The sequence below is a fragment of the Podarcis melisellensis genome (assembly GCF_964234715.1).
Source record: "Podarcis melisellensis genome assembly, chromosome: 1".
Taxonomy (NCBI): Eukaryota; Metazoa; Chordata; class Lepidosauria; order Squamata; family Lacertidae; genus Podarcis; species Podarcis melisellensis.
In genome coordinates, this window is record NC_138528.1 from 75947266 (window position 1) to 77100698 (window position 1153433).

Genomic DNA, 1153433 nt, shown 5'->3' on the forward strand with positions numbered 1-1153433 from the left:
GCCATCTTGAATAAAATATGGGGGAGGGGCACAGGTAAGCCCCGCCCTGCATAATCACATGACATGAGGCACGCAAACCATTTGAATGGCAATGCCCATCAACCGGGGGGGGGGGCAACCTCCTCAAATATTTTATTTGAGTTCCTTGGCCCCTAGCAGTTGGCTCCCATGGGTACAATATACTAAAAAACCCTCTGTCCTTCCTTGGACACTCTAGTGAGGCCTGCCGTGTGAAGAAATTGCACATGTATTGGGCTTTAAGCTATTTCTACGCTGCCTTGATTTTTATTTAAAAGAAGGGCAGGATAAACTTGATGCCATACATAAAATTAGGCATATTAAAAAAGGGTAGGGTGCACAGCCCACTGGATTAATCAATTAATTTTGCCCTAAATGCAGTCACATTGTAAAGTGTGTGGAGCAGCCTTCGCTAACCTGCTGTCCTGCAGCATTTTTGAACTACAACTCCCGTCAGCCTCTGCCAGCGCTGCTGGAGGGCCCCAGATTGGCAAAGGAATAGGCACCTGAATTTCCCTTTAAGGCCTTCACACATTCCAAATATATTATCACGCCTTTGCTGACATCTTGGATAGCTGTTGTTGTTATGACACAGCACCACCGTGTGTTCACTTGAATGAACAGCAAGTAAGGGCCTCCAATCTGTAATGTGTGTACAGTATATACAGCAGCATGTCAAGAACAGAAACTACCTCAAGGGCATTTCATTCGGCTTAGGCGGGGGGGGGGGGGAACCTCTTCACTCCACCCACGGGCCCTAGAAAAAGTAAAACAATAGGAATACTTAACTAACCAATCACATCAGTTCAGCCCCCCCAACAGAGTCCTGCCCCTTCTAACAAAAATCCTGACTATACCCATGACCCCACCCACCCTCCAGAGAACAGTGCTGCAGCAAACAATGCATAGAAGAGCTTCCCCGTTTACACACAGCTATCTTTAAATCCAATTGGATTATTGCATGTTTATCACAATACAGCATTAATTGAAATGTTTCCAAATAACAGACAGAACTAAGGGCTGATTTTGCTAACTCTAGAGGCCCATTTTGCTTAGATCTATAGCTTCGGTCAAGCCTTCATAGCAACTGAATTAAGTAAAATGGTATTATTCCTGGTCCACCTCTTATGTATACATTTCCATTCCTCCACTGCTCTTTATCAGTAATATTGGGGAGCCTACTTTTATTAGCAACCTGAGTCTTTGACCAGCTTAAACAGACGTAACACATTTACAATACTATACAGTATGTCAGGATGGGGAGCCAGTGGCAACACAAGCCACATGGGTGGGGTATCAATAATAAATTTTTTAAAATTATTTTTACTATGTTGCAGGAGTTCCAGTTCCCATCACCCGTGACCTTTGGCCAGGCCGGCTGGGCTGGTGTTAGTTGGGGTGCAATGATGTCTGGAGGGTACTAGGATCCCTATCACATGTCTATGCTTTGGTGGACTCAAGCACCCTTTGTTGGGTGCATGAAGTGAAATCTTAGATACTGTATTTTTCGCTCTATAAGACGCACCGGACTACAAGACGCACCTAGTTTTTGGAGGAGGAAAACAAGAAAAAAAAATTCTGAATCTCAGAAGCCAGAATAGCAAGAGGGATCGCTGCGCAGTGAAAGCAGCAATTCCTCTTGCTGTTCTGGCTTCTGGGATAGCTGTGCAGCCTGCATTCGCTCCATAAGACGCACACACATTTCCCCTTACTTTTTAGAAGGGGAAAAGTGAGTCTTACAGAGCAAAAAATACGGTAAATAAATGAGAAAAATGTAGGGTGGAAGTTGAACAGCAGTGAGATGCAAACCACAGTGATAATTACAGCTTAAATACAACAGGCACACACAGCGGAATGGTGATAATTACTGAGGTGATTGTATTAGCACATGTAGCAGGGCAGGAAACCATTCACAATAAGCAGGTATCTTATTAGTAAGCACCCACAGGAGGTAGTGATGGCTACCAATTTGGATGGCTTTAAAAAAGAATTTGGCAAATTCATAGAGAACAAGGCTATCAATGGCAACTAGCCATGATGGCTAGGTTCTACCTCCACGGTCAGAGGCATTATGCCACTGCATACCAGTTGCTGGAATCCCATGTGGGCAGAATGCTGTTGTGCTCATGCCCCGCCTGGATGCTTTCCACGGGGGTTTGTCTAGTTGGTCACTGTGAGAACAGCATGCCTCACCAGACCTGATCCAGAAGGCTCTTCTCATGTTCCTGAGCTCATGACTTACCATCATCTCCAGAGGTAGTCCTGCAATGCAGGAGGGAACTGCTTCAGGCAGAACCAGGAAGAGAAGGGAAGATGAAGGCAAGGAATTGATGCTTTTGGTGCAGTGAGACTATAGCAGAAAGCTGGTACCACTCCACTCCAGTTAACTCATTATCACTTTATTGTTGCACGACTCCATTGCAATAACTTACACTTGCATAAATCACATTGTTTCTGAGTGTAGTCTTGAGACCCTGTGAAGTAGCTTGGATGGTTTTATAGGTAAGCCAATAATGCTGGATCTATGAGCTGTGATTTGAAGCACTTCCCTGAAGCATTGCGGAAAAAGCAGGAGCGATTTGCAGTTGCAAAAGATGTCATGTCACTTTGATACAGCACTCTTTTCTTTCTTTCTTTTTAAAAAAGATCTTGACTCTTCCTTCAGTTCAATCACATTTATCCCTATCTTCTTGCAGGGAGGCAGCCAACTCTGTGCTTTAGGCTGTTCTTTATTTTCTAACATATCCCTGAACGATTCTGTTACAAACAGCATCCCTTCCTCTTGTTGTACTCCTCCAGGTGCAATGCCTGCTCTCTCTGCTTGTCCTCCTGTGCTGTCAGGATTCTGCAACACACACAAAATAGGAGGTCAGCACAGAAGGGAAGGAGTAAAGTAAGAGACAGGCAAATCTTGGCACTAATCTCAAATTGAGGGGGGAAGGAGCATACATTATCTCAGCATGAAAGGATGAGTACTCTAGCATCACACTGATAATCCAAAAAGCCAGACTAAGCTCACTGCTCTTTCAGAGACTTCCAGTGTACCTTAAAGCATCCAAGCCAATCCAAGCCAATCCAAATTCAAATCAAAGTGCATCTTTTGCAACTTATTTGGGAGCAATTCCTCCTGAACTTAATGGGCAATTCCTCCTGAACACTTCAGAGTGTGCATGTATTTGTTTGGACTGACAATCATCTTGAATTCAAGTATTCTCAAACTGGCTTATGAGTTAATATGTGATATCTGCTGAGAGAAACGGACCTTTCTGGGGAATCTGCAAGTTAACCCAACAGGCAGAGCTGGCTCAGCCAGTAGACAGGGTGAGGGTGCTACCTCAGGCAGCAGAAGCCCCCTGAGGCAACACCCCCCCCCATGTACCCTGTCTGCCCTGCCGCCTCTGCCAGCAGTGGAGAAGTGCTTCCGCCATCAGTGTCGATTTCAGACAAGTTTGAGTCCATTTCTGGCAAGATCTTGCCTGAAAACACGCAAGATCTTGTAGAGTATATAAGATCTCACACGATTTTCGGTGAGATCTCACTGAATCAGCACCAGTGGTGCTGCTGCTTCTCCACTAGTGCCAGATGTGGTAATGTATGCAGTGGCAGCAGAGTGGGCTGTGCAGGCAATGGCAGCAGCAGCTGGTATCATAGTGGCAGTGGGAGTAGGAGTGGCAGCAGCGGCAGGGGAAGGCAGCACTTCCAACAGGACAGATTTCCAGCATAGATCTGCTCCTGTCAGGAACTCCCAAGACAAAAACAAGAGACAGAACCTTAGCAAAGAATTAAGAACTTATGTAATCATTACATTGGCCATAGATCTCCCCCACAAACCTTCCATTCCCCAAACACTAAAATGAAGTGCTAACATTCTGCCTGGTGAGATTGTGGTGGTGAAGCTCTATGGCAGGAGTTGTTAACCTGAAGGCCTCTAGATGTTACTGGACCCCCAGCTCCCATTGTTCCTGACCATTGGCCATGCTGGCTGGGGCTGATGGGATCCAACAGCATCTTGAGAGCCACATGTTCCCCAGCCCTGCTGTATGGTATCTGAGCATCTTGCAGTCTTTAGTATATAATCCTATGGAGTATCCACCCTGTGATAAATGGAGTTTAACTAACATTTGCAGTGTGGCAGTGCTCAAAGAACACCAGGCAACTGCAAAACACAGAGGAAGAAATTATCTCCACCCACTGGACTCTTACTGTTTAACTGGAACCAACACACTGCTATGTTTTGTCATCTGTTGCTGTTTAACCAGGACCAAGCCTAGCAACTTTGCTGCAACTGGATGAGGAACTGAAGTGGCTTCTGCTCCTTTTCCAGTTTTATGGGAACTGTTTGCACAGACCTTGCCATGTGCAGCATGGGCTCCTGAATGTTATAGCCAGTCCTTGCACTGCACTCATAGAAAACAGCTTTATATTCCTGCAAAAAGAGGGAAAGAAGGCAGAAAGTAACTTCAATCAACAATTGTCAGAGTCTGCCACTGGAATAATAATAATAATAAATAATAATAATAATAATAATAATAATAATAATAATAATAATAATAATAATAATAATAATAATTTATTATTTATACCCCGCCCATCTGGCTGGGCCTCCCCAGCCACTCTGGGCGGCTTCCATAAAAACCAAAAATACAGTAAAATCACACGTTAAAAACTTCCCTGAACATTCCCTGAATAACATTTTCCCCCTTTCTTGCTATACCCATTAATATATTTAAGGTGAACCTTCCTGAACACTGAAGATACTCTGTCTTCCTAAAGGTTTCTTGCTTTCTAATTCTCAATGAGGTACCTAATTTATGTGAGTCAAAGCTCACTCACATTGAGTTCTTTTCGGTGGGAGCCATTCACAAAACCTTCAAAAGTCCAAGGTAACATTCTAAGGTTTGAATAAGTTTACTGGAAGAATGTTTGTGCAGGAATGTTTGAGGCACAGAGGTAATTCACACATATCCCTGAGCAGCATGAATTTTCCTCCAGGTCCCTACTTCTCACATACCTGATTCTCATACTGTCCTGTTATGTCTGTAAAACACATTAATTTACCTCCCGGTGTCACCAATGCTTAACCCTAACAGGTTTACTCTGAGATTGCAAGGAGACTGGCTTCCAAAGTGATGCCTTATGATCGACTTTTCCCAAGGCAGATCCTCTACCTTGAAATATTCATTCACTTCTTTCTGTATAGAACCATCCTAGAAAATATTTTCATGCGCAGAACAACTCCCTTAAGTATTTCCAAATATTATCATCAGTTATAGAAGATGCCATAAAGTTTGTTAGCAGTGAAGGAGATTGGTGTAAGGAGGAAAGGGAGATACAGAGAACCAGACCTTTGCCAGCCTTTCCCCCTCAGCCCTGGGGACTTTGGGTTCCTCTTTGTCTGCTGTATCCATTTTGTTTCCAACAAGAAATATCACTGCACCATCTTCAATTCCATCCTGAAGAAAAGAAGCCATAAGACATTGCTCAATGAAGCGTGTGCTCATAATTAAGGAGAGAGAGGCTAATTCCTACACTCGAGTATAAGGGTACTTAGAGAACACCTGACCATTTTCAGTTTAGACAATAGCTAAGCAAGGTTCTAGAACCTAGTTAAATGGTGATCCATAAAGATTATGATTATTAGAATAACTTACATAGTGCCTTTCATTTTGAGAAGAAATATTAAGGTGGTTCAATCCGATTTGTGCTCTTAGGGATCGGAATAATTTGCATGTTCTGAATAAGGGACATTGGCGATAAACCTATCATATTTTTTATTTAAAGAAGAGTCAAGTTAATGCTTTGCCTCAATATTTTTTTGCATGCTTCAACTATAATTAAAGTCAATACTTGAGTATTGTTAAGGTTAGGCTACCTGCCAAGCAGAAAAGGCTCAATTTAAGGAAAGATTATTTTGCTAGCACCCTTCTCTTTCTCTATTAGCTCTCTCCTTTACTCAGGTTAGACCCAACAGGGATTCCTCCTCAACCTTTCTCCAGATAGACGAATAGGCTAACTGCACAGCCACACATGCTCCCTCTGCCCTAAAGCTCCACAAGATTTCCAGCTCTCATCACAAGTTTGTTGCCCTGTTATCAAGACTCCTTGGGCCAGAATGTTGCTGTAAGGAGGACCATATTTGAATGGCTTGAATGGGGTGTGTCTACACACAGACACCATTTGCTAGTACTGCAGTATCAAAAAAAAAAAAAAGAGGTATGGACAGTAAAGACCAAGTTATCTGTGCTCCCTTCCAAGTTTATTCTGACCTGGATACAACTCATCCAGTTTCGGACCGCCATGAAGGAACACTCTGCTGTGACGTCATACATGACCAGGATGCCATCCACTCTCCGGAAATACTGCTTGGTAATACTCTGGAATCTAATGCCAAACAAAATCTGAGAACCTTAAATGCATTCGTATCTTGGCAGACATTCCACTACTCCTAACTGAACCCAGATTTGGACTCCCTCTGTGTGGCCTTCTTATTGCTAACAGCTCAAAATGGAGGCCTGCCTCCACTTACAAAATGGAGTATGGAGCACATTCCAGACGTTTCCTTTGGAAGGCTGAGACCTCCATAGAAGCAGCCTGGAAGAATTGAGGATTTCCAACTGGGTAAAGGTATTGGGTTACATGCTGACAACAGCTTCCCAAGCAGTGCTTGTGCCAAAACAGGAGGGATCACAAAGGAAAAGTTTTGAGAGGGCCCATAACCCAATAGCGGAGTGTGCTCTTTGCAGGGAGAAGTTCCTAGGTTCAATTTCTGGCATGTTTCATTTCATTTCCTTTTAAAAATCAGACATCTACTTGAAACTCTGAGGAGCTACTGCCAGTCAAGAGTAGACCAGGGGCCCCCAATGTGATGACTGAGTGCATCTACAATAACCCTTTCCCCGGTTGAAATTAGACTTGAAGACAGCATTTGATTGCAGCCAATATAATAGGTTGTAGTGTGTGCCCACAACAGTTTCTCCAGTTTGAAATGTTCCCAGAGATTGAAAAAAGGTTGGCAACTCCTGCCATAGGCAATACTCAGCTAGCTATGCAAATAGTGTGTCCTGGCAAAAGGCAGCTTCCTGTGTACCTCCTAGCATTGAGGTTTGGCACCACTGTAGTTGGTCTTGTGCAACGGTTGCTGTGTCATCTGGACTGATCCTGCTGTTTCTCTCCCCCCTCCCACCAGCAGCAAAGAGCACAAGGAACGGCACAATCCTAAGGCGCTTGGATATAATCCAGGAGCACAATTTTTGCAAGCCTCTCATCAGTGGAAGTACTACAGCCACTGGCATGACTGTCATAAAACACCCGTAACTTGGAAGAGGTGCACCCATAAGAAGAAGGACCCCTGTGTTCACTTTGGAGGAGATAGAGAAGATTCTGCTTTAAAACAAGGGTGGAGAAAACAGGTTTTAAAAAGGAAAGACTGTCTCAATGGCATGAGCCTGCATTTGACACTCATTGTCACCTGTCGAACATCAAGGTTGTTTTTCTTCCTGGCTTATTCCTATCCTGCAAATGAGTCTCCACAGAGTTTACACTGCAGCGGACAGCTGCAAAACTAATGTAAATATTTCTCTACACACATTTTTGAGCAGGGTCGCTGCTTTCCCTTTATATAATTATTTAGGTGAAAGGTAGGATATAGCCACTTAGGCAAAGAAGGGTCTGGATGTTGACCCGGGCTGTCCCCATTGCATTTCCTGTAGAGTTGTGTGTCTCTACTCCCCCCCTTCTCTCAGCTGCTTAGAGGGTGCCATTTCAGAAAAGTAGGTGGAAGGATACATGTTGAATTCTAACCCCCTCCCCCCCCAAAAAAACTCACTGCAAGTAGAAAGTTAGCATGCCAGTGAGAAAGGAGGCTAGAGTATGGTTACCAGGTTTTTTCCCCAATGAATCTGGGGACACTTTGTTTTTTTTGTTTTTTAAAGCTGAGTAGCAACAGTGAGTCAGTAGTGGGGATGGGGAGGCAAAGACCCTGGGGCCCAAGCACACATGCATATTGTATAAAGGCGCAAAGCCCTTCTTTCGCACCCTGTGAAACATAAATGCACAGAGTTTTTTAAAAAACTGGGCAACAGCCAGCCACCCGCAACTCCTGAGCCTCTCCCATCAGTCAAAACAAAGGGGGAAGGGGGCATGAGATCTGTGCCGTTGGACATCCCTGGTTTCCCTTCGGCAGTGACACAAGACACATCATATGGGGACTACCGGCGAGGGAAAATGGCAGGTGCCACGGCAGCGAGCAGCTCCTGAAGCCAGCCAGAGCCAACTGCGCTACCAGGCTGACTCCAGGCTGCTGAATGCCACTGCCATGTTTCCCGGGGACAGATTTGCAAATCTGGGGACATTCTGGGGACAGAATTTGTCCAGGGACAGATTTGCAAATCCGGCAACTGTCTCCAGGAACGTCTGGTAACCCTACGCTAGAGGGCTTGTCTAAACATGACAAACAAATGTGTATAAGAGAACAGCAGTTTCATAAGGGGGAACTTTGGAGGAAATAAGTGCTGGGAGAGGGGAAGAAGCACACAACCTTTTGCCTTGCTCACTTCTTGGGTCCAAAACATTTCCTCAAGCTGCTTCTCCCCTGACCCCCACTCCACCCCCACCCCTCTGCTTCAAATTGCTCTCTCCCCAAGAGAAGTTTTGTTTTAAATTCCCACTCATACCTTGGTCATCAGGACTTGCTACACATGTTTGTGTGCAGCATACAGTACTTCCATTTATATAAAGAAAACTGTAAGTGGCCAGATTCCAAGAGTCTTGCATGCAAAAGAAAAGTACTGGATATGTGAAGTTTTACACTAGTCAGTTATTGCTGTTAGTGTTCAAGAACATCTGGAAATTTTGGAAGAAGGTTCAAGTCTCCTCATATTATCACTGTGTGCTTTTAAAGCTCTTTCCCAATCTAAATCGCACAGAATCCTTTACCTTTCCTGCCCAGCTGTATCCCATAGCTGCAAAACCACCTGTGTGTTGTCAACCATCAAGCTCTTCACCTGGTAATCAATACCTGCAGGAGAAACAAGAGGAGTCTAAGGCCAGGATAGCACAGTGGGCAGAGCTGGACTTTGAATCTGGGAGTCCAGGTTAAGCATGTCTGCTTGACTCCTTTTGTGACTTTGGGCTTGGAACGGGGCACCCTTAGCTGGAGTTTCCAGCAGTTAAAGGGGGGGAATGAACTCCTTCGCAGTACTGTAGCATAGAAGGCACCACAGAAAAGTCTGTAAAGCATAATCACAAATTAAAAGTGCTATAGAAAACAGTAGACGGCCAGGGCTGGGGAAAAATGGGTGGGCTTGCAAATAGGTTCATTATTTTTACAGAGTGGGCTGCGGGTTATTTTCTTGTCTGCTTGGAAAGCGCGTGCAGCATCTGGTATGCTACCACAATTTGAAGTTAAAAGTCTTCCCAATGGCTATCAGTTAGTAGGGATTTGGGAGTTAATGCCTTTAAAGGTTCTTAAGGCACTAAGACAGAAAGTAGCCACCATTTGCTCTTATCACCATCCCTCCACCAGTCCTCTCATCCATCCCCTACCCCTCCACTACCTGCCACAGAGCAAAGTTAAGAGTCCCATGATTACAGTAGCAAAGGAGTAGACTTGACAAGAGGCCTGGTGAAAGAACAGACTACATGCATCCTGCCATTGTTCCTTTTAGAACATCAATATATATATATAAACCTTGCCTCTGACTGATTGGTTGTGATTTGAATTAGTCAGATCTTAGCACTTAGCTTGCCCTTATCCATTTGTAACTATTCAAAAAAACCCATTAAAAAAATCCTCAACATTAGTTGACTTTAAACATTATACTGCTAAAGGAATACATAGTGTGGAATGTCCATGGGGAATATTGCCATGTTTACAGTAGTACTGAGAAGGGGGGGGTGTAGTTCACAAATATTTCTGCTGCAGACGTTGTTGAGCACATGGCACAAGCCTCATTTAAGCACTTCTTAAATTTCCTTATGCCTCTCTTTTCTGCAGTTTGGGAGCCTCAGTTACCAATAGTTGAGCTGATCCCAGCCAGGAATCTATTGTAGCAGAAGTGATGGATGAAGGTGCTCTTGCCAACTCCGGAATTACCAAGAAACACTACTTTGAAGACACGGTCAGGAGAAGAACTAGCTGGCTCCAATATCTGGATGCAAAAGCCATTATCAAGGTAAGAATGAAAAGGAAGAAGAAATGTTTATAGAGATACGGTACAATTTGTATTTAAAACATGTTAAGGAACATACAGTGGGAACACTAATATGAGCAAATGTAAACCCATGTTCATATCTGCACATCCAGTTGCATACACTGAGGCTATGTTCAGATATTATCCCCGCTTCTCACTGCCTAAAAAGTATCTGCATAAAGATCAGGAGTAATACTCAAGCTCACATGGTCCAGCAATTTTAACCTCACACTATCAGGGAGATAATGTGTTTAAATAAATGTGGGATCTCCTAATCCAGTCATTCATGTCTCCCCTATAGTGAAGTGATGGCCTCTTCCCCACCTCACCTGGAGTACAAAATATCTGTACAGAGCCTGTACTGTGTCACTGTACTGTGACTATTCACCTAGCTGAAACAGTTTTCAGACTATACCATATGGGAAGAAGCAAAGACTGAAGAGCAATTTTAAAAATATCTGCCTGCTTTGCAACATTTGGCCCTGAATAGATACAGGAGGTAAACAAAAATTTCCAAAGGTTTTGCTGATGGATTTTCTTGTTTTTCTCCTTAGCATTTCAGTTCAGTGTCACTTCAAAATTAGAAAATATAATTGCTACCAGGAATATAATATGCATATTAGTGCAGGAAGCTAATTGTCGTGTCCATGGCCCTAAACGATTCTTGGAAGATTGAATTAATTTAGGCTGTGGCTGCTATACTGCTTGCTGAAGGACAGAACGAGGCTACCAATTCTGAACCCAGGGGTGATGGTTGTCAACCTGTGGACCCTAAACACAGGGAACTTCATGGCCACTCCCATGAGCCTGATTCATGCAAGGAACCAAGTACATCCCATTCCACAATGCCTGCCACTGTCAGATGCAGAAGGACTCATCTCCAGGCTAGGGGGTCCTCATTTTAAAAAGTCACAGGCAGGGAAGTAGACAGGAGAGGTAGGTAACCTGGGCTTTGGGGGTTATAAGGTTGCAGTCAAGCTTCAGCTTTTTCCTGAGCAAGTTGCTCACTTGGAGCTCTCCAAGGTACTGAAATGCCACTCTTCCTTCCTATACCCCAGCATGACCTGTGGACTTCAACTTGAAGTCAGGACAGGTCATTAAGTATACACAAAAAAGCCCACAAATGATTCAAGATTCAATGACAATAAAAAGACAATACATAAGGTTAGTATTCCCCACCCCCCGCCAGCTAGACTCACCACAGTTTCATTACCAATGGGCAGCCTTCTTGGCGATAAATGAAGATAATTAGATCTGTTGGTCTTTTCTCTCTGGATTGTGCTGGTCTTCATCAGAGACTTTGGCTTCCCAACATTTCCTGCTGTTTCCTGCCTCTCTGTTTTCCTAAGAACCGCATATTCCTCCACAGATGAATTGATTCCTCTTCCCTGCTTCAAACTGGCAGTGCTGGTCAGGAAGAGTTTACAGTTTTTCTCTTCCAAATAAAAATCTTTTGGCAGGACAAGAGGAGTACTTCCTGGAGCAAGCTGCCTGTGCCAAGGCACACAAACGATGGGAACAAATGTCCAAAAGCATCAGCACAATCAACATCAGCATTTACAGAAAACTTACCCACACTTTCATGTAACGTCAGGACTGATGAGGACAGGAAACCAACAGTCTTAAAATGTGAGGAGGGAGGAGAGGAGCAGCAGGTATATCAACGGGTTCCAGAATCCTTAAGGCATATTATCCACACTAAAAAGGTATGCTGGTTTTTAAAGTTTTAGTTTTGCCTCTTGGGGCTCCACAAGATGGGACACTGAGCATTGTACTTTTGGAGGGGCTCCAAGAAGTGTCAACACCCACAGAAATGAATGCATGAACAAAACAAACGAACAATTAACATGTGGAGGTGTGGACAGGGCCAGAGGCAATGCTCATAATTTTTGGCAAACTACCTTGATTATCCAATATGCCTATCTAGTTATGCTCTATATTTACATATTGCCATCCCAAAGGAGGCCAAAGCTGCTCACATAGTTCAGAAATGTGTGAAATAACTTTGCTTATGGTGTTCTGCCCCTCCTCTCTAAATGCATGCAATGTAGGAAACTTGAGGGTGTGTATATGTTGAATCTCCTTGTTATCAAAATTAGACTCACCCCCTCCTACCCACCTACACAGTCTCATTCAGTCACCAGTGCCCCACAGTCCCAAGTTCATCAAAGGGCAATTCCCCAAGGACACCCATTGCCTCAACCTTAGTTCAGATGAAGAGGAGAAAGGGAGAGAACAGTGTGACCCAACAGACCGACTGTGGTGACTACAGACCGACAGCATGAAGTGGGACACAACACAACATATTCAGCTCTGACCGTTTGACTGGCTTCTCCTCCACTAGGTATTTGCCTATCGCTGACCCCTTCTTCAAGAGAGGTCTTTTGCTTTCAAGTGCCTGAAAATTAGAGAGAGCAATTTGGAATCTGTCATCTAAGTAAATTAAGAAAAAACAACCACCATGTCACTTTGGGAGAGGCTCTCCAACAGTTAGTCAAGATTACCCCAGGAGCTGCCATTTTGCGGCTGATGAGAGATTAAAAGGTTTTTCAGTTTTGGGTTTGGCATACAGAAAGTACTCAACTTACTTCAGTACCCCACTTGTTATTTAAAATTTAAATTCCAATAACAAAGAATGCATTCTCAGGATGAAAGCACAATTTCCCAGCTTTAAAATGCATCCCAGAGATGTAACAGTTCTGCACCCTGCTTCCAAAGTTGTGTGGATCGCTCACAACAGATTAATCATAATGGGACATTTATTGTGCTGAATGCGGTTTAGAATGATGAATCGAAAGATTATTCATAAATATATCAGTTTTTTCATTCAAGTGGGTTTTATTGTGTGCTTTGGGCAGACTCAGAACCTAGTCTTAACCATCTGATTGGACCTCTAAATGCTCTGTCATAATACAGTCATACAAAAGAAACACTTTACGCAATGGAATATGAGCACGAAAGAGGCAACTGTTTCCGGCTGTTTCTCTAGCTCTTGCCAGCTTTTATTGGCTCAGTGTAACATTGGCATTTAAAAACAGACGATAAAGGAATATTGCATTGCAATGACAGAACACACAAGCATGAAATATTTGATGAGAACGATAACAGGGTGCATGGCATTTTATTATGGAAGTCTGGATCACAGGCTCACATTCCAACAACAGCATGAATTTTGCAGTATTTTGCCATCACAATATTTGTCGTAAACACATACCAAAGACACATATACTGTAACTAGACCCGTGATGAATGGGTTGTACCTGGAGACCGGTTCCTAGATTTCTGGAAGGTGCATGCAAGTTTCTCATTAAAGGACACACAAAGGACCAGATTGTACATGGCATGCAACTCCCTCCAAAACCTGTGGATGTATGGACTTGGGGAAACTCAGTTTCCATTCATAACACACAGCGGTACAACAAAGCGCAGTACAAAATGCAGCTCAAGGCACGATGTTTCCAAATATCAATTTCAAAATTAACTTCAGAATGTTTAGGGTGGTAATCCGGATTAATGAACAACTGGGGACCTGAAGGGATTGGCAGAGGAAAAAAAGATGCAAGGACCCAAGTAGTCCTCTGCAGCCTTGGAACTTGTAAAGGTATCAGCAGAGTTTCCACACTGTGCTTCAAGTGTCCTAGTTTTGCACAGTATCTCAGGGCCTTACTAGAGTAAACGTTGGAAAACTCTTTTGAAATGCTTTTAGAAGCATCTGTGAGCAAATTAGACTAGGACTGGAGTGCCTGATTGCTTGGTCCAATCTGAGAACTCAGATGTGCCCATTGCGATCTCTTCAAAAGGATGAGGCAGGGGGCAAATCACCTGCTGGATCAATATCTTAGCTGCACTTCGCCATGCAAGGCACCTGCTGTGCCTTTTAACTCTTGTCTTGCCTATGTACTGCACTGACTGAAGCAGTAAAGATTTTGGCAGAAACCGAAATCAAAGTTCAAGCTCTTCATCCAGCAGGACATTTCCTCCCATTTAAGTGTGCATGGATCCACTCAGATCTCTTCCATGTTTCGTCTAGTTTGGCCTTCTCCCTCACAGTGCCAAATGATTTCCAGTGCTGCCATTTATTGCATAAACAGTCTTGGCGTATTTAGAAGATTTTAATACTTCACTATTGCAAGGTCTCCCTGTTATATGTTGAAGCAGACTTGGAAATATGTCTTGCAGCGCTGGCAAACTGTCATAAACGTGCAGGCAAGAACAAGCCAGATATCTCTCCTACAGAACGATGCACTGTTAAACTCTGGCAACCTGATTGGTCCATCATTATGTCACAGTGAATGAAGACTGGTACTGACTGCCAACCAGGAATCTCTAGCTAAAAAACAGTACAGTTGCAAATCTAACGACAACAGAAACATCAGGCTAGGAAGGCCCTTCAGGCTTTAAAACCAAAAACCTCACCAGATCTACATTATGCCAGTATACCCCAAGTGTGCATCGGAGTTTGTGCTCTTCTCTATCTTAGAAAAGCAACAGCCTGCAGATGCTCCAACAGACAGACACAAGCATTGCAGTCTTGGACAAAAGAGAAATATACAAAGGGCCCATCATCAAGAGACTTCAAGACAGGAAGCTGCTGCTGCATCAGCAGACTTCTTTTCTCCTTGATAATGCTCTTTGATGGTAGAAAAAGCCTTCTAGAAACACCATACTTTTTTAAACTAAGGCAAACAGACATATTTTGTTTTTTCCTTTTCTACTACACACTCTTGCAATGGAAAGATTGCTGCAAATTGCAGTTAGCATGAGCAGATATCAAGTGTGTGTGTTTGTGTGTGTGGCTGTGTGTGCATATATAGTTGACAGGAACATAATGCAACATATTTTTTCCACTAGAAAAATTAGAACTCAACTTCCTTCATTCCAGTCCCTCCAGCATAGTTGTAGTTGGTACACCTTGATACAAGACTGAGGTTCAGAAAAAAGGAGGGAATGTTTAAAAAAACAGAAACAAATAAGGACCCTTTTTTCCATTAACTGAAGGTTTACATTTTACTTCAAGAGTCTGATGTGCTAACTCTAACCCATGCAACCTGCCTTTATGCAAGCGCAGTCCACAGTATTATATTATTTGTTTCTGCACTAAACCAGTTCTTTAAATCTGCAGCATGACTGTATGCAGATCAAAACCTTGCTCTTTTTGAATTCCCACATCAGATGCAATCTGCATGAAGAGTGGTGGGTGCCTTTCTTCCCTGCATCCAACAGAACCTCCATCTCATTAATATTTACTTTTCAAAGAGGATCAGACAACAAAAGCCATTGTAGCTTGCCTGGAGCCCATATTCCACTAGAGAACAGAGATAGCAGACTGTCAAAGGGGCAATCCAGCGGCTACTTTGACATGTGAAGAAAAACCAATTTATGTCCATATGAAGTCTCTCCACGTCCCTCCATGCCATACTGTAAATTGCTTTCAATGCGACCCCACTCAAGAGCTCTAAAATGTATCCCATGGTGCAGCATGAAAGGGATGCTCTTCAAAAAAGACATTAAAGTGCCAAATGGGATCTGAGAACTCACTGCATTGCTCTCTGTGAACTGCAACTGCAGAAGACAGTTTCTCCCTGTTGCTTCTGCTGCATTTAATGATCTCATTGAGACTATGGAGATCACATGCCCCCAGATTTATCTGGAGATGCAGCCACAGGCCTAGTAATCAGAAAGATGAGTCGTGGGACAGCCGGAGAGGCAGCCCACTCATAAGGCAAGGTAAAGAAGCCTCCTCTGGTGGTGGAAACACAAAAGACGGCGCCCCACCGGCTCTCCGCCTGCCCCACCACTTCCACTGCAGCTGGAACGCTCCCTTCAAGGCGAGTGGGAGGGAAGAGGCCTGCAGCAAAGCTTTGTAGAACAGCTCACACTTGCTCAGCTTTGCAGTTGCTCTCTCTCCACTCCTAGGTAAGCAAGGCTTCAGTGGGGAGGCAGCAGCAGTGTGTGTTGGGGAGGGACACCTCGTTTCACCCTCAGATGGCAAAACAGGACAGACAGGTGCACAGATGTTTGCACAATCATACCCAAAGACTAGAACATTGCACTGGAAACTTCCCTCTCCTTTTTACACAAAAACATACATAGCAGCTTCAATAAAAACATTCCTACACCCTATGCTTGTACAACACTAAAGACTAGATAGCTGATCAGCACACTCCCCTCCCCCCCCCTTTATACTTCATTCCTGCCCTGCATTTGTGGAGCAGGGAAACCAGCAGCAAGAGGTCACATGTCACAGTGGAAACAAAAATGTCTTCTTTTGGCTCATCTTCACATTTTGGTTGCCTGCCTCGCTGGTCTACGATCAAATCTACTAAGTGGTATGTTTCGTGGACATTACATCTCTCCTACCAAAACCAAACTGCCCAGGGATGGAAAAGGGCCATTCCAGGAGCAGGCCAAACTAAGAGGCAGAAACAGACAAAAAGACATCTTGTTTTCAGTCTCTTAATTGTGGGCTGCATGACAATGGAAGCCTAGAAGGATATAGGAACAAGGTGATATAGCAGAAGAACTATAGGCTGGAATGAGGCAAGGCGGGTCCAGAGATGGATTCCAGACTACTCTGCAGAATGGTGGTGGTGGGAAGAGAAAGAACGTAACTGGGCCTTCTCCAAGCTAGGTGGCAATGGCTCAGCCTTGAAACATGGAGGTTCAGCTACGGTTCCTCTGAATGGAAGCCTTAGTGTACAAAGTTCAAGATGTGCAAAAGATTCTCTCCCCCTCCAGGTTGGAGGGACACCCAACTGTAAACGCTTTCTTGTAGAGTCAGGAGCCAACAGTCCTTATTGCCCCCTTTGTAATTGCCTGGTTTAAAAATGTGCAGCTCTCTCTTAAAAATAATAATAATAAGTCCACATGCAGGCACTACAGGGTTTCTCAGTCAATGCCCACCCTGTAAATGAAATGACCCCAAGTGATGGCAACAACAGCAAGCTGCAAAGGGGAGGCGACGGGGGATTAGAATTTTCTTTCTCAGACTAACCAGCTTCTTGGCTTCAAAGGCATCTCTCTCGTCTCGCAGCTTCTTGTTCATCTCTCTGCTCCAAAGGAAAGAAAGACACACAGAGGTAAGCGGTAGCTGTTGCTCTACACAAACTACGGTAGGGAACTAACAATCCTCAAAGAGAAGTGAGAAAGGGGAAGACACCACTCCTTTTCGCAACCACAAATCCCCATTCAGGTTTCACAGAAGCTTCATGTGGCCTAAATCTTCACTGCAGAAATTGCTTTGGTGCTGCTCTCAGACATTACAGTGGTACCTCGGGATGTGAACGGGATCCATTCCGGAGCCCTGTTTGCATCCTGAACACAACATAAGATGCGACGGCGCATATTGCCGCTTCCACGCATGACGCCTGCGCATGTGCGAGCAGCGAAACCTGGAAGTAACGCGCTCCATTATTTCTGGGTTGCCGTGGAGCACAACTCGAATGCGCTCAACCCGAAGCACATTCAACCCGAGGTATGACTGTACTTTAGCACCATCTATTGCCACTGGGGACCTGAATCACCCAAAGCACTGGCCCCTGTACAGCTTGCTGCTTAGGTCAAGTGGCAGCCCTGTGGGTCTGGCCAATTCTGCTGGTTTTGTTTGAATAGCTGACATAACACCAAGGAGCTTTTTTATTCTATACCTCCCTATACATGTGAACAAGCCCTCAAGGCAGATGGTGAAGAGCAGATGTCAAGATGCCCCCACCTTTACCTGAGCAGTTCCAGTTGTCGCAGGAGGCTTTTCTTTTCTTTCTGCATATTCTTAGAGACTCTGAATACATCCCTACATTTAAAGGGGGAAGGGAGGGTTAATGTTTTAAGGGCTACAAGTTTTGTCCTGTGCAAACGTTGATAATATGACCCAAATGCCAAAGCTTCTGGCAGCAATCAAGGGCAGAGGGTGGACTAATTAAATAACACTGGGTTAGGAGCTGATTGCCATTCTTGCTCTCCATGACTTGCTGGTGCAAAATATCATTCTCTTGGTTTCCAAGAGAAATTCCAGCTGAGGACCAAATTTACACGCACCCTTTTTGCACCCACCATACTGCTCTGCTCCCCAATCACTCCACCTCCCAAAGCAGCCTTTCCTGTTAAAAATGATCCATTAGTCTATGTTTGCATACAGTTCAAAATAAGAAAAAGAATGTCAACTGTGCATACTGCATACTTAAGTTAAAATACCTACACCAGCTCTAGATTTTTTTAAATTATTACTAAAAACAACACCACTGTACCATTTGGGACTTTGTAGCTGAGAAGAAAAGGTGGCAGTACCTACTGGGATCTAATTGTTCTGCAGACGTTACGTCCAAATTCTTATCCCGGTTTATAACTGAAGTCATGTTTTGGCCAATTCAGTATTAGAAAGTAGATTTACTCTTCAATAAAGCAAAAGGTTGCCCAATTTGCAGTGACATCATACATTCTGAACAGTAATCTGACTGATTGCTGTGGAGATCAGTGTTATTGTTTGCCACATTGTTTGTTCTCAGACTGGTAGGAGCCGTGGTTTTGACAATACAAGATTTGGATTGACCTTTTATGGTGAATTGCTGTGGGGCTTGCTTTCCGAGCCATTTCTATCATGGTCTTCTAGGAAATGTAACCAGGAAAATGATTTTTATCCCTAGTTTATACAGAGCAGGGATAGCCAATGTGCTACCTTCCAGATATCGTTGGACTCCATCTCCCATCATCCCTAATCATTGTCCATGCTGACTGGGACTGATGGGAACTGGAGTCCAAGAACATCTAAATGGCACAACGCTACCTACTCCTGACAGAGAGAAATCATGTTACTATCTCAAGGCCACACAGGAAGTAGATTTGTGGAAGAGAATAAAAACATCATGCATGTTCTAATCCTTTAACTCAGTCCTGGAAGCTAGAAAGTGTTCGTACTTACAGACCCCCTTTAATTTTATTTCATAAAAATAATGTAACACTTGATTGTAAAACAACAAGAACAACCTCAAGGTGGTTGTCTACATATCTGGGTAAGGCTTGCCTAAACGAAAACACTTTTAGCAGGCACTGAAAAGAGTACAATGAAGGGACCTGTCTGATGTCAATAGTCAGAGAATTCAAAAATGTAGGTGCGAGACACCAAAAGACAGTGGCGTAGCGTGGGTTGTCAGCACCCGGGGCAAGGCAAGTAATTTGTGCCCCCTAACCTGTGGATTTGCTCCCTCTAACCCGTGGATCTGTGCCCCCTAACCCTAACCCCCAGATGCTGCGCCCGGTGTGGCCGGCCCCCCCCTGCACCCCCCACGCTACGCCACTGCCAAAAGATCAATTTTTTTACAAATACAGCCCAGGTATTATGTGGCGCCTGAAAATAGTGCCAGTACTGCAGTTTGCAGTAGCCACATATTATTGTTATTCATTTCTACATTCTGTAGTCCCACTGATTAACTAATTAGCGTAAACCAGCATTACACAGCAAAAGCAACTGGCACTTTTCATTGCATGTTCTACAGCCCCACCCCAACACACCTGTTTTTCTGTTCCTGCTCTAGCTGGGCTTCTTTCTGCAGCTGTTGCAGATGACCTCGGGCTACCTCCAGCTCCCATTTGCTTCTCTCCAGTTGGTCCAGGAGATTGTCGTTCAAGATTTTCAGCCTCTCATTTTGCACCCGCATTTCCAGCTGCTCTGAGCTCTGGGACTGTAACTGATGTTCCAGCTAAAAATATGTAAGAAATCAAGATGAACAGATCTGAAAAACCAAAAGTACAAAGGCATCAGTAGCCAGTGTCTGCAAGCAGCTTTGAGCTGTAGGGGAGGCAGAAGAAGAATATCTTAAATTTAAAAAATCTTAAATTTAAAAAAAGTTGTACAAAGGAAAACAGAAAGCAGACCAATACATCTGTGGGGGTTTTTTTAGCTGCAATGCATTCAAGTACATTAATAAAGATAACATGTTAAGGACCAGAACCAATGGATTTAAGTTACTAGAAAGGAAATTCCAACTAAACATCAGGAAGAACTTTCTCACAGTAAGGACTGTTCAACAGTGGAAGCGATTCCCTTGGAAGGTGGTGAATTGGAGGTTTATAAGCAGAGGTTGGGGGGCCATCTGTCATGGATGCTTTAGCTGATATTCCTGCACTGCAGGGGTACAGTAATTACCATGGTATCAATACCCCAAAGACCTTCTAGCTGCATTTTCATTCCCTATTGTGAAGTGGTCTTTTGTGGTCCTAATCTATATGCCTGTTGGTCACATGAGTGGATAACCTCAGAGTCATAGAATTGAAGAGTTGGAAGGGACCCTGAACTGAGAAAACCCATATGGGGGAATTCTTAATCTCCTCTCTGTTGTTTTGCCCCAACGTAACTGCTCTTTAGTTTTTAAACAACCCAGAACAAATACTGACACTGGACTTACCCAAACTGCACCAATAACGCAAATTACACAGTGTTATCTCTCAGCCGCATTCCTATAAGAGGATATTATGGCACGATGATAACGTCATGTGCAAACAGAGCAGATGGCCTTCCTTGGGTTGGTGGAGGTGGAGTCACCTCTTTGGAGCTAAAACATGAATGGTGCTGGCATCACATACTAAGGTTGTGGGCCTTGGAGGTTAAAGGAGGACACTGTGTGCTTTGCAAGTGGGGCAGCAAGCTAAAAGGGCCCTCACAGCTGAAGGTTTAAAATCCTGGAAGGAACTTGGGACAGCACCATGAACTCCAGTGACAGAAACCATTATCTTCCGTGTAGATAAGCCTCAAGCGGGACTGTACAGATGTATCCAAAGGTGCAGAAAAGGACAAGCTAAATTATTGGTGAACTGGAGCAACTCCTCTATGAGAAGAGTTTATAATGCTCAGGGTTTTTTAGCTTGTCAGGGAAAGAACAATGGTTGTGTGGGGCCATGACGCAAGATGCTTCATATAATGCACACTACGGAGAAAGAGAATATTACCAGAATCCAACATCATTCAGGGAAGCTGAAGGGTGGGAGAGTCAAGGCAGCCAGAAAAGAAGTTCTTCTTCACAAAGTGCAAGGTTAAATTATGGAATTTACATCTACGAGAAGTGGTGGTGGTGGTGGTGACCATTAAAAGAGAATTAGAAAATTTCCAGGAGGATAAAGCTATAAATGGCTAATGGCTACTAGACATAATGACCGTGTGTGTGTGTGTGCGTGCGCACGGGCAGAGCAGTGTTTCCCAAACTTGGGTCTCCAGCTGTTTTGGGACTACAATTCCCATCATCCCTGACCACTAGTCCTGCTAGCTAGGGATGAATAAGGTTGGAGAGATAAAATAATCACAGGCAGCTCCTATACTGGGCCAAGGAGCCACTCCAAAAAGTTACTTGCTCCCCACCTTACAGGGCACAGCCTCCCTGACAGCTGGTGCATACAGGATTTGAGTTTTTCGTACTTGAGCGCACCTAGTCTGTCTGGTGCTGATGGGCGGTGGGGAGGAGAACAGTGAGAAGAATTTCCCTTCCCTAAAGTAGCTTATATACTGGGGGTGGGGGGCACTCGCATATGTCTAGTCATCACTTCAGGGCTTCCCATGATTTGCAGAAGTGAAACAGCTGGTCACAGCGGAGTATGCAATGCTGTCTCTTTCCCTACAATGAAGGCTTTTGGCACTGGTTTTTCTTGTAACACCAACAGGAACCAGCAAGAGCTGGGGCTAAGGTGGCATCTCAGGCACAAGAGCCCAAATCCAGCTCTAGCCCTGCACATGTGTAAGAAGTAATGACTTTGGTGTCAAAAAAACCCGCCAGCCAGTTCAACGGGACCTGTGTAGACAATGCAGAGGGTAAAATCGAAATTCAAGCAAAAGAAACAAGGGGCACCCCCTCCAAGTCACCTTTTTCTGGTGGTATAGCATCTTCTCAAATTCTTGTTCTTTGCTCTGCAGCTCTTTCTGAAGTAAGCTGCTCTTCTCATGCTTCATTGATCCCTGCAAAAAGCAGATAAATTGGTGCTTTTTTTTTTCTTCACTCCAACGTTCAGCATAAAAATAAATCTCCAGCACTTTGCAAGGATGTGGCTCATTGATTTAGCAACTGAGCTCAGTGTCCAGCTCAAGCATCCTGAGAGTGAAGGAATGAGATGTTTACCTGGCTCAGCAGCCGTTCCCTTTCTGCTTTGATTTGTTGCTCCATTTCTTCATAAAGGCACCTGATTTCGCGGTCATGGTCTACCTCCCTCCTAAAAGCACAGAGCAAGAGGGATGAAATGCAAGGAACAGATACAGTGTAAAGACAAAGTGGGAGGAGGGGAGAGATTGGGGGAGGGGGAGAGAGAGAGAATTACCTCTCCACTGAGAGAAAATAAATACGTCTCAGCTAACATAAGATGTCCTGTCTCACTTTTCAGGAACTTGAGTATTGATATGGAAATCCTCTGGCACTAGGGGGCACCAGAAAGGCTTAAAAAGCTGCACATTGAGAACATTTTCTCAGGAAACTTTTGCAACCCAACTGCTCATGCTGCTTAAGGTTAGACTAAGGCTGTGTACACATTACTAGCTTAAAAAGCAGCTAGTCTGTTCTTTTCCCCAATCTGGGTTGAAGCTGGGGAAGGTTTTGGGGTTTTTTTGGAGAGGGGGCGTTGTGGGAAAACATATCAAAACAGTATTTCAAAAGCAATGACAGGATAAGTACCAGATGGAAGTGGATCGTGGCTAACACTGTGTGTACACCACTTCCTAAACTAGTGGTGGAAGCACACTGGATACAGACAAAATTTTAGTGTGTGCACAGCCTGTTTGCTGCAGGTGTGATTGGGTTATAGAGGAAGAAAATATTCATAGAGTAATAGGTCCCGCTGAAGGCATTTGGACACTTCCACCTCCTTCTTTGGCATTCACGAATCCTCTTGTGGATGCTGAGTGAAACTTTCCCTCCCACTTACAGCATCCTAAGACTGCATTGCACTTTCTATGGCATAGTCACATGATGTCCAGAAACTGCTTACCGTTTCAATGCCTGCTCAATCGATTCCTTCTCGTGATGTATATCCCTGACATATGAGGAAATGTGGAAGAGAAATTCTTCAAAACTGGTTAGGAGTTCTGGCTTTTCTTTCCGGAGTTGAGCCCAGAGCTCCTGAACCTCGTTCTGACTGGAGCAAAGACAAACAGTAAAGTTTATCAGCTTGGGAGTAATAGATAAGCATAGTCCTTGCACCAAACAGGCTATAAAGAACTTATTTTAAAGTACTTTATAGTTAAGCCTCCTAGTCATCCCTCCCTGAGATGAGAAAACCCAGGAAATAAGAGGTCAAAAGTCCTCATCTTAAAAAAGTAAAGATGCATCTGAACATGTATACACTGTTGGAGAATCTCTTCCCCCATGTGATTTTGTCTGAGCCTTATTATGCTCCTAATACACCCATCCCTTTCTACTAGTCCACTGCTACCCATGCTAGTCCCAACATCATCTGGAAGACCACAGGTTCCCCATTCCTGTTGTAGCAGTGCAACCCAGGTAAACATAGCACATGCATATTAATGAAGAGGACATGATAGATAGAAAGGGTCGAAGCAATGCTTCTGCGAAACAAGTTTCCTAAAGATAGCAACAGCAATCGTAATACAGTGGTACCTTGGTTTACGAACTTAATCCGTTCTTAAACCAAGGTGTGCTTTCCCATAGCAGCGTGGGACTCAATTTACAAATGGAACACACTCAACAGGAAGCGGAACATGTTCTACTTCCAAGGCAAAATTCACAAACCAAAACACCTACTTCTGGGTTTGCAGTGTTCTTAATCCAAGTTGTTCATAAACTAAGCTGTTCTTAAACCAAAGTACCACTGTAATAAAGATGCACAGGTTGGAAAGTTCCAACTTACTCTTCAAAGACCTGGGATGCTTCGAGCTGCTCCAACATGGAGCAAAACCTCTTCTCTTCCTCTTCCTGGTCCAAGTCATCTGACCAGCCTGACTCAAAAGTCTCCTCGTGCCTGGTGCTTCCAGAGCTCTCATACTGCTCAATCCCTATGAACTTGCCTAGTCAGTGGAATGAGAAAAACAAAGGACTATAAGATCTCTCTAATCCCAGGTATGGCTTGCATCAGTGTTTGAATTATGAGGGGAGAGAGCTTGTGAAATCCACAAGCTCCATATCAGACCCCTTCTACCTTTAGCCAAATCAGGGCAACAGTAAAAATTAAAAGAACTGGAACTGGTCCACTTCAAACACAGAACCATGGTTAACTTCTGTAATGAAGGAAGGAAGCTCTTCACATGCTCAAAGGCACTCTCTGCATTACTCCATGTCACTTTCGTTATTCCAAATGTTCCAAGGGTAAGCCGTTCCACTCAAAACAGGTTCAAGGACTGGACTTTAAACAACGCATTTACCATGGAGTTCTACACATGTCTACTCAGAAATGAGCCCCACATGAATTCAATGGGTCTTACTTCTAGGTAAGGGATCAGGGCCAGATTAATACATGCTGAGGCTCTAAACAATGGCAAGTTTAAGAGACTTCCATAGTGTTACCCCCCCCAAAATGTGTAACTTCTAACAGAAAGGACAATAAAAACAGGAATAAATATTAAACTTTTATATTTGCATGCGGACTGGTACATAGGTGAGGATAAAACTAAAAAATAACCATCTGACTAAAACATATATTGCAATAAGCTTCTCTTTATAGAAAACACCTTTAAATTAAAATGCCTTATGGTTTCTTACTTTGCCCATATGAAGACTTTTAATGCACAACAGCACGATATTTGTCACACTTTAGCACTTACTAAATGAAAAAGGCAATACAGCGTCAACTGTGTGTGTTCTACACAGCCCTCCCCACCCCATCATTGGTTTGATCCATTAAAGTACGGTTGTTTTTAGAGTTAACCACTCTGGCCTTAGAGACTGGGAACTGGCACAATTGCACAATGTCAATACCGGTTGGTCCAATTCCAGATGTTACCCACTGAGCTTTAGGACACCACGACATTTACGGCTTCTGTAAAACACACTACGAACATGACTGTATTCCAGTTCAAATAAGAGCCTGCCATTACCTTCTTGCCTAACTCCCCACTCCTGATAGCTTTGATCAGCACTCTTCCTGGAATCTTCGTCAGATTCCTGGAACTGTTGACTTAAAGCTGTTTTCTTAAGGAGAAAAAGGGAACTTGGTTTCTTCTAATCAGCACAGGGCCATAGAAAAGCCAGAAAAACCTCTGCTCTCCCTAATGCAGCTCATACTTGGCAAAACAGCTTTGGCTGCACTTTGCTGCAGGTGGATCTCTCTGCGGTGGCTGCTGCACAATGTCTCCACAGGAGCTGCGTGCTTGAGCGCTGAACTGGAAGCATTGGAAAGAGCCTTCTCAGCAGAGACAGTGAGTGTATGGCATGATATAGCCCCACCTCAGCATTGCTCACCACAAGCAAGCATGAAATCTGGTGCAATATACAGGAATTCACTACTCCAAGAACTGCACTTTTGGAGATAAGTTTGAAAGCATGTATGGCAAAGACAGCCCCAGAAGCTGCACATCATTCTCATATATATATATGTGTGTGTGTGTGTGTGTGTGTGTGCGCGCGCGCGCATGCCTGCTTTATATCTAGCAAAAATAACATTTGCCATGTAGGAGTATTGCACTGGCTTGAATCTGGTCCCTGGGTTTCTATCTCAATACCCCAGTTCTTTAATTCTCTGCAGTTGCCTTGGCGGCCTAATATACGGTAAACTGCCAGTATTCCAAGGAAGGAAAATATTTCTGTTAAGAACACAGGAAGCTGCCTTATACTGTATCAGACTCACTGGTCCATCTAGGTCAGTACTGTCTACACTGACTGGCAGCAGCTCTCCAGGGTTTTCAGCAAGAAACCTCTCCCAGTCCTACCTGGAGATGCTGGGCATTGAATTTGTGGCCCTCTGCATGCAAGGCAGAAACTCTACCGCTGAGCTAAGGCCATTTCTTGCCATTCTGCCCACTGCCCACATACATGCTAAGCAACAGTAGTTGTCATTTTCTCCATATAGCCACTGAGCTTCACACTCCCTCGTTCTCTTACCTAGTCCCATACTGAATTCGACTGGCGTGAGATACCCATTATTGTCTTGCTCTAGACTGTCAAAAACAGATTCTAGTTGTTCAGGAGTGAGAGGAAGTTCACTTTGTAGCCGCTGTGAAGGAGGAGGAAAAAGAAAGGACAGGCCATTATAACCACAAGAAAAAACTTCCATTCGTCCTATTTTCCCAGCTCCCTTCACTGTTACTGCCACAAGTGGCCAGATTCAAAGTGTGCAAGTTGCAAATTCTTAATCTGAGCCCAAACCCAGAAAAAGGTGACCTGAGGAAAGGAGGAATTCCTGACAGGCAAAGAGAAGAGACATTTCTGCTGACCGGACTGCGGGGATGTGAATGCCTTGCATTCAAGGTTGCTGACAAAATGCACTTTCATGACAGAACACCAGTCTTCCCATTCAGAATAGCCACATAATTCAGCTTCTGAACGGACTGTGCCACTTCAAAATTCAAGTGTTGGTTGCAAGATCAATTGTTCAACCATATTAAAAAACAAATCTGCTTGTGGAGGGCGGCCCTACTGTTAGGAAGGATGAGGCAGCTGCCTCAAGGAGCAAATGCTGGGGGACAGCAGTGCCATTCCCGACTGTTCCTCCTGTATCCCCCTGCCATTCTCCTCCTGCGGCGTGGCTGCTCCTGCTCCACCTCCACAAACAAGCAAAAACATCCTAGCTCATGGCTTGCATGCATGGTAGGAGGGAAAGCTTCTACTGAACATACAGATTGGGCCAGAGGTTGCTGCACCCCCCTCACTACATTGATTTTTCATCCTTGCCAAACTCAAGTCAATGAGCACTGGAGCTTGTTGAGAGCTCATGCCATTCTCCAAAAGAAGACAACAGAAGTCTATGAAGTCCAATCTCATAATAAGGAAAGGAGTGGTGCAAAGATGATGTTTTGGTACAAGACAATATATCTGTGTTCATCAGGACAGATACTGCAAGTGCTTCTGTTAACAGGTGTGTGTACAAAATCTGGCATTACATAATTTATTGCACAACTCACTGGGGAAACCAGCTCTTGCTTAATAAGCGTGAAACAGGATAAATTCCCCGAGTGACCTAAGGGGCTCTGGGAGCTTTAACAGTTGTACAAAAGAAGGGAATTCAGCAGGTGGAAGTTTGCAGGTCAAACTCCACTTGCTGACATTCTTTCTTCTACAGAACTCTTGCTGCAAAGGTGCGAGAAACCTGCCCTCCTTTTTCACCTTGCTACCCTAAACCAAAGATGGGCACAGAGTGAGAACACCAACAGGCGGATAGTGTCCTCCGTGTCACCTGAGGGAAGCAGACCAATTTGGGAGGAGCAGGACAAGCTCTGCCCTCCAATAGAGGGCGAATGGTGCACTCACTAGCTCCTTCACTCAGCCTAATGATATGATTTATTTATAATACATATTGCCTGCCCTTCAATCAGAAGGTTGCAGGGTGAGTCGCAGCATGTAACAACAGAAAACACGCACAATACAGTCAAAACAGCAACAAACATAACAAGCAATCACCCATAACAATAATTCAAGGACAGGATTGAACTCCCTCATCCAGCTTCCAACAGAAGTCATCAGCCAAGGGGACCAACGCAGTTTCGGTACCATGTCCAGCACATTTGCCACTTGAGGTGAAACAGGAAGTACCGCCCTGCCGCCTTCACCATTGGCACAGATTTCAGGTGAGATTCTGGCAATTTCTAGAAAAATCTCGCTGAAATTGCACGAGAGCTCATGTGCTCAGCAAGATCTTACATGATTTCGGTGAGATCTTGCCAGAAATTGGTGCAATCTTACCCAAAATCGTTGCCGGTGCTGCTTCTCTGCTGGCAGCCTCACCTAACGGCTGTGCCGGCCCTGATGTCCAGGCCTGAAGCCAAACTGAAATGGCAGCAGGTCTGAGGCTGGGTCACTATCATCCTGTTGAGCATAGGGTAGGGAATTTTGTGTCTGGGTGATAGGTGCTTATAGCTTTGCTCAAGCAACGGTCATTCAGCATAGCCTTTGAAAGAAAAAACAGTAGATCAGGGGCATGAGAGCAAAGGGGCCTCTACATTTCTAATAGCTGTGTGGAAGAAGGAACTTTTGGGCAGGAGCTTTCATGACAGGTTGCACCTGCCAGAAATTCCACACTGCTGTGAAAGATACAGGATCCCTTGTCCTCCCTGGCATTTCATCACGCTAAGATAGAGAAGGAATGGAAGTACAGACAGAGCAAATTTCACAGCAGCAGCAACAGCAGCCCCTGATGTGTCAACAGGAGTTTTCAAGTCTGACACACACACCCCTTAACACACACACATTATAGACTTCTGATATCAGTGGGATGTTGATGAAATCTCTCTCCAGCACAATGGTAAATGAAATCTACACATGGCAGTACATCGCTCATAGGTGGCAGTTCAGGAAAGCAAGAGCTTTTCCTCTGCAAAGGAGGTGGCCACAGTCCATTTTCCTGCTTACCTGCATGTCCAGCTTGGTGATAAAGCCCTTCTCCTCCTTGTCACAGAGCCTGAAGAGCTCCCTGGCCTTCTCCAGCATCTCCACCTGCATGTTTCCCACATCATTCAAGCAGAGAGTGGAAGAGATGCCTGAGGCTGCTCCATCCTCTTCCTTGTCCTCCGCATGGGAACTTTCAGAGAGTTCTTCCCCAGGTCTTTCCATTGCTTCAAATGACCATTTACTCGCAGGGACTGGAGTGCATCTAACTGCAAATATAAGGCGTTCTTCTTCAAAAAGCAATGTTGGATTGAATTGTTTAGACTCCTCAAAATACTGGCCTGATTCACAAGTACCATTAAGCCATAGTTTAAAATCAACTATGGCTTAACACAAATGAGGATTCTGCTGGTAGCTGCAGCCAATGCAATGCTTCCTTCAACCCTCCACTGTTTCCAATAAATAAGCCGGAGTCCAGCTTGTGGTGATGTCTCCATAGAAGCCTAAATTTATTCTTGACTTAACACTCACAGTTTATATCAAGAGAAACAAGTGATGAGCCTGGGTTCAGAGGTCACAATAAGCTAGACTCTGGCATGTTCTGTCTGTAGCATGGCAGTAGCAGCAAGAGGAGCAGGGGAGGAATGAAATAAGCACTGTATTAGCTGCACCCACCAGCTCACCTTGCTCACTTGTGTTTATTAAGTGGGAACCAGCTGATTGAGTGAAAGGCCATCATCATGCTCCCAAGTAATATGCCTTGCTGAATATGAAACAAAGGACTGGGATTACCCCATTGGTATTACTGAAAGACAATAAAGAGAAGGGAAATTGATGTCTAGTAACAATGGGATTAACATGCGATTTTCTCACAGAAACCTGCATTTCAAAAGCAAAGGGCAGCTGACAGCTTTCTTGAAAGAACAGGACTGAGTGCCCCTGAGCATTATGGGTAGAGGCCTACCCAAACCCCCTCTTTTTATACTTGCTTTATATTTCTGTAAAATGGAAATTCTCCGTCAGCAGCTGTGGGCTGCCAAGAGAAGAAAAGCATTAAGCAAAATGAGATCACCACAGAATCTAATTAGGAGAAGATGGGACAGGGAAGAGCCAAGACCCTCCCAATTGGCAATGGTGATACAAAGGAATATAAAGTAGGCAGCCATGTAGGGATGAGCACAAAGGTTGAATCCTCCCTGTCCAGCCCAGAACCCTGACAGGGATGCAGACTGGTCCCCTCCTGAGTCATCAGATTTGTCACTTGGTGAGAAAGGAGGGGCTGATTGGCTCCCGCTGCATGTGCTCAATAATGTGCTGGTGGCTGCACCCATTGCTGTCATGCAACTCCCAGGCCAAAAATGATTAGTCACCCCCTGAAATAAGCACACATTTTTGGACTTTTAGATTAGCCAGTCTTTTGTTTAGGGAAGTTGTTAATGTTTGATGTTTTATAATGTTTTTAAGATTCTGTTGGGAGCCTCCCAGAGTGGCTGCGGAGGCCTGGCCAGATGGGCTGGGTATAAGCAATAAATTATTTATTATTATTATTATTATTATTATTATTATTATTATTATTATTATTAAAGGCACCACTGGTTCAGATTCAGAGAAACACAAGTGAAATTCCTGAAGTTGCTACCAAGGGTTGCATTCAATTACGGCAACTTCTACTGAGAGCAGAGCCATTGAAATGAATGACAAAGACTAACTTTGGTACATGAATTTCAATGGTTCTACTCTAAGTAAAACTTAGCGGAATGCAACCCTTGGGGTCCTGATATGGCCAGTTGAAAGCCGCTTATTATTTATTTCCATGAAGCACTTAGGCCGCAAGAGTTTCACATCCTAACAATGCCACATCCTTAAAACAATTTTAACAACTGTTTCCTTTCCTTAGGTAATTGTAATCCTACAAGGGTAGTTTAGCATGTTCAAAAAAATTCTCAGCACCCTCACCAAACCAAAATCCATATAACTGTTTGAAAGGAAATGAAGACAACTTAAGCGGCACTTTTGTATGCATGCATAGGTATGCACTTTGGACCACTTCTTAGGATGCCCCAACATAGCAACACACTCTAAGGCTGCAATCGTACACATATTTAGCTGGAATGTACTTCTGAGCAGACATGCAAAGGATTGCACTGTGTGCAGGTCAATTAGGGGAGGGAAGACGGTAAGTTCAGTCAAAGGCGACTATGGGGTGCGGTGCTCATCTCATTTCAGGCTGAGGGAGCTGGCGTTTGTCCACAGACAGCTTTTTGGGTCATGTGGCCAGCATGTACTGTACATCAATTTCTACTCATACTAGAATAGTTATCCCATTGTTTATTCACTATAGATAATGCCCCCTCCACAGGATATTTTGTATGCTTGTTCCAAACTGTAGGAACGCACTGCTTTCTGATCACTCTAGGGAATGAGCTACTTACACACACATTCTGTGGCAGATCTGTTTTGCAGGCTCCTCTGATTAAATGTAGATTAACAGCATGTCCACAAATCCTGCGTGAAGACAAAAAAGGGTAAGGCGTTAAGCATTGCTGCCAACAGTTCTAACTTTTAGTTATACAACCGCTTAACCTAAAAATAACTAAATCTCCAAACAGTTAACAAGAAAGAATATAATTGTCAGATCACCAATAAAATCTAGGTGATATAAACTAAATCATAATGCTAAGCAGTGCAACCAGGGAAAACAAATACATTTTTTAAAAGCACCTGAAAATGCCATTGTTGATGCCTCCCAAATGACACAAGGGAAGGCCACAGCATAGTCAGCAAGGCCTCCTATAATGATTCTCAGGGTCCACTGAGTCTGAACTGAGGAAAGTGATCTGCTAGTGGTCCCAAGTTGTTTAAGGTTTTAAATGGCAATATTAAAAACCTTGGACATGGCTTGGTTGCCAATGAACAGCCACTGCAATTTTTAAAATGGAGGAGTAATGTGTGTACAGCCAGGGACTCTGCTCAGCACCCTACCTGCTGCATTCTGCATGAGCTGCAACTTCCAAACAGAGCCCAGAGGCAGCCCCAGTTTATTGGTTACCCAAATAATTGTGCAGTCTGGAAACTTTCCTGATCCATATAGCCAAAAGTAATTCCTATTAGAACAGGAATGTCAATTACATTGGGAAGACTGGGAGCAATTAAGTAATCTTCTAGGAAAGCAGCTTTTTCTTGATTAGGCTTCCATGGGCACAAAGACACACAGGGTTGGGGTTTCCATCTTGTGTAGAAATAAAATGCATCATTCATTCATTCAGTCATTCATTCCATGCCTTTTTTCTTAGATGGGACTCAAGGTGGCTTACAGATAAAAACAAGAACTGCTAAAAACATAGAAAAATCCATCATTAAAATACAATTAAATATTGAATGAATTAAAACTATATGCATATTTTTTAAAAAAAAACCTGTTTAAAACACTGCAATAATCGCAATAAAAACAGCATGGCAGCAGCCTTTTCATTAAAATCAGTCAATTCCCAAAAGCCTGTTGGAACAAGAAAGTCTTTACCTGCTGGCAGAAAGACAATAAGAAGGGAGCCAGTCTGACTTCTCTAGGGAGGGAGTTCCAAAGTCTGGGAGCCGCTGTGCATGAAGTGTGTGTGAAGACAACCCTCAAAACTATCAAAGCCTCTCTCTATGTATTTTTTTATGTTCATGTGGCTTAGAATATCAGATCATAAATCATATGCAGTCAAAGTTCAAGGAGGCCAACTAGAAGGAAGTTTTTGCCAAGACTTTATACACAACTGCCACCAGTATTTTTATTAATATTTTTTTATTTTAAAAAAGGTTGGGAGGGAATAGGAAAGTCGAAGTCTATACAAAATTGCCCAGAGGTGCTACAGGCAGGTGTAATACTCAAGCCTGTTGTTTCTGCTTCTAGCCCATTAAGTTTATTTTTAAGATCCCTTTTAAAGAAAACAGGAAAGACCTGTGTGAAGTTTTAGTGGTGTATGCTCAGCAGAAGAGGATTAGTACAGAAGGTAACAGACTGTGCTCATACTACCCACAACAATGTTTACTGATGATCAATCAGTGGAACAAACCAGAAATATAACCTGCCGTGTCCAGACAGAATTAAAATAGTCCTTATTTATCAATGTGACCAAAATAATAATAATCACCCCACTGCATTTGGAGTTTTTGGCTCCCCCCTTTTGTTTTTAATAACCTGAATCATTTGGTACAATCATCAGCAAACCAGGCAAACTTTTTAAGGGCCTTTGAAGTAGGGGGAAAGTTGTTCCAGGGAGAAGTTTGAGGAATAAGGGAAAGCAAGAAAGAATGCCAGATTTATAGACATACGTCCGGACCAAATTCATGCAGTGTTGAATTGTGGGTGAACATATCAGATGACACAGCGATTCTTCCAAAGCAGCTCTTTATTTGTAAGCTGGAACAGAACTGAACAGCAAACAGCTCAGCCAGCCTGCTTTTATAGGCAGCCGGCTGTCAACATTGTAGCAACAACAACCCAGGGTTTCCCGCCTAAAATAACTGACGTGGACCTGAGTGAAAACTACATGCACAATACTCCTGTTTGCCAGGGTGAGAACTTCAATACATAACATGCAGTGGTGTTCTGTCAGAATTTTAAAGAAAGTAACACTTTTCTTTTGGCAGTAGCAACCAGAATTCTGGAGCCCGCAGGAAAAACAAGACTTCCGCCAAGTTATGACAATAAAACTTTGGATGCTCTGATTCTGAACAAATGGATATAATTAAAGCTGGTGGCCAATTCACACAGACACCTGCACCGGATTTAACCCAGAGGACCTTTGGATGTTTGCTGAACTACAACTCCCATCAGGCCAAGCAAGCATGGACAATGGGCAGGGATTATGGGAGTTGCAGTTCAGCAACCTCTGGAAGGCCAAACTAAACTATCTGACCTAACCCAAAGCCAGGAAAGTCAGCATATACTTGGGGAGTTTTTAATAGATATCAAGGAGATTGTTTGCTCAGTTTATTGTGCAACCGTTGGAATAATATCTTATCAAGAGTGGAGTGACTGTAGAGATCATTATTAACTGAGAAAGATAGAGTCACTTCATTCCTATTACTTGGCAGCTTGAACAGACCCAGACATTGTAGAAACAAATGTAGAAACATACCAGGGTGAGCCAAAACGAGACCTTCCACGCACTGGTATTATGTCAAAGAACTGACACAACCTGCTCCCTCACCAGAAAATTGCAGTTTTAAATAACTTTTAAAAGAGTGGGGAAAACCAGGGCTCAAGATGATCTGGTTACAGCATTCTCTGACCTAATCCCTAGTGTGCAGAGACTTTGTAGTTCCTCAGTAGTGAGTGAAAAGAAACTGCTTTCTTACCTTCATCTATGTTTACTTGGTATGTCTCAAGGTTGAGCCCTGGCACACATTAAAGTACCAAGCACAAGCACATTTGCCGAAGTCCAGCAGAACGTTCATGCAATGCCCCTTGAAAGCCAGGCCAATATTCTTGGCTTCATGTAACAGAGATAAGGACTGACGCTGGAGGAATAGTGACTTGCGCAAGGCCATCCAGTGAGTTCATGTGGTGAGGTTTGAACTGAGGATCAAACATCCAAGCTCACAGCTCATTCTTTTAATGAGTACAAGCCGTTCCCGTCCCTTGTGGTTGCTTCATGACGATGAATCTGCTCAGCACCTTTAATCAACAGCTGAGGTCCTCTTTTAGGACCCCTCTGCCATCTAAAATAAAGTAGATGTGAACCTGAGAGAAGGCCTTTTCAGTTCTAGCACCCAGTGTTTAGAACAGCCTCTTGAAGAGATGCTAAATCAACATACCTATATGTTGATAAGCTATCTTGTGTACTGCAGCCCAACAAAATGGTGGGGTAAACATTTTTTAACATTTCTAGATCTATTTCTAAGGATAATCATAGGCAAGCAATCTAAACTGAGAGTTTAGTAGCTACAGAAATTAAGAAACATCCAAGGATTGGTGCCCAGTAACAAAGAATTGCAACATGCATGGTGTGTTTACTGCCTCTACAGAGACTCCTAATCCGACACTGGAAAAAGGGGGAGATGTTCTGTACTAGGCACTCTATATGCTTATCAGCACCATAATTAATTACATCTGCTTTGCAGAGAGTTTCCCTGTCAAAAGACCCCATGAAAAATCCACAACAACCACCATAAGTCACATGAGGCTGGAGGAGCTGTGAGGGAAGATTAAAACTAAGGCCCATGGAGGCGGATGTTCCCTGATCACGTCAAATTTGTATTTCAAAGCCATTTTCGGAATGGACAGTTTTCTGGCCTTTGTTTCTGTGTGTAGGTGAAAAGGAGTAAGGGGGGGGGGAGAGCGGACCACTGCTTAGGGAACCTTTTGTTTGCTATTCATAACCTCCTGTTAAGATGGATTTCAAAAGGTCATGAATGGTTTGTGGAAATTAAAAGCAGGAGGGAGGGTTTCCAAACAACACACCCTCTCTCTCAAGCTGTGCTTATTGCTGTATTAGCCTCACCCTTTCAGGGGATTATAAGGCTTCTGAAAAGATTAACCTTTTAACATAATTCAATAACAAAACACAAGCAGGGGTGCCCAGGTGAGGCCTGCTTTTCCAATGCCCCTTCCCCACCTCAGAGGATTAACGTTTTAACATTAGAAACTAGAGCACTCTGTTTCTGGAAGGAGTCTACCCTTCTTGAGAACTGTTTTCTTCGTTCTCAAGCACATATGTTATAGATTACCACTGACCTCACTCCCAAGTCTGTACGCTTAGCACATCATAACCCAATGTACTTGCTTTCCCACTGGTGGGAAGAGGGAAGTGAGACTGTGGCCCAGTGCCCTCCGTGTGCTGTTGGAATCTCCCTCAGGATCTCTGGAATATCTTCATACTTTCCTGGCTCTCCAACTCATCAAAACAAATGCAGAGCCTGTAAGCATTTCTGCCTGACACTTTTTAACACGCCATGCAGACAAAACAGCTTGGAATATATACATATGCCAAGTACAGCATGTGGTCTAAGGCGAAATGTGTTCAGATTGGGCAAGAGCAGCCCGTATCTGCTAGTCAACCATCTCCGCACACCATTCCTCACTGCTACTTAAAAATATGGACAAATATGGGAATTCCAAAATCCCTGCAGCACTATGGGCTCATCCAGATTTCCTTTCATGCTATGCTTTCAAGGTACAGGTCCTGTGCTTTAAAGCTCCATGTCTGAATAAGGGTGGCTGTTTTCTTTTGTCCCAGAGCTTTGTCTGGGAAACCCATCCTTTACCGCTGAATCGGAGCAAACAGCAGTCTGCAGTGCAACTGGCAGTGAGAACAAGCTCGAGGGTTTTTGGTGTAGGGTTTTTGAACCTGTGGCATGCCTATTGCTGTGGGCAACATGCAGCCACCAACTAATCATGACTAGAAGACCTGCATGTCACATTGGTGACAGCTATACTAATAGCAGCAGCAGGTACAAGGATTTAAGCATGAATAATATCAGGGATAAAAGGAAAGGAGTGAATTGTTTCACATAGGCAGCTGTTCTTTGTAGATACCGGTAAATGACAGCATCCTGGATAACTATCACTTGTTGTTCCTTGTTGCTTTATTCTAGTCAGGTCAGATAGCCTAGGAATGGAGAGATGTAAACAATAGTTAAATCTCAACTTTCACTTGGGCTGAACAAATTGCTGCACCCCTCAGACTGGCATTGGTGATGGCCATTTTTAATGTGATAAGTAGGCAAGACCAGAGGGACAAGGAAGCAGGGGGAGGGGTACCAATTATGCTGGCTTAGGAACTTATTCATTTTGCATTTGATAATGATAAAGTTGCACATATTCTTGCAGCTGTGTGGATCAACGATTACAAGCACCCCCTCCCCTTTTTAGTGTTCTGTAATTGCCTGTTGCCATATGCTTGTTTTCAACTGCACAGAAACAGAGGAAACAAAAAGCCACCCCAGCCTGTTGGAAATGTCACGGTAGGATGCTGTTTGTTTTGAAAAGCAGCCGTTCAGGGCTGCAAGCCAAGGCAAAGCTGGCCTTCGCCACAGCAGCAACTATCAAGGAGCACAAGGCTTTATCACAGGGCCATGAGAAAGGACACAGCACTGGAGCTACTTGACAGGATCACTGAGAGTTCTAAGCAGCATTGTTTAATGCCCTTTACCTCCTCCTCAACTGCTCACCCGATGGGCCTGCAAAGCAGCCCTCAAAGATAATATTTACCCAGCAAAAACAAACTTTGACATACCAATACCAGGAGAAATATATGAGTTCAGGTAGGAGTGCCTTGGCTGCCTGTGGATTTTATTTCCTCTTTCCTTATTAGCTGCTTCAAGATTTTAACTGGAGCCTGAATGGATTTTTAAAAACACTTTCAGGGTCATGGAGGTGACTGAAACAAGGCCATTTACGGAACACAAATCATTGCAGAAATCCCTTCTAAGAATCAAAGATCACACAGGAAGAGCAAAGGTAAAACCGTACATTGCTAAGTCAAATGGGAGCTGGTGATCTTGAAAAAGCTGAGAAGAACAAGCTTTTCTCAACCCCCTATGGATTGCATGCAGATATACAGAACTATAAAATGCATCCACATCTCTATCTCTGTGTGTGCTGTGCTTTTTTTCTTTAAAAAAAATATAGTTTAAGGGGACTCTCATTTTTCTGCTCATATTAAAATACTGCCCTTCAATGAGGCCAAATTTAGATTCATAAAATGTTTAGGGGTATGCTGTGTCCCCCCAGAAAAAAGCACTGTATGTATTTACACACACACACACAAACACACACAAACACTTGTTTCCAAGGATCATAGAATTAATGCTTTATCTTGGTTTTGCATGAATCCAAACTATCCATTGGGAGGTATACAATATGCAAAACACACCACTTGACATCATGTTCTGGCCAGATTTGCATCCTTCAGTAGCACCTGCTGTAAAGCTAGACTATTAGCTGCTGCAAGAAGATTTCTCTTACAGTTAAGTGTCTGAGGAGGTGGACTAACGTGTAAATGCCAAAGATTGCATGAGAGCCCCAGGAGTCTAGGATGCAGTCTAGGAATCATTTTACCACCACTGTTTGTGTGAGCTAGGCCTAGGTTTCGAACATCACACATACCCTCGTTGTCTCCAAGAGCATGGAATTGGTAGGATACCTAGTGGTCCTTTAATTGAACTTCCTGCCCCAAGGCAGTATTTCCTGAAACAACTCTGATATCTCAAGTCCTATAATTTCTGCCTCATATACTTCTTGCGGCAGCCTGCTCAGAATGTTCCTCTGTAGGGAGAATCAAGTCCTGGTGGGCAACTGTGTTGTAAGCATACTTGGGAATGGGGCTTGTACTCAAGATTCTTAGGTCACTATTCAAAGTTAATCCAAGCTGCAATGTCATTACTCTCCCTCATGTACAGCTGAAAAGAAATGGTTTTATTGAGAGCATGGGGAGCGGGGGGGGGGGTGTAGAACAGAAAAAGAAAACCAAGCAGGAAATATGAGTTCAATGAGATGCATGCAAATATATGAATCTCAGGAACTCAAAACAGGCCACACATGCAAATATAATCTCTTCGGCAAATGGCTTTTGGTCGGTTTTCCTTGAAAAATAACAAGTGCTTGTTTCTCTCTTCTCTACATCAAGGAGCTCATTTGCTTCCATTTAATGTTGAAAAGAATATGCTCTCACACTTTGTCCATTTTATTAATGTAACATGGGGGCAGAGAATCATCCAGTGACATGAAAAGGGTCTCTGGAAGGAAATTAAATTATCTGCACTTTGAAGCTCCCTTTCAACTTCAAATAATAGATATACAGGATTAATCCCTTCAATTTCCTGGCTGGTCAGCTGATGGGTCTGCAAAACAGTCCTCAAAGACAATATTTACCCCCTATATCCATGTTCCGTTTGGAAGCATATGAATGTAGGGCTCTGATCCCCAATCGCGTTCTCAGCACTCTCACAAATCTAAAAATTCTCAGTTTTCTGTAAGAAGAAGTCTTTAATATGGTCATGGAGAAGTGGCTTTTATCCTTTAAAAAGGAACAAGCACTAACAAAAGCTGCAATATGTGGACACATATACAAAGCTGGATTATAGCAAGTTAAACCATGAATCTATCTAGCAGAGAACCAACAAAACCATTGCACTTCTTCTAGCTCAACATAGCCACACCCTTCCCCCAGAGCATCCATTAAAGTGTTCTGTTGCACAGTTCTCCACCGCCCATGAGTCATGTCAGGCACTTTGGAATGAGCCGCTATAATGGGTTACGAAGGGAGAGCTGCTGTCAAACACTCCACACTTGGCTAGAGTGAAAACTCATCACGCTAGGCAGACTGGGCAGCGGGAGAACCCAGATCTAACAGTAGAAAAGTCAAGCTTTATTATACCAATAACCCAAGAGAAAACTCATGACAACTGCTATCAAAATCACATGAGCACCATTCCAGGAGCCATTTGGGCTCCAATGAACACAACTCCCAGTGTCAGCACATCTTCCCATTTACTTCACTGGAATGGGCAACATCATGAAAGAGGGTAGAGGAGTGCCACGTGCACAATGGAAGCAGGCGCACCTGCAAAGAATTGATGCAACAGAGTGGCAGCCACTGAGAATTGTTATTACACAAGTTCAAGTGATGTCATTTGGGGGTTGTGTGACCTCAGTGATTGGCCGACTTTGTATTTGGTGCAGAGGATCAGGCAGTCAAAACGTGTAGCACACAGAATGAAAATGTCACCAAGAACTCACAGGACTGATGCCATGACAAGATATGGAGTGCTTAATGGGGCAGAAAAAAACAGCGTCAAACACTCACTACAGGTCTTTGACGTTGGTCTTCCAGTTGGGTGTGCCAAGCTCATACCTGAATGCTCTGACAGCTCAGCCATTTTTCCTCTCTCCCCCTTAACAATATATAAAGCCCAACCAGGCTGTAGTGATTTAAATCATCAAGAAAAAGGCTGATAAAAGTTAGTTTTTATTTAACTGATACTTTGGCATATATTTTCTTAACAATGGAGCACATCTGATCACTATGTTAATTTACAACTAATTGAGTAATAATAGGCTTTGTTTCCCTTTGCTACACTATATACACTATTCATTCTTTCCTATTTTTTAACCTATGGAAGAGATATAGTATTTGTACATAACACTCAGTCTTGGCTTATTTGATCCAATGAACATCACAGCAGAAATACTATTGCATACAGGTGAGGATGCTGACATTCTTCTCAGCATATCCAGCTAGTTATCCAGAGCAAGGACATAGAAGAGGAATAATAATAAGAAAAAATATTGCAAGTGCAAGGCCTCATCCACTCCATTGTGAGCATTACACTCATATGCTTCCCAAGTTTCCTTCTGGAAGTGCTTATCAGTTCAAATAAATTTACTTTAAAGGAGCTGGGATTCACAGGTAAACTAACAATCCACACCTGTGACAATGGTCTTGAAGAGCTTTCACCAAACCATGGAATGTCAGCAAAACAAACTCCACATCAACACCACCATAATTCAAGATAAAGTTAATCATGCTCTATCACATTGAAGTCAATGCTTTTAAGTATGATTGAGTTGGATTGGTTCCTACATGTTATTTACAGTTCAGTTAAAGCTGCAAGCAGGGCACACTTTCCAGGAAGCAAATGCTACTGAATAAATGAAACAATAATTTATTATCTCTATCCCATTCTTCAACTTCCACACCCAAGTACTCAACCTGATGGGACACTTCCTACAAGTATGCTTAAAATTGCAATGGGGGGGGGGAGAGGGAAATACTGTGCCAACAAAACAATGTCTCCTGCTATACAAGACAATTTAAACAGCACAAAGTTTCTGTTCTTGATAATAGGTCTTACGCAAATAGGAACCTGTCTTAATTGATACACTGATTTTTCCATCCTTTGGTCTCAAAATTACATTGTCCTCTTTTCATTTGTTAAGAATCCCCATCCCATGTGGTAACAGAGAGAAGAAAGATGGCTCATGGAAATTTGGAGCATCTTTCTATACCCCAAGTAGCTGTTCATTCTGCTACTCCTTTGGTCCATCTATCTGCAATCCCAATTCCTAATTACCCTCATTCCTTAAGGGCCTAAAACTGCCCTTGTTCCAGACACCAAGCATGCAGCAGTTGAGGTTCTACAGCTGCAGCAACAACACACCTACAAGAAAGTTGAACCTACCCACAGGCAACTATATAATACTATGAGCAGATCTGTGTAAAAGTTACGTAGGACTTACCACCTTGAGCCCTGGGTTCAAATCTCAACTCGGAGCAGAATTTGTGAAAGGCTCCACTTTTCTACCTGTACAGGAGAGCAACAGAGACGCCCGTGAGCACCTTGTGTCAGATATCCAATCACAATCAATCACTGCAGCTGTTACGACAACTGATAATTACTCCTACGGTGCTTAAGATGCCAAGACAAGAATTTCTAATTCCTCATTGAAATGAGTCATAAATTATTACTGATAAGAGTGGTTGCATCAGAGGTCATTAATTGGGTCATTGTTAAGGTTCTGTGCCCATAACAGTGACATAAGCAGCAGAAATTAAACACTACAGTGATGGGGGAAACTGTACCTGTTACATTTCTGTCTGCAATGCACTAAGGGTTGAAGAATCTCTTATAGGAAGATGATGTAGCAACACAATGGGGACGCATGCTAGCACACATGACAATACTCTTAGGACTATACAGGGCTACCTCTGGTTACGAACTTAATTTGTTCCGGAGGTCCGTACTTAACCTGAAACTGTTCTTAACCTGAGGTACCACTTTAGCTAATGGGGCCTCCCGCCACTGCTGCCACACGATTTCTGTTTTCATCCTGGGGCAAAGTTCTTAACCCGAGGTACTACTTCCAGGTTAGCAGAGTCTGTAATCTGAAGTGTTTGTAACCCGAGGTGTATGTAACCTGAGGTACCGCTGTAATCTTAAACACCTTTGTGGTCTTGCTCATATGCCTTTACGCTTAACTTTAGCAGGCGACACATTTCCTATCATGCTTCTTTCCACACCAGGAAAAGCACCACCTGCCAAACTTCAGTGTCTCAGGCAACTCTTGAGAGGCAACAACTGCAGTGAAGAACAAAGTAAGAGTTTGACACCTGCAGTTTTCTCAGCACTGAACCGCATCCATTGCAGCTTCACCTGAAGAAATTATTCCTGTCACTGCACAAGAACTATGCCAGCGGATTTTTTTTTTTTTTAAAGATAGGTTCAGGAGGGCTTTGCTAAAGAGCCACATTACGCATTTTAGTTTTTAAAATGTGGTTATAAACAAAATAACTAAATAAAGTCACCATCTTATCGTCTAAGATTGCACCGAAGAAGTGGCTCTGTGTTCACAAAACGTCATTATCAGTTTGTTAGTGTTTATTAACACACCTAAGATGCCACAAGAATCTTTAACGTGTTTGCTAAAAGAGAATGAAAACAGCTGACTCTCTAGAAATCTCATCGGAAGAGAGGAGCCACGTAAGTAAGTGAGATGGGTGGAATTTTCTGTCAGCCGATTAGGAAGCATTCGAGGCACTGAAGGCTCCGGATACCTCAAAAGGAAGCCTTCTACAGCTCAATAATCACATCCTTTCGCAAGTAATACCGACGCGTTCCTTCCAATGGCCATTATCGGCAAGCCTTTCGGGGGCGTCGCCTCCCAGCTACCTGTCCGCAGGTCAAGGCAGACCACAGATGGGGCTGCAGGTGGGAAGAGTGGTTCCTTTCTGAAGGGAAGCCGCGTTAGCCAGGTGAGGTGCAGCACAAACTCACCTGGATATGCGTGTGAGACGTAGGTCGAGAGAAACGGCCCCCAAGACCCTAATAGCTATCTTCTCAGAAAGGGGGAGGGACCCAAAGTTTCCGATCGCTCCCGGCGTTACCTTCTACCTCTGATCCTGAAGGCACCTGAGAAGAGACGCAGAAGGGAGGGGGGAATTTCTTTTCCTTCGCTGATGTTAAACAAAAGCCCAGCAGTCCAAAGAGTTGGGATCGATGTGCAAACAGAAAAGAAACCGAGACAGGCTTTTCTCTTTTTTTTCCCCCCAACCCGGAAATGCCTGCAGAAGCCGGACTCGCCAGATGAGGGGGGAGGAAAAGAAAGAAGGGAAACCCTTCGGTCGTTGCTTGAACTTTTTCTCTCTCCCCGGCGCGCAACGTGTTCGCAGCAGGTGCGGCGGGGCAGGGCCAGCTACCCTGGGGCTGCTTGAGGGGAAAGGAAGCTCGCCTCGTGGCCAGTTAGAGCCGCGTCCAAACCTCTTCCTGCTGCTGCTACTGCAGCTGCCCCGGGCCCTGCCTCGAGGCGTCGAAGCCGGGCTTGCCGCCCTATAAGCGGCTACCCGCGAGGAAGCCCCGCTGAACTTGGACGGCGCTTCCTTCTGAGTAGCGCGTGGCTGGGATGAGGCGCTATCGCGCAAGGCGGGCTGCAGCCCGGCGCGGGCCCCACTTTGGGGGCGCGCGCACACGTGCAGGGCCGCGCGAAAAGTTTGCAGGCGGGTCCCCGCTCTCCTCCTTCGCCTCGGGACCAGCTAGTTGTGAAGCGGGGAGGCTCCAAGGGCCGCGGGCGGGGAATCCTCGCAGCGAAGCCGTTGGCAGAGCGCGCGAATTAACCTTGACATACCAGCAGCCCCGCCCGCGTCAATGTATTGCTTTTTCCAAGGCCGAGGTGGAAGCGGGGGGGAGGTTGGGAGGCGGGCACAGATATAGCCGCGCCGGTGGCGAAATGTCTGGCTCGATCGAACAGAACAGATCCAGAGGGATTCCAGGCGGAGGAAAGGCAGCGCTTGGAAACCGCTCGCCGCGCCAGGAGCTGCTGCCCTCCCTGTCCGGCGCACGTCTGAAAGTGACGCGGACGGTATGCGGAAGCAGTGAAGGGGCAGATAAGTTAAAAGGGTCTTCCTATGGCTTGCTTCTTCCTAGATTCGTGGCAGCTCCCAGAGCAGCAGCAGCGATCCTGCGGCACCTGAAGACTAACGCATGGTGCAGCGGCATAACCTGTCGTGGATTGGCCGCCATCCATGAGGACTTTTTGTTCTTTCTTTGAACATACGGCGATCTAGTCCAGCATCCTGTTCGCACAGTGGCCAACCAGGCGCCTGATACAAACTGGCATGCGGGACCTGAACACAAGCGCGCTCTCCGCTCCTGCTGCTAACCATCAAGGTTAATAGCCATTGATATCCCCCATGAATTTGTCTAAATTCCATCCATGTTGGTGGCTGTCACTGCCTCCTTTGAGAATCATTTCCTTAGCTTAAGGGAATCTGGGGAATCCATGGGAATCTGGCTTACATTTCTTTGACTGTTGTTAGTATCTAGGTCAGGATATCATAGAAGCATGTTACTTTTTAATGCTACCATCCATGGTAATTATTATTATTATTATTATTATTATTATTATTATTATTATTAATACTGCACTCTTCTGGCTGGGTTTCCTCAGCCACTCTGGATCACTCTCAACAGAATATTAAAAGCATGATAAAACATTAAAGACTTCCTTAAACAGGGCTGCCTTCAGATGTCTTCTAAAAGTCCGATAGTTGTTTATTTCCTTGACATCTGGTGGGAGGGTGTTCCACAGGGCGGGCACCACTACCAAAAAGGCCCTCTGCCTAGTACCCTGTAACCTCACTTCTTGTAGTGAGGGAACCGCCAGAAGGCTCTCGGAGCTGGACCTCAGTGTCTGGGCTGAATGATGGGGGTGGAGACGCTCCTTCAGATACTTTTACGGTGCTTTTATTAAGTCCCCCCCCCCCGTTTCCCCTTTACATAATCTTGTGTGTTGTGGCTTTGGTTAACAGCACAGGAAAGTCTTTTATGTTGAGTCAGACCATCTAAGCTGACTGTTGTCTGTACTGCAAGGTAGTGGCTGTCCAAGGTTTCAGATGGGGGTCTACCTATCTCCAGCCCTACCTGGAGATGTCAGGGATTGAATCTGGGACCTTCTATATAAGTGAAATGTGTGTCCGTACCACTGAGCTACAATAAGCATATCTGGTCGATATATGCATAAAATGGTGAGGCTGGAAAGAGTGTCTTAAATAAGGGGTGCATAGATTTTGCATCTGTCCCAGATGATGCACTAACAAACCCATGAGTATCAACTTGGCCAACACAAACACAGGAGAGTCAGATGGGACCAACAAGTCCCTGCACTTTCAGAATTCACAACTGGTGATAGCTGCTCTAAACGAGAGGCCAGAATGAAAGGTTTTCTGGATGTCTGTTAAATCAGCAAAGGATCTCATGGTGGTTCTCCTGGATCACCTGGTTTCATGACAGACAGGGGGTAGAAAACTGAGGCAAAGGGTTTGTGAGGAGTCTAGCTGGGCTGGGTGGGTAACAAGCTATGGCTCCAATTCCTAATGGGCTCCTGAGAATAATTGGTGGCTTCCAAAGGAGTAGTTGTGAGAATGGGATGTCAGGGTAGAGTCACACGAGGCACCTTGGTGTCACCAAGCTTAGGATACCTCGGGGTCTGCCTTCCATCTTTGGATGTCCAGGCATCTCTCTCCACCTCTCCCCCCAAGCTGACTGCATCAAACAAGTTCAGCTTTCAATAGAAAGCACCATGTGATTACAGCTGCCAAGCCCAGGGGGTACAAATTAAAACACACACACCCCAGTTCACATTTTTAGGAATTATTTTATTAGGGAGGTATATTGTTTCAAAATAAATACTTAACACATTTCCAATAAAACATGGGGAAAGGGGGGGGAAGCAAAGCATAACAATATCAAACATGGAACTATTCAAGCAATGACTACTAAAATGCTCCCTTAATGATAATCGCCATGTAAAATAAAATTGTTTCCTCACTAATCTTGTTGCTGCTCTGACTTCAGACAAAACATTATACTCGTGAGCAAGTGCTAACATTGATCTACGACAGGCTGTCCCACAAGTGCACAATCGCATCGGGGTACCCCCCCAAAAAAAATCAGCCCAGAGATTTCTGGTCTCAAGTAAGACTAATACAAAATAAAATTAGTTCTAAAGGTTGGGTCTTATTCTCTATTTGGCACTTTGGATTTTCTGCAGATTGCAAGTCAGGCTGGTGTGCATCAGTGGAACAAGAGGACACCAGTCCCTTGTCACAGCAACCACAGCGTCTGTGGCAACATTACCAATCCACAAGCTGCTACTGGTTGCAAGGAAGCTGGATATAGAGAGAACAGGAGAGGAATGGGTGCTGTAAGGACAGCAGCAGCAAGTGGCATTAAAAAAGGAAGAAAAGGCACTGTGAAAACTTGAGAACAATGCTACGCTAGCAAGATACAGGCAAGCCATTAAGGCAAGCTATTGTTCCATTGGCTTCTGGTGTAATCAGATGCCATTCTTTAGTCTGAGGAAACCATATTAAGTGCCAAGTCACGCAAAAGCTTGCACCTGCGTCACCCTATTTCAGCCTTTATCCAAAAGACTCCAAATTTGGCATTACAAAGCCTTTTCCAAGACAAAAAGTGGGAGAGGTTGGCTTTCCCCAGCTGGCACACAGCTATGGTGCATAGCTTCTTACTACTTGTGCTTAATTTACAGGTTGGTAGTTATTAGAGCCGAGACTAACCTAGACCATAGCATTTTAACATGTTTTTGTTTTTTTAAAGAAGTTAGGATTAAAGAACATCATGGATCTCTTTTCCTTTCAAACACCCAATGCATGTCAAAATACTAGGTTTTGGCAATAAAATCTGGATTTCATCCAACTAAAGCAATTAAAAATTAAAGCAGAAAAAAATACTGAATTTTACTTGATGAAACAAGCATTTTTAACCCTGGTTATTTTCCCATCTGACCAGATGGGTTGCTACAGAATAGGCCATATAAATTATAACATATTAGCAGCAAAACAAACACAGCAGTATAATCATTCTGCCTTAAGCAGCAACTTACTAGAAAAACCTAAATCAGTGGTTCCCACACTTTATTTCCCACTCAAAAATTGCTCAGTGACTAAAATGATCCCCCCCCCCGCCTGTTCTAGCAACTGCAATGTGCTGCGCTAGATGCTGTATGATTTTTAATTTCATTTCTATTGCTTCTTTTATTTTTTATATTTTAATGTATTACAATTTGAATCCCCTAGAATTCAAATTGTAAGTGTTCTTTGCATACATGTCACAGACCACCTAGATGAAGCTAGCAGACTACTGGTGGTCCACAAATCACAGTCTGGGAACCCGATTTAAATTGTGCAAGACATTAAAAAAACAACAACATAAGATACAGTGTTGAATAAGTTAGTGGTTGACTATATATGTACACATACAAACATGTTTACTGTTTTCTTACAGGAAAGAAGTTCACATTTACATTATGATAAAACAAAAGGGGGAAATTAGCACATCGCAGAACTTGGGATGACGAAGGCAATGTCTTTTTTCTGAATATTTCAAAATACAAGAACCCCCCCCCAAAAAAAATATTACTTGGAGCAGACCAAATGGTAGTTCACATGAATTACAAGAAATCTCTAGCTATTATCATCTTTCTATAGGAGAGAAGAGACTTTTTGATATACTGTACAAGCACTCCTTAAGAGAAAAAAGATTCTGGGTGCTATTTCATGCTAATCACACTCAGAGCAGACCCACCGAAATCCATGGACTAGCAGTATTTCAATAGGTTGACTCCAAAAGCCCTGCTTAGAGATGCTTGCTATTATTTAATGGAAGAAGGGTGAGATAGATGTTTACTATGATGCGCTCTTCATGAGCATTTCCCCCCTCCCAACGAGAATACAGGGGATCATAAAAATCTTTGCATGAAACAGGTAGCAACAATTTAACAGCATGTCTTCCTCCAAATAAGGAGTTCCATTTTTAGGTAAGGCCCCTCCACAGAAATGGCACCACAGACTATATTTCAGTTAAAATGCAGAGGACCTCTAATTTTTCCTCTGCACAAATAGCTGCTGGCTGCATTGTTTTCTTAACCAACATAAAACTAAACACACATGCAACATCTCCAAAGTTAAGTCTGTAGCTAGAGCTCCAAGGCAAATGTTTGTAGAGAGAACAGTAAATTCCTTGCCACCCTGTGTGTTTACATAAAGTTATAGAAGAGGGACTATTGCATTGGCTAGTGCCAAACGCTCACCACTCCCATCCTGCCTGGCCACAAAGGCTTCATACTTGAATAATTCCACATTTCTAAACTACTTACAAAATTGTTAAGGCAGGCACTTATGCTACATGAGCAGTCAATTATGAATTGGAACATTTTTCTTTTAGCGTCAAGATGGTTTTCATAACGCTACTCATTCTCAAAATCTGTTTAGCAGCTGTGTCACTCCAGAAGCTCTGCAGATGAAAGCATTTCTAGAAATCCTAGTATTGGCCACCATAAAAAAAATGCACTACAAAGTCATAATGTCCTGACTTGAGCCCATTTCAAATCAATATACTCTGAATTTCCTTTTTTTTAAAAAAAGTGCCCCAAGGATGTACCTCATGGGCCTCAAAGAGTCTCATAAAGCTCAGCAGTGCAACACACCACTACTCAGATGCTTTGGAATGAACAAAAACACAAGTCTATTCAATGTACACTGAGTAGTGAGGTATGCCTACCAAAGAATACCCACCCCTTTGTTCTGCAGTGGCACTCTGAACTGTATCTCTATTAACACTGCTTAACTGATATGTACTGTGCCAGCTCCCCCTGCCCCTGAATACCCCTTGGATTCTCTTTGGCATTCAACTGATTGACTGCGTTGTGAGAGGATCGAAGATGGTAGGTTAGTGTGCAAAGGAAGTCAACCTCCGCACAGTACAGATACAAAGACTTGTTTCTCCCTGTAGCACAAACCTATCTGTGCTTTCATGGTACAAATCACAACAGGGAAGAAATATATATTTATATTATATATACAGATATATAGATATGCCCCAAGGCCAATGGGAAAGCAAGCCACAGAAAATAGTATTGCTATATGATAAGGGATGCTGCTGCTTTGCTGCCACAGCAAATCTCTGCTAGGCTACGCAGTAGCATGAACAAGGCAACAGCAGTGAAATGTGAGATAACAGTTTAGTGCTGAGACAATTAGTAGACTGTACATCACATCTGAAAGGCATCTGTAGGGAGAGGGATTCTATATAGCAGACAGGACATGTGCTGCTACATGGAGTGCTTAACCTTTAACACACACTGCAGTGAACAATTCCAGCAAGTGGGGAACTTTGCCAAAGCATTGGGAACACATACCAGATCTTTGGCTCAGAAAACTTGAGAACCTGGCAAGTAACTAAATGTCCTTCTGGCTCTATGAACTATAGGGGGGAAGCCCTCCAGGTTAACCTAAGACATGAATCCCTGTTTCATTTGCAGAACAGGAACCAAGGTCCACTGAACTAGCCTGTGGTACAGTGGAGGGGAACCTGTGGTCCACCAGATGTTGGACAACGCCTCCCACCTTCCCTGACCATTGGTCATGCTTTCTGCAGCTGATGGAGTCCAAAAACATCTGGAGAGTGCAAGGTTCCCCACCTCTGACACAGGTGGATAGAAAGAAGGATGTGCATTCACTTCTGACACCTTCTGGCACTCTTTTCATCCTTTTCACACTGTACTGCCATCCCTTTTAGGACCTCCAGCTCCTGACCCTCCTGACTAACCACCACACCAGTCACAATTCTGTTGGGGTTGCCAGGTCCTTTCAAAAGTGATCAAATATACCACTGGCACAAAGTGCATATGGATTCCTCGAGGTTAAATCCAGTTTGGCCAGCATCAGTTTTGGCCTCCGCCTTCACTTTCATTTTGTGAGTGGCAAAACACCCCTTCACTCCTCACATGCTCAGCTCCAGCTCATCAGATGAGCCACAAACCATTTGAAAAACATACACTAAGCTCTCTTAGCTCCTGCATTCTTCCTCTATCCTTCTTTACATCCTTTCTGCACATTTGAAGAATAACGTAGTAGTGTTGTTTTGGGTGGGTGGGTGGAAATAGCATCATCCAAACAACATGGAGCATCGAAAAGAAAAGAACAGCATAGCTCAAGCATACATTTAGGATTGTATTCAATTCAATTTTACTCAGATGAGACCCACTGAAATTAATGGATCTAAATTAGTTACGGCCATTAATTTCAATGGGCCTACTTTTAATACAACCCTTACGAAGCACGTTTCAGAGCTTCTAATATTTTCTCTCTCCATAGTTTAAAAAAAAGTCCCTTAGAAGAGGGTGATCCTGAGAGAAACAAAGAACTCTAGTGTCCTAAGAGTTCATTTTTACAAGTCTACATTCCTAACATCTATATTAAGAGCAGTGGCACCCAGATAGATTTGAAAGAGAATGTGGGGCACAGGCATTTAAAAAGGTGCATCAGCTGAGAGTTGAAAACCAAGGGCTGCCTTAGATAACAAGAGCCAATCTGGCAGCCAGTTGTTGTAGCCTGCCTGCTTTTCACTATTCTGTGTAGCGCAGGCAAAGATGATCTATGAGGGAATCAGCCTTCTTCAAAACAAAGACCCTTTTACAACACTGATGTAAAACAAAGGAGGTTAAAAGCAAAGAAATGCCAGAGTACTGATTTGTGTCCCAATCCTCTTATCACAAACGGCAAGTTCAATATGATATGAGGCCTCTGAAAAGGTGTCCCAAGCAAAACTCTTTTCGGTGAGACCAAGCACTTTTGTCACATGTGCTGGGCATTCATACACCATCATCTCTAAGTGTACGCAACGCCCGACACATTGCTATGGGTTTGAACACTGTGCAGCCACCAGCTTAGCAGTTGCACAATGGCTATATTGATGTAAATTCTCACTCTGCAAATGAGAAAATAAGAAGTCTCTTAGCAGGTGTTACAGCTCCATTAGGGCGCTGTTGAGAGGCAGCTGCTGTCTACCCTCCCCTGCCCAAAGTGTGGCAACGAGATCAGAAAAGCTGGAGGCTTTCTTGTGTGCAGCTTGCTGGCGGGTGCCTCATCTGCAGCCCTTCTGATGGGAAGATGGACGCCTGCAGGTCCACGTTAATGCAGAACAACCCCAGCATCAGCTGGCGCTGGTACTCCTCCCATTTTGTCATAACGTCCGTCAGGGAGAGGTTACTCCGCAGCCACTTGGGCAGCGCCTCCCCATAGCCGACGCTCAAGGGGAGGGGCAAGCTTTGGCTTTTTCTGAGTTCCAGGTGGTAGTACAGCCTGAGAGAGAGAGAGAAAGAGAGAGAGGAAGATGTTTAGTTTCTTTGTCATGCTGTACTCACAAGCGCTGCTTGCTGCACTGGAGCTTCCAGGCTAGGCATGGAGATACAGAGAGAGGAGTGGGGGATAAAAGACCACACAATCCCCATTGCAATTTCCCCTTAACGGTACAAGATGCCAGTGTGATGCTACCGTCACATACAAAAAGTCAGCAGCACAGGCTAGGATCATGGAAGGTGCAGGTGAGCAGTGCTCAGATTGTCCTTGCATGCCTCAATACTGACCTTTGACACCCTGGCTATCCTAGTCCTGCCCCTTCCTAGTCCCGTCATTGGCCCATAAGCAGAAAGTGCCACGTGAGCTGACTGAGGTCCAGGGGAAACTTGGAGCCTCCAGAGTCCCCAGGCTGACGGTCGTCACACTGCTGAGTTTCATTCGGTCTGAGAAAGTGAGTCAGGTGTACAAGTGAGAACACAAGATGCGTAGAGTGGGCTGCTCTGCAAAATGAGATTCTCCACTGGCAGAATGGGCTCCGTTATCTCTCGATAAAACCTGCACCTCGCTGAGTGCAAGTGGACTGTGCGACACCCAGATGTAATGCGCGAGCCACCCGTTGATGTGGTAAGTGTTTATTGTCACACGATAAATGCAAACAAATCACTTGGAAAAGCCATCTACTTGTTATATTGTAAAACATTAAATGACAGCTTTGTTACTGAAAGCTGTTTCAAACAACACATTTGTCTGCACAAACCATCCTGATATCTTTTGCATGTTGACAGTTGACATACAGAACTGTCCTGAGAAATTAATGTGCGAATTGGAAGATCGTAGAAAAATCATCTGCTATTGCAGGAACGAACATTTTTATAAGTCATTCCATGGAACGTAAAGGGAAATAGGGTCCCTGTTGTTAGGTTGGAAAAATATATACGTAGTGGCTTTCTCTCCTCCTTACTTTTTAAAAAAGTTGTTGTTGTTATTTAATTAAGCATATAAACAATTGCTAAAGTAGGAAATAACAAACAACTTGTCCCAATAAAATCATATACATTTGTCTTGCTATACAACATCTCATTTGGTTGCTCTAAAAGATCGCACCACGTTTCCCTGTGAGTGTTAGGTGGATTCTTAACACTATCCAAACAATTTATATATTCAATGATTATTATTTTTTTGCCATGTATTATAAAAAGAATAGGGATGGTGTTTGCCCTTTGCTGTTCTGACCTGACATGTTAGTTTCTCTGCTAATGCTATTGACCACCGACTATTATACCAAGAATCAATGTTCAGCCCAAAGCCAGTTTTCCAGCATCCATGGCTATCTCCATATGGGCAACCTCTGGCTATCTCCCCCCCCCCCCCACCTTTGAGATATAATCCAATCACTTTTTGGCAGTTCACACACAATACATTTTTGCCCACTGTCCTGAACTGCCCTGGGAACATGATCACATACAGGGGGGGGGGGGACTGAACCGAGAGTGAGCAAATAGATGCATTTGAAGAGGGTTGTTTGGGTTTTAAACTTAATCCAAGATAGTTCTTCAGAACACTCTGTATATGGGGTGCTACTACAGTGGTGCCTCGCAAGACGAAATTAATTCGTTCCGCAAGTCTCTTCGTCTTGCGGTTTTTTCGTCTTGCGATGCACGGTTTCCCATAGGAATGCATTGAAAATCAATTAATGCGTTCCTAGGGAAACCGCCTTCAGACCAGGTCCGGGGACAGTCTGTCCCCGGACCTCTTCTGAAGGCTGGGGGGCGCGGGCTTCGCAGCAGCGCTACGAAGCCCGGCGGCTGGGGCAGGTGTTCCCGCCCCCCCACCCCGCTTCGGAGCAGCGTTCCGAAGCGGGGTGGCTGGGGCAGGTGTTCCCGCCCCCCCGCCCGGCTTCGCAGCAGCGCTACGAAGCCCGGCGGCTGGGGCAGGTGTTCCCGCCCCCCCACCCCGCTTCGGAGCAGCGTTCCGAAGCGGGGTGGCTGGGGCAGGTGTTCCTGCCCCCCCGCCCGGCTTCGCAGCAGCGCTACGAAGCCCGGCGGCTGGGGCAGGTGTTCCCGCCCCCCCGCCCGGCTTCGCCGCAGCGCTACGAAGCCCGGCGGCTGGGGCAGGTGTTCCCGCCCCCCCGCCCGGCTTCGCAGCAGCGCTACGAAGCCCGGCGGCTGGGGCAGGTGTTCCCGCCCCCCCACCCCGCTTCGGAGCAGCGTTCCGAAGCGGGGTGGCTGGGGCAGGTGTTCCTGCCCCCCGCCCGGCTTCGCAGCAGCGCTACGAAGCCCAGCGGCTGGGGCAGGTGTCCGGGATCTCTTTTGAAGCAAGCGGCTGCGGAGAGAAGCGATCTCCCCGCAGCCGCTTGCTTCAAAAGAGGTCCGGGATCTCTTTTGAAGCAAGCGGCTGCGGAGAGAAGCGATCTCCCCGCAGCCGCTTGCTTCAAAAGAGGTCCGGGATCTCTTTTGAAGCAAGCGGCTGCGGAGAGAAGCGATCTCCCCGCAGCCGCTTGCTTCAAAAGAGGTCCGGGATCTCTTTTGAAGCAAGCGGCTGCGAAGAGACGCGATCTCCCCGCAGCCGCTTGCTTCAAAAGAGGTCCGGGATCTCTTTTGAAGCAAGCGGCTGCGAAGAGACGCGATCTCCCCGCAGCCGCTTGCTTCAAAAGAGGTCCGGGGGCAGCGGGAAGAGCTGCCCCCGGACCTCTTTTGAAGCAAGGGGCGGTGGGGAGAAGCGATCTCCCCACCGCCCCTTGCTTCAAAAGAGAAGACCCGCTGTCCCCGGGGCAAGCTTCGTTTTGCGAAGCAAGCCCATAGGGAAATTCGTCTTGCGAGACAACTCGAAAACGAAAAAACCTTTCGTTTTGCGAGTTTTTCGTCTCGCGAGGCGTTCGTCTTGCGGGGTACCACTGTATATCTAAGTTTTACTCAGAGTAGATCTAATGAAATCAAAGACTCTAACAGGTTCATTAATTTCAATGGGTTTAACTCTGGAGTAAAACTTAGTTGAACACCACCCTTGGAAATTAGGCCTTTTTCTTTTGGAAAGAAAATTAGGCCCTTTCAAATATGTTACATACAACATCTAAGGACTTCAGGTACTTAGTTATGTTATTCACCATCAAAAACAAAACTGGGGACTGTCAAGCCTGGGTTTTCAGTTATTTGGTTTCTTGAAAAAGAAGCACACAGTGCTGGAATTGCCTGTAGTTTCATAACCATGTATTCGGTTACCCAGGCACAGTAACACTAAACCTTCCTGAAGAGTAAGGCACCTTTATTTTATAGAGGGCTGTGCAAAGTAAGATGACACATCTAGAACTGCCATCTTAAGCACACAAACTTGGAGGAGAGTACAAAGGGGCTGATTTCTGAATAAGCACTGTCAGATTGGAGGCCAAAGTCCCCCTGATTACCATTTATATGGCGCCAGTCCTATGGCAACTCCCAGTGTCGCAATACTTAGAAAAGCAAACAAGATAATCCTACCTGGCTGAGAGATGGCTTCCCAGCTTCTTCTTGGCTTTCCTCATCAGATAGTGGCAGACTTTTCTCGTCTGCTCCTTCATCCACCTGATATCCTCAGGGACATCTGGCAGCCATTCAAGCAACCTGAAGGAGACAGGTGACCAACAGGGACGCTGTTACGTAACGCAGGCCATTGCTACACTGCAAGCAGGAAGGAGCACCAGCCACGTTGCAGCTTTGCAAAGGTGTTCTTAAAAAACAGCCTGCACAAGGGCGCCTCTTGTGACAATGGCAAGTATTCACATAAAGAGCATGCCTCCCCTTGCTAGAGTAGACCAGTGACCTTTCTCGTCCAGAATCCCATTTCCCATGGTGGCTAACTAGGTGTCTATGGGAAGCCCAGATGCAGCACATGAGAGCAAGAGTTTGTTCCTGCTACTGTTTCCCAGTGGCTGATAGCCACCTCTGACCCTGCACATAGACCTCATGGCTAGTAGCCATTGACAACCACATGGGAGAGGGTTCTTGGCTTTCAATAAATTCCCTTGGAGTGGATTTTACCCTTGTTTTATTTAGAACCAAGTCCCACAGAATAGCAAGTTCTTAACGATGCAGATAATACAGCAATCTAGGTCCCAATCACAAGCATTTCCCAAAAGCATATCAGAAACAGGATTTAGAGCATACCTGACAGTGAAGGAGAGAGCCGACTCCAGAGGAAGAGTGTATGGAAGCATCAAGGTAGAGGCCAGGCGCACAGGCAACAGGTTGGCAATGCCGGTGAACAATCCCCTCCTCTCAGCACAGGCTTCCAAGAGGGCTGGAGATGGAGACAGTGAGTTATTCCAGTCACCAATTCAATGGGGAAAGCAGAAACTGCCTCTCTCAATTTTTAGAGGACAATCACCTGTCCAAAATTTAGCCCTCTTGTGGCTCCAAACATGAGCCCAAAAGGCAAGGAATAAAAATACAGTATAAGACTTTGCCCAGCTCATGAGAAGCAACCAGAGGGATTTCTATTACTCTTCTTCCCCAGAGAAAGAGACCAAGCCTGCTTTGTTTGCCCCATGCCTCACTTAAAAGGTAGTATTCACTATAGAACTTGAATGCCTCTGAAACCTTCAATTCTGTTGGGCAGTATGAGTTAGCAACATGTTATTGCCAGGGCCCTGAAGGCCCTGCAGTTCAAAAAAACAGCATTAATTTCTCAATGCAGGTGTAGGTTTGAAATGAAGTGAGGGACTTCACATGCTACAACAGGAGTGGGAATTGGAAACACAAGTCACCAACATTTTAAAAGCAATTACTGAATGTTCAGACTACTTTGAAGATCCACAAAATCTCTCTAGCCATAAACATGCATCTACTACTAAGCAGGGGGACCAAGAGGTTTGTTATAGGCGGGAAGATTGTGTCAATTCTAGAGCTGGCAGCAAATCACTTTATTCATCTCTCCTCAACACTGATCCCCATCTTATCTGTCTACAGGCATTTCCCGACAATTTTGCTGGTTTTTATGCTTCAGTGTCCACTATCCGTTATCTCATGAGTCACCTAAGAGAAGTTCCAATAGGAAAATAAAAAAACTATAGCCAGACCCTAAATCAAGGCAGGCAGCCTGTTCTTCTCAGATACCAACTTTACTGGGCAGTGGACGTTGGAACCAGAGTTTCAAGTCAGTGCTGTGCACCAACTTCAGAATTTCCACATGCATATGTGAACACATGCACACTTTCAAAACATTGCTCAGTACACTTGTGTTATTAATGGGAAATAGAGATTTTCTGAAGTCCTGCGATATGTCTGCAGGGGGCCATGGAGCAAATTGTATCCCCTTACATTAGCCATAGGGACGCAGGTGGCGCTGTGGATTAAACCACAGAGCCTAGGACTTGCCGATCAGAAGGTCGGCAGTTCAAATCACCACGACGGGGTGAGCTCCCGTTGCTTGGTCCCAGCTCCTGCCAACCTAGCAGTTCGAAAGCACGGCAAAGTGCAAGTAGATAAATAGGTACCGCTCCGGCGGGAAGGTAAACGGCGTTTCCGTGCGCTGCTCTGGTTCGCCAGAAGCGGCTTAGTCATGCTGGCCACATGACCCGGAAGCTGTATGCCGGTTCCCTCGGCCAAAAAAAGCAAGATGAGCGCCGCAACCCCAGAGTCGGTCACGACTGGACCTAATGATCAGGGGTCCCTTTACCTTTACCTACATTAGCCATACTGCCCACCCTGTGTATTTCATGTATTCACAGTTTCCTAATTTACAGGGAAACCAAATCATCTGCACAGAAGAAAATAAAACGTATGCATATGTGCAGAATCGGAATGTCTATCTTTTAGCCTCTCAACATTCTTTTTTCCCCCGCTTCTCCCGTTTTCTCCCATAAAGGAAAAAAGTAGGACATAAGACAGGGTTGGGGAACTCGTGGCGGAGGCCCAACATCAGATGCTGCTGAACTACATGTTCCTCACCCCTAGAGCATTATAAAAGCCTCAGCCTAGTCTGTGTAACGAGGAGAGCCTTGGGTTAGACACAGACACACAGCAGCCTCTCCAACCCATGATCATACCTTGGTTCAGTTTAGGAGGCAAGTGTTCAAGAATGTGATCTTCAGCCTCTGCCAGTGCAGCATTCTCTCTCAGCTGGTCCTCTTCCCCTGCCTCCTCCTCCTCCTCCTCTTCTTCAGCATTCCTCACCCCAGCACCATTTTCAATAGCCAGCAAAGGGTTGGTGGGTCTTGGATGATGGAGAAGACCTGAGGAAGAAAGGAGAAGGAACTGTTGTGCTTCAACCAAAAACTTAATATGCCTTGCAGATTATCTTTCCTGACAGTGGAGAAAGTGGCAGTCACAGCCAAAAGCCACCTGCTGTCACGGAGGATATCATGTACAATAAGCACTGGACATGAAATTGCCACCAAGGCATGTGAGACAGCTGTGCAAGGCAAGAGGGTTTACAAAGCAGAGAGAAATAGCTCCTCGGAAAAGACTCAGTGGGCATCAATGCTACACTCTTTTTGGAACCAGGTTAAAACTTATTTGTTTACTCAGACTTTTTTTTTAAGTACTAAATTTGTTTTTGGAACTTTTAAAAAAACCACACAGGTATCTTAAAACAATAGATCTATGGTGGATTATATTTTCCTTTCTTTGTTGTTATAACTGTACACTGCCAGCGGATCTGTTTGAATAAAGTTTATTTACAAATATTTAAAAGAATATTGTATGTTGTACATACTGTGTGCTGTCTAATACCTAGAAGTATCGTGCAGCAGAAGTATGTCGTTTCTTGTAAAACATACGCATGGAGGGACATTCAAATGTTAAATCCTGCCCACCAATATACCCCACCTCTGCAGACTGAAGCAACGTAGTTCTAAGAACCACATGGTTTATCTATCCAGGGACCTCCAACTCCCAATAGTCTGTGATCTACTCACAGTATAAAAAAACTGGCAGTGATCTACTCATTGTCGTAAAAAGACTGGCAGTGATCTACCCAAAGGTTGTGGAGCTTTTTTTAGGAAGCCAAATTTGGTGGGAGTTTTTTGGTTTTTTGTTGTTGTTTGTTTTTTTGTTTTTTTGTAAGGAGATCACTGAGGGGCCAGAGATCTACCAGGATCTACCAGGAACACCCCGTTACCTACCAGTAGATTGCAATGTACCTCTTGGGCATGCCTGAAGTGGTACCTCGGGTTACAAACACTTTGGATTACAGACTCTGCTAACCCGGAAGTAGTACCTCAGGTTAAGAACTTTACCTCAGGATGAGAACAGAAATCGCGTGGCGGCGGTGCAGCAGCAGCAGCAGGAAACCCCATTAGCTAAAGTGGTACCTCAGGTTAAGAATGGTTCTAGGTTAAGAACGGGCCTCCGGAATGAATTAAGTTTGTAACCAGAGGTACCACTGTATATGCCTACACATTCTGTAAAGTACCATTTGAATTCTAGAACTACTATACATAGCTTCAATAATTAGTCCCAAGTAGACCCTTTCACACCTGCAACCATAAGAAATCTTTGCCTGTCACCAAGTCAATTTCCTCTCTAATTGCCTTCTCTGGGGTAGCACAGTGGGGTTGCTGAATCATGTAATATAAGAACATAAAAAGAGCCCTTCTGGATCAGAGCAAAGCCTCAGTTGGTTGAGTATCCTGTTCTCATAGTGACCAACTGTTGCCTGTAGGAAGCACACAGGCAAGACCTGAACTGCATCAATGTACGTAGTTGTAAGGACAAAAAATACAGTGCACAAGATTGCTGCACTACAGACAGCCACCACAAGGTGGCACTATAGACACAAACAGTGTGCTCTGGCCACAGCACCGGCTCATGCCAGAATAATAGGCAGAGTGCTAGAGAAGCATTGTTCTGCTCTTGCACAGCTTCCATTAAATTAATTTTGTACAGAAGAAGACCCCAGTGGATCATACCCAGTGCCATTTTGCATCTATGTGATCAAATACAAAATAGACTCTCTTGTCATATCCAACATTTTGCTTTCATTCAGCGATTTGTGTAGGAGTATGTAAAACCTCTTGATTTACCCAGAACTTTTCTAATTATGTAGAATGGAAAGGGTGCTCACCCTCAGCTAAGTGGAAATACAATTGGTAATAATGAAGCTGGCTGCTGCTTACCATTCTTTTTCAAGAAGTGCAGTGCATCCCTGTATCCTTGCTTGCACATGTCCCGCAGAACCTGCACACAGAGATAAAGGAGAGCCAGTTATGATGATGAAAGCCTGTCTCCAAACATCCCAGTTGGAAGGGCAAGAGGTGCTTGTTTTCTGGTTACAACCACTGCTACCCCAACAGTGTTTTCTGCTGCAGCAACAAAAGAGGGAGAAAGGGCAGAAAGCAAGAACGGACCAACAGCATTTGTTATGTTGCTAACTAAAGGAAGAGGCAGGAACACGGAGGAGACATGTTATGGTCTGGGCAATGGCTGTGAATGAACACCCATGAGGGAAGAAAGAAGGCCAACAAAGGAATGTCAATCGACACCAACTGAATACAGTCCATAAGCATTTTCAAACAATGCCTAATTGAAGGTATTTTCAGGTGTCTTCATGTTATTCCAATGGGATTAAAAAAGGCATTCAGTGCATTCCAAAGGTTTTGAAGGCTTCTTGTCCCATCACTTTAAAAAAACAAGTCAGATTAAATCATAGAATGGGAATTTGCCACTCCAAATTAGGCTACCTGTCAACACCCTCTAAAGAATGGGAGTGGGAGTCCCAAGTTACATGAAATGCATTGGCTGATCACCCATGTGCCTTTCAGTGACTTTGTTGCTTGTTTCTAAAAGGAATCGTGCAGCTGTTCATGAAACACCATATGCCCGTCTCTCAGAAATGGGTGGCACAAACACCACTGAAGCTTTATGGAGGGCAGGTTGGTTTCTATAGGTGTGTAAGCTCCATCCAACATCAGTGGGACTCACTTCCAAGTAAACATGCACAGTCTTGTGTTAGAAGCATAAGGGCTAAGGCAGATGAAATGCTCTGATGAAGAATGACTACAATGATTTGTATTTAGAAAGTATATAAATTCAGGTTGCCTGAAGTTCCTTCAAATGAAGAGCCATAAACAATGTTTACCATCTATGGAAGCTCAAGCGTCACTACAAAAATATAGACAATCATGCTGGGCTCTCACCTGAGGCTCTGGTGGAAACAGGGCCTTTGAAAGGCGGTAGAGGTTGCGCATGTTGAACTGAATGCTGGTATTCGTGACCCTGAGCTCATGGATGTTTGTGGAGCTGTCCCGTGGACAGATATCACTCTCCCCAGAGAAAGGGGACACCGTGATGGTGTTCTTCAGCTCATACTGTGGCAGGTTGTCAGAAATCCCTCCATCAACATACCTCTGGGAGGAGAGAAAGAATGACAAGGAATCATTGAAGGTTTTATTATACGGATACAATTTACAGTCTGTCCCACCCCCAAATTTCCAAGCACTTATAGGCAATTGCAAATGTACCAGTTCACAGTTGCTTGGCGAGTCTGGCAGGTTATAGCAGCCATATTCAGGGGATGTGAATTGCCACCAATATACTGATGACACACAGCTGCATCTGTTTCATTGGTGCCTGGGGAACCAGGAATGGGCTGGATGTGGGCCAAGAAACAGAAGCTGAATCTAGATAAGCAGAGGTGCTGTGGTTGCACAGAGTCCGAGAATCAGCAGAACACCCTTATTCTGGAAGGGGTTGCCCTTGTTTGCATCCTTTCCTGAATGGAGATAGCCTGGCCACTATTATCCATGCTCTGCTGTCCTTCAGATTAGACTACTGCCACGTACTCTTTGTAGGACTGCTCTTTCAAAATGGTTCAGAAGTTGCAACAAGTGTAAAATGCAGGGGTCCAGAGTACTAAAACAGCTGCACAGCTTGCCAATTCTCTTTAGAGCCCAAGTCAAAGTGCTTATGTTGACATTAAAATAAGAGAACTTCTCTTTTACCAACCTACCACCTGGGCCTGAAGATCAGCTAAGGAGAACCTCCTGATGGCCACTGCAACAGAGGTGTTCAGTAGTGTGAGGACCCACAGTACAGCCTGTCCTGTTGCAGCTCCAAAACAATGGAACTATCTCCCTACTGAGTACTGTAGTGTCTTCCCTCAATGCTACACTCTTTCAAGAGGGAAATGAAGACACACACCCCCCCAGGTTTCTGGAGGTTAGGAGGCATAATACACTGAGGTCAGTGAATGGCACCCATTGTCACCTTACATTATCCTCTGTTATTTTAGTTTGGCTGAGTTTATTTCATATAGATGTTTTAATTGGCCTCGGAATATGCATTTGTGCATTTTAATATGTTGCGCATCCCCCTGTGACTTTATGATAAAGAGTAGTATCAAAATATCTAAACTAAATGAGTGAGATCCATGGGGTGACAGCAACCAGTGAAGATCCCTAGGCCTTCTACTGACATACCCACTGCCTACCTACGTTAGCTGGAAGGCAAGCACTTCTGAATTATTGCTTTACTTATTAATTGTTCGATGCATCTGGCCCAACAGGGCTTCCTGCTTCAGACAGCCGGCTTTTTGCTGTGAGGTATTTGGGAGACTCTTGGGTTGCAATGAGACTGGCTAGAGACAGAGGTGAAGGCTCTGCTGGCTCTAGCCTTATCTGCATGCATAGACAGGGCTAAATATGTTTAATCTAGAGGAGAGGGATACTTTGAGTTTGGAGCCAAACTAAAATACGACCAGGGAGAGGTGATGAAGCAGGCACATCTCCAAAACAAGACATACACCCCCCCAGCTGTTATTGTTAACAACATTATGTAACAATAGCAATAAATAAATAAAGCTAGCCGTCTATCGGGGACCTTCCGCCTACATTCCAGTTAGGAACAAACTGTTCATGCCAACCTTCTCCACAAACTCCACCACTCTGCTTCTACCAGACACTCCTTGAGTTCACAACCTCAATTTGATTTAGTGCCGTTGCAAATGGGCTTTTCTTAATACCACTCAGCCAGACCAGAATGGAACAGATATCAGGAGAAAAGGAAAAACAAAACCCTTTGGTGTAGCTACCTTTAAACAGTTCACTGTGGCTTGTTCTGAAATGACAATAAACCATGGCTTACTGCAGGAATAAGCTGATGTGTTTCAGGCTTGCACCATCTTCCTTCCCTTCTTATTCTCCAACATAGCTGCAAGGAAACTGGAAGCCTTAACTTCCGATTTCAATTAACAACAGCTTAGCATAGTATTAAAACCCTGAACTGTGGTCAACTGAAACAAGCCACCGTAATAAAACTGTGGTTTGAAGTTGGCTCCTTTTGACAAAGGGTAGCTACAGCATGTCAGGGTTCAGACATTATGGTTTGTTTATTTTACTATTTATTTTCAATAGTAAAATGGCCAAAAAAATAACATAGAAATGATAAGTAACATTAAAAAGTATGTAAACAAGCCTAACCAGGGTTCAGACATTATGTTTAACTGCAGTTAGTTTAAGGCAAGGGTAGGCAACCTAAGGCCTGGGGGCTGGATGCGGCCCAATCGCCTTCTAAATCCGGCCAGTGGACTGTCTGGGAATCAGCGTGTTCTTACATGAGTAGAATGTGTCCTTTTATTTAAAATGCGTTTCTGGGTTATTTGTGGGGCCGGCCAGGTGTTTTCACACGAGTAGAATGTGTCCTTTTATTTAAAATGCACCTCTGGGTTATTTGTGGGGCTTAGGAATTCGTTCACCCCCCCAAAAAAAATATATAGTCCGGCCCCCCCACATGGTCTGAGGGATGGTGGACCGGCCCCCTGCTGAAAAAGGTTGCTGGCCCCTGGTTTAAGACAACACCTCCTCACAGCCACACTGTCAGAGAAGAAAGGGTTTTTTTCAGGAGCTTCTGCCTCACTTCCCTGAGCCATAAGTTGTGGTTTACTGTTATATATGAAATAGTCACATGGGGCTTCTCAGAGAAAGCTGGGCCAGAGGGTTTTTCCTGCCTTCCCCGGATTTATTGCCCTTTGGCCTGGGTGGTGCTGAGCAATCTCCAATTCCAATGGCACTAAAGTCTAAGAGTTCAAGGAAAGGGTGCTGCTGCACTGATAGGCTGTGTGTGCTGTGCCCTCAACAAGAGTGCAATTAGCTGACATGCTGGCTTATTTGCTGCTAGACACACACACACACCACCCTTGATGCCTGAAACAGGACTGCATGAAAACAAATAATCTCAAGTTTGGAAAAAAACAAGAGGAAAAACTCCTGACATCTACTACTGTGCTACACAGATCTATTTTCTTAAGGCAATATTGTTGGCACTCTTGTCAGGCGCTGGATATAACACAGCTGCATATAGCAGGGCGTTTCACCACTTTACGCAAGTCATGACAGACACATATTAAATACCCATTTTATAATCTGAAGATTATGACTAATACAGACTTTGTGACTTCAGCATCAAGCAAGATACTTCCCCTCATCCCTGCTCCCTTTGACTTAATAGCCTGCCTGATGTGCCCCTGGGATGATGACATGATGACTAAAGCTTGTGGCTTATGGCCGTCAGTTCCAACAGGAATGAAAACGAGACAATCAGTAGCAAGCCACTTCTTCAGCTTTAGCCCTCTATGTATAATACGGAGACAGTAACAGCCAACCTTGCAAGGATCACAGCATGACCTCGTACCAATGCAAACAATTTTGGAAGCCCAAGTCCACGATGGCTTACTTACCACTCCTTGAAGACTGGGAGGGATGAGGCCACAGTACACTGGGATGAAAGTGCTGCAAACACATGCCTGAGAGAGACAGGAAAAGACCACATGAAACCTAAATAACATGCGGGGGAGGATTTATGTATCCAGAGCACCAAGTAAATATCATCTGATGGAAGAGGTGATAGCTACAAGACAGCCTTTCACCATGAAAGCATAGTCAAGTCAGGTGTCCCAGTCCCTGGTGGCTGGGAACCTACAGATTCACATCTAAAGCAACGAGGCAGTCATCATGTTATTACTTGCCTGGATAAGCTCCTCTTTGGAGCTGAACTCCGATAAGATGACATTCTCTCCATCTGAGACCCGCGTGAGCGAGATGCCCAAGCGTCCACTGGCCACCTCATGCCCGTTGTCTGGCAGGGTCTTGTATAGGCAGGTACGGATGATTTTCACTAAGTTGAAGGAGGGGTGCAAGGGGCCAAGAAACCTCTTCCGAGCCTCCTTAGAGACATGGATGATGTTTGCACCAGCCTCACCTAAGGCACAAGAGAACAATGGACGTTAGGAGGGCGCTGCTGCATGATACTAAGCTAGCAGGCTTTACACGTTAAGGCACTCTAAACAGCAGTTATCTCTGAAATGCAGGCATCACAATGACTGGCGGTTTCAGAATCACAAAACTATGGTACTGCCGAGAAAGAGAAATGGACAAAACAGCTCATGGAAGGCTTGTCAGTGACTGAAAGGACAGTTAGAATTTGAGTTTCAGCCTTGTTATATTCTGTCAGCAAACACTGTTGTTTTAATGGTGGTTTTAAAATTACAGAATGGCAATGCCCTTTGTGCCATTTGTAATAGAAATCATGCAATTAAATAGTCCTGAGGAGGAAGTACATGGTTCCCCAAACAGGTTGCACACTGCAAGAAGCCGCAGCCACTAAGCAGTTTGTTGCAGCATGCGCCCATGTTTCAAATGTTGTAATTTTAGTATAGTGAGTAACTTCTGTTTGCCAATCTAGAGCTTCATTGGGAAATGACCTCACTGCCATAAGGCCTTCCCTTATTTCCCACCCCCCATATCCATAGTTGTTTACCTTCTCATGCAGTTCCCCCTGCTAACCACAAAAATATACTCAAATATACTCAAGGTTAAGTATAAAACAAATCTACCATGTTATAATAGGCTATTCTATTTTTTCTTCTATTACGTGATTACTGGTTTTCAAACTTGGATACTGCACATCTACAGGATACCATCTAATAAAGCAGCCAGCAGGAATTATGTAGCTTAACTATGTCTTAGTTCTTGAAACATGGTCTCATCATGAAATCAGCAGCAATCTGGCATATTTGTTCTTGCACCACAAAACCCTACTGCACCATATTCACTATCTCAAAATATTAGTCAAGGAACATTTAAATTGATGCAAATTACGACCAGAAAATCATAAACATTAACTGGAGAATAATTTGTTACTTCTGCTATGCAGTGGCATGCTCACATGGAATATTTCAGAGCATCTGGGCTGGCCCAGTGCATCTCGGGGAGCTCAGCATTCCAGGTGTAAAAATAATAAAACTTCTATGGTCCCTTACTGGCAGATGAAAGTTAAGTGTCGAAATAAGCCTCCACTGTGGATTTTTAAAAGAGCACTATTGGATTAAACCAGACTATTCCAGTCTAGCATCCCACTCTCACAGTGGCCAACCAGATGCTTATGGGAACCCCACATGCAAGACATGTGTGCACACTCTACACTTGTGTTCCCCCAGTGACTGGTATCCAGGGCATACTGCTTCTGATACTGACTTATCCCATAACTCAGTTATCATGACCAGTAGCTATAACGATCAGTCAGGGATGCTGAAGTTGTATACTGCATTGCAGAATCTTTGCTCAGTGCAGGATCTATGAATGTTAAGTGGGTGTCGGTACACAATAATTCTTCATACTACCAGGCCTAAAAGACACTCCCCCAGTACACACACACACACAAACACAATAAATTGAATTTCAAGTGCTTTGACTTCCACATTCCTCTACTGCTCTGATGTCAATCAAAGGATACTGCAGCGTCACTCAGCTACAGCAAATGCAACGCTTTGGGATATTCAGTCCTCCACATTCTATAACTGACAACCTGGCTACAGCCCACTTTGACTCACATTGGAGCGGCTAAGGAAATGGAAGCCAAAATGTTTTGCTATAATAATTTGATCAGTTTGTGAGTCACTGTAATAAATACATGGTATTAGTGATTAAATGCATCCTTCCACGATTGAGAGCGAACTTGTCTGAAGTACTGTATGAGATACTGCCACCAACTTTGATACACAAACCCCCACAAAGGAAGACTGATTTCCCCAAAGAGAACTTCTTAAGCTTGGCAGCAACACAGGCTTTGATTCAGTCTTCAGAGTTCTGTTGGACAGGAGTGAACTGGGCAAAACAACAACAACCCAGCAATTCTTTCCCTATTGAGACGGTTCCACTGCTCTATCACGTCGCTCCAAAACAGTCCACAGTTGTGGGAACAAAAGCTCAGCTGCTTCATTCTTAACTGTCCCAGCGATCTGCAGTGGGTCAGAGGCTGACTTAGTAGAAAAACAAAGACTCCCATTTTCCCACTTCCTCTCTAGGGCATGCCGGCCAGAAAAACTTGCAAAAGGCAAAGGGGGTAGGGGAGAGACAGTGGGCAGAGAGACTAAAAGCTGTCAGGTTCAAACTGCCAGAACTCACAATGAACCTAGACTGATTTGTTAGGACTTGTGTCCACCTATCAGCCACCCTCATATCTTGTGGTAGCAAATTCCTTAGTTTATCTGCACTGTATGAAGTACGGTAGTTCTTTCTTTTGTCAGTTCTGTATCTCCCACCATTTGGCTTTGATGGATTGCCAAGGCTTCCAGTATTATTGGAAAGGAATACAAACTTCTGTCTATCTTCTACACACCATGCATCATTTTATATATCTCTATCATATCCTGTCTGACCCATTATTTTTCTAAGCTAAAAAGCCCCAAATTGCCCCTGACCCTGGAGGTACATCAGCCACCATGACTAGCAGCCATAGCCTGCTCCTCCTTTGATTCCTGCAATAGAGAGGTGCTCTTGGCATCCCTCCTGGAGGAGACCGATTTTAGGGAACAACCAAGCCCTTGCAATATACACTAAAAAAAAATACTGGTTTTAATATATATACCGTATTTATTTTAATGTTTAGATTAGTTGTACTTCTAGCCTGTTTTTCACCAAATAGCCCCAGGGCAGCTTAACGAATATATAATTAAGGTAAGTACAGCTGCACAATTACAAACAAAATGAGAACCACAAAGACAACCGACAACAAAACAATAGCAAGGAACTGTAGTGTAGGAGTGCTGATATTGCAAATTAGAGATGTAGTCAGAAAATGTCAACTGTTTTCACAATCACAGTTTTTGGTGCTGACAATCCCAATATCCTTTCTTAGGTTTCTAGTGAGAGCACATAAAAACCAGCAGATTGTGCTCTGCTTTTCATAATGCTGCCAGCAAATATGCAAAGCGAGTAGCACCTGCAACAAAATGTTAACAGTGTGCAGTGCTTCTGTTTATGGGTGCAGGTTCCAGAATATTCCATTCTACTACCCCTTCCAAAAAAGTCAGCATTTCATGGCCACTAGGGTCATGGGCAACATTTGGAACTGACATGGCAAGGCATCACTGAGGCTGGGACTGTAATTAACTCCCCAGGCACATGTACACTTTGCACTCTTAAGCACTGGGTTGCAGGGGGAGAGAGGCAAGCCTTCCCTAAAATTAGGGAAAGCCAGAAGCGAAAGGAATAGCTCCTCTTCAGCTGACCTTTATATCCTCTGGAAGGGGGTCCTTACCAAACATATCAGTACAGTTCTTATGCATAAAATGTGTCCTTTACTTGTTTAAAAGCAAGAATATAGCTGTGTACCTTGAAATAACCTTTAAGGGGGACATGGATAGAGTGAACTTCAGACTTCCTAGAAGAGAGATTCAGCTTGGATGCACTGCCAAAGGAGAGTGGATTTATTTGGATAGACTCCAAAGTAGATGACAGCAGTGATGATAGTTGAGCATGTGCTATAACCTTTTGAAATGCTATGTATACACACTCACACACTTTAACAGAAGAAGGCCACCAGCAAGCTGAGCTTTGGCAATGCTAGATAGGATTATTAATGGGAATTAGAGAACTCACACTAGAGTGCTGAAGGAGAGGGAAGGTGACTCTATTGAGGAATCACAGTAATAAACATCCTTAAGCTATTATCTCCAGTTCCTAGCATAAGGCTGGTAGAGGATATAAAAGATGGGTGGTCTCAATTTGTGTGTATGCCCAATCTCTCTTCACCCCTCACCCAGGGAGCTATTCAGCTAGGCTTTACTGGAGCAGATCTACTTAACTTAATGGACCCAACTTAATCATGTTTATTAATTTCAGTGGATCTTCTTTAAATAAAACCTAGCTGAATACAACCTCCAATATTTTGGTCAACCATCTCAATATTGTTTATAATATGCTCTTCATTGCAATGCAGCTCCAGAGAGGGTTACAAATAAAATACAAACTTACATTATACTACAGTGCCTTAGAAAACAAGGCAATTAATTACAAGCATAAAAAGAAAAAAAAACCCACATCAAGCCTGACACTAATATCCACCAAAGTCCTGAGTGAATAGAAAGGCTTTCACCTGGCACTGGAAACTAACGAAGTGGGGCTTTATTTTTCTATGGAAACTTTCCATTTCATAAATTCTTAAGTTCACAATGAACAGATGCCAATTGCAAATACAGTACTGTATTAAGCAAGCTTGTTACCTTTCTTTACTAAGTACAATAAAAACAAATATGCTAAATTAGACCACTCTCTAGGGCAGGCACCCCCAAACTCGGCCCTCCAGATATTTTGGGACTACAACTCCCATCATCCCTAGCTAACAGGACCAGTGGTCAGGGATGATGGGAATTGTAGCCCCAAAACATCTGGAGGGCCGAGTTTGGGGGTGTCTGCTTTAGGGCATCAGAAAATTTCCCAATTGAAATTACCCTAATTGTATTTTGATTCTTGAAAAAGAAATCCAGAAAACCCAACATCACTGCAGGAAACTCAAGTGGTGTAAGCTCCAGTCACATCTCAGAGGGATTCCAAAGCTGGGGCACCAACCCAGAGATGGCTTGCCCCTTGTGTCACTGCATAATAAGCTTCCCACAGAGGAATTAAGCAAGGCTGTACAGATGGAGGCCCTATTCCAGGCAACCTAACCTCAAATTGTGTGGGGCTTATAGCCATGTTTGTTTGGGGTGCTGCTACATGACCACCACATACAAGCTGCCCTGGTTCCCACCAGACTCTTCTCCCCTCTTCCTCCTCCATCTCCATAAGCCCTGCTGGTGCCCAGAAGCTCTAATTTGGGGAAACCCTGTACCTTCTCATAATCTCCCAATACTTAAACCAACAGAACCAAGGCAGGGAACCTTTGATCCTCCAGATGTTGCTGAACTAGAGTTCCCAGCAAGCATAGCTAGTGGCCAGGGTTGATAGGACTTGTAATTCAGCCACATCTAGAAGGCCAGAGGTCCCACACCACAGCAACAGAGAGACACAAAATAATTAGAAGCACAACCAGCTCTCTTCCCAGGAAGGGTCCCACACCACAGCAACAGAGAGACACAAAATAATTAGAAGCACAACCAGCTCTCTTCCCAGGAAGGGTCAATTTGACCTGCAAAAATATTCAACTCACAAAAGCAAAGCAATTCAAATTAGTGGCAAATAAGATTTATCTGCAAGCAAGAGATGGCATAGCTACTGTCATTCTGGAAGCCCCGGTTCTTCTTGGGGAGGATCCATCTCAGAGCAAAGGGCACTAGCTAAAGCCAGGAACATTCCAGCTTCATTAGGTATTCCATTACAGACCAACACAAAGGGCATTTTAACATGTGAGGCTTAAAAAGCATTCCAAGAGGAAAGTAAAGCTATACTGGCCAAAATACACACCCACTTGTACGGGGGGGGGGGGGGGGAGGGAGCACAGCCACGATTACAGATGAAGGGATAACTAAATAAATTCCAAGGCATCAAAATGGTCTCACAAGGGCATCAGAAACGGCCCAAGGATATGATTTGCGTGACCTGCAAGGAGACACTTTGAATTTAAGACTGAAGAATGCAAATCTTGATTGAGAAAGTAGGTGCTGTCTCTGTTGCATGAGGAAAGGGGAACAGGCAGAGGGATTCTGGAGGTGGGGAGCTGCAAAGAACAAATGTTTGTCCTTTCAAAACATGTGGTTTCAGATACTGATACTGATATTGCACAATTGCAAGCAGAGGCGGATTTAGGGAAGCACAACTGGTCTTGTCACACTGGGTGCAGAGCCTCAAGGGCACCACGACGATGAGGCTGAATGGAAAGGGAGAGGCTCGATGGGGTGGGGTGCCAAATTTTGGTGTTGCATAGGGAGCTGATGAAATGGGAGACCTCAAGGTCTGCCACTGTTGCAAGGGCTATCATTTAGTCAGCTTTCCACCTCCAAGGTATGCCAGCTACATTTTAAAAACAGACCATCTCATAGAGACCCAACATGATATAGGAGATGGGATGGGAGATGGACCATTTCAGACAGAAACAGCCACTCTGCAATCAGGCTAGACTGTTTCTAACTATGAGGCACATGCAATCCCCACCCCCATTGTAACATTGTGATGGGAGTAGCCAGAGCTGTGGAACTTGTTTTCTTCAAGAGCTCTTTGGAACAGATACTATAGGCCTTATCTATCAAGGTCACCCTACTCTATACATCTGGGCATCAACCTCATTAAAAGAGCTGCTTCCCAACAGTGTAGGATCTGCACAGATTTATCAAACACTGATTCCAAAGCATCCTTCTGCCTCTTCCCAGTTGCAAATCATCTTATTCCAGCCAGGATCATGACAGCTGCCTGGATTTTCCTACAAGGCTACCATGACACACTAGTTGCTCTTTCTCTCTCTGCCACTTGGCAATCTGCTTTACATCACACCCTGTTTTCACACATTCCATATCTGTTCCAGCAGGCTTTGCTTTTTGCCAATTTGTTTTTCATCCCTGAAGAAAAGGCAGCAACACCAGTCAGTACTTCACGCACACACACACACACACGTATTGCAAATGACAGGAAGCCAGCTAAGTTACCTGCAGCTAAGGCTGGGGGTACTTACTAAAGGTAGAGGTATTCAGTGGGCAGACCCAAGATAGCAACTCTCCAGTAAGCAACCATATCATAGATTCCTCATAGCAGAAATTGGGGAAGGGGCTTCTTTCCTGTCAAAGTTTCAATTTTCCCAATTCAGCAGTCCCATGCCTGCCTCATTTTATTTGCTAACTTTGGGGAAGTTTAACAAAGGCACCAGAAGAGGCTGCCTTAGACCAGCAATGAAGGAGTTTTCAACTATATTCTACTCAACAAGAAGCAACCATGTATACCTCCACTCAGTGGAGGGTGGGGCTGAGATGAACAGCCGAGGAAAACACACTTTGTGGTTTCCCGATAGACAACTAAGCTCCTCTCCTTCTGCTCGCTTTGTTCCTTCTCCATCTGCATACGGCAGTCATGAAACTATCTCTCACAATGTAAGTTTAGAATCCAAAGGGAGGCAAATTTTTGCACATCTGTCAAAAACCCTCAGGCGACCACAGCAACAACTGGTGCAGGTTTATAGTGACTCTTCTTTTTTTTAAGGATGACCCATGGAATAAGCGCAGAGGTTCCTCTGTAACTAAAAAAAATCTGTGGAAAGGGCGACTGTCATAATGATGCCCACCAATTACAATCTACTAAGTGAGTCACAGTATCTTTTTAAGATGCTTGTTTCGGGAAAAGAACTCAATGAGTTGGTTTAGCCTTCTAGACCATTATGAAATGCTTTCTGCACACATAGGAACATAGGGTTTCAGGCAAAAGGTCTTGCCCAGCTTCACCTGGAGATGTCAGGGATTGAACCTGGGACCTTCTGCAAAGCAGATGCTCTACCTCTGAGCGACAGCCCTTCCCCGGCTGTTGAGTTGTTGCCTTCTCTGTTAACTAAGGCTGCCTACCAGCCCTCTAAAAGCCTGGAAGCCTCGGAAGATGCTGCAGGAGGTGCCCTTCCTGTCTTGCTCCTCCACTGCTCTTCTGCTCACCCTTCTTGCTGTGGAGCCAGAGAGCCCCACTTTCTGTGGCAAAGTGGGAAGAAAGGTGGGCAAAGGCACTAGTGGAGGAGCACAGTAGGAGAGGGTACATCTTCCTTTGCTGCTCCAGTCTGTTTTTTAAAAAAAAAAAACAACAACCCACAAACAAAGCAGGGACAGATATTATCTCTTAAGTTGGCAGCTGGCAATGTTGTTGTCAATAGACTGCACCACCCTAGAACGCCTTGCCTCAATCCGAAAAACAGCAGCAAAAAACAAAACCCCAATAAAGTGATAAATCATTGGAAAAGAACAGAAGTTTATAACCTTGAATGGGAGACAAAGCTTCTTTGCAGGCATTAAGACACTCACGTGACTACTGCCTCTTTATGGGGCTTGTTTCCTCAGAAGTGTTGAGAAATGGTGTACACTAGAACAATTTGTTCTGATGTCTGAGTGGCCTTCTGCACTCCCAGGCCTCTGAGTTTCTGAGGTGGGGTGAGGGGTGGTGGGGAAGATGGGGCCAGCTATGCAACTTCTTCATACTCCTCTTTGTTTGGAATGCAGTGCAAAAAAGACAAGGAGCCTTTCTTGAACAACAGCAGCCCTATGCTAAAGGCCATTCTCTATGAGGAGAGCACACGAGCCATCCTTCCTACACTACAAGCTGCCACATTAAATTTTTTTTTTAAAGGTCATCTTGCACAAATATTTGAGAAACGGCGCTACACAAACAAATAATTCTGCAAAAGAGAGTTCTTAGAAAGCCTGGCCAAGAGCCATGGCTATGCTTCCAGTTCCAAGGACAGTAACAACAGCTCCCCACAAAAGTGGGGAACAGATCGTTTCGAATTAATTCAAATTTTATCAAGCTGCATCATGAAAACATAGCTCCCTAGATGGGCCTATTTCCATCCTGGGTAAGCTTAACACAGACTGGCATCAGAATCCGTTTGTTCTGTGGCTTATTGGGTTTGGAGCAATTAAAGCTAGCCTTATTCATCAGTCTCCTTAATTATAAACTATAATTATAAGCTCAGCCTTCATTGTCAGTAGCATTACTTTACTACAATATATAAATGATTCTGGAGAATGAGTAGATAAACCCTCTTTTTTATACAGGAATCTCAACAAGCTCACATACATACATGCTGCACAAGAAGTACAGTATTTTGGCTTTACGCAGTAATGCAAGATGAAAAACATCATGATGGCAAGATATCCCCACTCTGAACCCTACCTTTAGCAGAACTTTCATTTAAGAAAATGAAATGGTTTCAATAACTGGGCAGCAGTAAATTCATTTGGGCATGAATATTGGTTATAGAACCTAACAGATTCCAGAGCATTTTGTAAGCCTTGTTTCAAATTCTGACTAGGACTGAGATGAGCATTTTCCAGAAAATGTACTGTTAATGGGGAGAGAGACAAGAAGCTTCATTTACTCAATTCAATCACTACCACTAATGCTGTACAGTGGTACCTTGAGTTATAGACGCTTCAGGTTACAGGAACTTCAGGTTTCAGACTCTGTTAACCCAGAAATAGTACCTCGGTTTAAGAACTTTGCTTCAGGATGAGAACAGAAATCACGTGGCAGCGCAGCAGCAGTGGGAGGCCCCATTAGCTAAAGTGATACCTCAGGTTAAGAACAGTTTCAAGTTAAGAACAGACCTCCAGAACAAATTAAGTTCTTAACCCAAGTACCACTGTATTTATAAAGCACAATAAATTCCCAAATTGCAATTATAACCCGTAGCGATCAATTACTACAATTTACAACAACACTAAATAATTCAGCTTTACGTCAAAATCAAAATCCCCTCTTCCAAGAAAAATCCTCATCCACTGATGCATAAGATCCTAATTTCATATGGTATATACTTATAATTATGTACACATTCGTGTTTAGACACAGACTTTCAAAAATAACAGAGATCTTCCTTGTAAGGGTGTGTATGTTGTGTACTTAACATGTTGCATTGCATGAATGAAAGTAAAGTATAAAGTACCACTAACAAGGTGTGAGAAGATAAGCATCTGAACACTTTCTTTTGCAAAAGGGCAGTGGGTAGCTGTAAACAGTGTTTAAAGCGACCAGAATTTTCAGGATGTACATAGTTTTACAATTTACAGTTAACAAGTAAGGCCAGCCAGAGTTGAGTCATCCAGAATAGAAATGGTACTGTCCTGAGTGATATTGTGCAAACTATGAGTTCTGCTGGTTTGACACCTCCTAGCAGCCACAATTATTTAACTCATTTCCCACCAGAGGTTCCCCTACAGTAGGAGACTAATGGGGCAGGTTGGATCTCTTTAACAAAAGAATGCACCGTCCAGTGTAGATGGAGCTAACAAATGCAGTTCCTGCCACTATATAGGGCTCAGTCTGTTTGTTGCTGAAGGAACTGTGTATCTGTGTATCTACAGCACAGCCTGAGCCTTGCCTTACCTTGTCTTGCATGCAGCTGGAGCCTCACCTCATCTCGCCTCACCTCATTCCACTGCTGCCTACTCCCTAGTTCAGCAGACTAGAGGAAAAACAAGACAGAGGGGCTGGGGAAAGGCTGCATGTGTACAGTAGTGCTCACGAGAGACAATGTGGTCTAGTCTAGTGGTTAAGAGTGGCTGACTAGAACTTGGAAGACCCATGTTCAAATTCCCATTGAGCGGTCTTGGTCCAATCACATGCGCGTGTTCTCTCTCTCTCTCTCTCTCTCTCTCTCTCTCTCTCTCTCTCTCTGTGTGTGTGTGTGTGTCTAAGGCATCTGATAAGGAGAACCACAGTGTGGGTGGGTGTCTGTGTATGGTGCTTTGAGCTCCTTGGGAAAAAGGCAGGATATAAGTAAAGTGGTGATTCAGGGGCAGACTCAGTAAACTTTTGTAGTACGGTGCCCTGTGTGAGGTCAAAATTTGGTGCTCCCAAATGGATCTTCTCAATTATGGATCGTCTCAATTTTGCGCCTCCTCGGCTCGGTACCCTGTGAGGGGAGACAGCCCACAGTGCCCCAATTCTGGCACTGGGTGATATCAATACTTTGCAAAGAAGTGTTTGCCACTAACAGTTTACCTTTAACAATGCGCAAACTGCAGTTTGTTTCCATAACGGTTTACCAAGGCAGGGTGGCTTTTAGATACAAAGCCATTTTATCAGATGTGTGGGCTGTGAAGCTATACTGAAAAAAACACCATGCTGTTACTTGCACTCCTCCACCCCACTTCTTGAGTGCTTATTGCTGCAAGAACAGAGGTCATCCCCCTCCATCCCACCTCCAGTGAAGTTAACAGACAAGACTCCACTCTTGTTATCAAAGCTTTCCTAATCACTTAGACCAGAGAAAACTAGACTGCTTCTGCTGAAATGCAGAATTAACCATCTTCACCATATTTGTTCTGTACGGCCAGTGAGACCATAGGAGAGAGCAGAGAGTATTTGTGCTACCTTACATTTGCTTTCCTATAACACTCTCTCCATTTCCTCTTCAACAGAGGCCTTTAAGAAGTGCAAGTGCCCAACTAGATGTGATGGGGCTGGGGTCATTGGTTTCTCATGAGCCTCCAGTTTTCACTTGTGAAGCAGGAAAGAGTCTAATTATCATAAGATGTGAATAGAAGGGCCAGTGGAGCTTAAGCATCTCTTCTCTTATGTGGTGAATCACCCTGCCCAATAGCTTCAGGCTGCTTTTCATGTCCTGGCAAGTCCAGCTTAGCAGGGTTTGAATGAATCCTAACTCAAAGTGTGTTGTGCATTGCTTATTTGCTTACTTGCTTATTTATTTACTTAATCTCCCCATTCATTTCTATTCCATCTTCCATCCAAGGAGCTCAAAGTGGTCTACGTAGTTCTTCTCCTCCCCATTATATTCTCACAGCAACCCTGTGAGGTAGGTTAGACTGAGAGTGAATGACTGCCCACGGCTGAGGGGGGATTTGAACCCTGGTCTTCCAGGTCCTGGTCCAACACTCTAACCACTAATAATAATAATAATAATAATAATAATAATAATAATAATAATAATAATAATTTTATTTATACCCTGCCCTCCCCAGCCAAGACCAGGCTCAGGGCGGCTAACACCCAATATAAAACAAATTGACTGAAATACAACTTAAAAACAAGATTAAAATACAACATTAAAACATCAAAACTCAAATCAAAAGCTTTTTTGGGGATGAAAACGTCAAGTCTTCACCAAGACTAACTACAATATATTGCAAGTGTTAATGTAAAGTGCAAATGCCAGAGTTCAGATCCTTGATGAACTGCAAAGTTCACTCACTGAATGGGAGACTCACTCCCTTTCTGAGCTAACCCTGCCTCACAGCACTGTTGTGAGGATACGCAAGTTTTGCTATTTTATCACCCACAACTCCTTAGCATGTTTGCAATGTTCCTTTTTATGGTGTTGAAGGGTTGTTTTATTTTTGTTTTATTTTTAAAACCTGGCTGGCCTAGAACTTCCAGAGAACATAGTAATATAGGGTCAGGCAGGAATATTCTAGTCATTAGGACAGTGATGGCCAAACTTGGCCCTCCAGCAGTTTTGGGACTACAACTCCCATCATTCCTAGCAAATAGCACCAGTGGTTGGGGATGTTGGGAATTGTAGTCCCAAAACAGCTGGAGGGCCAAGTTTGGCCATCACTGCATTAGGAGATAACCAGATAAGAGAGGAGAAAAGTCTGCATTGCAAATTCAGGCCTTAGAGGCTAGATCCAGCACTAGGGAGGCCCTCTGCACCCTTTCAAAATCCCCTCTCATGAAAGCACCAAGGATTCACTCTACTAGGTTGCTTCATATACTGGCTTTCTCCCCCCCCCCCCCGAAACTCTGTCCTCTTTGCCCTTCCATCTAGTGCTTACGTACTAAGGCTTATGGTTTACAATTTAACTTTGCCCCATTGGTGTTGGGTTACTCACGGCAAGCTGCCAACAGTTAAGTCATAATGAATTTATTCCAATGGATTGCCTCCCAAGGGCACTATAATTCACAAGCAAGGCACAGTGATGTGTGGTTCAAAGACTAAAGTTTTCCACATACACTTGGTTAAGCCATTGGCATACTCCATCCTCAAGGGAGTCTTGGTGCTGCAATATCTGGTGGTAGAAGTGGAGTTTTCTCATCAGGAGACTACCCATGGATTCCTTCAGCTTCCCACAAGTCTGTTTCTGGGGGAGCAGTTGCACAATTCAGGTTTGCATGGTACACAAACAAGAATTTGCAAGGGAGTCTCATTAATGTAGGCTCCTCTAACTAAACAATGGCCAGAGATTATGGCTGCTTGCATACTGCAATCATGTGGAAGCACAAAATACAGCCGTGGACAAAAAATTCAATTACATTTTTTAAAAGGAGGTTTTCTATTCCAATGGTGGCAACAAGAACAGTTTGAATTGAGCCCAGAAACAAAACTGGTAGCCAGTGTAGACATAACAAAACTAGAGCAACAATTAACCCCAGTGAACCACAGTTCTGGCTGTTGTGTTCTATACAAGCTGATGCTTCCACCCAACTGGCCCTTATAAAGGGTTCAGAGCATCTGGTCCTTAACAGCTCACAGCGTGGTAAGAGATTGAAGGAGGTATTAAAACTCAATTAAGAAAACTCATTTAGCAAAGTTCTAGTACTGATGCCTTATCACAGAATCCAAATCTCGGAAGCAAGAAAGCCTATACAGTGGTACCTCAGTTTACATAAGCTTCAGGTTACAGACTCCGCTAACCCAGAAATAGTGCTTCAGGTTAAGAACTTTGCTTCAGGATGAGAACAGAAATCATTCTCTGTGGCGTGGCGGCAGCAGGAGGCGCTATTAGCTAAAGTGGTGCTTCAGGTTAAGAACAGTTTCAGGTTAAGAACGGACCTCCGGAACGAATTAAGTACTTAACCCGAGGTACCACTGTACTGTACAATGCCTCCCATTTCCTGAAGCAAGTTATGTCCATACTGAGTAACACAAGTAAGAAAGGCAGTCTGGATAGGTGCACAACTGGGGCTGAATTTCATTCTTCTCTCTTTCTCTTTATACTCTAGTGACAAATTGACAGGACTAAAGGTGGCTCTTTAGAAAGTGACAAATGATGTGCCCCACCATCACAAAACTCCTAAGAGGCTTCAAACATCTAGAACCTTCTGAAGCATTGGAAGAGTTACAGGGAGATAACGAGAAGGCTCATCATCAAGCAATCATGTTCCTCGCTTCACGTTACAAGAAAAGAGTTTCCAACATCAGGAAAAACTATCTGACAGTAAGAGCTGTTCAACAGTGAAACAGTCTTCCACGGGAGGTTGTGATTTCTCCTTCCCTTGAGGTTTTTAAGCCGAGATTGGATGGCCATCTGTTTTGGATGTTTTAGTTAAGATTCCTGTATTGTAGGGGGACTAGATGACTCTTGGGGGTCCCTTCTAACTCTATGATCCTATAAAATGTTCCAACTCTATGATCCTATAAAATGTTGTAAGATCAACCAATGAAGTAGGTTAGAATTCAATAGGAGGACTCTTTAATGCCCCCAAGTTATGCTGTTGTCACCTGATCACCCACTCATAAAAAAGGAGTTACCATCACATTCTTAAAGAGAGAGGTCTGAGATTTAGTCCGACTCAAGGTAGTTACATAATGTTTAAATGATTGAACAACAAATTTAGTAGTAGCCAGCTTGCACCTGATATACGCATAACCCCCTAACGGCTCTGAAAGGAGATTAGCAGCTGACCTGTGCCAATTGCTGATTTCTGAAATCACGTGACCATCCCCTTTATCTGACTACCAGAACATGAAGCACAGCCGTTCCTAACATTATGTACTGTAAACAGCACTTCTCTCAGGCATGAGTATGAGGGAAAACTTGTGACAAGAACAGACAACACCTACAACCCAGGAATGCATGCTATCTGCACAGAATAGCAAATGCTTACAAAAGGCAATCCACATAAAGTTATTAAGAGGAATACTTTTCAGACAGGATTTATAGGGTGCTAATGATTTTTTGGTTCATTATGTTTTACCTTTGAATGCTGCTATTAGTTGGTACTATTATGTTGGTTTTACCTTGCTAGAAAAACAGCTTGGGGACCATTTTTGTTGGAAAGACAATATATATGCTGTATTCATTTATATCTAAATTAATATTCACCATGTCAATGCTTCCTGCAGAGTAATGAACAGGTCTAGGGACAAACACATGAAGATGCCCCAAGGAACAAATTATTATATGCTACAGGAGATAACAAAAAATTAAATTAGACATTTAATAACCATCAGAATATAACCTAGGGAAGATTCCTTCCTAGCCACAAATACACAGGAACAGTGCTCACAGTGCAAAAGCATAGGACTCCTTGATATCTTAGTGCACAGATGAGCAATATCAAGACACTGTTGGAGTCGTATCAGCCTAGCCAATGGTAAGAGGTGATGGGAATTGGTAGTAGAGCAACATCTGGAGGGCGACAGGTTGCCCATCCTTGTCTTAGTACTTTACTACAAGTTTATTGCTCTGTCATCTCCATTTGTCACTATTTCTAAAACTCAAGCAGAGTTAACACACATTGCTTGCAAATGAAACACTGATCTTATACAAGATTGAACTATATGGTCTGCTCATATACAACAGGGCACATTAGAGGTTACATTCTACACAAACATAGACCTTTAATTAAGGATTGAGTCCCTTGCACTCATGCTAGGGAACAGACCTTAGTGAACCCAACTAGAATTACTTCTAAATAAACACACTTAGGACTGCACCGCATGTCTTTGAGGGCTCAAAGGTGCCAAAAATATCCTCTTACGAAGGGAACAGTTACTGAGTAGCCTCAGAAGACCAGATCAAAAGGCATGTCTAACACTACCCTTACAGGAGGGTCTCCTGTCAAGCCATATTCTTCTCCCTGTAGTCACATGGAAACTTGCTTCTTTATCACCCGATGACATAGACCTGATCACAGAGTAGCCAACACTGAGTCCTGGATCAAGGCTGGAACCAAAGGTCTTAAGGAAGACACTAATAAAACCCTTCTTATATCATCCTAAGCAAACCTCTCTGGAATGTCAAACATCTTTATCACACAAAATATGCAATTCTTGACTGCAGAGTGTAGAGGATGTGTGTGCATGAATCCTCACTACTGAGAATGTCCTCGCATGCTTTAATGGTTTTGCTGATTGTGCCAAAGATTAGTGATGCTTCAGAAGGCTAGTAAGATTCCCTCAAATAACTTCTTGTTGATGACCATTTTCTGGCAGTAGCTAACACAGTTACTTGCATTTTCTTTGGAGATACTTGAGCTATACTGGTACATATGATCCATCACAACAGGGATTCTTCTGACTCATCAGTGTATCACTGGTACTGCTGCAAATGTGTTGCCAGCTTCCCAGCAAGAGCACAGAGGACTTTGGCAGCTGTCAACACGGGTGTGTACAAGTCTTCTAGTTCCAAGCCAACAATAAGGTGATAGACAAAAAGCCACGACAGATTTAAAGCTCCAGTTTTGATTGGCAGAGGCGCAAGGGGTGTTTAACCCTCTTCCCATGCTATTTCTGCATTGACCATGACACTCCCCTCCTGCAACCAAGATCAACTTTGTTGGATGGGGAAAAGAGATTCCCAAATGATGCCTATATTATTTCCCAGTTGGTTCTAAGAACAACTCCATTGTGTTAATGTGCCTGCATGTTAAAATTCTAATAATAACGTGGAAGGAAAGGGTTAGACACTAAACTACTTGACTCAGAGGCTTTATCTCCCATCGACTTTGTATTCAGGGATATAGTACACCTTACTGAATAAATAACATAGCAATACAAAGTGAACAGCAGAGGCTTTAAATTTGTTTGTGTCTGTTTTAACAGAAATTTGTGCAATCTTAATTATGGATTTCCTTTCCTGAGCCACAATTAAAACAGATACTGTATGCATACACAATATGCATACATATTAAGTTTTCTCATTGGGAGTGACTCCAGTTCAACTGGAGCTCAGGGGCATGTAACGTCACTTTAAATGCATTTCAAGACTATATATCCCATAACCAGTAAGTCTGGTTACTCCATGGGGTGCATCTTAATAAGTTTACACCTGGAAGTTTCTAGATGCTCATTAGTATCACTCACTTTGTAAAGGAATTTTTAATTAACAAAACAAGCCTGGGTTCCTGTCGCTTCTACCTCTACAAAGTTCATATCTACATTTTATATCTCACTGGGCTGTTTCAGCTGCCATTTGCTTTTTAAAGAAGTCTTTGATCCAGAATCCATGGGACGAATGTACATATATGGCTCCTAGTGTAGGTGGGCAATGAGTAAATGAAGATTAGATTACCAGTGTGCACTTGTGTGTAAAACAGCCTGCACCATCCAGGTGCTCTCCAGGCATTTTGGACAACTCTGTGCTCTGCAGTGATGGAAGTTCTAGTTCAGAACATGTGGAGGGCCCCAGAATGGCAAAAGCTGTAAGACTACAATTTACATCCTGCCCTTCTTCCCGAAGGAGCCCATGGCAGCAAACACATCTTTTTTTTAAGCATTCTAAAAAATGGTTGAAAACTTTCTCTACACTGTTCTTGTTCACCAAAGCTGATTAAATTACCAATGGAATTGAAAGGGAATGTTTCAAATGACTAATCAGAAAACAAAGTACAAAAGTATGTTCATTATCACCAGCAATTACAGCACAAGGTGCAATCTCCATGACAGAATGGTTTGCCTAATTTTGCTTACCAGTAAGATTACGAGCAAGATTAAAATAAGTGGCCACTTGAACACTGTTCTTACTGATGATAAAGTGACACAATTAATGTGGCCATAAGCCACCCACGTTTTAAAGCTTATAGGTATTTATATTGGTGAATGGACAGCAAAAGGAATAGATGGCTATGAGCAGCAAATTTGCATGTACAGTACTGCTTGTGTAAAACATGTAGGAAAGACTCATTCAAGAGCTGGGATTGGCTGCTGCTCATTGGCAAGTGCGCACTCATGGTAAACATTTACATTATGTATGAAAGGTTATGTCATTTCATTGCCACTTGCACTGAACACGTATTATGCTTTCCTACTTCTTCCCAAATAGACCCCTACCCACTAGCAGGAGTGGCCTAAAAGAAAGTACCGTATTTTTCGCTCTATTGGACGCACCGGACCACAGGACGCACCTAGTTTTTAGAGGGGGAAATCAAGGAAAAAAATATTATCCCCCCCCCAGCCCCAAAGAGCAACGGACAGGCTGCACGCAGCCTGTCCACTTCTCCCAGAGCTCCTCGGGGCTGCGGGGGAAGCCCGGGTCCCCCCCCCAGCCCCAAAGAGCAAAGAAGCCAAGACAGCGCGCGGGATCCATAGCCGCGCAACTTCTCCAGCCAGGAGCTAAACCTCTCCAGTGCAGCTAAAGAAGAAGACAAGGCAGCAAGCACGATCCATCCCTGCCTTGGCTTCTTCTTTAGCCTTGCGCAGCATCTTTAGTCTTGCACAATGGGATGGATTGCGCCCGCTGTCCACCGGGGCTGGACTAGATGACTCCTGGGGTTCCCTTCCAACCCTGCAATGACCTCGGAAGGTGTTTGGGGTCTCCACCACTGGAGGCTTTTAAGCAGCAGTTGGGGGACCATCTGCCTGGCGTTCTTTAGCTGTGATTCCTACATTGTGAGGGGGCTGGGCTAGATGACCCTTGGGTGGCCCTCCCAACTCTATACAGTCCTACAGTTCTGCGGCAGGAGATCCACAGCCACTTCACACAATGCTCACTCCCAATTTTCATCTAAGAGACATGTGGCTTCAGTGTCTAGGTAGGTACCCCCCTACCTGCCACACTTCCCCCACCCCACTTAAGCTGAGGGAATTCCTGCCCAGAGAAGCTCCCAGCAATCACGGAGGAGGAATCCGCTGCAGCCTTGAGCAGCGGAGGATCCATGGTCCCCTTCCTTCTCTCCTCCGTAGTTGCTTTGAAGGAGGAAAGTGGGAGAGGAGCTGCTTACACGAGTGTAAGCTGCTCCCCTCCCACTTTGCTGCTTCAAAGGGAGCCCAGGACGAGGGAATCTGCTGCAGCCTGGAGCAGCGAAGAGGATCCATGGGTCCCCTCCTTCCCTCCTCCGTGGTTGCTTTGAAGCAGGAAAGTGGGAGAGGAGCTGCTTACACGAGTGTAAACTGCCCCCCTCCCACTTTCCTTCAAAGCAATTACGGAGGAGGAATCCGCTGCAGCCTCGAGCAGCGGAGGATCCATGGTCCTCTTCCTTCCCTCCTCCGTAGTTGCTTTGAAGGAGGAAAGTGGGAGAGGAGCTGCTTACACGAGTGTAAGCTGCTCCCCTCCCACATTGCCGCTTCAAAGGGAGCCCGGGAGGAGGGAATCTGCTGCAGCTTCCCCCACCTCCCGCAGAAGCCGAACGCTCTTTAAAGGGGCTGTGCGGCTTCTCCTGGCTTTTCTGGGAGGTGGGGGGATTCCCCCACCTCGTAGAAAAGCCCGCAGGAGCCGCGCAGCCTTTAAAAAGGGTGCCGCTCTTGGGGGCTTTTCCCCAAGGAGGGAGAAGGGACTGCTGCAGCCAGTCAGTCCCTTCTCCCTCCTGGAGAAAAGCCCGCAAGAGCGCACGAAGCTTGTGTGCGGCTCTTGAGGGCTTTTCCCGCCTGCCTCCCCCCTGCATTCGCTCCATAGGACGCACACACATTTTCCCTTGCTTTTTAGGAGGGAAAAAGTGCGTCCTATGGTGCGAAAAATACGGTAATCAGAAGTAACTATGCAATGGGGAAAGCTGAAACCAGGGAACTTCCTAGCTATTCTATAGTTAGGAATTAGTCTTGGCGAAAGCCAGGGGCAAACGAAGGCTAACCTGTGGCGGGGCAAACCGCCGGCTGTGCACGCGTTGCGCCACTACATATGATGCATGCGTGGTGTTGCTACATAGGGCGCATGTGCGGTGTCGCTATGTAGAGTGCATGCGCGTGACAACGGACATGCGTTGTACATAGCGGTTTGCGACCAGCACCGCTCGAACGACATATGGACGGTAGCGGGATCCTCCGCTTGCAGCTGCAGCTGTGAACGGAGGATCCTCCACATGCGGCTGCGGCGGTGCGAGCACCCCATGGGGTGCCTTCTTGTCACCAATCCAAACATGGCACCTGGGGCACACACACACACCCCGCGATGCCACTGGCGAAAGCTCAGCCCTGTGCTTGCTTAGCACCAGGTCTCAGTTTGGGAATACAGAAAGCTACCTTATATAACAAGCAAGACCACTAGTCTAACTAGTTCAGCACTGGCTACTATGATAAGCAGTACAGTAGTTCTTTGAAGTCTAAGGCAAGAAAGGGTATTTCCTTATCACCAGCTAGTCAAGTCCCCTGTTTAACAGGCAGTGCCAGAGCAGAGACTGAATCAGGAAATTTCTATTTGCAAAGCAAGTGCTGTGTGTTGCCCCTACATGCAGAATAATGAGAATATCCTGTCATACCAGAGGAATAAGCCCCAAGAAAAGTACAGTACTGGTGCATTCACTACTCAGGGCTGCATGCAGAGCCAGCAAATGAACAGACCCACCCCCTGCCTTCTTTCGCTGGCATAGCCTTTGGGCCTTCAGTTGCTGCAGGTCAAATAAAAAATTAGCAATGAAAGGTTTTCCCAACAAACAAAGGCTCTGTTTTATCTGCTGGATTTCTATCTGTTGGGGTCTTAAGGACACAAAATCCCTGCAACCGAGAAGGAAATAATCACATAATTTTAGGGTTGGAATGGACCTTGGAGTCACCTAGTCCAGATCTGGCAGGTGGCAACTCACATCTTGTTTCCTTCAGTCCAGCACAGACTAAGCTCATGTTTCAAGGAGTATTCTTGCTGCCCAATTCTAAGTATATTTACTCAGAATTAAGTCACAGTACAGTATTGCAGCCTTATAAACCTTTTTTAAAAAACCACTTTTTAAGAAACCTTTATGAGAATTCCACGAGAGACAATTTTGAAGGTAAAAACAAATACTAACTATCCTTTTAAAGGACAGTTAGTGCCCCCTAATGCACACCACACTCCCTTTCAGATAGTGTGCATACAGAGGGCTTGAAAACAAACAGATGATCTAATTTAGAGGACATGCAGCTTTATTGTGTTCCAGGTTCCCGGAGAGATAAGCAAATAATAAATCAAGATTAACAAAACAACACCACTTATAAGTTATGGTAGAAAGCATAGGTCTGAATCCATGAAGCCCAAAGACTATGAATGAATATTTAGGGAAGGGCAAAATGATTTTGAGATGCTACTATGAGAATATGCTTTTGCTGATATTCGGCATCTGCGTCTGTGCAGATGCGATTTTCGGCGCCGTGGAAGCAAGTCCCTGAGCCGGTTTAGCACAGTCCACATGAGGCAGCTCGGTTCGAGGGCAGCTTGCAGGCTGGTCAAACGACCTCCGTGGGCTGCTTCCGGCCCGTGGGCCTTAGCTTGCTGACCCCTGCTGTAGAGGGAATTGTGGGGCAGGTGGGACTCATCTGCCTGAGAAGGTAGCCCGTCTGACTTCACCCCCAAATGCACACTCCATTGTCTTTCAAGACAGACAGATGCCAACAACAATTGGTTCCAAGAAGGTAGGGTGTCTTGCACCCACAGATTCATAACAATATATATACACACAGGGTGAGTCTTTTAAAAGAGGCTCCGTGGAACATGTGTACTCCGTATCCATGGGGCCTCTTTTAAAGGACTCACCCTGTATACACACACACACACACACACACACACACACTGGGGTTGAGTACTGTGTTGCATTGTACATGCTGCTTTGAAGACAATTCAGAACCTTTGGTTAGTTCAAAAACAGGTACTCAGCTATTGCCTCAGTCTGCTTGGTAGAAACTTAACTTCCCAGCATTGAAATAACTTCCATGGCTTCCAGTCCATTTTGAAGCACTACATAAATTAGGGCTCAGGTACCTGAAGAAACACCTGCTCCTATATCAACTTCTCTGTGCCTTGAGATCATCTTTCCAGGGCCCCACACCATCCAAGTAAAGTAAGGCAGGTGAAAACCAGGGAGCAATACCCTTCTCAGAGGTAGTGTCTCCTTCGTGGAATTCCCTCCCCAGAGGCCTTGCCGGTGCCAACATTGTTGTCTTTTAGGTACGAGGTAAAGACAATTAATTTTTTCCGCAGTGCTTTATTTTATTACATTTTAAAATAAAAAGTCAACACCTAAAACGAATTATTTTAGTTTTATATTGTTTTTGTAAACAACCCTGAGATCTTCACAGAAGGGCAGAAGTAAACAGAATCCAAGCCTCTACCTACCCACACCCAAGTGACATATTAATAACAAGGAAGAGAAAAGGGCATGGTTCAGCAAAAGAGCTATGTTTTGCATGCAGTACTAAGGTCTGACTCAGCATGAGGCAGGTTCACGTCAACCAGAAAAGGTGAGAGTCATCCGTTCTGCGGGTCAAATAAGCGGTATGTGTGTGTCCCCCCGCCCCGTCTCTGCGTGTGTCACCGCTGAAAAAAGCACACCCACCCATTACTGTAGTGTGTTGTCATCTGGATTCTTCCTTCAGAAGGAAAGGGAAAGCGGCAGGACTGACAGGAAGGCGCCCCTCTCCCAGTAGTCTGTTTTTGCTTTCCACCCACCGCGCAGAAGGGGAACGCAAAGGCACCGGATGACACAGGCAGGCTCCTTACCTAGGCAGGCTCCAGTGACCAGGGCTGTGGCCGTCAGGGCTCCGGCCGAGGCGCCATAAATGTTCTTGGCATTCGCCACCAAGAAAGGCGCGTGCTCTTGGAGGCAGCTGGCGACCCCGATGTGGTACACCCCCAAGAACCCGCAGCCCGCGAAGGAGATATTCCAGGTGGAGCCCAGCGGGTACATCGCCTCACAACCACCTCCTCTTCCTCGCACGCCCTCACGGATGCGGGGCGAGGCAGGGGGGCAACCACGGAGGAAGAGGGACACGGAGCGAGTTCTCCCGGCGCGGGGCTGGGCACTGCCGGGCAGCGTCTGTGGCTCGCCCTGCCTGGCTCCTTCTCAGCGCCTGGCGTGCAGGAAGGGGTTTCTCCCGGTAGTCTCCGCGCTGCCACTCGCTTCTTCCGCCTTCTCTCTAGTCGCAGCAAACTCCACCTGAGCGCCGACAGCCGGGAGGGAAGCGTTATATCGGGTGCGCGCCAGCAGCGGGGAGGAGCCCCGCTTGGTCACAATCCCACGACGCCAGCGAGCGGCTAATGGCTGCTGCGCAGAGGCGGTGGCGACACGCTCCACGCCCCCTCGGAAGGTGGAGTCGGAGGGCGACGAAAGCCTTCGGGGGACGGGCGCGCACCAACCTGGGACGGGAGGTGGGCGGGCTTCGCCAACCGGCTCCAGCAACCCGCCGCTGGGGAGTATTTCCCAGAAAGCTCGAGGGCGTTCCGAGGCGGCATCCAATCGCGGGGGCGCCCGGAGCGCGCATCTGGGGGGCGCCCTCTCCGCAAGCTCCGCTGCTGTAGCTTTCGACCCAGATATGCTTGTTTTGGGAGAGCTCCTGGCTTTCCCAGGAAGCCAAGTTTGAAGGTCTCGCGCATTGCGGTTGCCTCAGGCGTGTTATGGTGACGCGCGGGCGCGTGTACACACTGGAGGTTAAAGGGTACGTATGTGGTGCGCAGAGGGAAGGCTGCTGTGTTTGCCAGGCTGGGGGTCGGGGATTTGAAGGGCGAGGCTCAGAAGAGGGTGGTCTCCTTGCGTTTGTTTTCTTGAGAAAGAGCCCCACGGAGCTGAGTCCCAAATAAACGTACCTGAGATTGGGGTTACAGATAGGTAGCCGTGTTGGTCTGCCATAGTCAAAACAAAAAAAAATTCCTTCCAGTAGCACCTTAAAGACCAACTAAGTTAGTTCTTGGTATGAGCTTTCGTGTGCAATCACACTTCTTCAGATACCAAGATTGGGATTGGGGTGTTAAGCATAGCTGTCAACTTTTCCCTTCTCTTGCGAGGAATCCTATTCGGAATAAGGGAATTTCCCTTAAAAAAAGGGCAACGTTGACAGAAGGGGTTTTGGGGAGAAGTAATGTCTTCCATCTTCCGGTGGTGCTCTCAGGACAAGGTCAGGGGCCCCTCCTCAGCAGGATAAGTAGGAGGGTCTCCCAAATGCTGTAGCATTAGCAAAGAGGTGAAGTAATAAATGGGAGAGCTATCAAACCAGTAAGTCCAGAGTCTAAAATTGCCCGACTGCACCACTACCTTCCTCCAGCTTGTGAGACTTACTAAGAAGTGTAATAAAATACAGTGGGCCTAAGACTAGTAAACATGTACAAGATTCATAGCTGTCAACTTTCAGGTTTGAAAATAAGGGATCAGCAGCCTCAAAAATAAGGGATTAGCAGCCTCACCTGTCCCGGGGACAGTGTACGGGATATCAAACAATCCGGGATAGCAGCGGGAAGCAGGGGGAAATGGAGCTGGAATAAGGGAATTTCCAGCAAAAAAGGGAAGGTTGACAGCTATGAGAATTTTGCTCTGCTTGTCTGTTGCAGCAAAAAAAAAAAAAAGCTGGCAAGAAAAATGCCTTGTAATTAGCACCTTGGTAACGAACAGATTTATTTTAGCATATCCTTTGGGGGGTTAGAGTCCACTGAATCAGATGCATGAAGTGGCAAAGCAGGCTTGGTTTCATAAGAATGTATGCCACAACAAATCTGTTGGTCTTTAAACCAGGGATGGGGAACATGTGACCCTCCAAATGTTCTTGGATTACAACTCTCACCAGCCATTATAGCCAGTGGTCAAGTGTAATGAGACTTGTTGTCATATCCATTTGCAGCATTGCTAGAATGAAGGGTGACTGTGACCCACTCACTCACTCATTCATGCTTGGCCATGGTTTGGCTTAGTATTATATGCGAACCAGCTCAGGGTATCTGTTGGAACAGAGAGACTAGACAGAAATGGTCTGGGTTAGCGGTTCTGTCCAAATAGTAGCAAGCTACCTAGAGAAATCCCATTGTTTTTCTTTACTGTTTGCTTGTCATGCTGCCTGTGTTTCAAAAGTAGGCATTCAGATGTTAACCATTTCTTTTTAAAATTGGGGCCTCAGGGACTAATGTAAGTGAGAACAGCCAGTTCCCATGTTCTCCAGGCTGCTCTGTTTTGAGACACTGGTCTGGGGGCTGGGATATTATTTTTCCACACAGGAAATTTGCATCACTTAGCAGCAAGGGGTGGGAAGAATGTTTTTGAAAGTAAAAAATAACCACCCCCACCTCACACCGTGATATCCTGATCCATTTTGCATCTTCCCCCCTACAGTGGATCCAGTCATGGCACATCAGTTTGGCCTGTGATATTAAAATGAAAATGAAATCAATGCCTACTTAATCTACATCAACTAAAATGAGAAGGAAACTGGTGCGTAGGCTTCATCTTTGGCAAGTCTACAACCAAAATGAGAATACTGAAAGCCAGTGTGATCTCACACACCAGATTAGTACTGTTAATTATCAGCATGAACACTGCAATTCATTTGGTAAGTTATCAAAGGATAATTTAACTGGGCAATCTATACTAATTGGGATCTTTTAAAGAGACATTTGCTATTAAGCAACATCAGTACATGATGTATTAATTACAAGTTGTTACCTTTCCTTGTATGCTAGCATGAAATGGAATGGAGGAAATAATTAAAATAATTCCTCAGCAATCCTGTTTGTCCCACCAATGAGTGTTAGGGAGGCAATGCAGACATGCCTTTTAAGTTGCATTCCAAGTTGAAATTTAGCAGATGAGACCATCACAGATGATAATAATAATAATTTTTATTTATACCCCGCCCTCCCCAGCCAAGGCCGGGCTCAGGGCGACTTACAAGCAATAATAAAAACAAGTTGAATGATTACAACTTAAAAACAAAATTAAAATACAATGATGGGAGTTGTAGTCCAGTATACTGGAGGCCACGTACTAATTCTCCAGTGATTATGAAAGGTATCAATTATTTGTCAAAAATCCTGAAGGTCCTATAGATGCCTACTACCCAAGATCACTTCATAGGGTTTTAGCATCTTTCCATTTACTTTCACCACCCCTTTGTTTTCAGTCAAACTATAAGTTAGAAAGTGGAAGCAGAAAATTTATGAAACCGATACCTAGGCCAGCTGGAATACTTTCAACAAAGGCTTGGACTCATGAAGGTAACTAGATATGGCAGGTGGGTTGTGTTGTGTGTGGTTGCAGTGGTCTATCTACGTAAGTGTATATGAGAAATGGTACCTTGTAGAACTGAAATGTAATCAATAGCAAGCCAAAGATTACAGGTGTACTTTACCTGGAGCCTCTGGTGAATCTCTGGAATTCAACTCTGATCCTCTGAAATACACTTTTGTTTTAATAACACTGCTGAAGTTATTATTTTACATATTGTTCTGTCTACATATTTTTCTGTCTATTTATAAATGGCATTGGACTCTAGAGGAGGGGTAGGGAATGTGATTAGAAATCCTTTATTATAATAGTCTACAGAAACAGAGGTGGACAAACAATAATGATGTGTGTGCATTTACAGTATATTATTCCTTAAGTCACATGCCTGTTCATAGGCTGAATATTTGGCACTGTGAGTGGAGCTCATATTAGATCTCTCCTATTCAGTAAGATCCTGCTGCTGTCTCAAACTCGTTGAAAGCAATGTAAACAACTATGCCTTGCTTGCTGCCTGCATTATGAAAACATTATAGTTCGGTCACAGAATTTCCCCATCCTTTTAAAATCATGATACAAAAATATCCCAACTTCACTGGAATTAGGAACCAGCCAGCTTTTACTCAAGACTAGCTAAGAAGTCCATAGTCCATTATAGGGTTGCCTTTGCACTTTGCCCAAGGCACTTATTATAGCTGTTTTTGTTTCTGTGCCAATATTTAGAACTCTATGGCAGCAGTTTCCTTTTATGCAGTGCATTGCATTTTTACAAGCATATGCACTCTGAGGAAAAAGTATCTAGTTGTTTACATAATTGCTGCATTTTATATAATCTCTTGTAACATGGTGCAATACCTATGTATTAAAGAAGTGAAGTTATGTATGTTGTGTTACTGGAAGCTACTTTCAAAAGTTTCCTAACAGTCTTCAAGAAAAAAATATATTAAAAAAATACCCTATCTTAGGTGAGTGGACCAAGTCAGCTACATCTGTATTCCAAGGTATTGGACACAAGTGTGGTGCTGAGAACACCAAGGTTGCATGTTAATTCCCATAAGGGACAGGTGCATATTCCTGCATTGTAGGGGCTGGACCAGATGATCCCCAGGGTCCCTTCCAACTCTTAGCTCACTTTACACTCCCTGTCACTTGGAAGAACTGTAGTGAAATAATTTTGCTTCATGAAGGCCACAAAACAGACAAGAGCACCAATCTGGGTTCAAATTAGAATTTTCCATCAATTTATGAGGTTATGCCACTTTGGTTCGGCCATCACTTTTCTACTTCATATTCGGGAGGCAAGGGCCAGTATAATATTGAGTGTATGCAATGCATGTGCTACATGGACTGATTTTTCTGCCATGGCCATCACTCTTTAAAGCTGGGGTTGAAAACCTGCTGGAGGATTCCAGCTGCCCTGTATTCTAAATCATATATCCGGAAATCCCTGTACATAGCTGGGATTAGTCTGTTGAAAATGGTGTCTAGGCGGAATTTTCCGTAAGCTGTTAAAATGTATGGGAAAACCTGGACATATGGCATCCCATATTGGAAGTGTTGGTTTTTTGCAAAACCCCCCACTTTTTTGAGTTCTTGCAAAAATAATAATAATTCAACTATTGTGTCCAGATTTTCACTTTTTGAAATGTGGCAACCCTAATTTAAATGTATTTTAAATATACGGTATTTCATGGCACGTGGGGCTCTGTATTTCATACTAACACAGAAGAGCAAAGTTTATGGCAATAAAAGCAAAACTCTAATTTTTAAAAACTTCTCAGAACAGGTAAGACATAGTGAAGTGGGGGTAACCAGGAGGTAGTTCTGCATGGTTGCATACTGCTCCTTGATTTGACCATAATTCAGTATTAGTTTTGTAGAAGAACATTTAACCCTTTAGAAGTCTTTTGAATTCAAAATGTGGCTTAAAGGTAAAGGTACCCCTGCCCGTACGGGCCAGTCTTGCCAGACTCTGGGGTTGTGCGCCCATCTCACTCAAGAGGCCAAGGGCCAGCGCTGTCCAAAGACACTTCCGGGTCACGTGGCCAGCGTGACATCGCTGCTCTGGCGAGCCAGAGCTGCACACGGAAACGCCGTTTACCTTCCCGCTAGAAAGCGGTCCCTATTTATCTACTTGCACCCGGAGGTGCTTTCGAACTGCTAGGTTGGCAGGCGCTGGGACCGAGCAGCGGGAGCGCACCCCGCCGCGGGGATTCGAACCGCCGACCTTTCGATCGGCAAGCCCTAGGCGCTGAGGCTTTAACCCACAGCGCCACCCGCGTCCCATAAAATGTGGCTTAGTCTGATGCATATTTTGAAACACTCTTACTCAATTTCTATAAAGTGAACCAAAATTTGTGTAAAAGGCATCAGCTTGTCTTCCTCTACACCTGACATATATCAGATCAAGGCATCACATTTAAGGTGTAAAAGCATGAACAAGCTGCCTCCTGGTTTTTATAAAAGGCTCTGCCTACATCCTTATCAGCCTATTTCTATTCCAAATATTTTAGTTACTGCAAAAACTTTTTTGTTGCGGAAAAACCTATTTTTAATCTCTTAGCAGAGTTAAATAGCATTGAATTGCTCACTTTATGTTAATACCAAACAGCTCTTAACCACTCTAGAAAATCTGTAATTCACAAAACAATAACAAGAGTTGTAACTTTATCACAAGATGCTACTTCTAAAGAATTACCAAATGATTCAGAACACTGTACATGCAGAAAGCAAGGAAGCTTATCAAGTACGCCACAACAAAACAATATTTTAACCAAATTTTATTATAGATTAGCCCTCAACAAAAGTTTAATCGAACAGCCCAAATCCCATATCATCATCAGATTCTTCAGACTCTTCTTTCTTTTCTTCTTTCTTCTCCTCCGCTGAAAAGACAAGTAGATATAGACAGTTTAGCAGACCACTCTCAAAACAGCATTTTTATAGGCTAATTCTATATACTAGTGGTGGGGAATCTATGGCCCTCAGACATTGTTCAACTCCCTCCAGCATGGTCAATGGCAAGGGGTGATGCAAGCTGTAGCTCAGGAAACACCCAGAACATCACATGTCCCCATCACCACTACAACTGCAGCTGCCTTAAAGATGAGGTGTGAGGGTCAACCAATCTGGAGTTAGAAGAAAATCCAAAGAAAGTCATGATGCAAACAGCTGAAGGCAGACACTGCTCATCAACAAGTTGTATTAGGTTCAGCACTCATGTAGGTCATATGATGTCTCACTGCACTTAGTAACTCCATATTACAATATGCCAACATTACCTACTGCAAATAAGCAAAAAGGAAGGTAAAAAAGAAAGCAGAGATGATTGGCTGGGTCTCAGCATCCATACCAAATCAGAGTATCATAGCTAAAGAGAATGTATCTGAAGTCTGAGCTAGAACATTACCTTGCAATAATGTTTTCCTTACAACTGGAAGAACTATTGCCAAGACATTTTTTTAATGTTGAATTGGGCAATGTTTCCAAATGCAACCAAGTCATATCATATGAGTTGTTCAGTTAATCTCATGTACTGTGGCTACTCAACGTGAAATTACCAAGTTTTTGGATTTCTCTCTAGTAGTCTTCTCCCACTTCATGCCTGCCTGCCCACCCAACCTTCCTTTTCATGATCCATTATACTTACCAGCTGCTGGTGCAGCACCTGCAGCAGGAGCAGCAGAACCTCCAGCAGAAACTGCTACAGCCCCACCAACTGGCATGCTGGCAAGCTTGCTGTTACCTGGGGGACATTAACAAAGAAAATGAAGAACTGTATATGAAGTCAACGAAAGAGAAACCTGAGGACAAGCCCCCAATTCTGCAGTGTTCCCTACTGCCCAACCCTTTCCCCTCTTCCTGCCCTAGTCAATTTCTGATAAAGGGAGTAACAGAAGGATGAACTTTTGCCTAGCACTTTAGAAGACCAGTTTTGTCACAGGTTGTTGGCCCTCAATACATCAGACATCAGAGGCTATTGACACAATACCGGTGATCAACTTCAGTTGACCACCAAATTCACATCAGGTGCCAAAAAAGGAAGTCTTAATATTCTATCAGCCTAGTTTCTGCATATAAACCAGGCCAACTGGTCCTTCAATGCCCTTCTCCCATGCAACCAGTGGGAACCTTTTGTTCCCATTAGCAGCATGAAGCCAAACTTAGAACTGTGGTAAGGAGTACACTGTGCAACTACAGAAGTTACATGATGAAGGACCCTAGAGATTTAAAGACTAGCTACCAATTAATGCCAACAGTTCCAGGGAAGTTGGCAATATACTATTTCCCTTGTGAGAACAAGCACGTCAGTGGGGGAAATGCCTGTTCTTTGTTTCTAGGAATATAAATCTAAACAATTGCATGGTATTCCTGGAGCCAGAACAGTAAACACATTTTATAACCATTCAGCATATTCTCAGAAAAGAGTATGTGTAACAGCAGAGCGAAGAAGTAATTTAAGTGTACAAAAAAACCCCTTTATTTAGAACAAATACAAAGGGCCTCATATAAGCATTAACAAGTCCTGTAGTTTGCTGTACCAGTTTTCCTGCAGGCATCTAGACACATCAACATTATCAGATAATCAAGGATATAACTGTTATAGTAACAGGAGCAGCCATATCATTGTAGTTACTACGACTATGTATTCAGCACCAACAATTTACATGGCACCTAACAGCCTAAGATGCAAGTCCCTCCTAAAAGGAGGTTCCAACATTTTGCCAGTGGAAACAAAAAGGAGGTGTGTGTGACCACACAAGGATGGGGGGTTCAGAAGGACTTCACAGGAAGAGAGGCAATGCCACTGTGCTGGCATTCAAGGAGTTCAATGGGTGGCATAGAGTTCTACATGGAGTGGAGGGCAGAATGACAAGGGGAAACAACATAGAAGCCTACTATAATTAGGTTGGGAGATGACCAAACCAGATCGTTTTACAATGTTGATTGACATGACTTAACAATGGGGGGGTGTTAGGGAACAATCCGAAATAAAGCCAAGGCTTCACCGCTGGTCTACAAGGTGGATGCTACAAAGAGCACAAGAAGACCTTTGACATGCTCCCCAGGAACCATCAGGGTGGGGTACTGTTGTTGCTGGGGCAAAATTTAGTTTTGGATATGCATTATTTTTTGTTGGTGATCCAAGGGGGTGTGTGTATGATGTATATACACACACACACACAACTTGATTACCAGCAAAAATATACATATATTACTGTTGGATTTATTATCATTGTATATTTGTCCACCATGAGATATTTTCATTAGTTCACTAAGCATACGGCTGCTTAAATTTTGCCATAGCTTGTAACTGTTAGTGAGTCATGTAAAATGTTTTGGTGTTGTGAGCTGCCTTGAGCATGGATTACTATGGAAAGACAACGCAAAAGTGATACTGCTACTGCTGAATTTACAAAAAACAGTTGTCCAAGTGTGCAAATGATGAGTAGCACGGGACCAATGAACAAGCCATGAAGATTCTCAGTATGTCCAGAAGGCCCTGCCCACAATGGAAACAGTGAGCAAACAACGAAAACAGGATGGAAAAGAACCAGCCTATAACAAGAGTTCTACCTAAGGTGTGGGAAAGGGCACAATCAGCAATATCACAGAGATTGTACAGGGAAAGAGAAATTGGAATAGAGAAACATGAGACACTAGGAAATACACAGCATGTTCCAAAAGTCCAGAGGCAGAGGGCAGAAAAAAGTTGGCCAGTAAAGAAGGAGGATGTTGATATATACCTGAAATGCAACCCATATATTCCAAGTATTGGTGCTAAGGTGTAAGAAGACCAGGAGGTGAGGGGCAGGCAGGATTAAGGAAATGCGGGGAGATGCTAGTAGGGTGGTCATCTCACCAAGCAAGATAGCTTGAGGGAGATGGAAGAGGGGTATGAAGTTGGGACTAAGACAAATAGCTTCATTATTTTATCACAGAAGGAGGCATGGAGGGAGCAAGATGGCAGCAGAAGACTTTTAATAGAGCAAACTGGCAAGACAGAAATTGTTATTCTTTTTAGAGACCCATTCAACCAGCAAGATTCCCCCCCCCACAGAAGGCAATGCTGCTTTTTAAACAGCGATTTGTTGAGAACATCCTCTATACAAACAGGCAACAAGTGCCTGTTTTTATGAGGGTTTCCCCAAATTAATGTGGTCCACCAGCGAAACCCAGCAGGCACCAGCATGAGCCTGTAGGAATTAGGATGGACCCATTACATTTCCAAGCATATTCCATTAATGCCACACATATTTATTGATTACACTCTGGATTGCCATTTGCTATGCTGAGTAATTACAGTTTTAAAGTTTGGCCACTTGACTATTTCAAGATTGAATTATGTTGCTGTGGTAATTTCACTCCCAACAACCCTCTCTGCTGTAAGCAAAATAGTTAAATACCTCTGAACTAGTGACCTCTCAGTGCCAAAGAGGGACTCATGGTCCCTTTCAAACCTGTCTCCATTTTAAACTCACCTTGGGAGATGACATCTTCAATGTTTTTCCCATTCAGCTCACTAATGACCTGTGGGAAGCAAGTTGAAAAGTGTTACCTAAAAAGATTCTAAGTGCAGGGAACTAAAGAATTAACAACTGTGTCCAAAATACTACGAAACTGAAGCAACTCAAATCACTTTTTAAAAAATACAATTGGTCTTGCCTAGAGCTGCCCTGGGGAAACTGCACTGTGCCACACTGAACTCAGAAAGAGATTACCATCTTCTCAGATGCGTTATTGCAGCTTTGCACAAAAAATATAGTATCCCCAGGGCACTTTTGGTTAGCTACAGTCAAGCAGATTAGCTATCCAAGTGGGAATAAAATAACCTCTTACCAAGCACAGCATGATGTTCATCTGGAATCTCATTTGAGTCAAGAACTCAAATAACTGAATTGTTTTTATACAAGCCCCATATTTCCTTGGGTGAGGGAAATCATCCATTTCCCATTATGCTTGCTGGGCTTTTGAGAAGGCAGAAGCATCTTTACTTCTTCAAAGTCTATAATGGAGTGATTGAAACCAGGGAAGGTTGGTAGAAACTACTAATAATGGCTGAAAAACTACCAAGCCAAAACGTTGGGACTTTTAAAAATTAACCTTCTGTCTAAAAAAGTGATAGCCTTTCATTAAGCAAAGGTGTTTTTTCATTGCTGCTTAGCTCATTTAGGTTGTTTACCATAGTAAAGTTCAAGATAGAAAACTTTAATTTGCACTTCTTTTATGCTGTACAAATTCTGCATGACTGCCAGCTGTCCCAATCTTAATACTAGAAAAGACAGATATAGCACACACAGAACTGAGCTATGGCAGCTTGCAATCTGCTCTTCCTTGCTGTTGGCATTAAGTCCAGAAGCCAAAGAAAGATGCAACACTGAACTGTAGATCTAGCTCAGAAGAAGCCTTCTATAACCAAGCCTTTGGCTGCTTACACAATCTATGGTGTTTGAAATATGTTTGTGGGAGAGGGGGGTTATTGGTTTCTTTTCTATGTATTTTGTGATCTCATTTATTTTAATACTATAAACCACCCTGTGATCTTCAGTATACAAATGGAAGTCTCATTAGTACAGGATATGCAGTATAATATTAGAGCTACTCCAATTCATTCTGGACACTGAAAGTTAGCCCCAAAGCAGCTGAGAGGTGCACAGGGAATATCCAGAGAATACTTGTGAAATAGGAACCAATAACAACATTCTTCAAGCCTTCATTTTGCATAGTCTCTCTTTGGGTGATAAGAGGCTTGTGGTCCAGTGTAGTCTTTTCAATGAATGGCATTTATGCCACACTGCACACCTATCTGTCACTCACCTTATTCACACGTTCATCGTCCGTCTCAATGCCTACACTGTCAAGAATTTTCTTTAAGTCTTTTGAGCTTGGGGTCTCATTGCCCCCAAGGACAGCAAGAAGGTAAGCTGCAACGTAGCGCATTCTGGGAAAGAAAAAATAAGGCAGGATTAATTTTTTTTTTAAATGGCCAATACTTATTTGAACAGCAGATGATTTTTCCTGTGTTTAATACATATGATAGTCTAGTGAGTTTTAAAATGGATGATACCACATAAAGTTCCAGGGGAGTATGCACAGCTGCCCTCTTAATTTTTGAAAAATCTATGCTTAAGAACTACCCTTATGTATTCCATATTAGGGGCATATAGTAAGTAACTCCTATTTAGAGCACCTGCTTCGCCTGCAGAAAACACCAGGTTCAATTCCTGACATTATTACTTTTATTTTAAAAAGGATCTAGTAGTGAATGCTACTATTCTTTACCAAACTCTGCAGTGCCACCACTATTCACGACTGGACAATATTGTGGCAGATGAACAAACAGCCTGACTTGGTATAAGGCACCCTCTTCTTACATTACAACACACAAATATGTTCTCTCAGCTGCAAATTAAATATTTAACTTGGGCGGAAAGGGGGGCTATAAAAAAATTAACGATTTCACTTCAGGGCCTTCTAAAAATAAGCCCCCTCACGGGAGACACGTGCTACCATCACAACTCCCACATTCACGTCGGACAAAGCCGCCATGCCGCTGAGATTTCAAGTTTCAACTTTCCAAGCCAGAACAAGCCGGAAATGGGAAAACCTAATGCACTACGGTCGCTTACCAGGGCAAAAAAGCATCTTCACCGACTTGTTGCAATCTCTAAATTTTTATTTTAAATCGGAATGGGGGGGGCTGCTCCCCACCACCTCCACTCGCCCTTTTTGCCCGGGAGGCTTCTAAAGCACTCCCTTGGCCTTCGCCGTTTCTGGGATGATATGCCCTCCGCATCCTTTCGTCACAGACCACCACGATCACAGGCTCCTCTCCTTCCCAGCCGGGCCTTCCCTAACCTGGATCAGGAAGCACATGGCCGCCATGTCACCCCCTCCACCCTGGCCCACATGGTATCGCCTATAAGCTGCCCGGCTTATAAACCCGCGCAACGGCAGGCGGTGGAGATGGAATCTAAGCGCGTCCTGGAGGCATCCATTACAAAAAAGGGGGCGCGGAGTAAAAGAAGCCCCCCAAGCCTACTCACTTCGGGCCTCTGGACGTGCGCTCTCTACGACGGCGATAGCAAAAAGGAAAGGGAGGAGCCTACGGCGCGGGGTTCTTCCCAGTACTCTCCAACAACCGGGTTTCTCATTGGACGCAAGGCATAGCCAACCAGAAACCGCATAGTTAGCGGCGCCCTTACGGTCGTAGCACTAAACGGAACTGAGACGCTTCCTGCCGGCCTTTGCAGCCGCCATGTCACTAGAGGCACCAGCGACGCCCATAGGGAGGAATCGGTCTCTGCGACTGCTGTTTCGGGATTAGAGGCGTCAGCAAGCGCCCTATGAAGGGGAAGTGGCGGTGGCGGCTCTGAATTACGCCTTAGCCGGTGGAGCTGTGTGAATACAGCCTGCGTTTTCATTTCTGTTACTAATCCCTTTAAGGCGGCCAGCCTTGGGCGATGTTTCTGAACAGAATAGACTTGCCTATGAGAAAACATGCGTAGGATTGCGCTCAGTAACAAACTCAGTTACACTGTGAACCTTGGATAGGTTTCCTTCTAAGTAAACTCAATTGAGCTCAGTGGGGCTTATTCCCTGGGAACTGTGAGGACTATTACATAAGTGAACACTGAGGATCAGTTTCTCATACAATTTACCTGTCCCCCTTTTCGTCTGCTTACTATTTATATATATATATACTGCTGTAACCTTTTGAGCCCTAGGGGTGTTTCAGTCCTGAGTACACTGACTTGCCAGTAAGCCCCATGAAAGGCTGTGCCTGGATGAAGGAGCATGTGATTTGCATACAGAAGGTCCTAGGATCAGTACGCAACATCTCCACCTAGGGCTGGGATTTGCCCAACCAGATGCCTGTGGGAAGCCAGCATGCAGGACCTGAGTGCGAGAGCACTCTCGCCTCCTGCAGTTTCCAGTGACTGGTATTCAGAAGAATACTGCCTCCGATATTGGAAGTAGAACATAACCATCAGGGTTAATAACCCTGCCCTCCATGAATTTCTCTTAACACTCTTTTAAAGTCATCCAAGTTGTTGGCCATCACTTGCCTCTTGTGGGAGTGAGTTTAATTAACTATGTGCTGTGCAAAGAGAGGTACTTTATTTGTCTGTCCTGAATCTTTCAACATTCAGCTTCACTGGATGTCTCTGAGTTCTAACGTTAGGCAAGACAAAGAAAATCTTTTTTCTACCATCTTTCTCCATAGCATCCTGAATTTTATAGGTCTGTCATGTTGCCTCTTGAGTCGCCTTTTCTCTAAACTAAAAAAGCTTCTAATGTTGTAATTGTTGCATACAGGGGAACTGCTCCATTCTCTCAATCATTTAAAACAGCAAGAAAGAGCAATGAATTTGGCCAGTCTACACCCATGCCTTCATCCTGTGTCTTGGTCTCATGACCCTTCAATCCAGAACTACTGTGGTTCTCAAGAAACAGCTATTAAAATGATGATGATGATGATGATGATGCAAAGACCAGTTTGGCAGAGGAGAACATCAGTTTCTCAAAGCAGCCAATGAATAGCAATGCACAAAGGAAGTACAGCAGAAGAGAAAGGATGAGAGGCTGCAGCCACACTAGTCAGGAGTGAGATACACTAAACCAGCTTCCAATTAAGCTAAACTGTGTTTTAATATTAATCTATAACTGTGCAGGCTCCAGGAGAATAGAATGAAATTGTTTTGTTCCTTGTGTACCTCCTGTGCTACTTATGAGTTAAGCCGTGGTTTGGCTTAGCATGCCATTGGAAGCCAGGCTCATAGCAAATAATGCACTGTTAGCAATATTTGTTCTCTCAGTCTGGAGAAGACAAACCAGGAGCTTGAAAATGACATGCCAAGCCAAGCCAAATCTTAGCTCCCAGCAGTGCAGCCACAGTAGGACCAGAGGAGAAGCAAAGTGGCAATGATCTCTCCAGGAGCTTGCACATTTGCACTAAGCCATGGTTTGGCTTAGCATTATTTGACTGGGTCTGACTAAAGGAATGTTCATAGGCGCCGACTCCATGGGGCTTGAGGGGGCCCGAGCCCCCTCAAAAATTCGTTTGGGGGGGCTCCGCCCCCCCAATAATCTCCGGCGCCCCTCCAGCAGAGCGCCATCGCCGCCCCTCCCCCAGCCCAAAATGCACAGGGAGGGGCGGGCTGCATGCCTCCTGCCCTCCCTCCCGAGCAAAAGCTCCACCCAATTTCCTTTGGAGCTGATTAATAGGCGCAGCACGCTCTCCCCTATTCGCTCACGAGGAGGCGGCGCCACTTTATTTGCATATTCATGAGCTTATTTATTATTCATGAGCTTTCCCGGGCCCCCCCAATATTTTTTATAAGTCCGCGTCCCTGGGAATGTTATCGTGTTTTATTAATGTTCCTTCCTAGAACCAGCACTATGATCCAATAAAATAAAAGTATTATCACTCATTTTAAAATTATTCACGGGACAAAAGGACAACAAGTTTTAGAATGTGTAAATCTTTGTCTGGATAGTGATCTTATTTCATTGAAAGCAGTAAGCCATATCTGAAAAAGAAAATTTGATCTGTACATACGATCTGTAGCTAAACAGCCAAAGGATAAATAGCTACATAAACAATTGTTATGGGCTTAGCCCTATACCCTCCGGGGAGATCTTATTAAGCACTGAACAGAAGGAGGAAACCATTGGCCCTGCCTCTATCCCAGGTGACCAATCATTTTTCAGTGTGCAACAGAATTAAGACTGCCATGCATAACTTGGGGGAGGGGAATCACTTATCAATAGCTAATAGCATGAATACTGGAACAGTTAAAAAAGCAAGAACACTGAAAACCCAGGTTATCAGTAAAGGGCCATTCATCCTTTGATAATCTGAAAAAAGGCAGTTTAACAACATACTGCAAACATAGTCTGGGGCTGGGGGTAGTTTTTCAACCTAAGTTTACATAGGAGAAAAAAGGGTATTATGAGTTTGTGGGTGCCTTGACGCACCCATAAATTCTTGGGTGCCACACCCTCCCCATAATTCCTAAGTCTAGTGGCTGCTGGAGTTTAATCAATGCTCGGAGTATTAAGAAGGGCTGACAGACACTGCATTTAGCAGTGTAAAAATACAGGCCAATGAAGTTTTTCTGTGCTTAGAAATCACCTGGGAAAAGAGCCATTATGGAGAACCAAAGGAAGGTAATGGGCGATGATGATGAAGACAACAATTATTTAGTAAATTTGTATACCGATTAACAAAGCAGATACCTTGTGCTAGACAGCAGATGGGTGTGAGCCCTTCTTTCCACTAAGCAGTGTGTTAAATGCAGCAAGTTGAGCAGAGGGACCGTGAGTCATGTTTTGATTTCTTATGGATCCAGGGCTGCAGCAATGGGAGAAACAAGACCCGATTGGAGTTAAATGCTTTGAACCCCTCCATCATAGGCCCAGGTTGCATATATGTGTAAATAAACTATATATCATAAAGACATCACAGACTCCACTGTGCCTCATTCCAAAAGGAAACACAAACTCTGAGTAAAGCACTTGGATTCCCTGGAATATCATACCGCTCAGAGATTGGGGTGGCATGTAACAGTATTATGTGTAAGGGGAGGAAATACTACTTGGGTATTTTCGTATTATGTATACAATCCTGAAGTAGTCAGAAGTAGAGTAAGAACAAATAAATATTGATGAGGACTGAGCATGCTCCATGACCTCCATAAAATGTTGGGTGTGTGTGTGGAAAACTAGGGGAGACAAGAAATGGTCTGCTTGAGCCCCTTACAATCATAGTACAGTACATACTGGAGTATTACACGGTTGGCTGTCTAGCTAGCTAAACCCTAAATAGGAATACTCATGTTTAAAGGGGTAGAATACGCGGCAACATTTTGTCGAAGGTCCCGCTTGTTTCAGAGGGGGCGGGGGGGGGGACCGGCCTAACGAGTTGCAAGAATCCGCAATGACCTACAAATCGCAATAGCAAAACTAGCCCTTAAGGATCGCGGCAGCGCGCATTTGTTAGGAAGGAACAGATCACAATGGACGCAGTTTCGCCGGGACGTCCCCAGCAAGCCCAAGCCGTCGCTTTGCTCGCCGCCTCCGCCCTGGCCGAGGCGGGGAAGCCTGGGGAAGCGGGAACTTGTGCAGGAGGGCGGGAGGGATCGGCCTCCTTTAGGGGAAGGAGGGCCTGGGAGAATTGGGCGGCAATGTGCAAACAGCGGGGGACTTGCGCCGCAAGCCGTTAGGAGGTCGACCAGCAGACCCGAAGGCTGCGATCCGGAGCGCGCTTACTTGGATTAGCAGCCTTTACAAACTTTCCAGTAAGCACGGCGAGGATCGGAGTAGCCAGAAGCACCGGCAAAAGGCAAAATATGCTTGTCTGGCCCATGTCGGAACATTTTCCTGTCTGGAAAGCGGAGGAAAGGGCGGGTGTAAACAGGCCGGGTCGGGTGGCGCGTTTCGATTGAAACTTTTGTTTGGAAGCTCTTTTGCTTCTGCTGGGCTAGAGACCTCGGGCGAGATACGTCACTGCTTAATCCGGGCAATTTCTCTGCTGGTTATCTGAAAACTTCATGCAAAGCTTTTCTCTTCCTGCTCCGGGCACTAAGAAGCTGATCCTAAGTGCTGATACTCAGAAGCAAGCAGCGCTGCGTTCAATGGGGTTCACTTCCTGGTGAGTTATATGTAGCGTCGCAGCACAAGGCTGCAACCGTAAGTTCCTTTCTTTGGCACGACTTTGCTCTCGAGTCTGTATTTTCAGTGCCGAGCTGCTTCTTGGGAAGCGTGTACTAATGACTAAAACCACCTTAGAGCCTTATTTCTCTTCACTGAAAAATCACAGTTAACCGTCCACCCTGCGCCCTACCCCGGAATTAGGGGGAAAGACTTGACCTGAACTTGGCTTCATCCTTTGGCCTGACACTCGCCACGCTTAATTTTGCACCCTCTTGGGTAATAACGGCATTGCTGCAGATTAACGCAATGTTGATGAATTATTTCCACGACTTCCTCCATCCTATTTAATTCTATAATGAAATAAACATTATCTCTGTCCCTGTCATGTGCTTTAGAGATGGGGGGCATGTGGCTCTCCTGTTGTTGCTGCACTACAACTCCCATAATCCCTGACTGCTAGCTGATGGAAGTTGGAGTCCTGCAACAACTGGAGGGCCACAGGTTCTGGAGAACAGCGTTTAAAGCAGCGAGAGCCTACATAGTGCTCCCTAGATGGTTTGGACTGCAACTCTCATTATCCCCATAATTGACTCTCTCTGCTAGCTGGGGCTGATGGGAATTGTAGTCTGCAATATTTGGTGGGCACCACTTTGGCTACCACTGCTTTAAAGCATGTTGGGAAACAGAATAGCCTGGAATAGTTGCATTAACACAGCTGCAAGAAATTGATTTCTAGAGGTGCCAGCATCTGTCCTTGAAAGATGCCATGCATATTTTAAGGGAAAGTTTCAACAGGTTCCACTTCTGTCATTGCAGTGCAGCTATCTGTTAATTTATCACTTCCACACTGCTAAATCAGGGAAATGATAGGAAATATCTATCTATCTATCTATCTATCTATCTATCTATCTATCTATCTATCTGGTGGTGCAGTCACTCTGAGAGAGGACAGGTTGGGTTTTTGTTAAAATGGCCCTTTTGCCAAAGATCGGCTTTTTGAAGGTTGTAACAGTGCCTAATGAAAGAATAAGGATAAGTTACATTTGAAAAAGAAAATAAGGGGTCACATGAAAAAAGCATTAGAGCTGTGCTGCTGTGCTGACTTGGGAGCAAATCCTATGGAACTCTGTGGGACTTGCTTCCGAGTAAATGTGCATAGGATTGTACTGTGTCAATCATGTATTCATCCTGGCATTTTTGAGTTGACTCCTCATCCACAGTTCCTAGGGAAACTGTGCCCAGATGTCAAGGATGAAAGTGCTCTAGCTTCCTATAGAAAGGTGGCATGTCATGCTGTTGTGAATGAAGCTGCACCTGTTTTTAAAAAATCACATTTGCACAGCTGGTTATCTTTATCAGTTCCCCATGTGTAAAATGCCATGGAGATACCTGGCATTGCTGTGTGTTAGGGATGGGGATTTGGTACTCAAAGATCTTTAATTTTTCTATTACACTTTTATTGCTATATTGCTTGCAAATATCTAATATTCTTTTATTAAGATGCATTTTTGTGGTTCTAAAGAAGAGGCAAAGAACTCTAATAGTAAATGAAAGATGTATTAACTTCAAAATGCAATCAGTTTCCCCACATTATCTTTCAAACGTCCATTCTTCCTAGTTTTATCAGCTTTGGGGCCCGTTATATGCCTTAATATGGGACTTAAACAGCCCAGGTGGGAAGATGCTGTTTTGCCCTCTTCTATGCTCAGTGCCTCAAGTACAGCTTCTGCTATTTCCTTCATCTGGGTGGATTTTGCGTGTTCTTCAGCGTTTTGCTCCTCTCCCTCCATTTCTTCACAGGGGCTGCCTCTTTCCTCCATCTTCCATTTCAATCCCTTTCAGTGGCACCAGTGCTCGTTTGGCTGGCAAGTCAAAACATGCGCAGCCCCTGGCAATGTGACACCAGAAGATGGCTGGGCCGCAGGAGCTTGGGGACCCTCTGGGGGAGGGTGCTTTGGAGGCCGAGGCACCTGCTAGTTCCTGCTTGGCTGGCAACAGGCTCAACTTAGACGTCTACCCAGAGGGCTGTCGCCTGTTCCTCAAGCTGTATGAGAAGAGAAGGGAAGAAGTGGAGCAGGTGGAATTCTTGAGGCTGAGCTGCAATGAGGAACTTATCACTTCCACACTAAGCACCATTCCGGTCCTGAAGGGCTTAAAATCCCTTGTACTCAAAGGTAAACTGCATGCTTCTTTTCTCTTTCTGTCTTTTGACCGACTGTTTCACTTTTTAATTTATATTTCTCCCATCTGTTTAGATTAGCTTTTAGGTTTCCTTCCCCGACCAAGCCCATCAAAATGACCTTAGGCCACTGTTTCTCACAAAGGCGCAAAATGGTCTGACTCTGCTGCAATCCTATGCATTTCCCCACCTCAGAAGTAAGTCCCACTGTGTTCAGTGGGGCTTACTTTCTGCCAGGAAAGTGCATGGTACAGTCCAAAACTTCAAACCTATGCACGCTTACCCAGGAATTGAGCATGGTGAGATTTACTTCTTAGGAAACCTGCAACGGGTGGATCTGCACCCTCTCTTGGGAATGGGCCTGTTGTGTTTAATCAAATGTAAACCCACTCTTTTCAGTAGGGCTTTCTCTTGTTGGAATGGACATGGGGCTTTCGTTATCTTCTGCTGAACAAAAGTCAGGTTTTACTACTGTATTCCTTCTGACATTTGGCTTGGAACAGACCTTGTTTCAATAGTGAATGAAACGAGACTGCTTTCTGATCTTTAGTTGTGGAATGGGGCTTGCAGAAGTGAAAAATGATGATGACAGTTCCATATCTGTCAAAATGCAGAAAGTGCCAAATTGGGACAGTAGCTTCCCTTCTTACTATGATTATATTACAGTAGAGATGATTTACTCTGTGTCTATGTAGCAACATGAAAAAGCTTTTGGCGAGATATTTACTCTGATTTTTATATGTCTCATTTAAGCTGAGGGGGTGCTTTTCTTCTTCCTGTGATTCTCTCTTCATCACCCACTTTTTATTCTCATGCCACCTTCCCATAAACGGAAAGCTCTGTCCTCTTGCTCGTCTTGGGAATGAAATGGGCAGGCGACAGAATTCTTCTATGTTGTGGGATTTTTAAAATACCCGTCAAAAGCACAGAAGGCAGGGGATTCGATGTTGTGCTGTTTGCCTTTGCCTTCCTCTGCCTAAGCCTAAGGGTCCCTACCCCCTAGCCATCTGTAACATGCGCACTACATTTGGCCTGAGGTCTTAACCATATTTACTCCAAAGTAAGTTCCATTGGAATCTGTGGGGCTTACTTCAGGGTATGCATACATAGGCTTGCATGGTTTTTTCAGAACAATAGGGAAAAGATCAGGCTGCAAATTGATAACCATGTTGAAATCGACAAGGCGCGTTATATTGGCTAACACGTTTATGACAACACAAGCTTTTGTGGACTGGAGTCCACTCCATCAGATAACCTGTAAGGCATCACAAAATACGCCCCCCCACTTGTGGCAAACTATCTTGACTACTCTTTGCCTTTTGAAATTGGTGTGGCACTCCCTTTAGGAATAAGCATGTGTGCCTAACTCTTGAACTGTTTTGATCTTTTTTTTGTTTCAAGTATCTACAGCAAAAACAGCAACTGTAGCTTTCATTGATGCAGCTAAATTAATACAGTTTCGGCTGGCCAACCTATTAAAAACCTAGGTTTCATTAGCACAGGTATTTATAATAACCAGTTTATACTGAATATAAGCAACAGTAGCTGTGTGTGTCTCATGCGCAGCTGCAAGCTACTAATCTTGTTGCTTTATTATCGTTGTTATATATTGGACTGAAAGCTAAGGGGCCAAAAAAGACACCTCTTTGTCAGTGTAGCATGTTCATCACTCCTGCTGTAGCCCTGAAAGCAAAAAATCCAGACCCACTTCCACTGACAGTTATCGGGTACCTGTAGTCCCTTCATGCCCCAAATCCTTCAAGCTTCTTGTATTTTCCAATTATCTCTGTTCAGTCTTCCATATTGTTCCATTGGATATCTATATGCTTATATGAGGCTAGTTAACGAAGATCCTTGCAATGAGACTTTCTCTTCCTGCATTCTCCTGGCCCGCAGGTGGACACACCAGAGATGAAATTGGCACTCCCCAGAGAGGGTTGGTGGCATCATTGCCGCAAGAGCTGGGGGAGCTAAGCCACCTTGCTCATCTGGATCTGGGCTTCAACAGCTTCAGTGCTCTGCCTCCCTGCATCACCAAGCTGGGCAGCCTCAGGAGCCTCCTGGTGAGTCACAACAGCTTGCAGGGGCTGCCTGAGGACTTTGGCCAGCTCAGCAACCTCACTTTCTTCTCCGCCATGAAGAACCAGCTCCAAAGTCTGCCACAGAGCATAGGGGAGCTGGCAGCACTAGAAACACTGGACCTCTCTGAAAACGCACTGGAATCACTTCCCGAAGAGATTGGAAACCTGCATAGTTGCACAGAGCTGGATCTCTCAGGGAACCTATTAACAGGAATCCCTAGCTCTCTTGGTAAGTTGTTCCCAAATGCAAGAGAAAGGGAGTAAATATTTTAAGATGCAATTTGAGACTAAACAAATTGCGATATTAAAGCTACGACACGTTCAGGGTCACATGGCATAGCTGCAGTTTTTCTGTGCAAATGTTAGGAAGTAAGTCTCATTTAACTCAGCGGGGCTTGCTTTCACAGAATGAGCTTAAATTAGGTCATTTTTGATGAAAGGGAATACAAAAAATGCAAATATTTAATGAAACATATATAGACCTCTTTTTAGTAGGTGTTCTCAAAGTGGTTTACGATACAACTTTTTAGGAAACCCAATAGTTAGAATCTAAAATATTTAAAGTTGTTAAGATTTGCAATGGGAAACCCAGTCAGATGGGCAAGGTATAAATAATACAATAATAATAATAATAATAATAATAATAATAATTATTATTATTATTATCATTATTATTATTATTTTATTATATTCAGCCTGAAGAAAGGCACAGTCTTTGCAGCAGCACTGTCACTTTACTGATAACCAGAGTCCTGACTAAACAAAAAAACTTTTCTTGGCCCTGTTTCAGATTTGGTGAGTCTGCAGCTGGAGGGTGTTATATAGCTGCAGAGGGATCCACTACTACTAATGGTGGTACCCACATAATCAGGATGTAAGTGTATTATAGCACAAAGGGAAGGAACCTTTTTCAGCTTGAGGGCCATATTCCTCAATGGGCCACATTCTGGGGACCGCATGACAGTGGTGAGCAAGGCTAGAGGCAATGTAGGTAGAGCAAGTGATTTGACTCTTTGTACAGAAGGCTATGTTTTAGCCTTGCAAAAATCATAGGGATTTTACATGCGCCTCCATACACACACCTCTTCATTATTGAGGTGAGCTACAATGCCAAGGGAATACTAGGTTTAAGCCTGACTCCCTCTGACCTTTGTTAATTAGATTATTTATTACATTGTGTTCCTCAAATACCAGGCACGTTCCTTTTGGCTAGTACAAGAACCTTTCTATGGTAAATGTTTATGGTATAGATAGATAGATAGATAGATAGATAGATAGATTCTTTATTGTCATTACACAAGTGCAACATTGCACAAGTGCAACGAAATTGGATGCCATCCCTTAAAAACAACAAAAGCAAAACAACAACAACAACCAAACAAACCACATTCCAGCCACACCCACACCCACACCCATCAAACTCCCAGGTCATGCTATCGAGTTACAGCATTCAAAAAGGCCACAGCTCTTGGATAGAAACTATTTTTCAGTCTATTTGTCCTTGACTTGATGTTTCTATATCTCCTGCCAGAAGGCAGTAGTGCAAACAGACTGTATCCCGGGTGAGATGAATCCTGCAGGATGTTGTTTGCTTTCCTAAGACAACGGGAACCGTACAGTTCTTCCAAAGATGGGAGAGGATGACCAATAATCCTTTGGGCTGTGGTTATGACCTTCTGGAGCACCTTCCTCTCCCTAGCTGTACAACTGGAGAACCAAGCACAAATACAGTATGTGAGAATGCTCTCTATGGAGCCTCGGTAGAAGGACACCAGCAGTCTCTCACTCAGATTGTTCTTCTTTAAAAGTCTGAGGAAATAAATTCTCTGCTGGGCCTTCTTCACCAGAGCAGTGGTATTTGCGCTCCAAGTCATGCCCTGATCGATAGTCACTCCCAAAAACCTGAATTCCGCCACCCTCTCCACCCGTTCCCCGTTGATATACAAGGGCTGAATGTCCGCCTTTTTTCCCCTGTAATCCACCACCAATTCCTTGGTCTTAGCCGTATTAAGAGCCAGATTGTTCTCTCCACACCAAACACAGAGCCGCTCCACCTCGTCCCGATAGGCGGACTCATCCCCTCCTGAAATGAGCCCCATATATGAGTATGCTGTATAAATTTTATATCTATCTATTTATCATCTATCTATTTATCTGTGCATGTATGTATGCTTGAGGGCTGGTTTTTATTGTGGTGGAAGTAAGCAAGACCCCAAGTTCTTTTCTTTTTTGTTATAAGGGATTTGCAAATTGTGAATGGAGGAGAGTTGCTTGCATATAAGGATTTACAAAGTGTAGGCTGATCTCTCTCTTTCCCACTCCTGCTCTGACTTGCAGGCAATTTGCAGTCTCTGCGGCAGCTACATCTTCACAGCAATCTTCTGGTGACAGTTCCTGCATCCCTGGCCGGCCTTCCCAACTTGTCCAGGCTTGATCTGCAAAACAATAGGCTGCGCAGCATCCCCCCAGAGATCCAGAGCCTCCCCTTTGTGCATCTCCGTGGTAATCCTCTAGGAGAGCCAGAGGTGCCGCTGCAACCAGGTTAATTGCTTTTCTTCTGCCTGATTTGTTCAACAGCTGCTCTGGAGACAGTCAGAAGCTGCTGTATGATCTGCGTGGCTGGTGCAGAAGGCAGCTCTGTGGTTGTTGTTTTTTGTGAGATGTGTGTAGACACATCTGAAATTGCAGTCCTTACAATATGAAGGACTGGTTGAAAGACCGCCTGGTTGGTTTTCACAGGCAGCTGAGCCCCCTTCAGTCATTCCTCTCCATCCCATCAAAATTGCCTGGATAGAAAAAGCTGGGCTTTGCCCTTAAGCTCCGCTGCTGCTGCTGTGTCCTCTCCTGGCCCTTTCCCCACCATCCAGGGAGCCTGCCCTATGAGTATAGGCTCCTCATGTGACCCAGATCCAGGGCTTTTTTTCAGCCGGAACTCACTGGAGCTCAGTTCTGGCACCTCTCAGCTGGGAGCCATTGCCATTCTAAGAGAACAAGGGAGGCACTCATGGTGAGTTCTGGCACCTCTTTTTCTAGAAAAACAGCACTGCCCAGAAGTACATGTGAACAGGGAGTAAATCATGTGGGGAGCGCATTTGCCTACAGCATGCTTCCTTCTTCAGACCTTCCCATCCAATGCATGGGGAGCGAGGGTTGAGGGGGGCAGCAAGCTTGGCCCTGCTTTTCCCCTCACATTACTGCGACTGCAAGAGGGCACATCATCTGAAGTGGACTCAGATTTGGCTCAAAATGAGGCACAGCTGAAAGCAAGAGAAGGCTGCTAAGAAGGGTGGGCAGCCCTTAAAGCCAAAAGAGAGACCAATTTGAATGCAAATTGCCTTCAAGCTTCCTGGGTGTTTCTCCCAGGCACTCTAAAGCCAGGTTTGTGGTGGGTGACTTTGAAGCAAACAGGTTGATTCGCTTGGTGACTTTACTTACAGTCGCTGATAAATGAAAATCGCCATTACCCTTAGACAGGCGTTGCTTGTGAATGTCACTTTCTCATAGGACGGGATCACCAATCTGGTGCCCACAAAGACTTTCATGGGTACTTCAGGGCAGATGTCCCAGTCTCTGAGCTTTCATGTTGAAAAAGGGAAGTCAGTCTGTAGCCCTCTTAGAAACAAAGTTGTGAGGTAAAATGTGCAGGTGCCTTCCAAGCAACATCTGTGGCGTGCGAGTGAATCTGGTGTGGCCACTTTGTATATGTTCCTGGTTCTGAGGGGTGCTCCCTATTGCTATAGACAGCAGCCACATCTCTCTCTGTGTGTAAGTAAAATCTATATAGCATGACAACGTCTGTAATCATGACCAGCAGAACATAGCTGTCTTCCCGTGGTTAGCATAAAGGTGTCGGGGTGGCTGCCTCTCTAATTTTGTGTTGTGCATTGCAGCCATTTTGTGTTATGCCCTGCTCTGCCAACAGCTATTTTGTGACTCTCTCAACATTTGAAATGTGCCCACCGATCCATAAATGTTAGTGACCCTGTCATAGGTTTTATTTTGAAATTCTGGTGGGAGTTCATGTCATAGAAATCATGGTTAATATTCAAGTGGTGAAATATCTGGGGCTGGCCCTGTGGGAACAAGGCATCAACAACAACAATTTTATTATTTATACCCCGCCTATCTGGCTGGATTTCCCCAGCCACTCTGGGCAGCTTCTATCACATATAAAAACATAATAAAACATTTGACTAAACCATTTGTCTTCAATGGGTGGAGCAGGACCCACCACTGGTTTGTGAGCTGATCAAAGGGGAGTCACAACAGTAGCCCTCCCACCATACAAATATATGATAAAGAAAGAATTGAGGGCCAAGTGCATGTTTTTGGTTTGAAAATTTGAAGACTACTGTACTCATTCTTGCAGAAGCACTTAACACGTTCTGTTTATATTCATGTAAACTTTGTTTTCTGACTTGTTGCAGACTCAAACTCAAGGCCAGAAAAATTACAAAGACTATTCCTTGAAGCTGGTGAGGATAGGTATTTCACATACTTTTTTTGGCCGGTGTCTTTCTGTACTATCATCATGTTAGAGTATCTTCCTAATTCACTTTTGGCATAATATTCTCCTTGCTTCCCATGGCTCCTGGGAGGGAGGGATATACATCTAATACTAATAATAATTGTACTGTGATGCCTTGTTCAGTTGTTGATGAAGGGGTAGTTTCTGTGGGTTAATCATCCCCGTTTTTTACAAATGAGCCAAGTAGGATTTCTAAAAAGAAACTGGTTGCAAGTTAACTATCAGTGGCAAACTCATTGAAGGGAGCAGGGCCGTTACCACCAAGTAACGTCTACAAGCAGCGCTCAGGGACATGGGTTCTGGGTTCCTGTTTCCTCTGGGACTCTTGAGTGTGGAACAGCGGCCACTGTCTTTGCTGTTGTTGGTCATTCTGCAGTTGGAGTGCCATCACTGTTTGAATCTTTGGGATGTTAAGATTGCTACTAGTCCAGTAATAATAATAATAATAATAATAATAATAATAATAATAATAATAAATTTTATTTATACCCCGCCCTCCCCGGCCAGAGCCAGGCTCAGGACAGTTAACACCAATAAAATTTCAGTAAAAACATAATAAGAAAAAAGAAAAAGAATTTTTTAATAAAAAAAATTCAGGTTAAAATGCAGGCTCATTTTAAAAGGCAAAACCATAAGGGGAGGGAAACATAAAGGTCAGACTGAGTAGTAGCAATCATCACCAGATAAGCCTAGAAGGGGCTCATACACCCAGGGGCCAATGGCCCCCTCATTCCTGGAGCCTGCAAGTGGGACCTCTGCATACCAGCCCTGAAAGAGGAAAAAAGCAAGGAAAATATCTGAGAATAGCAGGGATAGGCTTAGTTTTAGTTTCTTATTTTACTTTGGCACTCTTATATCCCACCCATCAACTTTGCGGAAACACAGAGTGGCTAACAATATGCCATATCAAGAAAAAATTACATCAAGTAGCAGTGTTGGGAAAATGTTTTCACCTTGTGCCCAACTAAGGCCAATGTGGGGAGACAATCAAATGCCATTTGGGAGGGGGTGTCATAATTAGCTGCGAGGGGGCACCACCAAAAATGCCCTGTCTTCTATCGTTGCACACCCAGCAGAAGCTAAAGTTGGAATAACAAACAGGTGGTCCCTAGCAAATCTTCATAGATGGGTAAGGCTTAGGCAGTACTGGAGGAAGTGCTCTCCTGGGTACTTGGATCCCAGGTTGTTTAGGGCTTGTATTGGGTCTGGAATGTCACAAGTCACAAGTGTAAGGGATTTGAGGACCAGAGTAAAGTGATTTCACCCTCCCCCCCCCCAATAACAGCCAGGTAGTTGCCAGTTCCAAACTCTGCACTCAGACATGGCTAGGAACAGCCATATCTGATAGTCATTCAGTTATCCTCCAAATATTCTAGAAATGGAACCCAGGTGCTGTTGAAGGTGATGAGACTATCTGTTCCTTTGGAGCAAGTATCCAAAACTCAGTTACCACCATCAGGGTCGCAGGGAGAGCAGGGAAGCCCATGGGATTGGAGTGGTCTGGAGTCTGGATGCAGCTAAGCGAAACACAGTGTAGTCAAGCCTTAGAACTGTATCTAGAATTCTGACAGTCTATAGATATTTATAACCCAGAACTTTGGAGTAAAGAGGACTGTAACGTTGTAGAAACATCCGTGCTTCTCTTTGTATCTTCTAAGCTTTACTGTGACCCCTGAAGGCTGCAGAGTTTTCCTAGCTTGTGGTGTCCAGTTTTGCTTCCCCTTGGGTGCCACCACTACTTCAGTAAATATCCACTTCCAAAAGCACTCCCCTGACCCCCAGTGGGTCAAGCTGAAGGACCATGACATCCTGCTGAGTGAAGTCCTGGAGCTGCAGCCTCATGGGATTCATTTCCAGAAGGTAAGAAGAGCTCATGAAGCCATAAAGGAGTTTAGGCTAGAACTGCGCTAATTCCCCCAAATCTTTCAGCTTGGGTGTTGGAGAAAAGAAGAAGAAGAAAAATATTGGCCTGCCAAAAAAGTGGCCACTGAGAACCCTGTGTGCTAAATGTGATAATGGCTGGGTTGCTTACAAACCACCCTTTGTGGCATTTAGGCTGTTGCCAATGAGGTTTGGCTTAATAAAATGCGAGTTCCATCAGGAAAAATGCCCCAGGACAACCATTCTGCTTGTGAGATATGTAGAATGTGGAAATAAGATAAACAGAGTTCTAGTTTGGATAGGACCTCTCCTTTTTTAGAAAACAGTGGCCGAAAAGGTATTTAATAATATAATCCCTCCTTTTTGCAATATGTTTTAAGAATAGTAAAACAATTAAGCGCATTATAAAACCCACACAGATTTGCATGCAAATATTATGAAACAACCAGGAATTCAAATAAATAAATAAATAAATAAATAAATAAATAAATAAAATGTTATTCATTTACTCAGATTGAAGGCTGAGGGTGACAGATTATAGGCACTAAAAATGAATTGCACTAAATGTCATAAAAGTTCCCATCTCTCTGGCTGTTTAGCCCTGGCCTCCGAAACCCAGCAATGGTGTTCTTGCATGTTGTATGCATTGCACCTTCTGTGCTTTGCAATCACTGTTGCATGCAGCATCCCCAGTTAAAGAACCAGTGCAGGTCTGAAGGTTGGCTGGAAGTGTATAGAAGTTCTTTTTCGGTTCACAATGCAATAAAACCAATTTCTTACTACTAGCATGTCTGTGAGCTATGTGGGAACTGCTGCGTTTCCCCCAATCTTGACGCTGTAATATGCAACCGTCTATGCTGTTGCCTTCTCTGCTTCCTCTTTATGAGGTACAGCAGAAATGAGACACACTAACAACCTTTGCTTGCTCTCCACGTCCTCCCCAATGGCTGTCTGCTCCTGAGGTCCTTCTCTTGCTCCCTGGAGTTATGGAGAAGTTTCCTTCTCGGTGGTTAACTCATGGAAACTGTCTTGTTCCGTCTTGTGTTCTTCAAGGAGGTGCTGATCTGGCTGCCATATGCCTCCACGCAGTACCTGCACGACCGTGAGATTGTAATTCGAACCTTCAGTGGGCAAAATTGGAGTGACTTGAGAACCAGAGTGGAATGGAAAGAAAAGCCAAAGGTAGGCCGCGAAGCGCAACGGGTTGTAAAACATGCCAGTTACCTCACTTCTCAGCGAGTTCTTCCTTGCATCAGTTGGGTGCCATATTGAATTCCTGCTGGAAGCTTGGAGGGAGGGCTGAGCTGTAATCTGCAGCTGCTTTCTCTTCAGTTTTGCCATGTGTTTCCCCTAGAGATTGTAATACACAACACCCAGTTCGTTAACTCATTAAGGTCCTGCACCTAGGCAGGACCATTAAGGTCCTGCACCTAAGTCTTATACTTGGTTTTATTTGCAACCGAGATGGGTGGCCTTTCACAAAGAGCCAGCATAGTGTTGTGGTTAGGCAGGGGAGACCCAGGTTCAAATCCCCACTTGTTGGTGAAGCTCAGGAGGGGCCAGTCACTGTCTTCTCAACCTGACCTACATGACAAGATTGTTGGGAGGATCAATTGGATAGGGCAACAATCCTGTGTGCCACTTTGAGCTCTTTGGCAGAAAGGTTGGTTATATGTGTAGTACCGTTAGGAATTGCATTCTCATTTGTTGGCCTCTCTGTTCTGTGTACTGCCAAATGAGAGAGCTTTTAAGGGAAAGTTCCGTAAGTTAGTAGGTCTGTCAAACACAAATTGGACAAATTCAGATGTGATGATTATGAATGATCAACATGCTTGAGCTAGTTATTTCTGTGAGTCAGCTAGCTGTTTCATCATCTGAACGCCCAGATTGCAGAGGAGATGTCCTAGTTTTCTTAAAACCAGAGTTTCCCGGTTTGAATGCCACAGGGAACTCTGGTATAAGAAAGCAGGAAGTCTCTTCTGAAGCTGGGTGTGTGAGATGAGGATGAAGGGGCACACTCAAGCTTGTTGCTCATTATGTACAACCCAACAGGCTATGGCCTGTTGTTGGAAGTGGCCCTGTTACATTTGAGCCAGGCCAGCTTGTGGATATTTGTAAGGAGTATAAGACCTGCGCTCATTTTCAGTGCCTGATTCCCTCTGTTTAAAGTATTGTTGCATGTTACAATGGCGCCTGTCATTCCTTCCACACCCTCTGACAGAAGCATGTGGCCTGCTGCAGCGTCCCTCACTTCTCCTGGTTCTTGGTTGTCTCTCGACTTGTGGAGAATGAATGCAGAGTTCCTCGGGAGGGAGCCTTGCTATTTTCAACTGTCGATCCCAACATCAAAGTGACCTTTCCCCCTGGCGTGACTGAGGAGACGAGGACAGTGAAGCTCCAGGTAAGCCTCTGCCCAGGAAGCCTAAAGAGTCCAGAAATGTATTCAAAGATTGGAGATTTAATTTTTTTTAAGTCCTATTCCAGTCAAGTTGCACAGTTTAGGTCATGAGTGCCTTAATGTTGCCCTGGTGTTATAAAATCAAAAAGACATGCCCTGAAAGAATTTTGGAAGCTCCTATTTGACTTATACAGTCACTGCTCAAATAATTACTTTTAGGAATAAAACTATTGACACCTGTGTCTGGAATCTTTCCCAATATTGCTTCTGAGTGCAGCCTTTTCCACAGTGTAAGATCCCTCTTTGGTGAGACCCTTCACTTTCAGGACCATTTTTTCAAGACATTGATAGCTGCTGTGGGAAGGGGAGTCTACAAAGTCCATTGCTTGTGTAGGAAACCCCCACACTACCTGATGGAGCCAATTCCCCCCCTTTTTTTAAATGTTCAGGTGCTGCCCGTGTCTTCAGAGGACCTACAGGAGATCACAAATGATCCTGAGACGGTTGCTAGCCCCCTCCTCTGCCTCTCCCAGAATTCCAGCATCGACTTCCTTCAGCCTGTAAAAATTCAGCTCCCTCTGCCCCCAGGAGTCACAGGTAGGTTTGATCTAGAAATTCCCTCAGCAGAAGGGTTTTGACAGAACTGTTAATGCTTCCTTAGAATTACCACACCTGAATTTCACAGGCTAGTTAAATTTGCAGAACGTTGGTACAATTAAATGCGCTTTCAAGCTGGATAGTTAATCTTCTGTTGAGGAAATTGGGTTGTGCAAGTATAGTGCACTATAGCACACTGAACTGCAAGGTGCTCTTATTTATTCTGGGCCACGCCAGTCATTTCACAATTTCACAAGTTCCATTGATAATCCAGTGCCGAAGGCCTTCTGGCGGTTCCCTCATTGCGAGAAGTGAGGTTACCGGGAACCAGACAGAGGGCCTTCTCGGTAGTGGCACCCGCCCTGTGGAACGCCCTCCCTTCAGATGTGAAGGAAATAAGTAGCTATCTTATCTTTAAAAGACATCTGAAGGCAGCCCTGTTTAGGGAAGTTTTTAATATTTAATGCTGTATTGTTTTTAACACTCAATTGGAAGCCGCCCAGAGTGGCTGGGGAAACTCAGCCAGATGGGCGGGGTATAAATAATAAATAATAAATTATTATTATTATTATTATTATTATTGGAACAAAACCTCATCCATCCTGATTATGCACTGAATATTGTTTGTCCTCGAGGTCTGTAGATAACAGCATATTTTCTTGGGTCCACAGGTCTGACCCTGGATCGCTCCAGGGTGCATCTGCTGCACAGTGACTGGAATGCTCAGAACTGGAATGACATCACCAGTCAGGTGGTGCTGGAGTTCACCCACCTCTATGCTTTGTTTGAAGTCACACACTTCTCCTGGTGAGTTGACCCAGGAGGCACACTTCATACATCTTCTTGGGCCAGCAAGAAGAGAAGGCTCTATCCCTTCCTGCCCTCTATACACATTATATACAGTGGTGCCCCGCAAGATGAAAGGGTTTTTCGGTTTTTGCGACGCTTCGCTAGATGATTTTCCCTATGGGCTTGCTTTGCAAGACGAAAGCCCATAGGGAAATCTCCGGGGACCTCTTTTAAATGCTGGCGGTGGGGAGCAAAGCCTTCCCCCCCCCGGACTTCAGAAGAGGTCCCGGAAGGCCGGCGGGGGCAAAAGGCTTTGCTCCCCACCGCCAGCATTTTAAAAGCGGTCCGGGATAGCAGGGAAGCGCTTCCCGCTATCCCGGACGGCTTTTGAAGGCAGGCGGGGGGGGAGCAAAGACTTTTGCCCCCCGCCAGCCTTCAGAAGAGGTCCAGGACCTCTTCTGAAGGCGGGCGGGGGGCAAAAGTCTTTGTCCCCCCTGCCTGCCTAACCGGGGGCTTTTAAATCGCCCCGGGACTGTCCGGGGCGATTTAAAAGCGCCCGGACGGCTTTTGAAGGCAGGCGGGGGGAGCAAAGAGTTTTGCCCTCCACCAGCCTTCAGAAGAGGTCCAGGACCTCTTCTGAAGGCTGGCGGGGGGCAAAACTCTTTGCTCCCCCCTGCCTGCCTTCCCGGGAGAGCGGAAAAGGCAGCGCTGCCTTCCCGCTCTCCCGGAAAGGCAGGCAGGGGGGACAACCCCGCCCGCCTTCGGAAGAGGTCCAGGACCTCTTCTGAAGGCGGGCGGGGGGCAAAAGTCTTTGTCCCCCCTGCCTGCCTAACCGGGGGCTTTTAAATCGCCCCGGGACTGTCTTTGCTCCCCCCCCCCCCGCCTGCCTTCAAAAGCCGTCCGGGGGCTTTTAAATCGCCCCGGACAGTCCGCTCTCCCGGGAAGGCAGGCAGGGGGGAGCAAAGACTTTTGCCCCCTGCCAGCCTTCAGAAGAGGTCGGGGGACAGACTGTCCCCGGACCTGGTCTGAAGGCGGTTTCCATAGGAACGCATTAATTGATTTTTAATGCATTCCTATGGGAAACCGTGCTTCACAAGACGAAAAACTCGCAAGACGAAAAGACTTGCGGAACGAATTAATTTCGTCTTGCGAGGCACCACTGTATAACGTAAGAACTGGGAGCTCCACAAAGAAGAGACCATATTCATCCAGTTGTTTCCTCTTTCCTCTGAACAAGGGGTGGGAGTGGGCAGTCCACAGTAAGATAACTGTTTAGTATTCTTTGTTAAATGGTCCTCGGTTCCTGCTTCTCCACCAGGCAAGAAGGATCATACGGGGCTTATATGAGCCAGGCTGCAGATCTGATTCTGGTTCTTACCGATTTCCTGCAGTGTATACTTGAACATAGTCCAACTCAGGCTATTTGTGTCTGTCTAGGACATTTAGCAAAGAATACAGACACAGAGGAATGCAATCTTATAGGCACCAGGTGTGCTGGACAAAATTTATAGTATCATAATGGCTTGTTCATGTTGCTGATTCACTCAGACATGGAGAATGTGAGTTGATCACATGAAGGCTGGCTTTGTATCTGCAGGGAAGCAGTTGTTCTGATGCCTCATGCTTCACAGTAAATGCAAATGCACCATGGCACTTGATCCATCTGCTTTTAGATGCTTTGCTGCGGAATAGTAGATACTGGGATTGAGTTAAGAGTTTTGCTCAGGGTGAAGAAATTGAAATGAACACCAATCAGCACAGGCACATTCAACTCATCACGCTAAGTATTGTCTCTGAGTTGTACCTTGTGGAATGATCATGTTTTGTTTTGTATGTGTATTCAATAATGAGATTCACAGCTTCTTCCTTTTCCTCAATCACACATCATTTCCTTGCTTTTGGCAGGTATTTAAATAGCTGAATCAGATTGCCCCTACTTGGGGGGGGTCTGTTTTCTGTATCATCTGTGCAGTTTTCCTTTGACAAAGAAGTGCAATTGCACACCTCCATATGTTTCTTCTCACATAGAGAAATAGAACTTTGCACTCATGCCACCCCCATTTGCAATATATGTGCTCACAAGCGAAAAAAGCAAACAAATCAAAATGATTTTGCAAATCCCCACTCTTTCCCCCAGGTACTGGTTGTGGTGCACCACCAAGACCTATATCGGTGGCTTTGCCAAATATGTCTATAAAAGGTTGCGCATGTACCAGGTGAACTTCATAGCTCTGCAGAGGAAGAAAGATCCTGAACAAGTCTTGCTGCAGTGTGTCCCAAAGCACAAGGTAAATTGTTCACTGTCCTGGTTTCGTGTGTGTACATGCACATGCAGTAGTGCCCATCCGCTTGTGAACTGCAAGCATGAAATGCAGCCAAGAACATATCTATGTTTACAGCAACTTGTAACCCACCAAAGTAAACACGGCCCTCTGGTCACCAGAGGATCAGTAAGCCGCCTGCTGTTGCTCTCTTCCTGAATTGCAAAAAAAAGAGGAGGGCACAAGTTGTGCAGGGCTGGAGCAGGAGCTGTGCTCACTAGCATGAGCTATATAATGCATGAAATCCAGAGAGACCTTTCTGGGTTTGAAGCGGGGTGGGTGGGAACCAGCTGGTTGTGAGTAGAGCCTTCTCCTATGAATACTTGAGATTGGCTTTGTGCGTTATTTTATAATAGGCATCAGTAGAAGTAAGAGCAGCAAGCATGGTGGGAGCAGGAAACATTGGCTAGTGCAATCTGTGGTTTGCTGCACAGGGTGAACGAGCCCAGCTTAGGTGTTCAGCTTGGCATGAGTCCTCATAATGGGGGTAACAGAAGCAAATAAAGCAGGAAGAATGGCTGGGGCAGTGCAGCAGAAGCTACCCTTTCAACACTGGGTGTCACTGCCGTTTGCAAAGGATGGGTGTGGCAGGGTGGCAGTGACTTCAGGGTTTTATGGGTGCACTAGTGCGCCCAGTCTGATACCCTGCTGGTGTGCCCACGCAGCCCAGACCTTGCTACTGGCCTGGCAAGTGGCAGCAGCCCTAGGGTCAGGAGGGTGGTTCTGAAGCACTGCACCAGCTGCTCTTGAGTTTATGAAGCTTCTCCCTCAGAAACCTTCATCCTCCCATTGAAACCGCACAACGAGTAATGAATTGGCCCTGTGAACCCCCAAGATCTATTTTTTTAAAAAATCTCTTCCTGGATGTCTTGTAGGTTGATCCTGTTTTGAAAAGGCTCCACGACAGATACCGAGGCCCTGAGCCATCGGACATGGTAGAGATGGTTGAAGGGGAGCAGTTCTTTGCAGCCTTTGAACGAGGCATCAGCATTGATGCAGGTAAAGTGCAGCAGAGCCTGCTTGTGTAAATACCCCGGAAGAACAAAGGGACTTGGCCCTTGCCTGCCAACCTGAAATCTGTTGACCCAAAGGGGTCTTCTGAAAGGAGGAGGCTTTTTCAGGGCTCAGAAGTGATTGTGCAGCCACAAGCTTAAGTCAGACTGGCTTATAAATAATAATAGCAGTACCTCTTGATTTTTGTGCTGGCCACTGAATAGGAGAAGCCCCTTCCTTGGCTACCATTGAGATGCTAATGTAAGATAAGACACCATGTTTTCCTGGCCCTTTGCCTGTCAAAAGGGGTCTGCTCAGCAGGTGATATTCTCCTGCATTGGGCCATAGTGGATGGTGGGAAATCCCCCATACCAGTTAGTGAAGACAGATCATCTATCAGTGAGTATGTCCATGCAAAACCATTGATTTTCTCATTTTTGCCGGCCAATTAATGATGCAGAATCAGTGGGGGGGGGGACTGGATTATCCCAGATCCTCATCTTGCCCCCACACCCCAACGGGCCAACTTTGACAGGTGGGCAGGACCCTATTTGTCTTGCTGTCCCTTGATTTTTAGCCTTTTATAGCACTGTGGCTTAATGCAAACTGATTATTTGCCTACATTGCCTCCAACTTAACTCAGACCGCCCAGACTGCACTGACGGAAGGATTTCATTCAACTTTTTCTCTCACTTGAAAAACATGAAGGAAGTCTACATCACCTCTGAAGTGGACAGGAAAAGCAAATCTGTGAAAGGGCAGGTACATCGGTTTCTCTTTCTTGGCCCCAGCCAAGTTTCCCATGATATATTCATTTATAATTTGCATCTTAATAAATGGGCACATGTCTCATTAACAAATGTATTCCTTTTCCTCGTTGTCCTCATTCCCAATCATGTGCCAGTTCATAAACAGGTTTACTTATCTTCTCAGAGTCCATGGCCATGATCCAAAACATGAGTGTACTTAAATCCTGCTGAAACAAATCAGAGTTAATTGCTCCAGTCCCACGTATTTCTCTGGATTGCACTCATATGTTTGTGAAAGGTGCAGAATCCAGTCCCTAGCCCAGAATCTTAATTTTTTTTTAAAATGCAAAATGTTATAGAGAGAAATTTCAAAACATGCAAGCCCTATTTGCAAAAGGCTTCAATGACTGATGGGGTCCAGGTAGGGTCTCCTGCCTAGGCTTCCCAAAACGCCTTCACTTTTCCAAGCATCAAAACTGTTATAAAACCTCAAATATTGGTGCCAAAATAAACCATGCAAATTTAGCTAGCTATATTTTCCAAGAAAGCTCTCTTAAGCAAGCTGAGAGATCATAAATTTTAGTACGTGTTGTGTAACTTGTTCCAAATAAGACCATAGGCATAAATTATATTTAGTTTCATCATTTTGTGCCTGGGTAAGAACATAATCTTCTCTGGCATACAAATTCAATGGTTTTGGTGGGGCAGAGGAGGGCAAGTGGGGAAGATGCCAACTCTGGCTTACTGACTTCGAAGAACATAGCATGAATCCTCTGTAATCAGTGGAGGATGCACTTTATTGCCCTTAATATCTGTGCTAGCAGGAACAAGGGGAAATGGTGGAAGGACCCCGAGGGACAGGCAGGGAAGTAAAGATCACCCAAGGCGAGAGACTGGGAAAAGAGAGGAGAGTTCCAGGCATCATTTTCTGTGGCTGGCTGGGATTAAGAGTTACTTCGGATAGAGGGAAGATTCTGTATTTGTGCACCATTTTTGTATTTTAGATATCCTGCTGCTGATTTTCTCCTCCCTTGTTTTTGTTATGCTGCAGCGGTTAAGAGAATCTGTATTGTATGTGGGTCTGTAGTCTACAATGTGTTTCCTATTATTATAATAGCATTTTTGTAACTTTTTTGATCTTTTAAGGTTTCCTTTTACCGAGGTGCTGTTCCAGATGACATTCCTGAAGAGGTTACCAAGAGGAGGAAAGGCCCTGATTCCCATTGGCTAGCCACCTTGCCAATCAAGCTACCCGTAAGTTGCCTAAGATCCCTGGTTCAGTCCCCAACATCTCCACATAGGGCTGAAAATGTCTCTTGTCTGAAGCCCTAGAGAGCCACTGCCAGTCAATGGAGACAGCACTGAAGTAGATGAATCAATGGTCTGACTCAATATATAGTAGCTTTCTATGTTCCTAAGTGGAGAGATAATTGTGGCAGGTTTGATTGCTGTGTTGTTGGTTTCTCTTGGCCCATGAATAATAGACATATGTGGGTTTTTTATTCTGTTTTGGCAGAAATTGAAATCCCAGGGGAAGGAGCAGCCTACAACCCCAAATGGCTTTTCTCTCCCTCCTCTGAATTTGGGGAATGCTGAAACTGGCTACTTGACCCAGGCCAACCTACTTGCCATTGCCGGGCGTGTTGGAGCTGATTGGCCAACGATTGGCTTAAACCTGGGTTTGTCTTACCAGGAGGTAGAGCAGATACGATACAATTACAGGTGAGTGAGGCTGAATCTAGCCCTAACGTGGCAAAAACACTGCCAAAACAGCCAAATAATGATGGAGCAGGCTCGGTAGTTGCAGAATATTGAGCATCAGTTGAGAAAGAAAAATGAAACACTGATTATTTTGACCGGAAGCCAGGGAGTCCTTGAGCTCCTTACAGCATAATATAACAGGAATGGGAAACTCCAGATGTTGGTGGTATTCAGCTCCAGCCAGTACAGCCAGTGGTCAGAGATTCAGGAAGTTATTGTGTAGCAACATCTGAAGAACTTTGCTAGCATATAGCAACAACCTAGAGGGGAGGGTGTGACTGGCTGGCACCCTGAACAAGAGCACTCCAACACTTGGTAGCAGGTCCTAGATCTTCTCATTTTTTTCTTGCAGAAGTTGTTTTGTCTCCCTCTCTCCAAACCTCAGAAAATGACTGGAAAACGAAAACTGGGATTTGAAAAATATTGGGGCGGCTGGCAATAGATGGGTGGAGGCCAGGACTGAAAGAAGTGAAGGGCTGGAACTTTTGATGAGTGCAAAATCCAAAACCAGAATCCTTCTGGTCTTTAGACAATTATAGAAAATGTCTGTGAGCTTCCATATCCCCTCCTCTCTCCCTGCCCCATAAGGACTGAAGCTTGTTTTTAAAACACGTGTGATTTCTCAGGTGGTGCTAAATTAGGCAGAAGAACCTGCAGCTTTGATAATGCTGACCTTTCTGTTTCCGTGTCCCCTGCTCTACGAAGCCAGTTGGTAGGCTTCTGGAGAAGTGGTTGGGTTGCTGCCTAATCTGAAATTTATTTTTCCACTGGTTGCTAATGAAACATGTCTTAGGATTTTATTGTTTTATGCTTTGTGTGTTTCAAACTATTGTAAGCTGCCTGGAGCAAATGAAAAGGCATATTGTAAATATTTCAATGAAACTCACCATTGTGTGCTGCGCCATCTGCATTTTCCAGAGACGACCTCGGTGCTCAGGTTCTGCATATGCTCTTCTCCTGGGCTCAGCAAAATGAAAAACACCCCGACTGTGTCAACAAGCTGATCAGTGCCATGAAGGAGAGCGGCCGCCAAGACATAGCAGATGAAATCACAGCCATCATTGCGCTGGGAAGGCAAAAGTACAGGGAGTCCATCAGGAGAGTGGGTCTAGACCAGGAGAGCAGCACCGAAGACTCTGCCATTGCCATGGTGTAGCTGCCGGCAAGAGGCCTCCATTGCCTTGCTGTGGCTTGCATTGGGCAGGCAGGAACCAGGCAAAGGACTGGCAGTGGATCCGTGAAAGAGCTGAGGCTGAGGACTGTTGACAACATGCATCTAGCCCCACGTACTAATGATTGGTCTCTTGTCAAGCCCCCATATGTTCTCACCCAGGGCTGCTAGAATGAGAATGACCTGCCGAACATTAATGACGCAGAGACATGCTGAGCCCTAAATGTTGCCAGTTTGGTGACTTACTTATTTCATGTCCACCACTACTATGGGGGGGGGACCCATCTGTGATCTGTTGTTAAATTCAAGATGATTTCTGTGGGTGTCACCATACCCTCAGACACCCTCCTTGGTTCTTGGCAAGGCCTCCTGCCCCTCCTAAATTGCATTCCGATTCTTCCATGGGGCTCAGCTATCTGGAAAACAGACGCTACCTCCCTCTTAGCACTCCCCCACCCTGTGTGCTTGTGGGCCCCACAATGGAGTGCTTGGCCTACTTTTTTGCTTGGCCAATAGTTTGGTGTGTGCTTTTTTGGGTTGGGTGTTGCCTACTTTGTCTCCATTTTTATTTTGTTGTTTGGGGGTGGCAATTGGTATTTTGCCTCATGTTTTGAGGGGGAGGTTTCCTGAGCATTGGCAGTTTTTCTTCTGTGGAATGGGTATTTTGTGGAACCAGTAGAAGAAATTCCACATTGTTCTAAGAAGCTTGTTCTCTCAGCACAAGCGCTTCCTCTTGCCTGATGGGATCTCCTTTCTCCTCCCCTATCTGCTGTTCTGGGGATTTTCCTTACCCATTTGGGAGGGGGCATGGGGAAGGGGAGGAAAGCCTCATTGTGCTAACAGAAGTCCTTGTGTGGGCTTCTGGTAGCCGGACCAGTTAGTTAAATCTGGCATCATGACATTTTCTTAGACTTCCAAATGCACCCCTTGGCTCCAGAAAGGTTGGAAGGCCATGCTCAGAGAAGATTCTCTCGTATTCCCCCCAACATGCATGGCTTTAGATTTTATTTTAATAACTGAAGGATCATGGGATTTGGGAGTGTGAACCAGGAAGTGACATGTGCCTGCTATCTGCTGTCAGACTTTACATCTGGTTCACTTGGGGAAGGACTCTGGGCCTACTACTCCCAGTTGGGGGAACTGTTGCTATGCCTTGTTATTAACTGCCAGTTTCTTCTGGTCTCGGCTGCTATCTCTCAACCTAGCCTACCTCACAGGATTGTTGTGAGGATGAAATGCAAAAGCATTGAGATGCTTGGAGGAAAAAGGCAGGACACAAATGAAATAAAAACAAAATTCAAACCTTCACATTGTCACTGGTCGTAAGTGTGGGATGCATGGCTGTTTGAGGAGGATAGGTTTCAGCAACACTCACCTCTCAGTACCTATGCCCTCTGGACCTTCAGGGACATGCTGCTGCTATGCTCAGTGTCAGGCTGGTGGTAATAATAATAATAATAATAATAATAATAATAATAATAATAATAATAATAATAATAATTTTTATTTATACCCTGCCCTCCCCGGCCAAGACCGGGCTCAGGGTGGCTAACATCAGTTATAAAAACAATGGATTAAAATACAACTTAAAAACAGGATTAAAATACAACTTAAAATGCAGCCTCATTTCAGCCCAAATCAAAAACTGTTTGTGCTCCGTTTTGAGTGATGCTTCTGATCTGAGTGCCACACTTCTGTTTTGAGTGTTATGCTGAGGTCTGTCAATTTTTGCTATTTATTTTGCATTTTTGTTTTTGCGGTTCTTTTTGTTTTGTTTTTGTAACTGTGGAACCCAGTTCAGCTCCTGATTGATTGATTGTGTGACTGCAGTACATTGTTTATTGCTTTCATTTTATGGATCAGTGCTCTCGTTAGATAGGAAAATTCATGTTAAATTGCTGTTTTAGGTAGTTTTTAGAAGTCTGGAAGGGATTAATCCATTTTGCATTACTTTCTATGGGAAAGTGCACCATGGTTTTGGAACACTTTGGTTTTGGAACAGACTTCCGGAACAGATTAAGTTTGAGAACCAAGGTACCACTGTACCCTCAGAAGCAGTATTATGTGGTTCTGAATGTGGCAGACAGGGTCACTTGTTTATAATCCTACCAGCCGCATCCTGCAGCTTCCAGAACACTTTCCTAGGTAGTCTGGTACTGAGCACACTGCACCAATCTAGATCTGAGGTCACTGGAGCATGGGGTAACTGATCCTAACCTGTCCAGTCCATAAATTACCATAAGTAGTGCATGAGAACTTAAGTCACTTATATTAGCCATGTAAATTTTTAAAGTCCATAAACTGGGCTTGTAATGCAGCCTCATGTACACTAGGTGGAAGCAACACAGCTCCAGATTTTATACATGCGAAGAAAATGGAACCTTGCCTGAGCCAGGCTGGTTTCTTGGCCAAGACAACCCCATCAATCAGTCTGCAATAAAGAACGTAAAGTATTTTAGCCCCAAGATAAGACCTGAGCAGATTAGACTCTTTCTCTCCTTCCTTTAACTCACAGGCTGAACTGTGCTTGGCAACTGCTTCTTGAAAAGCTATACCAAATTAAAGGGGGAGAGGAGAGAAGGATTAACCCATTTGCTGCTGTAACTGATTAAGCTGCGGGAACAACATGCAAAAAAAAGTGTTGCACCTTATTTTAAAGAGAGATCAGCAATATTCTATAGACCACAGTAAAATGTTTAAAAAATTAGGTGTTTGTGGTGCTTGAAACTGTAATGTTGCTCTGGTATGCATGCGTAAGGTGAGTCGTCTTCAGTGTTTTTAGACATAAATTCACCTTTAACCCAAGCATGCACTTTGGGATCCATTTCTTTATCGCCCCCTGCATATTTGACCTGCCAGCTGAAAACCAGTGCTCTACCTAGATCAACTAGTGCAACTCCTCGCTCTGTGCAGGAAACTCGGCACTAGAGACACCCCCAAAGGTGAGTGGGGAGGTTTTATCCACCCCCCCTCCCCATGGTACTTAGACCTCCTACGCAATGAGCCATAGGTGGCTGCTCTCAGCTTTTCTCAATGTGCAAAATGGGGAAGAAGAAAAGACGGAGAGAGGAATTGAAAGAAAATGCCTTTGAACACATGGCTTTTGAGAAAAGCATTCCTCAGTATAAAAGCCAATACAAAATGGGTCCACTGCATGTTTTTCTTGTTCTGCATTGATACTGACAGCGTGCTGTAGATTCCAGGGAATCCACTGGCCTGATACGGGTTTGTGTGGAAGTCTGGTATTCTCCTGCATTGATGATCTTAAGCACAGTTGCTGGTCACATTATTTAAATCATGAAATTTGTTTCATCTTTTTGTATGGAATTGTATATTAGCATGCAGTCTGTTTCTCTTACTCTTGTCTAAAGAAGGGGAGAAAAAAATTCATTTTTGTTTTGAACAGGAAACCTTGGTAGCAACCTGATGTTGGCTGAACATGAACTATTCCGTTACATAATTTTTTTTAACCCAGATAAAAAGAGAAGTGAAACTTCTTTTCTACAGGCAGCTATCTGAGTTAGCTGCTTTTAGCAGCATGGGCTGCAGTCCTAATCCCACTAACCTGGGAGTAAACTCAATTGAATTCTATAGGATTTCCTTTTTTAAAAAAAAAAATCCAAAAAATTTGATAACATTTTTACATTCCATTGTTCATCAAATTCATCTTGTTTGACTTCCTCCCCCCTCCCCCCCCTGCCCTGGCTCCCAAATTCAATCAACCATAATCTTACATATCATTATTTTTCGACTATAAGTTTCAAACCTTATTAATAAATAAATTGTTCAAATTTATCCCGTCATAAATGTTACAACAACCCTGCTAATGTTTTAACATATTTACAGTGTTCTTTAACATATTCTATAAATTTTATTCTTGTGTAAATTTCTTCTCGTCTTGTTGCCTGATCTTCACAGTAAGTTTTGCCATTTTGGCATAGTATCATCTTCGTTATCCATTCTTGCTTCATTTCCATTTTTGGCAAACAACATTCTAGCGGCCGTGGTAGCATACATAAACAGTCTCTTTAGATTCCTTGGTATCTCTTCCCCCACTATTCCAAGTAAAAAGGCTTCTGGTTTTTTATGAAAGGTTATCTTAAACATTTTTAACTCATTATAAATCATTTCCCATAAGTCTTTTGCCCTTCTACAAGTCCACCCATAGGCGCCGACTCCATGGGGCTTGAGGGGGCCCGAGCCCCCTCAAAAATTCGTTTGGGGGGGCTCCGTCCCCCCAATAATCTCCGGCGCCCCTCCAGCAGAGCGCCATCGCCGCCCCTCCCCCAGCCCAAAATGCACAGGGAGGGGCGGGCTGCATGCCTCCTGCCCTCCCTCCCGAGCAAAAGCTCCACCCAATTTCCTTTGGAGCTGATTAATAGGCGCAGCACGCTCTCTCCTATTCGCTCACGAGGAGGCGGCGCCACTTTATTTGCATATTAATGAGCTTATTTATTATTCATGAGCTTTCCCGGGCCCCCCCCAATATTTTTTATAAGTCCGCGTCCCTGAGTCCACCACATATGCATAAAGGTACCATCATTATCTTTACATTTCTAACATGTTTTGGTGCAATTTTTATACATCTTTGCAATCTTAACTGGGGTTAGGTACCAATGGTACATCATTTTCTTATAGTTTTCCTTTAATGAACTACATGCAGTAAATTTTAGATCCTTCTTCCACAGCTTTCCCATGACCCGAGTGGGACATTATGTCCTTGAGTGGGATATTATTGCCCATTTTACCATTACATCTTTAATTTGTTGATCTTTTGTTTCCCATTCCTACAGTAGTTTATACATTTTTGTTAATAATTTTTCATTATTTTCCAACAAATCTTTTTCAAACCTTGAGAATTCCTTCCGAAAGTTGAATTCAATAGGATTTCCTTCTGAGTAGTGTTGGGGAAGAAATTCAGTTCAGTTCCTATTTTAAGGTGAACCCACTTAATCCATACTTTCCAAAGCAAGACAGGAACCAAAACGCAGCCATCCTTCTAAAAGCACTCTATTCTGAATTTTGCAATGTAGTTCCCCAATCAATGTGCTCAAAAAATGCACATGCAGCAGTAAAGAATTGGGATGCAACCCATATAACAATATTGTGGATTCCTAGGAAGCAAAACATTGCCCCATTCCCTGTTTAAAAGGCTATCCCTTACAGCCACACTGCTTCTGCTTCCTGCTTCACACATCAGAATGGTTCTCAAGCTACTGAACTAGAATACAAAACTAGTGTCACTGTTGTGGTAAGGGAGGAGGGAGGGCCCCCCCCATTCTCTGCAAAAATAATTGCCAAGCACAGTTGAAAAGCGCTTTCCTACATGACTTGAAATGTGATTTATCACCTGCAAACAGCAATGTTCTTACTGTACCAGTGAGAGCTGTAGGTGTAAGAGCAGAGTCAGCAGTGTGGTGGTGCTAGGAAAGAGGTTTGATTCTTCTAACTCTAAACAATGTTCTCTTATGGTCAAAGATCATGAATTTTTGCCTGCACATATATCTGTCAAGGATGTGATACATGCAAGTTATTTGGCTAATAGCCCGTTGCTTCATTATGGGGGGAAATTGGTGAAGTGTAACAGTGTGCCCTGATTTCAAAGAAATTGCCTCACACTTTGATGTAGTATGGCCTATCTGCTCCTATTGCTGTGCAATCATTAATGTACCCACATTGCTTTCTGCTGAGTGGTTTTTCTCTGCATTTTCAAAATGTGCATTCCTGTTGTGAGCCTCATCCTACTTTTCCTACTCAAGCTCTTCTTGTCCCTTGCACTGTGCAAAATAATTCATTCTTGTCTTCCCTGTTTGTTGTTGTTGTTTAGTCGTTTAGTCGTGTCCGACTCTTCGTGACCCCATGGACCAGAGCACGCCAGGCACTCCTGTCTTCCATTGCCTCCCACAGTTTGGTCAAACTCATGTTGGTAGCTTTGAGAACACTGTCCAACCATCTTGTTCTCTGTCATCCCCTTCTCCTTGTGCCCTCAGTCTTTCCCAACATCAGGGTCTTTTCCAGGGAGTTTTCCCTGTTTATTCACCTTAAATATCCCCCCCCAAAAAAAATATATCTGCAAAACAATTTTGCGTCTCAAAATCTCTCTGCTGAATTATCTAATGTAAATCCTAGGCAGTGAGCAAGGCTAAAGTTTTGTCTTCACTAAAAAGAAAATACCCACATTCTTAAAAACAAACAGAATAATTCTTTATACATTGTTTTCAGAGGGAGGGAGGAAAAGCCCCATAGGCAGTATTATTTAATAGTTGGAGCTGCTAAGAACGATGTTTCATGGCAGGATGATAACTCATTAGGAGAGAATGCTGACACAGAATACTATTGCAGGAATATCTCTTATTTTTATAGCCCTGCCTCCTGATCCTTACTCTTTCACCCTTTTTGAATATCAAAGCAGCTAAAACATTTTCTCCTCTCCCTCATTTAAGTGTGCAGGCATACATGACACCCCACAGCTGTTCAAGTAACTGCCATACATGCTGCCCTGACCAGTCTAGCTTCTGTGTGAAAGAGGAAGTGGGTCTCTCTGAATGGCTTCCTTTCAAGCAAAAAGGCAGTTTCCAAGCTGGAGTCTGTATGCCTTTGATATTCGCTTAAAAGTTATTCCCCTCCCCTTCTTCTTGCTTGCCCTCAGATTTTGCAGACTAATGATGGAGGCTATGGAGCAAAATGAGATTATGGCAGTGTGCACACTATAGACCTTTAAAGCACATTCAAAACTCATTTTTCCACTGAAAGAATTCTGGGCACTGTGGTTTGCTAAGGGTTCTGGGAATTGTAACCCTGTGAGGAGTAAACTACAGTGCCCAGAATTCTTTCAGTGGAAAAATGTGCTTCAGACATGCTTTAAAGGTATAGTGCATGCACAGCCTAAGTGAATATTAATATATATCTGTGCCTTCCCATCAATCTAAAACAGCAAGACGAATGAAAAGCAAACTAGTATCTCTTTTTGGAAATTGTCCATATGCAAAATAGCACCTTTGTCCTGCCCCACATTCGTCACAAGCTCAGGAGCTTTTTGGATGCTGCAATTTGTCCAGGAAACATTGTACATGACTGAACAATCCAGACATCCGTGTTCTCCATCTGCTCTCAAACTGCTAACACAAGTTCCTAGAAAACCACAACTGCCGTCTCAGGAAGTGGGACTGTGGAAGTTGGCCGTGCTTTGATGACACAGGTGCTTGGTGGATGGCACGTCACATGGTGAAGCAGTGATGCCTCCCTTGCCTGATCCATGCTGCTGAAAACTGAGTTACACAGTGTGTTTGTTTCCGCTAGAAATGTTATGCCCAAGAGGCCATTTTGAGATGCTATGTATATGTTAGGGGTAATGGAAGTTGAGTTGTTATAAAGTGCCTAACAATTGACCATTGCACATGTTAACTAAGTTGCATGAAGAATGTGTGCATCACCTGTCCATGAAGAGTGAATTGTGCACATTTCCCAGTCAATATGCACAATATCCAATAGGTACTGGGGAATGTGCATATTTCTAATAGCCAATATGCATAAGCCCCAACAAGTGCTGGGGTATGTGAGTATCTCGAGTGAATTTTGTACATTCTTTTGCCAATATGCATTATTGCCAATGTGCGTATCTCCAATGCATTTTATGCACTTTCTGAGCAACATGCACATTCTCTGGGCAATATGCATAGTTGCCAAGAAACACACCCTTGTTTTCTCTCTTTAGTTCAGAAGTGTGCAATCTGTGCATGCACACACACAACCTCAGCTGTGGGCATAAGATGGTTATCTAGGGAGGGAAAGGCAGTATTGAGAGTGGGGTATTTAGGCTGAATCCTGACTTCACTTACCTGGGAGTAAGCCCCATTTAATTAATTAGGAGGATTTACTTCTGAGTATACATAGATTGCCTTTTAACTGACCTTTAGATTCACCAGGATCCCAGGTAACTGATTGATGCACGCGGACTAATCTTATGCATAAAGTTATTTCCACTGATTTCAAGGGGACTTGCTCCCAAATGAGTGCCCATATGATTGTAGGCTTATTCCCTACCTTTTTGCAAACAACGTCCTATTTTCTTAATACGTTGGTTGCAAGGGGGAGACCAAAAGAATTCCGAAAAATAAGGGCGATCTTTATGCAAAGCTTCGATTAGGAAGCCCAAAGTTTCTCCCTAACTTTGCTTTCCCCCGCCCCCTCGGCGAGATTTTTTATTTCTCTCGTGTGTGATTTTCGCAGGCTGCGAAATCTGACCTCATCCGCGAACGGGCGTGTCGTGACGTCAGCGGGCGGCCCCCTCCCGCTTCTGACAGCAGCAAGCAGCAGCAAGCAGCGCTGGACCGGTGATGGGAGGAGTGAGTCCTGTACTAAGTCGGGGAGAGTTTTGACGCGGGCGCTTTCACGTGAGCCCTCCTGGGGCTGGAAACTATTGTGCGGAGCCCAGAGCGAGAGTGGCAGCAAGCGGGGAAAGTGGCTGCCATTGCGCGCAGCGGCCAGAGGCGGCGGTGCCGAGCTGCTGCTGGGAAAGAAACTGCACGGACATCCTGGTTTGTACCACTTAAAGGAACAGCCAGAGAGTCGAGGGAGGGAAAAGAGCGAGGGAGCAGCCAGCCAGCCATAGACTCAGCCAGATCGGTGCTTTCCCGGCTGTTTCCCGACAGAGGCGGAGCGCCCGTACGGCTCGGTGAGTGCCCTTGGTTCCTTTTCGCCCCCTTCCCTTGCCGCTCTGGGATGCCAGATGGGCTGTGGGGAGCGTCATCTGCCCCACGCTTCCTCGCAAGCTTCCTCGCTCCAGCCCCAAGGGCGGGCGGATGAGCGCCTGGAATTGTTCCGCTGAGCGTTATTGGGAATGGTTTGCCAATGCAGCCGCGGTTGCAACCCTTCTCCGCCCTCCGTCCCTCCCTCCGTTGCATGGTGAGCTGGCGCGGCGCGGCCGGTTGCAACCCGGCAGGGATTAGCCTCCCACCTAGTGCGCGCGTGTCCTTTCCTCCTGCTCAAATGCAGAGCGAAACGGCAGGATTAAAGCCGCGGCGCCCGCAGGGAACTCCGCCGCGGACACCGAGCGGCGCGAGGAGGGCGTCTTCTCGGCCAACTCCACCCGGGAGATCCTGCTCTTCCTCCCTCCCTCCCTCCATCTCCAACCCCCCACCCCCGAGGGAGTAGGGATCTGTTGCATCATGCCCCCTTTATCTTTACTACATCTCCACCCTTTCCCGTGGAGCAACCGGAAAGTTTGACTGGAGCCCAGCGTCCTCCTCAGCCATATGGGGAGCCCCGCTGCACCCCTCGGGAGCGTGGCCACGAACCCCTTCCTGTATCCTCCCCGTATCTGGCTGCGTTGCCTAGCCTGACTTTAGAGCACTGGGGCGGCTGGGAAGTGCCCGGAGCTCAATACTGAAGCGTTGGGGGCGTGTGAGGTCAATAGGGGGGAAGAAGAGGGCAGTTGCTCTGCGCGTGTCTGGGATGCTCCACGCTCTGGTCCTGCGTGGGCTTAACTTTTCCCTCAGCCCCGCCGCGGGGCTCCCTCTCGAGGCCACGCGCCAAAGCGGCCGCGTGACCTTTTCACCTGCTCGCCCCTCAGCCTCAGCTTGGCTTCCGATAGCGCGACCTTTGACTTAGCGTTTGAGGGGTGCTCCTTTATGAATGCTGCCAGTGACCCTGGAAACTTCGTGGCGGAAACATAAAGTAATGCCACCTTGCTGCTGCTGCTGCTGTTTCAACCCAGTGAAAATGCAGGGACTCTTGTGGCCCTCCCCTCTCCTTGGGCGGCTTAAAGTGTTTTTAAGCATCTTGGTGCCCAGCGGTTTGATGTGGATACTGGATTGGGCAAATGCCTCCTAGATTCCCACTCCCCTTGCAGAAGCAGTGCCTGCCCTCCAACCTTGTTCTCCAGCAGGGCAGCCTCTTGTTGTGCCGCCTCCTACATGCTGGAAGCAGCGTGGCAGATTCTCAGGCCAAAGTCTCCACCTCCTCTGAGGGAGAGGCAGCCTCAGCCTGCCAGGACCAATCAAGCTGCATGAAGCTTCTCTCTCTCTCTCTCTCTTTGTGTGTGTGTGTGTGTATGTGTGTACAGTATCTGTCTATCCATGTGTGTATCTATCTATGTATACACACACACACATATATACACAATTTTTTTTTTTTGAAACTACAGGGCAGGATACACATTCCAGCTGATATACAGAATCAGTGGTGACCACAGTATGTTGACAAAGGACAAATTTGTCATCGTTGACAAATCCCCACATATCCTGAAGGACTGAATCTGCTCACTTAGCTTGATTTCAGCGCTATAGGCTTGAGTGGTTTGTAACTGATCCCCCTGTCAATATATAAAAATGGTGTGAGCCTTGTGGTAGGTTAACTCCGAATATTAAGGCAGGATTGTGCACAGGGTCTCAGACTCATCATCCAAAGCTTTTGTTGGGATTCACTGATAAAGGCTCCTTTTCCTAGTCTGCTGCTTGTGAAAAGAGTATTGCCATCCTGGGAGTATTGCCGCCCTAAGCAGCACTTGGGTTCAGCCACAGGGTTCAGCTGCCTTCCATCCTATCCAAATGGGCATTTACAGGGTGATTTTCCAAAAACGTGTCCATGAAAAACAGGCCTCTGAAAGCTATGCAATATGTTTGCTTTGGGGGGGTGTGTGTGTTTGTTTGTGTTTGTTTTAAATTTGCTTACATTTTCTAGCATAGGCTTGGCACTGGATTACCATGCCAGAGATTAGAATTTGATCTTCGCTCTGCAGCTCCTCTGCCATGTATGACCTTGGGTCTCCCATCTGATTGGTTGTTGCCATTCTCTTGGCTTGCTTTGATTTGAGCTCCTACAGCACCTAGCACAAAAAGAGGTTGGTCAATTATCTGGCTTCTGCTCAGCCATGGGGTAGCTGCAGCGAACGTGATGCTCAGAGACTTTGTAGGCAGATGGCTGGGTTTTTAGTTATAATTTTTAAACAAGGCAGTATCCTTGCCATAGGCCATTCATTAAAATGAAGCGATGAATAATACATAAGTCGCCACATCTTTCTTAGAGAGGGGCCTGATGTGATGAACTCATTTCTCTAGCTTTATGCTTTCCTTATCAACTTATCTTGGCAGCATAGAAAAGAAAACACACATATAAGCTTCCTAATATAGTTGTTCAAAAGAAAATTAATTTATGCATTTATTCCATTTATTTAACATTGTTGGCCTGCACACAGCTTTGAGTGGCATATTTGGGAGTCATTCCACACACCCCTTCCATATTTTATCCATGCAGCAGCCCTTTGAGATAGGTTACGGTGAAATGGTAACTTATCCAAGGTCACTAATTGACTATTATGGTTGAGTGGGGATTTGAATCCAGGTCTTTCTAATCTGTATCTGGCATTGTGGCCCAGGTTTCTTCCTCTGAGCTGTTGAGCCACTTCCATGTTTCTAGCCATGTATTTCTTCCTCCTTTAGGATTATTACCCCATAAACACCAAGAAATACAGCTTCCTCCATTGGTTTCTCTCTGGGCTGAAAAAAGTGTAGCCCACTGAATTTAGTTCTATGCTGTATCTGTTAATATATGAAACTTTGAAAGTTCAATGTACAGTAAGACTAGGGAGATTTGCATGTGTTTTTACAAAAACAAACCACTGCTACTTGAAGATCCCATGAATCTGTGTAATCCAGTGAAGGAAATGGTTTGTGTACATCTGGGTTTCCAGTGTATGCCCAAGCATAGGCTTCCTAGGTGTGATTGTTGGTAGGCTACTATCCCTTGGTCCCAATTTCTCATCTGCGAAATGTAAATAACAGCAACCTTCGCCTCTCAGGACTGCAGAAGAACTAAATATTCAAGACCATAAAGCAGGGTCACCTGCTGCTGCTGGACTACAACTCCCGTCAGCCTTAGCTAGCAGGAGCAGTGGTCAGGGATGATGGGAATTGTAGTCCAAAAACAGCTGGGGACCAAAGTTTGGGAAACAATGCTGTACAGTATTTCCCATGCTGCCACCACAATCCTAAATATGCTGTTCTTTGCATTAATGGAGAAAGTGTGCTAAGGAACAAGGTGCTGTATGAATACTGTAGTTACTAATAGATCTGAACCAGCATAATCAAACAGAGAGTAGGGATCAATCTAGACATTGTTTTACTTATTTGAAAAATGCTTTCCTAAGGCAACCCCCACAAGGCAACCACACACAAAGCAAAGATAGTAAAGTTAATTACAAATGTGATTGCTCCAATGGGAAAGTTCATTTGCTTGCAAATCCTGGGATTTTGTGCAATACTGGCCTTCTATACATAATCACTAAAGGAGAACTCTGGCTTCAAACTCTCTTAAAAGTTGGGTACATGCAGTTAGAGTGTGCAGAGGCACTGATTTTGAGATATGTGTGGTGGGTTTTCCAAAGTACATTAGTTTATATAATCCCTTTCCCTGGAGAGCATTGCACAATATTGCACTTTAAAGGAGGCCAAGCAAAGGGGGGGTGTTTGAGCTGAAAAATGAAAAAGCTAAGTAAGAACTATGGTACAGAACTACAAATAAAATAAAGTAAAATAAAATAAAAAATAAAACAAACCATTGAAACCAAGAATGCACAGCATGGCTGAAATTGCAGATGCTACCAAATGTCAAATAAAATGCAGGCTGTAGTGGTATTGGATAAATAGCACTTTGATGAGGGAATTGTCCTAAGTAAATGGCATTTAATTTAAGCACTAGTCATAGATGACAAGATGCTGTGTGCATTAAAAGAGGATTAGTAAATCAACGTAGAACCAAAAGATCTACCAGAAGGGGGAAGCCCCCCTCCTCTGCACCCAGTTTCGAAATGAAGCAGGTTGCTGTTGCAAGAGGGACAGAGCTCTCCACCTCTTCTCTGCCAAATCGCCAATGGGCTGGCAACATAGGCAGGCCTATTTACCAGGCTTTATTAATAGAGCTCCATTTTGACCTTGATATCAGGCTACATCTTCACATGCAGCAGAATGAGGTAGGAATGAGATGGTAGAATGGACTGTGCTATGTCAGGTTGTATGTGGTGAAATCATGCTTTGAATGAACCCCTATGTCAATTTTCCCTGCAAATAGAAGGCTAGCATGGCAGGGAGAGAGGGTTGGGCTTGAATCTTCCTCCCTAAGCTGCTATTTTTTAATATTTGCAAGGAGATTTCTATGGTTTTTAAGATTCAGTATTTTATTTATTTACTGCACTCATATCCCATCCCCTCCTCTAAGGAGCTCAAGGTGACATGCATGGTTCGTTGCCTTCCTTCCCATTTTATCCATGTCAGGGAGGTTAGGCTGAATGACTGTGACTGGCCCAGGGTCACCTAGTGAGTTTCATGGTTGAGTGAAGATTTGAACCCGGGTCCTAGTCCAACACACTAAGCACTACAGCACCACTGGCTTTTTACCACTATATTCCACTACTGCAAGTACAGAAGTACCTTGGTTTACAAACTTAATCCGTTCCAGAAGTCCGTTCTTATACCAAAGCATTATTTCCCATAGCAGCGTGGGATTCAATTTACAAATGGCACACACTCAACAGGAAGCGGAACATGTTCTGCTTCCAAGGCAAAATTCACAAACCAAAACACCTACTTCCGGGTTTGCAGCGTTCTTAATCCAAGTTGTTCATAAATTAAGCTGTTCTTAAACCAAGGTACCACTGTAGTCTGAAGTGGTCCTGTCTATTCTGCCTCTAGACTCCACCACCTCATTTGTCCATATATCTAGACCCAACCTTAACATATTTCAGGCAAGATGAATGATAGACCATTCATACAATAATTTTGCCTCCCAGTTTCGCTCTGTCCTTCTATCCAGAGAATTGATTGCCAAAGTATTAAGTAAAAGCAGGTGCCTCTCCATAATGCAAGCAAGCAGACATGCTGGAATGCTGTTTAATCATGCAAATTAATACCATTGGATTAGATCAGGCAAGGCCAGACTTGGCCCTTCAGATGTTTTGGAACTACAACTCCCATAATCCCTAGCTAACAGGACCAGTGGTCAGGGATGATGGGAATTGTAGTCCCAAAACATCTGGAGGGCCAAGTATGTCCATGCCTGGATTAGATGTTGATGAGGTGTACATAGGTTTCAGGGGAAGCTACACAGTTGCTGTAAAGGCATTACAGTTTTTTCAAAGCCCCACCCCGAACATGCAGATTCCTTGTAACGTGCTCCTTTATGTTGCAGTGTTGATGTGCTATTGATTTGGCAGAGTACGTTTGGTAACTCTTTCTTTTTTAATACTAGCGTTTTACTGCAGCGTTAGGCTGCCACAGGAAGTGCACACTGAGGGCAGCATATACAGTTCACTTCACACAGTCATGTGAGATGTGGGTGTATAAGAAAGAGGAGAAAACTGTTTTAAGGGCACCCAGGGAACTTTGTGACTGAATGAGCATTTGAACTCCGGTCTCCCCCACCTAACACCCTAACCACCATATCCCTTTACGCTAAGAACAAAGCCCTATGGAAGCGATAGACAACCTGTGGCCCTCTGGCTCCAGCCAGCATGGTCAGTGGTCAGGGATGATTGGAATTGTGGTTCATTAGAACTTGGAAGACCACAGGTTTCATAGCCCTTCCTTGTGGTCTGCTATCCTAGTCTAAGAGTCAGAAGGAGGGGAGGATGACACAGTACTAGTACAAAATTATCAGCATGGCTTTGCATCAGAGTTACACTGGTGCAGCACTTGGGACCAATGGACCTGTGTTAAATGATGCCGCTGCGCCATCATGAGTGGCTCTAGATGAGTCAGATGTGGGTATAAACAGCAGGAGGGGATTGAAGGGGGTGGGCTATACTTGTGCTTTTCCATGTGGATCATACAACAAACTAAAACAGGGCAGATTACAACCACAGGAACAGGGTGGGCTTTGAAAACACACATCTCAAGTGTCAAAGGCCAGGGTAAAGAGGTGCGTCTTCAGCACACATGCAGGCCCCCCACTCACAATTTGCAAGGAGAGAGAGATCAATATTTCAGATAGGTTTCTTGACCTGCCAAACAATACTGATGGGCTTTGTAAGGTTAATCAGAAACCTAAAAACAAAATAAAACAAATCAAAACAAAAGAACAAACAAACAAAAACACCCACCACTTATAAAAAACAAATAATGGTGGGGAGAGAAGTTGGGAGGATATGGGGTTGTATCCAACTAGATTCTTTTCCAAGTACACTCATAAAAATTAATGGACCTTAAATTTGCCATGCCCATTAATTTCAGTGGATCTACCAAAATAGGCTACAACTGATACCCTGCTTCTGATAATATTGCATGAACTTCCATCTCTTTTCAAGTTGGTACACCATAGATTCTGTTCCCTTTTGCAGACATGGAAGAGGGAGATGATCTTTTGCCCCCTTTCAATTACTTATATAACATTTCAGCATTACTACAGAAGAAACGTGCTAGACGGTAATGAGTAAAGGTATCTGTACTTTTTATAACCAAGCTCACAAATTTATGTACATCACTTCAATTTTCAGCTTGCTGGAAAGATCTGTTGGAGTAGTTAAGAGTTGGGGAATCTGTGGCTTGTAGATCAGGGCTTCTCAAACTTTCCATCCCCATGGCCCACTTGAGACAGCTGAGGCCAACCAGTCATAAAAGGCTGGGGCAGAGCGAGACACAAAATGGTGACAGTTTTTGGCATAATTGATTGACAATTACTGACATCACTTTCTACTGATGTCTTATCCATTCTTTGCCATCATTTGCCATCCATCATTTTCCTTGTGGCAATGAGTTCCATGGTTCTACTTTCACCAAGCAGAGTGCAGACATTGACTCAGATGTAGTTACCCGATTTTAGGCAGAATTTGCTGATCCAGAGGCTGCTACCACATATGCCACCCTTCACCAAACAGATGCCCCCCAGCTGTTTTGGACTAAAACTCCCATCAGACCAGCTAGCACAGCTGTGTTGGATGAGACTGATGGGAGTTGTAGCCCAAAACAGCTGGAGGGCACCAGCTTGGTGAAGGTTGGTATATGCACAAGCATCTTGGATTGAGTTAAAGGCCTGAGGGCTTTTACATTTTGCATTTTGATTCATTTTAATATCTCAGATTAGAGCAAATGACATTTCTTACTGAGTCATGACATCCTCTTTAATCATTCTGTTTTTGGTGGGTGCTTCTGCCTCTCCAGAAACAGCTCCATATGGCTGTGTGATGATGATTCATCCCAAGCTTTTGTCTAGCAGGATTCTGTGCATCCTGCATCTGTGAATCTAGCTGTGGTGTGTTTATCACGAATGCTTTGCTCCAATTCTCCATATATCATTTGGCTTTAAAGGAAAAGAAGAAAAAGGGAGAAGCACCCACTATCTCCTTCGGATATTACTTTATAGGCAGAGCAGTCTTATATCCCATTTATGTTTGTCCAAACTTCCTAGTGTTTTTCATTCTCTCTCTCTCTTTGCCTGTCATTTCCTTGATTCTCGATGTCATGGTATGCAACTGAAAAGTAGCTCTCTGTTCTCACAAGTTTCTGCTGCAGTAAACAAACAGTTCTTTAATATGTCTGTGCACCGATTCTTCTCTGGTAGAGATCCTGAAGGATCTCTGTGTATACTTTCTGGAACTGTTATAATTCTCACTTCTGTTGTCATCTCTAAAGTTGAGAAGACAAAACACATTCCCATTAAATAGTATGCGAATTTAGTAGCAGAGAATTGAGGCCAGAGCCAGATTTACCTATGAAACCATTATTTCTTGTCACAGGTTATATAACTACCTACATTTCCCCACCTCTCAGTCTCTAATGCCTTGGCTCAGACATTATGCCTAGCCATAGTTCACAACCCAAGCCATGGTTAGAAATTCCAAATGTACAAGAGGCAAACCATGGCTTATAGGTCATTTTCTTCTCATTTTCTGTACACTCAGAATTCTGCTTTAATAAGTTCACTCTTGTCTCCATGGTGTAGCTTCTCTTAAGAAGGAGCTATGGCCATAACTATGGTATGTCAATTTAAACACTTGACACAAACCATTATTTGCAAGCAAACTTCATAACCTTGTTTTAGATTCTAGTTAGTTTTTGCTGGCTGTTTATAAACAATGGTCCATTAGTTCAGGCACTGCACCAAACTTCCTTAATCCTGGTTTGGCACGATGTCTGAATTTATCCATGCAAATGAGTTGTCGTTCGGAGAAGAACCATATAAATTAACAACATGTTTGAATTGGTTCAGATGCAATATTTCCAGCTTAATAAATAATAATGTATTAAACCAGGAATTAGCATGGGTCATTTACACTGTACACTGCCTTTAGTGCTTTGGCCCTGGCTTCTTTAAACCACAGCTCCTATTGAAAGCACAGTTTCCATTATGTCCAAAACAGGATTTCTTTTTCATTTTTAAATGTCAGTTGGCTAAATAGGACAGGAAGACATTGTCTGTACCTGGTTCCAGGTCACAGAAGGATGTGAAGAAGGCCCATTCTTCATTCCCGGCTTAATAAACCATGGTTTATTAAGTCAGTAATGTTATGTCCTAACCGGCAGTCCATGTGTTTCAGGGCCCACTAGAGAGATGCTCTTGTTGCCAGTATATCAGATAATGATTCAGAAATGCTTGCCTTGGGGCAAATTCTATGTCTCACTGATTGTTGTTTACATTTCTGCATGTATCCAAAATTGTGCCACCGATTGATTCACAACACTGTCGTTGTCAGTTTGCACTTTATTTCAAAATGATGTTTTACCACTACATCTTCTGTTTTTAGTGGCCTCCCTCTTACTGCCAATGCAATCCACTGGGAAGAAGACCAGCCTCCCAGTTCAGGAGTCCTTTTAACAGGGTTCCTTGTTAAGCCTGTCTGATTCACCAACTGTGGCAATTAGTTTTTATGGGAGCACTCCAAATCAGTTTGAAAAGTGGTGCTTGTATAAATCTGTGTCTCCATTGACTGAAACCCTTTATTCATGTAGATTGTGCTTGCAAACAGTTTTATGGCCTGTTGGTTTGCAATTGGCTCTGCTTTACTCCACCTGCACACCAACATAGTTTCTATCAAGTTCTCGGGAGCTGGGGGCACTGAGCATCAGTACTGTTTTGCAAACGTAATTGAGACTTTGATATTTTAGTGGTGAGCAGAGAATGCTTTTTAAATGTCTTGCAGTCAAAGAAACGAAGGGATCCCTCCCAGCTTTCTCCCAGGAGAGGGAACGGTATTCACAAATTGATCAACAGATGGCCTGGATTTTGCTTTGGAAGGAAAGGACAGCCACTGTTGTCAATGTGCTTGCATGTGACTCATGTGCATATATATATTTGTGTATGCCTGGTATTCCAGAGCCTGGTAGAGGGTGTTCTGCAACGTGAAGTACGTGATGAGGTTTCTCTGCAGTTGGATAATGGCTGAGGAGATCTGTGTGATTATTGTACATGCAGCCTTGAGCTGCTCTTTGCAGGCTGATCATGATAATCCATGGTCTGGAGCAGATGGGGTGGCACAGCATGCAGGCACGCACGCACGCACTTGCAAGCATAGCTGTTTACCTGAAATAGGCATACAGCTGAACCATTGGGCGCAGTGCTATTTTTCTAGAAAAAGAAGTGCTGGAACTCATCACAAAGGCCTCCCTTGTTCTCTTAAAAAAGCAATGGCACCCACCTGAGAGGTGCTGGAACTGGGTTCTGGTGGGTTCCAGCTGAAAAAAAGCCTTAGTTGGGTGAAGTCCCTTATATTACAAAAGGGGAGGGAGGGGTAAAGTCTCTGATTGAGATGACGTTTGGGTTCAGAAGAAGTGGGGAGGGAAGCGTTGGTGGGGGGAGGGGATATGTCCTTCCCACCACTACCACTACCTTCCTTCCATGGGATGCCCAGTGTGGCAACTCACTGGGAATGTAGAGGTGGTCTGCTCTGTCAGCTGAAAGGGCTGTAGAATGAAGCTGTTTCTCCTGAGCTCTGTGTGCTTGACAAGAGAGATGGCCTTGGAGAAACTATAAATTAGGCCCACTCACTAGAGAGCTCTAGGAATAAGAATAAAGACCTGGGAGCGAGAATCCTTTAGTCATATCCTTTCTTTCCTGTCTCACTTTGATCTGTCATTGGACCTTTACTGCTTCATTTTGCAGCACAGAGTTAAACTGCCATGCTGCCCCCAAAGTGTATGAACAGTTCCACTTTTCATTTCCATGTTCTTTTGGCATTTAATTTGCCCAATCCCCCTACTGCAGGGATTGCCAATGTCATGTCCAGATACTGTGGACTACAATTCCCAACATCCCTGGCCATTGGCCATTCTAGCTGGGGCTGCTGGGAGTTGCAGTCGAAGCCTGCAGCATGATAATCATCATGTTGGTTGCCCTGTCTTATTGGTTCAATTCTACACTTACTGGAGGGCTTCTGACATGCACACTGTGCTTACTTGGAGACCAAAGTGTCTTGGGGGCGGCAGGCGGAGAACCACTGTCTTCTGATGAAATCAGTAGATCTGTCTGGGCACATTGGTTTCCTATCATCACCCAATGGTTTCCTTGCAGTATCAGTTCTGGCCACTTTCTGATGGCCTGCTTAATGAGCATTTAGCCTGATATGTTTGTGAGGAGATTAGATGATGTTGCAGAGCATTTCTCCACAACTTTTCTTACCACAAAAAGTCCAATCTTTTGGGGAATTGGGCTTGTTTTGCAAGAGTGTTAATTGCACAGCCCAAATTTGCCAGGGTGTGACTAAGCCCCACCTGAAAATAGTGCGAACCTGGAGGTACCCTTTGACCATTACACTCCACTTTACAACTGTGTAAACTAGGGTTTGTTTCCCTACCATTTTTTAACTGGTCTGGAAGCCTATGCTATCAGATGAAATCTTACTTGTGTAATCAATAGTTGCCTTTGGGTAGAAGCATTTTATTTCGGCACTAATTCATTCTTCAGTACCATGTCAGCTGCTTTCCTCAAAACTGTTTATATTTAGAACAACGCTCCCTCCATATTATGCTTCTTCTGATTCTAACAGCGCATAATGCGTCAGTATGTGGCTTGGTTTTCTGGAGATACCACTTTAAATGATCTGCACTCAAGAGTCTCATGTGTCTTTCATTATTCCATATCCATGCCAATTATGTTGGCAATGCCTTTCCTGGATATGCTGGGACCTTCTTAGAACTATCTGCATGCAAAGCAGCTGCTCTGCCGCTAAGCTATAGCTTCTCTCCCCTCCCCCCCAAGATCTGTGGCCACATTGAGATCAATAGCAGATAATGCACTTGCCTGACCTTGAGAATGGTTTGTATGAAATTTGTATATCCTGACTACGTGAAAGATAACATAATCAAGTCATAATCCCAATACTGTTGGGATCAAGGGTTATAGTGATCTCTGGAGAACTTAGCTTCCATGCCAATATTTTGAAAAGGGGATTTATTTCCTAATTCATAGTTGTTAACAGTGAGTTCGACTGAACCAGAATTTGGACACCTCTGAAATCAGGTTGTTGGTGGTATGAAGGTAGAATGGCTGAAGGCATGAAATCAAGAGGAATGCAAGATTTGGAGTAGAGCTGAGGAATAACCCCCCAACTTAAACCTCCCAACTTAATGTTTGGTCGGACTTTAAGTTGGGAAGCAAACCAGTCCACTTCCGAAGCCCCTAACCACTTCCATGGATCCTGTTTGGACTGTAAGAGTGTTCACATGTTATATTCAACAAGCGTACAATACGTGTACACAATAGTTGAGCTGTATACTCATATAGTTATTGTACTGTTCAATGAATGTAGAATGTGTGTACTCAACAATTGAGCTGAACAAATCAACCAGTGTACACTCTTTCTGAGAAAAATGTCTACAGGTGTGAATATAACCTCTCCCTGGGTTCAGTGTAATGTGTGAATGTGTTCTGTTTGAATGTGTTCAGTGTCATGTTGGGGGGGGATGGGGCTCACAGGTGCCAGCTATGTTTGCCAGGTCACAATGTCTGCTGTATTTGCATTAGACTTGGAACTCTGATGGCTAAAAAGCAGTTTCTACCCATCCTGTTCGGATCATCTTTTAAAACCAGCAGAAAGGCTATTAAGAAAGACAAGGTCTTCTTTGTAGCATTCATTTAAACCAAATTAGCCATGGTGTGAACACTCTGCTTTTCCTGGCTCACTATTTGAGACTATACGTGGCTGTTTCCATTTTGAAATGGGGTCATCCAAAGACTTTTGGGAAAGCAAGATTTTAAAATATTTGTATGCTGCCCTTCACCTCACTCTATTTTAGGAGAGTTGGCTACAAAAATAGAAATATAATGACAAGACCAGAACAAAAATAGCAGATAAGACGCTAAAAGTGGCAACACGATTTTAAATTATTGGAATGTGTTCTTCATGAGATGTCTGAGGGATAGATGTATTGGCACCATCAGCCCTCATTAGGGAGGCTATTCTATAACAGGGGCATTCCTGCCAAACAACAACAACAACAACAGCCCTCTCTCTCCCACTTTGACCCCCATCTCACCTCTGTTGTGGGATCCTGCTAGCAATAAGATCTGGGCTAATTAGTGCAAAAGAACTTATATTAAATAATAATTAAATTGTATATTATTTTGCTTAAATATTTGTTTGCTGTTTTCATAAGTTCATTTTTAGTGCTTTTAAATGCCATGTACATTCTGTTTTTAAATACAGGTTGCTTCTTCATGTATGTTTAGCTTACTTGGCATGCTGATTTTCACTCCTTGTCCATCCATTCCATTCTGGGTCCCATTAACAGATAATACCAAGGGTGGGATTATTTTTTTAATAATAGGATTTTAACCCTACACCTCTAAATATCCATTGCCTGCAGTCTGTTGTTGCTTAATGCAGGTTTGAGCCTGTTGGTGGCAGGGATCATGGAAGCAGTAAGTTTTAAAGAGGCAGAGAATAAAAAAATAATAATTTTGTGGACTTCCTCCCTGCTTTACTTCCACAAGTTGGTAGAAGTGGCAGCACAGCACAAGGAAGCCTCATCCTAGAAAAAGTAAAGAGAGTATGAAGGGGAAAGGGAGGTTTGAAGATAGTATATGTTGTGCAAAACAATGCATCCAATATGTCAAAAAGTGTTTGTCAGACACACTTCAGCTGCCCCTATATATGCTCTGGTGCTGCAAACTACTGCTTATGCTCATTTCTAGTAAAAGTAAATATTAACTATAATATGAGTCCATGGTCACTTTTCTGAAGGGGAAGGCTCAAAAGCTTTGCTTCCATTTTTACCTATCGGGGATGGAATCAATATTCTCAAACCCCACTCCCTATATACCGGTACAATAGACCTCTTTTCCCAGCTGCATGAGATAAAGAAAGCCTGTAGGTACCTTTCTGCTAGCACACAAGAGGTTAATGATACAGCTGGAACTGCAAGAGTAATCCCAGCAGCCCCTCATCCATCATGGTTACTCTTTCCCCACAGTGAGAGTTAAATTCCAACATATTCAGCAGTTGCAGAATACACTGCCATCAGTGTCACATGCGATAAGATTCTGTAAGAATATTTCTCCCATTGTAGCTCATTTCCTCATTTCCTTTTGTCCTTCTTTATGTCATTTCCTCTGTCTGAACTGGCCCTGCGCCTTCACTTCACAGCACGTTTGAATTAATGTAATTAGTAGGTGCATTATTAGATCACTTAAGCACAAAGAACTTGTGTGCATGTCTAGTCTAAGTAACCCCATTAACAAATGACGGGGCAACTGGCCCACGCACTGAAGTAGATCAATCCCTATTACTTGAGTTGCTGACTCAAGGTTGCACAGGCAGAAAGAAACCTTGGAAGCTGTTTCAAGAATGTTCTGAGTACCAGTGGAGAGGAGAAAAAGTGGGTGCGTCGGTTTATTTTGTTTAAAGGATAACTTTGAGGGGATGATGGAGAGAGGCACAAACCTTTTTGCATCACTTAAAAAATACATTTTTGTTTTGTTTTTTAAGTAGAAGAAATTGTAGAGCCCAAACAACCTTTTGGTATGATATCCCAGAGGGAGAACCCAGAGGAATAGTCAAATGTCAAGGCTTTTTTTTTAAAAAAAGAAAAAATGGCTGGGATATTTTTTTAAAAAACAAAAATGGCTGGAACAGATAAAATCTATTGGGGAGCCAGATGTGGCCTTCAGGTTAGGAACCCTTGCTCTAGGTTGTGAGAAAGTAAATCTAAAGCCCCCCCCCAGTTGGGTTGAAGGAGCCCTTACCAGGCTTGGAAACTGCTCCCAGCCACCCACAGCCCACAGCCTGATGGACGCCTATCAGGATTCTCTTCTGGGGAGCCCTTTTCAAAAATGGGCTGTGCCAGTTGGGAAAAACTTCCTCTCACGATTCGTCACAGTTACTGTTGGGTTGATTAATGTGGCTCTTTACCACAAGGCCTTACTGACAGTTATTTTCTCTACTATAATACCATCAGTATGTTCCCACTATAAAAGCTGCTCTCATGCAACTGACATTGAGGCTTGCTGCAGTAAAATGAAGTAAAGCACAAATGTATATCTGCATCCCTTGTTCATTTCCCTTTCCCCACCCCTCTGTTGTCTTTCACATGATCTAAATGTGAAGTTCTTTGGGCCAGGAACCTGCCTCACTGCTTGTGTCACTACGTAAAGTGCCTTATCTGTCAGTGGTTACAATAGGTTGCTGTGCTGCAGCTGGGATTATTTTTTTAATATGCCAGTGGGGTATCTTTCCACAATGTTTCAGATAGAGTTGCAGATACACATCCGTGCCCACAAAGAGTAAAAGTACTTGGTCAAGTACCGGTATGTAAATAATCCCAGTTTCTCTGGGTTGTTGCTTTCAAGGAAAAAGGGTAGGGGAGCTCTCCAAAGTGGTTTATCGTTTCAAGATATTACCTTGGAAAATATTATCTTATTACCCAAGGGAAAGGATGAACACAGATCTCATGACATCCTGCAAGTTTTTGGCAAAGGGTCAAGTTCACAAACAATCAAAAGCATCATTCTTCTTATGTAGAAAGATTTCTGGCCTAGAAATTGTAAAACAACACTTCCCCTTCCTTGAGGGTTTTTTGGGGGGTGGGGGTAGAGGGGTAATTTGAGTTACATTTATGAGACTACATGCCTAATGGTGCGTGTGTGTGTGCGTTTTCTGTGGGATTCTAAATAAGTAAAGCTAGTCTGCACTGCATGCTCTGATGTAAGCCTTCAGTGAGAATAGATCAGGGACCTAACTGGTGGAAATGCAATAACAAAGCTGAGCTTCTGCCCTTAACATTTGTTTAGTTTTGCTCATGTGACAGGAAAAAGAAGACTTCAACAAGCAGAGACTGTGATAGGTGGCCTAACCTTGTTTGTTCTTTTTTTGTGATGTGCTTGTTGATATGCCTGTGGGTTAAGTATGCTTGTACGTGTCTTGCATCAGTTCTCACTCTTAAGAGCATAAAATGCTAAAAGACTGAAGTGTGTACCGATTCTTTTTTAAAAAGCCCATTGATACACTCCACAGTTGCCAAGCTGCTCTGAGGGGAAAAAAAGAGGTACTGAATGGGGGAGATGGTGGTGTAGGAATGTGCAAGCATTTGTGTTTCATAGAGCACTTCACCACTGGGCAGAATGGAAAGGTTGCTTATTTTCAGGCCTGTATATCCCCTAAGTGGTGGCTGCTAAACCTGAGTTCTCTTGACGCTGACATTCCATCTATGAAGAGGACTAACAGTGATGCTCTGTCTTCTTCCTTTTGCTTGCATAAACACAGGAGCAGCTTGCTCTGTTCACAGAGGGAAGGAAATCTTCTTGCGCTTTCACTATTAGCAATTAAACTCTAGTCCTATAAAAACATATTCCCTAGCGTTCACCTACCACCTATGGAACATTGATCCTGGGAGCAATCTTGCTTGTATCATAGTAGTTATTACCTCTGCTGCTAATTATTGTGGTTTCTTAGTTTCTTGATAGTCCAAAACATCTCTGGCAGGAGCTGCTGGCATTTGGTATGCCCGTGGTATTCTCAGAACAGAGAGATAGAGATAAAGCCCCAGGTGCATCATGTGCAGTGTTTGCAAATTTGCTGCCTAATTTGGAGTTAGGCTGTGTAACAAGGTTGCACTCTTTCTTCCTATAGCCTTTATTTGCTGCATTAGAGGTGTGTTTCTAGTGACTAGCTGCCGAGCGTGGATCAAGACGGGGAAAACAAAAAGGCTTAACTCTTCCCCCAAAGAAAGAAATCTTCAGCTCTGTGTATCTGTCAAAAAATGGCAGCTACTGATTAAATAGTATTTGCCCCTATCAGATAAATTGCAAATTACTTGTTCCCATAATTCTACCTTCTATAAGGGAAGAAGAGGTAGCTGTGCAGATATGAATAGGGCATTTCTAGGTTTCTACCCGCCATGCCAAAAAGCAATGAAAGATCCTTTCTTGGCTCTGGCAAGCGGCTCTTGGCGCACTGTGCCATTCTTATTGCCAGGAGGGCGTGTTAGGAAGCAGCAGTAGTTCAAGAGCATGAGAGAAAGAGGCTCCCATTTGGACTGTGTCACTTAAGGTTTGCTTGATTTCAAGAATTTATGTCCTGCCTTGAATGGCAGCACCCAAAAATGTGCATTGGAAAAACGGTGAGCATTGGGTGCCTACTGCAAAAAATGCTGGCTACAGCTTGCTTTGTGTAACATTGGAGGCCATCAAGTTATTCTCTCACTCTAAATGAAGAGCTCATGGGTTGGTGGAGAATAATTATATATATATATATATATATATATATATATATATATATATATATATAGTTAGTTTGCTTCCAAAGGTGGTGTTAGGAGTGGGGAACCCACGACCCTCCAGGTGTTATTGAGACTCTCAACTGCCTATCAGCCGCAGACCCCACAGCCAACAGTCATGAGAGTTGTAGTCAAGCAACGTGTCCCCCAAAGGACATAAGTGCGTAGTACCTGGCATTTGGCCCATCGTTATTGCTTTTCCTTGCATCTTCTTGAAATTAACTGACTCACGGTAGAGAGAGAGAGAGAGAGAGAGAGAGAGAGAGAGAGAGATGGTGAGGATGATGATGATGATGATGCTTTTGGTGGTTTCTTGCCTGCCTGCTGCCTGATTAAAAGGGATATGAGTCATTGAAAACTGTTTAGGTAAGTGCTGGCCTTAGTAATAGCTGATACTGGCCTTTTCTCCCCTCTGGGCTTTTAGTGGAATTGCTGCATACCTGTCCAAATAACAATACAAGAGGCAACAAAACACCTCAAGAGACAGGGGAGGGAGGGCGGTGAGGAAGAAAATGAAACAAAAGTCCTGAAAATGAGAGAAGCCCTGTGCTACCGGACCAGCTTTACTGTCCACCAGGCATGTCCAAAGTCCATTTCGGGGGTCTAATCTGGTCCTCTGGTCAGTTTAATCTGGCCCCTGTGGCAGTTTATTTCCTGGGGTAAAATCCCCAAAAAAACCCTCAAGAACTTCAATCCTAAAAAAAAAAGCACAACAACTTGGGGGTAGAATCAAATCATAAAAAAGCTCCACAACCACAATAAAGGTCATCAACTTTGGTTGGCCCTCACGGCCCTTCACTTCAACAAATCTGGCCCTCTTTGGAAAAAATTTGGACACCCCTGACAGTATAGTTGGGCCCAATAACAGACACATGAACCAGTTAGCCTTCCAGATGCTAAACCTACGATTTCCATACTGGCAAAAAGCCAAAGCTTAGCAGGAGCTGATACGGGGACTTTTGAGGATATCCTTCGATCCCTTTTGTTTTCAGCAAGCATCTCCTACTGTCTTGGTGACAGCTTTCTCCTGGCAGCTGGGATTTCACCTTAGAGGTGGTGCAACTTCTCTCCTCCTCTCTCCCTTGCATCCCCAAACACACATTTACGCGATGCAAACTAAGACTAGAGGCAACATTCTGCTTTGTTTAAACTTGTGCTTCTTTTCCGAAGCACCTCCCACCCCAGGGGAGACTCAGATGAGCACATGCAGTCCCCAAGAAACAGTTATCTCCTAAGGCTGCTGGAAACGGTTTGCTGATGAGGCAATCCAGGGCTCCCTGCCAGAAAGAAGGATTTTTCTCCTAGGCAGTGCTCCTGAAGCACTCTCTCTTTCTTTCAGATGAAGCAGCCAGTTTTGGGCAGGAACTGTATTTTGTTACTAATGGGGAATGAATGGGACCTTTCATGCCTATGGGATGCTGCCATAGCTGCACCATATTCCCACAAAGTGATGAACTGGAACATGTTGATCCTCTTCCTTCCCCCCTTCCCAAACTCTTCAAGGCTTCTTGAGCTTTCTTTTAATGATCTTTCAATGCTGTTTGAATGTATTAAACACTGGCTATGCTGTCTCTGCTCACAAGGCCCCCAGTGCTCAGAAAAGGCTGCACTTTGTCTATTAACAAAAAACCCAATATGCACGTTTCTGTCCAAGTGCTTTGCCTTGGTCCTTGATGATGAACACAACGCCTTTAAAAGCAGCGCTGGCCTAAGACATTTTGCTGCCTGAAGTGGAGTCCAAATGTGACCCCTCCTGTTAGGAGCAATACAGTACTTAAAAAAGAGAGAGAGTTATTGTTGCACCATTCAGGTGCCCCCTCCCTCTATCCTCCCTCTCTCATGGTACTACCTAAAGTAGGCCGCTTTCCTTTGCTGAATGGTGGTGGTGGGGTTTGCAGGAAATGAGAGGATGTGGCTCCTACATTTTTTAATAACTGTGTACCGGAGGTGCAGCTTGTAATCCATGCAACACAGCACTTCCCCATAGGTGCCGCTTCTCAGCTGGCCATGCAGGCAAGACCGGCACTGTTTAAAAGGAAAAGGCTAGTAGAATATCTGTGTTGCCTGCAGAAGCTCTCATGTTCAGTGCCCAGCAACTCCATTTAGGGACTGAACCAAGTAGAAAGCTACAGTATAGTCAAACGGCCAATGCAGCTGATGGAGTTCTTGAGTCATCCCATTGATCCGTCCATACAGTGTCCTTTATTGCGTATTGAAAGTGAAAAACATAGTGTGATTAGCTCTCCCTCCCTCCCCTCCTCTTTCAAACAGCAAAAAATTATTTATATTTGTAACCAGCTTTATGCTTTCCCTCTTGCTGAGAAAATTGACTATTTTCCAATGCTGCTCAGTTGGAAGAGTGCTGTGCGAGTCAGAAATGTGCAGACTGACATAGCTTTTAAACTCAGCCTCTTTCATCCAGCTAGAGTTACAGTTACTTGGAACATTTTTTTAACAATGTAGCTTTTGCTGGGCTCTGCTGTTTGAGACTGCATGTTTGAATGTTCCTTGCTCCTACAAAAAAAATATTCCTGCCCATACTAAACCAGTTTGTTAGAAAGATGGCTGGTCTGGCAAACTTTGTCCTGTCATGCTAGTTTTGTGCAGGCAGGAATATATATATATATATATATATATATATATATATATATATATATATATATATATATATATATATATGCAGGTTTTGGTGTCCTCGGGTGTCTTCCCGTGTAAAAGTTGGGGTGTCTAGGCGACGTTTCGACGAGGTCTCACTCGTCATCTTCAGGCTGGTGCTTTCGGCTTCTTGTTACTGGAACAGAGTAACAAGAAGCCGAAAGCACCAGCCTGAAGATGACGAGTGAGACCTCGTCGAAACGTCGCCTAGACACCCCAACTTTTACACGGGAAGACACCCGAGGACACCAAAACCTGCATTCCTGTACCCGTGAAAATCTACGAAAGCATATATATATATATATATACACACACACACACACACACACACACACACACACACATATACAAGAAAGCATTTGATCGTGGGCTCCCCCATCTGCTGTCAGAAATGGTTGCAATCCAGCAAAAGCTGCACTATGTTCATGTTTGTGTGTGTGCTTCAGTTTGCAGTCTCTGCAGCTCGGAGGATATGCCAAGCTGAATGTCTGCTTTTCCCTAGTAGGCACAAAGAATGGTTCAGGAAGTAGTATACATGATATATTTCCTTTCACCCATGAGAGTGAATATTATTTGCCAAGTTGTTCCTCTGCCTACAGTATGAACCTCTGGCCTGATTTCATCTACTCTCTGTGTGCATTCTGATGTACTTGGAGAGCTCCTGTTACCCACAAGGAAGCTCTGTGCGCACATGGCAACACCCGTGGGTCTCTGAGCAGAGAGGCTATTGCTGCACAGCTGCTACCTGTTGCTTGGAGACTGCCTGCCTTCAAAATGGGCTCTTGTGTGTGTTTCCCATTCGTTGCCTGAATTCTGACAGCTCTTTCATTTGCTCCCTTGAACACGGAGGGATTCGTGGAAGGGGAAGCAAAATTCTACCTATTATTAGTAATTTAAGTCTTCTGGCCACTTCACTCCATGGTGCCCTCCCTGTCTCATTTGCTCTGGAGAAGACCAGCGACACACTCCCTGATGTAACTGGGAGCAGCTTCAGTGGATGCCCCCCCCCCCGTCCCTTCCAGGTATTGGCAACAATGAATTAAATAGGTTGCTGGCATTTATATCTTGTTAAAGCTGTACCTTTGCCCCAATACCATGACAGGGTTTTGCAGTGCAAACTACATGTTTTGTGCTGAGTTTTTCACCTGTCTGAGCACTCTGCCCTCATGGTTACAGATTCCTCTTACAAACATTAACCAAGAGCGAGCCGCAGAAGTCATCTTTGTATATTAGTGGGTTGTTGTTGTTTTTAAATAAAAGCAACCTCCCATTGTCCTTGTGTTGTGTTCTTAGAGGACCAAAACAGAAGGTGTCCATTTTCCTTTAGTTGTGTCAAACCTATGCAAATTGAACTAAAAAGAAAGTGTCATCCCAGATGGACAACATGGAGCAAACAGAGGCCATGTTACAGCTTTAACAGGTAATAAGAGCTAGAGATATGTTGAATTAGTTGTTGCTAGTCTGTCGGGGAGAAGGAAGCAAAATCAGCCACTGTTTTCACAGAAGTTGCAACATTCTGTATGTGGGACTATCCATGACTTGTCTGCGGTCAACAGCAGTATGATCTTTAGTTCCTAATGTGTTTTACCTGTTTATACTTCATTACTACTACTACTACTACTACTGTTGTTGTTGCTGCTGCTGCTACTACTACTACTACTACTGCTACTACTACTAATCATAATTTCATATGGATATATGGTTCCCAAGGTGAAGGAGGTTGAAACATGCTAAGAGGTGGCAAAATTTAGAAGGTTATTTGCAAGAAAAAATGGTAGGGCTGTGTTTTTTGTGTGTGTTGGCAACATGCAAACCATTACATTTCAATCCTACTTAAGAAATATTGTCTAAGTTTAAGGTTAATAATCAAATTATATAAGCAAACGTCAAGATTAAAAAAGACCTTGCATACTGAGACTAAAAATAAAAGGGGGAAAACCAGGGTGCCGGAGAGCGCTTTCATTGTTATAGATCCGGTGTGCCTATTTTTAGACGTTCAAATGTTTGTGGCTGCAGGAAGATATCAAAATATTTTGATATTTCTTTTTAAAAAATGGGATTAGGATGTGTTCATTCGTTTTCTATGTCAGCCTTCACATCTTGACGTGTGCTTCAAGGGAGTAGGCAGCTGTGCCTGTCAACAGGGGGCTACACACTGGGGTGCCATTTCAGGTTCCAGGGAAAGAGGAGATTTGATTCTCATCAAGGTTCAAAGGCATTCTTTTGGATGCTTTCTAACCCTTCATGGCCACCTGAAGCCTTTCCCCCACCTGAGATCCTGCATTACTCAGCCATTTAAAGCCTGTAGGCCCTTAATTTGCCAGCCTGCCTTCTCCTTAGAATGTAGGCGGCCAAAAAAAGGGGTGGGGGGCTGTGTCATTACTGAAGGCCCAAATTACAAGACTTTCAACTAATACTAGATACATGCCATCTAGAGGGGCAAACTGCCTATCCCTCTGCATTTCAGACTACAAGTAATTATTCCTAAAAGCACATGAAATACAGTGCTTTAAATATGTTTCTGTTGTTACTTCTTATTTTGTGAGTCGCCCTCCACACATATGTCCCATTGCAATTTGCTGACATGTCCTTAAAAACAGCTAAATTAATTTTTAAACAGCACAAGAGCTGCAGAAGTATAGGTTTAAAAACAACATGGAATGAACCTCCAAGCAGAGACCTGGGAAAAGCTTGTTGAAAACATCCAAAAGTGGGCCTTTGAACCTTGCTGTGCATTGAATTGTGCCTTCCTAAATCCACCTCCCCAAATCTGAAACGTCACAACCCCCTATCTACCTTGGAGTGTAGTTTAGTCTCTTAATCTGCCACGCCAGGTAATAGGCTCCTGTGCAGCACTGGAGAGGAAGACAGGAATGTAGGCCAGACTCACCTGTTGCTAGGCTCCCATATCTTCCTCCTCCTGACTAGGGCTGCCGCAAACGTCTGCATTTGCCGGTGTTGGCTAATTAAAGCCACATTCACTATTCTGGTGCCCTAGATGTTTTTGGACTACAACTCTCTCCGCATGCTGGCTGGGGCTGATGGGAACTGTGGTCCAAAATGTTTGGAAAGGTTCAGGTTTGTGAAAGCTCTTCTAGGCACTAACCTGCCTCCCTCCTCTAAATTATTTCTAAAAATGAATTGGGTAAATGCAAACTGATTGTTCCTGATTACGGAACGTAGCCTGGTCTTGTAATGGTCATGCTGGTGGATATCCAGAACAATCCTGTTGTTTAGAATCTCTGTCTCTTAGCTTTGTCCCCTTGCTCTATTTAATAACAACAATCCACCCTTCATTCTGAGGTCCCAGGGTGGATTACAGTGGTACCTTGGGTTACAGACGCTTCAGGTTACAGACTCCGCTATCCCAGAAATAGTACCTCTGGTTAAGATCTTTGCTTCAGGATGAGAACAGAAATTGCAGTGTAGCAGCAGCAGGACGCCCCATTAGCTAAAGTGAAACCTCAGGTTAATAACAGTTTCAGGTTAAGAACAGGCCTCCAGAAAGAATTAAGTTCTTAACCCGAGGTACCACTGTACAATAATTTAAACTGCAGCATTAAAAAAAATAGCTTAAAAGAGTTTAATTATTGCAAAAATAGGAAGGGTCCTCAAAATATACACCTCAAGTCTACAGTAAATATTAGGTACACCAGTTTGCTTTCTGCAGTCCTTTATTTCCCCAAATTGCCAGGGTTTTCAGTATTTTCTGAATGTGGTTAATTGTTTTTCTCGTCTCTTGAAACACCAGCAGTGCCCTGATTTCTTTAAAAGACAAGATTGAAGGAAAGTAGTCATCTTAAATACCGTATGTTATTCGTTCTAGTGCCCAAAAGGAAACCTTTTGATGATAGTTGGGTAGACTGACTGGTGATTTGGAACTGAAAAATGTCTGAGCAGAGAGCCATTCGTTTTATGAGACTTGTTCTGCTCTGTTGTTTAACAGGACTGCAAACAAAATATTTTTGAAACCCCCACGTGTGCAAGAGAAGGCATGCAGCCAATGAAGATACTGGTTGCTAAGCAGTCTGAGAAACAGATCCGTATGGTTAGTTGTTTTGAGGAGATTTTGTAAGGCTTATACAAAGAACAAACAGCAGCAGGACTAGGATTTTTGAGAGTATTGTTTAATTTCCCATTCATGGGTTCCAATGAGGGTAAAAAGTCCCATGGATAGAGTTCAACTTAATTGCATGTGTGGGATGGGGTCTCCTCACACAGTGGTACTTCCCCCCCTCTCCCCCCCACCCTAAATCTGCTCTGAAGGGTTGGGAGAGGGAAACCTAGAACAGGATTAGGGGGCACACGGTGGGAGGTGAGAGGGGGAAAGTTTCATGGCATGAGTAGACCTAGTTCCCCATGCACATTCCCCACTTGACAATTGGCTGAATTCCATGCTCTATAGCCCAGGATGAGGGGAACCCTGAACACGCTATAGTTCATAGATTGTGGGTGGGGAAGCTGTGGCCCTCTAGATGTTTTTGGACTAACAACTTCTGCACATCCCAATCAGCATGGCCAGTGGTCTGGGATGATGGAAGTTATAGTCTCAACACCACTGAGAAGACCACAGGCTCACCACCTCTGCATTAGGAAGAACTTCCTGAACGTATGAGCTGTTTGAAAGTGGGCAGACAATCTTGGATGGTGGTGGTTTCTTCTAGCCTCCGCTTAAGAACCTGTGTCAGGGATGCAATAGCAGTGGATTTCCTGCATCCACAGGGCGTTGGATTAGATGAACTCTGAGACTGTTGGGTGAAGCTTCCAAGTAATGGCATTTTATATCTCTTCCATTGAGAAGTGCAGTCTTTGTGGAATTCTAATGAATAATTTGAATCACATGTACATGCAATTCTTTTGATACCTCACTCTTGGTTACTTAAAACTTGAAGACTCATTTCTGAGTAGATGAACAGACTCCTTTGACAAGTATCATGTTTGATGTGATTTTACAGAAATATGGAAGTTCTGCCCTTGGTGTTTGATATCTGTGGTGGCCCATTTACACATTATGTTACACTGCACAAATGTTTATGTGATTGTGTGTGCATTTGCCTGCAAAACTCCCAAATTGTTTCTTTTTATTGCAATCCTAACAAAAATTATGGAAAATATGGAAGTATTGTCTGTTGAGAAGAGAAGTTTGACAGCTTTAATACGCTGCGTAGAACCCTGGATCAGACTTTCTGTGCCCTTTCTAACTTCTGTCATTGCCAAACTATGCACAATTATGAGCGCATAGTTAGCCTGTTCACTTGATTTATAAAGGTGTATGGCAGGGGTGCAAGATTCAGATGAGTTGGTGGGTCACCCATCTAGCAGGTGCCCAGGGAGAACTTTTAAAATGACATCTTACATCTAATCATGCTGTGCTGTCCTCCTGCATCTTGCCTTCACCTGCATCACAGTTCTCCTTCCCCAACCCAAAATTCTTTCTTTAGCTGCAAGTACAAGCAGACTGCAAACTTTACACCTCTGTGCTCCAGTGCATTCATCTTCACACTCATTGACATCTGTGCTGCTATTTAAAGGGAATTGTGGAAGAGGCTAATGCTGAGTCAGTCACTTTGGCCCTTCTAAGGTCATTTGCTCCACTGCTTCCTTGCCCTGAAGGTGATTCAGTAATTTGTGTGGTCAGTGAAGGCTTGCGATGGACCATACTGGAGATAAGACTCCCAGGCCATTTGGTTGATTGGCAGCTCTGAACTAGGAAGACACTGCTGGATCTTTAGGTAAGGTGTTCTTTACTTTTGTCAGAATGTTTCAACACCATACAGGGTTGGAGGGCTGTAACTCAGCATCCCTAGTGATCTTTTGGACTGGTGTCTGTTTGCAGGCACTGTGCACCTTTTGAAGCAGCTACTTGAAAGATGCACTCCTAGCATCAACCAGCTGATTGGTTCTGACAGCACAAGTACAAAGAGGCTCACTCTCCGCACCAGTCAGCTGATGTCACGTGATCTCAAAATGATGCCTCACCTGCCGGGGGAAGTGGGAAGACAACATGCAGGCCAGAGTGTCTGCTGTTCAACATTGCAGAAAAAGCATTTATACAATGCTCTAGAGAGAGAGAGATGTGCCCCAGAGTCTCAATGTATCTGCTTGACCATAGTGGAAGTGGGGCAAACTCGGCATCTACTGAGACCTGGATAGACCTTTTGTAGGTTTTGGCAAAACACTCCCATCTCACCATTGTAAATCCTGGGCACAGCACTGAAGCTGCCTTGACCTGGCAAATTTATCACAGAAGAATTAGGCTTTCAATTAATAATGTTCCATACAAGTCATTGTATATTGCATCTTTTTGCAGTGTATGTTGCTTCTTGGGCTTCTCCTTTCCCCTTTTTATTTCCAGATTGTGTTTCTGTACTTGAAGGGGGCAGTGGGGGCGGAGGCTGTGTACTTTTTCTTTCCCTGATTTATATATCATAGACTGGTCTGGCACAGGCAGTGGATTAGTAACTAGCTTTTCATATTGATAGCTGTTCTGCAGACTCTGCCTCTTGGTGCTTGAGGTGCAGCACTGTTTCATCTGAACATTTGGTTCTATTTGGTTCCTTTCCCCTTCAGTAAGTGTCTGCATGAGGGGTGGCGGTAGAGAGGCTTGACTTGGATTTAGATCTGTTTCCTATTGGTGTCTGCCTCTCTGTGTATATTTGTTGCTGCATTTCATGATCCGTGGTAGTGGTAGGTAAGTAAATCTAAATTCCCTAGGTGGCAGTTGCGTTCTAGATGTGGGGAGACTACTTTCCTCCATTTGGCATGATTTTGTATGAAATGTCTGCCCAAGAACGGCACAGCAAGGGGTCGCATTCAGCCTCTGATGCCAAGAGAAGCTAATTCCTCTGCTGGCGGAGAGAGTGAATTTTACTTCAAAGTAAGCTGTCCATCAGAACATGCTGGACATCCTGTTCTGGAGTCTCTTGATAGAACAGCCAAGAGTGGTGTGTATTGGGATAGTAGAACACTCCAGCAGAGAGATGGGATCTGTGTCTGGGGTTCTGCAGCTTCATTGTAGATCTGTAAGTTACCAACATGGCAGTTAGGGGCCAGAATGCAGAGGGGAGACCTTGGACGATGAGTTGTTATGTTGCTTTTGTTGGTTTCTTTTTCTTTTGAGCCTCGCTATTAGGACACAGAGCATTTCCAAATGCATTGTGTAACAAAGTGGACTGTGCTTCTTTTGATAAAGTACTTCCTTTCTGTAATAAAGTGGGGGCAAAAGTTAATTGCTGCCTTTTCAGCAGCAATAAGGTCCCTGGTGCATTCACTCTGATATGTGGACTCTGGAGTGTTTGTAGAAAGAGAATTTCAATTTTGGTACACGTAAAACTGAGAGGTAGGAAAAAGGTGAGAAAGAGAGTGCAGGCAAGAATGTGAGAATGTGTGATTGAAGCTGTGGATTCTTGAGCCACTGAACTGTATTTTCTTTTGGACAGCCATTAGGGAACAGCCAAGGGCGTGAAGGGATCCTGCTAGGATATTGTTAGCTATATGCAGGTATGGTGGTGTCTCCCTGGCTCAAGAGAAGGCACTGAAACGAGGCCAAATCTGTACTGTGCCCCAGAAGGTATCTGCAGTTGCATTTACAGAACAGAATGACCACCTTTGTGTTCTTTAGTGGTTAAAGCAGAATTTACCTGAACGGCTGTTAGAATTAATGGAAAGAACGAGTTTCAACTTGCTGTTGTTGTTGTTTAGTCATTTAGTCGTGTCCCACTCTTCGTGACCCCATGGACCAGAGCATGCCAGGCACTCCTGTCTTCCACTGCCTCCTACAGTTTGGTCAGACTCATGTTTGTAGCTTCGAGAACATTGCCCAACCATCTCCTCCTCTGTCGTCCCCAGGGTCTTTTCCAGGGAGTCTTCTCTTCTCTTCTCATGAGGTGGCCAAAGTATTGGAGCCTCAGCTTCAGGATCTGTCCATCCAGTGAGCATTCAGGGCTGATTTCCTTCAGAATAGAGAGGTCTGATCTTCTTGCAGTCCGTGGGACTCTCAAGAGTCTCCTCAAGCACCATAATTCAAAAGTATCAATTATTTGGTGATCAGCCTTCTTTATGGTCCAGCTCTCACTTCCATACATCACTACTGGGAAAACTATAGCTTAAACTATATGGACTTTAGTCGGCAAGGTGATGTCTCTGCTTTTTAAGATGCTGTCTAGGTTTGTCATTACTTTTCCTCAAGAAGCAGGCGTCTTTTAATTTTGTGACTGCTGTCACCATCTGCAGTGATAATGGAACTTGTAGGCTTTATATTTACAAGAGATTTTAACCACTACAATGTTGCAGTGGCACAAAATGCAAATGCATCCATTTGTTGCGATGCAAGAATGTATTTGCTGTGGGGGGATTTTGTACTGCTGGAGCTTCAGCAATGATTGGAAAATTTAGTGGGGTCATGGCCCATAAATAGAACGCTTCTAGGTAAATATAGCTCTGATCATGGATGGAGAGTCCTTTGCTGGGATATTACCAGCCTCTCAGAAATGAAGGGTTTGTGCTTAAAACTCAGGTAGGGAGCTTACTGGCTCAGAGAGGACTATTGTGTCTCAGCTGTGTGCTTATCCACACTTAACCTTTCCTCCACGCTTTCCAGGCATGGTCTGTGCTTTAAAACTCTGTCTGAGTGCTCTTTCTTTCTTTCTTTTGCTCCAGAGGTTTCCCCGTGGAACCCTACTCCTTACTGCTGATTCAGAGCAAACAGCAATCCATGGAAAATTCAAATTGCAGTTTGTTGTGTTTCAGCTTTAAAGAGTGAGTTTTCATGGGAAAAGCTCTGGAACGGAAATGAGAGAGAGAGAGCGCGCTCAGATACGGAGCTTTAAAGCATGGAGCTGTGCCTGGAAAGTGTGGGGCTAAAGCAGGGGTCAGCAACCTAAGGCCCATGGACCGGAAGCAGCCTGCGGAGGTTGTTTGACCCGCCCCCAAGCCACCCGATTGCCAACTGCACTAAATTGGCACTGAGCAGTACGGGGACTCGTTTCTGCGGTGCCAAAAATCATGTGTGCGCAGACTCTGAAAATTGCAGGTGCGCACGATCCAGCCCACAGAGGGATCTCTGCGGGACTGATCCGGCCCAGGCAAGATAAACCTTGCTGACCCCTGGACTAAAGGTAAGTGTGGACAAGCCCTGTGTCCACAGGGAGCAGTTCAGCAGGTGGGACTTGTTCTGTCACAGAGCTGCAGTGATAGGCTAAGCAACTGAATGTTTACTGAATGTATACACACTGGTGCATTTTTAAGAACACAATCCTAAAATCAGTTAATAGGATTTGAAAATCGGTAGGGTTGGAAACTGACTTTTTTGGGGGGTGGGGAGGGGACAATTCTGTTGAAGTTAATCTGCATCAGTTTTTACATGCTTGAGTCTTACCTATCCCTAGAAATAGGGAAGTAAATCTTGGAATAATCTACAAGTCCTCTGATACAATTTCCCATGTGTTTAGTATCAGCCAGAACCCTGCTGGGGGTGGGAGTGGAGGGAGATAGGTAACTGGAAATAATGTAGAAAACATGGCTGTTTGGCTTTCTCTGATCCTACAGTAAGAGAATAGCACATGAAAGATAAGAAATCCAGTGATCTATTCAACAGATGTTGCCCACACATTTAAATCACAAGATCTTTCTTATACCCCCCCCCCTCCAAAAAGCTGGTATAATTAATTTGTGTACATTGTGTTTTACAAAGAACAGGTTTGACAGGCCTCTTACCCCATGGGGCTTGCAAGCAATAGACAAAAAGGAAACCATAGAGGAAGGAGCGGTAAATTGAGTGAGGTATAATAATAATAATAATAATAATAATAATAATAATAATAATAATTTGAAAACCTAAAACAACATCCACATGTTGGAAACTATTTCAAACAACTTGCTACTCTTTTTAAACTAACGAAAAATGGGTTAAACATAAAATTGATCATTAGTTAAATGAACAATATAGCAGTTTGTTCATCACTTGCACTGAATTGTTCACCACTTGCAGGTGAAAATTAATGTCCTATTGTATAATTAATATTTCTTAATTGGGCAACTTTTTCTTTTACTATGGAAAGTGTTAACATTAAGCTGCTGTCAGCTGGACTCTCCTATGCCATCTCCCTTTCAATGAAACAGTTTACCTTGTAGAGTGGATGAAAGACAGTGTGTGTGTGTAATATCAGACATGTTTGTAAGTGTAAGGTTAAGCAGAACAGATTAAAAGAATTTGGTTTCGAAACCTTGGAGTGCCTTCAGACAACTAGCAGTTTAATAAAAGATAGCAAACCTTAAGCAGTGTCCTTTGTTGTGATAGGTCGGGCGTTTCTGTCCTGAACAGTATTTGTTTTGTTGGCTTGCCAAGGAAATCTTACTGATAACATCAGAAAAGTCTTAGAGCAGCACGGTCCACACTCATAATATTTATTGCATATAGGATAGTTCAAGAAGTGGATTTGCCTGCCTCCTATAGTAAGTTTTTGATTCCTAAAATTGTTGCTGTGTTAGTCCCCAAGGAACAAGTACAAAATAGATAATGATTTCTGTCCTTGGCTCAGTTTCTACTGATGCAACCATGTGTGAACTTTGGAGCTGTGCACAGTTCTTTACTTAGCAGAGTGGCATCTGTTCAACAGCAGAGAGAAGAAAGCACACAGACACCCATCAATTAGCATTGTTGTTGTGCTATTGCACTCATGTCCTGCTGGTGGGCTTCCACAAGCTGCTGTGGGAACAGAATGCTGGAGTAGGTTATCTTTTGGTCCTTTCCTTCAAAGACGTAGATTTTCAGCCAAGATCTCCATGACATAATTTTAGAGGCTCCTCTTTGCTTGAAGTACCGCCTTTGATTCTTTTCTCAGCACCTGGTTAAGATAAGTCTTTTAATTATTTTTAACAACCAGTGTAACAAAGAAAGAAAAGCAGAGGGGGGGAGGTGAAAGAAAAAAACGCATGCCATCAGTTCATATTAAGATAAGCCTTCCTAAATAATGCGTCATTCCACATTCCCTCTGAATTTCCACCTTGCAGCTAACCTTGAAGATTGCTTCCAGATAGTGGGCTCTTTTTTGTGTATGGGTGGGGGAAGTAGGTGCTTTAAAATTAGTGCTTTCTCGCTACTGAGAAATGATGAAAGATAGAATAAACTTGGTCATCTTAATATTTCCTCTTTTCAGAACTTCTGGCATCTCTTAATAATATAATTACAATAATTTCCTCACCCGTAGGGCTGCCAGTGGTGGTACAGAGAGTATAAATACCCTATTATCCTAGGATCCTCCAGCAATACCCCAGAAATGGTGAACAACAATCTGCCTCTCTGGCCCAACACCAGCTGCAGACCCTCTAAACCTGTCTCAAGGTCAAAAGATTTCCTGGTCAGGGAGATGGCACTCTTATGGACTATAGCAACACCACTGCCTTGACCACCCCAGTCTAGCCTGGTGCAGTACTGAAAACCCAGGTGGGCATAGCTGGGTAAGATATGGGCCACCCAGCTTTTTCGCCCAAGTCTCTGTAATGCCTGCTGGATCTGCCCATTCATCCACAATCAAGTCATTGTTTTCTTATGGGCAGATCTGGCGTTCTGCAACAGCACCACTAGACTGGAGGGCTCAGTCAATATGCTACCAGTGGTTTGCAGAGATATGAGAGAGTTGAAACAAATAATGCAGACCAAACACCTAAGCCTGTTTATTTTTCATTATTTAAATGAAAGCTGATCTTCTTGGTCTGTCAAAATAACATCTTTTTTTTGGAATATATTTGGTTCTCTGCAGTTACTTGACACACTTATAAATGTAAACAAGAATCAAACCCTCTTCTGGAACTGATGTGTATAATTCCCTTACAGAATGCAAATGTATCTGTACAACTCATTCCAAAGTTGCTGATAATGAAAAGCCTCTGGTGGGGAGGATGGTAGCTGACCTGTTTGCCATGCCAACAACTGACAACTTCTCTACCTTCGGGGCATGTCAGTCATTTGAAGTGGAATGTCTCTGAGAGCGAATGAGATATGGTGCATTGCTAGACGGAAGCTGGTTCCCAGCTGATGTCAGGCAAGCAAAACACTTAAGAAAGGGTGAATGCAGTTCAACTTCTGACTTGGAAACGGCTAGTTTTTAATTCATGCTTTCCCACTTCTCCAGTGGGCTGGAATGTTTACAGCATCAACTGTTATTTCTCCTGGGCCATAAAAGAACACGTTTTACCTAGAGGCAATACATAAATCAGGGCTCATCCAGACTTGTCGTATGTCTAGAAAGCACAGGTTCAAGCATTTTCCCCCTTGCTCTGCCACTTTCCCCAGAAAAGCCAGCTCTTCAGTGATAAATCAGGCAAATGTCAGTTCAGAGAAAATCCGATTGACATTTGGTCCGATTCAGTGGTAAATTATGAGTTTCCCTAGGGGAAAAGCAGCAGGGCAGGGACAGGTCTGTATTAGCCCCCACTATCAAAGGAGCCTAGTCCATTAGGGCAAATGAGACACTGCCCCACCAATCTCAATCTGTCCTCAGCCAGCCTCTACTTGCCTGTTGTCTTAGTCAAAACCAGCTTGGGGTGGGTGGGTAGCATTAACTGTCCTCTTCCTCCTCCTCCTCCTCCATCTCAGTGTTGCCCTTATACTCCTTTGTAGGGAGGAAGAGGATAGGGACAAACTAGAATGAGTTGGCTCTGGCTCCTGTTGTTTTCTTCCATGCCTTCCACCCTAGCAGTCCCAAAAGGGAAGTAGCCACCACTGGTTACTATTGCTGTTCTGTATCTGGGTGAAACACAGTAAAGCTGTGAATGGGATGTTTTGAAATGGGTGCATTTATGCTACTGTTTCTTCTGACGCATGGACAAGTTTGTGGGTTAAGAGCTCAATTGCATTGCAGTTAGTTGGCTACCCAGCTAACAGCGCCCCCCTTCCCCTAGCGCCCAATCACTTGCATTAGGAACCCAGTCAGGGTTCTGCTTAGAAGGACCTAGCACATGTTAGCCCACTGCCAAACATATCTTCCAGAGTCTTTTTGGTAATAAAAACTACCTGATGGAGACAATTGTCTTTTTTATTTGCTTTAGTAACTCTCCAGCTATTCAGCAGAATGTTTTCAAACCTGTATTCTTCCATCTTAACCTGTTCTGTACTGCTGTCCTTATGCTACCAGATTGAAGTTTCAGGAGCTAATTTATCACAGATTACATCACTTCTTTCATCACTTGATGACATTGTTTTAGGACACTGATGAATGTGTGAACTGTCTGTACTGAAAAGCAGGGGTTTTTCCCCCAGCTGGGGAAACTGGGTTGTCCTTAAAGTGGGAGAAGTGGGAGTTCCTGCACCTGTTTTTCTAGAAAAGAAGCACTGCTGAAAAGTGTGGTGGTAGAGGTGGGGAAAACAAAAGCTCTGAGTTTTCTTGATATGTAATAACTGTTTCACACATACAGTACATGCCATATCTGAATAGTGAAGAAATAGAGTAGAATTATGTGTGCGTGAATTTGCACTAGCGCTTACCTAATCCCGTTGGAACAATATCACTGTTGCATATTATGTGTAAATTAAAAATTTCAAACTCTACAGAGAGCAAATATATCTTCCTTTTTCCTAAATGTGTTAGGTAATTTTTGACGAGAAAATATGTGTGTAGAGATTGTTGCAAAAAACATGCATTGAGCGGTGCTCAGCATCTAAAACTGCAGGGTTATTTTTAATTTTACCTTGCCCTATGAGTAAAGCAATGATATATCATATTGGCAAACAGTATAAAACAACAGTAACATTTATGAAACCAAATACAAAATGCACCACAAGTTTGTGGATCAAATTACCGTATTTTTTGCACCATAACACTCACTTTTTTCCTCCTAGAAAGTAAGGGAAAATGTCTGTGCGTGTTATGGAGGGAATGCCTACGGGTGGCATGCCTACGGATTTTCCTCCTCTAAAAACTACATGCGTGTTATGGTCGGGTGCGTGTTATAGAGCGAAAAATACGGTAATACACCAGTGTGCCTGAAAATCCTGAGTGAGTTTTAAGCAGGTTATAATAACAACAACAATTATTATTATTATTATTATTTATTATTTATACCCCACCCATTCGGCTGGATTTCCCCAGCCACTCTGGGGACACTCCCCAGCCAACAGAATAAAACATCAAACATTAAAAACTTCCCTAAACAGGGCTGCCTTCATATGTCTTCTAAAAGTCAGATAGTTGTTTATTTCCTTGACATATTATGGGAGGGCATTCCACAGGGCGGACGTCACCACCAAGAAGGCCCTCTGTCTGATTCCCTGTAACTTCACATCGCACAGTGCAGGAACCGCCAGAAGGCCCTCAGAGCTGGACCTCAGTGTCCAGGTAGAACAATGGGGGTGGAGACGCTCCTTCAGGTATACTGGGCAGAGGCCGTTTAGGGCTTTAAAGGTCAGCACCAACACCTCAAATTGTGCTTGGAAATGTACTGGGAGCCAATGTACATCTTTCAGGACCGGTGTTATAGGGTCTCAACAGTTCCTAAATCCAAGGCTGTCACTTCAGGCTATGCCCAGTCACTTTAGGATACAGCATTTACTTTTTTCAATTTTTCTGTTTTGCATGTGGGGCTTATTGGTGCTTTTTTTTGTGACTCTGCACAGTTGCTTTTAGTATGAGGTTCATTAGGAAAAAAAACTCCACCCTGCAAGGTTCCCCCCCCCTTTTCTTCATACCTACTGATTCATTCTACTCCACCCTTCTCTTCATTAAGCGTTTTATGCAGAAGGCACTTCTTCTTTTTAAAAAGAAGTCCCCCCCCCTTTAGCAAGTCCCCCCCCTTTAGCTCTTCCGATGCCCTCCTGGCAGCACAGCAGCTTGGCACCTTTGGGCAGGCGCCTTGCCTGGGTACCACGGGGTGAGTGGGTGTGATTTCACAGTCTTGCTTCAGTTAGCAGCAGAAAATAGCTTGGAAATATACTGCTCTTAAAAAAAAAAGATTAAACGTGAATATGAATAACTTACAAATGAAATGATGTTCTCTGTGTAGGTTTGGTAAACATTTTGAGAATCAAGATAAGGCTGTTTCTGCATGACTTGAGCCAACAACCAGTACAAATGGAAGGAACTTCCATATGGATCTGGTATAGATTGCAAAGTAATATAAGGTTCAAGAGGCATGATTTACAGTGTGTCTGCAGTGTTAAAACAATGCTGTGTAATGGTTTACTCAAATTATTATTGGGGTTAGTTCAACAAGTTGGCATGCCTACTTGACCAGTTTTTCAACAATCTGACGACTTAATAAAGTTAGCCTGATTTAAAGGAAATCTAATCCAGGGGCGGACTTTGGTAATTTTTGGTAATAAGATGCCCTTAGCAAGGCCAAAATTTGGCACCCCCAAACAGATCTTCTCAATTTTGCACTGCCTCGGCTCAGCACCCTTGGGGGGGGGGAACTGCCCACAGCACCCTAAATCTGGTGCTGTCCCATCAGATCAATCTTGTGTGAATGTGAGAGGTATGGTCCATTCATGAGAGCATGTAGAGGGGGAACAGACATCACTGCAAGTTTCCACTTGCCAAAGTGTCAAGAAGTAATAATGGCGTAGAGCAGGGGTAAGCAACCTAAGGCCCAATCACCTTCTAAATCGGGCCTGTGGACGGTCTGGGAATCAGTGTGTTTTTACATGAGTAGAATGTGTCCTTTTATTTAAACAGCACATCTGGGTTATTTATGGGGCATAGGAATTCGTTCATTTATTTATTTTTTAAAAATATAGTCTGGCCCACCACATGGTCTGAGGATGGTGGACCGGCCCATGGCTGAAAAAGGTTGCTGACCCCTGGCATAGAGCATGTGAAAGAGTACCTCTACCTTGTTTGAAATAAGAGCAGAAGCTCCATGTCTCCAGAGAAGGAATCCAGGGATGCCCTTTCTTAGGCAGATAATGTGGTTTTCCTGGGATGTTTGAACCTTGGCATCTTCCTTTGTATGTCATAGACCCTGGAAGACTGCTCTTTACTGTTTTAAAATTTGGATGTGGAAGAGAAAATATTTTATACTCTTCTTTGGATGTTTTTAGATTATGCCTCTTTGCTTTTTGGTTCTTTTCTGAAAATGAGGATGCCTAATCTACTTTGCATGATTCTCCTGATGATGACAGAGATTGTAAGTGCTCTTATTGAATATAAAAAGCTTATAGCGATGATGAGAAACTATAATCCTGGTATTTCTGTCTCTTTCTAGATAACCATTTGCTCAGAAATACGTGACTGAACGCCAAAGAATTTGAACGACTTCTGGAAGAACAAATCTAGTTTCCACAAGATCAAATCTGTATTAAATGGCTGATAAACAGATCAGGTAAAAGCATTTCTTCTCTCAACTGTTGTCTCTGCTTCTGGTTCCTTTTGTCCTTCCACATTTGCTTTTCTTCATTCGTAAGGTCCACAACACATCCCAAAGTACTCTCGTCTTTCTCTACCCCTTTGCCTTTCTTCATTATTGCCCCTGATGGTCTTGTGGTTGGAACAGAATAGGAGGAACAGCACATGGAGCAGATTCAAGCATTCAGGCTGCAATGCTGTGCCCACTTAGCTGAGAGCATGCCCTGTATTCCATGGGACAGGAATACTTTTGATACAAGGACCCACATGCTTGAAATCATATCTGCATAGGTGATTCATAAGCTTTACACATCCTGCATGTTTGGGAGACAGGCCCAGTTGTTAGTTTTTGAGGTGGATAGATACACTTTTGCACTGGGATGCAAAGAGTTGGGTTGTTGTTTCTGTCTGCACCAGGTCTTTTCTGTTCCCCTTCTTTTGGCAGCCACTTGCACTCTACAAAAAGCTAGTTATCAGGACACTCCATGCAGCAGCATACAATGCAATGTGAGTGGATTCAGCCGGGGAAAATTATTAAACAATCAAACTCACACTCATAATGCACTGTGGAATTACTTTCCATGAGTATATGGGCCTGTTTGTCCTTAGAACTAGATCCATGTTAATTTAATCATAACTTGATTTAACTCCCATTGAAATCAGTGGGAGCGAATTTCAACTTAAGTCACTCTGGAACTAACCCTATAATTCTGACGTTTAAAATAGAAGTAAGATAAATAAGTTTTGTATGATACTGGCAATATTATTAATTTATTTTAGAGGCACAGGAATGCACCTTTGAAATACCAATAATAAAAAATTGGGGCATGCAAACATCTTTTAATTAATGTACATATTTATCTGGGAAATAGAAAGTCTAGAGGAGTTAAAACAGGCCATATGCAGCCTCCAGCCAGATTTTATCCAACACTTCAGGTCCCCTCCCAACTATCAGCAGGGAAGGAAAAGGACTTTGATGTTGTGCAAGGTTGTGCAATTTCAACTCTTTCCTCTGTGAGAAGATCAAATCAGGGAGCAAAATGTCTCATCGGAATTCTGCTTCTTACAAATATAGTATGCATGCAATTTAAGGCTGCAAAGTTTGAGGCTATAAAGTAAGACTGTGCAGTGATCTTACTTTAATTCTTCTGCTGGGTTTACTGAGCTCTTTTTGCCTTTTGCACAGTCAGGACAGGCAAATGATATTGCAGAGGTTTTTTTTGCTGCAAACGTTGCGGGGTGGGGGGAAGTATGAGGAAAATGGAAGGTGAAAAGTTGAGTGGGGTTACTAAGAAATATATTGCCTGTTTTCATGGGAAATAGCTTTGTGAGCTTGCCTATATATTACTGGAAGGCGATCCATGACAGCTTTCCACTGGGTGAATATTTACCAATCCTGGGTTAAAGCAATGGGTGATGTTGCAGAAATTATATTAAACTGAGGCATAATATCTTATAGTAATGGCATGTTTTTCTAGGGGTTAAAGTTAGTGCTATAGAAAAGCTTAATAGGTGTTATGTGCTAGGGAGAGTCTTATCCCACCAATAGTCTGACTGAAGCATTTTGCACCAGCTGGAGTCCCCAGACCAGGCCCAAGGGTAGCCCCATGTACTGCACATTGCAGTAATCAAGTCTAGAGGTTACCAATCTTCTGTGGCCAGATCATCCCTGTCCAATAATGGTTATAGAGAATGTAACAGCCATAGCTGGTAAAAGGTTTTCCTTTCAAATGAGGCTGCCTGACCCTCCAGCAACCAATTTGGATCCAGGAAGAAGTTAACAATTCCTAATATGCTATACAAGCAATAAGTTATCTCCTCTTTGGTAGCCAACACACAAAATTCTGGGTACTACTACTACTAATAATAATTGAATTTATATACAACCCTATACCAGGGGGTATAAGAGCAGTTCACAGAATAAAATCAAGATATAAAACCACAAAATACATAATAAAAACACAATAGCCCCCCCCCAAAACACATTTTAAAAGGGCATAGGATGTAAATCAGATCAACCAAAGGCCTAGTTAAAAAGGAATGTCTTTGGCAGATGCCTAAAGATGTATAATGAAGGCACCATGCAAACTTCCTTGGGGAGGGCATTCCACAGACAGGGAGCCACTACAGAGAAGGCCTGTTCTCATGTTGCTACCCTCTGGACCTCTCAAGGAGAAGGCACACGAAGGAGGGCCTCAGAAGATGATCTGAAGGTCTGGGTAGGTTCATGTGGAAAGAGGCGGTCCTTGAGGTATTGTGGTCCTGAGTCATTTAAGGTACCATATATCAAACTAAAAACTTGGTCCTCAGCATATCTCTATTATTTATGTCACCATTGTTGTCTTAATAAACCAGAGTATTTTATATTTTGTGGGTTTACAGTTGACCAGCAGGCAATGAACTACAAGATGTTAGGGCATAAACCAGAGGTGGGGAACGTCTGGCTCACTGCCAACCTTGGCCCGACAGGCGCTCCAAGTTGGCATGTGAGGTCATTCCCCGCAAACCACAGCTGCCTGTCACTCACTGGGTGATGGTTACAGATAGGTAGCCGTGTTGGTCTGCCATAGTCAAAACAAAAAAAATCCTTCCAGTAGCACCTTAAAGACCAACTAAGTTAGTTCTTGGTATGAGCTTTCGTGTGCATGCACACTTCTTCAGATATTCTTCAGATAGTATCTGAAGAAGTGTGCATGCACACGAAAGCTCATACCAAGAACTAACTTAGTTGGTCTTTAAGGTGCTACTGGAAGGAATTTTTTTGTTTTCACTGGGTGATGTTAGCTGATGGGTTTAGTCCTGCTGGATGCTTGTTCCCTTTGGGGAAGCATGCTGGGGAAGCAGACTACTCCCCCCCAACCCCATGGTTCAACTTTGTCAGGTGGGTTACTCTACCCACTGGGGGATGGGAGATGATGATGATCTGGCCCACTAGGACGAAAAGGTTGCCAACCCCTGGCATACGCTATAATTATGTAGCTAATTTGTTGTTTTGTACCGGCGCTGTGGGTTAAACCACAGAGCCTAGGACTTGCCGATCAGAAGGTCGGCAGTTCAAATCCCCGTGACGGGGTGAGCTCCCGTTGCTCAGTCCCTGCTCCTGCCAACCTAGCAGTTCGAAAGCACATCAAAGTGCAAGTAGATAAATAGGTACCGCTCCAGCGGGAAGGTAAACAGTGTTTCCGTGCGCTGCTCTGTTTTGCCAGAAGCGGCTCAGTCATGCTGGCCACATGACTCAGAAGCTGTACGCCGGCTCCCTCGGCCAGTAAAGCGAAATGAGCGCCGCAACACCAGAGTCGGTCACGACTGGACCTAATGGCAGGGGTCCCTTTACCTTTACCCTACCGTCACAGCAATCGGTGACTTTAGAATGGAATCAAGCAAGTGTTCTTGCAGTGTCTGTTTAACAGACAACAGAGCTGTTTAACAGACACAGAACATATCACAGCAAATGGCACGTAATGCTCAGGTGAGTTGTCAAGGCCCGACTTTGATACTTCTGCTTAATGGCTGGCTCTTCCGAATCAACCATTTTGGGTGTGCTGCCAAACCTTTCCTGAAAAGTGAGTCTCCCTCTGAGAATCTGAGCAGCTTTTCTAATTGCTGTTGCCCTTTGAGAAAATGCCTTCTGATCCTTTGGCTCTGCTTACGTCCAGCCATTGTCTATTTCACGAGTGATTTTCCAATTTCATTGTTACCTAAGAGCAGCTTTTGTAGAGAGAGCCTTAGCTAGACAATGAGTGTTGTCTTCTGACAAAGAGTTGGGGATTTTGTTATTTTAATGGTTTCAGGGAAAAGAGATCCTCTTACTGGCACATCTTATAATTGAGACAACAGGTTTTAATGTGTGTGGTTTTTTAAAAATGCAGGATAGGACAACACAGAGAACTACTAGCTGTGTGACAACAAAGTTCCTTGGTTGCCCCCTGGGATTACTTTTTTTGAGTGAAAGACAAGGGAAGCGCAACCCTTTTGATTCTCTGACCTGGACTCCTTAAAGGCTTTTGGTGCCATCACAAATGGTGTCCTTCTTGATATTGATTGTCTAGGGTAGGTTTGAGAGGCACTGCCCAGCAGTGGTTCTACTCATTTTTGGATAGCCAAAGTAGGGCTGGGATAATACTCTTCTCACCCCTTAGTGCTTTGTGAGTCCACAGGGTTTCCATGCTGTTTAACATCTACATGAAGTTGCTGGGAGAGGTTATCCTGAGATTTGATCTGATTTGTCACCCATAAAGAGATGGCACCCAGCTTTCTCTCTCACTTTTGTTGGACTTAGCTGAGGTTGTCACAACCCTGAACCATTATTTGGGAGTGATTATGGGCTGGGTGAGGGTGAATAAACCAAGACTCAGTTCAAACAAGAATGCTGATAGTGGTTCATTCACCCAGGTGATTATTTTCAGCCTATTTTACATGGGATTCCATCCCCCATAAAGGACCACAGTTTGCAATCTGGGGTGCTTATTGATCCAGCGCTTTCATCTGAAGCTAAGAGACCTATGTTCCTCAAAGCGCTGTTATCAGCTTCAGCTAATTCACCAGCTGCAACCTTGTTTGGGTGGAGATAGTGTGGCTACAATTACCCATGTTCTGGTAACCTTCCATTTTATACTATTTCAATGCATTGTATATAGACCACCCAATAAAAAAAGTCTGCAAATACAGTTGTTCCAGAATACGGCACAATACTAATAGCTGGTGCTGGGCAGTTTGACTATATTAGATGTGTCCGCCCAGTTCTAGGCCCAATTTAAAGGTCTGATTTTAATCCATAGAGCCTAAATCATTTGGGACCAGATTGAAAGAAATGCCCTCTGCCATATGCATGTGGTGGAACTTTAAGAGCCTCTTCAAAGACTTTGATTCAGGTGGCCCTGCCCAATGAAGGATTGCAGATAACCAACTGGGGGGGGGGCTTTCAATAGTGGCACTCACTTATGCAATAGCCTTCCCATGAAAGCTAGCCTTGCACCCTCTTGGTCAGGCATCCCCAAACTCGGCCCTCCAGATGTTTTGGGAGTACAATTCCCAGCATCCCTGACCACTGGTCCTGTTAGCTAGGGATGATGGGAGTTGTAGTCCCAAAACATCTGGGGGGGCTGAGTTTGGGGATGCCTGCTCTTTGTGGTCTTTTTGGTGCCAGACAAATACTTTTCTATTCATCCATGTGTTCTGTGCAACTTCTGTAGTCTGGCCCTTTCAGATTTTCTAGTGTTTCTGATTTTGAGATTTTTCATGGTTTATTTTGTATGTAGGTAAATGTCTGGATTTATATTAGTCCAGCTGCCTGGCTGTACATAACTGATAATATTTAGACTGCATAACACGCACCAGGGAGTGTGGGTTGGAGAGTGAGAATATTGGTTTAGACCTGTTTGCTGTAAGAGATTCTTTGTCAACTGCGGGACTTGACATCTTTCTGCAGGGCCTGCAAAACAGAGCTTTTTCTGCCTGGCCTTTGGTTTGGACTCAGTCTGACCCTTATGTTTCCCTCCCCTTATGGTTTTGATCTATGGGCTACTTTTAAAATGAGGCTGCATTTTAAATTGTATTTTAAATTGCCCCCCCATTATGTTTTTATTGTAATTTTACTGGTGTTAGCTGCCCTGAGCCCTGCTCTGGCCAGGGAGGGCGGGGTATAATTTTTTTTTATTTCTTCTTCTTATTATTGCTCATGTATCTTGATTGAACATATGGCTGCTATAGTTATTTCACCTTTTGATGTCTTCTTGTGCCTCTCTAACACTTTTCCTCACAGTTTACCTGCCAAGCTGATCAATGGAGGGATAGCTGGACTAATTGGGGTCACCTGTGTATTTCCTATTGACCTGGCAAAAACTCGCCTACAGAATCAGCAGAATGGCCACAGAATGTACACAAGCATGTAAGTACCTGAGTTACAAAGTGAAAGAAATTGTGTAGTAGTTATTCATCAATCATTTCTTTTTTGAACAATCAATTTGCACAGTAAAGCTGCTTTGCAGTACTGTGCTTATTTTTTTCTTATTTGAACAAGAGTTTTACATTTGGGTCTTGCACTAGTTGTTTAGTAGTTGTTTAGAACAGAGAATTTCTTTCTCCTATACTACTATCAAATGTGCAACAGTCCTTCTCCTGTCACCCACCCTGTCATCTCTTATTATAGAACATGATATATATTTTTTTAAGTTTCAGTTTTAAAAATTGAAACGATTCATGATTAACTTCTTGGTTATCATTTGTACAGGGTATTAACTTTAATAATTGAGCCATCAAAAATCCAATATAAGCCCCTACTTACTCAACATTCCTAATGGATTACAGCTGCAATCCTATGTGCACTTACCTTTGAGTAAGTACCATTGAACTCAGCGGATGCTTTTGAGTGGACAAGAATAGCATTGCACTCCATGCCCCCCGTTCATCTGTAGGCTTTAGCATGGGGACAAGCAAAAAGCATTAGGTACATGATTCCAAAGAAATCTGTAGATCAGGAAAGCAGTTTTGCTTCTGGCATTGCCTTTTAATTAGCTAAGGATAACTCCTGGGGGTTATTCTGATATGTCTTATGAGAGGCAGTTCATCCTTCAGAGAGAGGTGCTGTTGCTTTTTGCTGCACCTGGTCTTGTATCAGTTTTTACAAAGACTTCCATTTTTCCACCAGCATAAAACTGGGGGGGGGGGGGAATGTTCCATCTCTTTTCTGCCTTTCTAGTGAAGCCTGCTGAGGTGTATGAATTGCCTGCTCTTCTCACCTGCAGCCAGATGACTAACACAGGACAAAGAGCAGCTAGCTGAGCAATGTGGCCAGACTTCAAACACTATTTGTAATGACTTATGTTGTGTCAAGGGACTGAAACTATGTTTAAAACCCCAATCAGTGACTTTCCCTGCCCTCCATCTTTTCAATAGGTCTGACTGCCTTATCAAGACAATCCGTTCCGAAGGGTATTTTGGCATGTACAGAGGTCAGTGTTAAGCTGCATTATTATGAATGATTTATTACAGTAGTAAGCCTGGTTGGAGAAGGAGGAAAAGATGCTATTCCTGGATTTGGGTTGCCAACATTTACTCCTGGCATTCTGTGCCTTTAGGATCTGCATGGTAATTTGAAATTCAACAGGCAAAGCTTTTCTCAGACCTAGAGCGCTAATTTTTGTGTAGGTTTGCCTATGGGGTGAGATATGGTGAATAAGAAGAGCAGAGTTCCTGCACACCAAGGTGGCATTGGCTATGAGATTTGCCCGCATCATTTAGTGAAGTGCTTTCTTGTTTCTTTTTGTTTCTATCCTTCTTACTTTATGCAGATTTATTTGACATCAGCACACTGATTCAGTTAATTAATCAGTTAAAACAACTGAATCAACTAATGTAATTGGAGCAATGCAGTAAGGGACTATTCCATTGGAAAGAAATATGAAGCAGAAATGGACAGAAAAATGCAGACGAACTGGAGGGTGCCACTTGATACCATCTTTTCCAGGATTCTTTTTCTGGAGATTTTTATCTTTAGCAAAATCTAGCTTAGTTTATCTTCACTGCAAAGAGGGTAGAATTCTAGACACTGACTTGTGCTTACAGATGGTATTTTTTTACTTGAGTTGAAGAATTTTTGCGCACACTAATTTCGCATGCAATGTTTTGTGGCGTTTCCCAGTTTGCAATGAATATGACTTCTTCCCTCACTCTTTTTTACTGCTGAAGTGTGTTGTTCTTCCAGACCACACCGTTAAGAGTTTGGGTTATGCCCTGAATAAAAAACACTTTTGTATCCAGTGCCAAATTCAACCAAATACTGGATGGAAAAAAGGCAGTATCATCAGATGCAAATACTTCCCCAACAGGAGACTGCTTGAAAATAAACTTTATAGTGGGAAAGTATTTTGGTTTGTGTTTACTTTGGTGCGTTCAAATTATTGACTTCAGAATGGCTTTATAGGACAATCTGGCTTGGAATTTCTTTCTGTGGAAAAAGTTACTGCTACTTTTGCTTCTTATTTTGATTCTGACTAAGTGTGTGGAAGGGATTCTTTTTATCAAGATGGAAACCCCACACTGCAGTTTTTTAAGCGCCCAGGCTCCTATACAAGGGGATCAGCAATTGTAGCAGTGGGTTCCAGAGGCTAATTCTTGGTTGCTACAGTTGCTGGTTCTTTCCTAGGTGGTCTCCTATGACTTTAGTGGCTGCGTGAGAAGCTGAAACCCAGCAGGTAGAGCTCTTCCCACCACTGTATCTACACACTGAGGAAAAACTTCATCTGTGCTGAATTTTTGCTAATCATGCAGCTGTTTAAAAGCAGAAAGGCTCTCTTGGATAATAAAAAGTAGTTGGTGCTTGCAGAGGGGAGGAAGCATGTAACAAATTAGCCAATTTACCTTTCAGTTAATCTTACATGTCTTATCTATCTTGGCTTGCATATTTCTGTGTGTGGTCAGAGATCAAAGACACATAGCTGGAGTTCAAACAGCTGTAAACCTTGGAAGTTTTTCATGTGATTAGGAGGGTGCAGTCACAACTGGAATCTCATTCATTTTCTTGTAGTATAGAATTGCAAGAGCGTGCAGATATTTATCTGTTTATAAGAAGCATTCATGCAGTAAACCATGGTTGTATCACCTTGGCAGTACAGTTCACTATTGACGTTTACCTTTAATTAGTTGATTACGCAAGTCCAAGTTGAATGACCTTTGAAGTTTGTTTCTCCCAGTTGAATAGGATCTTACCAGATTTTGGTCAGGTTTCCCAGGAAAGGGGACTAGTTTTGGGCAATGGGGATGCCATGACTGACTGTTGAGGGCAAAGTGTTCTTGCTGCCAAGTTACAGGTGGGTGGTGGGCAGATAGACAGAGGTGCGTGGAGTGGGAGCTGCATTAGGATTGGCTGGTTGAGCAGTTGAGTGGAGAACAGTTCCTAGAAAGGGAAGCAAATGGCTGTGTTTTGTGTCAGCTCTGACAAATTCATTGTAACCAGCAAGGAGTTGAGATTTTACTTAGTGCCAAGCTCATTGTTCATCATGTGCCCTCTCTGGACATGTGGGGAAATATAAATGTAGAAAACAGATAACTTTACTCTGAGTCAGGAAAGGGTGGGATTCCTTTGCAGCTCCTTAAATATCTCAGTACAGTTTCTGGATGGCAGCTCCTATTCTAGTTAGCCCTTGGACACTAAGGGCATGAAGCTTCCCTCCAGTTTGCTCTGCATTGGTTTCCTTTTGCGTTGTGAGTGTGCCAGGGCCAAACCTTTGCCAAATTGTCTCTGTAGCGCAGAACTGGAGCAGCGAAGACCACCCAAGGCAGGCAGCCTTCTTACTAAGAATACCCTCAACGTCATCCCCGGGCTCCCACTGTAACAGGCAGACTATTCCTAGCTGCTGGATGGAACATAATGAGGCTTTATTTAACTTCAATACATAGTATATTTATATACTTTGTGGCTGTTCTATAACCTCTCCGATTGTGTCCTCCAGCAGGACGCAGTAGTACATTGATGCAGATCCCACTTGCGTCAAACATCAGCTCTGCTGAAGTTTATTTTCTCTTTACCCTGATAAATGCAGATAGGTGCAAAAATATGCATAACCCTCAGATTCGTGGACCACAATTGTGTGGATTAGGACATTGCCTATACACAACTGCATATATTTTTGGTAATATATTCTGATAACAAAAGTAGAAGCTTTGTTGCATTTGCAAATGTATGGCAGGGAATTAGATGACTGATGCAGAAGGGAAGAAAAACCACACATTCTATCTGGTTTCTTTCTAATATTTAATGCTTCCATATGGCTGACTTTTTTTTTAAAATAAACTGGTTGACTTGTAAAGTGCATTGATGATGAGCAAAAATTTCCCAGTGTTGATTCATTACCAATTAAAGCAACAAATTAAACAGTACTACTTTGCATGAGAAGGGTGTATATAGAACAAGATTTTATAATAAAATATATTTTATGAGAAATGCTGAGGATTTTGTTAAATGGAAAGGAATACATGAAGCATTTTAGTAGAGCAACAAATCAACCAGGTAGTTGTTCTTGATGTGTAGTCAATCTATCAAAGGTTTATGGGGCCCTTAGTAAAACCTTATAAAATGCTGGCTTTATGGTGACTGTCTGCTCTGCCTCCCAGTCATTTGCTGGCATCCGAAGCCTGGCAGCCTTATTTATGAGCAATTCTACATTTCAGATCTAGTAAATTAGGCAACGTCTAGCATCAACACCCCTGGCCTGTATGCCGAGGACTGCATTTTGGAGACTAAAAAATACTGGGAGTCAGTGGAGGTGTGCTTGTCTTTCTCCAGTGATTTGCAGCCACATTGGGTTACTGAGGACAAGGATTATTATAGCTCCCCCTTCCCCCATCAAGCAGCTTTGCTGAAAACATTAAAGATTTAGAAGAAAATCACAGATTGACCTTTTATCTGGAAATACATTTTTCCTGACTTTAATTCATTTGAGATACAAACCCAGAAGCTGTTTCATTAGTATTAGTATACAGTGCACCAGGTTTTTGTGTGCTGAAAGGAGTTCAAGTGGGAGAGTGCCTAGAGCGAGATAAGCGCGCAACCCCAGAGTTGGTCATGACTGGACCTAATGGTCAGGGGTCCCTTTACCTTTAGCAAGAAAGAATATGCCAGTCTTTGATAGCCATTACCTAGATGATAGGAATCAGTGCCAGCTCTACGCTCAACCACTTTCCTTGAATGAGCTCCCACGTCTGCTAATACCCATTCCCATTACCTTTCCCTTTGGGGCCCAGCCTGCCCAGCTGGCTAGAGGGGAGAGGTAAAGCAAGATGAGGCGGATGTTTCTCCTCCTTGCTCCCGCTAGCTTAGAGGGCCAGGTGAACAAGTGAAAACAGCAAAGAAGAGAAGAAACAGGACTCCAGTGGGTGGCAGTGGTTCCCTGTTGGGTGAGGGCTTCAGCAGCTGTTCTGACTCCTGACCCCAGGGATGCCTTTAGCACCATGTCTAGTTTGGCCCTGAATCACAAGTGTAAGCAACCTTTAGAGGAAGAGATTGTTCAGGAGATGGCTCTTGCCCTAATCTACTGCAGATGGCCCTTCATCATGCAAAGTACTCTGTGAATTCTGCATAGTTGGGGAACAAGCAAACGAGAGGTCATAGCGGCCGAAACTGGATTCCCTTTCCTAAGTGACCTCAGTGGTGTGGGTCACTCTTGTGTCACTAATGCTGCTTTCCTTTGTTATACAGAGCAGCATACAGTTTGTAATGCCTTCAGAGGGATTTGCTGTTTGTTGCTCCCGATAATAGAGTACACACATTCACCATGTGAACGTCACGTGCTGTTTACATACCAGAGGACAGAGTTGGGTGTGTGCCTACTCTGTTGAAACTGGAGAAAGGTGCTTTGGTATGGTCTGCCACAAACTAGCTGCCAACCCCTGATGCTGACCCTGATAGGGATGCATAGATTGAACACACTTTTTGAACTGAGGCAAGTTTTAGTTTGGAACAAAGGAGCTTGATGCCACAGTTAGGTCAGTGTATGCTGTTAATTAAGTAGAGATGCTTATGCAGAGTTCCCACAGGAAATACTTCTCTCTCTTTTTTGTGGTGCAAAATAAATACTTAACAAAGTGCTTCGCATTCATGAACTCAGCAATTTTTACAACAATTCTATAAAGTAGATGAGTACCTTAATAAATCCTATGCCACAGTGTGGCGGGGAGGCAATTGGTTTGGATGGAAATGGGTACCACCACTGCCTTCCAACATAGCATACATTTTGTTTCTGGTGTGGCTCCTAGAATTGGTCTGCATTTCTAGCTTCTGTTGATTCTACAGTGCCTTATCTCCCCCAGCTCAGTTTTCTGGTCACCAAGAAAACACTTTTTTTTTAGCTTTTCAGTCTTCCCTAATGCTCTTAATGTTCTGTTCTCCATATTTCGTGCCCAGGGGCTGCAGTGAATCTGACACTAGTGACTCCAGAAAAAGCCATCAAACTAGCTGCCAATGATTTCTTCCGGCATCATCTGGCCAAAGATGGGTGAGTGTGATAGAGGGCACTGTGTATAATGTTTTCTAGGAGGGGTGGCATGACTGGGATATTTTGATGGCACCCCATTGCTTCCAGTGTGGATGCACTGAGGCAGCTGTCCATAGTACTTGGTATTGTTGCCATTGAGTCAAGTGCAGTCTTCAGCTGCTTGACTGCGCCTGCTTTGAAAACAATGGGATACCACTGACACATTTAATTTATACCACAGACAAGTGTTTCTCTTTGTTTTGGTGGATGCACTAGTTTTTGGCTGGAGGTGACTTGTCCCTATTTTGTGGAGACCAGTGCTCAAGACAATATTATTCCCTTTCACTTACTAATTTATTAAAGTAATATATTGACATTCATCTGAAGATCTCAGGGCAGTTCACAACATAAAAATACAAAATAAAAACACAAAATGCATAATAAAAACAAAGCAAAGCAATAACCCCTCCTTCCTACAAACACATTTAAAAGGACAAAGAATGTTAATCAGCCCAAGGCCTGGTTGAAGAGGAACATTTTTGCCAGGGGCCTAAAGATGTATGATGAAGATACCAGGTGAGCCTCCCTGGGGAGAGCATTCCGCAAATGAGGAGCCATTGCAGAGAACGACTGCTGGTCACATTGGGGGTCTCCTTTGAGAACAAGGTTGGCATCTGAGTAGACTGGTTTGTTCAGTAATGATTAATATATTGTAGCTCATTACAGAGAGATCATTTTGGGGTTCAAATGTTAAGCTTATTAGAAATAATTGCAAAAGAGAGTATGCAATATTCAATATCTAGTTTGCCCAAGGCCAATTGTGGAGCTATTCATGGACTAGGAAAGACGCAATTGCATTTCTAGGTTGATTGTCACACACTCTCCTGGCAATTTCCTTGGACTGTTTGCAGGTCACTATGCATACCATGAAGTCCTCCTACCAGAGATGACAACCCCAGTAACTGCTGCCTTTTATATGTCCAAAGGGACAGTGACCATACTTTTCTGTCTGCAGCATTTGGTGGGACCTGAGATATTTTTTTGCAGAGGCAAAAAGTTACCTACCCTCTCCCTGCATGCCATGATGCTGATCGGAAACACCACAGCTATAAATTTTCAAGCACATTTAATTTACACATTTAAAGCATCATCGTCACATTTGGCCCTTAGCTGAAACTAATAAAGGTATTACCTCACTATTACTTTTGGATGATCAAAAAGAAGCATTGAGTAGTAGAGGTGTATCTGAATTTCACAGAACCTTTATACAACAGAGTAGATGTGTCATTCTGCACACTTGATCAAGATGATGCACGGGAATTGAAAGTGAGAGGCTGCTGACTGAAAGGACTCCTTTGCATCTCAGCCAAGGTTACTTTGCCACCAAATGTGGGAAAATATCCAAAAACAAAGGCAGTATCTGTGATTTTTCATGTGTTAATGCTTAGAGGCCCTTTGTTTCTGCTGCAAATTCTAGCTGCTGAAGAATTGCAAGTTTGGCACTAACAAACAGAGGTGAAACGGATTTATTTATTTACTTATTTATTCATTCATTCATTCATTCTTTACCAATATATTATTTGAGGAATGGCCTTGTGCAAAATGATACAAGAGGTGTATCCTCTGGAGACTGCCTTTGGGAATCTCATTTAAATTGTTTCAATGACCTTCAGAATTCCTAAGGACGTTTCACTAAGGCAAGGCACTTAAAATTCACTTTAAACTTGGATTTATGCAAAATTCAGGGCCTGGGAAATAGATTACAAACGCCATTTCTTAAAAGCTGGATTGTGGCCATGGGTGGAATGCAAATCTCATTTCAGCGGGAGGAGTATTAACCCATCTCTTTAGGCTGTTCCCCCTTCACTCGAAATAGGCTCCACTTCGCCTGCTTGCCTACCAGCAGGAGAAAGGATTTGAATGCCTTGTTTCTTGGATGGGGAAGCAGTTAGTGAGAAAATGGTCAAAGGCGGAAAGGGGTTAAGAATACAGAGAAGAAAACCTTTCCCTTGTAGACAGCAATGTGGGGCAGAAGATTACCCAGTGCCTTATTTTTCTGTGGAAAATGCTCTGTTCCATAAGTTCATTAGTAATGATGAATGAATGCCAGTTGCAAGTACAATACAGTGGTACCTCGGGTTACAGATGCTTCAGGTTACAGACGCTTCAGGTTACAGACTCTGCTAACCCAGAAATAGTACTTCGGGTTAAGAACTTTGCTTCAGGATGAGAACAGAAATTGTGCTCTGGTGGCGCGGCAGCAGCAGGAGGCCCCATTAGCTAAAGTAGTACCTCAGGTTAAGAACAGTTTCAGGTTAAGAACGGACCTCTGGAACGAATTAAGTTTGTAACCAGAGGTACCACTGTATTAGGTAAGCATGGGAGTTTAGCTTCATTAACTAAATACAAGTAAAGCAAACAAGCTAAATTAGGTCACTCTCTAGGGCACCAGAACAATTTCCAAAGCAAACTGAACATTTGTCAAAGCCAATTAATATAGGAAAAAATTCTATTATTATTTTTTAAATAATTTTTATTAAGTTTCATATTACCAAATTAAACACATCAAACCAATTAATCCAAATTATAACAATACATATCATGTAATCCAATTGTATTCCAAATTATAAATTTTTGTGGGGGGTACCCATGCTTCTTGATCGGCAGGAGTCCAATCCTTGAATATTTGTACTGCTTTCATCTTAAGAATGATATTTCCAGTCCCCTCTTCTCAATCCTTGTCATTACTCATTTTCCTTTTCATTCACCTCCGAGTTGCTCCGCAAGTGGGTTGAAAAAAACAGTCTTATTTGTGTTTCTGTGTGGGCTTTCTGCTGCTCTCTCGTAAATCACTCTCATCCAATAGTCCAGGCATTTCCGCTCGAGCAAGCAATCGCCATTTTGTCGTTCCGATGAAATACAGTCTAAAAGCTCGCTCTTTAACTTTCCCGACCTGTTGCATCGTAAATTACTCTTTTTCCAGGAGGGCTGCCCCTTCCAGATCACAATCTCCTCGAAAATAATAAATCTTTGGCTCGCCCTCCACAAGACCAAACCTCCTGCAACACAGGTCTCGTATCAAATCTCCATTCTTACTGCGTCACAGCCCTTCTTCTTTCCAAATCCTTCACAGAGTAAAACCTTTAAGTTCATATTATTCCCACACAATTCATTTTTAGTCCCATTTGCAATTAGTTGCTGTGACGGATCTTCTAAGAGGGAGGGTTATTAGTTAATCACATAGAGCAAAAAAATAAAAAGTCATTCCCCCCCCCCCCTTTCAGTTCTGTTGCATTCCATTCCACATACCATGTCTGTAGTACTTTGATGTAATCTTCCGTGTCAGTCTTCTTCATTTCAGTGGTAAAATTGTTAGCAGTTAAGAACCTCCTGCCTCTCTTGAAGCATGTGTGTTATCTTTCACCAATTTTTTTCCTTTTAAGTAACGCAACTAGTTTCGCACCTGGAAGCAGCTTCGGAGGAGTTCCAAGGCCTGCCGAGGGTTGTGCACCCAGTGCCTCACCCCCTCCTTCTTCCGAACTCAGGGGTGATTTACGGCAACAGCGTGTGAAAACTGCATCTCTCCCCCCTGGAGAGATGAAGGGAGACTGATTTACTCCCCATAATCAGCCTCTAATTACCTCGTGGGGGCTGGATAGATGTTAATATCAGCCATCTTCCAAGGCGCCCCTAGCGGCCCCCCCCAATATAGGAAAAAATTCTAGTTCAAAATTTTCTAGAAGACCATCTGCAGCTGCATTACAGTTTTTTGTTTTTTAAAAAATCAGTTTCACATTTCCCAACATATTTTAGCCTTTTGGTATACTAAGGTACAGTATGCTAAACACTCTGACCATTACTATGTGCAATCCTTGAGAGCTTGCATCAAAAGGTAGTTAATCCTAAAAACACAGGTGGTTATCTTTTTTTTGTTTGTTTATAAAAATAGTAGCCTCTTGGGTAGTGCAATATAATAAAGGTAGAAATGCTTTCTGTTTATTGAACCTGTCAAACACAGATACCCTCAAGCTATTTCAAGGCACTCTCTGAAACAATGAAGGCTAAATATATATTACTTTTTCAAGCCTAGAAATACCACTACGCTTTGGAATGAGAAGCTGCTTGGATGCAGTCCACAGGCAGCATCACCTCTATGACTGCTGTGTTTGGTCTTGTTTTCATTTCTCAGTTCAGCCCAAAAGTTATAAAAAATTCAGTTTGTAACAATGCCAGCCCAAATTTCAAGCGGTGGGAGTAGAAAGTTGCAGTTTTTCCCTGATCCACTCCAGAAAGAACAATTTACTCTGTGTTAGAGAACGTGGCTAAGCCCTAAGAAGGTCCACACAGAGTTTCAGTTCTCATTCTAATGTGTGTATATAACCCACATTTGTTCTGTAGCTGTGTTGATTATGAAGACCACTATTTGATAGTTTTCAGATGGCACCATTAACACGCTGCATAGTTATTAGCCTAATAGTTTTATAACTCCTTCTCAAACATTGTTTCTGTATGTAGTCTAAATTATTAATTTCCTGGCCCACAAGCACTTGTGTACCACAGCCTATGTATTTACAGTAAAAATGACCACTGAAGACAGTCTCCAAGGTCAAATTGCTTGTAGGATGAACGTAACATATTTTTCCGTGTATAACACGCCCTCGTGTATAAGACGCTCCCTATTTTGGGGGACTCAAAATTCAGAAAATGGGGGGGGTGGAGATTGATCAGAGTTGTTGAGCATTTGGGGTGGCGGAGATTGCTGGAAATCACTCACCCGCCTGACATATGCTGCCACTTGCATGCACCGCTAAAGCTGCCTATCGTCTATCCCCTCGCTGGCAGAAGCCGCCAGTTGCCCGCCCATTTACCACAGCGACACCCAATCAACACCAGCCCTTGCTGCAGCCACCAGTGACACGCCAAATAGCCGCTGACAATCTCCAGCTCCCGGCAGCAACCAATCTCACGTCCCCCCCATGCACTATCTGTGTATAAGACAACCACCAAAATTTAACATAGTTTTTAAATAGAAAAACCTCAGCTTATACATGGAAAAGTACAGTAAGTTCCTTTCTTGGCAGACATTATTAGCGTATTGTGGACGTCCAGTTCTGTGGAACCGGTTTTACTTGGTAAAAACATCTGGCTACAGGGACTGCTTTGCAGCATCTTAGATATGCTTGCAGAAGGATAAAAATGGTAGCACTGCATATTCACCATGTGCTATATATGTACACAGAGATAGGAAATGCATTAGCACTCAGCCTGTTAATGCTGTTGCAGCTTTTGTAAAGAGACTGCAGAGGCAGCAAAAGTCCACCGCTGTTGTGGCTTGAAATTTAATGTTTTCATTAAGCATTGCAGCTCACAAGTCCAAAAGTAGAAGCAGTTGAATTTCACGGACAGTAGAGCGGTGATGTTAAGCAAGTGTCTCCAAGACTTTGAAAATGACCATCATGAATGAAGCAAGCAAGTTATATTATTCCCAGGCTGTATTGCATTACATAGCTATGACCTCTACACGCTGTCAGTAAAGAACATCATCACACTAAGGAATCCTGACTTGTCTCATGAATTTCATGTTGGCTACTGTGTCTCAACGTTTCTAATTAAAAAGCATTGCTTTCCAAAATCACTTTCAAGCATTTGAAAATATTGCTGCATTTCGGTACCATATCATCACTCAGGTTTACTCCTTCCTGTGGTATCACATAACTTTGCTTTTTTATCTTGACCTTCACTTTGTTTGTTGTTCTAGAGTGGGGCTGGAAAGCTGCTGATTTTAGCTCTTTCTCTGCCTAGCTGCTAAGCATTATTGCATTAGTTGTTTCTTTGTGGACGTAATCAAAATCGGCAGGGAAACCGATATCTTTAAACCACCCCACTTCCTGCTTTGTGTTCTATTTTGCTTGGAGAACAGAAATACGCAACAGAAATTGCCTAAATTTTAAAACCATCCAATTTGGAGGCCATCACTGTCTCTTGTGGAAATGACTTCCATAATTTAATTATGCATTGTGTGAATAAGTATTTTCCTTTATCTGTCTTGAAAAAATTAATATTCTGCTTCATTGGATGTCCATGAGTTCTAGTGTTATGTGTGTGAGAGAAACTTTTCTTCATCCACTTTCTTCATACCATAAATAAATTATTTAAGTGTCTATCATGTTGCCTCTTACTCAGCTTTCCCCTAAACTAAAGAGTTCCAAATACTATTACCTTTCCTCATAGGGGAGCCCCTTGATAATTTGGGCTGCCCTTTTCTGCATGTCCAGAAGTGTACACAGCATTCCAAATGCGATAGTACCATAGATTTGAATAACAGCATTATGATACCAGCTGTTTTATTTTCACTTCCTTTCCTAATGATCCCTAGCATGGCATTTGCCTTTCTCGTGGCTGTGGCATTCTAAGTCAACATCTTCATGAAACCTATTAATTAGGACACCAAGGTCTCATTCCTGGTCTGTCACCACCAGTTCAGACCCCATAAACATTTATGTGAAATTAAGATATTTTTTTAACCCAACATGCATCACTTTACACTTGTATACATTGAAATGCTTTGCCATATTACTGCCCATTAGCTCAGTCTGTTTGGAGTTCTTCGCAATCTTGCTTTGTTTTAATGACCCTGAATAATTTAGTATTGGCCACCTTACTTCACTGTATTTACTGATCTTGATTATATACTCTTGCTTGAAATGGAAACTGTCGCCTTGCTGAATCAGACTAAGATCCACCTAGTCTTAGTATTCTCTTGCAAATATCCCAGCAACCAGCAGGTGCTTTGCGTTCTGCTAGAAATAAGCCAGTTGTCCCCTAGTAGACTATGCACTATCTTCTACTCACTGTGACAGAAATTAAGTTTGTGTCTCGTTTTAGTGACTTTCAAAAAAGTGACTGCAGCATATGTTTCTCAAAGGGTTGCCACCAACTTTCCCCCCTACACTTCAAGTTCTAAAGCAGTAACTCCCTGAAGATATCCACATTTTCTCCTAAATTTGTGAGGTGGCTTAAGAGCTTTGAGGGGCGGAGAAAGAATGCAGTGGATTCTCGGGTTGTGAACGTGATCCGTGCGGGAAGCACGTTTGCAACCTGCAGCGCCGCGTCTGCACACGCGCGAGTTGTCATTCAGCGCTTCTACACAGGCGCAAAGTGCGATTTAGTGCTTCTGCACATGCGCCAGTGCCGAAACCCAGAATTAACCCGTTCCGGTACTTCCGGGTTCAGCATGGTGCACAACCTGAAAACGCGCAACTTGAAGTGTCTGTAACCCAAGGTATGACTTTATAGAAAATGGAGGCCCTCCCTACCAGATTCCACTTCCACATGCATGTAGCTAGTCAACTGCAATAATGAATTGTTTGGGGAAAATGTCAACAGCTCTTTAATTTCCCTCCACACCAATGTGATTTGATATGGAAAAATTCCTTCCTATGTTCTCAAAGGAGAAATCTATATTTAGTGGTTTAATAATCTTCACTGCGGCCTTACACCGATAATCCCCTCAGATGAGAGGAGGATGAATCCAAAAAGCAGCCATGCAGTCTGAGAAATTAACTGCCTGTAGTTCCCTGAAGCAATTCTGTTATATCTTTAGGGAAGTCAACAAAGTACTTGAGGAAGCTTTCAGCAGTGGCAGTTCCCTTAGGCAAGGGGGGTGAACTTTATGCTACCTGACTTCTTCCACAGGGTTGAAGTTGTTGACGGTTCACAGATGCTAAGCTTCAAAGCTGTTGTGCTTGGATTGGAAGGAGTAAACTTGACAGGCCGCCGTTTGCACCTTTAGCTGTTAGGGCAAGTTGCCATCCATTGGCCAGGATCCTTGGCTGTTCTAAATCTCCTGAGGAAGTACAGCAACTGAGCAGTTTTGTGTCTGGAGAATTTTCCGTATTCGTAAAGAGATTTTTCTCCTTCTTTTGGATCTCTTTGGGCTTTAAACCAAATTCACATAGCCTGCTGCTTCCTGATGTTTTTCTCCTTACTGTGGGCAACTAAAGTGATGATATAAGTTTATCCTTATCCCTCCCATTGCAAAGTGCTGGGATTCAATGTGCCAGATAATATTCTACTAATTCAAAGCACTGCAGTACATTTGGTTATTGCAATAGCAGCAGTTTCTTCTTAGACAGGAGCTTCCCAGTGTTGTTGTAGCAGCAACGCAGGATGTTAAATGGGAAGTATCTTAACAGGATCCCCCAGATGTTGGGAGGGTTTTCACTTTTGATTGCCTAGTTTGGTACAACGGTTGCTGTCCCATCTATGCCAATCCTGCTTCTCCATTTGAGAAGCGACTATCATAGCAATTGACATACATTGTGGGATGCTAGTGATAATGTGCTGAATCAATGTGTCTGTTCATAGAAGCAGCATAATTGCTGGAGGAAGCAGCCATTGGGAAATGCCTTCATGGGTGGATCTGCAAGCCGGCATCTGAACCTTGCTAATACAAGTAAGCAAGGTGGACGGCTACCTGAAAGGCCATATAAAGATAAGCCTGATAACCAGTTTAAACCATTCTTAAACCTGAGTACTGGTCTAAATGGAGCAGTTGTAAGGTGACCTCCCCTCCCCCACACCTCCAGTAGGATTACCAACTTCTTGATTAATTGGGGTTAGATGAAATAGTTTTCAGTTGAGTAAATGGAGCTGAACACATGGACAGATTCTGCACAGCTCCATCAGACAATCACATCATTCCAGAGTGGAAAGTGCCAGGGAATTTGGATGGGACACAGTGAGAAACTGTTCTCTCTCTCACTTAATGTGTGACCTTCTAGTAAATGGAAATCTTACTGCCTGCCTTAATGCTGCAAATTAATAGGAAGCAGCGCAGGAGAGCGTGGTCCAGTGATACAGCTCCACATGCAAATGCAGGACTCTGCCTTGGTTTTCTACTGCAGGCAAAGTGTAATGCGGTTTTTTTGTTTTGTCTTGTTTTGTTTTAAATGGACTCCCATTATAAATGAGATGTTTAATATCCTGCAGGTTTAAGGGACTAAAAGTGGACAGGTCATTTCAGATCTCCAATTCTTTCTGATTTGTTTTGCCTTTGATCTATCTTAGCCACTTGGTTATTTAGGCTGTCCAGTTTGTGATCCCTTTTAAAGAGTGGTGGGGAAGGTGTGGCCCTGCAGACATCAAGGATGCTGTTGGACTTCCAACACCTATCAGTCCCAGAAAACACGGCCAATGGTTGGGGTGATGAGAGTTGGGGTCTAGTAATACCATTATCTTCTGGACGACCATATGTTCCCCACCTCTGCCTTTTAAAGAACCTAATGAACATCTTATTTATTTACTTTGTTACAACACCAGCAACAACTTTATGTTATTGCTTTATTCCACATAGTCTCAAAGTGGTTTACACCATAAAACAATATAGATAGATAGATAGATAGATGATAGATAGATAGATAGATAGATAGATAGATAGATAGATAGATACAATTAAATAAAACCACAGTGGTGGCAAGATTGGGGGAGCTCTGGGGTGGCTGCAGTTGCTCTAGAGCTCAGCTCAACTTGTCCTATGCTTGTTCTGGTGGGTGCATTGCCTCTCTGCACCCCCACATTCCCTCACAAGCCACTGCTGCACAGTAGCTTTCCTCCTTCATAGTTCCTGCTTTCTCCCCTTGGCCAATGGATTTTGGTATGACAGTGACGGTTCTGCCTGTGGATTATATGTCTTCTATTTGGACAGAGGATGAATCATTATGAGAAGAACTGATGAAAGCAGTTGAATGTGTTCTGTGTTTACTGCTGGGGATCTGAGATCAGGGATAGATGAATTGCTTGCCATCAGAGAGGATTTATTTGCAAGATGAGCCCCTGAATAGCCCCATGTTGACCACCAACCTTTACATTTTTTCCTGGTCCATACTAACACAAGTAGTCTTCTGGAAATTCTTTCTGCTGCACCCCCTCCCCTGCAGTGTTTACAATTTCATTTTCTTTGGATGTGCACTTGCTTGCCTAAGTGCCTGGGGGATTATACTTGTTTAGCTTGCCTGTACCTTTCGTAGGAGCACAATGGCAACAGATGCTCACTGGATCAGAAGCAAAGCTTCTGCATTTCCCTGAGCTTCTGGGGAGACTTTCTCACCAAAGAATGGCTTTGGTTGTGGTGAAAGCTGGTCTTTGGTGGTGTATTATTCAGCACTGTGCATCTGGATATCCAACACCATTTTTTTGTTTCTCTTGAGTGTCTCTTCACTGCCTTGGATAGTTTAAGTCACTTGGTTACCTCCAGCCTTTTTTACTGCATTGCATTCATTACCAATCAAGTCAAAATTGGGCATGTCTGATGACTAACATTCCCCAGGGTTTGTTCCTTCTGTGATCCATAAGTGACAGAGACAAGGCTTATCACAGAGAGAAACAAGCCTGGCTGTTGCTTTGCCTGGAGGCAGGTTAACCCAGTTGGGGTCAATCAGCTGATTTTTCTTTGTCTCTCTCTCCTTCTCTTTCCTATCTTTTTGTCAGGAAGAAGCTGACCCTGATTAAGGAAATGCTGGCTGGCTGTGGGGCAGGGACCTGCCAGGTGATTGTCACCACTCCCATGGAGATGCTCAAAATCCAGCTGCAGGATGCAGGCCGAATTGGTACCTCACCTGTCTCTCTTCTCTCCTCACCATGCCCATGCAGCAGCAGAAAATGTCTCTGATGGCTTTGCAGATGATGGGAGGGCAGTGGTGGGAGGGAAATAGGACTGAACTGTGCTGGGATTAGGTTTTATTAAGGGGTGATATACAAATATCCAAAACTGAGTTTTTATTGCTTAGCCCAAAGGCCATCAACAGTGAATCAGTAAAATGTGGGGCACACCACTGAGTATAATTAGAACACAACATAATGACATAATTGGTTACAATATATACCTTAATAAATTTTAGGGATTCGGAGCCCTTTCAGCAGATCTGTTAACTGAAGTTGTTCTTTCCCTGAGTAGCTCCAGGATATATTACATCACTGGGAAGGACCTCAGCCTTGTGAGCCAAATGATGAGTTGTTCTCTTTCCATTCTCCTGATGTGAGAGAGCCTGAAATTGTATCTTTAGATATCTGTATAGGGAAGAGGAGGCTGGTAAAACAATAGCTTGTGTTCAGCTTGTGAATTATTAAACTGGATAACTAATGCAAAAAAGGGAGGAGGATCAGTTGCCCCCTATGGTGTTTCTTTTCTATGACACTTTCTTTCTGTTTCCACCCCAGTTAGAAGGTCTGGCAGTGTGCCAAAGCCCTTAAGCATTAAGAACTTGTGTTCTTGCCCCAAACAACCTTACCTACCATTGTTGTGTTGTCTCATTTCCTCCCCAAGTAAATTTCAGGACAAAATCTAGAATACTGGATCTTTTCTGTTGACAGGTGTGGAACATAGGGGGAAAGGGGTGTGTGTGTGTGTGTGTGTGTGTGTGTGTGTGTGTGTGTAAGTTGGGAGAGGGGATAGCTTAATGATACTCACTATTGCATTAACAATGAATTCTAATAATGCAGGAACTGCTTAGCACAGAGGAGTTCAGTGGGAAATTTTTGCAACCACAGAATTGAACCACCAACGCTGTTTGTTTTCAAAAGCTCCAATATAAATACCCTGTTAGACAGGACTATTGTGAATAACAACCATTCATCGCTGGGACTTAGTATCTCCCTCTGCTTCTGATTGCCCATTTGCCTCTGAATCTTTTTCTATCTTACCAGTTTCCAGTTGTACTTCAAATCCTCTGTTACTAATGTGTTAAATTAGAAGGCTGCAGAAAGATTCTCACTGCAGCACAATACTGGGATTTGGTGCCTCAGTTGCAACAGAGGCTATGTGAGCAAATATATTAGCTCAGGGGATTTACATGGGCTCCATCTTCTGATAAAATAGGAGAAGTGCAGTGGAAGAAGTTTGGGGGAGAAGAAGTGAACAGACTGCATAGATCTCTGGGTAAATGCTTTGTCATATCTCTCATATATATATATATATATATATATATATATATATATATATATATACGAAAGCAAATATATATATATATATATATATATATATATATATATATATATATATATATGCTTTCGTAGATTTTCACGGGTACAGGAATGCAGGTTTTGGTGTCCTCGGGTGTCTTCCCGTGTAAAAGTTGGGGTGTCTATGCGACGTTTCGACGAGGTCTCACTCGTCATCTTCAGGCTGGTGCTTTCGGCTTCTTGTTACTGGAACAGAGCAGGATCTCAGTGTTTGAGTTCCTATAAATACTGTTGAGGGGGTGTGGTGTATAGCCTCCAATGTTCTGGGCAGAGAGGAAGTTCCCAGGCTAGTGTGCCTTTTCTTCTTTTGTTCCTTAATTACTTGAGGGATATCTTGAGTGATTTCTTGAGTGATATCCTGAGTACCACTTAGGTGGGTCATTAGGTGTGGATTAGTTGCTAAAGTCTTTGTGTCTTGACCTCTTGAACTTTGTGAAGAGTTTTTCTGAGAAGATGGCTGTACTGCACTTAGTTGTGCTCTGGCTTGGCTTCGTGTATAGGGGCGAGCTGTGGTTTTGTGGCCTGTGTCAGCCAGATCTGTGTAGGGATTGCAGGGGGGTGCAGCATCCGGAGGTGCCACCATGGTTTGGCTACTGGATGGTGTCTGTAATTTATCTGTGGAGAGGGTCTGGGTTTGGGTCTGGTGTGGTTGATTGGTGATGGCGTTCTGTGTGCCTCTGGATCTGGTGTCAGTTTTTGTGGGGAGGGCTAATTTCCAGATGTCTGGCAAGCGGGATGTGTCGTCACGCTTGTTCATGTTGTGAGGGTGTTTCTCTATCTCGATGGCTTCCATGATTATTCTCTTGTGGTGATGTTCCATGTTAAAGAGCAATTTGGAATCTGCAAAATTAATTTCGTGTCCTGTTTCTTTCATGTGTTGGAAAAGAGAGGAAGTTTTTTCTTCTTTTTTGACGGCATTCTTGTGTTCTGCGATACGTGCATTTATTCGTCTGTTTGTTTGTCCAATGTACGTGGCTGGGCAGACTTTGCAGGGTATTTCATAGACCCCTTGGTTTTCCAACTGGATTTTATCCTTGGGGTTTCTGAGGATATTGGCTATTTTTTGGTTGGTGCAAAAGGCTGTTTTGATATTGTGTTTATGGAGGATTTTGCTAATTTTATCTGTAGTGCCCTTGATATAAGGAAGGAGGGCCATGCCATTGTTTTCTTCTGTGTCTTGGTTTTTGGGGGGTGTTTCTTTTTGGATTAGCTTCGTAACCCTGTTTTGCTGGTATCCATTGGCAATTAACACATTTGAGAGATTCTGTAACTCAGTTGTCAAGTGGTCTTTGTCAGCCAGGCGTTTGGTTCTGGAGATGAGAGTCTTGGCTACGGAGTTTATTTGTGCAGGGTGGTGGTGTGATTGTGCATGTAAGTAGCGGTTGGTGTGTGTTTTTTTCCGGTAGATAGTGTGAAGAAAACAATGGCATGGCCCTCCTTCCTTATATCAAGGGCACTACAGATAAAATTAGCAAAATCCTCCATAAACACAATATCAAAACAGCCTTTTGCACCAACCAAAAAATAGCCAATATCCTCAGAAACCCCAAGGATAAAATCCAGTTGGAAAACCAAGGGGTCTATGAAATACCCTGCAAAGTCTGCCCAGCCACGTACATTGGACAAACAAACAGACGAATAAATGCACGTATCGCAGAACACAAGAATGCCGTCAAAAAAGAAGAAAAAACTTCCTCTCTTTTCCAACACATGAAAGAAACAGGACACGAAATTAATTTTGCAGATTCCAAATTGCTCTTTAACATGGAACATCACCACAAGAGAATAATCATGGAAGCCATCGAGATAGAGAAACACCCTCACAACATGAACAAGCGTGACGACACATCCCGCTTGCCAGACATCTGGAAATTAGCCCTCCCCACAAAAACTGACACCAGATCCAGAGGCACACAGAACGCCATCACCAATCAACCACACCAGACCCAAACCCAGACCCTCTCCACAGATAAATTACAGACACCATCCAGTAGCCAAACCATGGTGGCACCTCCGGATGCTGCACCCCCCTGCAATCCCTACACAGATCTGGCTGACACAGGCCACAAAACCACAGCTCGCCCCTATACACGAAGCCAAGCCAGAGCACAACTAAGTGCAGTACAGCCATCTTCTCAGAAAAACTCTTCACAAAGTTCAAGAGGTCAAGACACAAAGACTTTAGCAACTAATCCACACCTAATGACCCACCTAAGTGGTACTCAGGATATCACTCAAGAAATCACTCAAGATATCCCTCAAGTAATTAAGGAACAAAAGAAGAAAAGGCACACTAGCCTGGGAACTTCCTCTCTGCCCAGAACATTGGAGGCTATACACCACACCCCCTCAACAGTATTTATAGGAACTCAAACACTGAGATCCTGCTCTGTTCCAGTAACAAGAAGCCGAAAGCACCAGCCTGAAGATGACGAGTGAGACCTCGTCGAAACGTCGCATAGACACCCCAACTTTTACACGGGAAGACACCCGAGGACACCAAAACCTGCATATATATATATATATATATATGAGACATGACAGTGGAGTGCACTGTATGTTAAAGCCTGTGATATGCTCAGAGAATATGGTGTTGTGACAGTCACATAAATATTTTACTTAGAGCTAAAATTCAACAGCACAACTTAACTGGATACTGGATAAAGGCGGTTTCTAGTGACTTATCAGAGGGCAGTACAACTGACCTTAAGAAATGTTCAGTTCATTACATTTGTGGCTGGCCTATTCGTCCTCCTGTCAGAAGCAAGACATTTATGTTATGCCATTGTCTGTAACTTGCATGCTGCATTCATGTTTATTGCGGTAAATGACAACTCTGTCTTGATTCCTCTTCAGCTGCTCAGAAGAAGCTAATGGCCGCACAAGCTCAGTTAAACCCTTCCACTGGTGCTGGGGCAGCAGAGTCTGTTGTGGAGACACGGACAACAGCAATGCAAATCACAAGGGACTTGCTTCGGAGCAAAGGCATCGCAGGACTTTATAAGGGACTTGGCGCTACGTTGCTAAGGTAGGGCACCCCTTTAGGCCCTCTTGAGGACCTAAAAACCAAATGGTGCCCAGTAGTCTGGGGTAACAACAAGGAATGAATAGGAACACATGTTGTTCCCTGGGTATTGACTCAGTTAGGGATGGGGACAGAGTGGGTAAGGGAGGGAGATGGTGATACACTGCACTGGAGTTTCATAGTACTAAATGAGAACAGTGTAGAAAGAGAAATATCTGATGCATTTGAAAACTATGGAAAGGGGAATCATCTTTCTGTGCACAACTACCCACCCCTTACAATTGGCATGGGGCAGCTTGGTATTAAAGGACTAAAGGAAAGAGCTCTTCCCTCATGGTCTTGCTTCTCCTTCTGCAGGGATGTACCGTTTTCCATTGTTTATTTTCCATTGTTTGCAAACCTGAACAAACTAGGGCAGACAACCCCGGATGTCAAGGCTCCATTCTATGTGTCCTTCCTTGCTGGGTGCCTGGCTGGCAGCACGGCAGCTGTAGCAGTGAATCCTTGTGATGGTAGGTACTGCAGCAAAGTTCAGTCAAGGTGCTGTGGGTGTGAAATGTGGGGAGGTTCACCAGAACAGTTGGCGACAGGGGGAAACTGAGGAAAGAGTGTGAGCCCTGGTGTTTTTGTGTTCTCACGAGGCACAGTGTCAGAGGAGGCAAGCTGGCATATAATGCAGTGGACTACAGCAGTGTTAAGAAAGAGGGGCAAAAGATCTAAGTTGCAAAGCACCCAGTACCACAGTAAGAGAAGCTGCTATCCTGATTGTTCCAGCTAGTGGAGGTTTGTATACTTTCCACTTGAGAAAGAGAACTGAAGAGATGCAGCCAGCCACAGGCCCTTCTTGTAGGAAGGGGAAATTCTGTACTACAGATTATCTTTGAAGGGACGCTAAATGCATGTCAGATATAGAAGTGATCTCTGCCTGATCTCTTGCCATTTGATTGAGGGGCGGGGAGAACATCCTCCAGGCAATGAGGGGGCTTACAGCTCTCCTGAGCTAATCAGCGCTGTGGCCTGTTAAAGCATGTTTCTTCCTTGAAGAAGGGAGCCCTTGGGAGCCCTTAACAAAGGAACATCTGAACCCTCTAGGGAGCAAATAGCTCCCATCAGCCACAGACTCAGGTAGCACTCATACACGAGAAATGCATTGCAAGATTTTGTGGCAGAGTCCCACTTCTTTGTGATAGTCAGAGGCTAACAGCCTTGCAGTTGATGCAGAATGTGGCAGAGGTGCAGCATAATGTGTTAAAGGAGGGAGGCGACTTCATCATAATGACAGAAGCAAATGAAGAGCTTAGTAAAAAGCATGTCCGGATGATAAAGACTAATCTGTTCATGGAGAGAGAGTTGTAAAAGGGGAGGTCATAAAAATCTCTTCCAGTTTAGCAGTGCTGGGATACTTGTATATACCTAAACAGCTAAAGGAAGCCTGGAGAAATTAATTAGATACAGACCAGAGCACTGATTGTATCTAACGCTGCTGTCTTCTTTCCCCAGTAATCAAGACAAGATTGCAGTCCTTGCAGAGGGGGGTCAACGAGGACACATACTCAGGGATCATAGACTGTGCCAGGTAAATGATCTTTTGAGGGTGATCAGCAATCAGCGAAACCTGGGTGTTTGTCCCAAGGATACCAGTGAACATAGAGGCTTACCACCAAAAGGCTTGTGTTGCAGGCATAAAAACAGAATTTTACTCATATATGAATTTGATACATGTTTCTTGTGGGGGCTGCTGCTGCTGGATGTATCCAAATCCACTTTGATAAAACTGTGAGATTCTTATTAAAATATAGTGAATGAAATACAGTATAGTAACTATGGCAGCTTGCCTTGATGGCTATATACTTCCTCCAAGATTGGAGACGCCATAGTAGGCACAAGTTGCCAGCGGATGTGGGGAACAACAGTAGAAGAGAGGCAGCTGTGGACTTACTTCCCATAGGCATCCAGTTGACTATTGCAGGGAACAGGGTGCTGGACTAGATAGGCCCTTGGTCTGATCCAGCAGGGCCTTGCTTTTTTAACTGGGCCCGTTGATAGGTTCCAACCTTGAAGTGTGTCTCATCCTGCATCCATTAGCAACTGGGGGGGAAGGGACAGCACTGCTCACCTGAGCTCCCAGAGTTACTGCCACTTAGCAGCATGGGGAAGGGTGAAGCAGCAGGGGGCTTGGCATTGGCATTGGCGCTGTGCAGGTACGCTGGCGGGAGTGCAAGATTGGCTCCACAGGGGCAGCCATACACTGCTGGCATCCCCACTGCCTGGTCCCTCCCACTCCTCTCACCCATTAAGTGGCAGCAACCCCATCGCCAGGAAGTCAGACACCTCCCCATCAGCTGCTGCCGCCTGCACCTCTCCCATCATCTATTTTGCATTGCTCTTAAAATCCTCTACAAGCAAGCCTGGAAACCCACCCAGTGTGATTTTCACAAGGATGTGAAAATCACCTAGTCTGAGCTTTGTTTGGGCAAAGGCTGACACATATGTGAACGAAATTTGCAGCAGATAACCATTTTTATGCTATTCCTGGCCAAATAGCCATTGAGATGAGCAGGAAATTGGTTTTTCATTGTACACGAAATGCCTTTGTAAAGTCTGCTGCTCATGTGGGAAAGCCTGTTTGTTATAGATAACTGTGTGCTCTAAAGCAAAACGGGCGGGGCGGGCATGACTGAAGTAACAGATATTCTGATTGGCAACACTTAAATGGGAGTTGTGGTGAACACACGTAGTCTCATCTGATTTCTTTGTGTGCCTTTTTAGGAAAATCTGGCGAAATGAAGGTCCCACAGCCTTTTTGAAGGGGGCATATTGCAGAGCCCTGGTCATCGCCCCACTCTTTGGTATTGCACAAGTTGTGTATTTCATCGGCATTGCTGAATATTTCCTAGACATGCTTCCGATGCGCCGGGATTAACCCCTCACACCTCTCCCCATCCAATTGGAATTCATCATAGTATTCTTTGTCACCGTGCTATCAGAGCAACAGCACAAGGAGTTAAAACAGTAATGGGGGGGGGAATGAATGTTGTCTCCAAACCAAGTCCCCCCCCCTCCAGTCAACATGGCCTCACCATTATGCCAGGGAAGATACCTGATTATGCATATCTCCTTTCTAATTATCAATCTCAAAAGACACTGGTTAGCACAGACTGTCTTACAGACCTGCTTTTTCTCCTCTTGGCTAGGGGAGAATGACCAACAAATCAAGAAAGAGCAAAGGACTTTCCTCCCCCACCCCCACCCATTCTTGGTTTCAGGCCTCTGGGGAAGCCAAGGGGCTGCTATCCATTAAAGGGAGGCCAGTTTGTCATTCGAAAAGGCGGGTAATTTCTGAAATAAAAAAGTTTTGTTTTCATGTAGGTCTCCTAAACATCCCTCTCCTAAATTAGCTGGACTGAAGTGAACTCTTTGGATATCAAAGGAGGAGGGGAAAGGGAAAGGTGCATTTTGTATTTAGAATTTGTGAAAGGGACTGCCTTCCTGAATGAGTGTGCGCAGGTGAAATGTCCTCCCTGCAGATGTGCACTCAACTGCTAAAGAGCTGCATCTGTGGAAACACAGTGCTGTCCAGTGTCGCAAACTAGCTGAGCCATTGTGATAGGGAAGAACTGAATAATTTTGGGATCAATTTTTTTTTTAAATCATGCTGGATTAAAAACAAAAAAACCCCAACCCAGTAATACATTCCTTTCAATCAGCCTAGTTGATGCTGGTAATGCTGCTGTTCCACCCAGTGTTTCAGTTGTCTGTGTTTTGACCTGTACCTGTATTCCTTTCCTGTTTCCCTCTGGGAGCACAAATAATGCCAAAGGGTTACTTAGGGAAAGCTGATCTCTGATGTGGCTGTAAACACTGCAAAATGCCAGATGGCATAGAAAGACTTAGCTTACCTGAAATCAGTGGAAATAATCTTGCACATTTCTTGAGGTTCAGTTGCACCGAAGTCAAAGAATTATGCTATATTCACACCAGTTCAGATACCAGTTCTTTACTGGCCTGCAATGATAATTTTTTTAAGGGTGCCAGCTAGTTTTCCTATTCAGACCAAAACTGACAGCAGAAGGTGGCTTGTTAACCTCCACAGGGCTCTCCATATCTCTTATGTTCTCTCTCAGAGATAGAAGCCTGGTTTTCTTCTGTTTGTTTCAACAGTTACTCTTCCATCAGAGCAAAGTAACCCAAGTATCAAAATCAATGCTAACACATTGCTGACACAGTGCTGCCTGCAACATTGCAGGGAAATATTTTATATTTTTTTAAAAATCTGTTAAAGTTTTGCAAATTCCTTTTTTTTTTTTGAGGGGGTGGGGCAGTCTGATTTTGGAGGATAGCGTGTTTAAGAGACATTCCCCCCTCCTGCAACTTGGACTTTGTCTTGTTGCTGCGCCTCAATACTTCTTATACCCCATTCCAAAGAAATGAAATGAATTAGGTATGCAGATGGTGTGGCTATTTACATTTGCCCTTGGAGATGTCTTAAATGTTCCTAATGCCCATGTCACTGTTGGCTAGGGTAGCCAGACGCAGAAGAGGAAAGGAACTCTGCACCTTGAATAGCTGCATAGAAGAGGGAAGCATCAGCGGCTGTTTCTTGTTATGAAAGCTGCACCTGTTGTGACATTCCCTCTTCTACACAAATATTAAAGGTACAGGAGCCCCTCTCTTCTCTTACATCTGGTCCTCCTATTGTTGGACCCTTTGAGTTAGCAGGGGGAGATGTTTTATTTATTTTAAAAATGTGGCACTTTTTTTTTTTTACTTTTCCATCGTATGAAAACAAGGCCTGAAGAATGTGGGGTTTTAAAGCATGGCTTCCTTGGTTATCTTGAAAATTAAATGTTAGAATCATTACGTTTTAGAAGACTGATTGTCGGACTGATGGTGCTGACTCACAAAATAACAGAAAGAAATTGCTGGAACTGGTTTATAATAGGAGCTGCATCTAATAATTTAATTTGCTTCATTTCATGCTGCTTTTTCATCACTGTAAGCCCGTGTTTACTTTCACATCTAATCATAATTTAAAACTCTATTGCAATGTCTGTCTTGTTTAAATGACCAAATGCCGCTTTGAAAGAGGAGGCCTTAAAGGACTCGCTGCTGCTTCCGCCGCTGCCACCACATGTCTGAGCCCACCATAAGACTACAGATTCTCTGTCAAGTCCTGGAACATCTGCACTGATGTGCTTTGGTATTTCTGAAGTAGAAATCAAACAATGATTTAGTGTTTTAAGAAGCACAATCTTCAGGATTAGTTTTTTGCACTTTAAAAAGAAAGAGCAGCGGGGACCTCATTTTAAAGCAACCCCTTGCAAGAAAACTTTTTTTAACAATACTTTTGTCACATGAAGAAAAACTGAAGTGGTACCCAAAATGTAATCTAATGGTGTGTGAGAGATTTATGGTTTGAAGCTTTACAGTATTTTAATGACAGGTGAACCTTTGTCCAGGTGAAAACAAGGGGTTATGTAAAAATACTGATAAAAAGAAAATATCTGTGCCTAAATAAAACAGGCTCCAGTTAGCAATGCTACCACTAAGGCAGCTGCTGCTTGCTTGCCAGGAGATTTTCCTGCTGAGATGTGGCTCAGCACTGTTGCTAGTAAAGGGAAAAGGCACTACTTGTTTTTTGCATGAATACTCCTAAGCCCCAATTTTAGTATAGCATGACCAAGCTAATAAAGCAGAGTGGTGTTGTTTTCCAGTCCTTCATACTAGCTGTCTATTGAAATGTTTAATGCTGGCATTCTTATTGCTGCAAACTTAGAATATGTCCACATTTCAGACACACGTCGTTCAAACATGCTGAATTAAACGTTTAAAATGTTTGTGGTGCTTCAGCAGTGTAGATAAAGCTTTATTACGTTTCATATTGAATTTTATTGTGAGTTTTCAACATAAGATAACAATAAAAAACCAAACTAATCTAAAGAAAGATAATAATAAACAAGACAGGAAGCAGAAATAAAGAAAAGAGGGGGGACACTATATATATATATAAAACCAAGCCCTCTGTCACGATTATGTCTTGATCCTTATTCCACATACAGAAGAGTTAACCCTCCCAGCTCTCACCTTAGAGCTTTCCCTTCTTTCATCAGCTTCATATCCTGAGGAAACCTCTCTGGCCTGCCTCTCATGCACATCCCTTCTAGAGAAAGCTCTATGAGGCCCTTGTGTTTTCATGGAACCACACGTTACTGGGTTCCTACAGAAGCTGTGAATCATTTGAATTTACAATGTGGAGATAGCCAAAAATCATTGCTTCCTAAGCTTTCTGGCTCCTAAGGGCTTATTGGCCAACGTGTCCACAGTCCACATTAAGAAAGGAAGAAAGAAAAATCTAATGAGGTCATTTCAGGCATATCTGTGAGTGGTGGAAGTCTGCAATTCAGTTCTTGCTCCTATAGATTAGGGCTTTCAAGCAGAAGGTCCAGAGGCCTTATGGGTCCTCTGAGGTCCAAGGAATCCTATTTTAGTCCAGAGCTAATTTGAGTTCGATAGTGTAGATAGTGATCCTTCAGGTGTAGGGAGGTCTGTATTACAATCTCCAACACTTATGCCATAAACACAGACCTATCAAGCTCTGTGCATGCCCTTCTATTCTGAGTAAATTTGGAGTAATGCTTAGATGTGTACTTGCAATCACCAGTGTGAATTATAGTTCCCATTCTAAACATAATCGTGCACTGAAATAATAAAACCCACATTTTAGTCTCTCTTAACTACACTTTTGTACTAGTAATAAGGCTGGTTAAAGTCTGCTAAGGGGTAACAAGTATCTTAGCCATTCCATGCTAACTGGGAAGCAAGCGGCTTTTGAGGACAATAGCCCATGCTTTAAGTAGGGAATAGTGGCACCAATCTGTGTCGGCGGTAAAAAGTTACAAGTTTTCAGTTCAGCAGAGTTCAAGGAAGCTCTAGAGACCAAATGGTACAAATATCCTTCAAGAAAAAAAATGAAATGCTGAGCTCTTCAGTTTTAAAAATGCCAGCCTTTCTCAATCAAAATGGGTACCTGGAATGCAGTTGAGGATCCTGAGGTCCACATCCCATGATTCTCAAATATGCCAGTGAGGGAGAATGTGCATGACTTTATTATTATAGAAAAAAACTGTTATGTGGTTACTTTTCTGAGTCATTCCGTTGTGAAACTCTCCCCAAACCGTCCTATGAATATTGCCCCCTGAGTGTTTAGCTATGACTTAAAATAAATTTTGTTTTGGATTGTTTCTTAGCATATGGTTAAATAGAAATTTTGCTGTATGAGAATGACTGGGAATGTTGCAGTGCTGACATTCTCTTTTCACGTGATTGTATAACCTCATGTGAACATGCAGTCTTCACTCAGGCATGTTTCAGCCAAAAATAATGTCTGAGGCAAGAGTGCTGTGCAAAGTCCGGTGTGAGGTAAAAACAAGCAAACCAGAGTTTAATTCTACTGTGGTTGTGTGTGTGTGTGTGTGTGTGTGTGTGTGTGTGTAAAACAGATTTTTATTTTCTTGAACTTAATTTATCATTAAAAACAATTTTTAAACACCATACTAAATTAAGCAGGTAACCTAATAAAATGAATTAAAAAAACCCAACTGTCTCTGGCTTGCCTGTTATATGTATCTTACTCTTTGAGATTCTCAATAGAGCAACCAGATACTGTAAAAATGTGTTGGTTTTTTATTTACGCAATTGATTATAATGAACTAATCATTGCAACATGACTAGTATCGGGTCTTAGGGAAGGAGTAAACAATCAACACAAGCTTCCTCATGTTAGAAACTGTGATCTCAGAAGTTTTTGCCAATCACTGGACTTTTAATAGGTAACAATTTGACAGAAATGCCGTCCTCTCGTGAAGTTTGTTTACTTTGGGCTATTCCTAGGCATATGTTGCTTCTAAAAGGCTCCCTATTTTCCACTCCCATTTATAGGTCTCATTTTAAAAGTTAACTTCACAAGGTTGCATCTTAAATGCTAACTAATAACCCTTCAGGCTACCAAGTGTATGTCTAGGATGTTGAATATGTGTTCACACACTTCCACTAGAATTGGCTGTCCTTTCTACTTTAAATATGTTTTACTCTATTAAAAATAACATAATCATCAGGAAGAACTGTTTGACACTGCAGCAGATGCCAACAAGAGGAGGTGGACTCTCCTTCCTTGGAGCTTTTTAAAAAGAGGTTGGATGGCCATCTGTCATGGATGCTTTACTTGAGACCCCTGCATTCCAGGCGGTTGGACTAGATGACCCTCAGGGTCATTTCCAACTATAGTTCTATAATTCTATGTTAATTGGCTTTCTTTCTAAGTAACCCAAGTCCCTTTTTTGTGTGTGTTGATGCTTGGATTTATGGAAGCAGGTAAACTCCAGCTGGCTTCTATTCCTGCCACTGAGATGATCCATGAATAGTACAAGCACTGCTTGTATCTTGCTGTCTAAATCCTAGACACAGAACGATAGAGTTTATCACTGTCTTGAACATTGTCCTCTTTTAAAATTAGCTGATGTAACCATGAAGTAGAATTCTGGCCATTCTTGTGTTTCATTATTCCGTCTAGTTTATATTTAAGGATGATATATAGTGGACTTCTGGAAGCACTTTCACACAGAAAGATGGGAGAACTTTCAGAAGACAACATATGAAATGGGAAAATGCCACATTGCCCATTTTCCAATGGAGATAGCTGTGTGAACTGGTGCTTTGAAGCTTAGCATTCTTCCATTACGTTTAGAACAAAGTCTAAGGATCCTTCCCTCATTAGGGTTCCATCTGTCACACTAGAACCATCAAAGTTGCTTGATGCCCAGTCAATGTTCCCTGCATATTAAAATATTGTGCTTTCACATCCAGTCTGTGAATCCAAATTCTGTTGTGTAAATAAAAATTAACTGGAACATGTTGTGTAGTAGTAAGAACAATACAGTTAAGGCACTAACTTCCCTTCATGTGAAATTGCCTCACAGGAGCTCTGTACTTTTGTGTTTTACTTATGCCCTTCTTTTAGATATTATATAGGTGCAGGATATTTGCTAGTATTAAAGTTTTGAGGTTTTCCCCAGTATCTGTGTTAGGCTATCAGCTTTCAGGCCACAAATAGTCCCCCCCATGGAAATGGACCAGGAAAGGTGTGACACAAGGCTCACACATGTCTGACTTTAAGCTTGGTTCTTTACTACAGCTAGTCAACACTGAAGATAACAGAACACTGCCGTTGGCCGGGGGATCTGACAGTGACTGCTTTGTACTGTGTCAGAGCAATAGTCCATCTAATTCAGTGTTGTCTACACTGACAGGCAGCTGCTTTCCAGGGTTTCAGATGGTACATTTCCACCCCTACCTGAATATGCCGAGGATTGAACCAGGGACTTTCTAGATGTAAAGCAGATGTTCCAGCACACTGAGTTATGGCCTTTCTCCACATAACTAATAAGGGTAGCTTCTCATGCGAATTTAGCCATGAGTGTTCAGATATTTTTTCCTCTGCCATGGCTGCTTCTCACTGACACTACTGTGAATTTATGTAAATGCTTCGGGATCATGGCTTACTTTTCTTCTGCATTTTGTGAAACTAAGCTGTTTGACCTTTGGACCCAAGCCACTTCTATCACATGAGTGGAAGGCATGTGTGTGCATGTTTGTGTTTGTGTGTGTGCTGTGTCTGTCTGTCCATAGACAGCCTCCTTATGCTCCTTGACATGCCATCCTGGAGCGTCCCTGACTCTGGAACCAGTATGCATAGGGACATGGGGGCTGCAGATGAGGGAGCATTAGCCTTTGTGGGAACCATGACTAAGCTGTGTAACTTGCTGGTACTTGTGGCAATGGAGTCTGCAACACATTATAGGCAATCGAGCATCACTTGACTCCCATCTTTCAGTGACTGCAGAAGCTATTGGATGTTGGGGAGGGTGGAACGCATGAAGAGAGAACACAACAAAGTGTTGACTGGACTGTGAAATAGTGCTGATGCATCCCCAAACCTCATTTTCTATTGACAAAGTGAATTAATTGCCTTTGTGAACCACACATGTGACACAATAAGCTCCTAGTTTGTTGATGTTCAGCCACCAAAACCTGAACTGTTGGCAATTAGCATGATAGGGTTTTTCAAGCTATCACGTGAAGGAAGCTGAGAAACAACCTGAGTTTGTGTACTACCAGTGTCATTTATTGATTTGTTTAATTTATATCCCTTTTCTCCAAGGAACCCAAGGTGGTTAACATGACTGTCCCTTCCCTGTTTTTCCTCACAACAGCCCTGTGAGGTAAGTTAAGCTGAGAGATGACCCAGTGAATTTCATGGCTGAGCAGGGTTTTGAACCCTGGTCTCCTAGGTCTTAGTCCAACACTCCTGTGGCTATGATGTGCATAGTTGCTGGGGGAAGAGAAATTAGAGAAAATTCTGAGTTATTATGTGCAGGTTTTCAACAGTGTTTTCAGTGTGAGGACTGAGGGATGTGATGAAGAGTCCTGAGGTCCAAGAAGGATATGATATGACTGGAAACCACGTGAAGAAATGTACAGGGAAAACAAGTGAAGGGTGAAGGTGAAGTGTATGAAAATAGTCTATTCTAGAGAACGAGATGAATCACATCTCCTCTCTAGAATGGCATTAGCATTGTCCCCTGCCCAATGCTAAACTGGACTGCACAGGACCAAAAGCTGGAAGGGGAGCTGAAGTCTTCACTTTAAATGTGTTGCTGCGTTACAGCTTCACTGAAAGACTGAAACGCCATGTATTTTTAATGTCTCTAACATCACGTTTCTTCCTGATTAGCCTACTTCCGTCTGTTCCTTTCTTACTCCGCGCAATGTCTGAGCTTGCTTCTCTACCCAGTCATGAAATCAAATGTCAGAAACTACTTGGCCACAAAGCAATCCCATAGGGACGCCTGACCCACTTCTGTAAATATGCATCTGGTTTAGGTTGTTGGCTTTTCTTATTCCAAGGGTACATACAGATGGATCTTTACATGGGGGTTGCCTGGGCTTTTTCTCCCACAGGTCAAGCCCTTGCTCCCTGCTCCTATTCCTCTCATGTTTGACAAAGAGTACTTATCACTTAGTCAAACACTGAGCTCAATTATCTCTCTTGCTGCTCCCACCAATCTTCAGGTAGACTAGGTACCTGTTTAAAAAAAAGAAGCCAGAGCATGACTTCATTTTAAATAAGGGTATTATTATTATTATTTCCTTTTTTAAAGTATGCCACACTGCTCTAGGGGTGGGAAGGAGACAGATTTGTCACACCACAAGCACCAACCAATATCTGTTGTGTGCAGTCGATTTTGGTTGGCAGAACTTATTTTTCCAGAGCTCAAAAGGGAATTGTATAGTGTATAGAATATGGTGAAGGTGCTTCTCCAGCCGGTGAGCTGTTTAAACAACATGTCTGTATGCAACTCAAAAAGGACCAAGTCTTAGTTTCCTGCCATCATTTTTAATAGTGGCAACAGAAGCACAGATCAAGGAGCCAGAAAACCTTTCTTTGTCAATTCGCTTCACCACTCTCCTGCTTTCTATCATCTAAACTGGAAGGGTAGTTAGTTCTGGTTCTTGTTTATTTATTTATTAAAATGTCACATTTTAAACCTGAGCTTTCAGGAATCTTAAATAATGTATGTGGAAATGAAGAATTTATCAACTTGTGATATAAATTAGAGATAAAAATATAGATTCGCAGTCACAGAGTTGGCTAAACTTTTTTATTTATTTCATCAGCTGGCTGTGATCCAGAAAGCACCATCTTGGCATTGCACAAGGGTGCAAAAAATGCTCTGTGGAATGGAACAATGTTTCTCTCTTATCTGAAGCAAGGCCATTCCAATCAGTTGAACAAATACTATGAGTGAATAGGAGGGGCTGTTACCTCCACTTCAGGAAAGGGGAACTTGCAGCTGTTGGACTCCCAACATCAGCCACTACCAGCATGGCCTATAATTACAGGTGATGGAAGCTGTAGTCCAGCAACATCTGGAGGCCCACAGGTTCCCCATCCTTTTCCTTATTAGATCTTTAACCTGAAAACTCTGGGAAATCCTAATGCTTATGGGTGGTATTCAACTAAATTTTACTCAGAGGAGACCTACTGAAATTAATAGACCTAACTTAGCCATGTTCGTTAATTTCAGTGGGTTGGCTCTGAGTAAAACTTAGTTGAATACCCTCTGGTAATTTTCACGTGGAAACCGATAGGATTTGAATCAAATCCACGCAAAAAGCGTGTCTAGTGAATACACATTTGTGCAGGGGTTTTTTTAGTGTGCTGAATCTAGCTTCCTTTGTGTGGCTACACTTATGTAAGGCTGTGCATTGCTGAATGTTCTTGTGGATGGAAATGCTTTGAGGTTGTTCTAAGACTGATTTTTTTCCAAAAAACAAAAACAAAAAAACATTAAATTGAAAACTGTAATCTTTCAGCTGCTGAATTAACTGCTCCAGTGACTTCAGTGAGCTCCTTTGGACCATGCGTGACATCAGTCAGAAGGCCAGCAGTGGTCTTTTTCTTTGAATCTGCTACCTCCTTTCCCAAGAGTATTTTTCAGCCCCGCCTACGCAGCTATTTCCTCAGTGATGTGAATTGATTAGTGCTTGTCGTTTGATGTTCAAAATGGTGCTGGAGAGTTGGGTGTTAAGGTGGTGAAAAGCTCCCTCATTATTACTCTTATTTATCTGTGCTGACTGTGCTCTTGGCCTTGTTTTTTCTGGTTTTGTCATGTGGCACTGGCATGCTTTGAGGGCTTTTAAGGGCGTTCCATTTCAGAAGAATCCCTCTTCTTAGTTCTGCTTTCTTGGTGTAGTTCCTCGATCAATTGCAGCTAAGAAAGTGGGGGGGGGGGGAGTCCAATAAATCCCTTTATGAGTTATGTGCCCTGATTATATATTCATTTCAGTAATTCAAATCTCTGTTGACAACATGTTCAACCAGATAATCTTCATTTTAGGTTAACTATTTATTTGCTGGTGTTAAAACGGATTCTGTTGCCAGTCATCTTGGCCACCCATTTGTTAAGTGGTGCTTCTAGTACAGTAATGTTTCAATTTCCAACAATGGCCATTGTGTGTGCGTGCAATTTTTGTTTGTGAGGCTTACAATCCCTGAATGGTGTGTATCAGTTAACACCTTTATGATGCTGTGTATCCTGTTGCTGTAGGAAACCTGGACAATTATTGTACTGTTTTCTGAAACTGCTGCTTAAAAGTAAAATTAAAATAGAGCAAACTTTTTCTCTTGGAGAGTTTTAAAAATAACTTTTTTTGTGAACTGTCATGTTAAATAAATATTCTAAATAGAACTTAATCCATTTCTCCAGTGCCGTGAGGGTTTTGTTTATGTGTTTAACTTCTATTTCTGCACTTCACAACATTGGCTGGATGTAGAGAGGTACTTGTCTCCATTTTTCAATTTGAGAATCAAGAGTACACCTATTCTGGTCTACATACTAATTACTCATTGACCTTCAATTGGCTGTTTTAAATGGGCTTGTGAATTCTCCTGCACAAATCCAGATTGTGACACATCAATATCCTGGGGGAAAAATATTCTACAAGTTTCCTGGTTTGTTTGTTTTTTGGTAAAGATATTTATTAGAGTTTCCAATTTAGTACAAAAGGAAAAACAACCAAAAAGAAAAACAAAAACAAATAATACTCAAAAAATAACAAAAGTACAAAGATACACAATTAAGACAAAACAAAACAAATATAGTTCCCGTTACTTATTTCCATTACCTCATCTCCCGGACCTCCTCTCGCCTCCCCCTTTTGTATTCCAATTAAAATTCTTAATTCAGCAAATCCTTATTATAACTTATTTTAACTTACTACTCCATTTTTACATTACAGCTGGTAACCACTTAATTTCTGTCCAACAACTTTCTAACATTCATTAATTTTACAATATTTCTGCAAATAATCTTTGAATTTCCTCCAGTCCTCTTCCGCCGACTCTTTCCCCTGGTCTCGGATTCTGCCAGTCCCATAAAGTCAATCATCTTCATCTGCCATTCTTCCAGAGTGGGTAGATCTTGTGTCTTCCAATATTTTGCAATCAATATTCTTGCTGCTGTTGTTGCATACATAAAAAAGGTTCTATCCTTCTTTGGCACCAATTGGCCGGTCATGCCCAGGAGAAAGGCCTCTGGTTTCTTCAAGAAAGTGTACTTAAGTACCTTTTTCAATTCATTATATATCATTTCCCAGAAGGCCTTAATCCTTGGGCACGTCCACCAAAGGTGAAAGAATGTACCTTCAGTCTCTTTACACTTCCAACATTTATTATCAGACAAATGATATATTTTTGCAAGCTTGACTGGAGTTATGTACCACCTATAAATCATTTTCATAATATTCTCTCTTAAGGCATTGCATGCCGTGAATTTCAAACCGGTGGTCCATAACTGTTCCCAGTCAGCAAACATGTTGTGTCCAACGTCTTGTGCCCATTTAATCATAGCAGACTTCACAGTTTCATCCTGAGTGTTCCATTTCAACAGCAAGTTATACATCTTAGACAAATTCTTAGTTTTAGGTTCTAACAATTCTGTTTCTAATTTCGATTTTTCCACCTGGAATCCGATTTTTTTATCCATTTTATAAACCTCCTACAGGTTTCCTGGTTAACACTCATGACAGCATGGTAAAAATCTACCTGAAATTTCACCTCAAAGAAACACCGAAAAATCCAGCCCTCAAGAGCTAGCATAACATGTGTAGGTTTAATGTAATAACATATGCACTAACCTCCCAGATAGAGAGCCCACATAGGTCCTAGAAACCTTTCAGCACCCTAGATCCAAGCTGTTTTTGAACTCTGCTCAAAGCCAAGCTGGAGGGTACTTGAATATAATTTGATAAAGCTCCAGCTTGCTTACCAAGTTTAAAGTCAGGACGCCCCCCCCCCCCACAAACAAACAAATTAGAAGACCAGGCAGATATTGTAGATGTTTTCCATCTGGGATAACTTCCCTTTAATGTATTGAGTTGGACTAGAAGATCAAGGTTCCTTTTGTGAAATTTAACTGGCTCCTTAGTTTCTCCACAGATGGTCTTAATGTTGAAATGTTGAATCTTGCTATATCAAGAAGGCTGGTGCCATGCATCACTAATGCAGTACCATTTAAAGGCCATTCTGCTTCCATGGAAACACAACTACGCAAGACGAATGTGCGTGTGCACATCCCTACAGACTCCGGGCTCATTGTGTGATGCCAAGATAGTGACACAGACACAAGTTAGCCATTTATCACTTTCAGAGCCTCACACCTTCCCTGTGGGATTTATGCTGGAAAACAGAGCAGCCAATCTACTGCTTAGCACTATGTCTTAAATTCTCCTGAATTGTCTGAACTGGGAATTTTATGTGTTTCATTTGAGTGACAGCTGAATAAAACAACTGGGTAACCTGGACATGTCCTGCAATTTCCCCTTTTCCTAAATTCTTTCTTAAACACTGGGTGGTCTTTTTCCGAAAGCAAGTCACATGGTTCATTTGGGAGCTTGCTTCTCTCCATCTCTCCACCCTCAACAGAACAGGCGACTGCCATCTGCTGGCCACTTGTAATTTTTTCCCTGGTTGGCATAGTTAGCTCTGCCCACCTTATGACATTAAAAAAAAGTGGGTGTGGATTGTGATTTCACTGTGATAGTTGCTGTATCCAAATACTAGAACCAGCTATGTTTCCCCACCATAAAGTGCAGAAGGAAGAGGAGGCATATCCCAGACCCAAGGATCCTCTATGAACCTTTGCTGTGATGATGGTGCAATAGATGTAATACGTTGAGGGCCTTCACTTGGAGAGATTCCAAATCACTTAGTTCAGTTACTCATCACTTTCATTCAGTTTACATTGTGCCTTCAGTGCAGAGTCCTAATGCAATTTATTGCATAAATAAGGGGGGACACATACATTAAGATTAAAACAAGAGCAACTGAAAAGCAATTCCATCAGAGATTTAAAATATGGAAAGCCAAAAAGGCTTTTACTTGGTCTCAAAAAGACTGCAGTGCAAGAAACAGGCAAGCCTCCCTACAGAGAATACTTTACAAATAGGTGCCACGACTATGATGCCTGTCTGCATGTGTCCCAGCTGCCTTGATGCAGTTAGCAGGAACACCTGTAGGAAAGCTTTGTGGACTATTTAAGTGTATGGGGAGGCTCATACTGAAGTACACCTGGATAGGTACCCATGCCATTTAGGGCTTTTGAAGGTAAGCACTCACAGGTCAAACCGTGCAAGGAAATGGAGCAGAAGCCAGTGGAAAGTTTTGAGCACTGGCAAAATACACTCCCACCAATGGAGCCCAGCTAGTATCCTAGAGACCATGTTTAGGGCCAATTAATTTACTGTAGTCCATTCTGGAAGTTACCGAAGCATGGAAAACACTTTCTAAATAACTTGTGTTGAACCCCTGGCGCAAGATTTTATGAAAGCTACAGTGAAAATGAACCATGAATTTAAAATGCTGGACTACAAAAGGTAAAAAGAAGGAAACAATGCAACAGAATGGATGCTGGCATTTATTTATTTTGCAGTGGGGAGTTTTGTTGGCAAACTCAAGAAATAACAGTAAGTTTGAAAGCATTCCAATACATTTTTCCACTATCCCATACTCCCTTTGGGAACACCAGAATGGCTTACATGGGAGCTTGCTGTAGACTCCCTTTCAGTACTGATGAGTCGAAATACCTTTTTTAAAAATCCCACCAAACTTAAGATATTATTGTGAATGTCTTAGGTGTTTTAATTTTGAATTGCAACCTGCCCTGGGACTGGTTGGGGAAAGGCAGATAATAAAATTTAATAATATAAAATAATGGTTGGCTACACAGCAGTCTGGCTGCAATACACAGGAACAATTATACTTGAAGAACCTCCATTGGAGGTCAATTGATTGAGCATTAAGATGCAGCATTTCTTTCAAAAACACTCTTCTTGTTTATTTAAATGAGGTAAAATTAGAGACTCAAGAACCTTTTGCAACAGATTTGTATCTGACTTTTTTAATGCATTTTCAAAATGTAGTTTCAGCTAGGTACGGGAAATCAGAATATGGAAATCAGAGGCCAGATGATGCTCTGCAGTCTGATTATTCTCTTATGAAGAAGCTCTATGAGTGGCTATCTCAAGACTGAGGAAGGCACAATACCTCTCCTCCAGGATTATTTTTCTGTCTAAATGGCTACTAGTCATGATGTCTATGCTCTGCCTCCACAGTTGGAGGTCACAATGCTTCTGAATACCAGCTGCTGGAAAATCACAGGAGAAGAGGGTGTTCTTGTACATGAATTCTGCTTGCAGGTTTCCCAGAGGTACCTGTGAGAGCTGAATGCTGGAATAGAAAGGTGACTGCCCTGATCCGGCAGACTTTTCTTATGTTCTTAAGAATATTTTTTCTAGGAAGCAGGAGTAGATCCATCTCCTGCAATAGCAACAGAGCTAAGGACCGAAGCTTTACTGACTCAGCCAGGTCCAGTCGTCCTGTGTCTATACCGTAGATATGGTGGAGGTGGGTGGGAGAATGTTTTCAAAGCAAAAGCATCTGGTTTCACAGACAACAGCAAAGACAGAAAGATCAATTAGCTTAAATCCCAATTTATCTCAGTGGGAGCTTTGTTTGGTAGGGAGAGGGGAGCCTCATGTTGATTCCGCCACCCTCAAAATGAGAGGCCTAACCCTAACAAACCTTTGACCAGGCAAACTTCTAGCACCATTCGGAACGGCCAAGTAGACAGTTGCAAAGGACGACTGGGAGGGAAAGCGGAATTCCAACAGGTGCCGCTTTTGTCAGCCCTGGGGCGTGAAAAACTGCACCCCTCAAGTCTCTACTACGCGTCTGCGCAGTCAGGCTTACAGTAGAGAAGCGCCGGGGAAGCATAGGCGATAGACGGGAACCGGCTTTCAGCGAACTTCGCCCCGCGCCAACCCTGCTTTCTCCTTTTCTCCTTCCCCTTGTAAACAAACTCACGTGCAAGCGCAAGCCGGGGTCCCAGTGCGCACGTGCCTTCTCGGGGCAACGATGGAGCGTGTTTTGGCGGCGCCTTGCTCTCTTTTTACGGGATAAGACACTCATTTTGCCCCCACAAGGGCGGGATCGGAAGCCTTCCAGCCCGCGCGAAGTTCCTGTCTAGCCCATCTCAGAATCCATGCGCCTTCTATCACTGCCTTCCTTTCCCTACTAGGCCGGTGCTGGGGAGGGTCATCCGAGAGCCCCTAGGTGCGGAGAAACAAATCGCTCGGGGCCGCGATCTTAATCATCGCTCCAACCTCCAAGCTATTTTGTGCCCGTCGAAGAGGAGTCCACCGTGGCACGAAAGTTCGCAAAACAGTGCGCACGGTCATTTTCCGCATCCTCTCGAATACACACATTAACAGATCTCGTGGCTGCGTTTCATAGGATAACACAGTGCCTGCTGGCGCTACTTCATACTGGGCGACGCTCCCCTCCCGCGCAAAGAGGAGCCCAGTCGCCGGGGGCTCCTGAGCAGCAGCCTCCCACCCACACGGCGCCAGGCCTCCCTCCTACCACGTTCCCAGCTGCAAACTCGACTCCCTGCAGCCATTCAGCCTGAAAAGAGCGTCAGGACCTATCGCGGCTCACCTCTTCCTCCCACGCCGCCATCGGCCCCTCCCTTGGTCCCGCCCACCCGGGGTGTCCCCGCCCACTTTCCCCGCCTCTCTCCTCCTCAGCTTCATGCGGGTCTGCAGTGAGGCATTGTGGGAAACTCCCAGGGTATTTTCCTCCCCCTCCTTTCCCCCTGCTCTTCATCCGTTCCTCCTCTCTGCGGAACAGCCAGCTTCCAAGGTGTGACATCAGCAAACAGAAGCCCTAAGGTGGAAGTAAAGGTATGGGTCGTTTGTTTTACCCTCGGCCTTCTGGAACATTATAGAAGACCCCCCCCCCCTCCCAGTAAGGGAACTAGGTAGGCAGGCAAAGAGGGATGTGCACGGAGGAGGGAGGGGGGATGGTGGAGGAGAATGTTTTTGCATGCAGGTGAATGGAGGTAGAGCTGCTTGTTTAAAGCTGCCTGGGCATCTCTGAGAGCGGGAGAGGTCACTGGGTTGCTAAGATAAAAGCATTTCAGTTGGCAACCCTGGCTTTCCTTGGTGCATTTGTCCTGATTCTGGCAACTGATGCCACCTGAGCAAAGTAGGGACGGGGCGGGGGCAGGGGGGGGAAACACCTGTGAAATGTATTTTGAGTGCTACACCCAGGGCTCCTGTGCCACGTTTTCTTCCTTGAAGGTCAGATGGTGGGTGTGAGCAGAAGCGGAATACCGATGTCCTACCTAACCTGGGAGTTATATAGCACGGCAGAATGTCATCTGCGTTTTGATTTGGTCATTGTGCAGCCAGTGCTGCCCAAGCATAACGATTGCAGTGGCTGCCCAGGAGAATTTCTGGCAAGACTTTTTCCAGAGAAGATTTAACACCCGTCTCTTAGAAATAGATGAGAATTAGAGCATGCTGGCACAATCTAGCAATGCAGCTATTTTTTTATAATTTAAATTTAGAAAGTCAGGCTGATGCTATTGTGAAATCAGGTGTGTTTATTTAAGGCATATTTAATAAACTAAAAATAAGATAGAATTGGGAGAGAAATAGGCACCCCTCTTTGTTTTAATCTTGTAACATTAATGGCACTTTTCCAGCTTGAATAACCTTTTATGCTGTATGTTGCATTGGGTGTTTCATTCTCTTTCCTTATTTAGCCATCAGTCCTGCATGTAAGATGCCAAACCAAACATTGGCTTGCTTGATCAAACCTTTTGAAATTTTAAACTTAGGGTTGTATGCCCCCCCTCCACTTTATGCTAGAAAAGTGTGTATCTGCGCCTGTAAAATTCTATTAAAACAAAAGGGGTAGTTCAATGATGCATACTGCATCCTAGCTTTCTTCTGATATTTTACATCTATCTAAAACTAGTTGGGAAATGGGAGGAACCTAGTGGTAAAGTGGTAGTTGCTCTTAGCTCTAAAATAGGCCCTTGTGCATTATTCCTGGGGGAAGGGGGGGGAGGAAACACTCAACCTAGTAGGTATTGGAATTCATGCTGAGCTATGGGACATCTGTATGATGCTGGAAGCTCTAATATTTTAGTGTATTTCTGCCTTTGTACTGCCATGTATTTTTCACCTTGTGCCTGGAAAATACCTGTTGGTTTGGCCTTTTCCTTTAAAAAAGAGTGCCAGGTTTTTCCAGGCATTCAGAAGTTGAGGCTTTAAAGCTCTCAAACGAGGGCTGCCCCTCTCCCCAATGCTGAGCAGCCTGCAATTGCTAGAAGGTATTAGCGTACTTCACTAACTGAAAACTGGAGATTTCTGGAAATCTTCACCCTTCAGCTATAGCAGGTCCCAGTGAAATCAGAGTGGACATGTGTACAACTGCACTGCTGGGGCAGGATTGCTTGAGGTTGTTTATTTTGAAGGCCTGACCCTTATTCCATAACTCTGAATTATAGTTTCAGCAGAATACAGTTGATACCTTTATTATGTCTAGAACACCCCTGTTCCATAGCACTCTATGGAATACCTTCACCAGAGATCCAAAATACAATTGCTCTTATTTTTTTATTGAACAGCCTTTGGGGGCGTGTTTTGGTATATCATAGCTGTTCAGTATTTCCCAAGCTTGGGTTACATGATCATCTCCTTTACATAGGTGCCATAAGAAGGGGAACATTCACTCTCTCTTTGCCATTGTGGGTGATGCTGGTGGAGCAATTAAGGGAAACTAGGATGGCCAGAAATCAACCGGCTTCTTTGCAGGCTTTCCTTATTATTAGACATGCAGAACATCTGATCTCTTGGGCCTGCATTTTCATGCTTTGAAAGCTACTTCTACCGCTATCTTCTAAAGGTGTGGCAACAATAAAACTCAAGACACTCATAGAGTCCTGGCATTCTTGGTCTCCTTTACCATCACTTGCTCCTCTGGCATTTTTCCACTGCTGCCTCTTGGCAAGCTTCAGGCCTCCATTTCCTTGTGGTCAGGCCTTTGCTCGCTGCAGCAGAAGGGAGGAAGAATTTACTGGCTTCCTTTCCCTCCTCAATAACATTGCAATAAATAATCCCTCATGGAGAGTGTGTGTGGATGATGAGTCAATGATGCTTATATATTTTCCACTAGATAATGTCCTTCTCAGCATTACTGGGGAATAAGTAAGAGGGGAAGCACTGTTTTTGTTGGTTAGTGAGGTAGAGTCTGAGTAGGCCTGAGCTCTCCATGGCCACCCCAGGGAGCTTGTGCTGTTCTTTGCTAAAGGTCGTTGCCTCAAGCTGGGTCAGGATCTCTGTCTGCAATGGCTTCTTGAATTTCAAGTGCGACACGGCAGCTTTGAGCCAGCGCCTGTAACGTTTGGGGCCTTGCGAGATTTCCAACCCAGTCATTTGTCTGCCATAGCAGAGCAAACAGGGGAAATGTTGGGTGACACATCTGGGGCATAGCTTTGAATTGAGTTACAGGGAAACAGAAGTTACTAGTTATCAGGAACGCTGATAAGATAAACAAGAGCCATCATTCTCAATGGAGCCATTGTTCATCATTGTTTTGTGGCACTGGAGTTTTTTGTTCTTCTTATGGTTTTATCTATCTCTGTATTCAACAAGCAGAGAGAAGGAAAAGTCCATGGGCCCGCTATGGCTTGTATACAGAAAGAAAGAAAAGCAGGTGACAGCGTGACGGTGTTATGACTCAGACTGAACTCATGTTTGGTGAACCAACTTCTATGCCAACTTTATACCTCTGCAAGCTTAACAGCCTGTCCAGGGCAACAACTCTGCATGGCAATTAAGTATCCCTAACTCCACCCAGAGATGGAAAAGATGGCATGCCTATATTGGAGGACTGAGGGTTGGTTTACATGTTTGTTTATCCTGAGTTAGGATAATGCACACACTTCAGGCCACTCATCAAGCCCTGCAGGGTTGACTTCAGGCCTGAGGACACCCTCAGCCAAATGCCCCTGAGCAGGCTCCATGCTATGCTGATGGCCTCTTCAGGTGGGAGCAACAGCACACTTGTGGGCTTTGGGTGAATTTGAAACCATTATGATTTTGCACAGTGCCCCCACATAGCATTGCTCTAGGAAACAAAAATGAGGGTTTTCAGACCCCCAATGGGAGCCACTGTGGATTTCATTGAAAGGAGCCTGCGCAGTGGGTCTTGCCAGGGTCCTGTGGCTTTGGCAGTTGCCCAGTGATGCTATGTGCTGATGATGGGGCTTCCTCCCAGATGCCAGTTACTCCAGTAACAAGGTGCTCCATTTTGTTCTTCACAGCTCTGCTGTCTTAATTTGTTAACTCTCAGTGACGATTCTGGGATGTCCCACCTGCTTTAAAGGAGCAACTCCTCTCCCAATAGAGTGTGTGTGTTATATCTCTATGTGTGGTGGGTGTGCACATAAGGGAGTGTGCAGTGGACACACCACTACTCTTGGAGAGTTGCCCAAATCTCTTGTGTGGTCCTTAGGCTGAAAAAGGTTAGCCACATGTGCTATAGGCTCTAGTGCAGGGTTTCCCAAAATTGGGTCTCCAGCTGCTTTTGGTCTACTGTTCCCCTCATTCCTGACGACTAGTCCTGCTAGCTATGAATGATGGGATTTGTAGTCCAACAACAAAAGTTTGGGAAACCCTCCTGTAGTGGGACGGCTGCAACCAAAGTTTTGGAAACTCACTAAATAATGTATGATCCACCCCAACCCCATCCAGTGGGGGGAAAACGCCTGTTTAGACAATTGGTGAAATCAAGTGACAAGATACGAGCTTGAGGGAGGGGAGGTGCATGCTTGAATCCGACACATACAGTCCTTGGCACTTAGTGAACCAGTATGCCAGGCCGAGTTCTAGGGTAGAGCCCATCTCCCTGACATCTCCCTGACCTATTTCACAGGTGTCTATTCAAAGATGGAACCACCTACTTGTAGCCTGAAGTTAAGCTTTTTCTCTTTGGGAACAGACTCAATCACTTGATGCTGCTGACTGTACAAACTTGCCCTGATTAACCGACTGTTTGCTCTGCTAAGGAGTAGAAGTACTGTGGCGGCCATTTTGTCATGACCATGGAACTGGGCTGTACGGGATTCTGGGGTTTTCCTTCTACACCTTGAGAAAGTCTGGCCAATGTTCCAGCGCAGTGTCATGATCAGCATGAAAAGGGAAAGTGAACTCTGAGGGGACAGGCCTGTCTCTTTCCTGCTCTCTGATATCACAGTTTGTTAAAGCAATTGCCAGCATTAGACTCTGTGGGCTGTGTCAGAATTCAAAAGGAAAAGACTGGTGGGCTTAGAGTGTGTGTCATAAATATATATTTTAAAAAATGGGTCAGCATTGCTTCCTGGGCCTCCGGAGTGCCAGTCAGCTGACTAAGCGATGATGGTTTTGCAAAAACATTTCACGGTGTGCTGCAAAACCGCCACGTGGCCCCAAAGGCTGCTTTGTGTGTCACAAAATCCCTATACAGGAAGTATCTCCGGCCTGGTGACAGATGTGCAGCCTCTGCAGAGATCACATATGACAACTTGCATACGCAGGCTTCCTTGATGCTGATGGGAATCTGTGGGAAACAAAGAGTACACAAGGCATTATTCTGCTGGTGGATCCAGTCAGAAGACTCACTTGCCCATATCAGCTGGTGTCTCGACAGAGCCCTGAGATATGGTAACTTGGCTAAAGTGATAATTAAGACAGGTTTTGAAAATGACTTTTCCAGGTTCAACTTCAGCTGCTGTAAAGTGTACAAAAGGCCATCGCTTCCAGGGTCAGAACATGGATACCCCTAGTTTTATAAACCAAGGTCTTGTTCATAAATACAATTGCTTAGTTCTTCAAACGTCTCTGAGCGTAGAATTGCTTGTCAAAATGGGCAGTGCTTGGTAGGTGGGAAGAAAGTTGGTGGCTGTTCATTTTTGCTTTGCTCCTTGGTGGTGTTTTCCTTTCTGACACAGGAAGTGATCTGAGGCATCACTCTGTTGAGACACTGAAGAAGAACAGCTGCTTAAGAAGGCACAGGTCAGAGAGTTTTGATGGGAGAAGAATTAGAATGGAGGAAAGGAAGAATTAGAATGGAGGAATAACAGTAACAAAAAACAAACAAAACCAGAAGTCATGAGCATAGTGGATTGAAACTTCAGTGCCCGGAGCCCCATAGGAGGTGAATAGCCTGGCTGTCCCTGTTTACTTCAGAGTGATATGTCCACAGTTCAAAGGGTGAGGGGCGGGGAAGCTTCACTAGGCCGCTGTTGGTTTGGTGGTGGGTTCCCTAACCCGGTGCTTTCTAGACATTGTTGGACTACAACTCCCATCATGACTGCACATGCAGCATGGTGGCAAGGAGTTGGAAGTCTAATATGTGGAGTTGACCAGGCTGGTGAAGGCAGTTGTCTGTTTTGCAGTTGATAAATTTGTAGATGCTGTCTGGATATGAGGGGCCATCACTGACCAAGTGCTTGACCATACATTGCTTGTTGAATCTTTCTGTGCTGTCATCATTTGGGGCTGGTTTTGGAGATTGCTCTTAATTTGTTTAGTGGTGGGGAGGGAAGGAAGAGTCCTACTCCTTCTACTGCGGTTGATGACTGCGCTTAACTTTCTGTCAAAGCCAACATGACATTCACCTTGTCTTTAACTATGTCAGATTTTTTAAAAAATAACACCAGGTAACAGGAACACAATCTTCACCAGGACCACAGTGCTTGGGGTGCGAGGAGTTCAACCCTTTCCTTCCCCTGCTAAGGCTACAGCTGTTTTGGTTTTAATTCATGACTTGGTTGCTGAAGACACAGATCTAGTGGGTTGGAAAATGTGTTTGTAAAGCAACCCCTGGCCCTCTTTTACACCCGGAGATAGATGCTGTGTGGTTTCTCTTTAGCAGCTCCATGAACAGCTTAGTAGCTGACAAAGGGAAACAGGGTGCCTGTACCCTTTGAATAGTTGTGTTAGAACTGGGAGTTTTTGCAGTTGCAGTTCAGCTTTGCTCAGCTGGACGTGACAAAGTCATCTACTCAAATCTCCCCCTGCTCTTTCTTCTTCCACTACTATTTATGTATGCAGGAGCCCCACCCTCCATTTCAACTAGTTAGCTAGCAATATTATTAAGGCAGGAATTTTCCCTAAACATTTCAGCAAACTGCCCATTGTCTTCTCTTAGCGTGTATTGGAGCTACCCTAATTAGTGTGCACGCAATTTTCTACTCTTGAGGTGGCACTTTTGTACATTGATTCCAAAGTACTTCAGGTGCTTCTACCTGTTGCTACAGTGAGGAACAGTTGTGCTTCCTGGCAACCAGGAAGCACAACAGGAAATGCTAATTTAGAGACACTGTATTGCAGGGTTATAGATCTTTAGGAGCAGTTTTTTGGTTGGACAATACTTCTGTTATCTGGGCCAATCTTGCTAACCCATGTAATGCTAGTACTAATCTGAGTGGGCCTCTATAAGGACATAATAGCCCTGCTTGATCAGACCAAAGGCCTTTTTAATCCAGCATTCTGTGATGCTGAGACGAAAATTTTTCGTTGCGAAATGGTTGTTGCAATGGGCTGCAATATTCTAACTTGAACCCCTTCCAGAATATTGATTTTCCCCTCTGACCAAGAGTCCTGAGGTTCTTGTGCTGTGCCTGCCTCTGTTTCTAGTCTGACATCTTTCAAGAAGGGGATAATGGGCCCTGGAAAATGACTGTTGAAGGGGAAGAGAACAGGCTTTGTGTAATTATGGCTCTTTACAGAAAAACTAGTGTGACTCATCTATTTGGTGTAGGGTGGATATCTTTCAGCAGCACAGACAGGAAAATAAAAGGGACAGATTAAATTTCTAGGCTTCTGGAGAGAGGAAGAGATGACAAATACTGGAAGGGGAGCAGAAATCCAGCAATTGCAGTGGTCAAGTTTATTAGAACCAGTAGGACCCCCAACAAAATATGGAAGTACACCCCCCAAAAAATCCCTTTTCTCCACGACTACAGCCTTTAGCTAGAAGGCATTTAAGCTAGCCAATTGTTTATTTCCCTCATTGGCGATCAATATTCCGTGGTTCCTGGAAGCCATTAAGCATGCTCAATACTCATTGGTCTGGGTTGTGGGAGTTTTGAGAGAATGGAGTCCCCTTTGAAACAGCCCCAGGACTCAGCTACATTAGTAAACAACAACAACAACAGCAACAGCTTTGTAAATGCGTTATAAACATGTGACACCAGATGGCACTATAGAGCACAAAACTTTTCTTAATATTCCCCCACATTCTAGCCTTTTGAGGCCTTTTGAAATTGAGTGATTTGAGCTCACTGTTAAAGGAACAAGTGTGGCCTGCAACAAAATGTTGCAGTGTGTTCTGATACCCTAAGAGATGTGTGCTTGTTGGTGGCTCCAGAGCCTTGCTGGTGCTGCTCAGTGTGAAGGTGGAGTTTCAGGAGTGGGATGAAAGAAAGGGGGGGATTCTGTCCCCACTCATAACTGCGTAAATTGTATTTAATTTGCCTGGGTTTACTCCCAGCTAAAGGAGGTTAAGATTACATCCTAACTTTCCCTTTCCCTGCTGGAAAAGCCGAGTGCTTACACACACACACACACACACACACACACAGAGAGAGAGAGAGAGAGAGAGAGAGATATGAAGATTTATGCATTCATTCCAATGAATTCATTCCCCCACTCCTCTCTGCCCTGAATTTATCAGTGTTCTGTTTGTTTGTTGTAATTTTTACAGTAAAGTTGCTTGTTTCTGTTGTACTGCTCCAGAAGAAACAGCCCTCTCAAAGAAGCCCTCCCCCCCAAGACAATGTGGCTATGGATCTGTTCTCCCCCCCTCCCCCTTTAAAAATTATTGGCTTTGTTATTCTGCTTCCTCCTTTTCTTTGCTTGCACATACCAAACAGCTTAGTGCAAGCTAGTAATTTGGAAGGGGAGAATGCCACTGCAGCTTGCTAAACCAGTGTTTCCCAACCGGTGTTCCGCGGCACACTACTGTGCCGCGAGACTTTGCCTGGTGTGCCGCGGGAAAAATTGGCGGGGGGGGGAATAAAGGGGAAAAAATTTATTCCCCCACCGCCAGGCGTGGGGCTGGGGCGGGGGAAGCCCGAGCTTCCCCCTCCCCCAGAACGGGACCCAGAGCCATGCCGAAGCTGCGCGCAGCTTTGGCATCGCTCTGGGAGCTTGCGGGGCTGGGGGAGGAGGAAGCCCTCCGCCAGCCTCCAAACCATGTCGGGAGACAGCGGGATGGCGCGCTGCGCCTCTCCCGCTGTCCCCCGAGTTTGCGGGGCTGGCGATGGGGAGGAGCAGGCTTCTCCCCCCGCCAGCCTTCCAGCCAAGTCGGGGGACAGCGGGATGGCGCGCTGCGCCTCTCCCGCTGTCCCCCGAGTTTGCAGGGCTGGCGACGGGAAGGAGCAGGCTTCTCCCCCCGCCAGCCTTCCAGCCAAGTCGGGGGACAGCGGGATGGCGCGCTGCGCCTCTCCCGCTGTCCCCCGAGTTTGCGGGGCTGGCGATGGGGAGGAGCAGGCTTCTCCCCCCGCCAGCCTTCCAGCCAAGTCGGGGGACAGCGGGATGGCGCGCTGCGCCTCTCCCGCTGTCCCCCGAGTTTGCAGGGCTGGCGACGGGAAGGAGCAGGCTTCTCCCCCCGCCAGCCTTCCAGCCAAGTCGGGGGACAGCGGGATGGCGCGCTGCGCCTCTCCCGCTGTCCCCCGAGTTTGCGGGGCTGGCGACGGGAAGGAGCAGGCTTCTCCCCCCGCCAGCCTTCCAGCCAAGTCGGGGGGCAGCGGCAAGGACGCGCTGCGTTTCTCCGCTGTCCCGGACGGCTTTCAAAAGCCTGCCTTCAAAAGCCGTCCGGGACAGCGGAGAAACGCGCTGCCTTTCTCCGCTCTCCCGGGAAGGCAGGCAGGGGGGAGCAAAGGCTTTCGCCCCCGCCCGCCTTCAGAAGAGGTCCAGGACCTCTTCTGAAGGCGGGCGGGGGGCGAAAATCTTTGTCCCCCCTGCCTGCCTTCCCAGGGGCTTTTAAATCGCCCCGGACAGCGGAGAAGTCCTCCGCTGTCCCGGGCGATTTTAAAATGCCGCCCGCCAGCATTTTAAGATTGCCCCGGACAGCGGAGAAGTCCTCCGCTGTCCCGGGGTTTTTTAAAATGCTGGGGGTCGGAAGAAAAGCCCTTGTCCCCCCCCCCCAGCCTTCAGAAGAGGTCGGGGGACAGACTGCGGGGAGAAATCAGGGTGGGAGTCACGACCGTGAGGCAGGGCTGCCAAGTGTGGCAGAAGAGGACACGGCCGTCGCACCTGTCCTTAGGTAGGAGCTTCTTCCGTGTCGACCTGCTGCCCTAAAGTCTTGGCTTTTTTCTTGGCTTTTTGGCGGTTGGCACAGAAGGAAGGCAAGGGGGAGGGGAAAAAATTGAAACTTACACTTTCGTGCGTCCCTCCCGGCGTGACGCTGCGCGCTGACGTCACGGGGCTGTAATGGTGGTGTGCCTCGATATTTTTTTCATGAAACAAGTGTGCCTTTGCCCAAAAAAGGTTGGGAAACACTGTGCTAAACAAAGTGAAAAGAGGGGGTGGAGGAGTGTGGGGGCTGGCTTTCTCAGCCGTGTTTGCAAGTTCTCTCCTCGGTACAGGGTGCTGCGCTGGGAGAACTATGAATAAAAAGGCCACAGATAAATGGCATAGGAAGGGGGAATGGCGAAAACTGCCATTCCGAGTTCACTTAGGAACATAGGTAGCTGCCTTATGTGGACTCTGACCAACTGCTCCACCTTGCTCTGCGTTGTCTCCTCCGACCGGCAGAAGAGGCTCACCAGGGTTCTTTCTGGAGATTGCAAAGATTGAACTGGGTCTGTCTGCATGCAAAGCAGATGCTTCTACCGCTGAGCTTTGGCTCTTTCCAATCACTTTAAAATTTGGGGAACATGGCTAAAGTGCTTGCCCTGCATTCATCCTATGCTGCCTAATACGTTCTATCCTAAATTTTTCAATGATGGTATATGTTATGTAATAAGGGGTTTCACTCCCTTGTCCAGGTGCACAACTCCAGGAGAAGAATACAAACCATGTAGCTGGGTGCAGATTAATCAAAATCTCCATTCTATCAACCATCCACCCCCACTCAAGCTGCCAGATCACTGACCCACCTACCCCCTTGGAGGCTCTTACTTCCTAGAAACCTATCATTGGAAAAGGAAGCTTTATCCAAGATACAACATTTTAGGATCTGTAATATCAAGCCCCCCCCCCAATCCTGGTATTTGGAGGCAGAATACTTGCTCTGTGGTGGTTCATTCGTTGGTGCTTCAGTGATAACCAAGCTGAGCTTTCTTTTTCCAAGTCCTGGTTGGCTGAGTCATAAGTAATTAAAAGGCCTCCTCTAGTCTATTTATGGCTTTGCTTTTAATTTCTAGCTATTTCAAACTAAGTGCTAGGGAAAGCAGCTCATAGGGGAATAGTTAGCAGTCCCCCTCTCACTCTTTGTCTGCTGAAAATTGCAGCCTCCCAGAGGTGCTTTGGTGCACCAGGGGACACTGGTGAGCTGCAAATACAATTTAAGACATGCTGCACTGTTAGAATCTGATGTTTTTCTATGGACTGTGGGTTATGGAGCTTTGATATGTGCCAGTTGTGGCAGGTCTGTTGCTAGAGTGGTGTGGTGGGTGCAGATCTCTGGAGGTGGGATGGGGAGCAGGGATTGTTAAAGAAAAGCTGTTCATGCTTTTTGAGTGTGCGCGTGTGAATGGGCCATGTCCTGTTTGATGGGGACCCAGCACTGCCTGCCTTTTCACCTCCCTTTGGGGAAATAATAGAAGTGTGTGTGTGTGTGTGTGTGTGTGTGTGAGAGAGAGAGAGAGAGAGAGAGAGAGAAACAGAATCAAAATGCAGAGTTATAAAACTCCCTTGCTCAAAAAAGGTAATCTAGTTTAAATATTGCGTAGAAATGTACTGTCATAACCCTGTTTTGAAAGATAAAAAAACATAAACTCTTTCTACTTGTTTCCATCTTAGAAGAGGATGATGGGAGAGGATTGCCAGGAGATTTTCATTTTCTTTTTTTGCTGGATATATTATAGGTCTATATTTAACTTTGTTGGTGGAAAAACTGTATGCAGCTGTTCCTGAAACCTCCAGCAGTTTTGCTGTGGTGGCAATGATGGCCTGCCTGTCTCTCCTGGTACTTTCACCCAACATGTAGTAGACGGCACCATTAGAAGAGACCCTGACTTAGGCCAATGACCCATCAAGACCAGCATCCTCCTCTCACAGTGGCCAAGCAAATGTCTGTGAGAAGCCAGCAAACTGGTTCTGAGTGCAATAGTATTCAGCCCACCTGCAGTTCTCATGAAGTGGTAGTCAGAGGCATAGTGCCTCTGACAATGGAGGGTGCCCCCTGACCTGTCCCCTCTAAGCTAGCTTTCTGCCCTGGGTGTGGTGGAAGATGCTGCCCTGTCTTGAAGCATGATTGAGCTATTAGCATCATTATATAAAATGGACAAGGGAGGGAATGCACCTGCCTTGGGCAGCAAAATGTATTGAGCTGGCCGTGCTAGTTGAAAACCTTTCCTAAACGTTATTTGACCTGGGATGGAGACTGGGGAAAAGCTTACCTTGCAACATTCTTGAAAGGGCCATGAGCCATCTAAGACCTTGCCAACAAGTTTTGATCAATTCCATCATTCCAATGACCTTTGGATGCTGCATTGCGCTTTTTCAAGGGCAACGGAAATAATCCAATATTTTCCCATCACACATTGTTTGTGGGGGACACACACACCAAGATTTCATTGTGGATTTGTGAAAGCTTATTATCTTTTTTTTTAATAAAATTTTTTATTGATTTTTCCAACACATAATAAAAGACAAACACATTACAAAACAAAAACATACACCACATTAAACATATACCGACTTCCCCGTACCTCCCTTTCGCTGCATCCTTATTCCAAAGTTCTTTAGCAACCCTTTAATCAGTTTATCTATTGGTTCCCTTTCATTAAATTTCTTTAAACTTAATATTTACAGCTGTATTTCTCTACTTCTTACCCCTTGACATCTCAACACTCCTCAATTTTACAACAGTTTTTAAGATATAATTTAAACTTCTTCCAGTCCTCTTCCACTGTCTCTTTCCCCTGATCTCGGATTCTGCCGGTCATCTCTGCTAGTCCCATGAAGTCTGTCACCTTCGTCTGCCATTCTTCTAGAGTAGGTAATTCTTGCATCTTCCAATACTTTGCCAGAAGAATTCTTGCTGCTGTGGTAGCATACATAAAAAAGGTTCTGTCCTTCTTTGGCACCAATTGGCCAACCATGCCCAGGAGAAAAGCCTCAGGTTTCTTAGGAAAAGTCCATTTAAGGACCTTCTTAATTTCATTATAGATCATTTCCCAGAAGGCTTTAATCTTTGGGCAGGTCCACCAAAGGTGGTAAAAGGTACCTTCAGTCTCATTACATTTCCAACATTTGTTGTTGGGCAAATGGTATATTTTTGCTAGTTTGACTGGGGTCATGTACCACCTGTAAATCATTTTCATTATGTTCTCTTTTAAGGCATTACATGCCGTGAATTTAACACCGGTGGTCCATAACTGTTCCCAGTCAGCAAGCATAATGTCATGACCTATATCCTGTGCCCATTTAATCATAGCTGATTTCACTGTTTCATCCTGTGTATTCCATTTCAACAGCAAATTGTACATTCTAGACAAGTTCTTAGTATTGGGTTCTAACAGTTCTGTTTCTAACTTTGACCTCTCCTTCTGAAATCCTATTTTCCTGTCCTGCTTAAATGTCTCATTTATCTGACGGTAATGTAACCAGTCTCGAACTTTGAACTTTAGTCTCTCATAACTCTGAAGTTTAAACTTCTCACCATCTTGTTCTTTCACAGTATTTTGGCCATTTAGAATCTATATTAAGTTTTTTCACCGCCTTAGCTTCCATTGGTGACAACCACCTGGGAGTTTTACTTTCCAACAAGTCTTTATATCGAATCCAAACGTTGTATAGTGCTTTCCTAACAATATGGTTTTTAAAACTTTTATACACCTTTGCCTTTGTGAAAGCTTATTATCAAGGACCTCTAAAATGGAGGTTGCAAATTTAAGAACACCTATCAATCAATGCATAAGTAGCCATTGATCCATCTAGCTTCATATCAGCTACCACATTACGTAGCAGTGGGTCTCCTGGGTTTCTGACAGGGGCCTTTCAGCCTTTCAGCCTTACCTGAAGATGCCACAAATTGAACCTGGGACCTTCTGCATGCAAAGCACTACTTTCCTTCCTCCTGCTTTCCTTCCTCCTAATAGGAAGTAAATCCCACTGAGCTCAGTGAAATTTGCATCCCTTGTGTCAATGTGCTTAGGATTGTGTTGCATGTCTCCTACAACCTTCCAATAATTCCCAGGGTGTTTGTTCCTTGCCTCTGGGATTTTGATTCTTCCAATATTTACTGCTGGTCTAACACGGTGTGATGTTGGGAGCCTCTGAGTCTTGGTCTCTGGAGTGTGGTGCAGGAGACTAAAGGAGTGGCGGTGTCCCCTTCTGGGTCCAGGCTTGAAACTGATGAGCAAAAACGCTCAAAAAAGGTACCATGCTATTGGAGCTACTGACATATTAAACCACTGCCATCAGGTGCCCATGTTTTGTCCCACCTTGTCTGTTTATTTCTCTTTCTCAGCGGAGTCTGTTGGAGTAAATGAGGCACTGCTTTTGCCATCTCCAGTCTGCACACAGCTAGCCCCCACCTACTTACCACCCACCCACAGGGTGCTGCTGGCTCTTAGCTTCCCCCTCCTTATACTCAATGCTGCCCTGTAGAAGTCAGCGGGGAGGAGGGTGGGGACAATACTAGAATTTGTGTGCTTCTTCTGTCATTGGCTGTGGCTCCCTGCCTTCCGCCCTAGCAGCCCCAGTGGCCAGCAGCTGCCACGGCCCCTTCTTACGTCTTTTGCTGCAGGCTCTTCGGAACAGGAGACTGTTTGCCAGCCATACTTGGCAGCACACTTCAAAGTAAGTAGCCGCCATAAATGAACACCGCCTTTTCTTAGAAAGTAAAATACAGAGGCCTCCCCCAAACATTTTTGTTTAGATCAGCCTACCCAGATATTTAGAAAGTTGGTGCGAGTTTTTAATCTATTTTATCGTCTATTGTTATTTTAGCTTGATTTTTTTTTTAATTACAGGTAATGTTTTTCTTTCATTCCTATTTTTTGTAAACTGCTTTGAGGGTTTTTTTTAAACAATCAGGCAGTGTTTAAATTTTATGAAATGAAATGAAATGAAAAATAGGCACCCTAGATCATGGGCTGGTGCCTGGTAGGACAGGGCTGATTATTTGGCCTCAATAGGTCTACTGCAACATCAGCACTATATTACCATGCAAATACATAGCAAAATGTTAAGAAGTGAGTCCTGAAATACAAGTCTGGGCAAAATGTGTGTCTCCAGGTCTGAAAAGATGAGATACTGCTCTTGATGTCTTTTGTGACCTGACCTTCGTATTTCTAATTTATCTTGCAGGTTCTGTAACATGATCCAGAGGCATATTGTTTGAGCAGGGCGCCCTCCGGGAACACGGAATTATAGCTGCACAGGCCAAGCGGTTTTGAGGCGGATCCTTTTTTATTGGGATTTTGGCTCGAGGGCCAAGTGAAGGGAGCCGGGTCTGTCCAACCTGTTTTGTGCCTCCCCACCACGCCTTTTGGTTTGGTCTGAGAGCAGGAGTGGGCGGCCTCCACTGTGCAGCTGAGCAAGATGGAGTCCAAAGGGAGCACCCGCGGTGGAAATAAGCCCGATGCCAAGACCGCCAGCTCAGGGAAGCCAGAGAAGCCCAACCCTGGCCCTGCCACAGCTGCCGATAAGAAAGAAGCCCCTTCAAAGGAGCAGCCGGCTCCTCCTGCCACCACCCCAGCAAAAAAGGCGGCAACAGCGGCAGCCAGTGAGGCAACCATGCTGAACAACCACGGCAACATGAAGCCTAGCTCTGCTGGGGGAGCGGCGGAGGGCGCAGAGGCCGCAGGTCATTCCGCTGACTCTGAGCACAAAGGGAACAATGCGGAGGAGTCTCCGGGCAGCAGCATTTTTGAGAACATGAAGCCTCTGATCATCGTCGGAGGGGCAGCGGTGGCTGCCATTGCTCTGATTGTGGGAGTGGCTCTCCTTGCCCGGAAAAAATAAATTGGCACCCAAGAAGCACAGGGGAGAGGAATAACCCTGGGCTGAATGTACAGTTCCTTTTGAAACAAAATGCATGTGGTAAACTCTATACATACCTATAAATATGCCGTATATATAGAGAAAGAGCTAAGTAGGTACAAACGGCAATGCTGGCCACTGCCTTGCTCCCAGCAGATGTGCCAGCATTGGCCTATCGCGGGCACTTGGTGGGCTTCTGCTCTTTTGTGTAATATAACTCAGCTAGCAGCAATGTGTATAGATGGCTTTTCTTCTCTGGTCCGTATGAGCTCTTGCGGTGTTTTCCTTTCCTTCCCCACCTTTTGTCCCGAGGTTGGCTCCAGGGTCACTTAGAGTTCTCAGCTTGGTTACGCTGGATTGCAGTAGAGCAGGTGGAAAGGGAGAGTTTCCCATCGGCAAGGTCACCTGTTGCCATCTCTGTTCCAGCACACACTGTAAAGTGGTATGAGAATGCTCACAAGCTAGAGCTTCTTTCCTGATCCAAGGAAGATAGGGTGTCCCTAGTACTTGTTTCGTCATAGCATTAATGTGCTCACTCTGTCCCCCCTTGCCTAAGTTTCAAAGTAGCAGCTGGAGCACGGGGGGCTTTCAAAGGTCAAGAAGCAAGCATGGCCTGCTGAGAGCCATAAGGTAGCCTTGCCACCCCACTGTGCAATATATGGGCATGGTGACATATAGCAGCCTGGCTGCGGATTTCAGTGGGCATTGCAACTTAGTAGAGCATTTTCTGTTGAACCTGGTCCTGTGCTGGTAAACTTCTTATGCAGGACTTGATGCCATTGATACTTAAACAACATGATTCAAAATATGTGGAAGTCAAGGAGGCCTTCTGTGCATATGGATTTGGGATGAATGCTAGTGCTTCGCTGTGGAAGGTTGACCTGTCATTGTATGCCATGTATGAAAGGGGAAAGTAAGGAGCAATTATGGGCTGGTTGGTTGGTTTGTTCTTTCTTTTGCTTTCCTCTTTTTTTTAGCTTGTGACCAATCAACAACTGGATTATGGTTTAGGAAGTATTTATGTATGGAGCACCCTGCCCAGGTGCACAGATTTGAAATGGATGGATTGCCTTTTGCTGTCTGACACTTTATAACTCTAATGCTGGAGGAGCCAGACAAATGGGCTAATCCCATTTATTTCACTGGACATTTCAGTGCAGAGAAAAAATGGCGACCGATTCATTGAGGCAACTGCCCCCCCCCCCATAAATTAGAACCAATGGGCATTTAAGAGGGGAGGAAATTCCCTGTGTCCTGAGTTAGCCTTGCTACATTGGTGGCCTTCCTGAAGAATTAAAATCAGACTTTGAGAGGAGAAAGGATCAGTGGAATGTATGTTGACGTATCCTTGTTAATATATCTACCAGAGATAATCCACTAACCGTAAGAACATTGGGACATAAATTGTAATGTAGGGATGACCGTTTGAAACAAGAAGCTTACATGTATATTTTTGCTTAGATTGAATCTGATGCGAAAGTGGTGATTGACATCAGATTAGTGTTGTTGTTTTTTTAAAAAAAGGAACGGCTAATTAGATTGAACTAGGAGTTGTAAAGCTTTTTTCTGTTGTTAGGTTGGGATAGATATGGGCAGCCAAGTTTTCGTTGCAGTACAGACTTGCTCATAAATTAATGTGGGTACTAGATTTCTTTTGCATTTTAGTCTCTGGACCCACAACTTGATCATGAAATAGGATGAGATGGTGACAGTGGCAGGACTACAGTTCATCGTCTTGAAGACCAACTTTCTCTCCCTTTCTTTCGTATTTATGGTTGTGATGTGATAGGTTAGGTCTATAGGGGAATCATTCAGCAACAGTCATTGCTTAGTACTGTGGTGTCCCACTGTCTAGAATAATTCTCCAGAACCCACCTCCAGTCTGAAAGCACCTGTATTTTTGTGTGTATGTATGTGTACAAGCTTTCCTATACAAGCTTTCCTACCCTTACCTTATTTGAGAATATCTGTGTATATAGTACAGTTTACTGAAGTCTTTGTAAAGCTACAAACCTGTATTCTTTGTACAAAAAGCAAAAGGCAACCATTATTTGCGCACCTGCATTCACACAAAGTGTCCATGTTTTGTGCCACTTGCATTCCACCATGCAGCATCCGAAACCATGGTTTCCTTCCAATAAATGAATGTATGGTTAGCCAACTGGTGAATGTACGATAATCCCTCTTGTGCTGGGAGCTGAAAACTACTGCTTCTAAGCAGACCCTTTTAAAATGATAAATCTAGTCAGTATAATCTTCTGATGCAGTCAGCAAAAAATAGCCGTGTACCAGCACTGCACATTCTTTATATGTGTGTATGGCACATTCCTCCCTAAAGTTTCCATGTAAACCAGGAGGTGTTATCATTGTGACTCCTGCCCATCATTGACCCTTTTGGGGAAAAGAAGGGCCCTCGCCTTCCTTACACCTTGCCTGGCTCCTGCTCCTGCTTCTCAGCTGCTCCTGCGTTGGCATATTGAGGCAGGGCATAGGCATAGCTGTCACGTTTCCCTTTTTAAAAGGGAAATTCCCTTATTCTGAATAGGATTCCTCGCAATAAAAGGGGAAAGTTGACAGCTATGGGCATAGGCTGATGGGTTCCCTGAGTTTCTTCATGCATCTCCAGTCAGTTGTACTGCAACAAGGCACCTTGTTGTGTCTGTGACTGTAAGATCATTCATTTGGCCAGGTGGTGGAGAGGGGAGGGAAAGAGGAATATGTGTGTGTGTGTTCTCTGAACTTACTAAATCTGTGCTTTATGGAAGTGTGAACATAACACTGCTATATTGGTAAGCCTTACGAGTTTCTAAATGCATGTCCCTGACTATGTGCTTAAAGAAGCTGAGCAAATCAGAATGTGCTGCAGATTGTGTCTATTCTTTCATAAGCTTTTTCAACTTTACTAAGTTGGTGTCTTTGCCCAAAATAGCTAGTCTCACTCACTCACTCACTCACTCACTCACTCACTCTTACACTCACTAATATTGCCTGTTGCTTAAGAGCTGAACTATTAATCTATACCAACTCATTTTTCTTACCTTTGCTCTTAACGTTTTATATTCTCCCCTTCCTCCAAGCTGTCATGGTACTGCCTCCTTTTATCCTCACAACAACCCTTCAAGATTGGCTAGGTTGAGAGATAGTGGCTAGGCCAAAGTCACCCAGTGGGCTTTATGAGTTTAGAACAGGACTAGGGAACCTTTGGTCCTCCAGATATTGCTGGACTACAATTCGCATCATCCATGACCACTTGCCATGCTGGCTGCCAGTGGTGGAAATTGGAGTCCAACAACACCTGGAAGACTACAAATTGCTTAGCCCTAGCTGAGAACTTGGGTCTTCCAACTATGAACCTCTATGACACACTGGTTCTGTTAAAGTGCAATCCTATACATGCCTGTTGAGAAGTAGGCTCTGTTGAGTCCTTTGTACTGGACTTGCTGCCAGGGAAGTAAGTACTGTATAGGATTGCAGCTTTATTTGGTTTGTGGCAGCAGGTCTGCCAGTACAAAGGTTTGATCCACTCAGAGGCTGATGTGTGCTTTTAGATAAATGCAGTGCAAGCCCTGCTCTCTGAGGAGGGCTGGAGAGAGAGAGAGAGAGAGAGAAGGATGAGGAGCTGGTGGCAGAAACTGCCTCAGGCAGATCAGCACACATAGAAGGGGTAGTACAGGAAGTGAGTGATGTCTGGATTGTGTGCACCATATTTCTGTCATAATTGCAGGAACCTACTTCTCTGAAATTGTTTTCGTATATGCCAGAGATTTGTAATCCTTTCCTCGCATTGAATAGCATTTTAATCTGGTGGAATTCGTAGGGGATTATCCTGGGCATAGTATTTAATTAATATTGAACAGGGCATGCTAATTCACTTATAACCTGCTTTTGGTTGCTGTAGGTCTATATAACTATTTGACACATTATCAGAAGATGCCAAAAGCTGAAGTATGAGCATGTCACACTTCCTGTGTGGATATTGTTTGCTGCCGGGGCATGTCACCTGTTCCCATGGTTTGAGCCCAGGCATCTACCAATGGCGGCAATGTGAAAGTTTTATGCATTAACTTGGAAGTGCAATTCACTCACGATTCACTGTTTTTGGTGGATGATGCAGGCCCTAGGTACAAAAAGTGTTGTTGGACTCAACTAAAGTTCAAAGTGACTGTGAATCTTGAGTCCCTTGTAGTAATGGGGGTCTTGGTTTATATACCAAGGTTCACCCTGTTCCCCATGTTTACTGGGAATGGGTATTTACTAATAGATCAGTGCAAAATACCGTGAATTGAAGAATATGGATCCAACTGCAGGTCAGAATTAAAGTGTCTAGGCAAACCTATGTGACGGAAGCTAGTTCAGTTCTTTAATGTGCTCTCCTAATGTAATAAAATACTCTGTACATACTTAGCCAATCAATATTGTGAGCATGAAACCAGAAAAAAAATGAAATATTCATGTTTTGGGGAAAGGATTAGCAGTCTTACTTCTGATTTAATAATCTTTGAAAACTACCACCCTCTGATTTCATATTCAGAAACAGAAATGCACATTTGAATCATTGCTTCACGCCTAAGCATGCATTAGAAGGGTGGTGAAAATCCGCCTTGAATACAGCAAGGATAATTGATAAGGGTAATTGGGGACCTGCTATTCGGAACATAGAGAGAGGACTTGAACATGCACATAAAATCAGTATTTCAAGCTGGCACAGACATAACATTGCTGTTATGTATGCTAAGGATGAAATGCTCTAATTGTATTTGTTAATTGTGTATGGCTCACCCAGGATTTGGAAGCAGAAGAGTGACGGTGGGGGCGGGGCATGAATTTGGAAGCAGGAAACTGGCAGGAACGGGATAAGATTCCTCTCATCTTGGAGACTGTGACCTGCGTGGCTGTATTTAGGAGCAAATGAAATGAAAAGGGAAACACTAAGGTAAAAGCTACATCTGATGTCATGTTAAGTCTGAAAAACAACAGCTTTCACAGAATTGATATGTGTTTAAAGCAGGCAGGTGGGCTGACAAGAGTTACTTCTACCACTTATCCAATATCTTGGCTCCATCTTTCACTGCTTCTGTCTGCCCTGCCACATACCCATCTCTTCCATAAGACCTCAGCCACGACCTTGGTGGAATTTGATTGGGAAGGGATTCTGCTTTCACACTTTGCTTCTTCCTGAACCCTTGGCTAAGACACACAAATGGCCCCCGCTTCAGCTTCTCCACACAATGGAACTTCCCACACTCTGCTAGACAGTTGTCATGTTTAATTTGTCTCCTTAGGTCATTTTAAATGTGAGCTTGAGTTCTGCTTCTAATGTGAATGTAAAACCTGCATTGGCTGCAATATACATTTTTTATTTTTCTTCTGAATTCTCTCTCATATTGATAGCATTCATATGTACCCCAAGAAGTGTGAGAGAGACCCAAATTGTCTTGAATAAAATAAAATAAAATCCTGCTATAGGGACTAGCATAGTCCCCAAAACTGAAGGGCATGCCTTGATTTGAAGTCAGACGTTGACACTAGATATTAAAGTTCAGTCATTATGGATAGTCATGCAGGGTTTATCGGTAACAGTTGTAGCAATGCCTAGTTGTGAGAAATACATTTAATTCCCACCCACCCCCATGTAATTCTGTCTTATCATTTGCCAGTTTTTCTACCACTGTAGCTTCAACTAGCCTCCTGAACTATCAAAAGAGCAAGGGGGATACTATTGCCTCAGTAACCCTTTTGTAATTTGTCTGTGTTTTCATAAATGTACTTGTGGTGACCTTCTTTGCCCTCTTTTAATTCTTATGCCTTTTCCTAAACCAAAAGTTAGGAAAAGGCATAGAGTAATACTTGCAAATGGGAAATGCTAATTTATTCAATCTGAACGTTCGCTATCTGCTTAAGGGGATCACTTGACTAAAACAAATATATACCAGATCAACATAGCAAAGGTCATTACAAAAAACAAGTATTTCTAAAGGGTCTCCCCATTATCTCTAATGGGCCCCAGATATAATTTCTTTTTCGAACTGAATTTGTCAAGCAACATCTTGGTTTCCGCCCCTCCCCTGCAAATGAACAGATCCACTTACCACTTAACACATCAATTGGCCTGTGTGTATAACATGCAGATTTGGGTTTCTTTTTGAGTCCATTGTTGGTGACTCCGTTTCCGCAAAGGAAATGAAAGCCTACTGACACACACCAAGCTAGAAAACTAATTTGTACCTTTTTGAATTTATAATCTTGCCTATGCTTCTATGGACACTTTGTATGGGCTGCAGCTCAACTCCTTAAAATCAGCAAAGAATTTTTCCTTTCCCATATAGTATTCTCTTTTATTTGACTTTTAAAATGCGTATAAATGCAATAATGCAGGTAGACTAGAAATACTAGATTGAAAATTAAAGTAGTTTAGCTTGTCCCATTGTGACCTACAGTGTTGTATGTCACCCAACGCTGTATCCTAGCATTCTCGAGGCTTTCCTACGTAGCTGAATCTAGTATTAGCTTTGAAAATCCATTGTGTGAATGGCGGGTGGGTTGATTGGGAAAGTGTACGCTTTTACACAACGTATGTTACTTGCATCAGAAGCTATATGGCCACTCCATATACTATGGAACTGTAAATGATTCCCAATATACCTGTAACTCTTATCAAGATTGTGTGAAATAAACTATATATATATATGTATATTGTACACTTCTTATAGTGACCATCATTTTGTGTGTTATGCTTGAGTGTTGAGTCCTACTGTGTTTTAATTCTGGCTACATATTTTAAGATGACATGGAGTTCTGCACACAGAACTGGAATGATTTCCCATCCTACCAAGGAGGGACCCTGCTACTTAGTGAACTGAAGTGACAAGAGAACATAGAAACTGGTACTTTCTAGCGACACATTTGTCTAAAATATGGAGCCTTAACATGAGGAATTTGGTGAATAATACAAAATTTATTGCAGCCTGTTCAGACTAGAACCGTAGGAACGTATTTGTCTATTCTTCGTTAGTTTCTGGAAATCAGAGCAATAAGAAGGGTGGGTTGCGAACTACCTAGAGCAATATTCTGAACATCTCTGCTGGTAATACATTTCCAGAGTTTATTTAGAGCACAACTATGCTATTCTAACTCCAAGGCTGCAGGGATTTAAATGAAAGCTTTATAATGAGTCTCTTCTGCATGTGCTTTCTCTATTTTCTCATGTTGCCTGCAAGAGGGATTCAAAATGTTTGCTTCAGGATCACACTTGTTTTCCATTATACCTGACACTGCCCACATTGGCTAGGGCTTATGGGAGCTGTGAATTCATAAACATCTGAAGGGCGCCAGGTTGTCTACCCTTGGCATACATTATTCTTTTTCTTTCATTGTGTATCACTTTGCTCTAACACTGAGGTTCCCAACTTGGCAGACATGGGCCCTTTCCCCTCCAAGGCCTCTTGCCCCTGCTAATAAAAATGTTGCTCTTCATTTGGTTGGAGGGGTTGCCAGGTTTCTTTTGGGGGGAGTGATATGGTCTGCTTTTTTCAATCTGTGTTTTTTTTGTTTTGTTTCGGGTTACATGTAGGTGTTTTCTCTAGTTGCAGGAGGGTTCTGAGCACTACCAATATGTATTCTGTGCCTTGGAGCAAACTCAAAGGGACCTTGGGCCCACCAATAAAATATTTGAGGGGATTGCCCTCTCCCAAGTTGATGGGCATTGTCATTCAAATGGTGTGTGTGCTCTGCATCTTGTGATCAATTATTTGGGGAGGGCTTACCTCCCCCTCCATTTTATTCAAGGTGGCATCCCTGCTTCTGTGAAATGAGCCAAACTCTTTGCCTAATGTTCAGATGGTTTCAGCTTCTTCAAATAATTCAACCCCCTACAGTCAGTGGAGTGTCGGGAGATTATTGACATACATAATATACTTTGTGAGCTAAAATGAATATTCTCTGCAAATGAAAACACACAAACTGGTGTTATGTCATTACCTCACATGAAGTTAGTCAATCTCTAGTTTCTCCCCTTTGTACTTTTTAGGATCAACAGGCAAAATCCTTCCTGAAAGAATGATTACTTCCTGGTTCTCTAAAGAAAAAGTGACAGCATTTATAGAGACTATTTTTTTCCTTGCTAGTCCTATTTTCTCTTACTAGGCAACCCATGCAAGCTAAGCTATAACTTGTTCACTGCAGTAATCTGATGGCTAACTTCATATTATGTAGAATAGTAATTAATATATAAACAAATAAATATAAAAGCCATGCTAATCTTTTGTGATAAAGAGAAATATGTCTGATAGCACCAAAAGGAGCTCAGGGTAATGTATGATAAGAGATAAAACAAGATTTATCAACAAATGATAACTAATTAAAACACAGATCGGTTTCAGCTGTGAGTTATTAAAAGCAACAAAATATTATTCTGTAAAGGGAGGGTAAACAAAAATGTCTTCAACTGGTGTCTGAATATAAAAAAAGAGGAAGCCAAATGTAAGTCCAGGGAGAGGGCATTCCAAAGGCAGAGTAGCACCACAAAGGAGACTGTTACACATTCCTGGGCAACAAAGCCTTGTAAAGATCACCAGCAGAACCTTGTCTTTGCCTCCCAGTCTCAGGTACTGAATCAACTGGTATTGGAGGAGGCGCTCCTGCAGATACTTGGCTCCTGTCTGCAACTGGTACTTTACTGCACTAATCTTGAATGCATTTGGCACCCCAAACCTATCATTGTGGCTGGGGCAACCCAGTCAGATGGGTGGGGTACAAATAATACAAATCTTGTTGAGACTATTCTCCATGTAGTTTGGACCAGTTTGATGATGACACAGAATCCCAGTATTCTACCAACGGAGTCTTTGGATGCTAAGAAGACAGTGCACATGTTTTTGAAAGCTTCTATGAGCAGGCAAGCAGATGATCATTTTTTCCATGCCTTTGAATTTGAGAACAAATCAATAAAAGGAATCAATAGAACGTGTTTCCTGCTCCAGAGAAGTTGCCCCATGCGAGTCAGAAAAAGCCTTGGTATGAAATTAACCTCATACATAAATTCTGCTTTTAAATGATTAGTTAAGCAGACAGTAATAGTCAATGTGCTGCTTCTCAATTCTGTTCCTGATTTCTCATTAAAAAGGTAAATAAAGGTCCTGCTGGATCAAGTCAAAGGTCCATATAGCTGAACTTTCTGTTTCCAGGTAAGTCTCCCTGGGGGAGCCAATGCAGAAAAGGCCTCTGCAGCTGGTGCTTGTGGCTATTTAGAGGCTGCCTAACCCTTCCTCCTCCCAGCCCTGCGTCTGCTCCGACTCCGCCTGCTTTGTTTCGGGCGCTGGAGGGATCCACCCTTGCTGCTGCTGCCGCCTTCAAGGCCTCGCACCCGCTTCCCCGCTCTGGCGGAGGGAGGAACCGCCCTGCCCCGCAGTGACGCCCCACCTGACTGTGGCCCATCTCCCTCAGCTGCGGCCGCCTCACAGGGGCCGCGCGCGTCATGGCGCCTGCGCAAGCGCAGCCTGGCGTAGCGGAGCGGGGATAGGCCTCTCTGCTTGCATTCCAGGCGCTGCTGGGCTTCCCCACCTCCGCCGGCCCGGGAGCGCATGAGAAGGCGGCCGCCGCCTGCTTCCTCTTTCCCGCGGGGAGGCTCCGCGGACGCCGACGCTGCCACCATGTCGGAGAGGCTCAGCAAGCCGACGTGCCTCATCGTGGCCAGCGCGGCCGCAGCAGGTGAGAGCGAGCTCGGGCAGGCGGGCGCCCCTCTGAGCTTTTGATCTCCTCGGCTCGCCCTGAGGCGGAGACGGAGCGGGGCTTCTGCTGGGAGGACCCGGGGGTGGCGGGATGGAGGCGCCCGAGGGAGGCTGCGGGGAGCCAACCCACGCCAGCGGCATTCCCATTTCTGCAGGGCGGGGCGAGGTCACCTTGTCACTTCTCTATTGTTATCATCATTGTTGTTGTCCGTCGCGTAAGAGTTGTAGGAGCCCTGGCAAAATAAACAATTTAAAATAAAATAAAATTGCAACCCTAAACAGGAGAAGGGAGGCCGGGCCTGCCTTCCTGCACAAGCAAACATGACAATCCTTTTTTTTTTTTGTATTGTAACAATCCGGAACACCTGCCATACTCTCATTCTGGTACTTTTAGTCTCCGATACGAGCCTGAAATCCTTACTCATATTGTACGAATTGTGCCTGAAGCTGTCTTGTTGAGATTGCCCCTTACACACCACACCATACTGTACATTGAAAATGCTCTTATGCCACCTTAAACACTCGGGGAGGATCCTGGGAACTGCAGTTTGTTAAAAGATTCTGGGGATTGAAGTTCCTTTGTAAAGTCAGCCACCATAAGAGACTGGAGTTCTCTGTGTCTGTTAAAGTGGTTTCGGGATACTTTGAATGTATGGTGTGGATGCAGCCTACTTAATAATGCTCCCTGCCTGGAGCTCTGCTTCCCCTTTTTTTACTTTTATGATGTGGCTTTTTCTTATTGCATAGCTCTCCTGCTGCATGAAATAGTTTGTCACAATTCTTCTCTCCTGGAGTTGTAAAACTGATTAGATGTTGATGTAATTGCTTGTCTGTTTGGGGCAGCTACCAGCATCCTAAGCTGGTTGTCTTTTTCAATACTATTATGAATGTTGTGTATTATTAAAATGCTCCTTATAGGAGAAAAATGACCACCAGAAATAGTAGATTAGTACTGTGAAAAATGTGCACTTGAAAACAAACGAAATATGCATTTTTTTTAATTCCTGTTCTCCAGGGGTATCTGCTGATTCCTTCCTTCACTCTTTTACCCTGGCAAGCTCTGCTTTCAATCTACAGGTTGCTACTCCAGGGGTAGGTAAAAAATGTTAATACTTAACTGTGGATATTGTTGCAGTAAATTTCAGATAGTAGTGTTAGGCTCATTTAAAACAAACGGAACTTTCAAAAATCCATGAGGTTTATTCCTCGACCAGTGAAGATCATTTTTTTGTCTCTGAAACAATTGTTGAGGGAGCTGCATCGCAGAGCAAGCAGCTCATACCTCAAAATCACATGTGTCGGTGGGAGGATTGGGTGAAGGGATTGGGCTCCAAAGATACATTCCACACAAAAACTTTCAGAATAAAGAGGTGGCCCTGGGTGCTGGTTGGAAGTGCATTAGGTTCCATAAATGCATGGTGTTCTGCTGCCGGGTATATTGCCTTGTGACATGAGGGAAGAATGCACAAACAGTCCTTGGCTGCTGATTCTTTTTTCTTTGTAGCAGGAAGTAATTTTCATCCCCTGCTACAGAAATTGGAGCCTTACTTTCAAGAGCCAAATGTGGCTCCCCAGGAGGCCATTGGGACTCTCCCCAGGTCATACTCCTTCATAGACTTGCTTTGCGCCCTCTTTGAGTGTCTTGCCTAACTGGAATATGTCCTTCAAATCTGAAAATGTTTCTTGCTTATCTGGACAGAGGCATGGGCATCCATGGTGTGTGTGTGTGTGTGTGTGTGTTGTGTGTGATGAGACAAAAAGTACAGGTACTTTTATCCTCACTTTTTGTACAAAATTAGCCTACTGTACTTCCTGCTTTGAGTGTTTTACTCACATTCTCCCTGATAAATACCTGCAGATGCCCATGAATACAAGAGTGTGTGTAGAAACTAGCATACTGCACAAACCTATATTCTTAATATTTGATCTCCCCACTTTTGCCTCTGGCCCTGCACTCCACTGGCATGCAGCCTCCAGAAGGTAGCTCAGGTGGAAATGTGGCTTTTGCATTGAAGTTCTCCATCCCTGTACTGTTATCTTACCCGAGAGCCCTAGCCTGCTCTCTCCTCTCCCTACCTGAGGGGTGAGGGTGTCTTTCCACCATCAGATTCTACATCAGATTCTGACTTTGGAAAGAGACAGGGCAGTAAATATAGGTCTTTTAAGCGGAAACTATTAGTTTTAGGCTGTGTTATTTGGGAAAGGGAGAGGCATAGGTTTGAGCTGCAGTGCTGTTCATATGTGTAGCTTTGTGCATGTTTTACAAAATCAGAACCACTTGTTTGCATATGAATTGTCTATCTTATTTCAGTCAATCACCAATAAATGGTATGTCTTTAAAAAATGGGTGCGCTTATCAAGTCTTGCCATGTATAAACTCTTGCATTTAACTAGTCTTTCCTCACATATTTTCATTAATTGAGCTTTGAACAATGATTCTGCTAGGGAAAGTCAATTGATTTCACTGGTGTTAATGAAGCAAACATGCGTTGGATCCAGGACTTCCGAATGAAATCTTACGCAAATCCTGCCAAGCTGGAATCAACTGATGGTGAGGTATCTTTTAACTTGCAACTCAGGCAGGGTCTGTTCTCTGTGCAGAAACTGTTCTTATCTACACAGTATAGCGTTCCTTGCTGCCAACTCTGTCAAACTTAAGCACTCGTTGATTTTAAATGTGATTGTTGAGCATGTGCTGAGAATGATGCTATTACTGTTTCTTTTGCATTTTTAGCAATGATTTAGATAGAAAGTTTTTTTTTCTGTTTGCCACAATCTCAAGACCTCTCTTGTATTTGTGACAGAGAGCATTCAGATATGATAGGGAACTATGGTTTCCTTCTAGGGACGCGGGTGGCGCTGTGGGTAAAACCTCAGCACCTAGGACTTGCCGATCGTCAGGTCGGCGGTTCGAATCCCCGTGGTGGGGTGCGCTCCCGTTGCTCGGTCCCAGTGCCTGCCAACCTAGCAGTTCGAAAGCACCCCCAGGTGCAAGTAGATAAATAGGGACTGCTTACTAGCGGGAAGGTAAACGGGGTTTCCGTGTGCTGCGCTGGCTCGCCAGATGCAGCTTGTCACGCTGGCCACGTGACCCGGAAGTGTCTTCGGACAGCGCTGACCCCCGGCCTCTTAAGCGAGATGGGCGCACAACCCTAGAGTTGGACACGACTGGCCTGTACAGGCAGGGGTACCTTTACCTTTACCTTTATGGTTTCCTTCTACGACAGTAAACCACGGCAGATCTTTGGCTCACACATTCCTTCCTCCACTCCTTTGCATCCAAGAAGAAATGGAAAGGTAGCACTTTCACTTTTAAACTGACAGCAGTTTCCTGTGATATCTAAGCTTGGCGAACTATGGTTTATTTCAACTGTAACTTGTGATAACAAACCAGGATCAAGGATTGGTTTGGGATCCTGGCTTGTTTTCAAACATTGTTCAGCTCCCTGAGGGAACTGTGGTTAGTTTAAAATATTTTTGCACCATGGTTGCAAAGGAAATGGTGATGGGAGGGTGCCTTAAACCCAAGGCTCACCATGGTTTCCCATTGCATCTGAATTGACATTTTCCTGCCAGTGATCTACCAGATCACTTTGGGGAGGAACAAGACCTGAAATAGGAGCATAAATCCTCGTAAGGCAGCCCCCTCCATAATGTTGCCTCTCATTTTTATTTGATGGGCAATTGGTTTGTCTGTAGTTTTCAGACGCAAACATGACCATGAGCAGTTTTCAGACATTCTGTCCTGTTTCAGTGTGACCTTAAAACAGAAAACATTGGGGCGAAAGGGAATCTAGCCTGCTCTTAATAGTTTCGGAGTGTGGTCAATAGAGCCCATTCCAATATTTTCTTGAACAGGCCCCTTCCAATTACCCCATAATGAAGAATCATTCCTGCGTGCACTTAGAGATAGTGTTGCTGTGGGAACAAAGCTGCCCATGAAAGGGACACAGTGGGGAAGGAGAGCAGCAACTATTCTTTTGAAGTCAGCTGCAGGGTTGTTTCCAAAGCTGTCCTCTTGCACCTTGTTGCACCCTGGAGGCTGTGGTTGGTTTGGAGTAATGGCTCTACCCCTCATTCCAGGTATGGTAATCCCCTTGATGGGCAGAACAGGGAAAAGGTGGAACAACTCTTCACACCTTCAAAATCACACCTGCCGTTGGAGCAGGCAAAGTAAGAGCCAGGTCACTGGGGGCAATGAATATGGGAGAGGGGTCATACATGTATTTGTAGAAAGGCACTGTGCCTGTAGTGCCAACTCCAGGAATACTGGTTTGGGGGAATGAAGGGGAAGGCAAAGGCCATTATTAGGAGAGCAAGGATTTAATTTGCACATTATAGGACTTCAGTGACTAAAAGCTGGGGGAGTGAATGGGGTTGCATGAAATATTTTGGTGTGTACCCGCTAACACATGGAGTCATCTCTGCCAGCCTGTCAACCTTGATAAACCTTTAGCTGGTTTTGAAATAAACAGAACTTGCAAGTGTCGTAAGCTTCTTTGCTGCTTCTTCCTCCCTAGGTGCCAGATACCATGCTTTGTTGATTCCAGACTGTCCTGGTGCCATGGTGGATCTGGCAAACAGTGGTTACTTAGCTAGAATATTGCAGCATTTCAGCTCTGAAAACAGTAAGTAAACCTCCTTGGGGATTTATGCTTTATTCTGTACACTTTGTGCATCTTAGACTGGGAAGCATATAAACTGCTAAGACTAATTAAGATCTCTCTTCCTGGTAGGGGTGAACATCCAGGAGGCCTTAAGGAAAATTTTGATAATGTGGATACAGTAGCAAACTAGTGCAAACTCAGTTCAGTAACATAAGAACAATTGTAGCCAGTTTAGAACCTAACATTGTGGATGTGCATCGCTTAACCTACAAATACCAACACTGAACTTCTTTCCACTTCTTTTTTACACAGCCCCTCCCTCCAGCAATGTTTGCTATCAGTCAAATCTCAGTCATTCTGAGTGGTTCAGATTTGGAGAACCTGTGGCCCTCGAAATATTGTTGTGATTATAGTTCCAACATCTCTGTTCATTGGTCATGCTGGCTGGGGCTAATAGGAGTTGGACTGCATCACAGAAATACCTGAAGTCAGTTAGATGGGAAGAATATTTTGTAGCATAACTGAACTTCTTGGGGGGGGAAAGCAGTTGTAATTTTTCTGAATAGGGATTTTTAGATGACGCTGTTTTTCTTTGTAGAACCCATATGTGCTGTTGGACATGGAGCTGCCGCCTTATGCTGTGCCACAAATGAGGACAAATCCTGGGTATTTCAGGAATACAGCTTAACAGGAGTAGGTGCAGTATGTTTAAGCAAATCACGACTTTTCATATATCACTCTTCTAAAACTCAAGTTTCTGTTCCGATGAGTCCCGTAAGAAGTAGCCTTTGTCTTCATTTTATATGTGGATTTCCCCTTGGGCTTCCCAGATTGCAACCACAGATCTGCTCCAAGCCTTTTATAGTAGTCTGTTTTCAGTGAAGCCAAGCACATATTTACTGGCGTTTAATTCAGGGTCACTGCAAGGTGAAATGACTGATAAAGTTGTATTTATTTACTTTAAAAAAGAAATAGCCAAAAGACTCCTCAAAGCAATTTAGAAAAATAATCTCAATAAGATCACAGTATAATCAATACAAACATAGCCATATGCATTTTGTAGTTTTAACTACTAATTGTGAGGGAAACCATGTACTTAAATTTTCTGTTGACGTGCCAGCAGTGGGATAGAAAGGTGCATGTTTACTGAAATAACTATTTTATGCTCAAGTATAAAAGGAGTGTTATGAATTATTGCAGGGATAGGCTCACTTCAGCCTTGTTTTTTCTCCCCTCCCTTTAAAATTAAGTCCTGTGACCCACTAATGTGTTTTGTGTGGTTTGATCCTGAGTCTTGGTTAGGAACTGCTTGTCTAGATCAGACCAAGGTCAACCTAGTCCTGTATTTTTGCAAGAATCTAGTCAAGGTGTTGGGTAGCCCACTGAAAACAGCATCTTCCTCTACGTGTTTTGTGACATATTTATTTTCTTGTATCTTCCAGCCCTGTGTGTATGAACTAATAAGACTGCCTAGTTTTGCCAGTTTGCCTATTATCTTTGAGGACTTTGCAAAAGATTCTGGAGCTATCTATAGCGGTATGTCATTTAAGGCTCTGTTCCCACAGGTTTTTAATCAGTAGTTGATTAAGTAAATGTGATCAAGAAATGCTTGGGCTGTACTGTATTAATGCAAAATCTAATGCAGATGTAAGAACTTAAAAATGGAAGTTAGAAAGTGCTTGTCAAAATTTCTCATTAAAACATTCAGCAACACGGAAGCTATAACAGCCCAGCATTCCATAGTAAATCTCCCAACCTTGGAGATTTCAGTCTTTGCCACTGACCATCTCAGAAATGAAGTCAAGCTTGTTCATGAGTGGAATCTGAATGCCCTGCTGGAGAGCCCTCTAGTGGTCCTTAATGTTGTTGCAGGCAGAAGTTAAGATCCACTGTGTTCTTATATACCCTCAGCATGCTCTTGCACACAATTGTACACTATTTTAAAATATTAATAGGAAAATTTCATTCTATTTGTTTCAAACACTAAGGAGAGGGGAAGACAAGCACAAGAGTCACTGTGGCTCACATGCAATAATCTAAATCATAATCTGAGCCTGGCCAATGTTATAGATATCCCTATAATTGCTTGGGTTTTACAAGTCACAAAGGACAATAAAAATGGTTTGCAAGAGATTGAAAAAACAACAACAAATCAACTTATTAGGAAGATGAAATTAAACCGATAAACAGCAGTAAAGACTTGTGTATAGTTTTTCTTAAGTGTCAGAGAAATGGAGGTTGTAGTATGTAAATTAAGACATGAATATTTTCTCCCAATACAGCCAGCAAAGCAGATGCAGTGCATGTTGTATTGGACAGACACCTTGTCACTGGACAGAATGAAAATTCTACAGTTGCAGCTGTCCAGAACCTTATTTTTCTTTGCAATGGCAGGTAAGAAAAGGTGGGGTAAGTTTCAGTAAAATTTTGTGCCACTGCCGACATAGCCCTTCAGTTCTGGAGTATTCTAGCTAATGTCTGTATGTCTGAGAGGGGGAGACTAGTTTTATATTAAGAATTAAAATTTTATTTGGTTACAGCTAGCCAAACTCAATCTTCAAAGAAAAAATGAATCTATATTAAAGGCTAATGGGGTAGCAGTATGTAGTTTCATTTTTTAAAATAACCTGGTCAATGATGGATAAATAGATGAAGCAGATATCTGATACTTAGCTGCATGGTTTATTTCTAGCAAATTATTACTGTAGTTTAGATGTGAGCTGTTTACAGTAATCTAACTATTATGTTCTACTTTCATTCAGCAGAAAATGATGGTGCTCTTTGTAAATGGGATGAATACAGAAGAAGTCTTCGACTTTGAGAAATGGAAAGGAGAATGCTGCACATTTGTAAGGATGGGGACTGTAAATCATGTGGTAAAAACCTTAATTGAACTATGTTTTCCTGCTTTTTTGAAAAACATTGTTCCATCTTGTGTTAATACAGACTCTTAAAAGCCTGGTTGAAAATTAACATGAAAAATCATGGTTTGCAGCTCTGTCAACAGCTGAACACCTGAATTAGATATTTTTGAAGCTATTACTTTGTTAGTTATCCATGTGTCCAAATCCTCATTCTTGTGCAGGACTATATGGTATTATGTTATCGTTAATTGCCGCAACTGTAAACTAACAATACAAAGTAAAGTATTTGTTACACTTTCACCTAGGAGTTTTGAGTTTGACAGCAGGTGCTAAAAAGACTGCTGTATTGAGATTACCTGAAAGTTAAAATAAGCTTCAGTTCAGTAAGCTACAAAAATTATTCTAGATAATGTCAACTCAACTTTTTTTTTTAAGGCAAAGACCATGAAGATTCTTATAAAGTGGAAATACAACAATTGAATGGAAAGGCATTTGGTCTTGTGGCTGTGGTATGTGTGCTGGTTGGTTCGCTTAATGCTTTTAAAGATAATTTTATTTAGTTTTTTTGTACCACCCATGATTGTACAAGTCCATTTTTTTATAACCACAGAAGTTAGAGAAGCTGTTGAAGTTGGACTCAATAAATATAATTTCACCCTCTTAAAAGTTTGTAGTGTAAGGACTTTTGCCTGTAGCTGATCAGAATTGTAATAGGCAACATCTAGAAGGCTTCAAATTGGCAAAGGCTGGTTTGAAGTAACATGTAATATAGCTGTTTCACAAAATGATTAGACAAATGCTCTTCTTAGCCGCTAGTAGCAGCTTGGCCATGTTTTTTGTGAAATTAATTTTAATTTACCTGTTAAGGCTGGCTTAGGTATTGTAAACCATGTATAGGACTACAGGGCAGAATTCTAATCATACAATATTCTGGCACTATACCAAGCCACCATTTGAATTTCCAAACATGAAGTTTACACTACAGCTACGTACCTAAGTGCTGCATTCCTAAGAGATCAAATTCTGATCAATTCAGACATCAAATCATGATTACAATTACAGTTTGCAAGTCTCACTTCAAACCATAATTGGAGATCCTTAATCATTGCTTATTCAAGTTCATTTGGTACAGCTAGGTTAGTAATCATAATTGTATGTAAGGAAACAAACATCTTGCTTAGTGCTATGACTCCATCCATAGGAATAAAGTCTTCAGCTATTTTGATGAGAATTCTTCAACACACTTCCTGCATTATGGTAAGTGTAGGCAAGATCAACTTATCCTTTCTACGAAGTAGGAATGAAACATCATACCTATTACTTAGTACAAATACGTGAAAGCATTGTTGTACCACAATAATTTTATTATTACCACTACCACCATCATTTTGAAGGGAAACCCTTCCAGTCAATTGGTCCTTTAGTCATCTGCAACTCCCCCCACAGCAGTATCAATTTTGATATACAAAAGTGCCAAACACACTGAGAATATGTTAAGTTTGCAAAATCATATAAAAAGCCTGGAATACAGAAAATCCATTCATATGCAGCTTGTACAGCCATACATCTTCCAAGAAGTTTGGCATGCCTACTTTCCATTTGCAGCATTGAACATTCGTTCCTAAGAGAAGAAGAAAAAATTCAAGCATTTAACAGAAGGCAAATCATATGAAACGTCCAGAAAATAGTTTCACATGTGTCAGTTTTGAACTTGTATAATTGAAAAACAATATGGATTAGGCTTTAATAGATCTCATCAATTTAATACTGATTTTATCAACATTTTACACTGCTTTATATAATAAAGCACTGTTTAAATTCAGTATTCTATATGGATATTGACAGTTCTAAACAATAATGCTAATCTCTAATATCAGTTAGTCTTATGGAATTATCATGTTTTAATCTTCTCCATTGGTGAACAGTTAGAAATGAAACTGAAACAGAAGCTGCAAATAAGCCACATTCTTATATGACCTAATGTATAGCAGACTGTAAGAAGATAAAACCCTTTTAAATAATGTTACCTTTATCATCTGCTCCAATTTAACTGCATCAGCAGCAAACTTTCTGATTCCATCAGACAACTTCTCCACAGCCATTTGGTCCTCATTATGGAGCCAACGGAATGTCTTCTCATCCAGATGGATCTTCTTCAGGTCAGATGCTTGAGCTGAAATGAAGAATGCACAAAGCTACTGAATCTTAGAAATCTAGCAGGCTATTTGGATAGAACAGCTCTTAATGGGTGCGGAGTCCTTTTCACAAAATCACTAAATACTAAGACAGCAATTGCTGCTGCTCAACTTTGCACAGCACCCACAGCAATGTTTATTCTGAACTCTTACAGAAATCAACCAGCTGTACAGAGTTCATAGTATGTATTTTTGTGTTTTTATATTGCAAACTACCCTGTGATCCTCAGATGAAGTACAATATAGAAAAAATTAATAAAAAAATAATAATAGTGTTGTACTTTAAGCTCCACAGTAGGTTCAGCAACCTAGGTACAAGAGCAAACATGCTGATCTAAAAACTATTTTGGATATTTGATTATCAAAAAGATGAGTTGACAACAGTACTTCTCTAATAGTTACACACAAGGCCAGAGCCTTTAGATATATTTACTCCAACTCCCATCTGCTCTTATCCAGAGAATACACTTGTTCAACAGGAGAAAGTTTAGAATAAAAGATTACAAAAAACCCCACATTCTCCATGTCAGCTCTGGGGTCTATTAGATTAAAGGTAAAGGTAAAGGTACCCCTGCCCGTACGGGCCAGTCGTGTCCGACTCTGGGGTTGTGCGCCCATCTTGCTTAAGAGGCCGGGGGCCAGTGCTGTCCGAAGACACTTCCAGGTCACGTGGCCAGCGTGAAAAGCTGCATCTGGCGAGCCAGCGCAGCACACGGAACACCATTTACCTTCCCGCTAGTAAGCGGTCCCTATTTATCTACTTGCACCCGGGGGTGCTTTCGAACTGCTAGGTTGGCAGGCGCTGGGACCGAGCAACGGGAGCGCACCCCGCCGCGGGGATTCAAACCGCCGACCTGACGATCGGCAAGTCCTAGGCGCTGAGGTTTTACCCACAGCGCCACCCATGTCCCTAAATCTATTAGATTACAATCCCTCTGATGCTGGAGTCTACATGGAGCCACAGCCCCTTAAATGCTTCAAAGAAATATATGGTGATAAGGAATACCTTAACTGATTTACCCTGTTAGGTAGAAGTCAACCCTTAAACACATGAAGGACATTGTAATGAAAAACTGTTGGATTGTCACCCTAGTTAATCATCCTTAGTAAAATAATTTGCAAGACTATCACACACAATATATAAAAGAAGACAACCTACCATCTTTGACACTGAGCATCGGGGTTAGCTTGCTGGTATCTTTACTGAGCTCTCCCAGCAGCTTTGGTGAAATGGTGAGAAAGTCACAACCAGTCAGTGCTTTGATTTCTCCAGTGTTTCGAAATGAAGCTCCCATCACAATAGTTTTATAGCCAAACTTTTTGTAGTAATGGTAGATTTTAGTGACACTTTTCACACCTATAAAAGAATATGGAGTAGGGTTTTTTTTAAAAAAAAGAATACTAATTAAAATTACTTAGCCTTGAAGAAACTCTCAAGACCTCAACTCTTTAAAAAAACCAACTTCCCCTTAAAAAACTAAGCATTTAGGCTTGAGTGTGTTAAAATCTTAATATGTTTGGGCTTGAGTGTGTTAAAATCTTAATATGTTTGTCACAGTCAATCAATTACCTGGGTCTTCTGATGGCTCGTATGTCTTCTTGTCTGTATTTGCTACATGCCAATCCAGAATACGCCCCACAAAAGGAGAAATGAGGGTGACTCCTGCTTCTGCACAGGCAACAGCCTGAGCAAAGGAAAACAGCAAGGTCAAGTTGCAGTGGATCCCATGCTGCTCTTCCAGAACCCTGTTAAAAGACACAGCCTTAGAAGAGAATTGCTCCCCCCACCAACTATAATTATACTGCTGGAAAAAAGGAATAACAAAATTTACTACATACATACATTTTCAAATTACTAACTTTTAGAAATTTTTGGTTTGTCAGTATTTACCCCACAAAAAACAATCTCCCGCTCTGACAATCTAGTTTCATATCAGAAACTGAATTACAGGTGATTTAGTCTGCATAGGAGCAGGCACCTGAAAATAAGAGGTGACTGCTTAGTATTAGATGATATTGCATCTATACTGCATTAACGCATAACGTAGAAACTTACTTGGCAGCCTGAATGCCCTCCCATGTTGATGACAGCTTGATAAGGATGCGATCTTTACTAATTCCTGCTTCTTTATAAAGATCTATGAAGTGTCTGGCCTTCTTCACCATGCCTTCCTTGTCAAAAGACAACCTTTAAACCAAAGATTTTTTTTTTAAATGTGCAAGCATTCATCTTTGTTTTTTTATGTTTACTGTATAGTATTTCTCCATTAATCATGGGTAGTAGCTCATGGTAGTAGGTAGAAAATCATTTGGCATTAATGTGTTTAAGCTTGAAGTGTTACAAATCTATTGGTTTGTATTTATGTGGAGAGGTGACCTTAGCGCATAACTGGACTTGTGACCAGGTTCTTGTTAAAAGATTTGTTATTTTGGAAAAAGAAACAAATGGTGCCTCTTTGAATTTTCTGGGATTTCCTCTGTCCAGCTAAACAGAACTTTTAACACAAAAATACTGAGAAGAATAATTTGTCAAGTCAGCACTTACTCTTATGTGGCAATGTCTATTTCGCTGTTTATACCCATATTAGGAGAACATCTTTACAATGTGTGTACTCATGGCAATATGGTGTGCAGGCACCTTTCTACTAATTCTAGTATGTATGTATGTATGTATGTATGTATGTATGTATGTATGTATTAAATTACACCCCCGCTTTCCTAAAAATAAAAGTGGCTAGCATAATAAAAGCAAAACAAAAAAGTTAAGCACATATTCTATAAAAGCAATAGCATAAATAAGATCACCAACATAAATAACAAACAGCTTAGGACAGGGCTGGCAAGCATCTTATTCACAAAGGCCTTTCTTTAAAAAACACCTCCAAGAGCTTCACCACACGGCAGAAGATCATGGTGGTGGTGAAGACATGAGCAAGAACTCCAGAGCTTAGGCATGATTACCGAGAAGGCCCTCCTCCCATTAGTCCCAACAAGGAATTATGCCAAGATTGATTACACGAGAGGGCCTCAGCTGAGGAACTGATGAGCAGCCGGGTTCCTTTATTTTAAGGCAGAGACCTAGAAGGCAATTCAGGAGACACACACCTTGCATCTACTTCTGTGGACACACGGCCAGGTATCCTCTTCAGTATTTCTGCCCCAAACAATATAAAAAGCTTGTCACAAGCATTTTTAACTTGGTCATCTTCTGACCTGGAAATAAACGATCACAAGAGAGAATAATGAATATCCAGGAAAAAGAATGATTATGTGATGATAATGTCCCCCCAAAATTGGCCACAGCTCAATTGGGAATGGCTAATTGTTTGAACTATGGTTTAGTCTTGGTTTCTGATAGCCATAACCTTTTCTTGGAGGGAGATGACATGCCGTTAAATTACAATACAGGAGGGCCAGAAGAAAATACACAATGGTACCATCATGAGGGGTCATAGCTGCCAAGTCTGAATATGAATACATTCACCCACCATGTTCCCTTTGACAAAATACTAATGGACTTACCCACCAAGTTTCCTCCCATATGCAATAGCATCTTCCACCAGTTGCTGGTAGGATGGCATCTGAGCTGCAGCAAGTATCAAGGAAGGGTTGGTGGTAGCATCCAGAGGCTTATACTCCTCAATAGCTATGGGAGACAAAAGCAATCAGAAAAAAAACCTTTGTTGGCTAGCATGACAATTTATTTTAAAGATGGGATAGGGTGGAGTAAACCTAGCTAATTTGCTATTCCAGAAGCATAATTTTGTTAATAACAATTAAGCAGATGCCAAGTTTGGGAATCAATTAGTCAGATTGCTGTTCAAAGCGTGACTGAACCCCACAGTGACTAAGAATTGGAAGCTCAAATGGCAAACATGAGCTGTACCACTTTTAGACTGCAGGTAGGGCATCATATGCCAGAATGCTTCTCCATATAAAAAACATAGCAAACAATTCTATGCCTTGTTCAGGACCATTTGGTATACCAGTCTAAAGGCACAACCCTGACTCCCAAATACACCAACTAGGATAAGTTAGGATGTGGTGTATCTCCCTAGGCCCCAGCTGAGCTAGTGTAAATAATTCACTTTGGTGTAAATACTTGCACCAGGCAGAGGGAAATCCCTGTTAGCATAGGTCTTGAAAATATCAAAGACAATAGTGAGGTGTGTGTCAAGGGCACAGAATGGACAAAGAGGGAAGAGGAATGAACAAAGTTCTGTTGCTCCATCCCTTCAGTGGTCCTGCCCACAGGAAACAGGTGGCGCTGTGGTCTAAACCACTGAGCCTCTTGGGCTTGCTGATTGGAAGGTTGGCAGTTTGAATACCTGTGACTGTATGAGCTCCTGTTGATCTGTCCCAGCTCCTGCCAGCCTAGCAGTTCAAAAGCACACCAGTGCAAGGAGATAAACAGGTACCACTGCAACGTGAAGGTAAATGGCATTTCCGTGCGCTCTGGCTTCTGTCAAAGTCCTCCGTGCACCAGTAGCTGTTTAGTCATGCTGGCCACATGACCCAGAAAGCTGTCTGTGGACAAACACCAGCTCTCTTGGCTTGAAAGTGAGATGAGCCCTGCACCCCATAGTTGCCTTTGACTGGACTTAACCATCCTTTTTACCTTACCTGCCCACAGAACTCATGCAATTTACACACAGGTATAACAAACTTCATATTCGCCACATAGGAACCAACGTAAGGACAGAAAATGAAGGTTTATACTGTTTCCCTACCATCTTGTCTCCCCCTAGCAAGGACCAGTTAACTTACGTAAGAGATACAGCCAGTATATCTGATGTGTGTCATTCATTACCTAGAGTACTTGGTTAGGTCTATTCTTCCCAACTGGCATCTATGGAATTATTAGTTTTAGCACAATTTTGTTAATGATCACCATTTGTTCAGAACATAGAGAAAGCAGTTGGGCTAGTGCTTATTTTTCTCTCAAGCATTTGGATATGAACATCCTTGAGAATCAAAATTAAGACCAACAATGAAGAAGTCAAAGTTATGCAAACTGCTCAGTTTATGAACTTCCTTATTTTTGAAGAATGAGGAAGTATTACTTCCTTCATCTCCTCTTCCCCTACCTTAATACTGCATGCCATTTCCCATTTTCTGTAATATTTTATCACTCACAGATCCAGAATTCTGGCTTATACTGCATATTAGTATGCACTTTATAGTATGTAATCCTTCAGACATGTGAATGTAGAATCTAAATGCTTGATCCAACTCCTTAAATCAAGGAACAAAAATGCTTACTCATTGCAAGCTAAAGTAAACAATGTTCCACCCACTATTCATACCGCTTTGTAGCATTTCAGTTTTATTTCAGACAATAGTTATGCAGCACAACACCCAAGATTAACAAAGCAAAGTTGAACTTTGATTTTTGAAGAGCTAATCCATTTTAAAGCAGAAGGGTCTTATAGTTTAGATATGGAACAACTTTAGTCTTGTGCAGTTAATGATCTGATTTCCATCACACTAAGTCAGAGGTCACCCACATTTTTTGGACTTAGTGGGCACACTGTGAATTTGGAGAATGTGCTGGGAGCACCAGTCACAAAACGAGCCACTGCACTAAGCCAACCTTTGGACAGCTTGACCCAGCAGCAAAAAGGACCAGAGGAGTGAAGTGGCTGTAAGTTCCTCTCCAGGATCCAACACACTCATGTACTTGGCCTGAGCCATGATGTGACACAGCACATGTAAACCAAGCCAGTGAAGCCACTACATAGTAATTGAATCCCTGTGGTCTACCACAATATTTTGAATGTATAAAGCAGGAGTGTATTCTTACAACCTGTTTACAAAAGAAAGATATATACAGTACAAGAAACCCAGCTAAAACTTTGCTACTGGTCCATTACTGGATCAGTTTACCTTCTACCCAACCCTCTTATTGTTGTTCATCTATGTGAAAGGAACGGTATACAGAAAAATGGTCTATAGATTTCCTAAATACTAGCTCAAGTGTTTACTTTTAATGAATAAAGTAGGGAACTATGTGAAGTCTGATGGGTCTCCTAGAGTATGTAAAGCACATCTTCGAAGACACCCCCTTCCCTTCCCAAGTCGGGTAAGAATGTACAAGTCCAGAACTGATACCTGGCTAGATGGGGGCAAATAACTAGAAGCTGAATCTTTACAAGACAAAGATTCCATGGCTGGGTGGCTTCCAGGTGCAGGAAACAGGCAGACTGGATGGGGTTGCACTCCCCTAAAAAAAGTAGATGCATAGTCTCGCGGTGCTTGTAGAACCATCATTGATGGAGACACCCAAGTGCCCCCCAAAGCCAGCAACCTTTTACTAACTTTTGACTGATGCACCAGCTATGGCCACATGCTGGTAAGCTCAAGGATGGATAACTGTAACATGCTCTGTATGCAGCTGCTCCTTAAACTGGTGAAACCATTTTGAAAATCTGAAGGCAACAACACACTTACTAGAAGGATGTGTTTCACATGTGAAACTACAGCTGGGTGTAACTGAAGGATAGTCATTGTAATCCGAAATGCCTTTGTACTGATAATCATCTCCAAATTACCCTAAGGACATGCCAGTTTTCTCGCCAAAGTTGCACAAGAGGCATCACAATAATGCAATATGTCCATCAACCTTTGTGACATTCTTAGCTATGTTATGCAACATTTACTGGATGAACACAGCAGCCCTCAAGCACAAAATTAGTTTTCTGTGATTGACAAATAAGTTACGGTACCCTCACCAGAAAAAGGCTACACACAATTCTGCCCATTTTGGAAGTGAGTTATTTGACAAGGCTAATTTCAATATCCCTGACACTATACATATTCAGTAGCAATGCAGGTCTAGTTTTGTTTCTGCACCTTAAGCCACTTCCTTCATTTTCCATAATGCTTCAAATTTGAAAATACATTGTGAAACGTTTCTTATTCGTTATAATGAAACGTTAACAAATTACAGCAACACAACACAGGGAATCTCCTGTCCCAGAATTTCTTATTCATAATTTTCAGGATTTTCTCCATTCTGCATTTGCCAATTCAGTAATCATTAGCAGGATGCAGTAACCTGTTCAGTAACAGAAGATTTCAATGTCTTTCATTAGACTATTTACAAAATACACCTTGTCTGTTTAGCTCAGCTTTTATTTTGGGCTGTGCATACTTGCTATAAAAAGGGCAAGGCTGCATTTAAGCAATTTAAATTCTGAATCAAGAAATGTTGCATTTGGCAAACAGTTCTAATTTCTATACAGCAAAGTAGTGGAATGCATACAACTCTGCCTTCAGTTATAGAATAATAATAATAATAATAATAATAATAATAATAATAATAATTTATTTATACCCCGCCCATCTGGCCGGGCTTCCCCAGCCACTCTGGGTGGCTTCCCAAAAAATATTAAAATACTGTAATACATCAAGCATGGATGCATTCAGATTAACTTCATTTAAAAACTTATTTCATTACTGAAGCAATTTTTATCAGAAACTATATTTTCTGTTAATGAACAGCATACTTCATTACAACAGGCAAGAACTGAGTTGGGATTTGCAGAAAGTCATAGTGAGCGCTGGGACAAGAACCTGCATCACAGCATCCCAGTACAACCTGCAGTTCATTGACTTGATTTAGTCAATTCAAGCAACAGGCTTTAACTTTTAGACTTGGAGCTGGTGCCCAGTGTACCTCGGCTACGAGTGATCGCCGAAAAAGGGAAGTACTGTAATTATTAAACTCTGGCCCAGCGTGTCGCCACTAGAGGAGAAAGGATTACCGTATATCCAAGCAAGTCGTTCTTAACAGTAGTCCTACTGAAATCACTGGCTCTTTTATTATGTTGCTAGCTTTGGCTACTTTTAAAAATATTTAATTTATACTGCATTGCTCTTCGACATAATTCAGTTTAGCAGAATTTAATGAAGATCTTGGCTCAGCAACTGCTTCCTCCACTCTCAGAGCTAAACTGAGTCTACGGACTGCCTGCTTCCAACAATCTGAAGGCTGCAACAGCACCTACTAAAACGCAAGTGCAAGCCTTCCGTGAGCGAGTCCATTTCAGATGTGCATGAAGTTTGCAAGAACCGAAATAAATCCAGACACGCGCATCGCCCGCCCTAACTTTGACTCTGCCGTCTCGGGTTAGGCAGCTATGGTAGCAACCACCGAACAACTAATATGCTCCTAAACAAATGATCGAAGGCAAGCGGCAGACTATGGGAGGGAGGGAGCCACTTTGCCGGATTTCACTCAGGGACGCAAACCCAAAAGGGATGCAGCAGCTGAACCTATGCCCTTTCCACGACCCTTTGAGCAGCAGCGGCGGCCCGGCGTTGTTGCCTCCTCCCCGCGGAAGCAGCGCCGCCGGCTTGGCCAAGAAAGCCTCGTTAATCCAATTTGCTTCAGCTGCGTCTCCCCTTCCCGCCCGACGCCATTAGCCGGTTTCCCAGCACCCGAGGCGGAACTCTTGCACCCAAAGAAGCAGAGCGAGAGCCGGCGCGTCTGCGCGGGACCGACGGCTACCGCCGCGCACCCGGCTCCTCCGAGGCATGGAAGCTGCTGAAGCAGCCTCGGAGACCCCGCTGGCTCAGCCACCGCCCCCTCCTCCCTCTCGCCGCCCTCACCGTGGAAGTCCCCTGTGTCGGCCACCACCGTGGTGTGCTGCTTGAGCTGCTCCAAGGCCGACTCCATCTTCTGCCTCTTCACTGGGGAAACCGACATGGTCCACCTGCGCCTCGCGAGACCCTTTATATATTGTGCGCCCTTCGACGGAAGCGTTGGCAAGGGGCGCGCGCACTTCTTCCGCCCTTCCTCTCTCGCGGCACTCAAGGGCTGCGCGTGACCGGCGGCGCCCGAGGCGGCTTCTGCGCGCGGGGGCTACAGGCAGGGGCGGGGTCAAGAAGAGGCGCCTGCGCCGCGGCCGAACGGGTTTCTCCCATTCTCTTCAGCCCGCCTCCTCGAGAAAAGAGAACCAACTAAGTCGGAAGGAGGTTGCGCAAAGGGCTCGAGTGGAAAGCGCGGGCGAGAGGCCGGGCAGCATTGCTTCAAGGTCTGCAGCCAATCGCGGGCAGCGGCTGACCGTAGGACGAGCGAATGGAGGCCGCGTGAGGAGAGGGAAGCAGCCAATCGCAGGAGGGGGAGGAGGCGGCGGCGGAGAATGGAAAAAGCGGCTGCTCTCTCTGTGTGTGCTGTTTCGTCTGGGACACGTGAAGGCTCACAGCGTTCAAAAGTAGTTAAAGGAGGTGGAAGGTGGTGGATGATCTGTCAGCGTAGCTCCTGGAGTGCTCGCCTTGTTTTTCTCCTGCGACAGCCTGATCGCGGCTCACTTGTAGCATGCGCCACACCCACCCACACCTAGAATATCATGAATTATTTAGGGTAATTTCGGAATTAAAATAAATAATACGAAGCCTGAGAGTCTTATGAAGCTTGCTAATAGTCCTAGGCATTTTTTTTAAAAAACATACATTAAAACTTAATTTTCTAGCCCTTTTCACTGCAAAATCATGAATTATCTTCTAAAGCTAATTTATCTTTCAGAAACACTCAGTAGACCAACTACCTAGGCGTCTGAGCTGCGCGCGCGTGTGTGAACTAGACGTTAAACACGTATGAACACAGACGTTTACTCTGTACTCAAGGGCCTGCAAGGGAGAAGTTATGTGCTTTAAATGAATGGCTTGGATCGGCCTAACATCACTGGAATCAATGTCCCTGATTATTATGCCGCCTTCTCCCTCCCACTGACTTCACCCCTCCTGCCTAAGTACAAGGAACTGGTAGTTCTTGAAAGGACATGTGTAAAGAATTACAAATCTCTGTAGGCTCGTTCTGGCAGTTGCCTGAACATGCAGGCACTGAAAGTGAAAAATAAGTGGCAAGCTTTGCCACTAACATCCTTGTGTACACCACCCACCCACCCACCCACAGTGCCTACTCAAATTGCATTGCATGCAAATAGACTTCTCTGCACAATCTTCCCTGCAGACTTCCTTGTGCAACACAAGGTGAAGGCTGAGAACTGAGAAGGGGTAGAATGAGCATGCTGGAGATAGGGCTTGCTTGTGCGCCCTGTTAGGGAAATTACAGGGGGGGGGCACATCTTCAAAGTTAAATATTACAAATATTATGCCTGAATATATCCTTCCAACTTGACAGCTCAGGGAAGTCACCTAGCTTTAAAAATAATATAAAATCATCTCCTTTCCCAGTTCCCCCATTCCAAAGCTATTTTCCCCTTGCAAAAGGACTCCAGGAAGTTCTCAGAGGTGACAATTGCTGGGCTCATTGTTAGCCAAAGGAAGCCAAATCTCATCACCTGACTGGCCTCAGGCTCCAGACATGCAAAGGAACTTCTATTGTACTTTTGGGTGGTGGGTACTTAAGACATATTTGTCTATGCTAATCTTATACCTGAGTCTTGCCCCGCCATGTCTGCTTATGCTAATCTTGTACCAAGGACTTGTCTGGACATATTTGCCAAGGTTAATCCCTCCCCTTCAAACTGTATTCTGGGATGTGGTGGGAAAGTTTTAAAAGTCTTTGTCACCCCATCCTCGGGGTTCAAAATTTGCTCTTTGAACCTATTGCGCAATAAACTTTGGTCTACAGCTATTTGCTCCAGTTGGCTGGACTCCTTCCTTTATTCCGCAGGGACCCGCGGGCTCTGCCCGACGAGCTGGGTGACTGAGCAGCCTCACACCTAGATTTTTTCCCTAACAGCCCCACCCATCTACACTTTTTGAGTGTTCACCTGAACACACCATTGACCTGTGAGACTGCATGTCTTAGTTTTACTGCACAAGCATCCAACCCCTTCAATTCTGCGATTCACTGTACATAATATTGCTTGAGGTCTTTCCTGCTTGCATTAGAACTTCTCTACCCCCAAGAAGCCACTAGATCAGAAGCAAGTGTGATAGGAATTTTGAGGTCTTAGATATATGGTAATGTTCATAATTACACGTACATAGATCAGCACAGGAAGACAGACCTGAAGCCATTTTGATTCCTAAACTGAGCAAATGTTTCTCTGCATGGTCAAAGTGGAAAAGCCTCCCCATTGTCTTTTCCTTCACAAATCCTGTCTTAAGGGTATGTCTGTGTTTGAATGGGGTGTGAACCTGTGACCTGGCCCAGGAACTAAGTATTTATCACTACAAAAGAATGGCCAGGCTCCCCAGGCAATCCAATCAAGTAACCTGCCAGACAGGAGATAAACAAGGACAAGAGATAAACAACATTTAAATTTCTGTTTAGAACGCCTTTTCTGTGATGTAGGTATCATGTATCTGAGGGGTGGTCTTAGGTTACACCCCTTCTGAGATGTATGTATTATGTTTCTGGGGGTGGTCTTGATCTACAGGGTGGCAATTTCAAAAGTCTTTATAAGGCCTTGCACAACATTTTTCTGGGTCCTCCTCCTTTCCTGCGTGTGAGGGAAGCATCCTGTTGCAACAGATCAATAAAGATCAAGCTTACTAGCTGCTTTGCTTCTCAATATTCTCTGGTTGGCCTCTGTTATTTTCTCCTACCAATAGGGAACCTATGTAAGGACTCTATATGGGCTCTTGGATACCCCATAAGGAAAAAGGGCAATTTTTGTTTACAACACAAGCAAACCACAGTAGCACTGAAACTGCTGCACTGCATTAAGTTCTTATAGGCAATAGTGTACATCACCAGATTATCACCTGATAAAGTCAGCTGTTGTGTACAGATGATCTGATGAAATAAGTGGTAGCTTACAAGAGCCCATGGAATAAGAAATTAGCTTGCTTGAACTATCCTGTAACTACATGTGTAAAATCTACACCAGCTACAGTGTACATTCCCTTTCAACTTTCTTGTTTACATTAACCTGGCACAAATGTGCAGGGAAAGCTCAAAGAAGCATTTTGTACAGTGTTCTGGATTAATTACCCAATCTTGTGCTTCTGGTTTGTGCAATACATGAATAGCAAATGGCCATTTAGTCAGATTTTCCCTTTCAGGAAAATCCAGTAAGTTAAACAAAAACACAAAAACCATTGCCAATGTCCCATTGGCAATATCTCAACGACATGTTTACAGTATTTAGTCCCAGCCCAGAAGCACCTTCTTAGTAAGCTGTTGCCCCCATTTATAAGCAGCACTCTCAGAAACACTCAGTAATGCAGGTGCCTCCTAGACAACTAAGACAATTAGACACTAAGACTAATGGCTAATTCCACCCAAGTGGGAAACATGCACATGGATTAGCTTATAAGTACAACTAAACATTTTTGTAGGTTCAAATATTGTGCAGCATTAATCTAGCAACTGGAATAAAGGGTGCAATTTTAAACTACAAATTTGACACATGTTTAGAAATAAACACAAACCATGGGTAAATTGTCTTTTAATTTTTCAGCCATCTTGCCACCCCCGTTTACAGTACATACATACAGTTCAGCATCATTAATCAAGTCATGTTTGGTTGAACAAATACGTCTAAGCCCGCAAAGATAAAGGTATTTTCCATTAGATATGCAGCAAATAGTCCCAGTTAAGTCAACATGGTTTATCAAAAGCAGTCACCAAGTCAATGGTTGGTCCACTGACTTGTCTGAGATAGGACTATTCTATGGCTGTATCTGTGGCCACAGTAGTGTTACCAAATGGGTCTACCAGCAGTATACCCAATAATATGTTCACCACAGATTTAACAGAATTAGAATGTCCACTTCTATTAATGTTAGCCATTGTTAACACACGTTAAAATATTAGAACAGAGCAATTTATTAATTTCTTATATTTGTATCTCACCCTTCAGGGAGCTCAGACGTGGTTTTGTTTTACTTTGCTAGACTTTCATTACTGCCACTCTCTATAACAAGCAGTTTGCTTGCTTGATCATCTCTGTAAGTCTGTTAAACAAAAATAAGTGCATATTCTGCTAAGGATATACTTGCCAGCTTCCATACATAATATAAACTTTATACTAGCTCTGATTTTTAACATGTTAAATTATCTATGCGCAGCTACCATTAAAATATATAATGTGAACATCATTTTCATCTAGTTATACCTTCATGAGTTTTTGTTCTTAAGAACCTTGACTACATTTTATGTACAGATAATCTAAATCCACTGTGGCTAATGTACAAATAATAGTAATCGATGAAGGAACATAAAGCAGTTATGTGTGTATTTCCTAAAGGCTTGGTCCTGCAAAATTCTCCAGGCATGCAAAGGAATCGAGCTTCTTTAATGACAGTATAATGGGGCTGTTCATACCATGTACAGGCTACATGTTGCAAGTCTTTGTAGGAATCAGCTATAGGTTAAATACATTTGCAGTTTCAGACTTCAAAAGTCTAATTAAAAGAGTATGTAGCAGTCATTTTTGTACATACAAGTTTGTCAGGCTTCTATTTCCAGATGTACTCCTAGACATTAAAGCTTAAATAAAGTTTTATTGACCACCACCATCACCAGCTATTGTTACAGATTGTGGTCGCATGTTAACTGCACACTTTACAATGCTGGGGTAAGTAGTTTCCCAGCAAGTGTGGGAGAAAAGTATAGTCGACCATCCCCTATAATATGTACAGAACAAGGACAAAGCATCTGAGAGCCACTGCTGCTGTGGGGTTTGGCTTATATCTAATTGTCCAAAGGTGATAATTGGCTATAAAAGGGAGCAGTGTGGCATCTGCATCTTAGCATGATGAACTGACTGCAAACTCTGTTACTATCAAACTGCAGCATGAAACTGACTAAGAATTATAAAAATATAATTTGGGGTGCCTTTATATTGTCTTAGGGGTTCCAGGCAGGTACAGCATGTACTGCATGAACTTTCTCACCTTTGTCTTCTTCATCATATGGACTGAAAACTTTTTATTTAATGGAAATTTCAATTCATTACAATATTCCCTAGACATGAATGGGTGGTATTCAGGTAAATGCACAAGTGGAATGATTATTAGTTGCATGGCGGGACTTCCCATCTCCCTTGCAGCCCTAACCCTTTGTGCCATCCCCCAATATGTTCCGGAAGGTTGGGGAAAACCCAGAGCAGATTTAGGGGGTGCATGGGAAGGGAGAGGAAGGAAAGTACCACTGTGCAAGTGGAAGTTGTTCTGCTCATGGAAAGCGCTGCTAAGTGCTACATTGACTACAACCCAATTTGTCTAATAGGCCATATAATCTGCAAATTGGATAGTTGGATGCTTTGAGGATGGTGAATGCACATCAGGTTGAAATTAAATCTCATATTTTCCATCGTCTTTTGATTGGTTATAATCAACTGGGTAATGCTGTAGCTCATAAGGATGAGTGCAAAGACTTTTAACCTATTAACTATTACACAGTTAATAGGTTACCATAAAGGAAATTTGAATATGCATCCATTTGCCATTCTTTTCAGCTCCACTTCTTTCTTGAAAACAATAGTCTTATATAGTACAGGGGGAGAGAGAAAGTTGTCCCAACTCTTGCATTTAGTAACTAGCTATTACAATTCATCTACAAGTTGCAAAAGGTCATTCTTCACTGTAAGGCCTGTTCTAGGTCCTGCTTAGTAATGGGTGAAATAATGGGAAGCACAAAATGTAAAGACTCTAGGTTTCTAATATCAATCAGTGAGAAAAGGCATCTGATGAATATATATGTATACAGTGCTAAAGACCAATTCCAATGTGATCCACACTGCTGACATTCCTTTTTTCATGATAGTTTGAATATTTAATTACCTAAACATCATGGATACTCCATCCCTTAAGGGTCACAATAGCACTGTGTGGGGTCTTTGCAATAATGGAGGCATTCAGAGTTAGTCCCAAATATGATGATGGAGAGTTAATGGTATGATGGGGTGGTGGGTGGGGAGGCAGGGACACCAATGCAACTGCTAGGCCAAAAGTTTATCAAAGGACTTCAGAATATGCATTTAGCTCATATTACAACTTTCCCTGGAGATACAGCAGTTAATGGTTAGGACATTAAAACTGCCCTCAGATAAACCGTGGCTATGTTTGGTACATGATGGCTTCCTGGTACCCTTTTGATGCCATATAAAAGCAGTGAATGCAGTTTAGAGCTAGGGAGGGAAAAAAGACAAGTTGGTTGCCAACTTCATTCTAGAAAAATCCAAAACCAACTTTAAATCACTTGCCTGCTAGTTGGTCATCATATTGTCTTGTGTTGGTTGTTGTTGCTGTTTTAAAATGTCACAACAGTGGCCCCGGAAGTAATCTCTCCCCTCCCCTCCCCTTCCCACGTTAGGCTAATCCAGGCTTTCTTGTGTTGTGTACAAAAACACAACTGAATGGTCAGCCGGCCTGTAGTTTTCAAAATACAGGGTCTCAGAACATCCTTATAGGCTTGTATCATTTCTGCCCCCAGCCCATTCTATGAGGCTTTTTGAAAGTAGTGAAGGGCCACACAGGAAGCTGACTGCCATAGATCATTTTGAGGCCATTTTGCTTCAATCCAGCCTTTGCTCAGAATGTCAGTTCCTATCCTTACCATGCTCTGAACTTCACGCACATAACATTTATGTATAAAATATAGAGATATAAAAATAATACTTCATACAATACTAGAACCTCTTTCCCAATGCATGCCACGTTAGTGAGGGAGCATGGCCTCACTAACAGTGCTTGAAGGAACAGTCAATCTAGATGGCAATTTACATTGCTTAGGTGCTGATTCCAGCAGTCTTTTTTCCATTTTTCTTTATTTTGCTCTCTTTCCCTTTTTGTTTTTTGTTGTTGTTTTTTTGCAAGTGTGTGTGGGGACAGTGTTGGGGTGGGGGGGATAAGAAGATAAAACTTAAATAGCAGAATCAATCCTTTCTTGGCGTCGTTTCATGATTTCTTGAAGCTCCGACTCCCCTCTGCTTTTCTGGAATAAAAGCAAAAGATAAAGAATGCAAACTTTTCAGTGACCTTTGAGTTACTATACATTTCTAATTTCTAATTTGAGTGACTTTGGTGAAAGATGAAAGGAAGGAACAGAGGTGAAAGCTCAGAGCTGTGACCTACAGAAGCTATTGTGCCTTAAACACTGAAGTTGTGGGTTTCGTATCTGTTTCTCAATAAAAACACTTGATAGATGTCACTGCAACATTTTGCACTAAAGCTAAGTCTTCTACACTTTGCTTAACTATAAAACTCCTGCACAACCAGCCAATTCTCCACTACTTCCCCACTTATTTCATCACTATTTTAGGGTCCATATTATGGTTGCCATTCCTCCAGCTTTGGTTGCTGATTGTCAAAGGAATAACTGCACAGATAAATTCATCAGTACATTTTGAATAAAATCTCAGGAATACTGCACACAAGTATATTCATCACTCATTGACAGTAGCATCAATAACTTTTATACTATATCATGTTAGCTCAACACACAATTCCTTTCAGAGATGGGATATACATCAATACATAGAGACTGCAATATATCACGAATCAGGATAGCTTATGGAACTAATGAAGATCACAACAGCTAAAGAAGACTAAGGCAAGTGTGGGCCTCCAGATGTTATGGGACTCCAACTCACATTATCCCAGATCACTGGCCATAGTGGCTGGGAGTGATGGGAGGTGGAGTCCAATAATATCCAAAGGACCACAGGTTCTCCAACCCGATACAATGGGCAATTTTTAGGCCCTAAAATGTACCATGGTCATGAGAGCATGTTTACCCATGATAGTCACTTATCTGTCAAGCAGCCAAACATGTATATTTAAGTGGTGTCTAAAGTTTCAAATGCTGGCAACTAGTTTTTGAGTTACTGTTTTTTGAAACTACCATTGCATTTCAGTCACTTCTTTTCCCGAAATGTTTTTGGGTTGCTTGAAACTTGGCAACCCTGCACAGTCCAATGAAACATCACAGTAAAGCGCAGGCCATGTCAAATAGCCTAGTATTGTCAATGAAGTTTAAAAATGTTGTGAACAAACTTCATCAGCTCCTTGAAAAATGTATCTTGCTTTGAAAATTCACATTCTGCTTTGAATGTGGAAAATTAATGAATGCCTGCTTCTGCCCTGAGCTTATTTACAATAGCAAATTGGTTTGAATTCTTGTACCAGAGAAACAGAGTCTGTTAGTCTAAGCACTACAATTTCTCCTTCTGTAGGAGGAACTAGCTTCAATAACAATGTTCTTATTACCCACTTTTTACAATCTTGATGCAGCCTTCAAATGTTTACCATCTTGAAACCATCTAATATTTTTGTCCTAATAAATAATGTGCCATCTTACCTCTAGGAGAGACTTTTGCACTGTGATTTTACTATACACTCTGGCACCTTCTTCTCCACATACTTTTTTCAACTCTTCTTTGTTCAGAGAGAAAAGTTGTGCCCCTGTTAGTATGCCAAGATGGTCCACAGTTCTGGGAAAACATAAGCAAGTAGCTTTATTTAAATTCTTATTAGGTTTGAGAGGTTAAATAAAAAGACAGGAGACCATCAATGACATCTTGTCCCTCAAAGTCCAATAGCTGCCAAGTAGGTTTCTGAATGTACAGGTAATTTGGTTATGTTTCATAACTTTGGCCTCCATTCTTAAATTTCATTAAACAGGACCTCAAAGCTCAATTGAGAAGGTCCCTTAGCCAACTTCTCAGTGCTTGAGGTGTAAGAAATTTGAGAAGAGGCTTAGCTCCATGGCTATGGAACCTTCAGAGCACATGATGGTAAATACTTTTAGACCCCTTTCTTCAGCCCCTTTAGCAGTGTGGTTGCTGCCACCTCTGTATGCTATTCTAGGTAAATATAATGCTCCCATCTGTATGGTTCAACCTGACACTGTATTGACACCCTTATACAGTGGTACTTCGGGTTACATATGCTTCGGGTTACATGCTCTTTAGGTTACAGACTCCGCTAAGCCAGAAATAGTACCTCGGGTTAAGAACTTTGCTTCAGGATGAGAACAGAAATCGTGCTCTGGCGGTGCGGCAGCAGCAGGAGGCCCCATTAGCTAAAGTGGTGTTTCAGGTTAAGAACAGTTTCAGGTTAAGAACAGACCTCCGGAACGAATTAAGTACTTAACCCGGGGTACCACTGCATAATGAACAGACTGCCCAAGGGCCCATTCATCACTTTCATGGCATATTAACTTCTGACTATTGCAACATTAACTGTGGAGGTAACACAACCCATTCCCTTGCTACTAGAGTAAAACTGAGCACACACACCCCAGTGATCTGCAAACAAGTTTTACATTGTGTTCCTCTGAAATAGTCCAGCTGGTTCCTCCAACCAGCTGGACTATTCCAGAAGAAAGAAGATAGAAGAAGCTCTCAAAACAACAGAGACCTGAGAAAACATATGGTTTGGAGTGCAGGACTCCCTTCTGAATTTCTTCTCTCCCTGCACCCCTGCTGTGCAAGTAACTTAGTTATTAAGAAAACTTTTTATTCTGCTGTTCCAAGTTCACCTCGCATGATACAAGAGGAGAATGAAAGAAGAGTAGAAAAAGGAACACACCCATGGACTACACAGAATTAGATAAATTAACAGGAAGGGTCCGGAACCGACGAGATCACAAGTTTACCAAGGACTGGAGTAAATTTGTGGACTATATGAAAAGCATATGTGATACGCAAATAATGATTGTTTGTTTACAGGAAGCTTTGTGAAGAAATAATATTAGAAACACTGTAAAAAAGGGAACAAGGGAATAGGATTATTTAAAACAAAAGGCAATGTTAAATTTAGAATTGAGGGTAGAAGATTAGAAAACGGAAGATTCGCAGGTGAGCTGAAGGAAGTCAAAATTATGTATCTGTGATAATATTGAAAATGTGTGTTTAAATCTTGTATTGGAAATTGAATAAAAATAATTAAAAAAGAAAAAGGAACACACCCTTTGCTGAAAGAATTTGCTTCCAGCCATGCTTTGACCTCCTCAGCATTGGATTCAAAGGTCAGGGGCACATGAACCTGTTGAGTCTTCTCTACTTTAAAGTTTCTCTGGGGTGGTTGTACTTTGATATTGGTGATCTTTTTCAGCAGTTCATCATTGACCTCATCCATATGATGAATCAGTTCTAAAAACAGCACATAAATTTGGAGAGAAGGGGAGGGAGAGTACAAGGGTTGTCAAACTGATTAATGAACAATTCTTCAATGAATAATTATTTAATCATCTATCTCTGTCAATTAATTGGTTAAAATTTAAATGTATTTGCGAGTTACCAAATCTTCATAGGCTTCTACATACTGAAGAATGAACAAGAACTTGGAATTTAACAAACAAAAGCAACCATTTGTTATTAGAAAGAAAGCTAACTTTATTAGTTTCCTTACCATCTATTTTAACAAACACACCAGAACCAATATTGCTTCCAAAAATAACAAGTTCTCTCTCATCTGCATTGCTTAATTTTTTTTACCTCACTAATTAAAATCATCCCCCAACCATTACTTCAGCTAAAGCTTTAGGTGGTTGGTCTGAAATTTGCAGCCCCACAAAGCACAAATGAAAACCAATTTGTTCAAATTGAAGAGTTACCCTTTTATATCAGTTTAACCAATTTAGCTAAATAGAGGTGAGTATTCAGGTTAGGATAAGCAAGCAGTATTACTTCTGCAGCTATCCTGTGCAGTTAAGTACACATGAAAAACAAACGCCTAATCCTTTCCCCACCCACATTTTTTCTGCTCCAAGTTCACCTCCAGGTGTTTGTATGGCTAAATGCACATGTTAATCCCCACGTGGAGAAAAGTAGCTAGGAGTGATGGTATGGAATAGGGAGAGCAATATGCACCCCTCCTCCCACACCTTTACCACTCCAAATTCCTTCCCCTGAAGGTTCTTCTCTTTAAAAAATGAATAGGGCTAAGGTTATTCTGTGAGTATTTGCATGTCATTTGCAGTTAGTCTACAGTTGTGATGACTGATTTTAACGACTCCCACCAGAACTTATGTTTAAAGTGATGGCACACACTGAACTGAGAGGAAGAGAACATCAAATATCCAGGGGCCATTTCTTATGTAACATTTTGATCTAAGGTTTTGACACTTACATGTGCACAATATGTGTTCTCAGATTAGTTAAAAATACCATGATATACAAATCACATGTGTTTCACTCCAGCAACTGGGCAAGGATCGAGCCTGCATTAAATAATGTAAATTTTCAAGTTGCCCTTTATACATATGTGTGATGCTATACATGGTATTCCCCCCGCCCCTTGTATTTTGGAAGTTGAAACCAAAGTACAAATTTTTGCACATGATGTGGTTTTTAGCTGAAGTGTTCAGACTAAAGATCAGGGGTTTTGGCCTTTATAATATCAGTTGCATACCATGTCAGAAAATATAAAACGCTGCTTGTTCAGAGTGCTAGGCATTCCGACAATTGTATACTTACGTTCTTTGGCATCAGGAGAATTTCGGGCGAGCATTTCCCCAGCATAGCTGGCAGGTAACTTATGTGAGGGGCTAGATGGTCCAGTTCCCCTTGGACTCAAGTCTCCTTTGTATTTCTAAAAATTTAAAAAGGTGTCTCATTGTGCAATGCTTTCCTTTTAAACACATTCCCACTGTCTTCCATTCCCAACTGCTGGGATGAAGATCTATAAGAGCTGAACTATCATAGCACTGCCACTTCTCCTCCTCCTCCTCCTCCTCCTCCTCCTCCTCCTCCTCCTCCTCCTCCTCTTTCTAGCTGCTGCTGCTGCTGCATGATCTATGGAGTCTCCACTTTCATTCTGTGTTGACCCCAGATATTCCTAATTGCCAGCTGATGAGCATCCTGGTAACTCCAACATACTAGACTGCTGTTGGGCACTTGGTACAGCTGACAGTGGAGATGGGCCTTTGGCTATTTATGCGAAGGCATTAGGTCACATATCATTCTTTACAGAGGACAGTCCTGTGAGAGGACAGTGGTCTATCTGAAAGGCTGCCAGCCCCAACTCAAAAGAACCATAAGAAGGTTGTACACAGGATTGCCATGAGGATAAAATTGGGGAAGAGAACTATATATGCCCCTCTGATCTCCCTATAATAAAAATAATCAAATGTATGGCTACATTGCAGGTTCATGTGGCATTCAAGACTGAATATATGCACAAATTTATTTATTCACATTCATTTATATTTAAGACGAATTTATATCTAGGACAAACACTATCAGAGTGAGTTGGTGATTATTTAAAGTAACTGCTTTAGAGTCTGATTGCAATGAATCGATGGCTAAATCTCACCTGTTCAATTAGCCCATAATCCTCCAGTTTCACCAGATCCAAGATGTTAAATGGGACGTAACCAGCCTGCCCACTTCTATTTCGCAGCTTCCACCACTGTTTATTATCTTCCAACACCTGCAAATGTTAAAAAAAAATCATCAGCTGGGAAAAAGTAATTCATGGTTCAAGCACCACATTGGGCAGAAGATTCCTGCACTGCGGGGGGTTGGACTACTGGATGACCCTTGTGGTGCCTTCCAACTCCACACTTCTGTGTTTCTACGATGACTGTTATGTAACTCCTTTGCCATTTTTATTTCTTTCCTTTCACTAATATACTAGAAAGCATCAAGCTTACTCTTCCTGTTTCTATCCTAAACAACCTGTAAATACTTTTGCTCCAAAATACCTGCGTAGCCTATAGGAAGGTCTTGCTAATAAGGAACAGGTAAATTTACATCCACTTCTTCCCTCCGCTTTTTGGTCTCCCTCTCCCAAAACACATTGCCTTCAGTTCTCTGCTGATTCATCCCTTTAAAAATAGGGAATGTGAGCCATATGTGCAGTCTCTCCAACACTTTAGTTTAACATAGTGTATTGTTGTGAATTCTGCACACACAGTGTATGCTCTCTCCTTCTGTAGAGTTGGAAGGGACCCTGAAGGGTCATCTAGTCCAACCCCCTGCAATGCAGGAATCTCAACTAGATCATACATGACAAATGGCCACCCAACCTCTGCTTAAAAACCTCCAAGGAAGGAGAGCCCACCTCCTCTTGCTGGCGTCTGCTGAAGTGTCAAACAGCTCTTACTGCCAGAAAGTTCCCGCTGATGTTTAGTTGGAATCTTCTTTCTTGTAACAATATATTCTATATAGCATTATTGTCATGGAGGGCAGAAGGATAGGTGCATGGCAAGGGTGATCAACTGACCCTTTCCAATAATAATGTCTTGGGGCAGATCCACATTTTAGATTTAAAGTATATTTAATGCACATGACTTCCCTCAAAGAATCATGGGAACTGTAGTTTAAGGGTGCTGGAAATTGTGGCGCCGTGAGGGGAATACTATGGTTCCCAGGATTCTTTGGGGAAGTCACGTGCTTTAAACTTGTGTCGGGTGGGCTTTAAATCTATGGTGTGTTTCTGCACTTGTTCCATTCTTTTACCTCCAGAATTTCCTCCTTCAGCACTGAAAGTTCATTGGCATTTCGAGCAGTGAAATCATAGCGGATTTTGGCATATCTCTTTGACGGGGCCATACCCTGTGCCTCAAAATTCCTGCAATAAAGACATAATGGGATTATGATTGGCCTCCTCTACCTGTTGAAATAAAAACCATCTAATCTAAAACAACTTATTGAAATCAAAAGATATATCAGTGAACTTTCCCATTTTAGTCTAGTATATAGACCACTTTACCTAACAACAACAACAACAACAACACATGGTTCTATGCAACCATAGCAAACCGTAATACTAAAACAAACAGTAAACAAAGTTGAATAAAAATATAACCCATTAGAATAAAATTCTAATTCAAATCACAATAGCTCTCTTAACTTATTTCATGCTAACCCAGGAATTTGGAAGGATATTGGCGCTGGAAAGTGTGTCACGCTTTTTTAAGACAACTTTGTACTAGCTAAAAGAGAAAGTGTACGATGGCAGAAGGGACTGCATCTTTTGTGATGGATGTGGATGTACTTTCTCAGTCAGGACCATCTGTTCCTCTAGCATATACCTTCTTTTAGCACCTTAAAGATTCATTGTGCCATAAGCTTTAAATGCAAGTCTTTCAGATGCCACTTTTGTGGCTGTGCTTCCTGGCAGAGACTAATACGGTGACTCTAGCATTTGTATGCCATATATTGGAGCTGGATCAGAGTCACTGAGACTTGAAAGTTCTTACCTGGCTGATATTTAAAAAACAACAACGCAATACAGTATTATTTGAGGACAGGCTTACAGGCTGAGATAAAACACAAGTATTTTTTTATCACTTGCCACATGCATAGTTCCAGAACACTTAATAATAATACTTTTCTCAAGCACCCATTATTCCCTTCTATTAATCAAAAGCTTTCTTAGGCTTATATCAACATCTTTCATGGGAAACATACCTCATTACTCTACTACTTTTTATTCGTATTTTTAGTATTATTAGTATTAGTATTTACTAGTATTTGAATGTAAGAATTTTCCTGCATAGCCACTAAAGATCCCTCTAATACATTCACTTTTAAAAACCCTCCTCAAAGCCTTTATCAGATGGTAATGTGGTTCATTGGTAATGTGATAAACAGTCGTACCTTGGTTTTTGAACAGCTTAGTTCTTGAACGTTTTGGCTCCTGAACGCCACAAACCCAGAAGTGACTGTTCTGGTTTGTGAACTATTTTTGGAAGCTGAATGTCCGCCGGGACTTCTACAGCTTCTGATTGGCTGCAGGAGCTTCCCGAAGCCAATCAGAAGCCACACTTTGGTTTTCGAACAATTTGGAAGTCGAACGGACTTCCAGAACGGATTCCGTTTGACTTCCAAGGTACGACTGTATACACTTTGCATTAATATCTGAGCTTGCTATGAGAATTCTTCTTGTGTTCTTTGTTCAGTCTTGCTGACTTGGGATAACGTTTGGCATTCCCACCAATAAACCTTCACAAAACCTCATAACTGGTTAAAGGATGAAGTCATCTTTGTGCACCAGAACTTGGAATCAAGACACAGGGAGGCCTAACATACTAGACAGGAAGGGAGGTAGTAATCTTTTCCAGCAGTTCTCAGAAAAGCTAGGAATAAGCAGGAGAATGTGAGCTATGTTTACGTTGTGTGAAACATGCCAGTAGCATAGTGAGTCATTGGAAGGAATAGTTGGGACCAGTAGAATGGAAACCTTAAGGATAATTTCTGCCCTCCACAACCAGGTAGTTAGGCCTACACTACAGGTTGATACATGGGTGTCACTGACTCGCATTTCCACAGTGACATATAGCTGAAGAAAAGTGTGAGCTGGCATCATTGTGTTAGCATTTACTCATTCTCTAGATGCAGTTGTCAGTAAAGAGGACAGACCACCTAAATGAAGTTCATTGACCACTGGTGGTTGGTGGACATACATTGGAAACGCCTGGTCTATTCTATTCTATATGCTAGAAATTACCTGTTCACATGTTGAGTAACATGTTGAGCAAAAGCATCCACTGCTGGACTTTGATCAGATGTCTGGACAGGCTTTATGTTCCGGCTGGAATATCCATTAGGTGATGACAGCTTAGATAAAATGGAAGAAATATTATTGCCAAACTGGGATAAGCATGTCAACATTCTCAGCATTCAAAGTCATGAAACTGAAATGTGGCTGTATAACTCATGCCTCTTTCCTGAAGAAGGAGCCAGATCTGGGTAGCTTTCCACTGACTAGAAAGCAGCTGTTTGAGCCTCTCAAAGTGCAGATAAGACAAAACTAATAATTTACCTGCCAGGCAGTGCTCACTCTATTTCTTGCATTAGAAGACAGAAGATCAAATGACAGCAAGGTGGGTGTGGTGGTTGGCAGCAGCCACATGTGTTTGAAGGAGACTTTACTTGGGAGTCAATGCAACAGTACAAAGGGTAACAAGTGTTTCACTTCTGGGGCAGGTACAGATAGATAGCCGTGTTGGTCTGCCATAGTCAAAACAAAAAAAATTCTTTCCAGTAGCACCTTAAAGACCAACTAAGTTAGTTCTTAGTATGAGCTTTCGTGTGCATGCACACTTCTTCAGATACACAGTGTATCTGAAGAAGTGTGCATGCACACGAAAGCTCATACCAAGAACTAACTTAGTTGGTCTTTAAGGTGCTACTGGAAAGAATTTTTTTTGTTCTGGGGCAGGGTTTGGTATCAGCAATGAATGCCTCCTGTTCTTCCAATGAACATCTACTTGACCTTTGAAACCTGTGTTTCTGTGTCTCTCCAGTTATCTGTGTAATATTACTTTTTTTAACCCACTGTGTTTGCTTCTCACATGAATATAGGGCAGTATTTCATAAACACCACTGGGCAAAATGTTGCTAGTGACACAATCCAGAACACAAATCTGTATAACATTTTGGATATGCAAATTTAAATGTATAATGACTCAGAGAAATTAAAGCAGAGGATACCTGGCATCTCGCCAGCATTGCACTTTGTAGTGTCCCCAGCTGTACTATAAGCAAAGTTGTGTTTGGTTTTTTTAAAGGGGTTTAAATGCAAAATTGTGGAAAGTGGCAGGTAATAGGAGGCCTGCAGTAAAATTTCCCAACAGCACCCCTGACATTAGGTGCCACTTCCCTGAAGCTGATGAACTCAAATGTGAAGTTTAAAAGCAATTTAGGAATCTTTCTTATACTAGATCAGCTAATTTGTCTCCTGAGGCTCATTATTGTCTACTCCGACCTGCAGCAACTATCCAGGATCTGAGAAAGAAATCTTTCCAGTTACCTGTTTGCTGATACCATGAGATACCAGGGATTGAACATGGGGTACATTCAGCATGCAAAACTACCACTAAGCAATGGCATCATGATCATCACCATTTCCCACCCAATAAATTTCCTAAGCTAAAATACTGTACACAGCTGGTGGACTTCTGATTCAAATTAATTGCAAGAGGTGATAATCTGGGGGTTCCTCAGTTCCTGGCATATTAATTTGTAGCCTCCACAGGTCTGATTCTCTGCTCAAATATTTGATTTTTATACAGGTGCAATTTGACCAATATTGCTACAGTACATTCTATCATTGAAAAGGAGGAAACAAAACTGAAACGATGGCCTCAGTTGAGCCATATGCATGCTTGCTTCTGATAGTGGGCTGCTGCAAAATGCCATCCAGCAATCAGGGCTGCAGACATGCAGTACAAGGCAGATGATTAGTGACAGGGCCTTTCATGAGGTTACAGGAAGAGCACTGGAGGTACAATTAATCCAGCTCTACTCCTTCCCTCCCATTAAGGCTAATAATCTCACTGGTCTGGAGGATTTCTTTCAGCATAACACAGAACATCCATTTGTGCATTTCCCTTTTGCAGGTAGAGATATGCATATGGAAGGCTGCTTCTGCATATGTGTGTTGCCAGCTAGATTGTGTTGGGTTACTCTGGTATAAACAGCTCTCAGTGTGTCTTTGATCATCTATTCACGGGGGGAACAATAGGAATACCAAAAAGAAGTAGGCATTTCATTGGAATAATTTTTTCCTTTATTAGCCATACACCTGCCCACTTGTATGCTTGCAGAGTATTCTGCCCACTAAATGAGTAAGATGAAAGAAGAGAAATTAGGAGGGGGTGGAGTTAAGCCTGAGTCTCACCTCATCTTGCAGGTGGCCAATATCTATTTCCCAAGGGGCTCCACGGAGTATTTCTAGAGGTGGCTCCCATCCGTTGCGGAACTTTGGAATATAGCTTGGGATGTTGGCTTCTCTTGGCCACTCAGCTCTTGGAAACACATTGAGAAGAAGTTTATATGCTGCAAGAACCTTATGGCCCACTGTACTAGTCTAGGCTACAGTTGTCATTATAAAAGTCCAACACGTATTTTAGAAGTCAGCAGACTGATGCTTTTAGGTCACTAATTGACTTAAGTGACCAAATAATGCTGGAGACAGAGTGTCCCCCCCCCTATAGAGTTGAATATAGATTGAAAGGCAAATTGCTGCCCATGGTGTAGACACCCATCCCACCCTGGGTTTTGGTAAACAGGTTTTACAGGTTTTTCAATGGTTAAAAACTCTTGGGGTGGAAAGAGAATTGTGTAGTGTACACACAAGAGAAGCAAATCAAGCATTGCTACTCACAAAACCAGTTTTCAGTCTCTTAACACCTACTGTTGGACTCCAATCATTGATAGGTTTCTAAAGAGGTGTGTATGTGTGTTGTTTGTGTCAGAGAAAAATCTAGTTTCAGAACCCCTTCATAAAGTTTTAAGCCGATATTGCAAGTTAAGATATTCTGCCCCATTTTCTAAAGAAATGCACATTATTGACCCAGTTAATGCTTCTGTTCATGTGATCTCTCAAGGGGCTCTCTCCTTCACCAGCTTCAGCCAACTTTATATTCTCTTCTGGTTCTCTCCTTGAAACTAACCTTGACCTTGTCCAAGTCTCCCCCAAGGACTCCCACAGCGTCATCTCCTTTGGTGTCAGGTGCCCTTTCAGGAAATCTGTGGCGTCTCTGGAAAGAAGTGGACTGACAACAGACCTTGCAACTTCAGGACCTCCACAGCTATTGACTATCTGGATAACATATGAGAAATCACATAAGAGGATTTTCAAAGGTGCTTCAAGATGTTTGAAAGAAAACCAGACCCCAACTCTCTACTGAAAGTATTATACTGGGTGGCTAATGGAAAGCCTAAAAAGCAAAATGGATAGCCAAATTCAAGCAGTTCAGTGGGCTCTTTCCAAAATAATATTATTGTGTATTCTCAGGATAGCTCCTGAATTGAATCTTCACTGTACTCCCACATTTTAGCTGCAAGCACACTTGGCAAAGTTAACATGGAGCAGGTTTTCACTTTAATCTTCATTATATAAACAAGGTGTTGCACATTAGCACTTATAGCACAACATGGGTTATGCCAGACACATCACAGAGCCATTGCAATAGGTTTTATGCAGCTGTTGGGTGATGAATAGGAGGCAATGTACTGTCTACATTCTTTAATGCCAATTCTGCTTGTTGAGTTCTCACAACATGATTACCCCTTTTAGTAGCATTTGTAGCAGAAACTAGACCTCCATCACCCACCAATTTAGCTACCCTGAGCAGGCTGGCATAGGGTTGTGACATTCAGAGCCTGTAAAGATTACTACAAGAGTTCCTGCTCAGCAAAGGATTTCACCAAGTGAAGATTTTTCCCATCCCAGTGCTGTAGCATGGGAGAAACTGAACTAAGAGCCTCAGTCTTTTGTCATGAGTTTCTGGCCATCTTTTGACTCACTTCAATCCTCCAGTGTAATCCTTTGGAACAAATCAGAGGTCGTTGTCCAATGAAAGTTTATAGTTATAAAAATGTTACATATACCTAAAAACATGTTTAACATTTGTTAATTTATAGGCGATTTCTGAATGGAACCTCAGTAATAAGATGTACCCTTAAATGGGTTATTACTCTCTATGCCAGGCGATTATTATGGTAGCAATGAATAAGGAAGAATGTTGAGATTATATAGTAAAGACAATTATACCAATTCCAATGGTCCAAACAGGAAATGCACTAATTCTGAAGCACTTGGATTCTGGATATGTTTTCTCAGTTTGGCCTAAAAAAGGGGAAAAATGAAATCAGGTTTAAACTAAATTTGATTTGCTGATTCTAAGGGTGCCTCCACACTACTGCTATTTTCAAGTAGGATTCAACCACACATTGGAAAATTCAGTTTGAGCAATTACAGTTTATTGGGAGGTCTTGTGCGACAAGCTCACTGCTCCAAAATATCAGACTTTTTGCAATAAGGAAAGTGACAGGAAAATGCACTGGAGAGTGTGAGAGAACACATCATTTGGTGCAATGTCATCAAAACTACCCACAAATGAAAATGGATGCTCATTAAATAGCCAATGTTGTCTAATCTTCCTGCAAACAAATCAGGATGTATGCTTAATAAACAAGTTTCTGAAAGGCCCTAAGGTACAGAGATATCACCGTTTTCTTAAATTTTTATAGTCAGAAATGAAATCAGAAAAGCAGAAATATTTAGCTGTAATTCCAAACCTTGAAGTAAGGTTTAGCTGGCATGGGAGTCAAGCTTTATCATAACTGGAGAGTTTATATGTTAGCCCTCTGCTATTTATTTAGGTGTTAAGCTATATTTTATGGCAGAAAAACTCTCAGGGTAAATTCACAGAAATAACATAAAAATAATTCTCTCTCTCTCTCTCTCTCTCTCTCTCTCACACACACACACACACACACACACACACACTAATAAAACTAAAACAGCTGCATCAATCCATTCCTACCTAGACAATGAATCCACAGAAAACAAAAGGGTAGTCATTTATTAACTCTTGCCTAACAACCTCCCAACTTCTCCAGGCTGTGTTGGTCACTGGCTTAGATGGCTTTAAAAAAAAATTTCTACACAAATTCATGAAGGAGGAAGATAGATTTATCAACAGCTCTTAGACATGATCAGGCATAGGTAAACTCAGGCCTCCAGAAGTTTTGGGACTACAACTCCCATCATCCCTGACCACTGGTCGTTAGCTAGGGATGGTGGGATTTGTAGTCCCTAAACATCTGGAGGGCTGAGTTTGCCTATGCCTGGCCATGATAGTTAAATGGAACATTCATTTCGAGAGGAAAGATATCTTTGAGTGACAGATGCTGCAAATGATCAACAGAGGTAACTATCACCTCATGGCCCCAATCTGTGAGCTTCCAGAGCCATCTGTATAGTTGCTGTTGGAAACAGCATTGGAATAATAGCCCCTGATCCAATCTGGCAGGGCATGTTCTTATGTTCTATCATCTGGAAAAAAGGGACACCTCCTGAGCATTCCAAGCCCAGTAAGTTATCCGGCATATTGAACAGGCAGTGCTACATTGAGGTTTAAAAGCAGAAATGGGAAACCTCTGCTTTCCAAATGCTGCTGGACCACAATGCTCATTACCCCGACCATTGGCCATGCTGAATGGCGCTGATGGAAGTTGCAGTCCAATAACACCTGGAAGGTCACAGGTTTGCCCCTGTCACTGCAACCCTGGCCTAAGGCATTCCTGATATTATTCATATTACACTAGCAACCAACACACATGGTACTGTATAGAGTAACACCAGAGAAAATCCAGGTCCTTGAACCAAGAGTCTTCCAATCTAAATATTAGTTTGGATTTCAAAGTTTAACTTGTACAGAGCTTGTTTCAGTGACGGAGTGTGGTCTTAATGTTACCACACAAATTGCAGGTCACTGGTGCACCCAAAACCTCAAATATTTGTATTTAAAATGGGCTGCATTGGAAAGGGAAACAATGAAAGGGATTTAGGAGGATGTCAAATGCAGCCAGCAGCAGTTCAGATGAATGCCCCTTTTATTTACATTGCTGGGAATTTGCTGTAGTGGCAAACAACGCCTCTCTTTGTTGAAGTGGAAACAGTGGCTCCTCAATACATGACAGTATTCTGCTTTACTGATATCTTGCCCGTTAACTATTTCTACTGTGACTGATATAGGGGCAACTGAGCATGTGAAAATATATGGGCGGTTCGGAAACTGTTGATGGTTAGGGTTGCCACATTTCAAAAAAGTCAAATTGAGCTTTTCTAAGGAAAACTCCAAAATTGTTGAGCTGCTCTCCCCCCCCCCACCCCCTGGAAGCCATTTTTACACCCGAAAACCAGGGCATGTCAGGAATTTTCCTGATGTATGGCAAGCCTATTGATGGCACTGGTACTTCTTCCACCCAGCTATATGGGGATTAGCAGAAGATATTTATTACGTATATGACACACAGATTATGGCTTGTTAAGGGCTTGCACAGACAATCAAGCAATGCGTGCCCCAACAGCATTCTCCTCCATAGTGTGATACTTGCAGAAGTTAATAGTGGGCCAGGCCACGTGTTGTTCAGATTTGTTATGGCCTTTGGCTAAAGAGTAACAGAAGAGTGGCTTTGGTGCAGGAGGAAAGTTGTATTGCCTTCTGCTTTCTCATCTTTCTTTTTCTCAAGCAGAACTAAGTACACAGCCTGATATGGATATTGTCCTGATATGGAGCAACCGTGTTCTTTGTATATAAAAGCATAACCCTTCCTTGGTATAAGATGATGACATGAAGTATAACCATTGCCTGCCTAGTGTAGAGACAAATTATATTGTGCCTTTTGGTTCTTACCAGGAGATTTAGTGCCAACTTTGTTTTCTGGAAGCAGTCAACGAACTCAGCCTCATTTGGGGGCTTTGCCCTCAGGGTCAGAACTCCCTCTTTAAAGCAAAACAACAACAACAGTGAATACAAAGAAACAAAGGAGAGGAAGTTAAAACCATGTGGGTTTTAGAAAAGATAACATTAGCAAGGAGTTGCTGGGAGACTCCTATGCCTTTCACAGAACTGCAGTTCCCAGAGCAATTTAACAGTTAACCCCTCTTCTCAGGAAATTCTGGGAATTGTAGTTCTGTGAAGGGAATGGGAGTCTACCAGCAGCTCTCAGCACTCTTAATAGTGGGGTAGGAGAGCTGAAAATAATGCCAATATATTTCACATTTGGCAACCAATGCACCACTTAATTTCAGATAGAACATGGGTGGATTAGGCTAAAAAAGCCCGGGACACAAATTTTCACAGCCCACTAAATGGCTATGGTGGCTCATTTACCAAAAGTAATGCATTTAGCATTAACTCTGGAAGTGTATACTTGATTCTTTTTTAATATATATTTGTGTGTGCGTGTATTCTTGATTCTGACCAAACTAAGCCTCCTAGACCAAGGTTTCCCACCCCTGCCCTGAAGCTGGCAGTCTGGCCCTTTATACCTGCTGGACCTTTCTTCTTGTTCTTCTTTCCCTTCTTCCTTTGGTTCAGCTGTTTGAATGCTTCTGCAGCTTTCTGAAGCTTGGCAACAAACAGCTCAATATCATCTAGAGTGCAGTTTAGGATTTGCTGCAAAGAGAGAAATGAAAAACAATAAAAATGGAAAGAGAGCCAGAGCCTTGTGCATGCCTCTCTCCTCACCACTGAAGATCAAACCAGACGAGATGCTATTTCTGTGAATGCAGATAATGTGCACAGAGAGTGTGTGTGCGTGTGTATAAAGAGCACCTGTGGGGGTGGCCTGAGCAGCCTCAGGACTAATGTGGTTGGGAGAGTTTAATTCTCTCATTTCATACCATTGGCACACTGGAATATTCCCTTGAAATGAAAATCTCAGGTTCAAATAAGCAATTTTTTGTTTGGACCCTGACAACAAGAGAGAACATCAAGCTTTTCCTTCCCACCCTCATGGTCCTTAGCAGCTGTGGAGCCAGAGCAGCCTATTTACAAAACTGAACTTGACTTGTGTTCACAGAATTAACAGTGTATTTGGTTTCGTCCTTAGAAAATGCATCTCCACCCTGTTCATCCCCTTTTCTCATCCTCCCACATAAGTTTTTTTTTAAGTCACAGCTAACCGTTTCTTTTTCAATCTTCTGTGCTAAAATTGCCCGGGACTCTTCATAGTCCTGAGAACTGGAGCTACGTCGATCATATTCTGTCAAACACAAAAAAAAATAGTTATCAAAAAGGAGAGGTCAAAAGTGGAGAGAAATTCAAAACACCTGCTTTCTAAAATTGACTTCTACCAAGATAATCTGCAAAACATCATTTGATATGAATAATCATTAATATTATTGGTAACATATGGTAGGTTATGACAGTTTATAAAGGGAAGCAGAGGGAATTATTGTGGAGAGAAAATTGCTTATTAAATATCTCAGGAGGATAAGGCACAATATGCCAGTATTGTAAACCTTGCTGATTTATTTTGTTGACTTGGACACAAAAGAGCAACCATACGTTAATAGTCAAACAATTCATTTAGTGGGATCTGGCAAAGCTCCATCTAGTCTATTGATACAGGACTCAGTTTTGCAAAATGAGGTGCAAAGGCCTCACTGCCAAGAACCTGTCTGTTAAAAGCTGCAGTGAGATTGTTCTTGTGCACAGTTCCCGCAAGCAGCTCATGTATATCTTTTTTCAGCCACATGAGAACATAAAAATAAGAGCCCTCTTGGATCAGACCAAAGTCTCATCTAGTCTAATATTCTGTTGCCACTGTGGCCAACCAAATGCCCATGGGAAGCTTATGAGCCTAAACTGAGTGCAACAGGACTCTCCCAACCCATGATTCCAGAGGCATGCTATCTCCAACACTGGAAGCTGTACAGAGACACCATGGCTAGCAGCCTTTGATAGCCACATTCTCCATTAAACCTTTATCCTTAGGGGGATTGCTGCAATCTTGTAATCGTTTTGGTTATCCCTTTTCTGAAACTTTTCTAGGTCTGGTCTACAATATCTTGCTTACACCCCAGAATTCTGGGGAATGATGCACACACCATTCTAAGTAGGATTTTGTAAAAAGACATTATGATACATTATTGGCAATTCTTTTCTCCCCTATTGATCCCCAAAAGGGAGCATGCCTTTTCACAGCAGCCACACACTGGGCTGACTTTTTCATTGGAATACCCACCAAAACCTCAATATCCCTTCTCTGGCCAGCCCCAGTGAGCTCAGACCCTAGGAGTGTATATTTGCCCCAATGTGAATCACTTTATGCCTCCTTACCACATTGAAACACATTTTCCATTTTAATGCCCATTCACATATTTTGGAAAGACCCTTTCAGATCTTTTTTGCTATCTCTTCCTTTTTCGTTTAAACATCCTACAGTAAATAACTTGGTGCCAACAGCAAACCTCACCACTTCAATTCACACCTCTAACTGCAGATAATTTATGAACAAGTTAAGACGCACAGATCTTGGTACAGATTCTTAGAGACATCCCTCCTTTCTGAGAACTATGTATTTGTTCCTACTCTCAATTCTTTAACCAGTTACAAGTCCATGAGAGGATCTCTCCTCTTATCCCATCAATGTGAAGTCACTCAGAAGGAGTCTTTCTGAAAGCTCAACTAAACAATGTCTATCAGAGCACTCCTGTTCACATACTTGCTGACGTCTTTGCCACAAAGTGGAATCTGGTTGCTTTGAAAACAGCATTCCTGAACAAGAAGAGTCAGTGTGCCAGGGACAGATGGTGCATATAGTGCACCTGATCCAGTCCAGAATCCTGGTGCTCACACTCGCAGAGTTCATCCTGCCCACCCCATATGTCCTTCAAATTAATAACTTAAAAAATGGGGTGGAAACTCAGCTATTTTCCATAGGCAAGGTTAGGGATTAACTTGGGAGGAAATGCTCTTCTCATGCTGAAGTGAATTTGTGTCAGCATGCAAAATTCACATTCTGCCATAAGTAAGGAGCTCTGGCAGGAAAGAAATAAAAAGCAGAGGCCATGAGCAGCATGGGATTGTAAGCAATGGTTCAATTACATCGCCAGTATATTTGAGGCCAAGACTGCCAACTTTTGTTATGGCACCTGCTCTTGTGAATTAAGTGGGAGTCTAATGTACAGATATTAAGCAAAATTTTAAAAAGAAACAACCCATTAGCTGCCAAATCCGAAATTAAAAATGGAAAGCGTAATGCTGGAGGTCAACAAAAGAGGTTCAAAGACTCTCTCAGGGCAAATATAAAAAATAGTACAGTAGTATAAACACCAACAATTGGGAAACACTTGCCTGCGAGCGCTCCAGTTGGAGAACAGCCTTTACCAAAGGTGTTATGGGCTTTGAAGACACTCAAACTCAGGACGCAAGGGAGAAATGTGCTAAGAGGAAGGCACACTTGGCAAATCCACACCGTGATCAACTCCCACCTGGAAACCAATGTCCCCACTGTGGAAGGACATGTGGATCCAGAATTGGCCTCCACACTCACTTACGGACTCATTGTTAAAACCGTGTTTATGGAAGACTATCTTACTTGGCTATGAGTGATTGCCAAAGAGAAGAAAGAGAGCGTGCCAGGCTGCTCTTATGGGCACAAAAGCAGGGCCAGGTTTTAAAAAGTGACATGTCCCAACCCTTTCCAAGTCCCCTTGACCTCCCATGACTTCCTAGACTTAACTGCAAAGCATTTAGGCCCCTTCTGCACTATGTATTTAAATCAATATTATACCATTTTAAAGAGTCATAGCTTCCCCCCAAAGAATCCTGGGAACTGTACTTTGTTAGTGGTACTGAGAGTTGCTAGGAGACCCAAATTCCCTGCCCTGAGCTATAATTCTCAGAGTGCCATGGGAAAAGGAATTGATTATCAAAACACTCCAGGAATTATAGCTCTATCAAGGTTTCCTAACAACCTGAAGCACCCTTAATAAACTACAGTAGCTGAGATTCTTTGGAGGAAGCCATGGCTGCTAAAATGGTCTCCTAGTGCTTTAAATGCAATAGGGAACAATAGCCACGGGCACATGGGAGGCTACACGTACCGCCCATCACTCACATCCTTCTAGTAGCACAGAAAGGATCAAAATGATGAGGGATGGGCAGGTTTAAGACAAATTAGGACAAAAATAAATACAGAACTGTCTAATGGCCTCAGGCTGCAAGGATTTCTAGCTGACTGCTGTCTTATACAGACGTAAATAGAACTCAAGAGGAACTCTGTAGGAACTTGTACAATCCTCTGCAGAATCCAATTTGTTTTTCAAAGTGGTTGGTGGAATGTGCGTAAGCACCCCATACTATAAACAAAGAGACAAATGTAAAAGTAACCTGCAGAAATTCAACAGGCAGTGTATGCAATGTTTCTGGTAGACACTCCTCCACCCACCCACTTTGCATTTGTAAGATTGAGAAGGAAACGAATTCTTTAAGGGTTTAGATAATTTTTCAGTGGCAAGAAGCAAGGATTCGGGCAAAAGAGCCAGAATACAGAAAATGGGAGTGACTGACATTGAGCCACTGCCCATCTGCCTACATGTCATGTCATCTCCAAGTCAGGGAATTAAGTGACTCGTTCAGGCAGGTATTAAGTATGCCTTAGCGAGGAAGCTGCTGCATCAAGCCCTCACTTTTCATTCAGAGGATTGCTGTACTCCACTGTACATGTCCAACTCCATCTTTTCAGAGTGCAGAAAGCAAAAATCGCTTTAGTATCAGTAAGTATGATATGAAAACATCGACAAAATGTGCTGTGAAAACTGATATTCGGGGGGTGAGGACTAACTAGGAAACATCATCAATCTTACAATGTATTTTTAGTTTTCTCAAAAAGACAACGAGCATCAATTCTCATTTTGGGGGTGCTAGTATGAGGAGCGGGTTTTTTTAAAAAAAAACAACAACTCTCTGCAAGTTCTGCTGCTCTCTTTTTCTCTTCTGAGTGGACAGCCAATAAGCTACACTCATAGCTCAAGTCATTCTGGAACACACAGGTACACATCACCTGGGAAACTAGCTGATTCCACAGGCTGATAGGTTTCTGTACCCATCTGATTGATGGCACGGCAAAGATATTTGTTACTTATATGAACATCATCAAAACACCCATCTCCCATTACAGTTCTACATTATTTCCATTATGCAAAACTAGATTTTAAAATAGCACAATATTTCTCTGGATCAGAGACCAGCAGATTTAACCATTTAAATTATCTCTAGGGGAAAGATGTTTTTGGTCCAATATACAGTACGTTCAAGGCAGCTTGAGACTTTCAGTCTGAACAAGTTTTCAAAGGTGAATTAATGCAGTACACAATAAAAACAGCACACATGCCTTCACTTCAGTGAATGGCTTAATTCTTTTAACTTCAGTCTGACTAGCTACACGTCAACAGGTAATGCTTTCCCTCTGGCTATAGCTCTTCATGATGGGTTAAAGCATGGGTAGGCAAACTAAGGCCTGGGGGCCGGATCCAGCCCAATCGCCTTCTAAATCCAGCCCGTGGATGGTCCGGGAATCAGCGTGTTTTACCCGAGTAGAATGTGCCCTTTTGTTTAAAATGCATCTCAGGGTTATTTGTGGGGCACGGAAATTAGTTCATTTATTCTTTCTTTTCAAAATACAGTCCAGCCCCCCACAAGGTCTGAGGGACAGTGGACCGGCCCCCTGCTGAAAAAGTTTGTTGACCCCTGGGTTAAAGTGTGTTTTGCTTTGCTGCCTGTCATGCAGCTATTAAAACACATAGTGTCTTTGTTCACAAAAGAATGGTGCCACCTCTGCTCTGGTCCTTCTGCTATTCTGTAGTAGAAATTCTCCAGACTTTCCTAACAATCTCATGTTGAGAAAAGCTGTATGCCATCAAATTGTGCTTAAGTCTGTATGAAAACAGCAGGCTGGTAGAAACATATTGTTTCCTCTTGCAGTGTCCTTGATGGAGCATACCTGAAGGAGCACCTCGACCCCCATCGTTCAGCCCGGACACTGAAGTCTAGCTCCGAGGGCCTTCTGGCAGTTCCCTCACTGTGAGAAGTGAAGTTACAGGGAACCAGGCAGAGGGCCTTTTCGGTAGTGGCACCCACGCTGTGGAATGCCCTCCCATCAGATGTCAAGGAAATAAAAAACTATCTGACTTTTAGAAGACACCTGAAGGCAACCCTGTATTGGGAAATTTTTAATGTCTAATGTTTCCCCTTTTTTATGTGCTGTAAGCAGCCCAGAATCATCTGCTCTCCCTTCCTACCCACTGGAGCAAGCAGGACCCTCATGTTGCAGTACAGGAGTGGGGCAGGCGGGGAGAGGAGGCTGGGCTGTGGGAATAAGATGAGAGAAGTCATGGCTGCATCCTTTATCATTGCTGTGGGGTGATAGGCAGAAATGATGGTTCTCTAGGTTGAGACCTGACAATGCTATCACATAGTGTTGCCTTCCCCACTTGTAGCCTTCAGATGTTTTGGACTACAACTCCCATCAGCCCCAGCACTGGCTGGGGATAGAAGTTGTAGTAAAAAAACATCTGGGGGCCAACAGAAAAAGGCTGGCATTGAAAAATCAGTACAATTAACTTTTGTCGGAAATGCGTGCATCCTTGGTGGAATGGATTCAGTCTCATTTATAATATACTCTGGATGCATACAGCACCTAGTACAATGAATAAGCATTATTCAAGCTATTAAAAATGCTTTTCAGTTTAAGGATCCTTTGCTTTAATTACTACAGCCAAATAAATACTTGGCATTGGGCTATTTTACCTGAGTGGTTAAAATGGAGAAATCAATGAAGATGAATAGAGATTTTCCTGTTCTACTGGGAAACAGCACATGCCTAATCATGTTAGGGCAACATAAGACTTTCTGGGTGAGTCACAACTCAAAGCAGATGCTTGCATTAGTCATCAATCTGAACTAGTCACCAACTGCCTTCTATACCTGGCTCATGATGCTGTGAAGGAGGAGCCACTCGATTCTGGTTGTTCTTTGGTGAGCCTCTTGCTTCATACTGGAAAGGAATTGGAGCTGGCCCTTGAGGTGGTGGGAGGATGGATTGTCTCTGTTTAATCTTCTCTTGGTTTACCCTGCAAAGGAAGCAATGGATCACTCCTTTTACCAGAACACCCTGTCTATGACTACAGTTACAAGGTTCTGGGTAGTCATTTATGATATCCCTGCTGCTGCCCATACTGGTGTGGGCTAAACAGTTGGCAACAACCAATAATACTTTTATGCACTCCCCCCTAACCTGTGAAAAGTTGCAAGGTAGGAGCTACCAGGTTTAATTTTCTTAGCTAAATGTAACACAGGGTCTTTGCTTTATTTACAACTACACCAGCAGAGGATAAGTGGAAGCAAACTAACTAGGCAGATCCCTGAATATCAACTCTGGCTGCATCGAAGGGACAGGGGACCCTTCCTCAACAATGTGAGAGGGGGCAGAAAGGGATTCTGGGTGGAAGAGAGGATGGGGACATTTCCCTCTGTGAACTTCCTAACTTAAAATCCCAGGATGATTTTGGGTGACTCTCCCCTTCCTGCATAAGTTTCCCACTTCCCACATCGCTAAGGAATCCCCCACCCATGATATTCAGCAAGGCTTTTCGGGCAAAGGGATGCAGATGGCTGAAGTGGGAAGGGTGGATGGGGAACTTTCCTTCTGTCAACCTCCTTAAAGTAACATCTTAGGAACCAAACTGGGAGACTCCCAACTATCAAGAAATTGTTTCCTAATCCACCTTAAAAGGGAATGGCAGGCCAGCAGCCATGACAATATTGTACAGTACATGGTCTAGTTTTTATATTGGTTTAATGTTGTGGATTGCCACTTCTGTGGGGGTTGTATCCCACACTGCCTGGGTAATGTTTAAACAGGGAGACCACACAGAAGGGATGGGTACATTATGTACTTCCCTGGGCAACTGCCATTGGCTCACAGCAAGATGTAGTGCTAGCATGGGGATTAAGCATGATACCTGTGCTACCCACATCATCTCCCTGCTTAAACATGAGTAAAGCAGAGAGTGAACTTAACCATGCCAAGATGAGATTTATGCAATTCATTCACTAAAGTCCCAACAATTCCCATTTCCATGTAGTAAAAGAAAGAGAGAAATAAACAATGAAGTCTAGTTCAAAGACAACAGGGGAATTGCTTCAGTATATGATAGGATTGAATGTGGGCACATCCTAGTATCGTCAGGATATTGTATCTCTAAATGGAACCCATCAAGATGACTCATGTTCCTTAGAAGTTGGGGTATAAAAAATAATCCCTTGGACAAACAAGAGTTTGTGCTGCCAGATGAAGTTTGCAGCGCACCAGACATATGCTGTAAGCCACCCAGAATGGCTGGAGAATAAATAATAAAATTATTATTATTATTATTACTTGTTTCTCTGCCCTTGTTACTCAAAATTTCACAAGGCTGTGCCTAATTTTACTGTCCTTTAATCCTAATGTGTTCACCTCCAAGGGACACACCTAGTACTTCAATAACTTAAAAGGAGCAGGAAATTAAATTAAGGGTAGATCATGAGCTTTGTGACTTCTGCAGAGTAGGGCAAGCGAAGCTTCTTCCCAGTTTACTTGCTGGAGCTTGCCTGTCCACAGAACCCACTTACTTGAGAGTTTGCGGCCGTATCTTCTTTCCAAACTTATGGTCAGCAAGTGCACTTTCTATGTCCTCATGTACCATCTCTGCCTAAAATACAAGATCAGGTTGGTCTCAAGAGAAGAAATGGCTCATGGCAGAAATTTAAGAATGCATGTAAGAATGCAAATGGAACAAGGTCTTATAAACAAATGCTGCATTAAAAAATGTTTCATTGTATTATGCTGTGTGTGTGTGTTAGCTTTGCAGCTACAAATACACTAGAAATCACAGTTCCATATGTGATTGCAAAGATTTTGTGAGATTCGCTCCCACAAAAGCTTTGCCCTGCAGTCCTTGCCTGCCATCAAGAGTTTTCTGTATGCACATCCCTTCCCTTGCACATTAAGCACTGAGGATAGAAGAAATGCTTTTCTCTGCTAATATTGACAACAGGAGATCCTTGCTTGCGTGTGGCTGCAGAGCTGGAACACGGTCACAGTGGAGTCATGCTTGCACACCAACATTTTCTCATCTAGCACCAAGCTGCTAAAATATACCATGTTGTTTTTTCCTCCCCTCCTCTCCCCACCCTTGTTTACCTCCACCTCATCGCAATTAAAGAAATGAATGTCAGGCTTGTGCTGCTCTGAGTCTTGACACACTAGCAGGAGTATGGATGAGTACCGCATCTGATTCAGCACAGTTTGGCAGAGCTGGACTGTTGGCAGAAGGAAGTCCTCTAGTTCTTCCTGAAAGGCAAATCAGAGAGAGAGAGTGAGTGAGTGAGTGAGTGAGTGTGAGAGAGAGAGAGAGAGAGACAGACAGACAGACAGACAGACAGACAGACAGACAGACACATTTAGTTACAAGCTGCATTTATTCATTGTAATAACCATTCCTGGAAAAAAGGCAATGAAGACGATGGCATCTGATTCACTCAGTGTACTTTAAATCCATTAGTAGCTACAGCTGCATGAAGGCAGTTGGACAAAATTGTTGCTGGCACATGTGAAGTTTCTGGGCGTTTCTTAGCTGGTAGGAAAGAGAGGCAAAGTTTTTGTAAGGAGGCCAACAAAACTTCATTGTATTGCCTCCTCCCTTTGCTATCAATCTTGAGCATCATGTCAAAATACAATGTCTTAAAGACTTGTCACTTCTATGTTTGCAGAGACAACTTGTGTGCATGAGTAACATACTCTACCAAATCCCAGCCAGAAATAGGATCTGGAACACTACAGAAGCTGTTCCCACAGGTGTAGCCATGTTCATTTGCGGCAGCAAAATTAGCCGACGGTGTACACGCATTTAAAGTACATGACTTCCCCCAAATAATCCTAAGAACTGCAGTTTCTGAAGGGTGCTGCGACTTGCAGCTGTGTAAAGGGCAAACTACAGATCCCTAGATTTTTTTGGGGGGGGGGTGCTTTAAATGTACGGTGTGTATGCAGCCAGAGAGTCTTGTGGGAGATCCCCCAGTTTACATGCTTGGCAAAATCCAAGCCATGGACCCCCTTCTTTTCAAAATTTTGATATCTCTATGGGAGCTTTTGTTATATGAATGGTGAATTACTGCTTACCTGAGTTTCGCAGTCCAGCAATCGGATGGATTTGTCATTCACTTGCAACAGCATCTCTTGGGCCCAGATCTTCTCTTTGGAAGCCAGCTGTTTGAGTTTTCTGATGGCATCGTCCACTGTTACAATGGCCTCACTCTTATCCATGATGAAGGTGGCTAAATGCTGTAAAGGGGAAAAACAATGGTGGGCGAGGTGAAAGGAAAGTATCCCAATTAAGCAGGAGGTCACAAGCCATTTTAATCCATGTGAGCTGAAAATTCATGCAGTCACTATGTTGGATAACAAAAGCAGCTAATAGCAACATGGATTTTTACTCTTCCCACATACAACTGCACAGCGGTGCCTGGTCAACCCCCCGGTTCTGTGGTGTGGTTACAAACAGAAATGTTTCCTACAGGTCTACCTTCCTTTGATTGCTTTGATTGACAGCAGTGAACAAAACAATTTCTAATGATGATGATGATCATTCCAGTACATATATAAACATCACATTACAAGGCATCAAAACTGGACTTGCCACAGAGTACACTTGGCCTGCAGACCAATGCTGGCTCCCTCCTCGTGTACCTGCTTGTAAGCACATACTTGTAAACATGTGCTGATTGCATTGGCATGTCCCATTTTTAGGTGAACACTTAAAACAGCATTAGGCACACAACTAAACAATGTAATGTTGTGCGTTGACCTATTCTTAGTTCCATCTCTCCACACTGCATAGTTGTGTGTTTGTGCCAGTGCTAGGAATGTAGCTTTCTCCAGGCAGTAGAAAGTCAGCCAGGCATGATTGTACTTGCAGTCATTTCCAGCTCAGCTCTAAACCTGTTGTCCTGGTTAAGAAAGCATTCAGCTTTTATAGCATGACATGATCTCTAAACCTCAGGATCTGCATGCACAGGCTGCTCTTGTATGGTTTGTATTGATAACAATGCCATGAGCAAGCAACACTGCAATGCCACTGGGCAGTGCAAGGAACTGCCATTGTTGCCAGTTAGAACAGTTGTTCTTCCTGGTCTTAGTAAAAATCGCATAATACTTCCCTCTGTGGTTTTATCAGCCAGCAGAGGGAAGCATGAAGCAAGTGCAAGAGAGCACATTGGCCTTTCTCACATTATACTTAATCCATGCCATCGCTATCCACCGCAAAGGAAACAGCTTGCCAGATTAGCAGTGTTCAAATTTTGGCAAACTCTTCTCCAAGAACTCAGTTTCACACCTTCCTCCCCTCCACCCCATTCTGACAACAGAAGCTGACACCCTGACCTGCTTTATTCCCTCAGTCCTGAAACACATGCCATTTTGAAAACCCAAAAGACTAGGCCCCCTTCCCAAGAAGGCATTGCAATAGAATAGGGCACATAAGGATGTCTTTACTTCAGGTTGGTGCATTAAAACGATGTAACATATAGTTGACCTTGAACTGTTAGAGTAAGATTGGCACTCTTAGGGTTGCTGCGGTTGGCGGTGGTCTGTGCACAACTGCTATGCTCATATGGAGCTGTCATTTCCACCTACCTTCATGAGGCTTCATGAGGGCCAATAGAGCAAGATAATGATTGCTGTTATTTTAGAGTTGTATCCAACATGTGCAGAAAGCAAGCTTGCACAACAGATCTTTCTCCAAAACCTCTCCAAAAGGTAAGAGGAATGTACCAAGCATTGTGGGCTGTGTCATATAGGGTGGTGGTACAGAATCATCCTGAACTGAGTGGAGAGATTTTGTGTTCCACTGCAACCAGATTCCTCCATCCAGTTTTTGGTGATGCCACATAAGACATAGCCCACAATGTTTGGCATGTCCCCCTGACTCCCTAGAGAGGTTTTCTGCAGGGTGCATAAGGCTACAGGGGGAGGAAAACATATGTTGTGCAGGCTTTCTCCTGGTCATGCAAGGATGTAACCCTTTATGCTTACTGACAAAGTCAAAAATCTAACAACAAACCTGCACAGAATGGAAGATTAAAAAACATGCTGTTTGGTAAATATCTGTCTCTATAGATAGATACAGGTGCATATCTATGTGTGTGAACAAACTGCCAATTTGACAGCTATCACACTTGCTTTGACTAAAGTTCAAGGGGAAAGAACAGCTTACAGCTGAGCAACCATAATTAACAGAGATCAAAATGCATTCTAGTTGCAGGAGAGAGTAAAGTCTACTTTCCAGTGGAAGTGACTGCAATGATTTTATTGCTTATTTGCAAAAAATATGTCCAGTGCTTGATTTCTTTAAAAGGAAGGAAATACAGCTCCAGTCTTCCTAGGTGCTACACCATCTGCTCCTTTTTCTTAAATGTGTGGGAACAGATTATTATTTGCCGGTTTTAGACAGAGTAGTATTTAAACATGCAATCTAAACAAGTGGAGCGTTTGTGCTTTCATCCATGTAGAATGAATGTGTAAAGAGGAAAGGGACAGCAGCTGGCAGTCCCATCACCTCTCATTCACATGTTCACACAAACCTGTGAACACAGTCTACACATGCCTTTCCCAACCTGATGCCCTGATGGTGGTCAGGACTGATGGGGCTTGTAGTGTAGTCCAAAGCATATGGAGGGAATATGGTTGGGGAAGGCTAGTCTATGCCACATTTGTTAAATTAACCCACAGCATTTTCAGTTACAAGGGTCTCAGGGTCAAACTAGTGATGTTAAATGCATCTTTAAAATAGCATCAACTGGCTGCCTGGGTCTAATTGTTATCCACCAATGGCTCCAGTGGGGAATTTCCTGCAAAGCAAATAGGAGCGTCAATAGAGGAATTTTCTTTAGAATCGCAGCAGAAGAAGAAAGGACAGAAAAGTTGTTGCGTTTTTGGGGAAAACTTGTTGAACTTTGTTGTTGTTGATTTTTTGAGCTATTCAAAGGAAAATCACCAAAAATGAAACTGCCGACATGGGTTGCCATACATCCAGATTTTCCCGACTGCAGTATTCCGGATATGTCCAGGAAGTTCTGGATGTATGGCAACCCTAGTTTTGATCCATAAATACATACAACTAATGCAATTTGCATTTAAAAAAACCTGCAAATTACACGTAAAGATGCACATAAGGGCATACCTAGATTGGCCCTCAAAGGGCAGCCCTGGAAAGGATCTTTGGGGGAGCTACTGCTGTCAGTCAGAGTAGCTAAAACTGGCTTTGATAAAACTATTATTTTATTCAATACAGCTCAGCTTCTTACATTCACAGGATATTTTACAGAGCTTTCCCAAGTCCTGCTTAAATTCTAATCCAGACAAATACAGCAGCATAACTATTACCACTAACATTACTACCACAGTGTCTTGGCTCCAGAAGGTTTGTGGCAGTGTGTATACATGTGTAGCAATATTATTTTAAAACACTGCTTAAACATCATTTCACTCATTTTGAAAAAGACCGTCTTTTATCAGTTTTCTTTCCAATTCCCTTCCTCCAAGAGAATTTCAAGTTTTTGCATGTCAGGCCTTGATTGGAGGGGGAGAGAAACCTGTTTTCCCTCTGCCTCCCCAAAGGCAACACACCCCAGATATTCACATCTCCAGGGACTAAATGACCTACATTGAGACTAAGCCACATGTGGAAGAAAATTACATATATAAGAACCCATTGTCATGCAGCACTCCTTGACTTTGACATTGATGATGATTTGTCAATATAGGTCATAACAGAGTCAGTGGGGTGGGGTGGAACTGGCCTGGGGAGACCGCAGTGGCTCAATTCAATTCACCCATTAAGTTTGCTCAGTGACTTGGGTCAGTCACCCTTTCTCAGCATAACCTGCCCCAGACTGTTATGAGGATAACATGTCATGAGATGAACCCTTGGTAAAGTTCCCCTGAGGGAAGCTGGATACAAATGACATAAATATCCTTGTCCAAGGTGTTAGCTTTCTGGAGGGTGCAGTATCCTTTGCTAAAAAAAGTGTTCTGGAGGAAAGAGAAATGAATCCTTAAATCAAAAGGGAACAGTTGCATTATGCATTGCACTAAAATCAATAATGATCCTAAGCTGGAGAGGCCTTTGCACCTTTCCTTAGCCACATGGAAGCCATTTTCCCAGGATTTGTGCAGCTTGGGCTGAAGCAGATGTAACAGCAAAGACTGGTAAAGCACATGCCCATGTATAGGAGCCAACTTCTAGGGGCCCAGGTCCCTTTGCCCCCCAATAAAATATTTGAGGGGGTAGCGTCCCCCCAAGTTGATGGTCATTGCCATTCAAATGATGTGCCCCATCCTGTGATCAATTACTTGCCCCCCAATAGTTTATTCAAGTTGGCACCCCTGCCCAGGTATGTGTTGTTTGTGTGGCCCCCATCACATTTTGTAAGTGAAGTCATGCACATCACCATTTAAAGAAGGGCCTCCCTGTAAGGCTATTAGGTACAGAGCCTAAAATTACCCAACACTGATCTAGATAATCTCTGCAAGGCCACTGGGAACAGGAAACCAGTGAACATTTCCCCCAGCACCTGAGCGAAGGGAAAGCAGGGCAAAGATCAAGAGTTATTACCAACTTCCAGTAACTCCAGCATATGATGCGTTGGGCTTCTACTAATTGTTTGTAATAAATCTTCTAGCATATGACCCAGGAAGCATGATTATAAAAATGTAACTAGAAGGATCAATGTCCTCCTATAAATGGTGCAATATCAGTATCATTTCTAATTGTATGCAATTTATTGCTCATTCATATGAGTTTCCTTGACTCACCTGTACATGGTACTGTGACGTCTCATGCATAATGACGTTAGAATTGGAATACTTCTTCCTCTGCTCTGCAGAAAGGAAAGGAAAGGAGATGAGGCTTAGTTTTTACGGCAATTGATTAGCAGCCTAAGGGCCAAGGTAGACATCATCTTGGGATATATGTGGTCCCAACCCTACAAAGAGAGGGGCATCATTGCTCACTTGTAAGGCATCCCTTTCACTACAGGCATTTTTCATGTCAAAGGATCTGAGGCAACAGGGCTGTGAAAGATACCTGTGTAAGACCTTAGAGACTCACTGCTGGTCAGAGCGTCAACCCAGGCTAAGAGGACCAGTGACTGTACAAAGCAGGCTGCTGAGATTATGGAGACTGTGGACAGGAGAGCTCTAATGGAGGAGGTATGGTGGGCAGGAATTTGGGACATTTAAGGCAAACACCACCTCTAACACTGGGCTCACTTCTGGTTTCAAGGTATAAACTGCCTCTTCAAGGCCCTGTTACTACAGAAAGTGTGATAACCACATAAATAGGTGAAAGTGACTTCTATTATGTCAGTCCATCTACCTGAGTATTATCTCAAGCTTGCTGTTTTCCCACTCTGTAATCCTCCCCCCACTTAAACACATTGTTCTCACAATAATGTTATAAGGGATAAACAAAGTTAGGAATCCCACGTTTCCCCCCATTTTAATGTTTGCTTGATCCTTAAGCCCAGTTATAACTTACTCGGATGGGCTCTTTGGTTTCTTCCCTTCCCCTTTACATTTATTGCATTAATAAAACACTGCTAGCAATACGTTATTAACAGCATTCTCATTTTTATTGCACAGGCAGTCAAGCACGTTGCCATGATTTCAAAGGCCACCAGTAAAATGATTTCTACTGGTTCCTTGACTATAAGCAGCCTAAAGAATAGGAAAGTGAGAAAAATATAAATAATATAATGGGAAAGAAAAAATAGTATGTGTACAGTGGGAAATAAATAACTTTTAGCATGTCACTTGCACTTCTCAGAAAAACTGTAGTCCATGTAGAACCTTAGATACACACAGTGCCAGTCACACTGCCCCAAACAAAAGCCATGAAACAGTTGATGCTTAAGATTGGTCCAGAAGAGGGGAGGTCTGCATGGTGGGGCCCTCACCCTGGAATGATCTCCCCCAGAGGCATGTCTGTAACCCTCATCATTGGTCTTCAACCATCAATTAAAAGCATTTTTATTTATCTATTATTTTGTAGGCTGATAATGGGATGCTTAACCATCAACAGAAATATTTGAGTAAGTGCTTTACTGAGTTGTTAATATTTATTTTTTGTGTTATATTTGTACTGTTGTTTGTGTTATGTTTTTTGTACATAGCCCTGTGCTGCACATAACCATAAAAATAAATGATAAAACCCCCAATGCTCAGTACCAATATAAGTAGGAGAGGTATTTGAATCATAACTTGACAGCAGGAGGGTTGAGGGAGGGAAAGAGTAGGACATTAGGACAACAGAACGGGAGAAGGAACACACAAGAATGTTTTTGCTCAGCAATTCCTACTGGGAGGAATTGATGTTACAGGAATGGTTTGCTAAGCAAAACAGTTAAGCAAGAGTGGCTGGATTCAACCAGTTAAATCCTGATCAACCTGGTTAAATTCAAGTACTTAGATCAAGATCCAAAGAACTGCACAAGTACACACACACACACACCATTTGCCAAGGGGACTTTGGGCTTGCTTTTCTTGAACAGCTCTCCCTGTGGCATGACAAATCTTTTTTACACAACAATGCAGGTTGGCTAGAGTGGAAATCTCACAAGACCCCTCTGATGAAGATTGGGTTCTTCTGTTCATCTGGGTTGTACTATAAGGCTAAAAATAACCACATGCAAAGTAGGGGAGGAATATACGCGCTCTAATGCAGAATACCACAGAATGTAGGGCTGCAGCATTTAAAAAAGAAAAACCTGAGAAACACTGCTTGTACTCTAAAAGATCCCATTTCTGGCTCACAAGGGGCTCCTCCAGATGACTTGTTTATTGAGCATTTGTCCTGATTTGCTTACACAAAGCTTATGTGGAGGTTAGACGATGCCTGGTCTTTATTCAGCATTTGTTTTGATTTGTTTGTGGGGACAATGAACATTCATCCTAATTTGCTTGCACAATAGTTATATATCTTCCTGTTATTCATTTGTTTATTCCACACGATGGAGTGCATTTTCCCATCACTTTTGTAACTGCAAAAAGTCTATTAAAAAACCCCTACTTTAACTGCACACATCAAAATTTCTGTATGTGTATGAATCTTTCCTGGACAATACTGACAGTATCAAGGTGACTGAGGCTGCAGGAGACTCTCCTAGCAGTGCAACCTTATACATATTTACTCAGAAGTAAACCCCATCATGTTCAGTAGGACTCACTACCAAGCAAGAAAAGAACTGTTGAATATGGTTCTAGAGTTCCACCCTCCAAAACAATTTTTGGCTAGGCATTCCATTAATCAGGGAATGAGACTTGATCAGTCAGTCCCCCATGACAACTGTCCATAGTTTTCTGCTCTTGTGGAGTTTTTTATTTTCCTATCTTCTTTATTTCATTCATGCACAACTTTTACAGAGTAAAAGCTAGTGAAGATTACCTGGCTTTAGAGTCGGTGCCTGTCACTAAGAGGCTGGTAGACGATTCACCATGCCTAGTTCCTCAAAATCTGTATCACAGTTATAGGAAGACCTGCTAATAGTAACACGCCCACTTTGAATGCAAGACACTTAATGGTTAAGGCTGCTCTCACTCCAGCTTGGAAAGCAGATCCTCATCCATGTGGCCATGAAGGTAAGAACTCCCAAGAGCTGGGCTTGAAAAGCATGTTGCAAGTCTGCTAAGCTCCTATGTGAGCTAAGTGAACCCCAAGCTGCTAGGTAGCTCAGATCTTTTAAGAACAGTTGCCGAAGCTTACAGTGTAATCTTGTACATTGTCCACTGAATTCAAGGGGGCTTACTGTCAGACAAGTTAGTATAGGATTGCAGCTTTAGTTACTATGAGTGGGATTCCACTTTGGGCTTTTACAAATGTTCTATCTATGCAAGCTTTCCAGATGGAATGACCCCCCTTGTCCTCCTCCAGGGAGATGTTCTAAAGGTTCTCTGGACCCCACTAGAGCCAATTTCAGGGGTACGAGGAGAGGAGAGGAGAGGAGGAAAGCCCTGTTGTGCAAGTGAAAGCTCTTATGTACGGCTTCAGCTAATGGGGTTCCTTAGTGAATCCTGCCCTTTATTTTTTTTTTATTAAAATATTTCTACAGGTCTTTTTCATCAGTTCAAATCAGTTTGCATCATGTTAAAAAAACTTAACACAAAAACAAAACCACACCAACACATTACTGCAGATTTAAGAGTCACAGAAAACCAATTTCTATATTGCCAGCAGCCCAAGCAAGGGATTAGAATAATAAAGGATTTAGACTGCAGTATGGTAAACATGTATCTTAGCTTACATTCAGGGGGTATAATTTGAACGAGGGCAAATACGTACCCCAGGTTTCTTAGCTTTACTTTAATTATAGACTAGTGAAAATGATGGAATTAGGTGAGGAGAAAGATTAAATTTTAATAATAAAATAATCTCATAAATAGGCAGTCATTTATTTAATTGACAAAAGGGACTGGAACCTGGTGAGATACACAAGGAAATTTCTTTGCCTATCACAGGGAGTACAAGTTTAGAATGTGTTCATGCTTTGCTCTTGATGCTGGAACACCGTGAACACAGGAAGAGGATAGGAGGCCACCAAAATAGAATAAGATGAAAGATTCTGCCCACAGGCTTTGAAGTGAACTGATGAAGTATGATTTTAATTCTAAATGAACAGCTCAGTCCTATGCAGTATCATACTTTTCAGATACAAGTCCCATTGAAATAAGTTGGAGTTACTCCCAAGTATGCGTGCATGGGATACTACCATTAATAATTTATACCTGTATTCCCAGATTTCACATCACCATCAGGCAGCACACCTGTGAAGACTGGCACATTTGCTATCAATTGAGAAGGAGTAGGGATAACATAATGCACATATTAAGAATGCATATACTAAAGTATGCATAAGAATAACATATAAAAATACATTATATTAGGGGAAATTGCTTTCTGGGAGACAAAGGAGGAGGGGAGCTTGTTGCAGCAAGAGGGGGAGATACCAGTGACTCTTCAACAGTCTGGTTCATATCTGCCTCTTGGCCTTCATCTGCCCACTCTCCTGCTTCAGCTTCTGCCTCTGATTTTTGACTGCTCTCTGCCACAGACTCTCCCAGCTCACTAAGCCCTGTTACCTCTTCAGCTTCTGCCACCTCCACCTTCCTCTTCTCCTTATTTCCTCCTTCTTTTCCCTCTGACCACTCCCTGAGCTCCAAGCCTTCTTCTCTTGGTGGTTCCCCAGTTGGTTCCTCCCACCATTCCTCTGCATCCAACTAGTAAATGTGGTTTATTTTAAAAAGAAAAGGGGGTAGGGGGAATGTGGAAATAGCTCCAAAGCAGTAGGTTTTCTGCCTGCATTTCATCATGCAACTGAAAGAGCCTTTGAGATTTGGAATGAAATAACTCAAACAAATAACAATGGAGAAGAACAACTATCACCTGTGAATGAACATTACACCCATGAGAATATAAACATTCCCTCTCTGACCCCCTTGGTCCTTGTCCTAGATTAGCCATCAAAAAAATGTACAAGTTATGCCTGTGAATTAGATTTCATAACCTTATAGTCAATAAAGGTTATCTTGAAGACCAGAGTCTTATTTCAATGGGACTGCAATACCCTAACTTCATGCTATGCTCTATTTACATGCTATGTTCTGTTTACATTGTTAAAAGTTCCTGAAAGTCTAGTTCCCAGGACCTCTCAGAGGTCAAGAGAGACCTACGCCACTTTCATCTTTTGAGGCCCTCAGCCATAACAATTAAAATTAAAAATTAAAGCATGCCAAAATAAAAGAAGGGACCCCCGCCCCCAAGAGTGAGTGGTTTGTTCATATAATCAGCTAATCTGAGATGGCATGTTCACTATAATTTTGTGCTATCAAAACTGACATTTAAAAATCTTTAAATCCATATCAGTTAATAACAATAAAAATATATTTCATAAAATCACATCTCTTATTAGCTTAAAATTGCTGTTCTGAAAATGTGTTTCACATTTTGGTCTAATGTGCATGAAAACAAGTTGTGAAACTTATCAAATGTGGGGGAAATCAACAAATTTAGTAAGCTGAGGCCCCCCTTTGAGTTTGAGGCGCTGGGTCAAATGGCCCTCTTTCCCCGCTCCCCGACTAGCCCTGCTAGTCACACAACCCTTTTTAATGTATCAATCAATTGAGTGTCGGGAGAGGGCTTTCTGCACTTTTAGTTTACTGCCTATTAAAAAGTGCTTTCCCATTTGTACAGTGCTCATTACCTTTCTTCCAAATAGCATTTTGGTACAGGGATATTGCATGTCCCAAGCAATAAACTGTGCTTTCTCTCATACCTAGGAAAATGTGATGTTATTTCCCTGTAGGCAGACTATTCATTGCTATTCTAACTGTTGCATTTGGGATGTGCTTGCACAAAATCTGGAAGGTGTCTATTGGAAATGGCTTCTGATATTATAGATAAAAGACCATTTTTTAATTGTGATAATTAACAAGATTTCTTCCCCCTCCTCAATGAAACGTAACGTATTGCCTGATACTCAGATGTATCAGGAGGGTTTGATAAATGTATGAGCTGGGCTATTACTGGTACATTTTCGTTGTTTCTTGCAACCTTTATACAGTATTCATAACCAACACTGTTGTCCATATGTGCATGTATAAAGTGGAGCAGCTTGCCCAGTGAGATGGAGATGCAGTAATAGCTTCCTGGCGGTAGAGCTGCTGATGTTTACTGTTTGCCAATCAGGACTTTTCATGTGGTTTGTTTCAGTGGATCACGGCACTAGTACAACTGGCATTAGTTGAATATGAAATGTCCATAATGAACTATGTTTGACCCTGGCACTAGTTCTTACCTTAAACGTAATCTGGAAGGTATGAGTAAGAATCCTTTTTTTGTGTGTGTGTGAAAATGCTTTTTTATTTTTTTTTAAACAGCCAAAACACCTTTAATAGGAAAATGCTGGCCAGAGGATCAGAATGCTGCAGTTCAGGCTCATGCCTTCACAGCGTATTTCCGAGGTGGGTACAGGCGTTCTTTTCGCTGCTGCTTTTTGGTCTTCATACCCTCTTCATGCTTGTTTAGCCTGCGCCGCATGGCACGTGTCTTCTTAGGCCGCAAGTCGAGAGGCTTGTATTTCTTGCCTTTGTAGAACTTCCTGAGGTTTTCCTTCTGGGTCTGGTTAATGACGGTCAGCACTCTGGCAATGGATTTGCGAACCACCCAGATCTTTGAGAGTTTGGAGGCTGCTCCACCGGTCACCTTGGCCACCCGCAGCTGAGAGAGTTCCACCTTGAGGTCATCGAGCTGCTTCAACAGCTCTTCCTTCTTCTTCCCTCGTAAATCGCGGGCTTTGATTTTGGCCATGGCGTCCACAACGGTCTCAGGCTGACTCGAGAATTGAGGCGCGCATGGTGCACGAGTGTGAACGAGAGGCCTTCCGGAACTCGGTCCTGACGCAACTCGGTATGAGTAAGAATCCTGACCTAATACTTAATGTAAAGATCAGCACACTAATCCCGGGTTACCAGCAAAGTTTAATGATCCCCTCCTGCAAGAAAAGAACTGGGTTCCGCATTGACAACAGAAGCTTCCTCCAAAGGTAAAGCATTAATTCAGGAAACGTACAAATAACAAGTTAGTCATCTCTCACTAAGGTTATGTCCTTTCAACTTCAAATGCAGAGAAGTAAACAGACTAATAAACAGACAGGAATGTGTAGAAAATAAGCAATGCTACAAAGGAGTTTAGGTGTTACTGCACTCAATCACTGAAGAAGCGCATCCCCTTTCCATAGGGAATTGCTGGCCCCAAATAGTACTTAAACCCCAGATTTTCATTAGTCAGGTAGCTCACATGCTCTAATGAGGCACCCTCTTTGCTCCTCAACGATCTCAAGGATCATCTCCATGGGCACAAACCAACAATATGAATGAGAGATTTCTGTTATCTGTCTGGCACAGGAGGGGAATAGTTTAACTCTTCCAGAAGGCACAGATCCCTGAGACTTTGAGTTCCATTAGGCTTCAAGATCACATATATCCACCTTCCTGTTCTCCCCCCGCCCCCTTAGTGTGGGTCTGTGGTACATTGTTGCATATACCTCCTGGCTTTTGGGTAGATAGGGACTCCTTAGATCAAGGTGTGTTTGTGCTGTATGATTTGTTGCCCACCTATCTTTAACCTGGGTGTCTGAAACATACACTGTCTCTTTCATTCCATGCAGTGGCGTAGCGTGGGTTGTCAGCGCCCGGGGCAAGGCAAGTAATTTGCGCCCCCTAACCCGTGGATTTGCGCCCCCTAACCCCCAGATGTTGCGCCCGGTGCGGCTGGCCCCCCCTGCACCCCCCACGCTACGCCACTGATTTAAATATACCTTTGTTAAGAAACCGGAGGCCTTCCTCTTGGGCATTGTCGGCCAGAAAGTGTTAAAAAAGGACAGAAGTTTCTTTATGTATGCGACAACAGCAGCAAGAATACTTATTGCAAAGTATTGGAAGACACAAGACTTGCCCACACTGGAAGAGTGGCAGACGCAATTGATGGACTATATGGAATTGGCTGAAATGACTGGCAGAATCCGAGACTTGGGAGAAGAAACAATGGAAGAGGACTGGAAGAAGTTTAAGGACTATTTACAAAAACATTATAAGTTGTATGAATGTTAAGTATTTGCACGATTTAGAAAATATCAGTTCCAGCAAATAGACTTTGTAAAATAGAAAATTAAGTTATAAGTAAGAAAAGGTCGAAATTTAAGGCAACACTACGTTTAATTTTAAGGTATGAGCAATTGATAAAAATTGTTTTAAATTTAGAAGTATAATATTTGGAAAGTACAAAATAAGGTATGAAACAAGGTAATAATTTGCTGACATTCTTATTATAAATAATGCAGGGTAAGGAGATGTGAGGAAGTCCAATCAGTTATATAAGAAAAGTTGTACTGAATGGTTGGTTATATTTTTCTCTTTTTTCTTTTTTATTTCTTTCTTTCTATATGGCTCTTTGGTATTTTGGTTCTGGCTTTTTGGTGTAGGGATCTTGTATTATGTATTTGAAAATTTAATAAAATATTTATAAATAAATGAATATTTTTATGGGTGTGGACAATGAGGAGCGTTTCTTATGCTTAATATCTGCAACACATTGAGTGCTCGTCCAGAAAAGTTGAGACTCACCCTCCAGTGCTATGCTCATGAGGCGCTTTCCTTCTCGTTGCTTAGGACTCCGTAGCAGCGGGGGAACCGCCAAAAAAGCCCCTTCGGGCGCACGGGAGGAGCGAGCCGCCCGCTTTCCCGCCCTCGCCGGCCTCCTGGGGCGCACGCAGCGCTCGCGCCCTCCGCAGCCCGCCCAAACGCGCGCCAATGCCGGGCGACGCGCCCCCTCCGGGAAGCGCGACGTAGGCGCCGCTCCTGCACCCGACGGCCTTTTCTGCAGGGCTTCTAGCTGCAAGCGAGTGTGCGCGCAGAAGGCGGCGCCTGGGCTGGGGAGCGCGCAGCCTCGTCCTTTCCTTCGCAGCCAGCACTGTGAGAGAGAGAGTGAGCCACCAGGACCAGGTAGGGGCAGAGAGCTCCGAGTGCGCCCCCAAAAATGTTGCGCCCGGTGCGGCTGGCACCCCTTGCACCCCCCACGCTACGCCACTGATTCCATGTAATAAACCAAGCTTTCTCTACTTCTTGGCGTGTACAGCTTCTTTATGGGGCATAAAGTTAAGGGTTTACATGCATTCGTAATGGACACATGTACTGACTCCAGAGAAAGATCCCAATCCTCTCAGCATGGTGTGCTGAAAACATGTGAGTGCTGGACATGCATGTGGGTGCAGCCACACAGACCATAACAGAGCTGTGCAGATGCATCAGCAGAACCCCTACTTCTGAGTCTTTTTCATTGCTTCTATGCCAAAGAGGAGCAGGGAAGCTGATAGATCTGGTTCACCTCTTAGGGATTTTCCCCAGTATTATTACGCTTATATTCATGTGATATTAGTTGCCTCAATGTTATTCAGGTTGGAAGAAACTCTCTAAGGCTCTAAGCTGTGGTTAATAAGTATCATATATCCAAAGAACACAGTTGTAAGGTGGACAAGGCAGGAGGAAAATAAAATGTTTCCATTTTCCTTTGTGGGGAGCCATTGACTTCTGTTTAAATACAACAGAACTAGAACAATGTTACTTTGTTGCTGTGAGATGCTATCTTCAGATGATAATCAGGCTCTTCTAAAAACACACCTGGCAAGCATCTTACTCTCCCTCTCTCATATTCTTTGGTTTGTTGGTTTATTATCTAATCTGTGGTTTTCCCCTGCCCTATTTCCATTATGCTACAAGCTTCACCCAATAGGAACACAACGAGTGCGCCCTTTTGTTTCATCATCAAATTTATTTATGCTGTTTACTAATCCAGCCAGGCAATTCAAACTGTGTCCCTACTACATTGTACCTTTGTGGGACAAATCCTGCAGCTCCTGATTCAAAGACAATAGTGTGATATCCAGTTAGAGCTGCTAAATTTTCACTTAGGTTCTGCCTTAGCCTCTGAATGCTCCATGAGATTAAGCAAAGATGTTGCATTTGCAGCTCTCATTCTTCCTCATCCTCTTTACCCACCTGCTGTAGCAAGCGGGACTCTAGTTTTACATCCATAGTAGGTGATGATTAGTGTCTGGCTTGCTTCTGTGCTTTAACAACAACTTAATATGCAAAAATCAACAAGTGACACTTATCAAATCATACAGGTTAAGTATGAGCTGAGCTGAATTGTGGAAGATTCAAGACAGATTTTTAAAAAGTGATTCTTCACATAGCACATAGTTAAACAAGGGAATTTGCGTCCACAAAATGTAGTGATAGACAACTTTAAAAGGGGATTATACAGGTCCATGGAGGATAAGACTACTACATAACAGAAGGCAACTCTAGTTATAAACTAGATCTGTTCCCCCCCCCAAAAAAAAACACAACCTAGAAAAATAAAAAGGCTGTTGCATATCAGCCCAGTTTATAACAGCCATATACAATCCAGGTTCTAGGAGATCTCTTTCGGCTAATTTTGGCTTTATTTTTTTTCACCTGGCAGCAAAGCAGAAATAAATGCAAACCCACCAAATGTGAGAAACAAATATTGACTAAGGGGAAGAAACACCACCTTTTGCCAGTGCTTTCTATTCATTCCGCAGCATCGTTTCTCTATCTTCCAGGACACACCCAAAGAACAGGAAGAAATGCAGATTATATTTGAAATACTGGGGTGTGTGTCTCTCTCTTTCACCATTACTGATACTGGGAGCAAAACAAGACTTTGAAAGAAAACACACATACACCACTAAACGCTTAATAATAGAATGAAGAGAGATCTCTTACGTGTTGGCTCAGGTGTTTTTAAATCATAATTGTGCGCGTGTGAACATAACCAGCATCCCATTTAAAGGGCTGGTATTAACCCTTAAACAGCTGGAGACCAAGTTACTTGAAGGATTAATTTGGCCCATATTAGCCTGCCTGCACTGAGATCATTCATCTGAAGCTCTACTCACAAGCCTGCCTGTAGGAACAACTCAGATGGTGGGCACAAAGAAGAGGGTTTTTGGTTTTTGGCAATGGGTCCATGCTTGTGGATTGCTTTGCCAGTAAGGCTTCATCAAGCCTCATAACTTGCAGGCCTGCTGCCTGTCCCTAAAGCAAGGCTAGGGAACCTGCTGGACTACAGTTTCCATAGTCTCTGCTGGCTGGAACTGATGGGAATCAGAGTCCAATGGCACCTGAAGGGCCACAGGTTCATGCCAGCTGCCCTAAAGACTTGTTTCTGTTCTGTTGTATTAAACAGGATTTTATTGGGTTGTTGCATTTAGAAAATGATCCTGGTGAAAAATGTATGGAACATAAGTGTTTTTGCTAGGCTGGATGTGCTTTTAGAATTATTTCTAGTTCTTACCTGTTCTTTCTCACCTGGCATACCAGGTTTTACACACAGGTGTGTAAAAATAAACGATAACATGAAACATTGTCATTTTATTGTATTTGAAGCTAAATATTTATATTGTGTATTGATTGTGGCAAGGGGTTTATTTTTAACCATAGAAGTGCCACACACACAAATATTATTATTATTAATAATAATAATAATAATAATAATAATAATAATAATAATAGTTTTATTGCAGAGAGGACCAACTACATTTGTTAGCTCTTAGAATCCAAGGTACACAATTTAATGTATTTACCACAAAGCTCTCAAAATGCTACCTGCATATATGCAGTGACACTTCAATGTAACAAGAGTGAGCAGATCCACACTGTTAAGTATGTTTCAAAGATGGAAAATATTGCGTAAGAGTTCCTTTATTATCACAGTCATTATTGCACTATACGCCAAAGCCTGGAGCACTCTCAGTTTCAGAGCAGGATTGTTTCCAACCAAGCACATGCCCCATGAAACTGCCAAGCTCCACCCATGGGTTACACTAAAAGGTAGCTATTTAGGAAGGTAGCAGCCAGCAGTACTGAATTATATATTGCAGTAATGAGCACAAGTGATGGGTTCCTGCATTTCTTTTTTTGGCAGCAGAAACAGAAATGGAGTAGATGAAGCTTTATACCAGAAAAAAACATAGAAGCTTGATTTAAATTAAATCTGGCAACATTTTACTCAATTTTTATCTTGAAATTTGAATGCATTATTGGTTTGTTTAAAATTTTTTTTTTTATTTTGGCAGTATTAAATATGATATTGCATAAGGTGTCTCAAATATCATTGCATACCAAGTACCAAATACCATCAGCAGCCAGATACCAAAGGCTGGACTCCAATATAATCTAATGCCAATTATAGATACTAGATTCTGAGAATATCCAATGAATATTCCATGTCGAAAGTTCACAATGAATAATTCAAAGACGATTTTTGAGGAGCAAATTCATTTCTGCTTTAGTGGCAACTCTAGCTGCTCTTTGGTTGTTCATGGTGGTTGACAAACCCCTGAAAGATCAAAACAGCTTAGATGTATTATAGTGCCCAGGAGTCCAGGCTGCGGACACCTATCGAATTAGTAAATAAAGAATACATGCATTGTTTGTGTTTCCCATCTATGCCAAACTGGAGCAGCCCCTCTTGTGAATGTCAGGTGCTGCTGTGCATGTTAGCTGCCACATTCATGTACTTGTGACTGTAAAAAAGCACGTTGTGCTGTACATGACAATGTACCTACTTTTTTCTACATAAGGATTATCTCCAGGTAGGAAAAAATGTACTATATTAAATTACCCTTAGGAAATATAAGCTTCTTATGCACTTTCAGCTGTCCCAGAGGCTTCTGCATAGCCTGCTGCTGTTAGGAAGAAGGACATGGCAATACCATCACAGTGGGCTCCTGATTAAAAGGTCAGTCTCTCAATTGACATGGATGGAATACATGCTGTGATTTTCAGTGAGGTTTGGCTCAGGCTTGTTTTTATGTCTGTTCCGATAGCAATGCACTGCTTTATTGACAGTATGCTGGCAGGCTTTAGGAGGAGTTGCACTGCTAAATTCCTTTCCATCATGCTTAATATTTACCCCAGCATCAGCGAGGAGTGCTTGCATTCCTTTGTTTATTAGATAAAGATATAAAGCAAGCAAGGAGAGCAAACACAAATACAGCCAACATTTCCTTCTTCTGCAAAGTACCCATGCGGTGAAAAGCTCTGAGCAATTCTAACACGCCAAGGCATGCAATAATATCCCTTTACATTTTCATCGCATTCAAGTCGCTTCATGTGCATTATCAAGTTGTAACCATTACAACAACTTTGTAGTACACACACACACACACACACACACACACTGTACATGGGGAAATTAAGGCAAAGAGAGAGACTTACTTGCCAGCTAGCTAAAACAGGGACTTCCTGATTCACAGCGCAGTTTCAGCCTTTTTCGCATGTCCTCTAGATTAAATGCCAAGTGTTGCAAATTTGGTTGACACCAAAAGCATGTTTTGCTTTTCTATCATACATAATGCAAATATAAAGCTAGTGCAGAGTCACAACCTGCATTCAGGTGGAGTGCACTGGTAGTACACAAAGTAGAGCAGAGTAGTATTGCTCAAAGTTGCTATCTAGCCCAGAATTTGTGACTTGGCAGAGTTTGGTGTGGACATGTCTTTGGACAACCCTATCCTGAAGGCATTTCAGCTTCATCAGAGGCAGCTACACTGGTGGCAAATTTTTAGGGTTGCAGCTGGTAGGTAGCAGAGTAACCTTGCCAAGAACAGGATGATGTTGTTGGAAGTTTTGTTGGTGCATTATGTGCTCTTATAGCTACAGCCTTTAGCGCCAAGGTGCTTATCATCCTGGGTTGAAGTTTCTCACTCACGAACGATTTACAACTTCCACAGAAAAGTCACTAAATATGCTAACAGCATAGTGTTCATACCACAGATACTATAAAATGGGGAAATAGAGTTTTGAAGAGGGGGAAATGTGTTGGTGATATCCACTAATTTGCAACAGTGGAAGTCAGAGGTAGAGAGAGTATAAAAGCAAGAATGCAAATGATCTGGAAGAAGCCCTTTCTTTCTAAAATTGTCCTGCCTGTAATCTATAATGGTGGAGTTGTGGTTCTTCACCCAAGACCACTGGTCTATTAGCTCAGTACTGTGTACAGCGACAGGTAGCAGCTCACCAGGGTTTCAGATAGTGGTCACCACTTCACAGCTAAGTGGCACACCAGGCATCATAACAAAGAAACAAAGTGATCTCTATTGATTTTTATGTGTTTAGATCAACACTGTGCCTCCTTGTATTTATTTTCAATCATATTTTCAACCAGTGCATGTAAGGGACAGATGGACGGTTTCTGCTTCTTTTCTCAAAGGAGATAGTAGGAATGGAAACATTAAGAAACGTTGCTAGTGAGTGGAGAACTGTACCAGAGAATAATCTGAAACTGTGATCAATGGCGGGGCGGGGGGAAGAGTTTGAAAGGAGAAACTGAAATGGTAACTGCTGAGATGTTGAGACAAACAATGGAGTTATTCAAGGCAGGGGAGTGGGGAGATCTGGAATTAATGTCCCTAGGCATTCCAATGGCACCATTCCATTAACCTAGATCTACTCTGCTAATAGCTTTCTCAGGGAGATTGTAGGAATAAGCGCGCACACGCACACACACACACACACACACACACACACGGAGTTGTGTAGCATCTCAAAGACAAACAAATTAATTATGGCATTAGCTTCAGATGACTTGAGTTCACATTGTGACGAAGGAGGGACACTCGAGAGAAGCCCCTCGCACCCGCGTCACTGTCCAACTGTAAAACAACAGCCCTGCAGTGCTGCCGCAGTGGATCTTACTCTCTGGTAGTTTCTGCCACCACCCTCTCACTTTCTTCCTGCAGCCCAGATGGGAGGCAACCTGGATGCATCAAAGTGATGACTTAAAAAAAAAAATTCTCAGTCCATGCACCCAGCACTCCTCTATACAACCCACACAAACTTCTGGGGAAATCAGGGCTAGCTTCCAGCTGCCTTATCTTAGTCCAAGATCAAAGCATTTTGCTCGTTTTTTCCCTGCAGACCCCTCACTAGGCTTCTTAAAACCCAGGAAATGCACCCTGCATTTCTCAGATACTTCCTTTGCTGGTTACTCAAGAGTTGTAAAGGCAGGCCCCACTCCCTGAGTCCCTCCCAGATCTCAGAAGAGACTGCTGGTGTCTTACAATTCTGATCCTAAACTTTTAGTAGTAGCATGAATTCCAAGCATCTAGGCGCATGGGGAGTCTAAAACCCTGAGGTTGGCAGTCACACACGCTTCAGCAAGGAGAAAACAGACAGAAGCTCAAAACAAAATACAAAATAAACCAGGGCACAATGGTTCTCAAATTGGACCAATCCTAGACTAGCCACGACAAAATAATGATTCCAATTTACTTACAAGTTCTGCTTCAAAGAAAAATCTAACGTGGGTCCCTGATGGTGAGTGGGAACACCTGGATCCCTGGTGATGGGAGGGAACACACTGCAGAGCAGTTCAGCTTTTTAAAGTCTCTCTCCCTTCTTTGGAGGGAATGACTTTTGACCCTTGCTGGCCAATGCAAAGCTAGAGCCAGGTGCTCAGGTTCTGCAGTCTCTCTCAAGCACCTTTTTTTGCTTGACAAGACAGGCAGGATACAAGCTGGCTTAGAGAAATGGAGGGGCCAATGAGTGCCTTTCTTCACACAGTCATCAGCTCCCCTCCCATGCCAAATAGCACCAGGGGGAAATTCTCACTGGGAAGACAGCATAAGAAAGAAGAATCAGCAACCACCCCCATCAACACACACAGACACCAGTGGCTAGTACTTACAGCTTAAAAAGATATAACCAATGCCAAACTGCAGCGAATACTGTGACCCTGACCAGCCGTACACCAGCAACAGTATAATATTCAGCAAGTCACAGGGAATCAGTTACTTACTGAAGACACCTAATCCCCAAAGTATTTGCTATCTGAATAATTGTTTCTTGATGCTGAAATAATATATTTGTCTCCATGGCTACCAAAGCATAGAATCTTTGGTATCTGTCTGTGGTCACATGGGCTGCAATTTAATCTTTGGCCAACAGTACATTGCACTCAGTGGTCAATTATCATTCTTACTTACCAGGGGTGGCAGAGCTACAATATTCACATAACAACACACACACACACACACACACACACACACACACACACCCGCCACCGCCACCAGCATATGGTGTGAAGAGGGGAGCTTGGCATTGACAGAAGCCTTGCAACTCCCCTTCCCACCCATGTTTACTCAGAAGCAAACTCTACAGTTCACAGTGGGAACGAATTCCAAATCAGGATGCTTAGGACCAGTGCCAGAATCTACAATCCTAAACATATTAACCTGGAAAACAATCCCACAGAAATCAATAAACAGTATTAGGAATCAGGTGCTAAGGTACTGAAGCTGTCACTCTGCAAGCAGCTCACGACAGTGTATCTGGTATCTACTGCAGCACAGAGGTCTGGACTGCATAGGTCACTCTGTGTGTGTAAGTGGTAGATGGATGTCTCTATCACGTGCCTGAGGAGTCACTAAATAGTCCTTTTCATTATTCGATCTCACATATGAGCTCATGACTGAAAAGCACCAGAAGGTGTGAAGCATTCAGAAAGCATCCATTCTGACCCCGGGCAGTCATGTGGGAATGACTGTGCCCCTCATGCTGGCCTACCGAGTTCTGTTACACTAAGCACTAAAACCTTTCTTGGGTTACCTGTAGTTTCTTGTGTCAAGTGATCTTGCCTTGCAGGCAGCCGCTTTTCAGGTGAGTGTTCCATCATCTAGCTTGGCTATTGCAAGTAAAGTGCTTTAACACTCTTCAAGGCTGGCATCCACTTCAGATTGGACACATTCAGCTATGAGCAACCCTTATAGCATCTCATTTCTATAACCTTCAAATCACAGTAACTGAGACACACACTTGTCACTTTGTGGCCATTAGAAAAATCTACATTAAAAACAACACATTTTAGAAGGTTCAACCAGATGTTATAACACTTATTGCTAAACCCTCATTTGAGTGAACAAACAGACAAAAACGTATTTTGAACAAATAAAGTAGAAAACAGGTTGCAAAGGTAGGAGGGGCAAGGGGGCTTGTAGGTTACTTTCCGGTGGCAGATGCTGCAATTATTTCCTTCTGCCATCCAAAGGTAGTTAAAGTATACTAAAGGGAGGTGGATGCTGACTGCCATTTTGAGGCAGAGTTCATGTCTTAAGTTTTGTCTGAGAGAGGTTAAAATATCCAATTTAATTTTTTTGTAGTAATCAAGGCATGCTGGACTTTGGGTACCAAATTTCCGCTTCACTGGAAACACTGTCACAAATTTGATGCATCCATCAGGGCACCAGCATATTTACGTTGATAGACACATACAGTATACCAAGAACCACACACACTGCAATCTTCTCCACACTTTCCTTGCTTCCTACCATACATTTTCAGTCTCTTCCCTCTCTCCTTCCCATCTGTAACGTGGTTCTCACCACCCCACTTTTCCATTCAATACAGCAGCAGTTGATACTACAGAAATGTTAATAGCAGTAGAGGCTTCCTTTGCATCCTCCTCAGGCTCTCTGTTCATCCTTCTGGGTATTTCCTGCTTGGGTTTATAATACAGTATGGATCTTATAAAGATTGAGATCCCACTCGACTATGTAGAATTGCTACATCCCCAGCCTGAGAGAAAATGGGATGGATTTATAGCAAACAGGTTTGTGGAACTGAACCACATTTGCACATAACACTAAGCCATAGTTTAGCACTATACGGACAAACATCAACAAGCCCAGTAGCTGATGGCAGGGTCGGGATGCACTGCTCATGACCTCCTTCTGGTGGAGTCCCTGCTGCATTCCAGGATGGAGAGAGTGAAGGGACAAGTGGTGGTGATGAGGTCAGTGCAGTGCAAATGTGCCCATGGAGCCAAGCTTGCTGGCATATTTGCACCATGCCAACCTCACTATCACCTACTCCCTCCCGCTCTGCACCCCAACTCAGCTGGAGGGAGGTCAGGTGAATTGCGCAGCCACATCACACTGTCTGCTACTAAATAAGCCTGAGTGAAACGTGAGATGGATGCACTCCACCCTCCACTCTCCTCCTCTGGCACAGCCAGGAGGAGAACTTCTACCAAGTTTAATATCATTTTTAAAGAATCTCAGCTTAGTGTTGCATTTGAGCCAGGAATCCTGGTTCAATTCAACCTGTGGTAAGGTTAATAACAAATCAACGTCAAGCCATAGATTGTGAAGCTGACTTATTAAACTAGCCAGAGTTTGTTTTAAACCAAGTTCTGTAACACTAAGCTAAGATTATTTCAAAGTGAAACTAAAGCTGGCAGAAATCCTCCTCTTGGACATGCTAGAGGAGATGACGAGCAGCAGCGGGGATGGGGGAAGTGTGTGAGTTGAAAACTTTGCTCAGGCTAGATAATGAAGTGCTAAACCATGGTTCAGTGCAGGGGCAGCCCACCTATGATGCAATGTGAGGCAAACACCTTGGGTGGCAGGATCTGCAGGGGCAGCAGATCTGGCCTCCAAGGAATGCACTGCCACCTGCTGCTGCTGCTGCCGCCACCGCCACTGCTGCAGTGGCAGTGATAGCTGTGGCATGCTCATTGGAAGCCAGATCTCATTGGTGAATAGGAGGCACTGCTGATCTCCTGCCACCCTTGTTACCAATGCAGATCTTTATTCCTCTCTTGTTCCTGATGTAGATTTTCACACATGCTTTTTTCCCTGTTGGGGATGGTGGTGGGTATTTTGTACTTTGCCTCAAGTGCCAAAATATCTAGGGCCAGCTCTGGTTCAATGTTATATGCAAACCAGCCAGAATGATTAAGAAGCTAGAGCCACCTGTGGGTTCCTTATTATTTTTGCAAAGTGTTTACCATTAGCTGACGGCGTGGGGGTGGGTGGGGAGATTGCAGCAGGGGGCAGAGGAGATTGCTAATGTGACAGAAAATGCAGCAACACGCCAGTTGTGTAAACCACTAATTATTCCAAAGTACTTCCTCCCCAGACATTCTCTTGAGCTTGCCAGGAAAATAATGGATTTCCCTCCAATGTCCTTTCATCTTGGTTCAGAATAGAAGCCAGTAAGCAGAGAAGTGACTTTATTTATTCATGGTTCACATTAACATTTATTCAGCTGGCAGCTGCGAATTGAATGAGGTAGTAACCTGAGAGCTACTTGCTGTACCTGTAAGCGGAGGGATCTTTCAGCAAGTGCTTCTGGCGACTCTTCTAGAGTATGGAGCTAAGCACATGAGATGCCCGTGTTTTAGTTGCCAAAGGCAGTGAGCATCCAGTACCCTTCGTGACCCCAAGGGACACATGTGGCAGAGGAAGGGCAATTCATTCATTCATGCAAGTAGGAGGAAGGGTCATTCACCAGCTCTTGTTACTACTATCAGAGCAGGGACTGAAGACACAATATTATATTTCCTCATTCTACAGGGCTGCCATGTCCCCAAAATATAAGAAACAACACAAGTACCTTGGAGTGTTCAATGCACACAGTCATCTTTACAACAACCCTGTAAGGTTTTGTTAACTCCATTCTGCAACATAGCAGGCTTGAAGCTAAATAAATAGACACATTGTTGAGGCCCCTTGCGAATCCATGGCAGAGATGTGATTCAAGCCAGGGACTTTCTGGCTCATACCTCTAAGCCACTATGCTACATCAGACGTCACATCTATAGCCCCCAAACAAAGAGTGTAGGACAGGCCATGTAATCTATTCTTGTGGCTAGAAGACAGAATAAATATATAGCAACAGCTTCTTGATTGCACTGCCAGAGTGTTAAAGTGCTCCATGTGCCCCCCCCTTTTTAAGGACTTCTGTATCAACCCTATTATCACCATAACAGCCTGAATATTTCACAGCTGCTAGTGGATATGGACTCACAACACCCATGTGATGAAATGGAATACTAGCACCCCTTCATTTAACTCATTAGGCAGGCACTGAATAAACTTTCCAACATCACACCTTCTATTTACGCAAGCATAAACACAAATAAGTGACTTTTAGGAATGCAAAAAATGTATTTCCATATATTTAGCTAGTATTTTAACATCTACTTGCTCAAGACCTCAGATAATTGGGTATGTTTATCCACAGTGCAGAGAGAAGTTATTAAATCAACTGAGAAAGATGCAACAGAAAAGCATCCTTAATGTTCAGCATGAAAGTCCAACATCCTTCCAGGGCACATCAGCAAATGGAAGCACAGTTTTGTATAGCGAATTATAGGCTAATAAATATATTGTCATTTCTGGAATTGCCTAAGGGTCTATTTTTTGTAACTTTGGCATTACATTAGCTACCTTTCGGTCCAGATAACATAGCCCAATAATTTGTTTTGTGTCCCTTCAGAATCCTTGGTGTGGATACCATCTGGTCATGGCAACTTGCTGTTACTTAGCACACCAATAGCTGCCTGCTATTTTCACGCACCAGTCTCTGCTTTCAGGCTTCCCATAGGCATTTGATTGGCCACCATGAGAACAGGCTGCTGGACTAGATGGGTCTTTGGTCTGATCCAACAGGGCTCTACTTATGCAAGAATTAGACAAGAAAATATCAGGTGTGTTTTCAAAAATGAGGTGTAAAGCAAAGATATAAGAGTCTTGTCCCAAGTAGCAGAATGTGAACATTCTGTCAATATTCTTGTATTGATTTACAAAGCCCTGAACAACTTGGATCCAGGATATCTCAGGGATCACCTGAACCCTTACAGCCCAGCTCAGACACTGAGATCATCTGCAGGAGCATCTCTGGTCAATCATTCTCCAAGCTGATGGGGCTCATTTGAAAATAACAAGAAACTGAGCCTTTTGTGTTACCACCCCAGTCCTGTGGAACACTCTGCTAATAGAGGTTCAGCAGGCACCTTCCGTGCCATCTTTTAAACACCTGCTCAAAACTTTTCTATTCCACCAAGCCTATGCCAGCAGTTTAGAGTACACCCCCGACAACAGTCTATTGATTATTGTTTTTATTATTATTACTTTAAATTTCTTTTTAGTATTTATTATTTTATTGTCTGTTTTTATGCTTTTATATTGTTGCAAACCACTGTGATGTATTTTTTTTATGATACAGCAGTTTAAAAACATTTTTTTTAAAAATAAATAAAATAAATAAACACAATGATTTCTGCTTGCACAATATTCCCCTCTTCTCCTCACATGCACAGGGGGAGAAGTCCTGTTGCACAAGTAGAAATCTTTATGATTCATTGACAAGATGAATTACCTGAATACCACCCATTAACTTTCCTGCAGTGATCTTAACTGATTTTTTTCAATACTCTCTTAAACCATTATTTGGCGGGTTTCCTGCAAATGTCGTAGTTACAGTCTCTCAGCCTAATCTACTCCAAAGGGTTGTTTGTGAGGATAAAATGGAGAAGGGGGAAACCTCCTTGAAGGAAAGGTGGAGTATAAATGTAATAATAAGATAAACGCATAAAATGGACTGCAGTCCATAGAAACGAATTTCTTAGTCATTAAGGTACCACAAGATTCTTTGTTGCTTTAGTTTCAGGAGTGAGAATTATGAACCCCAAAATCTGTCATCAGAAAACATAATGAACAAAGGGAAGAAAGGTGAACACTGAAAGCTGCCATTTAGACACCTAGAAGCTGTCATGGGGCGGGGGGGCAGTCCAGTAAGGGATGCCTTTTTGTTGTCCAGAATGAGACTGAGCAAGCCATCTAGGAATGGTGCATGGGAGAGGAGGCATAGTCCATTTTCAGTGCTCTGCTCCCTGCCTGTTTCATCATCATCACTAGTGCCACTCTATGAATAGCCACAGGACAATACAAGCAGCAAGTCCCTCCTGTATTTATTTTCTGTATCAACCTCCTGCAATTGATTTTGAATTATTAATAAGCACTTTGTTCAACGCTTCATCTAGTAAACTAAGCACTGAGTCCTGCAGCTAAGGAGGCCTTTAATGCAATGACAACTGAGACAGAGGTCACTTGGTAGTGACAAAATATCTAGGTAAAACTGTGGGCAAATTAAGGTTTCTGTGCAGTGGCAAATAATTTGCAGGCTCTGCAGCCTATAACCCCATAAAACCACTGCTGCAGCCCCACATGATGCAAGTGGGCAGGGCCGGCCCAATACATTTTGGCACCTGAGACAGATGCCAAAATAGCATCCCCCTCTCCACCAGGGAGGAAGGGGTGAGGGAAAATCTACATCAGGAGCAAGGTGGAAAGAAAGATCTACATTTGGATCTGCTGTCCTGGTGGATCCTGCAGCCTGAGGTGGGCGCCTCACCTTGCCTCATGGGTGGGCCGGCCCTGCAAGCGGGACTATTCTGCTGTTGGTAATAATTGCAAGGGAAAGAAGGGGAATTTACCAGCCATCTCGTCTATTACTTCACACAGAATCTTTGCTAAGCTCCCATGGAACTCTAGAGCTCTGCAGAGTACAGTTTAGAACCACTGTCTGATATCTGTACTCATGTTAACGTTCAATTGCAATTTTCTTAAACTAAGAGTCACACTTCTCATAAATACCTGTCACATTCTCAAAAGACTACACACAATTTTGCAGGACTGCTGCTGGCATTTCCTAATGAGGTATTTTATGAAGATCTTGGAGTTGAGGGGATTTTATTAAACTCAGTGTTCTTTAATTTTAATTATGTGTTTATTGTCTGTTCTATACTCCTGTTGTAAGTCACTATAAAACCATTTTGGGTATATGGTGATGAATCAATATGGATAATAATAATATGTGCATACAAGTCAGTGTGTCACTCCCAACTCTTTTGGTGTACACCAGAATGCCCTGTATGGCCAAGTGATCAAAGCTTGACCAGGCTCACAATGCTTTGTCGAATGCATTGCTTGATCACCTTGGGTGATGTGAGAATCCTGAGGGAAGAGTAACAAGAGGGTAACATCTCCAGATCTCAGGTGCCTTTAGAAAGCATTGCTTCCTTAACCTTCAGAGCTCCTATAATCCTGGTGCCGTCCTCCCACAGCCTAGAATGAATAAATCTTGTCACGCACAATCTATTTGTATTTTAATTCAATAAAGATAATAATAATAATCTACCAAGTAAATGAAAACGGGACCGGGGAGAGGAGGGAGGACCATAGCTCAGTGGTAGAACATCTGCTTTGCATGCGGAAGATTCCAGTTTCAAACCCCAGAACATCAGGGCAGGAGTGGGAATGTCCCTTGTTTGAAACCATGGAGAGTCCTGGACAATACTGAGCTAGAAAGACAAAAGGTCTGGCTCAGTAAATGGCAGCTTCCTAAGTTCATCTGATGGCCTATCAAAAGGGCATTTATATATATATAATAATATGCCTCCAACTAGCTAGCTAACAAAACATTGGAGCTCATAAATTCCAAGGTCATAACAACCAACTGCATACACAACAGCTGACTGCGCAACTAAAATTCAGCTGAAATCCCTCATACTTGCAGAACCTGACCCCTAGACAATAGATTTTTTCTTCTGACGATCTGGTTAGACAAGATACATTTTTCTTAATACCCTGTTTGTCCTGCTTTCTACTAAGCAAAGAAAGACAGTCCTTAGCAGACTTCGGTTAATCCGGCAGCATCAGAAAGTAAGTTGCTCAATCTATGGTAGCTAGCTGAGTGGCTCATACAAAATAAATTATATCAGGAATCACAGAAGACACAGGGGGATGAAACCAATGTGCTACTCACGTGACTTGACTGCCTATTTGTCTTTCTGTCCCTACTTCAGATGAATCACTACTAGCTACTGTAAAATGCTAGCATCCTCCCCAACTCCAGAAAAGAATAAACTATAAACAATGATGCCTTAGGGCTATGAATAGCAATCTCTTTGAAAAAATATTAGGAGTGTCCCACCAACAGAAAGCAAGCAAGTTGGCAATTATGGCTCCCATTCTCACTCTCTTGTACCTCTCTATCATCATAGGATAGAAAAAACGTGTGGGAGGACACTGCTTGAGCTTACCTGGCCATCCAGGTAAACAGGGGGAAAGGCTGTCTGCCTACCCAATGACAGGGCTGATATCAACAGAGATGCAGGAGCAAGGAGGCAACAAGATGAAGTAGGCAGCAAAGTTTGGCTTGGTTGCCCTGGCAACCACAACATGCTGCTACAGCAAGAATAGGGAGTCTTGTGAGGGAGGAGGAGTTGGAAAGACTTGCTCATGACAAGTAAAGCCGCCTATAAAATGGGCTGCCAAGTCAGTAGCTAGGAAGAATTTCACCTAAGGCAGGTAGTAACAGCAAGAGGTGGCATCCCAGAAAGGGCCTGACTATGCCAACCATTAACACCAAGCCAGCTTATAAAACAAATTCTGACAACGAAGAATCTGTTCGTCTAAGGGACCTCCTGCCATCTAGAACGCTATCGCTTGCAAGCCCATTCTCTTTTACACATTTGAAAGGATGTGAGTTATTTTGAAGTTACACAATATCTAATTAAGGACCATAATCCATTAAACTGCTAATAACAGCAAACATTTCTGTCTTAAGCTGGTCTGGGAACTCATACAGTTTAAAGAGTTCATTTTAACTCCATAATAAGTACACTTCCAGAGAGTCTGAAGCTCAGCTAATACTGTGGTGGCAACCGTCAACACTCCAGCCATACCACAGGCAAAATGGTGGCAATATTAATGTAAAACAAATGGTTTTTATTTTTAAAAATGCTCTCAAGGAAGGTGTACAGGAAAGTGTTATGGTCCTGCTTGGCAAATCCACATGGAATGGAAGAATGGAGGAAAACACTGGCTTGAACAGAAGAAGAGACTGCAGAATCAGGCCAGCGGCCCATCCTTCTTAGAGTGGCCCACAAGCAGCCTGTGGGAAGCAGCAGCACTCTCTCCTTCTGCAGTTTCCAGCAACTAGTGTTCAGAAACGCATTGCTTGCAATAGTGGGGTTAAAGCATAGTCACAATCACTGATCATATCCTGACTGTTATTTATGCCATGTCACTTCCCAAATACCAGTGAGTTCCAGAAGTAGCTGGTTCAGGAATGCACAGGGTTACTTTTAGAACAGAGGGCCTCGGAAACCTGCTGCAATCACAAACCTCTGACCCCTATAACCCTCCAGTGTTGCTCCAACACCTTTCAGAGCAAACAGAAACACTCCGCGCAATGGCAGTTTCGTGACTCACTGTAAAAAACCAACAAAGAATATTACTTCCCCACATCGTAAAGTTAATTCTCACTTTCCAACACACAAAGCTGGATCTGGCATGCTATACTGTCGCAAAATTTATTAATGTAAGAGTCTGAATTATAAGAACTTACCATATAAATCCTTTGCACTCATTTTGGCAGCTCCATCTGCTTTCCCCATGCTACCACTGCAAAAGGAGAAAGCAACTGTTAAGAACAAGTCAGGGTTTACGATGAGAGCAGCTTAAGAGCAAGTGTAGTAAATGGACTAACAGAGTCCTGAACAATGTTCAGTCCAGTTCCCCAACCCATTTCTACATAAGAACAGGAACAGACCTTATATACTTAACTGATTCTCCCTCCCCGTGTTCACTAATTCACTAATCTGAGAGTTCCAATGATTATCTGAATGTGGGATCTCTCCTAACTCTGGATATTGAAACACTTTCATCTTGTAGGTTCAGTATTCAGGGTAAGGCGTAAAGGAGATGCTATGTTACAATAATACTCCTGTTGTAAGTCCACTTCATCGGATGCATAAATGAACATGCATGTCATAGGAAATGACAGCTCCACAGTACCACCACCCACCCTCTGAAAAGGTGTCATCTGCATATAGCCTTAGAGCACTTTTCTTGGAAAATGGGAGCCTTGTATACTGTAAAACAGAAAGCAAATGAGGGTGGGGGGAGGGGGACAGGCCTATAAGGCTCTGTCACATCTCATTTTCTCTCTCTTTTACTAAAATTTGGGTGGGGGGTGAAGGTTGCTTAATCTTTAGGTTTCTTACTTTGCAGAGCCTGGGTGGCTGCTTGTTGATCCTTTGTGGCTCATCTTGCTTTCAGGGCATTCACCTGTAACAGATAGGAATGGTTTAGTTGAGACTGAGGAACTACAGGCATTTACATTTCATTTACTTATTTGCTTGATGAGAGAGAGAGAGAGAGAGAGAGAGAGAGAGAGAGAGAGAGAGAGGAGCGCTGAAGGGAAAATGTATCTTTATCAGTGCATTCTGTCTTGAGAATCTGATGAGGAGCAACAGATTTGCTATAGGGGAGTAATATATTCAGGGCTTTTCCCCCAGCTGGAGCTCCCCAGAGCTCAGCTCCGGCACCTCTCAGGCGGGCTCCATTGCCATTCTAAGAGAACAATGGAGAAGTTAATAGTGTTCCGATACCTCTTTTTCTAGGAAAAATAGCACTGAATATATTGTCTACTTGTATGTGTGTACAGAAATCAAATTTTAGAAAGTTGTCATGAGTTTCCAGTTATCTGTCCTTCCAAACGGAAGCTACACTCACTAATTTCTGCTTCCGGAACGTCTCCCTCTCCCACACTGTATTCCAGCCTCAGTTATAGAAATATTCTTAAAAAGTGACAGCAACTTTGTTAGAGGTAAATAAGGTGGCTAAGAAAAAGAGTTCATGTTCAAATGTATTATGTTTTTCATTTATCATTATTGGAACTGCAGCTCAGTGACAGAGCAGACACTTTACATGCAAAAGGTCTCAGGTTCAATCCCCAGCCTCTTGTTGTAGGGCTAGGACAGACCTCTGTCTGGAATCCTGGAGAGCTGCTGCCAGTCAGTGACGACAGTATTGAGCTAGATGGAGCAATGATCTCACTCAGTATAAAGCAGCTTCCTTTGTTCCTACTTTACAGCCATATATCACAGTGATCCAATGACATGACTAGCCCAGGTATTTCAGCTCTGAGGGCAAGAATTCCATAATCGTAATTTTACGGAGTGCAGGCAGCACAGTTTGGCACACCGCAAATTGTTGATTGAAATGGCACATGGATTTTAATTATAGACAGTGTATGCATATTAGCTATGACTGCCCACTTAATGGTGCAATTTTGATGAAGCTTTCCCTCAGTGTAAACAAGTTGGGCACAATGGAAGTCAAGTTTTCAAAGGCTTGCTACAACAGTGTCCAAAATCAATCGTGCATGGGAATGGCAGGATATTGGTACACATCTTCTTCCAATTTCTAGTACAGCTGTTCCAGTTGTTTTGTAAAATGATATTTTATTATTCAAAAGCATGTGATCTTTGAACTCATTGTTATGGCCTATTTATTTTCCATTCACACTGGTTTGTTTGCTGGGTGTTTATACATCTTCCTGTTAATCATTCCTCCCTTCCACACTTCTGAATGCATTTCCATGTCACCTTTCTAACCACAAAAATTTGAGATTGGATTTGTTGCGCTGGTGCTTAGTCCCCACATATCTTTCCTGGTATGTGTTTGAATCCCTCCTGTTTAGGGAAGTTTTGAATGTGTGACATTTTAATGTATTTTTAATCTTTGCTGGAAGCTGTCCAGAGTGGCTGGGGAAACCCAGCCAGATGGGCAGGGTATAAATAAATTATTATTATTATTATTATTATTATTATTATTATTATTATTATTATTCTACTACAGTCATACCTTGGGTTACAGATGCTTCAGGTTGCAATGTTTTCAGGTTGTGCATCGCATCGAACAAGTACCAGAATGGGTTACTTCCGGGTTTCGGCGCATGCGCATGCGCAGAAGCACTAAATTGCCCTTTGCGCATGCGCAGAAGCCCTGAATTGTGATTCACGTGTGTGCAGACGCGGCGCTGCACATTGCGAACGTGCCTCCCGTACGGATCGCGTTCGCAACCCAAGCATCCACTGTACTACAAAATACTGTCGGTCTGGAGTTGATATTGCTTTGTTTACAATAATTTGAAACTGGCCTCTATGGAATTAAAGTGGACTTTCTCAAAAATATTATTTTTAGTATAAATGGTGATAGTGAAACTAAAGCTGAATGGTGTCTTTGAAGAAAAAACACAAAGGAGTTTAGCAACACCAAATTACAGGCTACTATTTTTAAAGTTACATTTTAAGCAAATATTTTTAGTGGCAGACATTTAAACTAACAATGCCATCTATAAATACATAGTAACAAATTTATTTAAAGGCAATACATTCATTCTGATACACCTCACATCAGTCCCAAGACTTGAATTGACTTCAGAGAAACCAACAATGAATGAGTAGGAGGCTAAATTACAGACGAAACAATGGTTATTTCTGAGGTGTCATAAACATAGTAGGCAGGATTCACCTAATGAGTCCCATAAGTGCAATTCTGTGCAATGAATTCTACTTGTGTAAGGGGTCTTCTTCCCTCCTCTCCCTGCACATGTCCTGCAATATTGGGATTGGGAAAGTGCCGATTATTCTGTCTGGCAAGTTGAAATCCCAAGTGTGACGTCGAATTTCTCCCAATATGATAAATGCAGCACTGCCCATAGTCCTCCTGCTATCTTCTCTGCCTATGGGTTTATTCCCATTTCATATTGCTGCAAAATCTGTTTGACCAGAGATGACAGTGGTAAAAAAGAAATTAATGTATGCAGCAGGGTGAAAAGGATTTGAGTGACTGTCATACCCACCTTCAAGCTTCTCCAACCTAAATAGACCAAAAAAGGACACAGGGGCCCACTCTATAATTTATGCTAGAACCAGATGTTAAACTACCTGACACCTGTGAGACAATGCCATGCTATTCTTAGAAGCTTGTTAATGAATTCAGATTGGAGAAAATAGACTGGGGGGGGGACACTAGGAAAATACATTTTTAAAGCTAGAAAGATCAAATAAGATTTCTAACCTGAGCAGATGCATGTTTTCTAAAGGTAACCAGGTTACAAAACAAAGCAATACCACAGATATATTACACAAAGGAAATGATACTGACTCCAGTAAAGAGGTACAGCCTCCTTTCTTGCTATTTGCAAAATGTTTATCCCATCATATAGTCTGCAAAACCATCATAGGAACAATAGCTTGTAAAAAAATGAATGTTTGTCTTGCTATTACTATGACATTATTTGGAAATAATAAATAAAGTACCTCTCACTAATTTCAATAAAGCTTTAAGGGTTAAGATAGCAAGCATGACAGTCTATAGAACAGCTAAACATATATACCCAAGAGGCAAGTGGGGATACACAGACACAGACACAGACACAGACACACACACACACACACACACACACCTGTTCCAGGTTAGTGCTGAGAAAATGGTAGTGTCAGTTGATTTGAATCAACTGATCAAATGATCTGAATTTTCTCCCAATTTCTCTCTCCCTCCCCATCTTTTGTTAAATCAGGTGTTTGTTGTGCCTCACAGCAACTCTGTGGGAGGAAAACAGGCTGAGAGCTAGCCAAAACCATGGAAATTTTTGAGTAGCAATTTCCAAATACATAACAAGGAAATAATATGAATTTATTAGGATTCAACAACCAGTGTTTCAGCTTACCTAATTGCTGTGCCATGCTGGCTCTTCAAAATGAGATTATTATTATTATTATTATTAGACATTCAGTGCCCTCATCTGCATGCAAAATATGGCTTAGCACAAGTGAGTAAACATGTGGGCTTTCAAAACGGAGGTTGTGGCTGATCCCCACAGACTTTATGCTGCTGCACTGCATGGAAATCATGTTACTTGAACCAGGCTCACGTGTAAGCTCTCACAGAGAAACAACAAGCCATGACACACTATTTTCAGATGATGTGCTAAACCAAACCATAGCTTAGTACAGAGCAGCAACATGATGACCAGGGAAAAGCAAAGCAGCTGCAATTTCTCCAGGAGTCCACACGTTGGCTTATTTGTGCTAAGTCATAATTTAGTCTAGCATTACTTGTGAACTGGGCCAGTGTTGGACCAAACTTAATGCATTTTCAGAATACAGAATTGGCATGTTGATATATTTGGAGGCTATGCTTTTTTCAACCAGTATAAAGCAACATCTATCCATGTTAATACTGTATTATACTATTAATACTGCTAAAAATACCCCGAAATATATGTGTGTTTATGTAACTAATGCTTACCACCACTATAATTACCCAAATTTATGACATATAGGCAAGGTGTAGGCAGAGGGACAAGGTGTAATCTAGGATCTGTCACTGTTGCTGGCACTGAGTTCATCTCCCACACCAAGCTCATTGTATTTGTTTAGGTGGTTTAAGCCTTCCAGTTTGCTGCATCATAAAGTGCCAGCACTGAGTTCCCTTTCGTTTCCTTTTGCTCAAGGCACCTCCGTCTCCTGGAATCTCTCATTGTCTGCTTTATGGGTGTGATCAGTTTCTTCATGTTTCAGAAGGTGAGCGTGAATGCTTCAAATCTAAAGTACACTGAGTAACCTGATGAGTATATGATAATTCGGATCCCTCTCTTACCATCTTCACCTGTAGTTATACTTCCAACATTTGGCACTTTATACTTTAGAGAAAAGGAGTAAGAGGAGACATGATAGAGCTGTACAAAATTATGCATGTGGTGAAGAAAATCTATAGAGTTAAATATTCCTCCCTCTCAAAATCAGCTTGGGGACATTCAATGAAGCTGAACATAGGGAGATTCAAGACAGACAAAAGACATCTTCATGCTATGCATATCACTTCTTTGCTTTCCCTGTGCCTTCAACCACTCCCAACCCCCCAAACTCCTATTCAATAAGCTGTCATCTATGCATGAGCAGTGGTCATCTCCCATGTACACACCTTAACTGATGTAAAGTTCTGGAGAACTCGGAAACTTGCACATTATTTTGTACCATTTTATCAGGACAAGTATAAGTTACTTGTTGTTTACTGTTGTAACGATTGTTTTCTCAAAATTTATCTTATGTACCATGACAATAAATAAAAACAGCATTAAAAACAAACAAACTGGAACTATAGTTAAAGTCCATAGAAAAGAACAGCTGCTCTCCTATTCAGTTTCTTCCATGACCACTCATTAAAAGAAAACCACCCCATGGAAGGCAACTTCCACAGAAACATACAAAATCTACCTCACATGGCAATCCAATGCTTCTCTTTGACTGGGAAAAGAGAAAAGAAGAACTTGAGCAACATGCATACAGGTGCTGCTCCGAAATCAACAACTGATTCAATGATGCAGCAGAAGAAGAGTGTGTTACTTCTGGTTTCATCCTTTGCTGTTCGAGAAGGCTTTTGCAGAGAAACTCTCAGCTCCTCTGAGGCTTTCCTACATGTTTGATGCTTTAGATAAGAATGTGAGAGTAGCAAAAGCCTAATAATACAAGGCTGTCACTGGACACTTTAGCCATTAGATAACACATGACACTGTCTTTTCAATTTAAGAGGATAACAAAGCTCCCTCTGTTTGGTTTCCAGTTCCTAACATTTCTCAGAGTTAATTCAGAGCAGGAGGGAAGTACTTGGATAGCCATTTAAAGTGGGAAGCAGCATATTAATTTACCAGCTTAACTGGTACCACATGGATCTAACCTGTATTCCAGGGGTGGGGACCCCATGGCCACCCAAATGTTGTTGGACTACAACTCCCAACATCCCTGAATACTGTCCATGCTGGCTGGGCCTAATAGGCATTGAAATCCAACAACATTTGGAGGGCCACAGGTTCCCCACCCCTCTGTAATACCTCACTCCAGCTACAATGGCAATTAAGGGAATAGCCCAGCTTTCCCAATCCTGACACCTGAGGCTAGACTCCTGCTTTCTGCCCCACCTAAAAAAATAGGTGCACTGCAACATAGACATGGTAATGCTGCAACTCCAGGAATGAAATCCATCAGCTAAAAACCACAGACTTTTTTTTCTCCTTCGTGAGGAACAGAGGAACGCAAAAGTTCACTAATCTGTAAGAAGAGTGGTATTCATAATTCAGCAGCATGCCAAGAGCATTTATGGAGCCTGGGCCAACAAACAGGAACCTGGACGTCAGACAGGAAAAGAAGGGTGGACCCCGCTGCAAAACTTGAAGCCAGCACACCTTGTTCTTGAACATGAATTTTTCACATTGCAGACATTCAGAAGAAGACAAACATGACGCTAAAAATAATGCAGCCTGATCAGTTGAGAGACACCGGATACCTGCAGCCAACACCCCCATGTTCAACTAAATCTAATATGCAGGTCAGAATATGGCTGATAATGCTAGACAAAACGCTTAGCAAAAAGGAAGGCATTATATCGGTATCCATATGAAGAGAAAAATAAGATAAACAACTATTTCAGATTCAGGACCTCGTCATGCTATCGGTGAGCTTTCTCTCTAGAGCCACTAACTGCAGTATTTGGAAACCAGAAATAAATCATTATCAGTTGCACTTTTGGATCAGACCAAGCACCTTATTTGCAAGCACCCTATTTGCAACACTAGTCAGTCAAGTGCAAGGACATGAAGGCAACAAGCCCTTTTCTCTATAAAGGTCATCCAGCTGATTGAGTACCAAATCCGGGCCTAAACCCAAAGTGGGATGGATCCAGATAATCAGTCTCATCCAGGAATGTCTGTAGTTGTTCCACTATGATCCACTCCACCACCTTCCTCAAAAAGGGAGCATTTACGACTGAGCAATAGTTATTATAAGTTGGAGTAGGAGTAGCATTGTTTTAATTTATTCCTTGCATTTCACCCCAAGGTATCAGGGTGAGTTACAACAATTTAAAATGCAAGCTTAAAAACCTACAATTGCCTCCAAAAATAGTTTAAACATGCAATCACAAAAAATAGGGTGGTTCCTAAAATATTGCTATTACACTCCGTTGGGCCCAGGGCTGGTTTTCTCAGGAGTAGACACACTACCACCTCCTTAAGGTGGCAGGCAGCATCCCCTCCTGTAAGGAAGCATTCACCACTCCCTGGACCCCCTGCCAATCCCCCCTAACCCTGCTTGATTTCACTAGTTATGATGGGCAGGGATTGAGAGGTCACATATTTAGGACATATCCTGCAAGCACCCTGTCCCCAATATCAGGCATTGTAAAGTGCATCTGACCCCACAAAGCTGGAGGAGATGTTGCATTTAGGTACCTCAGCTGGAACCGGAACCATAACAGTGGCATCTGAATCACTGTGGAGTTAAGCAACTTTGGTCTCAAAATGATGACCCAGGTGACTGATGACTGATGAAGCAAATGCAATCCTGTACATGTCTACTAAAATGTGAGACCCAAGCGGGTATAGGATTTCAACCTTAATGAGTTCAAAATCCAAAACTAAAACACTGACAACCACAAGAGTGAGGGAAGCTCTAGACATGCCAATAGCTGCAGCCATAGTTTATATGGAATTTTTAGAGTAGTTGGAAGAAATTGGGAAGTTCATTACATATTGTATTTGTTACAGGCTAATCCCAAACCAAGAGCACAGCCACAATTTTTGGGTCAAAATGTGAGTTTAAAACAAACAAACAAATAAAACATTTACCTGAGCATGCCTGGGTAAATTTACCTCCCCAAACAAATAATATGCACAAAACATAGCTACTGCTTGTGGTTTGTTTGGAAACAATTCATGAGCTGAGGAGAACCAGGTAACATGACAAGCCAGGCTGTGCCTGGTTTCCTCTGCCACTGGCGGAGAAAGGGGTGTGTGGTGAATGCAGCCCCCCTCGGGTGTCATCAGTGAGGGAGGGGTGACATTCCGCGCTTCCCCCCATGGATGCTCACCGTGGGCAGCTACCCCCCCCCCGTGTACACACTCTGGGTGCCAGAGCAGCTAGCTCCGCCTCTGTCATCTGCACTGCATCAGGAGTGGAGGAAAAGTACCACAAAAGCTTTTGAGCAGCATACACATAAAACCATAGATTGTTTTAAACCAGGGGTCAGCAAACTTTTTCAGCAGGGGGGCGGTCCACTGTCCCTCAGTCCTTGGGGGGGGGGCGCGGACTATATTTTGAAAAAGAAAAAAAAGAACGAATTCCTATGTCCCACAAATAATCCAGAGATGCATTTTAAATAAAAGGACACATTCTACTCATGTAAAAACACGCTGATTCTTGGATTGTTTGCAGGCCGGATTTAGAAGGCGATTGGGCCGGATCCAGCCCCTGGCCTTGGTTTGCCTACCCATGTTTTAAACTATGGTTAATGTGACATGTGAACTAAGCCTATGTCAATAAAACCCAACAGAAATAAACAGGGTTTTCAGAAACTGGACAGTTTTCAGCATCAAAAACATTCATACTAGTAGCCAAAGGGGGAAAAATGTGAACGATTGATGGAACAAAAATACCCGCCAGTCACTCAGCATGAATGAGTGTATAAATAAACCAGAAGAAAATATAAAAATAGGCAGTATCTAGAAATCTGCTGGAGGAAAATTGTTCCAAAAGAAGAGGGATTAGGGTTTCTCACACTCTGTTTCTCAGTTCAGCAGACCAAAGAAGGAGGTTGTCCATACTTGCAGATATTTTTGGAAGTCTGAGCAAAAAGTAAACAAATGGGCTTCATATAAAAGCTGGCTGTCATTTTCTGGGATGAAAAAGACTCTGTAGAAGAAGAAATGCCATACTGAAATGGTGTGCAGCATGAGTCATTTACTTTTGGTTTGAAAAAGAAAAGAAGAGAAACAACTTCACTTTCCTCAGCATGCCTGGGAATAACGCAGCAGCAGTTTGGAAAAGATTTCATAATGTTTTCCTCTTGCCCAAAGCTGTTCAAGGTTTGGCTGTGGAGCTTTTCGTTACCTCCCTCTAAAACTGTGACTAGTGAAATCTTTCGCTTTTTTTGACATACACAAACCTATTGCAAGGAACACAGCAAAGAACTTTAGGAAATGATATGCATTTTGGATGCAGGCAGAGCTCAAAGGTTGCAAGGTGGGAGAAAGGAATAGGATGAAAAGCTGCAAGTCTTCTTGGTGCAATTTCTTTGGCCATATGTCCTGCTTTTTTCCTCTTCACCACTATTGCCACATGCACCTCAAATCCCCTATTACAGAAGCAATTTTAAGAATATACTGCATTTATGTCATTGCATCTATGTGCCCACTCACCAGTCATACTCATTTGTCTAATTCACAATGAAATTCCTACACAGATAACATATGTGATAATCCTGCAGATCTGAAATGTGCTGCTGCATGTAAATGCGTCTTAATACCAGTAAATCAAACATGACGACAGCAGCCGTGTAGCACAGTCCGAAGTATTTCATCAGAAATAAGTCCTGCTGAGCCTTGATTATTGATTAAAGCTCTATACTGTATAAGGCATTAATAATATAATTGCTTTATTAACAGCTCTGCAACAGATAACAAAGCTCTGAGGCAGTGTTTCTGCTAGGGCAGGGGAAGAGAGAGAAAATCTGGAGGCAGAGTTGAACTTTAGGGGACAATGCAGAGTTAATTTATTCTGCCTGAATGCAATGTAAGTGCAATTAAATGCAGGCATGGGAAAACTTCGCCCTTCTCAGTTTTGCTGAACTATTAATCCCAGCCCCAACTAGCATGGCGAACGGACAGGAATGATGGCAGTTGTCGTTCAGCAACATGTGAAGAGCCAAATGTCCCCTGGATTTGGCCTAATCCCATAATAAGTGTACTCGGAATTGAAGCCTCAGTTTTCTTAATGCCATTCAGTATTGCAGCAATGGAATCATAATATGATTTAGAAGACATATGAAGGTAGCCCCGTTTAGAGAAGTTTTTAATGTTTGATGTTTCATTGTGTTCTTAATATCCTGTGTGGAAGCAGCCCAGAGTGGCTGGGGAGGCCTGGCCAGATGGGCGGGGTATAAGTAATAAAATTATTATCATCATTATTATTATTTGCTTGTTTCCCACATATAAAGTATCCTTCTAATGTTCCATGTTCATAAGTCTGTTTATTTGAGCTCCTGTCCATTTTTCCTCTTGAACCGCTTCAGGATCCAACAATGAAGGGGACAAGCAATGAAGTTGTGACAGATGAAAGGGTTAGTGGTACAGTCGTAACTTGGAAGTTGAACGGAATCTATTCCGGAAGTCTGTTCCACTTCCAAAACGCAGCTTCTGATTGGCTGCAGGAAGCTCCTGCAGCCAATCAAAAGCACAGAAGCCCTGTCGGATGCTCGGCTTCCAACAAAACGTTAGAATACTGGAACAGTCATTTCTGGGTTTCAATTGTTTAGGAGCCAAAACGTCCGAGTTCCAGGGCGTTCAACAACCAAGGTACGATTGTAATGGCAATGGTGAGGGGGGATTATGATCTTTCATTTAAAAGAAAGGGGATCAAATACCACTTTCTTGCAGGAAGTGTTTTGCCTGGGAACATAAACAGCAGCAGACCAATCCCATCTCTCTTCCCAAACCTATTTGTATCATTAGAAACTTCTGGATTAGCTGTTGTGTATTGCACATTGCCAACTAAAAGGTTTGGGATCTTTAAAACACATCTGAAGCACATTCTTTCACTTAAAGAATTCTGGGCACTGTGGTTCACCCCTCATTGAGTTACAATTCCCAGCATCTCTTAACTAACTACAGCGCCCAGAATTCTTTAAGGGGAAAAATGTGCTTTGAATATACTGTACTTTAGCTGTATATTGTGTATGCAGATTAACAGCACCTCAGGTCTAAGTTACACATATCTGCTGGAGCCCAGGTCTTGCTCAGTAGAGTCAGGAAGCTATCTGGGCTGCAATACTCACATTAGGAAAGGAAAGGACAAACAGAACATTTATAAGGCAAAATATACGCCAAGCGAGTAACCGCTGTAAAGATGAGTGAAAGAAAGAGACCTAAAGAAGGCTCAGTGTGGATGCTGTGTTGTTGTTGTTGTTTTTTAAAGCAAATGAAAATTTGAAGCAAATAGAGGCTTGCTGTGAGATGTGGAAATGCAATAAAACGAGCGTGAGCAGTACAGAAGATTCCTATACCATACATGTTCCCTCTGTTTCGGGGGCATATTGCTAGTTATTTAACAAATGTAGACAGGTCAGTAAATTCCTCTGCCTAATGCTTTTCAAGCAATACTAAGCTTCCCAAGCTTTATGTAATATTTAATATACAACATTTAAGTAGTCACACCTCTCACTGCATTATAGTATCTGATATACTATAGTTATTTTTGTGGATTAAAAATAATGGCTCCGATGAATGGAAGGGAGGTAAGTGTTCTCTTTTAGTGGTAGTCACTTCACCGTGCTAATTAACTCTATATGCATTAATTAAAACATATATACATGCATACACACAATCTGGCTTTCAAGTTTCGCTCCACCTATTATTAACTATGATGCAACTGCTAAGAGTTTGCCATTGGCAGAGATGCCTTGTGGACATGAATGAACTCAGCTTTTGGTTGTCATCCCTAATTTGTTATCTGATTCCTGAAATTACATGTAAAGCTTCTAATAGAGACTGTAGCTACAAGGTAATTGAATTTAAGTTTGCATCTCTTAGTACAGTCCAGACACCAGGACTAAATAAAATAGACCACACTGAATTTTCAGATCAAAAACATTATAAGAAAGACGGGATGGAGTGGCACTCCAATGACTCTAAGAACAAGCAACAAACACTAAAAAAACCCCAACAAGATTAAATTATAGGAAATAAATGGGGGGGGGAGCCGTATGATCTTAAAGAGAGCATCAAAGGGAAGGGCTGGATGGATTTATGCTCCAACTGCTCTATCAGAACTCTTTAAATAATCTTCCTGCTCCTTAGAAACAGAACTTGCATAAGAGTAAGAAGCACATGACCAAGGCTGTCTATTTGTTTCAACATTCCTTCCCCAAAGCACTGGAACAAGAGATTTGGCTAAAACATCTCATCCAGTTACAAGCTTGATCTGTCAGTCACACAAACCCACTGCACACCTGTAGAATCTCTGCAGAAGAGGGAGGCAAGATTGTGAGTGTCTATGGCATGCTCTTGGTTCCCCAACCACAATCTTCTTGAGGGTTCAGAATGCAATGTCTGACTCCAGCTACAGTGATAGAGGAAACCTTTTTCCCCACTGCTGTGCACACAGAGCAAGAGAGGAGTACCAAAAACCGAAGGCAATGTGAGTAGCAAGCCAACTCCTCACCTCCCTCTTATCATTGTGAATGCAGCAATTACTTTTTGCAGAAACACACCCATACATCATTGTTCATGGGGTTTGAGACTTCCAGCTCAACACAGGGGTGGCTACTTTCCTATCCTGCCAGTCTTTCATTTTTAGCTCTTGCTCACATCCTCTGTGTATATATACATGTTTGGATATTTGCTAACAATCCATACTCAGTTGTAACTTGGCACATGCTATGTCCACTGGGGAGTGGCACTTTAACAAAACAAACAGGCGCTGCTTTGGCTAGGCTGGTGGCAGGACTGGCACACAGGCGTTCTGTGTTTGAAGTTCTAGACCGCAGACCGGGTAGCGGCTTTGACAGTTCCAGACACAGTTTTGCACCCAGTAGCATCAAGTTTCTCAAGGAAATCCTCTCGAGAGCACCAAAGGAGCAGGCAGCAGGGACCAAGACCTTGTGATGAAGATGAAAGAACTGTAGGAAGTTTTTTTAAGGGAAAACTGACAGGAAGTGATATAACCATATCCTGTCCAAGTATGTACTCAATGGTTAACTCTCTGGTGCTGTGATATGGAGCCTGTTGTATTACCAGAACAGGCCGATATTTTTTGTATTGCATTGCTAGATGGTGCTAAAAACATTTCATTAGGTTTGTGGGTGTGGCAAGCTTCCCAAACAGAGCCTGAGCCCCAAAAGGAGAGAACTGCCTTTCTAGAGGGGTCAGCCATGTTAGCCTTTTGCAGAAAAACAAACAAAACATTGTGGCACCTTAAAGGACTAGCACATTTATTATAGCATGAGCTTTCACGAACTACTGTCCCCTTTGTCAGATATATGAATCACTTTCCTGAGCTTTAGGTATATACACATTTCATGGGGAGTGGGAAATTTTGGACAGAGAAACCAGAAGGAAATGAAACACTGAAAGGAATATATTGTATGGTACTCATATGACCTTGAACACAGCCCTTGATCTCCACCCACCCTGCCACACACATTTCATGAAAGTCAATGGGATTTCAGTGCCTTAATTGTCCCTGCTTGTCGCAGATTGTGGGAAGAGAGGGGGTGAAAGCAGATACGTATTGCTATAGTTCTAGGGCAGGAGACTCGGTTCCTGCATGATGGCAAATATTCAATGTGCTGTTGATGAATCAAGTCCTGTGTGTAAAGCAGGAGGCAGAAACCTTCCATGACAGCACACAGCGAAGGAGGCACACCCTTCTCATAACCCCAAGTCACGACTGGCTCCACCATTCCCTAAAGCAGCATGAACTTCTTTCCTGAACACCAGGAAATGTAGCTGCTTCAAACTCTAAGCAAACCAAGTTCAGGCTTTTATCTTTGCATTTATTCCCTGGAGAACCATGGCAGTTCACAAAACCCAGCCTAGTAGGTGTGGTGGAGGAATAAGAAGGGGGGGAAAGATGGGTAATTCCATCTCCTTAGGAGCAAAAGTTTACCTTGGTGTACCAAGTAGCAACCATGCAACACTTTATATTCAGTTCAAGAAACCAAAAATGAATTTATTACGGATCAAGCATCCTAGAGAGATTGATGGAACACCTTTACAGCACAAAATTTAAGTCCATACTTGATTCTCAGTTGTTCACTTCCAACATGCCAGTCTGTGCCCACCAAAGTACCTGTATCCTAAGAGTAGACCTTAAGATTAGAAGCAAAGGCTTGAAGCTATCCCCATCCTTCTTTTACCCTCTCTTTCTGGGGTGGGCAAGAGAATCTGTTTATTCCTTAGAACCTTCCATTGCCAGACTTTCTTGTACCCCAACACACAAACAAACACCTCTTTTTCCAATTGCTAGATTGAAAAAATAGATTGAAACCAAAACCTTTCAGCTCATAGTCAAAAGGCTACCTTAAAGCATGGCCCACTTTTTAAAAAATGGCCTTGTTACATTAATTGAGTCAAGTAACACCTCACTGCAGTAAAGCTGGAACAAAAAAATGCCTTCTGAGGGAGGTCTTTTATTCCAGGGTGTCAGGGGTCAGCAAACTTTTTCAGAAGGGGGCCAGTCCACTGTCCCTCAGACCTTGTGGGGGGCCGGACTATATTTTGAAAAAAATATATGAACGAATTCCTATGTCCCACAAATAACCCAGAGATGCATTTTAAATAAAAGGACACATTCCACTCATGTAAAAACACACTGATTTCTGGACTGTCCACAGGTCAGATGTAGAAGGCGATTGGGCCGCATCTGGCCCCCAGGCCTTAAGTTTGCCTACTCATGTACTACAGTGTGCAACACACTGTCACACTGATCATGGTGGGGCAATGCAAATGTGAAACAAGAACATTCTTCCTCCAGGGAGCTCAAACTGCAGGAATCCTCCAAATTCTGGAATATGTTCAGAGCATTGTCCATCACAGCAGAAAATGCTGGTGCAGGTATACCCTTTACATCATGCTATTTCAGCCTTCTCCAACCTGATATCCTCCAGATGTTTTTGACTACAACTCCCATCAGTCTCAGCCAGTACATGACAGCTCAGACTAAAAGCAACTAGAATTCAAAACATCTAGAGGATGTCAGGTTTAAGGCGGCTACACTACTCACAGTAAGTTAAAACCCACACCAAATGACACACTTGTTCTAATGTATTGTTATAACATTGAAATTGATGTCTGAGACACTGGCTGTGCCCAGATACCACATTTTTATCATGTTAGTAATGAGCCTAGCCTTCACTGGACTTGTAAATGTGGAGAGGAGGAATTCAGAAGTGTTTGCTTCCAACTTCCAATTTCAGTTTCTGCCATTTCTGTTATGCTCAACCCCCCAAACAGTTAATTTTAATTATGGGCTATTTAGACAACACTGCTTCATAAGCCAGTTTGAAGTTGGCTTGTTTCAAACAAACCATAGCTAAGTTTAAATATCATTTGTCATGTTAAGATGACATAACAAGCTGAAAATGAAAAAAAGGAAGTGAAAATACTCGACTACCTTCTTGTGGCAGCGCTGGAGGGCGGGCGGGGGGCGGGGGAGAGAAGAGTGTCTGAGTCTGGGGGAGCAGGAGGCTATGCTTGTTTCCATCACAAACCATGGTTTGTGGTTTCCATCACAAACCATGGTTTACTGTGATGTTTGAGCCGAAGCACTCTGTACTGCATAAATTCATGAGCTAATTTGACTTTGTCAGAAGGCAGTAATCCTACCCAGACATTCAAAATCCTTCACCATTTTCCAGGGTTCTGCATGGGGGGGGGGCCTACATAAAAAGAGAGAAGCCTCCCTGCTTTCAGAAGTCATCCCCATAGCTACTGGAGAGAGGTGGGCATAGTGACCGGGTAGCAAGGGGAGGTGCGTGCAGAGTTAGCTTGCTTGTCCACTTTCCCTCCTGATTTGAGGGACTTAGAAAACCAGAAGATATGTAGTGTATTCATCCTTTGTGGGCATCCCAGAGGAAAACGGGTGCCAAAAGTATACGCATTTGTCAAAAAGGCAGGAAGTATGATGATGGGAGTTTTGAGGGAGTAGTAGACAAAGATCCAGGAAGTCAGGCCAAGAGTGAAGTTTGAGAAAGAATTATTTTTACACCAAGCACGCAGTCAGGCTGGAATAACCCACCCAGGGCAGCCACAAAAGCTTTTAATCACTGCAGAAAATGTAGAAAAGGGTGTAGTTGTATAGCTAGTTTGACCTCCCTTCCTGGCTTCCCCACCCACAATATTTGGTGGTACTGTGCAGCTCAATAAAATGAGAAAAATGGACTAGGGTGTACATTTCCTGCCTTTCTGTCCAAAGTGATAGAGGTAGCCAGGGATGGGGGTTCAGGGATGGTTCAGATTTTAGTGCAAACCTACTTAATTTGCACTTTCGTACACAATATGCAAACCAAAACTGAACTATATTGCTCTGAATTTTGGGACCAGGTCTCCAACTAAATAATGTATATATTTTAGAAAGAAGAGTGCATAAAATGCATATATTGCAGGAAATAACATACAAAATGCATTAGGGAAAACTGTTAGCAGTGCCTACTACAGTGTATAATATTGGCATGTCTAAATTATTTTATTCCCAACCGCCACATCTTTATCTCCCCCTCCGCTCCTTATCATTTTAAAAAAGTTTTTATTAAGGTATACACAACTAGTAACAAAGGGATGGAAAATGAAATGTTTGTAAATCCAAAATATTGATGGTTTAAACTATTATTTACCTGTATTCCCCAGTTTAAACATTCTAAGTCATTATATATCATGTTGTAATTGTTACTGCTCTGGTTTTCTTCAACAACTCTGTCTACAAATTCAAAATTTGTTTTCAAATTTATTTTACATTTTATTTAATTATTGTTCTTTTACTCAGTTGTTGCATGTGACCAAATTTGTATTTCTAGGCAACAATATTTGCTTTTTTGATAATGAAAACCAATAAAAAATAAATAAGTAAACTATCTATGGCATTTCAAACTGTGGAGGGTATTATGTTTTTTTGTTTTGTTACTATGTTATGTATTTTTGTGTTTTTATATTGTAATCCACCCTGTGATGTTCAGATGAATGGCTGTATAAAAATTTAATAAATAAACTATTAATTTGATTTATAAATAGGAGAAACTGTTTGCAAACTGTGTATCAGGCAAAATTGCATACAAACGTGTGTATATTTGCACAAAGTACACAGTTTGCACAAAAAAGCTGATGAATTTTCCTAGTTGCAAAACTACAAACTAATGCAGAAATGTAGAGATATTAATTTAAGACAAGAAAGATAAGGAACTAGAGAAATGGAAACTGACAGAATAGTTTTTCCCTAGAGACAGAAATAAGGGACGCGGGTGGCGCTGTGGGTAAAACCTCAGTGCCTAGGACTTGCTGATCGCAAGGTCAGCGGTTCGAATCCCCGTGGCGGGGTGAGCTCCCGTCGTTCAGTCCCAGCTCCTGCCCACCTAGCAGTTCGAAGGCACCCTTAAGTGCAAGTAGATAAATAGGGACCGCTTACTGGCGGGAAGGTAAACAGCGTTTCCGTGTGCGGCACTGGTGCTGGCTCACCAGATGCCGCTTAGTCATGCTGGCCACGTGACCCGGAAGTGTCTCCGGACAACGCTGTCCATTTATTCTTTGGCGTAAGGTCTGGCCTGTTTGTCCAATATAGAGAGCTGAAGGACACTGTTGGTATTTGATGGCATACACAATGTTAGACGATGAGCAATTAAATAGTCCCGAGATGGTCTGTGTGTTGTTGTTGTGTATGCCATCAAATGCCAACAGTGTCCTTCAGCTCTCTATATTGGACAAACAGGCCAGACCTTACGCCAAAGAATAAACGGACATAAATCTGACATCAGGAATCACAAGACAGAGAAACCAGTAGGAGAACACTTCAATCTCCCAGGACATTCTATACAAGATCTCAAAGTAGCTGTTTTACTACAAAGGAATTTCAGAAATAGACTGGAAAGAGAAGCTGCTGAATTGCAACTTATCACCAAACTTAAAACCATGGAGAGACCTGGTCTGAACAAAGACATTGGATTCTTATCTCATTATACATGACAAAGCCTCTTTTCACCTTCTCACCCCTTGCTTTTTCCTGTAAGACCTATTGCAGTCGTTAAGAGTCGTCAACAGGCTCATCACAGCTATCTGCCAATCACCCATTCCCACCACCCTTCTGAGTAATACCCCCCCCCACCGTCTCACTATATAGAAGGGTCTGGAAACTTCTGTTTCAGTGTATCTGAAGAAGTGTGCATGCACACGAAAGCTCATACCAAGAACTAACTTAGTTGGTCTTTAAGGTGCTACTGGAAGGAATTTTTTTTGTTTTGACTATGGCAGACCAACACGGCTACCTATCTGTAACTGAAATTAGATTGTTGGTAGATACAAGGACTGTTTTATTTTCTGAATACAGCAACCAAGTGTGGAATTTTGTACCCCCAGAACAAAACCCACTGAAATTGATGCAACAGATTCTGTGAAATCAACAGCCTTCCAGGGATGAAATCAATCCCTGACATTAGCATGTCAGATTCTAAACTACCTAGCACAGATGTGAGGTTCTTGTAGATGTGGACAATTTAGCAGCACTCAATCGTCATTAGTATTCTCCTTTAAGCAGGAAGTGGAATAGTAATGCTGCTTTCAGATGTCTGGCATCCAGATAACTTTCTGTAGCCAGGAAACCAGTTCCACCCCTCCTCCCTATTTATTCCTCAGTCCCAAATCTTGGTAAGAGGGTAATTTTCATTGGACCACTGTCCATGGAAATGGTTAAAATGCTTCTTCTCCCCACCTGCCACATAGCTCATTACTATCTCCCCCCCCCACTGCACTCTAAATCATGACACTGTTGCAATTGGGGGGGTGTGGGAAGAGACGCGAAAAACAGATATAAAATAGATACAAGATAATTCTGTTTGGAAAAAGAAAGGCTAAACAGCATAGATCCCAAGTGCAATTGGCCATCTACACTCAGAGAAACTGTGCACTCTATATCATGGGTTAAATTGATGGGTTTTCTGAGCTCTGGATAAATGTAACCTGAGCAGGGAAAACGTGAGATGAGGATGCTTTGTTTATGATGTCATGCAAATACTCCATAAAAAGTGAGTAAACGAAGCATAGGTATTTCACAGTAAATGTCCAGTGGTCTTCAGGAGACCATAAACAGGAACCAATAAAAATTTGAATGATAAGTAACTTAAAACACAATAATATTCTAAAACCATGCACAACATACAAACCCTTTCCCCTGCATCAGTTTAAAAGTTCTCTCTTTAATAAATGGGACTTTTAAGATACAGTAACAGATTTGAATCACAAAGCTGGTATCCTCCTGTCGCTTGCATTAAGGGGCAGCTGGAAGAACTGTTGCGTTTCAAGATACCAAACCAAAGACATACCCGCTTCTTCACCATACACCTACTACAGTTGCAAAACAAAATATGATTTTGTAACACACTTTCAACTAAAATTGAAAGCATATTTTGCTTGCAAAAGCAGAGGGTTCTAATACCAAAAGCTTCTGGGTGAACCATTTCCATAAGGCAAAAAGTCTCCCTAGGTAATTTCTGCTGCAATACTGAGTCACTATTAATACAGAAACCTATTGCAGACAACCAGCTTTTCCTGTTCCCTCAACACAAACAGCTTGCATAGTGATCATTCAAGTGCTATGAAGAGTAAGAATCTTCCACCCTAAGTCTAGCCCATATATCAAGAATTCTCCAGCCATGCCATTCAGTTTGCCCTGTTCGGCACTATCTTTTCTAGCCCTGCTTCTCCCCTTGCAGAGGATTTAGATGGCCATGAAAACCAACCGAGCAAGCAGCAATGCCTAGCAACACAATGAAATGGGTTGTCTCCAGCTTTGTCAAGCTCAAAGAAGACACACTGAAATCAATGCACATGACTAACTTAGGCACTTTGGCCAGATGGTTAACAAGTCCTGCTAGCACAACAGGGTTTCTCTCCTGCTCCCTTCCTACAGCCTGCAAATTGGCTCAGGGTTCGATAGCAGCGCACACACCAAAACAGAGTGCAGGGGGAGGAGAAGGGAGATTGTTTTGCCTGGCAAGCTGAAACGCTTGCACTGACGGAATTCCTGCTACTCTGAATTCCTGCCCTTAATTTCAATAGGCCTACTCTGAACTTGACCAACTTTGGAAACAACCGAACAGTTCCCATGCCTTTTAAGAATTATGTAGAAGAGGAAACTGAGCTGGTTTTCTCATACTTGTGCCACTGCAACATAAGCTGGGCTTCCTAAAACCCCTCTGCTATAGAACTAAAGGGACCAGAACGTTGTCCTTCATTTCATCGTATCCAAAGAGTCTGGCCAGGATGCCGCTTATTTTCACTAACAAGTGATGAAATTAAGGCTAGATGGCTACACCCTTGCATTTATCTGAAAAGGGCTCAGTTCCAACCAGCACCTGCTTGTATAGTATCTGTTGCTCCACTGCTCCTAATTATACTGTTGGCTACCAAATCCACAATAACTTCCCCATACATCTTGCTGCCTGGATGTTTGACCCCCTTAGGCATAAGCTACAGACCTCTTTAACAGGTCTCATCATTTCTCTCCCGATATACTATCACAGAAAAATTAGACTACACAAAATTGATCACAAAATTCCCCAACCTAGTGCCCTCCAGATGTTTTGGACTACAAGTTCCATTAGCCCCTACCAATACAGCCAATGATCAGGGAGGATGGGAGTTATAGTCCTAAGCACTGGGAGAGCACCAGGTTGAGAAAGGCTGCTGTATAGTAACAACTCTTACCTATCCCAGCCAAGGGACTTTTCCATCCCAACAGCCTTGAAAGCTGTACATCTCAGCCAGCCTGTACCAAATCACTCTTGGCACATTGTATATGTTTTTATTTATTTTATTTTGAATTGTGTTGCAACCTAGGCTCCTATGGGAGGAAGAGCAGGATAGAAATGGAATGAAATGAATGAATATATGAAGAATTCACCCTCTCTCTTCATGAGACCTACTAGAAGCTAGGGATTTGTTTAGACTGGCTTTGAATCACCACCATCTCATTTCCCAAAACCTCTAGCTTGCCTTCCTATTGGATTAGGGCAGCCAGATGCAAAGGACAACAGAACCCTTGCACCTCAATTGTTGTGCAGAAGCTACCCAGCTCCAGCAGGTGTTGCTTCTACATGACCCTATCCTCTTTTTTAATCTGGCCACGCTGAGGTTGACCCCTTCATATTTAGCTCCCTATCTCCTGCATAGCTCTAGCCCATGAGATATTTCCCTCAATGATTCCTCCATGTCAGCCAGTCATTATCGTTCCAACAAGGAGTCATACAACAAGAGAAGAAAGTAGTAAAGCAGTAATAATTATGACAAAACAGATATTCACAATAGCAGTTAAATTTAACCAATTTATTGCACTACTGAGAAGGTGGAAAATTGGCTTGGACTTTAGAAGCTACCAAGGCAAATCCCACCACTGCTAATAGGGCCACTCTATAATGAGAAGTCAGCAGAAAATCAATGTTCTGCAATTAGATTTCCCCTCAAGGGCTGGATCTAAAATTGTTATGCAAACTGCAGGGGAAAATAGGACAAGAAAAGGAGGTGTGTCCCATACAAAACCACTGCCACAAGGGCAGCCTGTGTCAACCTGCTGGTAAAGACAGAGGGGCTGGACGGGCAGAATCCTAGAGTCTGGCCATATTGCTTGACCTGCCATTAAGCAGAGAAGCTGAACCTGAAAAGACATATGTTTATGATGCTTTCCTCCCATGTCTCTCTCCCCCTGCTCCCCCCCCCCGACATGTTACACCCTGGCTCTCTTGCTTTTCTGAGTCGTTAATATAAATAGGACGTAATGCCTCTGTAAGCTCTACTGAAATTAGTTTTCTTGAACCATAAACAGGGCTTGGGTAGGTGAATTTCTTGATGGTTTGGACCCAGCAAAATGGGCTTCCTCTATTGTTGAGCCCTGGTAGTCTTTCTAGTTTAACTAAATGTGCTTCTGAAGAGGAACAGCTGGACACACTGCAAATATTACACATATTATAGCTTGCATTAATAGGACAGTTGTTAACCACCTGACTGCTACTGTCATTCACAAAACTAATAAAACCTATGTGTCATTTGTTGTGAGAAGAGCTTTCATCCAAGCCTTCAAGGGTGACAACTTGGATTAACTCTGAAATTCGTATACCTTCTAAACAAAAACTACAAGCCAAGTGACAAAATGGCAAGAGCTGGCAATGTCTCTGGAGCTTGGCACAAACTTGCTTCTTGTTTCTGTATCTGTACAGAAAAAGAACACAAACACAGTGGAAGGCATTGCTGATGACACACAACCACGTTTTTCAAACACAAGTATCAACTACATACACTGAAAAGGGGCTAGTGGTGAGGTAGCTAATTGTGGCAGTCATAGAATTATAGAATCTTAGAGCTGAAAGGGGTCCAAGGATCATCTAGTCCAACCCCCTGAATGCAGAAATCTCAGCTGAAGCATTCATGACAGATGGCCATCCAACCTCTGCTTAAAAACCACAAAGGAAGGAGAGTCCATCACCTCTCGTGGGAGTCTGTCCCACTGCCGAACACCTCTTACTGTCAGAAAGTTTTTCCGAATGTTTACTCGGAATCTCAATTCTTGTAACTTGAAGCCATTGTCTCAAGTCTACCCTCAAGAGCAGGAGAAAACAAGCATGTTTCTTCTTCCTTATGACAGTCCTTAAGTTATTTGACGATGGCTATCATCCCCTCCTCTCAGTCTCCTCTTTTCCAGGCTAAACATACCCAGCTCCTTCAAGCAGTTCTGGTAAGGCTTAGTTTCCAGACCCTTGACCCTTGATCATCGTGGTTGCCCTCTCTGCACATGTTCCAGTTTGTCAACATACTTTGGACACAGTATTCCAGGTGTGTTCTGACCAAGGCAGAATAGAGTGGTACTATTGCTTCCCTTGATCTGGACACTATACTTCTGTTGATGCAGCCTAGAAAAGCATTAGCTTTTTTTTCTGCTGCATTACACTGTTGACTCATGTTAAGCTTGTGGTCCACCAAGACACCTAGATCCTTTTCACATGTACTGCTAGTAAACCAGGTGTTCCCCATCCTATATTTGTGCATCTGGTTCTTCCTGCCTAGGTGCAGAATCTTACATTTGTCCCTATTGAAATTAATATTGTTAGCTTGTGGCCAGTTCTCCAATCTGTTAAGGTCATTTTGAATTCGGATTCTGTCTTCTGCAGGATTAGCTATCCCTCCCAGTTTGGTGTCATCTGCAAATTTGATAAGCATCCCTTCAATTCCTTCATCCAACTCATTTATAAAGATGTTGAACATCACCTTCACATGACTGTCATTTGGGGTTAATTGGATACTTTATTTCAAACCTGCAAACATCACAATACCCACTCTATTTGAATGATGACTTGCACTCCACTCTTAGAACAAGGCTGATGTGAACTGAAATGAGCAGATAGAATGAGAAAAGTGTGCAGGCATATGAGAGATCTGCACATTCTGTGTAAATCCATTTAAATTCTGTTATCTGGGATTTGCAAATGCTCATCATAAACAGACTGATCATCTGTGGTTTTCTTAAAGCCCCATGCTGAGAGACACATTTCTCAAATGAAAGTATCATTTTTTAAAAAGGTTCCAGATATCAAAGGTACAAAGCAAACTGGCATAAAAGCCTGCTTTAAAAACCAAGGAAGCAAACATGACCCCTAATAATTATTTAAAATGTAATCATTACGTTGGAACAATTATGATGTCATATGACAAGACAGCTGCCTGGTCCCACCTACCTGTCAAAGTTAGCTGTGAGGTGGGGAGAAAAAGACCTGACCCACCTTCCTGTTATGGCTCACCACTGATTAAAAGCTATAAAAGATTCATTACTGTGTTATCCATGTGTACCCCAACTAATTATTAGCCATTGTTCATATTTCCATAAGTATTTCTCAAATGTAGCCAGCTTGGTAGTCATCATCTCATTCAGTCTTCTTTTGCAGACTATGCACTAAGCTTAAGAAATTTATTTGTCAAGGCCATCTGGGAACTTCAAGGCTGAGCAGGGATTTGAAGACAGGTTCAACACTCACTTTCATAATTTTATTACCATGTTGTTATCTGTCCAAAGTCTAGACTACTCTGGCTTTCATAATTCCATGTTAATTTTTTCATTTGTCCAAAGTCCACAGCATGGATCCTTTGAGTGGGATAGCTTTTGGGACTTGGGGGTTGCATCCCCAGTGGCGGCACCAGGATGGAGGCTCCCTCTGAGGTTGATCTAATGACTTATTATGTTTAGTATTAACTGAAATTCTGTTGCTGTTTTTTTAGATGAATTTATATTCAGCTCTTCAATATAAAAACATTTCCAACAGTTTTGCCCAACAATTTAACGTGGAAGGTACTGATTCATTAAAGCTCAAAAGGAAGGTTTGGACAACAGCCTGGATTGGAAGGATTAATGACTGGGAGTTGCTGCATCATTAAACTTCAGATAACAGACTTGGATAACATCCCAGATTGGAATGGAGTCAGAGGAAGCTGCGCTGGTAAAAAGGCAGTTGGAAAAATATATATTTACAAATAAAGCTGTATTCGATGGATGAAAGGATATATGACATCTGACATGATTGAGAATTGTGGAACCAGGGACGGAGAATTTTAAAGCATCAAAATCGAGATGTGGAAAATATGGAAACAATGAGGAGAGGCAGGACTGAGATGTGGTGATATGCTTCAGAGGTCCAGACCATGGGGAACTCCGAAAAATTAATAATTATAATTTGGATTATAATTTGGTCTTTTTTTCGTTTTTTATTTTAATTGGATTATGATTGATATATAGGGTGTTTTTTTATTGGAAAATTAATAAAAATTATTAAAAAAATAAAATAAAAACATTTCCCGCTTAAGTTCCTGTCACAAATTATGAACAAGTTTTATTGCTTGAATGAGTGATACAAGATCCAGGGTGAAAAGTCAGATGGTCAAATGCCAGGTAGTCCCTTTCCACACTGTACGTCTAATCAACCGATAAAACCACCTGTTTGTCTTATCTTGCCATGTGGTAAGGAACATTTAATGACACATTAGGGGTGACCAAGTGGTGACATGGTCATCTGTATTCACCCTAAGAGTGACCCTTCACATTAAAGCAGTGGCACAATAAGTGCTGCCCACTAACTTCTTCCCAGGCTGCTGAAGTAATAATTAGTGCCAAAAGTAATCATATGGATATTCCCAACAAATTCCATCTCTTCCTCCCAGTTGGGATATAATGGATGAGTAAGAGCTGCGCACCAACCTTACATCATGTAGTTGTGGCTTCCAGACAGTAGCAAGGCAGTGGGTGATGAAGCCATGGGGAAGCAACTCCCACACTGTTGCAGTAGCATACGAAGGGGGTGGCCCTGAGCTTTGTTTGTAGTCAGTATGCAGGTCGCTCTGATATATCCTCCCCTCCACGCACACTATTGCATTTCACAATCCCAGCAGATTCCAACCTCTTGTTTTATAACAGGTCCTTTTAACCTAAATTAGCAATCGACTGGGACTTCTATGTGGACCATCCTTTCCCCTAGACAATGGAAGAACTAGACCACACTAATATTGTGAAACAGCATTTGCCAACTTGATGCCCTCCAGATGTTTTGGTTTACGCTTCCCATCAGCCCCACGTGATTTATGTAAATGTTCATAACATTTTGGTAAACTGGAAGCTGGAGCAATTCTAACTCTTGTTAATATGACATTCTATTCACATGACTATAGTGTGTCATGTGGTGAGCACAAAAAATCCAGATATTCAGAATGGATCAAATTTCTTAGGACATCTTTACACATTGTACATGGGCACAAATCCCCAAATACATGTCATCAGTGTAATTTTTGAATGACATCCAAATGCATAACTTGTGACTTCTTACAAAATGCGTATGAGCAATTAGCATGAACTGAAAGAACGTGTGACATTCGTGTATGAAATACAAGTGTGCTGTTAATAAACAATACTCTCTTGGATCTCTTTTGTACTTGGGAACTGGATCCAGAGTACAAAATGTAAAAATTAAGCAATGACCCTCGGCAGAGTAACTTGAAATTTGTGAGTTAGGAAAGAAAGATCTGGTATGTCTCTGTTTACACTTCCAGGCAGTTACTCAGCATGGAAGAGCAGTCCTGCTGCTGCACATTATACAAAATTGCCCTAATTAAAGCCAAGGAACAATTATATCCAAGTGCCCCACTTGTCTGACAACGCAGTGATTAGTTCCCAGGGTTTAATATCAGGCAGCATTTCAGAAAGCTCTAAATTAAGATGACTTGCATTTATTGAGAAGAATTTGTACCAGTATTTTCCATACTTCAGCAAACACACCCACCCCAGGCCACTGCCAATATGATTTCACTAAACTAAAAACAAAACTCAACCAACATTTTCCCATGGTTGTAAGTTTGAGGCCCACTTCACAAAAGTGCAGCCAAGCAGACATAAAAACAGAAAGAAAAAACCCAACCAACTTTGGAATAAACTTGTCGATGAAGCTGAGCAACTGATAGCATAGCTAGACTTTGTTTTCTAACCTAGGAGTCTTCCTTTGCCAAAACAGCACTCCCTGCTGGACCTTTCCCATTTGGGCAGAGATGGTGTAGTACGCCACAAAACAACATGGAGAAAACCCTGCTCCTTCTCCCCCTAACTTCTTCCAGGGTTTTTACCAGCCCTCCCTTTCCCAAACACACTCCCTTCCTTACGCATGGGAAATATTATTTGGAGGTTCCTCGTCAAACGCTGAGGAGCGGGGAGGGAGAAATGAAAAACAACAACAATTCACTTACTTTTCCCTCAGAAGCCACTTGGACTCTCCCAGTTTCCTGGGTCCTCGTAATTCCTTTCCCACTGAGCGACTCCCTTCCTCTCAGTCCAGCTTCCCTGCCATTCTGAAATTGGGGCTTCCTGCTCTGCTGGGCTCAGCAAAGGGCTTCCCTGAGGTGACCGCCGACCTCCCGCCCAGGGGAAACGGTGCCCGGGGCTGAGATGGGGAAGAGGAATCGACCCTCTCCGTTCGTGACGGCTCCCTCTTCTTCTCGCTCCTCCTCGCCCTCCTTTCTCCCCGTGCAGACCTCGCAGCTCCACTGAGAGCAGGTGGAAGCGCTCCCTCAGCCCAGGCAGAGGAGGAGGGAGAGGTGGAGCCACCGGCCAAAAGCAACAGGTTACTATATAACCAGGAGGCTCCGAGTCGGGGCGCCTCCGAGTTGGGTATCTCTGCTGACACCTGGTGCAACGTTGGAGAAGCAGGACTGAGCCGCTGCCTGTGGAAACAGGCGGCAGAGGGGGCTTTATTTTTCTTTCTCTCCGAGACTTCGGCGAGAAAGGAGGTGATTTTGCTTCAGGTTTTCCTCCTTCGCCGTCTTCTCCCCGCCCCCTTTCAGTTTGGGGAAGGGAAATGAGCAACCTGGCGACGCTGTGGGGGAAAACAAACCCACGTTTGTGAAAGGCACAAGCCGCCTCTCCCCGAGCTGGCGGCTGCCTGGCAGGCTCGCTCTGTCTGGCGAGATGTTTATCCAGCCAGAATCAGCCGGGCTCGGCCTGTCCTGGCAGCGCAAGGGTGGAAAATCTGTCGCGAGTTGGAGGGTGTGGCCACACGCATCTCTCCAACTCGGAGAAACAAAATGCAGAGGGAGAGAGTTTCACGGATTACCCAACTTTAGCAAGATGGATGGACTTGGGACTCGGAATATATCCCCCCCCCCCCCATGCAGCCACTGACTCAAATGCCAACGAGCACAGCATAGAGCTCAGCAGTTTTGTTGCATCGATAAACGTGGAAGTGATCGGTTGTCTCTCTGGCTTGCAAGGGAGGGAGAGGGAAACCAGGAAAAGGGAGGTGCTGGGGTAGATAAAGTACATTTCTGTTCTTCAGTTTGAAACGGGTGGAAACATTTCCTTTGGCTTCCGGGGGTCTTGAAATGGACCCAGGGTTTGAAGCAATATACTGTGTGCCCAAACAGAAGTCCCAGCTCAAGCTAGCGCGTGCTTCCTCGGAAGTAAGTCCCATCAAGTTCTAGGAAATTAACTTCAACGTGCATAAGATTAAGAGCATTTTCCCTGCTCAGCAATTTAACACTCACAACAATAGTTGTGTGGTGAGATTTTTGTCCCGACTTCTGAACAATAAAATATGCTGCCTTTATGCAGAATTGGACTAATTAGTAGCCTAATTATCAGCTTCTTCCGTTTGGGGCACCTCTGTGCACTTTTGTACATCATGATTTGGGCTACTTTCAAAGTGTATAGTGGCTAGACTAAAAACAAAAAAGGAAATCTTTATTTATTTTGGGCTCTATAAAAATGTGGGACTCAAAGCACAAAGCTAGCACTGAACATAGTCATTTGACAGAATTAGACAAAAATATGGCAATTAATAGCCAGCAGAAGCCAAGACAAAACTACCAATGAACAAGAAATCTAGAAAGCACAGAAATCATTCTGCTGTAGGCACATGCCATTTTGCCTTAGAAGCAGATTACAGGGTAATACACATTTCTTTACAATTAAACAAATTGTTGCTAAAAAGTGTAACATAATGAATCAGACTGTGTAGTATCCCAGCTATGGTTAGCACACATGGCAAAAGTGCTACGTTTTCCACGTTTCATTGTGAATGTGATGTACATACAGCTTGTGAATGTAGAAGTGAAATCCAAGTAGGAAAGTGTGATGTGCTTATTTTCTGCAAGTAAAGACTTTGCAGTGCTAACACACAGCTTGTTAACAAGAAGCAAACACAAAGTCGTTCCTTAAGGACACTAATCGTGTTTTGTGTTAAAGCCAAAAAAAATGCTGACATCTTGAGGAATGCACTTTATTTGTGTTTCATTTCCTTTTATTTTTGTTGGGCTTACAAGCAAAGAAACAGTCTGAAACAATGTAGCCTTATCTCTTCAAAATATCTGAGGGCATTAAATCCCAGGAGATGCATGTGCTATCAGAATTTTAGATCAAGCTGACAGCCACCTCAAGTTGTGTACAGAACAAGTACTTTTTATTTGAGGCATAACCACCACCCAAATAATGATCTCAACTTCTGGGGGGAAATGTGCTCATTTCATTTTTATTGTATTTTTCATTAAAACTTGCTCATCCTGTTTCCAGAAGGGTTTGGCCTTTTAATTATACACTCCCAAGAGCCCAGCATGTTTAGCAATTGTTGTTTGTGACTTTACCATGACAATTTATGCTCATGCTCACAAAAATGGTCTCATGAACACTAACAAATACCTGCAGCAGGTTAGGAGTGGCAGAGAAAAAGATTCAGGCAGTGAACTAGTTACCTCCGCAGCTCAGTTAAAATGATTATGGGCAATCTCACATCAACATATAGGGGCTTCCTCTATGTGTGTTCATGACATGTGGCTGTGTAGACACATGGGAGAAACAGATCATATAAAGGCAGTCTAAACCCACTGAAATATATATGATTAACATTAAACATGAATCCTAACTATGGGTGTAAACCCTTTGACTTCAAAATAATGGGTTGTATCCAACTGCCTTCCCTCAGATCTGTTTCAGAGGACTGGGAGACCATTTGGAACAGCATGGGAGGTGACATGCGAGCAGGCTGCAAGAAAACATATGAACAGAAGAGCCTGCTGGATCAGGCCAATGAGCCACCAAGTCCAGCATCATGGTCTCACATTGGCCAACCAGATGCCTGTGAGAAGCCTGCAAAAACTCCTGTGGATTTCATAAACATTACTGCCTCCAACAGTGGAGGCAGAGCACAGCCATCATGGCTATTGGCCATCAATACCCATCTCCTTCATGAATTTGTCTAATCTTTTAAAGTCAGCTAAATTGGTATCCATCACTTCATCCTGTGAGAGCTTCATGGTTTAACTAGGTCCTGAATTTTCCAACATTCAGCTTAATTGGATGTCCACAAGTCTTAGTATTATGTGAAGGAGAAAAACTTTCCCCTATCCACTTTATCCATTCCATTAATAATTTTATAAACTTCTATCATGTCACCGCTTACTCTCCTTTTCACCAAACTAAAAAGTCACAGATGCTGCAACCTTTCATCAGAGGGAAAAAATCGTAAGAAGGAGGAATTCACAAAAATGGCCCACCTCTTCTACTCATAGAAGCCTCCACTGGATCAAAAAGCCTTCTATCAGTGCCACAGAGGGACACAAATGGATACAACCCAATGTGTGTGGGGTTTTTTTTATTCCATTTAGAATATGGTGACCAGTGAGCTATTGCCAGTGTTATTTCACCACTGAGAAGGAAAATGCAAAACTGAAACATTATTTTGTGTCCTGGGTGGTCATGGGATCTTGTAATATTGCAATCCTATGACATTCATGTGATACCAATTTAACTTAATAGTAAATATTTTCAAGTAAACATGCTATGCTGTAGGATAAGGTTTTGAATAACTGATGCTAGGGATCTCCCTTTTGCATGAGATAGTATATACAACTAACTAACTAACTAACTAACTAACTAACTAATTAACACAGTGGGTGGCACTGTGGTCTAAACCACTGAGCCTTGGGCTTGCTGATCAAAAGGTCAGCGGTTTGAATCCCCGTGACGGGGTGAGCTCCCGTTGCTCGGTCCCAGCTCCTGCCAACCTAGCAGTTTGAAAGCACGCCAAAAAAAGTGCAAGTAGATTAATAGGTACCACTCTGGAGGGAAGGTAAAGGGAGTTTCCGTGTGCTGCTCTGATTCCAGTGTTCTGTTGCGCCAGAAGCGGCTTAGTCATGCTGGCCACATGACCTGGAAAAAATGTCTGCAGAGCGGACAAAGGCCAGCTCCCTCAGCCTGTAAAGCAAGGTGAGCGCCGCAACCCCAGAGTCGTTTGTGACTGGACTTAACTGTCAGGGGTCCCTTTACCTTTAGTATGTACATAGTAGGTGTGAAGGGGATCATCAAAGATATGCAAATAAATGTGCATCACTATGCATCAGTTTATTAACCACAAACAATGAGTGGTGACTCAAGGGTGGGGGAGCACCATGTCAACTTTGACTTCCCACACATTCCCACCCACCCAATTCTCAGTACATAGAGAGTTGGAAGGAGTCAACCATCACTACCATTTACAGGCTTTTGGCTGAGAAACTGAATTCATTCTGATAAACTAGATAATCCTGTTCTGCTGCATTGGAATATAAAAGGTAATTCAAAAGAACTCTTTGTATGTGGTGCTGTATGCAAGATGTGCTCAATAATAATGCTTACAAAATCCTGACATCAACATGTTTCTTATCTCAAATCTCACTACTTTCTGGACAGACAGCCTTGTCAAAGCGCCAATTCTCTTATGCAGCAATCTGCAAACATATTTGCAAGAACTCTAGGGACTAGAAGGTTTTTGTAAACTGCTCTAAGGTCCTAGGTTTTTATTTTTTTTTTAACCATCAAACAGTATATGGATTTTATTAAAGAAATAAAATTAAAGCTTCAAAAGTGAACCTGAAACATGATATATGATGTTATTTTAGATTCAGCATATCTGCCCACCAGTTACCCTCTTTTCTTCAAAACTTTTATACTTTGTATTATTATTATTAATTGTATACCACCCAGGGTGGTTCACAACAGAAAAATACAAAATGAGAATACAAAACTGGTTCACATCATACTTCACACTGTGTGTAAGGAGTGTTTCTACACTTCCCACTATGAGGAACTTAACTGAACCACAATAGGCATACCCATCAGCTCAATTCGTATCTGTTCAATGTGAACGACTTGAAGTCTGTTTATTCTTAGTGATAGAAAAATAGAAATATACACTGTCCGTAAATACAAATTTTAAAATATGATAATCTTTAACACACTTCTTAAGGCTTTCTTGTAGAAAAACACAGTTGTAAGATACACCACAGAACAGAAATCTAGGTGAAATCTACATTGGACATTATATATAAAAGTTCTATACTAAAGAAAAATATATTGGCTTAGATTGTAAATGAGGTTCTGATGGCAAGTTCCCACATGCTGAGTTCTGCTAACAGAATGTTCCTGCTAGTAGAAGGAAGGGCAGCACTTTCATCAGTCTCCCCTCCCCAACTGCAGCCCCTTGAATGTCCACTCAGGAGGGTCTGGGGAAATTTTAGTGTATCAAGTGAGGCAGTGCAGGGGGAAGGGAAAATTGGTTAAAAAAAATGGAAATGCTGTCTTCCACAAATGGAAGGAGCCCTTCCATTTGCAGAGGGGACTAATTAGAACCCAAGGCATAAAATACTGTAGTTCCCAGAAGATCAACGTGGAATTCACCTTTCCAAAGTACAAATGAATTGAATTTGTCTTGAAGTCACTGGATTTGATCTTAAAATTATTTTTCTCGTATCACACACCTTTTAGATACCTGAAAGCGAAAATAAGACCACAGCAATGTCACATGGATATACTTCTCAAAATCATCCAACATATTCAAGAGTAAAATTAAGTACCCTACAGTATACATAGCAAGGCATGACTTGTACTCAACTAAATCTGTTTTGCAGAATACATTAGGCAATATCCAACACTGTTTGTCCACCAGTGGAAGAGGCACCATTTGTGAAATAAGGATGTCTCCTCCTGCACATACCCAAACCTGCCCTGAAAGGTTACGGTGACCCTCCAGAGCAGCTGGGGAGGGATGAGGGCTGCATGGGAAAGGAGAAGCGGGGATCTGCTCATGCAACACTGGATATTGCTCTTTCATTAAAAAAATATATCTTTCAAATATTTTGAAAACTATTCTTAGATACCCGTAATTCTGACTTTAACTGGGAATTAGGCTTATGATAATGTACAGCCAAGATACCAGCTTCCAAGTAACTTTTAAAAGATTGCTACATTCTTTTGAAATTTCCACTATAAATGCTTATGCATGGTCTGATACAGTACAATAACATGTGATTTAGTTCCACTTATTCCACTCCTAAGACCACTGAAATGAGTAATCACCTCAAAGAGCTGCAAAAATTAATCACAAGGGTCTGGCTAATATTTATTTTGAAAGATGATTCAAGCTTTATGAAGCACTTTATTGCTACCTATTTACCGTGTATCTTCCAAGGAACGAGAGGTCAATGCCTCTAATCATATGGTATACACACACTGTGGGTAATCCCTGGGATCTGTCCACAACATGAATTTCTACATTTGTAGAAGCATGTTTTCCTTGAAACAATGTGGTGCTCACCAAAGTCAGGCAAAGGACAAACAGCAAGCTTGTCTGCCACCAAAAATGTGGATCAGCCTTGATTTGAGTATCAACATTTAACTCCAGACTTCAATGCAAATAGAGACCACCACTAAATAAGCTATGCTAAGTAAGAATAACCCTGCATAATGTGTTACATGTTAGTTCACGATGGCCTCATGGAACTTTGCAGTGTAGTAAGAACAGTTATGATAGTGTTTATACTCGAGAACATCAAGCCCATGTACTTTTACAAGGATCAATTAAAAATCTGTACTGCTTTTTAAAAAAGAAAATACAGAATATAGGTTTACCACAGATAGCAGCATGAGTTAACTGACAAATGCAGCAATGGCTATGACTTGCAGGATTGCTTCAAGTCCACATGTGACAAGCAGTACAACATTAATGATGACATCTGCTCGCAGGACATATGTTTGCCACACCAGAAAGTAGATGGATAGGATTATGCTGCCAGCAGTGATCACAAGACTGATACCCAATGGATACTCTTCTTCTGTTAGATTCCCTTTGGTACCTAGTGAAGTTAAAAAAAAATACACAAGCATAATTGACAAATGATGAATGTGATAGCTCACAAAAATCCAAATTCAAAGCGACTATAATGGCCTTTTACTAGCTGCACCCACCTAGTGTGATAGCTATGATCATTCTTCGGCCAGGAGATCCTCCAGAGGCTAACACAGCGTATACTGGAGTTTGTAACAGAAATACCAGTGCTATTCCCTTTTACAGTGCTTTTGTGCTGATATAGCCATGATGTAGCTGAGAAGCAGAGCCTTCCTTTTCATTGTATCTTCCCCTTTTCAACCACCATGATCCACAGAACCCAGTAATACTCTCATTTTACCCTGGGCACCTAGTGCAGTGGGGCTGTTGCTGCATCCCCCCTCCTATTAGCAGCATTCCATCTACTTACCAAGAAGGGCAGGGCAGGGCAGGGACATGGGCAGGGCTGTGTGGGCACACTGGTGAAAGCCAATTTGGTGCTTCTGCCACTAAACTGATACAGACCCAATCTCTCTGCCCTGTCTTAGTAAGTAGCAGTGGTGCCACTGCTAGGACAGTGAGGGCACAGCACAACCAGCGGCGGAGCATATGCCTGCGCTGCCCAGGGCAGGCGCACTCCCAAGGGGGGCGTGGCGCGGAGGATGCCCTCCCAGGCGCGGGATAGCCACTCCCAGGCGCGGGATAGCCACGCAAGCCCTGCAGCTGGGGGTGGAGCGAGCTTCCCATGGGGGCGGAGCAAGTAGCTCGGGGGGGGGTGGAGCGAGCAGCCCGTGGCGAACATTTAGTGTGCTGTCCACCCACGACTCCCAAACCTCCCCCAAGCTGTCAAAATGAAGGGGGAAGGGGGGAACGCCGCTGGCAGTGAGGGCACCTGGGGTGATCTGCCCCCACCACCCTCCTTCCTATGCCCCTGAGCACAGCCTCTGCTCCTGATTTTTATGGTTTAGTAAAATTGCCCTTTTTTAGGATGCAAGTGATAGACTCTTACTTTAGAACATACATCCAGGCAAACATGCATTTGACTGGAGTGTGACCTTGACAAATATATCCCTTATTTAACTAGCATTTAGCAAAGTCTCATTTGCACTTTTACCCATGTAGGTCAGTCAGCCATTTTAATGTTTAACATTAAAAGTATTTAAATGTGTTGTAAAATAATTGGTTAGCTGTCATGAATCAGCATGTTTCGACATGTATCCTTACCAAAGGATTAATATTTAACAATGATTCTAATGTGCATGCTGCTATCCAACTTACCAAAGTATAGCCTGATTACTTCAAGAACTGCCATAATGAACAGCAATATGAGATCAAGAGCTAAGAAATCATCTGGATACGTGAAAACCTGACCTGCCAATGAGCAAAGTATAAATGATGAAAAAAGACAAGTAACAAGAGGTCCACAATACAGCTATTTTAGCTGCGTATTTGAATTAACTTACTTTTATAAATAATCATCATCAGGGTTGCTAAAAAATAAAATATATAATAAACTACATTTAAATAGAAAAGAATCTGTAAGGGAACAGATGACAGCTGGCAGTTTCTGTCAAGGAAATTGGTTTTAAAACAATCAAATCATGTCCCGTCCCCCGTCCCCCACTTCAGACAGCAACACTCCAAGGTATTAGATAGAGAGGGGTTTCTCAGCCCTGCTAGTTGAGAACCTGTTATCTAGAGGTTGACCAAAGACCTCCTGCATACAAAGCATGTGGACTGCTATAGAGCTATGGGCTCTCTCAAGGTATGGCAATGTATGCCTTAGATGAAACATTTATTGTGAAAACTGTTGATACAGAAGGTCTTGTTAAAGTTAAAAAAAGTTCTTGAAAGGGTATCTGTATAAAACTATTTGTTCAAGCCACGGGATTTGTTTTACAGGGATTTTATGAAGGCGGAGAATAAGATCAAAGGCAATTTAACTTTCACAGTCCATTAAGAGGAAGACTATTCCTGCAGTGGCTTTATGAAAATCTTGTATGATTTGGAGTATGAATTTTCAAGTGACAGAAGCCTTTGCTGGGTTATTTGCACTTTCAAAATAACGTACACTGGTATTTCAGTCCTCAAAAGTCTTAGAAAATAAAATTACTGGCCATGGACTGGGAATACCCAGGACTTTTCAATCCTGGCTTAGTCAAATTCCTATTCTAATTCCATCCTACATCCTAAGATTCCAACACACTAAATATTATAAGCACCATTCTAGTTGTAAGAAGAACCACCTACTTGAATTTTATTGACTAGTATTCAGCTAAGGTTTAATCAGAGTGGACTCACTGAAATGAACATGACTAAAAGTTAGGTTTGTTAATTTCAGTGGATCTACACCCAAAAAAACTGAGTTTAAATACCACCCATTAAACTTGCAATGTCTACTGATCGAGATCAGAAAAACTTGAGATAGCAGTGCTCATGACAGCTGGCTCACCAGATCTGTAACCCTGAAGCACATTAGGACTGGATTTGGAAGCTCCCTACTGAATCACTAAGCTCACCAGGTGGCCTTCAACACAATTGTTCTGCCACATCCTAACCTTCCTCAAGGAGTTGGTGTGAGGAAAAATAAATTGCTTTGCATTTTATAGACTGAAATGTACCACAGAACTTAATAGCAATCTAGGTTAGCATAAACTAAGGTTTCTGCAATACCTCCTATGAAGAAATGATAATGGTTTAATGATTTTTCTGCTTCTTCTAGCAATTGTAAATCCATAGAATTCAAATTGTAATACAATGAAATACAATATAAGAAATATAATAAGCAATAAAATTGCAATTAAAAATCAACAGGCATACTCAAATCTGATGGATGCACCATCTCCAACTGCAAAATCCACCGACATGCCATGGAGCACCTGAATGAATCTTGTAGTGGTTCACAAACTGATTTAGGAACTCCTGACGTAAGAGTTTGTGTTGTACCTTCCAAAGATTTCTGTGGTATTTTGCTTAACCCAAACTGTGAGCTGAGCTGCATTCTAGCAGAGGGGACTGATAATGGAGAGTAAATGATTCACATGTGGAGGGTTTTGCCATTCCATTCATGGCAATGAGAACCACGTGTGCACTTTGGGTTCCATTTCTCCATCCAAATGTATAAACCATGCTGAGCCCAGGTTCAGGGGCAATCTATAAGCAAGGTTTTAAGTGGGAAATGCAACTCACGCTATCATGCTAAGAAAATCTCAGCTAATTGCACACTAAGAGGTAGGGAATAACCCAGTATAAAGTGGAATAAGTTGATAACATCATGGTTATCTTATAAATTCCCTTTTTAAAAAATTCAATCTTTATTGGTTTAAAATCAACACATACACACAAAAAAGCTTAGAAAAAGAAAATAGAACAAAAGAAAGACAATACATCTCTTACAAACAAAAAGAAATAGAACAATACATCGCGAATGCACAAAAACATTCTAGCTTTCAACTTCCGACTTCCTTGATATGGGTTCTTTGTTTCCTTAATTACTTGTCTCAATAAGCTTAAGCTTTATTAAAACTTGTTTGTTCTTTATACCTTATTCAATTCTGACAGTTATTCAAAGCATTCTAAAGTTTTTATATGGGGACACTGTTCTTTTAAATATTGTCTGAAATCTCCCATTCTCTTTCAAACTTTTGGGTTGATCGATCTCTGATCTTTTCTGTCATATATGCTAGTTCCATATATTCAAACAGTTTTACTTGCCACTCCTCTTTTAATGGAATTTTATCTCCTTTCCACCCCTTGGCAATCAGCATCCTCGCTGCTGTTGTTACATGCAAAAAGATCCTTCCTTTCTCTCTTGGGATGTCTGATGCCATTATGCCTAAGAGAAAGGCTTCCAGTTTTTTATTAAACGTTATTTTGAACAGTTTTTTTTTTAAAAAAATCATTATATATAAGTTCCCAAAAGCTCTTTATTTTTTTGCAACCTCACCCTAAGTGGTACATCGTTCCCTCTAACTCTCTACACCTCCAGCATAAAACTGAGTTGGTTCTGTACATTTTTGACAGTTTGCTAGGGGTATGACCTGTATAGCATCTTCATAAAGTTTTCTTTTATAGTGAAGCAAGCTGTGAATTTCAAATCCCTACTCCATAAATTTTCCCATTCCACCATTTGTATACCGAAATCCTTCGCCCACTTAACCATGACTGATTTTACCTCTTCTTCCTTTACTTATCTTATAAATTCCTGAAGGACATCTGAAGTGCACAAACACAAACAACTGTTGATTTCTGTCAGTTTTCTTCAGTTCTATAAATCCAACAGCAGCACAGAAGGAGTCAACCTTTCAAAACAGAGCAATGCTTAAATAGCTGAAGTGTGCTTTCTCTACATTGTTTTGACGGTCCCTTTCTATTTTTACAGAAAAAAGCAAATACACCAGTCTTGCTGGAACACATGAATTCCTGAAAGCGCTCTACTTGCTCTTGGAAACAATGCCTGTAGGCATCCTGCACACTCATACACAGTCAAATATTTATATGAAAGAATGAATCTGAAGGAGCCATGCCCATTTAGTTAAGTCCCACCGACCTGAATGAGACTTATTTCTGAGTAGGCATGCATAGGACTGCACTATAAAAGACCTACAGGTAATAGCTACATTCCAGCTTGTGGAGTGGATGTCAGTTCTACTGAAACAGAACTGAGTATTCACATTCTCCAGACTGAAGTAATGAGAAGGAATTGTAGCAGCAGAAATACTTGAAGACTGTCTGGAATGCTTTTTGGGGAACTTGTAATACAAACTGTATTACCCATGTGTCTGGAGTGTTGGGGGACCCTCCAGAGCAGATTTGGGGGGACATGGTGGGAGGGATGACTGCAGTGAAAGGAGAAATCAAAGAAAATTGCTTCCTGATCCATTCTGCTGATATAACCCTTATCATCAGCTGAGTAAGACCAATGGATACAACTCTATTTTATGGAGACCACTCTGATCATTTCATTTCATTTCTTAGTTTCCCAGACTATAGATTAATCAAGTTCTAGTACAGTACTTATAATCAGTGACAACATATACTGCTTTTCCATATCTCAAATTTCACTATGAATTTACAAACTAAAACTTATTGGAGTATAATGAAACATAAAAGTAGTTTTAAAACTTCAGCAATCAATCAATCAATCAATCAATCAATCCCCACCCATCTGGCTGGGTTTCTCCAGCCACTCTGTGCAGCTCACAACAGATTATTAAAACTACAATAAAACATCAAACATTAAAAACTTCCCTAAACATGGCTGTTTTCAGATGTCTTCAAGTAGTATTCCCCATGTCAATTTGTTTGCTACTGAATACCTGCATTGCATTATATTCTGCAACATGCTTGACAGTCCATAGTCCTCATTGAGGAACCCCAATAACACATTTGAAAATCACAGATAGAAAGAAGCAAAATTATTTCATCATCTGAATGAATGAGAAAGGATACAACAGATGTCGCTCTTCCTGTACATAAGACAAAAATAATAATTAGCAGAGTCTATAATTTTTGGACCAAAGATTAAAAACCTAAAAATGTCTGAATACATGTTGTACAGTAGAAATGATTTTTTTTCAGAGTCACTGGGAAAACAATTTAAGCTATGACAGTAGCCAGTTAAAACATGAACAGCTCACTTCAAAGCTGTAACACACAATGCTGAAAGATCTATTTCATACCACCCCTACTCCCTGCAAGAATAATGCTGCAATTTACAAACCACTTAAGTCATCTTGGGCATATTTTTCAGTTTAGCGCTACAGTCTTAAACACACTATTGAAGTAAGCCATAAAGAACACAATGGAACTTATTTCTGCACAAACATGCACAGAGGTTATAGAACCAAAGCCTAAAACTGATCAGAATGTTACATTTTAAAGCAAGAAGTAACAAAGCTAGGAAGGACATAAAGAATTCAGTCATTCATCACTGTCATACATTATTAGGCTTACATAAAATGCTTGATGTATAACCTAGTTACACAAAGCAGTTCTCTATCCCCCTCTAGTGAATTAAGCATGCTATGGTTTCTAAGTCGGTGAATTATTTCAACAGGGGCCTAAGTCCTTCTTTAAATCAGGTTGAAACAAAATAAACCTTTAGATGTAGTTGAAGTTACACTTTACAGTATGGTGCAAACAATTCATAAGATGTGGGCATGACTGTAAGATGGAGGTGTAGCTGAAATTATATTTAATGTAAGATAGCCTCTGATACACTATGTTTAAGCAACTGATTGGTATGGATACCCTCTCCATCTAATCCAACATCTAGAGTCTGATGAATGCCACTTTAAAAAATAATACATATCTCTGTGAACTGTCCCACATGAGAGTTTATATTATTCATTACATTACTAATGCCATCTGCACCCCTCCAACCCATAACTATTACATACACACACATACAGCCCATGTATTTAAAGTACATGGTCACAGAAACACTCCCAGTAAGAATCACAATGCCTGTGTTATTGGCCGAATTATTTTTATGAACCCCCAAGCACCTAATATAGTGAAGCAGCCATATTAAACTGCAAAAATAAAGGGCTAAGAGTAATAAGGCTTGTAACCAACAAAGTAATGTAAGAGAAACTTTCACACATGCAGCAGAGCACCCCCTCCATCCACACCATTCCCAGTTTTACTCAGGGTTCCCTCCCACCAGCCCTCCAGAGCAAATATGGGGGAGTGTTCAGTTGTAGGAGAGGGAGAAGTTCTGTTGCACAAATCAAAGTTGTTCTGCTCATGCAATGGCTTTGCTGGATTCGACCCACAGCCATTAATGTGTGATCACTCTTGACTGCTCTGAAGTGACAAATGTGGCATCCCATCCAGTAAGTAGAGGGGCATTTCCCACAAATACAACTCATTTTGTGGGGGGGGGTACATATCCATCCCACTTTTTCTCCCCTGTGCTCCCTGAGGGTACATATCCTCTAGCCCACCCCTTTTGTCCTTACAATATCCTGAGAATTAGGTTATTATGACATGCAGCAGTGGGCTCAAATTCACCCATATTTGGACCAAGGTCCCAGGTATGTCCAGTAATCTATACATCAGCCTTCCCCAAATCCAAGCAGCTCCAACCAACATGGCCAACAGCTAAGGATGGTGAGTGCTTGAGTGCTTAAATAGTGCAGAGGTGGGGAACCTGGAGCACCATAGGTTCCCCACCCCCACACTACTATACAATTTTGCTCTCCAATAATTCTGTGTACTTTGAAAGTCAAAACTGCTTAGAATAATTGGATTAAGCATTGGTTGCTGTAGGCAACAGTCTACTTCATCACTTAGAAAAGCTCACAGTAAGTCATTCAAAAAGCTGCAGGCCTGATCACAATTACTAGGGAGAAATGAATCCATTTAATGTAATGAGATTTTGGCTCTGTTGTTACTTGAGGTGGCAAACCTGTGTCTAAGCTAGGGGTGCGGAACCTTTTTCAGCTTGAGGGCTGCATTCTCTCATAGAGAAGCATCCAGGGGCAGGACACCAGTGATGGGCAGGGCAGGAGGCGAAAACGGGCGGAGCAACAGCTAGGACTCTCACTTTTGTACAGGCTGCATTCCAGACACACAAAAGCCAGGGGTGTGCATGTGTACACACAAACACACACACCTTTCGGTCCAGGCAGCCACAGTTCAAGGCCACATTCCAGGGAGGCAAAAACAAAAACAAAAAACCAAAACACCAGAGGAGAGAGCAGAGCAGTGCCTCTGTAAGGGGTGTGGGCTGGGGAGGGTGCCCAAGGCTAGCTGCAGGACAGGAGGGCTGCATTTGACCCCAAGGCTCACTACTCCTGGACTATACGGATTTAATTCTGGCTGTAGGAGGAGGCTTTTGCAATTAAATGAATTTCTTCTCGATACCGAAAATCCCCTCCATGTAGAAAAGAAATGTCAGGGGGAAAGGCTAAGCTGAAACACAACCTTTCACCCTGATATCTAGTTTCCTATGTAAAATAATTTTATGTTGGAGGGTGCCCATGGAGAAGCATTCAATCAGGCTGACACTCCGCCCCCGTCAGAGGCGATAGCGCTCTGCTTAAGAGACTTGCCGCCTCAATGAGAACTAGACACCTAAGCCCTAATCACAAACACTTACAAAACGCAGAAAAAATCCTGCGTGGACGTACTTAAGAACAGACTGCGGGGTTGCAATCTGAGCCTCGTTTACTAAGGAATAAAATGCCACTCCGAGCAAGAACGCGCATTTTTGCTTCTCTGTTGCCATGGAAACCTAATACCAGGCAAGGCCAACGCAGCCCAGTGAACAACCAGCGGCCTCGTCACCAGGCTCTGGAGCCGCGCGCATGATTAGGGGAACCGGGTCTGCCTCCCCTCACTGGTCCTGGCGTTAACAGCGGCGCCTTAGCGGCACTGAGCTCACCTCGCCTGACGGCCGCCATTTTTTCGCTCCCCCCCGCCTCCCGCTAGCTCTCCGCCCCGCCTCAGTTCCTCCAATATCCCGATAGTCCTTGCGCAGCCTCACTCGGGGCCTCGTGAACCTCCGCATACTGCCGTTCGTTGCTTTTCGCGCGGGCGGGATTGCACAACAGATTTCGAAGCTCAGGCGTTCGGGCTGAATCGGACAGCTCCGGTCGCTTGGGATTGTGAGGGGCGGGATTCAGAAATCCCTGTTCGGCCTTTCCCGCTTACGCCCTTCAATTCGGTTATAGCCGGAAAGACTCGGGTCTCTTCGGCAATCGCCGTCGGTCGCCGCTTTCAGTTCGGGCGCCTTCGCAAGCTTTCGGCCTCGTTCTAGATCTCTTCGATTGGGAATTAGGCTGATCGGAAGAGGTCGGCTTAGATCGGGAACTGTTCGGGATTTTTCGGGTGAGACCGAAGCGGCGCTCCGGAGGCCTCGGCCAGAGTTGCCATCGGCAGCACTCGGGAGAGTACTCGGGCAAGATCGGAGAGGGCCTTGGGCAGTTCGTTTCGTCACTCGGGAGCCGTCAAAGAGGCGCTCGGGTGAGATCGGAGACGAAATCTCAATCGGACGGCCTCGGCTCACCTCGCTTCGGTCACCCCCCGCGCCCCCCTCCCCAACACCCCCGGCTGAAGGCCTCTTTGGATGGAGGACGCGGACTCGGCCGCGAAGCAACTGGGCTTGGCTGAGGCTGCGGCGGTAGCTGCCGCCGCTGCAGTTGCTGCGGCGTCAGCAGCTGTGGCGTCCACAGACGGGTCGGAGCACCAGCAGTGTGTGGAGGCGAGTGGCTCGGGGGCGGAGCCACCAGAGGAAGAGGAGGTGACGGCCGTGACCGTAATGGCGGCGGATGCCGAACACATCGAGATGGGAGCCGAGTCCCTGCCGAGCAGCGACGAGGCCACCGCGGCTACCTTCGCAGGTCAGCGCACCCGGCGCATGCGCAGAGGCGCCCAGCCAGCCAGTTCCTTCAGCTTCGTCCCTGACGCTTGGCTGGTTCGTGCTCGTGCGCTTGAAGGAGTGTTAATGGAGCCCCGCTTGTTTTTTGTAACATCACGTTTTGAATGCTTGTATTGCATCAGACACCATTCTGCTCTGTGGAAGTACTTCGCACGTTCCTCAGCCGCTATTAGTCAAGTGTATAGAAATCACGTGTACACATGCATATGTGAATCAGCTCCGAGACATAGTATAGCGGAGGAGTCGTCGCTGTCATGGCTGCAATGTTTCATTTCTACTGCTCCCTGAGTCATAGGGCTACTGGACCTTTAATACCGTGGTAGGGAGTCTTTTTGGCCCTCCAGGTGTTGTGTTGGCCCTGCTGTTTGGCGATAATGGGAGTTGGAATCTCAACGTCCAAAGGGCCACAGGTTTCCCAGGCCTGCTTTGACAGCAGCTTAACAAGCAGAAATCTAGCAGATGTAGGGTTCCTCTATAGTTCCCAAGGGAGAGCTGTGCCTGTTTAATTTCCGCCTGTCAGCCAACTGAAGAAAGACACGGAGCCCTGCTTTGTAGTGATTAGATGTGACAACCCTAAACACAGCAATATAACTTGTCTGTGTGCATTTATACATTTCATTTTTTAGTTTGCCTCAGGAGATATGGCTGGATGTCTGAAATGCATAAAATATCAAAGTAGCATACAGTAAAGCTTTACTCATTTAAAAATTAATCACTTGAAAAAGCAAGTGAAGTAGAAAGTTCTGTAAATACATGCATACATTGGCCTCAGTCATACACTGGGACTAAATCTTGGCACTCAATGAACTTTTTTTCTGAGTAGACACACACACAAGACTGCACTGTAAAAGGGAAAAGTTTCCCACTGCATTTCACCACTTTACATTTAAGTGCAGTCACTATATTGGTGGCTTATTACTAATTAGCTGTGCTCACTGAGCCAAAAATGTTTGCTTTATGCATTGAAATGCACACCTCAGGGGGAGAGAGATAATGGGGTACCTTACACCTAGATAGTTGGATAAGAAAAACATTTGCAATTGCATGTTTTACTGCATGAAATTTATCTGGTCCACGGGAGGCTGTAGCAGAAAATTAAACATTATTTTGGCCATATTTTACAGAAGTGACTACAGTAACTGTAGCCAACGTGGGTGCCTCTGCAGACAACGTATTCACTACTTCAGTAGCAAATGCAGCATCTATTTCAGGACATGTTCTGGTAAGGTCAGGGTTGATTCATTCTCCAATATTTATTCCTTCATATTTAATATTTTGTGTGTGATAAGTAACATCAAAGCTGTGTGCGTATGTCGCTATGATAATTCATCAATTCAACTGCACAGATGTAGCTTTTACCCAGGGCTTGTGGGATAAATACATTATTGTGTACTCTTCCTTTTAATTCCATTATGGGCAATCTTACACATTACACAGAGGAAAACCCAGGTTTGCCAACAAGTTTAGATTCAACATAAATCAGTGAGTAGCCAATCACTTGAAAATGTATAAAGCTGCCTTGATGTAGCCATTGACTCTACAATGCTCCCTTTTATATCACTTGTACAAAACTCAATAATGTAATATTGTTTAAGTGGTTCATGATTTGCACAGGCAGTATCTAGAGTCTAGACTGTAAGATCCTTGGGAGGGAGACCTCTCTCAATGTTGCATGCCTTATGTTCTGCTTGTAGTTATGGCCCAGGAAAACTCTGGGAACTGTGTCTATGCAACTGCACAATAAATGCTGAGGAAGGGAGGTATGGATTTCTCCTCTCCCCTGTAAATATGCAAATCCACCTTAGATATTTCCATACTAACTTAGAAATCTATAGACAAAATAATATAAAAGAATAACAATCATTTCAGGTTGTATCAGCTAAAGCTCTTTCTTCTGCAGTCTGGAAGGACAGCTCTTCAAATTGGAGACAGCTTAAACACTGAGAAAGCCACTCTGATTGTGGTCCACACAGACGGCAGCATCGTAGAGACTGCAGGCTTAAAGGGTTCATCAGCATCTCTAACATCAGGTATTATGCGGCCTTGCAAAGTTTTTTAAAGTGTCACTCCTCAAGTTTAGTTTCATGCCTTGCAATGATAAGGTTATCATGACAGTTAACTCATAATGTTTGGCTTTTCACCTCTTGGATGTTTTGTTGGTGTATTTTCTGACTGTTCACTTTTATATTGGAAATGACAGATGAAAGTACTTTGAGTTAGTTCAAGTAGCTAAGGGAAGTTTCTAAACTGAGAGATGGAAGGCAAAGAGGATTTTGCAACAGGATGACAAATGTTTATTGAATTTTGGCGAAATAAGTATAATGACTTGGACCTACACTTCCTATGAGTGGATTTCCACTCATCCGATTCTCCCTTTGGGTAAAAGGGCAAGATGGGTGATTTCTACAGATTCCTCCTTGCTCCTGCAACCATCTCTACACTTGGAAATCTTCTTTGTAGGTTGGGAAAATTTCTGGAATGTTGGGGCTGGAGGGGGTATTGGTTAAAATCACCTGCCCCTTCTACCTCTGTTGAACTGGAATCCTTTCCAGGAACAGAAGGTTCCTTCATGATCTATTGGAAGACATAGAATAATAGAATTGTAGAGTTGGGAGGGGGCCACAAGGATCATCTAGTCCAACCCCTACAATGCAGGAATCTTCTGCCCAAAGTGGGGGGTCGAACCCATGGCCTTGAGATTAAGAGTCTCATGCTCTGCCGACTGAGCTACCCCACATGTCTTGTTCAACTTAATATTAATATAAATGTGCATCAGTGTGTGTGTTTACTTTTTTATTACAATGATTACAACTATAGCAATGTGAATAAATTTCGTATCATGCATAGAATATCCATCACAACTGTTTCCTTTGTCTAGTGTTGATTCCAATAAAGTGCAAAAGGATTCTTCCATCCTTTAATTGTTTGTATTGTATTATTTTATTCACTACTATTAAATCCAAAATTATCTTCTTCAAAAACTTGCCCATTTCTTAGCCAGATATCTTCCAAATCTTAACCAGCCATCTTTTCCATTTTCCATGCTTCTGCAATCATTATACAAACTAAATCTACATGAATCACCAAGATTTGTCTGTGCATGTGTTCTTCAATCTCTGTGTGCTTTTATCTATAAACATTTATGCTTACAACTGTTAATTTACACACTGTATTTTGTTGTTCTTTTCTGCTGTATATGTATTAATACAAAACAATGAATAACAATAAGTAAAATGAAAGGTTACTCAGAAGTTATCGTTGCGAGTACTATGTTTACGGAAACCACAGCTCAGTTGGAGTTCTGTATAATGTGTTACAATCAGGCTTTTAGTCCAAGTAAATGGGATTATATTGGCTTTGATCCAATTATTCAGGTCTAGCATGTTTTTGGTAAATGACGGTTTCAATAAATATTGGAAGCAGTAGGCTTTTGCAGGCTTGGAGAAGGACTTGTGCTTGCATACTGTGAGTAAAAGTATAATTTTGAACATTGAAGAAAAAGTATTGACATAACTGATAAGTTCTGTCTCTTTGTTTCTGTATTTAAATCCTTTTTTCTTTTGAAAACCCAGCAGGGCTATCTAAACAACTGCAGGTTGCCTTGAGTAATGACATGAAAGGAAACAATTTAGCTTCAATATCCCATTTGTAGTTCAAAGCTGTTCTTGGCCTGCTGTCTTATTGTTCTCCAGGTGGTGGTGCAATAGCTACTTGGAACACCCAAATGATTTTACTGTGCCCTGCCTTTTTTAAAACAAAAACTTATGTTTCATCTGATGCAGTGTTACGAAATCAGTAAATCAGGGCCAGTTCATATGCTATGACAACAATGCGATTGGCACTGCTGCATGGTTGCATACCATGTTGCGCTAGTAATGGCTGAACTGGGAGAACCATGTGGAAGAAACATATTGTGTGTCTCCTCTCCATGCTGCTGTGGTTGAATGGAAAGCAACAATGACCTTTGCCCCTTTCCACATTATTTCTGTATTTCAAAAAGATATGCTGTTTGATATACAGAAATATTTGATTTAATATTTGTTTCCTCTTCTTTTGTTAAAGGAACTAGTTCCCAACTAGAGTGGGGGCGGCAGGAGCTGCTCCAGTTGGACTGTCTCCTCTACACCACAGAGTCCTCTTTACATTTTATATCATTTATTTGTTCTGGTACTGGAAAAATTGTAAACTGCTCTGGGTGCCTTTGCAGAAAAGCAGTATATTTTGTTCTATTGGTCAGAAGTCACTTTGAGAATCCAGGATATTCTAGTGGCATTTGCCTTCCTCTGGGAAAGGCAGAAGTTAGAACCTGAGTGTGCTGTGTGTGACTTCGTTTTCTTTCCATTAATCCAAAGGGCCTCAGTCTCCTACTCCTTTAACATCTGGGCAAGAAAAAGCAGGAACAAAATACAACTGGGATCCTTCAGTGTATGACAATGAGTTGCCTGTGCGGTGCAGAAATATCAGTGGGATCCTGTACAAAAACCGACTTGGCTCGGGTAAGGTGTCTCTTCCTCTCTTTCTGATCTGAGGGTGATTATAAATCTTCTGTGCTCCTTCTTGAAGCATGAGAGTCAACAGTGAGCAATGTGGCTCAGCCTCAAGTTCCTGTGGTTGTGGCAGGCCAGAATCTTGTTTTGTGATGAACGGGGACTCAGCCCTTCCCTCTTTGATAAAATCTGTTTTCAATGTCCTCTATCAGTACAAAGTACAGTCGTACCTTGGTTCTCGAACGTAAGCCATTTTGACTTCCGAAAACGTTTGAACACCAAGGCGTAGCTTCCGATTGGCTGCAGGAGCTTCCTGCACTCAGTCGGAAGCCATGGAAGCCGTGTCCGATGTTTGGCTTCCAAAAAACGTTTGCAAACCAGAACACTCACTTCCATGTTTGCGGTGTTCGGGAGCCAAAATGTACAAGTACCAAAGCATTCAAAAACCAAGGTACGGCTGTACAGGGACACTGCATGAGGAGAATTTCCAGACTCCCCTCTTCTCCCCTGCTCATGAAGTTAGGCCAAGTGCCCTCTCTAGGCCCTTGCAAGATCTACAAATAGCAGAGAAAGGCTGTTTCCAAGCTCAGCTGGGCCATCTCTGCACAAAGCAATTCTTAAGCAGGAGCTAAGTTTGTTGTTTTGCCCTCTTCAAGGTGGTCGAGGACGTTGCATTAAACAAGGGGACACTTGGTACAGCCCCACTGAATTTGAAGCTATGGCTGGAAGAGCCAGCAGCAAGGACTGGAAGAGAAGCATCCGCTATGCAGGAAGGCCGCTTCAGTGTCTTATTCATGTACGGTGGACTCTCTTTCATTCTTTGTTTTATTTATTTCCTACAAAAGTCAGAAGGTCATTCCTCCCTCCCCCTCATCCAGGCGCAGAGAAACTGGGCACAGTGGAAATCCCAATTCTAGTCTCAGAAGAGTTACAACTTGACTCCTGAAAGACCACCTGCACATTTACAGACCTGTAAGATCACTTAGATCAATGGTTCCCAATTAGGGGTCCGGGGACCCCTGGGGGTCCACGGAATGCACCCAGGGGTTCTGCGACACCAGCCCTTGCCTCTCCCCCATTTTTTTTGGTCATTTTTGCATGGTAATATCACACATTTTATGGTATGTTATAGTGCTATGATTTTTCAATATATTGGCCAAAATCAGTTTTGTAATCACACTGCGATAATGATTTTGACCTAGCAATATGCAGCAATATATTGTTCCTTGCACAAGGGAGAGCAGGGAAGCCAGTTTAAAGGCACCACCAATATCACACGGTGATCACCTGAAACATGTTTACATTTCTACTCTGTTAACTATACATTGGAATCTGCTCTGGATCAATATTGAGTAGTATTCCATGACACCCCCTAGCTACGCTAGTGCATCGACTTATCAGAATTTTCAAAAGTAGGGGGTCCATGGTTTGGCTTTTAAAAAATAGGGGGTCCTCAGTAATTAACTAATTGAGAACCACTGACTTAGATCATCTGGGGAAATTCTGCTCATGCCACCACACCCTGCAGAATATCATAGGGTGGTGATCTTTTGTTTTAATGATATGCACTGCTTAGAGATTTTTGAAATATTAAGCCGCTTTTAAAAATAGAAAAAGAAAATGTTAATTCACAAGTAAGCCCCACTAAATGCAGTGGGACTTGCTGCTTGTTGTGTGGCATTAGTACTGTAGTAGTAGTAATACAGTAGTAGTAGTAGTAGTAATAATAATAATTTATACCCTGGCCAGCTGGCTGGGTTTCCCCAGCCACTCTGCGCGGCTTCCCACAAAAGATTAAAAATACACTAAAACATCATTCATTAAAATTAGTTAATTTCCTGGGCGGGTGGCTGGGAGGAACTCCAGACTAGGTCTTCTAGGAGTAACTTCAAGAAGGTGCTGGGAACCCTGAACTTGATCTTTTGCTTTGTACAGTAGAGCATAGGATGGGTCTCCAGGCATATTTTCCCCTGATACTGTTCTTTACTTTCCCCAATTTAGGATGGGATATTAAATCCTCATGCTGCCTCATGCACTTGTGCTGCCTGTTGTGATGACATGAGTCTGGTGAGTGTGCAGCTGCTGTTGTAGAAACTGGCGGGACTCTCTAATGGTACACTGTAGTGCCATAAGTTTAGGTTATGAGCATCTCAAGAAAGGAATAACTGTAAACTTGATGGATCGAGGTGTGCTTCGCTTAGGGAAAGGCAGAAAGGAAAGGTGGTCTTTTCACATGATAGCTCTTCACTGAGACTTTGTTACAGTTGCAGTATCTGACTTTCTGATGGAAGAAATATTATTGAGGATAATTTATCTTTCAACTTACTTATTTAAAAATACACATTCTATTTATACATATATAAGCGCTAGTGTTTTCTAATAAATTAATCTGTCAAGTGGCCTTCATTAAGAGTAAATTAAACTACTGCAATTATAATCTGTAAGAAACCTGTTCAAATGCACACTTTAGTAAGAACATTTTTACTATGTTTTCTAAAGATCACTTGAGATGAGATGAGTGTAGAGGCAGCAACAGAAAAAGGCCTGCTCTCTGAGTCTTGTGTGATTGCACACCGTGATAACTGTAGAGTCCTCTCCCTAGGACTGTCCAGAGCAGGGGTGGTGAGCCTATGGGCCAGATCAGGCCTGCCAGGCTATTTCTCATGGCCTACTAGCCTCCAGATCAAATTTTACAATGTCACGGTGGAAATCCATTGTGGCGGTGAAATCAGTCATCTTGTTTCCCTTTGTGCTACTGTCGCTAATAGCTTGGAGTGCTCTGGAAATGGGAAGGAAAGCTCTCATGTGCTCCAAGGTTTCCTAGGAATGGCTCAGGAATTTTTTTGAAAAGATTGGGATCTCTTTTCTGCTTCAGGAGCACTCTGACCTGCTAATGATGATGGTGCAAAAGGAATAGAGATGCCTTGCTCAGCAGTGATTTCACCATTGGTAGGAGGGAGGGAGGGAGGTGGCAGTGGTCTCGGACAGGACTGGGGTCTGCTCCTTAAAACATGTCTTCTTTCCTCAAGAAAATCACCCCGTCTTAGATCCAGCGGAAAGGTGGACTTTCTGGCTAAGGACAGTGGCGTAGCATGGAGGGTGCAGGGGGGGCCGGCCGCACCGGGCGCAACATCTGGGGGTTAGGGTTAGGGGGCGCAAATCCACGGGTTAGGGGGCACAAATTACTTGCCTTGCCCCGGGTGCTGACAAGCCACGCTACGCCACTGGCTAAGGAAATGTTCCTTTTTTCAAACAAACAAACAAACAAACCCTACTTTCCACATTGTAAAGTAAATTTGGCACGGAGGTCAAACACCACCACCCACAAGCATCTCTTTCCTCACTCTGGTAGCGCAAATACAATACTGTAATGCTAAATTAAATAATTAGAGGTGGGATGCAACATCTCACTATGACAAGCGTTACATCTGTGCAAACATTTCAGCTTGTCAAACAGAATGACCCCCATCTCCTCCCACCATGTGCTGTTCTGGGGATTCTCCCAACCCTTCCAGGACCAATTTCAGAGGTGCAAGGGGGAAACCTCATTGCACAAGCAGAAGTCCTTGTTTGGGACTTCCACTGACATTGGGTGAATCCCACCCTGAATAAAAACCATATGCTGCCCTTGCATGATACCCCAAATCAGTTGCTTGAGACACAGAGCAAGACAATTTGACAGAAACAGCCATGGCCGTGGCAAAGAAGCTCTGAGCACTGGTGTTTTCTGCTTGTTACCAGAGTGGTCCTGTGAGACTCTTTGTGCCCTATAAAAGACGGAAAAAAGAAAACGAATTGCCCACAACTCCAGTGAAGAAGGATTCCCCAAAAAACATCACTCTGCTTCCTGGAACTGCTGCTACTACTTGTAAGTCATTCTTGGAATACACAGCTTTATCAAATGAATCACAGTCATTCATATACGTATGTATATACATCCTTTGCATGTTGTAATGTTAAAACAACTTTATAAATGTTATCCATATGAAATGTCCATCCTCCTTTCTGCTTTCTCACTTTTATTCAGAAAAGCTAGCAATGCTGAGGGTTTTTCCTTCAGCAACCAGCAGATGGTCATGGTATTCGTTGCAATGGCAAACACATCAAGGAAGTACTAGCATAATATATTATCTAAAATTTGACTATTTAGATTAAGTTTTTATATTAGTTTCTCCAGCTGGTAGGCCAAATCTGAGGTTTCCCTTTCAGTGACTCTGTCTCTTTGATCAGTGCAATTGGGAGGCCTTTATCCTACTTCTTCTGGATTGCCTCTTCTGTCAGTGGTGTCAGAGGAGGGCTGTGTCTGTTTTTTTCTGAAATGTAATGGAAATTTGACTATGAGTTAGTGCAAGAGTGGCTGAGCTGTGCTCTCCAAATGTTGCTGTATTCCCAGCTCCCATCAGCTCCATCCAGCGTAGCCAGTAATCGAGGATGTTTAGAGTTGTCTACAGATATCTGGAGGGCCACAGTCACCCCTGAGTTAGTGGGCTGGTTTCTGCAACTTGGAAGCAGAAATGAAGAGACCTCTAGCTGATTGGTACTAGCATTTCACTAATATCTGGAAACGTTTTTACACTTTTTTTAGTCACTGTGACTCCTTCAGGACAGATCACTACCTCCGGCACTCTGACCTTTGACCGTACATCAAGCGTTGAGGCCACAGCTATTATATCAGAAAGCCCATCCCAAGGTGATGTTTTTACTGGTACGTCTGGTAAGTAAAATAAGTAATTCACACATGTATGCACATGTGATTGGGATACTTGTGTGGAATTATAGATGCCTAAGGCTAACATTTCAGATTTAGGGATCCAGCAAGCTGCTTCAGCCATTGTGATAAGCCACAGTTTATCCTGCGCAACTCAAACAATCCAAAGTATAGTTTGTTGTGTCATTTGAACCTGCACCATGGTTTCTTTCAAACAAACTGCAAGCGATAAGCTCAGAAATAAACTAAGGGTTGCTCTTGGTTAATTTGTGCTATACTGTTTGCTATTTGTGGCTTGTTTGTTTCAAAGAAACCATGGCATGGGTTTGAATGACATGAAACTCTATGCTGTGGCTTTTTTGAGCCACATGGGGGGACCCACACAGCAGGAGTAGAGGTATGTTCATGAGTAAACCATAGTTTAAGACGAACTGGTTTAGACAAGTCTGGCCAATGTCTAAGAAAATTGGAAGACAGCAACTCAAATGACTTTACACTGCAATCCTATGGATGTCTACTTAAAATAAATCCTAAACTGAATTTAGTGAGACTTAATCTCATGTAAATGTGTATAGGATTACAGTTGAACAGTGGAATCCTAGGGGAGTATATTCAGAAGTAAGCCCTATTGATTTCAATGGGATTTACTTCCAGGAAATTGTGATTATGATTGCAGCCTTTAGCAATATCGTAATAAACCAATTGCCCAATTCACACAGGACTCTTTTTTCCTACATGCAAGCAGTCCTGGCCTGTACGTAGCCACATACAAGCCTGAGACTGCATGTTGTTGTGAAATTGGGTATACAAATACAGAGAGCAGATAACAGCAATTTTAATGAGTTGAAATATTTCTCCATATGAATGGGTATTGGCTTGAGACCACTGACCTTTATTGAAAAGGTTCTATGCTGTAAGGGTAAGTAAACTTAATAAAAAATACTCCACATGAAATGTCAATATCTCAGAAGTGGTTGAAAAATGGATTTAGATTTTATAATTTTTAAAAAACATTTGGGAATGTGTAAGCATTTCTTATCAAATTTTAGACTGACAGGTCAGTTAAAGGGATAAAATTCTGGCCGTTTGCACAAGGATGCCTGCAAATCCTTAATAAGTCATTTTGGATAAGCATTACTACTATTTTTTTAAAGGAAAAACAGCAGATGCTAGAATTTTGGTATTTATTTAGAATAAGGAACTTACGTAACTGAATTTTTGATTTTCCACATTCTGAATTCCAGTTTTAATCCTCCGTACTGAAGCTGAAACTTTATGCTAAACTATTAAATACATATTTTCAGTCTTGTTTGTCTTACAAGAGAAACAATTCAGTTTGTTACTGGTTGATTGGTGTTATGAGGGACCCAGCTATTTAAATAACACACTTTGCAAAGAAAAATCTGTGGATTCTAATCTAAGTCTTCGCAATGCTCTTTAACAAAGAGTGATATGAGCTCTTCAGTTCACATTGTTTCCAGAATAATTCCAGCTGCTGCTCATTCCTTTTCGTACTGTAATCTTGCATCTTGGGTACTAATTTCAAAAGTGTAAAATCAAAACCAAATGATGAATTCTTTTCATGAGTCCTGATTTTCCTTCTCCCTCCCCCCGCCCCCAGTAGTACAAGACACAAACGTTCAGCAGCCTTGCCGCGTCAGACATCCAGAGCCTCACTACCCAAGTTATCAGGACAATTGTCAAATCTCCGCATTCCCAGAAGCAGCACTGCCAACCTCTCATCCCAAAATTGGTAAGTTTCATCCCAAAGAGCTAAGTGAGAGATCAGGCATTGCAATGGAATTCCCCTTCCCCCTGTGGTTCCCCAGTCTGCGTTAGGGCTGGGCGATAACTGCTTTCCAACATCGTAATATACTGCCAGCTAAACATCACGGTATGGCAAGTATATCACGATTTTGGAAAGGAATTGGGAAGGAACAAGGGAGTTGCCAGCCACCATGCACAGCTTCTGCCTCATCTAGAGTGCTGTCTCCTCCATCGCGCAGCGCCGTCCGTGTCAAGGCAGCAGTGGATGAGGCAGGTGTGTAAATGCTCCACCACATGCCTGCCACACCCGATGCCTTGGCATGGGCTGGGTGGGGTGGGCCAACAGGCTGCCTTTCCCAAATGAGACAAGCAGTCCGCTTGCACCTCCCCCCTGCCAAGGCAGTGGCAGCAGCTAAGGCAACACCCGCCGCTGCCTTGAAATGGGCGGGGGGCGCAGGAGGAGGGATGTGGGGCTTGTTTGTGCTCCTTAGCCTGGGGTGGGGCAAGAAGCTCCCTGCTCCCCAGCTGAGCAGCCTCAATCCTTCTTCTTACACGTGAGCAGGAGAAGGATCGGGGCTCCCTCAAATGGGGAGCGGGAGCACTTTAATGGAGCCTGACCCTGCTGTTGGATCGTGCGAGCCGGTGGCTAGTTGGGGGCTCCATAAAACTGCTTGGCTGAGGCAAGGGCAGTGGTGCGCTCCTCAGCCAAGCAATTTAAAAAAGCGAGGGAGGAACAAGCTATATCAGCGCCTCACCGATGCAGCTTGTTTCCCCCTCTGTGCTGATATGGGGACAGACCGTGATGGCGGTTTCACTCAACAGTATATCGCTGGTGAAACCGCCGCTGTTCCTGAGTCCCTCTGCCTCCAGCACCTGGCTGCAGCGTGTTTCTCCTTTGGGCACTGGTAGCAGAGGGACTCAGGAGGCAGCTGTTTCACCCATTATATACCACTGAGGGAAGCCATCATTGCGGTCTCCCCCTTAGATGGGTCCTGATATATTGCCCAAGCCTAGTCTGCTTCAGGGAGCCCCCCCAAGTACCAGGTTTTGTGGGGACTGCATTGGGAAGGGAGGAAAATTCTTGTCTGCGCAACTGGAAACTAATTGTGTAAGTGAGACATCTTAACAGCATTTTACCTTAGATGCATATGTCAATATCAGCTTTCTTCCATAAGGGACTAGTTTGATTTTGATGCGTTTTCATCAAGTTCGCTTTTGGAAGTCATAAATAACACAGCTTTCGGAGTGCTCAGTATGTTTCATAGTGCTTGCTAGCTAACCTCTCCACAGATTGGAGGGGTGGATAGGGAATCAGGAGAAGGGTGGGGGTGCGCGAATGCAGTTTCAGATACAAATGCAGCAGCACTGTGGCCCAATACTTATAGCAGGGCATGTGCTGAGTGTTTTGTTGTATACTAGCCAGGAGATAGATGTTTTGGAGGCTAGAGGCCCTGTGACCAGGCTTTTATTGGGTTCAGATTGCTAACCAGCTCAAATATGGGTAAGCTCCTAGCATTTCCAGCCACACTGGCTAATGGCCAAGGAGTTGTAGTCCAACAACATCTAGAGGGCTATAGGTTTCTCCCACTGCTTTGATTTCTGTCTGAATAGGGGATCTCTTAATTTGGCCATCCCAGGGGATTTATGAAACCTATCAGTTTCTGGAATACATTGGGGGCTGTTCCAGTGGTACCATTCTGTTGATTCTCTGGAGGAAACCTCATTATTGATTTAACTGCATGTGGACTCTCTCCCACAAGTCTGGTGCCATGGTTTGTAGATGAACTGCAGGCTGAGTAGCAATTTTGGTGTCAGCTGAAGCACATGGCAAAAACACTGAGTCTGACTGAACATGTCATAGAGCCCATGTATAGGCCTATAAGGTGGTGGTGGTGATAGCAAAGGGGTTATACTTTCTCAGCACCATGGTATTAGCAGAATCACATCCAGTCAAGTTCTTTAGGGTTATTCACTGAGTAAAGAGAGAACAAAAACCTCTGGTGGTGGCTATGATATTGCATGGTATGGATCTTAATAAGATTTTATTTCCCTCGTGACCTCTTAAACCTTCCTTTTTCATTCACTTCTGAGCACACTGTTGCGCATTGGCTATTGTAAAGAGCAAGTGCATTAGAAAAAAAGCCCATTAACTGGGCATGACTACAGAAGTATAAACACTTATGGAAAGATCAGGCAATCAAATGTCAAGCTTTGTTCCTCACTGTAGAAAGCACAGTAGCTGAAAGCCGTTGCTTCTGCAAATATATGGAAGACAGGGATGTTTTACTGTATCAAATTAACTACAATCCTATTGATACAGTTGAGCAAACATCTGTTTCATTTACTAACTTAATAAAAGCTTTGGGGTTTACATTTTGATTCTCTAATGCATGGCTTTAACTTTGAAACTTGCACTCATTGCAGTATGGTTAAAGTCTAATACATGCTAAATAATTACTACGCAAGTTTGTATTTAAAACGTAGTTAGCATTTTTAAATGATTTGGGGGAACTGGAAGCATACTTGGTGTATAGACATTACTTCTTGCAGAGTTTTCTAGATGAAAACTGGAATTTTAAAATTGTTTTGATCCAATCTGTACACTTGTGTAATTATGGCTTTAAGGCTATACTCCTAACAACAGTTGCCTAGGAGTAGGATTGAACTCAGAGAGACTTGCTTTTGAGTAGACATAGATAGGATTACATGCAAATATTTGTGTCTATATTGTGACACACCTAAACACACCTAACAGTGGGGCTTACTTCTGAGCAAACAAGCAAGAGTCTGACATTTTCAGGGGGACCCTTTGCCAACTGCTCCTTTTGCGGCATAAGTATTGTGGGCAGCTGGCATCACAAAGCAGGCAGCTTTGTTTCTTCTGTGGGGGCTTGTGTAGGGGCCCCATGCAAATACTGTTGAAAACAGTTGTGACTTGTGTAACCACAGTGAGCTGATTAGTTTCAGCTTACACACACACACACACACACACACACACACGTGTCTTTCCTTGCAGACCAAGTGCTTCATTGCTTATGTTTCTGTACCCATCACCACCCAACCTTTTTCAATGATGCAGCAGTGGAGAACAGCTTGACTTAACCTCCCTACTCCTGGTCCCTCAACAAAGCTGTTCTAAAGCTTATTTGGTATTCAGCCTGTGTCCTTGCACTTGCCAGAGGCTCAGAGCTGGTAACATGATTAGTGCATGATCAATGTCCCATTAAAAGATGCCATTAAGGCTACAGTCCTGTGAACACTTTTCTGGTTAAGGCCCATTGAACATGGTGGAACTTTTGCCTGAGTGAACATGGGCAGGACTGTATTGTAAAAGAAGTCCCTGCTGTCCTTCTGGGTTGCAAGATGAAGTAGCTGTGTGTTGCTTCTGGGAAGACGCACAAAGCTCTGACTTTTGCTGGATCTCTGCAGAAAGTGACTTCCAAAGCTTGGAAGGAACTACTGAGTATGCAGTAACACTTATAGTTTTGAAATCTGTGCTTCTGGAACTCCCTCCAGGAACTGAGGTTTGCTAGCGGTATGAAATTTTGATTAGCCCAGGTTGTAGGTAATTCTGAACCTCTTAAGGGGCAGAGAATGGGGCGCAGGTGGCGCTGTGGGTAAAACCTCAGTGCCTAGGACTTGCCGATCGTATGGTCGGCGGTTCAAATCCCCGCGGCGGGGTGAGCTCCCATCTTTCGGTCCCAGCTCCTGCCCACCTAGCAGTTCGAAAGCACCCCTAAGTGCAAGTAGATAAATAGGTACCGCTTTATAGCGGGAAGGTAAACAGTGTTTCCGTGTGCTGCGCTGGTGCTGGCTCGCCAGACCAGCTTCGTCACGCTGGCCACGTGACCCGGAAGTGTCTTCGGACAGCTCTGGCTCCCGGCCTCTTAAGTGAGATGAGCGCACAACCCTAGAGTTGGACACGACTGGCCCGTACGGGCAGGGGTACCTTTACCTAAAGGGGCAGAGAGGTGAACCAAAGCAGTTACAGACTAAATTTGCTACTATACAGTAAGCTTCCAATTGAACTCAAACCCAAGTATCTTAATGGATTTCTTTTGATTTTCAGTATTGACCTCACTTCCTGCCCTGGCTGTGCCACCTGCCACCCCCACCAAAACCATATCGGCTTCCGTGGTGAATGGTCTTGAAGTGACAGAGCAGCGGAGTTGGCTGTACCTTGAGGAGACGGTCAACTCCCTTCTCAGCACAGCTCAGCAGTTGAAGACTCTGATCGAGCAAGCTAAGCAGGCCAGCTCTTCCTACAGAGAAGCTGCTGTCACACAAGCAAAAATTCAAGCTGATGTGGAGAGGAAAGAGGTAACTATGCTTGTGGAATGACAACACAATACTAGCTCTAAATCAGTCTGCAGCCGACTTGCTCAGGTGGCAAGTTGATAGCCTTCACAGTTTCTTTTATGCAATAGTGGAAGGCTGCCTATCATGGAACTTCTTAAGTTTAGATTGTACTCTTCAATTTTATGCAGAAAGTATCTGTACTTTGAATGACTGGAGTTTGATTTTAATGAAAATTGTAACACTGTCTTTAGCAATAATAAAACAACAACCACACCGTTTTTACATCAAGATCCACGGGTGTTTGCTATTTGCCAGAACAAATCTAAGCTGTGGTCCACTTTCACAGATTCCAGCTGTAGGCAGAATAAATAATCATTGCAATTATTTTGCACGACTATACCGTTTACTGCATATAGACATTCACAGAAAATGACATTTTTATTTTTTTACAAGGTTGGGGTGAGTGGAGCAGGGGGAGGATGAGATGAAAATGGCCAGCACAGGGGAAAGAAGTGATGTAATAGGAATAGGTTTAGGAACTATAAGGACACTAAAGCCCCAGCCACTACCTAGTCCTAACCTTGGTCTTTTGTCCAGACGATTTGCGTGCTCTTCTATGCAACCATGGTGGCTAAAACTTCATAGAGCCAGTGAGATGCAGTGGACAGAGTGTTTGAATTGCAGTCCTGGCTTTGGAGCAGATAGCAGCCATAAAAGCCTCCTATGGGGGTGGGATATAAGACTCATGTCACCCTCTTTTTGTTCCAACTGCATTGGCACCTATTCATTTCCAAGCACAATTCCAAGTGATGGTTTTTGACCTATAAAGTCCTAAACAAGTTGGGACTAGGTTTCCTGAAGAATCACTTTCCTCCATATAATCCTGAGCTGAGACCTTGCTGTTTCTTCAGCTATCTGTAAGGTAACAGCATGCACAAGGCCATTTCTATGGTCTATCTGTCCCTTTCCACCCCACCTCTGGAACTCCCACCTCCCGGATATCTGAATGGCTCCTTCGCTGATTGTGTTAGAAGGACATTTTAACACTTTAAACATGTATTAAAACGCTTTTGAGCCCTCTAGGATTTTACTGTTTCTTGTTTTTTTATTTCACGGCATGCCACTCTGAACTCCTATGGAATGGCATAAAAAAAATTATTAATACATTAATAAACAAAGGTCACTCAATGGCCTTGGGCGGGGATGTCAAAGGATTGCTGACCAAAAATCCCCCAGGAACCTCAGAGGTCAGACATGATGGTAGTTATTAGACCAGGAGTGCATTACCTTTTAGGGGCCAGTGGTCTCATTGTCTTGTGGTCAACTACCAGGGGCAAAGGGCTGTATGTCAAAGTGGGTGTGGCCATTAAAAAAACCAACCCAAATCTAATGTAATTAAATTGATTGATTGAATAAAATGATAAAATTTGGGGAAGTCTTGGGTAATCACAAAAACATTTTGGCATCACAGAATCGCAGTAGGGGACCATAGGAGTGATCAGTAATTTAAAAAAATAAATAAATTGGTGGGCATTTGGTTGTGTGCACAAAACAATTGTTGGTATCACTGGGATGGGAGCATTCAGTCAGTAAAAAGATTTTTTTCAAAATTATTACAGTGGTACCTCGGGTTACAGATGCTTCAGGTTACAGACTCCACTAACCCAGAAATAGTACCTCAGGTTAAGAACTTTGCTTCAGGATGAGAACAGAAATCCCGTGGTGGTGGTGGGGCGCGGCAGCAGCGGGAGGCCCCATTCGCTAAAGTGGTACTTCAGGTTAAGAACAGTTTCCGGTTAAGAACAGACCTCCAGAATGAATTAAGTTCTTAACCCAAGGTACCACTGTAGTATTATTATTATTATTATTATTATTATTATTATTATTATTTATTGGACAAATTTGGGGGTGGGCTTTGAAGGTCTACAAAAACCCCTCCTGGTATCACAGCAGGGGACATATAGGAGTAGTCAGAAAAATGCGAGGGGGGGGGGAGAGTGGAATCTACCCTACCAACCCGACACAGAGGGCATTTGGGTTGTAGTTCAAAGACTGGTCAGCCCATGCCTTTTTTCTCCCTTGATAGTTGCATTGTCAGCTGATGCCTTGCACGTATCTCTGGTCACCGTGCCTCACATTCCACCAAACACAGGGCTTTACATTTGCTTCACAGTGGCTGCTTCAGCTAGCCCTACACATGCAGCAGAATAAAAGGACAGGCTCCTGGTAACGTGGGTTGCACCACTTGAGGCTGCAGGCACAGGGCCTGCTGTTTTGGAATGCTCCTTTACATTAAAAACTTCCTGAAAATGGATAACTAGCATGACAGGCAATGGGACTGGACTTGAACATTTCTCCTGCGCATTGGTGGGGAACAGAGGGAAGTAATCAGCAGTGGCAGGCACACACATATTCCTATTATACTTATAGATCCAGCTGAAGTGTGCAGAAGGCAAGTGATGTGTGAACCATACAATGGCTTCTTTCCAGGATAGTCATTGGCTTAAACATCTTGGTTAGAAGAAGACAGCAACTCATGACCCGGAATTTACGAGTCATATATGAAGGAGATAATATGGCCATGTAGATTAAGTTGTTAATGAGTGGAAATGAAACAAGTTGGTTTCATAAATGCAGGCATTTAATTGGTGGCAGAGAGAAAAGCTGCTCTTTCCTGTGCCACGGAAGTCATTTTCTCCTGTTTCGATACTTGGAGAATTCATACCGTCAAATGAACTTTTCTGTTTCATTTTATCTGAGACTCAAAAAAGAATCCCACCCTTTCCTGTACACATAAAAATATACGGCTGTCATTGCACAGCCCCCATTAGAGGATTTGCAGTGCCACATCACAACCCTGGACTTGCAGCAAGTCATGGTGGGATAGGGGAACAAAGGAGAAGGCAAGTTGCACAACACCAGTGTCTGTGGCATGGGAGTGAGGAGGTAGAGACACCAAGAGGAAAATTGTGGCTTTAAACAACAGAACAGAGTTTACATTCATAAGGCCAGGAGTTCCTGCCACCCCCTCCCCATCGCTCTGGATCCTCCTGTACCCCCTGGAAATCTGCTCCTGAGAGTTGGGTGGTCCTTCGGAATGTGTGTGTTGGGTTGCAGGTGAGGGGAAAGGCCGCAGATATAGAGGAGAGCTGGGGGAAATCATCCACCCATCCCAACTGCATGAAATATATATCAAGAAATATAAGGCAATGTGCTTTATTACGGTGGTGTGATGCAGGTGGCACTGTGGTCTAAACCACTGAGCCTCTTGGGCTTGCCTATCAGAAGGTCGGCGGTTTGAATCCCTGTGACGGGGTGAGCTCCCATTGCTCTGTCCTGGCTCCTACCAACCTAGCAGTTTGAAAGCATGCTAATGCAAGTAGATAAATAGGTACCACTGTGGCAGGAAGGTAAATGGTGTTTCCATGCACTCTGGTTTCTGTTAGGGTATTCTGCTGCACCAGAAGTGGTTTAGTCATGCTGGCCACATGACCCGGAAAGCTGTCTGTGGACCAATGCCGGCTCCCTCGGCCTGAAAGCGAGATGAGTGCCACAGCCCATAGTCGCCATTGATAGACTTAACCGTCCAGGGGTCCTTTACTTACTTTTTTTTTTACTATTACTGTGGTGTTGCATTACATGAGGACTGTTAGAGCAATAGTTTCCTCACCAGTCATTCATGAAAAATATTGCTGCTACCCAGGCTGCTATCTGTTAAGTTATATACCAGCTTGAGCCTGAGGACATGGTGCGTGACTGTTGTAATTACCTTCCAGAGTTATGTGTTTTAATAAAACGCAGTCAGAAACCGCTGTCCCGAAATATGAGAAAAAAGGTAGTTAGGCGACTATTCAATCTGACATTTCTTTTAAACATTCCTCTATAGTATTTGAATTTTTCTAAAATAATTGAACATTTCATACATCTAGGTTTTCTGAAGGGGTAAATAATGTTTATAATGTTGAGTGGAAATATCTTGATCATATTTTATTTCTGCCTCAGAGGTAAAAGCATTTCAGGGAGGAGGTGGCACACATTTCTCATCCTGCTCCAGCTTGATGTCGGCTTCTGCTGCAGGATGAGAAACGGTCTTCTCTTGTCCCTCTTATCATAATCGGAGCTTTGCCTTGGTGGCAGCAAGAGATAGATGTGCTGGCTTGCATAGCTGGGCGACAACCATATTTGGCCCAACACACTGTGGGTTTGGGGGTACACTGGAAGAAACAGCCACATCTTGCAGGGGGTGGAAGGTTGACCCTCCAGCCCAGCATCCAACATTCCTTGGATAAAATGGCATTTCTGTACAACAAATAGAAGCCTAATGTTAACTGGTTTCACCATTATGGATAAAGGATGCCTGGGAACTGTGCATCTAGAAACTTCTGTGTCCTCCTGCATCCTAACAGTGACCTAAAGATTGGGTTAAAAATGTGTCAAGGGATCCTCTATCTTCAAGAGCCCCATAGCCCAGGAAAGCTTTTTCCGTCAGGGCTGCAAAAATGCTTCTGGCAAAAATTTCCCTTCAGTTCAAGCATACAGGAAGCTTTACAGAGTCTGGACTCAGGAAAAAAAAATGGCACAATTAAGGCTATATATCTGTACCCCCTTAAATTGGTTAGGTCTCATTTAACTCTGAGTATTTATGCACAGGGTTGCACTGTTAGTCTGGAAGGGAGGTCTCATGAGAGAGACATGCCAGCTCTAGCACAGATTAGTCTGCACAGCACAGTTTGTGCGGATTAAAATGCCAAGCATGATTACCGGTATATGTGGCTGTAGAGAGGTAATTATAAGGCGGCAACACGATGACCACAGCTTTTACTGTATATATATTGGTATTTTATTTTATTTCTACCCCCACATTTTAAGGCAAGCATGTGCAAACCAGCTGAAGATGAAAACGTTAAGAGCCATGCAACAATAGAATGGATAGCATATAATAACACAGCAGAGATAACGTTATATATAGCCACTAATAAAATCCAATAAAGAAACTCGGGATACACAAAACGTTTTAGGGTCTGTTTAAAACCCAGTTCAGCTCTTTGGCAGATATGCATTAAAATGCATACATGTCACATATTTCATTAGAGTTAACAGAAAGAAGTTCTAATTGAGATTCGGTTTTGTTTCACGGACACCCCTCCCCACAATCCTGAGAACAAGATACTAAGGTTAAAAGATATACACAGTTTGCTATGTAAGTGTTCAGGCATCCAAAGTTGAGGTCCCCTTGACCTAATGCCTCTCATGGGCTTCTCTTGCACCAAACCTTCCCCCCATTTCTTCACTGCAACTCAAGGATCAAAGCATTTCCTTCATATGTACTGTGTTACCATTCTTAGAAAATAGCCTTACAAAAACTGGTGGGAAAACCCATTCCTTGCTAAGCAAAGCACAACTTTTACAGATTTATTTGTTCTGACTAGCAAGCTTTTTCTGAAGCATAGAGACCTATATCAGGCCTTTAACCATTTTATTTATTTATTTTAAATGTATATAACGCTGTATCATAAAAATCTATCGCAGTGGTTTATAAAAACATAAAACTGGACAGTAAAAATTATTAAAAAGTTGGAAATGAATAAAAAGCAAAATAATAATAAATTAAAAACAAACATCAGTAGACCATTGTTAGGGTTGTGCATATCATTGCCTGCATAGGCCTGATGGAATAGGGAAGTTTTTAGCAGGCTTTTAAAAGTCTGCACAGAAGACACTATGAACATATAAGGCAATGATATGTATATATAAGCCAAATTATTAATACCAAATTTGGTGTTGCTTGGGAATTCTTGGGAATTCTAAGTTTCAGTCTGCCATCTTGATTCAAAATGGCATCCAATTGTCTCCCAATATGGACAAAGCTGCTCCTTGATCTCAGGAACCATCATGCAAAATGGGGTTGCGGTATCTTAAGAGGTGCCCAAATGGAAAGTGAGCAAAATATATAGTAGAGGCAGACACTACAATTTAGGAACAGTTATAACAATCAAATGAGTCATGACTGTCAAACCTGTGCTGGTAATTGGCTTTACTTCCTAGGCAAAAAACCAAAACCAAATCAATTTTTTTTCTTGACAGCGCTTACTACACTTTAATGGCATTGGAATACTTGGGAGTGTTAATACTGGTATCTATGTTACACAGTATTTGAAGGCTGAAAGCTGCTTCTCTTGGCTTACAGAGCAAGTATATCATAAAAAGTGTGAGATTTCCATCTTTTCCTCTCTGCCTAATGTGATTCTATGCCATGGTCATTTTATGTTCCTGTAAATTCACAACACTCCAGACCTTTAAATGCCGTGATGTCAGGTCATAAAGATGATCTGAAATTAAGCCGTTAATCTGCTTAAGTATTAGGTCCTACTCTTGGATAAATCTACTTTGCTTTAGATTGTTTTTGAACTGTTCCTCAGGAGATTTAACACCCTAGGCTGGTGTTGAATCTAATTTTGGCTAGTATCTCGAGTCTTGATACATTTAACTTAATTTATTTATCACTGCCTAACAGAGTTCTTGTGCTTAGGTTAAGGCTCTCTGGAGCTTGCCTGCATTGTGAATTTATTGTGTGTTTCCATGCTGAATGAAGGGTATATAAATAAAGGGTTTGGTGTGAAGGAATATTGAGTTAAGACCACGGAGGAAAGTGTTATAGTTCAAAAAATGTCCATGTGAAATTTTGCAATGCATTTTTGCCCTACCTTACGGCAAACCCAAACTTGTTCACCATAGCAAGTCCCTCTAATGAGCCAACCCCCTCCCAAAGTTTAAGCCTTCCTGTGGGATAACTAAGCCAAAATAAAGATGGATCGCCCCAATGGCAGTAGCACTCCTTCTCATTATAAGCCTGTAGCAACATGAAGCTTGTCAAAGGGAAGCAGGTAGAGCAAAGAAAGAGTTCAGGAGACCTCAAAGCCTACTGCCGCCAATCAATCAAATGTCTGGGGCGGGCAGGGGAGGAAGAGGACACCATATATACAGATTGCCTGGATATAAAGACATTCCTCCAAGATTAGCAAAGCTACAGACATATCCATTTCCTTTTGTCTAACTGAAGGTGGGTTGGTGGGGAAGGAGATTTTGTGGAGTAATGAAGAACTGGAATTTATGCAATACTTGGATTTTCACACCTAAACTTCCTTTACCAGTTTAACTGCACAGTTTTAAAGCAGGGGAAGGGAACATGGAGGCAGTTTGTCCCCCTTATCCAATGCTCTGCCGGGCTGTCGTTGGCAGATGGGAAGTGAGAGCAGTGGAACACTCTCACGCTCCTCCATTCTTTTCTTCTTGATTTTTTTAAATTAATACATTGTGTCCCAACTACTGGAAACAACGGGAGAGAAGTAAAAATGCTTTCCCCCAATGCTAGACTACTATTGGGATCCTTGTGGTTGCCTTCCTGCATCTTAAGGTTTTGAAGAGGTTCCAGACAAGGCAAGCTCAGGGGGAGGGTTTTATCCCTGGCCCTTTCAACCAAGGGGTCACATGTAGGAAGGTGAAAGATCCTGGAGAGATAGATTCCAGAATTGCTGCTGGCCACCGTTGTTGGTAGTGATCTACATAGAGCCTGGTACCAAGGCAATGCCTTGTAGCATCTTAACAACTTTCAGCCAATGAATCAAAGCTGGACCAACAAGTAGAAAGCTAACAGTCAATTTCTGTCTTCTGTGTCATGAAGTTGCTTCCCATGCTTGGCTCTTTAATGCTCTTTTCTTGTTCTTTTTATTTTATTTTGTTTATGCCTTTGTGCAACTTATATATACACATCATACAGTATTCACCATTATCTCTTATCCTCAGACTTCCCAGTCCATGGGATTCTAGGTAGTCCTCTGTCAGCTGCATAATCTATTATTCCACCCCTTTTCATCTCAAATCTTCCTTTATTTAATGTTATCTGCTGTTCGTATGTTTATTCCTACTTTTAAGTTAAATTACACCCTCCAAGATACTCTTCAAAGCAACAAAAAAAGGCAGGGATATAGCAACCAATATAAAAGAAAATAAACCACAAGCTAAAGATAGATTACAGGGCCCTGATACTGGAAGAAGAGCACCAACAAAATTAATATAGTAAAAACTGAGCTTCAAACCTAAAGGTGGAGCTTTTAAACTACTGTCTTGGGTGTCTCCTACCCCTTCAAAGAGCAATATAGACCAGAGAACGGTGAATCTAAGTACTTAAACCAAACTAAATATATTAGAATGGCAGAAAGAAAAGTGGGAGCACCTGGACTCCCTAGAAAGCTCTCACTGACGGGAGAAGAAGATAAAGATAAATCTTGAAATTCAAATTAATATTAATACTCTTTTTCTTGTTCTGAAGTTTATCAAATTGTGAGTGCTTTTGTGAGTGCAGCATTCTGTCAGCAGCTTGTTTGGTCACCCTTGTGATTCCTTTCTCGCACACACACAAACCTAGGTACCTGCATCTTTCCCCCTGTGGGGCAAAAAGCAGCTTTTAATCAGGTGATATTAAACAGCAGGTTCTCTCCTGCTGCTGACCAATGCCTTGGCTCCAACCAGTGTCAGGTCCCTGCAGCTTCTATTCACTTTGCAAAGATTGCGCAGGAGATCTTCATCACAGCCCTTCTGCATCATATCGAGTTCCCTTCTCACAGGAGTGTTGTTGTTGAACAGAAAATTATATAGCAGCAGAACACTTTAATGGAATCATTTAACTATGCTTTAAAGAGCAGCCTGAGATGTCTGTAAAGCTGAAGTTTGCAATGTCTTTTTCCTTTTAGCAGTATCAGGGCCAGTTATTTCAACAAGCTGAAGATGTAGATGGAAAAACAGAAATCATCATTAAGGTAAGCACAAGGCACTGCTATCAAACAGCAGTTCAGGAACATTCTGTTCTGGTACAATGTTGTCATTGTCTGTCAATGTTATGCGTTTCCAGTTTTGGTTTGCTCCCCGCCCCCCAATCCCCTGGTGGTACAGTGACAAAGTCTACCCCATGACTGTTAGGGTGCTGTCATCTACTTACTTGTGGTGGCCTTGGGGACATTCTGTTATTCTGGCTCCAGTATCATGATGCTCTGCTGCCAAGACCACTGGCATGGTCAGATAACACAAGCACAACTGGGAATTCCCTGGGACGAGCTGTGAAATGGCTGGTGCTCTTTGCCTCCTGTGACAGGCTTTGGGTCCCCCTGCACACATGTGTGCTCAAAGTGTGCAGCCTCTTTCAAATAGTGCCCTCTGAAATTTGGGTGCAGTGTAGATAGCAGCACCTCCTGGCGTGATGTAGCACTTGATGAGTATTGCGTTTTTGCTTCTGCAGTTGCATGGAGGCTAAAAGAGTGCATATGTGTCCTGTTTCCGACTCATAAGGAGGGTGAGGAGATTTCACCCCTCCCATATCCAAGAATCTGCTGATGTTCTCTGCTGATTCTCAAGAGAGGAGGGGGCGGTTTCTGCTCTCTACTTATTCCACTCCAGCCTCACATCAAAGAGCGAGAGAGAGACTGAGTGTTAGAGAGAGATCATGTGTATAGATAAGGTTGCTGCTAAGAGCAGCTGCAGACACTCAGTGCAGTTCAGCATTTTCGTTTAGACCTCATTTAGCTCTGTACATAGTTGTGTATTATAGTTGTAGATAGAATAAAAGAAGATATTCTACAGAGCTGCTCTCTGAGTCGTTTATGCTCTGCTATACTCTGCTGTGCGACGACTGTCTTCTTGTTGGAGTGAATCCGGTGCTCACAACTCTAAGCTGTGAGTCCACAGCACTTTGACCTGTTCCTGTGCAGAAGGTGGTCTCTGGAAGTGCTACCCTAGCTCGCCTAGCCCAGTCGGGGCAGAAGTGTGTGAGTCCAGTTGGTGGCACTGGCTCAAGGGCGATGTTGACAGAGGGAGCTCTACCCAACCACTCCTTTGTGCATCCCACAGGCACTCAAGGTGGCAGAGCGGGAGATGTCTGTGCAATACTTTCCATTCCCTGATCAGAGAACATCCCAGTTGCTTCCTTCAGTGTAGATCCCACCCAAACTCATAGCTCAGCGAGGATGAGGCAGCAGGCTGTTCTGCGGCTCTTGCAAGAGACAAATGCACTGGGGGGGGGGTTATTTGGATTATAGCTAGGGGGGAATGTGTGTGTGTGTGTCATCCTTTCCATACAAGGACATTTTTCCCTGAGAGGCAAAGAGCAGAATTAAGGCTGTGATGCCTATCAGGAAAATGGTACAAGGGAGGGTGAGTTTGAAGCAGCCCACCCAACGTTATAGCTTTGATCCAGATTGGCAGGCCTCTATGGCTACGTTTGCCTTTTTAGAAAACATAGGCAATCCAGTCTCGGGTCTCCTGCTGGCACATCTACTTTGGCCCTAGTCCCATATGTTGCTCCCACGTATATCAAACCTTGTACAAGCCACAGTGTCAGGTTGTCAATGGCTTGCGTACACAAGCAGTTAGTGCCGTACCCCCCCCCCTAAAATCAAGGTATATAATTCTCTGGCACCTGTTATATTTCAAGATTTGCAGATAATTTGCAGGCAGATGGTGCAAACAAATTAGGTGATAATGAGAGTGTGAATCAGTTGGGCCCGAAAGCTAGCGGATCCATCTGCACTAAATATGGCCTGTGTTAATGCTTTCACAGCATGTCAATTTATTCACTGCCAAGAATCCCTTCCTGCGCTGGCCTCGTTCAATTATACCAGGTTGCTAATCACGCCTAGGTATGAGCTATAAGCAGATTGAGCTGGGAAACATTCCTTGCGTCCTTATTTTTGTTCAGGTTTTGAACGAGCCACCCCAACACGTAGAGCTTGCTCACTTTAATGGGATCTTATGAACCAAAGGACATAATGATAGCTCTCCAAAGCAGTGTCCCGTTCCCCACCGCCAGTTGTATTAAAAGTGTCGCCTGAGGATTTAATGCCTGTTTTTAGGTGAATGAAAAAAATGCAGTTATGCTCAATCAATTCTTTATTCTAATGCTTCCTCACAGCTCTCCCCCACCCCCACCCTCATCACCTGTTCTTATTCTGAATAAAAATCCTGCTTCTTCCAAGTGACTGGCAAAAGGCAGATGGGGGGGAGGTCTAATGCAGAGCCTTCAACTTAAAAAGTTATGCCTCTCAGTATTCTTATTCTTGAAGGATTTTCTCCCAGTTTTTCAGTATTACAGACCAGGGAAAGGTATATGGTACGCTCCAGGTGTTGTTGGACTACAACTCCCATCAGCCCCAGCTGGCTTGGCCAATGGTCAGGATTGATGGCAGTTGTAGTCCACCAACATCTGGAGGGCACCACCTTGTCTCCCTCTGTTGTAGGCTCCTGTTACCTCACTTTGGTGACCAAGAACTGTTGTTCTGTCTCCTTGATCCTTGCCCATCCTGGCTTATAAAAGCTAGCCGGGAAGGGCTGGGCGATGGGCTTCGTGGGGTGGTGAATGCTTCCCTCCATGGGGAAGCCTTCCCAGACCCGCTGAAAGAGGCGGTTATTAAACCGCTTCTTTAAAAACCATCTTTAGATGCGGCCACGATGGCCAACTATCGCCCAGTCTCAAATCTTCCATTCTTGGGCAAGGTGATTGAGCGAGTGGTTGCTGAACAACTCCAGACACGCCTGGAAGAAACGGACCATTTGGATCCCTTCCAGTCAGGATTCAGGCCTCATCACAGGACTGAAACTGCCTTGGTCGCACTGGTTGATGATATCCGGCGGGCTAGGGACAAAGGTGAGAGCTGTTTTCTAGTTCTGCTGGATCTCCCAGCGGCGTTTGATACGATCGACCATAACACCCTTCTGGACCGTCTTGAGGGGCTGGGAGCTGGGGGCACTGTCATACAGTGGTTCCGCTCCTTCCTCCTGGGCCGTGTTCAGAAAGTGGTGGGGGGGGATGAGTGTTCAGACCCCTGGGCTCTCACTTGTGGGGTGCCTCAGGGTTCTGTCCTCTCCCCCATGCTTTTCAACATCTACATGCAGCCGCTGGGAGAGATCATCAGGGGGTTTGGGCTGGGTGTTCATCAGTATGCAGATGATACCCAGCTCTACCTCTCTTTCAAATCAGAACCAGTGAAGGCGGTGACGGTCCTGTGTGAGTGTCTGGAGGCGGTTGGAGGATGGATGGCGGCTAACAGATTGAGATTGAATCCTGACAAGACAGAAGTACTGTTTCTGGGGGACAGGAGGCGGGCAGGTGTGGAGGATTCCCTGGTCCTGAATGGGGTAACTGTGCCCCTGAAGGACCAGGTGCGCAGCCTGGGAGTCATTTTGGACTCACAGCTGTCCATGGAGGCACAGGTTAAATCCGTGTCCAGGGCAGCTGTGTACCAGCTCCATCTGGTACGCAGACTGAAACCCTATCTGCCTGCGGACTGTCTCGCCAGAGTGGTGCATGCTCTGGTTATCTCCCGCTTGGACTACTGCAATGCACTCTACGTGGGGCTACCTTTGAAGGTGATTCAGAAACTACAACTAATCCAGAATGCGGCAGCTAGACTGGTGACTGGGAGCGGCCGGCAAGACCATATAACACCGGTCTTGAAAGACCTACATTGGCTTCCAGTACATTTCTGAGCACAATTCAAAGTGTTGCTGCTGACCTTTAAAGCCCTAAACGGCCTCGGTCCAGTATGCCTGAAGGAGCGTCTCCACCCCCATCGTTCTACCCGGACACTGAGGTCCAGCACCGAGGGCCTTCTGGCGGTTCCCTCACTGCGAGAGGCCAAGTTACAGGGAACCAGGCAGAGGGCCTTCTCGGTAGTGGCACCCTCCCTGTGGAACGCCCTCCCACCAGATGTCAAAGAGAACAACAACTACCAGACTTTTAGAAGACATCTGAAGGCAGCCCTGTTTAGGGAAGCTTTTAATGTTTGATGTGTCACAGTATTTTAATATTCTTTTGGAAGCCGCCCAGAGTGGCTGGGGAAACCCAGCCAGATGGGCTGGGTATAAATAATAAATTATTATTATTATTATTATTATTATTATTATTATTATTATTATTATAGCCAGAACTAGCAGTGCTCAAGAGTCCCCGAGAGCAAGTTACACTGGGGAAAAGAAGCCTGAAGAGGTCATTTTTTTTAAGATTTGCATTTTTGAAGAAAAATGAAGGATGGGTGATGACAAGGTCAATTCCCCCTGCTCTTTGGAAACCTAAACAACCCTTTGGAACCTGCAACCCATCTGCACACATTTCCCTTGCAGGACGTTGGCTTGTTTTTCTCTCAACCCCCCCCCCCAACTTTCATTTTCATCAGGAAGCATATATATAAATCTTTTCCTGGAACTGGTATTTTGAGTTGTGAAGTAAAGTAATTCATGAAATGAGCTTAGAAATAATGAGAGCTAAAATAATAATCAGTTGGGACTTTGTGCTTGCCACTGTTTGCTGCCTTCCCCACAAATGGCCATGCGGCAGACTTTTCTGCATCCATCATCATTAGAGAGATGATGAAAGCAGGAGCCTAACGAGCTCTCTTATGGGCCGTCCTGTTTTATATATCAGGTTCAGGCAGCAGACCTTAACACGTGTACTACAAAGTGGGACTTTTTTCTTTTCTTTTCTTTTGAGTCATAGACACAGTCCATTTATTTATATACAGCACTTCCCACAAATCCACCTGTGCTCAAAGCTGCGGATATAAAAAGCAATCTGAAACTCAGTCACACAATAACAGTGCATCAATTGATTGATTTAAGAAAATACATACAGCTAATTCATTTAAAAAAAAAATCAAAGTGGTTCACAACAACTACATAAAGCTGTACAATTCTTACTCATTTTATATATTTATGATATTTATATATCCCACTTTTCCCTCCAAGGCTCACCCATAAGCATTCATAAGGTTGAAGAATTTGCATGAAATGCATCAGCTCTTGAAACCTATAATCAAGTTATCTTTTTAATACACTAAAACTGCTTGAACAATTCTTGTTTATGCAAACCTATCCAGTCAAACAGAAGTTACATGTGTTCGATTTCTGTTTAGCTAGAGGTGATTTTAACCTTTTCAATATTTCTAATACCATTTTAAACTGTTTTCATATAGACAATTTCAATGTTTTGTTTTATATTGTAAATATAATAATAAGGCTATCAATGGCTACTAGCCACAATGGCTGTTCCACCTCCACTGCCAGAGGAACTATGCCCCTGAATGCCGATCGCTGAGTGTTGCAGGAGGGGATAGTAGTCTCATGCTCAGATCCTGCTTGCAGGTTTCTCCACAGGGACCTGGTTGGCCACTGTGAGAACAGGATGCTGGATCAGATGGGCCATTGGCCTGATCCAGCTAGCTCTCCTTATGTTCTTAAATTAATAAACATGTTCATTCATATCTAACCTTGTTTTGAACCGTATGTGCATTTGAAGAAGTATTGAGAAATGCTGCTTCCTGCGTACATGGAATATTAAAGAAGATATGGTAAAAATCCACAGTTGGTCTGTTGTATAAACACTTGAATATCTTTGGCTACATAAGGTCTCCACAACTGTAAAGTCAGAGGTATCCCTCCAAGGTGGAATCTACACACTTATTAAAAAAACGTTCTGAAAATGATTTTTTTTAAAAGCATTTTTTAAAAATACATTGAATTTTCCATTAGGCTCACCATCGCCATCTTGTGACACGTATGTTGCACTTAAAACGTTTTATTTGCAGCTGTATAGCTGAGTCCCAAGCTGACTAGTATAGCCTTGGCTTCCTTGTTGATCCTTCAGAAAGACTGAAGAAGTCTAGGGAACTGAAGTGCCTGTTTAATCCTTCCAAGTGCTCAGTTGCTGTAGGCAAGAGTTGTTTTAAAAAAAATAAAAACTAAAGTATTCCCTACACAGGACCTCTGTAATTGTGCATCACTTCTGCCCTTTATCATGTATCTCGTACTATTAAGGCTTTGCAAGAGAGAGTGCTTCTTTCCTCCCCATTGACTTAGCTTCTGTGTCTGCATTGTGACAGCAATCCTGTGTAAACTGTGGTCGGGAAGCAATGAACGAGTGCACTGGCTGCCATAAAGTCAATTACTGCTCAACGTTTTGTCAGCGGAAGGTAATAAATTCCTTATACTCCGCAAAGCCAGAGAAACAAACACCCATGGCCTCTCACTTTTCAGCTGTCACCACTCATTTATTTCACTGAGACTTGGTGAGAAGGGCTGCTTGGTAGATTCCTTCACGAAAAACCCACCCATCTGAAGGGCCTCCTGTTCCCATGTGAACCCACCCAAACATGAAGATTATCTAGTGAAACCCAACTGGCAGGTTTCATTGTCTGCTGAAAAGCCCATAGCTTTTGATGGAAGCCCTTTTAGGGAACAGTCCCCTCCCTAGTTTTATTCCCTGGTTCTTATCCTTTTGGAGCCATGTTAAAACATATTTTAGTTACTCATTTGGTAGTTTAGGGCTGCTTTCAATGTTTGATTTTTTTTTAAGATGTGGGTTTTAATTGAATTGTTGCAAAATTATTGTTTTTAGTTGGTGCTCTTAAGTTTCCAATGAGAAAATGTTTTTTGGAGAGACAGGGTATAAATGGGATTTTAGTTCCCTTTTGCTAAGTGATATTAGGATTCTGGTGTATGTACTGAGGGAATCTCAAAGCAGAATAAAACTAGAATTCCACAGCCCTCGCCCAGTGTTGCTACATTTTTCTTTTACTCGGTAACTGCTTTCATTACACACTCTTTTCTTTTTGCCCCTCCTGTTCAGGATTGGAAAGACCACCAGCATATATGTGGCCAGGCAGCCACAGTTACTGTTCAGGCAGAAGAAGTGGATGTTGCAGACAATGTGATAGAGAAAGTTATTGTCTGAAGAGCCCCACCTCTATATGGACATGTGTAGGGAACAGACTGGCTGGACCAGTAACCCCACTGTGAAGTCCTACTGAACTGAACTCATCAGAAGATCAAACCGTGATGTTGTTTACATGTTGCTGTTCTCTAACTGTGCCAAAACTGACAAGACACGGACAGGAGAACATTTCGGGGCTCTGCGTGCTTTTAAGAAAACTCTGGAACTTACATTATGTTTACAGTCCTCTGTGTGAAACCTCTGCAAAGCTGATGGGTAGTTTGAATTGTTGTATCCTGCAGCTCTGGTGGGTGCTTTGAAGTGACTTAAAAGGTTCTTTAAAGTGGTTTATGAGACCTGTTTTCTTCTGATGTTCCTCCAGAGTGGTCCACATGAAACTTGAATTGTTGCCATTGTTGTTCTCTCCCTACCTCTCATGTAACAAAACGAATATGGAACAGCCCAGCCCTTCAGTGGGTTTTGTGTGCTGACATTAGGGTATATAACTGGACTTTGACTCTATCACAGATTTTAGTTTTGGTTGTTGCATTCTTCCATCCCACCCCCTTCAAGACAAAGTTCTCCGACATATTCAGAATTCTGTATTGTGCAGATATTGAGCAAACTGCAAACAGTCAGAAAACTTCCTGTAGCATTCACTCTGAGTGCAAATGCAAATCTGTGGTGTCTGAACAGCTATAAACAATTGATTTGAATGGCTATATAACAGTTGATTTGTCCAGTATCACCAAAACTTTGAGATTATAGCACAAGCTAGACCTAGCCAATTCACACACCTCACATATAAAAGGCCATCTCGTCTTGCACAAAACACCTGAGGAGAAACTGAGAAGACTGCACTGTGTCTACGGAGGTCACTATCATTTTAATTTTCACACATCTCAGTTTGTTTTCCACCTCCACCCACTTCACTCCATAAAATAAATGATAAAACATTCTCTCATATCTCCCTGCAAGAAAGAGCTCAGCACTGATCAGTAATCAAATCAGTAAAACTAATACTTTATAAAGAGTTTACAGCTCTGATTTCGTGCTGCCAGAAATAAGCGAGAAGGTGCAATTGTGCGTTTCACTTTATTCCTGCAAGGGAATTGATTTGAAAGCAGCACCTTCCTGAGTGTTAAAATTGCAGGATATAAAATGAGCATTGGTTTTAGGCCATATTCGTTCGTATAAAAGGAAGAACGTTTTGGGGAGTCGGAGGAATGAGAGAAGCACAATAAAATGTTGCTGATATTGATAGCACTTGCCATTTTCTTTCCAGTGTCTGTCCTGGTCCTCGTATTTATTTATAAATTTGCATTATACTTAAAAATAAACTTAATAAAATAAAGAAAGAATGGCTGCGCACAATCAGATGCTCCCCAAATAGGGTTGTGCTGACTTTTGCTTCAGTGCAGCATTGAAAAGCACAATGTTACTCTGGCATTGCAAAGACATTCACGAGTCCTTTGCAAATGCATTCTATATATAGACTTTCAATTGCACTTTGGTGTAATTTTAGGGAGGAAGGTTGTTCTTGATCATGCCAAATAACTCTTGCCAAATTTCCAGTCCTGGCTGCAAAGCTTTTAAAACTTCTAAGCAATGAAACAGCCCATCAGAAAGACTTAAATAACAGCCAATTGGTGCATTTTTCTTTCATCCAGGGAACCAGAGCTTTAAAAATCATGTCTCTGCGGTAAAGGAATTTTTCTTGCACCTTTTGCAGGTTAAATGTAATGAGCAGTATTCTCCTCAGTAGAAAGTGTAAAGTAAGGGGAACTTGTGTCATCACCATTTTGGTCCTTATGCTGAGGGTAATACAGTTTATAATCAGAATGTGGGGAAGTTATACATCTGTCTGTCCTTGACGCACATCCCACACAAGAGGAATGCTTCAATGTCACCTTGTCCATTTTGTGTTGACCACTCTTAGGGATATACATGGCAATAACGTTACCTCGGTCTCCATTTCAGTGGGGTCTTTTGCAAGAAACGTTTGGCTTGTGTCCAGTGCAGTTTCATGATTAGCAATCAATGTGAGCAAGCAGTATGTCTCAGGTGTAAGAGGAAGAGGCAGAAACCAGGAAATGCCCTTCATTTGGATAAGGTAGGGGCTTTGCCTTGCTCTTCGAACTAGAATGTGAGCTCATGGGTGAATGGGAAAGATATCTGCAAATGCTTTCAACAGGTGTCATCACTTTGTGGTGAATCTTGAGGCTAAACTGGGCTTGTGATCCCAAATCATGAGGCAAAGGGCAAGATGGCATCTGCCCATTTATAAAATCAAACAGGACTAGCAGCTGAAACTTACTTGAACACAGACAGTGGGGCAGCATCCTCTATCACACCTGGGACAACAGGCTGTCAAGTGTTTGATGGTGAGGAGAAAGAGGGAATGGAAGAGAAGAGAGTAGCAAGGGAGGAACGTGTGCCAACACATTTCCTTGGATGCAGATGAGGAGACATGGGAGAGTTAAGCAAGTGCTTCATGGCAAAACCAGGGTTTGGAGGTTGAAAGAAGGGAGAGTCCTGATATTTCCTACCTCTTTGGGGTTGTCTTGGTTATCATCTCCCTTCTGAATGGAAAGGCCACCAGTGCTATCTGCCTGTTTTTGCCACCCTGACCTTTATCTGATGAAGATAAGAGCTGACTCGACTCTTAATGAGCTGCAAAAGGAGATGGTCTTGGAAAAAGGAGCTGCTTCTTTTTCAGTCCCTTTCACATTCCTCATGTCTTCTGCTAGACTTTGGCCTTTTGTCAGAGGAGCAGTGCAATTCAACAGGGAAGCAAGACCTTTGCAAGGAGTAACTGGGTTCAATAGCATCAGGGTGACTGGGGAAACTGAGCTCAGCAGGGTTGCTTTGCATGGTGCAAATCCAAGGGTCAAATTTAGAGCACAGATAAAACAAAAATATGTCCCAATACCAGGTGTATGCCTACATCTCCCAACCTCTTCCATGGGGGGCAGGTGCCTCTCTTCTCCCTCACAACCACTCCTAGCTGGGTATGGCAAAGGATCTAGATTGGCAGTTCAAATTAATGCTGTACTGTTTTTAACACTTGATTGGGAGCTGCCCAGAGTGGCTGGGGAAACTCAGCCAGATGGGCAGGGTAAACATAATAAATTATTATTATTATATTATATTATTATTAGACACATGGAAACCTTTTTTTAAAAAAGAGAGTGAGTTGAGTTGTTCTCTGCAAGAATCTTATTGTGCTATCAGTTCTGCTAGAAGATCTGATGTGGGAGCAATGAGCTTTGGGGCATTTCAGTGCTCTACCTCCAACTATGCGCAACCGATATATTGGTAAATAAATGCAAATATTTCAAAATGGCAGTTAGCCTTCAGTAACCTCATTCCAATGGAAACCAAGCCCAGGGAAGTGCTAGAACCTCTTAAACATTTTGCCGCCAAGAGAAGTGTAGCATGCAGAACAATATACTCCATGGCAGTTCAATCTTCCTTCCTTTCATGGTCATGCATTTTCATGCACCTCTGGCCACTGACTTCCTTCTTACTTTCCTCTCCCCTCCTCTTTTTCCCAAGGCCCAACTTTTTCTTATCTGACCAGTTTAGCGGACAAAATGTCAGGAAGCGCCATGTAGCTTTGCCTAATCACAGCTCAGTGGTGCACAGCCTGTGCAAGAGGCTAAGCCTCCTTGGGAACACATTTTGTGACTCTTCAAGGCTTCTTCCCTGCTGGTGGTGCCCTGCTGTGTAGTTCCTTGCTTACACTATCATGCTAGTTGCCATTAGTTGTACAAAAAGGCAAGGCATGGGAGGGGGCCGCAGAATTATGTGAGGCGTGAGTTGGCCATTAACAGAGGCAAATATTACCCAGCTTGTGTGCTGCTAGTTCTGCAGACTCCCCTCGACAGGACTCAGTAGAAGCAAATAAACTTCAGATTGCTATTACCACCACCCAGTCTTGAGCTATGTAGACATTAATGTATTAAAATGCAGCAAGACTCTATTTCTCAATTTGCAAGTTGATGTGCACACCAGAGAGGAGGCAGGCATGTCTTTACCTGAAGTCCCCTGAAACTCCTATTCATGAAGCTGTCATCTGCACCTGTGCAACGGCTGTCTCAAAGGGCTTAGCCGTCAAGTGAATGTGTCTTACATTTTCAAATTGGATGGAAGCTGGTTTAACGGAAAACACACTGAACTGTTGGCAATTTGGATGCCACTCAGCTTGCAGAAGAGAAGTTTGCATGGAGTTAAGATAGAGTGAGGGACCTCCACATTCCCAGACCATCCCTGATCTTTTAACCTATCACCTTATTTATCTCCTTGCAGAGTGATACATCTTATGTTCCATTCTGTTTACAGCTTCCTCCTCCTCACACTTCCTCTCTTGGACCTCAATATTAGAAGTAATCTTTAACTAACCATGGCTACCTTGTTCAGCTCTACACTAGTTTGACCAGAACTGGAAACTTTTCTATCCAAGATATGTATCTCCTACAACAAACCACTTTATTATTTTCTTACCAATGAGCATCTCTCTGTGTGTGATTGCAGCAGGTAAAGTGTACACTCTAATCAAGATTCCCCAGATGAACATTGCTCACTCTGCACACTAAAGGGTAACTGGACCCTGTCACCCCAATACAAACAGCAGTAGTTCTCAAGAAACTGCAGGATAGATGTGGATTGTGGCTAATGTGTACACCAGGGGTGGGAGCATGCTAGAGCCATAGCAGACCGTCTTAATTTCTCAGTTTGAAGCTATTTGGGATAAATGTTGAGAAACTGAAACAGATATAACCGAAATAATATACATTTATTTGCCTGTAGTTTTTCCTTACATTTCTCCTCCTCCCCTTTAAATGCAGTTGTGGAAGCTGCAACAGGAGACCAACAGCTAGAGAAGGAAGGAAATTTTACGGCCTCTTCCTGTATTTTTCTGCTAATGATTTATCCCTCTGCAGTGCTGCTTTTCACCCTATATATTTTTCCATGCAGAGGGAAAATCGGAAGAACAGTTTTAAGCTCCCGCCTCCCAACACACACACACACACACACACACACACACACACACACACACACAAACAAACAAACAAACACACACACAAGCCTGGGTTAAGAAGCTCCATACCCACTTACCAGTCTTCCACCCCAGTCTCCACAGCTGACTTCAATGTTAATTATGTTAATAAAAATTGTCTTTTGATTCTATCCCATTGGTACCATTGTGACACCTAAGCAATCCAGGAATCATCTCCAAAAGAATTTCCAAGGGAGAAGCTAGAAGTCATCATGGCTACAGGATTCTGTGCACATCTTTACATGATTCGTGAACTGCCTTGGGACAACAGTCCTTGGTTAAATCTCACTTGGTTGGCACATTCGAAGGTTAAAATTAGAACAGCAAATGTATTACAAAATAGCGAGTTGATTTAATCATCTGCCTCTTAATTAATATCATTAGATGAAAATAACTGAATATATTACCTGGAGCTCAATTGTGTGTGTGTGTGTGTGTAAGAGAGCGCACTGGTGCTATTTAGGGAGGAGAGAGACATTCAGTTCAGTTGCCTTTGAAGGTTAATCTGCTGAATTCAGACTTTTTAAAACAATAGAACATAGCCATCTTTTGAAGTTTACATTCTTCCTATTTTGCAATGCTGGTCACCAGCCAAGTAATATGTACAAAAACGCAAGTAGTGGAGTAGCATGTGCATAAAAAAAACTAGGGGGGGGGGAATTTACAAACTGCATTATTATAGGGGGAAATGCTCTCCAAAATATGTATTTAGGCAAAATGGCATACAAATGTGTAATTAGGAGAAATTCGCACTAAAATTATGATGACTTTTCATGAAGACTTAAAAACCCCCGCAAACTGATGTGAACTTGAGAACTGAATTTGAGATTGGAAAAATGGGAAGCGAAGAGAAACCAGAATTGACAGATTCAGCCATCCCAAGCATAATTCCAGCCAAACTGCAACTCCGATGTATGTATAATATCTGGAGATATTAGTTCCTGGGTGTACAAGAAAACCCTGCCAGGCTCTGTTTAAATAATCCCTGCTGTGCATGCAAGGAAGGTAATGAAGCGTGAGATTGGCCCAGCCTGAAAATTGGCTTGCTTCCCTTCTTTATTACCCTTTTGGACAGTCATGAATCAGCAGGAGGTCTCTTACAAGTGGATTGCAAGAGCTTATTGGGAAATAGAAACAATAATTTTGAAATATTCAGCAGGAAGCAGTACATGCCCGGGTTTATATGGAGTTAGTTCAGCAAAGCATGTCTTATAAACTGTGTGTGTGTGTGCATGAGATTTTATCTTTAATCAGGCAGACATCCTGTTTGTGTTTTCATTTTGTCTGGAGCATCATTATATAAACTGGATGGGTTGACTTAAATTGTAGGGATAGTGATTCCAGGGATGGATGGAGTTTGATGTGTGGATTTGGGCCTTAGGAGAGCAGGGCAAACTCTACAAGGGCTTTTTCCTATATACTTTCAGTTTCTTGGCTCAGGTCAAAATTCTCTGCTCTTGGCATTTGGAGACCTTTATTTCTATATGGGGATTTTTATTTTTTTACTATTTTTAAAAATACTATTTATTGATTCATCTGTTGAGTTCCTTTTTTTTTTGCACAGATTTTTCACATAATTTGTCTGTCATCATCAGGAAAAGGTTTAAAGATGCTAAGAAAAGTTTCCCTGTAGGATTTCATGATGAACTGGAATTCCTTGGACTGGGTGGCTGAGAATAGGGCTGGCTCCTTGTTGTGATTCTTTGGTCCCAGCCTATTAACTTCCCAAATGGGATGATAGACTATCCATGGAAGGATGTCAAGAGGCAGAAATTAGAAGGAACTTTAAATTCTCCTAAAAGTCAAGCTAACGGAATATTACGGGGGGGGGGCGGCTTTATTAAGTATGCTCTGCAGGTGGCTTTCACAATGCTGGGTTTTCAGTATAGTGGAAATACTGTGCATTTTAAAAAGAAAAACCAACTTTGTAGAGCTACCTGCACAGTGTACTTAATACTAGACGTCATCAGAGAGGTGCATCTGTCCAAGAAGGTGCTCCTCTGACAACCTCTGTGTTGCAATGGGTCAGTGCATCTGGCTGTTAACCAGAAGACTAGTGATTCAAGCCCACCTAGGGATAGCTGTGGAGAGGATTCCTGCATTGCAGGGGGTTGACTAGATGATCCTCAGGGTCCCTTTCAACTCTATAATTCTATGGTTCTTTAAGAGAAAGCATTCAGTCATTTCCCTGGTCCATCTCAGGTTCTGTTCACCCACCAATTTTTTTTTTTGTCTTGCCTAGAATCATTCTGATGAGATACCCAAGCAAATGAAGGGAAGTGGATGGGCCATAGCTCAGTGGCAGAGAACATCCTTAGAGAACATCCACCTACCCTGCTCCAAGGATCATTAGCTATTAAGTGTCATCTCTGCTCCATCCCCACAACATGTTCCACAGACTTGCCTTGTGGAGATCAATATGGACAAAATAAGCAAAGCATATTGAACTGCAATCTCTGCTTTTACTGCTGACTGCTGGCCTTCAGTGGCCACAATTCATGCAGAAGTGTACATAAACCCATATCATGCTTATCTGGACTCCACTGAACTAGGTCTTTTAATCACTGCACGCAGGTCAAACATATAGTACAGTGCTACCTTGGTTCTCAAACTTAATCCGTTCCGGAAGTCCGTTCCAAAACCAAAGTGTTCCAAAACCAAGGCATGCTTTCCCATAGAAAGCAATGCAAAAAGAATTAATCTGTTCCAGACTTTTAAAAAACAACCCCTAAAACAGCAATTTAACATGAATTTTACTATCTAATGAATCCATTGATCCATAAAATGAAAGCAATAATCAATGTACTGTACTATAAAATAAATAAGACAGTATTGTAGATGATAAAAATGAAAATTTATTTATTTTTCCTTCCCTGCACTGATGATAGTCATTGTGTGGATGGGGGGGGGGCTTTTATCCATCTTCACAGTCATACAATCAATCAATCAATCAATCAATCAATCAGTCAGTAGCTGAACTGGGTTCCACACAGTCACAAAAAGAAATTAACCGAAAAAGCCTCAAAAACAAAAACACAAAATAAATAGCAAAAACAAAAGCGCCAAACTTAATCCATTCTGGAAGTCCATTTGACTTCTGAAATGTTCCAAAAGCAAGGCACAGCTTCTGATAGGTGCAGGCGCCCCGGAAACAATAGCCGACAGCCACATGGGACGTTCAGCTTCCAAAAATTGTTTGAAAACCGGAACACTTACTTCTGGGTTTTCGGAGTTTGAGAACCAAGGTACCACTGTACATACATGACACACATTTTCCTGCCATGTGTCTTTCCCATGCTGCAGGGATGTTCAGAGCCTGGTGAAAATTGTGATATGCTTCTGATCAAAGGGTGTGGAACTGGCCAGTATTGTAGGCTACAGTAGTGGAGGAGATAGATTGCTATAGATATGGTGGCCATGTTTGTTTTCTTCCCCCTTTGCTCAATTCCATAGCCCTTGTGAAAGGCCCCAGGCAGAGATAAACATCTATTGGTGACTGTCAGTTATATGGTAGTTATGTTTTAAAATCCCTTTATTTTAATGATATAAAATAATAAGTGTTAGAAACTAGGAAAGGTTTTACAGCACCACCAGAAGGTGCTTGAATTCTTTTCTAGGGGAAAATGGTACCATAAATTGGGGTGAGGGGCAACCACTGCAAATGCTTCTTAGCGCATGCTGGACCTTGGCATGTAGATAGATGCACACTTGAAGGTGGTACACAGGGGTGATGACACATTTGTTTTAGGCCACATCAGCAGCCTCACCAAAAGTAGTAGCCTACCCCAACCTGGTGCCCTCCAGATGTTTGCATTACAGCTGCCAGCAGCTTTAGCCAGCATGATGGGAGTTGCATGATGGGAGTTTCTCTTCAAAACATCTGGAGAGCACAAAACTGGAGGAAGGCGGCTCCATCTGACAATAAGAGAGTTATTTGAAAAGATCATTTGTGCCGTGGATAAATGGCTATGTCCATGTAATTGTTGTGCATTCAAAAGAGGAACTGCATTGTTGTAGCATCTGTCTTCACCCAACCGGAGGAAAAAAGACTGAAGCACACAGTAATGTAGCAAGAAATAAAACTTTAATAAACTATACAAAGAAGTTAAATTTGTCTGGCTCTTTGCCTTGTGTAGTACACTCTGTTCTATATTCAGAATCCAGTTCTATGTTTAGAATCCAGCAGTGTTAGCAGAAGATGTGCAAAACTTTGCGGAAGTAGTTCCTAAATTCAGTGTTGAAGACGGTGTAGATGATGGGGTTGAGGGCACTGTTGACGTAGCCCAGCCATGTCACAATGCTGGTTACCTCGCTGGGGATGGTGCAGGAGTGACACAAGGCTCTGGTTATGTGGACCACAAAGAAAGGAGTCCAACAGAAAAGGAACACACCTGTGGCAGACAGAGAGACAAGGACAAACAAACTTAAGTTCTGATTGCTGCAGGCTCACCACAAAGCCAGAGGTCAGGTAACTTAAATCTTCAAATCTCTGTGCCTCCGTTTCTCTGATGCAGAAGAGTTTCATTCAAGAATAACGTCAATTAGCAACTTGGAAAAGTGGAATGGATTCTACAATGCGAGGCGAAGTGTCATTAGTAAGCTCATGACCCCCAGTGCTATTTCTTTATAACTCCTGAATCAGGAGAGGCAGTGAAGCCCTGGCTCAGTGTCTGGACCAAACACTGGGCTGGATGAGAGTGAAAAAGCTGAGCCTTAACCCTGACAAGAAAGAGGTGTCTGTGGGTGAGTACAAGGCTGCCAACAGATGGATAGAAAGGGCTGGATTTGGTGGAGAGGGGAGCAGACCAGCAGAGGCCTCAGACTCTTAGTTTTATTAATTTTTTTAAAGCAAGTCAATCAGGCAAAAATGAAGACAGCTCTAATGCTTCAGCACGCAGCAGGCAGCACCATTGCTAAGGACACTTAATCATTGTTGCTAAGCAAACAAAGAAAACAATGTTGACCCTTTCCAACTGGGAAGCTGATTGGAGGGAGATACTGGGGTATTTTGTTTTTGTTTTGTTTTTACAATATTGAAAGAATACAATTTATTTTGTTTAAATTGGTACCATTATCATCAGTGCCACCTCAGCACTCAAATCCATACCTAAATAGGCGCCGAAGAAGCCCCCACACAAGCAGAGCCATTTCTAACTCCCTGCCTAAGGGAACGCTTCTCACCCCATGTGTGAGATTATTAGAGAATCCTCTGGTGTCTGGTTCAATTATTGCCCTGGGTGTGTAAAACAAATCTTTCAGTGCATGTGTCTTTCCCATGTGCTCAGTGTCATATTCAAACCGAGTCATTGTGCCTGTGCAAACCATAGTTAATTACTTAACTGAGGCAGGAATGTGAAACCTGAGCCATTCCATGTCTCACATTAATCCCAGCCAGCATGGCAAATGGTGGGAATGGTGGGACTTATAGACCAACAACAACTGGAGGGCCACAGGTATCCCATACATCCCATACATAGGTTAGGGCATTTGTATACTGCCCTTCTTAATATTTAGCCCAGTAAGAGTACATTGACTTGTACATTTTGGGAGGTAATTCCCTGAACACCAGCATAGGAATCTTATAAGCAAACAAAGGATCTGTGGCCAGGAGGATGCAGTGCTGGTAAGCACCAGCATTACAACCAAATTGGGCTTTGGACATTATACACACACACACACACACCCCTGCATAACAATAAATCTTCATTTAATACAAGCCAAGATCTTTATGCTGAAGCCAGTACACGATGGGGGAGGGAAGAGTTGGGGGAGATGTGCTTGGACCCAATAGTTGTCCCCGGCTTCATAAACCATTCTTTATAAAACACTGAACAACCAATTGAACCAGGTCTCTATTTTACACACGGGGGGGCTGAGTCTTATTTTCATCCATGTGTGGACAATGAAGGTGCACAGGGGAATGGTGACCAGATTACCATTTTCAACATGGAGCAGAGCTCCTATGCTTTCACAGGAGGGAGATGTAGTTTCTTTTGCTGCAGAAGAAGCTGCAACCTGCCCAAATCACTCTTGGGAGACTTGCTGATGCTGTACACTGCAGGGCTTCGTGGGAGAGGCATCATGACAGGTCGTAAAGGCTTCACCCAACCCCTGTGTTTAGCCTGAGAGCTCTTCAGCAGACAGGTACTCTTTACTACACAACAGGAGGGAAGCTGGTTATAATTTTTACAAATGCCTCAGAAAGCCTGAGAGTTTAGTCTACAATTAGCAGAAAAGCCTCCAAAGAGGCAAATTGCTGGCGGAGGAGAGGAAGCCCTTAAGCACTGAAGAGAAAGAAAAAGATTTCACAGCTACAAGGGTCCATTATGTGACCATTTAGTTTGACCTGAATAAAGCTGGTCACAGAAAAAAACCCATAGCCAGTTCTGGTACTGAAGGCAGGCTTCTGGCACAGCTTCTCACATAATTTCAAAAGGTTTTTTTTTACAATAATGGGTTTTATCACCACTCCCCCACTCCAACCTCTTGGCCCACCATTCTGCTGAATTTTCTCCTGAGATTGCTGAAACATGCTATTGGATATCTCATTAGACACCTTCATTAAAATGAAATTTCCATTAAAACTTTCCTAATATAGCATGGCTGCTTGCCACCCCAATCTCTGAGCAGTGCAAGATTCCAGGGGTTCCAGGTGCTTACCCAGGGTTCGTGTTTTCTTTGGAATGAGGCACAGCAGAGACTGTGGTATCTTTAGAATAGATGGTTTATTTACACATATATACAACCTGAGCCTACGATGGAGGGAGGTCACAGCATTAACACCCCAAAGGGGCCTTGCTTCTCCCAGAACCACAGCCTTTGATTCCAGCAGAAGTCAGCCATGGCTCTCTGACTCTTTCACTGAGATACAGAGGCTGTTTAGGAGAAGCGCCAGAGCTCAGGGGTAGAGCACATGCATTGCATGCAAAAGGTTTCGGGTTCAATTCCTTGGATCTCTAGGTACGGCTTGGGAAGACTCATGCCTGAAATCTGGAAGAGCCCCTGCCAGTCAGATGGACCTGTGGTCTGACGTGGTGCAAGGAAGATTCCAATATCAAAAGAGCAATTCCAGTTCCAATTCAAATGGCCCAGTCATGGCCACCTTTGATGCTACAGAAATAATGCAGACGGCACTGTTAGCATTAAGCAGTTCCTAGTCACAGGGGCACCAATGCCTCCCACAAAGGAGGGCCCATTTAGAGTACTCAGGGTGGAATATATAGGAGAAGTAACATTTCCTGCTAGTGTCTGACAGTGCTCTTTACATCTCATGCATTACAGGGGGGGAAATCTAAACTTTGTATGCCCTCCTCAATTTGCCCCCACTAATCATGCTTCATGGAAGTTAAGTGCATTGATTCCAATTTGCAATAGCTAGTGCACCCTCTAATAACAGGATGTAGATGCTCTAGTGCCTCAGTCAAAAGTCTCATGTATGCAGCAAAGCAAACGATGTACACCACTTTCTCTGCACTGCACAGCCCTTTCCATGTACAGAACTATTCCCTTCACCACAGTGAATGTGGCAGCCCTTGTAGAAGAAGGAGCACCATGTGGGTGCCCCATATATACCCTCACCAGATGAGGTTGCTTCTCGGTAGGTGGTCTGACATTCTGCTAAGTAGGGTTTCTCAGCAGTTCTGAAATTCAGGCAATCAGCCATGTCAAAGGAACTGTTGTGACAGGCACTTTTCACAGATTTGAAAGTTTTTGTTTTTTAAAGCACACACACCAATTCTCAGGCTGAGTATGGTGTGTGTTCAATACAAGGATGTACTTTTGACACAGTACCTATTCTGTACCCACTTGGGATATTTCTAACGTCAGATATTATAGCACACAATCATTGACCACGGGTGCAAGCCAACCTACTATTCATTATACTATCCCTTTACGATAAAAATAAAAGAGATCCTCAGCTCATCCATACACTTATCTCTTTTGTCAAATAGCAGGTAGAGCTGTTCCCTTGCTCCTCAACACAGCTGGGAATCTCTGCAAGTCTTGAATGAAGCAAGAGATCCTATCAGCCATCAATGGAAGAGCCAGGCTAGCACATATGTTCAGAAGCAGAATGCCATTCATGGGTGGGAGCCCTGATTCTTCTCTTTTGTCAGTGACTTAGACTTGAAGGCGGAGTCTGGATGGAGCCCAGGGGGGTGAATGAATCATGCAAGAAATTAAGCACAACTGGCACATGTTGCTTGCGGAAAGATTCCTGCTACTTAAAAATTCAAATTGTAGCAACAAAGTTATGCTGTGCACTGCTCTGCCACGTAGGCCAGTTCTATCAGGACAATGCTGGGGAACCATTGGCCCTGCAGATGCTGTTGGACTTCAACTCCCACCAGCATGGTCAATGGTCAGAGATAATGGGAGTTGTAGTCCAACAACATCTGGAAGGCCAAAGGTTCCTCATCCCTGTAACAAGACATCCAGCAGCAAAAGGTGTTTCATATATATTTTTCAAAATCTTCAAACAGGAGGAAGAGTTAGATTAAGATTCAACTGGATTTTTGTGGGTAAACACTACTATGTGAAAAAAGGTGTTTTAGGGAAACTGAAATGTTCTCTGAAAGGTGCCCACAAACGCTTCCCCTTTTTTGTCTAATTTGCACATTATGCTAAACCATGGCTTATTTAACTATATTTTATTAAACCATGACTTAGTGTTATGTACAAACCTTGCTGTGTGTGTTATTGTTGGTTTATGAACCGTGTTTTAATTATGGCTTGGTGCTACATGTGAACCTAGCACCTTACCTTAACAGCATTTTGGGGTTTGTTTTTTTGGCTACCCTGCCCCCAAACGCACCCCAAGCTACAAAGGAATATAGCAAGAGCTGCTGGGAAACAAAACAAAACTCTGAAGAAACAAGCCTTGGTTTGATCTCCTGTTGCACAATTCACGGTCAACCCATTTAAATCAGTATAACACCACTTTAAATAGTCATAGTTTCCTCCTAAGAATCATGGGAATCACAGTTTCTTAAGGGTGCTGAGAGTTGTTAGAAGTCCTTGCTATTCTGTTCACAATTTCCAGGATGGCTTAACAATCAATTCCTCATCCCTGGGAACTCTAGAAAGGTAGGGGCTAGCTGAAGTCAGACTGAGATAGGTGGGACAATGCCCCATGTGCCCTAATGAACCTGACTCTGCTGCATGTGGTCTTGTAGGGAGACATACAAAGGACCCAGTCTGACACAGCGGCTTAGATAAGCAACACCCAATGCCATCAATTTGGTGCTTTTGTTTAACCAGCTATCAGCACTGTGAGGTGAAGAGAGACAACAAGAGTAAAGAAAATTAGGGTAGATGTGCCCTATGGTCTGCATATTAGAATCCCAAATCCCACAACTGGTTACTGCCTGCTTCCCATTTCTGTTAGTACAAGCCTTCTACAGTGGTGCCCCGCAAGACGAATGCCTCGCAAGACGAAAAACCCGCAAGACGAAAGGGTTTTTCGGTTTTTGCGTCGCTTCGCTAGACGATTTTCCCTATGGGCTTGCTTCGCAAGACGAAAGCCCATAGGGAAATCTCCGGGGACCTCTTTTAAATGCTGGCGGTGGGGAGCAAAGCCTTTCCCCCCCCCCTCCGGACTTCAGAAGAGGTCCAGGAAGGCCGGTGGGGGCGAAAGGCTTTGCTCCCCACCGCCAGCATTTTAAAAGCGGTCCGGGATAGCAGGGAAGCGCTTCCCGCTATCCCGGACGGCTTTTGAAGGCAGGCGGGGGCGAAAGTCTTTGCTCCCCCCTGCCTGACCTTCCCGGGAGAGCGGAAAAACGCGCTACGATTCTCCGCTCTCCCCGATGGCTTTTGAAGGCAGGCGGGGGGGAGCAAAGACTTTCGCCCCCCGCTGGCCTTCAGAAGAGGTCGGGGGACAGACTGTCCCCGGACCTGGTCTGAGGGCAGTTTCCATAGGAACGCATTAATTGATTTTTAATGCATTCCTATGGGAAACCGTGCTTCGCAAGACGAAAAACTCGCAAGACGAAAAGACTTGCGGAACGAATTAATTTCGTCTTGCGAGGCACCACTGTAAATTGTTTCTGATCCCTGTTGATTCTCAGTCCTATTAAATAACCACTGAGCATTGAACACTCACCAACCACAACCGGCAGCACCTTCATAGCTTTCCTCTCTCTGCCATTGATCTTTGCCTGCTTCCTTTTGAGTCCTTTATGTGGTGGGTATCTGAGGTGTGGGTAGGACACAGTCTGAATCCCATTGGTCATGTAGTCCCTGGGAAAAGAGCACTCGGAGCAGGTATATCGGTTGCGCTCCTCCAACTTGACCTCAGCCTGGTTCCTCTCAATGACAGGTGGCGGACAATACAGTGGCCTGTTGCCCAAGTAGATGCTGCTCTTCAGCTTGGCCTTCCGGGCTTCCTCCCAACGCCTAAGTCCCTGGAACATGGCACAATACAGGACCAGCATGACAGGGCAAGGAATGAAGAAGGAGCAAATAGAAGAGTACACAATGTAGTTGTTATCCTCCAGCTGACACAATGTAGGGTCCCGGTCTGGAACATTGTTGAGGCCAAAGATGACCGGGCAGGCCACAGCAAAAGCAAAGATCCATGTGGTGGAGATGAGGACCAGCTGCCTCAGGTCAATTTGCCGCCGGTTATAGTTCAGTGGGATGGAGACAGCAATGAACCTGGAATGACAAACAAGAAGGTGAAGCTGGGAGTAGTTTTGTGGAAGTGGATGGCCTAGAGCATCTCAATCTCTACCATCAGGTGGCCAACATAGTTGTTGCTGTTGACTCCAACTCCCATCACTTCTGACTGCTGGGAATGTTGGTGGGAGATTAGGGGAGTCCAACAGCATATGGGGGCACCAAGTTGGCTACCCAAGCTCTAGGAATCCAGCCAGGATGTATGAATGCACACACTGTCAGAGGTAAACAGCTTTTGCTTCATTAATCTGTTCTTATATCAAACATATCCCTGAATGTTTCTCCTGCTCCCATCAATCTATTCCCTGAAATTTGTTTTTTCCCTTGCTGCCCTTATGCTAGGAAGTGTTTCCTAGAACATCTTACTTCCTTCAAAACCCACCTTTTCTTTGAAGTCTTTGTCTGTACCCACTAGTCCCCATTGCCTGTTGTAGCTTGCCCCAACCTGTTCTCTTCCTGATGTTGTTGAACATCAACCCCAGTCAGCACAGTCCAAGCTTATGATCACCTAGAGAAGCCCCTTTCAGATGTTATCCCTCCACACACTGAAAGAACAGATGGAAAGGAAAGAAGGTTCCTGGGCACTAGGCCTATGCCACAACATCCTTGCCAGCACCACACCAGCCTGTCACTTATTGAGTGGGAGATCTGATGGGGGATTCTATGTGTGTTTGGCTGATTGTTTTTCAGGTTTCCCTATGTGATCAGGAACTAGCTGCCTTGAATGGATCAAAGCTGCATGTTGGACTGTTGAAACTGATTAAAAAACAAACAAACCAGCATGTGCTGGAGCAATTTATAATATATATCAAGGAATATATATTATAAATAATTTGCTAAAACTATTTTCAAGTGGATCGCCAAACAAAACAGTAAATTAACACTGGGAAATCTGTATCCATCAATGACCTCAAATGACTTCTGAACAGGGCATATTTGCTAATGGAATAGTTGTATACTAGTTCAACAAAATTATAGCTTTTCAGTCTTTAGACAGGAGTTCTGTGGTCCAGAGGTAATACGGACAGATGCAGGCTCAGCACAAGCTTGGTTGACAGCCAGCAGTCTAGGGAACAGTTCTACTGAACAAAGGCTTTTGCTTTCACAGGACTCAAATTCCTTCTTTCCATTTGTGAAATCTGTGGAAGAGACATAAAGTGGTGCAATTGTATCAGACCAGCCAGCTCAACAGCCAGCACAACTGACACCAGCGCCAACCGTATGGGATCAAGCTTCAGCACCAAGATCTCAACCAGCTCAGAGAGGGGACCCTATTCCCTAGTGGATAGATCACCTGTTTAACTAGCGGACTGGGGCCCATTGCCGGGACATGGCATAATCTAAGATGGGCTGCAACAGTAGCAACACCATCATACAAATACATGGGTAAAAAGAAAAAGAAATGCGTCCCCAAATACATGTTTGGGTTAAATGTGAGTCCTGGATCTGAAAAGGCTGAAGACTACTGGGGTAGACAGACCAGGATATATCAAGTTCAGAATATCAAGTGCCAGAACTCTGGATTGTCTTGATCAATCTAAGGATTTGAAAATGCTCCAAAATATATCAGACCTCCACTCTTGAAGCTACCTCATCAGTTGTACCCTGGGGACAAGAAGGTTTTTAATCTTAAAGTGATGGTATGTATCCAAACTGTATTATTATAGGATGACAAGTTATTCCAAATGCCTTCTGAGGCCCCTATTGCAGTTCATGTGTTGTTGTTTATGAATGAAACTCAAATCCAGCTGGAAGCTGTTCAAGTGTTGGGATGTGAACACATGAATGTGTGGATAGTGGTGGATAGGAATATAACGAAGCTGGGAAAATCCCAAAAGCTGAAATCCAAGGCAGGCAAAGGAGCTTACCGATCAACGCTGATTGCACAGAGGTTGAAAATGGAAGCTGTGCACAGCATCACATCCATGGTCATCAAGGCATCGCACAGGACTGTGCTCAAGGACCACACACCTCCCTGAAACTGAAGACAGAGAGAGAGCATCAGCTGAGAGGGAGTTCTCACAGCACCAGCCATGGCTAAGATGCCTCCCCATATCCTCAAGAGACTCTAAGCTTGCCTCTGCTACTTTTCTCCAAGAAGGTCCTCCTCAATGGTTGACTAGAGGTCACCAGAGTACAACCAGGAGATCTGAGCTGCAGCTTTAACACTACCAATAAAGTGAGAGGTGAGAGTAGCTTCTCCTGCACATTCCTTGCTCAATCCTTTCATTCAGCATCCCATGCGCACTGTCCATCATACCCGCAAGTCCTACTTAATGCAAGGGAAGGGGTGGGTGAAAGGAATGGGAGGGAAACAAAGGGGAAGGGACTCTTCCAGAGAGTAGCCATGGCTGTAGTACTGCTTCCCATTTGACCATTAGCTTTAAAGATGTAAAGCAAATCTCTAGGTAGCAACCTTCTTAGATCCGGACAGGTGCCATTCCAGCAAAATGCAACCTTTCCTTGGGGTATATAAACCACTGCATATCTCACTTGCTTTGCATCAGAATGGGGGAGATTTGTCCCGACAGGGGTACAGGAGGCCATTGATACACTCAGGTGCAGAGAGAGTCTAATGCAATGGCTCTTTAGCTCCCTGCCCCCAACCCAAGATCAGCTGCAGTGGCACAATACTTCCTTTGTAACCAAGCAACCAACGGTGAGCCCCAAAGCATCACCTCTTCATAAGATAACAGCATTGCAGAACCTTCCTTTTTCACCTTAATGCGTATTAATAGATCTCAAACACGTCTGCAAAATCTGGGATTGTCCTAGAAAGAAAATAAGTCACAAAACCCTGCACTAATGTCAGCTAATCCTTGCTCTGTCGTTACTGTATATCTCCCTCCGCAATGACGTTAGCGCAGGTGGATTATTCGCACCTTTTGGGCTACAGCTTCCTTATCCCTTAACTTTCAAACTGACTTCAGGGTCAGGCTAGGAGAAGGTTAATGTTCTGCACAGCCTCCTCAGCTTCCCACACATTTGCAGGTAATGTAAGAGACCCCCAGGTTTGCTACATGCACATAGCACAACTGCTTGTCTGGAACACACAGGTCTCTGTCAAATTAAAAGAATTAATGGAGCCAAGACAAAAGTGTGGTTTGGTTGATATAGTTTTTACTAGTTCTGTAATGTAATAATTTGTTTTTAAAATCATATTGTTAGATAAAAGTTTCGGTCTGTGTAGAAGAGCTTTAGGGAATGGAGAACTTCCCCTTTACTTCACCAGTAAACCAATTTTCTATGGCAGCCTTCCTCAACCTGGTTTGGACTGCATTTTCTTGGCCTGGGGCTGATGGGAACTGCAGTCCCAAACATCTGGAAAGTGCCAGGTTGGGGAAGGCCCTTCTGTGGGAGGCAGTTGCTGTGCACATGTTAGGCTTGGCATTGCGCTGCTCCCTTGCTTTCTGTCAGGGCAAAAGAGGGAGGCAGTACATCAAGGAGACAATGGGCAAATATGTCAGTCTGGGAGGCGTTTCTCATTTTCTAATTTTTTATTATTGTTATAAATTATTATTATTAATGTATGTATTACTTGCACTTCACCCCAAGTCTGGTTCTCCACATTTCTACATCAGTTTGCAAAAAAGGAAAGAAAAAGTACTCATTCGATAGACTCCTCACACTTCCAGAATATGTTCTTGCTAGGAGAACCTAAGTGGAAGAGGCTGCTTTGATGCTCATTCTTATTAGAAGTTCAGAATTTCCAAAGCCAGCTTTGAAAGCGATTTCAAAAGTATTTTGAGCTTTTAAATTAATGCACTGGTAAATGTAAGGCGATGTGCAGTTTGTACTAAAAGAAATGACCAAAAAAAATGTCCCAAGGTAACCCAGCATGAAGTAGGTTAGACTTTGCATGTGTCATATGCCCAGAACCACCCCATGAACTTTCCTTTGCTGAACTGAGGTTTCGGCTTAGTGCTTCCCATGTCCAAACTCATCACTTTCTGGTGCTCATTATCAGTTGTAAACCATCAAAGCAATAAAATGCTGCTTATAGGAAACTTTCTGCACCCAAAAGGAGAAGCGAAATCTTGACAGCTCAGTCCCAGAGATCTTTATATCCTTACCATTGCAGCCCTAGGCTTGGAAATCCTTGCAATAAAAACTGCTGGAACCTGGGCTGTGCTTAAAGGCAAAGTGTAGTGTGGGTCTAGAAGTGAAGCTGCAGACTGAGCCCCAAAATTTAGGGCATGTATAATTATGGAGCTTCAGTAGCAAAGCCCAATGTGGTTTGTTCATCTGTAGCATGAGTAGAGAACCTGTGGCCTTCCAGGCCATGTTGAACTCCCATCGCACCTGGCCATGGTCCATGGCCCCCACTCCAGCTGGGGTTGGAGGGACCATGAGCATCTGGAAAGTCACAGGTTCCCCACCACTGACGTATAGTGTACAGCCAACAAACAAGCAGCTGAAGAGAAAACTGCCTAAAGGAGGAAATCTGGTCTCGCTCCTTGCTTTTCTGGAAACCAGTCCAAGAGAATTAAGCAAGAAAATGGGCAGGGGTGTGAAAAAATTAATGTGCTTGAAGTATAAATCTTCATTCTCTCTTTTTAATCATTGCATTGCTTCTTTCTTCTCAGCAAATAACAGACTTGCCCACATTCCAGCTTGCCTATCATGAAATAGCCACAGCTGCCAAATTCATTTATAGTCAACATTTTTAGAAAAGTACTTGGCAAAGACTGGACTCTTTTCTTGGGATTAGTAAAAGAGAAATGGGATCTAATTTGACCCGCATTTGATAAAATAAACAACACAATAGGGCTACATTAAGTTCTATAATTGGTTCGCTTGATAGAGCTATTGTAGTTTTAATCTCACCTTCACACTCCCTTCCTTATTAAATTACATATTCTTTCCTACACTCTTAAAACTGTTAACAGGCCATTTGGTCAAGTCATTATCTGCCTTTCTCATTCTACTTTAAAATCCTTATGCTATCCTCTTAAATGGGAAAGTAAAAATGGTATAGGCCTAGTTTTTCTCTGAGGTAATAAACCTGTGCCTAGCACTATTTCATTCAGACTGCAGTTGTGGGTTTCAGAAGACCAATTGCTCCTTCACAGCAAACTATTTCTTCCAGATAGGAAACTAGATATTAGAGAGATGCGTTTTAGGCTTCTTCCTGGCATGTTCGTTTCCTGTGTTTTAAAAAAATATTTCAAAACATTTTTTATACATCAAAGTCATGTACAACCTTATTAAGACTAACTTATTGTTCAACCATATCACAATAATTCTAGTAATAAATCCAAATCTTCAGTAGGCAGCACATGTTCAGTAAATATCAATCATCAGGAAATGCCAGGGTAAACAAATGAGTGTTTAACATGCACTTAAAGCATACTATGGATGGTGGGTGCTATATTTCCAAAACGAGGTTTTTCCATATGCTGGGCGCTACCACCAAAAAGACCCTTCTCCCGGTGGTCTGGAAACCAGGGGGTGGGATACACCCAGAAGGGCTTTGTTTGCTGATCTCAATATATGAACAGGTTTGTGAGGGAGAAGATCTCAGATATATGAATGTGTTATGTGGGTTTACAAAGCATGGTTACTAAGTAACTTATTTTGTGCTAACCAGCATTTGTGTTAGTGCCTATGAAATACAAAGCTCTGGCTATCACCAAGAATAAATAGTTTGAAATTGCTTTGGAGAGAAGAGAACATAGGTTCACAAAGCTGTTTCCTGCTTTTTGAACCATGGCTTACCACCAAGCATTATTTCTGTCTTTGTGCACCTGCACAGAATTCTGACTCTGGCAGCTTCCCCACCACGGGGGCAAAGCAAAAGGACAAGACCATACATACTGTTGTGTTGATCTGATTAACTAAATCTGGCCTGAAAGGGTTTGGATGCAGCTTGAATTAGCAGAGACTAGAAAACGGGTGAAGGAAGAGGCAAGCAAAGGTGACTTTGGAAACGCATGCTACTGTTCATCCAAAAACAACCAGACGATAAAGCCAGATGTTCAGCGGCCAGGTGCCATAAACGGCAACTGCCAAAACAGGGAATTGCACACGCTGAGATAATCGGCTCTCATCTCCACAGGCTCAGCATCTGCTCCTCCCTCTAACCCTTCTCTATTAGAGGGGCAACAGTGGCTGAACTGGACAGGTGATCAGTTCTGCTGCAGCTTTATTACCTCTGCCCCATTTTATTCTTAACCCAAAAACATTGCTGGGGGAAGCAGCTGGTTCCTCACTTGCAGCAAGCAATTCGTTTCCCCTCATCTCTCTTTCTCCAGGTCTCCTACAAAGACGGCCAGGTGCAGACAAGTCTAAGGCTCCTTTTATAAATCAGTGATGATGGTCCCTACTCTCCTTTGCATTCAAGCAGTATAACCAGTGGTGTCAGTGGAGCAGGGCAGGGCTGAAGTGCCACCCCTTATTTCACTCTGACAATCCAAGAGCAACACAGTAGGCTAATAATATACATACAATACTTTTATATCACTACTGAATTATGTCTTAATTTACAATCAGATAACGTAAAATATATACATGGTGACACCAACTAATATAAGTTAAGAATGTGTCCCAAAGTGAGGGATTTTTAGGCTAGTATAACACCAAGAAAAATCACTCAAGCTTGAGGCAACATGCCTTCCAAAGTAAGTGTTTTGCAGGGAGTCAGCTGAAGAATGTTGGTGCTCCAAACACAGCAAAAGAACAGTCCTTCCAGGATAACTGACTGTTTCAATGTTCTTCCTCAGCAAGTAAAATGTCCAAAAGCATACAGAGGATACATATGGTACAGGTAACTGATCTCTAATATTAGAGACTTCATTTTGTACAGTGTGAATTTCTGCCTTCAATTTGTGTACCCTTTAGGACATTTTACTTGCTGAGGAAGAACACTGAAACAGTCAGTTATCCTGGAAGGGCTGTCCTGTTGCTGTGTTTCCAACACAGCGGATCATTTTTTTGTTATCCCTTATTTCACAGCAGGGAGGAGGGTGTCATCTCCAGGGGTGCTATTTGCCAGTTCCCTGCATGCCAAATAAATAAACTTTTCTCAGAAGCAAATCTGCCAAATAAAGTTAAGCAGAGGAAGAGGTGGGTTGGTTGCATCAGCGTTCATGGGTAATGGTGAAACTACCACTTCAGTTTTGAAAAATTCCCAAGTCACTTTATTATGACCAACCTAAATGTCACTGTAATGTCCCTCTAGTGGTCAATCTTGGTGTGACAATGAGAGATGCATAACTGGACCGCTTGCATTTCTCTCCTAAAAGTAAAAGCAATGGGGGGTGGAATCAGAATAGGACAACAGTATGCAGAGTTCATGGGTGGGGGAGGTTGAATCTTTCCTGCCCATGGCGTTCTTCTGCTTTTATTTTTATTTCCCATAAAATACCTTTATGCGATTGAACACTAAAAACATCAGCAATAAAAGCAATTACCCCATTTCATATGTAAACAATATCATAGCAATTAAAAAAGCAATTAGAGCACTTTTAAATATAAACACGGTTTCGACTCTAGTACTGATATAGGCTGGGATAAAGCTCTCCACTTCAAAGACATGTTGGGAAAGGCAAAAGGTACTGCTGTGCCCAAATGCCTGACGGACCTCCTGGTGAGATGGTACCTGCTGGAGACCCTCTTCTGCAGAGCATGCTGATTGGTTGTAGGTGTGCAGGTATCTGAATTGCCCCATTAAAGCTGTTTGCTGTATTGGGGAGGGGGCAGAGAAAAAGAGGTGCAGTTATCTGTGTCTACCCGTCCCCATACTGCAAATAGCATCTCTGGGGAAGAAATTGAGATACCAAAAAGAGAAAGTCCTAGGGGAAAGCCCTGGCCCAGTACTGCAGCCCCATCAGACCCCAGCAGCTTTTGTGGGGGGAGGGGGGATACTGGAGATGCAACCATGGACCTCCTGACTTCAGTTGGGCCCTGAGACTCAAGCAGAACTAAAAGCAAAAAACACTCAAGGTGAGAATACTGCATTCATTTCTAGTTGCCAGGCTATTGGGTTTCTACAGACAGGATGCAACTGCTGGAATGTTCAAAAAGACAGGCCAGTTTACACCCTGGGTAAACCATCATCACAGTTTACACCCCCATCATCATTATCAACAGCAGCATTTTAACGAAGGCCACTAAATACATAATGCAGGAAAGGCACAGGGGAAGAAACTATGCAGTGACATTACCAAGTTCTGATTCAATAGATCATGCCTTTGCTCCCGGGTGGCAAGAGAACGTATGGCATCTCCTCTCCTGCCTCTGTTCTCAAACAGTCTGGCCACAGTATCAAAGTTCAATTGACTTTCCCTCCCACATGCAACATGGTGCAACTACAGCCCAAGAACCTTGTAGGTAAAAGGAACTGCTATCAGGGAGATGCTGCAGTTGCATAGTCCCTCTCTGTCCCAAAGTTCTTTAAAGCTGCAGGCAGGGTCTGTAGGTCTGGACCTGATAATCCTACAAGACAGCAAAAGAGCGCCTTGGAGATGCTGAGTCAGTGATCCATTCAGAAGGTGGCAGAGAGCTAGTAGGAACTTTTCGAGCACGATCAGCTTAGGAGTACTCATGGCACTTTACCACCCTGCTTCAAGACGCCACAGCAGTGCACCGATAACTGGCAGCATGTACTCAGCTCTGCATTACAGTCACACCAGGAGTGTGCCTTAGATATATGCCCTGGAAGATATAGATAGAGGAAGCTTCCAGGTATTTAAAAGGGGTACAACGTATAATTTTAGCTTCAGATGCTTCATTCTAGGACACCTGCCAGTGGCATGGTGTCACGAGGCTTGTTCATTTTTAAGCAAACAAACAAACAAACCCCTTTGTTGCAAAATATGAGTCAGCAATAATCAGTAATCACATGAGCACTGTTCCAGAGTATTTTTCATTATATCTACTCGAAAAAAGATTGGTTAATGAAGAAATTACCTATCTTTCTACTTACGAGTGTGGAGCTAATTGGCTGATGAAGAATTCAAGGAAACGGTAGTTGTTATCCGGAAACACTGTTCAGCAGAGTTCAGAGTTGGACATCAGAATTGGACATTTGCTGATTATACAAAGCTTCACAGCTTGCTCTCCGCTGGGTAAAGTCTGGCACCGTGATTTATTTAAGGACTTTCAGAGACTTTCAGAGACTTCAGTTTGTTAGTTTTGATGTTTTGAATTATTCCATAAAGTTTTTCACATTGTTATTGTTTCTGGCCATCGTGTTGCTTTTGATATTGCTTGTTCATTTTTAAAGCAATGTTAGTGGCAAAGAGGCTTGTCACAGGCACTTGGAATGCTTCACATCCCTCATGCTCTAATATCTGGCACAGTTATTTGACTCAGGGCTCGTCCACTCCACACTTCCAGCTGTCCCACTACTTCCTTCTGGGAAACTCACTCCTTACCACTGAATCAGAGCAAATGTCAACCAGGTTTTCCATGGATTGGCATTTGCTCCAATTCTATGCTAAAGAGTGGGTTTTCCTGGGCAAAGTGATGGAGAAAAGAGAAAGCCTCTCAGACTTATGTGCCTAGAAGGCACACGACAAGTGGAAAATTTCTAGGACCTAAGCTTTCTAGGCATGGGACAATCAGAGTGTGGATGAGCCCTTATTAATAGGAAGGGGATCAATAGTCTATTTCAAATCTAATAAACTGCAAACTTGCTTAGATACTGAGAAATCATGGAGGGGGGTTGTGAGGGAAAGGAAATGAAGGTTGCTCTTTTCCTTTTAGGCAACCTTTAGCCTCCAGCCAGCCAGATATGGTTCATTACACACACTTCTGCTTCTAATATATGGAAGGAAAATGCTGGGTTAAGACAAGAGACCAACTAATGGCGAAGTTACATAGAAAGGAATAACAACAAATTCTGTTGTAATGGGGTTTGCTAATCTATCTGAAGCTATTTGTATAATGAAAATTCCAACAGACAGTTAATAAAAAAGAGCAGAGGGTTTGTATTATGTTTGGGCATTTTCAAATTTACACAACTGTGATAAGGATGGTACAGATGCCTCAACAGTGTTTTGTCCCTACCTAATGCTGGCAATTAGAGAGTCATCAGAGTCCTGCTGCTCATTAATGTTTAGCAGTCAATTCTACAGACATTTATTATCATCTTCACTTATTATACACTACTTTCATTTGTTTCAAGTGCATTTTTAATAAATAAATGTTGAGCTGTGGACTGGAGTACTGAAGCCACTGCACATCCATCCTAATCCACAATAATCCCAAATAGCCCCCTATCCAGCCAAGAAAGGATGGAAAGATGGATCTGACGAGGAAGAACCGGGTTCCCAACCACAGTCACTGCAAGTGCTGCTCTTGCTCCTGGATTCCATACCACATTACAGGACTCTATGAAAAGTGCTTATCTTGTCTTAGTACTATGAAGAACACGAGAGCATGCAGCTCATGGACTGGTAACAGCTCTCCAGGGTTTTAAACAGGGAACATTCCCAGTCTTACCTGGAGATGCAAGAGATTGTACCTGGGACCTTTTGGATACAAAGCATAGAATCGTAGAGTTGGAAGGGACCCTGAAGATCATCTAGTGCAACCCCCTGCAATGCAGGAATATGCAGCTGTCCCATAGGGGGATTGAACCTGCAACCTTAGTGTTATCAGCACGAAGCTCTAACCAATTGAACTATCTAGGTTGACACTGAGCCACAGCCTTTCCCTGCACTAACACCTCCTCCGCCCACAGAGATGGATATTAGTATTTCATGCATCTGATGCTGCAGATGTGATTGGTGTAATTCACATGCTTGTCTGGGAAGACCATGGGAACGGAAGATGGACTTATCTCTCTTCCGTTGTGGGTACTGTTGGAATGTACTTTTGCTTTTACTTCTGTTCTCTCCTGGAGCTGATGAGAGAGGACGCCATAATTCTTTGTCTGTACATAGTGTGTAAATAAATACATAGATGAGCTCTACGATGTCTCACACTTCTTGCTGCTAGAAGACTAGTGTGCATATACCATCTGGTATATGTCACTGAGCACGCTGGAGAAGAAGGGAAATGCCTTTTCCAGAGCTGCGCAGGACAGCAGGGGCTGCAGGAGCACCTCAGGGTGTTTTCCAATCAGCAGAGGAGAGGGTCTGGAAAGACCTGCAACCAAACCCTAAATTCCTACTTGTGGTAAGTCAAAAGCAGGGTTTGAAATTAGCAGGGCACCAGGCACATTTTGCACCTAAAGGTTCTCGATTTGTGAGTACCTCAAAAAGTCTGGGTGCCATTTTTTGCACTTGGCTGACACTCAAGAATTACTGAAATGTATGTGTTTTGAAGCCTCAAAGTATGTGTTAAGGATAGACAATATATTAATGAGTTTAACAATAAAGAGTAGAGTGTTTTGAAAACTGAAGTACAGTACCAATTTGCAAGCACCAAATTAAACATTAACAATTTCCGCTAAAAATGTGATATTAACAATGTGTCACTTACGTGAATTGTGTATTAGTTCATGCTTATCGAAATAATAAATAGAAAGTTTTGCCACACACAGACATCTTCAATGGCAACTAGGCATTCTGTTTGGGTGCCCACAACCCAGGTCCCAGAAGCCATTTGGCTCTTAGCTTTACTATCCCAGTTTCTAACCTACTGGTCAAACGTTCCTTGCTGCTTCCAATAAGAGAGGATGGCTGTGTGCTCCTGAGTGTGTGCTTTCTTTTCCTTGCACCACTGTGACTGGCACATTTCCTGGATTCTCAAAGTAAAGTATGCACTCACTGAACTAACAGGTGGGTGGGGGCAAGTTTTCATAAATTTTATCTGGAAAGGTGAAGGAAATAATGAAACAATAATTGAGGACCTGACAAGCATTTTGTGTGAGCTGCTGAACCGATTTTAATGGCACATTTTGGCATATTACTAATCCATTCCTGCAAGAAGTACTAAAAAGTAGCCCCAAATGAATGGTCTGGTAGCAATTCATTTATGATACATTAACTCAAGCTGTTCTTCTGCACATTTCCTTGATGCTGCACTATTCCAGGGTGACTTTAGACCTTAATTGTATTCATATTTAGGATTGCATACACAGATCTCACTGCCTCATTCTCAGAGTACTGGATGGAATTCTCTCCCAATAATTGATTTTAAGTTACAATTAACTTACACACTCACAGCGCTCCGGTAGTTCTCTTTAGCGGAACTGTTCATTGTGTAATGTCATCACTCAGGAAGATAATTAACAGCATTTGCCCCTTACCTAAGACAGAAAACAGGAATTGGTTTGGCGCTGAATTGGTTCGTTGCCTTTTTTAGTCTTCCCTGTTCAGAATATGAGTCCATGGCAACTGTATGATTAATATCTATGGGTTGATAAAACTAACTATTCAAGTCAGAATCCATAGTTATGGTGATAATAGGATAATAGTGAGTGCAAGCTTGGAGATTTTTAATCAGAGCTTAAGGATAAGAGTTCAGAGTTAGTTTCCTATCAAAATATTGTGTCTGCAATGATCATCTAAAAATCTGACAAACATTAATTTCTATACACTACAGTCAGTATAAATCCCAAAATACTTCTTAATAAGCAAATAAGGAGATAGGATCTCCTAATTTTATTAGTTTTCATGATCAATAGAGAACAGCTTAGTTTTCAGGTATAAATTCCAGTTCCAAATCTATGCTTTGGTACGTATACAGGGTTGTTGTTTTTTGCACACAGTGCAAAATGTGGTAAAATGTGAACTGGACGAGGTAACTGTGAGGTGGATTCGTAGCTGGTTGACTGACCAAACCCAGAGAATGCTCACTGATGATTCCTCATCAACCTGGGAAAACGTGACAAGTGGGGTGCCACAGGGTTCTGTCCTGGGCCTGTTGTTGTTCAACATCTATATAAATTACTTGAATGAAGGAATTGATGGGGTGCTAATCAAATTTGCAGATGACGCCAACCTGGGAGGGGTAGCCAATGCTGCAGAAGACAGAATCAGGAATCAATATGACCTTAACAGATTGCAGAACTGGGCCCAAGCTAACAAAATGACTTTCAGTAGGGACAAATATTAAGGTTCTACAATTGGCAGGAAGAACCAGCTGCACAAATATAAGACAGGGACACCTGGTTTGCCAGGAGTACCAGGGGTCTTGGTGGACCACAAGCTTAACATGAATCAACAGTGTGATACAGCAGCAAAAAAAGCTAATGCTATTTGAGGCTGCATCAACAGAAGTATAGTGTCCTGATCAAGGGAAGTCAAAGTACCATTCTATTCTGCCTTGGTCAGACCACACCTGGAGTACTGTGTCCAGTTCTGGGCACTACAATTGAAGAAGGATATTGACAAGGCTGGAATGTGTGCAGAGGAGGGTGAACAAGATGATCAAGGGTCTGGAAACCAAGCCTTATGAGGAATGGTTGAGGGAGTTAGGCCTGCATAAGAGGAGACTGAGAGGAAATATGACAGCCATCTTCAAATGTCTAAAGGACTGTCACGTGGAAGATGGAGCAAGATTGTTTATTCCTGCTCCGGAGGCTAGGCCGCAAGCCAATGGCTTAAAGTTACAAGAAAAGAAATTCTGACTAAACATCAGGAAGAACTTTCTTGAAAGGTGTTGGACTCTTCTTCCTTGGAGGTTTTTAAGCAGAGGTTGGATAGCCATATGTCGTGGATGCTTTAGTTAAGATTCCTGCATTGCAGGGGATTGGATGAAATGCCCTTGGGGTCCCTTCCAATTCTACAATTCTATGATCAAACTGAAAAATTAACAGCAGCCTTCAGAAACCTCTGTTGTAATTATGCAGAAAGCACAAGAAAGGTGGTGGTTTGTATATTTCTAATTTCGGCACTGTTTGTATCCAGGAACCAGAAACAGCCACACTGCAAACCAAATGTACACATTTCTCAATCTGTGGTGTTTGAACAAAGATCCAACAAAGGCAGAAGTTTATTCCCAGTGTCAGCACACTAAATTCCTCTTTCAGTCGCAAGATATACATCCCTATAATGGGTTCAATTATTACAAGTCACAGATACTGACCCAAGTTCACATTGATATCAACAGGTCCTAAATGCAAATTAAACTGGACAACATTGCTCCAGATTGCATTCATTCAGAAAATGGTGCTAAGTATATTCTGAAAAGAAAAAGGCTGAACATTTAAAAGGCCTGAGACAGATATACAGAACACAGCAGTTAGTTTTGAAAATCTTGGTCTGAGATTTTGGACACTAATTCTTTCCAACTGGCTTTTCATCATCATCAACACACCCCCCCCCAAAAAACAACAACACCTAAAGCAAAGTTAGATCCCTTCTACCAAATATCACATACCCCCATTTTCCATGTTGTCTTTGTGGCTTTCAGGCAAGAAACTGTTTTATGCTTATTGCACTAAATGTATTACATGTTAACCAAAGCCACAGCCGTCTCTTCGATGCTTGACTAACTGGATTAACAGAGGCCAAACCCGCTTCAGCCTGGTCACAAGGTTAATTGTTACCTGATTATACTGAGTTGCTGGAGATTAGCTTGCCAAGGTACACAGTGTAAAAGCTTTAGAGATCTTAAATGTGCCAGGCCTCCTTTAAATAGTGCTCCATAGCAAGAGATCCACCAGAAGCTCTTCTTTATCTTCTATTTTGTACAGCCAGAGTTTTCAGTGTTTCCATGACAAGCACCAATGGTACAGAGGCTAAGATTAGAAGGCTATAGCAAATATTTCTCTGGGGAAAGACACTCAATGAGACTCTTATACAACAAACCTTCAGGGAAGGGCCATAGCTCAACAGTACAGCAAACGTTCTTCATGCAGAAAGGTCGCAGGTTCAGTTGTCAGCATCTCCAGGTAGGACTGGGGGGAAATCTTCTTTCTGAATCCATGGAGAGCCATTGCTGAGTTAAATGTGTTTGCTTCCTCTTGGTAAGAAGATCTACCACACTGGTGTTTTCCTTCATTCAAGATCAAATCCTAGAATATGATATCTCTGATACCACATCATGCAAATCCAAATCATAGTTCTCCTGATACAGTTTGTGGATGTCACTATTGCTGGCTGGAAGATTTCATCTTTGCCACCTTGCCCAAAAGTAGCCAGTCCTCTCTGGTTCTACTGCAACTTCCAGACTCACCCAAACCAGCCATAGGCAAGGCTGGCCCATCCATGAGGTGAGGGGAGCTGACTGCCTTGGGTGACAGGATCCACAGGGGCAGCAGATCCCAATGAATACCTTTATTCCCCACTTGTTCCTGATATAGATCTTCACTCACCCCTTCTTCCCTGATGGGGAGGGGGGCACCATTTTGCAGTTTGCCACAAGTACCAAAATGTCTTTGGTCAGCCCTGGTCACGGGAAGTGTCAGGGTTTTGTGTTTTCCCTCTAGCAGAGAGGTAAGGGAGCTCCAATTAGTTTCTCAGGACCCCAAACACCTATCTACCTCCCAACATCCAAAGCATATGCTCCTCTGGGCAATGCCTAAAGCTGACCCTCTTGCTGTCATGTGCCCACCTTGGGATTACACAGTGAACTATATATCCAAGAGATACGTGCCCCATATTGTATCTCCCAATTCCCCACATGCTGCAGCGATCCTAAAGCAGCAAGGTTTTCTCCTCAGACAACAAACACTTAAAGAAACCTTATTTTCCTAAACCTTGCTTCCCACCCTAGGGGAAAAAAGGAGCAGGTTAATCTGCACAGACAGCGAGAACATGAAGAATCTGTGAAAGAATTCATTAAGACTGATATTTCAGGTCGTAATAAAAATTAGGCCATGCCACTAAAGAGAGCAGAGGGACATGGGTGGTGCTGTGGGTTAAACCACAGAGCCTAGGACTTGCCGATCAGAAGGTAGGCAGTTCGAATCCCCGTGACAGGGTGAGCTCCTGTTGCTCGGTCCCTGCTCCTTCCAACCTAGCAGTTCGAAAACACATAGTGCAAGTAGATAAATAGGTACCGCTCCGGCGGGAAGGTAAACAGCGTTTCCGTGCGCTGCTCTGGTTCGCCAGAAGCGGCTTAGTCATGCTGGCCACATAACCCAGAAGCTGTACGCCGGCTCCCTCAGCCAATAAAGCAAGATGAGCGCCGCAACCCCAGAGTCGGTCACGACTGGACCTAAAGGTCAGGGGTCACTTTACCTTTACTAAAGAGAGCAACTAACTTATAGCTGTTGTCTTGCAAATAAAACACTAGCCTGCAACAACTGCATGCACCTATAAATGTTGATGTCTAGTGACCGGATCTTGTTAATTTCAGATGCTTGATTAGTATATACCACCTCTTTTTGATCTCAACTGGCACAAGTCCTTCTCCCTTCTGTCACCAGACCAAGTGTGTATATAGTATCTTAAACCTGAAAAGGCTGCCCTGCGCATCCCCCCCACTCAGGGAAGTTTGAGGAAAGCAGATGAATAAAGATGGCACTGATGGATTCTCAGATGTGTGCTGAGAGGGAGAGACACAAGGAAAGCAAGCAGAAGCTTTGAAAAATGTGGCTCTTTGAAATTTCAGAAAGTGCATCACATATCTTCAGAAAAATGGTTGCACCAAAAAGTAAGAAAACATGACTATTCTCAAAGCCATGACAACTATTTACCAAAGACGTTCTGCAAACAATACAGATGATAAACCGATGAGAACACTAGGATGGTTAACTCATTTCATACTTCTTCAGAAGCAGAATGGGGAATCATTTGTAGACGGTGGCCATAAATCCCTTTCAATGCCTCTTTCTTTCAGGAATGTGTTATTCCTATTAATCTTCTTTGAATCTTCTATGAACTTTTAATCATTTGAGTTCAATCTGAAAGCTGTGGCTCAAAAGACTGTAATCCAAAAGTGAAGAAATTTAGAGTCCCAGGCAAGGAGTAAGTTATACCAATATGCTGTTGTTGCTGAAGGAAATACTAAAGGAAGTGGTAGAAAATTTGTATTTGCAATTTTGTAGTCCATATACAAATATCTACACATGTCCACATGTATAGCTGTTCATATTGTTACAATTATTATTGATATCATTCATTTTCACTTGGGTTCCTGTAACTTTGTCTTTATATATATAACTTTGTTATTTATATGAACAGTAATGGAACAAATCACCAAAAGTACCTAATCTCCAGGAAATAAGTTCATTTTTTAAAATTCTGTACATAGAAAAACCCATACATGCTACTAGGTGAGAAAGTGAATGGGCTGGCTAAAGGAGAACCATGCCAATTCTTTATTTAGGTTTTCCAGAGATAAATCTTGTCCAACATGATGAATGAGCACTATGTGCCCTTAAAAGGTTCCCTCTTATAAAAAGTAACAAGAATAGTTGATGAGAGCTTTGTTTAGAGCCTGCAATGAGATAGAGGAATATGCAGCTATTGGTTTAGAAACACATTGTCTCAAGTATCTGTTTTTAGTAGATAGCAGTCATGACAGATATTCAAAAGTAACTTGGAAAAAGGTCATTTTTGAAGGCCTATCTTCAACCATGCTGAATGAAGCAATCTGTTAGAAACATTTCCTTTTCTCTTCATTCAGTGACTTTTTAAACAGATGTTTATGCAATAAAATTTGATGTGAATGCAGTTAGCAGATCTACTTCAAAGCATGGTCACTTATGGGTTAGGAAATGGGCTGATCAAGTGAGTTTTCCTGCAGATAAAGACGTGCAGAATGCTATAACATGGCTGCATTTGTACATCATACTTAACTAAAAGTGAAAAACAACAACTGTGGAGCCAGACATACACTTAGAATTAAGGAACAAGACACCTTAGAGCACATGTTCAGCCCAAGGATTTGTGTTCAGTATCGGAACTGAGCTCACAGTTTTTGTCACTCACAAAACTCCTCATTTCCTCCCCAAGTTTTCTTCAATTCAATGGCCTAATTTGTGCTGGAAGAACTTTTCTCATTCACTGTCATTGATAAACAATTGGGACTCAGAAACTTTTACCTAGGTAAGCGCAGGTGAGCCTTGGACTCACACCCTCCTCCTTCTCTGCACTGGTGCAGCTTTTGCATATCAGATTGTCATGTTATCTGAATTGACAAACTATGGCCAATGTTCATTATGATTTGTTTGAAACAAGCCGTACTGAAGTCACTGAATCAGCAGCTGGCAAGGCTTACTGTCACCTCTCAGTTAAGAACCCTCAGTTGACCCTTTATAAAGGTTTGGAGGAAGATTTGCACATGGGGGGAGTATTAGTGAGAACTTCTCAAGGCAGATCAACAGATTGCCTGTAGACATTTCAAGCATTCAACAGACTTTTGAAGCCAGTCCAGAAGAACAGGACAGCAGATAAATAGATTCACTGGAAGGTACAAGTTGAACCTTTTTGTTTAAACCAGCTCTCAGCTCTGAGGGTCCCATACATTTTTGTAGAAGAGGTGTGGCTTATGATGTCTTGGAGATGCTGATTCTGCCCTCCATTCAGAAGCTGGCAGAGAGATACTAAAAACCTTTTGAGCATAATCAATTTATGAGTCCCCAGGGCATTTTGCCATCCTTCTTTTAAGATGCCATGGAGACACGTACTCAGATATGCATTACATTCACACCTGGAATGTGTTTTAGACATACATTCTAGAAGGGTACAGTTGTACTTCTCTTTGGGAATGAAGTTTGCAGGTATTTTAAAATGTCACATTGGGTATAATGTATAATTTTGGCTTCCGGTGCTTCATACTAGGACACCTACCAGTGGTATGATGTCACAAAGCTTGTTCAGTTTTAGAGCAATGTCAGTGGCAAAAAAGGCTTGTTGTAGGCACTTGGAAAGCTTCACATCCCTCAAGGCACTCAAGTCTGGCACAGTTGACTGATGGAAAGAGGAGGATTAGTCTATAGCAAATCTGATAAGCTGCAAACCTGTTGAGATACTGGGAAATAATTGAAGGCATGCATGGGGAACCTGTGGCCTCCAGAGCTTGCTAGGCTACAGCTCCCATAATTCATGACATCTGTCTATGCTGGCTGTGGCTGGTGGCAGTTGTAGTTCAACAGCATCTGAAGGGCCAGAGCTTCCTCACCCCTGACTATGAAGGGCACCAGAACATAAGAGACTGATAAATTCCTCATTTATCAACTTTGATGCAACCGTGCTCCCTTTGTAAGAGAAAGTTTGCATACAGAGGGTTGCAAACTGCACTCCTCAAAACTATTTTTTTCCTGTACAGTATAAGCATTGGGGGAGGGCCACAACCCAAAACCTGGAAGTTAATTTTAAAAAGGACAATACCCTGTATCAAATTTTGATTGCCCTTATGCAAACACACCTGATATTATTTTGTGTACATCCTATTGTCCTAACACGATAAAGCAGATAGGTAAAACAGATAAAGGACCCCTGGATGGTTAAGTCCCGTCAAAGGTGACTATGAGGTGCGGCACTCATCTTGCTTCAGGCCGAGGGAGCCGGTGTTTGTCCACAGACAGCTTATCTTCCCACCACAGTGATACCTATTTATCTACTTGCATTGGTATGCTTTTGAACTGCTAAGTTGGCAGAAGTTGGGATAGACCAACGGAAGCTTACCCTGTCGCGCGGATTCAAACTGCTGACCTTCTGATTGGCAAGCCCAAGAGGCGCCATGGTCTAAACCACAGAGCCATCCTCTCCCCAAATCTACAGGTGAGCCAGGAGGGTGCACTTCAGCAAGGGAAGCAAGTGAGAACTGTTTCAGGACCCTGGACAGAGGACAAGGAGCAGATTACGTGTTCCACAGAGAACATCAAAAACAGAAATGATTATTGAGCACTAAGACAACATGGAAAAAGTCAGGACCATTCAAACACAAAGACACACACACTGCAAATTGTACTCATTATGTAAACATGCACAGAAATAAAATAAAATAAAATAGCCATAAAACAGCTTCTGAACACAATATTAAAGCACAATGAAAAAGATCTAACTTGACAACCTAACACAAATAAGCAAAACAATTGTTGAGCCAGACTATACTTCTCCAACTCTGACCTCTTGCTGTGGAGTACACAAAACCTTAGTGGGGCATCTACTCCAAAGTCCAACATTCTGTCATCTCTATCACGGATGTTGCCTATGTTAACACACTAGCTCTTGGACACAAGTTTATCAGTTCCTTGATGAAGCTAAGCTAGGATGGGGGCAGCTATGAACTGGGGGGGGGGGGTCTAGACTCAGAAACGTGAGAGAAATGGTGGTGTTCAGGCCCAGTGTTTCCTCAGTTGGCATGAATGACCTCTTGGTCTCTGTGTGTGTCATTGCTGGATTCCGTAAGATAAAGACACCTATGAAGTCAAAGGAGATGCACTTCACAATTGGTAAGGATTTCTATTCAACAGAATGTGACTGCCTTATTATATACAGCCCAATATAACAAATATAGTGCATGCTGAGTAAATTAAAAAGAAGAAAAGAAATAACGCTAAACATGATACTGTTTTCTGTAGAATTGGGAACAGGAAAGCCCACCGTTAGGCTGATGAAGCTTTCCTTGTTGAATGACAAATCAACCTTCACTTGTTAAAGAGTGTTATTGTGTCCCCTACCAGCAAGCAAAATGCACCAAAAACAATCAAACCCAAAACAAGAGGGGAATCGCTTAGCCAACCACTGGTGAGTCACTCTTCTTTCCTAATGAACTGTATTAAAATAAGTAGCTAAGTGGTTAACCCTGGCTTGACTGAATAGGCAGCAACAACCCAGCAAAAGCTATAATATTGAATTGACTGCCTGCTGGCATCACCTTTCATCCAAAACTAATAGAATTCACACTGGAGATGATAGAAAGGGCTACTAGGATCTTAATGGAGAGAGAAAATCACCCCACAGTGCTCTAACTACTCCAAATGGTTTACAGCAGAATTTGTGTGCTCTTGACAGGAGGAAATAAAAGAAACTACAGGGATATCGGCAGAGCTGACAACCCTTCTGGTCTGATTGCAGCCCCAGAGGCACTGTGTAATTCTTATAGAGTCGCTGCTCCTGGCATGATATATGAAGAAACACATACATCAAAACAAAGGTGATGTTGCTGTGTGAGGTCTATAATTTTAGATCTCACAGGTGAGAGGAAGGAAAAATCCCTTAAATAGTTCAGAAGCTGGGGTCTGGTGTAGACTAACACCAGTAACCATGGAGTTGACTATGGGATCACTACCCCTTGTTGTAGGGATGGTTAGACAGTCTTGCACAAATTTCTACTCCCCATGGACTTTAAAGCACCAGAACTAACTGTGGTTAGCACTAACCAGAGTAACCTTTTACCAGGAAGCTAAAAAGCATGTTACTCTGAAGACCTTTCCCAGACTTGAATGCGGTAAAGCGACTGCACAGTGTTACATCAGCACTAGCTCCAGAAGGAACATAAAAATAATTCAGGACATTATACCCAGATGTTCAAATCAATCTAATGATTTATGCATCTTACAACTAGAGATCTCCATCTCCTGTTTGTTCACTCCTTCGCTGAATGATAAGCCTCTGGTGAAATGCTCTCATTATGCTCAAATTATAGGCATTCAACAACTGCTTCTACTTCCAAATATGGGATGCTTCCATTTTTATGTTACCATTGCTAGATTTTTAAAAAAACCAAACTACTGGGTTAAAGCTTATTCTTCTGATATGCTATCAGTGCAGCATGATCCAATTGCTGAGGACTGTGGGAATTACTCTAGCTTTTTTGCAGTCGCCAAAGCAGAATCTGGTACACTTTGGGAGCAACTGAGAAAGGGAGGGTTAAAAAAGGCTAATATCACCCTGAAGTGGTCAAAATATGTATCATTATATCTAACTGTCCAACTTCAAATATTGTACAAGTGAGGAAGCTGTTGCACCCAATAGTTGTGCAAGGGGAAGGCAGCTAGCACAACCAATGTTTGCCGTCCCCTCTTCCCCCTACAAAGGAGGTGTCTAACCTTTGGCCTTCCAGATGTTGTTGGGCTCCAGCTCCCATCAGCCCCAGCCAACATGACCTACAGTCAGGGATGATGGAGAGTGATTTGTAATCCAACAACATCTGGAGGCCACAGCCTCTAACCCCCAGCTATGGTTGGTTGGCATCCGTCAAGAGACAATGGAGTGTGCCTCTGGGGGGTCAAGTTAAAGCACTGCATTAGCAGCACCGAAGTGACTTCCCCTCCCCATCTACACATGATCTTTTATTGAAATTATTGTACTTTTTCTTCTAACCCTGTGCTCTACCTGTTTTCATAGATTTTGAGCACCACTGACTGCTGCATATCTATTTGCCCTGGGATGTTTGGGAAATTCTATTGAGATCCTCTCTTTTATGTAACCCATACCCTCCTGGTAACTTTTGAATATCAATGTTTCAGGATTCACATGCTAGAAGATACCGCTCGTCAAAATCTTTCTCAGCAATTCGCCGAGTCCTATAACGGCTAGTTGACACAGGTTTTGCATTCTGTATATAATCAGTCAAAATAACTCCCTACCCTCCTTGCACATCACAGGTTTCATGAATGTTACTACTTCAAACTTTGCTGAAACCGTATTGTCATCAACATTTTGCAAATGGAAAAAGGATAAAGTATCTCAAAGGGTCAGAGATACAACAGAACCAAGGACTCAGTAATGTGTTCCTCTAATGTGTTCCTTCATTATTTGAAACTGAACAATATTAGACAATTTGCAGAGAAAATCAGTATGAGTCTTTAAGAACTGCACATGCAACAGAATAGAGAGCTAAATACAGATTTGTGCGCTTTAAAGCGGAGATATATGAGGATCAAAAGCTGGTGGATATTATTTTCCAGTTTATTTCAATGGACTATGAGATCAGGAGCCAAGCAAGCATTACCCAAAAGCTGCATTCACTTGCATGTAAATGGGAAGAATGTTTTAGCTCAAAAGGCTTCTTTTCTTCTTTAAATTAGAGGTACCCTTGGAAACATAAGTGCTTTTTTCATCTAATAACAGCCTGCTAAGATAATGGATAATAATAGGGTGTGGTATGTGTCGCATCACTGTTTCTAATTCATATTCTAATACATATTTCTGACATTCAATCTACTCCACATTTAGCTCCTCTCACACCTCTGCCTCACAAGACTTCCATTAACTCCAAATGACTTTGAATCAGATCTAAGAGGGAATGGCACACCTACTTTGAACATTACTTCTTGGTTATGCTGTAAAACAGAGACCTGTGACAGGCATGCATGCACACATATCAATGCCCCACAAAATAACCCCTAGCCCCTACAAGTAAGTGAACAGCAAGGCAAATCATCCTAATTCAAGCTGCCCATGGGTTTTATCTTCTAGTCTTCCTCAGATGCCACACAAATTTTAAATGACAAAGAAACCAAAGCTAAACAAATGTTCAGCTCTGGAACAATATGCTTTCCAAATCTGCAAGAAGCACTTGAATTTCTGCTTCATCTGCCAAAAATCTGCCATTTGGGCTTATCTGAGATCCACCTGGACACTGTAAATCTCCCATGTACCAGTTGGCTCACTTAACTAGCACTAACAGTGCTCTCATTTATCTCAACCTCTGATTTTGCATGAGATCAGCACAGAGTGGCAAAGCTAGATAAGTTTAGATCCTTGACTTAATGGTCTTATAGGCACCCTCCCCCCCCCCAAGTATATTACTTCCTCTGCCATTCCATGCTGTACAACTGATTGTACATTCCTGACACGTTAGGACAAAAAGCAAACAAAAAACAGTTTGCCAACCCTGATTAGTTTCACATTTTGAACTCATTTAAATCATAACCCCGCTGTGACTGCAGGAACAAAATAGAGCTCATTTATGCTGCCCTGACGGTAAAGATGTTTGCATGAAAATAAGCACCATATTTTTGTAGAAAGAAATAATATATTTATTGAAGTAGAAATAATAAAATGACCACGTATGTGTCTGCCTGTCTGGTCCCAACTACATAATTTGTTTAATAAAAGAGGAAGGAAATAGGAAAGATGTTGCAACAATGACCATCACCCCCCGGTTGGCTCTAGCACACCCGCAGAAATCCTAGTGCCATTGCCACCCCCACCTGTCACTCCACAGTGAGTAGCCTTGGCTGAGGAGCCCTGAGCTTCAGCCCTAAGATCCGGCCCTAGCTGCAACCACTGTCCACACACTGCTTCCAAACTACCCAAAACCACAAAAGTTTAGGCTGCATTCCTTAGCAGATGTCCTAGAACCTTGGTTGAACTTCTTCAGAAGTAACCATATGTTTAGTTTCAAGCTATGACTCTATGTAACAGTGTTTATGCTACATAAATCCATAATGCCCCATGGTGCTGAAACTTGGATAGGAAACACATTTCGTTTCATTTCCTAGCTAATTTCCCCAGGTTATGAAGACACTTGCAACTTTAGCATCAGATTCTATGGTAAAATTAGGCAAATTAGCTATTTAAGATTAGTCAGTATTGAGGAAATGTCGGACTTGGGCCAAAGAGATCTAAACACAAATACCACTTTCTATAACAGACATACTGAATAGTTTGGACAAATCCCCTACTTACATACCTCCACTCCTCATATGTTAAAAAACCCAAACACTACTGTCAGAAAGAAGAACTACCGTATTTTCCTGTCTATAAGACGCCCCCATGTATATCTCAACTTCTGTATATCTCAACTTCCTTTTTCAGGACTCTGATTTAAGAAAATGGCCCCCGTGTATAAGATGCCCCCAAATTTTGGACATTATTTTTTAGGGGGGAAACCTAGTCTTATATACGGAAAAACACGGTATATACCCACAGATGACATAGTAAAACAACCCATCATCATCAATAGGCCATTGCTCCTGTATCATAGTCCTGACAATTGCTCCTCTGTCATAGTCCTGACAATATTCAACCAACGCCCAGACCTGTGGCTGTGTAATATGCCTTTATCCACCTAGCATTACATATTGAAGTGCCAACAATCATACTGTTAGCAGAAAACGTCAAAGAAATGAGGACACCACAGAACTGCAGCATCTGTTCTGGTCTGAACACATTTGCACGGGTCTTTCTCAACCACTAGACAGAAAGTACAGAAGGTACAGGCTCAGTCTGTGCTGATGCTCTGCCTGCCTCACTGCCTCTTGCAGGCTCATGCAAGAGACACTGTCCGCACAGCAGCTACAAAGATTGCAATGTAGATATGTGCTCTCCGCTCCCAGTTAGCCCCGCAGGCTCACCTAGACAGCACAACACCCCCAAACTCCATGAAGTCCCACAGCAAGTCCCTGACAACTATGTGCAAGGTCTAAGCACTGAAGCAACATTTCACAGGCTTTCCATTACAGGATCCCAAATATGCCCACAAGGCACGACAAGCTTTCCTGCAAAGGCTGCCCTGTGGCATTCAAATCTGCAATAGTCGACAAGGATTTGGGGACCTTTGGAGAGTTGTGGGAAAGAGAAATTCCGACAGGTCCTGCTTTTCTCCTCCTTGGGCAACACCAGGACTCAGCAAACTGCACCTACCTTGAAATCCCCTCCTGCTGCACAACTCTCTTTAAAGTCCTGGCCACTCGTTGCACCTTACCTTCTGAAGTATACAGTCGTGCTTCAAAATAAGGGATATTTATTAACATAGGTGGTGCCTACTCCCACCCCTTCAAATAAAGGTTGCATGGAAAATTACCTTCGCGGGGGGAAAAGAGGAAAGCGAGGCGAGAGGAAAAGGCTTTACCTCCGAGAAGACGTAGAGAGGTAAGACGAGGATGGCCAGGAGCAGGTCTGCCACGGCCAAGCTGACGATGAAGTAGTTGGTGGTGGTCTTCAGCGCTTTCTCGGTGCACACGCTGAGGCACACCAGCAAATTCCCGCTGATGATGAAGAGGATGAGGAAGACGCCGAAGACCAGCGCGGCGAAGTTGTAGTCCGGCTCCTCTTCGGGAGTGGGGCAGGCGTCGGTGGCATTGAAGGCGGGGGTGCTGTTGGCCCCCATGGCTCCCGCTCGCCGCCCTTTCACTTAGCACCCGCGTCCCGCCGACGGTCGCTTCTGCGCCTGACGAGCTACAAGGCCGAAGAGCTTCACGGGCTCATGGTCCCTAAACGGTAGGGCTCGGCTGGCGAAAGAGAGTCACCTCGCCCCGGAGCTGCCTGGGCGGGAGCCACCGCCCAGGCTGCCCCACTCCATCGCCGAGCCAGGGGGGCGATCCCGGCGAGCAAAAGGCGGCAAGAGAGACGCCTAGGCTCGGCGCCGCCCGCTCCCTGCTCGCGAGGGACTTCTCAGCAGCCGGCGCGCTCTGCTTCTCGCCTCAGCGACGCGGCGCGGCCCCTTTCCCGAAGTTTTCTTTCCCGCTCAACCCTCGCCAGCAGCCGGGCGGGAAGAAGGAAGAAGCCCTCGAGGCTTCCTTCCGCGCGCCTAGAAGAGGAAACGCGTCCGCGCGCAACGCACGCGCCGGACCCTCGCAAGTCCCGCTCACTTTTTTCTCCCGCTCGAGCCCAGCTCTGCTGCCCCGGCGCGAGCTACAAGTGGGTCACTTCGAGGCGAGGAAAGCGAGCTGACTGGACGGAGGGAGAGAGGGAGGGAGGGCGCTCTGACGGGGAGGCCGGGCTGGGCCGCGCGCGAGGAGCCGACGGCCAATCAGCAGCGCCTGCGCGGCGCAATCCGGGCACATGTGGGCAGCGGGAGACCCGTGGTTCCTGCGCCTCACAGTGCCTGGCAAGAGTCCCAGGCGACGTCGCGCCAAAATCTGCCACCGACCGCCCAGAGACCTGGCTTGGGCGCTCGCACGTGCAGCTCCTTAGGAGGTTTCTCGGGGCACGAAATCGCCACAGGGAACCTGAGGCGTTGCCAGACAATCGGAAGGTCCCGAGAATGTCTGTTTTTGCGGGATTCCCACCCAGGGCAGTTACCGCGGTAGATGTCGCCACGTGGCAGGCTTCCTACAAATCTGATAAAAGGGAAAGGGCAAATAGCTACTGGCAAACAGGGTCAGGGAGAAATCTGCAAAGAAAGGTATTTTCTCCCCTCCCGGAGTAAAGTTGCGTAGAATGGCTGGATGGCTCGTGATGGGCACAGCCTTTCTGCCTTTGATCTTATCTTTCAAAACTACTGGTGAATAGATGCAGCCCCGCTGCACGAAATGCATTGCCTTCCATACACTTTTATTTCCCCCCCTTTTAAAGATGGGTGAAAAAGTTCACGTTCGCAACCTTGCAGCTATGGGAGACAGCAGTTGTGTTGCGTCATTCTTGACATCACAGATAATATCCAGCAGGTGCCTGTGTGACACTGGTGCAAACTATACTCCAAAGAACAATTGCAACAGGCGCCTCTGTGGCAAGATAAATAGCTTTCTCGGGGAAGATAAGCACACAAACTCTATACAAAATATAACATGTTCCCTAGCACATTCAGTCTTCAAACAAACTATCCTAAGGCACAGCCAGGAGCAAAGATGTGTGGACTTTGCAGAACAAATGGATAACACTATGATTAAAAACTGATAATCATTTTTACTATGTTAAAGGAAGTTCCTAGACCCGATAGAGACAATATTTTCTGAGAATGGGGCATTAGTGCTCTAAGTTCTATAGGGCTGGATTGTCATGTTTAGAGCCTCAGTGTAATTGGTTAATTTAAAATATTTAAATGGAGTCGAAATATGCCCTTGAATGATCAGGTAGCAAATTTTGAAGAAACGCTGTTAATTATTTTTTAATGCAAGTGCTTACAAAAACTGTGGGTGGCAGACATGGGCGTAGTAGTCGGGATTTTTGTTGGGGTGGGGCAGCCAAAGTGGTGGCAGATGTTGCTGTGGCTTTAAGAAGGTGCGTTTCTCTTCCTGTCCTGCAGGCGGGAATGTCTCATCTAAGACGGTGCCTGCTGTGAAACATGAATGCATCATCTAAAAGCAAAGGAATAATGCTTTTATTATTTTATTCATGAATGCAGATTTAATCAAATAATTATAACTTGTACGGTTAATGAATAAACTAATAAGCTTATCAGTTGAAGGACCAGAAGCACAATAAGTGATTGAAAATGAAAGTTCAGCACACATGAACTGAGTTGTGCAAAATCACAAGAAGAATGTAAATCCAGCTAACGTTAATTTAAAAATTAAGTTAATGTAGGAGTCAAAATTGCAAAACATTTTTGGGGGTCTTTACTTTGCTGGCATACAGCCTGAGTCCACTTTTTGCAAGGGCAAAGGGTCTTAACCCTCAGTCCCCCTTGGAAATTCTGGCACTCCCTCCATTTGTTTCTTCCCTTCTAGAACAAAATGTGAAATGATCATTGCAAAAAAAGCACTTTGTGGAAATGACCTTTTTATCGCCACTCTTGTAGGACTTGTTTCTTTACAAGTAGCATCATGGGAATTAATGGATTCCTCCAACCCCACCACTTAAAAAAAGAGAAGAAGCTGGAACAAATGATTCCCTTAACTATTCTGTCCAAATAACTTTTGGGGAAGATTCTTGTTTGTTTGTTTGTTTGTTTGTTTGTCTGTCTGTCTGTCTGTCTGTCTGTCTGTCTGTCTGATTAGTTTTTGCAGTTACAGATAGGTAGCCGTGTTGGTCTGCCATAGTCAAAACAAAACAAAATTTCCTTCCAGTAGCACCTTAAAGACCAACTAAGTTAGTTCTTGGTACAGTATGAGCTTTCGTGTGCATGCACACTTCTTCAGATACACAGTATATCTGAAGTATCTGTGTATCTAAAGAAGTGTGCATGCACACGAAAGCTCATACCAAGAACTAACTTAGTTGGTCTTTAAGGTGCTACTGGAAGGAAATTTTGTTTAGTTTTTGCAGGTTTTTGTAGGCTACCTGTCATCCAAATATATCCTGGGAGATAGGGGTTCATGTTAGGGAATTATGGTAACATATAATTATGTAATGGGTAAAATGTTATCCCCCAAAATCTTTTCAGCATATGGATATGAAGCAGATGATTTTCCTAATTACCCCTGTGCCATGGTATTTGGAAAGATATCAGGTATTATTTTGAATAATGTGTTTACCCACCTTTCATGATCACATACAAATATGACTTTCCATTTGGGGGCTCTGTGGAGCCATGTGGCAGGATTTTATTTGTATTTCTATCAGTCACATAGGAAGCTGGTATAGTGTGGTAGTGGGAATGCACTAGAGTTAAGAGGTAGAAAATCCACTCCCATGGCTTGCACAGAGCTACCCAAAGCCCGGGCACGACTGCTCAGCGCACCCAGGCTTCAGGTGTAGGGGCAGCTCTCCGCAAGCCATGGGAGCCCTGCAGGAACTCCCGTGGGCTCCCAAGGCTTGCAGATAGCTTCCTGAAGCCTGGAGAGCGAGAGGGGTCAGTGCGCACCGACCCCTCTCACTCTCCAGGCTTCAGCGAAAGCCTGCATTCGCCCCATAGGACGCACGCACATTTCCACTTCATTTTTGGAGGGGGGAAAGTGCGTCCTATAGGGCAAAAAATATGGTAATTATAAAAGCAGCATAAAATACAGTATAAAAACATGAATAAGAATAAAATTCAAAAATCAATTAGATAATCCCCAGGGCTAGCTGGCTGAATTGGTTCTACTTGGGCCAGCGAGGAGGCCAGGGGAGAATTAGCTGTGGGTTCTCAGAGTGGATAATCTTCATATAAGGGGAGGGGGAGGGAAGAGAAGGGAAATAAATTCAGATTAAAGGCCAGGGAGAACGACTTAGGAATGTTCTGGTGGCAGATCACTCAGTGGTAAATAGGTATGGGATTTGGAGTGACTGTAATAGCATATATTGCCTAAATATACTGCCTAAATTCCCATTCCTTCCATACACACACACACACACACACACACAGTGGTACCTCGGGTTAAGAACTTAATTCGTTCTGGAGGTCCGTTCTTAACCTGAAACTGTTCTTAACCTGAGGTACGTGTGTGTGTGTGTGTGTGTGTGTATCTCCTCGTGTAGAACTATTCTGTTTTGAAATAGAAAAGCAAAATGCCAGAGTTCTTTTTTGACGATGTTATATTTTTCTTTTATTAGCTCTGCCCTTCTGTGTATAACAGGGATTGATTAGACTATGTGTCTCTACCATTCATCATGTCCTGAGCACTTCATGTCAGAACATAACGTCGTTCCTTTTTGCTGCAGTTTAAACTCTTTTAATATTTTTTTGAAAGCCCCAAATATATGAAAAGATAATTGTAAAGAAGAAGAAGAAGAAGAAGAAGAAGAGGAAGAGGAGTAGTAGTTTGGATTTGATATCCCACCTTTCACTCCCTTTAAGGAGTCTCAAAGCGGCTAAAATTCTCCTTTCCCTTCCTCCCCCACAACAAACACTCTGTGAGGTGAGTGGGGCTGAGAGACTTCAAAGAAGTGTGACTGGCCCAAGGTCACCCAGCAGCTGCATGTGGAGGAGCGGAGACGCGAACCCGGTTCCCCAGATTAGGAGACTACCGCTCTTAACCACTACACCACACTGGCTCTCTAAAGAAATTTCTTTAAAACGACAACAGCAATGGAAGCAAAAATATTTATGCTTCTGCCTCTGATCCTGGGAGATTCTGCATAGGCATTCGTCTGCCTGTTTGTGAAGTTCAGAGATGAGCATCAATCCTTGCACAGCCAAATTAATGACAGCAACACATAAGGGGAATTAGGAGGCCCAAGGAAATTCCAAGTCTTGTAAAAATATTAAAAACTAGAAAAAAAGACATAAACATAAGGGGCCAAATTCATCTAAGTCCTTGTGCTAGCAGAAGCTGGTGCAATGAGTTTCACTAGCACAATGGGACTTTCCCCCCACTCTACAAATTTGCCCTGGAGGGTTGGGAGGACCTATAGAGCAGGGCATGGGAGAAGGGAAGTTGTTTCCTCTGGGAAGCAGAAATGCTTTCACTGATGGAGAAGTCACCTGAGTGTGACAGCGAATTCCACCCAAGGTATCAAAACCAAACACTGAGGGAGGACAGAGCATGCTCAGTGGCTGCGGAATGACAAGTGTCTGTTACAGGGCAGGTGTGGGTGTGTGGAAAACCAGGGAGGGGGGATGGAATATGGAATAGCATATCTTACAGCAGGGTGCATTTGGCTAGGACTGTGAGCAGGAGCCTCCATGCTGCAATGTTTTGTTGCAGGTCACATTTGCCTCCCAAGAATTTGTCTCATCAAATCCTCTTATAAAGACATCTGAACCAGTGGCTTCCCCACTAGCTTAGTAGCAAATTCCACACTTTAATTATATGTCACCCGGTGGGTGGGTGTATACTTGTTTTATTTATCCTGAATCTCCTGCCAATCAATTTCATCCTATTATCCCCAAATTTGCGAATTGTGAGAGAAGGGTTTTATAATGCTCAGTGCCGAGTGTCTTTATTCTCATATGGGAAGGCCGAACCTTTGACATTTAAAGTTCCTGAGCTAAAACAATCACAAACAAAGCCCTTTTGGGAGAATGACCTTCTTCTGCCAGTCAGCGCTGGAACTGTCAGTACAAAGGGTAGAAGATGGTGCCCCTTTGAGCCAGTAAATCTGGGCTGGTGACATAAATCACTCTTTTTTTCTGGACTAGTACACCATGACATCATTTGGGATTGTAAGCCAGAGACAATACATGTTGCTGAAAGAGTCCATGCAAAAGGTTTTGTAAGGCATACTGAGTTTGGGGAGGGGGCACTGTCATTTTTATAAATCTCTGGTAAAGGGCTTCCTAGCAAAACATTTATACATTGTGCTCTGCAAGCAGACTCAGTAGAGGATCCACCTAGCACAGCCTCTGCAACCAGGTGCCCTCCTCTTGTTGTCAAACTCATCCCTGCCCTTCCAGAAACAGCTAACTTAGAATGGATGCAACCCTGGGTATTTTGTTTGCATTATAGTTTGCCAACAAAATGTAAGACAAATGAGAAAGCAATTGTTTAATTACTGCTCCAGACAATTTACCTGATCAGGAGCAGATGGCTGCTGCCTTATTACCAAATACTTACAGACAGGTAATGGAAGGAAGGCATCATTCTTAACAGCAAGTTAGAGTAGGAAAGGCAGAATCTCGCTAAGGAACAAAGTAAGAGTATGGATTCGCAACATAGTGTTTGGCCATTAACTGACTGCTGTTCTTCTGATCGCCTTGAAACATTTTTGTGCCGCTCGTCTAAACTCTTGTTAGAATTTGAGCTTTGATTTATTTCATTTAATTTATTTCTAGCTTTCTTGTTGAGATAAGCTTGAAAACATGGCAGTACAGTGGTACCTTGGGTTACATATGCTTCAGGTTACATGCGCTTCAGGTTACAGACTCCACTAACCCAGAAATAGTGCTTCAGGTTAAGAACTTTGCTTCAGGATGAGAACAGAAATTGCGCTCCAGCAGCGCGGCAACAACAGGAGGCCCCATTCGTTAAAGTGGTGCTTCAGGCTAAGAACAGTTTCAGGTTAAGTACAGACCTCCGGAACGAATTAAGTACTTAGCCCGAGGTACCACTGTAGTGCAATTTTCAAATAGATGTTTATTTTAAAATTTTATCTCCCACCCTTTACTATAAATCAATCTCTGAGTGGGTCACAACATACAAAAGTTCATCAACACACCCTGATACAGAAGCCAAAACTGTTTACACAAAATGCCTGATGAAAAATGAGTCTTTTCACCTGGGGCTGTAAACTAGCCAATCTTGGTGTTTCTTAAGCTCAGGGAAAGACTGTTCCACACCCAAGACGCCACCACTGAGAAGGTCTTGTTATGAGTGCTGAAAGTCCAGACCTTGCTTGGTGATGACATAACCAAAAGGGCCTCCCTGATAGATCTCAGGTCGTGGGAATGACAGGACAGAGGGAGGCACTTCTTTAGGCAGCCTTGAATTGGGCTCAGCAATAAACAGGCGACAAGTGCAAATCTTTCAGGAGTGGTGTAATATGGTCTTGCATAGCCATATTAACCAACACCATTTAAACAGCATTTTACACCAGCTGCAATCTCCAATTTGTCTTCAAGGGCAGCCCTATGTAGTGTCCATGGCCTGCACAGGAGCAGCTGTAGTTGGAGAACCAGCTGGAGCAGGAAATAGGTGCTCCATGTCAGTACACCCCCTGGGCCTCCATGGAATGGAAGAGTATCCCAGACTATGCACCTGCTCCTTCATAATAGGTTGCTCCCCTAATTCCCAAACCTGGGAACTACTGTTCCACAGCACCTCCCTCTTGTTAGGATTCAGTTTCAGTTTATTGATCTACATCCAGCCCATTCCTGCCACCAGCCACCGATTACTATTCAGTTACAGAACTATGCCAGTGTGCTGATTATCTGGTAGCCAAACTGCTACATAATGAAATTGCCCTAATTCCTGCTTTGATCACATATTCCTCTTTCTCTATTCCAAGTCTCAAACGCTACTTTTTTTGCATTGCAGCCACATCCCATCTGGTGACAGTGGGTCTGAACAGTCTGTTAGTTTATGAGACCAGTACAGGTTGTGTAAGAGCCATAACTCAGTAACACAACACTGGCTTTGCATGCAAAAGGTTCCAGGTGCAATCCCTGGCATCTCCAGGTAGGAGTGGGAAAAGCCCATTTTGAACTCTGGAGAGTTGCTACCAGTCAGTGCAGACAATACTGAGCTTGTGCTGCTTGCTATAAGGCAGCTTTCTGTGGTCTTCAGCCCTGCTTTGCCTACGATCCACACACACAATCGCCTTTTTAGCAAACCAGCCCCTTTGGAGAGGGGTTTCCTGCTGTAAACAAATTCTCAGACCACTTTAAAAAGAGTAGCTTCCTTGAGAGGGTAGGGCAGGTCTTTCTCAATTTCAGAAGGGACTGTGTATGCTGTTTGCCCACTTCCTTTTGTCTTATTTGAAATTGTAATGGAGCTTAACCCAAGACACACTGTCATGTTGCTGGCGATTACACGGAGACAAAGTGCAGGCAGATTGCAAATTGAAACACATTCTCTAAATGATGTTTACCAGATTGTTGTGTCACTCCAGCTAAAAGCATCCCTTTCCGAAATCGTCTCAAGCACTAGAAATGTTTTATCCCTTAAAAAATTGTTCATGTTCCATTTTTTTAAATCTCTCCCCTCCTGACCTGTTCTTTTCATAACATTTACCATTAATGTAGCAATATGAATGTGTAAGAACGAGAGCATAGGGCAGGTAAACAAATAAACAGAAGTGTGGCATTTTACTTTTTTTAAAAAAAGAGTCACAAGGACTGGGAAACAAGAATGAAATGAAATAAAACACAGGTGCATGATAACATTTCAGAAGCGCCAAGAGCTTTTTCCTTGCTAATGAATAACTACAGGCAGGATCCAGATTTCTTGACCTTGAGTCTCCTGGCTGTTGAGCCTAATACCACTGAGAAAGGCTAATGGAAGTAGTTGACTCCTGTGCCCATCCTTTCATTTGTTCACCTGTCCAGCAGCTGGAATACCAGTCAGATGCTGCCCCCTCCTGCAGGTATCTAACCTACACACACAATGTGTGTGTCCTTGTTTGAGAACCTGTATAGGTTAGGAAGAAAGATGTGAAAGTCAGAGGATGACTTTAAGAGTCCTGAGTCCTAGCATTTCCAGGTGTTCAGAATAACGTGTGTGAAAAAATGGATCTTTCAGTTAGTAGCTTTCAGTCTGTATGTAGTAACAAATATATTGATCTCTTACTGAAAAATACCACGCACGCTTGAAATTTGTTTGAACTACTTGTGCATTCATGCCATTTTTATGACTTTTTTATACATAATCGACACCAAGCTTCTCAGAACCTACAGCTGTGTAGTAAATAAATAAATGAGGACAAGATTGAGAGGACAAATTCACCATGCACACTTTTAGTTCCAAAATTGCAAAAAAAATAAAATAAAGAAAAATAAGAGACATAGACTGGAGCCCCCAGTGTGGTCATCTAGCTTAGTGATAAAGAGGGGTTGTGGTTTTTTTAAGACTAAAGAAAGCATTTGTGTGATTATGTGAAGAAGAGCTGTATTATTATTCTAGGTTGGGTGAATAATAATTTCATGGTGTGCATGAGTCAAATATCACTTAGTCTTGCTGTCATTTTGAGTATGTCCCTCGCACCTTCAGGGTGGTCAGTAAAGTATTCAAGGCAAAAGCTTAGGCATACAAGGAAAGAAAGCTGCAGTGTGTCCTGACCTCTGCTTATGCTAATCGATATGAAGGTCTCTTACCTGCATGCATAATAGTTTGAGACCTCCAGAATATGCAGATGCCTTTCTCATTAGCTACTCGGTAAAGTTATGAAACTACCCAAGGCACAAAGTGATTTGGCTTACTCAGAGCCCTCTCAAAGAGGTGCCATGCCTCAGGCAGTGCAAACCAGTGAACTCACTCATTGGGATCCATCTGGTTCAGAAGTTTCCACCCAAAATATGCACATGGAACTCATTTTTCCACACCACACACCTGTGTATTTATCCTCACATTATTTATAGATTTTGTCTGTTCTGTATCTTTTCAGTGATGGCCCTCCCAAATTATTTCAGTACATTGTGGATGTTTTCATAATTAAGTTGTTGTTTTTCAGTGGAAGCTGCTCAGTTCTGATGGTCAACATGGCTAATAATTTCACTAGGTACAAAGGTGAAGGTACCCCTGACCATTAGGTCCAGTTGCGGACAACTCTGGGGTTGCATGCTCATCTTGCTCTATAGGCCGAGGGAGCCAGTTTTTGTCCACTTCCACAGACAGTCTTTCCGGGTCATGTGGCCAGCATGGTGAACCAGAGCAGCACACGGAAACGCCGTTTACCTTCCCGCTGAAGCAGTACCTATTTATCTACTTGTACTTGGAGGTGCTTTCGAACTGCTAGGTGGGCAGGAGCTGGGACTGAACAACAGAAGCTCACCCCATTGCGGGGATTCGAACCGCCGACCTTCTGATCAGCAAGCCCTAGGCTCTGTGGTTTAGACCACAGCACCACCTGTGTCAAAGGCTAGATATACTAAAAAGATAACCTCATCTATCAGTACTTAGTGGATTGTTCCCCATGTACCATTGTCTACATTTAGCAATGCAAATATGAATTAGCGATTACCCAAATTTATTATATATTGGTTGTATCCCTATTTACCTCATAGTCAATTAGCTTTTTCCAAACCGTTCAAAGCATTTTGATCACCTTTCTAGTTAGAACAGAACAAGCTGGAGGAGGGCAGAAGGGTGCCAGGCAGAAGGTGATTTTCATTCATCAGGAATTAACTTACCTAGGTTTTTCTCTCTCACTGCTGTTAATCACTGCAGATCAAACCACCATGAAAGGCACAAGAGCAGGTCAGGGTTTCCCCCTCTAATGAGTTGGCCGCCCTATTGGAGCTCAATTGGCCATTTCCTCTTAAAGAAATATAGCACACAAGCTATATACCTTTGCCACGTATTGCTTCTTTAAAAACTGGTCCTTTGGAAGCAGATGTGCATGTAATTAAAAACTGAAATGGTTTTCCAATAAGCCAGCAATATATTAATCAAGCTGCATTTACCCAGCATGATTAATTTCCACCTGCAGTTTAGAAGGAGTAATCTGCATGCAAGAATAAATCCAATGCCTTTTTATTATTCAGTTTATGCCCATCTTTCTCTCTCCCCTCCCATTTTTCATGTTCAATTTCTGCAATGTGTTCTCATGCAAAAATGAAGTTCTATGAGCATTTCCTCAACCACCATCAAGTTCTGATGAACCATTTATTTTAATTATCTCTTGCCCTTATCCCTGGATGGAACTGAAGTCAGTATAATATACACATGTTCTTTCCAAGCAGTCTTCTATCCAGGCCTTCAGAACATCCTGTGGTCTGCTTGTCAGTATTATTCACACTATACTATTTATACTAGTCAGAGAAAGGATGGTCTTTGCTTGAATATCATAGAACCATAGAGTTGGAAGGAACCCCCGAGGGTCATCAGCCCCCTGCAATGCAGGAATCTCAACTAAAGCATCCATGGCAGATGGCTTTCCAACCTCTGCTTAAAAACCTCCAGTGGAGGAGAGCCCACCAGCTCCCAAGGGAGTCTATGCCACTGTTGAACAGCTGTTCCTGTCAGAAAGTTCTTCCTGAGGTACGTAGCTAGCCTGTGGCCCTCCAAATGTTGACTATAATTCCCACCATCTCTGCTGGGGCTGACTGAGTCCAAAAATAACTGGAAGGACACAGATCATGCAGTTTAAAACAAGGAAACAGAAAAATTGAAACACCACCATATAAGCGCAGTTTATAGAATTACAGTGGTACCTCGGGTTACATATGCTTCAGGCTACATACGCTTCAGGTTACAGACTCCGCTAACCCAGAAATAGTGCTTCAGGTTAAGAACTTTGCTTCAGGTTACAGACTCCACTAACCCAGAAATATTACCTCGGGTTAAGAACTTTGCTTCAGGATGAGAACAGAAATCGTGCTCCGGTAGCACGGCGGCAGCAGGAGGCCCCATTAGCTAAAGTGGTGCTTCGGGTTAAGAACAGTCTCAGGTTAAGAACGAACCTCTGGAATGAATTAACTACCGTACTTAACCCAAGGTACCACTGTAGAAACAAACACAAAGTAGAATAAAAACACTGTACAGAGCATTTAAAGGGAGCACCCAAAGGAGGACATTTACTAGAGATCATTAGGGGAAGCAGGGAAATGGTTGAGAAGAACCTCTGCACTACAAACAGAAGTGAAGCTCTTTATTTGAGCTACCTCAGTTTGTAGCTTGTGTGCATTTTTCCATTTGAGGAGAAATTGCTGAATTTCTTTCACACATTATTTGGGGGGAAGTGGTGGTCTCTGGGCAGACCTTTGCTTCTGTAAACACGGAGAAGCATAGCAACTGACAAGCTAAAAATGAACATCTTTTTCCAGAGCAAATATAACCTATACCTTCACAGCTCCCAATTGCATTTCTCAGTGCTTACAGCATTTATAAGTCACACAGCTGGTCCCAGACTTGTTGGTCTATTCTGAAACTAATTTCAGGGAGTGCCAAATTCAATACAGTAATAAATAAAGAAATAAAACAAAAAAGCAGTCGGTGATCGGTTCAGCCGCCACCCAAGATGAATTATTCTTTAAACTACTTTGCTGCCTCCATTTGTTTCAATAAGCGATAGTTCAGCTTCTGTTGCTCTTGTTGCTGACCAGTGCTCGTTGCCAGACACATTACGCTTATTCAAGTATTTTTTTGGAAATAACAAATGCAATAAACAAACGCGGTCAGTTTGAGAAAAATGTAACACAAAACACATTAAGTAACCATCGCCAGTAAGCGAAAGCAAGCAGGCAGCTCACCATTGTCAATATAAGGAACATGTCTGGTTGCAAACTTTCTTCTGTGAAAGAGGAGGGAAATGGGAACCACTTAGTGAGGAAGTGATCTTGGTGATCGTTTCCCCCAGGTAATTTGGGGCATGATCACCCATTTTTTATTAATCCAATCTCATGGGGGATAGAATTGCTGTGTTTTCTCACTTACTTGCCTACACAGTTTTAGCAGCAAGGAAAAGATGATGGAGCAAATTATAATGATGAGAGATAGGGGTTGTGTGTCTCCATCCTGTACCTCATATTTCTTTAATACCCAAAATCCCTGTGTGTCCAGGCATGCCCACCAAAGGTGACAGAGAAAACTGATCCGCCCATCGCCTTTCCCGCATTATAGGGAATATGTTGCATTAGCTCTGTGTATTTTGGCTGCCATAATGTACCATCTGGACATTAATTTAATTTGAGTCTCCAGAAAATTAGTATTAACTGTTTACTTGAAAATAATTCACCATGCCCTTTTGCAGGATTTGGTTTCTGTATGCACATTTGGATTACAAGCTAGGAAGGATTTTTGCTTTATGGAAGACTGGGATTTATGCCTCTGTGAGGTCCCTTAGTACATGTTTGGTATTTGGCTGCCTTGGCAAGTGTTTCAACTACATGCTGTAAAAGTGGAGTATTCATTTCACCTGTTTTAGCTAGATTTCCTCTTTTGACAACACTGACTTTATATCGCATAATATGTAATATTCACTTTGGGGATCCTCCAGTTTGTAGACTATCTTGGAGTATTGTGAACCATAAATTCAGGGATATATGAACTGAAGTGAAAATAGAAAGAACAGAAGGTGCTATTGCCCTCCATTTGTCCCATTTTTGTGAAGTACTGAGGACCACAGGATGCTGTGTAGCCAAGTTTCATCTGCCTTTGGCAGCATAATCTACAGGAGCAGTGGGGATAATTCAGTCTGCTCAATTTTCTTCCAGAGAGAGAGAGAGAGAGAGAGAGAGAGAGAGAGAGAGAGAGAGAGAGAGTCTGCTCCATGTCATAAAAATCATATAATCAAATAGTCAGATAGTTGCTTTTCAAATCATGTGTGACCCACCCTACATTAAATCATGACCTCTGCAATGTAGTTTTCCTGGTTCAAAGATATGTATGCACCCACACACAAAAGGACTGTATTCTCTGGAGAGTTGTGCCATAGCACCTTGATGAATACAAAGCATCCATTTTGATTAATTGTTTAGTCCCTGAATGTATTAATTTGCATGTATTGGCAACTTCCCTGCTACCTTCCACAAAAGCTGATCACAGAACAAGAGATGTTCCAGCCCATTTCTTACCCTCCTTAGGCTTCTGACTCTCCTGGAGAAGTACTGTCTCCATCCTGCCTTTATATATCAGGGATAGGGCACATGTCACCCTCCAGATGTTGTTGGACTCTACCTGGCATCAGCCTCAGCTGCCATGGCCAGTGATCAGGAACAATGGGAAACGAAGCCCAGCAGCCTATGAAGAGCCACAACTTCCCTTCCCTGCTTTTGATAATGATTGCATTATGGTTGGGCTCTTTCACATTATATGATAGAATCTTTGGAGGGTCAGCCAATAGTTTTATAAAATTGAAAACTGTATTTGGGGAAGATCTTGTCCTTGTGGTTCAAATAAAGGCTTGAACGTCTTGGCTCACTGATGCAAATATGCAAAATTTAAAAGTACACTTTAAAAAATTTTATTTTAAAGGGAAAGTATAAAATCAAAGTGTTCAAAACTGCTTTCGACTATTTTAATATTTCAGAGTAGTTTAATTAATAATCAGAAATAATTTTAAACTAAATGAAACAAAGCATGTTGTACACAAAATATAGTCCTTCCCTTTTAAAATGTATTCTAAAACACTTGCACAAAAGCATTCCTTTGAAGCAAGGGGTAGGAACCTTAGGCCTAGGAGTCAAATGTGGCCCTCCAGGCATCACTCTCTGGCCCTTGGAACACTCTATAGACCACACAGCTCAGGGGCCCTGCGTCACACGCTGAGTGTTTTCTCCTGGCTGGCCTGCGTCTTTGGAAGCTGATCATGCCTCTTCTTTAAGAGGACGAGAGGATAAGGAAGTTGTGTGTAACTGTATAAAGAAAGCAGCCAACTGTACAAAGGTAAAAGTTGCAATTTTTGTGCTGGCCACTTTTGTCTCTGGCCCCACAAACTGTTGGCATGTGGCCCTCAGGAGTTTGCCCTGAAGGAAATGTGGCCCTTGGGGTGGAAAAAATGTTTCCGCCCCTGCTTTAAAGGCTGCATACACCTACCAGGACGTCCAGCTAAAGACAGCAGAACTTTGCATTGCAAATGACAGGGATTTTGATAGTGAAATGCATTTCATCATCTAACTGAGAGAACTATCTATGCCAACATTTAAACTTGGGGCAGCGGTGATAATGATGGTCTTCTGATTTGCTGAAATAAAAACCCTTGGGAGCGAAGAAGAGGTCCAGAAGCTCTGACCTAGCACTTACAAAGCAAAAAAGCTGCTCAGATGGAGAGTGGATGGTGACAGAACTCACACCTTCAGTGCTAATTTCCGGCCTGTTCTCTCTTACTTCATTTCTAATGCACCATTTCCAATGCACTATTCTTCTTCCTCGAGGTTCTGTCTCTGTTAGCTAGGCAGGAGAGACTGAACGTTTTCTCCTATGTATACTCTGCCTCCTCAGGCAGATATCAAGCGTTAAAAAACACAGTGCCCTAAAGGAACATTTAAAAAGCTAAACTCCCTAATCCCCTTGTTCCAATTAGGGTCCTTTCTCAGACAGCTGCTGAACATTTTCACTGCCATAACCCCTTCCAAAACGAGAGCCATCTGCTGCTAGCAAAAATCAGAACCATCTAGGCTTCTTGCAGAGCTGCTGCTTTTTATTTTTATTTTAAATGAAACCAAACACAAGCTTTCCTTCTTCCTTGTGCTCTGTAAGCTGATTAAAGGATATTTTACTTCTATGGGGAATGGATTTAGCCAGGCATCTGACCTCAATTTGCTTTGCTTCGCATGTGGTGGCCACATCCTTAGGGTAGGTGGAGAACCTTACGATAGATTATTTGGAATTCCCCATGGTCATATGCCCCAATGAATCATTGTGCCAGTTCCTATAGCAGTGCTTTCTCGACAAGGAAACAGCCTTTACCAAAGGTGTCATGGGCTTTGAAGACACTCAAACTCAGGATGCAAGGGAGAAACATGCTAAGAGGAGGGCACACTTGGCAAATCCACACCGTGATCAACTCCTGCCCAGAAACCAATGTCCCCACTGTGGAAGGACGTGTGGATCCAGAATTGGCCTCCACAGTCACTTACAGACTCACTGTTAAAACCGTGTTTATGGAAGACAATCTTACTTGGCTACGAGTGATCGCCAAAGAAGAAGAAGAAGGGGGGGCTAGTTCCTCCTCTGCTGCAAGGGTGAGGAATCAGTTGTCCTTCAGATGTTGCTGGACTACAGCTTCCTTCACCCTAGACTGTTGTTCAGAGAGATGCTTCTGGGCCCCTAACAACTGTCTGATAGAAGCTGTGTCTGGATCTCCTGGTCTTCTTGTTTTTCACTTCAGGGAGATGGTATGTGAGATCGTTTCTCCCCAAGCTCTTTCCCTGAAAACCACCCCACAAAGCTGCTACTTGATCTATCACACACAGAAAGACAGCCTGCCTCATGCACTGCTCTGACTTGTCAAAAGCTCTGTCTTCTCTCTGTCTCTGTCTGTCTTTCTCTCTCTCTCTCTCTTGTTATTACTCTCTGCTGCCATCATGGGGCTGTTTAACCAATCCATCAATCATCATCATTAGGAACCTTCACCAACTTCCTTGCACCTTTCACACAAAAGGTGTTTTAGAAAGATGAAGAACTTTCTGCAAAATGTTTTTTTTTTTTTTAATGTAAAGTTACTACAAATGCCTCGGCCTTCATTATGAGCTCTTCCCCAGGAAAGCTGGGGTATCTTCAGGCATTAAAATGGTAAAATGTGCCAACTATAGTTCTCAGAGAAGAAAGTCTACCATATGTGGATCTCTTTAAAGTTGGTTCTGCAGATTAGATACCCATAGGGCTTGCTTATGATCTTGGAGCCCAGCTAGGAAATTTGGGGTGGAGAATGGCCTCCGAAGCATTTGCAGGAGAGACTTGGTGGGTGGGAGAAGGTTTAAGCACCTTCTCCTGCTCAATGGTTCTGCCATGCACACCCCCCCCCCTCATAACCACATAATTATAGAGGAAAAGCATGATAAGTAGTTCTTTTAATAAGTAGTTCTACCACTAGGGCTCTTTTTTTTTTTTTTTGCATTTGAGGCCTAGATCCCATTTGGTTCCAATTAGTTTGCAATGCTAATATGAAACCTACATTAGCTAGAACATACTTTTAGCCAGCATGGCACAGTGGTAGAGTGTTTGACTAGGATCTGGGAGACTTGGGTTCAAATCCTCACTTGGCCATGAAGCTCACTGGGTGATTTTGGACCTAGTCACTGTCTCACCTACCTCACAGGTTTGTTGTGAGGATGAAATGAGGATGGGAGAACTATGCACACTGCTTTGAGCTCTTTGGAGGTGAAGGTTGTATATAAAACCAAGAAATGGATAAATCCAACATGAATGGCATTCAAACCTAGCACAAATACTGATAGAGGCTCAAAACCACCCACAAGTGCATGTAACTGAACCCCAACCATGATTTATAAATGAAAAACCGCTTTAGGAAAAGGAAATTTCTTTAAAGAATACTTAATCTTTCCCCTAACTTCCATTTCTCCACAGGTTCCCTGCTCTGGTGCAGTTCTGAAAAGCAAACACCTTGGAGGATACACTTCAGAAAAACTGCTTGAACATTTCAATAGCTGTGTTGTTTAACAGATCAGAAAGAAAGAAGTTTCAACTGATATCATTACTGCCAGAAATTTAGAAGACAGAATGATGTTCAGCTTTTGTTACATGCACAAAGTGCCTTTTCAGAGGGAAGAGGCAAACACTGGCGCATATTTCAATATTTCTAAGAACTGCAATCCAGATAACACCAGAGGACAGCTTTCCCCATTAAGAAATTGCTTGAGCATAGGTAGTGTGGGATGGAACATTCATGTTCCCTGCTTTCAGCATAGAGTCAGTTTGCCATAATTATCAGTAGTTAAGCTCTTGTCTAGTCTAGAATGGATCTAAAACAGTAATGGGAAACCTCCAGCCCCACAGACCTCATAGGGCCCAATTTAGCCTGCAAGGCCATTTCCCCCCAAGCCATGTGCCGTATGTGATGACAGGTGAGGGGCAGGTAGAGACACAGCTGCCAGTGCCCAGTTGGAAGCCTTGGTTGAGCACTGGCATGGGAGGCTTGAAATCATGAGAAGCTGGAATCAGCTGTGCTCCTGAGTTCTGCATGGTGAACTGGAAAGCGGAGCTTGAAGTCAGCACCTAGCACCTGATAGGTGCTTTCAAACTTGCTAGGATCAGCTGATCTCCTGCTTTCTCCATGGGGCACTCCCTAGTGCAGCCACCCCATGTAGAAAGCAGAGCTTGGTCAGCACTAATCAGCTGATCACCAGTAACTTCAAGCCCCACTTGGCTGGAAAACCTGTTGCTGGGATACAACTCCTGTCTTCCCTGACCACTGGCTATCCTTTGCTGGCATCGTTCAGGCCACCCAGTTCTTGGTGGTGGTTGGAGAGGTGGATTACTCAATCTGCTTCTGTGACCTTCTCCCGCTACCAATTTGTCTTCCTCCATACACAACCCTGGAAGCAGGGAACATCCAACAGTTTGATAACTTGGTTATTAGGAGGCAACAGGAGGTTCCTGGAGAAATTCCAGGGAGTTTCCTCTCTCTCAAAAACATGGTTGATCAAGCCAAGCTTGTCAGGTAGCTGTAAGCCATCTGGAAGAGGAAGGAAGGTGGATATTTGATTACCACCAGTGCTTCCATTGTAACCTCTATGATACACCCATCATTCTAAGTGAGCTCTTGAATGTCAAGAACATTCCTAAAAAACGCACACATTCATCCTGGCAGATAAAACCTAAGCAAACAAATATATGTTTTTAATTCCCATCAAATAGGGTAATTTAAAGGGGAAATAAGAGATAACAGTGCCATTCACAGAAAATCAATCACTCTCAATATGCTTGCTATCACTCCAAGGATGTTTGCCAGACAAATTAGGAAATTAAAAAGGCATTCTGGCTTATTTGCCATTATTAAACAGTACCCTTATTCCAGTCTTTACCTAACGATTACTGATAAGAGCAGAATATTTATAGGAGAGAGGCATAGGTAAGAGTTGGGCAGCAGCACTGCAGGCAACAGCTGAGAGAACTTTCACTTGTCCCAGAGCAGCGTCTTTTGAAACGGTAAGTATTTTGTCCTCCTGGCTGGCATATTTGTTGGCAGAGTACTTGTGGGGTTCACATTTTTTTTCTATGGCTGTGGCTCTGGGAATAGTTCCACAGGGTGCAAATAAGTAAATTTGTCCAACATCACAAGAGAATTAAGCATCCGCCATAGCACAGCAGGTAAGACTGGGTTATCACTAGATTCCCTTTTAGCAATCTGTAACCAGGATAGAAACAGTAGACAATATATCTTCACACACAGAGAAAGGGGTTGCCAACTTTCTCTTCACAGCAGCTGACGCTGACCTAGAGTGTCCTTGAAGTTTAGAGTGGCTTCTCAGGAAGCTTAAGGATGCAGCAGTGGGAAATGGAGGGCCATAAAACCTATGTACGTGCATACCCCTTTGGGTTGCTGGCTGATGGGTTTTAAGCCTTAGTCATGTCTGTCAGCCACAAAGCCCAACATCTAATTATTTTTATGACTCATCTGAAAGAAACTAAAGACTAATTATGTGTGAATTCGCAACAGAAAGGAGGTAAACCTGCTTCTAGGACGCTGTTTTAGGAACTTATTTTGTATTCCTCCTGTCGCAATAAAAAGCGCTTGAGTGGCTTTTTGTCTTTTTTTAATAATAATAAAATCCATTAAGGTTTGTGATTGGTGTTGTTATTTTTTTAAAAAAGAAATTGCTACATGTTTAATTTTATTCACAGTATTACTAAGTGAAGGAACATATATTATAGCTGGATGCTTGAAAGAACAGCGTAACAATCCACACTATTCTTTTTCTTTCTGTTGGCGTCAAAAATGATGCCAAAGCCATGGGGAGGCTGTTCTATATGCAGACCTTTATTGCAATGATAAATTATCTTTCTAGACGATGTCACATGCGATGGCTACCTCTCTCCGTTCATTTGTTTGATGTAAAGCTCTTCTGTTCTCTTTTCTGTTATTTTAACATCCCTTAACACATGTAGTAGGCAGAAGAAGCACAAGGCTTGTAGTTTAACATAATGTTTAGCAAATTAGATGTAAATCAGTACAAGGATCCAATGCCTTTTAATAGCTGTGGAGAAGAGAGAATTTCAGTAGTGAAATGCAGTGATGAGAAAACTCCACTCATCAAGTTTCCCTCTTAAGTAAACAGTCATTAAAGGACATGAGACCTGTCAGAGATAACCGTAACTGTGTGCTGAAAAGGATTTTGAACAGCAGAGTTATAGTGATCATTTTCCAGGTTTCACCTGAGGCCGGTTATTGACATACATCAGAATTAGGTGGCACAGTGGCATTTTGTTTTGTTTTTCTCTTCTGAAATGAAATCACACGATGAGGGAAGCACCCAGAGCTTGAGAAGAAAGGAAGGGTGGAGAAGTGGACGGTCTCTTTTGTTTTGATGGACAGGTTCAGCTTTTAACCACACTGAATTATTTCTCCAGGGCACTCCAATCAGAGTGATCTGGGGGAAGGATTAAAACTTAACTTGTTTTACATGTGAATCTGTGTCTTTCCTGTGCAAATCTATGAAGAGCTCTGCATCGCACCCCCCAAAATCTGAAAGCCACCCTCCACCAATGACCCTGGGGTAACAGGATTGTTGCTGAGGGCATTATACCTCCCCCTAATCCAGTTTTCTGTGGGGATTCATGCTATTACCCCCCTTCCCCCTTCCCTTGTGAACATCAGTGGAGAGATCACGCCCAGGGAGAAGTAACTGTAGCTCCCCTGAAATCTGTGGGGAGAGAGCAGAAGATTGCTCTTCACCAATGACCCTTGGGTTAGCAGGGTCCTTGCTGGGGATCCCCACCACCACTTCCATGACTATTATTGTACATCTGTAACATCTGCCCTTTCTGGAGGCCCACTGCAGCCATTGCTCTGAAATGTAGGGGGCTTCATCCTCTCAGAAGTGATGACCATGCTTGCAAATCATATCCAATTCTGATTAAAAAATGAAAAGGTTATAGACTTCTTCTTTTTTGTTTTTTTAAATCAAAATTCAAAGGTGTCCTGCACAAACCCTCTAAATGTATCTACCTGTAGTTTGGCAGGCTTAATCCATGCAAATTTCATTGTATGAAAAGGAACAAATTTGTAGCTGTTTTTAGATCCCCCGCTATGGTGAATGGCCAGGGAGGAGGGAAGCAAAGCTTCATTTTTAACAGAGGTAATTTTCTCCCAAGTAATTGAGTGGAGTTAAAAAGACACTGCTGCTCGGAAACAAACTGGGCTGCTTCCAAAAGATACACGTTAATTTTTTCTGGCCACTGCGCATTCCTACCTAATGAATGCAGCATAAAATTAATAGGCAGAATCAGTTAAAAGCCTGGTAGACAGCTTTTGCCCGGCACCAGAAACAGGGCATAAAAATGGGCTCCAGACATCCCTCTCAGGGGAAAACGTTGCAGCTCCAGGACGTCACCAACATTAGTCATTATTTAGAGCCCTGGAATGTGCGTGTGTGACACAATCTGTACCAATAAAGAACTGCAGCCTTTCTGTTACTCATTAAAACTTGTTTCAGTTTTAAGGGGAGCATCATGGCTTCACTGATGGCTGGACTGTGGCAGCTAGCTACTGTGGTGATGATCTTGTCTCACATCTCAGCATCACTTCCTTCTCTTGGGAGGTAAACATCTTTTCTGTGACTCAGCCCTTCCTTTTTTTCTTTCTTCCTTTCAAATTGTATGATCTCAGCAATTCAAAGATTTCCCACTTTCAGCCCTCCCACCCAGTCACTTTGGTGACTCTTCCCTTCCCCTTCTTCATCACACACAGAGTACTCTAGAGAAAAAGTGTGATGCCGATCACTTTTTGGAGAAATGGACAGTTGCAATGACAACTGCAAGCTTCCTTAGACACGTCTGAGATTGGATTGACTGCTAGTGCTTGTTTTTCTACAATCAGTCCTTTTAAAAAGATGGAAGGAGCGTAGGAAAGAACACTGTGCAGTTCTGCTACTTTAGCAGGCATGTAGGGAATGTGACCACTGTTAGGACTTTTATTAAGATTCAAGTTTCAAAGTTTAATTACAATTAACTATCTTTGAGATGACATTGCACAGCTAATGTGTTATAAATACTGTATATCACATCAAAAACTATAGTGCTTTCCAACAAGTCTCAGTTCCCCAATTTCCCCCAGGAAAGCCTCCAATAATTACCGTAGTATCTTTCTTAGAGAATGCTCACTTGTCTCATTCCATGCTGCAGCTACAACAACATCAACATGCTCTCTGCCCCAGCCCCAACATCCGCACTCTCAGTGGAGCAACAGGCTGGCCTACCCTTGGGCAAATGATAGGTGACTTACAGTGGAATTTAATCCATTTTATGTTAGCTTGACTCATTAATTCAGTTCAACTCTAAAGGTAAAGGTAAAGGTACCCCTGCCCGTACGGGCCAGTCTTGACAGACTCTGGGGTTGTGCGCCCATCTCACTTAAGAGGCCAGGGGCCAGCGCTGTCCGGAGACACTTCCGGGTCACGTGGCCAGCGTGACAAAGCTGCTCTGGTGAGCCAGAGCTGCACACGGAAACACCGTTTACCTTCCCGCTGGTAAGCGGTCCCTATTTATCTACTTGCACCCGGAGGTGCTTTCGAACTGCTAGGTTGGCAGGCGCTGGGACCGAGTAGCGGGAGCGCACCCCGCAGCAGGGATTCGAACCACCGACCTTTCGATCAGCAAGTCCTAGGCGCTGAGGCTTTAACCCACAGCGCCACCTGTGTCCCAACTCTACATTTCTATGATTCTCAACCCTAGGCACCAGAGGCAAATCGAGCTCAAATTGATGCATGATGCGGGAATGAGAAGAGAATATGAGAAAGCTGCTAAATTACTACAAAACCTGATGAATTACAAGCGCAGGTAAATACAGAGATAATGCTTTAAAATGCTAAGACTGAAAAGTCATCAGGGAAAGAGTATTTATTCACCTCACTGTTTCAAAAGATCTCATATGTGAAGTTCCCAAACTATAGGTCAGGAGCCTATGAAGGGTTGCCATATATAGTATGTGTAGGCTGATTTTAAATGCTGGAACTCTCTTGGAAGATCAGAAGCAGGAAATCAGTAGAAAATTAGTAGATAGTGTTAGGAGTGCGGTGCAAAAGTGTATATAAGGTGCATGGAAATGGGAGGCAGATTTGAGAACTTTCAGAGTTATTACTTAAGCAACGAACAAACATTAAAAACAGATATAAAACAAGATGAAAAAACAAACTAAAACACAAGAATAATAATAAAAGAGCCAGCCCAACCCCACCCCAGTATGCTGAGAGTTAAGCTCCAAAGGATTCGGGAAATAAACATGTTTTCACCTGGTGCTTAAAAACAGATGGCACCAGTCATGCCTCCTTGGGGAGAGCACTCCACAAATGGGGAGCCACCACTGAGAAGGTTTGTTCCCAGGGCTGGCGCAGCCATTAGGTGGGGTGAAGCCACCGCCTCAGGCAGCAGAAGCCCCCTTGCCCTATCACCTCTGAAGCGGTGCCAGCAGCTGCAGAGTGTTACTTCTCGTTTTGCCTCAAGCAGTGAAACAGGATGCAATGCCTCTACCTGTTCCCATGTTGCCAGCCTCTGAAAGTTCCTTGGAGGTGGGAACGCAGGATGAATGCAGATTCCAGGTTGGTTCATGTAAGGAAAGGCACACACAAGGTAGGGATAACTGGGTGTTACATTTTCTATTTCTGCAGTGTTGGCTCAAACTGATGTCTCAGTTAGATGCCACATGTGAACACCCATAAGGAAATTCTGACGGGTCACTTTATTGTTGCAAAGCACCAGCAGGAGGGAAGTAGGGAAGTGGAAGGGTGGGAAGGGCTTAGCTCGTCCCTGGACACCTTGCCCATTTCCTTCTCCCTATGTTTTGTTCTGCCATAGAGTTTCAGATGTACGTTTCACCATTCACACATGCACATAGACTCCTGGGAGGGAGAGCAGAATGGGGTGAAGTATCAGCCAGGGAAGCATAAAACACTATCTGCTTTTCTGCTCCATCTTCCCTTCCCTTGCATTTTAGCATGAACACTTTTCATTCACATATTTTTTTATTATTTTTATTGAATGGGCATTCAGAAGGAAGAGTATATACACAAGAATGGCAAAATATAGTGGCCAGAACTGATTGAGATATTTTCATCCCAATACACTTTAGGCTTTTGTGGACATTAATCAGTCTTCAGAGAGAGGAGAAATTGCAAGGTTAATAAAGCTACTTTGTAAGAAAGAAGCTTTTTCCAAAAATGTATTTAATTTATGTGAATTAACATTCTAAAATAACAATGCATGTTCCTTTTGAGTGGATGGTATGAGTGTCTTTAGAGAAGAGAGAAAACCCCCAAAGTGGCCTCTTAGCAGAATGTGCCCTCTCATCTCTGACCTTGCTTTCTTGTGCATTAGTGTCCCATCTGGAGTAAAGGATGCCTCTGGCTTCACTGATAAAAACACAGATGACTTGTGGAGTTCAGAAGAGAAACTCATTAAACTGAAGACTTGTTTGCAATTTGTAGAGAACCTTGATGCAAGGTGAGACTTGGAAGTAGTCAACGGAACACCATTTTTTACACAGGGATCCAGGTGCCCAAGTTTGCTAAATTGTTCAAGGTCTTGAAAAAAGAAATAAAAAAGAAATTGTGAAGAGTTGCAAAAAGACCTCTCCAAACTGAGTGAATGGGCGGTAAAGTGGCAAATGCAATTCAAGGTGAACAAGTGTGAAGTGATGCATAGATGCTCTTGGGGCCTGAAGTGACTAAGCAAGAATGAGAACTTGGCATCATAATGGATAGCTTGGTGAAGATGTCCATGTAGTGTGTGACAGCTACGAGAAAGATAAATTCCATGCTAGGGATCTTTAGGAAAGAAAGTGAAAATTCAACTGCCATTACACAAATCTATGCCGCAACTGAATTTGGAATACTGTGTACAGCTCTGGTCATCTCACCTGGCTATTACACTATTTCCTTGGCCGATTTTACTGTTACTCTAGGGCTACCTCTCCCCAACCTTCTCCCCACAGCAGCTGTGGGAAGCAGTGCCTTGCTACATGTGCTTCAAGTCAGGAACAGTAGGGGGCGAAGGAAGAATAGATGATAAAGTGGAGGGAGGAAATACTAAGAAATAGACAAGGCAATTGGGGGGGATGGGGAAGATGACAAGTAATTTTCTGATTATGAGCATGAAGGATGGGTAGATTAGGTCAGTCAGTTAGAACTCATTCACAAGACTTTCCAGATTCAGTGAGCAGATTGAGGAGACAATGTTCCAGGGATGCTGGCCAGTGAACTATTGCATGATATTTGACCTGCATTTCTCTCATGGCAGTTTTTCAGGCAATGATGCAGAGGAAGCCACTCAGATAATGAGCCGCTCGGTTTGCCAACTGATTGCAGAAATAAATGAAGCAGTATCTGGAGCAACAGTAGATGAAAATCAGGAATGAAGCATCCAGCTCTGTGAGGATCTTCAAAAAAACAAATTGCAACTTCTGTTTTTCATGTGTGGATTAAGTGATTGGGGAAAACAAACTGTGGAAATAAGTTAGTAAGGATTGCATAAATCAAAAGGAATGGGACTTAGAATGAAAGACTCAGGCATTTATACGCTTCATGGTAGAGTCTAAAATTATTTATCTTCCTCTTGTCTTCATCTTCTCCAAAATCAAATAAAGAAACTATAGCACAGCTCTTTTGTTATTACTATTTATTTCTTCTTCTTCTTTTTTGCATGTGACAATTATCTTATAAACCTAGCTGCATTTTCCTGGGTAAATTAGACTTTTGGAACATTCCCTCATGTGGAAGAACCCTGGCATTGAAAGGTAATAAAATGTATAGTGTGAACAGATGTTCTCACCTACCTGGGAAATCATATCAATGCCATCTGTAATTCATACTTATACATGTGCCAGGTAAAGAATCTCAGTCTGAGGTTCAACAAGGTTCCAGGGGGTTCCAGATGCTCACCCAAGTTTTGTGCTCCTTAGGAGAATTGAAAACACAGCAGAAACTGTTGTAGCTTTAAGAAATATGACTTATCCACCTATTTACACTTTCAGTTTGCATGGAGGGAGTCCAGATCTCACAACATGGTCATCTCAAGCGGGGCTTGTCCCCCACAGCAGTGCAGCCCTGGAGTCAAAGGCATCTCTCCCAGGCTTCAGCCAGCCTGCCCAAGATGGCTCTCCCTTTGTTCTGCCCCTTCTTCCCAGCACACCTTGCTAAAAACTCTATTTTCCGGCCACTTCACACTCAGTTACCCTGGCAACCTTCCATTCCCCCTCCCCCCGTTCACACCTCAGGGGAAGGGAGAAGGACAGTTTTCTTTTTTGTTGAATTGTTTTTATTAATTTTCCAATAAAAAACATCCAATTAACATATCAAATCATAATCCAATTAAAATTAAAAACTAAAATAAAAAAGACCAAATTATTATCCAAATTATAATTATTAATTTTTTGGGACTTCCTATGGTCAGGACCTTGAAGCATATCTCCAATCTCAATCCTGCCTCTCCTCGTTGTTTCCATATTTTCCACATCTCGATTATAACGCTTTAAAATTATCTGTCTCTGGCTGTACAATTCTCAATCATGTCAGACATCATATATCCTTTCATCCGTCAAATACGGTTTTATTTGTATATACTGTACGGTATATCTTTTTTCAACTGTCTTTTTGCCAGCGCAGCTTCCTCTGGCTCCATTCTAATCCGGGCTGTTATCCAGCTCTGTTATCTGAAGTTTCTGAAGTTTAATGATGCAGCAACTCCCAAATTGTTAATTCTTCCAGTACGGGCTGTTATTTAAACCTTCCTTTTGGGATTTAATAACACAGTACCTTCCACATTATTGAGTTATTCTTAATAATTGTTAAGCAGACTGTTTGCTATATTGCAGGGTAGATAAACTGTATTCCACAGATATCAGTCATTTGGCGATCGATCAGCCTTCCTGGGAGCCACAGAGTCCCCCCCTATGGGCCCTAGAGGGGGGCTGCTAGACATCCATCTAGCCTTCTCTCTTGCTCTTAATGAAAAAACCTTTTGCAAACAGCTGCACTGTATGTTATCCAAAATATTGTCTCAAATCATTGTGATCAGCCAGCAAATAGTTCCTGTTTCCCTTAAGGAAGGGAGGAGTTCACATTTTCCCGTGCTGTGTCATACTGACAAGTGCCATCTTATTTCTTTCTTTAGCAAGCATTTCAAGTCTTAAGTAGAGCTGTGTGGTTGAATCCCCAATTGTAAATAGAAGTCCATCTGTACTCTTTCTTTTTTTAAAAGTTCTTAATGAGGCTTGGCATGGAAAACCAGTTGTAGATGTTAAGAAGAATGAGAGAAAACACACCAAACACCTCTGCAATCCACAAATTATGATGAGAATCTCTTTGAAGTCCAAGCTTGTACACCAGAGACTGTACAGTTCTGCAGGTTTTTTCTTAGGCTTCTTCGGTCCAGACCATGTCTGTTTATTGTCCAAATCTAATCATTTCTTCAAACAGATATTTCCGGCTATGAGAATGACATTGGAGAGTGCCAGCCGTCCCGTGCTCTGTGACCCAGTGTCCTGCCGCTTGCACCTTGATGCAAGTCTGCAATCTTGGACAATCTGTGGGTCTACGAGACAGTCCTCCCCCATCCTGGGGAGTCTGCCAGGGCTAATTACTCCCATATCAGCCCTGAATTACTGGGGCGGCTGGGGTCCGATTGTTTGAGAGTCAGCCATTTCCCACCACCAGAAACAGGAAGTCGGGGAAGGACAGTTTTCTTATGGAGTATTGCCAATAACCTAGCTCAGGAATTCCTCTGCAGCTTTTATTTCTCCCTTCACATCCAAAATAACCAAAATTCTGGCATTTATTAATTTCTAGGGTTTAGTGGCCACCCCAAATCTGCAACAATATATAAAGAAACGGCAAAAAGCACTTTAAAACATGAAAATATTGGCACAGCATAGGACAAGCAAATGTAAGCCTTACCCCACAGCACATATTAAGGCCTAACTACACAGTAATGTAGTTAGCATTCCCTTAGGAAAATATTTACTATGAAAAAATAGTAAGAAAGTCTCCTAACAGAGAGGAATCTTTGCTATGCTGGATGATCACAGGCACTGTAATGACCTTTGCATCCTATTCTGATAGTCTTGCGGAAAGAGAGGGAGGAGAAATGATCTGCTTCCCTGGCACAGAATTTCAAAGCACTTCGCACTTGCTATGATCTAAAGTTGGAAGATCAGAGTGAGATTCACAATCCCTCTCTTTGGAAATCTCCTAAATGAGAAATGCTGAAGTTTCCCCTGAAGTTTTGCTGTCGCACTTTCTTTTTCTTCTCAAATATGTTACTAAAGGTCAGCAAAGACACTCTGCACATGCCCAGAGCAATACTCATCTTTGTTATTACTTTATGAGTTCTTGGGGCTTAGCTTGGGTATTAAAAACCTGTGAATAGGTCCCTGACTCTCTCTAAATGGCACCACGCTGCCTGGTTTCAAGCATTGTTTGAATATTTTTGACACCCTGTGTAGCCCATTCAGATATTTTTTGGAGGGCATGCGTGAAATGACTTGCCGTCTTCCATTCTGTAAAATGGCCCACCCTCTTCCGTTCTGCATCACCCATTACCCTTGGTCTTAGCCACATGCAAGTGTTACGTAATGTGTAACAGCAAAGCGGGACCATCCACTTATCGCATTCAGGAACTGGTAACAGTAAGCAAGTCATAAATAAGTGAATCAATAAGCTAGGATGCAAAGGTTAAACGACTGTGTCAGCTCAGTGTCATTTGCCACATTATTTCCTCATGGAACAGTGAAAGGAAGATACATTGCAACAATTAATGAAGAAAAGTGGATGGTCCGTGTTCCTTAATTTTTGGATTTCTTTTCCATCTGCCCAATGGCTTTCTTCAGGCAGTCCTGTACCTGGGTGCTTTTCCTCTTGCTGCCAGCAATTCATGTTCAGGCACAGAATTCAGGTCAGTATGTTTTCTGGGTAAGGGGAAAAACTTTGATTTGGGTTGGTTTGATTTTTTTAATATAAAAGGATATACCAGTAGAAAAACAGGTGCTTTCAATGTCCAGCACAAGTTGGTACCTGTTTCACTGGAAGTACTGTATGTCCTACCACATACGACTTTTGGAGAAGTGTGCCTTGGATCGCAGCCTGAATGTCGTGCATATTCCAAGCATAGGTTGTAGCATGGTTTAGTTCCTGTCAGCCAGAATCTATATAACCGTTCTAATATTCTAATGAAAGATGTATTTTGTAACAGACCTTTGAATGGCCAAATTATCACACAGGCGAGAAGGTGGCCATTTCAAAAGAAAGGGCTTTTTTCTTGTTAATTATCATTTGAATAATTGATTTATAATTAATTACACAGACAAAAAAAATAGGGGTGCGCATGGATTAGGTGAATGATGGCACTTTTTGACTATGATGTCTGGAGTTTACTTAAGAACTGGAAATCAGATAAAGGAATTAATGATATGAAGAGGAATGTTGGGTTTGTCCCAAGTTATATGGTTATAATATGTTGGCAAAGTTAACTATTTGCTAACATTTGAAAGACTATACCTTCACATGCCTTGATATCATCTAGATATCAAGTGGATAAGAAGGCTTATTAGGCAGATTGTCTTACACCTGCCTGTTACTGAGTTCAGGGGCGAATCTGCTATGAAACTAATGAAGCTTAAGGCTTCAGGGCCCCCAATCCTGGAGGGGCCCCAGAAGCAACTTAAGTCCACATTGCTTAAAATGTTTGGGTCTAGTAGACCCAATTTGAGTCACATGACTCAAACTTCTTCTCCTATATTTCAACAATCCCAATGTTTGAGAGTCAGTAGCACAGATGTTGTAAAGGTGTGCGATCTGTTGTGGAACAACCCCATTGAATAAGATAAATGGGATTACCCAGACCTTGCTGCTGGTTGCAAAGGGGCCCCCATGACAGTTCAAGTTCCAGGGCCCCCAAAATGTAGGTCCACCACTGTCTGAGTTTATATGATATTTCCTATATATTTGTCCCAGACAAATTCTTGGACTAGAATACACAAAGCACTAGTTGATCTTATGCCTTCTTTTGACTAAGCTCGTGCTTTGGGAGATTTAAAATATTGTCTTTTGTTTCACTAGATTGTGGTGTGCAAGATAACGTTGTTAATATCCAAGAGAATAATCCTCCTGGGGCTTTCATTACCAACATTAACGCAGCTGACGGTATCACAGTAAGAATTAACCCATTGGTATTGAACGGTGACCAGTTTGAGATTCAGAACTCACAACTGCTCCTGAAAAATTCAGTGGATTATGAGGTAATGAACTGGTATGAAAAAGGTGCAGAAATATGGCTGGGGGGTTAATAGCATAGAATCAGAGAATCTCAGAGTTCAAAGGTTCCCCAAGGGTCATCTAGTCCAACACCCTGAAATGCAGGAATCTCAGCTAAAGCATCTATGACAGTAATGGTAGCCAGTCAGACTCCTATCTAGAAACGTGGTAAGGTGAGGTGGAAGTGAATCAGGGCAGTACAGTCATAACCTGAATATAGCCATCCAAATATTTCAAAGCTATTTAATAGCCTTAATTAAAACATTGAAAACAAGTGCCTTGCAAATGTCCATTCTCTCTGAGCTTTTATATTCTTTTGGCCAGAGCAGTGTAAGGCAAAGGACTTACTTTGTTGCCTGAGGCAACAGACAAGATGGCTTCCCCTCCCTGTTCCATAAAGTGTTCCTCAAAGTGGTAGATATGCAAACAGGCTTTCTACCAGGCAGCATACGTCATGTGATATATTAAAGCCAATTTGCATGCCATCATTACATGCAGGTAATGCTTCTTCATTTGAAGGCTATGGGGTATTTTCAAGTGTGATGATTAAACTGCCTCTGAGCACCTCTTTCACTCTTTATGTATGTATGAGATAGTTACTAAATAGAGAACTGAGAGTGGAAGAGAGGCTTTTGTAATTCAAACAGGAATTCTGGTCAATGTTGGGGTTTTTTAGTCACATTATAAACCTATTTGGGCAAAAAACCTTTGTGTGAAAACTACCAGTAGTGATTCTTAGTACAGCGGTACCTTGGTTCTCGAACTCAATCTGTTCTGGGACTCGGTTCGACTCCCGAAACCATTCGAAAAACATAGTGCGGCTTCCAATTGGCTGCAGGAGCTTCCTACACTCAAGCAGAAGCCGCTGAAGTTGCATCAGACATTCAGCTTCCAAAAAACATTCACAAACCAGAACACACACTTCCGGGCTTGTGGCATTCGGGAGCCGATTTGTTCGGGAGCCAAGCCATTCGAGAACCAAGGTACCGCTGTATAAACATTTGTTTAGTTTATTCTGATGTACACTGTTGTAACAGATCAGGATAGGCAAAAATGTTTAAAATGTCTAATTTTTGATTATTATTTCACATATCCTCATAGCTAATAATACTTCAGCCATCAAATGCTTGGGTGAACAGGAATGTTTTCATATTCCTCCTGAATGTTAATAATAATGAAGGCAGATGTACTTCAGGAGGAGGGCATTCCATAAACAGGGAGCCACTACCAGGAAGGCCCTATCAGGCAGCACCAAGAGCTAAAATACATACATACATACATACATACATACATACATATAAATAAATAAATATTTTTAAAAATTGTGCCAGAAAAGCATGATTTACTTGAAATCATTTGTTTTTAATACAGGTTTCAACAGCGCTAGTTGTAGAACTACAGTGCTTCAGAGCGGATATAGTCGTGAGTAATATCTGAAATGCTACTTTGTGTTGTTAGATGTTGCACAAACATAGTGGGACACACTTCTCTGCAAGGTCATCTAGGTCCAGAGTTTTTCCCCAAGAGAACCACATTCCCTCAGCAACTAATCTGCCAGGGGCTGCATGCCAAGTGTGGGTGGGGCTGAAGCTAATGGTAGACATGGTCACACACACCCTCTATCTCTGATACACCCTTTGCCTCCTTCACTCACTTATCTTTCTCTCCATCCCTTGTCAATGACATGCCAGGGGTGGGGCCAGTGCTCCCCCCTCCTCAATTTTGTTTGATAATTTCAATTTCAAAAAACAGGTGTATTGTATAAAAAAAAAGTCAAACACAAAACACTTGGAACTGCTAAATTTATTTTATTTTAAATTGCAAGAATAAGTAATGCAACATATTTTAATTCAGTGGCACTTGCTTCTGCAGACATGTATTGGGTTGAACTTTTTGGATTATTGTCATTTTCAAGCTTAGTTCATGTTTGAAGCCAAGAGGGCCACCCAACATTCTTTTTTTTAAAAGACCATAGTTCTAACATCACCAGCATCACCCCTGATTTTCAGCATTTCAACAATCAGTTACTAACATTATTCTGCTTTGCTCACCACCAGGTAAATAGTATTACTGTTGTAGTGAACATTATCGATGTGAATGACAACCCTCCTGTGTTTCCAGAAACCAACATCACCGTCAATGTTCGAGAGGTATGATAATGATGATAATGATGATGATGATAATGTCTCTGCAACAAGTGACAATGGACTGTAGCTATAATTCTGACAGAACCATAATCTTGGGAAGAATAAAACCTTGTATAAACATTAAAATACAAATATTAAGCATAACACAATGAAATAGAAATGATACTTAACCGTAACATATTATTGCTGTTTCCAATTTAATTCCCAAATAACAAACAAATATCCAAGAGAGTTAAGAGAGAAATATAGATTACAACTCTATTACACTATTGAGCTCACTAAAATATTTTCTTTGAAGCAAGTTCATAAAAACTGCTCAAACAGTAATGTCCACTTTGTTAGCCATAGATACAATTGTATGCAAATTAACACAACCATTGGGGGGGATATAGAAGATGCCAAATACATTTCCTCCCTCAGGTCCCCTTCAGTGACTAGTTACAGTGCACAATGGATTTCCAACCTCAAATCGAGAAGTTCGTTCAGAAAATAGGAGTAGCTGTTCATTTTAAATATTGGGTGCAATGTTTAATCAAACTGTTTAAATAACTCTATCATATCCCGGTTTATTTTTATTTAGCAATATTTCCAAAGGGATAGCATCATAATCTGATACTAGTATTGTAAAGAACTCATATGTTGTAATTTATAATGCTGCCTACTTCCTTTGCCAGCAAAATCATGTATCTGCAATACATGAGGTTTTACTCCTTTATTTAATATAAAATACAGAAAACTCTTCTTATAGCAATTTAAACATGAAAAGACTAAATGTAAAATTAGATAAAGGTATCCCCTCTACAATAAAGTTATTAATAGTCAAATGCAAGCTTCTCCTATTCTGACTGAAGGGAACAATAACTCTCATTTACATTAGATAAGATCCTCATCATTATCCCACACAGAATCTCATCACACTGAAACTTTAAAATGATGAAGCCAAACACATTCAGTTTTAAAATACAATGCAGACTCCCCTCTGCATGTGATAACTTGTTGTATGGTTCTATTCCATTGTGCCTTATGTTATAAACCATTAATTCTCTCTCACTTACTGCAAGGTAGAAAGAGGCCAATAGGGGGATTGGTGAAAGACTAGGACTGGACTGGGGAGACCTGACTACAAATCCCCACTGAGCTCATGGGGTGCACTTAAACCAGTCACTCTCTTTCCATCTAACCTGCATCACAAGGTTATTGTGAGGGGGAAATGTAGATTGGGAGGAGAGAACTATATGCTGCTGTGAGGTTTTTGTAGAAGCAACAGGATGCAAATACAGTATTAAAAACGGAAACGCATATGTCTATGTGTCTATGCATTTAGTATAGTGCCAGGCTAGATGTGAGGCTATAACTATATGAACAAAGTCAACACACACATTTTGGGGGGTTATGTAAATCCAAATAACAGCTGAGGAGGATCCTGTACAGCTTCCATAGGCAGGAACAGAAGTATTTTTTAAAAATGCCAACAGCAGCTTAGGAGAGGAAAACAGAGACTCTGAGGTGGGTGGATGTTAAAATCCACGCCTCACGACACCATGGTCCCCAAGACTCCTCAGGCTTCCTCATCATTGCTTCGCATTATAAGAAAAGCATACATGTCAATTGTGGTCCTTTTCATTTTGGCCCAGGATTCTGCAAGGAACTAGTTGTTCCTTTATCCTAGATTGCATTTGAATGTTGTGACCTACTTTGGTTCTTCTGAGAAAATTGTGTGCATGTTACTTATCTGCCTAGTAAAGTATCTATCTGCTGTAAATTACACGTGACAAAAAATAGCTCAAAATGATGATCCTTTTTTTGTTTTGTTTTTCAGGATATAGCAGTGAACACGACTGTCGTGCCCCAGGCTAATGTAACAGCTAAGGACGCTGACAAAGACACAATATATTACAACCTTACAGCAGATCCACCAGTTAGTATATAGTTGGGTGGGGAGTTAGTATAGCCCAGGCACAGGCAAACTTCGGCCCTCCAGATGTTTTGGCCTACAACTTTCATGATCCCTAGCTAACAGAACCAGTGGTCAGGGATGATGGGAATTGTAGTCCAAAACATCTGAAGGGCTGAAGTTTGCCTATGCCTGGTATAGCCAGTGGTGCAGACAGGTAGTTTTACTGGAGCTCTTTCAGTGGAAATGTGTATTTGTTCACTTAATTCAAAACATGCTGAGTATGAGGGCCCTCCCATTCAGGACTCATCCGGACTTCTGCTTGTCCCACCGCTTTCCCCCAGGAAAACCCAATGTCTACCGTCAAATCCGAGCAAACATCAGTTGGGGTTTTCTCCAGATTGATGTTTGCTCCGATTTAGAACTAAAGAGCAGGTTTTCTGAGGGAAAGCAGCAGCGCAAAGGCAAAACCACTCAGACCCACCCAGGCCTGCAAAGCATGGGAGAAGCAAAAAACCACTCAGAGCCATGGTTTCTAGGTATGGGACAAGCAAAAGTGTGAACATGACTTCAGTCTATGGAATGGGGCCCCGAGATTCTGCTCCAAAGCCCGGCACTTGCTTCTCCCATAGCTGCAGCCCTGAATCCAAATAAACATAAAACATTATGCTCTCTCTCTCTCTCTCTCTCTCCACTGTTTTACTATCTGTGTTACCTCACTCCTAAGCTTCCAGCCTACATTGCTCCAATTGCTTCCACCCTCTCCTTTTCTGTGGAGGATGGGGACCCTACTCAATTGGTGTCTCATCCCCAGTTCTTTTGATCCTTTGATGTCCTAATAGTCCATTAGCCCAGGCTATCACCTCACACCGGAGGCTAGTCCTGGCTTAATTAGCTATTGACACATCACAGTAAACATGACCTTGGCATCATTAGCTTTTGATGCATGCTGATTCCAGAGAATTAGAAGTGTCTAACACACAGTTAAAATACAGATGGGTCAAGCATAGTTTTCACACTCTAAGCCTTAATTAAAAGGATTTAAATGAAAACTCCATTGTACCAATAAGAAACCAGAGATCATGTACTTTCCATAACCCAGTCACCTCAGGTGTCGAAACATGCAACAATAAGCAATATCTTTGACATTAAACAGTGTTTTTGAAATGGCATTAGGTTCCATTTCTGTGATGAAGAGTGTGTCACCATCTCTTCTTGTCTTCTAGGTAGGACTGGAGTATTTTAACATTGAAGGAGTTAATAACCCGCAAATTTACTTGCTCAAAACCTTGGATTATGAAAAAATTAACTACATGCAGTTTGTCTTATATGCCATGGTAAGTTTTATCATGAGCAAAATATGTGTTTATTTGCAACTGCCCTGCTTCACGTGCGTTTCCACATTCACCAGATAAATGCCCTTGTGCTTTCAGGGTTGCCACTGGCAATCTTGACAATTGCCAGGCCCCCACATCCCAGAAGTCTGGCCTAGGTATAAGAGCTCTGATGCGCGAACACAGTTCCTTGCTCTGCAAATGCTTTCTCAGTCATTTCAGTGCAGAGATCCAAATATTTAAATAAAAGTGTTTGCAGAGCTTCCCCCTTCAGTGAAATGCATAAGAAAGATCATGCTGAAAGCATACTTGTTTACCCAGGAGTTTCCTGGACATGAATATTGGCTACTGCATGTGGCCAGCCACTGTGGTTATTGTATTATTGCAAATGTTATATCATAACAAATTGTGTCCTTTTTTTTTTTGCACTGGGTGGTATTCAACTAAGGGCTTCCAGAACAGTACAAGTGGGGAGGCAGGGAGGGATCGTTCCATCTAGCAACCCCAAATGCTTGCCCTGGTTGAACGACTGCCTTATCTCAATGTTGAATTCCTCCCACTCTTTTTATTTCTGTACATTGCATTCTGTTTTCAACTATAAAGCAGTATGCCAATGTTTTAAATAAATCAAATCGCACATTGGTGCTGGACAATCAGTTTCCAGCAGGGTGCACTCATGACCTTTGATCAGAGGTATTGCCTTTAAATGAATTTATTTAATTTGGCTGGTATGAATCAATGCAGCTACTTGAACTCAGAACTTCTGAGAAGGTAACCTGCCCTGGTGGGTTTTGCACATATAGTGCTAGGGATTGTTTTGGTGCTGCTGTTATAATGGACATGTTCCCATTTCTTGTTTTTGTCCTTCATTTTTCTTTCATATAGGATGGGAAGGCCGGTGAAGCTCCACACACAGCCACTGCAACAATAACCATACATATCCTACAGGCTGACCTGAGACCTCCCTGGTTCCAGCCATGCACTCCTTTTGGAAGGAATATAATGTGCATCAACACGGGCTACACTGGCAAGGTCAACATTTCGGAGAATATGGTATGCACAAGGAACCCTTAGGCTGTGTCCACCCCGGGATGCCTCACTTAATTTTGCTTTGCTCCTCTTGGTCCCTATAGGACTCTTTTTGTCTTTGCTGTCTATGGACTCAAAGATCAGTTCAGGAGTGGCCTGGAACCAAGCAGCACCTCTGCCTGCTGCATGAAACCTGGAACAGAATTGGTGCCAATACCAAGAGGGCACTGGCTATTCCCAAGAAAAATAGCTGGGGCAGAAAAACTTCTACACAACATTACAACTTCTACAACCCAACTAAACACACTTTGCATGAGGCTCAAACTACATCTTTGGTTCTTGGCCTCCACTTTCCTTTAACCCATTGCAGTCTATGGCGAAGGATGTCTAAGCAAAAAAAAACAGCAGACAGAAGCTGCTTTGCCCATTCCCTCCTGTCTTAAAAAAAAAGAAGCTCAAAAACATGCCCTTGTTGCTTTTTTGCCCGCAAGGGAGAAAGAAATGGGGTTCTCATATCTTTTCCCCCGTGTCTTTCCTTCCACACATGAAAAGGCAGTTTGGGGAGGGCAATATTGAGTCGGGAAAGTAGCAGAAGGGGGAAGGGTTAAGCAGCCAGCCAAACTTCCTGTTACCTGCAGAGAAGCCTATTAGCCATGCTAGGGCTGTTGCTCCCAAGTCTTCTGCTTCACTCCAGGTCAATGCCAGCAAGTCGGGGTTTGACTCCAAACAGCAACACAATGAGGAGTGTGCTTTCATACAACAAGCAGATTTTGCCTGTGTGGTGGGTATGCTATGAGCAGCCTACCCCTTCCAATAAGCATCTTCTTATGCATAAGAAACGGCAGTGACAAAACAATACTTCTACGTGTCATGAAATGAGCTTCTACTACCAGGAAATGGGACTCTTTTTGTTGTGGCTGCCACTCCTTTAGGCTATAGTGGCTGCTTCGGGCTCATGGACTTGTTCGCTAGAAAAGTAATAACCTACAATTTGGTATGTAAGCACACAGCTTGCATTGAGGCTGGTGGCCACATGCAAAATGGCAGGTTTCATGTCAAACTTATTAGAGAACCTCTTTAGCATGAGAGATAGAGAGCAGCAATGATTGCAGGCTGGTGTGGGGAGCAAGCATGGGAACAATGGGGGTACACAGCATCTTCAACAGGCCAGGACCTCCAAAAGAGCCAGAGTGAATGTAGCCACATCATTATCGTCATCATTAAATTTATATCACTCATATGTGAAAAAGGCTCCATTCAGTTCATCATCAGCCAGCTGCAGCATCAGCTATATAATTTATAATTTGTTTCAGATATGTTGTAACATCTTGTTAACTAAAAGCCAGACTCGTAACGGCTGAAAGTACCTGAAGTGAGCAAATGCTTTGATTTCTGGAAACATCTGGAAATGATTTACCTTGTTTATTGCAGAATGAGTCTTTGGTCTTGGAGCCAGGACCCCTCTATGCTATTGATGGGGACAGAGATTTGAATGAAAAAGTAGAGTATGCAATTGCTGATGGTGAGTAGATTACTCCTACCCACAGAAAAAAAAATGTTTTGGCTGTCAACATTTCCAGGGAAATCAAGGCTTAGTTAATAAATCCCTGTGTAGCCTTTTGAGTGTCTATGTGTTCTAAATAAGCTACTCCATGTGGCAGGCACAGGTGCATACACACTGAGCCTTGTATCCCAGCTGGTAACATAGGTCATCAGCTACATCCAGCCTTGGATGTGATGGTATCAGAGCCATGGGCGTAGCCAGGATTTATTTTGGGAGGACAAAACTGAGCTATCCGCAACACAATTACTTAGTTAAGTATTTTTATTTATTTACTTGATGTGGGGCAGCTGCCCACCCCACCTCCACCCCCCGGCTACACCCATCCCATTCTTTCTTCCGGTGACCAGAAGTTCCAATTACTAATTTTCTCAAATTTCATTAGGAAATGATGACACTTTCTCAATAGACACGGATTCTGGGGAAATAACAATGAACAAGACTGTTAACACTCTGAAGACTTTCATGTTGTATGTTGTGGTAAGTCTCTTGGTGATCTGTGTTGATCAACTCCTAGCTGGAATACGTGTTTACCAAGGAGAAAAGAGCTAGCTCAGCTTCCCACAAACTGGTGGCCTCCAAGTGTTTTGGACTGGCATGGGCTGATGGGAATTGTCATTCAAAGGATCTGAGCGCACCAGGCTGGGGAAGGCAGAGCTAGGCTGTGAGAAATGTCTCTTAGCCATTCATTAGATCAGGGATGGGGAGTCTGTTGCTGTCCAGATGTTGTTCATAGCAAGCATGGTCAATGGTCTGGGATGGTGTGAGTTGTAGTCCAGCAACATCTAGAGGGCCACTAGTTCCCCACTCCCACATTTACCGGTAATCCATGATAAACTGGATCTAATCCTATAGGCCTTCAAGGATGAGCAGTCTCAGGCCCACAGGCCAAATTTGGCCTGCCAGGTCTCCCTATTTGTCCCACAAGACCATTTCCCCCAGACCATGCTCACCTGCCCCACACCTGATATCATCTGCTGGTGTGTGGGGAGTTCAGGCCTGCTGGGTTCAGGTGTACAAGGCAGCTTCCTGCAGAAAGTGAGGCTGAACTGCCCACACATCAGCTGAATGTGTGCAGTTTTGAAACCAGTGGTTTTGGAAAGTTCAGTTCGCTATCTTGATTCAAAATGGTGTCCAAACATAGACAAAACCCTGCTTTTTGACCTCAGGAGCCATTATGCAAAATTTGCATATGACCATGTTATGAGTCTGGGGCAGGGTAGGCTTGTATGCTGAGAGACCCTTCTAAAGCCTGGATCCAGCAAGTGTGAAAATCTAAGCAAGGATTCAAATTCTTGGAACAGCCAGGCTATTTTCCCGATGAGGTAATGGTCTAAGTTTGGATTGTTATGGTAACAAAGGAAGTGGCTCTGTGCCAGACAGCAAATGGGTGGGGCTCCCTTCCTCAACTCTCTGGTAGTTAGAAATACAAATGCCAAGCTGGAGAGTCGAGTTATGTGTGCTAGAAGCTAGAACCTGCAAGGTTGCAGGCTGGGTGTGTGTGGGGGGGGGAGACAGAACTATGCTTGATTTCTATTGGAACCCAAGGTTATGGCTACAGTAGAAACAAGACCCTTTCTGGAGGTCTTAATGGTGTTGACCCGTCCATCATAGGCTCAGATTGTACATATATGTGTGTAAACAAACCATATATCATAAAGATACAACAGTCTCCACTGTCCCTCAGTCAAAAGGAAACAGGAACCCTGGAACTCCTGAAATCTTGCAGTCCTTGGAGATTGGGATGGCATGCAGCAATATCTTAAGAAGTCTCCAAGTACATAGAGTGGTATTCAAGGACAGGGTGCCAACTGTGCAAGGATATCCTCTCGTGAAATGAGGTCTCCCCCTCTCCCTCCCCCATACCCTTCCAACTCTACAGCTAGAACTCTAGGATGCTATGAAACATGCCCTTGCCTTGGAACAGATTCAGGAATCCCTAGAACAGAATTAGGGTGTGCACAGATTTCTCCTTGCGTAACAGATCATTCTCTCCCGTGCTATGTTGGATTCTACCCACAGTGAACAGACAAAGAAACAGCTTCCCAAAATATGTAGTAGGAGTTCAAGTGCTTGGTTAAAATGTTGCTCACCTCAGTTCCTTAGAAATGTAGGCTACAAAACTGAATTTCTGCATTTTTGGCAGAATGCCAAAAGGGACAATCCCGTCCCCTCAAGAGTCTGCTAAAAGGTGAAGCACTCCACACTCGGTGACATTGTAAAAGCCAGTGGCAGAGAGTGGAAGAAAAGCTTATCATCCCAGATCTCAAGCACATACTCCACCCCTACCCTGTGCTTACTTTCTATTAAGTCATTTTGCATTTTATCCCTTAAGAATGACCGTTTTTGTGTTTCTTGTTCTGTCTTTTTCCAGGCTTTCCAGACCAACAATCCATACAGATATTCCCAAACAACAGTGGAAATCAAGGTTGTGCGTAGAAATGACCACAAGCCGTACTTTGAGAAAACCCTTTACGCAGGAACTGTGTCTGTGGGCCTGCCTGTTCCCAGCCTGGTCATGGAGGCTGGGAGACCTTCAGTGCCCCTACGCATCTTTGCTGCGGATGATGACTTCACTGATGTATGGAACTTTAGATGCCTTTGAAGGTCATTGGGGTGCCGGGCAGGGGGAGGGGGGCAGAGATGTTAAGATACTAATAATGATATCAGATATGGTTCCTATGTGAGGTTCATGCGAGTTAATGCATGAAGGGTTAGAACGACCCTCATATCTCTTTTAGCATTATGATCTCATGTCCGTACTTGTGCAAATCTTCAAACCCCTGATCTGCATATGACCTGTCCACTTTGCCTCTCATTTACCTGTCTACAATGAAATAAAAACCACCTGGATCAAGCAATCTTTTGCAGGCACCAAAAATAATTAAAAAAAATCTGTTGTGACCCCCCTCCCCCCGCATTAAAAATTATTTGGTCAAATATTTATTTATATTTTATGCCCTCTCCTTTCTTCCATAATGGAATGCAAGGCAACAGAACACAACACACACGGGGCTCCCAGGCCATTTCCCAGCCAAGCACTGGCCAGCTGAGCTTTTACAGCATAACTGTATCACATGCACCCAGGTTATGCCCTGGGACCGTTTTCAATTTGGACCTTTTGTCAAATAAATAATGCTCTGAAATTATGTAATTCAGAACTTCCTGATAAATTTGGAAGTAAGAAGTAGTACAGTTATTTATTTATTTATTTTATCTTATTCTGTGTTGAAGGGGTTGCAGAAATGAGGATTGGAGGGGGGGCAGGTACATACCCTACAACCTGGAGGAAATAATCGGGGCAGGCTGAAAGGAAACATGCTGAAAGTGTTGACAATAACAGGGAAGCCAATACAAATAAGGCCACAACCAGGACATTGGCACTAGTGACTAGGTCCATATTGCATAGCCAGGGTGGGAATGGGGTGGAGAGCATAGGGGAAAATTGTTGTCTAGCTTCCATGTGCTTAATTAAAATCTATTTTTATATTCTCCATTCACAGAAATTCAATCCTGATATCAAATACCAAATCCAAAACAGCACGAATTTCACAGTTACCGTAGATGGATTTCTCCTGACTGCTGTAGCTTTGGATGTGGCCTCCACCGTCACCCTTTTGGTAGGTCATCTTTCCCCCAAAATTTGTGTGCTATATTAATTTGATTGTAATGTCTGATGTTAGAAAAAGGCACCAGAGGCCCCTTTAAACATGAGCTGCTGTCATCATAATTTCTCTCATTGTTATTTCTCACTCCAAGAGAGTCTGGTTGGTCATGGATCATTTAAAGTGGACAAAAAAACCAAACAGACAGATGGGAGCCAGGACACGATAGTTATTTACATTCTGATCAGGATCACATTTGTTTAAAAAATGTAACAATATTGGCAATATTTGTTCCAAACACTCTGGAAGCACAAATTAGGAAAGATTATGTATCTTTTATTAGACCAAGTTCTGCATGCTTTTGAAGTACACAGTCATAGGTATATATGTTAAGATTTCTGTGTAACTCAAAAGCTTGCATTCCACGGCACCAATAGAAGATTGTCTAATCTTCTATCCTACCTATTTTATGTTGCTTTTCATGATAAATAGTGGCCTTGCTCTATTTGAGTGCTGTTGTGAGGATATTTTAATGAAAGCAATCAACCCTTTCATCCTAATTTTATAAGTTTGTGTGTAGGAGTCATAATTGTGCTGCCTAGCTTCACACTCTTGCCAGACCTATCTGTGAATTGCATATGTAGACATCAGCTGTATGTTCTGCAGAACTGGAGTGTATAGATTACACACTCCAATGCACAGAAGCTTGAACTGTTCAGAGCCCTTAACTAATTTAGTGCCTTCATAAATGAATTGATGGAATAAATGTGTTTATGCGAAGGGTTAACATCCACTTTCATGTCTGCACAGGCTATTGCTAATGACACAGCTACTCTGCAAGAGGACAGCACCCTCATAACTGTAGATGTCAAGACTTTAGAAAGTAAGTTAGCACATACAGCGTAGATGAAATATAAGGATCACAGATACTGCTCAAAAAGACTAAGGCAAAAGTCTGCTACCAGATTATCTCTGTTTGGGGTGGGAGGCTCAACCACATACCAACAAATTCAGTTTACATATTTAAAGTGTTTTGTGTGTGTGTGTGTGTGTTCTTGCTCAGCAAACATACTTTCAAAACAATGGGACATACTGTACTGCCATAAGGAAAGTGATAGGAAAATGCAATGGAAAGTACAGGATAATAATTGCTTTGCTCAGCCAATGTAAGAATAACTACTACAATTTTATTTTATTTTATTTTATTATGTGCCGCCCATCTGGCTGGGGTGCCCCAGCCACTCTGGGTGGCTCCCAACAGAATATTAAAAGCATGATAAAGTTTGATACATTTAAACTGTACCAGGTTTACCACTGCCTTGCCCCTACCCTTCTACCTCCTGGTAAGCAGCAGTAACGCAACCAGCCAGAGGTCAGGGGAGTGCTGCCACCCCCCATGCCATCCTCTTCTGTTTGATGTGATGTTGTATAACCTCCCCGCAAACAAAACAGAATGAAGGTTCAATAAATATATGACATTATATAGCCACCCCAGAAACTTTGTACAAACCAACCAAGATTAATGCTCAATTAACAGGCCATCAGGAAGTTACCTCAGGGAAGGTGTGTTGTGCTATATGGCTTAAGGGACCTTAGCTTTATTCTTGGCCCAGCAAAAAATCAATAGCAAGCCTGAAAGCCTAATTTAGACAATCCAAATGTGCCCTTACAAAACATTTGGTCTGTGATTTTGGATCTGAACTAGTCACTAACCCCTTTTCATAGCATGAAACTAAGGGTATAGGTTTTCTTTGCCAACAGCCACAGGGGTCTGATAAGATTACCACAGGGTTCTGATAAAATACCTGTTGTTATGATTTTGTCTACATGGGATCTATACAGGTTCACCATCTAGGGGCTGTTACAATATTGTCTCCATTTTATAATGGTTTTGAGCCTTAATCTGTGTACATTTCATATGAATAAGGTGTTCAGTTTCTTGGTGTAAAAATACAACACTGAAAAATAACTAATACCATGGCCTAATGCATTTTCAGCTCCAACCATACTTCCTACAGCCATCACTACCACAGGGGCAGGGACCACTATTTCAGATATTTCAGATTTACCACCTGGGACAATCACTACTCTTCCTATAACACCTTCTGCAAGTACAACCAGGAATACTGCCATTACTAAGAAGCCTGCAACAGGCCCAACATCTGACTCAGTCATCCCTCCTTTTGTAACTACAACAAAGTCTCCCATAATCACAGGTAGCACTTTAGAACCCCAGACCGCCAGTTCTCCCATCACTGGGATAAGCCAAGCAACAGATAGGACTGATGAATCTACTGCTGAAACAACTTTTCAGTCTGGAGTAACTGAGCCTTCCATATCCACGGCAACAGGGGGAACGGTCCAAACTGTTACTTCAGCTTCTTATCAGACTGGAACCACCACCACACATCCCATAACAGATATAAGCCCAGCAACAGATAAATGGTCGACTGCAAATACACCTTCTCAGGCTGGAACTACCACAAAGCATCCCATAACAGGTGAGAGTCCAGCAACAGATGATATAGGGCAATCTACTACTAAGGCACCTCAGACAGAAACCACCAAAGTAACTGATACGACTGTTTCTTCCACTGTTCCAACACCTCTCTATAATGGAACAACCACCTATACCACAGGAGATGCAACTAGAACAACCACCCTATCGATAACAACTTCATCTTCTGACAACCAAACGACGTCCATTGCACCAGGTAATTCATCTCATAGACTATCAGAACCTGTGTCTCCTCAAACACCCACCACCACAAGTTGCCCAAGACATAGAGTAAACGTGTTATTCAGAGGCAAACTATACTTGACATTTGTCACGTGGTTTGGTCCTGCATATGTTGTTTTCTTTCACAAATAGCCAGCGTAGAGGGTGGGGACCCATGATACACAAGAATGGTGGCTTTAACAGTCCCTTAGAATCCGTCCCACCCAGTGGCTGTTATCCATCAATAGAAGAAAGCTTCTTGAGATTGGTTCAGGGAATTGTTGTTGGAGAAGTGTCTAGGTCTGGGGCCTAGGCCATGACATTAGGTATTACATGCAGGGATCCCAATACAGCTAAAACTGATTGTGAAAAACTTGAAACAAATGCTTAGTCATGGCTTACTAAAATTCTGCTCCTTTGAATGGGGCTTAAAAAAAGGTAAAGGGCCCCTGACAGTTAAGTCCAGTCGCAAACGACTCTGGGGTTGTGGCTCTGATCTCGCTTTACTAGCCGAGGGAGCCGACGTTTGTCCGCAGACAGTTTTTCTGGGTCATGTGGCCAACATGTCTAAGCCGCTTCTGGCGAAACCAGAGCAGCACACAGAAACGCCGTTTACCTTCGTGCCGGAGCGGTACCTATTTATCTACTTGCACTAGGACGTGCTTTCGAACTGCTAGGTTGGCAGGAACTGGGACCGAACAACGGGAGCTCACCCCATTTTGGGGATTCGAACCACCAACCTTTGGGCTTAGTCATGGCTAATTTTAGCTGGATCAGGGCCAGGGTGGCATCAAAGTGACTAGAGATAGTGTTGCTCACATTATTTCTCTGTGTCAGGTAAGACCACTATACCTCCTGATGCATTTGAGAATTGGTTCACACTGAAGTAGTAAACCTGTGTCTGGCCTGTACCATTTCAGGTGGGGAAGGGGTGGGAGGAGACCCATGTGACTGAATGTTCTGTGAGACAGAAGAGGCTCAGGCAATGAATCCTACTGGAACCTGGCAAAACTAGCCTAGCAGGAAAAATAGCAGGGAGTGTGTATGGGTTGGTCAGGTAGGTTACCAGGGGGAGGGAGTGGACCAAAGAGTCCAACTGGTCAAAGCAGAGTCTATTAGCTCATGTGGCATGTTAGGTCAGGTGTGCCCGGGTGTGAGGGCTCACCCCCTCCCATTCGTATTGGGCTTTGCCCTAGAATTCAAGCCTGGGATCCCCTGCATGTGAAACATGAGCTATCCATCCCAAATAGGCCTCTTCCTAAAGCCCCTGAACCCCTGGTATGTGTGATGGGGTGTTGGGGAAGTAGGTGGAAGGAAGATAAATATCCCATATGTGTCTAATGCTTGGGTGTTGTGTGGAACTGCATGCAGTGCAGGTTTGAGTATGTATGTATGTATGTATGTATGTATGTATGTATGTATGTATGTATTTAGCATGCAAAAGATGAGTGGTTCAGTAGGGTCTCTCTCCTCCGGGTGGGGCTAAAACTTCCTTCTACTGCTTCTTTGGCGTGAACTCCACTGGAAGCTGTTACTGTTACTGTTGGGGCTTCATGAGATGTATTTTTTGCAGATAGAGCAGGGTAGAATTCAGTTAAGAATGGGTAAGAAAAGAGGCAGCAGAAAGCAGCAGACTGAAAATATTATTGACAGGTAGGACAGAATGTGCCAGAGACTTTTAAAGTGAAATAACAGGGGCAAATGAAGTCATAGAATGGTAGGCGTGGAAGGGACCCCAAGGGTCATCTAGTCTAACCCCCTGCAATGCAGGGGTCATGGTAGCTTTCAGAGAAAGAAGGAAAGCAATGTCAGGAATGGGCATTATACCTTTCTGGAATCCAAGGCACAATACATTACCCATGGGAAAATGTAATTCTTCCGCCATCAAGGTGGCCCATTGCTATCTGAATGCAGAGTAGAAGAATGTAGTTGATTATTACTGCATATACACCATACATTTAAAACACATGGCTCCCTCCCCCCCCCAAAAAAAAAAAATTATGGAGATTGTAGTTTGCCCTTCACAGAGCTACAGTTTCCAGGATTTGGTGTGCACGTGTGTGATTTTAAATGTATGGTGTTTATTTAGCCTGAGTCAAGGGCTGACATCAGGAACACAACCCAACTCTTCGAAGGCCTGTGTCATTTGCTGACCTTTGAAATGTTTTGTTTTCCATAACCCCCCCCCCCACTCCAACTTCCCTTCTATAGGAGAGAGGAAGGAGGGAAGGTAGGAGGGCAATAAAGTTTGCAGGCTATTGAGAGACTGGTTTCATTTTTAAAAATTAATAAATAGAGGCTAAGCTCTCCATTGTTGTATCACTCAAACACAGGAGCGCTCCTTTTTCTCTCTTTAAAAAGAGGGACAGTGCCAATCCCCCATGCCCCACCATTTTGTGGACCTGTTGGCTGAGGCTGATGGGAACTGCAGCTCAGCAACAACTGGAGGGCCAAAGGCTCCTCATACCTGCTCTAACCCACCATGGTTTCCGCCTTTGGCTGACTGGCAGTGGCTCTCCAGGGTCTCAAGTTGGGAAGTCATTTTGGACCCTGCTGCTGGAGAGCCTTAAACTGCATTTCAATTGGGCCCTTCTGCCTGCAGAGTATGTCATTTACCACTGAACTGGGCATCCCACTTCTCCATTTTAAAAACTGAGCCACCCTTCTGGCTTTTGCTCTCTCCAAAAGATTGTTTTATTTTTAAAGAGGAAAAAAGCCCTAATTTAATAAGTAGCAAGAAATAAACCACATCAGCAAAATGCATTTAAAGTGGCAAAACAATTGTAACATCATCATCATCAACAACAACAACATTTTATTATTTATATCCCACCCATCTGGCTGGGTTTCCCTAGCCACAAGTGCGGGGGGGGGGGGAGTTGGATATTGTCTTGGAACTTAAGTTTCCAGAACAATAAAAAGTGTCAATTTTTAAATGGATTGATTGGGTTGTTTCCAAAAATGGCTTCTCGTGAAGTCAGCTTAAGCATTCATGGAATATATCATTTTTTCCTAAATCAGTTAGCAAGCAGTATCTTGATTCCAGTACTACTGAAGTTGTGTGATATTGGCTGTTTTGAGAGGTGAAGTGCTAATCCTTTCACTTCATATTAATGATAAACTCTTAGAAGTAATAGAAACCTGCAGGCAATAGTCAAAGTCCACGCTGCTGGAGATTACAGACATGAAACTGATAGCTGGTCGTGGTTTTACTAATCGCCACAAAGCTTTAAAACGATAGCTTGGTAGTTAATAGGGATGTGAAGTGTGACATGAGAAAGGGCAAATTCCTACGGCAGGCAAATCCAAGTCAACCTAAGAAAACCCTGGCATGTGTTTCCGATTGGATAGAAACTTGGAGCATAGCTATCTGCTGGTGACTAGTTCAGTGTTAGATACATTAACTGAAATGCTAGGGATTCTTTTAGATATATTGCGTCATGGAATCTAGAAGAGACCATCAAGGAAAGAGGAGGAAGTAATGACATTGCAGCCTCTAAAACCTGTTATCCACACCCACCTGTCTTACACCTTAAGTCTTACATTGACATTCAGGAGGACGTCCCCTTGCCCAATGATTTTTTAAAATTGTTTTTCATTTAAATACAAGAACAGCACCTACGGTAACTACAGTAACTTGTTCAGTGGTACATTCTTATTAAGTTCCATATGCAGTACATAGTACGCAAGCAGTACATTTGTTTACTGTATGTATTATCCATTAAAGTAGCCTCTCCACAGAGATTGTTGTTCTGAGGATGGAATAAAAGTATCTATTTATAAAAGAAAAGGGAGGAAGGAAGCCAAGTCTTCCCGAAAGTGCCTACCCTTGAAGTGCCTTTAATTACCCTTCTGTGGCAAGCAAGGCATGGCAATAAAGCCACATTCCCTATATTATTTAACCAGATTTCAATGGGAATTTCTAGAGATTGTTTCCAATATCAGGCTATTGTTTTATGTTTTTGTTTTCAGAACAGAGTTGTCAGTATAGAACAGAGGACATGGCTGCTGTGGGCACCACTTTGGGATGTTTACTGCTAGTCACATTAGTGCTGCTTGGACTGGTCTCCTACAAGTATCACAAACTAAAACAAAGATATGGAGAAGACACTGAAGTAAGTGGACCTTTTGCTATACATTGATTTTGGAGTGAGAGTACAAGCCTTAGTTGTGAAAAACTGCAGTGTAGGAATTTGTGAGCTTTTATGCTTTTATCATGTTCTAACGATGGCCAAGGACAACAAAAATACCCAAAGAAAGATGAGAGCCGTATGCAATGAGTTGTTGGAAAGTCACACCTGTACATCAGTTACAACATCACACAAGCTAGTATGTTGAGCTGGGATTGCAATTTGTCAAGCAGAAACAGAAGGAAAAGTTGGTGCTGCCACGTGAGCATCAGTCACTACACAACATTTGTGAGTTCTCAGCATATTGCATGAAGCATTTGTATGTAATATGTAAATATGTAAATGTGGCAGACATACTAAGCAGAAATGAATAGTGTGATTTGGCTAATCATTAGATTGAATTATACCACAGGGGGATTAGGCCCAATCATTTCCAATGTGGGTGATCCTTCTCTATACACCTCAGTTCCCTTTCCATCAGTATGAACAATAAATGTCCCTCTTTTGCAGTCTGTTGCAGGCTTGATCAACAGCTGCATTGAAAGCGATGAGAAACCTAACTCAGGTGCAAAGGAGGAGAAGTTGCCAGCAAGTGTGAAGTCTGAAGACAACAAACTGGTTGCAGAGAAGCGGTCAGGCACCCTGCCTCCTTTGGAGGAGACAGTGGAAAGCAGCCAGGAAGCAGCAGCTTCTGAAACGAACAAGGAAGGTGAAGAAGGCAACGGGGAGACAGACAGTGAAAAGGAAGTAAGATCCATCCTCACTAAAGACAGAAGGATGTCAGACGATGGCTACAAAGCAGTGTGGTTTAAAGAAGACATTGACCCAGAAGCTAAGGATGATGTTTTGATGATTGAAAATGACAGCGATACAGAACAGAAAGGGAATGAGAGTGACAGTGACAATGCTGATGACCAGGCTGGTGACAATGAAGTTGGTGATGGTGGCAGAGGTGGCAGGTCCTTCACTCTAGGAAGAGCTCAACTCCCAGAAATTGATTCTACCGATGATCTTCAGGATATAGAAGGAGATGGTGCTTTTTTGTAGGTGAAATATTGTCCAGGATTCTGTGATAGAGCTGACTGTTTTAAACTATGTTCTGACCAAGCTTCTGCAGCTTCTTCCTATGACCTCGGCCAATTAATGAGCAGCATTCACCGGGAAGGGCAGTGTACAACCTTGTCCCCTTGGTAATATATCATACCTTCCCCAAGCATAAAGCTGATAACAACATCTTATGGAATTGTTAGGATCATTCAACCCAAGCATGATAATTAACATACAACAGCAAGGACCAACCCAAAACAGTTTGATCCCTGAGGCAGCCAGTTCAAATGGAGTCACCACCTTCCAACGCGAAATAGGAAGTAGCTTGTAGAAGATGTACCTGTTATCACCAGCATAGTGAGCTCAGCTAGGGTTGCTGCTAGTTTACTTCTAAGCAATGGCTGCTGTTCCACTGGTGCTAATCCTGCTAGTATATTTGGACTCATAGTGTTCAACATAGAGATGTCCAGCTTGGTAGGATCAATGTGGCCAGTCATCAGCAAAAGCCAACATCTGGAATAAAATAATAATAATAATAATAATAATAATAATAATAATAATAATAATAATAATAATAATAATAATAGTTTTATTATCCCCCCCTCGCCCATCTGGAATAAGCTCTTTAATGAGCAAAGCTGGGATAGTATTTACAGAAGTGTTATTTCAAACCAGGAGAAACATATTGCTAGTAGTTTATGGGATTGCCATCTCCTTCACAAATGTCTAATTGTGCTGGACATTGCCAATATGGTCCACTGGGTGGGCCTGAATTCATCCCACTTCCACCGTGGATTGCCTGGGATAAGCTACTTCAAGTCTTCACATGACATGTGGGCTGCTGCAAAGTTGGTAACAAACTAACAGTGCCCTTTGACTACTCAGAAATAAGGCACACTGAATTCAATGGGGATTACTTCCAGATGAGTATAGGATTGCAGCCTATGGTTGTGATAATGATCTCATTTTTTCTCTTTTTTCTTTTCATATTTTTTAACATTACAAACATCCATTCAAACCAAATAACACTGATACAAACTTGGGGTTCTCTGAACCCCCAGACTTCCCCACCACAACCACCCACCCCGGTTTTCAAAATGTACATTTTAAAAAAATATTTACCGCATTTGATTACATTTATCTAACTTTGGTTTAATCCTTCTTCTTTTTTAGTCTTTTGGTTTTTGCAGATTACGAGTGTTATGAAAATCCTACTAACGTCTTTAAGTGTTTACAATATTCTTTAATAGAATCTATGTACTTTTTCCATTCTGTATTAAATTTCTTTTCCTCTTGGTGTCTGATTCTTCCAGTCATCTTTGCCATTTCAGCGTATTCCATTGTCTTCATAATCCACTCTTCTTTAGCTGGTGTTTTCTCTTCCTTCCATCCCTGGGCGTAAAGCATTCTTATTATGACCTCATTAAATTTTGTTGTTGTTTAGTCGTTTAGTTGTGTCCAACTCTTCGTGACCCCATGGACCAGAGCACGCCAGGCACTTCTGTCTTCCACTGTCTCCCACAGTTTAGTCAAACTCATGCTGGTAGCTTCGAGAACACTGTCCAACCATCTCATCCTCTGTCGTCCCCTTCTCCTGGTGCCCTCCATCTTTCCCAACATCAGGGTCTTTTCCAGGGAGTCTTCTTTTCTCTTGAGGTGGCCAAAGTGTTGGAGCCTCAGCTTCACGATCTGTCCTTCCAGTGAGCACTCAGGGCTGATTTTCTTAAGAATGGATAGGTTTGATCTTCTTGCAGTCCATGGAAAGGGTTTAAAGGGAACTTGTGGTCCTTCACATATTGTTCCCATCATCCTTTATGTTTCGCCATGCTGGTTGAGGCTGGTGTGATTGGAGTCCAACAACATCTGGAGAGTCACAGGCTCCCAACACCTGCCCTAGAAATGATGAGGAATGGGGCTTACTTCTAAGTAAGCAAGCATAGAATTGTGCTGCAGAACTGCTGTTATTTTCCATGTTGTTTATTCAAGGTATTGCAGTCTTTATTCTATAAGGCGAAGTCAAACATTTGATTCTATGGCCACCAACAGTTTCACAAAGCTCTTCTCTTAAAGCATTAAACAAACAGGAGGAGACAGAGAAACATCATATTGCTATTCTTTACGTGCATAATTTGCAAGGGATCAATTTCGAAATGATGACCTGGTGCTATACTAGGATGGTAGCATGGTGTATTTACACCAACAAAATTAAATTTAATAAAAAAAATGTAGCAATAATTGATGGAAGTGTTGAAATGGGAGGGGGAAATTCCCCAGTTGTGACAGAATTGCCCTTCAGCTAAGAATTATTGATATATGAGAAGAGAAGAAATGAGGGGGGAAAGCATGAATAATGGATTTGCAATTTTTCTTATTGGCTTATAGAAGCAACTTTTTAAAATAAAAAAATAGATCAAGAATTGGCCGTTAATATGATTGTGACAGCAAGAAATAAAATATGAAGAATATGGGAGACAGAGAGACTCCAGTGATCAAAGAATGGATAAATGATGTGATCGGGCAGAAAAGTCAATGTTAATATATGTTCTGTTTGAGTTGAAGAAAATTAAACTATTCTCTGTGAGATGGGTTGCAGGTGTCAGAGTAAAGGAAATATATTAACATCTAATCATGTCATATGCTTAGACGTGGCTGTGATAATTATGTAGAGGAGAAAATATAGTTTAATGATTGTTAGGTTGGTGCTTTTTTGTTTTAAAGAAATGCTATGTCTGTTTGAGACCTTAAATAATATAATTTTATTAAAGTCCTTTATAATAAATATAATGTGCATAGAATCTTAAGCGATATACATCACTTTGGTGCTACTAATGCAGCAAAAGCAACACAGGAGGCAGCAATTATGAGTTACCAGTCTCTGCAGCCACAGCAGGTGCTGTGATTCGCCAGTGGTTTGACTTGACCCCTGGAGGTACACGCCATTGTCTCTCCAGACTGGGGCATGCCAACCAAAAACACATTTATAGGATTTATATTTTCTATTACTCTCTGATGCACTGTAATTGCACTACCAGCCCCCTCTATCTAATTCATTCTCAGGTGTTTTTTTGTTTTGTTTTACATTTTCTCTGAAAAAAATTCTGGAAAACCAGTATATGCCAGGCAAGTCTAACAGGTTGATCGTGATCAACAGGCAGATCACCGGACATCTGTGGTAGATCACTGGCTCCCCCCAAAGAAGCTCAGCAAGTTTGGCTCCCCTAAAAAAAGCTCAACAAGTTTGATCACTGTCAGTCTTTGTGAGTAGATCGCAGTCTCTTGGGAGTTGGCCACCCCTGGTATATGCCATGAGGCTTTAAAAAAATTGGCCACCATGTGATTCCTACACACACAGATGGCTGTAGGGAGAATGAAAGACAAGGAGAGGTGATAGGTGGGATGAGGCAGAGAGGAAAGGATTGGGCCAGCTGGGCTTATTCTCCTGCTTTCATCCCTCTTCCTCTTGGGTCAGGCACCCCCAAACTCGGCCCTCCAGATGTTTTGAGACTACGACTCCCATCATCCCTAGCTAACAGGACCAGTGGTCAGGGATGATGGGAATTGTAGTCCCAAAACATCTGAAGGGTCGAGTTTGGGGATGCCTGCTCTTGGTGTAAGAAGCTTACGTAGACTAAGCTCCTCCCTAGCCAAGGAGGAGTCTTATAATCAAAAGAAAAAAATTGAAGACAGACTGACAAATCTAATACACAGAGGGAGCTCAATGGCCTCCATGGATCTAAGGTTGGGGGTATGGGATAATCAGTCTCCTAACCAACATGCTTAAGTCTAATTAACACAGAGGTTAAGGCCATAGAATAAACTGTTCTGCCAGTTTAGTTTAGGTCCCTCCCTCGCTACTTGGGAGGAAGGTAATTGAACTTATTGCTGAACCTCAGTACACCTGAGAAGCTCAATATATTATCTCTCCCTTTCTTTGGCAGTATTGTTGGGTTGAACTTTGGAATCTGTGTTTGTTGTCTCATCTGGGTTTCCATGGAGCATCTAACTAAGAGGGGGAGGGAACGAGAGAAGGAAGTATCTATAACACAAACAGTAGGGAATTGTTGCCTTAATTCGAATTGACTACAGCCACATGAAGAAAATTTTTATCGGAATAATAAAAAAAAAATCCAGGAGCAAATTGCTGAACTTCTCATCTTTATCAAACTTTATCAAACTTTATCAAAATCTGGGGGGAATGAACAATCTGCCCTTTCCTCTGTCTGTGGGTGCTGTTTATTGGGATACTGCTACAGAAGGTTTCAGTCATTTGGCTCTCATGGTGCTCCCTTCCTTTCCTTGTCTGTTTATTCCCAGATCTCTCTTCAGTTTATTTACTTATTCAATTTTTACCTCACCCTTCAACCCAGTGCAGCAAATGCTTCCCATATTGGAATTTTAAGAACATAAACAGAACCCTGCTGAGTCAGGTCAATGGCACCCCTAGCTCAGCATCCTTTTCTCACAATAGCCAAAGACATGCCTTTGGGGAGCCCAAAATGGAGTCCCTGTGAAGTTGTTTTGCAGATGCAAAATGGTTTTAAATTACAGACTATAAATGACTGATTTGTGTAGTCATTAATCATCTTATTACTAACCTCCTGTCATTTACTCCAAAAATGCTTTGTGCCCTTTGAATACATCCTTTTCTCAAGGAAGGGGGAATTAATGTTCCACTCTCTTAGCTCTAAACAACATCAGAGAATATCCTGGTTTGCAATTCCCAGCATTTTTAACAAACCACAGTTCCCAGATTTCTTTGGGAGAAGCCATGACCATGTTGCAACTACCATTTGTTGGATTGTGGCTTTTGCTTTGCCCACAGTTTATGCCCTTGACATAACGTTCAATATTTTCTCATGACTATAATATTAGTATAATAATTAACAACAGGAAGAGAATCCAGCTGCACATCTCCCTGCTCACATATGCACACTTTTATTAACCCAGAAAGAGCAGGTCAGAAACAACATAGTTAAGAATGAAATATGAAAGAAGACAGGTATGTGTTTAGCTAACCCAGAACAGATTACACAGATTACATGCAGGGAAAGCATTCTCAACGAGAACATGTCACACTGTAGAAAAAGAGAACATGATCCCATTACCAACAGTACAAAGAAACCTCTAAAAATGTGATTAAAATAGTTACGTGTGCCAGTTGTACATCTGAAATTCCATCCATCTGTGTATCCCACAGGTTCTCCTTGGGATGGCAAACGTCAAGCCGGGGGGGGGGGGATGCTGCACTCTCTCTGGATCACAGCCCTCACTAGCTCTCTTTGAGTGTTTTTGCCTGGCTGAAATCAGTCTCAACAATGTTTCTTCCTTGCCTGCAGGGAGGATAGAGAGGTAGGCCTTAGGAAAGAGGTGCGCAAAAACTAGGCTACCAGACAATGGTAAAATTTACATTCCTTGCTCTGCTTACTTTTACCTGTGGCCCCACCCACCATTGGCATGTGGCTCCTGGAAGATTGATCAGAAAGGAACGTGGCCCTTTGGGTCGAAAATGGTTCCCCATCCCTGGTCTATTCAATGATAGCTTAGCTATCTGCCTCTTTCCCCAGCAGATGGGCCATAAGAAACTTAATCTTTGTGCACACAACAAGGACCAGCGCCCACACCATTTGCCTTAGGAATTTCTTGTTTTTTCCCCCATGCACTTTTTGCACATTATTGAATCTTTTTTTATGCATTTTGCTGGCAAAGGGATGCATTGCAGTTCTGATATCGTTTGCAGTTTTCCATTGTGGCACAGTTCCAAAAAGGTTTTGCGCAACAGCCCATTCGCTGCAGTGTGAACACCTGATCATGCTTTCTCCTGTTTGGGCTTTCCATTCCCCACAGTTCTCTCAGTTCAGACAATGAAGATTTATGAAGTCCAGAGTCTAAAATGGCCCAACTGCACCATGGAATCACATGAGATATTCACACTCACTGCTCTGCATTGTTGCTTTTGCTGGGCTCCACATAGAAATGTCACAGACTGGTTGCTATCCCTTACATTTAATGTTCTTTTTGCTCCACTGTTTACATATTATGGGTATCTTCCAAATGCGGATCACACACATGTCTGTTGAGTAAGGTTCTAGTCCAGTGGTTTTCAACCAGTGTGTCGTGGCACCCTGGGGTGCCTTGAATGGTGGTCAGGGATGCCGCGGGCAACACTGGCCTCTGTCCCTCTTTCTTTCCCCCTCTCCTCTGATGCTCTCTCATGTCTGCCTCCCAAAGGCTTGCACAGCTGTTTGTGCAGCAGCCCTGGCTACAAGCTCCCAAGGCGAATGGTGCCTCTGGGGCTGGCCAGGGGTTGTTTCCCAGGCCCCTGTGGGGCAATGTGAGGAAGCACCTCTCTTTGGAGTGGGGGGGGGCAGCACAGAGACCAGGAGCGGCAGCTACAGCTGCCCAGAGGACTCCCAAGGAGAGGGGAGAGGAGAGAAGGCTGAATGAGCACTCCCCAAGAGAGGGTGTTCGAAAAAGGGCAAGAGGCTACCAAGTCTGCAGGCAAGGGGTGACACAACTGGGGTCCTAAGCCCCTCAGGGGTGCCGCAGAAAGAAGATAGTTGGTCAAGGGAGCCCTGGACCCAAAACCTCTGCTCTCGTCCACAAAAGCCTTTGCTTCAATAAATCTGTTGCAGCACAATCCTATATGTATCTACTCAAAAGTAAGTGCCATTAAGTTCAACGAAGGTTTCTTTCAGATAAGCAGCCTTAATCTTTAAGGTGCCTCAAAGCACTTTCTCCTTTTAAAATATGGAATAGCATTTAAAGAAGCAATCTGAATGCCCTCTGGGTATTGCAAAAAAAAAAAAAACACAATGTTTTGTTCCCGAGTTATATACATTGTACCTTAGGTTTTGGGTTTCTAAGTTACACAGAGTTACAGCAAAGGTTCGCTATGTTCAGTATCGTATATGCAATTTCAAAAAAAATGGGTATGGGCGCTACCTTGTGGTTGAAGCAGGAATTTCCTCAAGTCTTAAAATAGTTTTGTCTTAAGAAGGTGACAAGTTTAACAACATGGACACATTTTACAACAAAAGAATATTTTTCTGTGATTCATTTTTTCCTGAATCAGACTATTTCCTTGGGAGTACCAGTCAAAGATGTGAAAGCAGAACTCAACAACTTTCAAACACTGTATTTCTTTCAATAGGAGTTTTCACACTTTTTAGAGGTAAGGAAATATATGCTATTATGTGATGTTTTAGAGAACATGGCTCAACTGTTTTTAGTTGCTGTTTTTTTAAAGTAAATATGCTGAACCTGAAAATTGTACTATCTTGAGAACTAATGAGATTTAAGTATACAACTAAACAATTGAAAAATCAGTTGTGAATAATGAATGCTTTACTTTCTCTCGATTGAACCTACAGGTGGTGCTAGTACTTTTCAAAGCATATGGATAATGTTAGATTGAAGTGGAGAATGCTGAACATTTATTTTTATAATTATTTGTATTTATTGCATAATGTATCTGAATTTTTTCTCTCAATGAGTTCATAGTTACCCCCCCCCCCATTTAATCCTCACCCTTTGAGGTAAGTTTGGCTGAGAAGCAATGACTGGCACAAGGTCAGTCAGTGAGCTTCATGGCTGAGTGGGGATTTGAACTCCGGTCTCCCAGGTCCTAATCCAACACACTAACCAGTACACCACACTGGCTCCTTTCTACAGGTAGGAGATAAAAAGTGACAAATGTGATAGGATTGCAATCAAGGTTAGGAAGAGAACGCTGTTCACCACACAGGCAATTTGACTTATCCCTAGAGACTGGCGATTCACATCCTACTATGGCACATGTTAATTTTCCACATGCATGTTCTGTCAATGCCTGCATAGATCAATGAACAAATCGTTGTGTGCATGCAGTCAGATAGGTGCATGAACATGCAGAATTTGTTATTTTAACATCAAAAGCTTGTTCAGCATTCCACCTTTTCGTTCTTTCTTTCATAAAATTTATATACCACTTGATTAAAAAAAGAGCCCTCAGTAGTTTACAAAAGATTAAGCAGTCAAATCAAGAAAAAATCAGTTCCTTTTCCTTCTCACATGGCCAACAAAACAACAAACCATTCATTAATTTCCCAGTGAAAGTGGGATTTCCAGTTATGTTTCATTCCATTAAAGCTACCTAAGAAGGCTGGCAAAGCCATTGCTGATATTGTTAAGATCTAAATACACTTACACTGTAACCACAACGGAGCTGAGGTGAACTGAAAGCAATCATGACTGATTGCAGTCTTAATCAAACTGTCATTGATACATGTTTATGATAGTATTTCCCATGAGAAACTGCTTCTTTCCTGTATAGGACAGAAACTCCAGTCTCCTTCAAGGCCATGTCAAAAGAACTAAGAGCATTACTTTTCCAACTGCTGTCAAACGATACAGGCAGGGTTATTCTGACCTTCAACGGGAAACCCTCTTTCCTTTTTCAGTTTTAATTCCGCATGCCTTGGCACTCTCGTTCATTGCATTTGAAGTTGCTTCCTTAACTGGGTGCAAAACAATTCTGGACTCAGGAGCGCTTCTGAAAGGTAGTTTTTAAGGAGCAGAAATGGAGCTAGGGAAATCATTTGCAACCAATACTTCCTGGGCCCTTTCCCCACTTCACATTGGGCCAGCAAATGGTAGCCTAGCAAGGCAGAGTTTGCTGCAGGGCAACCTTGCTCACTCCATGCTGGCTGAAGCTGATGGGAATTGTGGTCTAAAACATCTCAGTGTTTTGTATTGGCTCCCAATGATTGTGTGCCGAGTCACAGAAATGCTAATAAAAGTTTAGGCTACATCGACAGAGGTATAGGTGTCAGATTATGAGAAGTTATGTTCCTATTCTGTTCCGCTTAGTTTAGGCCACGTGTGGAATAAGTAACTGTGTCCAGTTTGGGGCACAGTAGTTTTAAATGGTTTGTAACGAACTTGAGCATGTCCAAAGAAGGGCAACAAAGATGGTGAGGGGCTGAGAAGCTGGTGAGTTGGGTATGTTTAGCTTGGAGAAGAGATCATAAAGAATGTAATAAAAATACTGCTCTTTCAGGCCAATGGCCCATTTGGTTCAGTATCCTGTTCTCACAGTGGCCAACCACTGAGTTTACTGGGGGAAAGGATTATGATAATTGTTAACCACCCTAGGAACTGCAGCTCTTTGAGCAAACTAGGGGGTCTCCTAACAACTCTTAGCACCCTGAACAAACCAGGATTGTTTGGGGGAAGCTATGACTGTTTAGTCAGGGGACGTGGGTGGCGCTGTGGGTTAAACCACAGAGCCTAGGCCTTGCCGATCCGAAGGTCGGCGGTTCGAATCCCCATGACGGGATGAGCTCCGGTTGCTTGGTCCCTGCTCCTGCCAACCTAGCAGTTCGAAAGCACCTCAAAGTGCAAGTAGATAAATAGGTACCACTCTGCAGGAAGGTAAACGGTGTTTCCGTGCGCTGCTCTGATTTCGCCAGAAGTGGCTTAGTCATGCTGGCTACATGACCCGGAAGCTGTATGCCGGATCCCTCGGCCAATAAAGCAAGATGAGCGCCGCAACCCCAGAGTCAGTCACGACTGGACCTAATAGTCAGGGGTCCCTTTACCTTTACCTTTATGACTGTTTAAAGAGGTATGACAGTGCTTTAAATGTATAGTGCAGATGTGGTCATAGTTCTTCATAACCATCAAACTGAAACCACAATAGCCCTTTCAAAATGAACAATTGATCCCCAGTGCAACAATTTAAAAACACACATTGATTATTATTTTTAAGGCCTTTAGAGTTCTCCTTAAAACTGCTAATGACGAGGTCACACATATTTCCCAGCGAAGATAATCCAACAAGTACATAGCCCCTGACAAAAGCAAAAACCCTGGATTTCAGAAGGATCTCAGAATATGATCTTAAAGCCTGGGCTTATAAAGTTTATTGTAAGAGTTATTACACAGAATCCATTGCCAGATTGCATAGCTAATGATGCAACTAGACTGAAACAGAAACCGAAAGGGAGAAAACTCAGGCAGGTGTTGAGGGAGCAGTACTGTGAAGTCATCATTAAGCAGAGAAGCAGCAATGTTTGTGCAACCCAGACAGACCCACCCACCATGATGTCATACATGAGCCTGCTGCCTTGGATGAATTCTATATTTAGGATCATCCTGATTTGCTGCCCTGTGCCAGGTAAACACAGGTGCCACCCTTCCAATTAACTTGGTGTTCTGGTTTACCCAAAGGGAGTGGAAGATCAGCATTCCTTCCTGTGTAACTGCAGAAGGAAAGGTTTAAAACTGTAGAGCGTGTGTATGACAGGGATATTCTTTTAGGCTTAATTTGTGGCAGGGCTGTACCTTGAATTGGTGTTGTGTGTGCGTGTGTGTGTGTGCGTGTGTGTCTGGGGAAACCCAGATGTTTGGCAGCCCTAGCTAACATGCAACCCAATGCAGTCAATGGGACTTACTCCCACGTGTTTACTGTAACTGAGCTTTATTCCTTCAGCTAGCAAGGTTCTCAGAGGCTGCCAGTTTTACTACTGCCTGTCATCATCACCAAGATCAGTAACCAAAGGGACTTTTCCCGCAATTGACATCAATCTAAGTCAAAGAGAATTAGAGAAAGAATGCAGAGCTGCAAACAGGAGTGGCTGCTCTATGTGGGGGAAAACCCATTGCATGGAAGTAGGGAAGAGAATTTTGTCTGCCCTGTACTTAAGTAATTTCATCATTCCTTAAGGTCTGGGTATTTCCTGCTCTCCCAAGGGCTGCTATTGCATAATCCCAGCATGGGTAAGAATTCTTATAACACAAGAGAGAGAGAGAGAGTAAGAGTAGAGCAGGGGTATTTCAGAGACTTTTAGGAGGGAGGGTGGGGTGGTATTCTTGGACCTATCATTGTCATTGGAGGTACCAATGGCCACCATGGCAGGAGTGCTTTCTATCAGTTTCAGCTGGTGGCTCAGCCGTGGCTCCATCTGGGTGGGGAATGGCAACCTGGCAAATAGAAAAGGGTGCTGCTATTGGTTTCTGTGGGTGTGATTTTGCTGGAAAGGCCCTGCTCTGCTACTATCATGTGCTAGATTAAATTTATCACAAGCCAACCTTCTGGCTGACTCAGGATTTGAGATCCAATGAATGCCTATTCTAGATTAGAGTTTCTCTTTTGCCTCACATTGTAAAATGCAGAACCAAGCAGCTTTATTTATTTATTTTATTTTTTAAATCATTTTTTCGATACAAACATCAACCACAAAAGACACATACAACAAAAATCATAATAACAATAATAACACAATTTGACAATTCAGATTTGAATACACTGATATACCTATCACTACACCTTTTTAAACAATATTTTCCCACCTCTCTCTCCTCCCCCTACTTCCCACCACTATCTGCCTCATCGCTTAAATATTCGCTCCAGATTTCTTCATATTTATCCATTCTTATTTTGCACCGACATGCAATTTGTTCATATGTAGCTAATCTGTCCATATTATCAATCCATGTGCTCAATGGAATCTTTTTGCAGCTCTTCCAATTCATCAGAACAAGTTTTTTTGCTTCTAATACAGCACAGCGCATCCATATTTTTTTTGACCCATGGAAATCTCCCATGTTTCTGGAATATAATTTAGAATTAAATTCAATTCCGCTAAATAACAATTTATTTTTATTACTCTTGCTATAAATATCCTTTCTCCCTGTTCCCAATATATTTGTCTTAGACTTAGTAGGCTGAACTCAATTTTTTTGAACTAGTATGTTATTCAATTCTAATGTGTGTTGTTGTATTCTTTCGTATGTAACCTTAGATGGGTTATTTGCCATATTGCCCCATAGTGTTTTAAAAGAAATTTTTAGATTATTTTCTTTTAATCTTTGCGGCTTGGCTTTGTTGGCAGAGAAGGATATTATCTTCCCTCTGAAGTAAGTTTTATATCCTTGCCATTCCATCAGTCTTGACGTTGAAGATTTGGAATTATTTTTAAAATATATTTGTGTTTCTTGGGTTATATATTGAATGAAGTTTTTTTCATTTAATAATGATATATTAAGATACCATCTCCTCATACCTTTCTGAGTTTTAGATAAATTATATTCCAGTATACCTGCTGAGTGATCAGCTATAATGGGAATATCAATGTCACATTGGCTAGTAAAGGGATGTAATGATGCTGATGTTAGAAAGAAATCAATTCTATGCTGGGTTTTATGAATTCCTGAAAAATATGTATATGATTTTTCCTTAGTATGATGCAATCTCCATGAACCCACTAAATTCCAGTGTATCATATAGTTATTAATAGTCTAACCTTCGTCCTTTTCCCCCTAGCTACTGAGGTGGTATCCATCTGTGGTTTTAAAATTTCATTGAAGTCTCCACCCATTAGCAAGTGCTGATACGACAGAAAGCAGCTTTATTTGCTCAGCCAGTTTCAATTGTGCTAATAAACTTTGCCTCAGGGAGGAAAAATAACAAGGAAGAGAAACAAAGAAGGAAGCAAAACAGTTTGTCCGCAGCAGAACAAGGTATCTCTGCAAAGCGTAACAGGAAGCAGGCTTTCTGTGCGTGAGGCTGCCTTTTGCTGCTGTTAGATGCAGAAACAATACCTAGTTCTTTCATTTCCCACACCTGTTGTCATGCTCTGTAGCACACTACTTTGTGTGTCTTACATGAACGCAAGTCCCAAATGTTCAGTGACCCTTATTCCCAACTACAGTGTGTGCAGGATTACAGTCATAACCTGGTAAACCAGAGGAAGGACGCATTCTGGTCTGGAGCTTTTCCAGTGTATACAATGACTGGTATATCAACTTTTCCCAACCTGGGGTTCTGGCTAGGGTTGGTGAGAGTTCTGGCCTCAAATGTCTGGAGGGCACCAGGTTAGCAAAGGTTGCTTACAGTAAAATAAAGAAGTGGCATTTAAATTCCAGGGTGGGTAAATTTTCACTTCTTCTTTCACCATCAGAATAAGCTAGCAAACAAATTATAACCGGGGGGGGGGGGCTAAAGGAAGGGTTATACCTGGTTTTTTTTAAAAAAAAACAAATATTGTTGTAGGGGGCTTGGGGGGGATCAGTCTAGATGATAGCCATGGGTACCTTCCAAACCTGTGAACCTGTGTAGGTGAGGATAGAATCTCAACATGGGGATAGCTCAATTGGGAGAGCATGGAAGAGCATGAGACTCTTAAGCTCAGGGCCATGAGTTTGACCCCACATTGGGTGGACAATTACTGCATTTGCAGGGAGATGGACAAGATGATCCTTGTGGTCCTTTCCAACTCTACAATTCTATGATTCTAAGAGGAAGCCAGTAAAACCAATTCCATTGTAAAGGCTATGGCTTAGCCAAGCAGTTAAGTACCACCATTTACATTGGGAAAAGATTGCCCTATTGCCATAGAGACAAAGGGGAGGTAACCCCTCTCACCTAATGGGAAGGAGCATCTCCTTGCAAAGTAGAAGGACAATAGCAAGAGTTTTGTGTAGGAGCTTTGGCTGGTGGTGGAAGTTGGAGAGACAGACATGTCTTGCTCCGTGCTGGACCCACGAGCAAGGAAAATTGGGGTGCATGCAACAATATTTCTGTAAAAGGAACAAGTGCTGGGATGAAAGACATTGCAACAAGCGGTCTGGCTCCTGACTAAACAGAGGAAGGATTAGCACCTCCTTCAAAAATATTTAGCTTTCAGCAATTGAGTGCCGGGCCAGGACTGTCAGTCTCCAGGGCTGTCAGGTTGGTGACAGATTATTCCCAACACACATTGTTGGGCTGCTTGAGAGAGGATTGATTACTTGTGTGTGAGGGTGCTGTCAGTGGCTCCTGGCTGGTTGTCCTGGAAAGTATAAAGATAGGGGAAAGTTTCTTACAGTCCTTTTTTATTTCAAACCTTACAGAGAGAGGCTATAGATCCCAGACTCTTGGATAGTGGCAGTGCCCCAAGGGAATCTCCACCCCCTTTCTCTCCCACTTCCTCATTCGTCGTCGTCATCATCTCCTCTATGGGTGCTGCTAAGTGCCCCATGTCTTTGAGCTCTTTGCTCTCCTACTTTTAAGGCTCACCGGTTCCTGGGAGATGGTGGGTCTGGAATGCTTTCTATGTGTCAGCCAGCTGCTGCTCCGGCTCTGCCTGCTCCTCCTCTCCCATGATTCCCCGACTTTCCCCCTCATCTGCCTCTGAGCTGTGACCTCCCTCAAACCACTGTTGTAAATCTATACTGTCTTCCTCTTCCTCCTCCCTGGAAGGGTCAGGATGGGGAGGCGGTCTCCACCATTCCCCCTCCTCTGCCCAGACCCTGACATTATGGTGTGTACATTACTAGGGAGGAAAGTAGGGTGAGTGCACAGCCGCTACCAAAAAAAAAAAAAAGGAATCCTCTTTTGAACAGTTTTTATAAATACGAAACATTACACATGTCACCAGCCTGTGTGTCCCCAAGCAACTGTTACTGTATTTCAAAGACCTGTTTTACCAGATGCTCAGCTGAACAAAAGAAATGCATGTTTCCTATAAGTGAAATCCTTCTTATGCTATTTCCACACTTAGCATCTTCAAGAGAAGATGGAACCATTTGGAAGTGGTAGGTCAAGTGTATATAGCATCCATTTTTAAAAAACATCACTGCTTGCCAATTGTTTTTCCAAATCACAGCTCTTACTTCTCTGAATCCAGAGAGAAAAGGGCGAACTGCAAGCAGGCCCTAATCAAAGCCCTTTTTGGTTGTTGCTGCCAAATACTAGGCAAATACATGGTGAAGGAGCAATTCTGCCCATGGTTCCTTATGCGTAAAATGGTGAAGTAACAGGCAAGAAGGGAGTTAGGAATGCAGCTGCTTAGGATAATTTCAGATATTTTAGACTACATTGAAACTAGGAGTAACTCTTTGTGGTAGCACCTCTCGTTTCTACTGGAAATCCCCAACCAGAAAAGTAAGTGTGGTTGATAATCAAAAACCCCTAAGCTTGGGATTTTAGAGTTCTGAGTGGAAGTTAGAAGCAGCTGTGGTCCTGCGAAAGAGTTATTGTCAACTTTTGAACCAGTTCCTTTAACTGTATTGGGCAAAGGGGGCTTGATCTGCAGCAATTAGCAAGGGAACTGTGTTAATCTCTATGTCTGGAAGAGTCACTGGAATAACAGGCTGCTGTGAAGGTGACAAAAGCAGACCAGGCTTACCCCTCCTCTCTATTCATTTATTTTGATCATCTCAACACCTGCCCCAGACAGGTGGCCAACTACAAAAGATGAGAAGGACTTCTTTTAGCAGTTATATGGAAAAGGGACTATCAGCAGATGCTGTTTGTCATGTGAGGTACACCTGCTTACATTTCCCTCTTCTACACAAGGCTTTAAAATGCAGGGGCCTTTTCCCTCTTTTGTATCTCTGACCTGAGACCAGTGCTTTTCAAAGGTTTCTTCCCCATAGACTACTTGAAAGTTGCTGTCGGTCTTGGCAGACCACTTAATGATTTTTCTGTTTGTAATGTTGCTGTATGAGTTTTAACTCTATTCTGTTGCTTCTTTTCTTTCTTAATATATATTGCATTTTAGTATTGCGTTCCATAGAACTCATTTTACTATGCAGTACCAAACAACATAAGGAATAGAAGAAAATGTTAACCAACAAAGGAGAGTGGAATAAAAATGCTAGCCCTTCTGCCAAAAGAAGGCAAACTCAGCGCATGAAAAGAGTTCATATTTATTGCTACAGCATAAATCTAGAGGCCCCAGTGGATATCTACGAAAAGCTGGGACTCCAAACAAAGGGTGCACAAAACTTTTATACTATTACAGAAAGAAACACAATTACTACAGAAGCTTAAACTATCTCAGTTGGCTATATCTATGCACGCTCAAGGCATGCTACTATGTACCATGCAATACCATAGTACCAGATAACAGAAAAGCAACATTTTGAATAAACTTTGCTTAAAACTATCTGTTTCATGAAGCCTAATCTGGGTCGGGAGAATTTACTGCTTCTCTTCTTTGAAGATCTCCTAGAGTTAGCTCATTCTTCTCTGTTTTGGAAGCTGATAAGAGAGGCCCACGATAGCAGCTATGCCAGCAAAAGACAGAAGTGCATTTTCTTTTCATAGATGTGGAGGGTGGGGTGCAGGGAGAATTAGCAAGCTGCCAGAGCTTCAAGGCCAAGACAGCAGTGAATTTCTTGTAAAATAATAGAGAGCTAACAGCAAGAGAGAGAGAGAGGTGCCTATATTTCCAATACAGGACAATGGCAACTACATTGCAGTTGTGACTGTGTGTGGTTGTGACTGTGAGAAACGTGTTTATGCAGACTCAGCAGGCTGAGGCCAGTTGTGCATCAGAAACGTGTTCTGTGACAGAGGGCAAGAGCAACAGGGGTGTGTGCTGTGGGTTCTGGCATATTTCCCGGGCCAGGTCATGGCACCCAGTTATCAAACGCAATAAAAAGACAACTTAAAAAATCAATATGAATATTTCATGTGATGGCTGTGCTTCATTCACAAGCACACTGCACACCTCCTGAACAAAGCGCTGAGGACAACTGGCAGTCTGCAGACTGCAGTCCAGGAACCCCTGCCCTAGACCACACATATTGCTAAAGTTTTTGTTTTTCTCAAAAAATAAATAAATACTTGTACAAGTTTTTAACTTCAACATACTTTGGCTAAATATTTTACAAGCACAACCATGCAGCCAAAGGACTGCTCATCTATAACAGGAAATGGCAGCCTGCCTCTTGCCCAGCATCTCCTTGTTCTTAATCATGGAGTCACTTAGAGTTGCCAAAAGACCAGAGCTTTCCCACTGGCCACTGTACGTGTGTCTTGTAAAGCAGCTTGATGTGCAGATGATGTTTATCCCCATAGCAATAAAAAGTTTCACCTTCTGACTGTAGCACAACAAGCTGCTGTCATAAGAGAAGATCGTGCCACTCCTCCCCTTATTAATTGGCTAGCCAATTTTTGTTTGTAAAAATGCCCAAAGACTCTGGGAAGTATAGGAGCCAACTCATAGGGGCCAAGATACCTTTGGCCACCTCTAATAAATATTTGAGGGATGTGCCCCTGCAAGGTTGATGGGCATTGCCATTCAAATGGGTGGGTGTGTGCTGCATCTTGCAATTGATTATATGGGGCACAAGCGCCGTCTTGCCCTTGCAATTGAGGGGGCCATGCAACATCAGCGTACTGTGCACGCATGCCCCACAGCATGCGTGCATGACACCAGCACATCCCACAGCATGCATGCATGGATGCCAAAGAACTTGGGGGGGCTGTCTCTTTGGTTTGAAATTTGGGGAGCTGCCCTCAGCCCCCCTACTTAATGTCCCTGGGGGTGTGGTTTACCTGGGCCCCTGCAATATTTTATTCAAGTTGGTACCCCTGGATAGGCTCTTAAATGTGCCAGGTCAAGGTACTTTGTCTCTTTTTTCATGTTTCTTTTCTAAGTTCTTGTGAGATTCCTCAGATTCTTTCACCACAAATTCTTTCACTTGTCCAGGTTAGTGTTTTTTGTTTCTATCCTAGAATGAGTTTTTCTTCTTGGACACATATACAGCAACTTTCACAAGAGGTTGGGAAGTTAACAAATATTGCATACTAGATTATATGGAAGCAAAATTAATGGTCCTGGTCCTTTTGTCTCTTGCTGACCTGGTATGCAATATGAATCAAGGAGGTTGGTTACCTCATCTACTGGGCAAATGCCAGGTATCTGCATTACCATCCACTGCCTCAGGAAGTGTGTCCGGATGTGACTCAGGTATGTTACACCTGGGCATGGTTTCTTTCTTTTATTTTTTTACTGCCCTTGCTCCCATGCTTCTAACATTCAGAAATTAAGTAGGGAAAAGTTTTCCTGGCATGAGGATGAGTTTCATCTGCCTGATTTGTGTGTCTTAGGCAGCTGTAAAAGGCAGAGGAGCAGAGATGGTTAAAAAAATTGGCAATCCTAGCTCATGGATTGTAGTGCAAAACTCAGTTAAGGTTTCAGTACAAAGTAAACAAGCCAGGTAATAAGAACCAAATGAAATGCCATGTTAAATGCATGATCATATTATTGACAGCAAGGAAAAATAGGTAAGAAAGGAAAATTATTTGGGTGCTAAGATCCAAGTTTGGAACAAGTACCCTTTGGTGAGAGAACGCCAGCAGAGTAAAATGTGTAAATATAGGCTTTTAGACCTCTAAAATATGCCCTTGTGAGCTCCCAAACTTCCTGCTTCCCTTAACATTGAAGAAGACAGTGTGTTTGGTAAGTTAAAAGTGGTTTACTTACAAAAGAACCTCTTCACGTGTTGAGCTTCCCAGGTAGACTGAGGCGCAACAATAGACTTGATTAACCTTCCTCCTAAGGTTAGGGGGAATGACTTAGCTAACCTTGGCAGGACAGCTTACTCTATGGCATTAACCCCTTCACACATTAATTAGACTTAAGCATGTTGGTTATATGAGGCTGGTTATCCACACATACATATTCACAGCTGGTTATAAGCACATACATAAAGTCCATAAAGTGATTAGATGCCAGAGAGGAGAGAGACTCTTGCACCTTTAACAGTTGGGTAGGAGAGGGCATGCCAACAACTGTGCTGCATCTTTCTATTCCTCTGCCCATTCCCAGCTGTGCCATGATGTACCCAGACCTATCTGGGCACGTTGGTACCTGAACGTGCTTTTCCACCTCCACATAGCTTGTCTGGTATATGACAGTTAACTTTTTGTGCGTGTCAGGAGGTGGATGTTAAGACCTTCCCACTCTTTCCTGGAAGATGCTTTTCTCGAACGTGGAGAGTTCAAGCAAGTTTCGCTTCCTTTCAGAAGCCTCAGAGCAGCATAGCATACTGAGGCGATGCCAGGAATGGCTTCATCCATTGTGTGCGTGTCAATGTAAAGGTGCGTTTCTTACCCACCCACATTGCGCTTGAAACCTCCCCCAACCTGTGGGGATTTTAGCAATTAACTGATTGACACTGCAGTGCTTCTGCTGCTGCTGCTCCAGCTTAATTTGGTATTCTGTGACATACATCTGAGACTCCAATATGACCATGTGAGTGAGGTCACTGAAAGAGAAGCTTGTGGGCTCTCTCTCTCTCTCTCTCTCTCTCTCTCTCTCTCTCTCTCTGTGTGTGTGTGTGATGTTTTAGCATATGACAGATTTTTCTGGACATTGCAAAAATGATTTGTCGGGGGGAACACCTCCATAAACCAGCTGCATATTTGAGTGCTAGAAATACTTTCTCTTTCTAGTTTGGCTGGTTGTGACAGCCAAAATTCCCCTCTTTTATATTATATATAGACTGTGAGTGGTAGGAGGAGGTTGCTGGGTTCTCCTTTGCAATATCTAGGCTATGATGATTCAAAACCTGTCTCATTCTGCTCAAATAGTATACCCCAAACCAATTCCTATGTGTTACTACCATAAAGTTTTGCTCATCCTCACAACTGCCTTTCCATCCTAGACTGGTGAGACACCTGCTTGTTCCATTCCATCTCTGCCAAAACTAGCATGACCTCTTAGGGGCCCAGGCCTCAGTTTCTTACTGAAAAGATTCCACCCTCTTCATCTACTCAGAATTTCCAGCTCTCCTCCAGAAGCTCTGCATTCTTTCCCACCTGTCTCCCCTACTTAGCCACTTAGATGGCCAACTAGCACCTTGTATGTAGGCCTAGCCCTCCATAGCTCAAATTGTTTCAGAGACCAAAGGCATTTTGGTTCCCTGGTCAAGCATAGGAAAATATCACATTTCAGCTTTCAAAGCCAGATGGGGGAAAACAGAGCGACTTGTGACATCTTAAAGACTGGGATCCCCTCCAGAAGACTGATGGGGGTTTTGTATGTGTGTGTTTTGACACAGTATCAGTGTCTTAGCAATAGATCTATACTGGGCCAGCCACACATCATTCTGCTTCATTGGTTGTTCTGTGATGCTTCCCCCAACATTACTGCATTGTTGGCATCTAGCATGGTGTTCTTGAACTGTTTCATAGATTATTAGGATATAAACAATTTCAGGATTCTATTGATGGTGTTGGAGCCCATAGGGTGGTTTCTGAAGCATAATTGTGGTAGGGAAGGTTACGTGGAGCATATGTATGCATGGGTGAGACAGAATGAATGTGTTGCATGTTCATGATGTGCATATGTAAATGTGTAGCAGACGGGTGTGTTGTGTGTAAAAGAGAATGGGAGGCTTTTTTGCTTTGGCTTCACCAACTTTTGGCATGCCACCCAACAAGTTTGCCAGGAAGCATTGCATTCCAGAGGCCAAAAAAGCACCTATGGCATGCAGAGCTGAGACAAAGAGAACCACCACTTCTGTGAGGGCCATTTCACACACTGGGAGGCATCAACTCTTGGTTTGCTGCAAGTGTATCCTTGACAGGGAGCTGTAGCCAATTCTGGCTCTTTCACAAGGGTAACGTGCAAACCTGTTGGTTAAACTCACACTGTACATTTTTACAGGTACACAGTGTGTGAAATAGCAATACAGTTGTGCTGGACATGTCAATTGTGAAGGCAGTCAACACTTACCAAAATACTGATATCTGTTTTCTAGTCAAGGGAGCTGAGACATTTGGAGGTTTGTCTTTGCAAAGTCAGAGAAGAGAAGGCAGAACTGCTTGGGGGAAATGAGGTGCCTGAGAAGTAAGCAAGCAAAGACAAGCCTGCTGGATCAGGCCAATGGCCCAACTACTTCAGGATCCTGTTCTCACCAACCAGATGCCTGTGGAAAACCTGCAAGCAGGATCCTAACACTCTCCCAGCAATTGGTTTTCAGAGGCATATTGCTTCTGGCCATGTAGATGGAATATGGCCATCATGACTAGTAGCCATTGATAGCCTTTGGGCAAATCTCCTGGAGTTTTGTGCATGTCTAGGGTGATGGCATATTGCACAAAAACGGTGCTTCTGGTTCTTAGAAGTCGCAGTCAACTATTTCTGCTAGCAACGAACTAACAAGCCACTTCTTTCTTTCACTCTTATGTCAGCCAGTCGTCTGATGTAAGGGCACAAACCACAGAAGGAGCAAGTAAGGCTGAGGGATGGGTAATCCCATCTATGCAAAAATTCGAAGTCACAGGATAAAAGCTTGTAGTCAGGTTTGCCAGTTTCAGTTCATGCTCATTCATGTGTGAAGCTATGAATGGGTAGGAGCAAGCCGCAGACTTAGTGAATGGAACTTAATTGCTTTGAATGAGGATTGCTGCCTTTTTAAATGACTCTGCTCCTGTGCCTTGAACAGAGGCTTGCCATGCAGAAATAGCGTAGGTGGAGATTTCTGTGGCATGTAACAAATGACGGGGAAAGCCTCGCCACCCTGGTCCCCCTCTAGATGTCCTTTTTATTGTGCATCCATGAGGGTATCAGGGCTGTTATATGTGATCCTGCTTTTAAGACTTCGTTTCCAATCAGTGCTGAAATCCTATACCGGTAACTTTTCAAACCACATATGTTCCAGGGCTGTTAGGGGTTTTTCTCTCTTCTATTTGTTGTGTGCTACAACGCAGGTGTGCCCTTCTAGGTGGCAATAATGCAATAGCGTTGGGGAGGCATTGCAGAACAACTCATAAGGCAAAATAATTGTGTGGGCATCCCAGTATAAATCTACCACTAATGCACTATTATTGAGTCAATAACATGTTGCAGAATATGCCTGTGAAAAAAACACCCATCTGGAGGGACCCTTAATTCCTGCATGTCAGGCCGCTGTCAAAGAACAGGAACAGAGCCAGTAAAAACAGTTAGTAGGTGCTTCTGGTGGTAGCAGAGATCATTGCTGCTGTCCGGGGCACAGATAACGAGTTGTTTGCTGATAAGAGCAAAGGTAAAGGTACCATTAGGTCCAGTAAAGGTAAAGGACCATTAGGTCCAGTCATGGCCGACTCTGGGGTTGCGGCGCTCATCTCGCTTTATTGGCCGAGGGAGACGGCGTTTGTCCGCAGACAGCTTCCGGGTCATGTGGCCAGCATGACTAAGCCGCTTCTGGCGAACCAGAGCAGCGCACAGAAATGCTGTTTACCTTCCCGCCGGAGCGGTACCTATTCATCTACTTGCACTTTGACGTGCTTTCGAACTGCTAGGTTGGCAGGAGCAGGACCGAGCAATAGGAGCTCACCCCATTGCGGGGATTCAAACCACCAACCTTCCAATCAGCAAGTCCTAGGCTCTGTGGTTTAACCCACAGTGCCACCCGCGTCCCTTGTGATAAGATAAGAGCAAAGAGAATATACAAATGCTGCCAACTATGTCACATAACAAATGTGTGGATGATCCAAATATTTTAGTTCTGAATTTTTATCCACAGGTTGTTCTGAATGTCAACAAGAACTCCCAATAAGAACCTGAAATATTAGCTTGTATTATTTTCCATCCATAGCAATCATTTTCCAAAAGCAATTTGATCATCCCTGCAGCAGTTTGGTAGGTTCAGTAATTGCTTTCTTCCACTCTGCTCCTGGAGAACCATTGCAGAAGGAAGAACTGAATCACCAGACAGGCTAAGGAATGCATCTGTTAACAGAATCTCTGCATCCTCTCCAAAGTCCACAGAGGAAGATACACTTCCTCTTGCAACTTATAGGGTTTTTTATTCACCAAATACATTCTACTAAATCCCTCAGAGAGGGGAATCCCGCCAGACCACTAGTATCAGCATAAGGGATAGAAAGCAAAAGTCTGGCTGGAAAAAAGCAGTGCTTTAATTAGCTAGCGTGCAGTTTAGAAGCTGAGGGCATACACAGATGTTAACAAAAAAAGAATAAATGCTTTTCTAGTCTCATCCCTCTGTGCCAACTGGGGATAATTCTAGATGATTTTAAGAAGTTGGAAAACAGCCTGAAGTTATGCACACAACTGTGTACACACCTTAACATTTAATGCACGCACGCACACACACACAAACACACTGGAGAATCCTGAGGACTGTAGTTTGTTAAGGGTGCTGGGAATTGTAGCTTTGTGAGGGGTAAGCTACAGTTCCCAGATGCTATTGGAGGATGGATATGCTTTAAATATGCTTTAAATGTACAGAGTGTACACAGATACCTGAAGTGAGCCATGCCGTGATCGGTGGGGCTTACTCACAAGCAGAAGTGCACAAGTTTGCAGCCACTGTGTGACAAGCCATGGCAAGCTAATCATTAAACTGGCTGGGTGTGGGAGGGGGCTCCCAAGAGGGTTGGGTGTTATCTGAGGATCAACTTAGTGGCAAAGCTGGGACAAATTTTATCTTGCATCCTCAGATTCTAACCGCACAAGCTCTAGCTTTCTATGGAAACAACAGTAAAAAAATAAAAGCTCCTCCAAAGTGGTGCCAAGCATGAGAACTAAGGGTAGGTTCTTAGCACATGTCCCAGCACCACTGCAAACAAAGCTGTTCCCACAGTGGCTTCTGATGCCATGAGAGGTCAACTTAGGTGTAGAGTGTGCAAGAAGAAGACACTGGCTAAGATTTGTTCTGGTGAGGCATGCAAGCTTTTCTGTTCTTAGTCTCCCTGAAAGGTAAGCTCCATATGTCACTTAGGGTGGCCAAATGCAAAAGAGGGAGGTGTGCTCATGCACTTTAGTTGTTGTGCAGTAGAGGGAATTTCATCAGGCTGCAACTTGCCACGTAAGGTGTGCCTGCGGAAATGCTCCTCTTCTACACAACTCATAAAGGTGTAGGTGCCCCTCTCCCCTTTTGCATTGGGCCAAGTTTCCCAATTACTACTCCCTCTATCTGTGCCTTTTGAGAGCAGCAGGATTCATAGACATTAGCAGGCATAAGGTGCACCTTCATGCTGTGTAAAGCTTCTGTAGAGCAAGCTACCCTGGTAAATTATCAGCCAATCTCCCCCTGGAAACTTTATTATGGGGTACTGTTGGGTAGATTCCAGGAAAAAGCTGTTCTTGTTATTAATACAAAATACAGCATCGGGTTTTTAATAGGAGAAATAGCAAGTTCCCAGAAACCCAAAGCTAGCTGATTTGCAAATATGCTGGAAAAAAGATTTCAACTTATTTTAAAGACTGTGAAGACAAGTTGCGTTCAAAACGGCTAGAATGCTACAGGAGCAGCTACATGTCATTAAATACATACAGGCCATTCTGCAAATAGTAGTAGTGGTAGTTCAGCCCGGACACTGAGGTACACTGAAATCCAAGGGCCTTTTGAGTGTTTCCTCACTGCGAGAAGGGAACTTACTGCAAATCAGGCAGAGGGACTTCTTGGCAGTGGCACCCTCCCTGTCAGATGTCCCATTAGATGTCAAGGAGATAAAGAACTACACAGCTTTTAGAAGACTTCTGAAGGCAGCCCTGTGTTGGGAAGTTTTTAATGTTTGACGTTTTATTATGTTTCTATATGTGCTGGAATCTGTTCAGAGTGGCTGGAGAAACCCAGCCAGATGGGTGAGGAATAACAACAACAACAACAACAACAACAACAACAACAATAATACCCACCTTGTTGGCTTAGGTGACTAGTGTATGTTAGAGTATGGTTACAAGATGTCCCCATTACCTGGGGACAGTCCCTGGATTTACAAATCTGTAATTTATTATTATTCTGCAATTTATTTATAATTGCTTAATCATATGGGACTAAATTGCATTATGTTGTAAGGACCTTTTATTAAATCTTAGAACTGTAAAGTTGGAAAGGACCCAAGGGTCATCTAGTCCAACCCACTGCAATGCCTGGAACCTGGCACTGGGCTGCAAGAATGTACTGTAAACTATCACATTTTCAAAATGTCTGATAGCCACGTTCCACTACTTTTCACAGGCTGGGAGTAGTGGCTCCCTCATATTGTACCCATTATGGAATTAAGACTTGAAAAGGAAGTTCTATCACAGTTTGTGTTGTGGATATGCTACTTCCACAGCTTACTTGACATGGTTCAGACTGCATTGTTTTCAGGGACAGTGTGTGACAGCTGAAGCTGTGAAATGTGCTAGAGGCAAGCAGTTTTGTTGTTGTGAATTCCACTGATGTTAACCTTACCTGACCAATAGTATGCAAAATCTCTTAACTGCTATTTGAAGCACACAGCATGTGTTATTTTCCTGAGAGCTGACTTGATGTAATGGATTTCAAATTTTAATTATTTTAAGATACGTTTGCACGTTGTTTTAAGGTCTCCCTTATTAAAGCAAAGGATTAAGGTGTTAGGAGAACCTTAGAATTCGAGGAAAAACTATGCCATACAATGTACTGTATCGAACTATTTTACATGAATAACGCAGCTACTGTATTCTGAATTTAAGAAGAAATCAACATTGTTAAAAACAAGGTGTTACATAATAAGACAATCTGTCTTATATCTGCCAAAATCAATGTGGTGGTGTCATATATATAAGTGCATTGTTAATAAACAAGCAACTAAAAAAGATTGTTTGTTTCCTGCTTTTTTTTCCCCCAGGCAGAGATTATGTGTAAGCGTGGTGTCAGCTCCCTAAAAAAGGTGGACAACTCTGGGAAAGGGGGCGCCGGAGGGATTTTTGCACCACGGCGCCGGATATGCTTAAGACGGCCCTAGCCGGCATGCAGCGGCGCAGGTCGTTGGCAAAGTTTTCTTGTGCAGCGAGGTGGCTGCTTGCCAGCAGAAGTGAAATCATTCCTGCCCTTCTTTGAGGGCGCCTTTGTGGTCCTCCTGTACAGCAGCTAGACTCTCTCCTTCCAAAAAAAGAACCTATGTGCTTTCTAAAGGGCGACCAGCAGGCAAGCCACGTGGCCCGCCAAGGAGCTCCTCAGAAATGAAACTTAAGTTTTCGTTGATATCATGTGATTTACAGGGACGGAAACCGCCGTATATGGTCAGGGGAGACGAGAAACGCCGGTTTCGTAATAGGGAGCGGTGTAATGCGCTCCGGCGAGGATTTTGTTTGGGAGGAAAGAAAACACTCCGTGGGGCGGGGCGCGTCCGTGCGCCCGTTCGAAAGGCGGCTGCCTCTGATTGGCCGACGCTGACGGCCTCGGAACCATTCCGAGCCAATGAAATGCGTCCCGGCTTCTCTTATAAGCCGTCGCCGGAGGGGGCGTGAGCGTATTGATGTCGCCAGAATTCCATTACCTGCCGCGCAATAGAAAACACCTGGTAGCAGTACAGGTAACGCACCTTTATATTGGGCGTCTGGAACCGGGGGTGAGGGTCGCTGAGGTAGAGCAGCTTCAGTGCAGAGCGAGGGAGGAATGACTTGCATCATTTTCTGTCTTCCTCGTTTTAATCATAACATGCACACTTACCTGAGAGTAAGTCCCGGGGAGGTCAGTGGGATTTGCTGCTGAGTGTAGGATTGCAGCAGCGAACCTGTCGAAGGGCAGCTCATAGTTTTGCGCAGGCTTTCTAGTGTTGCTCGCGCGAGCACTGCCTCGCTCTTGAGAACCATTTTTAAGGCTGTTTGGTAAACCGTATTATTTACCCCGTGGAAGCCCCCGTAGCTGAGTTTTATGCTGACATTATCTGTTGTTTGCGCGCCTGACCCGAGGAGCAGCTCCCTGCGTGCCTGCGTTGGTCGAACATATTCAAAGTTAGCATGCTCGTGCAATCCCCACCTGCCCGATGTGCACACTGTCAAATGGCTTGTAAGGACTTTATGTCTGGACGCTACATGTGTAGGCAACTTTGGGGCAGCACGTGTTGGTCAGACAAGCACACAGTGGACAGCAGTTGCCGCTGCGATCACTGTCTTCCCCCCATCCCCAGGGGGGTAAGAAAAATTACATCTGCACAGACATAGATGTACAGGAGTGGTAAAATAGCTCCTGGGGGTGTAGGGAAAGACATACCTTCTATAGAGGAAATTCACTAAGGGTAGCCAATGCTACCCTTGGGATGTTGTTGTTGAGCTACACTACAGCTACCAGTGCCAGCCAGCACGGCCAGTGATTAGGGATAAGAGTTGTCCTGCAGTAGCACCTGGAGGGTAATGTTCTGGCTAGGCCAGAGATATTCTATGCCTCGTCCCTGGTACAGAACAGGTGGTAGGAATGAGAATCCCTGGCACAAATTAAGCCTTGCATCATGTGTACCAGCACTGATGCAGTAGTTCCCTGGTCAGACTTAGGTTGCCTTTTAAAATGCCTAGCAGTATAGGTTGCTTCAGTATTTTTGCAAGAGGGATGATAATTCCTCAGAAGAGGACATTGACACTGAACTGCAGAACTGCTGTGTCAATAGGAAAAAAATATTGCAACAGAAGTCAACCAGGACAGTGGCATGAGAATCCCTGGCACAAATTAAGCCTTGCATCATGTGTACCAGCACTGATGCAGCAAGATATCTTCATCCTAAACTGCTGCAAATGTTGTTAGGAGGTGCACTTTTGTGCAATAAGTGAGGCTGAAATGTGTGGCTGTGGCTGTTTGGAAAATTACTATAAGTTTTAGGGTTGGGAGTAGTTTAGATTTTTGCAGTTCTCAAGCAGGCTGAATTAGGCAGCACATTAGTAAATGAAATGATTGCAAAGACACTGACTGTCTAGTCATAATAATATACTATGGTGTAATGTTTTTAAGCAGATGTGAACTTTGGGGTGCATCTGTGGTGGGGGATTTTTTAATTTTATTTTTTGCCTCAAGTGGCAAATATCCCCAGCTTGCCCTGACAGGACTCCTTTTTTGCTCTTGGACCACATTGCAGCTTTTTTTTGCCATTATATGCTTCTGCATCTAGTATGTGGGTGGGGAAGCACTTTTGTAGTGGTTCTGCTCTTATATTGCCAGATTAGTTCCATAGACATTTGCTCTAAGTCCCACAGGGATCTTATTTGCTCTCTCACACATGCTTCTTCGCAGCTGCAGGGAATTAGGTCATCATTGGAATATGAAGGGACAGTTAATTTTATTTCTCCTTTCCATCTGAAGCAGCTGTGGAGGCTTTTCTGCCCTGGAAAGTGGCTGGGTGAGGTCAGATAAGTTGAAACTCATCGCAGACAAGAAAACGGCTGATGGTTTGATAAAGGAGAAGTAGTGCAAGTCGTTATTCTCGGTGGTGTTGGCGCACTTCCTGAAGTGCAGCGCTCCTATTTTTCTCCTGAATTCTCAAGTAGATGCTGTTCGAGGATGTGTTTATCAGCCCTGATTAATATGCCAGTTGCACCTTGTATTGTAAAAGAGCAACTTTATTGTGGGGGGGGAGTGGAAGTTCTGGTAATATTTCTGAGAGATTGTGATAGTTGCTGGTGGTTCATGTTGCTGTTATTATGGTAATTACCCTCATAGAGGACCCTCAGATTTTGCACAACCTAATGCAGAGCTTTCCAGACTTTTCATGTTGGTGACACACTTTTTAGACATGCATCATTTCACGACACAGTAATTCAGTTTTACTAGCAAACCAGTTTTACTAGCAAACCAGAGTTTTACTAGCAAACCAGAGGTTAAACTAACCCCTTTCCAGCCCTGGGAGGAGTGTGGGGAGCGTTTGCACGACATACCTACACACTGCAGCTGGCACAGTGATGTGTCGCAACACACAGTTTGGAAAGCTCTGACCTAATGAATACATCCTGTGCTCACTTGGTAGCAACTCAATCATACAGTAACTCTGTTTTCTAACATGTAATAAAACCTATCAAAACGACCAAGTCTGCTGACATGGCTTCCGCCTTTTTATTTTCTCTGGTCTGTACAGATTCTGCCTCATGATCTTCCATTAGTCCACAAGACATTAAGCAGTACAAGATTCAGTGTGTGTAGCTGTCATATTTCAACTTGCCACGAGGCATATTTAAAGACTTATTTGACTCCAGAATGGCTGCACCAGCAAATGAGAGGTGAGTGTTCTTGTGGCAATCAGAGGCATGCAGGCATGGGCGGGGAGGGAGAACTGGGTACGTGCAAACACACACTTCTACACAATAACTCCTGAAGCTGTGTTGGTTGAGTTTGTCAGGCAAAACTGACAATTCTGTCTGCTTGATATAGGATGGCATTTCACACACACATTGCATTTATTTATTTATTTAGTAGCAGCCCATATTAACTAGAACATGCTCAATCGAGTCCTACACGTTTACTTGGAAGTAAGCCAATGTGTTCATTAGGGCTTACTAGTAGTAATTGAGTTTTGGGAATGCAGACCTTACTGCATGAGATGCCAATGACCAAACAGTAGCGCCATTGAGGGTAGCTAAAATTGAGGTAAAACTTGATATAATAATAGGTCCAGTGTTTGTTCTGCTACACTTTTTTTGAGGTTGCTCCTTTGGTTTCTTGCTCCAGTTAGTTTTAGTTTCTCTTGAGTGTCGAAATCCACTTTATGGTGAGCCTGCGCTTGGGAGTTTGGGCTTAGCCAACTACAGCCCTCACCTGTGGTGAGTAGATATGTACATGTTTCATGATTATTGCGCAAGAATCCAAGCGCACCTTCTTTACCCCAGCCTTGTGACAATAATAATTAATCCAAGCAGTTTTCTCATCAATGCGAATCGCCCTTATTTTCATGGTTCAAATGGTAGACAAGCTCAGGTTCAGACTGAAATCCACATCCAACTCAACTGTTGCCCTCCAGCTGTTGATTTGTTGACCCTCTTCACTCTCACGTCTCTTAATGAATTATATTGCTGGGCTGTCCTGTCCTGGGGGTATCCAGGAAGCTGCTGCTTTAAAAGTATTTTTGACATTTGTATGAGGAAAGGTGTTGACTTCCAAGACCAGAGCAAGCTGTTGTTTATTAAGAAGTTGGTATGGTAATCGGCATCTGTTTTTGTGTAGGATCCATGTCTTTTCTTTTTCCTAGAGGTCTGACACGAGTGATTTCTGGGGCCATTGTGCCACCTGTGCATCCATCATAATTGACGCTGCTGCTGCATGTTGTGGTGATATCTAGGCTACATTCCTCCAGTATTTTGGAACCTCCAGTTCAGTATTTCTCTTTGCTGTTTCAGGGGTCGTCAAAAGGTCCGTTTCTTTGACTGGTTGATCAATGAGATCAACAGTGGAAGATATAAAGAAAGCGTGGCCTGGACTGATGACACCCACACAACCTTTCGTATCCTTTGGAAGCACAATTCAAGGAAGAACCTTGTGGCAAGTGATTACAAGATTTTCCAGGTAATACTCTCGTTCTACTAAGGCTGACTTCTTGCATGTATTTGCCATGGCCAGATTCAGCTAATGGGTTGTGCCGTTTAAGAACTTTGGTAGTGCAATTGGAAAGTCAACTCTCTCCTGCACCCCCACCAAATTGACTCTGAGAGGGGGTTCAGGAGACACAAACCCCAGAACAGCACCAGGAGTGGGGAAGGAGAAGAGAGATCATTCCATCAGGCAAGCAGAATGATCTCTTTAATGCTACGTTGACTTCCTCCAACTCTCTAGTATAAAAGCCATTTCTGGCACCTTAAAAAGACTAACAAATGTATTGTGGCATAAGCTTTCACAGACTGGAGTACAATTTACTAGAGGCTGTAGCTGAATAATAAGGCAGATTCTCTTTTAGGCATGCAGGGTGCCCATTTCTGCAAACATGCAATGTACCCTGCCTCTGAATGCACCCTGCAACTGCTATAATTTCCATAGTGGTTGCACAGTCATTCCCTCTTCCTAGGGAACTTGGAATTGTAGCTCTCCGAGGGTCACCTAACAACTACAGCTCCCAGAATTCTTTGGGGGAAGCCATAACTGTTTAAAGAGGTATGATAGTGCTTTAAAAACATGGTGTGAATGCGGTCTTCATCAGAATAGTTCTTTCACACTTTTCCATCTCTTCTTCTCCCATGTTTCTGTGTGGAAAGGCGTGGGCTATGGTCAGCGGAAAGTACAATGAAGGTGTACCAAACCCAGCCAAATGGAAAACCAACTTCCGCTGTGCCTTAAACAGTACAAAAAGATTTGAAGAAGTTGAATCGGAATACCCTGACTACCACGTGTACCGAATCATCCCCCGCAGCCGCAACTCTACATCGCCTGTTAATCCTCCTGCCGACACAAGTAAAGACAGAAAAGGGATGCAGGGTTAGGGCTGCAAAACTTTCTTTAACATAAAGTGCTTGATAAATGGAAGGAAGTGTGGGCATCCACCACAGGCTTTCTTTATTCATGCTTCAAGGGAATTCCAGTGCCTGAAAAAATTGTAATCTCTTTTAAAAGGGATCAATTGTTAAATCACTCCAGGAATTGTAGGACTGAGGGGGAAATAAGGGTCTCCTAAAAACTCAGTGCGCTGCGCTGGTGCTGGCTCGCCAGAGCAGCTTCGTCACGCTGGCCACGTGACCCGGAAGTGTCTTCGGACAGCGCTGGCTCCTGGCCTCTTAAGCGAGATGAGCACGCAACCCCAGAGTCAGTCACGACTGGCCCATACGGGCAGGGGTACCTTTACCTTTTAACAACTCTTAGCACCCTTAACAAAAGTTTCCAGGCTTCTCTGGGGAAAGCCGTGACTGCTCAAAGTGGTATGATACTGCTTTAAATGTATTGTGCAGATGGGGCCATAGTTCTCTGCAACCAGGTCATGAAGTTATGTATCTTCTCATATTTGCATTTCATCCTGTAGCTGTTGTTCATTGTGTCTTTTTTCCTGTGTGTCTCCTCCTCTCCAAGTCAATGGAAGTAACCATGAAGTTGATCAGTTGCATATGAGCCCCTGCAGTGAGGGATCCCCAGCTCTACACCAGTCTCCACCCCAGGTACAATACAGTTGGGCACAATAGGTTTGAGAGGGCTGTGGAACAATATGAAAGCTATTCATCTTGGAGCTGGTCAATGCATTGGTGTAGGACTCTAGACCCAGGGACTTGTTTCTAATGAATAAACATCCAATAAGTAAGTCAATGTGAATGCAAAAATTATTGGTGGGTGAGGTGTGTTCCTGTTCCTGTTTCAACAACTCCTTGAGCAAGGGAGAACATTGCTGGAGAACTAATGGAAGGACAGGCATCTCAAGTGGTGGCAGACACATGAAGAATCCCTGTCTGTAGGAATTCAGTCTGTTAGAGGCAGCTTCTCAGTCAACTTAAAGGTTTTTAAATTGATTAATTCGGAAGCACTGTTTGTTTCTTAATTTTTTTCCAAATTTTACGTATATAAAAATAACAAAGATTACCCAGCAGCTTCAATATATGAACACATGTTCACGATGTTTTCATGGGAAGTTGGGAAGTGTATTGCAGCAAAACAGTTTATGGATCTGCTGGTGATAATGATGTCATTGCCATGTGGCAGGAAAGAAGGAGATGTGCCTGTCTTTGTGCTCCGGTGCACTAGCAAATAGCATTTGTGCAAAGAGTATCGGTCCCATTGCTGGCCAGCTTTGTGCAGCTGATTACAGGAGTAAATCCAACAGACTTAATACATTTTCACAGGGGATGGTTATGTTGCAATTAAGCACAAGCCACTTTAGCAGTGCATTCCTATGCGGGCTGACTCCATAATAGACATGCTTAGGAATGGATCCCAAATTTTGTATTTGAAAACGTACATTACTTTAAATATGTGTGAGAGACTCAAAACGATTGAAACCTTGCATATGAGAAATGCTCTTGAGGTTGTAGCTCTGAGGGAAGCTTCCCTCAGTACTAGGCATGCACAGCTGGTGTGAGGGAGCCTTTGCCCCCAGATGTTGCTGAACCACAACATCTAGCTGAACCATTGGCCATGCTGTTGGGAGTTGTAGTTCAGCAACATCTGGAGGGCCAAAATGCTTCCCAATCCTGAATGTAAGATAATTTGGAAGGTCCAGAATAGTTCTTTTTCTTTCTTTGGCCTAACTTCAATTTTTGCATATTAAAAGGCAAGGCTGTTGCTCTGAATCACAAGAGTTGAAAGACGGCTGATTGCTAAAAATGTTGAAAGTTCCTGGGATAAGCTGCAATAGTATCATTTCAAGATGCTGAAAACAGCATCTTTTGTATGTATGGTCATCTTGGAGAAAACTTTATTTTTCTGGTTTACAGCAGGAGATCGATGATATTTTTAAATCCCTGTCACTGGAAAATCCATGCCCAGGTAAGCTGTCAAAACTTGAATGCTTTTTTTCTGGTTTACGAACATAAATTTGGGGTAGATGCTTAGAACATATTTTTGCTATATTTATTCATTTATCACATTTGCATTCCAACTTTCCTCCAGGGATCTCAAGAGAGCATACATGGTTCTCTTCGTCCCCATTTTGTCCCCGCAACAACCTTGTGAGGTAGCTTAGGCTGAGAGTGTGACTGGCACAATGTTGTCACCCAGTGAGTTTCATAGCTGGGCAAGACTTTGAACTGTGTTCTCCCAGTCCTAGTCCGGGACTCTAACCACTGCACCACATCGGAATGAAACATGCCTGACAGAGCTACCATTGGGAAGCATGCCTTTCCCTGTAGGATCACAACACACCCAGCACAGCAATTGAAAAATATCAGTTGATATTGGAAGATCCACTGGAAGTTCTAAAAAAATGAAAACCCGCACAGGAATCCCTAATCCAACCATTTGGAATTAGGGGCTGCTCATGCAATTTTCCAAGCCTGGCATATGGCTTGCATCAAGCCATTTTGCCCACCTCATTAAAAGAAATAATGACCAGAGAAACTAGAGAGAGAGAAAGAAGCTTCACAAATGAGTGATTACTTTTGGAACTGTTTCAATAAAAGGATTTTGAATATGTATACACTTTAAGCTTTAACATGGAAACGAAAACAAACAGCATCACCACTGTGCAGTTTCCTGCTGGGCACTGGCCTTTACATATCACTTTTTAAAAAGCTTTGGCAGATGCACAGACAGTTCCCTAGCCCCTGTGGCAACTGAAAAAATCAAGGCATCCCCTTGTTCTTCTGACAAATGGGAAACCGCTACCCTATCTTGTCCAGAGAGGCGCTTTCCAGGGGCGTTTTGCTGGCAGTTGTTGGAGGTGATGCTGAACTAGATGTGCCTCTGATTGGATTCAGAACGGTGCTGTTTTGGTTGCTTGCTGAAAACACATGGCAGTCATTCATGCCTTGATAATCTCACAGCTTGATTCTTGTAACGTGCTCTGTGTGGGGCTGCCTTGGGTTTAGTCCAGAAGCTGCACCTGGTGCAGAATTAGTTACTAAGCTCCTAATGGAATTTAATTGTCTGCAGTACATAACACTTGTTTTTTAGGATTGTGCACTACTATGCTACTAGTCCAGGTTTAAGTATTGGTCTATAAAACCTTGCCCCCTATATACAGGTGTGGTTGGGGTGGAGTGTATGCCCGCACTGCCCAGGGCGGGCACGAAGACTGCACCCCCAAGGGGGGAGGGGCGTGGAGTGCACCCTTCAGTGCGCCACAGTTCAGGGTTGGAGATGGGCGGGGAAGCTGCTGCCCACTCTCCTCCTGCTCTCTGCCACCAGGTCAGGCCTTGCAGCAAAGGAGGGTGAGCATTGATGCCGACTCTTCTGCTATCTGCTGCCGGGTCAGATTTGACCCAGCCACAGAGCCACTACAGCTGGGTGACCAGAAGAGCTGCCGCCGCCAGGTTTGAGGTGTGCCACGGCCAAGGAGGGGTGGGCGGCAGCGCTGCCATCCACTCGCCTGCTCTCCTCCCCCGGGTCAGGCCCAGGGAGCGGAGCTGCACCAGGCACAGGCGACACAGTCAAGGCGCAGCTCCTCTAGAGCGGATTTGATAGTTGGTTTGCTTTTTATGAGCTCATATTCTGGAGGGCAAGGGACACACACTGAACCTGGGGGTGGGCATGAGAGATACAAAAGGATGGGAGGTTATTTATCACATACTTGGCACTGGCTTCCGTTTTGTGGGCTCTGTCAGCATATCCTCCTCCTCTAAACTTGTATGAAAAGAAGAGAGAATTTCAAAGGCATTAAATGCCTTAAAATTAGGACTGGTGCAGCATCCACATCAACATCGTTCTGAACCAGTATAGACTTCATCTGCCCAGATGCATCACTGCTCATGCCTGTTTTACCATCTAGATGTGCTCCAGTGGGTTTTGCAGCAAGCTGACATGGATGAAGTTTCACAAGTCTCCTGGGCCCCTGTTCCAGAACATCCTCTAGGTAGGTCTGGCTGTGGGCTTGGCAAAATCACCTTGCATCTCTTCCTCAGCCTCTGAGTTCTAAGGATGGCTACACATTTCTGTTTCTGGCTGCTGCTCAGATACTTTTAATAACAAATGTGATCTCATGCTCAGGGGCTTTAATGGACAATATTTCGTGTGTGTATGTGATGGGGAGTGAGCCGGTGCAGATAGAACCTATATATCCTTACATCTTTCAAAATTTGTTCAAGAGGCATGGCATACAAATTTCACATTGTCTTGTGCTTAATTTGTTATAAAGGCTAGTGTGTTCTCTTGAGTTGCATTACTACTACTACTAGGTAAAGGTAAAGGTAAAGGTACCCCTGCCCGTACGGGCCAGTCTTGACAGACTCTGGGGTTGTGCGCCCATCTCACTTAAGAGGCCAGGGGCCAGCGCTGTCCGGAGACACTTCCGGGTCACGTGGCCAGCGTGACAAAGCTGCATCTGGCGAGCCAGAGCCGCACACGGAAACGCTGTTTACCTTCCCGCTGGTAAGCGGTCCCTATTTATCTACTTGCACCCGAGGGTGCTTTCGAACTGCTAGGTTGGCAGGCGCTGGGACCGAGCAGCGGGAGCGCACCCTGCTGCGGGGATTCGAACCGCCGACCTTTCGATCGGCAAGTCCTAGGCGCTGAGGCTTTTACCCACAGCGCCACCCGCGTCCCCTACTACTACTACTACTATTTTATTTATACCCCATCCATCTGGCTAGTTACTCTGGGCAGCTTCCATCATCTCCCTTCCATTGATTTGTTTCTTTTCTACCCCCAATACAGCAGGGGAAGTTGCACATACAATCCCTTGTATCGACCAAAACAGCTGCTTGCCTCTGGTGCCTGGAGTAGTGAGTGAACCACTGGCAAATAACTGTTGTAAAGTAGCAGACGGCTGGCTGGCTGCACATCCACCAAATGTGAATTCCCAGCCAATTGCCGTTCATCCACTGCAGCATCCTCAACAAAATAGACCTCCTGGGATAAATCAAGCTAACCATGTGGGTGAGTAGAGTTACTCTGCAGTCTGCATGTTTGAAATTGTTCCAAAATGAATAATTGTGCTAAAAAGGAATTTTACTGAGCTGCGCAGTGGTTTTTGGAGCACTGGAGAGATTGATTCATTGGATCGCCATTTGATTCCTGGAACTTGCATATGATAAACTATTTTAAGATTTTCAGCCTGCTTGAATTAGTATCAGATGTCCAAAGCAAATATGGTAGTTCCTAATGAACAAAAAATCCAGGACGGACAAGGTGTAGCAAAGCCCCTGATTTGCTTTAGCAACAAGCAGAAGACTGTGCTTACCTCCAGACTGCCAGTAGTTTGCCCCAGGGATTCAATTGCGTACCAGAAATTTAAGTTTGTGCCATTAAAGTGAATTAAAGCACTCTAGTGCAAATAATAATAATAATAGTAATCCACTTTAAAAAGAAACCTTGACTTTTTGCAAGTAGGAAACTGAGGGGGAAATGCACTAAAAGTGTTGGGCTAAGAGGGCACCAAGTCAGCAAAGGCTGAGCTAGGGCATGCATAACATTTGTTAGAATTCCCAAGTTGTTCCTCTTCTGTGCTAGGAGAAGCCCTGTATAATAACAACTTCATTGAACACGTTTTCCTGAATGAAGAACCTCAGGGAAATGGAGTGATGAACAACCTGTCAAGAAATGACTGCCATCTGTTTCCAAACCAGCACGCCATGGTGGAACAGAACACATTTGCACCTCCAATGGCCCCCTCTCCACTAGAGCAACCCCCCCTTCATGCTGCTCCACTGCAGAACAATGCAGGTTAGTGAATGCATCCCATTTTTGAGCAAGTCCAAAACAAATGTGGAATCATGAGGGGAGCGGGTGTAGGTCTCTGGGCAGCAAGGTCTTAAAGAAGAGGGCCAAACCTCTACAGCACTGTAGGGAATATATGCTGTTTGCTTAGCTATAGCTTATGTGCAGCAGAGCTGTACTGCTAACTGCCTTAATTTAGCCACACAGATGATAAGATAGCTTCCTCTCTGTTGGATATGATGGTTCTATCAATGTACCTGACGCTACCACCAAATAGCAGCCTGCACCCCTTAGCAGGCATGGAGCTAGTAAGCTTCCCCCACTGGATTAAGCATGGCCTTGTCTCTTTCAGGATGTGCCCCTCTCAATCTGGATGTCTCTATCTACTACCGCGGGAAGCTGCTGCACGAAGCAGGAGTAGAATTTAATAGCTGTATGTTCACATACAACCCATCCTATGAAATTGGAGGAAACCCGCAGATACAACATGTTCTATTTCCAAACCCGGAGATCCTTCCTGATCAAAAGCAAGTTAATCATACCTTGACACTACTGAAGAATGCGGGTCTGCTGCTGTACCAGAAGAACAATAAGATCTGTGCCTGGCGAATTGGTCGATGTAAGGTCTTCTGGGCTTTCTCCAAAGAGTTGGAACACACAGCACTGTGTCCTCCACCCAGGCTGTTGGGACGGGAGGAAGAAACTGACATCTTCAACTATGAAAGATTCTGTCAAGGTGATTCTCTAGGAACATGGTATTTCCTCTGTGGGCACGAAATTAAACTGTGTGTTAATGCATGACTCATTTAAAAACAGGCACATGATGATACAGTTGTGAAACTGCTTTTGTTGAGTCATGGAGAAAACACCTGAGACAAGGGTCAGGCCCAGAGGCTTTGATTTGGAACCCTAATGTGCATTAAAACCTCCCCAATGTCATAAAAGGCCTCCCTTAGGGGGCAGTAAGACTTTTTGCTTAGCTGTGATTTGGCCATAATACGGTATTTCAAAAGTGCTTTGTGCAATGAACGGTGTTGGGTGTTATCAGTAGCCTGTGACTTTTATCCTACCCAGGCCTTACCATTTCAGCTTTTATGGATATGAGTGAGATGAGGCTGTTATTGGGTGCAGAATGTATCATTCTCAGAATCTCTGCTCCCCACCCCCTTTTTTAAAGGAACGTTCTAGTCCACAAAGCTTCAGAACTTGGAGCAATAAGCAACAGGTATGGTGGGTTGAGGAGCATGTCTTGACACACAGTTTTGACTGCTTACTGCAGGGTACACATGGCACTAATTGTGGCCCATTTTCATTACGCCTGTCAAGCTTCTGGCAATGCCGAAGTGAAGGAGAACAGTAATGCTGCTTAATATTTTTGGAGTGCTTTAGAGAATATAAGGCAGTTCACATACCCTATTTTAGTAATCCTTACAGTGATCCAATAAGGTAGGTCAGTGTTGTAGGGGCTAAGAACTGAGCATCTGACCCTAAGGTCAGGAGTGAAGAACCTCTTAGCCTGCCAGGAGGTCCCCTTTCACCCACAAGACCTTACCCTAAGCTACACCTGCCCACCCATCAGCTGACACCACTTGCGACATCGTCTGATGGGTGCAAAGGCAGGGTTAAATCCTGCATTGACTACAAATACCTGTTCACAGCAGAGAGCAATTCAGTGAGGGGTTTGAATCACAGTCCCCTGCTCAAAACAGAGATGGCTTCCCCTATTGTATTAGCAGAGGTTACAAAGTTAACCTGCTATTCCCTCTGCTTGAGCAGGAGATCTCCACTGTTCAGTCTCCACTGTTTTTGTTATTAAACTATGTTAACAGAACTCATCCACACTTCTGCTTGTCCCTTGCTAGGAAGCACGTGTCAGAGCAGTTTTATGCTTGACCCATACTTTCTAGGCATGGATCAGAGCAGTTTTGCCTTTGCCCCACTCCTTTCCCAGGGAATACCCACTCTTTAGTGCTAAATCAGAGCAAATGTCAATCCAGAGAAAATCTGGATTGCCATCTGCTCCGATTGAGTGCTAAACAGTGGGCTTCCTGTGGAAAGAGGAAGTGTGGATAAACCCACAGTTCAGACTCAGTTGTCACCTGTGTATAGAAGTCCATTCCTACACGTTAAATCTCTATATGCTGTTGCAGTTGCAAATTGGCACTTGCAAAGTTGGGTGAAGAGCTTATTGATTAACTGAAACTGGCCTATAATGCAATGCAAACATGTCTAAATCTATATTGCCTAGAGCAGGGATAGCAATATGATGCCCTCCAGATGTTACTGAACTACAGCTTCCTTCATCCCTGACCATTGGGCTGGGCTGATGAGATTTGGGAGTCCAGTATTATTCATTAACCTTCACACATGACACAAGTAGCTGTTTACCAAGACAAGTGAAAACACCTTTGGTTTTTTTATTGCCCTTTCTGGTCATGGATCCCCAAAGTGACTTAGAAGAGCCTTGGATCTTTCTCTTTTGTAACAGAACTGAGGGCTTTCCGCGATGGTCAGAGATGCTCCTCTCCTGACTACACCATCTACCTGTGCTTTGGCCAGTCCTTTGCATCTGACAAACCCAAGGAATCCAAGCTCATCTTGGTGAAGGTGAGCAGAAAGCAGTCCTCTGAAGTTAACAGTGCACAGCACTGCCTTTAGGAATAAAATGACTTTCTAGTCCACTTGTCCAGACAAAATCTGAAGGCCATTTCCACCACTGGTATGGTAGCAAAGCTGGCTTGCTTTCAGAAAAGGAACCACGGTTACTCTGGACTCCCTGGCAAGCATACCTATGTGATGCATGTGTTTGCAAGGACCTTTGGAGGTAGTGCAAAGTAATGTATCCTCCAAGTAGATTAAGGTGCTGTGCATAATTGTTGCACCTTCCCATCCCCCAAAAAAGTATTTTATTCTTGTAACAACTGTGTGAAGTGGCTTAAGCAGAATGACAAGGTTGCCCAGTGGATTTTAAAATACCATATTCCAACATTTGCCAACTTGGTGCCCTCTAGATATTTTGGACTTCTACTCACATCAGCTCCCAGCTAGAAAGCATGTGGCCAGCAGAAAACCCCTTGGACCTGTGCTTTCTTGCCATCGAACAAGTGGAAGTGTGAATGAGCACTCCATGTACTTCTAAAGAAGCAGTAGCTTGGGTCTGACCAGTCCCCTGTCTTTTAGTCCTATACCTGTTCCCCTCATGACCCTTCATATTAGTGGCTTTTGACTTAATTCAAGCTCATTAACCTACATTTTCCCTGCAACAGGGCAGTTGCATGCACACACACTAACACATGCTTCTTACTACGTCTCACTGGCTTGTTGACGGCTGGCAGACATCTCTTGTTGCACTGTCTTGTCCCCCCTCCTGGAGGGAAACCAGCTCTATTTTTAGTACCTTGATATCTGTTGGAACATAATGCTGGATCCTTGGCTCATTCTTGTTGTTTAGTCGTTTAGTCGTGTCTGACTCTTCATGACTCCATGGACCACAGCACGGCAGGCACTCCTGTGCCAGGCTCACATTCTTATAAGTACCTAAAATGTAAAGGTAAAGGAACCCCTGACCATTAGGTCCAGTCGCGAACGACTCTGGGGTTGCGACGCTCATCTCGCTTTACTGGCCGAGGGAGCCGACGTACAGCTTCCGGGTCATGTGGCCAGCATGACTAAGCTGCATCTGGCGAATCAGAGCAGTGCACAGAAATGCCATTTACCTTCCTGCTGGAGCGGTACCTATTTGACTACTTGCACTTTGACGTGCTTTCAAACTGCTAGATTGGCAGGAGCAGGGACCGAGCAATGGGAGCTCACCCTGTCACGGGGATTCGAACCGCCGACCTTCTGATCCGCAAGCCCAAGGGGCTCAGTGGTTTAGACCACAGTGCCACCTGCATCCTTGTTAGGTACTTATAAGTACCTAGTAGGTACCAAAGGCAGATTCTTATTGCTCTGCTGTTTTTGGCTTACCTGGTTGTAAGATGGTGGCAGGTAGTGGCTTTTTAGAGGGTTGGAGATGGTCTGGGAGGGGCATCCTTCTTTTCAATCCTGCTATCTCCTTTGATCAAGCAGGTTTTGAAGGCCCCCAATCCTCTCTGCCAGAAGTGCCATTTGGAGAGGAGTGTAGACATTTGGCTCTTGAAAGAATTGCAGGCAGTCTGTCTTTTGTTTTGTTTGGTGTTGGGTGTGCATATATTTTGGGGGGTTTTAAGGACAGCTGCATAGCAAGAAGGTATCTTGGAGTAAGTAGACAAGCCTTAACAAGCTTTTTTATGTCTTGCAGTTGGTGCCGATGGTTTGTAAGCAGTGGCATGAAGACCTGCAGAGGCAAGGCTTCTCATCCTTGAACAGTGAAAACTTGAGCCTGCAACTCTCCAACAGCCTGTTTGATATGATAGAGCAGCTAACTACCATGATGGAGATGGATTAGCTCATGTTTCTTGTCAAGATCTCAAATAGTAAGACTGGAGTGTGTGGGTTTGTATGTGTGTTCACATTTGCAAGGGGTCACTTCCACATTTGGCTTGCATGAGGAGCTACAGTAAAACCCACTTTTTTGGTCTCTGTATTCTGTCACCCTGCATAACTTCTGCTTTTTATCTGAGGTTGGAACTAACAGGTGCACATCACCATAGTAGTGCACTTCATAAAGCTTTTGGGAACAGGGTTACAATCAGGGTTGAATTTGCATCCTGCCCTTCAGCCCAAAAGATTCTAGGAAGGTATGTTGCAATTATAAAATTAAAATAAAAATAAACCAACAACATAAAAGTAAATATTGGGAAACAGATCATAAAAATAACAAAGCCAAAATGGCAATCTAGCAGTGTTCCAGTTCTCAGCCAGTTATATATACACCTGACAAAACAAATGCACTGTCTGTACACCATGCTAAAAACAGGGCTGTGTGTACTCCATGTAGAAATTGTGCAGGTTAATCTGATTAGCACAACTTGTTCACATTTTGCATGTCTTCATGGGTAAAGCAAGATTGCTAAAGCCCTGCTCCAAACTGCTAAAAATATTTACCCTGCCACGTCTCTGGCTTCTAAGGGTTCATCAGGCACACTTTAAATCATCTTAATGGCAAGAAAGGGAAGGTGAAAGCTGATATTCTCAGGAAGCAGAGTTCTGAGCTCAAACCACAACCTGCAGATTTCCCCCTCTTGGATGCCTTCGACGTGCGCACAGCCCTGTTTACCATGCATCTTCAAGTGAAGGAAGATGAGTTTCTCTTCCCCCGTCTCAAAGTTGTAGCTCAGTGGTAGAGCATCTGCTTTGCATGCAGAAGGTCCCAGGTTCGATCCCTGGCATCTCAAAGTAGGACTGGGAGAGAACCATGCCTGGAACCCTGGAGAGCTGCTGCCAGTCAGTGTAGACAGTACTGAACTTGATATACAGTGCCAGACCACTGGTCTAAGGCAGCTTCTTATGTTCCTATTGCCTTTTTTTTTTACCCTTAAAAAACAACCCAATTACTCCTTGCCCTCCACCCAGCCCTATAGGTAATGTATTGGTAAATTGTCTGAAACCGGTATGGTGTTCAGATCATGATACCGGTTTCAGACATTTTTAGCTGGTAATCCATTGCACCAGCTGAAATTGCCTGCAGACGGCAAAGTCACAGGCAAACAGTGCCTGAGAAAGGTCTGGGTGAGCACCTCATGATCTACCTGCCTGCGCCTTTGAGGAAGTCCCCCACCCCTCCAGCTTGCATGAGCCAGACTGGTATGGGGGCTCACTCAGCTAGGAGGTGGGAGGCTTCCCATCCCCCAAGCTGAGCAGTTTAACGAAGCCCCGGTGCCCCTCCCGCTCGCCTGAGTGGTATGGGGGCTTCGGCTGGGCAATGTATCTCAGCTGCTTCGATACATTCCAGACACCATGATAGATCAGCATATTGTGGTATTTAGCTGCTGATATATCACAGGGATACGGGTGGCGCTGTGGGTAAAACCTCAGCGCCTAGGACTTGCCGATCACATGTTCAGCGGTTCGAATGCCTGCGGCGGGGTGTGCTCCTGTCGTTCGGTCCCAGCACCTGCCAACCTAGCAATTTGAAAGCACCTCCGGGTGCAAGTAGATAAATAGGGACCGCTTACTAGCGGGAAGGTAAACTGCGTTCCGTGTGCTGTGCTGGCTCGCCAGATGCAGCTTCGTCACGCTGGCCACGTGACCCGGAAGTGTCTGCGGACAGCGCTGGCTCCCGGCCTATAGAGTGAGATGAGCGCACAACCCTAGAGTCTGGCAAGACTGGCCCGAACGGGCAGGGGTACCTTTACCTTTACCTTTACCTTTATATCACAGTGTTGAAAACCAGGTGTTGCCCAGCCCTAGCCCTAAGGCACAGAGTGCAAAAAGAATTCGCAATAATGGTATAGTAGTTGGGGTGGGCTGTTCCCTTCATAAGTGAACTATTCCAGTCAGTTTGGCTTGCTGGGACTGAGAAGAGCTCACAATGTGCATTATATAAAGGGTCAACGGGGCTTTTTCTGAGTTTTTTTACTTTTCTTACCTACCCACCCACCCTCCTTACCCGGGGTGCTTCTGGGTTTGCTGCAAAAAAATAAATGCAGGCATCCAGGCACCCCACTCTTGTGTTCCTTTCCCCAGAATGCTTTTCAGTGTGATCAGAAGGTGACAGACTGCCTGAAGGCCAAGCTTTGATTTTTAGCTTTACACTCCTCCTCTCCTCCCTGAGAGGTTTCAGATGGATACTTTAAGCTGCCTGGTAGTTTGAAGGAGGGGGAGCAAACCAGTCTTCCCAGCCCCCTTTTTTTAGGTGCAAGGAGAAGTGTTTTTAGGTATTTATGATGTATGTTTTGCCTGCTCTTGGTTTTAATTATTTGTTTAGGAGAAACTCTTTGGTGCTTTGCCTGTTTTTGAAGTGGGAAGAAGGTTCTGAGCATCTCCAATTTTCCTTTTGCAGTATAGAAATTTTGTGGTGCCCATGACAGGTTCTTAGCTTTCCATATGTGCCCCAGGGGCCCCAAAAGATATGGAACCCCTGGCTCTATGGGGTAGCAATGTAATTTGAGAAGTGAATCTCCTGCAATCTTGGTGAGATATAGGCTCAGAGAGGTGCATGCCAGCACTGTGTGTGACACTACGAGGCATCCTGAAGTGCCCACTGATATTTATACAGAGCAGTTCTTTGATGTGGAATGATGACCTCTGTCTGTCTAGCCAATTGCACATCTCGAGGGGCAAAGCAGCTCCTCCATCCACTTACGTTTCTGTCCACAAAGGAAGTGGGTGTGTCTTCAGCTGGGCAGTTTTATCTCAAATAGTTAAGATGGTTAAGATTGTGGGGGTTGCAAGCCTAGTCATGGGCAGCTGTGTAAGACATAGCTGTGCAACGAATGTGCATTGGTTTGAACTGGTTTTCTCAGCAGTGTAACTCTTCTATGAGGGGCTTGGGAGCCAGGGCAGGTCTTGGTGATGACAGAAAACTTACCTTGCTATATTAGTTTAAACTGCCTTCATTTGAATAGCTCCCAGGGGGCTTCCGCACAGTTGTTTTTATCTGGAGAAGGATGTCCCACACTCTTCGCTCACTTCCAGTTTAGAGGAAGTGTGTAGCAGCAGTTCTTGATGGGTAAAATCAAGACCTGCTCTTCCCTTTTGATATGATTTGGCAGTCATGTAATAACTTTACCCTAATGTTCTTATGAAGGGAATCTTATTTAAATATCTCTGCAGTTTTGTGCCTCCTGCTTTTAGGAGTTAGAGAGCTCTTGCATGGATGTGTCCTAAGATGCTCAAGGAGTGGAAAACATAAATTTAGCCTTTTGCTCTGGCCAAAATTTTGTAGTCAGGCCGCCTTGTTGGTAGATGGTCTCAAGAGGTCATGCGTTAACATTCTGCCCGGCCATAGTGCGTGCACAAAAAGGCCCTTTTGTTAATAGGCCATCAGCGGTGCTTTTTCCCCAGAAAAAAGTGTCGGAACACACTTCCCTCAGAAGACCCATCCCAGAGCCCGGAGAGGATCTCTTCAGGCTGAGGGGGGGTGGTCTCATCACCAGCCAGAGGCTTGTTGAGGCTGCTCCACTGAGGTGAGGGGAGCCTTCTGCATCTCAACCGAGCAGCTTAATGAGCCCCCTCATAGATGCATTCCAGCTGAAAAAAAAGCCCTGGCCATCAGCGTCATAAAATACAATGGGATATGACATTGCCCCAGTATAAGCAACATGGCGTATGAGATGGGGTCATGAAGTGTTTGTAAGTACTATGGTGTGTGGTGGAGCAGTGAGACATTGCAGAAAAGATAGATTTTTTTCTTTCGCTCTTAAGACAAATTGCTGGCATACTATTTCATATTACGTAAGTTTTATGGGAAAGGGAAGATACTGGTCTCTGCTTCCATAGTCAGTTTGATGTCACCTGCTTTTAGTTCAGATCTGTGACAAGAGCCAGATTGCTATTCCTGCTTAATATTCAACATAGGTTTTGAATTCTGTGGAAAGATGTGAGCATGTCACACTTACACAGGGCTGTCTTAAGCATATGTGGTGCCAGGGTGCAAAGATCTGCCCAGCGCCCCCCCCCCAGTCCCAGGTACGCAGGAGGGTGGAGCTGGCTGGCCGGCCGCCTCAGCGTCTCACTGGCTGAGTCACCCCCGAACTTGCGACACAGAGCCCATCATGGCGCTCCAACCGCCGAGCAGGCTCTGCCTCGGACTCAACTCTCAGGTCCCGGACTCTCGCCTTGGCGCCCCTGAGAGCCCAGAACCTGGGTGCCCTGCCCCCTAGCGCCTCTGGGTAAGACGCCCCTGCACTTACAGAATCCATGTTAAAGATTAAAAAGTGTAAGCAGGATCCTATCACTGGCCACTTATGTGGACAAGTGAAATTAAAGGGACTGTAGAGGGCTCCTCAGTTTTGGAAGTGGGCTGAAGGCAGAAGTTGAATATGAAAACTCTATCCAAATCATAGCACAAAAAGCGCTCTCGTAAAATTCACAGCCCTTGAAGTGACAAAACCAAGAGCGGAGCCAGCTATAAGCAGAGCACTTGGTTGCCTACAGTGAATGAAGGGAGGGAGGATACTACTGTAATAAGATCTGGAATGAAGCCTCTGCCACCTCCCAGTTATAACACTATTTCCCCCACAACACAAAAATCTAAAAGCTTGAAAATTCAACATGTGTTTATGGTTGTTGTTTTTTTATAGGGGAGGTGTAGGAGAGTTTGTTTCTGGCCCTCTTTATATGACATTGTTATTTATTTATTATTTTTATTATTTATATACTGCCCTTTATCAAAAGATCCCAGGAAAGTGTACATCATTAAGAAGACATTTTGCAGGGCATAGTAAGAGACAGCATAATAAAGTAATCAGAATAACATTTCAAATGTACTGTACGCAGTGCTGAATCAGAGGACTTGTTTCTTGAGCAAAGAGGCACCAGCATTACTCCATTAACTCTTGTGAAACTACACTTGTCATTGATGCAGGTATTGAATAGAGTGTACTTTTTGTCTTGCTACTTGTCCCGATCCCTTGAGAATGGGCAGCTCAAACACTCCAGCTAATAATGTGCTTCTGACACACCTTAACTTTCCTCTTACAGTAATAGTGTATCTGAAAGTTCTATTGTTACTATAATTGCATTCCCTAGTGTTAACATTTTTTTGTGGGAGGGGGGGTCTCTGTGAGCACTTTGGGTTCTCCCTGCCTGTTGATACCAAGCACTGTATTCCTTGTGGCACTTGCTAAAAACATTATTGTGTAGACAAACTTACCTAGATGCTTAGAAAGCTGCAGGGGATTTTTAACTTTTTTAACTCGGAGGTGTTTTTTACAAAAACGTGGTATATAAATGTTATGAAACAAATAAATGATTTTTTTTTAAATTGCATATAATCAACTTAAAGTGAATGATGAATCATGGTGAAGAATCCCTGCAAATTGTTCTGTAACTTGTGGTAGAAGTTTATTAGATTGCATACTTGTACTTCTGTTCACATATATCTGTAAATAAATTGGCATTCTACCATGGAATTTGCATTGCATTTTCAACCTATGGTGGTCAACAGTCAGTTAGAATGAAGCATTTCTAAGGTCCCACATGAACCAAACGTGTCTCTGAAAATCTCTGAAAATGTTGCTGGCAATTTTTCTTGCATGGTTCTTGTCATTTGTCCAGGATATTCTGCAACAAAACAGGTAATGGGATAAAGTTACAGAAGTGGCCATTTTGTTAGAAGAAGACAATTTAAAATGTGTCAGAATTATTTAATAACATTTTATGCAAGGATACTCTGGGTCCCTTCACACCATGCATTTAAAGCACCGTGGTACCTCTTTGAGGGACACAGGTGGCGCTGTGGGTTAAAGCCTCAGCGCCTAGGGCTTGCCGATCGAAAGGTCGGCGGTTCGAATCCCTGCTGCGGGGTGCGCTCCCGCTGCTCGGTCCCAGCGCCTGCCAACCTAGCAGTTCGAAAGCACATCAAAGTGCAAGTAGATAAATAGGGACCGCTTACCAACGGGAAGGTAAACGGCGTCTCCGTGTGCAGCTCTGGCTCGCCAGAGCAGCGATGTCACGCTGGCCATGTGACCCGGAAGTGTCTCCGAACAGCGCTGGCCCCTGGCCTCTTAAGTGAGATGGGCGCACAACCCCAGAGTCTGTCAAGACTGGTCCCTACGGGAAGGGGTACCTTTACCTTTACCTTACCTCTTTAAACCAGTCATGGGTGCTGAGGGGTTGTTAGGCGACCCCTATTCCCCTCCAAGAGCTTGCAGTTTCCCATTCAATCCATTTTACTAGGGAATTGTACTTCTGTGAGTAGAATAGGGATCTGCCTTTGAGTGTAGAGCAAGCAGAGGGGTAATCTCCAACCATAGCACTAGGGTCCTTAGAGGGATTTACTCTCCATATTAGTACTGTCAAGATTTCTCTTTCATTATTGCAAATAAATATTGGGGGTGTTTTAAGCTGTGCTAATAGTCAAATAAACATGCTATATTCAGTCACTCTCTAGGAGGAGTAACCAACATGGTGCCCTCCAGCTGTGTTGGACTACAACTCCCATAATTTCTGGTAAGTGGCCTTGCTGCCTGGTGCTGGTGGGAGTTGGCATCCAGACCTCTCTGGAGGGCACTGTATTGGTTACCCTGCTCTAAGGAATTGCAGTCTGAATTTCCCTAATTGGCATAGGGAATTTTGGGGAAACACTCCAGCACTTTTGGGGAGAAAGTGATGAAGATAATATAATAATACACCTTTTAAAGCTGTATGGTACACTCCAACAGGACTCATCAAGACCGCCTAGACAAAAGTATAAATCCCCAAGAACAAAGCACAGTAAACAGCAGCCCACACATACATGCATACCTGACTTTCCACATGGACAGTGCTGGATCCAAAGGTGGCGTTGCCATAGCTGGTGACATAATACTGTGCAGGGGCCTGGGCAATGCTCCGTTCACTTGGGACTAAAACAATAACATGGTTAGTTATCCAGCTAGTAAATGCGACTACTGACTGGGTGCATATTTCCCCCTTCATACTCTTAGTTTCTGCATTACTATTTCATATTCCCAGTGGGGGTTTTTGTGATACTCACTGATAATCGCACACCAGTACTTCTTTCTTTTTTATGCTGCCCATGGCAGCCAATTTTTGCCGATACCCCACACTATTTTTATCAATGTAAGAGTGCCAGAACCTTTTCCTTGCTTTCATTCTTTTTAACTTAAAAAGCACTGTGTTTTATGATGCTTTGAGCAAGTAGAGGAGGCAGCCAAAGCACGAACTCTGGGCAGTATGCTAAAATGATAGCCGTAATAGAAATTATGAAGGCCTGAGGGGAGGGGAGCAAGGACACACTAGGCCACCGGTGCCAACTTGAATAAAATATTGGGGAGGGGGACCAGGTAAACCCTTACCCAAATAATCGCTCACATGACACTGTGCACACACGCACACCATGCCCATCAACTTGGGAGGGGGGCAGTCCCCTCAAATATTTTATGGGGGGGTCCCGAAGGGACTGCAGTGCCTAGGAGTTGGCTATGGACATGAGTCAAGAGATGGAAAGCTCCCACCAATCACCTCCTTGCTGTACTTTGGCAAGATCCTCTGATTCAAAACACCTTTACTAGCATGATACTATAATACCAGCAATTACAGTAGCTCCTGTTTTGGCCACAATCCAGTGAAGACGTAAATGTGCTTAAACCCACTGAAATCAATCACTTAACTATTAGTTGTTGTCTATATCACCCTCCAACACACTCACAAAACAAAACAGAAGAAGCCACGGGTGCACTTTAGAGGGCAATACAGTCATACCTTGGTTCTTGAACAGAATCCGTTCCGAAAGTCCGTTTGACTTTTAAAACCCAAGGTGCGGCTTCCAATTGGCTGCACTCAATCAGAAGCAGCAGAAGCTGCATCAGATGTTCAGCTTCCAAAAAAAGTTTGCAAACCGGAACACTTACTTCCAGGTTTGAGGCATTCAGGAGCCAAAACGTTTGAGTCGCAAGGTGGTCGACAACCGAGGTACGACTGTACTTGACAGTCTCCCCTCAGCTCCTGCCCCACACCAGCCAGGTTTAAATGTGTCTACAGTTGAATGAAACCTGAAATCTCTGGTCTCACCTTTTGGTAACAGCAGCTCAGTTTCAAATCGAAAGGCACAAGTTCCACATGTTTTGATTTCTTCTTTGGTGCTTTGAAGAAGGGAAGGAATACCAAGGCAAGAGTAAACAGATTTTGCAATCAAAATATTTATTTTTTTGTAACTCTTCAACTTGAAGGATGGCGACACAAAGGCTGTGTACACACTACAGCACATTTGAAGTACATTTCCCCCCCTGAAAATAATTCTGGTTTGTTAAGGGCTGCTGGGAATTGTACCTCTGTGAACAATAAATTGTCAGTGCCCAGAATTCTTTGGGTGAAAGCATGGGCTTTAGGGGTACAGTATGTACACAGCCTAAGGCAGGGAGGTGGCATCTATGACCCTCCAGATCAGATAATTGCTGGACTACAGTTTCCATCATTCCTGACAACTCACGATGCTGGCTGGCACTGATGGGAGTTGAGTTCAACTACATGTGAAGGGCTCACCAGTGCACTAGGGGTTGTATTCCCACCTTGGTCATACTCAAGAGTACACCCCCTGAAATTTATGCACATAACTTAGGTACATTAATTCAAATGTGCTGATTCTGAGTAAAACAATCCTAGAATGCTGGACATACAAAAGCCTATTCAAATCTCACCAAACCACTGATAAGCTCTTGGGGGGGGGGGGGAGTACACAATGACTGGTCTGACTGGCAAAAATCTACCCATTTGTGTTGAACTAAAGCAGAAATGTTCCAAAAGGCTTGCAAATACCATCTTGGTAGTCAAGGTAACCCCAGACTAATTGGTGGTTGTTGCAAAAATGAGCTCGTATATATTTATATTCCCTTCCTTTGATGTACAGTGGTACCTCGGAAGTCGAACGGAATCCATTCCGTTTGACTTCCAAAACGTTCCGACTTCCAAAGCGTGGCTTCTAATTGGCTGCAGGAAGCTCCTGCAGCCAATTGGAAGCCATGGAAGCCCCGTCGGACGTTCGGCTTCCAGAAGAACATTCGGAAACCGGGAACATTCACTTCTGGTTTTCGATCGGGAGCCAAAACATACGAGTTCCAGGGCGTTTGAGAACCAAGGTACGACTGTGTGCTAATTGGTTTGCTTGGCTGTTGTGTTTATCTGCGGATCTTGGGATGCTGGGCTCTAGGCCCAGAGGCAGGAGAAGCTCTGGAGAGCTGCCTCACCATCCAGGTGTGATGGGGTGTTCTGGGCAAACCAGCCTATGCTGCTTTGTGCATGAAGGCTGCATGAACGTTTGCTTGGGTGTGGACACCCAGAGCAGAAAGAAGGAGGAACATCAATGCTGCACTTCCCCCATCTCTGTTAGACATCAGAATAGGGGAACATCAGAATAGGGGAAGGAGAGAGTGGCCTATGTGAGAACATTTGTGGCTGGCTCAAAGGAGGCCGGCTGCTATTTCTGGAGCTTGACAGCTTTGAAAAACTTGCTGCTGGTTACACTATTCATAAAAACCTGACAGCACCTGAGAGTTTTAGCCTATCTGCTTTAAATGCTTTCAAACATAAATGTTTATATTTTACGTATGCCTTAGATCATGGGTAGGCAAACCTAAGGCCCAGGTGCTGGATCTGGCCCAATTGCCTTCTAAATCTGGCCCACGGATGGTCCGGGAATCAGCGTGTTTTAGAATGTGTCCTTTTATTTAAAATGCATCTCTGTTATTTGCGGGGCATAGGAATTTGTTCATTTCCCCCCCCCAAAATATAGTCCGTCCCCCCACGAGGTTGGAAGGACAGTGGACCGGCCCCCTGCTGAAAAAGTTTGCTGACCCCTGCCTTAGATATTTTAAACATCATCTACTGATAACTTTTTTTAATGGTCAATATTGCCTATTTTATCATGAATTTAAAATATTATAGCAATATTTTTATGTTTATTTGCTTTGACATGTTTTGAAATGAATTGGTATTAAGACTGTTGTAATTATGTGTTCTTCCTTCGCCCCCCCCCCTCTTTGCTCTTCTGTGGTATGAGTGGATTTAGACATACTTATGTGGGAAAGAGGCATGCAAACTGAAAGAACAACAGTAAAAAAGAACTTGCCTGGCCTATCTCACAGGGTTGTTGTGAACATAAAGAAGTATTTGAAATGAGATAACTTAACATGTTATGTGTTGCCTATGGTCTCTTTGTGGGAGAAAGAAAAGCTTGATAGATAACTTGTCTGATTTATATATTGTGCAAATTACCCCCCTGAGGTCTAGCTAGAAGAATGTGAAGCCTAAAGGAAAAGAAAAAAATCAAAACACAACACATCACACATCAAATAAGAGGTGATAAGAAAGACGGACAGTTAATTTGTTTCTTGATATTACTAGTGGAATACGGTGGAGCAAAACAAAATGGCCCATTGGAAATATATGAAAGTTTTTAAATTGACTTTGATGGGTACAGAGCCATCCTCCTAGTTGCTTTGAATTCAGAGCACTTTGCCTGTGGGCCAACATCAGGGCTTTGTTTGAAATACACTATGTGTGCTCAGGGTATGGCCAAAGCTACTGTAGTTGTAACTTAAACATTATGCAAATAACAAAAGATACCTGTGTTGGCCTAAAAAAAAAAATCAAAATCCATATTAAGGCAATACCTTTATTAGGCTAACCAAAATGTGCTAAACAGTGTGCAAGATTTCAATTTCTCCAGAAGCCTTCATCATTGAAGATGGAATTTGCTGTTTTTACTGCTGAAAAGTTAGGAAACTTCATGCTCTCAGGGCAGGGGAGCAGAGGGGTGAGATACTTACACTGTGCTTTTGTCATCCACATCTGGCCAGACAAATTCTGCAGGGCAGCCAGCTGTCCGACAAGGTGTCTTCACACAAAGATGGAGACCAGGCCACTCCTCCAAGAGTTTATTGCTGATGGAGATTATTGTCATAACGAAGTCCCACACCAACTGGAATCCTTGAAAAGACATCAGAGAAACAGAACTATGTGGGATTTTCTGTCTAGATAGTTGGCTGAAGGGAAATGTTGACAGATGCATCTTTTTAGCCAACAGAAGTTGTCGGCAAAACAATTTATCAACAATAAATAAATAAATTACTGAAAACAACAAAGCCTCCTGCAGTACCCTAAAGGCAGCAAATCTAGCTTTCATAGACTACAGTCCACTTCATCAGATGCACTAAATGTTACCCCAACTTGCAGGCGTATTTGTACATCATTGGGGAGGAAATTGTAAACAGTGAGATCAGAAGGGAAGAAATGCAGAAAACTGCAGGCATAATTCCTTATTAAGAGAGACTGTTCACAAAACATGTGGTTAACGCAAGCATCCTGGCATCAGCAAGGGCACACATACAAAGTGCATTCAACCCACATTTAAACCATGTGGCTTCCCCCAAAGAATCCTGGGGACTGTAGTTTCTCCCCACAGATCTACAGTTCCCAGTATCCTTTGCAAACTACCGTTCCCAGGATTCTCTGGAGAAAGTTATGTGCTTTAAAAGGCGTGTTGGGTGTACTTTAAATGTATGGTGTGGGTCTTCCCTCAGCTAATCAACACATCATCAAATAACCCATTATGCTTATTTAATCCACAAGTGAATAGAACTGAAACCAAACAAGTCCCAAAGTTTTGCACTCATTTTGCACTAAAAATACCCCACGTTTTGTACCACTCTCCAAACTGAGGAATTGATACAGCAAACCATGGTTCCCAGTTAACACCCCAAAATCCAACATTGTCTGATTCACTCCACACTGGTGCAAAATGCAGGGTTTGTGGTGCAAAAAGCTTGGCACTGGTTTGGAGGGGACCCCAAATTTCAGGGCACGTGGTTCATGAAGCTTTCCATTGAATTACATTTAAAAGTTGATTATTATCACTTGTGGGGTTGAATTGGCACAATTTTTAATCACACTACATGTTGGCTCACCAATGCTAGGATGTTTATGTTATCAACTACTGCCACAGTTAGTAAGGTATTTATCTTCATCTGTGCTTTTCCACATTTCCTTTCCCCCTGACCTCATTGTTTACAAATCCCTCCCCCAATCATGTATAAATCTACCTGCAACTCAGGATAACACTACATGCATCTGAAACTGCCAAATTTAACCTACGCAAAAGTTTTCTGCTGTTTGTGCCTGAGTTTGGTGCTGCCACCATCGGGTCTGTGTTGGCACATCAAAGCAAGCTTCAGATTAACACCCTAAAGCAAGCATGATCCTATCTGCTCCAATTTCTCATAAAAGCTTTGTGCTTGATAAATGATAATGCTGGCTTTTCAGGTGAAAGACAAAGGAAGGAGATCATTTCTAACATCCAACAAAGTGAGTCAAAGTTTGTCCTTCTGTGGTACCTGCCCTCTCAGCTGGTTTTCTGCACCTGAGTTCAATGTAGCTATATCCTTTCTGGTTGTTCGCTTTGATCAGTAAAGGTTTGCCACTGCAGATGAGCAGGCATATCGCTTTTGCAACCCAGTGGGTTGAGAAGAAAGAGCAAGCTTTAACCATGAGCCTGGAAAGAGAGAAACAACAGCCAATGCCTTCAGATCCCATCATGCATGTGCACAACGTATTTCCTTGGGTGTGCAGCCAGGGAATATATGAATAGATAGATAGATAGATAGATAGATAGATAGATAGATAGATGATAGATAGATAGATAGATAGATAGATAGATAGATAGATAGATAGATATAGATAGATAGATAGATAGATAGAGATAGATAGATAGATAGATAGATAGATAGATAGATAGATAGATAGATGATAGATAGATAGATAGATAGATAGATAGATAGATAGATAGATAGATAGATATACTCATTCTTGGTTGTAAATGATATTGGTTTAATTTATCAAACAAACAAAAGAAACTAAAACTTAACTAAATGTAACTTTTTAAATTAAACTTTACTTAAAAAATACAAACTGATCAAAAGACACACAAAATACCAAATTTTTGCTGTAGTGCAATTTTTGCTTGAAAATTTCTGTGGGAAATGTATGTATCTTTGTGGCTGCCCCAGGTTATGCAAATCATTCTAAGAGGAGGGAGGTGTTCTTGGTAAGTTCTGGCACCTTTTTTCCTAAAAAAAATAGCACTTTGTTTAACTACCTTTTGAAGAAGCCCTCTGGGATCTCCGGGGAAAAGTAGACACGGATATGAAGGTCTTCTTTGTGGTCTCCTCCCCACATTTTGGAAACCTCCTCACTCTGGTTGAGATAAGTGGGAAATAAGTAGTGAGTTTCCTCATGGCCTTGTGCGGCTTCCCACGGCAATCCAGGCACAAACACTCGGGCTCTTGGATTGAGCCCCTCTGTATTTCTGACCTCCAGACAGATCTCAAAGTGCTCCAACAGGCTAAAGAGTTTCCCCTTCTGAGATCTGCTGCCCACCATTTCCTCAAAGACGTCTCTCATGCCGTCCAGGTAGAGCTGGTGTTTGAGCAAAGATCTCATGGCCTTCTGGCACAACATGGCCTTTGACTTGAATGCCCACACCCAGTTGGCCCGGTCTCGAATGGTGGCATGTTCTGCTATCAAGATGTCAACAGCAATGCTCTCCAGCTGCTGCGTCAGGCCATACCGGACAAGAGTCTGGAAGAACAGAAGCATTATAAAAAATACAGGCATAGAAAAATTAAGCCTTAAATACACGACAGGTAAGGCTCACACTTTCCCTAGATCAGGTGTAGCAAATACATTCTTCAGATGTTTTGGACCACAACTCCCATCAGCCCAAGCCAGCATGATCAGTAGACAGTGATGATGGGAGTTGTAGTTAAAAATATTTGAAAGCACCAAGTTGGGGAAGCCTGCCTACCCCTCTTAGCATATGCTGCAGCTATTAGGAGTCATTGAAACAAAATGGCTTCCAGCAAAGATGTGGTTGGCAGGCGGGAATTCAGAACTGGTCTCTCTCAGTAGCTGATATGCACAGGTGAATCAACACACATGCCTGGCTAGTCCATCCCGCTGTATTATCTGCATTCCTATTGTGAGATGCAATGCCGACACTGATGCAGTGTTTCAAAGATGGCAAGGGGGGCGGGGGGGCAGACTGTTCCTATAGTCCATTCTTTGCTTTCTTTCCATAGCCTATTGATAAACCCTTTTGGAGCAAGTGGCCTCATTTAGACAGTAATTACCTGAAATCTCCATTTTGTGCTAGAACACAACCCAGAAGGTCATAAAAGTCTTGCATTCACCTCTACAGCTTGCAGTGTGAACATGCTGATCTGAAGGACCTGCCTGCCTTTGGAATGCAAGGGATCAGGCATGGTGAAGATGGATTACTACTTTCCTCGATCAGGTTCAAACTAGATGCGGTTAGTGGGGACAACAAGATGGTGGGCATAACTCCCTCCTGTAATGAGGCATTAACCACTCCCTGGACCCATCTAGCCAATTCCCACCTACTAGATTTTATAGTAGTGTATAAATGAAAGGCACAGAACATCTGTCTGTAAAGCAGTTGGCCACCTCAGGCTGAGCCTTGGCACTCTAAAGGAGTCTGTTGATCTCCTAGAAAACTTTCTGTGTGACGTGGTAAATAAATAAATGCTACACGCTTGTGTGGCACCTCCATTTTCATTCCCCTTCTAGCTAACTTCAGAGAATCAATGTCTCTACAGCATAAAGAGATCTGGTGTGGAAGCAGCCAAGGACACCTGGCACTCACTTTGAAGATGGTTATGAGAATGTCCGGGCATAGAAACACCGTGCTCTCCAGCTGCTTGACCTCTTCGTACCACACGATTAGCCCAATGCGGTGAAGGTATCTCAGGATATCCCGCAGAAGTTCTACATCAAGGTGGGTCAGGTGATACTGATGGGAAAGCTCTCTATGTAACAGACTGAGATCCATCATACCTAAAGGACCATTAGAAGAAGACTTGTTTCTAGTGACTGCAAGGGAGCCACAGAACGAAATACTCTGAGTAAGCACGTTTGGGATCAGTCTATCTGTAGACAGGGATGGATGGATTTGTCAAATTTGGATTCTCTCCGTTTCTCATATTTCCACCCCTAAACTCATTTATCCATGTTTCCACATGACTTGGCTATTTATTTATAAATTTTGAAGAATGGCTGTCTGTCTTTCAGTTTGCGTATTGTTTCAGAAAGTGTGAATTAGGTAAGGTTTGTCTCCAGATGTGATCTGAATTTCTTTCCCATCCCTGTCTATAAGTGATTGAAATGCTGTAGTTCTGCTGTTGGAGCAGAACTAGAGGAGGACAGTAAATATTAAAGAGGTCAGTGCTAATGAACATCCTTACTTAAGCTGGCTCCTTCTGCAGGTTAACAACTATTTTGGAATTCATTGTAGATCTGGGAATGTGAAAATGCTCCCATAGTTTTAAATTTGAATGTGTGGGGAGTTTAAATTTGAATGTGTGGGATGACCAGGGCCATCAACCAGTGATCATTTTATTTTATTTAATATACTTTATACTTGTTCAAATGTTGTTATTATGCTTTAATTGGAGTTTTATGCTTTTACTGGATTTTTATTATTTTTAAAACGGGGGCCTGCTCAACTTTTCAGGCTGAGTGGACTATAAAAATAAGCAAATTGACCACAGAAGAGAAGCCAGTATCAGCCTCCTGCTACTGTCCTGAGGGACAGCTGTCTGAGAGACTGCCTCAGAGACTTCGGTTCTCCCCCAAGCAATCTAGAGGCCATCACCCTTATTGCAAGTGTTTATGAGGAGGCTGTGATGGTGGCTGTGTATTTCAGGGAAATACACTCTGTACATAGAAAACTGCCATCTACTGAGTCTGACTATTGGTGCATCTTGCTCAGTTTTCATCTATGCTGATGATCTCCAGGGTTTCAAGGCAAGGGAGTCTTTCCCAAGAGATGCTGGGGAATGAACTGGGAACCTTCCACATGCAACGAAAGCAGATATACTACCCCAAGCAATGTCTCTTCCCAAATGTTCAGAAGGACCCTGTTCTGCATCATGACTTCACCTATTCAAGGGCTAGGACCTCGCATTTAAAAGGGGGAAGAGAGGGGAGGCGCAAAATGCCCATTCATAACAGTTACTTGCCATGCTCTGCCAACTCTTCGTTTTTTTGCACAATATTCACAATTGCAGCTTCTACTTGCTTGTAGATAGGGGGCAGCACTTGGATGACATTCGGGAAGACAGCTTCATTCTTGACGTGCTTCAGAATTGTGCCTTCAAGTGTTTTGATGTCCTCGTAATCCATGCAATTGACGGGAACAAGGTCCAAAACCTGGGGCAAAAAAATATACAGATGCCACAAACAAACAAACCAAAACTCCAAACAGTTTACAAGCAAGCAATAGATGCAAACGACCAAAGACTGGCATTTTGTTATTCTGGTAGGCAGTCTATGGTTTATGCATGTTGGTGGCCATAGAACTTGAGATTCCTACAATCAAACTAAATCTCTAGATGGACATGAGATTCAGAACAGATGAAAGGAAGTATCTTATTCATAAGTGAACGGAGTCATTTGTCAGTGGTGGTTGAATGCATCCTCCCAGATCTGAAGATTTAGGCCTCAAAGAATCAACTGCTGGGGAACAATAACTTCAGGTTCCACTTGTGGGTGCCCACAGGCACAAGGCTAGCCACTACTGGAAGCAGGTCGCTGGGCATGGCCAGAGGAAAAACAGGGTGGATCAACTCATAAATTTTACCTTTGTACAGCAGGATAGCTTGTAATTCACTCACACACTGCTCTCGGTCCTGCATTCAGGCAAGTGAGAGACATTATCAAAGATCAAGGACACATTCCAGCCAGGCCGAAGCACTCGTGGAAGGTGTAAAAGTAGGGCCAGTGAGTGGTGTGGGCTGGCAAAAGGGGGATGTGCTTAGGGCAGGTCTCAATGGCCTGCAGCATTAGCTTCAAGGGCCATTGAGAGTGACTTGGTGGGACATATTTGGCCCCTAGATCAGACGTTTCCACCCCTGGAATGAATGGACTTTTGGTCTGCTCTAGGCACCTTCTTTTGTTATTAAGGTTCAATGTCCCAGCCTCCAAAATTTCTATATACCCCCCCCCAACAAAGATGCTGCTTGTTCACATCCTACTTTTGACTAAGGAGTTGACAAATTGGGGGCCAGATGGCACCACTCACAAGAGAGCCATGTTACTGCCTGTGCTTTCTGATTGCTGTATGGAAAAGCACATGCATCTGACCTTTGAATAGTTTGTAAGTAAACTATTTTTAACTACCCAAACATGTCCCCCCCCCCCCCCGTGATGGGGAAATGGGAAGTTTTGGAACTCACAAGGACATGTTTTAAAAGTCCAACAGTCTATTTTTACACATTTCACTTTGCTGCATATTTTGTGATTTTAAATCTCTGCTCACCCAAGGGTACTTGCCCCAAACCTGAATCTTGGCATCCAGGGAATTCTCTTTTTATCTACTTAATTTTTCTTTCCCAACCAACACAGACTTGGGAGTTTACATCACATCATATTCTGTAATGCAGGGACTGGAAACTTGTGGCCCTCCAGATGTTGTTGGACTCCTAACTCAGGTCAAGCCACAGCCATTGTAACTGATGGTCAGGGAGTTCTGTCCAACATCTGACGGGCCACAGGTCCCCCCCCCCCTGATGTAGGGCATCCTAAATATTCAAAATATATCACATTTTCCTCACCGTAAGGGTGCATTGCTCCATTTCTTTCAGCCTATTCCACTGGTCCACAAAGAACTCTGATTCCTCATTGTCCTCCAGGTTGGCAATGAGATGGGCTAAGGTGTTCTTTCTCTCATCCAGCATGTCCTGGATCTTGCTCATTATATCCTCTTTCTTTTCTCTAACCTCCTGCTCACAACAAACATCTATGTGAGTTCCAACGGGAAGGACCACAGAGTTGGGCACTCGCATAAAGAGGTTGTTGATCCAAAATCCAACAAGCTCCTTGAAGGAGTCATCGCTCCGCTGATACCTGAAAAAGGGAAGTTCCAGATCACTCACAGACTCAGCCCGCTGCCCTGGCATTGTGTGGGTAAACAAATTTGTTTCTCTAATATTGGTAGCTCACAAAGAGAATGAGGTCACATTCACAATATGTACTTCAGGCACATGATTTCCCCCAAAGAGTCCCGGGAACTGTGGTTTGTTGGGGTGCTGGGAATTGTAGTTCTCTGTGGTTAAAGTACAGCTCCCAATATTCTTTCAGGGAAAGATAAATGCTTTAAATATATGGCGTGGATGCGACCGGAGCTTAATACAGATATTAAGAAGTGGCCTCTGCTATGAGAAAAGTATATTCTTCTCAGCTTGCAATTGTGGCACTTGTGAAAATATCCATAAAAATAGAGTAATGATGATTATCCATAAAGGTAATATTAATTGACTGGTGGTGGCCAAGCAAAAAAGATTTCACTCAGTGAATAATGGAAAGCATGCTTTGTTGTTGTCTTTTTTTTAATTTAGATTGGATGCAATGATAAGTAGTGCACCTCAATGTCTAGCTAAGGCCTCTGCAATAGGCTTTAGCCACCTCCGATTTAGAAGAATAGCTTGCAGTGCAAGAGCCTATGCAAGTTTGCTTGAAAGTGTTCAGTGGAGCTTACTTCCAAGCGTGCATAAGATTTAAGACTTCATTAGTTCACTGCTCTCTTTGATGGGCATACAGTACTAGCAGGGATAAAACTCCTGCAATTATAATGTTTCTGGCTGACAAAAAAAAGCTAACTTCATACACAGGAGTACAAATTTAGCCAAAGATAACACATTTAAATTCCATTCACTTATAAATGAGAATATGAAGCACACATGCAAATCGACCCCGCTGGTGCCAACAGGACTTAAAAGCCACGCTCCCCTTTCCCCTCCCTTCACAAAGTAAGCAAGATGACACTTACTGCTGAAAGTTAATGACCAAGATGACCAGAGCCTGTGGGGTGATGAACATGTGGTGGGTCATATAGTATTCCAGTTGGCCAGCAAAGTCCCAGAAGAGAAAAGTGAAGCCTTGGATCTGGAACTCGCTGATCTCAATCCCAACGGTCCGCTCTTCCTCTGACATTCGAACTATTTGCCTTTGCTTCAGGCTTTTGCAAATGGTGGACTTCCCTGCTAAGGACATCCCCAGGAACATGGTCTTGACTCGCCTGTCCTCTTCCGCTCGGCTGTTTTGCAGCTGGTCGAAGTAGCTGATGATCTGCCTGAGGCCTCCTGCGCAGACCTCGTAGGGAGGCTCCCGAAGAGGATTCCCGCTGACCTTGAACATCTTCAGAGGCAGCTCCTTGAACATCTTCATGGGAAGCTGGCGCAGCTTGTTGTTATACAGGTAGAGCTCTTGCAAACATTTCAGCTCCAAGACCGCCAAAGGGATAGCTAGGAACAAGTTGTTGGACAGGTTGAGGTACTGGAGGCTGCTGCAACAGACTGCCAGGTCCTTGGGAAGCCTATCTAAGCGGTTGTTGTTCAGTCGAAGATGTCTCAACTTTGGAAGGCAGGAAAAGACTCCCTCTGGGATAACACGGATTTGGTTCTGATTGAGTTCCAGCTTCTCCAGATGGACCAAGCTCCTGATTTCCTCTGGGAAGTCTATGATATCATTTTTAGACAAAACCAGCTTTTTCAGGTTGCAAAGTTTTGCAATCCCAGGGAGCTGTTTCAGCTTGTTCCGGTCTAAATTCAGGCTTTCTATGCCATTATTTTGCAGGACCTCAGGTGGAACCACTCGGAGCCTAAGTCTGGAAAGTGTCACTTCATTGGGGTAGTCTTCTTGCCCTTGATCTGATGAACAGAGGGCACAAGATACTGTGATTTATCATCAAGAAAAAGGACCATTGTTTCCAAGCGAGTAGCTTGCCAGACACTCTGCCTCAAATTATTTCATGCCACACACACACATAAGTTAACGCTCCAGCTCTTAACCATGTAATGCTAAACACTTTTACTAGGGACAAAACCTAATTGTTTAGAGAGGGAATTATTTCTGACAAACATACAGAGAATTTTTCCATACATCACTTCATCTGGAATTAACCTTTTTCTACTGTTTAGCTGCCTGGTTCTGAGTATAGGAGGGTAGTTAATTATAACCAGGTTGCTGTAACTGTATGTGCACATAAATGCAAGAGAAATTGGAGACAGGATGGGGTAGGATTTATGGTATGCTTAAGGTCCTACATAGCCCACTCTTTTATTTTATGTTTGCATGTGTGTATGTATTTTATTTATATCCTGCCTTACCACTAAGGAGCTCAAGGTGGCAGACATGGTTTTCTTCCTCCCTACTGTATCCTCACAACCACCCTGTGAGGTAGGTTAAGACTAAGAAGCTGTGACTGGTCCAAGACCACCCAGTGAATTTTTGTATTTTCAGTCAGAAGTCATTCACAAAGAGCTTGACGAATGAGGCAGGATTTAAAATATAAGTATGCCCCCCTACAACCAGCTCTCATTTCAATACAGTTCCTCCAATACTCATTTCAATACAGTTCCTCTAACCAGGCCTACTTCTGAACACATTATTTGAAAAAAGATCCACTGCGTTGAACACAAAGGGCATAATAAAAGGGACTCATAAGAGACAGGAACAGCCTGTGCTGTTGGGGGCTTCCTCTGGCCTTTTCATTGCTGCAGCTCCCGTAGCTGAGGAGTTAAGCAGCGGAGTGGAACAGGTCAGCTTTAAAACATCTTGCGTCTTCTGTCTGTCAGTGTTGCAATGAGAAGGACTGAGAAGGTTCTGATTCTATGCACAGCCTGTGCCCAAACCTGAACATATGTCTCTTGGCACAAGATTACTATTTTAAAGATGGCAAGTTCTCTCTCTCATCCTAACAAATGGCAGGTAGGCCCAGCATCAGCACCCAGCACCTGACCAAGCCCTCCTCCAGCACTGCCCCTTCCATTGTTTTTCTACTCCACTCCAAGCAGCAGCAATCAGTAGGAATCAAAGGCAGGTACTCACTAGATCCATGCTGGGCCATATTGTTGTCCTGCTGCTCCCTGCTTCACAAGCCACGGCTATATCCTTCTGACGTAACCATCTGCTTTCATTTCCTCAATTCTCTCTTTCAAAAGCCTTTACCTCCTTCTTCTTCCCACAATTAATTGTGCAAGATGTGAAACTTTGTGTGGGGCAAAATTGAAGGCTCAACACAATTAAAATCACCACAGCCATTTCCCCAGTATATGATTGCCAGTGAAATGGGGGATACACACACACACACACACACACACACACACACACACACTCCTTCACACTCGGAGGTGTGACCATGGCCCTTTCTTGCAGGGCTGGCCCAAGACATGTTGCTGCCTGAAGCAAAGGACAAAATGGTTCTGAAGCCAAGTGGGGAGGTGATCAAATCTTACTTCAACACCATTGAAAGGATAGCCTCCTCTGTTGCCCCTGAGGGCAGCAGGCTAGCACAGGGCAGACCATGTGGGGCATAGCAGAGGAGAATAGTTAGGAGGGGGCTCAAGAGGAACAGTTGGGGGCCTGCAACCTTTGGCCCCCACCCCAGCCCACCATCTACCACCTGAGGCAGTTGCTTCCCTCTGCTTAAGGCCAGCCCTGCTTTCTTAGGATTGTGATGTTGCTCTCTAGAGCAGTCAAACTCCACTTTCAGTTAATAACATCCTCTTATCTGGGGTGAAAGTAGACAAAGACCCACACATGTAGCTATCTTTGTGGCCTTCAGAAGGGAGGGAGAGGATCTTGTCCCCAGCGAAAGCTTTTTGGCAGGCCTAACAGACAAAACCTTGACAATGTGTTATCTTCTTGCTGATAAAGACAGACACGCAATTCATAAAGTAGTCCTTTTTGCAAAAGGTTAGAATCAAAACTGTCGCTGGGTATTATGGTGGCCATCTTATCTAATGGCTTATAGGCAGAGCCCATCATCTGTCAGTTTTCATTCAAAGTTGCTTTTGTGTTTTAATTTGTACGTTGGATATTCTTCATAGTATTGCAAATCTATAACTTGTTTCACTGTTTTAATAAAGGGCAAGTGCTGAACCTACTGGTCACCCCAGTTTAGGGAGGGGTGGGGAGAAGATTACTCCAAACAGGTAAATCTCAAGGCTGACTTGTGCATGTAAAGCCAAACCCAGATGGAAAGGTGGGGAGACGGGTGCAAGCTCACAACCTGTTTCTGATCCCCAAGTCTTGGAAACTGTATCTTTGACTACCCCCACCCCAGTCTCTGTACTTAACTAATAAATACTAATAATGATACCACAACCAAAGAACCACAAACAATTCAAAATAACTTTATAAACTGTCACATTTCTCCTTTGTACATCCTTTTTGCTGCATACCTCAGGTTTGTTATTGAAAGTCTGCAAATGGTGCTTCTCTGCCTCCACTCCCCCCACCCTCCCTGTTCAGTGAAAGGCAGCTCGTTGAATGCAAAACTACTCAAAACCAGCCTTCAGCACATTATTCACAAGAGCTTCAACATAGTTCAAATCCCCTTCCACCAATTTCCACCCCCGCCCTTTCAAAATGAAGTTCCTCATTTTCAACAAAATGGGAAATGAATGCCATCTCTGGAGCAGTGTTTTCAGGAGTGGATTTAGAAAGGGTAGCAAACGCCTGCAACTCCCGTAAGACAGAGCGAGTCAAAGTTTATCACAGAATAGGCTAGAAACACTGTGGTTCAAGTATTAAACCAAATTTCTGAGAAATCGCTAAAGAATCCACATTTCTGATAAATAAGAAGACAGTGGGAGCAAGTATACATTGCTGTACACTGCATATAAAAGTGTCTGTTTTAAACTGGAAAGACAGGTGCAGAGACCAAAAGGGGGGGGGGCGATCAAAGCCATGAAAATTGATAGTGTGTCCTCTCCCCAACACACACATACTTTTCTTTGTCCAGCTACTCCACAAGCTGAGTGGGATCTGCTGACATTTGGCTCTTGAACTGCAGTCCAATCCACGCCCATCCCTGTGTGAGAATGGGTCACCCTGCAGGAAGGCCCGACCACGTTCAGTTGCGGAGTGGGGAGGGGTGTCTTGCAACATGCAATTGCATTATCCCTGCTTTCCTCTGCAGAAGAAGAAAATCCTTGGCTAGAAAAGCCTCCACTTGTTTCATCTTTGGGGCCTGGCCTTTTTCAGTTCCCTGTTTCAAGGGGCTCTTCTTCAGCGTCAGCCTTCTTGTGTTTCCTTATATGTTTGTACTTCTCAACATAAGCCTTCACAAGATTAGCCACCTTCACCGGGTTAATTTCACCACTTTTGCTGTGGCAGATCTAGGAAAGGTAAAAGGGGATTGAGTTAGTTTCTGTGAACCTAGCCTTAAGTCACCCTGCCTTTTTCGACTTCAAATTCACTACCTGAAAGAGAAGGAAAGTCTTGTGCCAGCAGCTAATATTCAGTTTACAGAGCATGACTTAAATGGGGCTTTTCACAGCCATTTGCCTAAGTTTAAAGTAAGATATTCCCTCTCGTTACCTTTTGCACCGCCTTCCGAAGAATATCTTTGTATTCCTCCTTAGTGATTTCCCTCTTTTGGTAAAAGGGCTTAATTGCGAGTTTCACTTCTTCCACAGCCCTCTCTTGCATGTGAAGTTTCTTCATGTACTATAAAGGGCAAAAAAATCAGTTAACCAAAAAGCTGCCTGCAAGTAGGGTTTTCAAACTAAGTTATCAGAGCAGTGGTTTTTAAATTACAGGAGGAAGATATGCTGCTTCCCCTGTGGCAGTCCTAGTTGTGATGAAATGGGGGTTGGGGATCAAGTGGGATATTCAGACATCGTATTATTTCAGGTCTCCTCAGGAAGTACAATAGGTTCAGGGAAAGCCTATTAATGAACTGCACTGTTAATTTACTGAATGCCTTGCTACAAATTACAGTGACTGTGAATAGCTTAGACCAGGTATCTTCAACCTTTTCAAATCCAGAACCCGTTTTTAACCGAAACATACATTTAGGGACCAATTTCTTGATCTTCTACCATATATTTGCATGTTTATAGTGCTCCTGTTGCAACCCACCTAGGATCCGGCTAGGACCCACTAGCTGAACCAGTGTCTTAGGTGCATCTAAAAAGCATCAGACACATTCATAAAGGACAGATCTATCAACAAAATAGTTTCATGTTTCACCCAAATAGTTAAATGCTCAGTGGTGATTTACTTCTAGCAACCAAGGGTTGGGGATAGCTCTCTCCGTGAAGCATCTGTTGACTGTTCTGAAAGACTAGACGGTCTGATGCAGCAGGTGAATTCTTAGATTTTATGGGAGAGATCCTATGCAGTTTGAGAGTTGATGTTGTGCAAGCAGTAGCACAAGAGGTAGTAAACAAAGCTTAAATGTCACCAAGTAGAATAGTAGTTGCACTAAAACAGGCACTGGACTTGGCTGTTGTGCTGTGCTAAGAATGGGGCTCCCACGAGCGCAATGGCTGTTGTGCGAGTGTGCTGCTCCATTTGGGTTTTGCCCATGAGTCCAACTTCATCATCTTAGTGAGCCATCTACCTCCACTCACCTCCTCATTTTTCGATTTATCCACAGGGGACTTAGGTGCTTTGACTTTCTCCTCTGTATCTCCTGTGGAAGCTGCCTGAATTCCTGGTTCTGAAGCTGTTGCCAGATTGCCAGGCTCCGGAGTCAATCCTTGTCCCGCCACACAGCTAAGCAGAGGGAGACTCCCCTGCATGATGAACTGGACGGTGGGCTGACTAACAGGCGCATAGGGGGGCAGACTCGAGGGCAGTGGTGCTGTCAGAGGCAGGTTTTGGTTGTAAACCTGAAAAGAAAAGAAAAGGATCACAGACCACTTCTCATATCACAACATGTTCTCTACTTCTGAATGCCACTGAATACCAGTTGCCAGGAATCACAGGCGAGGACGATACTGGTGGGGCTGGTCCTGTTTTTAGGCTTCCCTGGCTGGCTACCGGGAGAAAAGGATGCTGTACTCACTGGAACACTGGCCTGATCCATCAGACTATTCTTATGTTCTGAACAAATGAGGGTGGGGATGTGATCCATAGGGATTACAAGAACAGCTTTCATTTAAAGGGACACGTATATTACTTTCTGCTTATTCTAAAAGGGAAAAGTTTGTTTTAAATTGTTGTAACCTATCCTGGGATCTTAGGGGGAAAGGAAAATAATATATTAAGATAATACTGGGCTCACATCAGCCCCACTGGTGAGCAGTGGGTGGTCTTCAATAAGCATGTTTGTATGCAGTCTAATAGCTGATTTTAAGATGTCTAAAAAAAACACCCCACATATTTAATAAGCTATTGGAAATTAGAAGTCACAAGCCCATTGCAAAGCAGCAGGACAGAGTTTCAATTTTTAGGTAGGGGAATGCCAAAGTCAGAAAAATTATTGCAGTACATGGGCTGAATGAAATGTACTACATGTGGGTGGGGGGGGGGGGAGGAAGAAGACTGTTCCACAATGAAGTCAAGTTGGGGGCACAAGTTTAGAGATGGAGTGGAATGGCCTCCCATGACACTTGTCTTAAGGTGTGGGAACCAACCTGAGAGGAATCTAGATCAGGAAACATAGGCTCAGGAATCATATAATTGGTTGGAGGAGGCTCAGTTAACTGCACCTGATTTAATGTCTGGGTCAAATCCTCTGCTTTCCAGACCCCTTCTTTCGTTCTCTGCTGTTTGCAGAATGGCACCCCTAAAAGATCCCCAGGAAGAAAAGCATATCAGAACAAAACATCTAGACGATCACAGCAGATAAAAACACTTCAAGTTATCAAACTTCATGACAACCTCAGAAGAATTCAGTACAGATGGTTTAACAAGCTTCCCCAACTTCTTAAAATGAGATTTTAGTCTGCAAGCACAAACATGTCTCTAAGTTCCTAGAAATACCTAGCAAAGCTGAATTCATAGCTTAAAGCTCCTTAAAATTGGCACAATCAGTTTATGAAGTGTGATCCAGGATGAGGGTGGAAGAGTTATGCTTGTTTATAAGTTAGTTATGTTTTTAGGATGCACATACCCATGTTATATTCTTCAAACCACACATGTAACAAGTGTAACAAGAGGAATCAAGTCTCTCTTTAAATAACTCTAGCTGCTTTGGAAAGTTTTAAAGAATTCCCTGCAGTACTAAACACTGCTTAAGTACACATGCATATATGCTAGAGAGAACTCCATGGCTTACTTAACAAAAACAAGCAGTGTCTGCTATTACATAAGAAATGGTAAACCATAGTTTGAGCTTCCTCTCCAACCCCCCCCCCCAAAAAAAATCTTGCTTTGGAATTCTGCTTTCTGGGAAAGAGAAAACCAGTTTGCCAGGTTAGAGGTAATGGCAAAATGGATTGCCACTAAAAAAAGGCAATGTCAGAGGGCATGAAGCAAGGAGAGAGCATGCAAGGTGAACGTAAGTGCCAAACTACAGCGAAACTGCACCCCTTATTTTTAACATAACCTGAGGCTCTCATTTAGTGGGACCAATCCAACCTTGAACCATGACAAACAACTACATTCCGTCTCACTTCTAATGAGAAAAGCAGCTCCTATCCCCATGACATCGACTTTTGCCATTTTAAAGATTTACCATGTACTTACTTGCTGCTTTGTCTGCAGTCCCTGCATCACTTTCTTCCTCTTGAAGATTCCACGTAACTCTTTTCACTGGTGCTTTAGATTTCAACACAGGACCTTGAGCTACTGCTTCCGGTTCATGTTTACTTACATCAGTGGCATTCTCACCCAATGTAAGGCCCCCGCCTTTAGCCTCTGTTGGCGTTTTGATTTCAGGCAAAACTTTAATTGGCATTGGCTCATCATGCTCCTGTACAAGTTCCTCCTTCACTGGAAGACAGTCTGATAAAAACGGGCACACATCATCAATATATTCGTTTCTAGCTTCAGTTTCTTCCAGTTGCTCACTACTTTGGCTAGCAAGTCCTGGTGACTCATAGCCTCCTGCCAATTCCTTCCCAGTGGAAGAATCTATAGTGTCAGGTAGCACTCCAGAACTTGCAGACTCTGCCTGAGAAGTTATTACAGTTACAAGTTTCTTGCAGATTTGCTCCTTTACAATGGCCTCTTCTAAATCAACTTTCATTGCTATCTCTTTTGGAGGGCTCTCCTGTACAGGCATCAGGTCTAGATGAACATTCAGTGATTCTTGTGTTGAATCTTCCAAGTCTTGGGTCCAAGGAGGAGCATGATCAAGAGAACTGCCCAGGTTATCATCTGAGGATTTCTGGCCTTTCTGGTCCTTCTCTTGAAGAGGTAGCATTGGCATCTCTTTCGGCTTATGTTTCCTTTCTTTGGAGTGTGACCTAGACTGCAGTTGTTTCTCCCTAGACTTGGGCCCTTTGGACTCCCGGGGTCTTGATGGCGAGGATGACCTTGATCTCCTCTTTCGCTTCTCCCGGGATCTAGATCTAGATCTCTTTCTCTCTCGGGACCTTGAGGTTCTCTCCTTCTTGTACCTGTCATGGCTTCGCTCTCTTCTGTGCTTCTTTTTCTTCATTCTCTCAGCACTGTTTGATGGGGAACATTCCCTCCCCCTTCCTCTAGTGGCAGAGTGCTTTTTCTTTTTCCGACTTTCATACAGCTCAAAAGAAGAGTTGCCTGGACTACCAGATCGTGATCTAGATCTCTTGTGTTCTTTTGCCCAGGAGCTTTTTGCCCTTTTGTCTTTCGTCTTATCCTTTGCTTTCTTTTTCTTCAATCGCTCATAACTACTGGAGCGGTCACTTGAGGAATGCCGAGTCTTTGATTTAGTCCTGTGGCTTTTGCTGTATTTTTCTTCAATGGAGCGAGAAGTAGATCTGGAGCTTCTATCTCTTGAACACGTTCTTGATCTAGATCTTGATTGTGTGCTTTTGTAGTCTTTTGTAGCTGCCTTTTTTCTTTTTAATGTGTTCTGGCTTCGAGAACTGGAATTTGATGGGGATCTTGAAAAAGATCGCTTTTCTGTTTGCTCATTTTTGGGTAATATCTGTAGACTGTTTTCTCTTACGGAACTGTCCACCTCAATTTTCGCTCTAGCCTTACCTAGATCATCTTCAAAAACTACCCTAGGACCATTCTCATCCTCCTCATTTAAGTGCTCTACATCTGTGACTTGCTTGATGCCAGAGGATGTACAGGGTAGACTTGACAATTCCTCCTCCTCAGCTTTCTCTTGTTCTGCGTCAGATACCTGCTCCACAAGCCTCTCCTTTATCATATCGTCATGAGACTCTGTGTTACTTGATGGCACATCTGATGATTCGGCCCCTGATCCAAATACATTTTCCAGTGTGTAAGGGGTAATGCGGCGCACTGTTTGGAATGTCTGGACTTTTGGACTCGCTATGGATATTGTTCTGGTGATATTAGCAAGGGGCAATCTTTCCGGACTGCTATTTGTTGAGCTTGAATCAGAGCCTGTTGGGTCAAAAGGATCATATATTTCACTTTTGACTGGTTTAGTCTTTTTCAGCGAAAAGAGGGGCGACGGATTCTCCTTTTGCTGTACTTTATTGTCCACAGGCCGGAAAGTATTGCAAAACCCAGGATTAGACAGTCTGCTGGAATGTCCCACATTTCCAGGGATGTTGATTTTAAAGCTCTCAAATGATGAGCTTCCAACGTTCCCCCTTGAAGGAGGAAAGGTGCAACTGGCATGGGCAGCAGCAGAGCCTCCACTTGTGTGCGCTTGTCTCTGAGGAGCACGCGACTTGCTGCTCTCCATTTTACTATCACCAGCTGGTTGGTTTGTACTCCCTTTGCCAGTCAACTGTGTTACACAGGAGCTGGGAATATCACTGTTTCTGTCACTTGCCGGCTGCAATCCCAAATGTCCACTAGTCGATTCCTTTTTAATCTTTGGTATCCTGGGGAGTTCAGAGATATCAAGCCTTTTAGGGGACAATTTCAGAGGCTGCTGCACAGGTACGGGTTTTGAGAGTGAACTCGAGTTATTGGACAATAATTTAGAAGATACAGAAAGAGGAGCCCCAGGCAGTTTAGAGCCTCCATTAAATCTGAATACTTCACCCAGTTTGGGGCCACATCTATTCAGATTTGCTAAACTCTGAGCCTGAACAGACCTTGGAGTCATTGAGTATTCAAATCTAATGGGAGCCCTTCCAGATGTAATCTGCAATGGATTCACTGCTTTGTTTGCTAGGCTTAGTGAAGAAGAGGACAAGGCGCAAGTATTTGAGACAGCAGATTTGGAGTTCGAATTCAGTTGTGAAGAAACCAAAGATTCAGCAGCAGAGCCGCCACTAACTGGAGTCCCCAGTTGGGAAGCCCCCTGCTGGGCACTGTCCTCCAAGCCTTCCTCCACTCTTGAATTGCTTGCAGAATTGTCATGCAGCAATGAGACTGAAAGAGACACGAGAAAAACCCATGAAAGTTTTCCCACTCATTTGCTTGTACTATTCTATACCAACAATAACATCCCATAATTTTAATATGAAGTTAACACGGGACAACAGAATTGGGGTTTTAGCAACTAATTAACACTATGCAAGTGAACTGTCAGCTGTGCCAGCTAGCACAACTTCCAGTATGACAGTAAGTTACACCTCCAAGTGTCAACACTTAAAAAATAAAAGGGTTGGTCATTGCACCCTAAGCTCTCTCATACTAATTCCGTATAACCTCTGATCACTTACATATATTGCTTACCAAATCAAATGTGGGCAATCAATTGGTCTATTTCATGAAATTCAGATTAATGTGATACATTCTAGAAAGCAGTACAATGTCAATAGTCCTATACTGTTCTCTTCTATTGCTATGCTTTGACAAATAAACAAAATACTGATATGTACTGATTTTGTAGCTCAGTTGGTTAGAGCGTGCTGCTGATAATGCGAAGGTTGCAGGTTCGATCACCGTAAGGGACAGTTGCATATTCCTGTAGTGCAGGAGGTTGGACTAGATAATCCTCAGGGTCCCTTCCAACTCTATGATTCTATGATACTCTATGAATAACTCTGGCTACCAATTCAAGACATACTATTGCAGGCTGCAACATGGCATTAGCTTGCCTGCTGCCTGCAAGGATTAGAAAGTGCTTGTGCGCATAACATGCTAACAAACTTCAGATCAGTCTAACTAAGCATTACCTGCTTTCTTTGCTGTCAACGATCCATCTCTATTAATGACGACGTCAGAACCACTCATCATAAGGAGGCTCTGTCCAGTCAGGATGCTCCCCAGCAAGTCGGGCACAGGGGCTGGACCAGCTTCTGGCTCAGGTGTCAAGGCAGGAACACTCCTCCTATAAATTACACAAGGCATGGCTTCTGATTTCACACTATACAGAACTATACTGGTTACATCATAAGGAACAAAGGATCTTTGACATCCTATGAATATAGGTTTGAGACTGTAGCACATCTCCACAAACCTGAGGCAGCTACATAGGTTAAAGATGAGCCATCACCAACCAGTCCTATGGCTATCAGTGTTTTCAGAAGGAGCAGCCTACCTTGAGTTGATGGCATACAAAATAACTATAGCTAGTGGGATAAGAAAATAAATGGTCAAGTATTATTTTCTTTATAGAGGGCTGAAAATACTATGAAAAGCCTTGCTATTGGGGGTGTGGGTGGGGCGGAAACCCGGTAATATGCAGAGTTGTCTGTACTCCACAATCCAATGCAAGTGTAGAAAACCTGCAGAATCTCATTCTCATTTCGTTTAATGTTTGCACCCACTTTTCCTTCCAAAAATGAAGCCTGAAGCAGCTAATATAATGAAACACATATAATATGGAAACCAAAGCAATATAAAAAATGCTGCAATAATTGTTTTCAATCCAATACTTGTCCACAGCTGGATAAGCTATGTGAACATTTACCAAGACCAGGGAGGGGGTGGGTGTTCCAACTGGTATTTCTGAAACCCAGAACCTTCAGATAACACAACATTTGTAGTACCATCTTGGCTTTCTGCCTACTACACACTTAGAACATTCTCTAAGTCTGAGACAGCAAGAAAGAACATGGAGCACAATCCAGTCATAAGTTGAGCACTTGTTGATTTCAACTGGAGAACGGAACGTGTGCTTAAGAGTGCAATCCTCTGCAAATCTACTCAGAAGTAAGGGCAACTGAGTTCAATGGCATTTGCTCTCAGGTTAAGAGCATATAGAAATGGAGCCTAAATCTGCTCCACCAAAACCCAATGGCCTTAAAATGTTTTAGTCTGGCCCATCCATACCAGTGGGCAGCTGCAGTTTTGTTTTGTTTTGAATCATTTTGGTCCTGTGCACTGTGTATAAGCAGCCTGCTCAGCCTGTGTAAGTCTTTTGAAACAGCAGCAGCGTTTCTTTGCTTTGCTGCAGCCTAACAGATTCTTCCTGCTGCTCTTGAAGCAGTTGCTTTCTTTTTTAAAAAAGCAAATTATAACAGCTTTCAATTATCCAAATGAACACAATAAAAACACCCCATCTCACCCACATTTTTATTTAAAGAGATACGAGTAGCAAAGAAATAAAGGAAAAAACTCAGTGTATAGAACAAACTTCATTAGTGAAACAACTCAGCCCACCTCTGCCAAATAAAAGGTGAGTTTTATTCACATCTCTGCTTTGATACTTGAGCTTGAGCTTTCCGCCTGCCTACTGCAAAACACGGGAGTTACAAAAGAGCCCCCAGTATTTTAGGTATCAGTGACTTTGTTTTTGTTTTTAAAATGGTATTTATTCAAATTTTCAAAAATACAAAAAACATTTAAAACCACAACAAAATAGAAAAACAGAAACGAAAAGAAAAATGAACAAAAAAAAGAAAAAGAGAAAAAAGAATATAAATTCAAAATAACTTCATTTCATTATCTTATGTCTTAGACCTCCTCATACCTCCCTTTTTGTATTCCAATTTAATCATTATTTCAGCAAATTCTTCCCATATTTATCAAAAATAGTTTATCTTAACAATCTAACTTGGGTGTCTTTGCACCCAAGAAGCTCACTAAACTCAACCATCTCATTAGAAGGTGCCCCAAAATTACAAAATGGGACTCCAAACCAGAAGACTGGAGGAAAACAATGCAGACATTCCATAAAAAAGGAGACAAATAAGATGCTCCACTGATGTTTTGAAATGGCTCCAAAACATGTACCTCTTGTGGATTCCTAGATCCATAACTCCTTCTGCTTAGCCAAGGCCACATCTGAGAGAAAAGCTAGCTGCCTCTACACTCAACCTGCTTTGCAGCTGAGCTAACAGGCTTCACACCTATTGCAGAACCATTAAATCTGCCTGCAGCTCCACACATACTAATCCTACAAACACTTACTCTCAAATAACACCAATGTTACAGAATAAGCAGAAGGACTTCTAGTCACTCTTGCTTTTCACAGTAAGCATTCTATACATCACACTTCCCTCCCATTGTTACTTTTAAAATCAAGGGCATTGTGCAATTGTCAAGAATGTGGAGAGCTAAGAAATACTGATCTAAAATATATGGAGTCACTATATATCATGCATTTAAAATGTGGCAAAGCAGTGTAACTATACCAAGTGTTGCCTGCATAACATGGAAATACGCCCACTGCTATAAGCCAAGCAGGTATAACCAGATCTGGCTGCAATTGTTCATGCTTTAGAATGCACACTGACCTGGGAGGAAGGCCTACTGAACTCAGTGAGGCTTACTTATGCGTAAGTTGCATAGGAATTCACAACTGGTCACCTCCAGGTTGGCTTACTGTAATGTGCTTTTTAATGAGGCTGCTTTTGAAGACAGTTCAGACACTTCAGTTTGTCCAGAATACTGTTGCTAGGATGCTGGATGATGCAAGCCAACTGGAGCATACCACTTGCACCTTACACTTTCTGCACTGGTTATCAATTCATTAGGATATTTATAAACCACGAAAGATCCCCGCACCACAATAACGATATAAAATAAAAACTAAATAGGTAAGAACAAATAAAGCAGTTCTAAACAACAACAAAAGACTGCCTTCTGGAAAAGCCTGTGATTTTTTAAAAAAAGGTTTTTTAAAAGGTTTTAAAAAGGAGTTGTATGCATTTCAACTGCAACGGGCAGCATGCTGCACAGGGCAGCTGCTACTGCATTGAAAGATTAAGTCTAAGCTGACATGAAACCAAGTTCTGATGCATGAGGTTCTACTATGTGGGCACCCATAGACAGTGCTTTTTCTTTTTTTAAGGAAAAAAATGGTGCTGGGACTAAGTTGTTACAGTAAGTGCTGCACTTTAACATTTTTTTATGGGGGGCGGTTAAGGTGCCAGTACTGTGTATCCTTGAGTCTCCCCAGAAATAAAGCACTGCCCATAGATCACCTTAGTCAACAGATAGGTATATAGGGAAGTAAGGCAATCCCTCACTTATCAGTTATTGGCTTTTGACCTTGAAAACTCTAAACAAGCTCAAATCATAGTACATGAAGAATCACTGCTGCCCATATGAATTTTCTACTAGATAATCTACTGAAGCCCTGCCCTGAACTCTTCTGTTAGGGAGGGGTTTTCTGGGATAGTGCCAAGAATATATAATGCCCTGCCAAAGGAAATATGCCCAGCCTATTACTGCTTTTCAATGAGTAGTGGAGGCATATTGTCCAGCAAGATCTTTTAGGCCCACTTAAAAAAAAAAAACTGCTTTCAATGGAGTTTTTTTATTGTTTACTTTTAAAATCGATGAAAGCTATACTGTTTAATATATTGCTTTAAATTCTGTTGTGGTGTTGCCACCATGATCACTTCTTAGAAAGGCAAGATAGATACACAGTACTGAAATAAATAAAAAATATTAATATATTAAGTGTCCAAACTGGAATGGCCATAGCATCAGACATACATCTAAAATACGTTTTTGCTGTTCCCCAGGAGCCTTATCCTGAATACACACACACAAACACCCCTTAAGCTAAGTGCTCTGAAAAGTCCAAACTGCTGCAACAAGCTACTTCCCATTTTGGAACTCCAATGTGCTTTTGCCTTACCTGTAATAACTCACCTGGAACTTGCCTTCTTTGGAAGCAAACATTTGGCTGCATTCCTGCTCCTTTGTAGATTCTCCCCTAATTCTCAATGAGCTTTGGCCCTCTTTGGCTCTAGAAAGAACATCTCAGTGATTTCGGCTTACGCTTTGGCTCCTAATAAAAAGGAAGCAGAAAGCTCCCTAAACCTTAAAGCATTTTTTAAAAATTTGACAGGCATGGATCCACAAGACAGAAGCTTCAGTTTTGGTAGTCTCTCGGGGAGAGGAGCAGGAATCCAGTCAAATGACTCTGTTCAATCTGAAGTAAGGAAAATGATTCTTTTTCCTCTGAGAAAACTTAGTATGCAAACCTTGAGCTATCTCTCGGCCTAACCTTCCTCACAGGGTCATTGAGATAATAAAATGGGGCCAGGGAGAGAACCACTAAGCAACTTAGTGGTAATGAATTAATAACAAAACTAACAAAAGCGAAAAGAAATGAAACTGCTTTACATAACTGTCTCAAAAGAGCCCATAGAATTTGTGAATCATAAAATATGTCATCCATACACCCCTTCTGATGCAGTGAACAGACTCCTACGAACCATCATTTATATCGTGAACCAAAACAGACTTGTGAACACAAGACAAAACAGCTGCTTCTTATCATGTTTAGTTGTAGTCTGAGTCTTCAGCCTCAGGGACAGAGCCAGGCACCAAGTTCCCATGATGCCGCCTCCCTCACTTCCTCAAAATCCACCTTTTCAAAATCCCATTCCTCAAGTCTCCATTCCCTATTGTAACTGAGCCCAATTGCATATTCTTCCTCTCTGTACCCCCTGCCTCCATCAACCCCCTTGTACCATTTTCTAGCACAACAAACTGTAAGCCCTTTGGGGCAGGGATTGGTTCCCTCATTCTTTCTAACACACCATGTAAATTTAATATTCTTAAAGCAACAACCACAACTTCAAACATCTTTTTCAATGTGATAAAGCAGAGCTGTGATAACCTCCGCCCAATGCCAAAGAAAACCCTCCAGATTACCCATGTTGAAAATCCCCTAATATTTGTCCTATTCCGTTTGTTGCCTTCAACCTTTTTCCGCTTACTCACACATTTACTCCTCCTTGCTTGGCAAATTTCCCAGTCGCCCACCCTTTCCCTCCAGTTTGTTTAGGGCTCTCCGCTCCCAACTGCAAGAGAACCTCCCAGCTCCAACATTCCACCTCATGCCCCAGTTAAAGGGAAACTGCCTCAAAACGCTCTACCAGCCGGCGGACGCCTGATCTGAACTGGACATTGGGCATCCTTGAACAAAACAGACACAAACAGGGTTCCCAGGTACTCAGCACTGTAGGCAGCAGCAATGTTAGCATGCCAAGGATCAGTAGCCCAGGACTGCATGAACCTGGCAGCCTAAGGGCTCCTTTAGAAACACATCGCTGAACATGTGGAACACTGCATGGGTAAGCTTGCCGGGCATTTTTATTATTATTATTATTATTATTATTATTATTATTATTATTATTATTATTATTATAGCATGTTTCCAAAATGAGGCCTGAATAAGCAGGGAATGGGGATAAGCATGCAGTAAGGCATTCTTCACACAGGAGGCAAGCTCAATGGAGAGCCTCTCTTGTTAGCCCTCTCCCGTGACGGAAGCAGCAGGGATGTCCCACTGGAATAAAGGACAGCAAGAGACTCCACCCACAAGCAAATATTTCCTTCTCCACCACTACAAAAAAGGGTGAGCTAACAGTCTAAAGAAGGAATATGGATGTGCTATGTGTGAAGAAACAATTGGGTAGACGGTGCTTTTCCCTTTCCCACTCTCAGCTTCCTCCCTCAAATTTGGTGACAATTTGATCTCAGGAATAAGCTTGCTTAGGATTTCATGGTGGCCAGCAGAGATCTCCCGCTCCCCCCTAATTTGAGAATTTCTGACTAATTTTAGGGGTGTTTCATAAGCTTTCCTAAGAATTCCAGAGTCTTGAGTGACATTTGTTATCAAATGCTTCCCTTCCAGCTGTCTGGTGGAATGAGAGAATCAAACTAGTGGGAATGAGTGTATATGTGTGTGTGTGTGTGTGTGTGTGTGTGAGAGAGAGAGAGAGAGAGAGAGAGAGAGAGAGAGAGAGAGAGAGATGGAATATTTAGAGGTATATGGTTGCTATTTCTAATTGCTCACTGAGAGTCATCACCTTAGTAATTTTAGGAATAGTGACCTATTCAGCAAACTGAGAACTGAAAGGAAAAGATTGTAGCTTCTTCAAGCCACCTACAGCTAAGACAGGATTTGAACTGTCTTTCTATCTGTCGTGGATGCTTTAGCAAAGATTCCTGCATTGCAGGGGTTTGGCCTAGATGACCCTTAGGGTCCCTTCCAACTCTACAATCTTATGATTCTCCACATATACACATATGACACACACTATGCTATAGTCTGTAGCACTGAGCATGAATCCATGAAGACTGAAGAAAGGGCTTGAGGTTTCAACGCAGTGTGCAAAACAGGAGAGACCACAAACTAGAAGAGAACTTTGTGCACCTCACTTCTCTTGCTGCTGTGTTGTATAATAAAGCGTCATGTGGCTGGCCTTACCCAGGAAGCCCCATAGCGACTGGTCGAGCGACAGGACGATGTGATCTTAGTGCTGATTGAGAAAGGCCTCTTCTTTTGTTGCTCACAGGTGAGGCTGAATTTACAGGAAGCTCTTCATTACTAGGAGAGAGAAAATTTTGAAGATCACAACCAACTTCCATCTTATCTGAGCTTTGCGTATTTTCTTAAATGAAAAATTCAAACTGAGAAGATCCAATTCTGTCTTCTGATATACTATAAAAGTTTCTGAAATACCAGGGAAGCAAATGGGTTAAGGAACATATAGAGTAGGCACACTTAAAAGATTAGTTTCAACCTGAATAAGCTTTATAATCTAATTTGGATTTAGCCCCATTTTTCTTCTTTCCTGCCTATCACAGAAAAAGTCTCCATGTATTTCTGAACTGCAGTTCTTTGTTTCCTTCCCATTTGTCATATTTCATACCTGTTATAAGGATCCAGTTCAAAAGGATCTCCAAACACAGAGAGAGAGGCTGCTCCAATATCTGCTCTCATAAGGCCAAGAGAGGGTTCCATTGGTTTGTACATGGAAGGGATTGAAATGCCATGTACAGGCTTGCCAAGACGAAGGGTTTTTGCAATTCGGGAACGAGAAGTCGGCTCAGTTTTCACCTGGGTAGAAGGAGAGCAGGTTAACTTTATGCTCAGAACAGGATTCCCACCAAACTCTATGAAAATAGAAAACATGACTCTGTATCACAGAAATATGAAGGGTTGCATTCTCTACTCTGCAACCCTCTTAAAGGGGATAATAGAAAGTAGGTGAAAACCTTGGCCAGTAGGCCTGGAGACTGTCTGAGTATATGAAATAAAGTAATAATTACTCCTAAATAAATAATGCTGTATTACAAGAAAATTGTAACAATGCTCTATTACAAGAAAAGCATAAACAATAGAAAAATTTCTGCACTGGTGAAAAATCCAGGAGCATACTTTTATTTTTTTTCCCTTCCTCCGCCTTGCTCGGCGTTTGCGTCTCTTAATCCAAGTTCCAGCGCTCTTTTTTCCAGCAGATGACTTGGTATGAGGTTTTTTACCTGCTGATTTCTTTCTCCGCCCTGTATTAGGTAAAATATAGAAAGATTTTGGAGTTGGAGATCAGCAAATACAGGCTATAACCTGAATCACTTCTGCAATCTGCATGCTAAATACAATACATTCGCAAAAGGAAAAGAAACACGTGTCAGAAACACCACAGCCTAAAATTAAAGAGACATGCCCTTCAGGAGAGAATAAATGGAGATTATTCCAGAGGTGTTCACTCTCTGTTGACCTCTCATTTTCTGTGGCTTCAACAAACTGGGATTAAGTCAGATGGCCCTGGTCAGGTTCATGTCATGGAAAGCCATAGTCTAAAACAAACTAGTGTTTATCACGAATAAGCAAAATGATTGTGCTCTGCTTGGCTTTGGTTACACAAGAACCAGTGCTTGTGGTTGCTCTCTGACCAAACCATGAGCAAGTCAAGGTTTGTTCTTGGCCTACAGCTTATTTAGAGGGTCACCAACCACAAGCACTGGTTTCACATATAAAACTAGGTCAGCCGCTCTGTGGTCTGTTTCCTATCTCCAGGTGGGGTGAAGGGAAGCAGGCACAACCGAGCAGCACACCGCTCGCTCACAGTAAACCATAGCTTATTTCAGACTATGGTTTGCCACCAGAGGTTACAGACCATATGAAACTAACAGCTGGTCACTTGAATGCCTGGAGCATGTATGGTGCAAGACCCTCCAACCCTGGCACATCCGAGGGTCCATAAAGTGGTTAGTTACCTCACCAGAAGAAAATCTGTAAGGCGTTATTATGTCAAAACAAACATTTGAATCAATCCACCAGGTTCAAGTGCAGCTGCCAACTGAATATTCATTAATATGCCACACACTTGGTAGCGGCTCTGTTTTTCCCTAGAGTTATTGACAGCTACACAGGGCCTGCTGCACCCACATGAACCAGGCCATACACTTCAATCTTCAGAGAAGGCTCTGCTGCGTGTTCTGCCTTTCTTAGCTGCCTGCTGGTTTTATTGGTGCTGCTCATATTCTGGGCCTTTTGATTGTTGTTTTACGCTTGTCTATTTTGTTTAGCTGCCATGGAGGCTTCACTGTGGAGGCTAAAAGGAGGCACAGAAACAGTTTACCAATAAATAAATGAAATCCACCGACAGCTTGAGTATTGAAACAGTTAGTGATGTCACATTGGGGGAGGGCAGGGAGACAAAGGTTCAAATCCACTGTGAGCCATGAAGCACACATGGCGATTCCTGTGCCTATCATACAGCTTCACCCTAACCTACCTCACAGAATTATTTTAAGATGAAAGGGTGGAAAGAGAGCTGTGTAAGCCTCATAAAAAATTAACTAAGAACTATCACCACCATTCTTAGCAAATTACCTCCTCTTCGTTTTTTCTTGGTTGTAGTTCGAGGAGCCAGTGGTCTCTGATACACGGCTGTGCTCAGCCCTGCTGCGACTGCATCAATGGTTTCATCAAGAAGGGAAGACATAAGGTATCTTGGTACATGCTAAAAATCAAGATGGGAAATCACAATTGTTGATTTACTACAAAATTAAGGAAGTAGAAAAGCCGCCCCCGTCCCCCCCAGCCCAGATTTCTTCCTAAATCAAACTGTCTCTTTGCTACAATTAGGAGCTTTCTCCACTCAAAATCCTCCCCTCAGAATGTGCAGTACCTGAATTCGCTGTGCAGTTGTTATGCGATTCCTGTTCACTGTTGCCCGCACACGCTCACTCTGACGTGTTCTGGCTATAGCTCGAGTTCGGACACTGGGACGTAGTCGACTGGTGGTAGGGACGACATCAGCTATGAGGGAAGCAACTTCCTCTTCACTCACATGATCTGTTTCTTAAAACAAGATCAGTTGTCAGCTGTGTTTCAACCAGCACCTGAACACCTTTCTAGAGACCTAAATCCAGGCATTCTGCTAAGCCTCCAGAACAAAACTGGCAAGGGTTCTGGAAAAAAAGAAAGCTCCTTAAATCCCTTTGCTTTAGAATTCCCCATGGACAGTGCAATGTTTTCCCTTCCAAGGCAACTACCAGATCCAAACACCAGTTTAGATAAAGAGATGGTTATGGAGCAATTTACTGTTCACCGATGCCAAAGCAATGGTGTGGCTGACTCTAGGTGTAACAGGCTTGTACAATGGACATCAACATTAGCTGAAGAAGTAGTGAGATAAAAACGTTGTTTTGTTACCAGTTTTTAACACTGAATGAGTTTTCCTTCAATTATAGCAATATTGATTGGTTTATATGGGAAAATCCTATCTCAATAAAAGTCATGTTGCATAAGCTGTGGGAAAGTCCTGTTTTCTTGAAGAACAGCTCTCTACAATGCAAAGCTAAGCTACTAAAGAAAATACTTGCCAGCATCAACAGATACAGCATTTGCTGGTGCACATGGTGGGCAGAACCATTCATCGACAGGTATCTCACTCAACGGAGGATTAAGGCATTCCATGTGGTATCTTTTAAAAAGAAAGAAAGTGTAACATGTTCTTACAGAGCAAGAGGGTGCAAAGCATGTAATATGTAAGTGGCCAGACAAACATCTTTTTTTCACTAAGATGATACATGCAGGAGCTTCCTAACAACAGTAGCGCAGGCACTTGTAGAGACATACATAATTCTTTTGGGTGCAAAGGAAGTTCTGCAACTCTTTGAAACCTCCTCATCTCACAAGCCTGGCTGCTTATACAAATCTTCAATCATAGCATGGCTCCAAGTACCTCATTGTTCTAGAATAGCACAGCATAGGGCATACATTATTATTGCTCCTATGGAGGTATCTCCCAAACAAGGCCAACTTGTGCCTTATGTTGTATTCATTGACCTTCTTCTATCCTCTTCTTATAGGCTTTGAGTGGTTCCTTCATCTAGGCACATTAAGGACCACCTCCCACTTAGCTTTAAGTAATGGGCACCTAAATAAAAAAAAATCCCTAGAGAAAACAAAGCAGGTTTTCTTTTGAGCCTACAATAACAAAATTTCATTTTTCTTTTATAGCACGTAAATATCTGGTGGCTGTTTTATAATTTATTATTGCACACTCTGTTTTTATGCTATAAGCTACCTTATCTCAGTGCTGAAGGGGGGAAAACCCTACATTTTCAAGTTCTGCCTAAGAAAAATGAAGATCTTCTAGCAACAATGATTTGCTAGCATTCCCCCCTGCAAGAAGAAAAAAGGCAGCATACTCATCAAACATGTCAACCCAGCGTGGTAGAGGGGGTTGTGAGAAGAAGAAATTATGCTATATATTTTTGTGTTTTTATATTGTGAACTGCCCTGTGATCTTCAGATGAAGGGTGGTATAGAAAATTAATAACATAAAATACAGGCAGCACACAAGAGAAATAAGCATCTACAGGCCTAATATAGTGTGAAAGCATCAGGCAAAAGTAGCACACCCAAGGAGGGTTTTTAAAGGCAGAACTCCTTACCCATGATCACAGCCATCGCACAGCAACAGGCGATCTTCTCGGTCGCTTCGGCCACACACTTCACAAAAGGTAGGGTCCTCCTCCAGATTATCCTCCTCAGATTTTGCATTCTCAACAGGAATCTAAGCAAAGTTGCACATTTTTAGGAAGTTTTACACTATCATGTTAATAGCTACACTAAGCATAGCCACTATTGCAAACTCAATTATTTGAGTTTGCACCTGGCAAAGTGTTTGCACCTGGCATAGTGTTTGCACCTGGCCAAGCACCAGTCAACTTCATTATCCGCTTTTGTGCAATGGGGCACAACATTCCTGTTCCCCTATGCTCTCTACATAAAAGCATGCTTCACTGGTATTTCACCTGCAATACAAGCCACAATGTTCTTAGGCAAGGACTAGAAGACCCATCCCACAGAAAGCCACCATAAAGAGAGCACACACGGATTGGGCTGTGTATAGAAAGGCCCTTCTACGCATACACATATAAGCCAGATCTCTAAGTGACAACTGTAGCCTACCCAAAAAACATTACTTCTGAAAATCAGTGTTGGAAAAATTGCATATTCCAAAACCACAACCATTCATTCAAGTGAGCAATTCCCATCAACAGTGCCATTATGGAAAGGTTTCAAAGCTTTAGGATGGTATCCAGGAAGGGAAAAATTGCTATGAATTACGAGTTGAAGGAGAAAGCGGACACAAAAAGTTTTACAAAAACTGCATGAAACATGGATTCTGACTTTTAACTTTTCTTAAGTCAATGGAAAACCTACTTTCTTCAAGATTTCTCCACCCAGGCGCACTCGAACACAGATAGACTTAAAAAGCATGCGATCTACTGGACAAGAGTTGGCATTCTGCAAAGAGAAGGAGGGGATGTGTTATTTATTTGATTTACCATAAAGTACCAGAAAGGGTACAACAATAAAATATGCAATTATAAAACAATGAAAACAGCTAAAAATGAAAAATAAAATTAAAACAGTCCATACATAAAACCATTAAAAACAATACTAAGGTAAGGGGACCACAGCAAGCACAATTTTTAGCTAAGGTAAGCCAAAATCTGCCAGATTATGACAGAGTAGCAATTTTGGTTTTTATATCACCCAAATAACAAGACTGAGAGCAACTAATATTATTGGTATTATAGAAAAAGAGAACAAGGTAATGAATGCATGCACTTTTTAAGGTCTACTGGGTTCACATTATTACTGCAAAAACTAAATGAAGGTTGGGCTCTAGTCGTTCAGGATAATAACTAAAATGCATAATGGTAGATTCTACTGGTCTAGTTCTTCTTAGCCAGTGACTGTAAATCTGCATTATAACTTGATCCCATACAATGAATCTCTACAAAAATCACAAAGCATTTTGCACAGGATGATCTGAAAATTGCCTCAGGTATGGTATTATTTTTATCAGGTCACATCAAATTATACTGCTTATTGCCTTTGCAAAAAAAAAAATGTCAACAAACTGAGTAAGATAAATTATGCAACAAATTTATCTAAAGAGTTCTTACTTTAGACCACTCGACTATACAATCCAAGCAGAAGTAATGGGCACAGTTTTCAGGCGTTCCAACAGCCTGGTCCCTGAATGTGTTGAGGCATATTGGGCAGTTTTCAGCATCTTCATCAGAGGAAGAAAGAAAGCCTCCATTAAGTTGTGGCTTTGCTTTAACCAAATGTGTTGATTGCGTAGCAGCCATTTCCATTTCCTCCTCCTCCTCCTCTTCTTCCTCCTCCTCCTCAGAGTCTTACAAAACAATGAAAGAATTCCTTAGTATTTATTTCCACATAATGCATTTTGGATTGAAGTGCCCTATGATCCTGAAGAGAAACAACAGTCAAATAGATTCCTGGGAGACCATGAATACCCACTTTCAGTGCTAAAGCTTCATAAGGCTGCATTATTCAGAACCAGCACTCTACAGCTATCCCATCTATTTCCATGATTCAACACCAGTGGGCGCACAGTAGCCCAATGCTATATTAAAAATTCAGTTAACTAGCAGTCATCATATGTATGGCTTGCTTGATAGAAAAAAGAAAAACCCAAATAAAGTCACAGTGTTTATCAGGGTATTGCACAGCAAGAGGGAGTGCAATACAGTGGTTAAAGCAGGTATAGGGAACCACAGGTCCTCTAGGTTTCTCTATCACACTTTTGGGACTCTGCCCAGCCCAGCCAATATGCATTCTGCAGGCACATCTCTCACTGGTCCAGCTCTGCGCTCTCCTCTAGTGATTTTACCTGTCCTTGAATTGTGACAATACTGCTTGCTTGGATAAAAGAATGGCACACAACCACTTATGGAACACACACCACTGGTATGCAAACCCCGGGAGAAAGAGGCCCACTAGGTAATGTGGCCTTCTGGCTGAAAAGGGTTCCCTGCACCTGGATCAAAACGTTGAGATTGAAGACCAGGGTATTCAAATTCCTGCTCACCCACAAAGCGGATGATTTCAGTCTAGGTTGTTATAACCATTCCACTCACATAGAGCATTAATGCTGCTTGAGATCTTTGGAAGAATGGAGAGATAAATATGCTAATGACAGTTTACATTCTATCTCATCTCATCTCATGTGTGAACCATGGCCCAACACGCTATGTCCAGTTAAATAGCTGCTGGAGACAACTTGATTCCATAAAATAGTAATGATCATAACATTGAGCTGTTTTTTTATCATCACCTTCTAGATCTTCATCTTCACCTTCTTCATCCTCTTCACCTCCATCTTCATCAGTATCACCTTCCTCCTCACTGCCCGTGTCATCAGAGTCCCCACTATTTCCATCGCTGCTTTCTTTTGAACAAGAGGAACGTAAGAGGGGCAGAAAAGGGAAGAACATGAGTGCTCAGGGCCAACTACCATGTAAGGCAAAGAAAAAGCAAAGTCTTTACCAAAAAAAATCCAACCACCCATTAACATGTAGTACTGGTGGTATTGTGCGTACCATTCCATATATCGTACCATTGTGGTTGTGCGTACCATTCCATACATTGGAAGTGTTTATCTCTTGCCAACATCAAGTAACTACATCTCCACCACCAGGGAGGGACTCATGAAGAAAATAATAGGCAGTAGTAGTGGCCAGTCTCCCTTATAGGAGTTTGTATTAGGAGCTATCCAAGACCATTGGTATTTAGTTTCTGTTTGCATATTACATATGCACATACAAAACTGTATAATCAGTAAATCTATACAAAAACATGGCACTGGTATCAGAAACAAAATTATTCTGAGAGTCTACCTCTATTTTTATTTTCCAACCAGAAAAGAATAGATTTCTAGTTCTCATGGCTGAAAATGTGTGTTCAGTGAGCTGCGAAATCTCAAAAACAAAAAGGAAGGGTGCGAGCAGGACTTCAAGCAAACAGGGACTGAAGCATCATTGGCTGCATATTGTTTATCATCCCTCCACCATGAATAGCTGAAACAAAATAAAAGGCCAAACAAAGTGTCTAACATTAACAAATTCACATAGTTATTCTTATCAGGGTATTTGGTTTTCTAAGGAAAAAAAGATAGTTGTTGTTCCCTTACTTCCTCTGCTAAAAAAACCCCAATAGTTGTATTGCACCACACACTAACGTGCATGAGAGTTTTAATGGCTAATGCTTGCAATAGCATTTGGCTGTGTAGGGAATTCTAGCCATCAGTGTTAGCTAAATAAGGAGCCATGTATATGAAGCTTCAGATTGCTAAACATAAGAAAATCTGGAATGATGTAAACAGCCTTCCCCAGGTTGGCACCTTGTTGCTGGAGTACAACTCCCACTCTCTTTGGCCAATGGCCATGCTGACTGAGGCTGATGGGAGCTGTGGTCCAAAACATTTGGAGGGCCTCAGGTTAGGGAAGGCAGATGGTTTCTAAAAAAGACCACAAAGTTGCTTTCTGTAGAAATGTCTTAACATTTATAGAGTAAAACTGCAAACCTCACTCACATCCAAGTTTGAAGTGACTAGGAAATAAATTATGCCTACGCCTAGAGATGTACAGTTGTGAACCCATGAAGAATATCTCCAAACACAAAACCACAGACCAGTTTTCTCTTGTAAATGCCTTAAGGTTCAGAAGCTCCAGCAGTTTTAAGAATAAGGCTCTGACTAGTTTCAGTTACCTGCGTCGCTGAAGAGCAGTGCAGTCGTTCTTTTGACTTTGCCTACTGCAGCATTCTTGTTAATGAGCTCGTCCTGACTGTCCTCATCCATTGCAGGGCATCTGGAATTGGCTCCCTAACAAGAAACAAGATTCAAATTGAAGGCAAACTTTTGCAAATGACACAAAATGCTGAATACATTGTTTTTGACTTTGTACGTGCAACCTGGACCATGTCATTCTCTGGGTGACATACAGAAAAAAATTATTATTAGGGAACATTTAAGTTACACACACAGAGAGAGAGAGAGAGAGAGAGAGAGAGAGAGAGAGAGAGAGAGAGTGTTAAACAGGGTATATCTTTTGCAGGAGATGTGGGCAACAGTAATAATCTGTATATATTTTTGTGCAACATCATTTCCATGGTGATAGAATGACAGTTGTCAAGATAAAGGTAAAGGGACCCCTGACCATTACTGGTAGGTCCAATCGTGGCCAACTCTGGGGTTGCGGCGCTCATCTCACTTTATTGGCCGAGGGAGCCAGCATACAGCTTCCGGGTCATGAGGCCAGCATGACTAAGCCGCTTCTGGAGAACCAGAGCAGCGCACGGAAACGCAGTTTACCTTCCCTCCGGAGCATTACCTATTTATCTACTTGCACTTTGACGTGCTTTTGAACTGCTAGGTTGGCAGGAGTTGTCAAGATAGTGGGTGTCTAAAAGACAGTGAGCAGGGCCGGTCCAGTTTCACCTTGTATGTGACCAGGTCAGTCTTCTTCCACGAATTATTAAAACACTTTACAGACAACTGCACACCCGTAATGTTTTCACCACATATCAACAAGTAGAAGGCATGTCATATTTCCTAACAGGATTGGAGAACCAGTTAAGCAATAAAAATATTCTTCCAAGAAAGTCTCCTGTCCCACAATTGACCACCCCTGCCCCACAATTAAATTGGATTTGAAAACAAATTGATTCTGCCATGCTATCTGAGAGCAAGCCTGGACCTCCAAGTCATGTTTTATCTGCATCTAGGAAAATACCAATTGCATAGAAATGTTATGCTAATACGTAGAAATATAGGATATTTATTAAGCTATAATTAATTAATTTATTAGGTGCTAATAAATATGAAATAATTTTCCCCACATCAGGCTGCAGTTACTGGCATAAAGCAAGCAATGCTGAATTTTTTAAGGGCTTCACACATGACAAACTCAGTCTAGGACAGCTATGAGGATCGGTTCTGTTGGTACAGGAGTCAGTTTTGTACAGTTTGGAAACATTGTTTGTTCCTTTATTGATACTGAGCTTCAACTGGGTTGGACCTCAGCCTAACCCTACATCCAAGACTCCATTAACAGGTTGGAACACCTTAACAGTCTATATGAACTGGGGCATGGGTATCTGATGGACCACCTACTTCCACATGAACCGACCCACTTACTCAAGCCCAATAGCACCTGCCTCCAGAGGTCAGAAGGGGTGGCAGACAGAGGCAGCATTTTCTGTTAAGGCACCCCATTCATGTCACTGATGCTATGCTCTGGTCTGGCACTTACACTTTTATCTTTTCCAGTGCCGGGCCGATGTTTTTCTTCACCTTTCTTTAAAATAATAATAAAAAAGATTGCCTGGATTGGATTTCGCCCTACTGTGCTGAGTTGTGGTGGTTTTTTAACCACTATTTTGCTATTTTATTGTTTCAACGTATCTGGGGGTAGCAGCACTGAAGGATGAGATTTGTAAAAGTCCTCCAAGCAAACAAAATACATACTTTATGCCCGACTAGTCAGCAAACAGTGGTATCAGTCCTTCCCATGTTACCTTTTCCCTCATAGTGTGGTAGTGGCCTAAGGAGCGGCAAATCAAGTACAGTGGTACCTTGGGTTAAGTACTTAATTCGTTCCGGAGGTCCGTTCTTAACCTGAAACTGTTCTTAACCTGAAGCACCACTTTAGCTAATAGTGCCTCCTGCTGCCGCAGCACCACCAAAGCCTGATTTCTGTTCTTATCCTGAAGCAAAGTTCTTAACCCAAGGTACTATTTCTGGGTTAGCAGAGTGTGTAACCTGAAGTGTATGTAACCTGAAGCGTATGTAACCCGAGGTACCACTGTACACACCAATAAAGCAAAATAAATACAGAAAATAAGTCTTTGGCGAGAATGTCATCAGGTGCAATGCAAGACTGTTGCACCAGGCAGAAACGGGCCACTCATTTTTGAATTCTAGGACCGGTACTTATGCCTGGGATGGGGGGGAGGGGCGCTCCAAATATTTTTGGACTTCAGCTCCCAGCTTTCCCACACCACGGGGCCACTGGGAGCCCAGTAACAACTGGAAGGCCGCCGGCTCCCCATCCTTGACATAGGCCACCCACCGGACTGGGAAAACAGAAAAGCGGAACGCATCTTAAAATAGAGAAGGAAGCGCGGAATTCTCCAGCGAGCAGCCCAGCGCAGCCGCCTTCCTCGCCCGTCACCGGGTCGTCGGTTCCGGGCAGCGGATGCCTCTCAAAGACCACCATCCCGGAAATGGGCGCCACCTCCGCTCGCCCAGCCAGGCTCCCTGGTCTGACCTGGAGGCCCCAAAGGATCCTTCCCTCCTCCCCCCCTCCGCTCACCTGCCAGGAGGGGACCCCACAAGGCTATGTAGACCGGAACAGGAGAGGAATGCGCACGCGCACCGGCTGCTTTTTTACACCCCCCTTTCCCCGCAAAGGAACGCAAAGCGGAGCAGGGGGAGACAGACGCCGCGTCGCAAAGCAGGACCGCTGTGAAGGCCGAGAACGCCTCCGGAGCCGACCCGGAAGGGAACGCGCAGATGTTCCGGGTTACCTGACGCGGCAGGCGGCGAGAAGGGCTGTTCCATTTCGAGGCAAAACGCGGGGGGAGCGAGGGCGGAAGAAGAGGCGAAGTAGAGCGGAAGCCCCACGGAGCCACGGCGCAGTGTGAGCGTCCGGATTCTGCTCCAGTGCAGTGGCTGCGATTGGGCGGCGCTGTTTCGCCGGGGCGAGTTCCCGACCCAGCGAAACGGCGGGCGCAACGCGGGCTCGCTGCCTGCGAAACTCATCGCAGAACCGGGTCATTTTCAATCTCGGGTCTCGGGAAAGACCCTTGTTGACTTGGGACCTCCTCAACCCGGGCATTTTTGCATTGATTCGTTGATCGAATCTATGCACCGCCTTTCACTCGAAGATCACAGGGCGGCTCACAACATAATACACAGTGAAAATGTGTTCAAAGCATTTTTTCTCTCGCTGAGGTGTCGCCTCCTAAACTATTACTTACTGAACAGTGGAGGAACTAGAGAAGCCCCCCATCTTAGAAAATGAAACCATGCAAAGCAACTCCTCCGCTAGTGGGGATGGCCCTTTGCTCTTTCGCCGCGCCTCTGTGGCAAAGCTGTCAACTTTCCCCTTTTCTTGCGAGGAATCCTATTCGGAATAAGGGAATTTCCCTTTAAAAAAAGGAAAACTTTGACAGCTATGCTCTGTGGCGACCTAGCGCCTGCACCTTGGGCAGCCCGATTTTGTGCCTGTTGGCTCAGAGGCCGAGGTCAGTGGGATTTACAGATGCCGGCTTTCTCTGGTCCAAACACTTGAAGGGGGGTTCCCTTTTGGCGACTGCAACTTGTCATGCAGGGCTGAGAAAAGGTTTGCCTGCCAAAATTCCCTCTTGAAGCCGGCAGAGTGATGGCAAATGCCGAGGTGCGGGAGCTCTTCATGCCACCCCCCCCCTCCAACGACGCCCTTCTAGTACAATGCGCAAACAAAAACTAACTTTTTAACTAGTGCAGACGTTATGACTTAAATACCAATCCAGCTCTTTTTATCCGATCTCTTTGTTTAACATCCAATCGGACGAAGAGTTCTGGTGGACTCAGAAGGTTGCTCACCGCTTTGGCTGGCCAGAAAGGAATTTTGATTTATATAGAGATGGGGTTGTTTTTTTAAATATATATATATATATTATATATATATAACGCCCTGCCGTGAAATAAGTTGTCTTCCCCGCTCGCCACCTCGTCATAGCTGTCAACTTTTCCCTTTTCTTGCGAGGAATCCTATTCGGAATAAGGGAATTTCCCTTAAAAAAGGAAAACGTTGACAGCTATGCACCTCGTAAATCACGGGAACTGTTAACCTTACACACAGTTTAGAAGGCGGCGCGTCTTCACGGGCTAAATAAACGGATATCAAGCTCGATGGAAGGCAGGGACATGTCTGAATTTTCAACACCGTATGGGATCAGGAATTGCAAGTCTGAGCTTTCCTTTCTTTAAAACGATTGTGTGCGCCTAGGTCACGAAAGAAGCGCCCGGCTTCTCCAGACAGAGATTCCCACGCACGTACGCATTCCTGGCTTTCTGCAAGGCCCCTTCGGAATCGGAAGCGTTGCTCTACTAACTTGATGGGTTCCTTAAAGCAGGCTTGAAGCAAAAACGTCTGTTTGATTTGCTGAAAGTTAAAGCAGTATCCGCGTAATTCGGCTTAGTGTTGCCAATTGTGACAGCGGTCCCAAGCACGCTCACTACACAGAGTGAGACCTATTGAACTAAGCAGAGGCTTCGTGCCTCAGCACGTTCAGGATTGTGCTCTTTCAGTGGAACGTGCTTTGAATGAATCCCAACAACGTCTGTGCAGAGCGTTTCCCTCTTTTCTCTGGCAGTTTTAAGAGATGGGGACCTCCGCGCTTCTGCACCAAGTGGCAGTTCCGCAGTTCTGCCGCAAGAGGTCTCTGGAGCACCCATCCCCGCCGCCACACCCTGCAGTCGAATGCGAGCGAGCCGTGCGTGTTAAACCCCGCGGAACGGATGGGCAGGACTGCATGCCAGTATTCTCTTGCTAAAGAGTTCGGGATTATAAGGATTATACAGCTAGCGCAAGCGGGAAGCCCGGTGTTATTAATGCTCCAGCTAGCCCAGCGAGACAAAACAAAACGCGCTCGTGGAAGCGAAGAGCAAGAGCCAGACTGAGAAAGGTTAATCGCTTATTTTCGCTGCATTAAATGTGTCGTTATCCGAACGGGGAATGTAAATTCACATACAGACACACACACACACACACACACACACATGCTTCCTGGAAATGCATGGAGTGCGCTTTATGGCTGCTATGGCTGACAGGGCAATCCTAACCCCGACTATTCGGAAGAAAGTCCTGATGAATGCTCTCAGGAAAAGAGAGTAGAATTGCAACCTTTGCTAGTGGCCCTCGTCGTCTCTGATTTCTTTATTTAGATCAGAGCTTTCCAAACTGCGTGTCGCGACACATTAGCGTGTTGGCTGCAGTGTGTAGGTGTGTCACGCAAACACCCTTATAAGGGGTTAGTTTAACCTCTGGTTTGCTAGTAAAACTAAATTACTGTATCACGAAATGATGTAAAACTGAATTACTGTGTCACGAAATACCGTAATACATGTCTAAAAAGTGTGTCACCAACACGAAAAATTTTGAAAGCTCTGATTTAGATTATTTGTACCTCTTCAGCCAAAAGAGCTCCCGGAGTAGCTTTGAAACAATCAATTAAAACAAGACGGTCCTTACCTGGAGACTAAAAAAAAAAAAAAAGGGACACACAAGGAAAAAGGGACATGGAATGAAGAAGAAAATCACTCTGGTACAACAAATTCTTACAATGACCAGGCGGCACAGTTCAGGAGCAGGAGGTGCTGATGGAGCTGGTCTTTTGGCAAAGCTGATGGAATAAGCCCCGCTTTCCATCTCTCCCACTGTGGAATGGCTGCCCCAGGTGACAGCTGAGGGAGAGGAGGCCTGATGGCAGCGAACTCCACACATTTATCATGCACTGTTTGTGAAGGTCTGCCTGAAATCTCCTGCCAGTCAGTTTCATTGGGTAGTTCTAGTATAACATCCCATTCTTCTCCCCCAAAACCACTCATAATTGTATAGCCTTCCTCAAGTCCCCCACTAGTTATCTTATTTACGATTTTCCTCCGTTATGAGAACTGCCTGTTTAATCTAGGCTCTTGTTCCTGAATACAGTGGTACCTCTGGATGCGAATGGGATCCATTCCGGAGCCCTGTCCGCATCCCGAAGCGAACGCAACCCGTGTCCGCGCGGGTCGCGATTCGCCACTTCCGCGCATGTGTGTGACGTCATTTTGACTGTCTGCGCATGTGCAAGCGGCGAAACCTGGAAGTAACGCGCTTTGTTACTTGCAGGTCACCACAGCGTGCAACCCATTAAAAAAACTCACCCCTAAGCTACTTCAACGTATGACTATACATTGATCCCCCTGCCCCATCTTACTAAGTTTACTCAGGGCCTCTGGTGAGGGACTTAAGCAAAAACTTTTGGAAGTCCAAGCATACAACCTGGGGCTTGTTGGAAGTTTTGCTTGATGCGCTGCAAGAATGCCCAGAGCAATGCATACACATCAATTCTGCATGCAATTAAAGCTACCGTTCTCAGATCATTTGCAGTGTAGTCCTTTTAAAGCCAATGTGACTACTTAAGAAAAAAACAAATAGGCCGTGCGCTTAGTACGAATTTGCACTACCACAGTAAGAATTGCACCTCCCAGTGGTACCTCTGTTACTATGTTCAGTTTAGTGACGGCTGGAAAAATGAGCAATTGTTTCAAAAACCCCTGGGGAAATGGCATTAAAGGGAAAGGACAGGTGAGTCCAGGATACCGAGCAACTAACTTGATGCCTAGTAGGGTTGCCAAGCTTCCACACCCTTTCAGTACCATAGCTGTGATGTAAGTGGAAACGAAGCCAGTGAAACTTGCCATGATGGGGGAAGCTACTGCTGCTCAATTCCTGTTTGCTATGTGACAGTTTAAGCAGTTTTGTAAATAAGCCCACAAAAGTTACTAGCCTGCAGGGGTCTCACTAAAGACAGGCAGAGCGCTCCACCAGCCTCCTCACTCACCTGCACGCAATTCCTTGTCACCTATGGCTACCAGGCTAGTGCTTAAATGCAAGGCTGAGTAAAAGGCATAGTAGTTCTCCCAAGAAAATTAGAGTGGCAACTCAAGCTACCTGTGGGGACGAATCGAGACATGACCCAGGAGATAAGCAATTAGGATCTCCTGTATCAGCCCCCCCCCCCCAATTAACAGCTTCATCTTTCCCCATCCAGATTATTTATTTATTTTTCTATCCCAACTATTCTCCAAGGAGCTCCTTCCCATTTTATCCTCACAACAACCCAATGAGGGAGGTTAGGCACTGCAGGTGGAGACAGTGACTGGCCTAATGCCACTCAGTGACAGCTTCATGACAGAGTGGGGATTTGAACCCTGGTCTCCCAGGTCCTAGTCCAACAATCTGATCACTATAGCAGAGTTTGGGACTGCGATGCTGGCGGGGGATGGAGAGGTTTATTCCCACCCATCAGCTCCTGGGCAAATGTTTTCAAAATAAAATTGCTTCCCCAAGCTATTTTTGGCCTTGTAGGGGAAATGTACGGGTATTTGCCCTTCCTCTACAGAATAGCAACTTGGAGGGTGGGATTTTAATTGGGAAAACAAGGGGGCGGTTATCTCCCCCTCCCACCACATTATGGTCCGAGTACCATCTGCCCACAGTAGCTGCTGTTAATCAATGCTTAAAAAACAAACGGTCTGGGAGATTCTAACACCAAACCTCCATGCTGCATCTGGCTGGGCCTCTAACTCCCACCCCATCCAGCAGCTGACCAGCCCTGTGAGAGTGCCTGGACTGGGAAGCTACTGGGGTGAAGCAGTGGGACCAGGGAGGAGTGGGAGAGGAAGCTTCGTCTGGCGGTCTCTGTCTCCCCAATGCCTGGCCCACTGCGACCAGATCAGGTACTCCCTCTCTCCACTCCTAGTCTGCAAAGGATTGGGCCTCAGCTTCCCTGGGAGTTATTCTTTCCACGTGCTTCTGGGCCTATTCTGGGGAGGGCAGGATGGACAGCAGGCAGCATGCAATAGCACCAAGGTGGAGAATAGCATGTTCTCTGATGTGCCCTTAGGGCTGCAATTTGGTGACATGCATAGGTGACATGCAAGCTCCATTGAATTCAGTGGGGCTTATTTCTGAGTAGGCACGCAGAGAATCAGACTGACCTTTGAGTTTATCTGCAACGAGAGGCAGTTTGTTGAAAGCATAAGACTCCCAAGGAAACTGGGAAACGTACGGAGCAATCTCTCTCCCTTATACATAACATGTACTCATGAATCATGTAGGTTTCTTGCTCAGCCTTGGGATGGGATCTTGTCAGAAAGCAGGGGAGAGTAGAGAGTGCCTTTCCCTGGTAAGACTAAAAAAAGCAAAGCGAAGCAAGCACGACACCAGCCTCAGCTGTCCCTTTCTAGCAACGCTGAGAATGAAACGAAGCAAAAGTAGGAAACGGCCTTTCCAGCTATAATTCATGAGACACTGAATGTTGAGGAGGAAAACAAGGCCTCCGCTATGAATGGAAGCCCGCCCAGATGCAATCTGAAGCACTCTTTTGGAACAAAGCAGGATTTGTTGATGTTTGGGGCTGTTCTTAGCAGAGAATACAGTTCCAGGGGGCGGATCAGAGGAAGAGGGAAGGGGGGGGCTGGAATTAGAGAAGTTAGTTTAGTGCTCCTAAACCCCAAATGCTAGTCTTTCATCTACAGCAGAGTCCCCGTGTAATCACCTGATGTTTCCTACTTGTCCTTGTGCCTGTGCCGGCACCCTGAAATGCAGAAATGTAGCAGACAAAGCTTTTCCTGGCTTGGAGAGAAGAAATCTCTACCTGTGGAATTTCAGCCTGTTGGGCTGGTTTAAAAAAAAGTAGGAATACATTCAACTTCAGCTGGTACTCTCTAAATACTTCAAAGATATCTCAACCATTTTAATTCTTAAGATGCTGGAGCTGTAAAACAAGGGGAACACAATGCCATACCCTTTAACATTTCTCCAATGAAAATAGGGACGTCCTGTTCCATAATAATAATTTTACTATTTATACCCCACACATCTTATTGGGTTGCCCCAGCACTCTGGGTAGCTTCCAACATACATAAAAACATCATAAAACATTGAACTTTTTTTTAAAAAAAACCCTCCCTATACAAGATTGCCTTCAGACAGCTCTATACCTTCCAACATTTCTTCAATGAAAATAGGGACATCCTATGGGACGCAGGTGGCGCTGTGGGTTAAAGCCTCAGCGCCTAGGACTTGCCGATCGAAAGGTCGGCGGTTCGAATCCCTGCGGTGGGGTGCGCTCCCGCTGCTCGGTCCCAGCGCCTGCCAACCTAGCAGTTCGAAAGCACCTCCGGGTGCAAGTAGATAAATAGGGACTGCTTACCAGCGGGAAGGTAAACGGCGTTTCCGTGTGCGGCTCTGGCTCGCCAGAGCAGCGATGTCACGCTGGCCACGTGACCCGGAAGTGTCTCCGGACAACGCTGGCCCCTGGCCTCTTAAGTGAGATGGGCGCACAACCCCAGAGTCTGTCAAGACTGGCCCGTACGGGCAGGGGTACCTTTACCTTTAAGGAAAAGCAGGACATGCCGGGATCAAATCAGAAACAGGGATGGCCTCTCTAAATCAGGGGCGTCCCTGAAAAATAGGGACACTTGGAGGGTTTGCAGTGCTGACAAGTCAAGTCATAAAAAGCTCCTGGCAAAGTAAAACAAGGAAGATCTGTCTCTGAAGTTGGTTCAGAAACTGCGGAATACTGCTGCTGCGCTTCTAAACGGGATCAGACATTACAAGCATTTCTCATTCCAGTTTAAGGTCTTGATGTTGAAAGGGCTTCGAGACTTGGAGCAAAGGACCTGACCCCAAACCTGCCTTCCCATAGTCTGGAATTACTGTCAGAGCCGCCGCCCCCCCCATATGAAGTGCAGAGAAAAGGGCCTTTTCTGTGGTGCTGCCTCAGCCTTGGAATGAGCATCTCATAAAACTTTTCCAGACACCCACTTTTCAGTGGCAAATACCACCAGGCTTCTTACTTTTCCTTGCTTGGTTTTATCTGGGTTATTTTGATGCTCCTTTTGTATGCTTCCTTTTTTTTTTAGCTTCTTTTTATGTATTCGTTATTTTATAGTGCTTTCATCATTTTATCGTAAGCTGATTACGTATCCAAAGAGTGTTGCATACAAAGTCATGATACAGTGGTACCTCGGGTTAAGTACTTAATTCGTTCCGGAGGTCTGTTCTTAACCTGAAACTGTTCTTAACCTTTAGCTAATGGCGCCTCCTGCTGCCGCCACAGCCCAATTTCTGTTCTTATCCTGAAGCAAAGTTCTTAACCTGAAGCACTATTTCTGGGTTAGCAGAGTGTGTAACCTGAAGCGAATGTAACCTGAAGCGTATGTAACCCAAGGCACCACTGTATATAAATAACTAAAACTATTAATATTGGCTTCGGTACAGCTCTAATCACATACACTGTTCTGTGACTAGTGGCCCCAGTTTAGGGGTGCATTTCCCCATCACTAAACTCATCCATCAAATTCATGCTTGGATGAGCATCCTAAGGGGGGGCACTCATCAGCTGATCTTGAGAGAGGGAAGTCAGTGGTAGAGGTCACATTTTGCATCCAAAGGTCCCGGGTTTAAACCTTGGCATCTCCGGATAGGGCTGGGAAATACTCCGGCCTGCAACACCGAGAAGCTCCTGGAAGCCAGTGAAGAGTAAACAATGCTGAGCTAAATAAACCAAAGGTCTGACTCAGTATAAGGCAGCTTCCTAGAATAAATGGATTAGTTGCCACTAACACTTGGGCTGTTTGACTTCTCAGGAAACACAGGAAGCTGTGAGCTTTCAGAGCCACATGATGACAAAGCATATTGCTGTGCTGAGCTGCAAGAAATGCCCGAGATCAGTGATGGCGAACTGAGTGCCCAAACTGCAACCCAAAACCCACTTATTTATTGCAAAGTGCCAACACGGCAATTTAACCTGAATACTGAGGCTTTAGTTTAGAAAAAACAACCCATACATTAACATATTTTGCCTTAAAAGAAAAACACAATAACAGAGCTTTCAATGACACAACTTGTAAACAAGTTTGCATTAAGATGATCCAAACTAAGTAAGGAAAGCAATCCCAAGTGCTTTCATTGACTTAAAATTATTTGGCAGAGAATTCCACTTTAAGGATTCCCTGCTTTTAAGCTCCAGCCCGAGCAAGCAAGCATTTTTGGCCTGGCCCTCTGAGCGTGTGCAGAGTGGTGACCCCCATCGCACTACTGTTTTCTGAATGGGCCCCACGTGCTAGCCCCGCTCCCTCGCCCAGCCCCAACTGGCCCCTACGCAGGGTGTCCGGCGTGGCCAGAGGGGGTGTAAAGCCTCAACCTCACAGCAAGAGGAGGCAGCATGCCTCTGAGCATGCGCAGAGCGCTGTGCCCCCACCCACAGCAGAAGCTCCCCAAGGGAAAACACGCGCCTTGGGGGTTGTGGCTCTGTTTTGCACCACCCTGATGTCCCATCCAAGGTGCTTCTACTCAGACACAAGGCCTAGGATCCACGCCCAGCCTCTGAAAACAACATGAGCGCCTGCTTGGGGATAGTGTCACGTATCCGAATGGGACCGATGCCCCATCCAGCCCTTCCCTTTGCGCATCCCTAGCCACAAGGGCGCCTTCTCAGTCTGGGCATCCCGCATGGAGCAGCTGAGCAAAAGGAGCCCTAGAGGCACTGCAGCAGCCGGGCCAGTTTGGGGATTTTGGCTCTTTACTGTCCTGCTTGAGCAGCATCCGAAACTGAGGGCCCACCATAATAATTGCCAGTGCTATTTTGCAACCCACTTGAACAAAATACTAATTGCCACAATATGCTCCAGAAGCCTCTCCGCAATGGGGCGCAATGAACTCAGGCCAAAGAATAGCTGCAACCCCCATTTTGGAGAGAGTCAACACCCTGACGGGCATCACATCCCACTCCTGCAGCGCAGTTTCCTGCGCCAACCCTCCACGCACATGGTGCTCTGGCCACCCAAGTTGAGCTAAGGGCTCGACGCGCCACCCTTGCCTTCTGCCGGCTCTGTGCTGCGGCGACGGCCTGCGTGCCCCCTCTGGCATGCGTGGCATAGGTTCAACCACCACTGCCCTAGATTGACACTGGTTTATCAGCAGTGATTGACTTAACTAAAAATATATTATGGGAAACATTTAGCAAGGTGCCCACATACATGTTAAAAATCATTTATACATTATTGCTTTCTAAACAAAAAATATATGTTACAATGCTGGAAAGCTGATCAAAATCTGGAGATATCTTGCTAAATAAATTGTGTTTTTAATCTGACTTAAAAGAATGAAATATAATCCAGCAATTATTTCATTTCCTCTTTGTAGTGAGAAATAAAATAATAGTAATAATGATATCGTCATCTACTCTTCCTCAAAAAGCCCAAGGAGGCTACCACCACAAGTCAGAAGAGTAAGTTATCCATTTTAAATACAGTTTGAAGACAACAACAATAAATACAATAAAGCAACCATAAAACACTAAAACATCAGAGACAGAAAAGATAAAAGACAGACCACCATCTCAATTATTTCTTGGACATTACAGCCACTGATGTCTGTGGTCCCTGACTGTAAGATATACTTTGGCTCTGACTGAAAAACACCCCATTGTCTTCACATAGAGGATTTGAATCCACTCCAGCCTCCGATGTGCTCTCCAGTGTATGGTCACGCACAGCTAAACACTGGGATAATTAGAACTACAGACACATTTCCCACGTAAAGCCAGCCATGGACTGTTCATTTTTATTGCTGAGCTGTAAAAGTGTTTCTGTGAGTCACAGAAAGGCAAATAAAGGCTCAACCAGTTTAGATTGTTAAGGGAGATCTCCACAGTAGATCGGACTGAAATTCAAAGAACACTAACTTGGAAAGCTATCCTTGTTCTCCCAGGCTTCCATCATATGATCCCAGGCCAGCCACCAAGCTCTCTGTGTGGTCTCATGCAAGTCACTCTCCCTCTCTCAGCCTTCAACCTACCTCACAAGGTCATTGTTTGGGTCAATGAGGAAAGAGCTGTCAACAATTAAAAAAACTGGGGAAAGCTAAGCATGACAAATCATAAGCCTTATGTCAGGAGTGGGGGGTGGACTGGATATTAAAAAAAACCACTTTGAAGCAAACTGGGATCTCGGGACTTTCAATATTTTACACAAACTATCCAAAGCCGTGATTTCCAATGCCCCCACAGGGGGGCAATTTGATTTTTAAGGAGCGCAATTTGGAAGCTTGTTTAGACCAAGTTAATGGCCTTTTAGGCTTCCTTCACGTGAATAGTTCACTTTTTGAATAATAAGAATTATATGTCATGGCGGGGGGGGGGGATCAGGATTTTAGAGATGCTTAGGTGGGGCATGGCTAAAAAAAGGTTGGGAACCACTGGTCTAGAATCTCTGTGAAAAACGGGTGTATGAAATTCTCATCACTTCTCCATTCCACTTGACACTCATCAATTTTGTTATTGGATTTCAACTAATTCAGTCTGAGGAAAAGGCTGTCGCTAAGAGGCCAGTCTCATGCTTTGTATGTGGAAGGTTTCACACCCCTCAACTCCAAATGATCGAAGAGCTGGGAAAGGCTTTCCTTTGAGCTGTTGAAGAGCATCTGTCCGTCTCACTGTCTGTCTCACTTTGAGACAGTTCTGGGCTACATGAACCAAGAAGTCTACCTAATATAAGGCAGCTTTGTATGGTCCGTTTATCCTCCTTGACTTCAGCTGTGGGGCAGGCTGAATATAAACTGTGCAAACGTCTAGGTGTGTCTGTGAGCTATAAACAGACGTGGTTTTATTGAAGGGCATTACCAGCAATGTGCATATGTGTGTGTGTGTGTGTGTAGTATAACCAGTATCTTCAGGCTCACACTGCTGTCATGTATAGGGTCAGGTTCAAGGTGCTGGCTTTGACCTTTAAAGCCCTTTGTGGCTTAGGGCCATTGTATTTACGGGACCGCCTCTCCTGGTATGCCCCGCAGAGGACCACTCTGAGACCCCACAGCTAATTCTCCCCTGGCTTCCTCGCTGGCCCAAGTAGGATTACGGTAATTCAGCCAGCTAGCCCTGGCTGATGCTTATTAGATGGATTTCCCCCAAATTGATTTTTGAACTTTGAATTTTATTGTTATTCATGTTTTTATACTGTATTTTATGCTGCTTCTACAATTAAGCGTTTTAAATTTGTTGTTAGCTGCCCTGAGCCTGGTTTTCTGAACTGGGGAGGGCGGGGTATAAATAAATTATTATTATTATTATTATTATTATTATTATTATTATTATTAAATGGCCAAGGAATCACCCATTAGAACAAAGTAAATCTGCAGAAAATGTTTTACAAACTTTGATTTTTAAAAGATGGTATTTCTCCTTTCTCCAGGGAAAAACTGTACAAGAACTTCTAGAGGTATAGCAGAAAATGCAGGAACAGACAGGGATAATGACCACAATTAGTAACATAATTATCAGCCTACATGTTTCTGCATTCTATTCTATTTTATTTATTTATTTTATTTATACTGCCCTTCATCACAAGATCTCAGGGTGGTTCACAAGATAAAAATAAGGGATAAAAGCACAAATAAACAGTTAGAACAAACACAACAAAACAATGACCCCCACCTCCCACAAACACATTCAAAAGCTTTACAATTTAAAATATTTACACACAAAAAAACCCATATGTATACCTGCAATTCAAGATAACACTTCATGTATCTGATGACATGAGTGTAATATGGGAAAGCTTACATCATAATAAAATGGTTGGTCTTTAAGTTGTCTGTCACAAGTTTCTTTTGTCCACTAGAATGTAATGGGTGCTATTCCTCCCATTCCACAGGGCAAGGGAACTTCAGTTGCCCTCAAATAGTCCTTTCTCACCCTCAGACCTCTCTCCTAGGCCATTCCTCTAACTGGCCCTGCTTCACACCTGATATTTTTGCCTGGCTGGAATGTGTCCTTCAACTCCTACAATGCCTCATGCTTTGCGAATAGAGGAGGTGTGGCCAGTGGCCTACAGCATGAGAGCAACATTTGCATTTGTTGCTCCGCCCACTTTTGACTCTGGCCCTACCCACCCCTGGCGTTTAGTCCTCAGTCTGAAAATGGTTCCCCACCCCTGCTTTTTGGGATGCTTCTCTTCTGATACCTAACTATTTGGGAGGGGCAAGTCCTTATTGGTTTCTATGGAGTTTACTCTAAGCCTCCATGTATTGCCCCATTGCTCTCAAGCATGTGGTGCAGCATGGGGCAGTAGGGAGCTACAGTTCACAGATCACCTAATTGTCGCAATCCAGTGGTAGCAGACATGGGTAAAGCGACCAACTGCTCATGAAAGAAACCGCACGACAACCTGTTCTTGTGCCTTCAGCAGCAGCTGAAAAACAGCAGCTGGGTCTGCAAAAACCAGGAAATACTTTTCACAACACAGCTAAAAACCTGTATCATGTGCTAATCTTTGCCACAATGACCACCTGAAAAAATGATTAGCCATCACCCTTGGACAAAACCAGTTCCTTTTCTTTACTGGTATGTATTGGAAGACCTTGTGTACAAATATTAAAACTGTGTAAACTCATGCAAAGGGATCTAAGTCTTTAGGGCTTAGTTACTGCAAATCCCTGCAAGAGACAATTAGCCTGAGTCTAATCTCATTTACAGTGGTTCTAAACCACTGTAATTCCATGACTTCATTGGTATTGCTCTGCATGTATGCCAGCAGCACTAGATTAACCAATGAGCTTACTACACTCCAGTAAAGGAGGTTAGTCCGTGCTGTTTTGTACACGTGCTGGGCTGCTCTGTATGTAGACTAGAAATATTTTCAGCCTATCAAGTTGCCAACACCAGAGACAGCTTGCTCCAGTGAAATTGGCATATGAAGTAAGCAAAAAGCCACCCAAAGAAATGGAAAGCAGCAGTTTTCTAGGGCTGTTGTGGGAAAGCTAGAAACACAGATTCAAGTATTACCAAGCAAAGTTAGATGGAATACCAGGAAACATGTCTTAACTGTATGAATAGGCAGGCAACATGGAACACGAGAGGCAGGGAAGTTGTAGAGCATCGCAGGTTGACGGTTTTCTTTTTCTGGTTCATGTAACACCAGTGTTTGCTAAAAATCCCAAACTCTTTGAAACACTTCCTCTTGGGAGCAGAATGAATGCTCTGAAATGTACTTAATTTGGCTAATTCATTCTGGTTGCAGAACTCCACTTTCCTTGGCACTGAATCTACATTAGATTGGCAGCTAGTATGTATGCCAGTCACATCTGACATATGAAAGCAATGCTGTTTCTAAAGGCAGAAAAGGATATGTGTTAAAAGCAGCCGATTAACTGGCTCAGAGGGGCAAACATACAGCTTAAAAAGCAGTGAGCAAGTGTGGAATTAACTAAGTAATCCAGAGAGAGGGGGGTGAATGCAAAGCAGAATATGATTAGCCCTCCCTTTGTTTTTGCACAGATGCTTGTCAGAGAGTAAGGGGGGGTTGCCTAGTCCAGATGCTCCTATACCTTTCAGTTGCCTAAAAATATTTCACCACAGTTCCTACTGATAGGAGCGGCAACTGGTGGAATTTCCCCTTCTACACAATTCCTAAATTGATCTCTTTGGGGTCCTCTGAAAGCTCGCCAGCTGAGCACCCCTAGGGCTCCTTCTGCCTTAGTGGTGGCTAGGAAAAACCACTCACTACTATCTACCAGGGAAAGGAGCTATGGAAAGACCCAGGGTGACTGACTGAGGATGTTTGCTGAGGGTTTATTCGGGGCTGCTCATCATTAGGGGAGCGCAGGGTCCCACCAAGCACAAATGCTGAGCTCTGGCAAGATGCTCCAGGTCCAACACAAACTCTAGATGCGGAGTGGGGAAAAATAGCAACATAGGAAAGAACTAAATGGAGGGAGGGAGCGGCAAGTTGGGGCACTGGTGAGAGGAGAGGGAGGGAAGAAAAAGGGGAAATGCGGGGGAGGGGTGTGGAAGGTGGAGAAATGGCAAAGGAGTAAATCTGGGCAGAAGTGAGTGGGGGGTAGGAGGGCGATGATTGACAGGGAAACGGTAGCAGCAAGATCAATGCCTTTTTAATTGGCATCATCCCAGTGTCCCTATTCAGCATGGCCACCCGTGCCCCATTCCTATGCAGTGAGGTAAGGGGACAGTAGTCCGTAGCCATTCCCCTCCATGCCTGCATAAGTTGTGCACAAATCCCTTATGCATCGTTGCTCTTTTGGCCTGAAAGCTTCCTGCCCTGCATTCCCGTCCTCTGGACTGCAGCCTCCGCCGCCGCTATAGGCTGAGTCTCTCCTCTTATGTAACACTTTTGCCACACTGTTATTTGAGGCTGAGCCGGGAGTGCAAGCGCTGAAGGCGTTCGACACGCTCCTCCTCCCAAGGATTCTTGTTCTTAGTTGACACCAATTCTGTAAATCTCATCGTAAAATTGGGGTGAGGAGTCAGAAGGAAGTTTTACAAATTACTTGGAAGGATTGCTGTAGTAGTGCATTGTCATTGCCATTTCTGCACTTTATCCTTTGCCCATACTTGATCGAGTCATAGAATTGTAAAGTTGGAAGGGACGGCCGGGGGGCGGGCGGGATACTGCTAGCCTACGTTTAACAAAAACAATTGTGTAATTAAGAAAAATATGCCAAACATAATCTATGTGCAAACATGTGCACGTGTTGTGTGTGCGTTCTAGGGCCATGCCACTAGATACCCTTTCTGGAATGCAAGAGGGAGCTTGCTATAACGTTTAGGCGTTATGTGATCGGCTGAGAGACCTCCATTGTCATGCAAGTCTTTTGCCCCAACTCCTGCACAAAGTGCCATGCAGTTCATAAAAGGTCACATTGTACTAAAAGTCCACCCTGAGAATTCCTGCAAACCTAGAATTCCTGCAGTGGAAGATGATGAAACAGCATCTCAAAATCGCATCAATGTAGACATAACGGGGCTTGAAAGCAATACATTCAGATGCCCCTTCATGTGTTCTGTGCATCACTTAAGAAAAATTCAAATGCACCTCTCCGACTATGGTTCTATACACTTTTTTAAAAAGAAAAAAACTACGAAAGTGTCCGAAAGGAGCCATGCAATCCATGGACGCCAAGGAGCCCAACGAGGCTCAGGTGCACAAATGCCTTCGATTTGCACCACCATCACCCCAGGCAGCGTGCAAGATTTGTAGCGTTTGCCGCACAGACTTGAATGTACTGTTCCCGTGCTAAAGATAAACCAGATCCCTTGGGCTTTTTGCACGCACACAAACACGCACACGCGCGCGCATCCTTTAAAGAAGCAAATGAGGTAAAAGAACAGGGCGGGGTTTCTTTCGCTCCGTCTACCTTTTTGGAGAGGTGGAAGGGGGGATAGAGCAGGAGCGGCCGGGCTGCGCTCGAAAGAGCCTTTGAGGACAGCGCGCGCCAGCTGCAAACAGCAGCTGCCTCGGCGGCCGCGCGGGGAAACATCTCGCGGCGCGCGCCCGCCCCTGCCGGCACCGCGCGCCGCTTGGGACCCGGCCTTCTGCCGCTCCTGCGCTTGCTACGTGCGCACTGACACTGTCCTCATGGCAAAGCCCAGGCTGGGCTGTACCACTCGGCACCCCCGAGGAGGGGAGGGGCGGCCGAGGGGAGCCGAACCGCGCCAACTGAGAAAGGCGGCGGACGCGACGCCGCGGGCTCGACCCCGCCCGGCCCTTTCGCCAGCCGCGTTCCTGGAAAGGAGCCTGGCCGGCGGCAACCATTGCGGGAAAGGGAGCGGGGGGGGGAGGGAGGCGGGCGGGCGGGAGGAGAGCGGCATCGACGCTCGGGCAAGTACAGTTGGTTCCTCCCTAAAGTAAGGACGTGCAGAACCGAACGCGCCGCACCCCGCGCTGTAACTCCCGGGGCAGGGCGAAGGAGGGAGCTGCCTAGCCCCGCGCGAGGAGGGGGTCACCGCCGATTGGCGGGCGCGGCGGGAGGCGTGGCTGGCCGGCAGCCGGGCGCAGCCTCCATTGGCGGACCCGCCGCGCGACGTCACCAGCCTCGATTTGCATGTAGCCAGGGCGGGGTAGGGGAGCGAAAGAGAAGGCAGGTTGCGCGGCAGCGGCGTGGGCTGGGTAGCGCAGCGCAACGCCGGGAAGGAGAAGTTTCCGCTGCCGCTGCCTCTGCTTCGCTCGCGCTCTCCCTCCTGTCCGTGGAAAGTGGGCAGCGCAGGCTGCCGAAAGGAGCCCGAAGGAAAGTGCCCGAGGAGAGGCGGCGCCTGCGAAGTTCAGGTAAGTGGGGTAACTAGGGAGGGAGGTGGGTGCTGGGGCTTCGGGGCAGGGCTTGGTTTCCGGCTGGGTGTTTTAAGGTTGGGCGCAGTTAAGGGAAAGCATTAAAAAAAAAAGAGGGGGGGACAGCATTTCTTGGTTTCACTTTCAGCGTGCGGCATAGATCATCCCCCCCCCCTTTCCCGGCCAAGTCAATTAAAAGGCGCATCCGTGCTCAGGGAAGAAATTAAGTCGTCAAAGCCAAATGTAGATGTTCGCCGAGGAACGAACGGAAGCAAGTTCGTACCAGGTCATTGACAGTCCTCGATTCCCCCCCCCCCCCAAGCTCTGGGAAAGAGCTCTGAACTTCCATTTAACTTTTTTCTTCCCCTTCTTAATATTATTTCGAAACGCTTCGTTGCCTAATGAAATTGCAGCTGATCCATTGAGGAGGAAAGAAGCAGTTTCACTTTTGTCGCAAATTAGCCGGTCGATTAATTGGTCGGCCAGGTTTCCACACTCGCTCCGCTTCAGGGTGTGCAAGGAAAGGAATGGGGCTTCTTGCTTCGTTTTGGTTTGCGATCAGTATAACTTGATTCTGAGCAGACTTGCAAAAAGGGGTTTCGCTGTTCGGTTGCCTGTGCTTGTAGAAACACCAAGTGGGGCGGCGGAGGATGTAAGTCAGTGGGTAAAAGTGGCGGCGGGGAATTGTCCTCCAGGTGGAAACGGAACTTCCTTATTGCTCCAACTTCTACAGCAAGATCTCTTCCTTTCTTTTCTGTGAATTAGCTGGGGGGTCTGACTGCACTGACCTGTTTCTTCCAAGTTGACATGTTGTTTTGTGTTGGGTAAGTGCAGTACAGAATTAAGCAAAAAGTGGCCAAAGGGAGAGACTTCAAAATGCTTGCAGATGACGCCTTGCCCTGTGTGGTAGAAAGTCCCTCTGGTGTGCTCTGCATCTGTCTTGCACATGTTGGAATGGCCCAGGGGTGTTGAAACAGAAGCTTTCTGGGCTTATTTTTGTATGTGTTGAAATAGGGGAAGTAGTGTGGCCGAATATATTGGGGCTTAGGGAGTGCTGGTGGTGACTCTGCTGCTGATCTATTTCTTGTGTATTTCAGATCCATGTTGGTAGGGACAGGGGTGGTGGTAGTGGGGTGTCTGTTGCTGACAGAAGAGCCAGCCTGCCTGTGGTTGGTCTAACTCTCCAGAAGCAGGTGAGCCACTGACTAACGCACATTGTGCTGCTAGTGCCCCCACTGTGCGTGTGACAGCGGCTAACCTGCTTTTCGGGCATCACTATGTCTCCTCCTCCTACCTCCTGCCCCTTCCCCAAGAAGAAACAACGCATTGGAGCCTGGTGACTTCTTCCAGTCTGAGTGCAGTTGGAGAAAAGAATTCTTCAAGAGCTGGACATCAACCACTATCAAGCTTGCACGTCCATGGCTGTTGCAGAAGAGCAGAGTTGACGTTTGCACACTCATGGGCATGTATGCTCCTTCCTTTGAGGATGTATGGAAGACTCAAAATAAAATGTGTTGGATCCGCTATTAAATAGGTTGTGTTTTCCCTCGGGAAGGCGTGCAATTGGCAAAAACTACTTGGCTTGGACTCTCTTGGGTTTTCCCATAAAATCAATGAAGTGGAATGCATACAGAATGAAGCAGAGCGCCATGTGGGAAGATAGTAAATGTATGATGGTCAGTCTAAGGGATAGAACACCCTTGCCAAAATAAAATAAAATTATACACTTCTAAAAAGTTGCTTGGTGGAGATTGTACTGAACCAAAGAATCTGCCTCCTGTCACGGTATAGTAATGAGTGAGTGAGTGAGTCATGCAGTTGAGAAATTACAAGTGTGAGGGGCGCTCTCTGATCTTCTGAGCATCAATTGCAACCATTCTCTCTCTCCCCCCTTCCTCAGAGATCTTTGTGGTTTTTTGCTCCTTTCTCCACTTACTTGTCCTGTAGGTGCAGATCAGGACAGGACAAGGGGTTAAGCAATGGCCTGTAATCTCAGACACATGGACCACTTAAAAGTCCTTGGCATATGAGACCACCGCATTGCTGAAGCTGGTCTTATCTAGGTCAGATGGATGAGTGACCCTCTCCCACAGAGCTATCTGTGTGCCACCTTGAATTCCATAATGGACGAAAGGCAGGATATAAATGTAGGAAAACAAACACTTACAAGCCTCTCTCCTGCATGAAAGGCAGAAATGCAGTTTTATGTGCACTGTCAGGGTTTTAAACTGATTGGCCATGCAGGAAAGTATATTTACAACTGCATTTCAGGCTTCTTTCATTTTCATGAAACCTGCGAAGAGGTGTTCTACCTGAAGTGCTTTTTTTGTTTTTCAGCCTGCCATTTTACATTTTTTACATTTTCCCTGCAGAAAAGTGATGGGAGGAAAAGCTTTTTCAATTTCACCAATATTGGGAACAGCTTCACCCACTCTTCCTTTCCCTGCTACTCCATAGCTGCTGCTGCTGCTGCTTCAAGAAAGAGAAGAGGGGAGTTTCCTCTTCAAAAGGGCATGTGGGTGATGCACACTGATTCCCCCCCCCCCCGAACTGTCAAGGCCCTGTTTCCCTAGAGAGCAGAGAAAAGGACAGTAAAGAAAATAGTTGAGCAAGCTCGGAGGATATCTGTAGGGTTGCATCATAGTCTAAACCAGAGCAAGGTGGAATAGGCAAATGCCCTTGGGGGGTGTCTTCTCCCACGGCACCTGGGATGGTTATGGTATAACATTTAAAGAGGTGAAAACACAACCTGTGAATAGTGAAAATGTGGCATTAACAGGTGAATATCATTTTACTATTTGTGTCCAGTGGAAGGAATCTAGGATGGCCAAATTATTACTTTTTTATGTCTGGCTATGAAATAATTTTGCTTGAAGGAAGCGTTAAAATTTTCTTGTAGGTCATTCTGTTCATGATGTAAAAACTGCCAGATTACCGTGGTTTTGTATCACTTCTGTTGGTTCTGTCTAACACTAGTTTTATGTGCAATGTTGTACAATCATTATTCTATTCCTCCTAATCACAATCTTATTAAGCAGGTCATTGCACTTCTTCCCAACTAAAATTGTGAGGGAGATGCTCTTGGCAGTGATACCTAAGGAATCCATGGTGACAACTGGAATTTGGACCCAAATTTCCCTAGGTAGTCAAGCAATCCCCTTTTTGCATTGGCTCATTGTTCAGATGTGTTTATTTTCACAGTGAGGTTCCAGGAAAATGAAGGTGTAGTTACTGACAAAGCAGTATGCAAACACTAAAGGAGATGCTATATATGCCTCCCCAGCTATACAAATGTGGAACCATAAAACTGCTTCAAATATTAATTGTGTACTAGCCCAAAGAGCTATGGTAGTGCTCAACGTCCTGCTAGCATGATTTGTGGAATGTGTATTGCCAAAATAGATATGATTTCCTTACATATACTTTGCAGCTTCTGATTGTAACACAGATCTATCTACCTGGCCTCTGTAGGTTAGGTTAACAACATAGTTGCCTTAGTTTAATTCAGATGCCCAGACAGAAAGAAAAGCGATACTGACAGCTGTTGGTTGATGAATGTTCTTAGGTTGTCTTTGGTTTGTGTGCTGTGCTCCTCCAGACTCTGGAAGTGCCCCAGTACACCTTACAATGTACACCTCATTGCAATTCACTGGGTGTCTTTTTCATCAGAGAGATTTTGAACTAAGTAAGCTAGAGGGAATTTCCTAGAGAGATGTGTCTTCTGCAGTACCAACAACATAGATGAAATGGCCAGCTTTGCTTGTTACCAATTCCCTCGACAACACACATATACTTCTGTCTTATAGGCAGGCAGGCACACTCATCCAGGCATGCTCCTCAGTTGATATACACATCATCAAATAGCATGTGTGAATGAGCAATCAAAGACATGAAATAATCTTATCACCTCATTTTAAAAGAAGTCAGTGGAACTGGTTTACATATTCAGCTGTAATCAAGTGATGTATGTGAATGTGAGAACCAGCTTTAGTGATGAAACCTAGAGAAATATTCATTATGTATTAACGTGATCCTCTAAATGAAAGTGGATGACTTCTTCGAACAAAACGGATCCATTAGCCACCAACAATCAACTTACCTATAGTTTGTTGTTCGCTCTCAACTTTACAACTGTGTGTAAATTACCTATACGATACTGCTCAAAATAAGCAAGATTTTATATAGCATCACATTCACTATAAGGAAGATTTACCTTTTTCAGTGTACCCCACCAGTAAATTTCCCATTGCAATGGCTCATGAACTCGTATGCTTATCTGTAAAATGGGAATAATTATGACCTAATGCAGGTTTGTGGCAAGGCTGAATAAGAGTTTGTAAAGCATTATATAACATAAGAAATTCATCATATAATCTACTGGAAGGTTGTTGGCATTGGCAAATATCATTTGTCACTTCATCTTTGTCATATTGTTAAATCAGTAAACATTTGCAACCAAAATGTGTGTGTGTGTTACTTTTGGGGTGGAAATATGCTTTACTATGAGCCACATTTGATAATCCTCAGTTACTCAAAATGAGCTGACCTGTAGATATGTACAGGAACAATAAGAAATAGTCCTCATCAAGACTATGGACCCTAGAGATCTCAAGAGGACCTTTAATGCTAAACAATGCAAACTGTGCACATTTCTGATGAGAAAAATCAATTTATTTGTTGTGAATCTCCCCCCCCCCCCCCAACATAGGGCATGAATCTTAAATGGTAACTTTCAGGTATTTCCATTTTGATGAAGAATGTTATGGGTTAAAAGTCAAATTATCTTAATTTTGCTTTGCTACCAGTACATACATACTGAGAATTGAGATCCATGGTCGTGCATGATTAAAACATGTAACTATGAAAGCAAAGATACCAGAATTCAAATGCAAGCTACTTAAGCAAAGTATGAAGGCTTTGCATTAAAAAAAAATACAAGATCAGATGCTCAAGTGCTGTAAAGTTTTGCTAAATATAAAATAACCAAGCACATAGGAGAACAAGTCTTGCTTACACAGCCAGCATAACTTCTGCAAGGGCGAGTCCTGTCTCACAACCGATTGTAAGTTATTTGGTAGTTTTAAGTATACTGATAGTTGTTTCAGCTTGCAGAGTATACTTGGACTTTCAAAAAGACTCCTGAGGTAAGCTTAGTTGAGTAAAAAGATGCGAGGTCCTGTGATTCAAGGGGACGGAGCAATTCCCTATGAGGAAAGCATTCAGGACCTTTTAGAGAAAAGGCAAGGAAGTGGTGACTTGCATGCATGCAAGCAAGGAATTGTTCATGGCTTGGAGAAAGTGCATGAAGAAAAGTCTGCCTCCTCAACACTAGAACTCGGGGACATCTCATGAATCGGAATTTTGGAAGGTTCAGGACAGGTGATAATACCTCTCCAAGCATTGGTGGCCATCTACTTAGATGACTTTAAAAGAAGATTAGACAAATTCATGGAGATAAGGCTGCTAGCTACAATGGCTGGGCTGTGCCTCTAGTTTCTGAGGCAGTAAAGTTCTGAATACCAGGAGTCAGAGACCATAGGAGGGAAGAGTGGTCTTGTGCCTGGCTCCTGCTTACTGGTTTCCCACAGGCATCTGGTTGGCCACCGTGAGAACAGGATACTGGATGCATTGGCTTGATCCATCAGGCTGTTATGTTCTGATGCATAACACTATTCGATTGGAGAAATAGCCACGATGGTACTGTAGTGCTGTAAGAATTGCCAATGAAGGCCGTTTAACTTCATAAGAATGCTTTTGACTAAGATACAGTGGTACCTCGGGTTAAGAACTTAATTCATTCTGGAGGTCCGTTCTTAACCTGAAACTGTTTCAAACCTGAGGTACCACTTTAGCTAACGGGGCCTCCTGCTGCCAGTGCTGCGCAATTTCTGTTCTCACCCTGAAGCAAAGTTCTTAACCCGAGGTAATACTTCTGGGCCAGTGGAGTCTGTAACCTGAAGCGTCTGTAACCCGAGCTACCACTGTACTCTGATTTATTATTATTCTTCCTTTTGTCATTTTGGAGAAGGCAGGTTGAGACACCCTGCCCTGCTCCTAATGTGCGCCAGAGTCTCTTGACTATGCCAGTGGGATCCTAGAAGAATGTAAATAGCATTTGGGGCTGAAAGCAGTATGTTTCTGAAGCACCGGAAGAGCACATGTTACTTTCACATCAATGTAAGCAGAGGCTTACATAATGCTTCTTAAAATCAGTTGGCAGGAAATTCCACTGGGATACAGAACTTGCTCATCCAGAAACAGCCAGAATCTTTTGATACAGAACAAGAGCCACTGAAAAAATAATAAGGCGAATCCTAAACTCTTGTCTCCCTGCTATTAAGTGTCTGTTGCATAGGACATGCGCCCTTATGGATTTCTTGGGTTTTGAAGTTACACTGCTTGACTCATTTGCAGTACCCTAAGCATGAGACTGTTTGAGAGCAGCTTTGCTTATCTGGATGGCCTGGTGTGTGTGGGTGTGTTGACACAAGGCAGCGGCAGAGATAACAGGCTTGTATTGTGTGTTACTGAGTCTTACTTCCCTGATTGAAATGCTCTTGTTTAACTTGTTTGCAAGCCATCTGCCCAAAGATGATGAGCCCTCTTGGCTAAGCAGCCCCTTCTAGTATATAAAAAACTCCTGTTTGCACATCACCTGGAAAGGTGCTGGAGTCAGCCAGGTCTCTTCCTCCTGTACTTTAGACCTTGGATTTATGTAACAGGCAATTCCTGAAAGAAGACTTGGGAAAGCTGGCTGCAAGAAACCCAACATACAGAAATTTGCACTGCTGCTACATAGTCTACCTTTTGGTTTGTCCTACATTACACAGGAAGGCCAAGACACACATTCTTGGCCGTGGTGGGCGCTCTCTGGTCTTCCAGATGTTGCGGGACTACAACACCCATCATCCCTGCTGGCTGGCTGAGGCTGATAGAAGGCCAACAGCATCTGGAGGGCCACAGTTTCTCCTTTGATTGTGGCCTCAATTTCAACTCAGTATTTTGAGTTCTGGACCTTGCAGAAATGGCAGGTATGTAATACATGGAGGTGCCCAGCTGGCGAGGGAGGAGGATTAAGCTGGGTGAGTTGGAAAAGAACTTGTTTCTGCTCTTGAACTTCCATTTTCAAATTTTTCTAGCTGCTGCAGGAAGAGCAAACTGGCCACCTCCACATAAAGAGCAAGCAGCATCAGGCAACCACCACACTTTATAGCATGCTTGTTCTCTGTAGGGTTCTTCTCTCCCGTTGGCTAGATTTCCCTCTGTGATGTGTAGGGAGATCTGTTGGCCCTCTCTTCCCCGCCCCGCCATATCTCCGCATTGTGTTTAGTAATGCTGGCATAATGCGTTGCTCACTGCTTCCATGAAATGCGCAGCTTACTGCATTGTTTACTAGGAAAGCATCGAGCGCAATAGAAAGTGACTCTGAAGTCTGATCGAATCTGAAATAAGCTTACTAATGCTGCTAGGAACTGATGTTTGCCATCTTAAAAAACAAAACTAAAAAACAACCAAACTGGTGACTTTACCCCTCTGGTATGACTTCATCAGCTATTGGAAATTACAACATATCCACCCATGTGATGTTGCTGCTCAGCTGTTCTTTGTCTAGCTGGCGGGGGGGGGGGGAATGCCTGATGATGCCCACAAAGAGATGATTTGAAATCCCAGCTTGCACTATGAAAATTCTACTCTGTGTAAAGAGAGCAGCCCTTTGATTGTTCATTAAAAAAATTTTTTTTTCTTTGAATAAGGAATGGCTTTTGAAGAGGAGACACCCCCTCCATTCCCCATACTCCCTCCTTCACATACATAAAAATCTCCTCAGGCTCCATCTGTGTTCTTCCTGGTATCTTTGGGGCAGCGCAGAAGCTAAAATCATATGCTGACTCTGTACAAATTATTAAGCTTCTTGTAGCAGGAGGGGATCCAGTTATGAAAGCAGAAGTAAACTCACCTCCTGCTTTGGCCATGATTCCTTCCGAAGTATGGCTCCCATTAATCTTGACCAATGGTTATGGTGCTGAGGCTGATGGGGATTGGAGTCCAAAAACCACTGGAGGGGACCACTTTGCTGGGCATGGAGTTCAGTGACCACTGTGAAGCAAGGATGGTGACAGGGAGAGGACCCACGAGAGGTGTCCTTCCTGCACCACTTGCAGTTGCCAACCCAGTTTCCTTTACACAAGGGTTCATCTTCTAGAATGCTGCAGCAGCCTTTGTACTTCCTGCTCACAAGATTTGGGAAGTTAAAGCTTGTTAGAATGGGCTATGTAGCTCACAGTTCTTTGTCAAGATATATCCGTCCACCATCCAAGGATGTCATCTTTTTGTCCAGACGTCATGTATCCCAGAGGATGTATTTAGATGCCAGCTAGCTGTATGCATGATTATTTCCAGGTATGGCTGGTCAAGTGGGATCAAAATGTCTCACAGGGAAGACTCGCACATGGAATTTGCACAAGATATATATGCAGCAATGACTGCATATATAAATAGTTATTCGTTAAATAACTATGAGGTTGAATTCTCAAATATGAAGCAGAACTATCTCAAACTGGAAATTGTGGATGTTAAAACTTGTGAGGAAAATAATGTGTTAAAAAATGGGAATGATTTTCCAGAGCATAGTCCATTTGAGTCCTAACAGTAAAAGAACGATACAAGGCTTTGTCATAGTTATGTATGTGGTTGTAAATGCCTATTTTACCATTGAGTTTCCAGGATGAAGAAAAGTATTAATCTGATGTTGCTTATTAGGGCCTTCACAAATCTAGGGCAGGATTTTGGAGGAACTGTGTTGCTTCAGTGCTGAGTTCCAAACAGGCGGACTGTTGCTTTGCCTGAACAAATTTCCATGCTAGGAGGCAAGTGGCAAGCCCCATCCCTCTTAGGAACTGTGTGACAGAAGTAGAAAGCTTGGAGCATAACCGTTCTGCAGCACTAGGCCTTTCTCGTTTTTGGCTGAGCATTCATCCCAATACTTGGCCCAGTGTAGAAAGATGGCGGGGGCGAGGCACGTTTATCAGCTACCAGCCTTCCCACCAATAACATTTGCTAATAACAATGCCTTGTAGAGGCTCTTGTGGAGTCTTGTCTCCTTTCCCTTGTGATTACTAGCAGTGAACAGCCAAGGGCATTCTGCTCATGTCTAACCCAAAGCACCCTAGCTCTTAGCCTCAGTCAATTAAATCCTCTGCCTTACCAGGCTTTGAAATTTTAATCTGTGATTTGCGAGTTGCTTAAACAAGAATGGCTTGGAGCTGCTGGTCCTCTGACCCATTAATTAGACTACGGCTTCTACTGAAGTCACAAATTTTGACCAAGAGGCAAAGTGGAGAGGAGAGGCCTATACTGTATTATGGGAAGTTCTGAACACCCGTAGAACTTTTTCAAATGGCTTGTTGTAAATGGCTTGTTCCATTGGGGTTTCTAGAATCAACAATGGATGGAAACTAAGGATGAGCACATCATGGACTGCAAGTAAAGTGTTGCGCTGGAGCACCTCGACTTTGGCTGCTGTGGCCGATGCCCACATGGAGAAGCACAGTTGGGCTTGCTGCCGCAGAATACCTCAAGAAGGAGCCAGCTGAGGCACTCAGGGCTCAGAATCCTGCTCAAGCCCTTCCTCCTCACGATCTCCTCTTCATTTTCCACACCATGCTTAAGTAATAGTTTGTTGTACGGTGGCCAACAATTCCTTCCCGCTGCTCTGTAGTGGTTGGGGGGGGGACACCAGAAGCATCTCCCGTGTAGTGAGGAGGCTTCTCCTGTCAGGCATAAAACTTTAATCAGAAACAATCAGCAGCCTTGAAATGGGAACAGCAAGCTGCAGAAGTCAAGTCATCAATAAAATATTAAATGGCAGAAATGTATTATTGACGCCACCTCTGCGCAAAGCTCCCCCCCTTTAAAAACCACACCCAAAGGAGGAATGTAGAACATGGAGATGGCCTGCCTTTTTTGTCATAGATGCGCAGATGCTTTTAAATGAGAGCATATGCCCAGCGTTCATTGGCTTTCAGGAATAATAACCATCCATCTAGCCTGCTACTGGTGTGATGAAGTGAGAGCAAGAGATTTGCGAGGCCCACCAGCTAAGGAAAGCTCTTTAACTTGACTGGTGGCATGTCACAAGAAGTACAGCTTCCTCTTTACATAAATAGCAGAGCAGAATGGCTTCAAGATGCTTGGGGCTGAAGTGTTTCTCTCTCTCCCTCTGCCTCTCTGCTAAGTGAAGGTATCTTGTTTAAAGGTGATACTGGGCAGAAGCAAAGTGATATTCTACATTCTGTAGAGCAGTCTTCCCTAACCAAACTGAAAGAACGAGAGGAGAGGGCTGCTGTAGAGAATTTTGGGAGTAGGGTATTTGTGGAGGTCTTTCGTGTTCTTCACTGAGATTCTCTCCTACCACTAACATTCACAAGGTAAGACTGCAGTAATGGTATCCTGGGCAAAAAAGGCCCATCTCCCTGTTGAGTGGGGTAGTCTGGCAGCAGCGAGAGCTCCCATGTGCCATTTTGGAGCCCTTGGAGTAGGTTTTTTTCTGGACTTTTGGCTCACTGATGTCCTCTTTGGGCTCTGAGGAGGGTCTCCTCATGAGGCACAAAGACTTTCAATCTCCCTCCCGCCATTCCAGGTTAGAATTTATTTATTTATTTCCCAGCACAACTGGCAGAGACGCCTGTGCCTGTGCTGTTTCTCATGCCAGAACAGAGGTATTCAAAGGTATTTTATCCTTCTTACCATTGTTTATGTGAACATATGCGTCTCTAACTTCCCCCAAACATCATGTGCAGGTGTTTCCCTGAGAAACTAAATTCCAAGTCCACCCAGAAAACTAAATATAAGTCATCTACACGCATATTCAACACTCATTTTAAGTTGCAGCAAGCCTTTAAGTCATCCCAGGATGAAGGTTGCCTACATTTCTAAAGAAATCTGTGTCCCGTCTGACCCAACACGGCAAATAAAAATGGTTTGTAGCAGAGTTAGCTGTTTGCAAACCAAATCCAATTAGCTGGCCATTGGCACCATTAAAAATGTTGGTTTGAGGATGTGTTGCAGAATGTTCTTGTTTGTACAATGCCTCTAAAAGATAAAACAGTTTAAAAATAAATGTCAGTTTTAGACTTAGTAAAGCTTTTGCATGCATAAATTAAATGTCATAAAATATTCACTGTCAACGTACTATTGATTAGTTGTGATGAGGGGGTGGAAATAGGTGATTACCTTCAACTAATTTGTGTTAGGTATAGGAATGCAGGTTTTTGAGCGGCACAGAATTCATGAGCAGAGAACTAAGGTCTGTCAGTTTCGGGAGGGAGATTCTCTTTAGTCTTATGTGGGCTTACAGGAAAAAAATTAATACCATTTGCAGGAGACCTGAATCAGATCCGGACTATGTTACTGGGGGCACAGAATCCTTTGCAGTGCAGACCCCTACAACTGGACTCCTCAGATGCTGTGTTAGTGTTAGTAGCCCATTGACTTCACAAAGCGTACAGGGAAAGGGAGAAAATAATCTCTTTCATGGAGCCAAAACGGACACATCTTGCATTCTGCTTGGCCCTGGTTCTATTTTTTTTTTTTTTTTTTTTGGACCAAATGTCATCATAAGGCACCAGCAGCCATTATTCTATGGATTTTATTAGCATATTAAACTCAACTGGCTTTGCAGCTATTCAGCTTTGTTTTATAGCTAACCCACAAAATCTCCTAGACAGCAGCAAGAGTAAAATACTAAGTAGATGGCAGTAGTGTAAACACCACTTTCAGACTTCCCTGACTGAGGGAATTTCAGAAAGGCAAAATAGTAGCTATAATATCCTGAAGGGTTCGTTAACAAATCCTGTCCCATAGGACAGATTTGAAGTTGATTTTACTTTCTCTAATTTAGAGGATCCCACCCACCCCCCAGGCAGGTAATGTCTATTGTGCTGCTGCCACAACAGGTTAGCAGAATCCATTTTGTCAGAAATCATTAACACTGCAGCCAGTGCTTTTTCTGGGGGTACTCAAGGATATGCACTACTAGCACCTCCCCTCCCTCATGTTGAAAGTGTGGCACTTATTATAACAACTTCATGGTGCATACAGGGACATAGTTTTTTCTAAACAAAAAAATCACTGACTGCAGCCATCTCAAAATGCACACAATGAAGGAAAATTAGACATTGATGTGATGTTTTCTTGGAATTTCCATATTACTGGGGATAAAGCTTTCAAAAGTTAAAATAAAATAAAATAAATGTCATGGGGGACAAAACACATGGCACATAATGTGGACTCTATCCTTGGCAGCTTACGAATACATATGAGCAGAAGCCCGTGATGTGTGCTGTTAACCATCAATACTTTCTGTGACATTCTTTACAAAGAGTTATTGAGCTTTGTTTCCCACTGCAACAGCAATGGAGCTGTAGGAGGGTACGTGTAAAACAAGACGGTTTTATTTCTAGAACAGTTTGATGGGCTGGATCGATAGTCAGGAATTGCAAGCATCTTAACTGTCTTGCGTGCAAAAGCCAAACAATGTCATCAGAAGCTGACTTGATATCATTGGTGGAGTGGCTCAGTGGCACTGTTCTTAAAGCAATTTATCCATTTGATGTGCTTACAAAGGAGATTATTTTGTGGGCCCTATTTTGAACTGGAAAAGCAGTGTAAAGCACAAAGGGATGATCCAACACATTGCAGGACACTGTGGAATTTGAATGGCTTATATTTGCCTCAAAACAATCCAGGATGGAAGGGCTATGCAGACAGGAGCATGCCCAATTTGCAGTAGTTTGTACTGAGTTGTATGGTTTCAGCTGGGAGACTTTGAAGTTTTTCTCTTGCTCCTGGCACTACTACCAGGGATGCTTACATACTTCCTCTGACCCCATTTGGTATGATACTTGCGGTGATCATTAGAGACCATACTGTTTTCAAGTGGACATGCTAGGATTTGAGTATGGGACAAAGCTTTTTCTCTGCTACTGAGCCATGGCCCCTTCTATTTCAAGATCTTTGTTTTTTCCACTGCATCTTGGTAAAAGTTGGATCTAGTAGAATTAAAATGGATCCTGCTTAATTTACATTTTGGTCTTCAAAAAATTACAATCTAGAACCATTTCACTCGGGGTTTAGGCCCAGTTTTGACACAGAAACTGCTTTGGTTGCCTGGTATGGTAACTTCTGTTGGGAGAGAGAGGGGTAATGTGTCCCTGTTAATTCTCTTTGACCTCTCAGCAGCTTTCCATACCATCAGCCATGGTATCCTTCTGGAGGAGCTGTCCAAATTAGGGTTCAGTGGCACTGCTTTGTGGTGGTTCCAGTCCTACTTGAATGGTTGTTTCCAGAGGGTGGTGCTTGGTGAATGCTCTTTGGCCCCATTGAACCATCAATGTGGGGTTCCTCAGAGTTCATTTTTATCCTCAGTCTACATGGAATTGCTGAGTGGGGTTATCCAGAGTTTTGGAGTATGCTGCCAGCAATATGTGATGACACACAGCTCCTTTACATCTGCAGGAGTGGCAGGGACCATTGTGGTGCCTCTGGGTTTTGACCTATAAAGTAATAAATGGCTCAAGACCGCTATACCTGAAGGACCGCCTCCCCCCATATAAACTGTCCCAGACTCTGCATTCATCATCTGAGGCCCTTCTTTGTATGCCTCCTCCACATGAGATCTGGAGGGTGGCAACACAATAATGGCCTTTTCTGTGATGGCTCCCCATTTGTGGAATGCTCTGGCCAGAGAGGCTCACCTGATGCCATGTGAAGAGTGGGCTCCACTGGTGGCACTGGCATGTAGAAACAAATATTTGTGAAAATAAAAGAATTATTTGAGAAGCTGTTTAACACAGCACCATGAAATCCACCCAGACTCTCCTCCCACTGGGTTTCTGGACCTGCTATTTAGTGCACTTTTTTTTTGCTTTTTAAAAATTCATTTCATATTATTTTACTCCCTCCCAAGTAACCAAGTGAGTGCCTCCAGCTTGACAATACAATGGTACCCTCAGGTTAAGTACTTAATTCATTCCGGAGGTCCGTACTTAACCTGAAACTGTTCTTAACCTGAAGCACCACTTCAGCTAATGGGGCCTCTCGCTGCTGCCGTAGCATGATTTTTGTTCTCATCCTGAAGCAAAGCTTTTAATCTGAAGCACTATTTCTGGGTTAGCAGAGTCTGTAACCTGAAGCGTATGTAACCTGAAGCATATGTAACCTGAGGTACCACTGTAATGGAGTCCAAATAGGGCCCTCGAAAACAAAAGAGCAAGGTCCAGTAACCCAAAGTGTGCCGAAGTACAAAAGGTGGCTCTATGAGGCAAAACCTCCCAAATGCAGCCCAAGCATGCTCAGGAGCCACAAAGTGTTTCTGAAAAATTAAAACTGAGTGCAGAGTGTTAATTTGTTTGCTTGTGCCCCTAACAGCAGAAAGGGTGGAGCAGTCCTCCCCACCAGAGAAGAATGGCAAATTAAACTGTTGGACTATGCCGAAATGGCAAGACTGATTGGGAAGCTCACGAACCAAAAAGACCAAAACTTTAACAAAGAATGGAAAAAAATATATAATTTATCTTGGAGACCACTGTAAGCAGATAGAAACGTTAGCAGGATTACAATAACACTTTCAATGTAGCAAGTACTATGAAGTTAATGGAGTTATATAAAATACAGACTATTGAAAAATATGCAGTTGAAAAGGTTAATATTAGGACCCATGGAGAGGAAAGTGGGAAGTCCAGAGATTCGGAGGAATTTCCAAATGTGTATGTGTATGGTTGTATTGTTATAATTTTATATTTGTAAAATCAAATAAAAATTATTTCAAAAAAGAAAGGGTGGAGCAGTCCTATTGAAGGGCAAGGATCTAATGCACCATTTTGTTGCACTTCCCACTTGTGTGTCTTCTTGCCAACATACCACTCCAACAGTGAGGCTACTTCATACATTTCTTTTGATGGGATTTAGCACCATTGTCACTAGATGATGTCTACCATTTCTTCACTGCTTGGAATGCAAGCCTCATTTATTGGTTGGCTGGAAAGGGCCCGCAAGAGACCACCTTTCTATTGTCATCTGCCCATCAGTCCTGGATTGTTGGAGCCATAGTAGCAGATGGAGTTCCAGTGTTGATTGACAGAGTTGGGGGAGAGGATAGAATTAGGAAAGAAAAAGATGCTTACATTTAACCATTAACAATGGCAAAGTCCTTTTGCAGAAACAGACCAACTTGATTAGATTACTTTTGAAAAAGGAGCCTGCAGAGATTATTAGCTTTGCTTGGGGGGGGGGGAGAGGCACGTAATGTGCTCTGCAGGAGGAGCCCACAGGACAACAAGGAGGTTGTTTAGTGGGAATGCAGTTAAACACAGCATCTGTATTTGAGCAGGGTGAACCAATGTTGATTTAAATGGCCTGCTGTCTCTTAGAACACAGAATGGTATCAGATAAGATCACATTGCCTTCTCTGCACTGCAATACAGCTGATAGGACCTAATCTGAACCAGGGTTCTTGACAGTATAAGCCCTGAGGTGGAACTCTGAGACAGAAACGTCTAAAGCAAGCAAGAGTACCTTTGAGAACGTACAGCCTGCATTTTCATCACTCTAGAATAGATCATGGGTAGGCAAATAAAGGCCCGGCGGTCAGATCTGGCCCAATTGCCTTCTAAATCTGGCCTTTGGATGGTCCAGGAATCAGCGTGTTTTTACATGAGTAGAATGTGTCCTTTTATTTAAAATGCATCTCTGGGTTATTTGTGGGACATAGGAATCCGTTCATCCCCCCCCAAAAATAGTCCAGCCCCCCACAAGATCTGAGGGACAGTGGACCAGCCCCCTGCTGAAAATGTTTGCTGACCCCTGCTCTAGATAGCTACAACTATTCTACATATTCTAGAGCAGTAAGATATTTTGGGGTAAAGGGGGCAACCTATATGGACTAGTAAACAAGCCAACAGCTGTACCTACATTTCTGGCCAACACCCTTGTTTCTGCATACTGTAGAGGCATCTATGTGTTAGAGACACATCACCATCCTTGTGCTAAAAGGAGATGAGGCTCTGGGAGTGACTGACCTGAAAAGTGCTACAGCTATGAGGTTTGTAAAAGTAACCACAATGTGTTTTGTTTTTGCAATTCATCTAGATCTAAAATCTTGCTTCTCACCCCAAGATCTTAACCGGCACCCCAATTTTATCATATATATTTTTAGACTGGGGAAGGTAAGCCACCCCAACAAGAGGAGTGTTCTACTTCCATTCTTTTCTAACCCACCTGCAATTGTGTTAATAGATGCCACATGGCAGTGTGATCACCACTCATGCCAATAGGGATTGTTGGACGCAGGCCATTCTGCAAGTGGCAGTGCTGCAATGATATCTTACTCCTCCACTGCATTTCCAGCTCAGAGCTATAATGAAATGTGTGGATGGGCTGGTTGTGACATTCAGGTGGAGTCATCGCCCAGGAACAAGGGTGGCGAACTCTCTTTGGTACGCAAAGACACACCTTAGAGCAAAATATTTTCAGGAATTTTATTACAATTTGAAACCAGACAATGCCAGTGCATGGGATATACATTCATACAAGGATTTTTTTTCCTAATCAGAAAACAAGTCATATTTCTTATATAATACACAAAAGACATTTTAAAACAAGATCAGGGCTCCCAGAGCCATTCACAGCCTCCCACTCAAACATCCATTCAACCCTCCCATGCCAATTTGCCTCTCTTGGTTTCACAGTGAGAATGCACATCAGCTTTGGACATTATAAATACACAAAAGATGCACCTTAACTGGCCAAATAAAGACTTCAGCAAGTAATGCTACCAATAACTGTTATTTCATTCCCTCCATCATACCCCAGCAGCTTCCATCACACATTTTGAAAATTGGAGTTAAAAGTTTATCCGTTTTTTATTTGAAGACCAAATTAATGTATGTTAAATAGACTCAAACCTATACAAATGAAAGGGGTTCTATCTGGTTTCATCAATGCAACAGTCTAGGGTGTTCGGTGCTACTGTCCTAGAAAATGTGGAATGTGTTTGGAAGCAAGTTGGGTTTGCAACATAAAAGTGTTAGTAAAAATTCATTACTGGTTCCACTCAGACCTGGTAAAAAAATGAGCAAGAGCTCTCTTTTTAAAATGTAAGCACCAAAACAACAAGGGTTTTAAAAATGTTGAAATTATTTTCCAACTAGTTTGTAAGAAGATAGGGTTATTTTTATTGGCTGCACCTTTCACCACTGAATCTAAGGAATGTCTCTGCATTTTTTGTTCTTAATTTTGAACTTATGCAGGACAGAAGCTTTATGGGTGCAGCTTAAGTTGCAAATGGAGAAATGATAACATTCCATCCATGTCCAAGTAATTAAGAAGATAGTAAAACAGAAGACTACATTATATTGGGAATTGTCCTATCAGACCTCTGAGGTCCCACCTAGTAGGCTGAATATTTAACAAGGTGGGTTTCTTCCACATAACTTTACATGCTTCGGCTGATTATTTGCAGTAGTATATGATCAGCCTCATAAAGGGAAGGTGTTCAACACAGCAGTTCTGAAGCTATCCTTTCTTTTCTTAGGCTTCTGAATAACCAGCATCAACATGATGTGAAAATGCCACTTCATGTATGAAGCTTCTCCAGGCATGTATTGGGGGCAGGGGGAGCAGCATTCTAACTTGTATAAAGTCTCCCATTTTTATTTTTAAAGAAGTCTTAGATAAAGAGAGTGTTTAAAAAAAGCAGTTAAATTACAGCAACCTACTGCATGCCCATATTGAAGTTAATGCTTCACAGTCTACTCTGATCACCCAACCAAGTCATATTAACTAACAATGCAAGAAGCTACTAACTAAGAGTGTGGGAGATGCGGGTGGGAAGAATCTTTCCCCTTTCAGCAACCAGAATGCCAATTTTTACATTGGCAATCTGACACACACACACATGCAAGCATGCATATATATATATATATATACATGCTCTCCTGCACTCTCACCCTCTCTCTCTCTCTCTCTCTCACACACACACACACAGTTTTCTACTTTCCCCAGATTAAGCTCAACAGCATGTCCTGTGTAATGTAACTTGAAAGGAAATTCCTGTTGTGAATTGTAAGGGAAAGATAAACTCATTACTGCCACTACTGCTTTGCATTTCCCTCCTCCCTGCCCCCACCCTCAAAATCCTTGAACAGGGACTCCACACCCATCTGATAACAACAAGCAGAGGCCAATGTACAGGAGATGTGGGGCACTGGCATAAATGTGAAAAGGGGTATAGACCTAGGGTTCTCATTTTTTAATTTATAGCAGATGCTATAAATTTTTTAATTTATAGCAGATGCCTTGAGCATCTTAAGCCACACTTAATAGAACCTTGAGTTTACAATGTGTGTTCTCTCTGAACGACATAGAGGCTTTTGCCAAAGCAGAGGCCACTACAGGTAAGTCATTTGAAGAGCAGCATTGGGCTGATCTCATATGCAACACACACAAAAAAGCAGCCTTGCAGAAGCTACTTTGCAAAGGAGAAATATCAAGATACACAAACCCAGGAATTGGCCACTCAACAACAGAGGAGAACTCTCTTAGTTTGCAGTCCCCGCTGGAGTAATTTCACAGTTATCAACAATTGGAAAAAGTCTGGGAAAACCCGCTGGGAAAAGTTTAGTTTTGCCATATGGGCCTTGGAACAGTTTAGAACAGAGGACTACTATACATTCCTTCACCAAAGTAGGCAGAGAAATATACCTGGACAGGGTGAAGAGAGCCGATTCTCTTTGTGTAATAGTGGATGGTGCAATACTTGGCACGAGGCACAAATGGCAAGATACTGCTAGCACCTGAATCCCATTTTACCAGATCTGAAAGGTCCTTAGTATGAAAGGGACCTGTTGATGGCCACAAATTCTGTCTCAGGGCAACATTTCTTCATCTTTATATGTTCACCAAGAATAGAACAGTTTGTTTATCCCATTCCAACTTAAAAAAGAAAGCAAGATGTGCATCTTCACAAAATACCAAACATACAAGGTAAAAACTGCTATCATGCACATGTGGCAGCACTATAGTGCGTTGGTTCAGTCCAGTAAAGACGTCTGGCTGATAAAATACCCTTTCACTGTATGGTAGTAGCTTGCGGTATAACCTTCTGAATGGACACGGAGGACTCGTGAGTATACACTCTGGATAGTTTTGTCTCCAGCAGGTTTCACACCCTTCCAGGGCAGCTGCCATTTAGTCCTCTTGTGTGATGAAGTTTTGAAATAGAAAGGTTATATAAATTTTCAGAGAAGCCACAAACAGCATCTTCATTTTAAATGATAACAAACAGGGTAGTAGTGATAAAAAATACAACCGGTCTGTTTCTTCCAATGCGTTAAGTTCTTTTTTAAAAAAGTCTGTAAAAATATTTTGCACAACCTTCTATATCCATCCATTCATGATAAAAAGTCAAATACATACATGAAATAGGGTTTTATTTCTATACAGTTATACTCGCAAGGCAATCAGTCCTCCTTGGCTGGCCTTTTTACCTCCAGATGCTCTGCTTTGCTGACATGACTGCAAGACATATAAAAATAAATGAAGTGACCCCATTATGATGGCTTAGTGTTTGATAAACCAGAAGACGAAGACAGAGAGGAAGGCAGGGGTGGGGAGGGAGGATATGCTATTCCATGCAATTGCAGATTCAAACATAAATAGCGACAGATTCTTCATGAAAGCATGATCAAATTGAAATGATCACACGAGAAAATTTCAGAGGTGTACCTTACTGTAATATCACAAAATGGGAAAGCCCACCTAATCTGTACCATAAGCATAGAAAATTAGTTTAAGTCAACAGAGAATTTCATGATCATTTGCTCCGATATTCAAAGCAAAGTATCAGCATTCTCAGAAGCCATTCTCACCATTAAAATATGCATAACTCTCCAAGAACAGAATACCAGCTTGAGAAAACCAACTCTGATTTAATATAGCACAGCCAAGAAAATAGATAGAAAGGCTGTTGTGATGCTATAACTGTAAAGGATTCCTAGCTCTTTATTGTGATAAGACTAAGATTCCATAGCCATCAAAAATGGTTATGGGGGTGGGAGGGAACTGCAAGCTATAGTCAAGATAATTTAAAGCCCCCAAAACTGCACCTAGATCGCTTCTGAAATAACTTCTGATCCGGCTTTTAATTTTAACCCTCTCTATAGACTCAGTCAAGAAGGTTGCCCACAAAGTGAAGGTTGCTGGGATGAGGACCACCACCACACTCTAGTGGAACATTCCACAGGAATCCTTTTTAAAAAGAGAACCCACTCAAACAAATGGGACCTGCCCAGGACAAGTTAACAAGATATAAATCTATTTGCATAGATAAAAACGTTCAAACTGGATATTGGGCCCATCATCATTGGCCAATTAGATCACCAAACTATTATTCCATGGATTGGGTCCTAATTCCCACAAAGTGATATCTTCACCAGCATCACCATTCAAGGGTTTAAAAACTGGTCTGGAAAGACAACGTGGACATACTGCATTACTTGCCTTGCTGTGACTCAAAGTTGCTTTGACTAAGGTCCATAGGGACAACACTGTGGAATACACTGATTGCATTACAAAACACTAAATGTTCTGTCTGTCTGTCTCTGTCTCTCTCCCTCTCTCTCATATGACACCACTTCACAGGATGTGAGTGGCAACCTTATACTTTGTGCTGGTTTTCAGCCAGGCTGTCTAAAATTACCATTTGTTTCCTTCAGAGCTAAAATAGTTATTGGCATCCACCTGTCTTGAGAGACAATGGAGTGCACCTCTGGGGGTGAAGTCAAACCACTGCAATAGCAGCACCAAAGTGACCTCCCTAGGGCACAAGTCTGGGCAGTGTGCATGAAGATCCTGGGCTGGGGTCTGTGGGGCATTAGGGGAGGGGTAGCTCCAGTGGGGGACACATCGTGCTCCTTCCAGGGTAATTTGTTCACCTTTGGTTCCCAACATGTACTCATGTGCTCACCTGTGGCTCTTAGAAGCTGTCAGCATGCAACAACAGCCATAACCCAGGAAATGGCTTCAACTGACCAGCTAAACCAGGAAGCTAAAACTGTGTCTTATTAAAACAAGGAATGGGAACTTCTGGTCCTGACGTCATATGCAGGGAACTCGATCACACAGCCGATCCATGCAGAATGCAGGGTAGAACTCACTGCTGAACAGCAAGTACAGACTAGCATTTTAAAATTGTACAGACCAGTTCTGGTGCACTTTGAAGCAAGATATTTAATATCCTCAGCATACGGGATTAAAATTTACATTTGTCAAATGAAACTAACAATGGTGGATGAAGAAAGGGCTGCAATTAATCCATCAGGGATAGCCAGCCACACATTCTGTAAGAGTTTATAAAAGAGAAAAGATCCCCTTGCAATCAACTCTTTAGGAATCTAAGCTGCTAACTAAAATATGAGACATTAAAGGAATTTGGCAGAATGACCTTGGGTGAAGGACAAGCGAATTGCATATGCAGGGCTTTTGTCTTTGCTAGTGAAGTTTTAAATAGGCTTGAACTAGCAAACATCCTCAGCTGAGTAAGCAATACTGCACTGTGTAGCTAAAGCAACTGCTCCGAGACAAAATGCCATCCTGCAAGCGATCAGACTGTTACTGGTGAGTGTCTATTGATCTCTCAGCCACTGCACAGTGGAGCAGTCTTGGCCCAAGCCTATCATGTCATACGGCAGGCATAACTTCCTGTTATTCTCTGCTTACTCCCACCCTCAGCTTCTCTTCCCTTCTCTTTGGTTACTGCTGGCCCCAACATGCTACAGTTTATGGGTACTCCCTGCAAAACAACCAAGCCACTAGCTGCTGATTCAGGGAGCAGGGAGAGAGGAGGAGGAGGAGCACAGAAGACAGGAGAGAAAAACTGAGGAGTAGAAGAAGAGTTTGTAGTAACAGCCACCTCCTTGCAGATGAAAGCTGCCCCCCACTATAGCAAGATTAGGATGTCTGGAGGACTGCTTGACAAGACCAGGTTTTCAGCACACAAGAGGCTTAGGGCAGTTCAAACATACACACCCTCAGGGTTCAAGCTGGACACCAGGGGGTTCTGAAGGTTTCGTGGATTGCCGAGGAACTGCTTGGCTGTGGCTCGGGGAGGTGAATCTGTGCTGGGCTCAAGTAGATCTAGGGAAAATAATCACAGTGAAAGTTCAGTTAACCAAAAGTACAACAAAATAGCCTGAATTTTCAGGAGCAGCACTTCAATACGTATTTCCTTAAGCTCAGCCTTTCTGAAGTCATACATCCTTACATTCCTCAGGTTTCTGAACTTTGGGTATATATATGTAACTGGATTTCATGCAACGCACTGGAGTTACACCTTTGGTTTTGTTCTCCATTCCCCCGCCCCTGCCCCATTTGTAGCATAATCAGTACACTGTAAGTACACACAATGCTCCCAATTCCTTAACCAGAGTTAAGAGGTCAAGAGATGGCCATGTGATTCAAATTCCCACTCCTGTCCAGTACAAATAGGATGTTGAGCCTGGTTTTGTATGGTAATGAATCTGAACATATGCAACTGAGTATTGCTTCCCTCTTTATCCCTCCCTCCCTTTCCTCTGTGATGAATTTCAGATTGCAAGCTGCTCAGGGCAGATACCTTCTCTCTTATACTCTGTACAAACAAACAACAACAACAACCAATGTTTGCATAAACTCACGCTACAGCATTACCATGGTCTGCTTCTGCTGATTTGGCTGGCTGTGCAGCCATGGAATCACTGCTTACCACATAACTAAACAACAGACTGTTGTCTCCCCCCCCCCAAAAAAAAACCCCCACCATTATGGTAAACTTTAAAACTGCTTAATTGGTATGTGGCAATATGCTTTCTTCTGGCAAAGGATCTCAGACTTTTTAAGACACCCTTCCCCCTCATCAGTGGTGCCCAACATGTGTCCTGTGCTGCCACTTCTAACCCACAGTTGCAGTTGGTATCTCTGCTATTTCATCCCAATTCAGCTTTCTCTGGCTGGATAAATCACTATCGATCGTGGAGTACTAGTGGACCCAATTTCTGTGACCAGGCAGACAGGCAGGCACCAGCATTTGCCATTGATTGATTTTGTGGAAGGCCACACCTTATTCTGACACCACATCAGGGTGAAAAATCAGTAATAATTGTGTATTGGTGCAAAAAGAAAAACAACAACATCCAAGCCTGTTCCATACATGCACGCTGTCAACTTCAAGATTTTTCTTGGAAACTAGAAAAATTTATACCTGAGGTGGTGCTGCATTGTGCAGGTCATGCCAAGACAGACCCAGGGAACTACACTGCTGCAATTGCTGTCCACATTCCACAGAAAGAGCTTCCGCACAGGTGGCCCCCCCCCCAAATGAGCTGTATTCAGCTAAGTCTTACTCAGAATAGACCCACTGAAATTAATGAACCTAAGTTGGTAATGTCCATTAGAGTCAATGAGGCTGCCTCGAGGAGGGCAAGTGTTGAATATCACCCAGTTAGTTTCTCATTTAGGCTGGCCTATATGCAGCGGCTACAAAGTTAAGGGAAGGCTAACGTATCTTCAAAGACTGGGCTAGCTAGCTAAAATACCATAGGATGCTGGGCTTTGAGAATGCCAGATCTCAGTAGAACCCCTCTCTCTGCCCATGAAAGCGTAAATCTGTAGTATTTAAGATGTCACAATACTCTGTGTTGTTTTCCCCCTGAAGCTGAGATAGGCAACTAGCAGAACAGACCTCTAGTCCAGACCATTTCCCGGAGGCTGCCCACCCAGATACTATGTTAAAGGAAATATTCTTGAATAAGTGGGAAGGGGACCATATTTCAGTTGTCACCATCACTGCTGTAGTTGTGGACCTTTGTAGTGCTTAACGGCTTGATGCTACCTTGCCAACACAAGGCAAATTCAAAACCTATATAAATGCTTTTAGACATCTACCCTGTTTAAGCTGTGTTGCACTTCTTGTAATATGTGGGAATCCAGAGTTTAACATGGAGCAAGTTCAACAATCAGAAATTGACTTTTTCCTTTCTTAAATAGTTGTGCTAAATGTCCCACTTTGAACTTCCAGTTTTTCTTCACATTCATTTTTAGGTCTATTTTTAAAGGAAGCTGTACCTAGGCACAGTGTTTGGATGCAAGATCCATACAGCAGAGTTCAAGCAGATGCCCAGAAACCTATCCACATTCTCCCCCCACCCCAACTGCTATTCCCTGCTACTGCAGTATAGATTTATGGATAAGTTGTATCTGCTGTCCATTTGTTTCTCCAGCCAGATAATTTTAAAGGGAGGCTTCAAAGAAAGCCACACCAATGCATTTCCATGGGTTGCTGATTGTTTGCTGATGTCACAACTAGAGGCCAGAAAACTGGGGATATTGACATTCCCTACCAGCTTACATGAGAGGAAGCACAGTAGGAGGCCTTAACTAAAGTGAGGTCTCCTGCCTCCCCTCTCCCCCCAACTTTGCCCACCCTTTGAGTTGTGTTCCAACCTCCGGTTCTCTGGTGAGCCAGCAGCTCAGAGCTGGTTTCATCCAGCTGGGGTTCCGCTTCTGATCTGGGCTGTGGGGAAGTCACCATGGCTCCTGTCTGCTGGATGAACTGCTGCAAGTTACACTGCCTCAGCTCCTTATTTAGCTCCTCCAGCTCTTGGTTCTGGGCCTGCAAGATATAGGAGGAACAGGCAGAGTGAACTTATCTTCATCTGAGATATGAAGCTGCAGAAGAAGGTCTTCTGATCCCACCTCAGCCTCCTCCAACTCGCTTCTCTCTGCTTTTTGACCATTAACAGAAATCTACCAGAAACTACATGAGCTGACAGGAATAATATGGTAGGTGGCCAGATGTTCATTCCTGGATGCTTACACATTCCAAAAGCTTCTTTATCATGAAGTCAGTATCTGCTGGCAATCTGGTGTGGGTCTGTGTGGTGGGTGTTGGGGGTGCAGCTGAAGACCTATCCACCAGTTCTAGACAACTTGCTAGCAAAGCATCTAACCCCATACAATCTCAAGCACACCCCCACCCCACTTTTGCATCGCTCAGGTGGCCCATTTTCCTCTTTGCTAACAGAATGACAATATTTTCTCTTCCTTCTAAATGTGGCTGAAGATGGAGACTGAAACATAAGAGCAAGATAACCCATGTATTCTGACCGTGCTATAAAGACTGAGGATAGACCGTGAAAAGCACAGACCTGCAAACAAACAATCTATCTGATTCTCATAATGGCTCTTGTATGTTACGCTAGTCTATTTATTTAGCCCTCAGACAGTGAGTGTGCTGCTTAATTGCTCCCACTTCATTGTGCCCTGCCTGCAGCCAGGAGAAACAAACCCACAGATGTGCATGGGCCTATTATTATTCTCACAGTTTGGAATTATTTTAATGGGTCCCCCACAAACCCATACACAATCATGTCCTTATAATCAGAGTCTGACAGAGCCAAAAGGAAAAAAGTACAGTACAGTACACAGCATTTCCTCTCCTTGGCCATAAGATGGCACCAACGTCTAGGCAACAATTAAACAAGAACCAGGAGAAGACTTGGGACTATTACTGCTGCTTAAAGCAAAGAACAGAAAAGAAGCAACAGCTGCCTGTGTTTTGAAGATGCACATAATTAACATGTTGCTATAACACCTTCAAACACAGATTTCTAATAGCTAAATTAAACTGGAAGCAAACACGAGGATACAGTACTTTGCTTTCCCCGGCAATGTTCCTGAGCAAAATCACAGTTCTGAGCTTCCCTCCTCCAAAGGCAAATAATTCTGCTTGTGTTGCTGCTGCTGCAACGGAAGTGACTAAGCTGGGTGAAACACACCTGATGTATTGAATGACATGCCTGCAGTGCAAGCAGGAAAAATCAGAGAAGTGATTCATGCAGGGATACAGCAGGCTGGTTCTGCTTTGGGCTCACAGACGACTAATTTTTATTTCAAATATTATTATTTTTACCACACAGTAGTGTGCTTGGTGCACAGTTTGCATACCCTCCATCATTTCTCTAATGAAAATAGGGATGTCCCACTCCATAATGATAAATTATACTATTTATACCCCATACATCTCAATGGGTTGCCCCCAGCTGCTCTGGGTGGCTTCAAACATATATAAAAACAAAATAAAACATTAAACATTTAAAAAACCCTTCCCAATACTGGATTGCCTTCAGACAGCTCGGGGTTGGATAACTTCATAACCTCCAACCTTTCTCCAATGAAAATAGGGACGTCCTAAGGAAAAGCAGGACATTTCGGGATCAAATCAGAAACTGGGATGGCTTCTCTAAATCAGCGACGTCCCTAGAAAATAGGGACACTTGGAGGGTATGGAGTTTGGGGATTACTCTACAAATACAGTGGTAGCTGGTTTGATGTTGGCAAACAAGTAGCCGTTACCATTATTTAATGGTTTTATTTCTACATTTGTTCCAAAGCAATGTTCCTTTTACTGTAGGATGCTTTCAGGGTTAGATTACACGCAAATGACCATTTCGCACACTCAAAGTGTGTGCACAGACATGCCCACAAATATAATTCCTATGTAAACCAACACATCACAGTACTATGCCTGAAGGACTGCACACCTCATAACCAGGTTCAATTCATGTCTGCAAGAGTTGCAGTATAACTTTATTAGGCCCATTCTATCAATTCGGGCACAGAACAGCTTTAATTCCTTTGGGTTTGATGATCTTGCAAGATGCTAATCTCCCTCGTTCCATCCCAGCTAAACCACATGATAATCCTCATGGGAAGAGTCCTCAACTAAGTTCAACAGAAACAACCAAGAGCTTAGTGCCCCATCTCAGAACATACAACATTGTGCAAGATCATTTCCATTTGGTTGATGTAACAGCTACACATTCTATTAAGATTCCAGAACTCACCTAATCTACTGCTAAACGCCTGGAAGGGTAGAATTCTAAGGAAGTCCAAGGCTGCAAAGGAGATCCCAACACAGATTTCCTGTAGCATTTTGTCTTATGGGGATGTACTTTTTTTTGCAACTAGACCTAGTATCCTAGTCTAACAGATATACTATTAACTGATCCTTATTCTGTGCCCAAGTAATTTAAATTGCAAAACAAGTAAAAACAATGCTCAACTGCATTCTGAAAAACATTTAGAGGCCTAAAAACATGGGTATGCAATCATGCATCATGGAATGCAACCACCCATCTAGGGATCCCCTCAGAAAAAGAACATTATTGTGAAGTGCATGCATACCTGAAGGCTTTGCTCTGCTTCCTCCAAGGCCTTCGCCACAGTTTCCAGGCTGCTCTCCAGGTGGGCACTCTGCTTGGCCTTAGCTTCCAGATCCCTTTTCATTTTAGCTGCCATTTCTTCTAGTTCACTCGGGCTCTGCCTCGGGGCTTCCTTTGCCCTCTTGGCCCTCTCGGAAATCTCCCACTGAATTTCTCTCTCCAAGGCCTCCGTTTTCACCATAAGCTCGTGTATTTTTTGCGTGTATTCCTCCATGGTGGCCCGCAGGGTGTGGACTTTCTCCTGGCGCTCCCTTTCGCACTCCTTCTCTGAGCGCAGTTCACTCTGCCAAAAGCCTTCCTCACCCAGCTCACTCTCGTTTTGCCGAATCAGCTGCTCCAGGTGCAGGATCTCGTCCTCCTGGCAGGAGCCTCTGTTGTGTTCCCAGTGCCGGAGGTCCATTTCCAAGGCATCCCCCTGCATCTCCAGGGAGTAGAGATGTTCCTGTTGGTGCAGTATGGTCTTGAACAGTTCCTCCTTGGAAAGCAGGCCCCCACTAGCACCTTCCCTCCAGCCCACGCTGTCCTTCTTGTGTTGCTTCAGCTTGTTCTTGGCAAGCAGGTCACTGGAGGCCATAGGGCCCAGGTTGAAGGTTAAGGATTTTTTGGGCTGCCTGGGCCTGGGCACGTCTGTGCCGACCAGCCTGGGTTTGATGGGCAGGCTAGCCCTGACAAACGTCCTCTCGGGTACCTGGGGAGCACTGTCTGAAGAAGGTCTCTCGGTGAGGCTGGGGCCCGTGCGCTGCAATATGAATTGCACATCATTGGCATACTGTCCGCACTTGGCCATGGACTCCACAGGGCATTCATGTGGGAGAAGCTGCCTCTCTTTCTCACGTAGTCTTTGGATGAGAACATAGCGACCTGTTTGACCTGAGAAGAGGGACAGGCGTAAGTGGGGAGCATTTCTTCACTACAAGAACACCAATAACCCTTCCTGCCCCGTTCTAGCTGCATCACTCACACTCACATTCCACCCTAATATCCCTCTCACAAGGACAAGTCCATTACACCAGAAGGCTAGATGTTTTTGGGGTGGGTGGATGCTGATCATTTATGAAAACTGATAGATCTGTCAACAACTTAAACAATAGGCAGTCTTGCCAGTGACCCTCAGCCCACGCAGCTCCCATTCCAAGTTGGGCCACATGTTTTTAGCTCAACATTTAACATGGAAATTCTATCCTTGAGAACTAGTTTTATCCTACTGCTCCATCAGAAAGCAGTTCTGGTTTAGAAGGTGGCTTGGACATTCACACCAATTTATCTTCTTATAACTCAAGGTTAGGCATGAACTTTATCATTTACACCTCAGTGTTTACACCCACTAGGGGAGGAAGTAGGAAGCATTCCAAATGCAGCAGTTCCACCTCCATTTGTACCCTAAGCTAGGCTTTGAGGATCATTTCCACACATGACAAGCTAGCAACATGCTTAAACCTCTTGCTAAAATAGACTCCTTTGGGAGTGATGGGGAAGATGTGCCTTTTGGGGAGTGTGGGCAGGATTCGGCTAAGTGGCCGAGCCTCACTTCTTCGCTCTGGAGGGTTGGAGAAAACCCCAGAACAGTGGGGTGCTATGTGAATGGACCTCATTCCCCATTTCAAAGCCCTTTTACCGCAACACTGAATCCCATACCCTGTGTTTGATCACCTTTCAAAAATCATGAAACAACCAGTTCCACAAGTCCTCCTTTTTGACCCTGTCAATAGGTCCCCAGGCAAGGAAGCAATTAGCTTTCTCCTGGCAGCTGACAGGCTGATGACACCAGGTGGCTGGAAAACTTCTACAGACTTTTCCTTGGACAATTGGTGCAGCCCAATTTAGTGCTTAGCGCTATCTGAGAAGTTAACCCATGCCGTCAGGTAGGCAAAGGGGCAGTCTCAACCAGAGGTGTTCTGACACTGTTTGGTTCCTACTCATACCATTTATTAATCCATTGAGGGAATGTAACCACCAAATTCTCAGAAGGGTTTTTGGAGAGATGCTTTATGTTGAGGATAATAATAATAATAATAATAATAATAATAATAATAATAACAATAATAATAATTTATTATTTATACCCCGCCCATCTGGCTGAGTTCCCCCAGCCACTCTGGGCGGCTCCCAATCAGTGTTAAAAACAGTACAGCATTACATATTAAAAACTTCCCTGAACAGGGCTGCCTTAAGATGTCTTCTGAATGTCAGGTAATTCTTTATCTCTTTGACATCTGATGGGAGGGCGTTCCACAGGGCGGGCGCCACTACCGAGAAGGCCCTCTGTCTGGTTCCCTGTAGCCTCACTTCTCGCAATGAGGGAACCACCAGAAGGCCCTCGGCGCTGGATCTCAGTGTCCGGGCTGAACGATGGGGGTGGAGACGCTCCTTCAGGTATACAGGACAGAGGCCGTTTAGGGCTTTAAAGGTCAGCACCAACACTTTGAATCGTGCTCGGAAACGTACTGGGAGCCAGTGCAGATCTCTCAGAACCGGTGTTATGTGGTCCCGGCGGCCACTCCCAGTCACCAGTCTAGCTGCCGCATTCTGGATTAATTGCAGTTTCCGGGTCACCTTCAAAGGTAGCCCCACGTAGAGCGCGTTGCAGTAGTCCAAGCATGAGATAACTAGAGCATGCACCACTCTGGCGAGACAGTCCGCGGGGAGGTAGGGTCTTAGCCTGCGTACCAGGTGGAGCTGGTAGACAGCTGCCCTGGACACAGAGTTAACCTGCGCCTCCATGGACAGCTGTGAGTCCAAAATGACTCCCGGGCTGCGCACCTGGTCCTTCAGGGGCACAGTTACCCCATTCAGGACCAGGGAATCCTCCACACCTGCCCGCCTCCTGTCCCCCCAAAACAGTACTTCTGTCTTGTCAGGATTCAACCTCAATCTGTTAGCCGCCATCCAACCTCCAACCGCCTCCAGGCACTCACACAGGACCTTCACCGCCTTCACTGGTTCTGATTTAAAGGAGAGGTAGAGCTGGGTGTCATCTGCATACTGATGAACACCCAGTCCAAACCCCCTGATGATCTCTCCCAGCGGCTTCATATAGATATTAAAAAGCATGGGGGAGAGGACAGAACCCTGAGGCACCCCACAAGTGAGAGCCCAGGGGTCTGAACACTCACCCCCCACCACCACTTTCTGGACACGGCCCAGGAGGAAGGAGCGGAACCACTGTATGACAGTGCCCCCAGCTCCCAGCCCCTCTAGACGGTCCAGAAGGATGTTATGGTCGATGGTGTCAAAGGCCGCTGAGAGATCCAGCAGAACTAGGAAACAGCTCTCACCTTTGTCCCTAGCCCGCTGGAGATCATCAACCAGCGCGACCAAGGCAGTTTCAGTCCCATGGTGAGGCCTGAATCCCGATTGGAAGGGATCCAAATGGTCCGTTTCCTCCAGGCGTGCTTGGGAGTTGTTCAGCAACCACCTGCTCAATCACCTTGCCCAAGAATGGCAGATTTGAGACTGGGCGATAGTTGGCCAAATTGGCCGGGTCTAAAGATGTTTTTTTAAGAAGCGGTTTAATGACCGCCTCTTTCAGCGGGTCTGGGAAGGCTCCCTCACAGAGGGAAGCATTCACCACCCCGCAAAGCCCATCGCCCAGCCCTTCCCGGCTCGCTTTTATCAGCCAGGATGGGCAAGGATCAAGGAGACAGGTGGTCGGTTTCACTCGTCCAAGCAGCCTGTCCACATCCTTGGAGGTAACAGAGGAGCATCATATCTGTGGATTCTATCTAGTTGAAACTCCCTGACCATCCTTGCTCAGGGTATTTGCAAATAATTCAATTTGAGACCTTTAACTGTTTATTTCACTGTTAGTTTTGTCATTTGTTATACATTTTTGGGGGGGGGAACCAGAAAGGGTTCTTTATCTTCTCCCACACTTGCTATATTGCCTCCCAAGGCCTCCTCTCCTCTCCCCAATCTGACATTTTAATGCACACACTTAGTATCTGGAATGACTTTGGAAGATTTATTTCAAATTCCATTAACATTTTTTCTGGCTGCAGTTCTTGGGAGCATTTTAATGCAGGAACCTAAACCCTTTTAGGCAAAGTTATCATTAGCAAGATTTTGTGAGCTCCAACAGCTTCCAGTAGTGAGTCAATAAGCTGCTAGCCCACAAGGTTTTTGCCTTAAAAGCCCTGATGATTCCTTACCAGCTCATGGAGTACTTACATAAGCTGAAACTGAAACCCTATCTTGCAGAGTCAGGACACAAGTACCCCTAAATCTAGTTAAAGGGCAAAAGTGGAGGCTAATACAAGCTTCACTTGCTGTTCCTAGCACATTTCCGCATCAGAAAACACAGCCTAAGCCTGAGTACTGATCTGCCCAGAAAACAGTTAAGGGGAAAACAAACAGGCTCTGAGTCATCCTTGTATGTTGCAAATGTAAATTAAGGTTGTGCTCTGACCATGTGAAATGCAGTATGACTCTTGAACGTGGGAGGTGACAAACAATACCCAAGCCTCTTGTATATGGCAGAAGGCTTCATGAACAAACACCAGAGCTGCCCAATCACTACTTTTAGTGCCTCACGCATTATCTACTCGGGAAAATGTGTTATGGGAATTGAAAGCCAATTGTCTCACAAAGGACTTAAAAAGATGTAGGAGGATAAATGAAATGCAGAACATCCTACTATGCAGAAATAGCAACCCAACTATAATTTGAGGGAAAGGGGCATCAGATAGCATTTGTCCTCACTAGCAACTTGCACATGCACACACACTCACTCACTCACATTTCATAAATTCCTCAGGCACATGCAGAACATTTCAGGAAAAGGCAGAGATTTCTCTTCTTTGCACTGAGTTATAGGGAAAGTTAAGAAAGAGCAGGAATTTGCAAGGGAGTACCCATATGAGAGACTGGCTCTTCAAATCTCCCCCCAACTCATTTCCCCCTTCCATGTATTCTCTGACAGTTTTTATTTGTTGTATGCTCCTGCAGTGCAACTTCCCGCTCCCCAGAATTAGAAGTAAGTGCCAGGGGTCAGCAACCTTTTTCAGCCGTGGACCGGTCCACTATCCTTCAGACCTTGTTGTGGGCCAGACTATATTTTTTTTGGGGGGGGGGGAATGAACGAATTCCTATGTCCTACAAATAACTCAGAGATGCATTTTAAATAAAAGGACACATTCTACTCATGTAAAAACACGCTGATTCCCGGACACTCCGTTGGCCCGATTGAGAAGGCGATTGGGCCGCATCAGACCCCTGGGCCTTAGGTTGCCTACCACTGAGTAAGCCCATTTCAGGTGGAGGCTGCTTAGGAGGAATTGGCAGTGGAGAAGTGGCCAGAAGGGGTAAGCTACTCTTAATCAACCCACTCACCATCCAAAAGCCTCTTCTACACCTGCATTAGTTCAGCAAATGTGGTTTTTGGAAGTGCGAGTTTGCTGAACAATGTATAAGCAGTGACAATATGAAGCGCTTTATTAGCTTCATTAGTGATTGTAGTGGAGCCAGCTGTCTGTCCCTATTTTCCCCTTACCTCAGTGTAAACTTGTGTCCTATCCCCCTTTACCTGTATTTCTTCCTCCCCCATCCACCAAGCCCACTAGCTTCCCCAAATGAACCCAAGAGTACTTAGAAGTCAAAAAAAAAATGCAAAAATACAAGAGGGAAGGAGTGAGTGGGGAAAATAGAGGGAGGGTTTATTTTTTCAGCATAAATCTGGGAAACAAGCCTACCTGTATGCCCAGACACACAAATGATTTTCACACAAAGCTTTGTGATATCCCTTCTATATATATATTAAAAAAATGAATGTAGTGACAAAAAAGGTAGCTGGAAGCTATGCATATCAAACATGACAACATTCATGTATCTCCCATGTATTACAAAACAATGGCCATCCTTATTAGCATAAGCTCCATTAACTTCATTTGATCTTGCTTCCAATGAAATTTGTAAAGGATTAAACTGCAAGCTTACTTTTAGACCAAGCAAGTGTAACGATTACTTACCAATGGCACGTGCCAATGCTATGACAACCTCCTGGCATGTGGTCTGTTCGGAGACACCGCATACAACCCGCTGGACACCATCCACCCAGACCTTTAGCTCCATCACCAAAACAGTAGATTAAACTTTCTGGATCATTGCAGTAGGTCTTCCCTGCAAAGATGTTTAAAGAAAGAGCAGTTTAAGCTTGCTGTCTGATTTCATTTTCTTGCTCCAGATTGCTCCAAGAGCAAAAATGCTAATTGGCTGACATTCAAGGAAGTTCTGAGGTGTCTATACCTCTTCTTCCCACCTCTCCAATTTCTAGCCCATCTGCTCCAACAGACGGTTCTAGGTTTTCTTAGAAAAAGCTTCTGGCTCAAAAAGAAATGGCAAACAATTCCCCCCCTTTTTTTCAGTTTCACAGCTTCCTAGATCATCTATCCCATCTATCCAAAATGAAATACGACAGTTAGGACAGGACAATTCAGAATGCAGATGTGACATTTCACCACTCCAGATAGGTCAGCAATAGCCCCCTGCTAATCACAAACTTCAGAAACCAATAAATTTATGTAGCTAACTACAGTTTATCCTGTTCATGTTTCTGCTTGAGTTTCCAAAGACGGACTGTATGGGGTAGCTTGCATGAATGAAGAATAACAGGAGTCTAAAGCATAGTTCTGTTTTATAACAGGGTTGCCATATTTCAAAAAGTGAAAATCTGGACACAAATGTTGTTGAGCTTGGCATTGCAACAGCAATCCTAACACATTGCCTAGATTTAGCCAACCAGCACGAGAAAACCTAGATGAGATCAGAGATGGTGCTCAGTTTAAGACTGTGCGGGACACAAGAGGGTAGAACTGCTACCAGAGCATCCATAAGAAATCGTACAAACATATGTGTATAGTAAATTCACCTTCTATCTGCTTTAGCTAATACAGTATTCAGATAAGCAAAGTCTGCAATCATATGATAAGCCGCAGCATATAAAGCAGTGAGGTCATACAGTTTGAATCATATGAATAGAAATACAGATCTGCATTAGGCCATGTGTCATTAATGGACTAAAACAGGTTCCTGGAGATAATAGGTTAGGCTAACCGGCTAAGAGATTAGTGAAAATTGCTTTGCCCTTTTCAAAAATTGCCTGACTGAAGTGGTATGCTGCACACACATTAATCAGCTCCTGTTCCTTCTACTTCTCACTTCATCAACATGATGAAGTCCTTTTCAGAGTTATTCAAGATACATCACTTAAGTCTTTAGAGAAGCATAGTTCTGTTTATCAGGATTCCGGATAAATCAGTTGTATTTCTGACATGAAACTTAAATGGAGATGAATATTAACATTTGGGTAAGTCAGAGAACAAGCTATTTTATTTTAAAAGCATTTTGGAAATTGTATGTTTGTATGTTTAACCCAAAGTCTCTGCAAGTCACATTTCCTCATTTTTTAGTGGTGTGCAACAAGCCTGAAGAACGCAGCTGGCAATGCTTCAGCAGCCCAGATACCAGAGTACAAGAATGCTGCAAGTTAAATATTAAACAGCGCTAATCTGGTGTTAATCAGCTGCCTACCAGAACTATGAAAAGAATGAAGGGTTGTGGCTTACTGGCTGGATATCAGCCTCTTGGATTCCAGCCCTTCTTACAAAGTCACCTTTGGCCGACAGTGCCACACCTGAAAAATGTTCTTTTCTCCCAGCCAGAGTGAAGTGCAAAAGTACATCACCCAGAAAAAGGAAAAGAAAAGAACACCCACCCCATAATATTGCTACAACATGCCAAAGAGCAGGTTAGTTTTGACATTGTTAGTGGTGCATTTCAGATTTCTCAACTCACACCTAAGATTTACATGGAGTTCTCCTTATAGTGCTAAGAGAAAAACATTAACCATTTCAGGTGTTGTTGCACAGAATAGTAGAACAAAAGAATATGAGAAAAGGAGGATCAACCATAACTTTTTTTCAGCCCCGCACAACCCCATTTCATACATACATTCTCATGAGTCATGAAAATAAAACGTATTTTAATTTTAAAATTACACCACAACCCACGCTGGGGCTCTTCTCTTACCTTGACACAAGAATCTCTGGGGCTGCTAATTGTTGGGAGCTTGTCACCTTTTGCTGCATGGGGCAGATGGGGGGGGCGTGACAACTCCCTGATAGTTCACATTAAGAACTCAATGAGTCTGGCAATTGAATATGACTTCACCACTAGTAATATACAGTGCCCTCTACCATACTTGAAGGCAGAGACCTAACTTTGGTAGGGCAAAGGGGAAGTTGCATGGCACACAGTGCCACACAGTGCCATGCAACCTCATTGCTGTTCCCCAGCATGTTGTCTGAGGTGGTTGCCTCACTCTACCTAATAAGAGGGCTGGCCCCAAGCAAAGATTCAGTGCAGTGGGACACACAGCAACTAACCTCAACCCACCAGGGTCTTGACTTGGCTATCTGCTTCTAGAGCAATGGGTATGGGTAGGTAGGATCAGGTAGGGTCGCTCAATCCAAGCCATGATACATCTCTGTGTCCCAGTGCTCCACCACTGGCGCTCCACCACTGGACCAAAGAACATGTGCTCAGCACCTGCTACTATCATCAGACTGAAAACCCTAAAAGTATAGCCCATCCACATTGGCAACAAATTGCTAGAGAGTTTCAAGCAAAACATGAAGCAGGCATATGTTCTCACATCTCGGTTTTCCACAAATATGTAAACTAAACATTTCAGGAATGTTCTGTTTTTAAAAGTGTAATGCTTATATGCAGTAATTATTGAACTAATTTTTTTTGGTAGAGATTTCCAGTATAAACATATCCCTGCCAACATTTCACAGATGAAAACTCCTGCATATTAAAGGGTGGGGCTAGGGGCTAAATCCAGCAGTGTGGCTGGGAGACAAATGGTACATGCAAACTCCAGATGACAAAAGCAGCAAGGCAAGCCAGATACAACAAGGCAAGAAAAAAGGCATGTATACTGTACTGCATTTATACTATTTAGATAGGACATACAAATAGGCTCCATTTCCCCTGTCTTCCCCGTTCCACACCCCTGCAAACTTCAGCTGCCATTCTGACTGGCTCATCTTTCCTAACAGTTGCTATTTCATTCTCTGTCCCTCCACCTCTTCCAGGTGCAGGTATTTTCCAATCTCAGCAGGCCAGGAGAACAAAACAGACACATCTAATCTGCATTTAGTGCTGCACCTTTGAGTAGAAAGTATCAGATGAAAAGGGTGGAAATCATTTTAATATAAAAGAATACATTTTATGTCAGTTTCTCTGCCTGCATCCGTAAAAAAAAGTGAAAATAAATTATGATTTCTCAACAAGGATGTTTTAGTCACTAATGGGGATTTCCATTCAATCCAACTGCCTTTGATGAAGGGCAAGTTATATATATATATGTGGAAGGCGGCCGTTATTTCTTCATCAGATTAAAAAACAATCCAGGAAGCAAATGCAACACAGATGCTGAAGTGATTGATCCTGTTCCAGAAACAGATGTAACTTAGAAATATTTCCATCAGTAATATTGAACTGATATTGTTTGATCTTAGTACATGCTCTGTTATAAATATTGAAAGTAGCTTCAGTTCATATTAAGTGCTCGTATCGCAGAATTAAATACCAAATTACTAGAAGGACTTGAAAGGGATTGATTATTCATAATTTATTGTTCATGATGGCATGTCAAAACCCAATCCTGGTCTAAAATTCAGCACATAGCAGCAGCTGGCACAAACACAACTGGCTCAGCATGGCTCAACATGACTGAAGTCATCATGGGATGACTTGCAGACATCTGCCAAGGTCTAAGAGAGTTGTGTAAAGGGCCCCTAATCAATAAACTTTATTTGATTACTGTATCTCTAGTTGTTGTGTTATGTATAAAAACATGCTACAAAAAGAAGGAACCAGTTCACATTTCTCTAAACCTTCATCAATTCATCACAGCTCTTTCTTTTTGAAACTCAAGTCCTAGTCCTGGAAACTTCTTATGTTGGAATTTAAAGATTTTAGGTCTTTGATAATTTTGTTTTCTACCAGGTTACTGTTTTAAGAGCACTGTGCTTGAAGGCAGCTCACTTATCTGGACTTTTCCAACAAAACACATAGAATCATAGAATCACAGAACCATAGAACTGTATATTTGGAAGGGACCCCATGGGTCATCTAGTCCCATGTTGTTTTTGCTGTGTTTGCAGCACTGAAGTGACCCCTCTGGGTTGCAAGCATCAACAGTGTATATGGAGGTCCTGGGCTGCCTCACTAATGTGATCCAAAGGAAAGCAGAGCAATATGTTTGGCACCAACTTGGCTGCAGGAGTTGCCAGAAGGAGGCATACAAGACATCGTCTAACCACCTTAGGGACTCCACTCCAGATTTGTGTAAGGTTTGCTTCTTAGCCTTTTCTTCTCCCGAAGATGTTCCACAAGGCAGTGGGTACAGATTGTTCCCCAGGATTTGCTCCCAAAGCCTTTCTCATGAATGAGTATAGCCACAAGGCAGTGGAGGTTTAGGATCAGAGTTTTCCTTCTCTTAGGCAGGCTACCTTCCCAGGTTGATGAGCCCCATCTGCCCCTCACTTCCCTGTGCAGCGCTTGCAGAAACCACCTTCTTGACCACTGGACCCACTATTGGGTCTCATCCGTTTAATCTGCTGGAGTCTGTCTTCACATGCAGGGGATAGAAAAGTCCCTAACATACCAAGGGATCAAGACCCATTGGCTACCCTCACCTGGTTAAAACCGTTACCTGGGGTGTGGCCACTGTTGCAGACTGACAGCTTCTAGGAGCCACAGATAACAGCTGATCACAGGGACCAATGGTGGACGAACTACCCAGAAGAAGCACGACCAGAGATACCGCCCCTCCCCTAACAGCCCATAATGCAATCCAGGAATCTCAGCTAAAGCATCCATGACAGATGGCCATTCAACATTTTGCTTCAAAACTTCCAATGAAGGAGAGTCCATAACCTCCTGAGGGAAAGTTCTTTCTGATATTTAGTCGTAAGGCAATTTAGATGGTTCTGCATGTAAAACTGCTTATTGTTGAAAAATACTTCTTTGTGTATCTGTCTTATTCATAGCAGCAAGCATGCAACATCAGTGAAGAACCGCACCACCTTATTCACTTGCAGACTCTCCAGGCAAGAGAAATACTACTTGCCACTCTTAGGGGAAATATAGCATTCTTTGCAAAATGGGCCAGGTTAAACTCTATCACAGAAATGAGACAAAAAGTTTAAAATTTCCTGGGATTGGTAGACTTAAATACTGCCTCGGGCTGCATTACGGATTGGCATCAGTGGCGCCATAAGCACGCCAGCTGTTAAAGAGGTTGACATTATATGAAGTGGTGGCTTTCAGGTGCTATAATTTAGGTTTGGCTGTAAATCCTGACATGTCTGACTTAGTACCTGTGCTTATTTTTGTCTACAGATGAGGTCTAAATGTCTGGATGAAATAAGGCACTTCCTGAGAAATATAAAAAGGCAACTGTAGGGAGGAGGAGGGATGTGTGGGGCACTTATGAATCTCCCCATTCTCCCCCAGGTCAATATTTCATGAAACTTTCAGTAAGGTGGATATTAAGCAATAAACAGGAAGCACCAATAATGAACTGCACTATGGGCTGCAGAGCACCACATAAAGTTATTTATGGTGGTTTTGCTCTTTTAAAGATGTACTTCCGTTTTTTTATTTTTTAACACACTAGTTTTTCAATAACTCACTGTATGGATTCTATGGTAATACAGCTATTCTTCACAAGAGTGACTTCAGACAGTTTTGACAAGTGAAGTGAGGAGGAAGTAGTTCTATAAATCATCAGTGGCAGGGGGAAAGCTGGTGGATTTCAACGAGTAAGTAAGAATAATCCCTTTTTTGCAGTCAGATTTGACTTTTATGATGCATTTTTTTTAACGTTCTTTCAATCCTAGTACATAGCTAATATATAGTATGCAAAAAGCTTTTTAAAGCTGCACATAGTGAAGAAAGAAGTAACAGGAGGCAAGACAACTGCGACTATAAAAAGAAACATTTATTTCCTGAAGGAGTGGGGGAAGGGACAGCATCTACTAAGCAGCAACAATCAAGTAATGCACGGACCATAAAGTTGCTGCATGCTTGCTAATTCAAAATTGGGACATACATTGAAAATATCTGGTAAGTTAGTAAGGCCTAGGATATCATCTTCAGAAGTCAAAACAAAAAAAATTCCTTCCAGTAGCACCTTAAAGACCAACTAAGTCAGTTCTTGGTATGAGCTTTCGTGTGCATGCACACTTCTTCAGAAGTGTTATTAACTTTAACTCTACCTTTAATACCTGAAGGAGAGTCTCGGGAACCAGGAAGACGGCCTTCTCGGTAGTGGTGCCCTCCCTGTGGAACACTCTCCCTTCAAATATCAAGGAAATAAACAACTATCTGACTTTTAGAACACATCTGAAGGCAGCCCTGTATTGGGAAGTTTTTAATCTTTGATGTTTTAGTATGTTCTGATATGTGCTGTGAGCTGCCCAGAATGGCTGGGGAAACCCAGCCAGATGGGCAGGGTATTATTATTATTATTATTATTATTATTATTATTACTACTACTACTACTACTAAGACGACTACTACAAGGGCAGCATTGCTGTAATATGAAAGTGCTAAGTGGCAATCTTCTGAGTGAGACTATTCACTCTTCCTTAGCAGGAACAAAGGCAACTAGATTCCCCGCTATTCCCCTCCTGAATAAACTCAATAGTACTAATCCCTTCTTTGTACTGGTAATCAAGATTTCCCAAGGGTATGATGTCTTCAAATAAGCCAATATGAATAGCCTGATATATTCAGATAACCATCTGAAGACAATTCCCATGCTCTCCTTCATATTGTTGCAAGGCACAGTATCTTGTAAATCAAGGATGCATCTTGCACACTTCAGTCTCCCTTGTTAAGTGCCCAGCTTTTAAAAGGCACCTGCATAAGTAGGTTGGGGGAGGGGGATTCCCTTAAAGGCTCCTTATCAAAGACCTGTATGTTCAGCACCACAACCTGGCAGTAAGCACCCTTTTACCACAGCAGGAGGATAGCATTCTCAATATCAGCAGTATAATAAATAATCCATAAACTCTGTAAATCATCTGCTTTCCAATAAAGTTGAAACAGCCACATTTCACAACAGTCTTCAGGCAGAGTGAACAGACTGTGCGTGGACCGCAGTTGTCAGACACAGCAGCTGAGGCCTCTTTACACAAGCAATTTTGACATTAATAATCCAATTCTTCTCCAAGACCACAAATTTAAAAGGTCTGATGCATGGGCAGACAGGCTTAATTGCAACCATGTGTGTAAAAACGGCATAGTTATTCTTTTGGTGAGTTGCACAGAGAAACAGAACCTGCAGTCAATATCTAAGGCTTTGTACTCCTAGTTAACAGGAGTCAAAGTAATCCCATGCCAGCACTCTGACTGGCCTAGGTCAGCTATAAGACTGCAGGATTCAATCATGTAAGAGCAAGTTCAGGGCGCACAATTAAAGTTTATTTGGAATTCTTGCATAGCAAACCTGCTTCCCCTGCACGTGCACATACACAAACCAGACTTTTTTCCAATAAGGGTAAAACACTGAAAATGTGGGGTAAAACTTTCATGACACAACATCATCTAACCTCCCTGCAAAGAAATTAGAATGACCACTTAATCAATTGCTGGCATCATCTAACCTCTCCACAAACTTTGAGCAAACAATTTTGGATGAATGCTCAATTAACAGGTCATTCAGAAACAACCTAAGATAAATACGTTTGCACTGCATTTGTACACAGGCAGTTCTTCATCTTTATAAGGCGTTTAAGTAATATTATTAAATCAATGAAGCTGAATGTTGGAAAGTCCAGGATAGACCAAAGATCACTCACAAGTTCTGCTCCAGTGGTGCCTACCTAGAATTCACGGGTTGAATCCAAGGAAGACGTTGCGTGAGTAAAACAGCTTCCGAAGCACAACAGAATCTCCTACACACATGAACCCCAAATGTGTTTTGGAGGGTTTTTTGGCGGCGGGCAGAACCCAGAACAGATTTAAGAGGGTGCATCAGGAGGAGTTCTGTGGTGCTTGTGAAGCTGCTCCACTTGTGCAGTGATTTAGTTTGATACCACTCGTGGTCTCTAGCATGTCTGCAGTTCTAACCATTAATGGGCAGTTTTAGAAAGCTGCATACGTTTAAGTCAACTAACTTGCGAGATAGAGGGCAGAGACTGAGAATCAGCAACTTGCCCAAAGCTCCAAAAACCACTTTGAGGGTTGTTGTTGTTTTAAAAATCAAACGGCATATAAATTTTATTAAATAAATTATGACTGCTGCTCTCACCTTCTAAGTAGTAATTTTTCCTATTAAATTCTTTCATAAAATCAGATCACATCCTTATCTCACTATGGGTTTGTGAGCACAGTGGGGAAAATCATCATGCAGAAGTAGGGTTGCCATATGTCTGGAATTTCCCGGACATATCTGAAATACTGCAATCAGCAGCAGTGTCTGGCCAGAAGTCAGAAAAAAAATGTCCAGGAAAATCTGGACATATGGCAGCCCATAGCAGCAGTGTCGTTTCTGCCAATTTCCCATTAATAAAGCTCCAAAATGAATTCCTGCCTCCATGTTTTTGCCAAAAACTGTTCCGGATTTTCACTGTTTGAAATATGACAACCCTACATAAGGAATCTATGAATCCAAAAAAGGGTAACTTGACAAGTTCAAGATAGAAAGGAGAAAAATTATAACATTTAATATCTGGAACATAGAGGAGTAGAAACCCCCATAGCTTTTGCCTGAGCTCTCATATGGAACAGTATGTCATCCAAGATAGGAAAAATATGGACATTTTCTTTCAGTTCCTAGCCCACACACTGCAGCCTTTCATAGCCAAGGATTAACAGAAATTGCACCACAATAGCTTAGACAGCACACAATAACACCACCACATGCTCTCACAGGAAATATTAATTAATACCCCCCCAACATCTTTGTGTAAAGGCGTGGGTGGCACTGTGGTCTAAACCACTGAGCCTAGGGCTTGCCGATTGGAAGGTCGGCGGTTCGAATCCCTGAGATGGGATGAACTCCCATTGTTCGGTCCCTGCTCCTGCCCACCTAGCAGTTCAAAAGCACATCAAAGTGCAAGTAGATAAATAGGTAGCACTCCAGCAGGAAGGTAAACGGTGTTTCCATGCACTGCTCTGGTTCACCAGAAGCAGCTTAGTCATGCTGGCCACAAGACCCGGAATAACTGTCTGCGGACAAATGCCGGCTCCCTCAGCCAGTAAAGCGAGATGAGCACCGCAACCCCAGAGTTGTCCGCGACTGGACCTAATGGTCAGGGGTCCCTTTATCTAACATCTTTGTAATTTGTGGATCTTACGAAATCTATCTTAGCAAAGCTTAACAAGCTTGCCATTAAAACAACATAGTAACCAGCCCTGTCATTAAGTTGCTGTCCTAAATTTGTTTTGCCAGCAGTGAAATAAAATTTAGCTGAAATATTATAATGAACTATTGCTGCTGTTTTTTCAATTAAAAAAAACAGACTAAGCATAAAATATAGTTGAAAGTTGCTTGTGCAATCTTATGAGGCAAACAAGAGGCATTTTTGTTGGTGTTAAGAAGTATTCATTATCTGAGGAGGATCTAATTTCTCAAATTAATCTAACTTGCACAAAACAATTCAGATAGACAGCTTCTTACTTGCTCCGGCCTACTTGTCACCAGCTAATCCAGCATTTAAATCAAGCTCCTCTGAGGTGCAAGTAATGTTCTTAAACAATTTTTGCACACTCAAATCAAGAACACCTACATGTCCAGAAAGGAAGAGGTCATTTAGAACTTACAAACCACTGCCTCTTGCTATTTTTATTGGAGAAGTAACATAAATGGCTTGGAGAAAACCTCCACTAAACAGCACAAACACTGCAGCAAAGTGCAGCTAAGCCTTTTGTATGTTCAGGCATGAAAAAATAATACAGTCATCCCTCAGGTTAAATGTGCTTCAGGTTGAGTGTTTTCAGGTTACGTTCCGCGGCAACCCAAAGTAGCGAAGCACCTTACTTCCGGGTTTCACCACTCATGCATGTGCAGACGCTCAAAATGACATCACACACATACGTGGAAGCGGCGAATCACGCAGTCGGTTGTGTTCACTTCAGGATGCGAACAGGGCTCCGGAACGGATCCCGTTCGCATCCAGCAGTACCACTGTACATTTTTGAATGCTTGCCAAGTTTGTTCCAGGTATAGTGGTACCTCAGGTTAAGAACTTGATTTGTTCCGGAGGTCCGTTCTAAACCTGAAACTGTTCTTAACCTGAGGTACCATTTTAGCTAATGGGGCCTCCCGCTGCTGCCGCACGATTTCTGTTCTCATCCTGAAGCAAAGTTCTTAACCCAAGGTTTCTGGGTTAGCGGAGTCTGTAACCTGAAGCGTCTGTAACCTGAGGTACCACTGTATATTTTTGTTGGGGGGGGAGAAACCCACTTGACTGCTGCTTGCTGCTGCCCTGCCCTGCTTATTTACCCTTGGCAATCATTAACCAGCAGCTCCTCTATAGTACTTTCTGCAAGTACAATGTAGGAAAAACAATTTAACCAACAGCTATGTTTCACATAGTTGTTCTTGCTCCTTAATTGTGGGTGGGGGGACACTCTATATACACTAGGGAAAGGGTGCAGGGAAAGTGGTAGCTCTAATTAACTTTATGATTTAAAAGAACCACACGCCATTATATATTTTTCGTTATTTGCCCTTGTAGATTCTTAAATGGGTAGCAGCAAACAGCTACCATTAAGTACCACTAGCAAAGCTGTGCTTGCCCCCCTCTCCTCCTGCTGCACCCCCTCCCCATTTGGCTTGGGCAGCGTAGTAGGAGACCCCCCAGAACAACACGCAGGGGGAGGAAAGGGGAGATTGTTCTATCTGGCAAGCATAAATGTTTGCACTGAGGGAATAATCGTAATAGCACAATGCTGAACTTCTCCCATACCTTAAATCCTGTAAAGTAAAGCTGCAACTTAAGAGAGAATTATGAAAAATGATTACGATATGTGGCTTCCATTCTGCCTTATCCTTCTACTACCCAGAAAACTGATTAAGTTGCACAAAACTTATAGTGAATATCCAAAATTATTACAGACATGAGAGGCATTACAACAGAGTTTAGTCTGCTACCACACTTTTCTTTTTGCTTTATCTAGATAGGGATTTTCAGAGAACTTCTACCAGGCTATTGCTGTCCCGCCCCCCCCCCCCCGCCCCCATTTCTCCCTCTCCTTTGTAACCAAAAGCAGCAGAACAATTAGAATACAAGGCCCATTAATCCCTTTGCAAGCGTGTGCAGAGTTTATCTTCAAATTTCTATCACTGGGGTTTAATTAAAAGACTCCCAAAAGGCAGGAAAAGCCATACCAACATTCCCCACATGTACATTATGTTGTGATTTTTAGCAGCAGGTCACATTGACAGCTGGATAAGGGGAAGTATTACTCAAACCAGATGAGCTAGTGTGTTTACATTTAAACAGGTTCTTACATAGATAAAAGCCTACAACCCTGCTTCAAAGAACAGGTATTTCAGGTTGCTAGGAAACATCAAGTCATCTCAGATAGGCTCTGGTGTGTGTGTTTGTGTGTTTTATAAACCACCAGATCACAGACAACACAAACCCAGCTGTGTTGCTTTCTGTTTACTTAATCCCTAATCCCTAGAGAGGTTCACCATTATACTAATGTACTTTCCCACCTTTAAAAGGTGCACTTAAAAAGTAAATTAAAGATTATTGTCTTTTCAGATTGGTAAATACATCACACACTCCTGTTTCCGTCTTCATGGTGTGCTCAGAGATTATTATTAGACAGCACTTCTTTAAAAATACATACTGAAGAAGGATATTGCCTATACAGATTCAGGAGAGAACAATGGGTAACCTACTGTTTGAGTCTCAAAGGCAAGCATGGCCCCCATCAGGAGGCTTAAGATGTAGGAAATGGGCCTTTAGTGTTGCAGGACCTACCCTTTGAAACTCCCTTCAATTACTTGTCAGAAGAAGAAGAAGGTTCTCTATTGTCTTTTTGGGCACCTATCAAAGACCTTCTTTTTTCAATTAGCCTTTTAAGTTAATGTTTTTATATCAGTCTGATTTGTATTGGATTTGAAAAAAGTTTCCATATATGAAATTGTTTTATATATGTTTTTATTTTTTAGACTGCTTCAAGATGTTTCATAGGCAGTGATTCCTAAGTGGAATGGGGGGGGGGGGGAGCCTGCCTGATTCTGCCTGTAAATAAAGAAAAATCTCATCGTACCATTCTAACAACCCCATTATAACAAGAGTCCTTGTTCTGTCATGGCAAATTGACCTGCATAATTGCTAGATCCCTGGATGAGCTAGTGCCCCCCCAACTGAAAAAGGTGGGCCCACCTGACAAGAACCATTGATGCCCGAGATTTGGTATGGTATACTAAATACAGTGGTACCTCGGGTTAAGTATTTAATTCGTTCTGGAGGTCCGTTCTTAACCTGAAACTGTTCTTAACCTGAAGCACCACTTTAGCTAATGCCGCGCCGCTGGAGCACGATTTCTGTTCTCATCCTGAAGCAAAGTTCTTAACCCGAGGTACTATTTCTGGGTTAGCAGAGTCTTTAACCTGAAGTGTACATAACCTGAGGTACCACTGTATAGTATCTGGAAAGAAACTAGATCAAGAGGAAGCCTCCTGTTTCAATATTTCTATTGTTTCCTTGCCCCGTCCCCCCTTTTTTTGAAGCCTGGGCATCTGGAAGACACTCCCATTCCATTAACAAGTTGATTTGGCTTTGAGTGGGAAGTCTCCATTATTAAGGAGACAGTTTATCATTTGGGGGAATAGCTGAGTTTGGAGAAACAATACATTTTTACAGAGTCTTCGGTTCAGGTACAGAAACCTTTTCAAAACATGATTAGAGAATACACACTAAAGCACATTCAAATCATAGTCTTCCTCACAAATAATTCCAGATGCTGTGGTTTACAAATCCCAGCAACCCATAACAAACTACAGTTCCCAGAATTCAGGACACAGTCTCAATCATTCTCTCTAATGCAAATCATCAACATATTAACACAAGAAGAGTACAAAAAATAAGGCGGCTGTGTTGATTCATTCTTGCACACATACCAGCAGCTGATAGCATAAACCCCCATTCCTTAGGATCAGTATAACTGCAACCCTAGCACAGCTTCCTAGGATTAAGCTCCACTGAATTCAGTGCTGCTGAATTCTACTGCAAAGGTTCAATTTGTAAAGCCTGTTGAGCTTCAACCAAATATTTTCACCCTTTGGTTTTTAAATTAGAAATGCAAACCAACTTTCAAAGAAATATTACCATTTAAACTAGGAACTCCATAAAAGAAAAATAAGAAAGGATCTAACCTCTGCTTATTTCGCATATTCTCTTACTTTCTTTAAGCTAATATGTCACAAAAAGTGCCTCATCGTCAGCTTATTCACTTGCAAAAGTGAGGAAGGTCCAGTCAATTATAGCTGGGAGCTGAGACAATAGTATAATCACACCTGCTCTGAAAAAACACACCCCAGGCCTGCATCCCTTCCAAGATAACATTGCATAGGGAGGCCTGAATCTTAGCCAAGCAATATGACTGCAGGCAATCAGAATGGTCTGATTTTGAGTACTCCCAAAAAGTCTCTTTAAAACTATTCCAGTTTGAATTCTAGCCGATAATCTACAACTACCAATAAATTCAAGATAATTTTATTAGGCCAGGCAAAAACATCAATATGCATCCCTAATGCTGACCTTAAGAAGCCAGTGAAACAAAGGAGGCTAAATATCCCTGAACTCCATTTTTATTTGGTCTAACCTTGAGCATAGCCTTAGAGCTGGTTTTACTTTGGAAGAATTCTGGTGACAATGACATTAAGGAGAATTCCAGTCCGTCTTTTACTCTGCTGAACTGGAATGCAACATAAGCCCAACACTACAGTTCATTAGAAAAGCAAACTTCAGACGTAAACAATCCCAAAACTTGTAAAATCATATTCACGTTCACAGTGACTACACTTCTGCTGCCAGACAGCCCACTCTCGTAAAATCTATGTGCATCACGTAGCTAGTTCAGTTTAAGATAGCTGCTCAGTCATCATTTTAGCTTAATAAAAAGGCTATGGGCATGTGGCCATGACCATTTGGTGCTAAGCGTAACTATTTTGAAGAGATTGTGTATAATAAAGTTAGACAGAACTGTCAAATTTTGGCTCAGCCTCCCATACAAGCAGCATTCCAGATTGCTGACGTGTAAGATAAAATGGGAGAAAGGCTTTAGCTGCTTGATTTCATTCTGCTAGAATGCAGTGTCTGGAAGTGGAATGGTTGTCAACACCAACAGCAATAGGAAGAAGCAAGTTTCATTTTGTCTGTTAACTGCAGCTTCCTTTTTTCATGAAGTGGTGTTTGGAGCCCACATCAAAGTCTTCCACAGATGGGGAAAATGTTTACACCTGAAGGCATTAATAATACCTGTGCATTCAGTTTCCAAGCAAAGCCAAAGCTAACCCCAAAATAACAGTATTCTTTTCTGAATCCAGAAATCATGTGGGGGGGGGGCATACTGGTTTTTTTTTTTTTTTTTTGCTATGTAAGCCAATTATATCAAGAAGCACATTTTTGTTTTTCAAAATCCCAAAATATGGATACTTAGGACAGGGAGAGCTGAGACAGATGGCAAGATGGCACAATCTTCTGGATGATGTTTTCACATGGCCTCCTAATAAAATGGAAAAACAAATGGGTGTGTGCATGTGCAGTGTTCACACAAACTATGGGTAAGAAAACATGTAAAAAGCATCCTAATACTGCTATTGGGAAAATAACTAATAATGTAGAGCGATTGTGAGCTTGACCAAGGTCTGAATTAAATTAGTTATAAAATTGGAAATTTCTTTCAGAAACAGAAATAGTGTGTGTGTGTGTGTGTGTGTGTGTGTGTGTGTGTGTTTGTAAAAAAGAAATCTGCCTCTGAGCACAATTCAAAGTGTTGGCGCGGACCTTTAAAGTCCTAAATGGCCTCGGTACTGTATACCTGAAGGAGCGTCTCCTCCCCCATCGTCCAGCCCGGACACTGAGGTCCAGTGCCAAGGGCCTTCTGGTGGTTCCCTCACTGCGAGAAGTAAGGTTACAGGGAACCAGGCAAAGGACCTTCTTGGTAGTGGCGCCTGTCCTGTGGAACACCCTCCCAGCAGACGTCAAGGCAATAAGCAACTATTTTACTTTTAAAAGACAACTGAAGGTGGCCCTGTTTAGGGAAGTTTTTAATGTTTGATGCTGTATTGTTTTTAATATTCAGTTGGAAGCCGCCCAGAATGGCTGGGCAAACCCAGCCATATGGGTGGGGTATAAATAATACATTATGATTATGATTATGATTATGACGACTGAAAAGAATTACGTAAAATCTAGTACAGTAATACTTTACACAGTGGAAGTATATTCACAGGGGTTTTTTTCTGCTATTGGAGATCAGGAGTTACAGTGTCCAAACCAAGATAATATGATTACCTTGGTCAGGATCCAACTCACTGGTCTGATTCACACACCACTTTAACCATAGTAAAAATCAACTATAGTTTAAAGTGAATGAGCAGTGTGTTGGCACATGTTGCTGAAATCTCAGGTACTTCTCTACAATACCTGAGCTGCTGGAAAAAACCAAGCCACATAGTCAGATTCAACTAAACTTAACTGCTAGCACAAACATAACCCAGAAGAACCCCCAGAAGAGTGCGGGTGGGGGGGATAGTTCCATCTGGCAAAAACAAATGCTTGTGATGGTGGAAGTATCATATCAGTATGGTGCTGAATTCCTCCCATAGTCTGGTTTGTTGTGTCCTTCCAAGCCCAGGATCATGGGTTGTTTCTCTCCAGACAAACCACAAGCAGAAACAAAGGTGTGTTCTTGGTTTGCCACCTGCAGTTTGTTTGGGGAAGCAAGTCAAGGCTTTATTTTAACTATGGCTTAATGCAGAGGTAAGAATCTGTCTATGCTGTCCATGCCCTCCTTGCAATGGGTCCTGTGATGCTGTATTCTGCTTGCCAGCATAAAGGATGGAAAGGTATGTGTGGTGCCAACGTGTGTGGAAATCCTTGACATTGACCTGGCTAAAATGCACCCTACTGTACTATTGCTCTGCCACCATTTTACTATCTTCTTGCCTTTCCTAGCAAGCACAATTTTCATCTTACATTATTTTCTCTAATCCATTTAAGGCAACCGTTTTGGCTAACTACTATTTGGACTATTTTAAAATGCTTGGGAAATTCAAAGCTTTATTGGATCCACAATGTACACATTTCCCACAAAGTTGTGTATGTTTCTTTATCCTCCATTTAAACAACTGGGAATTATTGCATTAACTTATCCTATTTAATTATGGAAATTTCAAAATTTGGAGAAAAGAGCTGCAATGACTAGTCTCTCTGTGTGTGGCTGATCACAAACATTTAAATCACCTTCCCTCTACTTCTCTTTTGTAAAACATGTCCTCATGAATGTCAACAAAATGTATGCCCTCCTGAACAGCCAGCTACAGAAAGACTGTTTACTTAAAGGCTCTATATGGAATGGACATATCTGTCCTACAAAAATTTAAATCCTGCACCAAAAGCTGATACCTACATTCGGCATAAAGTATGCAAACAAACCAATTTGCATAATTTCTCAATTTTACTTTGCAATTTTTACTGTTTAATTTCTCTTAAATCTTAATTTTGCTGTATCACCCCATGAAGGATCAAAATCTGCTAGAAAACTACTGCCTCAAATTGTGGTCAGCAGAAGCAGAGCACCTTTTAAAATCTTTATGTTGTTTCTTACAATATAAATAGCAATTATATAGCCACACTGAAAGGGTATTGGCTTGATTATTTCAAATGTTCATCTTGGAAAAGATTGGGAGAAACCTGTAATTTTCATGCGGCAGAAGATTAGCTGCTAAATTGACTTTCAGGGTCAACAGCCTCACAAACTCAGAAATCCACTATCTTGGCCCAGAATTGTTATGATTACATTTACTGGGTTTTTTAAAAAAATGCATTTGCTAGGATCATTATTATAAATGAAACTGGCATTCTCCGTCATTTCTGTCATCAAGATTGAGCAACAGTCACACCAAAATTGCAAACCCTTCTAAATCTCAGTGCAAAACCCTCCTATACTGTATTTGCAAGCACACCGGGTAAAAAACCAGCTACAGTATGCTGCTCCAAAAGGATAAGCACAGAAGTGAGAATCTAGTTTCAACTTCAGTGTTTACTTCAATTTCCATTATTTGTTGTGGAGAGTTGGAATGTTCTGCACTGTTAATATACACATGGATAACTTTGTGGCATAAATACTTGAATTATTATCACCCCTTATGCATTTGTCGGTTTTACTGCATTCTCTGAATGAATAATATAATATAAGCAAAAGAATTCTTCCTATATGCGCTCACACAGAGCAAACAGAATACAAGCTTGGCTGCTGTGGGGAAAGAGAAAGGGTGCTCCAAGAAGCATGTTAGCAGTCAGGGTTCCTCCAATCTGTCACTCCAAGAGCAACTGATTCTGTGTTGTTCAATGTATGTTGTGAACTGCCCTGAGATGTATGGATGAAGGGCATTATATACATTTAATAAATCAATAAAAATAAAATAAATAGAAATGCAGCAGTCCTGTTTCACATACAGTAGAAACAAAGGTCTACAGTTGTGAAACGGCTACTGTTGTGATTATTTTTACACTTCAAAAGTGTAGGTCCCTGTCTCAAGGATCTCACCATCTAATATGACCACAGAAGACACAGGAAAGGCAGGAGCAAATAGAATAAGAATGCAGGACAATTTGAGTTGCATTTGCTGAGTTACAGAGGTGCTTGAAAACTATCACAGCAGAATTTACTCAGAGAGTGGCTCGTGCACAAAACTTTATTTTCCACGACACCAGTTCATTCCAAACTTCCTTCTTACTGTACTTTCAAAGCAGGAGAAGCTACAGCTTGTAATGAACAAAATAAAGCTGAAACTGCTACAGTGAGTGGTTACACTATACAGAACGTTTCTTTCTGTGTAGGAGATCCAAATAAACACTGCCTTTTAAACCCCTACTGCAACTTTACCCAGCAACATAATCCAAGGAACTGATTAAATGTGCATGTACTTGTATATGCAATCTCTCATATATACACACAAACTTCCGGTTTTAAAGCTGTACTTGTCTTTTAAAGCTCAGACAGCACATGCAGATTCTGTAATGTTGCATTTGATTCAATTAGAAACAGCAGTGGCTGGGTGGACAGGTTCCATAGTCCAAATTTGTTGAGACTATATTAAATGACAGACGATTAATAGACAAAAGGTAAGATAGTTGATTAACAAGTCTGTGTTAATTATTTGAGAAACCATCTACATTTTTTGTTGCAGTGATGTTGCATACATATATATAAGGCCAGAAACAGGCTGCAAAAATGTTTCCGTACACGCTATATGTGTATATTATCATCTTGCTCATATGCTGGAAAGCCAGCATGACTCCTTTTCAGGCACAAAGTATCCATTCATTCAGCTCATGTTCACTCCAGTTTATCTGGTTACTCAAGCGGAAGGTTAATTCTACCTGGCCATTCTCTCATGTAACAATGGCTGTTTCTGTGAACACAAATAGGGCTTCAGCAGCAGATTCTGGGAAAGTTCAAAGCCAATGAAGTTGTTGTACTGCATTGGTTCCCTATACTGTATGGGTTTTTACTTTAAAAGCAGGGGTAACTTTCTTTCAATTCAGGTAATATAACAAGTAGCCATTCCACATCCTCTTAATAGGGTGGCCAACTGAAGAAGAAAAATATAGGGCTCCTGCACCTTTAATAGTTGTGCAAAAGAGCAAATTTAAGCAGGAATATCTTACATGACAAGTTCTACCTGCTGAAATCTGCTCTTCTACATCAAAGGTGTAGGAGCCCTGTCCTCTTGAACTAGTGGGATATGTTGTGGCTGAACCACAGCTCCTATTACAAGAATGTATAGGCATACTGAAGCATAATGTCGCACAACTTCAATTATAAAAGGAACCGAGGTAGCCACATTTTAGAAAATGACATAATGTCTCTCTGTAATGATTCTGACAGTTGCTTAGGCCTAACTATTAAATACTTATTTTCACATTAGGAAAAGGAGTGGTATATATAATTAACAAACCAATTTTCTCAGTGCAAAACAGGCAGACTTCCATCAGCTTAGCTAAAATTCTACTATACACTTTAAGTAACTTTAGCTCCCATTTTAAACGGTGTTTCCGTGAGCTGCTCTGGTTCGCCAGAAGCGGCTTAGTCATGCTGGCCACATGACCCGGAAGCTGTACGCCGGTTCCCTCGGCCAATAAAGTGAGATGAGCGCCGCAACCCCAGTCGTCCGCAACTGGGCCTAATGATCAGGGGTCCCTTTACCTTTACCTAGGATTCTGCCTAGTTTACTGTTATAAGATGGTGCAAAGTTTTCCTAAAATTAGGCATGTTTTAAATTCCTTAACACAAAGAACACACATTTAGCTTAAGCCCAATTTGTGAAAATACCTCAGAAAGAACCCATGAAATCAGGGTAAATTAAGCTACCAGACATAATACACATCAAATGAAAATGACAAGTGAGCTGTCATAATAATTATCTACTGACTTTCACTAACATTTTTGGCCTGATCCTGGAAGCTAGTTACATCCACAGATAGGTATTCTTCCCACGACAACCCACCAACTCTTCAACACCTCTGCTTGGGCTCCTCACATAGTGGGAAATGATGGCAGGAAGAAGAGAAAGGGCATTTATGAAAACATAGCTAATATTTGTGCCATATTTATTACTCCTGGGGATCTTATGATAAATGTATTTGGAAGAATCATACTGAGACAGAGTAGTGTTGTTTTGGTAAAATAAATCAGCAGAGACAATGAGAAAACAAGGATTCAAAGGTAAAAGTATGATCCAGTGATAAAATGCACTTCGGCTATTCCAGGTGATATTGACAGGATAAACAACTACCAGAATGAGAACAGAATGAGTTGGTAATGAAAGGCTGTATGCCAAAATCCTGAATGTGCACTACCAGGAATAGTGACTCACGGGTCTGTTCTCTTCTGTGATCAGTGACATGCTAGAAACTATTTAAAGACTTTCACAAACCTTTATATAGAAGCCACTAAGCAGTGGCTGCTATGGACCACATTTGGTTCATGTGTACAATGTTCTCTGCAGGATCAAGCTCAGGAGACCAATTTGCAGCAGAAGCCAATTGCAAAATGAGGATGAGCTAGTTAGTGCCTGTGACTTCAAACCTCCCCTCCTTTCTTTGCAAATTTTTCCGTTTCAAAAAATTCATAGTTAGGATCACCCTGCAAACATGGAGGCTTCCAAATGTTGTTGGGACTCCCACCTCCTTTCAGCCCAAGCTAGAATGGCCAAAGCCCAGGGATGATGGGAGTTGCAGTCCAGTTTCAATTACCTTCTGCTTTTTGAGCCTTTCAAGAATTCATTATATGGCCCAGACAGTTACTACAACAAATCCTATGGACAAAAAAAAATGCCCCTGAGCTGTGTCTGACTAAACATCTGTATTTCTAAATGTATTAAATCTGCAAGTCACAGGTTAGATCAGAGTATCCTGCCTGCAGAGAAGGAAAGATAGAGAAGCAGCAACTCTACATTTGACTTGACCACACATACTTAATGCCCAGAAACCATAGATGGTATAAAGAAAGCTCATGACTAGTGCTCACCCATAAAAGAGGTCTACTTCTGATTCCGATCAGAAATTATCTTCAAAAAGGGTTGAGAGAAGCAGCAGCTCTCAGTTTTCATGTCATCCTCTTCCTGCGGTTTGACACTGCAACATTGTGTGCCCTTGCAACAATGGGAGAGCACCATTTTATACTTGGTGGTAGGAAACTGTCTTAGCTGGAGCTCTCCATAGCTATTTTAGCAATCCCACCATGGTGCAAGTGTGTTTGAAGCCAGATCACAGTTAACTGTATGAGGACAAATGCTTTCAGTTGGAGAATTGCTCCCCTCTCAATAGATAAAGATGACAAACCATCACAACCACTCCATCAGTGTCATAGCTCCTCCACTTGGGAAAGCGGTTCCACAATATCTTGCATATCATCACCCCTCTTTTATTTCCGAAACCTTGGAAAAAGTTGTCTGACTAAGACAGAGGGATGCTAGTAATAGATAACAAATATCCAGGGACTACAAGATCTCAGGTATAGTAAATGAGAATTTGTGGAGAATTGCTAAACCTCTTGAGTTTATTTCTTTCAGTTTATTCGGGTTTATTTCCTCCCTATTTATTTCAACTGAATCTACAAGACAAGGTTGTGGGTTCTGAATCTGCTGAGCCCCTGGTAGATGGGAACTGACATCCCAGTTCTTCTTTCATCTCCTTTTCCTAGTCTGTAATAAACATTCTGAATCACCCCAAGACACTCAGTGAACCAGAAGAAGACCCTGCCCAGCCTGGATGGCTCCTGACTGGTAGAATTCCATTGATCTGCCAATCATTCCCCTATCTAGTCACCCTGATGGGGAGGGCTATTTACTGTGTTATGTCATCTCTTATGGATCACTAGGGAGAGGCCCTTGCATCTGGCAAGCCTGATGCTGATCTTATGTAAGTCAACGTAAGTATACAATTTAGAATTCTGTATGTTCTTTCATTAGTCTCTTTTATTGCTATCTTTTATTGCTTTTAAATAAACTTTGTTAATTTAAACTCTGGGGTTGGGTGGATTTGCTTACCCACCAGATTGGCTAGGCAAGCAGGTGGAGCAGTCTTGGGATTACATGCAAGGCTTAAAAGGACAGGTAAATGGGAGGAACAGGATTGTGCCCTGATTTGCAGTGACCAGTTGTTTTCTTCCTCTCAGGTGACTACCCTCGAGTCCAGAGGTTATCCTTGACTTACTGCTATGGTGCACAGAGGAATGGCTGTAACAAAAAGGTCCTGATCTCTGTCCTCCATGTCTTAGCAAGAAAGGCTTGTCTTTTTCCAAATCCATGGGTTACAGATTAGAATGCCTAGCAGAGAGGCAGGGAAAACCCAGTGGTAATTAGCTGGAAGCCACCAGTGGTCACTCAAGGCTAACTGAGATACAGAACATTTTAAAATGTGCTGTGCTCATACAGTCTTTGTCCCTCACCATCAGAAAACCTGCAACTAACCACCTGTGTTGTTTTACTTATGAAGAGACCAGAAGTCTGTTTTAATTAGAGAAGGAAAGAATAGCTAGATGGTTCTTTTTGTTTTTTTCACCTTGAAACAACACTCTGCTTTGTGCCTATTGTCATCTTCTTCCTTGTTTATTTTTTAAATAAATTTTATATAAATTGGCTGTGGGGTTCTTGGCTGTGTTAATGCAATAATCCATAGAACTGGCAATCTCCCACATGCCTACACACTGGACGCATACTAGTGGTGTGAATGAGTGTGGCCTGACCAGGGGTTGTGGGGAGCAGGCTGCTCTGATCTCTGGGATGGGAGCTAGCCCTGCTTTCCCAATAAGTTGAGAAGAATTTGCCCAGGAAGCACAGCTGTCATTTTAAACATACATGCTTTGGACTGCAAGGAATCACTTCCATCTGGGTGCAGAGGGTACTAAAGGGGAGTGTGGTGGCAGCAAACCAGGTAGCTTAAGAGACAGTTGTGCAAAGAAGGCCATAAGCAGACACTCTTTGCCTCCACTTTCATTACAGTAGAAAACTTACTTGTGAATAAATTCACAAAGCACTTCCAGCCTGGCTTGCATCACAGGGTGGGTGGAATGGTGTTCATGACAATATTGCTCAAATACCACATGAAAGTTGTTGTTACTCCTGCTATTGTCCGTTTAGCCTGTCTCAGCTGGAACTGTTTATTATTATCATCACCACCACCATCTTAAATAGTAAGAGACGCATATTGTACAAACATAGAATATGTTTTTTAAAAAACTACTGCTAGTCCAGAGTGTGAGTTACAATTCAGAACATTAAAAGGAGATACGATCTTGCCTTTTGAAGTACACTACCTGGAACCTAAGAGATATGCCACCATTTTCAACTCAGAGAGCGGATTGTGTGATCCTGAGCAGATTTATTGTTCTGCAATTGTGTAAAGTTAGTTAAATAGGTAACAGCACTCTGGAAAAAGGGATTTCAAAACTCTATAAACAAGACAAATCCTTTAAAATAAGGAGGTATCCATCGATTCCAAAATGAGAAAAAGAAAGGTTAGAAATATCCTCCAGTTGAAACAGACCCTACATGGCAAACCAGTGAATACAATTACAACCATTTTGGGTTTGAATCTGCACTTTGTTCTCTCCCCACTGCACCCCATGATAAAAGTTTTCATCAAATACTGTACTGGAAGCTTACAAGCTGCAGAAACTCATCTCTCAAACTATGTTGTGCTCTACTCTAAACATGGTGCAGTCTTTAAATGTTATCTTTACTGAATTCAAGCCAAATACAGTACCCAAAAAACAGAAGCTGCTGTACACTTCTTCTGTCTTTTTTTGGAACTGATCAAAAACACAGGCATGGTTCTGATTCCCAAACATGTAAAAATTTGGCAAGCATTTGAACAGTGAGTAGCACTAGCAATGTATCTTTTTATTTATTTACTTTTTCCACTTTCAACAAACAAGCATAAGGACAGGGGAGGGAAAATAATGTAATCTAGTGGAAATTGCACATCTTTATCGTGAATCATTCTGATAAAGTAATGAGTCAAGAAAGTAGTTTTGTGTTGCTCCATATAACTAATCTTTGCAGCAATTCTAGGAATCACAATGTTCTTGCCATTTAAGAATCAGGCAAATAAATGACTGGCTATTTCCTGCCAGGTTAAAGATAGCAGCTGTTTGGGGACCCTGAAAGCCACAGCTGACCAGGGAATAATGCTGCAACTACAATAAATTGCTTCTGAAATCTAACAGGTACTCAAGTTGTTAAATAGTAATTTACAACCAGAAAAAGCAAGATACATAAATAAAATACCCCATTCAGCATTCTCCCCACCATTTGCCAAAAAACGGTTCTGAATATTTGACTCATTGTTACTATTAAACCAGATTTGAAGGCCCTGGAGGGACTGGCTGCACTACAGAATTCCTTGCTGGAAAAAGGTGTACATACAGTTATTGTTTTCAAAAGTGAAATTGGGTAACTTATTAGAGGGAAATTTAAACATTATCAAACAGAATTTTAAAACACTGCCAATATATATATTGTCTGAATTGACCTCTAACAATGCTGTGACCCACACACTGTTTTGCGCTCCCCAGGAAAACAAAGAAACTTTGTTCTAACAACCCACATTTTAGCCAGCAATGCACACATGCGCCCCTGCTACAGCAAACAAGATACAAAATCACTTGGACATAAATTTAAATATGACAATTCCACCCTAAGGAAGAACTAGTTATAATCAATTAGTAATTAATAGCAAAGGATGAAAAGGCCACATGTCAAATCAGACTTCTCACACAGGTCAATAAAGAAATAGGACGAGGGAGAGACCCAGGCTTTTTATGCCAGACTAGCAGGGTGATGGCATGGCTAGGTAAAGGGTAAAGGGTAAAGGGACCCCTGACCATTAGGTCCAGTCGTGACTGACTCTGGGGTTGCGGGGCTCATCTCGCTTTATTGGCCGAGGGAGCCGGCATACAGCTTCCGGGTCATGTGGCCAGTATGACTAAGCCACTTCTGGCGAACCAGAGCAGCGCACGGAAATGCCGTTTACCTTCCTGCCGGAGCGGTACCTATTTATCTACTTGAACTTTCATGTGCTTTCAAACTGCTAGGTTGGCAGGAGCTGGGACAGAGCAACGGGAGCTCACCCTGTCGCGGGGATTTGAACCGCCGACCTTCTGATCAGCAAGCCCAAGGCTTGGTGGTTTACACCACAGCGCCACCCGCGTCCCTTGGCATGCCTACAAGGTACCAATAAGGCACCATCTCCATGTTAGAAGGATAAGCATAACAGCTTCAGCCACTCACTAAGGCTTGATGTTTATGCAAGACTACTTGAGATGTAGTAAGCATCCAGGGCAGAAGTGAGGGAAGCAGATGACAGTGTGTCTTTCACCCTCCTCTTATGCATCTGCCTCCAGCAGTGGTTGTAGCTCTTGCGGACCCCTGCTTAAGAGCATGTGCCACTGAGCTCTGTGGTACCTCTGAGGTAAATGTGCACAGAGTCAAGCTTTCAAGGTGACAGTGTAGTTGGACATTAGTTTTGGTGTGTGGGGTTTTTGTTTAATCTATCACTTTTAATAGTTACCATATTCCCACATGAGAAAATAAATGTAGGGTTTTGTTTTGTAGGAACACAAATTTCACATATGTGTATTCAACAAGCCTTCAGGAACTCTTTAAGAATCAGAGAGAGAGAATGTTTCTTAACAAATCCAAGTTTCATGTATGCTTGAAGGTTTTTGCTACATTTTTTCCAGTAATGGTGTGCAAACACTTTCATTAATACTCATTTACAACAAGAAGTTTTAAAATCCGTAAAAACCAACCTTTTCAGAGGACTGAACAAGTAGCCAATCATTCATTCAAGGCTGAAATATTTGGTCAGGATACTGGTGTGTTTTGCAAGTGCCCACTTTTGGGAGCAGTGTATGTTATTAATTAGTCGGGGGGGGGGTCATAAATCCTAATCAGAAAACATTGATAATGGGTCTCCCCCACCCCCGCTCAAACTGAGCCATGCCTGCAGTTAAGCAATTCAGTCTGTTATCTTTCAGAAAAACTCACAGAGTTATCTCACCCTTCACAAGCTAAGCAGCTTGTGTTCAGCTGCCAAAGTACAAATCATTGCTTCTCAGCAGGTGGTCTTTTTAAATTGAACAGAGAGGAAAGGTATCACAGAATAGCTCCGAGTAATCATGTCAATGCTGCCGTTATCAGATACATTTTTTTTACCTGTGCTCTTCATACTTATGCAACAGCAACAGGGAAAGATGTTTCAAGCATAATGCATAGCACGTCTCCCATCTCCTAGGACTTGGCTTGCATTTCCCCCAGAAATAAACAAACTGGTTCTGGTCAGTGTCTACCTGTCACATTAGGGCTTAATGCTCAACTGACATTATGTTGCAATTCAACTGAGTGGAGGTAGAAGCCTATGTGCAGATCAAATGCTACACAGCTTGTTTTAATGGTGTCCAGCTATACAGCCATAAGCATAGTTCTATCTATATTGGCTGATGTGTTGAATTGGCTTTTAACACCCAATCACAATCTGTTGGAGTGGGGGGGTCAGCAACTGACACCAGGTGTCAAAAACCAATCTGGACTTCATCAGCATACAAATATCAGCTCAGCTTGCAATACAACATGGTGAGAAAAAAATAATCATATGATGGCCAGAGACTCGAAGGACTGTGCAGATAAAATTGACATGGTAGTGCCCATCTTCACAAATATTAAAATCCTAAAGAGATTTAGTGACCACTTCAGCAGTCTAGTAATCAGACAATGAACCAACCCCTCGCATTCCCAGTTCTAAGATACCTACATAACGTCATCTATGCACAAACCTATAACAACTATCTTTACATTAAAAAGTCACTGCATTGATTCACAGCATCCCAAATACCTGATAGTGCAGCAAAACCACTTTGGATCCTAAAATAGCACTTTATCATATTATTCAGAAAGTGTTCAACAACTTTCCCACTAAGATCTCAATCTCATTACTCACCTGATGACTGCTATGTGGCTTATTGTTGCAAGGTATTGGAAGACTCTAAATACATACTTGTTTGAGATATGAATCACACAACTCTGCGACTTAATATTAATTGACAAACTGACAACCCATATCCAAGAGTCAAACAGACAAGAAAAGTCCCAGAAAAGGGTCGTAATCAACATAGTGGAATGCAATCATTTACAAGTATTCTGAGTTAAGACAATGCTCCTTTCTCTACCTCAGCTTCCCCTTCTACACTTTGCACATCTGCCTCATCTAGCTACAAACACAGCTGTTGTCAGTATTATATCCAGATGGTGGAGTGCTACCTTGATATTTTCAAACATTATGTTATAAGCTCAGAGAAAATGGCAACATGGAACTGAAGGAAGCAATTTCTTTTCCCTTAGAGGGGAGAAATATTTATCCATTATAGGGGAAGGGTGGGAAGCCAGGGATTTCGGTTCTCAATAGCCTCTTGAAACAAAAATATATTCCTCAGACAGGCGTTTAGCATAGATATACCCTCATACAATAACGGCTCTCCAGTACTGATCTTTTAACCAAATCACAACATTGCAACAAACTATTCACGGAGAGTTACAGATAGGTAGCCGTGTTGGTTTGCCATAGTCAAAAAAAAAAAATTCCTTCCAGTAGCACCTTAAAGACCAACTAAGTTAGTTCTTGGTATGAGCTTTCGTGTGCATGCACACTTCTTCAGATACACAGTGTGTATCTGAAGAAGTGTGCATGCACACGAAAGCTCATACCAAGAACTAACTTAGTTGGTCTTTAAGGTGCTACTGGAAGGAATTTTTTTTGTATTCACGGAGAGACGAAGATACTACAGTACTTCGCACACCAGGTTCCCTTCAGATATTTTGGACAACAAGTTCCATCAGCTCCAGCCATCACAGTGCTGGCTGGCATAGTCAACAGCCAGAGTCCAACAGCATGTAGGGGGCCACTTGGTCCCCATCCCTGCTGTACAGAGTGTCACCTGGTTGCCATTACTTCATACTGAAAGAAAAGCTCTTCTGCATAAATCCACAACCATTCTTATTTTCTAGTACTTCATAACTTTGAGGACTGAACACTAGCAATGAAAGAGGTTCATTGCTCTCTAGCAACATAGGCTCCAGTCCCCAGACCCAATATTTTGAGGGTGGTAGTCAACAAAATCTTACCCACTGAAATTATGATAGTTAGCTCTGTCATGTTTATTAATTTCAATGGGTCCACTCTTGAGTAAAACGAAGTTGAATTACCACCCTTAATCACCAGTGGCAATTTGTGCTCTTGATTAGATCACTTCCATATCAGGAGCAAAGGCATGCTGGTTTTGTTCCATGGGGAAAGGAAACAAACCTCTACTTTTTGGTATATCAGGAATTAAACAGTCAGCTACAACCTGAAGATCATAATTAATGTATTGTGATTTGGCAACATACCCAAGCTACTCCCACATATTTCACTGAAGTGAAATCCTTATCTCCCTTCTCCCATTTCTCACTGAAGCATAAGAGAAAACTCACAAGAGCCAAACACGTATAACATCCAGATAAGCAACGAAATCAATTGTTCTAATCCGATATATTTAACAGCAATCTTTTGAGATGCAAGGACTACCTTCAACATGACACCCACATTTATTTCATTTTTTTTTTAAAGTTTCTGTCTCCCATTTTGACTTTCATTTGAAGCAGCCTAGTCAATGACTTCTGCATCAATACTCACTTTAGCTTTCCTTTTCTTTTCCCCTAGCATGTATAAGCTCCTTTTCCTTTGGGCCTGTGTGTCATTCATAACAAATCAGCAGCTAACAAAAGTGGTGGCAGATTGACACTTCCTGAGAAAAGCAACTTTCATGGTGTCTAACATGTTTTGGAAAGGATTTCCTCTTTCACCAGGGGCTGCTCTATAAAGAGTCAGTTTTTCTCTCCTGTTTTTGTGAGAACCACATGCAGACCACACAGGGCCACTCATGAGTGACCCAGTGACTGATCACAACCCACCAGTTGACATATTTTAATAGCATCCGACCCAATTTAAAATTTAGTGTAATAGAGATTAGTGCTTCTTTTTAACGATTTAGCCCAATTCTAATCTGCATTCATGGAATGAAATGAACAACACTGTCTGTCAAATGATAATAATAATTATAATAATAATAATTTTTTATTTATACCCCGCCCTCCCCAGCCAAGGCCGGGCTCAGAGCGGCTTACAAGCAATAATAAAAACAAGATGAATGATTACAACTTAAAAACAAAAATAAAATACAACATTAAAATAATGGAACATTAAAATATTAAAATGTAGCCTCATTGCAGGAGGAGAAGGAAAAGAAAGAAAGAGGGGGGGGGAGAGAGAGAGAGGGAGGGAGGGAATCAAATTGGCTCCAAGCCAAAGGCCAGGCGGAACAACTCTGTCTTACAGGCCCTGCGGAAAGAAATCAGATCCTGCAGGGCCCTGGTCTCATGAGGCAGAGCGTTCCACCAGGCCGGAGCCAGAGTTGAAAAGGCCCTGGCTCTGGTTGAAGCCAATCTAACTTCTTTAGGGCCTGGGACCACTAGGGTGTTATTATTTATGGACCTTGAGGCTCTCCGTGGGGCATACCAGGAGAGGCGGCCCCGTAGGTACGAGGGTCCTAGGCCATGAAGGGCTTTAAAGGTCAAAAGCAGCACCTTAAATCTGACCCTGTACTCCATCTAATGATGACCTTAGCATGTACATTCTGCAGCAAAACATTGACAGCCATGTTTCCCAACCAAGACTCCACCTACAACTTGCTAGTTAGTTCAAGTATCTTTAATCTTTTCACACACAAGTTTTACATAACTTATATTCCTCAGTGCACAAACCAAGTAGACACACATGCTTCTCTCCCACACCTCTACATATCCCAAATGTTGTAATTAGTAACTGCTAGTCAAAACTACAGTTTTTGGACTACAGATGTAGTGGGCACACAAATCTTGATGATGACAAAGTGTACTCAAAGCATATGCAATCAAAGAGAGCTTGCCTATTTACACCATATTCATTAATCATCAAAGGATATCTTCATATTTTTAGCAAAATAAATGAGAATTCTAACAGTTACAGATTCTAGGGCAACATCCTGGAGCTTCATCTTTCACTTTGCTATATTCTGCAATCAGACAGTAGCCAATTTAAAATGGTATTGTTAAGTCAATACAATTCTGAGCAAATGGTTCAATATGAACAGCATGTGCATGCTAACTGAGGATGCATTCTCAACTCTGCCTTGTATGCAGATGGTAAATAAATAAGCTTTCTCACCTCTGTCCTGTAATAGCTTTGTTATGGACTTTCATTATGAGACATACTTTGCATGTTAAGCATGCCTAGTCCCACAGAGCACCACTCATCTTAAATACTCAACTGCACTTACCGTATTTTTCGCTCTATAAGATGCACCAGACCGTAAGACGAACCTAGTTTTTGGAGGAGGAAAACAAGAAAAAAAATATTCTGAATCTTAGAAGCCAGAACAACAAGAGGGATCGCTGCTCAGAGAAAGCAGCGATCCCTCTTGCTGGTCTGACTTCTGGGATAGCTGCGCAGCCTGCATTCGCTCCATAAGACGCACACACATTTCCCCTTACTTTTTAGGAGGGAAAAAGTGAGTCTTATAGAGCAAAAAATACGGTAAATCCTACAAATGTCAAGAAGGCACATATACATAATGAAACCTATGTAACATTGCCAAATAGTTTTAACAGCATTCTAAAGGAACTTAATTTTTCTAGCAACACATGTCAAGTGGTAGTTTCAAGGGTAATTAAGACTGAATCCTACAATTACTTTCCTCAATTACTTCTGAGTAAACTACATTTAACATGAATATCTAACAGATACTTTGAACATCGGGGGGGGGGGGAAGCATCAGAAGGCAAGGCTCAGTAATCGTAACCCTATTTACCAGAGATTAAATCCCCTGCATTCAATAGGCCTTGCTTCTGAGTAGACATGGTTAGGAATGTGCTGTGATGGCACTTAAATCCCACAACACGTCGGAGATACATATCATCAGCATTAAGCAAATCTATGTGAACTTGGAGTAGCTTTTTGCCATTAGTAAATAGACTTGGACCTACTGGCAGTCTATCAGATACAACAGATTACTGTCTTATTCCATAAGGACTTCCATTAAACATGCCAAGGTAAATACATCCATCCCACAGTGGTCACTGAAAAGACTTCACCAATGCATGCTGCTCCCTTTTGTGAATCCCCATCAGAATTCTTCTCACGCACTAATCCAATCTCATGTAGAAGGGTAGTAACGCTAAGGACTCAGCTAGGTAAAGGTAAAGGTACCCCTGCCCGTACGGGCCAGTCTTGACAGACTCTGGGGTTGTGCGCCCATCTCACTCAAGAGGCCAGGGGCCAGCGCTGTCCGGAGACACTTCCGGGTCACATGGCCAGTGTGACATCGCTGCTCTGGCGAGCCAGAGCTGCACACGGAAACGCCGTTTACCTTCCCGCTGGTAAGCGGTCCCTATTTATCTACTTGCACCCGGAGGTGCTTTCGAACTGCTAGGTTGGCAGGCACTGGGACCGAGCAGCGGGAGCGCACCCCGCAGCAGGGATTCGAACCGCCGACCTTTCAATCAGCAAGTCCTAGGCGCTGAGGCTTTAACCCACAGCGCCACCTGTGTCCCTCAAGGACTCAGCTACACAGCTGCAAATAAAACATTTTAAATCTGTTGTAAAGTGCAATATACAAATGTGACACTAGATGGTGACAGTGAGTTATGCAAAATTCAATGTATTTTTCAAAACTTTTTTTTATAAAAGCATTTTGATACATGCTGTGGTTTGGTCTAGACATAAAATTTCCTGTTCCTTGAGCATGACTGAAGCATATGAAAAAGGCCACATAGATACACTGTAGCATTTTCTATAACCTGTTAAAGATAAACTCCATATCTATTATAGCTATCATACTGTTGTAATAAAAAATAGAATTACAGTGGTACCTTGGTTTACAACCATAATCCGTTCCGGAGGCCCGGTTGTAAACTAAAATAGGCTGTAACCCAAGGCGTGCTTTTGGCAATGGGGCCTCCAAAAAATGGGTTGTAATTAGAAAAAAGATTGTAATCCAAAAAAAGGGACACACACTTCTGAGTTTGACATGGTTGTAATCCAAAAGAGTTGCAAACCAAGGTACCACTGTACTGTTCCTTTAGACAAGGAGGACAAAAAATGTAAGGCATTCCCTGTTTAAGTGTTTGTACTATCAAATCAGAATATATTTGAATACCTTTTCATTCGGCAATTTCCTACAGCTTTGAGTAATCTACATACAATGTATACAACAAATTATTTAAAGATAGTATTCCTTTTCATTAGATTCTGCTTATACATTAGAAAATATTAAAGTTGGAGCCATGGTTTATCCTTTCAATATTGCATATGCCCCATATTGCCTTCTAGGCTTTTTACTTCAACCGTCTATCCTTGAACAGTGTTGTTGGATAGCTGGAGTTGGAGAGAACGTTTTGCTATAGCCTTTGTAGTACATTAGACAGTGATGCAGCCCAGAGCCATAGCTGGGAGGGGTAGCTGGGTTTTTTTTTGCCCCAGGTGAAGCCTCCAGGGAGGCACCATTGAGGCTTCCAGCATGTGTGTGCATGGGGGTGCCAAACTGGGTCTTTGACCTGGGTGAAATAAAGCCTAGTTTTGCCCCTGATGCAGCCAGTGCCACCACTCTATACTTATGATTTCCTTATCTCAAGGAATCCTGTACTCATTTGAGTTTGGACAGTGCACATAAAACTCAACATATGGTGAGCTCCGGAATACATTCCAGTGCATTACCCACCTGGAACTCACTCATTTCCATAAGGTCAGGATAGTATTTGCATCATTTTAATTCCTTCCTTCATGCTTTTTTTTTTAATTAAAATGTCTACTGCATGTTGCACTGAGGCTTTCACTGACCAGACCTTCCATAACAACCGCCAAGCCTCTTTCTTCTGGGTGATTATAATTAGAACCCAATAAGGTGCATGAGTAAATCAAATGAATCCTTTTGATGTATGCTACCTTGCTTTTGTCAACAGAAGAGTAATTTGTCTAAGGTCACAACCCAAGTCAGTAACAAAACTCCGCACAAACCCCCAGAGGGTTCCAACCCAGGGTCACATGATCTAACAATGCCACCTAATACAGGAAGTCACTTGGGGAAAGGGGTTGAGCATAGGACAAGCCCAAGGGGAGCAGCCAGATTTACATAACAGGCATAGCTGTTTATGGCAGATTCACACATGTTTACCTTATCCAGAGAATCTGCTTATAGGTATCACTTCTAAAGGGGCTTATTCTACTCCATGGACTGACTAGTGAAGCTGCTGCATGTCTGCATCAGGAAAAGGGAAGCACATGCAAATTGGTCTCTGCTGAAAAGTCGCAAATATTACATAGTTAGTCAAGCTCTACAAGATGCATTCCTTCTACTCTCAGTTTATTATGTCTGAAAGTCAAAGCAAATGCAAAGCAACTGGCAGTTCAGCATTGGTTGCAAAGGGATTTATTAATGCAGGGAAGTGTATAAAGTTACATAATGGAAAAGGCTGTTTGTTTCATCTCCTTAACTTTAGATGGAGCCTCGCGGAAAAGCAGAAAACCTGTTGCCAGGCTGAGTGTAAACACAACAAGTGCAATTAAAACGAAGTCTGCTGCACTGTTGGTGCCACCTGTGCCTACTCATCCTCGCCTCCTACCAATCACTTTGATAGTTGCTTGGTACAGTAAAATGTTTCTAATACAAGATGTTCTTGAGCAGATAGAGAACTGTGTTGGGGGGAAACAATTACATTTTCAGAAGAAAGGAGGAGGAGAAAACATTGCACCAAAGTCTTAAACACTGTACTTCCAAATAAGTACAGAGGATTGCAGTCTTCTAGCCTACTGTTATGCACGTTTACTGATAAGAGGTTTCTGGTACAGCTCACACGCATTCACAGACTGGTTTCTTTTTTTATAGCTGTTGATACATGCTCTGAGCCTTAGGGGTAGGGTGGGTCAAATAGCAGAGTTCAAGGAAGAGGCCACATGCTTATAAATCTAGCGCAACAAGGAACATGTATGCATAGCTGAGCCTCAGCTGACTGTAAATCACAATACATTGCGGTGCATTTGGTGGGTGTTTGCGGTTCAAGCTTCAATGGCCAATGCGTGCTTCAATTTCAACATCGCAATGAGATCTTCTCACGGTTTGGGGGGGGGGGTAGGAAAAAAATCAACTAACTTTACATAGGGAGAGGGAAGCCCAGCCCTCCGCGCCGCCAGAAGAATTAAGCCCGCAAGGCCATATAATCTGATTTTACGGCAGGCTGAGCATCTTCTGAAAAGCCCAGGAGCCAATAGGCAAACGGCGGAGCCAGAGACTCGGTCCTCAAATATGTGCGACTCTCGGGGGCCGAAGCAAAGAGACGCGAGCAGGTTGAACAGGCTAAGCCGCTCCGCCGAAGGCTGCGAGCGAGTGGATTTTAAAACCCCAAGTAATGGAAACGGCAGGCAGGTCGCGAGGTGGCCCCACCCTCCCCCAGTAGGGGACCAGCAGGGGGAAATAAAAGTGCCGGGTGATTCGCCCAGCGGGTGAGTCCCAACTTGTGGAAGGCGCTGCCCATGGCAGGAGGCAGGGGGCCCACAATACAAAGGTCCAAGGAAACCAAGGGAGAGCGAGAGACGTTCCCGGCGACCCCGCGGGAGAAAAGAAGAGGCATCTGTTGCGGCTCCCGCGAGGGAAGCGGGCGGAAGGGGGTATAATTGTGTGAAGAGGCGGGACTGGAGAGAAGGGGGGTTCTGGGGCTCCAAAAGTAAGGGCAGAAGGCGGGTAAATCGCACGGGACAACACGGAAACGGTGTCCGTGTGGGTGGGAGGCAGGGAGAAAGAGCGACCCGAGAGTCCGTGGCGCGCACACTCCCTTACCTGGCCGAGTCTCCGCTCGCTTAAGCCGGGACAGAAACAGCCGAGCAAATCCTCTTTCCCGAGTCCGGCGGCGGCGGCGGCTGTGCGGCTTCTTTCCGCCTTCTCTCGGCGCTGGCAGAACTGCTCCTGCCTCCCGCGGCGCAAGGTCACCCGCTCCCCTCCAGTGGGCGAGCTGGCCCCTCGGTGTCGTCGTGCAGCATTCCGCTTCGCTCTTCTGGCTCCGGGTTTCGTAAAGCGCCCCCCGCGAGGGTTGCAGCAAGTTGCTGGCTGGCTCGCTCGCTCGCTCGCGCACTAGGAGCCTCGGCTGGCACGGCGCGCGCGCGCGCACTTCTCCCAGCTGAGCTCCTGGCAGAAGAAATGCGACGCTTCGCTTGGTCTCCGCAACCTGCAGCCTCGCCTCAGCGCACCGGCCCGGAGCGCCCGGCTCGCGCTCCTCCCATTGGCCAGCCCCGCCTCCCCAGCCCCGCGCTCCGCCCCGCCCCCCGCTATGCCAGGTATGGGCAGAAGTACAACAGAGCAGCGGGGGAGAGCAGGAAGCGCCCTTTGCTCCCCTTCCGCTGCCAGCCAGCAGATTCCCAAAGTTTGGAGGAAGACGAGCTTGCGTTTCTTTTTGAAATCGATATCCGTGGCAGAAGGCGGGTTTTGGAATCGTTCCCTAGCTCTAGGAGAGCTTTCCCCTGAGGCCAATCACGTTGCATCCAGAGCATTGCCAAGTTTTCCTGGGCCTTTCCCCATAGCTTTTAGGTAAACAAACACCTGACCAAAGCCAACGCTTACCTCTTCCAAGGCCACTTCGTTGGGAGTTTGGGACTCTTAAATACCTGGTGACAAATGAGGCTACCGCTCGCACCAGGAATCCTGGCTCTACAGCACCGGCAGATCCACTTGGTAGGTTGAATCAGGAATCTGCACTTCCTTGTTCGAAGGTTTTGAAGTTATTTTCATAAGTGACTCAGCAGAAAGAATATAACAGAGGTCGGGAGCTTTCCATGGGCCTAATTGGCAGGAGTCCTATTTTGGTCGGGAGGGGCTGTGCCCCCCAAGCCACAACCACCCATCCCACACCTGGTGTCGTACATGGTCAGGCATGGGGCAGGTAAAGACACCACTGCAAAAGTGTTGTTATTCGGTGACATTTCAACTTTGCATGTGCAAGCCCCACTGAGATTCATTCCAAAAAAATTTTGTTTGGATGTTCCACTGAAATTAGTGGGACTTTAGACTTACCATAATGTATGTTTACAGTTGGGATATTAATGTTATAGTCTTAGCTTTGTCTCTATCTCAAACTGAATTACCTAATCCAGTTCCACCCCATACTCCTGCAATAAGTCATGGCAAATATTTGCCCTTGCATTAATCAGAGCTGGATCAAATCCATTCTTCCTCCTCTTATTGCTAGAAATTGCAATGCATTCCAGGAACTCTAGAGTAGTAGATTTAACCTAGTTTAACAAAACAAGGGCAAATTTACATTTGTTTAGTAAAAAGAGACAATGACCTGTTGAATGGCATAGGTCTGCATAGCCACAGTACTCTATATTAATAGCTACATAATTAGCTGCTAACACTTACGTATGAAGTCACCATCTTATGTGATGATAATAACCAGAGGCAGGGCTGGAAGCTGAGTTGCATATATGTTGCAGTTGTTTAATGCAGCCTTCCCTTCAGATGTTTTTGGACTCCCAACTCTCTTCACCCTGACTGTTGGCCCTGTCAGCTGGGGCCCAGTTACATGGGCTTTCCAGAAAAAAAATGGTGCAAATTAGGCTATTATGTAAAGGGAACTTTTGCACTGAAAAATTCTCAGTTTGCATCAGAAAAAATCTGATATCAGAAACCACAGGAAGTGAGCTAATCTAGCATGTTTAAGTTACTTTTATTTAGCGGACAAGGTTAAAAACGTGGAAACTGCCAAACTTGCCTAATATTGTATTTGCAATTTGTGTCTGTCCATTGTTACTAATGAATGTATGAAATGGGAAAAATTCCACAGGAAAATTCAGCACTCTAAAAATTTCCACCCCAAATCACTACGGAGGCTTCTGTAAGTTGTTACCAAAACATCTGTAGAGCACCAGATTGTGAAATCTAGTGTAATCCAATCTAGTACTTGCTTACTTGGAAGTAAATCTGAGGTCAATATGATATTTTGCATACTAAGTGTACTTAGGTGTGCAGTCTCACAGTACAGGATTTTTTATATACATGTGACAAATTGCAGTTAAAATACAATTAAAAAATCATCCATGAAAGCATTTATTGAAAAATATGCACAAGTTGAGCATAGTACTGTAGCCTTAGTTTTCTTCCCATTATGTTAAACATGCGCCACCTTCACATTAGCAGCCCCAAGCACTGGACAGTGAATATAGATCCACTCCACTAGATGATGATGATGATTATTATTATATTTCCCAAAGTAACAAAAGTACATTCAGTGTCTGTTTTCAAATTGAAGAATCCTTCATACAAGTAAATTACAGTCAATTTGAAACACTTTTTGTGAAAGGGGAAAGAGAGGTGGAGGGGGGAAGGGGAAAGAGCGAGGTAGGTGAGGGAGACATTAAGCTTTCATTCTTTACATAGTATATGAGTGGCACATTTTTTTGTTAGCATCACGTGGACAGGTGTCTTATTTTTGCTGGCAGAGTAAGAGATCACAGGAGCCCAGGGTGTGGTGGGTTGTAGTTGATTGGTTGCTGTGTGTTTTGTTGATGTGTGTGAGGTGGAGGCGTTGCTGGGTTAATTTAGCCATATTGATTCATATGATGTTGGGGAGGATCAGTCACTGTCTTGTTGGCCTGTGTATGTAATAAAAACGAGCCACGCCAAGGTGAAGGCACCTTCCTTTGTTTGCCCTTGTGATTGTTTGTTTGTTAGTTAGCTTTTCTAGTAGGGTGGTTTTCCATACAGTTTGGTACCAGTGGTCCATGGACACTCCTAGCTGGTCCATGGACACTCCTAGTTCCCTCCAGTGTCTGGTTATGACACTCCAAGCTGCTGAGAGCATGTGACTTATGAGTTCTCTGTCATGTAAGTGTGCATTATTGCCTTGGGAAATGTTTAGTATGGCCTATACTAGAGTTGCTTCTATTACCTGTTTTGTTGTTTTGCAGATTTCTTGTAAGACTGATACCCAAAAGGATTGAATTTTAGGGCATTCCCACCACATGTGGAGGTGTGTTCTCATGGTGGTGCAGCCTCTCCAGAACCTAGGTGAAGTTCCTGGGTGCATCACTGCCAGCTTATGTGGTGTTAAGCAGTGGCGAAGTGGCATGCTACAGCACGAGGGGCGGAGACCAGGTGAGGGCATGGCATGGCACTCCTGGGGGTGTGATATGCTGCCCATGGGGGTGTGGCATGCGTCCTGGGGGCATTGCGTGCTGCTTGCAGGAGCGTGGTACCCAGCACAGTGGGGGGTGCGCGGTGCGTGTCCGGGGAGCAGCTGTGATGGTACCCCCTTCCCTGATGGTGCCGGGGGCAGTGTGCTCCCCCCAGCCCCCCCCCCCCCGTTCCTCTGCCAGTGGTGCTAGGTACTATATGTAGATAAGTTTCAAAGTGAGTTCCCTCCTCTTGCCTGAGAAGGGTTTAACGGGTGGGTTAGTGCACAGTTTCGACCATTGGGTTGGGTTTATTTCATACCGTATGTCGTGTTCCCACTGGTCTTTCACTCCACTAGCATTTTAAAGTAAAATATCATAAATTTCCCCCCCTTTGGAGCGAGCCCCTGCTTGTTCTATTTATGGCACAAATATTGCTGGCTTTCAGTTTTGTTTAATATCACTAACAGCTTTTTAAAAGCCTCACAAGGAAAAAACAAACCAATAGTACAGATCCTTCAGTACCATGAGAGATTAAAGCTGCAATCCAAACGCCCTTACACTGACTGTGGGGTTCTTGGATTGAGCAGAGGCATCCTTCTGCTCACTTCTGCCAGCTCAGCTGCATTTCCACTGGTGCAGATCTCCCATTCCTTTCAGTCTTCAAACAGGAAGGCAGGTGGAAATTGCACTAGCAGTATTCCTGCAAAGAAGAAGCCCCAAAATAGCATGGTCCAAGGGTGAGCCTGGGTTGCCCTGAGATCTGCTAGAACTAAGTTGCTGCCATAACTGGTGCTGGCTAATGTAGGAACCGATCCTGGCCTGGAGCTGACCTAGGGATTGGGTCCAATCTGTCTTCCCTCCCACCCTTTTCACCACTGAGTGGCCAGGCTGTGCATGGGACACTAGCTCTGTTGCTCTGCAGAGCTAGAAGCAGCAGAAAATTCAAATTTCTCTGTAAGTTACAGAGTGATTGCTCTGAGAAGTCCTCAGGGCAAAGTATATAGGTCTGAAATTGTTCAGATGACACACAGTTGTTCCAGTTAAGAACATTAAGAACATTTTGGCCCATATTTGAATACTGACATGGTTTGGCATCTCGTTTCCTGCTCTGGGGACTTTTTATTTCTGAGAAAAGTCGAATAAGACGTTACATGATAGACGTTCATAAAATGATGCATGGCACGGGAAAATTAAATAGAGAAAAGTTTTTCTCGCTCTCTCATCACACTGGAACTCATGCACATCCAATGAGGCTGAATGTTGGAAGATTCAGAAAAATTCAGGACAGATAAGAGAAAGTACTTTTTCATGCAGCACATAGTTAAACTATGGAACTCACCACCCCAGGAGGCACTGATGGCCACCAATTAAGATGGCTTTAAAAGAGGTTTAGGCAAATTCATGGAGGATAAGCCTATTAAGAGCTACTAGCCAAGATGCCTATGCTCTGTTTCCACAATCAGAGGCAGTAATGCTTCTGAACACCAGTTGCAGACCTCGGGAGAAAGTGCTTGGGTCCTTCTTGGGAGTTTCCCATAGGTGTTTGGTGGACCACATTGAGAACAGGATGCTGGACTCGATCGGCCATTGGCCTGATCCAGTAGGCTCTTCTTATGCTATTATACTCTGTACCAGTTACAGATAGGTAGCCGTGTTGGTCTGCCATAGTCAAAACAAAACAAAAATCCTTCCAGTAGCACCTTAAAGACCAACTAAGTTAGTTCTTGGTATGAGCTTTCGTGTGCATGCACACTTCTTCAGATACCACTGAAGAAGTGTGCATGCACACGAAAGCTCATACCAAGAACTAACTTAGTTGGTCTTTAAGGTGCTACTGGAAGGATTTTTTTTTTTTTGTTTATACTCTGTACCTTTAGCTGCATGCAGGAAGAAATAAGCAGGTAAAGGCAGATTTTCCCAGCATGGAAATAGTTGCAAAGAAGGGGAAACTATCCCTTGTTGACTTTTGCCACAGTTTAAGGCATAGAGTCTCCTGTGTCCATAAAAATAGATTACAACCCTCAGTTCCCTTTAAACAAAGCACCGCTAAAACAATGATAAATGTTAAGTTGCACACACAACTAGGGCTAAGTATTCCATTGGCAACAGAATGACACTGTAATTGGAGTTGATGTGAGCTGACACATGGAGAGTGCTTTGCTGTAATCCTACCAGCATCTGCAAGAAAACAACCTGATATACCACCTGAGCTGCTGGCAGTCAGCAGCTGACACCTTTATTTTTACCTGAGTCAAAAGTACACTTCCTGAGTTTGATCCAGTTTCTATCTAAGCTAGTAGCAAAACAAGGAAGTGACTCAGTGGCTCCAAAGAATCAATCAGTTACTTATGTGAGTATTATTTGGATGTCATAGCAATTAGGTGTCATAAGCAATTATAGGATTCCCTACCACTAGAGAAAAGTCCGTTTTCAGAGCAGAAGACTTTGAACCAAACCAGGTGTGGTGAAGAATATCAGAATTCCCTGTTTTATTTTTTAAACTAAAGGGAATGAGGAGAATTGGATTAGGTGATAATGTTTAACCCCATGCTGTTTTCCTAAACCAAATTCCCCTTCCAAAGCTGTTATTTGTCCTATATGGGGAGAAAAACATACAGGTACTTGAATGGTGTTTGCATGTTTTCCCCCATGGGAGACAGAGCAGCTTTGGGGAGGGTTGATTAAAAATTGTGGTTTTGCTATTGGTTTTAAGCATCTTGTACAAGTGTTATTTCCCTGATGTGGAGAAAATCTTTATCTCAATCAACACTTCCCCCACCCTATAGAAATGCTTTGATCAGTTAAAAAAAAAGCTGTGGGATATCTTGATCATGGATCTCCTGTATCAAAGTGTAACTTGTAAATGTCTGCTTAATGCAATCCACTTCCTTTTCTTCATTATCCCTAAATTTGGGCTTTGCGAACAGAACTGGTATTTGCATGGAGAATTCCTAGACTTACCATCTTGCTCTAATATAGTTCAGAAATACTGTTCTTCATTTGCACTACTGATACTTGTTTGCCAGCTTCTACAACTACAATAGGGACGAGGGTGGCACTGTGGGTTAAACCACAGAGCCTAGGGCTTGCTGATCAGAAGGTTGGCAGTTCGAATCTCTGCGACGGAGTGAGGTCCCATTGCTTGGTCCCTGTTCCTGCCATCCTAGCAGTTTGAAAGCACGTCAAAGTGCAAATAGATAAATAGGTACCGCTCCAGCAGGAAGGTAAACGGTGTTTCCGTGCGCTGCTCTGGTTCGCCAGAAGCGGCTTAGTCATGCTGGCCACATGACACAGAAGCTGTACGCCGGCTTCCTTGGCCAGTAAAGCGAGATGAGTGCCGCAACCCCAGAGTCGTCCGCAACTGGACCTAACGGTCAGGGGTCCCTTTACATTTACCTTTACAACTACAATGCTTACACTACAAAAAATAGGTGCATGTGTATGAGGCAGTGACCAGCTCAGGAGCAGGGTCTCTTTTGGTTCTTTAGACCACATTGTTTATTTCCATGGATGGAAATAGCAAGCCTGTTTTACCAAAATTGTTTGGAATAGCCACTTGAACAAGAGAATGTCAAAATGTCAGAATGATTAAATCATTCTGGTTTATATGATTCTAGGTTGTAGATTTTTTTTCCCCAAGGGGAAATCCTTGCTGCACATTGATTTGGATTATAATCAAAAGGAAAAGCCAACAGGGAGTTTTTGTTGAATGCAGCAAGATAAACCTGCTTCATAAAAATAATTAAAAGCCTGTGTTTCGCTGACGATAAGGCGGTGCCATAAAACTGTCGCCTTTCTTGGCAGCAATCAACATGGGGGCTTGAAAAAATAATCTCTGTTTAGAGAACTGCCAGGAATGAAATGTGTCTACTTGATGTTTTCTAAACTCCAGTCATTTGCTAAAGCCTTTAAAGATTAGGGTTTTAAAGAAGCTGAGCCCCTGTCTCAAAAGATTTTGGGCTGGTCCTTAAATTCAGGTACGTGTATTCCGAAATCTAAATCATACAAGCTAAAGAAAGAAGCAGGTAGGGAGGCAGTAAGAACAACCTTCAAGAAAAAGCAGGATCCTTCCCACTCTGGCAAAGGACTAAAATTGCTTCCCTGTCATTGCAAGTGGACGACTGTCCTCTGCTTGATCCTTTGGAAGACTGAGTGTGGTCTGCCAGTTACAACACATAAGGCTATAAGGCAAAAAAAGGACAGATGTTTTTTCTAGCCATTCTTTGTTGTGTGTTCCTACTATTTGTTTGTTTTGTTTATATTTCACCCTTCATCATAAGATCTCAGGCCGGTTCAGATACACATACTACTACTACTACTACTACTACTGCTACACACACAGGTTCAGATCTACATGTTTCAAGGCTTAGAGTATCTGGGAGGAACAGCCATTAAATAGGTAAACGGCTATGAAAGGTTGAGAACTGCTCCATTTATCCTCTAGACAGATCATATATTTGATGGAGCCCTATTGGTACATTGGGTGAAAGTAGGCTGGCAGTACACTCATTTCTGCACTGATCAATATACAGTGCACAAAGGGAAGTTCCAGGAGAATTCATGACGTTCTAGGAAACAGTCCCAAGTGAAGCCCACCATCTAGTCTGAGAATCACTTCCTCAAGTCAAAGTACTGTATTAGGATAGGTCACATCCACACCATACAGCGCATTTAAAATGCATGGCTTTCCCCAATGAATTATGGGAACCATGCTGGGAATTGTAGTTTTGTACAATTGTAGTTTTGGCTAATCTACAATTCCCCAGATTCTTTGAGGGAAGCCATGTGATTTAGTGCAGATGTTTGGGTCTGGCTAATAGCTAAATGTGATCTCTTGGAGCCATTGGTCTTGATGGCAACTTTATGAAAGGGCAGGATACAAATATATCAGATAAATAAATAGATAACAAGCTGTGATGGAGATTTTTCACATACATTCAGTGAAGGAGGTGGTAGAAACTATAGGTGGTTTTTGAAAAACAATTCTGTGCTTTGTTTCTCAGATGACTGGTTAGGCCACTTTTTCTGGGATTGCATGTCACACAAATGCAATATGCCATTTGCACTAATTAAAATAAATATATTTGCTGTGTAGGCACTGTCAGGCTTATATTATGCTTTAGGGAGCGTCTTTCCTTGTTTTAAATGCTTACGTTGCAAAATGTGTATACAATGTCACTCAACTACCTTAATTGTTCTTTTAATTAATTTTTTCTTTGCTAGTTATTTTTTAAGTAACGTATGTAGCACCCTAGAAGACATCATTCTTCTTGAAAGAGAATACAGTCTAGAAATGCATTCGGATTGATCTGCGGAGAACACTGAGCCCTTTTTCATTCTCCTTACAGAACTGAACTTGAATGGGTTTAAACCTCTCTGCCCAGCCCAGCATCATGAGGAGGAGGAAAATTTCACTTTGTCTGCCCTTCAGATGTTTGATCAGAAAGACAGAGGTGGAATTTTCCTTCCCATTGCAGTACTCGGCTAGGACTGGCTTAAAGGCCAGTGCCACAATGTTACCTGCTGCAGATTCTACTGTTGCTAGCAAAGCTGGAGTGTTGGCAGGCCTTTAAAAAAGGCTTCGGAAGGCAGTTTTGGCCTACTGTATTTGTTTGTACATTTTGCATACCGCTTAATCATTCACCACCAAGTGGTGTACAGAAGACCTAATGGAGTAAGACTAAAGATGAGTTAAATCAGAATTAAATTAAGAAGCCTGCTGGAATAAAAACAAAAGTATTTGGTTAGCACCAGATGTTCAACCTCTACCGGACATTCCACAAATTTGAATGCCCACAATACTGAATGCAAAGCTCCTTGTGAATATGAGTCGTGCATCCAAGTCACGGGGAACCAAAACAAGTGACTCCAAAGACCTCAGTGACTGAGCAGGGATATAAGGGATCAGGCAGTTCCTCACATATCCCGGTCCCAAGATGCTAATACAAGAACCTGCAATCTAGCCTTGTAGTATATGGGCAGCCAGTGCAAGATTTCAAGCACTGGAGTTCTGTGGTCGTGATACCCTGTTCCTGTTAACAGTCTAGCTGCAGCATTTTACAACAACTAAAACCTGCAGACCAGGCCCAAAGATAGCCCCACATACAGCATATTTCAACAATTGAGGTTACCAATGAATGAATCATTATGGTCATTCTATCCTTGTCATTATGGTCATTCTATCCTTGACCATAGTTGGTGTACCAGCCATAGCTGATAAAAAGAACTCCTAGCTACTGAGGGTAGTTGAGCCACTAGAGGTGACGACAGATCCAGCAACATCCCCAAAATCCAAACCTGTTCTTTCAGAGGAAGTGCAACCCAATCCAGAACAGGCAACTGGCCAAACTCCCAGACATAAGAACCATCAACCTACAGTTCTTCCATCTCCCCAGGGTTCAAGCTCAGTTTATTGGCCCACATCCACACCACCAGTCCAACCAAACAATGGTCCAGAACACTAGAAGTAGAGCTGCTTGGCTTGCTTAGCATTATGTCTGAACCTGAACTAACCAGACTCATTTCAAACTATCCACAAACTTTACAAACCATAAGCAGTAGACCAAGAACAAATCCAGGTTAAAGATCGTGGATCTCTGAAGTGCAGCTGTTTAGTACAGGTTCATACATAATGCTAAGGCAGAGGAGTCCAGAACAGACCCAATCCATAGCAGCTTCCTCCACTTACCCAACTAGCTGGGCAGGTCTCATTTCTGATTTGTTGAAGTACTGAAGGCCACACTGAAAGTTGCCACAGAACTCTGTCTGCTTCTGTCTTCCAAGGATCAGCCTAACCCAAAGATTCTCTGGAGTTAATTTCATGCAGATTAAATGCAAAGGAGAAACATATATTAAGTATGTGAATGGCTGATGGCCAGGTGGTGAAATTGGTGGTTGATTCTGTCGTACAATGAACTTCACTTCCCAGTTGTTAAGAATTATATTTGTTTATAATGCTTATTGAGTACACAAAATATGCATTGGTGGCTCTGTTATTCAGCTGATCTACAGCTAATTTAATTATCTTGCACACAAAGTGCCTGTCCTCCAAAGTATTACCTAAACATTTAAATGCTGGTACCTGGGATTCAATACATAATTGAGTCCTGGTTTAAATTAAGTTTTGCTGCCTTGTGAAAGTAAGTTTGCCTAAACAACCCTCCAAGTGGTTACTTGATCTGACATCTACAGCCACAAAGCTTCTTCTGAATTTTTAACTTTGTTGCTCCCTAGCTATGCCTTCTGGTTTATTCCATGACCCTGGTGACCTGGTGATGGACCACCTCAGCCCCACACCCTTCTTTCTCATCCCTTTGGCCTGATAATTGAGTAAACAAATCTTCTAAGGAAAGGTAGGCTCCTTCTTACTGCTACTTAAGTGTAACTGGAGCACCACAGATACTTTTCAGAGACAGGAAGAAACTGCAGCTCTCATTGATCTTAGCAGAGAAGTGTTTGATCAGCACTTGTAAACACACACACAGACAAGCCCCAGGTGCTCATCACCTGCAGTTGCACAATGTTATCAGTAAATGGGTCCTTTTGTTCATATTTACCCACTCATTGAAGGACTAAGGGGTAAAGAATAGGATTTTAAGTATGGATTTCAAATTATTTTGCATACATCGGAACATTTTCTATTTTAAAATTGCTTTTAGTATTCCTGCCAATTCATATCTTAACTGGAATTTATCCTATTTCACTCCCCTTTCTGGGTTTTTTAAGGGTTTTTCTCTTCTTGAAAAGTAATGCACTATGTATAAGTTTATTCATCTGGACAATTAAATGCCAACATTATCTTACTGCAAAGTTATAAATGGAAAGTTTTGTGTATGTATTTATTTAAAATGTCCCTAAACATATGTCTTGAACTTGGGAATTTACTGCATGATTTGTTTAAGCTTTGAGAAACTGTGGGCAACTGACTGCAGTTTTTCCCTCACCCAGACCCCAGCAGCAGCAGAAAAAAGAAAGAAGGGGGGGAAAGCAGATAAGTTACATTGTATGGTGGACTCCTGGCTGACCACACACAGAAGATATTCTCACAAGGAAGTTTCTCTTTCTGGACAAGGCTCGTATCAATGGGTGATTGTCGAAAGCTGTGCAGCATGTTGACACTGACATTCTTCTACTGGCAAAAGTCCCATGGCTGCTGCAGCCTGTTGTCAGAAGTGATAATGTTGACCCTGTGTGTTACAATGCACATTGCAACTTGCACTCACCGTGCAGCAAACTAGATGACCCCCGGGGTCCCTTCCAATGCTATGATTCCATTTTATGAAATATGGGAAGCAAAAGGCAGCCAGGTAAGAAAAATCTCACAGGTATTTTCTTTAACACCATCCCAACTGCAGAGATGCTTTCATTGCTAAAGCTCTGTAGAGCACCATGAAAATGGATGGCGTTGCATGGATAACTTTTTTTTGTTTTACATGCTCACGTTGAAAACACAAGGACTATTTCATGGTAGTCTCTACTGTAAGAAAACCCTGAGGTTTGATCCAAGAGCCGATGAAGTTACATAGAATACCATTTTCAGGTCACACATTTCTTTTGTGGAGCGATCCCATGCATGCCTAAACAAATATGTATTGCAAGGGAATCATAATGACCCCTAGACTTCTGTTGGTTTGTCCTACTTATATACTGGGATTTCTTAAAAAAAGTTATGCTTTAACAAATTGAGTGAATGGGAACCTTTTCAAAGGTTACTCTTTGGAGGCAAACTGCCATGTTGAAAGAGGGCCTAGGGCTGCAATCCTATATCCACAAACCTGTGAATAAGCACTATTGAAATCAACAGGCCTTGCTTCTAAGTATAGATGTATAGGATGGTCATGTGAGACTTTAAGTGGAAGCATACATAGAATTGCAGTGTAAAAGGAATGCTTTACAGCGCATTTCTAACCATGTCTACACAAAAGTCAGTCCTAGTTAATTCAGTGAGGCCTACTCCCTGGCAAGTGGGGTTAGGATTGCATCCTTAGATGTTAAATGCAATAAGGTCACCACTTTCAGTGAAGCTTGTTTTCACTTAGATGTGTTTAGGATTGTAGCCTGTGCTATAAAACCAGTTTGTGAAGAAAAACAAAGCTGAAGCAACAGAGCTGGTAACAATCCACCCCCCCCCCACAGGGCCCACCAGTGTTGGTTTTTCACAGGTACCAACCAGCATGCATTCCCGCCACCCCCCTTCCTGGGCCATAGCAGGATTCATTATGTTACTGAGTATGGGAATGCAAACAGCTTCAGTGTGTCTGCCTGCAAGGAAGCTGATGACCTTAGCCATCTGGATCTTTTAAGCAGTTAGCAATGCAGTCACACTAATTTAGTTAACGTTTTTAAAAGACTCTCCAGGAGAAGTTTCCTCCTTCCCAGGGGCACTGACAACAGTGACCCACTGACCCTCTCTTGTACAGCTAGGTTCAAAAGCATAAAGCTGCAGCTGTTCAGAGTTTTTCTTCCCTCCCTAGTGGCAGTGTTATGGGAGGACTAGGGCTACTGGAACAGCGTTACTGTTTATCTAGCACTGACCTCTCTTCTCCAAACATGAAGAAGCCACTTCAGCACAGCACAAGCCTGTCTTGGCACTTGCTTAGATACCTTCCCTGATTCTCAAAATGCTTCTCTGCTCTCAAGTTCTAGTACCAAGTCTTGCATAAGGATAGAGTTGATAATTCAGATCCTGGGTGTGTATCCCAGAAGTGAGCCATGAGAAATGCTGCCTGTTTTGAAGCTGTACTGCGCCACAAAACATTTTACAAAAGCATGCTGTGTTGTGGTAAAGGTAAAAAGGTAAAGGGATCCCTGACCATTAGGTCCAGTCATGACCGACTCTGGGGTTTCAGCGCTCATCTCGCTTTATTGGCCGAGGGAGCCGGCGTACAGCTTCTGGGTCATGTGGCCAGCATGACTAAGCCGCTTCTGGCGAACCAGAGCAGCGCATGGAAATGGTGTTTACCTTCCCGCCGGAGCGGTACCTATTTATCTACTTGCACTTTGGCATGCTTTCGAACTGCTAGGTTGGCAGGAGCAGGGACCGAGCAAGTCCTAGGCAAGTCCTAGGCTCTGTGGTTTAGACCACAGTGCCACCCGTCTGTTGTGGTACAGTATACTGAATCCTTCTTAAGGGGCTTTTAATAGAACAGGCCTCTCATACTTGCCTAGTGTGGTTTAGTCCCATGGGCTGGGCCTAAATAACAACAACAACAACAACAACAACAACAACTGCTTATAAATCTTTCTGTCTCTACTGAGTGCTGACCTGAGATAGGAAAAACCAAAGTACTCTATCCCTGGAACCCATAGGTAAAGAGAGAGTATTATACCATCCAACCATGGGCGTAGCCAGGATTTTTGTTAGGGGGGACCAGGACTTTTGTTAGGGGGGCCAGAACTGATGTGATTGGTCAGTTAAGTATTTCTGTTGTTTTACTTGATCTAGGGGGGCAGCTGCCCCCCTGGCTACGTCCATGCATCCAACGTTATTTGCTGCCCATGTCTTGTGCTAGTTAGTAGTATTCCAGTCCTTAAAGCTTCTGTAGCATTAATGGGCAAGTACACAGCAGTGAACCAGGAAATCTTGAAGGCCTATCTCACCTTTGCTATGAGCTCATTAAGTAGATTTAGTCAAGCCTCTTTCTCATATTCAGTCCAACTCCACCTGCAATTAAGAATAATAATACTGACTTAGCTTTCTGGGTTGTTGTAACTCTTGGAAAACTACTGGAGGATACTTGTCTTAGCTCTTCTAGTGTGGATGTCTGTTTTATCCTTCTCAGCCATGAGCCTATGAGTCGGTTGCAACAGCTGGAAAGCCACCTGCCATGCTGTATTGGGAACAGTGGTTCCCAACTGGTGGTACGTGTAGCCCACCCAGGGGGTCCATGGCACCACTGGCATAACAAAAAGGTATTCTTTGTTACCAAATACCAAAGTTAGTTTCAAACATGCAGTATGTGCTTAATCTTGGCAACAGAATTCCCAGACTCCACCTTTTTAAGCAGGTTGTAATTATTTACAACAGGATTCATCTAATGAGGCCCATCAGTGAAAGCAGTGCACAGAGACTTCCGCTTATGCAACAGTGCTTTTCTATCCTCACCTTCCTATGTGCCCTTGTGCTTCAAAAATTGGATGAGGGTGGAATCCTCCATAACAAAACAGGGGGGGTGGAAGGGGTGGTTCCATTGGGCACAATGATATGGAAAATTCAACACCACACAATTTTGAATTTGTTCCTGAGTTTCTAAATACCGTCTATCATCAAAAGTGTTTTCAAAATGGTTTGCATATAACGTTTTAATATAATAAAGCACATTATTGAAAGAGTTGTAGAAACTAAAACGGAATCTTAAAAAGTCAGCAATCTAAGATCTTAGCTCCCTTAAAGCATGAAAGAACACACAAAGTTTTTTTTACCTGTCTCTGAAAACAGAAGGAGGATGTAAAATGACCTACCTACCCAGGGAAGGCATTATCTAAATCCAGGGCCACCACAAAATAGCTCTGATCTTAGTTGATGGCAATCTAATACTGAAATAAAGAAATCATACCTGACTGATTGTAAAGTTTGGGGGGGGGGGGTGAAATTCAGATCTAGTAGCCAATAAAGTAGTTTCAAAACTGGCACAATATTTTATGCTGCCTCTGCCTAACAACAATTGGGCACCTGCATTTAGAAGTACATAGAGCATTGTTGAACACTGACCCCAGAGAGGTTTGCTGGTGCCCTACTTTATTTTGGTGTCAGGCACAGATCTTTTTTATTTTCCAGGATGTTTTAGATGAAGTTTTAATCCTACTAGTTGTTTTATGCTGCTTCTCTAATGTTGCAGCTTTTAGCTTATTTTTGTTTGTTTACATTTTTTAAAAAGTCTTTATGTAAACTGCCCTGGGAGTGTGATTGAAGTACAGTATAAAAATATTTTAAATATTAGAGAGAACCAATCTGGAAGATGACTAAGGAATGGCATTTACCATTTAATGACATCCCTCACATGCCCTGCTCCAGGTTCCTCCTCTGTCAGGAAGTTTACCTGGGACATACCCACCTAAGGAAGGTTTACCTTCTCTCTCCTGATTTTTAGATGCCATGCAATGGCTAGACTTTTACAAACTGCTTTTGGGATTCTCTCTTCAGTATTTCTTGATTTGCTGGTCCTATTTGTTTTTCTTGACACTGAATGTAATAGTTATGAAACTGTGTATTGTGAATGTTTATGTAAACAACCAAATGGTTCCAGTAATTTAAAAATACACTTATGAGAAGCATCAATACTTTTTGCAACATTAAAACAACAGCAAACAACCAAGTTCCAAAGAAATAAAATTAATTCCAGGAACAGTAGTACTAATAATAAGAAGAATAAGAATAAGAATTTATTATTTATACCCCGCCCATCTGGCTGGGCCTCCCCAGCCACTCTGGGCAGCTTCCATAGAAACCAAAAATACACTAAAATATCACACGTTAAAAACTTCCCTGAACAGGGCTGCCTTAAGATGTCTTCTGAATGTCAGGTAGTTGTTTATCACTTTGACATCTCGTGGGAGGACGTTCCACAGGGCGGACGCCACTACCGAGAAGGCCCTCTGCCTGGTTCCCTGTAGCTTTGTTTCTCGCAATGAGGGAACTGCTAGAAGGCCCTCAGCGCTGGACCTCAGCGTCCGGGCAGAACGATGGGGGTGGAGACGCTCCTTCAGGTATACTGGACCGAGGCCGTTTAGGGCTTTAAAGGTCAGCACCAACACTTTGAATTGTGCTCGGAAACGTACTGGGAGCCAATGTAGGTCTTTCAAGACCGGTGTTATATGGTCTCGGCGGCCGCCCCCAATCACCAGTCTAGCTGCCGCATTCTGGATTAGTTGTAGTTTCCGGGTCACCTTCAAAGGTAGCCCCACTTAGAGCACATTGCAGTAGTCCAAGTGGGAGATAACCAGAGCATGCACCACTCTGGTGAGACAGTCCGCAGGCAGATAGGGTCTCAGCCTACGTACCAGATGGAGCTGGTAAACAGCTGCCCTGGACACAGATTTGACCTGTGCCTCCATGGACAGCTGTGAGTCCAAAATGACTCCCAGGCTGCGCATCTGGTCCTTCAGGGGCACAGTTACCCCATTCAGGACCAAGGAATCCTCCACACCTGCCCGCCTCCTGTCCCCCAAAAACAGTACTTCTGTCTTGTCAGGATCCAACCTCAATCTGTTAGCCGCCATCCATCCTCCAACCGCCTCCAGACATTCACACAGGACCTTCAACGCCTTCACTGGTTCTGATTTAAAAGAGAGGTAGAGCTGGGTATCATCTGCATACTGATGAACACCCAGCCCAAACCTCCTGATGATCTCTCCCAGTGGCTGCATGTAAATGTTGAAAAGCATGGGGGAGAGGACAGAACCCTGAGGCACCGCACAAGTGAGAGCCCAGGGGTCTGAACACTCATCCCCCACCACCACTTTCTGAACACGGCCCAGGAGGAAGGAGCGGAACCACTGTATGACAGTGCCCCCAGCTCCCAGCCCCTCAAGACGGTCCAGAAGGATGTTATGGTCGATGGTATCAAACGCCGCTGAGAGATCCAGCAGAACTAGGAAACAGCTCTCACCTTTGTCCCTAGCCTGCTGGAGATCATCAACCAGTGCGACCAAGGCAGTTTCAGTCCCATGATGAGGCCTGAATCCCGACTGGAAGGGATCCAAATGGTCCGCTTCTTCCAGGCGTGCCTGGAGTTGTTCAGCAACCACTCGCTCAATCACCTTGCCCAAGAATGGAAGATTTGAGACTGGGCGATAGTTGGCCATCGTGGCCGCATCTAAAGATGGTTTTTTAAGAAGCGGTTTAATAACCGCCTCTTTCAGCGGGTCTGGGAAGGCTCCCTCACAGAGGGAAGCATTCACCACCCCACGAAGCCCATCGCCCAGTCCTTCCCGGCTAGCTTTTATAAGCCAGGATGGGCAAGGATCCAGGAGACAGGTGGTTGGCTTCATTCGTCCAAGCAGCCTGTCCACATAGGATAAAAAACACCAATATCTGATGAACTGAGGAAAATAATAAAATAAGAAAAGATGGCTTCAGAACACCCTGCTCTAAATGTAACTGTACTGTTCCTCTCCTCCTGCCCCTTTTAGCTTTAGTCTGTGCTTTGGGTGCTACAGTGATGTCATGTTTTACAGACCTAGTTAATAGTCTCTGAAATGATGGCCTACACCCTGTGTTTATGTTTGATTCATTCTTTCAAATTGCTGCATGAAAGGACAAGGTTATTATTATTTCTGTGGGAGGGGAGGTGGGGGAATTAGTTGCCTAAAGTCAACCAGACATTTGGGACAGGGGAAAGAATAGAATCTAGACCTTTTTACTTTTAAATCTACGATGATTGACCTATAGTTAGCAGCCTTAGCATACCTTCTAGTCATTCAGTTCATACTTGTTTCAAGCACAAGATGGGAAGAAGCAACCTGCTCATAAGCAATTGTATTCTTGCCAACTTATTTTTAAAATGAACTACATTTTCCTATTGATGGCAGCAGCCAGGACAGGCCTGTGGCCAAGGAGTGGCCTCCCTCCTTGCCATTACATCGCTGGCCCTCTCAGCAATATATTTATTGGCTCCTTCATGTACAACCCCAACACTAATTACCACCAAAGCTAAAATGCCAATTCACATTTACTTTAAAACAGAGGCACAAGTTTCCTCTGTTCTGGTAAATGGCAGCATGGGCTGCAGTTTAGTCCATTGGATCATTTAGTTATATACACAGATCAACTCCCTTACCTGCATGTGAGCTAGCACTGAGTTTTGTTGTTGTTTAGGCATTTAGTCATGTCCAACTCTCCGTGACCCCATGGACCAGAGCACGCCAGGCACTCCTGTCTTCCACTGCCTCCTGCAGTTTTGTCAAATTCATGCTGGTAGCTTCGAGAACACTATCCAACCATTTCGTCCTCTGTTGTCCCCTTCTCCTTGTGCCCTCCATCTTTCCCAACATCAGGGTTTTTCCAGGGAGAGAATTGGAGCAATTCACTTGCCATCTTTGCTCTCCAGATGAGCCCCTAAAACCCATCTTCCCCATCCCTGCCTTCCTGCCATACTCCCTGACTCCAAACTCTGGCATAACTCCTTCCTATGCCTTTCAAAGACACCTAACCTAGATTACATCATCCCTTAGGGGTAGGGGATGGGCAGAGAGGTATGCTACTGCCCTCTTCACCTCCCCCCCCCCCATTCAGAATATCCCAGAGTGGCCCTGTACCAAGCAGTCATGTTCTACCACTAGCTCCTATTGAGATACTCTCTTATATACCGTCCAAGACCTGAGCCAGGTATTACCAAGGTTGCCATATGTCCTCTTTTTCCAGGACATGTCCTCTTTTTCAGGGATAACATTTCTGTTCCAGTGAACTTTTTGAATTTGCCAAAATGTCTGGAGGTACGGGAGCGGGCTACCTTATATGTTGGATACACAGTACTAGACAACCAAGTGCAAAACATATACATACTGTGTGAGTTTTGCATGGTGCAGGAAAGGACCAAGTCCTTGTTTTTGTATATTTTGAAGGGACACTGCAGAATGTACCTGCTCCTGCACCCCCTCCCCTCCCCCCTGCCCCAGGCACCGGCAAATGTGTCCTCTTTTTTGCTCTTCAAAATATGGCAACCCTGCGAGGCAACCCTATAATGATAGTTTTATTGTCAGAAAACTGACACCAAAATCCTAAACAGCAGAGTTGACCTAATGTCTTAGATGATATTTGAGCCTCTTACATTATAAGAGAAGAACTAAGGTCTCAGTTATTAACTATGTATGGTTTTGAATTTTAAATATAACAATGAATTCTAATTTCCAGCAACTTCTTTTAAAATTGCACCAATTTTATTTTCAGATGGAGTGCAAGCATTCCGAGATGAAGCAGGTATGCTGGAAGGAGATCTCCCATTAAAAATGCAGGAGACTGTACTAAGTGAGATCATTATTTGACTGAGGTCAGTCTACTTATCTATAAAATGAGTATGATACTGATCTCACTTGTTGGGGTGCGGACAGAGAACAATGTGAAGATATTTTGAGGAGAAGCCAAAGGGTTGTTATTCTTACATTGCAAAGCTGGCTACTGATTGTTAATAATAAGCAAGCAGATGATACATAGTAGTTATTTCAGTCATATCTGATTTCTAACCCTCTGTTAATGACATTTTCTTGTCGTTTGAGAGATATGCCTTCTACCCCAACAGCTTCTTACATCCACTTTCTGGCCTGTAGTAATTTAGGGTGGAACCCTACATGCTTACCTGGGAGTAAGGCCTATTACTTTGTTCTTCTGAGTATACAAGCCCTTTGGAAGGGAACTCTGGAAGGAGACTTTCCAGCTGTTGTTAAAGCATAGCCAAGAGTCACGGATTATGGTAGTAAGAGTCCCGGCAACTTCTGGCAGGACACATATTAGCCATTTGTGCACATTAAATTGCATGACTGACTGGTTCACAAAAAAATCATGCGCAGCACTACCCAGCAAGGAGAAGAGATCCACATTAAGGGTGTAAAATAACTTTTCCATAATCAGATTGATCACAGATGGGATGTGAAAAAGGGATGTCCATCAGCGTCATTGGGAAATGTGTCTGACTGACAGTTGATTTAGTCTGGTTTAAACACAAGACTGCACATCTTCAGTTTGAGCTGTATTGATATACCTAGCCGAGCAATGTCTCTCTGAAGTGCCTACTGACAGAATCCAGATGTTTCTGCATGCAGAGCCAAGGAGGACAGCAGGGTCACCAACAGAGCAGGCAAGAGCTGGGTTAGAAACAAACCTGTTCAGTTTCATAATTGGGGGAGTAAGCTGGGACACATAAATCTTCTCTGCAACTCTGTCTATGAAGCTTTTGAGTTCTGCAATAAGCAACAGTCAGCGCACTATAATATTGTTTAATAAGAGGCACTCTTATGTTGCTTTATTTATTGTCGTTGAATTGAGGACACGAAACACTGGGAAATTTTAATTTATGACTTACCCACCTGGCCACCTGGCATTGGGGGGGGGGGCGGGTGCATATGCAGAAATTATCCAAGGGTGAATATGCTAGGCCTACTTTGTTTTTTTCTTTAAAATAAAACAATTCCTGATGACTGGTGGCTATGAATTCTTGGAAGAAAAACGGCTAATTTATGTGCAACTACAGGAGATAATATACCTACTATGTTATAATGTTTTAACTAACTAAATATTTAGAATTTAGAATTCATCAAAACTTCTTAAGTTTTAGAATTCACTCTAGTGGCTAATTCTGTAAACTGTAGATCCATATTAAGGATGAAACCTCAGCTACAAGCAATAAATAAAACCTTCTAAAATCTAGAAGGACAATATTTCTGCTAAGACAGAAGCAATGTCAGGGACAGGACCAAGGGGCACCAGTATATGTTCTGGGAGCTGTGAAACAGGATTAAAGAGAAGATCTTCAATAGAGAGTGATAAAAATTATTTTTTCAGTCTTCTGTTCCTCAACTCCTCCTCCTTACTTTTAAAGCCCTAAATGGCTTGGGACCCAAATATCTGAAGTGCCTGATCACATACCAATCTTGCACATGTTGTACTTTGTTTTGAAGTTGTGAAGAATTATTTGCTGTTTTCTTGTCTTTTGTCTTTTATGTTGTATGTTGTACAACGCCCTGTAATCTGATATTATTATGAAGAATTATAAAAAATGTTCAAAACAAACAAGCTCTAGAGATGAGAGAAAGTGATGACAAACATGCCAGTCGAGTTGCTGTCAAATTCTGTTCCAGATAGAATCTGGCAGTGAAACAACAGTTCTATTCATGATGTAGTGGCAAAACAAACAAACTGGCACTTACTAGAATCCAGTACTGTTCTATCAAAAGACATCCATGTCATGCTAAGTGCTGCATATGTACAAGGAAGCTTCTTTACTGATGTGGCAATGTTGTGTTGGCAAAGAGGCCTGAAGTACAGGACTGAGGTGAGATTGCAGAGCTGTGCACCACACACATTCAGGAAGGCTTTGCATGGCCTAGGCTGATCTTCACTCTCACTGCATGTGTGCAGAGCCCACCAGAGCACTGCATGTCAATGTTGGTAATGTCATCATTGACCAGTTGCCAGAAGTCTCTGTGCATCTTCACTGATGCTTAGCAGTCCTTTACAGGTCCTGGAACAGTAATTCCAGAATCTTGCTGAGCTTTGGATCAAATACGGGAGTTGGTGTAGAATTAATTAGAATAAAAATCTGGTTTTGACAAAAACTTTGTCCAGTGCAGAATCTGCCTACTTGTAAGTAACATTCATAAGGTCAGATAAAGTGAAGGAGAAGGCACCAGGTGATGCCTTGATACAGAGACAAGGTATTGCTTCCAAGTACTTCAGTAAGAGGACTCAGTAAGTTGCAAAAAGACTGATTTGCTGCTCCTTTCAACAATTCTTCTTCTTCTTCTTCTTCTTCTTCTTCTTCTTCTTCTTCTTCTTCTTCTTCTTCTTCTTCCTCCTCTTCCTCTTCCTCCTCCTCCTCCTCCTCCTCCTCCACTACTACTGCTACTACTGCTACTTCCAAATACCTTGGTACCATTGGCATAGCCAAATCAAGTAAATAAATTAAAATACTCGACTAACTGACTAATTGCATTGCAAATAACTTGGTTCTGCCCCCATAAAACAAAGCTTGCCCCCCTAAAATAAATCCTAGCTATGCCCATGAAAGTGTAAAAAGATAAAGGTAAAGGACTCCTGACAGTTAAGTCCAATTGTGAACGACTCTGGGGTAGTGGCTCTGATCTCGCTTTACTGGCCGAGGGAGCCGACGTTTGTCCGCAGACAGTTTTTCCGGGTCATGTGGCCAGCATGACTAAGCCGCTTCTGGCGAACCAGTGCAGTGCACGGAAATGCTGTTTACCTTCCTGCTGGAGCAGTACCTATTTATCTACTTGCACTTTGATGTGCTTTCGAACTGCTAGGATGGCAGGAGCTGCGACAGAGCAATGGGACCTCACTCCGTCGTGGGGATTCAAACCGCCGACCTTCTGATCAGCAAGCCCAAGGCTCGGTGATTTACACCACAGCGCCACCCTCATCCTTAATGAAAGTGTAGGCACCCTGAAAATGTTTCTGGCACAGAAGATGTACTTCCTCATTAATGGAAGAGAAGAAGGGCTCTAGAGGGATCATCAGACCTGAACTCTTGTGATGAAACTGCAATGGTTGAATTATTCTCACACACTTCCAAAAGGAGCAATGTGCTGTTGCTACTCTGAGAGATGCTACATGCATTGTATTTTTTTCAGTACTGTCAGGGTTTCAGGGAGAGAAGAGCAGATGGGGGAGGAGACAGAGAGCGAGGGGGAAGAATCCCAGAGAGATGAGGAGGAGGATGACGATGACCAAAGGTCGTCCATGAGTCTGTCCAGTGAGTCAGAGGACTCCCAGAAGGGAGCCCCCCTGGTCAGACCAAAGGGAGGCCAAGGGGGAAACAGTGAGGAGCAGGGGAGCGAAGGGAGAAGCCCCAGTAGGAGTTGGACACAGGAGCCGGCTTCTCAGCCGGAACGGAGTGAAGGGGATGGAGTTACCAGGGTGTCAGAGGGAGCAGAGCGAGAAGGAGACAGGGGGAGGAGATCGGAGCAGGACGCTCAGCCGGAAGGGGTGGAGAGTAGCACCGGGAGCAGTGTAGTGGTCGAGAGAAAGGTCAGAAGCAACGTACGCGCGCCAAGTTCAAATGTAGAGGCGCGCGGAAGTGAGGAGAGCCCTGGGGAGGAGCCAGGCCCCAAAGCGAGAAGGAGGGGGGCGGAAGCGTCAGAGGATTCAGCCTCGGGCGAGTCCCGGCGAGGGGGAACCCAGGGGGGCAGAAAGACCCTGCGGAAAAGGAAAGAGAGGAAGAGGTGGTCCAGCACAAGCCTCTTAAATTGGTGCCGAGGCGGTACAGATTCAGAGGGTACTTCAGCGGTCTAACGTTACAGACGTAGAGTCACAAAGATGGAATGTAAAAGCAACCATGATCTTCAATAAAGACTTTCTGTAAATAAACCGGATTGGAGTTGGGTCTCTTGTGAGCTGGGACCAGACGGGTGGCTCTGACAAGTACATACATGAAACATTCATTATCTACATACACCTAGGTGTGAACCTAATAAATATGTGCTTGCACAATTATGTAACACTCAGACAGAAGCAAGGTCAAGGAGCTAGGACTGGCAGTGGCTTCCTGCCAGCTCCAATCTAAACTACACATGACCATGGAAGATTCATGTCTTTAAACATGGATCTACCTTTTTTAAAATGTAAAGCAGGGATAAGGAAATGGAGCTGCTTAGAATCCATTTTAACAGCATTTTCCATCCAAAAGCAGCTTAATCCATCATTAACTTAAGCATCTGTCTGACAGGTAGAGTGGCTTGGGACAATTATTTTCCAGCCTTGCTGAATGCATAATATGAAAAAAAGGATGTAATAAATACACAGCATTCATGATAGATACCCCAGGGCATAGGACAATGTTATTCTCACAAAGAGCTGGTGTTTGTCTCCCTGTTGCATTTGGATGAGCAATCAAAAGGGAAGGAACAAGCACAAGATGCTATTGCTTCCTTTTAGTCACATCTTCAAAAGCTTTTGTGCATGTATAATCAGCAAAACAAAGTAAAAGAAGAAGAAGAAATAGGTTGGCTACGACCACGATCAGAAGGCTGATCGCCGAAGAATTGATGCTTTTGAATTATGGTGCTGGAGGAGACTCTTGCTGGAGTCCCATGGACTGCAAGAAGATCAAACGTATCCATTCTTAAGGAAATCAGTCCTGAGTGCTCACTGGAAGGACAGATCCTGAAGCTGAGGCTCCAATACTTTGGCCACCTCATGAGAAGAGAAGACTCCCTGGAAAAGACCCCGATGTTGGGAAAGATGGAGGGCACAAGGAGAAGGGGATGACAGAGGACGAGATGGTTGGACAGTGTTCTCGAAGCTACCAGCATGAGTTTGACCAAACTGCGGGAGGCAGTGGAAGACAGGAGTGCCTGGCATGCTCTGGTCCATTGGGTCACGAAGAGTCGGACAAACGACTAAACAACAACACGACCACAATCCAGGGGGCTGTTTTAGGTGGGGAACCATTATACTCAACAGAGGAGGGCTTAGTTGTTGGCCTGTTATGAAGATTTCACTGCCTCACAGAAATCTCATTCCAGCAAAGGAAATAGGCAAATAAGAAACATTGATTAAAATCTATAAATGCTTGAGGGGTTGCTATCTTTGTCATCTAACTCCTCCTGATCACAAGATGAAGCAGAAGACTAGTTCTTATTATAATTTCCCTTCTACAAAAGGACAGCACAGGGGTGTGGAACCTTTTTGTGTCCAAGGGCCATATTCATCTCTGGGTAATCTTCCAGGGGCCATATGCCATTGGGTGGGGCCAAAAGCATATGTGAGTATATTTACATAAAATGTAAATTTTAACTTTACACAGCAGGCTAGTTCCTACACATCCACCCACCCCTCTGTGCCCTCCAGCCATGCAAGTGACAGACATTAACAGAGTTTAAGACATATTCCAGCCAGACAGAACTATTCAAGGATGGTGCAAAGCCAAGTCAGTGAGGGGTGTGGTCTGAGGAAGAGTCCTGCGAGCCATCAAGAGAGACCGGGAAAGCTACATTTGGCTCCCCGCTCCTAGGATAGCAGATTTAGATTCAGAATAAGAATTTGGGAATTAATTTATCACGAACTTTCATTTCTTCTGGAAGCCACTGGGAACGGTAATCTAAGTTTTTCCAGAAAAACTTCTCAAGCATGCTTGAGCACAATGCAGAAGGCAAGGGAACCTGCTGGGACTTGAAGCACAATAGAAATGGAGGTTTCAGATGCAAAAGGTGGAGTTTCCACATGGTTTTGAAGACGACTTGTTCTGCTGTTGGCACTGCATGTTTACCATGAAAGCATGAAGAAAAGATGCATTTCCTATTACAGCTGGAGCAAAATGCCATGCAGTTGTGAAGCAGCTGATCCCCACTCAGTTTGAATTTACTTCTGAGTAAACATGCATAGTGTCAAACCTTCAGGCCAACAATCCTATATTATCAAAACTTTAGTTTGGTTTGGTGGGGGGTTGCCTTCTGTTGTACAGGTAGTTTCGCAGGTGCTCAGTTAAAATAGAAAGGCACATTTAGGCATTTTTTGCATCTGTTGAGAAAAGTGTATAGAACTATCAGAGTGAATAAAGAATGCACCCATCACATTGAAATACCCAAATAGGCATTCTGTTAAAAATAATGTATTTCAATGCATATTAAAATGCTGAAGTTCCCTTGAATCACTTTACTCCCACTGGGATGCATATTTGGGTAAATCTGTTAGTGCAAAGGAGAATTGGCTTGGTTGTCACAGCAATGGAGACATCCTTTCTCCCTCACCCAATGTGCCAGAAGTTTATTGGAACAATGGCTGCAAACAGAATTAGGGGGAAAGCACAAAAAAGGGGAAGGTAAGGAATTTTTCAATAACACTTTTACATTTCCGACAAAACATCAGGAAGAACTTTCTGACAGTAAGAGCTGTTCCCCAATGGAATGGACTTGCTTGGAAGGCTGTAGATTCCCCTTCATTGGAGGTTTTTAAGCAGAGGTTGGATGGCCATCTGTCATTAATGCTTTGGTTGAGATGCCAGCATTGCAGGGGGTTGGACTAGATGACCCTTGGTACTCCTTCCAACTGCCCTTGAAAAATTAAAACAATTGGTAGCTACATTTTGTGCGCTCATTTGCTACTACTATTACAGGATTACAGTCCTGAAGTTCCAGGCTTCTCATATCTATTTCCGAGCTTGAAAAATCTATTTGCTGAAGGCAAACAGGATTGCACTGGAAGAAACATCTATGGAATTGAGAAATAATTCCCCAGTGAAATTAAGTCCATAGCTCTTGTAGTTTGAGGCAAAGCATTGGCCAATCATCGCTTAAAGGTTTAACAATGCTTGCTTTGCTCTAAATGTGGACATAATTGCATATACTTTCATCAGATCTTCAGTGTTGCTTTCAAATATGTTATAATGTCAGTACAGTACATCTTTTTTGCTAATGTTCAATTAACCAGGTCGTCTTCAATCCACTAGTTCATCATTAGCAACTATACCCTTATCTTTCAAATCACTGCACCCTAATCAACCTTGCTACAGATTTACGCTGCCATAAATAATAAATAGCATATATCACTATTAAACCCTGTGAGAGGAAATTTACTACTACCTCTGCCCTTATTGCAGTAATTACTTGTAGGAGTAATTTATATCAACCAAACAATCTAGTGCAGTGCAGGATTGCAGATAATGATCTTCATTCCACCGGAATTAAATCAAGTTCAATTACTGATCAATAGTATTTTACTACATACATCACAAGGAAAGAAAAGTATGCAAAGGTTGTTGTACCACCTTATTTTGTTTCACATGATTCTCCACTGGTAATAGCTCACTTCACCCACTAGCACAGCATGGGGGGCAGGGGGGCTGTGAACCAAGCACCCCCCAACATGCGCCCAGCATGCAAGCGCCTGCCCATTAACGGTGGGGACTGGGTGAGTGTGGAGGGCTGTAACCAAGTCCAAGCGCATGTAACTTCCAGCAGATCCACACCACACATTTATGCACATTCAATGTACATGATTTCTGTCGGGGAATCCTGGTAACTGCAGCTTGTTAAGAGTTCTGGGAACTGTAGCTTTGTGTGTGGCAAACTACAGTTCCGACATTTCTTGTGCCTGGAGTCACATGCTTTAAATATGTGTTGTGCTTTAAACCTATGGTGTGAATCTGCCCTTAATTAGGTATGTATTCTTTCCTTGTTTACCTCTGCCTCCATGTACCTCAATTTCCATTGTTGTTTTGCTTATTGAATTTTAGATAGTAAGTTCCTCAAGGCAGGGACCTATACACTTTTATCCTGTAAAAAAACCTATGCACACTGAGTAGCCTTCAGCTGTTGGGTCATAAGTCAGGACCCAGAAGTGGGCTGCAATCTGACCAAAGTTTTATGCATCTATGTTTTTCACACCAATTTCTATTTTTTTCTAGGCTTTGATACTGATTTCTGGCAAGGGAGGAAAGTCATGCATTATATTTGTGTGTGCAATGTCATCTAAGATGGTGGCCTTTGGACACATGTACATCAGCAGCTGGTGCAAAAGGGCTGGCTGGGCTGCGTGAAGGGTGAAACAGAAAAGGGCTGAGAGAGAAAATAAGAGGAGTAAACTTAATAGTGGGTCCCATGTCAAAGCCTGGATTAAAGTTAGTAGGTATACAAAAGATTAAAGTCACTGATATATAAAACACACCCAACCCCGCTATCAGCAATGGACTTCTTCCAGAATGGTTGTACTCAACACCCAGAATTGTCCTCAGCATCTGGAAATGTACATTATAGTATTTTTCTGCAGCAAAGAGAATAAATAAATAAAATACAGCCTGATCTATATGACATTGTAAATTAATTATCCCTGACCATCAAAGCCAGAAAATGCTCTCATCAGCCCGTGAACCAACCACCTAGAGAAGGAGCTCTGGAACCAATCTAGGCTATTATGCTGATTACACTTATTGGAAGGGTTGCAGTTAGGCAACATTTCTGAGTGTGATGAGCAACAAGCTAAGACAGGAGAGCTGAGCAATAACTCTCCATAGGGTGCTTGTCTATTCTTCTGCTATGCTTGGCTGAAAATGAAGGTTTGGTACTACAGATACTGACTGCACTCCATTACTCTCATCTTTGGAAATAATCTCAAATGTCAACTTCTACAGATGCAGGCTAACAAATTATTTGTGTACAACTTAACCTCACCCAAAACTGAGGTAACAATGAGTAACACAGGGTTGCACCCTGAGGTGCAAATTCAAGCAACCAGTTGCTCAGAGCAAGGAGTGTGGAGCCAACTACAATAATTGATCTTTACATTCCAGAATAACCTCTGCACTTTTAATTTGGATTTTCCCTGTTTGCAAAGGCATTGTTTTGGCTTGTCAACAACTTGCCTGAAATTCAGTAACATCACATCCTTGAAGATCTTTCTCCAAATTAACTCTCGGATTCCTACACAGCAGCAGCAGCTCCCTGCCTTTCTTTAAAGTGAGCTCCCCTCAACCAGTGGTTCCTGTTCTTGGATTAACCAAGCACCCCCACCCCCAGAACTCGCTCCTCCGCTGGCCTGAAGGGGAACAGAGGACAGCTTTGTGCTGACAGGTTTCTCTTTAGCATTAAAGGCGGGATATTTTAGAAGCAGCGTACTTCCTTATGCTGCTGTAATTTGTTTAGCAGCCCTGGATCAGCCGTGTGATAATTTCAGTTGTTCTTTTCATTACCGAGAGTAGTCTAACATAAAACAAACAAATAAAAATAAGGAGCATTTCAAAGCACCTTTAAAGGAACCCTGCCTGGGCTGTTACAAAGCCTTGTGAAAATCGTTTTAACACAGCCACATAGAAGGTCTGCTCCTCCCAATTGGGAATTACCGTAATTTTGGACATGGTCATTCATTACCTTACAACTGTATGTTAGGCTGAAATACTATAAAGGCCACTTGATGTGGAAATAAAGGCCACAGTCCTGTACACATAGCCCCTCACAGAGAATACTTCTTACAGTTGGACTTGCTTCAGACTAAATATACATAGGGTTGTGCTGTTGCAACTCCTATTAAAAAGCAAAAGAACTTGTTTCCAAGGAGATGCTTAGATCAGGTTATTACAGCAAGATCCCAAGCATGCTTACTCAGAAGTAAATGGGATGGTAGCCTTAGGGCTAAATGAGAAAAGACAGGGCAGCCACGTTCATTTATTCATGTGCCCTCTTTGTTCAGATATATAAAAAAAATGGAATACAGGGGGTGTATTTGTAATGTTATGCCGAGAGCTGGTGTGGGACAGCAAAACCATTCTCCCTCCCCTTCCTTACCTCACTCAGTTCCATTGCTCAAATGACTTTTCTTCCAGCCCAGCTTTGCTACCAGATGTGAGCAAGGTGGGGGAGAAAAGTGTTTCAAGCAACAAAGTGCAGTCAGGTGACACATGGAATGGCCCCCTTACTTGCACATAGAATCATAAAATTGTAGAGTTGGAAGGGACTCCGAGGGTCATCTTGTTCAACCTCTTGCAATGCAGGATTCTCAACTTGAGAATCACTGCACATACCTTGTGTGTAAAAGAGGGGGGGAAAGGGGGGGACCTTCACCCTCTACTTATATGAAAATATGACAAATGCATGCATACATACATGAGGCCAACAGAAAAAAAAGTTTATTTTTCCATACAGTTGAGCATCCAATCCTAATACTTGGAAGAAAATTCAGCTGAACTCCATGTTGTAGTAGGTCAGGTGTTACTTCCAAATTCTGTACTGTATATGTGCTTCAGATTAAACTGTAACTCAAATGCCTTTAGGGAATTTCTAATGCTATATTTGAAAGACGCTAGGACCCCACTGAGAGTTAAACTGGTGTCTAAACATCTATGAAAAGCGCTAATGCACACATTTAATTTTTGACAAACAGCGAGAAAAATTCTGGAAGCAGAAACAGGGTTGTGGCACGTGTAATACAACTCCAACATAATACTTATTTTCACAGATTTTTTATAACAGGTGCAACTCCCAAGAGTCTTGTAAAACAGCTCTTATAAAAAGCAGGGATGCATTCAGCGAGGCTTTGGGAAGAATGATAACACCTCACTTGGAAATACTGCTAAGTTCACCCACACAATTATTTGCCATACAAAAAGTTTGACTAGAAATAAATAAATAGATAAATAACCCATTCACCCCTCACCCAAAACAGCCAATAGGTACCTGAAGAAAGTCCTGCTGGCTGCTGTGGTCCTGTGTGCTGCTGATCTTTCTTCTGTCCGTGCTGCACTCCTCTCAGAGCCCAGGAAAGTATGGCTGATCTGCTTCTCGTTGCCACGGACACCTAGGCTTTCAAAAAAGGAGCCACTGACCAATCAGGCCTCAGGGCTAGAATGGCTCTCAGCCCTAGGTCATGTGACACGTCCGTGTCTGTCTGAGTGAAAAGCATGACAATATCCATAAGGACCAAAGGGAGCTTGTCTTTGTATGACTCCAACGCTTTCCACCACCCCCCAGCCGCTCCTGCAGAGCCCCTCTTGACGGGAATCCTATTTAAGCCCTGTCCCACAAAGCTGCAAGTGGGAGGGGAGGGGGGAGAAAGGGCCCACAAGAGGAGAATGGATGAGGCTGAGTCAATGCAAAGAACCTGCCTTGCACTTCCCGCAAATCTGATTTTAAAACTTTTTATCTTTTATCTGACCGTCATTTCACATCTGACTCCAACTGCTGGTTTCATGTTGAAAGTTACTGACTCAGCTAACCTGACCAGTACCGTAATTGAAGGGCACTCAGTCGGGGCCCGAGGAGGCAAATGCCAGGGGCTTTCCACACAGCCATTCCAAGTGTGCTCCAACTGCATTTCTTCCTTTGCACGATATTCCCTCGAGTCCCACTCACGAGGACAACAGCGCAATTTCACAGCTACAACTAGATAAGAAGATATCTGTGTGGCTGTCCACATACATCTACCCTTTATTTTAAAAAGCCAAAAAAGATGTGTGCTCCACAATGAAGCAGCGAATTATGTCAATTCCAAAAAATACAAATATATTCACAAAATGGAGAGATATTGTTTAGGAGAGGAGAAAAGGTGTGGCTTTGCTAATGCTCAGCCTCCTCCCTTTCAATAATATAATTACATGAGAAGGACTACCCACAGGATTTTCTGGGCCCTGTACAAAATTTCTATCTGGCACCCCTGACCCAAATTGTTTAATTTGGAGCTCTTGGGAGAAGAAATTGGAATAACAAGTTTAGCGAGCTGCAAAAGGGATGGTGCAGGAAAGAAACCACAGTTATGTACACTAGATGGTCAGAGCCTGAGCATTTCAAGCCCCCTCACTCTCTGCTGCTAATGCATCACCATGACTACACCACAACATTGTTGTAAGAAGTTCACATACTGGCTCAGAGTTGTCATGTGGGGGGTAGCTTTCCTACAAGTTGCAGAGCTCCATAGAGTTCCATCTCCATACATCTGTTAATTAGTACTCCTACTGGGAGGTAGGGCCAGCCCAAGACATTTTGCAGCCTGAGGCAAATTATTATTATTATTAATTTGCTGGGTTGCCCCAGCCATTCTGGGTAGCTCCCAACACAATAAAAACACAGCAAAAGAGCAAACATTAAAGGTAGCATCTCGCACCCCTTGCACAGAAGCTGACTGAAAGTTGACTCTTCTTTCAAAAATGAAGATGGTATAGTTAGCTCACTGCAGTTGAAGGCAGCAGACTAGCCTAGGAAACATTTAACAGGCCTTGTGGGACACGCAATTGTTTTCCAACAGCTTTCCAATGCTCCCCTGACCTCCATGCAGCAGTTGCCTGATGGTCCTGCTTGAAGCACATAACCTCTAAATAATTCCCGCATACAAAATAAGAACCAATAAAAGTAGCTGAATTTGGCTGTGGGCAAGAAGGGATGGGGCATCATGCAAACACACCAATGGCACTTGGATAACCACTTTCTATTCATCAATAATTTCAACTGCAAAAAATGCAGTGAATAGCAGAAGGGTGGAGAGGGAGAGAAACAAACTTTCCCCATATATTGCTATGTGAAGTACGCAGCACAACTATATTCCCACAGCAGAAGCACAGCCTTGAGGGAAGGTTTATGGTGTGTATACAATAAACTGTGTGGGAAAGGGCCCTGGTCTCACTCAGCACAATTGAATAATGAGCAGGGGCCACCTACTGTGCATGTAGCTCCTGTATATCCACCTACAAATATTTCTGCCCCATCAGCTCCACTGCGTATAAATTATATGTTTTCTCTCTGTATCTGTCTTACCCTTGGGACATAGAGAGCATATTGCATAACCAAACAGGTTACCTGTTGCTATGTCATATCACTCCTTCAAATAGCAAACTCAGGCTGCCAAAACAGAGTGGGGGAGGGGGAGAGAGGTACCAGCATGCTTGAGGGCATGAACATCTGCAGTAATATTTCCAGATGACAATATCCTTTTGGAAGTGAGGCAACCCACACTGTACCTACTGCTCCAACTGTGGTCTCCCCATAGGTTATGATATAGTATAATCATAGTATAACTGTGTTTTGATATTGGCAGTTTTGTTTTATCCATTCCTTACTTATCCCTAACATGGAATTCACCATTTTTCACAGCTGGTGCACGCTGTGTTGACGTCTTCATCATGCTATCCACTATGGCCCTGAGGTCTTGTTCCTTGTGAGTCAATACCATTTCAGATGCCAGTAATTTATATGAGAGATTTGGATTCTTTTGCCACAGTGTCCATCACTTGACATTATTGTGAAAAGATGGAGGAGGGGTTTAGAAGCAGCTGTTTTATAACCCAGACTTGGGGTTGTATTTCACTGTGATAATCACATCTCCACATTTGGGGGGGGGGGGTGTTTCTAATTATCTGAATGCATATTAAATGAGAAATGTAATTCAAGCTCTTCTAATTGATGCAATGGAAAGGTGCTGACATGTCAACCGAATTTGTGCCTTTGGCATAAGCCGAAGCTTTTACAGCTTTAACTAAAGGCTACGTGTGTGGCTTTTGGTTTTCGTTTTTCTAACTCTGCAAAACAAGCTACAGTGGTACCTCGGGTTACAGACGCTTCAGGTTACAGACTCCACTAACCCAGAAATAATAACTTGGATTAAGAACTTTACCTCAGGATGAGAACAGAAATCGTGCCGTGGCGGTACGGCAGCAGCGGGTGGCCCGATTAGCTAAAGTGGTACCTCAGGTTAAGAACAGTTTCAGGTTAAGAACAGACTTCCAGAACGAATTAAGTTCTTAACCTGAGGTACCACTGTATAAGAGTCCATTGCATGCTGCACTGTTAGTGCAGCTGATTTGCTTTGGGTTTGTGTCTGAAAGCATAAGCCAGCTCATAAAGCTCTTATGTGGACCAGCTACTATATAATTAAACAGAGGCACACACGACTCTCGGGATGAATTACATTACCACTACTTGCTACTGAATTTAGTATCCTGAAAAAAACAACCATGCCTCAAATTTGTATTTAGAGCACAGTAAATCCCAGGGCATTGTAGCTTCAAATCTCCTGCTCACAGTTTTGGATTATTGCGTGTGGTTTCTGTGTATTGTGACTGTGCCGAGATCCAGCATCACATATTACGTATTCATTTACCCTGCCACTACCACAGAGGAGAGCAAAATGGCCTTAATTATTCATTCCGAATGTGGATTTTCTTCTTGACTACGTAAATTCATTTGCAAAATGAAGTGAACCAAGAAATAATTGTGATTTACTGTGAATGCGGAGTTTCCAGCTCATCATCTTGAGCTTGCTTCTCAGGTAACTTTTTAAATATTGGAGAAGTCAGAAGAGAGGTTTCAGGCTTCTACTGCTCTTCAGAAGCCTCCTGTGCCTGACCCAGGATATACTTAGCGTAATTCATGCAGATAAAGGCTATGAAGAAGTGTTGGAAGTGGAAGATAAACACAAGCAGGGTCAGGTTTGAGTCAGAAAACTGCATTGCAGTGGACTCCATCCACAGAGCCAGAGCTATGGGGGTAGGAGTGGACTAACTGGTTTTTTTGCCCCAGGTAAAGCCTCCAGAGGGGGCGCCATTGAGACTCCCAGCCTGTGTGTTGGTGTATGAAATGTATGTGGGGGGGGGGTGTTTCAAATTGAGTCTTTGACCCAGGTTAAATAAAGCCTAGTTTCGCCCCTGTCCCTCCCACCCTGGGTCCTGTGAAATGGTCCTGGAAGTGGCAATAAACAGCACACTGAGTTTGTGGCCATTTTACTTTTCTACAGTGTCCCAGAGCACTATGGGAAATAGTTGCTCCAAACTGCCTGGCGTTGAGGGTCCCAGACAGGCTTCACTTTCCCAAAGTTGGCACATGCTGACATCGGGCTTAGATTTAGGCACATACAGAGAAAGCCTTGGTTCTTTGTATAAAAGATCTCCTGTGTAAAGAGCTGAAAGCATACTCATGAGCTATGTAAATATTTCACCCAGATAAACTCAGCCTGCTTATTTTGAGTTACCATGAAAGTTCATGCAAAATCAAGAGTAATACCAGTGCCACCAATATGCATCTTCAACTCTTCCCCAAGGTTCAATATTTGTTGCTACTTCCCACATAGAACTGATTACACACTGGCCCTAGCATAAGCAATATACAGTAGCAGAGAACATAGCAAGGATGTACTCTCACAGTTTAATTCACACACAATGTGAATGTTTAATGTGAATGTTTAATAAACCATAAGTTGCCTCACAGACCAGCAAACGTGATATGCCTTGATTCTCCAAAGCTTGGTTTTCCAGCTGCTTGTCTCATTTATTTGTAGCCTTATGAGCAGGGAGGTGGCTCCACACAAATTGATTAGGCAAAGTTGTTGGAATCAAGCATAACACCAAACTACAGTTAAAAACAAGCCATGCTTTGTCAGCCAAAAACAAACCATGGCCGCATATCATGGTTTGGCATTAGGGAAAAAAACCATGATTAATCTGCTAGGCTAGGTTCAAACATTTAACCAAAGCATAGTTAAGCTAAACAAGCCATGGTTTGGTGTTATGTGCAAATGAGACCACTGAAATAGCATGAGGCAAACTTTGCAATATTTTAGTTCAGTATTATAGACTTTGTTTGAAAGATATTATTCCAAAAAAGAATACCAAGCAAAATTATGTAAGAACAAGGCAACTAGAGAAGTGGGACTGCGTAAATGAAGTGCATTGTACACCTCAGGTCTTGGACGTGGGCCCAGAAGTATTGATTTACTTTTTAATGTAATGCATGTTTATGTGAAGTAATTCAAAATTGTTCTATCAATGCAAGCTTGTATAATATTATTAAGCTCCAAAATTCAAGAACTCTGTCAGCTTTCTGTAGAAGATATATTATTCTGATCCAATTTATAAGTAACAAGGTTAGAATAATTGGGGTCCAAGAAAACCATTCTTGGACGTACTTTCCCTAAATTAAAACAACTCAACAGAAAAAGGTCTCCGTTCACTGTTTGCCTTGAGTTGTGGTACTGGCTTTCACCAGTGCAAAGATGTTGCACTGGTTACATTAAAACAAGTGTATAAGGGCTGCCCCTGGATGTCTTATCCTTAGAGGCAAAACAGAAAATGCTGCACCTGCCATGTACCCACACATCCACTGCCTGCAGCAGTGGCAATGGGCATGAGGGCAATGGACATGCAGCAGAGCAGGCGGCCAACAATTGCCAGAGGCAGTGAGCAGCACATTGTTCAAAAACTGGATTTGCCACCGCTCTCAGCTGTCTGGAACCAGCAGCCCTGAGACAACTGCGTCACCTCATGGGCAGGCTGGCCCTGCAGTGTATGCATTGCAAACACTAACCGTTTATGTAAATAGCTCTCACATGTGCCCAAAGAGTTATTTCTGAACGAACCAGCAGTAAATCACACGAAGTAAGTGAAGTGAACTCTTTATTAGAAAACAAACCAGGATCTCCATAGGAGTATCAGGCCTAATGAGCACAGCAACTCTTCTTCAGTAGGACTTGCCCCCATTAAGCAGTTGCTAAGACTGAAGGTCCCCTCCTCCCCAAAGCGGCCTAAGTCCCCACCTTTCCAATTTAAGACTGTGCCTGTGTGCCTGTCTTTGCTCCTCCCACTTTATGACTCTCCTGGTTCTGGGAGACTGGGGAGAAGAGCTTGTCGCGGAAGAAGGGGGAGAAACCCATGCTTCTTCACCAGCCTGACTCATCTCTCTGCCTCTTGACCTCCCTCATCACACTCTCCTACGGCTTTAACCTCTGATTCTGGACTGTTCACTTCACTAAGCCCTGTTAGCTCTTCAGCTTCTGACATGTCTTCCCAATCTTCTCCTTCTTCTCCCTCAGACCGCTCATTGTTGTCTCACCACCAATCCCTGGGCTCTTAGCCTGCTTCCTTTGAGGGTTCCCCAGGTGCTTCCTCCCATCATTCCTCTGTGTCCAGCCAGTCCATGACAATTCTTCAGAAGGGTTTGCTGTCAAGCTTCTGTTGTTTGAGACAGCCACAGCAGTTGCAGATATACTGTGGTTTCTGGTAATGGTGGACATCTGGTTGGCAATGTATGGGCTTCCCAAATTTTCATGCTCCTGAGTCCTCATTGTGATGATGGGGAGAAGGAGCACACCCAGAGATGGGTCCAGGATCCCCTTCCCCAACAAATTATCATAGCACTATTCCTTCAGGTTCTGCTATCACTATGCTGATCCATTATTAACTTACGAGTATCTAGAATTAGCCTGCATGCTTCCTTGTTTCACCTAACAGATTTGCAATGCTGCTCTCACAGTCCTGCCCACTAGAGAAGTGTTCCCAAAAGGCGAGTGTATTCAGAGTGGAATGTCATTATTTCTTTTTCTCACATTTTCAAATACTAACACCCCCATAAAAGTCAAACCTCTCAATTTGTTGGTTGTGTGATAATGCCCTTTATCTCATTCCTAAATTCCTTCCTACCATCCAGTTTATCAAAGCACACAATGCTGATCAAATAAAACATGTGCTGTTAGGAAAGCCAGTAGTCACAAACATGTTGTAAATGCTAACTTCAGCATCTAAAATCCATACCACCCCACTTTCTCCATGTTAACTTCAAACCCCTTGAATTCTAATGGATCCTATCCTATCCTATCCATCCTATCCTATCCTATCCTATCCTATCCTATCCTATCCTATCCTATCCATAGCAGTGGGTCTCTTTCCCTGAAACAGTTGTCAACATTATAGCTAGTGAGCAGAAAGGTACCCAATGCAGATAGCTATATATAGCTGCAGATAAAAATGCTGTTGTGAATCGCATCCATAGCAACACACTACCATGCTGCAAAGTACAAAATCAGTAAGGTCACAAAGACCTTTAAAAATGGAGGCTACAAGAGCTTAGGTTGGACAGTTACATGAGAAATTGATAGAAAAAAATAAAACCACTGGATTGGATTGAGACTTATTCATGTTTAAAGTAGAGCCATTAAAATCAATGATTGGTTTACTCCAAGCATGAATGCCAGAATCCCACCCATTGGCCGCATTCAAGTGTCAAAATAAACCATGGTTTATTGTGAGGGGAATGGACCATGCTCAGGCTTACACAACTCCCATTCATCCCTTCTTCTGGAACAGCTACAAGAAGGTATTCAGAAGCTTTTGGGTGCATTTTTTATTAACCACAGGTTGCCATTTCATCCAGCTACAACAAACTGTAGTGTAAAAATAACAGCCTACACAACTACTCATACTGCTGGGGAAAACAATGCAGAGAAATAAGAAAAACAATCAACTACAGTGGTACCTCGGGTTACAGACGCTTCAGGTTACAGACTCCGCTAACCCAGAAATAGTAACGGGTTAAGAACTTTGCTTCAGGATGAGAACAGAAATCACGTGACGGAAGCGGGAGGCCCCATTAGCTAAAGTGATACCTCAGGTTAAGAACAGTTTCAGGTTAAGAATGGATCTCCAGAACGAATTAAGTTCTTAACTCGAGGTACCACTGTATTTTGTACATTACAAAAGCTTGATTAGCTGCTGGTCTGGAGTTTATTCCTCCTTGTCACAGGCTACTGTGCAAGTACAAATTTACAAGTTTGTAAAGTGGTAGTGATAGTGACTTGATATTATGTTCAGCTAGGGCCAACCTGAGATACATTAAAACATGAAAAGAGAGGAGTTTTTGATTATTTTGTGTTTTAAAACACACTGATCGCTATACCACCGCACAGGCTGTAAATAGCAAAGAAGATTAGAACACACTGGAACACAGAGTAGAATGAGATTAGAAATGACATTACAGGTTTAAAGGCCCTTACCTTGCCACCTGTCAAAGAGACACACACAATACCAATTCTCCCAAAAGAGTTGCAACAGACTAGAGAAACCAGTACAAGGCTCTTTTATGAGGCCAGAGACTGCAGTGCTCAGGTGGATGTGTTATTAGAACAAGAACCAGAGTTGGGAGGGTGCTGAGTTGGGTTAAAGGTTCATACTGTATATTCACAGGAGACTAAATAGATTGTAAAGTAAAAATCCAATTAGCAAGTCTAACTGTAAGAAGTTGGGCTTTGAAACAGCATCAACAAATTGTATTAGCAACCAAGGAAGGGATCAGAGCAAAAATTTGAAAAAAGCCTATTTATGCAATTGATGGGTGAACAAAATGCAAACATTTTAGCTGCAAAACATTTAAGATTTTGCCTATACTTTATCTCAACTTAGTTTGTCCCCAATCATTGCCTATTTTTTGAAAATATTACAACAGGATATAAAATGTTACCCACAACCACATTTTACACACAGGCAATTAAAACAGCCCTTAAACGTTGAAAACAGTCCCCATTTCACCTTACCTTAAACAAATAAAGCAAAATATGTCATGATGTTTGGCTTTCCCTTCTCTTTGTCCAAAGTATCATCAATTCACAGTACAAAAAGTAAGTAACAGAAATGAAGGGAGCAATTATGCCCCCCACTGGATTCTCCCTCAACCCCCTACCAAGACAATATTAGTCTTATAATCAATTCCTTGGAGGGGGTGCAAAAGCAACAAAATTCTAATTACAGGAAAGACACTTGATTTTCTTTGCTCTGCAGTCATAAGATGTCAAAATGTCTAGACAGCTTGAAAAAGAAACTTTGACACAGCACCCTTTCTTGACAGAGTGGGGGGAGGAAGAAAGATAACAAGCTTATTACACATAAGTCATCCCTCATTACTTAAATTGAGCAGAAACATGCAAACTGGTCTGCAGCTGGAGTGAATTGGGAAGCTTGGGACATATTGAAGAATTGTCAACAGCCCATGTTATACTGATCGTGACTTATTTTATTGCTTCTAGACAGCTGTATTTCCTAATTTAAATCAATAGTGGCCTGAAGTTAGACTGCATTTGCACATGTGAACCAAATTATGCAGCAAGTAAATGCACATTCTGTGCTTAGAATAAATTTTGCAATATTTTACAAAATTTGTCCAAAGTAACTGAGTTTGATCAGAACCATTAGCACGGGGAGCCTTGAAGGCTTGAATCCTGACCACAAAATATCCCATTCAAAGCCCACTTTGGTTTCCATGCATTTATGCGATTTTCTACACATTCCTTGGCAGAGAGGGGATAAAAGCACTTGGGCACTTTTTGCTTCCAGCATTTATCTCTAGCAATGATTACTATATTTAAAAAAGAAAAAGAAAGTCATCCTGCTTAAGAAGCCAAATCAAATGTCAGATTCTTTGGCAGGTCACAAGGCAGAGATGAAGAGCATGCTGAACATTTTTTTTTGACTGCAATTCCTAAAAGCATAGAATTCTAACAGCCAGATTTTCTTCCTTCAATAAGTAGTAGCAATAGTCAACATTTGTGAAACACTCAGATGCACTGTAAAGACTGCACTGCACAACAAGCTAAAATTATGATGCGGAAATCTGTGGTCAACAAGAGGGATTTAAACTTCTATTGTTGTACACACAAAAGTAGGTAAAGCCCCATTCAAGCTGAATGTAAATTGGATGACAAATCTCTACAAATATGCTTTGTTGTATCTTCTTCCCTAAGTCTAAAAGAAAAGGATATAAAGATAAGGAGGCTAAAAGTTAACTTTAGGTCAACAAACCCATTGAGTTTTGAGGCCAAAACAAAGTCAAGAAACACCAAAGGAAAAAGACTATAATAGATAAGTTGGAACTAACTTCCAGGGGTCATCCATTCTAACCTACCCTGTAAGGGTGGGATTCTAACTCAGGAAGCTTTAACCAGCCAGGAGGCAAGACAAATAAACCAAAAATAAAATAAAATGAGACATTAGGGAGCCAGCTGTCGTCTATTTAATGGTATGTATGTTTTTGTGTATATGTGTGTGCATGTATTTATATTTGTGTGTGCATACAAGAAAAACCCTTTTTATTAATTTGTTTAATTTTTATTTTAAACAATAAAGCCAATTTTCTAAATATCTTTATTTCTTTCTGTTTAGCTAACACAGGTAAAAGGTTAAATACTGAGCCCCCAAGATAATCATATCTAGGTAGGCTGGGCCCATTCCTTGGTTCCATCCCTGTGTTAAACAGACTCATAATATTTCAGCCAGATAGTTCTGCCATGTAGGAGTTTCCAACTTCTGTAGAAAATTATCCTCATCTAACACTATGACTGTGTGCAAACTCTAAACCATGGTTTAGCACTATATGCAGAAGCGGAAACAAAATGCAAGTTACAACATAGGAACAATGAGAGAAAGGCAGTATCAGAGTAGTATGACCCTAAATGTCCCTTGCTAGGGATCACCAACAGGAGGGTGCTATTGCATGTGTGTCCAGGAGCAGATGGCTCCTACTGCACTCCTAGTATAACTGGGAGCACCACGATCCCCGACATAGCATCATGTCCACACCAGGGACTGAGGTTCACTCCAAATAAATTATGGTGCTAAGCCAAAGCTTGTTCTTGACTTACCATTTGTGGTTTGGAACAAAACTACCCTCAACCCCCAGTTCTGATATAATACTAAGCCAGGAAGCATGGTTTGTCAGTCCCATTCCCACTAGTGGAAGAGTGAAGCAGCAACCATCTCTGTATTCATAGTAAACTATGGCTTACTGTGACATGTGAACTGGACCTGGAAAGACTGAAAGAGATGAAGGAGTAACAAATACAAAAAAAGGGAGATTTTCTATATATATACTTTCTGCTCCGTTTGAGAAGTTGGCATGTTTTATGCCTCTGCCTTTACAGACAAACTCTTAATAATTTATTGCCTTTGCTGCTTTGTCAATATGACACACTCCATTTGCAAACTCAACAAAACGATCTGTCTTGGGAACTCAGCCAACAAGTGTTTTATGAAGGCTTCAAGCAGAGAAGCCAACTCTGTTAAAACAGCATCCTGTTGATAAATCCTATCCATATAGGTAGAGAGTGTAATGTGAGCAGGAACTAAAGTGATCAGATCCAGCTATAATAGTGTTAGAAAACCTTTGTTGTTCTTTCAAAGGTTGTGGGTTCACTTGCCATATTTTGTGGTCTAGTAGGCTTACACAATTATTTCTTTTCCATGTTACCTTCTTTGTCCCATGAATTATCAATCCATTCTGTTTGAGTTTGGGTGCCCATAGAGTCTTAACATACCCTGCCTGACTTCCATCTTCACTTTGCCCTTGCCTAAACTTCTTGTGGATTTCTCCTATGTAGAATAAGTGAATGGTTACATGGTTGGTTGGTATTTAAGAACTATGTGAAAGCATTGGTGTCCCTTTCTTGGGGTGCCAAGCTTCATGTTGTCAATCCACATAAGCTTGCTCACGGCATGAAGTGCTGCATATGAGAATGAACCATCAAGATTGAACCACATATGCACACTATTTCTCAATGGAATCAGTTCACATATTTTTCTGCAATGAGAAACCACAGGTGTACATATATACACAAACCAAAATCTCGCTTTTGTACTCCCTTCTCCCTCTTTTCCCATTCATTCTTTTTCTGTCACAGTTTTCTCAATTATAATGGCATGTGTTTGTGTGGGGTATGTTGTGTTGTGCGTGGAGGAGTTAAGTGTGGAAACACAGTATGAGCAATATGTCAATACAAAGCTGATGATTTCAAGAATCCATAATCTAAACTAACATTGCTTCGTATGAAAAAGAAGTTACATACAGGGGAAATGTTCTCCTCCTTCTAAATCACTTCTGTGACTTACAGATTTTTCAGGAAGGCCCCAAGATAACACCCTCCTCAATGGGTCTTTTTCCTTCTGGTCTCCCTCCCTGCATCATACTTCATTGTCTTCCACTCCTTTACTATGTTACTATGGTGACCTCAACAAAGACTTTGCTAGGCCTCTGGGGCAGAGACATAACCAACAGTACTAGGATCACATTCACCCCTAAGTGCAACAGCAGAGGAAAGATAGCCATGTGAGTTATGGGGGTTATGGGGCAGGGAGGGGATAAGCAACTATTTGATTGGGAAAACATAAGCAAGCAAACCTAGTTATTGGATCCCATTATTTTGGTGGTGGCGGTAGTGAGGAAGAATAACTGAAGAGACCATTTTGAAGTGGTGGTATTGCTTCCTATGTGTTACTGTGCTTGCCTTTACAACAATCCTGTAACACAGCCAGCAGTGGTTGTTGCTCATTGGGGCTGGTGGGGCAGAAGGGCGGGACACCAGTAGGAGTAGCAGGAGCTCGAGCCAATTACAGGCAGAGAGAAATCATTCTGTTTTCATTCCTATTCTCATCCATGCTGAGTTCTAGGAGGGAAACAATGGGCCTAAGGAGGAGGAAGCTGACAAGCAGTGCCACCCCCTGGGCTGGTTGTCAGTAAGAAGGCAGGCAGGCAAGGTCTTAATAATCATAGAAAAATAATCATAGAATCGTTGAGTTGAAAGGGACCACAAAGGTCCTCTAGTCCAACCCCACTGCAACGCAGGCTTGCAGAGAGCAGGCTGGGGGCCCAGTACCCCATTTTCCTAAACAGAAGCCTCCCCTGGGTCACTTTCCGCCTCCATTTTATCCACTTAGAATAAAGGTGAGGGAAAGTGGCTTATCTAGGGCTATGCAAAAAAAGAATTTCATCCCATCTCCCAGACCAAGTGCATCAAATATCACCTGAATGTCTGAATAGGCCATCTTAAATGCAACCCCGCAAAGAGAACTTTGATTTGTTTTCAAGCACAATATTTGTAATTGAGTCAATTTGCTTCACACATTTAGCTGCCAGGCATAGTGTGGGGGAAAATGTACATGCATGTGTAGACCAGCCTGTGAATGGATTTAGAGCCCACCTGGACCTGGGAAGACAATGCTGGATCTGGGAGACTTTGTACCTGCTCCATTAAGGGGAGTTCAACCCCTTCAGAACAGGCTACACAGTTAATTCCAGGACATGAGAACCACTTACTCCCAGTGTCTCTGTCTTGTCAGGATTCAGCTTTTGTTTATTATCCCTCATCCAGAACACTGGCATATTAAATCCCTGCCCAGCCTCACATGGCTCAGAAGAGAGAAATAGCAAAGAGTGTTGTCCATGTTCTGAGGGCACCTCGCTCCAAACCCTTCTCATTATTCTCATCTTCTCACAACATTCTTTGCTTCTTTGTGATACCTGAATTGTTCTCAGTGTTTTGATAAAAGTAAATATTTACATGCATGAATAATAAACCAAATACCACATGCTTGCTCAAAGTGTTTTGAACAAAATCTATTTCTTTTTAGTAGTTAGCTTTCCCCCCCATTAACAACATATTAAATATTTTTCTGGAATGCATTGTTACAGTGTTTATTCAAGGTGTTGTAAACTTTCACTGGTCTACTGTTGCATTTCCATTTATTCACAAAATTTGCCTGGTTGCTGTTGTTTGCATTCCCGTGCAGTTGTCAATAAGTTCATGACTGAACATTGACACAACATAACTGGGACTGTCAGTGCTCCCACATGACTGGCAATAACAACAATTTCTGATATTTGCTGCAATATATGCATACGGTAATGAGTTTTATAGATGCACTCATTGTGCGTGTAATGAAAAGCGTATCAGTTCCCAAATATATTGGATAACAAACGTTAATTGTTGTATCTCTCCTCCCATTTCTTCTCAGATACACGATCTCAGATTTTTTTTACCCACACAGGGAAATTTTAGAAAAGAAATATATGTGAAACAATATCAGAAAAGGGGAGAGAGGAATGTGGATTTTGCAATAAGTGATGCATACGAAGGAGGATGGACTGCTGCCCACACATGTTCAGAGATATTTCTTGCAGAATTCACATAGATTTTGCACTCTGATACCTTGTTTGTAAGTGTAAGGTCAAAACTGTAATGTTTTATGCCATCTCTCTAAGTAGGAAGCTCTAGAGCAATCCTTTTTTTCTGTCAAGGACCTCATTCTCTCAGGGGTAAATTGCTGGGGCCTACATGCTACCAATGGTTGGTGGTCCACAGCCAATTATTGACTGTGCCAGAGCCAAAGTAGGTAGGGCATCCCCTTTTCTTTCTCACCCCTCTCTGCCATCCCACAATTCCATCCTTGCCAACTGCATGTAATTGACCATAGGCTGCCCACAACAGCTCTAGATGAAGACTATAACTGGGAGAGTGACAGGACAACACAACACACAAAGAAGAATCACACAGGGAGGGGCTTCACATGCTGCACTTTAAGGTATATACCTAGCATTTTAATCAACTATCATTAAAAGGTATCATATTAAAGTGGCTAAAAGTAGGATGGCAAAAGCATGCACGCATCATATAGGTACACTGATCAAGAAGCTAACTTTGGCCGAGGCTCTCTGACAAGTCAAGGGCACATTAAGCAGTAAATTCAGCTTTGTTCGTATGCTATGTGTAAAATGGCTGGTGGTTGCAATTCATAGGAAGAGTAAAAGAGTAAAGAATGTTTTGATTTGCAGAGAATCTATGCTGCACAGTTATTTCTGTTTTTTCACAGGGAAAAGAAATCCAGCATAAAAGAAGTCATTGTGGAAGAAGATGAAAATGAAATAGATAGGGATGCCGCTAACAGCCAGCTCGTAGGGGTAAAGGAGAAGGATTCTCCTGTCCTCAAACTCAGTGTGATGTTCAGCCCCAATCTGGACAGTGAAAGAGTTGACAGCTCCAGTCCTTCCCCTTCTCCTGATGAATTCCCGAAGAAACAGAGTGTGTAAGCATTGTTCACAAATGGATTCCTTCATAACCTTTAGAGCAGCCTTCGCCAAATTGGTGCCCTCTGGATGTTTTGGGCTACAACTCCCCTCAGCTCCATCATGCAGGGCCAACGCTCAGAGACGATAAGAGTAGAGTCCAACACCATCTCAAGGGCATCTAGCTAGGGAAGGCTGCTTCACCGTTTCTTATACGTAGCTGGCACAGCACAATTTTGCTCCCATGTTATTTTTTTAGAGCCTTTTATAGACCCAAGTTAACATAAGTATCTTAACACCTGCTGGTGAAACATGAGCTTTATTCTACTGTACCAACACACGTGCAAAGGTTTATACAGTGTTAACTTAAAATTGTGCAGTTTGCCATCTGAGTGGCTGACACCTCAGTCATGTTTGCGCTTACTTTTGGGGACTGTTCCTCCACTGAAATAATGAAATCCACCCCTTCCTGGGCATATAATTGAAGTTGATGAATTGCCTCTTTCCCTTTGTCTTGTAAGGATGGGACTGTGAGGCAGCCGTATGCCCTTTGTCTCATAATGGGGCAGAATAAAAAAATAAAAAATGGGGCAGAATAAACAAAAGTAAACTGGGAATGATGCTTGTAGGAGGGATGCTAACCCGAAAAGAAGATGTAAAGGAAGACGCAGCTCGTGCACCTGTGCAGCGCAGGAGCATATATCTCTATTTGGTAGGTCCCGTTTTATCTAAAGAGCTTTCTTTCCAGGCAAGCACTGACGGAATTGCAGCCTCAGTAATCAAGCAGGAGAAGGAATATCAGCTGGTGCAGTTTGTCATTTTATGATGCTAGAGGAAGGCTTGGGAAATGAGAAAAACTTCCAAATTCCTTCTGCAATGCAACTACTAAACTTAGCCTTACCTTTCAGAAATTACTTGTAAAGAAGTTAGGAGTGATTGGCTTTAGCAGGGGTTTGCCTGCAAAAGCTCAGCTTCCAGCCATGCTTGTAACCTTTGGGTTGAAATGCAAAAGATGCTTTCTATTTCTGAAGGTTTTTAGCAAGAGTTCAAAATTATTGGTTCTACCACCCCTTTATTTGCCTTTATCTAACAGATAACATGGCATATTTTTGCTGTTTACACCCCCCCCCCACCTAGCAACCAAAGGCTATTGAGCACAAACAAAACCACTCAACTTGCTGTTTGTGAGATCAAGTGGAATAAATGAGAGACAGATGGAGGCAGGTAGAAAAACCTCTTAATCTTAGAAGAGCCAAGATATCATAGGAATCCCTGAATGCTGGAGCCAAAATAAGCTGACCCCTGAGTTGTGAGGAGGAGGAGTAAGAAGGAGGAAAAGAGACTGGAGGTTATCGAACAGAGGCCAGAATAGCAGGCCATCTGTAATTATTCCAACTTAGGAAGAGTCAAGATGGGATCTGGGGAAACTGGCTTGATGCAAGAACAAGCAGCCATGTGGGTGCATTAGACTGCAGGTGAACATCTCGAAGAATAAGGGGTGAATGCATTCATGTCAAAGCTGAATTATGGAGACTGGTTTAGAGCCAAACATCTTCCTAAGGGATAAGGAAAGAGGGGGCATTTTCGGTCATTGTGTCCCATCTGTAGAATACCCTCACCAGGAAAGCCTGTCTGATGCCAACTTTGATGTAATTCCTTCCTGTCCCCTGCAAAATCATTTTTATTTGCCTGCGGCATGCAGTCTAAACTGGGTTTGACTTTGGCTTTATCTGTCTGCTGAATTCATATGGTTCCGTTTCATTGCTGCTTCTGATATTTTAACTTGCTTTAATTATATACTTTTAACGTGATAGCATAAGCGCCAGTTGGGCCCTCCAATTAAAATGTTCCTCCTCAGTACCAAAAATAATCATAGACATATAAATTGGATTCCAGGGATAAAACTGAACTAGAATCCCTTCCCCTTTGACGTCTACTTTTTTGTGCAGAGGGGAGTGTATGTGTTTGAAGGAAAAGGAGGAGCATTCAACCATGCTAAAGATTCCCCACTTGCAGCCATCCAGCCCACACACAGGTTTAATATTTGGGTGAGAACCAGACCCATCTGATGGCCAGTCCTAGATACTAAGGCCCCAAAGTGGAGCAGCAGCCACATGTAAACTGTTTCCTCTAGTAGCTGGTGAACGGAATGTGTGGGCCGGGAGTGGCTAACCTGTGGTCTTCCAGATGTGGTTGGATTCCAACTCCCATCAGCTCAAGGCAGCATAGCCAAAGATCAGGGATGATGATAGTTGTAGTTCAGCAGCATCTGGAGGATCATAGGCTCCTACACTTGATACAGACTGAACTTTAAAGACAGTGGTTGTCAGGGACTGGGCAGAGGAGGAATGGTAGAGACTGCCTCCCCAGCCTGACCCTTCCAGAGAAGAAGACAGTTCAGAATTACAACAGGGGTGTGAGGGAGAGGCAGATGAGGGGGAAAGCTGGGAAATAATGGGAGAGGAGGAAGAAGAAGCACCAGAGGGGGACAGCTGAGGGACACAGTGTCTTTAGAAAGAATTCCAGACACCCCCTCTCCCACAACCCGACAGGCATTAAAAGTAGGAGAGCAGAGAGCTCAGAAGCAGAGGGCACATCTCAGCACCTGTAGTGATGACACATGATGGGAGAGAGGGAGGGGGTGGAGATTCACTCGGAGCAATGCCATTTTCCAAGAGGCTGCATTTCTAAGCCTCTCTCTGTGAATATTTAATAAAAGGCAATTTGGTAAGAAAATTTCCTTGTCATATCCATTCCTGGCAACCCACTGTGGGGGTTGGATCCTCTGACGCATGACAGTGGTATAGAAAAGAGAAGAGTGCAAATAAAGGCTCGTCCTGGCATCCTTTTTATTGGGTATTCATGATTTATGCCCATGGTGGGATTAGGATTCGACAGATACCCGACCCCACTTTTAATGCTGTTTGTGCATGCAAACATTTTGGGGTAGACATGCTGTTCTTTAGCCACTTCCAACTTACAGTTCTATGATTTTGTTGCACTCTAGCACAAGAGTGCCTCTCCAGGTAGCAATAATGTGTTAGCACTGGGGAAGCATAACAGAATAATGAGGAAGGGTGTGTGGATGGGCCAGTATAAATCCACCACTACTGTTCTACTGCTACATCAGAGACTTGTTTCAGAATACCAGGGAAAAACTGCACCACTCTGGCTCTAAGAGAGACGGGCAGGTAAGTAAGAATTCTGACCCATAGTTATAGATGTATTTTACTCCTCAAATGGCATGTTTGAACTGGAAACCTCCAGATAAACAGCAAAGATTTATTACGGTACAGTTCCAGCAGGAGGGATAACAAAGCACTGCTTGTGGCTCACAACAAAAACTCTTATCTCACATGTCTTTAAATCACCTATGTATAACCAACCTGGAAAAATGACAGTTTCTTCGCTGGAGACAGCCAACAATTTTGCGATAGGTTTTTGCATATAAACAGTACTTTTGCCCCACTCTCTGTTCAAGCAGGTTTCTGAAAGAATTCAAACCTGCTTAGAAAAGACAAGAAGTGGCCTTCCTTGCGGGATACATCATACAAACCATAGCATTCTGTTTCCATTGCAGGGCAACCCATTCTCCGCAGCTGAGCCCAGACCTGATGGAAAATCCACGAACGCTGCTCATGCTGCTGCGTCAGAGGGATCTGGAAATCATGGCACTGAAAAATGCTAACCGGAGAGATCAATCGGACCGGCTTGGCTGTATTTTGCAGCAACTTGTGAAGTCAAGGCAAAAACTGCCACTTAGGAGGTGAGCAACATAAAGCTTTACAAAACTGGAGTATGTGCCTACTGAAAAGCACTTGCAAAATTACAGGTGAAAAAGAAGGGTCGTGGCTGTCAGGTAACACCTAGGGCAAGAGCTGCTTTGCTGGAAGGGGCAGGATTTATTCTGTGATGGGCAAAGGGTATTGCGCAGGTGCGCCCATAGGAAGCAAGGTTCAACACCTTTCGCAAAGGTAGGATTAAAAACTTGATTTACAGATTAAAGTCATTTATTGAAGGTTAACATGTTGGGTGGATTCAACTAAATTGTTGCATGTGCAGAACATGGTCCGCTCATGCAGCGGGACTTTCTCCCTTCTCCCCATCACATCCTCTAAAGTTGCTCTGGAGGGTTGGGGAAACCACTACAACGGGTTGGAGGATACGAAGAGGAGATGGTGTGGAAGTTCACTTGTGCAAGCAGACGTCATTCCCCATGCACATACCCACCTTCCTGCTAGTGCTACGCTCTTCCAAACTTTTAAGGATACATCTAACAGATTATTGTAATGTGTAGGATCATTAAGCTGTTTCTGTATTGGGATTTTTTGAATAATTTGTCACTGGCTCCATTCTGGTGTGTTGACAGACCTGTGCGATTCCCCACTACACCAGAGATGAGTTGCACATTGGTGTGCAACTGAGCCACAAAAGTCACACAGTAATCTGGATGCAAGCCATTTGCAACATGAGGTGCATGGGAGGGAGAGGGGGAAGACTTCCCACCTTTGATCTGAAATGGTACAATCCACAATTACTAATGAATTAATTCATAAAATGTATATACCTACACACACACACACACACACACCAATCCTCTAAGCGGTTTGCAAAAGGATAAAACAAGACATTAAAATTATCGGTGAAAATGGTTAAAAACAAGCATATGAAAGCATGGAAAAGATATAGTAAAATCAACACTTGCTAAAAGGAGAGAAAATGCATGTAACTTCTACATGTTGGATGGCCATTTGTCATGGATGCTTTAGCTGAGATTCCTACATTGCATGGGGATGACCAGATGACCCCTGGGGTCCCTTCTAACTCTACAATTCTATGATTCTATATCTAGATAGACTTGAACAAAGCTATTTTAAGCAGGTGGAATAAAGAGTACAGTGAAGGTGCCTGATGTCCTTAGGCAGGGAGTTCCAAAGTGTAAGTGCTCCCACATTAGCATAGAATATCAATTTCTTAAGTGTGGAATGGATATTACATGGCACCTGTAACAGTGCCAGTTCCGAATTCTACTATCCCAGTCTACTGCTTTCTTCTATGTGTGGTGTCTCAGACTCAGAGAATGGCTCTGAGTCAGAATTATGACTCATCAGACTTAGTTCCCCAGGTGAAATCCCTATTTGTCCTGTATCTTGCTACGCAGAGAACTGTCTGTGTATGAAATTTGCAAGTCTCCTCTCCAGCAGAAAGAGTTACTCCTGTACTGAGTTTTCTCCTTGTTTTCAGGAGAGAGAGAGTGGAAGGGAGTGTTATACTTTGCAATCCATCCCATGATTCACTGGACAAACAATGCCATTCTCCCTCCGCAAAGGAAGCAAGGGAAACAAAGCACCCATTCAAACCTAGTGATCCAGAACATGAATAATCTGCATGTGGCAAAGGGCAGCCACAATGCCTGTTATAAGAATAGCCTTTTTTAATGGTAGGATTCCAGGACATCTATTGTGCTATGAAACTCTGACTAAGGTCCCTTTTGATCTGGCCCATAAGAAGTAAGTCCAGCGTGGTGGTAGTATAGAATCACTAGTATCTCAAATGCTTAGCTAGTAAAGCACTCTTACCTCCAGCTTTAAAAATGACTTGATCTGTAAAACATGAACAGGAGATCATACTTCTCTCTGTGCCACGATAAGCTTTGGTTACTGATTTCTGCAGATCTGGTGCAGTTGATAGCACAGGTAATTTATATTTTGTTTGGGTGCCAATCATAAGTCAAATGAAATAAAGTTATTTTAAAAATAAATAATGCAACCATTAGGAAACGTGCATACAGATATGCCACTCAGTGAAATCAGTTAAAAACTTTATGCTTTGCTGGGCAGAAACAAGCAAGTTCTGTTTACCATCGGGACAGCTCAGTTGGTTAGAGTGTAGTGCTGAGAATGCCAAGGTTGCAGGTTCGATCCCCATAAGGGACAGCTGCTCTGCATTGCAGAGCATTGGACTAGATGATCCTCAGGGTCCCTTCCAAATCTATAATTCTAACACAAATGGAGTAGTCAATTGAAGAAAACCCGCCACACCAGAATGTTGTAGGCATTTTAATGTCTCCGACGAGTGACGAGGAGATTGTCATCTAAATGACGGAAGGATGGAGCTCAGGCAAGGGATCTCTTCTGGGAGGTAGTTCCCAGGATATAGCACTACCATTAAGGTCCTGCTCTGTGCTCTGACAGAGGACAGCTTCACTTTGTAAGCAGGAAGAACCAGGTATGCATATCTACTCCCATTCATCTTAATGATTCAAGGAGGTTGTACAAGAGAAGACGGTCCCCAAAGTATTTTGATAGCTAGACTGCTCTTTCTAGCCATGAAATGTTTAGAATTCATGATATATATATTTTTTAAAAATCTGGTTTAGGCTATAAACGAACAAACAACCAGCAAGGGTTGTAGTTCAGTAGCAGAGCACCTGCTCTGCACACAGAAGATTCTGGGTTCAATCCCTAGCAACCTCAGGTAGGATTAAGATTGCCCCCAGTCTGAAACCCTGGAAAGCTTCTGCCAGTCAGTGCAGAGAGTACTCGGGTAGATGCACCAACGGTCTGACTCAATATAAGGCAACTTCCTTTGTTCCGTAGTTTTTTTTTAAAAAAATAAACCAAAAGAACACCACACCTAAAAAGTAAAAGCTCACAAAATGGGTTGGGTGTGAGGGAGTTGTGCTGCTCATCACCAGTCACGACGAAGGTACTATTCAACAGCCATCCATGACCCTTCCACAAACACATTCTATATGGTTGTTGGTAAGGGACGCGGGTGGCGCTGTGGGTTAAACCACAGAGCCTAGGACTTGCCGATCAGAAGAATCCCCACAACGGGGTGAGCTCCCGTTGCTCGGTCCCTGCTCCTGCCAACCTAGCAGTTCGAAAGCACGTCAAAGTGCAAGTAGATCAATAGGTACCACTCCAGCAGGAAGGTAAACGGCATTTCCGTGCGCTGCTCTGGTTCACCAGAAGCGGCTTAGTCATGCTGGCCACATGACCTGGAAGCTGTGCGCCGGCTCCCTCGGCCAATAAAGCGAGATGAGCGCCGCAACCCCAGAGTCGGTCACGACTGGACCTAATGGTCAGGGGTCCCTTTACCTTAAGAGCACTGAATGCACCAGCTAAGGCAAGAATCACATTTCCCAGCAACATAACTTACATTTGAGTGCTGGCTGGGGAATTGTGATAATCCATAAAACAGAAGTTCTACTGTGAAGGAAGCCCATCAGATTTCCACACAGCAAATGTGTAACAGCCCTACATCTACTTACTGCTCAAGATAGTTTTCTGACCTCGCTTATCAATACCGTTAATCCTGCTGGTTTCCTTCTTTGCTTTTCTGAATTTAAGCTGACGCTTGAGTTTAAGCTGTGCAGTTAAGAACTGACAGCCAAGGAAGAGTTCATCTTGCCTTGAAGCAATGTTCCTATATAAATTGTAGGCTGCTATCCCACAAGGCATGACATCAGTCCTGGAGAGGGGATGTCAAGAGGAGGCAAGCCACAACCGGTGCAGGGAGCAACCAGAGCAAGGTTCTCAGAGGAGAAAATGTGCTCAGACTTCAATTTTTACCAACTTGGCAGGCTCATCAGTATCAGATCAGAGAAAGGACAGGCAGGTTATATCAAACCTCACCTTGTTTATGGATCACAAGCAGCCACTCACAGCTTTTTCAATTTCAAGCAATTTCATGCAAGTGCACAATGACCTGGAACACAACCCCCGCACAAATGGGGAGTTGCCTGTATTTCAGTAGTACAAATCAAAGGTTTCCCTTTATCCTATTATATAATTCTGATTGCCATGGATTATGCTGTTGCCTTTGTCATCACTCTTCCACACGCACACACCCATTTAAATGTATTTATAATGCTCCATTTTGTGAATGCAAACTGCTGTTTTTATTTAGTTTTTAATTATAATTATATTAATTATAATTATTAATTATATCCTGCCATATTTAGTAGGATCTTGAGGATCCAGGGAAAACTCAGTTTCACAGGGACTTCAGTTTCAGGGCAGAATATCATTAGGGAGGGTTTCTAAGAAGAGTCTCTTCATTAAGAAGTATAGATCACAGAGCATAGGAAACTATTAGTTTCTGAAATAAGCTAATGTGTATGTTAGTGGATTTCTTTTTTTCCAAACACAGCTGAAAAATTGAAGCAAAGTTTTAATTCCGCTTGTTTGCAGGAGCCCAAAGGAAGAAGGTCTTCAAGCAGAAGTTGACCAGCTGAATGATGAGATGAAGACTATCAAGAAGAACCATGAGAAGGTGAATGAGTAACAGACACAGTAACAGTGGGTGGCCTTTTTGACAGGCCAGATGTCACAAACACCTCCAAGTGGCAATTTAAAGAACAAAGTAAACAAACAGCAATATTGAAAAATGGACCACAAGATAGGCAAATCTTGCTGGGTCAGGGATCATCCTGTTGATTCCCAGGATTCCTCCTGGATTCTTTTTTTTAAAAAATTCCAGCTTTCAGGTGGATGCTGACTGCACCTAGTAATTTGCTAATTTTTAATTTGTTAGTAAGGTCTATGTCTTTTCATGTCTATTTGAATCAGTTCTTAAGGACTTTGCCCTGAAAACGTCAGTTCAGGATTAGGTATCTGTCTTATATTTTCTCTAGAGACGATGGATGTAAATTTTAGATTCTAGGCAATCTCCTTACTTACCTTCAGTACACCTTTCACTCTCTTGTCAATTTAGGGTTCAATCTCCTCCCTGGCATATTTTCATAATTTCTCATGGTTGATTTTAATATCTCTAGCAATGTGCTTCCCAAATTCCTTTTTCACTTGCTTTATTGGCAACATACATTTGTTTTGCCAGAGTGTGTGCTCATTTGGGCATAACACTTACGATGGTTTTTTGTATTTCACATATTCATAAAAATAATGAGAAACAGATGTTGACGATTGTACACTTGATCCAAAACTGCCTTTCTTTGACCTTCTAGCTCTCATTAACAGCCATGTGAGACCTATTCCAGAGTCACTTATGAAAAGGCCTTATATCTCCAATGTAAACAAATATCAAGTGATGTATGTTGGGAGCAAAAAAAATATAAATTTCAAGTAGATTCTCATGGGGTCTGAACTGGAGGAGACAGACCTGTTCTGTGAACCGCCCTGATACCTCCGGGTATAGGGCAGTATATAAATTCAATAAATAAAAATAATTAAATAATTTTAAAAACTGGATGTATTAACACTCTGCTTTGTACACACGGTGTGGAAATTGGGCTGCATTCCTATGTTCACTTGCCTAGGTGTAAACCCTATAGAACTTGGTGAAACTTACTTCAGAATAAATATGCATAGCACCAGGCTGTTAATTGCAGGCTCCTGGCCTAGTATTTCAGCATATATGCTTTGCAGCGTGAGTTCATGAGTTTAACATCTGCTGAAATCCCAAGAATCTTTAAGCAGAAATACGACCATTTTATCTGTGATCATGCAGACTCATCTCCGTAGCTGGGAATATTAGTGAAATCAGTGGAACAAGAAAAGAAGCATTATCCTGGAATAAACTTTAAATGAGGCCTGTCTTTTGCTGGTTTTTCTATTGCTGGCAGATAATTTGGGCCTTTGCTTTTTGATAAGCCTCTAATTTCCATTATTTCTCTTGTCCATCATTCCCTTTATTTTTTTTATTTTTTTTCAAAAGGAGATAAAAGTGATGGAAGATAAACTTGCAAAGACAAAAATGCAGGTTATGTATTTGCAAAAGGCAGCAAAACCCCCCTCAAGAAAGACGGATGACGAATCAGACACCGAGTCTAGCACTTCATTGGATGAAGGGGCCAAATTAGCATGCGAGTGCTTCGAGGTAGGAGCTACAATGCATACTCTCTGATGCACTGTACTGAAAATCGGTAGAATGCAGTGTTTTTATTTTACATTTAATAATAATTAAGTCACAGCAGTATAATCATTTGGTGATATCCAGCTAAGGCATACTTGAAGTAGGCTCACTGATTTCATGGCTTCTACTGAGTGTGACTAACATTGGATATAACCCACTGCATATATTCTTGCTGCTTCTTCTGGTTTTACAAGTTGCTGATGTAAGGCAACAGTTTTTGAAAGAGACGAAGGTGGTACGCAGAGCTGTACCTACGGGGTGCCCATAGACATTTCTTGTGTCCCACACAATTATTTATGTTCAAACAGATTTTTGAAGCAAGAAATACGTATGTAGCTCATCATCACTTCCTCCATTCCACTTCAAATTATTTTCTGTTTCCAGCCACGGGCTGAATTTTTATCCAATCCTGAACCTTATCCTACCACATGTATATTTTTCTTCAGCAAGAATGCTGCCTGTTGCCTCACTACTTTGCTGGTGTGTTGTCAGCATAGTAATTCTGAAAAATGCCAGTACATGGGGGGCGGGGGCGGGAACGTGATGCTAGGACAGGGGTAGGCAACCTAAGTCCCGGGGGCCAGATGTGGCCCAATCGCCTTCTAAATCTGGCCCGTGGATGGTCTGGGAATCAGCATGTTTTTACATGAATAGAATGTGTCCTTTTATTTAAAATATATCTCTGGGCTATTTGTGGGGCCTGCCTGGTGTTTTTACATGAGTAGAATGTGTGCTTTTATTTCAAATGCATCTCTGGGTTATTTATGAGGCATAGAAATTCGTTCATTTTTTCCCCCAGAATATAGTCTGGCCCACTACATGGTCTGAGGGATGGTAGACCGGCCCATGGCTGAAAAAGTTTGCTGACCCCTGCGCTATGAGGCATTTATAGCATGCAACTGGCATTTATGATGCCTAACCCTGGGGAAGAAAGGCTTTTGGAGACTGCTACAAAAAGTAATATTTTGAAGGCTTTTCGGTGTGTGTGTTTTTTAAACTGGCTCACACTGCACCGTAAATCCCTTGTTTAATGCAAGTGTGTGCCTCCTGTCAATCACCAGAAGGGAGGGAGACAATGAGAAGCAGAGGATTGGTGCAGTGTTGGTATGCTAGCTAGGGGGTTGGCTAGATGCTGGGAAAACATTTGAGGCCAGAAACAGAATACTAGACATTCTTCATGCATCAGGATTCAAATGAGATTAAACTGCATGAGCTGCAAATGGACTCACTAGCTGGTGATTTATTAGTGCAGTTAGCAGGGGAAAGTCCTGGCTGTGCTAGATGCAGAATGATATCCCAAGGAACTGGAACAGAGCTGGAAGCCACTTGCGCTCTCGCGCTCTCTCTCTCTCTCTCTCTCTCTCTCTCTCTCTCTCTCACACACACACACACACACACACAGTATTTCCTAATGTTCCTTTCACAACAGACCTGCCTTCCTCTATCAGCAAATGACTGTACAGTTTATATATAAACAACTGAAGAAAATGTAGAAGAGCTAAACCACTTTTAAAAAGCAAGCAAGCACAGGACGGCAGCATCAAGACCCAAAACTAGTCAAAACCACCATGTGACATCAGTGGTAGCAGCGTATTGTCAGTTTGCACTTACTGCAAATGGCCCCCCTGGCAGGAACTCCCATGCACCCAATGGTTAGGGTGTTGGACTAGGACTTGCGAAAACAGGCTTCAAATCCCCACTCAGCCCTGAAGCTCTTGGGCCAGTCCCCATCTCTTTGCCGAACCAACCTCACTGGGTTGTTGTGAGGATGAAATGGGAAGGAGGAGAACCACGTACAGTGGTACCTCGGGTTACATACGCTTCAGGTTATATACGCTTCAGGTTACAGACTCCGCTAACCCAGAACTAGTGCTTCAGGTTAAGAACTTTGCTTCAGGATGAGAACAGAAATCGTGCTCCGGTGGTGCGGCAGCAGCAGGAGGCCCCATTAGCTAAGGTGGTGCTTCAGGTTAAGAACAGTTTCAGGTTAAGTACGGACCTCCGGAACGAATTAAGTACTTAACCCGAGGTACCACTGTACATCACCTTGAGATCCTTGTATATAAAGGTTGTATATAAATGTAATAAAATAATAAATGGTTGTAGCTGGGATGCCACTGAAGCTTTTCATATCAAGTGCACCACAAACCCACAAAGGAGAGTGCATGCAGTGGTGGAGCTTCATGCTCCAGCACCGGGGGGGGGGGGGCAGAGACCAGGCGGGGGCAGGGCTGGGCACACCACCTGTGGGGGTGGGGCACCCAGCACGGGTGGGGGGACAGCTGCGATGGAACCCCACCAGGATCACATTGCCGGGGGCGGTGCGCTCCCACCACGCTCCTCTTCCTCCACCAGTGAGTGCATGCAGTCCCATGAGAAGGACTGAAACCAAGAAAAATATAGCTCCATCTCAGCACTCTCCTTTGTGTGTCTATTGTGAGCATCAATTAGAGATCAGGGGGCAGAACTCTTTGCCCTTCTCCCAGCCTATGACTCGCTCTTGTTGCCCATGGCTGCCTGGGCAATGCTGAGCTCATGTGAGAAACAGGAAAAGCTCCTGAGCCAAAGTGAAGCTTTGTCCCTCAGAGATGTCAGTAACTCAAAGCTCAGAGGAAAGCCTAAGCAGCTCCGCAATGGCAGCTTAACAGGAAAGGTTAGGAGAGGTGTGAGATTGGGTCAAAGCAATTACTTCATTATCTTGACATCATTTCAGAGAGACAGAGGTGTGCACAGAGCAGCCAAGTGGCTAATGGGAGGAGAGGGAGAGGAGAGGGAGCAGAGCGGGCGAGAGCAAACCCATATTTTGCAAATCATGTGCCCAGGGACACCGCAGGCTCTTGTGCAGAGAGCCTCCAAGCTTCTTCAGAGTGCGCTGTAAAGAAAAAGACCAGCACCCCAGCACCATACTTCTTAATGAGGATGATTCCTGGATGGAGACTTTGTAAGCCAACTTAGTAAGAGAAATGAGTTTTAAAAGATTCAGAAAAAGTCCAGAACTTACATAACTGCTTACATAAGCCGCAGCATCAAAGCAAGGCAAGAGAAGGAGGACACCTTGAGGCTGCAGCTGAGCCGAAGGGGCACTGAATAAGAGCATAAGAAGAGCCCTGCTCAAGGTTCATCAAATTCAGCATCAAATTTCATAGGCTGGCCCGTGAGAAGCTTCTAAGCAGTCAAGAGAGCTGGATTCTGCATGTTCACCCTGTGCAAACCCCTCTGCCTTGCATAATCCCTTCCCTGATTTGGGGTAGCTCAGTCGGTAGAGCATGAGTCTCTCAAACTCAGGTTTGTGGGTTTGATCCCCATGTTGGGCAAACGATTCCTGCATTGCAGAGGGTTGGACTAGTTGACCCTCGTGGTACCTTCTGAATCTACAGTTCTATGATTCTGTTGCTATTCATGCATTTGGGACCAGGTGTGCAGAGAGGCAGACTGCTGAATGTGTGTTGGCAATCTCCATGACCCACAACCCTCACCCTGCTGAAGGCACGCTCCTAATGCATCAATAGCATTGGAGATGGGCCTGTGTGGGGCATGAGCATGCATATCTCCACAAGACTATAATTTTTGGGTTTCTGGAGGAGGACACATTTGATAGGCTGTCTGGAATCTTGAAAAGAAGCACCTCTATCACAGCAGTCTTCTCCACCTAGTACCCTTCAAATGTTTCAGACTACAACTCCCACTATCCCCAGCTGTTGGCCCTGCTTGTTAGGGCTGATGGGAATTCCAAAGCACACAAGCTTTGTGAATGCCTTTCATAAGGTCAGTGCCATGAAGACAAGAGAACCCAGAAGAGTGTGAGGGCTAGATACTTGACTCCTCAAAACCCACATACAGAAACACCGCCATCTAGCACAATACTATATAGTCCATCTCAGTTGAATGAAGCAGCCTCAGAAGCATAGCATCTTAGTATAATAAGTTAATAAGGGTTCATACGTATAACTGCCTTCTGAGGCAAATCCTTGTTTAATTAGTTTTCCTGAAAAATAAAGGCTGAGGGATTATGACTTGTTAAAGGGCACTTGGGTTCAACTGCTGAACTGAGCTGTGATAGGAACTCAGATCCAAGTTCAACACTTTTAACACAGTGACTGTAAGCCACATTCATTTTCACAGTTATAGTGTCTATATATCAAATCAGGGACCTCCCTTGGTTAATATGTTGTAAAAGGGCTAAGTAGACCAATAGACTGACTTTATGCGCTCTCTCTCTCTCTGTGTGTGTGTGTGTGTGTGTGTGTGTGTTGTGCTTGAACAGTGTTTGAACTACTCAGGTTTTGTTATGGCAGTGTGGCATCCTTCATTTTAAAAACAAAAACAGCTGCCCAACCCTGCCTGGGTTAAAACTTCTGTTATTTCCTATGTGTATGCACATTAAAGTAACTTGTCCTAGAACTAACACTCTCTCACACACACTTATATCCCACTTTTCTCAATTTGTGTCTGTATCAGTACTAATACCCCTCTCTCTTTCTCAGGTGATGGCAACCCATCTTTAAAAGTACAGTACTGTTACTGTAGACCCAAGATTAATTGCAATAACTGGCCAGTAGGGGGCACTCACTGCTTGCAAAAAGTCTGATGCCCGTTTTTCTTCTCTAAAGCGAACCCATCAAAGCCCCAGATTATGCAGAGTGCTGACATATGCTATTTCACTTGTATTTTGTTTCAATATATAGCCTGCTTCATCGCAAATGATCAGAATAAAATATTTTTTAAAAAGGCAAAATATAAAGTAACTCCAGTCACAAAACATCACCACTAATAAGATCCTGAGCATTTGCCAAAAATTTTTGATTCTGCTCTATGATGGCTGTTGAGTCCCAGGCCTTACAGATTGGTTGCATTTACAACTGAATCAGTCTTTTCCCTCTGGCCAAGCTCTGCTAAGGCATTGCCCTTGCCTTTTCTGTCATTTATTGTCTCCTACTACCTCCTTTGTCCCATCCTTGCTTCCCATGTGCCCCTCCCCGCCCCCATCACTGCAGAGACGTATGGCTTATCCCATTGTTCTTTTCACTCTTTTCAGTCTTAAAAGGACTGGTCTACCAGGTGGATTGAGGATTAGTCCTAGCACCTTTATACAAATATAAGGTGGAACTGGGAATACAGTATACAGGTCTGATCACACCATCTAAAAAAAGAAAGAAAGAAAGAAAAAGAAAAATATATACCGTATTTTTCGCTCTATAGGAAGCACCCAACCATAGGATGCACCTTGTTTTAGAGGGGGAGAACAAGGGAAAAAAATCTCCCCCTCTCTGCTCAGCGCCCCTTCAGTGAAGCGGCAGGAGAAACGGAGCCCCTTTCGTTTCTCCTCCCGCTTCGCAGCTCTCCCTCTCTGCTGAAGCCAGGAGAGTCTTGCTCTCCCGGCTTCAGCAAAAGGAACCCGAAGCCTCGGAAGAAACCGTCTCGCTCTCCAGGCTTCAGCAAAAGCAACGTGAAGCCTCCAGAGCGCGAAGGGAGCGCTCCCTCTGCGCTTTGGAGGCTTCGCATTGCTATCACTGAAGCCAAGGAGCCTGCATTCACTCCATAGGACGCACACACATTTCCCCTTAATTTTTGGAGGGGGAAAAGTGCGTCCTATAGAGCAAAAAATACGGTACATTGCAGAGCTGGAAACACTACAGAATAGGGCAGTCAGAATGATCAGGGAACTAGACCACCTCCTCCGAAAGGAAAGTCTAAAATGCTTGGAGCTTTTAAGATTAGAATACAAGGTGACTAAGATGGGACTTAGGAAAGATGGGACTTAGGCACACTGTGGAGAAAGTAGATGCTTTTTCTCTCCCTCCCACATCATGGTAGAGGTTTGGTCATACAGTAAAAGATGAAAGGAAGTACTTCATTGCACAATGCATAATGGATTTCTGGAGGTTGCTGCTCTAATGTGTTGTGATGGTCACTGGCTTAGATGCCTTTTAAAAGGGACTAGACAAATTCATGAAAGGCTGATCTATCAATAGCTGGAAAATGCAACAAATAAATTCTAACTTGAGGGATTGGCAGGCCCTAATAATATCTGACTTTCCCCCCCCCCCTCTCCTGTGTAGCTCTGGTCAGAGACAGGAACAAAGGTAACATCAGAAACAAGTGATCTACGGCTTCGGAGAATTCCAAAGCACACAAGCTTTGTGGATGCCTTTCATAAGGTCAGTGCCATGAAGACAAGAGAACCCAGAAGAGTGTGAGGGCTAGATACTTGACTCTTCAAAACCCACATATAGAAACACTGCCATCTAGCACAATACTATATAGCCCATCTCAGTTGAATGGAGCAGCCTTAGAAGCAACCAGTACGATCTTATTAAGTGTACCATCTTAGTATAATAAGTTTGCCTGCTTACAGTTTGCCTTTGTATCACACTTTGCACCTTGTTATTGTTCAAGTTCCCTTATTCCAGTGAAATTCAGAGGAAGATAGACTTTTGATTAGGTGCTAATGGCTCTGAAATGAGAACAGACTGAACTATGAACCCCTAAATTTGGGATCTGCTCCAAACTAGTGCCAAACCCCCAAGGAGCAGACAATGCCTTCAAGAGGTAATCTGGCAGTCCTACATAAGGAATATACTTCTGGGTGGTCCCTTGTTTGGGCATGGGTTTGCTTAGTGTGCTTCATGGAGGGAATATAGCTTTCACTTCACAGAATTACTGTATTTTCCCATGTATAAAACGCCCCCATGTAGAAGACAATCCCTATTTTTTGAGCCCAAAATTAAGAAATAAATAATTACAACATTCTGTGTGTAAGACGACCCCCAATTTTAAACTTAATTTTTTTTGGGGGGGGGAATGTAGTCTTAAACATGGGGAAATACAGTATTGTTACCTTTCCTTAATCAGGTGTTTATCGGTGTCATCACTCTTCCTGCTTTTTAGTTTGGAAGTATTTCGCTGAGTGAAGAGGAAAAAGATGAAATAATCCTGAAATTAGAGAAGGCACACAATGGTGCGCTGGAGGGAAGCTCACAGGAAAGGTAATTTCAAACCACAGGCTTTCTGACAGAAAGGACCAAAAGGGGCTTGGTAGAAAAACAGCAGCCTGTCTGAGGTAAGTTGGTATCTGAATACACCTGAGAATGTAGTAGAAGCATCCAAGGCAGTCCGTCGTCCTCTGTTTATTGCTTTACATCCTCTCAGCAGTGCTATAGGGCAGGGTCAAAGGAACCTTTTTCAAGCAGAAGGCTGCATACTTTTCAAACAGGGGTAGCTCAGTCAGTAGAGCATGAGACTCTTAATCTCTGGGTCATGGGTTGGAGCCCCACATTGGGGGTTGGACTAGATGACCCTTGAGGTACCTTCCAGCCCTACAACTCTATGATTCTATGAAAAGTGAGCGGATCAACGATTCTAGCAATGAGAAGGCTAGATTCTATACACACTCGCATACCCCTCTCTGTCCTCCATCCAAGAAAGCGACAGTTCACAACATGCTGCAGCCAAAGAAAAATACGCAAGCAGTGTGAGAAGCAGGGTCAGTAGGGAGTAAGGCTGGGGAGGGGATGAGGTCTGAGGAGAGTCCTGGGGGCCAGTTAGAGGCTTGAGGGGCACATTTACCCACTGGGTCTGAAGTTCCCCGCCTCTGTTATGGGGAAATCAGTACTTCCCTACATATTTCCTCTTGTGAGGAGGTGGAGGGGGGACACAAGCAAGGAGTTGTATAGCATGGCAGCCACCATGGATCCCCCCCCAACCTAGTGTCCCTGCTATGCCCCCTTTTTGAAGCTGTCAGTTTCTGTCCTCTTTAAAGTGAATGTGGGAAGTAGAGAGAGAAGATGCCTCTGCTCCAGCAGGCAGGGAGTGTGAAATATCGGTGAAGTACCACCATTGCCACCCTGCAGAAATAGTAAATCCAGATTAAATTAGGGTGGCAGTGGGGTGGGGTGGGGTGGGATATAGGGTGACATTTTTATGAGGACAATGTCAAGTGACTGCTACAAAAAAACTTGCACGCACAAACTGTACCAAGTCCACAGTAAACTTCCATGCGGAAGTGCCGTGTAAAGCAGAAAAGGCTACCCAAATCCCTTTCCTCATGCAGCAGTCCCGCTATCTTTTTGATGAAGATGTACTCCCCACTCCAGTGCTAGAACACAAATTTTCCATTAGTTCTTTTGCAAGAACAAGCAAATAGGTTATGCACTTTGTGCCACAGCACCCCATTATGTGAGGATAGGACATCACACTGCTCCTAATGTATTGGGTATTCACCTGAATACAGCACTAAGAAGAATATGTGGGTTTGTTTGTTGAAAATTCTGGATTAGCCCAAAGGATGCATGTCAAACTCCCCACCCCCACTTTACAGTTCGCCTTCTGAACCATCTTCGTTGGCTGTCCTCACCTCTCAGAAATCAGACATCTTTTCAGTGCCTGACGCCAAAATGGTAGAATCGTCTTCCTTCAATACGGCACCATCTTCAGAGAAAATGCCCGTGGGGAAAAGTAAGTTCAAATTCTTCCTCTTTAAAAATAGTCCGGCATTGGCTAGTTGATCAAAAAGTCGTACATGCAATGCATACTCAGCCACACACATGTGCAATGCACATAGGCCCAATGTAATCTAGGTTAATCTCTTGGATTGTTCCATGTATGCTAAAGCATTGACTTTACTGACAGAGCCCCTCCAGACTTGTGGGTTGGGTTTTTTCCTAATGTATTCTGTAACAGTGTCATTGCCACAATTATGACAGAATGCGAGCATCTTACACCCCTTCCTCACACAACTGATGCTCCCCTGGGGTTGGCCAGTTGTGCCTCGCTTAGCCATTAGTCTCCTCCACCACTTCCCTATGAGCTCACAACCCTTTTCCCAGACAAGAAGAAATCTGGGGATGCTCAATTAAATATAAGATCCCCAGAACCTAGAATAAGCCACCCTGCATCACTTACAGTTCACTCAGAGAGTAAAGCAAACCCACAGCTCCCTACATCTGCCAGTGAACAGATTATCTTTTTGGTCTTTAACAACCCCGATCCTAGACTCCTGAAGCAGGAACCCAAACATTCTAGGTGCATGTAGAATTACAAGAATCATTGATACTGGCAAACACATGCACCTCTGACCCCACTAACCAAATCACAAAGCTTTATAAAGAACAGGAGGGGAGATGACAAATAGACAAAGCAGTTTTAAAGAAAAGAGCACTGTGGCTCAGAGCTATGTAGGTTGACCTAAGCAACAACAGGCTTCTCAGTCTACTCACAAGGTAAAAAGAAAATCTACACGTTTGGGGGAATAATAGAATGCAAGGGGCAGAGGAAACTAGTTACAGTATATAGTTTAACAAACTAGTGTTAGTAAAACTAACTAGTGTTAGTTAATACCAGTATTTCCCACCACCTCATTGAGCTTCCCCCTTTTGAGGCTATGACTACAATCCTACACATACTTACTTGGGAGTAGGTCTCACTGAACTCCATTGGGCATACTTCTGAGTGGACATTCATAGCACTGCATTGTTTATTTCCCATATCCGTGGATGACTTTCCTGCAGTAAAATAAAACTTATGGATGAATCATCATCATGCAATAGGAGCACAATCCTGCAAACAAGTAATTATGGAAGAATTAACAGAATTTCTATGTGGTGAGATTTCTCTGTAAAACAAAACACGTATTTACTCTTTAGCTATGCTATTCACCAGTGTTCTTGCAGGAACACAAACCAAAAGCCCTAAAGCTGCCACCCTATGCTCATAACCCACCCAAACAAGGCTGGCAGAGGCAAGCTTCCCTTTTGCCATGACAAGAGAAAACTGTTGTAAAGCCGGCTACCAGTGGTTACTCCTTCTCTGTCCCCATGGTCTTCTAAAGCATAATAAGCACGGCTTTACCTCCAAAGTTCCCTCGCCTGTCCCTGCTGACACATAAAATCTTTTCTCAAGCCCTCCATGGAATTGATAACATGGACACCATACTGAGCTGCTTGAAAGCTTGCCTTCTTTTTCCCTCCCTTTCTCCTGGCCCAGCGCCACCTAGTGGTCCTTGTGTTTATACAGCTACTTCACACCATATGTTGTTTCCTCGTCTTGTCCCTCCTTCTCTCAAGACAGTTTCCTCTTCAGGCTATGGCTCCCTAGCCTGACTTCTCCAGCCCCTTCCTTAAACTACTTTTCTCTGGGCTTTGTGTCCTTCCCTACACTTCCTGAGGGAATCTCTTCCTACATGAGCATTATCATCTGCCCTGCCTGCGGCCTTCCCTCTGTCCCTCCTTACAGCGACTCAACTCATGAACATTTGGCCTTTCACTTGTGTCAAAGAAGGTGTACAACAAATAATCTTGTAGCATTTTCAAGACTAACACGTCCATAATGGCGTAAGCTTTGGGGACCACAGTCCACAATTGTATGTCATTATCTGTCTGTTAGGTTTTTAAAAATCAATTATTCCCCTCTCCTCCCCGATAACATGGCAAGCAAAACAAACTAGGGCCTAGTGCTGGCACATTCTTTCTGAGCAACTAAACTATTTTAACTTTTCATAGCACAGTGACTCAGCCAGTGGCTGAGCAGGCGTATTGATTGATTAAGTGAGGTAATTCTACTTTTCAGTTAGATAAATTATCCAATACATATGACATGGAGGTAACAGTTGCTGTTTTTTAAAGCAACTCTACAATGTTCATAAGTTATTAAAAATTAGCATTCATGATCTTGCTTGGTACAGACGCAGGAGACTTTGGAATTCCCTCCCTAGTGAAGCTAGACTGCTTCCCACCCTGTTGTCTTTCCCCAGCAGGGACTTTTTTGTTTCAACAGGCTTTTGGGTACGGACTGCTTTTTATGAAAGGGCTAGTGCTGTGTTGTTTTTACTGTAATTATTTGTATGGTTTTTTTTATATACATGTTATACATGTATATAGTTTTACTTCCATCAATGTTTAATTGCTTTTTAATGCTTGTTCTTTTCCATGTTTTTAGCGGTTCTCATTTTTATATGTAAGCAGCCTTGTGTTCCGTCAGGGGGGAAAGGCGTGTCTAAATAAATAAACAAATATTCATAAATACAGATAACTTATTTGTATAATGTATTTATTTATTATTGGATTTACATCCCACCTTTCAGCCAAAGCACCCAAAGCAGTTGATAAGTTGAAAACATAAAGTGATATGTAAGAGAGAACAGAGAGACTTCTCTCAGACCCACTAAGGGTCATTTCCAGAGCTAATGGCCAGTGCTCTGTGGCCTGGGCTTCTCATCTGCCTTCCCCCAGGGCACACAGGCCTTTTCTAATGCAGCTAATATCACCACAATGTAATGTCTGACTTTCAGCTACAGTGTTTTTCCCTGGAAGTTTTCATTAGTTTTCATTCATATGCCATATGAGTATATTATGTTTCAACTTTCGAAAGCTCCTTCCCTGGATCATTGGAGCCTTGCACAGTCTCGTCTCACTCTTGGACAGCTGTCAGAGGAAGAAATGCACACTCACATTTTGGCCTGCCCCTTCGTAGAAGAATGCAGGAGGTAAGTACCTTCAGAGCTCAACTCTGGTGGGAGCATTTGCTGCCATTTCTCTGTGACTCAGGAGAAGAGTGATAAGCCTCTGCCTTGCAGTTTCACTGGACCTAAGGAGAGACTCCTGCATGCTTTCTACTACTTTCCATTTTGAAGCAAGCATTATTCCTTCCTCCTGGATGGTCTGTACGCTACTCCACTGTGTGTGAAATTCTCAGTAAAAGCCCAGCCAGTAAAAGACAGGGTGCACCCACTCAGTAGCAACCCAGTTCACTGCTGGTAAAGAAGATGGGGTAGGGTGAGGTGGCAGGGATGTTGGCACAGTGTGGGCACAGTGGAGGGAGTGTTTGATGGAGTCCCGTTCGCATCCTGAACAGAACGTAAGACGTGACTGCACGTCTGTGCATGTGCGGGTCGCATTTAGCCGCATCTGTGCATGCGCGTGATGTCATTTTGACCGTCTGCGCATGTGTGAGCAGCGAAACCCAGATGTAAGCGTTCTGTTACTTCCAGGTCGCTGTGGAGTACACCCTGAAAATACTTATCCTGAAGTGTATTTATCCCGAGGTATGACTGTACTAGCACCTCCACCCTCACCTTCAGCTCACAAAGCAGCAAATCTGTAACCACTTCGTGTAGTGTGCAAACATTTGCTCAACTCATGACTACATGCCCCTGCGTGTGTGTGTGCACATGCACACACACACACACACAGCCAACATCCTGCCAACGATCTCTTCATGTTTACCCCACAAACCTCATTGTTTAAGGAATGGCTGTTAGAATCACTTCACCTCAGATGAAGTGACTTTACCAGCACCACTTCTCTCTCACATCCGCTCTAAATCCATGTGCTTTAATTACCTTCGTATGTGCCTCCCCCCCCCCCACATCTTTTTGGCTTTTAACCTCCCCAGTTGGCTTCTTATTTTTTATTGCTTTTGCCATCCTCCTGGAATATGTAATGGAAGTGGAGTGAATATGATCTCTGACAGGATGTGCTATTTTGCCTGTTCATCTGTGACACAGCTTCTTGTCAGGCTTTTCTGCTCCTCCTCCACAGACCTGGTATTCACTAGGAAACTGCAAATGGCCAATCTGCATATGGCAAATGTTTAATAATATTGGAAGTATAATAAAAATATTTCTGTTGAAGATAAACATGTATATCTGTAGTTAACCCAAGAAACTATAGCTGTTTATACTCTATACCTTAAAAGCACATTCAAAGCACAGTCTTTTCCTCAAAGAATTCTGGGCACTGTAGTTTACCCCTCACAGAGTTACAATTCACATCCACATGTTAACAAACAGCAGTGCGCAGAATTCTTTGAGGAGAAAAATCTTATTCGAATGTGCTTTGAAGGCATAGAGTGTACGTAATCTAGACTTTGTGTAGATGTGGTCTCTCCCACCCCCCCCCCCCAAATATAGTTTACCCCAGGATTGTCAGGGTGGTGCTCATGGGTGCAGTTGCACATGCAGAGGCATTCACTGGTTCTCAGAGGCTTGCTTCCCCTGCTGAAATTAGGCTTGTGAAAAGTATTTTGTTGCAGCCAATAGAAAGATTACAGAGTGTGCTTGGCCATTGTGTGCATGTAGTGCTCATGAGAGTTTGTCCAATTTGCAAATGCACCCATGAGCAAAAAAAGGTTGGTGATCCGTGCTTTGCCCTAAATAATCATTTTCTAATTCTACTATGTTTCCAGACAAATTCACAACTGTCTCAGCTGCTACTACTCTTGTAGCTTCAGACCGCCATTTTCCTTATACTGCAAACTAAGTGCAGTGGAACCTTGGTTTTTGAACGTAATCCATTCTGGAAGACCATTCGACTTCTGAAACGTTCGAAAACTGAAGCATGCATTTCTGGAAGCATTTGCTTATGGAAAATTCAATACGGAAGCCGTGTGGCATGTTTGACTTCTGAAAAGCGTTCGAAAACTGAAGCAGTTACTTTCAGGTTTTTGGCATTCGGAAACTGAAACAATCGACTTCCAAGATGTTCAGAAACCAAACTTCCACTGTACTTGAGTTAGAGATGACTAAGTTGGTCTGTGAGAAGACTTCTTCTCTTCACAACTGCCTGTGCTTCTCTCAGTTGACTTTTAACCCACTACCTGTCTGGATTTTCACTTTTTGAAACATGGCAGCCCTAGATACCTCCCCTCTCCCATATCTCTTACCTTACTTCTTTTGTCTGCCTTACACTTTAAGAACCCAGAAGTATTCCGTCACAGGCCCATAAGTAGCATAGCTCATACCAATTGTTTCTAAATCAGTCATACCTAACCCATCTTTTTTCTCCTCTTCCCACTTTCCTCCCCTAGATGCCATATTGGTTCAGGACCGTTAAGGATTGTGAGTGTACATAACACAGGCAAATTTGTCCGAATCTTCAATACATTATTGAACAAGGAAATAGATTTAAGTGGCTATATCATCCAGCAGTGGGTTAAAGACTTCCCAGTGTCTATCTATCGTTTCCCGAATGGCACCATTCTGCCTGCACAGCATCACATCACAGTAAGCAGCAGGGACCTCTCCTGCTTCCCAATCCTAAGTGTGATATAGATATAGATACCGTATTTTTCCATATATAAGATGCCCCCATGTATAAGCCACCTCCTATTTTTGAGGACTAAATTTAAAGAAAATGAGGGGAGATGGCCCAAAGTTGTTGAGCTTTTTTAAGGGTGAATTGCACTTGTGCCATCACCCCAGCAGGGCCGTTGCTGGGTTGGCAAAGAAGTGGGCAGCCACTCGCCCCACGCCACTGAGGGCGGAAAGCTCCCTAGAGCATGACTGCCAACCAACTGGCTGGCAGTGCGCAGCTCCCCACCACCACCACTATCCGTGTATAGGACAACCCGTTTTTTTACATGATTTTTGAGTCAAAAAACCTCGTCTAATACATGGAAAAATACGGTATATAAGATATTATCTTGCTGAAGAATAATTTCATGCCACAGGTAGTCCAAAACATTTTGCTTCAAACAGATGACATCAATATGAACTGAAAGTTAGCCCACTGGATTTAAGAACTCTAAAAAGTTATTTTTGCTTCAAAAAAAACCTATATCCTAAAAAAAGTTGAGTTTGAGCAAAGAAAGAAAGAGGGAATCAATTGTCTCTATCTTAAATATTTCTAAATTGTACTATGCACTTATGAGTACAAAAATATTTTTAAAAAACAAAATGGTTGTATGGGAAGTGTTGCTGCTTTCCCAGAAACGTGTAATTCTGACCAACAAAACAGAATGTATTTCTACCAGCATGGGTGGAATTTAACATTGTGCTAACACAATTGCTCCATCAGCACAAGCATTTATGTTTGCGAGACCAGTGTTTTTTAAAAGCAGATTTCCTGACTGCACAGGAATTTAATGAGCAAAGCCAAAAGGGATTAACAAATTAATAGTAGTTTTCTGGACTGGCTCACTTACTGGATCCCCTCTTCATTCCAAATTGTCTTTCCAAGTAGCTTTTCTCCCCATGAGGTCTGCAAAAACAGGGCACCAGGCTACAGTTACAGATGAAAATGGGAGGTACTGTAGATCATACATTAATGTTGTGTCTCATCCATTTGCACTATATTTTATAGGTGTGGGCTGCAGGGGCCAACCTAGCTCATGAGCAAGCTTCAAACATGCCACTAAGCAGGCAACATTTTTTCAGAACGGGTCCAGAATGCACGACCTGCCTCTGTGACTACCATGGCCAGGTGAATTGCTTTGTTTAATAGTCTGGAGGGGAAGGGATGTAGTGTGTGTTATAATTTTCTTAGTTTTAAAAATTAAAAAGGGAAAGCCCAAAGGGTTGACCATCCTAAGGTAATGATAGCCAACGTGGGACCCCCCCCCCCAGATGTTGTTGGGTTACAACACTAGACATGATGGTTAGGGTTGATGGAAAATCGTAGTCCAACAACACCTGCAGGGCACCACATTGGCTATCCATGGCGTAGGGTGGCATTGTATCAGAGTAAACTTAAGCATAGATTTGTAATATGAAACAGTATTTGAGTGTGGTGGAGCTCATGAATATACATGAAATGGCTGTTATGCACACTGTAAACAGTGAGATGTTTATGTGAACCCAAAGTGTGCCTTGGGGTTGGTTTCTGTTGAATGAGGTCACCAAAGACCTATGGCATTTCTGTGACTTAAGGTGTTGTTTACATGGCGAGTGAAGCTGCAATTGGTTTCCCACATCCAGGGAAGAGCGTATCTCTGCGTGTTTATTTTGTGTGTCAGTTGTAGTACCCCTGCCCCGAAGAGAACATCATGTGCAGCCACCAAATGGCATCACAGCTTGTTTGGAGCAGAGCATTAGTAGTTATTGTTGGAATTCTGCTACCCGGTCATCGGTATGTGCCTATCTGATCAGGCACCGGCTGAATTCCTTAGACCTCCCTCCGGCGTCTCCCGGCAGGATAAACAACACGAGGTCCGTTCCGGCGATTTTCCTCAGGCTGTGAGGAAAACACACCAACTGCTTCTCCTTCTCTCCTCCTCCCTGCATATCCCCAGGGAGGGGAATCAGACACAGACAGTAAACGTATCTACATGTCTTTATTTGTGTCTTTTAGCAGTCATCCAGAAAACATGTCTGCTCTCTTCAACATACAGAGAGAAACTTCACCTCCATGTACATCCTGTACAGGTCATATGACAAACCCACTGAGCTAACATCCGGTGCTCAGTACAGAATGGACTGCCCCTTTGTTCCCATGACAACAGTCACAAACATCCTGTTTGGCTTTCCAGCCACAAGCAGCAGACGGTGCTGCCTTTGCTTGCTGCAGCTTTGGTGCTTTAGAATAACATCCTCCCCCTAAAGTATCAATGCGTGCTGCGAGCAAAGCGTCATCCAGAGAAGAAAACAAACAGTTGTTATACTTATAACATTCCCCTGTTGTTTCAGTTCCACCCTTGGAACTACCCGCCACTGGTTTTACCAATGTACCTCTCTGGTTGTGTGACTTCCAAGGAATGAGTGCTTCTGCATTACCTTGGTTAACAATTCTCTGTTGTGCCTTTGTCTCTGACTCAGACACAGCTTCAATCTGACCTTGGTCATTTACAACAGCAACAGTTAGGTAAGCAAACTCTTGTGAATACCTCTTGGGTGGTACACCCTTCGTTGCTCTCTCAGACCTACGTAAGAGGTGCTGCTCTTCTTTGCTTTCCGGTTCAGCCTCTGAACTCTCTGGAGAACCAGTACTAAGCTTAATCAGTGGTTCATCCTCCTCTTCTGAGGGTCTAGTCATTGTGTGAGACTTCCTCTCAATGACTGTGACAACTGAGCTGTCTGAGCTATCGCTGTCATCATCAGTACTACTGAACTCAATAAAATCAACATCATCATCATCATCATCATCAGAATCATCATCACCTGTGGGAAATGTGTGAACAACCACTCTCTCCTGTTCAGGAGCGCTTTCTAGAAATTTTGTGAGAATCACCTTACCAGATTCAGACAAAATTACTCTGTAGAGACCCTTTTCATAACCCACAAAAATGCCTCTGGCATTCTTTACTCCACCTGGAGCTTCTGTTCTCACATGAGACCCAAAAACCTTGAAATGGGCAACAGAAGGTTTTCTGTGGAACAGTTTCTCAAAAGGAGAACTTCCCAACTCTCTTGAAAACTTTCTCAACCACGTGTAACAATATGACATTAGCGATTCAGCCCAGTACTCATGTGGCAGATGTGAACTTAGCAATTGCGCATGCATTCCCTTTTGCAATTCTTTGTTCACCCTAACACAAACACATCTATTCCAAGCTTCTTCGGAAGCTGCAAGTTTGTGTCTTATCCCTTTCTTCTTCAGGAACCTCTGGAACTCCTGTAAAAGAAAAATTGGCTTCTCATCTGTGCAAAGACAATCTATGTCAGCATCATGCATACTTTTAACCTTGTCACAAAACTCTTTAAACCTTTCTAAGGCTTCTTTCGGTCTCTCCAAAAGAGAAATCCAGACAAAACCTGTAAAAGAATCAACACATATTAGGTAATATTTTGCATTGCCTCTAGATGGTTCTAAAGGACCAATCACATCAGCATACACTCGCTGAAATGCTCTTTTGCCCCTCGAGGTGACCTGCTTGACGTTTTTCTCAGCTACACCTGCAAAAGAGATCATGTTAGAATCACAAGAATTACATTCCATGTAATCACTTCGATCAAAAGTCAACAAATACAGTCCATCTTTCTCTTTGGCAGAAAGATACAACTCTCCATCTTTGTAGATCTCGCAGTGTTGATCATCATAGGACAGTTTCAGTCCCTTCTTGGCAATCTGCGAAACGCTGAGCAGATTAAACTTCAACTCTGGAACCAAGTAAACATTGCTTATAGTCAAGTTCAGACTTTTAAGATACACAGTTCCAATTCCGGTCGCTTCCAGCTTTTGACCGTTGGCTAGTTGCACAGCGAAGCTTTGCTTCTCAAACGTAGAAAATAGTCCTATGTGTCCCGTCATGTGAACTGTGGCTCCAGTATCCAAAACAAAGAAATTCCCCGCTTCTGGTGTGGCTTTTAGCGACATCAAAGCCTTTGCAGTCTTTGCCTTTGGCTTGGTGTGACCTTTGTCTGACGCCTCAGACTTTGTGGAGCTTGCCTTAGCTCCTTTCTTCCGACGTGGCTTTGTACAGTTCCGCTGTAGATGCCCCGTCTGGTCACAATTGTAACATCGGACAACGTTCATAGCTACAGCATCTCCTCCAGTAGCTTGAGCAGTGGGGGCGTTAGAACTCCGTTCTTCCCTCCCCTTGTCCTTGACTTCCAGGGCGGCAAGTCTGTCGTGTTCATTCAACACGACGGCAAAGACCCTCTCCGAAGTCAGTTCATTCGCTGGGAGGGACCCCAGCTGACTGGCAACTGTTTTGTAAGTCCGATTCAGGCTGTTGATCACCATGAAGCAAAACACTTCCTCCTGCAAACGGAAATTGCGTTCCACCATCTGTTGACGCAGAAATTTCATTTCCGTCAGGTGCGCTTGAACATCTCCATCAGGCGCAAGCCTCAGGTTGGTCAGCTTCTCAAAATACAGCAACGCTGAAGAACCTGCATCTCTCTGATGTGTCCTTCTCAGCGTGTTCCAAACATCTCTCGCGTGCAGTAAATCTTGTATGTGGATCAACTGCGAATCTGACACGCACAGAATTATAGCAGTTCTGGCCTTCACATCCTGTGACTCCCAAGCACGCGTTGGTGCTGCTGGAATGGGATTTTCAATCACCCCAAACAGTCTCTGATTCTGCAGCAGGGCCTTCATCTTAATAGACCAAGATGCATAATTGTCACTGGTCAAAAGGGGCGGAGAAGGCAGGGCTCCCCCCTTCTTGGCATCCATTTTGAGTCCTTGCATTGACTCTTTAAAACACAAGCCTCTAAAATCCAATAGCTGGCTTATTTACACTCTGTGCACCTGGCAGCTCTCAACGCTGGCTGCGTTGGAAATTTCCAGGAGCTCCTCAGACTTCGTAGTCATAACAATTCACTGTTGCTTTCACTTCTCCTCTCTGAGGATTAGCCTTCACTGAAAGGCGTCGCTTAGCAACAGTACATTCCAATCCCTTGGAGAAGAAACCACAGGAATGTTTGGTATGCGGTTTCACTTTTAACCGGAGCCGTTTCCCATACGCTGCTCCCTCAAAGCAGAGAAATAACTCAATCTGCTTTCACTCTTCTAAGCCCGAAAATCACATACCTGGGCTCCGTGGCTTTTGCTTCCAGCTTGCTCTGGTCAGCTTCTGGCTGCAGAGAATCAGCTTTCTCAGGTCAGGCATCCATGGAAGCCACCTCTTGATGCAGAGGGCGATGAAAACTGGAACCGGCGTCTGCTACCAATGTTGGAATTCTGCTACCCGGTCATCGGTATGTGCCTATCTGATCAGGCACCGGCTGAATTCCTTAGACCTCCCTCCGGCGTCTCCCGGCAGGATAAACAACACGAGGTCCGTTCCGGCGATTTTCCTCAGGCTGTGAGGAAAACACACCAACTGCTTCTCCTTCTCTCCTCCTCCCTGCATATCCCCAGGGAGGGGAATCAGACACAGACAGTAAACGTATCTACATGTCTTTATTTGTGTCTTTTAGCAGTCATCCAGAAAACATGTCTGCTCTCTTCAACATACAGAGAGAAACTTCACCTCCATGTACATCCTGTACAGGTCATATGACAAACCCACTGAGCTAACATCCGGTGCTCAGTACAGAATGGACTGCCCCTTTGTTCCCATGACAACAGTCACAAACATCCTGTTTGGCTTTCCAGCCACAAGCAGCAGACGGTGCTGCCTTTGCTTGCTGCAGCTTTGGTGCTTTAGAATAACAGTTATAAGCCAGCAGCTAAATATTAATGGCCACTTCTAAAATTTTGAATAAATGAATATAAACCTAAGTATGTGATCCTAGATTGTAATTTCTGGATCAACAGCTGATACACATTTATGGCTGTTGGGAATGAAGGACATGCTAAAGGACTTGCATGTCCTGAGGGGAAAGCAGAAGAGGGAATGTCTACCATCCACTTCTGAATAGATCCTGAGAGAATCCGTCCTTTTCTCATGCATTGATATAACAAATTGTCAACTACCATGGGAGCATTGAAAAGCAGTACTGTATTATATAAATGTTGAAGTCTGGTGAATAACTTTATTTTCCTTTCACTTTCATCTTCTAAGATTATCTCACAATATAGAGGTCCTCAGCACTTCATGGCAGCTGCAGATGCCTATAGTGATAATGTGGACCTTTCAGTGGACAAATTTCCCCTCAGTGAAGATGATGAAACTTTTGAGTCCTTGCCTTCGAGGCCAGACGTAGCTTCGTCCCAACGAATTCGTAGAACTTCAGGCATCTTGGTAAACAAAAGGTAGAGATTCAATCTAGGAGTGTGCTGGTGAAAAACAGGTAGAAGGAATGGAGTACAGTCAGTATCATGCAATGGTTTGCACATAACACTAAGTCATGGTTTATTAAACCATGGCTTAGTGTTATGCATGACCTCTTTTGAGCCACTTAACTATAGTTTGCTTACTGCATGCAAACCACAAGCTGAATGCATTATTTGTTATTGGCTCACAAATCCTGGTTTATTTTACATGTTTGGTGTTATATGTGAACCTAGCACCTTTCCTTAACCATGGCTTGTTTGACACTCCCTGTCTTCTATAAATTCACAAAACTTGAAAGGCATGAGGCAAGATTAGCTCAAAAACCAAACAAATGTTGGAGAAACAAGTCATGTTTTGTTTGATTGTCTGTAAGGCAACTTGTGGTTAACTCACGTTTTGTTAAACAAAGCATGGTTTAAAACAAACTATGGTTTATTGTTAAGTGCAAATCATAACATTACTATCACACTGCTAATATAAAACTCATGCTCTCTGAAGACTGTGGCTCTGAATCTTTAGATGCCAGCACTGATTTTTAGAACAGTGCAGTCTTGAAAGGTTTGATCTGCCATTTTAATTCAAAATGACATCCAGTTGTATCCAAAGAGACGAAAACCTGCTCCATGATCTCAGGAAGCATTATGCAAAATTATGACAGAGGTGTCCAAATATGCTGTGTACAAACAAGTTTCCAAAATATAAAGTAGATCAGGTTGATCACTTTCAGTGCCCAGATGCACCAGTGTGAAGTGTTTGCAGCTGCCCTGCAGTTGTTTGAAATGGATAGTGTTGGTTGCAAGGAGCTGGTGCTTATTCCGACTCTTTTAACAGGGTGAGCTTCCTCTTGGGTCAATCTTCTTTTTTTCCTGTTCAGGTTCCATGGACACTTTTCTTTTGATTCTGCACAAAGTAGCAAAATGCTGCTTAGTCGTGCCACAGGTATCAGGACGAAAATCAGTGATGCAAGCAGCGAAACTTCCAGCTTATATTCAGTTTCCTCAAAAAGTTTGCTTCCACTCATGGGTATGCAAGTCAACATAAGGATCTCTGTTTTAACTATATCTGTTGTTAAATATAATCTGTGTACTGCTGTGTGCATTAAGGAAGAATTTTATGCTGTATTTGTCAAAATAAATAAAAAATAATTTCAGAAGCATAACTTAATTCAATGTATTCATAACTGGAACTAACTACACGTCACATGCAAATGGATGGTATGGAGCCCTGATGCCTTCTTAAAAAAAGAAAAAGGAAAAATAACTCTAGGAGGGAGTTTTGAGCAGAGCATCAGCAAAGATAGGTTGGTTGGTTGGTTGCTTAGCTCTTTCCTGTCCATCATTTCCCAGCTATGTACCACCTTCGAAGCAGTTCACCACTCCCATTCCCTGCTGCTTTGGCAGACAAATGTGAAGCACAAAAAGGGTAGCTACTGAAAGAGAGAAGCATTCCCTCTTTTTGTCCTCCCTACTCTGTTCAAAATACTTCCTCCCCCCTCCAAAGTTTTATTCCTTTCAGAATGGTGTTGGGCCTCCATTCGGTGTGTGTACACATACCATATAGTTAGCCCATTAGGACAATTCTACACTAGGGACCTAAATACAGTGGTACCTCGGGTTAAGAACTTAATTCGTTCCGGAGGTCCGTTCTTAAGCTGAAACTGTTCTTAACCTGAAGACCACTTTAGCTAATGGGGCCTCCCGCTGCCGCCACTGTGCGATTTTTGTTCTCATCCTGAAGCAAAGTTCTTAACCCGAGGTACTCTTTCTGGGTTAGTGGAGTTTGTAACCTGAAGTATATATAACCTGAAGCGTCTGTAACCCGAGGTACCAATGTATGGGTAATAAAAATGTTTCCCCTCCCACTTAATATCCTGGAAGCTGAATGGAGGGAGGACAGAAATCTCTCAACATCTCACAAAACACAGCCTCAGGTTCATTTAGTGTAGATGCACACTAAGAAACAATACCAATGTGCAGTGAGCAATCTAATTACAGTACTTAAATCTGTGGTCATGGGCACAGTGGCACCCTTGAGGATTTCCCCTGGTGCCCACAAAACCATTGAGCACCCTATTCACCGCCTTCCCGACATGACATGGCAAAGGTGGGTATTCCCCCCCCCCCCAAAGTACATAGAGCTGGAGGAGGAAGTTTCAAAGAGTGACACTCTTTCCTACTTTCTCGTTCAGTGCAATGTGTTTTTCACATTGTGCTCTGCCATTGCTCTGTGGGTCTAGATAAAGGTGCTCAATTGTTTATGATTCTTCTAAAGTGGGGAAGGGGTGTTTTAGACACCATCTTCAGTTTAGATTAAATTGCAAAGTGCATGTGGTGGCGAATTTTAGTGCTAATAAGGCACTCTGCTTTTATTGTTCTTTGGTAGAAAAGAATAGCAGTTCTTCAACCAGCGAGGGAGATTTTGCTTTTCAGACATGGCAGCCTCAAATTATGGAACCAGAAGCTAGAGTAAGTATGTTCATTAGTAACAAATACATGGAGAGGTTAGTGGCCTCCCCAGAGTCGTACTGTAAATGCTGTGTAGGCACCTCTGAGCCCAAGGTTGCTGGATAATCAGACATTGGAATAAAGAGACAGGAAACAGAGGTTTCCTTCTCCAAAGCATAGTACAAGTACAACTAGCAGAAAGTGCCCAGCGCTGTCTGGGAATTCTAAGAAACCCCAACATATTGTGATTTTTAAATGGATAGTATGATTTGTGAATTTTGCTGCTGTGCATGCCCCCCCACCCCCGATGCAGGGCTCAATGCATCCAATGGTATCCAAACTTAGACAAAATATACCTCTTCCACCTTATTGGATGAAGGCATGTCAAAGTCATTTTCGGTCTGCCCTCTTGATTCAAAATTGTGTCTAGCCTCCAAACATAGAGCAGAATGACCATCTCCATCTTGGAACCAAATTGGGCGTCAATAACTTCAAATCATCCAAATTGGCATAGTTTGGACTCATGATACTAAATTGGGCAAAGTGACATCAAAGTGGACCCATAACCAAAGTGGACCCATAACCAAAACTGAGTGAAGTCACATCAAAGTCACATTTTGGTCCACTGTCTTGATTCAAAATAGCACCCAGCATCAAAACATAGATGAAGTTCGCTGCTTCCTCCCTCAGGAAATCTCAAGCTGAGTTGACCAATGTCTTCAGAGGCATCCACATTGGCACAAGTTGGCCTGCCATGCCAAATTTGCTAAATAGTGAAATGATATATTCCGAGTTGTCCAAATTGGTGCAGGTTGGACACATCACACCAAAAACTGGACAACGACACGCCCAAGTTACATTTCAGTCTGCCATCTTGATTCAAAATGGCAGTCGGTGGCCCAACATCAATGAAAATTGCTGCCCCCACTTCAGCAGCCCTCATGTAGAGTTTGAAATAAGCATAGTTTGGACCTGTCCCACCAAAAATTGGGCAGTCATGCCAAAGACATGTTTCAGTCTGCCAACGTCCAATCAATGGCAGCTGATGTCAAACATTGATGAAGACTGCCACCCCCACTTTAGGAACCCTCATGACAAATTTGTAAACAATATCTTGAGATGCATCGTATAGGAAACTTTCCAAAATATACAGTAGATAAATTAGTACTAAAACAGTTTTTTAAAATAAAGAATAAAAAAGAGCACTATAGCATGTCACACCACAATAATGCTATAATGCTTTAAAAAAAAATTTAAAGCATTCTGGCCACTGGCATTTATGCAGCAGGGTTAATGGCAATGGCCAGAAAGCTTCTTATTTCTTATTTTTAGACAGCATTATGGTGTTAAGCACACTAACATTATTTTTTGTTTTTGGTTTTTTTAAATAGCTGGAAAAACTTTAGCTCTGGTTAAGAGATCAATTAAATAAATAAACAGGGTGATAAAAGGCACTTAACACAAAGGTTATGGTGAATGTATGCAGAGTTTTGACAAGTTCACATGCACAATAGATCTCTGCCCATCTAATCCCTGCCTCTTTAAACAGTTGGAAGTGGCACCAAGGGCATGTACACCTAGTGAGATTATGCTCTTATTTTGGGAAAAAAAACCAAAACAGACTTTCTACAGTCTGAGAAATGATGGAAGAACCAAAAAGGGATGGTGTTGGATAGATTCCTCATAAAAAGGGAATGAATGAAACATAGCTTAGTATAGACTGTAGAATCATCCAGGGGTTCCTTTAAATAACAGAGTTGGAGGAGCAGGGGTTAGTTTAGCTATCTGTATAAAAGCTCCTTTGATGATTTGAAGCTTTTAGTGTATTTTTGGTATCTGTGGAAGCCGCCCAGAGTGGCTGGGAAAACCCAGCCAGATGGGCGGGGTACAAATAATAAATTGTTGTTATTGTTGTTGTTGTTGTAGGTGGTAGACAGAGGGAGAATTTAACTCAAGGAGAATAAGTACTTCCGTTCTGCTAACCTGCAAGGGTTGGATGTTTTAGAAGGAACATCTGGACCTTTTCCAATCCCCATCCTTTGTTTAGCTCTAATCCAGGATAAACTGATAATATAGGCGAGTCTCAAGAGAAAGAATAGGAGAAACAGAAAGAAGAGTACATGGTGGCAGGGTGAATACCTAAGTCTCAACATTGACTCACTGGGCACTTCAGCTGGAAAGCCCTCTTTTGTGCTAAATTGGAAATCTATTTTCTTTACCTCTTGCTTGCTTAGATACATATCAGTGTGTCTACTTAAATAACAATTTCACAGTGCGCAGCAAATCCCATTAACTCCAAAAAAGATTGAAAGAAGCAGTGGTTATTGCATAGCATGAGGATAGCAGCGCTATAAGATGACAGCATTTTAACTAGACCCAGGGACTGTGCTAAGGTTAATATGAGTAGAATGGGCAACGGCAGAAGGACAAAGATGCTGGCCCTTATAAACAGCCCCTGCCCCCTAAATGCCAGTGCCAGTGCCAGACTATGATTATGGAAAAGCACACAGAAAGAGCCACAGTGAATGCTGCTCATGCAAATGCAGTCCTGGAACTGTTTTACATTAAAGGGCAGGAAATATTATAAAATAAGTACATGCATGCGTGCATTCTGGGTTGTAGCCACCTAAGTTTTACTCAGAGTAGACACATTGAAATCAATGGACACAAGAGAGTCATGCCTCTTACTTTCAGTTGGTCAACTCTAAGTAGGACTAGCATTGGATACCTTGGGTTCACATCACGTGAGGGATCAGTTATTATTTTGTGATTACACAAGTAAAAAGTATCCTAACTGAACCCGCTATAATTTCAAGTCTTCCTACACACCTGCCACTTCCAAGTTATTAATTCATTAGGTCAGTGTTGATGACTGAAATTATGACTTGCTGTAGCATCCATCTGCAGCAGAGGAAGAGGCGCCTCCCAAAGTCTTGCACATTTTCAGGCCTTGAGTAATTTCCTTTATTTAAAGATGAGGCTTCCTGCTATTACATTCTGTCATTTATGTAGCCCCACAAGTCACATTAAAACCAATGTAAAAAAAAAGCTTTGCTTGTAATGTGCCTTTTCCAGGAACCTTGAAAATTAGATGAACAGAGAGGCTGTTTGGCAGACCTTATATTAGGAAAAAAATGTTACTGCTAATCCTTAGTGGAGGAATTAAATTGCTCTGCTTCCCTGTCTCCCCATGCACAACCAGTTAGTATTTTAGTAGAATTAAGGTGGCAATTTTTTCAAAGGCAAATAAATAAATGGCATTTAGATTCCTAACTTCTAGTGAGTTAAGTGGATGTTTTTGCCTCTAGCCTGTGTCACAGGTCTGTTGTGCGACTTTGACAAATATGTTCCTCTTTTCTCTGCCAAATTTGAAAAAGGAGAAATCTTTATCCTCCTTTGGGCAGAGGTCTTGGATATATTTAAGAGTGGGAAAGGCTTTGATACTTTCAACACTTCCACAAAAGGGCAGATGTTAATAGATTTCACTGCCGCTAACACACCATACATATGGAGCATTCATCCTATAATAACAGGTTATGGACTGTGCTTGCTGATTTGAGTATTATGCTATACTAAGGTAAAGGTAAAGGACCCCTGGACAGTTAAGTCCAGTCAAAGGTGACTATGGGGTAAAGCACTCATCTCACTTCAGGCCAAAAGAGCCGGCATTTGTCCACAGACAGCTTTCCAGGTCATGTGGCCAGCATGACTAAACTGCTACTGGTGCAACGGAACACCGTGACGGAAGCACAGAAACAGCATTGCGGCGGACGTGGGTGGTGCTGTGGTCTAAACTACTGAGCCTCTGGGACTTGCCAATCAGAAGGTTGACGGTTTGAATCCCTGGGACGGGGTGAGCTCGCATTGCTCTGCCCCAGCTTCTGCCAACCTAGCAGTTTGAAGCACACCAGTGCAAGTAGATAAATGGTACCGCTGCGGCGGGAAGGGTATGCTGTACTAAAATCACATCCAGGTAACATATGTGCGCTCTCTCACTCACTCTCTCTCTCTGTGACAGATAAGAGAGACAGACAGACAGGGATAATGAGGTGCAACACAAGGTTGCTTGATCTGATTCCCCCTCTCTGTTGTGCTTGTGAAGCTCACCTTTTTCTGTTTAGATGACACACCAAAAGTCACAAAACAGCCAACAATGAAACAATCACAACACCAAACAGTGCTATGCCCAAGATTTCTCTTTACAGTTTCTATAACTGTTACGTGTAATTTAGTTTTAGTAGCAGAGTATTGGGCTTGGATAAAGTGTATAATTATATTTAACAAAGTACTGAAGGCAAACGCCAGCCACACACACCTGCTTTTAAATGCTGCTATCTTTTGGTAACAGCAGTTTCCTTTTTTCAGGAATTCAAGACTACGCTGGATACTACACTTCCCATGGTGTCCCTGATAGGACAGAGGAGTGCTCGCTCAAGATATGGCTTCAAGCATATGACTTACATGCCCACTATCACTGATCTGCACTTAAGGAGGTACTGTCCTGCTAGATGACATGCTGATGAATGTCAGCAGCAAAGGTGGTTTGCATGGCTTTAAATACACAGCACAACTCTGCAGTTTGCCTGGCATGTATCGTTGTGACTTTCCCTTCCAATTCCGAGGCAGTTCTTTGTGCCAGCTTAACTATCTTGGAAGGCGTAAGACAAGAAGCACCACATTAATGGTGATGGGAAAGGAGGCAGAGAAAAGAAGTAAAGCTACATATTGCTAGGAATTTGGCAGACTCCCCATTATCTTAAATTTAGCAAAGGGGTAGAATTTACCCCTAATTTTTTGAAGTATGAAGGAAAGATGCCAGGCGAGTGAAAAAACTCATGCTGAACCAGTTCAGGAGACTGCTGATATCATTGATGCCATTAAGAACAGGAGAACTGTTTTTATGTTGTGAATCACTCTCAGGTCTATGGATAGAGGGCAGTATACAAATTTAATAAATAAAATAACTAAGTACCAGTCCATTAAGAACAATTGATCATCCAGATGGTGTCCTTTCCCCCAGCCATGTATTAAGTTAGCAGAAGACAATAGCAAAGTTGAGAGGGGGAGGTCCCCAGGGTAACAGTGGGGCGTGATGTCAGCACAGGAAGAGAGGGCATCCTTTTGCCACAGACATTTTGGGGTTTCTGGGAAGAAGGGGCAGGAAGTGGGCAGAACAGCAGGCTGATAGAAAGAGACATGGGGAAGGCGCTTGGGATGCCTCTGAATCCAAGGCTGCACTGCTGGGAAGGACAAGTCCCTCTTGTGATGTAAATGCCATGAACTCTCTCTCTTCATCAAAACCCAGGTGTAGAATAAACCACATTTCATAAAGACACTAGTCTCCGCTGCGCCTTGATTTCCCAACAGAAACACAACCTTGGTTAAATGCCAAATCCCCTGAAATCTCTTACTATTGCTTAGCAGAGATTGGGGTGGCCCAAACAATATTGTTAGTTGGCTATGGAGCAACATAAAACTCACACATTAACTGGGGACTGGGAAAATAATTTGGCATTTGGGGCAATCTAGGTGTCAGGGAACTGACATCTAAAGCGCCGCAGGTGCAAAGGCTCCCTGAGGTTGAGAGAGCAGTAGCAGCGGAAGAGGGAACCAGTAGAGGGCGAGCAAGAACTCCAAGGGAAAGTGAGTCGGAGGGATGGCTCAGAGACGCTTCAAGCGAAACCAGTGGGGAGGTCTCAGGACCTCCTATAGGGACACCCACACCTCGACGGAAACTGTCACGCCGAGAGGCCAGACGACGTGTTTCCGTTAAGGAGCTTTTATGTTGGAAACGTTTCCGAAAGCAGCCACTTTCGGATTCTACTAGTGATTGACGCAGCCATGCTGGAGGGGCTCCGTCACAGGCAGAGGTTTGAAAACCTGATCAAACTCTGAGGGACTTGCATTTTACGCACAAGCAGCTCATCGTCCCATCACAGCAATCCGAAAGTCACCGAAAGCCAGCTTGTGCAGAGAGAAGCATCATGAGCAACCCAGCCGGAACCGGGGGTGCAGGAGCAGCTGGAGGGGGTCCAAGCCTGGAAGAAAGGTACAGAGCGTTGGAGATCCAGTTGGCGCTGCAAACGGCGAGGCTTGAGGAGAGGAGGGCTCAGGATGCAGAAAAGGGAAAGGAGAAAACCACCCCGCTCGCCAGAAAGGTACCAGGATTGGTGCAGAAATTCGGGGGGGATCCCAGGAACTATCATGCCTTTAGAACAGAGATGCAATACGCTCTAAACTTGCAGTTTGATGACTTCCCCGACGAGGAATCGCGAGTGGCGTATGTGATTGGCCATCTCGAATCCGGGGCGAAAGATTGGGTTAGACCCCTGATGGCAGCGAATAATGAGATCTTAAAGGACACGAGGAAGTTTTTTCGTGCCATGGACCTGATGTTTTCCAGCGATATTGAGCAGGGGGTGGTGCGAAGGCAGTTAATGGCTTGCCAGCAAGGAAGCAGATCTGTCCGTGAGTACTGGACTGAATTTACTATGCTGATTCATAAATTGGGGTGGGACCTATCGGCGGAGCCCATCCAAATGCTTTTCGAAGAGGGGCTTTCTTCAACCGTCAAAGATGAGCTTTCCCGGGGGCCCAGGGCGGAGTCTATGGACCAATTAACCAAATCTGCGCTGGCCATAGGAGCGCGCCAGGAGGCGAGGGCTTTGGAAAGGCGGGAAGGGAAAGGAGACCGTTGGAGGGAGTTCCGCATTCCAGACATTCCAGAGCCATCTTTCCCGCCGGCAGAGCCGATGGAAGTTGGAACAGCGCGGGCGCGCGCAGTTTCAAATCCCAGTGAAGGGCGGAAGAAGGAGGGAAAGAGCGCCAAGAGATGTTATCTCTGCCAACAGCCAGGGCACTTTGCCAGAGTCTGCCCACAAAGAAAGGAATGGCAAGGGATGGCAGGAGCTGTTGGGGGAAAGGAAGAGGAAAGCAAGGAGCAAGTAAAAGCCAACGCCTGGCTGCCACCGTCGGGGCACAGCAGCCAGGCCAAAGAGCAATGAAAGTGCCCATGCCAGAACCTCCCAGACCTGCTTTAGTGATAGAGGTGTTACTAGAACTGCCAAACGGACACCCACTAAAGGTCAAGGCGCTTTTGGATTCAGGCAGCTCCTGTAATTTCATGAGTAAGGAGTTTGCAGCTGAGCACCAGATACAGACCATCCCTTTAAGTAACCCCTTGCAGGTGACTACGATTGACGGCAGAGAGCTGTTGGGGGGAGAAGTTAGCCAACAGACTGTCCCGATGATAATGAGAGTGGCAAGGCACACCGAACAGATAGCGTTTAATGTGGCCATCCTGGGAGGAGCGCCCATCATTTTGGGGATGAGCTGGCTGGCGCTACACGATCCGCTAGTGGGCTGGCATCAGAGGGTGGTCTCCTTTGGGTCAGCGCATTGCCTAGAACACTGCAAGGAGGGGAAGGTCTCGGGAGGAGACAGAGTCACCCTAGCGGGGATGGAAGTGATGGGCAAAGGGAAGGTGCCCCCGCAATACGCAGATCTGAGCAACGTATTCAGCGAAAGGGAAGCAGACAAACTGCCACCGCATAGACCCTTTGACTGTCAAATCAACCTACTCCCAGGGGCCCAACTCCCAGTAGGCAAGCTGTACGCCATGTCAGACAGGGAGATGCAGGAGCTGAGGGAGTTCATTGACAAAAACTTGAAGCGAGGTTTCATCAGAGAGTCCCGAGCGGTGGGGGGCAGCCCAGTGTTTTTTGTGGACAAAAAGAACACAGACAAACCGAGACTGGTGTGTGACTTCAGGGGCCTCAATGCAGTGTCGGAGCCCCTGGCTTTCCCTATGCCCCGAATTGACGACATTTTGACCAGAGTAAGGAAGGGAAAGATTTTTACAAAACTGGACCTGCGGGGGGCGTACAATCTGATACGCATAAGGAAGGGAGATGAATGGAAGACCACCATGTTTACCCCTTTGGGAGCCTTTGAATACCTCGTTATGCCCTTCGGTCTACAAGGGGGCTCCGCCTGTTTTCAAGCTTTTATAAACCACGTTCTGGGACCTTTGCTCTACAAGAACTGTGTGGCCTTTTTAGACGACGTGTTGGTGTATTCGGAAGATGAGGAACAGCATGTGAGGGACGTTCGAGAAGTGTTGGGCAGGCTGCAAGCCAACCAGCTGTGGGTGAAACTGGAGAAGTGCCAGTTTCATACCAAGGAGGTGGAATTCCTGGGGTACCGCTTGTCAGACAAGGGATTGGCCATGGATCCAGGCAAGGTTCAAGCGGTACTGGAATGGAAGACACCGAAGACCAAGAAGGACGTGCAAAGATTCTTGGGGTTTGGGAACTTTTATCGGAAGTTCATCAAGAACTTTGCCCACTTGACGGCGCCCATCACCGACTGCCTCAGCAGCAAGAAGAAATTTGTTTGGACGGTGGAGGCGGATCGAGCCTTTGAAGAACTGAAAAGGGCTTTCGCCTCGGAAGAACAACTTCTGCATGTGGATTTACAAAAACCCATGAGAGTGGAAACAGATGCATCCGACCGGGCTATAGGGGCGGTCCTTCTTCAACCGGGGAGGAGTGCGTCGGAGTGGAGACCGTGTGCATTCTTCTCGCGGAAACTGAATAAGTCCGAGAGGAATTACACGGTGTATGACAGGGAACTACTTGCCATTCACGAAGCATTCCGGAGGTGGAGACATTTATTAATTGGGGCACAACACAAGGTGCAAGTGTGCACCGACCACAAAAATTTAGAGTATTGGAGAACAGCTCGAGTGCTCAACCAACGACAAGTGAGATGGGCACAGGAATTCTCCAAATTTAACTTTGAGATTTGTTATGTGCCAGGCCCAGAAAACGTCAGGGCGGATGCGCTCTCACGCAACCAGAATATTGGGAAGGGGAGGAGGTGATCGAAGAGAGACATGTCATCCCGGAGGACCGCTGGGTGTGTGGGGCGGCGCTGGTGGGGCAACGGGAACTGGTGGAGGAAACGGAAAATGATGAATATGCCCAGGATAAGCTCAGAGGTCTCAGGGGGGAGGGCGAGAGCCCCGGAGGTTTTGAGGAAAGAAATGGGGCATTGTATTACAAAGGGGCACTGTATATACCCGAAGGTGAATTGAGGGGGAGAGTACTCAAGCAGTTGCATGATAGCCCCACGGCGGGACATTTTGGGCAACACAAAACCATGTGGTTGGTTACCAGGGAATTTTGGTGGCCTAAGGTGAGGGAAGATGTAAGGGAGTATGTAAGAGGGTGTGACCAATGTCAGCGAGCCAAAGGGGAAAGAAGGGCGCCGGCAGGGTTATTAGAACCTTTACCCACACCAGAACGGCCTTGGGAAGCGATATCAATAGATTTTATGACGGATCTGCCAAGGTCCAAGGGGAAAACAGCCATCATGGTAGTAGTAGACCTGTTAACTAAGATGTGCCATTTTGTAGCATGCTCACATGCAGTCACAGCGGAAGAAACGGCGAAGTTGTTTGTGGAACATATCTTTAGGTTGCACGGGGCTCCCTCGAGGGTGATCTCAGATCGAGGCAAACAATTTACTTCCAGGTTCTGGAGGAAGCTCATGAGCTTGCTACACGTGGAAGTTAATTTTTCAACTGCCCGGCACCCTGAAACCAACGGGCAGGCGGAAAGGGCAAATGGCATTCTTCAACAATATCTTAGGTGTTATGTCAATGACAGAGAGAACGATTGGGTCGAAAAGTTGGCGTTGGCAGAATTTGCCTACAATAATGCGGAGAATGTGTCCACAGGGATGAGTCCCTTTTTGGCTAATTACGGGTGTCACCCCAGGGCATTTCCAGGGGAAGGAGGGGAGAGATGGAGCGTTCCAGCGGCTGAACATTTTGTAGAAGAGATGGAAGCCATCCATCAGCAGCTCCAGCTCAACTTAGAAAGGGCCAAGGCACAATATAAGAAGCAGGCAGACAAGAACAGAAGGGAAGGTGAAACCATAAGGGTGGGGGATCAAGTGTGGTTGTCAACCCAAGGGTTGCCGTTCAAAGGGGGTTGTAAGAAACTGAGGCCCAGAAGATTGGGACCCTTTGAGGTGATTCAGCAGGTCAACCCGGTAGCTTTCAAACTCCGATTACCCAACCACATGAAATTGCACCCAGTGTTCCACAGGTCGTTACTGTCACCATACAGGGGGGGACGTGAAGGGGAGCACGTCAGGGGACCAGCCTTGGAAGAGAGGGAACGCCGCAACCATGTAGCGGAAATCCTCGATTCCAGGTGGAAGGGTAATCAGGTGGAGTATTTGGTGGCGTGGGAAGGGGAACCGGAGTCAGAAAACACCTGGGTAAGTGCAGAGGAAGTCAATGACGAGGTTTTAACAGAAACGTTCCACCAAAGGTTCCCGAGGAAACCTCAGCCTATAGCAAGGTTTAGGAGGGAGTATTTCGGCACCACCGATGAGGAAGAGGAAATGGAAGGGTTCGCGGAGTCGGAGTTGGAAGATGGAGTGGACTCTGATGACGAAGAGTACCTAGAGAGTAGGAACAGCAACAAGTGGAAGGAAGTGTTCGCGACGTCGGAAGATGAGGGAGGTTCTTTCAGGGGTTTTACCTCCTCACCGCCAGTAGGAGAGGAGACGGGAGGGGGTGAAGGGGGCCCTGGAGGGGAGGTGGATGTCAGGGAACTGACATCTAAAGCGCCGCAGGTGCAAAGGCTCCCTGAGGTTGAGAGAGCAGTAGCAGCGGAAGAGGGAACCAGTAGAGGGCGAGCAAGAACTCCAAGGGAAAGTGAGTCGGAGGGATGGCTCAGAGACGCTTCAAGCGAAACCAGTGGGGAGGTCTCAGGACCTCCTATAGGGACACCCACACCTCGACGGAAACTGTCACGCCGAGAGGCCAGACGACGTGTTTCCGTTAAGGAGCTTTTATGTTGGAAACGTTTCCGAAAGCAGCCACTTTCGGATTCTACTAGTGATTGACGCAGCCATGCTGGAGGGGCTCCGTCACAGGCAGAGGTTTGAAAACCTGATCAAACTCTGAGGGACTTGCATTTTACGCACAAGCAGCTCATCGTCCCATCACACTAGGCATGTCTTTCAACATAGATTACCACATAAAAAGAGACAGATTGGAAGTAAGCCCAGCTGGAAGGAAACATTTGGGAGGATGGCTGCAGTACATCATGGTTTAGGGACGATGCAGCACCTCTCTCCCATATGCTTTTTTCCTATTAAAATTGGATGTGATTGGGTAATTTTGCCCAGAATTCTTGGGCTACTTCGGGGTAGTGTGTGTCAGACTTGCTGGTCTCCCCCATACCAAGGGTAGCGAAAGTGGTGCCCTCTAGATGTTGCTGAATTTTAATGCCCACCATTGGCCATGATGAGGGTTGATGAGGGTTGGAGTCTAACATCTGGAGTGCACCATATTGGTTACCCCTGCTCTCTCACCATTTATATACAGAGGATAATTTTAATTATGATTGCAAAGTGAGAGACTGGTGTAATGAAGGAATCTGGCTTAAATGGTGCATGTTTTGCCAAAGCCAATTTTACACATTTTCTGGGAATGACCATTCTATGAATTTTGATTTTACTCCTACAATCCCCTGCTCCATTTACTGCAGAAATGCATGCCTTCTAAGGGTGTGAATGTCCCAAATCCTCTTATATTCTTTAAATGTTTTGGCTTCAAAGGACAAGCTGACGATATGGTGTGAACGTTCTTGGTTTCAGCTCCATTATGCATTTCAAACATTCAACTAGAAAGAAATGACCTACAGATTGGGATGCTGCATAATTCATGTATTATAAATAGTCTTCCAGAAAATAATTTAAACAATTACAGTACTTAGTTTCAAAATATTCATAATAATTGTTGAAATATATCTGTCTTGAGTGCCAGTTCACACATAGCTTTTGTTCTACTTGCAAGCAGTCCCAACTGTCCTTGGGATTCGTGTTGACAAATATACAGTGTGAACTTGACTATCACATATGCAGACAGCAGCAATTCCCATGATTGTGGCAGCATGCTTTCTCCTGCTGACATGCTCACAACCACTGCTGCTCGCAACATCTGTGAATGCCTGCTCACGTGTTGACTTTATCCATAAAATGTCATACCTGGGGCCTGGTGGAATTGTTTACATTGTTATGCAAACCAGATCAGATTATACCAGTTCATAGCACTTCATATTGTATTCTAAAGCAGAATAAATGTTATTAAAAGTAGAGTAAGCTCCCTGCAGTGGTTGAATATGTGTGTGTCTCTGTGTGTGTGTGCGCAGACGAGCACATGCACGCACATACATATTCTTGTATTCCTTTAAAACTGATCTAGTAAAAAAAAGTTACAGAACATTTGATTGCAAATACATTTTGTGGTAAAAACACATGAAAAAGATGAGGTAAAGGAGAGATTGTTGGGAATCAACCTTGTCCACTGCAAATATATTTACAACGGACATCTGGCTTGGAGAAAACACAGCCCACCCAATTCAGGTATATCTGTATGACAGCATTCTGGATGAGCATCAGGAGTTCCTTCCAAGTACAAAAAAAAGTGATGTGCTCAATCCCCCTCTTCCAAACTCCTTCTGAACTACTGAGTTTTTCCCTGCTAAAAAGAATAGAGAAGAATGATTTCAAGCAAGATGGAGTGTTTCTACATCAACGTGGAATCCAAGTTCGTGCCTGAATCAGGGATGTGCTTTGAAAGTGGGAGTCCTGCTCAAAGCACACTCAATTCCATTCTACACAGCTTTCCCAGTCTGTTGTATGATTTCACAAGAGGGAATACATCCCTTTGACAGCAGTTGGAGACATGGAAGTAGCTGCAGCTGGATACCTGAGGGAATGCTGAAGGATGCTCTGTACCTTCCTCCCACTGGATGAGTCAAAGGGGCCACCCTGGCCATGAGGCCAGGCACGCAGCTGCTGTAAACATCAGGCATACAGTCACTTGAAAGGGCTATGGCGGCACAAGCTTTCATTCCTCCTTTTGCAGAAGCTGCCAAAATGGTTGATAGGGGAGTTGCAGATTCTCCATTTGCAGCAGCAGTTTTGTTTGAGGTCAATCAAATTGTTTATTTAAACTGCTTTGCTTACCTAGGGCACTGCTGTGTTCAGAGATCGCGATGAGTCAGAGAAGCCAGCCTGTGTTGCTCATAGGAAGATGGGAAACACAGAAAGCAGCTGAAAGCGTCTGTGACTTGGCAACAGCATACGCACAGCTGCTGAGGGCATTTCCTACAATTTGGGAGTCTTGCTTTGAGCCGTCATTGAGATATTTGGCTTGCTCGGCAAGCTCTGCAGGGCAGCCTTGGCAGTCAGAGGGCGGACCACGTTCAGAACTGCAAGTCCCTCTGGCATTTTTGTGCATGAGCGAACAGCAGGTTGATGAGAGTTGATCATCTTGAGGAGCTTTCTATCTACAGAGGCTCTAAAAACAAGAAACACCAGAGTACAGTGAGTTGGCACAAATATGTTTCAGAGACTAAGCTAGAATTGCATAGTCACTTAAACCTCCTGCGCTGGATGCAACAAAGAGGGATAAAACCTCTTCTGTACCCCCTATGTCCCACCTCATTAGCATGGAGAACAACACACCACTCAGTTACAGAGATACAGTATATAGCATGCAGCTTGGGAGTACCTGTGGACCCATTACTGTCACTGGAAGCACAAGTGGCCTTGGTGGCACAGAGTACCTTCCATCAGCTTTGACTGGTGGCCCAGCTGCAGCCCTCTCTGGACTGGGATAGCCTTGCTTCTGTAGTCTATGATATGATAACCTTTAGGCTAGATTACTGCAATGTGTTTTATCATACATGCAGCTACCTTTGAAGATAATTTGTAAACTGCAGCTAGTGCAGAATTCAGAAGCCAGGTTGTCAACTGGGAGTAGAAGGCATACAACACTGATCCTGCCCAAAATGCATTGGCTGCCCTGCCCATTAGTTTTTAGCCTCAGTCTGAAGGGCTGGTTTTCATCTACAAAGACTGATGTAACTCAGACCTCAGTACCTTAGAGACTGTCTCTCCTCATATGAGCCTATCCAGAGTCTGTGAATGTGTGGAATGTGACAACGTGAGAACAGGTCTTTTCAGTGATGGTTATGCAATCTTCTCCCTAGGGAGATATGACAGATGCCATCATTGTTAACTTTTAGGTGCCAGCCAAAGGCATTGTTTACCCTAGCATTTGGTTCTTAACTGGGCTCATATGGCACCTAGCTGTTTTTGGTGTTTGTCATTTAGCTGGGTGGTGTAGGATTCATATCTTTATATAATACTGCAGGATGAGCACTTCGGGTAAATAATGTTGTTTTATTCTTTTGATGTTGTTTTAAATACTTGCCTTTGTATGTTTTTTTCCAACTGTGAGTTGCTTTGAGACATTTTACGTAGTAAATTATGGATAAATGTAATAATAATAATAATAAGAAGAAAAAGAAGTAATAATAAGGGAGAATATGTTGCAAGTGTCAGGTGCAACTTAGCTTGAACTATAGGCTGATGCGCCTGCAAGAGGAAGAGTATATAGAGGAACCTCCAAACCTCCCAGATGGTCCTCCTTGTGCTGACCTGTTGAGACAATTTTTTCTGAAAAGCAGGGTAGATAGATAGATCCATTGTTAATCTATGAAAGGGAGATGTGCAGTGGACAGGGGCTGAGCAGCTGAAGCTAATCTTAGATGCTAGTTGTCAATGAAGCTTCTTGGAACTCATTTTGAGAAGGATAACACCACCCAAAACAGAAAACCAAGCAGTAAGTATAAGATCAAAAGCCTGCAATCACACTCTTGAGAGAGAGAGTTAGGTATGCTTAAAACCAAAGCCAATGGGTTAAACTTTAAAGCACAGTTCACTCCATCCTGGATGTTATGAAGCACCCTTTATCCCATGTGGATTTGTTCCATTTGGTTTAGCAATCCTAGTGAAAGAGCTACCTAGGTATCCCAACCTGATGTTTGTTGGTCCAATTGTTGCTGGTCCTGAAACAGGTCTCTTGGTCTGCTTGCTGTCGGGGCCAAAAGTCCTATGCCTCTGACTTAAGATAGATGTATCAGATAAGGAGAAATCAGGTTTTCTGCTGAGACTCTGAACAGTAGTCTTCTCAAACACATTCTGCACTGTATCACTGTTCTGAGTTGATGAAGGCTGTGGCTTCGGTAGAACTGCCTTTTCCGAACTGTGCACTTTCAGGCGTCTAGCTCCAACAAACTCAGTTCTCACTCGCTGTATGAATGCAGGCGAGGGACTTTTTGGAGGAGAGGGTACAATAGAGCGCTTTATAATGGTGGGCAATGAATTTTCTTGGACGTGCAATGAATCTGAAATGCAAAGGGAAAGCACAGCAATTTAGAAGCAGAGCATGTAACTTCACTCCCATCCACTTGAAAGCGTAAATCAGCAAACACAGGTGCTGTAACCTTCCAACAGTTTGAGTTTGACTTCACCCCAAAGGCGAACTCCTCCATTGTCTCCTGAGACAGACAGATGTCGACAACAACAAGAACAACAACTGTAGTTAAGAGGCTTTCATGAACTGAGGTGGGTTTAGACCAGGAACTCTTGTTCTTATTAGAATGGCCTGAATTTCCATCTATTTAGCTATGAGAGGTTTCAAAATATTAAAGGACTGATAGTATAATTCAGTGCATGTCTACACAGAAATAAGTCCCACTAAACTGAATGGCACTCACTCCCTATGCAGTGTACACAGAACGTCACTATGAGTTGAACTCTCCTATCATTCAAGTTACAAAGATTGAATGGGAAAAGCTCTCTGTTCCACACTATACGTTCTACTTACTACTGCTTCTAAAGAATCTTGGTGTTTGTTACAAAACCCAATAGTTACTGTGGAAAGTTGGAAAGTAGGCAGGCATTCAATCATGGGAAATCAAAGGAAATCTTGATTTCCTGTGGCTTCCAGTAGTTTAAATGATCAGAATTGCTTCTTCCCATGCACCTCCCTGTCATGCTCTATAACTTCTGGTCTCTGGAACCTTGCCATCACAACCTGCTTTCTCTCTCTTTCTTCCTTGCCTTCATATTCTGAAATCGGAAGGCAGGGACAAAAATATTGTAATCTGAATGCAAATAAAATGTTGATACAAGTTAGCATTATTTCTCTTCTGAGCACATACTTCGGGTCTTGTGATTCTTTTAAGCATAGGTATCTCAAATTGAAAGTTTGCTAAAATAATCACTCAAGCCAATCTGTGCTTATTTTGTTAGCCAGAAAAATCCCCATGTGTGTATCTCAGAAGAAAATGATAGGATAGATAACTCCATGCACATATTTTTGACAGAGAAAATGGAAATTTGCCAAAGATACATACATATCACAGGAACTTTAGAACTACAAAACCTAAGGCAGGCATATAATTGTTGTTACTTGTCAGTAACAAGGGGTGCATTAATCATTTGGATAATGTACCTGATGATGACTGAGAAAGACGGGACTGGCAAGAAGAATCTGATGATGTGATTTCCATGATCTCCTCCTGAGTGGCTTCTTTCAGATCTTCATCACAGCTGTCACTCAAGCTGTAGTGTTCCTCCTCCTCACTTAAAGTTGGTGTTGTTTTTAGCTCCTGGGGAGAATTTGCCCTTTGGAGAGCTTGTAGGTGCCTGCCAGAAATTTGATGCTATTAAGTTTGACTTTCTTCCTGCCCTATCCAAACCACATGTTCCAACACATTAAAAAACATAATGCACTATACACCAGAATCTATAGATTTAAGATAATATAATGACCCTATCTAAGTAAGAGTAAAATACTCCGTGTTACAATACTCCTTCAGAGACAAGCTTTAACCCTGGCACTGTATTCTCACAACACTTTTAGATGTTCAGGTTTGAGCTTTGGCAAGTCTCTTTTGGGAAGAAATGCCACAAAGAGAAAGCTTCCACCAAAAACTCTTCTGAAAGCTTTGGAACTCGCTTCTGGGAGCTGTTCATTTGGCTCCCTCTCATGGCATTATAGAAATGGGTGGAGACTATTCTGTGCTTTTGAAAATTAGCCCCATTTTATGTGTTTTTATTTTTAGCTTTGATATGAATTTTCATAGGATGGATTCAAGAGGCTTTATTTTGTTGCTTGGTTAACTGCTTTTGGAACAGCAGTTGTAAAGCAATTTAAAATTTTTGTGAATAAATTAACACAATTTTTTAAAAATGGGTGTGGGTGTAGGTGTGTGGTCCCATCACACAGATAGACACAGGAACTCCCCATTGCACTTCAATGCTAAATTTGAAACATAGGACAAAAACCCTGAAAGATTGATGAGATGGAGGAAAAGCCTTGCCTACACCATTCCTTCCAGACATACAGCAATCATGCTGGGACGACAATTTTCCAAGGTGAGCAGCAAGGTTGACTGACGGCAACGATGTGAGCCAAAGATGTACAGCAGGGAATGGTTACTTGGTGCCCTCTAGATGTTTGCTGTACTATAATGCTCATCATGCCAACTACTGGCCATTCTGGCTGGGGCTGATGGGAGTTGTACCCCAACAGTTGGAGGGCTATAGGTTCCCTATTCCCGATGTACAACATAGTCTGCAGGGAATCTCTGTTAGTACAACCTTTGTTTTCCAATCTGTAAAAAGAGACTACCTCATCCGTGGGAAGAACATCTTGACTTAACAGGTGACAAATCAGTTCTGGGAACAGATTACATCAGAATTTAAGTGTGAAGGGCAATTCCTCAGAACTGCCACAAGGTGGCTTAAGTGCTTATCTTATCACAGTGAGAAGAAACAGGCAGAGAACTAACTTTCATATGCTAATTTTGAGAACAGGATAATCTAGTGAGCAAAGGTCCTTTAAAATGGGATAAATGTGCTGGGTCACAAAAGTTTCCATAGTTCACATGCCTTAAGATTTGTGTGTGTTTAGAATGGTCAAAGAGATGCAGCACGGAGCATCTTGGAGAAAGACAGGTTTTCTGAAAAGAAGCTAAGGGTTGATATTACCAGCTTCTTTATTCCATTTGGTATTTTGCAATGTTTATTTAATAATTTTAATCCAATATATATATTTAAATATTTATATTCTGCCCTTCTAGTGCTTATACATCACTGAGGGTAGATAGCAACAATTAATACTGCTATAAAATCCAATACTATTAAAAAAAAACCCCACACAATTAAAAACAGACAGGTGCAACAGATAGAACAGAAAAAGCTGGTAATAAAAAAAACCCGATAAAAATTAAATACAGTAAAGTTTTGGCCAAGGCAAAATACCACAAGAAGGGGCCAACTGAGCCTCATGGGACAAAGTATTCCACTATTTAGGTACGACCACTTAGAATTCCCTCTCTCTTATCCCCAACAACAGTACCTCCGCTACAACAGAGACATAGAGAAGGGGCTCTCCATCAGATCTTAGGCAGCACTCAGGCTTGTATAGGAGGAGGTGATCCTTAAGGTATCCTGCGCCTAGGTCATGGCTTGGACAGAAGCAAGTCAGCTTATAGTTGAGTGTTCATTCCGTACAGTGCTCACTGGTTGCTTTATCTGGAGAGTAGCTCACTTGACAAACTGTCTTAATAAGACTAAATTTGAACTCTTACTGGAGGTGATGCTCTTTCAGGAGTTTCAGCTCAGTGTAGATGTCATCCGTATTTACATAATCAGTTTCTTCAATGCCAAAGGGAGGTACTGCCGGCTGACTTGGTGGCTGAAACAGGTTCATTACTGTAGGCTACAACATAGGTGAAATAATGTCACAACACATCTGCTGTTCACTATATATTTGACTGAAAACTTCTCATTTCTCCAGCACCACAGATTGTTTGTTTTGTACAAGTTAATTTTCCTCTCGCAACCATTTTCTGAGGTAAAGAATTCCTCTTATTGCAGCCAGTGCATGCGACATCACCGGGCTACTGCTGTGCAGCCACAAAAGATGGGGTGGGGTGCATGGACTGGCAGACTACTGCAGGATGAAGGAGCAGCAGGGCCAGGCAGGCTGCTTCCATGACAATTCCACCTGTTGCTTGTTTAATGGTGGTGTCCTAGCAGTGTCCTTTCCTTCATCAGAACCCATCATTATTCAAGGAACTGAGGAGAGGCAGGGCACCCTGCTGCGATCCTCCCCTCAGCAATGCCCCTATCATCTTTCACAGTGGGCTTCCATCCTGCGCAAGGCCACTCTGAAGCCCAGCCTGACCAAGACACAAGGTAGCTTTTATATAATAACTTGTCAAATGCCCATAATTATGAGGCAAGGTTTGTATGAAGAATGATGTCTATACTGAAGAACCAGAATATGTTATGTGTGGCATACAAAAAAACAAAAACCCACTCCATGTGTATACACACACAGTGAACTTCTAGGTGTTCTTTAAGAAAAATAAATCAAGACTTTATGAAGTTAAAATAACTACCCAATAGAAAATATAAAATAAAGGACTCAGAACACACTTCTATGTGTTCTGAGCACAGATACACATACCTGTTATAAACCCCTTCACTGCAACAATGGACTTATCCACATTTTCCAGGCACAGGTCCAGACTTAAAAGTTCTGTGTCCAAGTGTTGTTGTGTTTGCCCTGGAGCTTTCCCCGTTGGAGCAAACATCAATTCGGTTTTTAAGTGGATTGCCATTTGCTCCAATTGAGCTTCAGAGAGTGGGTTTTCACAGGGAAATCTCTGAAGTAAAAAAAGGACACTCAGACATGCAGCTTTAAAGTGTGGACTGCGCCTGGAAGGAGAGGAGGAAACGTAACTGCGGAGAAGCCCAGCGTCTTGAAGCACAATGTTTTATTTTCTCCATTAAAGTAGACAGCAGTTTAGTGGGATGCAGTGATAGTTTAGATAGATGTCTGTCACTTTTCTATGTTCTCATGTGCTGGCATCCCACCCCACAATGGAAGGCCCTACACCGCCTTGCAGCTTGAGCTGTACAGACCTGCAATTAACTTTTTTCAAAGTTTGTTTCTTCTCATAATGGTCTTCTACACAGTAGAAATCTATGGAATTCTATAGAACTCTTCAGCTTTTATCTCCCTAGAATTAATGACATGCTGGCTTGCCAAGAAAAAAAGAAAAGAAAAATAAAAAAGAAATTACATATGAAAGAAAACCTACACCTAGTTTCTGTCTCCGTGCATGAAGAGCTTTGATGGGGTTCCCACAAATAACTCTGCTGACACCTGGAAAAAGAAAAGTAACAGGGTTTGTTCCAGTTTACCATCTCATAGCCACAGAAATCTTCCTATACCGTCATCCCATTTGCTTATATACCGGTATGTTAAGGGGAATGCAAGTTGTATGGTTAATGTGCATAACAACCAGCCATTGAGCACATTCAATGAATCTTTCCATGAATAGGGACTTGTGCACAGTTCCTGGTCTTCTTCTTCTTCTTTGGCAATCACTCGTAGCCGAGTAAGATTGTCTTCCACGAACACGGTATTAACGGTGAGTCTGTAAGTGACTGTGGAGGCCAATTCTGGATCCACACATCCTTCCACAGTGGGGACATAGGTTTCCGGGCGGGAGTTCATCATGGTGAGGGTTTGCCAAGTGTGCCTTCCTCTTAGCATGTTTCTCCCTTTCGTCCTCAGTTCAAGCATCTTCAAAGTCCATGACACCTTTGGTAAAGACTGTTTTCCAACTAGAGCGCTCGCAGGCCAGTGTTTCCCAATTGTTGGTGTTTATACTACATTTTTAAAGATATGCCTTGAGAGAGTCTTTAAACCTCTTTTGTTGACCACCACAGCTTTCCATTTTTAAGTTTGGCATAGAGTAGTTGCTCAAACAACATGGCCAGTCCAATGAAGCTGATGTTGAAGAATCATTTCTTCAACACTGGTAAATATATACATATTCTCCCAACAGGCCTTGAGAAATGTGACTGATTTTTTTTTATATTCTTGACCACATTCTTTGGTCTTGTCCAGAAGTGAGCAATTTGCATTCCCTGGATTGCTTCTGACCCACTGCATAATCTTACATGGTCTGCAATGTACTCTCCTACTGATCAGCAGAGCAGCAGGAAGGGGGAGAGCTACAGATAAAGATCAACTTTTTTCTTCAGTTTAACCCCCTTTTCACCATTCTCACTGGTTTCCCAGGCAGCTGAGCAGGATAAGCGCAGTGGGGGGGGGGTTCAGGGAGAGAAAATTCTCCCACAATTCAGGTGAAAATTGGTCCCCCAAGGGAATAGCTTAATAGCAGCATAGGATCAAGCATAATGGGAATCACAAGGGAGTGAATATTTAGCCAGCTGAAGAAGGGTTGTGAGCAGGCAAAAGAGGACTGCAAGAGAAAGAACAATGGCTGGCTGTTACACATGCTATCTGCCCATGCCCTTTAACATATTCAACAATACAGCTGGCTCATTCACTGCTTTTCATATTTAGGGAAAGGAAGTAGTAGGCTTTCCCATTTTGGTTTAACTATTGGTGCACAGCTACTGCTTCGACACCACTGAATAGCATGCAAAGGTGAGCTGAGGTGGAGATAGTAATAATGGGCAAATCTCATCTTGCTCAGCTGAAGACAATATAATAGTCAAGTGGTCTCTTTACATCTAGTAAGGCAGAAGTTTGTCTATCTGTATGGCAAGACAGCTGGGGACAAACTCACTATGACATAGTGGATCATCCTACTGAAGAGCAGCAATAATATAAAGAATGGCACCAGGTATTCCATTACCATGTGTCAAGTCACTGGCATCATCTTCCGGCAACATCTCATCACAGATGGTAGCCTCCAGGAGTGTGCTACTACCAGAGAGCAAATGGGCGCTAAGTGGTCTTTGTGGAACCTGAGGTCGAGAAGCTGACAAGAGCTGAGTTATGGCAGGTCTCACAGCAGAGCCGGGCCTTCTTGCTAGAGGTCCTAAATAAGAATCTAAACAGGGTGATATGGGGGGGGGGGATTCAGTGAGATATTGCAACACATAATAAGATGGTATAAAAGTTCAGTTTAGCAAAGCAGTGATAATGAGCAGAGCAAAGGAAATTCTTTTCCGTATTCTAAGGTAATGTTGGCGCTTGTGCGCTCTCCTGTTGGAGCCTCGAGAGTGCTAGCTTTCTTCATTGTCAGTGTCATCTTCCAGCCACCCTGGTTCTGTAGAGATGTAAATAGCTGACAGCAAGGTATAGAAAGAAGCTTAGAATGCAATTATGGAAGCAGGTATTCAGAACCAACTTTGAAATGGTAATGACTTAAATAACAGTTGAAGTTTTTTTGGATCCAGCTATGGGGTTTCCACATTTAGGTAAAAATTATGGAATGGGAGTCTAGCAAAACATATACCACCAGTTCTGGTTTGGCATCAACTGGTCTCTGATTTTTTTATATATATTTCAGGATGGCCCCAAACAAAGTTGTCATCTATGTCATAATTTCAGTAGTGGTGTGTGTTGGTACACCATTATTGTATTTTCAAAGCTAACATTTCTCATCATCTCCCGAAGGTCTCGTGAAAAGAGCAGGAACTGTTTAATCAAAGAACACAGCACAATACTAGGTCATTAACTTCTGAATGGAACAAAAGACAAAGTACTTTCGAGCCTTAATGAGTTATTTTGGAAATGCATTTGCATTTAAAATAAATACAGTAATAATCCATAATTTTCAGGATGTCTGACTCCTGGGAAACGAATTTCACTGCAAGCAGTATAATGAATAAGCTTCAAAACTTCATCAAGAAGTCAGTATAGGTTCATTGTTCCTGTTCTGGACCAAATGGACCAAGTGGAACGCCCTCCCACCCAATGTCAAAGAGAACAACAACTACCAGACTTTTAGAAGACATCTGAAGGCAGCCCTGTTTAGGGAAGCTTTTAAGGTTTGATGGATTACTGTATTTTAGTATTTTGTTGGAAGTCGCCCAGAGTGGCTGGGGAAGCCCAGCCAGGTGGGTGGGAAATAAATAAATAAAATAAAATAAAATAATAATATCATCTCCCTCAGGGTAGTATTCAGCTGAACCTTGATGTTAACAGTGACAGACCAAAGTTTTCAAATGCTGTCTGCTGCTGGTGAGGTGAGGTGGACAATTTCAAACATGGCAAAGCAGCAGGTGGGAGGCCTTTGAACTCTTTCACTGCCTGCAGCTTGTTTCACTATCTCTAGCCACCTTTCCCCTAGCAAATCTTGAGAAGAAAAACAGTATGAGAGCAGAGGGGGTGGGGAGCAGGACGTGGAGGGCTTTGAAGCTCCTTTCCCACCTACCACACAAGAGGACCCACACCTATCTCTCTCTGTCTTACAGCTGTTTAGAGTGTTCTGTGTGAAGACACACATCTAACTCTACCCGTACACTCTTGCAAAAGCTACTGCCCATTCTTATCCCTGATAACCAGGCCTGGCTTTGGTGCATACAAGAGAGTGTGCATGGATCTATGTATGTACACATTATTTCCCCCTGAAACCTTGTCCCCAGCAAAAATCGATCCTTAGGAAATAATTTGGCCTGCCTGAACAAGTTGCCTCTTCAACTAAACTTCCATCTTTGATGGATTCCTTGACAAGTAGCCACTCCTTGTTCATCTTGCATGGGAAAGGAAGATCAGTTTGGTCTGCTGGTATTTCATCCAAATACTTTAAATGAGGGATGAGTTTTTTCACCTCAGCTCTGTAGTTGTAGTCTGGGACCTGAGAGGGAAAAACCCAAAGCAGAAATTTCTCAGTGTAGTCATTTCAAACACATTTTGACAAGGGAGAGGGGAGGGAAATCTGAGAAGTGGGCAGGAACCACATAAAGACACTATGAAACCAAGTCCACTAGCTCATCTAGTCCAGGGATGGGTAGAATGTAGACCGTAACCTATTGGTAGAGTCCTGGATGATTTACAGTAGATTTGCAAGAGTTTTTAACCCCCCCTTTTTTTACCATCCCTAGTTTATCTAGGAAGGCAGGAGTGCCTGGCGTGCTCTGGTCCATGGGGTCATGAAGAGTCAGACATGACTAAACAACAAAGTTTATCTAGGCCAAACTAGCAGGCGCAGAGAGCTTGATTCTGACTAGAACTGTGGTGTGGAGACTAGAGTGTAAAATCCGTTTTCTCCATCACTTTACATCTAGATGGGCCTTACAACTAGTCTGCTGAAAAGAAGAAACCTTACAGAAAAACTAGGAGTGGGATGCTGTGTGACAGGACTAATTTGGTTAGTTCTGGTGCTGAAGAAAATCCAGGGCTGAACACATGTTCAGAAGTACCTTTGTTCCTTAATTTTAAGTGTATGGCTGTCTGTGGTTCTCGGGGTTCTAGTAAAAAAGCAAAGTAGATGCTGCAGACCTGAACTGCACACACTCTAGATCTAGACTACAGAAGCTTCCTCTCACTCCACTTTCTATATGACCTTTTTCTTTTGCACTTTAAGATATAGGAATCTAGAACCTGGTCAGCAACTACTGGGCTACATCTACTTTCTTCCTACTAACTGATTCCTACACAAACTTAAGGCAAGGCAAAGTGTGATCAGCCAGAGAGGCTTTTCTAGTGTCCTCCCCTTTATGCACCTCACCTACTGCCTCCTGTGACTCAGCCATGGCCAAGCAAAGAGGGAGCAGCTGGGGTCCATAAAGGGAGGACTCCCCCAAGCCTCCTCTGCTGCACATGCTGGAGAGGAGGAGGTCAGAGTTCTTTGCTTATGACTCATCTTGTGTAGGAGAAATGACAAGCTGCATTATGAGGCATCCTTGAGATCAGGCACTCTGCTAGGACCAGATGGGAAGCCTCTAGGGACTGGACTAAGCCCCCAGGCCACAGTTGCTGGTTACTAACAGATGGCTTTAGACACATGAATTAAAACTGTATCTTCTGGAGCAGCCTTTAGATTGCATGATTCTGGGAGGGTGCATCACCCCTAGATTTTGTATAGTGCTACAAGAGAACTGCAGCAAAGTAGCAGTAGTGGTAAATATATGCACCTGGAATATTTCCCCCACTTTCAATGAACTACAAACTGCTACTCCATCTGTATAATGTCAAGACTGGCAGATGAACTTTTGGCCTATATTCTTTCCCACAATAGGGTAATGACCTAGTACAGAAGACAAAATAATCTTTTTACATAGTGCATTTGCTTTCTGTTATATGGAAGCTATAGGTTTTCCAGTCTGCAAGTCTGTAATGCTATCCTGGTTGAGGGGTGCATCACATTACATGTACACACACACATATATGGACACAGAGTGCTATTGAAACAGCTGTAATAGAGACCACCACATTCATCATTAGATTGTTGCTTTGGGTTTTAATGTCTGGAAGAGATGAGCTCATCTGGAAATCAAATTACACTGAGCAAACAGACAGCCTGTAGAGAGAGCTGTAAATTTAGCCGAATCAGTATACAGTATGTAATTTTATTTTTATTTTACATAGAAAGGGCCAGGCAGAATTATTAGCTATCCTTGTTTGAATGAAGTCTAGAAGATATATTTGTATTATTTCTACATTTGAAGGTGGTATGCAAATATGAAGCATGGCCTTAGATGCAACAGTGCAAGGAGGGGAATCTCCAGCTTGCAGGTCTAATTCGGACTGCAGGGCTGTTCCTTGTAAACAACACCCAACTGCCACTCACCAGGCATCATATGGGGTATAAGGTGGGAGAGGTACCCATGTGGCTATAAAGGAACAACCATGAGCATAAAGAGAGCTCCTGGTTGCTTTTTGATGGGGAAGACATGCTCCCAATCCATTTATGAGTGGTGGGAGCGTGCCTTGCTTCAACAGCACAAGGAGGTTTTCAGAGAAAGCTCTGCTAAAACGGAGGGGAAAAGTTTTGTTTTAGCAGTGGTTTCAATTATTATTATTTTTAAAAAACCACCAACAACTTTCCAGTACAATACTGAACGCCAATAAATAATTACAGCTGAAACCAATTCAACTCAGCAGGCCAATAAATCTTATTTAAGCAAATGTGGCTGAGAATAAATAAGTCTTTGGGGCTCCTCTAAAGGCCTTTGTTGATGGGGCATGTGCAGTACTCCAGGTGTTAGCATGTTCCCTACTGCTGAAAAAGCCCTCTCTGTTGTGGTAGACATGTGTCTAGGATTTTGGCTGCTGATCTTAAACTGCCACAAGCACAATCAATACAAGACTGCCCATGCGCCAGGGGAACACATTTTTGCCGTGTACGCCGCAAGGATCTTACTTACACAGTAGACCTCCATTACACAACAAATTGGCTTTGAATCTCTTGAGAATTCCAAAAGTGGCCTGCAAGAGGGATTCCTGTACTAGAAATGAACAAAACTGACATGGAGGATAGGTTCTGAACTGCAGCCACCAAAATGAAAGCTGTGGCCATTCTTAATATACAAACCAGGCAGTCATTATTATTTCTTTCTTTTCTGAAACATCTTCATATAAACACATCCCACTGATTTCAACAGAACTCCCTTCAAATACGCTTTGGGTTGCACAGTGCTCAACCAGTGCTTGGGAGTGCTTAAGTCAGTTGTCATTTATTTATTTATTTCATAAAATTTATAGACTGCTTGATTGTAAAAACCCGCTCTGGCCGAGCACGAGGTGATGTTCCTAGAGACAACAGCTACTTAGCTATTCACTTGGAGTGGGTAGCATTTGCCTCCCTCGGTAAGCATTCACATGGTAAACTATGCTGTGCTAAGCAGTATCTTCTCGTAATCAGATTAAAACACAGATGCACGTTTTTAAACGAAATCTAAAAGCAAGCAAAGTTACCTCTGGAGATTGTGGGCTTGGCTTCAAGCAAATAAGATTTCCTTCCACTGTAAGGGCAGACAGAGTAACACAGAGCCCCAGATACTGAATCTGACTGAGGTCCTCCACGTTGTTTCCTTCTAGGTCTAGAATCTCAAGGTGCTCCAACAGGCTAAGTTGACTTAAGTCAGCAATATTGTTATATGCTATGTAGAGTTCCTAAAGGAAACCAAAGGGACCTTATCAACATGAAGTTTTAACCACTGCACATTAAGTAATGACAATGAACCCATGGCTTGCAGTTTGATATATGGCACAATACTGAACTTTAGACCCCTTCAAGACCCAGAATTGCCAAGCACAATACATGATAAATTATGATGGAGGTACCTTTTAGGTACAAGGAATGGCACTGATTTTTATCAGACCTAAAATTAATTTTTAAAAGGCTCCAGCATCAGTTTAAGAAAGAAAGAAAATGAACAGGAACTTAAGGTTCTCTGCCTCATAAATGCCTCATAAAAAGAAGCTGAACATTAAGTAAACAGGGCAACTGAAGAAATATTTCAAATGTGTCCTACCTTCAAAGAGCAGCAGGAAGAGATACCATCTAAATCTGGAAGCCCACAGCGAGCCATCCAGAGGACTTGAAGATTAGACAATGCTGTTCCAAGGTCCCTTAAGGAAAGTTGACACTGTAAGTTCCAAGGGTTATGTATTCAGTTCATTTTAATATTTTTCATCTTCGGCAAAGCAATAGAGATTTGGATTGAGGGTCAAATTCACCCATTATGTTTCACAGTAGCACTCTTATATTCCGGAGCTCATACTCATGAGTAATGTAACATGCAATTTTATTACGTATATTTATTTTTAAATTGCTAAATTTATCTATATTTTGATCACTTTTTTGTCCAGTTGTTTTTGAAGACAGATTTTATCCTTATCTTTTATGCATATTTTATATGGTTTTATGTAAACTATTTAGGGTTTTTTTGTTAAATAAGTGGTATATAAATCTAGTTGGATAAATAAATAACAGGAGGTTTACAGAAAGCACATTTCAGCTTCTGTCGCAGGGATTTCTGATGTTGCGGTTTATCCTGCTCAGGTTCAAAAGCTGATGACAGCATACACTTACATTGTTTCTTCCTTGGCAGCTGGAGAGAGAAGGTAACCCGGCTGGAAAGAAGCTCTGCTTGGATTGGAACATGTATTGGTGTCACTGGGCCCCAGGCAATGAAGCTGGAGTAGGCAGCCCCATCACACCCACTGATTTTTTCAGAGATACAAATTCATACATATACCCATCACACACATGCAAAACCACATATGTGCACCCAAAGACAGATACAGGATATAAGCCTGGGACAGCCAATGTGGTGCTCTCCAGATGACAACAGCGCCATTCCTTCCTAATCATTGACCATGCTGACTGGGACTGGTGGTAGCTGGAGTGGAACATCTGGATGCACAGATTTGGCTTCGCCTGGTGTATCCTTTTTCAGTTCTGCTCTGATTCGCCATGTGTCAAAACAATATTCTGCCCTATTAATTTTCAAACTAAGTGCCAGAGATAAATGCTATAATAAGGTCACATATACATTAATTGATTAAAAGGAAAGTGTCAGCGATCCCAAAGTAACTGCCCACTGAGTTGGGTGTTCAACAATCCAAAACTAACTTGAATTAATTCATACCTGAGAGCTTGGCTTGGATAATTTTGCACTGCAGTATTTGAAAGTAAACCCAAAAGCTTTAAACTGAGTGTTTTCTCCAAGCAATGAAGGAATCTTTGGAGATGAAGTCATAGAAGCATAAAAGTGACTAACAACAGAATTCTATGCATATTTACTTAGAAATCATTTCCACTGTGTTCACTTGAGCTTTCTCCCTGGTAAGTGTAGCTAGGATTGTTGTCTAAAAGGATTAGTAAAGTAAAATTGATCACTAATGATTTTCCAGAACTCAACATATCATTATGCATTGCAAAAATCCTTTTTTTTACACACATACTTCCATAGTACACATTCATAACATCCAATTCTTTGAGTTGAGGACACTTCTTGAAAACAAGGGAGAAAGCCAGTGTGGTTTGGCACAAAGTGGCATTTTGAGAGAACCACAATTTACTCAATAAATTCTTTATTCAAAACTATTGGGAATAGGTTCATTTGAGCCAAAAACTTATTGGATAGATACCAGAAGAAGGCTCCCTTTGGCTTCACCAGTTTAAACCTAAAGTAATTCCAGATGTCATGTCAAAGATCCTGAAAGTAAATAAATAGTGGTAGCCCAGCCTCAAAGCACTTCACATCAGCAACCCCCTGAAACTAATAGGAATTGCTGCCAATCACATACAATCATAGAGTTGTAAGCGACCCTGAGGATCATCTAGTCCAGTGTTTCCCAACCTTGGGCCTCTAGCTGTCTTTGGACTACAATTCCCATCATCCCTTGCCACTGGTCTTGCTAGTCAGGGATGATGGGAGTTGTAGTTCAAAAACAGCTGGAGGCCCAAGGTTGGGAAACACTGATCTAGTCCAATCCCAGCAATGCAGGAATACGCAGCTGTCCCATATGGGAATCAAACCTGCAACCTTGGTGTTATCAGCTCCATGCTCTAACCAACTGAGCTAACTTGAAGGTCTAAAAAATGTGTCTTTTTCAAATACAGATTAAACTTTGTGGTTGCAATTCTGCTTTTGCCATGTAGTGGAGAAGGGTGTAAAGGGGCTCCTTGTAGGATTCCAGTATAACCCTCCCTCCCTTGGCATGTTGCCCCAAGCACCTTTGGCATGCTGCCCCAGCACTTTTAAGCTGATGTCTTCTACCCCTCCAAGAGCCCAGGGCCTGGCCCTCCTAATTGGAGCAGTGAGCAGGATGAGATCAGAGAATAGGTGCAAGAGGTTTCCATTTGATGTGAATGTTCTGGTGCTTTCTCAGGATCTCTATGGGAGCACTTCTGCAAATTCAGGGCTTGGCCACATTTGGCTTTAGTATGGATTGGAATCTGCCTGTCTTCTCTCATTAAATCAAAAGTCATCCACATGACATTACCTTCAATCAGCTGCAACTATGCTTATTTCCCCATCTGAATCTGAACTACCTCAATCTAGAGATACTTCAATAAGTGGTGAAACATCCAAAACAAAACCACTCCACTCCAGGGAGCAGGCAGATTGCATTGGTTTTATATAGCTGGGTCAGTTCTTGGTTCTACTAACCACCTTTCCACACCCTCTACTTCCCCTTTTAACTTTTCATTTCTTGCAGGTCTGGCACTAATCTTCTATGGCTCCTCAAATGTCTACTAATTTTCTAAATAAAATAAAAAAATCCTTCCAGTAGCACCTTAGAGACCATACCAATAGCTAACTTAGTTGGTCTCTACTACTGGAAGGAATTTTTTATTTACTTCTCTGGGAATTTTTTATTTTATTTATTTTGTTTTGCTTCGACTACAGCAGACCAACACGGCTACCTACCTGTAACTAGTACTAATTTTCTGGGTTTTTTAACACTGTTGAGCGCAAAAGCATAAATCTGCACAAGCACTACCACAGCAGAAAACTCCATTTAATTTGTACAGATCCATGCTTCAGATTTGCCTATTTTTCTAATACACTTCTTTTCCACTAGCAATATGTGTTTGTGTTCTTCTGTTTATCAACTTTGACTACATATACATAGAAATATACTTCTTATATTTGGAATTGAAGGTTTGTAATAATAAATGGAGAAGAAATAGCTGGTATCACTCCATTTTTATGGCTAACTTGTTTGATTTCCTTTTAGAAGAAGAAGAAGAAGAAGAAGAAGAAGAAGAAGAAGAAGAAGAAGTAGTTCACTTAGTACAGCTTCCAAACTATACTAAGGGCTGTAAACAATGGCCTCCATGACCCTCTGCTGGGCAGTTTCTGCACATGCCCAGTTTCTGCTCGAATGGAGGGTGTGGAATAAAGAAATTAGAAGGCAGGGAGAAACAACTGGCTGAGCCGTGCTAGAGAATGAGAAAGTCTGTGGTGCCAGGGGGTGGAAAAGTCACTTTTTGCCAACCCCTTTCTGCCAGCACTTCTCTTGAGTCCATGCCAGTATAGTTTACAATGCAAGATAATTACAAGAGCTATGTTTACATTTATTACCCTTTAAAAGCATGAATAAAGAGAAGGGAAGATAAACTTGAACAGCACTAAAATAAAATCTAAAAAACACAGGGTGGTACATACTAGCAGGTACAGTACTTCCAATGTGAAAAGATAGCCCATATCTAAACATGTTCCATGGGAACTCCTTCAGTACAACTTAGTATTTCTAGTTTGCAGCCTCTGTACAAGTAGGCACTTTTGATCATATTGTTTAATAGTTATTAATATTCCTATGCCTAATAAGTTGTTTAGACCTCCCTCCTAACTCACATATTAATGACCATTACCTCGATTCCTGTTGTAGTGTGTTCTTGAGACGCATGAAAGATTTTTTTTGTAAGCTTGCTGCATACATGGGCCTTTTAGCAGTAACATTTAGCAGTAACATTTTATAATGTTAATCTATACCTGTGTCTCAAAAGTATCTTTGCCCTAAATTGCAACTTATCCTTTTGGCAATATTTCTAACAAAAAAATAATATATCATTTTTCTAGAAAATAAAATAAAATAATAATTTGTAGACTGTGACCAGCTTATGAAAATACATTGTATAAACTGCAAGTTTCAAGTTTCAAGCTCTGAATTCATTGTATATTTGCCAATGAGATAATAAGCAATGCAGATTAATTTACTGTCCTTAAGCCACTTTTCTCTTAGTCTGATATTGGAGGGTAATTGTCTTAGAAAACAGATAAGTGACAGACAAGAGTGAAAAACTAACTCTTTATAGATCTCATCTTTCTTGCTGAAGATTATGTTCTACTCCTCGCTGTAACTGATGACTCTTTGGACCACTGTTGCTATGGAGACTGATAAGGATGGGCAACTCTCCTGCCAGCTGCCTAATTACACTATTATCTCCCAACATTCAATTCTTTGCGTTTTCTCAACGGTTGATGATAATTGTTCCTCTCTCATTTCTGACTAAATCACTTAGAACCTACATAACCGCTGGGAGCAACGTGTTGCAGGTGCATTTCAAATTGATGAGATATGTACGTATCTGTTTTCAGACAGACAGCATCATTTGTGGTATTGGGTTCCTGAATAGAAATCTGGAGGCTTGCAAACTGAGATTAGATCTCTGGTTTGCTGCAAACAGCCATATTTCTAAATATCGCAACCAAAAATGAGGGCAAGAAGGAGGAAAATATAATATCGAGTATCCACCACATTAAATCAGGTGTGGAGAACCTTTGGACCTCCAGATGCTGTTGAACTACAGCTTCCATCTTCCCTGACCATTGGCAATGCTTGCAGGGACTGATGGGAGTTGTAGTTCAGCAATGTCTGGAAGGCCAAAGGTTCCCCACACCTGCATTGAATGGAAAGGAAAATGATGAAGATCTGGGAGTTTTCATAAAGAAGAGAACAATCCTTACTACCAGGTTTGATGAAAACCAACCATCTGCCTGCTAAAAGTCCCAGCAGCACAATTCTTTACATTACTCAAAAGTAAAATCCACTGGATTCAATGGGAATTACTCCCATGTTTGTGGATATAGGACTGCAGCCTGATTCTGGGACCAAGATGTTGCAGCAAGGGTGGGCTCCTCACATAGTTTTCAACCTCTGGGCTCTACATAAAGAGACAGGTCACATAATTTTGAAATCTGATACATAATAAGGCCATCCGAGGTGGTGGCCATCACTATGTCTTTGAGAGCAGAATTCACAGTTGAATTATGTGCCTTGTGACAAATTACATTCCAACATTCAGCTTTACTGGATGGTCCCGGATTCTAGTATTATGAGAAAAACTTATCTCTATCCAGTTTCTCCATACAATTCATAATCATACACACCTCTACCATGTTCCCTGGTAGAGTCCTGGTAGGACAACAAGACTCCCTTCACTCCCCAAATTTGCTTAGGAAGGTCAGGCGAACCCTCAGAACAGTGTGTGGGGAGAGGAGAGATCATTCTCTCTGGCAAGGAGAATGGTTCTCTCTGGTTTGCATTGTCAGAACGATCCATCTACTACAATGTTGGATTCCACCTCTGTACTGTATGTTTACTGGCATTCCTACCTTAGCCCTCCAGGCAAATGGCAGCCACTGTACATTAACTGATAAAGCAGTGCAAAGGTGACTCAAAACAAATAGATGGTTTTGTGATATAGTACTCTGAAAATGACAGGTCACTTAATAGTTGAGGATTACTGCATATGCCGAAAGCACAGCTACGGATGCTGCATCTAATAGAACAGCCTACGTTTTAAGAAAGTATTTATCTAGGATTTTACATATATCCTTTTACTCATCCCTGAAATTAGAAAGCAGAAGCAATTAGATTAAAAACGGTGGCTGTTAGCCAGACTAGAACGAATACCCCATTAGCTGTGAAATATAGTCCTTTTTGCCAGAATCATTAGGGAGATAAGTAACATATGTCATCATGCAAGAGTAAAAGATAGTTTTTTAACTTGCTCTCTTCAGAGAGTGTTCCATGTTTCTCCCTCAATTATTACTTCATAAATCTGATATTACTTGGCTGGAGAGAGATGGATGGAAGCAATAGAGTAAAAGCCTCATAAAATAAGTGTAAAGTAGGAAATTAACAAGGACCTAAAGCAATACCTTTTTATCACATTCTGTGTACAAAGTCTCCCTACTGACCACGCAAAAATAAGTAGGCCAACCTCTAGATATTTAAGAAATAAACACACAAATATTGAGAGACTTTGCTGCAATTGAAATGGGAAAAGCGTGGGCTCTCACCCTTGAGATAGGAGAAATAAGGTCACTTTGGTCTTGGCATTAAAAAGAGAGGGCAAAGAGTGTAACAGGTTCAAAAAGGTTTTGTAGTGAGTTCCAAATATGGTTTCACACAAACACTGCCTCCTGCAGGCTGAAGAAGAAAATTTGGTGTTTCTCACAATTACTCTCTGACAGGAAGGTTTTCAGGCCTTCTCCCTTGGTATAATTGTGCCTACTATCTTGTTGCCAAACTCAGCCATAAGCTCTGCTTGCTGTGTTATATGGTCACAGTAGTGCTTTTGCAATTCACCACCACATACTGTATAACAATATTGCGTGGAACGACTTACTGTCACTTGGAAAACCACGTGTGGTTCTGTTATTTACAGATCGTCAGTAGTGCTTATGTCTTTCTAAAAGGTATCAAGATATATTTGCTCTTTCCATGTGATTTTTTGAGATACAGAAATTTCTTAAGATTGCAAAAGCATTCCACTTCATCCAGTAAAAAAAATAATAAAAGTAGAAACCTCACATTTTTCATTTCCAAAGCAGTGCAAAACACACTTAAACACTATGAAAATACCTTGGCCAGTGGAGTTGTAGTCAAATAACATATGGAGGGCCACAAGTTCCCTATTACTGCAATAGAACAACAGTAAGATTTTCCCTGTATATAGCAGATTCAGAACTAGCTCACTCTGGATTATTGAAAGGTGCTGCTATGGGGTAGGGACAGAGAGTAAAAGCGTACTCTGGACTTTACTTTGTGTACTATAGCTCCTTACCTCACTGACATAAGCATGCTGCTATTCAGTTTCAGTTGTTTTAGATTAGGCAGATAAGCACCTATAAGAACAGGGAAGAAAAGGAACAATTTGCAGTTTGGTAAAAGCAGTCTGTGTGCGATCCTCTTAGACATATAATGTCATAACCGAAGTGTTTTAATGGTACAGCTTATATATTTGTTCACCATAATTTCTGATTGATTCCTGTGGTGCAACGTATCTTCTCTGACTAATGCCATATGAAGAATCCATACTAAAAGAAGGCTTGCCTGGAAGTGATCACATACTGTCAGATTATATTTTACATCACTAGTAACTTGACATTTTAAAAGTTACCTTTGAGAACCTCTCCCTGTGTCCTACATCTGCTTCTGCTGGGAACTATTCCCCTCACCTCTCAGATTTAAAGAAGATTTGAAAGAAGGATTGTTGTTGTGGTGTGCACACTCTTCCCATTTTCACTGCTGGTCAAACAGGTTCTGCAGAATGTTGTATTTTGTATGTGTATATATTACAGGAAGCAAAGCCTTTTCAACACTCTCCCAAGGACTGCTGCTTGTATCCAGCCAATGTTTCCTGACTTATCCATGTCCCCCTCTCTTCAGATTTATCCACAGAACCTTAGTTTGTTTGTTTTAAAAGAACTGGGTATTCAGCTAAGTTTTACTCAGAGCAGACTCACTGACTTAATGAACATGACTAAGCTGCATTAATTTCAGTGGGCCTACTCTGAGTAAAACTTAATTAAATACCACCCACTGTATTATCTAGAAATAATTCATAGTTGTGACCATTCACACTTTCAAACAAGATTTTTCTTATTCTGTATGTTACGAATTATTAGGGCCACAACATCTAGTCAAACCATTAATTAAAAACTATTAAAATTAATTAAAAACTATTAAAAATCTTTCAATTAATTAACACCCTCTAGCACTTGCAAAAACAAAGATAAGCAATAAGAGTGAAATGTTATTGGGTGTACATGTGTGTCAGGGAACTGCCATCGGAAGAGATGGTGCAGAGGCTCCAGCAGACTCGGAGAGATTCTGCAGCGGAGGAGGGAACCAGCAGGGGGAGAGCAGAAGCTCCGGCAGAAGGGGAGTCGGAGGAGGGAGGGCTCTGGGATACTTCTAGTGAGAATAGTGCAGAGGTAACAAGACCCCCGTTGGCAACTCCCACCCTTCGCCGGAAGCTGTCACGCAGAGAGTCACGAAGGCGCATGTCCGTGAAACAACTTTTATGTTGGCGTAAATTTCGTAGACGCCCACTGTCAGATTCTACCAGCGACTAACGGAATCACGCCTTGGGAGGCTCCGTTAGTGCCTCGGTTTGGTTGACCAGCCAAACACCAGAGGGATCAAGCTTTTACGCACAAGCAGCTCATTATCCCATCACAGCAATCTGACAGTCTTTGTAAGCTGCTTGTGCAAGCAGAGGGCATCATGAGCGAACCAGCCGGAACCGCAGGAGCTGGAGCTGGAGCAGGTCCAAGCCTGGAGGAAAGGTACAGGGCGAGGGAGGTCCAGCTCGCGCTGCAAACGGCGAGGCTTGAGGAGAGGAGGGCTCAAGATGCGGATAAGGGGAAAACCGCCCCACTTGCCAGAAAGGTGCCTGGATTGGTGCAGAGATTTGGGGGGGATCCCAGGAACTATCAAGCCTTTAGAACGGAGATGCAATATGCTCTCAATCTACTGTTTGATGACTTCACCGATGAGAACTCTAGAGTGGCGTACGTAATTAGCCATCTAGAGGGAGGGGCGAGGGACTGGGTTCGACCCCTGATGGCAGCCAATAATGATATCTTAAAGGACACGAGGAAGTTTTTTCGCGCCATGGACTTGATGTTTTCCAGCGAGATTGAGCAGGGGGTGGTGCGGAGGCAGTTGATGGGGTGCAAACAGGGGAGCCGATCTGTACGTGAGTACTGGACTGAGTTCACTATGCTTATTCATAGACTGGGGTGGGATCTAGCAAGTGAACCTATTCAAATGTTATTTGAAGAAGGGCTCTCTCCGACCGTGAAAGATGAACTTTCCCGGGCGCCCAGGGCGGAGTCTATGGATCAGCTGACTAAATCTGCACTGTCCATAGGAGCGCGCCAAGAAGCAAGAGCTTTGGAAAAGCGGGAAGGAAAGGGGGAACGTTGGAAGGACTTCCGCATTCCAGAGATTCCGGAGCAGTCTTTCCCGCCCGCAGAGCCGATGGAACTGGGAACAGCGCGCGCGCGCGCAGTTTCAAACACCAGTGAAGGGCGGAAGAAGGAGGGAAAGAGTGCCAAGAGATGTTATCTCTGCCAACAGCCAGGGCACTTTGCCAGAGTTTGTCCGCAAAGGAAGGAATGGCAGGGCATGGCGGGAACTGCTGGGGGAAAGGAGGAAGGAGAAATAGAGGAGCAAGTAAAAGCCAACGCCTGGTTGCCAACATCAGGGCACAGCAGCCAGGCCAGGGAGTAGTGAATGTGCCCACGCCGGAACCTCCAAGACCAGCGCTTGTGATAGAGGTGTTGCTGGAACTGTCAAACGGACACCCACTAAAGATAAAAGCGCTATTGGATTCAGGCAGCTCCTGTAATTTCATGAGTAAGGAGTTTGCTGCTGAACACCAGATACAAACTCTCCCATTAAGTAAGCCTTTGCAAGTAACCACGATTGATGGGAGGGAACTGTTGGGGGGAGAAGTGAGCCAACAGACTGTACCAATGATTATGAGGGTGGCAAGACACACAGAACTGATAGCGTTTAATGTAGCCACCTTGGGAGGAGCTCCCATCATTCTGGGAATGAGCTGGCTGGCACTACACGATCCGCTAGTAGGCTGGCATCAGAGGGTGGTTTCCTTTGGTTCAGCACATTGCCTAGAACACTGCAAGGAGGGAGAGGGTCAGGCAGGGGCCAGAGCCACTCTAGCAGGGATGGAAGTGACTGACAAGGGGAAGGTGCCACCACAATACGCTGATTTGATTGACGTCTTCAGTGAAAAGGAAGCAGATAAACTGCCCCCGCACAGACCCTTTGACTGTCAAATCACCTTACTCCCAGGAGCACAATTGCCAGTGGGCAAGCTGTATGCCATGTCAGACCGTGAGATGCAGGAGTTAAGGGAGTTCATTGACAAGAACCTCAAGCGAGGTTTCATCAGAGAGTCACGAGCGGTGGGGGGCAGCCCAGTGTTCTTTGTGGACAAAAAAAACACGGGCAAACCCAGGCTTGTGTGTGATTTCAGGGCCCTAAATGCTGTGTCAGAACCAGTGACTTTCCCTATGCCCAGAATTGATGACATTCTGACACGGGTGAGAAAAGGGAAGATTTTTACCAAGCTGGACCTTAGGGGGGCATATAACTTGATACGTGTGAGGAAGGGGGATGAGTGGAAAACCACTATGTTCACCCCCTTGGGGGCGTTTGAGTACCTAGTTATGCCTTTTGGATTACAAGGGGGCTCCGCCTGCTTTCAATCATTCATGAATCACGTCCTGGGGCCATTGCTTTACAAGAACTGCGTGGCGTTCTTAGATGACGTCCTGGTGTACTCAGAGAATGAGGAGCAGCATGTGCGAGATGTTAGAGAAGTACTGAGCAAACTGCGAGAAAATCGGCTGTGGGTGAAACTGGAGAAATGCCAGTTTCATAGCAGGGAGGTGGAATTCCTGGGGTACCGGTTGTCTGACAAGGGGTTGGCTATGGATCCCAGCAAGGTTCAAGCGGTACTGGAATGGAAAACACCAAAGACCAAGAAGGACGTGCAAAGGTTCCTGGGCTTCGGAAACTTCTATAGGAAGTTCATCAAGAACTTTGCCCATTTAACAGCGCCCATCACGGATTGTCTTAGCAGCAAGAAAAAATTTGCTTGGACGGAAGAAGCGCAAGGGGCATTCGAACGATTAAAGGCAGCGTTTGCGTCGGAGGAGCAACTTTTGCACGTGGATCTACGGCAACCAATGCGAGTGGAGACTGACGCGTCAGACCGAGCGGTAGGGGCCGTGCTTCTCCAGCCGGGGAAAGATGCGTCTGAATGGAGACCGTGTGCATTCTTCTCGCGGAAGTTGAACAAATCCGAGAGGAACTACACAGTATACGACCGAGAACTGCTCGCCATTCATGAAGCATTCCGGAGATGGCGGCACTTGCTGATTGGGGCGCAGCACAAGGTTCAAGTCCGGACTGACCACAAAAATCTGGAGTACTGGAGAACAGCCTGAGTGCTGAACCAGAGACAAGTGAGATGGGCCCAGGAGTTCTCCAAATTCAATTTTGAGATTCGTTACGTGCCAGGGTCCGAGAACGTAAGGGCGGACGCTCTTTCCAGAAAGCCTGAGTACTTAGAGGGGGAGGGTGCGCCGGAAGCAAGGCACGTAATCCCTGAAGACCGCTGGGTGTGTGGGGCGGCTTTGGTGGGGCAGAAAGAACTGTTAGAGGGTACGGAGAACGACGAATACGCCCAAGAGAAACTCAGAGAACTCAGGAGGACAGAGGAGAACACAGGGGGGTTTGAAGAAAAGAGTGGGGCGTTGTATTACAAAGGGGCACTGTACATACCCGATGGGGAACTGAGGGGCAGAGTACTCAAGCAGTTGCATGATAGCCCCACAGCGGGGCATTTTGGACAGCACAAAACCATGTGGTTGGTTACCAGGGAGTTTTGGTGGCCCAAGGTGAGGGAGGATGTACGGGAATATGTCAGGGGTTGCGACAGGTGCCAGCGAGCGAAAGGGGAGAGGGTGGCGCCAGCGGGGCTCTTACAACCCTTACCCACACCAGAAAGGCCATGGGAGGCAGTCTCCATAGATTTTATGACGGACCTGCCAAAATCCAAGGGCAAAACGGCGGTCATGGTAGTGGTAGATCTATTAACTAAGATGTGTCATTTTATAGCCTGTTCACATGCAGTCACAGCGGAGGAAACCGCCAAGTTGTTCGTAGAGCATATTTTCCGGTTGCATGGCGCCCCCTTGAGGGTGGTCAGCGACAGAGGGAAACAGTTTACTTCCAGGTTCTGGAGGAAACTTATGAGCTTACTGCACGTGGAAATCAATTTCTCCACTGCCCGGCACCCGGAAACAAATGGGCAAGCGGAAAGGGCAAACGGGATTTTACAACAATACCTGAGGTGTTATGTAAAGGACCGAGAAAATGATTGGGTAGATAAGTTACCTCTGGCAGAATTTGCCTACAACAACGCTGAGAACGTGTCCACAGGGCTGAGTCCCTTTCTGGCAAATTATGGGTGTCATCCCAGGGCATTTCCAGGAGAAGGAGGGGAGAGGTGGAGTGTGCCGGCGGCGGAACATTTTGTTGAAGAGATGGAAGCCATCCACCGTCAGCTACAACTTAACTTAGAGAGAGCCAAGGAAGAATATAAAAAGCAAGCAGACAAAAATAGGAGGGAAGGTGAAACTATAAGGGTGGGAGACCGGGTGTGGCTATCCACCCAGGGACTACCTTTCAAGGGGGGTTGTAAGAAACTGAAACCCAAAAGATTGGGACCCTTTGAGGTCATACAGCAGGTGAACCCAGTAGCATTCAAACTCAGACTGCCCAGTCACATGAAATTGCACCCAGTATTCCACAGGTCATTACTGTCGCCGTACCGAGAGGGACGTGAATGGGGGGGGGAGCGTGAGAGAGAGGTCTCCCGAACGCCCGTGATAGAAGAGAGAGAACGCGACATGAACGTGGCAGGAATCATTGATTCCAGGTGGAAGGGGGATCAGGTGGAATATCTGGTAGAATGGGAGGGGGAAGTAGAGTCGGAAAACACTTGGGTACCCGCTGAGGTAGTCAATGACGAGGTTTTAATAGAAACATTTCATCGGCGTTTCCCAAAAAAACCGCAACCCGTGGCACGATTTAGAAGGGAACACTTTGGGACCACCGATGAGGAAGGAGAGTTTGGAGGGTTCCCAGAGTCAGGGGTGGGTGAGGAAGCCGACTCCGACGAAGAAGAGGAAGACGGGGAGAGAGACGGTACGCCATGGTTAGAAGTGTTTGAATCCTCGGACGACGAGGAGAGTTCCTTTAGGGGCTTTCCGCCCTCACCGCCAGTGGGAGAGGACGCGGGGGGTGAAGGGGGCCCTGAGGGGGAGGTGGATGTCAGGGAACTGCCATCGGAAAGAGAGATGGTGCAGAGGCTCCAGCAGACTCGGAGAGATTCTGCAGCGGAGGAGGGAACCAGCAGGGGGAGAGCAGAAGCTCCGGCAGAAGGGGAGTCGGAGGAGGGAGGGCTCTGGGATACTTCTAGTGAGAATAGTGCAGAGGTAACAAGACCCCCGTTGGCAACTCCCACCCTTCGCCGGAAGCTGTCACGCAGAGAGTCACGAAGGCGCATGTCCGTGAAACAACTTTTATGTTGGCGTAAATTTCGTAGACGCCCACTGTCAGATTCTACCAGCGACTAACGGAGTCACGCCTTGGGAGGCTCCGTTAGTGCCTCGGTTTGGTTGACCAGCCAAACACCAGAGGGATCAAGCTTTTACGCACAAGCAGCTCATTATCCCATCACAATGTGTTCTGTATTCTTTTCTGTTCCACCCATATGCAAGTGGGGGGGGGTCTCCATTTTGATCTTACAATGCGGTTAAGGTAGAAAATAAGATTCAAATTAATTGTCCAGTTTCTGAATCATTCAATAAGTCTTAAAAGTTTTTGTAGCACAAGCATTTTCTTACTGCTGCTAATGTAGATTATTGTTATGCATAGTTTATATGAGCCCATTTCTAGGTCATAATCAGTATTACAAAGCAAATTATTACAGGATAAAGTTCTGTAAGTAATAGGCTTCAGATGCACTCAAAATGCTTTCCCCTACGTATGCATATTTAACGAAGGCTATTTTCTTTTTGTCAGAAATCTTCAAGTTCATTTTCTTTCATTAAACTGTTTCTTCACCCAGAGAAGAAGGCAGCCTCAGACAGACAATCAACTTAGTGTGCCTGCCAGGAGGCAAAAATCAAATAAATAAGGGTGTGCCACGGGTAACCTGATTTGTGGCTCTTCCATAAAGAAACCTGGTAGCATAAGGGATGAGTTTACCAACCAGTATTTTCAAATAAGAGCTCATTCAGCTTGCTTTGAATGTAAATCCTGTCAGTATTTAGAAATGAAACCTTTATAAATGCCACCTCCCTCAAGAAAAACCCCAGAAAGAAAGCTGCTCCATTTGGAACTTTTCTACCTCTTGAATATTAAAGAGATTTTCTTTAGCTCCAATGGACATAAGAACAACCTGCTGGATCAGGCCAATGGCTCATCTAGTCCAGCATCACATTCTCACAGTGACCAACCAGATGGCTGTGGGAAACCCACAAGCGGAACCTAGGTGCAACCGTACGCTCCTCACTAGTGATTACCAGCAATGGACATTCAGCAGCAGACTGTCATTGACAGCCTTTCCTTCCATGAATTTGTCTAATCGTCTTTTAAAGCTAACCACTTGGTGGCCATCACTCTTTCTCGTGGGAAAGAATGCCAACATTTACCGTATTTTTTGCTCTACAAGACTCACCTTTTCCCTCCTAAAAAGTAAGGGAAAATGTGTGTGCGTCTTATGGAGCGAATGCAGGCTGCACAGCTATCCCAGAAGACAGAACAGCAAGAGGGATTGCTGCTTTCACTGCACAGCGATTCCTCTTGCTGTTCTAGCCTCTGAGATTCAGAATCTTTTTTTTCTTGTTTTCCTCCTCCAAAAACTATGTGCGTCTTGTGGTCTGGTGCGTCTTATAGAACGAAAAATACGGTAATTATCTGGTGTGTGAAGAAGTACTTGCTTTTGTTTGCTCTGAATCTTACAACATTCATCTTCATGGGATGTCCATCAGTTCTAGCATTATATGAGAGAGAGAGAGAGAGAGAGAGAGAGAGAGAGAGAGAGAGAGAGAGAGAGAAGATTTTCTCTCCACACCATGAATGATTTTATGACTCCCTTTAACTCTAAACTGAAAAGCTCCATGTGTCATACCCTCTTCTCATAGGCAGTTGCTCCATCCCCTTGATCATGTGGGTTGACTTTTCTGAACTTTTCCCAGCTCTACAATACCCTTTTTGAGATGACGCAGCCAGAACTTTGCACAGCATTCCAAATGTGGTTACACCATAGATTTGTATAATGGCATTGTGATACGGCAGTTATATTTTTAGTTCCTTTCTAATAACCCTGAGCATGGAATTTACCTTTTTCACAGCTGCAGCACAATGGGCTCTAATAAAAGGCTAAGAGGGTCTGAGCCAGAATAAAATGTTTTCTCACCAAAGTTTCCAAGGCTGTTCTCTCTTGTGTCTACATGCATCTCTAGAGCTTTCACTTGACGCAGATCATCTAGCCCAGTCAGTGTTTTCTACAACAATAAGCAAAGAGTATGAAACTTATATCCTTTATCATAATATTCTACAAAGAAATTAGTATTCTGCTAGTAATGCAGTCCTACACAAAGGCCCCAAACTTGATGTTTAGCTTCTGTGCTAAACATCCATACAGCTTTGGTTTTCTACAGAAGGGTGGGGAATATGTAGCAATAAGACAGAGAATTAGAAAGAGAAAGAAAAACAGCTGAGATGCTTGGGTAAAGTCTAAGTTTCCCAGAACTGATGGGAAGTTGGTAGTGCTCAACTTGAAACCTCTTTCGAGAGACAAACAGCACAATCTTAACAGTGTTAAAATCTACTAAGAAGAAAGTTATATTGAATTCAATGAGGTTTACTCCCAGATAAGTGTGGTTAGCATTGCAGTTTAAAATAGGAAAATATAGTCACTAGAGACAAGAAGTAGACAAAAGTTGTTTCCTTTATATGACACCTTAGACCTGCAGTCAACGTTTAAGGCTTTGCAGGAACTACTGTATGTAGGATACCACCTATTTAGCATACCATTCTGAAGGGGACCTAAAGGCCTCGCAGTCAACATATATATATTAATGTAAGACTTCTGCTCTATAACTAAAGAGGCAGAACTCTATTAAAATATTAATATTAGTATAAATGTTTTTAAATGTATAAATGTTCAATTAAAAAAGAATTAACAAAGTGGAAAAAGGAAAGGGAAAGCACATAGATGGGATAGCATCTCTTCTTAGATTTAATATGTCATGCAATACAATAGTTTCAACAGGGAACAAAATTCTCCCCCTCACATCACCTTTCTATAAAACTTCAACAACTGTCTGAAATGTTTTTTCAACTGGTTCATTCTGTCTGTGGCCTCCCTGTCAAATGCATTTATCTCAACTTTGAAAAGTAATCATCTGCCAAGAAAAAAGGAAGCAATTCTGTCTTAAAAATATTAGATAGAACCCACTAACTTCTGTGAAAAACAGTACAGTTAAGTGCATATCCCCAGATGCCATCAAATCTATTATTCAGAGAAAAGCATTTCTTCTATCATCTGTTTGCATATGCATATATGTGCACATTCCAGTCCTAAAAACCAAATGACCACAATTTATGAAAATTAGCAATCCGGGTACTAAAAGTTAGTCACTGAACAAAATATAATTTACAATTATATAAATTGAAACACCACATTCTCAATTGTGCGTACTAATAAATCAAATTTAATAATGGAAAGTAAATGAGGGTAGGCACACTGTCATGGCTCCATGGAAAAGGGCAGGAAGCTATGCAGAGCAAAAAAAATCCTAAGCACTAGAAGACTTAATAGACTCAGAATAACCAACACTTTTTCAAGCTTATTTCATAGAATCGTAGAATCATTCTACAACCATGAGGACTAGAAACTTGCTTTTTACTACAAACTTATACACTGTCCAGCACTAGCTGTTGTAGTATGATACTGACTGTATGCTCAATGCATGATTCATACTGGACTCATCTTCTGTTTTCAGAGAGGACAGAAAAAGATATAAATGCATAAGGATACGCACAAGGAAATACGCTCACTGCAGTAATAAATATGATGAGCAAACTGGTTTGAAACTGTCTATACACTACCACACCCAAGAGTAAGTAGGATATGGACCTAAAGTTTTGAAAGAGGAAAGGAAAAGTCAGGCACGCACAGCTTCAATTTTAAAATAGTGTCTTCTTTCTGAAAGGCTAACAGAGTCTTCTCCCAGCTATAAAAAATGCTAAGCCTGTGTAAGTGTGTTGGTGAGAAAATGATTTCCTGCTACTGTTCCATTAAAGAGTTCTAAACACTAAAAAGGACATAATGGAAATTTGTTTCTAATCAATTAGTTGAACAGCAGTGCTATTTTTAAACTTGAAAAAGCAAAAGGAAGTTAACAGTATGGAAGCAGCTGCTTCAACCTGAGCAACAAGAGGTCAAATAATAGTTACATTAGACTTGTTATTAAAGCGTGCTGCAAATATAGTTAGCGTTTCCTTGGCAATATTGTATATCTATATTTTAAAAAACAGGAAGCGACTGCTCCAGCAATGCCCACTCAAAACTTTCAGGCCAAAGGAAAGTCCCTATTAGGCAAAAAAGAATGCAACTGTCAAAGGTAAGTACTGCATTACAAAAATCTTGACACATGAAAACTCGAAGAGTTTGAGTTGGTGCTGAAACCAAATTAGTTCTTTTCAGTGCTTTTTTTCTATTAAAAAAAATGTTCAAAGGTACTCTCATTTTCCTACTCATATTGAAATACTGCCCCTCAATGAGGCCAAACTTAGATTCACAAAATGTTTAGGGGTATGCGTACCCCTATATAGCCGTAGAAAAAAGCACTGGTTTTTTATTTATTTATAATATTTCTTATCCACGCTTTATCATAACATCCCATAACAGGCCACAACAATATATTATACAACTATAAACACAGATAAAACTGTTGCTGCTATAAACAAGCAAGACCATTCTAAATGGAACAGAACAATCTACATTCAACAAAATGAAATGCCTTAACTGTCAAAGACCAGGGTAAAGAAGTGTTTCTTCAGCATAGGGCAAAAGCTGTGCAATGAAGGGGCTGTTCACACTCCTGTGGGAAAGAGTTCCACAGTTTAGGGACTGCCACAGAGAAAACTCCCTCCTGAACTGCAATTCCCTACACTTCTGAGGAAGGTGGAACTACCACGAGACCAAGAAGGTCAGCAGGGATGGAAACAGGCCCCAAATATTTGAAGGGCTAAATTGTTTAGGACTGAAGCCTCACCAGGCATGGGTCTTGCTGGGTTGTTTCATTTCAGACTGCAGATAGGGGATCAAACTAATTTTACTAGCTCTGTGTGTAAAATGAGATGCTTTTGGTTTTTTTAATGTAGGAGAGCATTAAACATTTCATCTCCCATCCCTGCAACAGTGAGATCAGATTGGACATTTGCTAATCTGTTACAGTATGTTGATCAGGGCAAGGACATCCTGATGGTTTTACACCCTACACTTTCCAAATAAAATGCTTTAACTCTAAAAGCAATTGCTGTTTTGATAAAGATGTCAACCCTCCTACGCCTTTGCTTCTATTACATCTCTTAGTGAAATTTCACTTGATAGTCTGCTTCTCACTGACAGAGGCATGGCGTCTGAAGGGAAAAGTCTATGCGCTGAAATCCCCAAATTTCATTTAAAATCAAAGTTTCCCTTCCTTCAACTGCCACACAGAAAGAAAAGGAAATGGCCCACAAGCAGCCTTGCTGAAGCTCCTTTCCCACAGAAAGCCCTGTCTACCATTGCATGTCGCTGCCTGTTTTCCATCATCTTCATCCCATCAAAATGCAGCCTGTTGTCTAGCTATCCCCCTGCCAGCAGATATGAGCCATTTCCAGTGCACCCCAGGCCTTTCCCAGCCCTTAATTAGTAACCGAGTAAATAATGCATGCTACAACATAAAAACTCCATAGTCACAAGGGAATCCAGACTCATACCCTTTCTTACAGCACAATTATTTTACCAACACAAAACGTTATTCAAATATTAACAAAATTTGAAAGTTTATCTCCTTTGCACAACACACAGGAAGCAGTGTTTTACATTGGCTCTTCTGTGGACAATGAAAGGTGGATGAAGGGATGCTTCAGGTCAGCGGTAGGTCTCAGGACCAGTCCATGCAGTTATTGCTTTTAAAGCTATCAGGTAGCAACAAGGAAGCCTCAAAGAATGTGAGTGAGATGCTGGGCAAACTGCACTTACATTCAAGGTTGACAATACCATGCTAGAGGAAGCCCACTAGCATAACAAATTGAGTGATTTATATGTGCCAAATGTATGACCCATATACTGAGGCAGCTCTCTGCTTCTCTTATTCAGCGATGTTAACCATACAGTATCTGCAATGTTAGAATATAGACTGTTTTAATCCTTTTGCTATTAAACAGAAATAAGGTTACTGTAAAATAGAACCTTTTAACCCTTCTCTGTAGGATCTGATTAATACTCATGTTGGTCATATTTGTTTATGGAAGTGCCTGAGAGATAGCCAGGAGTACCAAAAGCATCTTTCAGTAGTTCAATTTAACTGGAAGTCCATCAGATATGCCACATTAATGCAATGTATATCAGCAAGCCTAATGTGATTGTTTCCATTCCAGAAATCTCATTCCAGATGCATTAAATTGGTAGCTACATACCAGTTTGTTGGGGGAAAGATATTCATTCACAAGTAGTTCTTCATCATCATCTTTAATTGATGGACTGGGATTCAGGAGACCTTGCCGACCCAAATCTGTGACCCGAACTGTAGCAGAACCTGGTCTTGAGACTCGGCCTAATTTCCAGTTTAGCTCCATCCCAGAATGTCCTAAACATTAACCACAGGAAGAGAAACTTGTTTGGTTTCAGCACTTACTTCTTACATTCTTAAGCCAAAGTCTGTCTGATGCATCTAGATAGTGTGGTGTTAAAATTGCAATGACATTGAAACAGGTATAAAATATTCCGCCTATACACCCTGAATTTCACATTTCATTTCACATATATGTAACTGTGATACATTACTGTTTCTGGGCAAAAAAATAAATAAAAAACCATTCAACCCCCACTGTTCCTTTTAGATTATATTCACCCACAAATGCTTAGTCATTACAAGAACCAATAACAAAGTTGTCAATTAATAACCATAAAAGACTATAAAACTACTATGAAAGAGTGGTATTCAACCCAGAAATAAAAGTAGCACTAAAAACTTTACTTATTTAGAGAAAAATGAAAGAAATTCAACTAGTTCATTTATTTAAAAAGTAAAGGGTTTATACAGCCTCATCATGGGAACCCTGAAATTACCGTATTTTTTGCACCATAACACTCACTTTTTTCCTCCTAAAAAGTAAGGGGAAATGTCTGTGCGTGTTATGGAGGGAATGCCTACGGGTGGCATGCCTACGGATTTTCCTCCTCTAAAAGCTACGTGCGTGTTATGGTCGGGTGCGTGTTATAGAGCGAAAAATACGGTACATAACAATGTGAAAGCATAAGAAGAGCTCTGCTGGATCAGATCCATCTCGTCCAGCATAATATTTTTACAGTGTTCAAACAGATACTTATAGGAAGGCGACAAGCTGCAGCTGAGTACAATAGCAACTCTTTCCACTTGTGATTCCCAGCAACAGAGAAATAGTAGAACACAGTCCTCATGGTTAGTATTAGTTGAGAGCCCCATCCTTCATGAATTTGTCTAATTCTCTTCAAAGTCATCCAAGTTCACTCTGTCTTGTAAGAACACATTCCAAAGTTTAACTATGCACTGTATAAACTGCATGCTCTGAATCTCCCAACATCAGTTTTGTTGGAAGACCCTGCATTCTAGTCTAATGATACCCACTTCTTGCAAACCATGTATAAATCGGACACACCTTTAATATGCAGTGTTCGAAATTCCCATGGTTCTAGGCACATTTTGCGACAGGGAATTTCATTAGCGCAAGCAGTTTCTGAGCTCGGTGCAGTACTGCGCCTAAGATTTCAGATTAAAACTGCAGAGTGGAAGGAAAGGAGGACCTTATTCTGCCTCCCCACTTCCATCTACTCTCTGAAGCCTGGAGAATAGACCCTCTTAAGAATATTAGGGGGTGGGCGGGGGAAGGACTAGACCATGTGGAAAATGAACATAATATTTTAGCTGCAGTTCATTCATTTTCAGCTTTGTATTCATTATAAAAAATGCACCTAGACATTCTGTTGTTGCGCCCATAACCTAGGTTTAAGGTGCCATTTAGCTCCTAGCTTTCATATTTCAGTTTCTAACACTGCCGCATACCAGGCTGACATTTTCATGAGAAACTCAAGTGCTCTTTCCTGGTCAATCACCAGTTACCACAAATTCAAACCTATAGGGTCATAAAGTGAAGTGCCCCGAGACCTCCTGGTATAGGCTGGTATATAAATTTAATAAATAATAAATATATAAATTATGAATGGGAGCAAGATCTTACCATTCTATCTCCTGATGGGTGAAAAAGCATTGAATTTATTTAAATTGGGAGAAGTTGTAAAACAATCCTATATAACCAAATGCAATGGTGAGAATGCATAAATCACTAGATGATGCGCCTAAAGAGTTAATCAACACATGAGAAATAAAATGATTTATTTCACTGCTTCCAAATACTACAGTTGCCGTGCAATATGCCCTCTTATCTCTGAAACATGTATTAGAGCAACACTTACTTATGGTTTGACAAGAAAATCAATTTGTGGTTTAATATCTGAAGTTACGCTCCTGATTTTATACTTCCCAATATTGATCTGGTACTTGTAATTGCTTTACAACTGAATTAGCAAGCAGAACAACATTTTCATGCCCAGCTCCATATGTGTAAAACACAATAAAATTAACAGTAGAGCAATTAAAAGATAGCCCAAATTAGAATCTTTTTGTGTAGCAAAACCGCTGCACAAAAGGACCACGCCCATGGTAGCTTTATAGAGAGACCACTTCCCCCTTTTCAGTGCAACTAGATTGCAGGCAAGAAGAGAAACATTTCAAGTGCCTAATGACCTGAGCTTCTCGGTGGCCAAAAAAGATCTTTCTGTCATAGGCTGTAATACAACAGTAGAACTCTTGAAACGAGTAACAGGGTTCAATGAGAGCAATTAGTAGAGTTACTGAACTGTAAAGTGGCAAAGAAGAGATTTAAGTACTGTTATTGAAAACTGCTAAACTGGTATAGCGCCACAGATTCATTGTTAAATCTGTATCAGTTTATGGAAGTGGCTTGGGCAGGGGCAGGCCGGAGATAGTGGTGTCCTCCATCTGGTGGCAGCAGTATTGTGCTCATTGAAATGTGGCTGGGGTGAAGTGGTGACAGCAAAGATGGAGGACTTCCAGGTTGGCAGCTGCAGTTTTGAATGAGTGTGTGCAGCTGCTGGCCTGCAACCACCTTGGAGCACTCCTAATTTTGCCATCTTACCACCTTCCTGTCCCAATGAGTGCTGTGCGACTGGAAGCATACCGCCACCCACTGTGAATATGCAATTCAATATTTTATTATATATTGGGTTTTTCAATTTCAACTATACAACAGTACTTCTAAACTGCTCTTAGTTCTGACATAGGATAGACAGAATAGTAGCATCTTTTGTTGGAACGTCAAGTTGAGAAGTTGCCAACCTTTTTGGGTCACTGGGAGCATTTGGGATTCTGATATAGTATGCCAAATGCCAGTCACATAATAGTCGCTATGAGGGTACGGCATAACACAAAATGGCTGCCAGATCTAAAAGAGCAGAAAAGAGACAGGACCACAATATTGTGAGGACATGCCCCACCCCTTGCCCCCCAACAACTGGAAAAAAGACCCCTACATCCATCACCACACTCACACATAAGTTCTTTACACCTCTCCTTTGTTCAAATGGAGAAAGAGGGTGAGCACTGAGTTCTGGCATCCAATTAAATGTGTTCATTTTTAAGGGGCGAGGCTGAGCCAGTGCAAACACAAGCTGAGCATCAAAAGCAAACAATTGCCCATGCAATGTAGATTTTTAGGGGATATTTATGGAGACCTTTTGCAGGTGCCATAGGAAATACTGGTGGGCACACAAGTGTCTGTAACCTCAGAAGTGTTGCTATAGAATCACAGAATCATAGAACTGTTGGAAGAGACCACAAGGGTCATCTAGTCACTTTGTACATAGTCTATGGTACAACTTGCTTTTTATGTTTCTTCTTTGTTTTTGTATTAGAAAAATACGATTTAGTTGTTATAGAAATCTTAGCTTAAAGTATTCAAAAATAAATAAATAAATTATACCAGCAGTTAAAATAGCATCATAAAATTATACCAGCAACAGCAAGCCAAAAACATCAGCAGAGGCTCTAACCACAACAAAGCCAAATGGAATAAGGTAAAAGCCTACTTAAAAGCTGGCAAAGAGCAGGTCTCCCTAATGAGCCTATTCCATAGTTTAGGCACAGTGGAAAAGGCCACTCTCTTGTTCTCCGCCAGCTCTACTTCCATAGGCCAAGGAAAGACAAGGAGAGTCTGAGAACCTGAGTGCTTGGCTTGAGCTGGTTCATAAAGGCAGAAGTGGTTGCTGAGATATGCTGTTCTCAGGTCACTTAGAGGCTTTGCAGGACAAAGCCAATACAGTGGTGCCTCGCAAGACGAAATTAATCCGTTCCGCGAGTTTGCGGTTTTTTCGTCTTGCGAAGCACGGCTATTAGCGGCTTAGCAGCTATTAGCGGCTTAGCGGCTATTAACGGCTTAGCGGCTTTAAGAAAAAGGAAACAAACTCACAAGAACTCGCAAGACGTTTCGTCTTGCGAAGCAAGCCCATTGGGAAATTTGTCTTGCGGAACGACTCAAAAAACGGAAAACTCTTTCGTCTTGCGCGTTTTTCGTCTTGCGAGGCATTCGTCTTGCGAGGTACCACTGTACCATGAATTGAGCCCAGAAGCAAACTGAAAGTGGAACAGACTTGGCCTAATATGATCCATCCTGCTGACTCCAGGCACAAATCTGGCCACAATGTTCTCAGCCAATTGAAGTTTCCAATATTATCTTCAAGAGCAGCCCACACATAAGTGTGTTTTAGTGACTAACCTGGAAGTAACTGGAGTGTTGCACTTGTCATCCACTACAAGATTCTACAAATGAAGCATGTGAAGAACTAAAGGAGTGTAACAGATATAGCACTGTCCAGCAAGCAGGTCAGTTTGCAAGCACTCTTTCCATTTTCAGTACAAAGATGTTTCTCTCTCTCTGGTGTTAATCTGTGGAAAAAAGCAATTTATAATTGTATCAGTTTAACTATCAATCCAATTACCACCACCACCACCTCTGCACCTTAGAGTATCATGGCAACTGCCAAATTTGGACATTCAAGAAATTATTGCTCTAAATGCTCTTAGACCTGAAGCTTTTTGTAAAAAAAAAAAGCATTGATTTCCAATGTAATAGAACAATATATTTCAATAATTTTTCCCCTTCCTCTTTCCTTCCTGAAGCTTGAAGCACATTTAAATACATAATTTGTCCACTTGACAATATAACACCCATTCTGACACATATTTCTATTAACAATCAAACTTATCCAAAATATAACTTTGATGAAAATCTTGGTACAGCGTCTAAATTAATCAATAGACTTTTGCTACAGTCCACACTCCCAGGCAATAGCAGTTGTTTAAGCACTACTAAATAAAAAGTAAGAAAATCTATGCAAGCTATAGACTGTATATAGGGTTTGGCTCCTCAGGAAGCTGTGAATGCCATTTTAAGTGTAATTTAGCAAAAAGTGCCCTGTAGCCTCTTCTGGAAAAAAAATCTTTTCACAGCTAAGATTTACTATGATGTCACCAGGAAACTGCTATTACACCAATCAGTCCCTAATGTTAAAAACTATTTTTGCCCACATTTATGTATCAGGCTGCATTCTATACAATCTAATCCTGCAATGTCAGAACTGTTATTTGAATACAATTCTAAAAGGTAAGGGAAAACAAAGGTAGGGAGGGCTTTTACGTTATGAATATCATAATGAACTGTTTCACAAGCTGGCCCACTACTGAATATATATTTGCTGATGGCAGATGTCCTTCCTGGCTTACTCCCATCTTTAAGATCAAGGTGGGCAACCTGCAGGCCACATTTTATGCAGCCCCAATGCTTCCTTAAACTACCTCATTCTTCCATCACATCAGAGGTCTTTCCTCTCCATTCCTTTCCTCCTAATTTTTCCTGACTTTTAAGTGCCCCACCTTCTATTATGTCATTTCAGAACACAGGATAGGTTTATAGATAATTGATGAGTTTTTTATTTTTTTAAAAAAACTTTTCATAGTTGTTTGGTGTCCAGAAAAGAAGTTTTCCCCACCTCACTATCAAATTACTATGCTTCTGAATACACTCGCGCACACACACCAGAATCACAAAGGAATTTTTTCACTTGCTTTCCAGAACATTAGCTATATTGGTCTGTTGTACTAAATAAATAAAAAAAACCCTCTGCATTTAAGAATAATCCCATCAAACACAGTGGGGCTTACTTCTGAGTAGACCTGTAATGGATTAGGAATTTTTATTTTGAGGTAGCCAGTGAAAATTGAAACAGAGTAGTCTTTATTCTGAATTAATGTCCATCATAAGCACCAGTAATTCTGGCTCTGCCCACTCCCAGGAGATTAGCAGTCCAAGGGAACGTGGCCCTTGACAGAAAAAAGGTTGCCCATCTGTTTTAGGAGCAGTGAGGAGGAGTGCCAGGGTGAGAGAGAACAGAAGGTGGGAGAAGGTGGAGGGAGAGAAAGACTAATTGAAACTCTCTCCTGAGGGTTCCCCTCCCTAGTTTAGGCTGTAATCCTATGTACATCCTATGTACTTGGGAATAAGCCCCTTAATAGACACTTTTAATAAACATTCACAAAAGCAGGATGTTAGGGTTTGTTTTTGGCAGCGTAGCTCAGTCAACTAGATCAGAAAATCCAAACCCAACTTTAAAATTTGCAGAGGAAGCAGCAAAGTATTTTACATATTGCTTTAGTACATGAAAAGTACTTCACATACATTATTATCATGCTTGGCACCTAAATTGTATGGCTTTTGTTGCATGCTGAAGAGGCATCTCTTTACCCTGGCCTTTGACATCTGATATGTTTGTTTTAGGACCCACCCCATCCCTCTGGAGGCTGCCACATCCCATCCTATGTTGCTTGAAGATGTCTCCTAGCCCATCAGTGAGGCTTTTCAAGGGGCACAGTTGGTTGCAGAGGGGCAGTGCCACAGTAGGGACAGGAAATTTCCTTTTGCAAACTTCAGGTAACGTACATTAGAATCTAAGGCCAAGTCAGTCTGCAAAACATGTATGTTTAAATACCATTATGCATTTTGCAACTTTTTCTGTTGCATTTTAGAAACAAGAAATAAAATGGTATGAGGAATAGTTTGTATAAATAATATGAAGGCAGTTGCCTCATCAGTAATGCATTTGTCCAGAATTTCCTGAATTGCATTTACCTCCAGTTATTTCTTCTTGCTGTTCATAATGGCAATGTGACCAATATGATGGCAAGTATTTATGTCAAATATGCTTTGGGCTTCAAACACAAAGCTGTTTTTTCTATCACAAGTGCTATGGTTTCTGTCTGTCTTTATCCGTTGTCTAACATTTTTGATGCTTTTGAATTATTATTCTATTTCCATTTATTTGTCATCCATTCAATCTTCTCTAAGCAAATCCACTGGTTTATTATTTATTACTGTTTATCTTCCTGATAAGTTTTTCCTGCAATAAATAAAAAGAGGCAAATGCTAAAAGACAGATAATTCTGTGTACAAAGGGACAGACAGCTCTGAAGGTACCGTACATCAGAAACACACACCAAACATTATTAAGTTATTCAAAACATATTTAGCCGCTGTCATCTAATACAATTTCCCAAAAGTAAACCTATGGGTTTTTGATCACTCAGGCTAACTGATGCCAAATCTGAAGTCAAAAAGGACTGTCTTAGTGACCCCAAGGAAGGATGTTTGTGCCTACCTTACTTTTACAGCATGGCTTGCTTGCTTGAGCCATAGAATCATGGAAATGTAGAGTTGGAAGTGACCCCGAGGGTCATCAAGTCCAACCTCCTGCAATGCAGGAATCTCAACTAGGTCATACATGACAAATGGTATCCAGCCTCTGCTTTAAAAGGAAGGTGAGAGTCCACCACCTCTTGTGGGAGTCTATTCCACTGTCAAACAGATCTTGCTGTCAGAAAGTTCTTCTTGATGTAGCTATATGAACTGCAAGCATATATCAACTCCATCACTAACAAGAAGTAAACAATAACTTGCTTATTTGGAAGCAAGCCTTACCATTTGCAACATCCTTACTAAAAAGTATGCACACTTAAGATTCCACCTGAATCCACTTGGAATTAAACCAGTGAACTAAGCCATTTTCTCCCAAAGCAATGGATTCAAGTTACAAGAAATGACATTCCCACCTGGATAGCTCGGTCAGTAGAGCATGAGACTCTTAATCTCAGGGTTAGGGGTTTGAGCCCCACGTTGGGCAAAGAGATTCCTGTATTGCAGGGGGCTGGACCAGACGACCCTCATGGGCCCTTCCAACTCTATGATTCGATCTAAACATCCTAGGCAAGCGATCAAAGGATTCTAGCCATGCAGTGTTATCCCTTGCATGTTTACTCAGAAGGAAGCCCCGCTGTGTTCAATGCGGTTGCTCCCCAACAAGCATGCTAGCAGAGGACCCCCCACAAAATAAGCATGACTACTCGGCCCCAGTAAGGATGCTCGCCGCGAATATGCAAAGTACACGTCCCTTATCAAGTCTTAGGGGCAAAGCTTCCAGGTAATATTGAAACCAAGAGTTGTTAAAACAGTGCAGGGGGCGGCGACACCTTCTTCCTGTCCCTTCCCGCCTCTCACCCACCTGGGTGGAGTCTCTCGCCTACCGGCTTCTTTTGTCCTCGGGCTGCAAAAAAGGTGGCGCCCCTCCCCTTTCCCTTACCCCCAGAGTAAGAGGAGCAAAGAGAGAGAAGGGGCTGCTCCCGCCAAAAAAAGCCCCAACGAAGCAGAGAGCCCTGGGTTCCCTCCGTTCCCGGGCCCGCGCTGCCTCCTCAGGTACTTCCAGGGATTCGCGTGAGTAACAGGGCCTCGGGTTGCCCCGGCAACGGCTCGATTTGAATACGCGCATTACATAGTCATGGGCACGGCGGGCCCCGGAGCCAGTCACCGCCTCGGGGCCGGATTGGTGGCGAGGGCGCCGCTTTGCGCGTGAGGGGGAGGAGGAGCTGCGGAGAAGGTTTGGGGGCTTCCGCCCGCCCCGAAGGTGTTGCGTGGAGGAGGTTGGCTATGGGTAGGTCACGTCTGAAGCGTGTTCCCTCGAAAGAAAGTTGCGCTGGTGCAACCGGGATAGTCCTTGTCCGGATAAGTGTGCAGGCGAGTTGCAAGCTTTAAATCAGAGGGGTTGTGTATTTGTCCTTTTTCTCCAGGAAGATCTTTCCTGCGGGCTACGAAAAGCTGATCAAGAATCTTCTGTATGGAGACCGCGTGATTGAGACGATTAGGTGGGCAGTTTGGGTGCTGGGAAGAGGGAGCTGTACGTTGCTTGAAGGAAATGAATGTGAGAGTCTGTAAAACGCGGCAAGGGAAAATCCCCACAGGCTTGTAGGAGTGCCTTTTTCCTCAAGAGCAGTTGCTATCCTGGTACACGTGCTCCAAATGTGTGGTCGTGCGTGTAAGGTTGCACTGACACTTTAGATCTAATGCACAAGCCTAAATTTACAGCCTGGAAGGTTGTACTATTATTTTCTCTCCACATATACCTACTGGGAAGCCATTCTCTATGCAACATCAATTCCCTAGCATGCATTGAAGCAAGCTAGGGTATGTGTGGTTGTTCACACATACATAAATGGGTGCCTGCATGTACAAAAATATAATACAGAAATTGACCATGAAACCCCTATCCACAGCCTTAAAGGAGAAGAAATCTCTGAGTAAAATCACACTTTGTGTTGGAACAACTCTTTCAGAGTGCTCACAAACACAAGCATTAAGATATGCTTTTTTTTTTCCTGCTCTTTTTCTCTGTGCGTGTTCATGCAGCCTATTAAAGAAACAGCTGTAACTTGCTAGCACAGCATCCCAGAAGAGTCATTTAGACTCTGAATTATTGCCACTGTGTAATACCACAGGGAGGTGTTTTCCAAGGGAATGCAGAAGCCTGTAAGATCTGTAGACAGTAAAGCTGTACGATGATAAAGCAAATTCCCTCTGGAGCTGCAATAGAGGACAAATTATGTCACGCTCAGATGACTGAATAAGATAGGCATGGCCTGAGAAAGCTAAAGAGCCGATTCTGAATTTCTGAAAACAATAAGATAGTGAAAGAAGATAGTGACTTGAAAATAAGAGTGTGTTTGTGTGTATATATAGCATGATTAACCAACCCAGACCCTGCAACCATCATCTGAGGCCCTTTGTGTGCCTCCTCTGTGAGAGGTCCAGAGGGCAGCAACACAAGAATGGGCCTTTTCTGTAGTGGCTCCCCACTGTCCCCATGTATGCTTGCCTGGCACCTTTATTAGATATCTCTAGATAGCCTGAAACACACAACATTGCTGAGGGTGAATGGTTAAATGCTTTGTCATGTGTTCTGTGGAATGAGTACAATGTTAGGGTAATAGATGCAGAGTGGGACTCGCATAACACCATTGTAAAATCCTTCCTAATATTACATGGATACCAAGTCTGAAATTCATATATATATATGTCTTACTTTATGGGAATCCAGCAGCCTCAGTCTCCTTCTATAATATATCATTTAGCAGGATACAGAGCAAGTGTGATGCATTTAATTCTCTTTGTGATCATATAAGCTACTCCACAAATCCCTCTGCCAGTAAGCTGTGATGATTAAAGAGCTTACTGCGGGGAAACTATAGCTAATACTTTCTTTTCTTAAATAAAAAAGTGTTACTAATGAGTGCTGGGAAATTACTCAGTGTTAGTGCCTCAGCATCAGATGAACATCTTAGTCATACGTTTTATATGGGGCAGCAATCCAATCATTACCTGAATTGACAAAGTTCCTTTTCGTGTCAAGGAGTTTTGCTGATCAGGAGAAATTCAAAAAACATGGTTTAGAGCAGTGTTTCCCAACCTTGTGCCTCCAGCTGTTTTTGAACTACAACTCCCATCATCCCTGACTAGCAAGACCAGTGGCAAGGGATGATGGGAATTGTAGTCCAAAAACAGCTGGAGGCACAAGGTTGGGAAACACTGGTTTAGAGTGTCATGACTGCTGTGATGCATTACCTATTGCTGATCTCTTCCTTACTCACAGGAAAGAGCCTCTGTCATCATGGTCTGGATGGGAGATAGGGCAGGGTTGGGGAACCTCAAGCCTGATGGCTGAATGTGGCCCTTTGGGCCTCTCTCTGGCCCTCAAACCTTTTTCCTCAGGTCACATACTCCACTGCCCTGCTTTACATTCAGACATGAAGCTCATTGTGTGACCTTAGGCCAGTTGCTGTCTCTCAGCTTAACCAACATCAAAGTGTTGTTGTGGGGCTTGCATGAGAAGAGTGTATGCTACTTTGGGCTCCTTGGAGAAAAAGGTGGGATATAAATGCAATAAATAAATAAATAAATAAATAAATAGGGCATTTTTGTGCTACAGTGCAACAAAAGTGGGAGATCTCCCCCAGACAAAGGGAAGGGGGTTTGTTGTGGGGAAGGGGGATTTGGCAAAAAAAGTGAACATAGACAGGGATGGGGAGCATAGGCAGCGGAGTTGAAGGCCATTAAATGCAAGAGATGCAGAGGATCTGTTACTTTTCTATGCAGAAGTCATATATATATATATATATACAGGATAAGCATTATAACAACATTTGTGATTGGTGGGAAACATTTTAGAGGGTTCAGATGTGTTGCATAATGTGAAGTAGGCTTACGTTAACTTGTTCCTGCCTACAAACAGTGTTTGCCCAGGACTGTGTATAGCTTTCAACACAAATCCAAGTTACACAGTTCTGCATTGCACCCTGCACCCAGCCTGCACTGTAATGAGTTGCTGTTGTTTCATCACAGTGAGTAGATTCTACGTTCACAAACAGAACATCACACAGGATTTTCCCGTGCCACATCACACCTGCTCATGAATAATTTTTTTCCTAACTTCTGATTAAGCCTAAATTCTTTCCAGAAGTTGGGGAAATTATTAATTGATGGCTGCAGAGATGTGTGCTAAAAGCTCTGCACTTTACCCATCCTTGTCTCTTGTTGGTAACTAGCCTTTTAGCTTGACCCCTATCTCTGGTGCATCCTGGCAAGGGCTGTTATTGACACAAACCTGGCTTGCTAGATGATGCAAAGCTCCAGTCTCAGCTTTACTCACCATAGCAACCTATACCTTATGATCAACATTATTCTGTTTCATGAGCTGGGTTGCCATGGCAAAGTCCTTGTATCATATTGCAAGGTGATTATAAAAGGAAGCACTTTGCTTTTCCTATAATATATATATGACAAAATGATCAATTTTGATATCTGCAGCAGATCAGCTTTTGAGCTGCTTTGAAGCAATCTGTAAAGAGTTGCTAAAAGTTTTCTTGGTAAAGTAGCCACAGGTAACATATCACACACCAAGTGGATATGTGAAAAGAAAAGGCTGGAGAGGCTGAGAGCATTTTCACACATTACAAGGAGCATTAATTCAGCTTCTTCACTCTGTACATTTTGACACTTGTAGACGTAGCTCAGTGGGGAGATGACACGTGCACACACATCTAAATTAATGGGGGATATGCTTTTAACTTCACTGGTGAAAATAGTGTTAAGTGTTAGGGATCTGTCCCACGGAAAACCCACAGAGGGGCTGCTGGGGAATCTGATAAGAGTCATGGTGATGCTAGGACCCAATCAGAAAATCAAATTATAATTTGTCATAGACCCTGCACATGCTCAGAGCAGGGCCACTTGAACAAGTCAGATGAGGACAAGAAACCTGAGCAAATCAACAAACATTCTCACAATGGTAGTGGTTGTTACTCCTGTTGTGTGGCATTCACAGTTCTGTAGAGAAGCATGTTGATCTGTGGTTGAAATACTCTGGAAGGAGTTTGTGTTCATCATGAAGTTGTTTTTATACCAGGGTAATGGCCTTGAAATAACAATCTATTGAGCTTTGATTATTTATTTATTATTACATTTATATTTATATTCCATTTACCTTTGCTCCAAGGAGTTCAAGATGACATTCATGGTTCTCTTCCTCCCCATTTTGTCCCCACAGCAGCCCTGTGAGGTAGGTTAGACTGAGAGATAGGTGACTGGCCCAACATCACTCAGTGAGCTTCACGGCTGGATTTTGAAAATGATCCTTCATTACGTTTATCAATCTGAAAGTCTTAAATTTGGTTTTAGAAAAACAGGTGGAATTCTGACGGGAATGGTTTATATAAAGTATAGAAATGGCTGGTAATTAGAACTAAAAGTAACTCTTGCTCCAATGATTTGTCTTCTAATGAAAGTTCAGACCTGCTGGTCTGTCCTAGCAACCATGTTTGTGGTGTGTGTGCTTATAGCCCTTTAAATGAGTTGACTCACACTATCAGTGTGTGTTACCATAACCAGACAATGTGAGATGTACTTATTTATTTGAATCCTTTTTGCAGTCAACGCCAATAGATCAACCAAGAGCCAAACTTGGGACATTTCTCCTTCCTCTAGAATACGTTGATATTCCTCTATCCTATTCATCATCTTCCTCTTTGTCAAACATGACTAGCTAAAATAGCTATGTGTTGATGTCATTTTCCAATTGTCCTGGAGAAGTTGTGTATGGCAACCTAAATGCTCACAATAAATGGCTAGGACAAGGCTGGACTGGAATAAGAGCAAAGTGGTATGACATACATGCATATGCTTGTGAAGAAACACCACCCTTGGCATTGCTCAGCAGAAATTTACAGCAGCATCTCTCTAAGAAAGCTCTTTGGGAAGCTGTTGTACCATTGTGACTGATTTCTTAGATAGTAAGTCCTTAATTCAGCTCTTGCCTTGGCCATGAACTCATAAGGTAGCCTGCGTTTAATCCTGTTCTCTCAGGATTCTCCAAGTGAGTTCAAAACTACTCTCTTAAAATGTTTCTTTCAAAAAAAAAATCCCTCTTTTGCCAGCATAGGAAAAGACCAAACTTTTGGTAAGTTAAAAACTTACAAACTCTCTAAATTCATATGCTTCAGAAAAGTTGTATATGCAGTAAAACCTACCTTAATTACAAAGTGATGAAAGTTCCTAAACCATTGGTATAGGAACTGAAGAGTGGCTTGTGAGAGCCATGTGACTGAGCTGGAGCAACCAGCTCAAACCTCGTTCCATGCTAAGCTTCTCAGACTCTGGGAAAATAAAGCCTTGATTACCTAACTCCTCCCAAGGTGAGGGGAAGTGGACATAGCTAAGCCTGGCAGCACAGCTTACTCTATGGTATTAACCCCTTCATGCATTAATAAGACTTAAGCATGTTGGTTATATGAGGCTGGTTATCTCACAGGCATGACCCACGCTTTCTTAGCCATACTCCTGCCCTCTATAATATGGGTATAATAGTGGTAGATTTTATCTGCATTGATATTAGTATAGTAAGTTTTAAAATGTTTACAGTAAAGAATAAACATTTGGGTATGGAAAGACCTTGAATGGGAAAAATCATGGACTATTGTCTTTGCTGCTTCCTCTTTTGGGGAGGCGGCGGAGGTTACATACTATTCCCCAATCACAGCGACACTAAAATCCTGGATTCCAGGACTGCTTTTTTATGGGGCAGCAATTACTTCTGCACCTAGAAAGATCATCATAAAAAGCTTAAAAACAAATAAAGACAATGTCGTCTACAGGTGTTTCACTCTAGCATCCATCTTGTTTAATTGTCTAGATCTGCTTTCTTAAATGTCGATCACTGCTCTGACTTAATTAATTGGTTAAAAGACTGAAAGCGTTAAGCAGACTGGTGTATCCCAAGACTAATGAGAGTAGTGCATGCACATTTTGTCTCGTATATTGGGTTCCTCAAGTGCTAGAGACCTCCTTTTCTTTTTCTTTTTTTAGTGAAAGCTGGGAATCTAGGGATTATGGTTTATCTAAGCATGTGTGCAGACACTGACCTCTACCCACAGATGCCCATGTGAAATGATTTAAACATTTATCATGTGCTATAAAAATTAAATGCATGAAAGTCAAAAAGAATTTGATTTATTTGTTAAGGGCCAATTCACTTTGACCTTATTATTTTTGTTAGATTCCTAAGGGACAGTTCTGAAAACACTCTGCTTGGTTTCAGAGCGAAAAGCATGTGTCCCATCTGTGAAACATTATGGATAAATGCTGCAGGACTGTAAAAGTATATCCTTCAGCAGAGGCGTGTGTTTGTATTTTGTGGGTGGGTGTGGGTGTTTAAATCAAAACAGAATAAGGATTCCTATGGACTATTACTATTTTCCAAGAGGGATTCAAGCACATACCAGAACTTTAGGTTTATGTAGTTAAAGTGGACTAAAGAATTCTGTCACCCTAATGCATCAAATTTTCTTTAAAAAATAATCTGGCTTCTTGCAGTTTGTAAAGTGATGGGGAAATGCATTGAAAAGTGTGGGATGAACAAATGTCTGATGAGAAGACGTTTAAGCACTCTGCAGGCATATCAGAGTGAATGCAGGATGAATCCTCATTGTAGTATAATGCCTTTGCAAGCAAATCTGAACAAATGCTCAGTAAAGACCGGATACTGTATAATATAACCTCCATGTAAGCTTTGTGCAAGCAAGTCAGGATGAATGCCCAACAAGCAGGGCATCCAGAGTGGCCTTAAAATAATTCTGTGCAAACTTGATTCAAATTTTGTATTCAGACACCTAAATTCTGTAACCTGTACAAATTATGCAAACTATCAATATTTGCATGGGCTTCCTATATTTAGATAACTAACAGTGCTCTCCTGTGTGGGCCTGTTCAGAAAATGCAAATCCCATTGATTTCAATGGGGCTTATTCCCAGATAAGTGTTTAATAGTATTACAGCCCAAGCTGCAGTCATATGCAAACTTATCTGAACATAAGCCTTATTGAACTCAATAGGATTTACTTCTGAGAAGTTATACACAGGATTGCACAGTAATTTTGTTAGCCTTTTGGCAGAACAAGGAAGTAAAATCAGTTCCCCAGTCCTGCCCCAGCTGCTGAGATTTTGTCGGGCATCACTCACAAACTTTCATGCCAATCTTCCCAGCCCAGAGGGTTGGAAACACACTTTGAATGAATGATGAAAGACAAGGAAAGAAAACCTGAGTTTCTCTGTGACTGAGTTCTACAACCAATGCCATATCTCATGCTCCTACGGCAATTATGCAGGATTGTGAGATATCTTTTAGTGAAGTGATTGGATTGCAAGCTCCTAGGTTGCAGTCCTATGTATATTACCTGGGAGTGAGCCCCATTAAACACAGTGGGACTTGCTTCTGAATAGCCTTTACACTATATGAGAGCAGGGACTATCTCCTTTAAAGATACATGGTTGGTGTTGAACCAATACAGCCTGATCTGTACCAAGGACTTCAAACAGCACTGTAGTATAGTGACTGACAATGTCAGCGGTGAAGGGGTCCAGTTCAAAACCTGTTTCGGGCCACAAATTCCTTAGGTGACTTTAACCAAGCCATTACATTTTAATTTCAGTTCCTTCCTCCATCTGTAATAGAAGATAACAAGTGGAACCTCGTGAAAAAATATTCATGGATGAAGGGTTGGAATTGACTTGGTGGAAGCACATCCTCTGCAAATAACCAGCCATCCTTTACATTGCAGTCCCCCCTCAGAACGTGAAAGAGCCCTTTCTTGAGAAGGAATTGGGCTCAGAAGATGCAGTTCACTCCACAGTTTGAAATTAGGAAGATGTGTTATTCTGTGGCAGCCCATCGCTCCCTTAAGCTCAATATGGTCTTCCCCAAAGGTAAGGAATCCTTTTCCAGACGAAGAACCACGTTCTCTTCAAGGCAATCCAGCAGCAGCTGGAAGCAAAAGAAAATGGGGCAAGAAGCAAACATGGACAAGAGGAGCAGATTTGCCACTTAGGTTTGTACTGTCGGCTACTTTTCAGACATGCAAAAGCCAGTGATCTCTGCACACACAGCCTCTCTATCTAAGACGTCTTATCAGCTCAAGAACAGATTCCAGCCAGGCTGAAGCACTTGAGGAGGGTGTGGAGCAGGACCAGTGAGGATGTGACTGGATGAAGGGGCATGGCCCTGAGGGGCCAGGCAGAGATGGACCCTTAGTCTGAAATTCCCCCATTCTTGGTCAACACTAAATGGCAATCAATTTCAGTCTTTTCCAGGTTCTAGCCTTATGTGAAGATACAAGGAACGGAACCTGGAATTGTTTACATGTGAATCATGTGATGTACTACTGAGCCACTGCCCTGCTCTACACAGGTTTAAGTCTAAGCTCCACTCCTAGCCTGCTGAGAGCCTGAAAAACACTCTCTGTTGCCAGCGTTTAGAAGGAGCATGTGGGGACACCCACTTTACCAGTATGGGAAGTAATGCTTGTCTGTGTCAAGAATTTCTGAGCTAATCTCAATTGGTACTGACATGCTAAATATTGTTGTTTTTATTATAGTAGACATGGCAAGTATGAGGTCTTTGGTTGATTTGATTGACATCCTATGCCCTTTTAAAATGTGGGTTTTTGGGGGGTGGGGTTATTGGGTTGTTTTTATTTTGATTATGTATTTTTTGGTTTTATATTTTGATTTTATTCTGTGAACCCCCTGAGATCTCCGAGTATAGGGCAATATATAAATTCAGTCAATCAATCAATTTGACTGACATATTAAGGTTAAGTTGGCAGTTAACCAGCTGCACTGCACAGTAGTCATGCATAACTGGTACACTTCAAATTAGTTCTGTTCTGCAATAGCTTCAGAAGGAAAAATGAACAGAGAATCATTTCTAGAGGGTATTTTCACAATAAACGGGGAAACAGGTGTGTGCCCTTAAAAAGAAACAAACCCAAACCCCCAAACACAACTTTCATTAAAAGCTAGTGTGGGATGTATTATTACTAGAGCCATCAAGTACACCATTTTCCTGTTGGCAAGAATGGACACACAGGGGAATGTGGCTCCAGACAGGGAGGGCTTCCTGTCAAACCTGCTCTGGAGCTTCTTCTCCCTGTGTGTGACCAGGTAGATGGGCATGACCCTCGCTGTCCAGATAAAAGGGCTGGCCATGCAACCATCTCTCTCTTGGACTCTTACTCTCTTGCTCTTGGACTCTCCTGACTCTTAGCCAGTGCATTGCTCAACCTTCACAAAGGATGGAGCCCACAAGCAGAAAGTCTGAGATATGTAGCTCAGACTTCTTTTCACTGTAACCACAAGATAAAGCCTGCCTTCAGATTACTGCTGTGAACTGAATGTAAAATTTTATTCTTACTTTTAATGAAGATGGTGTTGTGTTGTTATTATTTTAAGAGGGAAATAAAGGGGACGTGGGTGGTGCTGTGGTCTAAACCACAGAGCCTAGGGCTTGCTGATCAGAAGGTCGGCGGTTCGAATCCCCGCAATGGGGTGAGCTCCCGTTGCTCAGTCCCTGCTCCTGCCAACCTAGCAGTTCGAAAGCACGTCAAAATGCAAGTAGATAAATAGGTACTAACCCTAACCCTTTACCTTTACCTAACAAATCATCAACTTGCTTCCAATAAGTTGCAATGGGAATGTGCTTTGCTGTTTACTCACTAGCATGAGTGAGGAGAGATAATATCAAAACCATATATCCTCTCCTACCTTCCTTACAATCCCACAACTAGATGAAGTAAAGTACTAATTACCCTGATATATCTGTTCCACACAAAAAATAACACTAGTTTTAGAATCACAGAGCTTCACAAATTCCTGGTTCAGGTTCCCTTTTTAAGGGAAATTTTTGTTTGCGTGATTGAGCCTTGAATAGTCACTAGGAAATCGTGCTCCGGTGGCGCGGCAGCAGCGGGAGGCCCTATTAGCTAAAGTGGTACCTCAGGTTAAGAACAGTTTCAGGTTAAGAGCAGACCTCCAGAACAAATTAAGTTCTTAACCCGAAGTACTATTGTATTATCTTTCTGGCAAATATACTTCTGTATATTCATGCCACCTCTCAAGTCTCCCCAAAGTGACTGAACCAAACAGTCCCTACTACACTAGCTAATAAAAGAGTTTGTAAAATTATATAGAGATGAGTCTAGTGTATATTGTGAAGCTTCAGGAGTTCATTTCATAAACTGTTCCTAAATCTTTCTTATGTAGCCCTAGGAGTGTTTGCCACAGATTAAACAGCTGTTACCTCACTTGTGGTTGTATTTTCACTAGGCTGAACTCTTGCTGATTATGAGCCCCATAAGATTTGGTTAAAGTCATTAGTTCTCTTTTGTGATTCTGTTTCACCCAATCTGGTATCTAGCAATCTGTGCCTTTGTAAATATGACTGTTGCCTTAAGACCCAGCTTTCAGAAAACAAAGCAAGTTTCTAGCTCTCATGGTTGCAAACCTATATAGGAGATCATGATGTGTCTGACAAAAGTGCCATTGTTCATTGAAGTCTTGCATGGCTATCATTTTCTATAGCCTCTAGCAATGTTCCTCTACCCAAGCATCCTTGCTGTTCATCAGATCTTTCCTTTGTAAACTACAGTAGTGTTTAAAAAACCCCAACAAAAACAAAGATAAAAAATGTTTAAGCATAAGTTCTACAAATCAAGCAAGTTTAGGCAAATCCAAATAATTTGCACAAAGTGGATTAATTTGCATAGGTTATTACATGTTCCCTTGGCATAGAAGGAACAAAAGCTCAAGTATGAAACCCTTACTTTCAGCCTGTAATAATTGGAATAGCCTGCAGTGTAATACTGAGGCATGATTAACAGATTATTGTACATCATATAATAATTACATGAAATGTGTCATATAAAAGTATAACCTACTTTAACGTAAGAGGTTCATGGAACTCAATAAACCTTATCATGCAATAAAGTGAAGCAGGCTGGTTTGACTTTATTTCATTTGCATATATACAAAGGAATGTGGCTACCAACCATGAGCAACAGTGGCAGACTATGGACAGACACCTTCATTTAATTATTTTATTGGGTACTCTCGATGTGACATTTATATTTTGTGTGAGGATCTGTTCCATCAGTGGGTGGGAGGAAGGGTGAATTTACAGGGTGTTCCTGTTTGTACAAGACTTGAAAAAGAAACTTTTTTTTGAAGGCTGCAGTTTACAGAAAGGCTGCTGTTTCCCTTTCTCCAGTACTGTACATGGGTGTAGCCAGGGGTGCAGCTGCCCCTCTAAATAAAGTAATTAAATAAAAATACTTAACTGACCAATTGTGTCGCAGATAACTTGGTTCTCCCCCCACTAACATAAAGCCTGCCCCCCATAAATCCTGGCTATGTCTATGCTCCAGTCTCCATCTTTCTATAGCACTGTGCAGATATTTTATTTGTACACAGATTGTTGGTGGTGGTGGGTATGACTCTGCTAACCTTACCCCATTGGAGAGCCCAATGGCCATATGTTAGAAATCACATGTGCACAGGTCCGCCCCACTGCATAGCTCTCAACATGAGTGAAGCCTATACACATTGGTTTGAGTTGGCCCCTGTTGTAATGGAATGTCCAATGTATAAATTTAAACATTTGTGTTTAAGGCTCTACATGTCTTAGGCACAAAATAACTGAAAGAATGCTCTGTCACAAGAGACTAGGGCCCTGCAGGACTTGACATCTTTCCGCAGGGCCTGCAAGACAGAGCTGTTCCACCAGACCTTTGGCCAAGGCACAGCCTGACCCACCCTTTTGGTAATCCTCGCAGAACTCTAGCCCAATGGTTGCCATTAATTTGATTTTGAATTGATTTTAGAATGAATTGATTTTAGAATGCTGTATTACTTTTACTGTTGTTAGCCGCTCTGAGCCCGGCTTTGGCTGGGGAGGGCGGGATATAAATAAAATTTTATTATTTTATTATTTATTATTCCCTTTTAAGTGCTGAGATCAGCAAAGGGGGCAGTCTCTGTGGCAGCTCTTTGGTTATGGAATTCCTTCCACAGAGGTGTGTCTGGAACCTTGCATTATATAGCTTCCATCACATGCTGAAGATACACATTTTTACCCTGGGCTTTGACATCTTAAATATGTGTTTCCAGGACCCAACTCCATTCCTGTGACTGTAATTCATTTTAATTTGTTTTTAACATTGAATTTTAACCCACCCTGGTATCTGATGTTAAAGGGTGGGTAATAAGACAACAACAGCCTCTAATATGCTGAGGGGCCGGGGGCCAGCTAGCATGTATATAATTAGAATGTCTGCATAGGGCTTGTATGCAATTAAGAACATCTGGGAAAAGTATCGTTTTGACTTTTTGCTTCATGTGTGAAAACAAATGCAGCTGGCACTAAAATTTAAGAGCGGTGGATTCGTTATCTGGTGAACCGGGTTCACGTCTCCACTCCTCCACATGCAGCTGCTGGGTGACCTTGGGCTAGTCACACTTCTCTGAAGTCTCTCAGCCTCACTCACCTCACAGAGTGTTTGTTGTGGGGGAGGAAGGGAAAGGAGATTGTTAGCCGCTTTGAGACTCCTTAGGGTAGTGATAAAGCGGGATATCAAATCCAAACTCTTCTTCTTCTTAATCACTTACACCTAACAATGGTTCTCTGGCTCTCTCCAATGGCCATACTGCCCTTCTGGAACCCTGTAGCCCCCTACAAGCAGCTACAAACTGCTATCTAGGTTGCTGTCTTGCAGTGCATGCCACAATGGTTCAAGGGCACATGATACAACCGCATTGCTGAAACTAAGCATGCCTGAATCTGATCAGTTTGTCACATGTACACTGCAATGAATTCCATGATGGAAGAGAATTGGGTATAATTTTACTGAAATAAATAATATGCTGTATAATTTTTAAAAAGTACACTGCAATTCATTATCTCTGTCCCTCAGCTGTTATAATAGTGGTCATTACTCTGCCACTCAATGTATAAAAACTGAAGTCAGTTCTTGAGTTATGACACTTTAGCGTGGCCAAAAAACAGAACAGAGGGTAGACCTTATGCAGAACAAGAGTACAGTACAATTAGTTTTCCATGGCTCCCCCTAACTGCTATGGGACAGTGTAAAGTGTTGGCAATCTGGGCCCTGGTTGAAAAGCAGAAAAACTTGACCCACACCCTGGGCACTGGGAGTAGAGGACAACTTAAGCCTCCATCCCAATGCTAGACCATCAAGTGTTAGGCTATCAACCACTTCTATGGGAAGAGAAAAAATCCGTACCTGCTACGCACATTAAGTGAAGCAGAGTAAGAGCAATCATGTTGCTGAGTTCTCATGATTCTGCAGGCTTAACTATCTATCTTATCTATCTATCTATCTATCTATCTATCTATCTATTTATCTATCTATCTATCATCTATCTATCTATCTATCCATATGTACCCAACTTTAAGCTGTAGCCTGAATGTGAAGTCCATGGATGTGTAATAATGACCTTCCTCTGCTCACACTATCGCCAACTTGATGGGCATTCTGCATGTTTGGTGAGCATATTTACATAAACATGCTTTGAAAGAATACACCTCCCTCCGCCCTAGTTTATCGTGCTTTAATTTAACCACGCTTGAATGCTCACACTCAAGGTTATGGGAATTAATTCAGAATCTTATGTTTTCAGGAGTAGGGTGGAGGTTACGGCAAAACGAAAGCTTCTGGGGGGAAAACAAACTTAAATATTGATTACTTTTGAGAATGTCCTCTAAAGAATCACTGGAACCTGCGCTTTCGTGCAGGGGAACGTTTTAATTAATTGACCTGGGCCAATATTGGGCGAACACGACGAGTTTGCGACAGACCCCTCGTTTCCTTCCTTTGTGCGACCCCCACTACGACTTTCCCCCAGGGCGGAGGCGGTCTTCCCGCGCCCTGTTTATTTCACAGCCTGGCAGCTCACGCCGTCCACCCCTGAGCAGGGAAAACAGACAACAGCGCAGGGACAGGCGCCCAATGGAAGCAGCAACGGCGGCGGCGGCGGCAGGATAAGAGAAAAGGCGGGGAGAGCGGAGAGACAGAGCACAGCCAGGCCACGTACAGAAAGCGGGCCTTTTGGGGTGGGGGAAGCAAACGCGGAGCCTGCTGAGTGGAGACTAAGGCGGGGGGAGCCAGGGATGGAAGGAAGCGCTTTGCTGAGCGGGAAAGGGAGAGAGCTGCACCCGGAAGAAAGGAGAGGAGGCTTCATTTGACTGGAGGAAGCGGAGAGCTCTAAAAATAAGCGTGGCAAAAGAAGAGGCAATTCCCCGCTCGCCGCTCGCGACGCCCGTTTCCTCTCCAAGCCCCTTCAGAACTCGCCGCGCGCCCAGGCCAAAGCAGTAGCAGCGCGGCCGGCAGGCGGGGCCCGGGGAGAAGGGAGCGCGGGGCGTGATTGACAGGCCCCGCAGCCCACCACGAGGTCGGAGGAGCGGAGAGGCCGCGGCGGGGGGCGCCGAGGTTCAGCCCAAGCGCCTATCGGCTGCTCCGGGAGGAGGTTGTGAGTGACGAGGGGGCGGGGAGCGAGCGGAGTTTGGGCGTGTGCTGCTCGCTGCCTGGGGCTCGCCTCGCGCGCGCACACACACATTGTCCAGGCTGACGACGCCGACGCCGTAGCAGCCGCCGCTCCCCGCCCTCCCGCAGCACAGAGAGCGCCTGGATGCTGGGTGCCAATGCGGGGAGGGCGCTGCGAGAAGGGGGCTCCGCCGCCGCCACCGCCTAGGTGGAAAGTTCACCACTGCATCGGGCCAGCGGGGAACTGACTTGGAGCAGCCAGCCCGCCTGCAGGCAAAGGGACACAAGGATCTGTGGATCTATCCCGGGGGGCTGATCCTCCCCCCATGCAAACTTTGCATTGCTCCCCACGCTGCCTTTAAAAGAAAAAAGCCCCACTGACTCCCCTGAGAAAAGCGCAGCTATACTCTACTGCCTTTGCAAGAAAAGTAGCCTCGTGGTGGGGGGAACAGCAGACGGTGAGTAAAACCCCTTCCCGCCCCGATTTATTCTGCTGTTTTGCGGGTGGGCGGGAGTAGTGCATTCCCCGAGCCGCCTTCCTCGGAAAAGTAATTTGTTGGCAGCAGCAAAAGAACAGGAAAGGCAACCGAGTGGTCTGTGGGGCGAGCGTCGCCCGTCTCTCCTCGCAGCCTGCTCAGGAGACGTTCCAAGCGCTGGGTGTAGTTCGCAGCAGCAAGCACTGCAGTGGCTCCGGCGGCGTGTCCCAGGGAGCATGTGTGGGGACAGCGGGGAGAGCTGCAGCCTGGCGTCGCAGAGCTGGGCTTTGCCGGCCAACAAAAAGGCGCGCTCGCCTGCCATGGACGCGCTCTCTTCCTGGAACGCAGCTGAAGCTGCTGCAGCTGTAATCCGAGTTTCCAAAGTGAGCGGGGAAGTCCAGCTCTGCCCCCCCGCTCCCCACGGCAACATTTTAAACGCCCAAGTATAAGAGTCGGTCAGGGACATAAGTGTGTGTGTGTGTGTGTCGGGGTGGGTTGTTGTCGGTAAGTTTGGGAGGCGTCCCTGGGAAAGAAGAGCCTTGAGGGAAGCGTGAGGTCATACATTCTGACAAGGAAGCAACAGTGGATGTGTATTGGGAAAATGGCCTCGTGTGCGTTTCTCTCTCTCTCTCTCTCTCTCTCTCTCTCTCTCTCTCTCTCACACACACACACACACACACACACACACAATATCAGCCTGCAGTGGGGTGCGCCTGTCTCCATGTAGACGGGGAGGGCAGGGGTGACAGCACTACGTTCGAGGGTGAGGGGTGTAGCCTCTTGTATTCTTCAGGCATGTGGTTGTATTCTTCATTCTGAGGTTTCTGACTCCTCCCCTTTGTTGTTAGTCCTTCACTTGTTACTAGCTGAACCTTTCGTAAAGATGCTTGCGTATCCATGCTTTAGGGATCCCCACATAGAGATTTGCAGGTGCGTGGTGTGATGCTTGTGTGCAGCTGAAGGGGTAACGGGGCAATACTGTCCTCCCCTGTCCTAGTCTAGTAGCCACCTCGTACCACAAGCTCTAAAAGCTGTGGACCTGCACATCTTGTTTGCACACAAGGAAGTAGGCGATGTGATCTCTTTCTCTCTTCGCTCCCCCTCCGCCCCAGCACAGTGTGCTTGTTGTCCTCCAGTCTGACGTGTTTGGGGCTAATGGAGGGTTAAGAATCACCTGCTTGCCTGCCTGCCCGCCTGCCTCCCTGCCTAGGTTTGCGTGGTCTCTGCTTTCTGTAAACACTTCCTGCCAGCCAAGCAAAGGGGGATATGGGAGGGGCGTTGCATCTTCCAGAAAAAAAAACAAAACCAGAAGCCTGCTCTGACTCTTCCTTTGCCTGCTTGTTTCCTCCTTCCAGAGTCTTTTGCTCTATGGCTTGCTTATTTATTTATTTTGCTAGGACTCTGAGTACCTCTGTGTTTGTTCTCGCATACTCTTCTGGCATCCATCTGCAATTTAGGGAGTGGTCGGAGATGATATGAAGTAAGTTTGTTCACAGCCGCAAATCTAGGTGGCTGCTGTTCTTTTGGCAAGTGCATAGAATAGCAGTGCCCCTGATTCCCTTGTTATAGTTTTGAAAGGCTTTCAAAACCCCTGAAGGGTCATGGAGGCGGCAGCAGTGAGGGGTTTTTTTTGTATAGAACGATGAGTGCTTTATATTCTTACTCCTTTGGGACCCCTAATCCTTCCCTTTGATCCTGTGTTGCTTTCTAGCCTGTAGCAGCCTCCTAGTATGACTGTGCACTGATTGAGGAGGGGTTAACATGGCTTCCTTCCTTGCTAGTTTATGCCACTCCCAGTGCTGCAAGCTGTCACTTGAGAATAGTTGCTGGGGGACTCTGGCTCTCGGAGTTAATGGTGGGCAAAATCCCAGGAGCCTGATGGCCCAAGATCTTAGAAATTCCATGCTGTGTGCCTAGGAATGTGAGCCCCCCCCCAATCCTCACCACCAAAAAAAAGAAGGGGGGAGCCCTGTGCTAAACACTGGCAGCCAGATTTTGAAATTGGCCACTGCCAAATCATTTTAAGCATGTTTCTGTCCTTGCTTGGGCTAAACAGTAATGTCAGCCTGTACTGAGCTATAGTCGGAATGAGCTTATTCCCTCTAGAAGCAGGGTGGGAGAGGTTCACATCCTGTTGTTAAAGACAAAAGTCATTCCAGACAGTGAGATCTGGCCACTGACTAAGTGTGTAGTAGCTCCCTGTGGGAGCTACTCAGAACCCACCTGTGAACTCCACCCATGGAAGCGGAAGGCACTGCTCCCTTGTGCCTTGTTGTTCTCTCTGAACACTTGACTTAATATCATTCTCATCATTCGGGTGACCCTGTTGGTGGGGGCCTACTAATATTGGGGAATCAAGAATGATTTATCATACTAAATAACAACAGTTGTAGCAGGGGGTGGAGAGTATGTAAGCTACACTAATGGCTCAAAAGCATGTGTGTCCTATTGCAGCTTCTTGTTGGAGATGGACTGATGTTTCACCCCTGTGCACTCTTCTTGGACCAAGTCGTGCATCGGATTGTGTTTGAATCTAGTCTAGCATTTGTGTTAATTTGGAAAAAAATGTCCTCTCTGCTTAGGACAGTCTTTTCTCTGGAAAATAACTGATTCATGGGGAAATGGTTGAAAATAAACAGTTCAAATCACGGCTTTCAGCTTGGTGACTGAAATAATTTAAATCACCAGCAAATCAGTAATTCCTCCTGATGCTGTCAAGTGGTGCTGGTGACAAATTGCTCAGCATCACAAAGTTAGAACTTTGCCTGGGCATAGTGGCTTATTTTAAGAGAGAGAAGCTGGCTCTCAAATCTATCTGAAAACCAAGTCATCTGCCCTCAAAAATTTACCTCTTATTTCTAGATGGTGAATACTAGCTGTAGTTTCTCAGATGTGAACCAACACTTTTCTATTCATGACTCTTTATCTGGATGTTGTTGTATGATGGTCCTGGTATGACCAAGCTGGTTCTCTCTCTGAGCCCTGGCTCAGATTAAGTCATGCACAGGCAGTGGAAGTTCTCCCTTGGTAAACAGGACTGAAAAATACAAATGGAACAAGACTTTTTAATGCGGGTGGTGGTGGTGGTAGGTGGGGTTGGAGTTGAGTTGAGTTGGGGAAAGCATTTTATTCTAATAACTTTGTGCATTGACACTACTTTGAGGACTGCTTCCCAGATATATAAATGTGGAAAATATGGGGGTGTGCACTTGTGGTGTAATAGGGAAGGAAATGAATTTGTCACTCTTTGCTGGCTCAAGGCTTGGAAAATGTAAGTTTCTTCACCAAGGTGGACATGATACACCATGCATGCACAAACATAAACAGTGGTTACGTGTGAGTGTGTGAATATATAGAGAGTTCATGACAAAACTTTAATAAAGATGAACTTTTATGGAAGGCTCAATCCAGGTAACTTTCAAACAACTCATTACTTAATGATCATTTCATGTTGAAATATAATACAATATTTTATTATTGTTATACAGGTTTGTCATATAGGATTGTTATTAATGAACAAAGAGATTGGGGTTATTTACCATACTCAGTTATTTACCATACTTTCTTGGAATCAGTCCAGGAGTCTCCTGAAATTTAATGATGTCTTGGTATTTGCCTAGATACGTAGGGTTTCACTTCTTTTAGTCTGCACTACTGAGTGCAGAAGTGCCTGGCGTGCTCTGGTCCATGGGATCACAAAGAGTCGGACATGACTAAACGACTAAACAAGAACAACTGAGTGCATTTACTAGGTAACAACTCCCAGTTGGACTTCCTTCTGAGTAGATATGTTTAAGGATTGCACCATCATTCTTTCACTTGCTCATATTCTTTTCATCAGAGTTGTGGAGCTGCAATTATGAATCTGGGCAGGAATTGAAAGTGATAGAAATATTCTCCTTGACTCTTGGTTTATCTAATAAACTTGTTGGTAGCATTACTGTTAAAAACAATTTCCCAAAGTGACATAAAAATTCTTACATTCAGGTTCTTGTTTCCTGTACCTAAGACTGCACCTATTGTTAAATATGTTATTAAGAATGTAACTGACCTATAGAAAAGATTCTATGAACTGAAAATATAGGCACTATCTGTACGTTTGTTATCCATGAAAATCTTTCAATAAAAAACAATTAAAAACATGTTATTGAAAATATGTTAGTAAAACCTGTTTGCATATGAGTAATGAATAAGCATATGTTCTATATTCATACTCCATTGCAAGTTTTCAGTGAGGAAGTAAAGTGAAAGGAAAAAAGAGGGGAAATAAAAAATACTTAAAATTGTGATTACAATATGGCCCATCATCAAACCCCTTATAGTTGATATATAGTTTCAAGTAATATTATCATCAGTCAATTTTAAATATTTTCCTAATGTAGTATTTATGCATTCTAGTACTTTCCTCCACAAATTTGTAAGTGTCAGACATTTCATAAACATGTGCTTCAAAGAAGCATTTCCCTTATTACATCTCCAGCAGCATGTTGTCGATGTAGGTAGTCCTGTTCTGTACAAATGTTGTATAAAATGTAATTTATAATCTAATGACACATTTGTTACAGAAGCTAAAACATTGTCCCACTGCTTAGGTAAAACAGGGTTTGTTACATTTTGAGCAATGTTAATATAAATAGGGTTTTATGGATAGTTTCTTTGTTAAAAATATAGCTGCATGGAACTGTGTACAGTACTGGGAAAGAACAAAGAACTTTAATTTCCTAAAAAAGAAAAGATGGAGGTATTTATAGTAAGCGTTGTTGACAAGTGGTCATGTTTGCAACCCTTCCTTGCTGCTTTCTTGTGCATTTTAAAACATAGGGGTGTGCATATTTTTTTTAGAACAGTTGCCTGAAGTGAACTTTCTAGTTGGTAATTAAACATCAGACATGGCTCTGAGCACTAGTTGTTGGGGTGCAAGCAACAGAGGAGGGCTGTTGGCTAGCTATGTTTAGTCAGTTGTTGCTGCAGTAATATTATCAGTAGCATTTGACAGTTTTACATGCTGGCAAATTGTGAAAGCAGTGTCCTAGACTGGCACGATAAAGGTCTGGAAAAGATCACCATCTCTAACTGCCGAGTAATCTAGACATTTGATTTAGAAAGTCATCCTCCCCCCCTTTCATTCTTTGTTTCTGTTTGGTTCCTTTACTTTTCCCTCTTTTTCAGTATAAATTTGAATTGTCCATGAATGGAATTTCAAAGTATTTTCTGTCTCCGATTCCATACCTTTGAGGGCCTTGTCAAAATGTGGAGGGGTGTGTCTATGTGTGGACTAAATAAACACTTGGAAGAGCTTTGTAGAACACTACTTTCAGGAACACCATTTGAATGTTTTACTGTAATTTTATATTGTTTGCCTTTATGCATCTGTAAACCAGCAATAGGCAACCCTATCACATAAGTTAAGGACAGTTTAGATTTTGAAAGCGCCTCCAATTTTCAAACTGCTTCATAGAAATCCAAACAAAAGCCCCCCTTCTGCCTTCCTTTACAGCACTTAGTTTCTCCTCAGACATAATATTTTCTCAAATGCTTCTTAACTTATTTAACCCTAATGCCACTGAATTACATACTTATTTAATGATAAATGGAGTACCACTATTATACATAGGGTAAATTCCAGAGGTGTCCATCAAATTGTAATCCTCATGTGATTCTCTTAAGAAATGAATTTATGCAGTAAGGAAGTGTGGGAAATTGCAGTCAAAAATAACTAGTGCGTGGTTAAGATCATAGTTCAAGTCCTCTCAGGCTTGCCTACATCACACCCCCTGTCCTTGGGAGGAAGGGATTGGCAAAGCCTTTGTCATGCCCCCTCACTCTGGAAGGAAGTAGGGCTGGGTGATATATTGATATATCTTCCAAAACCGGTTTGAAGTTCACATCATAATTGTTTCATAATATTTGAGCTGGCAATATATCACGAATCACAATGTGTGTAAGGGCTAGGCAATATCTTGTTTTCAACCGTGATAACTCACCAGCTAAACACTGCAATTTTATCACCAGATAAACATTGCAATCTACCATGATGTCTGAAATAAGTATGGAACTGTACAGAGGCGAACAGGACAATATTCTGGCAATGGCTACTACTTAGAGGTCTAAAACAGATAAATGACAATGTTATCAATCATCACACACTCAGTTTCATCAGCAGGCAAGCCAAAATGCATCCCATCAGGACTTTTGGTGTAGGGCTTGGCTACCAAAGGGCGGTATTCAGGACAATCCAAAGTACATGATGAGTCTCTCCAAAGGCAGAGACAGTCCTGGGAGCAAATAGAAGGACTGATGGATGATAAATCTCTGCCTTTGGAAAGCTTTGATTCCTGGCCTCCTGCATAGCCTGTTGTTACAAGAGATGGAAAGGGAATCCTGGCTTCAAGAACAATGGTTGTAGGGTGTGTTTCTGGGGGTGGGAGAAAACAGTCAGGTGGAAATGACTGACTTGATTAGCATAATGCATAGGAAATAAAAGTCATTTGCAGCCTGGTGGGCAATGGCCTGCCCCACCCCTTCTCTCATCTTTTGTTCCTTCAGATGAGGCCCTGACTATTTGGTTTTTAAACATGATTTTATCACCCTGAACAACGCTGTCGGGAAGAACACTGCTATATTTGTTTTTGTTATTGCTCATGGTTACGTGTACTGCATATATACTTGTCTAAGTACTTTTTTTTAAAAAAGATTTGTGGTTTCTAATACATTTAGCATTTGCATTAAAATGCAAGTTGATGCAGCCATGGAATGGTATCTTTGGAATCTCTACTATTGTGTATTCAGAGAGATGACATCATATGCTAGTTTTTACACAATAGAACTTTATATTTGAAAACTGAAGGAGTGTTGGGAAGCTACATGTATCTCGAATGTCTATTCCTTGTCATAGCCACGTGTTCTCCCCTCCTCCCACCCCCAGTCTTAGGTGCATGTATGATGTTGCCTTTTTGCAAATACAGGCTATTTCTAGGCATGTCTGTTTGGAAGTAAGCCACACAGTGTTTTTAGTGGGACTTACTTCCTGATAAGTGTGCATAGGATTGCAGGCAGTGCAGTTAATAGCTTTGTAGGTGATAAAATATTCCATAGTTTCACATGTTCCCAACAAGAATTCTAGTGAACGAGATGGATGTTTGAGTGGTAAACAATGAATGCTTTGGATGGCAGGGACACTGTTAACATAAAATGTATATTGTATAGCCAATACTTATGTGCATGTTGGTTTTAAAACTGTGGTTAGATAAAAATTGGAGAAAAGTCAAGCATTTTTAAATTTCACTTGCTTTAATACACTGATCCTTGTAAAATGACATTTTGATAAACTTTCAGAGAATATTGAAAGTTGCAAACCCATTTTGTCTCCTTTATATGATCCAATAATATAGAGAATACTATCCTGTTTTGTTACAGTATAGTCAACAGTGGTGGATAATTGTGTGCGTTTTTCAGTGAGAATGTGCCATATTAAATTACAGGTTTGGGAGACTATTCTCTCATATTCTGGTAACCTCCATCCTCCTCACATTGTAATTTTTATTGCTCTTGTGTGCTTTCTCTCTTCTTTCCTTTAGTGTTTCTTGAAAACCTCTTCCCTTTATTTATTTCCTTTGCTCCTATATATTTAATAATTACATGGCATTTCCTCCAGGTACAACAGAGTCAGAGAAAGTTTACCTTGGTATGGGTATAAAATGGTGATGGACTGGGGTGGATTCATTTCATGCATGCTATTCAGTTTGTTAGAGTTTTCCAAGTTAGTTGTGTGGAATCCATCAGACCTTTGTTAACATGATTGTTTCCCAATTATTATTGGAGAATGTATTGTATTGGATTTGATAAGAATCTTGTTGAATTTGCACTCCTGGAATGGGGAATGGGCCTCCTGAATGGGGAAGCTATGACCCAATAGATGTTTAACTCCCAACTCCCTTCAACCTGAGCTAGCAGGGCCAAAGTCCAGGAACAAAGGTAGTTGGAGTCCCACAATACATTGGGAGTGGAGTGAAGGGAGAGATTCCTCATACCATCAACTTCATAACCCATTGTGTAAAGCTGGACTTGTTTTGAAACTGATGGATTACCTAAGGGCTGGCCAGGATTAGTAAAAATGGAAGCTAGATACTAGTGAAGTCCTTCTAGCCATATACAAAGAGAGGAGGGGGAGTGTATAAGCCTGAGACTTTGCTTAGCCTCTTACTAGTTCATGCACATGTGTGTGAACCAGTCCATTGAGTGTCTACTGGGTGGCAACCATGGGTTTGCCAAGACATTACTTGAGAAGCAGTCTTCAGTGTATAAAATCAGATTAAAGAGAAGGCCTAACAACTGGGACCAGGGGACAGAAATCTAAGTATCACTGTAGTGAAGTATCAGCCCTTAAGTATTTGTTTTGCTTTTGCTAAACTCCAAGCATTTCGATTATCTTCAATCTGTGAGCATCATTGGAACACATAAAAATTATTTTGTCTTGCGACATTTTCTCTCGGGCTGCATAAGTAAATACAGTATAGTTAACTAGGAACCAAGTCCTATTTAACTTGTTAGAACTTGATTCTATGTAAACACGTAGAGTGATATTTTACAACTCTAAAAAAGCACATTTTAACCCCTCTTGGTCTGTTTTCTGTTGCGTCTGAATGTTGTTACTGCAGAATAGAGTTCTGAAGAGCAAGTAAATGTACATTCTACCCAATGTAGGTTTGACACTTGCAGACTTGAGCATAAACTCTTTTAAGCCTTGTGTGAAAATGGCCAAAGTGTCTATCACTTTGTCTATTCTCATGTACTGTAAGCTGAACAATTTCTGCTCATGGAAATTATGTCTTTCTCTGGGTTGAATTTGCTCCCATAAAGGCATGGAGGATGATAGATGCTTTTCTTAAGTCCTTCCTGCTGCTTAGTTGCAAAGCTTTTGAACTTTGCATGTTGGGGATGGCAGTGGTAATTTATGCTGTTTGTTGGTGGGCTCTCAGCGTTTTAATAATATAGGCAAAAAAGTGTTGACCCTCTTTTTCCTCTTGGCAAAGATCAGTAGTGATGAAGAAACAATAAACCCTTTCAAAATGGAGATCTACGTGTGAAGTCGCTCTACTCCTAGAACCTTTATTTCTGCTTTCTGTAAGGATGCCAAGGTGTTGTAGGGGGTGAAAATGTTAGAGGCAAGTAGCACAAATCTTAAACCTGGTTACGTAGACTTTAAACAATATCTCCTCTTCTCCTTTCACCTGGGAGAAATGGTATGATTGATTCTACCATGCTGTCAGTCTTGGCTTCAATCTACTTCAAGCATAAAGTAAGTGTTTGATCTGTATGAGCATTATAGCCATGTTGCGGCTTCACTGTAAACAATACACTGGTGTAGTCACATTTTGTCTGTTTGGATATTTGCTGCTAGCAGTGTACTATATCAACCTGTGCTATATTCATTATTGACCTTAAAGGTTGGTGATGGGAAGGGGTTTTTTGGGAACATTTTGCATTGAATCCAGGTTGTTGGTACTGCTAGGATGTGTCATGTTCTGGTTCTCATTGTCTCTAAATTGCTCTATTTACTCAGAGTTGTGCATTTACCCGCACTACTACTCCAAGTTAGAACTTCGGTCACCTAACCAGGGCCTGGCACAGGAACTATCAGAATATGTGTGATGTAATCCATTGCGTGAACTCAGTCATTGCTTAAAAGCAGCTGGTCTGCCATCAAACCTGAGCAGAAACAGCTGTCTGGCCTCTGCAAGTTGACCCAAATACATAACATCTCTGAGGGCCTTTGATTACTTTGTGGACTTGGTGCTGTTGGAGGATTGCACAATGGATATTGGAGTTGGGGAATGTGAAGAAATTCTCTCTGTGTATAAATGTCTGTATATGTGTGTCCTCAATGTTCTGTGACAGTTCGAGGTTTTGTACCGTTATGTACAAACCTGTGTAGCAATAGACCTTGGTAACAAGTTCTGACAGAGAAGACTGAGACTACCACTTTGAGATTTTATTAGGTGGAGCTTAGAACAGGTAAATTCACTCTGATTGGCCTGGATGAGAGCAAGACAGGCAGTCAGGTTTAGTTAGATGGGATTTTGACAGCTGAGTTGGATGGAAAAAGGGAGTTGATTAGCACAGTGTGAGGGTTAAAACCACAGAATAGCTGAGGGGGGAAACTGGCGTGTATATTCATAAACAGGGTGTTATTAACAGTTGTCCGGAGTAGAGAGCCAGTGGCTGAGAGGCTGCCCTGGGCAAAGACCTTAAGAGTAGAAGTTTCTTTTTTTAAAAACTGGTGGTTTGGAAGCTCTTTAGCATCAGCAAAGGAGGCCTTATTTACTCCAGAGCACAAACTTTTTAATCAATGTGACTCTTCTTTCAAGTGAACTATCACTTTCGACAGAGTGACATGCAAGGGAAAGATATGGAAGAGCGCATTTGCTAATGATTTGTCAGTTCTCTGCTCTTTGGACAAAAGGATTTTTTACAATCTCTTCAAAGATTTATCATTTAAACGAATGATTAATAGGCTTGGATACAACTAGTTAGGGTACTTCAGTGTTGCTCCTGTGAGAATACAGGCATTCTGCATTGCAGGTATGCCAATCAGCTATTCCCATATTCATGAGGTCCAGTGCCGAGGGTCTTCTGGCGGTTCCCTCACCACGAGAAGTGAGGTTGCAGGGAACCAGGCAGAGGGCCTTCTCGGTAGTGGCCCCTGCCCTCTGGAATGCCCTCCCATCAGATGTCAAGGAAATAAACAACTAGCTGACTTTTAGAAAGCATCTGAAGGCAGCCCTGTTTAGGGAAGTTTTTAATGTTTGCTGTATTTATCGTGTTTTTAATATTCTATTGGGAGCTGCCCAGAGTGGCTGGGGAAACCCAGCCAGATGGGCGGGGTATAAATGATTAATAATAATAATAATAATAATAATAAATTACTAGACATTCACATGCCCTACGCTTAACTTTTGAGGTGAGCTTAATATTGGATAGATAAATAAATGGCAACTGCAGTTGCTAAGTATGGTATTTTTTGTTAGTCATGTGCCCTCAAATTTGCCTTTGGTATCTTGGGAGTGATTTCACTATGCATCTACTGCTAGGCATCTTTGCTAGAATCTTAAGTTCATTTCAGTAGTACTGCAACCATACACACACTGTAGAACAAGCCCAGATTCACCTGTTAGGACTTTTGAGTGGAAGCAGACATAGGGCTGGATTGTAAAAAATACAGAGTTCAGTCCTTCCACATTGAAGTAAGTTTAAAATCTTGCAGAAAACTCACATCGTGGGGCCTGGGCAAGTAATTGGAATATGTTACTAGCAGGTAGCTGTTGAATCTGGATAATCCTGCCATTCCTCTTCTTCAACCCCCACAGTTGGCTAATAGTCTGTAGGATGAGAACAGCAATCCCTGAAGCTTTTGTGAAGCATGACTAATCACAGACTTCAGCACACCCAGGCCAACAGCCAACATCTTTCCACAGCATAATCCTGCCCCCATAGCTTTGCACGTCTTTCAGTACATTTGAGCACTCATAAAATTTCTACTTGCTGTGCTAGGTTTGTGAGAAACTGGCAAGCTGCTTTATAGAAAGGGCTGTAATGCATTTGTATGAAGGTTTGTTAATTGAATGCAAAGACCTAAAGGTGAAAAGAGTTTTGATGCCCACTTTTTGCTCAGTGTCTAGTTAAAAGACTTAAAGGGTGGATATACACTTAATACTCCCAGTACTTAATCATAATTGTACCTCTCTTATAATGTGTGAATTTTGCCTGTCCTCCCCACGGTGGCATTACATATGATACAGCTGGATTGATGCTGACCACAGTTAAGGCTAACTGGTGTGCATTCTCTTCACTTATAAAATGATGTCACCCATATACACTGAGGATGGGACAGGCTGCTTTGGTTACAGCTCTGTCTATAGCCCTCTTACGTCATACAGGGTTGGGTGAGACTGCTGCCAAAAGTAAAAGGAGCAACTCTGTAGGCACAGATAACTCCAACCAGCATTTGAAATTACCGGGCGCCAGTCACATCTCCGCCTGCCTGGCTGCAGTCAGCTGGTCTGACGGGTCCAGTTTGGCAGATCCTCTATCCCTGTCAAACACCTGATTTGCCCAGCAGGAAAAGACAAGTCCTTTTTTTTTTTTTTTTTTTTTGCTGCTGCACTGCCAGGTGAATCAGCTGTTTGGCGGGGTAGAACAGTAGCAAAAGAGCATCTTTTGCTGCCGCACTATGTTGCAGACCCCCTGATTCATTGCCTAGACATTTTGTTTTGGTGCCTACAATGGCTCCTAGCATTCTTCTCAGTTTCTAACACTGCTCCAACTTTTTCTGATAGCGAGTCTCTACAGCTGTGATAGTTGGATGTGGCCTTGCATGAAGCCTTTTCCACAGACTCCTTTCTGGGATCTTCTTGTTCTGATGTCCAAACTAATGTCCTTTTTCTTCTCCCATCTCCAGCTTGTCTGTTCCTGGACTTGTTTCTGTACAAATCTGAAATAGTATTGATGCTGCTTTCAGTCTTTAAGTTGGAGACAGGTGCCTCATTGGAGGGATCCGTTGTCGGCTTGCTTTGTGTCTGGCTCAGGTTGGTTTTTCTTCCCCAAACCTGAAAAGTTACAAACCTATTAATTTATCCACGCTGTTGTAGTGTCTGGAACCAGCCCTTAGCCAGTGCGCAGGAGCCATTTTATGAAACAGAATCCATCTTAGGGCGCTGAAAATGTACAGCAGTAGCTGCACCTCATGCTCTCAAACCAATGAGATGGAAGACAAAGGTACCTATACTATAAGACAAGGATGGGGAACCTTGGGCCCTGGGGCTGAATGCAGTCCTCCAGGCCTCTCTATCTGATTCTTGGGATTCTCCCTGGCCAAGTCACATTTCCCAGGTTTCACCCCTCACCAGTCCTATTTTTCACCATCCTTGCGTGTTTGCATGACTGGAAAGTATCGCTGAACACTGATAATAACTCCCGCTTGCTTGAATGGAGGATTGACAAGGGTGTGTGAGCCTTTGTCGAAAGTTACCTATTTTTGAGAGCTAAAATCTACATGTGTTTCACTGCTCACTTTTGCATGGGGCCCCTGTAGCTTGCCCAGAAGGAATCGCAGCCCTTCAACTGAAAGAAGTTCCCAACCCTTCATAAAAGAAAATGGCTGCAATATCAAAGTTTCATAGCTGTAACACAGATAGGGATTATGATATTGTGCCATCTTTATGTTCTGTAGCATTGAATTGAGAACCTACCCATCCTAGACTGGTTATGAAACCTCTAATTGCTGTCACTATGGGAAGATCCAGGGGGTGGTGCTGAGGTCTTAAATATAGGTGTAAAGTCTAGCAAGTTTTGGGGTTTGTTGGGGTTTTTTTTGGTTATTGTTCTTCTTCATGTTTGCCAGTTGTTGTGAACACTTGCAAACTAGTTTGTTTCCCTCTCCTGCTACATTCCCTTTTGCTGTTGCGGTAGGAGAAGATCCTTGGAAGACTCTGCCACCTGCATTGATGTTTTTCCTTGTGAACAAGTCTGAGCAAATTAGCTTCACTAGCATAGCAATTTCTAAATGCATTCCTGTGGGTTTTTAATAAGACACCCTCTTTGGGGCACCTCATTGATATCATGGAACTACGAAGAGTGAACAAGAGGTGTGAGAGTATGTTGGACTTGAACTGGAGAGATCCTGTTCAGCCATGAAACTTGTTGGGTGGGGAGCAATTGAATGAAGCAAGACAATGATCTCTCTTTGTATGCATGTCTTTTTACTAAACATGTTGTATTAAGGAAATCAGCGAGGTTTTGGAACCTCTTAACCTATTTCAGGAGTTGCTGGCTTCTGCTCATGATAGCCTATATGGATTTGCTCTATGGCACTGCTTATAAACCATTACTGCTGTAAGCAAGATTTAAGGCACCAGGATTCCAAGTGTTTGCAAATTCTCATTGGAATGGCACCATCCCATAGTTACCAACATCTGGCCTGTTTTGCTACAAACTCTTTTTTATTATTACATTCTTTTTGGATCCATTTTCCTGGACAGCAGAAGCACAAAGTGATTTACAAAATCAGTATAATACTTGAAATAACCATATGCCCAATACATAAACATTCTACCAGAAGATAGGACACCGGGTAAATAAAATATGGCAGAAGATCCATATTGGTTGTTGAATGCTTAACATTTCTGATCTTTATGGCAAATATGCAGAATAACTGAAGAGTAGGTTTCATATTTTGCTTTTGTATTGAAGCCAAATCTTATTAATATTCTTCTTCTTTGGCGACCACCCGTATCTGAGTAAGATTCCCTTCCATGACCACGTCTTAACAGTGAGTGGATAAGTGACTGTGGACACCAGTTCTGGATCCACACGTCCTTCCACAGTGGTTTCCAGGTGGCAGTTGATCACAGTGAGGGGTTGCCAAGCATGCCTTCCTCTTAGCTCTTTTCTCCTTTTTGCCCTGAGTTCATGCTTCTTCAAAGTCCATGTTCTCCAATTGGAGTGCTCGCAGGCCAGAGTTTCCCAGTTATCAGTGCTTATGTTACATTTTTTTTTATTTGCCTTGAGAGCATATTTAAACCTCTTTTGTTGTCCACCGGTATTTTGCTTTCCATTCTTGAGTTGGGAATAGAGTAGTTGCTTTGAAAGACGATAATGAGGCATCTGAAGAACATGACCAGTCCAACAAAGTTGATGTTGAAGAATCATTGCTTTGACACTGGGGATCTTTGCTTCTTCCAGTACACTGACATTAGTTCACCTCTCTTCCCAAGTGATGTGTAAAAATTTTTGAAGACACCATTGATGGAATCCGTCAAGGAGTTGGAAATGGAGTTTATAAGTGGTCCATGTTTCACAAGCATAAAGTTGGTAGTACGATAGCTTTGTAAACAAGCATTTTGGTTTCCCTGCACATGTCCTGGTCCTCAAATACTCTGCGCTTCAGTCGGAAGCAAGCTGCACTTGCAGAGTTCAGGCGATGCTGGATTTTGGCATTGGTGTCAGCCCTTGTGGAAAGATTGGGAAAGTGATTGACACTTTCCAATATCACACCATTAAGTTGGATTTGTGGTGCTGCAGAGGGGTTGTTTTTTCTTGATGGTGCACCACTTTGGTTTTTGGGATATTGAGTGATAGGCCAAGTTTTTCATAAGCTTCTATGAAGATATTTAGGTTGGTTTGGAGGTCATCCTCTGAGTGTGCACACATTACAGCTTCGCAGGCTGCTGATTATTGTGCTAGGCTGCTGCTGCTTCTGCCCCCCCACCCCCCAGCTGTTGTTGATCCTGCCACCACCAGGCTGCTGCCACTTCTGCTGCCCAGCAGGCCTGCTGGGAGTCCCAGATTATTTGTATGCATTGTGACTCATCACCATACTTTGGATTGTCTGGAATACCACCCTTTGGTAGCCAAGCCCAAGCCCAAAACCAAAAGTTCTGTTGGGATGCATTTTGGCTTACCTTACCTGCTGCTGAAAGTACCCATGAAGTGATTGATAATAACATCATTTATCAGTTTTAGACCCTTAGCTGGTGATATATCATGATATTGAAAACCAGCCCAGCCCTGGTTTTAACTTCTGCCTTGGTGAACAGCTTCTTGGGGGGTGGGTAATATTTAAAAATCATTCAGTAGATAAAGTTGTTGAAGAAGATTTCATTTCTTAATCAAGACTTTGGTCCTGCGCCACCATAATCAGAAAGGTATTTGTCATAATTGTTGTAGGAGAGTCTCTTGCTGAAATGCTATCATTGAGCACAGATGGTGATAATTCGTTGGGAGAGGAAATAAATGATACTGAAATTTTGGATCATGAGGCGAGTCGTTGCTTAGCAAATGTGTTGTTCCCAATAAAACACTTTGTGAAGTACAACTGTACTGAAGGATGGCTAATATCATACTCTGCTTTGTCACATGACTTTGATACCAAGTTTGGGTACTTAAAATCTGAATAGTCCAAACACTTTCCACAGTGCCTGAAATTGTAGAAGCCTGACACTCAGAATATCCCAGATGCACGATTCTCCTGCCATTCAATAAAGATGGAACTTAGAAAGTTATCTATAAACCAACATTTAATATCTTTCAGGGGTCATAGAGCTCTGCTAGGAAGGAGAAACAGGAAAAGAAACCTGGGGAATCACATTGAACCAACGTTTCTTTATAGCTTATGCTGAAAAGAGTACCAGCATCTTATTGAGGGGTGGTATTAAATTGTGTCACTAAAATCTCTGATCCCAAATTTCCACACCTAATGGACAGTGTGTCACTATAATGCTCCCACTTCTTTCCAGCAGAGGTTGGCAGTGTTATGTCTGCTCTTGGCCACATTGCTAATACTCTAACCATCACGGTTGTCTGGAAGCACCTTGTTTTTCTAATCAGATTGTCATATTTTGCAAAAATGTTGAAGGCTGTAAACTTCAGGATTTGGAATGTAGGACAGCATCTCACCCAGTATGGGGATAGCTTTAGAGAAAACTGAAACATAGGTTTTTAAACTGGGGTTGGGGTTGAGGAAGTGCTGTGCTCTAGAGTTCCAAGTCGTATAGTGATGGTATGATAACTATATAGAGTCTGGTTGTGCAGAGGTTTTTTTGATCAGTAGAGAAGCAGGCAAGGAAGTGAAATGTCTTTACTCATGATGGCGTGCACATTAAATGTGCCCTGAGGCACACTTTGTCCTTTTGCCCGCCTGGAATGCTGTTGCATGTTAGCACATGCATACACACACACCTTTTTCATAAGGCGAGATCGTTTTAACATCTCTTCGTGGAAAGTAAATGATATGGGTTTTAATTATGTCATGATGTTACACTTTATTATCACGTGAGATGTTTAAGGATTATCAGTGCATGTCCTAAGGTTTATCTGCCAGTGTTTTGCAGTCCTTACAGCTCCTCCTCTCCAAGGAGCATGGTTCTCTCTCCATCCCCATTCATTTTATCCTAATGCAACCCTATGAGGGTAGACATATGAGATGTGTCTCTTACTGCATATGCCTGAAGGATGAAGCAGAGAAAAGGGGGACTCACAATGGACTAGCATCAGGAGCATAATAGAACTGGAATGTGCTGGTGGCTCAGTCTGTATGGCAAGTTCATGTTAACACTCAAGAAGTGTTGATTCTTGTATACAGTACACATAAGTTTTGGAACTGTTTGCTTTCTGCACAAATTCCTGCCCCTCCTTTCTGCCCTGAATGCCCATATCCATACCTCTCTAGTACAAGAAGTGTCTTTGCAAATCCGCTACTTAGTGTGCAGTTATGTTTTTCAGCAAAACAGGCAAGCATCCAGTATGCCTTCTTTTCTAAGAAGTGCTTAATATTGTTTTGCAGGAAACATTAAATTTAGATGGTTGCTCTAGGAAAAAGAGCATTCAAATGGTATGCATACACCGCATCATGTAATCGATTATGCAGGGTTGGGCTTACCTCCGCACCCCCCCCCCAATATTTTAGACAGTTTGGTACCCCAAAGCAGAGACATCACCTTGCTGACAAAGGTCTGTATAGTTAAAGCTATGGTTTTCCCAGTAGTGATGTATGGAAGTGAGAACTGGACCATAAAGAAGGCTGATTGCCGAAGAATTGATGCTTTTGAATTATGGTGCTGGAGGAGACTCTTGAGAGTCCCATGGACTGCAAGAAGATCAAACATATCCATTCTGAAGGGAATCAACCCGGAGTGCTCACTGAAAGGACAGATCCTGAAGCTGAGGCTCCAATACTCATGAGAGGCCACCTCATGAGAAGAGAACACTCCCTGGAAAAGACCCTGATGTTGGGAAAGATGGAGGGCACAAGGAGAAGGGGACGACAGAGGACGAGATGGTTGGACAGTGTTCTCGAAGATACTAACATGAGTTTGACCAAACTGTGGGAGGCAGGGGAAGACAGGAGTGCCTGGTGTGCTCTGGTCCATGGGGTCACGAAGAGTCGGACACGACTAAACAACAACAACCCCTGTTATTTTTCTAACATGAGAAAAATCAGAGTTGCAAGCTGTCCCTTGTTCATTGGCTGATCTCAGTCTTGAAGATTTCTCACAATGCCCAGTTTGGGGGAGGGAGATGGAGCTCTGAGAATGGCTCACAGATGAGTGAGCTATTAAGATCACTTTCCACTCAAATAAAGTGCGCTGGCTCATAGACTTGCTGTAGCTCTTTCTGAGATCCTGGATGCTCTGCTGTGTACGGAAAGGACAGCTCAGGATGTAAACAAATGCAGTCAAGGAGTCTAGAGGCTGAATCTGAGATGGGGCCACAATGGCTCCAGCCCTGCTGCACAGACGAAAACCTGCCTATCAATTTAAAGATTTAAAGTACTGCCCTTAAGTTCAGCATATCAGATTCTGCTTAATTTATTGCCTTGTTGCCAGATTAATTAACCCATGCCTCTGCTAATGCTTCATATAGGCAGACATTAGCTGGGTTGCAGTTTGGGAGCATCTTTAGCATATCCAGGTATTTCTCTTTCTGTGTGCTTACCCTGGAAGTTTGTGCTCCAGCTGGCAAGATAAGAAAAAGTAGCTATGGCTAAGAGATGAACCTCTTATACCATGGGTCGGCAAACTAAGGCCCGTGGGCCAGATCAGGTCCAATTGCCTTCTAAATCTGGCCTGCAGATGGTCCGGGAATAGCTGCGTGGATCGCTAGCATGTGCGCTCTTTCCCTCTCCCTCTATCCCCCTCACGTGGCACCGCTGCCGCTCCCCCCTTCCTCCTGGCTTCTCCCCGCCCTGCTTAGAGGAGGAAGGGGGCTGGGCTTTGTTGGCGCCAGCCCCTCTCCGGAGCCCTTTCGCACGCCGCTCATCGTCCCACAGCCAGCCCCTGCCACTTGCAAGACACAGAAGCTGCGGTTGGCTGAGTGTTCCTCTCGAGCGGCCGCCATTTAAAGCAGCCCCTCTCCGGAGCCCTTTCACGTGCCACTCATCATCCCTCGTTCATTTTTTCCCCTTCAAAATATGGTTCGGCCCCCCACAAGGTCTGAGGGACAGTGGACAGGTCCCCTGCTGAAAAAGTTTGGGGACCCCTGCCTTATACCAAGCTTTGCTGTTTTCCAAAAATCTCTCACTAACCCAGGGCACACATATTTTTGTGAGACTGAACTTAAACAGTCAATTTTCATAGGAAAACAAGGTGATAAATACATTTAATTCGTTGGTGGTTCCTTCCCCAATGAATGCACATTGTGTGGTAAAAGAAGTAGAATGCTTCCATTGATAGCATTGCATTTTCCTTATATATGTATAAAGAAACATAATTTCTCCAGGTGTGTTTTGGCTCTGCATTTATAAGAATAGGCAAATGAGGAAGTATTAAAGGATTTTTTCCCTTCATCGATATAGGCAGAACTGTAACACTGTCAAATGAGACTATGTGAGGACGGGCTCCTTAGTTTAGTGGTTGCTCTTTTTAAGTTGCTCGTAGTCACATACTCCTGAGGTTTCCTACAAGTGCAGATGGTTCTGGGTGCAACTTGATACTTTCTACTGCTGCAGATAGGAGAAGTTGTATCCACAGTTTCTGGGTTGCTGGGGAGCTCATCAGAAGGATGGTGACAAAGCTGGTGTATCCTGAATGCAAGAAGGATTGCATGTAAACATTTAGCTAACTGACAGATGAGACTGACCTAAAATGTAATGATTCAAGAAGTGTTCATGTAAGAATGGTGTGTGTGTGTTTCATGTCGGACAATGCCAGCAGTTCTCTTCCTTTGTAGTTTATATTATCTCTTGCTTTTGAGGGGGACTGTGTCATTTCCAAAGGATTCAGACTAGCTTAGCTTGTCAACAGAGTGAGTTGCCACCTAGATTTATATCTTATCCTGCACAGAAGGCATACATAGACAAACTCCTTAATGCTCCCCAAAGTCTCATTCTGTAGTTGAGAGATGTCAGGGCAAAGGATGGCTTTGCACATGTGTGATTAGACCCGGCTGAAAGCACATACTACCTTTCTTACTTTCCACTGAGAAAGAAAACCCTAGATTGATTCTTGCAAAATTTTATTTATGTATTTAAATATTTATAGACTGTGTTTTCATATAAAATATAGCAAGATACTAATAAAAAGTAATTGTCTACAGCAGTTTTTTATACCTTTCAGAATATATTTTTAATGACTAAAATATTTCTTCTTTTTTTAAAAAATAAATAAATCAAAATAACCTTTGAATAGCTTCTACTTTGGAAGAACACATCTTACTCCTTTCCATGAAGAAGTTGCATGTTAAGTCAAAAAGGCTATATACAGAATGGAACTAAAACATCTGAAAATGAGACTGCGTACACACCATACATTTGAAGTACATTATCCCCCCCCCCAAAGAATCTTGGGAATTATAATTTACCCCCAGTGCTACAATTCTCAGCACCAAACAACAAGCTACAGTATTTGGGGGAAATAATGTGCTTTAAAAATATGGTGCACACACAGTCTGAGTTTGCTTTGCAGAGAGAAAGGGTTAATTTAAATGTATGTTTCTCTTATCGAGCACTGGTCAGTTTTCAGCGGACAATATAGCATCGCTTCATGCTCTCTGACTATCAGGCTTGAATTCTGTTCACTAGTGCAAATCTAGAAGGTGGTGGTTTTGACCATCTCTGTTCCTGAAGTGAAGTCTGAAAGAGGCGGAATGAATGGAGAATGACCCACCGGATTAGACAGAGTATCTGAAAATGGGCTTCCTAGCAGATATTAGAGCAAGAGTAGCCAATATGTCCTTAGACTACAGTTCCCATCATCCCTGACCGCTGATCCTGTTAGTTGAGGCTGATGTTGTGATCCAACAACATCTGGAGGGCACCACATTGACTATTGCAGTGCCAGAGGGAGTACATTAATATTTGTGCATTAAAAGCCTTAGCAGCTCACTGATTATTAAAACATTTATTACTGTGCATGATGTGAAAGATTGTGGTGGAGCATATAGTGTTGAACTTGAAGGACTGCAGAGAACTAGGTTCAATTCTAAGCCATGAAGTTCACAGGGTGACTTTTAGCAAGTGAAGTTGCTATCTTGTGGACTAATCTGTCTTTCAGGGTTTTGAGGATAAAACAGAATAATGCCATGTTTGCAGCCCAGAGTTTCTTGAAGAAAGGGTCAGAACCAGGTCTGACTATTTAAATAATGTGATTTAAGGCACATCAAGTTTCAATATTTCAGTGGGAGAGTTGAACATATGTTTATTTCTTGTTGATATCAGTGGAATTTTAAAGCTGCTTAACTTTGGCTGCATTATGCCCTGGGTGTGTTTTAGAAATTTACTTTGTTACTTCTGCAATCTGCCATGGGATGATGGGTTACAGCAGTGGAGGATTTTCTGAGGCAATTTGGCACAGCTGGCTTACTACATAATAAATGTACCTTTTGTTTGTCATTTTCCACATAGTCTGTCTTGCTTTCTTCAAGGATGAGATGCAGTTGTGGAGATATCTTGTGGGTAGTTCAAGCGCTTGGAAAATATTTTTTACATCAAGGCTGCTATTGCTACCTGAAATCTGGTTGCATGAGGGTCATAGGTGCCAGTTTTCTGCACATGCACACAGTATGACTAATAATGAGGAATGACTCTTTATAATCACCCACTCCTTTTCAGAGTTTGTCTTTTAAAATAACACTTTTTTCTGTGCTTGAGCACATCTGTCAAAATGGACCAGACTGCATTGAAGATCACTCCTTGCAGAAAAGTTGGTCTGCCCCCATCCCCCATCATGGTCTGAAATCAATTGGATAGTTGCTGGCTTGTTGGCAACAATCATGAACATTTATGGTGATTAGCTAGGAGCCCAGCATAATGTGGAAGAACCCGGCTTGAGTTTCTCCCATGGAAAACTCTGAGGGGGAGGAGTCTCCCATCCTGCTAGGTGGGAGAAACAGATTCTGTTCCTCCTCTAAGAGGAGAATTCAAAGGAAGGGGAGGGTTCAGCCTCACTTTGCACCACACTTTGACAATACTTGGAAACTGTTCAATTTTTTTTCATCACTACAGTGGTACCTTGGTTTAAGAACAGCCCTGTTTACGAACTATTCAGTTTATGAACTCCACAAAACCAGAAGTAGTGTCCCGGTTTGCAAATTTTACCTCGGTTTAAGAATGGAAGCCGAACGGTGGAAGGGCACCGGCGGCGGGAGGCCTCATTAGGGAAAGTGTTCCTTGGTTTAAGAACGGACTTCGAGAACAAATTAAGTTTGAAAACCGAGGTATCACTGTACTTAGTATATCTAAAGTATGGTATGAAATGGAAAACTGACCTCTTCTTTTCCCACCTTCTTTGTGTTCTTTGGGCAGAAGTGGATCTCCACCACTGGATATCAGACTTTTGTAACTGAAAATAAACTGTAAGAAGTACTGATTATATGTTAGAATATTATTAGAATAGTGTTGTTTCCCCAGTTATATGGCTATTGGATGTTCCATTGGTTATAGCTTCTGATTCTTGCTTCTAGCCCATATATTTCTCCCACCACACGGCCCCCCTCCCCCTTAGTTCCATAAACACATCCCCTGTGCCCCTCTATCCTACCTTATAAAAAGGCATTATTCAGAAAAGTGCTTTGCACGACCCACTAAGGAAAATAATAACACAATAACATTCAACAGTAGCAATTAATTGCACATGTAAGTCAAAATAGTATTTAAATTGTTTCGTTTAATTAATTCGACAAAAGTGATGAACTTGATCTAATGATACCAGCTTTCCAAAATCTGATAGTCATTCACACCTCCAGCAGCTTCTGTCGCCCCCATGCCTCTTAGTGCCCCCACCCGTAACCCCGCTGCTCCCCAGGAAGCTGTACCCCCCACTTTGGGAACCCCTGCTGTACTACATATTTGTCTTGCTGCTCCTTAACTCTTGAGTTGTAGCGCCAGTCCTGTGTGTGTGTGTGCCTGCCTGCTTGCAAGGCTCACTTGTGTTCCCTTTGTGACAAGGTGATGATCTGATTGGAGTAATTGGAGAGCAGTGGGCTTATCCTCAGCATGGGCATTGTGTTACCTCCATCGGAAAGGGAAGCTTAGCACTATAGGGATGCTGTGGGTTCCAAGGAGACAGAAACAAACTGCTTTCCGTGCATATGGGGGGGCCTTTTTGTGCAAGATGGCTGTGTGTACAGCATGGATGAACATCAAAAGAGAATTCAGGATCCTAAAACCTTCCTCTGTGTGCCACTAATTAGGCCATTAATGTGACCGTTTTCCTCTGCATAAAGGAGACTGTTATGGGACTATAGGCACCGCTGTGCCAGTTGCCTCTAATGCTGATCAGTACTTAATCTGCATGAATGAAATTAATTGCTGAATCACAGCAGAGTTAAAACCAAAGTTTGAAGTGGGTTTCAGGTTGAAACAAAACCTGGTTGCCACTGATGTAACACTCTGTCCGCATAAACACTTGATTGTGGTTAAAATAATCCGTGGAATTGGCATGGGGGAATTGAGCCAGGAGCACACGGCACTCTTCCAATCTCCTAACCATGAGAACGAGTGATGTTACACCTGCACAAGAGACAGGTTCCCACATATTGCAATCAGAAGTTGTCACATCCTGGAAATAATAGAGAATTAGTGAACTGCAAAATGTTGCCATGTGGGGCTTTGGCGAAGGTTGTTTAGGAGGGTATTTTTGTGTGTAGGAAGGGCTCACAACTTTTTTATCTTTCAAACCATGCAAAGAGTAGTCAGCTCATGTTCTTCTCCCCAACCCAAAACTAATTACACCATTCAGTGTTAAGATACTTACGAACAACAAGCTACACTTGATAAAAAATGTGTTGTAATAGGGATGGGCGAGAACCTTGCATATGTGTATATCCTCTTATATTGGTGGGTGTGCATATGTTTGAAATAAAAACACCACTTGGAAGTTCTAATACAGGTCATTATTTTTAATTTTACAGCTGTGCATGATTTCACATGATTTTTTCTTCCCCACCCCACCCCCCAAAAAGAGGAAATGGCATGAGGCAGTTTGGAGCAGTAAGAGGGGGCATTACCGTGCTGTAGTGGAAAGATGAGGCCAATATGAATTTGTAAAAATATTGATGCCAGGGCTTAAGCCTACCTGAGCCATGCTTATCAGTTTCAAAATCAACATAGGTGCACGAGAAGCTGCAGCTTACAAGTCCTTAGGAATTGTGTGCTGCATACTGGGATGAAACTGTTCTGCAATGTTATTTCACATATCTAAATCCCCCCCTTCCCATTCAGGGAAGCCTATTTTGCCTCCTCTCTCTATTGGACTTCCAATATGGCAAAGGCTTTTCTATTCTGCAGGCCAGACATATCCTATCCTGAGGTATGGTGTTATGGCTGTATTGCTCTTAGTTTTTCAGCTGGCTGCCTGTTTTTACCATTTCTTTGACATTGCATGTATTTGTGTTTTAATAGTTAACTACTTTGGTTTCTTTTGACAAGTGGTGTATACATATATCATAAACTGAAATAAAACATTGCCACCACATGTTAGAAGATAGCTGTTCAGAGGTGGTGTGGTAGCTGAGGGTGTGAAATCCACAAATCAGCTCTTTCAAGAGGCTGCTTTGACCTGCCTGTTGCAGTCAGCACTTGCTTTGTGGGGATGGATACAAGCCTGCCTTACGGAGCTGCTGTAAGGATTATGGAGCTAGTGTTTATGAAGCTTTTGTAAAATTTAAAGTGCAATATAAATGTTAAGTATCATAACAGGAGTCGGCTCAGATACCGAGGTGAAGCCCTACTCAAGTGTTAAGCCCCTGGATGAGAGCAGGCACATGTTTACTTTTAAACAATTTTCTGTCCCTTCGGCAAAAGATTTTGTTAGCAACTGTCAGGAGGTGTGATCCTCTACTCTGTTTAAGATTTGATGGCTCCCTCCACGCTGATTTGCCTTCTCAGTCCATTATATCTGTGCACAGCAGTAGGAGGCAAAGCAGTTGAAGAAGCCTGACCTTGTCCTATAACAATGAACCTGTGTGCAGAGGTAGCATCCCAGAGAAAAGGACCCTGAATAAGTAACAAGCTTGTGTTCTGTAGGTAGCAACTTTTGCAGTGAAAACATTCCAGTAGGCCTTGGACGTTTTCCTGAAGCTGAGAAGGCAAGGGAACCTCTTCTGTTAAATCTACCTATCTAAAAGACTTGGTGAAAAATTAAGCTAAGATCAACAACAACAATCAAAGCACATAATGGAAAGTCTGTGGGATCTTGATGCCTGTGCTTCTAGGCCAGGGGCCACCTGCACTGGTCATATATTTTTGCTGAGCTTGAACAAAGATGAAAACAGGACCAGCTCCTCCCTGTGAGCAGTTCCAACCAGTGAGAGGAAATGGAAGCAGCCGTGCAACAGGCACACACAGTTTCAGATCATTAGCATTTGACCCTTTTTGTTGGCTTCTGGCAGGCAGAAGCTAGGGATGATGATGGGCTGCTTTTCTTTTTCCAATACTCAGGGTTTTAGGGGTCCCCCCCTTCATCTGCTTAGACATGACTGTTCTTTTTTCCATAGAAGTATTGTGAAGTAGCTAAAGCTTGGGGGTGGAATCCTGCTGATAATGGCAGAGCAAATTTGAAAAACACTTTCTGCTTCTCCCTCCCCCAGATACACAGCAGAGGTTGCGAATAGCCATGCCTAGTGCATTTTTGTTTGACTGTCAGCTTCTTCCAGCTGGCATGGGGGGCTCCTCATTACAATGTCTCTCATTCTGAAATTGGGGAGTATCCCGTGGAGAATTAATTAGTTCCGTGTTGCCCGCTCTTCTGTGAGAATTGAGCTGAGGAGAGTAGGCAGAAGGAGCAGGGATGTGGCCCCACTGAAGCCTTGTGTCAGGGATGTGGAGGTTAGGAAGAAGACGAGCATAGGAAACTGCCGTATGCTGAGTGAGACCTTTGGTCCATCTAACTCAGTGTTGTTTACACTGACCGCCAACAGCTCCAGAATTTCTGACTAGGATCTCCCTCATCCTTGCCTGAAGTTGGCAGGAATTAAGACTAGGACCTTCCATATACACAGAAGATGCTGTGCCACTGAGGTGTGGCCCTTTCCCAAATGGACCATAAACAGATGCTGTTGAACTACAGCTCCTGTCAACCTCAGCCAGTGGCCAGGGATGATGGGAGTTGTGGCCTTCCAGGTATTGCTGCAGCTTGTAAGTTTCCCATCTCTGCTTTAAGCTAACCAGAGAAGCACTGTTGCGTCCCCATGACATTTGGAGTTTCTGGTAGGAAATACGAGGGGCTTTTCTCTTTGGAACCCCGGAGAATTTTCATTGAGAATGTTCTGGAAGAGTGGTGCCACCTAATGTGAGCAAGCCCCCTGCTTTATTTATTTAAAACTGGACCTCTTAATTGTTTCTGCTTCTCTGTTGCGTCTGTAGTTTTAGTAAGTTAAATTGATATTTGTACTGTTCCTACATTTTTGTTATCAAGTTACATAAGCCGCCCTGAGGGCACTCTGGGGCCATATGGCGGGGGTATCAGTATAATAAATGATAAAGGAGAAATGGGATAAAAGGCACTTTGCTGCTGTTTTTCAGTTCTGCTACTGAGTGCCTGTGTCTGATCTTAATGCCATTAATGGAAACTTGCCATCAAAAGGCATAATGCAGAGTATCAAGAGAAAAATTAAATTGTTTTTTTTCTGCCCATGGAAAATGTATGCAATTCCTGTAGCGTTAAAGTAATAATAGTAATAGTAATAGTAATTTATTATTTGTACCCCGCCCAACAAAGATTAAAAATGCATTAAAATGTCACACATTAAAAACTTCCCTGAACAGGGCTGCCTTCAGATGTCTTCTAAATGTTAGGTAGTTGTTTATCTCTTTGACATCTGATGGGAGGGCGTTCCACAGGGCGGGCGCCACTACCGAGAAGGCCCTCTGCCTGGTTCCTTGTAGCTTAGCTTCTCGCAGTGAAGGAACCACCAGAAGGCCCTCTGTGCTGGACCTCGGTATCCGGGCAGAACGATGGGGGTGGAAACGCTCCTTCAGGTATACTGGGCAGAGGCCGTTTAGGGCTTTAAAGGTCAACACCAACACTTTGAATTGTGTTCGGAAACGTACTGCAAATTTAAAGACAATTCCTCTCAAAAATATGACATGAAAAAGAGCTGGAGAAAATGGAAGCTGTTACGAATAAGGACAGGTTCACAGAACATATCTTATCTACATATGAGCAGTCAGAATCATCTCCAGCCACATGCTTGCAATGGACAAGCATATTGTGTGATCATACAGCTGGCACCAGGTCCCTTAATTATGGCAGCACTTACTTCAGTCACTGTGGTTGTAGGAATTGCTGCTAATTCTCTCCATGATTTACCCCCTTTTTACATTGCATTACATTTGCATGAATGGTGGGGGAGGGTCGTTGCTGTTATTGATGTTAATTTTTTGTATCTTTATTTTAGATCTTATGATTTATGTGGAAATAGTTCACCTTGGTTGTATATTTTTTGATATTTTGTTTATTGATTTTGACCACTTTTGTTATGCTGTAATTATGTATTTTTTCCTGTTGTAAGCCTCCTTGAGTGTGGTTTGGCCTATGGAAAGGCAGCATACAAATAAAATTATGTCTGTATGCATACAAGAAGTGATCAGGACTTGTAGCAGCAGCATCAAAAAAGTATTTTATGAATCTCCTTCCTTGTCAGTCTCTAGACCATTTAAATAAAAAATAGCTTTAAAAACAATGCGAAAACTGATAACTGAAGATAGGTGTGTGTGTTCTGTATTGTTTTTAAACCTAAGGCAGCCATGTTGAAAGCCCTGCTCCAAGTAACTATAGAGCAGGCTTCTAAAAAATTAGAATCTTCAGGGAGAAACTCTCCTGCAGTGACCTTCTGAGAATACAAGGGGTAAGATGGTCTCTCAAATAACTGGGTAATATGTAAATAATGTGAATTGACCCCCAAAATGTCTATGAAATTGCCCAGCAATGACAGTTAATTTTCAACATTGATAATCATTCTTCATTGTTGAGAGAATTTCATCATAATGCACGAAAGAGCAAAGCAGGCATTCTGTGCTGCTCATTTTTCCGTGTGCGAAGTGTTTATCTAATTTTGTCTTTTTTTGCATTGGCCATGTGAAGGGCTAAGTTAGTCCAAGACAGAGAAGAGTGGGGTTTGAAGCCTGTCCAAACTACACTCTTCATCATCTGCACTGTTCTGACAATGTATTTTAAAGCAAACTAGTAAGCATTGATTTAACTGGGCCTGACTAATGAATATCCATTTCTTGCTTCGTGCCCGTGCTTCGCTTTGCCTGCTCATTGTTTACATAATTCCTTAAAAGGGCTCTAATAAGAGGGCTTTAATCCCCTTCAGGGCTTCTGGGTGGATGTTGAGGGCTGTCCGCATTCCTGTAATGGCAGCAATCTGCAACTAGCTGGGTCTTGTATCAGCAGAAGAATAGACCGTTGACCTTGACTGCCAGGTGCCTTTGCTGTAGCTGCTTTTGCTTTGCTCCAGAGGCTCTTGCGTCGTCATGCTGTGATGCTGTTAACTGTGCCATGGTGTCAAGTAGCATTAATGGCAAATAGTTGTGTTGAGGGTGGGGCTGAAGAGTTCATCCACTATTCATGTGGTTTATATCCAATTCTCTTCTCTTTCAGGCCGCTGTGTTTTGAGGGAACCCTGAACCGGGGTTGACCAGAAGATGACCGAGTACAAGCTGGTGGTAGTTGGGGCAGGAGGCGTAGGGAAAAGTGCTTTGACCATTCAGCTTATCCAGAACCATTTTGTTGATGAGTATGATCCCACGATAGAGGTAAGCAACCTGCTCGTGTTCAAAACTAACCCATAGACATTTATTTTTTATCTCCCTCCCCCTTTAGCCGTGGTTGTCTTTGCATCCATCATGGGCTCCTACGAAAGCGGTCAAATACAAAGCTTAACCCAACTTCAGAAGCACTTATAGAAGAAAAGCAAAAGCTCTCTTTCCTTGCACAGTGGCAGGCCCTCAATGGAATAATAAGCACAGTAGGAGAAATGCTGTGGAGGAGACAAAAAGTCAATTTGAAATCAATCCTACTTGAAAGAGAATGGCTGGTAAAAAAAATATTTACAAGCCACCATGAGCTCCACCACTTTTTGAGCTTGTAGCGACTTTAATTATTGCCATGCTTTCTCCTTGAGGATAAGGCACTAGCCAGAGAGTTTGCAAACCTGAGTCACCTCTGGTGCAAGTTTTGTTTGTTAATCTACACATTCAATAAATTCACAAGACAGTCATTCTGAAACAGTACAACTCCAGGTTGCCAGTGGGAGATTGCAAGTTTTTTAATGGTCTCCATGGGAAAAATCTCTGCATGTGAGAAATCAGGGAGGTGTGTGTGTGTGTGTGTGTGTGTGTTTGCAGTGGCAGGTATTGTGATTGTCCCTTTCACCTGCAGCCATTGCTCTTGGCATGCTGTTAATAAAACACATATGGTTGGTTGACTGACCAAACCCAAAGAGTGCTCATCCTGGAAAAAAGTGACAAGTGGGGTTCTGCCTCAGGGTTCTATCCTGGGCCTGGTGTTGTTCAATGTCTTTATAAACGACTTGGATGAAGTTATAATTGAGGGGATGCTCAATCAGATTTGCAGATGATGCCAAACTGGGAGGGGTAGCCAGTGCCACAAAAGACAGAATTGGGATTCAAGATGATCTGAACAGATTAGAGAAGCTATACCGATGGCTTCAAGTTGTAAGAAAGGAGATTCCAACTAAACACCAGGAAGAACTTTCCGATGGCAAGAGCTATTCGACAGTGGAACAGCATCCCACGAGAGATGGTGGGCTCTCCTTCCTTGGAGGTTTTTAAGCAGAGGTTGGATGGCAATCTGTCATGGATGCCTTAGTTGAGATTCTTGCATTGCAGGCGGTTGGACTCAGAGTCCCTTCCAATTCTACGGTTCTATGAGATACATACCCACACCTACTTAGGTGGAATATAAATAGCTTAAATAAATACATTTTAATATACACACCCACTCACACCTCCAAACTCTACACACACACACACGTACATGTGTATGCCACATACATGTGTGCACACCTGCATATAACCTTTGGGCTTCCTTCAGCAATCTCTTGTGGCATCTGTCCCTGATTTTCCTTGCAAAGAGAGAAGTTGAAAGATTGCTTTTGCATCACCCTGCTGCAGAATGTTTCCCTCCATAGCCTTGAGGGGCTAAAGTGTTATATAACCCAGAAGCTCTTTTTCTCCTCTCCCCCCCTCCATAGGTTGTCTGGGGAAGAACCATTGGGGGTACAATAAAATGGGAACAAAGAGACCTGGGAGTTGGAGTTCTTATAAATAAATTCTGCTAATGCAAAATTAAGTGAGAATTGGTGACTTGTTTGAGGCCTCTTGCATTCATTCACGTTTGCTAAGGTCATTCCACCAGCATTTAAGGATTCCAAAGGTGCTTAACCAGGCATAAGCAGACTCCAGCCCTCCAGATGTTTGGGGCTACAACTCCCATCATCCCTAGCTAGAAGGACCCAATGGTCAGGGATGATAATGGGAATTGTAGTCCCAAACATCTGGAGGGCTGGAGTTTGCCTATGCCTGTGCTTAACTTTCAAAGCTAAGCAGATGAGAGCAAATAGAGTGAGTTTTCTGTTGTATCGACTTGGAGTTAGCAATAAGCCCAGACAACTTCCTTCCCATATACGCAATTAGATTTATTTTGTCTGTTAAGTTTTTCGGTTTTTCTCTTCATTTCCCAGACCTTAAATATGGTCCTCAAAACCTGAGACCTCATCAGCATTTTTAAGGTTCTAATTGTTCATTTAATGAGGTGTTGATATCAATAGTGTAAAGCAGCACATTTTCAGAATTTGTACTTACAGAACTGATTTATATAGACCATCTCAGAGATGATCTCATCAGCAGACTTTCCATTCTTTACAACCTTTGGTCCTTTTGTTGTTGGGGGGGGGATGTATTTTTTTCTTCAGATTTCTGAACTTGGAACTTTCTTTAGCTGTCAGAGCATTACAGTGGTGCCTCGCAAGACGAAATTAATTCGTTCCGCGAGTTGCTTCGTCTTGCGATTTTTTCGTTTTGCGGAGCGTGGATTCCCTGGGTATTAATGGCTTTAAGAAAAAGGAAGCAAACTCGCAAGACGTTTTCGTCTTGTGAAGCAAGCCCATAGGGAAAATCGTCTTGCGAAGCAACTCAAAAAACGTCTTGCGCATTTTTCGTCTTGCGAGGCATTCGTCTTGCGAGGTACCACTGTATTAAAGTTTGCTTTTTGATTAAGAGAAACATTAAAATACTTTTCTTTTTGGTAGGGAGTTGGTTTTGCTTCCTCTGTGTCTCCCAGTTTAGCTTTCTCTTCTCTTATTTTGCTTTTATTTACTACTTGCAGTTCTTCCAGTGCAATGAAAACGTGCTGAGTAAAGCTTCTTCATATAACCCCAACCACTGCCTAGCATCAGGCATTTTGATTAGGGGAAGGAGGGAGGGAATGGGGTGGGCACTGTGACACAGTCGCTGACTATGTTGCTTTAAGTTCCGGTGTCACAGCAGCGTTGGGAAACTGGATCCAGCTGGTGGGCTGAACCTTTATCTCCCCTGGGGGCCAAGTTTAACATCAGGTGACATGTTTTTGCATGTGTGGGTTAGCAGCTGATTGTCTGGGCTTGCAAAGCACCTCCCTTGGAGCTGTGCAGGCCCCAACTGTCAGTTGATTGGCCACGCTTGCAAGCGCTCCTTTGGCCCAGTTGTGTCTTTACTTCTCCCACCCAAGTGTAGGGCAGGTGGTTGTGGTTTGACCAAAGCAGCCTCATGGCCCAAATTGGGGAGGCCTGGTGGTCTCAGAATATAACATCTGGTTGTAAGGCATGGGGGTGTGACTTGGCCAAAACTACCTTGTGGGCCTGATTACTTTTGCAGATCGGAGCTTCCCTCAGGGATATTCTCTTCCTTATGAGCTCCTTGACTAGCGTGAGCTGATGTTCCCTTTTGGTTTGTTTTTAAAACATCTGTGCTCTTGCTGCGCTTCCAAGCAGTCTAATCAGTCGCAGGATTCCAAGGCAGGATTCTCCTACCATGCTGAATCCCAGTTAGTCTTTTAACTGCAAAAATGGTGGCTAAGAAGAACTGAGCTGGCTGAGAAGACAATCCAAATGGATCTGGCTAATAATGACAAAATGGACAAAATGGATACGTGTGCATGTTTACTAAAAAATAAGTCCCTTTTTGTGAATTGATACATACTCCCAGGTAACTGCATAGGATTGCAGCCTTACTCAGTTATTTTTGGAATTAAAAAGTGCAGTGCTAAGGCTCTGTATATGCATTGGTTCTGTTTTCCTTGTGAGAAGTTGATGTAAATGCAAACATGCAATTATTATGCAATTACATTATGATGTGAATTATGCAATTAAATTATGATGTAAATGCAAACATCTTCTACGGAAACAATTAACATGATAAGACTATCAGGTAATTAGTGATCTAGTAATATGGGATATGTCTGCAAATGATTGTCTTGTGCATTGTGGAATTCAGGTGCAGCTGCAGAATCCTGAGAACCTTCACTTAATTAAAAAAAGACCACATTTCTAGCCTTTTGGTTGTGAAGAATGCTTTGAAAACATGCTCATTTAGCCTGCGTACAGATTAAGGGCTGGTTGTGCAATGACTGGGAGCTAAATGTGTAAACTGTTTTATGTGGTGTGTGTAATCTGTGTTAGAAAAAGTTTCACATGAACACATCATTAGGTACTAAACCAGTTGACAGATGAATGTGCAGGTGGGAACTTGCCCTTAGAAGCCAGAAAGGGTCTGTGAAGGTTTCTATACTGTGATCTAATTTAATATCATTTATTTTGATTGTGGGGATTGGGGTATTCTTTTGGAGAGGTTTCCTCCCCTCCCTCAGAAGTAGATGTACCCTCGGACTGAGCCACATTGAAGCAAGCTGCATCTGTATACAAAGATGAGAACACAGCGCTGGAACAACCAAAGAGACCATTTCCATTACGCTTCTGAAAAGCCATTGGGGAGGCAGCTGATACATTATTGATGGGGTTATATAAATGCCTCTCTCTCTCCCCCTCTCTCATGAAAGAGTGAGATGCCAGTCACCTTGAAAGCAGCTGGCACCAAGCCAAGCAATCACTCAATGTTCTTGGGCTTTTCAGTTATTGTTCTGTCTCCCAAGGTCCCCCTTGGAGAGTTAGTTACTAGGATGGTCACAGTGAAGCATATCTTAGACTTGCATTGGTAGTAGTCTGGGCAGTTTCTGAATATTTAAAGAGTGGACTGTCGGATTCAGCAGCTGATTATATATATATATATATACCTTTGTTTGTGTCAGAACAGTAACACTCTACTGAATTAATACGCCTACTTCTGGTTTCCAAAGGAATTTGGAGGCCCCTTCTTAATGTTTGGCTCTTTTTGGAGATCAAGCCATTCACTTCCTTGCCCCTTGGTTTTCCTCCAGGAGCAAGGGGCAGCTATGCACAGTTTACACTATTCAGATAGTTCTGGGGTAGCGAGGTATATGGTGGAAGTGTACATGTGCCTTATTCCCGGTGTTGCCTTCTTCCCTCAGTTCTAGCAAGCACAGTTTCACTTTTCAGGTTGCTAGGCAGAAAGTTGAAAACCAGAACCTCCAAGGTAGTGTACTAAAGGAGGAAAAGGAGATTGCATAGAAGCTGAATGAATTTATTTGCCTCTTACTTCACTGTGGAAGATAAGGGCGGATGAACTGTGCGCGATTTCACTTTTTCAGGGAGTCCATAGCCCTTCAAAAGTTGTCATCACAGAAGTACCTGGCAAATTACTATATCCCATTTAGAAGTCTTTCTCAGAACAGCTAATGCCACAAATGAGTTGGGATTGTTAAAACTGTTGGGGATTTTAGGGACAATTCTCTCAGAATTTGAGAGAAAATGGGTTCTTGGCCTTTGGGAATGGAAGGAAGCCTTTCCAGTCAGTGTATTTTATAGCCATGCAGAATGGAATGCTAGAATAGACCTATTGGGTGTTCTCATAGGTGTGACTTAGTCATGATGTGCTGTATTGTGGATATAGGCACACAGAAAATGCTTATGCTGCACATGAACTCCATTCAGTGCTTGCCCACGGTATATTTACTCACTGGCCTGTATGTGGTGTGACCACAGGAGATGATTGTGACTCTCCCTTGAGCAAAGCTGCTTTTAGAAGGATTAGTATACACTAAATACAGCTAAGAAAATAGGTGTGTTAAGGCTGGGCAGCTCTGGTGTCAAAGGCATACCTTGTCTGTCCTGAGGCAGCCCTGTCAGTTCCAAGAACAGGGCCTTGGCTGTATTAGTTGCTACTCTGGCACCAGAGGTGTCACCTCTTCAAATGTTCCTCTTTCCATTTTAAGAGACTGGCTTTAACCAGCAGGGTAATTGAATCGAAATCCACTCAGACTGAGACGGCTTCCTGACCTGTTAACACCCTCCTGCTCTTTAAATTAAAGTGTAAGAATTGCTTTTTGCTAGATAAAAAGTCCATACCCCCCTCCTGCCACCAGGAAGTTTAAAGCCAGGCCCACCAACAACCTTAGACCTGTGAGATGGTTCCTCTGGAGGAAAAGAACATAATGGCTATAGTATTATGTTCAATAAAGTCCTCCCTTTCTGCTAATTTCCCCTTTATTACTATGTGATTCTCTTTATTTTTGAAGGTACTGATGCTGGCAGGCTAACAGAATATGTCCTGCATTCCCTGGGACATTTGAGCATCCTCTTCCACAGCAATTCATGAATTGAATTTTAAGTGGAAACAGAGCTCCTGCCCCAAAACAGGATGGCCAGTGCTGCACAGAAGTGCCCATATGCAGAAGGGCTTAACGTGGTCATTAGGCAGACTCAGCATGGACTTAACAATGGATAGATTTGATGGCACAGGAGTGAGATCAGATTCAAGAAGGGAGAGACTTTGATAAGAAATGAGTCTTGTGTAGGAACCTGGAGGAGGAGGTGGCAGTGGCAAGAGAAAGCTAAAATGACCTAAATTCACCCCTCTTTAAAATTCCTATTCACTAGATTTGGGTGAGTCCAGCAGTTGAGCAACATCTCAGTTGTGTTTTTCAGATGAGTGCCTTCTAATCTAATTGGCTGCATCAGTAGCTAGGGAAAGTAAGCTAGGACTATACATTCAAGAGCAAGGGAGGACCCCAGCTGAGATGATGTCTCAGCCCAGTGATGAAAATATCAAGTCAAGGTAACAAGCAAGTTAAGCAGCTGGGGTGGGGGGTTGGGTTGGCAGCAGAGCAAGGAGACCAGGGCATGCTACTCTTCCATTGGTTCCGTCACTAAGGAGAGGAGCAGAAGGAAAACCAAATGGTAGGATTCAGGATTGCCATAGGCGAAGTAAATGAAACACAGATAGAGGAGATACGCTGGTGCTTGCTTGATTGCTCCTCTTCTAATGCCTCTTAATTCTCCTATGCCCTCAGGATTCCTACAGAAAGCAAGTCGTCATTGATGGAGAGACCTGTTTGTTAGACATCTTGGACACAGCAGGCCAAGAAGAGTACAGTGCCATGCGAGACCAGTACATGCGGACAGGAGAAGGCTTCCTTTGTGTCTTTGCTATTAACAACACCAAGTCCTTTGAAGACATTCATCAGTACAGGTCAGTAGAAGTGAGCTGAGCAGCAGAGGGCATTGTATCATCTTCCTTTTGAAAAGGAAGACCTGGAGGGGAGGGACCACGCTGACTCCACTTTCAGATTGTGTTGTGCTACAATTCCACCACCCGAAAAATGGAGCTTTTACCCGATGATCAAGTTCAGCAGCTGGCTAATAGCAGTTGTTATTATCCCAAGGAGACTGCTGATGGGCCAGGGTGAGAGCTCAGTAATGTAGCATTTTAATGTTTCTGGGGGGTTAAAAGGAGAAGCAGCTTCTCTGCTAATTAATGGAGCAGTAGTTTTCGTGAAAGGGATCTTGTGGTGTCTTAGCCTTGAGATCCATGCTTTTTCTTTCTGGCCTGCTATCTATCATCTATCATCTATCTATCTATCTATCTATCTATCTATCTATCTATCTATCTATCTATCTATCATCTATCTATCTATCATCTATCTATATATTGCTCAGACAATGCAGATTTTGCACTAGAAAACCTGGTTCCCACATGAACTGTGCAAATTAAGCACATTAGTTTGCACAATTTATTCTGCTTCCCCCTTTCTTACTAGACTTGGGGTAGGACAAGGAATTCCTGAGCAATGAAGTTGTGTTCCCAGCTTTTGTTTAAAAGGTAACCTGCTCTTTCTCTAGGTTTCAAGATTTCAGATGGCATTGCCTATATATATTTAAGCATATTTATGCAACTATAAGGGCTTCTCTTCTGCCTTGTATTTGAAACGGCTCAGAGGATCTCTTTTTCTTGATCTGGAAAGTGCTATGGCAATGTTTGAGAGCTGTGACTGTAGAGTGGCAAACAAGGTCCCACTGTGCTGAGCAGGAAGAACATCGCTCAGGGTGTGAGCACAGACCCTTTGTCAACAACAGACTACACCCAGGCTCAGGGCCATACATCTCCCCAAGCCACCGGGCTGCTGTCCAGGTGCAGGATGTTTCCATGTGTCCCTAGGGAAAGAGCCAGGCCTCTGTTACTCAAACAGATGACTGCTCAACTCCCTACTTCAAAAGATGTAAACACTGAGGGACATTGACTCAAGAGATGCACGGCGGCTTTTCCAAACCAATCTATCCTCAGATTCCTGATGAGTTTGCTACAAAGCTTTCCTTCAAGAAATGCCTCGTGCACACGCACATAAGCACTAACTTCTTGCTCAATTCTCAGTGCTGAACATCAGAAAAACAGGGATACCTTGAGTCATTTTTGACCATAAGAAAAATACAGTGAAATATTCACTTCTGTTTGCACAAATATTTTATACACATCATCCTGCATATTCCCCACTCCCCTAGTAGGTTAACAAAGCTACGCTTTTGTTTGTAAATTATTATTATCATTATTGTTATTGGCTGTTTGTGTCTGCTGAAAGCTCAGAACCCCAAGCATCAGGATGTTTGGCAGTGGTTCTGCACTTGGGTTGATACCAGGAGACCTCTGGTATAGCTCCCTTGCTGTTGTGTCCTGGCCCCTGTTTCATTTGCCTCCTGTCCCTCCATTTTGTTCCGAAGCCCCACACCTTCCTGTGATAGGCCTGTTCCTTTTTTTTTTTTTGCATCAAGACCATGGGTTTTAATTTGTTGGCAGATGTGTGTGGATTGGTAATGTTCCTGGCATTCTTTGAGGGGTGGGGAGGGATTAGACTTGAGCTGCCTTCTGGTGTTTTTCAAATCTGCGGTTCTGCGAGTTCTCACCTTCTACCACTTCAGTGTTTGCTCAAACGCCACCAAGTTCTGCATAAACAAATATTGTGCTAAATTAAATTATGCAAGACATATTTCCCTTGGGGCACGAGGCTCTTCCAGTAGTAGCAAGATGCCTTAATGCTGAACAAACACTGCTGAAGTGTCATCGCTACTGTGGAAGAGATGTTGTAGTAAATGGCCAGTGTGAACCTTGGCCTTGATAAACTTCCTTCTGTGTAGAGAATTTGAGTTTATTTAGCCTATAACTTTTCAAAAGGGGCAGGACACAGATTGCAACCTATATATCTTCACTGTACTGTTTTTGGTGCTTGCTAAAAACTTGTTTATTTAGGCAAGGCTAGAGCGCGCAACCCCAGAGTCATCCGCGATTGGACCTAACGGTCAGGGGTACCTTTACCTTTACCTTTTTTACCCAGAAATGTAAAGTTGAGGTGTGTTTTAAGAGGCTTTTTAAAGTATACTTTAAATTCCTGGTTTTATTTACATTTTGAAATGTTTTGATCCATTTCTTTTTAACTTTTGGCTTTTATCAACAATTTTCAGGCATATTTAAACCGCTTAGATATTTTTTTATGTTGAAGTGGTATACAAATTCTGTTAAATAAAATAAACGCAATATATAACCCTACTTGCAAAATTGGGAGGCAGAGAATGTCTATATAGCACCATTCTGCTTTGCTTCATCATCTCTGATCAGGATCTTAAAAATGCAGAAAATGGTGGCTTTTCCTTCATTTGCTCAACTTCTGCTTTCTCCTCTGCAGGGAGCAGATCAAGCGGGTGAAGGACTCTGATGATGTCCCGATGGTTTTGGTGGGGAATAAGTGTGACCTTCCAGCCCGGACTGTGGAAACCCGGCAAGCCCAGGAGCTGGCTCGGAGCTATGGGATTCCCTACATAGAGACATCGGCCAAGACTAGACAGGTATGTAGCGAGCAGGTGTGCAATTACTTTCCACCTTTGGAACGAAGAGAAGAATCCAGCCTGTACTCCCAAGAAATCGTCTTTTAATGTGTTCTTCTAGCTCTCTCCTATGAAAACCGAGCTATAACTTCAGTAGAGGATTTCTAAAGCTTTGGGCATGTGAACCAGATGGGGATTCTGCTATCCCGATATCACATCTCAGCAAGTTGCAGATTTGGTGTGTCAAATTATTGAGACTGAATGAGCGTTTGGCCCCAATTTCCAGGAAGTGCACAACTTTGATAGTGTGGCCTTCCAAGTTTAGAAGCCTGCTTTGAATGTTTTTCTGCCATTTCTCTGGCTCGGAGAAACCGTCCAGCTGTTCTGGTCATGGCAGAAAGCCCTGTCTCCCCACCCTTCTCTTCCACTCCCTTCCTGGTAGCCTGCTTACCTTCATGTGTTGTACAGAAGGGTGGATGTTGGGCTTTCCTTTTCCTTTGTATAAGACTGCTGCATGATTGACAGCAGTGAGGCTGGCACGTAGCCCCACTGAGCAAACGCCACACATGTGCTGTCGGTCTCCCAGTGCTCCAGCTGCTAATTACGCAGCAGGTTGTGTGGCCTCTGCTGATGGCCCCTGAGCGCTGGGGAACATAAGTGTGAATTACAGAGGCTGGGATTGAGAATGATTTTTCCATTAAGGCGATGCTCGGATAAAGCTGGCAAGTAGCCTGGCTCAGCTACTGGCTGCAGTCTTCTAAGTGACAGCGAAGACAAGGAGTCAGCCGGAGGCAGTGGTTCTCTAGGGACTCTCACTCTGCTGTTCTCTACAAGCCATTTCCTGTGCCCAAGTTTAGGCACCTCTGTGTTCTCTCAGTTAATGGTCTCGCCATGGAGGCATGAGGTCAGATAAAGTGGGTAGTCCAGAATACACAGAAAGTGCTGCTGTGCTCATGGGAATAACCAGTGCTATTTTTCCAGAAAAAGAGGAGACAGAACTCACCTCTTGTTCTCTTACAATGGCAATGGCACCCACCTGAGAGGTGCGTTCTGGCTGGGGGCAAAAAGCACAGGGAAATAGCAGTTTGCCATATCCTTGTATGGCCTGTAGTTTATACCTGGCTCTCTCCATGTGATTACAGACCCACAGGCAGTACAGATGTTTGTGTGAAGACATAGGTCAGTCTCTGAACCAGTCGCTGGTTGAACTGGTGTGTTACTAGTTCACAACAACAGGGTATTGTGTGTGTCCTCGATTTCTGGAATCTAACATCCATATTTCCAAGTACTCATCTATACTATAAAAGAAGTAGTGTTTGTTTTCTTCACTAGTGTCCATGCATTCAGAACCAACCCCATTGACAGCAGAAAATGGATTCTCATTGGATGGACATTTGGTGTTGGTGAATATGTATGTGCGTGAGAGAGAGGGGTTTGTTCTCAAGACACTTTGTTGCTCTCTCACAGGGAGTTGAAGATGCCTTCTATACTTTAGTGCGGGAGATCCGGCAGCACAAACTACGCAAATTGAATCCCCCAGATGAAAGTGGCCCAGGCTGCATGAATTGTAAATGTGTGATATCATGACTAAGGTAAGATGGTGGGGAAATAAACAAAGCATGTAGGGGAAATGCCCACTTCCCCAAATCATCGGCTGCAATTTAAGTGCTTGAAGAGTTCCTTTTACCTCCTGAATGGGGCAAAACCAGAAGCAATGAGCATTAAAAGCACTGTGCTGAGTTCCTCAGTCTTGTTCGCAGTGGGTGATTCCCTTAGTTGTTCATATTTATGAACTAGATCAGGCATCCCCAAACTCGGCCCTCCAGATGTTTTTGGGACTACAGTTCCCATCATCCCTGACCATTGATTCTATTAGCTAGGGATGGTGGGAGTTGTAGTCCCAAAACATCTGCAGGGCCGAGTTTGGGAATGCCTGAACTAGATGGTGTCCTTCAAGCATTTCGGAAGGTAGGGTGTGGCTGGTGCAGTTTGCAGCCTGTGTTTTACAGTTCTAAAAGTGTGTTTTGATCACAATTACTGGGGGAGATGCTTCAGACTAGACTGGTTTACTGTCAAAGATGAGTATGAATATCTACATTCACTGTATGGAACTTAATGTATAATCTACCCTTCCTGTGTAGCTGAGCAGTAAGCAGAGCTCTTCCCTTCTCTATGGAAGCAGCAACTTGTGTGTTGCTTTATATATATATAAAAAGACACTTAATTCTACTCTGCCTGAAAAAATTATGACGGAAGAGTGAATGGATGTCAAGTCAGTTGGGATCTCCCAGCAGACCCCATTCTTGAGCTGTACCTAGGGCAGCTATTGTTGTTTTAAAGGGGGGTTTCCAGATGTGCAAATAATCCAGATGTCTGAGAGCATTTCCTCTGGCCGGGGTTGTGAGTTTGGTTGGGTGGGGGGCCATTTCCTGTTCTTTTGCTGCTGAAAGTGCACAGATGAATCCCAAACGCTCCTTAAACTGCCTGCCCTGAGAGAGATGCTACTGCCAACAGCTTGTGGGGAGGAGAAAGCCCTGTTCTTGCCAAATGTGTGTTCATTTCAACACCCCCATTCACTACCCTCGTTGTTTGTGGAATGTCAAGGTCTGGCCTTCCTGAACTCCTCTCTTTCTCTCTCTTACTAGAAAGCTGCGCCAGTGGGGAGTGCATAACTTGGCAATATGCTTATAGGTGTGGTCCCAGCTCTTTTGTGGAGGAAATGGGAGCTGGTTTTCCCGTAATTATCTGCAGTGCAAATGGGATCCAGCTTTATGTAGGACAGCATCTTTCTGAAAAAGCAAGCTGTCCCCATAAGACTTTGGAGAATTGCATAAGCAAGGGTAAAGCTACAGGAAGTGTGATGTCTAGGATTCATAAAAGGGGAGCAGTGGAGTGACAGGGTCATGCAAAAGAATAGCTTTCCAGCTATAGAAAGCTTCTTGCAAGTTTTTATCCCACCACCACAGGTCCTATATCTTTACAGAAGGTGAATTCCCTTTTTTTGGTTGCCATGCTGTCTGTTCATGTAGCATTTATATCTTGTAATCCCCTATCTTCCAGCGTTGCCTATTATGTTTAATGCTGGGAACAGTGTTTGGGTGCTGTGGCTATATTTCCTTCCTCTTTGTCCTAATGATGGCAAAAAAATAATAATTTGAGTTTGAGCCATTTCTGTCCACATGACCTGTGTCCAGCCTCATCTTATATCTGCTTTGAGAAAAGCAGCTTAACACTGAATGCTAGACCCAGAAGGATGAATATATATTATGATAGCCAGGCCTTAGCCTTCTTCATAGATAGCTCAGTTGGTAGAGCATGAGACTCTTAATCTCAGGGTCGTGGGTTCAAGCCAAAAGGATTTCCTCCATTGCAGGGGTTGGACTAGATGATCGTAATTTTCCCTTCCAATTCTGCAGTTCTATGATTCCAAGCTGCTCCATGTGTGTGCAGAGTTCAAGTCCACCTTCTGAGTTTCCAGAAGGGTGGTACTTCAAGGAAATGAGAGGGCAGCCACACATGCATTCATCTCTTCATTGCCCAACAAAAAGCAGAGCTGAGATCATAGTGGACTTAAAGCCTCCTTCTGTCTTCTAGTATCAAAGTAGTAGTAGCTGTGAGACAGCAGAGCCATTCCCAGTGCTGTAACTGTGAAGGGAGCAGCAGACAGAAGCCGTCCATCCTTTGGATTGTTATTTACAAGGCTGGTGTTATGCACTAAAAACAGGTGATGGCACTGTTACTGCTAAAGCACGTGATGGAAGGCATCACAGATTGGGCCATGCATTCTCTCCAGATTTGCCTATATTGGAATCCCATGGCTAGGCCAATATCCACATGAAGCAAACACTGTATGCTCAGTGGATGGGTAAATCAAAGAACTTGGGTAATGGACTTTAAGAGTCACAGCAGCATCCTGAGGATACTAAAGAGTACTGCACCCATTTTTCCTGCAAGAAATGGAACCTCAATGAGAAGTTCAGCATTACCAAATATTCTACAATTACTGACACAAACATTCTTCCTTCATATTCCTAGTTAAACGTTGATACTATTTTTATACTGTTTTTTAAATTTGCTATGCTTCTTAAAACAGCACAGCTCAGTGGTAGTGAAAGATGTGATAGGCATGGCCAAGTGACTGGAAATTAAAGCAGTTTTGATGCTTTCTGTGGCCAGCTGGTGTTGTAAGTTGACTGACAAAGAGTCTCCACTGTGACATCATATATAAGCCAACCTGTCACCACCAGCAGCAGGTATTGAATGTCACACATGGGAAGCTTTTAAGCCATTGCAGCCAATGTCATTCTTTTTCAAGGGAGACCATTCACACAGTCTGCCTGTAAATTATTGAGGGGCAAGACACCATGTGTTATATACATGAACATGGGAATCTGGACTTAAATCTGGTTTAGGAAGAAACTAAATTCAGACCTCTTCCCAGAAGAGAGCTATTGCTATTAAAATGCTGGCAAAATTTAGTGAACTTCGGATTGTGTTCGTATGATTCCCTGCTGCTCTCCCATCCCACTGACCCAACCCTTCTTAGCTTCTTCGTGGTTGCTGTGTCATGTGCTTTCAAACCATGCCATGAAAAGTTGGAAGGAACTAGAGTCAGTAAAAGTGGGGGGGGGGGGGAGAGAGAAGAGAATTCTCAGTAGCTATTAAGTTCAGCACTCCAAAATGCACTTGGCATGAGGCAATTTGCCCTGTTGTGTAGTAGGTAGCTTTTTAGCAGCTGCATGAACTTACTGCTCTACTTGTCAAGAGTCAGCTGTAACAGAGCACCATCTTCTTATTCTAAGCATTAGCTGTTTGCTGCAGAAAGGCCGCTCCATGAGTGGTAACATGCCTCAGAGTTGCTGCACCCACAGAGTCCACACCATCAAACCTTGAGAAAAGAGCACACTGGAGAAAACTGTGTCATAGAGCTCCTTTCTCCAAAGCAAACTGTCCCCCCTTTGGATTTCTCTTATTCTGCAAAGTTATTTTCTGTGTCTTTTGGCATTGTTTAAAACAGTGTGGTAGGAAGAATGCAAAGTGTCCGTTTAAAGGTTCCTGAAGTGTGTTATATATTGGGAAACCATGTGTGCTTAAGGAAATGGTGAGCTGTTCTAATATCTGTCTTCTCTGCTCACCAGCTGACCAGACTGTGACTTGGAGGGATTTCCACTGTGTGTAGTGCAGAGACAGAGGCGACATGAAAGAAGAATCAAGTGGATTCAAGGGAAGGGGACAGACGAGATGGTGTCTGCAGGCCCCAAGAGCTCTGCACAGACTGTCTCAAAACTTCACCAAGGCCTGCAATGAACTATTTTTTATTTTTATTTTTGAAACGCTCCTCTCCTTGCCTCCCTCCCCCTCCTGGCAACTTGTACAAAGCCACAGATGGAAGTAAATTATTGTATGATGGTCTTGACACTGGTTTCTGCATCTCTGTCCCTGTTCCCGAGGATTGACTGGCATTGCCTGTTCTTCTGGAGCAGGCACTGGCAGAGGGGAGGGGGAGGCCCATGCAGAGCAGCCAGGCTGCTTCAGCCTCTTTGAGCTTGCCTCCTTGGCTGGGGCCAAAGCCTAGTTGGAGCTGTGGCTGTGCCCTGGCCTGCTTTTCTTTCAAGAAGCCTTTTACAGAAAGGGAGCAAATGTGGGTTGAGTGGCTCCACCACTGTCAGAAAGAGAGTTAGCTGTGGCCTGCAGAAGATCATACCTCTTCAGGAAGCGTTCCCAAGAAATTCCACCCACTGACACTCTGCTATTCTATAGTGGTAGGGAAACTCTTTACTGGTCTCAGCCATTTCTGGGGGTGAGGTGGGGGAAGACATATAAACACACCTCCTTTATGAATGGATTCTAAGCCAATTCTCAAACTGCTGTTCCCAGAGTTGGGTTTCATTTACCTTTGCCCCTGTTGGTTTACATTGGCATAAACATGGAAGACGGTTCCTTCTCGTTGTTCTTGGCAATTGTTAATTCTCCCCTGCGCTAGAACAACCCAGTGAGTTTTCTCTGCGGAGAGTAGTTCTGCCTGGTGAAAGTTCCCTGCAGGCCTGGAGTGGGGGGGGGGGGAGGTGAAGAAGGGGAGAGAAGGGGGGTGTTCCTTTGCAGCATGTCACTCCCCCCCCCTTTGTGGTGTTGGGAGGACTTGTGTGTATGTGTAAATATATAAATGACTATACAGCAGCTTGTTGATTGCAACTGAAGGATGTTTGATTCTCCGTTTTAGTCTCTGTGTTTCACTGAGCCCAACTTCTGTTTCATCCATTAATTTACCTGATGGAGTTTGAAGGAGAACAGCTCTTTCTTGTCCCTTTTGTGGGGGGGGGGCATTGGGAGCTGTGTTGTCTTTCTTCCCCCGGAACCATTGTGTCTTATGAAGGGGTGGGGAGGGGTGCCTAATGGACAAGAAATGGTCACTTGTTGGCTTTCTTCTTTGTTGTAAGTTTGGCCATTTCCTGAGCAGTTTTTTATGCTTGTTGCCTGTGCTGGGGCTGACTGCATTGATGTGCTTGTTGCAAATCTTGTGAACTTCCTGGAGGGGCAGCTGGTCTCTGGAGGCACAGGAGTGTGTTTCCTTGTTCCTGCTCTGACCTCTTCTTTCCTTTGCAGCCGCTGTGCCTATGCTGCTGCATGCACAGCTCAAATTCCTGCTCTTCAGGTAGCAGCTCCTCTGTATTAATGTGACTGTACCAATTATACTTGCTGTTTTGTTAAAGGTTTTGCCAGTAAGATAGTCAAGCCAGGTGCTCGGTCCTAGCTGAGCTAAGGGAAACAAGTTCCTTCCAATAATTAGGTGACTGGTGTGGATTTTTAAAGGGGGGGGGGTCGATCCAATGTTGGAGGTGTAAACGAGAACCCAAATCTAGCCTTAAATGTCATTAAAAAGTGTTGTTCTCAAAGGTGTGTTTATTTTTGAAGTTCACTATTTGCATGTTGCATCTCACTGGTTTGATGCCTTTTTTCTAAAGTTTGCAGAGTATTAAGTCACCTTTTTGTGCTGCATCTGAAGATAGGACTACACGCTCTCACTCTTGAAAACAAATGCTCAGAAATCTGTCCTATCTTAGTCCCATCTCCATGGCTGATCTTCTTGAACAGAGGCTGTCTTTGGGAGAGGGATAGCTGTTGCTTGGTAACAAAGATGACTCAATACAGTTGCATACTCTCTTGACAAATTATTATTATTCCTACCTTTGTGGATAACTTCTATTCTCTACAGCAGGGGTAGAGAACTTGTGGCCATCTACAGTTCCCATCAGCATGGCCAATAGCAAGTAGTTCAGCAACATGGAGAAAGCTAGTTTCCTCACCCTGTGCTACAGGTTTGTTGGATCATGCAACCTTAACAAGGCTACAAATGAACACTTGCTTGAGGCTACTACAAAAGCAGAAATGGTGAGCAGGATCTCCTATGGGGCTCTTTGCAATTACTTCTCATTATCTGTTTGGCATGGCATTTGGTGAGGAAAGCATCTTTGTACATAGGTCTGCTGTTATAGACTGAGATACATGGGCACATAGGTGTGTACACATACCTGGACAGCAGATAGTGGCTAGATATCCAACTACTGATTCAGAGCTGAGGACAGAGGCAGCCTCTATAGTTCTGCCATTTGTTAAACAAGCACCTGTAGCAGGGGTATGATGATGGGGAAAATAAATATGGCACAAAGCTGCTATTGTTCCTTGAATACTTTTTTTGGTTCCTTGAATACCTTTTTTACAGTGAGGTAAGCATGATGTGAGGTTGTCTAAACTGCTATATCACCACAGTCCCACCACAACAGATGTGCAGAAGGAGGCATGAATAATCTGACAAGGCAAACGTTAGTTTTGCCCTGATGGTGGTCTTCATGCAGGCAGCTGGCACCAGGATTCTGAAGACAACAAATGGGACACGGCCCTTATGCCTTCCTGTTTTCTAAAGGTCTGCTAGTACAGTACTATTCCAACCCATAATTGAAGTTTGAGGGTGAAAGAGTCCCCCGCATTTAGGGAAGAGGGGTTACTGCATGTGAATCCAAGTGAGTGACTTTTTTTCTTTATGGAACTGATGCTGGATCCCTTTAGAGAGCAGAAGAAATTCCTTTCTGTCAAGGATAGCCTGCCTTGCTCCTGAATTCAACCAAGCTGGAGAAATCCACCTAAGAGCTGGCATAGGGAACTGGCTCATTTGTTACTGCCAAGCTTCAAAAGAACCCCCTAAAAGATGAGTGAGAAAACCCACATTTAAATCTAAATCACAGGCTTGGAACAGCCGCAACCTTCATCTGTGAATTTTTCCTCCTTGCTATATGCAGTTCTAGCCTGTTATGATAGAAATGCATCTAACAGAACAGACTAATGATAGGTTGAAATTGTCCAAGCTAAAGGAAAAACATAGGTTCTACAGCTGGGCTGATGAACAGGCTTCACTATTGTTCTGTTTTCCCTGCTGTTGCGTTTAAGTTAAAAATAGGACAAAGAGCCATGCTTGGGCCTAAGTCCACTCCAGGCCCTACTTAGCAGCCATTATTCAGGACTGACTCATTGACTGATTAGCAACACAGGCAGGAACTCTTCACAAAGGGCGGGGGGAAACATTGGCTACCACTAAAAAAAATAATTGGAGCACCAGGTTGCAAAACTCATGTGAACAATGGATGTACAAGTCTTGAGGGCCTCCAGTGCAGTTAGCACTTTCCCTCTGAACCAGTTCAGAATGTTGCTGCTGTTGTCCAAAGTCTCTTGTTCAAACTCAATAGTGCTTAGTCTAAAAGAGAGGACTTCTCTTACCTGCCCCCAAAAAAGAGATGTGTGTACTCATGCTTATTCCAGATGTTCTGGTTTGCTTGAAAACAATATATTGCGAACTTGAAGACAAGTCATAACATGGAAAAACTATTTTAAAAATCCAAAATGTCTAAGCAGGGTGGGGTAGTGCCCTCTTGTGGCTGCAGCAGTCTCTGCCTTCATCTTCCTTTGGTAAGGGAAGTCTCTCTGCAAGTTGTCTCCTGTTCCACTTTCTATGTAAACATTTGTGAGGAGGGAGGACTGACTGGGCACAGAGAAGTTAAATTTGCACTTTGGTCCTAGCCCAGTGAGAGCATTTCTTGCTCAAAGCTTAAAGGAACGAATTGCAAGGAGCACCTCTTGCTTTCAAGGGAGCTGATATGTAGGAGAACGTCATGGCACACAGTGTGCTTATTAAGAGAAGGTGAATGTAATGACACTTCCAGCTGTTCTGCAAAAGTAGAAGCTAGCTTATTAAGCAAGCAATGCTAATTAAGTACTAGCTAAAACACTCCTGTGATACATAAAATCCTTCAGTGAGCACAGCAAGAATTCTTAAGTTATATCTTTTCATTTAAACTAGCAGGATATTTCCGTTAACCTAAACACATTCTCTGGATGTATAGTTGCAAAGTCCCCCCCCCCCCTTTCAGCCAACTAAGACAGTAAACCTGCACCTGGAATATCCCACTTCAGCCACAAAGACAGACTTACATGCTGGAACTCCTCCATAGGAAAAAGTTGCACAGATGGAGGGAAAGATTGTAACCTAGCCTTCTTCCCAACTTCCTAGTTTCTGTGCAGTGAATTAAACCACTGGCTATGTCTGAACTGCAGACACAGCAGTGGTTGGTTGTGGCAACTAGGCCTACATAAGATTTTTTTTTTTTAAGTACCCTATCCTTAGAATTAAATAGTCCATTCAACACAAGTATCTGATGATTACTGTTTTGAGAATCAATAAAGATTTCAGTCTCCCCAAGCAGCTTAGTGTGTTTCAAACACCTGTGCCCTCCCTCTCAGATTGCTTCCACGTGGTTCCTCTCTCACATAGCAAGCAATTCAGAGGCGAATACCTGCTTGTGGAGCCTCCTCTGTGGTTCACACCCACACTTTAAAAAGCTGTCAGCACAAGTGGTGACAGTGTGAAGACACCCACACTGTGAGCACAGAAATGTCTCAAAGCATTTCAAAAGCAGCCTTCATCGATGGCACTTGAAATATGCAAACTTCCAAGGTTCACAAGGCGCTGCATCAGGCTGCAGAAAAAGAGCAGCAATGGCAGTGATTTTCACAGCCAATTCAGGAATATAAACATTGCAGTTGCTGTTTCCCCACTGCACTTGCATACAGTTCCATTAACTTAAAACTGAGGAAAAAAGATATGCATTATTTAACTGATTTTGATTTTCGTCGCTTGAGACCAACATAGCAACCAATAACACCATAGGCATCTTCAGGGACCTGGCATGTTATGCACATCTTTTGCATTGGCTACTGTTGCCTAAGAACATTAGAGCAGACCTGCTGTATCAGACATGAGAACTATCAAGTCCAGCATCCTCTTCTCGCAATGGTCAACCAGATGAAGAAGAAGAGAAGAGTTTGGATTTGATATCCTGCTTTATCACTACCCCAAGGAGTCTCAAAGCAGCTAACAATCTCCTTTCCCTTCCTCCCCAACAACAAACACTCTGTGAGGTGAGTGGGGCTGAGAGACTTCAGAGAAGTGTGACTGGCCCAAGGTCACCCAGCAGCTGCATGTGGAGGAGCGGAGAAGTGAACCCGGTTCACCAGATTACGAGTCTACCTCTCTTAACCACTATACCACGCTGGCTCTCTTGTAGATGCCTACAAGAAACCTAGAAGCAGCACAGGAACCCAGCAGCACTCTCCACACTGCTGCTCCCCATTAAGTAGCATGCAGAGGCATAACGTCACCAATACTGGCGATAGTACACAGCTATCATGGCATTAATAGCTTTATCCTCGATGAAATTGCCCAGCTCCCTTTTAAAGCCATCACTCTTGCCGACCATTGCTAACAATACCTTGTAGTGGATTCCGTTTATGTCCTTTTGTCTTGAACCTTCTCATATTCCGTTTCATTGGAAGATCTCATGTTCTAGTATTAACAAGGGAGAAAAAACTTACTCACTTTCTCCCTGCCATGCATAATATTATAGACCTTTACGTATCAGCAACAAAGAGCAAAGCTGGAATTAACTGCTTATGGAAGAAAACACAAAATCCATCTGAGATGCATGTGATTGACATCTGATCTGCACTGTAGAGGGGAATAATCTGTAAAACTGAATAATTTGCAAATTATTGCCATCCTTGTAAATTATTGCCGTACTTTAAGTAGTGTTCTACCTTTTCAGAACCAGAAGCTCAATTGTGCATTTAGGGGCCCATTCCTTTGTCTTTTTAAAGGATATATATTTGTGGTTCTGTTGTGACCAAAGTTCAGTCAGGCTGTTATGCAGCAGCGAGACATGACCCACGACTTGCAGACAAGTTTTAGTTTATCGGGTCACAGGCCACAGCCTACAACTATTGCATATTCTTAGCGTGAAGTACTATAGAAGCAGAAAACTAGAATTTGCCTGCCATTAGCCCAGAAAGGATATTAACCATCCCGGGACACACACACACACACACACACACACACACACACACACACACACAGTACTGTCCACATGAAGGCAACTCCAAAGTTTTGGCACCATCCCAGCAAAAGATTACCTGAAATCATTGCTCCCCAGCTACTACAGAGTGTCTCCAGGCAAAATACATCCTTAGCCAAGGGAATAGTGCTAACAAGCAGTGATCTAGCAGTGTTCCATGTTGGATACAGATATTACCTTTCAGGCTTGGCTTACCTGGTGCTGCAATAGTTAGGCCAAATGTCTTCTAAGTAAGATTCATAGGATGAACAATGGTGAATAACTTCTAGTTCCCCTCCTCTCCCCATCTAACTTCTTCCAGCAGCCATAGGAAGAGGCCCAGTGCCCATGGGAACTCTTGGTGCTCTCTAGGTGAGTGGCTTAGCCCAGCCCAGCCCAGCCCAAGAGCTCAGCACAAGAAGGGATGTGAGAAATAAATCCACACGTGTCAAATTATAGAATCAATTTGCAGCTGTTTGTGCTAAAATTTAACTGTTATTACAACCATGTAAAACACAGCATTTGAACACTGTACAGTCCTTCTGGATCAGAATAAAAAAAGTGAATGGTTTTTGTTTTGCCCTCCCACCCGCCCAGCCCAAGCATATACATAAAAAGGCATGAAAGCAATAATACAATACACGGAGTTACAGAGGAAGCTCTCAAGAAGTGTAAACAAGAATAGCAATTAAAATGTAATAATAAAAAAAGACAATGGCAGCAGAGCGATCAAAGTGCACCAAAGGACCAATCTACTGAACTGCAGAGGTTACGTTTCAACAATGGAAGAGTTTCCAGAACCTCCATGCTGAATTTCTGCCACATGGCTGTACTGTTTCTGCTCAAAAGTGTTGGATCTGATCCAACCCCTAGCTGAACATTAAAACTAAATACATCTCGGCTACATGCACACCATTTGGGGATTGGGGTGGGGGGGGGAGGGAGTATTTTCCTGAGTTCCTAAAGAAATACCGGCTCCATTCCCCTTACTTAGGAAGGCTGTAGGAGCCATTCATTGTTTGCTATAGAGCAGGTGAAGTTGCTGTTTGCCTACTTGCACAAGTAAGCGTCTTTGCACTGAATATTCCACAGCCCCCACCAAGCACACACATTATTTTCAAGGGAGATATTGTACTTGTCCTGTCTTGACTTACAGTGGGCATGCTCCTATAGCAAAAGGTGGCAAACCTGAATAGGAAATAATGGCGCCAAAAGAAAAATACCACTAGCAAACCTCTCTAGAGCTCTTTGCAACTAGACGTGGTAAATGCATTGTTGTCCAAAAGTAGGAAGCATTAAGCGTACAAAACATCATGTAAAATAGTGCCTAAACTAGATACCGTTGAAATCCAAGTAGCTTTCTGCATATGGCAGCCTAGTTTGTACAAGGGCATCCCTAATGTTGCTAGAATACTGGACAAAAAGTTGCTCCTTTTCTAACTCCTCACTAGTCCTCTCCAGTTAAATACCCTCTCTTACCTTTCCACATAAGATGCACTGTACTAGTCCCTCTTGCATCCTGTTTGGAGTCTGTTTTACACTCTTGCATTACCTAATCCCCTCTTTTTGCTGCAGGCATCCCAGCTGAATTCTTTAGCATTCTGGTCCACTTCCATAATGTCTCAAAGGTCTTTCATCAGGAAATTTAATTGTGCTGTTAGAGCAGAATCAAATTGGTTTCCTATCTGCACATGACACTGAACTAAAATTTAGGGTGGATAATTTCAGGCATGCGCACCAAGGTAATCTCTCTTATGCCCCTTGTCTCTCTCACATTTGCTTTGGTCCCAGTGCCATTTCCAAGAAAGAGGCTGGTTGGATTTGAGGGAATTTCGGGCGGGGGGGAGTAAATCAGCAAGGGGAACCAAGTACCGTGCCCTCCTTTCTACTGTTCCAGTTTGAAACATCAGCTTCCAAACTAGAATTGGAACAGGCCACTGGCAGAGAAGAATGTTTGCATGAGCTTGACAACAAAGTCCCTCAACAAAGAGATTTAGACAATAACTGCAGATAGAGAATGCTTCCACCTGGGTTTTAACATGAGAATGCTGCACACAGGGAATGTTGCACATATGAACATCAGAGATCCTACTGGGTAGGCAATGTTTATCAGTTTTTACCTGGGTGGCTGTACTGCCTAGGGAAATTGTACATTTTAAATACATCTAACATTAATTACTATTTCATCCAGGTTTTACTAATACCTGCACAACTGTTATTATCTGAATGCTTTTTCAAAGTACAATATGCACTGTGACCAACTCCTATATGTAAAGTTACATTTTACATTTCTAATGTAAATAAGACAGTTACACCTCTAAAGCATAAACAAGATGGGTGGATAGCCTGCCTTATCCTCTAGGTCAGTGTTTCCCAACCTTGGGCTACAATTGAACTACAATTCCCATCATCCCTGACCACTGGTCTTGCTAGCTAGGGATGATGGGAGTTGTAGTCCAAAAACAGCTGGAGGCCCAAGGTTGGGAAACACTGCTCTAGGTATCTACCTAACTTTGGGTAGGACCAGAGAGTTGATTTATACATTTTCCTAGAAACCTTACACATGGTTAATGTCTGCTGCAACTCCTCACAGAGGTCCCCCCCCTTGCAGTGATCTGTGGGTTGCTCAAGTTATTGGCTTGAGAAGTGTCATACCTTGAGAAGGTGATACAAAGTCTGCTCCTCTTTGGGGAGTTGCCCCTTTTTAAGAAGCACGCTGGTTAAATAAAACTCTAGACATTTCTTGGATTTTGCTGTGTTTCAAGGAGAGTAGCCCAGCAAAGAATCCTGCATCTTTTGATCAATTGCATGGAGAAAAATGTCTTGTCCTCCTTGGTTCGCAGCAAATCAGGCCATGTTACTGTCATTTTTAGAACTCCTTTACCCTTAACTCACATTTGTACTCCCTCCCATTGTAAGGAAAAGTTGAAAGTGTTAGAGCTTTCCTGCAAGGTCAGTTTAGTGAGTCATACATGCATTGCAATTGAAGAATGCAAACAATCTGATCAGCATATGCAATCAATATAAAGGCAAAAAGTAACCCAAGATTCTTAAGGAAGCCCTTAAGAGAAGCAGCTCATTGCCACGGGCTTATGATGGGGGGGCAGGGGGGGCAGAGGGACCATGAATGCCCCAGTATGAATGAAGAGAAAAGGAAAGGTCCAAAAGAAAGAGCTGGAAAGCCAATGGGCTGGAGGAAAGTGACTAGTTTGTAGAGTATATTTGGTCCAGAGCCTGCTCTGCTACAGTTCATTTTGTTTCAAGTGTCCCTTGGTTCCTGTGCAGTTCTTTGGGAGTTTGCAGTAGACAGGGGCACAAAAAAAGCTAGGACAACGAAACAACAACAGCCAGCTTGGTTCTGCTGCTTGAAAAAGGACATGCACACAGATAGGCACCGTGGCTCGTCATCGTACCAGTCTATTACTGAACCATACAGTGCTCCTGAAATTAAACAGCTGATTTTGAGACCACACGTTATAGCACACCTGCAGCCCAGGAAACAGATGAACATTTTGAAGCCAGGAGTTGTACAAGGAAGAGTGTGGCATGCATTCATAATAATTTTTGAAAAATAATCTTAAACTTTAATTGGGCCACAGTCCTGCTCTCTGGTTGTCTGGTAGCCAAAGATCTAATTGAGGCAACATCTGCTGTTTCCACTAGGGCGCAGTGCTCTAAAGCTCAACAGGGGCCTGGAATGTCGCCTTTCCTTAAGGTAACTATTGGCTGTCCTACTGCAATTAGCTAGAGCATATATTGTCCATTAGCAATTCTTTTTGTGGAAAATGTGCGTCACAAGTTCAAGGCATGTAGGTGCTAACTGGGATGTGCATTTGACAGCTGTGAAATATTTCTGGATAAGCACCTTTAAAACGAATGTATTGCATGATGACCTTAATTCTGATCGTACCTTGTTAGACTGAAAATAAAAAAGATACAGAAATTGGAAGATCAGGCTGGTAGAATGAACACATATTTGACTAAACAGGATCCCATCTTTTTCCTATTAATCTTTGCTCCAACTACAGCAAACAGGAGTCTTGTGCGCATTGAGGGAAATCTAACCTAGATATCAACTGTTTTTCAACACTTTTCTTTCTGTTCTAGAAGCCAATGAGCAAAATGAAGACTTATCAGTCATTACCCTTGAAATACTATCCTGGAACAATTGATATACACAAACATTTTTCAACAACTGTGCAGCAGTTAGGGAAGTAAAATGTAAAATTCCACACAAGCACAATCTTTGTCTTCCCCCATCGCCATTCTTCTTTTCCTTCAAGAACACTGCAAGAACTAACTAATCATTAGGCCTCACACCACCCCATGAGGTAAGAATTAAGGATTATTATTCCCTCTTCCCCATCTCACCAAAGGAAGAGGCAGACAAGAAGTTATACAAGCCCCTAAAATCATAAACAAAGCTACTGTGACATTAGAAGAATTCTTGGATCCCAGGGCTAAACAAGTAACCTCTTCTTGTGGTTAGCAAAGGGACGTTAGGATTGCCAGCTGCAGACTGCTTGCTTTACTCCCTCACTTCTAGATAAAAATATTAAAAAGCAATAGACCATTCAAACAAGCAACTGTGCACTATCCAGTCCTTCACTTCAAACCAGACATCTGTTTAAGGAGGCATTTCTTGGATAATCCATTGAAAAGGCTGGGGGCAAATACTGATGGACAACAGCTCTGGAAAGCAGGTCGGGCATGAAGTATAAGCTTGTATTTGAAGAACCAGGCCTTAGGAAAGCTCCCTTCTAAAGCTATAGTTTTTAGGACTATACACATTCTTAAAGCACACCCTACGTTCCTAGAAAAGGCTATCTTCTAAAGCTATGTTTTCTGTCTTGGCCACTTTGCATTTTGTTGACAGACAAATGGGCAAAGAATGGCATCAAGGATCTAGGAAAGTAAAGGCTCCAATGAACTCAGTGGGCTTATGTCTGTGTAAACATTCACAAGAATTGTGATGGCTTTCCTATCATCTCCAACATGCTTTCCACAGGGCTAGTCTGGAAATGGTATCCTTAGTGTCAATTCCACGGGACTCTTGTGGTTTGCCAACAGCCTAAGAATAACAGAGCAGTTCTAGTTTTTGCACAAGTGCACAGCTCCTCTTTACAGAAGCTTTTTTGAGTCACTTGCATGGTTGTGAGCCAGCTCACTTCCAGAATCTGCACAGGAAAAATACAGAGGGAGAGATGGGTAGACAGACCCTCCTACAGTTCTTCTGTCTGCCACAATCACCCCTCCTGGTGATGCGAGTGGTCCAAGGACATGAACCCATCCCTGGTGAGCTGCATGGAATCCAGCCCACCACCTTGGCTTCTTTCAGAAACTACTCTTGCTCTCTATGTGCAGCACATCACACAGTTCAACTGAACAGAAAAGCATTCCTCTGCATGAAATATTTTACTAATCTTTGAGAATCCTCATCAGTGCAAACAAGTGAGGGAGCTAAAGAACAGGCATGCTGAGTCGCCTGGTTTCACTGCAAGAGAACACACACATGAACAATGTGTGCTGGATATTGCATAGATGCTGTAAAAGCTAACTTTCCTAACATGAATCATCCACTCCTTAATTTACAGGACTACACTGGCTGCTAGACTGAAACAGAAGAGCCGCACCACTATTGCTACTGAAAAGATGTGCTACTGGCCCAAACCTACAGCTGAGTGGTCCGTCTGCTTCCTTAAATGACTCCTTCCACCCCCCTGGTGTTCTAATGCTCACCTTAAATTTTCAGCTGTAAGGGTTTGGAAAGAAATAGTTCAAATGGTTTTGTCAGGTTAAATCTGTTAGACATCTACTCGGGTGTGAAAGAGGAGATGAAAAGCCGGATTCAAAAGCATATTGGGAGCTGTCTGAAGAGGAGAACCCAAATTTGTAAAGAATCCATCTACAGGCATTGTCTACTGGCCTGTATTCTAAGCTCCATCCTGAATTATTGGCATACAGTATGACTGGCAATGCAGTTGCCTCCTTAGGCTGTGCTTTCTCATTCCAAACCTCTCATGAATAAGCGCTGTGAAACCTTAATCTCCTCATTCTCAGCTCTACTAGAATGTGACTGACTTAGACATTTGCACCATGGGAGGGCAGCCGGGGTAGAAATTGTTATCTGAATGAGTTTTGAAAACCTTGGGTGGGATTTTTGGCTTTGGCCTTTGAAGGGCAGGTGAACCACTCAAAGTGTTCCGAGACTTCTGGTCACAGTCCCTGGCATCCCCACCCAGAGTTTCCATAGTTACAGGAGCAAGTGTGTCAGCATCACCTGCATCATGGCAGCTGGCTTCTGGCAAGGGCAGAGCCACTTGCTTTTTGCTTGAGAAGTCTTGCTCAGTAGCATGAGCCAAGTGAAGCGGGGTGGTAGTCTTTACTATTCTGAAGGGGCTGTGCTGCTCCTGCAGCACCGGGGATGAAGTGGGCCGGGCTTGGAAGCCTTCTGACAGCAACGGCATCTCGGAGTCCAGCTCAGATAAGATTGGCACACTGCCCCCACCAGGGTGGTTCTTGTGAGGATACAGCACCGCAAATGAAATGGGCTGGCTGTATTCGTTGGGCTGTTGCATCAAATCTACCGTTTCCCAATTTTGCCTCTGCAGATTTTCTAGCTCCCCAACTGATGCAGACTTGGGCACTGTACACTTTAACACAGGAGCACAGAGCTCAGTCTGTGGTATTAAAACTGCCAGTTTCTTAGAACCGGGCACCTGTACAGGAGATTTCTCTTCTCCATTGTCCCCTTCAGACAGGTTATCATACTGAGATGCATTAGAAGGTCGCCGTTGTCCATCCTGAAATGGGAGAAGAAGAGCAGCAAGTGCTTTGGTCGGACATGGAGCAGCTGTGCTTTCTGACAAGTCACATGTTGTGGACTGGCTATGTTCTGCCATAGAAGACAAGTCTGGACTTGGAGGCTCATACAGGTGATCTGGAAGCAGCACAACATCTTCAGATAATAAATCCTCAGAGGAGCAGGTGACGCTCCCATCTTGAAGAGCTGCATCACTGCACACAGATGATGCCAACTCTGAGGTTCTTTTCTCTTCAAGAGATGGAAGCAATGGCACTTGGCAGAATATCTCCGACTCTGATACTGTCTCTGTACTATTGAGGGTGATAGACAGGTCTGCTTCTAAGGTCTGGCTCTGTAAGTGAGACTCCTCCCAGAGAGAGTTGTCCATTGGCAATCCATCTGTCTCAACTTGAAGCCGCTGGGGAGCAGCATGGTCTATATCATCTATAAAAAGACAGGGGTTATTTTCCTGTAAACTATACCTCTCTACACCACTGCTCTCCAATGATTCAGCCACCTTACAGACCATCACAACATCCTGACTTTCTCCAATGACCTCAATATCATCCAGCATTATAGGACCATCCTCCAATGGGATTTCATTGGCATTTTCTTCTACTTGTTTCTCTTCCATTTCAAACTTTTGGCTTGACTGATGATGATTCTGGGATGGATTTTGGTGCACATCAGCTGGTTCAGCTTGGATGGGTGGTCCATTGGGTTGTGGAACAGAGACTATCTCATGCATTGCCTTATTTGAATTAACTATTGTTTCGTTCAAGTAAGTCGGACTTTTATCTGGAGAAGGTTGCATTACAACATCTTTGTCATGGTTGAGGTCCCCGGCCGCCTTTTTCTGGCCGTTAGCTGCAACATTAGGCTTCACTGACACCGGATTGAGAGAGAGCTCCAGCCCCAGAGGTTTCTTGGGGAATTCTTCAGATTTTGCTGTAATGAAAAGCCACACATTAGTTTCTTATTTTGAATCCAAGTGCAACAATGAAGGGCAGCTGAAAGAAACCCAAACTTTCTGTAGCCCAATTTAACGAGTGGTCAGGAAAGGAACAATAGCCTGTCAGTCTAGTGCATCTAATTCATATATATTCTCCCCCCCCACACACACACACACCAAATTCATGGTGATATTTGCAGCTCTCACCTTGTCTGATTTAAATGGAGTTCTTTCTTTTTTTAATCCTGCATTAACATTCATGCACATATGCAAACAGCTCAAGTAGGGCTCAGAAGGTATTTTCAGTGACATACGTGAGAATGCCTTATACACACACAATGCCATATTTTGTAGAACGTTCCCTGTGAGGAACAACTCAAGAGCTCTGGAGATATTTAGTTTAGGGGGGGGAATATGACTAAAGGGAGGGACATGATTGAGATTTATAAAATGATGCATGAGGTGGAGGAAATGGAAAGATAAAATTCCCTCCCTCTCATAATACTAGAGCTAAGGGTCATCCAATCAGTAGACTCAGTTGCAGGTGAGGGCCATTGCCTCCATGCTCTGCTTCAGAGCTTCCTAGAGGCAGCTAGTTGGCTGCTGGCTACTGGGCTATTAGATGGACCATAGGAAGAGCCCTGCTGGATCATGCTCATGTTCATACTGTACATATAACCTGACAGAGCTTCCCCCCAAAGGCTAGGAATTGCTGACACCAAGCACTCTATTTAGAACTCCTGGGCTTCTTCTAGAACCACAGTTCCTAGTGTGTTTCATGAGAACTCATATATACTCCCCTAAATGCATGCCACCACAGCACCACACCATTTTGATGTAGTGCATGGTTTGTAGTGTCCCACTATCAACAGATAAGGTCAAATACCACCCCTTCCCCACACGGAGCAAATACTAAATCATGGGTGTGTTGGACCAATGACCATAACCATTTGAGACAGGCCCATGAACTCCTGAGCCAGACCTGAAGCAACATCATCTTGGATGTTGAAGTCACACAAAACCACAGTTCTGGGTTCCTCCAACATCACACCCAAGACAAACTCGGCTGGCTTGGTCAGGGTGGGCAGTACACCAACAGAATCCCTAGTCATGTCTCTTTGCCCCAACATCAGATGCAGGCCCCCCAGTCCCACTTCAAAAGAGGAGAGGGGCTTCCCAATGGTGGCAAGTGAACTCTAATGGAGTACAGCAACACTTCCCCAGACCCTGCCTCTCCAGACTTGGATTTTGAAAGGGCTTTGTGTTTGTGCTAATCATTCCTCATCTAGCTTCTAACTGGAATTGGAGGCTAGTCCAGTTGAATTCTGCTCAGACAGAGAGATGGGGAGGTGAAGGGAGTGTGCTTGGGTTCATAGCAGATGATAAAAATATTACACATATTCTGCTTACCCGGGGGTGGCAGGTCAAATTTCATTTTGCGCAGTTCAGCCATGGATGCTTGCAATTGCTCAATTACAATATCATCTTCAAAATGCAAGGAGCCAGCAATTTTTTCTTGTAGGAATTCCCTTAGATCCTCTAGGGTCATTTTCAACAAGCGCTCTGGCAGGCAGCAGAAAATGCAGCACAATAAAGATACCATGAGAGTTCAGACATATAGCTTCCACTGAATAGTGCTGATCTCAATAAAATAACAACTATCAATGCAGACAATAAAAAGGTAATATTTGCAATGTGTGATTCATTGATATTTTACTCTTTGTATGCCTTTACATACCTTCAATACTTACAGCTTTTTCTGTCTCTAATTAATGCCCTTAGATCTAGCCTGGCAAAAATTTATAGTGTTGCATAACTTCATCATTGTGGCATTTAGATTAATCAGAACCTCTTGCCTGAATAAAGCAATGTCTGGCACACTGCTGTCTGCAGCCATATGCAGAACGACTCAGACTCAGCATAACACCTCTAGGGGGAGTAAAGCTGCACTCTATTACCTGGTACTGTTTGCATCAGATCAGCTTCTGACAATGTTGTTTGGTCATGAAAATGCACAATCCTCAGGAATTAAATTCTATGTGTTCAGAATAACTTCACAGAAAAGCATCTGTATTTACATATCTAATGTCAGTCATAATTTGCGTGCAGAAATCTGTTCCTTTTCATTCCGCCTTTGGGGCCAATGTAAATGAATTTTTTGGCATATACATTGCTATAATACATACACAGAAATACTACATATAAACACTACATTATAACAGTGCAATGCATTTATTCTGTCCATCTCGCTCACACTGCCCACATATTCTTGTCCTGAGGATTTCACTTCTGAACAAATAGCTTTCTTTGCATGACCAACAGGCTGGGTTGTGGCCTACCAAGTGAATGCCACTTACAAAAACTTCTAACAATGTATTACAGTAAGTGCAATGGTCTTTAGAGTGCCATCAGACTCTTCTTTGTGTGTGTGTGTTTTATAACAGACTAAAACGACTACCTCCTCTGGAATTTGTCAGAAAAGCATTTCAATATTGCCCTTCCCTTTTTTTCTTCCACATGCACATGCTCTAACAAAGAAAAGAAAAATATGTCCTAGAAGAAAAGAAACCACTTAAAACCAAATTCAGGACAGACATCTAGTTTTCTGCACACAATTTACTTTTAACCCTTGAACATGTTCAAGATGCTAGACTTAAGGCAGTTTTTTCCCCTTGCACAAAGTAGCAGCTAGCTAAAGCCATCTGGTAACCTTTATTGACTGTCTAGACACAAGTGAGCTCCACCCAAACTGTGGTTCACTCAGACAGTTTTCACACAGATATATGGATATTCCAGCTTATTCCTTAGTGCAGCAGACACAGAATGCATTTGCAAGGCATACTATGAGGACTCCTCATAGGGTTGGCAGTTCTCGTCTGTTATACACAAGACAACCTACATGCAAAAACAAAGTTTTGTTGAACAGATCAGATAGACAATTTTTTAAAAAATAAAATAAAAATAAAATTGGTTAAGTAATCTGAAACCTCTCTGTTCACAGCAGTGCAATGGTGGGGCTCAGCAGGCTGTGGGTCCACATATACATGCCTCTGTGATCACCCACTTGTTTTCAATGGCTCACTGCATCAATCAGATGAGTTCCTCCCCAAAACAACAAATGATTAAATATCCGCAGTGGCATAGGAACGGATGGAAGAAGAGAACACTAAGACTGCACATTGGACTGCTGCACATCTAGCTAGCTGTATAGTTTATATATCCCCCTTTGGTGGCTTACAGAGAACGTCACTACATGGGAGTAATATAAGTGACTTCCAGGTACACTTGGCACTCGGTCAATGCCCTAATAGTTGGGTTAATATGCAGCATAGCAGCCAAACAAGCCAGTACTATCCCTTATAAAGTAAGTTCTGTAACAGTATATAAGATTTTCTGGAACATATGTAAGAAAAGAATTGTGGTTTCGGCTTGTTTTGAGTTCATCTGACCTACAATGCATTCAGCTCCGTGTTGGTAAATATTTGGTTAACAGATCCAGCTTGAGTCACTGGATGGTGAAACGAAGAGCTTTTCTGCAGGCTCAGAAAGAGTTGAATTAGGTCATTAGTTTTCCTGCTTGCTTTCACTGTGGCTTCAAGGAAGGCCTAGAAGATGCATCACAAAATGGCACTTCAAGAGTTGGTGTGGAAGTGCACGCTAACAGAGCCTGTGATGCAGATGAGCAACTTATCACGATACCCATTTAGTAAAGAGGCTAACCATTTAAACATGAACAAATGCAATATGAAGTCCAAGAATTGCCATTTTTATATTTGAGCCAAGGAAAGGAGAACAAAATATTTTGGGAAACTGCATGATTCTTGCCCATAAAAATTGGCTCTCTTTTTATAAAGTTACATTCCCATGTTCTTAGCACCATTCAGACTGAACAGTCAAGAGAAACAACTTACTTTTATGCAACTTGAGGATAGTGTAGGCCATGGCTGTCAGAACCCTCTCTCCTTCTAGAATGTAGATATCCCATAGCCGCAGAGTTAAAGTAAATGGGGTCTGTTTATAATATTAGAAAATTTAGATGTTATACATTTGTACATAAACCACAATGCACAGCCACAGTAGCAAAATGTCCTTTATCAAATCAATACATATCTTCAAGCCAGAGTCAAGTCTATTTGTACTTTGGTATTAATTATCTTTCCAGTAAGTAAATTCAGACAGATTTGATTCCCATTTGGGCACTTTAACGCTAAAGAGCAAATTAGTCCAACTGACAATCCTATGTGTCAGGGAACTGTCATCGGAAAGAGAGTTGGTGCAGAGGCTCCAGCAGACTCGGAGAGATTCTGCAGCGGAGGAGGGAACCAGCAGGGGGAGAGCAGAAGCTCCGGCAAAAGGGGAGTCGGAGGAGGGAGGGCTCTGGGATACTTCTAGTGAGAATAGTGCAGAGGTAACAAGACCCCCGTTGGCAACTCCCACCCTTCGCCGGAAGCTGTCACGTAGAGAGTCACGAAGGCGCATGTCCGTGAAACAACTTTTATGTTGGCGTAAATTTCGTAGACGCCCACTGTCAGATTCTACCAGCGACTAACGGAGTCATGCCTTGGGAGGCTCCGTTAGTGCCTCGGTTTGGCTGAACTGCCAAACACCAGAGGGATCAAGCTTTTACGCACAAGCAGCTCATTATCCCATCACAGCAATCTGACAGTCTTTGTAAGCTGCTTGTGCAAGCAGAGGGCATCATGAGCGAACCAGCCGGAACCACAGGAGCTGGAGCGGGCGCAGGTCCAAGCCTGGAGGAAAGGTACAGAGCGATGGAGGTCCAGCTCGCGCTGCAAACGGCGAGGCTTGAGGAGAGGAGGGCTCAAGATGCGGATAAGGGGAAAACCGCCCCACTTGCCAGAAAGGTGCCTGGATTGGTGCAGAGATTTGGGGGGGATCCCAGGAACTATCAAGCCTTTAGAACGGAGATGCAATATGCTCTCAATCTACTGTTTGATGACTTCACCGATGAGAACTCTAGAGTGGCGTACGTAATTAGCCATCTAGAGGGAGGGGCGAGGGACTGGGTTCGACCCCTGATGGCAGCCAATAATGATATCTTAAAGGACACGAGGAAGTTTTTTCGCGCCATGGACTTGATGTTTTCCAGCGAGATTGAGCAGGGGGTGGTGCGGAGGCAGTTGATGGGGTGCAAACAGGGGAGCCGATCTGTACGTGAGTACTGGACTGAGTTCACTATGCTTATTCATAGACTGGGGTGGGATCTAGCAAGTGAACCTATTCAAATGTTATTTGAAGAAGGGCTCTCTCCGACCGTGAAAGATGAACTTTCCCGGGCGCCCAGGGCGGAGTCTATGGACCAGCTGACTAAATCTGCACTGTCCATAGGAGCGCGCCTAGAAGCAAGAGCTTTGGAAAAGCGGGAAGGAAAGGGGGAACGTTGGAAGGACTTCCGCATTCCAGAGATTCCGGAGCAGTCTTTCCCGCCCGCAGAGCCGATGGAACTGGGAACAGCGCGCGCGCGCGCAGTTTCAAACACCAGTGAAGGGCGGAAGAAGGAGGGAAAGAGTGCCAAGAGATGTTATCTCTGCCAACAGCCAGGGCACTTTGCCAGAGTTTGTCCGCAAAGGAAGGAATGGCAGGGCATGGCGGGAACTGTTGGGGGAAAGGAGGAAGGAGAAATAGAGGAGCAAGTAAAAGCCAACGCCTGGTTGCCAACATCAGGGCACAGCAGCCAGGCCAGGGAGTAGTGAATGTGCCCACGCCGGAACCTCCAAGACCAGCGCTTGTGATAGAGGTGTTGCTGGAACTGCCAAACGGACACCCACTAAAGATAAAAGCGCTATTGGATTCAGGCAGCTCCTGTAATTTCATGAGTAAGGAGTTTGCTGCTGAACACCAGATACAAACTCTCCCATTAAGTAAGCCTTTGCAAGTAACCACGATTGATGGGAGGGAACTGTTGGGGGGAGAAGTGAGCCAACAGACTGTACCAATGATTATGAGGGTGGCAAGACACACAGAACTGATAGCGTTTAATGTAGCCACCTTGGGAGGAGCTCCCATCATTCTGGGAATGAGCTGGCTGGCACTACACGATCCGCTAGTAGGCTGGCATCAGAGGGTTGTTTCCTTTGGTTCAGCACATTGCCTAGAACACTGCAAGGAGGGAGAGAGTCAGGCAGGGACCAGAGCCACTCTAGCAGGGATGGAAGTGACTGACAAGGGGAAGGTGCCACCACAATACGCTGATTTGGTTGACGTCTTCAGTGAAAAGGAAGCAGATAAACTGCCCCCGCACAGACCCTTTGACTGTCAAATCACCTTACTCCCAGGAGCACAATTGCCAGTGGGCAAGCTGTATGCCATGTCAGACCGTGAGATGCAGGAGTTAAGGGAGTTCATTGACAAGAACCTCAAGCGAGGTTTCATCAGAGAGTCACGAGCGGTGGGGGGCAGCCCAGTGTTCTTTGTGGACAAAAAAAACACGGGCAAACCCAGGCTTGTGTGTGATTTCAGGGCCCTAAATGCTGTGTCAGAACCAGTGACTTTCCCTATGCCCAGAATTGATGACATTCTGACACGGGTGAGAAAAGGGAAGATTTTTACCAAGCTGGACCTTAGGGGGGCATATAACTTGATACGTGTGAGGAAGGGGGATGAGTGGAAAACCACTATGTTCACCCCCTTGGGGGCGTTTGAGTACTTAGTTATGCCTTTTGGATTACAAGCGGGCTCCGCCTGCTTTCAATCATTTATGAATCACGTCCTGGGGCCATTGCTCTACAAGAACTGCGTGGCGTTCTTAGATGACGTCCTGGTGTACTCAGAGAATGAGGAGCAGCATGTGCGAGATGTTAGAGAAGTACTGAGCAAACTGCGAGAAAATCGGCTGTGGGTGAAACTGGAGAAATGCCAGTTTCATAGCAGGGAGGTGGAATTCCTGGGGTACCGGTTGTCTGACAAGGGGTTGGCTATGGATCCCGGCAAGGTTCAAGCGGTACTGGAATGGAAAACACCAAAGACCAAGAAGGACGTGCAAAGGTTCCTGGGCTTCGGAAACTTCTATAGGAAGTTCATCAAGAACTTTGCCCATTTAACAGCGCCCATCACGGATTGTCTTAGCAGCAAGAAAAAATTTGCTTGGACGGAAGAAGCGCAAGGGGCATTCGAACGCTTAAAGGCAGCGTTTGCGTCGGAGGAGCAACTTTTGCACGTGGATCTACGGCAACCAATGCGAGTGGAGACGGACGCGTCAGACCGAGCGGTAGGGGCCGTGCTTCTCCAGCCGGGGAAAGATGCGTCTGAATGGAGACCGTGTGCATTCTTCTCGCGGAAGTTGAACAAATCCGAGAGGAACTACACAGTATACGACCGAGAACTGCTCGCCATTCATGAAGCATTCCGGAGATGGCGGCACTTGCTGATTGGGGCGCAGCACAAGGTTCAAGTCCGGACTGACCACAAAAATCTGGAGTACTGGAGAACAGCCCGAGTGCTGAACCAGAGACAAGTGAGATGGGCCCAGGAGTTCTCCAAATTCAATTTTGAGATTCGTTACGTGCCAGGGTCCGAGAACGTAAGGGCGGACGCTCTTTCCAGAAAGCCTGAGTACTTAGAGGGGGAGGGGGCGCCGGAAGCAAGGCACGTAATCCCTGAAGACCGCTGGGTGTGTGGGGCGGCTTTGGTGGGGCAGAAAGAACTGTTAGAGGGTACGGAGAACGACGAATACGCCCAAGAGAAACTCAGAGAACTCAGGAGGACAGCGGAGAACACAGGGGGGTTTGAAGAAAAGAGTGGGGCGTTGTATTACAAAGGGGCACTGTACATACCCGATGGGGAACTGAGGGGCAGAGTACTCAAGCAGTTGCATGATAGCCCCACAGCGGGGCATTTTGGACAGCACAAGACCATGTGGTTGGTTACCAGGGAATTTTGGTGGCCCAAGGTGAGGGAGGATGTACGGGAATATGTCAGGGGTTGCGACCGGTGCCAGCGAGCGAAAGGGGAGAGGGTGGCGCCAGCGGGGCTCTTACAACCCTTACCCACACCAGAAAGGCCATGGGAGGCAGTCTCCATAGATTTTATGACGGACCTGCCAAAATCCAAGGGCAAAACGGCGGTCATGGTAGTGGTAGATCTATTAACTAAGATGTGTCATTTTATAGCCTGTTCTCATGCGGTCACAGCGGAGGAAACCGCCAAGTTGTTCGTAGAGCATCTTTTCCGGTTGCATGGCGCCCCCTTGAGGGTGGTCAGCGACAGAGCGAAACAGTTTACTTCCAGGTTCTGGAGGAAACTTATGAGCTTACTGCACGTGGAAATCAATTTCTCCACTGCCCGGCACCCGGAAACAAATGGGCAAGCGGAAAGGGCAAACGGGATTTTACAACAATACCTGAGGTGTTATGTAAAGGACCGAGAAAATGATTGGGTAGATAAGTTACCTCTGGCAGAATTTGCCTACAACAACGCTGAGAACGTGTCCACAGGGCTGAGTCCCTTTCTGGCAAATTATGGGTGTCATCCCAGGGCATTTCCAGGGGAAGGAGGGGAGAGGTGGAGTGTGCCGGCGGCGGAACATTTTGTTGAAGAGATGGAAGCCATCCACCGTCAGCTACAACTTAACTTAGAGAGAGCCAAGGAAGAATATAAAAAGCAAGCAGACAAAAATAGGAGGGAAGGTGAAACTATAAGGGTGGGAGACCGGGTGTGGCTATCCACCCAGGGACTACCTTTCAAGGGGGGTTGTAAGAAACTGAAACCCAAAAGATTGGGACCCTTTGAGGTCATACAGCAGGTGAACCCAGTAGCATTCAAACTCAGACTGCCCAGTCACATGAAATTGCACCCAGTATTTCACAGGTCATTACTGTCGCCGTACCGAGAGGGACGTGAATGGGGGGGGGAGCGTGAGAGAGAGGTCTCCCGAACGCCCGTGATAGAAGAGAGAGAACGCGACATGAACGTGGCAGGAATCATTGATTCCAGGTGGAAGGGGGATCAGGTGGAATATCTGGTAGAATGGGAGGGGGAAGTAGAGTCGGAAAACACTTGGGTACCCGCTGAGGTAGTCAATGACGAGGTTTTAATAGAAACATTTCATCGGCGTTTCCCAAAAAAACCGCAACCCGTGGCACGATTTAGAAGGGAACACTTTGGGACCACTGATGAGGAAGGAGAGTTTGGAGGGTTCCCAGAGTCAGGGGTGGGTGAGGAAGCCGACTCTGACGAAGAAGAGGAAGACGGGGAGAGAGACTGTACGCCATGGTTAGAAGTGTTTGAATCCTCGGACGACGAGGAGAGTTCCTTTAGGGGCTTTCCGCCCTCACCGCCAGTGGGAGAGGACGCGGGGGGTGAAGGGGGCCCTGAGGGGGAGGTGGATGTCAGGGAACTGTCATCGGAAAGAGAGTTGGTGCAGAGGCTCCAGCAGACTCGGAGAGATTCTGCAGCGGAGGAGGGAACCAGCAGGGGGAGAGCAGAAGCTCCGGCAAAAGGGGAGTCGGAGGAGGGAGGGCTCTGGGATACTTCTAGTGAGAATAGTGCAGAGGTAACAAGACCCCCGTTGGCAACTCCCACCCTTCGCCGGAAGCTGTCACGTAGAGAGTCACGAAGGCGCATGTCCGTGAAACAACTTTTATGTTGGCGTAAATTTCGTAGACGCCCACTGTCAGATTCTACCAGCGACTAACGGAGTCATGCCTTGGGAGGCTCCGTTAGTGCCTCGGTTTGGCTGAACTGCCAAACACCAGAGGGATCAAGCTTTTACGCACAAGCAGCTCATTATCCCATCACACTATGTATAACAGGACTTTTTGCCTACCAGTCCCATCTTAATTTAGATCACTATCCTAATTAATGAAAATACAAGCAGAATACAATATTAATTTTGATCAGACACAAATTATATGGTGCAAGGAAAAAGGACACTGAAGTCATAAGCATGTTGAACACCTCATTCCTCAAGACCCATACCCGGTCAATGAAGCACTGAAGGAACCACTTCGTTGTATAAATCCCTGTAGACATCTGTTCCTTGTCCTAAGGGAGAGTGCAAATGAGGAAAATGTTCACTGAGCGAACAAGTTAGAGGGTTGCAAACAATATTTCTTTTAACTCTGAAAACTGGCATTCTTGAAATATTCTTGTATTTCCCCTCAAATGTTAAATGGCACAATAACCATGTACTGTATTATGTTTGAATTTGATAGCCACGTCCTGTCAGTGGCTGAATTACTCTCTCATTTTACCTTGAAAGTGCTGCCTGCTTCTAGCTTTCCTATAAAATTATCCAGATTTTTAAAAGTTCCTCATTCTGTTCAGCCATAATTGCAGAATAAATTGTTGAGATAAATGGCACATTCTCCATTAACAGGAGCAATAAAGGTTTAAAAAGGAAGTGGTGCATGATGAAAAATGTGCTTGTGAAGATGTGAACAGATGATGATACTGCGATAGCTCTATATTTAGATGGTTGTTACCCTGGGCTCCATTAGGATACAGAGTAGGGTATACAAATAAGCACACATACACACACATATAGCAAATTTTCACTTAACCACAGAAATTTTTACCATGTGCTTCTTCAGCTTTGGAAAGAGTTTGCTTAAGATTGCCTCATGATGGGCTTGGAATCTCTGTAGCTTTGGGAATCCAGGAATGAAAAATCCTTGGAAGGAAAAAGGAGGAAAAGCACAGAGTCAGAAGGAATTAGAAAGAAAAAGAGCAGCACAACATCTGATCTGGGTGCAATAATGGGGACCTTTCCTAAAATGCCCAAATACCAGCAGTTCTAAGCAAGGTGAATGTCACATGTGCATATAAAACTCTAGTGTTTTGTCCATAAAACAGAGTTTTACAGTTTCATATTTGGACAAGATCTGGAACTCTGCCCATGGATGCTGTGGCAGACCAGAACATCCAAAAGGTTGAGTAATTTTTATTCTCCAAAAATACCTTGTACTTAGCCAAGGCTGCTCATAAGACTGTGATTTGAGTTTCCTTGGGCCAGGCCTTGTTCATCCCTGATAGGGTTACTGCTAGTTACAGCAGTAGAATGCAACATGGCACCACAAACTTCTAATATCACTAAAATGCAGCTGATTCCTTTAAACCCAAGTTGTTGTTTTTTAAGGAGAGCTGGAGGACTCTTTTGGTCCTCTTTACAAGCCACGACATACGCAGAGGGATCAAGGCGCTGGTCAAAGCGACCTCTCAAACTTTAATCTCCTGTTACTTACAGGATTATACAAACTACCCTCCCTTTTTCAATAAAATACAGTCTGCACAGAGATTATTCTTCTCTGCTCCTTCCCAAAGCTTTGGCATGATAAAGGAGCTTAAATGTGGCCAAGTTTCAAACAGACCAACATTTTCTGGATGTGTTGGAACAGTTGCAGTTAAGAATTATATTTTGCTACATATTTAAAGCAAAGTACAAGGGCCTACCCTCGTTCCATTAGGAGATTTCTCTGTACACCAGTAGTAAATGCATATATTGGTAATGAGAGAGGTATGAGGAAGAAAGAAAGTGATGACAGCCTAATTCCCAAGTCCAGTAAATCAGAACCTATTGTAAAGTGCCCTGGGAATATGATTGAAGGATGGTACAAACGTTGGCTCCCTCGGCCAGTAAAGCGAGATGAGTGCCGCAACCCCAGAGTCGTTCGCGACTAGACTTAACTGTCAGGGTTCCTTTATCTTTACCTTTTTACAATATTTATGATAAAGGAAACAAACAAACAAAATATTGCAAAGGTGGTAGGGAAGAGTAAGAGTGTTTTCAGCTGAACCTTACCATGCATTGCGTGCCTCTGATTGGTAAGTAGCTGTGCCAATGCCCAAAAGGCATCCTCCTCGTTTAAGTACATCAGGAGGATAGCTGCAATCTGACTCATTCCTTGGCAGTAGCTCACTTCCTGAAAGATCCAAAGATGCAGACACACATTACACAAGATCAGCTTTACAGGAGAGTAGACATTACACACAAAAACAAAAGGCAACTTTCCCATAAGTACATTGAATGGGACACAAGTTTTATCCAAACTATTCAGGCAAGGGGGTGACTGGTGATCCTTGGACATGGGAGTCTGCAGTAATTTTTCCGGGGCTGCAGGCCCTTCTGGGCAGCAGAGGCCTGAGTAGACCTGGTCCCTGAGAAGCTTGCATGTTAGATCTACCCCTCCTATTCTTTCTTTTTTTAAAAAAAAATATCTTTTTATTAAGCTGTTTTTTTGAGAGAAAAACAACATAAAATAAAACACAACCACGAACATACCAAGAAAAAAAAACAAAAGTGCATAAGTAAATAACAGAAAAACATTAATTCATAGCATAACGTTAAATTGACTTCCCTCTATCACGGTTTGAGCTATATCCCCACATTAACTTCTGCAGTATCTTCTAAAGGTTCTCAGTGGGTAGACCTGCCATCTACCTATGTGTAGACCAGGCATCCAAAAACATCCCCATTCACCACTGAAATTCTCCATTCTTTCCCTGGCTCACTTCAATCACTCCAGCCCTTAATCAATTGCACTGGTGTTCAAAGTCAGCTTCACAGCACCCCTCTGCCCCCTCCAATAAAATCCCCAATATGCCACAATGAACTAAGCTTCAAGGTTGCCATACACTATACCTCTACCCAGCAAAATGCATGTAACACTTGGCTGGTGTAATTCACTCTTTCCCTATTACAGTCCTGCTCCCTGCATTATAGGCATAATAATGATGGACTTTTATCTGCCTTGGCATTTGCAGAGTAATAAAAGTAATTCCTTACTTTTGCTATAAATGAATTCAGATATCACAACCATTATAGGCAGCACTGCATGAAACAGAAACACTGCACACATGGCACTTTAAATTCTTGCTGGATAGCCAATTCAAAGAATAGGATAAGCATCTTCTGTTAAAGGGGGTGGGGATGAGTCTCCCCATGCTCACGGAAACAGTAAATTCTGTAGCTAATTTAAGCATATTCTTTCTTCTCTGCCCTGTGGCTGGAAGTGACTTAACTGACTGTAACAAATTGGAGTCTTCAGCTGTGAAGCTGCCATTGAATGCAGCAAAAGAAGTCACAAAGAGAATTGACCAATATCTTCCATTCAGATAGTAGGTCAGAGTCACAGAAAAGCTACTCAGAAAATATGATGATAGCAAGGCCCAAATATGCGGCTGTGTCTTTCTTTGTATAAAAACAGAACTATCACAGCATGGTTGAAATCCGCAGAATTTCCAGTTTCATGAACAACCCCCATTAATTGTTTTGGTTTTTGCTTCCAGCATCATGAATGTTGCTAGCAGCACCTGGAGCTAAAGATATGAATGCAATTTTATAACTATACCATCCAAGGAAATGATATACATTGAATCAAGTACTTTTTCTGGATTTAATGACCCTGGGCTCTTCAAGATAACCTCATTTTGCATTCCTCTCCATTTGCTTCTGCCAAATTTGTGTGGAGGTTATACATTGTCACTGTTTATTGAGCATTCATCCTGATCTGTTTGTGTGGATGTTATGTGACATCATCTGACCCTGTTGTTATCCCACAATTTTCAGTGCACTTCCCCATCATTTTTCTATGCCACTCAATACTTTCTGTACACTCATTTCTTGTACAAGAGCAGTATGTTTTGCCAGCACAGAAACTAAATTCTTATTCTAAGCTAAACAAAACATTATTGCCATATAACACTTTTCAGTTTCCTGCTGAATCTCTTAACAGCTTACCGTGTTGTAAACTGAGTAGGCTGACAGGACATGAAACAAGGCTTGTTGCCTATTAAAGAAAAAAGAAAAAAAGGATGAGTAAAAACAACAAAGAGTGGGATCTGCCCTTTTGTGGTATTTTATTTTTATTTTTTTACCAGTTAAGGTGCTCATTATTTGTAGTGCTTCAGAAGAAGGATATTGTAACCGTATGAGAAACTAAGCAGTAGAACTGGCACACTGCACAATGGTAACATGTGCAGTGTGTCTCCCCATATGGAGAATGCTCTCCCAAAGGAAGCTTGCCTGGCAACTTCACCAGGCAAAAACATTCCTTTTCTCCCAGGATTTTGGCTAATTAAACAATATATGGCCCTTTAAACTGGGCAGGGGGTATTGTTTTTGTTTGTTACTATGGTGTGTATTCTTGTGCTTTTATAGTGCCCTGTGATCTTCGGATGAAGGGCAGTAGAGAAATTTCATTAATAAATAAATGGGTTGTGGAATCCAATGAACACACAAACAGGTTGCAATATTCTCAAGGGTGCGCTAGCAAGAGGGAGACTCTGTCCTCCTGTCAAACATTATCTCTAAACAACATCAAGATGATTCTGTAGTCTTGCCTTCCACCTTATCCACTGAAGGTTGGAACTTAACATCCTAAGCATGTTTAAGAAGAGGGAGGAACGGAGAATAGATTTGGAATGAGAAAAGGTGTGCCCCCTCCCTCTGAAAGCAATGGGGTGATGTCTGGTTCTTCAGTAGTCTTTCATGGGGCAATATTTATTTGCTACCATTTCTTTCCTTTGCTTAAATTTTCTTGGAATCAAAATGTACTCTATTTTTTCTTAATTACTCTTACATAATCATCTCCCTGGAGACTTACTTGATCTCTGTTCATTATGTTTTACACTCTTCCTTGACATTTTCCAGGAACTAGAAGCTTTCATTAAGCACATGAAGCAGCTGGACAAAGGATCACAGATAATATATATTTAAAATAGGAGGGAAGATCCATGAGAAACTCACTTTACTCCATAGCGATCCCGGAACATGATGTGGTTTCGAAAGGTGCGATTGACATCAAGGTCTATCTGCTTAATTTCTGATGAGAAACTCTTGGCTTGTTCTTTCATTTTCTGCATGAAGGAAGATGGGTTAAAGCATTAAGAAAATATTTTGAAGTATCTAGAGGTACCTGAACCTCTGCTTTTGGGTGGCTTAACAACATAAACAACATAAACAACATAAACAACAGAAAACACTAACTGAAGTTGATGCACATAATTTGGAATAATATAGCAGTCAGATTAGAGGTGTTACTGGTAAGGAATATCTACTTATGTATGCGGTTTAACTAACTGTTAGAGCGGGTATGGCTAACTTTTTTGGCCAGAGGACCATATTCACCCTTGGGTAACCCTCTGAGGGCTCCATACCAGTTGTAGCGGTAGCCAGTCCACACTCTCACATACATGAGAGTGAACCCATAAATAGCACACAGCCAATTTGTGCAGATCAGTTGAAGGGGGGTGTTAATCATCCCCTTGGCTCTCTGTAAATGTTTGGCCAGGGAGGAAGCAATTTGCATACTTACTAGGGTGCTGGGGCTCTAGTGTGTCTACTTTATTTCCCCGCTTTTTCCCCTAATGCCACCAATAATATCTTGTGGGGTCTTGGGAGAGTTAGAAAAAAATGCTCCGAGAGCCGGATCAGAACTCTGAATGCCAGATTAGAGAGTTTGACTAGGACCAGGGTTAAAATCTCCACTCAACTATTAAATTAACTGGGTGATTTTGGGCCCATCACTATCTCTCAACCAAACCATCCTCATAAGGTGTTTTTGAGGATAAGATGGGAAAGGGGAGAACCTTGACCTCTTTGGAGGAAATGTAGGATATAAGTGTAATAACAACTAACTAACCAAATAACTTAAAAGAGTCTTTTCTGTTGTTCAGTTATCTGGGGCTATCAAGCTATGGCAATATTCAAACGCAGACAAACATTCTGAAATACTTTACAGTTATCTCTTAGGCTAACTGTCTTGATGTAACTTTTTGCCATATCCCACAAAAGTCCCACCCCATAAATCTTCCCAATCTTTCCAGAGTCTTTTTCAAACTGCAGGTCACTTATGTTATTCTTTTTACTCAAGGGAACATGCTGGGAAGTTCATCATATTCTATATAAGCCAGTCTACTTGCATGCCAGACACTCCTGCTTTTCAACATAACCTTCTGTGTCTGCCCTCAAAGAAGCACATGGATAATGCATTACACTTTCTTTGATGGAAGCAACACACAGATGCCCTTTGTGAAAAATCAAACTGAAGGAAATAGTCCTGAGTTGGCAAAATGGATTGCTGACAGAGAAGGAAGAGTGTGTGCACACACTTTGGTCAGACACATAAACTCCAATCTAGAGGGGCATATAGAATGTATTTTGCATAGATGAAGGCGTGCTGGATTTGGATATGAAGCTGTAGCCAAAGCAAGCATGAATCTTCGTTTCTAGTAGCAAGATGCTTAAAATAGTTTGGACGACAAAGGCCCATAGATTTTATTGGAAATCAATCCTTTCACATTCCCTTATGAAAATCTGGCTCCGACTTTCTTTGAGATCACGAAGAGCTAATTTCTGGCCTCAGGTGGCACGAAGGATGAGGAGGATTATGAAGAGCCGATTTCCTGGATTTATGTTCATGAAAAGCCTATTATACAGTGAGTCTCTTGTTTATTGCAGACCCCTCAGGAGCTTAGTTAAACTGCTTGTGACTTTTGTTTATTCTAATCACTTGCTGTGTGACATGGCTAGGTGGGAACATCCCCTGAGCAGGATGCAAAGGCAATAGTTGAGATAATTCTCTTGATAACCCTGCCTCAGAAGTACAGCTGTTTTAGTTAGTGGAAGTAGTCACTGGGAAATGTTGGGATCGGTGACACGCCAGTCATATGTTCATAGGCAGCATGTAATTACTTTATACTCTGCAACTATCTGGATGTTCTGAACTGATTTTGTTACGCTCTTTTGTAACCAACTGGAGTCTTATGTCCATACTTCCAAGGTCTATGAATAGGCTGACAAAACATTGTTTATGGGACTCAATGGCTCAACAAAATAAGAAACTGACAGATTCTCACAGATGAAGCACCCTCCTCATTCCTATGTTCTGAGGAAAGAAACTGTCTGAATTATTAAACATTGCACATCAAACATTTCTGAGGACTCCAGGAAAAGAGGATGAGGGTTCTACCGAGAATTATTTGTAGACCCTGTTGTTAACTCCACTCTGGCTTCAGAGAGCATGTGGCAATCACATGTTCTCTCTGAAGTTTTGGCCCATACTAACTGTAGCATATGCATATAATTTGGGAAATGACAGGGCCATTTGAATCGCCCCCCTTCAAAATGCTTTTGCTTTTCTTAATAAACACCACTCTCATTTACAGTACAGAACTGGCTGTCTCTGCTTTCTCTGCAATGGTGCCTCTGCTTTCAAAAGAAGCACCTTTGTGGCTTTTATACTGTATTATGAGACACAAGACTGGCTGTGGAAAGAACCTTGGAGAAAACACGACAGCTCAAAAAATTTCAGAAGACAGGAAATCTCTTGCATCTGTGACAAGCCTGCTTTTAGAAATGGAATTCTTCCAGGGGTGTCAGTGACAAATCATTATTGATCAGGTGCTTACTACCATGGAAAAAATCCCTAAAACTGAGATTAAACTGAGGCAGGGAGATACTGCTAAAGCAAATACTGTTATATACACTTTTGTTTAAATGATTCTTACAGTACTTAATTTATTTTTTATATATAAAAAAGGCTAAAAATCATAAATAGTATATGGGAGAAATCTCCAGGAAAAAACATGATAGATAAGTAAAAGTAACATATAAAATGAAGGTTGGTGTTTAGTCTGATTATTCTGTCTCTCTTCACAAGTTCCATATTACGCAGCACACAGTTCCCAATATATTGGTCATTGATGCAGATTATGCTGTTTTTATTAAAAGGAAGAGCAGCCTAGAAATCAATGGATAGAATCCTTAGATAAACAAAACTCTGCTCGTGCAGTAGAGCTTTCCTGGTTCCTCTCCTACTACCCTTGCCTGCCCTCAAGCTGTTCCAGAGAGTCAATGAGCCCCTGGAATGGCACACAATGCGATTCAAGAGGCTACAAGAAGATAGAGGAAAACTAAGATAATTTGGTGTCTTGCACAAGGAAATTTCTGTTCCTGCAAGATATCTCTGGACCCAAGAATATGAATTGAATAGCTTTTTAGCAGTCAAATATACTTTGTTTCACAGAAGTGCAGATATCTTTTACAATCTTAGGTTTTCACACCCATATTTTTCATTTATCGCATACAGTCTGCGTGTTTCTCAAGACTGTGCTTTTGTATTGGGGATATGGCAGGTTTTCAGCATTAGGGTTCGCAAAGTCTTGTGTTTGGGAAATGATATTCTTCTTCCTGGGAGTGATTCATTGCTGTGTGGAATATGATTGCAAAAGTATCATGGTCATTGACTGGAGAACTTTGGTCACATAACTAATTAGGACAATTTAGCATTTGATAAGCATTTTTAAAAAACATTTTTTCTCTCATTCATTCATTCATTTATTGGAGGGTATGCATTCTCCTATTGTACAATTATGCACGGGAGAGCTCATTTACTCTCTATCTTTTTTTAAACAGAGAAGGGAAGCATTGAACATTGTGCACACCATATTTCTGACAGTCAAATGCCTTCCTTCACTTTTGAATTAAAGTAAGTTAAAGTGCTAAAATATGAGGAAGAAAAAAGTGAGCTGAAAAACTTACTGAACTGAAAGGGAGGGAAAAGCAGTTGAGCGGTTGGCTCGTTAGTGTCCCACCATACCATGAACTTCTGTGTTGTATGAAACCAAATATGACTTACCTCATACTTTCCTTCATTCTCCATCTTAATGTTTTCAATATCCAGCAGGAGTGACCAGACTTGGCCTCGCACCTGGAGGGGAATCCCTTTATAAACTCTGCGGAACATCTACACAGTTTTAAAAGAAAAGTAAATTAAATTAGCACAAACTGCTGAGAGGTGTGTGTGTGTGTGTGTGTGTGTGTGTGTGTGTCTCAAATGTAACAAAACTTGTAGCAGGTTGGCAGTGCTTATACAGATTATCTAGTCATTCTGAAACGAAATGTCCCAGTCAGATATCCCTTGGGGGAAGCAGAGGGGAGGAAGTCCCACTGCACTAGCGGGACTCGTCGTGCTGACTTCAACTAGTGCAACAACTTAGTTGAATCCTGCCCGTGTGTGTACATATATATAATGGCAGTGATCTATTTAATTTTTGCTCAAGAAGCTCCAAGAATCTTGAAACAAGTGACTTTCAATTCAGCAAAACATTTTTTTTTACTTATTCCTCCTCTCCATTTCACTCCCCTCAAATTCTCTAGGGAATAATAAGACGAATAAGGCATTCTAGAGAAGGCCAGACCTTTAAACAAAAACCCCCAGCATTGGCTCTTTCATTATAGACCAGCGGTGGGAAGGACTCTGCAGTACAGTCATAGAAATAAATGGGTGCTGTTATGACTAGCACTAGTGCATTAAGTTTCACTTATATTCTTTGTTGAATCATGATTGTTTTAATAAGGCACCTGAATACACAAATGTGTGCGCGCAAACACACACAATGTAGCAGCAACGTAATACAAATTCTGCATCAGGAACAGAAGCACTTTGAGACATGTATAGAATAATACAATTACAGTGGTACCTTGGGTTAAGTACTTAATTCGTTCCGGAGGTCCTTTCTTAACCTGAAACTGTTCTTAACCTGAAGCACCACTTTAGCTAATGGGGCCTCCTGCTGCCACTGCACCACCGGACCATGATTTCTGTTCTCATCCTGAAGCAAAGTTCTTAACCTGAAGCACTATTTCTGGGTTAGCGGAGTATGTAACCTGAAGCGTATGTAATCTGAGGTACCACTGTACCTCTTTTTACATAATTATTTTTACTTCTGAACAGGAAAAAGAGGAACTATGCAAGGCACTGAAGCCTTTACCAACTGCTCAGTGAAATCCTATTCTCCCCATTCCACACCACCCAGCTTCTATGATTTCACCAGAACTTGTTCAGATATTAACATGCTTATTTGTGTATGCATAAAAGCTATACATTTTTCAAACAGATAGATTTTTAGGGTACCATATTCCATGCTCACTACAAAATTCCATGTTTATACAGTGTGATATCTGAATACTACAGTATTCCTAACTGGACTGGAATGTACTGATTTAATGAGAAAAAGAAAATGAAAGGTATGGGGGGGGATATTCTATGAGCAGAGGAAAGATTAAGCCACAATAAATACCAGTAGATCATTAAATCAGGGTACAATGGCAGTACAAAAAACTATATGATACCCAGGATTCCAGGCCATCCCAGGCTAGTTAAATTCCTTTCCACATTGCTTCAGAGATCAGTAGTAACTGCATTTTCTTGTACAATTAAGAAATCTACAGAGAACGGAGCAGATTTTTGCTATGGTTCTAAAAGTTAGATTTTTAATTAGTGCAAACCCAACAGCATGTAGAGTAAATAGCTTTCAGCACTACTTCTCTGCCAATATTTCATTTCAGAGCATTGCAGGGAGCAAGTGCCCAACAAGATAAAATTATAATGAACAAACTGCCTCTAGTTTATCTATCTGAAGTTCTCATCCACTTAAAATCAAAGTTGTAAAATGCCTCAGTGCCCTGAGAATCGCTAATCACAGAAGGGCAGCCATTTCACTTTGAAACAAACTGTTTTAGGAAACAATAATCCACCCTGAGAAAGCAATTCCCTCTTTCCCTTCGTGTTTTTCTCTGACTCTTAACGTTTTGAAATAAGGAAGGATTTCCAAAGGCAACTGAAAGGATTTGCTCTGGATATTTTATTATGTTCGTATATGTTTTTTTATTCCGTTTTTTTATTGCTATCTTATTGTTGATAAATGCTTTGAGACCATTTGGTGAAAATGTAGAAGTCAAATTGAAACAAGCCAACCTCTGGGAGCTGAATAATTTTACATGGTATTCCAGAGCTGCTCACCTACTTCTCAGAAGAAGGTGCTTACAAGAAGGAAGCATTTTAACTTTCCTTCATTTGGATTAGGGGCCATACACTCTTAAAATTACAGTACAACCAACTCTGCTTGCCAAATGCCACTGATCATAATCCAGGCCTCTCTCTCCCATCCTTTTCTCTGAAACCTGCAATTCAAGCAAAACTAGTGCACGTTGTTGAACAACTCTGACTAGGAGCACTGATATTTGGGCTCCTTTTCCAGCATGACAAGATGCTTTAAGGCTGGTGGACTTTTTTAAGCCTTAGGCAGTGTTGACTAAATGATCCATTTTTACAATTATTATTATATTTATATCCTGCTTTTTCCCTAGTCAAGGAGACTTACACAGATAAAATAGAACAAGCTAAAAACACAGAAAAGACCATTATTAAAATGCAACCGAACGCTAATTACAATGGGACAGTTGTGGCACTAAGCATTTGAGATTTCATATGTAGGGTGAATGACACAAAACGAACACTCCACCATTCCGTAATTGCTCTGTTGGGTCTAGTATGCTTCTTTCTGTAGTGAGCTAGCCATTCCCAGAATGTGCAGAGTCCTAATTCCACAATGCCAAATTTGCTAATAAATTCCAATTCAATTTGAGAGTCTCCTTTTGCTTATTCTTATTCTTTAGTCTGAGTATGACAGAGCATTATTCACCACAGAATGTTACTGAACAGTCAGACTCGGCAACTGGGATAAAGTACTGCTGTACTCAGAGGCCCAAACAATCTTCTTGAAAAATTTACACACATTTCTCATTCACATAGCTGAAAGTGGCCAGAGGACAGAAACAAAGCCTTCAATGGCCTACTCAGTTTTTGGCACCACAATTGTGAAAAGAAAGGACACAGTACACTCTTCAGTCTTCCATTTTCTTAAAATAAAGGCTAGAATAATGCTACTAAAATGTGTTATAATTCCACACCTTTTCACTGTTTCTGTATTTTCCCCATTTTCTTAACATCTTCAGCCATTTGTCCACTCGTTCAATCTCCTGAAGTTTTTGCTGGAACAGAATTTTGAAAGTGTAGTTTAGAGGGTTTGTTTCCAATTTGTGTGAGCAAGAAAGGAGGGAGAGCTAGAAATCCAAGCCATCAGAATATAGAGTCATATGGTACATGTAAGACATTAGATTTAAATATTTTAGCTTTAAACAGACAAGAAGGAATTTCCCCAACTGCATTCATTCCTTATGCTAGAAATTAGTAGGTTCCAAATAAATTTTTAGCTCATATGCTACTTTAGGGGTAGAAAACCATTAGTTCTCCAGATATTACTGGACTACAACTCCCATCATCCTTGAATATTGGCCATGTTGGCTGAAAAGGATGGGAGCTGGAGTCCAACAGGATCTAGAGAGCTTGAGGTTAGGCATTCCTGTGCTATTCCTTCAGTATTATTATCTTGAATCTCATCCAAACTGTACAACGTATGATATGGCTTAACACAATGCTGTACAGCTAGGGTTGCATAAACCTACTCTGAGCATGGCAAATGCTCTTTCATTCAACTGCAACAGCACATGTGACCCACAAGCAAGATACTGAATGATTTGATGGATGATGGACTTGACCCTAAAAATGACAGGAAGAACACAGAGTGGGGTGCTTAGACTCCCTCAATCAATTAGGTTTGCAGATCTAATGACTACAGTGCCACACTTTCTTGTCTCTAATTTATCCATAATGCCCAACCATCCTTCTAATTATTGCCAGCAAAATTTACAAGAATTCAGCAGCTGACCATTCTTCTTCAGGTCAAGCTAAGCTGCAGCAAGCAGCCTCCCAGTTTTGCATGTGAAGCTTTGGTGCTGCATTTTAGACTCTACAGAGGAAATATAATCAAACCTTCCTTGTGATGAAGTTCCATTATCTTCATAGCTGACTAAGGCCTAAACACAGTCATCTGGAAGTCTAATTGAAATCAGCAGGACTTGCTTCCAAGCAAGCGTGTTTACGTTGGGATGAAGAGCTATTATTATTTATCCAGAGAGCTAAGATTCTTATGTTAATAATTGCAGTGTCTTTCATCACTTGCTACTGAAAAACAAACACAGCAGCAGCAGCTGCCACCTCCCCCCAATTACTCCAGAGAAAGAAAAGCTCCCAGTTCCTACCTTCTCCTCCAGAGCACTGCGGGTTGGTAGCTCATGCTCACTGAAAGATGAAAAATTCTAAATGAACCAATGCATAATGCAAGAAGTGTACAAGCAAAGTGATCCTGTACAGAAAGGAGGTCTGACGGTATGCTTCAAATGATGGGGGGGGGGGACACGGACATAGGATTGTATATAAAGTAGCACTAAGTGACTCATTCCACCAGTGTAAAGGATTTCTGCTTTTGCAATGGAACATTTCACCGCTCTTCTCTCCCTTTACTGTCCAAAAATCTGTTATAGGGGCTCCTCCAACCCTCCACAGCAGATTTGGAGAGGCTACAGGGTGTGTATGAGTGAAGAAGGGAGGAAGTTCCACTGTGTAGGTGAAAATTCTTGCACTGATGGGATGCATTAGGTGGAGACTACCCATAGCAGCTTACTGGTCTACTACTTGGCTATGGAGGTTCTTATTAACTTGACCATTTCTTTATTTCACATTTGATCAATGATGCCTGGCCCCAGAAAATGTGGAAACAGTGTCAGAAGGGAGATCTCTCTTGGGCTCCTGTTCACAGATGGATACAATATATAAAACAAAAAGCTATAAATTTGCATAAACCAGCATAATAGAGGTGGCAAAAAAGAGGGGTTAAAATGCTACCCACTCTGAACACTTGAATCCCTCTAAAGGGCAGCTGTAGAAAGCTGAAACACTGCTGCATTTCCATGCTTTTCAGAAACTGTTTACATCCTAAGTATATAATCTGCCCGTATAAAGGAAACACAAATATTGATTTCCAAGGACCAAGCCCTCTCATAGCTTAGCTGTTCCTTATCATGGCAGGAGTTTTCATAAGCATCAGAAAGTAATTTCCTCTCTGCTTCTGACTTGCACAAGTGGACAAAAGTACTAGTAAAGGCACTTGGCTAAGGTACAGTGGTGGAGGACCCAACAAGGACAGTGAAAGGGATGCAACTTCGGCCTTCAGCACTAGTTTCAGCAAAATGAAGAGCACAAGAAAAGGGGAACTTACTGCAAAAACCCAAATCTGTCAGTGACTTTGTAGAGAGTGAAGTCAGCATCTTCCCATGGATCAATCTGAGCTCCTTCCTGCCTTCCCTGTAAAGAAGGTTGCACAATAGTTTACACTATGGTGACTAACAGGTGATATCATTTTGAGAAGAAATGGAGAAAATTTATGATGCCATCTGTTCTTACGTCATTTTTACTCACCCAAGACTAGCCATGGGTTGATTTTGTGTCTTTTATAAGCTGTAAGCGTAAAGCAGGGCAGCAAATTGTTGGGTGGGTATGAACTAATATTTGTACAATGGCAGCTGTCTTGCCTATGATATGCACTGGGCACAAATACGTTGTTTTTGGTTGCAAGTGCCTCACTTCTACAATGACTGCAGTATCACTGTTCTTTGCCTGTGGCTCAGCATGAAACTGGAGGGGACCATTTAAAAGATTATACATTATGGACAAGAAGGACTAAGGATGGGAAATGAAAATGTAGCACTTATAGCTTTCCTTATCATTGTGTTTTGAGACCCTGAACCCTTTACTGAAGTTTCTGCTTTCTGCAGAATGTTGGGGAAATACATGTCTAGCTGCAGAACCAGAGGGCACAGCGAAAACAAGCTGCATAGTATATAGTCAATATACTGGGGCCAATTAATCCCTCACTTGCTAGGACCCCATGGTCCCTTCATCCCTCCAAAATGTATGAAAAACCAAATAATAAGGATGATTTAAAGATGGATGGCATTGATCAAGGGAAAATTGAATATCCCATATTGCTATTTTCTGAATCTGGTTGACTTACTGCACGTTCCTGTGTTCTGTAGACAGTTAAGGCAAAAGAAATCTTTGGTTGGTAGCATATTAAGTGGGAAGAAAGCAAGGTTCTTACCTTCTCATACTTAGCAATGATTTCTGCCCTTTCCTCTGCTATTAAGGCATCTATATCTTTCTTCATGTCAAAGGCTGTAAGAAAAGGAAAAGGTGAACAATGACATTATAAGCAGCAGTCATAGCGGGGTGGGGAGGAGGCAAATGTGCTAATAGAAAAAGACTTCACTTACAACTAAAAGCCATAAACCCTATCCTAAAGCTAAATAACAGGCTTAAGCTGCAAAATCCCAATAAAATATATACTGAGTTCATATTGCACAACTCAAGCTTTTTGGAGAGGGAAATCATCACCAGCAAGAAAAAGACAGGCAACTAAAGGTAATTATTGCAAGAAGCAGCACCTTCAAAATCTTTCCAGGTTTTCAATCACATTTATCAATTTTCTACAGATAGGAATATACATATAGTATTTTGATTTACAATAAAAATTATATTCCATTTTATATATAATAATATGCCAACTTAAGTCCACTTACAACAGTATAAAACAAATATAGCAAAAATATAAGATAACCAAAGCAACTACAAAAGCAATAAAACAACAGGAAAGGGTTGACTTGAAACTGTGATTCATACTTGTGATGACAAGGGGAATGCAACTGCAATCCTAGACACTCTCCTAATCAAACATGTTGATAATGCTTTTTAAATAGAGACAGAAAGCTACCAGTCCAGAATTGTTCAAGATAAAAACCAGAGTTAATTTATCCTGTCGTTCACTTATACCAGTCTAACTGCATGAGACGACAGCACAACCAGTGTGTTAGAATACAGGCCACACCAAATTCCCATAAAGCAGAGGTCAGGATTGAAGGGCAATTAAAAATAAAGAAGAATGGAGAGTGCTGAACACCTCTCTCAACTAAAATTTAGTCCTAAGCCCATTTCTTTTGGCTATTTTTCATTTTGCATGGGTTACTTCTAGTCTTGGGATACCTAGGGCAAGAAAAATGTCCCTGAAGGGGTGGGTGGTACTGAGGATATATTTTAGCACCTATTCTGCATTTATGAAATCCCCTGTGCACCTTACAGGAATTTAATGGTAACCAGATACTAAAATACAAGACTGTCATCGGTTCATGAGGGAGGGTAGTGGATGCACCTCCATCTTCTGTTGGAATATCTGGCACCACTGGGGTGGGGGTGTCTTCTGATAAGACTACTCGGGCCTCTCCCAAACAACAAGTTTATCCTCTTATCCTATTTCTCCTCTCTTTCTGATTAGTCATGCCAAGAGGTCTCCGTAGGGCTCATGACAGGTACACTCCTGTACACACAATAAATTTGGTTGGAAAGAACAGATAGTTAACATCAGTAGTAAGTTCTTCTACCTAACCTTATCCATGGAATAGGTTAAGCAGAACATTATGAAATGGCGGCCAACTCTGTGTGGTACAAATGCTGCCAGGATTGTGAAGGATGACAGCTGATCACAGAACATGGAGGTGTTTCAGAACTGGTTTCAAGCCTCCTGGGGTAGACCTCCCCAGCAGGAAAAGGCATGCAAATTGGGTGAAAAACTGTAGAGCAGCAAAAACCTGGGTCTTTTTCATCACGGGATTCCACCTGCACTGAAAAAGTCCAGGAATAGCAGAAGTCTCAGCCTTTTGAGTCTCCCTTTCTTTCTTTAGAGTATACTAAGTAGGCCAGTACACAAGGTGGAACCCTAAATAATGGTAACCCTTTATTTAGCCTCAGCATTTATTCTGCTCTGTCAAAAGCACTAAATCTACATAAGCATTCACAGGAAATGAAACAAGTGAATGCTGCAGATGAAACACGGAAGGCCTTACCTGAGATGGTCCTTATGTCTCACGCTGCACGTCCTGAGGCTGGGGTGGCCTCTCCCTCCTTGATGCTACCTGACAGAAAACATTCCAAGTGCTCAATGTGCCTCTTTGCATCCACCTCTTCCGTCCGCAGCTGGCACGTTCAGGCAGTCCTTAGCATGGTCCCTCTCAGCCTTGCCCACCAAACTCCATAGTCAGTGAAAACTTTTCTGCTTTTTTCTACACAACTGATGATCATTGGTCAGGTTGAAAGAAATACTGCTTTTCCGTTTTATGCAGATGATCTCCTTCTTCCACTGGATTGACTGAGGGAAAATTAAAAAACAAATATAACTTTTTAAGCCTCAAAAGCTATGAACCCCCCCCCCAATAATTGAAATGCCTTCATCACAAACTAAGTTCTCATATTACTTAGAGTAAGGAAGCAGATATGTAAAATCCCAGAGCAAAAATCATGGTCACTGTGCTAGCTAAAACCATTGTCTAGTTTAGCATTATGTGTGAACCTGCACTCATGGCTTATCTCACTCTAGAATAACCACGAGGTTTCTCCTTCATTTATTCCTAATGACTTGTCTGGGGTAGACAAATCTCAAGCCTGGGTCTGCCAGTGGGTAGCCACCAATTAAGGGATTTCAGGAAGGGGCTGAATTTGTATAAGATAATATGTGCAGAAGTGTTCACAGAGACAAACTATTCCTTACGCAAAACACACTGTATGCTTTAGATAGTACATAACTTTGGGTACCTCTGATTTAGCCCAATCTAACAACATTGTGTATTTTGTGATACCAGTTATACTTTTTGCTGAGCTAGCAAAAAAAATTCTTCTGAACAGTAAATAGTTGTTCATGCTGTACTGCATTTTTTTTTAGGGGTGGAATTTTGCTGTCACTTTACAAGGCACTCATGATTAAGTTTTTAAAATGAATGAGAGCAAGAGAGAGGGTGAGAGAGTATGAAGCACAGGAGTTAGTATTTCTATAGTAGCATGATGTCATTTGTCGACAATTTGCTTATGTAAGGGAGCTCAGTTTAAAGGCAACATTTGATTTTAATCAGCCTTTCATTTTCTGACATGGCCGATTGGCTCTCAAAATCAGTTGTGTTCAGCACCAGTATCTTCAGGTCATTGAGGCTTCAAAGAAATGCTATGTATCAGATACCCATAAAACTCATCAAAAAAACCCTGCCCGCCTCTCAGCAAGGCTTTGCTCATGTCAGCAGAAACGAGATGTTAGTATTCTTTAATGGGACAGATTGAGTTGGATTTCTAGATTTCTGGAAAAAACTAAGAAAGAACGTAAAGAAGTAGCACACAGCACAGCACCCTAGCATAGGATGGTAATCACAACACCAGTTGTTAAACTGATTCTTTTTAACCAGTTTGATTAGAGAAGAGGGAGCAATGAGATAGAGCTATATGACAACAATCGAAATGACATGCAATGGCCATAGATCAGTGTCTCTATAAGCAGATCTGCTGCAAGCTGGGATAGAGAGGGAAATTCAGTTCTGTTCACATTTCATGAGGACTTTTTGAAAGAAAAGAAAATCACAAACGAATGCAGAAATTTGGAGATCTGAAGATCGGAAAAATGTGAAACTGAGATATTCCTCCATCCTTAGCACCAAGGAAGTGCAAAGCAAGGGATGGAGGTATAATTTGGAATACAAAAAGTGGGAGACCAGGCAAGATGTGCTAAACTCACCCACGCTCCTCTCAAGAGTGGGCTCCAGTACTGAAAGCAAGTCCAACTGGAGAAAAGCAGTTGCAAGGGGATTATTCAGCATTCAGCCGCCCATCCCCACACACCACTAGCATTTTAAATTGTATCACCACACCCACTAACAGGATGGAACTACGTTAGGCCCTCATACTATTTTGCTGTAATTTACATGATCATTCTATTTTCACAGCAGTTGGGAATCACTGTAGGGCAGCTGAGGGAGAGATGGCAGGCAGGCGCTAGCCCCTCACTGTGAGCCTGCAGGTGCCCGAGCCACCGTGTCACTCGTGGCAGCCACTGCTCCCCCTAGCTACGCCTCTGACTCAGAGCACACTCCTATTTGTTTTTTCTCCATGAGACTGGTGCCATTTTGGTACAAAGTGACATTTCAGCTTGAAATTGACAATTTTTTCAACTTTTAGAATGAAGAGCACATATGAAATAACTCTGTTCTACCCATGACCCCATCCACTCAAAGCATGCTCTTAGAAGGATGATTCACTACCTGTACAGTAATCCAGGCATTCACTCGGTCTTAGCAACCTGACCATGCAATGGTCAAACCTATTTGTGTTGTCAAGCAACGAAGTAGTTATAGTGCTTACTGTGGAAATGATATTTCCTGTGATCTCTATGCTAACTAAGAGTGGTGCTCAAGCTATGTCTTCAGGGTTAACCTGGCACCTTCCTAGCCTGATAGAAAATGTAACAGAATGATGGCAGCTACTTTGATTTCACATTGTCATGAAACCTGTTCTGCTTAGTGTTATATAGGTATACCCTATGGCTTGGCATAAGGCCAGTTCGACTAAATTACCGGTGACCTCCCCTTCCCACCATCCCAGATAAAAGTTTAAAATATACTTTTGGATGAGCCGTATCAGCAAAAGGAGTTGACAGAAAATAAGTGGGAGGATATTTTTGTAATGAGCAGTAAAGACTTGATAGGACAGGTTGTACTCCCAACTCCTACTTTCTATAGACTTGATGGACAGCTTAGTGTTGCTTCTGCATGTTAGACGTATACTTTGCTTTAGTTTAAAATGAAGAAACAAGATGTTAATAAGTAGGTGTGATACTAGCGGAGACAAACTTCTTTAAATAGAAACTAAACTCTTCAGTGTCAACATTTTCTTCCAAGACTTCTACAGCAATTCTTCATCTGCTATTTTTAGATCTTGCAGAGGATAATTAAGACAAACATTTGTTTTGCTTCAGCCTAGAACTCATCTGCCAGATGATGGAAGCTAAAGAAAAAGAGTTTCTTTTTTGGTCTTGGTTTAAAACAAAAAAACAAAACAAAAAACAAAACAAAAATCCTTTTACTTGACACATACAGTATTAAATTGTACAGACCACACCAGAAAAAGTAGACAAACTGAAGAAAAATCTTTGACGCATGCAAATATTTCTTAAGCCCCTCTCTCACAGATTTTACAAATTAATCACTCTTATGTTCCATGCAGGATCAAATACGTGCAGCTGTGCCTTTGGAAGTGTTTTGTACACACACAAATATGTCCTGTTCCAAAACTGCCAACCACTTTCTCCTGCATTTTATTTTCATGCTTGCCATTAAACCTGATTAAAATATTTCCTTTAAACACCCCTGAAATCAAGAAGAAAAGCATCTGTGGCCAATTCAGTCTTGATTTGTGGTTTGTTAAACTGTGGCTTGGTGTCATGTGCAAGCCAGGCCAGTGCTGTAATATCTTGTTGTCCCTTAATCTCTCATAGAACTTGGTTAAATATGGTTGCTAACTATCTCTGCACTCTGTTTTAAACATTAAGCAGCCACAGCACGTAACCTAGTATTTCATGGCCAGAAGGGGAAAATCTTATTGGTTCTGATTGATAATTTCTTAGCCCAAACCAAACAATAACCCTCTTCTTAAAAGACCCATAACCTGTATGTTGCATTTAAGCTGGAAATGACTTCTAATTCTGGAAAAATTCATCAGGCACACTTTAATATTACAAACAGTTTATCTTAAATCCCTGCAATGACTTTTGTATAAGGCTGCAGATCTCTGCAATCCACTGTGTCCATGGGGTTTTATTCCTTAAATTCACTTTACATAATGTCCCAGAGGTGTGTCAATTAACATTAACAGTTGGATTTTTTTTCTGATGTTTATAAGTAACAACTCACATTCTGCAAATATGTTCTAAGATGTTTTTTGTTTTGTTTTCTAAATGAAAGGAAGGGCTGGCTCCCCCCCCCCCGCCCTTTTCTGTGGGACACTGAACACTGGAAGAGATGCTTTCTACACTTACTGGATATCAATAATTCAATAATGGTATTTAAATAAAACTGAGGGATAATGAGGTTCTGAGACTGTCTGAAGCCAAACCCTCGAGAATAGAAGCTCAAGAGAGTCCTTGAGCTGTTCTTCACAGCAGGAAGCACTGAGAAAATTAGCTGTCACCGTGCCCTGACTGAACACACATACTGCATGAGGTTTGCTGGCCTGCTAACTTCCATTGATGCTCTTTCTGTTTGGCCTATATTTGTGCATGTATGAGGCACATGGTTTTTCTTTTTCATCTAACCTAAAGGCTGAGGACCAGTTATAATAGGAATTGGGAACCTGTGGTCCTCCAGATGATGTTGGATGAAAACTCCCATCAGCTCGAACCATTGGCAATACAGGCTGGGGCTGACTGTAATGTGGTTCAACAGTGTGGTCTAATAACCACCTTTTATTCTTCCCGCTGGTTAAAAATATATATGTCTTTTTCAAAGTAACTACAGTGAGCTACACAGCCAAACAGGACTTTGTCCATTTCCTTACTGAAACCCACCTCTATCTACTTGATCATACATAAATAAAATTGGCAGAATATGATCTGGTTGCAGTTTTGAACTGAGTCTTGGGGACAAACATCCTTTAGCATCTCTGTTGTTAGAGGGAGTGTGTGTGAGAGAGAGACAGGGGGGGGGGGCAGATATTTCATTCATCTCTGCAAAGAGAAATACCACATTTTCAACTTGCTTAAATGCAATATTGCCTCTCATTGGCATACAGTGGTACCTCGGGTTAAGTACTTAATTCGTTCCAGAGGTCCGTTCTTAACCTGAAACTGTACTTAACCTGAAGCAACACTTTAGCTAATGGGGCCTCCTGCTGCCGCCGCGCCGCAGGAACATGATTTCTGTTCTCATCCTGAAGCAAAGTTCTTAACCTGAAGCACTATTTCTGGGTTAGCGGAGTCTGTAACCTGAAGCGTATGTAACCTGAAGCGTATGTAACCTGAGGTACCACTGTATTCTGCTTGACAAAACATGGCTTAGTAGTCCTGGATGTTGTCTCCAACATCAGTGATGCATAGCATGACTCTCCCTCTGCCCTAACCCATGACAACTCATCAGGTTTTTTTTTAATTATAATAATAAATTTATTTGGTAGCTGTGCTTTCCCTGCTATGCACATCCAGTCTAGACTGATCGTTAAGGCACAATTCACCACCCCCTAAAAATCTGGATAAACAGCCGTTAAAACCCCTCTTTCCATTAGCTGTCTGAGGTCTGTGTTTCCTGCTACTGGTTCACAGACATACCACATTATGGATAAAAGGTGGCTGGGACTCAATTGATTTGTTAGAAAGAACCACACAATTGACACATGGCATAGGTATAATATGCATGATAGCCCTAAATAGGTAACACAACTGTAAAAAATAGAGTGATTTTTATTTGATTATTTCTTACCCTGAGATTTTTGTAACTCATATTCATAAGAACTGGATAAAAATGAGAGTTCTGGTATCAGAAAGAAATTCAGCCACACAAAGCAAGGCACACTTATTCATACAAACAGCACCAGTCATAGAATGCCATGAAAAGTTCTTTGGTAAGGGTGGAAGAAGACAAGAAATATTTTACAGATCACAAACACATTCTCTCGTAGCTTTTGCATCAGATGAATCACTGTATATTACATATATAATGAATAAAAAGAGAGTTAGATTAGAACAAGTGTGTGAGAAAGAAGACCAAACTTATAAAACATATTAGTGATGAGTATGAAAAAAGTAACAGCTACTGTATACTAATTAATTTGGAATGAAAATATTTAACCTTTTATATATTCACAATCTAACACACTCCAAATAATTTGCATATAATAAGAAGTATTCCATGTTTATAAAATTGCAGAATATTCAGATATTGCTATCTAAACCACACTTCCTCAACCACGGCCCTCCAGATGCTTTGAGACTACAATTCCCATCACCCCTGACCACTGGTCCTGCTAGTTAGGGATCATGGGAGTTGTAGGCCAAAAACATCTGGAGGGCAGCGGTTGAGGAAGCCTGATCTAAATGATAAATGGTATGGCCATCTTTTATTTACAATAAATGTCTATGCTTTATTAATAAATTATATATCTATATATCATATATAATTTATTAACCACACCTACATGTACTCAGCACATGAATCTCTTATCCCTTTACACATTTTGAAGAGCAGAATGTAAGGGGCACTTTTCTTTAACTAGCAGGACAGCACCATTAAACCCTGATCACTCCAAGGGGGAGGGGAAATAAGTCATGGATCTGAGAGGGGATTCCCCCCCCCCGCCACTTTCCCTAGAAAAACCTGCTGTTTACTGCTGAATTGGAGCAAACATCAATCAGGTTTTCTGTGGATTGATGTTTGCTCTGATTCAGCAGTAAACAGCGGGTTTTCTCAGGGAAAGAGGAGGGACACACACAAAAATCCTCTCCAACCTGTGACTTGAAATCACGGGATTTCAAATCCAACTAAAGTATGGATGGGGCCCTAAATTGAAGCGTTAAGCTGTGGAAAATTAACAGCAGGAGGAAATGAAAGAACTGAGGGTTTCTGTTGCCGTAGAAAGTCTGTCATCTGGATGCCAGTTCTCCTAATATATGAACAGCAGTTTCACCCAGTGAGAAACTATGGAGACAACCAGCCTGGAAACAAGTTACTCAGAGACCATGTTTACCAACTTCAGTAGATCTGGTGCCCAAACCTTGTAATCACACAGTGGCCAGAACTTGTAGAGCTTTTCTCTGTTGTTCGGGGTGGGTGGGTGGGTGGGTGGGTGATCATCCCATCCACACCTCCTTAGGGAACTCCTGCAAACACCCATAACAATAGTACTTGCCTTTTAAACAAACTGAATTTATAAAGGAGCTCTCAGAAATAGCATGGAAAAACCCTATCTGTGCACTGAAGAAGCTGGTAAAAATAAGGCTGTAAGAAAATATAGGGTGGTTGTTGTTTGAAGAACGTGATCACTTTGTGCTTACCACTACTCAATTGCATTTATGGTTTAATATGGCAAATACTTAAAACATTTGGATAAATCAGAGCTTAAATGGAAGGGGGCCCCCACCCACCCACACTGCTCTATTTACAAAGTTACGGGGAACACAAATTATCCAACACAGTGGGAGTTGTTGAGGGATTCTGAGGCTTGTGGATTTACTTAACATCTTCTACCCTTTGCCCCATAATGCAAGCATTGAGACCAATCTAAATATATCATAAAAGGAAAACGCCAACTATGAAATGCAGGGACACCATGCATCTTATGCCACGGTGAAGATGCCTTTTGGCAATTCTACTTGGTCACACACGTAGAGTTTTAGGCAGATACCTCCCCTTCTCCAAATGTACTGCTCAAATAAAATTAGCTTGCCTCAAATTGGGAACAATTGTTTGCTTTGTAGAATATCTGTATGGACACCCTGTTCCAACTGCACACAGTATGTTATTCAACAATTAATCATCAAGGTGCTTTTTCTAGCTGAAGACAGATGTCTGAAGTTAGCTGTCTGTTAGGGGGCTGGGGAGAAACCAGGGAAGGGAAGAGTGCTCTTCTCCTTGCCTTACTCTTCAAGCATTTTGGAACAGACTTGCCAGAGAGACATTTCCAAGGGCACACTCAAACACCTGGGCTGCGTTTGTAGCTCTCTGACATGAAATAAGATTTCCTATTTGGTTTATTCACATTGTTGCCAGCTTCCAGGAACTAAAGGTGTCAAAATAGCATACTGCCTGTCACCTAAAAAGCTCCTTCAATTGCCATGGACTAGAGACAGATGCAGGGGAATTCTGCTATTTTCAGGAGTTTTATATTATCAACAGCTACCTAACAAGTAAAGTTACTGATGATAATAGGTGAGGTTTTGCTTGGCAGCCTAAAAGGAAGCACGGGATTTTTTTTTAAAAATGCGGCCCAAGAGCTGGGGACAAACTCTGTCCTTTGTGTTAGAACAAAGAGTCTAAGCTTTGAATTAGGATTGGACAGGTTTTTCTTTTAAGTTCTCCAGGCACATTAGAAAGCATCAAGGCAGGAAAACACCCATGGAGAATGAAAAAGAAAACCCCTTTTGTTCTTTTAGTACTAATAAGAATCAGCTTGGAGGAGACTTCTAAACAGAGCTACAGCTCTCAATTCTCATAGTACTTTAAAAATAAGAAAGGTGATGTCAAAGGCAAAGCAATTCCAAAGTTTTTCTGGTACAGACAAGGCTTTTAGCCTAGTTGTGTACAGTGATGCTGAGTGATCAAAATGCAAACATAAAATGTGCCACAAATGACATTCTCAAATGTTTTTAAACCCAAGACAGACTTATATTCAAGAGAAATTTAAATGTGTTGTGAACACATTTAGCTCTTTTTTTAAAAAAAAAGTTTGTGCATCTACAGGATACCAGTGAATACAATGCTGTGAAATGCAGCAGGCACTCTCTGGCTGCTTCTTTGCTTTCCTCTGCTCCTCCCCACTCCTCCTGTTGGGAGAACTAGGGAAGAAGTTGCAACTATCCCAGGAGGTACTTTAGTGGCGGCGGCACAGCAGTAGTGGGCAGTCTAGGGAGCTGCTTCCTCCCATTCTACCTCTTCTTCTCCCTCCTGTTGCACCTGCAAAAGGAAGTGCCCTGAAGTTACAACCTCCTCCCATCCTAGCGAAACAACTGCAGGCTGCTTTGTTCCCCAACATGGGGAATGGTGAGCAATGAGCCAACATTTGTAGCAGCAGATCAGTGATGATGTGATACAGATTCATATACTTGTTTGTTTCACTTTAAGTTATATATCCTGCCTTTCCTCCAAGGAGCTCAAGCAGCACACATGGTTCGCCATCTTTGCCTCACAAAAAACCTGTGAGATGGTTTAGGCTACGACACTGTGCCTGTCCCCAAGGTCACCCAGTGAGCTTCATGGCTGAGTAGGGATTTGAACTCTGGACAACCAGTTCTAGTGTGACTTTCATGGCCTCTCACACATTCATGGCAATCTGAGCCTCTTTTAAATAAGTGCCAGTCTTGCAAAAAGTGCAGGACTTGTGTTATTACATCCAGAATCAAAAGCAGCTTTTTAAAAAAGCAACTGTACATATAAGCTGCTGGGGGGCAGGGTACATTCAAACTGGCTATTATGTGTTCTGCAATCACAGAGTGTGATTGGAAATCTCTCCATTATACAGCTCTCGACTCAAAACCAAAATTAGAATTTTGAGTCAGGAACCTGCTGTTTAATAGGACAGAACATACTGTCCTATTTCCCCCTAACTCTGCCAATGCAGTGAGGAGAGAGGAGAACCAAGGGTCTCATTCCTTATTAGGCTTACTAAGTCACAATCCAGAGATCGGTGGACAACCTTTAAATTCCCTACTGCAGTCAGCAATGAGGCAGCTGTAGTTTCTACCACCTGTTCCTCCCCAAACCCAAGCAACCATGTGGGGGCACAGCCTGCTCTACAGCACACTTGTAGTCAGGCACTTAAAAGCAAAAGGAACTTTATATCCAGGTTACTAAGTTTAAATTTCTGGTGTGAAACACAACTATTTATTTCCTTTTAAGAAACCACAAACAGAATTTGCATACAAAATAAACAAATGCAACATTTAGAGTTAGTATACACACCACAAAGTTTGCAAAACTGCTTGGGCTCCTGCAAGGGACTTGGCTATGCCAATAGAATTTCTGACATTTCCCACATTGCTAACCTGATCTCCATGCCACACTGCAAACTTTTTCCAAGTCCCTTCAGTCAGGCCTCATAAGTGGTCCCTGTAGGGCTTCTAGGAAGACTGTAAGCAGCTTTACCTATACTCAACAGCAGGCTGGTCAAACTAAGGAGCAAGACCATTCTATAAAACCAGGTGGGATGTTATTTGTGTCTCAGACCACCTGATCCTGTTGGGCTCAGAAGTAGCAGTATATCTTTGAGCCAGCTATAACCATGCTGCAGAGCAGCAGGATCTGTACCTGCAAGTTTCTCTGCTACAAAAGGCAACCCATTATTAGAAAAAACAACAACCATAGTCAATAACCATTCAATAACAAATATGCATCAAGTCAGCTTTCTTAGGAAAGTGGATCCACTGTTCAAGAGTGAGCTTTAATGAAAACTTAACAATACATAATATTAAGCACACAAGCAGTTACTATGGAGGCAGAGTAGCTGTATTATTAAGCACGGTTTTCTTTTCTGTTTGATGTACAACTATTTCCTGTAAAATAACCACAGACTGATAAGAACAGGGCTCATAGTTTCACAGCAAATAACATAAGAATAAAAACCAGAAGGTAATAGGAAAGGGTGGAGAGCAAGTCTACATCAAATGAATGGAGTCTGAGATCATTTATTTTTGTTCATTTACTATATCCACTTTAAGTGCCATTTAATTTTTTATACGATATTAGCACCCACATCCGCTACCCACAATCTGTTACTAGTACAACTACTACTATTTTTTATATATTTATTACATGTATATCTTACCCTTCCTCACAAAGGAGCTCAGGGCAGCAAACAATAAATAAAACAATAAAACATTGTTTGAACAATTTCAATACAGATGCAGACAGGGAAATATCTCAACTTAAAAGGCTTGTTGATAAGCCTATTTATATTTATAAAATTAAACAGGAAGAATGAGAGTGCCCCAGTACACAAGTGTACTGAACAGAATGCCCAACATATTTATCTCAAAAGCAACCAGCGGAATTTTGATTGGGGTTGCAGGGCAAGGAGCAAAAATCAACTCTGACCACCCCCTCCACTGACCTGATACAAACTGCCCTCCAACACAGATATTATAGCTGCAAGGGGGTGGCATATAGGTCCCTGAATCAGATGTTGTATAAAGGGCATATCCATCTCCTTTCATCCACACCTGTCCACCTACAGCAACTTGCAAACCTATGCCACTTGCAGACTGCTGCTATGTCACAGGTGAGATTCAATCTCATACAAGCAAATTCAGATTGGGCTACTGAAGTGGATTTGGCACTCTTGCACAACCACCTGCTATTTTTTAAAAAAAACTGGACTTTTTATGGTAAGAAAAGCAATAGGAAAATGCACTGGGAAGTGTTACATAACAATTGCTTGATGTGGTGTTGTACAAATCCGCTCTGCTTCCAAGCAGGGCGGGGTTGCAGTCTGACCGCATGGCTGCCTGCTGGCGTCGGGACGTGAAGAACATCCCGCGTCATCAGGGGGACCCAGCAACATCATTGCCTGGCTGCCAATCTGGCTGGCCAGGGTGTGTGGCCGGCTGCATTTAATCACCGGCGCGAGCCAGGGAGCTTCCTCTGGCTCACATCCTCGGATCTCCCTCCCTCCCCTTTTCCAGGTTTTTCAGTTTTGGCCTTGCTATGGACTGCGGTTGGTTGCCGTTGAGGGGCCTGGTAGGAATTTTTTCCATCTGGCAAATTGGCACTGGCCATTTGGTTTTCACCTACCACATAGCAATCATCACAACTTTGTAAGGTTTGGCAGTTAGGCATTGGTATGACTCTGTTGGGGGAGGGGAAGTGTGGCCATCACCTGCCCCTCCATGTTGAAGGGTATTCCGATAAAGGAGTCCGGGGGTGTGGATCTTGTCCACGGAGGGGCTAGGGCCATGCCACGACCCCATTGGGAACCATGGGGGAGTTCGAGTCGATGCACATAGGGGGGCTCCCCCTATTGGTGGTTTACCCTTACAGGACTCCCTGCACGGCGGGCAGGAGTCAGATAGAGTTTGTTCATTTTCCAGTTCCTAAGCCAATGCCACTCACATTCTGTAACCAATAAAGTTGTGGCCTAAATTTTGCCCAATAACCATTAACCTAATATACTGTGTGCATGTGTCATTATTATTCATGGGGGGAGTGAAAGGCCTTGGGGTCTTGACACACAACTTCCTCACATACAAATCAGAACAAATGCTCAAAATGTGGTCATTGTATGACACACACATACACACATCAGAATAAATGCTCAGCAGATCATGTGGAAGTGACTCAGCTGGGATAGCTCAGTTGTAATCTCAGGGTAATGGGTTCGATTCCCTCGTTGGGCATAAGATTCCTGCAGGGGGTTGTACTACATGACCCTCATGGTCCCTTCCAACTTATCTCTCTGAGGGCTAGCTAGAGCACTCTGTGGCACAACCCTCCTTTGCATCCAACACAAGGTAAAAGCAGAAGCATATTTTATGTTTGAAGAGGGAGACACAAGAAAGCAGATAACGTGTTATATAGGAAAGTCAAGGGGCCAAGCTTACATGTTTCTATATGGATGACAACTAATATAACAAAAAGATTCATGGCGCCTTAAAGAATATCAAATTTAACACAGCATGAGTTTTTGTGGAATATAGTTCATTTTATCAGATACATGAAGTGATACATTTGGAACAGTAAACCCCCAAGAGGACAAATTTCTACTAGTTAACATGTAAAGGTCTTTGGTCCTTAATTGCGTTCTTCTCACTCTTCCAAAATATAAAGTTTTGCACACTTTTATCAACAGAAGTTGATTACATCACCTACATTGCTACTGCTACTGTCTTATTCAGTCAAACCAATGACTGAATGCTTACGTAATTATACAGTGCAGATCTGCAGCTTTCAATGCACAATGAAGCAATACAGCCCAAGAGGAGGCTGTAGTAACCTGTGGCATACATGATCTTGCCTAGCTGCTTTCTCAATTTTAATTAAGATGATTTTAACTGTATTCTATTTTTGCAGTGACTGCTGCGTAGTTTTCATTATTGTTGTAAACTGCTTTGAGTGCCAAAAGTTCATAATTTTAAATAAACAAAAAATTAAATACAATTATCCATTGAAGAACATGGTAAGATTTCCCACCAGATAAGAACTGTGAGGCATTCCTCTTTCCATTTGAAACGTGCACAACAGTTTTGCTATAAGTCATAAGCCCTAGTTTGCCCTTTCCCTTCCCTGTTCCCTTTTTTATGCTTACCCCACATCCGGTGACAGTATCAAATTACACACATTGATTCATGCGAATGCTAAGGAAAATAAAACGATCATTAGACCAACATATTCTGTATCATAAGCCAAGCTATCCTGGGCTGCTCCCAGATGGGTGGCTCCTAGCATGATTAAATCACTGTTCTTCCACTGAACTATCAGCAGATTTGCAGTGGATTTTCCACACTAATAGACATATTGCACTTTTCATTTATGTTCATCCCACTATGATCAGTGGGCATGAAATAGCTACCCGGGATCAGAAAGGCCTCTAAGCAGTCATGGGGGGAGGGGGCAGAGAATCCAAATGATCCCTAAAAAAAGTAAATTATTGTCCTCATTTAAGCATGATTACCCATTACTACCCAGGAAATTTCAAGAAACATGTTTAAAGTTTGTTTTGGACTGAAAGTGTAGATTTTATAGGTGGAAGAGCATATTTCTAAAATAGTGGCAAACCAGAAAGATTGTTTTCTCTCTACTTTTTAAAATGGCATTATATTATAACATTATATAACTACTGTAGAGCACTCTTATTTAAGAAGTATTTTACTAACAATTTAATACGTGAAAAAGAGATTTATCCAGGTAAGTGCTTGGGGTGTTATTTGAGGGAAAGAATAAACAATGTTATTAAATGATGCCTACCACTAAGGTTATAGTGTATGCATGCCAAGTTGTGGTCTCTTAAAACGCCCCCTCTTAAAGATGGAAGAGTAGCACTAAGGACATGTGTGGTGATTGAGAAGACTGGAAGAGCAGTCGATAGATGTCAAACACTCTGTGAGGTGAGTGGGGCTGAGAGACTTCAGAGAAGTGTGACTAGCCCAAGGTCACCCAGCAGTTGCATGTGGAGGAGCGGAGACACGAACCCAGTTCACCAGATTACGAGTCTACCGCTCTTAACCACTACACCACACTGGCTCTCAACCAAAAACCAAATTTCATTGTGAAATATTCATTTTTTTAAAAAAATTGTATTATCATGCGTTTTCTCCTGCTCCAGAATTCTGTGGTTAAACTTCACTTGCAGGAAAATCTTCATGCCTAAGTACTACCTCCAAAACTAAACCTAATTGAGACATACAAATAGAAACAGAATGCATGTGTATGTGACAAGTTTCAAATTCTTACAGCATATCAATAAACATTTGATCCGAGTCCAAAGACAAAGGGGCATTCTTAAAAGACAAGAGGTGTCTATTTTAAGTGTGTTGATTAACACTAACTGTTGTAATATTGCGAGCTGTGAGAGAAAGGATGAAAAAAGCCAGACAAGGATTCAGATTCATGTTAACTACTATTCAAAGACAGTTAAAGGGGATAGTGTTCTTTAAGCATCATATTCAAATGGAAATGGTTACATTTTCCAAGAAGTAAGGTATTTTTAGTATTTCACACAGTAGAGATTAAATTCATCTATTGTCTTGTGTTGTGAACTGTTGCCAAGAGGTGCGGTTTTTCATTCCAAGGTTGGGTTAGATGGAGAAAAACAGTCATTTTAAAGCTGGATTTTATAAAAGTCATTTCACTAGCCTATGACCACTTCTTCCTATTTCCCCCCCTTTCTCCCTTTCCACCCACATTAACCAGCATAGATTCTTATAGTAATGTTAATGGGACAACCACCAGAGCTCAGAAACTGTTTCAGCAGCCAAGTGAATCATGCTGAAGTAATGTGGGTGGGAAAAATCCCATGCCCAATTTCTAAGGACACAGCCTTTTATGGTATTTTTAGAGGAGAAGCTGTTCAAGTATCTTGCAGCACTTTGCGGTTCAGTGTACCAGTGAAAGCAGAACAGACTTTTCAGGATGCACAGTGTTACTAAACAGCTTGTATGAGCCACAAGAACACAACACATTTCAATTTCTTCTGTAAAGAAGCATCATGAAGTGTAAATACTACAGTATGTTTAATATAAAGAAAATTGCTCTAATGTTACTGTAAAATTAGCCCTGGCATCCCTGTGCTCAACACAGTGCACTAGAGTAAATGCCATGGAAATCAATGGGACATTGGAAGCAAGTACAAGCTGAGTGCATTTTGAAATCTAATGAAAAAAGACAGTGGGATCACATACAAGCTCTAATAGAGCAAACACCAATGAAATTTAGACTTCAAACAAATCATTTCATTACACCCTTTCAAGTAACTATTTAGAGTGTAATACCCCATCTCTCACTGCTTTTCTTCCATGCTACTACTGACTGCATCTGGATTTCCCCTCCATCTCCTAGGAAGCAACCTTCTGTTAGAAACAGCTTGGATTCTCCCTTGAAACATGCATTTGAAAAACAGACTAAAGGCAACACAGTGATAGTCGGCAGGAAGAAAACAAGGCATTCACGTATACACACTCAGGTGCTTTTCTGTTTCTTATTGGCTCCTCCCAAAGTTGCTTTATAAGATGAAAAAGGTCTGTGTGTGTGTGTGTGTGTGTGTCTGTCTGTCTGTCTTGAGAAACAATTAAACTTTAAATCTGCTTTCTCACTGATTTAAAGTGAACAAAAACAAAACAAATTATTAGTGAAAAATATGGAACAGCGGGGAAAACAGGAGTTACAAGATAAGACGGGTTTATCAATAGTAAAAAAAAAAATCAAATATCTAGGAATTTGGGTCACTACAAAAAATATAAATTTGTTTAATGATGATTATGTGAAAGTATGGAGGGAGATAAAAAACGTTTTAGAAATTTGGGGTAGATTAAATTTATCATTATGAGGAAGAATCTTGACCATTAAGACATGCGTGCTACCCAAAATGCTATTTTTATTTCAGATGATTCTAACAATAGGTGGAACAAGTTGATTCAAGGAGTGGCAAAAAGAATTGGCAAAGTTTATATGGCAAGGCAATAAACCGAGAATAAAGTATAAATTATTAACAGAGGTAAAGGATAGAGGAGGTTTCACATTACCAGATCTTAAATTATATTATAAGTCTGTATGCATTTGTTGGATGAAAGATTGGATGATTTTGAAAAATACTAATATATTGGATATGGAGGGCTGGGATAATAGATTCAGCTGGCATGAATATCTGGGGTATAATAAAGTAAAGGTACACAGAGGCTTCCTCAATCATATAATGAGAAAATTATTATAGACAGTTTGGAAAAGATATAAAAAATTACTAGAGCCAAAGACATCTTGGTGGCTATCACCCTTGGAGGTTATTGTGGTTAAAAAGAAAAACATGGACAGCAACTGGGCAGCATAGAAAGACATATTAGAAGAGGAAAGTAATCAATTAAAAATTCTGAAGAACTCAAACAATTAGATTTGGATTGGCTACAATATTACCAATTAAAGGAAATATTCAAATTAGACAAAAAAATGTATTTGAGACACAGATATCAAAATTAGAAAAAAAAATATTATTAATAAATAATAAGAAAATACTATCAAAAACATATAGATTATTATTATATTGGGAACTCAAAGATTAAGAAGTGAAGGAGGTAATGGTTAAATGGGCACAAGATTTTGGATACCCAATCCTAATGGAAGATTGGGAGAGATTGTGGAAAATACAGCCTGTTATTTAATAAAAGAAAACTTCATGAAGATGATTTACCGGTGGTATATAACGCATGTAAATTGGCTAAAATATATAAAAACAACACGAACATATGTTGGAAATGCAAACAAAAAGAAGGAACCTTATTCCATATGTGTTGGACCTGTCCCCACCTCTCATATAGTAATTTGGATTACTGTAATTCAAATAAGAACTTTAGTTGTAAACACATCAGAAGAACAAACAACAGAATGCATGTACTTAATGCCAGATTATAGTATGTTGTATGATGTTTTATAGGGAATCAGAAAGAGAGCATAGGAATAGAAACATAAAGGAAAAACATATTTCTCATTTGCATTCGTTTGATTTTGGATTAGAATAGATCCACATTATTTTAGAACAGAAAGCGAACTTGGCAGGAAGCTTTAAGCATTTCTCACTCAATCCAACACTAAAACATTAGCAGAAGTACCCAAGACATGTGTTCTAGACAGATCATAAAAATACAGCAAGCAGTTATCAGCAGTTCCCAATGGCTTTATGAAAAAGCAATGCTTTTACCAACCTCCAGAGGTAGAGGAGGGAGTTAGGTAAATACTTTTTGCTACAAACATAGCTCCAGGTGACCCTGGTGCTCAGATACAGAAAAAGGCATTCTCCAAGGTAAGAGTCTGAGTGCTGATCAAGTACCAGCACTCTGAACTGGGTCCAGAAATGAATTGGCAGCCAATGACACTCACCTCACAGCAAAGCAGGGATGAGAAACCTGTAATCCTCCAGATGTTGCTGAACTCCAATTCTCACCAGCTTCAGTCAAAATGACCTGTAGCCAGGGACGATGGAAGTTGCATCCAACCACATCTGGAGGGCTACAGGTTCTTCATCTCTGCAATATAGTATCTAAATATAGAGCATTTCCTAGCAGCACATTGTGTTTGGCTGAAAAGGCAAATACAAAAGTTTAGGTAACATAAAAATACATGATTCTTCTCCATTACTAAAAGCATGTAGAAGTAATGCCCAGAGAGATCACTATCACTGGGCTCTAAAAATGTAAGGAGAATAGCAGGCAACAGAAGTGGGTGAGTAATCGTATTTGATGACTCTCTCTGTGATTCTCTAATATAGGGGAGTAGCTAAACAAACTATTTGTCTTATGGAGGTGGGGAGGGGACAGAAAGTGAAACCCACGCCAGGTGTTAATGAGCTACTATTACCCTTAGCAACTGTCGACAATAATGCTGCCCTAGGCTATCAAAGTGTGTCACTTTTGGTATAATAGCTGGATTTGTGCCTTGGCATCTGGAGAGAGACTGGTGATCCTCAGAAGCAATGTATTCTATAATTAATTATTGGGGGAAGGGATGAGGCACTGACAATCTACACAGAGACAGTAGCAGGCACTGAATGCAGATAACTCATCTGAGACATTAGTTCATTGTTGGCATCTCAGAGGAATAATTTGCTTTACTTGTCACCAAATGTGCCTGATACAGAGTAAGCTAATTTGAATGCTTCTGTGGTCAGATCTGCAGTGTCAAATCAACCTTAACTTTGCAGTACATATTAGAGACCTTTCAAATTAGCAACTGTGGAGCAGTTTTCCTATAGATGGATAGAAGAGCACAAATATCTCCTCTCTTGCACTTTTGGGGTATGGGGAAACCATTTTAAAAAATGGACCAGAGCACACTACCACACACCACCTCATGTATGATTTACTCTTGCATTCCTACTAATTTTTGCAATAACATATTTACTAGTTTGGTAAATGTACCACACTGAGCTCTTCTTTTCAGGGAGCTATCCACAACAACTACAAAATCTCTCTGTACTAACCACCATAGAAGACAAATGATATTAGCAAGGCAAAAAGCCCAGTGACTGAAACACATGTGTGACTAGCTGTGCAGTCTGAATAATGCAAGTAAATTCTAGTTGTGGAAATCTACTTTACTACACACTAGTGAATGAACGCTCTGAACCAGTGATAGCTGAATGCAACAGCGGTACACTTCAAACCAAAGTTGTTCTTTCCCCCCTCAATTTGGTATGTCTATACAAAAAAACAAAAAGCATTGATAAGATAGGCAAGGAAAAGAATTAATCGTGCCCATGGTTAGAAACAGGTGTAGGCTGAGCTTTGCCTTAAAAACAGAAATGAATAGAAAGCATTACTCTTGGGGCTAATCACAGATGATGAAAAATAGTGTTTAAGTTCTCAATTATACATACACATTCACTTTCTTTCTTTGGCAATCACTCATAGCTGAGTAAGATTGTCTTCCATAAACACGCTTTTAACAATGAGTCCGTAAGTGACTGTGGAGGCCAATTCTGGATCCACACGCCCTTCCACAGTGGGGACATTGGTTTCCAGGTGGGAGTTGATCACGGTGTGGATTTGTCAAGTGTGCCTTCCTCTTAGCACGTTTCTCCCTTGCGTCCTGAGTTCGAGTGTCTTCAAAGCCCATGAAACCTTTGGTAAAGGCTGTTCTTCAACTGGATCGCTTGCAGGCCAGTGTTTCCCAGTTGTCAGTGTGTATACTACATTTTTTTTAGATTTGCCTTGAGACAGGCTTTAAATCTCTTTTGTTGACCACCAGCATTACACTTTCCATTTTTAAGTTCGGAATAGAATAGTTGCTTTGGAAGACGATCATCAGGCATCTGCACAACATGACCAGTCCAACGAAGTTGATGTTGAAGAATCATTGCTTCAACACTGGTGATTTTTGCTTCTTCCAGCACACTGATATTAGTTCACCCTTCTTCCCAAGTGATGTGTAAAATTTTTCGGAGACACCGTTGATGGAATCTTTCGAGGAGTTGGAGATGGCATTTATAAGTGGTCCATGTTTTACAAGCATATAGTAAGGTTGGTAGTACAAAAGCTTTGTAAACAAGCATTTTGGTTTCCCTGCAAATGTCCCTGACCTCAAACACTCTGCACTTCAATCGGGAGAAAGACACACTTGCAGACCTCAGGCGATGCTGGATTTCAGCATCAATGTTGGCCCTTGTGGAAAGTTAACTGCCTAGGTAGGAGAAGTGGTCGACATTTTCCAACATTATACCACTGAGTTGGATTTGTGGCGCTGCAGAGGGGTTATTTTGTACTTGTTGGTGGAACACTTTGGTTTTTTGGATATTGAGTGATAGGCCAGGCTTTTCGTAAGCTTCTGCAAAGATATTTAGGATGGTTTGGAGGTCATCCTCTGAGTGTGCGCACACTCATTCCAATATAAATAGTATATGAAAGCTCGTCTAATAAAATATCTTTGTCAACATTTTATAAAAGGAAACAATTCCTGTACTTGCGTGTAATGCTAAACTAAAGTTCAATGTTACATGCACCAGACTCATGCTCTTATTCTGCTCCAGAATGGTCTTATGCTTAACACCAAAAAACCCAAAGAACTCATAATTGACTTTAGGAGAAAGAAAAGTGTATTTTTACCATTGCACATAAATGGCGAGGAGGTGGAGAGGGTTGGTAGTTTTAAATACCTGGGCATTTATATCTCTGAGGACCTCTCATGGACTGCAAATATTAATATGGTTGTGAGGAAGGTGCAGGGGAGGTTGTATTTCCTAAGAATGCTCAGGGGACTGAATCTATCTCAGCACCTACTTCTGTCCTATTATCACAGTACCATTGAGAGTGTCTTAACCTATAGTATATTATCGTGGTATGGGAGCAGCTCTGAAATGGATAAAAAAGCTTTACAGAGAATAATTAAAATTGCCCAGAATGTTATTGAGCTCCAACTACCAACCCTGGATGAGATCTTCACGTCTCGCTCTTTGAAGAAGTCACACAATATCCTGAGAGATCCCACCCATCCTGCTCACAACTTCTTTGAACTGTTGCCTTCGGGCAGAAGATATAGGACAATGAAAACACGAACCACACGCCTTCTGAATAGTTTCTATCCAAGAGCTCTGATTGCACTAAATAATGATCTCAGGGCCAGTTGCAAGAAATAGCAAGCAGGGAGTAGGAAGGAATGAGATAGGTTTTAGGTTATGTTATGCCTTTAATAGGTTATGTTATATTCTGGATTATGTTATGTTTTATAGATTATGTCTGAATAGGATGAGAGTGTTGGAGATACGTGCAAATGTGTATGTGAACCCGGTCTTTGGGTGTTTGATTTTCGTTGTTGTGTATACTGTGTATATACGGACAATGACAATAAATTTATCTTAATCTTAATCTTAATCTTAATCTCCCCTTCTCTGATGTGGATGCAAAACTAGAAGCATTTGCTTTTGTTTTCAATTAACCCTTGTTTCTTATGTGCAAATCTGCACATACTGTGGTTAGCGTTAACAATGGTTTAGTGAAATAAGCCAATACCAGCACAAGGTTAATTATTTGCAAAAGTCCACAACTACTTGGTGGATGGATAATATTTTAGAAGGACAGTATCCCTTGTCTCGATCATCCTTCACTACAATCCTCCAAAACCTAAGAGGGCAGCTAAGCAACCACAAAGTTTCAAGATGTGTATATACATATATGCAGAAACACACACATCTACAGATTGCTTACAGTTACTCAAGAACCTCTCTAAGTTTCCTGTGGGAACTTTAGCTCTGACTTACACTGGATGGATTTTCCACTATGTCATCACTTTGCCTAATATATCCAAAACCATAAAAAGCTATCACAGCTTGCACAGATCACAGTTCTCAGAAAGGCTGATCTGGCAGCCTAAGGTAAATTGTGGAAATTGTTTTTTGTAAAAGCATTCAATATTTTTATGAAGTGATTACCAAAAAATACAGCTTGTTTTTAATTTTTAATCTGTACATATTGGGATTCTAAGGATGATGTGGAAAAAGGGTGCCCAGATTGGATACCAACCTGACCATAACAGAATCTGCTTCTTCAGTACAGCCAATTAAGCGGGGCAGCTTCTTTTATACAGTAAACTCACACACAAACACATACACTCAAACTAAATTGGTGTGCTATTGGTGTAGATAGGATGTATCTGAGGGTTATAGCCAACTTGTAAATGACTATGATGAAGGAGTTTTGGCTCTTGCAATCCTTATTGAAATTAATGAATGCGAATTCCACCCCCCACCCCCATAGATCTATAAAGCATGGTTGACGTCTGTGCTTGGGGGGCCAAATCAGATAATGTGCAAATTCTCAATTCATCAAAATGTAGTGTGAATTGGCTCTAATACAGGAAGAAGCTGAGAACCTGTATAAAGTGGTTCTGAACAAAATGCAGTGAATTAAAACTGCATACACAAAAAAGAAAATAAGCCTGGGGCACAGACAGACAGGGCTTTCATAATGACTTCACTGGTTGATTCACATGAAGACTTACATTACATCATTCTAGCCTCCACTCCCCAACAATTGAGCTCCTTCAACCCTGTAGCGCTCTTCTCACATTTGGGGCCCTGTTGCCTGCAATTTTCACTCAGGAGAACTGAGACTAGCATGGCACTTGCTCTTATCAGGGGTTTCAGGTAGTGTCCCTCACCATAAACACCACACTTTGAAAACTGACTATGTTGTTACTACACTTGGTGTCCTGATACATTTTGTTCCCTGAAATTGAACAGAATATCCCATATAATATAGAATGTTTTGAATAAAACACACAGATTCCCAGAAATACTTGTCTTTCAAAGACACATGGACAAATCCTCTTAAACCCACTTACACCCTAAAAGACAATACCACCCCAAACCAACACAAGCATCACTTATTTCCCATCAACTGACTGGTCAACACTCTTAATGGTTAATAATTTATTTTTCTATCCTAAAGGAAAAGTCAAATTAAAATCTACTTGTACAGAAGATAGGCTTGATGTTATGGCATACAGATAAAATATTTATTTATAGCCCAAAGGAAGGTAAGATTACCTTTGTGAGAAGGAGTAAAAAGGTGTGCCTCGAACTCAGTTGTAAATTCCAGAGTTGGGCTGTTGTAAATTCCAGCGTGGGTTCGGCTGCAGGGGAGCCAGGTCAACAAGATAAGGAAGTAGAAAGAGTCTCTAAATAAGGTTAGGTTTAGAGAGTGTAGAATGGATGATGTATTAGTACCATGTCTTTGATGATTAGACAGATTGTAAGCCAAGCTTCGAATGAAGGGCGGCAGCAATAGGGATAAATACACTTGCCCGTCCATTGTTCGGGGCTCTTCGTACCACCCTGGGACGGGGAGCCCGCCTTTGCAAACGCGTTATAATAAAAGGGAAGTAATAGACCTTATCTCGGTGTCTCCTTGTCTCATTGTAAGTCCACGTAAGTAACTTCTCACAATTTTTGGCGCCCAACGTGGGGCTCTTGACGACCTGCTCGGCGGGGGCTGGGGAACGGATCAGCCGGCACTCCGACTTTCGGAGAGATCTGTTGCTCAGGGCCCGCGGTGACAGGTTCCGGGAGCTGGAAGGACGGAGAACCGACTTAAGATATTCTGAAAGACTGGTGGTCTGGGACCGCCGCAGTCGGGGACTGCCTCGCCCTGCAGGGACGCCTGCCAGTTTACCAGCCACCGAGAAGGAGGCACTAGACTGAAGGGGGTGAGTATCTTGGTAATATATCCCTGGGAAGGGGAATATTGGGTGTTGTTGGTGTGTGGTCTCTGTATGAAAGAGAGGTTCCAAACGGACGCGTGAGTGTGGACCGGGGGGCCTGGGACCCCGGCGGGAGGATTAGCTTGCGGTTCCGTTCTCCCGCGAGGGAAACGGCCAGGCGATTCCGCGTGATTGTGTGAGTGAATGAGAACGAGACATAATAGAGTATGGGAAAGAATCAACATGTAAAAGGGGCCCCAGCAATGGAACAAAAGACCCCATAGATCCAAATAGTCCTTTGGGACAGGTTTTGTTGGCTTGGGATGATAAGGCAATTAGACCCAGATAGAGTAAAAGGGATCATGGAACTACGACCACCTAAAGATAAAACTGATGTAAGAAGAATGTTAGGATTATTGGGATATTGCAGATTGTGGATAGATCAGTATTCAAAGTTGACTCAGTTTTTGAATAGGAAACTGACAGGAAAACAAGAGGAGGTGCAATGGGACGAGGAAGATAAGGCCAGGTGGGAAGAAATTAAGAAAACTTTAATAACTAGTCCGGCTCTGGCCCTGCCAAATCTACAGCAGCCGTTCCACTTGTATGTGACAGTGGCTGCTCAGACGGCAGTAGGAGTCCTGGCTCAGAAAAGAGGGGGGCGATATCAGCCAGTAGCTTATCTAAGCGCAACCTTAGAACCAGTGGTTAGAGGATGGCCGGCGTGCATTCAAGCGGTGGCTGCAGCGGCCGAATTAGTATTGGAAAGCAGGAAATTGACCTTTGGGGGAGCACTGATAGTGCACAGCCCTCATCAGATAGGCGCAGTACTGACAGGTGCTGCACCCACCTGGATGACGGACAGGCGCCTAGTGCAATATGAAGGGATACTCAGAACTGGAAATGATATAACCATAGGGACAGATAGAAATTTGAATCCAGCGGAATTCCTAAGAGGGGAGCGGCAAGAATGGGAACTAGAGGAGCATGATTGCCTTAAAGATATAGAATTAATGGCCAAAGTTAGGGAAGATCTAAGCGAGGTACCTCTAACGGAAGGGGAAAGATGGTTCGTAGATGGATCTAGTCATGTGAGGGAAGGAAAAAGAAGGTCGGGATACGCAGTGGTCAAGGAAGACAGGGAGACGATAGAGAGTGGGGCCCTCCCTAGCACGTGGTCAGCCCAGAAATGTGAAGTAATGGCGCTAACCCGAGCCCTGGAATTGGCAACCGGGTTAGATGTGACAATCTGGACTGACTCAAGATATGCATGGGGAGTGGTGCATACTTTCGGTCGGACCTGGAGAGAAAGGGGCTTCATAAAGGCGGATGGGAAACAAATTGAACACGTTGCTTTACTCGAGCGGCTACTAGAATCCCTGATGGGACCTCGGAAGATAGGCATTGTGCACATCCTCGCCCACACCAAAGGATACAGTTCGGAGGAACAGGGAAATGCATGGGCTGATCTCCGAGCGCGAGAAGCGGCAGAGGGGGAACCAAGGAAGGAAATATTTAAACAATGTGTCCTGCAAGTACCTGTGATTGACCCGCAGGATGTAAAAGATTTAGTGTTCACTCAAAAGGAGAAAGAATACATGGAAAAGGAGGGATGGGAAAGAAAAGGAGAAAGTTGGGAGACTCCGGAAAAGCAAATGGTCCTTCCAAAATCAACTATGTTAAATATATTGGAGAAAATACATGAAGGAAGTCATTTAGGCACGGAGGGAATGGTGAATTTGGTGAAGTCAGTGTATTGGAGTAGAGACATGTGGCCGATGGCGCATGCCATCGCATGGAAGTGTCTGATATGTCAAAAGGTTAACAAAGCCCGGGCAAGGAAAACTGAAAGGGGTGGGCGGCCTCTAGCGGTATGGCCCTTCCAGAGAGTACAGGTAGATTTTACCGAACTGCCAGAAAGAGGGGGGCAGAAGTCGGTATGGAATAATAGAAGTCATAGACTCTGATAGGGGAACTCATTTCACCCAAAAAGCAATGCAGGAGGTAATGAGAGCTGTGGGGATCATGTGGAGTTTCCACACGTCCTGGCACCCTGAGAGCAGCGGAAAGGTGGAACGGGCGAATGGGGAAATAAAAAACATTTGACTAAGTTATATCTTGAAAATGGGCTGCCTTGGACGAAAAATCTCCCTTTGGCACTATTAAGGATGAGGGTAGCTCCCCGAAAAGACACTGGTCTGTCCCCTTTTGAGATGATGATGGGTCACCCATATCTGGCAGTGTTAGGAAACCCTCAAATCGAGTTCAGGGATCAGTTTATCAGGAAATATTTGCAGTCACTGTCCCAGTCTCTGTTATCTTTCCACAGACAAGGCATACTAGCACAGCGGCCCCCGCTCCTGGAGCAACAGCACACCTTTCAGCCCGGAAACCTGGTCCTGATAAAGGCTTGGTGGACGGAGAAACTCAGCCCGAGTTGGGAAGGCCCATACCAGGTCCTGCTCACAACCGAATCAGCAGTACGGACCAGAGAGCATGGATGGACCCATTACCACCGGGTGAAAAGAGCTCCACCTGAAAATTGGACAGCAGTGACTAGTCCAAATAATCCGCTGAAAGTTACGCTTACCAAATCAGGAACCGGGATCCAGAAGGGCGCACCTAGACTGTGATGTGTTTGTTTTGTACCTGTGTGTGTTTTTTCGAGTGCTGTTGCTGTCAACATTGCGAAGGGTGTGTGCAGTGTGTGCATTGTACTGAAAGGTGCAGCATCATCTTTATAGAGGACGTTATACTCCAATATTGTGAAGTGAAATTAGGAGGGGAGGTAACGTGCCAATTAGCAGAAACCCCAACGGTGAGGCAAGCTTTAATCTATTTGAACCCCACACATGAAAGGTAACTGGCAAGTATTAGGAATAGTATTAATAGGATGGGCCACTTCATGGGCAACCCAATCGGAACCCCAGTGCACCGAATGCATCCAGACAACCCGAACAGGCAATAAAATCACACAGACCCTAATGTATTATAATATAGCGCCAGAATGTGTTCAACAGTTAGATCCTTGTGTTCACAACCAAACTCAATATTATAGATGTAGGGTAAAAGGAAACAAGACGGAATGCTATGAACCCCTGGCGGTGGGACCCATAACTTCCAGTATATATGTTTACGGATATAAGGGCGGAACCGCTAATCAAGCTGGTGAGGGGAGAAGTATGTTTTCCTTGGCCCAAAACCGACAGGGTTATATAGCACATAATACAACAAGGGGAGAGGGCAGGATTATGGTCTGTTTTGATGCTTGTATCGCAATAGATAAAGGACAGGGCCCAAATGGAGGGGCAGGGGTCTGGTGTGGAAATCGTGGATGGGAACAATCATATTTACAGGAAAGAAAGTACCTTTTCCAGAGAATAAAAGGAAGCAACGTGGGGGGCTGGGGCCGGGGTATATAATTATTGGTACTCAGAGGGAGTTAATAAACAGCCCACCTATAGAGGCCCTGAGGGAATAAATCTCACTAGGGGAGCTGCCTCCACCGACTGCTCCACAGGAAAATGCAACCCAGTATGTCTATGGGCGAGCGAGAGACCTTCTACTTCGCCTAAATTTGTGCACATAGGTATAGGCATTGATGGGACTGGAAAAGATCCTTATGGATATCTCATCATACAAATACACACAACTAAGGTAACAAGACAACCCATATCAGTATTCGAAGATTTTGAGGAAGAAGTACAGCATTTAAATACCCTTCCCCTACCCCCTAAAGCCCATAATATGTTCCTAAGTTTAGCTGAGACTATAGCCAAGGAATTAACGGTGAAAAATTGTTTTGTATGTGGAGGAACAAATATGGGGGATCAGTGGCCATGGGTGGCTCATGAAGTAAACTATACGGAGGTATATAAAACACAAAACAATTACACTTATAAGCATTTGGGTAACGAGGTATGGCAAATCTCTAATCACCTAGTTGGGACAGAATGCTTCACCAGGAACACCAGCCGAATAAATGGAACGCATGTGGGGACACTCCCTTGTATAGGACAATGGGAGGACAAACAGTGGTGGAGTCAAGGGAATAATAATAAAACTTGGCCCTCTCCCCTCGGAAATATTACCAATATGAGCTTTCTCCTAGATCCGGAGAACAGAATGCTAGAATGGACAACCCCTGATGGGTTTTACTGGGCTTGTGAGAGCTATGCTTACAATAGGTTACCTTTAAATTGGGTCGGCTCATGTGTATGGGCAACCTTAAGGATATGTTTGGTTCATGGTTCCCTAAATTACCTGGTCTGCAGGCCATAGTGGCCCTAATTGGGTTAATTGCGGCAGGATGCGTTTTAATTCCATGCATTTTGCCAATCTTCGTTAGAACTATCAATAATTCTTTGTCCCTCCTAGCAGAACGGAAGGTATCCACATATTTCATGAAGATGCAATATGCCTCAGTACCCACATCCGATGAGGAAGCAGAAATAACAGCCCAAGAATTATTATGTGAGTTCGAGACAAGATACAAAAAGAGGGGGGATTGTGAGAAGGAGTAAAAAGGTGTGCCTCGAACTCAGTTGTAAATTCCAGAGTTGGGCTGTTGTAAATTCCAGCGTGGGTTCGGCTGCAGGGGAGCCAGGTCAACAAGATAAGGAAGTAGAAAGAGTCTCTAAATAAGGTTAGGTTTAGAGAGTGTAGAATGGATGATGTATTAGTACCATGTCTTTGATGATTAGACAGATTGTAAGCCAAGCTTCGAATGAAGGGCGGCAGCAATAGGGATAAATACACTTGCCCGTCCATTGTTCGGGGCTCTTCGTACCACCCTGGGACGGGGAGCCCGCCTTTGCAAACGCGTTATAATAAAAGGGAAGTAATAGACCTTATCTCGGTGTCTCCTTGTCTCATTGTAAGTCCACGTAAGTAACTTCTCACACCTTAATCTGTAAAGTGATCATGAACAGCATGTATATAGAATGTCATTTAACATCCAGGAAGTACCAGACTAAAACTACAGGATATCTGTAGGGATTGCAAATTCATGGTGATAGCTATACCCTATTGTATGTTTATGCATTCAACTATCCATTCAGTAGTTGTAGGGGATACAGAAGTAGAGACAAACTATACCTATCCTGTATGCCTCATATATATATATATAAAGTCTCTTGCCCTGTTGTAAAGGGCAGGATGCAACCCAAGTACACTGTGCTTAACAAAAGGTCTAGCACATTTCTTCAATAAATGCAGCTTGAATCTAGCACAAGAACTTATTTCAGTGTGATGGATCTGAATACTGTATATCCCATTCTGTGCTAATAAACTCTTATCTGGGCTCCTTCTGGAGAAACAGCTTGCATGGTGCACTTCCAAGAAGAAGCGCCAGGTGTGGAGAACCTCAAGCACAGAAAATGTCAATTGATAGCCTTCATTATTTCTGCCAGTCTCAGGAGCTAGTTTTGCATAACTTCATTCCTGACATACAAACAAAACTAAGTTAGATGTCTGTCAATTGAATATACTATTTCTGCCCCCACCCACCCCACATCAGTGAGTAAACCTCAGCCCCGAAACCAAGAAATCATATCCCTCTTTGCTCTTTAACACTTTGGAACAGACCACACACAAGCATCTCAGGATAATGCACAAAGGTCAAAGCCCTTAAATTCATTTCCATGAGGCTTGTCTCTGCAGCAAAACCAAGAAGTGAAGGGCTAGAGAAAAACACAGGCTTGAACCAGGGAATTTCCTTGGACTCAATGGGAGTGGGGATGCAGTAGTGGACTGGATGAGGGCCAATAAACTGTGTTTGAATCCTGGGAAGATGAAGCCTCTTTGGGTGAGTGCTTCCCATGTTTGGGAAATTGGCAGGTTACCTCTTCTGGGTGGGGTTGCACTCTCCCTGAAGGAGCAAGTGTGTCGTTTGGGGGCATTTCTGGATACATCTGTGTCACTAGAGGGCCAAGGGTCCTCCTGTGGCTAGGAGTGCCTTTTACCAGACTCGTCTCATTCCCCAATTATGACCATTCCTGGGACAGGGATAATCTTGACCACTGTAGTCCATACATTTATAGAATCATAGAGCTGGAAGGGACCCAGAGGGTAATGTATGTAGCCAAAACCCCTGCAATGCAGGAATCTCTCTCTCTTTTTAAAAAAGTGTTCTTTATTGATTTATTAAGTATTACAACTGCAATGGTACCTCAGGTTACAGACACTTCAGATTACAGAGGCTTCAGGTTACAGACTCCGCTAACCCAGAAACAGTACCTCGGGTTAAGAACTTTGCTTCAGGATGAGAAGAGAAATCGTGCAGCGGCAGCGGGAGGCCCTATTAGCTAAAATGGTACCTCAGGTTAAGAACAGTTTCAGGTTAAGAACGGAACTCCGGGGGGGGCCACTAGGGGGCACATTGGAAGATGGCCGACAGTACCATCTCTCCGACCCACACGGGGTAATTAAGAGGCTGTTATGGGAGTAGGCAGCCTCCCTTGTTGCCCCAAGGAAATGGGGAACACTGCCCTTGCCTGCTGTGCCCATAAATCACCCCTAATTCAAAAGAAGGGGGTGAGGGCCCTAGGCAGAATGCCCCCGTGTGGACCTCGGCTCTCCTGGACGCTGTCTCTGATTGCGCACTAGCTGCAGCAATTTGGAATAATTAATTACAAAAGAAGCAAATGCACATATTTCAAGTGAAGAAGGGGAGTGAAGTCTGCTAATTTAAGTGACCTCTGCGAAAGAAGACGGGTTGGAGAAACAGGAATATTTTACGATGAAGATACACCAAAGACTGGGTATGTTGACAACGGGACTGAATGGGGGGGGGGAGACCTTTTTTTACTTTCCTTCTATGTGATTTACAAGAACTCCTCCTCATTAGAATCGTCAGTTGAACTGACCCAAGCAGGATGATTAAGGTCTGTGTGGAGATAAACTTTAACCAAAAGTATGCTTTATGGAGATCGAGAAGCAATAAGAGCTTTTGGAATGGCGCAGCAATTAATTTGGAGTCGCCATCTTGCCAAAGGATTTATAGCCAAGAGAAGGAACGGACTTGTTTTCAGACTGCATTCCTGATGAATCTCCTCAGAGGTTGTGAGAAAGGAGGCAGATTGGTGAAGATTAATGACGCTAAGACTGTTTTGATGTATGGAAGTGATGTTACATGGAAAACGTCTGGATATGGCTACTGGATAAAAAATAATAATATCCACGCAGGATTACAAACTGTCTAACCAGTTTGTGGAGACTATCAGAGGTCACAAAGAGAAAGGAAAAATATAGGAAAATAACAACAAGAGATGTGGAAAAACAAGAAGAAAGGACTGGATAGTACTGTGAACATTATAAGGTTAGATTTGTGGACATTAAAACAGCAGTAAGAAGCAAGAAGTTGATTGGATCCCCTTCAGAACTTGAAATATGGGTACCCCCAACAAAAATTTAAAATTCGGCTGTGTAATTTGGAATTTATGTAATTTGGTTTGATTTGATGTGATTGGTCAGTTAATAAAAAATGATTCTTAAAAAAAAAGAATGGACCTCCGGAATGAATTAAGTTCTTAACCAGAGGTACCACTGTATTCCATTCATTGTTAAAAATAAAAAAAATTAAAATACAAGAAAAAAATGGGGGGGAAACGAGATCATGCCGGCAGATGACCATCTAACCTCTGCTTAAAAACCTCCAAGGAAGGAGAGCCCACCACCTTCTGGGGAAGGACATTCGACTGGCAAACAGCTCTTACTGTCAGAAAACACCTCCTGATGTTTAGCTGGAATCTCCTTTCTTGTTACTTGAATCCACTGGTTTGGGTCCTACCCTCTGGAGCAGGAGAAACTCTGGAGTGTTAGTAACTTCAAGGCTAGATCACTGTAATGTGCTCTATGTGCGGCTGCCCTTGGGTCTGGTTCAGAAGCTCCAGCTGGTGCAAAATGCTATGGCCAGATTGCTGATGGGAGCTTCTGGTCAAGAACATGTCACACCATTGTTAAAACAGTTGCACTGGCTGCCCATCTGCTACTTAGTCAGGTTGGCTATATTGATTTACAAGCATTGAACAACTTGGGTCCAGGATACCTCAGGGATAGCCTGAAACCTTTACATTCACCAAAATCATCTGCAGGAGCATCTTTGGTCATTCCCCAAGTTGCTGAGACATGTTTGACAACAGCAAGAAACTGAGCCTTTAGTGTCATGGCCTTTAGTGTAAATTGCCTCGGACCTGTATACCTGAAGGGCCGTCTCCACCCCCATCGTCCAGCCCGAACACCGAGTTCCAGCGCCAAAGGCCTTCTGGCGGTTCCCTCACTGCGAGAAGTGAGGTTACAGGGAACCAGGCAGAGGGCCTTCACGGTAGTGGCACCTGCCCTGTGGAATGCCCTCCCAGCAGATGTCAAGGCAATAAGCAACTATTTTACCTTTAAAAGACAACTGAAGACGGCCCTGATTAGGGAAGTTTTTAATGTCTGATGCTGTATTGTATTTAATATTCGGTTAGAAGCCGCCCAGAGTGGCCCAGACAGATGGGTGGGGTATAAATAATAAATTATAATATTATTATTATTATGGTCTCAATTCTGTGGAACACCCTGCCAATAGACATTCAATGGGCACCTGAGGTGCCAGCTTTTAAACGCCTGCAGGCAATTAAGAGTACAGTGGTACCTCGCAAGACGAATGCCTCGGAAGACGAAAAACTCGCAAGACAAAAGAGTTTTTCGTTTTTTGAGTTGCTTCGCAAGACGATTTTCCCTATGGGCTTGCTTCGCAAGACGAAACGTCTTGTGCGTTTGTTTCCTTTTTCTTAAAACCGTTAATACCAGGGTGCATCCGTGCTTCGCAAGACGAAAAATCCGCAAGACGAAGAAACTCGCAGAACGAATTAATTTCGTCTTGCGGGGTACCACTGTACATTTCCCACAATGGTCTATGAATGTGAGCTTTTAATTTCTTTTTGCTTTTAACTTATTTTTAACTTCTTATAATTTAATCATTTGGTTTTATGTTTTTATATTGTTTTTATATTGTTGTAAACCGCTGTGATGTATCTTTATGATCCAGTTGTATATAACTATGTTTATAAATAAATAAATAAATAACAAGTTTACAAACTGTTCTGAGGTTTTTTTCAGCAGTCAAGTGCTATATAAATTTTATAAAATAAATAAATGCCAAACCATTAACACAGAAGTGCTTCTACTGTTGCATGAAAGGATGGGCACTAAAATGGAATCAATGGAATTCCCTCTGCCCAGGAGGATCTAGCAAATGCCCAATATGCAAAGCATCTCAGTGCCTCAGGGCAGACACCGCTCCCATCTGAAACTGTTAAAACCAGGACATCCTGCCAGTGGCGGCCTGTTTTATTTATGGTCTCTGAGCTGTGTGAAAATGAGAGCTGACAGAAGAGCCAATACAAGCCGTCTGTCCTGTACAGTAAAATCCCATGTGCTGGCACTATATTACACTGGCAGATCAAACAAACTTCTCTTTAAAAGGAATACTTAGTGTTTTAGCACATACTTCAACACTAGTGTTATACTTCTCTCATTTCCTCCCATTTGCTATATTCTATAGCTAGGAAGGTCGGCGGTTCGAATCCCTGCTGCGGGGTGCGCTCCCGCTGCTCGGTCCCAGCGCCTGCCAACCTAGCAGTTCGAAAGCACCTCCAGGTGCAAGTAGATAAATAGGGACCGCTTACCAGCGGGAAGGTAAACGGCGTTTCCGTGTGCGGCTCTGGCTTGCCAGAGCAGCGATGTCACACTGGCCATGTGACCCGGAAGTGTCTCCGGACAGCGCTGGCCCCTGGCCTCTTAAGTGAGATGGGCGCACAACCCCAGAGTCTGTCAAGACTGGCCCGTACGGGCAGGGGTACCTTTACCTTTACCTTATAGCTAGGATGGGGAAACAGAATATGAACAATTGGTTTTTTGTTGTTGCTCTGCTTACTATGTAGTAATGAGTATGTTATCCAGGAATAAACAGTCCTCTTAGAGAGAGAGAGAGAGAGAGAGAGAGAGAGAGAGAGAGAGAGAGAACACACCATGGCTTTGTTTAAAAAACCCCTACCAAGTCTACCTTTAAAACTTGAAGCATCTAATCTAAGCTACATACTGCATTTACTGCCAGCACTCAGCTCCCAGGCAGACCTTGCACACAGCAAGCACAAGAAAGGCCAGTGTAACACTTGCCTGCCTGTCCAACCTCCCACTTGTTTGTCCTTTCCCAACAGCAAGGACTGGCAGGCTGGTGAGCTGGGCTCCCTCACCCGCTTGCTTGCTTGCTTGCTCTGAGGCCATCTCAGCTTCTGTCAGCCAGCACTCCCTGGCCAGCCCCAGAGGCACCATTTGCCTGGGGAGCTTGTAGCCAGAGTTGCTGCAACAAACAGCTGTGCAAGCCTTTGGGAGGCAGAGGGCATCAGAGAAGGGAGGGAAGGGAAGAGGGACAGAAGTCAGTGTTGTCGTGGCACCCCTGACCATCATTCAAGGCACCCCAGAGCGCCATGACACACTGGTTGAAAACCACTGTCTTAACCCATGAGAAGTTCAGCAACTACAAGCAAGGTTCTCAAGACACATCCACTTCTTTCTTCCCCTTATTTATAGTTTACAATGCTGACCAATGTCTAAAGTTCTGACATATTGGCAGGTAACTTGATAATACAGCCCTTTTGATGAGCTTTGGTTATTATCTGACACCACTAAACTTTGTCTGCTTAACAGATGTTCTCTTCTCTCTTTTTAAACCTATTGTTAAGGTCTGGCAAACTGTTCTGTTAACAGTGGGGAGTTTTCAGTCACATTGGCTGCAGAAGATGATAACAATCTTTTTTTTGAATTTACACTGATGCTTAAAAAAAAAAAGACAAGCCTTTTGTGGACTGCATCTGTGAGATCCTTTCAGGATTCATGGTACCAAAAGGTCTGCCATTCTTTAAAAGGCTTACTATACAACTACATGGGAGCAAAATGAAAAAGTGCCCGGAAAGCTACTTGGCCAATGGGGAAGAGTTTCCTTGAAAACATACATTTCAGAAAATTCCAGGCACCACCCACCACCCATCATTCAGAGAGAGGTAAACAAGGGAATGTGGCATTTAAATTAGACTTAAGGGGTAAGATATGCCAGTGGTGGAGCTATAGGATACAGCGGCCACTTCACTGGAATAGCCACACTGAAGCTCAAATACCTCCTCAAAATTAACATTTTTCACCAATTCTTTTGTGCCATCTCCCAGCTGCCTTTCCCTACTACAGTGGTACCTCGGGTTAATATAACAACAACTTATTATTTATACCCCACCCATCTGGCTGAGTCTCCCCAGCCACTCTGGGTGGCTCCCAATCAAATGTTAAAACCAGTACAGCATTAAATACTAAAAACTTCCCTAAACAGGGTTGCCTTCAGATGTGTTTTAAAGATAGGATAACTGCTTATTTCCTTCACATCTGAAGGGAGGGTGTTCCACAGGAAGGGCGCCACTACTGAGAAGGCCCTATCTGGTTCCCTGTAACCTCACTTAATTCGTATTTAATAAGTACTTAATCCGTTCCGGAGGTCCGTTCAAAATTGAAACTGTTCTTAAGCTGAAGCACCACTTAAGCTAATGGGGCCTCCAGCTGCCGCCATGCCATCGGAGCACAATTTCTGTTCTCATCCTGAAGCAAAGTTCTTAACCCGTGGTACTATTTCTGGGTTAGCGGAGTCTGTAACCTGAAGCGTATGTAACCTGAAGTGCGTTGTAACCCGAGGTACCACTGTATAACTAACAGTGCAACCCTATACACAGATCATCCTGGAGAGAGAAAGCAGAACTTTGGGTCTGGGAGTCATATGCTCTCTCCTCTCTCTGAGAGTTCCTATTAGGTCTCAAAAAGTTTTTTGCCCCGTTCCCCCCAGTATCTGCCAGTCAGGATCAGCACCTCTAAGAAACATGGAAAGGTCCACACAAAAGGGGTTGTAGTCAATGCAGCACTAAGCAGAGAGTTCTCTCAGTGCAATGATTCTTTCCTTGCACAATGAAACAATCTACTCCTCTTCTCCCACTGTGCACCTCCAAAATCTTTTCTGGGTTTTACCCCAACCCACCAGAGCAGACCTGGGGACAGCACAGGGTACACAGGGGGGGGGGGTGAGAGGAGGGAATCCCTAGCCTTAGAGCAAAAATGTAGTTGACTACCATGCACTCAGTGTGTTTTCCCAGAGGAGAGGTATGCTGCTAGAAGCCACTTTAGCAACTCAGTGAATGTATTGTTGGTTGGTAACCCCTTGCTGTTTTCCCCAAGCACCATCCAACCCCAGCTAAAGTTAACTAGATCAGCTGTTCAAAAAAGATTGTTTTTTTGGAATGGTGGTGGTAGCAGCAGCAGCAGCAGCAGCAGCAGCAGCAGCAGCAGTAGTATCAGAACCGAACTCCAGCAACATGGAATAGGTCATAAATGGTCAACTTAAGGACTGTCTCTAAAAAAGAAGATTTTATCCTAGTCTGCATCTCAGGAGAAGAGAACTGCAAACAAGTCAAGAAGGTGATTGTAAGTGAAAATAACATGGGTAAAGTTCCCTGTTGGCATGCATCTGTCTCAGCAGACAATGGAGGAGTGCGCCTTTGGGGGTGTAGTCAAACTGAAGAGTTACAGTGCCTACTGTGGATGTAGAAGCTGATATGAGAGAGACATGTTGTTGTTTTTTTGCAGCTGGGGCAGATGAAGGCAGATGTTTTTTGCTGCCACAGATGCATCACACTGTTTCTTCTTTCTGCATTCCTTCCAGTGGTCATACCTCCTCTGGTAACTGCTATGGATACACGACCTGAGAGGTTATCTCTCTATTATTCATGGTAATTAATGCAATAATGCATATGAACAGACAGTTATCTGGATAAAAATGTAAATACACATGACTGATATTGACTTTCTTTGAAGTACATAATTAAAAGAGATTGTCTGTGTTAGAGCTCTGAACTTGCAGTGAACTGTAGGACTAATTATGACCTGACAATACATGGAACATCTGTTAGCCTAATTGTTCTGCAATAAGTACATGCAGCATGAAACAAGCAAGGATATCGAAAATATAAAAGCATGCACTGACAATATTAGGGGATTGCCTGTTTTAAATGACCGTGAAGGTGAAAAAGCTAAATCAAACTTATTAGCAACGCACTATTGCAATTCTCAGTTTTAGGATGTACAGTGTTGTTACACTAGACGCATGCATGGCCGAACGTGACCCTCTAGCTGGTTTGGGACTACAGTTCCCATCATCCATGACCACTGGTCCTGTTAGCTAGGGATGATGGGAGTTGTAGTCCCAAAACATCTGGAGGGCCGAGTTTGGGAATGCCTTCACTAGAGCCTTTTAGAATTACATAGTCCTGCTCTACTGCAATCAGCTGGATACGGAATTATAAGTCCGTTACACATTGCTAAATATAGTACTATTATCTTCATTAACAATGCCAGTCTTAACTACAACTGTGGGTGGCACGGTATTGATGGGCCTATTCCACACAGATGGGCAATATCCTCAACCCTCTTGGAACCTGAAAAATGCAACATGCACAAAAGTGGCCCTGTACCGTTGCATTTTAATGCATTAACAGGTTCCCCCACCCCTGCTGATGTTGGATTTTTGAGCTTCTGCACAAAGACATTTTTTAAATGGGAAATACAATGGCAGAAGGGACTACGCTGCTTTAAAGTACATGGCAGAGGAGCATGCAATACAGAATACATGTATTCATCACCAGCCACACCAGTGTAGAAAGTTAGACAATGACATCAGTCTACACTGTAATCTTGAATATATTTAAAGTCCCACAAATCAAGGTAAGTGAGCACTTGAGAAAAACACGGGAAAACAGAGAAAACATGGAAGTAATCTTGTCTGGTTTCTCCAGAATAACTGAGTAAGCAAATGGGATTAGAAAATGCTACACTGTCAAGGTACCTGGAATGTTTTTTACAGCTTTTTGAAAGCAATGCTGAATTTTCAATTAACCATTATGCATAAATTTATGATAGAGGCCATATACATTCCAAAGAGCACTAAGACACAGTCTGTCCCACTAAAACACTACTCACATACAATAATGCCTTTGAATGCACAAACTGCCAGAAAATTCTAAGCTGGGGACACAGTACCACTCACTTCTGGTAAGCATGCCTCATATTTCCACCCTCTGTACCATATGCTGCTATGGTAGGAATAAAGGACACCCATCTATGCTAAGAAGCGGAAATGGAGAAGACAATAAAAGGGGAGGCCCTGTAAAAGAAATCTCTCCCAGCTGCTTCAGTAAGATTCAGCAAGTAACCAGCTGCTTGGGAGAACAAAGCCTTTTCAGCAGATGGGCTAAAACTCAAGAACTAACATATTCATCCAAATCTTTCCAGCTGTTTGGTTATCTATTCTAGGACCTTTCCTGGTATCAATGTCAAGCTAACCGGTCAACAGTTACCTCGGTCTTCCTTTTCCCCCTTTTATGTATTTTATATATTTATACAGAATGATACACTGATGGAATCACAGAATTGTAGAGTTAGAAGGGACCCTGATGGTCATCTAGTCCAACCCCCTGCAATGCAGGAATCTCAACACACAGTCCCCCAACCAATTTGAAACCATACTGGCCTGCGCTTTGCATTGCAAATGTATTAGCAATTTTATTGTTGCACCACTAGGGAACTATAAAAATTTATTTATATATTTATATTTAATGGGGTAGCATACACTGGCATACTGAAAGAACAAGAGCTGTCACCAGTGTTTACAGACCTTGTTGAAAGCAATACTAAAATATATCCATAGCACATAGATGGGAGAGCATTGTGCCTTCAGAAGACAACACACTCATATCTTGTCCTCTCCAGGATCTCTGCATATACAACCAGAGCTGTGAGCCACAGAGATGTACCTCTTCTTACCACGTTGTATGCTACAATACACTTAGAACACACTCCCATGTGTATAGAGGAATGGGAAGTTTTGGGTGTCAAGAAAAGGATAGGCAATTCATTTTCCTCCTCCGCAATATGGCGCAAGCTCTATAAAGATGCCTCAAAATAGGAGTTGTTGGTTTTTTTAAAGTATTAAATTAATGGGGTTGCTGTTACAAACCCTAAATTCAGCCCCCGTTTTTTGTTATCTGAAAGCTTTTGCTAAACAACCAATAAAGGCATTTTATTGGAATTGTTAATTTGTGTTCCTTTTCTACCACTCTCAGGATCCTGTTCCTATGATTAATGTCCAAGATCAAATTAATGCAATTACCTGCAAATAATTTATCTTTTTGCTTCCTTCCTGGAAACATTTAAACTATTTAGATCAGCTTAAAGGACTTGTGATGCATGTCTCCTTCACTGTTTACACTCAGGAGGGCTGTTCAATTGTTGTTTTAAATCAGACTTCCTTGTTTCTTGAGATTGTCCAAGTTTCACAGTTTTCTATCATTTGTTTACATTTTATATTGCTTTTACTGTTTTACTATATACTGCTCTGATCTCCTTGGGGAGGAAGAGCAGGATATACATTATTGAAAATAAAAATAAATAAGATATCAATTCATTCTGGCTTTCCACGCTACTTCAGTGATGACTCAGAATCCTGTGTTTTTCTGTCTGTTTTCTCTGCTACATGCTTATTAGGCTGTCATATGGTTCCTTCTTTCAACTGTACAGCCTTAAGGGATCAAACACCATTAGAACAACAAAACCACAAGTATTGTTTCTTAGGAAAAATACATGTTAGCAATAATATTCACAGGTGAACATGGTATTTAAGCTGCAGCTCATCTTAAAGCTATGGGGTCCAGGCAGAGCACTATAACATACTGGAAGTCTAGGCTTTGTACCTTTGTACCTGGTGACTGGAAAAACACATTCTCAAATAAGGGCCTTTCCCTTATCTCCTACTACACAGAGAGTCGGATTCTATCCCATGTCTACAGGATGGTGCAGGAGGCACTGAGTAACAATGTAGTCATTGTTTAGTATTAAAATACCATTTTTATTAGAAATTTTAAAACAGTGCATAAAACATTTTCTCAGTAACCTTTACAATATTATAAAGGTTGGTCAATATGATTTTCCCTGCACCACAGATGAGGGTTAAGATTAAGAGGTGGTGGTTTGACTAAAGCAACTTAAAGACCCAGTTTGCTCAAAACACTAAGCCAAACCATGGCTTCATACAAGTGAGCAAACGTGGGCTTCCAGAGTGAAGATCACAGTTGCTGCATTCCTCTAATGGTCCTGCTGCTAAGCCATGGTCTGACTTAGCACTATCCAAACCTAGACTCATAGTTTCTCTTCTTCAGACAAACACAAGCAATAAAACAATAGCAAAACCTTGGCTATAGTTCATGGCCTGACAAACTTCATATAGGGAGTAGAAGCATATTCAATTAATATTGGAGGCAACTACAGGAGTCCTGGTTTGCTTCTGTGCACATTCTGAGGTGCTGATTCTGACCTTCAACTTGTCATCTATTGTATTATACATAAACAACACTGGTAAATTTTATTTGAAGTACTGCAGAAAAATCTACTGAAGTTTAACACTGTCTGGGTCCAACACAAAGAGGGAAGCTCTTCTGACAGGTCCTGAATTTAGAAAAAAACATAATACCTACTTGTTTTGCAAGACTTTTCCTGGTTAACTGCTAGACAACATGATTATGAAACTTTATTTGTGACTGACAGTATTAGTAATTTTGTGAGGCTTTTGGGTTTTCATTATAGCCATTGCAATTTTATTCTGAATGTTTTTATTTTGCCGTACACTGCAAAGCATGATTTAACCACCCAAATCACCATGCACTGAACACAGTATATCCCTCTTCTCACACACTACAACTTGTGTAAGACAGGTTATATAATCTCCCAGTGATCTATGTTGCATTACAAGGAAAAAGAATAATTCATCAGCACTAAAGGCAACAACAATCCATCAGCTGCAGTGGCAATATTCTCAGTAATAGATTGATGTTCATTTATATCCAATCTATAAATATATGTTACATGAAGACCACACAATTTTGCTAGAGTTGTTTCATGCAAAAAGGAGATATCTAGACACCAGACTTCAGAAATACAAGTGACCTCACTGTACATTTCAGTGTTCCACAACAGCCTTTTAAAAACCCTAATTACAACATCAATTGCCCCTGACATTTGGCAGTCTGGTAGTGATAAAGTTTCAGACGAGAGGTTTTACCTTTTGATGAAAGAACTTGCAGCTAAAATGAAAGAGACTGTAGAAAAGTCAGCTTTCATGTTGTGTCATTTAAAAAAAAAACAGTCTTCTTTGCCCCTTGAAAATGAAAATGTAATGCGCTCAATGTGTGCATTTTGCCTTTAAGCAGTCTCATAAAAAGGTTTATTCCTGTAAGTATATTGGACTCTTATGAACCTGCTTTGACTGAAAGAGCCATCACCAGTATTTCATAGGAATACTTTACAGAAAAGCTATAGTAGGTTGATAGAAACCCAAGAATGTACATGGAAGCAATAGCTTTGAAAAGAAATAGCATATGGGTCTTATCAGACAAACTATTGCCACTGCTGAGAAGTCTACACATTTCTTGGCACTATGCCTATAAAGCATTATTTATTTTTTATATTTAGAGGCTGCCTTATAACAAAGGTTCTCCAGGAGCCTTACAGAATAAAAACAAAGCAGCTAAAAGGCAACAATAAAAAGAGTAATACAAAACAATCGACACAAATCTAAACTAAACTAAACTTTGACTAAAACAAGTCCCAAATTAAGACCAAAAACGAAGAGCAGAGAATAAAACATAAAAAGCTATATCTAATTTAAAAGCTACAGAAAGATTTTTAAAACCATGGGAACAAAAACGGTTTTGCCTGGAGCCAAAATAAATTTGAGCCAGGACAGGAGCCAGGTGAGCCTTCCTGAGGAAGGCATTCCATAACCTGGATGCTACTACTGAAAAGACCGGCCTCCTTACCTGAGGACCAGAAAGTGGCCAATCTAACAGCAATTCTTAAAAAGAATTGCTAGGTTGGCAAGAGCTGGGACCGAGCAACAGGAGCTCACCCCGTCATGGGGATTCAAACTGCCGACCTTCCAATCAGCAAGCCCTGGACTCAATGGTTTACACCACAGTACCACCCGCATCCCAATGATGAAGAATTAGTATTGCTCAAAAACTCAAATGGGTTAGACATACAGTGGTACCTTGGTTTACAACAATAATCCATTCTGGAGGTCCGGTTGTAAACCAAAACAGGTTGTAACCCAAGGTGCGCTTTCGCCAATGGGGCCTCCCCCCAAAAAATTGGTTGTAATCCAAAACAGTTGTAATTCAAAGAGGTAGCAAAGTGTTAGCATGTGGATAGAGGTGATCTAGTAGACTCTGTATTTTTGAAAAGCTTTTGATAAAGTGCTTCACCAAAGATTGTCAAATAAGCTTAGTAGTAACTAGAGGAGAGTTCCTCTTATTGATCAGGATGCAGAGATTAGGAGGAAATGGGCAATCCTCACAACAAAAGGATACATGCAATGAGAATTAAGCATTATGCTTTTTAACTCATTCATAAATAATATTGGGCTAAGGGTGCATGCCAAGTGATCACAGCGGTAATAACAAAAGGGATTGGAAGGAATTCCAAAAAGATCATTCCAAAATAACGATGTCTTATTCTTCCTTTTGGTAACATGCACAGTAGGAAACACTTGCTTTTCCTATTTAAAGCTACCGTATTTTTCGCACCATAGGGCGCACCGGACCATAGGGCGCACCCAGTTTTTAGGGGGGAATCAAGAAAAAAATCCCCCCAGCCCCAAAGAGCAGCGTACAGGCTGCGCACAACCTCTCCCTGCCGGAGGGGTTGCGCGCGGCTATGGAGCAAGCCAAAGCAGCAAGCGGGATGGATCCCGCTCGCTGTTTTGGCTTCCCCTTTAGCCCCGTGCAGCCTTTCCCTCCCGGGAGAGGCTGTGTGGGGCTAAAGACTCCATAGCCCCGTGCAGCCTCTCCTTGCTGGAGGGGTTGCGCGCAGCTATGGAGCAAGCCAAAGCAGCGAGCGGGATGGATCCCGCTCGCTGTTTTGGGTTCCCCTTTAGCCCCGTGCAGCCTCACCCTCCTGGGAGAGGCTGCATGGGGCTAAAGACTCCATAGCACCGTGCAGCCTCTCCTTGCCAGAGGGGTTGCGCGCAGCTATGGAGCAAGCCAAAGCAGCAAGCGGGATGGATCCCGCTCGTTGTTTTGGGTTCCCCTTTAGCCCCATGCAGCCTCTCCCTCCTGGGAGAGGCTGCGTGGGGCTAAAGACTCCATAGCCCCGTGCAGCCTCTCCTTGCCGGGAGACGCTGCGCACGGCTTTCCTGGCTTTACTGGGAGGTGTGGGGATTCACCCACCTCCCGCAAAACCGGCAGAAGCCGCGCAACTCCTTTAAACTCCTGGCTTTTCTTGGAGGTGCGAGAAGGGACTGATGCGGCTTCACAGGAGAGGTGCTGCGCAGAGAGGGAGAAGGGGCATCGCCCTTCAGCGAACCTGGAGAAGGAACAGGAGGAGACCCTTTTGTTCCTCCTCCGGCTTCGCTGGACAGGCGCGTTGCTGAAGGGGCGCTGCGTCTTCTCTCTCTCTCTGCGCAGCCCCTCTCCTTCGCAGGCTGCCGCCCCAAGCCTCACGCGCCCGGCAGGAGCTCCCGCCGGGCGCGCAAGGCTTGCAGACACTCGCCCGAAGCACGGGGAGCCCTCCGGAGGGCTCCGCGTGCTTCGGGCGGCAAGCTGCCGCCCCAAGCCTCGCGCGCCCGACGGGAGCTCCTGCCGGGCGCGCAAGGCTTGCAGACACTCGCCCGAAGCACGGGGAGCCCTCCGGAGGGCTCCGCGTGCTTCGGGCGGCAAGGTGGCGCCCCAAGCCTCGCGCGCCCGGCGGGAGCTCTCGCCGGGCGCGCAAGGCTTGCAGACACACACCCGAAGCACGGGGAGCCCTCCGGAGGGCTCCGCGTGCTTCGGGCGGCAAGCTGCCGCCCCAAGCCTCGCACGCCCGGCGGGAGCTTCTGCCGGGCGCGCAAGGCTTGCAGACCCTCGCCCGAAGCACGGGGAGTCCTCCAGAGGGCTCCGCGTGCTTCGGGCGGCAAGCTGCCGCCCCAAGCCTCGCGCGCCCGACGGGAGCTCCTGCCGGGCGCGCAAGGCTTGCAGACACTCGCCCGAAGTACGGGGAGCCCTCCGGAGGGCTCCGCGTACTTCGGGCGGCAGGCTGCCGCCCCAAGCCTCGTGCGCTCAGCGGGACCTCCCGCCAGGCGCGCAAGGCTTGCAGACACTCGCTGGGGCTGCAGGCTGCTGCCCGCAAGCCTTGTGAGCCCGCGGGAACTCCCGCCGGGCTTGCAAGGCTTGCGGATAGCTTCCTGAAGCCTGGAGAGCGAGAGGGGTCGGTGCGCACCGATGCCTCTCGCTCTCCAGCCTTCAGCGAAAGCCTGCATTCGCACCATAGGACGCACACACATTTCCCCTTCATTTTTGGAGGGGAAAAAGTGCGTCCTATGGAGCGAAAAATACGGTACACTGTTGCAAATTTTGGCCTATTCAGCACAAGTTAAATACTTAAAACCTTCCAGCTGCCATGCCAAGAGCTATGGAGAACATGCCTCAATTTAACAACCATCTTCCTGGCTATAGTGAAAAAAAGGTTTTGGCCTAAGCAGGTCTTGTTTAAAAAGAACATGAATGTAACTACGTGCAAGCCTTTTAAGTCCTAAATGGTTTGGGCCTAGGATATCTGAAGGACCCCAAATAAGAGCTTGCCAATCACTCAGATCATTGTAAGAGGCCTTGCTCCATATTTCTTGGCCCTCAAAGAGGGGTCCGATGACCACACAGGAGTGAACTCGCTGAGCAATTGACCCTAGGATTCAAAATTCTTTGCCTTGGAAGATCCATTTGTTTTTCTCTCTACTCACGTTTTGGTGGAGAGAAAATGATGTTATTATTCCAAAAGGTATTTGAAAGTGCGTTACTTTAGCGACCTGCTACTTATTGCTCCTGCACATATAATCAATCTGCAGCTACCTTTTTTACTTTTAAATTATTTTGCTGTTATGTCTTTGGCTTTTTATGCTTGTGGTTTATTGCTAATTTTATGAGAGATCTATTGATTGTGCATGGGTTTTGGTTTTTGCCATCTTGGGTGTCTTGTTGATATAACGGTGGAACAGAAATATTTTTGAACAACAACATATACACCATTTCAGATACAAAGCAAAGCAAAATGCTGGAAAGCTGCTCTGGCAGCGAGGCATCTTTTTGTCAGATAAACACATGTAGGATCCTCCCAACATAATGTGGAATCTTTATATATATGGAATCTTTAGGCAAATGGAAAAGACTCCTGAGAGTGAACTATTTTTCCTAAAGTAATCTGATTAAGGTAAAATGGGTGGGAGGATATAAACCAGCAAGGAATAATATCCAAGTAATGCCCACTTTCTGATTTTAATATATATATTTCCTTGAAGAAAAGCATATGTTCTGCTGGAAACCTGTAATTGTCTCCTAAATGTAATAAGCATTTTGATTTTTAATTCAGGAAATGGGCTCAGTTTTTAGCCTATGCAGATCATTAAGCTTGTCTGGATGTAGTAATGCTCCTTTGAACAATGTTCTGCTTATGAAATTAAGATGGCATGACAGAGTTTAAAGGGCAGTCATTGCACAGTTGATGTAATGAAAATCATTCACCTTCAAATGCTATTGCAACATGTTATGGTCCCTTCTTATCCAGCCCCACAACCACTTGTTACACCTACTGCTATTCAAGGTGAATAATTAATTAGGAGTATAATTTTGGAGCAGAGGTGCTAAATTCTACTTCCCAGTCTATCAAGTCAATATAGTTTTTTTAAAAACAAAAGCATACAATATAACTCCCTACATCATTATTTCTTATGTAGGTATGAAAGGGAGCAATAACAACACAGCAATTCAGACAATACTGTAGTGGGCCCCAAGCTTTCCCCACTGCCCTTCCCCAGTCAATCAGTGGGGCTGACAAGAAAGCACTTCACAACTTCAGACTCTTATGGGGAAGTCAGTATGCAGGCCTCATACATGTGCTGGTGGTCCAAATATACATGTACATATTTGACAAGAAAAAAATTAAAGATGGTTCACTTAAACATGTCTCACTTTTCAATCTGTAATCCAATCTAGCACAACAGTTTTTCAGGTTAATAGTAGATTCCCTTTTAATAGTAAGAATGATTAAAGAGGGAGAAAAGGCAGAATTGTTCCCTCTGGCAAGCTGAAATGCTTGTCCAGATAGAACAATCGTCTTAGCGCAAGGTTGAATTTCTCCCTATATCTACTAGAAGGCAGGAAGCTGATCAACCAACAACTTGTTAATTCTATTTGTAGGAAACTCAATTCAATGTTGGTAAAACATTGTATTGGGGTGGGTGTCCCAAATTTCAACAAATTCCTCCATTGTCTTGCTGATAATTTCATTTCCCAGAAGGTGGAAGAAGCAACAAGGGAGACTGTCTATCTTGCACCTAGACCTCACCAGCACAGAGGAACTGAACGTACAAAATGAAGTACTGGAATCCTTAGGAGCAAGTGATCATGTCCTCTTGGGTTTCATGATACAGAGGCAAGGGAAAGCTGAATGTAGTCAGACATGCCTCCACACTTTAAGCAGGCTGATTTCTATAAGCTTAAGGAACTACTGGGTAAGATTCCATGGTCAGAAATATTCAAAGAGAAGGGAGTCCAAGAAGGATGGGAGTTTCTTAAAGGTGAAACATTGAAGACATTAATGCAGACAATTCCAACAAGAAAGAAAAATGGGAGGTATTTAAAGATACTGGTCTGTCTGCATAAGAAACTTATAGATGAGCTGAGATTTAAGAAATGGAAGAAAGGGGAATTCAGGACAGAAGCCAACAGTGAGTAGCCAACAGCTGTAGCGAGAAGGTCAGGTGGGCCAAAGCTCAGAATGAACTCAGACTTGCAAGAGAGGTTAAAAATAATAATAGAATCATAGTATTCTAGAGTTGGAAGGGGCCTCGAGGATCATTTAGTCCAGCCTCCTGCAATGCAGGAATCTTAACTAAAGCATCCATGACAGATAGCCATACAGTCTCTGCTTAAAAACCTCCAGGAAAGAAGAGTCCACCGCCTCTCATGTGAGTCTGTTCCACTGTTGAACAACTCTAACAATGGAACAATCTCATCTGACTTTACAATTTTGCTAGCCAGTGAAAAGAAAATAATGCTATTCTCATAGCTTAGAAGGAATATAACAACTGCGGGACATAAATAGTATTTCAAAGCCACAATTTCTTGTTATTATGACTCTTTTTGGCAGAAAAAAAAAATTCTCCATGATTCAAACATAGCCTCTCTTTTCTTATTATTCAATAAGGCTTTAGAAGTTTGCTCTAACTGGACAAAAGAACCAGATGCCATATCAGGATTATCCTTTTGATATTGGCAGTATGTGCCACCAACTTGGTTTCTTAAAATTTCTACATTCCCTATCAAGCCTATTATTTCCCTTGAATCTGTTGATGTATTTGAAGCACCTGCAAGGAACTTGAAAATTACACATTTTTATTTTTATCCTATTCTAGCTTTAAGGCCCAGCTAACTGTATGATTGTCTTTTAGTGCTGGCTCTCAGTATCATAAATATATTGTTCAAATAGCTCCCAACAACTTTTAAAATGAGGTTTGTTTATAACTGTAGGAACATATACATCAACCAATATTAGGCTAAACAGCTTACATTTTACTAGCATTACCAAAGCAATAATACTCACAAGATGAGAAGCCTGCAGGGAGGAAGATATGAGGCGTACATATGAAGAAGATATGAGGCATACACTATATTTCTGTGACTTCTCCTTGGGATAATTGCTTTCAGAAACCTAAGTAGTGCAAAGTTTCCAGGTCAGATCTAGACACTGACTACACAGAGAGAATTCCATCTTATTAACAAGACACGGGGAGATGGATTCTAGACTTCCCTTTCCACAAATGAATAGACTACTTCTGCTTGTAGAAAGCACCTATAGCCAGCAAGGGCAAGACTGAAGGATGGAAGGGAGGCAATTTTTACCAAGTCCACCTTACCACTGCAACTCCCAGCATCACTTCCCATGCTGTTATGGGAGACACAGGATCCTGCAGGGTAAAGGAGGAACTGGTAAATAACTCGCTCCCCCTAAAGTGGGAGAGTCCATGGGTGGAGTTCAGCCCACCTGACATCTGTATACAACCCAAGTTCTACACTAAAGCTTTCCAAAGGCTGAAATAACCAGCATACTCAGTGAGATTTGTGCATGTTGCCAACATTAATGGTTTTTGTACTGTTCTTGCCTCCTTTCAGACAGAAAGAAAAAGCAGCTCCACTGGCACCATGCTTCAATTCTATCTCTGCTTCATACCAAATGAGACTGAACACAGAAAAATGATGAATGCCCATCTACCAGAAATGGAAAAGAAACCTCTTCTCTTTGCTGTGCGTATGATGTCAACATGCTTTCCGTTAGCAATATGGCATCGTATTTGAGCCTAAATAATGGTAACCAAACTTGGATTTGATTGCACAAACGAAAAGCAAAGTGCAAAATACAAAACACACAAGAAATTAGCATAGAGAATTCTTTCCTAGAAATTAGACATGAGTGGAGCTTTTAAGTGCTGACTACTCTAGAGGAAAAAGTTTCAGTTCTGTAACCAATTACAGCATACACCCTGCTGTATGCACTTAGGATTCATTCACATCTTGTGAATTTCTAATTAACGTAAGTAGTTCAATGTGTCCCAGAACCCAAATTGCTTTTTCTACTTTAATAAACATCTAGAAATCCCCCTATGACTGGAGGATTATCAGACGGATGAAGGAAAAATCTAGCCACACTGTTCAAATGAACAGTCAAAGTAACCTTTGCACCAGAGAGATCAACTACCATTAAAGCAAAGAGGAGGAGGACAGAGTTGGAAATTATATTTGTGAGCATTTTAATACAAATAAAAAAATATTCAAACCAAAAGTGCAACTTTTATTCTTTGAGAACAAGTAGTGGAAAATAGCTTGGCATTATAGTAATGCATTTTGCTTCTCTGCATTCTGTAAAAAAATTGGTAAACTCCAAAGGTGTCACTGTGCGACTGAGCCAGACATCTGATATTACAATGGGACTTCACCTACTTTTCCTCCCCTAGCAACCGCCCCCCATGTGCCCTCAAAATGTATTTGAGGGTAGTGGGATCCTCAGAAGCAGATCTGGAGGTTGCATTAGGGAGGAAAGGAAGGGTAAAACTTACATGTTGAGAGAGCTTTTCAGTGGAAGCACCCAGGGTTTGGAATTCCCTTTCCCATCGAGTATAACTGGCACTAACTTTATTTGGTTTTAGGCACCTGTTAGAAACTCAGCAATTTATCTAGACTTGTAGAGGGGGAGTGCAGCCAGTGTTGGTTGTGTTGTTGGAGGAACAGTTGGGAATTTTATTTTTTTCATGTGATATAACAGTTATGTATAACATCATTTTTTAAATTATTATGTGACCAGCTCTGGGATCACTGCACTATGAAAATCAAGACAGAAAATTCAATAAAATAGTTTAATTGTAATCTGTATTTTGTCTTGAAGTAATCTTGCAAGAAATTATTACAAATATACAAAATATCCTGCAATGTGTTTTTGAAACCTACCATGACCCATTTGTTGCAGTTCATACTGCAACTTGGAAAAGTACAAAAAAAACAACACACGCTTTCCCTGTGCAGAGTGTGACAATATTCAAGGAGGATAAGCCACAACGAGATTATGGCAAGGGCAGCCTCAAGGCAAAAATTTATGCTCACATTAGGAACCAATTCCGTTACTTACTGGATTGAATGATTTACAGTGGTACCTTCAGTAACATACACTTCAGGTTACATATGCTTCAGGTTACAGACTCCGCTAACTCAGAAATAGTACCTCGGGTTAAGAACTTTGCTTCAGGATGAGAACAGAAATTGTGCTCCGGCGGCACGGCAACAGCAGGAGGCCCCATTAGCTAAAGTGGTGCTTCAGGTTAAGAACAGTTTCAGGTTAAGAACGGACCTCCAGAATGAATTAAGTACTTAAGCCGAGGTACCACTGTATAAGCACACAAACAAACTGACACACAGTCATATTTTGATACCACGGATTCAGGTTTTGGTAAATTTTAAACCACACTGAAGACTCTAACACATTATAGTGGAAGTTTATTGAAACTGTAGGAAGAGGAAAGTTGTGTTTTAAAACAAGAACAGTCAGTGCTGATGAGATATTGAGCTTCTAAGAAGAAATAGACAGTTGTGAACCTTGCCTTTGGTTCAAGAATGTGAAATCATCAAGAGGTCATAGAGGGACCATATCCACAGGGAAGCAGCTGAAAACATTTATGGCGATTTTCTACATTTCTTTCATTCTCTGATTGAACATATTCTTAGACAGATGCATCTAGTCTGCCACGTTTGACATTAAATTAAAGAGCTTCAACACATCCAGAATACACGCTAATGTTTCATGCTAGACATGTCAATGCAAGGAAGGGCTCTATACAACTAGAGGGCTAAATTAAATGCTACATTAATTGCACGAGTGCAATTTACATGTACATTTTAAAGTGAAACACATTAAAAGCTATTATTTGACAATGGAAGGAATCCTCCAACAGCTTCTTAATCCTTCTAAACGTAAATAGCAGCTTCAGAGAGGACATTTTTGTAGAGACCATGTGAGGAGGGTTATAGAGTTTAATGGCTCCCCTCCTTCTCTTTAATCCTGCTGCTACTATAAACTTAAAAAAGAAAAACCTGGATATTAATGGCAACCACACTATTAAATGGTCACATATAGTTTGTTCCTCATTGGTCAAAGTATATGCAATGCTATATTGTACATATTTTTGTAACAGCACTTGAGAAAAACTCCTATAAATAAATAAAGCAAAATGCCATGATTCCAGCTTCAGATGACTTACCTTGAATGATAGAAGCACAGGTCTTTCCCTTTCGGTTACATCAGGGAAAATAGAACATAAATAGGAAGTGCTTAAAGGTTCTATCAAGGAACCAAGTTAACATCTGCTTCAGAGAACTTTCTATCTACGGTAATCTCTGCAGCCATGTTCCCATCCATAGCTATTTAACTAAAAACCCTTTAAGTTAGTTTTAACTTAACTACTCTTGATTTTAAGAAGCAAATTCAAGCAAAGGGGACACAGTTTCCTTATATAGGATACATGTGTCTATTTCTGAATATTCTGGTCCACAACAGAGGGTTACCAAAGAAAAGTGATGACTCTTATCACCAGAGAGGGGTGGCTATTTCAGTATAGGTTGCAACGTTATGGAAGTAGATTTAACTGTAGACAGAATGTGGAGACACATTGCAAAGAACCAAGGTTATGGAAACAAATTAATACCATTTTCGAGGAGATACACACAGCTTTAACAAACAGGAAAGCAGTCCATAGAATTAGCAAGAACTAAACTACACTTTTGTTGAGAATTCTATGTAAGTTTCCACATTTTAAAATAAATTAAAAGCAGCTGTTAAAGGCTGCAAGTGGGAGTGGAAAAAGAGTATAGGGTTCTTCACCCTTCCATGCTACAAAGTTTGTATGAACCTATCTTCCATGCCACAAAACAGAAAGGTGATTTGGTAGCAAACTGGGGAGGAAAAACAATATAAAAAAAGGAAAGGATTGACTCTCCACAGCCAGTGCATCTACTTTTCCTCATCTCCCGGATGCCGCCTCCAAAAAAAAAAAAAAAAAGCCAAGGAAAAGTCACATGGAGCTCTGCATGATGTTTAATTTGGCCCTGAGTGAGGGAGAACACTACAGAAACAAGGTAATAAATGCTGAATAATTTCAAGTGAAGGACCTAATGTTCTTTACTTTTTCATCAGTTGAATGCAAGAGGACGGAGCAGGAATTTCCGTTCCTTAACAAGTCTCTCCCGATGAAGTTTTTGGCATGAGAACATTGCCATAACATGAATCTTGCAACTCTTTCTATGGGTGCCTCTGTCCTTTATAGAAAAGATTACTACTGTGAAGAAAAGATAAATTATGGAATATCAATACAGGACAACATTGACCATTGTTTCTTTGGGCAGCGGGGGGAGACTTTGAAATAGCTATTTATTCTCATATTAGCATCCCAGCATGGTATTGAGACATTTGTTCCCAAAGTCTCTCATATAATACTTTTGGTTGCTTTTGTTAATGGTGCAATTTCATCCTCAGCTGCCTCCTAAAATACAGTGACATACACACATTCTTGGGAATAACTGGGTAATTCCACGGAGCTTAGTTTTTAAGCTAACTGGATCCTAACAACATTTTATGTAGAACAAAGCATGCTTCATTCACTTAGCACTGCAGCTGTGTAAGGCTGAGCTGTTAAATCCTGGTGACTAAAGCACAGCAGTAGCCAAATCCCTGCCTTCCATTTAGTTTTGTTCACATGTGGTCCTAAAAACATACAGTACATCCATTACAGTAATACCTCCGCAAACGTCCGCCTTGTCTAGCGTCCATACCAGCGAACGTCCACAGCAAACCCTGAAGTACTGGAATGGGTTACTTCCGGGTTTGCTGCTCACGCATGCGCAGAAGCGCGAACCGCTCCACACGCAGATGTGGCGCTTTGCCCTGCATCCTTTTCGGCTAGCGGCTGGGGCTCCACAACAGATCCTGGCCGCAAAACGAGGTATGACTGTACTTGGCTGGCCAATAGGCATCATGTAATTTACCTGCTTAATGAAAATTATGTGCATCATTCTTTAAATGTGATCTGTAAGGGAATGATCTAATTTTTTCCCCAAGACAACAGTAGTGAACTCTTGGTGCACGTAGGAATTCTCCTGTCTTGACAGCAACCAACATTTCAGTGGTCTCTTGGTGATGCTTCTGACTGGCACACTATGAAGAATGTGTGGCAAATATGTAGCCATGCAAATATCAGGACAGCTTTGATTACAAGTAATGTAGTACAGTACAAAAGAGAAACTGCAAATAGCATTAGCTGAGGTTCTGAAAGAGAAAAAAGCAACCGGAATTCACAAGTGACACACAGCTATCTTTTCCTTCAGTTTCTACACACATCTGTGTCTGAAGTTATAAATAAGTTACGCTGAAGACACGTTAATAAGAAGCATCAGTTAACATATGTAAGTTTCATGCTATTGTTTCTCTTTTTTTACAGTATTTTTCATATTTACTCAAGAGTAAGTCTGATCAAGTTCAATGTGGCTTACTCCTAGGTGAGCGGTACAAGGCAGCTACAAATGAAAAATATAAAACCTCTCCTCCTCCTTCCTCCTGGTTTCCCGTTCAACTCATGTTTCATATATCCAAAGCAGTCCATATTTGAATTTACATGTTCTAGCTATTTTATGGTATTTTCCCTCTCTGTAAATTAAGTGTAAATAGTGCAGGTTTATAATCTCAGATGACAAATATTAAACCTTTCTCCCCCTCACCAACACTACCACTTGCTTGATTTCATTCCACCACCATAAAATGTGCCTATGATCTAAAGAGCTATTGTATACTTTATATTTTGCAGCATTTCTTCAAGCTAGTCCTCATCTGTCCCCATAGTATACTAGAGGAGGGTGTAGTACTCCCTGGTAGATTCTCGTGAATTACCTCTAGCTGCTTTAGAGGACACCTTGCCAGAACTACTAAAGTAAAGCAATTTAGCCATTGACAAGCTGAGCAACCATGAGTCTTGCAGGGCTCATTGTAGATCAATCTACTGTATGGCTGTGTAATTATACTATCTTAAAACACAGCTAGCTCAATCTTTTTCTCAATATGGATCGATGCTGGGGGGGGGATGCAACAAAATGAAGCATTCTATCAGAAGCAACATGATAGGTATGGATTGTGGCCATCATATGAACACTGCTTTACAAACCAGCATTGGGAGTACTTTGGGTGCAGTACCTTGGGTAAACAGAAATGTGTACAGAGCCAACTTTTTAAAAGTTTTAAACTTTTAAAAAGTTTAGTTTTAAAAACCAAATTGTTCTTTTTATTGACGTTGGTAGAGCCATTTCAGCTAAACAATTTGTGCCGTGTAGCTTAAGAAAGCTACTGGAGGAATGAAACAGTGATGCAATTTGGACATAAATTCAAGTTGATGTTGACACCTGGAAAAATATGTACTTGTGGATTCTGAACTATTTCTATTATAGTTGTTTTCTTGAATCCACATCAAATAATTCACAAAATGTGTTCTTCCCCACTCTTTGGGGCTTACCTGTTGGTTCAGACTGTTTTCAGACTCCTGCTGGTTCAGCTCTTAGAATAAACCCCAAGCTTAGCACATTAAGATTGACACAGAATACTGAACCACATTTAGAACTGAGTGAGAACAGACACACCCTGCTCCTACTCTTCATAAGAAATTGCAACAAAACAAACTTCAGTGCCCTACACCATTTCTAACCAAACCAGGTTTACAAGAAATATTGCTTCACTTAATCATCATCATCTAGCTTTAGGGAACATTAATACAGGATTAGAAGTATCCCACGCTGTATGGAATTCTTTTCCATACAACATTAAAGAACCAGGTTGCATAAATTGGAGTCAATGAGAACCTTTTTCTTCATCAACATGAAGCCATTCACCTCAAATACAGAAAATTGAATGGATCTTTCACAAGTTCACTGGTGCAGCATACAATTTGTTAGTAAGCTGACCATACTGGTAAAATGAATATGAAGTCGTCCTACAGCATTGCACAATTGCAACAGTTTTGATTGCAAAAAAATCTATTGCGGACTTCAGCCAAATATGATGCTGGCGTTTAGGGACATGCAAACTTTAATTATTATTTGTTATGTTTTCAGATTGAACTGTGCTTGAAACTATTGTAGAAACAAGGAACAGGGAACTAGTAACCAACTTCAACACTGTTTGCCACTAGCTTCAGTGGAACTGGGGCAAGGACTTCCAGTAATCAACAGGAATTGCACTCCAAGTGCAAAGAGACTTGAACTTTTCAATCATTTGAGGAGCAACCATTTCCAGCTACCTCCAAACAAAGCAACTGCAACATGTGTTTCACTTTACTTTTTTATTCACTGCACATTTTGCTTGCAAAAGTATGTTCTATTTGTGGATACTTCTAGGCTTCATCCGATGCCGCATCAAGTTCAGTTGCTACATCCTGTCAAAAGTATACAAAACCACAAAAGTGTAACCAGGAGGCTAAGAACCAAGAAAAAAAAACTGTTTTGTGCATGCTAAGACACATTTATCAAATGAAAGATAAAGAGACACTTCAAAGTGTTGCACTGTGTTAAGAAATTGTGACAAAGCTGTTTCAAGTGGCAGATCAGTTTAGTAGAGGGAATGTAGGGCCACTTCAAACATTTTAAATACAGCAATACTATACTTATGGGTGAATGGCAAATTTCCATGTGTGCACTCCACTCCACAACACAATATACAGTGGTACCTCAGGTTAAGTACTTAATTTGTTCTGGAGGTCCGTTCTTAACCTGAAACTGTTCTTAACCTGAAGCACCACTTTAGCTAATGGGGCCTCCTCCTGCTGCTGTTGCACCACCGCTGAACGATTTCTGTTCTCATCCTGAAGCAAAGTTCTTAACCCGAGGTACTATTTCTGGGTTATCAGAGTCTGTAACCTGAAGCGCCTGTAACCTGAAGCGTATGTTACCCAAGGTACCACTGTAACAGGAAAGATGAGACATACACATGTACCCTCATTACTTGCATACCTCTGATTTCTGTGTTACTAAACAATAAATTGAAGCAGGGATACTTGTAATATCATATGGGAAGCAGAGTGTATGTCCAGCCCCACCACAACTACAAGCTTGCTACATTTTCAAATGTCTGAATCGATGCAAATATCCTCATACATAGGCGCCGACTCCATGGGGCTTGAGGGGGCCCAAGCCCCCTCAAAAATTCGTTTGGGGGGGCTCTGCCCCCCCAATAATCTCCGGCGCCCCTCCAGCAGAGCGCCATCGCCGCCCCTCCCTCAGCCCAAAATGCACAGGGAGGGGCGGGCTGCATGCCTCCTGCCCTCCCTCCCGAGCAAAAGCTCCACCCAATTTCCTTTGGAGCTGATTAATAGGCGCAGCACGCTCTCCCCTATTCGCTCACGAGGAGGCGGCGCCACTTTATTTGCATATTCATGAGCTTATTTATTATTCATGAGCTTTCCCGGGCCCCCCCCAATATTTTTTATAAGTCCGCGTCCCTGTCCTCATAACAAAAGTATTCACAATCTGCACATTTGCTTTAGTCCAATCCTACAAATGTCAGCTCAGAATTAAACTCCAGTAAGTTCAATAGGGCTTACTTCCTGGTAAATGTGTATAGAAAAGCAGCCTACTTCAGGATTCATTCACGTGTTACAACATGCAAAGTAAGCAAACATGCAAGTGAACCAACACTTTTGCATTCACTGTATGCTGGAACATGCAAAAGCCAACCTGAGAAAGCGCAAGTCTGTAAACCAAAACGTAAATGACCAGTTGTGGCCAGGCCCAGACCATGACATGCTGCTGCTGCAAGCCATGTGCACTCATGGCCAGCCAAGTTATTTTGGCATTTTAAGCAGAAAATCCGACAATCATATCTCCCTCTCACTAGCAGTAAAAATAAAACAAATTAAATAATTTATCCGTTTGCTGCCTTTTTATGACATTCAAAAGCAGCTGCCTGAGGAAGTTATCTCACCATGCCTAATGGTAGGGTTGTCCTTGGTTACAACAGTAGGAATCAAAAGTCAATTACAACCAATGACTTCACCTCTGAAGACAACAGCGTTCATATGTTACAATCACAAGACCCATTACTGTATTTTTCGTTCTATAGGACACACTTTTTCCCCTCCAAAAATTAAGGGAAAATGTGTGTGCGTCCTATAGAGCGAATGCAGGCTGCGCAGCTAAGCTCAAAGCCAGAACAGGGAGACAAGAGCACTGCGGAGCTCTCTGTATCGCTGTTCTAGCTTGGGGATGGCTGCGTGCAAAGCCTCTGCAGGGCAGCGGGGTGCCTTCACCCTGCTGGCCTGCAGAGGCTAGCAAGGCTGTTCCCAAGCCAGAACAGCAAGACGGAAAGCAGTGCTTCCCCCCACCGCCAGCCCCACAAGCTCAGGTGAATGCACCTTGAAAGCATCTTGTTTTAGAGGGGGAGAACAAGAAAAAAAAATCCCCCCCCTGTTCTCCCCCTCCTATGGTCCGGTGCGTCCTATAGAGTGAAAAATACGGTATATACAAACAGGCAGCGTTCGAAACTCCCATTGTTCTAGGCACATTTTGTGACTGGGAATTTCATTAGCGTGAGCAATTTCTGAGCTCAGGGTGCAGTACTGTGCCTATGATTTCAAATTAAAACTGCCACTGCTGACGCTGAGGGTGTGGGAGGAGAAATTCCTGCCTGCTTGACTTCCAAGAAATCACTGCAGCATCAGGCAAGCTGATAGGTTCTGCCTCTAGGCTGGCTTTACAGAAAGGCAGCAGTTTGAGGGACCCTCATAAGAATATCAAGGGGGCACGCAGGGGAAGCATGGCTTTGTTTTTTTGCAGTCTTCAGATGAGGACTAGATCATGTGAAAAATGAACATAAGATTTTAGCTGCAGTTCATTCATTTTAAGCTTTGTATTCTTGTTATAAAAAGTGTGCCTAGACATTCCATTGTGGTGCCCATAACCTAGGTTTAAGGTGCCATTTACGTCCTAGCTTTTATATCGCAGTTTCTAACACTGCAAACAGGTTATCCAGCGAAGTTGCTCCACTCACACAAGGACTTCTGCTTGCACATCAGAACTTACCCTCTCCCCACATGCCACCATCCAAATCTGCTCAGAAGGCTTGGGGGAAACCACAGAACAAATCTGGGAGGCACGTGTGGGGAAGAGAAGTTGGTGAAGTTCTGTTGCACAGGTGAAAGTCCTGGTGCAAACAAAATGACTGTTGGATACAACCCAATCAATTTGTTACATGAAAGTAGTAATTATCACATGACAAACATGGCTATGGAAGCAACTGAAAAGCTTCAGAGAAAAGTTGCATAAGAATAGTCAGGTTATTTCAATTCTTATATAACTGCTAGAACCCTATGGAAGGGTTCTATGCCCCCTACTACTACTTCTTGGCTACCTCACGAAAAATGGAGGCCTTCTCACTAAAACTGCCTCTGCATATTTTTCCATGATCCTCAGTCAGCCCGCCTTATTCAGGAAGATTCCCTGGCCCTCAGGACAGATTTTTCAGAATGCTCAGCAAGAATGAGAAAGTCACCCTCTGCCCACTCCTTCTTCTGACACTTCTCAGGATCTAAGCAAAAAAGTTTACATTAAGACCTTATTCTATTCCAATTCTTTCAACAGAGATACACTACCCCCCACAAAAACACTTTTATATATTGTAGACATCATGAATGTATCATTGTCTCGTGGATTAGAAGGAGTATGGAAAGCTACAAGCTACAGCATGTAAGACTTAAGTGCAAACTTAAGTGACTGCACACTCCAAAGTGAGACTAATCACTTTATTGAGAATGAGTCAGACACATATACACACAGTGAACATGAAAATAATAGGATGACAAATCCACTTCAGTGGCAAATTGTTTCTTTTTCTGCAGAAATCCAATTTGCTTTAGTGTCAGTGAAATGAGTATCTCTTTGTTGATGTTACGCTTAATGGTGGAAACATTCCACACTTTGGAAATGGGTGCATTAAAACAGTATGTTGTCTAATGCACCAAGATTAAAACAATACTAACTATGCAGCTGAGTGCAAGTTTCTCCTGCGTCCCGAAAAGACCAGATTTCCAATTATGTTGAAGAAAAAGTAGTGAAAGTGACCACCAAGGGAAATAAAATGTTGCTAATATTTCCTCTGCCTCCCATATAATTCAGCCAAGAGCTTTAATGATGTTAACATTAACAAATGGCACAAACAGAAAAGGTATTGCTAAAACTGAAACTACACCTGGAGAACCAGCTGCAATGCTTGAAGATTCTCTATGCATCACTAGTAAATCTGAAAACAAGGCTCATACATAAAACTGTAGCTTGATGGTGTCCCCTTCCTAACACATCCACATATATTGCAGGAATTTTCCTTTAATGGACAGCTGGGGGGGGATTAAATAGCAACCCCAAATGGCACAGTGTGTTCTTCTAAGAGCACAAAATAGCACCACTCTACAGTTTAATATCAGGGGTGATACTGAGAATATGTTCTTAGGCAGCATCTGATCTAAGTGCCTGGCATCCATTGGCACAATTCAAACTATTTCAGGATATGGCACTAACACAGTTGTCTCCATCCCCCAACACTCCTTCCACCTGAGAAACTGTGATTGTAGACAGATTGTAGATTGTGATTTCTCCCTCTACCCCCAATGTCAGCCACTACACTGTAGGAGTTTGATTATTAGAAATGTGTTGCTTCCCCACCCCCCAATACACAGAAGTCCAATACACAGGCCTTGCACTAATAGGACAATTTTGTTGAATATAACACAGTGTTGTCATCTAACTTCAGATGAAGCAGTGCCTCTGCTGCAGTGGAATAGGCCCTCATAATGGGAACTAGGAAGTGAATTAAGCTAAATGAAATGGGATGTATCACAGATGCAGGTTGAAAAGACATCATTTCCTTGCCATCATGAAAAGCACAATCCAAGCATCACAGGTGATGTAGTTATAAAACATCACAGGTGAATCCTGCTGAGATGGTTCAGGCTAGAAAGAAAGGTTCTGAAAATCATGAAGTTATTTGGGTGGGTTTTTAATAACAGATTTGCATTAACTGTTTAATAACTGCAGTACATTCTAGCTCTCTATGCCACATAAACGCTTTCTCCCCTATACCACTTTCTAACAATATTCCCTTCAGTAGAAGGGAACTTACTTTCTACTAATTCACTGTATAGCTGACCCTCCCCCAAAACATCAGCTAACTTTTAAACTTAACTTTAATTTCAATTAAAATCCTCTAGATTTTAACATGTGCTCCTGTAATCTTCCATTCTCTTTATACCTAACAGTTATTGAACTAGGGAGAGATTAATATTAACACATAATGTAGCAGAAACTTGTCACCTGGAGAAAGTATCACATGTTATTTATGCAGAGAGAATTCTGTTTTATATATTCTATAGGACTCTTAAACAAATCTCATGACATTATCATTGAAGGAAGTCTGCTCAATACTTTTTTTGCAATGGTATTAAATATTATTGTCAAATACCTCTATAAGACACACAGCTTTTTAAAAGGTGCTAAAAGTACATATCTCTAGTCCCAAATGAAATTGAGGCAGTACATGTGCTCTTTTAGATAACAGAGGACAATGATACAACAGCAAATATGTTACTTTTCAAAATGAGAACTTGGAATTCCAACCCCATGAATCTGATACCATAATCCTGACAGAGGCAGATTTAGGGGAGAGCAGCTGGTTCAGTTGCACTGAGCACGGAGCCTCAGGGGCACCACAACTATGATGTAGAATGGAAGGTGCAGGGGGCCGAATGTTGGTGTTGCACAGGGTACTGCTGAAATTTGAGACCCCAAGGTTCGCCACTGACCTGATCTCTCTTACTCTAACATTGCATTTGTTCTCAGATTATTTGCAATTCTTATATATACGTGCACCTTTATTGGCAATCACCCAAAGAAATCTCTGTGCATACCACTTCAAGATACCATTCACAAAGATGCTCTTAGAACTGAAGCTACTTCTTCCCTTTATCTCCATTGGTGATAACTGAAGAAAAGCACTGTTCAAATGGATATATACACTTTTCTCTTTCTTCATTTGTATTCACTCTTCTGTGTGTGAGCAGTACAGAGATGAAATAATTATGCCTGGATAATTTCTGCATGAGTACTCAATGTGCTTTGCCAATATTTTCAGTGAAAGTAGCCTAGGAATTACTCTGCGGCATGATTAAGTACCTCATATATGCACGTTTATAAGACCCAAGTAATATGAAGGCCTAAGTACTGCATTGTGTAATTTATGTTATCATGGTTGTAGTTTTGACTGTTCTTTAGCACCAAGAGAATAAATCTCACAACCTTTCTCCCTACTGCAGCAGATGAGGAATCACTTAAAAACAGTGGAAAAGGCAACAATGATTGCCACCGCCAGATATACAGTGCTTCCCAGATTTCAACAGAATGTAATTTAAAAGTAACTCTGAAATATGCTACTGATCACCTTCTCAGGCAGGAATGGTCTTAATACACAGGGGTGGCTAATTCATGACCCTCCAGATGTTGTTGAACTCCAGCTCCCATCAGTGACAGGTAACATAGCCAATAGTCAGGGATGGTTGAAGTTGTAGCCTGTCATCATTTGGAGAGTGATAGGTTTCCCATCACTGCACTAAAGTTACATATACTCTGGGTGGCTCTTAGAACCACAGAGGTCTGGCACCTAGGGTATTTGACTTGGGGGCATTGGCGGGGAGAGACACCAATCCTTGCTCAGCAGCAAAGCTCATTGAATGACTTTGTAGAAATAGCTCCCTAACCCTACCTGCAGATTCGTCAGGAGGATTTCTTTAAAAAGCATACTATGCATGCTTGGAAGAGGAAGGGGGTCAAAATTAATAAACAGAAGTAAAAACCAACATCATGAGGCATGCCTAAGCCAGATTCAGTTCTTGCCAAATGATACTTTTATTCTGAAGGGAGAGATCAGATAAATCAGCCAACTTTCAAGCACAGCACTGATCAGTTCTGTTAACATTTGAACTATATCTGACATTACTTCTTACTCTTGCATTTACTGTGTGCATTATGTACAGAGGAACATTTCAATAAAAAGTGTATAAATATTGAAAACAGTGTGGGATCATTTATCAGAATTCAGGCAACTCCTCTCTCATGCACATGTGACTTGTGCATGCTGTTTTTGGCACCAACAGGGGGGAGGGTGGGGACAGAATGGGGGAATCCCCACTTGCATGCGCCCCAGTGATGTGTGCAGTGGCTGGGAAAGGAACCCCTGCATAACTGGCAATTCCCATGTATAGCAAACCGATTTCAGAAGTCAGGCTTTCATAACAAAATAAAGTAAATGCAATGTTTTCTTTTAATGGAAGTGCAACACATAAGAAGAAGAAGAGTTTGGATTTGATATCCTGCTTTATCACTACCCGAAGGAGTCTCAAAGCGGCTAACATTCTCCTTTCCCTTCCTCCCCCACAACAAACACTCTGTGAGGTGAGTGGGGCTGAGAGACTTCAGAGAAGTGTGACTAGCCCAAGGTCACCCAGCAGCTGCATGTGGAGGAGCGGAGACGCGAACCCGGTTCCCCAGATTATGAATCTACCGCTCCTAACCACTACACCACACAATTTTGCCTTATGCAACCAGCCATTAGAAGATGACAGTTGAAGCCACTGGCCCTCAGAAGTGAAGAGCTCCATGCTAATAAAAAGCAAGCAGAAAAGATTTGGCTCCAGCCACCCTCTGGATGAGTCTCTATTAAGAATTAATTTGGTTGAACACACAAATGTACCAGTAACTTAGATAGCATCAAAAACACAGCTTTAGTTGTAGAAAATTCAGTTGGCAAGCTTGGCCTCAATCCTGAATCTCTAAATTCTGTGAGAATGAAGAGTGCCCTGTCACAAGATTTTGTAGTTTAATCCTTTTGCATTGTCAAGTCAGTGGGTGACCTTTCATTCAGCAAAGAGACTCTACAGAAAGGAGTTAAGAAGAGTCAGATATCATATAAAAAATAAGAAATGAGGAACTAGCTAAATTTAGATAAGCTAAAACATCTCCAGAGCTGTAGTTCATGTAGCTGTAGCAGTTCCTGCAACTATTTTTATCAGATATGTAGCCAAATATTTCCACTTCCTATAGCCCTCTCTAGTATGAAGCATGCAACATGTGATTTAGGTGCAACTAATAACTTGTGTTACATAAACCACCTCCAATATTTAAGCCTTACACTCAAGAGCCTAACATTCGCAGACAAACTAGCTCAAAAACTATTCATCCTGAAGCACTTACGTACTGCAAGCATGTAGGACTGAATGAACAGAAAACTAAATGTTATTCACTGTTGTCTGCACTCCACATATACCATAGTAGTTTGGCAAGTCATAGTTTATGACCTCCCAAGTCTATATTGAGAATTTACACAGCAAGCTTAGATAGCCAAAAGGACAGTGTTACTAGATTCTAGTCACTAAAACCCCCCAAAATAATGAATGTGGAAAGATGAAAGCAGGCAGGCAACATTTATATTGACATCTTGAAAACCAATGCAGCAGTTTTAATTCCTCCAAAACATCTGGTTTCAAAGGGAAAATATAAGACATTTAATTACATGCCTTCAGAAAAGTTAAGAAATTGCATGCACTGTTGATCATGTTACTATTCAACATAAGTAAAACTAAACTAAACCTCCTACATAAACACATTCACCAGCTGCCATCTCAAACTTCTTAGAGCCCGGCCTTTGGGAGCAACTAAGAGACAGGCGTTATGTAGTTGTGAGCAAGCCACTGAGAAGTCCTGTCTCCGCAACCAGCAGAGATGAAATAATCAAAGAGGACATTCTTGGTTGATCTGAGAGAGAACAACAGGAGATAACAGTTGTTCCCTAAAGAAGGAAGAGGTTAAGCCATCCAGGCACAATTTTGTAGCCATCTGTTACTTCCCTAGTTTCAGTAAAGTCAAAATCAAAAATGCTATCAGAATGTATACTGATATTCATATTGGGGGTTTTGTTTTTGTTTTATGATGTATTTTGTATTCTCATTCTGTATTTTTTTTGTTCTGTGATTTTCAGATATATGAATTTAATAATAAAAATAAAAAGTGTGCAAACAAGAAGGAATTTGTATAATTTCAGATCAATGGAGGCAGATTCAGAAGTTCACAGATCCACACGACTGAAAAAGAAAGTCCTGTGCATAGCTGATGATGTTGCTATCCATTACACAGTACAACCTCAATCTTCACCATCCTCTCCCATCAAAGCCTGTGTCTTAGAGGGCTGGAAGTGGCTTGAGTTCATGCACCAAGTCCCAGTCCAATCATAACTCAATTACAGAATTATATAGTATTTTTTCACCATATTAGCTACAGAATTCACCCAGCGGAGTGGGAGCAGCATCTATCTAGCACAACAAAAGAGTCAGAATTCCCCCCCTCCCCCATGATCTGTGAACAGCATGTTGGCTTTATCCCTGAAGCTCTATGAACATGACATTTGTTTAACAAGCTCCAGAGCTATGATCTTAACAAGTTTCTAGTCTGATGTACTTTAGAACTGGAAATGTTCAAGAATTCCCACATGTCAAGCTCTAAATTGAAATACCAAACTACAGCAGTAGTTAGACCCAGTGAGAGAGCTTCAGCAGTTGGAAAGCAGGGCACATTTCCCATTAGTTCAGTAGCTGACTGAAATTTATGTGTAGAGTTGGCTTTGTCCCTCTTGTCTCCTGATTTTCTAAGGAATAGATTAATAATTTTTAATATATAAAGAGAGGAAAACTGGGTGGTGGGGAAGAGAGAGAGACTAGTTTTCCTTTTTGAACAACAGGGCAGAAACAACCTGGAGGGGAGCTAGACTGAGCAGTACGTTATACAGGAGTATATTTGGCAGTAGCTAGACCTGCATTAAATGATGGTGTTAATATCAAGGAAAACTGGCTCGAAAAATAAGGCTGGGTTCTGTCCATCCAGAACCACAATCAAGACTATATTCCTTTGTTTTGTCTGAAGAAATTTTGTATAGACGATAACTCCATCTGGGATTTATATATCCTTTGGGCCTCTTGCAATGGATACCACATGCTTCAAGGACAATTTCGCTGGATTAAAGCCAAGTAACTTCCAAAACAGGGAAACTCTGTGCTGCACTAAAAGGAATGAGTGCTTAATCTGCTCAACAGTGGAGGGTCCTGCTGGTTCATGTGTACATCCTTGTCAAGACTAAGTACTGTATTTGCTTTGAGTGAAAGCTATTAATGGTTTGCAAAAGGGCTAGAATAAAATTCTAAATCAAATTATTCTGACAAAGAGAAGAATGCTCCACTTTTATTTCCAGGACTAAGACAATGCTTTTAAATTTTTACATTTCCTAACTCCTCTGGAATAGTCAAACTGCCACAAAAGACTAGCAATTACAAATGTGCAGAGGGAAGATGTATAGTTGTGCTGTGTGTTACTCTAACTCCCATTTATTATGGGAAAAATATAGCTAATTGCTCTATGTATTTATGCAATTCAAGACTTCATAGTATCGTGGATTCATAAGGACATTCACAATAAATCCAAGTCAGGCATTCTCTCAGTGCTTATTTTCTTAAAGCCATTTCCCTTAAATATCTGCTAGTCATGTAAAATACACTCATGTATTTAATTTCTTTACTTCTTAAACTCCGAAAAACCCTCCTTTTCATTACTAAAAATAATTGTCAACTGAACTGTGGATTCATAATTCAATAAATTCAATGCTAGTATTTTTTTCAAAGCTAACACTTATGCCCAAACTCAGGTTTCACAAATTCCTTCACAGAAAAGAGCTCTCAGTTATCCTCTATTAACACCAGACCACAAGCAGGCAGATAATTTCAGTTTGAGTCCAAGTATTAACTTCATCCTGGAAATAAGTCTTGTATCATTCAGAATACAGTGCCATTAATAGAATTAGCAGACACTTTAAAAACACACACAAAAAAACTGTTGTACAGATTTAGCACTTCAGGCTGATATTTGCTGGAATCGTGTCAACTATGCTCATATCCTTATTACTCATTTTTGTGGATAGTTTTAAATATGTTATAAAACCAGGGCAGAAAGAAAGGAAACAAAACAGACATGCTGCCCAAATCCATTAGTACACTTTTAGGAATAAGTAAACTTTAGGAATGGGACGCAGGTGGCACTGTGGGTTAAAGCCTCAGTGCCTAGGACTTGCCGATCGAAAGGTCGGCGGTTCGAATCCCTGCGGCGTGGTGCGCTCCCGCTGCTCGGTCCCAACGCCTGCCAACCTAGCAGTTCGAAAGCACCTCCGGGTGCAAGTAGATAAATAGGGACCGCTTACCAGTGGGAAGGTAAACGGCATTTCCGTGTGCGGCTCTGGCTCGCCAGATGCAGCTTTGTCACGCTGGCCACATGACCCGGAAGTGTCTCCGGACAGCGCTGGCCCCTGGCCTCTTGAGTGAGATGGGCGCACAACCCCAGAGTCTGTCAAGACTGGCTCATACGGGCAGAGGTACCTTTACCTTTAAACTTTAGGAATATGTTCTTTACTGAACTAAAACAAAATTTCAAGCAGTGCTGGGCTTGGAACAGTGGGAAGTGTGTTGCTCATCCCCAGTGATGCCAGAGTCACCGTCTAACACGTGCTTGTAACACTAGTAATACAGATTTATGTGGAGCAGTGCTGATAGTTCTTTTAATAACTTTGTTTCTGGTTTCAACTGCCTCTCAAGATACTGATTTATATATATATTATAGGGTGAAATCCATTTATTGCAATACATGGTACAGTATTCATCTAAATACTTGTGTTAGCACAAGGAATAGCACCAGGATTTCCTCACTTTTCTCCCCCTGCACATGCCCCACACAATCCCCAAATCTGCTCTGGAGAGTTAGAAAATGCCCAGAACAGATTTTGTAGGGTGAGGGGAAAGAGATGGAGAGATCATCCTGTCACATAAGGAGAAATTATTGCGCTGGCCTAACGTTCTCGATAGTACTTTGGATAGAACCCAATGGGTCTAACTCTGAGTAGGTCTAAGTTGAATATATCACCCACCCATGATTATTATTACTATTGCCAGGGATCATCACACAACAGGAAAAAATACAATTGTACCCCATACAATTAGAGGGCAAGGAGGCTTCCACATCTCTGAAATTTTCTCATCTAAGGAAGCCTCTATCAGTGAGCAGCAAGAACCAAGCAAAGACAGTTCTAGGGAGTTGCAATGTCATATATTTGTCAGAAACACAAGGCCACAAAGGGTCCACCATTGCAAGAGCTCTGCTGTTCTCATTATGCACAGCCAGAGCCGGCATCAGCATTAGACACACTGAGGCAATTGCCTCAGGCGGCAGGATCCCAACGGAGTCCAGGGGTGGCAGTTCCCGCAGCTGTGCCTCCCCTGCCACTGAGCTCACACACTGCCATCGCCAGAGAAGGGAGGAGAAGCAGTGGCAAGCTCTTGCTATTGCTCCAGCAACAGGAGAGGGTGGGAGGCACCCATGGCTGCACTGAAGTTCCACAGGCACCTCCGTCCCCCCGCCCCGCCACCAGCAAAGCAAGGAGAGGCAACAGTAGCACCCTGGCTTCAGTGGGGAAGCGGCAGCAACTTTCTGTTTCACCTCACGTGGCAAAAATGGGACAGTCATCCCTTGTGCACATTGCACCAAGAGCATTCGGAAGCAGCATGAGAGTATTCTTGGCTGGCACAGCTTTCCTTTTCGAGATTAAAACCCCCCACTGAGTGCACCTTTACCAAGGTTCCCAAGAATCCCGGATATGACACTCCTCATGCATGTAAATTGTTACAGCATCCACACGTTACTGTCACCCAAATGTCAACCTGTATCCCCCCACAGTTTAATCCAATTTATCTTTTCAATGGGAAATCTGATGTTTGGGCGGGGGGGGGGGGGAGTTGCTAACAACCTGGCCTGTTTGTAGTATTAAGCCTTCATTTGGAAGGATCCTAAAAAGATAACCATGACCTATAAGATGAACACAAAACTCGTATGAAAATTGAAGACAATGTCTTTTAATAAAACTTCTAGTAATGAGATAACAAACTTTCACCACCTTTTGCTGATCCAGCAAGATACCTCACCACAACCATTTTGAATGCCTCATTCTTTGGGACCACTTTTCTTAACTAAGCCACTAATGATTAGGAGCCTCATTCATTCATTTTTGAACAACAGAGACTGGCAATAGGGTAGCAGTCTTTTATTGTTACTCCTACCTGTGAAAGAAGTCCAGAGAGTGGACTCTGTGCAGAATAATCCATGTTTTAACTCATGTATGTGCACATGCTGTGATGTAAAAGGCAATTTCTACAAACAAGCAGCTTGTCTCCAACAGTATAACTAATCGAGACAGTGGTCTACCAGGAATGTTATGACATCAAAATGATTATTGCTTTCCTCCAATTACATTTCTTTCTGCAGAAAGCAGCATTTTTATATAAATCAAGCATATAACAGAGGCTATAAAGCTGCATCACATAATGCAAAAGGACGCTGCAAGTCCAAAGGCAGAGGAGTCGCCATATATGTACAGAGGCAACAGCATGATAAGAGTAAGCTAATCCCTTCAAAGTCCCCTGCCACATTTACAGTTCATCATTTACAGTAATTCATGTAACTGGTTTTGACTTCAGAACTCCTAGTGACAGAAAACACACATATTATGCAGTAATGACCTAATGCCTCTTAATCCAATATTGTCCAAGCAAAATGGATCCAAAGTGCTCATGGCTACTTAGAGTTCAAAGAGTTCCTTCATTAAACATAAAGCTATTTTAGGTGATTTGAAAACATCAGAGAAACATTACCCAGGTATAGTTATCACCATGCACAATAAAAGTAAGATGATGTAGGAAGTGCTCTGATGCATCAGAAGAAAAACATATGCACATAAATCGATAAGGTCTTCCACATGAACAAGGGAGGGAAGATAAAAGGGAACAAGAAGATTGCTAGGATGTTAATGGAATGAAGCCTGCACAATTTTTCAAAACCAATTGCCAAGAATACTTTTGCACAGCAGGGATGACTACTTAAGAAGTTGGGGAAATGATTAAATGCAGAATCCATTATCAAAACGCAAGGTAAGAAAACACAAAGCAGAACACTCAGCAACATGTAGACTTTTGGCTAATGAGAATTGCTACAAATGCCAACCAAAATCCAGTTGCTTGGGGTAAATAAGTGCACAGCCCCAAAGCAATGTTGTTATGAAAGGAAATATGTTTGATGACCTCGTAATCAAAGAGATGCGTGTGAATGCAAACAGCTAGATGTATGCATGTGGACTGCTTCACACACTCAAAACTTTTAAGGCCCCCATAAGTAAGTCTCAAAATGTGTGAAATCAATGCATGATATTCACACTTAACTTGTCTCACAGATCCGGACAACTAAAATTCACTGGATTATGCCAGAGTATTTGGTACCTATCCTATTACTGTGTATTGTACTCCATGTTTTTAAGGATTTCATTAATAAATAACCCCTGGTTCATGAGCTCAAATATTCCATATCATTACCTCCAGTGCTTATTCCATTATTAAAGTAATAATGTATCAAAAAGACCTCAGTCACAATAAAGTATGTGAGATGTCCTCAACTCAAATCTTCTCTTAAATGTCCTCAGTGTGTTTTCCCTCCAATTTACAAGCTTTGCCCACCCTGGTTTATACAATTCTTAACTATTTGACACCATACTGCAACAGTGTCCTATATTAAAATGGTTTGCAGTGGATGAGTACCATTATTGTGAATAGTTTTTCTATGCAACTATTCCAACCACAGAAAAAAGAACTGTATAATGTAGGTTCCATTACTTAGCAATGTCTCAACTAAAGCCAGAGCCTACTATTAGTCAAAGGAAGAAATGAAAGCCCCACTAAGCATCGAAATAGACAATGAGCCATTTTAAAGTTTCCACTGCTTGAATGTATGTATTCATACTGGCTTGGACTTTTCTGGCACAGAGACAAACACCTGGACCAAGCCCTCTCACATAGCAGGAGGGTTTGATTACCCACTGCAGTTTGCTGGTCTTTGCAAAAAGGTAACAAATAACAATTCACCTATGGCTGTAGAAATGTGCTTTACATGGAACCCTGCACATTTGAGGGGAACGGTCACTACATATTATTTTCTGGGTGTTCAGAGAAGAGAATGCAGTCTCTTTTTTATGCTCTGAAAACCCCATTCATGCCTTCCCTCCAAGGGAAAATTAGCAGATTACAGTATACTTCTGCTTTCTTATCTACCCGGCAAATCATTCCTGTAATAAGAGTTTAATAAATTCAGTACTGTACAACCCCTTCTAGATGTGCCAACTACAGCACAGAAATGATCACAACTCGACGGGGAAAACTAGAGGTCCTTCTAGCTGTCTCCTCCTCGCTCATGCTGCGTGTAGTCACAAGCATCTACTTAAGAAAAGAGCAGTTCGTCCCTGAACATCATCTGCCTTTCGTCCATTCATAGCCTCCCGGGACAATAATACAATGAACTTATATTCCTTCCACTTTACCCCCAATCCCGGCTTCTTTCCACTCTCCACAGCCCAAGCCAGATGAGACCTACCCACAATCCCACAAAAGCTCTCCAAGCCCCAGGACTGCGCTCCACATGCACAATAGCACAACACACCCAAGTCCGCCAACATCCAGATAACACAAATTCCATCCTCCCACTATGGAAGCGCACACCCTCCTAGCCTCGCGTGCACCCGACTCCCCACCCCCACCCAACAACAACACACACACACGTAAACACGCGCTCTGGTCGCCGGGCACAACTAAAACACGAGACCCGTTCACTATTATATGACATCCACCCTATAGCCCACACAGGCGCAGGGAAGGGAGCAGCCGGCCTGTCCCCTCGCCTGTCAACCAAGACCACCCCCCTCCCGCTTCCATACACACGATAATGCATTTATCCCGCTAAGTCCTTTCTCCCCTCGACAGACCCCGCGCGCACGCCTCCTGCCCTCATCCCCGCACAGCCCGCCCTTCGTAGCGGCGAACACACACAGCACACACACCCGTCGCCTTCTCTCGGAGCCCGCGGGACGGCGGCTCCCGCGCCCCTCTCTGTGAGGGACGGCAGCGGCAGGAGGACCCAGCGACATCTCCCTCGCTCGCCCCCGAACGAGAGAGCGAGCGGCGCCGGCTCCCCTCTTCTTACCTCAGAGCGGTGAGGCGGTGGGCGCGCGCCGAACCGGCTGCTGGAATCCGTTCCTCCTCCTTCGCCACGCTCCTCATCCTCCTCTGGCAGAAGATGCTGCTGCTTCTGCAGCCGCCGCTGTGTGTGTGTGTGCGCGCGCGCGCCAAGAGGAGCGGCAGCACAAACAGTCCCCGCCTCGCACAATGCGAAGCAGCTGCTCCACACACGCGCACGCGCCCCCGTTTCTCTCTCTAACTGAAGGAACTCGCCGCCGGGGCCTAGAACCTGCGCGGGCGAGCTAAAGGAAAACGTTACGCATGCGCGCTGTGAGGTTTCATGGGAAATGTAGTCCTTTTCCTCACAGACCGTTCCTTCTTCTTTCCCCCCCCCCCCCGCCAGCCCCGCGTGGCTTCTGCTCACTGGGTGACAGAACTTACCTATCTCTGCTTTTCGTTTGTTTTAACTAGGCTTACGTTTGGCGAAGAAGTTCGTTTCCCGCAAGAACAAGTCGGATAAAACGTTATATCTAGCGCACTCACAGTTGAGTAATAATCTATAATGGCGGAAAGGAAAGCTTGCAGCGCGAGGGGGAATTAGCTCAAATGGTAGAGCGCTCGCTTAGCATGCGAGAGGTAGCGGGATCGATGCCCGCATTCTCCAGTTACATTTTTGCCTGCCTCGTCCTCTAGTACTCAATTATTGTTGCAGCCCCTCTAACAATCCTATATCAATGGTCAAGCCTACAGTTGTAGGAAATAGCCTTCTATTGAGAGATTGAGGGGACTGCTATTGTTCATGCTAGTCATGTTTTTGTTGTATCTTACAGCTGATTATGATTTTCCCTGGTTGTGGAAAATTCAAAGCAAACACAAAGAAAAACATGCTCTGCAAGCGAAAAGAAGGCAGTCTGCTTCCTTGGAAACAAAATAAAATAAAATAAATCTAGATCTCGTGACTAGTTCTATTAATCCCAGTGCATATAATATTATTTCATCAGACTTCAGCCTCATAGTTTACAAATACAGAACTGGCGCCACTGTGCTTCAAATGTATGCTGTTTAATAAATCCAGTTAGCAAGCACTGCACGTTATGCTCAGTTGCAGCAAATTATTAAATCTTAAATGCAATTCTAAGATCATCAGTCAATTATAACGCCCTGCATTTAAATATAAAAATGAATACCTCCGAGACATATGTAATCCTTCACCTGCCAAAATATATAGTCCGAAGTTCATTATTTCTTCCTCATATGATTATTTCGAATTATCCAATCACGAAGCTTTGGTCATGAGCTATCCAGAAGACACCTCAAACATCACGCTGGTCCGGGGTATCTTGTACGCCCTCTGCTGGACAACTCGGCAACGTTTCTCTTGACATGGTGTGCGTAGGGTAGGGGGCTGAGCCCTCCCCAATGTTGAGGGGGCTGCCATCCCCCGAAGTTTGCTGCCACCGGGCAGCGCTCGTGTGCTGGTGGGGGCAGGACCTACAGATCAAAGATTTTATTCATCCTATGTAGAACTTTAATTTACTGTGGCTAAATTCAGGTAGGTAGCAGTGTTGGTCTGATGCAGTCGAAATTAAAAAAAAAAATTAAAAATTGTCCAGTAGCACCTTGTTGTTGTTGTTGTTTAGTCGTTTAGTCGTGTCCGACTCTTCGTGACCCCCTGGACCAGAGCACGCCAGGCACTCCTGTCTTCCACTGTCTCCTGCAGTTTGGTCAAACTCATGTTCATAGCTTTGAGAACACTGTCCAACCATCTCATCCTCTGTCGTCCCCTTCTCCTTCTCCCAACATCAGGGTCTTTTCCAGGGAGTCTTCTTTTCTCGTGAGATGGCCAAAGTACTGGAGCCTCAGCTTCAGGATCTGTCCTTCCCGTGAGCACTTGGGGCTGATTTCCTTAAGAATAGAGAGGTTTGATCTTCTTGCTGTCCATGGGACTCTCAAGAGTCTCCTCCAGCACCATAATTCAAAAGCATCAATTCTTTGGTGACCAGCCTTCTTTATGGCCCAGCTCTCGCTTCCATACATCACTACTGGGAAAACCAGTAGCACCTTAGAGACCAACAAAGTTTGTTCTGGGTATAAGCTTTCGTGTCCATGCACACTGCTTCAGACAGTATCTGAGTATCTTCAGATAGAAGAGTATCTGAATAAGTGTGCATGCACACAAAAGCTTATACCCAGAAGAAACTTAGTTGGTCTCTAAGGTGCTACTGTACTGGACATTTTATTTTATTTTTTATTTTACTGTGGTTAATAACTGTGGCAGCAAATAGAGTTGTATAAATATTTGGGTGGGGTAGGGTGTGTGTGTGCCTGCTACCTCTTACTACTCCTTGGAGTCATCCCTGGTGTGGATATGTGTGTGAACATTTAAATTCGTATTCAGCAATGCAGAGGAGAACTCATCCTTCATTGGCCTAGCGAGGTGAAGTTCTAACTTTCTTGATAAGTTCTCAGAAATCATAGGCAGGTTCCCAGACTGGTTACAGAGTTTATTTTTCCATTGGTCAGCTATTTTTTTTTACTGGATTTGTACCTTTCTCCCAAGGCACACAAAGCGATTTACCATTTTAAAATGCTAAAACAGATACATTAGATAAAATGTAAAGGGACAGAGTCCTTTCAGGCCAGCTGGGAGCTGATGGGAAGAACCCCCTTGCCTGGTCTCCCTCACTCTTCCCTTCCCTCAGGGAAGACAGAGCTCCAGGGAAGATAGGAAAAGAGATGCTTCACTGTCTCTCTCAGGATTTTTTATGGTTCCTTCAGGAGCTGATGGTATGTGTATAGAGCTTTGTTTTTTTTTTCTGGCATTGGGTTCCTGTTTGTTTTCCTTGCTCATTTGCTAAAGTAGTCAAAGCTGAATTTGATGGCAAGATCTTCCTATCTGTTTCTACTTTGAGCTCAAAATGTAGCAAACAGTAGAGACACCAACCCATCTAACAACTCAGAACACACTGCTTCTTCAGTAACATTTTACAACACAAATCAGACAGCTCTCTGGATAAATAAAAATAAATGCTGAAACAAATGAATTGCTATTCACTTAGCAGAGATAATCATAACTCTTCCAGAAAAACAATACAGACCATCAGTTGCTGTCTCAAGGTGAAGCATAACCTTGGCAGGATTTCCATTTCAAAGGTTATACCTGGACTGGCTGATGATTTATTAGCGAGCCATATTCAGTGTGTTAGTATTCATATATGAAGCCCTTAACAGCTTGTGACCAGTTTACTTGAAGGCTCACTCACCCACTTCAATAGTTGTCTTTGTTATGCCTAAAATTGCTAGGCACTGTAACAAAAATTAAAAATCATACATGCCCTTCCCACAGGCTTATGGTCTAAAGATTCCATGTGTGCGCTGTCTGCTTGGTAAGTGACTGTAGGACTCCAGAGGTCCAGGGTCAAGTCTGTTTTCAGCACAGAAGTTCACTGAGAAGGCTTGAACTGGCAATTGTCTCTCAGCCTTATGGGGAGGATAAATTGGGCAGGTGAGAGCCATGTCCTTGGAGTTCCTTGGGTCAAAAAATGAATGAATAAAACACAACCCCACAAGAGCCAACTCCTAGGGGTTGAGGGGGCTTTGTGCCTGCCCCAATAACATATTTTTTGGGGGGCGGCTAAATTGATGGGCATTGCCCTTCAAATGGTATTTGTGCACCGCATCATGTGATCGATTATGTGGAGCGGGGGTTTCCTGCCCTGCCAAATATTTTATATAAGTGTTGGCACCCTGCTGCTGCTTATAGACATATTATGCAAAAATCCGCTTTCACTGTCTGGACAGCACCTGCTGCAGAGCGGCTGGATGACAGGAAGGTGGTGTTGCTCTTTTGAATAGGAAACTGGATGCCGAGGAGGAAAGGCTGCTGGTAGCTGCGCATTCCAGACGCCCGCATGAGGAAATTGCAGCCTTCAGCGGAGAATTCCAAATAAACAGTCCAACACTCTCCCTTTCCGACAAGCAGCCAATCACATTTTGAATCGCTGCCGTTCCAACCAATCAGGAGTTGTCGTGGAGCTGTAACTAAGCCTGGCGCGTGACTGGAAGGGTAGAGAAAACCCTCGGCTGTGTCAGTGCGGGCCACGCAAGGGGCGGGCCGGAGAAAGCTGCACGCTGCCACCTTGCGGCAGTTTTACAACATTCCAGCAGCAGGCCTGGACCAGCTTGTGCGCATGCGCCCTGCCTTTCCAGGGCTGTCGGTAGGTAGCAAAAGTGTCTGTAAAGGGTTGACGTTGCTTCCAGTACTCGGAATCCGAGCGGATCAGTGATCACGCGGAACCAGTGTGGTGTAGTGGTTAGAGTGTCAGACCGGGAAAACCACTGGGGGAGACCAGGGTTCAAAGCCCCCCTCGGCCGTGAAGCTCACACTGGGTGACCTTGGGCCAATCACAGCCTCGCAGCCTAACCTACCTCGCAGGGTTGTTGCGGGGATTAAGTGAGCAAGGGGAGAACCATGCGCGCCCCCTCGAGAAAGTGGTCGGGTATAAATGCAATCAATACCTAACAGCGGGGGCTTCCAGTCCCTTTACTTTCCAGCATCCATTTCTTAACCCCCGCTTCTTTTAAAGAACTATACTTGTTCATACACACTAGCCTGGCCACCCTTGCTGCGTGTCTCTTGCTGATCCTGCCCCCCCCCCCAACACGTGTAGGAAGGAAGGATCGGGGCATACATCCGTTAGAAAACCAATCCAAGGCGTTTCCTCGCGATTTGGCAATGCGGAAGCGCGCGGAGCCCAAACTCTGGCGGTTGCGCGGCTACCAGCAGGCGGAGAGTAGGAAGTATCCGGCTGACGTTTCCCAGCAGCTTCCTTGCCAAGGCAGATCCGCGCAGTAAGTATGGCAGGCTGGGCAAGCTGGGGGTGCTTAAAGGAGCTTTGGGCGGCTGGCTTGGAGAGGGATGCGCGCAGAGAGTCGATCTGAGGGCCAAGGCGGTCATAAAAGGGCGCGATGGCGCTTCTTTGTGCAAAAAAGAAAGGCTCTCTGTTCGGTTGTTGACCTCAAGCGCAGGCCGCCGCTAGAGGAACGCGGATGCTTTCCTGCTACGCCGTGGCTTAGGGCGCTGCGTCTTTGGGATTTCTCCAACGAGGGATGCAAGCGCTTAGGAGTTTCGGTAGCGAATGCAAGAAGGGCGCGGTCAGCAAGCCGCCTGCAGCAGCCGGGGATGGCGCACTAATTTCCAGTGCCAGCTCATGATGAGGCTGGAGAAGTGGATTGGGATGGATGAGTCATTAGAAAGTGAGGACGCCGTTTCCTGCTTCGTGGATTAGCGCTCGGAATAAGTCAGAGAAGGAGAAGCCCCGCCCCCGCACGTTCTGTGGGGTGGGGAGCATCTGCTCTGCTTGTAGGACAGTGGTTCTCAACCTTTTTTTGGCCACGCCCCACCTAAAATCCTGATTACCCCCCCCCCCGCGCGACATATAATTCTTATTATTCAAAAAGTGAACTCCGATTCAGGTGGAGGAAGCCTAAAGGGCCATTAACTTGGTCTAACACATTCTTGAATTGCCCCTCTTAAAAATCAAATTGCCCCCCTGTGGGGCGTGTGCCCCATGTTGGGAACCATGGTTGTAAAAGGTCAATTCCCAGCATCTCTAAGTAGGGCTGGGAGAGAACCGTGTCTGAAGCCCTGGAGAGTAGCTGCCAGTCAGTGTGGGCAGTATTGAGCAAGATGGACCAATGGTCTGAGTAGGTTAAAGGTAGCTTCCTAATGTTTCTTAAGGCCACCACCTCATACCCAAATAGTGTCCACTGTGATGCAGGACACAGGGAACATTTTCCTGCTTTGTTTATTTAAAAGAGTTGTACCCCACTACTCAGCAGATTTGCCAGGACAGTTTTTCAATAGCAATTGCCCCAGTCTAGAAAAAAAAGTAAGAGCCAAAGCCCCATTTATTCCAAAGGGACTGGATTTATCTGAGTAGAGCCCTGCTGGGCCAACATCCTGTTCCCCACAGTGGCCAACCAGGTGCCTATGGCAAGGATGGAAACCTGGGGCCTGAATGTGGCCCCTAGGCTTCTTCAGAATTGTTGCCACTCTTTGACATCTGACAGCAGGGCATTCCATAGAATGGGTGCAGCTACTGAGAAGGTCTTCTGTCTGATTCCCTGTAACTTCACGTCTCACAAGGAGGGAACTGCCAGAAGGCCCTCGGAGCTGGACTTCAGTGTCCGGGCAGAATGATTGGGTGGCTGCTACAGCCCAGCACAAAGGAGGAGCAAGATGCAAGCAGAATAACATCCACCCACTCTCTCGCACCAGCCAGTCACTGCCACAAAGAGCTTCAGGTTGCTCAATAATAGACTTCTTGGTGCAAGTCAATTCCATGGGACTTATTCTCAGTGTGCATAGGCACAGCCACGCTAAAATCAATATAGCACTGACACACCGAAGCAAGAAGTTTAGTATGTAAAATCAAGTCCTCCAATTTAGATGGTTTGAATAATCATGCTGTTAAAATCATAAGGCTTTTGAATGGGATGGGATGACCTTATCAGTCAGAGCCTTGTGAGTCTACATACACTGCAGCAAGAAGTTTAACATCTGTGCTATGATGCAATGTCTTTTGTCAAGAAACTGGCCAAAGTTCATAAGTCTCGGTGTTAAGTACATAAATATGTTGGTGTTTCAGAGCTGAGGTGCATAGCCTGCATTACTGGAGCCAAACAGGTATTCCACAAACATGTAGCAGTTTCCCCTCCCCTGGTGAAACATAATCTCCAGATCCCCAGTTATCATTTAAAATGAGCAAGTTTCTAGAATTGTAGAACCTGAGCTAGGGGGCAAAATTCTGCTCAGGCTTTTGTTGTTGTTGTTTTTGGTGAGAGACTAGGCAGGGGTCAGCAAACTTTTTCAGCAGGGGGCCAGTTCACTGTCCCTCAGACCTTGTGGGGGGGGCCGGACTATATTTTTTGGGGGGGAAATGAATGAATTCCTGTGCCCCACAAATAACCCAGAGATGCATTTTAAATAAAAGGACACTTTCTACTCATGTAAAAACACACAGATTCCTGGACCGTCCGCGGGCCGGATTTAGAAGGCGATTGGGCCGGATCCGGCCCCCGGGGCTTAGTTTGCCTACCCATGGAATAGGGTGTTCCCCCTTTCAATGCTTTATTTTGGTTTCCCCAGCCCTAAAAAAGCCCATGGACATGCATACTCACAGAACCTTTCTCTCTGTATCTGCCTCCCTAACAGACTCTCCTGTAGCTCTTTAAATTTCTTCCTTTTGCACTAAGAGCTCATCCACACTTCTGCATATTCTGTGCCTAGAAAACATGGGTCTGAGAGGTTTTCCATTTGCCCCATTGCTTCCTCCAGGAAAATCCGCTGCTTACTGCTGAATCAGAACAAATGTCAATCCATAGAAAAACTGGTTGATGTATGTTCTAATTTGGCAGTAAACGGTGGGGTTTCCTGGAGGAAAGTGGCAGGGCAAGTGGAAGTGTGGAAGAGCACCACGTCTCACAACTCCCATTCCTCCATCACTCCTGTTTCACACTCTCCAAGAAGGTTGCGCAGACAGATTGTTCAACATAATGCAACACTGAATTCCACCCGGTACCTGTTTCAAGCTGCAAAGCTGAAGAACAGCCCTTTGCTTCTCCTTAGGTCAGGCGGTTGTAGGAGGAACTAGAACTTGTGAAATCAGAGAACAAAGTAATCTTTGCTGGAGGCATTTACGAAAAGAGGAAACTGGAATTTCCTTCATAGGCAGTTGTCTTTTAAAAGGATGTCAGGAATTACTTAAGACTAATGAAGGTCACCACACTGTTGAACAGGTATGGACGGGGAGCAGTCCAAGGCTGTGGGAGGATACACCAGGACAGAATATGGGATTCATGAATGGCCAGAAACAAATTCAACTGGAAGAACCTTCTGGTAAAAAGCTAGGTGCTTCCAAAGGGGGACAAAGTGTAGGGCACTTAATTACCGTAACTGAGGATTTCTGAAAGAGGCTTGTATGAAAAGACCTGGCAGCCTTGGGCTAGGTCTGAAATTGATTACATAAGCAGAAGGAGTAGAGAAGGGAGAAGACAGACAATTATCAGTGTTCCCTGGCCCACATCAGCTCCGTCGCCATCTTTTTGTAGGTTTGTGGACAAACAAGAACAGCTGATTTTTACCTCCATGTATGGATGCCCATGGGGACAAGGGGTGGCAGTTGCCAGGGCCTCCTCTCCCATTTATCAGTGTGAGGCAGCCACCTCAGGTTCTAGATTTTGAATGTCATAAATGGGTAGCAAATTGTTAGTTATTTAGGTTGTTGTTATATTTTTGTTGCTATGGAAGAGGAGAGATGCTTCTACGACTTTATGCGTCAGGTATGAACATTACATTATTTGCCTCATAACATGAATCGTGCTTATCTGAGGGACTCCTGGAAATTGTCTTTGGCATTATGCTATATATTGGGTGGGATTTTTTTTTAATCGCCTTTACACACCCTGCTATACCTCTTCTGGGCAAGAGTACACTTCTAGCTATTTTTCAGAAATGGTGAACAGCAGCAATGCTCTCTCAGCACAGCAGCGCCTTCCCATTTTGAAAACCTTATTTAGTTATATGTGTTCATGAAAATGTTTTGGCTGCCATGCTCCTCTGCTCTACTTACTATTCCTCTGTGGGAGCATCTCCAGGGCACACTTGCAGCCTGATCCTATACTGATCCTATACATGTTTTACTTAGGAGTAAGGCCTGCTGAGTTCAAAGAGGCATCCTTCCAGTGTGTATACTAGGATAAGCTATCAATCACCCCTAGCCAGTTAGAGGAGATGAACAGCATGGCCCCCTCTTTCTCAATGCAGAAGGTTATCACTGGACCTATTTTGTACAGATGGGATATATTGCAGTGTTGTGGGTGAAAATTCATGCTTGGAAGTAGAAGACAGTGGGCAAAAGTTTGCTTATTGCACACGCTCATCTGTTTGCAGAAAAGCATAAAGACATGCTTTCAAAAGTAACCTGTGGAGAAAATTGTGAAAAGGTCAGCCTTCCAGAATCAGGTTCTTAAAACATGAACCTTGTTTGCTTGGACTTCTTAAAAAATAAATAAAATCTCAGGGTGTGTGTGACAAATTTATAAGTTTTGAATTTTGGCAATTTGGCAACCTGGGATAGGATTCCTGCTTTTTGCTCTGGGAGGTCTCCAGGCAGACAACAGGCACAGCATCTTCTCCCAGTGTGGCAATGCAGACATGGGGGGATCTGCACCTCTTGAATGTCACACTGCTGGTCGAAAGCAAGGCTGTGACAACCTAATCGAGAGGTCGATTTACAGAGTCTGAGCAAGTCAGAGCAAGAGTGTTATCCCAGATCTTCTTAGCAAAGGCGTTCGCACCTCTGGTATTGTAAAAACAAGGAGACTCGTAGAAAACCAGCAGGACTCCCTTCCGCCTGTGGCTGCTGCGGTGACTCTTCCAAAGGGGAGACTAATGCGTCACCGCACATTTGGGAAAGCCTCATATGGCGCCCTGGGAGTCGAGCTTGCCCAAACAGAATGGGCTCCGTCTTGGTTGCGGGGAAAGCAGAGCCCATCTAATTACTACAGCCGGCTCCATGGGCGAGCGATCCCGCCCAGAAGGAGGCGCGGCTAGGCAGCTTAGTTCCAGCGCTTCCCGTTAGGGGCGGGTTGGCCGAGAAGCTATTTATTGCGTTTCGGGCGGCGGCGGCGCTGGCGCTTGGCTTCGGCAAAGCTGTATTTGGGTTGGTTCTCCGCGCGGGCCGAAGATCGGGTAAGTAAGCGCAGACCTCGCTCTCTTTTCAAGGTATTGGGGTTGGCCACCAAGTACTGCGTGGTCGGGTGGTTGTTTTTTGTTTTAAACCAGGTGTCATAGGTGCCTGAGATGCGCGCAAAAAATAGATTTCTAGTTTAGGCAGCGGGGTTGGAAAGCAAGGCTGGTTTTGAGTTCCTGTTTTTAATTAACCCGCTTCTGACGCGTTTGTGTCGCAAGGAAAGAGGGAGGCACTCCAGCCTCTTCCTTGCTGAGCCCGACACTGCAGAAAGTGGCCGATCGGGGCTGGGAAAATGGTTCCTAGCTAGGAATGAGTACTTGCTCTCGGGCTTCAGTGAAATAAACTCAATTCATTGTCATTTGTATGCTGTAATAGCCGCCCTCCCCGATTTAAAGTAGCATGACTTTAATTTCCCCGGAAGTTCTGCCCCTTTACTATGGCAAAAAGTGTGCTGCGGTGGCTCAGTTTCTTAATAATAACAGTAATATATATATTGAAAGCTTTGTGGTGGAAGAACTCGCACTGGGTAGGTATATGGAGGATTCCCCCCTCCCATTTGGCAAGGACAGTGGTGGCATTTCAAAGTAGCAACACAGTAAGAAATGGGTGGGTTTTGTTGCTTCCCCGCTCTCATCCTTTGAGAGGATAAATGGCACCAGTGATCTGTGTGTTTTGTGTGTTTGGAGGTTGTCATGGAAACCTTCCGCTGCCAACTTGTGGAGCTGAAGTTGGAGGGTGTCAGATCTTGGTTAGGTGAGCTGGCTGGGGCTGAAGGGAGCTGTATTCCAGCAAGACCCAGAGGCAACCAGGTTAGCAAAGGCTGGTCTGAGGGAAGGCAGGATCTGTCTCTTTCACGCAGAAGCCAGACTCCCAGGTCTGTTTAGGGATGCTCCCGCTCTGGGTTTTCTGCATAGAGCAGAGGGCTGGGCCTGGTGGCTTTGAAAGGCCCTTGCCTAAGCTCTATGGATCTGGTACTTATATGGTTCCAAAAGAATGTCAATTTTCTCTGTGAACAGCATTTTATGTTTCATTAGCTAGCTTTTCTCAACTGCTGGCATCAGGCTGTTTTGTGACCTGAGGTTTTGTGTGTTTTGCAGTGCGCTTCAGTTTTGAAAAGCATGTGGTTGGCATTCCCCCGTGTTGCCTATTGTCAGCTGTTGTTCATGCTCTAACACAGGGATCAAACTCGCTGAATTTCCTTTTAATTGTTCATGGCATCTAGATAAAAAGCAACTCACAACTACTAGGCAATTTACAACCAGCCTCCCAATGCTTGCTTTGGTTTCTCTCCCCACCCCGCAAGCTGGAGCTCTTGACTGTTCAGTTGAGAGGCATAAAGTATGAGCCGATTGCTTTCACAAGTAGGTCTGTGGCAACTCTTAATCTCAGGGTCATGGGTTCGAACCCCACACTGGGCAAAAAGATCCCTGCATTGCAGGAGATTGGACTAGATCAGTGTTTCCCAACCTTGGGCCTCCAGCTGTTTTTGGACTACAATTCCCATCATCCCTTGCCACTGGTCTTGCTAGTCAGGGATGATGGGAGTTGTAGCTCAAAAACAGCTTGAGGCCCAAGGTTGGGAAACACTGGACTAGATGACCCTCATGGTCCCTTCCAACTCTACAATTCTATGATAAACCTCTATGATCGTATCATATTAGATAGGACCATATAGGCCACCTCTTTGTTGGTATAAGTTAGAGATGAGGAACCCGTGGCTCCCTGGATGCCAATTCCCATCAGTCCCAGTCAGCATTGCCAGTGGTTAAGGGTGGTAGGAGGTAGCCAACAGCCAAAGAGAAGGACACCCACACATTTCCCATCCCTGGAACAAGTGAAGAACCATCGTTTGTGCTATTGTAAAATAATGGCTGTCAAAAACCAGCAGCTTCCTTTGAGTGAAGCCTATCAACCTGGTATGTTTTTCCTCTTAACGACTGGGAGTTGGCAGGCATTGCATATGTTGTATTTGCATACATGATGTAAACGGGAAAGGGAATAGAGTTGCAAGGATGGAAAATCCCTAGATGCCTCATTATCCAAAAGGGTGTGTTCAGCTATAAATAGCTGATGTCTAGAAACTAGTGGTCTCTTCCGGCCATCGCAGTAGGGGGTAGAAAAGAGAACAGGCTTCAGGTGTCCTTTCTATTGTGTATTCATTACGATTTGGGCTCATGATGGTATAGGGCTGATGATACATGACCCCACTTTCAATATGGTTTGTGCCTGCTGAGATTTTGGGGTAGGCATACTGCTTCATTTCCAATTGGTTCTTCTTCCTGAAATCCTGCTACTTTCCACACCTCAAATGCTCCATGTGTGAGCGCATGCTTTCATTGTGCTATAGTGCAAGAGTGTCCCTCCAGAAGGCAATAAAACGGTAACATTGGAGAAGCATTGAATCTGTGCCCCGAGTTCTGGGAATCTGCAGATCTGGTCCTTTTCCTTTTTCTAGTTGGAAGCCACCAGAGCTTTATATACACATTGCCATGTTTTGACAGATGAAACAACAAAGTGCACAAATTGAGGTACAAAGTTACCTGGAGAGAGGCAAACGTTCAGCTGTGCAAAGTGGGAGGATATGATGTGGTTTGAAAGCTCCGTCGGTAGAGCCCGAGGCTCTTGATCTCAGGGTCGTGGGTTCGAGCCCCATGTTGGGTGGAAGATTCCTGCAATGCAGGGGGTTGGACTAGATGACCCCCTTGGTCCCTTGCAACTCTATGAATGGAAGGGACTGTCAATTTCTAGTGACATTGGAATTTGCAAGGTTCTTGCAGGCAGATGGTTTAAGCCGGAAGCATTGTATGGGCACAGTTGGTGATCTCTAGGGAATGCTTCCTTCTTTGATATGCCCAGCAACATGCTGACAATGTGGTCTGTTACTTTAAAGGTGATCAGTAGTAAACTGGTTACTCAAACTTTTCTAGTGGAACTACTTGGAAGTGAATACCATATGGCCAAATACCTCCCCAAGACTTGAGAGTCTCTCCGTGCAGTTTAAGGTAAAGGTAAAGGTACCCCTGCCCGCATGGGCCAGTCTTGACAGACTCTGGGGTTGTGCGCCCATCTCACTTAAGAGGCCAGGGGCCAGCGCTGTCCGGAGACACTTCCGGGTCACGTGGCCAGCGTGACAAAGCTGCATCTGGCGAACCAGAGCCGCACACGGAAACGCCGTTTACCTTCCCGCTGGTAAGCGGTCCCTATTTATCTACTTGCACCCGGAGGTGCTTTCGAACTGCTAGGTTGGCAGGCGCTGGGACCGAGCAGCGGGAGCGCACCCCGCCGCAGGGATTCGAACCACCGACCTTTCGATCGGCAAGTCCTAGGTGCTGAGGCTTTAACCCACAGCGCCACCTGCGTCCCCTCCGTGCAGTTTATCAGCCTACAAAAAGAATATGCGGTTAAGCACCATTAGCTCACCTGTCCTACTTCCCTTCCTGGCTGCAGTATCCAGTGTCTGCTTTGTACTATGAAAAGGGAGGTGAGAGGGAGTTGCACATAGGTGAGTGCTTCGTTAAAACTGTTTAATGTTGCTAGCTTTTGAGGCATGGCAATATTAATACCAGGTGACCTGCTTGACAAGTATTCACAGAGTCTGTTTCTGTGTTGTTTCCAGGAAAAGATATTGGGAAGATCCAGTCGTTAGGTTGGGCATTTGGGTTGGGTTTTCTGGAGCTGATGAAACCTGCTTTCTCTGCCAGCTCACTGGTGAATCAGCTTTCAGAAATGTCTCGTAACAGCACTTCAACCCAGAATAATTAAGCTCAGTGCTTTTTTCCTGGAGGTACTGAAAGGTACACAGTACCAGCACCATCCCCCCCCCATAAAAGGCTAAAAGTGTGGCACTTATTGTAACAACTTCATTCTATAGAAAAAAAAAGCACTGGTTAACCTTATATCAAATTTCACTTGGAAATTTCAAAAGGGGGAAAAAACCCCAAGGTACCAAATGCCTGGAGTTCAGGGGAGTGGTTTGTGACGGTACTGAGCTGATTATAACGTGTACCCCTTGGAGCGAAAGATAGAATAGTTATATCACTTTGCAAAGTGATATCAGAAATCTTGGCCTAACCTTGGGACCAAACCAAGTGTGATGTGGGAGGTTTATGAGAAGATCTCATGAAGTTTTTTCTTTTTTAAAGCCATCTCTCCCAAGGAATATAGGGAGTCATACTTACAGCAGGCCAAGATCTTGTGGCCACCAGGTGAGAGAAAGAACATGAAGCAGAGCAAGTATCAGGAAAGAAAAGAAGAAAAAACACACTCACCCTGAAAAAAACCACTTTCAAAATGAATCAACTGACATCACAGTATGGTTCTCAATACACCTTTTATATCTATTGAGAACTGGAACAGAAGGTGGAATTTTCCATCTTTTGTATTAATTTTATTGCTCATACGGGCAGAGCTACATAAGATGTAGATCGTGAATTACCAAATAAATGGCGTATCTAATGTGGCTGCTGTGCTGTGTGTGTTAAACCCAGTGCAGTTGCTGGGTCCAGATTAACAGTACAATGGCACCTTGGTTTAAGAACAGCTTATTTTATGAACAACTTGGATTAAGAACGCTGCAAACCTGGAAGTAGGTGTTTTGGTTTGTGAACTTTGCCTTGGAAGTAGAACATGTTCTGCTTCCTGCTGAGTGTGTTCCATTTGTACATTGAGTCCCCCACTGCTGTGGGAAACCATGCCTTGGTTTAAGAATGCTTTGATTTAAGAACGGCCTTCCAGAACGGATTAAGTTCATAAACCAAGGTACCACTGTACCAAATAGTTGCAGAGTACACGTAGTGCCAGCTCCATTTAATAAAGGGCCCTCTCTAAACTCGCATCTTCACTACAAATGTAGGCTGTGCAGATCAGGAATGTAGTCGCCTTCAGAATGGGGCTAAAGTTTACAAATGTTGAAACATTGCCCTTCAGAGGTTCACTTCTAGTAAATGTGGTTAAGACCGGCTGTCGGCAGAGAGACAGAAGCGTTGCATGATTCATGTGTGTGCTTTCGGGCTGTTGCATCAGCTCTTGTTAAGAAGGGGCCTCTTTGGGTTAAGTTGCAAGCGGCCACAAACAGTACCTTTCAGCAGGAGGCTAGTTCTTGAGCAAGTGGAGTCTTTTGAGAAATTCTTGCTTGCAGCTGAAATAGCTGCAAATGCTGTAGACCAGGGATAGCCAGCAGTGAGGCCGCCAGCTGCTGTTGGGCTGCCAGCACTCATCATTTTTGGTGGCAGAGGCTGGTGGGAGTTGGAGTTCATCAACATGTGGAGGGCAGCATAGTGGCTTCTGCTATAGAAAAGCAAACAAAAATGCTGTAGTTTGAATGGGAACAATAGCCTTCCCCTTGACCCTTGTTGTAGGAAAATAATACCCCTCTCTCTCTCCCTTCTCTCCAGCTGTTGCATCAAAAATGGACCTTGACATCCAGTCCAAAGAGCTCAGTGGGTCCAGCTGGAAGGAACTTCTTCCAACCCTGAGCCAGTACAAAACCATCAGGTAAGTAAAATGTCAGCGAAACCCATGTATGATAAGGTCTCACAACTGCAAGGGCTCCATTCCGATGGAACTTGAGCTGGTGTAATTCTTGCTTGAAAACATTGTCCTGGCCCCAAAATACCTAGAGATGCTCCTCACAACCAGATTTCACATTGTCATTTATCAGTTACCAAGTTTTGTTCTTGGTTAACTGCTCATGGTTTGTCTGGGAGAGACAAGCCCAAGTTCACCGTGGCAGCAGCAGCACACAGAGGGGAAGGAGCAAGTCATATATGATTTTGGCTTGTTCCTGTAAGCCAGTGATGGCCAAACTTGGCCCTCCAGCTTTTTTGGGACTACAACTCCTATCATCCCTAGCTAACAGGACCAGGGATGATGGGAATTGCAGTCCCAAAACAGCTGGAGGGCCAAGTTTGGCCATCACTGCTGTAAGCCATGGTTTGGCATAGTGCTGCATTGGAATGAAAGCAATGTCTAACTTAATTGTTTCTAACCAGCAGTCATTTTTGTCTGCTCTTGTTTCATTTGAAAATCATATTGCTTGTTGAATTATTTTATTGTTGCAGATTTATTTTGTGAGTGCTTGGGAGGCTTAAGGGCAGTGCTTTTTTTCTGGGGAGGACGCAGAGGTACACATACCCCTAAACATTTTGTGAATCTTTGTACTTTTGTCAATTCCCCCCCCCCCCTGATTTGAACTATAAAATTGTGGTTTTGATTCAAAATGAGAGTACCACAAACATTTTTTTTAGAGAAAAAGCACTGCTTAAGAGTATGTGGCGAATCTGCTGTAATAAGGGTTCCAGTTTGCTGATAGACAGACAATGTTGGATTTCACCTTTTGTTGTTCAAATGTTCTGGAAGTCTTCCAAATCAGGTTGGAAGGGAAAAAAGAATTCTGTAGAGGAGAAATATTTCTCTCAGCTGGTTTGTTAGAGCTAACACCCGGCTCCTCTTCCCTTTCATTCTCAGGTTGGATGACTGTAGTCTATCAGCTAGCCATTGTAAAGATCTCTGCGCCTTTCTGAGCACAAAGCAAACATTGACTGAACTGAAATTGAACAACAATGAACTGGGAGATGCTGCTGTAGAGCTGCTGTGCAAAGGATTGCTGAGTCCAAGCTGTAACCTTCAGAAACTATGGTAAATCTCCTACAATCTGTCATGGCTTAAGTTTTGTTAGCCGAAGGTCTCCACAGATGGAAATGTCCACAGTAGGAAGGTTGTCAGTGATAAATTCCCTTCTGGCTAAGAAAGTGGCTCAGAATTCCTTTTGGGCTTAAACTATTTTTGCTATTGTTGAACTGTGGTCTCTGCTTCTTATATTCTTCCCATCAAGTTACCACTGTATGAGTTTTTCCTGGAGCAGCTGGACTGGGGGACCTCTGCTAACCTATAATCAAACCATTTGCTTAGGCTGGCATACAAGTAGGTGGGGAAATCAATAATAATAATAATATTTTAATTTATTACTTATACCCCACCCATTTGGCTGGGCTTCCCCAGCCACTCTGGGAGGCTTCCAACAGGAGATTAAAAATACATTAAAATGTCTTTCCCCCCAACATTGCCCAGAAGTAGTGGTGCTGTTTTGCATGCTCTAAAACAACTGCCACACCTTGATTCACCTTCACAGTGATCCAATAGGTTAGATTGCAGAACTTGGGCTCCTGTCTGTCTGTCTGTCTGTCTGTCTGTCTGTCTGTCTGTCTACCTATTTGGGGTTAGATGCTGAGTTCTTCCAGCTCTCACACCTTCCAAAGCTCACATGTGCTTATTGGCTTCATATGGGACAAGGAACGGATCTCTGTGACTACTCCTGAATTGGGTGAAGTGAAACTGGGCACCTGGGAATATGAAACTAGTAGCAGATCAAAGAACATCTCAAGTGTCAAGAGGGCTTTGTGTTCATTAGATCATTCTGACAACTGAAACAATGTGTTTCGGTTTTAGCACCAGCACCCCAGAGAGCAGTCTGGAAAGTGGCTTCTAGTAAAATGTGGCTGGTCTTCAAATGGCAATTACGGCCTTCCTGATCATATGGCTTTATGGCTTCATGACTTAAATGGCCCCTGTCAGTCTGGGCTGCACTAGTGCAGTGCAGTCTCTGACATTGTAGGCTGTTTTCTCCTACCACAGTTTGCAGTTATAACACATGGCTTGAAGATATAGAAAATATCACTGTGGAGGGGATGGTGTCTCTAGTTACATGACTGAGAAGAGGAGTGCAGAGGGTTGGCTCCTCTGTTTTTCCTCTTGAAAACTCTGTTAAGTGTTATGACTTGTTAGGCAGCATTTTTTCTACATACCTGCTGGGCTGGTACTGCTTGAAACACACTGTATAGGGATTCTTTTTCTGCTGTGGGATTCCTTGTGTTGCATCGAACAAAAGCCAACAAACATTTCTAAGCCAGTCCGTAAACCTATAAGGCAGACAAAAATCAAGGGGGGCAGGGGGTCTATAGCATAAAGGAGCTGTGGTGGGCGAAGCTTTGTCTGTCTTTGTGCCCTTGAGATAACTCTTAAGGGACATACATGGCCTTTGCATACTCAAAAGACAGCAGCGTTAATATTTGGTTCCCCGTGGGCATCAGTATCATCTGCAGAGAATTTATAGTTGTAAGCTTAGGTTATAGTCTTATGCAAACACAGAGTTTTAGGGAGGCTGACATAACTCTGCCTTGTTCTTCCAGGCTGCAGAACTGCAACCTCACCAAAGGCTGCTGTGAGAGTCTCCGTTCTGTGCTCAGCAGCAAGCCATCCCTGACTGAGCTTCACCTGGGAGACAACAGTTTGGGCACAGCAGGAGTTAAGATATTGTGCCAGGGACTTTTGGATCCCAACTGCCAGCTGGAGAAGCTTCAGTAAGTGACTACTAGATTTGTTAGCAAAGATCTCTTGGCTGAGAAGATTTCTCAAGTTAGAAAGCATCTCTTTTCGAACTCAGATGCATCTTGCCATGGTCGTGGGTTACTCTCAAGGAGCTGGATGAAAACAGCTGAGGCTGATGGTGAACAATTCCTCCCCACCCCCCAGTTGCTTGTAAAAAGTCATACAAAGTGTGTTTTGTACAGTGTCTTTTCTCAGATCTACACACACTTTCTGATAACAATATCCAAGAGAGATTGAGAGATCAGAGCTGGTACGGGTGAAAATATTTACTATTAATAATAATTAATATACCGCTTAATGCCAAAATAAGCTTCTTAAGCAACAGGTATACAAACTAACAACACAAACATTAAAGTATAAACTACGCATTAGAACAATTCCATGAACAATCATTGTGTCTAGGTCAGCTTTCCCCAACCTGGGAGTCTCCAGTTGTTTTTTGGACTACAGGTCCCATCATGCCTGGTTATTGACCATCCTGGGTGGGAATGATGGACAACGGAGCTCCCCCAAACCTCTGGAGGCACCAGGTTGTGGAGGGCTGGACCAGATGTGTGTTCAGAAGGAGGAAGCTTTGTGCTTGAAAATGCCAGACTGTTTGAGCCTCCTTCTTATCTATTGGGGGGGGGTCTTTCTGTTCTTCTCCTATAGGCTGGAGTACTGTGAGCTCTCAGCAGAGAACGTGGAGGCTCTCAGCTCTGTCCTGTGCACCAAGCCATCCCTGAAGGAACTCAACCTGAGCAACAACAAACTGGGGGATGCCGCAGTGAAGCAGCTTTGCCAGGGCGTGCTGGACGACAACTGTAACCTGCAATCACTGCAGTAAGGCCTCTCTTTCCAACCCCTGGCTCTCTCCCCAGGCTCAGCCCCTCTTGCTTGGGCTGCACCCGCTTCACTGCACCTGCCACACATCCTTCACCAGCAGCCATGGTCTCTTCTGCAACTTCCATGGCTGCTCTGGAAGCGCTCACCTCTTTGGTTCTGTCCGTGCTTCCTGCATTTTTGCCGGTGATCAGAACTGCTTGGGCAGTTACGCAAGCTCTTCATGGCTCTCATGAGCCTTCAGAGTGAGGGGCACCATTAAGAAGAAAAGTCTGGTTATCTGCCGAGTGAAGGAAGCTTCAATGGGAGCTCCCCCCTCAATGCATGTGGAGGGCTTTGATGCAACAAATTGCAGAAGGAGCAGCTCTCTGTAACTGCTCAGCTGGTTCCTGGGTAACTTGGGGGGAGAAATTGGTTTGGGTGGGGTGTAACAATGGCTACTTGCTGCAACCGCTGTAATTGTGGCCCTTAAAGCAGAAGTCTTGGCAGTGTGTGTGACATGTTACCGTTGTACCTTGGTTTTCGAACAGCTTAGTTCACGAACAACTTGGAACTCGAACGCCGCAAAGCCGGAAGTAGATGTTCCAGTTTGCGAACTTTGCCCTGGAAGCCGAACGTCCAACTAGTTGGAAGCCGTGCCTTGGTTTCTGAATGTCAAACGGACTTCTGGAACGCATTCTGTTCGAAAGCCAAGATACGACTGTATATGCAATTTTACAGTGGAATCTTCCTTTAAGATTTATGTGATGCCGCTTCTAAATAAAACCAATTGGAGGTTTTCTTTTCTCCTAAGACCATCTTATGGCATAGAAACACACACACACACACACACACACACACACACACACTGCATATTCCACTGCATTTCTTGATGCACAATCATTTCGATAAGCATTTTTTGGGGGGGGGAGTTTGCAGTGCTCAATAAGCCTCTAAGGCGTTTCACTACTGGCCAATAAAACTGCAGTTTTGGCAAAATTGAAATAATGTGTGGGTCTGCTAGTGTGCGGCAGCAGCTGTGGGCAGGGTTGCTGAACGGAACGTAATTTGTGCTTTGGCTTCTTGCTTTCCTGCAGACTGGAGAGCTGTGGCATCACACCTGCCAGCTGTCGGGACCTCAGCGCTGTGCTAAGTTCAAAGCCGTCCTTGACTGAGCTCTGCATAGGCGAGAACAAGATTGGTAACGCAGGTGTATCCCTCTTGTGCCAGGGGGCCTTGAATCCCAACTGCAAAATACGCAAGCTGTGGTAAGTGGCTTTATCTAGAGCAGGTGTAGCTTGTCAACTAGGCTGTCACAAGAGCAGACTATTTTCTAAAAATATATATATAATCTTTCTTGGTTATCGAATAGTGTCACTGTGGTTGCAGTATTTTGGTGCCCCTATGTGAGTGTTAATGTGTCTTTTTACTATGCACCTTTTAAAGAATTCCTGTGCCACTTAAATAATTTCTGTGTAATTCAAATATTTTCCATGTACCTTTTTGATAATATATTTATAAGCCCCTTGTAATTTTTTTACCTCCTTTTCTACTTTTTCCTAAATGTGTACCTTTTTGTAATGCAATAGATAGTGGGTTGTGTTGTGCTGGTGGATACTGAATTGTGTGTTGTAGGAGCCAGATCTGTTTAACTGCATGTCTGATCCTGAAAGCTGCTCATGTTACAAAATGTGCAGAATTCAGTCTCATAAACTTCATTCCTGCAAGCCTGTACATTTCCCAGCCCTGGAAAACATGCTTTTTAAAACTCTTGCAGTGCCAATAGGAATCAATGGTAAAAGCTCTGTCTTCCGTAAATCATTTTTTTCACCAATGTGCATTCCTAGGACTCCAAGTAAATGTTTGCCAAACAAGTTTTGCAGATGGAACTCTAAATGTTTCATATCCAGTGTTGCTCTTCTTGCTAGTGCAATAGACTTCTGCTTGTACAACAGAATTTACCTCCTCTGCAGCCTTCTGCAAATGCTCAAAATCTGTTCTAGAGGGTTGGAGGACAGGGATGACCTGTTGCATCAGTAGAACTCTGCATGTGCAGCACTGGCTGCTTCTTTCACTTGTGAATTTTCCAGGGGAGAAAATGTGGAGGTTTATAAGGGTCATATATCCAAATTGCATGCACACTTATTGACATAATCAAGGGCAGGGAGCCTGTGGCTTTCCAATATTGTTGGACCACATCCCTGACCATTGACCATCCTGGCTGGGACTGATGGCCATTGAATTCCAACAGTAGCTGGACTACAGGTTAGCCATCCCTGCCCTAAGGAGTTATTGGACCTTTCAGGCTTAGACACATTGGTAAATGCACTTTGCTTCTAGTAGGTGTCTGTTTGGCTGACATGGGGTTTACATTGTAGGCCTCACACGCATTTGGTTGGAGATGTCTGTTACTCCTGCTTAATGAGGATTTGTCTTAATACAGCAAACGGTCTCGCTCATGTGGACTCCAGGGGTTCCAAACGGCACACACAGCTTGAAGTTTCTATAACACACTCTTCAGATCTTGCCAGTGACTAAAGACAGTGACTTGATTATTATTTCAGGTTATGGGAATGCAATATCTCAGCGCCTGGCTGCAAGGACCTCTCCAATGTCATTGGTACCAAAGAGACTCTCAAGGAGATGAGCCTGATTGGAAATAATCTAAAAGATGCAGGGATGGAGTTCTTATGCCAAGGACTGAAGGACCCAAAATCTAAACTTGAGTCATTGTGGTAAGGAGCTGGTGGCTTATTTTTCTGTTGTGGCTTTTTTTGCAGGTGTAACAAGGAAGTCATGAGTAAACAGGATGGGTCTGTGACTATTAAGGATATCTATCAAGAGGCTCAGTCCGGCTCCAAGGACTTTCAGCATGACACAGTATTCCAGCTTCTGATCATAAGGATCCCTTTATACAACTTTTGTCCACCAAGTCAAGTTGCAGTGAACAATAGCAGCTGTCTTTCATGAGAAAATCAGCAGACCAAAACCAGATAGAGAAGTGGGAGGGGGAACCCGTAAAATATTAAACTACTCCTACTAAGGGGGTGAGTGCAGCAACAACACTCTTCAAATAAGTCTATGAGTCAGGTGTTTCAAGTTGACCAGAGCTTGTTTGAGTTCTCCTGCGAGGTCAGCCAAGGCAAGGAAAGTGCCCAGGTCATCAGGGCTGCTAGGAAATGGCTGAGTAGATGGATTGGATAGCCTTTTGCCTGCTCCTAGACTCCTCACCACTGGTCAGCAGTCTGGCAGTACAGCATCTCCCACACCACACAGTTTATGACCTCGGCCAGCCTACTTTCACTTCTGGCCCTCCCCTTCTTGGATTTGCAACTCCCCCCAGCCCCAGCCAGCAGGACCAAAGGTCAGGATGATGGGAGTTGCAGTCTGAAACAGCTGGAGGATGTCAGGTGCAAGAAGGCTTAACTTGGGCCATACAGGTATAATAAGTGAATGATACATATGAAAAGTTGGGCTATTCCTAAGAGGAGAAGAAAGCCTGCTTGATATAATTCCCAGCTGATTTAGCTTAGTGTCCCTTCAGAGGGAGCCATAAGTCAAGGGTGGCTCTGTTGAAGAATCTGCTCCAGAGGAGAAGGAACTAAATAATTCCATTCCAAAATTGTCAGCCCATCCTCCTGCCTTCTTCAGTCAGTCTATTAATTTCTCTGCTGGAGCGATTTGCCTGATGTTGATCTACTATCTGTTTATGGTTACAAGTTGCCTAACAGACACCATTTAAATAAGTTATAATGGATGTGTATTGAGTCCGTTGACTCCACAGAAAGGAAAAGTAACCCTAGATGGCCTATTGCACTGCAGAGTTGTCAGAGATATTCTTATTTGTCTACCATAGGCTAAGAGAATGTGGTTTGACTTCAGCCTGTTGCAAGAGCCTTGGCTCTGCTCTCAGCGTGAATGGGACTTTGAAAGAGCTGCATATCGGTGGAAATAATCTGTGTGATGCAGGGGTGACTGATCTCTGTGAAGGAGTTCTGAGCCCCAGCTGTAACCTGCAATCCCTCTGGTAAGTCACCTTAGACATTTGTTGCTCTCTTGAAAACAATGTGTTAAGGTTTTTCTAAAACGTTATTGAGCTTAGAACTCTTGTGTTATTGCTGTAAATACGGAGGGGAGGGGGCTGCCTTGTTTGGCATTCTGGTGCCTCTTTGTTTTGCCTTAAGGCAGGCTTCCTCAACCTCTGCCCTCCAGATGTTTTTGGCCTACAACTCCCATGATCCCTAGCTAGGAGGACCAATGGTCAGGGATGATGGGAATTGTAGTCTCAAAACATCTGGAGGGCCTTGTTCCTCTTCACATTAGCTGAATGCCTGCTTAAAAGGCAGTAGTGTGAAATTTGTTTGTGGGTTCAGCAGAGGAGACATCTTCAGGGATATTCCTCCCTTGTGGATATGTCTGGTGCTTATTCTGCCCTTCTTCTTAGGCTGGGACAATCGGAACTCACAGAGGTTTGCTGCGATAAGCTTGCCGAAGTCATCGTTGGAAAACCCTGCCTACAAGAACTGGATGTAAGCTACAGCCATATAGGAGATGAGGGTGTGCGTAAGCTCTGCGAAGCAGTGAGAAGTCCCAACTGTAACCTGAAGTACCTGATGTAAGTGACTCTTTCGTGCTGTAATAGGCTTGGGGAATGAGGTTGGGGAAGGCGTTTCAGAGATGTGGGTCTGATGACGAAGTCAATAAGTGCACCCCAATTAAAATGGCATCTGAACCCCTAAGAGCAGATAGAATGAAACCTGCATAATGACCCATTTTCAGTCGATTCCTCTGACATCCATAACTACAACCCCTTACATTGGCTGTGCTGTCTGGGACGAATGGGAGATGGAGCAGTTCAGCAACACCTGGAAGCACACAGGTTCTGTACTCCTGAACGAAAATATGGATCCTAGACTTCCTTCTTTGGAAACATGGGTCTGTTCATCAGGAACAGCCTCTGTCTAGTTTTAATATTGAAGGAAGTTTTACTTCCATTGGTGGCAGGCGTAGTAGCCAGACTGCTTGTCTCTGTACAAATGGAAGTTAACAATCGGAAGCCCTTTCACCTTGGGGAAATAGAGTGTTGTGTGTGCTGCTTCTTTCTTACAGATAAGGGAGGTTACCTGCTTTGCATGACTTCTCAGTACCTATGTCTGAACTCTCATCTGAACTCTCTTGCAGTTTGTACGACACTTACTGGACTGGTGACGTGGATAATGAGCTGAAGGCCCTGGAAGAATCAAAGCCTGGATTTAAAGTTGTTACATGAGTGGTGCAACATTGCTGTGGCCACTTCGACTGCCTTTTCTTCTGTTGGGATTCTTTTTGTATACCAAGTCACCAGACCATATGATGATGGACTTTTATGATTCCAGATTTCGTGGAGCTGTGATATGGCTAGAAACCACATTCAAAGCTAGGAATGTGTTGGTACCTCAGTGGTGAGGCAGCATGGGGAAAGTTCTGGAATTATCTGCTGAGTCCAGAATGCATATGCTGGTGGGTTTTCTGCCTCTTGGGAAATACTAAGATCAGCACAAAGTAGAATACGTCTCCTGCCAGCTGCCATAAAGCAATAATGGTTACTTGCAGATGACTTGAAACTCTTCCCTTGGGAAGAACTATATTGGAGACTTTTAGAAAAATTGGGGAATAATGCCCATTTTTTAATTGCCAAAAATTAGGATGCAACATTGCCCCTCCCCTTAAGTATCTCTGATATTAATATTTTCTGCTGAGAATGCAAGGAGTGAACTTTTTGTATCTTGATCAACAAATCTAGCCCTGTAGGAATATAAAATAAAGTTTGATTGCAAAGAGACTATCTTTCTGATTTTTTGGTTTTGGTTTATGGCCTTATGGTTTTGATGGTGAAGAACACTAAAAGCTCACATCTTAGTCCCTTTGGATATTCAGAAGCTCAGACCTGAAGTACCATTTCATGAGTGTCTTAAAGCCCATATACACAGCCAAGTTAAAAAGAAAATATTACCTATACAGTATGGCTCTGTGCAACACCAGTGGTATACTATTTTTCTTCTTGACTGATTGTAGTTAATCATGATATATCATTAGTGTAGCTGGACTTGTAGTAAGGTAATACTAGCTTTACGTGAAGGTTGGTGCGCTGGGTGTTGTTCATTCCCATTGTTCAGTAACTGTCTTGAGACACTAAAGATGACAGTTCACCTGAATAAATGGTTAAAGGTAAAGGTACCCCTGCCCGTACGGGCCAGTCGTGTCCGACTCTAGGGTTGTACACCCATCCCACTTAAGAGGCCGGGGGCTAGGGCTGTCCGCAGACACTTCCGGGTCACGTGGCCAGCGTGACGAAGCTGCTCTGGCGAACCGGCACCAGAGCAGCACACTGAAACGACATTTACCTTCCCGCTATAAAGCGGTACCTATTTATCTACTTGCACTTAAGGGTGCTTTCGAACTGCTAGGTGGGCAGGAGCTGGGACCGAACGACGGGTGCTCACCCAACCGCGGGGATTCGAACCGCCGACCATGCGATCAGCAAGTCCTAGGTGCTGAGGTTTTACCCACAGCGCCACCCGGTTAATGTGCCGTAATTCCTAGGCAGCCTACAGGATTCTTCCTCATCCCAATTTTATCCTTACCATAACCTTGAGAGTGGCTTAGGCTGAGGCATGGTGACAAGTCCAAGGTCACCCAGTGGACTTCATAACTGATAGGGGGATTCGAACCCTGGTCTCAGCTCAGCACTCTAACCACTTCACCATGTGCTCTTCAAAGCCTTGGGCTGGACAAGAGGGGGGGAAAGGAGTCAAGCCTGAGGCTATGGAGGAGAAGAGGGGAAATTGATCACTCACAGTGAGATTTTGCTCTCCTTTGCAGAGAGTCTATGAGTGGGGAAGGCCCTGGGAAGGCAAAGCTCCATCTAGCAAGGTGGACAAGGAGGAGAAGCATCCCAAGGGTAGAATGATGAGGAAGGAAAAGGATGGCTCTGCTACCCCAGAGGGACTGGAGCAGCTCAATTGCTGGCAAGGAGGAACGTAACACCAAGGTCCTAGATCAAAGGAAAATAGGAAGCTGCCTTAAATAGTGTCAGGACATTAGTCCATCTAGCTCAGCATTGCCTGTTCTGACTGGCAGCCCAGCTCTACAGGGTCTCAGGTTGGACATTCCCAGCCCTACTAGAGGCGGTGGAAGTTGAATCTGGGACCTTCTTGCACGCAACACAAATGCTCTAACACTGAGGTATGCACCACCACCAAAAAAAAAGTTTATTCCTGGTCTGTTGGCAGGATGTTGGAGTAGAATTGCGCTGTTCTAATAATCTTAAAATATTTACTCAGGAAGTGCATCTCCCCTACATAATCTTCAGAAACATGCATCATTTCCTTTTTGCATTATGGGTGAGCATTGTAGGTTTTCAGGAGAAGATTGTGCTCTGTTTGGAGTCAGGCAAAATGATCCTGTTTTTCTGGATTAGGGGTTAAATTGAAAAAAGAGGCATTGCCAGCAACTCCCCCCCCCATCAGATTTTCCCTGGAAAAGGGTAAATCTGCATTAAATGGGGAGGTGGGTGGGGTGATTTGGGCTGGCATGTGCACATTACGTGCCATGTGCAGCACTGATCCCACAATAAACATGCCTGGAAGCACTCATTGTTTTAATTCATCTTCCAATGGATAATAGAATGTGAAGAGGTGCTAATGTTTGGTTTTCTGTTTGACTGAGCTACCTTTTGTGGAACCAACCACTAGGTGTCGTATGACACCTTAAAACTTCATGCCCAGAATCAAGATGGAAACCAATGGTTACATTTCCTCATGCCGTTAGCTGCTTTGTTTAAAACTTCTGTATAAACTTGGGCTTCTGAAATTCTGTTTAATATTTGCTTCCAGCTGTTTTGTTTGTTTCTGCTGAATTGTTTCATATTCTGCCTGATGATTTGCTTTGCTAGTGTAAATGGAGTGGCCACTTTTGGAGGGCAATCCATAAGAGTACACAGACTTCCATATGTTCGTGTGTGTGTGTGTGAATGTATGGCAATGAATCTCACCATAGTGGGGAAGACTGGGCCTAGACAAGCAGCAACACTCTTTTCTTAGGGTCCGTTATCTTTCATGCTGATCTGGACCATACAGCTCTTCAAAGAAAGGAACCCTGCTCTGTAAAGTAAAAACACAGCCACCCTAGCTGTATACTGCCCTGATAATTTATTTTTAATGGAAGGGTGGTACTAAGTATAACTCAGGCATCTGTAAACTTTTACCTGAAGCCTGTGTTACACCCAGAACATAACACAGGCTACCATACTAAAACACATAAATCCAAACAAAAACGGGTTGCTAAAAACTTTCTTGGATGTCCACAAAGAATAAACAAGCAGTTCAAATATTCTTGCAACACTTCCAAACAGGATCTTGAGTTCTAGCAAGTCTTTGGTGGTTTTAACATGGGTAGGAAGTTAAGTTGCTAATCTGCAGACTGGGTCATTCCACCCCCCCCCCCCCCGGTGAAAGCAAACAGGGGCCTGGATACACCCAACCATGTTATGTCTAAGATGGGCTCTACAATATGTTTAACACTTAGGGTTCCTCCCTGCAACCTCTTTGTTGAGCATTCATTCTGATTGGTTTGCTGGGAAGTTAGATGACGTGGTATCAAAGCTTTCAATGCTCTCATGCTGCCGTAGTCTCAACAAGGGGACAAGTGCCAGCACTCCCTCTCTCAATACAGGCTAGGCTTCCATGACAAAGGAATGTACTGGCCCCACACACCTTGTTCTCTGACCCTTGAAATGTCTTTTGGCATTCCTGGCAGGAATCTTCTTGTGTTCAGTATTTGCTCTGGGATATGGCCAGCCTGAAGGCATATGAGCTTTGTGTTCAGTGGTGCAGAATAACCTGATGGGAAGGCTGCTCCTTACTCATTTGCCTTTGTGGTTACAATTGATAATGAGGGAATAATTTCACTAAGTCCACTCCAGAATAATAGGTAGTGCTAGTTGACTTGGCTGCCTATATAGGTAAAAAACGTAAAGGTAAAGGATCCCTGGATGGTTAAGACCAGTCAAAGGAGACTATGTGGTTGTGGCGCTCATCTTGCTTTTAGACCAAGGGAGCCAGTGTTTGTCCACAGCTTTCCGGGTCATGTGGCCAGCATGACTAAGCCATTTCTGTGCAATGGGACACCGTGAAGGAAGCATAGGCGCCGACTCCATGGGGCTTGAGGGGGCCCGAGCCCCCTCAAAAATTCGTTTGGGGGGGCTCTGCCCCCCCAATAATCTCCGGCGCCCCTCCAGCAGAGCGCCATCGCCGCCCCTCCCCCAGCCCAAAATGCACAGGGAGGGGCGGGCTGCATGCCTCCTGCCCTCCCTCCCGAGCAAAAGCTCCACCCAATTTCCTTTGGAGCTGATTAATAGGCGCAGCACGCTCTCCCCTATTCGCTCACGAGGAGGCGGCGCCACTTTATTTGCATATTCATGAGCTTATTTATTATTCATGAGCTTTCCCGGGCCCCCCCAATATTTTTTATAAGTCCGCGTCCCTGGAAGGAAGCCAGAGCATTTACCTTCCTGCCACAGTAGTACCTATTTATTTACTTGCACTGGCGTGCTTTCGAATTGCTAGTTTAGCAGGAGCTGGGACAGAGCAAAGGGCGCTCGCTCCATCATGGGGATTCAAACTGCCGACCTTCCAATCGGCAAGCCCAGGAGGCTCAGTGGTTTAGACCACAGCGCCACCTGCTGCCTATATAGTGACTGTCTCAAGGCAAATCTAAAAAAAAAGTAGTATAAACATGGACAACTGGGAAACACTGGCCTGCAAGCGCTCCAGTTGGAGAACAGCCTTTACCAAAGGTGTCATGGACTTTGAAGACACTCAAACTCAGAACGCAAGGGAGAAACGTGCTAGGAGGAAGGCACGCTTGGCAAACCCTCACCGGGATCGACTCCCACCCGGGAACCAATGTCCCCACTGTGGAAGGACGTGTGGGTCCAGAATTGGCCTCCACAGTCACGGTCTCATTGTTAAAACCGTGTTTATGGAAGACAATCTTACTCGGCTATGATTGATCACCAAAGATGCAGTGCAATGCCATGTAGCACAACAAGGATTACTCTGCATCATGCTCATTCTCCAATAGGAGTCTTGTACCCGGCGTAGCTCAAAATTCCCAAATCAGTTAAGTTTTGCAATTGGTGGTTCAAATCAGTGCAGTTTTGAAAGGTTCGATGCACTATCTTGATTCAAAATGGCATCCAGTTGTATATTCAAACACAGATGAAAACCTGTTCCTTGATGTGAGGAAACATTGCGCAAAATTTGGTAATGATATCTTAAGAGGTGTCCCCAAACTCATAGCAAATGGACAAGCAAATTTCCCAAACATATAGCAGATTAAATACAGATGTGTTTGTCCCCTATTTACGTGGGGGTTGTGTTCAGGGCCCCTGTGTGCATAAGTGAAATTGTGTAAAGTGGGGAGCACCCTTTAAATGCCCTTTGTACTGCTTTCTCTTTGATCCATACCAAAAACACTGTATCCAAAAATATTCACAACAAGAACTGAAGCTCTGCTTCTTGCTGGAGGACGCTTGGAAAATGGCTGCTACTGCTGCACTGCCAGACACACCAGCTGTTAGGCGGGGAGGCTGAGCAGCCTAAACAAAGCCCTGCCATGCCTCCAGTCTCTTCTCTGCCCTCAATGATGTCCTCTTTGGGCTCTGAGGAAGGTCTTCTCATGAGCCACAAGGGACTCTCAAGCTCTTTCCTGCCATTTCCAGGTATGAATTGAATTATTTAGTTATTTCTCAGTGCCACGCATATATGCGGTCACGCATGAGATGATCACATGTAAGTGAGGGGAACACCTCTAATGATGTGTATTTTTCCTCTAGCAAATGCCTTAGATGGGCAAGAGTCAGTGTGGCACAGTGGTTAAAAGTGTGGGACTACAATGTGGGAAACCAGGTTCAAATCCCTGCTCTCCCATGAAACTTATTGGGTGACATTGGGCCAGTCAAACTAACCTAATTCACAGGGTGGTTGTGAGCATAAACCACATATGCTTCCGTGAGTATCTCAGAAGATGTGTAATTGTGCTAACTAGAGGGCTGACGAAAGGCATTTTGCCTTCTGAGGCAAAGGTCAGAATGGCACCCCCATTTCAAATTCTGAAGATGATTGCACTAGCAATTGAAACTTACTCAAAATTGGTAACAGGGTAGCATCCTCCGCTACATCTGAGGTTAGTAAGCTAGACAATGTGACGTGTTTCAGAATTCAAGGGCTCACCTCCCACATGAGCCCAGCTGTTGCACTGTTCTTGGTATGGCCAGGAAGCCCATGCACCCCTGATCCCTCTGTTGCATGAGAAATCTGGGGGTGCCCTCTTGGTTTATATGGGAATACCTTTCCCCCTGCTTAGGGCTACGAAATACTACTGTACTTTGTCAGCCCTCTTTACATGCTATTTCTATTGTTCCATTCTATTTGAATTTGTTTCCTTTGCTCTTGTGCCAAACCCTCTGCAAAATATCAGTTGGCTTTTTAACAGGTGAGGAACTGGCAGTCTAATTTATATGGGATCAGCTATGCTGCAGAAGATGCTGCGCAACAGGGAGCTCTATGTGGGTAGACACAATACTGGAATATAATAAGCAAACTAGCGCAACTGCTTTTTAAAAATGTCTGCTGAATTTTTCTTTGTTTTCCTTGCTAGTCTAAAAAGAGGTGCAATTGGCACACCATGGCATCATTAATAGCTTCTGAATTCTGGCATTTGTGATAATTGCAAAGTATTTCTGAATTCAGAAGGCCTGAAACAGGCACATGCCCATCAGTGCAGCTGCAGATTTTGCATGTGTGAAACATTCCTTCTGATACACTTCGGTCCAGTGTGTAGAGAGCTGAGTTAGATCTGGGAGAATGGAATTTTAAAATATTCTGTCGCGTTCTGGAAAGTGGGACTATGGCAATTCAATCTAGCTATGCTGAAAAACTCTCTTACCTATAGGAATGATGATGTGTGCATGTCTCTCTGAGCACACATTGCCCAGTTGGCCCCTGTTAGGACACTTGCATCCAAATTTCAATGGAATCCTATATTTCTAATCAAAATTCTGGAGCAATCTGTTACTTTTAGGAAAACACAAAGCCACCCCAGTTTAGTTACTCTTGTCCTAAAGATGTACTGGTTTCATGGTGACTGAACACGCCTATTAAAATGTACGGTGCAATAGCTCTAGGAAGTTGGTTCCGTGTTGGCCAAGTACAAAATGCTTTGGGGCAACATAAATCAGGGGAGTGCAGATGCTCCATGTTTAGCAAGAAGGTAGCTAATAGATTTGGTGTCAGCTGAGAGCAGTCCCAGATGCTGATCCTGAACCTTAAAAGAGATCTGGGCACCTGGGCACATGCACTTTGTTCTAGGAAAAGGAGATAAAGATCTTATTTATCAGCTCTGCAGAACGAATCCAGATCAGTTGTATCCCAGTTTTCTTGCTGTATGAGGCAGAACTTGTTTTTCTGGTGAAGCATGCCAGCCCTTTCTACACTGAAGTCCTACACCACTTTTTTGCAGCAAGCACCAGGATCTCCCTTCTCAAGCAGGCGTCTGAAAAGGTATGATTCGAAGTTGTGGCTTGTGGGTGAGTGAGTGGGTGGGTGGGTGTGTTGTGGCAAGTGGAGGTGGTAGGTTCACAGTGTGCCAGGAGCTTGAGACACCTGTTGTAGGATAATCATAAGCAAACTGGCTCTCCTGTGGATTCCCACTGAGACATGATAACATGGAATATGCCTTTCTACTCTGGAGGACAATCAGAATTGTGGAAAGAGGTGCTTGCAAAGAGGAGGCACGGTGTGGCATGTGGCTGCACTTTACCAGCATTGGCATCTCCTCCTGAGTTCCAATGACTGAACATCCTGTGCACCGTCTGAGATTGTCTGCATCCAGCAAATCTGCAGATTGCCCATCCATTCACATGAACTAAGTAGCATAGCTTCTGGGAATTGGGTGCACTGAATCAGCATACCCGAGATCCCTCTCCCCTGTTGTGGCAGCAGCAGCCACAACAGGGAGAGTCAAGTAAGCATGAATAACAAGCCATGACTGACTCATCATTGTTTTGGTTTTGAAAGCTGGGGCACAAGATATCTGGAAAAGAATGGATAAATATATGTGCGTAAAATATTTTGAAGAGATAATATTTTGCACAGTACGATTGCTAAGCTGCAGATCCCATAATTCAGGACTGTAACTCAGGCAACCGCTTTCCCCCCGTTAGTGTTCACCTTCGTTGGCACAGTTAAGGTTTTCGCGTTGGCTTCTTTGGATCTTGTCTAAACTCTGCTTTCGCAGCGGTGACATGTCTGCATGTTGGCTTGAAGAACTGTATTTATCTGCACTGCAAGCTACTCAAAACAGGGTTAAAGAGATGGCCCCATAATATATAGGTTCCAGTGGACAATGTAAGGCTCATACAGGTCACCGGCCTGGCCTTCGCAAGCTGGATAGCTTGGGAATGCAGCTTGAAGGAAAGGGCAATAAGCCTAATTGAAAACTAAATTCTGGCCATGTAGATATTGTGTTATTTCACCTGCAGTTACATATTCAGGCATTTTGCAACACTTGCCCATTTGCTTTTGCTTTTTACATATTTAAAAGTTGAAACCTCTTATTTGAGTGATGGGTCTAGGGACAGGGGATTTTCCTCCCCAGTACAAAGCTGTGGTTCTCCATTCATAGTAGAGACCAGCCTTCAGTGGGGGGGAAAGAAGGGGGTTAGCAGCCACATCAAATCCATTGCCTAGCTAGACCTGGACTGCAGGCTTGCCAACCTTGTTTTAGGCCAGGGAGTACCAATGTGGTACCCTCCAGATGTTCATTGGCCATACTTGCTAGGAATGATGAGGATTGGGAGCCCAACATCTGAAGGACATTGTTCCATGTGGTTCCATTTCCATGGTACAGATTGAACATGATGTGACTGCTAGTAGTCTTGAAGGGCATCCATTCTGTTTCCAGCAGGGAGCTATGACCCAACCAATGCTCAGCCTACTTCAGCTGCCCTTCCCCGATATCTGGAAATATGGCATGTTGGCACTGTCTGTTCTCCTGCTGGTGGTGGCATTAATCATTCTGACTTGCCAACTGAGCAGATGCCGGAAGTCCAGCAGATTATGGGAAGGTACGTTACAGAGAACATTGTGGATAAGAAGCATGTGTTCCTTTGGGTTGAACAATTACAGGACTAAGCCAAATTAGGCGGAAAATCACGATGACCTATCACAAAAAGGCAAGGCTTGTTGGAGTGTGACTTGAATAAGCCCCGCTCTCCTGGGCTTGCTTCTTACTCTTGTCAGGAACACTTGCAGCCTAACTAGGAAAGAACTGAAGGCAATGCAAGAGCTGCAACTGCTCTCTAAAAGAGCTTCCCCATTCATGTCAATGGAGGCATAGCTCTGTGAGCGGATCCCCTTTCCACATCCCCTCTCCTTCCATTAATCTGAATGGGGGGAGTTGCCAGCATGGAAGCTGTACAGGTGCATGAAAACACAAAGAGGGCATTATATCTAGGTGCATGATGACAAATGTGTGGCTCAGGTGCTGCATGATACCTATGTGAGCAGCTTTTCATTTTATTGTACAATACTCTAATGCAAAACTTGGTAGGAGGTATCATTAAAAAGGTAAAGGTACCCCTGCCCGTACGGGGACTTTGTAATAAAAAGTTTCAATGGGTTCCTCCAACCAAGCAGAGGCTGGTCCATCCAGGAGAATGGGGCACTGCCCACCAACCTTGGTCTGCTCTCAGCCAGCCCCCAGCTACCTGCTTTCTTCCCTCCACTTCAGCCTCCTCCTTAGTCTCAGTGCTACATAACTCAGAAGGGAGGAGGGTGGGGATGAAACTGATATTAGTTGGCTCTGCCTATCATTCACCCTAGCTCTGCCTATTGCCCTTTCTGTCTTCTGCCCAACCAGGGCCAATGGATACCACCCTTTCCTGCTCCGACCCATCAAGGATCCTTTTTGAAAAATATTTCTTCCTTCCCTCCTTATATTCATGTATGGACCTACTTGTCTCTGATGATATGCACTCAGCTATGTTTGTTCTTGCAGAAAGAAAATTTGCCAATGAAGCCCGGAGAAGGATAGCAGAAGAGAATGCCTTCGAGGGGGAAAGATCGCAGACACCTCTTCTTGGCATCGCTCGAGAGTATGTTCAAGAGGTCAAGGCAAGTATAATAATCCCCAGTTGCAACCATACATGGAATTACCTGCCTGGGATTGAGTTTGGGGTAAATTGGTTGTGCCAGTGTGCAGCTGTGCATAGCAGTGATTGGCTGGTGTTGGTAACATCAGAACCCCACCCTCCAATGCCTGAAGAGTTTTCCAACTCTTTTAAATGTTTTTTTTATTATTTTAATCAACTGAACCTATATAATTAATTTAACATCTATATGAAGCTATTGGGAGCACTCGTTAGGAGTCTTGGAGCAAGGTGTCACTGGTATGCTGATGACATGCAGCTCTACTACTCCATAGCATTTGAATCAGGAGTGGTTATGCAAGCTCTGGACTGGTGTCCGAATGCAGTGCTGGATTAGATGAAGGCCAATAAACTGTTTAAATCCTGGAAAAATAGAAGCTCTTTGAGAGGGTGATTCCCATGTCTGGGAGGTAGGCAAGTTACCCATTCTGGACAGGGTCGCACTTCCTCTGGAAGTACAGATGTGTAAGCTTGGGTACTCTTGGGTATATTCCTGTCACTAGAAGCCAAAGTGTGGTTGGTCAGCTACAACCTTTCCTGGACAGGAATAGCCTAACCACTGTAGTTCATGCACTGGGGCTGGTTTACTGAAATGTGCTCTATGGATGTCTGTTCTTTGGGAGCTCCAGCTGCTGCAGAAAGTGGCGGCCAGACTGCTGATGGGAACACATGGCTGTCGACATGTGGCATCACCATTATAACATCTGCAGTGGCTGCCCATCCACTACTGAGCCGGGTTCCGGGCCCTTGTATTAATTTATCTTAGGTTCAAGATACCTTAGGGGCTGCCTGAACACTTCTTCCCCTGCTTGATCACTGAGGTCATCCATAGGAGCGTCGCTGGTTGTTCCACAAGCTGGTGAAACTCCTTGAACATCCACATGAAACTTTCATTGGCCCAGCCCTGCAGAATATAGATTCAGTAGGCATCTTCTGCATTAACCTTTAAATATTTGCCGAAGACTTTTCTTCTGCCAGGCCTATACAATTAAGAAAAACACTTTCTGTAATAGCTAGTGATCTGTGTTTTTTAATTGTGTATATATAATTGTTGTAAACCACCATTTGTTCCTTTTAAAATGATGGTATACAAGTATTTTTTATGAATAAATAAATACGCCTATAAACAGTTCAACACAATGTTTGTTTACTCAGAAGTCAGTCACTTTTAAGAGCACACCTTTCTCATTTTGTCCAGATCCAAAGAATCCAAAAGGAGCTCAAGAAGCTTGGGATCTGCTTTTCACCATCAGCTTCAGAAAATAGCCACGAAATGGGCAACTTGAGTAGTGATGCAGTTGTTTCTGATGAGTATCCAGGCAAACTGAAGTTCTCGCTTCTCTACAACAAAGAGCAGCTGGAGCTCCTCTTGACTGTCACAGGAGCCCTGGGCCTACCCACCCAACAGTGCACCAACACCTTTGTCAAGGTTAGGCTGCTGAGCTGGGCTTCCTCCCAGTCTCCTGATCTCCAGTATATTGTCCACGAATGGCAGACCCACGTGGCAAAGAACTCCAGCAGCCCAGACTTTGGAGATCAGTTTACTTGTACCCTGCAGGAGGCCGAACTGACAAGGAGCAGCATCAAGTTACAGGTGAGAGCGATAGTGGGTAGTCTTCTATAGCTTTACAGAGGGGCGCATTTACAGAAGAGCTTCCCACATTCCTGGTTCAGTGTTTCAGCACTAAAGTTATGTTCCCAGAAAAAAGCAGGCTAGATGATATGGGTGAGTCCCATGCTAGTATGTCTTAGAGGATGGTAATGGAGTCTTGGCTAGCCTGGTTGTTGCTGCAGTGCAAGCAGGTGGGGGCTTGGGTGAATTAGTGGCACGTGGCTTCAAAGGAGTGGATATGCCCCAGAATATTAAGGATGTCAGCATGGATAGCTCAGTTCAATCCCAGTATGAGACAGCTGCATATTCCTGCATTGCAAGGGGTTGGACTAGATGATCCTCAGGATCCCTTCTCTCTTTTTTTTCAAAATTATATTTTATTAATTTTCCATACATTCATACCACATTACATTTTCTATTAAACTTTTCGGTTTTTGACTTCCTTCAGCTTCTCTGCCAATCATCCAAATTCTAAATTCTTTAAATACACATTTCCAAATTTTGGTACAGTATTGCCTTTATACCTACCCCCCTCTTATATTTTGTTTTTACAATATTTCTTATGCTGTTACAGAGCTTCTCTGAATGCCACTAACGTTATTCCGTTATCACTTATACATTCCCATATTCAACTAATTTTCCCCAGTCCTCGATGAACTTTTGATCTCATAGATATCTAATCTTCCCAGTCAGTTTATCAAGTTCTGCATCAGCTTCATTCTCCATTCCTCCAACGTTGGTATTTGTTCTTGTTTCCATTTCTGGGCCAGTAATATTCTCGCCACTGTTACTGCATATTGGAAAAAGTTTGTGGTCCTTTCTATTTATTTCATTACCAACAATTCCTAAGAGAAAAGCCTCTGGTTTCTTGACAAATGTATATTTCAACATTTTTTTCAACTCATTATATATCAACTCCCAGAAGCTTTTCATTTTCTTACATTCCCACCACATATGATAAAATGTACCATCTTTTTCTTTACATTTCCAACACTTCTTACATGTTTTGTACATTTTTGCAAGTTTTACTGGTGTAATGTACCATCTATATATCATTTTCATAACATTTTCCTTTAATGCAGTACATGCAGTAAATTTAATACTTTCATTCCATAGTTTTATCGAATCGTTAAATTGGATCCTCAGGATCCCTTCTCATGCTTCTGTTATGCTGATTCCTCTCCTCGGTAGCCCAGAGACCTGCTTCACCCAAGGTTCCTCTCTTCCATTCCTCTTCCCCACATATTTTTTTAAATAGACTTTTAAAATATTTTCTATTAATATTTTTTATTAATTTTTCAATTACAATCCAGTAATAGCCTCATTATAACAATACCAAATTATAATACAATTTCTAATACCATTCATTCAAATACAGTGGTACCTCGGTTTAAGAACAGCCCTGTTTGCGAACAATTCGGTTTACGAACTCCACAAAACCGGAAGTAGTGTCCCAGTTTGCAAACTTTACCTCAGTCTAAGAATGGGATCTGAACGGTGAAAGGGCAATGGCGGCAGGAGGCCTCATTAGGGAAAGTTTTATCTTGTGAAGTGTGGATTGGCTGGGGTATACAGTGGTTCCTTGGTTCTCAAACTTAATCCGTTAATGGAAGTCCGTTCCAAAACCAAAGTGTTCCAAAACCAAGGTGCGCTTTTCCCATAGAAAGTAATGCAAAATGGATGAATCCATTCCAGACTTCTAAAAACAACCCCTAAAACAGCAATTCAACATGATTTTTACTATCTAACAAGACCATTGATCCGTGAAATGAAAGCAATAATCAATGTATAAAATCAATAAGACAGTATTGTAGATGATAAAAATGATTTTTTTTCTTCTAGTCATTGTGTGGATGGGGGGCTTTTATCCATTTCCACGGTCACACAATCAATCAATCAGTAGCTGAACTGGGTTCCACACAGTCACAAAAACAAATTAACCGAAAAAGCCTCAAAAACAAAAACACAAAGTAAATAGCAAAAACAAAAGCACCAAACTTAATCTGTTCCAGAAGTCCCCAGAAACAATAGCCAACAGCTGCATCAGACGTTCGGTTTCCGAAAAACATTCAAAAACTGGAACACTTCTGGGTTTTTGGCGTTTGGGAACCAAGGCGTTTGAGAACCAAGGTACTTCATTGGGAATCTGATATAAGATTCACACACAGTGAAAGTGTGGATCTTGCTTGCAGTACCAGCCACCATACAGAAGCAGAGAAAGGTATCTGCTGTATAAATAATAGGCTTAGAAAACAACTCTGGATGAAGTTATACACAAAAAAGAAAGTTTCAGCTTGGTAGGCTTTTCAGATACAGTGGTACCTCAGGTTAAGTACTTAATTCGTTCCGGAGGTCTGTACTTAACCTGAAACTGTTCTTAACCTGAAGCACCACTTTAGCTAATGGGGCCTCCTGCTGCCGCTTCATTTCCGAAGCACGATTTCTGTTCTCATCCTGAAGCAAAGTTCTTAACCTGAAGCACTATTTCTGGGTTAGCGGAGTCTGTAACCTGAAGCCTATGTAACCCGAGTTACCACTGTACATACAGATGTGAAGCATCACTGTTGCCCTAACACCAACTAACTAAGCTGCAACACTGAACAACTGAACTAGCTGACATCTTCTTTCAACCATCATACAAAGACTGAGACTTGCAAGCTGAAGTTTTATGGCATTTCATACATGAAGCAGCTGTTCTCAAAATGAGGCAAGAAATTGCTTCAAAGAAACACAGGGCTTTAGTTATGTGGTTTGAGGGGTGGGGTGGGGCAGAAAACCCTTTCAAAGCATGTAACAATATAATTTCAAATTGTAAATAAAAAACTAGGTGCATCATAGATCTGAAATGCCGATCTTTCAGCTGCCTATGGAGCAATGCCTCCATCTTGTGGAAATCTCCAATAAGTGCATGTCTTTCCTGCAACCATGGGGTACATGCGGTTGCCCTCTGTTCCACTTTGTTCAATTTCCTTTTGCTTGGCTTGACACATGGTGCCCCATTACTGCTATTTGTGCATTTCCTGTCAGCGTATGTTTCCTTTTTTCTCAACATATTGGGCTCTTTAGCCAACTTTTTTTAAAAAAAAATATCCTCCTCCAAGCTTCTCAGGCTGCTTGGTGGAGGTTTATACCTACATTTTATCCTGCATGCAGGGAAAACTGTTTTTGTGAGCTACACAAAAAAGCAAATGGATAAAATTTTGATGTGTTCGTTGATGAGGTGAACGAAATAGTGCTTTTATCAACCCCAGTGTGAAAGGGAGGCAGCAACTGAACAAATCAGATAATGGGGAAAGCAACAGCATGGAACTTGTGTTATAATATGGAATATGGTGGGATGTCTGTTCAAATAAGTGTAAGATAGTTATGAAGATTATTTCCCAGAAAACCAGTGTTGGGTAGTGGTTGTACTGCTGTACTATGGCCTGGAAGGCCAGGGTTCAAATCCACACCGAGCCTTGAAGTACAATGTTGTTGTGAGGAAAAAACGGGGTGGGGGAGTACCATATATGCCACCTTGAGCCCCTTGGAGAAAAAGTGGGATATAAATGTAATATTAATTAATTAATTAATTAATTAATTAATGGAGTGCAAACTTTTGCACTCGCCCTTCCCTCCCAGTACTAACCAAGAAGGAATACAGAATGAAAAGCAAAATATTCATGTGGAAATCACATTAATAACACCTGAACTGAGAAACAGCATCTAGGGTCAACTTACGTGACACAGGAAAAGGTTCTTTAAGCAATTTGCGTGAGCAGAGTAAGGCCTGGAATTTCAACACCGTGTTTCATATCTGAGTGGAAATTCCCCTGAGGTCTTATGACCTTTGCAGGAAATATCAACTACGGTAACTCAGGCTTCCTCAACCTCGGCCCTCCAGATGTTTTTGGCCTACAACTCCCATGATCCCTAGCTGGCAGGACCAGTGGTCAGGGATGATGGGAACTGTAGTCTCAAAACATCTGGAGGGCCGAGGTTGAGGAAGCCTGAACTGTTTCTCAGAGTACACTCAGTTAGTCATGTCCACTAATTTTAATGGGTCTACTCTGACTAAAGATTAATTGACTATGACCTACTGATTTGTCTTTTCAAACTTCATATACTATGGTGGTCTATGTGTAGAAATCTTCAGTTTAAATATCGCCTCACTTTTGAGCTCTTTGTGTGGCTTTAAGCAAACCACTATCTCTCTTCAGTCCACCATCCATAGGGATAATACTGTCGGCCTAATTTATAGGGCCATTGTATATTATTATTGTTGTTGTTGTTGTTGTTGTTATTATTATTATTATTATTATTATTATTATTATTATTATTATTATCATCATCATTTCTATATATATGAATTGCAGGGATAAATGCATGTGAAGCATTTCAGGAATAAACACCATAAATCAATACAGATTATTATTGTTATTGTTATTATTTTATGATGTCAATTATTCCATAGGTTAAACACTTTGACAGATATTCCCGGCATATACCTCTGGGGGAAGTGAGAATAGCTCTGAATGCACTTAATACTTCCAGAAAGATCGAATTCTGTGAAGAATTACAGAAAGCGACAAAGGTAGCTGTGGGTTTTCTTCATTACTTTGTGAGAATTCTCAAAATCCTACATTAAATTTTTTATTACAAAATAAAAATTCCAGGTTATTGATACAGAAGGTGAGATCACGAGTAGTGCAAGCAGCCACTTGCTCTTGGAACGGGGCATCTACTTCCCTTTCTCACCCCTGCAGCCTTCAATTCACCCACAAAATCTGCTCCCAAGTGTTGAGGGAATACTCCAGAAATGATTTTGAGGGTGCCTGGTGGGGAGGGGTTAGAGGAGAGTGGAAAAAGAGAAATAGTAAGTCCCTTTGTGCAAGTGGATTTCTGTCACACAAGCAGACTGCCACATAGAGAGATCACCCAGAAAATTCTCAAAATTATGAAGACATGTTTCGTGCATTACCAGAGCTGCAGAGCTCCCATTTATAGATGGGATGCTTATAAATTTGCATATGACACAAAGCTGGAAGGAATAGCTAACACCATAAAAGACAGAATTAAGATTTAATGTAATTTTGGGAAACTAGAAAACCAGGCTGAAACCAACAAGATGAAATGTAAAAGACAACAGGCCCGAGGGAATTCAATATCCATGCTGAGTCTTACCAAATCAAATAAACAAGAAATTAACTATTCTGTTGTAAGGAAAACAAGCAAAAGTACAATGACAAAAATTAAGCCCGTTTAACCAAATACCTGGGTAGAACACAAACATGCACACAATACATTCAACCAGATTAAACAACCAATGGCCTTAGTAATAGTTCCCACCCAGTTTTTCACTTAGAGTAGCCCACTCTGTGCCAAGTAAACTTTCACTCTGTGGCTTTTGAACAACTTAATACCTTTCACCACCAAGAATTGTTGCCCACAAGCATCTACTGGAAGAAACTGCCACCCCTTGCTCATAGAAGCAACAGAGTAAGAAACAGTCGCAAAATAAAAAGCGGGTGGCAAAAAGCCATAGCTGATTTCTCTCTCCCCCATTCCAATCCTAAGGAAATTCCTGGGCCTCAAGGTTGGTAAGGCTGAAGGAGATTTGCAAGTGGATTTACTGGCCTTCCCCTCCAGCGTTTCCCTTACATCTTTTCACAGGACACAGTCGGAGAAGTTCTTGTGTCACTGAAGTGTCTTCCGATCTCTCAGAAGATAGAGGTTGGGCTACTGAAAGTGAAAACTGCCTTCTTGTACAACAGTCCAGAGAAACGTAAATATATCTGTTTTCTTGTTCTTTGCCTGATGTTTGGGTGCTGCCTCCTTCTGACCTGCTGTCCCACCTGCAAAGAGGTGACTCACAAGAGAGGTGTATTCTTGAATATGTTGATAAAAACTGACCCAAAGATGTAGAGTCTTGGTATCATTAGAGCCAGATTAAAGTTCTACAGACACTGTAGCAGTAATAGTTGAAGTTGGAGAGTGTCTTGGGAAATGATCATTTTCTCCTCACCCCATGCATTAAAAGCATAAAGTCAATATTGAAATCCCAGCTCAATATCTCTGTCCCCTTGAAGTTGTTTCAGGCTGTAGTGCAGGAAGTGGTCCAAAGGTGTGACTGAAGAGAATGGATGTAGCATATTGCTGAAAGGCAATAGAGCCCAAAAACTGAGATAGGTGGGCTGGAGAAATGACCAAATAATAATAATTAAAGGGAGTGGGGGAACTATATAGGGACCCGGACCCTCATCTTCTGATAAATAGAAGTCCAGCTTTGATCTCTGACACCAGCAGATACAAAACTACAAGGCTTTTCCATACAAAGATGAGGACTACAGGCTTGCTTTTTTTGTTTGACTGGAATATGACTTTCATGTTTATCTAAATTTCCAAAAGATCTCTAGAACTAGGGCTACCATACACCTGGATTTTCATGGACATTACTGGGATTTCGAAGGTGGGGTGAATTTCCAAAAAATGACACTTTGCCCTTTTGGGTTTTCCTTAAAAAAAAAAAAAGCTCAAGAATTTTGGGGTCTTCCTTAAAGAAAGCTTTCGAGGTATTCTGGTTTTTACATATCCAGTTTGCTCCAGAGTATGTTGTTGTTAGTGCTTCTGAAGCCTTAGCACATTATATCTCATTTGCAGTGTTCAATTCTTCCTCCTTTTGCCTCTCCTGTATGGCTGTGTCACAGACATTTGTAGTCCTTCCTCTCACAGATATAGAAGGTATTGCTTCTTCCAATAATCATCAAATTCCTCCCTCTCAGCCTCAATGCAAGGAAAAGATAAATTATTAAATCTCTGCCCAGTTCAGAGGAATAATTGTAATCTTGGGACAATAATTGTTCATGTTGCCACTCTTTCTGATGCTCTTTCTGTTCCAGGTATATATGCAAGGATCAATGTCTTCTGCAATCTCCATAAGCAGAAGCATCAGAAATCCAAGCCCAAGACCCTCACATCCATTACTGTCTTCAATGAAACGTTCCTGTTCCACCTGCCTCAGCCTATAGTTTGGGATTGTGCTCTCCTCATTTCCATTTATGAGCTGCGTCCCAGAAGCAAGCAGCTTGTAGGACAGGCTGTGCTGGGGAAACGAGGACCCAACGATATGAATGACCACTGGCATCGCATGGCACAGTCCATCCAGCACCCTGTAGCTAAGTGGCACCCTTTGCTCATTTAAAAGGAGGATTTCGCAGTTATGTGGATGTGCCCAAACTTTCCTCCTTAACATTGGAGCTTCAGCATCCAAGCAAGCCCTCTTAAGCAGAGGTGAATAATGACCGGCAGAGTTTGGTCAGAGCAGCAGTAGTAGAGGCCACGTGGCTTCTTTCATGAAAAACTTATTTCTTTTCATTCTCACAGGTATTTCCATTGAAGAAAAGGATTTCCCCCATCACGGCCACTGTGCCATTGTACTTTATAGCAAACAAGGATACTGGGCCGAGGGGCATAGATATAAATCAAATAAACTGTTGTGGGCACCAAAAAAAAGACCCATTTCACAGAAGAAAAACTGGCAATGTTCAGAACCCAGCCCCCGCAAAAAACCCCAGACGAAACAGCCACATGTGCCCCGTGACACTAAGAAAAAAGCAGGCAACTCTCCTGCCAAACAAACAAGCCAAAAGCCAAAATAACTGTATATTTTTTTATTGGTGCCAAAGGTGGGTGCTCTGAGGGCTCCATTTGCGCTCACGGGCACTGCATTGGGGAACCTAATGGCAGCATGGTGTGGCTGCAACTGGGGCTAAAAACACACTAAGAAAACACAGACACCCCCTTGCCATTAAAATAGTCAAGGGATGAATTGGACACGGAGAGGAAGAGGAATGGGATGCCTAGGATTGCATAGGAAACCTGTGTTCATTCTCCATTTTGAACTGAAGTTCTTTTGCCACATTTTCTGCCACTTGGCCTACAGCTGGGAAGAGGCTATAGCTCAGTGTCAGAGCACACACTTTGTGTGCAGAAGATCCCATGTAGGATCCCTGACATTTCCAGTTAAAAAGATCACAGCTAACATATGTGGGGAAGACCTCTGCATGAGGGCCTGCATAGTTGCCAGCATAGTAGTGAAGGGAGAGCTGTGGCTCAGGGGTAGACAGCTCCAACTCCCTGGCAACTCCAAGTCAGGCTCCCGTCTGAAAACTCTGAAGCTGCTGCCAGTTAGTGTAGACAATGCTGGGCTTGGTAGGAAGCAGCTGCCTGTGTTCCTGACAGTTCCTGTGTTCCTGAACAGCCCTGACACTTCCGGGTATAGGGCAGTATATAAATTCAAGAAATAATGATAATATAAGGGAGCATCTAATACAGATGAAAGCAAAGCTAAAGACACTTTTTTCATCACGAGTGATGAAAACCCACTGTGTGCCCACCCCACGCTGCCTCTACTCTTCCAGTTCATGCTAGCAGATTGACCAGCTCCCAATGGGATTCAGAGTCCGTTCAACTTGTGGGTACTGAGATTTAAAGCCCTATATAGTTTAGTGGACAGATGTTTGTTTGACTGTCTTACTCCCTAGTGGTCTGCTCAGTCACTGTGATGTTAATATGAACTGGGGTGCCCTAGTCATTCAAAGTAAGTGATGACCGGAGAGAGTCTTTTTGCTTCTGGTACGCCACCTCTGCAGTGTTCTCAGGGATGCTTGCAAAGTGCCTGTGTTTATATCATTTCAGTGCCAGACAAAGAGCTTTTAAATGTTCCCATGCTTGATTCTCTCTCTCCCCCCCCCCACATCCGTATATATCTATCTGTGGTTGTCTGCTGAGTTTTCATTATTAAGATGTGCCATTTTATTGTGCTTTTTCATGTTTGGATGGAAATGGTTTTTGTATTCTTTTTATTATTATTATTATTATTATTATTAAAGATTTTCTTGATTTACAAAAGTGTGTGCAATGTCTCTCTCTCATATTCCCCCCCCCCCATGTAACATTTTAACGTCAGTTTCATTTGTTGAGACATTAGGAAGAAAAGGGGGAAAGAGGTGGTGGGGAAAGATGGGTGGGGTCGGGTGGCGATGTTTCTGTTTTACTTACTATATGTAGGGTTTGGTGTCAGCATTGCTTGTGCAGGTTCTTTGCTGTTCACTTGTGTTCCTTTGGTGGTGAGAGAGGTTGGGGTTGGCCTAGGGTGTGGATATTCATTTGTGGTTGGCTGTGGTGGTCTTTGTTTTCATGTGTGAGTGGGGTGGGTGGGTGTTTTGGATCAGGTTAGCCATATTGATTTGTATGCTGTTGGTGGGTTTTTGTCATTGACTTGTTGGGCTATGTATGGGATAAAGGGGAGCCATACCGGGGTGAAGGTGTCTTATATTTGTCCTCGCGTCAGTTTCAGTTGGTTTTTGTATTCTTGTTTTGCTTTTATTGTATTATTACTGTTGCTGTGCCCTGCCCTCAGAGCCTTTGTTGCTGAATAGGGTGAAATAAATAAATAAATAAATAAATAAATTAGAAGCCGTGTCAATTTTAATAAGCAGCACCCATTTGAGATAGAATGTCAGTGAACTTCATTTGGATTCTGAATGAGTGCAGAATATGTAACAACCGCTGACTTCTATTGCAAATACCTATCCCAGATATAATTGTTGACTTTTCAACTGGGCCCTAAAGCCTGTATGCTTAATAATAATAATAATAATAATAATAATAATAATAATAATTGTATACTGCCCTTCATCCAAAGATCACAGGGCGATCTACAACATAAAAACTTAAAATGAGAACACAAAATAGATCACAAAGCAAAAAACAAGCACAAATAACCCTCCTCCCACAAACACATTTAAAAGGCCACAGAATGTTAATCAGCCAATATTGAATAAAATATTGTGTGTGGGGGGGGGGAGATAAACCCTGCTCCGCATAATCAATCATGTGACACAGCACACACACCATTTGAATGGGAATTCCCCTCAACTGTGGGGAGGCCCTCAAATATTTTATGGGGGGGGCAAAGGGACCTTGGCCCCTAGGAGTTGGCTCCTAGGCCCCTAGATGCTATTTGTGCACATTACAACAGTACAGTAATCTAAAAGATTACATTTTTCCATGCAGATTTGGGAGAAAGAGGAATTGGAGATCAGATTAAGTCTCCACTACCAAAGTGATGAGCCACAGGATTTGAACCTCTTGTCCCTTTGCCATTATGTACCTTGTAGTCCATTCCCTTCTCCCATTGCTTTTCAATAACTGGAATTTGTCTTTTCTCTCTCTTTTAATTGTTTTGATTTTGTGTTAAAAAAAAAAGCATGCAAATGAAAGTTAAAGACAAAATACAAACTTGCTTTAGTGTTTACCCTGGGGGTGGTGAGCATTGCTAGATTGTAATGGGGGATTGTTACGGTAAAATCTGGGTGCGAGGCTGCTCTGCCACCCAGCTCGTTGGACTAAGTCCGAGGGTCCCTGCAGAGGAAAAAGAGCTCAGCCGGAGACAGGAGCAAGCTGCAGAAGATCCAAGTTTATTGCGCAACAGGTTCAAGGCGAGATTGAACAGTGAGAAAGGGGTGACATGAACTTTTAAAACTTCCCTCCATGTCCCAGAATACAGTGCAAAATACATCCCAATTACATCATGAATACATTAAGGAGAGGTTGGGTTACACAGATTACATATGGAGGAGGGAGGGGAATATGCAGAGCTGGAGATATGCACAGATAAGTACATCCTGAGTACCGGTGATGAGAAGACAATGGTCCATGTATGCATAGTCTGCCACCTGGCATTGCCCGGAGGAAAGGCTTGGCAGAGTGATTTGACAGGATCAGGGTCTTGACACCTTGCTCGAGGGATTATGGAGGACAGGGGAGTCCTAGAGAAATTGATCATGGAGTGCTAGAGAAATTGAGCAAATTGGCACGTTGATTTTCTATGAATTTTATAGATTTTAGGCCCTTTTGACATTGACAATTGGACTCGGAAATAAGTGGATATATTGTAGCGAAGAAGAAGGTGAAGAAGACATGCCCCCCCCTTCCGTATCAGGGATATTACGCTACGTTACATGCTGTGTGGAATCTCAGGAACAGATCTGCTTCCCGCTGAATGTGGAAGCTAAATGTCCTAGTGTGCCTATCAGGGATCTTTTGCTTAGCCATTCAAGAAGTTAAAAATAAACATGCAGTATTTGAATTCAGACTTTTGTGACCCTGGGGCAGGCTAAATGTGGAAGTACAGCATAAGTGAATGAACGGTAAGGAGGCTGATCTCTGAGTTATGTGAACTCCTTGCCCTGCTGCTGCTTTGCTAGAAGCAGATAGAAAACTGAATGGCTAAGTAAAAAGAAATTCCTGTGTGACCGCTGACCCTCCATAGTAAATGTGTAAGCAAGTCAGCAAACCCCTGGTTTACTGATCTGATTGCTTTTAACATAAAGCCAACTGACACACATATATATCCCCCTTTCACAAGAAAAACTGCTATGAATTTTCTGGCACCTTCCACTGTGTGATTTTGTATCCTCTCAGACTCTTCTACTACTCAGGTTAGGGGTGCCCAATGTGGTGCCCTTTAGATCATCTTGGAATATAACCCCCATCAGCCTCAGCTGGCAAGGCTGTTGGTTGGTGGTAATGTGTTGTAGCCCAGCAATATCTCTACCCCTGCCTTAGTTAATCCTTTTTATTTCTCCTGTAGAATGTGGGGTGGCTCACTTTCTTGAGCTATCTGGAGCTGGCTAATTTGAAGGTCCTCTGATGTGGTGCTTAACCTTGTTTGCTCTGATTCCTTGCATTATGCACTACACTGTGGACAGGATTATGGGGTATGTGTGTTGTGGTAAGAAATCTTCCCTGGGGCCTGGCAGAGCTGGACTTGGAAGACTTTGGCGCCCTCCTGAACCTACAATTTAATAAAATCATTGTGGGGTGAAACGAGAAACGGGATCTTCATACTGGATGTTAATCACTGCCGCTTGAGTGAAGTCAGCAGGTGAGGATTCTTACATCAATATACTCTTCCTGCATCATTTATTGCAGTAAATGGGTAGTTTTCTATTCATGTTTGCTTCCTAGGAGAAAGGAACTAGGAATAGAATATCAAAACCATTAACACTCCCATTATGAAACCTTTAATTCATGCTACAGCTCTGCTGGTGACTAAACTGTTAAGGTGGACTTGAGTATCCAGTGGTATATCTACAAAGAACTCTGAGGATATTGAATCCTTCTAGAGATAAATATGGTAATTCCATGATGCTGTGTAGGATGACTGCCTTCAAATAGTGGACCATTAGTATGGTGTGCTGGTCTGATTGTCCCAGAACTGTATGTTCTTGACTGAGAATCATGGAGCATGTATAAACCCTGGCAGTGCCTTCCATTTTCCTTCACCTTGTGCCTTCATTATAACTTGCACTGGAGTGCTGAAGGGGCAGAATTTTAACTCAATATTCAGCCCTGTTTGTTCATGTAACGGCTGTGGGATCCCTTATTATATTTGTTGTCCTCTAGTATAGCACCCTGAAGACCACTAGTGAAATCAACAGGAAGTCTTTTGGCACCTTAAAGATGGCTTGCTTGCTTCCAGACAGCCTGTTTCTTGAGCATTCATCCTGATTTATTTGCAAGGAGGTTATATGACAGAGCAATTGTTGTCCCATACTTTCTAGTGCATTTTCCCTTCAGTTTCCTTTCAGCAAAAAATATCCTTTTTGCGGGAACCGGAGTTCCACCCGTGTTCCAAATCAACTTCAATTATGCAGTCTGAATTTGCTGACATGTGACTGGATCCCACCTCCAAATCACAATAGTTTAGAAATGCCCATGGGCTTATATTGGCATAAGTGTTTGTGGGCTAGGGTCTGCTTCATGATCAATTGTGTTTTGATCATTGTCCACAAAAGCTTATGCCAATATAAATTTGGTAGTTTCATTTCATTTCGCTTTTAATTTGTAAACCGCCTTGCTGTATTATTATACACAAGGCGGTTTACAAAGCTGAAGAAACAACAGAGATTATGCACCTTATAACAAGGATGACCAGTGAACAGGGATTGTGGGAGTTCTAGATCAGCAACATTTGGCAGGCCAAGAGTTCCCCACACACCTGATGCAGACCTAGTGCCCTGATGGAGATGAATATTGCCCTCTTCCGAGCTATTGGTTCAACCATGAGATGATATATCATGCAGATTAGCTGAGGAGAAGGCCCTGTGTGTGTGTATACACAAGTGTGTGTGTGGCTAACACCATTGCTGGCACTGGAAACAAACGTCAAATTCCTAAAGCACCCCCTAAGAAAAACTTCAGGCTATTTTCAAAGTGTTTTTGTTGGGATTGTCCATTCTTTAAAGGATTCCCATGGGGAGGATACACACTGCATTTGGGTTTGCCTGGTTGGCATCATGGCAGTGGCATTAGGGTTAAACAGGTGCTGTTCTTGGAGAAATACAAATAGTGGGCTCTACTATGGGTGCCCCATGCATGCTTGCATTTCTCTTGCTGTTATGTTCTTATCTCACAGTGAAACAAGCCTTAGGGTTGATTCACACATGCGCATACAGAGCTGTGGTAAGCCATGAAAAATGGGATGGCATGGAGGCTGCACTTTTTGGCAAGCTGCATCTGAAAAATGGTTCCCTGCACAATTTAGGTGAATTTAATTCAGTGAGAAACCAAGTTACAAATGGAAGCTGTTAATATCACAGTGCAGGGTAGGCTGATTGTTCTGTTTGCTGCTAGCCTCATGTCGTTTCTGAGAATTATTTCATAGAACTGGGTGTGGTTCTACACTCTTGGTGGGCTTCACTTTTGATTTACTTGTTTATGCTCAGGATGATGTCAAGAACATGGTGCGACATGTATTTCAGCTTAAAAAAAAACCCAGCAGCCTGAAGAACATAAAATCCAAGCGCACTTTTGTATCGTAGCCATTAAGGTTCCTGCCAAGTCTTGTTTCCTATGGTAACCGATTTCAAGGAATTTTCAGGCTCTTGTGTTGATGAACTTTAAACTATTTAGCTTCTCACTGACATTAGGGAGATTTCTCTCTGTATTCGGCCTTGCATAGAGGCACTGTGCAAAAGTGCAACTAAGTGTGCTCCTTAAATCATTCTGTGAAGGCTGGCAAGGCAAATGAAGTTTATTCAGTGTGCTATTTATGGGCTATGTTGGCCAGAATTGTGACACTGGATATAATCTCTTCAGCTTCTGGGGGAATGTAAACTCTGCCAGGCCTACCCACCCACTGGTCACACGTCCTTCTCGACTCAGGCATTAATAGTATGGCCTGAAGCCTCTGTTTATTTCTTACCTTCTGTGGCACGTGCTGTTCTGGAGCTGGGACACCGGACAAAACAGATGGTTCACTGCACATCCCATTTTGCTGGAAACCAACGCAAACCTATTGCCTCTCCTTACATGGCTGACAAAGAGAGCAAAACCATTATGGGTGCAATGCTCAGGGACTCGCAGTGTAGGTTGCAGGATGGCAACCTACACTGTAGGAAGCTGCCTGCTTTAGTTGTTTAGCGTAGGGCTTGCTAAGTCCCCGTTTGAGGGGGCTCCTCTGGCAAATTTCTATGTCCCACTCCCTGCTGATTTTGGCAGCAGACACAAAAATAAAATAGACACAGTGCTGGGGTGGGTGCTGCCCATTTCCCTGATGGGAATGCCAAGTACTCCTTTCCTAGTTGTTCAATTTGTCATTTGATAAGGAAAGATGGGGTAATAACCCACCTCTTCTGATCTGCATAGATAAACTGTGGAGGGAGGGATTCATTCCTATGTGTGTACCGGTATCTTCCTGCAAGAGTGTGTGAGCGAGAGCAAATGTGAAGCGGTCACACCCACTACTGGCACATTCTCTCTCCCCCCCCCATGGTTCTTTGGCCAAAAAACGTTAGCCATCCCTGTATTACTGCCCTGCAAGACAAGGCATTGTGTTGAAGAACTCTTGCAGCCCACTTGGTATGAAATGTTGGACTGCCCTGCATTGTAGGCTTTTCACTCTCTTGCACAGTGCCACACTGCGTATCTTTTGTTCTGTTACAGAGGCAGGCTCAGGAACACCTGATCCTGGCACAATTGCATTTAGCTAGACCACAGACACCATTGAATTGGCCGAAGAAGTCTGTATTCTCCCAAGCCCAAATTCAACCACTGGCTCTGTGATTTTGAAAGGGTTTGAACGTAGTCTTGATTCTACCTGAAAGGCAATCGTTGGTAATGGCTTTGGCTAGACTCTATCATCTATCTATCTATCTATCTATCTATCTATCTATCTATCTATCTATCTATCTATGAGAAATCAGAATGCATGAAGCATAGAGCCCCAGCTCCCTAGAGCTCTACAGATTAAACACAAAAGAACTCATCCGGTCCTGTAATGTTGCTCTAGTCGCACAGATCTGTAAAACTCATCCCTGGGCTGTAGCAGCCCTGCCATGCACTGTGGACATTCTTATACCCCACCAAGGTTTTTTGTTTCCCAACTTGCTGTGCCCCAGGATTGGATGAAACAGGGCAGAATTCCTTACAAGCCTTTGCTACTTGCACACAGAAATCTGCCATGGCTGTGCAAGTTCCAGCTCAGAGGAGGCAAAACTAACAGCAAAAGACAAAAGATATAAAGAGCGAGTATGTGTTGTGCATCCCAATTTGACACCCCCCCCTTTCCACTTCTCCTTCCCACGCTCCTCGTGCTATTTATTCTCAACACTGACTTCACTTTGGCAGCAGGGCAAGTGAGCATGGATTGCATTTTGAATAGCAGGGCTAGTGTGTTGTAGCCTCAGAGCCAGGCTGTGCTGCCACTGGGCCTTGAAACAAAGCAGTTGGCATTGTGTATAGAAAGGAAGAGCGGCGATCTGGCAAAGCTTGCTGAAGAAATCTTTCCTCCTCCTCTCCCATCTCTGTGTCATGAGCTTCCTCACAAACACACCTCGAAAGAACTTGCCCAAAGGGAAAGAAAAGGGTCAGGGTGGAGGGAATCATTCCCTCCGCTTCTTTAGTGCTGAAGTGATATTTATAGAAGCCCATCAAACTCATTAAAGATGGGGAGCTGGGTGGAGAAACTGCTGGCTATCGGCCATTTTCTGTGCTTTAAAATGGCTACCAGACTTGAGGGGAGCTACTAGGGTGGTCCCTGAAACATCGCCAAACAAGAGGAAATGCACCACCAAAAAAGAGGAGTTATTTTCACTTGCTAATTAAACATATAGATGCCAATTTAGAAACAATTTCTATAGAAATGCAATACTTTTCAGTCTGCTGTCAAGTGTAACGTGAGCGGGAATTAAGACTTTTAGAAATGGTTGCATGGGGGAATTCTGGGTGAGACCAGCAGGAAAAGCTGACTAGTTTCAGGTTTTTTTTGTATACTAATTTGGTAGCAGCTCATTGCAAAGTAAAGTTTGTTCCTCCTAACCCAGTCTCTGTGGTTCATTTGCAGGGCCAGCAAGGAGAGTCACAAAATGGCACACGCATTCTGGCCAGGGAAGAAGGGGTGAGTGAAGAGCTAAATAGGGAACATGGGTTAGGGGATCAAATCAACCTCATCCGATGGCCGAAGTGAGAATCAAAGGCCCTCATGGGGGAGGAAAGAGGGACAACTGTGGATCATGCTGGTCTTGGACTGGCTAGCTCTTCAAACAGATGGTGCCTTCATATAAGAGGATTGTCATGTTCAATAAGATGCTCCACTCATTCATTTTCATGCTGGCTGGGGGCTGATTATAATGGCATCTGTATTTAACACTGAACAAGTCACAATCATGGGCCATGTGGGAAGTTTTAAATTCAAGCTTCATTCTGAGCATTAGGGAACCTCATACAGTGGTACCTCAAATTACAAATGCCTCAGGTTACAAACGCTTCAGGTTACAAACTCTGCTAGCCTGGAAGAGTTACCTCGAGTTGAGAACTTTGCCCCAGCGGCAGCTAGAGGCCCCATTAGCGAAAGCATGCCTCTAGCTAAGAACAGTTTCAGGTTAAGAACGGACCTCCGGAACAAATTAGTTCGTAACTAGAGGTACCACTGTACTTAGTAGGTACAGTGTGCTCCGAGACAGATTTGAGGAAAACTTTAAATCCATTTCATGTCCAGGAAGCTCCTGCCTGCTGACGCACTTCTTAAGTCAGGGAGTTCAGAGAGCTCAGTGTTCAGCCAGCAACGTCTTGTGGTTTACAGTGGAAGGAAGGCTGTGAATTCCTGCCACAAGCAGTGAAGTCCATAGGCATTTGTTGCTTCAGAGGACGTAGGCAGAGGCAACACCAGGGAAGACAAGGACGATGGCAGGAAAAAACAACTGAATAACCCTGGTCCCATAGGGACACTGCGTTGTTTCTGGTACCAGATTTCAATGTGATTCTTTTATGATGAGACTATTTTTGTGAACAAATTTGAGAACCTCTTGGGCTTATTTAAGTGCGATAAAAGCATTATGAACATACATGCTCTGTGTGGTGGGAAGAAGTATTTCTGGATACATGGATTAATGCAATTTTCTAGGGAACATTGAATTTAATCTGAGAACGTGGTTATTCTGGGGAAACTTTTAGCTACAGAATTGGGCGTTAGGTAGGTGAAGAATTAAGGGTCTACCCAGCCTGCAGTATGCCTGCCAAAGCACCATGTAGGCTGGAAGACTTTAGATGCTCCTTACAGATTTGAATGCAGGCACAGAGGCAGTAGCAAGTGTGCTGCTAGGGGTGTATGTATAACGGATCTTGGGTAAAAAAAACATTAAATGTGAAATGCAAAGCACTCATGCAGGCAGCACAGTACTGAGGCTTTTAAATCCTTAACATGTTTCTATATGCCTCTCTGCCCCAAAGTGCAGTGTGTCTATATGTTTTCTCCAGCATGGAAAATAGCAGCTGGAGACAGGGCAGGAACTAGTTTAAATCAGGAAAATGGTGAGGAAGGTTAAACCTCACTTTCTCCAGTACTTATTCTGCTTCCTCCACACACAAAATGCTTTTTTAGATGATAGATAGTAAGATCCTGATGGCTCTCCCACATTTAATCTACTTGCATCCTTGGTTTGCCTTATTCCAGCTCAAGGTCATTTAATTTAGATGGTTGCAGGAGGCAATTTACTCTCTACTAACTGCAGGGGGGGAGGGAATTGACTTGTCTTCAGCCGGACAAAGGTCTGTTGAGCAAGTGAAGACCTTGTGCAGAGCTTATGCCAGGGGTAGGCAACCTAAGGCCCATGAGCCAGATGCGGCCCAATCGCCTTCTCGATCTGGCCCACGGACAGTCCGGGAATCAGTGTGTTTTTACATGAGTAGAATGTGTCCTTATATTTAAAATGCATCTCTGGGTTATTTGTGGGGCATAGGAATTTGTTCCTTCCCCCACCCCCAAACATAGTCCAGGCCACCACATGGTCTGAAGGACGGTGGACCGGCCCACGGCTGAAAAAGGTTGCTGACCCTCGGCTTACGCTGACACGACTTGTTAGGTGAACTCCACCGTTTCAACAACTACCATTATATTGATTCCTTATCTGTATTTTTGTTCAGCTAGCTGAGAAATTATTTCCCATGGCCCTTTCTTGTGATAAATCTTCTACTTTAAGAGGTTTTTGTTGTTATTGGTCAAGTTGATCACAGTATTCACATTTTGGGAAGTAATCTTTAATTTAGATGACAGTTCAATTTACTTTCCCTGAGTTCAAGGTAAATTTTCAGCAGCTGCTGTTGTGCTTCTTGTTGATTTGTAAAATTAAAGTATTGCCATACAGCAAAGAAATCCGTACTCCCTGATTGCCCCTTGTCCAAATGTCTTTGAAAAGTTATAGTTTTTCTGCAGAAGCCACGAACCAGAATTTGGCATACTTTTGCTCTGACATCACATTTTTGGTTGCTCTCCAAAATCATGCTACCACCAATCTGACTGCACCCAGCATGAATTCAACCCATTCTTTCAGTAACAGATGTTCATTTTCCCCATCACAAACATTTTGTAGAGCCAATTTAGGAATATTTTATTTGTTCACCTAATTTTTGCAATTTATCACACTTTTCCTCCAAGGAACCCAAGGTGGTGTGCATGGTTTTCCTCCTCCCCATTTCTTCCTCACAACAACCCTGTGAGGTCATTTAGACTGAGAAACAGTGACTCGATTAAGGTCACCCAGTGAGCTTCCTAACACAGTGTAATATGTCATGTGTTGTTGCTCATCTGAGGTTGTATTGTATTTATCTAATTTTAACGCCTGCTAAGGAACAAATTATTGCTATTATGTCCTGATACAAAAAGTTGAATTCTGTGGTTTTACATGTCATTTCCCCCAAACACTGAGGATAGTTTTTAAGAGTTGATTACTTGCTCAATTTATTTAAGTGCTTAAGGTAGAAAAGCCACAACTTCTATAAGGAGATGTTTTCCATTTGCTGCTTCAATTTGTGTCCAAGGCTCATCATTTATAAAAGGGGGGAGGGAATCAGATGACTTACCTTTGCTTTGCCTATTTTTTGTAGAATCCCTTTGCTTATTAACATCTGTGTTGTAAATCTCACCAAACTAAGTAGTAGCGGTAGCACCACTTATGCAAGTGTTGATGCAGCTAAATCCAGATGAGGCCTAGATGGCCAATCACCCTCAAGCGCCTTTTTATGTTTAAAACTCATCACCTTGTGAACTTCCTTGTTCATCAGACTTGAAAACAAATTGTGTTCCGTTCCTTTTGATTCAGGAAGAAGTCTATTATTAGAGTTTCCTCTCCCTTGCTGGGCTTGATAATTAGTACAACCACTTGCATTTGGAAACATGTTCCATTCTCACTGCAGTGTTCTTATATCTACATGTGCCTGCTCTGAGTGCCATACAGCTAGATGACTCACTGTGTTGTTCAGACAAAACTACTGGTGAGAGCAAACTGGATTCACTGCAACACCTGGGCCAGAGGAAGTTGCCTAGTGTGTGCAAGGAGCTAATGTAGAATGTGGCTAATATTAACCACTTCAGAGATAGTAGACTTGAGCTGGTAGCATTCTGGAGCGTATCCCTTGATTGCAGTTGCCAGGGGGTGGAGGAACAGGGGCCACATCACTAAATGCTCTCCCATCTACAAAAATGTCCAACATGCAGCAAAACTATTATAGTAAATCTCAAAGGCTGCATTAAACCTTTCTATGACCTGCGAGCTTTTGACATGCAAAGCTTGTTTTTTTAAAAAAAAGAGCATTAAAAATATGACGCCTGCCTCAAGGCTTCCACTAACGGGGCTGGTTACGTGAATCCCACTCTGGGTTAACAAAGGAATATACAGCACAGTTCTCTCAAATTCATGAATACAGTGGATGATGGAATTTTCCTACTGATCCATGCAGGTTTACTTGCATACTGTATATCATTTTATCCTTCCAGAAAATAGAGCACGCTGCTAAAGTATGAAACACAATCCCTCCTGCAACCCAACAAGGCCAGCAATTAATCATCTTTATTGCTGCATTTCCCCCTAACTACCAGAACCTTCTTACCATTACATTTTGTCACCTGGCTATTTCTTATTAAGAGGCATTATTATTTTAGTTCCCACCTTTTGGGTTGTATCTGGCTCGAATTCAACACAGGACTTGAGATCAACATAGCCCACCATGAGGAATCTTTCATTTCTGTGCTATTACAAGTTCACACTTAACACCATAAAAGCCTCAAGCTCGCTTTCATTTGTGGCATGCTACAATATCCATATTTACCTTTCATTCAGAGAATTTGGTAAAATTTAAATGACATGTGCCACATAGTAAGAACCAAAGAGAGCAAAAGGTTAAAGACTTTAAAAAAGTTTATTTGTACAATACATGTTAGCAGAAAGCACAAGTCAAATAAGGATGGTAAAAGATATGTTTCTAGAAGCTCTCAAAGTAACATACACTTATTGTAAAGTTCACGTATATATTTTAATGTCTTTTCTGCACAAGAAACATCCACTTATCTGATGGGGAAAGCAGCAGGGTTTTAAACAAGGAGCCATGTGCCCCCACAAGGCACCAGCATGCCACAATTGGTCAAATGTTCCTCGCTTGCTCCCCATCTCATTTGCCCCTCTCTTCCTCCCTCAAGCCAGAGAGGGGCAGGTAGAGGAATTCAAGGCACTCATCCCAGTGCTGCCTGCGCAGGGAACATCCTGTACAACAATGCAATACTGCAGGACTGTTGCTGGGCAGTGAATGCACATCCTTGGTCAGAGATGTGGAATGAGCTAACCGGACAGCAATTCGTGCGTTCCAGTTGGAGATGCAGCTGTTGTACCTTGTTCTACTGAGATATCAGAATGTGAAAGCTACCTTAGTCTGCATGGAAAGAGAAGCCAGAATGCACCCTTTCGTTGGTTTTTAGCCATTATGTTTTAGTGTTAGTTCACCAGTAGTTTTCTGGAGATGAATGGTTTGACCTATCCCATAAGAACAGCCTCTGTTCAAATGGGTTTTCAGCCAAAATTCACAGTATATCAACTTCCCCTAAACAGAATTGTGGTTTTCCCATTGATGCTAGAAATGTAGAATGCATTAAGATAATTTGATAAAAATATCTTACTTAAAATAGGTACCCACAGTTAACACTGTTTACTCTTGAAGTATGGGATGGTTCACATTAAAACTCAAGGTTTCCCTCATAATACCTTCTAGATTAAAAAGCTTGATATTGCACTGTTATATTATACTTCAGCTGTCAATTCTCGTTCCAAGGACTTATGAAACTGTAAAAAAAAGTAAACTTAGCCATTTTGTGCAGTCTTCAGCATTGCATCCGAGTAGTTGGAATTTGCAAAACCTTCATTACAACTACAGTAGCCTAAGCACAGTGGAATTTCTGCCCAGCTGCCTTCCTTATACAGTACAGAAACAGATTGTCCAGTCTTCAACCTTCACACTTTCAGCTTCCTCTTTTGGTCGAAGTAGGCATCAAATCTTGAGAGTGCATAGTCCTAAGTGATGTAAAAGTATTATCGTTGAGCCATTTTGTATTCTGTCCTAATGCCAGAGCAATTAAAGAATGCCAAACTATCACATTTCGCCTGCCTTGAATGCAGCTGTCACATATGTTAAATCTTTACTGATACAATATGGATGCAAAGGATAACTACATTTACATTTCGACTCAAAGTCTTCTCACTGAATATTACAGGCATATTTTTCAAAATAAGTCAAAGAGCAATAATAAGATGGGAGAAATCAAACTGATGAGATAACTGAAGCAAGGCATCTGTAATGTCAATGGACAGCTCTTTGGGGTGTTAAGAACAGCATCCATAAAGGCAGGGTCCAGTGAGCCTCTGGGTCCAGTGAATATTTTTATCTGGGCAGGTAGACCTTCCCTCCCCTCCTCCTCAAGATTGTCTCTGGAGAGACGCCTGTCTCCCTTGCCAGCTCAGAAATGCAGCAAATTCAGGAGACTAACATTTTTCTCTCTCCACTCTGGCTTTAAAACTAGAGCAGGCGCCCCAAACCTGCAATTTACAGTGGGGGGGAACTACCACTAGAACAAATGGGAGCCCTCTCTCCCAAGACAAATTACAGGGGGGAAGTATTATCTATCCAACCATCCTGAATCCATTCATTTTTACGTGCATGCACACCTGTGACCTCCCCACTTTTGCCTCCGGCCCCCGACACATTACGCCTGAGGGAATGTGGCTCTTTTGTGGAGGAAGTTCTTGCTCCTTCATTAAGGTCTTGTATACACTACCTACTCCAGTATTGCACCAACAAAGATCAGTCCTGGCTGGCTGGCAGTTAGACTGAATGATGTACAAACATAGGCTTGGTAGGGGATAATTATCAGGTAGAGTAATCTAGATTACATGGACATAGTAATCACACTGCTGAGCATTAAGAATTTAAAGTTTGAAGACCTACCATGTACCCAAACTCAATAGATGATATCTTTGCCTGTATAATGGACCACAGACCCCAGAAGAAATGAGATGCAAGGGCAAACCTGTCAAGACACAATGTATTTTTTTTAGACGTTCTAGTATATAATGTAAAATTCACTGTTGCCTCTTTTAACCAAAGTGAAGTTGTCTAGGATTTGTTACATCAACAGCATGCTCATTTCAACCATACAGGATACATAAGAAATGCAACTTCTCAAAGAAGACAACTCTGGATGTGTTCTCACTCTGCCTCCGGAGTGATTTGTTTATTGTAGAAAACTTATGCTCTACCCTTCCAGAACATATGCACTACTCAAGGCAGCTTCTAACAGCTAAAACCACAGTCATAAAAATAAAGTAAAAGCATGAAAAACAGAAATCAGGTTCACAGAATCGTAGAATGGTAGAGTTGGAAGGGATCCTAAGGGTCATCTATTCCAACCACCTGCAATGCAGAAATTTGCCATGCAGGTTCAGCAGATAAACGTTCTAAAAGTGAGGGTCCGTCCCCTAAAACTCTCATGCCCAGCAAGACAAATGCTTACCAGGACAGGGAACTTTTAACCAGTCATTGAAAAAGCAGGATGTCCAAACAGATCTCATGGGGAAAGGTACTCTAAAATCTGGGTGCAGTCACTGAGAAAGCCCTCATGCCAACCAATGTTACCTCAGCCTCTCCACAGAAGGGCCTCTTAGGGCACTGGAAGGCTGGAATGAGAGAAAATGGCCCCTAAGGTATCCGAGAACCGTCATTTAGGGCTTTCAAGATCAACAACAATACTTTGAATTGCTGTTTAGAACTAAAAATGTCCCTGAGTGAATGCTTTTTGTGATTTTAACCAATGGATGCCCCCGCTGCTTCAGTTCTAGGAAATCGGAGCAGCTGTTCTCAAAGCAGGCAGCAAATGAACTCAACCAGTCAGGACAAATGATTATGGGTAATATTCCATATGGGTCTCCACTTGTCCTACTTTAAGGATATATAGCTTCTAGATGTTCAATGCTGAAAATTAACCATTTTAGAGCACAGGCTAGATTAAACACTGCTAAGATTTCTGAAGACAGCATGAACAATTTACATTTTCACTGAAAGCAAGATTCAGCAACAGGATCAGATACAGTAAATTCAGAATGAAGTTACCTGTTTACTTCAACCAACATTTCTTCTTCTATTTTGGACTTATCTTCATTGCTCAGATTTTCAAACCCACTTTGAGATGCAACTAGGTAATTGGAGATGAAGTGGAGCTGAAAAGCACAGAAAGCAGTCAGAACAGTGGCTCAGTAATTTGGGCAAATAGGTATTTTCAGCTATTAAATCACTGGCACAGTTCCAAAGAAGTTTTTATACCTGCAGTCACATTTGTTTTTAGCTAACTATTGGTCCTAGTAGAGTTTTGTATTCCAGTTTTGCTTTTAACAAATTTCCATGAGGCCAAACAAGTTGCTCAGTCTTTAAGATTGTGGGATGCTCATCCCAGAGAGGCTCACCTGGTGCATTTGTTACATTATTTTAGGCGCCAAGCAAAAACACACCTTTTCTCCCAGGCCTTTGGCTAAATAATCTATGGCCTTTATGCTGGAGTGGTTATTGTTTTCATTTCTTACTACATTATGTATTTTTGTGTTATACTGTAAACCAAGCTGTGATCCTTGAAGAGTGATGTGGAAATTTAATTACCATATTTTTTTGTGTATAACACGACCCCTATTAAAGTAAGAAATTTATCACTGATTTTTCCCCAGAAAAAAATGTCATATTATATGGAAAAATATGGTAACAATAATAATCTAAATGTGATTTAGTGTTATAATGAAAACAATTACTAACTGGCCATGTATAAAATAGGACATGAGTACTGAAGTTAACAAAAGATATCCTGTATGTAATAAACATTGCCTCCAACTCTAGATGCTCTTCAAGCAAACACTGAAATTCAGAAACTTTACTCCAGAGGACTTGAGATTTTGGGACTACTCTGGGGCAACATGAAAGGCTGCTACTGAGGTCATGTTACAAAATTTTACAATGTCAAAAAATTGAGTATGACAAGTTGTAAAGTTAAAGCTGAAGGTACAGCAAATTATGTTTGCCTGCCAGTGAAATGGACTTTGGCTACATAATAAGACTTCACCCTTGCATGCCCCTCAAAACCTGCTTGGGGTTGGTGGCGCTGTAGAGCAGACTTTGAGGGACCTGCAAGGAGCAGGAGTGGAAGGGGAGGTCCAGATGTATGATTAGAAATCTGCTTGTGCAACATTGGCTTCAACACTGGCTACAATCACCCACAAACTAAGCTCTGAAAGGAAATCCCTTTCACATCCAGATAGTTAGAAATGGAATTGGAAGCCAGAAGACCTCAAAATTCAAGGTAACTGTTTTACTGCTCACCTGTTGCTTCCTTGAGGGATACTTCAGGAAGTTCGCTTTAAAGAATGGGTATTTTTCATACACATAGTCATACATCCATTCACAGAAATGATTTCCAATGTCAAACCCTCTAGAGTGAAGAATATTCAAAATATAAGGAATTTTTTAAGCTTTGCAAAAAAACCTAAAATACATTCTATTGCTTGTTCCCAAATTCACATTTCATGGCTACTTATTACTGGTCCACAAACATAGAAATCCATGTCATATATATTAATAACAAGTTTCAATCCAATATCTGAGATCAGGCTGCTCCTAGAAGCTTATTTTTTTGCAAATATGATTACACAGTAAATGTGGGTAGATGTTAAAGAATCCCACCTTCCAACCACAGGCAAAAGTGAAAACTTTGGAATGAGGCTTAGGCATGTCTCTGCTGTGCAGGAGGTAAAGACCAGACATTCACTAAGAATTCACTGTATAGGGAATTCACAGTAATATGGTATATATATATATATTTTAGGAGCAGGATTCAAGTAGCATCATTATTACCACCAATTTGATTGTTCCCAATGTGTTTGGGGAAGGGAGATCACAGTACAATGGCAGAAAAATTATCACTACCATCTCATACACACCTAATTTTGAGAAGCTTGCAGATGCCATTTAGCATCAAATATCACATTAGTCTAGGCCAGTACTGTTCAACTCTTACGCCAGGGACGTTCACCTGGCACCATCATTATATATCTTTAGGCTCCAGGCAAAAACTTTCCTCTATAACGAGGTCTTTGGTCATTAACTATCTGTGACCTTTTAGAAGTGAGGAGGATGTTTTTAATATATTACTTTTTCCTCTTGGTTTAATGTATCTCTGCTGAGGATTTAAGTGGCTTTGGGTTACCTTATGCAAGATAAAGCAACAAACAAATTTAACCAACAAACAACTGCTGTAACTGAAAATACAAACAGGTGAACTGGGGATGTTATACATGTGAAGCATGAGCTTTACCATAAACATTATCAGTGGGTGTTATTTCCATTTGTAACAACACCAGTAAGTTAGCCAGGTACCGTCGAGACAGCATGTTAGAAGAAAACAAAATGCTGCAGCTACATTTTACTAACTGAAAGTGAGTACATACAGGCAATTTTTAATGCTACTGTCTAGCATAAACACAATCAAAATATATCTAGCAAAAACTTTCAAAATCCTTCCAATATTTAGCAAAGTAGTCTGATTTTCAAGCATTAGATGCAAACACAAAGTTATGGGAAACACTGGAAATCTCAATAAAACAATAAAAGGCTAAGTACAGAAATACAGTTGAGGAAAACTAAGCTGGAAAAGTAAGATGGAAATTTCATTTTTGAAAAAATACAAAGGTCCAACATTTACCTATAATTGTAGCTGCTGTACTCAAAGTCAATAAGCATCAATTTTTGCTTCTCAGAATCCTCTCTACCTTCAAGAAGCAAAATATTTCCTGGGAGAAGAGAGATATAAAGTAATAAGCACCGGGAAAGACTGAAATAACTTATCCCTACTTCTATTCAACTTAGGTTCCATTTATTGTGATGAGATATTGGCAACTTGCTGTAGAACAGCACTGTCCATGCCGTATTATTTTATCATAGTATACAATATAAGCAGGAGCTACTGTACAAAGTTGATTTGCTTTAATACAGCCCAGATTATTCTTCACTGTAACCTGCAACAAATGAAGATACAACATGGTTTGCATCACTACTTAGCCTGTCTCGCTCCAGCCTTAAGACCTTTCCCCAGTAAAAACCAGTTCTAGATTCTAAACAGAATATTCCTTCAATTATGATATGGTATTTATCTCAAACTAATGACTTTAATTTGTAACAGACCAACATTCGGGCAAAGTTATTACATTTTTAAAATAATGCAACAGTGTTATGGTACCTTCTTGGCAGTCATTATGGCAAAACACAACTGGAGATGAAGTAGCTTCAAGCAAGGACCTGGAAGAGAGAGAGAAAAAGAGCTAAACTGAATAGTAGTTCTAATGTCAACTGTTCCCTCACTTAAGCAGTAAAAGACAAGCAAGAAAAGTGTGTTGAAAGTGTACGGCAAATAAGAATACTTTTCAGCTCTCTGCTGCCTACCTCCACTGAAGAACCTCAGGAGCAGACATTACAACGCTTCTCAGTCAAAACTCCTCAAGTTGTGTGTCCACTAAAGCTGCTTTTTCTTGTACCTACTCCTACTCCAAGTAAAAGGCAAAGCACTGCAAATAAGTGCATTTAGGCACTTGCTGCCTTTCCTTTTCCCCACTCTAGGAACAGCGATGGTCTGTCTGGAGGGCTTAAGAGATTCTAATGTATCAAATTATTTTTCTCCCTTTAGTATGCTTATTGTGGATGGCGGGGCAGAGGAAACAAGTAGTGCCTCCAGAATTATTATTCTTAACAAGTCTACATTCTGCCATAGAGACCTACTAGAGATTCCTTTACTGCCTGTGTGTGGACAGCGAAGCTGACATTATAATTCATGGTAAGAGTCTCGTTAAAATATTTCCAAGGAAGCAGCTTTCATTTCTAAAGCATCTAATCATTTATTTCACTCACTGGAGAACTAGGTTAAAGACTTCTGCTATACCACAGTATGGAACCCAAATTACCTTGACTATCTCTATGGATCCAAGTTGCAATGGACAACACTCTGCAGAAGTGACCTACAGTGGTACCTCGCAAGACGAATGCCTCGCAAGACGAGAAACTTTTCCGTTTTTTGAGTCGTTCCGCAAGACAAATTTCCCTATGGGCTTGCTTCGCAAGACGAAACGTCTTGCGAGTTCTTGCGAGTTTGTTTCCTTTTTCTTAAAGCCGCTAAGCCGTTAATAGCCGCTAAGCCGCTAATAGCCGTGCTTCGCAAGACGAAGAGACTCACGGAACGGATTAATTTCATCTTGCGAGGCACCACTGTAACTTGCTGAAACATTGTGCACAGACCCAATGAACGCTAGACCATTTGACTATATTGGAATTTCATTGTGTGGTGCACTAAAAAGGAAACTTCCAAGCTAAGCAATGAAAACACTGTTGTCTGAATCGACTACAATGTAATTATATACTTAGATGTTTAGGAATATCCACTGACAATAATAAAATGCAAGTCAAGGAAGTGTTTGCTCGTTTCTTTAGTTAACGTTATGTTTGACTGAAAATGTCTGCAGTCACTTGAGAGTTGGAAAAAAAAGGAAAATTGTCAAGAGTTAGAACGCTACCGTAGATTTTTCATTTCTTGAGGCAGGTTGTAACTGAGGATCTTGTTCAGTTTTCTAACACGTGACTCTCTGGTAAACTTGATTCTCATCACTTGGTTTAAGTACCTGCACAAAGATTTTGTTGAACAGTTAGTATTTCTACATTTCCCCCGCCTCTCCCCATAACCATCACAAAGTAATTGTATAATAAAAATAAAACAGAAACTTTATAAAGGACTTTCTGGCAACCGCAAATTAGCCCAAGGAAAGATACCTTCCACACCATAAAAAAGGAGGCAAGCTTCCAATAAACCCCTTCTTTGAGCTGAAATAAGTGGCATTAAGCTTCATTATACACCTTTAGGCACCAGGCAAAACGTTCCTATTTAACCAGGCCTTGGGCTGATCAACATCTAATGCCCTTTTTAACATGTGTGGGGTTATATCAATTTTTTTTATTATTAAATAAATAATCTCTTAGTTATCTAACATGATAAGACAATAAAATTACAATTGCTTACTTCTCCATGGTTCCAAAGAGCCACTTTGGTTCTTTATTAAATGGCATTTTCATACCATGAAACCTAGCCATTTTCTCAGCTATTTCTGCTGATATTTCAGGCAAGCCCAGTTCATCCGTATCCAACTTCCTGCTCTGAAACATATAGCATGGATATTAATTAGGAGGAATACAAGCATTGGAAATTTCAATATCAACTTTATTGTTGAAACAGCCAACCTATAATGATGAAAAACAAATATAAGGAACCTAGGAAGTGAGTGGGGTGCACTTTGGTTTCCCACTGCTATAGTTTACCACAGGTTCCTCTACTACTGAGTAGGGTACAGTACACTCTGCTCCATTTAATTAAGAGCTATAAGGAGTTAAATCCAAAAACTGAGACAGCAGCTTCCATTCTCCTTATGCCAAATCAAACTACAGAAAGCTACACACAAGCAGATATCCCACATTTATCTTTGTTAGCACACAAGGAAGGACACAGTCCTATTCAGTTACAACTACCACATACTAATAGTTGGCACTCACAGGAATGAATTCCTCCAGCCGGCCTTGTGGAAAGATTCCATAGAGCTTTGGTCCAAGAGCTCTCTCTGCAAGAATGGCAAACATAACACTCTCCAGAACCACAGCTTCTGCACCCTAAAGAAAACAAAGTAACTGAAACAGGTACTTATATAATATATATAATATGAAGGGAGATACAGTTGAGATTAACAAAAAGAAATTTACAACTATCAGTTAGATTCAGATATAGAATCGGATACAGAATATTGCAGTATTCAAATTACAGCATTGCAAAACGTGCAATAAAAACTGTGTAAGACTTAGATTATGCTATCACAGTATTAGAATTTATTACTGGCTACCTGTTGACCAACTGGGTGGCTTGTAATACTAGCTTCCAGTCTAAGAATGAGAACAAGTGGCTTAAAAAATAATAAACGAGTACCATTTGAGTTTACAAACAAATGTTTCCTGTTATGAGAGTTAATACGCCTCTTTAAGTTTGTCTAAGCATTCACCAATCTAGTGTCTTCCAGATGTTTGGACTACTACTTTCACCAGCCATAAGACCATAGCTCAAATCCAGCTGGAAAAGAAACAAACCAGGAGCACACTTTTAAGATACCCCATTATTCATTTGCAGCTGCATCTTTTACTGCCCTACACCTGATGTTGCATATGCTGCCAGGTGGGCAAGAATGGGGAGGAAACAACCTTGCAAGCTAAATATGGACCTTTGGCAAGGTAATCTGGCCCATAGGCCAGAGGCTGCTCACAACTGCTCAAGAGGAAGCCCCCCCCAATTTTTAATTGGACCTGAACAGCACCAGCTGATTAAGAATCTTATTCTGTTCAGTCAGGCCATCTACACTGAATACTTTCCTCCTTAACCAAAACTATCCAAATCTGTATCTGTATTAATTTCTTAAACTGCAATTTATTACTAACAGAAGACAGCTGTTTTCATCCTTCACAATATATAGTCAATGAAGACATGGAATTCTAAATATTTAACTATTTGTGTTGCGTACTGATTATTTTTTTGCACTGAATATAAAAATAAAATACAACAATTTAAGTTATGAGGTTGGTTAAAAATTATCCTTGATTTTGCTATTACCTTTGCAGTTCTAAAACTAGTGATTACATTAGATTTGGGATACCATATTAATTCCAATCCAATGTATGGTAGCCAGTTTTATACAAAGTAGACCTACAGCACACATTCCACTACACTAAATACCAATATATACTGTTCTACTGACCGTCTTTTAAGCAGAATGCTGATGTGATTTTTTGAGTGATTCTAGAAATGATGTTTGTAGTCTGCATAAGTTTGCTAGTTCAAAGAGGCATACTAGAAAGTACTGCCATATACTTTGGATCCAAGATCTAATTGTTTAGTTCAGATGTACTTCAGTAAAAATACACTAGTTTCAATTCAGTTTTGTCTTTATCTTATGAATGATTCATTGCACCTTTAGAAATAAAGGCTTTTATAATTACCAATGATTTACTCAAAGAACTCTTGAAAGCAATTTGAGAATAAGCTTTAGGCAATGAATGGTGTTAATTTTTAACTTCAAAATTATTGGACTAATTCAAATGGAGACTTTCAAGGTTAATCCTTCAGAGTTTTAGTTAGGCATTTATGAAAATGTAGACTCAGGATTCAGAGATAGGATCCATATTTAAGTAGTTATTTTAAGATGCATTCTTATTCCTCAAAGGTCTCCCCCTATGAGTAATTTGCTTACAGGGGACATTTTGGTAGGCTGCAGTGCTTTCTCTGCAGCAGGTCTGTGCTGGATCAGGCAGCAAGTTGCAACCTTTTTTCTTAAACGGATTTGCTTATGAAGAACTGCTGTACCTTGCAGTGTGAATTACGGTACTACATAATTATATACAAACACAGCTGCAGGGTTACACAATGTGACAGGACAGAAGAATAGCCTAGGTCACCTCAGACGTTTTGCATGCTTTACTGTTAACAACGCTTAAAGCGAATAAATTGTATGAACCCACAGGATGAAATGTTACACTTCAAATCTGTTTACAAACTGTAATATCAGTCATGCGTGTCATGTATTTGCTACAGAAACCTATTTTATGCAGGGGAACCATGCAGACCCCTCTAGACTAGAATTACAGAACGTAAGAACCCAATGACAGGTGGGGAAAGCACTGTTTTTGAAACACTGGAGCAAATAAACAGGACCTAGACATGAGCAAATTGGTTTTAAAAAAAAACAGATCTAATAGTATAAAAAAGCAAATACATATTGCACTTTATAGCAGCAGCCTGATATGGTAACAAAAAAAAAAAGATAATACTTACTTGTAAATCATTTTCTTTCTGAGCCTGTCCAGATCCTCCTTTATTACAGGACCTCTATGAATGAGAAAAGTCAACATTTACAATGAGATGTTGAAAATCAACATAAGCAATAAGTTGCAGCCATCACAATTAGGAGGGTTCGGAAAGTCTTACAGCTATTTACTTGATATTCATCTGACCGAGTATTAGGCTGAGAAATGCAACTTCACACAAGACACCACTCTAGATACTTAAAAAAAGGATGTGCCATTGAAACCTAATATATCAGCTTGCCTATAGAGACAAAACATACAAGACCACTAGCACGAGATGTGGTCTTCTGTATGACTACAGCAGCTGAGAGCCCAAAATTCCTAGTACCGTACACAGAAGCATCCAAATATGGAAGGACCAAGTGAAGCTTTACTATAAACTCAGTTTTGCAACAAAGATGCAAGCTAGCAAGCCAGTAGAACAGTGGAAACAAGTTAAAGGAAATATAGCAATATTCACAAACTATTTAAACATAATACTTTATCTAGTTTTACACATAAAGGAGGCACTCACTTATCCCAGTTACAACTTGTTGACAGATCTCTTTTCTACTGTAAAGTAACAACAATATTTAAGGCATTTTAGATATAATCTTATGTCATTTCTCAAAGCAATATAAGCAAGCAAAGCAATTTTCAGTTCCAAACCTAGTGAACTGAAGCGTGCTTGTTCTGACCTATCGCAAAGCGTTTTCTAAGGTCCCAAGTTGTGCTTTAGCTTCTGGACTCAATGGCACATGCTTTTACTATAATTGCAGAAATAAAATCTTTGTAGTTCATTAAGAACTTCAAAGCTATAAGGCCAATTCCACTTTGCAGTTCCTTTAAGCACTAGTTTACTATGGCTACTAATGATGCAAATCTGCAATGCTACTTTAGAGGCTCCTAAAGGAAGCCTTCAATTAAAATTATTAAAATTAAATGAGGACAATGGAACTGAGGATACTTTTTCTGCTCGAATATTCCTTAACCAAGAACCAAATGGACAAATAACCAATACCAATTGTTTAAAGGCCTATGAATTTCTCACAGCTGCCTTGCTCCAACTTGAAATAAATGGCTTTCCATAAATAATAATTTTTTCCATTAGAATGCTATAATTAAGAAGAATAAGTATATGCTACAGTAAAACTACATCCCTTTCAATGAACACACATATCTTGAATATTCACAAGGGCAAGTTTACAACTGCATATTAAAATAGCAATGTTATACAAATAATGTTTCAGTGCCCCCATTTTCTCCTTGACTACTTCTTGAATAGCAGTCAAAGCTGCTTATCACCCAGAAGTAGTTACTGCTTGATGCTCCCCTGTGATGGTATAATCTATCAGAAGCAAATTGGATTAGAGAGGTTTTTCCCAGGATCATAGAAAGTACCCACCTAACGTACTTGGATTACACACTGAAAAGACTGGTCGGTATTTTTTCATTAGTACTCTTCAAACACTTCGCTAAAAAACTCAGTTGTCCAAATTGGTTTGTTAGCTTGAAGTGAAAGAAAATGTTATGGATATGATATCCAAATATCATCATTAAAGAATTCTATACTACACTTGACTGTATCAACCAAAAAAAGAGTGGGCCTGGAAAGCATTAAAGCTAAAAGTATATTCAGGTATTTGCTTCATGAACTTTGAAGCAAAAACCACCAGACTAATTTGCCCACATTCCAGATACCTGCTTAGATAGTGACCCAGTACATTCTTAAAACAGGACTCTTATTGTGTGGACAATGGCCAATTTCCAAGGAGATAACAGGAAACCTATTGTACAGCTTCTACCAAAAACTAAGCTAACAGGATTGTGTTGCAGGAAAAAGCTGTTGTAGCTGTTTGATATCCTGCAGAGGCTTGAGATGAGCAGGCATCTAATACATCATCTTTGTGTAATCATGCTGTCAGACTCCTTCCTGCTTGTTGGCAAGACCTGCTTAATAGAATAAGCTAGTTGGTCTCTTAAACATGAAGAGATGCTACCACCTCTGTCTCTCAAGGCCATAGTAGTCTGACGAAGCAAGAGACTAGAGAATAATGTAGTCATTTTCCAATTTAATACTATAAAATGCACAAACCGCTATTGTGCAGATCTTCCATATAAAATTGAAGTGATGGGGATACCATTTTCACTGTTGTGCCCCAAACTTTCTTTTGTAGTACAATTTGATTTTTTAAAAATGAAAATAGGGTGCAAGGCTAATTTAACAGCAAAATTTAACTAGTAATACTGATTATCATACATTACTGCACTTTAGGCTGAACATTATGTTTTGATTTTCACAGTTTCTATTTATATATAACAGATGAGAGGCGAGAATGTAATTCCATGATAATATGAATCCAGTTGAGACAGGACATCCAAAATATGAAGCTGGTCATATTTGTACTGGGTTGTCATGTAATAACAATAAGTTCTGAAGTTTAGCACTAGAAAAGCTACCAGTATAAACTGAAATGTGGCCTGGAAAACTAAGGTTCAGTTTTACAATGTCAATACCCAAATACAGACTTTAGTAATAAAATGACAGAGTGGCAATTCCTCTGCCATCATAAAAGCTAGCAAGAGTTTGGCATTATTTATCATCCCGACCAGTTCTGCAGGCCATGCACCTAACCTTTACAAGATGAAATTACTTATCTCTGGTAGTTTTGTACCCAATTGTATTCCAGGCTTAAAATATAAGTACAAAAGTTGCAACGTTGAGACTACAGAGGGAGGTTTCTCAAGCCTGAGAAACATCAAAACAGGTGGTGTCAACTATTTTTAATAAAATATGCTAAAGCAGAAAGAATAAGAGATGTTATTACAACAGTCCTACTAACACCAAGAACATCCCTAATCCTTTTTACTTCTGATCAAGTTACCATTCTTTAAAAGGAGCAAAAGGAAGGTGGGGTGTTTAATGCACTATTTTGGTAATCAGTTCTCAACAGTTTGGACATTATAAAAATGTGAATAAGGCAAGCATTTTCATGATAACTTCACACTCTGAGTCATAAAGAAATGAAACCCGTAGAGAATGCTCCAACTTCAGAGATCTCATACTATACCGTGAATCGTGTCTGTCACCTGGAAACCAGAGTGCTCTAGGCACGATCGCATGGACAAGCCTGCAGCAGAGAACACATGCACATACAACTAAAATGGTACATCACCCCCAGAAGACCCTTAATGCCACCCAACAAAACAAGTGTCCCCTTAACAGGAGTGCAGCTATCAAATTATCTGCCACTAAGAGGCATTTGTGGTTATTGCTTGCTACAAGACATTAAGAGCAAGAATCACATCAGTAAAGGAGTTTTACAATTGCAGAATTCTATATATTTGTTTAGTTACAAGCAGAAAAAGTAGGTATACAATACTACAGAATTGCAGTCAGTAGTCACAACCTTCTTCTCAAAATGACTGTGAATGATAGACTATAGGAAGATTAAGTAGTCTTAAATGCTTCCTTTATTATGAAATATTGTGATTTTACAGTTAGTAATAGCAAAACCAAGTTTTATACCTGGCCATCAAAAATAGGGCATGGGCCCTTATCGCCAGCTCTTCCTTTAATTGGGATATATGGGTATTAAGTACTAGTTTGAAACAATGAACAATTCTGCAAAGTAGTTTGTGTCAGTGTTCAGAAGCAAGAACTTGTATTTGAACTCCAAATTCAAATTGCTTCGTTGGAACAACATTAGTTTCTTTGTTACAAGGAAATCATTTCTAAAAAAAGAATCCTTTTAAAGCTAAGCACTGGTGTCAACAACTACTCTAGTTTTCGTGTGTGTGTGTGTGTGACAGGATTGAACTGCTGCTATTAAGACATCCTTTCAGATTTTTGGAGGGCAATCCTACATATAGCATGTGCATTTGCCTTTCAAACACACCAATGTTTAATTAGAATAGCAATTCCACAAAAGCACAAATATTCAGCTTGTTTAAAAAGTAGCTCACCTATGTGGTTGGAGACTATAGTAATCTCAACCAGGCTTTCATGTTTTACACAGATCAACCCAACTAAGCTCACTTCCTGCCTTCATATCATGCATGCATAAAATGTGGCTTAAAATAACAGCTATAACTAAGGGAGGCCCCATGCAATTTTTGCATGGTAAATTTAGCCAACCTGAAACAACTTATATTGAACAGTATGTACTGACATTTGTGTCTTCCAGAATTTATGTGACAAGCAAACTGGAGTCATTGTTAGCTTGTAAATAATAGTGTTTGTTTTTAAAGAAGGCTTTAGTTGAAATTTACTGGACTGGTTTTCTATGGTAATTTTTTCAACGAATGGTGGGGCGGGGCAAAACTTTGAACCTCAGATTACATGTGTATTTGATAATGATACTATTATTTTCTGCATGCAGGCATAAACAAAGAAGAATTAAGTTATAATCAAAATGTCATCTGTTTCAACTAGTGATGGGGAAGACATGGCCCTCCAGATGTTGTTAGACTACAACTCTTATCACTCCGATGATTGCTAATGCTGGCTGGAATTGTTGGTAGCTATATTTCTGTCTTAAGCCATACAGATGGATATTGAGGGTAAGTAATAGTGCAAGAAAATTATACGTATGTGCATCAGTATTTAAAACCAGCATCCCTGGAACTTTTAAAATATCAGCATCACTGAAATTCTTTTTCTTCTAATTTATTCCTGTTTGGTACAAGGAAGTTCCTTAAGATCTCAGATGAAGATCTAAAACTATAGCACAATCAGTTTGCTTATGCATTGAAGATTGATCTGGAAAAGACAAATGCTTATACTGAAACCCTCAATATAATCTGAAAGTTTTACCTTGGGACTGTCTCTGCTTACTTAACCCTTAGTGAACTGCACCAACAAGAGCAGTCATTTCACTGCCACTATGGAAATAAAGGAAGTTAGAAATCTCAAAAGATCTTAAATACCAAGACAAAAAAGGTTAGGATATTAACACTCAAATAACTGGCCAAACTAGATCTTGGAGAAAAAGTCTGAGCTCCAGTGCTATTTTCTTCATATAAGGACACAGAAGGTTTTGTTTAAAAAGTGGGTATTGAGGGAAAGCAGTATGTGCCCATGTTCTGGTTTAGGATTCTCCAAACTTGGATATTCATAGGAAAATTTCTTCAGAGTACTATGATTACAACAGATATGATGGAAATTACTACTGAGATCCTGAAAACGCTGCCTTATTTTTTTTTCAGATGAAAACATTAGCAAATCACTGATGCCCTAATTTCTACAAACTACTTTGTACAGGCAGCCTGTACAAATAAAGGTTACTTATAATATGCAACCAGCTCATACATTGAAGATTTTATAAAGCCAGGGGTGTGGCTTAAATAATCTGTTAAAATAAAACATTCAGTGTAACTATCGCTGAACTGTTAGTTTAATTGATAGTTCTAGTGCCAATGGTTCAAGCCACTGTCTCTTTGCAATACATTGCTAAGATGGACCAGAGAAAGACATTGCAGCAGTAACTTGCTTACATATTTCCAATCCAAGTATTTTGTATACTGCAATACACAATCCGAGCTTCATACTTTCAAGCACCAACTGATGCCCCAGTAATCTCATTGTTCTCAGTTGTATGAAGGCATGCAGAACACTTCAATTCAATATATGGAAATAGCATGTATATCAGTTTTATAACATGGAGTACAAGCAAGTGGAGATACTTTGGGGGCTAACCATATGTTTACAATGAGGAAGCTCCATAGGAGTGGGAACTCTACCCCACTGCTATAATCATTTGGATATGTGAATGCATTTTCTTTATCCCTTTATCCATAATGCACCAGCTGTTTAGTGTTACAGCAGAACTCATTTTGCCACCCTTGGAGAGTGCAAGGAGAAAATCTTCCTTTTACTAGTCATAGATTACCTGTATTTTGCCAATGAGTTCAACACTCTCTAGCAAGATTACTACAGTGGTGCCCCGCAAGACGAACACCTCGCAAGACGAAAAACCCGCTAGACGAAAGGGTTTTCCGTTTTGGAGGCGCTTCGCAAAACGAATTCCCCTATGGGGTTGCTTCGCAAGACGAAAAAAATCTTGCATCCCCCCACGGGTTTTTTTCGCTTTTTTCGCCCTTTTCTTAAGCCGCTAAGCCGCTTATCAGCTGTTCCGCTGATAAGCCGCTTAACAGCTGATCGCTGGAAGCCGCTTGACAGCTGTAGCGCTAATCCGCTAAGCTGTCAATGGGCTTGCTTCGCAAGACGAAGAAACCGCTATACGAAGAGCCTCACGGAACAGATTAATTTCGTCTTGCGAGGCACCACTGTACATCATTAACTGCTTTAATGCACAGTTGTTGATAAATCTAGATTCAAAATAGCTGGTCAGAAAGCAATTCAGGATACGTTAAATCTAAATTGCTTGGTCGTTTTCTAAATGATAATGTGTTGTGTATAAAACACAGAAGTGACAACAATCTTGTACGTGTGTTCATTTCACAAATGGAAATTCAGGAGTATGTCAATGTCTACATGGACATATTGTTTTAATACAGACCTACCAAGATCTATACCTAGGACCTAAGGCCATTTCCTGCTCAATGGAAAACTTACTCAGAGGCACATTATAACTCTTGTCAGACATGCCACAGTGAATCGTATGTCTAAAAGAAATAAACAGACTTGCATTTTTGTGTGTAAATTCTGTGGCTAAACACAACTATTACATAAAAATATGTGGCATGATTCAGTCCACTGCTGGTGCAATACCTGTGTGTGAAGGATTCCCACAGGATCAACAAAGAAGTCCAAGAGGTGCTCCTCTGCGACACAAAGTGTTTTTCATCTACTTAAGACTGTTATGGCAGCTGCAGTCTCATTCTAGACAGGAATAGCATGACCATACCCTGGTAACCTCTAGGATTATCTTGGAAAACTAATATAGCTTGGAAAACTCCAACCCACCAACATCCTGTGACGTCAGGTGTACAGCAGATACAGCCACAGCTGCGAAACAACAATCAGGAGTGTTATAGTGCACTCCTAACTGCTCCTCTTCAAGCAAGGCCTTCATTCAGCACCTTTTAAATTTGGTGCAAAACAAAAGCTCTGTGGGATTGATTCCACTTGGGAGCTCCTAACTGCACTCAACTCCTGCCCCAAGCTGGACTTGTTTTTGTTGCCAAACAGAAGACCTATTTTCATTAGGGAAAGCTGAGCAAGCCTCCCATTTTTGCAACGGAAGCATTAATGTTCCTTTGCAGTCCAGCCAGGGCTAGAAAGGAAGAATCAGAAACACACTTTGATTAGACTCCCAATTATTCCCACTGACAAGCGGGCTAGATCTAATTTGCCATCCCTGAGCTATTGTAATGAACTGTATGTGTGCCTCCCTTTGAAGATTGCTTGGAATCTGCAACTGGCTCAAAATATTCCTATTAACTGGGATCTATCCTCACAGGTAATTAAAGAATACTGGTTTCTAGTCCATTTCCAAGTACAATTCAAAGTGCTGATGCTTACCTTTAAAGGCTTACATAGCTTGAGACTTGGGTACCAGAAGAAAGCCCACCTCCATGTCAGCGTGTCCATTATTGGAGGTCATCTCTGGAGGTACTCCTCCAGGCATCCTTATCATCAGAAACAAGTGGATGGCAACTAAAGAAACTGCCTACTTGGTGTTGCATTTAGAATTCCCTTTCCAGGGAAGCTTGTCTGATGCACACAATGTTATTTTTTTTCAGCACCAAGCACAGACATGTATTCTCCCATGTTTTAAGTTCAATTGCTTTTAGTTGCAGCTATGCATATCACAATTCTGGGTTTTGTATTTTTATCCTGTCATTTATATATTGTGAATCATGCCAGAAATGTGGCTGAAGCATAATGTAAAACCCTGACATAAATAAACAGGAGCACTATTGGATCTATGGGAATCCTTTGTCCATAGGTACGGCACCAGTGAATTGATCATGGCCTCAATTTCCAATTTCCATCTGCATGCATCCAGAGCGATGCACTTGGAAGCAACAAAATGGGAAAAGGGAAAATGAAGTGCTTCTACCAAATGCTGTTAGATTACTGACAGTAAAAGCTTGGTACATGTTTCCTGGAAGGAATTTTGGGGAAAGACTTGAAGCTGCTTGTAGTTAATGATTTAACGAAATTCTAGACAGTTATCAGATTTACCATGAATGTTGTTTCTCAGTTTAAGTCTGCAAAGCACAAAGAGGGTAATAAGTGACAATTTTTCTGAATAGCAAAACTCCAGGAAATGTCCGCATGCATACTGACAAGACAGTGCAAAACTAACTAAAAAAAACTATACATCCGAGATCTGCATAGAAAGCAATTTCTAGGCAATAAGAAATGAACAAATCTAAACTGAAGAGCTCTCAAATCACAGAGTATGCATGTGCAATAAAATCTAATTTTAATATTTTCAAGCCTATTCTAATGCAAGATGTTTAAACATCAGCCCACTCCCCCACGCCAAAGACTCACCATTTGTAGAATGGCACCATATAAGCGAAGAAGAACTGTGCGTGGTTCATCTGCAACAGTCTCCATGGTATCAGGTAATGAGCACTGGAACAACATGTTGCTGAGGCCTCCCCTAAGAAGGAAAGAATTATGAGTTACACATATGAACACTTGCACTTCTCACATGACTGAAGTTCAGATTCCAGTACCCTGAATTAGACAACTGGACATGAAAGAGCTATTCTACACAGCCTAACTTTCTATTTTTTCAGCACTGACTATATTATGTCTACATTTACATTTCACATTTCCTCCATGCAACAACCCTCTGAGGTAGAGTTACTTCATGGCAGAGTACGGATTTAAACCCTGGTCTTCCAGGTTCTACTCCTAACACTAACTTTATTAAAACATAGCTTGAATTTCATTCCCAAATCTGTATTTAAATATAAGTTAGAAGAATTAGGAAGAAATTTCAGTTTAATAGTACTTTGCATTTATGTCTCCGAAGTCACTGTTTAAGGTAGAATAGCTAATAAATAATTTTGGACAATGGGAAGGACCATAATATGTGACTAGAGGCAAAGCATGTTTGTTAGATTATTTATAACAATGAGCACAAGTACTTAACATACAGGATCAGTTTGATCCAGTTCTCTACAATGATAAAATGCTACCCTATATAAGAGTCCTGAGCTTATAAAGCGTATTCTCATATATCCTGCACTTCTAAGACATTCACTCAGGGCACTCTACATTGAGTTATCTGATTTTATCACAACACCATGAGGTATACAATACTGAGGCATAGTGAATGGCTGACCACAATTTGTTCTTCTCAGTCAAGTTAAGCAGTCTGCATTTTTTCCTATAATGATGATTGATATTCACATCAGCTTTGAGGGAACATCTATTTTATCTGCTTCCTTAAAACAGTTATTGGGTTGGACATGGCTCCTACCTTGGTGACTGGTTTTGGAAAGATGAGAAGGGGTGCAATGCACGAGTGATGCATTGCCTCGCTCCTCACCCACCCACCCCAACCCATTCTGAAATGAGTTTTTGGACTGGTGAAGTCATCTGGGTGTTGGGCCCTGTTCAGTCCAGGATGTATTCTACTCTGAGAACAGGTGGAGGTGAAGAAAAGCTGGGATGACTACTTCTTGGAACAAAGTGGCATAACACATTCTTCCTTGCAGTGCAAATGTGGTGCACAGCAGCATTTGAGGTCCTAGCAACAAGGTGCTGAAGGAGAAGTTGCAAGCAGCTTGACTGTGGTGCAGAGGATGCAAGAGAAACTACCTCCCACCTCATTAAAAGCCTCTAGTGTGCTCTTAAAATTTCACAGATCATCATCTAGGAGAGCAATAAAACATATCCTTATTGAGAACTAATTCTATGTTTTAAGTTCAAAAAGCTAGCCTAATCCATCCAGTTATTGTAAAACCAAAGACATTTACAGCAGGAGTATGAAAAGTGAAAACTGCTGTGCTATGGTGGAACTTCATGGACATTTCTGAAAGCTCAGAAGATAGAATATAGTTATAGACGGCTGGGGTGCGTATATGACCAATGAGTGCTGTAATGGAGTTAATTTGGTACTTTAAGATATTCTGCCATTGGTTCAGCTTAACCCCTTAGTCTTTATTCCTAACTGACAATCTACATAAGGGCAATACCAAGGGCAGTCACAAAATGGCTGCTACCAGAGGTGTTGCCTAATACAAAATGACTACCACCTCCAAAAGAGTAGAAAAAGGAGACACACAGGAACAAAACTTGTTCCAATTAGGAAAAAGCCATTCAAATTTTTTTTGTAAACAAAAAATGTTTGAAAAACTTCCTTTTCCACACAATTTTAAGTCTTGGTTGTTATGCTACGTGTTGCTATGCATTAGAGCTAGAAAATAAAATATAACTGAATCCAGGAATAATTTTCAATTGCTACAGTCAGCCATACAGAGGCATAGTTAGAAATACAAACGCATATTATCTTTATTGAATTAAAAAAGGAAAAAAACACATCACCAGAGTTGTAGTTGAGCAATACTGGCCCAAACTAGTGTAACGTTTGAGGCTGAATATCACCTACAAGCTTCTCAAAATTTTTAAATTTTGTACGATGAGAAGATAATGCTCTCCACTTCCCAAGCAATTTGAGAACAATCCCAGGCAGAGGAAAAGGTGATGAAGATAATGTTTCTTACATGGGTCCACTCCCTGCCCCAACAGCAACAGCAACTTGGGAACAACCAGGGGAAATGTTATAATTATTATGGGTTGTAATAAACTTTTACTCAGAGTAGACCAATTGAAATTAATGGCCATGACTAATTTAGGTCATTACCTCAACTCACATCTTTTTTTAAAGTCTCTGAAGGAGCTGCCTGCTCCATGTAGCTGATGGGCAGCAAAACAAAATAAGCAGAGCAGCAAATGGGTGGACTCAAGGACTAGAAAATAAGACAGAAGCAGGAAAGGTGCACCCAAGTGTAGAGGGAAATAGTAATTATTTAGGACCCCAGGGACTCCTACTGCCTTGTGTCCAGACAACTCACTGGTTGGCTAAAAAATGACAGGGAGTAGACGGACTCATTTCACAGAAATTGCTTAGAATGATAGCTGCACACTTTGCTTCATTACTTTCTTTCTAGGAGGGCTATGACTTACTTTTTTAAAAGAAAGCTTCGAATCTGAGGCCCTTGCCATGGACACTATTGTGGGTGCCTCCAACATGCACCGATTCTATAATGTGTTCATTTCATGTACATATAAGCCCACATTTCTCCCAAATTGGGTGGCACCATATAAATAAAATATTATTCTTAAGTGATGCCTCTTGAAGCTTATGCTTTACTACGTTAATTTCAACTGTCAAAGTGCAATTGTCATGACAAACTACAAAGGGTGAAGCAATTCAAGGCACAACTCCTTTGATACACAGTTATAAAGGAATGTTCCATTAGGGTATCTGCTCTGTGTAAGAGGAAGGGTTGCAGCTCAGTGCCTGCTTTGCAAGATGAGATCTCAAAATTCAATCCCTGGCATTTCCAGGAAGGGAAAAGAACCTGCTTTAAAGCCCCTAGACTAGAGCATCACTGCCAGACAGTGCTGACAATATGGAATTAGATGGGCCAATGGTCCAACTTGATATAAAAGCAGCTTCTTAACCCTAACCCTAACCCTGTGATGCCCCCTGCTTAGCATTCATTCTTTCTAAATTTAAGAGAGATTACTAAACAGAAGAATGCAGATAGTTTTGCACATAGCTTTGACACCACCCGCTTCTTATTTAAGAGGCAGGCAGGACCATCCCTCATCTGAGGGGCACATTAGTGATGTGCTCCGCTACACAATGTATAGCTAACAAGGCTCCTCTCACACACAACTTCAGCAATGCTGCCTGTGTGTTGAACAGGGCTGCCCTGTGGGAACTGTGGCAGGCAGAACTTTCTCTTTCGTGAAGAAGAAAGAGAAAGAACTCTAGCTTGCAATCCTAAACAGATCAGCTGATGATGATGTAGCCTTGCTTCTAAGCAAGTCTAAAAGGGTGGAATTTCCTGGCTGAAGTTCTCAAGTACTAGAAGAAACTTAAACCAATTCATATTGATGCAATTTGCTACTCATTTATTTCATAAATGGACTGGGCTGCCAACACATCTATTTGTTGGGGGAGGGGGAACCTTCAGCAAGAATGTGCCTATGCAAAGCATCTGCTGCCTTATTCGTTTTAATAAAGCACCAGTTGAACACCAAGGAACCTTACAGTTTCTTGTGCTGCTGAAGTAGTAGCAGCAAAAAATCTGAAAGCAAGCCCTGTTGTGCACTTCCATCCAGGAGGAAAAGCACACCATCATAACTGGTTTATGAAGCTAAATGAACAAACATTTGAGATAGGCAGCATTTGCTAGTTTGGATTATTTTTCCTAGATGCAGAATAGTCCAATTTAATAATTAAACCACAAAAAGCCACTCTCAATCTGTGTCCAGAGCATCAAATTGCACAAAGATACCACAACAGAAAGGAGTACAGTACCAGAAACTACTCTCTGCCAAGTTAGCCCATCTTTCTACTACCTACCTTTGGAGTTATTCCCCGCTCCTAATGTTTTACAAGAAACCCAGTACTGAAGTGCAGCTGGGACACTTTTTTTTTTCAATTACAAAGAAAAGCCCTTGATTTGCTATCACTAAGAACCTTAAAACTACATGGAGAATACTCAAGCTATATACCAGAAAAAGATGACAAAGCAGCAGAAAATAAAAACTTTCAACCAGCACTTTAAGGATGAACTGAATGCTATATTGAAAAACCTGACATATCTTTCTGAGAGAAAAGCAGCTTGAGCAGGGGAAGGTTCGGACTAGAAAACAGGTGTGTGCACCCACTCTTTCAACAGTTTTCTGTGTTTACCCTAACAAACCTATAGTACCAGAAAAACAGGTAGGCAAAATTAAGCACCTCCCTCCACAACAAACTTCTTTATTCTTCAGGTACAAGTGAACATTTACAGTAGCAGAAAAACAATGCTTTGGCACTTTTTAAACAAAACCTTATAGAAGAAACCTAAATTTGTGTTTAGTCATGCCCACATTTTAAACATTTGGAGGATGTGAAGGGTCTCCAGTGCGGCACTTGCACCTGTGTATGCACCCACAGAAGCCTCCCCTGGCACACACAAGGTCCTCCCCCCGCAACTGCTAAAATTAGGGTTGAAAGAAGGACCTATTGTTAGATAGATCTAACAACTGCTTCTCTGGTTTTCAAATGTGCCTAAAGACCCCATAAAGTTTACAACCCCCAAGAGAAGAAGAAGAGGAGTTTGGATTTGATACCCCGCTTTATCACTACCCTAAGGAGTCTCAAAGCGGCTAACATTCTCCTTTCCCTTCCTCCCCCACAACAAACACTCTGTGAGGTGAGTGGGGCTGAGAGACTTCAGAGAAGTGTGACTGGCCCAAGGTCACCCAGCAGCTGCATGTGGAGAAGCGGGGAATCTAACCCGCTTCACCAGATTACGAGTCTACCGCTCTTAACCACTACACCACACTGGCTCTCTCAAGTACCAAGACTTGGGTACTTCAGAACTGCCTTCAACAACCTGTTGCCCTCCCGATGTTTTCAACTACAACTCCCATCAGACCAAGGTAGAATTGCCAAAGGCTGCTCCAGAAGTGAAGGGTTTCCCCCCCCCCACTCCGGTATGAGGCTCCACACAAAGATAAGCAACAAGGAACTATTCCCAGGTGTGTGGGGTTTTTTTTGGGGGGGGTGTTTTTTGCAAGAGTAAAGTCTTTATTGCAGGGCATGTGAGACGGAAGAGATACTGAAGGGGGGAAATCATGTGGATCTATTCTCAGTTGAAGCTTAAGCAGACTTGCTCAGAAACAAAAGCACTGCCGATGCTGAGGATCATGGCTCAACAGATAGGCAGCAGTCCCAGATTATTTTAAATATCAGTATCTAAAAGAATTGTATTCTTATGTATTTATACAGTATTTATGTATTTATGTATTTATACAGTATATAACCCATAGAAAAGTAAAGATATCCTAGAAGCTGGTTTCTGGTTTTGATACCACAAGGGGAGCAGTATGCACCCATCTTTTTCATCCATGTTTTGATAGAACAAGACCACTTCTCAAAGTTAACTAAACATGGGTTATTTGGATAGTTTTAGTATATTTGAAGCAAATTTAATCACAATTCCTGATTGTTCCTAAAACATATTCAGGCTGAAATCCTATACACATTTTCCTAGGAGGAAATCACATTAAATTCAATTGGACTTACTTCTGAGTAGGCATGTATTGGATTGTACACTAAAGTAATGTGTATACAAAATAGGGATTCAGATGAGTTTTATAAATGGCAGCTCCAAGAATAGATACAATGCTGCTAAGATTATTAACGTTCAACAGCAGGAACTGCAAGCTAAAAGTTGCAAACAGTTGTGTGTTTAAGAAAGTGTCTATTTTAAATAAACTAGAGAGATATTAAAGCTACATTCCTAAGCATACTTAAAATGAAATTTAAGTTCTACTAAGTTCAGTAGTATTCCATATTTCTAAGTTAACATACAGTATTTAGAATTGGGCTGTAATAATATTCAACACTATTATATTGTGACCTCTTGGGTTACATTATGACCTCTTTTACACACCAGTGTGATTCTGCCAAATGCCCTTAAAATATACAAGTAGTCCAGCTACTTGTGAACATTCTGGAACTATGGCTTTTAGAGTTCAGTTTAACTATTAAAATTCTAAACATGTTAAATGGGGAAATGCTATATGTATTCCCATGGATTTGTTCTAGTTTTTCAAAATTAATGTTACTTGTCCATGGATCTGGGATAAAGGACAGGACAAATATTTTAAACAAAGCATTTTAAATAAAAAAAAATTACAAGGCAATAAATCCCTCACTGACATATCTGGTATGAGTATTAACTGTTGGGCATTCTAGAAAAATTAAAGTGATTAGAAAAGGTTTTTGTTTTACTTCTTTTCTTCAGAGGCAATTATACAAAATCTAAAAAACTTTCCATTCCTGATTACTTACCCATACTATACCCAAGCCAGTTATCTACTCATTGCTGGCATTGAGAGTCAGAGCAAGGCACCTGATACTACAGTAACTTGTTGCCAAAAAATGACTCATACTGCTGAGCAGTCTCATTCAAAAAAAAAAAAAATCACAGGGTAGAATACACATTTCATTGTTCAGAAACCATCTTACAAGTTAAGTTTGACTCACATTTTTAAAATATTGCCTTAAACTTTTCATCACCTCTGAAGCTTTTTTGAATGGTACATTCCCATTTAATGGCTACTAGACAATCAGTGAAGTCAACTTAGTAGTGTACTTAAAGAGTTTTTTAAAAATTGATTTTCCTTTCGGACTATGGGCTAATGTAAGCAAACAAAAACCTCCAGAAATATCATCAGCTCAAATCGTAGAACACAAGAAATTCCTGTATAGAAATCAATTCAAAATAGTAAACTGAATAAATCAAACTTGTGAAGTGCAACACATTTTTGGCACAAACATACATATCTATTTAGCCACACATGTAGTGGAATTCATTTAATTTCCTAGATCAGGGTTTCACAAACTTGAGCTTCCAGATGTTTTTGGACTACAATTCCCATCATCCCTGACCACTGCTCCTGCTAGCTAGGGGTAATGGGAGTTGTAATTCAACAGCAGCTGGAGACCAAAGATTGGGAAACTCTGTCCTAGATGAAAGTAACTTCTGAGTTCAACAAAACAGCTCAAGGCTTAACAGAGACAACAACCTTATCACTGTGGGATGGCTTGAAAGATGTATGCACACCCTACTCTTGCTTGTGGTCAAAAATCTGTCTCATACTATACTACAGAGAGATAAAAGATGTGCTCCCAAAAGTTAATGGACGTCCACACATTACTTTCTCTTCTTATCCCATTTGTGTCAAAGGTTCTGAAGATTGGATAATGGCACAATTCACTATCTATGGTTCATAAATTATCCAGTAAACTGGGGGGAGAGGAAACAAACTATGTCTTAAAATGGGCTTGTTAACCATAAGCTTTGCCAACTGTATATGGTTGTGATGTCTGAATTCACAGTTGGGGTCACTGCTCTATCTCCATAGGAGTGCAAAAGAGAAACAAAAGCAGTCAAGCTAGACTACAATATTCCTATACATTTTTAAGCTCGAACCATTGTTAGGATTCTAAACCATGGTTAGTGCAAACAATGGCCTAGGAAGGTATCAGGAATGAGTCAATCATTCATTTAACTATTTTATCTATTGAGATACCTTCAAATGTTCTCACACAAGAAGGCAACAGTATGTTTGCAATATACAGAAACATCTCTAGATACATATAGGCACCGACAGGTCCTTGGCAGCAGTGAAGCTCCACAACACAGGTCTGCTTCTCCCCACAACACAGGTCTGCTTCTGCCCTTCCATTACTCTTGGGAGGTCAGTGGCTTGCCCTTGGTAGAAAACGGCAGTACCACCATATGGACAATGGTTTCCCTGTAACATTTCAGTGCGTATAGATCCGATATGAAGCCTTAAGGACTCCCCTCCATAACGTCGTTATCAGTAAGACTGTGGGAGACAAAAGGTGCCAGGTCCGACAAGAGCCAACAGCCCCACCCCTTCCCCTCATTTCAGGTTTGAAGGGGCCGCACCGTCATGGAAACCTGATGCCAGATGTGGTTGTTTCGTGGCGACGAGAACGCACTTTGTACACGCTCAGAGACACACAGCTCTTAATCGCATTCACCCTAGAAGGCTGATCCCTTGATGTTCCCACTCCCCACCCCTCCCCCGTATGTGGCTGACCTGATGGGCGTGATGCGCAGCTGATCTTCCCGCAACCCCCGCCACGCCCCCCGCAGGAACTCCCTGCACCAAAAATACGCCTTGCGGCGGGTGCGGGGGTCGGGCTGCTCCTCCGCCGGCGGGGAGGGAGGGGTCGGCGGCGTCGGCGGCAAGGCGAGGGGCTGCTGCTTGGCTTCGGCCTCGGCGTGAGAGGAAGGCGGCAGCGCCGGCGACGAGGGAGACTGGGTGAGGGCGGGCAAGACCGGGCCCTGGGCGCACCCCAGCAGGAGCCCCAGCGGGGAAGGGTCGGCCTCGCCGCCGTTACAGAACTTGGTCTTCATGGCCGACGAGCGAGAGGAGAGCGAGCTCGGGAGGCAGAAGGAACAACGGCAGCGCCACACGCAGGAAAAGCCTCGCTACGCACCTCCTGCCTTCGAGCCCCGCAGACGGTATGCGGCGCGCGGCGCTCGCGAGGGTTCTTATAGCCGCTCGCACGCGGACCTCGTGCGCGCGTTCACCTCGCGCTCATCAGCCTCGCCCCCTCCCACCCGCTCGCATCCGCACCACCAACCACCACCCCCCGTCCCTCTCTCTTCGTCTCTATTGATTGGCTACGTGCCCGAGCCAACCGCAAGGTTGCGGCCGCGCCTCTCCCTGATTGGTCCAGAGGGAAGACGCGGCGCGGGAAGTCCATTGGCTGCCTTCCCCGTTGCTCTGGTTATCCGGCGCTGCCTAGGCTCTCGCGCGTATCCCTGCGATACGCATAGACTGAAATGCAGAGGAGAGAACCTTGGGGTTGTGGGGGAGGGGAAGGAGGGAGCAAGGTGGCGGCAAGCGGCGGCGGTGGCGGCTGCTCTCCCCGCTTCCTCCCTCCTGCCCCTCTCGGCGCGCACAAAAGGAGTGGCGGCTGTGCCCAGACTCCCTCCCTCCCTCCCCCACCCCGCGAGCCCAGCCTGCAGCTTTTCCTCCGCTTTCCATCATCCAGCGGTTCTCTGCACGCTCCCTCTCTCGCCGCCAGTTGTGTATTCCCCCTCGCACACACCGCACTTCTTTATTTCCACTCCCTTGTTTGTATTGTAGACTCCATTTTCTTTTCTTGATCCATTCAGCCAGCCTCCTCCCTTTCCCCTGGCAAGTGGACCAGGGGTGATTTTATTCAGGATTCACATCTCAAACTAAACCTAAATAAAAGTAATCGGAAACGGAGGCAGGTGGGATGGGGATGAAAATGCACTGCATCATTGGAGGAAACGCGAGAAGACACGAGTTGGCTTCCCTCCCCCTCCCCCTCCTCGATGTGGTTCAGGGTATCAACATCTCCGCCGGGGCTGCAAAGACGACGCAATTCTGCCGCATTCCGTTCGGTATTTAATCTTTGCGGCATTGTTTGTCGCGAGGTTGGCGGCAACAAAGTCTCCTTTGAAGGCGACGGATGTGCCACCGCTCCGAGTGCCATGTAATCGGCAGCAGTGCAAAACTGAAGCATTTTCATTTTGGACGCACCAACAATTTAGGGAAAACGGGGAGGGGGAAGGTTGCCGCTCACTTTAGCATCTGGAAAGTTAACGGCTGAAAAAAAGTCCCAAGTGCTGACTCATAGTGTAATTAATTGAACGTAATGTGACATCAGTGGTTAGGGGAAATGGATGGTTTTGTTTATTATCCTTAAGTCCACTCCCTTCTGCAATAAAAGAATCCGCTCAGGTTGGGATTCATTTTGATTCTCCCTAGAACGGGCAATTTCTTGGCGTGGTGACATCATAATCATGTGATGCCACATACCAGTGTGTCAGCTTTGCAGGTTGTGAAAGAGCCTCTTTTGTCATAAAGGAATAAGCAAAGAAGCTACATTTCAAACCCACAAATCACAAAAAGCTCTTCAGATCTTGAGTCTGTGCTGCTTCTGTATTGAGCCTAAAACCATGCCCCCTCCCCCTTTTAATTCATCCACATAAGAGACAAATGAAAACAAGAATAATCAAAATCACTATTCCTCACCCTCCTGTATCTATGTCATCTTGGATGCAATCCTCTTTCCTTGTCACATAACAAAAGGTTTGTTGTTGCTCAACTAAGGGAAGAAGGATGGGCTTCCTGGAGTAATAACTATGATCTATGTTTGCTCAAGAGTTCTGACTAGTTTTGGGGTGGAGGTTCTTTCTTAAAATACTGTACATTACTTTAATCTAGCGTGTCTCACTAATGGTCTGCTGGGACCAGAATCTGTTCTCGCCTTCTATTTCTTCTTTAAGGCCCAGAAGCTGCTTCACACATTATTTGCTTCCTGCAGAAGAGTATGAAGTATGATTTAAAATGTCAGGGTCTGCTGTCATTGGAGGAAGCAGGCTGGGTCAAATGGATAATATTTGTGTTACAGAGAATTTCTCCACTGAGTTCAGATAGATAGATAGATAGATATTCAGAGGTTTGTAGAATGATGCCATTATTTTCCAAAAGTATAGCATGGCTCTTTAGTGTGGATTTCAGATAACAGTGCAGGGAGCAAAGGGCTACACCTGTCCCAGGTACAGCAAGTCATGAGATAAAAGGCTTAGATGGCACCAATCCCAGAAAACTAAACTCTGTTCCCTGGCAACACTGACTATGGCAATGGTTATGTAAGAAGTGACTCAATATATGTTACAGCATATTGGTTTCCATCCACTTCATGGACTTACTGACTTGGATTGAAGCAGTTTTCTTATTGCCTCAGATGTTCTTTGCCAGCTCATTGGAGTATGAAAAAATTAACTTCCTGTTACTATGGATGCTAAATTTGCTAAAGTTGTTTTTAAGGTGAAAGGTCAAAATGGAACTGCTGATACATGCTAGAAACGTTCCATAGATGAACACTGTTCATTTTCTTTTTTTTCTCTTTCAGATTCAGCAGCGTTGCTGGATTCTGGTAGTGCTGGAAGAATTTTGATTGGTTGAAAACACACCCAGCCTTCCAGCCAAAAAGGTTTCCAAGGTGGCTTTCAATGACAGTTGAGATTACATCTTCAAACAATGACATAATAATATAAGAAAGAGCATAGCAAGCACAGAGACATCAAACCAACAGACACAGCAGAAAGGACTGTGTCCCGATGTACCCACCAATTTCAATACTGTTCAAAGACCCCAAATATCACTTACATAAAGCATGACTCCATGTGGTCAACTTGCTTTTAATGCAAATACTGGGTTTTCTTTGAGCAGAATTCAAGTGCAAGGAAAAGGTGGGGGGCAGGGGAACCCATCTCCAGCATAATGGAACTTTGTTCAGTAGTGAAACACTCAGTGAATAGTGTGAATGCCTAGCACAAAAAGCTGTTTCATGATGACTCAGACCATTGGTCCATTAAGCTCAGTGATGTCTGCACGAAATGGCAGCAAGGGTTTCAAAAGGGGACATTCCCAGCCCTGTCTGAGGATGCTGGGGACTGAAACAGAGATCTTCTGCACTCAAAGCGGATGCTCCAGTGTCCCTTGGGCCCTTTTTGCTTCTCCCTATTCCCAGGCTTCCCTCAGTTTCCTGCTGCACGTGCGCGCGCGCACACACACACACACACCCCGCCTTTCATAGCCTGAAGCCAAACTGTGAGATAGCATATGGCTGCCACTCACACCTCCCTCATAACACCTAAGGAAAGGTGATATGCGGTTTGATGTTGCACTGCTCAGTGTTTCCCCTGCTCCCAGAAGTAGGGTCAGTGTGCTGGTGATGTGCTGGGCATGAGGAAGTCATAATACGCATCTTCCTTCATTAGACATCCCTGGGAAGACCTCTCCCATGGTGGCTAGTTTGGGCCTACTCTTTCAAGGAGTAGTTTAGAAAATAAAAAAGTGTTATTCATTACTTTCTATGTTTGACACAAAAAAATAAAGATAATATATTCCATCACGGCAGGCATAAACTATTTTACTGGTAGGGGTGTAGTGATACCTGTGGCTTACTTTCTGATGGGTCTGTACTACACTGAAAAATGGCAGCAAGGGAAAAAGGTGCTCTGGAAGGTTTCTAAAAGTGCAATTAATATAATTTATGGACAGTCCCATTAACGACTGAATATTACAGCTCTCCCAGTTCCTAGGTGAAATTTAATGGATCATTATGTTTTGCTGGGTAAAACATCTGGTTGATTTGATACGACGTGTTCCCCCTGTTTTTCTTTATTCTTTGCCAAAGTGAAAGCTCCTGAACCTTGAAGAAAACACAAGGAAGAGAAATGTCAAACACAGCAGGCATTTTATTCCTTGGTAACAGCAGGCGGCAGATAGACTATTGCTTGTTCTCGTCAAAAGGTAAGTCCTAGTGCAAAGAAACTTGAATTGTTCCAAGATTGGGACTTGCTGTACATACTCAAATTTTGCTATTACCGCAAATTTTGCAATTTTGCTATTGCATCAGATATAAGTGGTTCCCCAATTTTGGTTGTTTCATAAAACTCATACATCGTGTGGCTGTAAAAAAACCCTCAAAGCAGTCTACAATAAGATAAAACAAGAAAATCAAGAAAAAAATTACAACTACAGTGGAAAACGGGCTGGTGGAATAGATAACCCAATATGGTGCCATCCAGATGCTGTAGACTACAACTACCATCAGCTCCAGCCCACACTGACTATGCTCAGGGATAATAGGAGTTGTGGTTCACGTGTGAAGAGACCACATTGGCTAGTCCTTAGGTAGGCCTTTTGTTTGATCTAGAAGAGCTCTTAAGTTCTTATGTTGACCAAGAAGTACATCACTGCATAACTGAGGTGGATGTAGTTAGTCTCCAGTTCCAAATCCTGTGAACATACCAGCAAATTCAGATGGCACAATCAAAGTGAATTTTGCCCTCTTGCACAACAAACCCACTTCCAAAAATGAAAGGGTCAGGAAAATGCACTGGAAACTGTGGCAATAACAGTTGTCTGACTTGACGGTGGATAACCGCCAAACAAATCAGAATGAATGCTCAGTAACTAGCAGGTGCTGCATACCTCCCCCTGCAAACTTTGTGCAAGCAAGCCAGGATAAATTTTCAATAAACAGGTCATTCGGAAGTGATCTTGGTGACCTTTTTTTTTTTTTTAAAAAAAAACAAGTTTGTATTGGTTTTTAAATAGATACAAAAACAAGAAGCGTTAAACATTTACCCAGCAGTACATCTAATGGTGTCTGTTCTATTCTCTGACTTTAAACATAATCTCACACATTCAATAGTCAAACACATTAACTAATATAATCTCTCCACTGAGAAGACTGAGCACTTGGTACAACAAAGTCTTGATTTTGGTCGTTAACATGGTTCAAGAAAAGGGTTCAGGTTTCCTGAAAGGTGTCTCTTTTGGTCATGCATTTGATGAGTCTCCTATGTAGAGTGACTAGGGACAAACTTTAGTCTTTCACATTTCAGCAGCATCCTGTGCAAGGCCAAAATTCAGCGCCCACCCTTGCCTTCCATTCTGCTCAATTCACTATGTCATAGTTGCAATGCTCCACAGCGCCCCCTAGGCTTGGCACCCAGTGTTGTGGAACTAGTCACACTGCCCTAAATCCATTTCTGTAGTGTAGTGAGACCCTCAGACATTGCTGTATCCAGATATTGTTTCCCCTATGTTCAGGGCTATTTCAGACTGGTTTTTCTACTGTTGTGCTGTTGCTAATCGTGCTGCAATCAGTAAAAAGCCTTCTAGTTCTCTGTACTGCAAGCTGGAGCCAAAGTCTATGTCTAGTGTTAGTAGGGCTAAGGCAGGATTTGGAGAGAGGTTGGTTTGTAATTATGTATATGATTTTTTAAAAAAAGCATCGGGGCATTCCCACCAAACATGAACAATTGAACCAAGTTTTCCACAACCCTTCCAACATAAAGGGGAGAGGGAGGGATTGATTTTAGCAAGTCTGACAAGTCTAGTGGCAGTGCAAGATTACCTTCAGCAAGGTCTTCTGTAAGTGGGTGGTCAATTTCTGATTCCCATACGATTTGGAGGCCCCCAGCATCCCCTACTGTACGATCTAATATATTGCTGTATATTAGGGAAGCATATAACCCTTCAGGTCATATGCTGGCCTGTTGCATAAGGATTCCAACAAGGTAAGTGTGCCTAGGCCCTCTCCCCTGCACCCCAGGGTGGAAGCAACCCATGGAGCCAGAGTCCCATTTAGAAAAGTCCTTGAGATGAAACCGTTCAATGTACAGGGCTGGATTTAAAGTACTACCTCAATCCACTGCTAGCTGGGTCTAGCTGTTCCTGTGGATATGGTAGATGGAAACATCCTCTCACACTTCCTGAACATATATGGAATGCTGCCCCCAGTGAGGCCTACCTGGAGCCTACATTAACATCTCTCTAGCACAAGGTTAATCACCTTTCTCTTTTCCCAGGCATTTGATGGGACAGGATGAGCTAGGATGAGCTCACCTGCTTTGAGTTGCTATGTTGTTTTTAGTACAGTATTACTTTATGAAGGATTTGGTGATACTTTATGATGCTGAATAACTGCAGGTTGTTTATATTTTAATTTTTTGTATTGCTTTTCAATTTGTTGTCATTTGGCTAGGGACTGCAGTGTTTTCGGTGACTGACAAATTGAAATAATCATAATCACCATAATGAGGGATATCACTTCAACTGTTTATACTGGTCGGGGTAAATCAATTTTAATAGTTTGCTCGAATAACAGGTTTGCTCTTCAAAGACAAAATGGTTGGTATAGTCAATTGCTCCCTCTGCTTGACGTGTTTGATAAAAAGGTGCGTGCAGTAATTCTGACTCAGAAGTATTTGTATTTGTTCAGTTTTATGAGGACCAAGCTTATCTTGCACCCAGAGGCATAAGAACTTCTATGAGCAAATATTTGGACCAGCTTCTGTGTCAGCCAGTCCACTTGGTTCATTCCTAATCACAGGCTAGGGGGAAAACCAGTTTAAGACAGGGGTTGGGAAACACCTTCAATAGACAGTGAGATTATTGTAAGAACAGTTTGCTATGTGTAGAGGTCACTAAGTTGCAAAAGGCTTAAAGGGGTCATGGCAATCCAGGGTGGTATTGCTATGCTGTGCCTACACAATTAAATGTATAGGAGAAGCTGCAATATAGAGTCACTAATTGCTAAACTTCTAACAAAGAATCAGGCATGTGTTTTTACATTGGGCTAATTAGAACAAATATGTAGGATACAATTCAGGTATTATATCTGAAGTCTTCTCCCATTAACACAAATTCAAGAAACTATAACAATCCTTGCACAAATTTTGATTATCCTAACTTCTTTCTTTATATCTCCCTGCATCACCTCCATAAACCTATGCCAATGGGACCTTACATTTTGGATTTCCCCAGGCCAATTCCATTAATGAGATTGCACTTTACCAGGGCAATTTGTAATTTAATAGTTCGGTTCTTATTTGCTTGCATTTTGCTGTGTAGTAAAATGTCATTGTTGGGACTTGGTACTGAAAGACATGACTAGGCAAAAAAAGACTGTCTTGATAATTTATTGCTTCAGCAACAATGAAAACACTCTACATCCCTCTAATCTTTATCAGAACAGAACCCCAAGGTAAGCTTGCTCTCAGATCTCTCTCTGATGAACGATTCACAGGACGTGACTTTCCTCAGCTCCTTCTCACTTGTTACCTTGGGACTTGTTTACAGTATTTACAATTACAAGAACTAGTGCGTATGGGGCGACCACACTTGCTTTCTACCTCATTAATTAAGCCTAAAAATGGATAATAATTATCTACCTAAAAAGAGATAATATCAGCTTATGGAGTAAGGAAATCAAGTATAAAAATTATGAAGACAATCCTACAAAATATAGATATAAACAAATTGTGGTATTCTAACCATTTCACTTCTCACCATTGCACTTTGATAATATTGTGAACCTGATGAACTTACAGATGCGGCCTGTCATTTATTAACCAGATATCTGAGAATCCAAATGAGTAACGTGGGAGTTGTTGCAACATAACTCCCGTATAAATCACCATTAGGCTTTAGGCAAATATTGGCTTAAGCTAGGGACGGAACCACTGCTCTTAGCATGCACTGCCTGACATATCACCTCTCTTTATGCTTAAGCAAACTGAACAGCAGCAGTCCCTTCAGGCTGTACTCATGGGCACCAGCAGAGTCAATTGCTGCTGAATACGGCAGGCGGAGTCCAGAGAGAAAATCCTGGTAAAGTTTACAAAACAAGCTGAACAGAACAGTGTACTATGGGTATAAAAAGGGGTACTTGTGGATGCCAAGATCCAAGTTTGGGGTAAGTTCTCTTTGATGAGAGAACCCCAGCAGAGATTTAAAATCACAAAATATGCAGCAAAGTGAAGTGTGGAAATACAGGCTTGTTAGACCTTTAAAAGATGACCTTGAGAGTTCCCAAACTTCCCTCTTTCCCCAGCATAGAAAAAGACCACATACAGTACAGTGTGGTACCTTGGTTCTCAAACGCCTTGGTTCCCAAACGCCGAAAACCAGCCCCAGCGGCAAAGCTCTAGTACTGCCAGTATTCATTTCATAAAATTTATAAAGTGCTTGATTGTAAAACAAAACAAAACCTTCAGACCTCCAGGCTGGGTTTTGAACCTCCTCATTCTCTCAAAAGCAGTACACACAAGGGAAAAAGAAGACATATAACACAGACAACCACATAGCTCCCAGGGCTGGAGGCTTGCAGAGAGCACTGATAGGCCTCCTGAAACAAGGATTCAAGACCCATTCAGAAAGAAAAACACTCTCTTGACAAAAAGCCACAGAAACCATTTGGGAAGCAGGAGGTATAAATACAGACCCCATCAGACCGAAGGCAAAGACGACTCGAGTGAGAAAGTGTATGGATTTTAGTCTTTGCCTCAACCTCTTGTTTCTGGGTGGACATGCTACTGCCCGATCACAGCTAAGGGCTCAGTCCATATAAGAACTGGCTCTCATATATTAATCTACCTCACAAAGTTGTTGGATAATATGTTCCTCCAAATGCCCCTGAGGGTGGGATACAAGTGTAACCAACAAATACGTGGCTTTTATTTCTAGCAAGTTCCACATGAAAACAAGAGGCTCTTCACACAGCCCACCTCCCTTTTCCTACCTAGCTTGTTGGACAGAGCTGTGCTGCATTTTCTAATGCCACCAACAGACCAACGATGGTCCTCGTGGCATCTGTGGAGCAGCGAGCAGCAGTAAAGGAATGTGGGTGGGCTAGTGAGCATCCAATGTAGAAGGAGGCTGGTTCATGCAGGACCAAAGCCCTGTTTGGGAAGAAATGTCTACTGCTATCCCAAATGTCTACTGCTATCCCAAAGTTGGTTCTGTGTGCTCCACTGCCTTGATGCACTTACAAGGAGAATGCACCTTGTTCAGCACAGCAGTAATGCTTGTGTTGCCACCTAAATTTGGATAACTTGGGTTGTTTAAAAGGAGAACAAAGAAGAAACAGACATTAAGAATATAGTAACCAAATTCCTGCAGCCATCTGGATAGAGTTTGCTGTTGACATTCAAAAGTTCACATACTGGAATTTCTTGAACTCTAATGCACTTACCATTTGTACAAGCTATGTAGCACTCATGTACAGCATGTGCTAATTTGCTGACAGTATGCACAACAGACCAAGGGACTTTTGGGGCAACTGGGATGAGATGAGCTAAAACTATGTACTTCTGGTTTCATTATATATCTTTCTCTGTAAACTTCTGCTTTGCAATAAAAAGCTGTCAACATTTTCGCAAGGGGGAAATGTTCAAGTCCTGGGCATATTTATTTATTTGCTTACTACTTTTCTACCATGCACTATATCCAAAATATTTTAAAGCAAACTGTTTCAGACCTATTATCAAACTACAATAAATTCTTGGAGACTCTTGACTCCACTGTTATGAGCAGTGCTTTGTCTTGATGGAGTGTTAAGTGTCTTTTTTCAGTCAATGTGTATGGGGGGGGGATTCTTCCCATCTGGATACGCATATTTGTGCAAACAAGTAAATGTGTTAAATATCAGATCAGCACTGGTTCTGTCCTGGAGGCACTGGAATGATCTTCTCTTCCAGGCTTGGGATCTTCTAAACACCCCCTCCAGCGTAAAGACCTTCCTTTCTTCTCAAGCAGAGACCAAGAGGAAGAGGCTTGCAGTCATCCATTCATTTTATCACCCAAGGCCCAGGGCAGGTAGATCTTGTGACCGGGAGGAAAGTGTGACAGTTGTTATTGTATTCAAGCTGGAGGAATTTAGGCAGAGCCATGGGGTTAAAGGCTAGAGGAGTGGAGGTCTTAGGATGGGAAGGTAATGAAGCTAGATGAGTGGTCATGTAAGTACTATTTGGGTAGAAGAAAGACTGAAGGTGGGAAGGATGGGAAATAGGGGAAGATGAGGTAATGGATTTTGGAAGCTCATTATATATAAGAATGTGGGGGGGAACAAATGATTCAGAAGTAGGTTTTGAAAATTATATTGAATTATTTGGACAAGCACTGAAACATGAAGGGTAGTATTCAACTAAGTTTTCCTGAAGGAGCATCTCCACCCCCATCGTCCAGCCCAGACACTGAGGTCCAGCACCGAGGGCCTTCTGGTAGATCTCTCACTGAGAGAAGTGAGGTTACAGGGAAACAGACAGAGGGCCTTCTCGGTAGTTGTACCTGCCCTTTGCAACGCCCTCCCATCAGATGTCAAGGAAATAAACAACTATCTGACTTTTAGAAGACATCTGAAGGCAGCCCTGTTTTTAATGTTTGACGTTTTATTATCTTTTGAATATTCTGTTGGGAGCTGCCCAGAGTGGCCAGATGGGTGGGGTATAAATTATTATTATTATTATTATTATTATTATTATTATTATTATTATTATTTTCCTCAGAATAAACATAAATGGCTCTAATATGGTCATGTTCATTCATTTCAGTGTGTCTTTTCTGCATAAAACTTGCCTGAATATCACCTAGTGTCCTAAAAAAACTTTAATCAGAATACAATATTCTGAATTATTTGTATGGAAGCTCTTGGTTTAGAAGCAGAGTCATGGGAAGTGTGGGGTCCTCTCTGATCCTTCCCAGACCAGCTTCTGCCTCGTTACTGGTTCAGTTAACAACAGGGTTGCTGGCGTTCCAAACCTGCCAGAAGAGGTGTGTGTGAGGACTCTGTGTCCCTTGAAATGATTGGCGGTGCTTAAGAACACTGGGACAATCCATTATTTGTTGCAAGTACATTTACTCCCCTGCCCACTTGGCTTGTGATGAGCAGAAGTGCTACCAGCTAAACCATTTGCCTTAATTGCATTATGGAACTCACCCCCCCCCCCCTCTGCCCATCAGGAAAAAAGAAAAGAAAAATATATGGTAGCAGTAGCACTGCTGTAATTAAACTTCGGTCCAGTTATGACTCATCAAGTGAATATCAGTTGTGATTTACAACAATAAAAACCATAATGGGGCAATGTTTTTTTTCTGCTAACAAAAATCAAAATCAAATGCTGTACCAAGAAAAGCAGAATCCTAGCAGAGTTCTCCATGGCAATGAGTAAGAAGATCTCCAGGGTCTAAACTAGACATTATTATTGTTGTTATTGTTATTTACATTTGTGTATGAAGAGCTCTTGTGTGAGTGAAGGAAACAGAAGCTTCTTCTACCTCCGCTTTTGTTATAAAAATTGGATACTCTCTCTTCTCCCTGTTTTATAAATTAATGAGGGAGACAAGTAAAGAACAAATATGGCTACTCCCAGGTATGTTTAGCTTGGCTCTGAGTGATGGAGCCTAAAATGCAGGTTGCCTCTTGTCAGAAAACAGCTGAGGTTTCTTATAAGCATTTGCTAGTGCTGATGCAGGCTTGGGCAAACTGAGGAAATGCCAGGTTTTACAGCACCAGGCTGCTAGAAGCAATGTTCAGATGCCATCTGCTTTCTGAGGCTGGTGGTCATGGCTTCAGTTTCCATGCTGTAGTCACGAGGGATCAAAACTTAAAACTACAGATAAAGAGATACTGAGACAAGATAAAAAAATGTTATTCTATGCAACAACTGCGGCAAGAATTTTGTTAGCCCCAAAATGGAAACATGAAGTACCAACAAAAGAAGACTGGCAGATGAAACTGATGGACTTTGCAAAACTGGCTAAACTGACGAGAAGAATCCGGAACCAGCAAGATCAAGCATTCCAAAAAGACTGGAATAAATTTATATTATATTTGAAAGACAACTGTAAGCAATTAACATTACTAGCAGGGTTGTCTGAAGATTTGTAAGATGAAATTGCTGCCTAGTCAGATTGAGTAATTTAATATATTAGGCAATGATATAACAAGAGTAGGAAAGGAAGTGAAATGCAAAGATGCAAAATTTAATTTTGAAAACCATTAGGTGGGAGGGAGGGAAGTCGACAGGCTCAGTAGAGCCAAAGAGATTTAATAAGAGGATACGATGTTACGCAATGTGATTATATGTAAAACTAATAAAACGCTGAGGTCCAGCACCGAGGGCCTTCTGGCGGTTCCCTCATTGCGAGAAGCAAAGCTACAGGTTCCCTCATTGCGAGAAGCAAGCTATTCCGCCCTGTGGAATACCCTCCCATCAGATGTCAAAGCGATAAACAACTACCTGACATTCAGAAGACATCTTAAGGCAACCCTGTTCAGGGAAGTTTTTAATATGTGATATTTTAGTGTTTTTTGGTTTCTATGGAAGCCGCCCAGAGTAGCTGGGGAAACCCAGCCAGATGGGCGGAGTTCAAATAATAAATTATTATTATTAATAAAAATTATTATAAGAAACATAAAACTACAGTTGTATCTTGGAAGTCGAATGGAATCCATTCTGGAAGTCCGTTCAATTTCCAAAATGTTCGAAAACCAATGTGGAAGCCCTGTTGGACGTTCAGCTTCCAAAAATAGTTCACAAACCAGAACACTCACTTCTGGGTTTGCAGTGTTCCTGCAAACTAATTCGGATCATGTGCTGAAATGTTTTCACAGAGGAAAGGAGAGATGTGCAGCACAAAGTAAGCAGCGTTTTCAGGGAACTTTCCTTCCCACCCACCCACTCACTACTCTAGCCTTGAGGAGGCCACTCCACCAGCATGCCACTTCACACACTGTTTGTTTTAGTAGCTCTTACTCAAGGCTTTTTATCTTGGGTTCCTGTTTGCACAGCTTGTTCAGAGCCAAGTCCCTCAATGTCAATTCCTCCCAATTAGCTTTGCTCATCAGAGCACAGTGGCCTGTTGTTGGAAGATTTACAGGCTTGCTGCTCGGGGGCCAACTCTTTGTCAGAATTTTTATTTTTAGAGCACGTACCATGAAAGTCATCGATAATCGGTGCAAGGGCTTTCTGAAAGCTGCATTTCCAGCTAGAGTGACCAGATGCAAAAGACGAAGGGGCTCCTGCACCTTTTAATAGCTGCATAGAAGAGGGAGTTTCACCATGCGAACTATGCTGCTGAAATTCCTCTGCCACACAACAGGTGAAGGAGCTCTCCTCTTCTTTTCATCTGGCTGCTCTATTTCAAGCACTGGATAGACCAGCAGTCTTCCATTGCTGTTTATCCAGATTTTGACTCCAGCCTTCAATAGGGGCTCTATTTTGTAGAAGAAGAAGAAGAATTTGGATTTGATATCCCACTTTATCACTCCCCTTCAGGAGTCTCAAAGCGGCTAACATTCTCCTTTCCCTTCCTCCCCCACAACAAATACTCTGTGAGGTGAGTGGGGCTGAGAAACTTCAAAGAAGTGTGACTGGCCCAAGGTCACCCAGCAGCTGCATGTGGAGAAGCATGTAAGCGAACCTGCTTCTCCAGATTGCAAGACTACCACTCTCAACCACTACACCACACTGTAACCTCCCGCACCCTCACTTTCTTCTACTTTCCCATCTCTCCAACTTTCTGATGCTTCCCTTCTCCTGCATGCCGTACTTGCTCAACAGACTGAAGTGGAAGTGCCTACAAATAGCTGCCTCACCTTGAATCAGATTGCACCCCACTTGCTGTGGGCTATGATGACCCCCAGCTGATGACCAATAGTGTCTACAGCACTGAAAATCTTACTGGAAGCATGTCCACTCTGTGCTTAAAATAACTGTCCAGATTCTACACTGAGAAAAGCAAAGGTTTGAAAATAGAATTAATTACAAATGGTCTACATCAGGGGCAGCCAACATGGTGCAGTACAGATTTTGTTGGACCACCAGTGGCAGATTTATAGGTATGCACAGAATCAGGGCACTGAAGCTGCCTCCATCCCCCTTCATTGTTATAATAAATAGATTGTGAACTGAGAGGATACCTTTGAAGCAGGACACAAGCAATGGAGCACCATGGCTGAATTCTAGCTTGCTGCATGGTTTCGCTCTTCATTTCTCTTGTTCTTCAGTTAAAGTCAGCGGAAGCCAGACCATTAGGGCAGGTTTTGCCAGCACAGCACCCCTGAAGGTCTTCATCAGCTCCCCCAAGCAGCCCCCAACTTTGAGCTTTCTTTAAAAAAGAAAATGTAGCCCTTCTGAAAATAATAATAGGATCATAGAATTGTAGAGTTGGAAGGATTCCAAAATCATCCAGTCCAATCCCCTGCAATGCAGGAATCTCAACATCATCATACATGACGGATGTTTAGTTGGAATCTCCTTTCTTGTAGCTTGAATCCATTTGTTCAGCCCCTGAATCAGGAGAAGACAAGCTTGCTCCATCCTCCATGTGATAGCCCTTTAGATATTTGAAGATATCATCTCATCTGTCTCCTCTTTACCAGACTGAACATACCCAAATCCCTCAACTGTTCCTCATAAGGCTTGGTTTCCAGAACCCTTTGTCATATTGGTCACCTTCCTCTGCACACATTCCAGCTTGTCAATATATCCTTCTTAAATTGTGGTGCCCAGAACTGGACACAGTGTTCCAGGTGTGGCCTAACCATGGCAGAATAGAGCAGGACTATTACTTCCCTTGATCTGGACACTGTACTTCTGTTGATGCAGCCTAGCACAGCATTAGCCTTTTTTGCTGCTGCGTCATGTTAAGCTTGTGGTCTGCTAAGACCCCTAGATCCTTTTCACATGTACTGCTGGCAAGCCAGATGTCCCTCACCTTATATTTGTGCAGCTGGTTCTTCCTGCCTAAGTGCGGAACCTTTCATTTGTCCCTACTGAAATTCATTTTGTTAGTTTTGGCCCCGTTTTGCAATCTGTTAAGGTCATCTTGAATCCCGATTCTGTCTTCTGCGGCATTGGCTACTCCTCCCAGTTTGGTGTCACCTGCAATGTTACGAAACACATTGTGTAGGTACCATTCTCACCAGTTTCTGTTACATGAGCCAGCTTGGCTGCTGCTGCCCATCAGTGTTTTTAACCAGTGAGCGAAGTCAGAATTCTGATTGATATCTAAGTTGTTTGGATTGGACACTAGGCAATAGCATTTCCTGGAGTCCAGCAGGACTGAATTCATAATGGTACAAAAAGATTAACTGCAGCAGGGCCTATGCCAGCAGAGGACTCAGCTTACATTTATTTTTTTTTTGAGAAGTATTTAGCCCTTCTGGAAAGAAAGTTATGAAGCTTAATATACAGGCAAGCGTCTAACCTGGGGGTTGCCAACCTGATGCAAGTTGGCATAATGCTTCTTCTGGCTCTGCAGCATGGAGCTGGAAAAGCTTGCCTACTTCCATCACCATTTGGCCATGATGTCAATGCCTCACCTCCTTTTTGCAGCACAGCATTTGCCTGAGCAGCCAAAGATGGAGAGGAGTGGTAGGATAGTTGCCACCTCTTGGGGTTTTGGAGGGTGTTGTGCTGGTCCAGGGGGGAGGTTACCGTGGGGCGAGGTCCAGGACCTGAGTTGAGGGTCGGCAGACAGTCCTCCTCGGGCGAAGCGGGGTCCACAGCGAGAAGCCGGGCAAGGACAGGAACTCTGGGGGAACAGGACTGGATGCTGGCCGAAACAGCTCTTCAGCGACGTTGCTCCCGCAACCTGGGACCGGGCTGACTGGCCTTTATCTTCTCTGAGGCCAGGGGCGGTCCCGGCCCCCAGGAGACCCGCCTCTCCTGGCCTTAAGGCGAGCACTCCTCCTGGGAGAAACCAGTTCCCTTCACCTCTCTGCCCTGAGCCTCTGCAGTTCAGGAGAGGCTGAAGGGTTACTGGACCCAGGGGTAGACTCACCTGTAGGCACTGAGTCCTCAACCACCTCCAGAGCCAGAGTGGATTCACCTGGTGCCTGCTCCTGAGGATCCGGCACAAGTGCAGGCGCTTCAGAATCAAGGCTCTGCCCCAGTTCAGTCGGTGCTGGAGGTGGGGACTCATGTGCAACCTGGGGTTCCTCTGGTTCAGCCTCTGAATCGGATTCCCAGGCCATCACAGGTGTTGTGGGTGGGGGAAGTGCCAATGCTATTCCACTTCCTGCACTTTGTCTGCCCTTGGAAGGGTTTTTTTTTATAAAAAAAAGGGTGGGGGGACGGTGTGCATTGGTTCCACCTGCAGTTACATCCAAGCCCTGGCCCAAGGTGTTTGCATGTTGTTTGCAGATGGAGCAGTGCAGGCCCATTATGCCAATGCAGCGCACTAGCAAGTGCAGAGCCTTGCAAATCACAATTCCCACCACTGTGGACCACAACTCCCACCATCCCCAACCACTGGCCATGTTGGTTGAGGCTAATAGCCCACAGCATGTGGAGGGCGCCATGTTGGTGACCCCCCCCCCGGCTTCCCTTGACTTATTTTGCCAAAGGTATGCAAAATAAATAAAGAATACTGCATCTCCCAACCATGGGGAGAGTTCTGGAGCTGTGCAGCATAATAAATCCTCCCTCCCCACAACTGCTGAAGGCCGCGTCTGACATTAAACTTCTGATAGAAGAATTGTTCCCATTAATAAATTGGATGCGAACTAAGACTGGGCAAAATAAAACTGCATGTATAAAGACAAGGCAGTGGAAAGAATTTGACCTTGCATCTTCCACACCAGATACTCAGATTAGGAAATGCTTTGACCAAGGCAGAAAACTAGACCTCCCTGAATTAATTAATCTAGTTTTGAAGCATGGACATAGACACAACAAAGTCTTAGAAATGTTGCAGAAGAAATACCAGCTTCTTCCTAATAACAGTAGCCAAAGGCTAACATTATGGTTATAGTTGCATTATGATGTATCATCAAATACATAGGAGTAAATACATTTGCTTAAGATCATACCATACTTCTAGTCTTAACATGATGATGCAACTGAAAACCTATTCATTATTCCTAAAACACCTTGAATAAGAGCAAACATGCCACCTGGTTGTGGATTTTATGTGCCAAAATCAGTGAAGGTTTTTGCCCCTTGTTTTGTGGCAAAGCAGCTGCCTGCATCTCCAGAGTGTTGGGCCCTTCCTTCATGTTTAGTCTTCCCTTTCCAAGGTCTTCCCATCCCGAGATCAGCCGCTTATCTGCCTCCTCCTGTTTTACCTCCTTCTGACTTCATCACACTCCTGCTGCTGCTGTTGCCTTTGACACTTTCCCACTCCAGGTGTCCTTGTTTTCCTCCTCCTCTATCTCCTTTCGGTGTCCTTCCATTGACAATCGTTACCTGTCAATAAATGCATGCCAAGAAAACTTACAAAACAGGGTGATGCTAAATATATAAACCAATTTGGTTGAGACCAGGGAAACAGATAGATGGCGAAGCAGAGTTGTTTCGGCTGCTGCTGCAGACAGACAAGACACTGAAGGCCAGACCAGGCTAACATACATCTAGCACTATAAAACACACCTGCTGGCAATTTAACTAAGAATATGGGTGTGCATCTGCTTCCACTCTTAGCCATGGCACCTTCTGGCAGAGCTAGCCACCTCTTCTGTGCCCTGTGGATCTGAGCAATGGGGCTTGTGGGGATGGCATTTACTTAGGACCACCAATACACTTGCTACTGTGGCAGCCTGGATGTGGAACTTCTTCCCCATGGAGATTACAGTTGTCTTTTGCACTAGTTTTTGCACATTTTTTCTCTTCATGTCTATAGTTGATGCAAGACCTAAGCTGCTGCTGGATTTCCTGTTGACTTCCTTATTTTAATTTTAATTTTAATTTTAACCGCTGTCAGCTACCCTGGGAAGTTTTGGTTGAAGGTCAGGATGTGAATTACATCAAGGAAGAAGTTGGACAAATCCAAATTCTGACACATTTAGACTGGAGTGGGAAACCTCTTCTGGGGTCCTTCAGTTGAAGGGGAAAGCATGCCTTGGTCCAGTGACACAAAGTAGTTTGCTTTGAATCTGCTGCTAAAATGAGGCGAGGGCCTTCAGTTTTAGCAGCAGTTTCAATGCACACTGCTTCATGCTGCTGGAGGGGTGCTTGCTTCAGCAAAAGGGCTCACTTTAGCTCCTGATAGTACCTTTGTAGCCATGTTGGTACCTGCCCCATACCTTACATCACATACAATGTCGAGTATGAGGCAAGTGGGTGTAACTTGTGAGGAATGGCCTCATGGGCTAAATTGGGATCCCTCCCAGGCCAAATTTGGCCCACAGGTGGAGATTCTCCACCCCTGATTTGGATAAAAGTGCTTTTTTATATAGAATTTATTCCATTTCTATTAGCCACAGGGTGGGGCAAGGTGTGATTCTGAGCCCTGCCTCTCTCTTACAGCAGCTTCTGGAAATCTTACTTGGCTTCAGTCCAGTGTGTGAGATTTCACAGGGCATTGCTTATACATTTTCAAGTCTATTTTCAGAGCCATATGTGTTGGAAACCTGTTGGCTTTAAAATAAATGAATACGTTTAGATTATCATAACTCTGCACCCAGGCCCTAATATCAACTTATTTCATGCTTGCGTGACAAAATCATGGAATACTCACACAGCTCTGGATTTGGCTTTCCCTCATTCTCCCTTTTAAGCAGACAAAACAGCCCAGACTGTTTTCACACATGAGCCTCAGAGTGATTCGCGCTTCAGTTTGTAATATGAACTCAGCAAGAGTTACTTTACTTCTGAGCAGATATGTTTAGGACCGAGAAATCCTATATGTTAGTAAAGTAAAACCTACACTGGCCAAAATTCTCCTCCGCACTTCAAATGCCTCTCTCCCATATTGACAATTTTCAAAACCTTGTGTATTAAAATGCCCTGCACAAAGTTAGTTCCAAGTCATTTCTTCCAGGGCTGGCCCCAATATACAAAAAGCTTCCCTTTACCCCTGGAGCATATCTGCTTGGCAGCTGCTAGCAACTTTTGTGGACACTCCGATGAAAGCACATGAATAATCCTCGGAAAAAGCAAACATTTTCCCTCCAGGAGACTCTTGCCTGTTTGCCAAGAATAGAAACCTGTCTGGGTAGATAGTTCTAGGCCAGCAATTATCCATAGGCATAGCCGGGGGGGGGGGCGGACAGGTCCCCCTCCCATCAAGCAAAACAATTTGTTGTTGTTTAGTCATTTCGTCTTGTCCGATTCTTCAGGACCCCATGGACCAGAGCACACCAGGCACTCCAGTCTTCAGCAAAACAATAGAAATACTTAACTGACCCATTACGTCAGTTCTGCCCCCCCCAAAAAAAAATCCTGTCTACGCCCATGGAGGCCAGCATGGGCTAATATTCCTGGTATGTGTGGAACAGGTTGTACTCCAGCAGCACAGCTGATCCCTTAAGAAGGACTGTCTAGATCTGCCCTCGGCAAGAACCTGGAAAGGGGGGCAAAGACAGCCTTAGCAAATGAGTGAGTGGTGCTGTAGCTAGAAATTGGCTGCACCTACGGTAGTTCAAGCATCTGTGCCGTCTCATCTGTGGGGAGAGGCAGGAGGATGAACAGTTCCTATTCTCTGGGTTAACTTGGTAGGTTAACTCCCTTTCCTATATTTTCCATGGGCCAAACAGAGGCGTAACTAGGGGTGGGCTCCTGTTTCCTGTGCACTAACCTCATTTCCAGTGCCGTTTTACAATCCGTGTTCACTCAACGTTATCCAAAATTCATATGTATCCTGTACTTTGTTATAGCATGCTATTGTTTGATGCGTTGTTCAGTCCTTAAGGCATTCCTAATTCATCTCTAGCCAAGGTGTGTGAACCTGTGCCTAGAGTAAAGACATCCCACCCCATCAGTGCCCCTTGGTCAGAATATAATTGAAGCCCTGCTGATGTGAACAGCTAAGGGGTAAATAGCTGTGAAGCAGGTAATGCGAACACACCCTGTCTCCAGAATGTTGCTTGTTTTGCCCCAACACCGCTTCTGATTGGCTGCTACAACAATCTCACAAGACCCAGAGAGCAGGGCCACTGAGGTCACATTCCCACAAATATTCTCAAGGATGACCTTCAGCATTCTTCTTCTCCGTTGCAGCTGGATCTCTCTCCCAACAGCAACAGCCTGTGCACTCCTACGAGACAGAAGAACCGCTATCTCATATCAGGCATCCTACACCTGAAGATCCTTCTAGCTTTTTGCTCGCAACTCATCCCACCCACAATCTCTCTTTCCCCCTGTTAATCAAACTGCTTCTGCTTCCACCAGCTTCTTCCCTGCCCCCATCAGCAGCGAAGGTTATTTTCTCAAAGCTCCTTCACATTCCAGAGATGATCTCTGTAATTCTCCCAGTCATCACCTTCCATAAAGGAAACATTCCCCTACTCCTCCTGGGCCATTAAAGGATAAAGTCAGGTTGGTGAGTCACAGTAACAATGCCATTATTTGGGGCGAATTGGGGATCTAATTGGCAGCCCTGTCCAGTGCAGCAGTGTTAACTGGCAATTACACCTCTTCTGCTGTTGGTGAGTTTGGTACTGAATATCTTTATCCCACTGGATGACGCCAGCAGTAAATGTAAGTGACAGGCAATTATACAGCATCAGCTTTTAAAATGAATCAGAAATCCCAATGGTTCTTTAATGCTTTATACAACTAATCCAGAATGCGGCAGCTGGACTGGTGACTGGGAACAGCCACCGAGACCATATAACTCCAGTCCATATAACACTGATCTTGAAAGACCTTCATTGGCTCCCAGTACGTTTCTCAGCCCAATTCCAAGTATTGGTGCTGACCTGTAAAGCCCTAAACGGCCTCGGTCCTATATACCTGAAGGAGCATCTCTACCCCATCGTTCAGCCCGGACACTGAGCTCCATCTCACTGTGAGAAGCCAAGTTACAGGGAACCAGGCAGAGGGTCTTCTCAGTAGTGGCACCCTCCCTGTGGAATGCCCTTCCTTCAGATGTCAAGGAGATAGGTAAAGGTAAAGGTACCCCTGCCCGTACGGGCCAGTCTTGACAGACTCTGGGGTTGTGCGCCCATCTCACTTAAGAGGCCAGGGGCCAGCGCTGTCCGGAGACACTTCCGGGTCACGTGGCCAGCGTGACATCGCTGCTCTGGCGAGCCAGAGCCGCACACGGAAACGCCGTTTACCTTCCCGCTGGTAAGCGGTCCCTATTTATCTACTTGCACCCGGAGGTGCTTTCGAACTGCTAGGTTGGCAGGCGCTAGGACCGAGCAGCGGGAGCGCACCCCACCGCAGGGATTCGAACCGCCGACCTTTCGATCGGCAAGTCCTAGGCGCTGAGGCTTTAACCCACAGCGCCACCTGCGTCCCCAAGGAGATAGAGAATTACACAAATGTTAGAAGACATCTGAAGGCAGCCCTGTATCACGACCAGCTTTTTTGCATTGTCTTACGCCGGTATCACCAGCTACACCTGCTTTGAGCTTCTTCAGGGAATTTGGCTTCAAGCCCTATCATTTCCATAATTTCATTAAAACAGAACGAACTCATAAATAAATGAACACCAGCACCATCACTAAAGAGTTTGATCATTTTTGTTTAGGGCTGAAAAAGGACCAAGCGTTCTTGTCCCTCTGCAGGTGTACGTCAACAAAGCAAACTGGGCATGACTGCTCTTGTGGTCACTTTCCTTACCTTACATTTTTTATAGAACTGTCACAGGCTCTCCTTGCTTGCACTGCCATTCAGCCCCATAGAGGGAGAGGGACAGAGGGGCAGATGCCGTGATAAATTTTGAAGGAGCACACCACCCCAGCCCCCATTACCCCCCCACCCTCATGGAGAGCCCATAACCGTGTCAGCTCTGTTAACCCAAAGAAGCAGCAGAGCACAACATAACATCCAATTGACAGTCATGGATGAGTTGACAGTTGTGCAATACTGAGCTGGACTTTGACTGGCGAGACTTCGATTCACATCTTTGATCATGCATGAGCCATTAGGTGACCTTGGGCCAGACATCGCCTGGCGTGTCCCAAGCAAAGACTGCTCTGCCATGTGGCATCATTGATTCTGCTATGGGGGGGGGGCAAGGAGGGAGAAGACCAGAGCTGTGCTCCTCCACATTCTTGCAGATGGATACAGATTCCTGCCAACAGAGTACAACCTTCCATGCATCTTAATCCATGAAAGCTTGTGCTGCAAGTAAGCAGTAAGGGCTAGATCAATTAAGTAGTTCCCCTATCAGGAGCCAGCACAAAGCAGCTCTGGGGGATCAGAGAGCCCCGCCCTGGGAAGGAGAGGAAAGGTCATTCCATCAGGCAAGTAGAAATGAACATTAATTTCAGTGCAACATGGAATTTCTCCCTTAATCTTTTAGAGTGCCACAAGACTGATGTTTTCACAACATTAACAGAAGCTAATAGAAATAACATGTCAGACCAGATCACATTCTCTATTCTTCCAAGCAGGATTATTATTCAGTATTATGGTATTTCAAAGCTCCATATCAAGCTGTAGATACAAGCCAAATTATTTGATTGCTGTGACAGCAGATATCTACCCCAAAGTTCAAGTCAACGTTTTGTTTAATGGATGTGTCACTCAGACATTGAAAGGAGGTTTCTGTAGTGTTCTTCCAGAGCTGTGGAGGATCAGAGTCTTGAGATCAGCTTGCCATAAAAGAGAACATGCTGTTATGAATGTGGGTTTGTGGAGGGCCAGATTCTCCCCATAATTCCTGGATTTAGTAAAAGCTTTAATTCATCAAGGTTTGATTAAACATAGAACAGGAGTGCCAGTATGACCCCGAGACTGTGGGTGCCCAGGGCTATGGGTGCTGAAATTTGTGGGTGCCCGGTCTCTTCATGGGGAATTTTGTGGGTGGTTGGGCACCCAGGGCCCCAGCACCGATGCCCTGGATTTAGTTATGATAATGAGCCAAGCCAAGCAGGGCTAGCTGGATGGGCCATTAGCAGAGGACAAAGTTCCAGTGATGGCCCATCATGGAACCCATCAGAGGGCAAGGCTACCTTCTCTTCTGAGTTCAAGTGGACAGAGGCAAAGGTGAGGTTTAGCCAGGTCTTCCGCTTTGAATGGTATACGCTGGGGGGAGTTCCTGGGAGTCAGCAGCAAGAAGGCAAAGAAGGGGCAGAACTTCAAGTAAGCAGGGGATGACAGGCTGGAACCAAGAGACAGAGAGGATGGCTTTTGGTTGCCTTTTGAATCCAGTGCTTTCCATAAGGGGGAAGACAGACCCTCATAGGATGTGAATGCCCTGCAGTCATAGAATCATAGAACTGTAGAGTTGGAAGGGACCCTGAGGATCATCTAGTCCAACCCCCTGCAATGCAGGAATATGCAGCTGGTCCATACAGTCCATCTAGGCACAAGTTGTGTGTGTGTTTGTGTGTGTGTAAATAAAATCAAATATTGTAAAGACACCACAGTATCTGTTGTGCCTCATTGTCCCAAAAGGGAACACAGACCCCAATAAGTATGTCTGCAACCCCTGGAATCTCGCAACATTCATGGAGATTGGAGCAGTGTGTAACAATACAGCCATCCGGCTCCATGCTGCCCTTTGAATGGACACATCAACAATCTGGCAAGACTCCAGCTCTATATTCCACCCCACCCCCTCCTTTTTATCAATGAGAACTGGAACATGACAACTCAGCTTGGCTACAGTGAACTTTGGCTGCAGTGTGAACTGTTTACTCTGGTCAGTCAGTGGGAAGCTCTAGCAATCAATCTCTAAAATCAACACAGTGCGTCATCAGAACTCAATGACCTGGTAGGTTAAGAAAATGCTCACTGACACAGACAGGCACACACATATATGTCCCTGCGCAGAGCTCCCTGCTCTAGAGCCAATAGAGTGAATGTGGGCTTTTCACAGTTCTTTCCCTGACCTGAATAAGACATGTACACCACTGCCACTCTGCTTTTGGGCTGAACACACAGAGAATCTCTAGAGTTCTGCACTATAAGATCCAAAGAGTGTAGCAAATCCAGATTCAAACTGTGTCCCAAGCATCCAATTAGTACTGTCTCCCAGCATGATATTAGTAAAAAGGAAAAGAAGAATGGATCAGCTCCTTCCCCGTTCTTTTATCATTCTTTTTATGTTTCAAAAGGTACGAATAACACTATCAGAATGTTAGTCAGTGGTAGGATGATTTCTTACATCCATGCTGAAGGAACGGAGAAAGTGTGTTTGTGTGTGTGATTGCCATATTGATGACACCATGCCCCACATAGCAATTATTTTTATTGTTAGGATTCATTCTGTCACTCTACAACTGAGATTATCTCTTTTTCCTTTTTAGCATCGTACCTCATCGTACAGATACTCTGTTAAAATAGGAAGAATTCCAACTGGATCAGCTGTTCTTTCAGAGGACTTCTGGATTCAAAGTTTAATTAGCTGCAGGGTTATAAAGGCTCAGCTTTGGAATGCATTTTCAAATATGAGATTATCTCCAGCAATAATAAAGGAACCCGCCCTTCCAATTGGCAGAGTGCCTTCACCACTGAGCAACGGCAGGCTCTTCCATAGATGTAAGAATGAAGAGAAGGGATTTCAATGTGGACTGACCAGGCAGTTTTGAATGCTGATAGGCTCTTTTTGGAAGTTAAGCACAGCTACTTTTTTTCTTTTCTTTTAAGGTGATTATGGGCAATGTTGGGAGAAAGAGCCAGGATTTGGAGTGTTAGCACCACCTGCTGGAGAACCAGGTGACAGAATAATGGATATCATCATTTACTCTTTACTGTCTCTTAGGCAGCTTTTACAAGAGAAGATTCACACTAAGATAACCCTGAGTGTGGGGTTGTGGAATCTACATCGCCACTTCTGAAGTGTGATATGTATACATTTGTCACCATGGATCAGAGCTGGCCTGGGAAGCTAGATCCACTGTAACACTTCCAAAGGTGGGTAGATCCCTACCCACCTGTCAATCACCTTATGTTACAATGAATTCAGGCAAGCCATTTTTCTGCACTGCAAAGGGGTGGGGGGTGAAGCCCAGTCAAGACATCTGATAAAAGTGTTGGGCTAAGACTAGGGAGACCTAGGGTCAAATCCTTACTCAGCTATGAAGTTCACTGAGTTATAGTGGGCCTTCCTTACTTTGTTTCTATTGTACTTCACAGGGCTGCTGGGAGGATAAAATGGAAATGGAGGTGTGTGGAGAGAAACACATATGCTGCCTTGAGCTCCTTGGAGGAAAGGCAGGATATAAATGTGGATTGATAGATCATTCAATTATTTATGATAAAATCATAACTAAAAGTTTTCCAGAAGTGGAGACAGCGAAGGAATCAGACAGGCCAATCCACACAGCCGTTTTGCCAAAGGCACCAAGTCATGAGTTCTGTTTGGCACAGTGAAGTGTTGTGAGCGCTTTGATGCATATCGCAGCCCATCAACTTTTGATTCAACCCAGAGTTTCCTTCTGGTGGGAGCGCAGTGTATATCTGTTATCAAAGCATCCACAAGCTCCCTTGAGAAGCTGTTTGCATCAGAGGAGGAGGAGGGGCTGGGAAATAAATGCACCATAGCAATGTGGTACCACAGAATAATGCAGAGGGACATTTTGCTCCCGAGTTATATAAAATGCTGGAAGTAAGGCATCTAGATAAAGAACACAAAGAGTTTCCTTATGAGCTCCATTCTTCTTTATCCCAGCATTTGCTATCACATTATAACCTTGGCATTTGCAGCCCAGCGCCATCTGTTCTCTAGTGGCACCTCTCAAAGCTCTTTGGGGAGGTCTTTGCCAATCTTGCTGTCTGGGATTTTCAGGCAGAGATCCCAGGAGCTGAACCCGCCTCCTGCTAAGACACAGTTTTGCCCCCTACACCACAGCCAGTATGGTGTAGTGGTTAAGAGCGGTAGTCTCGTAATCTGGTGAACCGGGTTTGCTTCCCCGCTCCTCCACATGCAGCTGCTGGGTGACCTTGGGCCAGTCACACTTCTCTGAAGTCTCTCAGCCCCACTCACCTCACAGAGTGTTTGTTGTGGGGGAGGAAGGGAAAGGAGAATGTTAGCTGCTTTGAGGCTCCTTCGGGTACTGATAAAGCGGGATATCAAATCCAGACTCTTCTTCCATCTCCTAAATAGGCTTATTCTGAGTAGGGTGGCTGTGGTGCTTATATCAGTCTCATGTTGACATTTAGCGCAACTTACTATTCAATGTGTGCAGTTGATTTCCTAAGGAAAAAGGACTTTATGTAAATGTCTGTTTTAAAGGATAGGTAGAAACCTGTCATTCCACACGCTACCCAAAGAAAATAATCCAAACATATTTTTAAAAACACACACACACAAAAAGGAAAAAGCAAACATCTGATTCTATGAACTGAGGTGATGCAGGCAATAGCACATAGGAGCTGGTGTTCAGGTTAAAGTGACAGTGTAATTGCCATATGCTGGTGGGCAGCGGCGTATCCGGGTACATACGCCCCCGAGAGGGTGGGGCGCGGAGGGCGCCCTCTCATGCACCACAGTTCAGAGGCGAGGAAGCTGCTGCCTACTTTCCTCCTGTTCTCCGCTACTGGTTCACGCCTGACCTGGCAGCGCAGTGGGTGCACCTCACTGCCGACTCACCTGCTCTCCTCCGCCGGATCAGACCTGGATCAGGCTTGACCTGGGGGGCAGAGCTGTACCAGGCACAACTGCCACAGCCAAGGTGCTGCTCCTTCTGGCACTGAGCCAGGCTCCGATGAAGGAGCCTGCTGTGGGGGTGCCTGTTCGCGCCCCCTCTCAAAATTGCACCCGGGGCCACAGCACCCCTGGCTCGCCCCACGCTACACTTCTGCTGATGGGAGCACATGCAGTGTAGTTAGAGTGCATATAGCTACACAATGACCAGGGGTAGCTAAGCTGTGGTCCTCCCATGTTGATAGACTCCAGCTCCCCTCCAGGATTGGCCAATATTCATCTGGAGGGCCAAAGGTGACCCATCTCTGCTTTGTGCATAGCAAGGGCGGGCACAATGAAAATAGGCCTTATTTACTGATATCGAGATGGGGGTGGGCATTTCTAGGAAAGTAGGGCAGAGCCGCCCTTTGCCTTTGGCTCGGATAGAACAAAGTATCTTGCACAGTTGTAGCTTTAAGTACCCCATAAACACAGTCTAAAACAAACCCAAGTGTATGAATCCCTGTTAACCTTAATCCCATTTACAGTACTGAAGTTAACATGGATTCATATGCACTTGGTTTTGCTTCACTCTTATAGCATCTTAAGGGTTTAGTTTTCAGTGGCCATTTTGGCACTCATCACCCAAGTTCCCTTTCGGAGGGTGTCAGCCATTTTTCAACAAAGATTTTGTTCTCTGCACGAATACACACCCTTCTAATATGATTGTTACATGGGTGACTAAATCAAACGATCTGTTCTCCCATTTTTTCAGCGTTAGGTTTATATTTATTCCCTTGTGTTTTTCACTTAGCATCTTTGATATGTTCTCCCTGGGTAAGCACCTGGGACCCCCAAAGTCTCACGCACCACTTGGTGGAGATTAGGCTGGCATGTAACAATAAGTATTACAGAAATCAGTTTATCTTTATTGGCTTATAGTTACTTTTCCAGTTCTATTCATGTTTGCAATTAAAAACTGATATTAGTCTATTAACTTTCTTACATAAAACTTAATCCTAAAGAGAATTTGGTCAGATTTCCCGTTTAATATCATGTACCAAGTATATTTCATAGCTACAGACCTTTGCATATATACAAAGTATATGATTTCCATAGCAAACATTCCTAGTTCCCCTTATGGATCGAAATCCATAGAATATTTTATATTAAAAAACAAGGGGCTATGGGTGATTTGGATAAACTCAGCCAATTAAAAAATGGTAGTGATGTACTATTTGGGCTTAAGAGTGTGAGCTATGAGCCAGGAAGCTGACCCAATATATGCCTTCCACCATTCTCACCCATCCTCAGATGCTGCCTGCAATACATACAGGTTTCAGGTTCAGTTCCCATCACTTCCACGTAGGACTGGAAAATACACCTTTCTGAAACCTTAGAGAGCTCCCGCCTGCCAGGGTAGACAATACTGAGCTAGATTATATTGGACCAGTTGTCTGACTCACTCTAAGAGTTTCCCATGTTCTATATGGGGGTGTATCATCTAAGAAGTCTGCTCTCTCCCTGCATCCCACCCTGGTCACTTAGATCTGTGAATGACGATCCGTTGATGATGCCATATGTCCCCGCAGCAAACCTTTTAGTACTGGAGCGTCTGGTCTCTGGCATTCTCTTCTCTTCTCTTCCTGCCACAGTGGTACCTATTTATCTACTTGCACTGGTATGCTTTCGAACTGCTAGGCTGGCAGAAGCTGGGACAGAGCAACAGGAGCTCACCCTATCGCGGGGATTCGAACCGCCAACCTTCTGATTGGCAAGCCCAAGAGACTCAGTGGTTGGGGGGCAGGGGTGGGGTGCAGAATAAAAAGCTCCACACAGCTCTGCCTCTACGGAACATTTATGCAAAATGAAAGTCTCCAAAATGTGAAAACATCAAGCCATGCACTGGAGCATAGCAATAATAGGAGTCAAATGTCATGCTAAGTACAGCACTAAATATGGTTCACTGCAAAAATCAAAGGCTGAGGGGCAGCAGGCAGTTGCTAAGGTAGCTAAGTGTTCCTCACTGACCTCTGCCAGTTCAGATTTTGTGAATGCAGCCACCAGTTCTTTCCAGTCAATTCAACACAGGTAAACATAGCGAACCACCACCCGTTCACTTAAACCTCTCACCTCCCTCCAATGTGACGAAAGGCACAGTGTTTCATTTCATATATGGTTATTTCTTTTTTTAATGGCAAAACTAACCGCTAGTCGACTTCTCTGGATGACCTCAGATGGCACCAGCTGGAGGAAAATTCTCTTCTGCTACAAGAGATTTAGCATGTCACAGCTCGAGACCCTCCAAGGAAAAGGTGTAAAGTTCTAAAGCAAAGCAAAGTTCCATTTAGCACTTTGAAGCTTACCAAGCTAAAGGTTTATAGAAGTTCAGCCAAGAAAGAAACAATAGCCAGCAGCAGGGTTGCCAGCTGTACTTTATTTTGGAGAACTGGCCTTTATTCCATGCTAGTTAAACAGAAAGTGTAGGAATGTTTCTATATTCCATGGACCCTGGGGGGAGACAGTGCGCCCCACCCTTTCCCTAGGGGTTATTTCCTTCTATTTTACTGTTGAGATTAACGAAGTTATTATGAACTGGTTTGTATGAGTGGGCTTGTTTTTTGTAGTTCTGTTTTGCTGAATTGAACTTTAAGGGATTGCCATTTAATACCTTGGCATTTACATACTACTGCCTTATGATTTATTGCATTATTTTATGATTTTGTATTTTGGCACATTTTGTCAGTTTGGATGTAAACTGCCTTGAACATAATATTAAAACTATATAAATAAAAGAGTCGTTGACATTACAGACACGTAGATTTTGTGATTAAAGTGCTGCTCCCTTGCAGAAGAATTATTCAAATATGTGGGAGAAAATAAAGAGATGCCCTTGGGAACACTAACAAAGACAAGGAGCAGGATTTGCTCCCTTTCAGCTGGTGGGAAGGTAGATGAGCAATTCTAAAATGATGTGCTTGTGGGCTCCAACGCCCATCAGCTGCAGCCGGCATAGCTAACAGTCAGGATTGATGGGAGACATGCAATCCAGCAGCATCTGAAAGGTCACATGCCCCCCCCCCACTCTGTAGCTGCAGAAGGGAATCCCTGTACGGCATCAGCCCTCCACCCCTCCGCCAATATATGGACAGTGCAGCTGAAGATATAGCAGTCACAGGGAAAGCCCAGCAGCAACTGCGTTTCTCAGTTTTTCTGGTCCTGCCCTCAAAATCCAGTTAACTGAACAAAGGAGAGGGCAGACAGCTGTGTGCCTACATCAAAGTTACATTTTATCCAGCAGCTGCATGGAGGATGCGCTCACAGTTCTGGGAGCTCAGAGAACACACATTGACTGTATTTCAGCTTAAGCACAATGTGTGCCTCCAATTTTAATCCAGAAATAAGACTGTTCAGTGGGCATCTAAAATTTGGTAACTATCCTAGAGTCAGCAGAGCCATGTCCCACTAAGAGCTGACAGAGAATGTTGAAAACCAGAAACATGTATTTTAACACACAAGCTAATTATGCAATACCATCACCACCGGCGTGCTGAAGGATTTCCCTTGTTTCATCTGCTTTACAACTCAGTGGGAGACATAACAGAAACAGGCTTGGATATGGGAAAGCCAAGGTCTAGTGGGCTGTTCTGTCTCTACTCCCCACTATTACAATTTTAAACAGATAAAGAGTGGTCCTGGTCAAGTTGATTTTTGATTTACATACCTCACAAGTTGCTTTTTGAGTCTAAAATGCAGCACTGAGCTCCTTGGATGAAGATTAAGAGACAGAACTATCAAAAATAAGACGATAAAGCATTTTAACTCCATTCTTCAGCCAAAAAGGCTTCCAGAAGAGCTCCTAGACCTAAACACAGCAAATGATTGTTTGTTCAAACCAGTTTGCTAGTAAGTCTGGGCATCAAACTAGGAACCCACATAGAAGCTCAGTCAGTAGAGCATGAGACTCTTAATCTCAGGGTTGTGGGTTCGAGCCTCACAAAAGGTTCCTGTATTGCAGGGGGTTGGACTAAATGACCCTTGTGGTCCCTTCCACCTCTACAATTCTCTGATTCCCTTAATAAGCAGCTCTAGAGATGAGCACAGCTTCAGGATTTGAAGGCTCCCACTCCACCAATTATTTCCTGAGCTTGATGCTGCAAAAAAACATGTGCTGTACCTAACCATCAATAGCTTTAAATCTCAATACTTCCTGCATGGAGGGGGATAAGAGAATTCACAACCCCACAACTCCTGCATGGAGCAACAAATCACAGTAGTTTGCTCAATCTGAACTGGGCCACTCTCATCATGAAGTAAAATGAAGAATGAAGAAACTGTTCTGAACTGGGGATTTTTTAAAAAAGTAACTAGAGAGTGTCTTCTTCTGCACCCCTATTTTAGACTGCTTCAGTATTTAAAGTGTCAGGTGAGAAGCAATTAGAGGAAACAACACTTGAATTCCCATTATTCAAGCTGTCTGACTAGATCCAATTTTGTTGTGGTGCACAACACAGCCACAGACTCATTTCACAATAGTCTAATGTGAATAGAGTTTCTGTTTTTTTGCACGGCTGGACTATTCAGATAAGATGCTCCCAATGCTGTACTTGACTGGGCTATCTGCCCAAAAATCAACTTTGCACAGGTTCATGCTGAAAACAAGAGCTACCAAGTGTTCAGTTACACAGTGAATGGCAAACACAATCTCCATATTTTACATGCAAATCTGAATGTTCACAAAGATAATTAAACATTTTAAAAGCAGGTTAAAAACTTGTTCAGAGCCAGCTCAGTATTTAATGAATTTAAAATTCCAAATTTTTGGTCCCATTTATTTCAAATCCATATTGGCACAAAAAAAATTGATCACTATGTACACTAATTCTCTCGTAATACATTTTGAGGGTCCATTTTATATACTGGATACAGCTCGGAGCAAGCGTTAAAGTTATTTGATACTCAACAGATTACTGCAAAAGCTGAAGAAAATCCTTTTAACAGCATCAATATTAAATATATTTACCCGTCATCAATATTACAGATATATAATTCAATTATATTTATTGCATTTGGAATATGTTCGTGACAACATAAGTTATGGGGAAGAGGGGAATGCCAAACACTCAATTCAGTTCCGCAATCCTATTTTTACTAGAACTGAAATAAAATTTCAATGTAAACATCTTGAAATCAAATTTCAGCAATACAAACTTTTACCACTAATTCACATGACAAAACTTCCAGTTTCCAAGGCAAATTCCAAACTTTTGAAAGATTTCCATTAAATGTAACCCTTCCGGCATCATTAAAAGCAGTCTCAGTTATAAAATGAAAGAACTGCTCAGGAATAATTGTGAGCAGTCCGACAGCACTTGTTTCTTAATTCTCCTGGGACAATGACTGGGCAGTTTTGTGCCCAAGTTCATTTAACTGATGTTTAAGGGCGTGTGCTTTGAGATGACACAAAACTGGCCAAGGATGGGTCCTTTTTTCAAATTTGTTTTGATGTTTGTGACATGGGGTGGGGTGGGGCTTGGGGTGTAGCTCTTCTGGACAGTACAATTGTGCTTCATAATAATATATTGTACAGCTTCAATATTTCTGCAGGCTTGGGCAGACCATCCAAGTTTTGGGAGCCACCCATCCCTCCAAAAGCATGCCATGATCAACGGCTTTTGTAATCTTCATCTGCTGTCAAGCAAAACAAACTGGATCCTTGCGTTACTTGGCAGTATGGAATCCATAGCAGTGCTGGGTCTTTGGAATGCTGTTACAGTAACAAGAGAAGCCCCAATACATGGAGGGAAAGCCCGTGTTGTGGATCTTCCCTATATACGGTAAGTGTGAACATATTCTGTTTTGTCCAGAACCTCCCATGCTACTCTGACAGCAGCAGAAGTAGCAGCAGCACTGTTGTAGCTATTATGCCAAAGTATCATAATAATTCAATCAAAAATACAGTTTCTGCTCCAAGGAAATCAGGTTGTTGTTTTTTGCTAGAAAAAAGTAATACACCACCCAAATATGTGAATGTATTTATTGCATACAAGATCAATAATTTGGTCTGAAAGTGGCCAAATTTTTGTAGGTTTTTTCTCTTTTTTTGCATAAGTAATGTACAGGAAAAGGAATATAACTGGAAGCAATGAGGAGAAGACAGCTGTGCACAGACTCACCGATTACCACACATTACAGCCTTCTCCAATTAAACAACTGCTTATTGTTATGGGATGCTTACCCCGAGAACACAATTTCCCCATTCAGAAGAGCTCCCCTATTCATTTCAATGGAGGGCTCAATTTGCATTTTTGAGTGCACATAGATCTGTCGATTGGTAAAAACTGCCTGTAAACATATATCCATTATTGTGTGAAGTAGAAACTTGTAGAAAGCAAGCCAATGTTCTCAGAAATTCTGTATCTAAGATTCTGTGTGAATTTCAGTGCACAGAATTGTAAAAGCTGAGCAGCCCTGATTGATTCTTCTTCAACTGTCTTTTCAAACCATTTGACATGTGCTTTCAAATAAATGGTTAACTTATATCCTTAAATTCTCCACCAGTTAATTTCTCACTCTAGTTCTAAAAAAGTGAACTTCTTAAAAAAACACAACTCAAAATGTGAGCTAAAACAAAACTTTTTTTAAAAAAATCAATGATTTAAAACTAGGTTTATAATTTCCTATTTATTGGCATGAATGTTTTTCTAAACTTAAAAACCCTTCTGTAAGTTATCAATTTTTATGACAAAATTTCTCACAACACACAAATATTTACAACATATACATTTTTTCAGTCCTTTACACTGGATCTCAAAAGACAAACATTTTTATAGATCACCACAGAACAAAAGCTGTGACTTAGGTTTTTTCTTTTAAATTTCATAAAACTATCATAAGTTAAAGTGAATAGGTTTCTTTAAATTCCTTGTAGCATTTTACAAGTGCAACAGAAAACTATGAGGATCCAATTCGGATAGCTGCAGTTCATTGGATAAATGTTGCCTGTTGTAATCACATTGTTTCACAGCAAGTTCTTGAAAAAATAAGCACCAATCATTCTTGCAAAGAACAATTTTATCTAAAAGTATCGAAAAAGTGTTAAATACAAGGTGTTTTAATTTACATAACAAGAAATAAATACACCATATCCAAACTTGGTATTCTGCATACTGCTACCTTTGTACATATAATGTACTAAAAGTCAGCAAACTGTCAACACCTTTTTTTTTTAAAGAAATCAATTTGACTTCAAACCAACGGTTTGCTACTATAACAAAGGCCACAAACAGTACGTCTGGGGACAGCATACAGTGTTAAAACTGACAAACTCCAAGGGGGAAAACATCTAGCAAATAAACTGAAAAGCTTTAGTTCATTGCTGGTGATATTAACATACTAGAAAACCTTAAATAGGCTGCTACTATGATTTTTTTTTTAAGATTGTTTAGTCAGATGTAAGAGCAAAATAATGCTCTCACGGATTAAAAATAATTGTGAAGCCACATTATTGTGATTTAATTAACCTGCATGGAAACATTTGATGGCATTTTTGTAATTTTGCTTGAGCCTTTATTTTACAATAGAGCATTTTTCTAACTTAGAATTGCACATAAGAAGGCTATTAAAAAGTACAATAAAAATCTGCACAAATGACTTAAGGAGTCAGTATGCTGTACACTTTCTACAATATTATGTTGATATAAGTGAATAAACAATAAAGAAGTGCTTCCACTAACATTTTCAGAAAGTTCATCAGTTGAGGAATAATTAATTGGAATTTTGTTTTTTAAAAAATGGACATCCTGTTCAGTTTAAGACCTGTAAGCTTATGCATTGAGCCTTAAAGACTGATCTTCTCGTCTCCTGGAAGAAATGTCAATATCTATTGAATCCTTGCCGACTATAAGCCTTAATCGCTTAGCTGGAGGCAGAGGAATAAAATCATCTTCAAAATCATCATCATACTCATCCTCTTCCTCCTCCTCTTCCTCTGCAGATGAAGAATCATCTACAGTTTCTTCTTCATATTGACTATAATCATCCACTTCCATTCGTGACTCTAGCAGAGAAAGAGTATCACTACAACATACCCCGTTCTCATGGAGGTCATCAGAATATGTTCCCCTGTTTTCTTCTTCTCGCTTTAGCTGTATTTTTAATTTTGTTGAACTACTACTTGATCCTGAGTTAAACCCATTATTAAGCTTTGCTACATATAGATTATTATCTTTTTCATGGTCTTTACTAAGTTTGATGCTTATTTTTGAAGAACTCATGCCATCATCTTCTTGGTCGTTTGTCTTGCTGTTGCTATCATGCCGCCTCCGAAGGGTCAGTTTGGGAATCCCAGAGCTGTTTTCAAGGATTAGTTGTGCATCATACCTTGTGATTCGCCTTTTCTTTTTGCTTTTTGCAGTTCTAAAACGGTCCTTTACTTTGAAAGTGTCCGAAGTCACAATGGAGCAGCCACCGGAGGAAGGGATGCAGTCTTTATAGCCAATGGCTGAATCCACAACATTGTTCATCTCTCCTAGGTCAGAATGTGAACTGATCAAATCTGGCACTTTGTCCTTGCCAGACAAGTTGTGTGCAGGATCAGTTTCCTCCGTTTTCAAAGATGGCTTCACCAGTCTTCCTTGTCGGGATTTCTTTTTGGCAACAACCCTGTCACTCTTCTGACACCTACCCTCCCGCTTGTGTGATGTCCCATGAGCCTGCTCACTCTCGTGCATCACAAGAGACTGCTCCTCCAAGCTATCAGTTCTCACGCCAGTCAAATTGTTTTTATAGCTATTCAGCATATTTGGTTCAAGCTTTAAGTCAGAGGTCTCCTTCAGATTCATTCGTGTTCTCATCGACCTCCTTGTTATATACGTACAGGGTGATATCTCCCCAGGTTCATGAGCACCTTTCACTGAATTTAGTTTATATTCTCGTGCTGCATGCCTCGTTAAGCAGCCCCCAGAGACGGCAACTTTTACTGGTCCCTCTGTGTCTTTTTCCTTCTTAATGGGCAAGTTTTTATACAAGACGATTTTAGGTTCTTTCAGAACCAAGTTTCCCATTTCGAGTTTTCGAGATGCATGTTTCTGCTCTGGCCTTTTGCACTGGTTTCGTAATTTTATCTTTGAAAGTAAAGGCTTTGCAGGCTTTTTCAATCTCTTTGGTACCCTGGAATTATTTAGATGAGTTAGTCTGGATGAGGTAGAATTTGATGAAGCTGGAATTCTTGAAATAGACTGCCTTGTTAATGTTCTACTCTTACTGCTCTTTTTTACACCAATAGATTTGCGGTTAGCTGAAAGAGTAAACAGAATAAAGTTAGATTTTCTTTCAAAGTTATTTCTCACGCCTGATTGCTAGCATGTAGTAATAACATTTCCTCGGAATCTAAACAGGGGCTCTATTATATGTACATACAGCACACAGTGTTGAAGTTTAGCTAAATCAAAAACTGTCCACAGAAAGTCACTGAATACTGCCTATGCAGACCTTTGAAAATATGGTTAAAATATTAATGAATAGTGATTAAAAATCACTAGCAAATCTATCCAGGAGAGTATAAGACATATGTCTGCTATTTCTAAGCCACATTTGTAATTTTGGCTCCTAACCCAAGTTATTCACCAATAATTTACATTGGTATAACCCTATTAACTATAAAAAGTACTGTACCAGTAATCACAAACTAACTGCATGCAATCTCTTCAGTTCTCCTTAAGCACTGAAAAGAGAGAGCCATAAGAATTCCCGTTTTACTATGCACTTACTTCTTTTTAATGGACTATAATTACTTTGAGATACCACATTGCCTGTGTTCTGCCTGTGGATAAAATACAAGATCTGTCTGCTCATGGAGATTTTTTTTTTAAAAAAGAACAAGTTTCTGGGCTTATCTACACTCATCATGTTTCATTATTAGGATGCCTGTAATTTCATACCGGAAAAAGCTATCCTTATGTCTTTCTTGTGTCTAAGGCTCCAAGAATTCTGTCCACTTCTCAGTTGTCAACATTGATTTAGCAGAGGGTTAGCAAACATGATGTCCATTAGATGTTATTGGACTACAACTCCCACCATCCTAGAGCACTGGCCACACTGATGGGAATTGTAGTCCAAGAAAAAGTAGAAAGCACCATGTTGGTTATCCCTGATTTATCATGACAGCAACAGTTTCATGGCTCTGAACAAATTTAAATTTCTGACCCTCTATGATTCACATATTATGATAATTTATTGCCAGACAATGAAAGCAAACTGAATGGTTATTTAAGTGACAGGCAAAGAGTATCAGTGGCGTAGCAGGGGGGGTGCAGGGGGGGCCCCGGCCGCACCAGGCGCAACATCTGGGGGTTAGGGTTAGGGGGCGCAAATCCACGGGTTAGGGGGGCGCAAATTACTTGCCTTGCCCCGGGTGCTGACAACCCACGCTACGCCACTGAAGAGTATAATTAGAAATACTACCAAAATAGCTGACATTTGTAAAGATAAATGTTTTTTTCCTACTCAACTTGCTAACTTAACACCAAGTCAAAAACTGCTCTGTAATTTTTAATGTTTATTTATAACTGATAATTATAACGATAGGGGAAACCCTTTTAGTACAAACTGTTAGTCATTTTATTACATTTTGAGGCACTGATTATATATATCCTGGAACCCTCCGCTCTAAGTACTCACATAAATTTTCAGAGGCCTAACAGCACGTTATACTTCTGAACAGAATCTACCCCCAACCCTTGACTTCTGAATGAAAAAAGTTCTAATGAAAAGCATAAATTGTGTCTTCTTATAGGACAACAAGCATAGAAAAAAGACCTTCAAAAAGTTAGCTCCCCTTGCTTACTTGCATGCGCTTTTTCCTGAGTGGTATCTGCATCAGTGTTAGAGCTGACAGACTGGCTGTCTGAATTTTTGCTGCTGTCACCCAACTTTTTAAGCCTGTTTAAACGTTTATCTGTTTCTCTGAGTCCATATTTGCTATTGATTACAGGAGCAGGAGCAGGCAGTCCCACTCTTGATTTAAAAGCACCAGTTCCACGTCTAGAAAAGAGAACAGAACATGTGAATAACTTCAGCATAGCAATAATAAAAAAGGATATCTGATGAAACAGTATTCTGAATCCCATGTCAATACCACATATTTAGACAAATCTGAGCTCATGCAAACATTTCAACATTGTCAGCATTCCACTTACAATTTTGAAGGAATTACTTGAAGTAAAAATTACAGGAAAGGATTCTTCATCCTTTTCTGAAATTATTTCCCCTTTCTTTAAACATATAAATCTCAAGTGAATATACTATATCTATCAACACCTGCTAAATATGAAATTGGAACCAATGCTTGTCCTTGATGTGAATCTGCAACTAGTGTAACAATGTTTGCATGAACAATCTACAGTAGTTACACCTTGATGAGGCCACCTGGAAACCGTATGTACCTGAAGATTCTTGTATGAAATTAAATAAAAGGAGCTGTTTCATGTTAGCTCCTTTCCCTAGATCTCAGTATCACCCCTCATTATAGGAGAATACTCTTTCATCCTACTTGTGTTTCTATAAATGAATGTAGTGTGGACACTAGGAAATGTGTGCATTTGCATGCCAGAGGTAAAGAAAAACATTTCCAAACAATAAAAATAAAAAATTCCAAAACAACAGGCTTTTTTTTAGCTTCCATTTCAAAGTAAGTATCTATAGAGGACAATAATGACATAGTATCAGGAAACATAATCAAAATTACTTTTCATATGAAAAAGAGGTTTCTGCTCTTTGTGCATGAAGGTATGCACATCCTTGGGGAAGCGAATACATAAAGGAAAACAAATTTTCTAAACTCTGGATGATGGCGTTGAGTAGGAAAATTCATACCTTCATTTTTTTTAAAGCAACATGGCTTCTTAACAACACCTTGAACATATAGTGAACAATTCAAGCAAATTTTAATACCATCTTCTTTATTTCCAAGTTCTGGATGATAATGTTGAGTAGGAAAATTCATACCTTTATTTTACTATGAGCAACTTTACAAAACACAGAAATGCCTGCTTCTCTGTGAAGTTTCCTTTTACCCAGGATCCACAATTTGATTTTTTGACCATATGAATATACATGCATTACTATCTTCTGTCTAATAGTGTGGGATGTGCCTACTACCAGTCCTTTGTTCATTATCTGTGGTCCTAATCTCTCAGCTGTATGTAGTGATACCAAGTGATAGTGCTAGGATGTGCCTGGGTAGGCAGGTAGCAGAGAGTTATGAAGATGCTGTCCCAGTATCAGTGATGGTGGGCAAGGAAAGGTATAGCTGGAGTGGAAAGGCTGTTCATCTGTGGCAGAGGCCTAGATGTTTGGTCCCTGACCCCCATTTTAGCCCTCCTACTCCTCTAGAAGCTACTGGTAGTTTATCCATTGAGCCCACTGATCTGGTGGGGCAGTTACTGAATTCCAGGTCAGTCCATAGTAAGACCATGTTCATTCATTACCTGATCATGTATGAAGGGGCTGTTTTGGCAAATATTACCAAGACTTGGCTGGGTGAGCGAGGTGGGTCTGACCTGTCTAAGCTGTGCCCATTTGGGTACCCTGTACAGAACCAGGCTAGACTCCTTTACCAGAAAACCTCTTTATCTTGGAATGGACTTAAGAGGGTCTGGGCCCTGGTGTTGGGCCAGAGAGCTCAACTGGGGTTGCTGCTGGTTTACTGACCACTCTATTGCCCAGTAGTCCTTTCAGTGCCGACTTAAAACTATTTGTTCAGGTGAGCCTAGACAGACATGTAGATGTTCACATGTTTACTGTCCTTTACTGTTAAATTACTACAATCAAGCGGTATACAAATGTTGTTAGGCTTCCAAGCTTTCCAGTACTATGTGCACATCGTCAAACACAGCTCTCACATTTCACGAAAGATAGTATGATACACACAGTGGCACTTCCTGCAACATGTGAAGTGGCCCCAGAGAAACAACAGTTTATGTAGCTCAGAGCAAAAATTGTAGAGGAAGCACACTGGGGCATATTTTTTCCCCTAAATTGCAGTTTCCTCTCTTAATGTGTGGTAGTGATGAAGATAAAGAAAGAAAAGGCAACTACAGCTAAATCATCATAGTGAAAATAGTGTGACATCAGAATCAAAATTTTCAAGCAGCAGTGGTGGGTTTTTTGGGATTTTTTTTTACTTTAACTGAACCAAGGGATCTTAAACTACCTCTGCAACTAAAGTCCAGCCCCAAAGGCCTTCTGGTGGTTCCATCACTGCAATATGTGAAGTTACAAGGATCCAGGCAGAGGGCCTTCTTGATAGTGGTGCCCGTCCTGTGGAATGCCATCCCATCAGGTGTCAAGGAGATAAACAACTATGTGTGAAGGCAGCCCTGTATAGGGAAGCTTTTAATGTGTGGTGTCTCATTGTGTTTTTATATTTTGTTGGAAGCCGTCCAGAATGGCTGGGGCAACCCAGTCAGATGAGCGGGGTACAAATAATAAAATTATTAGCATTAAGTTGAAAAATGGTACAGTGCAACTTATTTATTTAACGGGCACACAACATTATAGAATAATAAGGAATTGGGTAAAACAAGAGCATTGCTCAATATGATTTAATTTAATGTGTGAGGCATGCAAAGATTCAAATAACTGTACACTGGAGGGGGCAAAGTTTCAATTCTATGCAAATTGAATACTACATTGCATGGAAAATCTGGAGAGCTGTGAAGCTTGTTTGCAAATGAGGTTTCCAAAGCTGTCTGTGCAACATGGCATTGGGATCAGCTCTTCTATGTTAAAAGTAAAAATTCCAGAATTAACAGAAGCTCCTGATGCGAGCTTGAACAGCTCTTTTGATCCCAAGCATGATCACTCTTGGGTTGATTTTCAAGAACCTGGCTGACACAGCATGCAAATTTGCCTTTACAGTAGGAACTGGGAGCCATGGCAGAGAAGGAGATAGGAATTATACAGAAAGAGCTCTGGAGCTACTTCCCACACTTAATTCTACATGTCTACTGTGGTAGTGGGAGAGAGGGGAGAAGATGGGCAATCTACAAAGTTACCATTCTTTTCTAGTGTTTTGGCACTGATGAAATACCTCACTCATGGCAATTCTTCAAACACAGTGTGCGCTTGAATTTCAAGCAACAATTCAAATGCCAGCTACTCACAGCAGTCCAGTTTTCACGTGTTTTCTTTTCAGTCCTTCTTTGGAGGACATCAGAGAAGGGCTCACAAGAATGCATGAGATATCAATGTACCTCTTATGGAAGGGGAATTACTTTTGGATGCTGAAGTCAAGTTCTTGCAAGACTAGCTGACACACGCACAGATCAACAATGCAGGTGTACAGTGCAACTGCACTGTATCTCAGTTCACTGCTTACATGACTAGAACATACCTTTCACATGTGTAGCATTCACAGAATTCATTATTTTCTCCAAAAAACCCATCCCCGTAGTAACAAGAAATTTCTTCTCCAGGTTCAATATCGCGCAGAGCTTTCACACATGCTGTATCCCGGCCAGTTGATACAAACTATGAAGGGTAATAAGGGACATGTAGCATTACTCAGTTAATCAAAAATAATTTTAAAACATCCATATATTTAAAAAGCTAGCTTGGAGGATTTTAAAACCCTGACCACATACCTTACAGTTGGGTCTGCAATCTGAAAAAAGTACAAAAGAAAATCAATTAACTGCTGATAAGACCTGGAACATGAATAGTTACAAATATCTAAAGTAAGGTTTCATAATAATTTACTTATGGTAATACTCAACTGAACTATTAGGTGTATCACTAAGTAAGAAAAATATTGCACATTTTAAAAGGGCATTAAAGGTAATCTAGATCATTCTAATAAAACACAGGAGAGAAATGTACTCCAAATCAAGAAAAAATTAAAAGTAGTCCTGAATATACAGTGGTGCCCCGCAAGACGAATGCCTCGCAAGACGAAAAACCCGCAAGACGAAAGGGTTTTTCGGTTTTTGCGACGCTTCGCTAGACGATTTTCCCTATGGGCTTGCATCGCAAGACGAAAGCCCATAGGGAAATCTCGGGGACCTTTCTTTAAATGCTGGCGGTGGGGAGCAAAGCCTTTCCCCCCCCTCCGGACTTCAGAAGAGGTCCAGGAAGGCCGGCGGGGGCGAAAGGCTTTGCTCCCCACCGCCAGCATTTTAAAAGCGGTCCGGGATAGCAGGGAAGCGCTTCCCGCTATCCCGGACGGCTTTTGAAGCCTGCCTAACCGGGGGCTTTTAAATCGCCCCGGGACTGTCCGGGGCGATTTAAAAGCCCCCGGAAGGCTTTTGAAGCCTCCCCCCGCCGCCCGGCTTCGGGGCATCGTCCCGATGCCGGGCGGTGGGGCAGGAAAGCCTCCCCCAGCCGCCCGGCATCGGAACGATGTCCCGAAGCCGGGCGGCCGGGCGGGAAAGCCTCCCCCGCCGCCCGGCATCGGAACGATGTCCCGAAGCCGGGCGGCCGGGCGGGAAAGCCTCCCCCAGCCGCCCGGCTTCGGGGCAGGAAAGCCTCCCCCCCGCCGCCCGGCTTCGGGGCATCGTCCCGATGCCGGGCGGTGGGGCAGGAACGCCTCCCCCAGCCGCCCGGCTTCGGGGCATCGTCCCGATGCCGGGCGGTGGGGCAGGAACGCCTCCCCCAGCCGCCCGGCTTCGGGACATCGTCCCGATGCCGGGCGGTGGGGCAGGAACGCCTCCCCCAGCCGCCCGGCTTCGGGGCATCGTCCCGATGCCGGGCGGTGGGGCAGGAAAGCCTCCCCCGCCGCCCGGCATCGGAACGATGTCCCGAAGCCGGGCGGCCGGGCGGGAAAGCCTCCCCCCGCCGCCCGGCTTCGGGGCATCGTCCCGATGCCGGGCGGTGGGGCAGGAACGCCTCCCCCAGCCGCCCGGCTTCGGGGCATCATTCCGATGCCGGGCGGTGGGGCAGGAACGCCTCCCCCCCCCGCCCGGCATCGGAACGATGTCCCGAAGCCGGGCGGCCGGGCGGGAAAGCCTCCCCCCGCCGCCCGGCATCGGAACGATGTCCCGAAGCCGAGCGGCGGGGCGAGAAAGCCTTTGTCCCCCCTGCCTGCCTTCCCAGGGGCTTTTAAATCGCCCCGGACAGCGGAGAAGTCCTCCGCTGTCCCGGGCGATTTTAAAATGCCGCCCGCCAGAAGAGGTCGGGGGAAGGCGGTTTCCATAGGAACGCATTAATTGATTTTCAATGCATTCCTATGGAAAACCGTGCATCGCAAGACGAAAAACTCGCAAGACGAAGAGACTTGCGGAACGAATTAATTTCGTCTTGCGAGGCACCACTGTAACAATTAATCCCACTGTATATATATTTTTTTACTTACCATGATTGATGAATGCAGCTGGACCAAGCCACAGTTGAGCACAATTCTTCCGTGTTGAGTACATGACGCTGAAGTCATTCTCTCCATGTCTGAGCAGCATGTTCTCTTCTAATTCAGAGAGTTCAGCAATACAACCCACCAATAACTCTATTTTGTCATTTCGTTTCCTAACAAATGAAGGAAGAAACTCTTTCATTAACAGAACAAAAAATACATATTATTAATGCAGTCTTTCTCCAGCATAAAAATATTTTAAAGGGATGCAACATAGTTGCATTCTGTACATTTGTTTGTTCACTTGTCCCCCTGGCTAGGAAAGGAAATATTTTTTGATAACTTCTTATTAAAAAGTCAGGAGACTGTACATGGTATCTCTGAAGTGAAACATTTCCAACTACAGTCATACCTCTTGTTGCATTTGCTTCACGTTGTGGCTTTTCGGGTTGCGAACATGGCAAACCCGGAAGTGTATACTTCCAGGTTTCGCCGTGCGCATGCAGAAGCGTTCTGCGTGCTTTGCACATGCACAGAAGTGCTCTATCGCGCTCCGTGCTTGCACAGGAGTGCGCTCTAGTTGCAGACTTTTCAGGATGCGAATGGCACCCCGGAACGGATCATGTCCACAACTAGAGGTACCACTGTAACCAGCAATTCACTGCACTTCTAGTACATGTCATTTCAAACAGTAATTCAGCTTCCTACAATCCCCAGAGAATGGTCCCCATCTGACCACACTGTGGTAAAAAAACTCATGTATCATAGCAGAGCAGGTAAAGTTGGTCCAACTGGGCACTGGAATATGCTTCCAAAACGTGGGTGGATGCATGCTTGATGGGGTGGGATCACTCAAAGAAAAAAAAAAGTAGCACTGAAGAAGAGATAGCAGATCTGAGGAACAATGGCTGCAAGCAAACATTAAAAACTGGGGGGGGGGGATAGAAAGCAAGTCCCCCACGTTCTCCCCCATCAGCAAGTTTCATATCAGAAGTTGAACATCATGAGAACTTGGTGTAGCACTAATATTATTGCAATACTTGCCACTCTTTTGTTGCAACTATTTTGGCTCCATTTTGCTCTGATGAATACCGATTGCATGGCAATATTTCAAATCCACTGTCAGTTGCAAACATTCGTAAATAAATAAATACCTGCAAAGGGGGGGGGGGGGGAGAAAAGAAATTATCCAGAACAGCTGCATTACTTGATGTGAATCTGTTGTTCCACATCTGGCAGCTTGATTTCAAATGAGATTAGACAAGCACCAGAAGTTTTAAAATGGACCTCAAAAATAAACTTATTCTGTGTTGCATTTATGGAACAATTTTTACTGGGTTCCAGAGATAGAGTTGCTGCTTCTGTTATGTTATACAGTGGTACCTCAGTTTATGAACTTAATCTGTTCTGGAAGTCTGCTCTTAAACCGAAACTGTTCTTAAACCGAGGTGCCCTTTCCCTAATGAGGTGCCACTGCTGGTGCCCTCCCACCATTCGGATTCCATTCTTTACTGAGGTAAAGTTTGTAAACCAGGACACTACTTCCGGTTTTGCGGAGTTCATAAACCGAATACTTCGTAAACAGGGCTGTTCTTAAACCGAGGTACCACTGTATTCTTGTTTGATGAGTGTACAACAGGCACCCCCCAAACTCGGCCCTCCAGATGCTTTGGGACTACAATTCCCACCATCCCTGACCACTGGTCCTGTTAGCTAGGGATGATGGGAGTTGTAGTCCTTAAACATATGGAGGGCCGAGTTTTGGGATGCCTGGTGTACAACCTTATTATTTTTATGTGGCCAATCCTCTCTCACAAACTCACTTCACATCACTTTACACTAAAGAAAAACACAGGCTAAATATGGATTTCATAAAACAACCCCTTTAACATTGTCCTTAAATTGACTCAGTTGGCTAAAGAATGGTGCTGATAATGCCAACATTGCAAGTTTGATCCCCATATGGGACAGCTGCCTATTCCTGCATTGCAGGGTTTGGACTGAATGACCCTCAGGGCCCCTTCCAACTCTACGGTTTTATGAAAAGTGCTGTCCTTCACTCTTATGCTGAGAAAGGGAGGATGGAAAGTATCTTCGTAATTGAAGAGTTTGGCCTTCGTTCTTGAATATCCTAGCCCAAGATATCCGAAGCTGGTTTAGTCTAGACATCAAGTACTGTACAACAATGAACTCTCCAGAGATCTATGGCTTGGAACTCAAATTCTATGCTCCCCCCTCCCCCCAAAAAAGCTTCAATACAATACATTGAGTACTAGGTCTGATCTTTCTAAAGTACTTTCAGAGTTCCTCATTTTCCCCCTCAATTCAGTCTGCAGGCCTTTCAGGGGAAAACTTATCACCACCCCACTACAATACTTATAAATTTAGGGTGGCATTCAACTAGTTTTACTCACAGCAGATCCACTGAAATTAATGGGCTCACGTTCATTAATTTCAATGGGTGTACTCTGAGTAAAACCTACATAAATACCACCCAACCTTACTGACAAGGCAAAGTTGTAGCCTGATTATTTTAATGCATCAATTCAATGTCATATATACCTTCAGTTGGGGGCAGTGCAGACATAATCCCAGTGAACACTTAATCATGGTTAAACAATCGGCAGTGTTCAATCTGCACCTGTCTGTAACTAAGGAGGGCATTTACTAAATAATAAATTATTTCCTATTATTCCTTCTGAACAGTCTTTTCGCCTGCATCTTTCTCCCATCGTTGGGCAAAAGATTCCTCCATTGCAGGGGGTGGGACTAGATGGCCCTTATGGTCCCTTCACACTAGTGGTGTACCTACAGACCATTATAGCTTCGACCATGTTGGCCAGTTAACTATGGAAAACAGTCTCCATAAATTTCCATTAAATTAATTTCTATCAATTTGATATTTTTTTAAAAAAAAATCCAAAGCAGTATTTGCTGAAGCTAAAAGCAAGGGTAGACAACACAAGCAGTTTCAGTTGAGTAACATTCACAACACGTTGTAAACCAAACACTAACTTGGACTTGGATTAAGTATAAATATACCTACATGTTCCTTGAACAATCTTTCCTGCATTTTGTTCTTGTTAAGAAAATAGTGCCGGGCCCAGTCACCTGATGTCAAGGACTTGAAGGCTTTTTCCAAGTGCTCATCTTTTTTAAAACGCTCAATCACCTCTTTCAGTTCCTCCTGCCTTCCTTTTATTGGTCGAAATCTAAAAAGCAAGATATTAGTCATGTTTTGCTTACTTACTTTATATATGTCTAGAGCAATCACTGAGAGAGGGCCATAAATGAAAATGAACATTGCCATCAGCAGGCTCTACACAACTCTTGAGTATTATAGGAAATAAATGTAACAGAAACACAGCTATTAGATTCCTTATTTACAGAGCTGTGGAGATGTTTATTTGGAATGTTGTATTCTAAGCAGCATACCTGGCAGCTGTTAACAGTTGGAAGTGTCCCATTAATGGGAATGACAAGAGTCTTTTCCTCTGAGGCACCTGCACTCATGTAGGAAGCCAGCTGTGCAGATGTAACATAGAGAACTTCGGTTATGGGGCAGCACAGAAATACCAAAATAAATAAATAAATAAACAAACAAACAAAACAAAACCAGTGCCAATTCTTGTCAGTCATGTTGTCTTGCAGCAGAGCAGTCTAGACTGACATATCCCACACATCTGGGTTACAGGGATTAGCAGCACTGAAACAACACACTTCACCCTCAAAATTAGAGCCATTGGCACCAACCCTTAAAGATGCTTAACACACAACACAGCTCTAAGTATTGAGTGGTGCTTCATTCCATGTAACATTGTTTAAGAAATTACATTTCCAAGCAAGCAAAGCTGTAAACTGGGCATGGCCCCAATCTGCGTACAGATTGTTGTAAATTTGTATGGCATCATCCCCACAATCTATGACCACCTCAGGTATAATCTTAGAATGCAGACATGGCATTGCAGACCAATAGCCCAAAATGGTTACAAGCAAGCAGGCACTCTGTCTCCCTCTTGACACCAGCAGTGGAATTCAAAAATTTTGTGCAACTGATTTGGTATTCTAGGCACAAATTCAAAACAATGGCCACATTTCTAAGGTATGTAGTCTGTCGCAGGAAGATTCCAAAACTCTTGCCCTCATTCCTTAGAAAAGTTATTTCTTCTAGTGAAAATCAGACAGTTTTACTAACACAAGCAAAGAATAAACTGGATGAGTTCCTCAAGGACTACATTATTCAACAGTCTCAGAAATTACTTTGAGAGAGGAAAAGGAATGTATTGCTGAAATTTGTGCACACCAAGAAGTTAGGAAGTGCTGATCTTGGTCAGGATATGGCCCTATGAGATGATGCTAAAGGTAAATGCAGTCAATGAACACATTGGGGTGTAGTGTTTCCAGTAAGCATAGGGAAACATCAGTACCCTTGCACAAGACACTGGGGAAGCCACATCTGGAATGCTGGAATGTTGTTTAAAAATATCATCCTGTGTTGCTGTTGACTTTCAGATGTAAAGATGAATCACAAGAACAGCTATGGGAATGGGGATTTTATCTTTATAATTAAAGAACCTGGCCTGCTTAGATCAGTGCTGGGGAAGTTTGAAAGAGAAATATTTAACAGCAGTAACCATTGGCCAGGTTGTCAGGTATAAAAGTTATTGTCCTCCAAAATGTCTGGAGGGCATCAGGTTGAGGAAAGCTAAAACAGAAGGATAAGAAGAGTTTGGCTACAATAAATTATTACAAACTGGAACCTTAAGATTTCAGGTGGTAACAGGCAGGCATTGTCATTACAAATACAAATTTCTAAAATTGCAACCATTAGAATAAAGGACTTACCTGGGTTCAAAAACTAGCAGCGTAAATCTATGAATATCTTGCAGTTTTATAGTCTAGTTTCTCTGTGTGAGCTACCGGGGTCAAGAAGCCACCCGACCCAACATTTCTGTCAGAAGCATTAAGGCTGCAATCCTGAACACTTTCTACAGAGCAAGTCCATGGAGCTCAATGTGATTTCCAAGTAAACATGCATAGGATCGGACTGCACAACTGCTAAACAAAATCATTTGCAATATACTCTTGAAGTCCCCCCCTTTGTCCTTTCCTTTTGTCATAGGCCATAGAAAAAATTGTAAGTTCAAAATTTTCAAAGTGTACAGAATACTTTCATCAATCCCAGCCAAAAATCAAATATAACTACTGTGTATTGAGAACAAATGCTTGCTTTTAGAAGCACATATCCCAAGACACAGAGTGACTTTAGATGTGGGTATGAAACCTTAAATATTTTCTAGTCTGGTGACAACAAATGTTAGTATCAATTGTATTTGGGCTGAAAAACAAGTCAAAAGAGAGGAAATGTTCTAAACATTTTAAAGATATTTTATCAATGTCTGCTTTCAATTAAATGTTTGTATGTAGGACAGTTTGCATTTAATAATTCTCTCATTTTTATAATTCCTAACATGTTCTTAAATATCCCTTGCAAACCCTCGTTTGCAAATGAGTGTTTCTTACTTGAAAATATCATGGATTAAGTACTACTACTACTACTACTAATTTATTATTTATACCCCGCCCATCTGGCTGGGTTTCCCCAGCCACTCTGGACGGCTTCTAACCGAATATTAAAAACAATACAGAGAGTATGCAAAACAACCCAATCTTGAACTAAAAAAAATATGTATTCACCATGGACAAATAGCAATAAGCTTTTCAGCCACTTGGAATTCTATGGAGAGCGTCTATAAGACATTCACCCATGCTTGCAACTTGATAATAAGAAAGTACAGGACTCCACTATTAATTGGCATCTTGAACCATACACCCAAGAGTATTTACTTCTTGCCAGTGCTGCTTCTAGATAGCTGTCCCTATACTAGTTATATCTGTCTAAAAGAGACTGGAAGCTGTGAACCAGCCAAAGCTGGAAATAGGCACCCCTAGTCACTGAGGTCACCTAGGCCACAAGTCACCAATTTGGATCCAGAAGTACACCAAAGATATTTACTTGGTATTAAGAAATTAACACAGGTGGCAGGGAATCCCTCCCAGGGAATTCCTTTCAAAGATCGGCTGCAACAACAACAAAAGCCCTCTCCCTGGTTTCCTTCCATTTCACCTTAGATGATGACTTAGTCAGTCAGATGCCATGGTGCAGGAGAAGGTCCAGCTCTGTGAATAGAGCTTGGAAATTGACTGGGAGCCAGTGAAACTGCTACAGTGCTGGTAAAAAACAACAGTGTCACAGCTCAGCCCCAGTTAGCAGTCAGGCAGCAGCATTCTGAACTAATTAAAGTATTTGAACTGTCTTCAATGGAAGTTATAGTTCATTACAGTAGTCCAACTCTCTGGTTACCAGAGAGGAGGAGGAGGAGGAGGAGGAGGAGGAGGAGGAGGAGGAGGAGAAGAAGAAGAAGAAGAAGAAGAAGAAGAAGAAGAAGAAGAAGAAGAATTATTATTTATTATTTATACCCCACCCATCTGCCTGTTTCCCCAGCCACTCCAGGTGGCTCCCAACAGAGCATTTTGTGCAGCTCTCTCCACAAACTACTGCAAGCCAAGTGAGTTCTAATATGGGAAACAAACAAAAACAAAGGAAGAGCTCTAACAATCAAAGATTCCCACAAGCAAAAATATTGGTTTCCACAATGAACAAATAGGGGATAGAAAATTATTGGGGCTCTAGCCTGTATATGCAGAGTTCTTGAGGTATTAAAAGGGAATAGCATTTTCCCCAGCAAGGTACTCTGGTAAAACCGTCAAGATCACTTGTAGTAAACACTTATTCTCAAACTGATTATAGAAAAGTGGCACATTATTTAAAAAGAGTCATGGCTGACTCTGGGGTCACACTAGGTAACACTAGCTCACAAAGCATTGACTGGAAGCATAATCAGAAAGCAAGAATAAGCTTCTGGGCAGAACACAGAAATACTTAAGCATTTTTCCAAACTCATCACAAAGAATTGATGGAGTGGGAAGAGAATTTATGACAAATAACGTTTTTAAAAAAACAACCCTAGGGATTTCAGGGGCCTATTCCTCTTGGACTGTCAAACTGTTGAAAACCAGCAGCTGAGGAATCATGATGGACCTTCACAGTTGTATTTCAGACTTTATTGGGTTAAGTCTCAATTCAATGGCTCTCAGGACCCAAACAAGATGTTATCCACTTCAAGTGTATTCCCCAGCTCCAACTGTAAACAGGAGCACAGATTTTCACACTGAATGAGTTATCCGTCAATAATTACAAGCTACAAAAAACCATACCACAGGGGAAAGAAACCTGTGGTCCATGGGATGTTGCTGGGCTGTAACTCCAGTCATCCCTCACCACAGGCCCCACTGGCTGAGGCCACTGCGAGATAGAGGCCGACAGTATCTCAAAGGCCACAGGTTCTCTAGCCTGCCATAGCAAGACGAGTCTAAGATATCAGTCAAAGGAAAAAGATTATGCTGCCAGTGTAAAGAAACACTTACAAACTGACTCAATGTGTGCTGCTTCTACACAAATGTTCAGTCGGTTATTAAAGAGCAAGGCATCAGACCTAGCTCCCTAGGACTATTTACTTTCATATCTCCAATACACATGATGACCTATGCCTCAAATTGTGAAGAAGTCAAAATGTATGTGTGGTTAGGCTGAGGACCAGCAAGTTGCTTTCTGCTGCAAAATTTGCCCTTATTTTAAAATAAAAGTGAAAGTCAAAAATGTAATATTCTGAAAATCTCATCTCTAACTCATCTTCTTCTTACTGCAGTGGTTAATCTCTCCCGACTGTCTCATGACCACTGTGTCAGAAACCATTACTGAACTAAATATATCAAAAACATCTCCAGCACAGGGATAGAGGAAGGAACTGAAGAGATTAATGAATATAGAGTGAATAAAGACTTCTTTTTTAAAAAAACAACAACAACCCTGTGATTGGATTCTTTTTTATAAACAGCTGAAATGTGTTCTTCAGAAATTCATTAATAATTTCATTTAGATGACAAGGTACACTGGCTCAGCTCACACAATCAAATCCTGGCTTAATAAGACAGGATACGCATGAGTTTCATAAACTTGCACGCAAGCCTTCTGCTCCAGCTTTGTTTATCCCTTCACATGAGCAGTGAAACACATCAGGAAGATGCAGTGAACTGTAATTGAAAGTTGCCTTTCAAATTCTGGCCTGTCTGGAAGCCATTAACCGAAGTTCCCACGTAACAAGAAACTATGGTTAACGACAGTGTTCTGCTTTGTTTCCTGGTTCGTGTGAAGGGTGAGGTGGGAGCAAACAAGCTGCTTGCGAGTGCGAGCAGCTCATGTATATCCCAGCTTATTAAACCAGGATTTGATCAAGCAGATGTGGATTCTATGTTCAAAAGACATCACTTTGGACCATTTTTTTTTTTGGAGAACATTATCTTTTTTTGTAGAGCACTATCTTTAAGTAGGCTTATAGGTATTTTAAAGAGCAACCATTTTATGAATTAGAACATTTCCCCCCACCAAGTCAACACGCAGGAAGATCCAGAATTGAAATATTTAAAGCAACATTCTTTTCAAGGGCTTATGAAAAATAACCTCCTATGATTCTATGAGTTTCAACCAGAAATAAGTTCTCCTAATACCTGAAGCCACCACAATCTGACAGACTATTCAAACTCAATTTAAAGTGTGTCTAAGCAGAAAGATCTCATCTAATAAAGCCAGAGTAAAGACAGCTACGCAGAAACAAATCTCCAAGTTTCTTAGAATCTCCTCCCCACAGGAATCTCAAAACTCTACCGTGGCCTGCTCTATATGCCACATTAAGCTATTTTTTAAAACAAACTGTGGTTTAATGTGAAAATGCATCTTACTGGCACATCCTACCCAAAGGTTCCTGGAGTGCTACCCCACTCCTGCCACATGACAGATAAAGTCAGTCAAAGTCTGGTTTATTGTGCCATCCAAACCTGGACTCATATAAGATTTTTTGAAACAAGCCACAAGCAGTAACCTAAGTTTTCTTTGGTTTACAATTCACAGGATTACATTCAACAAAGTTGCTCTGTAACCAGAAGGACTTCTGCCTGCACAATGGGACTGTGTTTCCTGCCACCCAAGACAAATCTGTTTTGAGGAGTCGGCCTTGTTTCATCTGTGGTGCAGTTGCTGCAGAGCATTCCAGAAGCTTCTAAGCTGTGTACACTCCTGAGCCAGTATGAAATGTTAAGTTCAGCAAGATGCTTTAGAGGTTGGCTATTAAAAGTGTTATTTATTATGCTGAAGACTGAGCTTGGTGCCAGGATAGTAAACAGAAATGGAACCCACCTAACTAAAAATTATATTGTGGGCTCAATAGTATGTAGAAAAACAAGAAGAATGTGAATTATAACAAGAAAAGATTCCTACTACAAAATACAACAATAAATGGAGAACTCACATGTTCAATCTGCAAATCATATTACCTCAAGCAAATCACCTAATTAAAGCTAATCTGAGTGATAAAAGGCAGCAATCAATCATTAAATGATGATTGATCGTAATGGCTGTCCATGTTGTTAATGAGTGAGAAATCTAATCAGCACATGAATAGTAAGATGTGGGAACACTTATATAATGGTCTGGATAATTCAAGATTTTGGCAGCTGAATTTCTGTAGCTTTGGTTATAGGATTTAGCTTAAAGCCTCACCTGGTGCAGACAATGGAGATTAAACAAAGTATAAATGAAAGAGTGTACTTGGTCAAACATTCTGGTCCCAGGGGAATATTTGAAGCACAATTCCGAACACATTGTTTTATTTGAAAGTTTTTTTTTAAAGCAAGCAGAATTTGAGAGCTCAGATCTACGTTTTTATTTACTATTAATACACACAAGGTTTTATGTTTTCTAGATAGATAAAGCAAAGCAAATTACCTAGTGTTCATTTTATGTGTTTGAAAACCTAAATATGGATCAAGAACCAAACTAGTTGCTAGGTCATCGTTCTCACACAGCTCCTTGGCAGACATTCCAGAGGAAGGCACGTAGCGACTTTGGCCCTCAAATCCCGAACCACCACTACCTGCATAAATCAAAAGAAATATTAGCATTAGCCAAAATAGACTACTGACTCTTCTGGATCTTCCCCATTTAAGAGGCAATCCCATGAAGGACAACATGAGCAACAGCTTTGAGACCAATGTGATTTGTCCCAATGTAGAAGTTCAAAGTGGAGGCAGCATAAGATGGGAGAATGGGTCTCTGCTGTATGATTCCAATCACATCCTGTTTTTTGATTTATAGTCTTTTTAAAATTTATACATCACTCTGACCTTGGGGAATTTAGAGTTTTAAATGTAACAAATGAGGCCCCTAAACTTCAGTTTATACCAATTTATACCACATGAAACTATTTGGTGACATAATGATTAATTCAGCATCACTGAATATTCATAAAGAGCCACCAAATGACACCAAAGTTGTTTGGTGTTATTAGTACTATTAAATATATAACTAGCACTAAACAAATATATTCTAAACAAGATTGGCAGGAGGCAGCAGTGATGCTATTCTAGAAAGAAACTAGTCCTCTATCTTATTTGTATTTGACCAAATGACCAGTGGTGCCTCTCAGATGAAGCCTACATATCATCCTAAATGCCCCCACAAAACTTTTTGCAAGAGGTATATTGTATTTCATTTTATATTGGTCTTGCTTTGCACATTTCCAACTGAAGCACACAATGTTTATTTAATCCTGAAAAGCTCAGGTTGGGAATATTTGCATATGCAAAATAAATTATAGAAATTGCCATGCATGCATTTAATTGGTATCCAAAGTCAATATTTGGGTTTTCAAAAGTTTTGCTCTATTCTGGCAAAAACAGGGAAGGAAGAAGACATCAGGGCCATACATTTGGAGCTGGTGAAATGAGTCGTGGAAGCTATATACCGTATTTTTTGCTCTATAAGACTCACTTTTTCCCTCCTAAAAAGTAAGGGGAAATGTGTGTGCGTCTTATGGAGCGAATGCAGGCTGCGCACCTATCCCAGAAGCCAGAACAGCAAGAGGGATTGCTGCTTTCTCTGTGCAGCGATCCCTCTTGCTGTTCTGGCTTCTGAGATTCAGAATATTGTTTTTCTTGTTTTCCTCCTCCAAAAACTAGGTGCGTCTTGTGGTCTGGTGCGTCTTATAGAGCGAAAAATACGGTAACCTGCCAACCAGAGAGCTAACAATGTTTTCTGTTGGTTAGTGAATGTTGAGTAGATAAAGACTTCAAATATTTTGAAGACACAGTTTCTCAAACTGGCCTTATGCTTAGCACATGCTTGGTTGACTGTGACATGCAGAAATTGCTTTTGGGCAAATCTTTCTCTATTTTAATGATAAAGAGCCACATAGCTATCTCACTTCCCTTATAACATTAAACAACAGCTGCTTAAAATTAAAATATAATTGAAGCGCAGTTGGAAGCATCAGTAGTATAGCCCTACTTAACATAGCGGAGTTGTTTCCAATTGTATGTCAATAGTTGACTTGCAGAAAAAGCTGCTTATGTGTTTGGTCAATGACCAGCATAAGGGAGCTGTGATCTCTTATGAGATTATGAATACTGTTCTGTGAAAGTGAAAAATCATGCAAGTAGACCATGTGCATGAGCTCTGTCTTGCTTAAAATGTGACCATGTTGTCAAAATTTATTAGCAGAGCCCCTTCCAGCTTCAGATTAGGCCTGAAACATGAGACAGAGCATCCCACTTGCTGTCCAGCATGGAGAACAGATATTGAAGGATCCCTATCCCCTTTTTAAGGCTCTTAATTTCTAGGTTCTAAAAGTGCAAAAGGAAAAGCAGCCAATGCTGTAGGCAGATGGGAGCAGGGAAACACAGGTGACCACTCTCTGAATAAATATTTGTACCACTGCTTTTTTAAAAAGTCAGAGCTAATAATTTCAGGCAGCCAAATTTTGTACCAACTTAAATTTGTAGTGGCACATGAAATACAAACACCTGCATAGTTAGAATGAATTACAAAGGATCTTTCTGTCAGTACTGTATAAAGATTATCTTTCAACACCATATACACATGCCTGAAGGTGGCAAACTTATTTCTGTCATTAGTTGCATATGGCTATGCAATACCAATAACCTTTTAGTAGTACAGTGTGTCTTGGGGCACAATGGTCAACCTTCTCCTTAGATATGATAGAGCAGGATCATCAGATTTTTAATCTCAATTTTATCATTTTTATTAATATCTAAGAAATAAGTAAATCAAAATTAAACTGAATAAACACAAGGTCCTTGCAACTATTTCCATGAACGCCAAGACCGCAATCCATATCCTTGTGAAGTAAACAACAAATCTCCCACTGATTTCATAGCTGTAGACTGTAGCATAATCCCTTGTTTGTCTGGGACACAACATAAATGTGGAAAAATTGAGGTATGCACAATTTTTCTGATAATTCACATTTAATATAGAAGAATATTCACATTTAAGCATTTATTGGGACTTAAGATTTATTTCAGAAATAAGAAAGAATTATTCAACCACATTAATCTGTCATGCAATAAAGCAATTTGTTAACCAGAAACAATGTAAATAGGTACAGAGAAAACAATATACTCAACAAATACATTTATTACATTAAAAATGCACACCACAATATTCCATAAGGAAACCAGAAATTACAAATAATTAACTAGAGATCACTCCTATCACATTAGCATATACATACATCTGCTTGACCGTCTCTCAACGCCATTTTTGCCAGTCTTTGGATTTTCCTTTCCAGGGTGCTGCAATTTGGACTGGTTCTGATGGTGATCATTAGATAATCTGCTTCCATTTCTCCGGCCATTCACCACCATGTTCTTGGATTCTCCCAGCCACTTCATTCCCACAGGCAATTTGTCCCCGTTGCATTTAGTCCTTCTTCCAAAGGCTTTAAGAAGTTAATTGTTGTTCAGCTTCCTAGTAGAAAGAGAATACACACTAGTCAAAAACACTGCTGTGATGTATTTATTTATTTACTGCATATGTCTGATTGCCTATAACTGACATACTGTGGGCAATGCACAGAATATTAGGTATTTGGAGCATGTAGAGACTGCTAAACACTTAATAATACCATAGCAGTGTACAACATTAAAACAAAAAACAACAGAACATATAAAATACAGTTCTGAAAAAAATATACACCACAAATACTGTCTGTGAATGAACTCATCTTTACAGGAACCCTAAATCCCTATTGGCAAAAAAGAAAACATGAGCTATTTGATCCCTATTGTACAGTGTACAGACATACTTGTAAATTCAGCTCAAACTAGTCATTTTTCAACTACCACTACAATACATTTAAGTTGCCAGAGTTCTACAGTCGTAGCTTGGTTCTTGAACGCCTTGCAACTTGAAGGTTTTGGCTTCCGAACGCCACAAACCCAGAAGTGAGTGTTCCAGTTTGCAAACATTTTTGGGAAGCCGAATGTCCGATGCGGCTTTTGTGGCTTCCAAATGAACTGAGAACCAAGGTACGACGGTATATTACAGTTGATGACCATTTCATGCAGGGGTTCCATTCCTGGCCTCAGAGTGCATATAAGCACACCCTGCCTCGTTCCCCGTTCCACCCTTTTAGTGATGTTTTAAGGTCACTTCCAGATTTGGTGCACATGTGCAATCGTGCAAATTTCGGATGTGTGTTAATCAGTCATTGTCTGTAATTCGTTTTCCAATAATATTGCCTGATCTGGGGTTTGCTGTACTCACTCATGGAAGGGTCAACCACAAAGCTTAGACTAAGTGTTTGGAACATACAATAACAAAGTACCTTTTACTACCAGAATAAGTCTCAGCTTTTAAAATCCAGTCTTGTAAATTAAGTCCAGAAAAGTTAGCAGTCCTTTACGGAAGAAGGGGTTTTCCTTTCTCCATGACTAACATGTATAGCAGGCAGAGGAAGAACAGATTCCTCTGTCTTTTTCTCTACCAATTCACTGCATTTCCATGCAAGATGTGATGCATGCCTTCCTCCACAGCCACCACAGTATTCAGAAGGCTGGTGGAGACAACAGAGTGATCTGTCTCTCTACTATCAACCTGCTCATTCACATACATGGAAATCCATGCATTTCCCTGCATGAAATTCCTTACTGTGTAAAAGCTACCAGGCAAAAGCCTGTTTTAAATAACATGAAAGCAAAAGCTTTAATCGTGGTAACTAGATACACATAATTGCATTCATCTCTTTCAAATTACAAGCTGTTAACTACTGTTAGTCATTAAACTGACTACTGGTTTCACTATTGACAATAATACAGAGAACAAGCAACTCAGTATTTTCCAGTTCCCAAAGCTCACCTATATTCCATATGTTGATGAGAGTAAGTGTTAGGCCTTAACTCTTTCATTTTTCTACTTTGAGGATTAAAAGCAACTCACAATTTACGAACATTTAAACTGTGTGCATTTAGCTTCGTGTGTTTAGCAAAAAAAAAATGAAATAAAAAAGGAGGAGGGAAGGGGCAAGCGTCCAAGAAAAAAGACTTTGGCAATCCCATCCATCATTGAACCCAATACATTTTGACTATATGCAATTTTGGCTATCCCTGGAATGTAACCCCAGCATAAATTCAGAGTCACCTGTATTATATCTTCTGGAATAACTTTTTGCAGCACTGGTTCAGTATGAGAAATCATGACAAGAAACTGACTTGAAAAAGATGATTCGTTGTAAGTACATATCTGCAGAAATGTAACTGCACTTCCCACTAATTACATTTTTGTTAAAAGAGAAAACAGTCTGAAACGCACACAGCAGCACTCTTAGTACTCAAACACTTATCCTTTTTGTAGGTTTGGTGAGGCACTCTGAAAGTAACAAGCAAAGGCAGTCCCTTTCAAGAGTGACTCCAGGCTGAATCTTGATTTGCTGCCTTTCACCAGCTGAGTTGTAGGGAGCCTTATTCCACTGCCTGAACAGAAGGAAAAGAAAAAAGCAATAGTCTGGTCTAATCCATTGTGGACCAGCTACCAAGAGATCCACTCCAAAGCAAAAAGTGAAGGCAAAGTTGGGGATGAGCGAATTCATTTAGAAAGCAGACAGGAACATAAAGGAGTATGAAGCAGGATACAGGAGCAGTATACTGTGATGTCAGCAGAGGGGACTGGATGCAAGTACAAAGTTCAGGAAGAAAGTGTTGCAGAATTTGACAGGCCACCAAAGTAACCTATTGCTGTTCTGGAAGTACTCAGCAGTGGTCAGCATCAGTGTTCTACTGGCAAAGGCATTGTGGAGCAGAGGTATCTGTATCTAGATCAGTGGTTGAATAATGGTTGATTGTTCTGGGGAAGGGCATCAAGTAAATGCTCAGGTTAACTGTTCTTTAGCATATCCACATAACTGCCTTCAGTCTGGACAAGATGCTTCTGGGTGGGCTTGCAAGCCTGTCCATCAAAGGCTGTCAGTGGTCCCAAGCATTTAATGCAGCAACATTGCTGAAACTGTGGATGTGGTCTCAATGAGTCCCTTTAATGGGAGACCACCAACAGCCCCACAGTAGAATGGGAAGTATATTAAATATTAAAACATGTTTAAAGTAATTTTTAACAGACATGAAAAACGTCCGTCATCTTGATGGTTAGGGGTGTTGAAGCTGTCTGAATGATGGATTGGCCGCAGTCTTATGGCAGTTTCTAGAACAACTGCCTAGCATTGGATGCTTGTCCTAGAATGAGAAGAAATGTTTCAGTTTTATGCAGAATTATTGTCTAAAAATGTGGATGTTGCTCACTCCTGAAGACACAAGAAAGCTGCACAATATTCTCCTGCCCCCCCCCCACTTTCCAGAATACATACACTGGACTCTTGTGTTGTGTGCACCACTAGATGGGGGTTTTTTGGGGGGGGATTTCAGAAACATTTTTTCCTATGAAATTATTAGCACTATTAGAGCTTTGAGTCCCAACTATTTTAAAAGGTCAAATTGATGGTGAGAGTCCACTGCTCTATGGGAGAGTATCTGCAAATTTGGGGGTGGTCCTTTCCTCACCTAAAACCTATTACCTGCTTGGGTCACAGCAGTCAATCAATCAATAGCTAGCTGGGAAGATTTTTTTTTAAAAAAAGAATGGGCAAGACCTCATAATCACATTCCATTTTAACTGATCTAGATATCACCTGCTTACGTACCAAACTATCAAGATGGAGGGATCAAAGCCCTGGAAGGCATGCTTCTTAAAAACTCTTTAAGTTTCTTCACTTTGGTAAAATGTACTGGGCCTGTTTCATTTCCCCACCCATTTCTTTCAATTCCCCACAGAATTCTTCCAATATCGATTTCAGATTGTCAAAGAACATGTAGGTATTCCAGCTCTGAGGTCTTCCAAACAGCTACATGTTCTAATGCACAAATCCAGACTATTATAATTAGAACTGAATAAACAGAACTGAATCCACTATTCCTTATCCACCATGGGGTTCATTATTATTTGAAGTATTTAATCCCAAATGAAAGAAAACTGCTAAAAGTTGTTGAATGAAGTCTGTCAAGGCTATTCGCTATGAGTATCACAAAGGATCTAATAATCTAGGTAAGAGCAAAAAGCACCTGTAGCGGCTGGAGCGCCCCTCCCAGGGAGCAAACATTGCACTTTGGAAAACTGTGATTTGAATACTAAGTATCACAGTATTTACGTTATTTGCTAACTTTTTTAGTCTGATGTATTGTACCAAACACCAGTGGTTGAAAAATTTATGGGGACAGGCTATTAATAACAACCTATTTTAAAGGTTCATCAGAAGCAGCATAAATTGTTTAAACTAAAACATATACATCAGCCCAGGTATCCTAAGCCATCCAATAAATACAAACAAAAATGATCCTACCATTTTGTACAAAAAAAAAAAAATTGCTTCAGTACCACAGAGCACAGTCCTAGCACCAGAGTTGGTTTAGAATAGGATTCTGTACTCAAGTGTAATCAAAACGTTTACAGCTTCTGTTCATCACAGTATCGCAGGTGCTTTCAAACTCTGCTAGTTAGTGACTCTTACGTATTCAAACTGTACTAGGAATAAAAGGGAGGGGGGCAAAGACTGGAAGTTCAACATGTAGCATTCATTTCAGGTCTAAGCTAAACGAAAGGAAAAGGGGGGGAGGAAGGGAAGCAGACTATAGGTCAAAGAGAGTATACATGGAAATAAGGATCTCATTAAAACAGGAACAAGTATTCCACTGATCCCTATAATCCAAGCGTGGACGTTTTTTACCCATACTCAATTACTTTCAGTTAAATACCCATTCTGTCCTAATATCCTTTTTACTTAAAACTGAATTGCTGTGGAAGTCTACCTTCAACTTCAGAAAGATAAAGAGTCACAAGATCTGTCCCTTTGACCAGCTTTTTTCACTTGAGGTTGCCAATGACTCGATATTAAGATGAAGTCAGTGCAATTTAATTACATTATCAATGGCTCAGAATCTTTATAAGAAGACTTATAAATCTTGCTAGAAAAACTACTTACTACAACTGCAACTTGCATACATTTATTGTTGGAAGCAAGGGCCACTGATTTTAAACACAATTAATTGCAGATAGCTCTGTAAAATGCTGCACCAGTTTATTTCGTTTATGTCCAATCCTGTATGCGTACCCGTGTACTCCAGAAAATTACAGAGCTGACCTACATGAAGCAGACAACACCTCTTGACCCAGACCCAGGTCAGCCCAAAGTGATTAACCAAGATGTTTTCCACTTCAAATAGATCAATCCTGCAACTCGCCAGCAAAGTGATAGAGCTGACATGATGCACAAACTGATTGCACTAAATGTAAGGTTGTAACTAGGGTATTATGCCAGAATCACATCAGCAATAGATACTGCACTTTTGCGCAATCCCATGGGTTAATAGGTATAACAGCGCTCTGTCGATACATCACAATGACTGTTTCACACATTTATTTGATCAGAATAAAAAATATTAGAATCATGAAATAATATGGAGAATTTACAATTTAAACACCAAAATATCACCTAGTGGCTAGAATTAAATTAATTTTTAAAAATGAATTAAATGATTTTTTATTTAATCCCTAAATTTAGTATCATCTAATTCTAGGACCTTAGACATTAATGATAATTCGTAAAGTTTATTAATCTAGTCATTTACTAAAGGTAGTTTGGAGGCTGTCCATTTTTGGCAAAAATAAACAAACTACAGGACAAAAGTTTGGTGTATTTTTTTCTGTTTTTATGTTATTAGGCTCACTTTGGACAGGTACCAAATACAACTACAACATAGTAAGTTCTATAACAGTACAGAATAAAAAAAAAACCTGCACACGAAGTGACTTACAGATATTGAAAAATGAGTTTAAGAAGGCTGTCCTAATCCCTGACAGGCAACAGCATGGCTATGTGAAGTGGCACCACAAACCACTGCATCCACAGCCCTGTTGCTCACATTAACCAGGGTGGAATGTGTGGGAAGGAAAAACTGCCCCTATGCTCTGCCATCTCCCAGACTGGCACAGCAAAGGAGCTGGATTGAGCAATTCCACTACTGTCATTTGATGCTAGCAGGGATAGGTCCTGTGCCAGTCCTGCCCCTGCCCCTGTCTCTGAAATGCCCAACTTCAGGTGTTTCCTCTGGCTACCGCTGGAAGGGGTATTATCAGTGGCTGCTTATACCCACCCTTTGGGAAATTTGGGCACTCCTTGCCAGTTGCCAGCAGGGCTGCCCCAGTGACAGAACAGGGAAGGGCTGGGCAGAGGGGCAACTTTGCTCCATCCAAACCCTCTCCAGCACAGAAGATTGGGGTTTTGGAATGCTCTGCCAATTGGGTTTTGCTACTTTCATTTAAGTTTTATTTAACTAATACCTCATGAAATGTTATCTACATAGTCAAATCACACAGTTCAAGACTCATCCAACTCAAGAAAAAGCTTCTTAAATTCACTAATATGCAATAAAGCATTTAAGAATGCATCCTAGACAAGTTCTTACTTTAAGCGTGCAAAGAAATGCCTCCTACATTTCCAATGAATTGGCATGAAAAACAAATGCAAAATATAACTTCTGTTATGACACACCATGAACAAACATTTGTCCACAACAATGGTGGATATACTGTGTTACTATATTATTTAAATGCCTAAGGTAAGCAAGGGAAAGGAGTCAATACTGAGACCTAAACAAATGTAAACAATATAGTAGTTGTCTGCCAAATTTATGGCAAGCTACTTCAACGAAATACTTTTCCAATTCTCCACAGCTCAAAAGGGTGTATACTTGTAATGGGTTCTAATGAAAGATATCACTGTATCTGTTTTGCATCCCTTCAACACAGCTCTCACAAAGAGCAGATGGTCTGAAATCTATCTAGGCTTCATCATTTCAGTAGGTGGGATTCATGTGATTGAATACTGCTCTATTCAATTGCCTAGGCATAGAAACTAGGAGGTCAGAGAGGATTCTAGCCTAACCTCTCCCTAGTATTCTAGTTTTCTGTGTGTAGGCAATAATTCTACCACGTGGGACCCACCTGCAGCCTTCAATAGCTATTTGTAAGAAATAGTTCTGAGAACAATATATATAGGAGTGGTTTTCAAACCTACAGGGGCACTTTCTGCATTGACATCAGTAAGAAATCCCTGTGCATTGCAAATATTCAGCCGAATGGACAATATCATTGCCTTGCATGAACTGATTGAAGAACACAGCCAGCAGTCCCATGCAGCTCTATACTGCAGGGCAACAGTGGTTGAGCAAGAGATCTATTAGGAAAGTCTGCTTGTGATCCCAATTAGCTTCTGAGAATGCTAAGATATCCATGAACAGAGTATAAAAATAATTAAACCATTCTACTCCCCATCACCTCGATCTCAGCATTTGCTTGTTCAAGCAAAAGGCAAGAACATAATTTCCCACCAGTAACTCTATCAATTGCTTACCGATACTTCCTTCTGTTTCAAAACAACAATGTTCTTTAAAACAAACATTTTGGTGGAAAGAAAAAACTGCTTTCTCGGGTGAGAAGGCTGGGGAACCTGGGGCCCCGCAAATGTTCTTGGACTCCAATTCCTTAGCCTCAGCTAGCATGGTCAGTGGTCAAGGAAGATGATGGAAGTTGTAATCCAGGAACATCTAGAGGGCTGCATGTTCCATACCCTTGTAGGAGATTACTGATCATATTGTATTTAGAAGAAACTGGGTTCATTTTACATATGAAAAAAAACCTAATAAAACCATCAACAAAAAATCATGGAATTTCAGTCAATAATTAAAAGACACTCTTTTATATTCATTCTTCAGTGATCAGGTGTCTGTGGTGGAAAAGCCAAAACAAGTTTCCTAGTTTAATAAGCATTTCTGCACACAGCTTTGATCGAATCTCATGCAGAGGGAAACTAGCCGGCAAATCCTGACAGCTGACAGGATTAGAACAAACTTCTTTTGCAGCTCAGCTGGATCAGGGAGGTAAGTCTATTCTACTTTCCGACCCTTAGCTGAAACTACGGTGCCCCCTAGAGGTCGCCTCTCGCCTTCTTCAAAGGCCGGGAGCAATGCTCCTCCACTCAAGGCAGCCCTGCCCGATCCAGTCACATCTGCTTTCCGTGTCGGGCACCGCACCCCAAGCCCAGCTCAAACGCTGGGAAAACGAGACACCCAGGAGGATCAAGCTGCCTTTTCGCCACCTATCACAGAAATCCCGTGCCAGCTCCACCTCTCCGAAGATCCGCATCCCCTTAAACGCCGAAGCAGCGCAGCAGGAGGAGGAGGGATGCCAGCTGTCACAGCCAACCGGGAGATGGGTGTGTTGCGGGTCTCACAGCCACTGGTGACCCAGTGCCGCTTTCTGCGGGTGCTTCTAAAACCTAAATAGCCTAAGTGGCCCGTCCGATCTTCGGGGGTGGCTCCCCTTCCCCTGCCAGACCCATAAAAGCGGTCCGAAGGCGCCCCGTGCGCAATACCATCTCGGGAAGGCAAGCAGAGGCCTAGGCCTGGATGGGGGAGTCACTTAGGAACCTCCATGAATATGACACTCTAGAGTTCAATGGAAATGCGGACGCAGCGGGCAGGTGTGCGATGAGCAGCACCTGGTGCCAGATCCCCGCTAAGGGGGGGGGGATGCTCGGAGCACCTCGTCCTAGGCTGGACAGCTGCCCGACTGCTTCCCCAGGTGCGCTTGGTGGCCCTTCCCAAGTGCTGACACGACCCTCTCCGCCACCTCCAAGGAAAGGCTGCCTGGCTCTTCCTGCCGGCCCCAGCCATCCCCATCGCCGCCCGCCCTCCCAGCCCCACCGTATTGTCCTCATCTATGGGCGCCGGAGGGGGAACGAAGCGCACGATGCCATCTCTTTATTTGATGCCCTTTAGAGAAACGAAGCCCCTCCCCACATGTCTGCCCCCGAAGACCCTCGTCTCCTCCGTCACGAGAAGCAGGTCCCCCCCCCGCTTCGCCAACGGGTCGTCGCCCCACCTCGGGCCCTGCCCAGCCTGAGGGGGCCTCGCTTCCATCCTACCCCCTCCCCGGAAGGAGTGGGGCCCTCGCCGCCGCCGTGCCAGTTCCAGGACGCCCCCCAACACACAAACACACACACCTCCGTCCCCTCCCCTCGTTCCGCCTCCGCCAAGCACTCACCTCCTAGCTGCCCCTGGGCACTGCAGTCCTCTTCGCCAGCCGCGGCCCCGCAGGTCCACAAAGCCTCCGCCGCCGCCGTCCAGAATCTCGGCCAGAGGCGAAAAAAAATAATCATCTATATATATAAAAATAATAATTCCAAGGGGAAAAATGGCGGATTAAAATCCAAGATGGCGGCGGCGAGGGCGAACGATATCTGGGAAAGCTACCTAGAGATCCATCCGCCGGGCCCCGAGAGAAAAAGTCCTCGAGTCCCCTCACGACGACCCTGCGGCGCAGCAACAACAAACCCAGGCACGGTCCTTCCTTCCGCGAGGAACACCGGGCGCCTCGAGCCAGACCCACTGAGGCAAATCCTCGCTGCGCGCTGAAGTCTTTTGTCTTCCTTCCAGACCCCCTGTTTTCCTCGCACAGCCAGAAGAAGCGCCTCCTGCTTGTGTGCTCCAAAAGCGGCGGAGGGACACGGCAGGCTGGGCGAAGACCTCCTTGCGAGGGAGCGGAGGAATACGCCGCCAAAGAGATTCTTACCTTAGCGTTTTAACTCCACAGGCCGGAGCGAGGTACAGCAACCCATCCCCGTTCGCCTCTGCAGTTTCTACACCTCTCCCCGCCGCGGAAGGACACCATGAAGGCCGTTTGCACGCTTACTCGCAAGATTCTGTGCGGAGGGATACACATATAAACAAGGCCTGCTCAGTATAGTTTGAGAACCCGAAAGAAACCATTAAAAAAAAAATTCAATCCGCCCCTTTCCCCGCAGCCCTTTAAATAAGCTGGAGCCTCAAGCGAAGATTGTCAGGGCAGTTTGAGTTGAGTGTAGATTTGGTGGGTCGTCATACGGCAGGCTACCTAATAATCCTTGCGCGTTGTAACTAGCCAAGCCGAACGTGGCTCACCGGTCATGTTATGGCCCACCAGGAACTCGACATGCCTCTGATTTTTGCTGCCAGAAATGGAGTTGTCAAGTCCCTAGATAAGCTGAAGATACGACATGGTTGATGGGCTCCGTTTGATTAGGGGGCAAGGTGTCCCGCATTGTGTAGACCTGCGTTACTGTGTCCTGATCCAGACCCGCTCCCCCTCCTGACTTCCATCACCAGCTTGGGTGGGGTTTAAAAATCTCCATGACTCCCCCCCTAGCTCATCGGTGGCTTTTCTGCCTCATAGGGTCCCCCCTTCTTTTCCTTGTCCTCTCAAGTTCATCGAGCAAAAGGGAAGGTGACAGGGTGCTTGTCACTTGGGGAGTCGGGTCTATGCTATCAGTATGCAAAGCAGCATTTTAAATAAACGCCTCGTGGAAAAAGAATTATTCACACCACTTTGGGTGACTCCCTGTGAATAGGAAGGACCTCGACTGTGCCCTGCTAACACGCTGTTTGGTGCTACAGTGTTTATACACTTCACAAGAGAATATAGCAGCAAGGTGTCCTGCGACCAAATGCCCTTAAAATGAGAAAGGAATTCATTTGCTTGCTCTACCCAAGTCCTTCAGTGTGCCTTGAGGGCTACATTTAAAGGGCCTGGCCAGCGTTGATTTGCTCGTTAACATTTGCAAGAGAAAAATGGAAGGTTTCTATCTTATCTCCCTTCCCCTTTCATTGCCATAGATGTGGAAGTCGTCTAGTCGCCGTTTGCAAGCAATTTTGATGCCTCCGAAAGAAAAGGGAAACTAGCTTTTTGCGTATGTTCATTTTAACGTCTGAAGCAGTGAAACTTAGATCGTAGCAGCTACCGTACTTCCGTGTTTAGGGGGGGGATGTATCTTGCAGTTCTGATCGCGGAAGTAGCAGCTGCAATATCCCCGTGTGTCCTCACGTCAAACGTTACACAGTTCATGCAAGTAGGCCTCGTGTGTGAGCAAGTTACTCGCAGATCAGCTGGCTGAGCTAATATCTGCACCGGCAAGCACTTTGTTTTCTCCTTTCTAAACCCTGTCTAGAGCCCAGCAGCATTTCCTCAAGCATTCTCTCTCTACCCGCCTCCCACTTGCTGTTGTGTATTGAGAAAGAGGGAGGGCATTATGGTAGTGACATTGCTTTTAATTGCTTCAGATTAACATATGAATCAAATAAGATGAATGGTGTGGAATCTGAGGAAAACTGGAACATTCCCCCCATAAGTTCCCAAGGTCATATGTCAAGAGCACAATTTTACAAATCTTTCAGTATAACTTTCTTTCTAGATTTTACCTGTTGAATTAAAAAACAAAACAAAACAAAAATTGGCCTTATGACCACTTTCTCTTCTAATAAGCCACTAACCCTGGGGAAGCCAATTTAAAAACAAACAAACTGCCTTTACTCTGGTGGTACCTTTAAGGGCAGCTTGATATACAGAAATGTAACCAGTGAAGCTTTTTCCTACATAAGGAAAGAATAATCCTGGGAAAAGCTTCATCTGATACATTGTCTGTCACATTGACATTAAAGGCACAGAAGGAGAGCTGGGGTTGGGTGGGTATGGCAGGTCCACTCTAAACACTGCAGTACAGTATATATAACACAAAGTCAGGGGCGTGAGTGTTACAGTGTAAGTTACTCAGTTGCACATATAGCAAGCTGCCTAAACTAGTGTGCAGTAACACTAAGTGTGACAATAGGCAGTATGAACTCACATGCATGTGTGTGTTTTAATGCTGTTAGTGCCCTGATGGATTATGCATTGCATTAACCCACTTCCTATGGATTACCTTGAATTGTCCCAAACAAATAGAGCAGTGCAATGACCCTTGGTCATAATTTTGCAATGTGAAATGGAAACAAGAAGAGGATAACCAGTACAACCCAACTCAAACTTGCATTTTTCATGAAGAGGCCTACTGCTGATGTATAATTGTTCTTGTAAAACAGAGGTTTCAGAATTTCTACCTTCAAAACACCATTTCCACATAATCTCAACTCAAGAGAACTGGACTACCATAAATTGTGGCACAAGCAACTGTTTCCATAGCACTGAGAATCTTTATAGTACAGCAGTTCACATACAATACTTGCTGTGGTTCTGTTGTCTGGCAAACAGAGGCCCTGATCTGCTGCACATTCTTAACACACCAATGTATTATTTAGGCTACCTTCCCACAAAGCCAAACAAGTATACTCCTCTATTGGGTGTCTTCCCATTTAGTCATGATGACGTTGGATCTTTGTCGACATCTGGCTACAAGGAAGCAATTCCCCTGTTGCTCCTATAGGATGTTCTGCAGAGAAATCCTATATGGATATTCCATCTCTGTGGAACTTTAAGCTCTGTTCTTTTGACTCACCATCCTTTGATGAGCCTACTGGGATATGGGTCTTTGATGGTAGGAGCTTCCTAGTCTGCAAGGCTGGCTTCTAGTTCAGAGGGAAGACACATCCTTCAAGGAGCTAGTGGTGGTTCTACCTCAGGGTTGGTTAAGCTCATTACACCCGCTGTAACCGAGAGCCAGTGTGGTGTAGTGGTTAAGAGCGGTAGTCTCGTAATCTGGGGAACCGGGTTCGCGTCTCCGCTCCTCCACATGCAGCTGCTGGGTGACCTTGGGCCAGTCACACTTCTGTGAAGTCTCTCAGCCCCACTCACCTCACAGAGTGTTTGTTGTGGGGGAGGAAGGGAAAGGAGAATGTTAGCTGCTTTGAGACTCCTTAAAGGGAGTGAAAGGCCGGATATCAAATCCAAACTCTTCTTCTTCTTCTTAGCTGGATCTGCACCCTCTCCAACTGGGTACGGTAATTAATTGCTTCATGTGCATACAAACACATCCTGCTGCTAGTTTCCGTGACTTTACAATCAGGAAATGAAAATAGTATTGAGCTAATCTCTGGTCCCAAGAATAGGAAAGACAACCACTTCTCATTTGTTTAAGTTTTTGTTTTAAAGGTTCATTGTCATTGACATTTGCACACAGAAAATAAGAACAAGTGACAAATACAAAAATGCTTGAAGACAGTTGTTGAAATGCATTGCATTTATTTAAAAAAAAAGCATCAGAGTGTTACAGATGATCAATACTAGATGGCATTCTCTTAAAAATAAATGCTTGTAATTCATTTGAGGTCTCTACCGATGTCATAAGTTGCTAATATGCAGGCAACGTAATTTGTTAACAGCTGGAACCATCCTATGGGGAAGTACTCCATTGTATTATATCAGGCACTGGAAAGTGATCTTAATAAAATATGGAAATATTTCAATATAACCTTTTGAATGTGTTGATCTTTCACATGTTCCTCAATACAGCCTTTTAAATATGTGGATTTTGCACTAAGGTAATATCTCCAGAGAACGGATGCCTTCTTTTCTCAAAGCAAGCAACAGCAACAGCAACCCAAATATATTCTCGCATCCACCAATATATGTCCATTTCCCTTTTTTCAAATGGTGTTTAAGAGCTGTGACTACTTAAATAAATAAGTTGTAGTATTTTCTCCCCACTCTTTACCTGAAAAAGCTCCTATAGCAGCTTATGTAAGATCAATAACACGAGGTAGTCCCTGCCCTCCAGCTGGCTTGAAATCTAAAAGGCAGGACACAAAAAGAAAAGGGGACCAGGAGGCAGTGGCGTAGCGTGGGGGGTGCAGGGGGGGCTGGCCGCACCGGGCGCAACATCTGGGGGTTAGGGTTAGGGGGCGCAAATCCACGAGTTAGGGGGCGCAAATCCATGGGTTAGGGGGCGCAAATTACTTGCCTTGCCCCGGGTGCTGACAACCCACGCTACGCCACTGCCAGGAGGAAAGGAGAAAACAAGCACATTCAGGCAGCAGTTCTTAAAGTTACAAAGCTCTTATAATGTCCAGCTGGAATTGAAACAGTTCAGGGAGAAAAAGGCAAAGTGAGTTGGTCTTCCAGCAGAGATGTGGGAGCAGGTCTTGTTTCCCTAGTTTTCCCTCTGTTTATGCTGCAGACTTCCAAAATTGAATGTAGATAGATAGGTTGACTACAGCTGCTGTCACACACCACATATTTAATTGAAAGCTGCAACAGTCTGATGAGGAAGAAGAGAACAGCTAGTATTGAGGTGGGGAAAAGGTTCATTCCCCCAAACTAGCAGCAAGCAGGAAATCTGCAATATCTGTACACATGCACCTATTTCACAACTTTCACATGGAAAAAACTCAAAGGTCTTAGTGGCTCAGTTGTGACTGGACAAGGCGAGGGAAGGGTTACTCTGACAATAGCAGTTCAGCATATGGATTATTATTATTTTTAACCCCATGCAATTAACCTTCATAGACAGTCACCACCCACTGTATTTTTTTCTGGATATGCATCTTACAGCTAAGCTTTACTATACAATGACTTGACAGGTCTCAACTGGTTTGTAAGTTTGGAGTCACTAGGGAAGTGGAACCAGTGGCCACTGAAGAGACTGCCTCTGTTCCTTTTGGAAATCATGCTGCGGAATCCTCTAATGCAATAATCAAAAATCTATCCACAAGTTAATTCTGTTGTCACTTGCATGGAATCCAAAGCATGAAAATATATCTGCTTCAGGATGAACTGTTAGTCAAACTTTTGAATTGCCATTTCTCCCTCATCATTGAATCTCGACATAAATATCATCAAGCAGCTCTTACTGATGTGCTTGATATTTTAATTGGCTGCATTGTAATACTATGTTTTGGTCTTCATAGTGCCTTGTGATATTTTATAAGAAAGTGTAGATTATCAATATTTTAAATAAATAAAAAATGTCAATTTTTTTTAAAAAAAGCTCTTTGCTGATTATGAAATTGTCTTCCAGGGATCATGGGGAAATAATTAGTATAACTACCATGTGACAAAAATGAAGGCCTGATCATGTGGTAATATTACTCACAAGTATTTCATAGCTGGAGTTTACCTTTATTTCTTTACACAGGTGAACACTACTCACTCTAAGCGGTTGGGTCATCAAATGCCAGCCTCTCACATCATACCATCATGACTGTCAACAAGCAGCTCTGAGAAAGCTCTTTTGATGAAGTACCGGGTAATTCTTTTCAGAGCCAGCCTTCTTTGACAGTGTGTACATTTGAAACACAAGATCTCTGAACCTCACAGTTCTCCCTGAGGCCTTTGTCAAATGTTGTGATAATATTAAAATATAGTGCAAAGTTTTATTCAAAGCAAGCTGCTCCTCATTTGGAGTTATATAAACCAGTTGACTATATTGTCTTTGGTGCTAGCTGTGGTTGTACCTTGCCTCTAAACCAACTCTTGCTGTTTTTACTCTTTGTTCCTTTTCTCACTAAGTGGTCAGTTTTGTCTTTTGGAGATTTCGTATAAAGTGAACTCACTTATGGCAGTGATGGAGATAGAGGAGCTAATTTGCTCTCTCTTCATCACATTGATCATTCTGCCACTTCCTCCCTGTCTTGTTAGGACCACAGACCATGCTGTCACTTCCTATAAAGTGACATTTATTTCTTGCTCAGTTACCACATGACAGATGTGGAGGTATTTATCACTATTCCAATCACACTTTTCATGTAAGTTAGTTCTGACTAAGGGCAGTGTGCTGAAAAAGAGAGGGCTCCTACACCTTTAATAGAAAATAGGTTATTTCAGCATCCCACCTTTTTCACCTGGCTATCGTATTTATTACCCTTCCTCAGCTGTATTTTGCAATACTGACAGTGGAATCATGCACATACCTTCTTGGAAGTAAGTCCCACTGAGTTCAACGGGACTTACTTCCAGCTAGGTGTGAACAGAATTGCAGCCGCAAAACGTCCAAAACAAAATACAGTGGTACCTCGGGTTAAGAACTTAATTCGTTCTGGAGGTCCGTTCTTAACCTGAAACTGTTCTTAACCTGAAGCACCACTTTAGCTAATGGGGCCTCCCGCTGCCGCCACACCGCAGCTGCACGATTTCGGTTCTCATCCTGAAACAAAGTTCTTAACCCGAGGTACTGTTTTTGGGTTAGCAGAGTCTGTAACCTGAAGAGTCTGTAACCTGAGGTACCACTGTAGTTACTTACTATGAGAGAGTGATAAGGAACTCTCTATCTGGAATAGGCAGCCTGTAACAACAACTACCCTGGTTGTGAAACTGGGAAAGTTTGAAACCTTCTCTCATGATAGCCACCTACTGAAGTGACACAATTTATCTCTTCAAATCACAGAATTCTACTTTGTAAGTCTCAAAACTTTAGAAACTAATGGGTATAAATTGGCTTAAAGGAGCTAAAGAATTTCCTGAAAGATAGCATTTTGTTTTTGCTTCTGACCCATCACTCTTTGTTTAAAACTTGGAGGGAAAGAGATTCCATTTGTCTACAAGAGCATGCAATTCTCCTCAGGTTGTTTTTCCTCATTTGGCAGACAAGGACTGCCTTGTTTCCGCTTCATCTACAAATAAATCAAGAAATCTGTCAGTGCATGGCATCTGCTTGAGAAATAAGAAGAGAAAAAGAAAATATGTTGATAGAAAATACCTAAAGCTTATAAGTGCAGCATTTGTTTGTTTTTACAATGAAACTGAAATTCCAAAATGTAAATTTCCCCCAAAGACTGCTGAAACTCAACATGAGATTATTACTTGCCAATGGGTAATTGTTAGTACGTAACTCATCCTGGGGGATGCGGGTGGTGCTGTGGGTTAAACCACAGAGCCTAGGACTTGCCATTCAGAAGGTCAGCGGTTCGAATCCCCACGACGGGGTGAGCTCCCATTGCTCGGACCCTGCTCCTGCCAACCTAGCAGTTCGAAAGCACGTCAAAGTGCAACTCTGGTTCGCCAGACATGACCCGGAAGCTGTACACCGGCTCCCTCGGCCAATAAAGCGAGATGAGCGCCGCATCCCTAGTGTCGGCCACAACTGGACCTAATGGTCAGGGTTCCCTTTACCTTTAACTCATTCTGGAGGTTCAATTCTGATTCATTCCTATCAGTGCTATTGCACAATGTAATTGCTATCCCTGCTAACCTCTGCTGTAACATCCACCTTTCGTTCCAGCATCCTTTTCCCGTCTCCTTAAGCTCTCCTCTAGCAGCCCCCAAATTCTTACATCCTCCTCCCTCTTGCTCATTCTCCACCACAACTGGTCCCCTCTCTTCAGTTCAGGACTCATCTCTTTAGATCATTCTTGGATCATGCTATTCTCTATAGCTTGGCTGTTGCATTCTAGTTGAGTTCTTCTTTTGCACAATTGTTTTCTTAAGCATGTTGCACAAGCCCCACAACCCACCCTTTATTTTGTCCATTAATAAAATCCATTATCTACCATTGGAATTCTCCATTCATTTGCCGTACTCTTGAAAGGATAACTGAATCTTGGAAGGGTTTCCTCCTTGCCCCCTTTTTCTTCTAGTCATTTACTTTCTTGAAACCTACCTATTAACATCATGTGAATCAATAAGGCTAAATGATTTTAAAAGTTCTTTTAGCTCTTAGTTAGTCCCTGTTGTACAATTCCACCAGCTGCAACAATAATAGGGCCATTTATTTAAAACAATGAGATAGATCCAATTATAATTCCACTTTGTCTTTTCCCACATCTGGGCCAGTTTTGATATAACCCTTTGCATCTTCCCAGTGAAAGTGTGGTTTGTAACATTATCACTTTGCAGTGATTTGCCCAACTTAGTATTTAAAGAGCTCTGGGGTTGGTTTGTCCCTACTCACATCCTTCTCTGACTCAAGAGAGTACCTGTATAATATTAATGGTTTCTGAATCCCTTGATGACTCTTTTCTCAGTACCCAAGTTTCATGGAGTCATTCTAACACTCAGCAACTCAGTTTTAAAAAAAATGATAGAACTAGCAAATTCATGTAGAAAAACCATCCCTGCAGAAGCAAATTATTCTTTAAAAAAGGCGGGGGGAGAAAATGACTAATTAAAGTACAGTGTTACCTCGGGTTACATACACTTCAGGTTACATACGCCTCAGGTTACAGACTCCGCTAACCCAGAAATATTACTTTGGGTTAAGAACTTTGCTTCAGGATGAGAACAGAAATCCCGCAGCAGCAGTGGGAGGCCCCATTAGCTAAAGTAGTGCTTCAGGTTAAGAACAGTTTCAGGTTAAGAACAGACCTCCAGAACGAATTAAGTTCTTAACCTGAGATACCACTGTACTAGTAGCCTGGAGAAGCCTCAAGAGTGCTTTGCCACTCCACATAGGACAAGCTGGTGTTGCAATTGCATTTTTTAAAGTGAACTACATGGTGTATGAAGAACTACCTCCTTTTATCTGTTCTGAATCCCTCAACTGTCCACTTCATTGGATGTCACAATGTTCTACTATTATGAGAAACGGAGAATTTTTTTTTTATTCCCTTTCCCCACACTATGCATAATTTTATACAATCCTGTTGTGTCCATTTACTTCTCCCCACACTTAGCTTTTTTTCTAAATTGGAAGTCCCAACATTGTAACCTTCCCTCATGGGGGTGGGGCTTCTGACCTTTGATAATTTCCAAAATTTTAGGATGTGTTTTCCAGACTTCAAAGAACAGCATTATATTTGACTATAAGGAAGCAATATTTGAATCTTACCTCAGAAACCCTCTTTGCATTCCTGCTACCATGTCATAGCCACTTTCCCAAAGCTGCAATAAATATGAGAATCCTGCCACCATATGGGTGAGATAAAGTCTTCCTCCCCACCTCCAGGAGGAAGGGCAGGAATCAGGTGGAAAAGAAATGTGCCATCAGCCCTGCTCACACTGCTCCAATCTTTAGACACATAACACACAGGTGTGAGGCTGCACCACTGGAATGCGTCTTCCAAGTCGTGTCACAAGGCGGGGCCATTGGCGACTTAGCTAAAGAGGCTGTAGGCAATAGCTGGTTATGTACAGCTGCCCTGTAATGTCACTTAATTTGTTCTGGAGAATTGTTTGATTACAGCAGTTTAGCTGTACTTTGGCTCTTATTATTATGACTAATTTATGATTTATTGAAGCCAGCCTCCACGTTATCACTCTGAATTATACTGCAATCGTTCTCTTACTATCTACACTGTAAATCAGTACACACAGTGTCTTAATGTGTTGGTTATTATGGACTGAAGAACACCTTAAAATGATGTCCTGGCCCACTTGGAAGACATTTTACAGACCCTAAAGAAGACAATGCTCATCTGTTTGAACCCCCTGACTGCAGCTGGCTTCTTCTTTTCTGCTGCAGTCTCTTGTCTGAAAATGGCAGAGCAGCACACAGCAGCTGCCGTTGTTGCCTCACAGCTTCCTGGAGCCTGATCTGTCAAACAGGAGCCACTGTAGGCTTCTCCCCAATCATCTCTCCCCTCTGTGCCAAATGTCTGGAGAACAGGGATGGAGGGGAAACAAGCAGCTTTCAAATCCCAAGGCAAAGTCTTCCTTCTTTCGTTCTGTCCTTTCTTGAATTTACTTTGGCATTAAAAGCAAGGCTTGCTTATGTCAACTGGCCAGAAGAGAAAAGATTTTGGTTCAGGTTACAAAGATCTTCTTGAGTGGGTGCAATTGCTTCTGCACAGATACAGGGCTTTTCTGACAATGGAAGCTCAGCCTTGCATGCTATGCAATTCTTAATTTACAGTGCAGCTTGCTGCTGATGCAAGCCAACAACTGAAAGGTGAGGCTGAGAAAATCTGCCCAATGCTACATGCCCCTTGGAATCCCAGGAATTTATTGGATCCCCAAATATTTGCACCTACCAGTGGCTTGGCAGGGAAAGGGCAACTCTCCAACCCCATGCCTGTCTCTTAGGTTACACAGAACAGAGGTTGAACCAAGACATTCTGCTGCCTGAGGTGAAAATGGCACCTTCCCATTCCACATATAAGAGCTGAATGGGATGGAAGCTGAATCTTACTTAAACTGGCAATGGGTCAAGGTCCTCTAGTCTATCTGGAGGAAGTTGGCTATCTTAGAGAGTGCAGATAAAACCCCTTGTCTTGGATCCTAAAGTAAGAGATTGGAAAGCATTTTCTCCTTCCCCTTCTGTCTCTTGCATATACTTGCAAGCCTGAAAAGCCTCTCTGTAAACAGCCCCTCCTGAACTGTATGGGATGGGTGGGTCAGAGGGAAATACAGTTGACCTGAATTTGAAAGATTCTGTAACCCACCACACATGGTTCAGAAGGGACTGCTGAGTCTCTGGAAATATTTTTCAGTGGGTGCTGATAGTGTGGGGTGGGGAAGAGGGGATGGGAAATGTTCCTTTCTTTAATATCCTTCAATTCACTTGTCTTATGAGTCATAAAGGCTACAATCTACCAGAATCTTTTGAAAAATTGAAAATCCTGAAACACAAGTTCTCACCACTGTTCATCGATCCTGTTCATGCCAACTTTACCGATCTACCAGGAAACTGCATGACTAACCTTCAAGAAGAGGATCACTATTTGATAAGCCCCATTAATCCATTCTGGGTTCAGAGTTAAATGTACTTGGCTTGGAACAAAAAATGGATCAACATGATTTACTGAATGCACATTCCCTGTCCCTGTGGTTTACTAGGATAGCAACATCGACGGCAGATTTGTTGAGTTTAAGTCAAAAATTATTTAAACTTGCTTAATGGATTTAGGCTGCGTGCCTTTCTTCCTACCTGAAACTGAGAAATTGCAGAGCATCTGGGCTGGATGTTTTATGATACCAAATTTCCTTTTACTTCTGCCAGGGCATCCTCTAGGGTTTTTTTCCCTTCTGTTTTCAAGGACTCTGTAGTTGTGACTGTGCCCTTTGTTCATTGCTGCAAAAATGGCAGGTGCAAGTGAAGGGGTTGCACAGCCTGGGCACACTTCTTAATGTGCATGCCTGATGTTGTTAGTGACAGACGGCAGGAGATTAACTTGTTGTGGTCTTCCTAGTTTTGTTCCCTTGACATAGCAGAAGGGGGGGGGGTGGAGAGAAAGAGAATTTTCTTTCCCTCTCTTTTACTAATTATAACCACCTACAAACAGCTGTAGAAGGGATCAGGAAAATGGCCCAATAATTCTGAGAGCTAATGTTACAGGGCTCTGGAAAAGAAACAGCAAAGAGGGATTTCAGTTTTTCCTCCTTGCTCTGTGAGTGAACATTTGGTCTTGACTACAGTGGTACCTCTGCTTAAGTACTTAATTCGTTCTGGAGGTCCGTACTTAACCTGAAACTGTTCTTAAACTGAAGCACCACTTTAGCTAATGGGGCCTCCTGCTGCTGTCGCGCCGCCGGAGCATGATTTCAGGGAAGTTTTTAATATGTGACATTTTAGTGTATCTTTCATCTTTGTTGGAAGCCGCCCAGAGTGGCTGGGGAGACCCAGCCAGATGGGCGGGGTACAAATAATAAACTATTATTATTATTATTATTATTATTATTATTATTATTATTATTATTATTATTATTATTATTTCTGTTCTCATCCTGAAGCAAAGTTCTTAACCTGAAGCACTATTTCTGGGTTAGCGGAGACTGTAACCTGAAGTGTATGTAACCCGAGGTACCACTGTATATGCTCTCATATTTTACTAAGCGCTTTTGTATGGGATGAATTAACCCAGACTAAATTTTTCATAGGACAGTTCCTAGAGCCACTTGTGAGATTTCTGGCAATTCTAGGCACACTGAGGAAAAATCCTTTAGTCTGTGCATCCAAACACACAGGAGAGACATGTTATCCATCAATACCCACTCTAGATTCCATGGCAAGTACTTGGCTGTCAGTATGAATTCGGGGGAAAATAGCTTCGTTCTGTGCTTTAGGATCCAATACAATGAGTTTTAACTGCACTCTCTAAGATAGCCAGCTTCATCCAGGTAGAGTAGAGGACCTTGACCCATTGCCAGTGTATAAGTACGATTCAGCTTCCAGTCCATTCAGCTCTTATATGTGGAATGGGAAGGTGCCATCACCTCGTTTGTTTACTATAGGATTAAATGTGTTTCTGAAGTTGAGGATGGAGAAAATGCATAAAACTCTACCTAGAACATCATCAGGAGCCAGCTTGTTGATGACAGTCCAAGCCTGTGGTGAATAACTAGCTCAGCATCAACCAATCAACACCAGATCCTGGTCTAAAATATTCCACTTCTGATCCAAATGGGAATCCTTATTTCCTCTTCAAGGTATCTTTTCATATTATGGACAGTAAGATTTAATGGGAAACCAGTCCTTAGCATCAGTCTTGCACCCAAATAAGCAGGCATAAATTAAACCCCATTTATGTAGGTGCAACTGGGGACAGGAATGCTTCGCTTTGTGACCACAAAAATCATGACCTGGCAAAGACTGTTATACTCATTACAGTGCAGAAAAAAAATCCCTGTATTCATTTCTTCAGGAGCGCAGAGCTGCTCCATCCATGGATGAGATAGAGCGCACACATAAGAGGTCTATGGTGTCCACATAAGGCTCTGAACTAGAGTGGTGTCTGCGGCTTTTTTTGGTGGGGGGGAATAATAAAGGCATTTTTTTCCATGCTGTAAACTTTGGGAGATAATCATTTTTCTCAGGAATGGTTTATAAACGTAACATGAATTGTGTTGGGCTTATAACTGGGTTGTGTTGCTGCATTATTTAAAGTCTAACGTATTTCAGCCACTGCTGTTGATGGGGCTTCAGCTACTGCTGAATGCAAAGGCATGACGCATTTGGGAACGAATTTCTCTCGGAAATGCAGTTACTAACTGTAACTGTTCGAGCTTTCAAAAAACATGTGGGGAAATAAAGGGTGAAGGGGACACAAGGCCAGCGTTGACCAACGTACACTGAGACCTAAGGCCTTTTGCACATTCCTCATTGTGGGAAGGAATATGAACACATCCAGCCAAATGCAGAAAGAATCTCCCTTCAGACCTTCTTGCTCGCTGTGGGAAGGTTGGGGGTAGAACCAGTAGGGGTGGGGACATGCTGGTATGTGTGGCATCATTGTGCCCTCATCACACTTCCTTCTCCAAGGTGCCCTCTGAATGCTTGTACAGTGGTACCTCGGGGTAAATACGCTTCAGGTTACAGACTCCGCTAACCCAGAAATATTACCTTGGGTTAAGAACTTTGCTTCAGGATGAGAACAGAAATCGTGCAGCAGCAGCACAGCGGCACCAGGAGACCCCATTAGCTAAAGTGTTGCTTCAGGTTAAGAACAGTTTCAGGTTAAGAACGGACCTCCGGAACGAATTAAGTTCTTAACCTGAGGTACCACTGTATAAGGCTTTATCTTCTGTCTGCACAGATATCAAGAAATGGGGTACAGAGAAGTTGTCCCTGATTTGAAATGGGAAGGAGAATGATACAAATATGGCAGATTCTGTGTTCCAGATGTTCCTAATTTAGCTCCTAACCTAATAATAATAATAATAATAATAATAATAATAATAATAATAATAATTTTGTTGTTTAGTCGTGTCCGACTCTTCGTGACCCCATGGACCAGAGAACGCCAGGCACCTCTGTCCTCCACTGCCTCCCGCAGTTTGGTTAAACTCATGCCTGTAGTTTCGAGAACATTGTCCAACCATCATGTCCTCTGTCGCCCCGTTCTCCTTGTGCCCTCCATCTTTCCCAACATCAGGGTCTTCTCCAGGGAGACTTCTCTTCTCATGAGGTGGCCAAAGTACTGGAGCCTCAGCTTCACAATCTGTCCTTCCAGTGAGCACTCAGGGCTGATTTCCTTCAGAATGGAGAGGTTTGATCTTCTTGCAGTCCATGGGACTCTCAAGAGTCTCCTCCAGCACCATAATTCAAAAGCATCAATTCTTCGGCGATCAGCCTTCTTTATGGTCCAGCTCTCACAATAATAATAATACCTTTATTGTCAATGTACAAACTGTGTACAATGAAATTAACCTAGCACTTGGATCAATCGTGATGGAAACCTTACCACTGCTTCATCTCACCTATGGGTGAAGAACTGTTGCATTCTCTTCTAGGCGAATGGTGGTCAGGATCAGAGACAAAAAAAGGGCACAGCCATAGATCTAAACCTCATGGTTGCAGGCACCTCCAGTCAGGGGCAGAGGAAGAGGGGTGTGGTGGGGGCAGGTCGCCCAGGGTGTCACCGCTGACGGGGGTGACAAAATGCTGGGCAGCACTCACCACGGGGCCTGCAGCACGCCTGAGCCACGGTTTCTCCTGGACCAAACGGTCCATCCACCACCTGCCCCTCAGCTGTAGGGCCACTGAGTGGAAGGAAGCAGGCAGACTCCTCGGAGGCCCCGCGGAGTGTCCTGCCCCGGCTTGCCCTGCCCCATGGGTGGCTGCCCCTGCCCCGTGGGTGGCTGGCGCCGCCCCAGACACCCAATTGGCTTGCTCCGCTGCTGCCTCGAGTGGGGACATGTTACAGACCCACATTGTTCTAGTAGATAAATTGTAAAATTTCCAGTTGTTTATGGCCAACTCTAGTTTCTTATAGTTTAGATGTGGGTTTTTTTAAAGACTCTGAGTAGCTCTCATTCATTTATTTCAGTGAAATTTATGGAAATTTCCCAATGGATTTTGCCCTTTGAAAACAATTGGTGTGAATCATTTGATACTCCCAGAGCATTCTTGAAATGAATTGAGGTGTGAACCATCTGGAAGTTTTAAGGCACTTTGAAAACTATTAGCAGCATTTATTCCTCTGCTACTGATGAGATTCTGCAGCTTTAGGTTTTCTGGCTAGCATGAATAAGAAAATGAGCATAACAAAAGAGATTTGGTCAACAAAAGTATATTCCACAAGATATTTGTCAGTCTTTAAGATGTCACAAGAATCTTGGTCATACTGAAGGGTTTTATAGAAAAGAATATAATGGGACTACTGGACTTGCAAAATTGCAACACAATTCTCTTAAAATCCATTAGCCAGAGTTAAGAGTCACAAGCACCAAAGAAGAATTTCAAAATAAAAATAGGATAATTTTTGAAATTCAAATGTATGAATTTTAGAATTTTTTAAAAAATCTGTAAAACGTTCAGGGGCACCAGCTCCTGGGGACCGAGTCCTTTTGCACTTCCACTGTGCAACCCTATGCAACTTTACTCAGAGGTAAAGTTCTCTGAGGTAAAGTACTCTGGGGTGTATTAATCCCAGGAAAATGTGCACAGATTGCAGCTTTGACCTTTCCTAAATTCAATGAGAGTGCATGCTTAATTCTCCAGCACATATTAGTGGGACTCAAAAGTGCCTAGCTTTATATATTTCTCTTACGCACATCCCACTTTTTCTTTTTTACAAAGTACAGAAGCACAAAATGGTTTACATAAAAATCAAAACAAGAATGAAAAGATAAAATTCAGTATAAAACAAACAATTCACAGCAAAATGCACGGGAATTTAAAACAGCAGCAGAAAACATAAAATCTGAATGCTAAAAATGTTTACGTACTTAAATAAAATGGTCTTTTTTTAAAAAAAAAAAAGTTTCCATTGAAGGGGCTAGGTAGATTTCTTTTGGGAAGCTGATTCAAATCCTGTGTAACACAAAAGGTCCTCACCTGGTTCCCACCTATTTTATTTCTCAGATGGTTTTGTTGGTCATGCCTACTGCTTCTTCCCTATGGTTCCCCCAATTCTAGGTGCCTTCAAATTATAATGTGATGTGTGAAGAGCTATTTCTGTTTCCCTGTCCTGGATTTCCAACTATTCAGGTTCAGTGGATGGTCTCAGGTTTTATGACATCAGATGTTGCTGACCTACAATTTGCATGATCTCTAGCTACTGGCTATGCATTATGGGAGCTGCAATTCAGCAACATCTGGAGGACCACAGGTTCCCCATCCCTGCACTACACAATGCACCATTTTGTATACCTCTCCTGTTGCCCACCCCCCAATTAAAAAATGGCATTTGCTATTTTGCACACTGAAGTGGTACAGTCTATAGCTATGTTATCATTTCCCCCTAGTTAAGGCCTTGCCTTAGATCCTAAACTGATGAGTGAAAGACTATAATAAAGTACCGGTATATGATTCATAGAGAAAGAATTGTGATACACTGTAGGAGGATAATACATAATTAATCAGGAATCAAGACACTTTCCCTACTAGTTCACGCCTCCCTAATACCTAAAATTTTATTAATCCACCTCTGCTTTTTAGCAGAGATCAGTCAAATGTAAAACACTGTCCATAAATAATTCACTTATTTGTAAATTAGCTATGAAAGATTAATATACTGGGATATGTAACTGTTAGCCATTCTTGTTTTCTTTCTACCCATTTCTTCTTTGGCTGATGAGCTTAATTTTAGCATCTTGAATGCTTATGATGGTGTGTTCTTCACCACAATAAGCAGCAACAGCTTATTTATGAAGTATTGTATTTGTGCTCTCCTTATGGAATGCAAGGAATAAAAGGACCACATGTATGAGATTTTTGCTGTAGCCCAATTGGGCATTTGGAATTTTCTTTCTCTTTTTTTCCTGGAGAGAACACCAAACAATTAAGGCAGCCAGAAGTGTCTACTTGATGTAGGAGTAGCTTAGTATTCATCCATACCTAGTGCATCCAATGAAGTAGATTAAAATGTAGGAAAAGATAAACAGGAATTGGAGTTCTAATGTTCCCCCTGGATTTTGGATGATTGGATTAGAAGACCTTCTCAAGTCTCCAGACCTTGCTTACCAAGGTATCTGAGGGTAGATTCTAAAGTACGGATTTGTCTTATTATTTTTCCTTAGATATAGATGAAAAAACTAAATGGGTTAAATGAAAACAAGTTATTCCTAGACAGTAGGCCAAAATACACATGTTGTGGGAAGAGTTAAAGCAAGTGTTGCCAACATGTAATCCACAGGTTCACATGCCCACAATGGCCTTCCTGGGCACCCACAAGGTCCCCTTTCTCTGCTGGAATTTAGCTTGAAGGAAACATTGTATTGTTGCTAATAAAATTGGTTGCAGCGTGTGCTTGGCTGCAGTGTGTGTGAGATGCCCGGTTTGCAAATGTGCTCGTAAACCTAAAAAGGTTGCCGACCTCTTGCTTTAACAATAATGCCCCATATTCAAAGCATCCATGTAGCATTGGCCACACTCCCTTCCTGTTAATATATAGGCAATGGAAACATCCCACAATAGCAAACAATGCCGAATCAGTCTTTCTCGCCACTTTGGCAAAACATGGTGGTAGCTAAGGCACTTTCCTGGCCTCTTTGCCTAGAAGTCCTTGTTCTGAAGGTCCCGCTGGCCCTTTCCCCAAGTGAGGCAAGACAGAGGGGCAAGACAGTGGAGGGAGAAGTGATGAGCCTCCATCACTGGATGGGCAGATGGCTGGCCAAGCTAAATTTGAGGCAGAGGGGCACAAATGTGGCACACTCACCCACTGCCTGAGAAAACTGTGTCATTCCACTTAATGGTTGGACCAGCCCTGCTTGAGTTTCAGACTTTTAATAATGCAAATTTCTAAATACAATCACTACCTCTTCCAGATTGCATCTCTTCTTCCTGGTGTAAAAAAATGCAACCACCAAACTTGAATATTTGTTCTAATGAATGAATAATGCACTCTGGGCCAGATAACATTTAATTAACCTCAGTGTATATACTCTAAACATAAAACTAAAGCCTTCTTCCCAGATCCCTTTTGCCTCTCCTTTGGAATTTAAATCTGCAGAGCTGCTCTTCAACTATTATATGAAATGTTGCTTAGCATTTGCCTCTGATTTTATTAAGAAGCACTCCATTACCATCAACTGAGTAATAGACTGTTAACAAAATGTTTCTACCATAATTCTTTTGTCCCTCCTTGTGTTCTGGAACTCGGAAGTCATATAATCTAATAGCAGCATAAGGGATTCTATGAACTCCCATTTAAAAGTGAGGAAATGTAAAGGCAGGGACCATTCAGTGTGTGATTTAAGGGATCAATTCTGTTATTGGTCTGGATGACAGCAGACTCTGATTGGCTGGAGTTTCCAGTCATTTGGGAGCTAGCTTTAAGAAAGGAAGGTGGGATTTGACAGTTGCCTGAGAGCCAGTGTGGTGCAGTGGTTAAGTAGTCATGTAATCTGGTGAACCGGGTTCGTGTCTCCGCTCCTCCACATGCAGCTGCTGGGTGACCTTGGGCCAGTCACACTTCTTTGAAGCCTCTCAGCCCCACTCACCTCACAGAGTGTTTGTTGTGGGGGAGGAAGGGAAAGGAGAATGTTAGCCGCTTTGAGACTCCTTAAAGGGAGTGAAAGGCGGGATATCAAATCCAAACTCTCCTACTCTCTCTCTCTCTAAGGGAAAAGTACGGTAGTTCTGAATGAGTTTTTCTCTGTTCCTCATATCAGTTCAGTTCATTTTATTATGCATTTTTAGCACAGTAGGTTTAACTTTCCAATATAATAGAGCTACTTACAATAAAATTTAGGTAGTGTGAGGCAGCTATCTTAGGCAGCTGGCTTGGGGTTGTCATGAAAGGGCAGCAAATTGTTACCTGTTTCATTATTACTGCAGTTTTACTGCTAGGGAGGGGGAAGGTGTCTGTGGGAATTTCTGCTTCAGATGCCAAAATAACTTGCCTGCCCTTGGCTGCAATGCACCTTGACTTGGGGGAGCGGATGTCATTTGCTATTCTGCCTCAGGCCCTGTCTGAGGGGAAAATAAGAATTCTAATTTGGAGGAAAACACTTAACCGCCCCCCCCCTCTGCCATTTTCTCCCATAATTTGCATCTCTATCTGTACCACTGCTGCGGTGGAAGAGTGAGAGAAAGAGAGAGAATAAGCAGACTTTTGGATATGGTATACACTCATATGATGAACAGAAAAGCTCCATAATTATTTTACTTTGCTTTCTAATTCCCATTTATTTTGCAACAAGACATGATGCAAGCCTCTTCTCTTATTTAAAGATTATGAAACAAGCAGCAGAACCCATGTCTCAAACCTCCCATATTCAAGCTGCAATGATTCAGCAATAGGGCTCCTGATAAAACAAAGAACAGTAATTCCTCCATTGCGCATTTTTGGATCCCATCCTACTCCTGTGACTGCAATTGCTTCAAACCGTTTTTAATATTGATTTTAAATGGTTGTAAGCCGCCCTAGGACCTAAAGGTGAAGGGCAGGTAATAGACTGAAATAACAGTAGTAGTAGTAGTAGTAATAATAATAATAATAATAATAGCTTCACCCCAAGGATCTTGGGAACTGTAGTTTATCCCTCACAAAACTATAACTCCCAGCAGCACCTGTAACAAACTAAGCTCTCAGGATTCTTTAGTGTGGGGGGAGTAATGTGCTTTCAATGTATGGGGTGTGCTCAGTCTGAAGCTGGCAAAATCTGGGACAATCTTGCCGTTTCCCTACATCTTCCTCAGGAGTTCCCACACAAGGTAGCTTTCTCCAGGAGGACAAAGCTTGCAAATCTGAGCCAGCAAGTACAAAATAAAGCGTCACAGAACTGTGAGTTCTATGGAGAGTACAAATTCCTTAGCTCATTCTGGCCCCTCAGGGTGGGAATGGTAAATAGGTGGAGAATGGAGGTTAGTCCAGCTTTACTGCTTGCACTACTATAAACTGGAAACTGCTACCACATGTTAGAAAATTATTTATTTGCTGTTGAGCAAGAAGCCTCTGAAATCATCGGTCTAATGTATTTAGTTTAGATTACAGATCTGTGCCTTGAGTACGGACTCTTGACTATCTCAGCTTTCCAGTGCCCACCCACTTGATTCCCAAATGACTATGCAGCTCTTTCTTTGTTGCTTACGCAAGCAACAGCAGCAGAACATCGAAGCATGATGGCTTTGTTTGCATTAGGACTGGGTTGGCTTAACAAGGATGTGAAATTTGCCCTCTGTAATCAGAACTGTGCCACGGGTATGTTGTACATCCTTATCACTAAAGTTCATTTAGTCATGGGGTCTGTACCACGGATGGGCGAGATGGTTGGTATGATCACAGGGTTGGGATTTTTCACAGTGATAGAATCTGTGACAATACCAGGTTGCCCAATACTTGTCTTTGAGAAGGTACAACACATTCCTCCTGCTGCTTCTTGTTGGACATGATATAGATATAGATGATATAGATGATGATGATGATGATGATGATGATATAGATATATGCAGTGTGCAGAAGTATATAGTCTGATAAGGTTGGTGGTTGAAAGAATAAAAAGCCTACTCCTGGCAAAACATCCATCATGGTGTCATGAGTTTAAAGAAAAGGGTCCCAACACTAGGTCACACAAAGAAAACTGACTGGAGAAGGAATAAAAGGAAATAAAAGCCTGAAAACACAACATGCAAGACAACACTTCTGACCATTCAGACATGTCTTGACTTGCTCATTTTTCTAAGATCGTAGCAGGGGAGAATTTGTGTTGTTTCCCTTCCTTCTGATAGTTTCTGGGAAACACTTTTATTTTTCTTTAATTGTCTTTCCATGTGCCACATAGCAGCCATCCCCGTTGGCACACAATCCATCTTGCAGTGGTGCCTTGCTTATGTCACACAGTGCTCCTAAATCGATAGCCTGCCTCTTTAAAATTCCTACAGTACAGCTGAGAACCAGAAAGAATCCCCAGTGGGAATACTAGGAAATTGGAGATTATTTCACAAGCAGAGGTTCCCAAGGTCTGGCCCCAGGAGAACATTCTGGTTTAACAAGGAGGAGTTAATCGTACCATTTTTATGTATGTGAAAACTGCGACTTAATGAGGAGTGCTTTCCTTAAGGGGAGGGGGGAATTCAGATTTCTTTTGATTGAATCATAAACAGCTCCCTCAGTACTTAAGGCAATCAAGTTCAAGCTCAAATGAGTCCTCCATTTTATCACTGGGATTTTAAAGCGTTGTTCATAGCATCCTTCCAGGCAAAGCCTTATCTCAGCAGCTCTTGCAAAGGAAAGAGCTCCAACCTTAACTGTTCATTGCATACAGTTATGAGGTTGAGGGCGGAGTGGGGGAGAGGGAAGACTTTCCCATACTCTCCTTCAAGTCCTATCTTGACAAAACAACATGTTTTCCTAGCCAGGGGCGCTGCTGTGCTCCCACTTCCAGCCACATAGCTCCAGCTGTTCTCTAACAAATACAGCCACAACACACTTCTTTCCTTCTGCAGCACCCTAATAAACCAAGAGTAAATTACCGAGTGACCTACTTACTGGGGTTGTTTAAATAATCCTCAACGTGGCACTGTAATTTGATGTTTTCCACTGAAGGACAGAGGGATTTCACATGAAAACATAAGCTTGCCACAAAAAAGCTTGGAATTCAAGCTAATAATAGTAATAATAATAATGGTGGGAATGGGCATAAAATAGCTGTTTGGTTGTTTTGATAAAAAAATAAAAGTTATAGTGTTTTGTTTTTGTTTTAAAGGCAGCGATCGGTTGGCGTATCATGTGGTGTGATTCCATTATTGAGTCCAATATAGAAAATTGATTTGCAAGATTAATATCAAATCATTACTTTTGCATCGTCTCTTTGTGACGCCATCATTTTTATGGGAATCCTTTTATTTTTTTGCATTTGCTTCTACTCATCTCAAATTGCAATGTGATACACACACCGTACATTTAAAGCACATTACTTTCCCCTGCCCCATCAGAGAATATACTGAGAGGTTAGTTTTTACAGGTGCTGGAAGTTATAGTTTTGTGAGGGATACACTACGGTTTGCTGAGTTTTCAGGAGTAACACAAAAGCTGTGGAGACTAGAGAAGTGAATGATCTCTAGAAATTGGCAGTCCTGCTGCCTCAAGGCCATAGCATGTGGCAACTTATCTTCCCTAGTCCGCTGTGGCTTTCGACTTTCCCTCCTGTTCAGCTAAAAATCTGATTGTTCCTTTGTAGCTGTGGCTGTGCCTGCCCCACACCTAATGTCTTATGGTACCAGTGGTGGGGCAGGTGGCCAGGGCTTGTGGAAAGTGGCCTCATGGGCCAAACTGGGAGCTGTGGCAAGCCCCCCCACCCCACCCCCAGTCCCATATAAACCTCTTGATTTTATTCAGTTGAGGATATGTCTAACTGTCTTTGGTTGTCTTTTCTGTCATTTTTATTTATTACATTTATTAGATGCTCCACAACCAAGGCTCTCTGGGTGACAAAACTATATAAAATCACAAATCCAATAAAACGCCAGCCAAATAATAGCACAAAAATCATGAAAACAATAAAAAGTACATTAGAGCAGAGATGAAAATGATTTCGGCCACAGCTGTGTAGTCTAATAACAGACCAGTGTGTATGTCTGGCTGGATTCTTCTCCACCTTCCCGACTGCCCAGCCTTACCTGGCCTCTAACTCTTCTCCCAACCTCCAGCTTCTCTCCACCTTGGTTGCCCCGAGCTAGCGACTGTGTCTCTGTATGTGTTGTGATTCCTACATGGCCATGGTAATTGACTGAATCCTCATGAATTCTGACAGAAGGGGTGGCCTTGACCCAGTTCTGATGCCAGCCTAGGGTATGCACCTGCGTGCTTGCCACATGACAAAAGCATTATCCAGTCTTTCATTCAACAAGAAAGCCAATGCATTTCTTAGAGGTTTTGCTTTTCTGCTGTGCCATTAAAAACTTCAACCAGACCTGTGCCTTTTCACCAAGGGATTACAGTTCAATAACAGTGCAAAGTATAGCGCAGAGCTCAGTTTTCGTTTCCTTTTTATTGCCTGATCCCTAGATGGCTGCATATCGTGCAGTGCTCTAGTCAGGGTGTGGCCCTAGTAAGCAGGATACAAAGCTGGACGTATGCTGAGTGGAGGCCTATTTGCGGTCTGGCAACGGATGCAAGTCCAGTCCCTTGACTAAGCAAATAATGCCTCCCAACTTAGTGCTGGCACATTTCCACCGGTTAGTGTAATGTGTTTTCTAGGCAGGGCTGCCCATCACCGTCACCAGCTCCTTCCACTCCCACTTCTGTACTATGAATATCCAAATCATACACAAAGGAAAGCTATGTCTGTGCTCATAGTCGCTACTATTTTAGTAATAAAAAACATGCAGCTGTTACCAACTGTACACTGTCCAGACAACAGTTCTTGGTGTGTTGCACTTTCCCAGCACTATATATCCACTATATTTTGTACCTGGAAAAATGCATATTCTCTGATATATTGAGATCATCAAACAAAGTGGTTGTTTCCACGTCAGAGAACTTCACTGGAGCTGCAGGTGACTTCCCACCCACCCCATGTCTGTGTTGCTTTCTTGGTAAAAGATGGCCATTTGGGGCAGGTCTGCAAGTCGCAGCTGCAGAGTCAAGAGATGGAAAAGGAAAGTGTAGCAACCAATACCACTTGCACAGTCTGAAATCACAGTTTTGAATAAACTTGGTGAGCTCATTGAAGCCTTTACTACGGTTGCTGAGATTTAATCTTTGTGTCAGATATTCCATCTTCCCATCAACAACCGGGAGTTTCACAACAAAATCAGCCCAGATGTGGTTTTGCAGCAGAACTGATTTGCTAATGAAACTGAGAATACCGGTATGTTCAAAAGAGGATGCCCCATGGAGCAGTGGTTTGGACAGGCCTTTCTCTGTGGCAGCACCGTGGTTGTGGAACTTTCCCCCTTTGGAAGTGTAGTTGTTCTCTTACGGTCACGACCTTCAGACATCAACTGAATATACTGTATATTTTGTTGCCCAGGCTTTTGAGAAGTGAATGTTGACACAGAACTGAAGCAGCTCTGGATTTTCTAGTTGTACATGCCGAGGGCTTTAGCACTGCATGCTTAGATTTTTAACATTTCTATGTGCATTGTATTTTGTTATGTTGTATGACCCCCTGGGCTCACACAGGAAGAAAGGCATTGTAAAAAATAAAAGCAAGCAAGTTGCATCTGCATGGTGAAATGTTACACAATCCTCTTGCCTAGCCCAATGCTTGTGGCATTAAAAAAAACCTTTTGTAACAGATTTTATTTCAATTAGACACTCAGCATTTCTTTACTCTTCCAGCGCATGTGTGCTCTGCTGTACATCCAGAGCCATCTCCTTGCATGTGAGAAAGTAGATTCGAGTCCATAAATGTTTGTGCTGCAATAAATGTGTTAGTCTTTAAGGTGCTACGTCTCTTGCTTATTAAAGCTATCCCTTTCTGACTTTTTGTTCTTTTATTTTATTTGGTTATTTGAAGGTTGTGCACTTCAGCTCCCCCAGTACTGGAGCACAGATATATCCTGAATATTTTTGAAAAGCAGAAAACAGCCATACAGCCATCCCCACTGCAAGATTGTACCACACCCCTTTAATTGCACAGTGACTTCATCTCATAGTGTTGCCTTTTGATAGGGACGTCCAGAACTAGAATACATTCTGGGTAAGCTGTATAAAATGCTTCAAGGAAACTTACCACGATTCCAACAGGAAATGATTATGACAGTAGAAATCACACACACACAAACATTGTGCAACAGCTTCATGCTGTCTGTTGTGACATAAGTCTGTCAACTATTTTAAAAGTGCTTAGTTGACCATTACCTTTATAGTGAATTAACTCTGAAATCCTACACATATCTACTCAGAAGTATGTGAGCACAGGATTGCCACCTAATTCAATTCAATTTATCATAAATAACTCTGCACATTACCTAAACTTCAATATAGGTGTATTTCTGGAATACTGAAGAAGGTGAAAGGTAACTTACAAAATCTACCTCTCACTATTGGAAGGAAAAACCACTTCTAATGTATTTGCTTTTATTATGGGAACCAAAAGAGTCTCACAATTGGCAATTGTGCCTTTAACGCTTTGGTGATTAAAAAAAATATCAATTATAACTTTTGTTTATTAATTTACCATTTAGAATGATTACAGACTGAAGCACTAGCCATAATATAATACATTATTTCTAGGTAAAGGACAGTACCCAGGGTGCCTCTATACATAGCTGTCAAATGTCCCTTATTTGAAGGGACAGTCCCTTATTCCAGTGCCATGTCCCGCCGCTGTCCATTATTGATAGATGTCCCTTAAATGTTCCTTAAATGATGTCCCTTAAATTTCAAAGGAAGCAGCTCCTCTCCCTCCCTCCCTGCTGGCCAGGGAGGAGGGAGGCTCAAACTGTGTTGCTTGGCTGTGTTGCTCACCCAATAAGGAGTCTAAGAACGACTGGGGGGTGGAGCTTGCATGCCTTGTGTGTGGCTAGTTAATGCAAGCTGAGGGTTTTTTTGAATGCTGGATGCCATTTTGTTACACGTGCTGCTGCAAACTTTGCAGTGCAAAGCCAGGCTGGGGAGCCATCTTAAGTTGAGGCTGCATAGGCCTTGTGGTACATGTGATTCAGATTCTATTCAGTTGAACCTCTGGTTACAAAGTTGGTTGGACAGTGTTCTCGAAGCTACCAGCATGAGTTTGACCAGACTGCAGGAGGACAGGAAAACTGGAGTGCCTGAAACAGGTGAGGCTGCAGATCCCTTATTTTGGCTGCTGGTCCCTTATTTTCAAATCGGTAAGCTGACAGCTATGCCTCTATAAGGCACATAACACACCATATCTAATGCCACCAGTCCAATTACAGTAACACAAGCAGAAAGAAGGCAATAGAAGCTGTGCATTAGTCTATATGGGCTTGACACACTGGTATTAAGAACCTAAACATGTTATAAAGAGAACCTTGTGTTTGCTCTGATCTAATCCCATGAGCACAGCAGCCAAGTGATTTAATTTTGCAGTCAGAAGAAAGTAAGGAGTGTTTCCTACCTGAAGACAAGTTTGTTTTTAAACAACAGTCCTCTAGCTGTTGGCTGCAGGATGCAGACAGAACTTGTCGGCTAGGGAGGTCTATTTTTGTTTTGTTTTTAAGGATGCTGTTGACATTTTTTCTGTTCGTGAAAAAGTAGGTAAAACTGGCAGCCCCACCATAGACCGATGACTGGGCGACAAGCCATGATCAGAAGTAGACTTTTCCCTGCATTTCTTGTGTTTTACAGAAAAATCTTTAAATTTAAGCATCTGAGCTTTACAAAATAAGAGAGTGGGAGGCTGTCACTTCCCATAGAGACTGTAGTCTAAATGCAAAAAGGGTTGTAAGAAAGCAAAGGTAGAAAGCGACAAGAACAGGATGTGGAACAGTATGGCTCTGTGATAAGAGTTATACTATTTCCTTTTGGAGAACCTCAGTTAACATGTGTTGTTTCTACATCGCAGATCCAACTGAAACCTTCTCACATATGGGAATTTTCTTCAGACTAACCAGTGATCCTAAAATATGTATTTTTTTAAAAAAATACCCCGCCCTCTAGTATATGGCATGGCTTACCGTACTTGTTTGAGCAATCAATACATATTTTACTAATCTCATTTTTCAGACATACTAACCATTCTAATTCTTATACTTACCATTCTAAATCAAAGGAGGGCAAATGCTAGGCTTGTGGGATCTACTTAAAAAAAACAACAACACTAACTTTAGAACATTGGCTTGTATGTTTTGGGTGAGATTCTGTGTTGAAATTTCTCCCAATGGCTGTAAATATTTCATTGTTTGTACCTACAAAAGAATAAAAATATAGCTTGTTTTTTTAAAAAAAGCACAGAGGGAGTAGGACTATGTACACCATCCTCACCCACAATATCCCCACTGGCTCTACCCCTTACGACTTGCTTTTGAAGGATTCCTGAATGTGGTTACTGAATACTGCCTATCAATGAAACCCTTCTGCGTTACAAGAATTCATATCATGTTCTGGTCCAATGACAGATCCCACGGAGAAAGCAGTGAGGCTGGTCAAAGGTTGCCAGATCATAGATAACTCCTGAACCTCCAAGTGCCTCTATTTTCCAGGGACGCCCCTGGTTTAAAGAAGCCAGTTTCTGATTTGATACTGGAATGCCCAGCTTTTCCTTAGGATGTCCCTATTTTCATGGGAGAAATGTTGGAGGGTATGGAGTTATCCAACCCCGAGCCGTCTGAAGGCAATTCTGTATAGGGAAGTTTTGTTAATATTTAATGTTTTATTATGTTTTTATATATATTGGAAGCTGCCCAGAGTGTTGGGGCAACCCCAGTAAGATGTGTGGGTTATAGTAAAATTATCATTATGGAACGGGACGTCCCTATTTTCATCAGAAAAATGTTGGAGGGTATGTAACTCTGAGTGAGCAACTTGCTCCATCAAAGGTTGGGAACTGTGTGAGGCCTTTTAAGGCTTTATCTCCAGGCAACCTCCTCCAGGCTCCCCCCCCCCCGTCCACTTGTAGAGAACTTCAGGGCCTTAAAGGGCCAGCTCTCTGGCCTGAAGGCAGGCACTCCTGCTACATTCCATTGCCTTCCTCCTGGTGGGCTTCCACCAGACTGATGAGTGGTGGGAGGCATCTGGTTCCTTGGGCTTAGGGTAGTGTTGGCCAAACTTGGTCCTCTAGCTGTTTTGGGACTACAACTCCCATCATCCCTAGCTAACAGGACCAGTGGTCAGGGATTATGGGAATTGTAGTCCCACAACAGGGCCATCACTGGCTTAGGAGAAAGTGCGCATGTGGGTCTGGGCTCTGGTCCTATAGGCTGGGGTGGTCTGGGAGGTTCCTCTGGGGACTCCTGTCCAGCAGCCTAAGACACAATGGTCTCTTATCTTCAGCAGTCAGCTCTGAGCCCTGAATCTGATCCAGCACCTCATCTGGTGTTCCTGCAGCTTCCGACTCTGTGTCCAGATAACTGGTAAATTCAGGGGTCATGACAATTTACCTCTGAGGAGGAGAGTGCATATGTATGTGTGAGTAACTTGCCTCACTCCATTCTCTCCTGCTCCTATGCATAGCATTATTTTCCAAGCATTTCTTCTCTTTTCTTACGGAGATGACATCATAGGCCATGGCAAGGTGCCTGCTGGGACTTTTCATGGACAAGAAACTTCTTCTGCACAGAGAAGGAATTTTAAAACAATCAAAATCCCGAGGAAGTTTGAATTAGGAAGGTCCTAGCCTACTTCTAAATTAATCAGGATATCCTCCCCATGAAAGGTCATAGGCTCTAGTGTTTTCCTCATGAGTTACTCTGAAAACATTTCTGCAGACTTGATGTTCCAAGCTCCCAAAGGAAACTGCAAAAACTAACTGTGGTCCAGCTCTGATGTAATAGTTAGGGCAAACAAGATGTTTCCTGGTCTGGTTCCTCTGGGTGCATCGAAGCAAAAGGAATGGATGATCCATTCAAGAAGACCACCTCACTGCTATATAGAGATGGATGAATGGATAAATACTCCCGTGGCTGTCCTCAGGCTGACCTAGAAATGATCTCCCCAAAGTGGAAACAAATTGGCTCATATCCCAATTGAATGCAAGGAGCTCGAAAAATGAAAAGGCACTGTCTGCTCCAGACTGGCACCATTTTAGGTTTAGAGAATGTAGGTTTGCACAAATAAAGTGGATTAAAGCACACTGGTGCAGCAAATCCACTTGCTGATTTTTAAAAATTTATTTTAAAAAAAAAAAAGTGGGTTTTTTTTTGCGATTAGGATGACAGGATGATATATGACTTCTGCACACACCATTCAGGATGAAATCAAGATGAATGCTCATTGTTGTATAACTTCCACACCAGCAAATCAGAGGGAAAGCTCAATAAAGAGCAGGCATCATATGTATAACCTCCCTGTAAGTTCTGTGCAAGCAAATTGGAATGAATGCGCAATAAACAGCTCATCTGGAGAAGTCCACAAGCTTTCTGCTGCTGCTGCTTTGTCAATAAGTAAAGGAAAGGGGTGGTTGGCAAGCAGGTCTTCCAATGTCATCACTTCTTTCATGCAGTCATTTCCTTGCCACGTTTTCATTATGAGACACTGGCTGCTACACCAGGGGGTCTGTCTCCTGCTTCAGTGAAGGGAAATGCACACTGCTTTTCATTTCCTTTTGTGTTTCTTGTCACATCAGCCCACACAGGCTGATAAGAGACATATGAACCATGGTTTGGGCATGTCCACATCTGAGCATTATTTAGCTATTAATCCACTCCCTCCACATTCAGATTCGATCGAAGTAGCCCACACCCAAACGTATTTGTATATGAGAATCAACTTCACTTTTCCCCCAGCAGACAAGAAGTTTCAAGGCATGGAGGCAGGGCTATTCTTTCATTCCTCACCAGAGAGAAAGCTATGGGTAGTATCAACAAGGAGAGACTAGGATGTGTTGAGCAATTTTCTGTTTACATTCCTGGTCTCTGGCAGTTACCTGAATCCTCAGTGTGTGTGTCTGGGGCTCCAATGTATCCTCAACAGTACAGATGGACAGACTTTTGGTCCAACTAAACACCCCATGAATTTTCCTTAAGAGAATGCTTGCCAGCAACATTATTTCCTTTCCAGTGAAATAGATGGGCTTTCTGTGCATCTTTATAGCGGTCTGGCTGAACTGGAAAGAGAACTTGGTGGCAGAATAATGGGTGAAGAGGGAGTGGAGGATGTGGATTTGCTATGAATGCCTGAGAGCTTTTACATTTCAAAACAACATTTTTCTGAACTGAGCCCTCATCACAAACAATATCTAAGTCAAAGGTATTAAGTTCATGTATTTAGCAACTTGCAAATCGGAGAGTAACTTGAAGGAAGCACCAAAAGGGTTGATTAGTGTACTGAGTGGTTTCTACAGTTTAATTTGTTATCAATGGAAAGAGTAACAATGCTTAGAGTAATTCTCTCTTTTTAAAATCAAAGCATCTGGAAAGGAAAACTATAATCACCATGTGTTATAGGTGCATTAACTATGTGCACTGGAAGCTAGAGACTTGTGTGCCAGGTGAGGGGAACCAGCTGAGGGGGCATAAAATCTCACCAGAGTCATACCTAGGCTCCCTTGCACCTTTGGCGAAGAGTTGCATTGGTGGCGCTCCAGTCCCTTGTGCCCTTGGCAATCACAGCTCTCTTCATCTTTCTTTTGTGATTTTTGAGCCCCACTGGGCCTGGGCCCTTGGAGGGGCCAACCAAGCCAACCCCTAGGCATGCCCCTGACTATAACTCTAAGTAGAGGGGCCAGCTTGAGTAAAATATGGGGGGGGGCAGGTAAGCTCTGCCACGCATAATCTATCACACACCATTTAAATGGCAATGCCCATCAACTTTGTGAGGTCCCAGCCATCTCAAGTATTTTGAGACGAGGACCTCGGCCCCTAGGCACTGGCTCCTATGACTCTAAGGAAGGCAGAGGGGTTGAGCCCTCAGAAGGCTGCCTAGATGGTCTTCAATAGCCAGTTCAAAATACACAATTTCTTGTATGTTTAAAACCACTTTTAAACCTCAGGTTTTTATTTTGATTGGGATATTTTTTTGCCAAATCCCCATGCTGCATTTGTAAAATATATAAATAAAAAATAAGTCAACATGCAAACAGCAACAGTAACCCATAGGCTGAGGCAGTAGAGCAGTTAGATCATTTCAGACTCTGAGCTTATGCCACCATTTCCTTCAGATGGTAATGCCCACCTCTCTCTTTTTAGATAGTAATACGTATTATATCAATTACTTCAAAATGTGGTAAGCTAGTGTGGCCTTATTTGGGGGTTTCATGGTCATTCTCCTGAGTGGGGTGCTGGATTTCTGACCAGAGTCCTGTCCTGACTAGGCTGGGAAACAGAAATTGCATCCTTATTTTGGGCTTTCAGGCATCTCTTGAAGACGTTATTTAAAATTTTCTTGAGTAGCCAGTCATTTTAATTACCGTTTTGGTGAGAAGTTTGGGTGTGGCTGCCAAGTTGTATTGCTTGTCTCTGTGGTGTCATAGCATTAGCCACAAGGTGGCTGTGATGTCTTTGCAACCACACTTCAAGCTGCACAAATGGTCACAATGAGCCCATTAACTGGCAGAGGGGGGAGGGCATTTCCCCCACCATTTTGTATATTTCTGTTGGGTAATCACAATTTCCATGCAACCGAAGTTCTTCCTTGAGAGAATATGTCTCCCTTTTTCCATGACAGCTGAGTAACATCACACTTTTTATCATGCAAAATTACAATAGTTTGGGAATGCGAACGCTTTGTTTAGCTAGTTTCTACCCGAATGTTCACTTAGGAATGCTGTAATTTAAACTCAGACAGAAAGAAAGCCATCTTGTCCAGAAACCCAAATCAAATGTGCACAAAAGCCAAACACTCTGAATACAATTTTAATACCAAGTACCGTACTAAAGAACAGCCAAAAATGGAACCTGTGATTGTGGTAAAAATGTAACAACAGATGGATGAACAATTGGCAACTTGCTGCTTAATAGTTCCCCAAATCCTGCCACCGGAGGGGAGCTGTCTAACCCTGCTTAATGGTAAGACTGACTCTGACATAGTACTGATCTAAACTCCCTGTAGCTAAGTCCAACTAAAATATTTATCTCTCTGTCCCCCCCACCCCACCCCCATCTCTAAATTATAATGGAAACTGTGGTTCCAAACTGTTTCTTTGCCCCCTCCCCCTAGCTAAAGAGTATCACCTCCTTTCCAGCCTTCAAGGAACATTACTGTTCTTTTGTTAAACTCCCTGGCTGGTTGCCCATTGACAGTAATGTAAACAGTCTAAACTCATAACAGTGCTCAGGCCGATTCTGCTTAGCTTATATGATATTGAATCAGAAGATTTGAGCCAATGGAAGTGTGGCTGTAGGCCAGGAACGAGTTACAGAAAGGCAGCCTGTCAGATCTGACTCTTGCGGACACCAGTTTCTTTTTTTCCATTGCTGGCATTTAGATACTAGGAAGCTGGAGGGGATACAGAACTGACACAGTAGATCTAGTACTTAGGTTGCAGTGAAATATTTCACATGCATTCAAGATCTCCATTGTCTACAGGGAAGGAGAATAATGACGCAATACTCTCTTTTTTTCTAAACAGCTAACAGTTTCAATGTGGTTCATTGGGAGCTGTTTTACAAACAAACCACTGACACTTTTTTTAAAAAAACCCTGATCACAGAATGAGCGAGAGCATGTTACTCCATTCACAAAGGTGAAAACGTAATTTATTCCAGTTTTACTTTCCCATGCTCTGATTTCCTACATTGCTTTGAGAAACTGTAATTGGGGGGAAATGTTTAGTTATGACCAGTTTCCAGGGCAGCTCCATAAAGACTAGCTTAGAAAAGCAAAGGGGTGACAAATTAACAAAACACAGTATAATTAGGAAAGCAAGGATTTAAATGCTTATATGCTTCAAATGTTATACAGTATAGGAAATCTAATATACCATGATTGAAACTGGAGGAGCATCTACTTCCCCTTGGAATCATACCTGCTATTTTTCTCAGGCCCTCTCTCCATACAAGATACCATTGTTTCTGATGTGATTGAGTATTGTTCTGTTTCTGAATGCCCTATCGGCTGCTTAGTATTTGTATCTGCTCCAGGACGGGTTTAGGTTATGAACTGCACATTTAGCATTCCACGATGTGGTTTGTTCTCTTTAATTCTTACTTTGTGGGCCTCAACTGACACGTCACATGCATGTAAATTTTGCATTTTCTGTACAGGATGCATAAATTCATGTGGTGGAGAAGAAGTGCATTTCTATGTTTTGAAAATGACCATATTTTTTTACCCCTTAGCTACATTAAGATTACATTACTTCCAGTTGCTATGAGGAGACAGTAAAAGGAAAACTAGCTGAAGTACCTCTCAGCAGAGGAGATAAGCTATCTGGCCCAGGCACCTGAACTCAGAGCCTAACTCCCACACCAGTAAGTAGCTCCATCCATAGCGGCCATGTATAAGGCACAGAGCTGGTATCAACTTTGCCTGCAATCAATTTCTTCATGCTACAGGAATGAGTCTGAGGTGTTGTGACAACATTGAAATGTTTCCTTGCATGGACCAGTTTATCCAGTCACTTCCCAGTACTGCTGCTGCAGTGGCTATTGCCCTGATTGGTAGAAAGAGCCCTTCTTCTTCTTCTTCTTCTTCTTCTTCTTCTTCTTCTTCTTCTTCTTCTTCTTCTTCTTCTTCATATGTATTCATAGTGTAGTGTAACCAGGAGGGGTCAGGAAGCCACTGCAAAATGGGAACAATACAAGGTTGTCATGAGGAAGAGAAGGGAGGAAAGAAGAAGAGGGTAAAATATTTGTAATGTGATAATGATCTCTCAGCTAGGATTTTGACTTGATGAATTACTGGACTGTTCAAATATAGCATGTATTACGTATCCAGTTATGACTGAGCAAAGAAGATGCTCAATGACTAGAGTTAAACCATTTTCCTAAGGCATTACCTAAAGCAAGGCAGACAGAGCAGTGAATAGCAAGCAAGAAATCCATTGGCCTATGACTTCATAGGTCAACACTGGGGTACATCAAAGGCTTCATTTTAACACCAATGCAGTCTGACTCCCTTTGAAACTGTACAGCATACAGTACTGTATGTGTGTGTACACGAGCAGATGTATATGATGGCACATACACTGAATGGCTCAGTTTAAAAAGAGTCAGAGATAACAAGGGAAGTATCTGTATTGCTTATTAGCTAGACAGCCCCCACATTTCTGCCAGAAACAATGCAGCATCCAAATGATTTGTGACAGTTCAACCATAGCCAATAATTACTGCAAGCAGTTGCCTGACAGAGGACTAAAGGGCAATGGAGGGATTGCACCTGTAGGAAGTGTTGTGATTAATTACCTTCAGTTTAGCTAGCATCAGCCCAGACCCCTTACGCACATTGGGGAAGGAAAGAACAATTTCAATCAAGTTATTTTGGCTATTCTGGCAACAAAACAGCGTCAATGTGTTTCATTAGGTAAGAACACAGTGTAAGCGGAAGTTATTTTCTCCTTTGTTTTAGCCATCGTGGTGTAGAGTGGTTAGTACGTTTCCGAGCACAATTCAAAGCGTTGGTGCTGACCTTTAAAGCCCTAAATGGCCTCGGACCTCGGTCCAGTATATCTGAAGGAGCGTCTCCACCCCCATTGTTCTGCCCGGACACTGAGGTCCAGCGCCGAGGGCCTTCTGGCGATTCCCTCACTGCGAGAAGCCAGTTACAGGGAACCAGGCAGAGGGCCTTCTCACCCTAGTGGCACCCACCCTGTGGAACGCCCTCCCACCAGATGTCAAAGAGAAAAACAACTACCAGACTTTTAGAAGACATCTGAAGACAGCCCTGATTAGGGAAGCTTTTAATATTTAATTAATATTTAATTGTATTTTAATATTTTGTTGGAAGCCGCCCAGAGTAGCTGGGGAAATCCAGCAAGATGGGCAGGCTATAAATTATTATTATTATTATTATTATTATTATTATTATTATTATTATTATACCAGACTAGGACTTAGGATACCAGGGTTCAAACACTCAATTAGCCAGAAAACCTGGGTCAATCACACTCTTTCAGCCTATCCTACTTTATAGGGTTGTTGTGAAGACAGAACACAGGGAAATGAACGACTGCTTGAGCTCCATGGAGGAAAGGTGGGATATAACAGTATCCTAGTCATGTGGTTCATGTTATTGTTGCTGTCAGTTCTTCTCTGATCCTCAGAGCAGCTAACAACAATAATATAAACAGAAAAATAAGAGAATGATAAGAATTAAAAGAAAAACAGCAACATATATTGCTTGTGGGCTTTCCACACACATTTGGAATTGGACACTGCGAAAGAAACTAAACAAACCTTTGAGCTGATCTAACAAGGCATCTCTTCTATTATGTACTCAAGACAGCACTGTCATGGAAATGACTTCTCACCTGCTCTTCACTCAAGCTCTGTCTTGATGGCAGCAGATGTACTGAAGAAACACAACCAATTCTTTACATTTCTTAAATGTCCTTGGAAGCTATATTGCCTGAAACTGGGATTTTATCTTTGAATACAGCTGTGAGCGTCAACAAAGGAGGATGCATCCATGTACTGAACATATTGTTATGAGCTGAGAGTGGAGTAAGATGTACAGTGTGTCTGAGCCCCCTTCTAATTCCTGGATCCAGCATAGATTCAATTCCTGGAATAGCCAGGCTAGCTTCCTGGTGAGGTAATAGTCTAAATATGGGCCATTAAAGTAACCAAGGAAGTGGCCCTGTGCAGATGGGAGTTAGAAAGACAAAAGGGCAGAGTTGGGAGTTGCAAGGCTGCAGGCTGAGCAGCTGGGAAACAGAACCATGCTTGATTTCCAGTGGAATCCAGGGCTGTGGCTATGGGAGAAGCAAGACCCTCTTTGGGTGTTAATGTTGTGAACCCCCCCCCCCATTTGTAGGCTTAGGCTGTATATATGTGTAAATAAACCATATATCATAAAGACATCACCGTCCGCACAGTCCCTCATTCTGAGGAAACTGAACCCCAGATAAGCAGCTGGAACCCCTGGAATCTTGCACCATTCAGAGATTGGGGTGGTCTGCCATGATAACAGCTGGATGGCTAAACTACAGAATGGTGCACCAATATAATTCACAAGCATGCAACTGAACACAAATGGCACAGGGACAACAGCTTGAGGAGCACTCATCTTAACGTCTAGATTCAGTCATATTTCACTGATAATTTGTGAATATATATAGTTGTTCACTCTGATCTAAGGGCCTTTATAAACCTGCCCAACTGAAGGTTTCTTTTGCATGAACACATCTGATTTTTAAACTCCTGCAAATCCATCGTTTCCTCTGTAGCAGAGTGAGAACTGACAAGGGACCAAAAATAATTGCAGACCCATCCAGCAAAGACTCTGTGTAGCAGAGACAGAGGCCTGGGGCTCCTCTGCCGTAATTAAGAGGCACATGCAATATGCTGTTTTAATTGCCGCATGCACTAAAAGTATAGTGGAAAGGGGAGTGGGGCTGGAGCCAGTATTCTGTGTTTATTGCAACACCCAGGCTGGGAACAGCTTGCATGCCATCCTCCCAGCACACTTGATTCTATCTCTCATCAGCATGATTAAGCATAAGTAATGTCAAGCTGTTCAGTGCCGAGGCAAAATAAAATAAATAGAGACATATTATAGGAGGACACTGCCAAAACATTTTTCCATATATTTTCCGCTTAGGGTGTTCTCTGTTAAAATATGTACATATATAGGCCATCTTTTCCATCCACAGTTGTTGACAGACTGTCGGCATGTGGTTAAATTTCACATCAGACTTGACTAATATTTATCTACCCTATAAAAGGTGCTCAGGGGCAACATCAGGTCTTTCAGCAGTGAGGTGGACCTGTAGCTGGACACCTCCATTTCTCTGACTGGGCTTTTCATTCTGAAGCATGATTTTGGGTCATTCCGCTTTGGGCAGATTTCGTACTGGTGGGCTGATTTTCACAGACGTTCAGTGGCAGCAGCTTCTTACCTGGTCAGGTGAATCTAGTGGAGCAAAAATCTCCCAGGCAAACTAGTTTGATATTTGCCATGGTTCAGCTTGCAAAATGAGGAATGGCAGATTCATGATCCTGTTTGAGTGCCCTTTCTCCAAACTGGAGATGTGAAGGTTCTGGTTATGGTAAGAGAAAGACACACAACTAGAGTCCCCCCTCTCCATTCACTGTTGCTCATATCTAAATACTCAGGAGTGTATACATTTTATATTTACAGAGGCATTTCTTTCAACTGTCTGTTCTCTGGGCGATCAGATCTCTCTACTACTCGGCTAATCCTAATTCCAAAAGTACAGCTATGGCAAAGAGGTCCTGCCCATGTGTCTCTAAGCAGAAAAAAGTGACAGATTGGGCTGCCTAAGAGTCAGCCCTAGTAGGAAAGCTCTTGTTCCATCTGTTGCTAGGAGCCCTGTCCAGAACAACTACTATAGCAGATAGGGAAGGAGTTAGAGCTGCTTCAGAAACAACCTTATGTGGTAGGATTAGCATATCAGAATCATACACTGAGCTGTTTCCCTGAAGGCCAGCTCCTAATCTGAGGAGCTGTTCATTTGTTTAGTTTAGTATTTTTTGGTGACCTTGCTAGTGAGAGTGAACAAGCAAGCAACAGCGAGTCTCTTTCTATAATAAATATCTGTTTTTCACTTAATCATTTTGCTTTTGCAATGGTGGATGGCTTGTGTATGTGTTGCAACAAACTCTGTAATAAGCATTTCCCTACATTCATTTATTAAAAGCTGCAGCAGCTGCTGGACGAGGCAGGGCAGGTGACACAAGATCTAACAGGGGATATAGCTTGAATGCACAATCATTTTTGTCTATTGGCTGGAACACTTTTTTCTTTTAATTTAGGGGGGAAATGTTTAGGATAATGAATCGTTAAACTGTTATTTGGAAGGAGAAAAACTATACAATTGGAAGCAAGTTTTCATTACTTTTAAATATGTTTTGTGTTTAGTTTTTTTGCTATGGATGTGTAGGTGTAAACCAGTGGTTTTCATTCAGTGACACCCTGTGGTGCCTTGAATGATGGTCAGGGGTGCTGCGGCGATCACTGGCCTCTGTCCCTCTTTCCTTCCCTCCCTCTGCAGCTGGCCAGGGGGTGCTTCCCAGGCCTCTGTAGGGCAGTGTGAGGAGGCACCTCTCTTTGGCGTGGGGGTGAGGAGCTCAGAGACCAGGGACAGCAGCAGCGACTGCCTGGACTCCCAAGGAGAGGGGAGAGGGAGGGTGTTTGAAAAAGGGTGAGAGGCTGCCAGCTCTGCAGGCAAGGGGTGACACAACTGGGCTCCTGTGCCCCACAGGGGTGCCGCAGAAAGAAGGTAGTTGGTCAAGGGAGCTGAGGATCCAAAAAGGTTGAAAACCTCTGGTGTAAATAATACATGAATTCAAAAACATATGTCATGTGGTATGGCTTAATTTCAAATTAAGAGGTATGGAGTCACTCTTGTCTGACAATCATATTTGGGCTCTTTATATGAAAGCTCTTTCCCTGCCCATTAATGTGCAGGGAATAATTGACTTTTTAGGGACAGAGGAGACAATGGCCCCCTATACATGTTTAATGACAGACTTTCCTAAGTCAGTGCCATACAAGTCCTGTTATGATGGTAAAAAAGGTTTAAAAAATGGCAGCCCTACCAAGTCAAAATGTTAGCAAGCTTCACTGAGTCCTTAGCTGCAGGGCTTTGTGGGGAGAGCCTTGCAGAAACCCTCTAGCAACTCTAGTTGCTAACAGGGCACCAAACAAGAATCAGAGTAGCATTTTATTCCAATGGTGGAAACAGATTGCTTTCAATCTTAAAAAGTCTATGGAGGCAAATGTAAATTATGCCTCCTGAAGCCATTTGCAGCATTATGTACTGCATGATTCCATGCAGCTTTCGTGTGGGTATTTAACTCTTGTCGCTACATATTAGTCCCATCCAAGTACTTGTGTGACGGAGAGGTTGCTCAAACTCAAAATAAAGGAAAAAGAGAATAGGTGGCAATAAATCCAGCAGAGCTCATTAGAGCTTAGCTCTGGAAACTGTTCTCCCATACAAATGCTTAGCCCTGTAACAGGTAAAGTAATGAGAATGTGCCTTGGAGCATGAGTTGCCTTTCCCTTGTCATTGAGAATCACAGTCACCAGCACCACCTGCTCAGGAATTATGGGTAACGGCTTTCAAAACAGCAAAGGGCTTGATTTCCAGACAGGCCTGAAGCCTGGCACCTCTCATTTGGAAAATTAAACTCTGAAACTAACCCAGAAACATCTGGTTCTCCTCTTAGACCTCCTCAGACCTAGCTGTAATTTTTGGAGAAAGTACATGTTGCAAGATCTGCTCATGGAGCATAATCAAGTGCCCAAGACAGGCTCGCATGGTCCACAATTTTATACAGCCAACATGAATTGGCAGCCACGTACTTTCCTTCCCTACAAGTCCACTGCAGCAGCATTCACACTGAATAGCCGGGGGGGGGGGGTTGAGCCTAGTGTCTTTGGTGCCAGGTCTCAGATCTCCTGTGCTTTCCCTCACTTTTTAAAGACCTAGGCCACATTCACCTCATACATTTAAAGCAATCACTGGAACTTTGGGAACTTTAGGAAGGGAATAGTGGTCTCCTAACAACTCTCAGCACTCTTAACAAACGACAGCTCCCATAATTCTTTGGGGAAACCACGACTGGCTAAAGTGGTACCATAGTGCATTAGATGTATGCTGTGAGTGTAGCCTTACTGTTGTTTTTATTTACTTTGCTTATAGAGAAGCTATGGGCAGCTACCTGCCATCTTACTATGTCCAGAGGCATCTGTTCAGATAAGTGAGCATATGCAAATTTTATGCAATTCTGAGCCATGATTCTTGTGCTTCAAATCCTGTAAGTGCTTAGCAATGCCCTTGGCTGGAACTGAAGCTGACCAATCTCCCCACTGTTGTGTTGGTGAAAATAATTCCAAACTTTGATTAATAGGGAGCAGAGATGGCGTGGGGTGATGATGAACATGTGAGGGGAGCTGTGTTGGGGGGGAGCAGCTGCTGCACACATCTGCAGTGCTAATCCACTGCGCCCTCCCATTGTGACCCTCCTTGTGTATTTCAGTGTGTGTATCTGAATATTCCTTATCTTAGACCTCTAGAAGAGAAAGTGTTGGGTAAAGCGTCCTTTCCATTAATGTACAGATAGAAACACAGGAATATGACTTATACTGAGCCAGACCACCAGTCCACTGAGTCAGTATTGTCTACAGCAGGCACCCCCAAACTTGGCCCTCCAGCTGTTTTGGGACTACAATTCCCATCATCCCTGACCACTGGTCCTGTTAGCTAGGGATGATGGGAGTTGTAGTCCCAAAACAGCTGGAGGGCCAAGTTTGGGGGTGCTTGGTCGACTCTACAGTGACTAACAGTGGCTCTCTGGGGTTTGAGGCAGAAGTCTTTCCCAGCTCCATCTGGAGATACCGAGGATTGGGACCTTCTGCATGCAAAGTAGATGCTCTGCCACTGAGCTATGACCTTTCCCCCATACAGATGCTATAGACATTAGCTAATCAAGCTGAATTATTTTGGGAGCAGAATCAGGATTTTAAAAGGACTCTTCGGTATACACTAGAACAGGCTGAGGATGTTTTCAAAAGCATTAGGTACCACTTAGAGCACATTCATGTTTTACTGTGATGAGCCACAGTAGCTGGAAAACAGGAAGTACTTCATTAAAGAGGAATTTTCATTTTGCAAGGGTTTAAAGCTACCGTTCTTTAAATCCTTGCAAATGTAATGTTATGACTTGGGGGAGTAGGCTGTATGCCAAGACCCTTCTAATTCTTGGCTCCAGCAAGGGTTAACATCTAAGGAAGGATTCGAATTGTCAGGACAGCCAGACATGCTTCTTGATAATGGCCCTCTAAATATGGGTTGTTAAAGTAACAAGGGAAGTGGCTTTGTGCCATATGGCAAATGGGTGGGCCCCACTCCCTCAGCTCACAGGTAGTTAGTTAGAAAAGACAACAGTCAGAGCTGAGGGGGGGGGGTGTGTAAGCTAGAAGCTGGAAGAAGAAGCAGGCTGAAGCCTGTGAGTTATAGCCATGCCTGATTTCTGCTTGAATCCAAGTCTGTGGCTACGGGAGAAGCAATACCTCCAGGTGGTATATAAATTGAAATAATAATAATAATAATAATACCCACGGGGTGATAATGCTGTGACCCCCCTCTATTGTAGGCTCAGGTTGTATATATGTGTAAATAAACTGTCTATCATAAAGACACTACAGTCTCCACTATCCTTCATTTCAAAGGAGGCATGAACCCTGGTAAGCACCTGGAACCTCACACTGCTCAGAGATTGGGGTGGTGTGCAGCAGTAAAAAAGGGCTAGTGCACAGAACCCTCTTTTTGCCTATTCCAAATGCTTTCTGGTCAGAATGAGGACCACTTCCAAAATATGTGGTTTGTGAGTGGGTGATCAGTGCACTTTGAAGAAGGAATGTCAATCATCAACAAAGCTACTGTTGGAGGAAACTCTATTCAGTTGGAATCCCATAATACTTAGCTCAGTCAGAGCAAGCTTCATGGGAAAACAATGAAACTTCTGAGTAGACATGTACCATATTGCACTGCTTGAAATGCCTTCTCAGCTATCAGTATGTAAAAAAGCAAGCAGGTGTGAAATCTTACAGGACAAGCAGAACCTGCTTTTCTAGCCATGTTTTCCCAAGTCATACCTAATTGCATTTTTGCATTACAGCAAATGTTCATTCATACAAGTTTTTTTTGAAAATGTGGTAGTGCTAAGGGTTGGTCCAAGAATAAACTTGCCCCACAGAAGTCTTGATTGTGCTTTTTTAAAACCTTGCTAGAACTTTGAAGAATGATTCTGTGACTCCTAGAGTGCTGTCTTTTCTTTGAACTTTGGATTACAAGAGGACCTTATTCCTGTTTCTGAAGAAACAGCTACTCAGAATGAGGAGCAACACTCAGACAGTTTTGAGACATATTGTTCCAGCACACTGGTTGGCAAGAGGGGAAAAAAAGATTGCCTCATATTTCTTAAAAGGAATTGTAGCTGCGACAGTGGTTCAGCGGGTGTGTTTTTTTATACTGACTTGATTAAATCTGAAGATGCCATTTGATCTAGGAGAGAGGTTATTTAAAATGAGTCCACCAAATGGGCCTGTGGAACTCATTGCTATGGTTACAACCATGACTGAGTGTGTATCCTTTTCTTATTATGCCTTGTTTGTTTATAAGTCTCATAATTGCAGTTGTCATG

General features: G+C 43.0%; 26 protein-coding genes, 7 long non-coding RNA genes and 1 pseudogene across 90 annotated transcripts; 16 read left to right on the forward strand and 18 right to left on the reverse strand.

Annotated features, from left to right (window-relative positions):
- Positions 1-1873: 1873 nt before the first annotated feature.
- On the reverse strand, positions 1874-43270 carry CRACR2B (calcium release activated channel regulator 2B). 7 transcript variants are annotated; one of them, XM_081922346.1, is made up of 20 exons: positions 42431-43270; positions 40896-40960; positions 31945-31998; positions 31099-31172; positions 28691-28935; positions 26228-26339; positions 24042-24198; positions 23163-23309; positions 22304-22394; positions 22051-22143; positions 19713-19900; positions 17926-17997; positions 17203-17257; positions 11408-11695; positions 10031-10166; positions 8953-9034; positions 6285-6399; positions 5364-5471; positions 4368-4444; positions 1874-2863 (listed from the first exon to the last, which is right to left on the reverse strand). In XM_081922346.1, the coding sequence occupies exons 5-20, from the start codon at positions 28889-28891 to the stop codon at positions 2779-2781; spliced, it is 2007 nt and encodes a 668-aa protein (XP_081778472.1). In that variant the 5' UTR covers positions 28892-28935; positions 31099-31172; positions 31945-31998; positions 40896-40960; positions 42431-43270; the 3' UTR covers positions 1874-2778. The 7 variants fall into 7 exon arrangements, with proteins under 7 accessions (XP_081778472.1, XP_081778474.1, XP_081778471.1 ...); XM_081922348.1 differs by lacking the exon at positions 31945-31998 and having other exon boundaries at positions 31099-31171; positions 42541-43270; XM_081922345.1 differs by lacking the exon at positions 31945-31998 and having other exon boundaries at positions 31099-31171.
- Positions 43271-45285: 2015 nt separating this feature from the next.
- On the reverse strand, positions 45286-86660 carry PNPLA2 (patatin like domain 2, triacylglycerol lipase). 2 transcript variants are annotated; one of them, XM_081922413.1, is made up of 10 exons: positions 86260-86660; positions 63742-63974; positions 63454-63519; positions 59918-60127; positions 58898-58958; positions 56828-57013; positions 54948-55080; positions 54282-54404; positions 51096-51251; positions 50680-50811 (listed from the first exon to the last, which is right to left on the reverse strand). In XM_081922413.1, the coding sequence occupies exons 1-9, from the start codon at positions 86444-86446 to the stop codon at positions 51140-51142; spliced, it is 1311 nt and encodes a 436-aa protein (XP_081778539.1). In that variant the 5' UTR covers positions 86447-86660; the 3' UTR covers positions 50680-50811; positions 51096-51139. The 2 variants fall into 2 exon arrangements, with proteins under 2 accessions (XP_081778538.1, XP_081778539.1); XM_081922412.1 differs by lacking the exon at positions 51096-51251 and having other exon boundaries at positions 45286-50811; positions 86260-86658.
- Positions 86661-86816: 156 nt separating this feature from the next.
- LOC309376382 lies at positions 86817-89933 on the forward strand. Its single transcript, XR_014171183.1, has 2 exons — positions 86817-87194; positions 88853-89933. It is a non-coding gene; the product is annotated as an uncharacterized lncRNA (long non-coding RNA).
- Positions 89934-92503: 2570 nt separating this feature from the next.
- On the reverse strand, positions 92504-98943 carry RPLP2 (ribosomal protein lateral stalk subunit P2). The gene is made up of 5 exons (XM_081922599.1): positions 98788-98943; positions 97559-97682; positions 96223-96271; positions 93390-93485; positions 92504-92625 (listed from the first exon to the last, which is right to left on the reverse strand). The coding sequence occupies exons 2-5, from the start codon at positions 97679-97681 to the stop codon at positions 92549-92551; spliced, it is 345 nt and encodes a 114-aa protein (XP_081778725.1). The 5' UTR covers position 97682; positions 98788-98943; the 3' UTR covers positions 92504-92548.
- A 3981-nt stretch (positions 98944-102924) lies between these two features.
- PIDD1 (p53-induced death domain protein 1) lies at positions 102925-126152 on the forward strand. Of its 3 annotated transcripts, none has more exons than XM_081922316.1 (16): positions 102926-103397; positions 105200-105573; positions 107475-107888; positions 109997-110200; positions 112087-112144; positions 113846-114047; positions 115122-115250; positions 116290-116469; positions 116916-117063; positions 117735-117870; positions 119990-120140; positions 121049-121172; positions 121810-121928; positions 123062-123169; positions 123432-123637; positions 124595-126152. In XM_081922316.1, the coding sequence occupies exons 2-16, from the start codon at positions 105309-105311 to the stop codon at positions 124830-124832; spliced, it is 2682 nt and encodes an 893-aa protein (XP_081778442.1). In that variant the 5' UTR covers positions 102926-103397; positions 105200-105308; the 3' UTR covers positions 124833-126152. The 3 variants fall into 3 exon arrangements, with proteins under 3 accessions (XP_081778444.1, XP_081778442.1, XP_081778443.1); XM_081922317.1 differs by having other exon boundaries at positions 102926-103112; XM_081922318.1 differs by lacking the exon at positions 109997-110200 and having other exon boundaries at positions 102925-103397.
- LOC309376328 lies at positions 112606-124629 on the reverse strand. Its single transcript, XR_014171161.1, has 3 exons — positions 124564-124629; positions 115293-115418; positions 112606-112955 (listed from the first exon to the last, which is right to left on the reverse strand). It is a non-coding gene; the product is annotated as an uncharacterized lncRNA (long non-coding RNA).
- Positions 126153-133190: 7038 nt separating the features above from the next.
- On the forward strand, positions 133191-200190 carry SLC25A22 (solute carrier family 25 member 22; the record flags this gene model as incomplete). Of its 3 annotated transcripts, XM_081903080.1 has the most annotated exons (10): positions 133191-133521; positions 169394-169510; positions 175295-175420; positions 176428-176483; positions 181433-181523; positions 191991-192109; positions 196377-196548; positions 196903-197057; positions 198046-198121; positions 199315-200190. In XM_081903080.1, 9 exons carry the CDS (start codon positions 169491-169493, stop codon positions 199466-199468), a joined length of 969 nt encoding a protein of 322 aa, XP_081759206.1. In that variant the 3' UTR covers positions 199469-200190. The 3 variants fall into 3 exon arrangements, with proteins under 3 accessions (XP_081759206.1, XP_081759207.1, XP_081759205.1); XM_081903081.1 differs by lacking the exons at positions 133191-133521; positions 169394-169510 and adding an exon at positions 172911-173002; XM_081903079.1 differs by lacking the exons at positions 133191-133521; positions 169394-169510 and having other exon boundaries at positions 175230-175420.
- A 1338-nt stretch (positions 200191-201528) lies between these two features.
- Positions 201529-209943, reverse strand: LOC309365013. The gene is made up of 2 exons (XR_014165910.1): positions 208349-209943; positions 201529-208282 (listed from the first exon to the last, which is right to left on the reverse strand). It is a non-coding gene; the product is annotated as an uncharacterized lncRNA (long non-coding RNA).
- A 5303-nt stretch (positions 209944-215246) lies between these two features.
- On the forward strand, positions 215247-237407 carry CEND1 (cell cycle exit and neuronal differentiation 1). 3 transcript variants are annotated; one of them, XM_081883505.1, is made up of 2 exons: positions 215247-215403; positions 230041-237407. In XM_081883505.1, exon 2 carries the CDS (start codon positions 230275-230277, stop codon positions 230695-230697), a length of 423 nt encoding a protein of 140 aa, XP_081739631.1. In that variant the 5' UTR covers positions 215247-215403; positions 230041-230274; the 3' UTR covers positions 230698-237407. The 3 variants fall into 3 exon arrangements, with proteins under 3 accessions (XP_081739631.1, XP_081739632.1, XP_081739633.1); XM_081883506.1 differs by having other exon boundaries at positions 215395-215480; XM_081883507.1 differs by lacking the exon at positions 215247-215403 and adding an exon at positions 220688-220708.
- A 2754-nt stretch (positions 237408-240161) lies between these two features.
- GATD1 (glutamine amidotransferase class 1 domain containing 1) lies at positions 240162-248577 on the forward strand. 2 transcript variants are annotated; one of them, XM_081883504.1, is made up of 8 exons: positions 240162-240420; positions 241456-241532; positions 242886-242991; positions 244961-245068; positions 245646-245740; positions 246490-246583; positions 247330-247441; positions 247813-248577. In XM_081883504.1, exons 1-8 carry the CDS (start codon positions 240294-240296, stop codon positions 247817-247819), a joined length of 726 nt encoding a protein of 241 aa, XP_081739630.1. In that variant the 5' UTR covers positions 240162-240293; the 3' UTR covers positions 247820-248577. The 2 variants fall into 2 exon arrangements, with proteins under 2 accessions (XP_081739630.1, XP_081739629.1); XM_081883503.1 differs by having other exon boundaries at positions 240168-240420; positions 247810-248577.
- Positions 248578-249254: 677 nt separating this feature from the next.
- TALDO1 (transaldolase 1) lies at positions 249255-258949 on the reverse strand. Its single transcript, XM_081883502.1, has 8 exons — positions 258720-258949; positions 253629-253752; positions 253212-253319; positions 252163-252294; positions 251677-251852; positions 251266-251463; positions 249939-250084; positions 249255-249532 (listed from the first exon to the last, which is right to left on the reverse strand). The coding sequence occupies exons 1-8, from the start codon at positions 258814-258816 to the stop codon at positions 249500-249502; spliced, it is 1014 nt and encodes a 337-aa protein (XP_081739628.1). The 5' UTR covers positions 258817-258949; the 3' UTR covers positions 249255-249499.
- A 3508-nt stretch (positions 258950-262457) lies between these two features.
- EPS8L2 (EPS8 signaling adaptor L2) lies at positions 262458-348875 on the reverse strand. 2 transcript variants are annotated; one of them, XM_081921156.1, is made up of 21 exons: positions 348185-348875; positions 321822-321885; positions 321164-321219; positions 296144-296208; positions 291452-291613; positions 290474-290623; positions 289903-289982; positions 288217-288362; positions 282408-282487; positions 281772-281898; positions 281134-281222; positions 278484-278558; positions 277381-277529; positions 276606-276732; positions 274431-274540; positions 272438-272549; positions 271290-271406; positions 270452-270566; positions 268942-269125; positions 267331-267463; positions 262458-265965 (listed from the first exon to the last, which is right to left on the reverse strand). In XM_081921156.1, the coding sequence occupies exons 2-21, from the start codon at positions 321863-321865 to the stop codon at positions 265894-265896; spliced, it is 2193 nt and encodes a 730-aa protein (XP_081777282.1). In that variant the 5' UTR covers positions 321866-321885; positions 348185-348875; the 3' UTR covers positions 262458-265893. The 2 variants fall into 2 exon arrangements, with proteins under 2 accessions (XP_081777282.1, XP_081777283.1); XM_081921157.1 differs by lacking the exon at positions 348185-348875 and adding an exon at positions 326886-327074.
- LOC309365216 (large ribosomal subunit protein uL29 pseudogene) lies at positions 302214-302782 on the reverse strand (annotated as a pseudogene). The gene has a single exon. The product of its transcript is annotated as a large ribosomal subunit protein uL29 pseudogene (transcript).
- Positions 348876-353111: 4236 nt separating the features above from the next.
- TMEM80 (transmembrane protein 80) lies at positions 353112-363790 on the reverse strand (the record flags this gene model as incomplete). 4 transcript variants are annotated; one of them, XM_081919836.1, is made up of 6 exons in its annotated part: positions 353112-353733; positions 354873-355096; positions 356347-356439; positions 356532-356625; positions 360520-360536; positions 363461-363479. In XM_081919836.1, 5 exons carry the CDS (start codon positions 363477-363479, stop codon positions 354891-354893), a joined length of 429 nt encoding a protein of 142 aa, XP_081775962.1. In that variant the 3' UTR covers positions 353112-353733; positions 354873-354890. The 4 variants fall into 4 exon arrangements, with proteins under 4 accessions (XP_081775962.1, XP_081775963.1, XP_081775964.1 ...); XM_081919837.1 differs by lacking the exon at positions 356532-356625 and having other exon boundaries at positions 357742-360536; positions 363461-363534; XM_081919838.1 differs by lacking the exons at positions 356532-356625; positions 363461-363479 and adding an exon at positions 363176-363454 and having other exon boundaries at positions 357742-360536.
- Positions 362092-362976, forward strand: LOC309374731. Its single transcript, XR_014170691.1, has 2 exons — positions 362092-362238; positions 362344-362976. It is a non-coding gene; the product is annotated as an uncharacterized lncRNA (long non-coding RNA).
- A 12-nt stretch (positions 363791-363802) lies between the features above and the next one.
- On the forward strand, positions 363803-395815 carry DEAF1 (DEAF1 transcription factor). 8 transcript variants are annotated; one of them, XR_014170607.1, is made up of 14 exons: positions 363803-364418; positions 365581-365678; positions 366357-366486; positions 368809-368952; positions 369600-369739; positions 370945-371010; positions 372685-372811; positions 373529-373657; positions 375273-375404; positions 379488-379738; positions 385802-385925; positions 388468-388533; positions 394639-394728; positions 395385-395431. XR_014170607.1 is itself a non-coding variant. In XM_081919491.1 (13 exons), exons 1-12 carry the CDS (start codon positions 364145-364147, stop codon positions 388497-388499), a joined length of 1647 nt encoding a protein of 548 aa, XP_081775617.1. In that variant the 5' UTR covers positions 363803-364144; the 3' UTR covers positions 388500-388533; positions 395385-395815. The 8 variants fall into 8 exon arrangements, 7 of the variants coding, with proteins under 7 accessions (XP_081775617.1, XP_081775612.1, XP_081775613.1 ...); XM_081919491.1 differs by lacking the exon at positions 394639-394728 and having other exon boundaries at positions 395385-395815; XM_081919486.1 differs by lacking the exon at positions 385802-385925 and having other exon boundaries at positions 395385-395815.
- A 484-nt stretch (positions 395816-396299) lies between these two features.
- On the reverse strand, positions 396300-399445 carry LOC309374760. Its single transcript, XR_014170717.1, has 2 exons — positions 398632-399445; positions 396300-398517 (listed from the first exon to the last, which is right to left on the reverse strand). It is a non-coding gene; the product is annotated as an uncharacterized lncRNA (long non-coding RNA).
- Positions 399446-404595: 5150 nt separating this feature from the next.
- DRD4 (dopamine receptor D4) lies at positions 404596-437177 on the reverse strand. Its single transcript, XM_081919746.1, has 4 exons — positions 436801-437177; positions 413076-413188; positions 410633-411186; positions 404596-404921 (listed from the first exon to the last, which is right to left on the reverse strand). Exons 1-4 carry the CDS (start codon positions 437056-437058, stop codon positions 404719-404721), a joined length of 1128 nt encoding a protein of 375 aa, XP_081775872.1. The 5' UTR covers positions 437059-437177; the 3' UTR covers positions 404596-404718.
- Positions 437178-455614: 18437 nt separating this feature from the next.
- LOC309367820 (uncharacterized protein) lies at positions 455615-462339 on the forward strand. The gene is made up of 5 exons (XM_081907438.1): positions 455615-455677; positions 458185-458289; positions 459422-459526; positions 461060-461185; positions 461981-462339. Exons 2-5 carry the CDS (start codon positions 458201-458203, stop codon positions 462096-462098), a joined length of 438 nt encoding a protein of 145 aa, XP_081763564.1. The 5' UTR covers positions 455615-455677; positions 458185-458200; the 3' UTR covers positions 462099-462339.
- A 3091-nt stretch (positions 462340-465430) lies between these two features.
- Positions 465431-487885, forward strand: CDHR5 (cadherin related family member 5). 5 transcript variants are annotated; one of them, XM_081903354.1, is made up of 16 exons: positions 465431-465631; positions 466795-466973; positions 468361-468411; positions 469047-469139; positions 470956-471054; positions 472257-472367; positions 473250-473417; positions 474825-474915; positions 475340-475434; positions 477329-477535; positions 478458-478574; positions 479370-479442; positions 480557-481060; positions 481199-481273; positions 485251-485393; positions 485919-487885. In XM_081903354.1, the coding sequence occupies exons 1-16, from the start codon at positions 465553-465555 to the stop codon at positions 486453-486455; spliced, it is 2622 nt and encodes an 873-aa protein (XP_081759480.1). In that variant the 5' UTR covers positions 465431-465552; the 3' UTR covers positions 486456-487885. The 5 variants fall into 5 exon arrangements, with proteins under 5 accessions (XP_081759480.1, XP_081759479.1, XP_081759481.1 ...); XM_081903353.1 differs by having other exon boundaries at positions 480557-481273; XM_081903355.1 differs by lacking the exon at positions 481199-481273.
- A 24281-nt stretch (positions 487886-512166) lies between these two features.
- Positions 512167-527737, forward strand: IRF7 (interferon regulatory factor 7). 3 transcript variants are annotated; one of them, XM_081919544.1, is made up of 12 exons: positions 512167-512508; positions 515035-515176; positions 516290-516455; positions 517139-517334; positions 517944-518029; positions 519299-519347; positions 521287-521370; positions 522171-522392; positions 522966-523178; positions 523525-523908; positions 525661-525779; positions 527455-527737. In XM_081919544.1, the coding sequence occupies exons 2-12, from the start codon at positions 515154-515156 to the stop codon at positions 527599-527601; spliced, it is 1689 nt and encodes a 562-aa protein (XP_081775670.1). In that variant the 5' UTR covers positions 512167-512508; positions 515035-515153; the 3' UTR covers positions 527602-527737. The 3 variants fall into 3 exon arrangements, with proteins under 3 accessions (XP_081775670.1, XP_081775671.1, XP_081775669.1); XM_081919543.1 differs by having other exon boundaries at positions 512168-512508; positions 519296-519347; XM_081919545.1 differs by lacking the exon at positions 522171-522392 and having other exon boundaries at positions 519296-519347.
- Positions 527738-532809: 5072 nt separating this feature from the next.
- LOC309374458 (malignant fibrous histiocytoma-amplified sequence 1 homolog) lies at positions 532810-549023 on the reverse strand. Of its 3 annotated transcripts, XM_081919370.1 has the most exons (11): positions 548658-549020; positions 546598-547477; positions 545384-545675; positions 543791-543980; positions 542416-542606; positions 540850-541331; positions 540089-540246; positions 538526-538685; positions 535773-535843; positions 534504-534604; positions 532810-533321 (listed from the first exon to the last, which is right to left on the reverse strand). In XM_081919370.1, exons 1-11 carry the CDS (start codon positions 548674-548676, stop codon positions 533304-533306), a joined length of 2562 nt encoding a protein of 853 aa, XP_081775496.1. In that variant the 5' UTR covers positions 548677-549020; the 3' UTR covers positions 532810-533303. The 3 variants fall into 3 exon arrangements, 2 of the variants coding, with proteins under 2 accessions (XP_081775496.1, XP_081775497.1); XR_014170591.1 differs by lacking the exons at positions 532810-533321; positions 534504-534604; positions 540089-540246 and having other exon boundaries at positions 548658-549023; XM_081919371.1 differs by lacking the exons at positions 532810-533321; positions 534504-534604; positions 535773-535843 and having other exon boundaries at positions 538528-538685; positions 540093-540246; positions 548658-549023.
- Positions 549024-549948: 925 nt separating this feature from the next.
- PHRF1 (PHD and ring finger domains 1) lies at positions 549949-575627 on the reverse strand. Of its 3 annotated transcripts, none has more exons than XM_081919137.1 (18): positions 575436-575627; positions 572830-572944; positions 571397-571510; positions 570219-570454; positions 569467-569550; positions 568692-568813; positions 567615-567715; positions 566918-567084; positions 566620-566749; positions 565162-565286; positions 564653-564840; positions 564208-564327; positions 557765-557919; positions 554253-557015; positions 553274-553350; positions 552191-552451; positions 551154-551282; positions 549949-550951 (listed from the first exon to the last, which is right to left on the reverse strand). In XM_081919137.1, the coding sequence occupies exons 2-18, from the start codon at positions 572918-572920 to the stop codon at positions 550814-550816; spliced, it is 5001 nt and encodes a 1666-aa protein (XP_081775263.1). In that variant the 5' UTR covers positions 572921-572944; positions 575436-575627; the 3' UTR covers positions 549949-550813. The 3 variants fall into 3 exon arrangements, with proteins under 3 accessions (XP_081775263.1, XP_081775262.1, XP_081775264.1); XM_081919136.1 differs by having other exon boundaries at positions 566918-567090; XM_081919138.1 differs by having other exon boundaries at positions 566918-567090; positions 570219-570328; positions 575436-575626.
- Positions 575628-591831: 16204 nt separating this feature from the next.
- Positions 591832-596461, forward strand: LOC309378946. Its single transcript, XR_014172302.1, has 2 exons — positions 591832-592000; positions 593098-596461. It is a non-coding gene; the product is annotated as an uncharacterized lncRNA (long non-coding RNA).
- A 15009-nt stretch (positions 596462-611470) lies between these two features.
- Positions 611471-702238, reverse strand: RASSF7 (Ras association domain family member 7). Of its 10 annotated transcripts, none has more exons than XM_081919634.1 (8): positions 702158-702234; positions 690207-690327; positions 673974-674037; positions 625278-625428; positions 619277-620184; positions 616515-616703; positions 614084-614191; positions 611471-611572 (listed from the first exon to the last, which is right to left on the reverse strand). In XM_081919634.1, exons 4-7 carry the CDS (start codon positions 625378-625380, stop codon positions 614093-614095), a joined length of 1299 nt encoding a protein of 432 aa, XP_081775760.1. In that variant the 5' UTR covers positions 625381-625428; positions 673974-674037; positions 690207-690327; positions 702158-702234; the 3' UTR covers positions 611471-611572; positions 614084-614092. The 10 variants fall into 10 exon arrangements, with proteins under 10 accessions (XP_081775760.1, XP_081775751.1, XP_081775754.1 ...); XM_081919625.1 differs by having other exon boundaries at positions 616535-616703; positions 702158-702230; XM_081919628.1 differs by having other exon boundaries at positions 616535-616703; positions 690207-690332; positions 702158-702189.
- Positions 660561-742383, forward strand: LMNTD2 (lamin tail domain containing 2). 4 transcript variants are annotated; one of them, XM_081919414.1, is made up of 16 exons: positions 660561-660933; positions 679261-679360; positions 704915-705127; positions 708688-708873; positions 713306-713387; positions 714789-714950; positions 721046-721144; positions 721875-721972; positions 723304-723440; positions 726351-726465; positions 728787-728982; positions 730061-730180; positions 735150-735340; positions 736237-736385; positions 737745-737827; positions 742172-742383. In XM_081919414.1, exons 3-16 carry the CDS (start codon positions 705042-705044, stop codon positions 742316-742318), a joined length of 1851 nt encoding a protein of 616 aa, XP_081775540.1. In that variant the 5' UTR covers positions 660561-660933; positions 679261-679360; positions 704915-705041; the 3' UTR covers positions 742319-742383. The 4 variants fall into 4 exon arrangements, with proteins under 4 accessions (XP_081775540.1, XP_081775538.1, XP_081775539.1 ...); XM_081919412.1 differs by lacking the exons at positions 660561-660933; positions 679261-679360 and adding an exon at positions 702253-702374; XM_081919413.1 differs by lacking the exons at positions 660561-660933; positions 679261-679360 and adding an exon at positions 702253-702374 and having other exon boundaries at positions 736237-736367.
- Positions 742384-750812: 8429 nt separating this feature from the next.
- On the reverse strand, positions 750813-789136 carry LRRC56 (leucine rich repeat containing 56). The gene is made up of 13 exons (XM_081919927.1): positions 788997-789136; positions 784584-784753; positions 780307-780394; positions 772063-772123; positions 765008-765104; positions 764448-764645; positions 761208-761385; positions 759436-759633; positions 757864-757928; positions 756343-756473; positions 754200-754393; positions 752718-753087; positions 750813-751193 (listed from the first exon to the last, which is right to left on the reverse strand). The coding sequence occupies exons 1-13, from the start codon at positions 789025-789027 to the stop codon at positions 751001-751003; spliced, it is 1974 nt and encodes a 657-aa protein (XP_081776053.1). The 5' UTR covers positions 789028-789136; the 3' UTR covers positions 750813-751000.
- Positions 789137-793233: 4097 nt separating this feature from the next.
- Positions 793234-851653, forward strand: HRAS (HRas proto-oncogene, GTPase). 3 transcript variants are annotated; one of them, XM_081919813.1, is made up of 6 exons: positions 793234-793257; positions 836613-836767; positions 843438-843616; positions 846099-846258; positions 847705-847829; positions 851376-851653. In XM_081919813.1, exons 2-5 carry the CDS (start codon positions 836657-836659, stop codon positions 847822-847824), a joined length of 570 nt encoding a protein of 189 aa, XP_081775939.1. In that variant the 5' UTR covers positions 793234-793257; positions 836613-836656; the 3' UTR covers positions 847825-847829; positions 851376-851653. The 3 variants fall into 3 exon arrangements, with proteins under 3 accessions (XP_081775939.1, XP_081775937.1, XP_081775938.1); XM_081919811.1 differs by lacking the exon at positions 793234-793257 and adding an exon at positions 807069-807999; XM_081919812.1 differs by lacking the exon at positions 793234-793257 and adding an exon at positions 809352-809497.
- Positions 851654-861073: 9420 nt separating this feature from the next.
- Positions 861074-963236, reverse strand: LOC309374374 (uncharacterized protein). Of its 2 annotated transcripts, none has more exons than XM_081919206.1 (15): positions 963177-963236; positions 892026-892327; positions 890231-890304; positions 889349-889434; positions 888333-888372; positions 887142-887222; positions 884026-884133; positions 880134-880243; positions 879126-879174; positions 877188-877308; positions 875965-876059; positions 875366-875431; positions 869341-869440; positions 866840-866992; positions 861074-865425 (listed from the first exon to the last, which is right to left on the reverse strand). In XM_081919206.1, exons 3-15 carry the CDS (start codon positions 890294-890296, stop codon positions 863738-863740), a joined length of 2763 nt encoding a protein of 920 aa, XP_081775332.1. In that variant the 5' UTR covers positions 890297-890304; positions 892026-892327; positions 963177-963236; the 3' UTR covers positions 861074-863737. The 2 variants fall into 2 exon arrangements, with proteins under 2 accessions (XP_081775332.1, XP_081775331.1); XM_081919205.1 differs by lacking the exon at positions 963177-963236 and adding an exon at positions 962015-962220.
- Positions 963237-966705: 3469 nt separating this feature from the next.
- Positions 966706-986751, forward strand: RNH1 (ribonuclease/angiogenin inhibitor 1). Of its 2 annotated transcripts, none has more exons than XM_081919601.1 (10): positions 966706-966840; positions 977138-977237; positions 978210-978380; positions 979931-980101; positions 980781-980951; positions 982028-982198; positions 983495-983665; positions 984787-984957; positions 985375-985545; positions 986112-986751. In XM_081919601.1, exons 2-10 carry the CDS (start codon positions 977152-977154, stop codon positions 986197-986199), a joined length of 1371 nt encoding a protein of 456 aa, XP_081775727.1. In that variant the 5' UTR covers positions 966706-966840; positions 977138-977151; the 3' UTR covers positions 986200-986751. The 2 variants fall into 2 exon arrangements, with proteins under 2 accessions (XP_081775727.1, XP_081775726.1); XM_081919600.1 differs by lacking the exon at positions 966706-966840 and adding an exon at positions 971592-971743.
- A 4851-nt stretch (positions 986752-991602) lies between these two features.
- Positions 991603-1006522, forward strand: LOC309374625 (synaptotagmin-1-like). The gene is made up of 8 exons (XM_081919736.1): positions 991603-991692; positions 993370-993532; positions 994881-995097; positions 996030-996145; positions 997379-997774; positions 1002246-1002365; positions 1003445-1003556; positions 1004671-1006522. Exons 3-8 carry the CDS (start codon positions 994944-994946, stop codon positions 1004970-1004972), a joined length of 1200 nt encoding a protein of 399 aa, XP_081775862.1. The 5' UTR covers positions 991603-991692; positions 993370-993532; positions 994881-994943; the 3' UTR covers positions 1004973-1006522.
- An 11990-nt stretch (positions 1006523-1018512) lies between these two features.
- On the reverse strand, positions 1018513-1046927 carry CHKA (choline kinase alpha). Its single transcript, XM_081924034.1, has 12 exons — positions 1046400-1046927; positions 1038075-1038186; positions 1029597-1029650; positions 1027280-1027393; positions 1026753-1026886; positions 1026253-1026357; positions 1024929-1024987; positions 1024395-1024482; positions 1023017-1023125; positions 1021766-1021872; positions 1020605-1020686; positions 1018513-1019673 (listed from the first exon to the last, which is right to left on the reverse strand). Exons 1-12 carry the CDS (start codon positions 1046717-1046719, stop codon positions 1019614-1019616), a joined length of 1344 nt encoding a protein of 447 aa, XP_081780160.1. The 5' UTR covers positions 1046720-1046927; the 3' UTR covers positions 1018513-1019613.
- A 54-nt stretch (positions 1046928-1046981) lies between these two features.
- LOC309378461 lies at positions 1046982-1049558 on the forward strand. 2 transcript variants are annotated; one of them, XR_014172091.1, is made up of 2 exons: positions 1046982-1048495; positions 1049260-1049558. It is a non-coding gene; the product is annotated as an uncharacterized lncRNA (long non-coding RNA). The 2 variants fall into 2 exon arrangements; XR_014172092.1 differs by having other exon boundaries at positions 1046982-1048433.
- A 29112-nt stretch (positions 1049559-1078670) lies between these two features.
- KMT5B (lysine methyltransferase 5B) lies at positions 1078671-1111790 on the reverse strand. Of its 5 annotated transcripts, none has more exons than XM_081919326.1 (10): positions 1111667-1111790; positions 1102227-1102462; positions 1099421-1099568; positions 1092566-1092731; positions 1090564-1090673; positions 1089526-1089692; positions 1087820-1087839; positions 1087570-1087706; positions 1084021-1084217; positions 1078671-1082472 (listed from the first exon to the last, which is right to left on the reverse strand). In XM_081919326.1, the coding sequence occupies exons 2-10, from the start codon at positions 1102384-1102386 to the stop codon at positions 1081001-1081003; spliced, it is 2577 nt and encodes an 858-aa protein (XP_081775452.1). In that variant the 5' UTR covers positions 1102387-1102462; positions 1111667-1111790; the 3' UTR covers positions 1078671-1081000. The 5 variants fall into 5 exon arrangements, with proteins under 5 accessions (XP_081775452.1, XP_081775451.1, XP_081775454.1 ...); XM_081919325.1 differs by having other exon boundaries at positions 1111139-1111714; XM_081919328.1 differs by lacking the exon at positions 1111667-1111790 and adding an exon at positions 1110977-1111087.
- Positions 1111791-1153433: the final 41643 nt, after the last annotated feature.

Excerpts from the sequence above, each read along its gene's own strand:
- CRACR2B (XM_081922350.1), bottom strand. The coding sequence starts at position 28,891 with ATGGAAAGACCTGGGGAAGAACTCTCTGAAAGTTCCCATGCGGAGGAC. Across the intron at positions 17,258-17,925 it reads CGACAACTGGAACTGCTCAG|AGAGATGAACAAGAAGCTGC; the intron begins GTAAAGGTGGGG and ends CCTTTGGAGCAG. Across the intron at positions 11,696-17,202 it reads CCTTTGAAGCCAAGAAGCTG|CTTGCTCCAGGAAGTACTCC; the intron begins GTTAGTCTGAGA and ends TGGCACAGGCAG.
- PNPLA2 (XM_081922412.1), bottom strand. The coding sequence starts at position 86,446 with ATGTACCCGCTGGGCTCCACCTGGAATATCTCCTTCGCGGGCTGCGGG. Across the intron at positions 54,405-54,947 it reads GCTCTCTCCTTCACTGTCAG|GTTGCTTGAATGGCTGCCAG; the intron begins GTATGCTCTAAA and ends TGTCTCCTTCAG. Across the intron at positions 50,812-54,281 it reads GGAAGCCATCTCTCAGCCAG|GCTGTACTACCACCTGGAAC; the intron begins GTAGGATTATCT and ends TCTCTCTCTCAG.
- RPLP2 (XM_081922599.1), bottom strand. The coding sequence starts at position 97,681 with ATGCGCTACGTTGCAGCTTACCTTCTTGCTGTCCTTGGGGGCAATGAG. Across the intron at positions 93,486-96,222 it reads TGAAGATGTCATCTCCCAAG|GTAACAGCAAGCTTGCCAGC; the intron begins GTGAGTTTAAAA and ends AATGTCCCCCAG. Across the intron at positions 92,626-93,389 it reads AGGTGCTGCACCAGCAGCTG|CGGAGGAGAAGAAAGAAGAA; the intron begins GTAAGTATAATG and ends TTGTCTTTTCAG.
- PIDD1 (XM_081922316.1), top strand. The coding sequence starts at position 105,309 with ATGGCTGGGCCGCAGGAGCTTGGGGACCCTCTGGGGGAGGGTGCTTTG. Across the intron at positions 121,173-121,809 it reads AGGCATCAGCATTGATGCAG|ACCGCCCAGACTGCACTGAC; the intron begins GTAAAGTGCAGC and ends AACTTAACTCAG. Across the intron at positions 123,638-124,594 it reads CAGATACGATACAATTACAG|AGACGACCTCGGTGCTCAGG; the intron begins GTGAGTGAGGCT and ends TGCATTTTCCAG.
- CEND1 (XM_081883505.1), top strand. The coding sequence starts at position 230,275 with ATGGAGTCCAAAGGGAGCACCCGCGGTGGAAATAAGCCCGATGCCAAG.
- GATD1 (XM_081883503.1), top strand. The coding sequence starts at position 240,294 with ATGAGAAGGCGGCCGCCGCCTGCTTCCTCTTTCCCGCGGGGAGGCTCC. Across the intron at positions 241,533-242,885 it reads TACAGGTTGCTACTCCAGGG|GGAAAGTCAATTGATTTCAC; the intron begins GTAGGTAAAAAA and ends TGATTCTGCTAG. Across the intron at positions 245,069-245,645 it reads GCATTTCAGCTCTGAAAACA|AACCCATATGTGCTGTTGGA; the intron begins GTAAGTAAACCT and ends TTTTCTTTGTAG.
- TALDO1 (XM_081883502.1), bottom strand. The coding sequence starts at position 258,816 with ATGTCGGTTTCCCCAGTGAAGAGGCAGAAGATGGAGTCGGCCTTGGAG. Across the intron at positions 251,853-252,162 it reads GAGGGCATTCAGGCTGCCAA|GGTTCTGGAAGAGCAGCATG; the intron begins GTAAGTTTCTAC and ends GTCTTTTAACAG. Across the intron at positions 249,533-249,938 it reads AATTGGAGCAGATGATAAAG|GAACGAATGTTCAATGCTGC; the intron begins GTAACATTATTT and ends TTCTTCTCTTAG.
- EPS8L2 (XM_081921156.1), bottom strand. The coding sequence starts at position 321,865 with ATGAGCCACAAAGGATCAACAAGCAGCCACCCAGGCTCTGCAAA. Across the intron at positions 289,983-290,473 it reads TTAATTGCGATGAGGTGGAG|GCAGAGATGGTACATGAGGA; the intron begins GTAAACAAGGGT and ends CTTGTATTTTAG. Across the intron at positions 271,407-272,437 it reads TGAAGGAGGAAATTCTGGAG|GTGTTGGAAGATAATAAACA; the intron begins GTAAAAGAATGG and ends TAACATTTGCAG.
- DEAF1 (XM_081919486.1), top strand. The coding sequence starts at position 364,145 with ATGGAGGACGCGGACTCGGCCGCGAAGCAACTGGGCTTGGCTGAGGCT. Across the intron at positions 364,419-365,580 it reads CACCGCGGCTACCTTCGCAG|AAGTGACTACAGTAACTGTA; the intron begins GTCAGCGCACCC and ends CATATTTTACAG. Across the intron at positions 394,729-395,384 it reads CAACGTTTTGTCAGCGGAAG|GATTGGAAAGACCACCAGCA; the intron begins GTAATAAATTCC and ends CCTCCTGTTCAG.
- DRD4 (XM_081919746.1), bottom strand. The coding sequence starts at position 437,058 with ATGGGGGCCAACAGCACCCCCGCCTTCAATGCCACCGACGCCTGCCCC. Across the intron at positions 413,189-436,800 it reads CTCTCTACGTCTTCTCGGAG|TTTCAGGGAGGTGTGTGGTC; the intron begins GTAAAGCCTTTT and ends CTCTGTCTTCAG. Across the intron at positions 411,187-413,075 it reads TGTGCAATCAGCGTTGATCG|GTTCATTGCTGTCTCCATCC; the intron begins GTAAGCTCCTTT and ends TTGTCATTCCAG.
- LOC309367820 (XM_081907438.1), top strand. The coding sequence starts at position 458,201 with ATGGCTTCACTGATGGCTGGACTGTGGCAGCTAGCTACTGTGGTGATG. Across the intron at positions 459,527-461,059 it reads CTGATGAATTACAAGCGCAG|TGTCCCATCTGGAGTAAAGG; the intron begins GTAAATACAGAG and ends CTTGTGCATTAG. Across the intron at positions 461,186-461,980 it reads GTAGAGAACCTTGATGCAAG|TTTTTCAGGCAATGATGCAG; the intron begins GTGAGACTTGGA and ends CTCTCATGGCAG.
- CDHR5 (XM_081903353.1), top strand. The coding sequence starts at position 465,553 with ATGGCTTTCTTCAGGCAGTCCTGTACCTGGGTGCTTTTCCTCTTGCTG. Across the intron at positions 465,632-466,794 it reads TGTTCAGGCACAGAATTCAG|ATTGTGGTGTGCAAGATAAC; the intron begins GTCAGTATGTTT and ends TTGTTTCACTAG. Across the intron at positions 478,575-479,369 it reads CCTCCACCGTCACCCTTTTG|GCTATTGCTAATGACACAGC; the intron begins GTAGGTCATCTT and ends ATGTCTGCACAG.
- IRF7 (XM_081919543.1), top strand. The coding sequence starts at position 515,154 with ATGGCTGCACCAGCAAATGAGAG. Across the intron at positions 521,371-522,170 it reads TGTTCCAGAACATCCTCTAG|CAGGGGAAGTTGCACATACA; the intron begins GTAGGTCTGGCT and ends CCCCCAATACAG. Across the intron at positions 523,909-525,660 it reads CTATGAAAGATTCTGTCAAG|AACTGAGGGCTTTCCGCGAT; the intron begins GTGATTCTCTAG and ends CTTTTGTAACAG.
- LOC309374458 (XM_081919370.1), bottom strand. Across the intron at positions 545,676-546,597 it reads TTGGTCATTAACTTTCAGCA|GTATCAGCGGAGCGATGACT; the intron begins GTAAGTGTCATC and ends TCCCTTTTTCAG. Across the intron at positions 534,605-535,772 it reads TGAGCTGCTGTTACCAAAAG|TCCCAAGTGAACGGAGCATT; the intron begins GTGAGACCAGAG and ends TTATTGTTTTAG.
- PHRF1 (XM_081919136.1), bottom strand. The coding sequence starts at position 572,920 with ATGGATGAGGACAGTCAGGACGAGCTCATTAACAAGAATGCTGCAGTA. Across the intron at positions 571,511-572,829 it reads ACTGCTCTTCAGCGACGCAG|AAAGCAGCGATGGAAATAGT; the intron begins GTAACTGAAACT and ends CTTGTTCAAAAG. Across the intron at positions 564,841-565,161 it reads GGAAGGGAAAAAAAATAAAA|GTGAAAACTGAGCCGACTTC; the intron begins GTATGCTCCTGG and ends CCTTCTACCCAG.
- RASSF7 (XM_081919631.1), bottom strand. The coding sequence starts at position 625,380 with ATGGAGCTAAAGGTCTGGGTGGATGGTGTCCAGCGGGTTGTATGCGGT. Across the intron at positions 616,704-619,276 it reads AAGCAGAGCAAAGCCTTCAG|GCCCAGAACCAAGAGCTGGA; the intron begins GTATGCATGCAC and ends TATATCTTGCAG. Across the intron at positions 614,192-616,534 it reads GGCTCACCAGAGAACCGGAG|ATCTACTTGAGCCCAGCACA; the intron begins GTTGGAACACAA and ends TATTTTCCCTAG.
- LMNTD2 (XM_081919412.1), top strand. The coding sequence starts at position 702,268 with ATGGTGACCTCAACAAAGACTTTGCTAGGCCTCTGGGGCAGAGACATA. Across the intron at positions 721,145-721,874 it reads TTGTGGATGCCTTTCATAAG|TTTGGAAGTATTTCGCTGAG; the intron begins GTCAGTGCCATG and ends CCTGCTTTTTAG. Across the intron at positions 723,441-726,350 it reads GAAAATGCCCGTGGGGAAAA|CTCCTTCCCTGGATCATTGG; the intron begins GTAAGTTCAAAT and ends AACTTTCGAAAG.
- LRRC56 (XM_081919927.1), bottom strand. The coding sequence starts at position 789,027 with ATGACAAGTGCAACACTCCAGTTACTTCCAG. Across the intron at positions 784,754-788,996 it reads AACACTCCAGTTACTTCCAG|GACATTCTGGGATGGAGCTA; the intron begins GTTAGTCACTAA and ends GTTAATGTTTAG. Across the intron at positions 753,088-754,199 it reads TCTTTCTCAGTCATCATCAG|ATTCATTGCACGTCCAAGAA; the intron begins GTACATTATCCA and ends TTTGCATTTCAG.
- HRAS (XM_081919813.1), top strand. The coding sequence starts at position 836,657 with ATGACCGAGTACAAGCTGGTGGTAGTTGGGGCAGGAGGCGTAGGGAAA. Across the intron at positions 836,768-843,437 it reads AGTATGATCCCACGATAGAG|GATTCCTACAGAAAGCAAGT; the intron begins GTAAGCAACCTG and ends CTATGCCCTCAG. Across the intron at positions 843,617-846,098 it reads GAAGACATTCATCAGTACAG|GGAGCAGATCAAGCGGGTGA; the intron begins GTCAGTAGAAGT and ends TCTCCTCTGCAG.
- LOC309374374 (XM_081919206.1), bottom strand. The coding sequence starts at position 890,296 with ATGAAGAAAGATATAGATGCCTTAATAGCAGAGGAAAGGGCAGAAATC. Across the intron at positions 889,435-890,230 it reads TCATTGCTAAGTATGAGAAG|GGAAGGCAGGAAGGAGCTCA; the intron begins GTAAGAACCTTG and ends CCTTCTTTACAG. Across the intron at positions 887,223-888,332 it reads GCAGTGCTCTGGAGGAGAAG|CAAAAACTTCAGGAGATTGA; the intron begins GTAGGAACTGGG and ends ATTCTGTTCCAG.
- RNH1 (XM_081919601.1), top strand. The coding sequence starts at position 977,152 with ATGGACCTTGACATCCAGTCCAAAGAGCTCAGTGGGTCCAGCTGGAAG. Across the intron at positions 980,102-980,780 it reads TGCCAGCTGGAGAAGCTTCA|GCTGGAGTACTGTGAGCTCT; the intron begins GTAAGTGACTAC and ends CTTCTCCTATAG. Across the intron at positions 984,958-985,374 it reads TGTAACCTGCAATCCCTCTG|GCTGGGACAATCGGAACTCA; the intron begins GTAAGTCACCTT and ends CCTTCTTCTTAG.
- LOC309374625 (XM_081919736.1), top strand. The coding sequence starts at position 994,944 with ATGACCCAACCAATGCTCAGCCTACTTCAGCTGCCCTTCCCCGATATC. Across the intron at positions 996,146-997,378 it reads AGTATGTTCAAGAGGTCAAG|ATCCAAAGAATCCAAAAGGA; the intron begins GCAAGTATAATA and ends CATTTTGTCCAG. Across the intron at positions 1,002,366-1,003,444 it reads AATTACAGAAAGCGACAAAG|GACACAGTCGGAGAAGTTCT; the intron begins GTAGCTGTGGGT and ends ATCTTTTCACAG.
- CHKA (XM_081924034.1), bottom strand. The coding sequence starts at position 1,046,719 with ATGAAGACCAAGTTCTGTAACGGCGGCGAGGCCGACCCTTCCCCGCTG. Across the intron at positions 1,023,126-1,024,394 it reads TACAGCAGCTACAATTATAG|AGGGTTTGACATTGGAAATC; the intron begins GTAAATGTTGGA and ends TCTTCACTCTAG. Across the intron at positions 1,019,674-1,020,604 it reads CTATTGAGTTTGGGTACATG|GACTATGCACTCTCAAGATT; the intron begins GTAGGTCTTCAA and ends TACATCACTTAG.
- KMT5B (XM_081919326.1), bottom strand. The coding sequence starts at position 1,102,386 with ATGAAGTGGCTGGGAGAATCCAAGAACATGGTGGTGAATGGCCGGAGA. Across the intron at positions 1,092,732-1,099,420 it reads ACACATAAAATGAACACTAG|ATTTCGACCAATAAAAGGAA; the intron begins GTAATTTGCTTT and ends CTTGCTTTTTAG. Across the intron at positions 1,082,473-1,084,020 it reads TCAGGAAAAAGCGCATGCAA|CTAACCGCAAATCTATTGGT; the intron begins GTAAGCAAGGGG and ends TTACTCTTTCAG.